At 40.6% G+C, this 919,547-nt stretch overlaps 4 protein-coding genes and 1 pseudogene across 16 annotated transcripts; 2 read left to right on the forward strand and 3 right to left on the reverse strand.

Annotated features, from left to right (window-relative positions):
• Positions 1 to 17,480: 17,480 nt before the first annotated feature.
• On the reverse strand, positions 17,481 to 96,246 carry Zmynd11 (zinc finger MYND-type containing 11). Of its 13 annotated transcripts, none has more exons than XM_052156453.1 (16): positions 96,105 to 96,246; positions 66,617 to 66,751; positions 51,743 to 51,902; positions 42,866 to 42,910; positions 40,420 to 40,581; positions 29,973 to 30,050; positions 29,348 to 29,440; positions 27,512 to 27,599; positions 26,940 to 26,995; positions 26,079 to 26,156; positions 25,293 to 25,411; positions 22,390 to 22,597; positions 21,747 to 21,983; positions 20,872 to 21,144; positions 20,487 to 20,672; positions 17,481 to 18,423 (listed from the first exon to the last, which is right to left on the reverse strand). In XM_052156453.1, the coding sequence occupies exons 2-16, from the start codon at positions 66,730 to 66,732 to the stop codon at positions 18,301 to 18,303; spliced, it is 2,022 nt and encodes a 673-aa protein (XP_052012413.1). In that variant the 5' UTR covers positions 66,733 to 66,751; positions 96,105 to 96,246; the 3' UTR covers positions 17,481 to 18,300. The 13 variants fall into 13 exon arrangements, with proteins under 13 accessions (XP_052012413.1, XP_052012412.1, XP_052012411.1 ...); XM_052156452.1 differs by lacking the exon at positions 96,105 to 96,246 and adding an exon at positions 96,001 to 96,083; XM_052156451.1 differs by lacking the exon at positions 96,105 to 96,246 and adding an exon at positions 95,694 to 95,773.
• Positions 82,140 to 95,923, forward strand: LOC127664614 (translation initiation factor IF-2-like). Its single transcript, XM_052156650.1, has 3 exons — positions 82,140 to 82,181; positions 94,708 to 95,467; positions 95,529 to 95,923. Exons 1-3 carry the CDS (start codon positions 82,140 to 82,142, stop codon positions 95,921 to 95,923), a joined length of 1,197 nt encoding a protein of 398 aa, XP_052012610.1.
• Positions 96,247 to 162,776: 66,530 nt separating the features above from the next.
• Chrm3 (cholinergic receptor muscarinic 3) lies at positions 162,777 to 655,706 on the reverse strand. The gene is made up of 4 exons (XM_052157102.1): positions 655,124 to 655,706; positions 525,262 to 525,374; positions 428,728 to 428,789; positions 162,777 to 166,135 (listed from the first exon to the last, which is right to left on the reverse strand). The coding sequence occupies exon 4, from the start codon at positions 166,114 to 166,116 to the stop codon at positions 164,341 to 164,343; it is 1,776 nt and encodes a 591-aa protein (XP_052013062.1). The 5' UTR covers positions 166,117 to 166,135; positions 428,728 to 428,789; positions 525,262 to 525,374; positions 655,124 to 655,706; the 3' UTR covers positions 162,777 to 164,340.
• Positions 497,824 to 529,605, forward strand: LOC127664615 (L-lactate dehydrogenase A chain-like; annotated as a pseudogene).
• Positions 655,707 to 857,893: 202,187 nt separating the features above from the next.
• Positions 857,894 to 858,817, reverse strand: LOC127664616 (uncharacterized). The gene has a single exon (XM_052156652.1). The coding sequence runs from the start codon at positions 858,815 to 858,817 to the stop codon at positions 857,894 to 857,896; it is 924 nt and encodes a 307-aa protein (XP_052012612.1).
• Positions 858,818 to 919,547: the final 60,730 nt, after the last annotated feature.

Below are 919,547 nucleotides of genomic sequence, written 5' to 3' on the forward strand. Positions count from 1 at the left end.
AATCTTACTGATGTGGATCTGTTACTAATTTAAGCCATCCCTAGACCTCACCCTCCTAGGAGAGTTTATGGAGGTACGAGAACCTTCCAGGTAGCACCTTCCAATTAGATTTTAGCAGCTTGCTTTGTCAGAGACATGCTGAAGAAACAGAGGCCAGTTCATGGCCTTTGAAGTTAACATAGAAGGAGAAGCGATTATAAATAAGGTATTTCGGCAACTATCTTGCAGATATCTTTGTACTAAACTAAAAAGATAAAAATAAGTTAACTTCCTCGATATGTAATTATGTACAAAATGTTTAATTTATTTTGATCTCTTTAGAAATATAAAAGAGAAAAAACATTCAAGAATATTAAAGTCTTGTAATGTTTGCTAATATAAAAAAAGTGTTGTATTATCTTGCGTGGATAGTATCACAACAAATATATATATATGAAATATAAATTCACTAATGAACAAAGGAGATTTTAAAGTTTAACTGCAGAACTTGTCACTTGCATGGTGCGCCCTCCACTGTGTTCACACACACACACACACACACACACACACACACACACACACACACGGCTGTTTCTGAGCAATCGCAGATCGATCGCCAGGAACCCGTCTTAGACCCGAGACCAGCAAGTGGAGTCACCACTGTCTCTGAGAGGGAGGAGGGATTCAATGCTAACGTGAACTAGTTTTTCCTTTGCTGTGAGGACGACAGTGAATGCTCTCGTGCCAGCATGTGCCAGTGACATTGAGGGGCTCCAGGTTGGCAAACAGCACTGTTTTCTCAGCTGCAAGAATTTGTTGCATAATGTCAATTTTATTTTATTTTAGCATTTTGTGTCACTTTTTATAATTTTTGTTGTTGTTGTCCCTTGATATGAAAAGAATGACACCCTGTGGTCATTTGTACCAGGTGTCAGTAATTTACCCCTTCCAGTGGCCAATGTGAGCAGAGAAATGACCAGACCACCTTTGAGGGAAAAGCTAGCTGTGTGTGATGTCTTCTTGACTGTGTAGACCCAGCCAACTCTGATCCTCTAATCTGGGGAACTCCTAGCTTGGCCCTGAGAGTAGGCACTGTTCCAGGGACTTGAAACAGCAGAGTTCTGCCAGCTTCAGCCTTGTACCAGCTGTTGGGAAACTGATCACTGGTGACATGTGCCTAGATTTCCATGTGCACAGCCTGGCCGCTGTATCCTTATCTGTATCCAGCCAAGGAGAAGGTATCAGCAATACAAGACAATGTTTAGTTTGTAATTGCCACAGTATGGCTTCAGTGGCTCCCAGTATGAGATTAGCCTAAAATTGTTGCTAGGCAGAAATGAGGTTCTTGATTGCTTTATGGGCGAGGTCCTTGTCTGCCTTAGTTACAGCTGCCAACAGTAAGCCCTTTGCTAAAAGAGATTTTTCTATGACTTCCGACATCCAAGGCTGATTTGGTTTGTTATTAATTTAAGTGATGAATTTCTTTTAAAATTTACATATGTAAATCATTTCTTCATCTCCATAAATCACTTAAATTTTCAAATATTGTTTGCTCATTGCTATATGTTTCTGCATGTTTCAAATACACATTCCTACAGTTTGCAGCTTTCCTAGGGAGAAACTCCCTGCCACATATACCACAGACAGAAGGAATTTTCTTGATACATGCATTTGCACCCCCTATAAAACTCCCCCTCTTTCTTTAAGGGAACTTGGTTTAACATTTCAGATAGGAGACCCATTGGTAAACATGATTACAATGTGCAGGAAATCTTCCATCTGGCTGATGTGAGGAAGCAAAGCAAATTTAGATGTCACTCAAAACCTACTCTTAACTTTTCACCACATCAACTTCACACCCTAGGAGGGCGAAGGCTGCAGCACGGGTGCGAAAGCCGATCCCAGCTGGTCTCTTCTGCACCCTGTCATCTGTGACATGAGACTTTAGGTTTGAAAGAGTTGGTGGACTGGGTTGGAAGCTTAGTTATGCAAGAAAAAGGAAAGGAGACACTTAAGTACCACCAGTTTCAGCAATAAAGAAGGATCATTGTGTATTAGAAATTGTACTGTAGATAAATCATTCATGAGAATGTTTTTTAAAAAAAAAAAGTTTGTCTTGTGACCATGTGCTTTTGGAGTCAGCCAAAACCGTGTAATCTACTTGCACAAAAAGAGGGTACACAATGAACACTGAGACACACACCTACCCGAGCAGGAGCAGATTCCTCATGGTGCTTGTTTATTATATATATTTAACCCTGCTTGACACTTTACCCAAGGGGATGGTCCCTTTATCAGTTGAATGTTAGCAGCGTTATTTCAGAGTGTGGTGACTGGTTAGAGAAAACTCATGGACTCAACCAATCACAGTTTCAAACAAAATTTTTATGTGCAAAGGACAGCAACCTTCTTGTATGTTCAACCACCAGTTCGCTTTGTACATCTGTGATAACGCCTGTTTTATATTCAAATGAACAAATAAAAGCTTTTATTTTTGTTGCTCTGAAAATAGCAGTTTCTTAATTGGTACCCTGGGGGGAAATGTCTGGGACAGACCACTTCTGTGCCAGGAAGGAGGTGGCTGTTGGAAGTGGTGTATCTGACTGTTTACATGATACATTGCATAGCTTAGTACAGATGCTCCTGCTTTGAATGATGTGTAAATCTTGATGTAAACATTTCTAGTTAACAGCAGGTCCTATGGCAACAAATATTTTGTGAATTTTTTTTATTCTTTTAAATATATCTGAATATATTTGTTCACATTTGCTGCAAGTGTACAGATTATTGGTAACTGTTTGGAGCAGAGTAAGCAGATGTCCTGTTGTGTAAACCCTTTGATTTGCTCTGTCACAGGGAACTTTGCATGTTCAGACAGGCCACTGCCACTGGTTACCTATTCTTTCCAATTCGAACTGTCATTGCTCATTTAATAACCAAAAGTTCTATCTTTGCTTCAGGTCCTAGGAGTCTTAACAGTTTTGTCTTGGGAAAGCCTTGACTAGTTAACTGATCTTTAGCCTGATGATTATAAAAAGGTCTGCATGAACATAAGGGACATTGTTTAGCTGGTCAAGCAGCCTGGCAAACTGAGTTTGATCCCTGGAACTTACATGTGAGTAGCAGGAGAGAGCTAATTACACAAAGTTGTTCTCTAACCTCTACAGGCATTATAGACCTCCATACACATCATGCACATAAACGATAATGTTAAAGATGGGTATGGTGACATGTGCTTCTAAGCCAAGCACCGGAAAAGCAGAAGCAGGACTTCTGGGGCTCACCTGCTAACCTAACCTTTGAGAAGAGAGACCCTGTGTGTAATGTCAAGATGGTTATCTCCTGAAGAGTGAGAGCTGAGTTTAATGGCTGCCTTCCACGCAGAAGTCAGAGCTAGTTCACAGGATCAGAACTGAAGTGCATCTGTGCAGAGCACCAGGTTAGCCTAAAGCCTTTGTGTTGGAGTTCTACTTGCCTATGCCTTGGTTACATCTGAGATGACAAATGCTCATGCTTCTTTAACTATGCAAAAGGTATAAGACCTATCTGGCAGTATCAAGGAGAAACAATCTTGCAAGAAAGGGTGCTTTTACAGAGACCCTGTAAGGCTTCTCAGATGGCAACCCTGATAACTTGTTAAGGAGAAACCAGGTAACCATGAGAAATGTGCCTATGGGGGCCGATTCAGATCTATCATATGCACTCGTGTATGTATGGATGTGTGCACATGTACCACCTTCAATGTGGTGGCCTGCACATGTGTGCCCTCTAGGACAATGTCACAGTCCCAGGGAATGTTCTGTAGTACCGTGGTTATTGATCAGTTGTGCCATTCTAGGAATCCCCTGTGACTTCTCAGTATGCTGAGATCCAATGGTCTGTCCACCTACGTGGAAACCGTCGGTAAAGTTCTATGGGAGAAGTTCTGGGATGAAGGCAGCACCCCTCAGCCTCCACATAGGTTTGATGGCCACTGTAACTTGCTTCATCTATAGGTAGACATCCTGATCCTTCCCCTCAGTAAGATTGTTTTCTATATTATGCTAGAATGTCTTGGTTGGAATCCTTTATGATCTTTTCCATAGTCCTTGGGTTATCTTTACATTATTAAAACCTCTAGAGATGCCATGTCGTCATTTCCCTGATCAAGGGCACACCCACATTAAGGCTGGTAGGTCCACTCGTGGCACACCCACATTAAGGCTGGTAGGTCCACTCGTGGCACACCCACGTTAAGACTGGTAGGTCCACTCGTGGCACACCCACATTAAGGCTGGTAGGTCCACTCGTGGCACACCCACATTAAGGCTGGTAGGTCCACTCGTGGCACACCCACGTTAAGGCTGGTAGGTCCACTCGTGGCACACCCACGTTAAGGCTGGTAGGTCCACTCGTGGCAGCACATCCACATTAAGGCTGGTAGGTCCACTCGTGGCACACCCACATTAAGCCTGGTAGGTCCACTCGTGGCACACCCACGTTAAGGCTGGTAGGTCCACTCGTGGCACACCCACGTTAAGGCTGGTAGGTCCACTCGTGGCACACCCACGTTAAGGCTGGTAGGTCCACTCGTGGCACACCCACGTTAAGGCTGGTAGGTCCACTCGTGGCACACCCACGTTAAGGCTGGTAGGTCCACTCGTGGCACACCCACGTTAAGGCTGGTAGGTCCACTCGTGGCACACCCACGTTAAGGCTGGTAGGTCCACTCGTGGCAGCACATCCACATTAAGGCTGGTAGGTCCACTCTGGCTTTCTCACTGATTTTTAATCTTTTGGGTTGATTATGTGAACAAAACCAAGCAACATACAACCAATACATTTGTTTCTCTCAGTGAATCTTTTGGTGTGGAACCAGTGTTTGAACAGACTGTTATTTTACTATAATGATTTCATTCCATGAAGGGCAAGGCCAAGTCACCTGGCTGGATTGAGGACTTGTGTTATAGCTGGACTCTGTTTCCCACAGTACACTCTATCTTGTCTCCTTTCCTTGAAATAGGACTAACTGGCCTTGTATCTAATCTCTGCCAGACAATGGCTAGGTCATGTTCACTGAGTTCTGACTTTCCAAGGAGAAACAGTAGAAATATGAAGGAGTCAGGCTTGCTGGTGAATGCCGTGTGTGAACTGGTGAGATGGCGCCTGTTTCACCAGAGGCAATGTGAGAATTGAGGAGGCAAGTAGACTTCATACCTGGCTACATGGCTGAGAAAGGAGAGAGACCCTTTCACCCTCATGTCTGCCATGTGCACCCAGTTAGCTGTCTCCCACGAGTCATCCAGTGATCCATGGAGTGGTAAAGTATGAACAGAAAGGAAGAAGGAATCAAAATGTTTAAGTTCTGTCTCTTTTGGATGTCAGTCAACACACACTTAAACTCCACTCCCCACTCATACTGATTGTTGCTGAGGATGTTGGGTGAAACATCATCCAAGTCACCATCAAGACTGGAGACAAGGCCGTGAGCAGTGAAGGAAGTCTCGATTCGACCGCTTCCAGTCTCTGTCCAGCCTCGGAGTGTGCTCACTTCTACAACAGGAAGCAGATTACTTTCTGGGGAAGATCTGTCCTCTTTGCCCACAACATGAAGGATTCTCCGAATTCATCTCATCAAATGTGAGTATGAAGCTTCTGGTTCACTCCCTTAACCTCCTACTTACTATTGATGTGAAGGAATTCTAAAATACCCCAATTTTAGTGATAAGAGGTAGAGAATGTAAGTGAAGACAGTTGTGGTCAAGGCAAAGAGGAATTTTGATGATTCCTGATGGTAAACTAGAATTGTGACTTAAATGTCCACAGGACTCCAAGGAATATGGGAATAAGGGTGCTTCTCCTGTGACCTGCACCTCTGTGTAAATTCTCCCCATCCCTGTGCTCCATGACCCCTTTTCTATAACTATATGATTTCAATGTTCCCAACTTAGGTTGTCTTGCCCAGTGTTCATTATAAAAATGCTCGTAAGCCAGGCATATTGGTGCATTCCTATAGGCCACACACTTGGGGTGCAAACAAAGCAGAAGCTCAGGGTCATCCTTGGCTTCATAGGAAGTTCAAGGCTAACCTGTACTACATGAGACCCTGTGTAAAAAAGTTAAAAAAAAAAGTTTTAGCTCTAGGTCCACTGGATGTACTTTGAGTTTCCATCTGGGCCTGCAGAAGGAACTTGTCCAAAACTTGGTCCTTCTTCATCATGGTTTCTGGAACAGCTCAGAAAATGCTGTTCATAAATCCCTAGCGTTGAAGAGTTTCAGTTAAAATATTTGAAGCAATGAGGAAACTGGGCTCCTGATGGAAAAACCCCTGGAGGGCACTGGGATAAACAGAAAGGATAAACACTTGGCTGTGTGTGGATGGGTTTATTCAGTTTTGTGCGGCCCAAGGTTGATGTTAGTGGTCTTGCCCAGTCATTCTCCACCTTATTTTTTAAGAACAGATCCTCCTGGCTCTGCCTGCCCAGAGATTACAAAAGCACCCCTGACTGTGCCTGGCTCTATGTATAGGTGCTGTGGATTGAATGTTGTTCCTTGTGCTTTCCTAGTAAGCACTTGACCTGACCAACCTAGCCATGTCCCCAGCCTCAAGAACATAACATTTTTGTTTCTTCAGGTTAATATAGAGTATACCTGAAGGCCCCCTGAGAATAGCATTGGGCCTGGCTAAGCTTAGGTGTACAAGTGAGTAAAAGGTAGTCCTGTGGGTGTTGGTGAGCACTTCCTGATTGGTAGAGACAAGTACAGCAGCACTAGGTCCTCTTTTCTGCAGATAGCCCTTGTTTCTTCATGTAGAAGTGCAGGGCTAGAGCATAGAAAGGATAATCAGGGACTAAACCATCAACCAAGGGGTACACATGGTTTCAGCCAAAAATGTGTCAGAGGAATGCCTTGTCGGGCATCAGTGGGAGGAGAGGTCCTTGGCCAGGTGAAGGCTCAATAGATGCCCCAACAAAGGGAAATTGAGGGGGGAAGGTGAGAGTGGGTTGGGTGGAGGGGTATATATATGGAGGTGGGGGTGGGAGGAGGGGTTGGGGATTTGGGGGAGGGGGGAAATCAGGAAGGGTTTTACCATTGGAAATGTAAATGAAGATTATATTCAATAAATAAAATAAAAAATAGCTCACAGAACTTGAAAAAAAAAAAAAAAAAAGGACAACTAAGACCTCAAGTTTCCCAGAAAATGGAGATTCCCAAAACTGTCTGTTTTCTTTTCCCACACTATAGTTTTGAAGTCTTATGGATGCTGTTAAGAAGCAATTTGAAAGCTTCCTGTGGTCCTCTACAATGTGGATAATTAAACCTTCCATCTGACCCATCTAAAGTTTATATCAGGCATTCAGGTATTAGCATCCAAAAGATTTCTTCTGTTTTGTACATGATGACTTAGGTGTGGGTTTCTACAAAGAGAGTTCCTTAGATGTGGCAGAAAGATCTGGAGGCAGCCCCTCTAGTTTTCCAGATTGTCCATAAAGACACATAGATTTTGCCTTAAATACAAAATCCTTAGCCTCAACTCTGTTCCAGTGGCTCCTTGGCATTCTACCAATAAAGATCAAAGGACAGTTGGATAACACAGAATCCTTACTGTGTCTTAAAGTCCCTCACTAGAGGCAAAGGTGGGATTCAAAGAGCACATGACCTCAGACTGCTTGATAATCCATGGATACTGATTATTACCCAAAGGATCCCTCTTTCAAGTTGTCTTCAACCAGCAAGTTATATAGGAAGGGGGAACACACCAGCCCATCAGTTCAGCATTTAGTGTCACCCCTGGGGTCAGGCAGTCTTGTCTCAGATTCATGGTGTTGGTTTTCTCCTTCGGGCCTCCTCTGTGTAGCTGGTGAGGGTTCACAAACATCAAGGCCACATAGTCTTGCATCTGGATCAAAGGCTAACTTGGGGCAAATAAACCATTAGTCAATATGTGTAGAGACCTCTTAGAAATGATACACTTGAAAAAGAGGGTAACAAATGTATTTCCGTTACTTGGTGGCCAATAGTTCAACATTTACCTGTGGGCTGTTAGGGGAAAGGCAAATCATTTTGTACAAAGAATAAAATCTGAAATAGGAATTGAGTCATTCAGTTGGTTCCATTTGGTTCAAATGTAGCATTTCTGAAGACTGTAGCACTGAAAAGGTTTTGTTTTGGTTAACCATGTATATTAGCTCTGATGTGTCTTTCCAGGGTTGGCAAATACAAACTGACTGTGGAGCTAGATCCTAACCAACCCTCACCATAACCCAACAATACAGCATGCACTCCATTTTAGACCTTGGTTTCTTTATGGCTTATCTTGATAGATCACTGGCCTAGCACACAAGAGGCCCTGTACTTGATATTCTGGTACCACAACACACAAAATGATGTGATATTGTCTTGATGCTTCAAAGTCCCTGTTGGGTGGCACAAAGTCTTTTTAGGCAGTCTACAATTTTAAATATCCTACTTTTATTTATTTATTTAAATTATTTTATTTATTTACATTCCAGTTATTGCCTCCCAAGTTGCTCCCTCCCACAGTTACTCACCCCATTCTTCCCCTGCTTTTCCTTCAAGAGGGTGCCCCCACCAGGCATCCCCCTTCCCTGGGGGGGAGTCTCTCAAGGATTAAGTACATCCTCTCGCACTGAGGCCACACCAGGCAATCCTCTGCTATACTTGTGTCAGTGCCGTGGAGCAGCCTGTGTATGCTGCCTGGCTTGTGGCTCAGTCTCTGGGAGTTCCCAGGAGGCCTGGGTTAGTTAGACTGCTGGTCTTCTTATGGGGATGCCCTTCCAGTCAGCATCTTCCATCCTTCCTTTAGTTCAACCATGGGGGTCCCCAACTTCAGTCCAAAGGTTGGGTGTAAGTATTTGCATCTGTCTCAGTCAGCTACTGGTAGGGCCTCTCAGAGGACAGCCATGCTAGGCTCCTGTGTGTATGCACATCATAGCACCAGTCAGGCCTTGATGCACTGCCCTCAACCCCAATAAGATGGATCCCAAGTTGGGCCAGCCATTGGACTGCCATTTCCTTCAGTTTCTTCTCCACTTTGTCCCTGCAGTTCTTTTAGACAAGTACGAATCTGGGTCAGAAGTTTTTGACTGTGGGATAGTAAACTTGTCCTTCCACTTGAGGCCCTGTCTATCTACTGGAGGTAGACTCTTCAAGTTCCCTCTTCCCAATGTTAGGTAGGCATTTCATGTAAGGTCACCCCTACTGAGTCCTGAGAGGGTCTCACCTCCCAGGACTCTGGTACTTTTTAGAGCCCCCTCCCCCCTAGGCTGCTTATTTCCATTCATTCTCCTGGCCCTCTGGGCTTCTTTCCTTCACTCCCACCCCCATCCTGTTCACCTTCTCCCCTTTCTGACCCCTTTCCCACCCAGATCCCTCCCTCCCTCTGCCTCCTGTGACTGTTTTCTTCCCCCTTCTATGAGGGACTGAAGCATCGTCACTTGGCCTTTTCTACTTCTTAACACTTCTTATGGTCTATGGATTATCTCCTAGGTATTCTGTGCTCTTTAGGCTAATATCCACTTTTCTTTTTTTCCTTTTTAAAAAAATTTTCTAAATTCTTTGTTTACATTCCAAATGCTTTCCCCTTTCCCGGTTCCCCCCTCCCCATATGTCCCATAAACCTTCTTCTCTCCACCCATTCTCCAATCACCTTCCTCCTTTTGCTCTGTCCTTATATTCCCCTGCAATGCTGGATCAAGCCTTTCCAAGATCAGGACCCTCTCCATACTTCTTCATGGGAGTCATTTGCTATGCTAATTGTGTCTTGGGTATTCAGAGTTTCTGGGCTAATCAATATCCATGTATCAGTGACTGCATTCCATGTGTATTCTTTTGTGAATGGGTTACCTCACTTAGGATGATATTTTCCAGCTCCAACCATTTACCTAAAAATTTCATGAATTCATTGTTTTTAATAGCTGAGTAGAATTCCATTGTGTAAATATACCACATTTTCTGTATCCATTCCTCCATTGAGGGACATCTGGGTTCTTTCCAGCTTCTGGCTACTATAAATAAGGCTGCTATGAACACAGTGGAGCATGTGTCCTTATTGCATGCCGGGGAATCCTCTGGGTATATACCCAGGAGTGGTATAGCAGGGTCCTCCAGAAGTGTTATGTCCAGTTTTCTGAGGAACCGCCAGATTGATTTCCAGAGTGGTTGTACCAGCTTGCAATCCCACCAGCAGTGGAGGAGTGTTCCTCTTTCTCCACATCCTTGCCTACACCTGCTGTCTCCTGAGTTTTTAACCTTAGCCATTCTGACTGGTATGAGGTGAAATCTCAGGGTTGTTTTGATTTGCATTTCCCTAATGACTAATGATGTTGAGCACTTCTTAAGGTGCTTCTCGGCCATCCGAATTTCTTCAGGTGAAAATTCTTTGTTTAGATTTGTACCCCATTTTTAATAGGGTTATTTGGTTCCCTGGGGTCTAACTTCTTGAGTTCTTTGTATATATTGGATATTAGCCCTCTATTGGATATAGGGTTGGTGAAGATCTTTTCCCTATAGTTCGTTACTAATATCCACTTTTCAATGAGTACATACCATACATGGCTTTTTGGGTCTGAGTTACCTCACTCAGGATGATATTTTCTAGTTCCATCCATTTGCCTGCAAAATTCATGATGCCCTCATTTTTAATAGCTGAATAGTGTACCATTGTGTAAATGAATCACATTTTCTGTATTCATTCTTAGGATTTCTAAGTTGTTTCTAGCTTCTGGCTATTACAAATAAGGCTGTTATGACATGGAACACATCATGACCTGTGATATGGTGGAGCATCTTTTGGATATATTCCCAAGAGTGGTATAGCTAGGTCTTCAGGTAGAACTATTTCCAATTTTCTGAGGAACCTCCAGACTGATTTCCAGAGTTGTTGTACCAGTTTGCAATCTTACCACCAGGGCAGAAGTGTTCCTCTTTCTCCACATCCTTGCCAGCATGTACTTGATCATGGTGAATTATGGTTTTGATGTATGTGTTCTTGGACTCAGTTTGTAACAACTTTATTGAGTCTTTTTGCATCAATGTTCATAAGTGAAAATAGGTTGAAGTTCACTTTCTTTGTTGGGTCTTTGCATGATTTAGGTAGCAGAGCAATTGTGGCTTCATAGAATAAATTTGGGCATGTTCCTTCTGTTTCTATTTTGTGGGTGAGTTTGAGGAGTATTGATATTAACTCTTTTTGGAAGGTCTGGTAGAATCCTGCACTAAAACTATCTGGCCCTGGGCTTTTTTGGGTTTTTTTGTTGTTGTTGGTTTTTTTGTTTGTTTGTTTTTGGGAGGTTTTTTTTAATGACTATTTGTATTTCCTTAGAGGTTATAGGACTGTTTAGATAGTTTATCTGATCTTTATTTAACTTTGGTATGTGGTATCTGTCTAGAAAATCATCCATTTCATCTAATTTTTCAGTTGTAAAGTATAGGCTTTTGTAATAGGTTCTGGTGATTTTTGAATTTCCTCAGATTTTATTTTGTCTCCCTTTTCATTTCTGATTTTGTTTATTTGGATACTTTCCCTGTGCCCTTTACTTAGTTTGGCTAAGGGTTTATTTATCTTGTTGATTTTTCTCAAAGAACCAGATCTTGGTTTTGTTGGTTCTTTGTATCCTTTGTATAGTTCTCTTTCTTTCTAACTGGTTGATTCCAGCCCTAAGTTCCAACCCTATTTCCTGCTGTCTAATCTTCTTGGTCTATTTACTTCTTTCTGTTCTAGAGCTTTCAGGTGTGCTGTTAAGTTCCTTGTACAGGATCTCTCCAATTTCTTTATGAAGGCATTTAGTGCTATGAATTTTTCTCTTAAAACTGCTTTCATTGTGTCCCAAAAGTTTGGGTATGATGTCATTTTCATTGAATTCTACAAAGTCTTTGATCTCTCTCTCTTTCTTCCTCCTTCCATTTCTTTCTCTTCCTTTCTTCCTTTTTTCTTTTCTTTTTCTCTTTCTTCTTTCTTTTTCCCTTCCTTCCTTCCTTCCTTCCTTCCTTCCTTCCTTCCTTCCTTCCTTCCTTCCCTGACCAAGTTATTACTAAGCAGAGAGTTGTTCAGTTTCCATGAGTATGTGGGCTGTTATTTTTTGAAGTCCATCCTTAGTCTGTGGTGATTTGATAGGATTCATGGGGTGATCTCTATCTTCTTGTATCTGTAGAGGCTTGCTTTGTGTACAATTATATGGTCAGTTTTGGAGAAGATTCCATTAGGTGCTGAGAAGAAGGTATATTATATCCTCTTGTTTTGGGGTGAAATGTTCTATAGATATCTGTTAAATCATTTGGTTCATAACTTCTGTTAGTTTTACTGTGCCTCTGTTGAGTTTCTGTTTCAGTGACCTGTCCATTAGTGAAAATGTAGTGTTACAGTCTCCCACTACTATTGTGTGAGGTAGTGTGTTTTGAACTTTAGTAGTTTCTTTTGCAAATGTGGGCCCTCTTGTATTTGAGGCATAGATGTTCAGGATTGAGACTTCCTCTTGGTGGATTTTTCCTTTGAATATGAAGTGTCCTTCCCCACCTTGCTTGATTACTTTTGGTTGAAACTCTATTTTATTGGATATTAGAATAGCAACTCCAGCTTGTTTGTTGGGGCCATTTACTTGTGAATTTTTTTCCAGCTCTTACTGTAAGGTGGTGTTTGTCTTTGTCACTGAGGTATGTTCCTTGAATGCAGCAAAATGCTGGATCCTGTTTGCCTATTCAGCTTAGTAGCCTGTGTCTTTTCATTGGGGAATTGAGTCCATTGATAATCAATTTATTAAAAACAGATGATTGTTAATTGCTGCTATTTGTATTGCTGGAGGTGGTATTATGTGTATGATTCTCTTTTGGGTTTGTTGTAAAATGTTTCTTATGTGAGTTTTTTTTTTCTCCTTTTTCTTTTTGATTGTAGTTACCCTTCTTGTGTTGGAGATTTCTTTCTAGTATCCTCTATAGGGCTGGATTAGTAAAAAGATAGTTTAAATTTGGTCTTGTCATGGAATATCTTGGTTTCTCCATCTATGGTGATTGAGAATTTTACTGAGCATAGTATCCTGGGCTGGCATTTGTGTTCTCTTAGGGTCTGGATGGCATCCGTCCTGGATCTTCTGGCTTTTAGAGTGTTGAGAAGTCTGGTATACTCCTGATAGAACTACCTTTATATGTTACTTAGCTTTTCCCCCTTTCAGCTTTTAATATTCTTTCTTTGTTCTGTGCATTGATCATTATGTGACAAGAGGCCTTTCTTTTCTGATCCAATCTATTTGGTGTTCTGTAGTCTTCTTGTATATTTATGACCATCTCTTCCTTGAGGTTAAGGAAGTTTTTTTCTATGATTTTTTTGAAGATGTTTCTGGCCCTTTGAGCTGGGATTATTCACCCTCTTCTATTCTTATGATTCTTAGGTTTGATCTTTTTATTGTGTCCCAAATTTCCTGGATATTCTGGGTTAACTTTTTGCAGTTTGTATTTTCTTTGATGTGTCAATATTTTCGATGGTCTCTTCTATGTCTGAGATTATCTCTTCCATCTCTTATATTCTGTTGGTGATGCTTGCATCTTTAGCTCCTGATCTCTTTTCTTAAGTTGTCAATCTCTAAGGTTGTCTCCATTTGGGTTTTCTTTGTTTCTATTTCCATCTTTAGCTCTTGGACTGTTTTGTTCAATTCCTTGACCTACTTGATTGTATGTTCCTGTATTTCTTTAAGGGAGTTATTTATATCCTCCTTAAAGGCCTCTATCATCTTCATGAGCTGGGATTTTAGGTCATTATCTTGCTTCTCAGGTGTGTTAAGATATCCCAGGCTTGCTATGGTGGGAGAACTGGGTTGGTACTAAATTGTACTACGCTCTGGCCATTCACTAGTAACTCCCATCCCTAACTCCTGCCAAGCAGAGTTCTGTTTTTTTCCTTGACTGCTTTAGAAGTTCATCCATGTTGAGTCACTGCGTGGATGTTGGTCTTCCCCTGGGTTGCTTGACTTACCATATCCCTGATGGGTAGTGAAATACAACCTGAAATGCTCTACTTGTGCATGAGGGCTGGGTACAAAGGATGTCCCCTTACCCATTTCCTCTTAAAATCAGGAGAAAGAAGCTCCCTCGAATGATACCTGCCTCTACCCCAAGAAGAAACATTCCTTATCAGGTGAACAGTCAACATCCGCATGGGGTCTTGCTCTTGGTCTTTTCCCCAAAGCTCCCATCAACATCAACAGCCCTTTCCACACTTACCTGTTGTTCCACATCCTGCTTGGGATTTCAGTGAGGCCCTATGAGAAGGGCAAGCATGTTCATCTCCCTGTGGGTCTGTCTTACCTAGACTTAGAGTATGCAGGTACAATTTTGCCTTGGCTATCCCCTCAAGGTTAATGCTTGTCACATTACAGGATTTTGGTTGGGGTGGGGGGGTCCTCACTTTTCTTTAGGATGTGGTGACCAGACAATTTCCAGGCTCTCAAATTTGAGACTACTATAGCCTCAAAGAGGCTCAAATTGGAGCAAGAGTTATTTTTATTTTTTTCTGCAGCTCCTGGGCATTCTAATATGTGTTTGCTGGTAAATGCCACAGTGAGTTAGAAAAGACAGATGCTTTTTTAGGGCAGAAGAAGCCATTGGCCACTGGGGACAGAGCAGCAAGTTTCAGTGGCGACATGGGGGAAGTAATAAAAAACTAGGTTTTGAAAGCTTGGTGCAAACTAAGAATGCAAATCGCCTCAACCATAATTTATACATTAGAACTGAGGGTATAGCTTCACAGGTGGAGGGCTTGCCTGACATACAGAAAGTCCTGGCTTCCATGCCCAGTACCGCATATGGCTGATGTGGTGGTATATTGCCTGTGATCTCAGTACTCTGACAGCACAGGCTGAAAGACCAGAAGTTCAAGGTCACATAGTTTGTGGCCAGTCTTGAATATGTGAGACCCTGTCTCATTCATAACAATTATAATTTTGTATTATTTACAAATGTTTGATGAGACACACAACCAATTAGTCTGTGCTTTTTTTTTTATAATAATTGTATAGTTCCTTGAATTCCATAGTTCTGCAGCATTCTATAACCCTGTCACAGCATTTTCAGTTTATGGAGTTCAGTGCAGTAACACTCACCATCTGCGAGCTTTCACAGCCTCAAAAACTTGTCTCTCAAGAATGATGGTCTCTGGTCAGCTGATGCCACACTACCGGAAGTTCACAAGGAGATGACTCTCCAGCCTTCCAAGCTGAAGCCCCCCTCCATGGATCCTGATGTCTGCAGTCCCCGGGGGAGCTATGTAGGTGTCTATGAAGGTGTGAACAGTTTGAACTCAATTTGTCTCTTTATGCAGTAATGTTTCTAATTTGATTGGGTCAATAATTCTTTTTTTTAAATATTTTTATTTTCTATATTCTTTGTTTACATTCCAAATGATTTCCCCTTTCCCGGAACCCCCCTCCCCATGGGTCAATAATTCTTAATCTGAAGGACAGGGTAATTCTGGGCATGAAGCACCTATAGAATTTTATGCGATGTCACTTCGTCTGAGCTGTTATGGACTCCTACCTGTTACTTAAAGATTTCTCAGTTGAAAACTTTTCTGAGCACAACTGTTAAGGGTTGGTGTCCAGGGTATGAGTTTTTGCTTGTTTGTTTTAGTTCAGCACAGGTGAGCTTGTTGCTTAGTGACAAAGACAAAATGAACAGAATATTTTGTGACAACAGTTGGAAGTTTCAAACTCCTACAGTAAGTTCAAGAGGAAACTATCTCATCCCAACTATGATCCCAGTACTGGACGGCAGGGACGAAACCACGCAGAAACTACATGAAGATGCGCTAACACTGGTGTGAAGGCTAAAGACTGGTAAATCAGCAGCATCTGCCACCCCAATGAGAGGAAGCTGGCCCTGGCTGCTCAGTGCTCCAGTCAAGAGCAGGCCTAAGTATATGATCTCGCCTTCTTCTTTCTGAGAAATGACCCATGGACTCCAGTACAAATATCAAAGTGAAGAACTGCACCGAATACACTTACAATTACCTTTACCTTTTTTTTTTTTTTTTTTTTTTTTTTTTGCATTTATGTGTGTAAATGTGTTGCCTGCGTAGTCTGTGTACCATGTGTGTGCCCGGTGTCCACAGAGGTCTGAAGAAGACCCTGGCTTCCCTGGATCTGGAGTGACAGACGCGTGTGAGGGGCCATGTGGTCACACTCTGGCCATCTGCAAGGGCAGCCAGTGCTTGTAACATCTGACACTGGCTTCAACGTCACCATGAGCAGGTCACAGCTCTCGATCGACCTTTGCCATGGCTGGGTTGTGTCTAAAGCAGCTTACTGACAAGAGTTGTTGGGTTTTTTTAAATACATTTATTAACCAATGTTAACACAGTAAATGAAATCTATATATTGCTAGTCAGAGCAGCTTACAAAATGCCAGAAGGCATCATAGAACTGGACAGCCACAATGGTACTTACAATGTGCAGAGTGGTAAACTCAACACCTTGATAGAGCTTTAGGATTGCAGAAAATTTTAATGATTCCTAAAACAATCAATTGTAATTTTACCTAAAACTTTTACAAAACCAGGCCACAATCTCTTTTTTTTAATTTTGTTTTTTCTTTAAACACACAATTTTCACACTGTAGTAACTTGGAAATGTGCAGCCGTGTCGACAGAGACAAGAAGCCAAAGTAACAGGAACCTCACGTTCATGCAGCTATCAGGTAAATAGTACATACTCTGGAATGATTTTACACCAAAAATATTCTCACAATAACTTGCTCTCACAGGGGTGGATCGATGTCTGAAAACCTGAAAACAATCAAAGACTGTCAAGTGTCCTTGTTCGGACAGCGCGGCGGCGGTGAGGGTACCGGCAGCGAGGAGGGGCAGCGGTGCCCAGCTAGTGCAGTTCCTGTCTAACCTGGGGGCGCTCTCGGGTGGCAGTAGTCACACTGTCTGCAATAGCACCGGCACCGGGTGGAGGAGGTCTCACAGACAGCTCCTGACTTTCATCTTTAGACTGACCCTGATGGACCGGAGAAAACTGTCTTAAAGGCTTTTCTCCCGACTCTTACTTCTGTTGTGAGTAATTGCTTCAATAAATATCAAAGGTCTAAATAAATATTTACAAATTATTTCTCTAACCTCAAAAAATAACTAAAGGATAAAGCAGGAATTTGGTTTGGTCTGTGATGGGTCTTGGAGGAGAAACAAAACAACTGGTGAGATAGTTTTAAAGAGATTTAATTTTCCTGGTTGTCTTTTATATATCTATGTATAAAAAAAATGTTCTTCAACTATCGATCCATTCCTACCAGTAATGCTTCTTAACCAGACATCCCGCAGAATACAGACTTTGTACAAATCACGGTATCTTTAATACAAGGAACGTAGCATGCATCCTCACTGTGTACAGTGAGGGATTCGTTAGTACCAATGACCCTCCCTACAACACAACGGCTTCTGTGACACGCAAGTGCTCTCTCCCTCTGGGTAGGAGACACAGGGTGGGTTAGAGTGGCACTGGGGAGGGAGGGAGGGAGGGACTCAGTTATAAACTTGTATGCCTCAGCTGTGATTCTGTGTTCTGAGTACAGGTAGTTTTTGGCTTTTGATTTTTGTTTTTGCTGCTGATTTTGTTACAAGCACTCATGTCAAGACAAAGATGAAATGTGCAAACTTTAAAATTTAAATATTCATTTTCTCTAAGATCCAGCTCAGTAAAAGATTACCCCAGTTTCCCTGCAATTTTAAACTACAAGATCAAAGCTAATAATTTGTTATAAAAGTTATATATTGAAAAGAAATAATGAAAACACAATTGGGAAATATTTAAGAAAAAATATGCAGGGCTATCTATCCCTGCTGTGTCAACCCTGTTCCCTATATTCAATCACATGCCGCCAGCACAGCCACAGGCAAGGCCTGTGGACAGTCAAGTCAGCAGGCTGCCCAACACCAGCTCAGCAAGGTCACGGCCAGGTAGTCTGTTCCGAAGCATCTGCCCTCTGCTCTTACATTCAGCTCCGTTCTGTCTCTGTTAGACTCTCTGGTATTCACCTGTCATTTTTTTTTTTTTTTAAGATTTGTTGTTTAAAGGTTAAAATTTCTGTAAAACCTAAAAATGTTTTAAAATTTGCTGAAAATGCAACAAATCCTCAATTAGATTTATTTAGAGTAATACCCTCCATTGATGTTACTTCAGCCCCCGAAAAATGCCGGAGGAGCATTAACAAAAGATTTAAACTACTGTGCAAAATTTCACCACGAAAAGTGTTTAAAGGCTGGTGCAAAATGGGAAGCAAATTCTAAACAATTTTGGCTTCTTGGGAACAAAACCGCTGCGTGTGAGGCGGGGCGGCTCATCTCTTCCGGCGGCAGGTGCGCTTGTGCTCCGCGTGCCAGTGCTCCTGCTGGCACTTGATGGAGCAGTAGGACGTGTTCCAGCAGCAGTGGTACATGGCCTCCTCCTCACAGTTGTAGCACTGCAGGGCAGGGGGCACATGTGAGGCCAGCAGCAACAGCCCGGGGCCCGCTATGCTTCTAAGGCTTGCAAAGCTGTCTATGGCTCAGGCTAGCCCGCAGGGGCATGCGCACTGGGAGCATCTTCCCAGCATGGCATCGGCCTGGGTCTCTTCTGGGCTCATTCCCCCACTCCAGCGTCAGCTGTCCCTGCCCTCCTGCCTGAGCAGCTCCGGTCCCCGAACATCACATCCCTCTACTGCATATCCATGATGGGCCCCAGCACCGTGGTCCCAGCCCCACCTGCCTTGGGCATTCATCTGGGGCGTGGGTGCTCGGAGTAAGTGCTGGGCTCCTGAGTTAGGGAACCACGTCACTTACTGTACAGCCACACCCAGACCTGGACACCTTTTCCTCACTCTTCTACCAGGGGCAGTGGGGTCAAAGGTGGCTAGTGCTGAGTCCAGACTACTAGACACGGAGAAGAAATGAGGGGAGTTCCTGCTTCAGTTTTGAGCGGGATAGACTGGAGGGCTAATGGTGGCGCCACTGGAGACCTCTTGGCTCTGCACTCGGCTTGACAGACTTGATGGTGGCCGAGTCCCAGAGGAGGACCCAGAACATTACACTGAGCTGGTAAAAATTCAACCTTCCAGTTTTCCTCTTGGTTGCAATGTTTGTTTTATTTATTTTTGTCTAACTTGATACTTTGAGTTTTGTGCTTTTGCTACATCAACAATGGCAGCTCCTGCTATCCTGCTGCTGGGAAGGCAGAGTGAGTTAGGTTAGCCCCTCGGGTTGGAATCTAAACCTCGGGCTGTGTGGCGGCTGCAAACCCAGCTTCTTCCACGCCCTGGCTCCCTGACTGCCCTGCCTTTATCTCCTCCTGCCATGCTCTGGGGACCCCGCTTTCGCAGCGTGCTTCTCATCTGACCCCCAGCATCTGTGTGTTCCGTCCTGCCTGCAGGGCGGGAGGCAGCATTCTGAGCAGAAAGCTGGGGCTTGGATCCTCATTTAGGACAACCCTACCTCTCACGGGCTGGGTCACCATTCAGTGTTAGAAGCCTTCAAGCCTGTCACTGCACTCCTGTCAGCGAGAGCTAAGGAGCAGTCCTCCACCATCCCCTCCAATTTCCTTTTGATTTTCTGTGAACTTAGTCATGTCTTCAGCATATTTAGTGTCTTGGGTAAATCAGAATCACCAACATGGTGTCTGGACCTGCCGACCCTTGTTTGAGCACACCTCAGCCCACCTAGGGACACCTGTCTCCTCTGCCAGCAGCTCCCCCCACCAAGTGCCCTCACAGGCTTCTGTGTGTCCAGATGCCCTTCTACTCTTGCTCAGTCTTTATAACATTTGTTTCTTATCACATACTTCATGAAAACCACACACACACACACACACAATCTTAATAATAGAGGCTGGGTAAAATGAAGAATTATCATGAAATGCTATATGGAATAGCATCTAAATTGAAACCAGGTTAGGAGCGTAAGGGACAGTTGTCCACCGGGTAGTTCCCTCAGGACTGTGGGACTGAGAGAGTAGCCCCCAGGGCTGTGGGCAGGAGCTTCTGTCCCAAGGGGCAGAAACAGGACCAATGATGTACACTTACTAGAAGCAAGAGGAAGCAATTTCTGTAAACTACCATAACTGAACTGTGTGGCACAGGGCTCCACAGCATTTCTGCGTGGACACTACAGACTTCCCTACACGTCAAAGTCACTCACCCAGCAGCGTCTGCTCTGGCAGTCTGAGGGGCTCCAGGGAATCCCGAGTGCTCTGTTGTCATGGGTGATCTTCTGGGGGCCGAGTGTGAGTGTGTGTGTGGGGGGTGTGAGTGTGTGTGTGTGTGTGAGTGTGTGTGTGGGGTGTGTGTGAGTGTGTGTGTGTGTGTGAGTGTGTGTGTGAGTGTGTGTGTGAGTGTGTGTGTGAGTGTGAGTGTGTGTGTGGGGTGTGTGTGTGTGTGTATGTGTGTGTTGTGTGTGTGTGTGAGAGTGTGTGTGTGTTGCACCTCTCTTCCAGCTGACCTCACCACAGCAGACACACTGGCACTCCCGGGAGCAGAGGGGACGAGGTACTCACCCACTGCTTCTTCTTGGTCTGAGAAATGAGCTGCTTGTGCTGTGCCGCTAGCTTCTTGATCTCCTCTACAAACTCTTCCTTGCACTTTTCCTTCACCTGCTTACACTTTCTGTCCATCTCACCCTGCATGTTGGCTACCGCTTTGTTTACAGCTTGTCTTTTTTCTTCTTCCATTTCAGAACGCAACTGAAATGAAGACAGTGACAGAGAAGACACGCGTAAACAAGGCCTCGCTGCTAGGATCAGGCGCTGCCCCACTATTTTGGTGCACATCAAGACGTTAGCAACAAAGGGTCACTAACGCAGGCTCTGAGGCCCACTGGCTCAGCCGCTCCGGGAGGAGCTGCTCCACTCTCTACCGCCCCCCAGCAACGCACAGCCCCACCTTTTCCAGCGCTTCCCGGACCACTCTCTCTGTTTCACGCTTGTGGTCCGACTTCATCCTGTCTTTAAAGTCATTAAAGATTTTGGTGTACTTGTCGTGGCACATGCTCTGACAGACGCCATCGCTGGTCGTCTGGGTGCTTCGATGCAGCATCCGTGGGGAAGAGGCACTTAACTTCTTGGTCTGGGTTGACACTGACACCCTCTCAATTGGCTGAGGCATTGTGGGGATTTCCTGGCTGGAACTTACTGCTTCCGTTTCTGGCTCTGGTTCCTAAAGTGTTTAGAAGCAAAACAGGGTAATATAACTCACCCTGATTCAGTTAAGATAAAAAATTCAGTGTATGCACACACACATGTGGTACACACACACACACACTCACACACACACACACACACACACACAGCTGTTACCAAGCAGGTAACTAAGCTGGTATCTTGATATATTTCATCACAATTAAATAAATACTCCCCACACCAACCATTGAATGAAAAATTATAGAATTAAAAGCTTAAACCTCTAAACAAAAATTTCATTGTCATTTCACTATAAACATGATGGATTTTAATTGTAAAGTTAAGTTTTTGGCTTATAGACTATAAAATCATTATCAACTACAGTCATTTCCTAGAGTCCTAAATCACATGTCACTGAATGTGTCTGGCATGTGTCCAGATTTACAACTTTCAAACAGGCTCTGCTCATACAGCAGAGGAAAGGCTGGCCACCACGGCCTCCTTGTCCTAGCGTCTGTCGCATGACTGCTCTATCAGCTAGCTGCTGTTTCACACAGTGCCATGAAAACACGTTTGTGCGTTCGTTCTCGGACGCAGCAGCGCCCTGCTCGCCCCGGCCTCTGCTCCCCGGCTGCTTACTGGGGACGGAGACTGTGCACTCGCGTGCTGGTCGAGCAGCAGTCCACAACGACAGGAGTCGGGAGACTGGGCCTTAACGTGACGGGTATTACTTGACTGTCTTGAGCGTACTTTGAGACTCTTTCCTCTTTCGACTGCCACCTGGACACTGTGAGGCGGGCAACTTACTTCCTTTTTGGGCTCCACACTCTGATTACGGCGTCCTTTCTTTGCTCTTGGCTCTTGAGTGACCTTCAGCTGTGGGCATTATAAAAGTAATACCTTATTATTGGGCACACTAGGAAATACCTCTGTGTTGAAAAGACTTGTAGTGGTCGCGCAGGAGAGAAGGGAGTCCTTCCATCCACTCAGCAGCCACTTGCTTCCTTAGTGCTGTGGACTGGGCTGAAAGCCAGCGGCCGCAGGGCCGCAGGGCCGAGCGAGCGAGCGAGAGAGCGGCGCACTTACTCTGCTCCCGGCTGGGTCAGGCTCCAGGTCGCTTCTACCCACTCACACCTTTGCACTGGTTTGGTTACGTGTGCAGAGAACTTTACAGATGTTTGTAGGAAAGGGAAAGAAGATGTCAAAACCTGTTTGTGACAGTGAGGAGGGGACATGGAGAATCAGAATCAGCAGGACCTTCTTACCGACACCGGTGACTCACCTGGTCATTACTGGTGGAGGAGATACTGGACTCTGCCTCTTCCTCACCTCGGTCCTCATTCTTAGACTTCCAGAACCTTCCTTCACGGAGGAAGCGCTGATGCAGTTCCAGCTCATCACAGGCCTTTTTCCAGCCCATGCTGCGCTTCACATGCAGTCGGTGAACATTGACTGTGATATCCTGAATGTTTTCTGAAGGAATCCAGGCTCTGTGGGAAGCATTGGGAGGTGTAGTCAGAAACCACCACGGTACTGGGGAGAGCTAAGCGCATGTGTGGACTCTGTCTACTATAAAGAGTGTCTATAGCAACTTGACAGGGCTGACACTCAGAGCTTGACAAGCTCTTAGTAGTAGACAGGAAGTGAGGAGCCAGCTCCCAGGCCACACTGACTTGCTCACTGTCCTATCAGCTCAGCTGGCCATTGTTCACAGAGACACGTTTTAAACAGCATTACCCACTGCCTTAGCTAGTATGAGCTTGCAGGCCAGCCGCTATGTGCTCATCAGCGTTAGGGAGCCATTTCAAAATTCACAGGAGCTTTCAAAGTTACACACACACACACACACACACACACACACACACACACACACCCCGACTGGTAACTGCAAGCAGGTGATAGATACATGGTCCTGACACATTGTGTCTCTGCCTTTATAACTGAGCTAAAGAGTTGACAGGAGAATCTGGAAGCCACGAACTCCTGTTATACAGGGGCAGTCACCAAAGTACATCAGTGACCACCTTCAGTGAGGACACAGTGATGAGGTGTACGGCGTAGTCTGGTCATCTACCAGGATGGAAGATCCTTCCCTTACATCCTCAACCTAATTTAAAACATTTCCATGTATAAGCTGCAGTTTAAATTAACATTGGGTACTCAGAGCTATACCAAAAAACCAAACAAACAAATAAACAAAAACAAAAAGAACAGACACCCAACAATTTAAGGCTAGAATACTAATAAAGATGTATAAACTGACTCTGTGACTTACTACAAAGGACTCCAAACTATTGAACATCTTTCTTGCAGGCTCCCTGCTGAGGTTATGCGATCTCTAGCAATTTACAGCAAAAAGGTCATGCTGATTGGTACAAAGCAGCCGACTATCTTACAGATCCTAGAAATACCCACTATAGCAGGCCCATGTGTCAGGCAACAATTGGCTTCTTCTGGAGGCTAAACCAGCTCCCCGTCTAGAGAGGGGGGAGTCCAAAACCATTTGCTTGACTTTTTCTGCCTCCAATGAGTAATACAGTATACTCAAAATCACATTCCTCAAAACTAGCAACTAATGCCTTCTCATGACACATGTTCTTTTGGTGCAAATTCACAATTACAATATGTTCATTTTCAACATATCAAATATTCTCCCTAAGATGGAATTTTTACTGTGTGTCCTAATCAGTCACTCATGTCCTCTTCCTCACAGATGGAGGACTCTGCACTACGTGGTAGAGTGTCAAGTCTACAGAGAGGCCTGACCTATTCCTCACAGATGGAGGACTCTGCACTATGTGGTAGAGTGTCAGGTCTACAGAGAGGCCTGACCTATTCCTCACGGATGGAGGACTCTGCACTACGTGGTAGAGTGTCAAGTCTACAGAGAGGCCTGACCTATTCCTCACGGATGGAGGACTCTGCACTACGTGGTAGAGTGTCAATTCTACAGAGAGGCCTGGCCTATTCCTCACGGATGGAGGATTCTGCACTACGTGGTGGAGTGTCAGGTCTGCGGAGAGGCCTGACCTCCTTCCGGTCTTTGCACCGTGACGCATCACTTTGCTCACTGCCACTACCGCTAGGTGCTGGGCTCACATGTGATTCAGGCTTGCATGAGGAGAGCCTGGCCAGTGTAGTGTGTCTGAATGACAGACTGACAGACACTGAGTGACCCCACTGGCATATGCACAGTGTCCCTTTGTGAGAACCTGCAACAGCTGGATATGATGTGTGAAGCTTGTAATGCTAAAACTTACCTCTTCATCAAAGCTGAACTGTTCCCTCTGTCATGAAACTGTCCACTGTAACATTAGTTCCTGTGTGCTAAGTACGTGTCCATGCACTTCATGACAAAACAAGACACTTGGACTCTTCACAGGGACATGAGATAAATGACAAAGCACATGGAGAACACGGCCCTTTGTCTGGAGATTCTCACTCATTCCTGACCTCTGCCCACGCTGCTGAGCCTGGGGGATGTTCAGATGGCCGACTTCTTGTGTGACTTTTAGAGGAACCTTTTCTGGCTTTATCCATGGACTTTCCAATGGGAATTCTCAAAAGTTAAATTACTTTTCAAATCCAAACTAATTGTAAGGAGACTTAGGAAAATACTGCTAACATCTTAATTTTTAATGTTCAATATTGTTAGGGCCTTCATTTACAATAAGAACTCTACTATGTGTCATCCTCCAGATTGGTATCTTTTATGAAATATTGTGAAGTAATTTTATGGTCAACATCTTTGTTCAGTATACACACATTTGATGTAAGTTTTTAGGCTTTGCGAACTCAGGCCTGGGAGTGGAGAGAAGTGTGCTCTCCCTCTCCTCCGTGCTCTCTGGCCTTGGCCACATCCTCACACTGCAGCTATAATCCCAACTTGATTGTTTTCGCCTGTTACTAGGGTCATGGAGAAGCCTCAAGTACTTGTGCATCTTTACAGTGTGAAGCGGCTGGCCCCTCCCCTGCCCTGCATGATGGGTTCAATTTCAGCACAAGTTTGCTCTGCACCTGAGTACCAAGCATCCCACTGAAATTTTCTATTTTCAACAATACTGAAAACCTACATAAATTATTACTAGGTACAGGCATGTGTGAACATGGCACTCCTGTCTCTAAAAACAGTCATCCACACATTCATAAGCTCAGCTCTGCCTACCACACGAACTTGAGAATTACCTCTGGTGGTGATGGCCAAAGAAGCGAACATCAACTTGATTGTCTTCTTTCTGCATGACTTTGGCTGGCCAAAACCCAAAACCTTTCATTTTAGCCCAAACCAGCTCATGATTAGGTATCTGAAAATGATATGTTATTTCTTTTAATATTGAACTACTTAAATAGAGAAACATGCGTTAAGTAAGACATAATCTAATAGGATAATTTTCTTCTTAACTATGAATACATATAGAAGTACTTTTTCTTTTGGTATCAACAAAAGTATCTACAATTCATATGTTTAAGATAAAACAGAATTACAGGCTATTTCCCAGATGAGGCAGAAGCTGGGATAAGGCGGCCTCTACGTCCAGAGCCCTGAGCATGACAGCACTGAGCAGAGTGTGCCGTGCCGAGGCCGTCCAGCACCACTTAGGCCCCCACAGAGACTTTTCTGATTGTAAGACCTCCTAAGTCCACCTGCTGCCAGAGCCTCTGGGGAAACTGCCCTCAACTGCCCACAGACTCTGCCAGTTCATAGGAAATGATAGAGGCAAAGCCACAGGTCTCTTGCTGAAGAGGAGAGGAACGGCAAAGACTCGCTCTCCTGTCTACCAAGTACTGTTTGAGATCAGAACTGAGAAACAAGTGCTGCTCTGCCATGTTTCATCTGTGCATACTCACTAAGATCACATGGACTGTATGATGTAAGGAAATAGATTTCACAGGTATTATCTTTCTTAAGTAAACAGGGAAAAACTGGTCCAAACAGTTCTCTATAAATGAAAATCACAGAATCGCACATACGCAGGGGTAGCAGAACCAGTTGTCGGGCCGCGCGTTTGACAGATAGAAGCAGTTCTTGCAAAGCTGCAGCTCGTCCAGCTGAAAGGCAAAGCAATGGTTTGAGCTGCGGTGGCGGAAGAGCTGCAGCTGCACGGACGGCAGCTGCACGGATGGCAGCACGCTCTCAAGGCCCGTACGTAATCTAGCGCACTGAGACTTAGTATGAGCGAGGCCTTGCCACAGCACGGCTTGTCCGCCATAGCCGGGTGCCCCTGCCCTCCCCTGGCTGCACCCACTGCCCACCCTCGCATGGAGCTGTTTCTTCATAACTGTACAGTTACTTCTTTTCTTTTCCTGCTGCCAACCTCTCTTTGGCAGACAGCTCTCTGTGCCCTGGAGTCTCTCCCTACGTCACCATTTCACACCTTCTAACACAGAAGTGATCCCATAAGACTTTAATAACTGAAGCAGAAAAGCTGAATTTGAAATGTACTGAAGAAATAAAATAAGACTCCTTATTTGAGATTTTTTTACAAGAATGAGCCTGAGAGGCTTCCTTCCTGTGTGCACAGATGCTGTCCTCTGCGTCCCTGGCTCTGCCATGCGGCCCTCCTCCGAAGACAAGGCTCTGGCTTCAGAGGACAGCTCATTCCCACCTCACCAACACGTCAGCAACTCACAGTGCTTCAAAGTTAATACATTTGCCATAACATCTTTTTAAGTTTTTCTGGAAATATTTTACTTACTTTCCATATACGCCAAACATGAAAATCAAATTACGTTCAAATGAAATGCCATAATTAAGATGTAGCACCGAAGGGCAGAAGTCTTACAATTAGGATTATAGCAAAAGTTTAATTATTAAGCGTGAACAGTGAGTACCTCGTGACACGTGTCTTTATATAACATCCTTGCAATGTCCGCTTGCTCACTGTCTGCTGCAATTGAAGAAAAACAACGTATCAGCACTCTAGAAGCCACCGCCATCGGGCCAAGCACTCTACTATCATTCAATTTACCAAATGGCGACACAGTCATCTCAAGTCACACATTTTATATAATGCTCAGGTAGCAAAGGAAACTTGCATTTTGCATTTAACACAACTACTAGAGAGGGATTTCTTGTCTTTGAGAATGAGATCTTAGGAAAGCATCAGCATTCTGGAAAACCCTCTTAGCTAAAATAAAGCACATGGGCGGGAAGACTGCGCTTCCCTGAAGACATAGCTCAGTGGGGGAGTGCGTGAGTGGCAGGCCCAAGTCCCTGGACTAGATCCTCAGCACCGGGAAACAATGGTCACAGAATGCTTTCCCCATGCAGGGCACTGGCCATGGTGGGCCTCCGTGTAAATTCCAACCTCGCTGCTCATGTATGGGTTACCAGGCGCTGTGACAGACATTCTAGTGTAGAATTTAGTGTTTTCTAGCTGTACATAAAGACAGAAGGACGGAACCTCCATAGAAGATCACTGTGTTGTGGAGCAGCAGCTGCGCGTCCGCCTTGAACTCCTCGTAACTCCGGTACTTGCCCTCGTTCACCTTCTAGGATAGGAGACAGGACATGAGAAGGGGACACGCAGTCTGCCCAGATGACGTCTGCACTCCTGCTGCCAGCACTAGAAATGACAGGGCCACAGGAGCACCGTGGCCAGTGCGTCAACTTCCCAGTCTGTGTGGACTGCATGGCTACCACACCTCATCTGTAGCTGTGGAGGCAACTGCTGCTGAGCTTTCCCAATAGGAAATGATTAGGGCCAAGCAGGGCCACATCTGCCTGGCATCTTCCTAACAGCTGGATGAAGACAGAGGAGGAGCCATTCACCTATATGACAGTCACCAGACCTCTTAAGATGTGATTCTGAGCCGCACCAGGCACTGGCTTGCAGTGAAGTCTCGGGAGTTTTCCTATAGACCAAGGCAATGCATGCATGGCTTTTTCTATATTAGCGAGAAACAGAAAAGGACTTCCTTCAGTGCACTCTTTGTAGTTTGGCCTTTGGTAGCCAAAGACAATTTGGAGGGGTATTTCCCCCTTATAGAAAGGAGTCCAAACTTTTTCAAGTACTTTATATAGAGCTAAGCTACCTGGAAATAGCAAGAATTTCTGATTCCCAGTGATTTTGACATAAAAACGGCTTGGAAAGCTGACTTCTAAGGAAGGTCCACAGCCCATCTTGCTTCCTGGTGCCTGACCCATGAAGCGTCTCTCTCATACAGAGGTACTAGTTCACCTGCCCCTTCCTCAAGGAAAGTTCCCACTCCTCCTAGACCATCACCTACGCAGCCTACATAGAATTGCAGGGGATGCGGCGCTGGATGGCTTTGGTGCTTCCCTTCCCTTCCCTCCCTGTGTTCCTACCTAATGGGCTAGTGTACATCGGGCCCTGGGCCTCTTCCGCTTGCCCAGCTAAGTACCTAGCCACGGTGCCCACAAAGCACCTCCTGGGGAGTCTTGCTCTAAACCATGATTCATGTTTTGCATTTTAAACTGGATCACAAACTGGTAACATCACAGAAATCTTGTCTTTCTGCTAATTTTCCATACAGGACTCCTGCTCGTATTATTCAAGGCCGCATTAATCCAGATAGCCATCAGCCCACTTCACAGGGAACCTACAGGACCCAGAAACCATCACAGGAGGATGATAGCAGTGGGGGCAGTGAATTTTTGCAGGAAGGAGCTACAGGAGTCAAACACAGGGTGTGGAGTAGGGCTTGGTCTTTAGATCCTCAAGTTCTATAATGGAATGCAAAGACAAAAGTAAATTCTGGGATATATGGGCAGCAAAAATTAGACTTGGTTTAAAAAAGGATAAAAAGTTGGGTGGATGGGAAAAGGGGTTGGACCTGGGAACACCTCAGGGGGAAGGTGAATATGGTCAAAGGCAACTGTTGGCAATTCTCAAAGGTCTAAGAAGTACTTCTAGCTTCAACCCTAACTTTATGGTTTCCCAAGACAGTTAATCCACTCTACACCCTAAGTTTTACCTGAAACTGCCACATATACTGCTAAAATAGAAATTAGTAGTTCAGAAATCCATACTGCACATACAAATGTCAAGTTCCCCCAGACAGAATGTGCCTCCTGTAATCAGTAAATATCAGAAGCTGAAGTGGTTCAAAGCCATGCCTTGCAGATTTCGGCTATCGGCAGGACTGTCTCAATGCTGGAATGGGGGCAACAACGCATGGCATAGCAGGCTACCGTGGCCACCGCCGCCGTGACGCTGCTGCTCACCTTCTCACCTGGAGTTACACACGCGGAAGTGCGAGTAAAGGCGCCAAGTTACCTCTTGTATGGTAGGGACGTCCACAGCTGAGTGCACCAGCCTCCGGTACATCGGATGCTTGCTGTCCTTCCCTTTCTTATTAAGGTCTATAGCCTAAAAGGGTTTTAGATATATAAAGTGACATGTAAAACACCAATTCCTAAAAGTCAAAGTATTTCATAATCTTAAGACATTCTTTATAATTAGTGGACAATGTGTAGAGTTAATGTAATGTGGCATTCTTCAAGGTTTGACAGAAGAGCTATTTAAGAAATGCAATTTGCACACTAATGCAAATGTTCATTTTGATAAATTAATATTTAAAATATGTTTTAAATAAATTAATAAAATATGCAGCCAATAAAATGGTTATGTCAAATGCAAATACAAAGCAAAAGACAAAGTTCAGTCCAACACAAAAACTTTTGTCGCAGATAATGAATAAAACAGCAGCCAAATTAGGTAGTGCGTGCCTCTGGTCCTACCACTCAGGAGGCTGAGGCAAGGGAATCAGACATTCAAGTCCAGTCTGGACTACATATGGAGGCCTTGTCTTGGAAACCAAACTATAGCCAAATACGTCAGCAGGTGTGGCCATGGTTCCCACTCAGGAGCCCCAGGGTGGGCGGAGCCAGAGCACACTCACCCGCTCCTTCATGCGGGAGACGATGAACCTCAGGTAGGTGCCCATCTCCTGCTTGTTAGAGTGCTTCTTCTTAATGCTCTGCGGAGAGAGGAGAGGCCAGGCGAGCCCGTCACTTAATGTCCATATGTAAAAGGACTAGAGCATGCAAATAATACATTAGACTGTTTCCATCACTTGATGCAGTCTGTGGTAGTTACACAGCATGAGTAGTATGTCCCTCAAAAAGATGAGAATTGAAAAAAAAAATACTTGTCATAGTGCCTATGAAATGAAAATTTTCCTTTTCCTGGTTTTTTAACTTCAAAGCAATTTTTAATGAAAAGAAATAATATATATAACAGAGAATCTCTAAGTTTACCAAAGATCAGCAGTTAGTCTTTTAGGAACACTGTAAAATAGCTACTACCAAACAGTATCATATTTTGTTAAAACTAATATGTTGATGAATTGTGCACGGTGAGTACACTAACATATCTATTTTTCATGCTATAGACATGATTAGCTCATACACAAAACTAGCAGAAATATAAATTTTTACTAAGATAATTTTATTTATCTCTCAAGAAAATTGGATTTCAGATTTCATGTCATTTTCAGACACTTTAGAAACTCGGACAAATGTCTGTATCAGAACTAAGGCACACACCAGGCCAAGCACGGTTACACTGTACTTCAGCAAGATGAATGGGGCTGGCCCTATTTCAATGAATGTCACAACTTTCTAGCCACTAGATTATGATTTTCCACTGCTAATATCATTTCTACCAGAAAGCTATACATACAGGAAGTTATTTACACACACAAAGTAGTTTTAATATGCTAAACATGGAGAGGAAAAGTAATATTTCCAGTTTCACTATATATATAAATTAACAATCTGACTATTTTACTATCAAGGAACGATCTCAGGCATTTCTTTTATCTTTTGAAATAGGGTCTCCCTGTAGAAGGAAGGTTGGCCTGAACCTTGCAGGACAGCCAGCCTGGCACTGAACTCAGCTGGCTGAGTGCTGGGATTACAGGCATGTGTCAGTCACACTTTGCTCAGATAGCCACTTAGGACCTAGCTTTCCTTTCATTTACACCTGTCGCCTGGACTCTGTGGCAGAGGGCAGCGTACTCCGTGTCTGTCTCCCTTAGCCCGGACTCTGTGGCAGAGGGCAGCGTACTCCGTGTCTGTCTCCCTTAGCCCTATGGCCTAGCCCACTGTGCAGCACAGATGGTAAGTGTTAGACGTGGGGTGACATGGGTGAGCTGTGCTTTTTCTCAGCATTCAGAAAAACAAGTCTACGTCCCGTAAAAGTAAAAGGGAGCATGGAGACACCTGCCCCTAGGCAGGCTGCCCTGTCGGGTCTACTCTACACACTGTGGACACACATCAGTGCTGCTCACCTCAATGATCAGTCTCCCTCAGTGAGAACTGTCCAGACAGCCATCCACAATAGCATCAGATACCAAGGAGCCATGAAATGCTACTGATTGGGTTACGGTATGCAGGTAGGTGACTCATGTCAAGGAAATACACAACCAACCATCTTGAAGCACTGACATATTCTCACTAACTCCTGGAGCTAGCTTGCACAGATCGAGCAGGCAGGAGCGGCTCTCTCCTCTGACGGCCTCTGGAGTGGCTCAGGCCCAGCTGGGCTCTGCAGCGCCTGGCTGGCAGCAGTGGCCTCGGCTCTTTGAACTGTTTCTATGCACCCTTGCTCTACACATAATCCTATGGAGTATTTCCATATTTTAAACCTAATTTCTTTTGATGCCAGTACCATATAAATTAAAGCAACACAGTGCTTTTCCTATGTGTAAAAACCAGATGAAACTGGAATGTCGCTATGGCTAAACCACCTTCACTAGAATCTTCTGTCTGTAAAGCACTCTGCAGCAGCAAGGAAACTCTACGAAGATTCAAGGGCTTATCCCCTCGCTTGTCCCAGCTTGTTCTGGCCTTACCTGTATGGTCAGGGTTACTGCATAGCATACACAGTACTACTTGTGGAAAGAGTCTGAGTCTGGAACTTTCACTTCACTGGAATACACAGTAGGACAAAAATGACAACTACTTCTTCCTCTGGTGAAATCTGTCTCAGCGAGTTGCTGAAGTTACAAGTGAAGATGTGATAAGGCTGAGAAGTGACGATTCCAGAATAGAGTGACAGCTCAGGCTCACCCTCTTAGATACATCCAGTGCAAACTGGCCAGATGCCTTCAAATATAAGCTTCATTCGTCCCTTCAGAAGACTCTTCCCCTTGCCTGACAAGTTCTCCTTGGGCTCAGACTTTCTATTTTAGTTCATCATATCAATACCAGCTGAGAAGCCTTCAATACAAAGTCAGGGTCCATTTATATAAAGTCCTAGAACAAGCTAACTCTGCCCTGACAGAAGGGAAGACAGTGCCAGCCGTGCTGACACATGCCCTGAGTGGTACTCAGATGCCACAGAGGGAGCGGTGTGCACTCTTCAACCTACGTCTCTCCTCAAAGGAAAATTGCCAATGTCTCTAAGTCACTCACCGGGTTCTGATCAGGCTAGTTGAATGAAGAGACCTAGATGTTTATAATCTATATACTTTCCTCAGTGTATACGCCCAAAAGAATAAAACCCCAAACCATAGGCATATACTGAGGCAGCACTTGAAATCCCACCTGCTGCTGCACTCCTAAGTGTAAAGGACTTAGTCTTCAGAAACCACTTTTGAAGGTCCTGTCACAGCCCGCCTGCGTGTCTTCCATCCCTTTTACAGGAAACCAAATTCCTCTTTTCTGCCAACAGATAAGAAATCCTTCTCTAGAGACTGAAGCTGCTCTCAATCATACACACTGACAGGTGGTAGTGGCCACAGAGCTGTGTCTGGACCCACAGAGTGATAGAATCTATCTCCCAAAGTGGGTGGGGTGTGCTTCTCCCCAGAAGCAGAACCTCTCCCAGGGATGTATGGGAACAAAACGCAGGCTACAAGACGCCCTTACACCTGAGGGTCTTGAGGGTTTTCTCCCCATTACCAGGTGTATTTCAGGTTTAGTATTTTATAAAAAAAAAAAAAAAAAAAAAAAAAAAAAACCACAGAAGGCATGTGTGCTGATGCACATCTTTAATCTCAGCACTTAGAAGGCAAAAGCAGGACATCTTTGTGAGTTCCAGGACAGCTTGGTCTACATAGAGAGCTCCAGAAGGACAGCCAAGAATATACGGAAATTCCTTGTTATCAAAAACGCAAGAGAAAAAACTGCACAGAACAAGGCTGCTGAGATACCTTTAGGAAGCAAACACAGCGCTGTCTGCTGAGGCCCCGCCATGGGGTGCCGGTGTAGGAGCATTTAATAGAGGGAAAGCTACTCCAAGCCATGGAAGAACAGCTTTTAATGCAAGCATGACTGTCAGAATCACTGAACAGACAGCCCACACTGCCCTCCCTCCCTAACTCATTCACCAGCGCTGAGGCTTATGCTTGCCTTAACCTCCTTCAGTCAGAGTGAATATGATTTCGTTGGCATGGTCCTTCCTGGTCAAAAGGCCAGTTCTATAGAATTGCCAGATACAGCACTGACACAGAGAGAGGTCAAAGGATGAGGTGAGGGAGTCAGTGCTCTCCTCTGCCATGTTACGTCCTGAGGATGGCTCTTAGGTCCCCAAGCTTGGCAGCAAAGCACCTGTACCCACTGAGCCCTCTTGCCCACTCCCTTTTGTTTTGTGCCAACACACTCCTCGCTACTTGCTCTGCCATTAAGAAGGAAGGCATGCAGACAGTGAGACCTCTGCCTGCAGAGCTCCAAATCCCTCCTCCTCAACACCATCCACTCTACACTGTGGACAAGGAGAAATTATGTATTTTCTGTTCACTAATGCTACAAACACTAAGCAAGTTTTGCTTAAGATCATACCCCTCCACTACAGAAAAGCCTAGCGTTATCTTCTCGGCTCCTGAGCATTGTAATAAACTTTGTGAGGACTCAATGGCTTTATTTAGTCAGAGCACTTGTCCTTGCAGAAGACCTGGGCTTTATTCCAAGGACCCTTAATGATGGCTTGCAACCATCTGCATCTCCAGTTCCAGGGGTTCCTCTGGCCTCTGTGAGTACCAGGCATACATGTAGCGCACAGACATACATGCAGGCAAAACCCCAACCATATTACATAAAAATAAAACTAAAGAAAAACTATAATAAAGTTCAGTTAACTAGCTACCCAGCCTCCAAAAGGGAAGTCACAGGACCTAATAGCCGACTGCCCCAGACCGGCTGCACCGTGCTCATTCCTTGGTTCCAAGCCTGTTTACTGTAGCACTGATACATTTACCAAGGAAATGCAATGTATAACCATGTGACTTCTTTCCTACCTGAGTGGGTTTAGGTAGCATCAACAGTGAGTAGATAACTATACCCAGGAGTCCACACTTTCTGTCATAGACTGATTTGAACGGCTCCTCCCCTTTTCAGAATTTTTATTCCTTTTTTGTCTGGCTAAGCCCATAGGGAGCAGAAAAGCCACCTTATGACTATCATATTAAAACGTCAGGCAGCATCATATTAAAATTAATTTTCTATTTCTCTTTTAATTATATTTATGGGATACAGGTATCTTTAAACTAATGTGATCAATGGTCATTATTTTCAGTATTACCATTTAACAGCTTCTATTTCACTTCAAAGCCAGATATCCATTCCACATTTGTTAATATGGACCTTGAAGGATTTACTTTGGGGTAAAAATTGTAATAAGTCACTCACATTCATAAAAGTGAGCTGACCAAATGACAAGGGCAGCCATTTCAAAGCAGGCACACGACGGGGGAACTGCGTGCAAACAGCTGTCCTTTATCATTCGGTCCCGCTTCATTGTGACACTAACTGCAAACCGTCCTGCTTCAGGAGCTAGGGTACACTACACTACCCTGTCCCTAAAGCACAAAGTGGGGACAGAAGCAGCCCCAGCTCTTCTTCCACGAGACAGCTTTCAAGTACCTCAACCCTGCAGTCAGCGGGCTTGCTTCCACATTAGGTCACTTGACCCCATGCTCCTCCACATAGACACTCTATGGTTAGCTTTAGGAGTAGACACGTTCTATTCCTTTGATTTTCCACCTGCCTAAGGGGCACATTGCGACCTGTGCTTGACAGCAAAGGCACCAGGGGCTTTACATAGGACTTAAAAGTTAACTTTAAAAGGCCAGTGCCTGAGAAGGTGCCCTGGAGCTGGTGTGCAAGCAGTTATGATCTGCCTGTTGTGGAGTACTGGGAATTGAACCTGGGTCCTCAGAAGAGCATATACTCTGAGGCACTAAGCCATCTCTCCAGCCTATCCACATGCGTACTTCTGAAGATTTTTTCTTTGTTTTGGCAGAATCTATCCCTTGGCATATGTTCAGAAGAAGCTGTGGCGGCATGGAGCCGGGCTAGAGGCCTCAGCGGACTCCTTAGAGTTAAGGCCAAGGGCTAGGGACCACAGGCTGCAAACTCAAGGAGCTTTGTAGCTCAAGCCCAAGGCATTATATAATAATAATAATAATAACCAACATTTATCTTTTGTTTTCTTATATTTCTTACATTTTCATACTTTACTACTGGGCTACATTAATTGACCATGCAATTCATACAAACACTTTTTCACAGAGAAAAATGGCATGTGGACATTTAAGAAGGGATGAGCACTTCCCAGAGTGTTGAGGCACCTATGGGAACAATCGTATGTTCCATGCTTTAAGGAGATCAATCCTTTAATCCAGAAGTAGTGTGTGATGTATGTGACGTGCATGTACAGTAACTAATATCTGGTGTGTGATGTCTGGTATAGTATGTGCTTTGTGTGTATGTGGGGAAAATGTCTAGGATTTGTGTGTATAATATATCTAGTGTAGCATGGGTGATGTCTAAAATGTCAGGTGTATTGTGATATGTGTATCAGGTATGTAGTATATATATACAGTGTGTGGTATATGTGATATTTGTGTGGTTTGCAGACACATACACACAATATATGGGATGTAAAGTAGTGTAGTTTAGTCAGATAAGGTGATGAGCAGTCAAGTGGTATTTCTGTTATTCCTTGTGGGCAAATCTCCAAACAGTATTCTATATAAGGCCCGGAAACAGAGAAGGGGGCAAGGAGGTCACCCAGACCTTTTGATTACTGCCTTCCTGATATTCACTGACTATGTTAATCACATAACAACGCAGCGGCCTAACTGCTGCCAATGCACACTAGAATTCACAGGGTAAAATGTGTTTATTAATGTAACCTGTGGTACTACCATGAATCTACAACTCCTAGTCAAAAAAGCAAAATGAACCTATAGAGGAAAATGAATATATTAAAAGGAGGGAGAAGAAGATGGGGCCCACTCTGAAACCCCATCTCTGTCTGTTGTACGTAGTCTTCTGATGGTTCATGAAGGACAGAGAGCAAGTGTCACTTGCTCAGATAGTAAGCTTACTGCTCTCACAGACAGCTTGGTACAGAATCTGTACACTAGGAGAATGTCTGTGTCTACCTTTAGAATGCCCCCCCCCCCCAGACAGTATTTGGAACTCACTCTATGCACCAGGGTAGTATTGAACTCATAGCTCTGCCTGCCCCTACCTCCTGAGTGCTAACATTAAAGGCATGCGCCACCACTACCTGGGCCTTCTTTAGAATGCTTGAAGTGATAGAAGGGTTTGATGGGTAGGGAAAGGCCAGACCACTCTGACAAGGATGACATTTTCACATTAGAAGATGCTTCTCTTAGGGCTGTACAGGGTTCCAAGTATGAATATTTTAAGAACAACGCTGTCTGCTCTGGCAGTCCCAGCATAGCTGGCTGGAGGCTCACGGAACAGCACAGAGCCTTCCACCACTGCCGAATAGCAGGAGGACTACCTCCATAGGCAGTATGGTGCCACCCTAGCAAGTGGTTGTGAGGTTTTTAATGACAGACCACCATGCCTGTATATTAAAACATTGCTCAAAAGTTCCTTATCTGTGTATTCTATATTCTTTCAAAACATTAGGAGGAAAAGGTAAACTGAAAATTGATTCTAATTGGAACCATAGTTCCTCATTTTATTCTAATTCCAAGCTTCCTTAGTCCAAAAATAATGTTTACAGGTACCACTCAAACAGTCCTAAGAAGCTAGCAGGCTAATAAAATGCAGTACACAGACGCACACACAAGCCTACCACAAACTACGACATCAGAGAGGAGAATGACTTTGTAATTTGGAAACGATAATGAAAATGAAGACAAGTGTAATGGAGACCGCTGACAGAAACCAAACGGCCAGTAAAGGCTGCAGCACCTCGCGAGCATGGTTCCCACAGTGCCGCGAGCGCTCCGTGACTAGCTGCCCACGCGGGGGAAGGGCAGTACACGGAGGTGCACGTGTGCAACCCGGCTGGATGAGGGGGCTTTGCTTTCTCTGCTGCAAGCTCTCCATACAGGTCGTGTGGAGACAAGGTGACCACACCCAGGAATGCACATGATTCACACACAGCATGCACAGCACAAACGTCTGAAGAACGTCACCGACAGAAAAGAAATTCTGAGAATTTTGCTTTTCTTATTTCTTGTGAGTTTTCTTATTTCTGTGTTACTTGAATACTTTACTGCAAAGTTTTAAAAAACGATTTTAAGACTTTTTCTACATAACTTCCCAGGAACAAGAGTGTATAACTACATGTGGAGGACATTTTTTTCAAAGTAAAATCTAATAGATATTCGTGAGCTCCTTTTTTTTAAAACAACTGGCTGTGTCTGCAAGGTAACATTGTTTAGAAAGCAAGCATTGTAAAGGAACATTCTTTGAGATGTAAGATTGCTAAGGTTAAGTATGAGTTCTGATGAAATTACTTTGGCTGAGAATGGTGCACACTGTCTGATCAACCTTCAGACCTGAGACCCAGGCGGCTGGCCCGGCAGCAGCTGGCCACTGGGACAGAGCCTACTCCTAGGGAGGTCACCCACCTGCGAGCTATGGCACAACAGTCTGCAATCTCTACCAGTGACTAGAGACATGGCTGCTTTAAACTTACAACTTTGTAGTAATGACTGGCTTCTGTTCTAGTTTTTTCTGGCTGGAAATAAGGTTCTTCTCTACAGAATTCATTGTTTGTATGTGTAATTATCCCCAAACATTAGTGGGAAAGAGACTGGAAAGTTGATTTTGATTGGAACAACAGTTTTAGGGTTTTAGTCTGTGAACCCCAACCTCCATGAGTCCAAGAATACGTCAACCTAGACATTTATTTGTTAAATATTAAACATGATTTTTATTATGTTTAAAATTTTGGTTTTGTTTTAAAAACTATATTAACAAAAAAATTCACCTGATACACATTTAAATTGCCATTACAATTTTAAGGTTATTGTTCCTTTTCATACTAGAAAAATAATCATTACCAATTATCATTTTTGTTGAACATAACTATTAAAACAACAGAACTTAGAAATTATGGTTTTTCTGGAGGTTTCAGGATTGAAGGTGAAATTCCCCAAATTCAGCCTCAAGCATGGGCTTCCTGAGTCTTGCTGGGCACAGTTCACAGACTATGCTATAAACACATCTTGTACAGGGTTTTATGACTTACAGTATCATTTGCATAAGTACAGTCATATCTTCATATCATAAAGCATGTAAATTAAACAAGGAAAAACAAAAATAAAATGAGGTAGCCATGCATTTCTCAGTCAATTAACAATGAAGCTAAAAACAGACAAGCAAACAACTAATCAGAACCCAGCAGAGCAACTGTGGACAAGAGACTGAAACAGAACTTCATACATACTATTTTCTTCAAAGTGTGACTCCATCTCTAGGTCTTATATAGATATCGCAAAGGCCACTGTGCTCACGCTACCTCAGAGCTCTCAGAGCTTTTACGGAAATGCCTCGCTATGACAAGAACTGAAGAGCTGTGAGAACCGGAAGGTGTGGGCAGGCGCCTCCCTGCTGCTGCTCTGACTCCCTCAGCCCTTCCAGTTTGTTGTCGTGGGGCTGAGCCCAGGCTCTCGCTCACTGATGGAGAGCTGCAGAGCGCTCTCAGGCTGACCTAGACATAGCAGCCTCTCTTAGTTTTTGTCTGCTTGGTGGCTTGCTTGGTTTTGCTGACAGGGCCTCACTGGTTTCTCTAAGATGGCCCTGAACTTACTCTGTAGGCCCAGCAGTCTTGAGTAGCTGGGTTACAGGCCTGTGCCACCAGGCCCAGCTCTTCCTTGTGAGAGGTCAAGGTTTATTTCCTAAAAGATAAGAGATATGTATTTGCTTTTAAGAAGCATGATCAAGATCCATGAACACAGAACTCAAGGATGCAGCCCTGCTCCGGACGGCGGCGGATGCCAGGCCTGCACTACTCTACCGTAGACAGCTTGTGCTCTAAACTCTGGAAGACATCCCTAACCTCAGCCTTGACACTTGCACAGCCAGATTTAGTTGTTGATTTCTTCTCACATTTCCTAATAATTCACCTTGAAACAGGTTTTTAATGCTATCCTAACTGTCTTTTGTCTCCTTTTTAAGCTAAATGGGCTCCAGTAATCACAACCTCAGTAACTCAGGAAAGCCCGTGGGAAGAGGGCTGAGGTAGTCAGCGACTCGGTGACTACAGAGGACTGAGGTGAGTGCGGCATTCACTGACCACGTCCTTTGACTTTATTAAAAAATAAGAAAATAATAAAAATGTTTTTTAAGAAAGTAAATCAATATTCCAATGATTGAAATATTATTTCCAGCTACGTAGCTGAGTGACACAAATTATAAAACAAATTGTAAAGCAATTAGACAACTCTGTACCATCGCCATCAGTGCATTGGGAGTGCAGTGTTTAGTCAGCACACTTCGCTCATATACAGGCACACTACAGTCTCACAGCATGCATAGTCTTCAGTGAGGAAATTATTGTGCAAAATATGTATTTTACCAACCGCACAATACATTTTACTTTCATTAAAATTCTTAGTGTGCAACTGTCCCATCCCTTCACCCGCCGCAGAAAATATAAGCAAAAAGTAAACCATAACATGAGGACAGAAAGAAAAAGCACCTTCCATGCTATAGGATGGGAAATGGAGTGTTCCAACACTGTGCCTTTTGCTGAGATGTGGTCAGTAGCATCAACTCTGCCAGGTATTACAAAATCATTATTAAACACACCTCCATGCGGCAAACAGTTCATGTTCTGAAAGGCTAGCCTTCAAAGCAGTCACATGATCTAGAAATAGTTGTAAAATATGTGAAGAGAAGATATTTCTATGTGATTAAAATCCTCTAAGATGTGCACCACCCTGAACACGGGTGTGTCTGCGATGCCCGTTTATGGGTGTCGTGTTCATTGTGAGTCATTTCAGCAAGTAACCCCCACCCTCCAGGATTCATCATTCACCTGGCAAGACCATCTGGGGCACCTTGGTGACACTAATATTCATTAATTTCAACCCTCTGACCAGCACATGAAAGCTCATAGGTACTCACCCTGCAAACTGGGCACTGCCAGTGACTACTGCTGTCTCTAAGCCTGAACTCATCAGACAAACACTTGGAATGATACACACGAAAACACAGGTCACATATCAACACCTCTCCAGGCAAATGGCATTCAAAACAATACCAGTCATGAGTTTCTGTTTCCCAGTCCTACAAAAAATACAAAATAATTTTGTATGACATTTTGTCAATATCTTCAATAACTAAGAACAAAATTGAAACTAAAGTCCATCACAAGTTAAGCATTATAAACAATTTAAGACATTTAATGTTAAAAACGGGAGAAAATACCTAGAAATTTACTTTAAAATTTGATTCTCTCCTATGTAATATCAATACTCAGAAATACCTTACGGTGATCTGATAGCAACCAACTATCAAGTGAATTATGTCCAGAGCCAATCCCAGGTCTAATATTATCTTTCATTTAAAACTAGAATCTAAGGACTAATGTCTATTATAAACCGAGTGCCTCATATCCACCAGGAGCTTTAGATTTCCAACAAACAGACCTGTGTTTTGTCCTGCTTTTTACAGATTACACAATGAGTGTTGGCATGCCACACTGCGGGGACAGGTGCAGTCACATGTGGGACACTCACTCACTATACCTGTATCTCAGCCACTGTATTCAATACTTAACTGAAAATACAACAAATCAAAATGCCCATGTCCTCTGACAAGTCACCAAATATTCAGGATCTGTTAAATTTAAAAAAATAAATGGAAAAACTAAAGGTTGAGTCACACCATCTAAAAGGGATTGATTACCATATAAACCAAGAGAAAGAAGGCTGGATTCCTGTGTGTCTGGTAGTCCTAGCAACCAGGGAAGCTGTGCATGCCACCCAGGCACTCCTCAGCATGTCTGAGCTGTGAGGTCTCTGCACCGCCAAGACAGCTGAATAGGTAACAGAACTCTGTTCCATTTGCTCTGAGCTGAGAATTCATTCTTTATAAATGTTGCTTGTCCCTTTTCCTAAAATCGCACTTCAGAGTAAAGGTTAAGTCTTGACCTTCTTTTGTCAGTGTGAGATGGAACCCCAGTGAACAAAGGGAAAGCAGGCTAACACGGCCAAGGCTGCTTATGGTGGGAATCCTGACATTCCACAGTTGGGCTCAGCTATCCATTATTTGTATTTATATTTGTACTCTTTCCAAGGATGAGTGGCTTCCTCATCTTCTTAGATACTAATATTATCCCAGCAAATGGGGTTCAAGCAATCAACACGCCATGATCACTGTGGCCACATATGAATGCCACCAGCCACTCAGTAAGAGTGTAATCAGTTATGTTCAAATGGATGCCCACACCTAGAGTCATAAACAGGGCCGAGGTGTCCTCTCTGAGAATATAAACTTTCTGGGTTTACATGTCACTAAGAAATTGATGGTCTTCACTGACCAGAACAATAAAGAAAAGTAGGAACATTGTTTGGTTCCTGAAGCTGTATAGCCCCTGAAAACTCTAATCTCACAAAAATTCAGAAGAACCGTCTACACTATCATGTCTGACTCAGGGTCACCACAAAGACATGGATATAATGCTTAGGTCAATCAAAAGTAGTCACCAGTGTACTTATTTCAGAAAGACATCTCATACATACATTGTATAGTACCTATCTCATTTTCATATTTTAAAATTGTTAATATATTAAATATATAAATGTAATAAAAATAGGTTTCAAAATTCTATTCTATTTTTAAAGAATATATTCAAAGCTTAAAACAAAGTACTTAATTCTTACAGCTGTTTGGAAGTATCTTAACGAGATTAATGGTTATATTGACTTAATAATAAAAACTGTCAACCTTCATGATTTAATGTTTTTATTTTAATTCATTTTTCTATGATTTTAATCATGGCAAAAGCTATTTATAATACACAAAACATAAAAAAGTCAAGCACAAAAGTAACTGGATTCCAAATCCATAAAAATTTCTGAGGTAACAATGAGCCATGTGGACCACAGGCCAGCCAGGCTGCCTCCAGTTTGTCTTTAGCAAACAGAAATCATTTAAATCATGAGGCCAACTCCCATCAGTACCATATGCCAATAAGCTGAGGTTACATTTGTACTAGAGGCCACCAGATGTCACCAGATGCTCTGGAAACAGCCTATTTAGCAGTATGTGTAAAATGCTACTTCAGAACAAGAATGCCATTAAGGAGCAAGCCCACTCACACCTAACAGAGGTCACAGCTGGAAGCAGTATGAGATAGTACACACTAAGTCTAGAAAAACTGTCTGAGCTGATCTAAACAAGCTAAGCTCTATTAAAAAATCAAAAAAACAAAATAAAACAATGCTAAACAGAAACAAAAACAACAACAACAAAAAAAAACCACACACACACACACACACACACACACAAACCCAACAAATGAACTGGCAGAATTAAAGTAAAATAACATAGTGCAAAATTAGTTCACCTTGTCTGGGGCTGCTGTCCTGGAGAAAGGCTGCATACTGTAGGCCTTTCAAAATAAAAACAAGATAATCTTGGTCTCTACCACAATTTTGCTCATATTGGGTAATACAGGTCTAAAGGGATTTCACATAATAGTTTATTATTTGAAGTATGATTCATACTATTTGGCAGACAATGTTAACAGAAAATTCTGTTAATGAGTTGATCATTAAGGAAAAGATAGTAGCATGCAAACTTAAGAGTTGTCACTAATTGCAGAGGAAGGTTATGGACAGACACAGAGAATCAATCTCGGAACTCACATACCATGAAACCTACAGTCACACTAGGAAAATATCTTATTAGCAAAGTCTACACCATCCATAGCAGTACAGTACCACAAATGCATGTCTGATTGGTCTGAAACTGGATTACACTAGACTTTTTAAAAGATCAGAATAATGAATGTAGGGGTGGTAAACTCAATAAGTCACTGTTTATTTTTGATATTTAAAAAGCACTAAAAGTTACTAAAAATATGTAACCATCAAATCATCATATGTAAACGATTAACTGAAACTGTTAACAAAATTAAACTAAAGCTAGAATGGCAGAGAAGTCACCTTACAGCACGCCTGCACTAAGTACTATCACACACATGCTTAGCAGTGTAATTTACCCAGGCTGTCCTCAGATAGAAGGCCAGCCCCCTCTCTGGCGGCAGCCTATAATGTACTGTTGGGCTATCACTCTGTTTACGAAACTGTTGGAAGAGGGTATTTTCAAGTTCTGGCCAGGGCTCTTGAAAAGCCTAAAGGCAGCTTTAACATTTTAAATCACTGTGCTTTCATGAGCAGAAACACATTACACTACTGCACATGTATACAAATGCTGAGCAAAGTGAGGGCTCTACCAGTTTACGCTTAGTTTAATTCTGTTAACGAATTCAGTTAATCATTAATATGTAAGGATTTGATGCTTACATATTATTAGTGATTTTAAATCTTAAAAATAAATTATAGCATTGCCCAATGAAACAGAATTCAGAGAAGAAGAGAGGACTAAAAAGCAGGCTGTCATGCACATAGTTTGCCATCACATGGTGGGAAGCACAGAACCACCCATAATTCTGTTGAGCAAATAGAGACTTAGGAGAATCATGTCCCAGTAAACCAGGTACAACAGCTCAGAGAATTCTGGTGTAACTGGTTCTAATTAACTAGTAGTCACCAGCATTTACTTGATACTCAGGAAATAAAGGATTGTTTACTATTCTTTGTATCTGAGTTTGAGGTTAGGAATGAATATTCAAAGAATATATATTTAATTCCATATATAAGGAGAATAAAATATTTCACATTTTAAAACCCCAATAGCATCAAAGGTACATTGAAATTTCTGTTTAAGGTATTTAAAACAATGAACTAATGACAAATATAACTATAAAAGAAAAGAGCAAAAATATAAATTGTTTAAAAAAACTACTCTTAAATTTACATGCTACATGTATACAATGTACTAGAATATCCAGTTGAGCCTGAATTCAGCAGCCTTTCAACATGTTTCCTCAAGAGAGACACTACAGAGGCCAGAGAAGACTCTCCTATAGTGGCTTTAGGCAATAAAGTTCCAAGGGAGGGGCACACCATCAATTCTAATCAATGCCTTACCTAAGAGGTGTGAACTTAGATAAATTTCAAGATAAATATAATCAGTACTTGTAGGATGGCCATTTGAGTTGGAAATACTCAATGTGATAATACTCGATGTGATAACATCCCCCCAAAGTGTCAATAATGCTGGGATTACAGTCAATTCATTACTAAAATAAAATAATATTATAATAAAATATCCTCATCTCTTTAGGAAACCACAAACCACAAAAACCTAAAAATAACAGAGAAGAAAAAAATACAGAGAGAAAAATGTAGAATGCTTGTTTCTTTGTTTTGTTTAGAACAGTGCTCTGAGGCCTAGCACAACCTGAAGGCCTACTATCAGGAACAATTCACTTGAAAGTCCTCAGAGGGAAGCATGAAGGGCCAAAAGTCTAGTCATATCTGCAATTAGTTTGGCCTCACCAGCAGCAAGACAAGAGAGGAAGAAGGATTCTACATAAAACCATAATGGGGTGCTCTTAGCAGACTCCCTATATTTATATTGAAATGAACTAGGACAGAAATGAGATCCTGAATCCAAAGTCATCAGGTCTATGAAAGGAGAAAACAGTTTTAAAGTAACATCGTTTTCACATAAGACTTTTAAGTTACAGTCAACACAGGCAACCAAATTCTTTACTGTCAGATTACGTAACAAAAGTACTGCCTTGTCCTGGGGACTACCAATAAAACTGGAAATCACCAACAGTTCATAATGATCACCTGGTTTCAAGATATATATTGTATATATTTTATCTGCAAATGACCCAAAACTCAAAGCTACCTGCTTCCTATTTACATCAAGTATCTTGGAAACACCTTTCCACCCTTAGTGACACTTTGTAAACAAAGAGGTTAATTTTTGATACATTAACTTATATTGATTAGAAATATAGCTAGTAAATCCTAAACTTCACTCCCTTAGGTAATGGCAAAATTCTGCCCAAGAAACAAGGGTTATCAAAATTTAAGAGTAAAGGGGGTGGAGTGAGATGCTAGAAATATGGATTATATAAGGCCCCTAAGCCTATGTTTTAGGGTAATCCGATGATAAAGCATCCATGAACATGAGCATATATGCATGCATGTATGGTGTGTATACTTTCAAGTATATGTGAATGTGTATATGTATTAATTATTTTGCAATACTGGGCCTGGCTTGCACAGAGGCAGAAAAGCATTGCTAGCTTTAAAAACTCAAAAAAAGATATAACAAAATATTAAATGTTCAGAAGGCAAAGAGCATGTCTGCACCCTCTACAAATAGGCCTTCAAAGCCAAGGAAGCTATGTTCACAGGAGCGATCTGGATCCTAGCTGTTGATATGAAGCCAGTTTTCAGATGATCACAAAAACTTCCCAGTGTTTCTCAGTACTGTGTGTATGTCACGTAGAAAACAGATTGGTGTGCATGTTTACTGACTATTCTGTGAGGAGGGCACTTAAAAACAGGCGCAGGCTTGCTCAGAGTGACTGTTGTTTCAATTCACCATCCCATACAGACATGGGACAGCACCATGAAGATATGTAAACACTGCACCATTTTACCATCTTTCTCCAACAGAACTGGCATTTTTACACAGGAGGCTGCAATATGTATGTGAGATCACCAGTGAAAAATATCTGAGAATACTTATGGGCTGGAAGAAGGAATATTAGTGATACAGGATTATAATATGCCAACATCCTCAAAAGTAGATACAGTTTCTTACAGGCTGCTGTACTTAATAAAAATAATGGTCTGACATTAGGTTTTTAAAGTCGTTTCAAGTTCTAAAAACAGGCATTAGGGAAGAGGAGGCAGCAGGCACACATTAGCAGTGTAATCCCCCCACTGTGAGCTTGATGTGTCTAGAGCTCTGGGCCTCCCCTACCTGCAGGTGGGTAGGCTCTGCTCATCACAGTGGGGGAGGGGCTGTGCTCATTGCCTTTTCTCCTCCACACCTGGCAGGAGTGAAGGCGAGCAAGCACTGCCAACCTCTGCCACATAAGTAACTCAGGAGACATAGCCCGAGGACTCAAGAAGTAATCTTGTTTGCCCATTTCTGTTTTACAGATGCTCTTTTCAGAGGTATAGAACATTCTTACCTGTTCTTAAAAATGAATGAAGTGACCAACACACCACAAGTTAAAAACAAGTTTTAGGACACCAAAGTGATTGAAATCACATACAATGTAGTGAAACTATAAAGTCCTAAATGCCAGTGTGCAGACCCTGGACCACTGAACTTAATGCCAATGAGAAATGTGGCCCTTCCTTCCATCAACACTCTTGGAGTGTACTCTTTTGATGACAAGAAGCACATACACAGAGGCTGTGGTGTGACTATCTATAGCCTAGACCTGCCTCTGTGTGCAGAGGACAGACGCTAATACAAGTGCACAAGCCCTGGCAATGTGGGATCCCATACTGTGCTACAGGCTACATGTTAGTCACATGAGCTTGTGGGTGTCCTAAGGACATGGGGACACTCACTGCAAGGCAAACGGTGCATCACCAGGTAGTGAGTTACTCATGTAGTCAGTCAGCTCCTCTTTATACTTTTGATAAGAACTAGTCTTTGCAAGGGCAAGCTCATCACAGGATTTATAATGGAGAATACTGGTTACAAAGTAGATAGTCTAAAAATGACTCTGCTTATATGGTCAACAAGAAGTTGATGCCTCTGGCCCAGGAACTGAGCTAAATTCCCAGCATCTACATGACAGCTCACATCTATATGTAATTCCAGTTCCAGGGAATCTGACACCCTCACTCACACAGACATATATGCAGGCAAAACACCAATGCACATGAAATAAAAATAATTTAAAAATTGATGCCTCTTCTACACTGTCAACAGACATTTTAAGTATTTTAAAGTTTAATCTGTAAGTAATAATTATGAATTTATAGGGTACAGTGTGATGCTTTGATCTATCTATGTATATATATACATATATAGATACATACAGGCTAATTAACATGACTAAAGTCCATTCTTTTAGTTGTTTAGAAATACACACTATTTTAGCCATTCTGACTGGTGTATGGTGGAATCTCAGTGTTGTTTTGAATTGCATTTCCCTGATAACTAAGGATGCTGAACATTTCTTTAAGTGCTTTAGGGCCATTCGAGTTTCCTCAGTTGAGAATTCCCTGTTAAGTTCTGTACCCCACTTTTAATAGGGTTATTTGACTCTCTGGAGACTAACTTCTTGAGTTCTTTGTTTACATTGGATATTAGCCCTCCATCAGATGTAGGGTTAGTAAAGATCTTTTCCCAATTTGTTGGTTGCTGTTTTGTCCTATTGACAGTGTCCTTTGCCTTACAGAAGCTTTGTAGTTTTATGAGATCCCATTTGTCAATTCTTGTTCTTAGAGCATAAGCCATTGGTGTTCTGTTCAGGAACTTTTCCCCTGTGCCCATGTGTTCAAGATTCGCCCCCACTTTCTCCACTATAAGCTTCAGTGTATCTGGTTTTATGTGTAGATCTTTGATCCACTTGGACTTGAGCTTTGTACAAGGAGATAAGAATGGGTCGATTTGCATTTTTCTGCATGCTGACCTCCAGCTGATCCAGCACCATTTGTTAAAAATGCTGTCTTTTTTCCACTGGATGTTTTTAGCTCCTTTGTCAAATATCAAGTGACCATATGTGTGTGGGTTCTTTTCGGGGTCTTCAACTTTATTCCATTGATTTTCCTGCCTGTCTGCATACCAATACCAAACAGTTTTTTATCACTATTGCTCTATAGTAGAGCTTGAGGTCAGGGATGGTGATTCTTCCATATCTTTTGTTGTGGAGAATAGTTTTTGCTATCCTGGGTTTTTTGTTATTCCAGATGAATTTGAGAATTTCTCTTTCTAGATCTATTAAGAACTGATTTGGGATTTTGATGGGGATTGCATTGAATCTGTAGACTGCTTTCGGCAAGATAGCCGTTTTTACTATATTGATCCTGCCAATCCATGAACATGGGAGATCCTTCTACCTTCTGAGACTTTCTTCGATTTCTTTCTTCAGAGGCTTAAAGTTCTTGTCATATAGGTCTTTCACTTGCTTTGTTAGGGTCATACCTAGGTATGACATATTATTTGGGACTATTGAGAAGGGTGTCAATTCCCTAATTTCTTTCTCTTCTTGTTTATCCTTTGAGTAGAGGAAGGCTACTGATTTGCTTGAGTTAATTTTATATCCAGCCACTTTGCTGAAGTTGTTTATCAGCTTTAGAAGTTCTCTGGTGTGGCAATGTAAATGAAGATAATATTTAATTAAAAAAATAAAAAATATAAAAAAAGAAAGAAATACACACTAAAATTATCACTGACTCTACTGCCTTTCTGCATAAGAGATGTTACTATGTTGTATCCTTATTTACTGGGCAAATACTCTCTTTGGGTATATTTGTGTAGTCTTCATGGACAGAATTTCATTTAATTCTTGTGGTGGTTAGAATGAGAAAGGCCACTACACACACATATATTTGCATGCTTGATTCCCAGTTAAATGTTTTAGGAAGGAGATGTGTTACTGGGGGTGGGCCTGAAGATTTCAAAGGCCCACATCAGGGCCACAACTCTCTTTGCCTGCCTGCCGCCTGTGCGTCAGGATATAAGCACTCAGCCCCTCGCCTGTATGCTTGCCTGCCCCATATTCCCTCTGAAACTTTAAATAAGCCCCCAACTAAATGCTTTCTTTTTACAAGAATTATCTTGGTCATGTGTCTCTTCACAGTTATACAACGGTAACTAAGACAATCTTTAATCAAAAGAAATAAAGATTACTATGCACACATTACACTGAGGAGTCAATGAAGTTTTAAACAATTTCAGACATGTAAGCAAGAAATGCTTAAGATACACATTACCACGTCCCAGAAGTACTTTACCTTTGAGTCTTTACAGTTACATATTTCATAAGCAGAAGTTTGATAGACTCCGTTATATTACATAAGCATATTTAGTATAAAGCTGCCTGTGAATAAGAACTAATTAACATTAAACCCATATAGTTGCTGTTACTTTAAGAGTTTATTTAGTAAAATAAAAAAAGACAGAAAGAGTATTATAAATATGTTTAAGGGAAGATATGTAAAAAAAAAAAAGGTATGTAGAACCTAAAGCTGTGGGGAAATATATAAGAAGCTAATTAATTGCTTGAAGAATTAAATTTCAGTCTGAGGAGGAAAAAAGTATACAAACACAAACATACTTTTACATATATATAAAACACACACACACATACACACATACACACACATACACATACACATACACACATACACACACATACACACACATACATACATACACACCTACATACATACATACACACATACACATATACACACATACACCACACATACAGACATACACACAAAAACATACACACACATATGCACATACAGACATACACACACATACACACACATACACACACATACACAAACATACACACACATACAGACATACACACACATACATATGCACATACACACATATACACACACAAAAATACACACATACGCACATATAGACATACACACATACATACACATACACATATACACACACATACACACACACAAACATACACACACATACACACATACAGACATACACACATACACACATACACACATACATACACATACACACACACATACATACACACACACATACACACACACACACACAATCTTAGAGGAGGAAACAAACCCTTGACTCTAAGAAGTATACACACATGAGCCACAAGTGCCAAGTGCAGAGGAAGCTCAGGTAGCAGTTACATCCCCACCGCAGGCATCCTCCACAGTCTTCTGAATCTCTGAGTGTCCACGTGCTTGGGACAGAATATACCATCCTGTCTGGGCTGTCCTGATCACACTAGACTCTCTGTTTCCGCCTTTGCTTTATCTTGGCTAGCTAGCTGTGTAATCTACTCCAACAAGGCTTCCAGCCGCAGCAGGACTTGACAGGAAACCACTCTGATGACAACAGTCCCATTTCTTCCCAGAAATATTCCAGTTCATAAACTAAATTATACTGATTCAAGTAATGGCTTCTCTTCCATGTTTTCTGTTTGCAGAAACATGGATTTTCTTTCCTGAGTTCGAACATATAAATAAAACTGATGAAGCTTTTAGGCCTCACCAACTTCCTACATGTACAATTACCAGAAGCACATGGTGGTAGTTCTACAGTCAGTCTGTCTTGCTGACTCTGGGCTTGTCTGTCATGCTACCAGAAAATGATATGAAGTAAAATCTTTCAGGAAATTTTGCCACAATGAACCATTTCTTAAGATTTTATAAGATTTTTAAATTTGTAGAGAATTATATTACTAAATCCCCATATATTTGAAAACTACTATCTTAAAGGATGTTTATTATAATAATTAAAGCTTTTCTACTTAGTTAAAATATTGAAAAATATGATGGGGATATAGAAATACTATATATAAAACCAGTCTTTGTGTATGTGTCCTTCAGCATGAAATCCTGTCCTGGGAATGAGACTAGAGTAAAGCACCCTAAGAGAGGTCAAGCCGGAGCTAGCTCAAGGTGCAGGATACAACGAAGTAACTTTGTATTCACCCTGTCTGACTGATGCTGGCCTTCCAGTGCTGCCAGAAGTCACTGGTCACTGAGGACCATGGCCAGTATAGCATCAGGGACCTTTGTGTTGTGGATGAAACTCTGTGTCAAGCCTGACGTGGTATCATCCAAGTGAGACAGCTTTCCTAAACAGGCAACGTGTCCTTTTCCATCCATCTAGGCAGTGTAAACCCTGTCCTGTGTTGAAGTAGTTTTCAACTAATATTAGCAGAAGAAAGCACAGAAAAGGCCATGATTTATAAGATTTACTTTAACTCAATTTAACTTTGTTTTTTTTAGAGACAGGGTTTTTCTGTGAAGCTCTGGCTGTCCTAGAACTTGCTCTGTAGAACAGACTAAACTGGAACTCACAAAGATACACCCATCTCTGCCTCTCAAGTGCTGGGATCAAAGGCATGTGTCACTACTGCCCAAGCTTAATTTTATATTTTTAGATATGAGATAACAGACAGAAAAGCAAGATTTTTGTAAAAGTTAGTTTTCTCCTAGGAATCACAAGGAAGCTATCAATATAGAGCCTTAATGTTAATAAAAATGTTAAGAATTATTAAATTTCTAACAGTGAATTTCTATAGGTTATATTAATACTTTAAAAAAGTCAAAGTGCCAATTTCTAAATTTATCAAATAAAATATACTTACTATCTCATCTCCTGGTAACCAATATCCTTCCTGTTCAATGCCAGCTTTTGAACCTTTGCAGCCCACTGTTAGAGTTTCGACAATAAGACCGTCCTTCACAGCTAAGCTCAGCTGCCGGGTGGTCTCTTTGGGATGCATGCCGTGGACTCGGGACATATACCTGAACATAGAGGAAACACAGAGTTAGGAATGCATAACACAGAGTTACGATGCATACCGTGGACTTGGGACATATACCTGAACATAGGGGGAACACAGAGTTAGGAATTCTCAGTAATGACAACTAAAATGGAGTATAATCAAGAAAAGGAAGGCCCATCTGTTCTTTTACTATGACTTGCATTTATGGAAGAAACAAAGGAAAGGATGGAGGGAAGAGGGAGGGAGGGAGGGAGGGAGGGAAGGAGGGAGGGAGGGAAGGAGGGAGGGAGGCAGGCAAGTGTCTAAGCCCTCAGTTCTATGATGCTATTTTTTTCATGGAAAATGATAAATCATGCAAAGACTTTATTTCCAACTCTTCAAAGATTATCACAACACAAAGTTTCCTTCTAAATGTGTCCCAAATTAAATCAAAGTCAAATCACCACAATAAAGTACTGATGACATGAGTTCTTTTATGTTGCAGTACTTTAACATTGTGTTCTTAACCATTTGCAAGGTTCTGAATGTAGGGTCATATTTTAAACATTTTAAAAGACATACAACAATTTTTTAAAGACATAAGCACCTTTTTAAAGCTATAAACACAATTATAAAGTAAGGGATCTAAAAAAAAGATAAAATCACTTTCGTACAAAATGGGACAATCTAACAATATATTGATTCTTTCAGACATGATCACTAAGGAACATATGCTGCTATTTTAAATCTACATGTTTAGAGCAATGTTGGCTTAAAATAGTCCCACTAACAAATACAAAGCACTCAACAGACTTTGAGTTGAACAAGCAATTTAATTTTAGCATTTCCAGACTCCCTTGACTCTGAAGACTCTAAAGGTAGATATTCAGTCCTCAATCTAGGACTTTAGAACCCTTTAAACTTTTAAAAATGCTGGCATTCAAAACTCAGGAAATAGCTCTGATGAGCATATAAAATGATGTGAATGGAAAATGGAACTAATGAATGTAATTATGCAAATCGTTATTAAATAAATAGAACATAGACACATGCCATCATCAGAAAGGCAAATGTACACACTAGTGTTGACTGATTACATATTTATGTTGTTGTTGTTTTGGCTTGGTTTGTTTTTTTGTTTGTTTGTTTGTTTTTTTCTTCCGAGACAGGGTTTCTCTGTGTAGCCCTAGCTGTCCTGGAACTCACTCTGTAGACCAGGCTGGCCTTGAACTCAGAAATCCGCCTGCCTCTGCCTCTCAGAGTGCTGGGATTAAAGGAGTGAGCCACCACGCCTTTTAAAAATAAAAAGTAAGTGGGAAATTTCAAACATTGCTGAAGCACAGAGAAGATATAGACAATCCTGTATCACCAGCCCCCCCCCACACCCCCCAGCCCCCCCCCACACCCCCCACACCCCTCACCCCCCCCCACACCCCGTGTTCATCAGCGACCCCCCCCCCCCCCCCCCCCCCCCCCCCGTTCACCAGCCCCTGGGGTCACCAGCCCCTGTGTTCACCAGTTGCACTCACTCCATTTCACAATTTATGGCCATTTGTGCTTCACTTACTTTAAGCTTCATTACTGACTTTATTTAAGTTTAAACAAATCTATATATTCTAATCATTTAAAACAAAAAACAACAAAAAACCCGGAAAACCTCAACATCTTGTTTTTCCATAAACTAGTGGTCTTCAGAGAGCCTTGTCAATCCAAATAAAAATAGACCATAAAGCCAGGAATGGGGATGCCTGCTGTAACCTCAGGATGGATCAGGAATTTGAGCTAAAGGACAGGTTAGATTACAAAGCCTCCAGAGTAAGTTGGGTACCAAGTGAGACTTCGCCTCAAAACAACAACAAAATGTCGATCATATTATAAGACAAATCAGGCTGGCTCAGACTCTCCCTGGGGAATTACTCAAGTAAGAAAAGAAAGCAACACAATGACTTCAAGGAGATGAAACAGGACGGAAACATTTTACCATGATTTTGAAAATGGAAAATAAACATATAGCATTTAAGGACCTTCTTGATTCAAAAGTGTATTTTTTTGTTCTTTTTGTGGTAAAGTCCCGGCAAGGGTCCTGCTGAGCCCTGCGTTTTCACCTGAAGAGGACGCTATGTCGGAGCCTGCTCACTTTCGCAGATTTCCTTTTGTTGTCATACAATTGAAGGACTAAGATGGAAACATAGTCACGTGGAGACTGTGGAGGAGATGAGTGCAGCCCACTGACTCTGCCACATGGTCAGTCAAAAGCTTTGAAAAGCCACCTTAGTGATTATTTAAATTTATAAATAACTTAGAACAAGAAGTTTTAAAATTAACATACAAAACACCACAAATAGTGAAACACAAAAACAAGACGACAAACAGCAAGGAGGCTGGAAATGAGCATGCAAGAGCACAAGGCGGAGACCAGGGGTATAGATGGGGGCGGGGGGCGGGGGGCACGGAGATGGGGGTGGGGCACTGGGATGGGGACGGGGTGGCATGGGGGAAGGGGGGAGGGGCATGGGGATGGGGCGGGGCACTGGGATGGGGACAGGGTGGCATGAGGGAATGGGGGAGGGGCACGGGGATGGGGCGGGGCACGGGGCACAGGGGGTGGAGCACGGAAATGGGGGCGGGGCACAGGGGAAGGGAGACAGGATCAAATACAATGAATGTAGGAGATCCACAATAAAAATACTTTAAACGCTAAATGTAGAATATCCATACATTGTCTGGTATGATATTAACAGACAATAAAAAACCCAAATGACTAAAATCCTACCATGTGTATAGTGAAGACTTGAAACCAGACCTCCCTAGAGCACACAGACACCTGCAAAGAGAAGCCACCATAGTGCCAAACTGCTACTTTACCCAGGTCTGCACAAAGTATAGATGCTATAGTCTTCTAAGGCAGCATGAGTGATCAAAATTTGATTCTCTGATCAATTAAAAATTTCAATTTCCAAAAATATAAAGAAAAGGTGGTCAAAAACCTTCCTCAGAAAAACATCAACTCGAGATATGGTCAGAAGCTGATTTTTGCTATACTTTCAATGATCAAATTAGCCCATAATAATAATCGAAGGCAAAGGTATTAGTATATAATAATTTAAAAAAATATGAAAGAACATAACAAATAAGAAGTAGTGTATCAAAGGAAAGATCATGCACAATTTTCACAAAAGATATCTGAATATACAGTCTAACACTAAATCTGTTTGTGACTGCTAATACATTTTATCATTCAAATATCAAAACCAAACACCATAATCGAATGTTCAGTGAAAATTTAATATTGACAACTGTAAATGTGAAATTCATTTCATTAGTAGACCAAAAGTAAAGCCACTCTCTAGGACTGTAATTTGGGGACTGGGGAGATGACTCGTGCTGCTTACAGAGGACCCCACTTTGCTCCCAGCACCCCAGGGCACCTCACAACTCACTGCAGCTAGGGCGCCCGGGGACCCAAGTCTTTTCTTGCCTCATAAACACATATGAGGTTTAAATGTGAAAAACAAAACCACAAAGCATCTGAAGGAAGGCACTGGAGCCTTTTTACACTAGTATGAAAATACCTTTTAAGCATAGAACAAAGCTAGAAGTAACAGTACCAATGAACAGAGTTACATAAGCCAGCCATTTCCACGTGGAGCGGAGGAACACAGTAACCTGAGTTAAACACAGCAGACAAGCTGGGAAGCAATACATTCCTAAGGCCTCACAAGCTCTCCATCATTGGAAGAACCCAGCACACCTGCAGACCTCCCTTTACAAAATGCTTGGGACCAGAAATTATTCAGGTTTGTCATTTTTCCATACTTTAAAATATCTGAACATATATCAGGGTCCTTGGAGATGGAACCCAGCCTGAACAGGAAACTTTTCTTTTACACATATTTGATCTAATGGTAATATATGTACTACTATTTGCAATTAATGTACCTATGTTCTACACATCACGGGATCACATATGGAATTCCCCACTCACGTCATCATGCTGGCAATCAGAGTGTGAGATCCACTTACACAGGGTTTGACTTTAATGCTACATATGGTTTGGCTAGTGTTTATGGAGCACACTGACTACTCATGTTTCTCTTTCCTAATTTTGTCTGTCTGGGCTGTTCATTTAGGACTTGGGTAACATACACATCTCAGGTAGCAATAATGCCTTATTTTAGTTTTTTCCAGGGAGTTCTTAAACTATCCACTGCTCCATAAGATGCTTGAAGACGACCACTGGCCACGTGGCCAGGCTGCCAGGAGAGCGTGTTCCTCCGCTCAGGACTTCCCTTTCCTGATCCCAGCCAGCCAGCCAGCGAGTTAAGAAGAACACTGCTGCATTTTATCATTCCTTGACACATTTGTATCCATGGACTTTGACCATGAAACTGGATTTTCCGAAGGGCTCTCTCCTCAGACGGAAACACTTCTACTTTTTCCTTAGTAACTGCGGCCTCTTTAGCTGGCAGCCCCCTTCGCTTACCCTTTCCCTACTGTTCCATAAAAGCCAACTCAAGGACGAATTCTCACTTCTCTTACAAAGTAAAGGAGATGCCAGGAACTAGGCCAGAACATGCAGTTACTACAAGAGGAGTGTGTTGGCTTGAGCATGCGCACCTGAAGGAACACTGCTTCAAAGGGGCTTGAAGAGCCAAGAGGACAGCTGACGCCCAGGGAGGTGTCAGAGTCAGTTAGAGACCTTCGAGTCTTCCACCGCAATTGACTCAGTATAGAAAGTCAAACAGTGCACACGTGTTTACCTATTTAAGGGAGATGTTCAGTTTCTTTGAACTCAGTACCTTTCTTCACCTTCCCCATTCACTTCCGTTCCTGCCATGTCTCCCACTGCCTGCAGCCCTGGGATGCTGCGCTATAACTGTGGCAATACATTCAAACAAGCTGTCAAATGTTTAAGATGTTTCAGTCCCCTGAACCAATTCTGCTTGTGGAAGGCCCTCCACCCCCACAAGAAAAACAAACAGTTAATTTTAACAGTTAATGCCTCTCACCCTTAGAAAAGTAAGAAATGGTAAGAACCCTTCTCCCTGAGACTCACCATCTACCTATGACCCCAACAGTGATGCAGCTGCATGACGCACTGAGAGGTGAGCACAGAGAAGGCGACAACGCTTTCACTCACGGGAGGACGGCCACCTGGGCCTGCAGCAAGACGCCCTGCCCATCAGAACCCTGACCACGGGTGCACGCCCCCACACCCGTCAACAGCTCCACTCTGATCGTAAGTTCTAAGGCTTGAGAATAGTCACCATTCTGGTGGCCACGTAACATTTGATTCCAAGTGGATGCTGGACAATCTAATCTGGATCAACGCCTTAGCTCAATGCTCTCCACTTCCAGCTGGCACAGACTGCTGTCAGGTGGTTCCAACTCCCCACGGTGTCCTTGACCTTCATGTGACCTTCACACTGCATGCTGGTGCACACATGCCTTCATGCGCATACACAAAATAAGTATACTTATTCACTTTTAAATTAAAATAGCCTTAAAATTATATATACTTTGACAATTTTAATTTTAATCTCATTTATAAAAAATGGTCAAATGACTTATAGCAAAGTCATATACTTCATCTTGGCTATTGATGAAAGAAATAAGCAAAATAATTAGGCCTTCTGTTTAAATTATCTATGGATTTCTTCTTGATCTCATTTACTCCATGTCCATTCACAATACCTAACAGAGGACACTTTGCACAAGAGGAAAGAATGTTCAGAATAAAGCATTCTGAACAGGTCTCACGCAACTGGGGCATTTTCTTCAGTTTGATAATTTGGCAAAGTCTTCAGTGGAAAAGAGAGAATTAGCTATAAATGATAATTAATACTAAATGATCAGATCTTTACACCAGACTACAATGAGTCAACACTGCTCCTGAGCTAGCCTGCCTAGCGTCAAAAAGACAAGATAGCAAGGGATAGGACGGCCAGAGACACCCGGCCACTCTGTCAGCCTTCACTGCCACTCTGTCCCTGTGGCCACAAAAAATAAATAAATAAATAACCATGTAAAAGAACAATTTAAACATTCCTTATCCTTATCAGAAATGCTGGTGGCTTCAAGTGCTTTCCATCTGGGTATCCCTGCATAAAGTTTAGTTTGCCAGCTGAGCATTCCTGATGCTTCACATCTGAAATGCAAACCTGTTGAGTACCATTTTAAGACTTGAAACCGAAGATTATCTTCATTTTCACTTTCAGACTAGGGAAGCTGCAGGATGTATGACCTAGAACGAGCCAGGCGGTCACTAGCATGGAGAAGAAGGTGCCAGTTGCCTTAGTGTGGTTGAGGATGGCAGGGGATGCTGTCTAGTTAGGCAACTTCCTCTTCTCTACTGAGATACTAGGTGCAAAGGGTATTGGTTTTCTAAAGGAAGGTGATGACTTTCTCAATAAAAGATAACTAGCTAACAGCAAAGGTGGTAGGAAATTTGTCTGGTTCATCAAAGATGTCAGGTTTTCAGTTGCTAAAGACAAATCAATGAGTAAAAAGAGTCTAACCACCTTGAGTGTTTAGCAAAGGCCACTGAAGATGGTTGAGTATGTTGGTCTTTAGCTCAAGCCAAAAGCCCCTTACCTTCCAGATGGCAGGCACAGCAGTGAGGAAGGCTGCCTTGCTAATAGACCATCAACCAACCCATGATATGAGCTGCCACAGGTCTCAAATATAGTATATCCTAACTGCAGTGTCCCCCTCTCCTCCCTCCCAGTCCTTCCACCCCCACTCCCTCTCTCCCCATCCATTCCTCCTCTGGTTCCTTTCAGAAAAGGCTAGACCTCCAGGGATATCAACCAAACTCGGCATATCAAGTTGCAATAAGAGTAGACACGTCCCCCTGTATTAAGGCTGGACAGGGCAATCCAGTAGGAGGACAAAGGTCCAAAAGGCAGGCAAGGCATCAGCCACAGACCCTGCTCCCTCTCAGAAGGCCTAGGTGAGAGCCATGCACGCAGGCTCCCCGTTAGTGCCTCAGGCTCCGTGAGCCCGTGGGCTGAGGTTAATTGACTCGCAGTATCCTTGACCCATTTGCCTCCCACAATCCTCCCTCCACTCTTTAGCAGTTTTACAGCTTTTTTTTTTTTAAACAGGAGCTTTGTTTCATTTTTTTGTTTGTTTGTTTTTTACAATTGTGTCTAGATTCTAAAGAAGGAAAACTCAGTACAGAGAAAAATAAAACTAGATAGGTCCTGAATGGTCACAGAGAACAGATGGACTAAAGACTGAACTGAGAGATACAGCTGTTATGGTGGTGAAGCAAACTGTAGAGAGTATTCATGTCATTGCCTTGAGAAAAGGGAATCATAAGCTAAAGGGCTGACTTAATGGTTAGAAGCATGTACTGTTCTTCCAGAGGACCTGAGTTCAAATGCAGCATCCCCACTAGGTGGATGCCAACTGCCTGGACTCCAGCTCCAAGGGATCTGATGCCCTCTTCTGGCCTCTGCAGACATCTCCACTTGTGCACAAACCCATGCATATATACTCATAATTACAAATAAATCTTTTGTAAGACAGGAAAAGGAAGTATTTTTTCTTATTTATTTATTTCTTATTTGTTTGTTTTTTGGGACAGGATCTCACCCTTTGGCCTAGGCTGATATCAAACTCAAGGCAATCCATCTGCCTCAATCTCTTGAATACTGACATTATAGTGCTGAATTGACATTCCTGGTGAATAAAAGAAATTTTTAAAATATTTTAAGAGCACAAAATGTCAAGGAAAAGATTGGATCCAATCACACTAATAAAGAACTATATGAGGTACCTTGGTAGTGTGGTATACACCTTTCATTCTAGAGCTTAGGAGGCAGAAGCATGTGAATCTCTATAAGTTTGAAGCCATCTTGGTAAAAAGTTGATCAAATGATAGAAGGAAATAAAACCTAGAAAAGGCCATCTCCACAGTGGAGACATTAGCGGCACCAATGGACAGAACACCCAGACTTCTGGTTTGAGCCCAACAACTGGCACAATGTTATACAATGTTTCATGATCCTAAGCCTCACTGTATTCACTAGCAATCGTGGGAGGTGTGTGTGTGTGTGTGTGTGTGTGTGTGAGAGAGAGAGAGAGAGAGAGACAGAGACAGAGACAGAGACAGAGATACCAATCCCAGAGTTGTGAAAATTAAATGCCAGCAAATGATGTCCATTACAAGAGCCCTCCTTGAAATCACTTCCTCAGTTAATGTAACTAAACAGCTGCTAGTATGTGCACACATGTATGTGTGTGTGCGTGTGCTCATGCCATGCAGTGCTGGAGATAGAACCCAGTTCTTCATCATTCTAGGCAACCACTTGACCAGAGTTCCAACCCCAGCCCAAATCTCATCATTACTACTGTCCCAACTGCTGTACTCCCTACTCTCATCAGTGTGAGTGACGTAATCTATTTTAAGATACCCATAGGCAGCAAATACTTGTAAAAGCTTCTAAGAAACATTAAGAAATGATAAAAATGAAGTTAAGCACATGACTATAAAGGTAGAGAGAAGGGTCAAGGTTGGTTATACCAAAACCAAGATCTTGAAGACTGTGTGTGGTGGATTTTAAAAGGACAAGTCTGATGACTTTGATCATGAATGGAGGGTGGGGGATACAAAATACAGAGAATTTGTGATGTTAATACACACCTGAGAACAATCTTTAGGGTAAAAGCCAAGTGGGAAGAGGCTGCACACAAAAGCAGACATGATGATCTAACTGAGAAGGCTCTAGATTTTATGTCCTATGGGAATGAAGAGGAGTCTGAGAATACAGTCCTATGTGAATCAGAGAACTGACTGCTAAGCAGGGGCTGTGGGGAGGACAGACAGGAAGGCAGGGAACATGGGCCCAGGCACATGGGCTGACCAGTCACAGAGAGCCAGGGCTCTCAGAGTGCAGCGGGAGGCAGGGAGCCGTCAGACAAAGCCGATGGTGGAGCTGCTGGGTGAGGCGTCCTGCATGCGGACTCCAGGAGCCACAAGGAAAAGGTCGGCAAGAATAAGGCACATTGATGGTTAGTGCCACTTCAGACAGCAAGGGCAGCGATGGGCAGGGGACTGCAGCACAGGCAGGAAAAAGGAAGGCAACTACAGAGTTGCATACGAGAAAGCAGACGATCAGACAGCAGGACCATTTAACCTAGCTTGAAAGGAGAAAATGAATGTGCTTGATTTTAATCCTGTCTGTCCTGTAAAGACCCTGCTATATATTCCTCTCTAGCTACTAGTTAAATACCTCAGAACAGACATTAAACACACTCCTAACCTGATCCTTTCTGCCATCTCCCTTCAAATACAAACCTTCTCATGACCCAGACAATCTATGCTTCGGCTCTCCTTCCTCAAAGTCTTCCAAACTCTTTGCAACTTCCCTCAAATGAAGTCTGAAGTCATCTAAGTCACTGCCCTCTAATCCATGGAGCAAGCTGAACTCTGCCACAGCTACCCCATATGTGAGCTGCTGTTTTACTCCTTAGTGGTTAGCAGTGCTCACTCAAGAGTGCCTTGTCTTTAAATTCACAGACATGCAAAGAAATGTCAAACTCATGTAAACAGACAAGCTTCTAAGGCAAGAGGAGTGCCCTAGAATCTGCCCTCTGAAACAAGCACCTGTGACCGCAGAACTGAGACTTAGCCTGTGACTGTCCAGGGTGACGGCAGGTCATAACTGTAACAGTGATCAAGTGTGTCTACAGGTCTCTCCAGGAATGCGGTTGTAGCAGTGACAGTGAGAACTCCTGAGTCCCATGAGCAGGACAGTGACGGAGACGCAGCTGTCGCAGCTAACCTGTCTAAAGCCTTACTTAGGCAACAGTCATTCTCCTCCTCTCTGATAATCCTGAGGGAACAGAATCTCACAGAGACGTGCAGCAAAACTTCACATACAAACTGGGTGTCACGGCATTCTGGTAAGTGAGCAATATGCATCTACTTTCCCTCCAGAGGAGGCCTAGGCACTGTAAGGGGCCTACAGTGTGGGTGGAGGCATGTCTGCAGTGACAAGTCCAGGAAACGTCAGAAGCGCCAATGCCAACCATGTCACAAGGGGTCAGAGGTCACTTTCTAAGTGGGATTTCACCTTACAATAAGGACTACATGTAATCAACTGTGAACCTGAATGGGACAAGGTCTCCAATCCAAATAGCCTAGAAATGCAGAGCCTCGTGCGCAGGGCAGAGAAGAAGCCTGGCCAGGTTACTTCAGCTGTCTCTAGCTGGCAGGAGAACGGAAACTGTTCCTGTTTTAAGCAGTCTGCCTAGCCAGCAATGCCAGTAAAGACAATAATCTATACTAACTCCATCAGTATGTGATTAAACTATCTTTTAATAACTACTGAGAATAATTATGACCCTCTAAGACTGTGCTGTAACTATCTAAGGCAGACAAGAATACTCTGTCTGCAGAAAAGAGGAAAAGAAGGTGACCTGTGCACCTTATTTTTTCTGCAGTGTTTTAACGCCCGTATCATTTAAAGACTGAGGAGCAACAAGACAGTAACCACCAGGGTTCAGAAATTCAACGTCCACTTATGTGACTGATTCGATTCATGGATTCTTCATCCTTTGTGGCTTGATTCCAAGCAGGTGTGGACAAGCCTCCCAGAGTTACAACCACCTTTGACACTGCCTGCTATGAAAGCCTCACTGACAGGATGGCTCACAGAACACAGGAGGGGGCCAGAGGGACGGCTCCGTGGTTAGTGGCTCTTAGAGGGTACGTGTGTTTAGGTCTCAGCATCCACAGGCCAGGTGAACTATTCAGGGAATCTGAGCCCTCTTCTGGACTCCACAGGGGTCAGGCATACACACACTGTACATGCATACCACAGACAAGAACTCATATACACAAATAAAGATAAATAAAACTTTTTTTAGTATATTATATAAGCCAATGTCTTCTCAGTACAAAGCCCAGGGCAATCTCAGAAAAGTGGTGACAACCAGGTGTAGTCTCACACACTCACAGGAAGGGAGAGTAATATGCCCTGTAGATGCTCAGATTTGGTAGCTAAAGCTTCCTTCAGTAAAACGCTGCATGTCTAATGGAGTGCTGGGAATTAAAATACTAGCACCCATGGAATCAGGTAAGAAGACTTTCTGCATGATGGGGTAGTTTGTGCTGTGGTGCAAGAGGTAAACCTAAGAAAACATAAGGCCATATTTCTTCCAACTAAAAAAGTCACAAAAGAAACTTTAGAACCATAAATCTAATACAAATTCAAGAAGTGGTTTCCAATCCAAATGAAGTGCTGTGGCTGAAGAGGTGAACACACTTGGATCTGCCAGCAAATCAAGAGACTAGTAGTCTACTACTGCAAATGCAAGGAAAGACAAGAGGTCCATGAGCTCCAGAACTGTACGGCAGAGGTAAATAAACCCAAACGTGGGCCCAAACTTAAAGTCAATGAAGAAAAGCACTTCAGAGGTACGGCCCTAAGTGAGAGTGCTTCAGTCTCATTTGGAAGAGGGAAGACGACAATCACGGGAGGTGGGGTAGAGGGACACCTATACAGCAGAGGACTGCCTGGTCTGACCTCAGTGGGAGAAGGTGCACCTAGCCCCTGACAGACTTGAGGCTCCGGGGAGGGGAGAGGGGGGTGAGAGCATTCTCCTGGAGTTGGGGGAGGAGGTATGGGTTAAGGAACAGTCAGAGGATGGACCGGAAAGGGGATAAGAATTGGATTGTTAAAAAGAAAAGATTAAAGATAATAAAAAGTAAAAAAAGTAGTAGTACTAGTAGTAGTTAGTAGTAGTAGTAGTAGTACTAGTAGTAGGTAGTAGTAGTAGTTAGTAGTAGTAGTAGCAGCAGCAGCAGCAGCAGCAGCAGTAGTAGTAGTAGTAGTTAGTAGTAGTAGTAGTAGTGGCAGTAAGGCTGCATTTAAGGATCAGAATTGCAAAGAGAAGTCAAAACAAAACAAGAATGAAAACCTGACATAAAGTCTGAGCCTGAAGGCATGCACAGTACAGGAGCACAGAGTAGACCACACCACTAATGAACAAAGTTGCAAAGCAAAGAAATATCAAAGCTAAAATAAAAAGAACAGAAAAATCACAGATACAGTGCAGGAAAACAAAATCCAGCATACTAAATAAAAATAAGCAATAGCTTGTGTCCATGTGTACACACAAGTATAAGACACATGATATGGATGGAAACATGTCAAACACACTTGGTGTGTGAATTCCAATGGCACTTAGGAAGTCTGCAGTCATCAAGTAAGAATGCCATTTTTAAACATGGTAAAGGGAAACATCCTTTTCTGGAGCGAACTACGTATGCAGCCACATGGCAGGTGCATAGGAGCTTATCCCCAGGAAAGTACTCTAGCTAGAAGCACAAAGATGAAACATATGACTTCTCAGATCTAGCATGAATGGCTATAAATATCTCAGAAGGAGAAATTTCTCCATTAACATGTGCCCCCTACAGTAGAGCACAGCTCCATCTACACAGCCTGCCCACAACCAGTGTCCTCTTTCATGAAATTCAGAGACCAGGGTCACACTTGAGTTATCAGAGCAGTGATATAGGGCATAAGAACTGCAGAACAGATGACCTAATTTCCTTAGTAAAACACCCAGTGGAGAATAAAAGTAAAGAGATGGCTGTGGAATTTATAGATTAAAATAATAAAAAAATAAGATACAGGCAGAACCAGACAATTACAGAGTTAGACAAGATACTTAAGGATATACCAGGCTACAGGCCAGTAATGTCAAAAGCCAGAACACTTAATGCATGACTTTTACTTCATTTTTAACAATGGGGCTGCTTGCCAGTCAGCAGAGTTAACACACAAGGTCTTAACAAGAACTCACTTAGGGGCTTGGGTAACAAGGTGTTTTTAAAGTTTAAAAGATATCTGTGTGTTCATACATGAATGATGAGGAGCATCTTGATTCTTGATGTTCTAACATTGGAGCAGGAGCCCCAGAGCTCAGAGGAGTACTTTCTATCACCACCAGGGCTGCTTCCTAGCCAACTGCAGGCAGTAGGACATCAAGGGAGCTGGCATCAGCCCAGAGGAAAAGGCTCTGGCTCGGGCATTTCCTAGATAATCCTCTGCTTCCATAGATTTTAAAGAGGAGACTTAGAAATTCATGACCATCTAGTAGGTAAACAAGTTTATCTGTATTTAAGAATTATAGAGCTTAAGGAAAAAAATATGGCTTGGGTCACCATTCAAAGTTATATTTAGAAAGAAAAAAGAAAAGTCAAATCTCATAATGATCCACGATCAAAAGGAGATGTGTGCAGTCCCAAGGCCTGCCTCTGTGGCATTCACTAGTTTCACATGTGCCAAACATGCACACATCGGTGCTAAGGGGCCAGCAGACGATGCATAATTGCTACAGCATTAGCCCTCTGCCTCCTATATCAGCAGATCACCCAGCCTAACAGCAGCACTCCTGAGACTCTTAGGATACTTGGCGGGTGCCCTGAGCTACCCAAGAAAGACCCCAGAGGAAAAGAGAAGTAACCATCTGAGAAACTGAAACTATTCAAATGTGCATGCTTAAGAATGCTTTAAAATTTTGATACAAATAACAATCTTATTTTTTAATTTCAATGTTCTGCTATAAAAATTTCAGGTATGGCTTTTACAAATCTCAAGGACATACTTAGTATCTTTTACTCTTTGAGATTTATTTTTAGCCCAGTGAAGGGAATTGAAACTAGGGTGTCACCTGTGAAATACATGTGCTTTACCTCTGACCCATGTTAATCCCAAGCCTGAGGCTTTTGAAAACTATCTGTATTAGTATCACCCCCATTCTGTACTTAATTATCATCTCTCAAAATGCTTGCTTTTTAAAAATAAAAGAAGCATTAGGTAATAATTAAAGCAATGTACTATTCCCGAGTCATCTTCCCCACATGTGGGCCCCAGTTTCTGTTTTAGGCGGCAGGAGGCAGGGCTGCTGTTGGCTTCCTGCCTGCTTCCCTCTCAGGCGGCCCATCATCCTCACACATCAGGACAGCATTAAGAACGCGCAAGGTTAAATTCTATTACCTATTAATAATAGTTTCAAAGCACTGTGTAAGTCAGCTTTTATAAATCTCCTACTTTTAATTTTTAGATACCATCTAACAAATGTAGGACAGGATAAGAATAAAAAAGTTCTATTCAAATTAACAAAAAAATGTACGTTTTTAAAAATGCCCCATTAGCTTTATTTTTAAAAAGCATCCAGAGAAATAAAACAAAATCAAATTCTTAACTGCCTTCATAGTATAAAATAAGCAAAAAAAAAAATGTCATTTTTCTAGACTGAATCTTTGTCTATTAAGACAGCTAGCACTGGAAACTAAGGAGAAAAGCAAAGGGGCATGTGTGTTTTAAACTGAACGTGTATGCAGGCTCATTTCTCCTAGTGTTATAAAGGACTCGCGAGGTTATTTACTATATGAAGACTGTTCATCTCCACTGAGAGGAGCCATGAGCAGTAGATTTTGTTTAGAGAGCTTCACTACAATAAAGCAAATGACTAATAAGTCTTTTAAATAAAAAATTCTTAGGGCACAAAAACATATAACTGAAAATCTACTGTAACAGAACATATTGACCCTTACTTATCTAGCATTTATTTACACGGCTTTTAAATATACATTGTCTATATGTGTTTCCACTATTTTTCTTTTCCGTAGTCTTTTGTAAGGCAGCAGTCACTTTAGTTCCTTGTATGAACTGCACAGGACATAGGGCATATGGGGACTTTACAGTGGTACTTTTGTTTAAATGTACTTACTTTGTAATACGATCAATGTTGGCAATCTGCTTCTGATTCCTGATAATTTCAATGGCTGCCCAAAGATGCTGGATAGCTTTTGTGTCCGCCTGTCGTCTTTTTGTTAAGCGTGCCATGACCTGTTTACTTCTTTAGCTGTAGCAATATATAAAAACATAAGGCAGAAAACATGGATTACTGAGGGAATTTTCAACACAGGAGCAACAGTCACAGCCCTTCCTGACACTAGACACACTGCAGTGTTGTGGCTTTCCATTTTCTACCTTTCAGGTTGCACTTCTACTTAAGAAAAAGCAATCATTCGCTTGGTTACCTCTTAAAGAATGATACAATCCAAATCACTTAAAAAATATTTCCAAGGAATGTATTTCATACCAATGTCAATAAATAAATAAATAAATAAATAAATAAATAGATGTAGGCATTTAATGTATATTCTAAAACACATAGATACTAAAAGGCTTCAGTTTTAAGTACTGCACTGTGAAAATCAAGCAGTACAAAATAGAATTTATATGTCCTAACTGTTTGGTATTTTATAATCATAGGCTTTTATAATCATAGCTCTAGAGAATCCAGTTTTATATACATATGAAAACAGTGTTTAAAAATAAACATTAGCCAGACATGGTAATGGTATATGGTACTGCACACATGCAGTCCCAGCACTTAGGACATAGGAACATGAGGATTAGCACAAGTCAAGATCAACCTCATCTACAGTGAGTTAGTTCCAGGCCAGGCAGAACTGCATAGCAAGGAACAAATAGTGAACAGAGAATCCAGCTCATTCTGAGGTAAAACACGAAAGGCCAAGAGCTAGGATACCAGATCAGTAACGATACAGCTGCCAGAATAGGGGTTCGTTTCAGAGTTAATATTAATATGTTACATTATTAAGAAATAACTATTAACTTATTCAAATTTTGGTATCTGGATGGGTTGAAGGAGACAGCTGTCAAGTCTCCAAATATCCTTCTAGCTATCTCCAGGCGAGAAAGAATGGACTACAGTTCAGTGCCTGGTGGGTGACAATATGAATGAAGACCTACTGAATCTCCACTTCATCTTCACAGTGAGCCCAGCCTCAGGATCCGAGGAGCAAGCAGCTCACACATCTGTGTGCAAGGCCCGTAGTGCAAGGCAGAAGGGCAGACACTGCAGCACCTGCAGCTCTGCACCCTTCCGAGACGGCATGTGTTCGACTTGTTCTGACTGACACTTCACTGTACTCCCTGACTGACCAGACAAGTTGCTACGTTCTCTTTTTCTCCATCCTTTCTCACAACCTCCTTCCTTCCCTGGCCAACCTGAATGAGACCTGCGGTTGTAACCCAAGTTATCGTAACCAGACTCACTGGATATGGTGGCTTCCAGCATTATGTAGCCAAGAGAGAGTGTGTGTGGTGAAAAGCCCTAAAGAAGTTTCTCAACAGCACACTTTCTTCATGGCTACTTCTAAAACAGTGTTGGGCAGGGGAGGGAGCTCAGCCTTTCAGAACTATTCATGCACACATGCAGACCTGAGTGCAAAATTTCAGCACCATGGAAAGGGCAGGTGTGCCCTGTTAGCCAATGACCCCTAGCGCTTGGCAGGAGGAGAAGGGTCAGAGGCAAGGAGATGGCAACCATGAATCCTCTAGTCTCCCAGCACACTGCATGCATGCACACTTGCACATGCACACACTCAAAAAACGCTGGTGTTCAAGTTTTAACGGAAAATCATTGTTTTAAATAAACATAGACCTATAACTAGACGATCATAGAAATGACAACCATGGCTTATGACGCTTCTGTTTGGCATGCAGACACCTCAGTTTCAGTGTGCTTGTTCAGGGCTGGCAGCTTGAGGAAGCCACGGGAAGAAACTGCAGGAGCCACAGTGCATGCAGCTGCACAGCTCCACCCAGTCCTGCTGCCCGCCCATAGACAGAGCACAAGGCCAGCTGCGTCCAGCACGCGCTGACAGTGTCTGCCTTGTCCAGAGTGCCGTGTTAGCCGGGAGACATCTGAAATGTATGGAGTGGCAATCCTGGTCAGAAAACAAAACTGACGGGAAGTCTAATGTGGATGGTACAGTGCAAGACCATATAGAACAGCCATACAAATAGTCCAAAATCTCTTGTGAGAATTCAGAAAAAATCATACTGCTTTGAGCATGGGCAAAATTTGGGCAGAAATAAATTGAAAACTGTAAAAATATAAGAAATATGAGAAAAATAAACACCAATATTTCTTCTCTTATTTTTAAAATGATTGTTTAAAGCAAAAAGAAAAATAATAGATGTCCCTATGTTATAATATATGCAGAAGTAAGGTATATTATGACCATATCACAAAGAAAGGGGAGGAGGGATGTGTGTGAAACAGTGTCAAAGTAAATTAAGGGGAACTGTGGTAAAATCAGGGTGAACAGTATATTCTATACAAGAAGAGGAAAATATTAGTTAACATATAATTCATTTAAAAATATATAGTATGAGCTGGGCCTGGCAGTGCAGCCCTGGAATCCCAGCTTCTCAGAGGTTGAAGCGGGTGGAGCACTACAAGCTCAAGGCTGGGTGGACCTCAAAGTTAGAGGCAGCCCAGGCAACCTGCAGAGACACTGTCTCAATAATTAATAAAAAATAACGTATTCCCATCTACAGAATAAACTAACCAACAAGGTAATTTTTAAGAACACTGAGAAAATAAATACAATTATTACATAACAATCATGCAACTCTAATGGGAACTAAGTAGCTGAAATGCTTAGTGATGTCATACATTCCTAGAAAGTATTAAAAGCAAGGCCATAGAACGAAGCAGCCTTCATCTCAGGAAAGCAGATGTAAAGATGAAATCAGGGCCTCTGAGAGCTATGTGAGCCACGTGACAGACGGCAGACATGCTGTCACTCACGTCACACCAGACCTGGAAACAGTCACTGCTTATGGGAGTCACAGTGGAACACTGCCAGTGGAGTAATGGTGAAGTACGTGGCACATCTCGAAAGTGCCAAAACGAGAGCCTACAAAGTGCCTACTAAGACAGTATTTCACTGAAGTACACCTATTCAGTTACTTCTGAGTAAAGGAAATCCCCAGTGCTGACACAGTACTGGGACTAGCCCAGAACCCTGTGGACCCCCAGCAAGCGCTCCACTGCTGAGCCGCAGACCCCTCCCTCAGCTGCCCTTTCTTAGATCTGCATTCACTCCTTCCATGCACTCTCTGTGTTCTGCTTACATACTAGCCACTCTCTTGTACTGTTGGAAAACAGCAACAGTCAGGAAAGTCAAAAACTCTAATCTAGTAAGAACCATTAACAACATGACTTGATTCAAGAAAAGAATAACAATTGGGCATTGGTCAACAAATAGAAAACACCCTAGGAAGTCACTCTCTTGGGCCAACTTGTATAAAAACTGTTGCTACTCAACATCTGTGCTGATGTGGTAAAGCCAAAATGAATTCAAAAGAATAAAAATTATTTAACTACAAAGGGTTTGTTTCATTTACTTTTACATGCAATGTTTTTCTAGGTACTCAGCAGAGTTTCAAACATGGTAACCTTTTCATATAAAAATATTAAATTCAGATTTTCCAGATATAAGACCCCAGAGAAAGCCTTCATTTCAAAGAGAAAGGTCAGAAAATGTGCAGAAATCACTTAACAGTCTTTAACTTTTTATCTGCTCCAATATACATGAGGAATGTAATACATTCCTCTCAGTAAAAGTTACATGGGAAACAATCTTCAAGGGGTCTGTAACTTAAAAAGTAAGCAGACCACTTCATGTAACTTTAATAACCCCCCTGTTGATGTTGCTATTCTGTCCCTGGAAATCCAGATTTACTACAATTCCTAGTGTCTAGGTACATTCTGGTCTCATCACAATATTATACAGAAAGAACACAACAAGCCAGGAAAAATTAATAACAAGCAAAATGAAGTAAGGCCTCATTTGTTGGTGAATGCTTCTGCATGGCGGCTGTGCTGTAGAGGGAGAAGCACTCACTGAGACAACAGCACGGGGGGGGGGGGGGGGGGGGGAGGAGGTGGGGTGGGGTGAGGTGGGGGAGGGCAGAGGACACGCAGGACCCAGGAGCAGCTACAGCCGCTGTGCGCCCCCTGACTGCCAATACCAGGTGTCTGTGGAGGGTTTTGCTGTATAAAATAAATATTCAAATATTATTTATACTAGATATTAAACTTTAAAATGTCCCATTGTTTCCCATGGTTTTCACTGTAACTTACATATGCATGAAACATCCTTGTTTATTAGTGATTTTACTATACGTTTATATATTCACATCATCCTCTCATTTATAGATTAATTCTTGATTTTGGTTTCCAGTTTTCTTGGTTTTGGAAGCAGGGTCTTACTCGGGGTGGCCTTGAACTATGTAGTCAAGTACGGCGTTAAACCTCTGGTCCTCCTCCCTCCATCTCCTTAGTCCTGGAACTACAGTCACATACCAGTCTGCTCAACTTTAGTGGTTTTTATGTATTTTTATTCATAAAATACTTCTTCTTTGCCTTTTAATAGACATTAAATAAAATGATGCAGAAATCTAGGTATATGTTTGCTTATAATTACTTTTTGGTAAAAACTTCTATACTCAGACCAGAAAAAAATGTAAATACTTCTGATGAAGCTTTAGGTTGATAACAGAATTTCCATCTACTGCCCGTCCCCACAGGCATTACCACCATTAGCACCATCTACTATGGATAAAACTATGCCAGGATGGTGAGACTTGCTATGACTGATGACTCTGTACGGACATTGCTGCCTAACTAAGTCCACAGTTTAAGGTTTCGTGCACTCTATAGGTCCTGGCATATGTTCAATGACAAGCAAGCACAACTGTGACGTTGTACACTATCTTAGAGCCGTAAGCCCCCCATGCCTCGGCAAACCTTGCTGCCTCCTCCTAATCTTTGGGAACCACCATGTTAGTGGTCCCACGATCCTGCCTTTCACAGAATGACATGCAGTTGGAATCACACGGCTTTCTTTTCATAGCTTGACTGCTTCTGCCAGCACTAAATACTATCCCAGTGGCTGGCTTTATGCACACTTATCTCCTAAGGGTACCATGGCTGTATACAAGTTTCATCTACTATGGATAAAACATCTATAAAAATCTACATGCACATTTGTGTTCAGATAAATTTTTTGGTTCATTTGGGTAAATAGCAAAGAATATGAAGACTGAATTTTACAGTAAAAGTATTTTCAGTTTGTTAAAAAATCAAAAGCTCTGCTAGATTGCCCTCTAAAACACCAGCGCCATCACGCATTTTTCCCAACAAGGAATAGAAACTCCAGGATTTAGACAATAGACATACAGTGATGCTGATGTTTTGACTTGTTATTTCCTAATAGCATTTGTTAAACATGTTTCATGTTTCACATCTGTCACCTTTCCTGTCTGCTTTAGTGGTTTTGCCCATTTCTTAACTGGGTTTTCTTACTGTTGACTCTAAGTTTCATTTTTGCATTGTTGCATCTGAGAAGCATAGAGGTGCGTGTGTGTGTGTGTGTGTGTGTGTGTGTGTGTGTGTGTGTGTGTACGGTATGCACATGAAACTCAAAGAACAAGCTTGGCACTACTCCTCAGGAACATCAATCATCTTCTTTTGAGAAATCATCTCTCACTGATTTGGCACTTACCAAGGTTAGGCTGGCTGACCACTGAGCCCCAGAGATCACCTGCTCCACCTTCCCAGCACATGCTACCACAGCTGGGTTCTGGGAATGAAACTCATATTCTAGAGCACTTTACTTGCTATAGTGACAATTTAGGGATTTTTTTTTTCCTTCAGGAGACAGCAGGTGTTGTCGAGGATGTGGAGAAAGAGGAACACTCCTCCACTGCTGGTGAGAATGCAAGTTGGTAAAACCACTCTGGAAATCAGTCTGGCGGTTCCTCAGAAAACTATGCATGACACTTCCAGAAGATCCTGCTATACCACTCCTGGGCATATACCCAAAGGATTCCCCGGCATGCAATAAGGACACATGCTCCACTATGTTCATAGCAGCCTTATTTGTAGTAGCCAAAAGCTAGAAAGAACCCAGATGTCCCTCAATGGAGGAATGGATACAGAAAATGTGGTATATTTACACAATGGAATACTATTCAGCAATTAAAAACAATGAATTCATGAAATTCTTAGGCAAATGGTTGGAACTGGAAAATATCATCCTAAGTGAGGTAACTCATTCACAAAAGAACACACATGGAATGCAGTCACTGATAAGAGGATATTAGCCCAGAAGCTCTGAATAACCCAAGACACAATTCCCATATCAAATGATTCCCAAGAAGAAGGAGAGGTCCCTGGTCCTGGAAAGGCTTGATCCAGCATTGTAGGGGATTACCAGGACAGAGAAGTAGGAGGGGGTTGATTGGAGAACGGGTGGAGGGAAGAGGGCTTATGGGACTTATGGGGAGGAGGGAACTGGGAAAGGGAAAATCATTTGGAATATAAACAAAGAATATAGAAAATAAATTTTAAAAAAAGAAAACACAGAACTATTATGATAATGTGTTTTCATTTTAACCCCAGGTGTTGGGATGTGGGGTTGCCTCAGACTGTCTGCAGGGACTGATTATGGGCAGACTGTCTGCAGTGACTGACTATGGGCAGACTGTCTGCAGTGACTGACTATGGGCAGACTGTCTGCAGTGACTGACTATGGGCAGACTGTCTGCAGTGACTGACTATGGGCAGACTATCTGTAGTGACTGACTATGGGCAGACTGTGCCAACTGCAGATAGTTTCTGTGACTGTGTGCCCTTTGGACTTCTGGGAACTTTTCAGGGGGTAGAGAAAGACTAGAACCTGGAGATGTGGGGTTGGTTGAGGTTTGTTAGCAGTGTGTTCAAAGAAGAAACAAAAGGAAAGAATTTTAGACCCAGGGATGTCTATTTCTCTTTCCCCCTCTATCCCTCTTTCTCTCCTATCTAGTGATAAAAGGGTGAGTTGGGGAGGGACAGTAAAGGATTGGGAAAAGAACCACAAAGTAGCAGAAATCAGCTACACTTATGACTAGGTTCTCTGCCCAACCCTTTGTGCATGTGATTAAAAAAGTCATCAAAGGCATCTTTTGGAAACATTTTATCCTAGTCTGTAGTGTTATGTTCTTATTCTCTGTGTGTCAAAGAAAACCTCTGACATTTTAACCACACCCTGCTTATCCATTCCCGTTCACTGGCAGTGCCTTTGGTGCTGTATCAACACAGAAGGAGCATAGAGGTTCTGTTGTCTTTAGTGGTTCTATATTGAGCCTTGAGATCTATGATGCATTTTCAATTAATCTTAATTAATGTCATTTAAGTTCCCCGTTATAATCAGAGGTCTGTCTCTCCCAGCACAGCCCTGACTGTGGTGGGGGGGGGGGGTCAAGCCTGCTTTTGGTCCTCTATTCTAACCCTTTGTTAGTTCCTTTCCAATGTCACATCATACTGATGGTAGCATTTTCACACTAACAATCTAGTTGGCAACTATCCTTTTTTTCCCGTGTACTTCATTCTTCTAGACCTTTTGTCTTTCCACATAAACTTCAGAATCAGTTTGTTGATATCCATGTAATAACTGGCTCAGGTTTTAACCGATGCTGCATTAAATATACAGATCAATCTGGGAAGGAGGGACATCTTGACATTAGCCTTCCTAGCCGTGAGTTATCTTTACATTAATTACCTAATATTATAATTTTGTAGTCTTCTTCATATAGACCCTGAACATATATTGTTGAGATTTTTTTCCTTTTTGTTTTGGTGAAACAGTATAGCCCTGGCTGTCCTGGACCTCACTTTGTGGACCAGGTTCATCTCAAACTCAGATCCACCTGCCTCTGCCTCCCAAGTGCGGGATCAAAGGTGTGCACCCCCATGCCTGGCTCTTGTTAATTTTCTATCTAAACATTTCATTTTGGGTATATTAATATAAACAACAATATGTTTTTATATTAATTACACTTGTTCATTGCTGGTATATAAATACTTTTTATATATTAACCTTGTATCTTGATCTTACTAAGGTATGATCATGGCTCCATGGCTTCTTTCTAGATACTTTGATATGTTTTCAAGCTTCATCCCTTTGTTTGGGTCTTGTGGCACATACCCTCTTTTTTTTCTTTTTTTTTTTTAATTACTATTTTCTATATTCTTTGTTTACATTCCAAATGCTTTCCCCTTTCCCGGTTCCCCCCTCTCCATAAGTCCCATAAGCCCTCTTCCCTCCGCCCGTTCCCCAACCACCCCTCCCACTCCTCTGTCCTGGTAATCCCCTACAATGCTGGATCAAGCCTTTCCAGGGCCATGGCCCTCTCCTTCCTTCTTCTTGGGAATCAAGGCACATTCCCTCTTATTGGTTTCTTATACTTCAGTGTCTAACACTTGGTAAAATTCTCCAGGAAGTGTTGCCTCAAATACTGTTTCAAGTTCTTTTTCTTTCGGAAACTACCATCTCACAAGGATTACACTTCCTGTGAGGTGCCCAGCTCCTGAATGCTCTATTTTAAAGCCACCAGTTTAGTGCCTTTTTCATATGCTTTTCAGTTTAGAAAGTCTTCCATTTCCTGAAGCTCACAGGTTGTTTCCTCAGCCCTGCCCACTGTACTGATGAAGTCTTCAGAGGTCATTCTGTTACACTACTTGTCTATAGTACTTTTTGTCTTAGAGCTTGTGTCTCTGCTTACATCATCCACACATTACTATGTGCTGCACACATTTTGTCCTCAGCATTTTAACTGTCATTTGTAACAATGCACTGTCTGATTATTATCTAATATTCTTGTTACATCGGCTCTGGTTCTGATGTTTGCTTAGTCTCTTCGAACTATACTTCTGACTTTTATTACGTTTCATGGCTTTTTGTTTTTCCTGAAAACTGGGTCTAGTGTACTGAGCAACTGGAGTCACGGTAGACAGACTGTGTAGCTGGGAAGGCCACACAGGGCCAGGAAGGGAGCATGCTCAGTCCTATGATTCCTGGTAAGTCTGTGTCACTGGACTGTCATTGCTACCAGCACTTCAGGTTTTCTCCCCGTCACATGACACAAAGTATAAGAAAGAAATGAAGCGGATGATTCCCTTCCTCCAGATTGGCTGTGGTAAAACGCAGCTTGTAAGGCTCACACGGAAGAGCCTAAATTCTGAAGACAGGGGAAGAAGTGGTGGGGGATGGGGAGGCGGGGGATGGAAGGAAAGCTGTAATATATGAAATGTGATATATGAGATACTAAATTATCAACAATAATAAAAATGGAGAACCCTGGCACATTTGATAACTTCTCTTTCCTCCTGTCCTGCTCTGCCCAAACACAGGGAATTTCTCTCTGATGCTCAGGGTGAGAGCCTGGCTGAGCTAAAACTCAGACATCTAAGGAGGTCATTTTCTGGGTCTCCCCCCCCCTGCCCCCCCCCCTCGAGTTTTCACACTCCTAGTTACCAAGACTTAACACTCCTCAGGCTGTCAGCCCTACTGTGGCCTTTGTTCCCACTCATGGCTTCCGCTCTGGGAAGGCTTAGACTTTCTACCTGCCAATTTCTAAGTTTGCCCCCTATGGCCTCATTTCTCTGAAAGATCTAAAAACAATTTTGTTTTACTTTTTGCTGGTTTTGTTGTTGTTGTTTTGTCTTTTGCTCGTTATCAACATAGACCAATGCCAATGCCAACTGGGAACAGTGGAATTTCTTTCTGAACATGATGGTAAATGAAACAATATGTTTTACCAAAGAGGAAGCCAAATGAATTAGCATGCTTTTCTGAAAAGCTTCTCTGTTCTACAACAAAATGTGATATATTTATAAATATGTGTTAAATTGTTTGGAATACTGGAGTTAGTTTCTTGAGCTTGTTCAGCCTGTTTTAGTGTCTCACAACTGTCATTATTAAAACTTGCATGCACGCTACATGTATGCAATGATAATAAGCCCATGGTCAGTTTCCATCCAGTTATTTCACATGTGCTATCTGCCCAGTAATATCAGTCTTGAATTTTTCACTTAACTTACTTTTTAGATTTTCTAAGTTGGGGGTCTTGATGGGGGGGATGGCTAAAACTAGTGATCCTCCTGCCTCAGCCTCACACATGATAGGATGCCACGTATGTACCATCATCCTAGCTTATCAGCTTCTAAAGCACACTTATTTTAAACTTTCACTATGTCTTTGATAACCTTTGCCATGAAATAGATAAAAATAAATGCTTCCTGAATAAACAGTCCCTCCACAGTTAATTAACGTTACTGTATTACAATGAGTCTTTGTTAGCCAAGGGTGGGGATGAGGGACGGAGAGCCACTGCTTGTGGAGTTGTGGGGTGGCTGGCTGTCATCCTGGACAGTTGTGCAGTGCTACAGATGCCTTTACACTGAACAATGTGCTTAAAATGGTCAGGATGGCAAATTTTATGTTAAGTATATTTTATCTCTACTTTTTAATTTGAAAAAAAAGGACAGAGAATGAATAAAGTTCCTATGTCTTAAGAGGAGTGAATCTCAAATACTCCACAAAGATCTTCCAAAACAAGCAGCTGGATCATTCCAGGTGTGCGAGCATCTGGTGTGGAGGGAGGCAGAGAATTCAGAGTGGATGCCCTGCTAAGTGTCTGCACATTAGACTGAAAAGATACAAGTCTTTCAAAGTTGGTTTTTCAAGACACGGTCTCTGTGTAACCCTGGCTGTCCTGGAGAGCAAGCTGGCCTCAAACTCAGGAGGTCTGCCTGCCTCTGCTGCACACGTGCTGGCACAGCCAAATGTTTCACTTTTAACTACACTAGATTGAGTCTTTTCCATTGCTAGTAGCCTAACAGCCAAGCTAGGTAAGTTACTAGAAGTCTGTTTGGTTCCCTGTCCTGGTCTAGAGGCCTTAACCTGTCAGTGGCCTCAGCAGGGCTGAGTATCACAGGATGATGCACACACACATGTAAAGTCTTTCTCTTAAAGCCACCAGCACTTAATCAAAGGGCCCAACTCTGACGATTTCCCACAAGCTCCACTTCCAAAAAATTAAGTTTCTCCTTTTTAAAAATAAATATTGAGTTCCAAAATGAATTCCAGAGGATAAAATACATAACTGATATTCAGACCACAGCAATTTGTATGTCCAAAGGATGTGTCCAGACTAAAAGACTAGTTTGTAAAAAGGAAATAACAAGTTGAAAAAATGTCAATTTGTTTTTACTGAACTGTAAACCATAAGCATTCAACTCACAAATGTGAACTGGTTAGCTGAGTGGGGTGGGTGGATGTAGCAAAGGTGGGATCTCAGTGTGGCCTGCACCTGACTTACTTCCATTAGTACCATGTTTCCCAGTCCATCTGTTCCAGGATGGATCAACTGTTCAGTCTCCTCATCCCTGCGTGGTATCCCTGAATAGAGGTGTGATACTTCCTTCATCCATCAGTTCATGGACAGACACGGTGGTCGTTAATGTCTAGCTGTCAACAACACGGGAAAAAGTGTATGTGCTCAATTCCTTTCCGGATGTACCCAGAAAAGGAACTGCTAAATCTCACAGTAGATCTGTTTAACCTTAGCAACAATTAGAAAAGTGATTTCTATAGTAGCCAAACCACAATACTCTGACCAGCAGTGTAAGCTGTTCAATTTCTCCAAATCATTACAAACACTATTTTTATTTAAATTTTAATTTACTTTTTCTTATTTTTAAATAATAGCCATTTGTGTAGGTGCAAAATAGTCTATGACTACACTTGTGATTTATTGATCCCATAATAACCAGTAACATGTTTTATTGGCTTTTTGCCATCACTTTCTTGAGAGAAATGTTCTTCAAATTCTTTGTCCACTTTAACTATCATTTAATTGGTGTATGGGAGCTTTATAGAGTCTAGGTATTGGCCCCTTTCTGGAGATGTAAGCTTCAGAGTTCCCTCCGCCTCCATGCTGCATCCACCATTTATTTTTATCTGTTATGGCTTATCATCTCTCTCTTGCTCCCTCCCCACCAGCTCTAAGGCAGGGTCTCAAAATGTAGCCCAGACTTGGCCTTACAATTTTCAGTCTTCTTGTCTCAATTTCCCATTGGCTAAGATTACAAGTATGTACCACACCTGGCTTTTTACTCGTATTTTTTTTTTAAAGTGACGTCCTTTGATGCACAGAAAGGTTTTAATTCTGCTGAAACAGAATTTACTTCTTTAGTTAGTCATGCTTTGGTGTCTTATCTAAGAATTTACCAAAGAATCAAAAGTCAAAAATTAATTTATCAATTCTCTTAAGAGTTTCCACGTTGTGGTTCTTTTACAAACAAGAATGCTAATAATATGTTAATAATGCTGAGTTTAAAAGGTTTGAAATTAAAGTTAATATAATTGTCAACAAAGTTAAAAAATTTACAGTGAGAAATGAAAAAAGTACAATGTAGTCTCTGAGCAACATGTTTCAGAAACACAGCATTTGAGGAGGAAGGCCAGTGTGGCCAGGCAGAGGCGTAGGCAGACAGGAAGGCTCCAAGACCGTACAGGGTAGGGCACGTGGGCTCAGAGGCCTGACACTGCACTCCCACGGCCTGCCTTCTACTGCTGAGAAGCTGGGTGCTACCTACATTACTAAGCCACCTAAACCATCATCTGTACGGTGACAAGAGACACTTTCAGTCATCCAGATACCACACAACTTCATGATCTATGTAATTTTTCTCAGGAAGTTGCACAGATAAGTTAATAAACTGTGAAAAAGGAAAACCTGAGATCTTGTCCAGACAAGAGTCTGAAAATGGAACTGTCCAGCAATAGAAAATATAAATATAGCTTTTTAATGGGCTGGAGGCAGGGGGGATTCCTGTTACTCAAAACCCTGAAGCAGAGAAACTGAGCAGGGGAGGGAAAAATCTGACCAGAACTGTGAGCCAACAGAACCATAAACTGAACATAAAACCCAAAAGTTAAAAAAGGAAAACTATTAGCACCAAAATCAAACTCTGACATGTTCAAAACACATTATACCTAGAGCAAGAGTGATTTAAATGGCGAGCTGGAAAGTTAGCAGGAAGAGGTGCTGTCGCAGGCGAGTGAGGGGCTCAGGTCGCTAATGTTTAATGGAGCTCTACATTTTTCTTAAAGGGAAAAGAAAGGGAAAGAGAAACATGAGCAGAACATAAGCAAAGGCAGAAAGCAGAAAAGGCCTACAAAGGGCATATAAACCTGTGGAAAGCTACTTAATTTCCCTCATAATTAGAGAAGTGGAATTTTAAACTGCACTTAATGGGCCACTGCTAAGTATGAGGCTAGTGAAACTGGTGTCTGGCAAGGTGCTGGTGTCGAGACTACAGGAAAACAGGCTTCTCCGCATTAACAATCACGCGTGAGTGGAGGGAGTGCGGCACAGAGCAGCACCAACACACACACACCAACCCTGCGCCAGCACCCGTGGGTGAAGCCATATCTACACGACCACTTGTACAGCACTGGCTCAACAGTTCAGGGCAGCCAATAACGGGATAAAACCAGCTAAAAAGAACAAGGAGAGGTCACTCTGCTATCTCACTTGATCAAAACTATGAAAAGTTATCAAATTAACAACGTTCTTTGAAAAGGTAATTGCTGCGTGTTAAATATGCTCTCCTCCCTTTCTCTGACACTTTGCTACTAGCTGGACATGGTTTAATCCCAGCATCTGTGAGGCAGAGGATCTCTGTTTCTGAAGCCATCCTGGTCTACACAGTGAGCTCCAGGATAGCCCGAGCTACATAAGACCCTACACACACATGCACACACACACACTAGCAACTATCTGGTTTTGCTATTATTAGCTTTATAAAAACACTACAGTAATGGGGTTGGGAAGACAGCTGGGGTGGTGAAGATCTTGCCACACAAGCTTGAAGACCAAATTTGATTCCCAGAATTTGTAGAAGGCTGGGCACAGTGGTACACACTTGTAATTCCAGCAGGGGAGATGTGTAGACAGGTGGATTCCTAGGGCAAGCTAGCCTAAGTTGGAGTGCCAGGCCAGTAAGTGATCCTATCAAAAAATTAACTTAAAATGTATATAAATGAATATGCACATGCACACAGGCACACATAATTACTATAATTTCTAGGCATATAAAGGTAGGAGACTTACATGACTCTTTTGTAATGTAATCATATTTTTGTTCTATATGTTTTTCTTATATTTTTACATTTTTATTTTTACTGTTTTTTAATGGTGTGTCTTGTCTGTGGGTGAGTATGCACACATGAATGCAGGTGCCCTCAGAGGTCAGGAGAGGACACTGGGTCTCCTGATGCGGAAGCTGGAGGTGCAGGCTGCTGTGAGCCAATTTTAGTCCTCTTGGAAGAGTGCTCTCTACCACAGCCATCTCTGCAACCCTTTGTAATATATTTTAAATCTCATTAATTCTAAGACCTAGGTAGCAAACTTTCATAGTAACTGAACCTAACGGTATATAGTATAAATTATAATTTTTAGTTTAAAACCAAACTTAATCCTAAACTCTTAGTGCTGCCATCTATGTCAAGAAATCAGTGACAGAGAGCATTAATTTTCATTCTTTTTCCAATAAGCACTCAGAATAACAATCGAGCTTTGTGGGAACTCAAACCAAGCCACCAGAAATGCCTCACTCCGTAAGTATGCTGCCTCTCAGGTACACAGACTCTATTAATCTGCTTCCAAATTGACCTTGTCATCTGAAAATATACAGGCAGTTGTTTTGCTTACCAGAGGCTTTTAAGCTAAAGCAACAGCATTGTATATCATTAGAAATTAACCTAAAAATCATCATGTTAAGCAAAGCAAGCTGGGCTCCTAACAATAAATACCTTGTGTCTTATGTGCAGAACCTAGACCTAAAGTTACACACGGGGCCTATCTTTAAATACGTGTGTCACAGGTAACAACTAGGCTGGGAGGTGTGAAATGAGAGACGGCGACAGCATGCTTATGGTACAGAAGCAGAGCAAGGGGGTCGTGGGAGAGGTGGACATAAGCGAGAACAACATGACACACCTGTAAGAAGAGCCATGATGAAACCCATCATTTCATTTGCTAACCTAAGAAATTAATAAAAAAACAGAAATTAAACTAAAGCATGTGGTATATAAATGCTAAAATATTAATCATATAAACAGGTACACGGCTTGTGTAAATAAGACATTAAAATATGGTAATACTTGATTTAACCTAATTTACATGTATTGATGTTCTAAAAATTAAACGTTCCAAATAAATGACTTCTTTAAGAATTAAACAATTCAGCCAAGTGGTAGTGGCACGTCACCTTTAATCCTAGGACATGGGAGAAAGAGGCAGGTGGATATTTGTGAGTTGGTGGCTATTCTAGTCTACACATTGAGTTCTAGGACATCCAGGGCTATATGGTATTATACTAGGACTGTTCATACCGACTTCCAAATGTATACTATTAATGCAACTTTTAATATCCAGGATTGTCCCAAATAAGAGTATTCAGCCAAAACCCCTGAATTTCAGAGGGGCTTCTTGTGCCTACTCTGGGGGTCTCAAAATGAGAGTTTTGAGGCCACATGATTCTTGGAAGCAGAAAGGCATCCTGGGCCTATGCCCAGGTAAGTGTGTGGTGACATTACAGAATATAACCACAGTGGAGATCAGCTGCAGGGCAATAAACTAACATGCTAAAAAACTAGTTTAACAGTATCAGCATTCTGAAACCACATTAAAGAGTTGGATGAAGGAAATAAACACTTTCTGAAATATTTCCAGCCAGCCATGCCAGCGCCTCCGTCTCTAACCCAGGAATCACTTGGACCTTAAAATTTCAGCAGGATTCCTAATAGTTAGTGGAGATGAAATAGCCCTTGCCACCCAGGAACTTAGAAATATAAGAGGTAGAGCATGCTGGCTCTTTTTTCAAGTGTGCTTAACTGGCAATTCAGGTGTCACGTGGCAACTACTCTAGTCCACACCAAATTACCAGAGGGTTTCACTTCTCAGTTTTTCAAAAAGGATCTTTCATAATTTGCTGATTACATAACATTAAATTTCCAAGCTACAGAAGCAGAAACCATTTCATGTTTCAGATTGTGACTCACTGGGATACATATTAGTGCCATGATAAACACACTGGAGGAGTGAGCAACTGCTAGATGCAAATATCTGTCACTGCTAAAAAATGTCTGCGTGAGCTATTTTTACAGACTTGTACTGACCTTCTATTCAAAAATCATCTTTTAGTCAGGTGGTGGTAGTGGTGGTGGTGGTGGTGGTGGTGGTGGTGGTGGTGGTGGTGGTGGTGGTGGTGGCACACGCCTTTAATCCCAGCACTTGGGAGGCAGAGGCAGGCGGGTTTCTAAGTTCAAGGCCAGCCTTGAGTGAGTTAGTTCTAGGACAGCCAGGGTTACACAGAGAAACCCTGTCTCGAAAAAAAAAATCATTTTTTAATAAATTAACTTTAATTTTAAAATTATTTGATAAGTAATAAATTATTTAATTGACAAAATTAGAACACATATTCTTTTTGCTAACTTTAACTACATGAAAATTACCATGATTTATACTCTCAATTAACATTCTACATTACAGATATACTGTAATGAGGTTGACAGTGCTTCATTTTACCACAGAAAATATGAATTGAACAAGCAGTAGGATAAAGTACTAGGACATGATAGCAGTATTTTCTAGACCAAACAGCAAACACATGCTGGTGAGGGTGGGGCACCAGAGCTCCTGGCTGCTTCCCCAGAGTCACAGAGCCTGCTTTCTGACAGTCAATTCCTCACCAGGCTGGAGAACACAAGCTTCCATCTTAGTTTAGTTTTGATATTGTCTTACTGAATTACCTCAAAATGTACAGCATCTTTGGAAATTTGAAATATGACTTGAGATCTTACACTTATTGCACATAATCTGCAGTTTCAGCTAACAGTGGACTTAGCAAGACACTGCAGTTGAGCTTCAAAGCACTCTGGTTAGATGTATTTCCCACCATTATGAAGGGGGCGCCATCTAGATTTGGTAATTCATCTACAATGGCTGACTGTAATGTCAGTATTTAGGGAGGATTCAAAGTTTGGTGTGGGGGAATGTGCAGGTTTGGAAAAAAAGGAGAAAATCAGTTTCCAAGAAACTAGATATGTCTAATTATTGTGTCTTATGAAGGTATACTGTTTTCTGACAGTACTATCTAGCTCACACCCAGCGCACTTGTGGAAAAGCCTGAGGTACAGGAACTTCCTGTACTTTGGGCTACATTTCCCAAATATTCTCCTTCACAATTTTTGAAGCTTTACAGGGCAAAGTAACTAATCAACATTCTACTGTCTAGAAAACGCACTGTTTACTAGGTCATCGCAGTTTCTCCACCTGTCTCCTAAGTGACATCATGTACAATTTAAGTGCAAGACTTGGTAAAAACATAAGACTCATTCCTATATAAACCAAGACAGGGCCTGGAGGGATGACTCAGCCATTAAAGACTAGGTTCACTATAAAAAATATAAACTAAGACAGGCCCAGAATTTAAGGCACAGATATCAAAATAGTAAAATAATACTACATTTAATTGTGTTTTACTGATATTTCACTCTTCCAACAGTAAACTATAGATATTAACATTTCAACAACAGTGACCCAGTGACCTAGAAATGCTATCTGAGCCTACCCAACACTGGTTTTACCCTTGTTTGGTGTGATGAAGGGCAGTTTATAGTTCTGTACTATTTATCTTGTCTCCTAATTATTCAAGAATATGATATGTTATCAATCAACTGATCAACCTGTTTATACAAATCATAATTTTGGGTGCTTTGTATGCATATGCTGTAAGATCTAATTATGTTCTATGCACTCACTGCAGGATCAGTACAGGCTTTCCTGAGGAAAGGACACTGGTTCACAGATACACAGCCTCCCTCCCTCAGGAGTCCTACTATAAGCCAGTGAGATTACTCTATAGTAAGACTGTGTCTGTGCATGCGGATTCAGTTTCCTGAAAAAAAAGAAAAATTAAGTCATTATAAAGGTTTTGAGACCCAAAGGGAAAAGAGAAATCACTGAAGAGATCTTGGTAAAGTGATTAAACTGCCAGCAGCTCCTGGCCTCACATGGGTCCTCTGTAGCTGTCCTGGGAATCTCCCTCTCCCTCTCAGCTGAGGATCTCAGCAACCCCTGCATCAGTCAGGAGAGCTGTGTGTGCTAGCAGTATTTTGAAATCTAATCTTCTAAATGTCTAAAAATGGTCATTTCATTCTCCACGTAGCACTGGGTCTGAAAGTAACGCTCCAAACTCCTGGGGCTACATCCCCTCCCTGAGACCAGCCTTAGGGTAAAGCCTATGCTGGGAGGAGCGGGTAAACAAAGAAGAGCTGTCCCCTGAGGGCCACGGCCCTTGTAAGAGTCCGTGCTCCCTTTGGATACCTTGTCAGTGCTATTAGACAGCAGGACGGACTGCTCTACGCCCGCTGGGGTCAACAAGCTCTATCTGTCCAAGCGGAGAGCATGCGGCTGCTTACTTGGCCGGAACCCGTAACTAGAGAGGTGATTCTGAAGGGAGATAGACAGTCAGGGGAATGCAGGGCAGAACATGGATGCCAGTCATTTGCAATTTGGGGCTGTAGAATAAGGGTCCAAGAACAGTCAAAAGGTCCCAGAGAAAAAAGAAAGTGTGGCACTAAGGGAATAAAGGAAAGAAGGCCTGCAGGGAGAGACAGGCCCAGGAGTCTCACAACTCAAGGATCACCTACCTAGTCTTTACTGAGAGAGGCTAGGGCAGAGCGTGCCGACAATGAGGAAAGTACAGAAGTACAGAAAATAAAGATGTTACACAGGTGTTTACAGAAAACAAGATGTCTGAAGGAGGGAAAGAAGCCTCTAGAAAGGGGCATAGAATTCAGTGAAGACTGTTGTTGTTGCTTGGTCTTGTTTCCTTTGCTTTATTTGGTAATGATGGGAAGGAAATGGAAGGAAGGCAGCATGCTCATCGAACACGCAGAGGTTTCTAGAAGGGATGCTACACAGAACACAGGCGAGGGTCTGACAGACGGAAGTGGGTTTACAGACTGCAGAGGCGCATGGTACTTCTCAGTGGCCGTGTCTCTGGCCCCCTGAAAAGGCGCTAGTAATCTCTGTAAGAATGGTGCAGGCAGGAGAACACGGTCTAAATCATGGTGGGAAATGGAGGCATTATTTCCATCAGAGTAGTGAGGTAGGACTTGGAGAGCCCGAGTGAGCACACGCCTTGGAGCAGGGGTCTAAGTTACCACAGCTGTTTGTTCAGTCATTCACTCCCTAGTATGTCCAGTAGGCTATGGACAGACAACAGAATCAGAGTTTTACGTACACAAAACAAACACTGCAAAGATGAAGAGCTGATTCTCTTGGCAACCTATACATTCATGTAGCCCTCCTACTTTACAAACAGCACTCTGGGTATGTTTAAGAAAGTTTAAAAGCTAAGTCAAGGAACTTAGTAACAGAGAAACCTTAAATAATAAGAATATGAAAGTAAGAACTTTGTAAAAGTTAAACAAATCAAATCACTGGGCTGACCACAGAAAGAGGGAGATGAAGTTGACAAAACCATCAAATGCACACAACGTGACACATGCATGCACTTTTTACTTCCTTGAAGTAATGGGGATTGAACCTAGTGCCTTGCAAATTAAAGGCAAGTGCTCTACCACTCAACAACACCTTCAGCCCACTTACGAACTTTAAATCTAATCATCAAACTATTTAATATAGCAGTGATAACTGCACATGGGGGGGGTTACTTATTGAATGAGTAAACAATGCCTTGGCTAATGATTAAAGGAAAAGTGGACACTTTTATAAAAACTTAAAAGGGAAAATTGGAATATGAATATATCCCCTAAACTGTCCTAATAGGATTATCATCTCCAAGGGAAGGAAAATGATTGCAGACAGCTCTGACCACTGCCTTGTAACACTTCCCATCCCACAGAGCAGTGACAAAGAGAGGCCAAAGGAGCCTGTGGTCCCTCTTCACCAAGGTGACAGAAATCAGGATGGTGTAGCCAGTGTTCAGTGGAGCCTTTCCTTTCATAGAATGATAGCACCTCCAAGTAAATCCCAGTCTGTGAGCCTACAGTCAGGCACCCTGCCCTCCTTAGGGCACTGAGAGCCATCCCGGAAACGGGACCTGGACTTAGAAACAAATACAAAGCCAGACAGTACTGCCATCTAAAATTTTCTGTTCAACAACAACAACAAAAATTCCTTTGTAAAAGATTCTTTTGTAAAAATGGTTTCATTTAAATAAAATTCTAACAGCAACAAAAAGAAATCTAAACATTCAATGTATCTGATTTAGAATTAAAAGTATTTTTAGAGGCAAACATATGGCTTGGTACACTCTTAAAGAAGAGAAAGGACTTGGCTATCATCATTGCAGACAGTGGACTGCAAATGGGCTGCACCACACAGCTTCAAAATACTGTGACAGTACAGTAGTGGAGGGGTCTGCAGACATGGACCACTGTGGCTGCTCCAAAAGGAAGACAGCTCAGGGACTTCTTCCCGAGCAAAAAAAGTAAACCAGGCATTTTAGACACTCAAAGAAGGAACCACACTTATAATCCATGTGGGGAGAACAAACTACTGGAAAGGACCAGAATAAAGGGGGAAACATGAATCATTCCCACACACATACAGGCTAGCACAGAAGGAGGAGACGGCCAGAAGAGCTGGAGATTTCCTCAGATGGCCACACTGCTGAGATGCACACCCAAGTCAGCTGACATGCCTGCCTGGGGAAACCATGCTCATAATCCAAGCAGTGAGGAATCCTGGGAAGTTCATGTGACCAGGACCACTGTTGCTTTGCAGTCATGGGAACATCCAAGCTGCACAGATGCCCTAGGATAGTCATTTCCCCAATCTGGTACAGTGGCAATCGAGTTACATCCCTGAGAAGGCTGCAAAGACTCCAAGCTTTCTTTAGAGATGCATTTCTTTCTCAGGCTACTTGGTCACTCTGTTCCTTTGAATACTTGATTCATTGATTTTTGGTGCTAAAGACAGAATCTGGGGCCTCATGGATACATGATAAACATGGAAGGTCTGACTCCTCAGCAATTTCTGAGAAGTGCAGCTAAAGGTTTCAGGATACATCATTTTCGGTAAGCTATCCCAAATATATATGTGTATATATATTTATATGCACTTCTATATACATATACACACACACACACAACACACACAGAAGGGGGGACAGAGATTACTTTAGAAACTAAAATGGGGCTTTACAGAATTAGTCCTACCTTCAAAGATTCTGAATGAACATTTTTGTAACAATGGTAATAATAAATAGCTCAGCCGCTCATCCACGACTGAGAACCAGTGTCTAAGCTATTCTTGCTTCCTAATGTTAATCCTGTAGCACTGTCATCTAAAATTCCCCTCAAAATGGAAAGGTTCCAGCCTTACTATAAGCAAGGCATTTTCACTAGCATTTAAAATATACAAATGAACAAAAAAGTCTAACTTTGAGTTGAACTGATGTCTAATAAGCTTTTAATTAATTAACATGAGAAAAACTTTTTAAAATACACACACACACATACACACACGTATGTGCAGAGTGGTAAAATATTTAGGAATTTTAAAATAAAAACTTCAGACATCTTGGTAGTGATACTTAATTTGATATTTCTGTATATAAAGAAAATTGCTAATAAAAACACAGTAGAAAACAAGTTACCTTGGATTTTTTCCTTTGCAGTTTAAAACATATCTCCAATGGTAAATTAGATTTGGTAACCCCCCTCCAATAAGTTAGTCTCTCTGTTTTCAACTGTAATACTCTAGCAGCTAAAATAGATGAACTTCATGATAATTGGGAAAGGGCTCCATAAAAAAATCTGATTAAAAATTAAGCATTTGCTCAATAGTGCTTTTCTGATACAATTTTAGGATAGAAAAATACTAAGCAGATAAATGAAATGACAAAAATAAAACTGAAAAAGAAAAAACACCCAATAGCTTTCAAGTTGTGAAAGCTTCCCCATAATTAGCCTTCATTAAGGGACTGCTTCTTTCTGAAAACTTCTGCATAGCTACTACCAGAGAAAATCGTCTTTACTATCCGACTGCAGCCTCGCTGCAGCCAGCCTGGAGAGCGCGGCCCTGGGTGCTGCACTGCTGTTCATCTGCACCTTGCAGCATGGCTTCTCCGAGAATCACACTCTTCCCTGTGGATAGCAGAACAGACCCTGCAGACGTCGCCTCAAGGCTCAGCATGCAGAGCTTTCCAGAACTTAGGATTTCAGTCCAAATTAACTTACCCAGCTGAGAGTCGCTATGATTCAAGACAAAGGCTGCCCCTCCTAAGACAGCAAGACTTTACACTGGAGTGCATGCCAAGCATTTCCAAGCAGGTCTCTCCTACTATAAACACTAAAATAAAGATTTAAGTATCCCCACTCACTACTCCTGAACCTGAGCCAAGTTGTGTCTCCATAATATGAGCTGCTATGGCAACGGAAAGAAAATGAACCAATTATATATGCTTGTCTTAGATTACTAGCTATCATTAACAAAGAATCTGGAACTAACCCGAACTTTGTTTATGAAATGTTCTGATTATCAGTTTTCTAATATTCTTTTCTTTCCAACGCCTGCTTTTTCAAATGGGCATGGTGTCATAGTCTTACATCTTTCTTTCCCTTTCCCCCTCCCCCTCTTTCTTGCCAGATTTATAAAGGTCCTCCAGGGAGACAGGTGAATCAGTACAAAAATCCAGAGGTTCATGGGACTTAGAGAGACTGAGAAGAACAATGGACTGAACATTTGGTGCTCCTAAGTTTGGATTCAAAGCAATTTGATCACATCTCCGTGACCCTGGGCAACAGGAGCCTATTCCTTTACAACAAAATTGCAGTCTCCCTCTCTAATGTGAGGGATACAGGGAGTGTATAACATTCCTAGTAATGGTAAGTACTCAATCACCAACACCTTAAAAATGGTAATATAAAAGGTGTTGCCATAGGCCATATTTACAAGGAAAGAAGGCTTCCTAAAAACTGCCTACAAAGCAGACTTTTAAAGCAATTTAATGTGCAAGGTGAAATGCCTCAGTCCAGGAAGTTAGTGTCTTCCTGATTTTAAAAAAGTTTCAAACACTGTTGTGAGAATATTATGTTACAGACTCTCAACACATATTCATTTTAAAATTTGCATCAATCTTTCATGTTCTTATAATAAATGCTAAAACTAGGGGATATGATACCCCATTCTTTAAGCTATATTTTAGATTTACTCAACAGATTAAAGTAGTCAGGGGAAACACTAAAAATCTTCACTAGATCTATCTTTCTTTACCTTCTCCATGACATGAGGAAGCATGTCCCAGAGGTTTATTCCAGCTCTGCTTTTCAACAGAGTAGTGTCACTAGTCATTTTAAAAAGTAGCTTTTAGAAACCACAAGTTGGTATATCTCAAGGTTACAAATTAGAACAAATTAGACATCTACAATATTAAGACCTCCCAAAGAATCCCAACTCAAATGCAATGTATCTCAGCCGGTCCACGCTGTAGCACTCTGGACTTGATTCTCAGTACATTTTATTTCACTGGCTTGATAACTGTTACTCTAGCCTCTTATCTTATTCACTTCAGTATCTAACAAGTATCTGACACAACGTTTCAACAAATAATAATGTACTAATAAATATACTAAAAATTATATATTATTTTATTTATATAAAATACAATATAACATTTCAATGTGATCTTATATTATACATAACTATGGACTTAAAGCAGGCCTTAAAACTAATTTGCTTCTAAAATATTATTCAGTTTTTAAAAAACTATGCAAGTTGTCAGCAACACAACCTTTCTAATTCACCTATGACCTATTTATAAATCAATTCCTTCCCATATCTATGAAATAAACAGGTGTGTTCTATCACTCATTTACTCATTTGTTCATTTCTTGGTTTTTCAAGACAGGGTTTCTCTGTGTAGCTCTGGTTGTCCTGGAACTCTCTCTTAGATCAGGGTAGCCTCAAATTCAGAGATCCACTCATAAAGCAAATATTTCATGGAATAAACTTCATAAAGCTTGCCACACAGCCAAAGGAGCCATATCTTTACAATGGCATAGTAAATAAATGACTTAAACGCTTAGACATAAGGGATTTTTATTCCTCTTATTTAACAGGAGCTAAGGTCTTACCCTGCATCTCACTGTGAGAGCACTGTCCCAAATATTAAAGTCTCCTTTAAGAAACCTGACTTAAAAATAAAAAAAAACCTATTATCAAATAAAAGATATGATAAAAATCCAAAAGATTAAGCATCTAACTAACCTATTATTAATAATCAAATTGTCCAGTTAACTATCTCCCTGTAACAATTTGCTTAATTTTATCTACTTGAATACACAATCGTCTATGGAAGTATTTTTAAGTGTCCAAATATATGTTTTGCTTACAGATTATTGCTTTGTATTCTGCTTCTTATATTACATTTCCACAGTAGGCACTAACGAGTTTTCTAAGAGTTAAACAATCAGTAACAGTAGGCTTACATGTCTACTTCTCCCTCCCCGCCTCCTTAAAACTTAGAGTGGTCACCCATCTCATGCACATGCTTGGCAGCTAGATTATTCAAGAGGTCCGCTTTCAGGGGATGCATATCTAAATTCTCTCTCCTGTCACTCACCCAGCATCCCCGGGGTCTCTGAGCATTAGTGCTATACAGATCCCTACGCGTGCTCCAGTGCACAGGCATGCACACCAACAGTGGGATGGCGAGCACCCTGCTACAAGGCCCTCAATTTCCCGCATTTAAACACTTTGAAGAGGACAGTATGCACATTTCTAAGTGAGTCAGTGTAGGCGAGTGCTGCAGTGGTGGAGATGCAGCAGTGTTTTACTGTCACGGTCCTCACTTCTGTGGCTACATTGCAACAGAGAACCATAGGAAGCCACAGGTCCCCAACACCTGGGGCAGTCACTACAGCACAGCCTAGCTGCACTTCTTGGGACAATAAGACACAGGGGCTGCAAGCAGCTCACGGTCAGTGTAGGACAGTCATGTGCAGATATAAACTAGCTGCCTTTCATTTCTTATCAATTCTTAGAAAAATATGCATGAGAAATGGAATTCATTTCCAGAATGAGCTTGTGAAAGGACGGCCACAGCTGTCCTCTGCAGATCATCGCTTTAGGCAAAAAAGAAGTACGACTTGAAGCTGGGCACATAGTACCAAATGAGGCAAGTAAAAGTCCCAAATGAGAGCCAGTGCTTAAAAATAACTTTCAGACGCTCTGTTTCAGCAAAGGAGATTTGTCAGGGATGATAAATACCAGGGGTTCGGAAGTAATGAATTAAAAACCAAGAAAACACCATTGTTAAAATTGCTTCTGGGAGCTCTGTGTGTGTGTGTGTGTGTGTGTGTGTGTGTGTGTGTGTATCCCTTCTAGTATTTATATGATTTGTAAGTAAAACCCAAAAGAGGAGGGAGAAACACAAAAACAGCAATAGCAAGGGCACACTGAGAAAAGCAAAGTAACAGTATATCAAAGTAAATACTAACACTACAATGTTTTGAGCCAGCAAAATGGCTCAATCTGTAAAGGCACCTGCCGGAAAAGCCTGTTGATTCCGGATCCAGTGCCTAGACCAGAGAGAACTCACTCCTGCACATTGTCTTCTGACCTCCAAACTCATGTCTCAGTATGCACACTGGTACACATTATGCATAAGAACATATATAATAACAATAAATCTAGACATTTTCACACACAATCTCCACCACAGAAAACAAAAGTTCAAATAAAGAGGAGTCACGGTGTCAGATCTCATTTGAGCCATGTTCTGGCTAATGGACGTATTAAGCCTGGGCTATGTACGCATACCAAAATGACCACTTCCAGGAAAGTTGCCTGCATACCCGCAACTTTACACACTATTGATAGGTGCCTAATCAGTAGTCTTTCCTGTATCAAAATCAACAAAACGGGTTAAAGACAGGGAGAGAAAATCAAGACTTTCTTCCATGCTAGCTAACTAGAGGCGTCACAGGCACACAGGAGAGCTAGGCGGGAGCTCAGCTTTGGTGGCAGCTCTCAATTCTAAATCAAGGAGCAGCCGTGTGCTGTAATGAGGATCTCAGCTGTGCAACCTGTCCTCACAGTTCTGGGGAGCCTGGCACTGCCTCAGGAAAGGTCCAATCCTCACAAGAACTGTGAGGGTGGTTCAGTTACTTCTTGTTCTTCCTTGCCTAACCTGCCAAAAGTTAAGTCATTTGCCAAGAGCCTACTAGATGACCCAAGGGAGATTCAAACCCAAGTCACTGGGCCTCTAGGTCTGTGGTCTTAATCATCATGTTAAGACTCTTAAAAATAACAACAAAAGTAATCACCCCGAAAAAAATTAATGTTAAGTTCAACTGAAGGTTTGCAAGCAGTGAAAGGCTAAGGCTTGCTGCTCATTTGCTAGGTTTTTTTTTTTTTTTTCATAACACATTCTCTTTGCTTAGATTTAATGATGGGCTTTTTTTTGTTTTTTAATTAAAAAAAAAATCAATCAACTGAAAGGGTAATAAAAATCTTCCAAAAGCTGGTTAGGGCTTTAAGCAACCACTGTCCTAACAGAACGTGATAATTCGGTTACAAATGTCAAAAATCTTTGCTCCAAATAGCATCTCAATTAAGTTCTGCTGGGATATGAATGCCTCTATTATATGCTATCAGAGCCATCCTAAAGGGTGATAGAGGGAGGGTTACAAAGGAGTGAAACCAACCTATATCCTTTACAGAAACATGCAAGTGGGAAGCCACCCAGAGCACCAACTTTAGGACATCTGAAAAATATTTAAGTAGAATTGGAGTGCAGTTCTAACATTTTAAATCCATTTTCTTTATTAAAAAAAAAAAGCACTCATGTGTGCATTTATTGCAAATGATAACTGCAAAAAAACAAAACAAAACAAAAAAAACCCACCTTGTAGAGTACAAGAGATGAAGTTTTCACATGAACAGCCTGTTCAGAAGAAGACTGCATAAAGCACAGCACTTCTCTTAATCAGACTTCAACAAGAAACTTATTTTGATGTGATCACAATCGTGTTTTCTGATCTCTGATTCTCTGGCCTCTTCTCTTATAGTCAGCCAAAATACTGACTACAATGTAAACAAAGACCAGGAAAGTAATATGCCTGGACACAAATTCACACTTCTTCTAGTCCATACGTTAGAGATTTAAAAACTGCAAACACCATCTTGACTACCAAGAAACACTCAGACTTTTAGAGTACAACCAGATAAATTCTCTAATAACTTATAGACACTAATTGGAATCAATGCCTGCCACTTGAGATTATGTGTCCCATAATAATTAAGCTACATATCTTGTTACATACTTTGTTTTCTTTTTTTAAAGCATTTACTTTCTGCTTTATTTTTTAATGTTTTTTGCCGGCATACAACACAATTGATTGTAGGAAACTTAACTTCCAGGTGAAGCAGAGAAAGGGCCTGAGGGAGACAGTCTCACAAAAACCCTTAAAGTGCTTACTGCCTTTTGGGTGACCTCTCCCTCACTGGGCCACCTGGCCACTTCCTCTAAGCTCAAAAACACACATGACACCAGTCATTTTGTATACAGCAAGTGAAACCAGCAATTGCATACACACCACATAAGACACTAGGTACAGTATATGCCTCCTACTAACATGGGTACTGTGGAAACACTACTTATGACATTAGTAACTGTGTATACAACTCTGCAGGAAACCAGGTACTGTGTGTGTACTCAGTTAAGACACGGGTCACACTGGTGGTGCAAGGGATATTAACACCAGATACTTTGTAACACTCTGTGACACTGGATACTCTATGCAAGGATTCTGCATACTCAACCGCGCACAATGCTAGGCACACATCTTATCATCACCCCTGGGATACCGTGCACAGTTCAGCTGCACAGTGGCAGAGGCCGGCGTTTAGACAGATTGGAGGACACAGGGTACTGTGTGCATGCATACTGCCCGTGACACTGAATGCTACACACAAATCACACGGGACAGTCAGTACCACGGACACACGGCAAACACTGAGCACCACAAACACATCACCAACGACTAAGTCCCACGGACACAGCGCAAAAGCCCCCTCGGCTCGGCCCAGGAAAAAGGCACGAGGAGAGACACTGGGAGCGAAAAGTTCGGGGCACAGCCCCGCGGGCAGCGTCCCCACCAGCTTCTCTTCCCAGCTCTGCGTGGGCACAAGACGGCTGATCCCCGAGGACGGCCAGAAGGACCTGTTGAGGCAGCGGAGGCCTCGCCACCCGCTCGCTTGCAGCCCCGCGAGAGCGACGGACACCCGTCTCGGGTCTCAGGAGCGTTCGCTTCCATTGCTCCCCCTCCGCCCCGCTACACGTTCCGCGCAAAGGCCCCAGGGCCTGGCCAAGCGGGAGGCGCGGGGACCCGGCGGGAGGAGCTCACAAGACTCCGCGGCTTCCCGGCGCCAGCAGGCCGCGCGCGGTTCTCCGCGGCCTTCACGCCGGCCTGCTCCTCACCGCAGCCTGAGGTAAAAGGTGCTGGACAGAGGAAACGCGCCCACCCCTCAGGCCTCGCCGGCCCGGGGCAGTCCCTGGGGCCGCCGCCCGCCCGCCAGCCCGGCCGCCCCGGGAACTGCCACAGCACAGGCCGCGCCACCGCCGCGGATGCCGCCGCCCTCCCGCCGCCCGGCCGCCCCGCCGCCGCCGAGCTTTCCCCACCATTATGCTCCGCTCCGCCGCCGCCGCCGCCGCCGCCGCTGCCGCCGCGCCCGGCCCTCCCTCCGGAGCCGCCTCCTTCCCGCCGCCCGGCGCCTCTCGGGCCTCAGCCGGCGACGGGCGCTGGGGGCGGGGGGGACGCAGGCCGCCGCCTCCTCCTCCCCGCCATCTCCTCCCTCCTCCGCGGCTCCCCCCGCTGGCTCAGCGCGGAGGGCTCGGGGCTCGAGGGGCGCCATGTTGGCGGCGGCTTCCACCACAGAAAATGCCTCCGCGCGCGCCGGGGCGAAGCCGGGCGAGGCGGCCCGGGCGCCGCGCGCCGGCTGGAGGCCTGGCCCGCCGCGCGCGCTCGCTCGCTCGCTCGCTCACTCACCGCGTCTCCTCAGCCCGACGGCGGCGCGGGGCCTGCGGGGCTGCAGAGGACGCCTCGGGGGCAAAGTTGGCATCCCCCCCCCCAAGAGGCGGTTCACGCGGCGCGGGCGCGGCGGCCGGCCCCGCTCGCGGCCTCCTCGGAGTTCATTGTGTGCGCTTGAGTGTTTCCCCGCGCGGGGCCGGGCCGGGCGAGCGCGGGGCCTGGGCCGAGCCGCGCACGGGGGGCTCTAGCGGCCGGCGCGGGACTTGCGCGGCCCGCGCTGCCTCCCCGCCCCGAGGCCGGGGAAGCCCGCCGCACTGGCTCCTACCTTCCCTCGACCTGTCTCCGGTGCCTCTCTGAAAATCGGTTTCAGCATATTCTAAGGGGTCCACACACGAACTCCATATCAACACACACGTGCAAGCTACGTACGTGCAGGCGCGCTGGAGGCGAGCACCGAGACACGGGGGTAGCATTGTTAGGATCCGGCCAAGCCCGGTGGGCTGCGTTGCGGCTTGCGGTGTGGACCCGCTCCGCACTTTGCCTGGCTCCCAATGGCTCCGTGTCCGACAAGCACTCGCCCGTGCACTGACCCGAGTGGGTAAGATAGTATTCCTCGCTTTCCAATCCTGTGCTCAAAAACGAGTTGCGAAGACACCCGAGTTCCCCCGTCCCGTACGTACACAAATGGGACGTTTAGAAAGAATGGACCACCCATTATCACTCTGCTTAGAACATTACAAATTGTTGTGAGGAGTAGGTTATCTTTTCTGGTGAGCAATTCTAGATCTAATCAGAGGAGAGCCCTTAAGCTATATGGCTTTAAAAGTCTTGGGGGGCGGGGGGAGTCGTAGAGATAAAAGCGCATGCAGCTGTCATAGGTTGTCCTAACAACCTTTGCCTGCTAGGAGTTTAAAAGGGAAAACCCATTAGCCAAGATTGCCTGTCCTTATTCTCATTGGATAGATGTACCTGAAAATCACTGGCGACGCCCCTATAAATCTAGGGTTCTTATACAAATTATCCATCTGTTTACAGTGCTGATCTCTAAGTTAGAACTTACTTAGAGTAGCACTGAGTTGGCTTTTGAAGTACACCAGTCAAACGTGGTCTTTCAAACTGTTAATAGCCCTGCCATTGGTACCAGCATCTCAGAGAGTAATATTGGGTCTTTTGGTGTTTGCTTCTGGGGTTTTTTTTCCCCCACGTCAAAGATCATGAAATATTTATAATTTGTTTAAATAATAAAATATGGCATACCGAGAATGGGGAATCATTTGAAATGTAACTAAAGAATATTTCTAATTTAAAAAAAAGAAAAATATATATAGCAATACTGGGCAGCAAGATTGCTCGTAAATAAAGGCTCACCACCAAGCCTGAAGGTCTGAGTTCAGTCCCCAGGACCCACCTGTTTGGTGGAATGAAAGAACAGTTTATTTCAAAATTCCCCCTTAAACCTAGATGAATGGACGAAAGAACACCATGTCTGATTGGGCTGCTAGACTGGAAATCACTTCTTTAAGTGAACCACCTTTTTTTTTTTTTTTTTTTTTAAAGAAAGGTCTTATTTCAGCTCTAGAGGAATGCCTACTTCTATATTTCTATGTATTTTGCAGAAGCTACTCAAGTATGAAAATTTCTGTGTGTATGTGAGGAGGAAGGAAAGGAGGGGAAGGGCGAAGGGGAGACAGAGAGAGAGAGAGAATGTCATACCTACCTTTTAGGAAAGAAAACAATTCCCCTAGTTATACAGAATAGAAATAGCTTCTGTTTTTACATGTACCTCTCTTAGATGACCTATCTATAAGATTTACTATTTTGTTGCTATAGTCTCCCAGCCCAAAGTGTTATTAACTGCATTTGTCAACTGGGTGAGCATATGAGGGTGGGTCAGAAGGCCAGTGGCTAGAGGGTCGGGAGGAGGTCTGAAAGACCAAAGTAATGTAGTTGTTTCCATGCAACCTGTGACATACCCTGGATTTATGTACTGGATAGTGAAAGAAGGCACAAGGTTGAGGTTCTGAGGGAAGAAATTGGAGCCCGGAGGAGTGATGGAGTTGAGGGTTGGTTTGCATCACTCCACATGTGTCTCACAGACCCACACACAGCCCTTTCTTCCCCCAACTGGGCCCATACACCCTGCTACAAAATGTCAATTGAGCAGATTGCTTCTTTCACATTCTGCTTTGAGAAAAATTATGGAAATACAGAAAAAGAGACTATTCCAGCAAGTAAGAGTGGAATTATCTGCTGAGGAAATGAATTGTACTCTTACTTTATACTATTGTTTTACAAAGTCCAAATGACTTGTCATAGAAAAAATGAAATATTTTCCAAAGGTAGGAAAAAATACATAGGTGAATATGTGAGATTTTGAGTAGAGAAAAAATATCCAAAATTCTCCAGGAATGGGTCAGGTGTGTTAACACAGAGACTAATAAAGTTGACTGAAAAGGTGCATAAATCATGTCAAAACCAAGTGTGACCTCACTCCTAAATCTGTTTATGTGAAGTGCACTTCTTGTGCACTTTCCCCTGGGTTTTGTTTTCCTTTTTGTTTTCTTAGTAAAGTTCAGTGAGTATTTCTTGGAACTCAAGGAAAGTCATATTCACTACCATAGACAGTTGAAGTCTCTTGTGAGTTCTGAGAGCTCTTGCTAATTCCGCTGTAGTCACAGCTCAGGCGCCCCTGCCACAAGGTCAGTGCTTTCTGTTTGGCTTTTACTGTTATTCTTGGCTTTATACCTCTGCTTTGCATTAAAGGGTGGATGACATAAACCCCCAGTCATTGTGATAGCTCTCCTCCAAGAGTATAAACTCAAGGGCACTGCGTAGCACCATCTATCTAGGTAGAGCTCCGGGAACTGAGAAGAAAACGCACTGTGAAGAGCCAGTGAACAGAGAACATCTGGCCCTGGTGGCAGGGCTACTAGTGTAAAACGTCACTTCCTACAAAGCAACTTTCCTAGAGCTCAGTCTAATAAGGTCCTCCCCGTTTCCTGCTCCAAACCACAAGCTAATTTGTCATGCTGCATTGCCACACACTTCCAGGTGCAGTACCAGTTAAATGAAAAAATGTTGCAGGGAGAGTTGGCGGTCTCTTTGGAAAGCAAAGCCTGTTAAGGTATAATTGTAATAGCATAATGCCAGAGGATCTGTCATTTTGGTTTTATATTTCTTTCTTTGGTGTGTGTGTGTGTGTGTGTGTGTGTGTGTGTGTGCGCTCATGCTGGGCAGAGATTGGCCTCAGAGTGTCTTACTCAATTGCTTCTCTACCATGTCCTTTCAGACAAGGTTTCTCAATGAACCTGAAGCACTTTCCAGTAGATCAGCTCACCATTGGCCCGAGTTCCCTGTCTCTGCCACCCTTCCCCTCCCAGTGCCGGGCATAGAGACATGCACTGCTGCATTCAGCTGCCACCTGGGAGCTGGGGATCTGAATTCAGGTCCTCATTGCTTGCACAGAGAACACATTATCATTCACTGAGCCATCTTTCCTGCCTGTAGCTTTTCTTAATGTATACTAATTAAAATTTCAAGGTAAAGAGATTGTGCTATGTGTAAATATATTGTGACTACGATGTGTAAAATACTAGCTAGGGATAGTAAAAAAAAAAAAACAACAACAACAAAAAAACAACAACAACAACAACAAAAAGCAAAAAACCAAAGATTGTTAAACATATAACACCAAGCAAGCTCTGCTCTGTCCCTTCTTGAGTCCAAGAGACAGGACACTTGAAGACACAGGCTGCTCCCTGAATGTCACAGGTATATTTCCAACTCCTGTTATTACCTTCCTGTCCAACAGCCAGATGCAGAGCCAATTTCTGATCCCCTAACTCTAGACCAATTGCTATAGGAAAGGACTTCAACCATTCTAGCCTTCATGTACACCTTTAGGGATGCCTGTCAAAACTCCGTTCTCAGGAGGCTTTGCCTTGAACTAGTTATATAACTTTTGGCAAGTAGCAACTTCTCCCCATGTCGTTGAAGGAGGGTTACTAATTGCATGTTATGCACCCATTAGCACAGACTTTTATGAACTCCAGAGTTCCGTAAGCATTGGTCCTCCAACTCTTAGCTGTCCACTCTGGTTTTTGGTGGTGGTCGTGGTAGTGATGCTGTGTAGGTGGATGTGAGTGTGGATAATGATCACGTGCGTGCACACACACACACATGCTGAAGTCAGCGCTCAGTCTTGGTGCCATCCCTCTGGCACAGCTTACCTTCCTTGGAAGACAGTGTCTCTTACTGGCCTGGAACCCAACAAATGGGCCATCTTGGCTGGCAGCAAGCCCAGGGATCTACCTGTCTCCAGCTCCCCAGATCTGTGAGTGCAAGCATGAGCCACCACGGGCATTCCTTTTTAAACAAAACAGCAAACAGTGAGTTCAGGGTATCAAACCCTTTGTTTATATGGCAAGCACTTTACCAACTGAGCAATCTCCCCAGCTCTCCGCTCTGATCTGCTAGACTCTAAGGTTCTTGGTAAACCGCTGTTCTCTGGGATAGCTTGTCCTTGCACTCTTTTCTCCTTCTCCTCGGCTGCCTTCTCCCCACTCTTCTCCCTGCTCTCCTATTGGTTGAGTTAAGAACTCTCATGCTGTGTGATGAGTCTCAGCCTCTACACTGTTGATGTTATGCTGGTGACTCTGCATCTTCAAGCCTGTCACCTGGTGTGGAACTCATTTTTTGGGGCTTGGTCTGGTGCAGTGTATATACATGCTAAATTCTGAACCCCAAAATCTGCTTGCCCCCAGACCAGTGAATTCTCGTGTACATCTGCCTTTGTTGTGTAACCCTTGCTCCTCAGTGTAAAGCCACTGATTAAAGTGGCTAGTGGTAGGGACCACAGGGAAAACGAGAAGGAGGAAGAAGGAGGAAAGAGAAGGAGGAAGAAGGAGGAAGGACAGGAGGTGATGGATCAGGACCACAGGCTGAATGAAACATTCCCGAGAACAGATTGATGGGACAGAAATAACGGAGGTGAGACTCAGGCAGCAAGGACTTGGAGAGTGCAGCTGGGAAAGCAACATTGAGCACATAGAAAAATAGATAGGAGTGATTCACCCAGGAGCTGTGCTAAAGCTGACTATAAATCCATAGGACTTGCATTTCCCTGGTGACTAAGGATGTTGAACATCTCTTTAGGTGCTCCTCGGCCATTCTAGATACCTCAGTTGAGAATTCTGTTTAGCTGTACCCCATTTTTTAATTGGGTTATTTGGTTCTCTGGAGTCTAACTTCTTGAGTTCTTTGTATATTTTGGATATTATCCCTCTATCGGATGTAGGGTTAATAATGATCTTTTCTCAATCTCTAGGTTGCCACTTTGACCTATTGACAGTGTCCTTTGCCTTACAGAAGCTTTTCAGTTTCATGAGGTCTTACTTGTCAATTGTTGATCTTAGAGCCTGTGCCATTAGAGCTCTGTTCAGGATTTCCCCTGTGCCAGCGTGTTCAAGGCTATTTCCCACTTTGTCTTCTATTAGATTGTTTTACGTGGAGATCATTGATCCACTTGAGCTTTGTACAAGGAGATAAAAATGGATCAATCTGCATTCTTCTACTTGCAGATCATCAGTTAGACTAGCACCATTTGTTGAAGATGCTGTCTTTTTTCCATTGTATATTTTTGGCTTCTTTGTCAAAGATGAAGTATCCATTCGTATGTGAGTTCATTTCTGGGTCTTCAATATGATGCTTTTGCTTCATCTCTTTATCACTATTGCTCTGTAGTATAGTGAGGTCAGGGATGGTGATTCCTTGAGAAGATTTCACTATTGCTCTGTAGTACAGTGAGGTCAGGGATGGTGAGTCCTCCAGAAGATTTATTGGTGAGAATTGTTCTTGCTATCCTGTTTTTGTTTTTGTTATTGCTATTGTTATTCCAAATGAAGTTAAGAATTGCTATTTCTATGTCTGTGAAGAATCAAGTTGGAATTTTGATGGGGATTGCATCAAATCCACTATATCATAAGGACACGTGCTCCACCATGTTCATAGCAATCTTGTTTGTAATAGCCAGAAGCTGGAAATAACCCAGATATCCCTCAACAGAAGAATGGATACCAAAAATGTAGTACATTTATACAGTGTAGTACTACTTAGCTATTAAAAACAAGGACATCATGAATTTTGCAGGCAAATGGATAGAACTGGAAAATATCATCCTGAGTGAGGTAACCCAGACCCAAAGGGACGTTCATGCAAATACAGGGACAAAAAATGGAGCAGATACTGAAGGAAAGGCCATCCAGAGACAGCCCTACCTTGGGATCTATCACATGTGCAGACACCAACCCCCCAACACTTTTGATGATGCTAAGAACTGCTTACAGAGAGGAGCCTGATAGAGCTGTCTCCTGAGAGGCTCTGCCAGATCCTGACCAGTACAGATGCGGATGCTCGAAGTCAACCAGACTGAGCATAGGCACCCCAATGGAGGAGTTAGGGAAAGGACTGAAGGAGCTGAAGGGGATTGCAACTCTATAGGAAGAACAACAGTATCAACTAACCACACCCCTAAGAGATCCTGGGGACTAAGCCACCAACCAAAGAGCATTCATGGGCTGGTCCATGGCTCTACTACATATGTAGCAGAGGACTGCTTCATTTGGCCTCAGTGGAGGTTTGATGCCCCAGAGAATGGGTATGATAGAGGGGTGAGATGGGAGTGGGAGGGTGGGTGGGAGAGCACGCTCTTACAGCCAAAGGGGCAGGGGGGAGAGGGTTTGTGGAGGGGAGACCAGGAAGTGGGGACAACATTTGAAATAAAAAAATCCATAGGATTCTGCCTCAATTATTGTGAGGGGGCTTATTGGGTCATATTAATAACTAATAGAATTATTAAATAACATTTAAGACAACAATTTACACTCCTTCTTGGTTTCCAACCCCTTTTTGTTCCCTTCCTGTCAAGCAGCCAGAATTAGAATAGATTTTACTTGGAAATCACAGCCACGTCCCAGGAACATTTTTTCATGTGAACATTTATGGGAGAGGAAGACAGGCCTCAGAAGCAGACAGACAGAATGCCTTCACCCTGGGTATCCAGTGTTGAGTCACCAAAGTCAGAGCCTTCTTGAGGAGGAGAGTCCCTGCTGGGCTGGGGAGACTGCTAAGGTAGAAAATCAAATGCCATACGAGCAGGAAGACTTGGGCTGAGAGCCCTAGAGTCCACGTGAAGAGCCTGTTATGGCAGTGTGCCTTTGCAATCACAGCACCCACTGGGGTGGGGGAAAGACAAGAAGACCCCCAGAGCTCACTGGCCAGCTAGTCAACCCAGTCACTAAAAACTGGGTTCAGTCAGAGCCCCCGTGTGAGGAAAAACAAATCAATGGAGAGTAACAGAAGGTTGTCTTCACTTTTGGCCACACACACACACACACACACACACACGCACACACACACGCACGCACAGATGCACACACACAGATGCACACACACACAGATGCACACACACACAGATGCACGCACACACACACACAGATGCACACACACACACACACAGATGCACACACACACACACAGATGCACACACACACACACACACACACACACACAGATGCATGCACACACACACCAAAAATGAAGCCTGAAACTTTGCTTAGTCAATCCTTGTTCTCAACCCTCCACGCTGAGAAAATAGCTCATTGCCTCGGATGATTCTTGGTTGTGTATTAAGTTAGGGAGGAGTCCTAGGCTTGCACCTTTTAGAACAATCTTTCCACAAGGAAAGACTGTGTTTGATCCCTGTTGACCTAGCTAAGTCACAAGTGATGACTACCTGGAAGACAAGACAGCCCTGCCTTACTAGACACATCTTAGTGTGGGCCACCTCCCTTTAGCACATAAGCCCACATTCCTGTGACATTAGTCTCTATTTAAGACACACCTGTCTTTTCCTGTGCTTTCTCCCATGCGACCTGTTCTGTGAACCCCTCTAGACTTCCTGTGACCTCTTCAGGAGATACTTCAATACCTTTTCAAGCTTCAGGAGGAGAAAAGTTAGCAGTCTGACAGTTCCATTATGAAGGACTGTATGTAGTTGAGTGGACATTAAAATAAAAGGCACCACAACTGGGGAGCTAGATGGCTGAGTCTCTTGGGATTCATAATCAAGTAAAAAAGGAAGTGAGTGAGTAAAGGAGGGGGGAAGGGAGGGAGGAAGAGAGGGAGGGAGGGAGAGAGGGAGGGAGAGAGGGAGGGAGGGAGAGGGGGGGGTCACCTGTATTTAGACAATATTGCTATCTGACCACATGGAGCCCTTGCAAATGTAACATGTTTTTGTTTTGTTTTGTTTTGTTTGTTTTTTGTTTTGAGACAGGGTTTCTCTGTGTAGCCCTGGCTGTCCTAGAACTCACTTTGTAGACCAGGCTGGCCACTAACTCAGAAATCTGCCTGCCTCTGCCTCCCAAGTGCTGAGATTAAAGGCACGTACCACCAGAGAAATTGTTTACATAGCAAGTTAGCAGTCGGGACTATCACTGTCTGGTAGCAAATGAAAATGTTTGCCTTTAGAATACCTACAGGGGGCTGGAGAGATGACTCAGTGTTAAGAGCCCTTGCTGTTTGTGATGGTTTGTATATGCTCAGTCCAGGGAGTAGCACTATTAGGAGTTGTGGTCCCGTTGGAGTGGGTGTGTCACTGTGCACATAGGCTTTAAGACCCTCATCCTGGCTGCCTGGAAGCCAGTATTCTCCTAGTGGCCTTCAGATGAAGATGTAGAACTCTCAGCTCCTCCTGCACCATGCCTGCCTGGATGCTGCCATGTTCCCACCTTGGTGATAATGGACTGAACCTCTGAACCTGTAAGCCAGCCCCAGTTAAATGTTGTCCTTGTAAGAGTTGCCTTGGTCATAGTGTCTGCTCACAGCAGTGAAACCCTAACTAAGACACTACTCTTCCAGATGACTTGGGGTTTCATACCCAGCACCCACATGGTGACTTACGGCTATCTGTTACTTCAGTTCCAAGGAGTCTGACACCCTCTTCTGGTGCCCTCTGGCATACATGGTGTGAAGACATACAGGCAAACAAAACACCCATACACATAAGCAAACAAACAAACAGACAAATTCAAAACACATGGCACTGTGGACAGAGCTCAGTAGCAGAGTGCTTGACTAATGTGCACAAAGTTATGGGTTCAAATCCTGTCGTCACCAACAAAACTATACACTATTGTGGTTATAGTTACAGTAGTAAGATTTCATTTTTTTATTCTCTTCCTCAAGCTTGCTGATAACTGAGATTTAATTTTTCTTCAGTGTTTAGTGTATCTGAGTATTTTGCCTGCATGTATGTCTATGTACCACTTGCATGCCCGATACTCTCAAAGGACAGAAGAGGGAATTAGATCCCCCTGGAACTGAAGTTACAGTTGGGTGTGAACGACCATGGCTGCTGAAAACCAAACCTGGGTCCTCTGGAAGAGCAGCAAATCTGTAGTTGATATTTGGTAATTCACTGATAGCTTTGTTCCTATAGAAATTCCTATTTAAGGCAACATCAGTTGGGGAACTTTCCTTTTATGCCTTTGGAACTGTTTCTCGTTTCAAAGGGTATTCTCCGTCTCTTAAACTAGTCAGACTCTTACGTTGCTTGACAGAAATTTAGAACTGATGCCATTGGTGAATATGGCTGACTTCTAATTCCAAAGTATGGAGAGAAAAAAGTAAAGCCTGGGGGAATGGGAACACAGAAATATAAATCAGTTCATTTGTTTTCAATTGTCCTCTAGAAATAAGCAGGCATATAACCTACCTACATTTGCATTTCTGCTTTCCCTTTTATTATTTAAAAGAAATTATTCATCCAGTGATTAATTTCATAAAAAGCTAAGACTAAAAATCTATCAAGGGCTGGAGTGACGGCTCCATGGTCAAGAAGAGAGAGTGCTAGTGACCGTGAGGATCTAAGTTCAAATCTCCAGAGCCCGTGTGAAAAAAAGTCAGGCATTGTGCTCTCTCTCTCTCTCTCTCTCTCTCTCTCTCTCTCTCTCTCTCACACACACACACACACATATATACACACACACAGATTTCATGCAAGTGGTACATAGACATACATGCAGGCAAAATACTCAGAAACACTAAACACTAAAGAAAAATTAAATCTCAATTATCAGCAAGCTTGAGGAAGAGAATAAAAAATAAAATCTGTGTGTGTGTGTGTGTGTGTGTGTGTGTGTGTATGAGAGAGAGAGAGAGAGAGTTAAGGATAAGGAATATGGACCAGAGACAGCCGATCCTGAGCACTCTTTGACCCACCAACCATGCCCAAACATCAAGAATACAGTGATATACCCTGTTTCAAGGCATTAAGGCAGTGAGCTGTAGAAGACTCTTGGCATCCTCTTCTGGCCTGGTATGCATGCATGGGAGCATTCAGCTGCACACTCATGTGTCTACACCACACACACTCATGTGCACATACACATGCATGAGCAACACACAAATAGCACAATGGAACTTAAAAAGTACGATCTATTAAACATCTTAGATCTCCTAGGAGAAATGTCAGGAAGTAAAAGTCTAGAGCGGAAAAATAATAAATGAAAAGCAGAACTGAATTATACTTTCTTAGAGAATTATTCCCGTCTCTCAGTGTTTCCTCGCACATTTGGAATTAACGCTCACGGACTGAGTGCTCAGTTCACCTGTGTGTCATGCTGGGAAGAAGTCAAGGCAAGGCTCGACAACCCTACTGCCTTTTAATAAATGTAACTGCTCAGAGAATCTCAGACACAGGAGGCTGCGTGTCTTCGATTGCCAGAGAGAAAACTTGATGCTTCTCCGCCCATGTCAACTGAGGAGCAACCTCAGGCAGCTGAAGTACCTTCTGGCTTGGAAGGGTCATGCTAATTTCTACACACTTGGGTTTTAGCAGTTAATCATTATTATTATTTTTACTTTGCACTAATTTATCTTCATAACGCTGCCTGGAAATACACCCGGGATAGAAGTGAAAGTAAAAGTGAAACTCAGCACTTTTTTGGTTTTTAAAGTTAGCAACTGTAGTTTTCATTTTCATTAATTAGTAATTCCTACGTATGTCTGTGTACATGGGGTGGCGGTACATGCACACGTGTGGGATACCTCCAAAGCTCAGGAGAGACCGTTAGATCTCATGCAGTGTTCTCTGTAAGAGCAGTGGATGCTCTTAAGTGTCGCCCCAGCTTTACAGCTCTGATCTTGTGTTTGTTTTGTTTTGTGTGTTTGTGCATATGCATGTGCTCACATGCCATGGCACATGTGTGAGGGTCCGAGGAACTGAGGGGTCTGGTCTGTCTTTCTACAGTGTAGATCCAGAGACTAAAACTGACCACCAGGCTTGGTGGCAAGCCCCTTTACCTGCTTAGCTCTCTTGCTGACTTGCAATTGTAATAGTTTTAAAAACACATGGGAAACTTTGAATACATATTATAAGAATATTGAGAGACATTATATAGCTTTGTATGTACTTACTAATGTTCTGAATGCTAGTTGTCAAAATACTTTAGGAACTGAGGATGTGATGTAGTGTAGAGGAACTGCCTGGCCTGCGTGAGGCTCTGAGTTCAAGTCTTACCACCGTGGAACAAAAACAGGAAACAGGAAAACAAAAGCAAACCTCTGTTTACTTCTAACTAGTACTTAGCCAAGGGTTTCTATTGTAGGAGCTTAGTTTCCAGGAGTTGCACACAACCTGAAACCTTCTATGAAGTGGCCTATCATGTCAGCAAGGTGGTATGTGACCTTTACATGCTTACAGGTAACGGCAAAGGGGCCAGCGAGAGGGTTCACCAGGTAAAGGTGCTTGCCCATCACCTGACCTCCTCAGATTCAGATTCAAAGGGGTATGCACGTATACACACACACACACTCACACACACACACACACACACACACACACACACACTTGAGTTATAACTTATTAACATGGTAAGTTCTATGTAACCATTAGAGAATTATCTTATGAAGGTTAAAGTGTCATGGAAATAAAAAATCAGAATATACACTATGGAAAATGATTATTCCATATAGATTTGAATGTATGCACTTACTAGAAAAAACAAATGGTAATACAAAATAGTTAATATATTAACTTGTGGCAAACAAGACTGCGGTGACTTGCTTTTTCTTCTTCTTTCGAGTTTGTAGTCATTTTATAATCATATTAACTAGCTGTAACATGAAATATTGGTTTTTAGAAAACTTCGTCTGTAACTAAATTACATTCATTTAGTAATTCAATGACCCTCACCCATGCCCTATAATACAGAAAAATGTACTTCTGGTCAAAATGTCTTTGAACAGATCATTCTCGTGTGAGAGGAACAACACTCTGGTTGTAAGAGTCCAGCAGAAGCCATTTGTGTGAGTCAAAGAAAGTGACACATAGTATTTCTTCATGGTTCTCCCAGCAGCAGCAGCTTCAGATTGTATTTCTGCTCTTCCCCTGAATGGTGAGACTCAGTCTTACTTCCTCACTAGCAATGTATGCAGAGGCCGATTGTTCTTATTACCTCTATATTGAAACAAACCCAGAATGCGATCCCGGAAAGTAAGGAGAAAGGTTCCCAGAAAGGAAAGTAGGTGTGCACTAGGGAGGTGGGCGGGCCGTGTTAGAGTGCAGGGTCCTTGTCCACAGCAGAAGGGGCCGTGTTAGAGTGCGGGGTCCTTGTCCACAGCAGAGAGGGCCGTGTTAGAGTGCGGGGTCCTTGTCCACAGCAGAGGGGGCCGTGGGGTCCTTGTCCACAGCAGAGGGGGCCGTGTTAGAATGCGGGGTCCCTGTCCACAGCAGAGGGGGCCGTGTTAGAGTACGGGGTCCCTGTCCACAGCAGAGGGGGCCGTGTTAGAGTGCGGGGTCCTTGTCCACAGCAGAGGGGGCCGTGTTAGAGTGCGGGGTCCCTGTCCACTGCAGAGGGGGCCGTGTTAGAGTGCGGGGTCCCTGTCCACAGCAGAGGGGGCCGTGTTAGAGTGCGGGGTCCCTGTCCACAGCAGCAAAGCCCCCAGATTGATCCTTGCACACCAGTAAGCACAGCACTTCAGAGATGGCGGCAGGAGGAGCAGAGGTTCAAGATCTTTCTCAGGCACACAGCACTGTAAATTTAAGACCAGCCTGGGCTATGTGAGACCATATATCTAAATTAAATAAATGTGAAACCAACTATTGCTAGTTTTTTTTTTTTTTTTTTTTTTTTTTTTGGACAATGGTAATCTAAGAATATGTTGGGTCTTATTAGAAGAAATTGCTCAATGTGGCAGGATTTTCCCTGTCCAAGTACATTAAAATATTACTGCAGCAGGAGGCTTGTGATTGGACAGAGAAAAGGGAGGCTGAGAAAAGGGTTGCAGGGAAAGAGAGCCACTCAGAGGAGAGAGGGAGAAGGCAAGATGGAGGCAGACAGATGAAGAAAATCCTGAACCAGCCTGGCTTTAAATAGTCACAGTAGTTATGATATCATAAAGGATGGAATAATTCGGATAATTTGTCTAATCTAGGTGGGGAGCTTTTATTATTATCAGTTGGTTCTGAAATTATTGTATTGGCATCTTGTGAACTGAGAATTTATTGATACATAAATCTGATTGGTTAATTATAAGCTTCAAGAGTTTTGTTTCTACCGGGTTACTGGGTGTTGTGGCAGCTGAACGCAGCGTGGACCGTCATTGTGTGGGGCTGGCATGGCAACAAAGGGAGCTCCCCCGGCCCCGCCGCAGAGTTGGCAGGCAGAGAGTAGCTGATGGATCGCAGGAACTCAGCAGTTCGGTTTCAATATTACCCCACAACAGCTCAGAATAGCATTTCATGTAACTTCTATGAACATAAAAATAAAATCACAGGCAGACATCAGATGAGCTTTCACCACAGAAAGAACACCTTGAAGGAAGCGGGACACACGCGCGTGTGGAGGGACGGGGGGTACAAAGGCTTGCTGTCTGCCCTTTGGCCGCAGGCGTCTGGGACCACCAGACCTTTATGCTTTGTCCCAAGACCTAAGATGTATGTCAAAGGTTCTGTCATCTATTTATCACGTATAGCCTCTGTCCCATCGGCTCTGTTCTTTCTCTACATTCAGTTAACATTGCCTGCATAGAGATTTTTATTGCTCTGCAATAAGTCACTATATCTGGCCTGTATGGACTGCCCTTGCCTCCTATGGAACTATCCAGAATCTATGTGTATGAGGTGTGAATTTCAGTTCCAGACATCGTCAGGTTCTACTACATTTAGTTTCCAAGTTTGCACTGACGTGTTCCCCTGAAACACAACTGTCAGGGCTCAGTGGGTAAGGTACTTGCTTCTAAGGCCTGAGTTCAGTTCCTGTGGTCCCCATAGTGGATGGAGAAAACCAACTCCTCCCAGTTGTCCTCTGACCTCCATGTCTGCTGTGCCGTGGCCATGATACACCAAGAAATAAAGAGACAATGTCTCCAAGTCAGGGCAATGTTTGATATGGGCAGATCCTGTGGTGTTACATGATACAGGCCATGAAGATAAATTCTTTTATGTGCTGATGAAGAGTTGCATTAAGAAGGCTAATTTCTTCTATCAGTTAGGTTGGATGGTTAAATCTCTTTGACAGTTAGAGCTTGCATCCACAAAAGTAAGGGTCACTGGTCACTATGTAGATGGCTCACCATGGCCTGTAACTTCAGCTCCTGGTAGAGCCCAGACCCTATGAGCACAGTCAGTCATGTGTACAGACGCCCACCCTACCTCACCATACATATATACTAAACATTTAAAACATGTTAAAAGGAGGCCAAGGAAGGAAAATTGCTGCCAGTTTAAGGCTAGCCTGTGCCTAAGGCTAGCCTGTGCCTATGATGCATGAAGAAACCTCCTCTCAAGAACAAAAACTCAACAATAAAATGTTGCTGTGTCTACTGCCCCCCCCACACAAACAAAATAAGACAAACAAACAAACAAAATAATCCAAGTGCTTCCTTTTGCTGTTTAGATTTTGCAAAGTATTTTGGAACCCTAGACTAATTTGTACTTCCTCCTTCCCTTCCTGTCTCTCTTTCCTTTACTTCTCTTGGACTTCTCTGTCTTCTCTCTCTCCTTTAAAGCCTTATAGAGCTGGGGGTGTAGTTTGTTTGGGAGAGAGCTTGTCTAGCGCACACAACACCCTGGACTCCTTCCCTAGTGCTGTATAAATTGGGTGTGGCTATACGCATCCATAATCTCAGAATTTAGAAGTTTGACACAGGAGGATCAGAGTTCAAGGTGATCCTTGGCTGCTTAGCAACTTCGAGGCCAGCCTCAGCTCACTGAGATCCTGTCTCAAAGCAAAACAATAGAAAAACAAAAATCTCCCCCTCCCTCTCCACTGCCTGGCCTCAAACGCACAGCAGTCCTGTAGAAGGCAGTGATGCTAAACTCCATTGGCTATAGAATCCAGAAATATCATTACTCGGGACAGAGATGATGGCTCAGCAGTGTACACACGAGGATCTAAGTTCAACACCCAAAATTCTTGTAAAAAGTCTAGTGAGGTAGTAGTGTGTGGTTAAATCTCAGCACTGTAAAGGCATACATAGGCGGGAGAATCCTTGGGTCTCAGGGGCCAGCTGGTCTAGCTGAATTGGGTTCTAGGCAAAGCAAGAGATGCTTTTTCAAAAAGCCAGTGAACAGCCAGAGATCTGGTTTCCACCCCGGGGCGCACACGTTTACAGGTCTCTCGCTTTCATCCACACCTACACACGCCACAGACACGCACACACATTATCACCTTTTCAGGACATCTTTCCTAAAATTTTGACACTCTAATGAATTCTTAAATTTGAGCAGACTCTACTCAACTGTGATGTTTTATCCCCTGTAGCAGAAGAGATTAGATGAGTCACTTTTAAAAATTATTTATGGGACCATACTCATACTAGTCATAGTCCTCAGGAGGCAGAGACAGGAGAATCAACGTTCAAGGTTATTCTTGGCTACTTAGTCAGTTCCAGGCCAGAGTGGAATAGTTAACATTCTATCTCAAACATGATTATGTTTTATATTTATGATTATAAATTGCACTCTACTTTGCTATCCTTAGCAGTTTTTCTTCATTGATTTTTAAAGATCTTGATAGAATGCAATCCTGAGAGGATTCTAAGCTCAGATTTCATAGAAAGTGAGAGATGCCCATCTCCAGTAAGGATACAGAGCCTTTATGCAGAAACCACCTGTGAGCCGGGCGGTGGTGGCGCACGCCTGTAATCCCAGCACTCTGGGAGGTAGAGACAGGCTGATTTCTGAGTTCGAGGCCAGCCTGGTCTACAGAGTGAATTCCAGGACAGCCAGGGCTACACAGAGAAATCCTGTCTCCAAAAAAACCAAATCCAGAAACCATCTGCGACCCCTGTGTTCAGTGACAACTTCCCCCAAGGGTACAATATGAGAATCATATTTTTTCTCTGCTAAGATATATCCTTGTCATATAATGTCTTTCAGAAGGAAATGGAAAACATATTTGTCCTGTGTGTTAATGCACATTGGTAAGGTTTAGGTACTTCATGAGAAAGAAACCCATATGAAAGGCAAGGTTACTAGATCTCAACCCTGGAAATAGATTCATCAATGGATCCTGCCTGGCATATGCTGGTCGCCCATCAGGAGTTTCCACTGCCAGAAAGCACTGTCTCCTCCACGTACTGTAAAGAATTCTCTCTTTTGATTCCCTGGGGGTCTTGGCTACATGGGCTCCAATTGTAGCCATTAAACACACCCTCTTTACTAGCCAGTGTGTTTATGCCTGGCTGGAGGGAGTAATAACTCACAGCTGCTTCAGCCTGTGCTTGCTGGGAGAGTGGATTAGCTATGCCTGTTTTGATTTTGAATGAATACACCCCCTGGCAAGCCATGTGGCCAAAATAGTCCCTTAGGTGGTAAGCTCATCACACTTACGGAACTGGTGGCTCCCCTGTATAAGTGGCTGGGGTGTCTCTGGGGTCCAGGTTCCCTTTCCTAATAATGTACACACAGAGAGAGAAGTAGAATTCCAAAATTTTGCCTGCCTTGTTTTCATTTTCATCCTTATTTTCTCGCCACCACCCTCTTCTTTCTCTGATCTTTTGAAAGAGGAGAAGCACATAAGGACATGTCAATCTGCCTTCACAGTGTTTTATCCCTTCAGGAGACCAATCAGATTGTAGAAATTACCAACCTCAGCAAGGTAAGGATCTGGGGAATTGGCTGATGCTGAATTTTGTGCTCATTGCAGTATTTCCAGGCACAGAAACTGCCAGGAGTCTGTGTACTCTTTTCTCTGTTTCTGTCTCTGTTTGTCTCTCTGTCTCTTTGTCTCTTTTTCTGATTTTTTTTCTAGTAGAAATGCTTGTTAGGTGGTTTGATTATACTTGTCGGCAGTTTATGTTTAGGTTTTTAGGCAGGAAAAGGGTATATGTTTTCTGTCTGCTTCTCAGAGTATAAGACTCCACGATTAAAAACTCTGTGCCAGGGAAGGATAGTAAAATGAGATAGCCGGGTCTCAGCCAATCAGCTTTCAGATCTACCTGTGATGCAATAGGCATTCTTTGTGAACTAAGATCTGTATGCCTACAGGTCTCTAATCATGTCCTACAAGAAGAAAATCATTGAGGATGAAATCTTTCTCAAGAAAGTATATGGCTACTAAGTTAGAAAACGAAACTAGAAAAAAAAAGATAAAAACTAATAGCTATCTTAGATAAAACTCCCAAAGTACCAATTCTAATGAAAATAATTCCGAGGCTAAGAATGACTCCAAGATTAAAGCACTTACCAGCCAAGTGTGAAGACTGAAGTTTAAATCTCAGGAAACCCCCGCAAAAGCTGGCTGACTGTGGTGACTGTCACCTGCAGACCCAGCCTCAGAAGGCGGAGATGGGGTTCTCAGGGCTGGCTGGCTAGTGAGACTCGCCTTATTTGTTGGAGAGCTCTGGTTCTGATCAAGAGGTCCTGCCTCAGTAAGTCAGGTAGAAGAATGATTCATGACTTCAGCCGCAGGCTCCACACTCAGTTTACATGGGTACCCCTACATGTGCAAAATTGCACACACATACATGTCTGTGGAGGACACATGTGAAAATGGAAAATGAAAAAAATTGCTGGTAATTTTCTCCTAGTTTTTACATTGAGGTGGGGGAAGGGCATGAATTTCTTCGCTTAAACAAAGAGGGAGGCTATTAAGTATCTTACTGATGATAGCAATTTAATCAAGAAAATCAGTAATAGTAAAAAAAAAAAAAGTACTAATTTCCAGACAGGGTTTGCAGGGCCAGATCTCCATTTATTTTTATTAAGGGAAAAAAGTGACAGAAATTACCCTTGTCTTTATTTCTCATTTTCTTTTCACCAAGAAAATATGGTTTTTATTTTTTTTTTTCTTATTGCATCTGCCTTCTTGGCTTTTTGCCACACTTACATGGCTGGCTTCTACTTACTTTCTTTGTTACATTTTTTCTCAGTTCTTAAAGCCAGACAGAAGTGATTTTATAATTCTTCTCTGTTTAATCTAGGAATTTAACAGAATAGTCAATGTTCTGGGAACGAGATGAACTAGTTGTTAGAGGATCGTCAGTAAGGACAGACGTCTGGGTCTGGGGACAGACAGTGGCTCAATCAGTAGTGCTTGCCTTGCAATCCCGAAGACCTAAATCCAATCTATAGCACCAATATAAAACCAGGGTGCAGTGGTGCACATTTATAACCTCAGTGCCAGGGAGTTAGAGGTGGGTGGGTGTCTGGACCTCACTGGGCAGGCAGTCCAGCACAGTCCATGAGTTCTGGATTCAACGAGAGAGCCTGCCTTAAAAAATTAAGTGGAAAGCCACTGAGAAAGACACATCCTGCCGGGCAGTGGTGGCGCACGCCTGTAATCCCAGCACTCTGGGAGGCAGACACAGGTGGATTTCTGAGTTCGAGGCCAGCCTGGTCTACAGAGTCAGTTCCAGGACAGCCAGGGCTACACAGAGAAACCCTGTCTCTAGAAAACCAAATCCAAAAAAAAAAAAAAAAAAAAAAAGAAAGAAAGACACATCCTGTTAACCTCTGGCTGCCACATACACACGCATACACATACTACATGCATGCATACATACATACAACTAGCATACATACATACACCTAGACATATATGGACATGCCCACACATGAACAAGTATGCACACATATAGACATATACATAAAAATAAAAAAAAGCTGTGTGCAGACTTCGTTTAAGTTCCACCCATGTTTGTTTACTTAACGCGGAAAACTTTATACTTAAACAAATTTGATTACCTTTTAAAAAAATATTAAGAGTGCTTTTGGAGCCGAAGAAATGGATCAGCTGTTAAGAGTACTTGCTGCCTACCAACTCCCTTTGAGATCACGGAGGTGTCCAATATCTGGGTATCCAATGTGGCAGCCACCACTCACTGTGGCTGCTGAGTACTTTACACATAGTCCACAAAATTAACCATCTGAAATTTTAAGTTCACGTAGTTTAAATTTCATGTTGGCTGCCATATTGGATAGTACAGACTTGTTCCATGCCTCTGACTACTTCAAAATATTTGTCCCTAAGCATGAAATAGTGGCTAATGCCTGTAATCCCGGCACTTGGGAGACAGACAGGGTGAATGCCATGAGTTTAAGGCTAGCTTGAGGTACAGCGTGAGTCCCTGTTTCAACAAAGAAAAGAAGAAACACAGGAAGAGTGAAGGAAAATTGTTCTTCTGAGATAGAGTTTTTAAAAGGTTTTAATCTTCCTCTACAACAAAGGAGACTAATTGGAGGAAATTATTATGACTCGTAAATTTTTATATTTTGTAGTTTGATAATTTCATCTGTTTGATAATTTAACCTTGAACGTTATCGCCAAGTCTAAGTGGAATCTCAAGAAAAACTTTATTCAATGGAATGTATATTCTGTTAGACATGAAATATTACATGCTGTTGGGGATAAAAAGGATTATAATTACATTATTATATACAGTCATAGAACTGACATAGCTGCTATTTATTGTACATAAAAGCCCTCTGTCTAGCTCACTTCCAGTTATTTATTTCCTATGTGACTTTTAGAACTTGTTAGCTCAGCAGTTTGGTGAGCCTCACATACAAAGCACTGCCGTTTGGTAGCCTCTCATTCTTCATAAGGGACCGGTCCCCTCCCCCCTCGCTTCTCTTCTAAGACGGAACTCTTGCCAAGCGTTGCTGATCTTACCAAGTATTCCCAGCCTCCATTCTATAAAAGCATAACTTACTACGCTGCAAAGAGACACAGAATCACTGAGCTTTGGCACTTTAGTATTTTAAACACAGCGCTATAGAAACACTTTGTTCCGCACAAACGCTGCAGCCTCATTCTGCTGGGAAGAAAACCTCAAGCTGTCAAAACTTAGGTTCTGTTCTCATCCTCTGAATGGATGCGCGGCTCACGGGATGTCACCAAGTTAACCTCTTTCTCTTACAAAATCAATTCAGCTGCCAAATCCTATACAGACTTGGGAAGGGGGGACGGGGGTGGGGTTGAAATGATCAGAGGAAAATCTTGGGGGCAGCAGGAGCCAGTAAAGGAGTGTGCAAGGGGACAATCTACTTGTTGTGGTAAAGGCTCCTCGCAGACGGAAACACTGAGCCCCAGGGGGCTACTTCAGTACCTCTGCTTTTGAATCCCCGCATTGCGGTCCCCTGGCAACAAGTGGAGGCCGCTATGCTGAAGGCAGCTCGGATGTTGGGCAGTGGGGCTCATAGAGGGCTGGGCTGTCAATGGTCTGAACACCTCAGCAATAATCGCAGCTGCATTCCGAGATGCGGAAGCCTTTGTTTCACCAGAAAGGGATTGAGCAGCCTGGGTATAAATCTCAGAATACCCGCCTGCTCCCTCAGAGTTTCCGATGTGTTTTTGTTTGAATCTTTTTCAGGGGCAGGGTGGGGGCGGGGTGGGGAGAGGCGGCAGGTTCAATTGTCTGTTGTATTTTTCTTTAAATTTTCAGTGGAGAAACTTTAAGGATTAAAGCCCTAAGGATTATATCCTCCGTGCTCCAGTGTCCTCATCGTGTTAATTTTAAATAGCTTTTATTTCCCTCATAAAGTCCCTATAAATGCCAACCCACAATCTTTTCCCCCATTAAGTACCTTAATGGTAAAGGGAGATTTCTTGGAATTCTATTCTGTCTAGCTAGGTAATAATTATAAATCCACGCAAAATAAAGAAAAAAATTTAAGAAGCCATATAAAGGGCATAAAAGAAACGGTAATGAATGAATTTAATTAGTATCATATATAATATATAACATAGATATAATTATTTTGTTATATATAATTACTTTGTCTTAGACATAATGATATTGTTAATTTGGGAGATAGTTGTTAGGAACAAAACGGTATCTTTGGGCTACGGATCTAGCTAAAGAGGCCTTACAAGGCAAAAAAAGGCCTTACATGGTAAGTGCAAAGCCCTAGGTTCACTACAAAGAATACAAGAAAACAACAACAATAGTAATATGATGTAAAGTTTCATTAATGTGAATAAATGTACGTTAAAGGTTGCATCTGTCAACAGTTTTCTGTTATTCAAAGCAGTTCTTAAAATACAGCATCTGAAAATGATCTAGCCCGTCTCTTTTTATTTTTTCAGCCTTTATCAGACAATCATAGCTCTCACCTCTCATCAAACAGGCTTCTTTTGTAGCAGTGACCGTTAGCGGGAAGACACAACTGGACAAACTGTGGGGTTCCCAACCCCAGTTGATCCATCTACAACATAACCCCTAAGGCCTAGGGACCATCGCCGAGGACTGTAATAGCCAGAGGGTCAGAGCGCTTGCTGTGACGAAGGCAGTGAGTGTCTCAGTGCACTCACAGAGTATCTAAACAAGACCTGAGTAATGGTAGTAGTGTGGGTGGTAACAATCCCTCAGCCACACCCCCAGTGTGGGTGGTAACAATCCCTCAGGCCACACCCCCAGTGTGGGTGGGTAACAATCCCTCAGGCTACACCCCCAATGTGGGTGGGTAACAATCCCTCAGGCTACACCCCCAGTATGGGTGGTAACAATCCCTCAGGCTATACCCCCAGTATGGGTGGTAACAATCCCTCAGGCTACACCCCCAGTGTGAATGGGTAACAATCCCTCAGGCCACACCCTCAGTGTGGGAGGTAACAATCCCTCAGGCTACACCCCCAGTGTGAATGGGTAACAATCCCTCAGGCCACACCCCCAGTGTGGGAGGTAACAATCCCTCAGGCTACACCCCCAGTGTGGGTGGTAACAATCCCTCAGGCCACACCCCCAGTGTGGGTGGTAACAATCCCTCAGGCCACACCCCCCAGTGTGGGAGGTAACAATCCCTCAGGCCACACCCCCAGTGTGGGAGGTAACAATCCCTCAGGCCACACCCCTAGATGGAAAGCCCCAGGTAATTAATCTGGTAGTCATTAGGGCAGGGATGAGCCCTCAGAGGTTATCCTGTCTCAGCCCTAAACACATATGCATAGGAGCAACACCAAGTGGACTCGTGTGTGTGTGTGTGTGTGTGTGTGTGTGTGTGTAACAATAATAAAAGAAGAAGAGATCATGATTTTGATGGAGTGAGGTGAGAGACATGGAAGAAGTTAGAGGGGGAGGGGATGGGGAATGATATAGTACAAACTCATGAAATTCTCAAAAATAAATATAACAAGTTTTTAAATCTTCAAAGGACAAACTTGCCTATCACCGCCATCTTGACTCAACTTAGTTTTATTGTTATTGTTGTTTGTTAGTTATGCTGTTTGCCTCTTGCGGAGCTCTCTCACTGGCCTGGAACTTGCCATGCAGGTTATGCTGGCTAACGGTTAGCTGGTCATAGGTTCCTCTTACTCTACCTTCCTAAGAGTGGATGTAGAAGCCCACCAACATGCCTGGTTTTATAAAGATTAAAATGTAGCATCATCACTATGCATGTCTGTATGACACATGCAGCACATGCATGGAAGTAAGAGGACTCCTACATGGGTCTGGGGAAGGGCCTATAGCCACGGAGTATGTGAGTCAGGGAATTGGACACAAGCCCTCCTGATTCCAAGGCTACTCCTTACCTACTGAGCCACCGCCTAGCCCCAGATAAGTGATTTTAGACATCGCAGGAAACAGTAACTCCTTAGTTTCTTCATAACATAAACCAGTCTTGAGAACCGAATCAATATTTCTTTCCTATCATGGCCGACATGTTACTGTTTCAGTTTTCATTTGAGACAAGGCCTCGCTATGCAGTGGTGGCTTATTTGGAACATGCGATCCCCCTGTCTACGCCTCCCAAGCGGTGAAATTACAGGCACACACCTCCACCCCTGGCTTACATCCGACTTATGTTTTATAATAAGAATAAGTAATATGGATAAAATTACATCATTGAAAGTTTATATTAATGAAAATTAAAACAATCAGAGGGAAGTATCTACTTAAATACTGTTTACATGAAAAGATTCAAACGTTTTTATTAAATTTGAAGCCACTGGGCTCCCTTCAGCTCTCGGGAGTCCTATGGAAATGTCTAGAAACCCTGACTACTGCAGCAGGAGCTGCACGCGAGAGCACGGAGCCGGCTGAGAGCTCAGAGCAGCCGTGCACACCCAGAGGCACTGACACGCAAGAGGCTGAAGGAGCCGTTCTTCCAAGAGGGCTCAGGGGCGGCTTGTGGGCTCGCCCCCCCCCCCCATTAAACTATCACAGATAAAAATGGGATTGAGATCATGTCCTGAGTTTCTGTACATAGTGCATAGTTTCAGTATGCAGTTTCTAGAGACAGTATAGATTCACACCATGGGTAATTTTTATTGCTTATCAATTCAAGCACCATACTTCTCTGCATTAAATTCTTTCTCTTAGGAGTAACAAGCTAATGCTTAATTTTTTGTAATTGTTTATTTAACATGTGTGTGTGTGTGTCTGTGCGTGTGGTGTGCATGTCAGCACACACACGTATGCTACAGCTTATATATGGGTCAGAAGACAATTTGCAGGACGAGCTGGTTCTCTCCTACCATGTGGGTTCTAGGTGGGAATTGAACTCACTCCCCAGGCTTGGCAGCAGGCACTCCTACCCATTTAGACATCTCCCGGCCCCATGCAACATTTGTTTGAGTATAGTATCTTAGGGCTCAGGGCACTCCCCAAGTAGATGTTATCATCTGCTTTATGTGAAACACCTCAGTGGAGTTTTCCAAGACCACATTTACCGGCCTCTCTGAATCCAGTGTATGCTTTTTTTTTTTTTTTAATTTTGAATTGTTACATTTTATCTCTGGAACTCTAGCTTTGATAGACAGAAGAGGGGCTAGGTCAAGGACCTTTAGCTTCATAAAACATGAATTCATGCCCTAGCACACTTAGGCGGGCTAAACAAGGAGAGGTTAAGAAGGTTCTTGCCCAGTGTGCAGATTATCTCTACTGTTTTTTTTTCTTACCTTTGCCTCTTATGCTCCACCAGACCCCGCCTCTACCCCAGCCCCGCCTCTACCCCAGCCCCGCCTCTACCCCAGCCCCACCTCTACCCCAGCTCCGCCTCTTACCCCTCTTAACACACACCCACTCCCCCACCCCCCATTCTCCACCCCTCCGCCACGCCCCCCATGCCCCCCCACACCCCCACCCTTGCTCATTTGCTGGACTCAAGCCAGGAGAGATTAAAAGAGTTGATAACCAACAATAGACTTGCTTGGGGATAGGTGTATAAAGTGAAGGAGGTGTAGTTTTGAAAAACAAGTTATTGTGTGTCGCTATGGAGTTCTTAAACAGGATGTGTTTTATTCATTTTCTTTCCATCCCTCCCCCACTCCTGTAGCATCACCCGCAGGCTCTGTTCCTTTTACGCTTCATGTGTCCTCTACCCATCCATTCTTCCTATCCCTTACTAGGACCGTCTTAGCCTGTGACAGGCGAGGGTCTTCTCCTGGCATCCACCCAGAAGTCTCCATTTCCTACTCCAAAGACACTTTATACATCCGTGCTTACTGTGGCTCTGTTCACAAGGGAATGGGACCAACGTAGATGTCTGTCAAGAGATGAACGGACAATGAAGAGGAGACACCGATCTACAGGAGCATTTATTCAGCTGTAAAGAAAAGTGGAGGCTGCTGGGAAATTTGTGGATGTATAGTTTTAACACACTCATTGTTATTAGTCTGCTCTAGGTTCTATAGTAAAATTTCATACACTGTATGAGTAGTTAAAATCCGATACAATGAGTAGTTTGAGCAGAGGAAATCAGGTTTGTCATAGTCTGGGAGGCTAAGAAACCAGAGATGAGCATGCTGGCCTATTTGATTTCTCACAAGCCGCCTTCTGGTTCCCTGTCTTTGTGCTCTGTTTTAACACGATGGGGTGAGGAAAGGCAGTTACAGCCCACTAGCAACAATTTCTGCACAGACCTGACCAGGCCTGCTGTATCAGAGCTCCACTTTTATGAAGGCCATATGTCTAATAGAGTAGTTATATAGGGACACAGGGCTTCATGCAAATGTGGAGAATTTGGAATCAATTCATATGTGTGTATGTGTTTACATATTTGTATATATGTGTATGAATGCCTTTGTACTGTTTTTTTTTTCCCTAAAACATGGTCTCATTGAAGTTACTTAGGCTGCCCAAGAACTCCAGAGACAGCGGGTCTTGTCTCAGCCTCTGGAGTAGGCAGGTTATACATAGACTAGTTCTTTAACAGTCTAAATCCATATTCTGATCTGGAGAAAAGATCTTGTGCCTTGTTTTTCTTGTGGATCCGTGTTTACATGTGTAGATGTGTTTAAACCAACACACTTAAGTTTTACAAATGTCTTCCTCCTATTTCATTAAAAACTCTGTTTTCCTCCCCACAAAGAGAATTGCCGAACTTGTCCATTTTGTCTAGAGTCACACGTGTTGTGGATAATGGGTGGTCCTTCTGATAGTGGCATTCTGTATCATGTTCTTAGGGCGCTGACGTTCCCCGTGCACGTGGGTTTTGTACGTACTGTAAGTACTCACGTTTCTTGTTTTGTCTGGTTGTTTGAAAGTAGCATTCAACACACACAAATCAACAGGCTCCATTGTCGTCCCTCCCGGATCATTCTCTCTGTTCTCTCTTCAGTGTGGAAAATTCCAAACAGAGAAGCTGCAGAAGGGGCTGGAGAGACTCACGCTGTGGTCTTCCACCCAGCTTTCACAGTTGCTAACACATGGCTCGCTTGTGGTATTCACATGTTCTTGGTCTCATTGGTTTATTCTGCCTTGTATTTCCTGAAAATACTTTTTTGTTGTTGTATTTAACATTTTACTTATTCATTCATTCATTCATTCATTCATTTATTATGAGTGTTTTGTCTGCAGGTATGTATTACCATGTGCATGCCTGGTACCTATGGAGGTCAGAAGAGCATCATATTCCCTAACCAGAGGTAGGGATGGACGCCTGTATTATTTTTTTTTGGAATCATTTTGTTTTGTTATAAAGATATATTTATTTATTTTAGGAATATGAATACACTGTAGTGGTCTTCAGACGCACCAGAAAAGGGTATCAGATCCCATTACAGATGGTTGTGAGCCACCATGTGATTGCTGGGAATTGAACTCAGGATCTCTGGAAGAGCAGTCAGGGCTCTTAACTGCTGAGCCGTCTCCCCAGCCCCAGGATGCTTGTATTCTAGCAACCAAACTTAGGTCCTCTGAGAACAACAAGTGCTCCTGATAACCTCCCAGCTCTCACCTGTGTGTGTGTGTGTGTGTGTGTGTGTGTGTGTCCCCAATACTAGACATTGTTCTCGGTTACTAAATTTATTTCCAGGGTCTCCTGATTTTCCTACCTTTGTCTTTTTGGATAAATGGATAAATTCTTCATGGTGAATATTTGGACACACATCCAAGTATGCAAATGCTTGTCAGTAATGAAACAGTTTTGACTTTTGATCCAAATGGATTATGAACAGGTCAAACCAGTTTGGCTGACATAGGAAATGAGACTAAAAATAGTTCATGCTTCAAGTTCACTGAAGGTTGAATTAACTATTTTGCATCTTTTACTTTCTATTCTTTCCTTGTATAGATAGTTGGAACAGCATGAATTGTAGAAGGGCACTCAGCTTCCCTAATTTTCCTAAACTCTCATTTTCTTATTCTTTTAAGGGTCAGGTCTGGAGATGTTGAAAATATATGTATGATAGATATTACATGTTAGCAGTGATTTCTTTTTCATATCTGTGTTGTTCTTTAATTTTTTTATTTTGAGACAGTATCTTACTGGGTAGCTCAGGTTGGAATTGAAAACTTCTTTACTCTTTCTGCCTCATATACTTCAGCCCTGCGATTCCAGGTCTGTGTGTGTGTGTGTGTGTGTGTGTATGCCATATATATGTGTGGAAATCAAAGGACAACTTGTAATAGTTGTTTGTCCCCCTCTACCTTGTATACCCTGAAGATTGAACTCAGTTCACTCATTTTAGGTTTGGTGGTGAGCGCCTTGACCCACTGAGTCACCTTGCATTCTTGTCCTCAGGGGATTTACAGTCTAGTTGAATACTGGAATACTAAAAGCAGCTTTGGCAGTTTCCTTCCAGCTTTCTCTCTGTGTTCTTGAAGGAGAACTCACACTGCACAGGTAGAATGAGCAAGTTGCCAGAGATTATTTTAGCAGGGAGTTAGCAGAGACAAAGGGTTGTGCTTCTCAATCTGGGGTTCCTGCCCTCAGTCAGCCTGTAGGTGGTCTGGGGTTCCCTCCCTCAGCCTATCCCCAGGTGGTCTTGGGTGGTCCCCTTCATGAACAGGCGCAAGCTGTCGTTACCCAAAATTCAGAGTATTATGGTAAGTGCATAAAGTGCAGGAAAATGTATAAAAGTGTATCTATGCATACAATTGAGAAGTTTACTAGGGCAAAGGACAACAGAATCTTGTGAGCCTGCCAAGACAAACTTGGCTGTGTTTCCCAGAGCTCTGACCTCCAATTTATTTGTTTGTTTGTTTGTTTATGTACTTATTTATTAAGGCAGGGTCTCTCTCTCTCTCTCTCTCTCTCTCTCTCTCTCTCTCTCTCTCTGTCCTAAAACTCACTATGGAGACCAAGCAAGCCTTGAACTTGAAGAGATCTATTTGCCTCTGCTTCCCAAATGCAGCAGGGATTAAAGGCCTGTATTGCCACACCTGTTCCAACTTTCTTCATCAAGTTAGCTTGACTGCCTTCTGTGTGAGCGCATGCAGACATGATGCTAAGCACCAAGAAAGCAAAAGCCTGATATTAGGGTGACTATTTTGGCTGTCCACATCTCTCACAGTGATGGGCTATAGCCCTGAGCAAAATTAACCATGGTTACTTTTTATTTTTTCAACCATGGACTCATTATTTTGTCAACCTGGCCTTGAACTCACTATTATGAGGAAACAGTGATCATCACTTTGTAATTAGAAGCCCCATAGACATGGTTGTGAAAAGCAAAGCAATTTATTTTATAATCTTGCAAAGTAAGCTCTCATCCTAAAGGAATGGCAAAAAAGAAAAAAAAAGGCTAATGTATTGATCTGGTTCAAAAATAGTTGTTTCTATAATCCTGAGACTGTAAAAACTATAGCTCTCATCTTTTTTTAAATATTTTTATTTTCTATATTCTTTGTTTACATTCCAAATGAAGTCCCCTTTCCCAGATCCCCCCTCCCCATATGTCCCATAAACCTTCTTCTCTCCACCCATTCTCCAATCACCTCCCTCCTTTTTCTCTGTCCTTATATTCCCCTCCAATGCTAGATCAATCCTTTCCAGGATCAGGATCTCTCCATACTTCTTCATGGGAGTCATTTGTTATGCGATTTGTGCCTTTGGTATTCAAAGCTTCTGGGCTAATTAATATCCACTTGTCAGAGATTGCATTCCATATGTGTTCTTTTGTGATTGGGTTACCTCACTTAGGATGATATTTTCCAGATCAAACCATTTGCCTAAAACATTTGTGAATTAATTGTTTCTAATTGCTGAGTAGTATTCCATTGTGTAAATATACCACATTTTCTGTATCCATTCCTCCTTTGAGGAACATCTGGGTTCTTTCCAGCTTCTGGCTATTATAAATAACGCTGCTATGAACATAATGGAGCATGTGTCTTTATTGCATGCCAGGGAATCCTTTGGGTATATGACCAGTAGAGGTATAGCAGGGTCCTCCGGAAGTGTCATGTTCAGTTTTCTGAGGAATTGCCAGACTGATTTCCAAAGTGGTTGTACCATCTTACAGCCCCACCAGCAGTGGAGGAGTGTTCTTTTTTCTCCACATCCTTGCCAACACCTGCTGTCTCCTGAGTTTTTAACCTTAGCCATTCTGACTGGTGTAAGGTGAAATCTCATGGTTGTTTTGATTTGCATTTCCCTAATGACTAATGATGTTGAGCACTTCTCAAGGTGCCTCTTGGCCATCCGAATTTCTTCAGGTGAAAATTCTTTGTTTAGATCTGTACCCCATTTTTAATAGGGTTATTTGGTTCCCTGGGGTCTAACTTCTTGAGTTCTTTGTATATATTGGATATTAGCCCTCTATCAGATGTAGGGTTGGTGAATATCCTTTCCCAATTTTTTGGTTGCCGTTTTGTCCTTTTAACAGTGTCCTTTGCCTTACAGAAACTTTGTAATTTTAATCCCAGCACTTGGGAGGCAGAGGCAGGCAGATTTTGTAATTTTAATCCCAGCACTTGGGAGGCAGAGGCAGGCGGATTTCTGAGTTCGAGGCCAGCCTGGTCTACAGAGTGAGTTCCAGGACAGCCAGGGCTACACAGAGAAACCCTGTCTCGGAAAAAATCATAACTCTCATCTTAAAGGGAATAACAGTTCATTCTGGAGTCATTTTGACTGCCAATGGCCCGGTAACACAGAATTAGGTTACCCCAAATTCCACGTTCCAATGTGGAAGCAGTTTCACAGGGATTTTTAGTTTTACAAAGCCAAGTCACAAACCAAGGCAACTTTAAATTATATCAGTGGGCACACCAGAGGGCCTCCCAAGATGCGTTTCGATGACCTTCTTAATTCTTGGATTGGCAGAGCCCAGTGTTTGGCTACGTTAGTAGCTTCTTAGAGGTTTTGATTTTTTTTATCACAAGATGTTAGAATTCAGATTCAGAGCAGGGCACGGCATGGCTGAAGGCTGGAACTAGCCCACGATAACATAATTAGCCTCGAGACCTAGGAACCCCACTTTACCCTCTCCACAGCACCAAGGTTCCCGCACTCCTCTGTTCTCTGCAGACACCGACTCCTTCCAGAGTCAGACCTGGCTTCTTTTCAGGAATTTTTGTTCACAATCCTAAACATATACCCATGCACCAAATTAGTCCTCACTGCCTGAGTTCTTCAGTGAGGTACAATTGTCCAAGGACGTGCCCCTGCCTCCCCTATCCCTATCTTATTGATTCAAGTGCAAAGCCTTGCCTAATGTATATCCTGGGACTCAATTCTTTCCCCTCTTATACTTAGGCTCAGTTTCATAGCAGACTGCCTATAGCTGTTCAGCCTTAGGATAAACTGAGAACCCCAACAGGCAAGCACAAGTTACCAGCTTGTAAGATGGTGTCCTCCTACTTGTCTGTGATGCTCCATAAACTCTAACTGCATACCATATGGAAATGGACCATAAGGCTTTATTTATTACACTATGTGGCTGAGGATGACCTTGAACTCTGACCCTTTGATGAACTTATAGACATGTACCATAATACCTAGTTTACTCAGTATTGGATGGAGACTGAACCCAGGACTTCTGCGAATTCTGGGCAAGTACCTAATTCTACCTAATAGAGTTTGTCAGTCCGGTCTTCATCTGACCTCTACATAAGTTGCCATCTGGATCCCAGAGACAATCTGATCATCACTTCAGGTCTTCATCTGATTACATTCCTTGGAAATTATCATCTTTCTTGTGGTGACTGTGGTCTTAAGGCAATCAGTAAGTAATATCTCTCAGGTCAGCAACATCTACCATCTGTGTGGCAGGAACATCTAGAAGCCTTCACTGAGGAGCCCAGGAGAACAGTCTGACTCTGGGTTGATTCGTGTTGGTTGTTCTCAGAAGGTACAGGCAGAGGCATACAAAACTATGGGTCTGCCTTGTCTGGGCTTCTGTCTGGACCTTACCAGGGATTATGGATTAGAGGACTGTGCCCCTGGAAGACAGAAAGAAACAGATGCACCATCCTGGTCTAGGCTTTTATACTGCCTGGGTGATGTCTAAGGTCACAGATTCACCATCTCTGTCTGCTCACATATTCTGGGGTGGAGGCTACTATCAACCTGAACCTGTTCACTCTTCATGTATACCCCCCAGAGTCCTTAGAGCTCTTTAGGGTGTTTGCGTTACCAACCAGAGATGCCTGCAGATGACCTTGTGGTCATTCTGATCTGACCCCTGAGGGAAGCAATTCATGTGAATTAGTCCATCTCATCCCTACCACAGTCTCAGAGATCATGATAATCTATGATTTGGACACTGAGAACATGTCAGCAGCCCCCTGAGGTCACAGTCAGTATCACAGATCCTAGCCTTGAACTCTGAACTTTGCTGTTGTGGCTGCATTCTTAACCATACACAGTCTTTTAAACTGTGGCTGTAGTCAGACACCAGTTATGGATCTTCTGTATCTTCCCTGATTTACAGTTAATAAAATTACCTGTAGCATAAACTTCTGTGGATTTATCAGGTAACCTTATTTTATTTTTATGTGTATGAGCGCTTGTCTGCTTGTCTATGTACCACGTTGTATGTCTGGAGCCTGTGGCATCAGATTCCTGGAACTGGAGTTACAGATGGTTGTAAGACACCATGTAGGTGCTAGGGACTGCATTCAGATCTTCTGAAAGAACAATTGGTGCTCTTAACTGGCTGTTAACTAGCCACCTCTCCTGTCCTCCATCTATTTATTGAGATATGGTCTCTCTGTATTGGCCAAATTGTTCTTGAATGCTTTGTCTTGATCCTGGATAATGATTTTTTTCTTTTTATTTTTTCTTCCCTTCCTTCCTTCCTCCCTCCCTCCTTCCCTCTCTCCCTCCCTCCCTCCCTCCCTCCTTCTCTCCCTCCCTCCCTCCCTCTCTCTCTCCCTCCATCCCTCTCTCCCTCCCTCCCTCCCTCCCTCCCTCCCTCCTTCCTTCCTTCCTTCTTTCCTTCCTTCCTTCCTTCCTTCCTTCCTTCCTTCCTTCCTTCCTTCCTTCCTTCCTTCCTTCCTCTGTCCCTCCCTCCCTCCCTCCCTCCCTGCCTGCCTTTCTTACTCTTTGCATTCTTTTTTATCTCTCTCTCTCCCTCTTTTGTTTTATACAGGGTCTTCATATTTGGCTCAGGCTGACCTCAAGCTCATCATCCTCCTGCCTCAGCCTCCCAAGGCTGAGAAAGATGTGTGATCACATCTAACTGACCATGGGTTTTGATGTGCCTCTCCTTCTGCCCCAATTCCAAAGACTGCTTCTGAAATCACTTGGAAATCCACGGGTCTCCTTAGATGCTCTCTGATTCTAATTAAGTCTACCAGAAACCCAGTGCTCTGGTAGGAGAATGATTATTTAAACAACCAAACAAAAGCTCAAGATGTCAGAAGAAGTAATACTCTATGAACTGGGTTTATTAAACCATAGCAAAGGGGCTTGGAGTCTTGTCCTTCACCGTTGTAAGAAGCTTGAGAATTCATTCTTATAGAAAGGGAAGGAAACTGTCTCAGACAATACACTGAAGACTTTCTGGGAAGGTAGAGAATGTAAAACTGGCTTGTCCACTCCTTCTTCACTTTAGATTAAAGGTTCTTGTCATTGATTTACCAAAGCATGGACAATATGAAAGAAAAAGATGCTGCCACGGGTGGAGGAAGACATGGTGGGGGAGGGAAAACTCAGCCTCTCCCAGAGGTATTGTGTAAACTTCTGGGTGAGGCACAACACAGAACAGCTAGACATCATGCATGGCAGCCACAGAAATTGGTCTGTGTAGAACATGGGGGGATTCTGGTGCTTTAGTACTAAGTTCAAGTACTGGTGCAGAGCTCCAGTACTTGACTGCACTAATTTGACTATGTTCAACTGTTTGTTCAGTCTTGGGGACCAAAGTCCTGGCCCTAGGCACGCTAGATGAGAGCTCTATGCTTGAACCTCATCCCTAGCTCTATGGCCAGTTCGTGAATGGTCCTTCTGCCTCTGCCTCCCCAGCACTCAGATTACAAGTGCTTTCTGCCACACTAGACTTTTGGAGCATCCTTGACTTTCAAAATGTGGGCTTTCACTGCCACAATTGCAACATCTTTTAGAACCAGGGGTGATGAGGATGTCGCAGAGGAAGAGAGCTGACCGGTTAGATGCTTTTGATTCTAACCGACACCCCTGCTCACTGTACATTCAGTGGAGGAGGATATTTTCAGACGGGTGCTTTCTCTCTCAAGTTCATCTGCAGCAGACCGTTAAGGATCTACAGACATGCCTTTGTGCATTTACAAAGCCAGCATTGTTGAGTTCGACTAATGAAACTGGCTTATGTGTTTAAAGCAGTTATTTTCAAACTGATGAAGAGGTCCAGCTTTTTCCTTGATGAAACCCATGTTAAAACATGCCTGTGTCTGGCTGAGTAGGACCTGCCCTTTCCCAAGTGGCCTCTATTTTCTCCCCACTAATTCTTTATCATTACTTTATTTCAGAATAACAATGAGCTTTCAGCTCCTACTAAAAAGGTGCAATCTCCTGATGTCAGAGTTCTGATCTCTGCATATGCCATAGAAATTTAAACTTGGGAATTTGGAAACCATTTAGAGTTAAGGGTTGAAGTGCGAGGTATTTTGGTGTATGGTGAACTATTTTTAAAAGTTAGAAAATTTTAAATATTTTGGTTGCTAAGATTTTTTGTTAGTAGGTACTAGCATGAAACTGTAGCACATTTCAATCTGATAAAAAATTTAAAAAAAAATCTGTATTTCCCCCCTCTAGTTGATAATAGATTATAGATTCTTGGCCAGGTATTATACACATGTCTTTAATCCCAGCACTCAGGAGCCAGAGGCAGCAGGATCAAGGCCTGTGAGTTCAAGGCCAGCCTGGTCTACAGAGTGAGCTCTAGGATATCCAGGGCTACACAGAGAAACCCTATCTTGAAAAATGCAAAAAAGATAGAGGGCTAATATCCAACATATACAAAGAACTCAAGAAGTTATACCCCAGAAAACCAAATAACCCTATTAAAAAAATGGGGTACAGAGTTAAACAAAGAATTCTCACCTGAAGAACTTCGGATGGCAGAGAAACATCTTAAAAAATGCTCAACTTCATTAGTCATCAGGGAAATGCAAATCAAAACAACCCTGAGATTTCACCTTATACCAGTCAGAATGACTAAGATTAAAAACTCAGGAGACAGCAGGTGTTGGCGAGGATGTGGAGAAAGAGGAACACTGCTGGTGGGGTTGCAAATTGGTACAACCACTCTGGAAATCAGTCTGGCGGTTCCTCCAAAAACTGGGCATGTCACTTCCGAAAGATCCTGCTATACCACTCCTGGGCATATACCCAGAGGATTCCCCAGCATGTAATAAGGATACATGCTCCACTATGTTAATAGCAGCCCTATTTATAATTGCCAGAAGCTGGAAAGAAACCAGGTATCCCTCAACAGAAGAATGGATGCAAAAAAATGTGGTATATATACACAATGGAGTACTATTCAGCCATTAGAAACAATCAATTCATGAAATTCTTAGGCAAATGGATGGAGCTGGAGAATATCATACCAAGTAAGGTAACCCAGTCTCAAAAGATCAATCATGGTATGCACTCACTAATAAGTGGATATTAGCCTGGAAAACTGGAATACCCAAAACATAATCCACACATCAAATGAGGTACAAGAAGAACGGAGGAGTGGCCCCTTGTTCTGGAAAGACTCAGTGTAGCAGTATAGGGCAAAACCAGAACGGGGAAGTGGGAAGGGGTGGGTGGAAGAACAGGGGGAGGGAAGGGGGCTTATGTGACTTTTGGGGAGTGGGGGACCAGAAAAGGGGAAATCATTTGAAATATAAATAAAAATATATCAAATAAAATTAAAAAAAAAGAAAAAAAAAGAAAAAAGAAAAAAAGAAAATCGATTCTTTTCTAATACAGTATATCTTGATTATCATTTCCCTTCCCTCCGTTTTCCGCAGTTCCTCCTTTCCTCACCTCCCATCAAGATCTACTCCCTTTTTGTCTCTCATTAGAAAACAAAAGGCTTCTAAGATATAACAAAGGTAACAAAAATATAACAGGGTAAAACAAAACCCATCGCACCAATGTCAGACAAGGCGAACCAACAGAAGGAAAAGCATCTCAGAAAAGACATGAGAACCCAAGACCTGCTTGCTTGCTCTCAGAAGTCCCAGAAAATTACTAAACCGAAAGCTATAATATATAAACAGAGGACCCTGTGCAGATGGATGTAGACACTATGCCTGCTGCTTCAGTGTCTGTGAGTTCACATGAGCTTTGCTCAGCTGACTCAGAGATCCTCGTTCTCCTGGCCTCCTCCACCCCCTCTGGCTCTCACACTCTCGCTGCCTCCTCTTCCCTGGGCTTCCCTGAGCTCTGAGGGGAGGGATTTGATGGAGACCTCCCATTTAGAGCTGTGTGTTCCAAGGTCTCTCTCTCTCTCTCTCTCTCTCTCTCTGTGTGTGTGTGTGTGTGTGTAATGTCTGATTGTGGGTCTCTGTATTTGTTCCCATCTGCTGCAGAAGGAAGCTTCTGGATTGAATAAAGAAGGCATTGATCAATGATTAATGATAATAGCAGAATATTATTAGGAGTCATTCTATTGTTGCTTCTTTTTTCTTTCTTCTTTCCTTCCTTCTTTCCTTTCTTTCTTTCTTCCTTCCTTCCTTCCTTCCTTCCTTCCTTCCTTCCTTCCTTCCTTTCTTTCTTTCTTTCTTTTTTTCTTTCTTTCTTTCTTTCTTTCTTTCTTTCTTTCTTTCTTTTTCAAGACAGGGTTTCTCTGTGTAGCTCTGGTTGTCCTGGAATTCATTCTGTAGACCAGGCTGTCCTGGAACTCAGAGATCTGCCTGCCTCTGTTTCCCAAGAGCTGGGATTAAAGGTGTGCACCACCACTGCCCAGCGCTTCTGTTTTTAAGAACAGTAGTTTTTGAGTTTAACTCTAGGTCTTTGGACTATCTAGTCTTTGCTTCTTGGTCACCCAAGTGGTGTCAGATATGGGTTCCAGCTTGTGGAGTGGGCTTTAAGTAAAATCAGACATTGGTTTGTTACTCCTATAAGCTCTGTGCCAACATTGTCCTAGCATATTTTGCAGTTAGGACAGTCAGTCTGGTAAAATCTTATTTGTTTGCCCTCTTGTCAAGTTGTAAACTCTTGGTTTATAACCAAATCTTTTTGCATAAATAAAGGAACTTCTTCAATGCCACTTTTTATTTTTATTTTTTATAACCTAAGAACTAAAAATTATTGGTGATATCATCTCAAATTAAAAACTTAACTTGTGTTTTTTTCATATTGTAATAAAAAATTAAGCAGAAATGCCAGGAATTATGAAAGTTAAACTTCTTTATATCATTTTGTTGCAGCACAGGCTGTAATTTACAAGTACAACCAATAATTACAGAGTGTTTCACATGAACACTGCATTACCAGTGCTAAGTTTACACATCTCTCCAAAGGTGTTCATACACATATGGAGGAGTTCATACAATGTTATGCTTATTCATTTAATAGTACTATGCATTAACCTGTTGCAACTTAAAAGGCATGATTACCAAGGAGTGGAAATCATTGTTTCTGACTCAGTCCATACAGGGAAGCCATTTCTTTTATACTGAGTGAGTTTAGTGGTTAGCAAATCCACCAGTAGAAAGCCTGAGCGTAGGAGTGCCAGCATTTAGAGTGAGCCTTCTGACTCCTTGCTCTCTGAAGCAGTTACATTTTCTTCAGGTATAGGAGAAGTTTGTAGATAGGACCCATGTGGGAACATCCCAGGAATGTAGATGCCAGAATTTACCAGAGCTCCTAACCTCTGACTTCTACTAAAAAAACCAAGAGTATGGGTGGATGTATATTAATGAAGACAGCTGAGGTTCTGTTCAGAGTTTGAGGTCATTCGAGCTCATTCCACTGACTGGATGGATAGTAGGTGTGTCAGTTGGCATTGACTGCCAACTAGAGAGGATCTAGAGTCACCATCGACACTGACACTTCCTGCTTCTTGACCTGACAGTTTCTGTCCCCGGTTCCATCCCTAGTGCTGTATAAATTGGGTGTGGCTATACGCATCCATAATCTCAGAATTTAGAAGTTTGACACAGGAGGATCAGAGTTCAAGGTGATCCTGGGCTGCTTAGCAACTTCGAGGCCAGCCTCAGCTCACTAAGATCCTGTCTCAAAGCAAAACAATAGAAAAACAAAAATCTTATTAGCTAGAGCCCTCGGATTATTATTAAGTTCAGATTTTTAAAATAGTAAGGTAAGAACCATGCAGTCTCTTGGGAAGCATCATGTTTAACAGTAGCAATAAAAGTGTCCACAATTGATTTAAAATTCTATCATTGACCCAGGGAAGAATAGAAGGGAATCGAGTCACTGAGAGCATCCTGGCCCTGGAGCTAGATTCAGGGTAGGCAGTTTAATATACAGTTAGGAGGGTAGAACCGGACTGGTTTTGTTTAATTAAATGGGGAGACAGGGTTCCTTGGCTTGACCCTGGCTGTCCTGGAACTCACTTTGTTGATCAGGCTGGCCTCAAAAATCAGAGAGATCCACCTGCCTCTGCCTCCTACACGTTGGGATTTAAGGTTTGTACCATGAGGCCTGGCTTGCTCATCTTTCTTGAGGAGAACTCAGTGATCTGCTCTGCACCCCGAGTTCCTGCTGTTTCAGATGTCTATTCTGTGAAAGGCTTTCTGTGACAGATAATAGTCTCTTGGCGCCCTCTCTCACCCATAGACAGGATTAATGATACAATGCTAGCAGAATGCTGTTTACTGGTGGGCCGTGCACAGAAACCTCTCCTCCTGCCCTACATTTCTTGGGAGAAACTGAGAAACTACTAAACCATCCTTACTGATGATGAGGACCAGAGAGTGGTCCCCAAACTCCTCCCTGAGGGAGCCTTCAGGTACCTGCCAGGCTTCTGCTCAGGGATTCACACACCCAGGGCAGGAGGCAAAGTGCTCTGGGCACAAGAGTGATTTTAGACATAAAGGACAAAGGAAGGAAGAGGGAGCAGAGCAGCTCATGTGGAGGGAGAAACAGCCCCGAGCATTAGAAATCAATTTGACCCATTTAATACCAAGGTTTAAATCAGCATGGTGTCAAATCCCAGCACTTGGGAGGCAAAGACAGAAGGGTCAGGAGTTAAGGTCGTCCTCAGCTACATCATGAGCTTCAAGTGACCTGGGCTGCTCAGAACCCTGTCTTAAACATCACAATGGGGGGTGGGGCTGGGAGATGCCTTAGTGGTTAAGAGCACTGGCTCAATACCCAGCTCTCACGTGGCAGTTTTATAACTCCAGTTCTAGGGGACCTGACACCCTTTTCTGACCTTGTGGGTACCACACACATAAGTGGTACACAGGCATTTATGCAGGACAAAACAACCATACACATACAATAAGTAAAAATTAAAAAATATATATATTAAATCCATTTATGGGTGAGTTTAAAAGCAGGAGAATTATGGGGCCATTTTATGTTTTAATGAGAATATTATATTAACTTAAAATGACCAGGTAGACAAACATGGAAATCCTATTAACTCCACGTAGTTTTACAATACGGTAGAAGACTGAGTTTTTCCACCATGGAAAATCTGAGAAAATCTGAGCCTCCAGATTAGGATCATAAATGAGCCTTCCAATTCTGGATTGTAGTTCATTCCACATATAGTCAAGTTGACAACCAGGAATAGCCACTACAGAGATAGAACCAAAACACTCTAAAATCTGTAGGGGAACATCGTAGACTTGCAATAGCCAAGATGCTCATGAGAAAGAAAGCTGGCGCTATCATACTTCCTAAAGTTATTTATAACACGTCAAAACAGTATACCACAGGTGAATGGACAGCTACCTTGACCAGTGGAATGTAACAGCCCCAGATAATATCAGAACTGTATGAATGCATACACACACACACACACATACACACACACACACACTGCACACACATCTGCACACACATCTGCACACACTGCATACACATGCACACACTGCACATACACACTGCACACATGCACACACTGCACACATACATACACTGCACATACACACATACCGCACACACACATGCACACACTGCACACACACACACTGCACACACTGCACACACACATTGCACACATGCACACAGCGCACACATACATGCATACATTACATACACTGCACATACACAGACTGTACACACACATGCACACACTGCATACACACATGTACACACTGCACACATACACACACTGCACACACATGCACACACTACATACACACATGCACACACTGCACACACACATGTACACACTGCACACATACACATGCACACACTGCACACATACGTGCACACACCGCACAACACATGCACACACTGCACACACATGCACACACTACATACACACATGCACACACTGCACACACACACATGCACACACTGTACATTCAGAAAGAGATGGGAGGAGTAGAAAGAGAGGGAGAGTTGGGAAAAGAAGGGGAGTGGCCATTAGGGGTGGCATGTGAAGGTGTTGAGTAAATGGATGGAGGATATGAAGCTGCAAGCAGGTAAGGATAAACACGTCTAGAGACCCAGGGAGTGGCATGAGGACTATAGGTGATCAAGTTCGACTTCATCTGGTTTTCTTGCAAAATGAGCTGATACTAGCTGTTCTTGTCATCAGCATCATCACCATCTTTATCATCATTATCAGCAGCAGCAATAAGGGTGTCTATGAGGGACGATGGCTATGTTGATTTGCTTTACTATCACTGGCTTTTAACCATCTATATCCCATAATATTATACAGCCATCTTTTAAAATGGAGAATAAAATTTATTTTAAAAAGTAGATGCATTTAAGGTCTTACCTGTCCAACTTTGTTAATCCCAGATTTAAACACAAACTGTGGTGGAAGAATATGCTAATATATACCACACAAAGCTAAACACTGTTGCAGAGTTGACGTTATTCTCTTGCTCATATAAAAAGCTGTAGTTCGACAGATGGAGTGCATTAGTTCTATCAATAAAGCACTCACTCCAGACTAGAGACTTGGAACTTAAGTGTGTATCTTAGACACAACTCTCTATAGGCCAACCCTGTGTTTCAAATAGGCAAGTTTGTGTTCAGCCCTGTACTGGCTGGTTTTGTGTGTCAACTTGACACAGGCTGGAGTCATTGCAGAGAAAGGAGCTTCAGTTGGGGAAGTGCCTCCATGAGATCCAACTGTGAGGCATTTTCTCAATTAGTGATCAAGGAGGGAGGGCTCCTTGTGGGTGGTGCCATCTTTAGGGTGGTAGTCCTGGGTTCTATAAGAGAGCAGGCTGAGCAAGCCAGGGGAAGCAAGCCAGTAAGAAACATCCCTCCATGGCCTCTGCATCAGCTCCTGCTTCCTGACCTGCTTGAGTTCCAGTCCTCGCTTCCTTTAGTGATGAACAGCAATGTGGAAGTGTAAGCTGAATAAACCCTTTCCTCCACAACTTGCTTCTTGGTCATGATGTTTTGTGTAGAAATAGAAATCCTAAGACACCTTCTCTGCCCTTAACTCTGCCCAGGAAAGTCTAAATATATACCCCAGCATTATGTTCCAGAGAATCAGCACTATACTTGATCGCTCTCCCAAATGACTCTGTTACACATTGAAAATTAGTCTCAGAGTTTGTTAAGTACAGGCCACAGTGCTAAACAGTGGTAAATGTTACCAGCTCAACTGCTGACACACCTTGTTTCTGTGAGCAGTTAGAACGTGGATTATAAGGAGCTATTTGCAACACAAAGCTTCAGTCAATTGTGCATCCAAGCACAAGGATGCTACCCTGCTGCCAGGATTAAGAGATGTACAGAAAAAAAAAACCCTAACACCTACTCTATACTGCTGAACTAATATTCAAATGTATACTCATTTAGATTGATAATCAGGAGGCTGGAGAGACACCTCAGCCCTGTGAATAAGAGGACCAGAGTTTGAACTTCAGGGACAGCTCCCATGTAAAACATCAGGTGCAGTGTCTTACACCTGTAATCCCAGGGCTAGGGAGACAGAGGCAGGAGGCCCCCAGGGCTTCCTGGCTAGTCAGATATCCAATTTGGAAAGCTCCAGGTTCAACAAAGACAGTCCAAGCCAGCCTCAAGGTGACAGGACACTGAGGGCACTTGTAGACAACCTCAGAATAACAAAAGTGACATAGAAATTTACCTCGTATTGACCTCTGACCTCCACCACACATAAGTGTTCTTACATGTGTGCACATCTACAACTCTCTACACACAACTTACTGAACACAGTATTTAAACATGTCAGTAGATGAATACATTGTAGGACAAAATTGAAAGCAGAGGTGTGGAGTGATGGGGAAAAGCCACCTATATTTGATTCATAACCAGACCCTGAATTGCCCAAGAATGTGATTATGATAGGTTCACATAACCTCTGACCTGTAGGGATATGATGTGACCTGCCAAAGGTTTGTTGCAAAGGTTATCCCCATAGTGAATAGCTAGAAGTGTCTTTTGAGACACAGCGAGCATTCTGGGAGTATTAACACATTACAATTCCATCTTCTGCTTAGTATTAAGACCACCAACCATCAGTTATCTGCTCAATTCTCTGGCTTTTTGCTAGTTGTTTTTTTGTGCTTAATACTATAAAAAATAGTCCCTGTAATCAAACTGCTAATGTGCTTTGGGTTTTCAGTACTAGTCTTTTTTCTTTTTTAATTTTCTATATTCTTTGTTTACATTCCAAATGATTTCCCCTTTCCCGGTTCCCCCCTCCCCATAAGTCCCATAAGCCCCCTTCCCTCCACCCATTCCCCAATCACCTTCTCCCACTTCTCTGTCCTGGTACTCCTCTACATTGCTGCTTCAAGCCTTTCCAGGACCAGGGCATTCTCCTTCCTTCTTCTTGGGAATCATTTGATATGTTAATTGTGTCTTGGGTATTCAGAGCTTCTGGGCTAATATCCACTTATCAGTGATTGCATTCCATGTGTGTTCTTTTGTGATTGGGTTACTTGACTTAGGATGATATTTTCCAGTTCCATCCATTTGCCTAAGAATTTCATGAATTCATTGTTTTTAATTGCTGAGTAGTATTCCATTGTGTAAATATACCACATTTTCTGTATCTATTCCACCATTGAGGGACATCTGGGTTCTTTCCAGCTTCTGGCTATTACAAATAAGGCTGCTATGAACATAGTGGAACACGTGTCCTTATTGAATGCTGGGGAATCCTCTGGGTAGATCCCCAGGAGTGGTATAGCAGGGTCCTCCGGAAGTGTCATGCCCAGTTTTCTGAGGAACCGCCAGATTGATTTCCAGAGTGGTTGTACCAGCTTGCATTCCTACCAGCAGTGGAGGAGTGTTCCTCTTTCTCCACATTCTCACAAACACCTGCTGTCTCCTGAGTTTTTAATCTTAGCCATTCTGACTGGTGTGAGGTGAAATCTCAGGGTTATTTTGATTTGCATTTCCCTAATGACTAATGATGTTGAATATTTCTTAAGTTGCTTCTCTGCCATCTGAAGTTCTTCAGGTGAAAATTCTTTGTTTAGCTCTGTACCCCATTTTTAATAGGGTTATTTGGTTCTCTGGAATCTAACTTCTTGAGTTCTTTGTATATATTGGATATTAGCCCTCTGTTGAATGCAGGGTTGGTAAAGATCTTTTCCCAATTTGTTGCTTGCCATTTCGTCTGATTGACAGTGTCCTTTGCCTTTCAGAAACTTTGTAATTTTATGAGGTCCCATTTGTCAGGATTAATATAGTGAAAATGGCCATCTTGCCAAAAGCAATCTACAGATTCAATGCAATCCCCATCAAAATCCCAACTCAGTTCTTCACAGAGTTAGAAAGAGCAATTCTCAAATTCATCTGGAATAACAAAAAACCCAGGATAGCTAAAACTATTCTCAACAGTAAAAGAACTTCTGGGGGAATCAGACTTCAATCAGTACTACAGAGCAATAGTGTTAAAAACTGTATAGTATTGGTACAGTGACAGGCAGGTAGATCAATGGAATAGGATTGAAGACCCAGAAATGAACCCACACACCTATGGTCACTTGATATTCAACAAAGGAACTGAAAACATCCAATGGATAAAAGATAGCCTTTTCAACAAACCGTGCTGGTTCAACTGGAGGTCAGCATGCAGAAGAATGAAAATTGATCCATCCTTGTCTCCTTGTACTAAGGTCAACTCCAAATGGATCAAGGACCTCCACGTAAAGCCAGACACTCTGAAACTAATAGAAAAGAAACTGGGGAAGACCCTTGAGGACATGGGCACAGGGGAAAATTCCTGAAGAGAATACCAATAGCTTATGCTCTAAGATTGTTTTTTTTATTAGATATTTTCTTTATTTACATTTCAAATGTTATCCTATTTCCTGGTTTAGCCTCTGAAAACACCCTATCCCCTTCCCCTCCCCCTGCTCACCAACTCATTCACTCCCACTTCCCTGTCCTGGTATTCCCCTATACTGAAGCCTTCTCCAGGCCAAGGAACTCTCCTCCCTTTGATGTCCAACAAGACCATCCTCTGCTACATATGCAGCTGGAGCCATGGGTCCCTCCATATGTGTACTCTTTGGTTGGTAGTTTAGTCCCTGGGAACTCTGGGGGGGGGTACTTGTTGGTTCATAATATTATTCCTCCTATGGGGATGACAACTTCTTTGACTCCCTGGGTCTTATCTTTAGCTCCTCCATTGGGGACCTTGTGCTCAGTCCAATGGTTGGCTGAGAGCACCCACCCCTGTATTTGTCAGAGTCTCTCAGGAGACAGCTATATCAGGTTCCTGTCAGCAGGTGTTTGTTGGCATCCACGCTAGTGTCTGGGTTTCATGACAGTATATGGATTCGCAGGTGGGGCAGTCTCTGGATGGCCTTTCCTTCTTTGTCTCTGTATGTCCTCCCATGGGTATTTTGTTCTCCCTTCTAAAAGGGACCAAAGTAGCCACACTCTGATCTTTCTTCTTCTTGAGCTTCATGTGGTCTATGAATTGTATCTTGGGTATTCTGAGCTTCTGGGCTAATATCCACTTATCAGTGAGTACATACCATGTGTGTTCTTTTGTGACTGGGTTACCTCACTCAGGGTGATATTTTCTAGTTCCATCCAATTGTCTAAGAATTTTATGAATTCATTGTGTTTAATTACTGAGTAGTATTCCATTGTGTAAATGTGCCACAGTTTCTGCATCCATTCCTAGTTGAGGGTCATCTGGGATCTTTCCAGCTTCTGGCTATTGTAAATTAGACTTCTATGAATAGATGTAGGATTGGTAAAGAGCTTTTCCTAATTTGTTGGTTGCAGTTTTGTCCTATTTTAACGTGTCCTTTGTCCTACAGAAACTTTGTAATTTTATGAGGTCCCATTTGTGAATTCTTGGTCTTAGAGCAAAGGCTATTTGTGTTCTGTTGAGGAAATTTTCCCCTCTGCCCATGTCCTCAAGGGTCTTTCCCAGTTTCTTTTTTATTAGTTTTAGTGTATCTGGTTTTATGTACATGTCCTTGATCCACTTGGATTTGAGCTTAGTACAAGGAAATAAGAATGGATCGATTTGCATTCTTCTGCATGCTAACTGCCAGTTGAACCAACACCACTTGTTGAAAAGGCTATCTTTTTTTCTACTAGATGGCTGTAGCTCCTTTGTCAAAGATCAAGTGACTATAAGTGTGTAGGTTCATTTCTGGGTCTTCAATTCTTTTCCATTGGTCTACCTGCCTGTCACTGTATCAATACCATGCAGTTTTTAACACTATTGCTCTGTAGTACTGCTTGAGGTCTGGGATACTGATTCCCCCAGAAGTTCTTTTACTGTTGAGAATAGTTTTAGCTATCCTGGGTTTTTTGTTATTTCAGATGAATTTGAGAATTGTTCTAACTCTATGAAGAACTGAGTTTGGATTTTGATGGGGATTACATTGAATCTGTAGATTGCTTTTGGTAAGATGGCCATTTTCATTATATTAATCCTGCCAATCTGTGAACATGGGCGATCTTTCCATCTTCTGAGATCTTCAGTTTCTTTCTTCAGAGACTTGAAGTTCTTGTCATCAGATCTTCACTTGTGTACTAGTCAGGGTTCTCTAGAGTCACAAAATGCATGAGTAGTCTCTGTATAGTAAGGGAATTTGTTGATGGTTTACAGCTCATAGTCCAACTCCCCAACAATGCAAGGAAGAGTGAGTGAGTCTTCCTTCTTCCAATGTCCTTATGTAGGTCTCCAGCAAAGGGTGTGGCCCAGATTAAAGGTATATGCCACCGTGCCTTTAATCCCAGATGATCTTGAACTCAGAGATCTCCTTGTCTTAATCTTCTGGAATTCATGGCCACTATGCTTCAAGATTTCCATGCCAAGATCCAGGTCAGAAACTTATATCTCCGAGCCTCCAGATTAGGATCATAGGTGAGCCTTCCAACTCTGGATTGTAGTTCATTCCAGATATAGTCAAGTTGACAACCAGGAATAGCCACTACAACTTGTTTGGTTATAGTCACACCAAAATACTTTATAGTGTTTGTGACTATTGTGAAGGGTGTTGTTTCCCTAATTTCTTTCTCAGCCTGTTTATTGTACAGAGCCATCTGGGGTGTCATGCCACATGGTAGGAACTTGACATCAGCCAAGGACAATTCCTGGCTTTGGGCAGGAATCTGACGTTAGGGCATAATAGGGAAATAGGTTACAGCAGGAATTTTTATCCTAGGGTGGAGAAGCTCAGAGTGAAGGTTAAGTTCATTGTTCCTGCAGGTCTATGAGTTCCTGAATTAAGCAGGTGACCCACCCAGCTGTCTGAGCAGTGGAGCCAAGGATGGCTAGAAGACTTCCCTGGAACTCAGCCCGGAGTCTAGGGGGAGGGGCTTACCCAAACTGTTAAAAGGCCTGACCTCAATTAAAGTTGGGGCCTCGGTTGGTAAATTATTGTCCTGGCCTTGTTCTTTTCGCCCCTTCCCATCTATCCCTCAGCTTCTGTTCCAGCAACCCAGTTCGTAGTAGCTGCAGGCAGCTACAGAATGCAACAGTTTATCCTTTGATTATAGGAAGGCTACAGATTTGTTTGATTTAATTTTATATCCATCCACTTTGCTGAAGTTGTTTATCAACTGTAGTTCTCTAGTAGAGTTTTTGGGTCACCTAAGTATACTATCATATCATCTGCAAATAGTGATAGTTTGACTTCTTCCTTTCCAGTTGTATCCCTTTGACCTCCTTTTGTTGTCTAATTGCTCTAACTAGAATTTCAAGTACTATATTGAATAGATATGGAGAGAGAGGACAGCCTTGTCTAGTCCCTGATTTTAGTGAGATTGCTTCAAGTTTCTCTCCATTTAGCTTGTTTTGGCTACTGGTTTGCTGTATATTGCTTTTACTATGCTTAGATATGAGCCTTGATTTCCTGATCTTTGTAAAACTTTTATCATGAAAGGATGCTGAATTTTGTCAAATGCTTTTCAGCATTTAATGAAATGACCATGTGGTTTTTTTCTTTGAGTTTGTTTATATAGTGGATTACACTGATGGATTTCCATATATTGAACCATCCCTGCATCCCTGGGATGAAGCCTACTTGATCATGGTAAATGATCATTTTGATGTGTTCTTAGATTTGGTTAGGAAGAATTTTATTGAGTATTTTTGCATCGATATTCATAACGGAAATTGATCTGAAGTTCTCTCTTTTTGGATGTTTGGGGTTAGGAGTTTTCTGCATTTTGCATTTTCTTTGACTATTGAGTCAATGTTTTCTATGGTATCTTCAGTACATGAGATTCTCTCTTCTATCACTTGTATTTGGTTTGTGATGCTTGCATTTATGACTCCTGATGTCTTTCCTAGGTTTTCTATCTCCCGAGTTGTCTCCCTTTGTAATTTCTTTATTGTTTCTACTTCCATTTTTAGATCCTGGATGATTTTGTTCAGTTCCTTCACTTGTTTGTGTTTTCATGTAATTCTTTAAGGAATTTATATGTTTCCTCTTATGGGCTTCTACCTATTTACCCATGTTCTCCTGTATTTCTTTAAAGGAGTTATTTATGTCCTCCTTGAAATCCTCTATTAGTATCATGAGATGTGCTTTTAAGTCAAAATCTTGCTTTTCCAGTGTGTTAGGATAACCAGGGCTCACTGGTGTGGGAGAACTGGGTTTGGGTGGTGCCATGTTGCCTTGGTTTCTATTGGTAATGTTCTTGCATTTGCCTTTTGCCATCTGGTTATCTCTGGTGTTAGGTGGTCTTGCTGTCTCTGACTGTGACTCATTTGTCCTGCAAGCCTGTATGTTAGTACTCCTTGGAGACCAGTTCTCTCTGGGAGGAAATTAGGTATGGAGAGCTGTGGTACAGGGTCAGTCCAGGTGTGCAGACAGAAACCAGAAGGTTCCTGTCCCCAGCTGATCCTTGGTTCCTGTGTCCTGATGGCTCTGGCAGGTCCCTCTTGGACCAGGAATTTGAAGAGAAGTGACAATCTTACCTGTGCACGCAGGTGTGTATGCACTCCTGGGAGATCAGCTCTCTTGTGGTGCTATTTGTGTATGTAGCTCTGTGCCCCAGGATCAGCTCTGGGCACAGATGGAAATTGGAAGACTCCTGTACCAGGCTGCCCTGGGTTTTTGTGTCCTCAGGGTTTGGGGTAGGTTCCTCTCAGCAGCAAGCGTGGTCCTACCTGCACTCTCAGGCCTTTCTGCATTCTTGGGGGGTTCGCTATCTCCCTGCCCCACCTGAGCATGGAGTTCTGTGGCAGAAGATCTCAGTACTCGTCTTTATGAAATATCTCCAAGCTGAACGTATAAGAGGATATCTTGTCTATCTGCTAAAGCTGTATTTTGTCCACATTATGAGCCACTAGGACTAGATCCCCAGGCTACAGAACTCGCCCTAATCTGGAAGCAGACAGCAGGTTCAATAAAGGGGAGAATTTGAAAAAGAGTGTTCCTAATTTACAGGCAGTGTTTGGGGAAGCAGATTAATTGGGAGGTGATTTGTTCCCTACAATGCATTCATTTCTCTATCCTTTAAGAGCTGATGTTGCTCTCCTGTGCCCACTGTACTCTGTTCCCGTATGACTCGGCCCATCTACAGGGCCTTCTGAGCCCCTTCCCTTGCTCCTTCGCATCCCAGGTCCCCTGCTCATTTTTGCTTTGAGGCCCTTGAATTTTTCTTTGAAAGCAGAAGGCATGATCTGTACCCAGTGGGCTGTCAGAAAAATTGGTGGTTTTCTGCATGTCTTTTGCATACCCACCCATGTCAAAGCCACAAGCGTAAGGAAGGAAACGTGGTGAACACTCCCTCAGCCCTTACCTGCTGTCCTGGCTTGCTCCTCTGTTGCTGTGATAAAACACCATTGACCAAAAGCAGCTTGGGGAAGGAAGGGACTACTTTACTTGCAGGCTGCCATCTATTGTTGAGGGAGGTGCATTGCTTACCAGTTGCTCAGCTATTTTCCTTGTACAGCCCAGGTACACCTACCTAGGAACAGCACCGCCCACAGTGTGATGATCTCTGCTACATTAATTAGCAATCAAGAAAATGTCCCACCGGTGTACTCACAGGACAGTCTTGGAAATTTTCAGTGGGGCTCACTCTTTCCAGGTACCTTTAGTTTGTGTCAAATTGACAGCAGAAGGTAACTATGACACCTGTGTCTTCCCTACATCTCCCTGCCCCATAAGCACCCTGTCACTAAAGAACAGCTGCATTTTCTAGAATCCCTTGTATACACAATCAGAGTCCATGCTAGGGGTGTCACTGCCATCGCGACTCATTCGTTTCTTGGTCTGACCTCTCTCATTCGGCACAAGTATTGAAAGAGTCCACTCTGCTGTTGGGTGTAACTGCAAATCTGTCTTTTTTTTTTTCTGAGTTGCATTGCATGGTGGAGAGAGACCATTCTTCTGGGGATGGCATTTAGGTGTTTCTTGTTTGGGGATGGTCGTGAATCAAGGTGATATAAGCACACGCATTCTGTGTGCTTCCCTTTTCAGGCAGCCTTCTGAGGGTTTCGTGGTAGGTCCATGGAGGGGGGAGGATAGAGTTCAGTTGGTAGCGGAGTGCTTACCTAGTGTGCACAAAGCCCTGGGTTTTATTTCCAGCACCTATAAACTGGGTGTGGTGGTACATGCTTGCTATCCCAGAACTCTGTGTTGGGAGGTTTTGACAATAAGATAGCCAGAAGGACTATCTTGGAGTGCTGAGACATTGAGGGGTACCTCACAAGGGCCTCTCATGTTCTTTATAGACTATTCAAAAAAGAAGCACTTACAGAACTCTCCAAATTGGGGACGGTGAGAATGATCTCACCGTTAAGAGCACTGACTGCTCTTTCAGAGGACCTTAGTTCGATTCTCAGCACCCACACAACAGCTCACAACTGTATAACTCCAGTCTCAGGGAATCTGACAACCTCTTCTGGCCTCTGTGGGTACCGGGCATACATGTGATGCACAGATGTACAGGCAGGCAAAGTACTCATCTACATACAAATAAGTAAAATATTAAAACAGAAAAGAAACTGTCCAAAATGGCGAAGGCCCTTCCTGGTCCAGACAGACATTGCACCTGCTACGAGTGTCTTCAGAGCCTGAGAACGTGAGGGTAACTGTCCAGGGGCAGGATCCTAGGGAGCAGGGGTGAATGTATTCGAGAGTATTCAGCGAGGAGAAAATTGCATTTTTACATTTTAATTATTTTTAGGTGTATGTGTGCACGTGTATGCATGCCACAGTACTGTGGCAATCAGAGACGACTTAGAGGAATTGGTCTCCTGTCCTTCCATGGTAGGTCTCAGGCTTGGTGGCAATGCTTTTACCTACTGAGCCATCTGTACCTCTACATGGTACCTCTTCTACCTTATCCTTTGTTGTCCTTTGGCTTCAGCAGTTTTCGATGTCTCATGATCTATCTTTGTATTTAGTGCCATATTCAAGAAACTACCACCAACTCCAAGGACAGTAAATATAAAGGAACAATCACAGGTATCATAACTGCAAGTCAACTGAAAACAAGACCTCAGCAGTCTACGATGTCACACTCCCTAGCACGACTACTAGTCCGGAGGAGGAAGCAGTCAGAGCTGGCAAGAGTGTGGAGAACCTGGAACTCCAAGTGTTGCTGGTGGGCTTGTAAACCCCTAGTGTGTGAATATATAAATTTAACCTACTTACATTGAACCATTTCTCAGAAGAGTTGAAATCATAACTTTCATGTGATTTGCATTTTAACTATAATTTTTTTTAAAAAATTAAAGAAGAAATTTAAATTTTATATCTTTTGCCATAATAGGAAATGATCTGAATGTTAAATTCTTACATCTAGTGCTGTCCCTCTTATCCAAAACCCTTGTTCATAGATGGTTCCATTGTAGATCCATGTGTGGTGAGAGATGATTCTCACATAGACTCTTCATTCGTGCTGGTAGAATCTAAGCTTTTCGCCACACTTCACAGTGTGGTGAAATATATACATATATAATTTTCTTCTTCTGTGCTGGGGTTTGAACCCAGGGCTTTGTGCATGTAGACAGCATTCAGTCGCCTACACTCTAGTCTGTCTTCACTGTGTTTGCATGGCTCAGAGCTCAAGCCCCTGTTATCTCATGGGTGCTCTCTAGCTAGGTTACTTACGCCTGAAGGTCACGTGGCTCCTGTGAAGGTCACATTCTGAATTGCTGCCTGCAGCTTGAATGCTGTTTTTTTGTTAGTTTAGATGGCACTCCTGTCAGTTATTCACATCTGTAAGACTACGTTTAGCTGACTCTTCCCAAGTGACCACGGCATGCGGTGGACAAACAGCCCTGCTGTAATTTAATGCCTTAGTGGATACACACCGCTTCCTGGTGTTTTCCTGTGCCTTTCTTTTCTACCAGGATGACTTTTGGGCATCATGTGTGTATGTGTGTATGTGTGTGTGTGTTTCTGTCATCTGCACATCTTCACTGTTGAAGTGTCTACTGCAGTGGTTCTCAACCTTCCTAGCTGCTGTGACCCTTTAATAAATACAGTTCCTTAGGTAGCAGTGACATCTCCATGAATTTCTTTTTATTATTGCTTCATAACTGTAATTTTGCTACTGCTATGATTTTTCATGCAAATATTTGTGCTTTCTGATGCTGCTAGACAAACCCCATGGAAGGGTCATTCAAAAGGGGTTCTGACCCACTGGTTGAGGACCAATATCTATCCCGACATTTGCTAACTGGTTTCCTGGTGCTGGGAATTGAACCCAGGCCCCTGAGTTCCCTAAGAACCTCCGTATCCCTCAGCCACACCCCTAACCGCAAGTTGTAGTGCTGGCTTTCTGGGAACTCATGACAACCTGCCCCATCACTGGGGCGCTGAGATCACAAATACCCGTGCCACCAGCTGGCTCATGCCTCATTTGTCTTTAAATCCATTTTCTCTCTTCTTTTGTTGAGTTTTAGAGTTTATCTATGTGTTTTACATGCTTTTAAAATAGTTTTTTCAAGTATTTTCTCCCAGTCTGTGGCTCATCATTTTGTTCTCTTAACAGCATCTTTTACAGAGTAGACACTCGACATTTAATTTGTTTTTGAGTCCAAGTTGGACTTCCTGTGTTGCCAAAGACGGCCTAGTGCTGACTGCCTGTCTCTGCCTCTTCTGTGCCATTGCAGAGGCTTGATGAAATGCTGGGGGTCCAGCCCAGGGCTTTGTGTATGATGGACGAGTCCTCTACCAACGGAATCATATCTCCAGGTCAACACTTTACATTTTAATGAAGTCTACATTAATTTGTCTTTATGGAGCAACTTCTAGCATCACATTAAAAAGCCTGGCAAAGCCAAGGCCATACGGAGTTCCTTTTGTATTTTATTTCAATAATGTTTGCAAGTCTGCTGGTTATTTTAAGTAAAATTTTAGAAAAGCTCCGAAGCTTCTGCCTGTGTTTATTTTCTTATACTCTCCAATTTTATTATTTCTATTTGTACACCAGACATTTCTGTTTTTATTGAGTTATCATTGTCCCGTTGTCGGTAGTCACACTGGTCTATTTTAGGCTCTGTTCTATCCAACCATTTATTAATTCCCTTATCAATAGCAAACACACTTCATTATCAAAGCCTTAGATGGTAGGTCTGGGTCTCTGCACCTGTCAACATTTCTCTCCAGTTTTACATATATGTTTTAGGGTTAGAAACTGTTGCTATTTTTGCTGAGGATTTAGTCTGCATTAGAAAGAATGGTTATTGTGATCCAACTTCACTGCAAATGATCAAAGAATTGTTTTGCATTCATTTATAAACTTTTCCTTCTTTACACTTCATGTCGAAGTTTTGTGAAAAGTGTGTCTCTATATATTCCATAGGACTTTTACCTAAGGACTTCAATTTGTGGGCATGCTATAGGAGATAGGGTTTTATTTTTGAATTGTAATTATTCCTTTATTGCTAGCTTGTAGGAAGCAGTTTATTTTTCAACCTTTTGTTCAACTTATTAACTTTTAAAATTACCTCCATCGATATGGGGATATGGATTCTATTTGGTAATTTCTCGGTCAAAATGCTACAAGCCCAGCACGGAATTTCAGTGATTGCCTAGCGCTGCCGGGAGGGGGAGCACGGTGACCACAAACTGAGAGGTCCAGGCGTGAGGCAGCAGTTGCCTGGCAACGCTGTGCAGGTCTATCTCCGTTCCAGCCCTCCTACCGGAGCACTTACTGAAGTCTCATGGAGGACTCCGGGGAGATGTCAACGATGCTTCAGGAGGCTCGGAGGCTGCGGGAAGAGCGATAAGATACCAACGAGGGAGGAAAAACCTTTAACTCCTCATTCTGGGATGGGATTCCTGCACAGGCTTTCTTCTACCAATGTTTTCGCAAGACCTGTTTTCATTGGGACTTTGAACGTTAGTCATCATAGCAAGTAAACGTTCATTTATGTGTTTATTTATTTACTTTTCTACTCAAGTTTGTTTCTGGAGAGAAATCCCAACACACAGAGAGGTGGAGTTCTAAGATGTGACAACAAGACTGGGGTCTTTCATCCTTTCTAAGATTTGCACGTTTTAAACAAAACTAGATTTTGCTAAAGGTGATTTCACAGTCTGCTTTGAGTCTGAAAGCACCCCGTGTGCATGTGGAGGCCAGAGGACTGCCTTGTTCCCCTGACGCAGGGCCTGTCTCTGAGCCAGTATCTAGACGGGCAGCCGGTATCCACGTGTATCTCTTTGTATTTCTTCCCTACAGCACTACTGTAACAGGAACACACTTTAAAAATCAGTCCTGGGGATTAGACTAAACTCACAGTTTGATGCTCAGCAGTAGAAGGCATTATACAGAGAAGTAGTATATCACACCGATGTCAGATGCCTACCATCTGTGTGCTGCTTCTGATGGCTCTGATATCTACCTACCATGTAACTTAAAAAAAAAAGATTTATTTTATTTTATGCATGTAACTGTTTGCCTGCCTGTGAGTAAGCGCACCAAGTGCACACAGAGGTGAAGAAGACAGAGGATGAGATACAATGCGGCCAGAAGTTTCGCCAGCCCCTTTGTTTAAATCTCCCTGTGTTAGTTCAGGGTTGCTTAAAACTCACTATGTAGTTCAGTCTGGCCTGGAAATTCTACTTTTTAAAATCTAGTAATTATAGCCTTCACTTATTAGCGTATTTTCCTTTCTGCTGGAGAAAATTCTGCTGGTAGGTGTGATGGTTAACCTTCATTGTTAATTTGATTGGATTTCCATTCGCCATGTGTTGCTAAAATTCCTTCCCTCCCCCCCAAGAAGAGATAAACCATGTCTTCAGCTATTCCTAAGGTTACAATGACAAACGGAGGAACACATTCCACTGACATTCATTCTGGGAAACCACTGAGTCTATGGGGTTTACAGAATAATGGGTGAGAGGTTACCGGCAGGAAGTAGGTTATTCTTAAAGCAGCCACACTAGAAGGTCTGCACTCAGTGGGATGATGACTCCTCTAGGTCCCCGTAGATGGTGATCTTCTTGCTGTGTGGAAACAAACACTGGAGACAGAGTCAGCTTTCCTCAGCCCTTGGGCTGCTACAAACACCCCTTTCGGAGCACGCAGCTCCGCCCCCACGACCACGCAGCTCCGCCCCCACGACCACGCAGCTCCGCCCCCACGACCTTGCGCTCTGTACAGCCTAGGTTCAGCAGTGTTCTGCACAGACCCATATTCCTGCCTAAACATGCTCCTGTTTGCCCAATGGATACAGAATGAGGCCATAAATTAGTTACTTTTCTATTGAGATAAAACACCACGGCCTGTAGGCCAATCTGATGAAAGCATTCTCTCAGTTGAGATTCCTTCTTCCCAAATGATTGCAGTTCCTGTCAGGTTGAGAAAAACTAATCAGGACCAAGTCCAAGGCCCCTGCCATCCTCTCTTCCTTCCCTCCATTTCAGCACACACAGCTGCTGCAACCGAGGTCTTTTGGTGTGCGAATGATCTTACATCGTTTTTGTCATTTTTTGGGCAATTTTGAAAATCTCTAAATAAGCTGGAATAGCACCAATAAATGAGTACTTCTTTTTGGTAACCCTAGAAATTCCATTTAAGATGGTGTGTAAAACGGAGCCTAGGCCCAGCTAAAAGCTACTGTCCCTGAGCTAGCACTGTGCACAGCTGTAGCCAGAGCTGCCCCTGTAACTGCAAACGGACCAATCAGTTCTGCTGATGCTTTTCACCCCCTCCAACCCATGTAGCTTTTGAACCAAGTCCTTTGTTCTCTCTTCTGGAGATACTTTGTCTTTACGCCAATCAACCTTCCAAATAGCAGTTTCTGAGAGTCTAAGTAGAGCTATTTTGCAGTTACAGTCTCCATACTGACCACTGATCATGCTTTAATCGGATCCTCTGAGGTTTTGAAGAAGGCTAACTTCAACTGTTGAAGCGATACCACGCCATTGCTGTAAGTAGTCACACAGTGTTCTCTGGTGGTCTGAGAGAGAACTGCATGCAGGCTCCAGGGTTCCCGGTCCAAACTAGTGTAGTGTTAGATTAAACCGTAATTACTGCACTCATTGTTCTGAGAGTGGAGGTTGCCGTGTTGATGAAGTCCACGTACAGGATGTAAGATTAATAAAGAAGTTGGATCTTAGAATTTGTATGTCTATGAGAATAAACTATTGGCTCGGGCTGGACCACTAGTTATTGAGAATTAAGAAAAGATTCAGAAAGCTTTCAGTCTTCAAGAATCCTGATGATGGAGGTCACAGATACTAACTAGCTCACCGCACAGGAATTTGAATTCAGTCCAACTGTTCCCCAGTCCCCATTCTCTGGTTTGGCTGCAGAAGGGTCCCAGTATAAATGTAAATTCTAGTTATTTATGGTGTCTGTGGCTCTCTATTAAGTTGTGTCAATACATATTCAAATTTAAATGAAGCGGGAGAATTTCTTCAATGGAAAACAAAATGTAGCAACCCACCTAATGATTAATGAATTATTTCAATAAAATTACTAAGAAATCCAATCCCTTCCCTTGCACCCACTCCTAACTTCTTGTCATATTGAAATCGGCACCTGTTTAGAATGATGTTCAGAGTCTCCTCCCAGATTCCACGTTCCTCCGGTATGTGAATTCCAGTATAATTGTAGCTGTCACACAGAGATGACAGTGCTAAACTACCTTGTAAGGTATGGGTTTGGGATATAGCTCAGTGGTAGAGAGCTTGCCTGATTTGTTCAAGGCGTAGGTGTGGTCTTTAGCAGTGTGCACATATACACTACACACTACACACACTACACACACACACACACACACCACATACACACTACACACACTACACACATGCTACACACATACACTACACATACACACTACACACTACACACACACTACACACATACTACACACATACACTACACATACACACTACACACACACACTACACACATATATACACACATACTACACACATACTACACACACACTACACACACACACTACACACACACTACACACACACTATACACATACTACACACACTATACACATACTACACACACACTACACACACATACTACACACACATACTACATACAACACACACACACACTACACACAAACTATACACATACTACACACACACACACACACACACACATGCACACACATACACATACACACACACACTAACACAGACACCAAATTAAAATAACCCCAGACAGAAGAGGCAGGTGACATTATCATGAGAGTCATCTATCCTCTAAGAGTGACACACACCTTGACAGTCAAAAATCCATTCAGAACAGTCAGCTTCCTCTCCTTCCAGGCACATTTCCTGATGTTGCAGCTGTCCACACCCTAGATGCTGGGCTGTGAGTGGATGTGTCTCTTTGGACCAAAGCATGCTGATGTGTTTGTGCTGTTCCATGCTATCTTAGCCTTCTCCTGGCTGCAGACGGCGCAGATGGAATACTCTACTCTCTGCATTGTACTGTGGAGGGAAGCTTACCTGTTCATCAGAGATTCTGGCTTCAACAGTCAGTGAACAAGCAATACAGCTCTGGAGTACCAGTCCTCCATCCCTGCACACACGCTTAGGACCTGTGGCTAGGCAGCTAGTGTTAATGTAGTCAGTGCAGACATTGGGTGTGTGTGGCCTCTGATATTAGTGGTTTACTTGATTGTTTTTTCTGGATCAACCATTGTTAACTTTTCCTGGGGAGATGAACAAATGTCTACTTACCCACGTAGGCAACCAACAAAAGACAAAAGAAACAATACAATTCAAGTATAGCTTGGTGAAACACCAAAGAATTTAACTGGTGTTACCCACAGATCACAAGCAGCTTACAGATCCAAGGGCTGGGAGTTCAAGCTGGCAGACGCGGAGCTGTGCCTGGAGGCCATGGCACACATGAACTGGACGGGGCTCAGACAACTAGTGTTCGTCACCATTCTGTAGCCGCGTCCAGGCAAGGGGAGAGGATGAGTAAGAGAAAAGAAGAGGGAAGAGGAAGGGGAAGAGAGGGAGCAAAGGAAGGAGGAAGGAGAAAAGCGAGGGCATGGTACCACTGTCAGACACGTACACACCCACTGACCCACTTCCCAGTTAGGCCCCACCTTCTAAAATTTCCCAAATCTCCCCAAACAGTGTTGCCACCACCTGGACCAAGTGTTCAACACACGTGGAGACCTTTGGGGACATTTCACATTTAAGCCACAGAACTGGTGCTCTCCTGGTCTCCACCATGCGCTTCATAGGCAACCCTGTTAGGCGACCACAGCTCCTGCACAGCGTGCCAGCAGATGCATCATCCAGCTAAAGGAGCGACGCGTCTGTTGGTGTGCTGCTTTCTTCTTGGACTGTTTCTCAATTCCTAGGTGTAATTGTTTAGATATGAAATGCAGCCAACCACCTAAAGGCACCTAGAGGCGTGGTCCCCAGCTTATGGATTCATTAAGGGGAGGTCATTGGACAAAGAGGACTCTTAGCTAACCAATGGATTAATGTGGATGGAGTCATTAATTGGTGGTGTATTTGTATTTGGGATGTGTGGTGAGTAGTGTTAATTGTCAACTTGACAGACTCTAGAATCACCTGGGAGGGGGGGGCATTTGTGTAGCTGTCCATGACTTGATTGTGTTAGTCGGGGCAGAAAGACACATCCACTATGGGCAGTACCATTCTTTGGCTTGGGTAGCATGCATCCATTGCTATGTGTTCCTGGTTGGGAATGCAGCATACCCAGCTGCTGCAAACTCCAGCTGCTAGGTTTTAGAGAAGCTAAGTCATTGGGTAGTACGGTGATGGCTAGAACGATACCAGCCCCCACAGGCTCAGATGATTGGATACTTGGTCCTCAGTTGGTGGAACTGTTTGAGAAGAATTAGGAGGTATGGCCTTGGAGGAGCGTGTCTCTGGGGGCTGGCTTTGAGGTTTCAAAAGACCATACCATTCCTAGTTAGTTCTCCCCCTCTCTCTCCTCCTCTCCATCCCCCTCCCCATGCCCCACTCTCTCTGCCCTTGCTCGTGGGCCACCGTGATGTCTCATCCACTGTCCCAGCACCGTGTCCACCTCTGCGGTAACAGTCCCTGCCATGATGGCCGTGGACTCACTCTATATAACGTAAGGCTGAAATTAAAATTTTTTTCTATTAAAAGTTTTCTGAGTCATGGTATTTGTCACAGCGATAGAAAAATAACCAAGAGTGGTTTGCCCTCAGGGACAGGGTGCTTTCTCTGTTCATCATTGCCTCCTGTCTGAGGTGAGTTACTCTGCTCTATTTTTCTGGATCTACCATGATAGTCTGCACTGCCATACACAGACCCAGAAGCAATGGAGACATTGATCATGGAAAGAAACATCTGAAAGCCATGAGCTAAACAGATCCTTCATTTATTACATGTTTTTTCTCAGTGATGGGAATCTGACCAAAATTGCTGTCCTCCACCCTGAATAAGATGAGAAAAACCTAGAGGTGCTTAAGTAATCCATACAGTGAGATTTTCAAGGGTTATCTACACTCAGATTATTGTAGGGAAGGTTTATTATTATTATTATTATTATTATTATTATTAACTACTACTATATGGAAACCATTAAGGTCTGGGTTACAAGCAACCACAGTGTATTTTAATATAAATATTTGGTCTTGAAGGATATTATATTTACGAGGCTCAAAGACATAGTAGAGGAGTAACTTATATGTGTTTAAACTTTTCTGTCCCCAATGGAGGAGTTAAAGAAAGGACTGAAGGGGGTTGAGACCCCATAGGGAGAACAACAATATCAACCAACCAGCGCTCCCAGAGTCTAAATCACCAGCCAAGGAGTTTATATGGAGGGACCTGTGGCTCCAGCCATATATGTAATATAGGATGGCCTTGTGGGGCAACAGGGGGAGAAGAGGCCCTTGGTTCTATGAAGGCTCGATGCCTCAGTATAGGGGGATGTGAGGGTGGGGAGGTGGGAGTGGGTGTATGGTGTGTGTGGGAGCACCCTCATAGAACCAGAAGGGGGATGAAATAGGGGATTTCTGGGGGGAAATTTGGAAAGGGGATAACATTTGAAATGTAAATAAATAAAATATCCAATAAAAATGACTAAGCACAAAATATTAATAAAGCAAAAAATTATAAACTGTATTTTAAAGATGCAAGTTATCAGTTTACTGATTACTCCTAGAAATGCTGCCTCCTAGTGCTGGCACAGGGTGTGTGCACGCCAGAAAACTTTTTCTTTTCTTTTTCACTATTATTTATTTATTTATTTGTTTGTTTGTTTGTTTGTTTTTATTTATTTGGCTTATACTGTTACTAGAAACTTTCTCTGGCTTCTTTACTTCCTGACCCTTGTGATCACCATAGAAAGAATTCAGAGGAGAGTTAGAGTGCAGTCTGTAGAAGACAGACTATTCTGTGTGGGAGAGGATGGCTCTCTCAAACGCTGAAAGCTGACAGTAGCCAAGAGACCATTGTGCTGATCTACACCGTAGGCAGGCTTTACATGGTTCCTAAAATCTCTCTACCATGCAGCGTTCCCGAGGGGTAATTTCCTAATAAGATTAGGAAATTTATTTTCTTTCCCCCTGGCAATGGGCAGAGACTCCCTGTTGCTGGTCCTTCGACATCAGTCAGGGGCAGGGCAGACGGCAGTCCTTTGTTCAGTCTAGCTCGAAGCCCAGCTTGTCAGCTAAGGCTGTCTCATGGTTACGTCTCATCAAGCCAAATCACATCAAATCCTGCAGCACAGAGCGGGAGAAGAAAGTCAGATACCTGTGGATGGCCGTGTCACCCGCAGATCTGCCCTCCTATGCAGGGCACAGGGGGACCACAGACACCCACTTGCCAGCATGCTGCTAAACACAGATGGAAGATATCATCTAGTGCCCCTCCAGCCACGTGCCCAGTGGGAGAGTGTTGTGGTCGGATGGGAGAGATGTTTTAGCGTCATAAGGAATTGGAGACTTGAGGGTGGAGTAGTGGCGTAGCCTGTTATGAGTGGCCAGTCATGTCGCCTGGAGCCATGGTGAGGTCACAGCCTTAGCTGCTGTTGAGGGCCACATCTGAGTCTGTGGCTACACAGTTTCAGGGTCAGTGTCGATGTCTGTGGCTTATATTACCACCAGAGAACATGGGGGATATCCCTGGTCAGGTTGCTAGCTGCAGGGACCATGTGGATATCCAGGGGCTCTGTATAGCTATCGCCCCTGTCTCCTATGTGTTGAGATTGAAGGCATGCTGTACCACTGCCCAGATTTATCTGTTTTTTATTTTTTTTAATCTAAGTTCTGGTTTTCCTTTACCCACTGAGCCATCTCCTTAGCCCAGGCTTTCTACATTTGGAGTGTTTTCTGTGTGTAGGTAGATGTATCTATCTGCTGTGATATGCCATAGAGTACAGGACCTGGGTTGGGGTAAGAAATGATGTCCCATCTGTTGGCTGGCTTCTGAGAAGATGGGATGGGAGTGGCTACAGTCTTTTCCTGAGTTAGACTCAGGAAGTCTGGATGGAACTCTCTGGGGTGACTAGGTTCTCTGCACCTTGGGGTTACACTGGATTACACATGACGGGAGTGGTTAAGGCTACCTAGGAGAATGGTTGACGGAAGTGAGGAGTGAGGGCTGTTTCCATGAATCTGTCACGGGGATGATGGACATAAAAATTTATTATTTTGTTTTCTATAAAACCTCTCTCATTTTTTTGTTCATGGACACAAAATTGATTTTTTCAAAGTAAAATACTTCTTCGATAATTTCCCTTTGCTTTATTTACCATAAATTTGCTATAAGAGTTTAATTTCCTAAATGCGTCTTATCTATCTATCTATCTATCATCTATCTATCTATCTCTGTGTGTTATATGATATATATTATATATGAAGTCAAAATCTTGTGGCACAGATTTTACTATGCACCTTAGGGGAAATATCAATCATGTAACAAATGGTCATACCAGGTCTCATTGCCAAGTTAATCAGCCTAATCACATTTACTTTATGTTGGAAAGAAATCTGACCTAGTTTTCAACTCAAAGAAATGTGTTCAAATGTGTTTTTATGACAGATATAGTGCCTCAATTCTAACTCATACATAATAGATATGGATGAATGGAGAAATGGATGAATGAAGAGATGGTAGAATAGATGAATGTATGAATGGATAAACAGATGAATGATTGGACAGATGAATGAATAGGTTAATAGACTATTGAAGAGATGGATGGTCAGAGTCTTAGCTCATATTTGTTCTCTAGATTTAATAACTTATTAGTCTCCATTATTATTTAATCTTTCTTCTATCTTGTATGTGCACGTATGTACATGTGTGTGTGTGTGTGTGTGTGTGAGAGAGAGAGAGAGAGAGACAGAGAGAGACAGAGAGAGAGAGAGGGAGGGAGGGAGGAGGGAGAGAGAATAGTGAATGTGTGTGTGGCTGTACATGGCCACGGGTCACAGCAGCATGTATGTACAGACCAAGAGGCAAACCCCCGTCCTCACCTCTACGTTACTTGAGACCGGTTCTCTTTTTGCTGCTGTGTATACCAGGCAGGTTGTCACATGAGCTTTTGGAGAGTCTCCAAAGGTCTCTGTCCTGTACTACCCCAGTCACAGCACGCTTGTACCACAGGGATGAGTGAGTGCCTCCAGTCCTGCAAGCCTGACGATGGCTTTGTCCCACTTAGAGACCTGTTTGGATTTATGCACCTAAGGGTCAATGTACCATCAGAGTAGCGAGATTGCCTGGGTCTAGGCAAGTGGGCATGGCGGTACAAACTTGTAATCCCATCACCTGGCGGTGAGAGGAAGCACAAGCCAATGCTCTGGCACTGTACTGGTTCTCATCACTTCTAAGTTATACAGACAAATAAAACTGATTTTTTAAAGGTGGAAACATCACACACACAAACACATATCTATATGTAATTGAAAATAAATATGAAATCTTTAAATGACAGAGAGCCATCCTCAGCCCAGGTATTGGCTACTTACTTATTTCACTGTGAAACTTGGGACCATACTCGTCACAGCTTGCAGCTGTCATCTTATAACAAGTGTGACTTGTCTCCAGCATAACTGCTGAAAATGTTTTGATGCTGATTTGAAGAAATGGTGGCCATGAGGAAACAAGAAAGGTAAGATTCAGCTGGCCAGGATGACACCTGTCTGCAATCTCAGCGCTTGGGAGGATCAGGAGTAACAGGTATCTTCAGCTACATAGTAAGTTTAAGGCCAACCTGGGCTACATCAGACCCTGTCTTAAAACAAAACAATGCTACAGGTAAAATTCTGTACCTTTGGCATAGATGGAGATGTAAATCCAATACATGCATTTCGCTCACAAAGCTACTTTCTCTTTTGTGTGGTAGCTACTCTATCCATCCACATGCACTAGAAGTATGAGGTTATGTCAGCTGACATAACCCCCAAGTTACATCAGCAGAAACCAGTATGAGATCTGCTTTCCTGTGTGATTCTGCCTTCTATCTGCACAAAGCCTTTTAGTTCTCTCTGATGTGTGACAAGAAACTAGGAGACTGGAGAGCTCATTGGTATGGCATGCAAGCATGACGACCTGAGTTTGGGTCCCAGGTACCCATATAAAAAGCCAGATGGGAATATGTATCTGTGATCAAAGTGATGGGTAGTAGAGATAAAAAGATCTCTGGTGCTGGTTGGTCAGGCAGTTGACTGACTCAATGAGCTTCAGGTCTGTGTGAGATATGTCTCCTCTAATAAGGTAAACAATGAAGGAAATACCTGACATCAACTTCCGACCTCTCTACCAAATGTGCACACATACATGCATGAGCACACAGACACAAAGGAAGAGTATATGTGATGTGCACAAATCATACAAAGGAAGAGATAAAGGAAAAAAAAAGAAAAATTAGGACCTTGCACAAATTCCAAGCATGAGTCGTCCACAGGAGGGGTCTCCATGAGGGTAAAGATGCTCTTAGACTGGAGAGAAACAGATGTAACTGCTGGTAGGATTCTTGTAGCTCGTAGGAATAAAGGATTCTCAAGTAGCCAAGACCAGTGACATCTAAGGATGTTGTACGGGAACCCAGTGGCCTGCCACTGGCACAGTGAGAAAGCCCATGTTTATGTGATCTCCAGGCCCTCTCCACTCAGGTGGCATTGGTCTGGAGGCATGAAGGGGATGAGGAGAGCAGCTGAGAGCAGGCACTGGGAGAGGCCACTGGTGAAGGTCCAGTCAGAGTAGCAGAGGAAACCCCAGGCCTGAAGGCATCCTAGGAAAAGTTGAGGTTTTGCACCAGGAAAATAGCCCAGGAGAGGCCATTGGTGAGAGTGCAGCCTGGGCATACATTGGTTTGCACATGTGTGCACTTGCATGTGTGCAGAAATCAGAGGGCAACCAGTGGGAATTGGTCCTCCCCTTCCACTATACAGGCTCTGGGGATCGAACTCAAGCCATCAGGCTTGGTGGCATGTGTCTCTACCTATTGAGCAACTTATTAAGCCACAGCCCTATTTTTATGCATGTATGTGTAGGTGCATGTACATGTGTGTGCATGTGTGTGCATGTGTGTGTGTGTGTGTGTCTGGAGTACAACTTCACCTATCATCTTCAGGAAGTCTGTCTACCTTGTTTGAGACAGTGTTTCTCATTGGTTTAGAGTTCCCCAAACTGGCAACACTGAGGCTAGTAAGCCCCAGAGTCTGCTCCTGCCTTAGTTTATAGCATGCATGCCTTCGGGATGGTTCTCAAACTCAGGTCCGAGTGCTTCCAAGGCAAGCACTGCTACTGAGCCATGCTCTCAGTCCTTAGAAGCTGATTATTTAGAGGCAGGGAAACAACAGAATGTGTGACTTACGTCCCCACACACGCAGTAATGTGGCCCTTGAGCCTAGGCTAAGCTGGAGCTGACACCATTCAGATAGATCTGCCTTGCCTCGCAGTGTATAAAAACCTCTTTCAGGGGAAGTGTTAGAAAATGCTCAATTTAGGTTGAGAAGAAGGTGATCTCAACTTTTAAAAAGATAATTCTTTCGATGGTTTTAATCCCGGAGTGAGGAATACTGCCACAAAACTGGACACAACTCCTGCTGCCTGGGGACACTGAGGCCCACTGAGCTAAGGAGGGTGTGTTCATGGTGTGAGTGACATTTGCAGCTGAGATTGCTTGCCTTCTGGCAAGCCTCAGTAGTTCTTTACATTCTGGCCGTGGCCATGGCTCAGTGGCTAAAGAAGCTCCCAGCAAGCCTAATGACTTGAGTGATGCGTGAAGTTGACATGGTGGGGAGAGAGAATGGACTCCTCTGAAGTGTCCTCTGACCTCCACATGCACCCTGTAGCATGTTTGCACACATATACCAAATCAGTGAAAAACAGAGTTCCTCACATTCATTTGAGGTATCAAAGCACATAACTTTCTGGGGTATTAAAACCTGGAATGCTCAGTGGTTTACCAGCTATGTTGATTGTCATAGCTGTTCACTTTGCTCTTCAGTGTGACTTGTTTGACACCAGAAAGTGGGCTAGAAGTTATAAGTTTAAGCACTGGCAGGGAACCCAGAGAGTTTGCATTAACTGACAGATGTGTCTGAGGATATGTGACCAGACATGACAGAAAGAGATGCAGGACTCAGTGCTCCTCATCAACTAAACTGTTCTGCTAACCTTAGTCCTCAAAACCAGCCAAGAACAAACCGGCTAACTTCCTGATGGTGCATCCTTATTTTCTTTCCTTTTTGTTCATCTTGAGACAGAGTCTGTTGTATGCTAGGCTGGCCTTGAATTCTGCACGTAGCAAAAGGTGACCTTGAATCTGTTTCTCCTGCTCCAAGCTCCTGAATGCTGGGATTGCAGGCATGAACTACTGTGCCTGATTTATGCAATGATGGGCACTGAATGCAGGGCTTTGTGCATGCGAAACAAGTTACCACATGAACACAGTGTCCTCATCTCTGACTCGTCTCCACTTGGGGAAGTCTGGCATCTCTTTCCCATTCTGGGTTCCTCTTTCATATTGCCCTAGGGTGCACCAACCTTTGCTTCTGGGTTGGAAATTCTGTTTTTCTCCCCAGGGCAGGGGTGACCAGTCACCTTTTAAGCTGATCTCAAGTTAAGTTCCCCTCTCACCAGCTGCATGTAGCACCCACACCCCCTGCAGAAGAATAAGGTCTGCCCACTGCAGTATGGAAAGATTAGCAAAGGAATTTGACAAAGCTAGGTCTTTAGTCACTCCCATGTTCAGTGCTTAATTTTTGTTTTGTTTTGTTTCCTTTCTCTTAGAGTCTAGAAGTAATATACATAAAAGGGTGGCTAAAAATGGGAGCCTGGCTGGGCTTAGGGTCAAAAGGGGCTCAGAGCAATAGGGGTTAAGAACAGCAAGACCACATGGCAGAGGATAGGTAAGAAAGACAAGGGGAGACAGGCAAGGCCTGGAGAACTCTCTCTCTCTCTCTCTCTCTCTCTGTGTGTGTGTGTGTGTGAGAGAGAGAGAGAGAGCATGAGACACAGAAAGATACAGAGACAAAGAAAAAGGAAGACACAGAGAGGCAGAAAACTAGAGGCACAAAGAGGGAGATAGAGGAAGAGACAGAGAAAGACAGGCAAAGAGACAGACAGAGAGAGGAATGGGAAAGGGAGGAAAGGAAAGGGAGGAAGAGAGAGGGGAGGACAGAGGAGAGAGAGAGGGGGGGAGGAGAGGGAGGGAAGGGAAAGAGAGGTTCTCTCAATGTCTCCACATGTGGTGTACTTTAGCTTCAATTATTTTCCTCTTCCAATTAAAGTGGCTAACTCCAAAATCTCTGAACACCTCATTCTTATGGGATGGAGTAGTTCTATTCTAAGGCAGGGGATAAGTCATGATCTTCAGTGCATGCCGGATGCCTGCTCTAGGACAATCCCTTTTGAGAAATGATCATGTAATACATGTGGTCACAAATGCTCAACTGCATCTTCAGCTAAACCTTTAAGCTCTTCATTTCAAAAGAATCTATCCTGTTTATTTTTCTTTTCTGAAGTGACCCAACAGTTGTACATACCTTTCCATAAACAGCTAAGAGAGATTAGAAGCAGCTGTTGCCTGTAAGAGGCTTATTCATCATAACGAACCCATTAGCTAACGAAAAGGGGAGTTTGAATCTTAGGGTTTGTGGGTTTCAAACTATCGGCATCTTGGACAAGAGGCTGGTGATACCGATGTTTAAGTAGACTCCCAGTTTGCCCTTGAATTTCTGCTCAAACTCAGGAGTTTCCTACTCTTTTTTTTTTTTGAGTAAAAGGAAGAGATTTTAGGGGAAGGGGTCAGAATGGGAGTTTCCAGGAAGATCAGAATTACTGATGTGCAGGTGTACAGTAAGACTTGCATGAGAATCCACAGATGCCAGGCCAACTCGAGTAATAAAGTACAGGTGCAATATCTTACTGGATGCTTCTCAGGTAGAGAATATGGCTTTTGCACATCACTTTACATAGGAAAAAATAGTCTTGGTTTCCCTTGTCCTTTTGCTCAAATGAGAGCCAAGAATTAAAAGAAAATCGTACTATGGCATGGATTTTCTTTTCATTCCTTGTATTGTGGTTCCAGACACCATGGAAGAGGATTGCCTTGTTGGGTCACATTGGTTAACTAAAGAGTGGTTCTCAGTGACAGGGGCTAACTACCTGGAAGGACTCAGCTGCTCTCATATGGCAACCAGGTGATGGTTTTTTTTTCTTCTTAGCCACATGAAAAAGCTCACTGGGCATTGTCATGACTTCAGTAAACCCTAAAGAATCAACATCAAAGGGTACTGCAATGGAAGGTGTCATATTTATCAACACTAAATAAACACATGGTAAAGTATGCATAAATATTCTTTATATAAACATGACACGACATTAAATAGTTCAGGTACAGACACACCACTGAGAACACACCCACTGATGTTAAAGTTGGCTGTAAACACCACCTCACACTGAATACAAAAGCAGCTTTGGCCCCAGCTCTGGGTTCACAACACAGATGGATGCCCTGCACAAGGGAAGGGTTCCCACAGCCCTCCCACCCCCACCCCACCCACTCCCCACACAGTCCCAGCAGAAGGAAAAGAAGAAACCCAACAATACAGCAGCCAGGAGACTAAGAGCAGCAGGCCCCTCCCCCAGAGCGAACACGGTGCACTTGGGGTGATTCAAAGGATAATGCAAAATTCAGTTGTCACAATGGAAAGAAATCGATTTTGAAGTAATACTTTTTCAAGTGCAATTCTTTCTTCAGAGGATGCATGGCTTCCTAGACACCAACCATTCCCGGGTGAAGATTAAACAGTGACTACTGGAAGGTCTGGGCTCCTGCTAAGGATAGGAGGTAAGCCCTGCTTCCTTTCAAAAGGTGCCAGGTGGCCGGAAGTTAGATACAATACTTTCTGTCAGCTCCAAGCACAGTATTTCCTTTGATTTTCTATTTAACTGTAGATATATTGCTGTATGTGACATTCAAAGGTGACTCTAGGATTGAGTTTCAAGCAGTGTAGATCCCAGAAATTTTGTTTTGAAACATTCAGATTTGGACGACTAAATTCAAACACGTACAGAAGTTCATCCTTTTAAGCTTGGGGGGCCCTGGTTTAGCTCCGTCAGCAGAGCTAACAGCGCAGGAGACAGTGTGTACTGAGTCCAGTCAAGACGTGATGCTGACTGACTGAACGACCCTCCTCAAGGTGGTCCATGTAGCACAGGTTTGCTGAGAAGGCATGGCTTCTCTGTGCTGGATATTCTTCTTCAGTGTGGCTTGTGGAAAAACAGTTCCAGTGTCAAAAATCCAAACCAAAACACAACATTAAACTGGGCTTCTTTCAGTCTCATATATCATTTGAGGATCCTAGAGTTTCAGTTACCAAAGCATTGAAAGCATACACGGCAGGAACATTCTGCCGGTTCACTGTTCCCCATCACGGTATATACACAATGTGCGTGCGTGTGTAACTCACACATATATAGGTATGCATATATTCATGTACAATTTTATTTGTATAAAACGTGAGCTACACAAAACAGTACTTGCAAGAACCAAGAGTCAAATCCACAAATAAGTTTTACAACACACCGAGAGAGGACAGAAGGTGATCGGGGACAAGTGGTGTCAGCTTTGCAATATACAGAATAACTCAGAACCACAAAATTTTCAAGCCTGCTGTGCTTCATGTGGGGTCTGGGTGGACACTTTGGGACCCTTAGGGAGAACACATGGCAACCAGCGCACTGAGGCTCACCAGTGATTCCAGAGCTATTAGGAATTAAAAGACCCAGGCAGACCAATTTCGGAGGATACTTGCTCTGAGACAATAATTTTTTTTTCTCTTAAAGGAAAAAATTCCACTTAAAAGTCTGTTTCAGAATACATTTCTTTATATTTAGCAGTACACTTCTCCTTCTTTCCCGCTGAATTGGCATTGGACCAGAATCAGTTATTCAGTGGATCAGTAAATAGGCAGCTTCTCTCCTGTGTGGCTGATAAAAACCCCTTTTATCCCATCAGGAACGGCCTTCCCCCTGCACCAGACTCCTGCTAGGCTGTGCGGGCTGATGTGCGTGTGTGGGTCACTGCTACTGATAAACCCCGTTTCTACAAGGCCTGCTCGGGCACTCGCTTGTGGAAAATGACGGACTGTCTCTGCTGGTACTGCTGTTTGCGTCTCTTCCTTTTGTCACACTGGCATAAGAGAAGCATCTTGAAGGTGGTTCTGAATGTTTTGTTGCACAGGGCATAGCACACGGGGTTCACGGTGCTGTTGATATAGCACAGCCAGTAGCCCAGATTCCAATAGGTTTTGGGTATGCAGCTGTCACAGAAGGTGTTCACCAGGACCATAATATTGTACGGGGTCCATGTGATGATGAAGGCCAACAAGATGGCACTGAGCGTCTGGGCGGCCTTCTTCTCCTTGATGAGTGACATCCTTTTCCGCTTGGTGATCTGACTTCTGGTCTTGAGAGCAAACCTCTTAGCCAGTGTGGCTTCCTTGAAGGATAGAGGTAGAGTAGCCGTGGTCTTGTCCACCGAGGAGCTGGTGTCGGAGTTCTTGGCTGTGTCCACGGCAGACTCTAACTGGATGGGAAGCTTGGAGAAGTCCTTCTGGCAGATGTCACGGTCATCCATGCTTTTCTGTGCCTGAAGCTTGTGGTCGGCATTTCTCTCTACATCCACGGTCCCCAGGTCATCGTCGTCTGGCACCTGCAGGTTATCTGAGGAGGGGAGTTTGGTGGAGTTGAGGATGGTGCTATGGCCCGGCAGCTTGAGTACAATGGAATAGATGGCTCTGGTCTCTGAGCCAATGTCCTCTTCATCGGAGGAAGCAGAGTTTTCCAGGGAGGCAGCAGCATCGTTGTTATTCCAACTGTCACTGCTACTGTGGTCTTGGTCCATTGGCTCAGCACTGGGCTTCCAGCTCTTGGTTGTGAACCAGAAGTGACAGCCCCCATACTTCCTCCTGGAAGACCGTTTCACACCTTGTTGTTGTAGCTCATAGCTGCTACAGCTTCGAGAACTGCCTGTGGGGTGGACAAAGTTCTCTGCTTCCGCTTCTGTCCCGGAGGCCTGTAGCCCAGCCAGCTCTTTGGTACGCTTCTCAGTCTCCTTGTAGATCCTCCAGTATAAAATCGTCATGATGGTGACGGGCATGTAAAAGGCCGCGATGGCCGTGCCGAAGGTGATGGTGGGCTCACTCAGAAACTGAATGAAACATTCTCCCGGGGGCACGGTTCTCTTCCCTACAAAGTATTGCCAGAACAAGATGGCGGGAGCCCACAGGACAAAGGAGATGACCCAAGCCAGACCAATCATCACACCGGCTCGTTTTGTTGTTCGTTTGGCTCGGTAGGTGAGCGGCCTGGTGATGGAAAAGTATCTGTCAAAGCTGATGACCAGCAGATTCATGACAGAAGCGTTGCTGGCCACGTAGTCAATGGAGAGCCAGAGGTCACAGGCTAAGCTCCCCAGAGCCCAGCGGTTCATAATGATATAGGTAGTGAACAGGTTCATGGAAATGACCCCGATGATCAGATCTGCACAGGCCAGGCTTAAGAGGAAGTAGTTGTTGACTGTCTTCAGCTGTTTGTTGACCTTAAAAGCCACGATGACAAGGATGTTGCCAATGATGGTCACCAACGCCAGGGAGCCAGTTAAGAATGCAATGAAGACCACTTGCCAGATGGTGTGGCCCCCCAGAGGGTCGCTCGAGGTGTCGTTTGAGGAGAAATTCCCAGTTGCTTGTGAAATGTTATAGCTGCCCAACTGAGTAACTGTCCCCAAGGGCAGTCCTGCCTCTGAGGAACTGTGCACCCAGGAAGAGCTGATGTTGGGAAACAAGGGTGAAGTTGTACTGTTACCGTGCAAGGTCATTGTGGCTCTCTGACATAGTCTGAGGGAAAAAAAGAGAGAAAAGTGGAGTTAGAAAATATCTTTGCTCTCTTTGGTATCTTCTTTGGGTAGCTTACAGTTTTTCAAGTATATGTTCTTTTAAAAATTACATTTGTTCTTTGACACACTTTTAACCTCAACTCCTCTCAATTTCCTTCCTTCTCCTGTCTACTCATCCCTGTGTTCCCACAAACCTTCTCACATTCCTGTCTACATTTTCATTCTGTGGGAGGGTCTCAATCTGCAAAACAAGTAGGTCTACAACTCAGTCTTCAGCCCTCAAACCTGAGGTCTTCCTGCCTCCTCAGCCTCCAGATCTGGGCTAAGGCTTGCACCATGCTTGGCTGTGTATTCTACAGTTTGGATGTGCACTACAAGATGCAAATTTCCAGGCAGCTAAACATGATCAAGTTAGTTCTCTTATGTGAAGGGCATGAGTCAAGGGCATGCTGGGATTGATTTGTTCAAGGCAGTAGAATAATTAGTCAAGGAATTAGACTTGGTCCTTTCCCTCACATTTGTACATACATTTCTCAGAATGCTGACAGCAAACATAGCAGATTTACTCACTTCTCCTACTTCCACAGGGAGAAATAGCAGATGCTTATGTGGCAATTATTCAACCATAGTGTAATGGCCATCCTACTTGGTAAGTGTATAAGAGCCATTGGCATTTTATCTACCTGATAAAATGATGAACGTAAGCAACTTGAAGGTGATACCAGCTATTCTAGCCTCACCAGAATGACCCAAGCCAACCCAAAGCAAGAGAAACAGTGTCTACCATTTCACATAATACCATCTCTTTATTTATATTCTTATTTGTTTGGGAACAGGTTCTTATATAGCCCAGGCTGGTCTCAAGTATACTGAGTAGCCAAGGATAATCTTCAAGTCTTATTCTTCTGTCTCTACCCCCAGAGTGTTCATATTAAAGGCATGTTTTACCACACTTAGTATAATTGGGCCTGAGGAATCTACTAGGGCTTCCCTGCATGGTGGTGGTGGGGTGAACTTGGAAAGCGAGCTACTCTTTAAAACATTATTGAAATATGTGATATGTTTATTTTTTATTACATTTGCTAGTATGCTTATTCCTTATATACTTTCTGGAGAGATTTTATCTTCCTAGGGTCTCATTTTCTGCAAAGGTTCTTAGACACAGCATCTAAGTTTGCTTTTTTTCTGCCAGGTTTGCACAGCAGCCTTGTTTATACCTTTTGCCATCTAGCGCTACTTTCTGTCATGCACTGACATCCATTGCAAGGGTCCCTTGCCGCTGTGTCATGGTTCAGGGTTCTGCTCTCATGGGAATGCATCATGTTCTGGTGTTTTGTTTTCTTGTCTTATGATGGTGATTTTATTACAAATAAGCATAATATCCAGAAATCCCAAGGCCTCTTGTCTGTCATCTCTCTTTTCTTGTTAAAGGGTGACTCACCAGATGTCTGTGACTTGGCTTTCTTTCAGCTAGTCTTTTGTGTCCAGACTGACACTCTTTCAGAATGTTCTGAGGCAGGCATTTGTCACCTGGCCCTGAGTCCTTGACCGTAGTCATGGACTTGACCCAGATCCAAACAAAGAGCGTCAGTGTGGTCAGCACATATGGATGCTAGGAAGTGAGAAATGGCTACCATCTTTGGGGTGCTGGGTTCTGTTCACCACCTTTGCATCTGTGTGCAAAATCTGAGTGTAAGGGGAGGAAAATAAAAGATGAAGCCACAGTAAGATGAGGTGAAATCCTAAGAAACAGATACAGCCTGAGGACAGGCCTTTTAAAACTAGACACAGCTATATCTAAATCAATAGAACCACCTGACCGTGGAGATATATATATAAAAGACTCCCTTTGCTTCCTGTTCTTTTGAAGGAAGGCTTTGCTTAGCCACAGCTATTGGTTCTTGATTCACCTATTTGGTTAACGTAGCAGGTGAATATTCTAGACTAGTCTACCTCTCTAATATATAACTTGAGGATTACAGTAAATCCTGACTATACTTTGTTAAAACAAGTGAAATTGAGTTGCTCTAACCATACATGCGACAGTCTGCTGTAACAGGTATGTAAATCTGTCACAGTAGAAACCACTGACTCTCTTCATTTGTTGTGAGTGCCAACTATACAGAAATAAATTTGTTGAGAATGTTTTTATTATGTTTATGTATTAGCTTATCTTTTTTTGTATGTGTGATATGCATGTTGTGGGTACAAATGCCACGGTGCATGTGTGGAGGCCAGAGGACAATTTGGGGGAGCTGGTGCTCTCTGTCTCCTGTGTGGGCACTGGGACTATAACTCAGGTCCTCAGACTGGCAGCAGTGCCTTCCCTGCCTCTTGAAATTTGTTTTTAAAAATTAAAAAAAATGATGAGAAGTAACAGGAAATAATTTTGGCATCAGCACATCTCATTAAAATCACTTCTTGTAAGCTGCTCTGTTTGGTCTGTGGAATCCAGAAGTCACAGTCTCTCTGCTTATAATCTGTCCTACAACTAAGAACATAGACATGAATAAAGTCTTTTTTTTTTTTTTAAAGTCAGAAAGTCATGCAGGCAGTAAGAAATCCCTCCCGTGGATCTTCACAGGTATTGTATAAATTGAAAAACAACTAGACTTGTTTGGTTGACCAACAGTATCAAAGAATGTAAAGAATCTGGAAATAAGGCTCAGGTCAGCTATTTTCTAATAGTTTCTTTCATCCTTCTGATCCACAAAGCACTGTAGTCCTATCATCTATCCAGAAAAGTGAGCTGAAACTCCCAATTTTTAAACCTCTTAAACTAATTGTCTAAGTTACTTGCTGCTCCCAGAACTCTAAATTATTCCTATTTCTTTACATTTTAAATTTGCCTATTTTATGTATGAATGTTTTGCTTTGCATCTATGTATGTGCACCACAGAGGGCAGAAGAGTGTATCAGATCTCCTGGGGCTGAAGTTACAGATGGTTGTGTATCAACACACAGACACTGGGAATCGAACCCATGTCCTGTGCAGGCGCAGCAGGTGCTCTTAACTATGGAGCCATCTCCCAGCTCTCTAATTCTATCTCCATTTTAATTATTCTTTTCCTTATCCTAATTGTGGGAAGTCTTTTGCAGTCTGAAACCATGTTTTTTTTTTTAAAGGCCAGCTACATGGCGTTTCCTCTTTTAAGAATCTGGTATATGTCATGTTCAGGGCTTATTTTGGGTGCCTGTTTTGGACAGGAGTGTGTCTGTTTTCTGTCATAGTTCATTACAACACTCAGCAGCTATGTCATCATGAATAGCAAGATCACACTAGGCCACTAGGTGGCAAAGGCGGCTCGAAGAACAGCTTGGCCGCTGTAAGCTACCTGAGCAGCAGGCTGTCCCTGACTATAGACTTGGAACTCAGCTTAGCTCAGGCATGCGGTCTGCAGAGGATATCAAACAGGGTGGGCAGAGCTCTGCAGGCAGACATGTCTTTAAAGGGAATCAAACTTGTAGACTTAGCCCTCATCTTCATTTCAAGCTGAGAGGAGGGGAGACATTGCCTAATACGGTACAATGATTCTTGTTGTGGACAAAACATTCCTGAAGGCCAAAAGTGGGATAAAATTCCACTTAAAAAGGAGAAGGCTTGTTTTTAAAAAGATGATCAGACTGCCCGCCTGGTTGCTGCCTTTCATAAGCTTTTATTCGACCGTGATGACAAAATGGGAAAGGCTTGGCCTGGGCTTGTGAAATAACACCGTATTACCTTAAAAACAAATGTCTAAGTTGGATGGTTGTGGATCTCCAAGAATACTTTTCAGGCTTAGAACATTTTATATTAGTGCTTTTAGAGAAATGGAATGAAGTCAAAAGCAAACATGAGTAGTTCTTTTCAAACACCAGTAAGACCCCTCTCACCAGAGACAGTCTGCAGTGCGCTGCCCCAGGCTTCGTGAGGAGAGGAGACCTTCACACTCTAAGATTTACTTACTGTTCTTCTACATTCTGAAAGTCATTCCCTGTCATCCCCTGTGACTGTTATGCTTTATGGAAGGGAAGAGGCCGCATGTTGAGGGAACACCCCTTGATCTTACATAACCATGGAAATAATTTTGCTTAAAGATCTAGGGGGTCAGGAGATGGCTCGGTTGGTAGAACACTGGGCACTCAAGAGTGAGGATCTGAGTTTGGATTCCCTGGAATTTGAGTAAAAAGGGGGAGCTGCAGTGTGTCTGTCTGTCACCCCATCTCTCGAGATAGACAGGAGGATCCCAGAAGCTTGCTGGCCAGCTAGCTTATATACAGTCACAAAACAACAAGGGACTCTGTCTCAAGCAAGGCAGAAGGTGGGAACTGAAACCTGAGGTTGTCCTCTGACCTTCACGTGTACCCTTTGGCATGCATGCACCCTACACTTACACATACGAACATGTATACATATACAACCATACATATGGGATACATATGAATGCATAAAAAGAGGAGTAAAAATATTCTAATGGAAAAATATTCTGTTTGGACTGTGATGTGGATATGTCAACACACATCCAGCAAGGTCACCAAACGAAGGGTGTCCATTTGGCCCCCAATTTACACTGTCATTATTAACAAGTCAGACTCCTCATGTTTCTTTAAAGGTTCACACTTAAAAGATTGCCTTTAGAGCTAGACATGTTCCACATATGTGATTTTTGTTTATATTCCTGTTTGCACATCCCAAGTGATCTGTCTTTAAAGCAGAAGCTATGTGTGACCGACCTGCTATCTCTCACCTTTGTTTTTGAGATAGGATCTCTCTTGCTATTTCTGCCCCTGCCCCACATACAACAGCTTCCCACTGGTTCTCCTGAGTCCTCCACCTCAGTTCCGACTTTAGGAGCACTAAAGTAGAAGCAGGAGGAGTCCTGTCACAGTCCCAAGAGTCAGGATGTGTCCCCAATGCCAACACCTGGCAAGTCACGGCGTCCTCTGACCTTGCTTCCTTGTTAGAGAAAAATGCAGAATTCAGTACTTGAAGACTGAACAGAAATTACAGAAAACACCCAACATACCCTGCCTGATCCACACTAGTTTCTCTCAAACCGTAAGATAAACAGAAGGCTCCTCTCTGATTGGCGATGGAATGGAGTTTTCTAAGATTTACAAAAGCTCACTTTTTGTGGACTCTAAGGTGATGGTTCTCACTTCTGAAGGCTCTTCCCCTGGGGGAAATTTGGCAATATCTGGAGCTGTTACTCTTGTTACAATCTGAAGAGAAAGTGTTCTGGACACCCGGCAGGTAGATGCTGGGGATGCTGCAGACTGAGGACAATGTTCTGTCTGATTTCAAGCGTCAGTGAGGCTGAGATGGACAAACCCTGGCACAAACAGAGACGGACGAGCTTCAGAAAAATGTCACAATACACTGCTATGGCAGGAAAAATCTGGAAAATATCCTGGTATCCATTAATACAGCAAACTCCAATTCTCTTCAGGAACCTATCTGGCCTGTCACGGAGGTGGCTTAGTAATATGTTTGCCTTGCAAGTCCAAAGACCTGTCTTGTATTTCCCAGGACAGGCAAGAAAAGCGAGGTGTGGTTGCACATGTATCATCCTGGCACTGGGGAGGGAGATTCCTTGGGCTTTTTGCAGTCTTGCCTTACTTCAAAGAGTTCTACATTAGTGAGACACTTTGTGCCAGAAAATGGCGGGCGATGACGTAGCTCAGCAAGTAAAGGCACTTGCCATGCAGCCCAGTGAGGACCTGAGTTTGATTTCTGGAAACCACGTACAAAAAGGCAGATACAATGGCTTACATCTGTAACTCCTGTCCCAGCCCTCCTAAAGTGAGAACTGAGGTGGAGGAGAGTCAGGAGAATCAATGGGAAGCTGTCATATGCAGGGCAAGGGCAGAAATAACAAGAGAGACTCTGCCTCAGAAACAAGGTAGAGGGGATGGAGAGATGGCTCGACTGTTAAGAATGCCTGCAGCTTTTTCAGGGGAATGGTGCTGGATTTTGAGCACGGACATGAGGACTCACAACTGTCTAGAACTCTAGTTCCATGGGATTCAATGACTCTTGGGACACTGGAGTAGCAGGCACGCATAACCGGGTGCTTGTTAGCATAGCTGGTGCACAGATACACATGCAGGCAAACACATATACATAAAATAGTGAAATTGAAAAAGAACCGAGGTAGGAGTAAAGAAATCTTGAAAAGTTATTCTCTGGTCTCTATCTGCACACTACATCTATACAGTGCACACATGTGCACCTGTCCACGTGAACACGCCCACTTCAGTAAAAGCAAAACCCCAAAGCAGATAGCACCTGAAGGGTCATAGATGAGGTGGGGTACCTGTATTCTCCCCCAGCCCACCTCCCACACAGGCACCAAGATATGGATACACCCAGCGGTTAAAAGTCTCCTCCCCAGGGCTCACTGCAAATGCAGAACCTAGGACACCACACAGGCAGGCTGGCTCCCCAGTCTATGCCTGACCCCTGCCCTAGCAAGCATTTCAGTCATGAGCAAATCTAAATTTCAAACAATAGCTGTGTTTATAAAGCAGAAAGTAGAGACCCAGTCGTCTCGCTCTTGCCTCTCATTCTCAGGCCTCTGAGGTAACCACAGGCAACAGTTTACTTAATAAGTAAATATTTGTTAGGGGACTGGGAGTATCCTTCCGAAATCTGGCCTTCTGCAGAATTATGCATGTGTATTTTAAGTGCTTACTTCATGCCAGGCACCATTGTACACATATGTATTAAGTCATTCAGTTCTTGCCTCCACACTATAAACTGAGTCAATTACTTAATTGTCTCTTGAGAAGATGTTGGTATTGAGAAGTCCAGTGGTGGCTGGGGTCACACGGGTCCTAAGAGGCAGAATTAAGAGTTGATTCAAGGGCTGGGAACATAGCTCCAGATTCAGCTGGTCATTTGCTTCTTATGCAAGCAAGAAGAGCTGAGTTCCATGCTCAGAATTTATGTAAAAATGCCTGACTTGGTGACAAGTGTTTGCAATCCCTGTGCTGGGGAGGTAGAGACAGGTAGCTTCCAGGGGTTTTCTGGCCAGGCAGTTTAGATTATTCGGAAAGGTATTTGCCAGTGAGGGGTCCTGTCTCAAAATAAAGGTAGACTTCCTGAGGAGCAATAATGAGCTGTCCTTTGGTATGTATTTGTACACACACACACACACACACACACACACACACACGCGCGCACACACACTTGATTCAAGGTAAGTTCACTCACGATTTTGCTCCTAACCGTTTATTTTCTGTCACATCTCTCTTTCTCTCACTTAACAGTCTGTTACGGATATTGTTCTTATTCAGTGCAAATAAGCCTCAGTGCCACACATGTTTGGAAAGGAACAAGGGACCATCCAGCATCCAGTAGTTGGCACACCATGTCCTTGGCTTAAGTGGAATTTCCAGGGCAGCAGAGTGCATGAGATAGTGTGTTTGCTGAAAACTTCTCTAAATGAAAGGTTGCAGAGCTCAGCACCAGCGAGGCCAACACAAATCTCCAAAATCCTTCCAAAAATAAAAGAGCTGGTTTCCAGAACAATCTCTCCCCACAAGCTCTATTACCGTGTTAGTGGGGAAAGGAAGACCAATGTATCAGGTTCTTGTGTCCAAATGAACCACACACTAATTGTCTGCCCCACACTCTACAACTGTGCAGCAGAAATGAACCAGACACCAAGTATCTGCCCCGCACTCGACCACTGTGCAGCAGATCCAGGAAGTGAAAAGCTATGAAAGGATTCGGATGAAGCAGATGATGGGCCAGTAGCTTGCAGCTGTATTCATTAAATGCCAAGGGTACTGGCAGATTGAGATTAAAATGTAAAGTGTAAATCCAATCCTTTAAAGTGTAAATCCAATCCTTTAAATTTAAGCATTAAAAATGGGAGTTTTACCACAAAATTACTATATGTGGAAATGAATGTAGAGAAATATGTGAGAATCAAAATAAAATAATAAGAAAATGTATGCTTTGGCAGTGCCCATGCCATTAAATATTAGAAAACAATGACCTCTTGTTTTGAATTTCCTGTATCAACTGGAAACTAGAGCTCATGCTAGTGTGAATTCTGGCCCGATGGGACTCAGAACAAAGAGGCAAGAAAGAAAGTTGAGCCAGTCAAACAAACAAACAAAATACCAAAACATGAGAGGGATAAGACTGAAAAAAATTAAATACCTAAAGTGTGAAATCAATACAAATAGATTCATCCAGGCAGAAGAAGAAGAAATCCTAACATAAGCAAACAGAAGGTGACAACTTTAGGCTGAATGCTGAGACTTGGTGCCTGGAATTTTCCTCAGAGGTCTCCATCACATTGCACAGGTTCTGACTGACACAGGACTCACCCCCCTGCACCCGGGCTGTGCATGAGCATTCTATGGTGATAAATGTGTTCGAGAGAACTCAACAGCTTAGCTGTGATCAGATCCCTGCTCAGTACTGTTATGGACTATATCTTAATTAATGTTATTACTGTATTTTAAGTCATTTCTTTTTTTTTTTAATGTGTGTGTGCTCATTACAGGTATGTTTGCCCAAGTTCAGGCATATGTAGGCCAGGACGCAAGGTACTTTCTTACTTTCTTTTCAGTCTTTACTTTTTTTTCTTACTGAAATACCTTGCTACTTTAGATAGACTGCCTGACAGTAGCCCCGAGAGATCCTCCAGATTCCCCCAAACCAGAGCCACAGATAGTTTTAGAGCTCTAGGAGTGTTCAGTCCTGCCTGGTTTCTACATGGGTGCTGGAGATCTGAACTCAGGTCCTCACGCATGTGCAGCAAGTGCTCTTACCCACTGGTGAATCTTTTTAGCCCCCATGGACTATGTCTTAATGAGAGTAGCATGCATCGGATATTGCATACAATCGAGACACTGCAGGAGAGTGGCCAATCTTCTATGAAGAAATTGAATTTTATTTTATTTTTTGCAATTGGTAACTTATAAATTAAAATGTCTTTATGATGTCAGATTCAACGCATCTTATTGCATTTGAGACTCTATCACCATGTGCCATTGCCTCATTATATTCCTTGTTGTAAAACATCACCCACCTGTAGTCACTGATATTACCCACGCTACAGTGAGTGCTTCCACATGACTCTCATCAATATGTCACCTATTTTCTTTAGACTAAAGCTTTGGGTATCTAGAATATTTTGTGTATGGGGAAACAAAGGCTCAGAGAAGCTAAGAAGCTGCTTGCTCAAGACACCTTTGAGTGGTTAAATAGTAGTTGTTAGATGCAGACTGTGACCGTCAGACTCTGATACTTGTCTATAACCCCTCTCTGTGAATGAGCTAAGGAGATCCACCCTTAGCTGAGATATTCACTCAACCCCAAATCCCTCTTCATCCCTGTGGACAGTTGATGGAGGAGGAGGAGGAAGAAGAGAAGGTTACAGGAAGCTGAGCAGGGTATGGGGAGAGGTCTGTGAGGAGTTGGGAGTAGTTGCACAGGGTTGATACGATCTAAACACATTGTCTTCATGTATAAAGGTATGAAAGAATGCTTAAAGATAAAACAAAACTCAAAACCTCTCCATCCCTTTACACATCTTCCGCCAGCAGGATCATGAGGTCCTCTTGTAGTCATGATCCCAGTGACGGCTTTCATCTTTGTGCACTGCCAGCTCTAACCCAGTGCTGATGTGGCTCTTCGTTCTGATGACCTAACCAGAAAAGGTGTAGCAAGAGAATCCAAAGCTAATTCCTTGCATTCATTTTATCTTAAATATTGTAATTATAAGTGCATACGATTGTACAGACTAACCTGGTACTATCTCCATGCCTGCATATACTGTGTGTGGCTCATATCAGTTTCTCCTCCAGTTTCTGTTTGAGTTTAAACTCCTGGAAGCAAGCATTACCTGCTCTTTCATTCCTGTTACCATGACCTTGCACCCAGATCACAGGCTAGTCTGCAGTTTAAAACTGCTTATGCCCCTGTTGGGGTCATGAGTACAAGCAGGGCTCACCCAGGACCAATGGGAAACAACAACAACAACAACCCTAACTCTTTGGAACACTTAAGGTGTGGACCTGCTCACAGCCAGCAGCACTTTACTGTGGCTATGACAAAGGCCCTGCTGCTCTGTATCACACTGAACGAGCCTGGTTGAATCTGCCTGCACAAGCCATTGGTAGCACTCAAGGCTGAATGGAAAAGAAATCTCTAGGCTGGCTTCATCAGGAAAGCAGTGTTAAGATTGTGGCCCACCTCCCCTTGATCCTGACAGAGCAGTAAACTTGGGTGTGGGAATCCACTGGGGTTTAGGGAAGCTCATTAGTATATCACCTGGCTTCATGGTGAAGACATTGATGAATGTGTCAAGAGTCAAAGGCAGCCTACAGAAGTCTGCTGTATCCTGTCTGCTTTTTGCTCATCATTCTACTGACAAAGTAGTACTGGCCTGGCCTCACAGTGTTAAGTGTCTCCAATGACCATTCAGCATCTCATCTCAAGTGTTCTAGTCAACTTTGAAAAGTCTCCTTTCTTTTCCTCTCCTTCCATATATCCCTGCCAAATCCCTAGTCATGTAGCACAGGCACCTCAAACTTAACCATGTAGCTAAGAATAGTCTTGACCTCTTGATCTCACTGCCGCTACCTCCTGAATACTCAGGATGCAGGTATACACCACCACACCCAGCTGAAACACAGATTCTTCATGAAAAAAAAGGTTTTTAAATAAAATTTGTATTTCAAAATATTCCCATCAGGGGTAGATACAGACTTTGGAGATGGAAGCTTATGTAATTTTGCTTTCTGTTCTGTCAAGAAAATGCACATAAGATTATGAATATGAAATGCCATCACTCTCTTTTCTCTCAGGGGCCTTTTGAGGGGACTTGAAGTTTTAGCTTTATTACTTGAACACCGAATCTTTTCCTAAGTTCCAATACAAATTTAGATGATCTAGTTATTGTTAAGAGACTGAAAGTTTTTTCCTAAAAAAGTTGTGTGTATAATGAGAAACTGCGAGTGTTGGAGTTCCTGAACTAGTGGTAATGAAATTTCCTTTCCAAAACATCTCAACAAACAGATGCAAACAGAATTCTGGGTATTCTGTTACTGTGAGGGATTTGTAAGGAATTCCCATGAATTAGGTTGCTGAAGGCTTAATTAGCTTTGAATATGGTTTTTGAACCCACAGGTTCCAACTGCAAGCCATCAGATAATCATATTCAACCAAGACAGAGGTAAGATAAAAACGGAGAGTGATTTCTCTTTGTTACTAAGATGGCATCAGTGTGGAGTCCCAGGTAAAGGGGGCCAACTGTAAACTAAGGGAATGCCAATGAACCCTATCATGCAAGTAGTTTTTTAAATGAGGATAAAGAGACAAATCAGGGCAAGTAAATAATGTAAGTGGGTAGATTTTCTAACAATGATGAAGAATAATCAAGAAGAGGTCACAGAAACAATCCTGTGTCAGGGGAGTGTTTTCAGATGGTTGCTGTATGTATGTATGTATGTATGTATGTATGTATGTATGTATGTATGTGGCACTGGGTAACTCAAGCCAAAAGTAGTCATGTGTCCTGGAACATAATTAGCATATGGTTGTGAAAAATGGCTCCACATCTAGCTGCAGGTATCTCTGACTTCCAAAGAAAGGAGAGATTCAGCCAACTTAAAATTCTTAATTAGATATCTAAAGGAAAATGCTAATTGTATTCTCACTCGTAGCCAATCTGTAAGAAAGCATATGTGGGCAGGTGGGTGGGAATTGAAGGGGCTGCTTACAATTACACTGTTTATTTAGGAAAACCTCTGGCCAGATGTTATACAATCCATGGCCACCAAAGGAAAAAGGTACATAGATGATATTCAAACTGATTCCAGAAAATACTTAAATTGGATATGATAATGAGGCAGGAGCTCTGGGAAGTAGTCTCCATGGAAACATCTATTTCTTTCTTCTGTACATTATTTTAAATTAGAATGCATATCCACCCAGGCTGGAGGAATCTACCCCAAAGTAATATGGTCTCTAGTATATTTGCTTTCCAATGGAAGCAACCTTTCCTCTTCTGGCCAACCACGGCTCCAGATTTTGTTTTGTGCTGTGTATATTAGCTCAATACTTTTCTTCTCTTGTCACATCAAGGCTTGGCTATGAGGGAGACAGCAATTCAAGGCTTTGACTCTGCCTTAGGCACCACAAACCATTCTCATCTCCTTTACTGCCTCAAACATATCACTACCATGTGACTTTCAGTGTCTGGAAGTGTTAATAACATGTCATAAAAAATTAGGGGAGCTGCTTTCATGACTAAATGCTCTAAAAGAATTTGGTTGGTCACTTAGAAACAATGGTGAGAGAATTTAGGAATATTATTGAGGACTTCTTCATTAGCAGCTTTCTCTGAACAAGTTAGTGAGGTTTCAAGAAGGGGATTGATTCCGTTAGACAAACCAAATGAGGGGGTGACCTAGGATCAGTGAACTTGGGTTAGTTACTTATTTGACTGAGAGTTGCTGTCTTCTCCCGGGGTGACTCCTTCTAGGGAGCTGAGGATTCCCAGTGTAACTCTTAAGGAAAAGCCAGTGCAGGTGATGGCTTACAGAGGATTAATGGCTTCTTCTTGTACATGGAAAACCCTGTGCAGGTGTGCCCCATGCTTGTTTAAAACACAAAATGTCTTTGCAGTGCTTTTTGTAGAAAGTCTGTTTGGTATCAGAGTTGTCATCAAACAAGCTTCTCACATTCTGCTAAAAATACAGAGGTATTTAGAAACAAACCATGAAATGATGTCACTCACAGTGTAGATGGATAATCCAGATATTTATCAGTAAGCTAATAGATTAACTCGATCATGGTACCTCGACCCAGGATTGTTGCCTGGACTAAGCAGCATCCATTACTGTCAAGTAGCCACTTTCCAGATACATAAAGTTGGGGGTCACGGTCTAGACCTGTATTCAAAGTTCTGTGGGTGGAGCCAGGCTGTTTGTGTTTGAAGAAGTCTTCCATCCATATCTTCTTTAGTAGAATCCAGATACACTTGTATACAGGGCTGCTTGGAGGTAGTTTAGGGCATTAATCATTATTTGTTTCTTTGAAAGTCCCTGTTAGGGTTTCTCCCATGCGCTCTACAAGGTGTCCTCAGGCATTCCCTCTAGTTGTCTCCCAAGTCCAGTTCTTACCAATTAAGTTCTGAACAGGCTATTAGAATGGTGGTCAACCGTAAGTAGGACTAAGGATCGATAGCGCGATTCTGGAAGCTCAACATTTCCACCTACAACTTAAGGACGCTTCATGCATTCTTTCTGAGGAATTGGCATCCTGAGGTTTTGAGGAGTATTTTAAAGTGAACACAGATGATACAGAATAATGGACTCCATTATGAAAATTTCATACAGGCACATAATATATTTTGATTATATTTACTCCTATTATTCTCCTGTATCCCCACCCACTCCTGCTGATCTCCTTCTTCTTCCCAACCTGCTACCTTCTAGTCTCTCTGTCTCTGTCTCTCTCTCTCTGTTGGTGTGTGTATCTAGTTTCTCTCTCTCTGTGTGTGTCTAGTTTCTCTCTCTCTCTCTCTCTCTCTCTCTCTCTCTGTGTGTGAATGAGTTTCATTAGGGCTGTTTACACGAGCATGTGAATCTTACCAGTGCCTTTGCCACTGAGGAACACTTTCTCTTTACTTCCTTAACAATTCTATGTGTATTTATTTACTCTCTCACAATTGTGGCAGTTACAAGATCACAATCAGAGCATTCCGAGGACCACACTTCCTCCCAAACTCTAGGAGTGTTTCCATTCTGCCTCTTGTATTTCCAGAGCTTGACCACATCAATCCAATCCTACCTCTCTGGAGACATTGCCTGCTCTCTCTCCCTCTCTGTGGGCTTCTGATGGAGGAGATATTTCCTTTGAATTTAGGGTCATCATGGATAATCCAGGATAATCTTGGCTCAAGCTCCTTCATTTGATTACATCTGCGGATTCTTTTTGCAATATGGTCATAGGATTAAGGGCTAGAATAGTAACCCACTACAGTCAATATAACAAAAGATGCAATTGTGCTGACCTTTGGATAATAAAACTTTTATCATAAATGGGTGCCTGTTGATGGAATTTGACTTTATATATGATAAATACATTTCCTGAAAAACTATAGATGGGTTTTTTTTTTTAAAAAAAAACTAAATATGTTTTAGAAAAACATCCATTTTCATAGCACCCCTCAAACAAACTCCTAAAAGACAAAAATGGTTAGAAGTGGGAATACTTACCCAAACAGAAAATGTAAGTGTCAGAAAAACAGATTTCAATAGTTTAACTTGTGTGCTCAAACAATAATTGCTGCACCTAATTTACTCAGAGTAATGACTGAACATGAACCCAGAGCCTAGACTCTATGGGCTAAAATACATACAGTAGTTCTGTATTTTTGGGGCAAATTATTGCATCTCTGTGTCCCCTAGTTTCTTAATCCATAAAATATGGAGAAGAAGACAATGCGAATGTTCTTAGAGTGCTGGGCCCAGGGTATACAAATGGCATTGGCTTACATATATGCTAAAATCATGTTGATCTTTGTGAAAGTCTTGGGATGATCTGAACAAGCGAAACACTGCACTCTGTTGGACAAGAAAACGATTCTAGAAAAACCACCCAAATGAGTGGACTTAACTGTGATGCTGCAAAAGAAATAACCAAGGTTCAGAGTTGGCAAAAATGTATTAAATAGTGTGTGTGGCTATTTCATATAATATTGGACAAAGATGACTCTGTAATGAAGTGACATTTAACTCAAGGACTAAAGGATTAAGAAGTGTCATCAGGTCCCCCAGGAGAGAAATTTGTCTGGATAAATTAGATTGCATCATATTTTACAAGTTCAAGGAGCAGAGGCTTCATGCTATAGAGACACTGGTGAGGTGCTGTCTTCAGTAGATTTTAATAGAGTCTAGTCTGCCTGGTGGAAGTGTGCGGGGAAACTGACCATAGAGAGTACTCCTCACACGGGGAACTGTTTGCATATGTATTTCTTAATCTACCAGACTAAGATGATTCTTCAGAAAACATAGAGATAATCCTCTGCATGCAAAAAAGAAGCCCCTGAGCTGAGGAGTCCCCAAGAATATAAATCAAATAAATATGGCGTAGAGTTCAGTTCTCTGCCGACTTATCAAACATCCCCGTTACACTCTGCATCAGGTGTTGTTCATGGTGTGTTTTCTCTCATATGCAGAATCCAGACTTTTGCAAAAAATAAAAATTAAAAAAAGCACATGAAGAAATATGTTCAGGACACACTCATGTGGAAAAGTCAGAATGAATCCCATTATTATGTTGGCGAGGATGTGAGAAAGAGGAACACTCCTCCACTGCTGGTGGGAACGCAAGCTGGTACAACCACTCTGGAAATCAGTCTGGCAGTTCCTCAGAAAACTGGGCATGACACGTCCGGAGGACCCTGCTATACCACTCCTGGGCACATACCCACAGGACTCCCCAGCATGCAATAAGGGCACATGCTCCACTATGTTCATAGCAGCCCTATTTATAATAGCCAGAAGCTGGAAAGAACCCAGATGTCTCTCAACGGAGGAATGGATACAGAAAATGTGGTATATTTACACAGTGGAACACTACTCAGCAATTGAAAACAATGAATTCATGAAATTCTTAGGCAAATGGTTGGAACTGGAAAATATCATCCTAAGTGAGGTAACTCATTCACAAAAGAACACACATGGAATGCAGTCACTGATAAGTGGATACTAGCCCAGAAGCTCTGAATACCCAAGACACAACTCACATATCAAATGATTCCCAAGAAGGAAGGAGAGGTCCCTGGTCCTGGAAAGACCTGATGCAGCCTTGTAGGGGAATAACAGGACAGAGAAGTGGGAGGGGGTTGATTGGGGAACAGGTGGAGGAAAGAGGGCTTATGGGACTTATGGGGAGGGGGGAACCAGGAAAGGAAAATAATTTGGAATGTAAACAAAAAGAAAAAAGAAAAAAAGAAACCCATTATTTTGAACTATGAATACCTGCTAATAAATGAGCTTAAATCTTGTGTGTTTTTGATTTGTGGTTATTTGACTCTGGGAGGGCTGAACCCAGGGATGCAGAGGACTGACCAGCTCAGTGTCTAAAACACAAGAAATACCCTGTAAATGTCAAAACGATGGCTGTCACCACCAGGAACACCACCAGATAAAAATGACTGACTGACCAACAGCAAGGACTTGCAGGCTGGTGCAGCTGCCACTAATTTGCATACAACAGGGCGAGTGGTTATCTGTCCCTGGGAGGCTGCAGTGTTCTCATGGGTAAAATGAGGACACAGAAGGACATGGGCTCCTCTCCAGCTATAATTCTGCAGAACTGGGTGTCTCTGAATCCCCTATCTGTATTGAACTGCCTGTCTTAATTTTCCAGCTCCCTGACCCAAGGGCACAAGGCCAGTTGTTTTCAGTCCCCTATTTCTGCAGGTCTAGAACATAACAAATGATCCAGTTCTTCTAGGAAAAGCAATGTATGGGACAGAGAGATGGCTAATAAGGTAAATGTGATAGTTACGCAGACTTGACGTCTAAGGAACGCACAAAGGAAGGACAGAACTGACTCCCGAAACTGTCCTCTGACCCTTACGTGGGCTTTGTGGCATGGGCACACTTGAGTACACACACAGACACACACACAGACACACACACTCACACAGACACACAGGCACACACACACACACACTCACACAGACACACAGGCACACACACACACACACACACACACACACATTCACTAAAGGTTAAAAAACAGAGAAGTGCTTAGAATTCTAGTGTGAAACTTGACCTTAAACAGCTCACTTGAAATAGTTACTCAAAGGGCAAAGGAAGCATATGGTTGTGTATGAGTTCCAAGCTGGTGAGCTGGGAACCCCGAGGAACTTAAAAGTAAATGCTGGAGTTGGGAAACTGGTCAGAACCTGACTGAGGAGATGTGTGGTCTGATGGTTACCTGGTGCCCTGGTGCCCTGGTAGCCTGGGTGTCCAGTGGAGGAGGCCTTAATCATTTTGCCATTTTGTTCTATTTTTCTGGCTATTTCTTTCTCCTCTGACTTCCTCTCAAGTTGTTCTGGTTTAGAAGTGGCACAAGTCCCCTCTGGCCCTGGGTAGGGCAAGCTTCTTCTATTTACCATTCACTACTGTCCTTACTGACTAATGGCTTTGGGCTTTCTCCTCCTCAGGGAGCAGACAGAATTTCCTCATTGTCTTCCTGTGAACCCAACAGACTGTTGTGTAGACAACTACACCAGACAGATGTTTGAAACTGAAAAACGGATAGAGCTCTAAACATCCTTGGTGGAGGCTATAATGGGGGAGGAAGGTGTTGGCAGAACGCAGAGCACCGAGACAAAAGCAGCACTATCTCAAGACCCCTGTCTTAAGAGCATGGGAGGGGTCGGAAAGAAGGGCCTTGTCTCTCACTCCTCCTGATTTTGTTAATCCTGGGCTTTCTACTGAAGCACTACAGGGGACAGACGGACGCCCCTGCTCCACTCAGCCAATTCATCTGGGAGCTTCATTCTTAAATTCGCAATCCCTGGCTTCCTTGCCTGGGGGCTTTTCAAATCAAAGAAGCCTTACAGATTCTCAGATACCTTAGCAAATAGAAGCAATGTAAATGTGGTTGCCAAGATGGCACATGACTTCAGTTGGTCAGACTTGAAAAGGGTAGCCTGATCTGGGGACCTGAAGAAGTGGTTACCCCTGGGCTGTCCCAGGCAGTGCTGCACAAGGCGCTAGCAGCACCTACATCATATGAGAGCTTGTTAGAGATGTGCACTCTGTGGCACTGTACCTGCCAAGTTCAAAGTTCTCCTGTGTTTTCAGTGACAAGCATTTGAGAACTTTTAGTGTGAAGGAATGCGGCTTCATTTTCTGTGTATTCCCTCTACACATGCCATTCTCTCTATCCAAAATTCCCTTCTGGTCTTTCATGGCTATCTGAGAAACCCCATTGTGTGACGATGATACCCTGAACTACTCTTGAACTGATTAATCCACCAGCTTCCTGGTTCCTGTGACTGAAAGTGGTCCTCTGTGTCCCCTTCTCCCACCCCTCACATCTGACAAACAGCCTGACAGATGAGATATAGATACGAATGAATTATGTACATATATGTATATTCATATCCATAAATATATGCATATATGAGACATTTTATAGGGGCTGGGGAGACAGGTCTGTTGGTAAAGTGCTTGACCCTGCAAGCACTAGGACCTGAGATTGATTCTCACAACCCCTGCAAAGAAGCTAGATCTAGTGCACATGCTTAGAATCCCACGTGGGGAAGTGGAGGCAGATGTATGGTTCCCTGGACAGCTAATCTAGCCTTAGATACCTTAGATACCTTAGTAAGAGGTCCTGTGTTTAAAAAAAAAAGGCAGAAACTTATGGGGGAATGGCAGCTGAAGTTGTTCTTTGTCCTCCACACGTACATGTGTGCACACATGCACTCCACATGCATCTGCACTGGCACATACCTATATATATGATATATATGCATACACACACATACATCCTAAATAGTTAATAATGCAAAGATATATGTATCTACTGAAGAACGTTAAAAGGACTCATCATTTATAAGTTTTTGTTAAAAAAAAAAACTATTGTGAACTGATCCCTGGATTTGAATTTTCTGTGTGGTGTTAAGAAATTCCGTTTGCTGTTTTCAGCCCCAATCACTTCAATTGTAAAATGAAGACATCTTGATCTCAGTCTTCTTCAGGAGATTGGGAAGTTAGAAATAGTAGTAGCCACACACACACCAGGGGCTAACAGTCGAGCTGGTGCCATTAATCACCAGTTAGAGTTTATTTACTATGAAGTTGAAAGCAATCCATTCTGTTCCCCTGGGAAATGGGACAGTGGCAGCCCTGAAGGCTGCAGCTTACTGCAGGATCGAAAAGGAAAACACACCAGCGTTTAAAGTGTAAACCTGTCCATTACGTCTGGGAGAAGAGACCATGACAGTCTCTACCACCAGGACCTGAATGACCTGTGAGTGCTTAACAGATTAAGATTGCAAGTTAGGACAGCGGCTTCTGGGGTTTGTGTTCCTGAGAGAGGAAGAAAAATCCAGCGAGCCCCAGCAGTTTCAGATGTGCTTTGTCTCCAGGAAAGCCGTCTAATGCAAGCATTTCCCAGACATTTCATACTTGGTCTTCATGTTACGATGCCAAGTGTGGCTCACAGAAGGGGATGACAAGGTGACATTTGTGTCTTCTCCCGAAGGCTGTTCAATAAGCAGACAATTTCTTGCAAAGGCTCCTGTTTTGTGAAAGCTTTTTGGAGAGTTGGTAAGTAAAGCAGCAAAAGCAAGGGTACTGAAGTTTGCACCCCCAAAACTCGAGAGAGCTAATTGTGTAACAACAACAACAAAGTTTAAAAAAAGTTGGGACACTTTAAAAGTAAGACGAACCACCACAAAACTCCCTCAGTTTTCTAGGTTTGCCAGTTGAGCCCCTCCTCAGTGACACGGGCAGACTGCAGAGCTGTTGATGGCACTCTCATTCCTAGGATGTGTATTTGAGCCTGGAAGTAGTCAGGAGACGTAGTGGACGCTCCTTTCCTGCAGAGTGGAAATGAAAGTGTGTGTGTGCCATCTGCTCCAAATGTTTATAGAATAAGAGAGAGCAGTGGGGGCAGGAAGGGGAAGGGGAGAGAGACAGCGAGATGAGGAGACACACAGATTCAACACACAGTCAGTGAAAGAGACAGACACACACAGAGATAGAGAGACAGAGAGAGGGAGAGAGAACGGGGGAAGAAAAGAGGAAGGGAAGAAAGACAGAGAAAGACAGACACAAAGACACAGAGGGGAGATGTGGGCTTGGCCAAGACAGTTCTGCAGGGGCTGGAAGTCTTCACACATCCCAGTCAGGTCCCCTCAGAAATCTGGCCCTGTGCTTTCTGAGCTACCTGACAAGCACACCAGCAGTTCCCTTACATTGTTCCCTCCCCTGTGGCTTTAGAAAGAGATGGTGGTGGCATATCAATGATACGTGTGCAACAATATGTTATCATTTAGAAATAAGATACAGATGAAGGCTAGTTGTCCCTTATCTCCTGCTCATGCAACAAGATTATTGAAAAGGAATCTGGGTGTCCAACCAATTCTACCAAAGGACTGTCAAGATCTGAGCAAATTCACCATTCTTCAGTTTTTTATTAGATATATTCTTTATTTACATTTCAAATGTTGTACCCTTTTCTGCCCCTCCCCCCCGAAAATCCCATAAGCCATCTCTCCTCCCCCTATTCACTAATCAACCCTCTCCTGCTTCCCTGTCCTGGTATTCCTCTACACTGCAGCATCGAGCCTTTTCAGGACCAAGGGCCTCTCCTCCCTTTGGTGTCCAACAAGACCATCCTCTGCTGCCTATGTGTCTGGAGCCAATGGGTAACTCCATGTGTACTCTTTGGTTGATGGTTTAGTCCCTGGAGCTCTGGGAGTACTTGGTGGCTCATATTGTTGTTCCTTCTATGGCGCTGAAAACACCTTCAGCTCCTTGGGTCCTTTCTCTAGCTCCCCCATTGGGGACCCTGTTCTCAGTTCAATGGCTGTCTGAGAGTGTCCCGCTCTGTATTTCTCATGCACTAGCAGAGACTCCCAAGAGTCAGCTATATCAGGCTCTGGTCAGCAAGCACTTGTGGACATCGATAATAGTGTCTGGGTTTTGTTATTGCATATGGGATGGATCCCTAGGTGGGGAGGTCTCTGGATGGTCTTTCCCTCAGATTCTGCTCCACACTTTGTCTCTGTATCTCCTTCTGTGAGTATTTTGTTCCCCCTTCTAAGAAGGACCAGAGTATCCATACTTTGTTCTTCCTTCTTCTTGGGCATCATTTGATATGTGAAATGTGTCTTGAGTATTGTAGGCTTCTGGGCTAATATCTACTTATCAGTGAGTGCATACCATGTGTGTTCTTTTGTGATTGGGTTACCTCACTCAGGATGATATTTTCTAATTCCATCTAATTATTTGCCTAAGAATTTCATGAATTCTTTGTTTTTAATAGCTGAGTAGTATTCCATTGTATAAATATACCATATTTTCTGTATCCATTCCTTTGCTGAGGGACATCTGGGTTCTTTCCAGCTTCTGGCTATTATAAATAGGGCTGCTATGAACATAGTGGAGCATGTGTCCTTATTAGGTGCTGGAGAATCCTCTGGGTATATGCGCAGGTGGTATAACACGGCCCTCAAGTAGTTGGTGGTCCTCTACTAGTATCATGATCTCATCAGTTTTCTGAGAAGCTACCAGACTGATTTCTAGAGTGGTTGTACCAGCTCGCAATCTCACAAGCAGTGGAGCAGTGTTCCTCTTTCTCCACATCCTTCCCAGCACCTGCTGGCTCCTGAGTTTTTGATCTTAGCCATTATTACTGCTGTTAGGTGGAATCTCAGGGTTGTTTTGGTTTGCATTTCCCTAATGACTAAGGATGTTGAACATTGCTTTAGGTGCTTTAGAGCCATTTGATATTCCTCTGGCGAAAATTCCGTTTAGTTCTGTACCCCATTTTTAATAGGGTTATTTGGTTCTCTGGAGTCTAACTTCTTGAGTTCTTTATATATATTGGATATTAGCCCTCTGTCAGATGTAGAGTTGGTAAAGATATTTTTTTCAAGCTGTTGGGTGCTATTTTGTCCTATTGTCAGTGTCTTTTGCCTTACAGAAACTTTGTAATTTTATGAGATCCCATTTGTCAATTCTTGATCTTAGAGCATAGGCTATTGGTGTTCTGTTCGGGAAATTTCCCCCTGTGCCTATGTGTTCAAGGCTTTTCCCAGTTTCGTTTCTATTAGTTTCAGTGTGTCTGGTTTTATGTGGAGGTCCTTGATCCACTTGGACTTGAGCTTAGTACAAGAAGATAAGAATGGATCGATTTGCACTCTTCTGAATGCTAACTGCCAGTTGAAGCAGCACCATGTTTTGAAAAGGCTATCATTTTTCCACTGGATGGTTTTAGCTCCTTGGTTAAAGATCAAGTGACTATAGGTGTGTGGATTCATTTCTGGGTCTTCAATTCTATTGCATTGATCTACCTGCCTGTCACTGTACCAATACCATGCATTTTTTAACACTCTTGCTCTGTAGTATTGCTTGAGGTCTGGGATGCTGATTCCCCCAGAACTTCTTTTGTTGTTGAGAATAGTTTTAGCTATGCTGATTTTTTTGTTATTCCAGATGAATTTGAGAATTGCTCTTTCTAACTCTACGAAGAACTGAGTTAGGATTTTGATGGGGATTGTGTTGAATCTGTATTTTTTGGCAAGATGGCCATTTTAACTATATTAATCCTACCAGTCCACGAGCATGGCAGATTTTTCCATTTTCTGAGGTCTTCTTCCATTTCTTTCTTCAGAGACTTGAAGTTCTTGTCATACAGATCTTTCACTTGTTTGATCAGAGTCACACCAAGGAACTTTATATTGTTTGTGGCTATTGTGAAGGGCGTCATTTCCCTAATTTCTTTCTCAGTTTGCTTATCCTTTGAGTATAAGAAGGCTACTGATTTGCTTGAGTTGATTTTATAACCTGCCACTTGCTGAAGTTGTTTATCAGCTATAGGAGTTCTCTTGTGGAGTTTTTTGGGTCGCTTAAGTAGACTATCATGTCATCTGCAAATAGTGATAGTTTGACTTCTTCCTTTCCAATTTGTATTCCTTTGACCTCCTTATGTTGTCTAATTGCTCTAGCTAGTACCTCAAGTACTATATTGAAAAGATAGTAGGGTTAGTTCTCTTACTACTTTTAATATTCTTTCTTTGTTTAGTACATTTGGTGTATTGATTATTATGTGCCGGGAGGAATTTCTGCTCCGGTCCAGTCTGTAGGCTTCTTGTATGTTCATGGGCATCTCACTCTTTAGGTTAGGGAAGTTTTCTTCTATAATTTTGTTGAACATATTTACTGGCCCTTTAAGTTGTAAATCTTCACTCTCTTCTATCCCTATAATCCTTAGGTTTGGCCTTCTCATTGTGTCCTGGATTTCCTGGATGCTTTGGGTTACAAGTTTTTTACATTTTGCATTTTCTTTGACATTTGAGTCAATGCTTTCTATAGTATCTTCAGCACCTGAGATTCTCTCTTCTATCTCTTGTATTCTGTTGTTGATGCTTGCATCTATGACTCCTGATTTCTTTCCAAGGTTTTCTATCTCCAAATTTTTCTCCCTTTTTGATTTATTAATTGTTTCTACTTCCGTTTTTAGATCTTGGATGGTGTTGTTCAGTTTCTTCACTTGTTTGATTTGTTTTTTCTGTAATTCTTTAAGGGATTTTTGTGTTTGCTCTTTAAGGACTTCTGTCTGTTAACCCATGTTCTCCTGTATTTCTTTAAGTGATTTTTGTATTTCCTTTTTAAGGGCTTCTACTTGTTGATTCATGTTCCTCTGTGCTTCTTTAAGTGAGTTATTTATGTCCTTCTTGAAATCCTCTATCAGCATCATGATATGTGATTTTTAAATCTAGGCCTTGCTTTTCTAGTGTGTTGGGGCATTCAGGAGTTGCTGTTGTGGGAAAACTTGGTTCAGACTCTGCTATGGTGCCTTGGTTGCTGTTGGTAATGTTCTTTCATTTGCCTTTTGTCATCTGTTTATCTCTGGTGTTAGCTGGTGTTGCTGTCTGTGACTTGTGGCTTGTTTGTTATGCAAGCCTCTGTATCTGTGCTCCTGGGATTCCTGTCCTCTCTGAGACACAGGTATATAGGCACTCCTGAGAGACCCACTCTCTTGTGGTTGTATTTGTGTATGTAGTTCTGTGGCCCTGATCAACTCTGGGTGCAGGCAGAAGATTCCTGTCCTAGGCTTCTCCAAGGCTCTTGTGTCCTCAGGGTTTCTGGCTGTTTCTCTGAGCAGCAGGGGTGGTTCTACCTGTGCTGTCTTGCCTCTTTGCACTCCTGAGTGTTTAGCTACCTTCATGTGCCACTTGGATATGGTGCATAGTGGCACAGAGTGGTCCCAATCTGGACACAGAAACTAGAGGGCTTCTGCGGGAGGGTTCTGGGCGTGATCCTCTGAGTGGCAGGTGTTGTTCTACCTGTGCAGTTAGAACACTCCACACTCCTGGGTTGTTAAGCTTCATCTTATTCTTCAGTTTTAAGAAATGAACAAAATTAAAAGAACTTGACATGCTACCATGAGAGAGATCCAGAACTCAGCTTTGTGTGTGTGTGCATGTGTTTATGTATGTATGTGTGTGTGTGTGTGTGTGTGTGTATATTTATGAGTATGTATTTGGATGCATGTATGTATATGTGCATGTATGTGTGTGAAGTTTTATATTCGTGTCTCTGTGTGTGCGTGTGTGTATATGTGTGTATGTGTGTGTATGTGTGTGTGTCAGTGTGTGTGTGTATGGATGTATGTGCATGGGTATGTTTTTGTGTGTGTGTGTATGCATGCACACATGTTCAGACATGTGTAGAGTACAGGCTGATATTAGGCTTTTCCTATATTACTCTCCACCTTATTCTTTGAAACAGACTTTCTCCCTGAACCTGGAACTCAAAGATAGTTTAAGACTGGCTGACCACTAAGCTCCAAGGATTCCCCCTGTGTCAGCCTCCCCTGCTGTGGGGTCCTTTTGTGCCACTGGGCCCAGCTTTTCATATGGTTCTAGAGACTGAACTCAGGTCCTTGTGCTTCTGGGCAAGCATGTCAGTAGCTGAGCCATCTGCCCAGGTCCTGGAACTCAGCCTTTTGACGTTCCCTATCTCCATCATCCAGGTGCTAAGTACATAATCAAGGATTGAGGATGTTATTTGTTTCTCCTAAGTTAGGCTCAAAGGTGGGGCTCTGGTTTGGAGGTAGGGAGCAAGTAAGTGTGAATTAGTGTTCTTTATCTGACAATGTCTCACAGGCCACGGCAGCTGACATAATCAAAGTACTATGTAGAGAAATGTTAATCACACATCTAATTTTGACCAATGGTTACCCATCTTTTTCAACATTGTACATCAGAAATCAAAATAGGAAGCACTTTGAGGTGTGATAGACACAAGCCAATGATGTCTGCCTAATATTAGCTTAAGACCATCACAGTCAAAAAGACACTTGGATCAATTAGGTCTAGATTTTTTCTACAATTATACAGAACTGGGGTTAGCAGTGGACCAAACCAAATGTAAGACTTTATTTTGTAATACAAACTAGTTGAGAATGATTTTTATGTCTTTGAATAGTTGTGAGTAAAACGAAAAGAGTAGCACTTAAAGATGCACTTAAGTTTGTAGCAGTGCATCCTTTGTGCCCATGCGCAGAGCCATGGAACACAGGAAGCCATGTGAGCAGGGTTTACTGGAGTCGTTTTTCTCACTGGAACTCAGCTAAGTAGCTGTACACAAGACAAGATAATGACACAATCTCATTTCCTGGGGGTAATCATCTGTTGCCAAACACATTGGTCCTGAAAGGCTGGAGTCATATCTATAGTATTAATGTCCTTATTGCTTCCTGAGACACAATCCTTTTACATGTGTGTCATACAAACATATGTGTCAAATGATGGACTTGTCCACCATTACCTTTTGAGCATTTTGCTTGTCATACAGATAAAAGATGTAGCAGACTGACTTAGGCTTTTCTTGGACCAGGGGCATTAGGTGTATATGTGTGTGTATGAGCTTGTGTGTGTGTCCTTGTGTATGTGTGCTTGTGTGTGCTTATGTGTGTTATTGTGTATGTGTGTGTGTGCATGTGTGTGTGTGTGTATGTGTGTGTGTGTATGTGCGTGTGGAAACGTGTTTGTGCATGGCTCTAGTACTGCCAGTGTGTGCATTCATGTATGTGCATGCATGCATGTGTGAGAATAAAAGCAGATGCAAAATATATTCTAAAATTACACTAAAGGTCTAAGGAGTCATGCAAAAGCATCTTATACAGAGTCATGCGCAAATCCAATTCCATCCTGCAGTCTAGGAAACTTGGGAATCCCCCTTGCCTTCCTGAGACTCAGTTTCCTCTGCTATAAAATGGGATGTAATATAACTATTTTGGTGCCTGTGCTTAGTCTTGGGGCATTAAATATATGACAGTCCTCATGAGTGAAGAGTTTGAGGAATGTCCACAAATGTCCAGTGAGAGTGTAGTGGATCCTAACCCTGTGCTCAGGCCCTGAGAGGAGAGCTGGAGGAGAGGGAACGGCTGGCTATGCATCAGAAAGAACCGATGACTCGATCTGAGAAGGCAGCTGGGGCTCTGGAGGTTCAGGGCACCTGGAGAGAAGTGTACACGCCTGGCAGCAGTGTGTGTGGGCTTGGAGGCTCTTCTGCAGGCCAGTGCGAGGACTAGAGTGGCAGAGAGAGAGAGAGAGAGAGAGAGAGAGAGAGAGAGAGAGAGAGAGAGAGAGAGAGAGAGAGAGAAAGAGAGAAGTGTACATGCCTGGCAGCAGTGTGTGTGGGCTTGGAGGCTCTTCTGCAGGCCAGTGCGAGGACTAGAGTGGCAGAGAGAGAGAGAGAGAGAGAGAGAGAGAGAGAGAGAGAGAGAGAGACAGAGAGAAGTGTACACGCCTGGCAGCAGTGTGTGTGTGGGCTTGGAGGCTCTTCTGCAGGCCAGTGCGAGGACTAGAGTGGTAGAGAGGGAGAGAGACAGAGACAGAGACAGAGACAGAGACAGAGAGAGACCTGTGTCCTCCACCGCACCCCCTGCCTGCAGAGGTGTCAGCAGCCAACATCATCTGAGAGCAATGTAGATCTGCTAAAGGCCTTCCAAGTAGGAGTGATTTTACAAAGTAGTATTGAGAAAGCTTTGCTTCTCATGACCACGCTCCCAATGGATCATACTTTTGGCAGCACTCTGTGTGTGTGTGTGTATGTGTGTGTGTGTATGTGTGTGCATTTTCTCCTGCATAGGTACACATGCATGCTTGTGTACACATGTGTGTGTACATGTGGAGTCCAGACGTCACCCTCCAGGGTCATTCCTCAGCAGCCATCTATCCTTTGCTGGGGATAGGTTCTCTTCTTGGGATCTGAGACTCACAGATTGGGTGTCTCTGTGTCCTGGTGCTGGCATTATAAGGCACCTCGCCATGCTTGGCATCTTTTGGAAGGGCTACTCGAGTTCAAACTCAGGTCCCCACGCTTCTGCAGCAAGTGCTTTACTACCTGAGCCATCCACCTCTCCTGCTGTCTCATCACTGTGTCAGTGGGGATAGTCAAGATTTCAGCATCCCAGATGCAGAGACCCACAAGCAAACATCAGGTGGAGAGAGAACTCAAACTGGAGATTTCCATTATTCCCCTCCCCTGGGAGCTCAGGGAAGTCCTAGAAGAGGGAGAGAAGAATGTTTGGAACCAGAGAGGTCAAGGACACCGGAAGAACAGCCGGCCCGCAACTAAGCAGGGCTCGTGGAGGCTCACAGAGTGGCAATCATGGGATCTGCATGGGCCCGTGCTAGATCGTCTGCATGCATGCTATAGTTGTTAGCTTGGTGTTTTGCAGGACTCTTAACAGGGGGAATGAGGGTGTCTCTGACTCCTTAGCTTGCTCTTGTGACCTTTTTCCCTCTTACTGGGTTGCCTTGCCCAGCCCTGATATGAGGGTTTGTGCCTGGTCTTTTTATAACTTGTTATGCTACATTTGGTTTATATCTCTGGAAGGCCTGCTCTTTTCTGAAGGGAAATGGGGGAGGAGGGAATCTCGGGGTGAGAGAAGGTTTAGTGGGGAAAACTGTCCCTGCCCTATCATTCCTGCATAGGGACACAGCACAAGGATTTTCAACAGAGAGGCATATCCTAGCTCTTGGTTGTATATAAATTTTAGGAAGGAAAATGAACTGGAGGGTTATTCTGCAAAACTTTAAAACAGAACAAGAGAAACTTTGTGGAAAACAGTGTTTTGTGCAGGTGGCTTTGTGCTCTGGGGGACTCGGTGCCTGCTGGTATTTGAGGTTTGCTCATGACATCTATCACAGCATGTAGATTACTTTAAAAAAACACATCCATGATGCTAAAAATACCCCACAGTCTAGCCTGACTGCAGGCTGTCAGAATGTTATATTCTGATTTTTATACTGCCTGCTGATATTTGGACATTTTCACAAGTATAATGTTTACCATTATTCTGTTTTTCTTTATAAAAGTTGATTGCAGATGAATAAGCCTCGAGGAGGCTTGCCTCAAGACAGGATCTGCGCTGGATCCCACAGTGTCTCAGCGGTTCTGAAGAAGTCACTCCGTCCCATCTGTGGAGCTGATTCTGGGTTTGGGCTGTTATACCCATGGGGGGAGCATATGTCCCACTTTTCATAGGAGACACCCCCAATTCCTGACCTCATCATGTTGCTCTGTTTGTTGGGTAGGACTTGTGTCATGATCAGTTGCAAGACACTGAAGTATCAAGTTTCCATTGGCACATGTTGGTTTGCCAGTGAACATGGGGCCTTGAGGGTTCTATTATAGAATTAAAATGTTGTTAAAACTTTTGACTCAAAATGATTATTTAACAGGCTGCAACATGTGAGCCTCATCTTGATCTGTTGTATATCAAATAGTTTCAGATCAGGGATGCCAAATCTTGCTTCTATGATAATCCTTTATTGATCACCAGCATCTGGGGTAGACCTGAACTTCTGGCTATTCTACCAGGTTTATCAGAACAACAAGCCACTATTCACTCACTCATTCATTCATTCATTCATTCATTCATTCACTCATATTCTCTCTCTCTTTCTCTCTCTTTCTCTTTCTCTCTCTTTCTGCATGTTAGTGGTCAACTTCAATTGTCATTCCTCAGGATGCCTCTCCCTTGCTTTTTTGAGACAGGGTCTCTCCTGTTTAGCTGGAACTTGCTGATTGTCTGGCTTGCCAGCTTATGCCTGAGTTTACATGTGCATACTTGGGATCTGAATTTAGGTCCTGTGCTTATGCAGCAACACTTTCAGACTGAGCCATCTCTGCAGCCTTCTATCTTAGTATTTACTTTTCAGAGCTCGGACAACTCAATTGTCTAAATTAATTAGCTAGAAATAGAGAGGGTGAGTATAGGTATGGACATACATGTGACCCAAGACCTTGTTTTACTTATTCTTAGACCTAGTTAATATTCATGGGATATCCCTAAAACTTGGCCAATCTTTGGAACTGTCAGTTTGTACTTTGAAGCAAGGAGAGGCCTTTGTAGGTTAAGAAACTTATTCAAGGTCAAAGCCAACAGCCACTGGTGATCCAAAGTCCCATCTGGGTTCTGTAGTTCATGAGTCACATGGCAGAAGGGACACAGCACAAGAATCTGACCAAAGAGAAAGCCAAAGAAAGGAGAAACTGGCCACCCGTCATGTGGCTTTTGATTCCAGCCTACTACAGTACCACGTGTGAGCTGTCTTCAGACACAGCATGCAACACAGTCACTCCACAGCACCGATGGATCCCAGGCAGCCTGCAATCTTTCAACTTGAGTACCTCTTCATATGACATAGTCTATTCTTAAATAAATACCATTATCATATTAATTTTTCACTCTACTTGGCCATCTCCATTACCGAGACATTTGCAGTGATTCTATAGTCTTACCTTAGTACAAGTCACAGGGGACCCTTTTGAAGCAAGCACAAGGTTAGGCTGGGTCAGACAGGAGTATCCTAAATCAGAAGGCAGCCCCAGCACTGTGTGACTAGATACAAAATATCACCTCTGTAGGGTTTTTTTTTTCTAAATCCCCATTCACTTGAAGCGAATCTAGCTTGAGGTGTGCCTCAGGCGAAAATGAATGAATGTCATTTGAGTCAAAAATGAGGATAAACACCTGACACCTACAATCACTTTCTTATTTAACACAACCATGGGAATTATGAAAAGCAGGCTTTTGGAGGCTGCTTTGCTTTAGAGCTTAGAGGGCGGTGGCTGGCAAGCTGGATGCTAGAGGCGCAGATGCAGGGCAGGGTAGTGAAGGCCGAGCACAGAAGAGAAGGGGCCCTTTTCCTCCCAGCGCATCAGAGCACACACACACACACACACACACACATACACACACACACATACACACACACACACACACATACACACACACATACACACACACACACATACACACACATACACACACACATACACACACACATACACACACATATACACACACATACATACACACATACACACACACATACACACACATACACACACATACACACACACATACACACACACATACACACACACATACACACACATACACACACATACACACACATACACACACATACACACACACATACACACACACATACACACACACATACACACACACACATACACACACATACACACACATACACACACACATACACACACACATACACACACACATACACACACACATACACACACACATACACACACACATACACACACATACACACATACACACACATACACACACATACACACACACAAATACACACACACACATACACACACATACACACACACATACACACACACATACACACACACACATACACACACATACACACACACACACATACACACACACATACACACACACACATACACACACACACATACACACACACATACACACACATACACACACATACACACACATACACACACACATACACACACATACACACACATACACACACACATACACACACACACATACACACACATACACACACATATACACACACACACATACACACACACATACACACACACACACACACACACCACCCCGTGAGCTGACCCATTTTGTGTTTGAATTGCTCATGTGTTCAGCACTCAGGAAGGGATGGTGTCATATGTCTAGCATATTACTGGCATTCAACAAACAGTATTAATCCTTATCATGTGACCTCTGTGAAGGCCTGCACAAGAAACCAACAGATAGGGTTTCATCTCTCCTGCCTCCCTGCAGGGTATTTTGGACTTATGTGGATGACCATAACCTACCTGGGAAACTGCCAACTTCTTGCCTCTTACCTTCCAAATGTATAAATATGGGGCCACATGAAACTGGAGAGATGTGACTTTGTGGTCTGCTTTCTCCTGAGGACTGCACACAAGTGCTCAGTCTTTTAGATGATAAACTCCTCATGAACTCCTTGTGCAAGACTGTGACATTTATCCATCCTGAGGGACATGGTAAAGAATGAACCTCAACTTATATAGCTTTAAGGACCCAGGTAACAAACTAGTGTTAGCTGAAGAGTGGTTCTTAAACTTGTAGGAAACCTGCTATCAGAGATCATAAGTACCTGGGGTGGAGAGATGGCTCAGTTGGTAAAGTGCTTGCTGTCCAAGCACGAGGGCCTGAGTTTGGATTCCACCTGAAAAAGCCAGATGTGAACATGTGCCTATAATGATGGGCAAAGACAAGAGAATTCCCCAGCACTTTCCTGGTCAGTCTACCTGAATTGGTGAGGTCCAGTTCAGTCTCATTAAAAAAAAAAAAGCTGAAGAGAAAATTGAGAGACACCCAGTGTCGACTACAGGCCTCCACATGCTCCTGTATGTAAACACACACACACACACACACACACACACACACACACACACACACACACCTGTATTCAAAGAGTTTGCTCTGAAGAGAAGGCCATGTTGGAAATGACTTCAAGTTCTTGTCTATATAGATTCTGTTCTCTCCCCACCCCTTTTGAAATCCCAGACACTCTTAACCATCGAAGAGCAAACTCTTCTATGATTATATAACAGACACCCTAAAAGAGGAGGAGGAAAGCAGAACAGAACTTTAGACATTCCCTCCTAACAAGATATCACTGAGCTGGCAGAGGGATATGTGAATGAAGAGGTAACAGTTAATGAGATGAAACCAAACACTGAAATGGTTACAGATTACAGGCTTGGAGACTTGGGGGAAGTGGGAAACTCTTGTGCGTAGGGTTGGGGTTTGAGATGTGTTTCATTGGAAGGTGTGACTCGAGTACAGGCTAAGACTTGTAGGCTTCTCCAGTGGCTGATTCAGCAGCCCCCACTTAAAGGTAAACTTCACTAAGGAAGCCACAGGCCCAATGTTAAGTGGGTTTAAGGTTCTACTGGAGGGCCTAATTATGCTCATAGCTGGTAAGACCTTTTATTTTATTTTTCTATTAGAGAGGGTGAAGTATGAACTGGGAATAATTCTTGGTTTGTTTTCTGACATTGCCTTGGCTCTCTGTTGACTCTAAATCTTTACTCTATCTTCTCCACTGGTCTTCCCAATTTTCGGTTAACTTCCTGGGCTTCTTTCTAGTGCACACTACTGCATGTACCATCCTGATGGCATCCCCCAACATCTGCTGTGTCATGGGGTGTACATCATAGATGCTCCCCTGTAGCTCTGTTTCAGGGCCTATGCTGCAGGTGAGGCCTGAGGCTCAGCCAACACTTATCTTTACTTAACTCCTGAGAATCCCTCTCATTAATGTTGGTTCAGGAATTCTCTCCTTTCCCCAGAAGTTCAACACTCTGATACAACACTCTGATACATCAACACTCAAGCCTGAGACACATGAAATCCCATCTTAACAAATAACAACAAAACCAAACACATGATTATACCTCTCCCTCCTGATCAAAAAAGGTGGTCTGGTGTGATGGTTAGTTTTAATTGTCAACTAGACACAATCTCAAACAATCCAGGAAGAGAGTCTTAATGATGGATCCTGTAGACCTGGTTGACCTGTGAGCATGTCCTTGGGAGATAATCTTGATGACATACCTTAAGACAGGAAGATTTGCCCACTATGAGCAACACCATTCTCTAGGGAAGAAATACTAGACTGTATTAGAACTGAGAAGGTGAGCTAAGAATCACTATTCAATGAATTCATTGCTTTTTGTTCTTGATTGAGAATATAATGTGGCTAGCTGTTTCAAAATCTGGCTGCTTTATCCCTCCAGTAATGATAGACTGTAATCTGGAATTGTCATCCAAATAAATCCTTTCTCCATTAAGTTACTTTTGTTAGATTAGTATTTTATCATAGCAACAGGAAACTAAAGAAAGACATCTAGCATCCATATGATAAATAAATAAATAAATAAATAAATGAATAATAAGTAAACAAATATTTAAAGCAGACAGGGTCTCATCATATATCCTTGGCTGCTCTGGAACTTATGATGTCGACCAGATTGACCTCTAACTCACAGAGATCCATCTGTCTCTTCCTCCTGAGAGCTGGGATTAAAAGTGTGTAACACCAATGCCCTACATACTATAATGATGTTGACACTAAGGTCCACTTGGAATCACAGGGCAGTTCTGATGCTGATGTATACTAGAATCCAAAGATACAATCTCAGGTTCTTTCATATTTTCTTCAGTTTATCTGTTTCTTCCTTTAAGGCTGAGATTCGAATGCAGAACCAGGCAGACTTTTAAAGCTGCATGTCTGCCTTGCAAAAGAAACTGTACCTTCCTGATTTGGCTATCTGGAGAGAACATTAAAGGAGAATTCAGGTGACTGCAAGAGCTTGACAACTTTCTAGAGACAGTGATGGGCAATGCTTGAAGCTTTGGGGAAAGGAAAACACCTTAAAATTCCTAGTGATGTTGGCTTTGTTGGGCACATGGAGCAGGGCAGTATTTTACATGAACTCACTATGTAGTAGAGGATGGTATCTGTCACCATGCTAGGCTTGAGGTAGGTTATCTTGTTTTACTAAAAGCCATCTTAGTGTGGTTTCTAGATGGCATTGCAGGTATACCATGAGTATATACTTGCTTGGTGTTTAGTGAGCATCATAAGCTGAGCATGCTCAGTTGTGTTAGTATACTGCCACACAGCAGCCCAAGGGTGCTTCTAAGATGCCTGCTAGAGTCCCCTCCTAGTCTCTGAAAGTATGCAAGACTGTTGATGAAAAATACATTGCTCCCAAGCAACACCCCTTTCCTATGAGCTACTTCAGAGGTTCACATTTTCTACGTCTTAATTATTTGCAAGTCCTGTGGGGAAAAGTAATTACATGTTTTGGAGCCCATGGGCAGGTTTTTTGATGAATTCTGTTTTCTTTCTTGGCTTGTCCAAGAAGATAGATAGAGGATATCATCCTATAAAGCTGTTAAATGTCACTGAGAAACCTGGTGCTCTTTGGTTTCTGAACACTGGGGTCTTGACAGTTACCCAATTAATTTAAGGCTAGTTTTAAAATTAGAAGGAAGATAAAGTAGGGGATTGTGCATTTCTCTTGGCCAGAGTATCTTACTATGGACAGAGATGTATGATACTTTGAACATCTCTATCTGTGGTCTTTCCCCCCCCATTGTGTACTGATGTTGCAGGTGACCCTTATAGCATTCTTTAGAAAATATTCCTCTCCTCATGGGCATGTTTCTGAAACTTTTTTGACTTCTTAGTATTTTTTATTGGGTATTTTCTTTACTTACATTTCAAATGTTATCCCCTTTCCTGGTCCTCTAGAATCCCCCATCCCATTTTTCCTCCTCCTGCTTCTATGAGGGTGTTCCTCTACCCACCCACCTACTCCTGCCTCCCTGTCCTGGCATTCATTCCCTTACACTGGGGTATTGAGCCTTCACAGGACCAAGGGCCTCTCCTCCCATTGATGCCTGACAAGGCTATCCTCTGCTACATATGTGGCTGGAGCCATGGGTCCCTCCATGTGTACTCTTTGGTTGGTTGATGGGAGCTCTGAAGGCTCTGGTTGGTTGATATTGTTGTTATTCCTATGGTCTTGCAAGCTCCTTCAGTCATTTTCTAACTCCTCCATTGGGGACCCTGTGCTCAGTCCAATGGTGAGCTGTGAACATCTGCCTCTGTATTTGTCAGACTCTGGCAGAGTGTCTCAGGAGACAGCTCTATGTTTCTGAACCTTGGTGTCTGATTCAGGTTTGTGGAAGACTATCACATGTCAGAGCTAAGCTTTATACACACAAGCTTGCTGTCTTCAGTACTATCTTCCTCTAAAATCATCTTTCCTGGGCTTGATATCAGGGAACAGCTATGCATTTTTTTTGTGTGTTTTATTATTTTGCTTGGTCTTTATCAATGTCCTTCCATGCTTTGGGCATCACCTGGTGACTATGAAATTTGAGCTCTGGTCTAGAAGAAACAGATCTCCTAGCTCTTCTGCTTTGAGAAAGTAGAAGGAGACAGCCTTGGGCCAAGGTTGAGGGCCTTGTCATAAGCCACCCACATGCATGCTTGACTTGTTAGCCTCTCATTTGCTGGATGACTTGATAGCAACTAAGTTGTGTTTATGGAGAATACTAACTTTTCCTGTGTAAACTGTGAGTAGTTTTTCTGGTTTTTATGTGAAATATTCTTTATAGGCTCATGCGTTTGACTACTTGAACCAAGCTGGTGGAGGGAAAATTGTGGAACCTTTCAGACTGAAGCCTCATTAGAGGAAGTGGGTCCCCTGGCTTGGGTCTTAACGTTTAGAGTCCACTTTCCATCCAGTTTCTGCTTCCTGATCCCCTGGGATGTGAGGAATCTCAGCTGTATGCTCTGGGTGGTTTAAATATTCTTGGCTCAGAGAATAGCACTATTAGGAGGTGTGATCTTGTTGGAGTGGGTGTGGCCTTATTGGAGGAAGTGTGGGCGTAGGCTTTGAGAACCTTCTCCTAGTCACATGGGAGCCACTCTTTCAGATTTCTCTTGTTTGACTTCAGAAGAAGATGTAGAACTCTCAGCTCCTCCTGCATCATGCTTGCCTGAATGCTGCTATGCCTTGATGATAATGGACTGAACCACTGAACCTGTAAGTCAGCCCCAAGAAAACATTGCCCTTTATAAGAGTTGCTGTGGTCATGGTGTCTCTTCACAGCAATAGAAACCCTAAGTAAGATATGCTCCCACTATGAATCTAGTATGCCTTACTAAACATGATAAACTGCCTCTCTTACTCCATGGCCAAAATCAATAAGTTGCTTTATGTCAGCTATTTTGTCACAGGAAAAGAAAAATAACTAATACAGCAGAATTATGTATGTATGTATACGTATACATATGTGTCTATATATACATATATACATATGTATATATGTATACATATACATACATTATATATATAACTACTGTTGAATCTAATAATATAACAAATACAACATCCCAAATCAATATTTACTAATCTCCAGTACTTATCAAATATATTTATACTTTTAAAGACCAAGGATGTTAGAAAAAGCCATAAGTATCACATTTTTATTTACAAAAGTTACATACAATTATGTTTATTTACAGAAGAATATATTTTTCTTTATATACATATTTATAATGTATATATTAAATGAAATTATGCCACTTGAGTTGACAATGCTCTCCTTGCAAGAGCCAGAGTAACAAAACTCGCCAGGCATGAACCATTTCCTTTCAAGCTGCTCATCATGGGAGTCTAAGAGACTGCCTAGCCAATATAGGCTACTGCCCTCAGTTGCCTCTCAGAGTTTGAAAATAAGTCCCTATTGTTGAAGACACCATATACTTTAGACATAGGACTCAGAGGATCTGCCCAGGATCTGGCCTGAAAGCCTCTTCCCTGAGGACTTTCACAGTACCAGAAAGTGTTATAAAACCTGCCAAGGAAGAAAGGTAACCAATATTCCTATATAGCTGTGACACCCGTGAACCACACCAACCACCAGCATACACATAGGTGTGTTCTTTCCATTTCAGATAAAGTAAGGACTTATCCCAAGCTAGAGCATGGGGTTCCAGACTCAGGAACCATATGCCAATCTCTATGGGCTTAAGTTCTACCCAGTATATACCTGCCTCTTTAACAGATACCAGTAGATTAAGATATAGAATAAAAACAGAGAGAGAAACAATTTGCCTATGTAGGTTGTAGCAGAATTTTCCCCCAATTAATTTAAATATTAATACAAGAAGCCTATGATTGGACAGGGAAAGGGAAGGTGGAGCTAAGAGTTTCAGAGACAGGAACAGGTAGAGAGGAGGAAGAGGAGGAGGAGGAGGAGGAGGAGGAGGAGGAGGAGGAGGAGGAGGAGGAGGAGGAGGAGGAGGAGGAGGAAGGGAAGATGGATGGAGAAGAGAATGAACCTTATCCACATGGCTTTATACAGCCACAGGTAGCTATGACTATCATAAAAGGATAGAATAATTCAGATAACTTGTCTAATCTAGGTGGGAAGCTTGTATCATTATCAATTGGTTCTGAAATTATTGTATGGGGGTCTTGTGAATTGAGAATTTATTGATATATAAATCTGATTGATTAATTATAAGCTTATAGAGTTTTGATTTATTGGATTAAGGGGGTTTGTGACAGCTAGACACCGGGAGCAGATGACTGAGAGGGTACAAAAGGCTCTGAGGCAGGCAAATCTGATGTGGAAAGACTGCTGCCTGGGGCTTGCCATGGAGGCTGCAAGACCATCAGGGACAGAGAGTAGCCAGCACTATGGTGGGATGGTGTCCTTTTAAATATCCCCCAGCTACAGTTGGTAATAAACACACTCATAGCTACAGCACTCTTCAAGGCCAGACCATGTTCTGTTGGTTATGAAATTATGTGTGTGTGTGTGTGTGTGTGTGTGTATATATATAAAATTCTGATATGAATGGAGCTAAAGAAAAGAATGTTGCTTTTGTTAAAGGACCCAGGCCCAGCCAGCATGCACATTCTGTATCTGCTCCATTTATGTGATACATTCAGTGTAGATGAATCCAGAGGTCAGAGATGGAGGAGGAGGAGGGTGTGAGGACTGAATGGGTACAGAACTTCTATGGGAGGTGATGAAAACTTCATGAGGCGATGGAGGGTGCCAGGTGCCACGTCATGATCTGTAGATACCACTGAACTGTACACTTCCAAACACGCAATGGCTATTTTATGCTCTGTTCATTTTCTCATAAAGCAAGCAAACAAGCACAAAACCTCAATTATTCTTGAATAAGTCAAGAATAGTTACTACTTCAGTTATTTTTTCCACTCAAAAATACTAGGGTACAGAAAGCTTGAGTAACTTGTTTCAGAGTTTCCGAGTAGCTAGAGATAGAGCCCAAGCCAAAAAAAAAAAAAAAAATGGAGGCATTCGGATTCCAGACGCACACACAAACTGCACCTAACAATCTTTCTGTTATTCTATTCTTCTATCCTTTGATTTGACATAGGGCAAGTTAAGTCTCATCTCAAAGGGGGGGCGAGTGTGGAGAAGGAAAAGGGTGGCCAGTGTGTGCATAAGAACAAACACCTGTGCCAGGTGAGAGAACAAGACCAATGAGTTGTGCAATATTGTGAAATCATGGCGAACATGGCTGTTGGTGACAGCCACTGAAAACCGATTGGTGAGTTTGATGTGGAGTCTTCTTGCTGTCTAATAAAATGACCCAGGCAATCAAGGAACATTAACCTGAAGTTATCTGACTCTTGGCGAGCAATAGGAATTATGGAGGGACATGGTGTGCCTTACACGATAGCCTCATTATTAGAAGGAAAGACTACAGTAGTCAAGATATGCAACAGTGAACTTCAAGCTCTTCTGAAGTAATACACCAGACATATTGCAAGGCAAGTTTAAATCCTGTAGCCAGGGTAACTATGATAGCTAAGATTTCACACAGGCAGTTCCAGAGCACGGGTGAAGCCCTATGGAACAATGGACAACTGTCTGTTGTCTGACACCCTCACTGTTTTAACCTTTGTCAGCAGCCAAGTCTTGTTCAGCCTTCATTCATTAATACTGTCCAGCTGCCTTCCAGGTCTTTGCGTGAGTCACCTGGGACATAATGGATGTCCTTCTAGTAGTATTAGATGTTCTCCCTAAAACAATAACCTTGGATATTGCTAAGTAATAAAAATCTAAGAAATGCTTTCTATAAAAAGGACATATTCCAGTTAAGTGTCCACAGGCACTATTCTTGTATGCCTTGGTGTTATGATAAAATACTAATAAAAAACTGCTTGTTTATTGTTATTATTGTTATTATTATTATTATTATTTATTTTTATTATTTGAATGGGTTTGTTTGGTTAAGATATCCAGATCACAGTCCATCATCAAGGAAATTCAGGGCAGGAGCTCAAGGCAGGAACTGAAACAGAGGTCATGGAGGAGTGGGGCTTACTAGGTTGGCAGCCTACTTTTTTATACACCCAGGGCCACCTGCTCAGGGATGGCACTGCCTACATCAGGCTGGGTTCTTCCACAGCAACAATTAATCAAAAAAATGCTCCACAGACTTGCTTACAGGCCAAGCTGACGGCATCAATGCATAAGAACCACTCAGGTCCCAACCACACAAAAATCCCAGCGTACATAAAGTCCTACTCCTAATCAAAAGCTATTGCCTACTTGTGGGACATGTTCTTCTAGATGGGCTGCCTTGTTTGGCCTCAGTGGGAGAAAATGCATCCAGCCACTCACTTGATGTACCAGGGTGGGGGGGGGGACTCTGGGTGGGGCTCTGACTTGTTCAGAGGAGAAGGGGAGGGGTATGTCGATGGTGATGGGGGATGGTGATGGGGGATGGGAAAGAGGGATGGTGATGGGGATGGTGATGGGGGATGGGGAAGAGGGATGGTGATGGGGGATGGGGAAGAGGGATGGTGATGGGGGATGGTGATGGGGAATGGTGATGGGGGATGGGAAAGAGGGATGGTGATGGGGGATGGGGAAGAGGGATGGTGATGGGGGATGGTGATGGGGGATGGTGATGGGGGATGGTGATGGGGGATGGTGATGGGGGATGGGAAAGAGGGATGGTGATGGGGGATGGGGAAGAGGGATGGGTTGGGGATGGGGAAGAGGGATGGGTTGGGGAATGGGGGTGGGGGATGGAGAGGGAAAGGGGGATGCGGAAGAGGGATGGAGAAGGGGGATAGGGAGGGGAAGGAGACGCTGACTTGGAGGGAGGTAGTGAGCAGAATGTCAAGTGAGTAAGTAAAAAATAATAAGCAAATAAGGTTTAAATAAGCACATGTCTTATCTCTGAAACTAAAATTAAAGGATCATCTCCACCTGGAGGATTCTTAGAGGTACATAGAGAATAGGAAGTGTTTTTAAGACGCTGGATAAAATCTGCTCATATCTCATACCTGCAATGTCTTTCTGAATGTGTGCAGTATTCTGTTACTGGCCCTTTCATCCAGCAGAGATCCCTTCCTTTACCTACACAACTTGACAATAATAGTAAATTCTTTGAGTTGTTATTAATGGGATAAAGGAAGTACTGTCTGTGTCAAACTCTGCATTGTTTCTGGTCTACATTTAATGGTTGATGTAGATAGTATTTTGGCATAGAATATAAAATCCTGAAGATAAACTGTTTTACGTTTTATCAACGCTTTTGTTATTATTTTGAGAGTAAAATTTTCTTCCTGTGATGTGTTTGTGACTCTTGTTCTTTATATCTTTTAGTCACATTAGTAATCAATTATATGATTTTTAAACTACCTATTATATACAAGAGACAATTGTTTATAGTGTTTGACAAAATAATGAAGAAATGCTCTGTTCATTAATAAACAAGGACTATTTTTCAATGCTTTAAAAGCCTTAGAATTTAATATGATTTGAGAAAAATGGGATACTTTTAATTTTAAACACAAATGATGAAAACTGTGATCATTTATTGGATATAAAAACCATGCAAATAAGTACAATATGATATGATGTTTCTGTTTCTGCCTTTGAAATAGGATAACAAATTTATTATCATTTAATGAGGAAAAGACCACTGTAAGAGATTGTAAAGAGGTCAGCTTAGGATCTTTGGAAAATTCCACCAGGCGCCCCGCCCTCCTGGAAGAAAGGTCATGAAGCACTAGGCCAGAAGGGAGAGGCTGATTAAGCCCCGACTACCTCATTCCCTAAAGTCCGATCAGTTTAAAGGGTACACAGTTTAAAGGGTGCACCAGTCATATTGTGCTTAGTTGCTGATGCTCTATTCTGCTCCTGGAAACTGTATAAAAACTCGCTGAGTGGGCTGACCAGTGTGGCCTCTCCTTCAGGTGCAGGACAACCCCAGAGTACTGGAAAAACAAATTCCTCTTGCTTTTGCATTGATCCCTGGTTCCAAGGGGATTCATTCAGAGGGTCCCCGGTAGCTAAGGCTCATCAGAGTCTTACAATTGGTAGAACTGAAAGCAGACTGTACTACTACTAGCAAATCTTTACAGAAAGTTCTTGTAAGGCTCAAACACCTGACAAAATAATTTTTAAAAATCTCTATATCAAAATGATTATTACAAACTTCATTTGTTTTGAAAAATAAAAGAAACATGTTCAGATTGTATTTAGTCATATTTGATATCTTTTCACATTAATGAACACTTTATTAAATAGCCTGGAATCAAACCTGAAAAAAAAAATCCCAGCACACATAAAGTCCCATCCTAATCAAGAAGCTATTTGCAATTGATACTTGCTGGGAGAGAGAATATGAGTTTTCTCCAAAGGATGAAGCTGGGTCTATCAACTACACTCAAGTAAGGGCCTTGTTCAGAATTGTTAGCTAACACAAAACACACACACACACACACACACACACACACACACACTCACATACACCGACACACACATATACATTTATTGGTAAAATTCATTAGTTTTTACAGGGTTCAAAGAATATATTGCTATGTTTTTCTAAAATGAATGTATCATCTGTCTACATGTAGTGAAAGAAATTCACATCTACTTGAGGGGGAATAGTTTGGGGTATAATACTCATTGACAATTTAATAAAAGTCTGTATAAAATCAGGTCATACAATTTCTGATTAGTTTCGAAATGAGGCTGTTAATAAAAATTGTTCAACTTTAATTTTTCCTTTCATATGCTAAGAAATAATTTTTGGACTGCTTGCTGACTCCTGGTTATTTTGAGCTCCAAATAGGAAGACACGAATTTATTCCAGGAACACTCATCAATCCCATCAAGGTAGAGATTACCAAAGTCACTGCCAGCAAGGTCAGCCAAGCTGAGGGTCACCTGAAACACGGGATGCATCTAGATCAATAAAACATATTTCAATTTGCAAAGTCAGGAGGGAAGGATATTTTCAGAGGCAAGTGCTTGAGAAGGTGGCCACCTCACTGCAGATGCTCATGAGATGACATCTGATATACTGGGATACCAGGAAAGGGACGTGTGACAAACAGGAGGAAATGGCGTTTACTCTTGAATCAGGAGCATCACAATTTGTAAAATGAAGCAATTAAACTTTAGCATGTGTTCTACTCAGCTGAGATTGTTTAGAGTTGTGCAGTATAAGCTTTATAAGAATGAAGGAGAGGGAAGGGAGACAGTTCAGTGGGAAAGATGATTGCTGAGAAGTGTGAGGGCCCAAGTTCAGAACCCCAGTACCCTTGTAAGAAGCCAGGAGAGGCTCCTAGCACTGGAGGGGTGGATGGGTGAGAACTGGGCCATCCTATCTAGCCAGTCATTAAGTTCCAAGGTCAGTGAGAAACCTGGTCTCAAGAAATAAGATGGAGAGAGATAGACCTGGACTCCACCCATGGTCTTACTCACACACATGCATCTGGACCTTCCCCCACCCAACAAACCAAGGGAACTTACTTGTGCTTGAAGTAAATTTTCAGTATTTTCCCACAAGACAATACCTCTGAGATAAGCACAGCGATTTAGAATGAATAGGTTGGTTAAATATATTTCGTTCCTTGTATGGTTTAATGGTAGAGAGCCCATGTTCACAAAGCCCTATGCGGGGAAAGACAAATCCTCAGAGATTTGGAATGGCTCAAGATTTGGATTTTTCCATTTTGAGTCTCTGTAAATCATGCCTTTTGTAAATTACCTACAAGTTAAATAGAACCCAGAAAGCACAAGCACCTTATTACTAGTCTAATTCTTTTAAAATAAAAACTCTGCCCTGCAGAAGCTTTTGACCAAGGGCAAAGAAGAAATTCAGCCTTTAGTTAAACATAACTGTGGTCTCGACATCCTTCGTCCTTTTCGCGGGGACATGCTCTCAAGGCAGATGGTGGGGAACACTTTCAAACCACAGAGATGTCAGAAATTGTTTAATAAGAGAACAGATGACTCTCACAGACAAAAGTCTGGAAATGAAACAACTATTCTCTATTTCCTTATGTTTGGACAGTGGGTTATGACCAAGAGTTTTTCTGGCTGTTAGCAACAAAGAGATTCAGACATAGAAGAACGCAGGTTCTCACGGGTAGCCGGGAAACAACTCACTTAAGCCTCTTTAAGTCACCGAATCCTCAGTTCACACACAGCACGAGTTTTGAATGATCAATCTAGAGGTTATTGGGGGCCAACTCTGCTCAATGCTATGGTGAAGTCTAAGAGAAATAGAAAGCCCAGGGGCCTGGCCTCTCAGCAGCTTGCTACTGTTTGGAAACAGTTGTTGAATCACAAAGGACACAGTATATGAGAGTACTAATGAAGGTAGGATAGATTCCAGAAGTGTATTGTTGGTGGGGTGTTGAGAATGTATAGATCTGTCCTATTTACTCAGTTTTGATAGCCACTTTTAGTGTATTACTGAACTTTGTAAAGTTTCAATCAATTTCCATATCTTTAGGAAGATCAGAATGTCTGTCGAAAAGAAAGACTAAGCTGGGAAAACTAACTTTATTAAACTTATTGAATAGCCTATGTGTGAATTTTTACAGTTCCATGTTGAGGAATATATCCAGTTCTAAATACAGGAGAAGAAAAGCGAAAGTTGAGTTAATTTTAAGATCACCTCTGAGGTTTGGCATTATCTTGTCTTTCTCTGAAGATCAATAGGAAAAGCAGTGACGTTTTATTTGCTCATTTTCCTCAGCCACGGTAAGAATCTTCGTGGTACCCAATGGGGTGTTAGTGGGCTCTGTTTTACCTTTTTCCTAAGAATTACTTACAAATCTGACCAGCTTGTAAGATGACAGCTATAGTCATCATGGTTCTGAAATCACTTATAAGGAAGATCTTTGGAAGGAATTTGTAATACCCCTTTCAAAAAGATTAAAAGAGCTTAAACTTACATTGTTTTTTTAATTAAAAAGTGAATAGTTCAACAAATAATAATAATAAAATAAATAATAATGATAGTGCTAACATAGCATGTTCACTTTCTATAGAGTGAGCAGCCAACATATGGAAAATGAACAACTCGGCTGCCATTCCTGGCCTCATGGAGACAAGCAAAAATCTAAACATTAAGGAAAGCAGATTGTGCTTTTCCCTTTCTTTTTTAAAAGACCTTCTAAGACAGGTGCTTTAAGGCAAGGATTGAGGGACTGGAGAGGTGGCTCAGAGGTTAAGAGCACTGCCTGCTCTTCCAGAGGTCCTGAGTTCAATTTCCACCAAACACATGGTGGCTAATAACCATCTGTAATGGAATCCTCTGCCTTCTTCTGGTGTGTCTGAAGACAGCATCAGAGTACTAATATAAATAAAATAAAAAAATAAATAAAAAGACAAGGATTGAAGCCAAGACCAACTGGTTCAACTCAAATATTAAAGAAAGGGAGTATATCACCAAACTTAAAATGAAATAAACATGTTTTGGTAAGAAAATTAAGGCTATTGGTTTGGAGGCAAGATATAACTCATCCTACTATCTTTCTTCAACATATATTGAATTTTCTCTTCGCTGTCTAAGAGACAAAGCCTTGCTATGTAGAGTTCTAAGTGCTGGGTGTAGAAGTACAGTACTACCCATGGCATGAATGTTGATTTTTGAGCCTTGGTTGGGAGAGGGATCAGAGAATACACACGAATAAGACATGTTTCTGAAGATAGAGTTTGCAGTTTAGACACACACACACACACACATACACACTGCACACATCACACAACCACACATTGTTCCCCCAACTCAACACATATCTCATATTGTATACACACACACCCCTACACACACACACACACACACACACACACACACACACACACACACACACCTGTACATATATCACAAAGTCACTACCAACAAGGTCCCCAGAATTAAAGGAAAACCATTCATTTAGGAACATGACTTTTCATTTAGGATCTCCTTTTTGTAAGTCATCCCTCAGAACTGAGAAATTGCACTCTCCCCTGGTCAGCTTCATAAAAAGAAGTGAAGCACCAGAGGGGGACAGATGGTGACAGCGCTTTGCTTTCTATGCCTGAGATTTAGGCCACTGCTGGGAACAGCATGCACCACCATAACTACAGTACAATGACCCTGCGCTCCTCAGAAAGTGTCAAGTGTGGCTATTTATGTCCTATTTGAACAGGGCCAAGGTGGTTTAATGTCTGTCAAGAAAGTTTTAATCAAACACAGGCAAGTTGGATTCTTTTAAAAGATCACATTTTTCATTAGCCAGACAATCATATTGTATGCAGTAGCTTCTCTGTAAGTGAGGGATCAGAGTCTCCCATGTCTCTCTTTAGGGCTTTGCCTAGACCTGACTATAATATTAGTCAGGAGCATATGATAAGAGCATTGCTGCGGTGGTTGGTGGCTAATATAAAGATGCACAACTGGTTAAAGTAGAGTGAATAAGTGGCCACAGAGTGCCCAGCGCTAAACAGGTATGTATATTTATTTATATATATTTGTGTATATAACAGTGGGCGTGTCAAATGACAGAGGGTGGGGTGAGAGATGGCGAGGGCAGTTGGGATATAGTGTCTCTTGGTGACAACAAGGCCAGTACACTCAAGCTCACTGCAACACTGGTTGCCTGTTTGAGACTGGGCTTACCATCTTGTCACAGAAGGAGAAAGGGCTTGTGAGGCCCTGCCCTTCCCTGATGGCTGATGGTGTCCAGGTTAAGAGATGTCATTTTTATTCAGTGATGTAACCAGTGGTATGTTGTGTATGCTCCAATAAGTAACCTTCCACCATGCTTATGCAGGCAACCCTGCTTAAATTCAGTAGGACACACACACACACACACATACACACACACCCCACACACACCTGTGCACATCCTATGCATGCATGTGCCATGAAAGTAGGAAGGGGACTTGATGAGAAGAAGAGGGTTTGAGTAGGAGGTAGATGAGAGAAGGGGAATGGGGCAAGAAAGATTAAAATTCATTATGTGCATGTATGAAAATATTAAGAAGGAATAACCAGCAAGCAAGCAAGCAAGCAAACAACCTCATTGCTAGACTTTGCACTTTAGTGCCTATCAAGGGCTCATGTGCTAAAGGCTTAGTTGCAAAAATGGCACTAAGAGAGATTATGGGGCTGTGGGGAAGTGCAACCTCATGGGTCACCAGGACAGCGGGGACACTTCTCTGTTTTGTGCTCCCTTTTCTTTGAGTGTCTTCTTGCTTGACTGTAAGCACCTGTCAAGACATGTTATATCAACACAGGGCCAGGATGGGTGCTATAAAGTCAAAGACAAACCAGCAAAACGGAGAGCCCAAACAAAGCTCTGCTCTCTTAGGTGCCAGGCATGTAGCCCCAACACTTAGAAATCAGAGGTAGGAGGGTTGCAGCAGAATTTGAGGCTTTTTTATCCACTAGTAAGTTCGGGCCAGTCAGAGCTACAGAGTAGAAACCTGTCTTACCTACAGAGTAGAAACCAGTCAAACCTCAACTGTTTATGACAATCAGGTTTTACTACTGTAACTAACAGTAACCATGAGATAATGAGATTATCTCATGTGTTGGTTACAGTAGTAGAACCTAATTGTCATAAACACACACACATATATATATATATATATAAAATTTAACAAATAGAATTCTTAATTAACAAGATGGAAATGATTGTTTTTTAGCATCCTCAAGAGATTTTGAAGTGATGGAATTTTCAACTAAAATTACTAACTTTTGTTTAATTAGAAATTTAAAAAGTACTAGAAATTTCTTTAGGTTGCTCTTAATTTCTTAGTTAATGATTAAATCTGCTAGATTCTAAAAGTGCTAAGTTTCCCAAAAAAGTACATTTAAAAAGTCTTATTGATTATATATTATATATAGCACATATAATATACATATACACATGTATTCATACACACATATGTGTATAAATATATGTGTATATATATGCACACACATGTGTCTGTGTGTGGATTTGTGTGACTGAGTGCAGGTGCTGAAGGATCCTACACGTGTCTAATCTTCCAGCGCTGGCGTTAGAGGCCATTGAGAGCCACAGGGCATGAGTTCTTGGCATCAAATTCAGCTCTCTTCAAAGAGCAAGAAGCACTCCTAACTCCTGAGCAACAGCTCCTCCTCCCCAAAGTACAATTTTTAAAATGTATTCAACTGCTTTTATGTAATCCAGTAGGAAATAGTAACAGTGTTTTCAGAAATAAATATTTTTTCCCCAGATAGGCCATTTTTTCCCCTGAGCCTACTGCCTGTTCCTTGAGAAATGAAACCAAAACTTTAGGGTTGACAGTAGATATAAAGATGGTATACAAGCCTTGGACATCTGTGATTTGGGAAGCAGAGAAAGCTTTTCTCCTGCTAGATAAAAGTCTGTGGTATGGAGCTCTGGAAGGTGCTAAACAGGCCACTGAAACACTGTGAAGGGAGCAGCAAGCAGCCTTGCCCAGTTTGAACCCTATAAACTAAGAGACCAACCTCTTAGTTTATGCCAGATGGACTCACTTGTCCAATTCTACACTACTCAGGAATATACTTGCAAACATCCAACAGATTTGTTGCTAGAAGCCAGGATTATCTTTAATTGATAACCCATTTTCTATAGATTAATGTCTATAAGAGATTTCTCAGTAAAAGAGATACATTTGAATATACTATATTTATTAGGTATTTCTTCCTTAGCATCTAAGCATATTTGTATCACAAGTGCCAACTATAAAAGGGAATAGATGCATTTTAATAAGATAAGCTGAGAATATCTGAACCATCAGTTTACTTGGGAGGTTGAGGCAGGAGGATCACAAGTTCAAGGACCACCTTGGCAACTTAGCAACATACTATCTCAAAATAAAATAAAGGATTAAGGGCAAAGTCACTCAGAAGTACTTAACTGCCTTACACTAGGCCCAGGCTTTATCCCAGTACTTCAAAACCAAATACAGGGCTTAATATCAACTTGTATTTATAAATTGAAAATACCAGTTTCTGGTTTTCCAATCCAAATGGTCAGCCCTGAAGTATACACATACACAACACTGTATAGTCTGGAATATATATATATATATATATATATATATATATATATACACACACACATATATATATGTATGTATGTATCTGTGTATACATCCTGTACCTTAAAAATTGTTTGTGTTTCAGTGTATATCATGCACACAAAACACATGTGTGAACATGCTCAAGATTTTCCTATTAAATCATAAAGAGGTGTGTTTAGCAGTTTTGTTTTTGCTTATGAAGGTTTAATTTATTTCTAAATAAAATTGTGAAACTAAAAAGATTCAAAAAAGAATACCGATTTCACCAAATGCCATAGTAACAAGAGTTGCTAATATTTATTGGCACTTTTTGAAAAAAAAAAAAAACCCTCTTCCCTTATAAACTCTCTTATTTCCTGCAAGCGCCTTACACGTGGTACTTACCATTATGGCCTTACATGAAGGGAGAGGAAACTGAGGAAGCAACTTGTGAATGAGCCACTCAACCCCATCACAGTGTAAGACTTGGTCCTTGGTCAGATCACAGGCGGCCTGAGCCACAAGCACAGGTTCTTGGTATGACTGCACCATGTGAGGACAATGCAATATTTTAACAGGTTCTCGTTCTATTTGTTGCATAGTAAATAGCAATAGGACTATTAGCATCTCTCTCTCTCTCTCTCTCTCTCTCTCTCTCTCTCTCTCTCTCTCTCTCGTGTGTGTGTGTGTGTGTGTGTGTGTAAGAAAAGTTGTGGCTACAGGTGTGTATGGCCTGTGTGTGGAGGTCAAAGGACAACCTTGGGTGTCACTCCTCAGGAGCCTTCCACTCTTTTCTTTAAGACAGGATAGATAAACCCTTAGCCAGAATGACCAAAGGGCACAGAGAAAGTATCCAAATTAACAAACTTAGAAATGAAAAGGGAGATATAACAACGGAAACTGAGGAAATCCAAAAAATCATCAGATTCTACTACAAGAGCCTATACTCAACACAACTGGAGAATCTGGAGGAAATGGACAATTTCCTTGACAGATACCAAATACCAAAATTAAATCAGGACCAACTAGACCATCTAAACAGTCCCATAATGCCTAAAGAAATAGAAGGAGTCATAGAAAGTCTTCCAACCAAAAAAAAGCACAGGACCAGATGGCTTCAGTGCAGAATTCTACCAGACCTTCAAAGAAGAGTTAACACCAATACTCTTCAAACTATTCCACAAAATAGAAACAGAAGGAACACTACCCAATTCCTTCTACGAAGCCACAATTACGCTGATACCAAAGCCACACAAAGATCCAACAAAGAAAGAGAACTTCAGACCAATTTCCCTTATGAACATCGATGCAAAAATACTCAACAAAATTCTTGCCAACCGAATCCAAGAACACATCAAAACGATCATCCACCATGATCAAGTAGGCTTTATCCCAGGAATGCAGGGTTGGTTCAATATACGGAAATCCATCAATACAATCCACTACATAAACAAACTCAAAGAACAAAACCACATGGTCATTTCATTGGATGCTGAAAAAGCATTTGACAAAATTCAGCATCCCTTCATGCTTAAAGTCTTGGAGAGAACAGGAATTCAAGGCCCATACCTAAACATAGTAAAAGCAATATACAGCAAACCGGTAGCCAGCATCAAACTAAATGGAGAGAAACTTGAACCAATCCCACTGAAATCAGGGACCAGACAAGGCTGCCCCCTTTCTCCTTATCTTTTCAATATTGTACTTGAGGTACTAGCTCGGGCAATTCGACAACATAAGGAGGTCAAAGGGATACAAATTGGAAAGGAAGAAGTCAAACTATCATTATTTGCAGACGACATGATCGTCTACCTAAGTGACCCAAAGAACTCCACTAGAGAGCTCCTACAGCTGATAAACAACTTCAGCAAAGTGGCAGGTTATAAAGTCAACTCAAGCAAATCAGTGGCCTTCCTATACTCAAAGGATAAGCAGGCTGAGAAAGAAATTAGGGAAATGACCCACTTCACAATAGCCACAAACAGTATAAAGTATCTTGGGGTGACTCTTACCAAACATGTGAAAGATCTGTATGACAAGAACTTCAAGACTCTGAAGAAGGAAATGGAAGAAGACCTCAAAAAATGGGAAAACCTCCCATGCTCATGGATCGGCAGAATCAATATAGTTAAAATGGCCATTTTGCCTAAAGCACTATACAGATTCAATGCAATACCCATCAAAATCCCAACTCAATTCTTCACAGAGCTAGAAAGAGCAATTATCAAATTCATCTGGAACAACAAAAAACCCAGGATAGCTAAAACTATTCTCAGCAACAAAAGGAAATCTGGGGGAATCAGTATCCCTGACCTCAAGCAATACTACAGAGCAATAGTGTTAAAAACTGCATGGTATTGGTACAGTGACAGGCAGGAGGATCAATGGAACAGGATTGAAGATCCAGAAATGAACCCACACACCTATGGCCACTTGATCCTCGACAAAGAGGCTGAAAACATCCAATGGAAAAAAGATAGCCTTTTCAACAAATGGTGCTGGTTCAACTGGAGGTCAGCATGCAGAAGAATGCGAATTGATCCATCCTTGTCTCCTTGTACTAAGCTCAAATCCAAATGGATCAAGGACCTCCACATAAAGCCAGACACTCTGAAGCTAATAGAAAAAAAACTGGGGAAGACCCTTGAGGACATCGGTACAGGGAGAAAGTTTCTGAACAGAACACCAATAGCGTATGCTCTAAGAGCAAGAATTGACAAATGGGACCTCATAAAATTACAAAGTTTCTGTAAGGCAAAGGACACCATCAAGAGGACAAATCGGCAACCAACAAATTGGGAAAAGATCTTCACCAATCCTACATCAGATAGAGGGCTAATATCCAATATATATAAAGAACTCAAGAAGTTAGACTCCAGAAAACCAAACAGCCCTATTAAAAAATGGGGTACAGAGTTAAACAAAGAATTCTCACCTGAAGAACTTCGGATGGCGGAGAAGCATCTTAAAAAATGCTCAACTTCATTAGTCATTAGGGAAATGCAAATCAAAACAACCCTAAGATTTCATCTTACACCAGTCAGAATGGCTAAGATTAAAAATTCAGGAGACAGCAGGTGTTGGAGAGGGTGTGGAGAAAGAGGAACACTCCTCCACTGCTGGTGGGGTTGCAAATTGGTACAACCACTCTGGAAATCAGTCTGGCGGTTCCTCCGAAAACTGGGCACCTTACTTCCAGAAGATCCTGCTATACCACTCCTGGGCATATACCCAGAAGACTCCCCACCATGTAATAAGGATACATGTTCTACTATGTTCATAGCAGCCCTATTTGTAATTGCCAGATGCTGGAAAGAACCCAGGTATCCCTCAACAGAAGAGTGGATGCAAAAAATGTGGTATATCTACACAATGGAGTACTATTCAGCCATTAGAAACAATGAATTCATGAAATTCTTAGGCAAATGGATGGAGCTAGAGAATATCATACTAAGTGAGGTAACCCAGACTCAAAAGGTGAATCATGGTATGCACTCACTAATAAGTGGATATTAACCTAGAAAACTGGAATACCCAAAACATAATCCACACATCAAATGAGGTACAAGAAGAAAGGAGGAGTGGCCCCTGGTTCTGGAAAGACTCAGTGAAACAGTATTCAGCAAAACCAGAACGGGGAAGTGGGAAGGGGTGGGTGGGAGGACAGGGGAAGAGAAGGGGGCTTGCGGGACTTTCGGGGAGTGGGGGGGCTAGAAAAGGGGAAATCATTTGAAATGTAAATAAATTATATCGAATAATAAAAAAAATTAATTAAAAAAAAAAAAAAAAAAAAAAGACAGGGTAGAGCTTTGCCCAGTAGGCCAGGCTGGCTGCCCCACACCCTTCCGGGGATCTACCTATCTCTCCCTCCCATCGTGCCATGGGTTTACTGGTATACGTCATCACAGGTGACTTTTTTATATGGGCCTGGGGATCTGGACTCAGGTCTCCATGTTCATTAGGCAAGTGCTCTAGTAACTTAACCATCTCCCCAGCCCAGTATCTGATCTTTTATTAAACCTACCATGAAAGCTTATCATTGCACGTCACATGGCAACTTTCTTTGAGTTTAAAGAGGTAAAACTGACAAGCTATACTTGTGGTCAGGATTTGGAGTTGATTTTTGGCCTTAGTCTCAATTGGGTAGCACATGGTGTATTAATGATTTTTACATTGCTGAGACAGAATGCTTGACACAGAAAAGGAGGGAAAATGTGTCTTGGTTCAGGATTAGAGGGTATAAGTCAATTATCAGGAGCAGTTGGGAGGGAGGGACGACAGGGGAGGCAGACGTGGCACAGGCTGTTCATCAAGTGGACCAGGAAGCAGAGCAAGGCAGTAGGTCGGGACTGTGTTCTAGTTCAGATGAGCCTTTTCCTCCAGCCAAGCTCCACTTCCGAAACGTTCCACTGTCCCCCAGAATGGTGCCACTTGCTGGGGACGAAGCATTCACAACCCGAGCCTGTGGCTAACGTTTCAGATCAAAAGCATAACACCACCTGTAACAGGAAGTAAGTGCAGACAGAGAGAAGTGCCCAGCGGCTGGTCTCATCTCTGTGGGGCAGGAATGCTTGGATCATCAGTACTAATACAGACTCCAGGGACAGTGAGGTAAACACACGAAATCAGAATGACATTCACCGTCTTCCTCACCAATGTGTGGGCTTTGCTAAAAAAAGCCCGGATTTTGCTTGAGTTGTAAACTAAGCAAATGCAACTAGAGGAGGCATCGGGAACAGATGTTGATGTTGAAAGGCCACTTATCTATCTATCATCACTTTTTAAAAATTATCATCAGCTGAAACTAGCATTCAATTCCCTTTCTTAAAATTGTTTAAAGCGAATCTATAAATCCGAGTCTTAAAAATTCCTAGTGAAAACGAAATCATTTATTTTGAAAACTTTAACTATTCTGTAACCCCAGCTTCCTAAAATTCTTTATAGATGATCAAATTATTTTCAATCTTTTGAGACTAAGAATGTTCAAAATTATATTCCTTTTCTGCATAGGAAGCACCACACACATTTATAGCATAGTTACTTAAAGATTGGACTTAAATAGTGAAGTGGTAGTCTATAGATTCATTAAAAGTAACACCCCCCCACATACACACACAAAACTGAAATTTCTTTACAGAAAGAAATAGGTGTAAATAGGTCCAAACAAATGAATAGTTTCTCAGCATGCTAAAGAAACAAGTGGAGAGATTCATATATAAAGCAAATTACTTTTCTGGGCTTCAGTTTTTATTTGAAATATAGAGACGAATATGTATGTTATCTATCTATCTATCTATCTATCTATCTATCTATCTATCTATCTATCTATCTATCTATCTATCTCTCATCCATCTCTTAATATACCAGTCTACTATCAAAGAGTCGTCACTCTATTTTTTATTTGTTTAGAATCAGTGAAGTCTTGTAATAGCAGGTGATGGTATGTTCTTGTAATCTCAGCCTTGGGGAAGAGGAGAATCTTAAATTCAAGGCCAGCCTAGACTACATAACAAGTTCCAGGCCAGGTTGAACTAAACCATGAGACTGTATCCACCTCTATTTTCTGAGAGTACATAAAATGAAGTATAATATCAAATACTTGGAAAGTCTCAATCCATAAATCATATTGTACATATATTAGAAGTAAGCAGAACAAATACTTTAGTCAAATAGGAGAAAGTTGTGAGGTCAAAAGATGTCCAGAATGATTTTGAGTGACACAAAATGTCCTTCTCAATTTCTCCTAAAAATATTTAGGTAGTAATTGACTGATTAGCTGAGCCAGAGTTGATTCTATCAGCATCGAATAATATGAAATTCTCTAAATTTTTTACAATGTCTCCCTAGTTGTGGGTGGGAGGATACATCTGTTCTAATTAGACAAGATTATGCATAAGAATCTTAACAAACAGGTACCTTACATATGAAGAGGAAGACTCAGTTTAGTTGCTGTTTTCTTATACTTCCCGGAAACCGTGTAGCCTGTGCTTCTTCTGCAGCTCATGCTGTCATTTTTCTCTTGTTTTTGTTTTTGTGTGTTCAACTCTATTCTGTCCTTATAGCTTATTAATTCTTCCATGTGTGTGCTTGTGTATCTATGTCTTCAAGTTTGCACAAATGTGGGCACAGATGTGTGAATGAATGTGTATATACATGCATGCTTATGTCTATGAAGTTCAAGGCTGACTTCAGGAATCTTTATCCATTGTTTTCTACCTCACTCACTGAGGCACAGTCTCTGAACTAAACCCAGAGAGCTTATCAATGTAGCTCGTCTAGCTAGTTAGCTTGCTGGGAGGGTACCCTGCTTCCGTCCCAAGCATTGGACTTACATGTCTACTCTGCTCACCTTCAGTCACATAGGTGTTGGGGGGATCTGAATTCCAGTTCTTAGGCTTGCCCAGCAAGCTTTTAATCCACTGAGCCATTTCCTAAGTCTCTCAAGCTTAATAAACTTAACATGAGTAAACAGCTAAAGTTACTAGAAATGGTATTTAAATATCTGTACATCAACTATAAGAATCTCATATCACCAGGCTGGCTTTGAATTTCTTCCCATCTCAACTACCCAAGTGCTGACATTACAAGTGATGTCCTTCCTCACCTGGCTTACACAGTTCTGGGAATCAAAGCCAGGACTTCTTACATGCTAGGCAATTCTCTACCCTCTGAACTAGATCTCCTAAACTAGGAAGCTATACCATCTACTCATATCTTCAGTGTCCCCATCACACAGGGATATGCAGTTCTAGAATTCTGTGCCTCAGTATTAGCATTCATTACAAGCTATCCACACTCTGCCTTTTGCCCATTTATTTCTTGGGGAGCTGTTTGCTCTTAGAAGTTGGCACAGTTGGCAGCTCTGTGGTAATTTTTATTGGCTTGTCCACAGGTGTATGAGTCTGAGAATCATCTTCCCAAGAGATATTGAGTTGATTCATTTTGCTGAATTTTGACAGAGCCTGTTGAAATTTTTTAGAGAGTTTATAACAAAAAAACCCCACCAGAAATCTACTAGGAGTAATAAATTTTCCTTTTATGTTAGATAAATGCTCAAATCTCACATAGCTAGTAACTGTAGTTGTCTACAGGATATCATTTTTTATTAGAGACCTTTTAAGAGAAAGCATTTTCTAAACTTATTTTTAAAAATATTGATATTACCATCTATATCAGGAAGAAAATTTACAGAAATGAGCTAAAGATTTATAGGTCTCACTGAAATCCTGGCCCTGAAATTATCTATGAAATTAAAGCTTTCAGAGACAGTTGTAACATTCACTTAAAGCCATTACCCTGAGACAAACATATCAAGTTACATTTTTTTCTTCAACATACACAATTTTATTAGTGTTTATTTGAAGGGAATATTCTGGGTTTGGGGATTTAGCTCAGTGGCAAAGCACTTGCCTAGCAAGTGCAAGGCCCTGGATTTGATCCTCAATTCTGGGGGGAAAAGATAAAATAAGAGAAATATTCTTGGTGAGGTTTGAGGGGAGATTTGTTGTGAACTCTCATTTTCATACATGCTACGCTGCCCATCTCTAGGGACAAGGAAGGAAAGGTTCTAACTGAAAAGTGATGTATCTGCATGTCAAGTTGATAAGGGGTCAGTTGTGCTAACTAGTTTCATGTCAAAATTGACACAGGCTAGAATGAGCAGAAAGGGGAAGTCCTCAATTGAGAAAATGCCTCCATAAGATAGAGCTGAAGGTATGCCTGTAGGGTGTTTTATTAATTAGTGATGTGAGAAGGTCTAGCCTTTGGTGGGTGAGGCCATCCCAGTTGGTAGTCCAGGCTTCTTAAAAAAAGCAGGCTGAGCAAGTGTGGTGATTTGAATAAGCTTGGGCTAAGGAGTGGCACTTTTAGGAGGTTTGGCTTTGTTGGAGGAAGTGTGTCACTGTGGGGGTGGGCAATAAGACCCTCCTCCTAACCATGTGGGAGCCAGTCTTTTCCTAGTGGCCTTCAGATGAAGATGGGGAACTCACAGATGCCCCTGCACTGTGCCTGACTGGACTCTCTTATGCTTCAACCTTGATAATAACGGACTGAACCTCTGAGCCTGTAAGCCAGCCCTAATTAAATGTTGCCCTTATAAGAGTTGCTTTGGTCATGGTGTCTGTTCACAGCAGTAAACCCCTAATTAAGATAGCAAGCCATTGGAACCAAGTCAATAAGCAACACCCCTCCATGGCCTCTGTATCAGCTCCTGCCTCCAGGTTCCTGTTTTGATTTTCTCTAATAATGAACAGCAATTTTACTGTGTAAACCAAATAATTTCTTTTCTTCTCAAGTTGCTTTTGGCTTGGTGTTTCATCATAGCAAAAGTAACTCTGACCAAGACAACATTTATATTCAATGTAAATATTAAAGTTGCTAGGAGAGTGAATTTTCTGTTCTTACCACCATGAAATAAGTACAGAATATATTTGCTAATGATCTTGATTTAACCATTCCATGGTATATACATATTTTAAATAAATCTAAAACATATGTATATGTCTCTATTAATCATCTATGTTATATAATATCCATATTAATTCATACATATTTGAAAACATTTAGCAAATATATAATATCCTGTAGATATAAATTTCCGGTCTAGAATCTGACGACAGTGATTCTAAAGCTAACACTTTGAGCTCTTGGCTTTTACCTGTACCTTCTCCTTTCTCTTTGTGGGGTGGTCAGGTTATTATGTAGGTTATTATGTCATGAATAACTGAAGAGTTTTAAAGGACTTATTATGTGGAATTTCTACCTGAGTTTTAAAGTCTTTCATTTTCCATTAGAAGGTACTAGGCTTCCTGGGTTAAACTTTCACATGAGACCTATCTTCTCTTTTATTGAAAGCTAAGTCTTCTAGTTTTCCTCCTTGCCCATGGAGGATCACTACTGTATCCTTCATCTCTGAGAACATGTGTTCTGTTTAGGGAAGTTGTGATTGCTAAGAGTAACACCCAAAGAATAGATAGATCCCCCCAGTAGGGGAGGCAGGAAGCATTAGTCAACAACAGGGCGTGTTATAAGTCTATGTTGCTAAAGCATAGCTAGGCAGGAGGTGACTGTCATATTACACAGTTCTTCCAGGAGAGGGTGAGCTGATGTTTGCTAACTGGAGTTGAGGAATGGGGAAATCCTTTTTTAGGAAGTAAGATTTACATTTTTCCCCTAGACTCTGAGATACCAAAGTGTGGCCCTCATTTGGGGCAATCAACTTATGTGACTTGAAAAGTAGGGAGGAGAACTTTCTAAAAAGCAGCATGAGAAATCTGGGGAAAGAATGGCATATGTCCATTGTGTTGCTATTTGATCTGAGCTTGATTAGATTGGGTCACTGAAGTTCACAGGTAAGAGAAGGCCTGCTCCTTATGATGACATATGAGTGATCTGAAGGACCATCCAAATAAACACTGGTCTAGAGGCAGAAGGACTATTTGAGAACAGTGATGCAATCTAGGGGAAAGATGATAACTGACTTCTAGATGGTAGCTATGGCAACAGATCCAGGTATTTTTGAGTATGATGACATCATTTTGAGACTTCAGATCTGCTCTGTCTTTTGTCTGCCTGTCTACCTTTGTTCCTCCTTCCCTCCTTTCATCATTGTATTCTTTAGAGACAGCCTATAGGCCAGGCTGGCCTCGAACTCACAATTCTGCCTAAGCCTCCTGAGTGCTGGGGTTATAAACATGAATCTCCATATCTGTATCTTTTATGTTCCCAGTGTGTGTGTGTGTGTGTGTGTGTTTGGCCAAGGTCTAGAAAGCTGCTGATTGAGAGTCATATACAATTCCAAGTATCAATGAGGTAAGCCACAGGACACAGTGATCTGATGCATGCAATCTAGTTTCTATCTTAAATGACAATGGATTTAAGATACTAAATCCTCTAGATTAAGCATTTCTTTTTATGGTAATCACAATAAAAAGGAAGCAAGCAAACAAACCAAAAACCAAAATCAATAACAAAATCAAATCCAGAGATAGTTACATTAATTGTCATCGGACTGGATTTGGAACCACGTGGGAGATATACCTCTAGGTATACTTGTGAGAATGTCACAAGAGTTATAGCTATAGAAAAGACATGCCTTGAGTATAGGCAGCATCGTTCTGTGACCTGGGGGCCTGGAGGCCTGGGGGCCTGGGCTGAATGCAAGAGGAAAAGAGACAAAGGGAGCCGCACAGCAGCCTGGGGTTTCTGCTTCCTGACTGCAGATGTGATGTGACCAGCGACCTCACCCTTCTCTAGGGGTTGAGTTTCTCTTACCACCATGGTTTCCCCACCATCGTGACTGACTGTAGCTTCAAATGATGAACCAAAAGGAACTCCTACATAGATTACTTTTGTTAGGTATCTGTCACAGCAAGGAGAAAAATAATTGGCACACACCCCATAGGTCTAATGAAATGTAGCGACAGATGTGAGGCTGATGCAGGAGTGTTGTTGCAAGTTCAAGGACAGCCTAGTCTACAGAGTGAGACCATGTCTCAAACAACAACCAATACAAACACAGCCAGATAACCCCAAACCCAAAACCTTTGTATTTTTCCTCTGTTGGGGCCACAGTATATTTGTGACTCTGCACACAAAACAGTAGTACTGTGAAACCCACAGATCATGGGAAATGAGTGTAATTCTATGCTAACAAAATTTGACATCAAGTTCAGAGATGCTTAGTGAATCCACATTTCTTCTCTACTCATCTCCAGAACAAACCAGCTCAGTCATTATGAAAGTTCAAGCAAACTTTTCCCAAGGGTCACTATCTCACATGTTACGTTGATACAATTTAAAGAGATTTCAACTGTAAAAGAGAGAGAGAGAAAGCAGAGTTAAGTGTCTAAAGCATCCCCTGTATCAGAAATCACCCTAAACCCTCAATTAAAGTAAATGGAAGATATTTTTGGTTTATGTTGGTGACAAAGGGAGTCACCTTAGGTCAGCCTCACTGCAGAGTCAGGATGTCTTGAGGCATCTGTAGGTGGGTGGCTTATGCACAGCAGGCTGAGGCAGCTGGGGCTTTGTAAATGGCCTAAAGTCATGGTGGTCCCACAGCATCTGCTGCTGCCTACACTTGCACCACAAATCAAGAGACAAGCACTTCATATTCCAGGGTGAATGGTAATGAATGTTAATTACAAGGAAATAGAATAACAGTGACTGCTCCACTTTCTCAACACCATGGTACAAATTAGTCTCAGACACCTAGAAAAAAAAATCACCTGATGATCCATCTTGCTGTTCTGACAAATCTAATTTATTAGAAGCATACACATTTTCTTTTTCTTTCTCTCTTTTTTTTAAAAACGAGATTCTATTGTCCTAAAGATTTGATGTGATTTAGCTTTTTTTTTTATTATTTTATTTGTCTCTGTGTGTGATTATGTTCTTGTGTGTGTGTGTGTGTGTGTGTAGCCTGAAGGTCAAATTCAGATGCCTTGCTTAATTCTTTTCTACCTTATTTTTTTTAGGCTAAGTCTCTGAACTCACTGAATGTAGTGCTGGCCTGAGAGCCCAGGGATCCTCCTGTCGCTGCCTCCTCAGTGCTGGTACTACCTGATGTACCATCCTGCATGGGATTTTTACATGGGTGCCAAGGACCCAAACTCAGGGCCTCATACTTGCACAGTAAATATTTTTGCTTTTATTTTTATTTATTTACCCACAAAATAATTACCTTACACCCTGACTTATCCTTTAAAAATCAGATTTTATGGAGGCTAGAGAGAGTATACTGCTCTTGTAAGGGGTTCAGTTCCCAGCACCCATGTGGAGTGTGACTTCTAACTGCATGCCATTTTAGTTCTGGAGGATTAGATGGCCTTTTGGGGGCTCTGCAGACACTCATACTCACATATCCTCACATATAAGTAAATTAGAACTTATAATCTTTTTTTTTTAAATCCCAGAAGAGTAAGTCTTGATCAACACTAATTCTAACTCTAACAGATCCCCCATGTCACTGGTACCTAGCCATTTCTGCCAAGTCATTCTTCCAGATCATGTTTCAATACTACCAATCGTTTGCTTGTCTGCAGAACTGAACTGGCCGCTGCATAGTAGTACTCAGTGCTCTTCACCAAACTTCAGTTTATTAAGAGTTAATTTGAAATTGCAACCTCAGTATTTCATTGGGGATGATTAAGGATACAAAATCAATGCAGTGTGGAGAATTGAGTGCTGTAGGCTGGTGATTGGCTCTCAAATGAGTTATAGGGCATAGAAATCAGGTTAATGGGGTGAGCACTCTAATTTATAAGACGTCTTAAGGTAATTGACTTCTTAATGTCTTTAATAGGATGTCGAGACAGTTTCTGGCCTGTACAAACATATATATTCCTGAGCGCAAACATGATGTGTGAGGGCTTTTTTAAAATTTGATATATTTTTTATTTACATTTCAAATGATTTCCTCTTTCCTGGCTCCCCACTCCTCGAAAGTCCCATAAGCCCCCTTCCCTTCCCCTGTTCCCCCATCCACCCCTTCCCACTTCCCTGTTCTGGTATTGCCCTACACTGCTGCACTTCTCCGTTCTTCTTGGACATTATTTGATATGTGGATTATGTCTTGGGTATTCCAAGTTTCTAGGCTAATATCTGCTTATCAGTGAGTGCATACCATGATTGATCTTTTGAGACTGGATTACCTCACTTAGTATGATGCTCTCCAGCTCCATGCATTTGTCTAAGAATTTCATGAATTCATTGTTTCTAATGGCTGAATAGTATTCCATTGTGTATATATACCACATTTTTTGTATCCATTCCTCCATTGAGGGACACCTGGGTTCTTTCCAGCTTCTGGCTACTACAAATAGGGCTGCTATGAAGATAGTGGAGCATGTGTCCTTATTGCATGCCAGGGAATCCTCTAGGTATATGCCCAGGATCTTCTGGAAGTGAGGTGCCCAGTTTTCTGAGGAACCTCCAGACTGATTTCCAGAGTGGTTGTACCAGCTTGCAATCCCACCCGCAGTGGAGGAGTGTTCCTCTTTCGTGTGAGGACTTTTATAGACAACCTTCTGGATGAATGTATTTCAGACTGTTGACTGTGATTGCCCCAGGAGAGGTGAGGATAGTTGTATCCTGGACATCAGAGTCATGTCCCTTGATTGAAGTTTTTAGAGGAAGAATACATATTTGTACTATGCATGTGAGCATAATATTATGGAGGTGAGACATAAGTAAAACTTAGGGGCTGGGGAAATGGCTTAATTGGTAAAGTGCCTACTATGCAAGCATGAAGAACTGAGTTTGGATGCCCAGTACTCACGCAAAAGAGCTGGGTTGATCTCACATAGCTGTAACCCAGCACATGGTGAATGGAGATAGGTGAATCTCCAGAGATCACTCACTAGCCAGTTTTGACAATTAATGAGCAGTGAACCCATCTCTAAAGACAATGTGGAGAATGATGAAGGAGGACAGGTGATGCCAACCTCTGGCATCCACATATACAGGTACACACACGTGTAGCAATAGTTCAGTAACCCACTCTGTGCTTCTGACAGGTCGCATGTGCACACTATGCATGCACACTCACACATGCAGAAACACACACAAATATTTCTGCAATAGTTTAACAGAGGAGCTTTTTTGTACTCTGTAATAGGGAGTTGCAGTCTTGCTTGTCTTTGTGGTGAAGATCTCAGTGCTAAGCTTGTTATCTCTATTGTGTTCTCTCTCTGTGGACACTCCAGCTCAGAGTGAAGCTTTGTGCTCATCTCCATTTTCCATGAAAATGGAACTTTCCAAAGTCTTTAGGGTATTGACCAGTTTCTTTGAATGTCATTTTACCTTTGTCTCTTTCTGTTTAAAGCAATGCTTTTCAACCTTCCTAATACTGCACTCTTTGAATACAGTTCCTCATGTTGTGGTGATCCATACCTCATAAAATTATTTCATTGCTACTTCATAAGTAAAATTTTGCAAATTTTATAAATTGTAAAATAAATATTTCTGTTTTCTGATGGTCTTAGTTGACAATTGTGAAAGGGTTGTTTGATCCCCCCCTCCCCACAAAGTGGTCAGGGCCCACAAGTTGAGAAACGGGGATTTGAAAGTTAGATATGCATAACTGAATCCTAGAGATTTCTTACCATGGCCCTTGAATATTTTAAACCATTTACCCAGTTTAGAAGATACAGAGTGATGTTTCTCTGAAAATGTTAGATTCTGGTATAGAGAGCATCATTCTGAAACAAAGAGAGATCTGTTCCAGAGAAACTTAACAGCTGTGGTTGAGCAGCACACAGTAGCATTGGGATGGACTGCCATCATGCTGATGACAGGTTAAGGATTAAGCTGTTTTCCTGTAATTCAAACTCTTGTCGGTCACAGAGATCTAACTCTAGAGTTTCACTTTAGGTTCTTTTATATTGGGATTAAAATTTACACCATTAAAAGTTATGGCCACCATTTTCTCTCCAGCAACTGAGTGGGCAGTTACAGCCAGGAGTGCTGGGAACACCTGAGTGCAAAATCAGCTGGAACAAGGTCTGCCAGGGCCGCACCTGCACCCAGGAGCTGGACAGTGCCACAGCCTTCTGTGTACCTATCCTGCCAGGGGGGGAACTGCTCTTCAGGGAGTCCTGCATTTTGAAGCCCACAGGAGGGACAAAGACCATCCAGAGATAGCAGGACCCACTGACACCAGAGATAATCAGATGGCAAAAGGCAAACATAGGAATGTTACCAACAGAAATCAAGGCAACATGGCACCATCTGAATCCAATTCTCCCACAACAGCAAATCCTGGATACAACAACACACTAGAAAAGCAAAAATTGCTGGCCCTTTAAGTTGTAAGTCTTCGCTCTTATCTATGCCTATAATCCTTAGGTTTGGCCTTCTCAATGTGTCCTGGATTTCCTGGATGTTTTGGGTTACAAGCTTTTTGTATTTTGCATTTTCTTTGACTGTTGAGTCCATGGTTTCTATGGTATCTTCGGTATCTGAGATTCTTTCTTCTATCTCTTGTATTCTGTTGTTGATATTTGCATCTATGGTCCCTGATTTCTTCCCAAGGTGTTCTATCTCCAAAATTGTCTCTCTTTGTGATTTCTTAGTTGTTTCTACTTCTGTTTTTAGATCCTGGATGTTTTTGCTCAGTTCCTTCACTTGCTTGTTTGTGTTTTCCTGTAATTCTTTGAGAGATTTTTGTGTTTCTTCTTTCATGACTTCTGCCTGTTGATCAAATTTCTCCTGTACTTTTTTAAGTGATTTTTGCATTTCCTCCTTATTGGCTACTATCATTTGACCCATATTCTCCTGAATTTCTTTAAGTGATTTTTGTGTTTCCCTTGTAAGGGCTTCTAGCTTTTGATAATTTTTTTCCTGAATTTCTTTAAGAGATTTATTTATGTCCTTCATGTGTTCTTGTAACAGCATCATGACCAGTGATTTTACATCTAAATCTTGCTTTTCTGGTGTGTTGGGGTATCCAGGACTTGCTATTAAAGGAGAATTGGGTTCAGATGCTGCCATATTGCCTTGATTTCTGTTAGTAACGTTCCTACGTTTGCCTTTTGCCATCTAAATCTCACTGGTGTTAGTTGGTCTTGTCAATGCAGGACTCACCCTTGCAAGATGCCTCCCTGCAGCCGGCCTCCAGATGCACCACTGGCCCTCTGCACTGCTTGGGGACCAGGTGCGTGGCCCAGGCTGCTTCTGATCTAGAGGTGGTGACTGGACAATGAATTCATGATTTTTTTTAGGCAAATGGATGGAACTGGAAAATATCATCCTAAGCGAGGCAATCACAAAAGAATACACATGGAATGCAATCATTGATAAGTGGATATTAATTAGCCCTGAAGCTCTGAATACTGAAGATACAATTAGCATATCAAATGATTCCCATGAAGAAGGAAGAAGAGGGCCCTAATCCTGGAAAGGCTTGATCCAGCATTGTAGGGGAGTACCAGGACATAGAAAAGGGAGGGGGAAAGACAGGAGAATGGATGGAGAGAAGAGGACTTATGGAACATATGCGGGGGGGGGGGGACTGGGAAAGGGGAAGGCTTCTAGAATGTAAACAAAGAATGTAGAAAATAAATAAAAAAATTAAAAAAAAAGAAAAGCAAGATTTGGATTTAAAATTACATGCTGATAGGGGGCTTCAAGAAGAACACAAGTAACTCCCTTAAAGAAATACAGGAGAACACAGGCAAACAGGTAGAAGCCCTTAAAGAATTACAGAAAAGCACAACAAAACAGGTGAAGGAATTGAACAAAACCATCCAGGATATAAAAATAAAGGTAAAAACAATAAAGAAATTACAAAGGGAATCAACTCAGGACAGAAAACCTAGGAAAGAAGTCAGGAGTCATGGATCCAAGCACAGAATACAAGAGATAGAAGAGAGAATGTCAGATGCAGAAGATACCATAGAAAGCATTGACACAACAATCAAAGAAAATGCAAAATGCAAAAAGCTCCTGACCCAAAACATCCAGGAAATCCAGGACAAAATGAGAAGAACAAACCTAAGGATTATAGGTATAGAAGAGAGTGAAGATTTCCAACTAAAAGGGTCAGTAAATGTCTTCAACAAAATTATAGAAGAAAAGTTCCCTAATCTAAAGAAAGAGATGCCCATGAACATACAAGAAACTCACAGAACTCCAAACAGACTGGAGCAGGACAGAAATTCCTCCTGGCACATAATAATTAAAATGCCAAATGTACTAAACAAAGAAAGAATATTAAAAGCAGTAAGAGAAAAAGGTCAAGTAACATATAAAGGTAGACTTATCAGAATTACACTGGACTTCTTACCAGAGACTATGAAAGACAGAAGAGCCTGGACAGATATCATACAGACCCTAAGGGAACACAAATGCCAACCCAGACTGCTATATTTAGCAAATCTCTCAATTATTATAGATGGAGAAACCAAGGTATTCCATGACAAAAACAAATTTATACATTATCTTTCCACAATCCAGCCCTTCAAAGGATAATGAATGGAAAACACCAACACAAGGAGGGGAACTATACCCTAGAAAAAGCAAGAAATTAATCTTCTTTTAACAAACCAAAAAGAAGAGAGCCACCCAAACATAACTACACCTCTAATAATAACAATAACAGAAAGCAATAATCACTTCTCTTTCATACCTCTTAATACCAATGGGCCTCAATTCTCCAACAAAAAGACAGACTAATAGACTGGATACATAAGCAGGACACAACATTTTGCTGCACACAGGAAACCCACCTCAGGCACAAAGACAGACAATACCTCAGAGTAAAAGGCTGAAAAACAATTTTTCAAGCAAATGGTCCCAAGAAACAAGCTGGTGCAGCATCCTAATATCAAATAAAATTGACATTCAACTTAAAGTAATAAAAAAAAGATAAGGAAGGACACTTCATACTCATCAAAGGAAAAAATCTACCAAGATAAACTGTCAATTCTGAACCTATATTCTCCAAATTCAAGGGCACCAACATTCATAAAAGAAACTGTAATAAAGCTCAAATTGCACCCCACACAATAATAGTGGGAGATTTCAACACCCCACTCTCATCAATGGACAGATCAGGGAAACACAAACTAAACAGAAAAACAGTGCAACTAACAGAAGTTATGAACCAAATGAATTTAACAGATATCTGTAGAAAATTTTATCCTAAAACAAAAGAATATACCTTCTTCTCCACACCTCACAGTACCTTTTCCAACAGACCTCAGCAGATATAAGAAGATTGAAATAATTCCATGCCTCCTATCAGATCACCACCATAAGACCAGACTAAGGCTGGTCTTCAATAACAACAGAAACAACAGAAAGCCCACATACACATGGAAACTCAACAACACTCTATGCAACAATAACTTGGTCAAGGAAGAAATAAAGAAATTAAAGACTTTTTAGAATTTAATGAAAATGAAGGCACAACTTACTCAAACTTATGGGACACAATGAAAGCAGTGCTAAGAGGCAAACTCATAGCTCTGAGTCCCTCCAAAAAGAAACTGGAAAGAGCACACACTAATGGCTTAGCACCTGAAGGCTCTAGAACAAACAGAAGCATTTACACCCAAGAGGAGTAGAAGACAGGAAATCATCAAACTCAGGGCTGAAATTAACCAAGTAGAAACAAAAATAACTATACAAAGAATCAACAAAACCAGGAGCTGGTTCTTTGAAAAATCAACAAGATAGATAAACACTTAGCCAAACTAACCAGAGGGCAAACAGACAGTATCCAAATCAGCAAAAGCAGAAATGAAAAGGGAGACATAAGAACAGATACTGAGGAAATAAAAAAAAAAAATCATCAGATTCTACTACAAAAATCCTATACTCAACAAAAGTGGCTTCTATAGCAATGCTTTAACTTTCCTTCCAGAATCATAGACTGAATAAACTCTTTCTTAAGTTGTTTTTGGTCATGGTATTTTATCACAACAACAGAAAAGTAACAAATGCAAACATGTGTCTGTGTCTTTTGACCTATCAGTAAGGATGTGCTACTGTACTGTTTCATTGGCCTCAAATCAAGCAAAGAAATGTAAGAACATGAAGACATGTTCTATGTGCCTCGCAGATTGTGAGGGGCAACAGGTTCTCAACTTGGCATAACTAGCATTTCTGTGGATCACCTATGAAGCACAAGGTCAAATATTACATTTCCGCATCTCACGGCCTCTTTGTTATATGTTACTCTCTTTGCCTATGATGGTGATATACATGTAGTGTATGTATATGTATATGGTCTAGTGAGCATGGAAGCCAGAAGTCAAGTTGAGTATCTTTCTTTATCCCTCTTCACCTTATTTTTGAAGAAGAGCTTTCTGCTGAATCCACAATTCACTGATTTAGTCAGATAGCCTGTCATCAAGTCCCAGCCATCCTCCTGTCTCCACCTATCCAGGGCTGGGATTATAGGTATACATAGTCACATCCACTTTTTTACACGCGTGCTAAAGATCCAAACTCAGGTTCCCATACTTGTGAGGCAAGCACTTTACCATTCAAGCGATCTCTATAGCTCTGTCATATACTTCTAACATCAGGAAGACAGGGTGGCTATGTGATCAAAAGATTGTCCACACTGCATCTATTGGCCATTGAATTTGAATATTTCAGTAGTATCCCAGGACCTCCTAAGGTTTGTTATCAAGTGAAAAGGAGGTTAGTATAGGGATGGTGAGGATGTACTCTGATCCCACCTTTGTGGGGTTCAGGATGACACAGACAGTAAGGCTTTTCTCATATCTCTTTAGCCAAGGAGAAAAACAAACAAGCAAGGTCTCTTATATTGTTATCAATTGAAATTCATTTATATGCTGCCTGTTTAAAAAGAAAGAGAGAAGGATTTGCAATGGCATAATTCAGCAAACACAGGGCCAGGCTCCTCTGCTGCTGTTATGCAATAGCATGGAGAAAAATACACATCCTACACAGTGCTTCTCTCTTGTTCTGGGGATAAGTCTTTGTTTTGGAAATAGTTGTGAGAAACAGAACTAAAGCAATAGCATTTCTTGGTGGCTTGCTATTTCCCTTCTCACTTGAGGACTTGTTGGATGAGGAAATACTCACCAAGATTCTTTTATATGAAGACAAAGGAGAGGTGACACCAGGGGACTGAATGGAGTCTGCAACAACTTCAACTATAAGATGCCATTTTTGCTTAAACATACCCAGCATCATCTCCATTTTAATTCATCTCCTGCAGTGATGGTCATCAAATCCAGGGCCTCAGACATGCAAGGTAAACACTACCAAGGGGGTCGTATTCTCAGCCTCACCTTTGCTTCATCTGTGAATGTTATCTCCATAAACTCAAAAGAAGAAATGGATTAAACCATACAGTAGTGCCTAGTTTAGTAATCTGAGTGTTTTAGGCTCATTTAATTGATACCAAACCAGTTCTCCGTTTCTTTTTCCCTTCACGTACTTGAAACTTGAATAACAGTGATTTAGTTCCAAGTTCCTTGATTCTTGTGAGTCAGTGAGCATCTGAATACTCAAATGTACCTTATGGAAAAAAAGTACACTCCTCATTCTGACTCAGACACATTTTATACATACTCAACCAAATAAGTTTTATGTGATAATATTCTTTTCTGTAGCAGGGTATATGTGTGTGTATGAGTTGCACATGCGTTCAGTGCCTGTGGAAGTCAGAAGAGGGCATTGGATTCACTGGAGCCGAAGTGATAGGTGGTTGAGACCTGTCTCATGTGGGTGCCAGGAACCAGAGTCCTGTCCTCTGTAACAGAAAAGAGTACTCTTAACTGATAAGCCACCTTTACAGCCTCTTTGATGTTTCCCATCGTATCCTATAATAAATAAATACACATGCATTTTCCCATATGCTAATATGATTTAATGGCCTGAAAGTGGAATCCCCAAGAGCTCTGAGGTCCAGAATTATAGTTTGTTCATTCATATTTCTCTTAGACTTCCTTTGTACATTAGAAGATATAGTTATGAAATATCATTAAATAAGTAATTTTCTCTCAGATAAAAATGATATTCTCTTGGACAGCATTGTCCAAACTATCTTTGATTTCTCTCACTGTGTTCCTCATTCTGCCGAGAGCAGAGCAAGTTAGTGGTAAAAGACTATAGAATCTATAAAAAAAATGTGCTTTAAAATTTTCATTGGAGGAAAGAATGAGGAAAAAAGGGGTGGGGTAGAAAAAAGAGCTGCCTCTGTTGGTCTGTAAAAGGGTGTAGGGACATGCTGGCACCCAGATCCCATGAAGCCTGAAAGTCTGCCAGGCATCAAAGGGACAGCCAGAATTTTATGTGATTTATATTTTATCCTTGCTAGGAAAAACAGTGATAATGGGGGTTGGAGGCACACATTTAAATAAAGATGGCAGTCTAAGGCAGAATGTTGTTTCTGCCTTGATTGTCAGTCCATTCCCTGAATCTTCTGCAGAATTTGCTCTCTAATGTCTTTAAGTAATGAAAACAAACCAATTACCCCACAACCAGAGCTGCCCATAGATTCACCTGAGTTTTCTATAGCACTGATTATGTATATACAATGGAATGTTTGTATTGAACTTAGGGCTAAATACAGTGGAATTTATTCCAACTGGGCTCTTGGTACAATAGGCATGTGGTGTTGGATCCTGCAGTTGGTAAAGCAAGAGGCAACCAGCCCTTAGCATAGTTGATGGGGTTCCATGTACACACAACAGCTTCTAGGTCATACTGAAAAGGGCCAAGGACACTCAGGAACAGTGAATGCACAGTAGGAAGTACTTACAGCAGGGCTTTGAAGACTGAGTGGAAGTCATCAAAAATAGAAGAATGGAGGATGTAACAGATAGTAAACTGATAAGAATAGACACTACACTTGACTTTAGCTAAAGGGCCAATAAATGATGCAGAATCCAGATTTAATATGTATGTATATACATATATTTGGCATGACGTGAGTGTAGAAGGGGGGCTTTGGGAGAGAAGAAAAATGTAGAAAGTAGGGATTGGAGAATAGGAGAAAGTGCTATGAGGGGTTAAGAAAGACAAATGTCACATTTTCTTTCATATTTAGAAATATTTGTATATATATGCATGTATATATTGCATATATTGCATATATATATGCATGATCCTGAAGACAGAAGGAGAGCTATATGGGGGAGCAATGGATGAAGAGAAGTGATGTAGGGTAGGATAAGGGAACTCAATGGAGAAGATAGATATGAAAAAAATACAATGATAGATGTGTAAGAAAATGTCATAATAAAGCCTATATTTTGTGTGCTGACTAAGCATTAGTTAATAAAACAGACAAAAGAAACTAAGATGAAAAAAATTCACTTGGGATTCAGGGTGGTGAGTACTACACAGATTTGGCTGCCTGGAGCAGCTAAGTTGCTTTAGGGATTTTTTTATGTTTTTGTTGCCTATAGGTTTTGCTACAAGCAGAGTGGGAATCAACAGATATTAAGTAGAGAAGACATTGAGTGTCATGGCAGGAACTTCTGTGTTTATTGGGCATTTAAACACTGAGTGGTTTGTTTCCTTTCTCATTGTTCACTGTGTGCAAATATTGTTCTCCCTAGGGATCACAATATGGACTTAGCGTACTGGAATGCCACTCAGGTTATTTAGCCCCTAACCATTAATCTTATACTTGGAGAAACAGAAGTGTAAGTCATTTGGTTAAAAGAGAACTTTCTGGGAGATTGGCAAGTACTCGCCCTATTTGCATATAGATAGGAAGCAATCTTCCTGCCTCCTTTGTATGGCCTGGCTCCCCAACAAAAGAACAACAGCTTACTGTTGATTTAAATTGAGCAGGAAGGAAGTGCAGGGGCAGGTGGATGTGCCTGATAATCTCACTCTACAGGACACAGAGGAATGTGGTGTAAGGGTGCCTCCATCTTGGAAACCTTCCAAGGGCTTGGAGCCACAGAAGTGCAGCAGGATCTAGTAAAGAGGCAGGTAATAATGGCAAATTGCTGTAACCCTGTTAGGGTACCTGCAATACCCATCAGTGTGGGCAGAAGGTAGGTTCTCTCTGGAGATTTAAAAGAAAGTGTTCTTCAGTTGGTACACAGGGATTCTTTTCTGAACATCGCTGAGATTTGGGGAAGAAGCCAGTTCTTACTAACATCTTGGACCTGGGGCTTTCAGTGCCTCCAGAGATGTGTTCTGTCACTATTTCTACTGATCTGTAGGATGATGGCCACAGAAAAGGTCTGCCAGAAGTTACCACTTAGAAGAATTTGTGAATCATTTCCTGTTACTTAGTACTTTCTGATCAGGTCAAGTGACCTGCTCCTGATTTCCATAAAAGTTGAACCCTATAAAGCAAGGTGCCATCTTGACCCTAAGATGCATTCATCTCAACTATAGGACCGTGAGTGAAATGCAATGACAGACATGCATGGCCATGTAAAAATGAAGCTTGTATCTTGTTTGATAAAGAAAATAGAAGACAAAGTTCACTTGGGATTCAGGGTGGTGAGGACTATACAGATTTGACTACCTGGAACAGATATATTGATTTAGGGGTTTGCTTGGTGGGCTTGCGTTTCTGTTGCATACAGGTTTATAGTATGAGCAAAATGGGACTGAGTCGATATCAAGTAGAGAAGACTCTTGGGTGTCATGGCAAGAACTTCTGTGTTTACTGGGCATTTAATCTTGGAGTGACTTGTTTCTTCCATTGTCAAGCTATGCAAATCTTGCTCTCCTTAGTGACCATGGGTCTTTTCATGTGTTGTCTCATTGAATAAAAGCAGATTTGGGGTATCTATGAACAATCTAAGGCAAAGACTCACTTCTGAGGGAACTTGCCAAGTACTCTCAACCTCTGGTCCACCTGGGCTCAGCCCTCCAGCCTGGGAGCCAGATCCCAATCTGAGCCAAAACAAACCAATGTAGTTACACTAGCACTTTGTGGACCAACAGACCTCTAGCTTATGAAATAGACACAATGGCCCTGTGGCCATTTCTTCACTGCTGGGCAAGGCAAGCAGCCTCTTTAGCAAGTATAAGAATGAGGGAAAGAATACAAAAGAGGTAGGTGACATTTCTAAGAAGCAGGACTATGAAGTCTTTCCCTACAGTTTGATATGATTGTACGTGAAGAACAAGACTACGAAACTGGATCACTTTCTGGGAACTAATGTGGGAGAAGCAAGACTTCTTTAACTTGCAACAGGACAACAAGGGGATCAGAGAGGTTCCAGGCACTGCCCTTTCAGATCACTCTTTTTTTTTTTTTAGATTTATTTATCATTATAGGTGTAAGTACACTGCAGCTGTCTTCAGACACCAGAAGAGAGAGTCATATCTCATTCAGAGAGTTGAGAGTCACCACGTGGTTGCTGGGATTTGAACTCATGACCTTCAGAAGAGCAGTCGGTGATCTTAACCACTGAGCCATCTCTCCAGCCCTGGCACTGCCCTTTCAAATGATTTTTCCCATGAAACCTCCAGTGATAGATTTTGACCTTGACAACATGCAAGTAGAGTTAATTCCTTTTCTCATTTCCATAAAGCTCATGACTGAAATGTGACAGCTGAAAAGTGTAATGACTTTCAGTGAACACACAGGGCAAGCCCATTCCATGGGGAATGCTGATACGAATTTCCCTTTTGGAGCAGGATGTTTTTAGAAGAAAAACACCATTTCTAATGGGCCTTAAAGGATTATTGCTGGAGACTTGAAGTGCCAGGGAGAGGGGATAGCAGGGAGGTCCCCACACACTCAGCAGAGAAGGGGAGGGGAGATGGGAAAGGATTGTGGGGAGTGCTGACCAGGAGGGGTAAGGCAGTGAGCAGGAAGTCAAATGAATAAGTAAAAAAAAAAAAATAATTAAATTAAAAAGAAAGGATTCCTGCTAATTTCAGAGAAAAGTACAAAATGAATAAAATAGGACTGCCGTTTACCTGTACAGCTCTTTATCACCCCAGCGATGCACGGAATAACCCTGGAACACTGATCCCGGCCAAGCACCTTCAGAACAAGAGTGCTGCTGTGTGTGTCAGGCCTCATGGTTCAGCCAGATTTCTGGCTTCATCTGCAGACTATGTTTCTGGGCTTCCTTGGAAAACCTCAGGAGTCTCTTTCCTTATACCCACACCACTGCCATCTCTGGATTTTTTCTTTAATAATATGAATAGTTTTGTATAATTTAATGGCTAGGATTCAGAAAGCACTGAGAATCTTCCCCCTCACTAAAAATTGAACACATATGTGAAGGGATAGGGAGCTGGGAGAGAGTATGTATTCATTATACAAACAATAGATTTCATTATGATACTTCATACAAGTATGCCATACCCTTGGCCATATTTGCCTTGATATTATCTTCTCTTGTCTTACCTCCCACTCCCATCCTGTTTTTTGTCTGTAAAACCACTAGAATACTTCAAAGTTTAGGATCAGGGAACAGAAAATTATAGGTGAAGAGAAAGATGTGAAAATGGACCGCGTTCTGGGGACTAACCTGGGAGAGATTCACATACAAAGGGAAATGATACTCTCCTTCCTTCTGACTGTGTGGTTATTTGATCCATCAAGAAGATGCTGCTAAAACACTGGGTAGGGAGGACTTTGGGAATGGTGTGACCCTCAGGTATACTCATCTTGCTTCTCTGATCTAGCTGTTCCCATCCAGACTGTACACAGAGGCAGAAGAGGACTTCTGATGGTGGTTGCCATTCAAATCATCTGACTACAGGATGAGGACTCTAGAAGTGACTTCTCAGATGATTTCCATTTGGATCAGAGAAAGCACAGGTAGCATTGGTTTAGCTGTACTGATGATGGGGAATGACAATAGGTATACTGTGGATGGTACATATGTTATAGAGCATCATTGGTAGTGAAATAGGCTGAACTCAGAAAGATTTGTATCATATGCTTTCCCTCATGAAAGGTGTTATTTGAGAGGAGGGTGGTCAGTGAGAGAGAAGAAGGCAATGAAAGGTAAAGATGGTAGAAAACAGATGAAAATGCTTTAATAAAATTCACCATTTTGTTCAATGAGTTAAACTCATTAGGAAAAGTATTATTGGATATACAAGGAAAAACAAAACAATATCCAGTGCTGAGTCCTCCAGCGACTGCATGGAATTGGGACTAGTCCTGGGTCTAACTTCATGCCCCATTCTTGCTTTTAGTAAGTTCCTCTTAAGAGGAAGCACACAAGAAAGCATCAAGTAGTACTGCCGTTTCCTAAATGTGCTTTTCTCAGATCAAACTCACACCCAAAGCAAACCTTTGACTGGGGAGATGGTCACATGAGCAGCATCACCTCCCATGGCCTATCTTTTCTGTAACTCTCTTCCAAGAGTGTTCACTGCAAGCTCTTACTTCAGAACCCAGGAATATCATGTCACATTCCACATATGTGATAGCTGTTGTGACCGAGGGTTAAGTGAACAAAACATAATCTATCTCCTGGCATTCTGTATGTATTATTTTACAGTCCTCAAAACAGCTCTGAGAATTACATATTGTAATCTGAATTTAACAGATGTATAAAGACCATCCTACAAAGCATATCCTTAAACAGACTGCTGACAAATGGGCAGATCCTTGACTTGTGAAATTTATTGTGATTTGAAGTTTAAAGTCATGGAGATTAAAAGATACAATTTCTTAAGTCATCTACAGTAAACCATATCAAACAGAATGCATGTCCTTTTACTGTTAAACAGAATTCCTTGGAAGCAGCAGAAGGATTTAAAGTACTCAGCATTTTAAAAATTCTTTGTGTGTGTATGTGTCTGTACACATATATTTGTATGTATTTATACATATATGCATATACCTACACATGTTTCTCTTTTTGCAAGTGTGTGTATATGTCTGTGTATAGCCAGAGACTGACACCAAGTGTCATCTCAAGTTACTCTCTACCTTTTTTGATACAAGGGCTCTCACTGAACCTAGAGCTTGCCATTTCAGTTAGAATGACTAGCAAGGATGTCCCAGGCGTGCTATCTCTATCTCCTTTGTGTTGGGGTTACAAGTGGTGCCAAGACACTTGGCTATCTGAACCGTGGTCTTCATGCTTGTATGGTGAGCACTTTACTGAGCCATCTCCCTGGCCCCGAATTCTTTCAAAGTAGAGATGATATATCTTGTTTGAGCAGGAGGAAGGAAGACTGATCACACGGATCTACTGTCTCAGGATTCATACGATGTGATGGGTGCCTATCAGCCATTAGCTTTCCACTGTGTGAGGTGAGGTATTGCTATCCTCACCTCAGACATGAGAAACTGAGCACAGAAGATGTTTTTTTGGGGGGAGGGTCACATGCCATTGTGCTGGCCCCTTTCTGTGCTGTGACTCCCTCCCTTGCCCTTCATCAACCTAAAGACTGTGTAAGTGAGGTGGTTGTTAGTCCAGTATGAGGAGAAAACACCAAAGACTGCCACAGTGAAGTGAATCTGGAAAGACTATTTTTAAGTTCAGAAGTAAAACACATTAGCAAAAAGTAAATGTTTCACAACACTTATGTTCCGGAAAACTCTGGATGTTGATGGCAACTAAGCTAGTCAATCTAAAAATTCTAAAACCATCCAATCCCTACAACTCATCAAATCTTCCCAGGAGGCTGGGCAATTCAGAAGCCTACTCAGTTGACCCTGAGAAGGTCCTGAAGGAGGTGCCAAGTGATTAAGAGTTGAGGCTCGGAGTCAATATTCCCCCATGGAATCAGACATAGAACAGGAGTCATATCATACAACCCTGCTCATTACATAGCTTCTAGGTCTTTACTCTGCCTTAATCACAGAGATGGGCATAAACAAATGTACCACAACCTCCCCTCCTCAAAAACCAAACCAAACCAAACCAACTAACTCACCAACCAACCAACCAACAATCCATCCAACCAACCAACCAACCAACCAACCAACCAACCAACCAACCAACCAACCAATGACAAAACAGCAAAGACAAAGGCTGATATGAACGAATTTCAGGAAAGCAAGTTCCTGTGCGCCTGCCACAAGAACTGATGAAGCAACTAACATCTTTAGCATACCATGTCCACCCTTTGACTTTGCTTCAAATATATCTGGAATCTTGGACCAGGATGGGATAATTTCCTGTCACTGTTTCCTAAAAATCTCTGTTCCTTCTAGCTTGAACCATTTAAAATCTGCTATACAGTCACAAGAGAAAGAGAGAGAGAGAGAGAGAGAGAGAGAGAGAGAGAGAGAGAGAGAGAGAGAGAAACTCTTTCAAAATGTCTCTCAAATTCACCTGCTCCTCAGCATAAAACCCTCTGATACTTTTTCATTCAGTCAGAGCAAAAATCAAGGACCTTTTCTAGAGTGTCCTGCCCCTTGCCATCCAGGTATATCTCAAAATGGTGCAGATAAAAATGTGTTCAGAAAAGGAAGAATAACCTCTGATCTTAACAGTGAATCTCAAACACAAAGAGAAATTTAAAAGCTCTCATATATTATAAAAAGAGTGTTAAAAATTAGAGAAGGTGTGCTTCAGAGTGATTTTTTAATTTAAAGTACATTATAATATTCTAATTATTTTATACTTACATGTCTTAAAAGCCTTGCAGTTCCATGTAATATATTTCTGGATATATGGGCAAGTGAGGTTCAACTTTTGAGTGGCAACGCTTAGTGCTCTACATTTTTATATTTAAGAATGTTTTATTTTTATTCTTTATGTTTAGCAAAATACAAGATAGTAGCTAGTATATACCCATATTCCATACACACATATGCACACATGCATGCATGAGTATACACACACACACATACACAAACACTAGATGGGTGACTATTTGGAGAGAGGAGAGAAGCATTGGGAGGGTTAGGAGGCATAGAGAAGGTAGTGGGAGACTGGATATGAACAAAGTACAATAATAAATGTGCATGAAAATGTCATAACAAAATCCACTATTGGGACATGAAATTGACTTTATGATAAAACAAAGGCATTGAAAACAATTTATATGAATAATAGGCAATGCTTATAAAAATGTATTATTTCCAGCTAGGGATCTAAACATTTTAAGTCACTTCATCTTTAGACAGCTTCTGAGGTGGGGACTTTCATTGCCATATTTTTACAGAAGTGATTGAGATACAGTGCTAATTTAGCATAATTTGAGACAAACTAGGGGCAAAATGGCACTACAGGAATCTGGATTATAAAATGTGACCATCCAATCTTCAGTCATCCATTTAAAATACACTCTTCATGTTACTAAGTACCAGGGATGCAAAACGCTGATTTAATCTCTGTCATAATGGGGACAGAGGCAAGGGAATGGACCAGCTCCACCCTAGGAAATGGATCCTAGACATTTCTAAGTAGGAACTTAAAAGAGAAAACATAGGCATGGCCTGGCAGCTATCCAACTTGGCACACTGTGGTTTTAAATAAGAAGCATGGCACACCATGCCCCAGAAGTCAGAACATTGAATTCTGGCTTGAGTAGCCAGTAGCTGGTCTATGGATGAATCTCCTCTCTCCACGACTCCTTTAATGTTCATCTTCTGCATATCCAAGGTAATGTGCTAACCAATTACAGTTGATAGGCTTCCACTATATAAGTAGCTGTACACACACAATAAAGCAGACAAGGTTCCATGAAACAGTCTCTGGAGCGGTTTATGTCCGTGTACTTTCCTGACCTGTGGGCATTCTCACGGGCATTGCTGTGCTGTCTGGGAATGCCTTGGTAATGACGGTTGGAGCGAATCCCTTCTCTCATTTTATCTTTATTGTTATTGTTATTACTGTGTATGTTTGTTTATATTTGTTTAGGCATGTGCATGTACACATGGAGGCCAGAGATCTACCGCAGGTATCATTCTTTAGGAGCCATTGACTGTGTCCTGTTGACACAGGGCTCTCCCTGACCTGGAGCTCCCCTGGTAGGGAAGGCTGGCTAAGCTGTCTATCAAGCAAGTCTTAGAGATTCACTGTCTCCCAGCGCTGGAATTACAAGCATGCACCACCATGCTCTGGTTTACATGTGTTCCTACTCTTCCAGGCAGGTACAGTAAACATCAAGGAATGACCACATTCCTCCCTTTCATTTCTCAATGTCATCTAGTCAAGCCATCAGTGACAGGGAGCTGTTTCAGTCCCCAGCTGTCTCAGCTTTTACCCTGGGATCTATGAGTGGCATTAGGTCTGTTAGAGTCACCTTGCTTTGCTTCATCTAGGTTTATCTTGACATCTGATGAGGCAGCATCTCTAGGGAGCATATTTTTATATTTCTCCATATGTTGCTTTTTGTCTCTTGCAGTAGGACTTGTGAGTTCTTCCACAGTCCAGCACTGTAGTTTATGTTTAGTCTGGTCTTGAATAATAATGATAATAAAAATTAATATTTAATTAATATTTATTATTATTTTTTTATTTCCATTGATTTATCTCTTTCTCTCGGTTGCAGAAATGATACTTTTCTCTCTTATTTTTCCCAGTAGATTGAGGCAGTGTTTCTCATCTTATGTCATTCCTACTTCTGGTATTTCTTAGAAGTCTCTTTTGTTGAAGGTCACACTTGTTTCCATCCACAAAATCCATGTGATGGAACACCCTACGTCTATGTTTTCTTACTTTCTTAGTGACTGCTTTTCCTGCTCTCCATACTTTTCATTTTTTACAACCCTGCAGACATAGGTAATTTTGCTTCTATAATCCTTTTTCTAAAATTGCAGGCTTCATTGACTGTAGATTAGCCTTGATTGTGGCTGCCACATATAGACCACTCAGAACAGAGGTCAAAATATAAAATAGAGATCTGATCCTCAAATTGTTTATAACTTAATGGGGTGGTACCATGAGTAGGTAAATTCTTATTATTTTGAAACAGAGTCTTGCTACTAGCTCCAGATAGCTTCAAATTTAACATAATCTATATGCTTCCGCCCTTGAGTGCTGGGATTGCAAACATGTATTACTTTGCCTGGCTAAGTATGTATCATTAAAGAAAACATTTTTAAAAGTAGTAAATGGTAGTAGGTCTGCTAAATGGGCATAATATTAAAGTGACTCCTAAGGATGTATTGTTGTACCCACAGATCAGCATACTGCTCAGTCCAACTTATTCTTGTGTTTGGTAGCAATTAACACAAACTGAACAACTGGTCAACATGTACACAATAAAAGACTACAGCATGCACCTCCTTAATGGACAACAGTGTCATGTCCCCACATCCCACACTGAAGCTCATGGATCTCTGATGAAGAGAAGTGGAAAGATGGTAAGAGCTAGAGGTATGGATGACTTCAAAGAAACAGTGTTTTCTGGACACCACTGGGCACATATATATACAAACTCACAGAGAGTGTGGCACAAAAGCCTAGCTCTAGCTGTGGAGCTATTGGCATTTGACAGCTGCAGGGAGAAGGAAGGACAGTTTTCTTTGACGGTAGGATACCTGAATAATCTACCATACTGCAGACCAGGCTTTATACCTTCACAACTGAGCAATGCAAATTGGACTTGGTGGGTTGAAAACAGAGAGACAGACAGATAACATGACATTCATTGCGTGAGTGGAGGGTGGGTCTGGGAGAAATTGGGGAGGGATGGATATAATCAAAAAGCACCCTATAACATTCTCAAAGTAATAGAAATATTAAAATACAAACCAGTGATAAGTATGGAAGACATGATATTAACCATGTTATCTTAACCATGCTTGAATGTACAGTGTGGTGCCATTAGGGTCATTCTTATTGGACCCACCACCCACCGTGTTCTTAGTTACTTGTGGTGTCTGTGACAAAATGACCCAACAGAGGAATGAGAAAGGGCTTATTTTGCTCACAGTTCAGGTCTAGTCCATCAGGGTGGAAAGGTCAAGGTGTCAGGAATTTGAAGCATCTGCTCAATTATCATACTCGACTCCAGAGGCCACAGCAAGACAAAGACGTGTATCTACCTCTGTCACTCTCTGTCTTACTGTTTTGAGATGGGATCTTTCACTAAACTGCAAGCTCACCATTTTGACCAGAATGGCAGACCAGGAAGTTCTTGGGAACACCTGTCACCATCCTGCAAGGCTAGGTGGTGTTGCAACCTTGCATAACCATATATGTTTTTTTTTTAAATGGGTGCCATAGTATTAGAACTCTGGTCCTCATGTGTATAATGCAATTACCTCTTCCTTTGTGCCACTTATACAGCCCCTGCTGACTCTTGTCCCATGTGTGTGAACACGGATGCACACGTGCTCATGTGGCCGTGGAGGCAAAGGGCAAATCTCAGGTGTTATTTCTCAGGAACCTTTCATCTACCTTTTGAGCCAGGATCTCTCACTGAATGGAAACTTACCAAGTAACATGGGCTGGTTGGCCAACAAGCTGGAAAGCTTTTCTACTATAAAACGATGTGCGTTAGACAACACTACAAAGACATAATGTGGGCTGGTTGGCCAATAAGCCTGAGGAACCTGCCTGCCTCTGCATCCCTGGACCTGGGGTCGTATACTCATCTCATCATGCCTAGCTTTTCTAGTCACTTGTTCCCCATCTTCCCTGTACTCGTGCCCCTGGGAATTGAACTTAGGTCTTGCATGCTAAGCACTCTCCTGGCTGAGCTAGCTTCCCAGCAACACTCACTGGCTCTCCTTCTGAGCTGTGTCTAACCACTGGCATGCCTGCCGCCTTGGTGATACAGTGATGGAAAGCTGAGCTGCTCTAGACCTGGCATCTAACACGGATGTGCATCAGCGAAGATCACAAAGATGCGATATGAGGGCATGAAATAACTGAGTGATGTGAGGCACAGTCTCTGAGGCACTGAGGATACCACCTGCAGCATGGTGCTCCGCGCCTTGTAGCAGATGGCCTGGAGAGCATATTCTCAGAGTGGCAGGCATCTGCACAGGCTGCTTTTAACTGTAGTTATTCAGGAGCTGTTAGGTGTCTGTGAAAGGCCAGCGTCTGATCTAACCCACCCACACTCGTACAGTTATGGTATCTGTCACTGCGGCTGTCACTCTTCTAGCGTCATCTGACATTCTATCTCTTGCCAGTTTTCTCTTCAAATCCTTTTAGAAAACTATTTTTTACCCCTGAATTTGTCATTTTACTTAAGAGAGAGAGAGAGAGAGGAGTCACAAAAGGGCCCTTTATATTTGTGTCTGTTTTTACTTCCTTTTCTGTTTGAAAAATTCCCCTGCATCTTCTATTGACAGGAAAAGTGATAGATGTATTTGATTCTTATACATTTATAGGTTTTTTTTGTGTGTGTGTGAAAACTTTGCCCCTTTTTTGAGACAAAATTTCACTGTGCAGCCCAGGCTACCCTTGACTCCCAGCAATCCCTCTCCCTCATCTTCCTAGAGTGAATTGTTTCCAGGACATGACCTTAACACATCAGTAAACTATTGGCTGGGTTTAGTTATTTTCAAAATAAGTTCTCAGGTGTTCCCGACTAGACTCTCCTTTGTTGTGTAGCTGAGGATGACCTTGAACTCCTGATCTTCTTCCTCTGCCTCCTGCATGCTAGGATGTTAAAGCCTGAGTCACCACACCTTGCTTGCACAGTGTGAGGGTCAAACCTAGTGCTTTGTGCATGTTAGATAGGCTATGCCCCAGATGAGTATGTTTTAAAGAATTTGTCATGATTTAAATGATGATTTTAATGATACTTTAATTTATTAATGATATTTTAATGGTCTTGTGTAATGGTGAGATGGAAGGGAGTTATAATAATAATGCTATAGCTGAGATTCTAGGTAAACACTGCACAGGAAGAAGCCAAAACCAGCTTCCGCATGGATACCACTTAAGTGGCCTCCCTGTAGTGACCAGTCAGTGATAGATTGCCAACATACTTGGGACCATCAGACACCATCTCCATCCTGTAAAACGTGAAGACTGAGGCTGCTTCTAGCTGCCATTCCATGAGACCATTTTTTATTCCTAGCTGAATGGGACTGCACAGCTTATGTGCTCTGCACGGAGCTTCTGGACAATCCACTGAGACAGAGCTGGCCATGTCCTTTGACATTTACAAGGCAGCACAAATATCAGCTCTATATTAGAGCAGATAGCTCCAGGAAAAAGATCATTATCTTGCTTTAGTGTAATTTTGTGACCAGTTCCCACTACTGATGGACATATTTCTCACCATGGGTCTCACAGTCTCAAACACTGACTGGAACCATTCTTTCTGATGGATTTCTTTTGTGAAGGCTGGTGCTGTGTTCTGCTTGCTGTGTACTCTCTGGCTGCTTGCAACAGATGCTTGAACTTGGTTCTCCATACTTATCCTTTATACTTCCCCCTGAAGCATCACCCCTGGATGATGCATCATTACCTGGGTAGGTATGCTAACCTTGCAGATCACTGATGTTTCTGAAAAGTACCACTTAAAATAAGGAAATCCACTCATTCTGTCTCATTTATCAAAGATAATGTTAGTATCCACAATACAAGGTCAATGGTTAATTGCATCCCTTGCCTCACCATGACAGGGTGAACATGTTGTAGTGAATAGGAACCTCTGTCCTTGATTTTTTTAATAGATATCTGGATCTAATTATAAATTTTAAGTTTTGGAGTAGTAGTTTCTCCCATTGTAAAAGTCATTTGAAGAAGTATTGATTTGGCTTCTGAAGAATACTGATCCTTAACTGGTTCAGAGTCTGCACTGACTAAATCACTATCACTCCTGACCTGAAGTAGAATCTGGTGAAGCAAACGCAGTGCCCCTGAAAGCAGATGAGCATCTCTCATTCAACACACAGTACTCAATTCAATGATTTCTTCCATAGCTTTGCATCCTGGGGTTAGAAGTTCAAACACAGATTACAGGACATTATTCTAGGAACCTCAGAATTGAGCCTAATCCACAAGGATTAGTGAGTGCATTTACATGGTGAGAAGAGACATGAGATACACACAGAGGAAAGGTCACATGAGGTCATGGAAGAAGGCGGCCATCTTCAAACCAGCCCTACAGCCTTCACAGAATGCCAACTCTGCTGGCCCTTTGCTCCTCTGCTTTCAGTCACTAAGATCATGGGAAATAAATGTCCATTGTGGGAGATACCCAGGCCACAGTGTTTTAATGTGATAACCCAAGAAGACTAAGAAAATGCATCAGATGCCACATATACTGTTAGCTTACAAAGCTGTTCAAACCTTCAAGTAGGTGTGGGAGTGTGCTTTTTCTCATAGGCTAGAAAAAGCTCAGGAAAAGCAAGTCCTTTCTATGAAGCTGCCTGGGTAGTAAGTGGGCAGCAATGTGGGTGTTCTTGAATGAACTATGCCCAGTTTTCCAATTCTGTGAAGGAAGATTGCTAAAGAGCTAAGCTTGGAGGTGTGTGTGTATGTGTGTGTGTGTGTGTACATATGTATGTATATGTGTATATATGTGTATGCATGTGTGTAAGTTTCATATATGTGTATATGCACATATGTGTGTACATATGTGTAAATATGCATATATGTATATAGAGTGTGTATGCATATGATATGTGGGCACATGTCTGTATGGATGTGTATATATATATGTGTGTGTGTGTGTGTGTGTGTGTAGAAAAGGTAGGTAGGTGCATGCCATGGTTGCTTGTGCATCTTTAGGTGAAAGCCAGAGTAATCTCACATGGTTCAGTAATCTGGGAGGAGGAGGTGGCTGCCATTCTTTGAGAATTTGTATAGTTTGGAGATAGGGCAACTAAGGGCTGTGACTCCCATCACTCTACTTGGGAGATACTTTTTAGACAGAATGATCAGGAACTTTCTGCAATTCACCCAGGAAGAGGAGACTGCAAGCTTCAGGATGATGGGGAGAAAGACTCTATGGAAACCAGGGATTCTAGAGAAGCCTTGGGGCTCTCAGGGTCTGGTCGCTAGCTTCCTGCAGTGCAGTTCTTCCAGGTACTGATTGTTCCAGCTTCTATAGAGAAGTGATTGGCAGGACAGGCTTCTTAGCAGCACTGACTATATATGAACATTGGAGATGTACTCAGCATGTTCCAGTTCAATGCCTCTCAGAGTGCCTGTGAGACGCTAATGTCATACCTGTGTACCAAGAAGACTGTCACACAGAGAAGCTGTATGTTGTTTCTGAGGTCACACAGCTCAGTGAAAAGTTTAGGAACCAGAAGGCTCAGAAACTGGAAAAGCAAAGTTTTGGACCTGTATCTAGAAGTCTGGAATAGGCTAGAGGCCACCCCCGCCCCCCCCTTTTCCTACCTATTCCTCAGTTTATTTCAGCTCAAACAATGAGGTATAAGGTATAGTTCCAACCTCACAGACTCAGTAGGGCTTGTGGGGCAATGCTCTGTGGGTATTGGTAAAGTTTGTCCAGTTAAATGGCTTAAAGATAAATAGTAAAGAAAAATGCAGAAGCGAAGTAAGACTGTTTTAGGAAAGTTCACCAGTTTCTTTCAAGCAAGACAAACACATTCTCATGGCCTAAATCAGACTCACAGAAAAGCAGATGCAGACAAGAATCACTAAGTGCAGTGTTCCTTGAGTTTTGGGTGCTTCTCTGTGCCTTGGCACACTGGAGTACCGTGTACTGAGTCCTGGGTGAATCTTCTCAATAAGTGATGTCAAGAGGAGGATATGAAAGCCTACAGGAAGTATTTTCCTGAATGAGAAGCATTTGGCAAAAACAACCCAACAAACATACTAAAACACCCCTCAAAGGATGAACCATATTGTAGCTGCTGAAGTTTGCTAAGCTATCATGACCCTGGTGCTACCTCATTGCTCATTGAGATAAAGGGCTTCAAGGATGTTGCTGACACATTCATTCAGGCTCCTCATTCTGGTACAGTCCATTAAATCTGACCAACGTATAGCATTAAATCTGTATATCAGGCACTAAGACCCCAAGAGGACAACTGGCTCCTTTACTAAGTGTTCAAGTACTGTTTCGTTCTGCAGTTAGTTTGATTGCCTGGATTTGAATTAGATCTTTCCTGCAGTAAATGACTATCTATCTATCTATCTATCTATCTATCTATCTATCTATCTATCTATCTATATCTATCTTCTACAATATACATTTTACATCCTGTAAGCTTATCTCTTGTGTATCTGGGATATGAGTTCTCAGGTTTTTTCTACCATTTTTGTTTTGCTGTTTTGAGATACGGTCAGTTACTGGACTGAAACTAGCCAAGCAGACGAAGCTAGTCCTGTCTCTGTATTTCCAGTATTGGGATCACAAACATGTTGTCATCATCCCCAGCTATTTTTCCCTTTTAATATGTGTTCCTAGGATTGAACTCCGGTCCTAGGAATGTTTGCAAGGCATTCACAATTCTTATTGTGCTATCTCCTCAACTCCCAACTCTTTGCCTTTATCTTTTTAAATTAGCTTTTTAGAAGATATAAACTTTCCTCCCAGATTACTGAACCACGTGAGCTTACTCTGGCTTTCACCTTAAGATGCACAAGCAACCGTGGCATGCACCTACCTTTTCTACACACACACACACACACACACACACACACACACACACACACACACACACATCCATCCATGCAGACATGTGCCCACATATCATATGCATACACACTCTTTATACATATATGCATATTTATACATATGTACACACATATGTGCATATACACATATATGAAACATACACACATGCATACACATGCACATATACACATATACATGCAAATGTACACATTGTGTAGACACACATACATACACACCTCCAAGCTTAGCTCTTTAGCAATCTTCCTTCACAGAATTGGAGAACTGGGCATAGTTCATTCAAGAACACCCACATTCCAGCCCACTTACTACCCAGGCAGCTTCATAGAAAGAACTTGCTTTTCCTGAGCTTTTTCTAGCCTATGAGATCACTCCCACACCTACTTGAAGGTTTGAACAGCTTTGTAAGCTAACAGTATACATGGCATCTGATACATTTTCTTAGTCTTTTTGGGTTATCACATTAAAACACTGTGGCCTGGGTATCTCCCACAACAGACATTTATTTCCCATGATCTTAGTGACTGGAAACAGAGGAGCAAAGGGCCAGCAGAGTTGGAATTCTGTGAAGGCTGTGAAGGTTTATGTTTACTGTTGGTTTTAATGACAATGATTCACAAATGAATATAATGTCATTGAAATAAAAATATAAATACATGGGCTGGAGAGATAGCTTAGAGGTTAAGAGAAAGGACTGCTCTTCTAGAGGTCCTGGGTTCAATTCTAAGCAACCATATGGTGGCTCATAATGATCTATAATGAGATATGGCGACCTGTGGGCAAGAAGAGGTCACCAGATCGTATGACTGGGATGAAATACTGTGTGTGACCTATAGGACTGTTTAGGGCGGGGCTGTCATTCTCAGGAATATGGTGGCTACCTACTTGCTTCATCTCCAGAGGACTAAGACATCACAGAAGTGATGTGACTGGCATCCATATAACTGAAGCTACCAACAGGGACCACAGATAACAGCACTGACACCTGGCAGTGTCTGGGAGGGGGAGGAGGAAGCTCACATCTCTGAAGACTGCAGTACAGATGCATCCCCTCAGCCCCAGGAGGCTCTGACAAGCAGGGGACCATTTCTCTGTTGCATAATGAAGAGGGAAGCAGGAACAGAAGCTGTTGGCAGAGAAGGAGGGGGTGTTCTCTGTCAAGGAATGTGGCAGATAATTCCAAAGGCCCGCCCTGTTTACAGGCCACTGGTGCTTGCCATCTCTAGTACGTAGCTAACATATATGTGCATTGGTGGGTGAGAAGAGATGGGAGGGACAGGAGGGGAAAGAAAGAAAGAGGAAAAGAGAAAGATTGGAAACAGAAGGGGAGAGAGGGAGAGAGAGGGGAGAGAGGCAGAGTAGGAGAGAGAGAGGGGAGAGGCAGAGTGGGAGAGAGACAGAGAGAGGGGAGGGAGAGCAGAGAGGGTGAGAGGGGAACTGTTTGACTTCTATTATAGGAGAATCTGAAATGCTCATATTCCACCATCTTCATTTGGATTTAGCCCCAAATATTTCAAGTTGATTTTCTGCAGTTCGGTTCTTATTTTTAAATATTATTATTACTCCGTGGAAACTGACCAGCTGTGCCAGCCATGGGGTCAGGTAGGTGATTTTCACTCTTCTCATCCTCCAACTCCAGTTCCCCAGTCTCACCCCCCAGCTTTGTAGCAGCCTCTCCCCCTCTCTGCCCCATTGTAGGGGCCTAAGCACATCTTGTCCTACAGCCTCCCTTCCTTATCATACCTCCCACCAGTATCCAAGACTCTCCTGGAAACAGAATGGCTATACCAGCCAGAGATCGGATTCTCCAGTCTTATGCTGAGTCCCAGACCACCTGCAGGGCCTAGCTTTTCTTTCTGCTTCCATTCCCTGTGGGCTCCACAGATTCTCTTGGCAGATGCAGCTTTTCTCCCGCCTATGTATCCTATCAGCAGCACACACCCCTCCCTGCCTTCTATCTCATCTCTATTTTTTCAAATCAGCTTCTAAAATCTATAACACATTTTACTTAAGACTCTCAGTGCCCACATCTGGTATAGACCCAGAAGTACTATCTACCAGGCAAGCTATAGCAACCACATGCTCCTATGATTTAGAGAAGACAACAGAAACCAAGGAATGGGAGATCTATGCAACAAAGACAAAAGCAGATATCAACACCTAGAATTACCATCATCCCCAGTGCAAATGTGTAGATGCTAGTGTAAAAACCCAATCAACAGCCAGGACAATATGTTACCACTAGCAACCTTACCACAGTTGAGAAATGCAATATAATTGAAGCACAAGACAAGGACTTCAAAATATGTATATGTTCAAGGACCTTAAAGAGTCTTCAAATAAGTCTATCAATGGAATTTATGAAATCACAAACAGTGAAGTGAAATAAAGAAAACTGTTCAAGATGTGAAAGTGGAAATAGAATCACTAAAGAAAACCCAAACGAGTGAACATTGAAATTGAAATTGTAATTGAGAAATTTAGGGAGTCAAACAGAAGCCTTTTGAAGCAAGCCTCATTGACAGAGAACAAGAGATGTAAGTGAGAATCTCAGGCATTTGAGGCAAAATAGAAGAAATGAATACCTCAGTTTTAAAAAAAAATGTTATATGAACAAAACATCCAGGAAATCTGGGAAAGTATGAAAAGACCAAATCTATGTATAATAGAAATAGAGGAAGGAGAAGAAACCCAGGTCAAAGGCACAGAAAACATATTCAACAACATCATAGAAGAAAATTTCCCTAACCTAAAGAAGGAGGCGCTTATCAAAATACAAGAATACTGCAGAACACCAGAGACTGGACCAGAAATGAAATTACTTATGACGATCAAAACACTAAATGTACAAAATAAATAAAGAATATTAAAAGCTGCAAGGTAAAAAGACCAAATAACATATAAAAGCAGGCCTATTAGAATAACATTTGACTCTTCAACACAGATGCTATCCTAGATTACTATACCCAGCGAAATTTTCCGTCAACATATTTGGAGAAAGATGGACATTATGTGATAAAACAAAAGTTATGCAATATCTATTAATAATGCAATACCACAGGAGGCACTAAAAGGAAAACTTCAACTTGAAGAGATAAACCACACTCAAGAAAACGCAAGAAATAAATAATCTCAGATCAGAAAATTCAAATGACAAGGAAAAATTCTCAACAACACAACAAAATAGTGGGAATCAATAAGTGCTGCGCGTTGATAACTCTCAACACCAATGGTCAAATTAGCCAATTAAAAGACACAGAATAAGAAATTGTACAGCTAAACAGGACCCATCCTTTTGTTGCATGCAAGAAACACCTAAACATAAAGGACAGACATCACCTCAGAATAAAAGAATGACAAAAGATACCCCAAGCAAATGGACCCAAGAAACAAGCCTGTTTAACATTTTAATATCTGCCAAAACAAATAAACAAACAAAACAAAACCAAACCATTTAATGAGTAACTAATCAAAGAGATAGGGAAGGGCACTACATCAAAAAAAACCTCACCATTAGGACATTCTGATTATAAATATCTATGCACTAAACACAATGGCATCCAAGTTCAGAAAAGAAACAGTACTACAGTTAAAATCACATATTGACCCTCAAATAGTGATAATGTATGACTTTGATACCGCACTTTCACCAATAAACAGGTCATGTAGACATAAACTAAACCAAGAGATACTGGAGCTAAAGGATGTCTTAAGCCAAATATACTGAACAGACATTTAAAGAAAATTTCACCCAAACTCAAAAGTGTATGCCTTCTTCTCAGCACCTCATGGAACTTTCTCCAAAATTGACCACATTCTCAGAAACAAAGCAAATCTCAGCAGACACATGGAAATTGAAATAATATCCTCTATCTTATCAGACCACCATGGATTAAAGTTGGACCTCGACAACAAGAGACAACAAAGTCTACAAACTCATAGAAACTGAACAACTCTCTACTGAATAAAAGTTGGTCAAAATAAAGATTAACAAGGAAATTAAAGATGTTCTAGAGCTGAATAAAAATGGAAACAAAACACACCCAAATTAGAAAATAACATAAAAATTAGAGAGATTGCATATTAGTAATTTAACAGCTCACCTGAAAGATCCAGAATAAAAAAGAAATAATGGGAAACTGTAATGTAGTTCCCAAAACTGTAAATGGGAAGAAAGAATCAAATTCTGGGATGAAATCAATAAAGTAGAAACACATAAACAAGCAAGAAAATCCAAAGAATCATTGAACATCATAGAAGAAAAATTTTCAAAAATCAGGGTTTTTTTTTGAGAAAAATCACTAATATTGACAATTCTTAGTCAAATTCACTAAAACATTGATGAAGATGGTAGAAATGAACAAAATTAGAGACAAAGGGGGATATAATGACAGATACCAAAGAAATCGAGAATCATAAGAACATACTTTTATGTTCTTACTTAAAAAAGAAAAACAAACTTATGCTATACCAAATTGGAAAATCTATAAGAAATGGATAATTTTCTTCATATATACCACCTAACAAAGTCATATCAAGATCTGATAAGCAACTTAGATCTATAACCTCCAGAGAAATAGAAACAGTAGTTAAAAGTCCCCTTCCCCTGCCCCCTGCCCCCAAGAAGCCCAGGGCAAGATGGTTTTAGTGCAGAATTCTGTCAGACTTTCAAAGAATTAATGCCAATACTCTTCAAATTATTCCACACAACAGAAACAGAAGCATTGCCCAATTCTTTTGACACCACAAATTATCCTGATACCCAAACCACATAAAGTCTCAAAAAGAGAATTGCAGTATAGTTTCCCTTATGAATGTATATGCAATAGTTCTCAATAAAATACTTGCAAACCAAATCCAGGAACATGTCAAAAAGATAATCTACCATAATCAAGTAGGCTTCACCCCAGAGATTCAGGGTGGTTCAAAAGACATAAATCAATAATGTAATACAACATATAAACAGACTGAAATATCATTAGGCAGAGAAAAGATTTTTGACAAAATCCAACACCCCTTTATGATAAAAGTCCTGGAGAGATTAGGGATACAATCCATGTACCTAAACATAATAGTCAGTTTACAGCAAGCTAGTAACCAACATATACTTAAAGGGAGAGAAACTAAAGCATTTCCACTAAAATTAGGAACAAGACAAGGTAGTCCGCTTTCCCTATATCTATTTAATGTTTTAAGTCTTAGCTAGATCAATAGGAAAACTGAAAGGTCAAATAAATAAAAATAGGAAGGAAAGATCTTACAGTATCTTTATTTGAAGATGATATAATTGTACACATAAGTGACTCTTAAAAATTCCATCAGGAAACTACTACAGCTGATAAAAACTTTCAGTGTGATAGTAGGATATAAAATTAATGCACAGAAATTAGTAGCCTTCTTATATACAAATGACAGACTGAGAAAGAAATCAGGTAAACTATAATCCTTTTTATAATAGCCTTTAAAAATCATGGGGGTAATTTTAATCAAGAAAGTGAAAGAAATTGAAGAAAATATCAGAAATTGAAATGATCTCCTATGCTAATGGATTGGTAGGATAGTAAAACTGGCCATCCTATTAATGTTATCTATAGATTCAATGCAATCTTCATTAAAATTCTAAAACAATCTTCACAGATCTTGAAAGGACAATTTTAGCTTCATATAGGAAAAAAACTTCAGAATATCTAAAACAATACTACCGGAGGTATCATCATTCCTCAACCTCAAATTGTACGACAGAGCAATAGTAATAAAAACACTGTGACCCTGGCATAGAAATAGACATGCTGGTTAATGGAACCGAGTCAAACACCCACACATAATAGACACCGGAGTGTTGATAAAGAATGCAGAAATATACACTGGAAAAAAGACAGCATTTTCAACAAAGGGTCCTGGTCAAACTGAAATGTTGCATGTAGAAGAATGCAAATGGATCCATATTTATCACCTTGAATACAACTCAACTCTAAGTAGATCAAAGACCCCAACACAAAGCCAGATACACTGAGTCTGATAGAAGAGCATAGAATGAAGAACCTGATAGAAGGAGGAATAGTCTTGAACTTGTCAGCAGAGGAAGACTTTCTAAACAGAATACCAATGGCACAGGCCCTAAAATCACCTTTAATTAATGAGAGAGACCTCATGAGCCTGAAAAACTTCTGTATAGCAAAGGACACCATCATTCAGATAAAACGCGAGGCTATGAGAAAATAGTTGTAGTAACTACACATCTAATAGAGAGCTAAGACCTAGAATATAAAGAAGAAGAAAGAGGAGGAGGAGCAGGAGGAGGAGGAGGAGGAGGAGGAGGAGGAGGAGGAGGAGGAGGAGGACAACAGAATATCAAGCAAACAAATAACCCAAATTAAAAATAGGATACAGTTCTAAACAGAGAATTCTCAATGAGGAAACACAAATGGCTGAGAAATACTTAAGCCATCAGGGAAATGCAAATCAAAACTATTTCAAGATTTCACCTTACATCAGTCAGAATGACCACAATTTTTAAAAAAAGGAAGTGGCTCATGCTGGTGAGGATGTAGAGTTAGGGGAGTATTCTTCTATTGGTAGTAGGATTGCAAACTGGTAGAGCAAGTATGAAAATCAGTGTGTTGGTTCCTGAGATCTAGCTATTCCCCTCTTGGGAGTACACCCAAAGGACTTTACATTCTAACACAGAGACACTGGCTTAACCATGTTCATTGGTGCTATAATATCCAGAAATTGTAAACAGACTAAATATTCATCAAAAGATGAACAGACAAAGAAAAGGTGGTACAGTGATGCAATGGAATATCACTCACCTGCTGAAAAAATAAAATCATGAAATCTGTAGGTAAATCGATAAAGCTAGAAAAAAAATCCTGATTAAGTAAACCCACAAGTTAAGGGTTTAATTTAAATTAAAAAAAATCCTGATTAAGACTCTCCGCAAATCAAATATGGTATGTATTTGCTTATATGTGTATTTTAAATGTCATGTCTTTGATATACAGGTCACAATCCATATAACCATATAACCACAAATGTTAGCTATAGAATAAAGGATTAGGGGGTAATATTGGATCACTCTTGAAAACCAAAATAGAAAAGATAATTGTGATTGCATGGGGAGACTTGACTGGAGGATAAAATAGGGTGGGGAGGGAAGAACAGAGTGTGGGATGGAAGGACAGACAACTAAAACTAAGGGCTATTAGAAGTCTTATAGACACCCTAATATAGTAAAAGCTTTCTAATATGTATCTATATCTACATCTGTCTGCCTGTCTAGTGGTGATTTGTTAGACTGGCCCCCACAGACAGATTATCTATCTATCTATCTATCTATCTATCTATCTATCTATCTATCTATCTATCTATCTATCTATCTGTCTGTCTGTCTATTTATATTTGAATGCTTAATAACCAGGGAGTGGCACTATTTGAAAGGATTAGAAATTAGGATGCATGGTCTTGATGGAGAAAGTGTGTTTTGGAGGGTATGCTTTGAGGTTTCAAAAGCCTACACCAAGCCCAGAGTGTCTTTGTCCTTTTCTGTCTCTGTCTGTCTGTCTCTCTTCCTAGAGATCAAGATGTAGCTCTAAGCTACAGTGGCTCTAGCACCTGCCTGCCTGCTACCATGCTCCCTGACATGATTATAAATGACAAAACCTCTGAAACCGTAAGCCAACCCTGAGATACAGTCCACAGAACTCAAAAAGGTCAACAAGCTGAAGTATCCAAGTGAGGCCACCTCAGTCCCACTTGGGAGGGAGAAGAAAGCAATCACAAGTGAGGAGTGCTCTGGGAGGGAAAGTAGACAGGGCTGGGGAGAGGGGGTGAGGGAGGAGAGGAGAACCTGATCTGACATTGGGGGAGGGAAAAGGTCTGAAGCCCTGAGGGCCAGCAGGAAGAATGGAAACAGGCAACCTTTGGAGATAGGAGGTTGGGGGGACCCTCCAGAATGCACCAGAGACCTAGAAGGCGAGAGACTCACAGAACTAAAAGGAAGGGACCTTAGATGAAATGCCTAACAGTAGGGAGAGGGAACTCATAGAGCCTACCTCCATCAGGAAGATGGGGGGGGCATCCCACAGCCATAACTCTGACCCATAATTGTTCCTGTCTGAAAGAATTACAGGGAAGGAAATGTTGAGAAGCCCTAGGAAAAGAAGGTCCAGCGACAGGCTCAAAGTGGTATCCAGTGCAAGGGGAGGTCCCAAGGCCTGACACTATTACTGAGGCTATGGAGTACTCACAAACAGGGACCTAGCATGACAGCATTCCAGACTGTCCAACAAGCAGCTGAAAGAGTCAGATGCAGATATTTGCACCCAACCAATGGAGAGAAGCAGCTGACCCCTGCAGTTGAATTAGGGAAGGCTGAATGAAGCTGAGGGCGGCCCTGTAGGAGGACCAGCAGTCTCTATTTATCTGGACCCCCGGGATCTCTCAAACACTGGACTACCAAACAGGCAACATACACCAGCTGATATGAGGCCCCTAGCACACATACAATAGAGGACCACTGGGTCTGTGTTCATTCAGAGATGGTGCACCTAACCCTCAAGAGATTGGAGACCCCAGGGAGTTTAAAGGTCAGGTGGGGTGGCGGGTAGGGACATCCACGTGGAGAAACGGGGAGGGGAGGAGGTATGGGATGTGAACAGTTGGAGGGTGGACAGGGGTTGGTGGGGTGAGGTATAAAATATGGAGTATATAAAAATAATTTTTAAAAAAGAAAAAGAAAAAGAAAAAGAAAAGAAACTGTAAGCCAGCCCCAAATTAATATATGTATAATATATCCCTGGTATTGTGCTCAGCTTTTTAAGTGGGTTCTGGGGATTTGAACTCTGCTCCTCATGTTTATGCAGCAAGCATTCTTTCTTACTTGCTGAGTCATCTCCTCAACTGAACCTTTAGTATATTTTATAACACATAAATAAGTGCACAAATACTTACAAAGTGAACAATGCCTTATATCTTCTTTTATATTCCTTTCTTGCAAAATCTATCCATTTATCCTTTTGATACTTCCTCATAATTTTACTTCTTTTTTTTTTTTAAAGAAAAACTTTGCTTTGAAGTAGCTTTTATGTATCCTTAAAGTATGTGTGAATTGTTATGGAAGTGTTGTCTGCCTAGAAACTTGTCTGGGAGAAGCCTGTGACATCAGGTGGCATGAGAACCACAAGCACCAGGAAGGGCGCGAGCCGCCAGGCTGGGCTCGAAGCTACGCACCTGTCTGTGGCTTCTAAAGTTTCAGCATGTCGGAAGTACTCAGGTGTGCGAGGCTGGGCTTTTGTTTCAGAACTGTCCTCACTCCTTTGGCAAACTTTTCCAGGGATGAGCAAGGCCTTGAAAGTGTCGGATTGAGTTTGAGAACAGATTTTTCAGGCTAGAGCCAAGCAAATTGCAGAAGCTTGAGGGTGGGGCATCTGGAGCTTAGAAGAGCTAAGCAGCAGCAGGGTCAGCAAGAATGTTGGGGTGCAGGTGAAGGGCTTAGAGACACTCTAGGAGCTTTTGGTGCTCGAGTGACAGGTTCAAAGTAGCTGACACAGCATCTTGTATCTGGAATAGGATACAGTGGGTTTGGCGGTCAACATGCCCAGAGAACAGACACATCTTAAGTGTTAAAGTAATAGAAATCACAGAGTGCCTGGGGAATACAACAGGCAAGAACCTTACTGCAGTGCTGGCTGACTCCCTGTCCAGAGTATGCCAGTGACATCTTACCATGGCATTCAGATGGCTTTATCCAATAACAATCACCATCACCACCACCACCACCATCACCACCACCAAAACAACATCAACAAAACATGCATTGGCCTTCATATTGGCAAGTTCAGATCAGAGCCTCCTTTGAATCAATGCATAAATATGTAGGTCGATTATTGATATGCAAAATAGGAAGGTGTCGTGTGCTCTCACAGAGACAAAACTTATTGGAATTTGCAGAATCTCTTGGAAGTCAAGGCTTGGAGCCATATGTAGGTACTGGTGCCTTACCAGTTTATTTAGTTTCAACTTCCAGAAGGGTGTTGGATTATGGCTCAGTGGACAAAGTTCTTGAACTGCAAGTGTCAGGACAAGAGTTTAGATCATACAAATGCACACAAAAGCCAAGCAAATGTGTTAACCTGCCTGTTATCCCAGTAATCAGAGGGACAGAGACAGGAAGTCCCTGGATCATGCTCGCTAACTAGAGTAGCTGGAACTGGGGAACTCTTCACATGTGTGCCTACATGTGCACACACACACACACACATGCATGGGTGGCCTACATGTACACTCAAACAAACTTGAGTTCAAATCTGTAGTACTCACTTAAAAGTTGGGCATAGCTCCACATACCTGGGACTCCAGCACTGCGAGGGGAATATACCTAGAACCTGAGAGCCATGGAGGGCAGAGACAGGAGGATTGCTGGGGCTTCTAGATCCAGGTTCAAAGAGACCTTATCTCAAGGGAATTAGGTGGAGAGTGATAAAGCATAGTACCCAATGTCCTTCTCTAGGCTCTGCATGTGCACAGGAGCATACACAGACAGATATAGACACACTCAGACACACACACACACACACAGACACACTCAGACACACACACACACATACACACACATACACACACAGACAAATATAGACACACTCAGACACATACACACAGACACACAGACACACACACACACACAGATACAGACACACACACAGACACAGACACACACAGACACACACACATAGACACACACACACACACTCACACACACATAGACACACACACAGACACACACACACAGACACACACACAGACAGATATAGACACACTCAGACACACACACATACACACACAGACACACACATACAGACAGATATAGACACACTCAGACACACCCACACATACACACACACAAACACACACACATACACACAAAGACAGATATAGACACACTCAGACACACACACACAGACACACACACAGACACACACACACACTCAGACACACATACAGACTCACACACACAGACACACACACACAGACACACACACACAGACACACACACAGACACATACACACACAGACACAGACACACACACATTCACACACACAGACACACAGACACACACACAGACAGATATAGACACACTCAGACACACACACACACACAGACACACACACAGACACACACAGACAGATATAGACACACTTAGACACACACACACAGACACACACACAGACACAGACACACACACACACACACACACACAGACACACACACACACACAGAATCATTTTTGAAAATGTTACCAGGGCCTAGTACAGTGTACAAATGGTCAGATGTGAGCAATAACCTTCTTTAGCCTCCAAGGACTGATCAGCAAGTTGCAGAGATTAATTACAAGTGAGTGGTCACAGACAATCGTTAGTGCTCATTGACAAATATCCAAGGCGCCCTTGAGGTTGGTCAGAGACGCCCTGATAACTGCAGGTTCTCTCAACTGTATCAACTGCCACACAGCCCTCCAAGATATCTCACTGGAAACTAAAATCAACAGATTCCATTGGAATCACATTTAGAATACGTGGCAATTGGTTCTGGAATCCCAAGGACTTAATTTGGAAACTCCTTAGGATTTTCCCTTGAGCACTTTAGGATGTGTAGTCTCACTTTGTACATTTGCCTTTTCTTTCATCTTAACAGCACAAAGTGTCACCCCCCCCCCACGTCTCCTTGTCCTTTTCATCTGCCAGGCAAACATCACAGTCCCCTCAGTTATGGAGAAACCGCAGGCTGTAGTTTATTCTATTCTGTGTAGAAGAGCCTCAGCAGGCTGTAAAGAACACCCTTAAGTTCCCCAGAGACACTTTAATCCCGCGTCACAGTGGGCTATGCTGCACACTCCCGAGAGTCACAGTGGGCTATGCTGCACACTTCCGAGCTCTCCAGCATCCCTTTAATCTCCCGGGAATCCAAAGCATCCAGGATCCCTTTGTGGTGAGGATTACCTCTCAGCTGGCATCTGACAGCAGCCCCAAGGATTGCAAAAGAACCTCTGAAAGAAGAGGCATTCCATGCGGGCATCTTCAGCACCGGATCAGCCTGCATCCCCTGCACTGGGGCTTGGCACTGGTTGATACACACAATAAAAACAGTAGCCACATTCTTTAAATGGGCCTCCTGGGAGCATGCTGAATGTCAAGGCAGAGGAGGAAGTGTACCAGTCCAAGATCAAAACTTGTATAGCCCTGAACACGCGACCCTCAGCCTTAAGACCCAGGCATCCCAGGTGTGGCCTTTATGAACTTACATGAAAGGGGGAAGGAGCTTTTGATGAGGTAACAAGAGGAGAGCAGCTCCAAGTGGGCCAAAGACTTGACTGGAGGAGGGAAGGAGAGTCAGAGTGAGATTGCTATGGGTCCAAGAGTTGACATTCCTAAGATATATTCACAGAAAAAAAAAAACCCTAGACTTATATTTTGATGAGGTGAGAGGAACATCAACTTGTCAACTTTCTTATTCCCCCCCGCCTTGTGAGGAACAGCATGCCAAGTTTAAGCGGGAACAGGTAGTACAAGATGGTTCCCATAGGAAAAGGTAATGTTATAAATGAACTTTTGTCTGCTTCTTCAGACATGCACCACAATACACACATGGAGGTCAGAGGACATCCTTGGAGTTCGGTCTTCCCCTTCTAACTTACACGAAGACAAGTCTGTCTTTTGTTATTGCTACTGTGTGTATCTGGCTAGATGTGCACAGACTCTGGTCTCTGCGTCCTATCTCACCACTGGAGCACTGAAATGATAGTCTCTATAACTGTGTCGGGGCTGGGGATCCAAACTCAGGCCCTGCCGTGGATGGTCTACCCACTGAGCCACCTCCCCACCATGCCTCTGTCCTTCTGGAGCAGAAAAGTTGTCCTTCTTGAATAGAATTGACACTTCTTCAGACCCGCGTCCTTAGTGGAGTTTAGGCTCATAAGATGTGGGTCAAAACAGTTTCTTAAAATGGAAAAAGGCAGATGACAGATGCTAAATAATGCAAAGGGATTCTGGCAGGCCTTTGAGAATCTAAAAAATGTCATGAGCACTCGTGGAAAGTTCTTGGAAAAAAGAATAATAAGATTGCTTTCGCCCTGGTGTAGTCATTACTTTTAAGATTCTAGTACATTTCAGCATTTTGGCGTATGTTTCTCTATTTCTCTCTCTTTCTCTGTGTGTGTGCCTGTGCGTGTGCATGTGTGCATACATGCATGCATGCATGCGTGTGCGTGTGTGTGTGTGTGTGCATGTGTGTGTGTCTGTGTGTGTGTGTCTGTGTGTGTGTCTGTGTGTGTCTGTGTGTCTGTGTGTGTCTGTGTGTCTGTGTGCATGTAAAGCAAAGTAATGGACTGCACATACTTCTCTCATACACTGACCAAAAGACATAAATTATATTTTTTATTAGATGGAACCTATGAGATAAACTTAACAGATCAGAGACAAAATGAGGAAAGACAGAAAACATTTTACTTCAGTATCCAAATGCAGCTGATTGTGAAGCCAAAGAAACACTCTGTATCTGGCCCAAGCGGATTGCTGAGACCCCCAGGCTCATTCATGGTAAACAGAGGCAATGTTTCCATTGGCTTCTCCAAGGCTCCTCTTCTCAGAGAAGCAGCGTCCCTTCCAGTCCCTGTAACATTCCTATTTAAGGGCGTGACACCCAAACTACAGAGAGGGTGGATTAGCAGGGATTCCTTGCCAAAATAATGCTGTAAAATTGCTGCAATGGCTTTTAAGCAGGGTGTCCTTTTTCTTAAGTTGTGTGAATCTATAAACATTATTCTTGCTATAAACCTATAAAACTAAAACCTGCTAATAAAAAGGCCAGAGAATAATTATTTACAAGCACGTCTTAAGGAGTTCCAGCTACTTTTCTTTTTGTAAGGAGATGAAGAGGAATCACAGTCTCAAAGATTAGAGGATCATAGCATCTTCTAGCCCAGTAAAATGTATCCTGTCTCAGAGAACTCACTATGTTAACGACCAACATTTGTAATCTGTATCCAAATCCTTGTCTTTTGCTTTTGGGTTCAAACACCTAATTGTTATCTCAAATAGGAAATTATTATGTAAGGGTCAGAGAGATGTCTTAGTAGCGGAGGCACTTGCTGTGCAAACATGAGACCGTCATCTTGAGTCCCCACAGCTCAAGTGAAGAGCTGCCACAGTAGCACATGCACTATGTAATTCTCGTGCTTCATCGATCTTCCAGGGAGATGGGACCCAGAGACAGAAGAACCCCAGAAACCAGAGGGCCAGCTCTCACACGGCTCGTGGAGAAGAATACAAAGAGAACATGCTCTAAGGGAGGTAGAAAGCGTTGGCTTGGTTCAAGAGGCTGTTCTCTGACCTCTATACATACTCCTTGGTACATGTGTGACGTGTGTATATACACATCCATATACATACAGAGTGACACACACACACACACAGACACATACACACACACACACAGCAACACACACACAGTAGAAATAAATTATATAAATGGGAATTTTCATCATTATCACCACCAAAACCTGTGAGGATCCCCAAACCCTGTGGAATATTCTCAGACCAGGAAACAGCTTTGCAGTTTTGGCAGGTGTTGTACTCAAAACAGAATGGGTACTTTCTTTGGGTTTTTCCATGAATAGTTTATTATTATTTTTATTACTTTAAAGATAATAGAAGGCACACAATATTGCCAAAAGCTGGTTGTGTGGGGGAGGGCAAGGGGACTTATTAACAAACTTTTCAGTCTAGACTGGTTTCTAACTCCCTGTATAGCCAAGGGATGACCTTGAATTTCTAATCTTCCTGCCCCTATTTCCCAAGTGCTGGGATTATAGGCATGCACCACTACACCTAGTTTATTTGGTACTGGGGAACAAACCAGGCTTTTGTGCATGGTAGGAAGGCACTCTATCAACTAAAGCCCACCCTCAGCTCTAACATGTATATATTCAAGAGTAGACATAGTGTTGTACCCTTTCCTAAAGGAAGCACTGTAGCTTTGGCTAGACACTGGGTACGCTCACAGCCACATGCCCTGCTGTTCTGCAGAGTGCCATCATTCCTGAAACCCAGTACATCTTGCTGACTAATCCAACCGCGTCTCTCAGTTTAATCCTTGCGGTCAATCCAGTTCGCTTCCTAAGCATGTCCATCTGCTGCTGATGGGTGTGGCAACCATCGTCTCTGTCTGGTCACAGATGCGCGTACTTTGCAGTGCCATCCCACAAAAGGCACTTCTGTTTAACGTTTCGATGCCCAAATAGTTTTATAAATGAAAGAGGCCAGGGCAACAGAATGTAGGAGGTTCTTATGAGAGCAACAGAAATTCTGAATGGAGACTATCCTGGTGGCTTAAAGCTTGGCAAAAGTCACTAGTGCCAGTTGGGGCTTGTTGCAACATCATAGCATCTCTCAGAGCCTTGCTGACAGGGACAGGTGGAGCCTGTGGGAGTGGTTGTGGCAAAGATGTCTGAGAAGCATAGGTTACTTCACAGCTTGGGGAATCAGAAGCTTTTAAAAACATAGACTCGGGCTCCTGGAGAGGGCTTCTTGCCCCTCCCCAACCTTTGAAATGTGAGAGAGAAATAGCAACTATTAGCATCCTAGGAAGAAACAGAGTAGAGGCAAACCTCTTTAGAATTAACCAATAAGGGAAATCAAGTGCCTTGAAGTTTGCACAGTTAATAATAATAAGAATGATGATGCTAATTATGATCTTCCTTGGAGAGTGTTTTACACTCTGTGAAGCATCTTAAAGTACCCAAGTTCATTTAGTCACTACAGGAATGTGGTGAGACAGATGGCATCTCTATTCCTATTATTCAGAAAATGCAATTAAGAGACAACACACAACATTCTCTGTCTCTCTCTGCTTCTCTCTCTCTCTCTCTCTCTCTCTCTCTCTCTCTCTCTCTCTCTCTCTCTCTCTCTCTCTCTCTCTCTCTCTCTCTCTCTCTCTCATCCCCAGAACCCATGTAAAAAGCTGGGTGTTCAACCAGATCTTACGGGAAACAGAGAGGCAGATTTCAGGAGCTCACAGGCTAGGTAGCCTATTGTGCCTTGATCCGCCTCTCATTCTCCTAGTCCTTCACATTTTATATCTGTAACACCTGTTTATGAGTTCCTTCAGATAAATACACCAAGTTCCTTACTGATGGGTCCGCAGAATGCAGAGTTTGTCTGCTTAGTTTGTGTTTCAGTGAATGGCCCTTCGGGCATGGTTTGATACCTTTCCAATCTTTCTCACACTTGTGAGTTATGCTTCACAATTAAGCTAGCCATGTTATTGCACACTGGGGGTCAGATGATCAGTGTTGGACCAGCTGCTTTGCTCTCTGTGTGGCCTTCACTGCACTGCACCCACCAAAATGTGTGTCCCTGTCCTCTCATTTGCAGACTTTACATGAGAAGCCCAGTGTGTCATGAAACACAGGAGACTTCCATGTGAACTAGTTCTTACTCATGCATGTGTGACCATAGAGGTCAGAGAACAACACCAGCTGTTCTGGAACTCTTCAGCTTGGTTTTTGAGACAAGGACAACTCACTCAGACCTGGAACTCACCACAAAAAGCTAGGCTGAAAAGCCAATGGAGTCCATTTGTTTCTACCGCTCCTTTGCTGGTATTAATGTTTTTTTAAGGTGTGTTCTGATGGCTGAACTCAGATTCTTGTGTTTGCATGGCGAGTTCCACACCAGCTAAGCCATCTCACCATCCAGGCAACTCTTATTCCTGGCATTAATGTTTACTTTGGATCTAAAGAGGAGAGGGAAACTGTCAGGAGATGCTTTGGGAATTGTGGAAGAGTAAGAGGTAGAAAAGAGTTAAGGACTTTGGAGGGGACTTAGCAGGAACTACTTAGCACTGAGGGCAGTAGGAGGATACCACAAAAAGAACATTTGATGGTGAGGAGTGTGCAGCTACCCCAGATAAGAACAGAATTAAGGGAAAATATGTGAATGTGAAATGAGACAGAAAGAGAACTATTGTAAGAGATGAGGGAAGAAGGGTTTGAAGAATTACCATGTGTTTTTTGCTGTGTGTCCTTAGCACCAACTAGGGGACAGAACTGCATCTGGACCAAGCTGAGCTGGAGGATTTGAGGAGGAGCTGCATTGTCTGCGTGGACCAAATGACTTCAGAGTGAGTCTGTCAAGGTACTGGCCCCAGGGAGGTTTGATGCCCCAGCGTAGGGAGGGGGGTGCTGGAAAAGTGGTGGGTGGAGATTACGTGTGGGAGCACATTCCTACAGGCAAAAGGGAGGGGGGTGGCAGATGTGGCATGGGGAGTTGGAGGAGGGGGGTAACCAGAAAGTGGGATATCATTTGAGATAATGGAATGATGAATAGAAATTAAAAAAGATACTTCACCATCATTTGTTTCCCTTGAAACCCAAATGCTAAATAAACTTCCTTTAAAACTCAAGACAGTTCTAATGTAGATGCAGACAAGCATGGATGGTGATGGGCAACAGGTGGGGCCTCCTCCATTGAGGCAGAGTGGGAACAAGATGACTCAGATGTCCCTACCTCGAAGGGTTTCCCAGAAGGAAATGTGGTCCAGAAAATCCTCTGGTCTTGTTCTTTTTTTTTTTTTTTTTTTTTTTTAACATAGAAAGAGCAACTTCCATATTGTGGTCTATTATATAAATAAATGGATGACATTCAAGGATAATGACCATATATCAAAAGAAAGGAGTCACTTCTCCATATTGTAACAGGCAGCTCGTTCCTCACTTCCAAGCTTGATTCAGCTTCTGTTTCATAATATGCTTCCTCTCTTCAGAGCCACTGGCCTTTGAAATATCTCAAAAGATTGTCAACTTTGTGACAACACCTTCTGTGAATTTTTCACAAGAAAACCGTAAAGCTGTTATCACTAAGGAAAACCGAACATTCCTGGAGAGGTAAGACACTGCCACTTTCCCATTACCATCATTTCTATCGATTTCTAATGCCAAGGCTGTGAGTCCTCAGAGAACAATAATGTAAAAGGTGAATTGGTCTGTTTTCCAATTCTTGCAAGTCCCAGGAAGACAAGATGATAGTCTGTAAGCTGCTGTACCAATAGCTTTTTCCACAGAGTTGGAATACTTAAGGGCTGACAGCGTGGTTGCCAGGGTCTTTCTCCACTAGTTGTTCTCAAAAGGAGGGTCTCCTGCTTTTGGACATTAATCAGTGTAGCTCTGCTTGGCTTGCTAATGTGAACATCCTCTCAGACAGCTTGCATCATGTGACTTGTTAAACCTAGAATTGAAGAACTGATCTTCAAGAATTCAGTGCATGGTCAAACTTCACAATGACCAGCACCATATGAAGTTCAAGGCTTTTGTTATTTCCACCGAGAAAAAGGAGAGCGATTCTCAGAACTGTTGCTTAACAGCCTGAGAAGTATGTGAATGTGTGTGTGTGTGTGTGTGTGTGTGTGTGTGTGTGAAAGCTCAAGGTTAATGCTCTTTCTTAATTGCTTGTCCACCTTATTTTCTGAGACATAATCTCACGCTGAACCTAGAGTTTACCAATGGGCTAGACCGACTGGCCAGCCAGCTCCTTGGATTCCCCCTGCATGGCCTCCTCACTGTAGGGTTGCTACAGAACAGGTGTCTACTCTTAGAATGCCAAGTTGGAAAGCACAGGACAGAATTCATTCTTTGCATGTCTTCTGATGCTGCCATTTCAAATTCCATTTGTATAAGGGATGGAATGCATTCACTATCCACCTAGGAGTGTTCTGTAGAGAAGTTCACCACAGACAGCCTTTCCCATCTCTCTTTGGTGGGAAAATACAGACGAGAAAGAGCTTAGAACTGTGGTCCCTTTATTGCTCAGAAACAAGTTGATTAGCTTATTGTCATGACAAAGTAAATAAGGAATAAATACCAGATTCATACTGGATTCCCCCTGCATGGATTCTTGGATTCTCCTTGGATTCCCCCTGCATGGCCTCCTCACTGTAGGGTTGCTACAGAACAGGTGTCTACTCTTAGAATGCCAAGTTGGAAAGCACAGGACAGAATTCATTCTTTGCATGTCTTCTGATGCTGCCATTTCAAATTCCATTTGTATAAGGGATGGAATGCATTCACTATCCACCTAGGAGTGTTCTGTAGAGAAGTTCACCACAGACAGCCTTTCCCATCTCTCTTTGGTGGGAAAATACAGACGAGAAAGAGCTTAGAACTGTGGTCCCTTTACTGCTCAGAAACAAGTTGATTAGCTTATTGTCATGACAAAGTAAATAAGGAATAAATACCAGATTCATACTGGATGTATTTCTGTAACTTACAAGGCTGTCTTTGGAAATGCCAGGTGTTTCCAAATTGCACCAATGCATTTATCTTGCCTTCCTACTGTAACTGAGTCCCAAAGAAGGGTGGAGTTGCATGTTTCCAACTGGCTGAACCCACTTCCACAGTCTGAAAATACCATGGTAGTAGCAGGTCACTGGACACATGTTCTTTGAAACACAGCAGTTGCCAAAGGCTTCAGATTCCTCAGACCCTAAGTGGGACCAATGGTATTCTGTGTTCTTCTGAAGACTCAGGTGACTATTTGTTATATTCTATTTTGTGACATGCCTGGCTCCAAATAAGAACTCAAAGGTTATTTGCTGTTGTTTCCAATTTTATTTTTAGGCTAACTAGCATTTAAACCTCTCTGGGTTTCTCTTCTTCACTGGTCTACCAGCTTAGACTTTATGAAACATTGCCTTTAAAGTATCCCTGAATGCAGAGGGTAGGAATGAATCACTTGGAGGTCAACTTGAAGCAAGGAAAAAGTGGAGATCACAATGAAAACAGTAATTCTGAACATTTTATTATATGTTAGTTGGATTTTATACTGTGTTATATGTTAACATATTTGCTAAATAGTTGGCCTCCATCCATATTTGACAATACAGTAAGATAGCTTAGGATCATTAAGTAATCCTAGGTTCCTAGGTCCCCACAGTCACCTCACAGGGACAGGCAAACTGCACAAAAGACATACTCCACCAGAACTTGCCACTCAAAGTGTAGTCCATGAATCATTGTCAGTGTGCCTTAAAGTTTGTGAAGAATATATTATACCTGACATCAGCATGCAAACATGGAGTCAGACTTGCTTCTAATGATTCCAATCAAGTTGAATTAATGAACTGGTCCCTTTAGAGACCTTATTGCTCTGAGTAAAAATCTGTAGAGACTGAGCATATCATGAGATCCTGGCACTGTGAAGTCCTCCTACTGTAGGAGCCATGCATATGATGAGGACATCTTCTCTTATTCTGATGGTTTTCTAGTTGGGACCAAGAAAACAACAGAAACCTGGCCCTGTGGAAATGCACCACCACATCTTCATGCACTCAAAATTTCTCATTATGACTGTACCAGAGGAGAAGACTGAAAATAATGGTCACATTTCTATTTTATTTAATATGTGTGTATATGTGTACATATGCATATGCATGTGTAGTTATGCATACATGTGAGATAGCATATGTATCTATGTCTGCATGTGTATGGAGATGAGAGGACAGCTTGGGTGTCATCCCTCAGACACTGTTAAACTTTTTCTTTTTGAGGCAAGGTCTGGTCTCAGTCTGTCTCTGTCTCTGTCTGTCTGCCTGTCTACCTCTCATTGGTCTCTAGCTCAAGTGTGATAGGCTAGCAAGCACCAGAGTTTCTCCTGTATCTGCTTCCTTAGTGCTGAGGCTATAAAATGCACAACTCCATGCCTGGCTTTTTCATAAATTCTAGAGCTTAAACTCAGGTGCTCTTGCATACAAGATGAACATTTCATTAACAGAGCCATCTTCCCAGACTAATCCTCCTTCTCATATTGCCTTCAATTGACATATTCTTCAGACCTTTCTCAATTCCGCATATCTATAAATATTATTAATACATGGGGAGAACTATTGTAAAACAAAACAAAAATATCTACCTCCTCCTCTGAGGAAATTAAAAATACACCTAAGTAGGACTGATGAAAAGCACTTTTCTTTAGCCCCAGGGGTTATGATGGATAAAGTCTGTGAGCTAGGCTCTGTGGCTCCTAATTTATAAGTTTACTGAGAGCTGTAAGGGAAGGGAAGCTTTACAGTGTTTCACAGAGCCTTCTTTTCTCTAGAGGTAAAGTTTGCATGAAGCTGTCAAAGTTTAATGCTATGCAGGGTAACATCTTCACATGAGGACAGAAGAGTCTGTACCATCACAGAAAAACTGACAAGGCAAAAAAGCAGAAGTCGGTTAAAGTGCAATCTCTTTTTCTGTTGTCATTGGAACGATGTCATCCAGAGTGACAACAGAGGCAAGAACACCCTAGGATGGAGAATATATAAACAGAATGAGTGGCGTCCCCAAAAGGTGTCCAAGTGGTGGCATGAAGAGGTGCCTGGGCTTTGGGGAGAAATAGGAATGAATGTTCCATCCTGCTCATTATAAATGAGGTCTCTACTCCTTTCTTTTCCTTTTCCTTCTCTTTTTTCCTCTTCCCTCCAGTCTCCTCTTTTGGTGACTCACTGAGTTTTATTAAGTTAATTACAGGATTATGAGTGAGGACTTACTCAAAGGAGTCTACACCACTGAAGCAACATTTCTCCCTTTCTTGGAAGCCATAAACTACCTATAGAACTTCAGATGAGTTGGGGTAACTGTGAATCCTTCTCCCAGCAACCATTAAGTGCCTATAAACCCACAAGGATGGACATGGTCTCTTGAATCCTGACCTCCATGTCAGAATGTGGACCACAGCTAAGGTGGACTCAGGAGTGCAGTTGCCATGTCTGGAAGATAGCCCTTCACAGCATTCCCCTTTCCTCTGCCTCCTTTATAGTTGTTGATGCTCTCCGAGACTTGGAGGGGCTGATACAGATGTTCCATTTAGGGAGTAACATCCATTGGTCACTTATTCTAAGTCTTTGTAGACCTCTCAATTCTTGATGGCACCAATGTGTCTCAATCTTGTCCCTGGCTCATGTCCAGGTCTCACTGCCTGTCTCAGAAGCCCCTTTCATATCAATCTCACTGCATCAGGACTTGGTGTCTGTACTCACAGTACTTTGGAATTGATGTTTGTACTCACAGTACTTTGGAACTACCGTTGACCTCTTAAGTTCCAAGTCCAATGGCCTTCTAGAAGGTCTTATGCTTTGCTCCAGTCTTTGTGACAGCTTGTCTTTCAGCACTCTTCTTCCTTTGACACCTCATCATTCATCGTTTTAACACACCATGTCTCCTCTTTTGTGCCTCCTTCAATGGCCTAACACCTCGTCATCTCTTTGAAATATATCTGCTTTCTAAGGTTCAGTCTTTCTTTGTACTAGCTCCACTCTGTTATGGCTTCCAACACCCTTCAGTGGGAATGCCTCTGAATGTACTTCTTAACACGTGCGTTTTAAAACCAAGAGTTGAAGAGATAGTTCAGCAGTAAAGAGTGCTTGCTGCACTTCAAGAAGACAGGAGTTCAGGTCCCATACAACCAATTGTAACTCTAGCTCCAGGGGAAACCAATAGCTTCTTTTGGCTTCCTTGGGTAATCTCACACATGTGTACATTCACATAAATTAAATTTTTTTTTATAAGGACAGCATTTAATTGGGGCTGGCTTACAACTCCAGAGGTTCAGCCTATTATCATCAAGGCAGAAACATGGCAGCATACAGGCAGGCATGGTACAGGAGGAGCTGAGAGTTAATATCTTCATCTGAATGCTTCTAGCAGAATACTAGCATCTAGGCAGCTAGGACAAGGGTGTTAAAGCTCACACCCACAGAGACTCCTCTACTCCAACAAATCTACACCTCCCAATAGTGCCACTCCCTGGATCACGCATATACAAACCATCACAGACATTGAATGATACGCCATAAATTAAATATTAACAAAAACTTTCAGGGGCTGGGGATTTAGCTCAGTGGCAGGGGGCTTCCTTAGCATGTGTAAGGCCTGGGGGCCCATCCACAGGAACATGTATATACACACAGAGTTCCCCTGACCATCTGGATTTCCATATGGCTGACAAACTTCCCATTTATCCATATAATTTTGTGTAGAATGCTAACATTATGTTCAGTATCTTCTAAGCTTAGAGAAACTCATGTAATGAGTAAAGTGAGGTTGGAGAAGTGTTCCTTGCCCTTTGGTATTTTATGGAGCCACTATTTGCTCCAAGGCTGTGCAGCATGGAGCAGTTGGACAGAGTACAGAGAGACAGTCGCACTTGGCACTACTCATTCCTTTAACATATATTCGTATGTGCACCAGACATGCTTCTATGACCTAGGAATAAAGGAATAAGAGGGAAAAGGGTGGCTGGCTAGAAGAGGGCTTCAATTTAGGCACCACTGATTGGCTGGTACTGAGCACCTCACAAAGAAGACCCAAGAGTACTTATGAAGGCAACCTCAGAAAGAGCCTTCCCCACCACCATGGAAATACTGTGTATGGGACTACTGTGTAGCTGTTTCCTCTGAAAGGAAACATCCCCTCTATGGAGGGAGGAAGGAGGGAAGAAATACGTAAGACTCAGGAAGCTCACCAAACTTATTAAGCTCAGAAACTTCCAAGATTCACAAGGTCCCTTTCTCAGGTTTTATAAGCAATGAATGATTGCATAAGAGAGAATCTTTATATGGCTGGGCTGCCTTGCAAATTCTGCAGCTACCCCCACAGAAACCATTTTGTAAGTTGTCATGCATGCCCCGGGGTGGGATTTTTAGTGAAGCAACTGCAGTAATTTCACTCATTGATTCCTTGAGGTAGACTTGGGCAGGTTCCTTTCTTCAGTCTGTCATCAGTACCCTATCTGGGGGTATTCATGTCTCCCAGGGGAAAGTTGCACAGTAGGTACACAGTGACTAAGCCAGCAAGGATGAAGCAGGAATGGAGGGGATGATTCTACATGGTGACCGCGGACAAGCAGGAGGGAAGTCACAGACAACATCAGGTCCCTGCAATGGCTGTAAAATTCATGCAAGACGTGAATGGGGAAGCTGTTATAGTATTTTAGTTAGGAATGTTTGAGTGGCGTGCTGTGGCATGTGTTTCTTGAGAATCACTCCAGTTGCCCAGAGTGCTGGAGAGACAATACCAGATGATCCTGGCATCATGAACTTTGACATGTCTTTCTAACCATGACAGACTCAAACCATTAGCCAGAATAGACCCCTCATCCTTAAGTTGCTTGTCAGGCATTTTCCCAACATATAAAACATCAAATGCAACCCGATTGGGGAAAGAAACCCAGATGTGTCAACATACAGACAGGGGAAAAATGTCAGAACGAACAGTAGATTTTGAAGATATGAGATTTGGAATTAGATTTCTCAAGTCTGGGGTGTGCCTTAAGGAGACAGGTAAAGAACTGAGTGGACAACTTGTTCCCTCTTTTAGATCCGAGAATACATCTTCCTAGTGGCCACAGGCACAAAAAGAAAGACCCCATAAATCCCTGAAACAATTCCTGCTTGCTATGTTCCGGGAAGCAGCTTCCTACCACAGGAAATGGTTTCTATACCACAGTCAAACCATTCCTTTGAATAAGCCCAGCCATTGATTTTAAATCAGTATTCTGCAACAATGGAGATGATTGGCTTTATTCCTGGTGATATTTTCAGTACAGTGGGGGTTGGGGAGGAAGACAGAGAAGGAAGGAGAAAGAAAGGGAGAGTAAGTAAGCAGTTCATATAGTCGGCTGGTTGATCTCAGTTTACTTACTCATAATGCTGGGTAAAGTGTACCAAAGGGTGATCTGGTGGATACTGGGTGCAGACTTTCCTACAACAACAGAGAAGTTGTCTCTAAGAGGAGAGTGGACCAAGGGCTTGACAGTCGACTTCTATGGAAGCACATACACGCGGCACAAGGGCGCGACTGACTGCATGGAGATATACGTGAAACTTACAATACACTGCAGTTTGTAGTCACTGTCTGTGAACGACTGATAGGATGTGCTGTGCCTGACAGCAGGGTCATTATTACTAGTTCATGGCCTCTTTCATGAGATTTCTACCCTCTAATCTTTCTCTCCTCTGTCATGAATATGTAAACATCTGTTTCTCGAATCCTCCTTTTGCCTCTGTGACTATTCTCCACTTTGCTTCAACATTATTCTGTCTTAGCTTCCATTTTAGCTCTCATGAAAGTGATGGCACCCAGAGGAGAGGAAAAGATGTTCAACCCTCAACACTGTGAAGTGCGAACGCAGTGCTCCTTTGTGAGGAAGAGCTTCAGTCATTTAATACAAACATGCTCAAAGCAGAGATAGCAGGGAAGGGTCTAGAATGACATGTGGCAGCAGTGGGATTATCAACACTTAGAGTTTCTTTGATGCATTTGTGAGTGTGCTTAGCCAAAGGACATGAAGAAATGTGGTTCCTGTGCCTGAATGTCAAAGTCACCAAACAATTATTGTAAAAATATCATATTTGCCTTAATTTTATCATTGGGAAGGCCACAGATTATTTATATCCAGTTCAGAATAAGGCGAATTGATGAGATTCAATGTGTTCAAAGTAAGGCAAGTGCCAAAAAAATGTAAAAAAATAATTGCAAAATACTATACTCATGAATCTCGAAAAAGCATTTCTTGTCTATGCAAACATGGGGTTGTCAACTTTCATTGAAAATTTTATTGAAATTTTCTAATTTTTGAATTGGTAGGTAGTCCACCAAGAAGGGTGGAGTTAATCATAGGTGATTAAAGCTCTTTACAGGAGGGGTAATCAAATGGAGACATTAAGAGAAATCTTTTTTTTTCTATGCATTCATCTTTATTCTGAAATGGAGGCTTGTTACTGCCCATCTCTGGAACACATTTGCATAGTTCACTGAGGCTGAAAAGACACCCAGCTCACATTCTGAGGAGGAATCTACACACAGAGATTAATTAGAAAGCACCCTGGCATCACTGAGGCGAATCACAGCATGGAGGAGGAACAGAGAACACCAGCATCAATGTGATTGGCACACCCAGCATAAGGTTACAGCAATAAAAGGCTTACCACAACGGTGTGCATCTGGACTGTCCTATGAGAACCTACATATTAAAGGCTTAGTCGCCATCTTGAGGTTGTAGAAGCCCAGTGGAAGAAGCTAGGTCACCTGGAGTTAACCTTTGAAGGGGATATTGGGACCCGGTCATCCCATCTGGACTTAGCTTCTTGGCTGTTTTCTGGAGAACAGCTTCTGCTGTGACATGCCAAATGTCCCAAGCAATGGGATCATGAGGTCAGCGACTGAAACTCATGAAACTACAATCTTCTCTTTCTTTTGTTTATGGGAGGTATTTTTGTCACAGTAACACAGAGTTGACTTATACATTCAAGTTTGCTTGGCAAATCTTAAAAAAAGGATTTTTAAGGATCATCAATAAAATGTCACTACAACACATTTACTTTAAAACAAAGTTACAGGTACAGAATGCCAATGAGAGTGTCAATTATGCCTTACTAAACTTCAAGGCAATGAACTTTTAAAATGCCTTCAAACTAATCAGTTTAAAGGTCTTCAGTAAGTTTACATTATAGAAACTAACATTTTCTAACTTTCAATTAAAAACAACTGATTTCAGAACCAGTTGTGGTGGTGTATGCCTTTAAACTTAGTAATCTTAGTACTTGGGAAGCAAGGCAGCGGCAGGGGCAGGGGCAGGGGCAGGGGCAGGGGCAGGGGCAGGGGCAGGGGCAGGGGCAGGGGCAGGGGCAGGGGCAGGGGCAGGGGCAGGGGCAGGGGCAGGGGCAGGGGCAGGGGCAGGTAGATTTCTGTGAGTTTGAGGCCAGTGTGATCTCCCCATTGCATTCTAGGTCAATCTCATTATGTATAGTAAAACCCTGTCTTAAAAAAAGTGACTGTGACAGAGAATGTACTATTTTCATATAAAGAAGCAAGCTACCTAGTATAATTTATAACTATCATAATCATAATCAATTAATATAATTTTATAGTAGTTATAATCATAACGATTATATTTAATTTTGTTGTTATTACATAATAATATTTCATTATTATTATTGCTGTAAATATTTTAGTCTTAATAGCTTCTTCACATGCATAAGGTAATGAATGGACTAGTAACCCATCCCCAGGTATGATGTAGGTGCTTTGGAAAGCTTTCTGAGTATCATATTTCTGGAGACAAATTGAGTAGTATCACTGTAGTTTTGATCTGCTTGGAGTGTGTTCCCTAAGGGCTCACATGCTGAAACCTTGGGGCCTCTTTGATGACGTGGAAGACTATGGAATCCTTAGTGGCCAGGACATAATGCTCGGTCATTGAGCCATTGGCGGTGCTGCCCTCTGAGGAGGTCGATGCTGGTCTTCAAAGATACAACAGACGCCCGACAGAGTGCATTATTATATAAGGCAAGCCTGACTGGAGTCCATACTACTACTGTTTGTTGTTTGTGTTGTTGTTCTTCCTCTTCCTCCCCTCCTTCCTCTTTCCCCCTTCATATCTCTCTTTCTCTCTTTCCCTCCTGCTCTCTTTTGTACTATCTATGATGACACAATATGGTTTCCCAGAGGAAGGGGATCTCTTATCAGAGTCAGGGCCATGAAGTTTGGCCTTTCAGTTTCTAAAATCGTGAATTGAGAAAACCTCTTTTCTTTTTTTTCTTTTTTTTAATTCGATATAATATATTTACATTTCAAATGATTTCCCCTTTTCTAGCCCCCCCACTCCCCGAAAGTCCCGTAAGCCCCCTTCTCTTCCCCTGTCCTCCCTCCCACCCCTTCCCACTTCCCCGTTCTGGTTTTGCCGAATACTGTTTCACTGAGTCTTTCCAGAACCAGGGGCCACTCCTCCTTTCTTCTTGTATCTCATTTGATGTGTGGATTATGTTTTGGGTATTCAAGTTTTCTAGGTTAATAACCACTTATTAGTGAGTGCATACCATGATTCACCTTTTGAGTCTGGGTTACCTCACTTAGTATGATGTTCTCTAGCTCCATCCATTTGCCTAAGAATTTCATGAATTCATTGTTTCTAATGGCTGAATAGTACTCCATTGTGTAGATATACCACATTTTTTGCATCCACTCTTCTGTTGAGGGATACCTGGGTTCTTTCCAGCATCTGGCAATTATAAATAGGGCTGCTATGAACATAGTAGAGCATGTATCCTTATTACATGGTGGGGAATCCTCTGGATATATGCCCAGGAGTGGTATAGCAGGATCTTCTGGAAGTGAGGTGCCCAGTTTTCGGAGGAACCGCCAGACTGATTTCCAGAGTGGTTGTACCAACTTGCAACCCCACCAGCAGTGGAGGAGTGTTCCTCTTTCTCCACATCCTCTCCAACACCTGCTGTCTCCTGAATTTTTAATCTTAGCCATTCTGACTGGTGTAAGATGAAATCTTAGGGTTGTTTTGATTTGCATTTCCCTAATGACTAATGAAGTTGAGCATTTTTTAAGATGCTTCTCTGCCATCCGAAGTTCTTCAGGTGAGAATTCTTTGTTTAACTCTGTACCCCATTTTTTAATAGGGTTGTACGGTTTTCTGGAGTCTAACTTCTTGAGTTCTTTATATATATTGGATATTAGCCCTCTATCTGATGTAGGATTGGTGAAGATCTTTTCCCAATTTGTTGGTTGCCGATCTGTCCTCTTGATGGTGTCCTTTGCCTTACAGAAACTCTGTAACCTTATGAGGTCCCATTTGTCAATTCTTGCTCTTAGAGCATACGCTATTGGTGTTCTGTTCAGAAACTTTCTCCCTGTACCGATGTCCTCAAGGGTCTTCCCCAGTTTCTTTTCTATTAACTTCAGAGTGTCTGGCTTTATGTGGAGGTCCTTGATCCATTTGGATTATCTAGCCTCAGGATAAGCAAGTGAAAAAATAAAAAGCTAACCCAGGGTTTACCTTGTCCACCATAACTGCTCCAGTGCACGGATGGACACACAAAGGACACTCAGCAACACAGTGTCTGATAGTGAAAGCTAAGGACACCAGACTTGAATGTTTTTCCCATTAGCCTTGGTTTTCCATGGGACTTAGAGAACAGAGGTTGGATGACACCAGAGCTGTGGGCAGCGATGTCTGTGGTGTCTGTGGAGGCTCTGTAGGGGACAGCAGGGAGAGATACAAAGTCTCTTCCACATTCTGACCTCCACAAGAGTTTCCATTACTCAATGAACTCTCCTTTGTCTTTTAAAACTAGTGTTTGGAGTAAGGTGTATAAGACCACAGGCCTGCATTTACAGATACACACGCATAGTATCAAACATTTGCCTGTAGCTGTTGGCAGGTGCAGATGCTATGGCTTTCCCATTTTGTCTCTATACACAACTCAGAATCCATTTCCTGGTTTCACTTCATCTTAGTGTCTATCTGACGAATCCTGCCCCTCCTCTCCCATTCCAATTGCTTTTTCTCCTTTTGCTTTTCCTCACTCTGGCCCTTGATTAATCAATTAACTGATTGATCAATTAGTTGAATTTAGTGTATGCATGCACATTCACTCAGACCTTGGTGTGGAGGGCACTGATGAGTTTACAAGGAGTTGATTCTCCCCGTCAATCACTCGAGATCTGGGGATCAAGCTCAGGGACTCAGGTCTGCAGGCTCGGCCACAAGCGCGTTCAGCACTGAGCCATCGTGCCTGCCCACTTCCCCCTGCTTTCCTCCCTTATTCCTTTCATTCCTCTCTCTCTCTTTTCTATTTCCTTTTCATCCTCTCATGCCTTCCTTTCTTCTTCCTGCCCTTCTCTCTTCTCCTTTGTCCTTCCTTCCTTCCTTCCTTCCTTCCTTCCTTCCTTCCTTCCTTCCTTCCTTCCTTCCTTCCTTCCTTCCTTTCTTCCTTCCTTCCACCTATGCCTCCTTCCTCCCTCCCTAACATTTCAGTCAACAATACAGACGCCACTAGTTGTATACTGTCCCAGTTTATGAGCTCCCAAGGTGAAGCTGGTCTCAGGACAACAGGGAAAATGACTCATTGTGCCTCATGGGTCAGGAAAGGAAATTGATGAGCAAACCTGAATTGCTCATGGTGGCATTTCTACAGCCGCTGAAGATGTAGCGAGATACACGTACGTACACACACACACACACACACACACACACACACACACACACACACACAGATCCACGCCTGCTTCTGAGTTCCCTGCTCAGCAGATCTGCTAATGATATCACTGCATTTACCCTACAGTCCTCTTTAGAGAAATTGCTATTGATCTTGACAAGCTGTGGATGCGCTGTTCTTTTTCTTGGGGGCAGATTGCTGCAGACGGTTTCCAATATATTTTGTTATATTTTATTAATAGAACAGCAACCCAAAACAAAATTTATACCTTTTAACTGCTATGTAATTCACTGAACATTTTCTTTGGAATAGTTCTTGGGAACGTGAGCTTGTTCTTCTTGTGATGACAGACTAGTGGGATGTTATACTGACATCAACTCTGATGTCAATAAAGTCCCATATTTGCTGTATTGAGTTAGTGCTTTAGTGGGTAAATAGGCTTGGAGACTCCTCTTCTATGCAGGAGATGAGGACAATTATCTTCTACTCTCAGGTCTGATAAATGGCCTTGCATTTGTTTGTGCTAAGGTTTCCAAATTTGATAGGGAAGAACAAGGTCACTGTCCCCCACACACCCCTAGTGCTGAGAATAAATCCCGGGCTTCACCCATACTAGGCAAAAGCTCTGTCACCTAGCATATCCTTAGTCCCAGGATACAGACATAAATAACCTCCAGATCAGTAGTGAGGAGTGGGAAAAGTGGAAATAACTATGCATTTAACTCATCCAATGGGGAATCTGGTGTTCCTGGACTACAGTAATGGTCTATGACTTATTTCATACATGGTCTAAGGCATGTTAATGTTCAGATTAGGATTTCTTTCTTTTTGAAAAAACATTTGGAACCTCTGTTATCCTTAAATGTCATCTTTTAAGCTCTGCCTGGTGGGACATGGGCAGAAAGAATGTGCATAGCTCTGAGATGGGTCCACACTGCTTTCTCATAGCCAGTCTGTTTTGCATCTTTCACCTCTTCTATGACTGGGTAGGGCACCCTTCAGATGAACAAGGAAATTTGGTCAAGGATGAACTGCCACTTGATACATTGCTCTGAGAAGAGTCACCTGATCAGGAAGAGTCAATCTAGAATCTTAGATAAGGGAAAAATAAACTAACACTATCTTAATCTACTGATTTTTCTTGAGTTTATTAAACATCACCTATATCAGTAAGGATCAATAGAACGGATGAACATTTGATACTCTCCCAATGAATTAGAGTTCCACAGAACTCACTGCACAAAGAATGAAGTTCTCTCTGGTGAACTGACATGCATGGCAGAGTCTTTCATTTAGGGTTATCCTTTGAAATGTGAATTTCCTCATAACACTTTGAAAACACAGGCCTCAGAGGGGATCTGAGTGAAAACCAATGGTCTAATGAAGTCTATATGCAACTAAAACACAACCGTAGGTCTAGAGATGGCTCAGTCAATAAAGAACTTGCTCTGCAACCATGTGGACCTGTGTATAGTCCCACAGAACACAAGTTAAAAAAGAAAGAGCTGGGTGTGGTGGTGCCCTAGGGAAGAGGAAAGTGACACTTAAGTGATTCCTGGGGTTCACAGGCCTCAGCATAGTTGCTGAGTTCCAGCCCAATGAAAGATGCTGTCTCAAAAAGCCAAGATGGATGGCATGTAATGTAGAGGCTGAGGGATTCCTCCTCATGCATGCAGGAACACTCTCACACATGTGGACATGCAGACATGGTCACATGTATACATACACACATACATGCACATATACATGCACACTCAGAAATAATCCCACAGAATGTAAAAAAAAAAAAGTTTCACTGCTACAGTCCACTTGCTTTCTAGTTTTCCTGTTTGTCTCAGATGAGAGTCAGGGTAAGAAAAAACTGTTACTTGATTTAAGGATTATAGGGAAATGGCTCTTCATATCAACAGTGCATTTATCTATATCCACATCTTGCCTCATTCTGTCCCCAGATGCATTGAGACACGTAGGATTAACTTTACATGAACACACACAGGAAATGGCGACTGATGTGTGAAGACAAGATGGGGCAGACCACTCATGAAAGCCAGAGTTGGAGACTGGAGTGCATTATCCACTTCATTAAGGTTCCCCCAGGGAGTCGTTCCTTTCCCCCCAGCACGGGCCTGCTGGACCAGGCTGAGCCTTGCCTCTAGCCCAGCCTCCTCGAGCTTCCCTTGTGAACGGCCACTCTTGGTGGCATCTATTAACTTCCTAGTTTGACTTCTCAAGAATCTGGACACTCTTTTCTTGGCTTCTGAGATTTGATATTTTTCTCGTTTCTCCAGCCTTTGCCAGCTTATTCAATCTTCTAGACAGCTTCTGATTAGTACTGAGTGCCAAGCCTCCATCTGCAGTTCATAGCGCCCTTGTGTCATAAGGGGATAGCCTTATCCAAACTGCCTGAGGTCATACCACTACCAGTCACCTGGAGGAAAAATTATCTCTGAAATTGAGATTGTCCCCAGAATTCCAAATGGGGCTCTTCAGCTGAGTGAGTCCCATGATTTTATGACTGGCATTTTACATCCAGAAATCCGAAATCAAACTCATCATATTTCTCTCCTTTCTAGTCTGTCTTCATGAATTCTCTGAGTTGCCACTATTTACCTTTGTTTTGTAATTGTTTGTTTGTTTGCAGCTAAGATAAAATGCCTGACAAAAATGACTTAAGAGAAGATAGATTTATGTTGGCTCCTGTAATCTGGTCCACAAGAACGGGAAGCATATGGGGGAGTAGCTTTGTCTGGGGTGGTGAGAGTGTCTGGACATGGCTTCTCATATCTCGATTGGCTAAGGAGCAAAGGGTCTGGCAGGAACCAGACATGGATGTCAAGGTTGCCTGCTGCTAACCTTCATCTGCTAGTAAGGACTTCCACCTCAAAAAAAATTTCCAAAATGGTAGCATTAGCTAAGGATTAAGCATTTGACACATGAGCCCATGGGGGACATTTCATATTCAAATGGTTACATGTATGGAAGCCACACCTGTGGGGGGAAATCACAGCTTTGAGCACCCTGTGATGCTCTTCTCTTACTAACTCTCATTCATTACTCATCCAGACTCCCATGTATCCCCTGCCAACCACCTCTACGCGAAAGCCAGAGTGGTCTTTCAGAAATATAAACTCCAGCCCTGAATTCATCAGTGTAACACCAGCCAGTGGCTCCCTCTGCCTTCAGCTTCTCTGGTTTAGTGACAAGACATTTCAGTGCTTGGAATTCTTTCCCAGACTTTTCTCCAGCCTTCTTCATTGGGCTCTTGTCTTGCCTTATTTCCAAATACTGCCACAATAGGGCAAGTCCTCTAGTGCCACGTGGGATTCTCTAACAGTACCACCCTCGGGGGAATTCTGCCTTGCCTGGGACAGCCTGGGACAGAGACTTTCTGTAAAGATCCCCTGACCACAGCTCCACATACATAGCTGTCACCAGGCACTATCCTCCCTGTTTGAGATGCCATGATGAGACTCAGTAAGACTAACTCAGTTCCAAGGACAAACAGTACAGCGTGTAAGTCAGAACATCTGAATCCTTCTTTGTGGTCCCTGTATAAATTAGTTTCCTTATCTATAAGATGGAGTATGAACAGGATTCACCTCATATTGCTTTGAAGGTTAAGTAAGGAAACATATGTCCTTTGTCAGAATGGTACTGGGAGGGGGCAGTGAGATGGCTCAGTGGGAAGACTTGCTGTGCCAGCCTAAAGACCTGGGTGTGATTCCCGAACCCACAGTGGAAGGAGAGAACTCACTTTTGAAAGTTGACTCTGACTTCTGCCCCAAATAACAAATGAATATAATTAGAGTGGTAATTGGCGAATAGTGTTTGTGCCAGTGATCATTAGGATTTGCATTTATCTCACCCTAGCTTTGCTCCAGAGAAGACAGTAATAAAAGGAATTATACACAGGTGCAGGAGGGAGTGCTTTTATGACTAGGTTTAAAAGTAAAATAAAATCAGATTTTTCATGACTAAAATAATATCCAGTTCTCCTGAAATTAAATGGATGTCAAGAGAACCATAGGCTAATGCTATTGAAGAGGAAGTTCAGCCAAGTGACCGGAAAGGAGATGGTTAACTCTTCCAGGTAAAGCATGCTGTGTCAGGGAACCGGGGAGGATCTGATTAAGATGTTAGATTGGCCAGTGCTGTGAAAGCAACCAGCCAGTAGGACTATGCGCACGCGCGTGCACACACACACACACACACACACACACACACACACACACACATACACATCTATACACATGCACTCCGCATGTACACCCACCTGCACAAGTATGCACATATATACACACACCTACAGATATAGATACATGCACATGCATACATGCATATGCACATACGTAGCACAGCAGGATCTTCTGTCTACATACACAAAGATCTCTCCTCCTTTCCTAAGAGAGACTTCCAAGCCTCTAAGCAGGAAGGCTTCCAAACCAAACCATTCCACAAAGATGAGAACAAAAGGCAGAGCCAATGCTGGCAGCTGCTTTGAACACTCACTTCTGTCAGCCCCCATCCCTTTAAAAAAATCAGAGAACAAGCCCTTGTCAATCTCACATATATCAAGCCTTAGGAGAGCTATCCAAGAAAAAAAACAACCCTGAGAAATATGGAAAGCATTCACAGAGGGAACTAGAAGCTAAATAGAGGGAGCAAGAAATTAGACAGAGCTAACAGGAGACCAAACAGAGGTAACAAAAGATAGACATGGAAAGGGGGACTTGGAGAAGGAAGGAAGGAAGAGGAGAAGATAAAATGGAAATAAGGACAAGATGGAGGGAGGAAAAAATAAAGTAAAGGAAGGGGAGGGTGGAAAGCTTCTCCAAACTAAAGGAAGAAAACAGAGGGAGATGGTGACGAGTAAAGATGCCAGTGAGGCACTCACAACAGAAACCAACAATCTCTCTTTTCCCCACCAGCTCAATAGAGAGCCAGGGCTTTATGTAGTTTGCTTTTCTCCTTCTAAATCCTCAAATGCTCATCTCAACTAAATTTTACAACGTGTTTAAAGTGACACAGCTGTCACTTCTCAGAACTTTAAGAAGTCTAATAACCCTATACCAAGGGAACTAAATGAAATAGCCGAATAATGGGGGAGACAGAGCCATCTGTCTGGCCATCTCTTGTCAGCAAATGAAGCTTCTGGTACCAGGATTAGGATACATCTAATTGAGTTGTTGGCCAAAGGGGTCCCATGGGAATCTCCAAACAACCCAGGTGGTTGCCAAGAAAAAAGGTTGCTTTCCACAAACTGACAGCAAGGCCCCATTGCTGAAGTCAACTTCCACACAACTCATTGACCGTGGAGAGGTCTAGCTGGTGCCTATACAGAACTTTCAGCTCCATGTGCGAGTATCTTTGGTATAGGAAGGTACTCTGGACACTACCAAAAGAGAAACCTGAACACCAACCCAGCCACAATGCCTTTGATCTACAATGATATCCTGCCTTTAAGATAAGATAATGAAAAGCTTGAGAGAGCAACCTACTGAAATCTGGTCTGACCTAAAGCTCTGTCCATGAGATGGAACTCATATCTAACACCACATGAGCACCCAAGGACCCGAGGCTGGATAACCTGGGAACCTAGGCTAAAGCCAAATATTACTGTTCTAAGGCCCAAACCATGTAGCAATAAATGACTCCTAACAATGTTCTGCTAAATGCATAGAGTAGGCTACATGCCCGGTAGTAGTTGGCTAACAGAAAACCAACTCAATGGCATCTTTAGAAACTCTTTGTCTCATAATGTTGTGCCATGACATTTAAGGCAAATTATCTTAGTTTTCAATTTTTATAGTATGTTTACCTTACAAGTACTGTGTGTGTGTGTGTATAAAATGGCTTCTAGTTTGTTTTTATGGGATTTCTGAGCATGCACAAAAGTGGGTGTCTCTATCTATATTGCTTCTTGTGTCTTTTCTTTGATCTTCTCTTTTTGTGTCTTTTGTTTTATTCTGATGTATTTGTTTTAATTTTATCATATCATATTATGTTATGTTATATTATTATTATCCTTTAGAAAGAAGCTTGTTTGTTTTCTCATGAGAAACAGAAAAGGGGTGGATCCAGATAAGAAGGAAAGGGCGGATGAACTGGGAAGGGTAGACAGAGTGGAAGCCATAATTGAGATCTATTAGGTGAAGGAAAAAAGAACAATAAATAAATAAAGACAGATATACAGAAAGAAAGGAAGAAAGAAAAAAGGAAGAAAGGAAGGAAGGAAGGAAGAAAAGAAGGAAGGAAAGAAGGAAGAAAGAAAGAACTCAAGTGACTCACACCTCTGCAAAGATTCTATAAAGAAGTTTTATGTCTCCTATATCTATCAGTTACAAAGAATACATAGAACTACAACTCTGTGGAGTTAAGTCACAGGTTTACCTCTAATAACAGACCAGAGGATGCTGGCCTGGGATCTCTTGGCTTTACCGGAGAGCTAGAACACTGCAGAGGATGTAAAGCTTCCCTCTGCCTCTCTGATTCTATTTATGTCAAGACCTCAGAATCCTGCAGCACGAGCTTCAAGTCTCACTCAGAGGTTGCAAATCTGGCAAGCTTGGGTGGTGGAAATATCACCAAGTCAGCAAATTGACAGATGGCAGATTGGAAAGATAGCAAAGTACTGAAGAGACAATGGAAATGCCAGGCAACTGTGGGGTGTAATGCAGATAAGTTTTAATTAACAATTTGGTATGCAAATCCTGTAAGCAGGAGGAAAAGACAAACTTGAAATCACTGAAAAACAGAGCTGGAAGGGACATTAGAAATCACACAGTTGGGGAAAAGAGACTCAGTGTATAAGAATGCCTCGTGGGCAAACAAGGCAACCTTAGTTCAAATCCATAGCACTCACTCATTTAAAAAAAAAAAGCCCAAGCATAGCCACACACGTTTGTGATTCCAGTTTTGAAGAGTTGTGGCAGATAGATTCAGGGGCTAGCCAGACTAGCTAAAACAGTGAGCCTCAGGATCAGTGAGATACCTTGCCTCAAAAAAAAAAAAAAAAAGGCAGAGTGATAAAATAAGACATTTCACACCTTTCTGTGGAATCTGCATGTATGCATGCTGGCATATGTACCTCCATACACACATGCACATACCCCTCCACACACACATTAAAATAAAAAAAATCACTTTATTTGTCTACATTTCCAAGATTTCAAGGTAAAAGATTTAGAGAGCCTCAAATGATTTCATCACCATTTTTTGATCTAAATAAATTAATTTAGTCATTAAAAAATAAATCAAAGTAACAATCTGAAACCACAAAGAAAGGAAGTAAGCATTTCAGGGAAGGAATAAATGAAGGGGAAAAATTTCATTTTATTTCTCCAGTAATCAACAGATGGCATTTTGAGGAACATGTTAATTATAGCAGCAACATGTTGATGATTCTAGATAATGTATAGTAAAGTGAGTAGCGATTACACATGGATGCTTTTGTTTCATAAGGATCGCATACCATCTGTGATGTGTTACAGTGGCAGAGCGGTTTTTGAAAGAGGATGGAGACAAGTTGCCAATGAATTTTAAACTTTAGGGCAAATGGAAGGGAGAGGTGCAACTGGAGGGCTAAAAGAGGAGATAAAATGAAATCACAGAAGATTTAAAGAAAAGACTCAAGACAAACATGGTGGTAAAGGGTCCATTCTCCAAGAAGACAGCAACACAACTAAAAATAGCATCAAAATGCACAAGGCAGAAGCTTCCAGAGGGATCCAGTGCTATAGGTAAAGACCGTGACATTCCATCAGAATAAACAGACATAGCAGGAAGGAAAATAATCAAGCACAGAGTAGTGCTGAAACACTATAGATCAGAGTGGATGTAACATTCTCCATTCTCCTTCGTACAACAACAGTAGACGATACAGCTTTTTAGCTCACATGGGATAGTCTCCAAGATAGCACTGTGTGAGCCAGAAAACAAACTTTAAGAGATGTATGCACACACACACACACACACACACACAGAGATGGGTCATTGGGCAAGAGCATATACTTTTCTTGTAGAAGATCTGAGTTGAGTTCCCAGCACTCATGTTGGGCAGCTCATAACTGTCTGTAAGTCCAACTTCAGGTCTCTCTTCTAGCCTCCACAGGCCTGTTCTTATGTGCACATATTGCCACACATATACACATAAAATATTTTAAGAAAATTATGCATCCATACACACACTCATATATATATAATTATACAATGACTATTGTCAGATCACTGTATGATTTAACTAGAAATCAGTAACAGAAATATGACTGGAAACCTCTAAATAATTGGAAGTTAAATAACATACCTTTAAATGGCATATGACTAGGGAAAAAATCTTGAAGGAAAAAATTAAAAACATTCAAACTAAATGAAAACAAATATTACTTTATTAAAATTTGATGGAAGTGGGAAATTTTTTTGTAAAAGGAACATAATATAAATTACACACATTCAAAGAAGTAAAATATTACTTTAGGAAAATAGAAAGATAAAAATCAAAGCAAGTAGAAATAAATAAGATGGAAATCAGGAAATCAATAGAGAAAAATCAACAAAACCTAAATATGGTTCCTTCTAAATGATCAATAAAATCACCACATCTCTAATAAAGTTAATTAATGAATGAAAAAGGAATTCACTTCTATCAGGAATAGATGAGGGGAATTAGCCATAAATACCACACACATCAAACGAAGAGTGAAGTGATATTCTGAATCTGTATGTGCCTACACATTTGATAGTTTAAGCAAATAGTACACCTAGCAAAAGTCACAATCTGGGAAAATTCACAGAAAAACAAATGAACTGAATCTATGAACAGGACGGAACTGGAATTAAGGAGCTTTCAAATCAAAAAGCACCAGCTCGGAGTCAGAGGTACTCATAAGGGGACTCGATCAAACATTTAAGGAAGGAAGTATTCAAGTACTCTACAATGTCTTGTAGAGGACAGAGAGGAAGGAAACACAAACTTATTCTACAGAATATTTCCCTCATACAAAATAAACAAACAAGCAAACAACAAGCAACAAAAACAAAAAGAAAAGAATGAAAGAAAAAGAAAAGAAGCAAACTAAAGACCAATCTTTCTTAGGCATTATCAAAATATAGCAACATATAAGAAAGTTATACACTATGGCCGAGTATGACTTAAACTATATATTCATAGTAACTGCCATATTTGACAATCAACTAATGTAATTTCATATCTTTCACATTAAAAATGTTTCAGTAAACTAGGAAGAAATGAGGGAACTTCTTTAACTTGATAAAATTATATACAAAGGAATAACTAATATACTTGATAGAAAGCAACTAGAAGGTTTTCCACCAGCATTAGAAACACAGAAAGGGCCTCTCCTCTTGCCATAGGTTTTTTTTTTATATTAATTAGCAGTCTTGGCTAAAATGAAACAGTTGAAATGTAAAAGGGGGACTGGAGAGCTAACAGTTAAAAGTACTGGCTACTCTGCTAGCAGACCCAGGCTCAACTCCCAGCACCCACATGGCAGCTCAAAACTGTCTGTAAACCCAAGATCTGACACCTTGCACAACAAGCAAAATTCATATTAGGTAAAAAATTTTAAAAAATTAAAAATAAAAGGAATACAGATTAGGAAGGAAGAAATATAACTATTTGCAGATGGCAGTAGCAGGTATGCAGACATTATACAAGAATATAATACTAGCCCTAAAACCAAATCAAACCAAAACAAAACAATATCCAACTCCCTGAAAATTAAAATGTGAATATATCAAGGTTGTAGGATATAAGTTCAACAAACAAAAGTCAGTTTTCCTGTATCAGTAATGGATAAGTGGAATTTGAAATAAAAAACTATAACACCATTTATATTAGATCTTCCCCCAATGAAAACATTTAGGTGTCAATTTAATAAGATATATACAAAAGCTACATGGAGATAACTACAAATTCTCTGAGAAAGATACCAAAGAATAATAGGACAGGGAAACAGCACATATTCAGGGACAGGAATGTCCATTATGCCCACAAGATGCTTCCTAACTTCATCTAAATAGAATCAATGCAATCCTAATAAAAAATCCCTCAAAGTTACTTGGTGTATAAGGAAAACCATAAATTCCATATTGTATAGGGAGAAGCAAAAAAGAGCCAATGCAAGCTTGAAGGTGAACACTTACTGAAAGCTACAGCCATCATGACCCCACAGAGCTAGTGTCTGAATGGATTCATAGAATTATGGTCATCTGATTTTTAAAAGGAAGCAAGGATGTAGAAAAGCTGCAAGTGTACATTCCTGAATGAAAGATGCCAACCTGAAAAGGCTACACATGGTATGGTCAACAACTACAAGATAACCTAGGGAAGGAAAAAACATGGAAGAGATCAAAATCCATGATTGCTAGGGATTACTAAAGATGGAGGAAGAATAGGCAAAACCAGAGCTCTTCCAGGTAGTGAAAATACTCTTAAAATTTCATAATGGTCTCCTGGCTTAGAAAGATAACTTTGTGTATGCATTCCTGTTTATGTAGGACAGAGGACAACCTTGGGTACTGACCTTTGAGAGGGTCTCATTTGCTGTGGTCTGCCTGGGCTAAGTGGCCTGAGAGCTTCTAGAGACTCTCCTGCCTCCATCGCCTATCACATTGTAGTAGTGCTGGGATTGTAGATATGCTACTGCATGTGGCATTATGTGGTTCTAGAAGTCCAAATTGGGGTCTTGCATAGCAAGTGTCACAGAACCATCTCTGCATTCTACGACAAACATCTTTATATATCTGATCAAACCCATAGCATATGAAATAGCAATGCTGAACCCTAATGGATTCTGAGAACTTGGAGTGACAATAATGGGTCACCACTTATATTTCTTGGGTACCCAATATACCACTGAGAAGTGGGCAGGCTATGTGTTATTAGGTGTTTGGCAAATCTCAAATATTTCCTTTCAGTTCTGTTGTGGACTTCAAAGTGCTCTTTAAAAGCTTTTTAAAATCAATTAAATAAAAATAAAACCTCGTGACTCAATGTTCATTATTCAGGAATTACTGCAAATACTTCAGGAGATGATCTCCCTACCTTTATAAAAAGGGATAGGAAAATATTATTAGACTGAGATCCTTGAAGGCACTGAATTGGAACAGAATTGGAATCACAACAGGATCATCACCTTCCTGAAACTATATGTGTGCTTCTTTTTAAGGATGGGGCTTTATATGGTCATTGCAAGTGTTTGCAATCACAGAAGAAATAGTTGGACAAAAAAGGCCAAAATGAGTAAGACCTGGCATCCCTGTAATTGTGGCTTTGAAGAGGAATTACAGGCTTGTGTGGGTAATGTCCAAGTCATTTCTGAATTAAATCCAAATCTCCTGACTGCTATCGGGACAACATCCTACGTGAACCAAAGGACACAGTCAGTCCTCTTTCAGCCAAGGACTAACAGTCCTAGTCTCTGCCCTTCAAGAATCCTATATTGTTGCTGGCAAAGGGCCAGGGAAGACCATGAACATGACCCAGGTGGGAGGGACTGTTAAACTTGTATAACTTCTTGTCTGCCAAGATGGATGTCAGGAGAGATCTGAAGGAAACTTATAAAACCAGAGGTACAAAGGCAGGATCAACATGAGGCAGTGAGGCAGGCTGTTAAGGCTAGGGATTGGGAATGAAGCTGTGTTTGGTCCCAGGCTGGTGGCCCTGCTTTAGGAGAGTATGATTTCTTTCAGGGTTGGGGTTTAAGTGGAAGAAGTAGGTCACTGGGGGCAGAGCATGAGGATTAAAGGCTTGGTGTGATTGGAGTCCCAGCTCTGTTTCGTGGTTGAAGACTTGAGAAAGCCAAGCCTTAGGCTCTGCGACTCATGATCTAGGCACCTTCCTACTGGATAGATAAAATTCCCACTAGTCCCTGAAGTTGATTGGGTCAGGTGTTCTGTCACAACGATGGAAAATAACCAACAAAACATAAAGTATTTTGGCCATTGATCATGCATTGCTAAAGGAACGATGGTTCACATAATCCTAATACTTCAGTTTTAAATTTTGAGATTAGTAGTTGACATGACTTTTGAGTATAGATATATACTATGAAGAGACATTTGAAACTGGAGCAGATGGCCAAAGATCTAACTGAGCAGTTCTGCTTCTCAAGAAAGTAAGTAGCCAAGGGCATATTACATTGGTGTTAAAAAAATATAATCTTCCAACTTGTTTAATGATTTGAATTTGGGCTGACAAGTCACACTGTACCTAGACTATGGTGGACTCCCTATTTGTGTTAACTTATTTTCTGCACTTATTTTGCATTTGAGTATTTGCAATGACTCATTGGTCTGTCTTGTAGATAAGAAAGCAATATGTTCAAAGTCTAGGACAAAGCTTTTTTTTTTTTCTCTGTGTGTACACCACCCACACCCCTATCTCTCATAAACAAAATCTCATGCTTTTTCAAGATTTTGGGCTTGGTGTTTATTTACATAAATGTAATAGATTCACTGCTTCATATTCTCAAAGGCTTTGTTGCAGTTCAACCAGTGATGAACCCTCCTTATCAAATATCTCATTTTCTAAAATAAATGTTTATGAACTAATATTTGCTTTTTAAAAATACATCTATTGTGCTAATTAACCATTGATCTCATCCCATCATTAAGCAGTTCCTATGTCTTCAACCACAGCACCTTGAGACACTTCATCAATGTCTTTTAAAATTGGAATGGGCTAATCTGCTGCACTGTTCTGCTCTGAGAGTTTGATGTGTCATAAGTGATGTGTTGTTTTGGCTTATTCTTTAGGTAGATGCTTTTTTATTCCTAGGGAGGGACTCCTCTAGATGTCTACTGTTTACAATTATATGCCTAACAAGCCTTTCCAAGAATACAATCTGTGTAGCATATCACCATGCATCAGAGGAAGCAGACATTCTAAACACATTGGTTGATAGAATGAGTCTGGCTCACAGGCATGTTACACAATAGTCTACTACTTTGAGTCTTTTCACATGCTCTTCATTTTCTAGATCTTTCCCTCCAGGATCCTAACTTTTCTTTCCTCTTCTTCCCTTTGCTCTTTTCCTCTCATCTTTATCATTTTTTGGGGGGCAGTATGGAGCTAGCTATCTGCTGAAGGTTAAGAGAGATATAGAGATATAGACTATTACATCCAGTTCTCAATAGCTTTGCTGAGAGAATAAGAAGGTTATCAAGTAGCATTAGCCAGCATCATCCTTTTTCTTAATCTTGTATTCTTTAATACTTAATTAAGATACATTTATGCAATGTATACTGTGTGAAAAGTATTGTTGCAAGGATTTTACAATAATTAACTCATCTAACCCAGTGGTTCTCAACCTGTGGCAAACCTCTATCTGTAAAGATAATTACATTATAATTCATAATAGTAGCAAAATTACAGTTATGGAGTAGCAATAAAAATAATTTTGTGGTTGGGGGTTTGTCACTGCTACATGAGGAACTGTATTAAAAGGTTGCACTTTAGGAAGGTTGAGAACCATTGATCTAACTGTTCCTTGTGATAACTTATAACTTTTAGATAAGAAAGTTAAGGTACTGCACAGGGCGCCATACCCAAGTGGCTCAAGGAGGCGGCTTAACCACCCAGGAGTGTGGAGGGGCCTGCCTGCACAGCTAGAAAACCCTCAATGCTCAGAGGATCACGCCCGGAAACCTCTGGCAGAAGCACTCAGGTTTCCATCTCTGGCTTTGGACCATCCTCTGCCACCATGTACGATATCCAAGTGACGCACAGAGGTAGGTAATCACTCAGGAGTACAGTGAGGCCAGGCAGCACAGGTAGGGCCACTCCTGCTGCTCAGAGAAACAGCCAGAAACCCTGAGGACACAAGAGCCTAGGAACAGCCTGGGACAGGAGTCTTCCGATTTCTGCCTTCATCCAGAGTTAATCAGGGCCACAGAGCTACATACTCAAATACAACCACAAGAGAGCAGGTCTCGCAGCAGTACCTACCTACCTGTGTACACAGAGAGAATGGGTCTCCCAGGAGCACAGATACAGAGGGTTGCATGACAGATAAGCCACAGTTAAAGACAGCAACTCCAGCTAACACCAGAGATAAATATATGGCAAAAGACAAATGCAAGAACATTACCAACAACAACCAAGGCACCATAACACCACCTGATCCAAGGTTTCCCACAACAGCAAGTCCTGGATACCCCAACACACCAGAAAAGCAAGACCTGAATTTAAAATCACATATCATGATGCTGATAGAGGATTTCAAGAAGGACATAAATAACTCCCTTAAAGAAGCACAGGAGAACATAAGTCAACAGGTAGAAGCCCTTAAAAAGTAAACACAAAAATCACTTAAAGAAATATAAGAGAACATGGGTGAACAGGCAGAAGCCCTTAAAGAGGAAACACAAAATCCCTTAAATAATTACAGGAAAACACAACCAAATAAGTGAAGGAACTGAACAAAACCATGCAAGATCTAAAAACGGAAGTAGAAACAACTAAGAAATCATAAAGGGAGATATCAACAACAGAATACAAGAGATAGAAGAAAGAATCTCAGGTGCTAAAGATACCATAGGAAACATTGACTCAACAGTCAAAGAAAATTCAAAATGCAAAAAGTATGTAACCCAAAACATCCAGGAAATTAAGGACACAATGAGAAGACCAAACCTAAGAATTATAGGTATATAAGAAAGTGAAGACTTACAACTTAAAGAGCAAGTAAATATTTTCAACAAAATTAAAGAAGAACACCTCCTTAACTTACAGAATGAGATGCCCTTGAACATACAAAAAGCCTACAGAACTCCAAAAAGACTGGACCAGAACAGAAATTCCTCCTGTCACATAAGAATCAAAATACCAAATATTCTATACAAAGGAATAATATTAAAAGCAGTAAGAGAAAAAGGCCAAGTAACATATAAAGCAAGACCTATCAGAATTACAACAGACTTCTCACCAGAGACCATGAAATCAAGAAGATCCTGTGCAGATCTCATACAGATTCTAAGAGAACGCAAATGCCAGCCCAGACTAATATACCAAGCAAAACTCTCAATCACCATAGATGGAGAAACCAAGATACTCCATGATAAAACCAAATTTACACAATATTTGTCCACAAATCCAGCCCTACAAAGAAGAATAGATAGAAAACACCAGGATAAGGAGGGCAACTACACCACAGAAAAAGCAAGATAGTAATCTTCAGTCAACACTCTTAAAAGAAGATAACCACTCAAACATAAAAATAACATCAAAAAAGACCAGAAACAGCAATCACTATTCCTTAATATCTCTTAACATCAGTGGACTCAATTCTCCAATAAAAAGATGTAGACTAACAGACTTGATATGTAAACAGGCCCCAGCGTTTTGTTGCATACAGGAAATGCACCTCAGTGTCAAAGATAAGCAGTACCTCAGAGTAAAATGCTGGAAAACAATTTCCAAGCAAATGGTCCCTGGAAACAAGCTGGAGTAGCCATTCTAATATCGGATACAATTGACTTTCAACCAAAAGTTATCAAAAAAGACATGGAAATATACTTCATACTCATCAAATGAAACACCTACCAAGAAGAACTCTCAATTTTGAACATCTATGCTAAAAATGCAAAGGTACCCTCCTTTGTAAGAGAAACTCAAAGCACACATTGCACCTTACACGATAATTGTGGGTGACTTCAACACCCCACTCTCCTCAATGGACCGATCAGGGAAACACAAACCAGAGAAACAGTGAAACTAATCAAAGGTTTAAACCAAATGGATTTAACAGATATCTATACAACATTTCATCCTAAATCAAAAGAATATATACCTTCTTCTCAGTACCTCATGGTACCTTCTACAAATTGACCATATAATTGTTCACAAAACAGACCTCAACAGATATATGAAGATGGAATAAATCCCATGCCTCCTATCAGATCACTATGGAGTAAGGCTGGTCTTCAATAGCAACAAAAACAAAAGAAAGCCCACATCCACATGGAAGCTGAGCAATGCTCCACTCAATGATACCATGTTCAAGGAAGAAATAAGGAAAGAAATTAAAGACTTTTTAGAATTTAATGACAATGAAGGCACAACATACAGAAATTTATGGGACACAATGAAAGCAGTGCTAAGAGGAAAACTCATACCTCTGAGTGCCTCCGAAAAGAAGCTGGAGAGAACATACACTAGCAGCTTAACACCACACCTGAGAGCTCTTGAACATAAGGAATCTAATGCACCCAAGAGGAGTAGAAGGCAGGAAATCATCAAACTCAGGGCTGAAATCAACCAAGTAGAAACAAAAAGAACTATACAAGAATCAACAAAAACCAGGAGCTGGTTCTTTGAGAAAATCAACAAGATAGATAAACCCTTAGCCAGACTTACCAGAGTGCACAGAGACAGTATCCAAATAAACAAAATCAGAATTGAAAGGGGATATATAACAACAGAAACTGAGGAAATTCAAAAAATCATCAGATCCTACTATAAAAGCCCATACTCAACACAACTGGAAAATCTGGAGGAAATGGGCAATTTCCTAGACAGATACCAAATACCAAAGTTAAGTCAGGATCAGATAGATCCTCTAAACAGTCCCATAACACCTAAAGAAATAGAAGCAGCCATTGAAAGTTTTCCAACAAAAAACAAAACAAAATAAAACAACAACAACAAAAAACAACAACACAGGATCAGATGGTTTTAGTGCAGAATTCTACCAGACATTCAAAGAAGACCTAGCACTAATACTCTTCAAACTGTTCCACAAAATGGAAACAGAAGAACACTACTGAACTGGTTCTATGAAGCCAAAATTATGCTAATAACAAAACCACACAAAGATCCACAAAGAGAACTTCAGACCATTTTTCCTTATGAATATTGATGTTAAAATACTCAATTAAATTCTTGCCAACTGAATCCAAGAACACATAAAAATGATCATTCACCAGGATCAAGTAGGTTTCATCCCAGGGATGCAGGGATGGTTCTATATATGGAAATCCATCAATGTAATCCAGTACATAAACAAATGGAAGGAAAAAAACCACATGGTCACTTCATTAGGTACTGAAATAGCATTTGACAAAATTCAGCATCCTTTCATGTTAAAAGTCTTGGAAAGATCAGGAATTCAAGGCTCATACCTAAACATATGTTTATATGTTACAGTTATTTATAGCTGATAAATAACTTAAGCAATGTGACCGGATATAAAATTAACTCAAACAAATCAATAGCTTTCCTATACTCAAAGGATATACAGACTGAGAAAGAAATTAGGGAAATGACACCCTTCACAATAGTCACAAACAATATAAAGTATCTTGGTATGACTATAATCAAACAAGTCAAAGAACTGTATGAAAAGAACTTCAAGTCTCTGAAGAAAGAAATCGAAGACCTCAGAAGATGTAAAGATCTCCCGTGCTCATGGATTGGCAGAATTAATAGAATAAAAATGGCCATCTTGCTGAAAGCAATCTACAGATTCAATGCAATCCCCATCAAAATTCCAACTCAATTCTTCATAGAGTTAGAAGGAGCAATTCTCAAATTCATCTGGAAAAACAAAAACCCAGTATAGCGAAAACTATTCTCAACAGTAAAAGAACTTCTGAGGTAATCCGTATCCTGGACCTCAAGCAATAATGCTTAAACTGCACGGTATTGGTACAGTGACAGGCAGGTAGATCAACGGAATAGAATTGAAGAGCCAGAAATGAACCCACACACCTATGGTCACTTGATCTTTGATAAAGGAGCTAATTTCATCCAGTGGAAAAAAAATTTCTCTTCAACAAATGGTGCTGGCTCAACTGGAGATCTAGCATGCAGAAGAATGCAAATCGATCCATTCTTATCTCCTTGTACTAAACGCAAGTTCAAGTGGTTCAAGGACCTCCGCATAAAAACCAGACACACTGAAACTAATAGAAAAGAAACCGGGGAAGAGCCTTGAACACATGGGCATAGGGGGAAAGTTCCTGAACAGAACACCAATAGCCTATGCTCTAAGATCAAGAATTGATAAATGGTACCTCATAAAATTACAAAATTTCTGTAAGGCAAAGGACACTGTCCATAGGACAAAATGGCACCCAACAAATTGGGAAAATATCTTTACCAACCTCACATCTGACACAGTGCTTATAGTCCTTATATACCAAGAACTCAAGAAGTTAGACTCCAGAGAACCAAATAACCCTATTAAAAATGGGATACAGAACTAAACAATCACTTTTCACCTGAGGAATACTGAATGGCCGAGAAGCGCCTGAAAAATGTTCAACATCCTTAGTCATCAGGGAAATGCAAATCAAAACAACTCTGAGATTTTACCTCACACAGCACTGGTCAGAGTGGTTAAGATAAAAAAGACTCAGGAGACAGCAGGTTCTGGCAAGGATGTGGAAAAAGAGGAACACTCCTCCACTGCTGGTGGGATTGCAAGCTGGTACAACTTGAAATCAGTCTGGCGGTTCCTCAGCAAACTGGGTATAATACTATTGGAGGATCCTGTTATACCACTCCTGGGCATCTATCTAGGGGATTCTCTAGCATGTAATAAAGGTACATGCTCCACTATGTTCATAGCAACCCTATTTAAAATAGCCAGAAGCTGGAAAGAACCCAGATGTCCCTCAGCTGAGGAATGGATGCCGAATATGTGATACACACACACACACACACACACACACACACACACACACACACAGTGGAGTGCTATTCAGCTATTAAAAACAATGAATTCATGAAATTCTTAGACAAATCGATGGAACTGGAAAATATCATCCTGGGTGAGGTAACCCAATCACAAAAGAACACACATGGTATGCACTCACTGATTAGTGGATATTAGCCTAGAAGCTTGGAATACCCAAGACACATTTCACATATCAAATGATGCCCAAGAAAGAGATAGAACAAAGTATAGATACTCAGATCCTTCGTAGAAGGGGGAACAAAATACCCACAGAAGAAGATACAGAGACAAAGGGTGGAGCAGAGATGAGGGAAGGACCATCCAGAGACTACTCCACCTCAGGGATCCATCCCATAGAGTTACAAAACCCAGACACTATTATTGATGCCCACAAGTACTTGCTGACTGGAGCTGGATATAGCTGTCACCTGGGAGGCTCTGCTAGTGCATGAGAAATGGGGATACTGTCAGTCAGCCATTGAACTTAGCACAGGGTCCCCAATGGGGGAGCTAGAGAAAGGAGCCAAGGAGCTGAAGGTGTTTGCAGCGCCATAGGAGGAACAATGATATGAGTCACCCAGTACTCCCAGAGCTCCCAGGGACAAAAACATCAACCAGAGAGTACACAGGGAGTTCCCCATGGCTCCAGACACATTGGCAGCAGAGGATGGCCTTGTTAGACACCAAAGGGAGGAGAGGCTCTTGGTCCTGGAAAAACTTGATGCTGTAGTGTAGAGGAATACCAGGGCAGTGAAGTGGGAGAGGGTTGATTGGGGAAGGGGAGATGGATTATGGGATTTTTGGGGGAGGGGGAACCAGGAAAGGGGACAACATTTGAAATGTAAATAAGGAATATATCTAATAAAAAACGTGAAAAAAAAAAGAATGTTGAGGAACAATGTTCGTTACTGGCAGAGGCTTTATTCAAGCCCAGAGAGTCTGGCTCCAGAGTGAATGTCTACCCTTAGCAAGTGTCGCCAAGCTTCTGTAGAAAGAATCTGGGATGCCCAGAGTCCAGCGTACCCTCCATTCTGTTTTCAATGAAAAAGACAGTGCAGAGACAAGTGAACACAAAATAAAAGCCAAATGCACAAGATTCACTGGGTTTCTCTTTTAAAGACACAGAGGGCTTAGATCTGGGAATAGCTGTAAGAGTCATAAAAGACCCTCCCAAGGTGCTTAACTAGCCTTTTCTAGAAATTTCTCTCCTTGCTATCTCACCCAACCTGAACTGAAGCTTCCCTCTCTGCCCTTGCAGAAACGTACTGCAGCATCCCCAGCCTCAGGCTCCTGAGACTCTGTCCTAGGATGCGTGCTGTTTCCTTTCTCCATTGCCCCAGTTTACAAGATGGCATGTGCAATATGCCACCTGTCAGTTTGTCTCCTAACGGTGCTGCTCCGCAGCCTCCTCGCGCCTTTTCCTACCAGGCAGCCTAAGATGGAATCCTGATCAAAGCCTCCACAGGCATTGCCAGAGTTTTACCCCTGCCTTAACAAAACAGCAACTGCTACTTGGCAGTGGGATTTTTGGAAGTTCTGGCGGTACCAGTACAAGATGAATTGTACTTTCTTTTTAAAGAGACATAAGAATATGTCTGCATTCATATTACAAAAGATGGTATGTGTTTTAAAATCTTTTTTATAGTACACTTTGTATTTTGTGGTAAAGTTTTAAAAGCTGAAAAATCTTCCCATCTGGGCAGAACGTTTTTTGGTCTTACGCCTCTTTAAAAGTAGAACATCTTATTTATCAAGAAAGGACCTGGAGTTTCCTAAATAAGTCCTTTTATAGAGTAAAACCCAACTGTTCAAGGCTGGAATTCAAATATGCTTGAAGGAGGAGGAAGCTCAGGAACTGAGCTGCCTTTCCAGCAACAAGCATAAAAAGTCTTAGCAGTTCTTGATGTGGATACCAAAGTTAAAAATCACTCTATATTTTGGCCATCCTCAGAACTCTTCTCAACTCTTTATGCTTTGAAAAGAAAAAATTATATAAAGAAATACAATGAACACTTTTTTTTTTTTGCAAGGGGATGGGGGAACCAAGATGTCATATGTCAGATTACAGGAGGTGTCTGATCTAACAATAACAAATAGTATTGTTTTTCTTTTTTTAATTTTCTATATTCTTTGCTTACATTCCGAATGCTTTCGCCTTTCCTGGTTCCCCTCTTCCCATTGTCTCATAAATCCTCTTCCCTCTGCCCATTTCCCAATCACCCCCTCCCATTTCTCTGTCCTGGTAATCCCCTACAATGCTGGATCAAGCCATTCCAGGACCTGGGCCCTCTCCTTACTTCTTCTTGGGTATCATTTGATATGCTAATTGTGTCTCGAGAATTCAGAGCTTCTGGGCTAATTAATATTCACTTATCAGTGATTGCATTCCATGTATATTCTTTTTTTTTTTAACTATGGATCATTTTTATTTCTTTTTATGGACCAGATACAGGAGTATTTCAACCCAGAACTAAGTTTTCTGAGACTCTCAGAGGTATTAATCCTGCACATCCACAGGCTGATGACATTTACCAAGGGACTCCCAGGTAAAATTCTGTTTCATTATTTTTTTTCTATATTCTTTGTTTACATTCCAAATGATTTCCCCTTTCCCAGTTCCCCCTCCCCATATGTCCCATAAGCCTTCTTCTCTCCACCCATTCTCCAATCACCCACTCCCTTTTCTCTGTCCTGGAACTCCCCTACAATGCTGGATCAAGCCTTTCCAGGATCAGGGCCCTCTCCTTACTTCTTCATGGGAGTCATTTGTTATGCTAATTGTGTCTTGAGTATTCAGAGCTTCTGGGCTAATTAATATCCACTTATCAGAGATTGTATTCCATGTGTATTCTTTTGTGATTGGGTTACCTCACTAAGGATGTTATTTTCCAGTTCCAACCATTTGCCTAAGAATTTCATGAATTCATTGTTTTTAATTGCTGAGTAGTGTTCTTGTGTAAATATACCACATTTTCTGTATCCATTCCTCCATTGAGGGACATCTGGGTTCTTTCCAGCTTCTGGCTAGTATAAATAAGGCTACTATGAACATAGGTTCTCAGAAAACTGGACATGATACTTCTGGAGAATAAATATTATTTTTTAAAGTATTTATTTAATTATTATATGTAAATACACTGTAGCTGTTTTCAGACACACCAGAAGAGGGCATCCAATCTCATTACAGATGGTTGTGAGCCACCGTTGGAACTCAGGACCTCTGGAAGAGCAGTCCGTGCTCTTTTATTTATTAGATATATTCTTTATTTACATTTCAAATGCTTTCCCCTTTCCTGGTGCCTCCCACCCCTGAAAATCCTCTAACACATCTCCCCTTCCCCTGTTCACCAATCCACTGACTCCTGCTTCCCTGTCCTGGCATTTCCCTATATTGGGGCTTCTAGCCTTCTCAGAACCAAGGGCCTCTCCTAGCTTTGTGTCCAACAAGGCCATTCTCTGCTGCATATGCATTTGGAGCCATGGGTCCCTCCATGTGTACTCTTTGGTTGGTGGTTTAGTCCCTACGAGCTCTGGGCGGGGGGAACTGGGTGGTTCAAATTGTTGTAACCACTTAGCCATCACTCCAGCCCTGATTGCTCTGGCCCCACTCACTGTAGCTGTCTTCAGACACCCCAGAAGAGGGTATCAGATCTCATTACAGATGTGGTGGCTGGGCTTTGAACTCAGGACCTTTGGAAGAGCAGTTAGTACTCTGAACCATCTCTCTAGCCCAACAAATAGTATTTACTGCAACATTTTAATTCAGTAGGATGACCAGAAAGACCAAATGAAACAACAGCTCCATGAATCTATGGTAAGCATTTTGCTCTTTTGTGATTGCTTTCTCCATGGACTGATTCTCTCCCTAAGAAGGGTCTCAACCATCTCACATCATGAGATTTAAGGGAGCTGGCTCTGCTTCCCAGGTGCTTTTCAGTACCTCCCAGATCTGACGATAGACTATATTTTCTTTTATCCCCTGTGAAGAGAAAGCATCTAATCTATCTCTCTTTATGAGTAGAGGTATCTGATAAGATGGTGATCAGATAACTTTGAGGGACTTTATGGAAGGAATCTTTTGTGACTTGCAAAAACTCTCAGATTTTGTGGAAGCTGATGGAAGGTACGGATGATGATGATTTTGAAACAAGTCAGCATCATTTATATTTACCAGAATATCTATCACTGTTGATGGATAAAATATTATATTTGATGAAAACTCTGCTAGCCAAAGACTTGTCTCAAAGGTGAATGCCTTTTCATTGGTTCCTAAGTTGAATTTGTTTTTCTACATCCTGACGGTTCAAACCTTTCTTTTTTAAACATGGAGAGACTAATGGCTTTCAAGACCAATCAATAGAGAAACTGTAGTATAGGGTGTTGTGAGCTATCTCCTCTCCTCCCTGCTCCTTGCTCCAAGACAGCATACTGAGTAGAGTTACTGTTATAGTTGGGGTTTCAATTGCTATGATGAAACACTAGGACTGAAAACAACTCAGGGAGGAAAGGGTTTTATTTAGCTTATATTATATTTATTTAGCTTATATTATATAACATCATAGACCATCACTGAGGGAAGTCAGGACAGGAACTCAAACAGGGCAGAAATATGGAGGCAGGAGCTGATTCAGAGGCCGTCGAAGGGTACTGCTTACTGGGCTATTCGGTCCTTTTCCTATTGCACCCCGAACCATCAGCCCAGGGATGGCTCTACTCACAGTGGGCTGTGCTCTCCACCATCGTCACTAATTAAGAAAAGGCCTTCCTTACTGTCATAGCTACAACTCAATCTTATGGAAGAATTTTCTCAAATGAGGTTCTCTCTGCTCTGATAACGATAGCTTGTGTTAAGTTGATAGAAAGCTAGCCAGCACAATTGTCCTAATCTGAGTATTACAATATACCAAAACAACTTTTTTTCTTACTAATAAATCCACAACAAAGAGCAGTGACCCTGGCAATTTAAACAGAGACATAGAACATCACTCCAGTTCACTTCTTGTGTCCAGACCTGAGACACACAGGCGCTAAGTTACATGTTTGTTACTTTGGGCTAATTCTCACAAGATTTCTGTGAGCTATGGGGGTACTTTATAAGATTGTATAGATGGGATAAAATACCCAGAGAAACCAAGTAGCTATCCAAGATTCTCACAGCAAGTAAATCAGCAGAGCACAGCAGGATATAGAATCTTCTAGCACAAGCAGTCTCATTTCTAGTCTTTCTAGATATGATCATCCCAACTTGATTAGTTTCAGGATGGTTAACTAATACAGGCACAGACCAATCTCTGTTGATCAGACTCTTCTTCTGTTTTTCACTCTGAGACCTCTGTGAATTACTGAACAATACAGAGGTTCTTTTAATGGAGACAGGGCGGCTAGGATCCACTTTAGCTCACCCCACACCTAGGAGTTTAGGTCTATTTCAACTAGGCATCTGCACTTCATTTCTCCTGACTAGTGATGGCAGTTAAGTGGCTGTGTGTGAGATACTAGCAAAATGTGCAACTTGTATCGAGCCCTTGGTTTTCTCAATTAAAAGGGAATGAAGACACCCCTATTATTTTTGAGGCAGATTTTTAATCATACAGCCCAGGCTGGCCTGAAAGCCACCATGTAGACCAATCTGTCCTCAAACTCGCAGTGATCCTCCTGTCTGCATGGACTGCTGATAGTTGAGGCTGTGTTACCACATCTGGCAAGAGAGAGCCTTTTTCTCTTTGCTTTCATGTTGCCTGGAATGTGACTGTGATTGCTGGTAGCCAGGAGGGACACAGGTTGGGCCTGGATGCCAAGGAATTCCTTGGGAAATGGAAGCTGGAGCTCCTGACACCAGTGTCTGGCCATTGCTTTAAGATCATTAACTAACTTCTAGACTCCTTTTAGCTGGAGACAGGCAGACACTTACTTGTGAATAGCAGAAGACACTTAATAAGATTGTAGCTGGGAAGTGAACGGAACAGAATGCCTGGTGTAACATGTAAGATAATGTTTTGATCACTGAATGATGTTGAGAACATCTGTGTCTGACTGGCAGCAAATCTGACCCTCTTGAAAGCAATAACATGTTTTCTTTAATTTGGATTCCTAACACACACACACACACACACACACACACACACACACACACAAATTTTCTTGAACATCTTATGTTTCAGAGTGAAAAATACTTTAAGGTATCATTAGGAATATTAAATTCTTCCTTCAATTAGAAGTTTTCTGAGTGTTGACACTATGCTGAGGTTTGTTCTGAATGTGGGGCTTTGGAGTGGACAGGATTACATCTTTCCCTGAAGAAATTCAGTCCAATAGGCAACAACAACAAAGTACAGATCCTTCTTACTTATAATAGAAGTACAGCCTGATAATCCAACACAATGTAATGATGTATCAAAATTTAATATCCAATCTGCCGTGGCTTAGTGTAAGAGTGCATCACAGATGTGGGTTGCTTCCCCTTATCACTGGGCGCCATGAAATCATGGCCCCTGATCTCATCCTGAGAGTGTGGCACAGTAGCTTCTCTGGCCTAGGAAAGGATCACAATTCAAAATTCAAAATAAGACTTTTACTAAATGCATGTCACATTTACAATAGTAAGTGAATGTCATAATAATCAGAGAGCATCTATCTCTATTCCATTAGGGGATGGGAAAGCATGAACGAAGGGGGGGGCATCTGTCTGCACTCCATTCTGAATAAAGGTTTGATAAGAGGCAAAGCGGGCTTTGAAGCCATGAAGAGTAAGAGGAGGTATGGGTTTCTAGGGAGCGACACAGTCTGGGAGTGGGAGAGTTTTCAGAGAGTGTAGGACACCAGCAGACAAAGCAAGGGCAGTTTGTGACTTTTTTCAGCAGATCCTAGAAGCTCCAAGAATGTTGTATCTACCAGACAATGAGGGGATGACAAGAGGCTACTGATAGTGGGACATGGAATTAGATTTGGGGAAGTTACTCATGTTTGCCGGAAATTTTAATATAAGGTATAATCATGTAAAATTTAAATAATCAAGAAGTATAAACTTTACATGGGGAAAGAATATCTCTTTGTCTTCATTTGTTCTGTCTTTTGTCAGTGCATTGATCTCTGTGTGTGTGTACATGTGTGTGCAGGAGTGTATGCATATGTATGCAAGTAGAGGCCAGAGGCACCCTTGGGGTCTTTCCTTATGACATCATCCATCTTGTTTTGTGAATCCACCAAGCTCTTTGTGTGTCTGCCTCCCCACCACAGGAATTATAAGCAGAGGCCACTGTAGTTGTCGTGTGTGTGTGTGTGTGTGTGTGTGTGTGTGTGTATGTGTGTGTATATGTAACTGTAGTTGTCTTGTGTGTGTGTGTGTGTAACTGTAGTTGTCTTGTGTGTGTGTGTTTGTGTGTATATAGCTGTAGTTGTCTTGTGTGTGTATATGTATGTATGTATGTATGTATGTATGTAATACGTGTATGTATGTATGTTTGTATGTGTGCTTTCTAGGGATTGAATTTAGGGCTTCATGCTTGCAGATTAAACACTTTATCAATTGAGCTATGTCCTAGGCTCCATATATTTATATTTTCATGAACAGAACCACAAAGAAAGAAAGAGTAATAAAGATTAGCTATTTCTGCTGCATGCTGCTTGACCTAGGATTATATTATGAATTTCCTACTCTGTGTCCTATACACAGTTATTATCTACATGGGTCAAATCAGATGCATTTTTGGTTTTGTTAGAGCATAGCCATACCAGTTCTCCATGCCTGCTGCCAGGTCTTCGCCATTATAATGGGGAGATCCACCTGAACTGTGAGACAGAATCAACTCTCATCCATCTATCCATCCACCCATCATCTATTTATCCATCCATCCATCCATCCATCCACCCATCTGTGACCTCCCCCAGCCCATTGTTCTCAAAGAATAGTAGCCAGCAACCTGATCCCCAGTCTCCTGCAGAACAAGCAAAACCAGTTTCCAACCTTCAGGGGAGGAGCTTGGCCTGCCTTTTTATCTTGGGAGAGATGCATTAAAGGTTGAGACTTGAACCAGAAGTCATGCCTATCTCCTCGTGTTTTCTCTTGACACTCTGTTCCTATTCCCATCTCTCCTTCCAGAGAACCTGCCATTAGTATGTAGCTACAGAACCCTACACCCATCCACACATTTATTATTTATCATTATTATTACTATGTGTGTATGTGTGAATTTATGTGTGCATGTGTGTATGTGAATTATATAGGTTGTGTGTGGAGATCAGAGGACAGCTGTGAATTCAGTTCTATCCTACCTTTACTTGCATTTTGAAGGTTGAACTCAAGCTTGAGGGTCACCCAGCTTGCATGCAGAGACCCTTCACCCAACTGAGGCACTTACTTGGCTCCTTTTCGTCCTTTAAATTGCTTCCTGCCAGATGATTGGGCAGAACAATGAGGAAAATACAATGCAATACTAATACAATCTCCCATAGGTCACTAAGGAAGATATTTTACCAGAATGTGTCTTTCATCATACACTGAGGGGAAGCATCTCTGAGACCTTCTGCTCTGTCATCAGTAGACATGATGGTGAGTGAAGGTTGGTGACTCCATCATCCATGATAGCTATTTCTTTTTCAGAGTTGAGGACTGAACATCTAGGCAAGTGCTCTACCACTGCACTAAATCCCCACCCCCATGCTATTTTGAGTTCAATGGTTTCCTGTGTGTACAATTATCAGCCTGCCATTCTTCTGCTTTCTGGATATTGTAACTCTGCTAGTCATCTTCATATGCTGTCCCTTCCCTCATGCCACACAACCTGTGGATCATATCCCTCAGCCAATAATCCTTAAATCCTTAAAAGTCTTGACAACTAGGAAACACACATTTCCTGTGTATATCCCCAGCCTACACGTTCAACCAATTTTTGTATTTCACTGAAATGATGTTTTGTACTTAATGAAGATTTGTATGAAGTAAATAAATCAGCCACACCACAATTTAAGCATGATGTATCCACCAGAGATTAGCAGAGGGTCACCAAGTGACATAAGTCAGCCACTTGAGACATTCTTCAGGAGCCCATTTGGATCTTGGCCCCACCAAAATGCACCCATTGACTATCTATAGCAAAGCACCACAGCAATGAAAGGTAGTCAGTCTAAAAGTGCTGTACATTGGCTGTATTTGTGCTCACTACAGTAGAATTTTCCACAGGCAGGGTTCAACATGTTTTAATATAGAGCTTTTTAAGGTAGAAAACGACTGTGTTCCCAAATCTAACATGTATTTTGTCAAAGAAAAAAAATCATTACTTTTCTTTTAATTTTAAAAGGGAAAAAGCTCTTGGGTTTGAAAAAAAGAAAGTCATGTCTGAGTATAGTCTCAACAGGAATAGGTGTGCCATTATGAAATGGTTCTGAGCCCTGGAGAGGCAGAGCAATAGAGTTACTAAGTGATGTAGGGGGATCGGGGCATCAACAACAAAGCCCATAGCAGAAAGTCCTGACCCCTTTTGGAACACAGTGCTTATGCAACTGTTCTATATGCTGAATAGGATGGCAATCACATTACCAAAATTCACATTTAAAGCAGAGAACATCTTGGGCTCATGCAGTCTATGAGGTCTAGCACTTTGATGCTAGTGTTCTTAGGTAACTCTGGGACCAGACTGGACAGAACAGACATAATAGAACAGAGACATCAATGCTTGTGCCCGAGACCTTGGAGGTTAAACCTAGGATGCTGCATGCACTGGCCACAGAGCAGACTTTCATTACTAACCAACCACCTGCCATTGTCCTTTTCCCAGGAGAGAACAGTATGTCTACCAAAGTCCCCATTGCTTCCAAATCAGCTATCTGACCATAAAGAATCCAAAACATACACACTCCAGCCCATATAAAATATGTTCTTAAGACTATGACCCCAACATGGTCTAGTTTACATCAAATGGAGATGTATTGCAAAGAAGAGACTTAAATTATGGGAAAATTTAACCTGCAAAGGGTTTTTGGATCTTGATATTCATCAATGTACAACTACCGTAGTCTGAAGATTTTAGAAGAGTCAGATTAAGGAAGTTTCCAAATGATTCACAGCTGTCTGGAATCACTGCTTTCTCTCTCCATTCCTAATTGCTTGCTTCCTAACCTTCATTTAAAATTTACTTCATTCTGAGTTGAGAGCCATTATTTCTGTTTTTGAGGGAGTTGTATTGAGGTTTTTTTTGGAAGGTTTAAGTCCTGTTGTATTAACTTTTGTGTCTCTCTCCTACAGTGTCTGCTGATCCTTTATACGTAGAGCCCAAAATAGCAACACAACTCTATTCTGACTACTGTTGATCTTTATCTGAGTGCTTTCTCCCAAGAAGTTCTATACTTAAGTAAGCAGATCATGGAGTTCTGCACTTGAGAAGTAAACATGAATCCTGAGAATACAGGTTAGGTAAGAAATTCTATACTGTTGAGTAGATTAAAAAAAAAGCATACTCTATTCTGGTAGAGTCATGATATACAAAGCCCCCCAAAAGACCTGTAAATAAGAGGCGAAGTTATCACCACATGTAGCAGTCTCTTCTCTAATATTGGGTTGGGACACTGTTTTGCTTTAACACCATATTATTCTTTTTCAAAATGCTATGTTATGGTCCTTGGACCAGTAATACCAACCTCTCCTGGTGCTCACTTGTTAGAATACAGAATCTCTGGTCCCAACCTGTCCTTGTTAAACGAGGTCTCATCTTTAATAAGATTCACACACATATCAATGTGTAAAAACAGTGAAGAATCCTTGCACAGTGCAGAGAGCCTAGGTTTGAAATCAAATAGATCTACAGTTCTACTACAGTCTGAACGACACATTTTGTGATGTTTTCCCAGAGACTGTGCTTTTATATTTTAATTTATTCTTTGAAAATTTCATACATATATACACTATATATTGATTATATATAAAACCCCATTCCTCCTCTTCAACTCTTCCCAGACTATAGCACCACATCTCCTTCCCAACTTTATGTCTATTATTAATTATTATTATTATTATTATTTGAACCGACTGAGTTCAATTGATGCTTATGACTGTGGGGTCATTGATTAGGGTATGGGCAACCTTCCATTGGCCATATGTACATATGTGCAATGCTAAATGGACTCAGTAGATTGTATATTTGTGTGCATGTATACATATATAACATATGTAACAATAATAATCAAAGAAGAAGGGGTTGCTAACTTTGGAGGCAGTGGGTGAGGAATTGAGGGAAGGAAGGGGCAGAAATAATGTAGGTGAATAAATAATGTATAAAGTTGTCAAGAAAATAAATAAAGTTAGTAGCTTTAAAAAACAAAGACACTCATTTTGTTCATTTAATTTTCAATGAATAAATGACTATAAGCACCTGTTTTGAATATTTGATATATAAGAAACTCCAAGGCCTTTCTTATATATCCATTCCACTCTTAAATCAAATCAGATACATATAAATGAAAAGTAGGGGGCTGGAGAGATGGTTCAGTGGGTAAGAACACTGACTGCTCTTCTGAAGGTCCCAAGTTCAAATCCCAGCAACCACATGGTGGCTCACAACCATCCATAACTAGATCAGACTCCCTCTTCTGGACAGTCTGAAAACAGCTACAGTGTGTGCACATTTAATAAATAAATAAATCTTAAAAATGAAAAAAGAAAAGTAGGCCATTTCCCTGCAAAGTCATTTTTTGCTGTGTAAGGGAAGAAGTGGAGTTAATCTCTTGTAACTCATCCAGCATTCTCAACATCAAAAGCTTCAGATTATTGGCTTTTTGTCCCAAAAAATATATGTTCAATTTTTTTTCCTGTCTAATGCCACAGATGTAGAAATGAAGTCTGCACAGACTCCTGCCTGTTCATATGTGGTATCAGCTTTATAAACGCTGTAATGAGAAAGCCACAAAGCATGGACCAGACCTGATCTGGATGCGGCACTTCCTGTCATGATGGTGACAATGGCTCTGGCAGTGGGTGCAGCATGGGCCCAATGGCCATGGTCCCTGGTGTCTCCTGTAAAGCAGCAGAGAGCACGAGGGAAGACCACCGACCCAGAACTCTCTTCTGCAGAGAGAGACCCGGAGCGACATTTGTTTACTCCAAGAAGATAGGATGGCTGAACTGTAGCACTGTGCTAGTAGAACACTTCTGGAACATTCTCCCTAAGATATCGTCTAAGTGGTAGTCTGCTCATCTCTAAAATAAGGGACCGGGATGAACATTTCTAGAATGTTATTAGTCTATGATTCTAGATGGGCCAACAAAGAAAAGTCTGTCCTGATGGGCAAGGTCAGGCACACCCTTCGTCCTCACATCTGAGAGGCAGGTGGATATTTATAAATTTAAGGATTTCTTTTATAGAAGTAGTGCAAAATTCCTTTGGATTTCCCCAAGCCCATCTTCCATTTAACACTATCTCCCTATACTTATACCCCAGGCCAAATATATACCTTTAGAACAGCTACCGTGTCAATAGAACTCAGGGAGGCTGGAATGATGCAGGTGGGACCTTCCTCCAGTCTCACCTTCTTGTTCGTCTTCTTCCCATTTCCTTTTTTTTGTTGTTCTTTGGGCTAACGGACGATTTTAATGAACATCACTGTACTCATGCTGCTTGCTTTTCCTAGAGAGCATTTTAAGGCTCTACTAAGCCTAATTGTTCCTAAAGAGATTTGCAAACCAACACGTTAGTGGAAGCCCTGTGGCAACCACTTACTAAACCTTACATCATGGGGGGCAAACTGGCAGCAATGTCGGCTTACAGTCGGAAGGCAATGGCTTCTTATATTTGTCTTTATATTCCAGGTGCCCAAAGCCTGAGCATCATGAATACATTTTTTTATTGGCATTGGATGAATTTATAGGCATTTACAGCAGAACATATTCAGGGATGGAGGCCAGAGAGAGTAAATGTTTCCATTTTACAGCATGTGTAGGACATTCAAAGCACTGTTCTTAGGCTGGAGATGATCTATGTAGCTCAGTGGATAGTGTGTTTCTCTAACATCCATAAAGGTCTGCATCTGAACTCCAGTACCATGAAAGTTTGGCTTGATGGTGTCTGCGGAATCTCAGTCCTTGGGAGGTAGATACAGGAGGACCATAAGTTCAAGTTTTTCATCAATTACATAATAAGTTTGAGGCTAGCCTGAGCTACATGACATCCTACAAATATTTTTTTTTTAAAAAGCAACACAAAATAACAATCAAGATCACACTGATATGCATTCTTCCAGTCAGGATTTTGTTTATTTTATAACTGTAGATGCATTGATATGTGCCTAGGCTATCCTGCCAATTAGCTACTTCATGCAGAGCTCATTTTTCGGGGGCTATTCAATTAAATTTCAGAAGATAGCCATGACTTTTAAATCATATTCTATGTACATGGCACACCAAAAGCCAACAGCGCAATGTGATGGTTAGGCACTGTCTTTAGCTGTTAGTACAGCAGCCACCCACCCAATGTGAACGTTCACCATGGCTTTACTTACATATGCTAAAGGCCAAAGGCAATGCCTTGGGTTCAGCTGAAGGCACTAGGTTCTCCTTGTTGCTTGTGTGTTTTCTTTGCTATGACACACTGACTCCGCATATATGCTCTTTGTTCTTGTAGGGGAAAATGAAAAGACCAAAGGCAAAAAAGGAAATAAGGCTTTCTTAGAGTCCCTGTTTGCAACATCTTAATAGCTTTCCCTTAACCTATAATTTTTTTAATGCTCTCAACAAATAAAAATGGCCCTCGAAATGTCACAGAATTTTAAAAGCATTTTACAACCATGGCCATAAAAGAATAATTATTTTAGCCATTTTTACAAAGTGTCTTACAACCACAGAATATTTCATTTTTGCCTCACTTTCAACTTAAAAGCCACAACATGTGGTTTAGTTTCCCTCTAAAATTTAATGCCGTGTGGTTTTGTTTAATTTCACATGTTACTACCCTCTGAGTATCCTACTTGCTGAGGCTATAATTAGGTCTAGTATTTTGAAATTTTGACTCTCTTTGGACTTTGGTATTATCTGCAAATATAATGAGCATCCTTATCATTCTCCTGTCTTCTTGATGCTACAACAGTACAAAGAGTAGAAGGGAAAATCCACAATAAGAAGAAAATAAATCCCTGTCAGTGGATCCAGCCATGATACAGATAAAATGTTGCCTCCAGATGCAGACATCTGAAGAGCTCCTTCTCATCTCCTAGTGATAAAACCGCCACTTCCCTGTACTGAACTGGAAAAGGTAAAGAAATGCACAAATGAGATAAAAAATAATCTTATAATGTATAAAAACAATCAAATAAAAACTTTTGGAGTTGAAATATGCATTTTTGAAGCAAAAGAGTATACCCTTTGATGTCAGAAGTATATTTGAAATTAATTATAGAAAGAAACATGCACAAAGATAGAGTCATCAGTGATCTAAATGAAGCAGAGACTCTAAAGACTGGGTAAAGGAAAAGTATCAGCAAGCAGAAAGGTACAAGAGACATCTAAAGCTGATCAGAAACTCCAAAGGAAGAGAGAGGAGTGATGGAGGGAAGAGAGAAACCAATGTAGCTATCCAAGAATGGTAAAAGCCAGCATGTGCAGATTCAAGAAACTTGATGTATGCCAACTACAAGGCACACTTAGAAATGACACCAAGGAATACCACAGCCAAGTTGCTTAAAGCCAGTGACAAAGATAAAATCTTAAAGACAGCTAGGGGTGTGAAACCAGAAATTATAGACAGACATAAAGGTCAGGGGAATAGGCATTGCTGGCCAGAGACACTGCAAACTACATGTCAACAGATTAATATCATCTGTTAATGGAATAATTTCTCAGTTAAACTAGAATCCAGAGCTAGACAGAACATCTTGAGTCTATGAAGATGAACGAAGGGGAGGACAGCGGGGAGAAGGGATGGTGTGGGAAAATGATGCAAGCCAGGAAAAGGCACAGCAAACCCAGAAACAAGACACTGAGAGATATGCATGCTGGGAGGAGAGAGAAGGCAGCAGAGCACGGAGCAGCAAGGCTACTATGGTACTCAAAAGGACCAGTTTTACAGCTCAGGAGAAGTTGCATTCAGTCAAGTGCTGGCCACAAGAGTATTAGGACCCAAGCTGGGTCCTTTTGAACCAACATAAACATCCACATTAGAGGTAGACACAGGAAACTCCCTGGGGGCTTGCTGGCCAGCTAGCCTAGCCCCAGGTTCAATGAGGAATCCTGTCTCAAAAAATAAAGGGAGAGGAATAGAGAAAGATACTTGATGTTAGTCTCTGCTCTCCATATGTACCTATATGCAGACAAGCATACACACACATACACACATAGACATGCACACAAACACACATACACACATACACATGTACACACATACACTTACACACACGTACACACTCATGCACACATATACACATATATACACATACATGTACACATACACACATACACACAAAAATACATACACACATATACACACACATACATATACACACACAAACACACATACACACATACACATACACACATACACACAATACACACATACACACACATACACATACACACATACTCATACACACATATACACATATACACATACATACACACAAACACACATACACACAAGCACACATACATATTTTCAGGTAGAGTAGACTTTCTGGTGACAGTTCTAATGTGGATAACAGGATACAAAGCATTTAGAAGCTTTGTTTTGGATAAATAATGGAGAACCCAGTAACAATACTGATTTTGGTCAAAGGGATAATTATAAAATTTTAAATAAAATATTTCATATAAATATACATATATGTATTTAACAATAGTTAATGAGGAAAGAGGCCATGGATTTGAAAGAGATCAAGAAGGGATATAAGGGAGGGTGCAGAGGGAAGAAAGGGTAGGGTAGGAAGAAATGATGTTATCTATAATCTCAAAAACAAAAGATAATAAAAATGTCATATAAATATATTAATAGATATTAAAGGATACAACTTTGAGGTCAATTATAAATGATTACCAGGATCCTGTCTGCATGACTTAAAAAAACATGCTCAGCTCTTTATAAATACAGCACTCAGAATTTTACTTCTGCACAATGTCTATACTTATCTTTCTCCTTCCTGGGATGTGTACACACGGCCCAAACACAACATGACCATCCTTTTCCAGTTTCAGAAATCTCTTATTTTTACATTTGTTTCAAAACAAAATGTAAACTCACCATACTATTTGTTGCCGGCTAGCTTTATACACTGATCAAGAATAAATCAAGATTTCTATCAGTTCTTTTTATAAAAGTAGCTCCACCATCCATATTCATCTTCCCTCCCACTTGATAAATGACTATAAAATGAAATCCCACGTAAAATTAAACAGATGATCTATTAAAGAGCTTGCTACAAAATAACATACTTCTTACAGAGTTAAAATTCAGCCCAAGGTGTCTCTGTATATGTTTTAAAATATGTATTTCCTCTCTGCTAGAGTGTGTGTCCACACTGGATAAGCACCTTTGACAGAGCCTGGTGTTCTGAATGAATCTGCTGCTGCTCTGATGAGCCCTTCGTCCCCTGCGCCCTCCCTTAGCTTCATGACGTAGGTGTGCCACCACTTAATAAATCAGAGCTTCCATTAGACAGTATGAAGAAACCTTAGATTTGAGAGTCAGGTACTTGACTATGAGACATTCTGTGTTGTTTTCCTTGCTTCTTGGACAAGGTGCTTCAGGGTTAGGAGATACAATGCCATCTCCATTTTATTTTGAGAAATCCAAGCTGTAGCACATGAACGAATATCTATGATATAAAGTTTTACACTTTGGAGAAATCAGTGTGTGTGTGTGTGTGTGTGTGTGTGTGTGTAAGAGCAGGTGCTTATATGCCACAGTGCACGGGGGTGCCCTGGGATATGGTGCTCGCCTTCTACCTTGTTTAAAAGAGTGTCTCCAGGAAGCATGTAGCCGCAGAGAGGCTTGAAGTGCCAGGGCTGGAGATACCCAAGGGGGGGCCCCACCTGCTCAGAGGAGAAACAGGGGGCATTGGGGAAGCATTTTGGGAGGGAATGACCAGGAGAGGGGCAGTGAGTGGGATGTAAAGTGAATAAGTAAAAATAAATGAAAACAAGTAAATAAAAGAGGGTCTCCAGTTCACTTCTGCATACAAAAGGCTGGCTGGACCACTGGCTTCTGGGGATTGCCTGGCCTCTACCCTCTGTCTGGATATAGAAGTCCTGGGGTCACAAGCCATCATCACAGTGGCTTTACAGGTATCTTGGGGATCAGAGCTCAGGTCTTCATGTTCACAACAATCACTTTTCCCATTGAGCCACAGCCAGAACTGTACATTTTCCTTATTTTTTTTTTTTTTTACCAGTAGTCGCTGTAATAACTTCCCCAAACACACATGGAATTCTATCAACCAAATTTTTCCTATAAAATAATCACATGGAACTGTTAAGTAAAAAGAAATTTTTCCTTGAAAAAATTCTTTTAATAGACATGTCAATTTAAAGCAGAACTGCTTTTAATAGATGAGCTAATTTTAAAAACATGAATGTTGAGACATTTAACAATTTGTTAACTAAAAAATTATGAAGCATGAAGACAACTCCTAAAATGTTAGATAAAAATGGAATAATTTACATATATGTTATTTCTATCTTCATATTTCCATAAACTTCTGCCAACAATTTCCATGTAAATAATACTGCATCTCCTACAATGTCACCATAATCGTATTCCGCTACCATTTGTTTGGGCTGGGGGGGGGGCACTCATAAAGTCACTGGTGCCTCAGAATCTGTGTCTGCTAAGAAGCACAGCAGGTAGGTACAGAGTGAGATCCTGCCAGGAACAGGAAGAAGAACAAAGTATTTCTTCTGCCTGCCTCTTAGCACACAACTGTTAAATGCACTCAATATATAGGCTGGGGGACGGCTCACTGGATAAGAGTGCTTGTTACACAAACATGCAGACCTGAGTTTGAATCCCTGCCACCTATACAAAAAGTCACACAGGGACCCTCCTGTACCTGTGACCCTAGTGCTATGAGGGCTGGGAACAGGTGGATTTGGGGGCATGCTGGTTTGCAGTCCTGATCCGGGTTCAGTCAGAGTCCTTGTCTGAAGGACATAAGGACAAGAGCCATAGAATAGAGCATTCCACATCCCTTTCTGGACTCACATATCCACATACAAGCACACATACCCCATCCCCAATGCACACTCCACACCCTGGATATATAAGGCTATTTGAATGTACACATACCCCGATCCCCATCCACACCCTGGATATATAAGGCTATTTGAATGTACTTTATTCAAGGCAAGCCTCTTTCATCTTCCTCCACTCAATAGCAGTCTGAAGTTAAATCTGAATATGTGGCTACGTAAGAAAGATAAAGTACATTTTACAGATACTCTAAAATTATCATGACACACTCAAATTTTCTATATAGTTATCACATACCATTTGAATAATATATAAGAAATTTGTAGGTAATTTAGTGAATTTTCGTATTTCTAATTTAGTTAGAGCCTAAAGCTGGATTGGTGACAGGAAGGAGAAAGGGTTCACAATTAAATCACTTTTCTTGAGAGTAGCAGGTCAGCCCCAGGCCTTCAGGCTGTGTGTAGAGCACTGTGTGGATGGCAGGACCCACAGGTGGTGTTTCTAGAACGAAGCAGTCAGATCCAGTGCCCCTTAGCTGGGCAGTGGGGGCATGACTTCCTTTCCCTGGGTGTCTTAACCACACACACGATGTTTGCAGTTGAAGGCCTGCATTAACCTGGAGTCCCCTGGCAGGAGCGGGCTGTACTGACTTGTCCTTATACCTCTGAGCCCTGATGTCTCTGCTGCCTTGTGGAGGCACGTTGGCCTTTTGGCTAGTTCACGGGGGAGGGGGGGGGGTTGACAGAGAATCAGTGCTCAGCATTCACACACCCACTGCTTATTGAGCACAAACACTAGATTTAAATGGTTTACTTAAGCTGAATGTCTGTTCCACAAAGTCACTGGCAGGTACATGAAAATCCATTTACACCTACATCAATCATTCTTAATACGGTCTGATGCCTTCCTTTCAGTTATTCTAAAACACACACTACATACCACAGGGCAACACACTATACATTCATTAGCATGAGAGGAGGGGACAAGGGCAGCAAACAGCTTTGTCTTTCAGCATGTCACTTCTTGAGTGAATAACTGCGATTTCGGATAAGCATTAACTTGAAGCCACTTCATGGGTGAAGGGCATAAATACAAATGAGAAACAGGTCTAAAAATCTTTAGCACCACTGTCTTCATATTCTTAAAGTCTTTTACATATAATATTTACAGGATCATCTGACATGTAAGAGAAGAAAAGATACTTTCCTTGTCAGACAATAAATAGAAGGCCATGGCAAGATGTTTGGTCTGTTTTGGATTTCATTAAATAGAACATGCATCATGACAGAATATTCCATGATGATTACAAGTCATTGGTCTGATGCAGAAAAACCAAAATGATAAACCTATAGCTTAGAATTCCTTCATAGATAAAATGTAAGCATCCTGAAAAAATATTTCTTGGCAAGGTAATTATGCAAAAATATACAGAATTATTATGCAAAAATATACAAGAAGCTTGGAAATGAGTAAGATGAGAAAAGGCAGCCTCAGATAGGGAGAATGGTTCATCCAAGCTGCAAGTCCCGGGTGTCAGGATTCAGCTGTAGCTTAAAAATGCACATAGAAAATGGTCCAGCATCCCTCCTGCCTCCACCAGCTTTTGCAGATATAGCATCCAATTAATCTTCTGGACATCTCCATTGTTTATCGCAATTTGGGTAGCTATGACTTCTTCTTCCTTAGTGGACAATGGGCATCACTGCCCACAAATGCTCCAGTCTATATCAACATCTTAGGGGTCTGTCTGTATTTTCTGCTGTCAACATGACTCAGCTTTCTCTGAGAACAACTGGCTGGTAAAAGCCTCCATAAACTCAAATGTAATTATATTAAATGGAGTTATTAATTAAGAGGTAACATTCAGCTTGAGCCCAAACTCAACATGAAGTTTGATTTCCTTTCTGGTTTCCATGTTGCATTTTCAGTTCAGGTCCTCAGATCCCAGCACCTATCCTCTGCAGAGATACAAGGGCAGGTTCTCTTCTCTCACCGCAATGTGTGTAGAACAATCAGGATCTGGGCGTCAAAGTTCACTAACTATGAAAACCAGTCAGTGCAGATTTAAATGACAGAAACCCGCCTCATTTGACACAGCATCAAAAAGTCAGTAGAACAGAATATCACTGTGAGAGAAGACAAGAAGTCACTTGGCTTGAATTGTTCCAAGTTCTAAGGTGGTTTTCTGACATTAATTTCAGCCACAACTGGCTTAGCCCTTCAATTGTTTGCTTTGAATAAGATATTCTCACCTGAAGAAATTCAGGTGGCCGAGAAGCACCTTAAGAAATGCTCAACTTCATTAGTCATTAAGGAAATCAAAACAACCCTGAGATTTCACCTCACACCAGTCAGAATGGCTAAGGTTAAAAACTCAGGAGACAGTAGGTGTTGGCAAGGATGTGAAAAAAGAGCACCCTTCACTGCTGGTGCGATTGCAAGATGGTACAACCACTATAGAAATCAGTCTGGAGGTCCCTCAGAAAACTAGGCATGACACTTCCAGAGGACCCTGCTATACCTCTCCTAGGTATATACCCAGAGGATTCCCCAGCATGCAATAAGGACACATGCTCCATTATGTTCATAGCAGCCTTATTCATAATAGCCAGAAGCTGGAAAGAACCCAGATGTTCCTCAATGGAGGAATGGATACAGAAAATGTGGTATATTTACACAATGGAATACTACTCAGTAATTAAAAACAATGAATTCATAAAATTCTTAGGCAAATGGTTGAAACTGGAAAATACCATCCTAAGTGAGGTGACCCAGTCACAAAAGAATACACATGGAATGCAATCACTGATAAGTGGATATTAATTAGCCCAGAAGCTCTGAATACCCAAGACACAATTAGCATAAAGAAGTAAGGAGAGGGCCCTGATCCTGGAAAGGCTTGAATCAGCATTGTAGGGGAGTACCAGGACAGAGAAAAAGGAGGGAGGTGATTGGAGAATGGGTGGAGAGAAGAGAACTTATGGGACATATGGGGAGGGGGATCTGGGAAAGGGGAAATCATTTGGAATGTAAACAAAGAATATAGAAAATAAAAAAAAAAGAAAATAAAAAAGATATTCTAAACAAGAGCTGTTTTGGTTTCAGATGCTACAAATCTCACAATTAACACAACTATAAAACACCTCAGAGTTAGAACAACTATACCAAGTGTGCTTACCCTTACCTGGACTCCTACAGACAATGGTGGTCAATTGTTCCACATAGCTGGGAACAGACAAAGACTCAAGTTTCCTAGCTGGTTGGTACCTCTGCATATAGTATCCTGGCCCTAGGATGTTATAATACAGATTTTTTCAAATAAATGTTTGGTGTGTGTGTGTGTGTGTGAGTGTGTGTGTGTATGTGTATGTGTGTGTGTGTCTGTCTGTCTGCCTGTCTGTCTGTCTTCATGTGCATGTGGAAGCCAGAGGTTAACCTCAAGTCTCATTCCATAGGACCATTCTTTTGTTTTTGTTTTTGTTTTTGGTTTTTTTTTTTGAGGCAAGATCTTTTAGGCCCTGCAGCTTGCCGATGTGGTTAGGCTCACTGACCAGGGAGCTCAACAGAGCTTTCTGTGTTCACTTCCTCAGTGTCTGGCTCTTTTATGTGGGTCCTGAGGATTAAACTCAGGTCTGCTTGTTTCTGTGCTCATGCACCTTGTTGAGCCATCTCTCTCTCTCTCTCTCTCTCTCTCTCTCTCTCTATCAATCTATCATCTATCTATCTATCCATCCATCCATTCATCCATTATCTACCTATTTACCTATCGTCAATCTATCTTCCTATATATCTTCCATCCATCATCTATCTATCTATCTATCATCTATCTATCTATCTATCTATCTATCTATCTATCATCTATCTATCTATCATCTATCTATCTATCTAGCTATCTATCATCTATCTATCATCTATCTATCTATCTATCATCTATCTATCTATCTATCTATCTATCTATCTATCTATCTATCTACTGCTGTCTATCTGCTGCTTCTATCATCTATCTGTCTATCATCATCTATCTATCATATCTCTATCTTCCTGTTTATCTACCTATCTATTGATGATCTATCATCTATCTATCTATCTATCTATCATCTATCTATCTATCTATCTATCTATCTATCCGTCCGTCCGTCCATCTGTCATTTATATGGTGTGTTGGTACTACATGTGAGAGCCATGGGAGAAAACAGAGGACACCTTATCACATGACAGTGGGTTTTCTCCTACCTCATAGGTTTCTGGAAAATGAACTCAGCTCACCAGAGTGCTCTTCAGCAGATGAGCCATCTCACTGACTGGTCCCTCATCAGTTTTTAATTCACACTTTCCTTTACTAAATTCTGGATTTTAGTCATCTTGACTAAAATGTAGTCATCCTGAAACTGTCCGTCTCTGATGCCCTTTCTCTATTCTGGGCTAGAAAACTAGATAATAAACATCTTAGAAGTGAACATACATTAAGTATAAAGGCACTAGAAGAATTTTTAGCATAAAAACCAGAAGTTTAGTTGCTTAGGGTTAGTTCTTTCAAGGTACTTGAGGTTCATAAGTAAGTCACTTCCTGATAAGTGAAGCTTTCCTGTGTTCCTCAAGTAAAACACACATTTTACACTACTTATCTGGGAGCTGCCTGACATTCTGAAGGTAAAGAAAATATATAAAAACCATGATCACAGCATCCATGGTAGGTTGGAAGCAGATTTCATTTCAATATAGAAAAGAGAGATATGAGGAATGATTCATTGGGTAAAGTACGTGCCATGTAAACACCAGGAAGGGACTACAGATACCCACCACCTGTGTAAATGCCAGGTGGGCGTGGTGTCTGTAACTCAGGAGGCAGAGGCAGCAGTCTCTGGAGCAAGCTGGCTTATGAGGCCAGCTAGAAGCAGTGAGGTCAGTGAACTCTAAGTCCAGAGAGACCCTGCATCATTATGTAATGTGGAGATGGATTAAAGGAGACATTGACATAAACTTCTGGTTTCCATAGATGCATGAGTGCATGCACATGTGCACATGTGCACACACACATACACACACATGCACAGACACACCCACCCACACCCACACCCACACACAAGAGACTATAAGAGCCAGAGGTGAGGAAATTTGCTATGAGACTGTCTCCTAGTAATTTCAGATGTTGTAGCCATAAAGTCTTACATGTGTGCTCATACACATTCAAACATGCATATAGCAACACACACACACACACACACACAAGCACCAATATAAACTTTAACCTAGGCCAAAATATTGGCATGGTATGGATTGGATTCTATGTTAAGAGGACAAAGGAAGGATAAATCTTGTTCAAATTAAAAAGAATTCTCCCTCAATAAACCAGGAAAGCTCCTGTAAGCTTTGCTGGAACAGAAAAGTCCCTTAATCCAATGCCTAATCCCTTTAAGACAGGACAGCACAGCCCTGGCTCTGTAGGCTTGAAATTCATTAATGATCTTAGCATGGGAAGTAGACTGGGCATTCTTTTCCAACATCAGATAAATTATGAAAGAGCATCCTTCCTCCTACTTCTATATCATTCACACATAGGACCATTGCCTAGGCAAGGGGATGAGGGAGACATACAGAGGGGACTAGCAGGGTACACATGATCTGATCTGGGAAATAGAACAGAGGGGAGGGTAAGTGAGCTAAATACAGGAGGAGGATAAAGCAACAGCCAGGATGTCTGAAAAAGTCACAAGGAATCAATTATTAACGAAGCAGCATAAAACCTCCATAGTACCTAAAGCAAGAAAGTAATCTTTCAACAAACCCACAAAAACATAATTTCACCTCTAACAACAAAAATAACAAGAAGTAACAATCACTTTTCTTTAATATCTCTTAATATGAAAATTAATATGACCAACATATCCTAATTGTTTGAAATTCAAAAATATGAAGAATTAGAAATTTGTTGGCTGTCATCCAGTGGTCTCTCTAATTTGATAGTTGGAGAAATAGGTCCAATATTGTACAATCAATATACTCTTTCTGCTTGTTTGTAAGTGACAGTGTCTTGCTGTGTACTACCTAAAGGTCTTGAAATCATGCTTCTCCTATCTCAGCCTCTCTATTAGGATTGTTCATCTGATGTTTTTACACTATACTATGGTTTTTCAGAACAGCTTACATATTTCAAAATTATTTATACAGCCAAAAGAAACATAGACAATTAATTTGGGAGGTGGCTTGTAAGAGAACAACAAAGAGCGAGACTGAATGTTTTGCTTGATATTTATAATTATTGTATTCAATTTTGAAGAAGATGACTTTTTAAGTTACTCTTTTTCTGAGATGAATGCTTTTCAAAATCATCACAGCCAATGAACCAGAATCTTACCCTCACCTAATGTCTGTGCCACCCTCCAAGCAGAATTGTTCATTGAAACAGTTGATGAATGACTTCATGGATAGACCATCTTTATTTTTTTATTTTTAAAATTTTTTTATTTTTTATTTTTATTTTCTATATTCTTTGTTTACATTCCAAATGATTTTCCCTTTGTTGATTCCTCCCTCCCCATAAGTCCCATAAGTCCTCTTCCTTCTGCCTGTTCCCCAATCAACTCCCTCCCATTTCTCTGTCCTGGTAATCCCCTATAATGCTGCATCAAGGCTTTCCAGGACCAGGGCCCTCTCTTTCCTTCTTCTTGGGAATGATTTGATATGTGAGTTGTGTCTTGTGTATTCAGAAATTCTGGGCTAATATCTACTTATCAGTGACTGTATTGCATGTGTGTTCTTTTGTGAATGAGTTATCTCACTTGGGATGATATTTTCCAGTTCCAACCATTTGCCTAAGAATTTCATGAATTCATTGTTTTTAATTGCTGAGTAGTTTTCCATTGTGTAAATATACCACATTTTCTGTATCCATTCTTCCATTGAGGAACATATGGGTTCTTTCCAGCTTCTGGCTATTATAAATAAGGCTGCTATGAACATAGTGGAGCATGTGTCCTTATTACATGCCGGGGAATCCTCTGGGTATATACCCAGGAGTGGTATAGCAGAGTCTTCCGGACGTGTCATGCTTAGTTTTCTGAGGAACCTCCAGACTGATTTCCAGAGTGGTTGTACCATCTTGCAATCCCACCAGCAATGGAGGAGTATTCCTCTTTCTCCACATCCTTGCCAACACCTGCTGTCTCTTGAGTTTTTAATCTTAACCATTCTGACTGGTGCGAGGTGAAATCTCAGGGTTGTTTTTATTTGCATTTCCCTAATGACTAATGATGTTGAGCATTTCTTAAGGTGCTTCTCAGACATTCAAAATTCTTCAGGTGAAAATTCTTTGTTTAGTTCTGTACCCCACTTTTTAATAGGGTTATTTGGTTCTCTGGAGTTTAACTTCTTGAGTTCTTTGTATATATTGGATATTGCCCTCTGTCTGATATAGGGTTGGTGAAGATCTTTTTCCAATTTGTTGGTTGCCATTTTGCCCTTTTGACAGTGTCCTTTGCTTTACAGAAACCTTGTAATTTTATGAGGTCCCATTTGTCATACACACACCATTTTTTAGTCGTTTTTTGTTTGTTTGTTTTTTGGATTTGTGTTTTGTTTTTGTTTTTGTTTTTGTTTTTGAGACAGGGTTTCTCTGTATAACCCTGGCTGTCCTGAAACTTACTCTGTAGTAGACCAGGCTGGCCTCGAACTCAGAAATCTGCCTGCCTCTGCCTCCCAGAGTGCTGGAATTACAGTCATGCACCATCACCACCCGGCTTCACACACCATTTTTTAAATGAATGTAACCTGTTACCTGTGGGCTGAAAATGAGGACAATCACTCAATCAAATGGCTTTGACTAAACGAGGAAATCTGTATGCAAATAATTGTGCCTACAATTCATTTCTTGGTACAGCAGAACTCTAGCCTGGGTCAAAGGGAAAATGGGAGCTGGCTGCTTCCTACAGGGAGGAGGGAGTCCTTGGCTTGCTCTGGTGGGTGGCTTGGCTTGGTGGAGACATGGCTGCAGGAGGTTAGACACCACTCTTTAGAGGAAGACCTCCTCCATTGCTTCAGTACTGCAGATCCAGATAAGAAGAGGCAGTCCATGATTTTAAAGCATTTATTGTTATGTGGGAGAGTTGTAATGAGCAAAACTGTACCCCAATTTCTCAGGGCGGGCCTCAGGTTAAATACCTTTTGCAGGGAGGAGTGACTGGGAAGGAGAGCTTAACTGGCTAAGCCCTTCAGGCCTTTAGGTACCTCATTAAAATGGAGATCTGTCTTGAGGCTATGTGATCACACACTCTACCTGTGAAGGGGCTTGGGGCATTGCCCCATGTGACTGATGACCACAGAATTATGGGGAGCTGAGGCCTCTTTCAGGAGCCTACTGTCTGGCAGCGTGGGACACACATTCCATTCCTTGCAGGAACACCTGCTGAGTCACCAGGGTTTATACCTAGCTCAACCAGAAGACAGGCTGCCTTTCACAGTCCCACAATAGGATTTTGGTATTGTACTTAGTTGCTCCTGAGAGACAGAAATAAGTCACTACTGTTACAGACACCATGTACTTTGGACACAGGGCCCAGAAGACCATGGACTGGAATTGACTTGAATGCTTCCCCCAGGACAGTCTTTATGGTAGTGAAAAGCACCTTCCAAAGGAGGGAAGCAACCAGATCTGATGTCTATCACCCACAACCATCATGGCCCAATAACTCTAAGGGTACAGTAGTGTCAAATATATAGTGACTAAAACCTCTGTAATTGAACTTAAGGCCCACTTGACAAGAGGGAAACCAGTATTGCCTGGCATTGGAAACGTAGCCAACTCCCCAGGGCTAGTGAAATCATAGTGTAGGAGAACCTACAACTGCCACTTTACTAAACTAGCATAATCCCTGACTACATTTTAAATATTTGTCCTTATATCAACAGATTTGTGCAGTTCTTACTCCTCATCAAGGAAACTTTCTTTGTGACAGACAGAGACCGTTACAGAAAATCACTACTGACCAAAATGAAGAGCTGTAGAGCCCAGTCTCAAATGACACATCCACAAAACAAACCCCATACCTATGTATAAGGGAATATTGAAGACAAGGGTGTGGAAAGATGGGAGGAGCCAGATAGAGGATCAGGGATCTTGCTGTTAGATTGAATCTCCTAGTATTGTCAGAAGCTACACCCATAAAGTCTCATCAACATGGACGCCTAAATATGAGCTGCATAAGGACAACAATAATGGATACTGCCAAAGTGGATGGGGAAAACACACAAGACCTCAGCCCTACATCAGGAACTAAAGACAACTAAGGAATGCTCAATGTGAGAGACATAGGTTTCCCCAAGGAAGAACATACCAATTGGTCATCTAAATTTAAATGGTCAGCCCTGAAAACATACAGATTAGTAACATTATACTGACTGAAGAGGTTATTCCTAAAAATACACACACACACACACATATACATATATACATATAATAATAACTAAGAAGAAGCAGGCATGAATTCGAAAGAGAGCAAAGAGGAGCATATGAGAGGGCTTGGAGGGAAGAAAGGGAAGGGGGAGGGGGAATGATGTAATTGCATAATATTCCAAAAAAGTAAAATAAATAAAAACATAATTGAAAGAGAGGTGGTAATATTTAAATGTCCACAGACACCACCACCATCACTACCTCCTCAACAAAACTGCTGGTTAAAAGCTGTAAACACTAACTTTATCAGACATGTTCCTAGTCAAGATGCAGATGGTAGAGTCTGAGTTATTTGTTCAGGTGGACCACCCTTTGTCCCCAGAGATGTATCCTCTTGTTAAGCCACCACAGTTCCTTCCTTCATTTTGGTCAGAGTGATTTTCTGTAATGGTCTCTATCTGTCACAAAGAATGTTTCCTTGATGAGGAGTAAGAACACAAGAAGGTGGTTGGGTGCTCTTGTCAGGCACTCTGTACATGCTAAGGTTGGGCATAAGCCTGTATGTGCGTCTGTGTTCTTGAAGTACCTCTAGGATAACTTCCCTGTCCCTCTTGTTTGTATCACAGCACGGCTAAGCAAAGCATTTGACGGAAGGAAATACTGAAAGATCAAATGTACATTTTGGGATTCCATCACCATGCAACCAAATGGAAATGGGCAACACATGCCGATGCCAAAAAAGGAAACTGTCTACTCCAGTGACTATTATGTGCTGTTGGTTTTCCTATTAAAATAAGCTATCTCACTGGTGCCTGCAGAGGCCAGAAGAGGGCATCAGATTGCTGGGACTTGAAATAAGAATGGTTATGAGCCATTATGTGGGTGCTGGGAATCTATCCTGGGTCCCCTGAGAGAGCAACACATGTTCTTAACCACAGAGCCACTTTTCAACTATAGTTTAATCTCCTACACATTTCCTGCCACAATGTTCTGCCTTGTAGGTGCCCAAAGGTAACAGGGCCAAATGAATATAGAGTAAGCCTTTGAAACTTTGAGCCAAGATGAACCTTTCTCTTTTATAAGTTGATTTTATCATGTAATTTGCCACCAGAGAGCTAACCAACACAGTTTTACACCATAGTTATTTCAAATCCAGTACTGGCTCAAAGAAGAATTAAAATCTCTATCTTCTTGAGAGTAATATGAATAAAAAGAACACAAACCTCAAATTTTCACATTTATGTTACTAGTTTATAAACAAAGTTAACATTTATTTCTGATTCTAATTATTATTTCTGTGATTTTTAAAAAAATTGTTTACTTTTAAAGGTTACATTTTTATGTGTATGGATGTTTTGCCTGCATGTATGTCTGTGCACCATGTGCATGCAGTGCCAGTGGAGGCCAGGAGAGGGCGTCAGATCCTCTACAATTGGAGTTACAGGTGGTTGTGAACTTTAGGGTGGGTGCTAGAACCAAACCAGGGCCATTTGCAAGGGTAACAAGTACTCTTAACTGCTGAGCCATCTAGCTTCTCTTATGTTCTGCTTCTCTCTCTCTCTCTCTCTCTCTCTCTCTCTCTCTCACACACACACACACACACACACATAAATTCTACACAATCAAATGAAAAACAATACTTGAAATAGTGCAATCATTGGAAAAAACGAGAGGTCACTTAATATTACTAAGCTGGTATATAATTAAAATATCACTTTTAAGAAATATTTGAGCAAGCAGATAAATTTGGCACTTGTGTGCCATAACCTGATGTAGCATAACTGACATTTGCAAAACAGAACCAAAAAAAAACCCCCACATCTACAGAGCCTTTAGCCTATTTTTTTTTTGTTGTTGTTGTTGTTGTTGTAGTCATTGGGTTTAATTGGGGAGGATTTTAAGCAGGAAAGTATTTTGTCAACAGGTGCTATCTAATTTTATAACTGTGAGAACTGGAGGCATTTTATAAACTGTTTATTCCCATAACCTCATAAGAGGAAAACCACAAAAGTATAAACTGCAGACAAGCTTGTAAATTCTAAAGTCAGCAATTTTCTTGAGCTCTGGTCATGTTTTAGCAATCACTCAAATATCCGGGCTGCCTAGAGATGTCCTTTTCCCAGCCTGCTTTGTGACTCTCAGGGGTTTTGTGACAACTATTTTCCCTCATACCATTGCAGTGAATGTGACAGGTGGCCCTTTCCTGCCTGGCCATAGAGCTCCTGTCTTTGGACCTCAGTAATCCTTTCCCACGGTACCACATCAGTCAGTGACCTTGAGAATGACAAGCAGCTCCTCAGCAGCCCGGAGTAAACACGGAGGGCAGTAGGTGAGCGCTCCACAAACATCTGGTCCTGGAGCTATTGGGTTTTAGGGTTTTCTTCTTTTCTTTCCCCTCTTGTGGTTTATTTTTATTTTTATTTTATTTTTTATCTAATGCACAGTGATGATGAACTCAGTGGCAAAGTAATTTGATTTTTTGTCAGGATCTTTAAATTAATTATTAATTGCTCCTACTCCTTACACGCCTAACCTGCTTTTCCTTCAGTGTCAGGTACCTCACCTGAATCATGTTACCTATCCACAATAGATCACACAAAGCAGAATTATGGTGGACCCTGGTTTATAGAAGAAAAAAACCTGTATATGTGCCTGGGATCCCAGAGGCGCTCAGAGCCTCCACCTAGAATCTTTGCTTTGAGCTAATTCTTTGCTTCTCTGGAGTCACAGAACTTACTAGAAACAGCATGGCAAATGTTATGAATGAAATCATCTTAATAAAAACCAAGCCAGCAATATCAATTTTATTTAGCTGAGCAGTGTCTGCCTGCCTTACGCTCAGCAGGAGGAGCCAGTTTGAGATGATACATAAGTTGCAGATTTGCATTGCAAATATTAAATTGCATAAATTCACTGAGTGCTTGGCACACTTAGCCCAGAAACAGATCCATATTTTTCTACAGAGGTTGCATTTGGTAGGAAGCAAAGAACAGTATTCCAGTGCAGATTATTCCTTGCAGGGATAATCAAATTATTTCATACACTTTGGTGTTGGTAGGAAACTCCCATGGGAGCCTCCTTATTCTTTGTTAAAGATACAATGAAAGGAAAGAATTGCTACAAATGCTTTCTCGATAGCAACAATATAAATTCCTCGGGTGGGATGGGTTCTGCATGCAAATGCCATTCGCAGAAAGGATAATGGAAGCCACACAAACCGCCTGAAGACTCCTCCAAAGGAACCCAAATAAAGTGCTGACACACGTCTGATTGCATAAGTGGACCTTGCGCGTGACCTCATGGAGGGCTCCCTCTTCGTTGTTCTCAAATGAACATTTTATTTTGCTATTATTATTGACATTGATACACTTTCTTTCTCCTCTTTGTATTTGCCTATACATTTCTCCATTATCATCCTGCAGAACTTTCCCAAGTCTCTCTGTTAGTCAGCCCCTTCAAATCTCATGAGTTACACAGACAAAGACAAAGGGGCATGCATAGACCAGAATGCTGGTAGGGGGCTGCTTTGGGGGTAAAAGGAGAAGGTGTTCTATACTAGGATCAATGTAAAACAAAACCTGATATAATAGAACAAACAAGAAATCCGTTAACCGCCACTCAGTCTATAAGAGGTTAGGAGTGTGTGTGTGTGTGTGTGTGTGTATGTTGCTGATGCATCCAAGGCCTCAGGTATGCAAACTATATGCACTACTACTAAGCTACACCTGCTAATTCCTAAATGGCAGACCTAAGGCTTTCTAATCTCTCTTAAGTGAAAGTGAAATGCACACCAAGAATCTGTAACATTTACATAGATCTTCAGTACTCAAGTGCCTTCTAACCATCCAGACACATTAATTTCTCCAAGACCTAAGTGGGCCATATTATAAATTGAGATTGAAATTTCCTTCTTAAGTTTTGTACATAATTGAAATTCTATCATCATCGTCTTCATTATCGTCATCATCGTCATCCTCATTATCATCATCATCATTATTATTGATCTTATAAATCCTTGAACTTACTATGTAGCCTATGATGACCTTGGGTTTTGATCTGCCTTCATCTGAGTGTTAAGTTTACAGATAGGCAACCTTGTGTACTGGTTGTCTATACCATTCTGATGTTCTGCATATCAAACCCAGTGCTTTATGTATATTAAGCAAGTACTCTACCAACTCTCCTGCCTCCCCAACTCTTATCTAGCCGACCAGAAGTTCTGGTTATTGATCAAATGGGACCTGGAATAATGGAGTTCCACCATACGCCATGCTACTCTTAGAGACTCTGGTCAAACACTTCAGAGCTAAGAATTATAATGGAAGTGCTTTCATTCTCCTTCTTTATGGATTCTCTGGAGTCTTATATAGCAAAGAACAATGACCAGAAGGGGAAAGGATGCTTGCGCACGTGTGTGTGTGTGTGTGCGTGTGTGTGTGTGTGTGTGTGCGCGCGCGTGTGTATGTTTATGTGTATGCTCATGCAAGTTCCCTCTTATTGTGGATCCATGCTAGTGTTAACAAGTCAGAGGACAACCATGAGCTCCAATGTCCTTTTACGTTTTGTTGAAGACAGGATCTATCAATGGCCTGGGATTTTGCCAGTGCTAACTGGTCAATGAGTTTCGTGGCTGAGACTGTCTCTGTCTCCCATCTCATGTCTGCTTGGAGTACAGGACTGTGCTTCCATACCCAGCTTTTTAGGTAGGTTCTAAATATTAGAGGTTTTTACCTGGGCTCTGGGCTTTTTAACCAGGTCCTTCATGCTCTTGAGACAAGCACATTCCTGATTAAGTCATCTCCCCAGGATCTGTTTCAAATACATTTAAGGTAAAATTGTCAAGGGTCAAAAGGTAAACTTGGAGGACCAGCAATGATTCCTCTTTCTTTAGCAGCTAGTGTCTTCTAAATTTTGCTAAAAGAAGAAACAAACATTTAAGAAAGAAAAATAAATATGGACTCGGTCTTTGGAGAGACAGCGTTTGATGCTGGAAGGCTAATCGTTTGGTTCCCAGGATTTCTCTCTGGCTGCAGAGGAACGAAGGACCTTTGTTTCCGGTGATTTCTGTGTGGCAGCTCACATCAGCACCTGTTTCACAGTTATAATCCTTTCCAGAGCCACCAGACAGTGTTGATATTCCACAGAAATAATCTTCCCTCAATAAAGCTATTCACTCAATATGAAGGTCAAGTTATCTCAGCCGGGTGTAAGCAGAGAGAAAGGCTAACTCATAAAGTGGAAGGTTTCTCAGAATTTGCATAAACCTCCTTTGTCTTCTACAAATTATTCCTTGTTAAATGAAGCTGGCGTTTAAAGGCTAATTATATTTATCAAACAAACTGAATCTACCTCCTTTGGACTAATCACATATCCCCTGGGCATTTTTCCCTCCCTGACACCACGGAGGTAACTAAAGCAAGATCTATGCAAGTTGATTCTCATTATCAACTTAATGGTTTCATCTTTAACCTAGACATTGGCTTGTGCACACAGATTGTTATTCAGCTATCCAGACATTTTGCTAAAAGGAACACACTGTGCATCTTAAAAAATTCCATGAAGTAAAAGCATCACATGCGGTTGGGTATTTTCCTCCTGAAACAATGTTGAGCAGTGGTCCTTCTGAGAGGATGGCATTGACTGCTGAGGACCAGACAAACGTTTCCATGAAACTCCAGCTTCAAATAAGAGAGTTGATTCTTTAAAAAATGGCAATTAATGAAGAAAGAGGAATGTGTTTCTCAGGGAATTAGTGGCCAAAACCATGAATATCTCTCCTTAGTTCCGATCATGGGTAACTATATGTACCTGCTTTTATAGTGATGGTTTAAAATAACCCCAGATCCAGGCAGTGGCCTGAGCCTGTAATTCTTACACACTCAAGAGGCTGAAGCAAAACCACCAAAATGTCCAAGTCAGTCTGAGCTAGATGATGCATTTTAGGCCAACCTAGGCTAGCTATGTAGAGAAACCATATGTCAAAACAAAAGAACCCCCAAGAGGTGATAGAGTGGCAAAACTTTGTAAGTCAGTGAAATCTGAAAGTACATGTTCAAATAATAAAATCTGTAGCCATCTCTTCTTTTCAGGATGTTCTTTAAACATCACATTCTCTAACAGATTAAAAAAAATAACTTATCAGTGAAGTGGAAATCACATTATTAAAAATATCCATTTGAAATTCAGAAGAAGCCACATGCTCTCAAAGCAAGTTTTTTAAAAATATGTTTATTGCTTGAGAATTTAATTTGTGTTTATATTGAGTCTTGATCCAATCACTCCATGTTCCCTCCTTTCTGATTCTTCTCCTACCCCTCCCCCTTTAACGTTTCCCTCCTAGCTTCATGTGCAATCACTGTTATTAAACCCACTGAGTCTACCTTAGTGCTGGCTTTATGTACGGGGTCGGGGGTAGTGGAATGATCTCCTGGTACATGCGTGGCCTCTCAGGCGCTGCATCCCTGAAGGAAATCCGACTTTCCCTCTCCTAGACACCATTGGTTGCCTTAGCTCCTTAAGTAGGGATGGAAGCTCCCCTATACATGTTGGGATATTGGTTGGTTAATTTTAAATTCTGTTTTCTGAAATTGCTGTTAGGACTCGGGCCCAATGAATACTTAATCAATTGCGTGTATAGGGGTCTGTGTGAGCACACATGTATGCTCTCTGTGTACACGTGTGTGTAGATGTTTGGAGCCGAGAAGTTATCAAGAATCGTTTCTATAACCCTGTGCCTCTTGTCCCATGTAGGTGGTCTCTTCACTGAACCTGAGGCTTATAAATGGAGTGGGCTAGAAGCCACCAGTCCCAGTGATCTCCTCAGAGCTGTGGTAACAGGCATTTTTAGGGATGTCTGGCTCATTATGTGGGTGCTTCTGAGATCCAAACTCTGGCTCCATGATGGAGAAGCCTAAAGAACAGCTTTAACAGAGAGTAACTTGAGCATACCCTGCATACCTGAGGCTCCTCCTCAGGGTCTCCTAGGAGCCCAGGGTCTCATGCACAGTAGGTCAGCACCCTAACATTAAATATGCTCCCACTCTGAAGTTCAAAGAGTATCCATAGGAGGTTCTTTGCTTCTAGTCTGCCCTTTGACTAATTCCAATGCATTTCTTTTATTGAACATACTGCGGACATACACAGATGAGAGCTCACAAGAAGCAACGTCATTGTTTTGTTTAATGTGTACTGACCACCCTCCACAGCAATGCCTGGCTGACAGTCAGAAACAACTCCTGTTCCTACAATGAGTGATATTTATTCAGTTTCTCCATAAGGAAGCCATACATGGAAAACAGTCCACTTGATTTAAGAGATAATTTGATTTTGCATTTAATATTTTTAAAATTATTTATCAAACTTCATCAAATAAAGGTTTTAAAAACAACCAAGAGAAAGTGTACACTTATAATTCCAACACACAGTAAGATAAGGCAAAATACTTTAGAGTTTTAGGCTAGCCTGAGCTACATAGTGACTTCAGGGTGAACCTGGACTAACTGTATAGTTGTCTTAGCTTGAGCCTCTATTGCTGTGATAAAATGTCATAACTAAAAAGCAAGTTGGTGAGGAAAGGGTTCATTTGGATTAGACTTTCATATTGCTGTTCACCATCTAAGGTGACAGGAAAGGAACTCAAACAGCAGGAATGTGGAGGCAGGAACTGATGGAGAGGCAGGAACATGAGGGATGCTGCTTACTGGCTTTCTTCCCATGGCTTGTTCAGCTGGCTTCTTATAGAGCCCAGGACCACCAACCTAGGGATAGCATCACCCATAATGGGCTGGGCCCTTCCACATCAATCACTATTTAAGAAAATACCCTACAGTCTTACTGATAGCTGGACTTTATGGAGGCATTTTCTCAATTGAGGTTCCCTCCTTTCAGATATCTCTAGCTTGTGTTAGGTTGATATAAAATTATAGATCGCAATAATTTATCAATAAGTTGAGACAGTTAATGAAGGAAAATTAGTGAGACAGGTCCTCATATAACTCCGGCTGGCCTTGAGTTATGGGAGAATGACCTCAAATTTCTGATATTCCTGCCTCCATTTACTTAAGTGCTGGGATTGAAGGCATAAACATTACATCTGATTTTATGCATTGCTAAGGATTGGACCCAAGGCTTCATGCATGTCAGTAAAGTGCACTGCTACCTAGGCTACGTCCCTAGCATCAGGAAGGCCTGGAGTCTGTGAAGGTAAACAGGCAGTGCCTCTCTATTTAAATATGTGTAACTTTAGACTTTCAGAGTTGTTGTTAGGTCCTGACTAGGGATGAAACACTTGGACAGAAAGTTGTTGTTTGTGAACAAGACTGACAAGCGTTCATAAGCATATTTATGTCTCTGACAGGGATGTTTGCAAAGCTTTCCTAGATGGCTGTGATGGTTGGTGTCAATTGTCAAACTATAACCACCTGGGAGATGTGCCTCTGACCTCCTGGGAAGGATCATTTTGATTATATTAATAGAGGTGAAAGGACTGGGTGCTGCCCTCTGTGGGTGGAATACGCGGGGCTATGTAAATAGGGCAAGAGAGCTGACCTCATGCATTCATTATTCTCTGCTCTCCACTGAGGGGAAAATATGACCAGCTGCTTCAAGCTCCTGCTTCTTGGACTTCCCTGCTGTATCCTTGAGCTGAGAGCCACGATAAACCCTTCCTTCTTTAAGTTGCTCTTGTCAAAGTATTTAATCCAAGCAAAAGGCAAAGAAAATCAGTGAACATTTATGTGTATCCTGCTTTATATATTCCAAACAGATTTCCTCAGGATGAGTTAATGAGGGATGAAATGGAACATCACTATGGGTGAGAATTGTTGGTCCTTAGCAAAGTTACTTCTCTGTGTGTCCATTTCGTCAGCACCGTATTCCTATTTCAAAGACCTGCCACTCCACCCCAACACTAGAGAACAAACCTAGGTCCTTGTTGATAGGCAAGTGCTTTCCTACCAAGCTCACATGCAGCCCCAGCCAGTAATTCAGTTTCAAAAATTAAGTTAAAAACCACGTGGAGATGCTTGGTAAAGAGCAGATGTGTAAGAAGTATGTATTTACATTGAGTTTCTATGCATGCCAAGAATACACTCACATCCTTGCACTGAGAATTTACCTTCAACAAACACAATGACATGTAGCTGTGTGACTCCTACCACACATGTTTGGACAGAAAGCCTCACTGCCTCTTCACAATGAAATCAGAATTGCATGGTTAGCATTACTCTGAGATAGAAAAAGGAAGCACATTCCTGAACCGAAGCCACATTTCTCTTGCAAACGAGATTTGAAGAATCACACTGGACCATCTCAGGGCCCAGCCACACAGACCAAAGATGCATGCATTCTGATGGAGATTACAACCATAAAAGGAGAAGTATTAAGGTGAGGATGGCTTTCTGGACAAGGAAGTCAGTTATATTGTGGTTGGGGGGATAAAACTTGGAAACAAAACAAAATATTAAATTTGGGTTGGGGAGAGTGCTCAGTCAGCAAAGTGCTGGCTGGGCAAGCATGGGGACCTGAGTTCTGACCCCAGAACCCATGTTAGCAAATGAAAGTTCAGAATAGTGGTATTTTTTGGTATTAACAGCCCTGGTAGGCAGCCTCAGGGATGGGAGGGTCTCTAGCAAGCTAGCCTAACTGTTTGCCAAGTTGCAGGGTAATGAAAGACCTTGATTCAAAGAAATAAATTAACAAGCAAAAACCCAAAACAAGATAGAGGCAGGTTGTGGCTCACATAAGTATGTTGCATGTTACATCACCATGTACCCGTGTATAGCATACATACAAAGGAAGCTGAATAAATAAAGGGGTAACAGTCAGCCCAAGTCTCTGCTGATGCATCTGGGAATGCTTTTTTTTTTTCTCCCAGGAAGAAGTGGTAATATTTCCATAGCACTTGACCTGGATGCTTTCTGATCATCTCAACCCTGTCAATAGTTACTGCAGCGTTGACTTAGGCCTTTCTCTTACCAAGCTTCACCCCCCACTGTGGGGGTGTTCTTCAGCATCTTTGATGTCATATGGCCATTCGAAATCTCCTAGTGCCTGTCACATAGCTGCAGAACAGACACTGAGATACTTGGCTTTTCATAAAAGAATTTAGTGACCATGTGCAGCCTGCCTCCCTGACCCTGTTAATGCTCCCCTCCACTGCCTTCCTGCCTTCCGTCTTTCTAATTCTTGCTGCTTTACAAATTTCTCAGGAGTCACCCCGAATAAATAATCTGTTCATGGACAAGTCCCTCAAAGTTCCTTACTCTCTTTCTTAAGAGGCCACAGTTTAAGGCAATCTACAGATAAGTCATTGCTATGGGTGTCTATTGGGCCAGATGTCTTACAAGTGTTTTTGATTTTTTTTTTTTAACAGTACTGACCACTGAACCCAGGGTCTCATGTTTACCAGGCAGGTGTTCTACCACTAAGCTACGGCATCTGTCTCACCTCTGATTCTTCTGTCCACCTGTATACCTTCTACACATAGATGGCTATTTAACTCACCGATGTCTAGAACACTCTTAATCTAGAACACTCATAATCAGAGAACACTCTGTTCTCTCTCCCATCCCAGTAAGTTTCCTTCCACTTGCTGCCACACATCCCTGCTTGCTATTTCTTTAAAAACCGTGCTTTTTTATGTGCTGCTGTTTGTTAAATCCAGCTACCATATGCAGGCAGTGCCCATGGAGACCAGAAGGCCATTGGATTCCCTGCAAGTGGAGTTATACACAGCTGTGAGCTATCGTGTGGGTGCTGGGAGTCCAGTCTGGGTACTCTGCAAGGGCAGCTAGTGCCCTTAATCACTGAGCCAACTCTTCAGGATCCTACTCATTCTTTTTCAATCAAGTCATTCATGTTTCTGGCCCAGGACATTTCTTCTTAGAATTCCCTATGAAAAAATCTGTCTTCCATATCCACTGGCCTGTTCCCCAGATCTTCCCAGTTACTGTTCCACTGTCCTCTCTTGGAGGTTTTAACGGACCTTTCTGTTTGAAACCTATCAATCCTCTGCTGCCATCACTTCATACTGTATACCTTTGCTTTTGGAGTGTTTTTCCAATAATTTTGCCCACCCACTAATATTTTGTATTATGTTCATTTGTGCTGTCACCTTTCCATGTGTGTGAACTCAGTCATGACAGGGACTAGGACACTTCTGTTCACTGCTGAAACTCATAGTTTAAAGACCTTTGCGCCTGGTTCATGGAACATCTCCATGAATAGATGTTGAATGAAGTTGGTATTAATGTTACCTTTAAGATCACAATTAGAGAAGAAAGGAGGCATCAAGGAACTAGTATGGTCACTCTGGAAAGGAGTATAATCAGGTGTTTGCAAGCTCTGGTTGGGTCTTGGTTCTACCTCACATGTACTAGGCCTCCGACCCCAGGCCTGTGAGGAGCTCTTGCTTATCTGCTCACAGATGGCATAGGAAGATTCAGAGAGTTCCTGTGCAGGACATATATCTAATGCTGTTGTGCGATAATTTCCTCTGAGACAAAAATCTTCTAGCTTAGAGAAAAGCTCCTTAATGCCCAGGGAAAGGGTGGTGAAACATTCCATTTTGCGGAGAATCCTGTCAAAATCAGGAAGTAAACAAGTCAATAGCTTTGGGAAGTTCCAGAAACTGACTAGACTCTGCTTGGCTCCTCATTCTTCCGCCATGTTTAGGCAGTCAGATCTGCTACAACCTTCTCTTGGAACAGACTCCCTTCAGCCTGTTGAGCAATCTTCAAGCTGTGCGGAGAGCTCCAGCTTTTAGGCTGGTGAGATTTTGGTGACAGACCTGTCATTTTTGTTTCCCATCCAGATTCCTGAGAGTGATCTTAATAAAACTCACTGGTCCATCAAGTTGGACTGTGATGGTATCCTTCCTTCGGTACGTCCCTGGTTCACTGTGAGATGCGAACTGTCATTTGTCATTTCTCCCAGGAACAGGGTCACATAATAAATGCAGACACACAAAATCTGGTCCATCTTAAGGGGTCAACCCGTGCCAGTTGGACCATTACAAGAAGCAGCACCTTGGCTCCATGTGTGACAGTCCCTTTAATGTCACACTGTCTTCTCAGTCATTCTACTCAGATGACCCTTGGTCGAGAACTCAGGAAATCAGAAACCAAACCCAGGTGAGAACTGGCTCTGGCTCTGGCTCTGGAGCACACACACGACCCGGAAGCACACAATGAAATGGCCTAAAAATGATCTAAAACACAGCAACAAAGACCAGTGCTGAGTGATACTATAAATATAAAGATATTTCTATTTAAAATTCATTTTAACTTTTAAATCAAATTACAACTAAAATAAGCAGGTGAAGGAAGGTATTCTCATTATCCAAATAATTATTAAGTTCCCATTTAAAATGGCTGGAGAGAATGGTGATAAAAGACCATAAATAAACAAACAAACAAACAAACAACCATGAGATGTACAGAAGTCAGGACTACCCTGTTGCCCTGTTGAGTAGGTGGGACTGCTTGTGCCTGGTGCAGGTGGACAGGCACATTCATGGAATTAGGTTCATCTTCTCAAGCACAGTTTTAGTGTATTAACTAGCCCACTCTACCTTTCATAAACTCTGCCTTGTGAAACTCAATAAAGTCTGACTATGACTCCATATGAATATGAGACAAGTGTGTCTGCGTAAGAACAATGAGGGGGAGGGAGAAGAAGAGAGAGAAAACATGTACATAGTGTGGCCACTTATTGTTAACAATTAAAAGCATTCGTTGACCGAATTCATGTACTATTCAGTTGGTCTCAGTAATGGAATTCCTTTTCTTTATTTGTCCAAAGCCACACGACTCTCAAAGCACATAGGATGTGGTTCCAGCACACTACGCCCAAACCTGATCATGGCATTCCAGAAAAGGAAGCCTATTCTGATTCTCCACGTTTGTCCTCAGAGTAAGTCAGTAAACACAGAAAATAAAAACAATCTGGCCTTTGCCTAAAGACTGTTGCGTAAGAGGTGCCCATGCTGGTCCTGGTAGAACGGTATGCTCTGTCTCTGAAGATGCAGAGACAGACATGAAGATGGACAAAGACCCTGCCCCAGTCAGGACGACTCCCTGTCACTCAGGCATATTTCTCAATACTGTCTCCACCCATCTCGAGTGTGCCAGTAAGCATGAAGGCTCCTGGGCTGTGTAGCACTCACACCAGACACTAGGTGTAGAGCTCAGCAGGAAACAACTGCCTAGCATGTGTACAACCTTGGGTTCACTCTGTAGCATATCACAAAAATAAGATAAAATAAAATGAATGCTTTTAAAAAAAGAAATCACACTGAATAGTTGTAAATGCTTGCTTTGTATCAATGCTCTTGTTTTGGGGACCTTAGCTGTGAACCTAGCTTTGGCAGAGGAAAATATTCTTCTTCCCTGTGGGCCTCACAGAGCACAAAGAGCTGAGAAGAAAAACATGAACGTATCAGGATAAAAGAAAAAAAGAGTTATGGAATGATAAGATTAAGCCAGGGGAATTTTTTTAAAAAGAGAACAATAATTTATTTAACTAAATTTAACTTTCACCTTCACCTCTGAGATATTTATGAAAATGTCCTCAATGTCAGCGTCCTCGGTGACTGTGATCCTGGAGAGCCAAATGCCAGGCTCTGGCGGCTCTGGAAATTGATAAACAAGAGGAAGGAAAAGAAAAAAAAAAAACATGTAATATGTTTCCCCTCTCAAATAGTAGGCAAAGCACATGATGGTTTTATTTTTGAGGTGATTTTCAGAGGACAATAGTTTTCTTAACTTTAGTTTTAACCTCTAAAGTTTCTTGGACAAGCGAGTATCCTAATGTGCTGTATTTATTATTCCAGCCCTGACAGTAAGTAGAAGGAATCATGGCAGAAAGTGACTTCGTAGATTCCCAAAGCCTTCTCTCTGTGTGGGGGTCTGTCTTCTTTCCCACAATATCTGCTCCTTCCTTGGAATAGCCTCACCTCCGCTATCCTTGACTTCAACAGCAGCACACAAATCCTATTAATATCCAGAGAAGAAGCAGAAGGCTGCTGAGATCCAGAGTCTTTGTTTCTACTTTTGCGGTGCTGGGCGTAGAGGTGCATTCCGCCGGGAATCTGAACACAGCTTCTCCTGTTTGCACGGCAAGCATTTTGCCCATCAAGCCTTTCTTCTCTCTACTCTGCAGAAAGCCTTTTGACAGCTTCACACTTTTCCCCTCAGGCAATGTGGGGAAGGGGAGCTATCCCCCAGTTCTCTAGCAGAATTTCTAAAACCAGCAGAAAGACATCTAGTCATCCTCAATGAGTGACTCTCAGCAATTTGGGCACAGATGAGATGTCAAGGTCTTCAAAAATAATGTGAACTTTTGTCTTAGAGTGGATAGGGAAGCCGGTGTGCACTGCTATCGATACAAGCCCTGTGATATCGGTGTGCATAGGATGTGTGTTTCATGAAAACCAACAGGCTTCAGTGTGCCTGACAGAGCTTTAATAGTTATGTGCTGCTAAGGCTGAGGATGGCTCCTGCTGGCTTGGCTTTGCTTCTGTTTAGGAACAGAAAAGCCTTTTTGCTTCCCACCCCTCCCTTGGATCGAAAGGGCACTACAAGTACTTGAACTCCTATTAATAGCCCCTGCCAGCACAGCACCAGCCTACATGTGCCCCTGTCCGAGTGCTTCTGAAATGACAGGGAGCTTTCAAACAGAATCGGGCCATGCATTTTTCCAATGCCGACTGTGCTGGCGCTGCTCTGCCCTGTCAAATGCATAATATTGAAAAGCCCAACTGGGCACCTATTTGCTGGAATGTTCTTGGCTGTTCTCCACCCATCATGTCCCAAGATAGAATTTGCTCAGAGAAGCAAGACTATTCTTAGGTGCTTCCCGTGGTGAACATTAACCAAAAGATTGAAATCTCTGGAAACAGGTAAGGACTGGGTAAAGGGAGAGGGTGTGTACATTCCTTAGAAAACTTCAAAAGAGCTGTTATCCATATAGTGCTTTAGAAGAGACAGCGGCAGCTACTGGAGAAACAGGCCTTCCATGGGAGCTGTCATTTCTAGGACCAGGCCTGAAAGGATGTTTCCTAATCTACTAAGAGACACTTAACTCCCTAAATGATGCTTCTCTCTCTCTCTCTCTCTCTCTCTCTCTCTCTCTCTCTCTCTCTCTCTCTCTCTCTCTCTCTCTCTCTCCCTCTCTCTCTCTCTCTCTTTTTCTCTCTCTCTCTCCCTCTCCACTGAGCCATCACCCCTGACCCTAGGTAAGGCGTTTCTAAGTGCTCTGAGCACATTGTACAAAGGCCCCAAGGTGGCCGAAAAGAGCCAGGATGACGCATTATCATTCCAAGTTCCAGGGCCCAAAACCTGGGAAAAGAAAGAAGTGGGTTTGCCCTGATTGGGTTTTACTCCTTTCTCATTTTATCCCTCTTAAACAACCATCCACTGGTCAGGTTTTGAAGTCTATCAATCTGATAATGGTTCATGTATCTCCAATTCTGACTTACACACAATCCCAGACCCCCGAGCCTTCTCAGAGCCCTAGCCTGCATGCCAGTCCCCAACATGGACAGCAAGAATTAGACTTGATGGTAAAACAAACAAGCAAACAAACAAACAACAGGAAACCAAGTTAGGGAGATTGGCAAAGGAAGGTAGATCTGCGAGGACTCAGGGGATGAAGATGATCAAAATACATTATATGATTTTCTCCAAGAATGGATAATAATGCACAAAGAAAATTCTAGAAGTAAATAATGATTTTATTTTATGCCAGCACTGGACCATGGACTCAAAATTCATTGCAGGTTGTGTCATTTCTTCAAGTCATTTGTAGCAATCATCCTGACAGGAAGATTTTTCCTAACTGAGCTAGGATTTAAGTTTGAGTATAAACTTAGATTTTCTGCAGATAGTTTATTTTGTGGAAACAGTTCAGTGCAAAGTAGCTACACTCATTTCTCATTGGACAGAAGGTAAGAACTGACTCATATGCGTAATTGTGTCATTTCCTTCTTAAAAAACACAATTTATTTATTTATTTATTTTTATTTTATATGCATTGGTGCTCCATCTGCATATACGTCCGTGTAAAGGGGTCTGAGCCCTGGAACCAGAGTTACAGGCAGCTCTGAGCTGCCTTGTGGGTCCTGGGAATTGAACCCAGGTCCTCTGGAAGATCAGCCAGTGCTCTATAACCACTGGACCATCTCTCCTTTCTCTTGTGTCATTTTCTTTAGATATGGACCAAGAGACTGGAGAGATGGATCAGAGATTAAGAGTATGAATAGCTTTTGAGAATGAGCAAAGTTTGGTCCCCAGCAGCCATGTTTGGAGACTCACAGATAACTGTAATCCCAGCTTCCTGGGATCTAGTGTCCTCTTCTGTACTCCACAGACACTGCACTCATGTGCACACACACACACACACACACACACACACAAATACAAGTAAGTGTTAAAAAGAGAGAAAATATTTATGAACTGAAAATTATGGTAATTCTGGCTACTATGATGTCCTAAGAGGCTAAAAGATTTTTAATTTGAATCCATATACCTCATTCTAACTGCATAAACTTTATTGTTATATAATGATGAAATGATTTGTGTAAGAAAAATATAGACATTAAGTCATGTATGCACTTCCTTGCTCATGAGCTGTTGTTTTAGGAGAAAATGTTGGACATGAAGCCACAACAATAAACTATTTTAAAATACTCCTATATCAGCAGTAATTCTATACATGCTAGTATACATTCTATACAAATATAAATGTGCTACTGGTATATATTTACACATTTTTAGCAAGACTGAACTTCCAGACAAGAAAATTAAGAACGAGAATAAGATTAAAACTCATGATTCTTCAAAGGTAGATTTTAGGTGAGTTCTAAGCTGAAGCCATTTTTATAGGCACTTTTTTGGGAGGCAGTATAGGTTACTGCATTCTACTTTAAAGAAGTCAGAACACTAACATCCCCAGTTCTGCTAGTGCAAAGCTTGAAATGTGAATTAAATCTGTACAGTTCTTTAGGTTTCTCATACATTAGCAAGATCAGCCATTGATCTGGGAAAGTTTTCAACAAAGACATCCTCAATACATCTCAAAAAGGCTCTCAGAAAGACCTTCAAACTGAAGATATAAAACAAACACCTCAAGAAGAATCTTAGAAGAACCTTAAATCTAGAGGTATGCAGCAAAATCTATAGTGTTCTGTAATAACCCCATAGCCACTGGTTTCAGCATCTGGTAAGAGATCTTAAAATAAAATAAATCTTATAACCTCATAGCAAGGACTACATATAACACACCCTTGTCTCTATATCATGTCCTTAAATCTGGTGTCATTTACTGAAGAGAAGTGCTAAAGTAGAGATGGCCTTAGAAAAATGAGATGTCAGAGTCCCAATTATTGCTATTTAATTATATTTCTATCATATAGTTATTTGTTTCTTTTACTTTGGGTAGGGCACTGTGTATGCCAGTCAGGGTCTTTACCACTGAGCCACACCCTAGACCCTGTTTCCCCCCATTGAATTACTTACTTACTTCATTAATTAATTAACTTTATACCCCTCCCTCCGCTTCTCCTAGTGCCACACTCTCATCCCTCCTTCTTCTACCCCTTCCCATTTTCTGAGGAGAAAGGGAGACCCTGCCCTTGAGTACCAACTCAGGCTGGAATATCAAGTCTCACCAGACTAAGGCCCCCTGCCCCCCAAAGCAAAACATCAGAACTCAGGGGGTTTGTGGAAGAGTTGGGGGAAGGATGGAGAGAGGCAGAGAGGTCTAGGATACCACAGGAAGACCAAAAGAACCAACTAAGCTGGGCCCATGGTCTCCCCCAAAGGCCGACTCACCAACCAATGAGCCTGCATGGACTCTTAACTTTTTAACTGTAACATTTCTAAGCTGACAGTGAAGTCTATCTTCTAGCTGAAGTAGCCACTTGGAAGCTGCTTTTGTGGAAAAGTGTTTATTCGCCACGTGTGCTCACATGCCACAGAGGCAGGATTTTTTGTCTGTCTTTTTAACTCTGGCTAAAGGCACAAGGTACATTGTCCAACACCTCCTCTTCTGAGTTGCCTCTAATTCTGGGAACAGCAAAAGTTCCAGGACAGAACATTCCACCCTCAGACAAAGGAAACTGTCCATGACAACGAGGCTGCACCCTACAGCAGCAGAGGGTCTCTGTGCAAGCCAAATAGATTCTCTCAAGAGATGACGAAGGTAAGTATTTCCTGGGATGAATCTGTGGAGCCTAGCAGAGACAATGGCCAACCAGACCACACTTTGACCAAGACTGCTTACATACGCACATTCTTGCCCCAGCTCTGTCCCCAGTCCTTCCTCTTTATAAACTGAAACCTCATGCCAGTGCCCCAGAGATAGGCACAAGGTCACTTGATCCCTTTACGTGTTCTCAGTGGTGCCAAACTGAGTAAACCACTCTGCTTTGTGCTGTTACTTGATTCTTTAATTGGGAAAAGTGACTGAGCCTAGCCCAAGCTTGAAACTTCTATGAAGACAAAGGCTTTAACACATATAAAATGTTTTTTCTTATAAAGCAAATAGGAGAGTATAATCTATACTAGCTGCTATTATTTCTAATGTATGTATGTATGCATGCATGTATCACATACATATGCAAGTATGTATGTATGCATGTATGCATGTATGTATGCATATTCCTGTGTGTACAGATGCATGAGTATCTGGAGATTAAACGACAACACTGATTGTCATCTTCAGGAAAGCCGTCCATCTTGAGACACGGGCTCTCCCTGGCCTGGAGTTCATCAATGACTTGGACTGGCAGGAAGGTAAGGCCCTGGGAATCTCTGGTCTGCCTCCCTAGTGCCACCACACCTAGCATTTTTACGTGGATTCTGAGCCGTGGAACTTGTCTTTTCATGCTTTCAAGGCAAGTACTTTACCAGCTGATCTATGTTCCTACCCCCTCCCTGCTGCTGATTCATGAACAGATGAGTAAAATTAGCGTTGCCTCAATTATCTCGCCCGCTGGTGGACATCCTATGGGGGAAGAGTGAGGAAGAGAAGTTGGAAATCAGCCTGGCCTTTCCATAGAGGCTGCAGAAGACCATCTCGGCGATGGAGTCCATGCTCTGGATATGTGTATACACATCCTGAGGCTGCAGAAGACCATCTCGGCGATGGAGCCCGTGCTCTGGATATGTGTATACACATCCTGAGGCTGCAGAAGACCGTCTCGGCGATGGAGTCCATGCTCTGGATATGTGTATACACATCCTGAGGCTGCAGAAGACCATCTCGGCGATGGAGTCCATGCTCTGGATATGTGTATACACATCCTGAGGCTGCAGAAGACCATCTCGGCGATGGAGCCCGTGCTCTGGATATGTGTATACACATCCTGAGGCTGCAGAAGACCGTCTCGGCGATGGAGCCTGTGCTCGGGATATGTGTATACACATCCTGAGGCTGCAGAAAACCGTCTCAGCGATGGAGTCCATGCTCTGGATATGTGTATACACATCCTGAGGCTGCAGAAGACCATCTCGGTGATGGAGCCTGTGCTCAGGATATGTGTATACACATCCATGCATCCATGCATGCTTTCTGTGCAGTCTTGGCTGTGTGGTTATTTCATCATAGCTGTTCTGGTGTTGTGTTTGTGTTAGTGTTAACTGTATGATAATGTATTAGTATTTTTCAGAGAGGGATTTGTATATTTCTAAGCAGAAAAGTAGTCACTGAACCAAAAAATATCAGTTTTTCTAGAGCCATTGATCACACACACACACACACACACACACACACACACACACACACAGTGACAGCACTTTATATTTCCAAATAAAACACTCTTTAATACTAAACCTCATTAGTTTTCCTCCTCACGTTTACTTGACTCCAGTGTGTGGAATCCACATTAGGGAAGGAAGGGTGCAGCAACTTTTTTCTTATGGTGACAAAACACCATAACCAAGGCAACTTAGAGATGGAAAGGTTCCTTATTATTGTTTCAGATGGAGAAAAATCCATCCCTATCATACAAGAAAGTGTGGCAGGAGGCATGCAAGATTGCAGGGACAGACAGCTGGTATCTTACATCTCAAACTGCAAGCAGGAGACAGAGGGTGAAATAGAAAGGGTTTGAGTTTTCTGAAACTTCAGTCTTCCCCAGTGACACACTTCCTGTAGCATGGTCACACTTTCTAAACCCCTCAGCAGCCACCAACTGGGAACCCCATATCCTAATTCCTGGGACACCTCACTCAATCCACCCTAGCAACAATCTGTTTTGATGAAAATATTAGAAATTATTTGATCATTTTAATACTGGTTTTTGATTTGACAAAACATTTTATTTATAGGCACATGTGTGGATCTAGTTGTATATACATGCAGATATGCCAGTCCCTTTGGGGGCCAGAAGGGAGCGAGCATCTGATACCCCAGAGCTGGAGTGTGGGCTGTTGTGAACCACCCAGTGTGGGTGCTTAGAACTGGTTTTGGATCCTCTGCAATGTCTGTTTGCACTCTTAACCACTGAGCAATCTCACTTGCCCTGGTTCTGACTTTAAGTGGATATTAGTCCAGAGGCTCTGAATACCCAAGACACAATTAACAGATCAAATGATTCCCAAGAAGAAGGAAGGAGAGGGCCCTGGTCCTGGAAAGGCTTGTTGCAGCTTTGTAGGGGATTACCAGGACAGAGAAGTGGGAGGGGTTTGATTGGGGAATGGGCAGAGGGAAGAGGGCTTATGGGACTTATGGGGAGGGGGAACCAGAAAAGGGGAAATCATTTAATCATTTGGAATGTAAACAAAGAATGCAGAAAATAAAAAAAATAAAAAAAATTTTCTATATGAAAAAAAAGTAATAGTAAGTGCCTGGGAAGACGTGTCTCTTGTTGGTAACTTTTCAGCTATGGCAAGCACCTGTAGCTGGATCAGCAGGTAGCAGGGGGGAGGACAGGAAACAGACGTGGGCCATGAGCTCTGCACCACACAGAGACATGTGGAAACGGGTGTGCTATAGAACACGGTCCATTAAAACATTTGATTTTCTCTGTGAAGGAAAAGCCAAGCAGGACACAGAGATATGTTGCGGCCACAATGACATCCACCATGGTGACACGGGATGACATCACCATGGTGACACGGGATGACATCACCATGGTGACACGGGATGACATCACCATGGTGACACGGGATGATAAGCTTGTGCAGGTTGATCTTGTAGTAACGTTATCTGCTCTGTCAGTGGGCGTACGCCTGGGCTACTTTGTCCTTCTGTTCTGGAATGAGCACCCTGTCATCATAGGTAGCAATATAAATGTCCAATGACAATCTGTTTCTTGAATTACGACAATATGTCTGTCTTATTGCATAAATACTTGTCTACATCTTGGTTCATTTTGATGCAACTTTGTATAGCTCAACCTTCTGTCCGCAGACTCATCAGTATTTTTCACTGATGAGTCTTCCAGAGCTGTGTAACCACTGTACCAACATCACAAAAATTCTCTATTGCTTGTTTAATAAAATTAATTTGATTATAGCATAGTTGTAACTCTTTTAAAAGTAGGATCTAATTAGGTGGGATGTTCGTTTTTTTCATTTTTTTCTTTTTACTTCATTAAAGAACTTGATTATAAGTTTCTCATTGTGTCTCTGCCAATGGTATCAACAGTGATTAATGAATATTTTCAGATTTATGAATTCAATTAAGAGTCAAAAAGTGATGATACTATGAGCTGTAGAGATAGCTCAGTGTTAAGAGTGCTTGCCCTCTTCTAGAGGACCAGGGTTTGATTCCAAGCACCCATGTTGGGTAAATTAGAAGCACCTGCAATTCCAACACCAGGTGATCTGATACTCTCTTTTGGCATAAACACACACACACACACACACACACACACACACACACACACACACACACGCACACACACAGGCACACACCCAAATACACACTGATGATATTCTAATTTTATTATTTTTTGTCAGTTAATAATAAACTTCTAAATGATTACAATTTTTATCCACTTATAAACTTGTAGAGTCTCAGGTATAGTCTGCAAAGGAAAGAATCTTTCTCTATTTGACAACTTAGTATTTTTGCAGAATGCTGGTGACATAAATCTGCAAAAATTACTAATTTTATTGCATTATCATTATAAACCTTTGGATACTTTAACATATCTCACAAGTTCCTATTAGCTGTGAATATTCATTTTGATTTCCAGATTGTTCCATTGTAGACCTGGGGGGATAGCTTAGTTGGTAAAGTACTATTTTTGCAAGCATGCAGACACGACTTTAACCCTCAATAACTGTGAGAAAAAACATGCCTGGGGTGATGGTGTGGGCTCGTGATTCTAGTCCCAAGAAAGCAGAGACTGGAAAGGTTAACTTTGGCCTCCTAAACACATAATTGCAATTGAACACACATACACACACACACACACACACACACACACACACACACTACAGTTGCACTGGTACTATCAAAAGCCCATCCAAGATGATTTTGTTATTTTGACTCATCCAGTGGTTCCAGCTTCCTGGCTGCCTGGGATAAGGAGGCTCCACAAACTTTGTGCACAGACCCTGCAGGAAAAGAGTTGGTCTCCCAGCAGTAGGGACACAGGCTTACAGGCCCACACGAGGGACAAGCTTCAGCCAGAGACAGCCACCTTCAATTAATTTAGAAAGGTTGTTTATGTCTACCATTTTATCTGTATAATTTTCCAAGAAATAGTCAGTTAACATGTTTTTCTATATATTTCTTGAATCTTATCAGAAATATTTTCCATGTAAATCTTCAATTTTACCTGAAAATGTTTATAATTCCACTTTCAATCAATTTAGAATTATTTTTATGCCTACCATTTTATCTGTATAATTTTCCATGAAATAGTCAATTTTAACATGTTTTTCTATATATTCCTTCAATTTTATCAGATATATTTTCCATGTAAATCTTCAACTTTATCATAAAATATTTCTAATTCCACTTTTAATCAACTCAGTAATGCTTTTATGCCTACTATTATTATACCTATATAAAAATTTCTATGATCTTCAATTTTAACATGTTTTTCTACATTTTTCTACAATTTTACCAGAAATATTTTCCATGTAAATTTCAATTTTATCATAAAATGTTTCTACTTCCCTTTTCAATTAATTTAGCAATGTTTTTTATGTCTACCACTTTACTCTTCAATTTTCCATGAAAATTGTCAATTTTAACATGTTTTTCTATATATCTCTTCTATTTTATCAGAAATATTTTCTATGTAAATCTTTAATTTTATAATAAATGGTTTTACTTTTTCATATTTTATCACATGCTTTTTTAAAAAACATGCTTTAAAAAATAAAAATGTTTATTTGTTTTTAAGGATAATTGATCTAGTTCTCGGAATGCCTCAGTACAACTCATTGTACTGAGTTGGAAGCCTTCTATGAGCAAAACTGCTTGTAAGCTAAAGACAGGAGCAAAACCAACAGGTGGGCAAAGATGACAGACATTCCCCAGAACTGTTTACCCTGTGAGAACCTGTGAAAATTCATCAGGGTGAAGGAATTACCATCTGAAAACCTGCTGAAATAGAAAGGCCATTTGGCCATTGTGGCATTCTGTAATAGACTCCATGTGCTGTTAAAAAAATGTTTCTTTGATGAGGAGTGAGCTACACTTGTTTGGTGTCATAGGATATGAGTTAAAAAGTGACCTTGGGGTGCCAGACTCCAACTGATATATTTAACAATGCTGCTGGTACCTCATGAAACTCAGGGGACACTGCAGGAGAGGAGGCAGAAGGAACATAAGAGCCAGGAGATCAGGAACCATTGTTAGTGTCTTCTCTACATGATAGGGATGTTGCATCCATAAAATGTCAACAATATGATTGCCTGAACAAGACCTACACAATGACAACACAGGCTGATGTGTCACAGGAAGGGGGCAAACATCACAAGGCTTCACCCCATGTGAGCTCCAGGAAATCAGAGGGTGTGGAGAAAAGGACTTAAGTCTTCAATAGGACAAGCTCCTGGATAAATTATCCAAACCCAGGAAGTGTGTGTGTGTGTGTGTGTGTAAATTACAATTAAAGAAGATGCCATGAATTTGAGCGCTAGTTGGAAGGCATGGGAAGACTTGAAGTCAGGAGAATAAAGGGTAAAATGATGTAAACGCAGTACTTGTGAGGCATTCTTAAAACATAAAAGCAAAATGAACCAATTTAGATCCACAACAGCTAGAATCAATTTTCCCACATTATACTACAAAGCATAAGAGTGGATGTCCTTTATATCAAATGAAATAAAGTGTGGTTTGAAAAGGATCTACGAAAATTGATGCTTCATAAAGCATCACCTGTTCTTTCCCGCCTCCTTTGCCCATGTAAAGGGAGCCATTGCAAACTAATATTTGAGCTTATTTCATTTCACTCCTTTATGTAATCCCCTTACTTAAACTTTATAACAAAATCACTTTCCCTATAATGAATATAAATGCTTTGTGATACAATTGTAGTATTTTTAAAATGTAAATACAGTATCTAGTAGCAAAATAAACATTTATTAACAAGATTTGGTGCTGAGGTTAGAAAAGTGCTTTGTAAGCATGTTGACCTGAGTTACATCCTGGGGCTCCTGTACTGTGTCAGGTGCAGTTGAACATATTTGTAATCCCAGCCCTAGGGGTGGGGTGGGATGGGGCAGAGGCAGGTGGACACTCAGGGTGTGTAGTAGCCAGGGGCCTGGTCTGCTCACTGAACTAGGTAGGACAGGAGTGCTTCAAGGTAGAGAAAATGGCGTGGGGGAATGGCAGTGTAGGCAGTCCTCTGACTTACACACACACACACACATACACACACACACTCACACACACACACACGTGTTCACATGTACATGTATATACAAAATAGTTTTCTACAGAACTTCAGCTTTTAATGATCATCAGAAACCATCACTTCATGCTTACTGTAAGTCTGAAATGTGTCTACTAAGAGCCACGGGCTCACTGTTGCTGCCAACTGTTTGCCTTAGCTCCTAACTTTGGAAGGTTTTTATTTTGGATCTCCTCTGTACCTTTCCAGGCTCTTCCTACTGGGCATGCTCTGGAGAGATGTCTCTATGCAACAACCCTGTCTCTACTTTGGCGCAAGACTTTTTGAGGCACAGTGTGTGGCCTGTTTGGGCCCCTTGGGGAGCAAAATGATTAAATAATACAGAAACAGGAGAAAAAAATTCTATAGCCCCATGATCTATTGTGGAATAAAATAACACTTAGCAGTGATATATGCTGGGAAAATGTCACTTTAGAGAATGTTGACCATGCTGAAGTGACATCTGATCCTATACTAGGATAAAGTTGGCCCAATCTCTGCTCAGTAGAGTTAGCCCTGATGTCAGGGCATAGGTGAGCACAGGAGAGCTGGCTCTGCTCCTTGCTAGCTGTAGCACTCAGGAGTGTAGACCATATACTTTGGTAGTAGTTGGTAGTGGCATGGGTGTAGATGAGGTGGGCCTGAGGGCATAAGAGCAGGAGAGGCAACTTTGTCCTTTGAAGACTGCCATATTGGGTGAGCTAGCTGGGTAGCTATTGTCCAGCACTATTGGGTAGCTCTGGATAGCTGGCCCTGGACAAGTATATCTTAGGCTATTCTGCCACCTCTCTGTCTCTCCAGCACCAGGATTAGACATGTTTTCCACCATGCCTGGTTCCTATGTGGGTTTTCCAGGATTGAACTTAGGTCTCTGTACTGTTGAGGCAAGTGTTTTACTGACCAAGCTATCGCTGACACACCCTGTAACTCTCAGAAAGTTCATGTGAGTCCTTGAGCTTCGTTAGCAGGTAGGTGGGAGGCACACAGACGCTAACCCATGGAACAAGCCTTCTGCTCAGGCTGGCTGTGTGCCATGCCGTTCTAACATCAGGAGACATCTCTAGACTCAGAGACACCTCTGAATCATAGCTGAAATGTAAAGGTTGCTAAAAAAAATAAAAACTGTGCATCAAATTACTTACATTTACCCTTATCATTTAGAATTAATGAAGCAGTTCGATATATATTTTAGAATGCAGCATGCCTGTAAGGGATGTAGCCAAAGCAGGGGAGTTCCAGTTTGGGGCCAGTCTCAGTGTCATGGGGGAATCCTACTTGAAAAAAAATATTGTAAGCGCATATGCCTAATTGCTGGTTAATTCTCCAGTTTGGGATCACTCTTCCTCTGCCAAACCATCAAGGCCAGCCATAAGGATTTCTAAGTGCTTCTGCTGCAGTAATCTTAATGGCTATTTATAAACCATAAATGGTTGGCAAAAGACATATTTGAGTCAGAACCAAAATTAAAATGTTTTAAATTATCTAAATGCTGCCAGATATTGAAAGAGAAAAAAAAAAGAAAAGAAAGAAAAATGGGAAATTTGTACTAGAAAATGTTCACAGTTTCCAGAAACATTCACACTTGCCCCATCCCCCCTCCCCCTTGCTTCCACTCATTTGAAGCACCTTAAATACAGATTGTTACTGTCCTTAGGAGGCTCCTGAATCCCTCATAGAAATAGTCATTAGTCTGAACAGAGGATCTGACTGGATCCTGGAGAAGGCGGAGTGTGTCCAATGCCCAGGGTGAATTGCCATGGAAGTCTCCTCTTGGGTTCTCTCAGCTGACACCATACACAAAGGATGTCTAAACCTCCGCTTTTAGCTTCTGCACTTTCTTGACAGATGTTCACTCTGTGTGCATGTGGCAATCACACCACCTTGTAGAAAGGGAGGAAGGACTGAATGAGTTAAGTCCTGAGAAAATGCATATTTGTTGACAAAGGCACAGCTTTGTCAAAGACACCATAGTCCCAGGCTCAGAGGCTGGCAACGCCTTCCTTAGGGGACCTTAGTGTGTCCAGAAAATGCGCCACAGCTTTCTCCCCCAGGTATTTATGGCTGGAAGATTGTTCCCATTCAGAACTGCTCCTAAAGAGATTAGTGAAATCATGTTTCCTTAGGCCAGCTGTAAAGCACATATTCTACCTCTTTGCTTATCTGCATGTGACAGCACCACCTTTGTGTTCAGCGGTATGAAATAAATGTGCAGGGTGGCATTGTCTCATTGGTTTTTGTGACTGGATCCTCCCTCTACAAGAACACCTGCCCTTTCCTCACCAGCTGACGCGTACTTGAGAGTGAAGGTTAAATCTACCCACATTCTATGTGCATGAGTGTGTGCACGTGCCTGTGTGAGCACCTGCAGGTATGCTTGTGCACCACATGCATGGAAGCCAGAAGAGGGCACTGCAGTCCTTGGAAACTGAGTTCCAGATGGTTGTTAGTGGGTGCTGGGAACCAAACCTGGGTCCTCTGCAAGAACAGCCTGTGCCAGGAACTGTTTGATCTGTCTCTTTAGCCCCCACTATTTGATTTTTTAAGTAATTTGCTTGTGTTCCAGTTTGAATTTGAAAACACTGATACATGCCTTCTATGTATTTTCTATGTAGTAAACCTGACTAGACCCTTCCAGTGGCTATTGTATTCTTTCATTGTTTCTTTCTTTTTATTAGATATTTTCTTTGTTTATATTTCAAATAATATCTCCATTCCTGGTTTCCCATCAAAAAACACCCTATCCTAACCCCCTCCCCTTGCTCACCAATCCACCTACTCCCACTTCCCTGTCCTGGCCTTCCCTTATATTGGGGCACTGAGCCTTCTCAGGATCAAGGGAATCTCCTCCCTTCGATGTCCAACAAGGCCATCCTCTGCTACATATGCAGCTGGAGCCATGGGTTTCTCCACGAGTACTCTTTGGTTGGTGGTTTAGTCTCTGAGAGCTCTGGGGGTACTGGGTGTTTCATATTGTTGTTCTTCCTATGGGGCTACAAGCTCTCTCAGTTCCTTGAGTCCTTTCTCTAGCTCCTCCATTGGGGACCTTGTGCTCAGTCCAATGGTTGGCTGAGAGCACCCACCTTTGTATTTGTCAGGTACTGGCAAAGCCTTTCAGGAGACAGCTATATCAGGCTCCTGTCACCAAGAGCTTGCTGGCATCCACAATAGTGTCTGGGTTTGATCACTATATATGGGATGGATTCCCAGGTAGGGCAGTCTCTGGATGGCCTTTCCTTCAGTCTCTGTTCCACATTTTTCTCTCTATCTCCTCCCATGAGTATTTTGTTCCCCCTTCTAAGAAGGATCACAGTATCCATACTTTGGTCTTCCTTATTCTTGAGCTTTGTTTGGTCTGTGAGTTGTATCTTGGGTTTTCCAAGCTTCTGGGCTAATATTCACTTATCAGTGAGTGCATACTGTGTGTGTTCTTTTGTGATTGTGAATGGGTTACCTAACTCAGGATGATATTTTCTAGTTCCATTCATTGAGAAAATTGGACATAGTACTACGGGAGGACCCAGCTATACCACTCCTGGGCATATACCAGCAGATTTTCCAACATGTAATAAGGACACAGGCTCCACTGTGCTAATAGTAGCCTTATTTATAATAGCCCCAAACTGGAAAGAACCCAGATGTCCCTCAACAGAGGAATGGATACAGTAAATGTGGTATATTTATACAATGGAATACTACTCAGCTATTAAAAACAATGAATTCATGAAATTCTTTCACTGTTTCTTTATCTAAGCACTGCACTGTCATTCAGCTAACCAAGATGGATTCTCACTCTGAAACCCAATTGGCCTACTTCATAATTACCAGATGAGCCTGATACACTTTTTTTCTTTTAATTAATTAATTAATTAATGTTGCAAATATTGGCTCTCTTCTTCACCCCCTCTACACTCTCCTTTGCCTCTGAGAGGGTCCCTCCAACCTCACCCATCCACCCATTTCCCCCACACCCATTTCCCTTCCCTGGGTCTCTATAGTATTAGACACATCCTCTCCTACTGAGGTCAGACAAGGTAGTCCTCTGCTACATATGTGCCAGGGACCATGGACCAGCCCATGTATGTTCTCTGGTTGGTAGCTTAAGTCTCTGGGAGCTCCCAGGGGTCCTGGTTAGTTGACACAGTTAGTCTTCCTATGTGGTTGCTATCCCTTTTAGTTCCTTCAGTCCTCCCTCTAACTCTTCCATAGGGGTCCTTGACCTTAGTCCGATGCTTGGCTGTGAGTATCTGCATCAGTTTCAGTCAGCTGCTGGCAGAACCTCTCAGAGGACAGCCATGCTAGGCTCCTGTCTTTAAGCACAAGATGGTTTCAGTAACAGTGTCAGGGTTTGGTGACTGCATATGCGATGGATCCCAAGTTGGACTAGTCACTGGATGGAGTGAGCCTGATACTCTTTATTTCATTTTTCTCTTTTAGTGAGGATCTTTTCTATCTACTATAGTTCTAGGCCAACAGTGGGTCCCTCATTCACTGTTCTAGAGTATTTGGTATTCCCGGCTGGCTAGGGTTTAGATGTCATGGTTAAGGAATGCTCGATCTTCCTTGCAGCTTTGGTGAACACAAAGCAGACTGTTAATTTGTGCACTTATCTCTTTTGTTCTTGTTTTGGTTTTTTAATAAAGAAAGATAAAGAATATGAAATTGGATATGTAGGGAGACGGGGCAGCATCTGGGAGGAGTTGTGAGAGAGAAGATATGATCAACATATATTGTATGAAATTACTAAAAAAATTAAAAACTGCAGAGAAAGTAGTCTACCATTATTTCTCTGGCCTTTTGGGGTCCCTGTGATTCTGCTGGGATTCTCCAGAATGAGGACATGCATCTCCTCTCCTTGTCAGGCTTGTGGGCATTCTGTCCTGTTCTTAGTCCTCCCCCCAAGTTCAAGCACGGATGGCTGCTGTAAGCAGACTGATCATGGATCCAGAACACAGTATGGTGCTTTATCACTAGTTTCTCTGGATAGATCGTCCCCTCTATAAAACTGTCTACTCTCCTTTTCAGCTGATGTGGACTCAACAATGAAGATTAAGATACAACATCAGCCTCTGATCTACTGAACTAATTTCCTCCTCCTCCTCTTCTTCTCCCTCCTCCTTTTCTTCCTGCTCTCCCTTCCCTTCCTCCTCTTCCTCCTCTTCTTCTTCTTCCTCTTTTCCCTCTTCCCCTCCTCCCATTCTTCTCCCTCCTCTTCTTCCTCCTCTTCCTTTTCTTCCTTCCCTTCTTCCCCTTCCTCCTCCTCCTCCTCCTCTTTCCTCCTCCTCCTCCTCCTCCTCCTCCTCCTCCTCCTGCTCCTCTTTTTCTGAGTCAGGGTCTCATGTAGTCCAGAGTGGTCTAAAACTTGCCAAAGACAACCATGAACTTCTGATTCTCATGACTCCATCTCCAGAGTTCTGAGATTAAAGGCACGCGGTACCACATCTGGTTTATGCAGCACTAGAGACTGAATCCAGGGCATTGTACATGTTGGACAGGCACTCTGCCTATTGAGGGATATGTCCGTATTCTTGCATCTACCTCCCCATGGCCTTTTTACAGGTGTTTGTGACAGCATTACTCAAATGTGTTCACTACAATGCTCTTTCTATCTACTCTAGGGTTGTAGTCCTCAGCTCAAACACTGATTTTTGGTCCGGAGTCTTTTTGTGACACATTTACAATACACAAAAGAACTTCTGTTTATGTCAATTATTTTCCATATGATAATTCTTTTTACTCTATTATCACATGATAATGTGACCATCTGACTATATATAAGTATCTATCCTATTAAGAATGAGAACTTAAAGCTTACTTTTAAATTAAGAAGTTGATTACACATTAGAAAGAGATAGAGACAGAGATGGAGATGGAGACAGGGGAGAAAGAGAGGAGAAGAAGAAGGCAGAGGAGGAAGAGGAGGAGGAGGAGGAGAAGGAAAAGGAGAAGAGAAAAGAAGAACATTTTGGTTGAAAAGTAGTTGTTAGTAACAAGTGTTATTCCATGAAAAAGGTTTCCTGTAGTTGGTTCAGCTTGAATCTTGGTATTTACATTTTTTTTTTTTTGCAAATTACATTACTATCTATCTGGCTTGGTATAAGACATGAAAATTCTTATGCCTGCTGTTGAATTGAATCTGACATATATGTTTTATATGTTTTGGTATAAGATCTGTGAAAAAATTGGATTTCACATGGACTATATATGTAGTTCATAACTAGATTGTGTGTATGTGTGTGTATGTGCCTGTGTATTGCTCTAAGACTGTAGTATGTTACAGTCATTTCAGATAACTGTGGATATTTTACTTTGAAAATACCCCCAAAGTTGATACATACACTCTGTCAAATGTGAGATTCTATGTGGAATGCAAAACTGCATTTACAAAGTTACATTCTATATTATTGAAAAATCTGTTGTATGGAACAGACCTTTCCCTAGACAAGGTGCTGAGCATAATGACTTTATTTTGCACCACACACTGATCTCCTCTAAGGCTGTGGAGACCTTTGCAATCCTGACACATTTCACTGCAGAGTCCAAAACCGCCACACTAATTAATATCACTGCCAGTCTCAGCAGAGAGCACCCTGATTGTTATGAAGCTGTCAGGCTTTCAGGAATGGAAACCATGTCTCTAAAATTTAAATTTTGGTTGGAAAGCTCAAATTTTGTAACGTTGGCAACAAGGACTGCTTGTGTTTGCCTCGTAGTGACAGCTCACCTCATTCATTTTGCAGAAAAATCTCTGCAAACCAGCCAAAGTTGAACACACTACAGCTTCCTTCAAAGGGTGCTCAATGAAAAGGGTAGTTCGCTCAGTTTTAGTCTCTACAAGGGACTGATCATTTTTCTTCTCCTCAAGGTAATTAGTGTTTCAATGGAAAACAAATCCTTAGCACACACTCCACATTGTGCGCAGAAAATATTCCAAAGTCATGCTCCAAGGAGTAAGGCTTAAGGGCTTGGATGCAGCTCAGTTGTTACAACACATGCCTAGAGCTGATAAGCTCTTGGTTCCAATCCTGATACACACACACACACACACACACACACACACACACACACACACAGTGGGGAAGAAGAGGAAAGGGAAATAGGAATGAAGAGAAAGCAAAGGGTGAGACGGACTAGGGAGAAAGGGGAAGGAAGGGAGAGACAGAACACAGAAAGGGGAGAGGTCAAGTCCTCATTGCATGCCATTTCAAGCTTTCACAGTGAATGTCATAAATTATGACATATAGAAAGCATGTGAAATAAAGCACCTAGTGGCTGGTATGTTTTGTGACTATAAAGAGCCATGACTTTATTCCCTACTGATTTTGTACTACCAGTGCAAAGATGCTAGGTGTGAATCATTATCAGTTATAGTGGAAAATGTTTTGAGCTCATGTCTTCTCTCAAAAGGCTGGTAGACACCTAGGTTCAACACTCTGCTCTTGGGAAACTGCTACCACCCCGCCACCTAACACATAACCACAAAAGGCACCAAACACATTTTGTTGTATTTATGTATTCATGTGTGTGTGTGTGTGTGTGTGTGTGTGTTTGTATGTGCCTGTGTGCCTGTGTGGTGAATGTGGCCACACATAGTGAGGATGCTATCTGACTGGCAAAAAAGTTTACAACTTAAGTTAGAATTAAAATCAGACTTTATAATAGAGACTCCATTCTGAGCTGGGATTATCATAAAGTCACTCCACGAACTTCTCAACCTTTAACTTCAAGAGAACCTCCTAGTGTTTCTGATTTGTTTTTGTAAAGGTTTATTAATTCCTGCTACTTTGGGGATTTTGAAGAGCAATTTATTTATATAATTCTTAACTACCATTGTGAACTCATAAAATATAAGATTTACAAAGATTTAAAGCTTTTGGGCTCAGTCAAGCACACTGAGTAGCACACTTAGGGAGTACACAGTGTCTTTGGGGAATGGTGGCATCCCTTTATCAACCTCAGATTTACATGACTTCCTTCATCAGAGGAAGGTTACAGCAGGAGTTCATCTCTAATGCTACTTAAATCAGAGTCTTTGCCAGAACACCTAAAGTCTCAAGTCCTGATCCAATTTGAACTTGCCATCACCTGACAGTAACATTAACTCACCATTCAGCCCCTCACTGTGATGTGGAGTGTGTGCAAGCTCAGATAAGCCTATGGACCAGGCTTATCACCAAGAGACAGAGAATGAGCTCACACCATAGTCACACTGCCACTTCGTGCAAAGGAAGGATTTCATATACGTAATGTGAGTAGAGCATACCCTGTTTAAAATGGTATTTGTTTCCTTCTGTTCCCATGAGATGACAAGCATTGTCTAGAGAAGTTTAACCCAGGAACTTCAAGGTACCAGAACTCCAGAAAAATAGTGATGCCACGTTCCTGGAGTGCCCTTGCCCCAGGAAGGATTGTCAATCTGTGCAGCTGTAAAGTAGCATTTGCAGGGTGATGAGACATCTACTCCAGGAGAACACAGTCTGTCCATCAGCCAAGCTGCCTTGGAAATACAACATGGTCTCACCATTGGCCTTAATAAAACATGTGTAATTCAATCCAGAAAGCAAAAGAGAGGTCATTTCCCCTATCCATTCTACAACATTTCTTCTATGTACTCTTAAAATAAAAGTCATCTTGACCCTAGCTAGCTAATCTGTGAAGGCAGAGCGCCCAATTAAATTACCCTCATTATGAAAGCACAGGGCAAATACTTTTTATAGCACATGACTCTGAACCTATAATAAGCATTGAGGAAAGATAGCATAAAAGGTCTTTTAGAGTTATATACTTTTAAACAAGTGGTGATACCTAAAAAGGTCAGAGAGAATACTTCACAATGGAGGGCTCAGTGGGTAGAGACATTATGAAACTGGCATTTTTGTAATGAGGGAACATTTTAATATTCATTCTTTGGGGTCTAGGGGCAGTCTTTGATTAACAATTAAATCCAAAGAGAAGATGAAGACCTTCCAAGCGAACCATAGTTCCAAACCTGAGATTCAAAGGAACAGATGATCATAAACTGTTTTTTCTAGTGCTAGCTATGTTAATAGTGTTTTGTTAGGATTCACTCATGCACTACTCGTGCTAATTTTGTGAACATTGTTAATTTTACACTGCTTTCTACTACAGTATAAAAGCATGACTTCTTTTATACTGAGGGTGAACATGGCTTAGAATTCACATGACTTCCGTAAAACCGGAGGCAGTGAGGTTTCGGCTGCCATCAAACAGCAGTGTTGTTAAATCTGCAGTTGGCTCCTCCTAACTCTTCTTTGATTGCTTTCTGGAACTTCACAATTTTCTATCATCTCATTACTGACAAGTGTATAAAAAGCATTTCTATCCATCAGGCACCTGTTAGCAAATCTATTCCATCCTTACCCACTTTAAACAATTGGCTAATTCAAGACTGGACTTCAGGGCAAAGAATCAATATGAAATATTTATCTAGATGATAAAACAGTTTAAAATGTCAGACAATGACTAATGACTCTGTTATATGCCCACTTATAAGATAGTCTGCCTCTTATTAAGAAGTATAAAATCTAATAGAGGAGGGTATCTTAGTTTTTGTTCAGAGCAGTATTTAGTGTGAAGTATATGGTATACTCTAGTGCTAGGGATAGCTTCAAAACATAGGCAAATAGGTATAACATCCATTTCAGTGATATGTAGAGTTTTAGTTTATATATGTATATTTCTGCCTGATTTGTTCATTCATTGATCATAACAAATGGCAAGCAAGTGGCCAATTTGGGGCTCCTATTAATTTCCCAAACTTCCCATTCAATATTTATGCTATTAACAACAAAAAAAGTATTTGGTAAAGTTCACTACCTTTAAGACATCACAGCAAAAAGTCATTTTTGGAGTTTTGGTTCAACAACCACACCCTCAGCCTTATAGGTGCAAAGCAAGACTCTACCACTTTGCTCTATTACATCTCCTGAATAGCAAAAAGAAATGTTCACCTACGACTCCCCAGAAAATGATGATACTTCCATATTTAATTTAGTGCATCTTGATCAAAAGTAATCATCTATCAAGTAAGTTCCTAAGTGCAAAGAGGTACTGGAGGAGTTTAAAATGGAGAAGAAAGTTGGAGATAAAAGAGGATACTGGCCAGGCAACAAATGTCCACGTTGGGAGGATTAGATAAATAATAAGTATTGAGGATGCTGGAGAGATTGTCCAGATAGTAAGTTGCCTGTTATGAAAAAATGAAGAGTTAAATGTGGTTGTGTGAAAAGAGGCCATAGAGTCTAGGAGCTCACTAGCTGACCAGTCTGTCAGAATGGTGAGCTTAAGTTTCAGTAAGAGACCTTGTGTCTAAAATAGGATGCAGGGCAGTAGAGAGAAGAGATAGGGCATTGACTTATGGCCTCCACACAAGCACAGATGCAAACATGCATGCATGCATCCTCATGTGCATGCACCACTCCCCTCCACCAAGCACATGAAGAAAACAATAAATTGAATCAGCATTTGCTTGCTGCCATAACCTGCTCCAGAGAAATGAAGACCCTAGAATGGGGGAGCATCGGAAGGATGTGGAAAAGAATCTGATTAGGTGTGGGAGTTGGAAAAACAGAGCAAGCGCCTGAAATTTCTAGCTTTGATTGAGCTGCCAGAAGGTTGAAATTTGACACATTAACAATGGATCAGCAGAAGGAAGATTAAAGGGCTATGTATGCTTGAGGTTTCCAAAGGTCAAAAATGGCAGATGGTGGAGACACAATCCTGACTGCTTCTAACATTAGGATTATCCATTTATTCTATAGAGCAGGCTTTGGGTTTGGTAGTTTTCATGAATAACCCTTCCCTCCTCCACATCAAGAGCCATGTTCATAAAAACATTTTACAAACAGAAGAGAGGCTAGGGAACTTAAATCACTCTCTGCGACATATACATGGAGATGGCAAACCTGGATGTGAATCTCTGCCTTTCCAATTCTTTACCAACTCTAAATTATTTTCCTATGAAAAAAAGTTCAATTAGAAGAATAGTATAAAAACCTATCATTTTGCCTACGGTAGTGTATGTGTCTGGCCTTCTAGTGGTATTTACGTGGAATGGCTTCATTGTATCAAGAATCCAGAGGCACTTCCATAAATGAGGGCTATATTTAGAGATCAGGATATATAGCTATACTATATATAGTGTAGCTACATTCTGGCCACATTCTTGCCAAATAGCCATGGTCCAGCATCTACATCTATAGCATGCCAGGCCTCTGGCTTTGGGTCAATATTGACTTGGGTGGAGAAGAAGGGGCAAATCATGAAGGTTTCACAGCACCTGAGTCACAGAGGCTATTCAGCTTGGTGTCAGGGACTCATCTCAGGGCCAAGAGACACCCATTCATAAAGTGGAAGCTGTTTCCTGACTTCTTGTGGTGAAAGCCCCTAGATCTTTGGCAGGCACTCCAACTTGGCACTCAACCGAATTGGTGCTGCCAGGAGACACACAAGCAGGCCTGCACTCGAGGGCTTCATTTTCAAGTTGCAGAATCACTGGAGGCTAAAGGGTGCAGCGACTAAAGCCCCCAATCTCCACAAGTCCAATCCTACCATGCAGACCCATGATAACTCTCAATTTTATTTCTAGAAGATTCTTACTTATTTTCCCCAAAGGATAGGCTCACACTGAATCATATCACATCTAGCAAGTGATCAGCTTGGTGAGAGATTGGTCCCAGGCACTAAGCATTTTCTGGGGTCTAGTTACTGTTCAATTTATGAGAGCAGTTGCTTTTTATCAATGGTAACCATAGAGTTAGTGGCAGTCACATGGGAGCTTTCCAATAAGCATTTTCCTGAGTTGTTTAATTTGTCAAGTTTTATTTAATCATTATTCATTTTAAGACAAGGTTGAAAATAGCAAGTCCAAAATAGCTTAAAAATCTTATCACATGATATCTATTAAGAATAATAAAGACTTTCCCAGGGAGAAACTGATAAAATATTAACAGTTAATAATGTAACACTTATAATTCTCTCTAACTTAGATTGCATTTGTTTTCAACTTGTTTCTCATAACGAAGTATCTGTAGGTATTATTAGGTATTATTTGTGTTTTGTGTTTAGTGAATTGAACTCTTTCATGTAGTAAGCCTCAATGTCTGCTAAACTGAAAGCTAGATGTGAATTTTTGCATCAGAGTTTTTCGCTTTCTCCCGGGAGAGTTCATGGTCCAGAATTCCTTTCTCTGCCCTTTGTTGATGGGAAAAAATTAATCTCACCCGTTTTCAGGGTCTATCATAAACATCACCATCAACACCAACAAACTTCACTATCTTGGAAATCTTCCATTTGTTTCTGGCTTCTCTCTCGGTTTGGCTTTTCTTTTCATGCCACACTGCTATATCAGTTTGCATTATTTGTGACTTCCTTGCTGCCACCACTTGTTTTGTGAGAACATATGATATATACACGAGTAACTCCAGTCCTCAGCCAAATTATACCTTTAACTCTTCCTTTGTGCTTCAATGCACAAAGGCACAACGTAGCACAATGGCACAGGTGGTAATGAATGTCCCACAGAGGTATTCTTCATCTCTATGGAAGAGAGATTATTTCCCCCCTGCTCATTTAAGTCTTTTAGTATTTAAAGTAGGAACTCCCATTTTGCCTTTTATTTTGACATCTTGTATTGTATGCTAATAAAATGATCCTTGGTTATTTATTGTTTCTAGGAAGCTCCTCTCCAAGTCTTCATGTCATGACTAGAAATGACCTATCCAAGATATCTTTAACTCTATGAGTCTTATTTAAGTGGTTTCTATTCTGACTGACTCTGAAACAGCTAAGATTCAGTTCTAAGTAGGTCACTTGGAGCTGAGGCAGTAGCAACACCTAATGAAGTGTGAACTTGACAGAGCCATACCTACCATGGGGCCATACTGTATCTCCCTTGACTTTATCTTCTGTATTCCTCCAAAAGTGGATTTTGTTTACAGGATTATTCAGGAACTTTTCTACTGTGTTACTTCTAAGACTTGTAACTCACTACCTTTCCAAGAAATATATTGATTATTTACCATAGAGGAATTTTAATCCATGCTCAGTCCTTCAACTGAACACATCTTTTATTGGGTTACTTGAATCAGTGATTATGGTTATTTAAAATATCAATACACACAACTCTTGTGCCACAATTGATGGATACATGTACTTGAATATATGTACAATGAAAATCCATTTGGATATGAATTAAGCATAGCAAATTTCAATTAGATCATGCTTCTTGACAAACTATCCTCTACCATTGAAGGAAGCTTTTATCTTTTTGTTTTTTAAAAGAAAAGATTTATCTTCTTTTTATTTATGTGTGTATGTCTGTAGGCATGTATGCCAATGTGCAGGTACTTGCAGACATCAGAAGAGGGCCCAGATACCTTGAACTTAAAGTTAGAGGTAGCTATAAGGCCCTGAATTTGGGGATTAGGAACTGAACTCTGGCCCTCTGGAAGAGCAGTTGTCACTTACAACATCTGTGGTATCTCTTTAGTCTCAATAGAAGAAGTTTTACTCATGCAGACAAAATAAAGTGTTCCTGAGGAAAACCAAAAGACCAAAAGATTTCTTTTTGCTTTCATTCTATTAGAAGATAAAAATGGGGGTTGAAGAGGTGACTCAGAGGTTAAGAGCACCGACTGTCCTTCCGAAGGTCCTGAGTTCAATTCCTAGCAACCACATGTTGGCTCACAACCATCTGTAACAAGATCTGATTCCCTGGAGTGTCTGAAGACAGCCTCAGTGTACTTACGTATAATAAATAAATAAATCTTTTTAAAAAAGAAGAAGATGAAAATGTTAACCATAAGGACAAAGTCTCCAATGAAAAGTACTCAATAATTTGTTTTCTCTTGAAGTGATGTCTATCTATGCATTATATATATATATATATATATATATATATATATATATATATATATATATAAGCTCTGGAAAAATAATTTAATAGAGAATATTTTAAAAGATAGGAAAAAATAATTCAGGCTTTCCAAATATCTATAAACACCATTGATTAGGAAGTGGGTGGGCATTAGAATAACAAAATATCAAAGTAACTTGAAATATTGTCATGTTGAGTTCTTGTTCAGTCCATATTTGGGGATGAATGGCATGAAAGCGTCAGCATTTTATTTTGATAAAGATTCTGTCAATGGAACTGTAAATTTTGTTTTACCTTACTGGTGTTTTGGACGGCTCGGGGGAATGTTACTTTATCTTTGAATTCATGACCATATCATTAACTCTTAGCGACAGTATAAATGTGGTATGAACAACAAAAGCAAAGAAAACCAGGACAGTTTTAGTTTCAGCAAAAACATATGCTCTCACATATTACCATTCTATTTTGGGGTTTATTCATCAGAAACCCAGGTGCTGTCTCAAAATATTACTACACATGGCTCTTTAGTCTGCAGGTGGGACACATGGCATTTGAGTCCTTTCCTGGGTTACATTTAAGGAGACTATTGACGCAAAGCCAATGGCTTTGCAAATGCTATTGTTGTTCTTCAAACCTAATGTTATCACAGGTCTCCTGTGTATGTGTTTTCGGGGCTCGGTTCCTAGTTCAGCACTTCCAAATCCTGCTGATCCCTGAGTTGGAACAAAGCTCTCAGAGGCAATCAACTGCTCTGGCCATCCCAGGTGCCAAACACACACACAATGCCCTTTTATTTATGGAAATACAAATCTATTCTGCATGGGCTCAGAGCTCAGTACAAATACCACCCCTTTCCCACAGGCGACAGGAAGGATGTGGTTTGAAGGACATGGTTGCTTCATCTGAATGTGCAGTTGTTCTTCAAAAGAACTCTTGTTTTCATGCTGGGTGGATGCACCACTGCATTTTAGTATATGCAGCTCAGCCATGCCTCAAACCTACTTTCATTTCTCTACAGTGGGCAATCAAGGAGAGCATGGATAATTCATTTCCTTCTACCTCCAATAGATACTCAAAATATGCTCATAATCAAAAGATATTTCTGTGAGCTCTTGACCTAACGATTCCTTATGTATCCATCAATACCATACTATATACCATACTAACATTATCAGATAAAATGGTCAGAACCAACCAGTGGTTTGATCAAATCAGCTTATTCTGTGTCTAATCTAGTGATAAATATATGGACTTCTCCCAGCAGTGGAAAACACGAACATTATAGAATGTTCCTCCATAGCCAAAGTTGCAATATAATCAGGTCCCTCACTGCCACAAAGGAAAATATTTGCAGAATTATCTTGCTTTCACCTGAATGGGAAGCCACAGCATCGTTGGCTACTCTTTAACATGGAAAAGTGTAACACACAATACAAAATATCAAGTCCAGCGCATCACCCACTAGCCCCTTCCTTAAATCCAGTGATGCACTTAGAACAAGTATGCGTGGAGGAGTCACAGTTTTGATTTCACATAGCCTGTATTCTGGGAGCTGTTTTCCGTATTATTTCAGAAACACTGTGTATTCTGAATGCCTTCTCCATAGCCCTTCTCCTGTTTTGGTTGTTTCTCCCCTGCTCTTGACTAATCCCCAGCTGCCAGGAAGTTTCTTAATCTACACATGATCTTGTATTTGGGGACTAGCATCTCACATCATCCTGTCATCTTTATGCCCCAACTAAATCCAATATTTAAAGACTTGTAGCCAGGATGCTTTTCCATTCCATGGTAGGAAGTCTTTTACCTTACAAAGGATGCATTGCTGGTTCCAGTTGCTTCCTCAGCGTTGTGCAGCCTTCTCTCTATGTGATATCTGCACAGTCACTAGCTCAAAGAAAGCACTTCAGCAACAGTGTAAGTCCACTGCCACCAGCTCTTGCTTCTCAATTCCTTGTAGTCTACTCATGTCTTAAGTTTTCTCTAACCACTTCTTGTTTTTCATCCATCAGTTGTAGAATGTGTGATCTATGAGAGACTCACTAAAGGAATACAGCCACAGGAATCAAGGAAAAGAAGAATGGAGATTTGATGGGAATATTTTATTGGTAACACTCAACTCGAAATACCATGTCTGAGAAATTGTACACAATCGCCTGTGCCAGGTGGAATATTACTCTCACTCTAGCATGTTATATAAACGTCTGTGTTTTCTTCCCCCAAGAAGAAATAAATGACTCTGGATGAAACGTCTGTGCCCTGGTTCTTCAAGAGTCCATATCTCACTCTGAGATGCCAGGAACATTTCACCTTGTGTCATGCTCTGAACTTTGTGTAGTTCTTACGTAAACCTTGGTCTCCAGACACATTCCGAACTGAATTTATTTCAAATTCCAAACTGCGTTTATTCCATCCCTCTCACTTAAAATTCCAGTTGTGATTGGAACAGACACACTTCCTTTACCCTTTGTGTGCTGTTCAGTGAATCACCTGTTAGGTCCCGCCCGGGCACGTGGCGTTCAATCCTTCATGTGTCTCTGTGTCAACTGATTAAAGCTTTGTTTTTATTTCTAAGGGATGTTATGACCTTCAATGTCATTTTTCTTGACAGTTTTTTGAGACAGGAGCATGAGGAATCTGGCAAAATAATATGATAAATAATAATGCTCTTTTTCTTTCAACTCCACTTGTCATGGCGCCAAGTCATGTCCCAACGAAGGAGAAAACCAGACTTCCCCTTTGTGGTCCATTTTACCCAATTTTCTATACAGTGAATGATATAAAATTAGGTAACTTGATAAAATGCCAGAGGCAAACACAGCTTAGTATTGTCTGGCTTGAGCAGGACAAGTCACTTAGAGATGAAGCCTTGGGGAAGGTCAGTCGTCAAGGAGGAAGGATGCAGCCTGTGGAAGGGAACCGATTCTTTGTTGGGTGTGTGTGACTTTCCTGAATGAGGTTTAAGGCAGAAATGACAGGTAGCTTAAAACAATCAACTATCCCTGAGAAAGCAACAGACCGGAAGAGTCACTAAACCACACAGGGTACTGTGCAGGGCTGTAGAAAAGTTGCCACCAGCCCTATCAATGGCTGACAGCTATAAGCCTCCATCTTTTTCACTCACTAAATATCTGTAGGTATGCATGTGCCTGTGTCTGCATGACTGTGTATGTGTATGCAGACTGTCTGCATGACTGTGTATGTATATGTGCCTGTGTCTGTATGACTATGTATGTGTATGCAGACTGTGTCTGCATGACTGTGTTTGTGTATATGCCTGTGTCTGCATGACTGTGTATGTGTATGCAGACTGTGTCTGCATGACTGTGTATGTGTATGTGCCTGTGTCTGCATGACTATGTATGTGTATGCAGACTGTGTCTGCATGACTGTGTATGTGTATGCATGTGCCTCTGTCTGCATGACTGTGTATGTGTATGCATGTGCCTGTGTCTGCATGACTGTGTATGTGTATGCAGACTGTGTCTGCATGGCTGTGTATGTGTATGCAGACTGTGTCTGCATGGCTGTGTATGTGTATGCAGACTGTGTCTGCATGGCTGTATATGTGTATGCAGACTGTGTCTGCATGGCTGTGTATGTGTATGCAGACTGTGTCTGCATGACTGCGTATGTGTATGTGCCTGTGTCTGCATGACTGTGTATATGTATGTGCCTGTGTCTGCATGACTATGCATGTGTATGTGCCTGTGTCTGTATGACTGTGTATGTGCATGCAGACTGTGTCTGCATGACTGTGAGTACGTGATCTCTTTGGCTCTCCTGCAGGGCTTTTTAGGGATGCTAAAATTCTTTGTAATGCTAGAAATTGGCTCCAACTCCCTATGGTAATATAGTAATGTCTTTCTTTTCTTTGAAAAACTCCCTCTGGCTCAACTTTATTCTTTCCCTTCAACTCAAATACCATGGCTGATCACTTCAAACATCCTCCTGCCAATATCCACAACTTCCCAGAATTTCTGCCACCGATGCACAGCCTCCTAAAAGATTTCAGCTCCAAATAAGGTCACTATTTTATTTCTGTCTTTAAGAGCTTAGCTATTACATGCTGATAATTTCTTGGGACTTCATGGATGAGTGCTGGGGCAAAGCCTTTGTCTTCAACATCCCTGGGATCCCAACCCTGTCCACACAGGAATCTGTGCCCCTTTCCACCAGATTTTGTCTTTCCAACCTAACACGAGGTTGAGCCCATGCTCAACACTCTCAATGAAGTCCTCTGGTAAAGTAAACCCACAAAGTGAAAGTGTGCGGAGCTCTCCTCTCATGAACTTATCCCAAGCACACTTGTGCACACCCAACTCATAAGAAAGTTATTTTTTTAAATTCAGTCCCCCTCTTCCCATTTCTATTCCAGACCCTATGTGCTCGCTCCATATCTACTTATCATGCACTACACTGGCTTCTCCTCCCATTGGCTCTTGTGCCGCAGGGGCCTTGGAGCTGGTGGCTTTGGTTCTCCATGATTCCCAGAGCTCACGCCAACAGCCTGATTCCAGAAACCATGTGAGTTTTTACACAATTGCTATCTGCAAACACTATAAATCAAGGTTTTTATCTACCGCCCTTCCCGAGGCCTGGTTTATTGGAATGGCACCGCTTGTAAGCATTCTAGACATAAATAGAATAAAAGCTGCAGTGAACATCTTCTGCTCAGCCCTTCACACTCTAGCTCTACGACCTTCACCCTTTCCCACTGTTGACCAGGGTCATTTGGACTCAATTCAGCCATTTACATCTAGCCAATCTGAATTTGCTTTCCATTCCTATCAGTTCCTCCCAGCAGCTGCTAGTTCCAAGGTAATCAGTAACTTGCTGCCGATGACTCCATCAGTATGGTTGTGGGAGCTGCTGACTCCACCTGTGGGGTTCAATGTCACTGACTATACCGGCTTGATAATTCTCTCATCTCATCGTAACATTTCCTGAATTTCCCCTGCCCGCTCTGTCCCTTCCCTCTCTGGCTCCTTTTCAAGGTTTTTTTATTTCCTAGCCCACATTCCTTCCCTGGCTTTCTCCTTTTCCTTTCCATTTTTAGGCTGACCTCATCAGTTAATCTGTGCTGTAAGCATCAGCAAGGTATCCATAACTTATAAAGATCCCCTTCCTCTCAAACCATCCTTGTATTGCGGTGACATGGTCCCTTAGAGGGCTCAGGCCCCAGACATGCCAGTCCCAATGTCACCCAATGGAGCCTCCCTTTCTTTACTCTGCTGGTTTCTTCCCTTGAGCCCTTTAGTCTTTTCCTTATGGTGCAGTTGATATTCATGAGTGTGATTCCCATGCTGTGACCCCCGGCCTCAAACACTGCAGCTTCCTTCTTTGTCTTGAGTGACCTCTGCAGCCTCTTTTCTTCATTTGCTGGGCTACACACACCTTTGCCCTGTCTGTATCCCCACCCCTAGTCCTGAAACTTTGCTCCCATCTACCACAGGGCCTTTGCACACACCTGCCTCTGCTACTACCTTCTTTTCAAGGAAACTCTGATGTGTCTTTCTGATCTTGGCTCACCTGAAGGTTCTAAGAAGGAATAGTTCTCGTTACAGAATTTTCTGAATTGCTAATTAGGTCTAAACTGACAAGTTGCCTGTGACATGGAAGAGATAAAGATCTATTGGCTTCACACTATTTCAGGTTTAATGAACAGAGTATAAAATCTTTCAAAGTAACAGATGATCATGTGGTTTTATGCTTTGTCCATAAAGCATGCAATGGACTATCAATATTTGTGCTCACATGTCACATGCTCACAATTTACCATCTAAACTGAGGTACACTTCTCCATGAAAGGGAATGATATAATGATACTGGGGGGACAGAAAAATAGTATAAACTGCAGAGGTCACTTGCAAACTGGGATATGTCTCCCCAGCTTTGGCTGACATAACAGACAAACAGGGACATGTAGAATTCTCTTTGCAAGTGAAATGCCACTGGGGTTGTAACTGATTCCATGATAGAAGAAGCAGGTAACCTGTCTTCCATAGTGCAGCATGCCTAATAGGGTTATGACTGCATTTATCATTCTGAATTTTGTCAGCTCCAGTTCTGTTTATCCCCAAGCCCCCTTCTTTTGTTTCCCACAACAAATTAATCTTATTATTTTAAAAACCACCCATCCAAGCAATAGGATTGGCACAGCTAGGATAAATTGTGATTTGAAAGGGATGTAGCCCTGGGGGGGATCATGTGTTTGAATACTTGGGCCCCAGTGGTGGTGGTGTTTTGGAAGTTAAAGAACTTTTAGGCCATTGAGTCTCCTGGGAGGATATGGGTCACTGGAGTGAGTCTTGAGGTTTTGTAGCCTGGCAAGCCTTCCTTCACTGCCTGCCTCCTCACAGTATTGCCAGATGCCTCAGGTTCCCTCTGCCATGGTGCTCTGCTGCGATGCGTCGCCCCTCAAACCATGAGCCAAAATAAACCCTTCCTTCTCTAAGCTTCTTCTTGTCAGGTATTTGATCCCAGAAACAAGAAAGGTAATTGACTCAGGAGAGGAAGAGAGGACAGGAAATCAACCTTTAGAGAAGCTGTAGTTGATTATGGTGCAAATTCTGTCTTCCCTCCTGAGAGCCTCAGACAGGACGGCTCTGCCAGGGTAGACAAAAGCTGCCTGGATGTTGCTACGGTTCAGATCTCCCACTTTCAGTTCAGAATGAAGTTCATTTTTCTAAGCCCCCTAGAGGGAGACAACACACCAGCCACACACCACTGTGCATTACACTGCCTCCTATCCTCTGCCACCGCTCGGAGACATCCCATGGAGCACCCCATGCAGATGCTGCACGAGTGGCTGCTTGCTTGGCCTGTGCACACTTCCTGTTTAGGTACCCCCTTCTGGCCCTGGGACAAGTACTTGAAGGGGCTTTAGGAGGCAAGCCACATCTGTGATTTTGGCAGGTCTTTATATCACACCCATGTTTAAATCCTGAGTAAACTGTAAGGTCCCAAGTATGGTCTTTTCCTATGCGGTCAAATTCCATTTTCGAGGCGTGGTAAATGTAGAGCCTGGATGTGATCAAGCTGGAAGCCAGAAGATGTTTTCATCACACATAATGCACATGTGGCACTGTGAACTCTCCAACTTAACTGTAAGAGGAATTCTTATACACTAGCATCTGGGGCTTTGCAGGCATAGTCCTTATGAAATGGAGCCCCCAGGTTCTTAAGGGAAGCAGTTTCTTGGGCTGCAGTGGCTGGAGAGGGAGAGGTTGAGCACTTATCCCCCCTAAGCCTTGGCAAGAAGCCCATATAAAATGCTTTTACCGTGTTTTAATCTGCAGAATCCCCAAGTTCTAGAGACCGACATGCTTCCTCCTTCCCCAGCTCTATTGTGCTATCAGTATACGGTTCTAATAAAAGTCAAATGTAAATGCTGCTATTCTCAGACCAAAGAATGATACTTATTTCATAAGAAACATCTCCTAAGACAAACATGACTTTCATATAATCTCTTTGTTCCTTTTTCCTTTGACCTAAAGAGAATTCTGTAAAGGACACAGAGAAAATGAAAACAGCTTACAGATCAGTTAAGTCATTCACATCACAGCCAAGGATAACCACAGCAAAAGCCACCTGAAGTCACCTGAGACTGACGAGGAGCCAAGAAAACATTCGGTGACAGTGATCAGATGTATGCACTTCTCCAAGTTCTTGGTGTGATATGAATGAAATGTGTAATTTAGATGAAAACCACAGACCAAGAAACTTCTCTATTTGGGAGAGAGAGAGAGAGAGAGAGAGAGAGAGAGAATGGGAAGGAGAGGAGAAGGGGCAAGGAAGAGGGAGGAAGAGAGAAAAATAGAGGGGGAAGGAGGGGGAGGCAGAGAGGGAGAGAGCATTGCATGAGACAGGGAGAGAGGAGGAGACAGTACATGCTTTTATGTGGAAGGTTTATGTGGAGGTCAGAGGTCAACTTTGACGATCATATCTCAAGCTCTGTTTATTCTCTCTGTCACCCCCTCTCCCTTTCCCTCCCCTTGAGACAGAGCCTCTCTCTGGCTTTGGACTCACTGATTTGGTTAGGCTAGCTGGCCACTGAGACCAAGCCTTCCATCTAGTTTTGCTTCCCCTGTGAGCCACTTTTGAAAAGATTTATTTTCATGTTCTGTGTATGAGTGTTTTGCCTGCTTATATGTGCGTGCGTACCATACATACAGTGGAAGCCAGAGAGGGCTGTGCATTCCCTGGCGTTGGATCACAGATGGTTGTGACCACCAAGTGGGTTTTAGGAACCAAATCTGGCTACGACGCTAGAGAAGGAAGTGCGGAGCCATTAGTCCCTCTGAGGTTTTTAAAAGTGAGCTCTGTGGATTGAGCTCTGTGGATTGAGCTCTGTGGATTGAGCTCTGTGGATTGAGCTCTGTGGATTGAGCTCTGTGGATCGAGGCCCTCATGTCTGCACCGTAAACTACTTTACCAGGTCAGTTATCACCGTCTTATAGAGATGAGCTTTCTTTGCTGGGAATGCTTCAGAATGAGCTTGCTGGGTGAGCACACGGTAAGCCCAGAAAGAGCTACTCTGAGCTTTGGGCAGGGGTCTTATCACAGCTTTGAAGACGGGGAGACTGGGGGTACGTGAGGGGACTGAGAATGGCCAGAGTGGGCAAGTCTGGGCAAGACTGGCCGCATTTTGCAATTCTTTCCTCAGGACTCTAGGGTCTTTGATAAATTATTTGAGCTCAGCAGAAACATCCCAAGTATTTTGAGTGGTGGGTTTGGGTACTGCCATTCAGAGATAGGAGTAGAGTGTAGGGTCAGCCTACATGTGAATGATTAAAATTTTGGCATAGTGTAGTTTCGTTCATTGAGTCAGAAAATGAAATGGGATGGTTGTGAGTTAGATGTGAAATTTCTTCTGTGACTGACAGAAGCTGCAGCAATGTTGTGGGAGGTGGTAGAACCTCGTGGAGATGGGAGTCTTGTGGGAAGAAATGCATCACTGGGGACAGGGCTTGATGTGAGCCTGCCTTACCTTCTATCTGCCTGCTGTGTCCCATCTGTGGAAGCAACGTGGCTAACAAGTTCACATTCCAGCTGCCTTCTCTCTTCCCTGTAAGGATGGATTGCAGCCACTCACAGTTACTAGTTAAGATAGACTTCTCATTCCTTCGGTGGTTTACTTTTGGTCCGGGATTTTGACACAGCAATAAGAAATGTAACCAAGAGAGGGATCTTAAGTAGGATTGATTAATCTATTTTAGTATTGGTGTCTGATATAGAAAGGAGAATGGTTTTGAGACTTTTGTTTCATCCACTAATTTGGCAGTAGAACATTACCCTGTAACGATAGACTCTAAACTCCTAGTGAAGGAACCAGAAAACCAAACTGTAATCAAATTAGAATAGAATCATCAGTGATTGAGGGTTTATTATGTACTAGGCATTGTTCAGAAAGTAGGTGTGGTTAGTAAGCTTTATGAAAAGTGTTTAGGATGGAATAGTTGAGAAACATAAGGGTAGGTGAGGGGTTTGTTATTCCTAAGGTAGACGGGTAGTGTGATTTTATATAGATCAGGTAGCAAACCCTTTTTAATAGGAAATGTAGAGAAACACCTGGGAGTCCACAGAGTCTGCCCTGGGACCTACCGACTGGAACAAGATGGGGCGAGCATCTTGCCTGAAGGGAAAGAACAATTATGAATATTCCCAAATTATTCTCAAAAGTGAGTTTAATGTCTGTTGCAGCCTGTGAGTTTGCTTCAAGGCCAAGACTACAGAATCCTCTAAATTAAGTTATCTCAAGGTATGTTTATTTTCAAACGGTGCTTAAGTTCAGTCACAGCGTCCCGGATAAAGTAGGATAAGTAAAGGTATTTAATTATTGTTTTCTTCTCCAGATCCTCAACAGAGAAATTACTGAGAAACTCATTGCCCAGAAAATGTCTATTAGAATTATTGAGTACCAAGAAAACTACAAAGGCAATAAAGAGAGAGTATGCTGTATTTATAACCTATACCACAGTTACTGTTTTTGGATTGTTAGAATACATCTTTACTGGGGAGGTATCTTGCATCTATATAAGAAGTTCAGAATAGTTAAAGATTATATCTGTCATACACTGATCTATTCATCCAAATGTGAAGGCTTTATTCCCTTCCAAAAACAATGGTTTTGCTATCCAGAATTCTAGGTCTGAGGCACCGAACAACTGAAGGATACTTTAGCTTGTCAAAAGTTATCAGTGTGGTTCAGGGAATTCTCCCAGACCCACAGTTGTAATGGGCCTGTGCACATAGTGATTCTGATTTACTGTTTATTACCCAGATAATATAAATAAAACAGCAAGTCAGTCCATGCGCTTAAATCCATGAAATTCTTGGGATCCTCTTGGCTGTTAAAATTAGAATTCAGAATAATGAAGCATCCAATTCAAGAGCTATCTCTCTTCTGCTTGGCTTATTTCATTTAAGCCTGCAAGGTGTTATGATAAGATCATCCACGTCTTACAAAGCACATAAGCCAAAGTGGGTAAGTTGAGTTCATTTGTCTGCAGCCACCCAGACAATTCTTTGCTGGAGATTGTTCAAAATGTGCAGCCAGATTCCAAATGTGCTGCTACAGCTTGTCCTTGACTTCTCCAGGAAGACAAAACTCAGATTCTACCTTACAAATTTTCCTGGAAACTACTTACAATTTAATAGGCCATTACATGATTGCATGACGGTATACACCTGTGGGAACTTCTGTGTATTTGTGTGTACACATACATGGGGTGTAGGGTGAGTGAACAGGGAACACATTTTCCCCCTAGATATTGCATTTCTAGAAGTTACTGAAATTTTCTGCACATTCTGCTCTATGGCTAGCCAGCTTCTGCCTCTGCCCCTTCCCCAGGAGACAGGCATTGCACCCCAGCAGACAGGGAGAGACAGGGGAAGCATCTTGTGCTTGCTTGATGCAGAACAGGGAGTGGCTTTGCACTGAGCATGTTCTAAGCCTTAGAATATGAATGAAAGTATTCTTTTCCTCCCTCAAACTCTCTGACTCTTTTAAGATTATATATATATATATATATATATATATAAAATATATATAATAAAATATATATAAATAATATATATAAATAATATATATGTGTATATATATATAAATTAGCAAGTTTCTTTATAGCATCTTTAATGTCCCCAGTTTTCATTGCTCAAACCCAAAGCAAAGCAGAAGATCTACTGCTCTCAAAGGGGCCTAGTTGTTTTTGGCTACCGCATCACATCTTTTCTGTTTTCCCGATTCAGTTTAGGGTGCCTATTATTCCAAGGGACACCTACAGAATTTCTGATTATCATTTATGATTAGCCAAGAGATGGCTTCCCCACATAAATTTCTGTGCTGTATCCCTAGCTGACACACATTTATTTCCTCTAAGCACCCTCTCAGCACTTTATTTGTATCATAGTCATAAATATTAATGTCTCCCTTTGCATTGTTGTCCCTTGTATATGCATCTTATCTTCCTCACATAAACAAGCCAAGTCCCCTTGGGGAAGGGCTTACATCTCCTCTCTCTGGCATCACTGAGGTTGAACATCAAGAGTACTTCACAAAGAAAAGAGACTTAACATTTATTTTGTGACTTGAATTGTACATGGGTCCCCTGGCTCCTTGGGAAAACGTTGATGTGAACGCTGCTTCTGTGATAAGGAGGGAGAATGTGCTTTTGTTTCCTGACTCCTTGTTCAAGGTTTATTCAGGTCTTATCTTATTTCTGGATCTGGTTTTTCAGAGTTTTGTTCTTTGGTCATTACTAAAAGATGAGGACAGGAAGAAAGGAGAGAAGAGAGAAGAAAGAAGAGAGGACAGAGGAGAGGGGAGAGAGGAGAGTGAGAGTGAGAGGGAAAGAGACAAAGGGAGAAAAGAGAGAGGGGAAGAGGGAGAGAGTGGGGAGGGAGAAGGGAGAGACAGGCAGATAGACATACATTCACACACACACACACACACATACACACATATATATACAGAGAGAGAGAGAGAGAGAGAGAGAGAGAGAGAGAGAGAGAGAGAGAGAGAGAGACTGAGACTCTAATAGCAGTCAACACAGAATAGAGCATAGCTTTCATGGCCAGTCCTGGCATTGCCTAGTATGGCAACTAGAATTAACACGAAGATTTTTAACAAGTTACTTCAGTTTGAAGTTTCTTATTACAAAGAGATTCTAATTACTTGCAATAGTATGCACCGAAGACATACTTCTATCCAAACACCAGCGCACTCCTTAGTTATATGTAATGTTAAAGTCATTTTTGTCAGTTGAAATAAAAACTTTGTAAAGCCAAAAACATCAGAGTCACGATTCTCCCCCAGAACTCTTCTGGGATGAGAGAAAGCTTTTCTTGTCTACTCACTGATTCCTAAGGAATCTCATTGCTTTTACCTATGTTTCTATTGGGCAGGCTGTGGTGTAGATATTTGCCCTTTTCAAAAGCATTACCCTTTAAAGGCATTCACATAGAAATTACAGATCTGTTACCATATTTTTTTCAAAGCAGTAAGGAGGAATTTAAAAACTTTCCCTCAACAGATTCCTTTAAATGAACAAAGCCAGAAGAAGTATCCTTGTGACCCTCTTAAAAAATATAGAAGACAAATGCACATACATTCTGGATATATTGCCTTCACAAAGCCACTCTGGTGCTATTGAGTGGAAATGTCAGATCTGATGCTAATATGAAAATTTCTTAAATTAATAAATTCATGTACCTATCCTTCTGTTTTGTTTTGTTTATGGGACTGAGTTTCCTGTAACCCAATCTGGGCTCTACTTCTCCATTTAGCCAAGGATGGTCTTGAACTCCTGACTATTCTGCCTCTAGCTCACAAGTGCCAGGATTACAGATGCTTGTCACCAAGCGTGATTTTCTTTCTTTTTAATTCGATATATTTTTTTATTTACATTTCAAATTATTTCCCCCTTTCTGGCCCACCACTCCCCGAAAGTGCCATAAGCCCTCTTCCCTTTCCCTGTTTCCCCATCCACCCCTTCTTGCTTCCCTGTTCTGGTTTTGCCCTATACTGCTACACTGAGTCTTTCTAGAACCAGGGGCCACTCCTCTGTTCTTCTTGGACATCATTTGATATTTGGATTATGTTCGGGGCATTCCAATTTTCTAGGCTAATATCCACTTATTAGTGAGTGCATACCATGATTGATCTTTTGAGACTAGGTTAGTACAATGTTCTCCAGCTCCATCCATTTGTTTAAGAATTTCATGAATTCATTATTTCTAATGGCTGAATAGTGCTCCATTGTGTAGATATACCACATTTTTTGTATCCTTTCTTCCGTTGAGGGATACCTGGTTTCTTTCCAGCTTCTGGCTATTATAAAAAGGGCTGCTATGAACATAGTGGAGCATGTATCCTTATTACATGCTGGGGGCTCCTCTGGGTATATGTCCAGGAGTGGTATAGCAGGATCCTCTGGAAGTGAGGTGCCCAGTTCTGAGGAACCGCCAGACTGATTTCCAGAGTGCTTGTACCAATTTGCAACCCCACCAGCAGTGGAGGAGTGTTCCTCTTTCTCCACACCCTCTCCAACACCTGCTGTCTCTTGAATTTTTAATCTTAGCCATTCTGACTGGTGTAAGGTGAAATTTCAGGGTTGTTTTGATTTCAAGCATGATTTTCTATGGCTCTTTGGATAAAAGTACTGACCATATGTTTGTGATCGCTACTAGAGTCAGTTCCTCAGTAGGGTCTGATTCCAATGTCTTCATTTTTCTCCAACTTTGACAGCGTGGCTTTCAACAAAGATGATGTTATTCTCTCAAGTCTCCTGTACTGTAAGATTTTGTTAGCGTAGGCAAATGTGATATTAGAAGTTTGCATGTAGCAACTCTTCTTGATAGAAGCAAATGAAACATAAACTTCAGGTGGATTTACTAACTAATTCTTTGAGATGGGATCTTTCTTCAAAGCCCAAGACAGCCTAGAACTTATTATTTAGGCCAAGATGGACTCAGACTTCTGGTGATCATCCTGCACCACTGGGTAGGTGAAGAAGGTACGGCATGAGGGATTCTACACAGTCCACATAAAGGAATTTCAATTTCTGACTTGAGTCTGGTAAGATTTAGGGCAGAACAAAAACAATGAATATCAAAGTTTAAGAGAACTATGAAGTGATGTTACTTATGTAAGTTAAGAAATATTAGAGGTCAGAGCCACCTGGGCAGGATGGGTGATTCACAGCAAAGGTCTCATCCTGCTCTGATTTCCAGCATACCTGCCATTTTAAAGGCAGAAGGTGGACATTATTGTGTCACGTCTTGAAGCAGGAAAGAACAAAGGAAGAGAAAGGGATGTGGGCGATTCTGGAAAGGGGGAAAGTCTTCTATGAATTTGCATGTTTCCTTGGTCTAGGGTCGATCACCATGATACAGTTTTAAAATCAAAGCAAGAATTCAATGAAGTGTTTTACCTTCCTGTAAGGCACAGGGTCCTACCTAAAGACCATATGGACCTTTGGAGGACTGGAAGAATGAGGGCATAAAATAGTGTCCCACAATCCTAGTAGCTTTAGCCATCATCACAAACAGAGAGCCAGGAAATACCTCAAGGGCACCTGCACAGAAACACAAGGACCTGAGTTCAATCCACACAACTCAGGTAAAAACACCAGGTGTAGAGGGAAGTACATGCTTGTAATCATAGCTCTGAGGTGGCTGGAGCTGGCAGATTCCTTGGGCTTGCAAGCCTAGCTAAATCCACAAGTTCAAGGTCAAGCAGAGACTCTATTTCAAGAAACAAGGTGAACAGATCTTAAAGAATGACACATTAGGTTGTCCTGTGACCTCCATATACCCATACATACACATGTATATCATGGGCACCTGAACATGAATACACACACACACACACACACACACCAAACTGGTTTTAATCCATGAAGAACAGTACTCATAATGAATGACAGGGCAGCCATTTTCCTTCAAGCTGTTCAGGTCCAGTCTAATGTGTATAGCTAAGGAAGCTGACCGTGTGGACAATGGACAAGATGTCAAAATGTTCTTCAGAATAGGCAATTAAGATTAGTAATGACTTAGCAGCTTATGAAAACATGGAAGACATTGATAGACTGATGGAATGAGGTATCCCAGGTCTTCCTTGAATTTTCTTCCCATATACCCAAGGACTGAAAACTGGAATGCAGTCATAGCTACGTGATTCCTGTTTTAGTAGGCACATGCACATAGCAAGTGACATCATTATTTTTATTAGATATTTTCTTTATTTACATTTCAAAGGTTATCTTCTTGCCTCGTTTCCCCTCTGAAAATCCCCTCTCCCCACCCCTTGATCACTAACCCGCGCACTCCCGCTTTCCTGTCTTGGCATTCTTCTACACTGGGGCATTGAGCCTTCACAGGATCAAAGGCCTCTCTTCTCATTGATGTCTGACAAGGCCATCCTCTGCTACATATGTAGCTGGAGCCATGGGTCCCTCTGTGTGTACTCTTGGCTGGTGGTTTAGTCCCTGGGAGCTCTGGGAGTATTGGGTGGTTCATATTGTTGTTCCTCCTATGGGGCTGCAAACCCCTTCAGCTCCTTGGGTCCTTTATCTGGCTCCTCCATATCTATGCTCAGTCCAATGGTTGGCCTAGAGCATCCGCCTCTGTATTTGTCAGGCACTGGAAAACCCACTCAGGAGACAGCTATATCAGGCTCCTGTGAGCAAGCATTTGGTGGCATCCACAATAGTGTCTAGGTTTGGTAAATGTATATGGGATGGATCCACAGGTGGGGCAGTCTCTGGATAAAAGTCTTGGAAAGATCAGGCATTCAAGGCCTATGCCTAAACATAGGAAAAGTAATATAGAGCAAACAAGTAGCCAATATCAAGCTAAATGGAGAGAAACTTAAAGCAATCTCACTAAAATAAGGTACTAGACAAGTTTGCCCACTATCTCCCTACCTATTCAATATAGTACTCGAAGTCCTAGCCAGAGCAATTAGACAACAAAAAAGAGGCCAAAGTGATACAAATCAGAAAGGAAGAAGTCAAAGTATCACTATTGGCAGATGATAAGATACTATACTTAAGTGACCCCAAAAATTCCACCAGAGAACTCCTAAACCTCATAAACAATTTCAGCAAAGAGGCTGGATATAAAATTAACTCAAAACAAGCCAGTAGCTTTGCTATACTCAAAGGGTAAACAGTCTGAGAAAGAAATTAGTGAAATAACACCCTTCACAATAGTCACAAATAATATAAAATATCTTCTTGTACTCTAACTAATCAAATGAAAGATCTGTTTGACAAGAACTTCATGTCTCTGAAGAAAGAAATCGAAGAAGATCTCAGAAGATGGAAAGATCTCCCATGCTCCTGGATTGGCAGGATTAATATAGTGAAAATGGCCATCTTGCCGAAAGCAATCTACAGATTCAATGCAATATCCATCAAAATTCCAACTTAATTTTCATAGAGCTAGAAGGAGCAATTTGCAAATTCATCAGAAATAACAGAAAACCCAGGATAGCAAGAACTTCTGGGGGAATCACCATCCCTGACCTCAAGCTTGATAAAAACTGCATGGTATTGGTACAGAAACAGGCAGGAAGATCAATGGAATAGAATTGAAGACCCAGAAATGAATCCACACACCTATGGTCACTTGATCTTGGACAAAGGAGCTAAAACCATCCAGTGGGAAAAAGCATTTTCAACAAATGGTGCTGGTTCAGTTGGAGGTTAGCAAGCGGCATCTTGAGTATGACCGAATGTTAATGGAATTCAGAACTACCTCATATAGCATTTGGGATGAACTGATAATGCTGAGTGGGAAGAAGCCTTGAGAGTTCTTATCAAGTGTCTGAAGGGTTACTGGGTATAAGAGGAATCAGGCTTGTTCTCTAGATCCCTCTAGAGAGTAGATTTAACATTGATGGAGAGATGAGGCAGACTGTAGGACAGGCTCTTAGGGTTATGTAATTTTCCAACAGTTGGAGATGGGTATCAGTAAATTAGACTGACTTGTGAAATGGTGAGCTTCCTATACAAATGTGCTCCTGTCCAGATCAAGTGGGGACACTTGTTGGGAATGATGGACATTTGACGGGACGTTACCTGAGAGTCCTGAGATCTTTTGCAAATCTTAGAAACATTATGTAATTTCAAGGTCTCAAGAAGGGGAGGATGGAAGAGAACATTGAAACCTTCTACAATCACACACACACACACACACACACACACACACACACACACACACACACACACACACACAGAGAGAGAGAGAGAGAGAGAGAGAGGAGAGGAGAGGAAGAAAGCCTAGGACCTGTTGTCCCATTACTTCTTTTATAAGTTTATCAGATATTAATGTTTTATGCATATGTGTTTTCACCTGTGTTCACACATGAATGCAGGTGCATGTGCATTAGTGTGCACGACCACATGGAGGCCAGAGATTGATGTGTATCTTCTTAAATTACTTTCAACATTCCTCTCCCTCCTTCCCTCTGCTGTTCCCCTCATTACTCTTTTTCCCAGGACAAGCCTTCTCACCAAATGTGACACTTATAAATTTGGGTAGGCTACTTAGCTGGCAAGGTTGGATATCCCAAGATCCTCTCCAACATTGAGACTACAGGCACATGTCATTGTGTTTGCATTTTATGTGAATCCTGGGGATCTGAACTTGGGTCCTTTTGCTTCTACAGCAAGTACTTTACCAACTGAGCCATTTCTCCAGCTGCCAGATGTCACCTTTTAAAAAATGAAATTATTAATTAATCATCTGGAGGTATAGGAGCTCAGGATTCATTTTTTTCTTCTAGAGTGAAGGAATCTCACTTCTTCTGAATAAACAGAAGTTGGAAATAGGATAAAGGAAAACAGAGGTGAAGCCTGATTCTCCTGCACTTTCCCATGGTTCTTCTTGACTGTTCCTGTTGTCTTCTAGCTAATGATTATAAGGTTTTAGCCACAGTTTTATACTCAGTATAGAAGATAGGTGTTTTCCAAATACTCTTCAGGAAGACAATCAATACCAAAAACTTACATACATTTAGCAAATATCTTTATGTGTTATCAAACAATTCCACCTATAGGAATGTGAGATACAAAGGTTTTACTAAGCATTTTCAATTTAAAATGCACTGCTTTCAGTTTGCAGGCTCACACCAACTTACCAGAAAGAACTGATAGGGTCTTTTCTGCTTTTTAATACAAATGTTCTGGGAGGAAGAGTCTGACAGTTTGGACGGTCAGGGATCATACAGCACATCTCAGAGGGAACCCACTTGTTAGTGACTTCTTACTGAAGTCACTGCTCCTTTGGTAGGAACGGAGACTGGCTACCCCAGGAGTCTGCTAGGACAAGCCGGTCAGTGAAGGCTTTACTAAGCAAGGTCAGGTATCCTAGTCAACTAGGTATTTCTGTACTGAACAACTAACTGTGGCAAAATACATACATACTCGCACATATATATTTAAACTATTTTTAAAGTAGACACACACACATACACACATAGAGATGGATATGATAGCCTTTGGCAGCACACACATACTCCTTTACAAATAAGAACATAAAATTCAATTGGTTCACTTTATTCTTTGTTAATTAATCATTGTACAGATAGAGAATTCCAGAATATCAGGCTATCAGGAGGCGAGACTCTGCCTTTGAAGGATCTAAAATCATAAACAGAATCATTGCATCATCTAAACAAATCTGATTCAGACTCTGAAGCTATGAAGAGAAATAAGAAAAGCAATTCCCCCTCTCCCAATTTGAAGAATATGCTCATAATTACATAGCCATGTCCAGGAGAGTCCTCACAGCATCCATCATGCCCATTATATTGCTTTACATAAGAGTAATTGCCTCTGATGTCTGTCTTCCAAGAACACATGTAAAAACTTGGTGTATCATTTATTTCTCAGCATTTTCTAATGCTTTCCCACCCCACGTGTGAATATTCTTACAGTTCCATATGCAAGAAGACAGAAAGGGACATCAAATTTCGTCACTTTCTTCTACTTTCTGGGGTGCTGGTTTTCACTCACTGCCCTCGAAGGCCATGGTTTATGATGCGCATAAAGGGATTAATTCAGGGTTAAGTACTCTTCCTTATTCCATTCCATTTTTAAAAAGTTAAAATATTTGTGTCTGTGTCTATGTGTGTATGCGTGTGTGTACATGTGTATTTTTCTGTATCATGTAAGTGCCAGGGGTGATTGGTAGAGATCAGAGGACAATTGCAGAAGTCAGTTTTCTTTTTTAAAACATCTACATCCTAGCAATCAAACTCAGGTCATCATTCTTGGCAGCAGGTGTGCTTACTCATGGAGCCATTTCAGTGGTTTTCAGGCTAAGGCTGGGTTGTGGCTTCTGTGGGCTCTTATACAGTCTCTCTAAGAACACTTTCCTCAAAGGGTGGGAAATCCTCTGAAGGACATGGTGGAGTGAGTATAGCTCTGCCCCGTGGGCACAGAGCCAGGGGAGTGAAGTTCACCTCAGTGTTGTGCAAACTCTCATCTTTCAACTCCACCTGCTTCTCTCTCTTCCATTTCACTGGACTCCGTCCGCCCTTCAGATGCATTTCTTTAAAGTCTAAACCAATCCCTTTTCCACTCAAACTTGTTTGTTTAGGTTCAGGTTCTTTGCAATCATTGGCTCCAGTGCTTTCCCCTCTGAAATGTGTGCGTCAGTGGCAGTCACATTGGGGTAGCTGATTGTTGGCGGCTTTCTTTCCCCTCTGTGTTATTGGTTTGTGCCCCAATATATTACTCTAATAAAATTGAGAGCTAGAATAAAAGAGATCTCTTCACTTTTTCTTCACACATTTATTACTGTTGGTAAAGTATGTAATTGTCTCTGAATATGTGCACTGAAGACAATATAAATTTCTTGCTGGTGCCCTTCTGTAGGCTCCTCACATGTTTTCTTTTGTTAATTGTACTTTCCCTTTAGAAAGTAAGGTGCTTCCATAATTTTCATTTTCCTCCAGCCATCTCTCTTTCTTTTCTTCTTCCCTTCCTTACTGCTTTTTTGTTCTTTGTTTTTGTTTTATTTATTTAATTTTTTTTAACCTTGAGATAGGGTCTTGCCGTTGCCCATCCTGAACTTACTGAGATCAGAATTGTGTGTCCTCACACTGATCTGTCCCATCTTAAAGACAAAGAAACAGCACACACAGGGAATATCTTAGCTTTCACTCACCAGGGAGTTGAAAATGATATGTGGGAGATCCATTCTAGGGAATGTATACTATATCAGTGTCTACTACTCAACCAAGACAGCTAGCTGTCAGTTCACTGACAGTTTACATTTGAGAGCAGTTGATAGTTTACAAGACACTGACTTGTGCTTTTGATGTGGGGCTTCCTTGTATGCCAAAGGGCAGGTGTCACCTCTATTTCAATGACACAGAAGCTAGAATTTAGGGAGGGTAAGATCCTGCCCAAGGCCATGCCCTGGCAAGCAGCCAACATGTCAGCTTCAAGTCTAAACTTGTACTTTCTTGTGCATTTCTTGACAAAGGCTTGTATGTTCTCTGCATTGTGAACAATGATGTGAGGGGAGAATTTGATCTAGCAGACATGGAAAGGGAGACAAGATGTTTACATTGGTGGAAATGCTTACTAGGTATATAGATACAGCTGTTTCGTTAGGAGATAGAAATGCTCACTTCAGGGGCATGGCATAGCCATCATGTGTAGCAGCTGCTCTAGGCCTGTATGAGACTGAACCTATCAACAATCAATCACGGATCGAAGCCAATCATGTGGCCATATACCTCGCTTTGAACTTTTGGCAACTGATGGATTCTGGGAAAAGGGACAACCATGCCCTTTGTTGTGTACCAAATGGTGAGCCTACCAGGTTCCAATGGCTATTCCCAAACCCATGGCCACACAAACAGAAGGCCACAAACCAACAACATCAGAAGACCACAAAACCACACAATGCAAAACAAATGATGTGGGTAAAGGACATGGGTAGGAGGAGAGGATGACAGAAGTAGGAGAGAATAGAGGGAGTGGTGGGGGGTAACAGTGGGACGTGACAGTAAACAGAAGAACTACATCTGAATATGAGCTCCTCAAAGAATAGGTTGATCAACCAGAAGGTAGAAAATGATGAATGGAGTCAAGATAAATGACTTTAAAGTGGTCAGAATAAATGCTTCAAATATTCTCTAGTATATTCCTCAGGTTGAAGCTAAATAGCTGACTGAAAATCAAGTTCAGAATCTAATTGTGGAATAGCAAAAAATAAAATATTTTGAAGATAATGAAAAATTTATCCTTTTCAAGTTTTTTCTTTTAAGTTTTATGTATGTGTATGTGTGTGAGTGTATGTCTTTCCCTTGTTCTTGAATGTGTGTGTGTGTGTGTGTGTATGCCTGAAGAGGCCAGAAAAGGGTGTTGGGTTCCTGAGAGCTGAAATTACAGGTGGTGGTGAGCAGAAAAGACCTAAACTTGGTTCATCCTGGAACAGCAGGATGTGTTCTTAACTGTAAGCCAAGTTTCCAGTCCCCTTTTCCTTCTTAAAAGAATAGTTTAAAGTGAGTTTTCTCCCTCCCACCCCCTTCCTTCTAACTTTACTCTGAGAGAAAGAGCAAGCTGCTGTCAGTAAAGATTCTTGCAGCACAAAATTACACTCGATTCCAGAGCCTGTTATTTCAGCTCCAGCTCCATCGTGGCTCAAGAGTGCTGTAATGAGTCTTATGTAGAGTGATTGGGGCCCCCAACACCCCCAGAGCCACAGCCTTTCTCATGAAAGTGAAGCAAAAGTAAACAATCAGGTAACTTCAGGGTGGCAGGGGAGGAAACCATCATCTTCAATCCTGACATTTTACACATTGCTGCTTTGTCAGGGCTTTTCAGTGTAAGACACTACACAAAATAACAATGGCTGGGCTGGTAAGATACCAAAAATGTCTTGTGGAAAATACTTACAGAAAAATAAAAAATTACTAACTGGAGAGGCTGAAATAGCAGGATTTCTGTGTCCCTGGACACAGTGTGCTATGGAGTGAGATTTTTATATGAAAACACAAAACAAACAAGAAGATCAACCAAACCAGAGTCTTTTTTCCACGTGATAAGAATTTTCTTTTTAATGTAGAAATATTTGGGTTTAATACGGTTTTCATGGCTGTACCCTTCTGAATCTTGCTCATATGCCCCCATCCACTACCCTCCATGTTAAATCTCATCCTTCTTCTAGTTCTTCCAAATAGCCTCCTTTCTGCCTTTGTCACGCAGGACACACCACACGAGAGAACACATAGTATTTTAATTATCAAACACAGTCTTTTCTCTACCCCAGGCTTTCTTGATTTCTCTCTCTCTCTTTCAGACTTCCTTCCGCTCACAACTCACTTTCTCTGATTCTCTGAATCTAATTTTTAAAGTCAGTTTTAACATCTATCTATATTTACTATTCTATTCTTCTGTTCTGCAGCATAAATAATAGCACAGCAATATATGCTTCTACATATTTATATATTATTATTAACAATGTAGTAGGAGAGAGGTTATTTTTCATTGAGGAAATAGATCCAGGTTAGTGTGGTAATTTTTGGGGTTTAGTGGTTGCTAAAATACAAAATGGCGACTCAGAATTTTTAGTTCATTTCCATTTCATATGCTCATTAATGTACAAGAGATTGGAGTATTTTAATCCCTTTGATTTTAAAGCCCAGATTCTTGGGGTAAAAAAGAAATAAAAGTATTTTTAAGTGAGAGGTAGGAAAGAGACAGACATGTGAACCTAGTAGAGGCTGAAGCAGGAGGATTACCAATTTGAGGTCATCCCAACCTACATACAGGGATATTGGAGAAAGAAAAGGAGACAGAGATAGGGAGGAGGGGGTAGAGTAGGAGAGGGAGAAAGGGAGACAGGAATAAAGAGAGGTGGAGAAGGAAAGAGAAAGAGAGGGAGAGAGAGGGGGGGAGAGGGAGAGGGAAGAAAGAGGGAATGGGGGTAGGGGAGGAAAAGGAGAGAGGCAGAGAGGGAGGGATTGTTCTAACACCATCTAGCAAAAATATAGTGACTCAGCATGATGCAGCTAAATCTGCATTCCATAAGTACTTTCTACCCAGTAATGACAGGGACCTTTCCCTACTTGAGGCCACATGCTAGAAACGGTTCGGGATAAAGTGTTTGGTGTGCAAGCATTAGGACCCGAGTTCAGATGCTCATAGCCCATGAAAATGAACACTGTGGTACCTAATAGTTTATAGAGATGTGAAAGAGAGACTAGAGAATCTTGAGAGACTCAAAGGTCTGCTTGCGTGAGAGACACAGCAGTGGGCAAGGACAGAGACTGTCTCAAACAAGACAGAGATAAAGAGCCACATCCCACAGCAGAGGCTGTTTTCTGACTGCTACATGTATAGCATAGAATGTATGCACCTGTAGTCTCTCACACACACACACACACACACACACACACACACACACACACACACACACACACACACAGAGGGAGAGAGACAGAGAGACAGACAGAGACAGACTCGAAGAGATAGTTTTGAACGTGTGCTAACAATGTCTCCTTTAAAGAAGGTCCACTGTGATGCAGAGACACAGGACCTGACTTTGGTTTCCAGCGCCCCTGTGTGGTGTCTCACAACCATCTCTAGCTCCAGATCCAGATCCAATGTCCTCTTCTAGCCTCCACGGACACCTGTGTGTTAGTGGCATTTATTCATTTAGACACATACCCACATGTACGCATAAATCAAAGTGAAAATAAACCCTTAAACAACAAAGAACGTAACCCTTAGCAATTTGCAGGGTTCGTAAATCCTGGTCCTGGCATTCCTCCCAGGTTTGCAGATTAGAGCCAGACAGTGTCATTAGATGCTCTCCCCACACAGCCACACTTCTCTGTAGAAATCCCCGGTCTTTGATTCAGCCCCTAGCTCAGTGCCTACTACTCATTTCGGTCTTTCATTTGGGGCATTCACTGGTTCAAGAATGACGTTGATTGAGCAGCTGGTGGGCTCTGAATGTGTGCACAGATGAACAAAGCATCTTAAACAGTGTTGGGGCTCTGAAAGCACGGCGCGGGTGAAGTCTGTGTCCCCGAGTGATCTTCCTGAAGGCTGGATCCCTATGGTGTCCTTCAGTTCGCCTTGTAAGGCACTGAAGGCAGGCCCCGGGCCACTAAATCTTCAGTTGTCAATCATATTTCACTGTTTATAAAGCTTTCTATCTTTTCTTCTTTGGTGGTAAAGGCAGTAGAACCCAATGCCTGATCCACGCTAGGCAAATACGCTAACATTGAGCCATACTCCTAGCCCCATCCCTTTAAAATATTTATTTTATTTTTTTGTATGTGTGCATGTGAATGCACACACCAGGTTTTGTGCATGTGAGTGCAGGTGTCTGTGGTGGCCCAGTGTCAGAATTCCTGGGGCTTAAGTGAAAAGTAGTGGTGAGCACCCTAACGTGGGCGCTGGAAACTGAACCTGGATTGGTTGTGAGCACCCTAACGTGGGCACTGGAAACTGAACCTGGATTGGTTGTGAGCACCCTAACGTGGGCGCTGGAAACTGAACCTGGATTCTTTGCAAGAGCAAGAGACACCTTTTTCCTACTGAGGCATCTCCCATCGCTGCTGAAACCACTATTTTAATGTGTTATTTTGAGAAGGTTTCAGCAAATTGCCCAGGCTGGCCTTGACCTTCATCTGTGGTTTGAGCACATCTTGAGTTTATAATCCTGTTTCTGACTTCTATAGATGGGATTATAGGCCTGGGTCACCTGGACTAGCTCGGTTTCAGTTTTTTTGACTTGATTTTTTTGTTGTTGTTGTTTTAGCTTTTAAAAACTCCACAGATCCAAGACAATATGAGAACTGCCTATCATATATACCATATATATTCATTGCTAGGTATAAAGGGACTGAAAATCATCTTCCTGAAATACAGCTTTCACTCATTTCCATACTGTGAGAGGTTGGCCTATCCTCTATTCATAGTAGTAAAGTAGGTCCTATCAAACGTGGAGAGGAAGGGCTCACAGGAAAGTTGGGTCCACATATGCAAAATTAAAAAAAATAAATCAGTAGCAATCTTTATCTTTCAAATGTATATCCCTGAAGGTCTGATTCTAGCCTTCACATACTTATCTAGGAGGCATTGTTTGACTCAAGATATCTCAAGCTGAAACTAACAGTTAGGCTTTTTATTACCTTTTAAATTTTACTTATTTGAATATGTGAACTGGCATGTGTGTGTGCTTATGCACATGTGTGCATGTATGTACTTGTGTGTTTGTTTACACATATCCACACATGTTCTACAGAGCAACTGGAGGGAGTAGGTACTCTGCTTCTGACATGTTTAGTCTTGAAATAAAATTTAGGTAATTGGGCTTTGCAACAAACACTTTTGATGGCTGAGTCATTTTGCAGGCCAGAGACTAACTTTTAAATTCAAGAAAGGACCTAAGGAAGATGTTAAGGAAGGCATTGACAGGGAACTGATACAGACATTGGTGACATTTGAAGTCACTAATTCATTAAGAGCTCTGGGTTCCCTGGAGTCTCTTGCCTTGGGGTCCCTGTCAAAATACTGAGATAAGAATTCTTTGAATTCTCCACTTTATAGTTGATCTTTCTAGACACTTGGTCATTAAGTGAATCCTTAGATAGTGTGCCTTAGGGGGCTGTAAATCCCGAGGCGAGAGTGGACATCCCATTTCAAATCAAACGCAGGCTTGGCATCTCGTCTAGCAGGAATGAACAGAAAAGGTTAGTATCACATAAAACATTTAGAGATGATTTAAAATTATGATTGGCTATCTTCTCTTGAGAAAGAGTATTTAAAGCGTAAAAATGGATGAATTATTATGTGATGAGATCCCTAGGTAGACATAAGGGACACAGCTTAATGTCACTCTAATCTATCTCCAGATAATTGCTTAGCAGTTGCTTTCAGGATGACATTTTGTTTAAATCAAGCGGAATGCATGGACTTTATAGTCTATGCCTCCCAGGTAAATGGGGAAGTGCTTGCAGCCTTTGACCTTTAAACTACAGTCTTTATTCTTCTGTAAGATTTGGGAGGATATTTTAACAACAAGCATAAGGGAAAATTCTCAGAGTAAATGCAGCCCATCATATTTTTATAAACCAAATCTTGGAATTGAAACTTTGGAAGTTCTTCAGGGTCTTACCAGTGAGCCACCATACATGTGTTCTGGACTGTGACAAATTTCAAAGGAAACCTGACCATTTCCAGGAAATGAAAAGCCTGCCCTTCATGCTGGGTGTTTCTTAGATCCACATCGATGGTGCTGGTGGTCACAGTACCTCAAGGGTCACCTCGAAGCCTTTCCATCTTCAAAATACATGGCCTCAGCTGCTACATGCCATGTTTTGTTCTCTGGTAGGCCCCATGAAGCCCGTCTGAGAGGTTCTCTTTAGTACAGCAGTATGCCGTTCTACACGGAGCTCTTCTTGACTTTTTCTGGAGGGCATTGTTCTTTCTCCTGCCTGGAGTTGGAATCTGCATAGCACACTTTCAGTTTCAAAATCTCCACAGCTCTGAAAGTGCCCCCTCACCTTCTAGATTCCTATCTCCTTAGATGGCTAGATATAAACACCTGAACATTTTGTTACAAGCAGATGAATCAGACATAAATCTATATTTTAATGTTTCTTGCTATTACCTGGCACATGAATAATTTTATGTTCTAAAAATAATAGCAGAAAAAAAAAACCTTCTAAATGGCACTGTCTCCTCACAGCTCATATGGGATTGTTCTTTATAAATTTCCATGTAAAGGCTCCTTTATCCTGTAGAAATGCAATATCATTTTAAAGTAACTGTTTCCCCTTAATATTTACTTCTGTGTGAAATCTCAATTTTTGTTAATGTAGCCCATTTGTGGTGATGCTTTTGCTTAACTTTGATCAATTTAAGAATCTTAAATACTATATTGCCCCTTAATCCTGAATTGGAGAAACAAATTAAAACATGAATCTGTTGGATGTTGGGTGGTATAGAAGAGCACAAATGTACTGGCTCTGAAAGAAATTAGGAAGTCCTCTGAAGGACTCCATTTCATTCTGAGAGCTAGGTTACGCTTTGAATGTGTCCTATGAATCTCAGGGATCAGAGCATGTGTGGTTAAGAACCCCATGGTTGTTCTTTTATCTCCTTCTGCATGCCTTCCTTGGGCAAGCTCATCTTTAACTGTTATGTGACAGCATGGAATATTCTAGAATTTTCCCTGATTAGATCCTTCTTTTGGATGCTGTATTTTTACATGAGACCCTCTACTGTTTCCACACCTCCTTTTCGGAGGGCAAAATAGTTACCAACCTTTCTGCTTCATTTGATGCTATAAGTTTGGTAGTCCAAAAGGATGTTTGGCACAAGCTACATGAAATCAGTAAGCATCATCAAGTCAGGCCACTCAGGGAGAAGAAGCACACTCTTAGATGACATATAGATAAAAACCAGGCAGTTCCCTCCTACAAACAGGCTTGCTAAACTTGTGGTACAATTTCATGTTTTTTGGAAGTGCAAACTTATCAAAAATCAAGCTCAGACTCGGGAGATGGTTAAGTGGCTGCTGTTCAACCATGTGAATCCGAGTTTGTACTTCCAGGGCTCATGTCAAAAGCTGGGTATGAGGGCGTGTGCTTGTAGTTCCAGCCCTGGGATGTTGTAAACAAGAGAAGCATGAGGGCTTGGCGACCAGCTGGTATAGCAGGAGCAGCAAGCTCCGGGTTCAGCCAAAGTCCCGTTCACAAGGAATAAGGTGAAGAGCGATTGAGGATGATATCAGATATCAGACAGACAGACAGACAGACAGACACACACACACATCATATACACAAACAATAGAACAAAAATTGAGTTCACAAATTGTGCTATTTTACAATTCTATTCCCACTTCTTAAAACATACTCTAATTAGTGAAATTTACATTTTTATTCACAGTTTCATTCTTTCACCCCATTATTCCAACATTTACATAACTTGAATTCTAATACAAATCTCTCAGTTCACAAAGGGCATACTCAAAGCTAAAGTAAAAGGGTTCATTACTACTTGATTGCTTAGCATTCCTCTGGCATCGTAAACTATGACATTTAAGTGTAGAATCCATGTCAGAAGACAAACAAACAAACAAACCCATTCATCAAGAAAAATATCATTCTGTACTATCACTTTAATTGATAGTATTAAAAGAATTCCAATATATGGAGGTACTTATTTTTAACTATTATCTTCAACCTTTAGTTATTTAATTTTTGAATAGAAATCTTTAATTACAATAATCAATGGTAAAGTTGCCAGATTATTATATAACCAGCATAATATCCTCTTTTATTTGAACAACCTAGCCAACTATTCGTGGCTGGCAAGTCAGAACCTAGAGGAGAAGAACTTACTACTGCCATGTTCCTAAGCCAGGACAATTCCTAACTTCACCCTCAACACACATTTCCACACATATAGGTGGGAGGAACTCTCAACCCTTATCAAAGGATCTTCGTTATACAAAAGGCGGAGGCTATCAAGAAGTCCATGCCTTGTCACAGTGCAATGAACAACTGACCAAGGCAATGAACAACTGCAATGACAAGTGCAATGAACAACTGACCATGTATCAGTGGTGGATACATCTATAACAAGCCATGCACTTAAAGGCTAAGGGAACATGGAGGTACAGGGGCAAGAAGGAGTGCAAGAACCAGATGGCCAGTATATCTACTGTCTTCTATATAAGACCTTTGAAATTCAAGTTGGCTGCCTGACAATACCTGAACAATGTCAGAATCAGGTGACATGCCAGTGTGAATGGGGGACGTCTCACAAGGCCTATCCATGAATGAAGAGCTGTACATAATTAATGGCTGCCAAGAGAGGGAGGGGTGAGTTCACTGGGCAGTTTATCTAATCCCAAGCGTTCATGCATTCATATAAGAAACAATAACTGGAATCAGAAGGTTGTATCTACAAGTACCCAAGGGTAGAGAGAGATAATGATGGTAATTTTAAAAGAGACTATGAAGGTGAGAGGGAGTGTGGGGGTCGCTGGAGGAGATGAATGACAAAGATGCTGGGAACGGAAAAGATGTTAAACCTACCCTTATCTATGAAATTCTCAAAGAAATGGGGAAAAGGGGGGACAGTATAAGTCTTAGTATCCAAAATCCACAAAATAAAGATTATTGAATACTTGTATCATTAGAGCTTTATGCTCCTTTACTATAAAGCCAAAAGCATCAACATATGCTATATATAAAGCAAATAAGAATATCAAACAAAAGAAAGAACATATCTCTGGAATTTTAACAGATTATTTATCTTTTAATCATATTGAAACAAGGGAGTTGTACTTGTTAGAATTTTTTTTTTAATTTTATTTTGTCAATTTAACAGAAGCTAGACTTCTCTGGGAAGAAGAAATCTCAATTTGTGGAATTATCACCATTTAGATTGGCCTGTTGGCAACTCTGTGGGGCATTTTTGATTAATGACTGCTGTGTGAGGGCCCAGGTCATTGTGGGTGGTGCCGTCAATGGGCAAGCAGTCCTGGGCTGTGTAAGAAGGCAAGCTGAGTAAGCCATGGGAAGAAAGCCAGGAAGCAGTGTTTCTCCAAGCCGCTGCTTCACTTCCTGCCTCCCAGTTCTTGTTGGAGCTCTTGCCCTGACTCTCCTCAGATCAAATAGGAAGCTAAGTAAAGAAAGCCTTTCCTTCCCCTACTGTGTTTGGTCAGTGTTTTATCACAGCAACAGAAAAGCAGTCCAGGACTAGATTCTTAAGAAAGTGGTCAAGTGCTTTTAGAAAACAAAGTTCAATCGTTTGCAAATATAAAAAAAAATAAAAAGGAAAAAAACACCTTTAAGTCTTAATTGTAAATTTTTAGACTGAATCTTGAAAAGGGGATACAGTCAGGCTTTAGAATGAAAGTCAAATCAAAAGCTTACAACTGCTAAAGAAATAGTGGTTTACAGATGTTTAAATCTTGACCCTCTATCTCCTAAGATTACCCACTTCTTCCTCAGTTATTGAATGTGCATTTTGTATCTGGATTGTGTGCAATTAAGTCCTAAGAAGGTATAGGCAATTTACACAGGAGCCTTGTCTCAGAGATCACACAGCAAGGTGTCTTAGTTAAGGCACAGCCCTTGGTACAGGAAGACCATTCAAAGTCTCTAGAGAAATCAATTTCAAGGAACAACAAATAAAATCACCAATATTCTAGCATTGTGTTTTAACTACATTGCCACTCCTGGCTTCTAGAATGGTTGTTCAGTCTTTGAGAATACAGGGAAGATAAAGTTCTAGCAAACTCAGCTCCTTGGTCCCATCACAGTAGTCTCTGGGTATGGGGGAGGGTGGGCAAGGGTGTGGGTGTGGGTACGGGAAAGAGACAACTTCACTCTGGTAGGTCAAAGCTCTGTGATCCAGAGTTAGGTATCCTCATTCTCTGTGCACACCATTTTCCTTTACCTTTATCTGACATAAAATTCATCCATTAATAATTTCCCGAGTTCTACATATGGATACTTTGAGTCTTACCATGCTGAGGTGGGAACCAAGGGTTCCAGCATTTACCTTCCTGTGTCTTTTCAGCTCTCTATAACGTTGACTCCACTAGTTTCACTAACAGGCCCTACATTCCAATGCTAAGATAAACTAAGGCATATAGCTACCCAACAGTATGCTTGATTTTTTTGTACTTACTTATTTCTCTGTTTACAGTCTCCCATGTACTTCAGCTTAGCCTGGAATTTACTATGAGGCTAAGATGACAGAGTTTCTGATCCCCCTGTCTCTGCTACTTTGGTCCTGAGACAATAGTTATGTTTATGGGGCACTGGGGATAGAAATTGGGGCCTTAAGCATGCTAGGCAAAAATGACACCAACTGAGCTATACCTCCAGCTCTCAACAGTATATTTTAATCCAACTGCAAACCAGGACTATTGAATACGAAGCTCATGCCGTTTCCATACACTGTAACTATCTTGAAGTACTTTCAAAACATAAATGTGGGGGTTCAAAATATATTAGTCTTACAGGAAGATAAATGTGAGTATAAACCCATTAGCTAACATGTTTAGTGGGCTTGACTAATTTTGGCTTTATATGAAGTATATGAAATATTAAGTTTATATTCATGAAAGTTTGAGTAAAGTTAAAACGAAGAAGGTATTCAGACTTTTGCTGAGATCCGGTTTGATAAAATATTTAAGGGCAAAACCTTTTAAGGTAATATGAAAGAGGTAGATTTAGATACATTATTAACTAAATGACCAACATGGAAAGCTATTCAATTATTTGGCACGCACCTGCTTTAATACAGAACAGTGTCTGTAATGGTGGATAGCTTTTACCCTCAGGTCTGTCCACATGACTCTAGTAAGTTTGTTAAAGATGTTTTACAAAGAGTCTTTGATTAGTACATTTCCTGTAACAAAGAGTTCATGGTGTGTGTGTGTGTGTGTGTGTGTGTGTGTGAAAGAGAGAGAGAGAGAGAAAGAGAGAGAGAGAGAGAGAGAGAGAGAGAGAGAGAGAGAGAGAGAGGAGAATGAATGTGTGTCTCTGCTTTAATGTGTCTGGGTACACATGTGCTGATGACAAGACATCTTTTTCAGTCTCTCTTGATGAACCTAGAGTTTACCAGTAGTTCTGGATAGTACAGTCAGCTCATCCCATGATTGGCTATATATGCCTTTCTAGTGCTGCAGTTATGGTGGCCAGGATGTCTGATTGGTTTTTACATGGGTTCCTGGGGTCTGAGCTCTGGTTCTCATGCTGGCACAGCCAAGCATCTTATCCATTGAGCCCTCTCTCCATATTGTAAAGGGGCCTGACTGATTACAACATAGGTATAGGTGAAGACAGTAGTGGGAGGCTCATCTGTAATAAAATCCAGAAGAGCTTCTTAACAAAGTATTAGGTTTTTTTGGCCCCTTGACTTTGTCCAAATCATTCTTCTCCTTCCTCTTCCTCTTCTTCCTCTTCCTCTTCTTCCTCTTCTTCTTCTCCTCCTCCTCCTTCTCCTCCTCCTCCTTCTCCTGCTCCTCCTTCTCCTCCTCCCCCTTCTCCCCCTTCTTCTCCTCCTCCCCCTTCCTTCTCCTCGCCTTCTCGTCCTTTTCCTTGTCCTCCTTGTCCTCCTCATCGTTGTCGTCATCGTCGTCGTCCTCCTCCTCCTCCACCCTCCTCCTTCTCCTCCTCCCCCCTCCTTCTCCCCCTCCTTCTCCTCCTCGTCGTTGTCGTCATCATCGTCGTCGTCGTCATTGTCCTCGTCGTCTTCCTCCTCCTCTTCTTTTCTTCTTCTTCTTCTTCTTCTTCTTCTTCTTCTTCTTCTTCTTCTTCTTCTTCTTCTTCTTCTTCTTCTTCTTCTTCTTTTCTTCTTTTTCTTCTTTTTCTTCTTTTTCTTCTTTTTCTTCTTTTTCTTCTTTTTCTTCTTTTTCTTCTTCTTCTTCTTCTTCTTCTTCTTCTTCTTCTTCTTCTTCTTCTTCTTCTTCTTCTTCTTCTTCTTCTTCTCCTCCTCCTCCTCCTCCTCCTCCTCCTCCTCCTCCTCCTCCTCCTTTTTTGGCTCACCAGGGTGTACTAGATATGTTTCTGATGTGATGAATTAACATTTTTATTGCTCATTACTTCAAGTATCTAACTCAATAGTGAAGTCAGTTCCTAGCTGTGGGATAATTGCATTTCCTTGTGTTTAAAGTAAGAAAGTGTTGTTGAATTATTCATTTTATCATTCACAAATATTTACTGAAGTCTAATATGGCCTAAGTAAGGAAGACACTGGAAGTACACATCATTTCTGCTAAAAAAAAATCACTCTGCAAGGTTGAAATAGAAGTAAAATGTTAGGAATAAATTTTGTATAGCAGTAAATATCTACCAGTAAACATGGGCATTGTTGAGTCATATCAATAATGCAAACTTTCACAGTTAGCTTGATATTAACACGTGTTTATGTTGTATCTGCATTATGTGACATAGAAAATGATTTTGCATTTATATTAGATTATTATAATGAATCAAAACCAATTGTCTTTCAGTTTTAAGGAATCTCTCCCATTAAAGGGAATTAAGCACAAATGAAATATGTAGCAGAAAATTCCAGGTGAAGTGTGTTCAGTCTCAGGTTCATTTTAGACACCATTAATTTGCCTCCCACTAGTTGTTCCATGTGGTGGCTTATGGATGGATTTTAAAGAGATTTTAATCTTCCTTTTTCCCGAGCCCAGACACTCAGGAACAGAAAGAATTTAGAAAAAAATAGCTTTGTATTATTTGAAAAGGTTTGTCTGTCCTAATGTAAAACTCTGAAATGCAAGGGCCAGCCGTCTCTGCCTGAATCTTTTCAGAGAAAGTTCTAAAATGGCATGAAAGGAATCTGTGACCTCATTACAGTTCATCCACCATGGAGTGGAAGTAGACATGGGGCCAGCCCATCTTGATCCTAAAAGGAAACACAAGTGTTATTCTATAATGTGTCTCTGAGTCTATTCAGTGTGTGTGTGTGTGTGTGTGTGTGTGTGTATTTGTATTTGTTTGTATGAATCTTTCTGTATCTATTCTAGTCCCCATTTTAGTCTCAAATACTTGAGACAAAGCTTCAGTGGTGAACCTTTTCTTAAGCGAAGGATAGCCCTTCACAGACCTATTATTTGGGTAAATTAGATCTCAAAACACATTCAAAATCTAACGTAAGGAAGAGTAGTTGGCAGCTGTGCTTCGGGGGCTAAAATCATACCTTCTGTCACTGAGTTTTTAATACTTTCATTCATCTTAATTACTTTAATATCATATGAACAATTATTTTTGAAAAAGTATTTCCTTGAGCACCTTTCTCCTAGTGTGAAGCAGAAAGCATGTGCCATCAGTTAAGGGCATGTACTACTCTTGAAGAAGACCTGAATTTGAGTCCCAAAACCCACACTGGGCAGCTCATAAATGCTTGTAATTTTATCTTGTAATCTGATGCCCTCATCTGTCTTCCAAAGGCACTGGTACTCCTAGGCACATAACTAATACATCCACATAATTAAAAAAGTAAAATCAATCTCATAAGGAAAAGTTGGATGCATCATTTACCCAGAGTACTGCCATGGGACCTCATGGGAGCTTTCGTTCACTGCGAATTTATAGGTTTCAATTTAAATCATGCCTATAGCAATGCCGCCATATATCTAAGGTCCTGCCTTGATCACCTTTATGGTCTTCTCTTCCAATGAGAAATTCAACATCTACTGAGAGTGGGTGTCTAAAATCTAAAAGGGACATAGCATTTGCTTAAACAATGAGTCATGCACCCAGTAGGAGAAAATGTGTTTCTGCTGAAGTTCAAATAAATATCTGTGTTTATACTATTCATTGCTGAGAAGCGAGGTCATCTATGTGTCTGTACCATAAAAGAAATGTCTATCTATATGCCTTCCAGCTGCACATACCCTTCTAATACTGTGCTCGGAAATCTCTCCATTTTGATTCCTATTTTTCTGGATGAATCAAGCAAATACAAAAAAGGGAGATTTAGTGACACTAATTAACCATGTGATAATGTCACTGCTCCTACCTAAACTGTCCAATTTCTTTTTGTTCCTGACAGCAATGTGAGACTGGGAGTCAGACTGAGTAGCAATTTGTGTGATAGGTCACCAAGATTTTAGCCTATGAGGCCTACTCAGGGGAGCAGGGCAAACAGAAGGTCCTGTCAGAGTAGACAGTAGGCCTGGGGAGGGGCAGGTAGAGAGACTGTGCTTCGCTTATCTCTCCTGCATATTTATGCCCTGAACTCCTAAAACTCAATGTTTCAATGACAGTCCTTCATCCAAACCTGAATTCGGAATCTCTATCCAGCCAATGTTTATATGTACACCACCCACTGTTTTTATTTGCATTATTGTTGAAGAAGTTTAAGTAAGAATTAAAATATTTCCTTATCAAAAGTCATGATTTGGGCCCGGAGAGAAAGGTTAAGTTGGTAAAATACTTGTCGTGGCATGTGAAGATCTATGTCTCCATATTTTCTATTAAATCAATTATCCATCTATCTTCTCAATAGTTTATCTATGAATATCTATTATCTGTCTGTCTCTGTCTCTGTCTCTCTCCCTCTCATTTATCTATGTATCTAAATTACATTCACAATGCTTACCTAAAGAGTCCCGAGCTTCTGGGCTAATATCCACGTATCAGTGAGCAGATACCATGTGTATTCTTTTGAATGATTGAGTTACCTCAATAAACATAATATTTCCCAATTCCATTTGCCTAAGAATTTTATGAAGTCATTGTTTTTAATAGCTGAGTAGTACTCCATTGTGTAAATATACCACATTTTCTGTATCCATTCCTTTGTTGAGGGACATCTGGGTTATTTCCAGCTTCTGGCTATTATAAATAAGGCTGTTATGAACATAGTGGAGCATGTATCATTATTACATGTTAAAGCATCTTCTGGGTAAATGCCCAGGAATGGTATAGCTGGGTCCCCAGGTAGTGCTATGTCCAGTTTTCTGAGGAACCACCAAACTGATTTCCAGAGTGGTTTTACCAGCTTGCAATCCCACCAGCAATGGAGGAGAGTTCCTCTTTCTCTACATCCTTGACAGTATCTGCTGTCACCTGAGTTTTTGATCTTAGCCATTCTGACTGGTGTGAGGTGAAATTTCAGGGTTGTTTTGATTTGCATTTCCCTGATGATTAAGGATGTTGAACATTTCTTTAGGTGCTTCTCAGCCATTCGGTATTCCTCAGTTGAGAATTCTTTGGTTAGCTCTGTACCCCAATTTTAATAGGGTTATTTGACTCTCTGGAGTCTTTGGACATTCTTATAAGGGGGATCAAAATACCCATGTGAGGAAATACAGAGACAAAGTGTGGAGCAGAGACTGAAGGAAAGGCTGCCCTATCTGGGGATTCATCCCATATATAGTTACCAAACCCAGACACTATTGTGGATGCCACCAGATGCTTGCTGACAGGAGCCTGATACAGCTGTCTCCTGAGAGGCTTTGCCAGTGCCTGACAAATACAGAGGTAGATGCTCACAGACAACTATTGGACTGAGCACAGGGTCCCCAATGGAGGAGCCAGAGAAAGAACCCAAGGAACTGAAGGGGTTTGCAGCCCCATAGGAGGAACAACAATATGAACCACCCAGTATCCCCAGAGCTCCCAAGGGACTAATCCACTAGCCAAAGAGTATACATGGGGAGACCCATGGCTCCAGCTGCATATGAGGCAGAGGATGGCCTTATTGGACATCAAAGGGAGAAGAGGCCCTTGGCCCTGAGGAGGCTGGATGCTCCAGTAGTGTGGAATACTAGGACAGGGAAGCAGAGTGGGTGGGTTGGCAAGCAGGGGCAAGGAAGGGGGTGGGATAGGGTGTTTTCAGAGGGGAAACCAGAAAGGGGATAACATTTGATATATAAATAAAAAAATATCTAAAAAAAGAGTTCCTTTTATATTGCCAAGTTATACACACACATACACTATATATACATATATGCATATACACCACACATCTATACCTATATGATGTATATAGGTACATACAGTCACACCTATAGAGGGATCCTTTTTTGTATTTTTGTCATGTCATTGTGCATATAGAATAGAATTATCACAAAACCTTTGATTCTAAGGAATCACCCATCAATTCCTCTGTGTGGTCACTGAGTTTGTAGTACTGTATGTACTCAGTTTTCCTAAGTATATCATCATGGTTTTGGTGATGGTGAGGAGGAAAGAAATTAGTGTCATTCAGTTAAGGGTTTGAATTACAATACTAAGCTTTCAAGCAAAGTAGGGTACTAGTGATAGTTCATGTCTGATGTCTATAGCATGAACGATTAATGACATAGTTTCAGAAATTATCATGAGAGCTTAGAATTGTCCCTTTTGAAACTAATATATTCTCTTTATTTTACCTTCTAACAGGAAGTGTAAGACCTGCAGGAGTTACAATATCAAAACAGAAGTAATTCTAAGTTGACAAGACAGGACAATCACTGACAAATTAATTTAAGCCTTTAAAAGAGATTAGGAGCTAGGCCTGGTGAAACGCACTTGCAATCATAGCTACTTAGGAAGCTAAGGCAGGCAGACCACGAATTTGAACTTCAGTTAGGTTATTGAGTTAGTTCTAAGCAAACCTAAGCAACTAAACAAGATCTTGTTTCAAATCAAAATGCTTGTGGTTGGGGAAGCTGAGGATGTAGCTTGGTGATAGAGATCTTGCTCTTGCTTAACATGGTTAATTAGTAGGGATGGATTACAGCTATGGATTCAAAGCCTAGATTGCTGAATGGACAGGAAGCACACGCTAGGTTTTCCTTTCTACTTCAGGGAAGACCATCTAACCAACCTTGCATGTAAGGTACCTTGGTATCTAAACTTTCCTTCTAGAAAGAAATGAGGTACCATGGAAATTTGAAAGCCAAATAAATATAAAAGGGATAAATAAGCCTAGAAGATGGTAAAAAGAACACATAGGATCATGGAATTCACACACTTGGGGATGGAATTCTGACTCAGTGCTAGGTTTAGTATATGGAGATTTATCCTAGAATGTGCTTATGTGGCATAATGAAGCCCTGGTATGGTTACCAGAGTCACTGTTCAAGCTCATGTTGGCAAACACCTTGATTCTGTGTGCTGAAGAATATGCTTTGGACATGCTCCACCTTTCTCTATTATAGTCCTTCCTTTTATATTCAAGAATGTGGCTAGGCGGTGAACAAGTCCACATCTGACACTGTACCAGCAATAGCTTCATGGCTGACCTATCTGTACTGTACTGTTTAAAGATCATAGGAAAAATGGTCTTGATGGATCTAGCTCTGAATCCCACCATCCCCACTGCAAGCTGCATTGTCTCCCAGGAGCCTTATATGTTCTTTGTAGCTTCCACCTCTTTAAATCATTTTTAGATGTATATTTATTCTTAATTATGTGTGTATGTATGCGTGTATATACGAATGCTCATGTGCACATGCATGTAGTTAAGAGAGCCAGCAGATGTCTTGGAGCTGGACTTCCAGGCTTTGGTGAACCATCTGATATGCTGGGAATTGACCTTGAGTCTTCTGGCAGACCAGGTAACACCCTTAACGGCTAAGGCATCTCTCTACTTCTGAGTGACCATCTCTTTCGCCTTAGCACTTTAGTAACTTCCATGAAGTCATGTGGGTGCAAGGGGCTAAGACAGAGTTCCACGGATGAGTCCAGTAGCTATTCTGCTGCTTGGACCCTGCTGTAGACATGGGTATGACTCAGCAGACAATCATAAATTTACACAGAAAAGAATGAGACCTTTCTGTGATTGTTGAGAATGACAATGTCATGTTCCAATGTCAAAAGTTTGGACATACCTGTCAGAGTGACAAAGAGGCCAACATACACTGGAATCAAGTGACTGTGGGGAATGGCCATGTAGTGATTAATAAAAATAAAAAAAAAAAGAACAAGCAGCTTTATCCTATATAAGAAAAAGGACGTATCAAAGGAGTCCGGATAGTTCTCCAGAAGAAGCAAAATGAAACTGCTGAGCCTGCAGGATGGCAGGGGAGCTTTTCCTTCTCCTCCTACTCCTTATCCCTTTTCAAAACTCCTCAAGTAGAAATGCGCAGAATATTTTTCTCAGCTCTCATGAAGGCCAGGGTGGAGAAAATCTTTGGGTTGCCCCCAAATTGCCTTGCCTGTGTGAAAGGGGATATGAATTTATATTGCTGATGCTTTTCCAATCAAGAAACTCTCTGCCTGTTATACGCTTTCTGATACCCCATAACATAGTAGGGATTAATGTGGCCTTAGAGAAGAGTGATTGCTTAAAAAGGCAGTTCCTGCTACATATTCCCTCGAGATAGAAACCAATTTCCAGGCAACCACGAGCAATAACACCTAGGAAACAGACACCAGTATAAGACCGGGATCAAATGGCAGCACACCCAGATATACAATGCTGGGAATGTTTGCATCCTCCAGTTGCTTCACAGACCATTCTTCTTACCACAGGAAGCACGCTTGTTGTTCTTGGGCAGATTTTAACAGATTGGAGATTAAACTGAGGCATTACCTGGAACCAAATGAAAGAAGTAGAACAACAAAATGTCTTGTCTTGGGAAACTAAGTTGTCTGGGGGAAGAGACTCAGTAAGGCATTTCAAAAAGAAAGTAGACTATACACAGCACCCTGATTTGCAGAAAAATATATTTATCTGAAGTGTATTTCCTGTTTGGTTGTGTGGACACTTGAGGAAATTCTTGGGGTCAACAAGTCTAACCTCAATAATTTGAAAACGGACCCAGATCTTGGTTCCCAGATTGCTGGTGTCTTCTGTAGATGACAGTCTCTACCTGTAAGTGCTGTGCCGGAATGAAGGGTGCGGAGCACTTTGTACCGGATTTACGTGGTACCCACGGTACAGAAGAGATACTTGACGCAAGAGACAGCCTGCAGTGAGAAGGTGGGAGGTGGGAGGGTCGGCAGATTATCAGCTTGATAGGATCTAGAACCATCAGGGCATAAGCCTCTGGCATGCCTGTGAGCAATTATCTTGATTAGATTAATTGATGTGGGAAAACCTACCCTACAAGTGTATGGCTGGCATCATCCTCTGAGCTTCAGTTCTGGCCTGCATCAGAATCAGAATTACTCTATTCAAGTGCCCACTGCTGTGTGCTTCCTGACTGTTGCTACTGTGTTTGTGTGTGTGTTTGTGTGTGTGTGTTGGGGGCACTGACCAGAAACCTCATGCCCCTTCTGCCATGTTTTCCCCACCATGATGGACTTCTCAAATTGTCAAGCACAATTATACCCTTATGCTCTCAGGGTGCTTTTCTCAGAAAAGCAGCTAATGCAGAAACTAAAGTCAGAGAGGCAGACAGAGGGTAAGGAAAGCCATTTCCTGTGCAGCTGTTAGCGTGCCATACATCATTCCAACCATGTTAGGGACAGGTAACTCTGTTGTCACTGCCCTGTAAAAACACCTTTGTTTTAATAGGCTAATTCACTTAACATCAGAGGATGTAAATATGAGAATTAGACTTCATATTGTGTGTGTGTTTTTTAGAATTAAACTACATACCAATTCTCAAACAATAGTCAGATTTTCTCTCAGTAGCCGTAACACAGGTTGCACGGGCTACAACTAAAATTGATAAAATATGAAGATCAGACAATTTTTCAAATTTTACAGGATTTTCCAAACTCTGCCAAGCAGCATGCCCTTTCTTTCTCCTCTCTGCTACAGTTAGCTTTTGGATGTAAAAAGTTGCAGAGCTCTCTTTCCTGAAGAAAGGCCTGAGATTTCTGGGTTTGGTCTGCAATGAACTACAAAAGCCTAGAACATTCTTTCTCAAAATCCAATTTGGGTGTATACCTGTCATCATAATAAAATAACAAGATAGGATAAGACCTGATAGGATATGATCTTTATACCCTCCTAATAAGCACAACATAAATGTCCCTACGGACAAATGGAGCAGGAATTTGATGAATCGAGATGAGAAGCTCACATCTGGATTTTGGATTTTGGAGACACTTCTGCTCCAAGGGCAGAGAAAAGAGCACTGGCTTCTTCAACAAGTTTAACAGATGGTGATCAGAACTGGAGGGGTAATGTAACCCCAAGAGTAGGATGCTGGACCAATCCGGTCATCATTAGGAAATGCATAAGGTAATCCCACAGCCCAGTGGAATGGTTCCATTGGATGGGAACACAAATGTTGGTCGGCATATATGCCAAGAACTTATAGTGGGAATGTCCTCCCACTACAGGAAGGAATGGGAAACTACTTTAGCTACTGTAGGACATACTCTGTGGGTGTTTCTAATCTAGGTGAACTTAGATGTGTTCGACAAGATTAAGGCCAAATCTGAACAACTTAAAGAAAATCCAGCCTCCGAATCTTATTCTTCATAATAACAAGAATGAAGCCCAGTGTTCTTAATACAGTGTCATCCAGCAGGTTGGCAAACTGGCTCAGTGGGTAAAGGCACTTGCTGCCAAGCCTTACCACCTGAGTTCAATTTTCAGCACTCATTTGGTACAAGCAGAGAATAGAATCTTACAAACTGACCTCCTTTGACCTATACACATTGCATGGTAGCACCCACTTATCCCCTACAAAACAGAAAAATGAATGTAATAAAAAGAAGTGTTATTCAGCAAACAAGAAATAGAAGGTAAATCCTGGCTGGCAAAAGTAAGTCCTTTTCTTTTGGAGAGAAAAAAAGCAATGACAGAGAAACAACACTTTGTCAACAGAAGAGCAAGTGTGTTCAACAGGCTGTGAGCTGTGAACAGAACAAAGAAACCAATTCAATGCAGCAAAGACAAAGACTGTAGCACATTTGAAGGGAAAGAAAATTAATTATGTTCACCCCGTCTTTTTCTTTTAAGGCATCAATTTGTGCCTTAAATTTTGGGAGAACTTGGCTCTAAGCTGACAGCACAGGAACAGGGTTTGTGTCTAGAAGAACTGAGTTCCCTGAGTGGCATGTAGTGACCACAGGTTCCAAATTGAAGGCCCATAAGTCTGAATCTCAGAATATAGTGATTGAAAATAGGAACTTATTAAGGATGGGAGTGGGCTTGTTCAATATGAAGCCTGAGATGTCTGCTGGAGAAATGAAAGTTCCTTTCAGTTTCTTGGTGTCACATAAAATAAAATATGCATTTTTCTCCTTGTCCCATTATCTCTAGAACTACCTTTTCTTTTCTTTCTTTTTCTTTCTTTCCTCCTTCTTTCTTTCCTTCCTTTCTTCTTTCCTTCCTTCCATCCTTTTCTCCTTCCTTCCTACCTTCCTTTCTTTCTTCCTACCTTCTTTCTTTCCTTCCTTCCTTTCTTTTATTTTTTTAACGAAGCCTCCAAATAATTTTCTGAAGAGGAAGACTGAACAAAAATATGTCCTAATCACTAGGAAAGAACACAAGCTTTTGCAGCCACACTTCAAAGGGATAAATTAGAATTCTTTTCTCTAGCAACCACTCTGTGGTAGACAAGCTACCACTTTCTCGTGTAAGTCTAGATCACAGAAGCCTACCTGGGTTTCCAAGACCAAACAATATAAAGTTATAGGACTTTAGAGCTCCAATTTCCCCATGGACACAATTCCTTTAAGTTTTTTTCTAATACCTTTTGTAAATGCCTCATGTTTGAAAAAAAAAAAAAGGTATGGAGAAAAGAGTCTGTAGACCCCTGTCAGAAAGAAATCTTAGAACACACACCTCTGCACCTGCTTTGAGATATATATTTAGTTACTCAAAAGGAGTCTTGAGAAGTCTTGGTAGGATAGGGAAGTGTGGATCTAGCCCACATTTTTCAGAATACATGCTATCTTTTGGGCAAAAGATAAGCAACCTACGAGCAAAGTGAGATAAGAAGGCCTTATGCATGTACAAAGCAGGAACAAACATTTGTCATCTGCCTTCTGCCTTACCTGTACTCTGTGGCATGCAATGTTGTTGCCAGTGGGCACTAGGAAGTTGTGGTAATGGCACAGATTAATAGAGAGACTGAGGAGGAAGGAAGTGGGGACTGTAAGCCTGATCTCCATACACAAGCACAATTCATAAAACAACATATGAGGGAAGTGCCTCGGGGCTGGGGCAGAACACAAACAAAACTGAAGTGGGCACACACTGTGTGCCTGCAGGAGAACAAAACAAGGCCGAGTTGTGAGGAATGAGTTTAGAAACAGACGTGGAGAGAAGCCCCAAATGCCAACCTTCAGATCTGTGGGCTTTATCCCAGAACAACAAGTAAAGCATTTGAGTGCTTTGGGCAGGAGGGGAGGAGACTGCAGTGACAGAGGGGGCCTTTAGGTACCTGGAAGCCATATTCAGACTAGTCCTTACGAACAAGGTTCACAAGAGGCTGGGAGTCTACTTTTGAAATGAACTTGGCCTTAAGTGAAATTTAAAGTAGTAGTAATGCTCAATAAAATTAGGTAGTAGAGAGTTTGTAAAAATCCTGCCCACAGAAAACCTTAAATATTTTATTTTTGCTTCATTGGGTGCATGTGAACATGTGTGTGTGCATGTGTGTGTGTGTGTGTGTGTGTGTGTGTGTGTGCAGTTGCTCAAGAGGGCCAGGGGAAAGAGGCTGATTCCTTGGAGCTAGAATTATAGGTGGTTGTGAGCTAAATAATGTGGCTTCTAGGGACTAAACCCAAGTTCTTTGAGAGAATATCAAGTGCTATAATTGCAATGCTGTCTCCCCAGCCCCATACATTCCCCAATTTCAATGCATCAAGATCCAAATACTGTATATTGTTTTTAGGTTGAAGAGGCACAAAAGGGTTTATGAGTTAAATAGGGGAAAGACAAAAAGATGAGTCAGAGAACATTGGCTCTGTTAGGTGCAGAAGTGTTTCTGTAGGGAGTTGCTGTAGATAAGAAAGTTTAGGCACAGAGGAACACAGGACGTTAAGTAAAAGCCTGCAGTGCATTGGAGAAAGAACAGAACCAGGTTGTGTGGTCAGCATGTAAGAATTCAGGAGAGATGATGGATACAAGAGACAGAACACTCACACATTCACACTAAAGGCCTACTGCACAGCTCAATCCTTCACTGAGAGCGGCTGAGGCAGTGTGCTCTTGGAACTCTGTTATGGTGGTATCAGGAACAAAGGAAAGGGTTCATCAGCACTGTGGAGATCTATACAAGAATCTTAGCATATAGATGTCAGCACTGATGCTGAGGCACATGAATCTCTAGTCTATAGTCTTTTTTTCTCTCTGAGTCCACCTCACCTACTGACTGGCTAGAACACTGGGGTGTGACAAGGTCTTCTGTGTGTTTTGCAAGTTAGCAACCACAGTATCAGTAGACTTTCATCTGCTACAAAGAAACTTGATCTCTGCAAATGGCACACTTGGGATGATATGATACAGACTAGACTTGAACCAATTCGTAATGAGACTTGCATTAATTCATTCTATAATCCCGAGGGGGGCTAGAGGATCATAGGGAGAACCAAATAAACATACTTTCTATATTCATGGTTTCTGTAAGAGGTGAACTCCTGATACCATTGGTAGAATGTCATTCAGTTGAGCGAGAACAATCAAGATATTCCCAGCTGTGTATCAAAATGCAGTAAGAATGCTAGTATACAGAATCAGATAGATACTGTCCAGATAGAGCAGTCAGTGTGTCGTCTACATTTTACAAAATTATTTTCTCATTTCCAACAGTGAGTGGCTTCCCTAAAGCCTCCTATCACTATTATGTGCAATCATTTTCAGAAATAGACACATTATACCAATCACATGTCATATCTACTAGTCTATGGATGAAAGACTTCTTGTATGAGGTTGGTTTGCAATCATTGTTAAAATCCTGATTAGCTTTCAGTGAGGTAGCAAGTGGGTAATTGCAGAGATCTCTAATATGAGGTTCTACCAAACATTTTTCTTTTCTGTAGTAATAGGTATATGTGTATTTGTGTACACATATGTAATTATATTGCAACTCAGTGCATTGATGCATACACGAAAGTTTATATCTGCTTTTAGGTATCACAAAGCTTGTGTTTCCTACAATGATAGCCACAGGATATATGATGTTCTTAAGAATGCTCTATTTATTCCCTATCACACTCTGTTCAATTTATTCAACTCTGGTCCATCCCATTCTCTTCTGTTCTCACACTCAATTCTATTATAGTTATTAGCTCTTATTCACCAGGGTAGTGTTAACACTGTAGAGAAATTAAATAGAAACTACACAAAGCTCTTATGTATTCTTTTTTCCTTAGCTGCTATCACATTTAACGTACTTTCTCTTGTCATTAGAAAGCCTCACATTAGCATGGCTCCTTGTCATAATTAATGGAGCAGTGTTAATATCCTCTCCTTGAAGAGAGCTTGAGGTTGTTATTAGAGCTCACTTGTGTGTTTTACTCTCAGTGGATCTAGAAAATTAGTCAGAAAATTCTCACTGTTCTGGAAGTCCTCCGAGTTTCACCTGTCCATCCTTCTTTCCCCAGTGAATTAGATACCTCTTACATTGCTATGACAAAGACAACTTAAGAAAGGAAGGAAGAATTATGATTTGAAGCACAGTCCATCCGAGTGGGGAAATCCTAGTGGTGGGAGCAGGTGGCAACTAGCCACATTGTATCTGTAGCCAATGGGGTGGGGAAGGGTGACGGTGCTCAGCCAATTTTCTCTTTATTATTAATTCTGGAACCATAGTCTTATGATATTGTAAAACCCAAGCTGAGGGTATGACTCCCCTGCTTAATCAAACATATCTGGAAACCTCATAAACACACTTAGAAGTATGTTTCCACAGTGATTCTAAATCTAGCTGTCATCTAGCTAGCTGTCATCTAGCTATCCATCCATTCATCCATCTATCTATCATCTGCCTATCTACTTACCTTTTTACCTGATGTGCTGGGGATGGAATCCAGTTACGTGTGCATGCCAGGAAAGCATTCTTCCACTGAGCTTAATTTCCAGCCTTTAATACTAATTTCTGCCCAAAGGGTAATTGACACTAAGTCAATTGCTTATTTCACATTACTTGTAAATCCTGTAGAATATGTACCTATAGAAGTGTTTCAAGATTGAGTGACTATTATTTTGGCCTGCAAGATCATACAGATCAATAAACTAACTTTAGATGAAAGAAAAGCAGATGGACACCAGGCTGGGAGATGACAAGAAGATAGCCAATCTCTGGCTTAGAGAACTACATATCAGAGAGACATCCCTTTACCATGTGCACAAGACATAAAATGTGTATTTAATTTTGGTCTCTTCAAAAACATCTTGACTAGCAGTGGTGGTGTACACCTTTAATCCAAGCATTCAAGGCAGAGGAAGGCAGATCTCTGAGTTTCAGGCCAACCTGGTCTACAGAGTGAGTTCCAGGACAGCCAGTGTTACACAGGGAACCCTAGTCTGGGAAAACCAAAAGAAAAGAAAAAGAAAAAAGCATCTTGAAATTATTGAACTAAAAAATCTACTAGAAAGGCAAGAATAGATGGAAGTAAAATTATCTCCTATTCCACAGATTGGGACAAAAATCCCAGTTCAGTCTGTGAGGTCAAGGAAGAGACTAAAGTTTATGAGGAAGTAACCTTGAGCTCTATTGTTAGGTCTTCCAAAAAAAGTTGTTTTTGTGACAAAACAAGAGCCAGTTTGACATGCTTCTGCTTGGCCCTTTGGCATGCTGGAATACTAAGGCTGGCTGACATTCTGGCTGCACAGTTTACAGCTGTGTAATCACTGGGGTCTTGGAGTCCTGACTATACTTAGTTCAGCCCGTGGATTCCCTTTGAGACCAAGACAATGGAACTTATAATTAGCAAACTACTATAAGTCTAGAACTATGACACATGAATAGAACTCTTCCTTTTTCTCTTCCCCTCTCCAGGGGCACAAAAATAGAACAGGGAACTGGTAATATTTGCACTTCCACTCAAATCACCTTTAATAAAAATATAACCAAAGATGGAACTTGGCAAGAGCAATGCCCAGTGAGAGAAGCAGGGTGAGTCTTATTTTCCTCTGATACCAAGACTTCTTTCTGACACACAGGCGTGGATGTGAGCCCGTCAGAGAGGGATTGCTAACAGATGCCTTGCCTTTAAATCCCCAGTCACAGGTCATCCATGGGATGTGTTCAGAGCTTAATCACGTATGTGAAAAAGATCAAGCACAATACAAAACCCTACAGGCTATATGTATTTTCTTCTATGTCCTAAAGCATTTCATATAGCACACAAGTTACTCTGTCCTCCAGTGCTTTTTGCCTGGGTGGCTTCTTTGTACTAATACTTATGCTCTCTGGACCTATTATTAAATAAAGTAAGGGTCACTTGAACAAAGTACTACCAAGCCATAATAGTCTGATAATCTGAATGGCGAAGTATTAACAAACATGTAACATATATGACATGGATCCTGAGAAGAAAGAGACAGATCATGTCCTAAGTGGGATTGGCCAAAATCATGGGAGACCTCATCACACTGCTCAGGAAAAGGTACAATTTACAACTTCTGAGTTGTTTACTTGTATGATTTTCCATTTAATATTTTTTTAATTGATTGATTAGTTGACTGTAAGTAATAGAAACTTGGAAAAAATCATGAATAAGAAATTATATCACAAATCCAACTCAGAAATTACTACTTTTCCTTGGGCTACTGATACTCTTTTTCTGGCTCCTAACTAATTCCTGCTTCATCTCTTTGACAGATGTCAGGTCAATATTTCAAAATAATAGCTCAATTTCCAGTTCAAAATCACCATGTGACCATGCACCTCCTGGAAACAAAGACTAGGACAGCAATGTTTTTTTAAGCTTAATCTTGATTTATCTTTCTGCATTTCCCCACTAACTCTGTCCTACCTCCAGTTTCCAAAGAAGTGTTCTGATTCTCCTTGGTTCGAGGCTTTTCCTGACTACTGCTTCTTTTGCCATGTCCTCCAATGAATTTGCAGTTCCTCTGACAGACTTCATCATGGGCACCATCCATCAAATGTGTCTTTCAAAGTTCAAGCAGGTGCAATCAATTCTTCCTGCCTCATCTTGGCAGAACATTTCCTTTCTACCTGTCTCATTCTATCCTGCATTCTGAGTGTATGTGGCCTATTTCCAAAATTAAATAAAATTGAAAATGTTTAAGCAGTACCAAGGTGTCTGGATGATTTTTACAAGGAAGTTTCTAAAGCCACTGTCGGTAGAGATCTATTTCTGATGAGGCAGCCACCCCTCCCTTTGTCCAATCTGAAACCAGAGCTGGACTTGTCTCTCTGTCTTGTTGTAGACACTGTGCTGAACTGAGATTGACCCACTCTCTTCTGAACTTTACTCCCAAGTGCTCCTTGGTCTTCAAACTCTTCCATCTACTACTATAACACTCGGTTTTAACTCAGTTCTGATAAGTCAGTTTATTGATAATGCACCCTTGACTTATGAATCCTCTGTGAATCTAGAACCCTCTTTGTCCATTTCTCAGGTGGTGTCTGATTCCTTGCCTTCACCAAGAATCCTAACAAGAGACCCATTTAACTGGAATACCACTCCTCTGCTCCTGGTAGTTTCTCTAATTCTTACCTACCTTGATCTTTGGCACTCTCCATGCTGTATAATAGTCTGGCCAAGATCTGTACTAAGGCCTTTCTTCCTCCACTGCAAGAGTTCTGAGTAAATCTGCTCTGAAAATTTAGCCATCCATCTCACTGTTCAAGAGGGGCAAGACCCTGTCAGTCATTTCAATCCAGCTACTGTTGACGTCGTAACTCAGTCTATGCTATGTTGTAGCCTTTCGTCTTTCTGCCATGCTAACCTCTACAAAACAGTTTTTTCTAATGGAAAAAAAAGAACATCATGTGGACTATTCCATTGGCTCTTCACAGTACTGAAGAACAGGCTTAAGCTACTATCGGATGCTATTAAGACATGAAGTTCAAGGACAGAGTGACTTGACCATAGTGATATGAAAAGGAATGATATCTAAGAGTGAGGGACACTCAGAGCATTACTGGATCCACATGCAACCCGTGCCTGAAGCTAAATGTTACTCTTTTCTAGTTCACAGACAGCATAGGGTTGAGAAGGGATAGGAAAAAGATAGTACAGAGATCTCCTCTTCCTTGTTATTTCCCTGTGCCCCTGCTCAGCAGAGAGGAAAGAATCGAAACAGCTAACATTTATTGAGTGCTTGGCAAAAGGCAGGTGCTATATATAAACACCTTACCTGTAACTACCTCATTTGTCTCTCCTGATAGTGTTTATGAGGTGCTTATGACTACTGAGTACAGATGGGGGAAGGAGATTAGGAAATTAGTTTGCTCAAGGGGGAGTGAGCATTGAATCAACACCCATGTGTTTTAAAATCACATTTTTAACCTTCACGTCAGGACTGTTCAAATTTTAGTGTGCCCATGAGTCACCCAGAGACACTGTTGACTGCTGCGTGTGTCTCTGTAGAACTGGGTTGGGGTCATAGCTTCTGTACTCTTGGTAGGCTTTCGGCTGATGCTCTTTGGACCACATTTGAGTATTAGATTCATTTTATTAATCCCTGAAAGGGATGAATGTGGTCACGCAAGCGACTGGAGTTCCAGTTTCAGGGAGTATGAAGGAGGGAGGGAGGGAGAGAGAGAGAGAGAGAGAGAGAGAGAGAGAGAGAGAGAGAGAGACCCTGATTTTCTCTCTGAGCTAGGTCCACTCTTCAGTTTTGTTCAGAGCACCCACAGTCATTCTCCGTGACAGTCCATACCTCTAGCTACAAACCATACCTTCCCCCTTCTCTCACAAGAATATCTGCAGTATGAAGCACATGTAACAAGATTCTGGTCAATATTTAATGATACCCAATAACATATTTTAATCATCCTTCTATACAGACACCACCTTGTCTCTATTGCAGTCTGTGTCCTTCCTGGTTTCTCAGGGAGACACGTTTGTTCATACAGATAACTCCAGTTCACGCAGCTTGTCATTAACCATCCACTCAAATGAAATTTGTTGATAAACTAATAAAATATAATAGCTTGCTTTTCCAGTATTGGATATGAAATGTCCTAAAAATTCTAGGTGACTGCTTGCCCATTCAGCTATTTCTCAGGATTCTTGTTAAGCTGGAATTACACTTAGAATCACCCCATACCCCTAGTGGATCTTAAACATGCAATCCCCCTGCCCCATCATCCTGACTAGTTATGACTGCAGGATAATGTTTCCAGCTCAATCTATAATCTTTTAAGGTGAAGGACCCCTTGTAAAAATTATATGAGTTTACAAATGGTTTTTTTCATTTATTTATTTTTGCTTTTACATTTTAATTTATTAACAATTTGTTATTAAGAACTTGGCAAATAATAGATATTGAACATAGAAAGGAACCCAAGGTCTATGCATCACAGTGACATTCTACATATTCAGAGCAGCAATGCTGAAGCTGTGGAGCCTCACCTGGGACCTTTTACTTACAATATCAAAGATATTCATATGCACTTATATAAAAACAAAAAATGCAAAGTCCTCATCAAAGTCAAAACCAGAAAAACAACTTCATGTTCTCTGCGTCATGACTCAAGTGTCTATTACCTACATTGTCCTTCCTCAACACTAATACTCTTTCTTCTTTCTTTTATGCATGCTATGCTGTACCAATTTGTACAACTGTGTGTATGTATATATACACATAGATTGTATATACACATATATTAATGTATTACATACTGTGTGTGTATTTTATACATTTATTATATAATAAATAATTATATAATAATGATAAGAATAATCAATGTAAAAACATAATATATTATAAATTTTATACATATGTGTATATATATGTATGTGTTTGTATGTGTGTGTGCATGTGTATTTATTATAAGCTAGGATCTGGATATGAGGCTGAACTTAGGGTTCATTATTCTGTCATTGCCTGATCCCCTGCATTGAAGTTCTACGTACTATGCTTGAACCTAATGTTCAGTTTGAAAATAAAAATCAATAATTTTATAATTACATGGCTTCCCTATCTCAAGACACTCATTTTAATGTGGACTCTGGGATGCTACAAAACAGCATTTTATTTAATCAGTTACATTTAGCTTACTCAGTTTTGCCTTTGTTTGTTCACTTATTTAGAAGCTGAGATAGGATGTGGTAATTAATGTCAAGTCCCAATATAAAATCTCATTACATACAGTTAGCCCCTACAGATGTCTGTTCTAAAATGTGCCCCTCCCCACAGTCCCCCTGTAGCGTTTGGAAAGTGAAAAATCTATCAGTTTTTTGTTAAATTCATCATGCGTGGTTGATCTGTGGTGGTCCACAACAACAGGCCTTAAATTCTTGTGATGCTCTTATAAATAAACATTCAAGCATTGCTTTCTGATCACAGATCATCTCCTCTCTACAAGTCTTCCTCCCTGAATGGTGGGAGGGTCCCCCAGGCCCTCATACCCACCCCTTACTCTGAGGTACTACACTGGGAATTTTATGAGTAATTTCTTCATCATTCTCAATGCAATCTTGAGTGGCAAGGAGGGTCACAGACCCATTTTACAGCTAGAAACTAAGGTTGAGGGAAGTGAAATTATAACTAATATCATTTCTACTACCAGAGGACATGAGATCCACAGTGCTGAACTTGACATTGTCTGGTTCATTGCCTACTCCACCAATGGTCACATCTGTGAAAGCAACAGCCCACACTCTAGTTCCAATTTCTATCCTAGTTTGCTTGATAAAAACCATGATCATAAACATGGGGTTATGTCATCTGATAAATTATAGTTCATCATGAAGGGAAGTTGGCAGGCGTCTAGAACAAGAACCCGGAAGCAGTAACCAAAGCAGAGGCCATGGAGGTTCACTGGCTACTGGCTTGTTCTTTCTGGTGTGCTCAGCCTACTTTCTTATAGAACCTAGGATCACCTGGCCAGAGGTGGTGCCATTCCCAGTGGATTGAATCCTTCCACGTGAATAATTAAGAAAATAGAGTGCTCTCAGAGATTGAGTCCCCGCCAGAAATCACACATGGGCTTAAATGAGGTTCCAGACATATGGAACAGATGTATAGCTCAGTCTCCATGTGGGACCAACAACAACTGCAGTGAAGGCTCTCTCTGAAGCTGTAGCCCGACTCTGGTATCCAGGCCCCATAGGACTGCCTTGTCTGGCCTCAGAGCAAGAGGATGTGCCCACCCTGGCAGAGACTTGATAAGCCAGGGTAGAGCGGTATCTAAAGGGAGGGTGTACCCTCTCAGAGGAGAAGGGCATGGGGAATGGGGAGAGGACCTCTGTGAGGTGGGGACCAGAAAAGGGCAAAAATAAATTAAAAATAAAATAACAATAAAAATAAAATTTACAAGCAAAAAAGAGAAAGAAAATGGATGTACCTACCCGGGAGTATTTTTTATAGGTGAGATTCCCATGGACCAAATGACTAGCTTGTGTCAAGAGGCTTTGAGTCTAACTTTGTGACAAACAAATTACCAGAATATAATCTATCCTTTTTAGAATGTTATAGGGGTAGAAGTCCAAGAGTGAGTCTTCTTGGCTCATGTGCAATGTCTTTCCATTAGGCCTTTATATAGTTCTACAGTAGAAGGAGTCACTGAGATCCCTTAAGTTTGTTCTGTTAGGTCTCTACTCTATTCATGATTGTTCTGTCCTTATCCCCAAGCACCTTCCAAGCATCCTGCTTTCAAATGTCACCACTTTGGAAGTCAGGATTATAATATATTGGTTTGGGGGGATGAAACTAATCAAACCACAACACCTATGACTACTAACATTCCTATAACAAGAGGAAACTACTCCTGTAATCAAAACACATAAACATGCTCATGTAGCAAAGCGCAGTGCTCTATGTGCTTTAGAAGATGTGTGTTGCCGCTTCTCAATGTTAGCCCTACCCTACTTATCCAAGTGAAAGTTTTTCAGTGCTTTTTTCTTATGTTCAAGATGAAATGCAAGCCTCCTTTAGCATATAAAGTGCTTCTTCTCACTTTTTCCTCCATCCTGCTATTCCACATCCCAGGAGCAAGTATCAACGTTCAGGCATAGTCACTTGCATTACCTTCATATCTACAGCCCCTTGCATTACCTCTTATTTTCTATTTACTGAAACTCTGCCCTCTAAGGAAGACAACTACTGTCAAGTGTTTTCCTCACTTGGCATCTGATTTTATGTAGACACACAAAATCATCTATGCACATATGACACAAAAGTAGGAGTAACAAAGGAAACAAAGGCGACCAATTGAGGTGTGAGAAAAGAGAGGGTTGGGTATGGGGGGGGGAGTGTTCTCAATGTGTACACACAATGCAGACTTGTATGCAGACTGAAAATTCATCTAAAAGGAGATAAAAGTGAAAATATATCAAATTGAATTTACATACACAGTAATGTTTCTGTTTGCCAAAAGATAAAGACTTATGCCCATGTTATAGTTTCATCTTAAATAAAATATGTTTGGCTTTAAAATCAATCAGCCAATTCGATTCATCAATCAACCAATCAAGCCATCAATCAACAAATCAATTATCAATCAACCAATCATCAGTCAATCTAGTTGAGTCTCATTTCATATTGTGCTTTTATCAATCAATCATCAACCAATCAATCTAGTTGAGTTTCATTTCATATTATGCTTTTTTTCTAAAGTCGTAGTCCTATACTCCCAAAGCCACACACACTACCTCTTATTCTAACTTGCACACCAGTTACCACCTCCATTTAATAAGCATTTCCTCTGAAGCACCTTGTGCCTATACCTAGAAACAGACCACAGATACAGACCAGGCAGCTTGATCACATTGCTTGCATCTGGTCTCATAGTGAATAGTTCACAGCATTAAAAACACACACACAGCTTATCATCAGTACTGGATCGGTAGCGCATCAAAGAAAGCTACTTAAGGAAGCATCACCGCAGGTTACCGGGCACCCCTGTCAGAGGAACAAAGAATTGAATAACTATCTTGCTGAAAGAACGGGTTGAAATTAGATAGAGTTTGTAGCCTCAGCGTGATGAGAAATTGTGTAGATAGGATTTCCTTTTTTCTCTATGATACATTAGAATGTAAATATAGCATACTCTCTCTCTCTCTCTCTCTCTCTCTCTCTCACACACACACACACACACACACACACATACACATTCTGTTTTATCACATAACAAACTTCCTCTAAGGGTTTCTTCTATGTCCTGTGCAGTGGTTTCCTCTGGCTTGCACTTATGCAGATTGCAACAAAGGTCATGCCTTTAGTTTTAAGTCCATTTCCACAATGTTCTCGTCATGAGCACAAGAAGCCTCTTGCTTCTAAGACTGTAACTGTATTTTTCCATGTTCTGAAACTGTTTTAAACCCCTCTTTGCATTAAGAAAACAACATCTCCAAACAACAGACCTGGATTTTCATGAAAGTAATCACCAGCTTTTCCTGATTGCTATGGGTGTGTTGATGAATTATTTTTCTTAAAGATTTATTTTATTTATTAATTTTTTAAATATTTGTTTTATTTATGTATATGAGTGTTTTTCCTGCAGAGGACAGAAGAAGGCATTGGATCCTCTGTAACTGGAGATATAGATGGTTGGGAGCCAGCATGTGAGTGCTGGAAACTGAACGCAGATTCTCTGCAAAATCCGCAAGTAGTATTTTCTGTACATAGGACTGAGAGAAAGGAAGAGAAACAGACAGGAATGGTTAAGAATGCCTAGGTGCACGGGACAGCTGAGTTGAAAATGCCATTCCCTTTTGTTACATGCCTGTCACATTTTCTCATTGCAAATATCCCCTTTCGACATGTTCGTGTGCATTGGCCTCTCTGCGCACGTGTGTGCGGAGGCCAGAGGCTGACAACGTTGAGCGTCTTCCTCAGTCAGTCTCTCTCTTGTTTACTGAGACAGAGCTGCTCACCAGCCTGGAGCTCATTTGCCTGGCCAGCTTGCTTCACAACTTCTCTTCTCATCTTTCCTCACTGAATTAAAATGAAAAAGCACGTGCCACTCTGCATGGCCTTTTACAACGGTGCTCGGATGCCAACCACTTTACCAACTGAGCCACCCACAGCCTTCCAGATCTGACTTTTATTTTAGCTATGTATTTTAGAAGATGGATGGCCATTTTTGTTTAATTTTAAAAGCAGATTGTTCTGTTCAATAGGATCAGTCTCAAATTTCAAATGTTTTCCTAACATATAATTATCATCTTCCAGAGACCCAAAAGTACTGTCAATGTGACTGAAATCAGAATGTAAATATTTTATCAACAGCTGTCAAATCTCAATTGGCAGCAAACAGAAGGCCCCCGAATTACTATCATCTAAACAGAAGACTACATCACTTAATTGACAGATAAAACATTCTTCTGGTTTCCATGTTCCTGTCAGCATCTTTAGTGCATTACCACGGTGTGCCACTATACACAGTTGCTGTGACAATCATCATGGATATGAAATGACTTTGCTGTGCTCTTGGGGAGACATCCAGCATAGGGCCGCTGTCTGCTTTCTAGTACGTTGCTTCAACTCATGATATCTATGGTGTCTGCCCCGACATAGATTAAATACCAGAGTCAGTGGACTATTACTATGTTCATAAAAAGGTAAGAATTTGTCATCAGCAGATTGAGAAATCAAGGTTTGACCTCTCCAGTATATATTCAACTAACCATCTAACTATGAATGTGCTAGGCTTACCTACTAACCTCTGGTAGGATGTACAGAACTAACCTGCCACCCTTATAGATCAAAGAGGCCACTGAATTGAGATTTCTCAAGGGGTCTTTCCAAACTTGTATTATTTTCTGTTTGTACCACTGTCTGGCTCTCTGTCCCTGTCCTTATTGTCCTCTCCCTATTCTTTCTCTTCTTTCCCACTGAAACAGGAGACATATTGGAGCACTCTATAAATATTGTTCCATTTCTTTGAGGGCTCCTAAGCCTGTAAGATTTTCAGATTCCATAGCCATGCCTTTACTAAATATTTTTCAGTCTCCTGAAAGGAAAGGTGTGCTTTAGGGAAGGAGCTCAACAGAGGAGCCCTGCACTCTTGGAGGGTATACTGCGTCATGGCGAGAGAAAGACAGCCAAGTATAAATAAGTGCGATCCAATTATATCTATCTTGCTCTTCAGCTTCAGCAGTAATATTTGCTAACATTTTAGCATGACTTTTAAAATTAAACCCTTTCAGTTTAAAAGGGAATAGAGAGAGAGAGACAGAGACAGAGAAACAGAGATACAGAGAGACAGAGAGAGAAAGGAGGAGGAAGAGAGAGGAAATGAGAAGTGTTGAGGATGGTCCTTCTGGTTTGGAGAGGGCAGCGGGGAAACAGGCTTCACCACTGGAGAATTTAAATTTGATAAGGCTTACAAGATTAGGATTTTGGTTGCTGCCCCCAATGATTGGAGTACCATCATTTGTTTCTTTCACACTGAGGTTTCGACTGGGATCAAGAGAGAAAGGTACAGTGGCAAAGCATAGATTTGCCAGACGTGCACCACAAAGGCTGTGGGGGGATTTGAAGCATGGGGTTGGCATGGTGGCAATCTGCCAGTGTGAACCTATCAAGCTGGGTGGAGTGATTGTAGAGTTCTGAGTCAGAGTCTCCACAAGATAAAAACAGGCCAGCCATTGCCTGCCAGTGCACGGCCAGCCAGGCCACCAGGACAGAAAGGTGTCCGGCACAATCTCGGGAACGTGCTGTGTTTTCCTTTTAATATTTCCTGCAACAGGTGGCAAACTAATGTGTTGGGCAAGAATCTACTAGAAATTTAAGATTATTAGCCTGAGAGAGTTTTATTTTTTTTTAAGTGAGTAGCTGGGTAGTGCTGGGACAAGCCCTGTGGACTCAAGTTCAGGAACCTTGAAACAAAGAACCTTGAAACAAAGAAACTGCCAGCAGGCTCTGAGGCTCCCTGCTGTGGGGAGTGCAGGCTGAGGCTCTCTGCTGTGGGGAGTGCAGGCTGTTCTGAGCCAGAGTATCAGAGTGCTACTGCACCTTACAGGATACTCAAATTCTGTCTAACATGGGCTCCACAGGAATTTTGAGTTATCCAACAGAAAACGCCTAAGAATAGGCACATATAGTATTGTAGTTTACTTCATTTGTTTTGGACTGTTTTAATTTTCAAAATGGGTGTGATTTTGAGTTTTGTGGTTATATTATTCCTCTGGGAGAAAGGTCACTGTAAAGGTTTTTCTTGTTAGTGGCTCAAGGATATGCTGATTTGGGACAAAGGTTTTGTATTTGTATTTTTAGAAAAGGTGAGTTACATGGATCAGATTTGATAGAGGGAGACCCTGTTCCCCCCCCTCAGAGAATTAGATTCCATAGAATCAAACAAAAAGGTTATCTTGATGATACTAAAATTTTGTTTTGAGATTTGTATATTACAGAATATGCAGTCTTGGTGAGTCTCATTATCAGACATGTTGAACTGAACTGCTTGAACTCCTGATGTCTTGGACTTTCAGCCAGATTCAGTCAAGTCACAGACATCAGAGACTAAATCAATTGTTGGTGTTTTCTTCTTAAAGCCAACCAACTCTTCTATTTTACCTACCTTTCCTCTCCACCTTCAAAATATCTCAGCTTGAAGAAGTTATGAAGAGTTGTCGACCCAGTTCCCTGGGCTTTGGGGATAGAGAATGACAGCCTCTATCATAGGCTATCTTTCTAGGGAATGTAGACATGGTCATATTTAGAACAAAGAGGAATAGCTAGAATTGGTTGCATAGCCATAATTTCATTTAGTAGAAATCTTTATAATTGTTTCTAACTTAAAGTCATAAGTTCTTATTTTGGTACAGAATTTATTCTGATGCAAAATCAAGGTTTTCATTGGTATAAATTTCTATTTATGCAAAAATTTTAGAAAATAGGGTTTAGACCCAGTCCTTCTATAACTGTTATTATAAAGTGATCTGAGATGTTTAATTTAAGCCTTTGAGTTAAGGGCCAAATAGCAAATGCTTATTGTTAGAGTATTTTCAGATATTTTAATTAGAAATAGTTGAGAATAGTTAACAGACAACAGTTCAGATTACTTTACATAGATAGTTTTCAAAAAATGCCATAAATCCACAGAATGTGACATTTAATGTTATTTATTCACTTGTTGAGACAAATCTGCTCCTAACAACTTCCCATTCATGGATTCAATGAAACAACTGAGCATCTCCCCTCCAGGTGAGGCTGTGCATTGTGGCTAGGTGGCCACTGGGCAGAAAATTGCCAGTCTCTCCTGCAGACTTATACTGTTCTTTAAAGGACAAAGTTACAGGTTAGGACAGCTTAGTTCTGCAGAGACAGAATAGGCTAGTCCTTAACATTCCTGTACTTCTAAGGTCTGTCAGATGATCCTGGGCCAGAAGGCTGAAGACTTGCTCCATCTTCCTGACTTCCTGGGCTGTATAGGTAGACAGATGTTGGTAACATTTGTCTCAGTTCTGGAAGCTGTGTTAGGCTTCCTATATATTTTCAGTTAATGTTGGTCATTCTCGGGTTTCTGACTGGATTGAAAAACTACCTACAGTCTCATAGCCAACCCAGGCTATTTACATTGAGAGAACAGATTTGAAAGGATAGTTTTCAGATGGCATACAATCTAAAGCCAGGACACAAGTCAAGGTAGAATCATGAGTATTTTAATTTAGGATAGATGATAATGTTCTATCTTAATGACATAAATGATGGACTGGGTGTTAGGGCTATCTTATACTTTATAAATTACAAAATGGTAATAGTTGTGCTCTATTTATATTTGAAGAAAGGTTTTGTTTTTTTATTAGAACAGAAAGAGGGAAGTGTAATGGATGGACCTAGTGCTCTTTGATGCTAATTCCACTCTCCTGGGAGGGGCTATGGACAAGGAATGAGTCATACTCAGGTGACTTCTTGTGAACCAATCCCCAAATGAGTAAAGGAGCCAATCACTGGGCAAGTAGGTGGGACTTCTGGGTTGAACAAGGGAAGAGAGGAAGCGAGAGAGAGATAGGTCTTTTTGGATGGGTATAATGTGAGGACAAAGTGTAACTAACAGTGTCTCTTTGGAAGATTTAGATTTAATAAGGCTTACAAGATTAGGATTTTAGTTGTACCCAGCGATTAAGTTACCATTGTTTCTGAACTAAGCCTGTGTGGTGTTTTCCTTCATGCAGTGGCTTGACTGGGTTCAAGAGAGAAAGGTACAGCAGCAAAGCGTGGGTTTGCCAGAGGTGCACCACAAAGACCATGAAATTTGAAGCATGGGGCTGGTGTGGTAGCAATCTGCCAGTGGGAACCTAGTGAGCTGGGTAGAGAGATTGTAGAGTTCTGAGTCAGAGTCTCCATGAGATAAAAACAAGTCTCTGGATGATCTTTCCCTCAGACTCTGCTCCACACTTTGTATCTCCTTCTGTGGGTATTTTGTTCCCCTTTCTACAAAGGACCAGAGTATCCATACTTTAGATCCATCCCATATACAGTTACAAAACCCAGACACTATTACCGACGCCCACAAGTGCTTGCTGACCAGAATTGGATATAGCTGTCACCTGGGAGGCTCTGCTAGTGCATGAGAAATACAGTGGGGGGGACACCCTCAGCCAGCCATTGAACTGAGCACAGGGTCCCCAATGTAGGAGCTAGAGAAAGGATCCAAGGAGCTGAAGGGTTTGCAGCACCATAGGAGGAACAACAATATGAACCACCCAGTACTCCCAGAGCTTCCAGGGACAAAACCATCAACCAAAGAGTTACCCATGGCTCCAGACACATAGGCAGCAGAGGATGGCCTTGTTGGACATCAAAGGGAGGAGAGGCCCCCTAGTCCTGGGTGGGTGAATACCAGGACTGGGAAGCAAAAGAAGGTTGATTGGGGAATGGGGGAGAGGAGATGGCTTATGGGATTTTCTGGGTCAAGGGGAACCAGGAAAGGGGACAACATTTGAAATGTAAATAAAGAATATATCAAAAAAAACCAAACAAACAAACCACAAAAAACAGGTCAGCCATTGCTTGCCAGTGCAGGGCCAGCCAGGCTGCCGGGACAGAAAGGTGTTCAGTGCAATCGCAGGAATGTGCCATTTTTGCTTTTTGTTTTTTTTAAATATTTCCCACAACAGAGAGGAGAACAGAGGGGAAAGAAGAAAAGGAAGGAGAAGGGAAGGGATGGAAAGGGAAGGGAGGAGAGGGAAGGGGGGAGAGGGAAGGGGAAGGAAGGGAGGAGAGGAAAGGGGAGGGAAGGGAAGGGAAGAAAGGGGAAGGGAAGGGAAGGGAGGGGAGGGAAGAGGAAGGGGAGGGAAGGGGAAGGGAAGGGCAGGGGAGGGGAGGAGTGGGGAAAGGAGAGAAGAGAAGGGAAGGGAAGGGAAAGGAAGGGAAGGGAAGGGAAGGGAAGAGAGGGGAAGAGAAGAGAAGAGAAGAGAAGAGAAGAGAAGAGAAGAGAAGAGAAGAGAAGAGAAGAGAAGAGAAGAGAGAGACAGTCTAGGAGAAAAATGAATGAATGGAATTGTCAAATGGTGTCAAGTGCCAAGAGCAGTGTCAGGGCCCCAAAAGGAGAAAACAATGATACACATTCAATAAAAAAATCAGAAAGAGTGCGGCCAGAGATTAGGAAGCAAAGGGAACGGGGACATGTGGGATCCAGATCCTAGCAGATGCTCTAAGTCATGGCAATGAGTCAGGGCTCATTTTAAATGTATGGGGACAAACAATGGGCTCAAGCAGGTCTTACTGATCTTCTCAGTGTTTTGTTAGAGTGGAAGTCAGGTGATCACCAGGAAGCTAACTCTAGGCTAAGAGGTAGTAGGATGCCTTAGAGTAGTAAGGACCATGGCCAGAGACCCAGAATGTTCTCAGGGGAAACTGAAGGAAACTGAATCCTTGACTGCTGTGTGCTGGGGGGGGGGCACTGTCAAGGAGGTGAGGGACAAATTGGTGTGATGAGCCTATAGGCACACCTTCGCACTCTCTACTTACAATCAAAAAGCAAAGACACAGAAAGGTAAAGTGACTTTTAAAACCTTATGAACAAGCTGAGCACCACCTATTAGTCTTCTTTGTTTACAGCCCAGGGCTCTCCCTCATTATTCAGTCTCTCCTCCCCAGATGCAGCGCAGATCCCCTCCTCAGTGCCTGCTATAATGTTTTTCTTGGAAAGACATTTCATTACATATTTTAGTTTTTATCTGTGTTATTTCTTTTCTGGAGGCAAATAATCATGATTGAAAATAATGGCTGCATGAAGAAGAGTATTTGAGATGGAGATAACACAGGGTGAAATACAAATTTTAAAAGACGCAGCCCATGTCTTTTAAAGGTTTATTCCAAAAGGACATAATACAATAGAGGCAGTATTGCATCCCCAGCATTCACAGGTGACACCAATGCATCTCCATGCTCCCAGACCCAATGTTTTCCTTTACATATGTTCCTCTTCTCCGGAAGGAATAGACTTACTTGGTTCAACTAATCTGATGAGTGAAATATGCTGATGGAAACCTCATGAGTCCACAAAGCATTTCTAAGCTGAGCAGTCCTACTTAATAGCTGTAAAAATGTAACCAGTAATGGCCCAGGCTCCTGGCACCACACTGCCAAGATTAGGACTGGACAGGTGCAACATGGGAAAAGATAACCAAAATTTAGAGTACAAACCCAATAACCACTGACAGGACACAGTCATTAATATCTCAGAGCTGTTTCATCTTCTACAAAGCACAGATAAAAGAAGTACACTTCCTATCATAGTGCTCTGGAGATTAAGTCAAGTGTGAACAGATGTTGGGCATAAAGGCCCAGTGTGAAGGCTGTAGAAAGGCTGGCTCAGTGCCTGCGCCTTGGATCTGAGTGTCAGGTGACCCAACAAAAGCCGGGCCAAATCAACTCTTGAGTGTGCATGTGTGAGTACAGGTGTATGCTTGTGTGTGTGTGTGTGTGTGTGTGTGTGTGTCCTCACTCTCTTCAGGGTCTACATTATATTTTCTTTATGCTCTTGATGCCTATGAGTGTGCTGCTTCATTGAGATTAAAATCAGAGGCTATGCATCTCTATTAGGACCTTGATGCAGAAACAAGGGAATCATTCTAAAACCAATTCTTCCCAAGGAACCTTTCCTTATGGCTGTTATGCAGAGCCTATGGGCTTGAACTGGGCCACACATCTAAAGTAAAGAGGACTAGGAAGATGGGATGGGATGCTGATTGTTTCCCCCTTCAAGACAAGATTCCCTGTGGCAGCCTGACTGACCTGAAACTCATTATGTGGCCCAGACTGGCTTCAAGTTCCTGGCAATTTTTCTGCCTCAGTTTCCTGAGTGCTAGAACTATGGATCTGAGCCACCACGTTCATTATGATATGGAATGTTATGCTGTCCTTCACAGCATCAAGACTTTGCCAGGAAGGATGGTGGACTTTGGTAGGATAGTAACAGTATTTGCTAAATGGGGAAAAAATCAGCAGTAACATGCAAAGAAAACTGTGTTTTATAATCTTCTTCTTTCTTGATGTTCACAATTTCTTTGGAGTGGTTGAGCCAAGATAATATAAGTCATAGGAAAGTTCTTAAGCTTAAAAGATTTGCAGAAGCAGGCCACCTTCCCAGAAGCTACTCAAGAATATATATGTACAAGCTAAGACACATGCTGGTATTTCAAATATTCTGCATTCTGATGCTGTTGAGGTAAATTACATATCATCATCATCTTTCTCTTTCTCCCTATCATCTATTTACCATTTATATACATGTGTGTGTGTGTGTGCGCGTGCATATGCATGCACACACACACACACACACACACACACGTACACACATTTTAAAATAATATAAGCTTGTTTCAAATGTCAGAGAGCATGCTATGACTTTACATTTGAATCGGACCAGGAAAGCATACAGTGCTATTTCTACTAAGACATAACCGAGCATGGCTGTATATTCTATTGAGATGCATAATGTCTTGGAATAAATGTGAACAAATTGTAATAGCATGTGTGTATGAACACACCACAGTGAAGTCCATTATTTGGAAGGGGAAAGGTGATACACACAGCAGAAACTTTAAGTGGTTTCAAATTCCAACTTATGGTTATATTTCTCATAGATCAGTTCATATAGATCAAGTCATTGATTCCCCTTTCAAGCAAAGAATTAACCAGAAAAGACACTTACCTTATTGTACCTTTGCTGAAGTTCAGAATGTCACGTACTTCGTCACTAGTCAGAACGCAGCACTAGAAAAAAACAAAATGTGGTTAGAGATGAATAGGACCCTGGGAAGGTGGAAGGCATTGGTTATGAGAAAACATTTTGCAGCAACATATAAAAGTTATAGGATTTCCAACTGGAAGTGAATTTACCAGTCATGAGGATGAGACTTCATGTTACCAGCGAAGAGGACACAGGGATTCGGAAAACTAAGTCAAGTATCTGCCACCCAAGTGTGAGGACCTTAGTTTACCCTCTAGAAGTCACATTGAAATGCCTGGTATGGTGGTACACATCTGTAATTCCAGAACTTAAAGGTAGACTGGAGGATCCCAGAGTCTCAGGGTAGAGAAAGAGAACCCAAGACCTAGGCTTCCTGGTACATATTTAGCAGATGTGCAGCTTGGTCTTCATGTGGGTTCAGAACAGCTAGAGCAGGGGCCGTCCCAAAAGCTGCTGCCTGTGTGGGGGACATGTTCTTCTAGCTGCCTGCCTTGTCTGGTCTCAGTGGGAGAGGAAGGGGCGAGCCTCTCAGAGACTTGATATATCAGGGTGTGGGACTACTCAGGGGACCCCCCACTTGCTCAGAGGAGAAGGGGAAGGAATGCAGGGAAGAACTGTGGAAGGGGGTGACCAGGAAGGGAGCAGTGAGTAGGATGTAAAGTGAAGAAGTAAACAAAACAAAACAAAGCAAAAACAAAGCAGGAAAATGGAGGAGAAAGAAAGGGAAAGAGAAGAAGCAAAAAAGTGAGCTCCTGGTTCCATAGCTTCACCCCCACAAAGTCTCCCTAAGGTCATTCAGTGTGGAAAGTAAGATCAATGACATTTCCATCCCTCCCTTTTCAGCCCCCCCCCCTCATTTCAAAGAGAAGCCATGTGCCTAATATCCCAGCAATCCCTGCCTTCTGCCTTCCCCCACACCATTAAAGAATACACTCATGTAATGATGTCATTCATGGGGACAATGACTGCCAAGGAAAGCCCTCCACTCCATTTAGGTGTTGCCATGACTTCAGAGCTCTAGCGCTAGGGCTGGAACGGTAGAGAAGTGACTGAGTTTGTTTCTGCTGTGATGAACAGAATAACCAAAAGCAACTTGGAGAGGTAAAGGGCTTATTTCACTTCATGGGTTATAGCTCATCATTGAGGGAAGTTGAGGCAGGCACTGAAGAGACCACGAAGCAACACAGCTTATTATTTTGCTTCTCCTGATTAGCTTAGCTACCTTTCTTTTACTCCTGAGGCTCATCAAGGATGGCTCTGTGCATAGAGTGCTACTCCCCCACCCCTATATCAATCAGAAATCAAGAAAATGCCACACAGACACGAGGACAGAAAATCTGATGAAGGCCGTTCCTCAACAGAAATTCCTTCATGCAGTCTAGGTTTGTAACAATTTGACAAAACATAACCAGCCCATGAAGCACTTCTTTTGCTAACTCTATTTTTAAAAATTGTGTTTGTATGAATATGGAGGCTGGAGAACAACCTGGGTGTTGTCCTTAGGAATTCTGTCTATCTTTTTTGAAGAAATGTATCTTACTGGCTTGAAGTTCATCAGCTGGTTGGGTAAGCTGGCCAACAAGCCCCAGGGATACATTACTCTTGGTGTCCCCAGTGCTGGGATTACAAATATGTAGCACCGTATCTAGCATCTTCAAGCAGGTCCTGGAAAATTTTTATGTGGCAATCGACTGGTTCATCCTGCTGGCACCAGCCAGGGAAGCACTACCTTTAAAGGTTAATCAGACAAATAAAAGAGGTGCTATGGAGAGACAAGGGGGAAGTGTGTGTATGTGATGGATGCTACTGTGGAGCTACGAAGGGGAGCTTCAAGGAGAGAAGGTGGGAGCCTACAGTCACATGCACTGGACTATCTTAGCAGAAAAGAGGGAACTGAGCCAAACTCTGCAAGTGTGGCCTGCGACAATAAAAGCTCAGAGACACACAGAAAACTTTAAGAAGGTTTTGTAGAATCTAGAAAGTATAACTGATAAGTCAAAAATAGATCTACATCATATTCATTTAAGTTGCAAGATGGAAAAAATGAAAAGCAAGAGGCACCCAGTCGATTTGAGAGCCATTTCTCACAGAGCATGCTCTGCCTTGCCTTAGGTCTCCCTGAAGCACTGCACATGGCATAGGGGCCACCACGGGACTCTTGCCTGTTTGCACCTGAAATGACCAAAGCATTATGGATCCTTTCTCTCCTTGGAGCACTGGATTAAGAAGAGTGTACAACCAAAGGAGGGGTTATAGGGCTGGGCATCCATTCATTTGGCACAGAGGGAAACTGAGGCTGTGGTGTGGGTGGGACTTAGGTCATCACAGCGTAGACCTTGACTCTAGTTCTGTTTGAGTGTCCTACCTTTGCATTCCTGTGCTTGCCACATAAGCACAAGGACTTTTACATCATTGCTGCAGCAATGTATCCATGGAAATGAACATCTGTCGCTAGCCCCACATAAACACTCCTGTCCCTTCTAGAGAAGTGGTCCAGTGACACTTGGTGGGAGGAGGCAGGCGGTGTCCTCTCTCACATCACCGGCTAACGAGCAGTGTAGGGCATGCCGTTGAGTGCGAGCTTCATTAGTCACTGCTGGTGTCCTTGAGGCACTGAACATCGGTATCATAGGCATGTACGGCCAGGCTAAGTGCACAGCCAGACGATTCCTTTCACACGCAGCTCAGTCACCTCACATGAATGTACCGCATTCCAGAGAACAGTCACTGAACCATCAGCTATAGTTTGGATTTCATTGTTAAAATTGGTTCAGTTAGGAGTTAGGTTGCCTGACCACTATTGAAGTAACAGAAGCTGCAGTGAAGTCCAACTCTGGACTTTCAGGGTGACAATGTGACAGTGGGTACACAATCTGACAGGATGTATTTCCTTAAAACTCTGCTACTTTTTAATTATTTTGAGGATACACATTCTCTTATCTCCAGAAAGATACAAAGCATCAACTTAGATGTCTGCCCCCCCCACTTTTTTCAATTTAACTGGATGATAAATGAGTCTCCAGCCATCTGACTTAGATAAAATTAAACCTGCTCACAATCTTGAAATAACTGAGCTTAATTAACTAATTTAACTCTTGAATTCACCTGAAATTAGATCTTGGACCCTTAGGGATAATCAAAATATTCCCATTTCAATTCCAAAGTTTGCTAGTCTACTTTATTGGAAGACCAAAATAACAAGTGGTTTGGCAAAATTGAGATTGAAAGTCTTCTTCTGGGTTTATGATAAATATAAACCTAACCTCAACGACTAAGGCCTGGCTGCATTGCAACAACTCAACAACTCAACAACTAAGGCCTATCTGCATTGCAACAACTCAACAACTCAACGACTAAGGCCTATCTGCATTGCATTCTTGTTGATGCTCACGCAGAAGTCACTCATTCCCGAATCTGTCTCTCATCTCACTTCCATTGGTCCATTCAGAGTAGGGGAGACAAAGACATTTATGACATGGAGTACTTGTTTGGTAGCGTGTGTATTTGTGTGTGTATGTGTGTGTACATGGGCATGTGTGTGTGCATGTATGTGTGCATGTATATGTGCCTGTGTGTGTATGTGTATGTGCATGTGTGTGTATATGCATATGTGTGTATATGTATGTGTATGCGTGCATATGTGTAAGTGTATATGTGTGTATGTGTGTATGTGCGTGGATGTGTGTGCATTTACACACATGCATATGCAAGTCAGAGATCTTCTTAGGGTACTGTCCCTCAGATGTCACCTTGTGTTTTTGACACAGGGTTTCTCATTGGGACCTGGGGCTTACTGCTTAGGCTAGACTGGCAGACCATTGACCTCCAGGGATCCTCCTGTCCCTACCTTTATAGATCTGAGATTAAAATGGAATGCCACCACACAGGCTTTTCACATGGGTGCCAAAGATGGAACTCAGGCCCCCAGGCTTCTACAGAAAGCTCTTTATCAACTGAGCTATTTCCTCATTCTTAAAGTCATTCTTTAAATAAAACAACCTCATCCTATGTAAGAGATCCCCAAACAGCAGCAAGGGAAAGGAGTTGGGAAAATAAGGGTTGGTCATTTAAATTGGTAAATAAAATCCACAGGTCCAATACAGGTCCAATAACTGTTTGAAAGTGTTGCCAAGTGAATAAATGTAGTGACTGTCAAACAAGCAAGCTTGGTGCCCCACCCCCTTTAAAATTAGATATCCTCTGATTAGTACAAACAACCACAACAAATATTTACCAACATTTTGTTCTAGTTTGTTTTCTGTTGCTGTGATAGACACAAGCAACTTGGGAAGGGAAGGAAGTACCTGACTTAAAGTTACAGTCCATAGTCATAGGGATTAAAGATGGCGCTTGGTGCAGGGAACTGGAAGCAGGAGCTGAAGTAGAAACCATGTTGAATGCTGCTCATTGACTTGCTCAGCTGCCCTTGCTGTGCAGCCCAGGTCCATTTGCCCGAGGGTGGTGCTTCCCACAGTGGGCTGGGCCCTCCTACTCCCAGAGCAAATGTTTAGACTTCATGCGATATAACAAACACTAATGATTTAATGAGGTAGCACAGGACCATATAAAATCAAAGCATAGACTAAGTTTGTTGGCTGAAGCAGGCAATTAAATGTTACTTCCATTATACTAAGATGCAAGAAAAACTCAAGACGAGGAAACTTGGCATAAAACACACATGATTTTAATATCTAGTCATCCCATTTATTATTCAAGTCTATTTTATACAGATATCAAATGGAGGTTAGTTTCAGTTTTGATTTTTTTTTAAATCATACAGCCCTTGAAAATTGAAGCTAAAGATATATTAGCTCAATTCTTACAGGTTCTGAATTCTATTTTTTGTCCATAGTAAGGTTAAAATGAAATGTGAATTTTAAGTAGGCTATGGCTGAAGACAAAGCAGGCATTTATTCACACTTTCCCATTTACTGACATCATCCAGTGTAAGGATAAAAAAGCAACACCCTCAGACTCCAGCTCCATTTATTAAGGTAAACATTTTAGTGAATATCAATTTCCGAAGGAATAGATCTCAGCATAACATTTTTCATACTCTGTCAGCTCCTTTTTAGTGATTATTTCTAAGTAACTTTTTTTTTTAATACACGATTCTGCATGTGAGTGTGCATACCTGTCATTGTGTACACACGAGTGCAGGTGCCATGGATCTCAGAAATACCAGATCTCTTGTAGCTAGCATTACCAGAGGTTACAAACTGCTTGACTTAGGTCCTAGGACCCAAACTCAGGATTTCTGCAAGAACACCAAGTGCTCTTAACCCATGGACCGTTTCTCCAGCTCCCATGATGATGAATTTAAAGATAATTCATAGCAATGACTTATCAGCCTCTATCTGGGACACAACTGGGTGAAGGAGCTATTTGTTCTGGGTTACACTTATCATGACATTTTTGAGCCTTGGGAGGTAGGGTGGTAAAAGGTGGCTGGTTAGTATTACTGGTACAGATGAGGTGAGTTAAAGAGGCCACGTGGATTTAAACATTTCACCTTTCCTCTTCTACCATAAAAGGGCAGTTTTCTATTTACTGGGTCCTGGTGTGACTTGAAATATTCTGTCACACGTAAACCTAGAAGATAAGTTTATTTTATAGTTAGCAGCAGCTTGTAGAGACAGACTGAGAGAGGGCCACTCATTGCCCACCTAGTTTCTGAATGTGTTCTCTTGAACTGTGACCTCTATGAGCCTTAATTCCAAGATACCCAACTCAGAAGCAGAATTTGACATAAATGAGAGGAGAAGCCATTGGTCCTGTGAAGGCTCGATGCCCCAGTGTAGGGGAATGCCAGGACAGGGAAGCAGGGGGGGTTATGGGATGGGATAGGGGGTTTTCAGAGGGGAAAGGAGGAAAGGGGATAACATTTGAAATGTAAATAAAGAAAATATTTAATAAAAATACATTTCAAAAAAACAGAAATGTAAGTAAATATCTCATAAAAAATGAAAAAAACAAGTGGCCCACTAAAGTCAAGTAATACATAATAAATGATTTTCTTTTTACTTTAAAAAAAATCACAAATACCATTCAAAAGAAAAACGTAAATGGTCTTTGTTTCTTCCACTCTTGCTCTCCTGGGTATTAACTGTTTGATATCTGTTCCTTGTTCTTTCTTGGGAATACACCCATCTCCTTCAGAGTGACCCATACCACCTAGACATCTATTTGTTTTCCCTTTACACTGGATAATAGGCGAGTTTTTTTTTTAAATCAGCCTGCATGTATCTCATGTAGGATTTATATGAGAATTGATCTAGTTCACTCAGTTGGTTCTTTTCTAAAGTTCTTTCATCTTATCATTAGTATAGTAATAACAATAATCCATATTTACATATGCATACTTATTTTAGTTATTTATTCCCAGAGCAGTGATTCATGAGTTATGGAATATTCATGTTTAAAGTTTGGCTACTTTATTTCTCCTTTCCTTACCATAATTGGATATAATTTCTATTGATCTGTCTACAATGCTATTATTCATCAACTGTACACATATTTACATTAATGCATATGTTTATGGCTATATACCCATATCTATGTATATGAATTCTCACTGATACCCTTTCATTACCCTTGGGGTTCCAAGGACTCTTAGGCTGAGAGCTGATTGGGAACAAGATTTACCTAGACTCATTACTATGCTGCAAAGAATATAGATAATTTTCAAAAAGTATATGTAGTGAAAAAATAAAAACAGTAGCTATACTTCAGAGAAATGATTATAAAAGACTTCGTGTCTTAGAGAGAAAAACTACAAAATGGACCTTTTAGTGAGTCACCCTACGAGGAAAGGCATCCAAACCTAAAAGTCAATGCTATTATTTCTTCCATGAAACCATAATTTAAAATTTTTCAACCCTGCACAGAGTTTCCTGTAATCTTAAAAGGCTAAAAAAAGTAACAAAAGAAATGCACCAGTCCTAAAGCTGCATAATTTTATAAAGTGTGCTATATCTTTAAAATTCTCCTTTTGAGCAGACATGGATGAGCTCAGGGGTTGGAAATGTTAACCACCCCTTTCTTCAGGTGACCTTTCTCAAGTCCTGCCACAGGTGACTTTAATTATAGTCTTTAAATCTCAGCCTGCTCTTAGAGCCTCTCTTCCTTAGAGTTTCTCTGGCTCTCTAAGTCATAACACGAATATGGAAGTCCAGGAATAAATGTCATTATTTTTTCCAGCAGTTTTGCAGAGCTAACCAAGTCATGATGTTTACAAGGGTCAAGGAATGGAGGGATGAAATGTTCTTGGGATTAGATTCTTATAAAGGACATTCCCTTGGATGCTTCCAGAAGGAGCTAAAGAACCATCTTACAGGATCAAGGGGAAATTTACCCTCCTAGATCATTGCTCTACAGTGGAGCAGCCAGACTCAACCCCAGCACTTTGGAATTATCTAGAAGTCAGAGAAGGATGAGTAGTCTTTGTTCCAGTGTCAAGTCAGTAGGCAGATTTACTCTTTTAAATAAAATCTGATTTTACTTATAAGAGTAAATCTTATAATCTTAAGTAAAATCTTAAGATTTTACTCTTAAATGGGCAAATGAAGGTATTTTTCTGCTTGGTATCCAAAACTGGCTTCTTTGGGGACATTACCTTTTTCATTTTTTCATTCTTTAATCTTCAAAGTCTTTTTTTAAGGTTTTGCCAGACAACCTTTTATTACATCATAAAAGCAATACAAGGTACTAGATCTTTCAAAATATGTTCTTACCAACTTTCAGAAATTAAAAGCACATAAACACATCATAAGATTTTTAATCTTAGTAACAAAAAAGTTAAATGCAAACTATCATATGCAAAATGGATTAGAAACCTCAGAGTCAAGTATTAAACCTCATTGTAGAGGCTCACTGGGACCAGAGTAGGCACTCTAATGAGCCCAAGAAGTTAATTTTAGCTTTATACATACAAACATACATATACACACACACATACACAAATGCATACACCACATATAAACACATGTACATTTTTATATGTATGTCTAAATTCTGAGAAAAATAGGCTTAAATTGAGGAGCACGTTCTGAAATAACAGCTCAGCACAGCCCTTTACTGTTCTGGGGTTCATACCAGACCCAGGATCAAACATTTAGTGTCACAGTTACTGTGAGTCCAGTTTGAAGAGGAAACCAAGTTAGCTCTGTCCCAGACAAGCTAAGTTGCTGTGAGATGAACCAACACTGTTCTGAGAATGCACAGACTGAGTTCCTTGGCCATATTGCCACCAGCTGTGCACAAAGTCTTATTCTTAGTTATGTTTGTTTATGTGTCTGTGTGTGCATGTCATGTGTGGGTGAGTACCCGTGGAAGCCAGAGGAGGCATCGGATCCTTTGCAGCTGGAGTTCCAATCCGTTGCGGCCGCCTGGCATGGGTGCTGGTAATTGACCTTGGCTCCGCTGCAAGAGCCACAGCTATCTTCATCTCCTAACCGAAACAAAATGAATCTGTCTGTCTTTAAATTGCTCTGCCTGGCATTTGTCACAGAGGGCCATAAGAGTATGTGACACATTCCCTCTGTCATGACCCTCTCACTTTGGTTACCACGGAGCTTATCACCTTCCTCATGATTAAATGTTATTCCTTTCTCCTTTATAACCATTGGACTGAGTGAGGGGGTCCCCAATGGAGGAGTTAGAGAAAGGACTGCAGGAGATGAAGGGAATTTGCAACCTCATAGGAAGAACAGCAATATCAGCCAACCAGCCCCACCCCCAGAGCTCCCAGGGACTAAGCCATCAACCAAGGAGCACACATGGCTCCAGCTGCATATGTAGCAGAGGACTGACTTGTCAGGCATCAATGGGAGGAGAGGTTCTTGGTCCTATGAAAGCTTGATAGATGCCCCAGTGTGGGGGAATTGAGGGTGGGGAGGTGGGAGCGGGGTGGGTGGAGGAACACCCTCATAGAAGCAGGGGGAGGGAGGATGGGGTAGGGGGTTTCTGGGAAGGGGTTGGGGGAGACCGGGAAAGGGAATAACATTTGAAATGTTTTTGTTTGTTTGTTTGTTTGTTTGTTTGTTTGTTTTTCGAGACAGCGTTTCTCTGTGTAGCCCTGGCTGTGTCCTGGAACTCACTCTGTAAACCAGGCTGGCCTCGAACTCAGAAATCAGCCTGCCTCTGCCTCCCAAAGTGCTGGGATTAAAGGCATGCACCACCACCGCCTGGCAACATTTGAAATGTCAATAAAGAAAATATCCAGCAAAAACATAAAAACGTTATTTCTACTGCTGTATTTGTGCATCTATTACTTTTGCAAGCATCTATGTGCCCGTATGTGCCTTTACAAGTCCACTGCTGCCCAGATGGACAACGCAAACCAGAGGGCATGGTAAAGTCAGGACTGGCACTTTGCAGCTGCAGCACTGCTTTGGTAAACTGTAGGTAATAAAAACTTCTTACAAACAGTTTATAAAAAGAAAGGAAACAACTCTGGACGGAGAAGATTCATAAACGGACTCTGAATAGTGAGATGCTTAGGGATACAGCTGAGATGACAGTAATGACAGACGGTTAAAGGAATGGTCAATGGCACCCTAGGTGCAAGAGAAGCCTCCACTTTACAGTGTTCCTCTTTCATCTTACCATCGTATCAGAAAAGCGATGGAAAATAGTTCTGGAACTGTCCATCATGTAGTATGATGCATATAATTACACTTATTTAAAAACTACAAGGCTGGGCGAAGTCTCAGTGGGTAATGTGCTTGCTGCACAAGGGTGAGGACCTGAGTTTAAATCCCCAGAGCCCAAGTAAAGATGAATGCAGTGGTACTTGCAGCTAGACTGCTGAAATCCCAGCACTTACAAGGTTTCATAGCGGGCGGACATAGAAGCCCCTGAAAGCTATAGGACAGCGAGCCTGAGATACGAAGGCGAGAACAAGGGGGCCGTCTCTAAAGAGGTAGAAGGTGATGACTGATACCCGAGGTTGTCATCCTTTGACATGCACACTTATGCCATGACATGCATGCCCCCATACACACATGCACAACTATGGAAGACTTAAAGTCATGTTGTAGGTTTTGAATTTTTCTTACTGTTTCATCATCTTAATCAAAATTACCTCTCACAGGAATTGTACAGAGCCATCAAGGTTGTCTGATTTGGACACCTGGCTAACCTGACAGGGTTTAGGATGCAAAATCTGCAACCACATGAGATTTCATAGATGTTCACATTTCCTAGATTACACTCAATGTTCCTAAAGCTCTGTAATATGCTAGAAAGGGATCCGATGCTTAAAAAATGTGAGTGCACTGGGTTATCCCTGTACTGTTATCCATGCTCACAGCAGGAGTAGTCAGAAGTGTGAACTGAGATGTGGACCATGGCTTTCCTGAAGGGATGTCCATTCTGACACCTGTTTCCCCAAACCTTGTTTGAACGACTCCAGTGTTCTTAGGAAAGACAGGGCAAGTGCTGCGTTGGCTTAGCAGCATAGAAGTAACTGTCTCTGTTCTAGCTCAGAAAAAAATCAAACTAATCACTCAAAGTCCAGTGCAGATGATAATAAATTTGCTTTCAAGACTGCATTAAGTATTTTTTACCAAGTTCATTGACTCTATAATGAAAAGTAAACCTATCTCCCTGAAAAGGGTGTGTTGAATATGTGCTGAACAACAAGAACAACATAAACAAACAACAGCAGCAGCAGCAGCAGCAGCAGCAGCAGCAGCAAAACCATCAATCTGGGGTTTAAAAAAAAATCTAACAACAGTGTTTGGAAAGATATACTTTGAAATACCACGATTTGAAATGAACCTTGACATTCTTAGACACACTCTTAAGAATTCTAATGAGTCCCCAAGACTGTATTTTGTTAAAACTTCAACCTCTTAAATATTTGGAAAGGTTACTTTAAAGATGATGAATTATAATTTTTGCAATTCCAACTGTATAGCTGTTTTGAGGAAATATAACACCACTGGCAGTGTAAACGTCACACTTAATCAGATTCCCTGAAGTTTTTCTTGTTAAAGGATCTTTCAGGGAGTGTTCTACTGGCGTGAGTCAGTCTGGTGTTTTCATGTTGCCTTTAATGATACTTTTTATTGGTGAATAGTTGATAGCTGGATATTGAACTACCAGCAGCCAAGGGCACCTGGAGCTGTGTGGCAAATGCACAGAGCCATAAGTCACTTAAGAGATGCTCTCAAAGAAAATCTTAAAGAAAGGTTGTGTAAGATATCCTATGCATTATGTCAAGGAATGGATAAAATGGGAAACCCAGGTCTAAAGTTATTTTAGCAACTACCTAGTTTTATAATAAAAATATCTACATAAGGTAAGCTGTGGGTCAAGGATTACACAGCAATCAAAGCCCTTGGAAGACTGAGGTAGGAGGATTTCTTTAAGTTTAAGGATACCCTGAACTTCATGGTGAGTTCTAGGTTAGCCTCTGTAACTGAGTCAGATCCTGATCCATCTTACTATACTAACCTTAAGAGACACACAGGGAGTCTAATTGTACCCAATATGTAAATATGTTGATTGATTACATTTTGAAAGCTTATATAGTCAATACGCAGAGGGACTGTTAATAGTGGTGGTTATAAGTTGCTATTTGTTTGTTTGTTTGCTTATTTATTCATGTCACTTATATCTCTGAAATTGTCCTTAATGTATGTCCATACACATGTAAAAAGACAGGCAGAGGCGAAACCATGACAAAAGATCAGGGTGACTACAGCAGAAAAAGAGAGCAATGGGGGAGTCTGAGCTGGGATTGTGGCATCATTTTTTTATTAGATATTTGCTTTATTTACATTTCAAATTGCTATCCCCTTTCCTCATTACCCATCCAAAAACCTGCCATCTCATCCCCCTAACCCTTTTTACAACCCCTACTTTTTTTAAAATATGTTTTTATTCGATATATTTTTTATTTACATTTCAAATGATTTCTCCTTTTCTGGCCGCCCACTCCCCGAAAGTCACATAAGCCCCCTTCCCTCCCCTTGTTTGCCCACCCACCCCTTCCCACTTTCCTGTTCTGGTTTTATTGCCCTATACTGCTACACTGAGTCTTTCCAGAACCAGGCCACTCCTCCGTTCTTCTTGTACCTCATTTGATGTGTGGATTATGTTTTGGGTATTCCAATTTTCTAGGCTAATATCCACTTATTAGTGAGTGCATACCATGATTAATCTTTTGAGACTGGGTTACCTCACTTAGTATGATGTTCTCCAGCTCCATCCATTTGTCTAAGAATTTAATGAATTCATTGTTTCTAATGGCTGAATAGTACTCCATTGTGTGTATATACCAAATTTTTTGCATCCATTCTTCCGTTGAGGGATACCTGGGTTCTTTCCAGCTTCTGGCTATTATAAATAGGGCTGCTATGAACATAGTGGAGCATGTATCCTTATTACCTGCTGAGGAATCCTCTGGGTATATGCCCAGGAGTGGTATAGCAGGATCCTCCGGAAGTGACATGCCCAGTTTTCTGAGGAAGAGCCAGACTGATTTCCAGAGTGGTTGTACCAATTTGCAACCCCACCAGCATTGGAGGAGTGTTCCTCTTTTTCCACATCCTTGCCAACACCTGCTGTCTCCTGAGTTTTTAATCTTAGCCATTCTGACTCGTGTAAGGTGAAATCTCAGGGTTGTTTTGATTTGCATTTCCCTAATGACTAATGAAGTTGAGCATTTTTAAGATGCTTCTCCGCCATCCAAAGTTCTTTGGGTGAAAATTCTTTGTTTAGCTCTGTACCCCATTTTTTAATAGGGTTATTTGGTTTTCTGGAGTCTAACTTCTTGAGTTCTTTGTATATATTGGATATTAGCCTGCTATCTGATGAAGGGTTGGTGAAGATCTTTTCCCAATTTGTTGGTTGCTGATTTGTCCTTTTGATCGTGTCCTTTGCCTTACAGAAACTTTGTAATTTTATGAGGTCCCATTTGTCTATTCTTGATCTTAGAGCATATGCTATTGGTGTTCTGTTCAGGAACTTTCCCCCTATACTGATGTCCTCAAGACACCCCACCTACTTTCCTGACCTGGCATTCCCCCACACCGGGGCATGGAGCCTTCACAGGACCAGTGGGCTCTCACTGTTGTCTGAAAAGTGTGGCATCATTTTTAAACACTGCTTACAGAGTGCAGCAGAGAAGGACTCTAGCCACCCAGAGTCCTGTGAGAAACACGCTTTGCATGCAGTATTAAAGGTCCATGTTTACTTTGGTGTCAATTCACGGTACAGATTGTTGGTATCACTTCTGTCAGCACTAAGGTGATGGAGACAGAGACCTGTATCAGACATGACGTTGCGCCATTTTTCTTTTCTGCTTAAGCTACATTGACTTTCTTCAGCTGCCTGGCGAGTGTACAGGTTTAGTTCTGGAAAGACCTATGGGAGCTGCACACTGCCTATGTGTCTGACTGAGTGACAAATGCAGGGCTGGGAGATGGTGGTTCAGTGGTTTGAGTGTGTATCATGCAAGTGTGAGCACCAGGGTTCTGATCTCCAGAACCCACTTAAATGCAGTCTAAGTGTGGTGTCTCACATGCAAGTCCAGTCTCAGAAGGCAGAGACTGTTGATGCCCAGAGCAAGCTGTAATGCAGGATGATTCCTGACATCAACCACCTTGGATTAAAAATTCAGAACACATGTGCACCAATACACATGCCAATACACACACACACACACCACACACACACACACACACACACACACACACACACACACACAGAGAGAGAGAGAGAGAGAGAGAGAGAGAGAGAGAGAGAGAGAGAGAGAATGGAAACACCACCACCAACATATTCTAATAGCCAAGGCTCCTGCCTGGTGTTCTAAAGCAGAGACTGAAGGCTTCCTATGGCTCTGCATAAACTGCTCTCCGGGGATAGTGAGGGAAGGGCTTTTTCCTTGACTGTCAGATGACGGTCTGTTTTCCCTCAGAAAGACCTACCTGTACCTTAGATTTTGACAAGTTCCAGTATCTCCAAAGGTCTCAATTTGCTTTTTGAAAACATCAAATAACACAGTATACCTGAAGCATACAGGAGAGAAGTGGCACATAGAGTTATAGAAGCTGAAAGTTACTATTGCTTTAACGTGACCTCCCAGAGTGCATTAGCAGTGGCTTTTCTTGCAAAGCCTGCCACTATGTCATTTTCCTTCCAGACATTTGCTATAGCTGAACTCCCTTGTCTGGTCTATGGGGGCTTTACAGAAATAATGCCTGCATTGCAGGGTTGAGAGTTCAGATATAGACAGAGTGCTGAACACATCCTCTGAGGGGAGCTGCCAAGGAAGGAAAAGTAGAAAAGTGGACAGTTTGAATATTGTTCTCAAACTAGGGAGTAAAATAAATTGATATGAAAATAGTTTAATTCTTGAGACAACAGTTTTTCTGAGATAACCTTTTAAAAGTATGATTGAGTTAGGAGATAAAGAAAATAATTAGCCTCATTAAACATCTCATTATTGAAATCAAACCCAAATGAGTATGAGTACCAGAAATTGTGACAGCCATATATCAGTACGGTAATTTTTTCCATTTTATTGGAAACTAGAAATGAAACCTTTTTGGTTAATAGGTATTTGCATTTAAATGTAATACCCTTAAGTTTGAAATTTCCACAAATCCTATGTGTCTGGAGTTTTTATTACTGTGATAGATATTTCCGAATTGTGACAATTACACATTGAGTTGGGGACTTATGCACACTCTAAATATAAATTAGTCTAGAATCCATAAATTAATTTCTACTTATGCATGAATTAGTTTTTAAAATAAATTTATTATTAGCATGTGATATATGTAGGCTGTATGTGGCCAATATGGAACTCAGAGGACACGTTTCGGGGACCTGAGGTCAAACTGAGGTCACAATCCAGGTTTGCTCACTGAGCCATTTTGCCAGTCTTAAAGCCACACACAATATGAGTTCTACTCTGCTGCTCAATGTAGGGGAATACCAGGCAGGGAAGCAGGAGAGGGCTGATTGGAAAACAGGGGGAGGGGAGATGGCTCATGGGATTTTGGGGGGGGGGACCCAGAAAGGAGAAATAATTTTAAATGTAAATAAAGAATATATCTAATAAAAGATAATAAAAATATGAGTTCTACTAAGATAATATATCAAAATATTTTTTAATTTTGTGATGTGTATGTGTGTGTGTGTGTGTGTGTGTGTTTTAAGTTGAGGTCAGAGGAGGGCATCATATCCACTGTAACTACTATTAAATATTATAGGTGGTTGGAAGAGAGTTGGCATAGGTGCTGGGAACTGAATTCAGGTCCTCTGCAAGAGAAGTGATTGTTCTTAAATGCTGAGCCATATTATCAGCACCAGAGAATAAATGTTTTATTGGACAAGACAGAAGTTAGTATTTTTATCAGCTTAGAGCATGTTGGATCACTGGGAAACTGAGGCACAAGGAAAGAAATGGCATAGAGTTCAACCTGTTTGTAAAGAATCATTATAATTCTAAATGTTATTTTGACACACACTAAGCATGCCCTGATAGCTACCCTACCATGTCACACTGACGTTATGAAAATTCTAAGTTTCTATTCCTGCACAAACATCATGACCAAGAAGCAAGTTGGGGAGGAAAGGGTTTATTCAGCTTACACTTCCATACAGCTGTTCATCACCAAAGGAAGTCAGGACTAGAACTCAAGCAGGTCGGGAAGCAGGAGCTGATGCAGAAGCCATGGAGGGATGTTACTTACTGGCTTGCTGCCCCTGGCTTGCTCAGCTTGCTTTATTATAGAACCCAGGACTACTAGTCCAGGGATGGGACCACCCACAAGCCCCCTCTTGATTACTAATTGAAAAAATGCCTTACAGATGGATCTCATGGAGGCATTTCTTCACGGGAGGCTCCTTTCTCTGTGCTAATTCCAGTTTGTGTCAAGTTTACACTCAAAACCAGTCAGTACATAAGCTAAGGTGCTATCTAAACTTTTATACAATATGTGGCATTTTTCCTTTTCTTCTATTTTTATATTCACCATATTATCTCTTCTATGATTTGATGTGCCTCATTATAACCATATTGACCATAAATATTTTGAACTGACACAATTACTTTCCTAGCTTTTGCATTTCCTCAGATCCAGGTCACAGGCTAATTCTGGACGCATACCGAGAGCCTGTTTGAGCCACAGGCTTTAGGGCAGCGCTGAGGAGCTCCAGGGCTATTCGATGCTCCTGTCTGGGCGTCTCTCCTAATTACCACTGTCAGAGCTTCACGCTTCTGATGAGAGCCTCCAGCCACTGTTGTGGGCTGACTGGGTGCACACATGTGAGAGGGAGGCACAGAGAGGCAGTGGTGAGACAGGTGAAACAGAGATGGGCTAAAATGCACATACATGCCTGACATCACGGAGAGACACAATCAGAGACATGAGTAGGCACAACAGGATCTTGATTTGCTTTCTTCAAAGCATTATGGCTCCTTTGTTTCTATTCCCTATGCAGTGATAGACCTTTTCCTAAAAGCACTATGTACGGAAGCTTAAGCCCTTAGGCTTCATTTCTTTCTGGGTATATCCTACTGACCATGACCTCTGCTTCATTATGTGGTTCTTCAAGTGGACTATTCTTCAGAGATACAAGTTGTGTGTGTGTGTGTGTGTGTGCATGTGTGTATGTGAGAGAGAGAGTATGTGTGTGTGTATGTGTGTGTGTGATCATTGCTTTTATATATGCATATACATATATACACATATATATGTGTATATATAGGCATATAAACACATATACACATACACATATATATGCAGAAACCTACATTCAAATATGTATAAAGATATACATATACATCATATACATCATATACATCATATACATCATATACATACACATACACATACACATACACATACACATATACATAGCCTGGATGTGTTTTCTTTATGTCACATGCAAGCGAGCTGCTGTGGAAATGCTTGCTCTGCTGTAAGTCACAAGTTGGCCCATGGAATTTGTCTCCAGTGAGAAAGGTGTGAGCTGCAGGAGGAGCAAAGGTTTGGCAGCATCTTTCAGGAACGCCTCACCTCTTCTCTTCTTACTGCCAGCATCCTCCTAAGAGCACCGGGTGAGCCACGGAAAGGGAGGGCACAGCGCCCTGAATCCCATCTGCCTGATTTGTAATAGTTCACACAGAATTCTCTTAAGCTCAAGTTTACATCCAACACAGGCTTACTCACTCCATACAGTTTACACAAGTTACGCTGTCATTTTTTCCCCTGTAATAGTATGGCCAGTATGTGTCAATCTTCACTGCTATAATTGAGGAGGGGAACTGAGTCCTGGGGAAGTTAGGTTGGTTCCCCACTCGTGGGACGCTGATCTGTCCATCTCTATATCCAGAACCATTATGATCATTTACAGGGATTTCCCAATAAGTTAGGTTCCCACCTCCCAAGGTAAGTTTCTGTAAAATCCAGAGGATGGGGAGAAGTCCATCAACCCCTCTAGGGGGCACAAGAAAGGAAGCCTGAAGATAAATGATTTAGACATTTATCATTTCTCAGAGTAATAGGACACGACTTCTCAGAGTTTACGAGAGAGTGAGGTTGGCAGGCAGTGAGGAATAGGCTGTCTGCTATTTATCTCTGGGTCTGATTGCTTTCTCCTTATCTGTCTGAAGAGGAGGGCATGCAATTTACAGAATGAGAAGATGTTCTCTCACTTAAAGAAGATGGGAAGCCATAAAGAGGACTTTGACAAAGGCGAAAAGTGCAGAAATCCTTGATTGATACAAAGGGCAATCCAATCATCAGCTGAAGCGCCATTCATAAAATCAGCTAATGAAGATTCAGCAAATACAGCCCAATCAAAGGTGTCTTCCCCCCTCCCCCCTGGGACAGACTGATCTAGTTTCATTTCTGCCATTGTGCTATTATCCTGGCAAAAAGTAAGCTGTGGTCAAAAGGATTTGCTTGGTTCACAACTCCAGTTTAGAATCAGTTATTACAGGGAAGTCAAGGCAGCAATGTAAACATCACACCTACAGTGAGAGCAGAGAGAAGGAACACATGCATCCTTGTTTGCTTGCCTGATCTCAACTAGATGTCTCCAGTTTCATAACTATTCAAAACACTGCCTAGGGAATGGTGTCACAGTGGGCTTAGTCTTTCTGTGCATGATAATAATCAAGACACTATTCCCTGACCCTGACATGCCCATGGGCAAGCTGATCTGGATAATTCATAAGACTTTCTTCCCAGATGATTCTAGGTGATGCCAAATTAACAATTAAATCCAACCAACTTACAGATGAATTGAAATACAAATTAGAACTCTGGCTCTTTGTTCCTTAAGAACCTTTTAGAAAGTATAGGCCATCCAGAGACTGTCCCACCTGAGGATTTATCCTATAAACAGTCACCAAACCACAACACTATTGTGGATGACAAGAAGTGCTTGCCAAAAGGAGCCTGATATGGCTGTCTCCTGAGGGGCCCTGCCAGAGCCTTACAGATACAGAGGCAGATGCTAGCAGCCAACCATTTGACTGAGCACGGGGTCCCAATGGAGGAGTTGGAGGGAGGACTGGAGGAGCTGAAGGGGTTTGCAGCCTCATGGGAAGAATGACGATGTTGGCCACCCAGACCCCTCAGGGCTCCCAGGGACTAAGCCATCAAACAAGAGGTACACATGGTTACAGCCACATTTGTGGTGGAGGAGTGCCTTGTAGGGCATTGGTAGGCGGAGAGGTCCTTGGTGCTATGAAGGCTCAATATATGCCCCAGCATGGGGAAATCGAGTTGGGTAGGCGGGAGTGGGTTGGGTAGAGGGGTATCCTCATGAATACAGAGGGAGGGAGGATGGGTTGGGGGTTTTCTGGAACATGTGGGAGAACCTGGAAAGGGAATAACATTTGAAATGTAAACAAAGAATATATTCAATAAAAAATGAAAGCATAACTTTGGATGGTCCTTTGAAATGGTTAAAGGTGAGATCAGAACAAAGCCAGGGGCTTCAGTTGTGGAAGATCTTTAAGCAGAGAGACAAACTGGTTGCCAGGCTCATAGGACAATAACAGAGTCACATTAGAGATCTACCGAGCCTCCACCTCCCCTGGGTCCACGAGAACAATTCATTTTCATGCATTAGAATCTTGCATGTGATCCTGAGAATGACTAAAATCTATTACAATTTCTTCTCACTGATTCAGCACGGATCAATTCGCGTAAGTATAACCTGTTGGTGATCTGTTTTCAGTGAGAGGTGTGTAAGGCTGCTATACTATACAATTTTGTACATAGTTCTACCTACTTCATGAAATTGTTACACCATTCAGAGATAAATGGTCCCTGTTAAGCTTTCAGTCAGACAAACAAATGATCACTTGTAATCCTCAGGTGCAGCTGACATTCCCGGATGTAGACGCTCATAGGGAAATCGTACTGGAAAAACCAGTACAACAGAGTTCTTCACACTTAATAAGTGTAATGAACAAAACAACCCTTCAGTTTATAGTTTGTATATTTTGTCCCCCTGCTAACAGAGCCTTAATTACATTGCTTTCATTCTGTCCCATTCACTTTGGTATTGTCAATGAAGGGAAGGAAACATACTAACTAAAAATCACTTACTTTTTACAAAGCTTCATTCAATGATATGGAAACTAAAGCATGATTTGTAGTTTATAGGGGGAATTACTGGAGTTTCTTTTAAAAATGAAAAAATCTGAGTGTTTTTCAGAGCACAGGGGCTATGATACTGGAAAGGATCCTGCCTCTGTTGATTTTGCTGGCCAAGAGTGTCTGTTCTCTATGTACCTCAGTTTGCTCTTTCTTAACTACAATCACTGCTAGGTGTGAAGAAACGCTCATCACCTTGGTATTGAAGGGGCTGATGCAGGGGGACTGTTGTGAGTTTAAAGTTTACCTGGTCTACATCGAAAGACCCACCAATCAAAAGCCTAAAAGCTGATAGAATAAAGTCACAACACACAATCTACTATAAGGACTCAGTTGTTTCATCTGCAGGAAGGGACTGCAGCTATGTCTGGTAAGCTGTGTGCTCTTTAATCTCAGCTATCATGTTAGCTACATAAAGTTATATTGTTTCATAAATACTCAATGGATTGGGAACTGCAGCAGCAGTTGGATAACAGTAGCAAAAGCCATGGGACTTTATCATACCGTTGAGCAAAATTCATAATGGAATGAATAAGTAGAGGACAAATGTAGCAAGAATCAATGAGAATGCCTCATAGTTCCTGGAGCCCAAATATCAATATTAGAATTGATTCCTGCTTTGTATTGCTCCTTTAAGACCAATTTTAGTGGCCATAAAAATTTAGTTAGAAGAATATGTGGATAAGGTGATCTGGGGCCTGGAGAGATAGCTCAGTTAGCAAAGTGCTTGCCATGCAGGCAAGGGGACCTGTGATTGCATCCCTAGCAGTAGCCCAGTGTAAAATCTGGGCTTGATGAACCTGCAGTCCCAGGGCCTGCTGGGGAGGTGGGGGTGAGTGGATTCCTGGAGCCTGCTGTCCAGCCAGTCGTGCCTCAGAAATAAGTTGGAGAGTGATAGAGAAGGATGTCTGACATTAACCTTTGGCTTCAGTGTGCATACACATGTACACTACATATACATACACACATACATGTGCATACACATGTATACCACATATACACACACATACATGTGCATACACATGTACACCACATATACATACACACACATATAGTGTGCATACACATGTACACCACATATAGATATACACACATGCATGTATACATACACAAAGGTGATTACACTATGACATATTGCATGCAAGCTGTTTATATTATTTTCAAATATATAATATATTTATATAAATAAATATATAATATATATTTGATTTGTGTGTGTTCAGAGCTGTTAAACTAAATAATAACAAAGTCCAAGAGAAACCACAGAGATAGCATTTCAATTGATTCAACTGACACATCACCAAAGAGTATCTACAGATAGTCCACAGATGAAGGGCCAATCCTTACAGACACGGAGAGAAGACAGCAGGTCTCATTGTGTGCTCACTGGAACAATGAAAATTAAACTTAACCATGCAATTTCTACAGAAGTTGGGAAAATAGAACCTCTGCCTAGCCCCTGGGAATGCCACATGTTTTATGTAGCCTTTGGAATATAGTTTGACACCTTCCTAAAAGATCAAAGAGGAGAATACATTTGACTCAAACTATCTACTGGGTTTTAAGCCCAGTAAAAGAAGTGACATCGTTTCCCCATACAAAGAAATGGATGTGCTTGTCTGTAGTAGATTTACTTCACCAACCTTATTCTGGAAATAAGTCAAACTTCTGTTAAAGTGAATGGGAAAATGAAGTGGTATATAGTTGCAGTAGAATTAGTACTAGTACTAATTATCACAAAGAAATACATTCTCCATAAATAGACACGTATGAATGTCTCCAAGAAATTATGCTCGAAAGGAGCAATATAAAAATGATATCATTTTATTTAACTCCATTTTTTTGTAATATTCTACAAAATTCTAGAAACTTCCAGAAAACCTGTTGGTGGATGCCTAATAGTGGATGTGGGGTGGATGGCAGAGAGCTTGCAGGGTGACTAAACATCAAGACCTGAGGGACATGTTGTCTGCCATGCTGACGTTGGTGGCACACCTATGCAAAGGTCAGAATTTCCAATCATTCTTTAATGTATGCAGTTCATAGCATTTTACCTATTTCCATTAAAGCTAAACAAATAAAATAAATTCTTTATCTGTTGGTTTCAATGAGTATGATTTCCAGAAGCCTGCAGTTATGCCAAATAGAAAAACAAATAGGATTCTCTAAGAAAGATGATTTCAAATTGCAATAACATGTTTAGCCCATTTGGTAAAGTTAGAATATTTCTTAAAAGAAAAATCATACCTAATGGGTTAACCTTTAAGCCTCTATCCTGCTTACCCCTCCACAAACAAATAAACTAATACCATAGTTCTCCAGAAAAAAAAAACAAAGGGGCCCACAATTGTTGATTCTCAAATGTTTCAAAATGTGATGGTGACCTGGTAGTGTCATTGTCCTTTGGGGGCATTTGCAGGGTGGTGTCTGAGTTACAAAATGCTCTAAAGACACCATCCCTAAGGCCTACTGTGTCATGTTTTGGGCAAGAGTAGCTATATGTTGTCCGTTATGTGGAAGTGTCAATGTCTCCGACTTTAAGACATACAGAAAAACTTAAATAGATGGAAATATCTACGTAGAAAAATAGCAACGAACAAGCATTTTGTCAGAATAGCTCTTTTCAGAAACTCCATTTATTAAATCCAACAAAAGTCTAGTTAGGCAGTAAGCACGCAGGGCGTTTTCAGAAGCGGAGTCACCATGGACAGTGAGGGAGGCATGGGGCCAAGCTCATAAGGTCTCAGATGGTAGAACACTTGGGTTGTACCTCCATGTGCCGGGATGCTTGCGAAGGAGTCTCAGCTGACGAGAAAGGAATCCTGTTCCTTTGTAGCTAAATGATGTTAAAATTAAGTTAGATGGAAGCTTTCAGATTTCCTCCAACACTTATATTTGTTATTGGCCATGAATATAATTTCTTCTATTTATTGTAACTCAGGAATAAGCCTATAAAATAAAATATTTAAAATTTGATAAAACACGGGTGTACCTTTGTTTACTATTAAATACTTTGGCATTTCTCTTAGTGAAAAGTGACTTTTATTTTAAAATACATAAACAGAATCCAGGTGTAGTACGCTTAATATCCCAGTATGTGGGAATTGGAAGAAGAAAGATCACAAATTCAGATCCAGCCTCAGTTACACAGAGATTAATGAGTGTGAGATCTGTTTCAACAAGCAATCAGCTGCACAAACCAAGATGAAGTATGTAGGAAATGCCTACATCTTAATTTTAAACCCAAACTAACTTATGCATATTGATAAAACAATCATAAAACAATCAAACAAAATGCAAAGCATAATAGAATTAAAAATTTGAAGCAAAAATGAGAAGCAAAATAATGCAGTTATTCCCTCTTATTGTCAAGTGAGGGGACTCCTTTCAAGATCCCCAGTGGATGTTTCAAATCACTAAACTGTTTCACACACACACACATACACACACACACACACACACTCATTTCACACCATACAATTTCACACCATAACAAAGGTTCTGGGAATGTACTTTGTTATACTAAGTCAGCATTTCAAAGACACAAAATAATGTATCTATGTGATGAGCTGACTTCTGAGCTCTGTGGAGTAGCACTAGGCTTCCATTTAAGAATTATTTGAACATGAACATTGTTCAACATTGAACATGTTGCAAGGGTTGATGGTTAAGCAAGATGGCTCCTGAATGACTTATGGAGGTAGAATATATAGAATGACTCTCTAGATATAGAAGTGATTCAAACCAAGATGGGGCTGAGTACCATGATCACACTGACGTTTCTACTACTCAGGACAGCATGCAACTTAAATTTTATATTTTGTTTATTTCTAGAATTTTCCATTAAATGGGTTTAGATTGTACTTGAATATAGGTGATTGAAACAGGAGGAAACAAATCCATATGACAGGGGATTATATTTATTATATTATATATATTATATTATATTATATTATATTATATTATATTATATATATTATATTATATTATATTATATTATATTATATTATATTATATTATATTATATTTAAAGGAATCCAAGGTAAATATCCATTATTTCTTCTGTCCTGCTCTGCCCCACACCCTAATTCCCTGGAGGTCCTTGGTCTTGGCTACGTCCTTCCTTCTCTAGTTGCTCAGGGTGTCCAGATTCCTGCCGTTGACAGGATCAATTTCATGGTAACATCTCTCTTATTTTGTAGAGATGTTCAGTTTTATAGTCACACAGCAATCTGGAAGACTCTACAACTGAGTAAAGATGTGCCGTTTCTCTCTGTGTTTATTTTTATGGTTTATTCAATGAGGTTTTGTTGTGAAGAATAAAGACACAGATACACCTAGTTTTCTTTCCCTATTCCTTTTCTTTCTGTGTTGGGGACTGATCCAGGTCCTTATATACCAAGGCAAGCCGATGACCACTGAGGTTCCAATCCAGCCAACAGTATTTCTGAAATATATTTTCTCCTTGGTTTGCCGTGAAAGGCATTTCATTGGCTTTCTCTAGAACGGGCTAAAGCAGTAGACCTTTGTATTCTGTCTTCTGCTTCTCTGAACATCGCAAACAACAACAGGGAGCTGCCAGGTTTTAAACGTGCTACAGTTGACTTAAACAATCCACGGAGGAGTAAGCTGGGGTAGTTTTCATGTGAAGGAATAAATTCCAAAATTAATTTGCAATTCACATGCGATAGAAGGGTTGATTTAAAGCAAGGCTTTAAAGGTTTAGTTTCTCATATTAATGGCATTCTTATATTCTCCAGGGAGATAAACATTGTAAATGTACAAAGACTTGTCAGTCCTCCAAGAAGAAAAAAATGAACCAGTTTTTGTTTCCTTCAACATTCCAAATTCTTGAAGCAATGGACTCTTTCACTAATTTCAGTTTCCTATTTATGTTTTATCACCTAGGAACATTCATGCTAAGAATGCAGGCCTCTTGCTGAGTAAGAAAGATGAACATGTATTTGGCGTTTGATATGCTTTTTAATATTAAAATTGAGTTAACTCATTCAGTTACCCTAAGTCAGGCAAACTCTAAGAACCTTGAGAGTTCTGATTCCTCATCATCACCATCACCACCACCACTACCACCACCGCCACCGCCGCCGCTGCCACCGCCACCGCCACCACCACCACCACCACCACCACCACCACCGCCACCACCGCCACCGCCACCGCCACCACCGCCACCACCACCACTGCTGCCACCACCACCACCACCACCGCCACCACTGCCACCACCACCACCACCACCACCGCCACCACCACCACTGCCACCACCACCACTGCCACCACCACCACTGCCACTACCACCACCACCATCACCATTATCCTTATATGGACGAGAGCAACACTCACAGTGAAAGAACAGGGTTGGTTTGCTGTATTTGACTCTAGTAGATGAATGCATTTTAATTATTCTTCTAACATGGAAATTCACTCTGTTGTCTGAGTTTAGACATTGACACATTTTCACATAAATGAAATACTGGCAGTGAAAAGAAGCAAAACTGCACCGGGGAGGAGAATTCAGGGTCGTACTGAAGAAAGAGCCCAGTGTGCTGCAGCCTGAGCTTTAGGTCTTCACTACCTATGCGGTGGGTTTTATTTGTTACAGTTATTTATGTATTTATTTATGCATTTATGTATGTATGTATGTATGTATGTATGTATGTATTTATCACATTCTGGGTATTTTGGGGACATGGAATGGACAACTTAGGGGTTTACTCTGAACTTTTTATTTTCATCTAAGCAAACGTTCAAGTCAACACAATAATACTTTAAAACACTTTAGTTAGCCTAAATATCTTGCAAATTGGATGGTTGTAAAAATCAAGTTAGAGCAAGCACACTCAGGCTTTAGGTCTGAGAGTCTCTTTATATTTCTGAGAACTATTAAGATCCATTTATTTGTTTGTTTGTTTGTTTTTGTTTATTCTTGTTTGCTTGTGTTCCTGGGTTGGGCATTGCATCCAGGACCTCTTGCATGGCAGGCAAGTACTTTATCACTGACCAACACCCTCAGGCTCCCTTCCATTTTATTTTTGATAGATTAAGCCCATTTCTATTTAAAATCCAATGTTTGAGAAAATATTTATAACCCAAACTAAAAATACTAAACTCACAATTTAATTAACATAATTAAACATGAATACAATGACCTTTAAAAAAATGACCAACAATGTCTTCTGAGCACACAGAAGTGACATGATTCCTACCTTTGTAAATTTTCTGGCTTCATAGGAGACCTCTGGGTTTTCCTACTTCACTGTGAGGCCTGTCCTTTCCAACACAGCTCTGAGAAATTCTGCTTATTGTATAGGTTGAGAGAGAGAACGTGACCAGGGAGAAGTGTTTCAGGAATATTATAAATATAGTTGGTTTCCATTGGTTGGTTGGTTTTCCTATTTGAAACCTTGAAAGGAACAGGAATGTTCTTAAAGCCTCAGGAGCACCCTTGGATGCTGATACTAGGATGACTTCCAATATTAATTGATCTGAGTGGCACTTTTAGGTTTGTAAAAAAAAACTAAATGAAAAAAATAATCTGTCAAGTGGTGCTCATGCTTGTAGTAAAATTGAGCTTATAAAAAATATCAGCCTTGGATTATCTCAAATATTCAAATGGAGAATATAAATACTAAGAATTCTACTGGAAATGCCAATTTTAGTTAAATGAAATGATTAATCAAAACACTTTCACTAGGACATGTCTTCTTAAATTTGATTGTCTACCACATACACACAGTTACTACATATATACAGGTTCTAAAAGAAAATGCTAATATAGCTTCCTTTAGACATTTTTGTGTGCCCAATTCTATACCTTCTCTGGGTTGACAAGTAGGTTTTTCTCTCAGGAAGATGATTAGTTTTTATTTTATTTTATTCTATTTATGTCACTGGTATTTCTTTTAATGAGAGATTCCTTTGGCTAGAGATTTCATGAAAATTTTGGTCAGTGACCTGAGGAGGCATTCATTCCAAACATCATTCATTAAGTGACAATTACCATGAAGTAGGAGGAAGGTCTGTGGTCCATAATGGTAAACTCAGTTAGGGGCTGGATCTTCTTTCTTCTGTTCAAAGAAGCTCAGAAGATGGCTTTTTTGAATTTCAAATCAACATAGCTCTTAAGATACGCAAACAATGTTGGCTTTGGTCACTTGTACAAGAGGCATACAAAACCTAATCTTTTGATATGTTTATCACCAAGAGAGGAGAGGCTCGGAAGGCCTCCCCTCCCACTACCAATGAACTGTCAGTAAATGGCTGCTGGGAGAGAAGATGCAATTTTCTTCAGTGGTGTAGCTGGTGGTGAACTCCACAAACTCCACTAAAGAACTTCCTCATCCATGCAACCGACACACACACACACATACATACATACACACACACATACAAACACATACGCGCACACACACACTAGTGCACACACATGGAACACATACACAAAGAAACACACACACATATGTATACACACACATATACACACATATACATTACACACACACACATACACACATACACATACACACACACACACACACACACACACACACACACACACACACACACACGAGTGCACACACATGGAACACATACACACACATACATACACACACGAGTACACACACATTGAACACATACACTCACAAAGAAACACACATGTACACACACAGGCACATACACACATAAGGACATGAAGGTAAAAGGGGACATGATAGAAAAAAGGGTTTCAGAGGAGGGGGAGGAGAGAGGATGGGGGTATAAAGATGATATTTCATTATATATGCATGAGATTGTCAAAGAATCAAAACTGAGATGTGCAAATGTATTCAGACCTAATAGCTTTGAAATTCACAGAAATTCAAACATATAATCTGATTTGTATTTTGCCCACAAATACTTAAAATGTTATCTGACTGGCTATTATAAATAAGGTTGCTATGAACATAGTGGAGCATGTGTCCTTATTGCATGCTGGGGAATCCTCTGGGTATATGCCCAGGAGTGGTATAGCCAGGTCCTCTGGAAGTGTCATGCCCAGTTTTCTGAGGAACCTCCAGACTGATGTCCCTCAATGGAGGAATGGATACAGAAAATGTGGTATATATACACAATGGAGTACTACTCAGCAATTAAAAACAATGAATTTGTGAAATTATTAGGCAAATGGTTGCAACTGGAAAATATCATCCTAAGTGAGGTAACCCAATCACAAAAGAATACACATGGAATGCAATCACTGATAAGTGGATATTAATTAGCCGAGAAGTTCTGAATACTGAAGACACAATTAGCATAACAAATGATTCCCTTGAAGAAGGAAGGAGAGGGCCCTGATCCTGGAAAGGCTTGATCCATCATTGTAGGGGAGTACCAGGACAGAGAAAAGGGAGGGGGTGATTGGAGAACAGGTGGAGAAGAGGGCTTATGGGACATATGGGGAGGGGAGAACAGGGAAAGGGGAAAGCATTTGGAATGTAAACAAAGAACATAGAAAATAAAAATAAATAAATAAATAAAAGTTAGCTGACTGAATTTTGAGTATTTCTTGGGGGTTCTTCCTGCTTCCTCCCCTGGGAAGAAATTTAGCCTTTAACTAACTTCATAAGATATATGACTTATCATAACTTCAAAAAAGTAATAATTCAATTCTATTAAAATTGTGGCCATTAAATAAGGCATGCTGGCTAGAAGTGAGGAGAATCTCTGTGAAATGAACCAGAATACTTAGAGATGACTAAAGTAACAGGGAAGTAGCCAAGGTTGAAATGAAAAAGTTGAGACAGAGTGTAGCGCTCTCAAGAGTACATGCATTTAAAGATTATAGATGGGAACCTCCCTCAGCGGCCCCAGACTTCACAAGGACACATGCACATCGAAATCCTCACATAAGGAGACAATGTTCACAGTTCTCAGGCGGCATAGAGTAGATGCCATCAGCGTGGAGACCGCACCTCTGTTGGGTTAAATCTCACGGCACAGAAAATGATCTACACCTCCTTCGACTGCAGCTGCTGTACAAGTGGAGTTGAGAGAGAGCCACAAGGCTTCAGACCCAAGTCTCAGAGAAGAAAGGGTGACATCAGACGCTCTGTCAGCGGCTGTAGGGAATTCTTCCCGTTTCAATCCTGAGCTAAAAAAAAAATGGCAATGTGTTTGCAAACTCATCTTGTCCAGGAAGTTTGTGAGTGGGCAGGGATTGAAGAGGTGAAATAAGATGATGGAAAAATAAAAGGCATGGAAATAAAGCTTAACCCACATTTACAAAACTCTCTCTGTGAGACTCTGTGTGTCGGCAGAAAAAATAATCCAGCCTCAGGTTTTGCAGACGACTTAAGAGTTTTCTAAGCTAGGCATTTTTAAAATTGAACTTGAAGCTTAATAAATACTACTTTAAAATGGTAAATGATCATCACTTCTCACCAAATAAAAAATTTGGGCATGAGTCTCAAAGTCTGAGAACAGGATAGAGAGTGAAAAAAGATAAGTCTGGGAGGCTGCTTAGTGAGACAAATTACAGTGCAAGCTTGCCACCTGAGGGCATGTCTGGGAACTTGGGGGCAAGCCTGGTGACCTGAGGGTAAGCCCTGGGACCTGAGGGCAATCCTGGGGACCCAAGAGCAAGCCTGTGGACATGAATGTAAGTTCTGGAAACCACGGTTGGTAATGGATTCTCCACTGTCCTCTGACCTTTACATAATATGCATACATTTGCATCCCCATGTGGGTATGCATACCTATTCACACACATAGACACACACATACACACACACACACATAGACACACACACAGAGACAGAGAGAGAGACAGAGAGAGACAGAGAGAGAGAGAGAGAGAGAGAGAGAGAGAGTTGTATAAGCCAAGGAGAAAGGATTTGCAACAGAAAATAACTTTTGAAAAATGTCTTCAGATTTTTAAACTTACATTTTATAAATATTTTTTATTTTTTAACAAGCACATCAGCAAGTCTTTTGTAGCTTGCATACATTTTAATCTTTAATTGCACATATGAAACTTTCTAAGACTATCAGAGAAAATTAAATAGAATATAGGCTATAATTTATTCCCTCCAGAGGTAAATTAAACTACAGGAAATTATTCATATTTATAATATTCACTTTAGATAGAATAGAATGCAAAATTATTATTATAACACATCAATTATTCCTATGAACTGTTCATATGTATCACTAGAACAAGAGTGTTCTCATGATTCAGTTTGCCAATATCTTTGAAATATTCTGTGAGTCTTGTGGGGTGAGTCCTATCAGGCTGACTTTCACGAGGTTCTCAGCATGTCTGCTCTGGTGAGGCAAGCATGGGTTTGTGGACCCCGATGCAAAGCAGACACAAATAACATTACAAGATGATAAACTCCAGGTTTGCTTCCTCTACAAACAGGCTTCCTAAGCTCTAGGGCAGTGGATCTCAACCTTCCTAAAGCTGTGACCCTTTAATACAGTTTCTCATGTTGGTGTGATCCCAATCGTAAAGTTATTTTCATGGCTACTCATAACTGTAATGTTGTTATTAATGTTGTAATGTAAGGACTGTAGTGAAAATATCTGATATGCGACCCCTGTGAAAGGGTTGTTCAATCCCCAAAGTGTCTGAGACTATGTGTTGAGAACTACTGCCCAGTAGCAGACTTGCTCCCAAAGGCTGAGGTGCAGCAGTGTCCATAGGTGACAGTGTGGCCATACTGTTCTCACCAAGAGCTTGTGTTGCCACGGCAACTGGAAACCTGTGCTCCTGCCTGTCACTGAAGGCATTAGTAAATGTCTCTGTTTGGAAAAGTTCACCATCGTTGAAATTGTTTTACTTGTCTAGTGTTAATTCCAAGGGTCTCTTATCAGAGTATAAGATGAAAATATGTGAATTAATATGATTGAACAGCACAATTAAAATAGTGAACAGGGTAAATTTTCTGTTATGTGATTTTTGCTAAAGTTAAAAAGCAATTTAAAGTAGAAATATAAATTTATAAAAGAAAATAGTAAAAACTGCATGTCCCATGTTTCCCATTGTTCAGTGATAGATGACAATTCCTTATACTATTAGTGCAAATAGTTTTTAAAAGTTAAAACTTTTCTACCAATGGTTATTAAAGTCCTTCTAGCCTATGCAGACGCTACTTCTAACACACTTTGTAAAGAACTGCTTACATGCAGAATCTGATTGAACAAGTGAGAGCTAAGCTCCTATTACTTTCCAGATGTTTCAAATGTTACTTTGTGTAAATGATTGCACAAAGCACTTATGCATGCGTTGACACACACATGTCTGTAGGTCTCATAGGTCATCCTTGTCTTCCTCAGTAACTTCCCACTGTGATTCTTTCAGTTTCTCTCATTCTACCAGGAGCTTACCAATTTGCATAGGCTGGACAGCCAGCCAGTCCTTCTGTCTGCGTTTTTAGGGCCCTGAGATTGCAAGCACTTGCAGCCATACCTGGGTAGCCATGTGAGTTCCCGGAATCAAACTCAGGTCTTCATGGTGATATGGCAAGAACTTTACTTATTGAGCTATCTTTCCAGCCTGAAATGTTTCTTTTTTACTGGCACTTCTGTTTATTGAATTCAGGATGGCCTTCTGCAGGTGTTAATTTTTTTCCATGTAAGTGTATCAGCATTGAAAATGCTGTGTTAGCTTAGCATTCCTTACTTTCAGGTCCTTCATTTCATATAAAAATTCATGGTCTTTAATGAATCCTCACTTGTCATGCACAGGGTTATTATTAGATGGATTTTTAGTCTAAAATGATACTCTTCTCATTAGAAGTAAATCTTCTTACTAAAATCTTGAAAGTGGATAAGATGCTTGCTGTGGAAGCAAGGTGACCTACGTTCAAATTCCCAGAACACACTGAAAGCCAGGCACCTGAACTCACAGTCCTCCTCAGGGGAGACAAGGCAAACACAGGAGAATCCTCATAAGCTTGTGGGTCAGACTCACTGGTGTACACATCACCAAACAAGAAAGCCGACCTCAGAGAAGGTGGAATGCCATCTCCAACACCCAAGGTTGTCCTTTGTATCCATGGGTACGCACACACATACACAGCCCTAACTAAATAGGAGCTGTATGAAGACGCTTGCCACCCTACAGTCAAGATGGATGGTAAGTATGCAGAAAGTAACAGAATAGAGTGAAAGGAGCCCAGACACATGCAGCTGAGGCTGAGTGTGGGGTGGAGGCCCACTGCTGCTGCACACATGGGAAGAACTGGGTAGTGTGCGAAAGTATGAAAATACACAATAAAGAATAATTAGCCATTCACCCCACCTCTGTCTGTCTGTCTGTCTGTCTGCCTGCCCTCTCCCTCCCTCCTTCTCTGGTGTGTGTGTGTGTGTCCAGTGAGTGTGCACATGTGTTTTATTTGTTACCCACTGGGCACCCTCTGTATATAGAAACATCACAAGAAGAATACAAGCTAGGCATTTCTCTACATCTTGTCCTTAAATCTTAAGACTAAGAGTCTAAGTGATTTGTATTATGTAACAAAAAGGACTGCTTTTACTATAATTGGTCTTGGAACTGTACATCTGCCATACGTAGTTTTCTCTGACTTACCTTCCTTTTATTTGGCTCTAACTTTCTTTGCATCCCCTTTACACCTCATTACACCATAACCTCAGCCAGATTTCATGCTATTGACATTTCAAAAATAGAGTTTAAAAAACCACTTCCATTGCTGGGGATGTATGAGGTAAAAGAAAAAAAAAATGATTTTCTTCTTTCCTAGATCAGGAAACCACTCAGCTCTGCCATGACTCACATCTACATCAGTCATGATCCAGGACACTTCAAAACCTCCTATCCATCACCAAACAGCACAGATCTCAGACAACTAACCAACGGCGGATGAGACTAAAATGTGAGGGAGACAGGACTGGCCGGAAGGAGTGGTGGAGTATGATGTCACTCAGGAAGACAGGTTAGGACCTTTGCTACAGTGATGTCATTCATGGAGACCCTTGCCTACTTTTATAGCTGATATTTAATTTTTTCTCCTTATGTTATTTTTAAAAATCAATTTAATTTAATTTTATGTGTGTTTGTGGTTTTGAATGAATTCATGTCTGTATGGATGTGTTAGATACCCTGGATAGAGAGTTACAGATAATTGTGAGCTGTCAAGTGGGTGGTGGGAATTGAACCCAGGTTCTCTCAAAGAATAGCCAGTGCTCTTAATCAATAAGTCACCTCTCTAGCCATCTCCCAATGTTTTTCTTTTATTCTTTGAAAGTTTCATACATGCATATATCTTGAAAATACTCTCCTGTAACTTCTAGGATATCCCAACATATCTCCCTCTAACATTATGGCCTATTTTAAAAGTTTAATCTTAATTAAAATTTAACCCACTGAGTCTAATTAACAGTGTCCATATGTGCACAGGTATAGAGTCGGCCAGTATGACATAGACAATCTGCTAGGGGCCACCTTCACAAAGAAAAGTAATTTTACCTCCTCCAGGAGCCATCAATTGCTAGTAGCTTCTCAGATGGGGCCTTGGGAACTCTCCCTAGTGCATACTGGCATTTCTAACTGGTTTGGTCTTGTTTGGGTAACCATAGTTGTTGAGCACATGTGACTGGTGATATTTTAAATGGGCAAGGTGGCTTTCACATCCTGGTGCTGATCTTTAAGTCACTCCTTTGCACCATATAATTTATATCAAGGATTAAGGGGATCTCATGTAAAACCACCTCCCTTGTATGGGTGAGAAAGCTCCTAACTTCAGCCATGTTTAGAAGTTGATGTTGAATGAAACCAGAGACTAGAGAACAATGAAGAATGAGTACAAGACTATTTGAAAGTTGAAAAGAATAAAGAAAGAGAGGGGGCAGGGGAAATAAAGAAAAGAGTGGAAGAAAAATAGGAGGGAAGAGGAAGGAAGGAAAAGGCTAGGGGGAGGGGGCAGAAAATGACATTCCTTGCACACATTCCATTGTACACAATGACAAAGGTCATTGACAATATGAACAACTCTTCTTGCTTCTACTCCTGTGAGCTTTTCATCATTGTCTATCTGGAAAGTGACGCATGGCTGTTTCCATTTTAGTATCCATGGAAAAGGAAAGACACGCTGTGCACAGTGATGCCATCTTTCTATGTTCCATCCCCTACAGGGATCGTCTGTGTGTGCTGCAGTCTGAGAAAACAATCCCATTCATTTAGGGATCGTCTGTGTATGCTACAGTCTGAGAAAACAATCCCATTCATTTAGGGATCGTCTGTGTGTGCTGCAGTCTGAGAAAACAATCCCATTCATTTAGCACCTGTTTACTCAGGAGAAGAAGCCTGTCACAGGGAGGTGACAAAGCCAGATCATAGGTTTTCTCCAAGGGACTCTGGTTTGCAGTCTGTCACACTGAGCCATTCCACCTCAGGAGGAAACAATCGCTATGAGCATGGACATGGGAAGCCTGACTCCCTCAGTTTCCAAGGGTAGGCCGTCTCACAGAGCTCTCAGCTGGTGGATGGCCTCAACTTTACAAGCTCATTCTGTGTAAGAATGCTCAGAGTGGCACAGGCACCTCTCCCATCAGAAACCCAGACTATCGGTCCCACAGCAGGCAGGAGCGCCTGGGGGACACAGGGAAGGACCAAGTCAAGGGGATGCTGTGAGCCATCGGGTGGCTCAGTGGGATCTACAGATGCTCACACTTGTGGTCTCCAGAGGATGTGGGCTCACAGATCTCTACTGAGCTCAAACCAAGTGCACTCTCAAATGTGAGAGAGGGAGGGGGAGTGGAAGTGCAGAGAGGAGAGGGCAAAGGAGGAGTGAGAATGGGAGACACGGGGGAGAGAGAGGGAAAGGTAGGAAGGGAGGTAAGAAAGGAATGGGGAAAAGGGGAGAGAAAGAGCGTTTATAGGATAACATGAAAGATGAGGAAACAGAAAAATCAGTTTTGGTGTGTGTGTGTGTGTGTGTGTGTATATGTGTGTGTGTGTGTCTGTGTTTGTGTCTGTGTGTTGTATGTGTCTGTGCATGTGTGTGTCTATGCGTGTGTGTGTCTGTGTCTATGTGTGTGTGCATGTGTGTGTATATGTATGTGTGTGTATGTACATGTGTGTATGTGTGTGTATGTGTGTGCATATGCATACTTCTGGGGATAGGACCCAGACCTCCATACAAACAAGCACTGTAAAATTAGTCCTCAGAGCCTGTGAGACCGCTGAGCAGGTGAAAGTGCCTGCCACCAAGCCAGTGGCCTGAGTTTGATCCTGGAGACTCAGATAATAGCACGAAGACAGTCATCTTCCTTGTTCGACCCCCACACAGTGACATGTGTGTGAGAAGGCTCACGCGTAATAAGTAAAACAGAATAAAGACAAAAGCAACATAACCGAAAACAACCGAACAAAAAGGAACATCAGACTCAGCCAGAGAAAAGATGTTTCAAAATATTTGAATGGGTGAAAGTTTGGGAGCCATGGTTAAAGTTTGCACACCTGAAACCTTTGTTGATTCTTTCCAAAACTAGTCCTGGGTGCCACACCTGCTCCGAGGTCTGTCTGTGCCTCCATTTTGAACCCCACCCAGCTCTTACATGTCACCATAACCTTAAACCAAGCGGCTCAACCTTTACATTTTCACACATTAAATATAGTCACTAAAGTTAAAAACTGTTAATAGTACTTTAATAAAATACAAATTTGAAGGCACTATAGCCCATGATGCTTAAAAATAAAGTTGCAAACTCAGACATGGAATCAGGCTCCTCAAAGTCCTGGCCCAGTAGCTCTCTCATTGTATGAGAATATAACATGGTGAGTCTGCACTCGTGTCAGGACACAGCCATGGTGGAGTCAGCCCAGGAAAACGCAATTCTTGTTTGGTCTCAATCAGCTCAGATCCAATGGTTAAGTGCTTCTGCCGGGGTTCCAGGGAAACCTGCACTACAGTAACATAACAATAACAACAACAATTTCTGAAGTGAATGAGGCTTTCCCAAGGTCCTGGGGTCTCACGCAGTCCCAGGACACCATAGCAGCTCAGTCACTTAACAGACTTGCCAGCCGCTCTGACTACTGGGCATTCCAGCCCCTGCCTCTGAGCTGTGCTGTGTGTTATGCTTACAAATATCAATTTTACAAGACGGAATGGGCTGGCCAAGAGAAGCCTTGCTAGAAAATCCTTCAACGCCTTGTTCCCCAGACACCGAATTGCAGGGGATCCTGATTATTAGAGACCTCCAGATCAGAGCTATTTTTAAAGAACAAGGAAACTCTGAAAATTTCTCTTTTCTCCTTTCTTATTAAGCCCAAGGGCACATAGTAGCAAAATTATATCAAGATTTAAAACATTTAAATATGCCTTTATCTTGTATGCATGTGCATGTGTGCATACATAAGCATGTGCCATGACGTAGGTGTACAGGTCAGAAGATAATTTGTGCTGAAGAGCTTATTTCCTTTATCCACCATGTTTGGTCCCAGGGATTGAGCCTAGGTACTCAGCTTTGGTAGCAAAGACTTTACCACTGGCAGCCCAAAATACACACATTTGCAAACAGGAAATATTGGTAGGTGAAAAACTATTTTTGTACATACCTTCATACTTACACACACACACACACACACACACACACACACACTCTGAAGAAACAAGGTTATGAGGACAAAGTTTAGGGCCTTTGATATTTTAGCCATTCTAGTATTTTAGTATTAATTTTGAAATGTGAGTAGGGGATAAGGCAAATTTGGAGAATCTAGGCAAGTTACAAGCACAATCAAACACCCCGATGGTAATAAGAGATGAAAGAGACAATCAAAAAGTACAATTAGACACAGCTCATGAGAAAGAAAGCTAATTTCAGTCAGATTCTAAGAAAAACCTCTCTAGGATCAGAAACTTCAGAAGTCAAGAGTTTTTAACTGACTGGATTTATTTCTACCTTGGACGAGGTCACAGAGCTCCTGTTACAAAATGGTGACTGGCAGCTGTGTGTTGTATGCCCTGTCTGCACTCAGAAATAAAGCAATTTCTGGATCAAGCTACTGAAAACACATAAATTTTTGCAGAATACAATTGAATACAAAACACAAGACTCAAAATGGACCAGAGTCTAAGGAAGGCTGAGAGCAGACCCTGTGTCTTCTGGCATCCTCTTACCACTAAGGGACACCTTAAGGCTGGTAATGGTAGAGTGGGCATCAATTAGAGTGTATCTGAAGATTTATTTTATTTATAAAGTCTTTTGTTTTATTATTTTGTTAGCATAGAGACTCTCTCTCTCTTTGTGTGTGTGTGTGTGTGTGTGTGTGTGTGTGTGTGTGTGTGTGTTGGGGGAGGAGATATGACAAAGTTATTTTCTTGTTAAAGTTCTTGCTCTGATTTCACTCTTGTCCCTTCTTCTACCAGCCCACAAAGAAGCATGATGTTTATTTTGCTCTTTGGGTCTTGAGTCTTCCTGAAAACTACTGCTCACTTATGCAGACATTCATGTGTTTTTACACTACTGGCACATGTGTGTGAACATGTTCAGAAAAAAATATGAGCTGCTAAAATTTAACACTGAAAAATCACCTGGTGCTGAAAAGGTATCTCACACTGCATAAGAATGAAGGCAGGGGTTTGGATCCTTAACATACATGCAAAAAAGTGGGGATGGAGGTGCCCACCTTTAATCCCAGGGCTAGGAAGGCAGAGGCAGAAAAATTCCTAGGATCTGAGGCCCAAGTAGATCATATGAGCTCTAGGTTCAGCTCTCTCTCTCTCTCTCTCTCTCTCTCTCTCTCTCTCTCTCTCTCTCTCACACACACACACACACACACACACACACACACACACACCCTCATATTTCATCTGGATCTTAGAGGCAACAGCTACTTCCTGAGGATGTGTTGTATCCTCTGGAACATCCTACTGTATACTGCTGCAAGCAAGAACCTTCTCAAGGTGCTGCAGTTAGAACTTACTGGAAAGAACCTAGTTAACACACTAATTAAAGCTGGGTACACCAGGTGATAGATGCATCTTTGATAGTGCATACTTTGGGATCATCAGAAAAGAAATAGCATGGGTATTTTTAAAATGGGTGATAATTTTTCAAATAAGGCAATGACTTGCTAGGGGGTCCTTAATAGAGGCTCTACTGGCCACTGCCACCCCACACCGTGACTCCCCTTCTTGTATGAGCTGCTTATTGACTTTCCTTTGCACTTAATGGTTTCTGTTGACTTAGAAAAAAAGAAATCAAACTTTTAAGGACATATGGCTTTTCTTCCACCTCCATGTTTCAGATTTACTTGGTAACACCTACACAGAACTGGAGGTTTCTATAAAGTGTCAACAGCTGAGATATCCCAGGAGATGCTAGTGTTTTGCACATTAAGAATCAGATGGAAAATCACTAGATCTAAAGAACAAGAGAGAAGGCATTCTTAGAGGGTTTTTATCAACTCAGATTCATTTCTACTTATTTCTACTATACCTAAAATATTCTCATGAACAAGAGAGGCAGAAGAAAAACAAGAAAAACTGGATATCCAGTTATTTAAATGGCAATTTTCATAAATGTATGCACATGAAATTTACTTTTAGAGTAGATTTGCGAGTTCACGTGCATGTTTGCTCATGGGTGTATGGGTCCCTGTGTGTAAGTACATATGTTCATATTCATGTAGAACTAAGAGGTGATACTTCTCGGGTACACATACAATTTAGTTTTTTGTTGTTCTTGTTTTAAGATTAAAAATATTTCATCATTTATGTGTGTATTATTTTGTTTGTCTGTATGTATGTCTGTGTATCACACATATGCCTGGTACCCTGGGAAACCATAGAGGGCTTTAGACCCCCAGAAACAGTAGTTATAAATGGTTATGAACCACCATGTGGATTCTTGGAATTGAACCTTTGTCTTCTGGAAAAGCAGATAGTGCTTTTAACTACTGGGAAATTTCTCCAGCCCCCCCTTCTTCTTTTTTTTTTTTTTTTTTTTTGCCAGAAGCTCACCTTGGCCTTGACCTTTCCAAGGCAGGTAGGCTAGTTAGCCAGCAAGCTCCAGGGACTCTCCAGTCTCCAAGTGCTACAACTGTAGGTATCATGACCAACATTATTTTTAAACATAGGTTCTAGGGAACATATTCAAGTGTTCCTGCTTTCAAGGCAGTTCCTATAAGGAATGACCCATCTCCACAGGCACTATAGTAGATTTACTTCATTTTGTATTATTCAAACAAGGGCAGTGGATCCAGTTTAGTCTTGCCTTGCTTAGAATTCACAAAGCCCTGAGTTGACTTTTAGCACTGCTAATTAAAGACATAATGCTTAAAAAAACAAGGAGTTCAAACCAATTATCCCACTTTGTGTTCTGATTCTCTGATAAAAAACCATGACCAAAACAAAATCGGGGATGATCATCACAGGGAAATCAGGGCAGGAACTCAAGTAGGAGTAGAGACACACATTCTGGAGGAACCCTGCTGCAAGGCTTGTTCTCCATGTGCACTTCACTTTCTCATTCAACCCAGGACCAATTGTCCACAGACAGAATTGCCCACAGTGGAGTGAGCCCTCTCTTATATCAACCACCAATTAAGACTATGCCCCACAGACACACCTACAAGCCAGGCAAAAGAGGCTATTCCTCAAGTGGGATTCCTTTTTCTCTTGTAACCAGTGTGTGGAAAGCTGACACAAACCAATCAGCATAATAATAGATGGAGTTCTGAGTATCACATTTAATATGTAATGAACTGTGGTATCGTTACTCAAAATTATGCAGCTATTGATAAAGCTAATATTAAAAGACAAATAAAGAATAAAGTGTAACTAAATTTTGGTGCCGATGTTAAAACACAAGTATGTATTTGCTGGTACACAAGATGACTTTAAGCAATCCTGTGGGCAATTTCACCATTTTAGAATGACTGGTTAGAATTAGGCTGACCTATTTGACTGGAAATTCTAATCCCTTCCACCTATGAAATCATACCAAGTCTAAGATATCTTGAGGCTCACAGGTAATGTCTCAAACACTTTACTATAGCACAAAGGAAATCACACAAACACATACAAACACACACACCATCTTGAAATCCAGAGATCCTAGACATAAGTAATGGTGATGACTGTGTGCTATGTTTAGGAGTATTGACATATTGGATATGTCAATAATTTAAGTCAGAGAAAATATTTTACAACCCAATATTCATGGGCTACTTGAACAACCATTTTCTTCCACGAAAGACTTTACTTCAATCACATATTTGGTAGCTGTCTTCTAGGTACCCTAGCTTCCTTCCAGGTATCAAAAGTGAATAGTGAAACTTTGATTAGATTGTGAACTGGCCCAAATGTACTAAAAATTGCATTTCCTTAAAGCATTTCCACAGTTTCACACACTGAAGACTTGGCCTTACCGTAGACTTTGAACTCAGATGAATCCTTTTTCACTAATGACAGATTAGTTCTCAAATAACAAATTCCCTGGTTTTAGTCTTAAACTTACATACTGACTCCATAGTAAATGCTGCTAAATTGGTGAGAACGACATGCTCGTCATGTGTGCAGTTGCATTTCAGGTTCATCTGTGAATTCTTATCATCAGCCCGGAATGAAGAGCAGTAATCGGCTGTTCCCTTAACCTGGTGGCTCTCAGAGAGGTTGGCAGCAGGAACTCCAGTTCATGAAGAACATGTCCCTACTGAATAACTCATACTGATGACATTCATCCTAGTTGTGTGTGTACATGTGCACACGTGTGTGCACATGTGTGTATATCAGAGGGCAACCAAAGTCTCATTTTTTAGGTGCCATCCACTTTTGTTATTTAAGTGTGTGTGACAGGGTGTCTTGCTGTCTTGGAACTCAGCTTGTAAGCGAGGCTGGCTGGAGCCACCAAGCTCCAGGGACCTGCCTGTCTCTGCTTTCCCAGACCTGGGATAACAAACAAGTACATATATTATCACCTCTGGAACTATTTTTCAATGTGGGTTCTATGGATTACACTCCGGTCCTCAAGCTTGGACAGCAGGCACGTTACTAGTTGAATTATCTCACTATTTTAACTTTTACTTTACATTTTTCCAAGCCTTGCTCCTGGACCACATCAGAAAAAGTCCATTTCTCTAGAATAAGGCTACAAACAGGTGATGGGTTTGAAATTGCTGTTTTCTAATTATACATTGGTCAGAGTATACATTTTTAGATGAAACTGTAAAAATGAGAGAAAATAGAGAAATATAATCATTTTTTCCTTGCTTTTGTAAACAGAAGAAAAATCTTGGAACTAATATAGAAAATATTACTGTTATTACTACATTAAACAGTTAAATTTTTACTAATTTATTTTATGTTGGGGTCTGCATGAAGGAATACACACATGTAAATGCTGGTGCACACTTTCTGTGGTTTCCATGTATGGGCAAGAGCACGGTTTTTGCCATGGTCCTTGAGCTTTCACGTTTGGAGGCAGATCTCTCTTGTCAAGTTCTTTGCTGTATCAGCCAAGCTACCCAGCCCATAAGCTTCTGTCTGCCCCCTCTCCCATGACATCCCATAAGACTGCTGGCATTCCCATGGCCCTGGCCTGTTACATGAATTCTTGGGATCAAACTTGGGTGCCCAGCCTTGCTCTTTGCCAATGTGCCATCTTGCTGACCAGAGGGTCAAAAGAAAAAAATTAAAGAAATTGCTTTAAGGAATTCCTTAAAAAGAATTAATCAATAAGCTTCTATCATTTATTCTATACCAGCCAAACAATGAGGACTACACAAAAAATCAGGACTTCAGACATTGGATTTATGACAAAGATGCCAGGCAAAACAACCCTCTGTGCTGGACAGTTTGAGGTTAAAATCAAGAAAGTGAACAAATAGAAAAAAGAAATTCATCAGATTATTATAGAGGAAGAACACAATTTTGGCTTCAGGGCCAGCTATAATAATCACGATTTAAAAAAAAAAATCTCAAGACCAAACATTTCTAGCCCAGTTGTATTTTTAAGGGATAAAGCAAAAGTCCCTTTGTTGTAATTAAATTTTCTGATACTAAAATTCATTTTTGTCTAGAAAGCTAAGGGAATGGTTTTGATGTGTGGTGCTGGGGACACCATCTACTTTAATGAAGAGATGATGATAAGACCTAACAACTCACAAATGTGTGCCTCTTGGAAACTCAGCCACTTCAGAAGGGCAGCCAGAGCTTCTGGACCATTTATGCTTCAATTCACAGCTCTAGAGCAGGAATCCAGGCTTGAGAGGAATGGACAATGACAGGCCTTGACAACTGAAGCCTTTCAACTCTTGTACTTCGGTGTAAGTGGAAGCAACTGCCTCCCACATCACTCTCCGTGTTCTGAGGGAACAGAATGGCATGCTGCTTTCTTTCAAAAGGAATGAACAGTGGAATTTATAAAAATATTCAAATAGCAAATTTTGGTTACATGGGTAAGACGTTGGGTTAGCTAGTTCATTTCCAATACAGGGCTCAAAAACATGGCTGTAGGGACTTGGGTGTCCTAAACCCATGGCTGACACCCCATATATATGTAAGTAGTTATAGAAGTCTCAGTTCAGACTATTAGTTTGGTGTAACCTTGTCTCATTTTTTCCCCTATCCCGAGATAGTACATGTCATAGTTACCAAAGCTGTGGTTGTTTTAAAAACAGAAAACTATTCCTGAATTCTTAATTTCAGTCCTTGTTTTACTGCGTTCAGATGCTGTGATCAAATTCTCATATGTATGCTGAAAACTGAGCAAGAGATCAAAATGCAGGGCATATTTATAGGCAACATAACCAGTCTATGGAATCTGGAACCTGATTTCTCATACAAGACGTGATCAAAAATGCAAAAGTAATGGAAGACCCATCAAACAAAACCAATTTCCAACTGGGTAGATCCTAGTGGTAGTGTTAGTTATGGCTACGTACACCATGGGGGAAAATGTGTCCTCTGGAAAGGAAGATATTGAATTTTAGAATGCAAAGATAAGGATGATTGTTAGCTTTCTGCTGTGATGACAAGTTACCTAAGCGATCAATTTAGAAGAAGAGAGCTAAGTTCTTGTTCATGGTTCCTGAGGTCTTGGTCTATGGTTGGTTGGATCCACTACTTTAGAACAGTGGTTAAAGTAAAAGTATCACTATGGGAGGGTGTAACAGAGAAAAATCTAGTCTCACAGAGGCAAGGAGAAATGGGGCACTTGGAATAGAAGAAGGAGGAGGAAGAAGAAGGAAGAAGAGGAAGTAAAAGAGGAGAAAAATCAGGAAGTAGAAAAGGAAGAGAATGAAATGGAGAAAGAGAAAGAGGAGAAAAAGAAGTGGGGAGGAGGGCTGGAGAGGAGAAAACACAGCACACCAGAGACAAGATCTTTCCTTCCAGGGCACAGCCGTATGATCTATTTCCTTCGATTACAGCTTACCTTCTTATTTATTTATTTATTTATTTATTTATTTATTTATTTATTTATTTACATTCTTTAATTACACTTCAAATGTTGTCCCCTTTCCTGGTTCCTCCCGCCCCTGAAAATCCCGTAAGCCATCTCCCCTTCCCCAATCAACCCACCCCAGCTTCTCTGTCCTGGCATTCTTCTACACTATTGTATCAAATCTTTTCCAGGACCAAGGGCCTCTCCCCCATTTGGTATCCCACAGGATCACCCTCTGCTGCTGATGTGTCTGAGGCCATGTGTAAGTCCAAGTGTACTCTTTGGTTGATGGTTTTGTCCCTGGGCGCTCTGGGAATACTTGGCGACTCATATTGTTGTTCCTCCTATGGCGCTGCAAACCCCTTCAGCTCCTTTGGTCCTTTCTCTATCTCATCCATTGGGGACCCTGTGCTCAGTTCAATGGCTGTACAGCCTACCTTCCATCTCCCACCACCTTTCATTAACACCAGCAAGTTTAGAATCTCTCATTGGGTAACCTCCGAAGCTCATAAGCAACCAAGTCTTTGACACTCAAACCACTGGAAAGATATTTATTATCCACCAAGTCTAACAATGAGGGCCTTCAAGACCTAAGCCAGTTCTAGACCTGCTCATACATATTTGAAGGGTTTCTTTATGAGATGTCAGGTTTCTCCATAATCTTCAATGTGAACAAGAATCAAGTTATTTTTGATCTGACTTCTGCCAGGTGCCCAGCAGAAGTCTAGTATTTGTTGAGGTGTGGGAAGCCAACTGAAACAAAGAGGTTAAGACAAAATTTGGTGGCTCTACCTTTGATTTATGTTTAAATTCGTAGCAAAGTAAAATCCTTAGATCTTGATTTTATTTCAATGCAATTCAGTCTTTTTCTTGTCACTTTCTGTAGGGTAATGTTTTATATTTAAATATAGGGTTTTATGTTTATTCCTCGTTATATTTAATCTTTTTGGTTTGCATCCAGCTATTTTGCCTGCCAAAGATTCAGACTGCTAAATAAGGGATACCAATCAGCTACTTTCCATCTTCGCTGGAGAAACTAAGGAACTTCAAGTTTAAAATATATTATGAAGAATTTAGATGAATAGTTTGGAACAGTGGTATACACCTCCAATATGAGCACTTTGGAGGAAAAGGGAGGTAGAAAATAAAGGTGGATCACTGGGAATTTGAGCCAAGCCTGGTCAATATATCTAGTTTCAGGCCAGCCAAGGCTATATAGTGAGACCTTGTCTCAAAAAAATTAAATAAAATAAATAGCTAAGTTTGCTAAAGAGAAAACAGGAAAAGCTAGATTGGTAGAGGAGGTGTGTCTACAGCAGGCAGCGACCTTAAAATTTGGTCATTATTAGGTCAAAATTTCATTAACAATGTTTAATACAATTCTTTCATGAAGGATTTACCACGTCAGAAGAACTGGCTATTCTTTATTGGGAACCCGAAGTCTTTGGTTTTATTCTTGTGAAAGGTACTATATTCAGGGCTTCTTCTTTTGTGACAGTGTGAAATTTTTGAGGATAAGTATCATCTCTGTCTCTCTACTCTGTGGTGTGCATGTGTGTGTGACCACATGTGTATGTTTGTGTGTGTGTGTGAGAGAGAGTGTGTGTGTTCTTATGGATCAAATATAGCCTTGTATACAGAGGGGCAGTGTTCTAGTACCAAGCCATACTCCCATTTCTATTCAGATTATGCTTTAAACCCAAGATACATAATAGACATTCTGCACATTTTATAAGACTTTAATGGTGATAAGATACTGAATGATTGATTTAAGGGAGAACATGAGGGCAAGGATTCAGTCATTTCACTAGTAACCATTGACACCTACAGCTAAAGCCCCACAGAACAAAGCCATCATCTTGGCCTCCTATAGGGTGAGGAGAGGAAGGGAGACAGACACACGGCAAATGCCCACGAAGGTGACTTTGACTCTTGTAACTCCAGATATGCATGTATCCATGATTTCTGTATTCAAACATTACAATATGCCTCAGAGAGAAATCCAAATTAATAGATACTTCAAATCACTAATGTGAGCTTTTGTAATGAAAAATGCAAGTTCTTTGTCTATTTGTCACTAAGGTACTTTTTGACATTTGAATATGAATGGTGCCTTTGCTAATGCCACACTTCTCCTGAGGCCTTCCATTGTACTTCAGATGGAAAGTCAGAAATAAATAGTTTTATGTAATTTTCATGTACTAATATCTAATTATTTCCATGAAGTCTGCCTGCAATTAGCACCTTACCTCATCTGGGGCAGAACGATGTCCGATGTCTACACAGGTGGGAGCTTCTCTCCCCTCAGTGGAGTGAATTAGTAAAATTTTTAACTCTGGTCCCTCATTGTAAGCAGTGCATTGGCTATGTTTTTGTTTTTTCGAGTCTCATTTATAATGATATCTTACTTATCAGTACAATGGTATCCTGCTTTCCTGTGACACTTGGTGGGGGTGTGTGTCAACGACGGGTTAGTGGGCCAGTGGGCCATTGTCCCTTCCTACAAAATGGTCCTGACATTTGAGAGCTATGACAGGAATGCTCATATATTCATCCAAGGACTCTGCATATCAGAGGCTGGTGTACTTCTGTGCAAATGGAACTAAACAAAAACCCAAGTCATAGCCATGACCTTCCCTACTTCACTCAGTATGTGCACAGTCCTGTGGCACAGAATGGGAGAATGAGCACAGATAAGTTTTAAAGTGTTTTTCTACATGCCTCCTTGCTCTTACTTTTGCTCTCTCAAGTCATAACCTTGACTTTAACTGTGCACTAAATAACTGTATTGAGCTGGAAATGTCTGTGAGGGCCACACCGAAGAGTGAGCACACATACAGCCTCAAGCTTTGTTCATCCAGCCTCATGCACGGGTCTGTGTAAAGAAGAGCCTCCAATTTTTGTTAATGAAATACAAATACTTGTGTCTGGAAGGGGAATATTTTCAGGTGCATGACCTCATCCATAATGGAACACACAGTTTAACAGGATACCAGGAGAACTGATCAATATTCAAAACTAGAATTTGATACATCCTGCCCCGAGACTCAGTCCTTGCTGGGAGCTGCAGGGAAGGCGTTCGCACTAGCAAATGAAACAATTTGCATACATGCTTAAATCAAGTTTGTTTAAAATTAGAAGGCAGCATAATATATTCAAAGGTTTTTAGGCAGCACTTGCGTAGGAATTAGGAAATACACATCACAATTTGGATTAGGAGAGGTTTGAAATGCTTAGCTCATTCATTGACCCAATCAGATGGTGAAAATTTAATTGCTAGAACCTTCTTCTTATATGACTTCAAAAGAAATGAAAAGGACAACATATGTTTGTTTGATCTAAGAAAAATGTGGTTATGGGAGTGAAAGAATTAGATAGCTTAAATAACATCTAACATTTAAATAAATATAAAACACTTTTTACTGTTTGCAAAAGAGTACCATTTCTTTATATCCAAGTCTGAGAAAAAAATAGGATTAACTTGGTTTGTTCTCTTAACAGGAACACACTTCATCACTGTGGACAGAATTCCTGCCATAAGTGCTGAGAAAAAAATATACACTTTGCTTCTGCATAGAGGTTAAGGAGGATTGGGAGAAGCAGCAGCATGCCCTACGGAGAGACAGGCAGAGAAACTGAAAAATAAGAGAAAGATAGCGAAATGTCTGCAGGACATTCTGACTGCTACTCACCGCACTGTCTCGAGCACAGTTGGTTTAAAGTTCATAGCAGTTGCCACAGACAACTGTCTCCTCATGTTTTAGTCTTGGCTTTTAAGTGACTAGATTTCTTCATGAAAATAAAAATAGTTTCAGATGCATGGGGTAGGAGGAAAGTGAGAAAGAAAGAGACTGTCACTCTACTTCTATCCTCTTCCTTCCCTTCAGCAGGACAGGCAGAGTCCAGATGATGGGAAGGAGACTGGTCTCTTAGGACGTGGCCATGCACAGAGTGGGCTGGGCTCATTGTCCTGGTGGGACATGGATGTCTTGATATTACCTCTCTAAAGTGGCACCTCCGCCATTTGCTGATTCATCTCACAGAGGTGACCCTAAAAAGCCAGCCCCACACAGGCAAACCAGCAGTCCATTTGACCTCCTTTGGTCTACTCTCGAAGGTCCCTGAGGCTGAGCAGTAGTCACACCCCTGCAGTTCAGGGAGAGGACACAGGCTTATCTTCTTTAGTACCAGAGGAAGAGACAGGTTTGAGGAGTCAGGAGAAATCATTTCTCAACTAGAGAGGTCTTTAAAGACAATTTCATGAAAAAAATGTGTTTGGGATGATATCTCAAAGAAATAAAGCTAGGGCTTTTGTCTTCCCCTTTGTCTCTATTCCTCTCACATCAACCCTGGGTAGAAGAGGGAAGAAACTGACATAAACTTCCAGCATGAACCCCAGTTCTGGAAACAGCTCAGGAGGTATGGAGGTAAGGAACAGAAAATGATTATAGCCATTCAAAAATATTTGAAGAGCTTCCTAATGCTTTTTCTCTTAATGTCAAGATTAAAAATTTCCCTGGAAATGAGACTGAAACGTGTGATTATGTACTTAAGAGCATTTCAAAATATTAAATTAAATAATTTAAATACTTCTAAAAAAACCTAGATAAATCTTCTGTAAATATGTTAATAGTAAGTATAATTAAAAATAGGAATAAGAAAAGAACTATTTTCTGGTCTCTTATTTTGGTTCCAAGGAGTTATCTGAAATTTTATTTTTGTCTGTGTTTAGATTCGTGATGTTCAAAGCCCTGACATTTGCTGTGACAAACTTCCATGCTTCAAAGAAAAATAGGCTTCCGGACAAGTTCACCTCCATGATATTCACATAAAGACCTTCTTCTAGCTACACAGGCCACAGTTATATATTAATAGACTTTGGTACAATTCCAGAGCTAAAATCCACAGAAAGCCAGCACCAGCCACAGGGAAACACCTAGATAACTATCAGTCAGTATGGCTTTAGTCACCTTCCCACAAAGAAGATCGTTTTCTTTAATAAGCATGTGCATAGACATCAGGGATCCTTGCAGCTGTCTGCTTCTGGGTTAGGACACAAAGGATAGACAGAAATTGCTCTCTGAGAAAAGAAAGATGAGGGGAGAGGAAAGGAAGATGGGTGACCAGATCAAGGTTGGGGCCTTGGCTTATCAGGCTTATTCACTGAGTTCCATTTGTCTGGACAACTTGACTAAAACAAAACACAACATTGCCAACCAAAACAGAAATGATAAAAGAGTTTTTCTTTGTGTTCATATATATATGTTTGGGCAATGTTCATGTGTACAAATGTGTGAGTATGCAAAGGCGTGTGTGCTTCTAGAAGGCAAAGGTCAATGTTTAATGTCTTCTTTAATTATATTCCGAATTACTTTTTGGGATAAGGTCTTTGAATAAATCTGAACAAAAGACACTGATTTGACTACTAGATTGCCTCGATAGCAGGCCTCAGTTATTTGTCTGCCCCTTCCTCCCCAGAGCTGGGTTTACAGGCATGTGCTGCCACACCTAGCTTTTTCACATGGACTTTCAGGCATCAAACTCAAGTTCTTCTGTTTTCATAGCAAGGAATACCAAATGCATCACCTTTTGAGTAGCCAACTTATGTTTTTAAAGAGACCCCTATCTCCTTTATCTATCTATCTATCTATCTATCTATCTATCTATCTATCTGTCTGTCTGTCTGTCTGTCTGTCTGTCTGTCTGTCTGTCTGTCTATCTATCTATCATTTATCTATCATTATCTATCTATCTATCTATCTATCTATCTATCTATCTATCTATCTATCTATCTATCTACCTACCTATCTATCTATCTATCTATCTATCTATCTATCTATCTATCTATCTATCTATCTATCTATCATTTATCTATCATTATCTATCTATCTATCTATCTATCTACCTATCTATCATCTATCTATCTATCTATCTATCTATCTATCTATCTATCTATCATCTATCATCTATCTATCATCTATCATCTATCATCTATCTATCTATCTAAAATATCTATCTATTTTTTTCTTGTACTGAGGATACAGCCTCAGCTCTTGGGTATGCTACTCAAAATCCCTGCTGCAGAGTTTTACCCTAGGCCTTCTTCTCCTTACTTTTTGAGGCAGAATTTCATTAAAAGGCCTGGCTGGCCTTAAAATCAATCAGTAATCTGGCTGGCCTTGAACTTTCAATCCTACTGCCTCAGCCTCTGCAGAAGATGGGATTACAAGGCTGTATTATCAGCTCATTTGAGATGGAATGTTTTTAATGGAAGCTAAGCACTATGAAAATAATAAATGAAAATTAATGCCAAACTCTTTTTTTTCTTCTTTCATGGTTTGCAAAATTTCCTGTTAATATGGAGACTGTATTTTACAAACCAAATTAATCCCAATGTACTTCTGTGGAATTCATATGTTATCTATCCATTTAAAAGGCAATGACGTATAAAAAGACAAATATCTACTGACTTTTATAGCATTCAATGTGAGAAGGCAAGCAGGAATATATCAGCCAAGTTCTTATGTCTAGCTCAAACTCAGCATCAGATACAGCAACACCGGCTTCATTCATGTCAGGACTTATTGCAGATGTTGTGAGGGAGGGGAAGGCAGATGGTTGTCTTTGACATGAAGAGGACCAAAGGGCAGGTGCTTCTCTTTTCATCTCTCTAATCTGCTGGTGATAACAGAGGGTTGTGCTCTGTGAAGCTATTGCTTCTCCACTTCCTTTAATCACGCCGAGTCATTTCCTTTCATTTAGATATAACTGCTTACCATCTTCGCCTGATGAGCTTGGTTTGAACACCTTTCAGCTCTCATATAGGTGAGACACACTTCTAATCAAAATAATTTACCCCCATAAAGGTAACTGAACAGACATTTTCCCTATTACAGCTTACAGGAGAACCCAGAATCACATAAAAAGGTCAACCACCTGCTAACTATGCTTTGCTCCTCAAGGAGTCAAGGTTTGTTTTCAGTGTATTTAATATATATATATATATACACATACATGTATATATTATTGTTTTCAGTCTATTTAATATATATAATATATATACTTTCATATCTTTGTGGGTGTGTTCATGGTGTGTACATACAAATGCAGATACATTTATATGTATTTAATGATATTTTCCATATCTTTTTATATTTTAATGTTTTAGTTTCTTTGCATGAAGAATCACTGTTTCTTACCAGTTGAAAATGAGTTCTCTATTGGTATCTCCTGAGGCCTGTTCCTTATTCAAAAACTGAAGCACTGATACAGTTTCAAGATTATACCATTGATATCTTCATGATTTTCATGAGAGTTAATGTGAAGTATCAGTAACTATGATTTATGTCCGGTCAGCAGAGACCATGTACAGCAGGGCAACAGAAACTTTTCAAGCTGGTTTTTGAATGACGTGACAGAAAACATGTTCGGGGCATGGGGAGAAGATATCACAGTTCTTGGCCATGCAGGACACAGGGAAATCTGTATGCTAACAAGAACTTCTCTCAACACAAGCGTCCCCAGTTGCAGTTTTAATATACCCCATATACATGTTCCTTTGCTCCTCAAGGAGTCACTTGTGTCAAGGCTTGTTTTCAGTCTATTTAATATTTAATTTTATTCTGTCTCCCTTCTCTTCTTATATATGCTCTTAAATTACTGAAGTATTTGCATGTAGTTTAACAAAACCACTGGTATGCTTTGTTTTAATGTTTTAAAAGCTGGTTGTTTTTATCTATACGTGTGCATTTGTCTACATGAATCTATATGTGCCATGTCCATGCAGGACCCCATGGAGACCAGAAGAAGGCGACAGATTCTCTGGAACTATTGATATAGGCAGTTGTGAGCCTCTAATTACTGGAAATAGAACTTAAGTTCTCTGTCAGAGAACTTAGTGCTCATAACCACAAATCTATCTCTCCATTTCCCCATGCTTACTGTAAAAATAATATCAAAAACCCAAGTCCAGAAGAGATACACATATCTTCATTTTCTATTTCAGACTCTAGAATTCTAGTTCCAACCAAATATGAGAAAGATGTAGCCATGTCTTACCATTCCCTGTCACAGCATGCTCTAAGGAGAGGGAAAGGGGCCTGGGGCTCCAAATAAAGCAGCATGGCCATGGGAGAGCTTTTCTCTTTTGGAAAATTTCATCAAATGGAGTCGTGCTGTTTAAAGGCATGGTGTGTTCACTGGCCAGCAGATCAGGGGATACGTCATAATTTAAAGCATTTCTTTCTAAATAGTCTCAAGATTTTTTGCAAAACTTCCCCATTAAGAGAAAATAAAATGAGTGATTAGTAACCATCTTGACAATAAAAATGTACTGGATGGTAGAAAATCAAACAAAGTCCTCTTATGGTGAAGGCACTGATGACTTTATGCTGCCATGAAGCCAAATGAAGGAGTTTAAATAAACCTTACAGGTCTGCTCAGAAACATGGTTGTAGGATAGAAGGGAGAGACTAGTGAGTCAGACATCTAAATCACTTTCAACACACGCAGTTCCTAGCTGAGTACTAAGTCAATGGGATCTCAAATATCAGATCTGTTATCTCAATAGGAAATAAAACCACAGGGCTGAGGAGGTGGCTCAGAGGTTAGGATAACTTGCAGTGCAAGCATGAAGACCTGAGTTTGGATCCCCAGTGCTCATTTAAAGCTGAGCACGCCATTAGTAATTCCAGGATGGGGAGATGGTAGAGTCGGGAAGGTCACCAATGCTTGCTGCCAGTCAGCCTAGTGGCAAATTCCTGACCTCTAGGTTTGGTGGAGATCCTGATGTGAAGAACTAAGGCAGAAAGTGACAGAGAAGGACACCCAATGTTCTCCGTTGGTGCTCATGTACACAAGGGCATGCACTCCTGCACACAAAAACCCTCACATGTAACACATACACATGAGAAAATACAATGACATGTAGCTCCTTGTTTTCATCTATGTCCTGTATATTCAGGTCTAATGACCAAAACTTGAAGATATGGATTGTACCTTATAATTCTTACAGATAACATAGACTCAGGCCAGCAGAGGTATTTACTAAATACCCTTTGCATTTAGCATTTAGCAAGCACTTAGTACAGATGTTCTCAGGAGCAATGACATACCCAGTTGCAATGACACGCAAGTTGTTTATTGATGAATATACCATAGATTGGAAATATTCCAAATTATAAATCCATGTGATCCACTTGGCCTACTGAACAGCTTAGCTTGGCAATATAATGATTGCAAAGTATTGGCTGTTTCCCTTCATGATCCTATGATAGACTGAGAATAGACTATAGCCCTATACCACAAGAGAGTGTGCTATAGCATGTCAGCATTTCAGGAGAACAAAAGTCAAAACTCAAAGATCATCTTGTCTGAATATACATTGCCCTCACACCACTCTGAAGAGAAAAACCTATGTTAATACATTGTGCCACAGGGGTCATATTACTACTCTCTTCACTGTGACAAAATCCCCAACAGAGGCAGCATAAGAGAAGAGGGGTTTATTTAGAGTCATGGTTTAAGAGAGTACAGTCTATTATAGAAGAAAGCACATGGTGGAGTCTATGGTGGTAGCTGAGACTTCTCCCAGCTGGAGGATCAGGAAGTGGTGAACAGTGAGTGCTGCTATTTAGCTGGCTTTCAACTGTTTCTTTTAGTCCACAATCTTTGAGATGGTTCCACCTACATACAGGGTAGGTCTTCTCTGTTTAGTTACTCTCCCAAAATTCCCTCAAAGCCCCAGGTAGAGGTGTGACTCCTACATAGTCAAGTTGATTTTACAAAGGCAGGCTTGGAATTCATTATGTAGCAAAGGATGACCTTGAACTCCTGATCCCAACTCTCAATTTCTGGCATTACAGGATTGTGCCATGCTGACCTGGCTTTGAGGATTAACTATTATTGTCTATATCTGCTGATTCCCATGTTTTAGGTTCCACTGAGCCATTATATGTTATGCTATGTTATGAATGTTATGTTCATTCATATATACACTTAACATGAAACACACAACTCATATTTACATTACATACACGTGTCCCATATGATTCATTCACACAAGAGGCCTGCCAGAATGCCGATTTAACATTTCCAAGCAAAACAGATAATCTCACATTTCTAAGGGAAATGTATTATATGATGAATATCCCAGAGGACACATCTGACGGTCTAGAGCAAATGGGTCTCAAACTGTGGGTCTCACCTAACAGAAAACACTTATTTTTGATGGTCTTAAGAACTGAGACTGATCAGTTGTGAAGTTTCAGTTGTGAAGTAGCAATGAAAATTCTTTTATGGTTGGGGCTCACCACAACACGAGGAACTGTGTTAAAGGGTCACAGCAATAGGAAGATGGAGGACCATTGCTCTAGAGTGAGGACAGCTTATCTGGAGGTCCCTGGAAAAATGTTTATGTTCATCAGTTTATGTTGAAGGCAAGGCACAAGTGGATATTTGCAAGGAGAAGCCAAGGGAAGTCCCTCATCAGGGACCATATCATAGAGTGCCCCATGGAGTAACTACACATGATGGTCAGGGCATGTCCTCGCAGTTAGCTCACAACTTTAGGCTGTGCCTTCTGGGTGAGTTATATTGGCTTTTGGCTGAAGCACAGAGTACAGAGCCAGTGATCTAAGTAAGATGTGGCTCCTGTAACTCAGATGAGGAAAAAAAATAGTGCTCTGGGTCAGGATGGCTGCAGAAAACAGCGGTAATGGTCAAAGCACATGGTACACTGGGAATAAAATGTCATATTAAATTAGTCAATGTCTGTAATGAATATACAGGAATTTAAAAATTATGGATCCTGGGGATATAGGTCAGTAACGTGATTGCCATGAATGTATGATTTTGGTTCAAGAAACCTAAATAAAAAAGGAGAACATGGTGTGCTTCTATCCCAGCACTGGGGAGGCGAAGAGTAGATCCCTTGAGTTCACGGGCTAGTCAATCTAGGCTACTCAGTGACTCATGGGCAATGCTGAGTAACCTTGTCTTTCAAATAAAAAACAAAACAAAACAGTATGGATGGTGTCTGAAAAAGAGCATCCAAGGTTTATCTGTGGTTTCCATACACTGATGCATATTCACCTGCCTACATGCATATACCCACACATACATACATACATACATACATACATACATACATACATACATACAGAGAGGGGGGAGGGGGATGGAGTCAACAGAGAGAGCAGAGAGAGAGTGTGTGAAAGCTCTGCCAAGCAGAGACATCATTAGAAAATCATTAGACCCTGGCTACTAACTGGGGCTATTAAGGTAAATTCTGCAGAAGGAGACAATGTCTTATGAACTTGACAACCTGACTGAGCTACGTCCCTACAGGGAGAAAGCAAAGGCAGTGGCAAAATAGCATTCAGAAGGCAAGAGCACACTTGCTTGGGTCAAATACCTGATTCAGAAATGTTCCCCACCGAGAATCAGGCAGCACTGTGGAAGAAAGGCAGCATGACCGCATGAACCATAGGCTGGGGATGCATGTTCTGAAACAGGACAGATGAACTATCAACTTATAGTGGTGTTGGTTACTTATATGAGACCTAAAGAAGATCAGACCAGTTAAAAATTACAGCCTGGAATGGGAGGAGCTACTGGGGTCTCTTTTTTAGTTGAAGAGCTACTAGTAGTTGACAGTGGCTGAGTGAAGGGAAGCCACTTCTCTTTAGGAGTGTCCTCGCTGGCATGTTGCCAACACACCAATGGTTGACACCACACTTATGGTAAGCACTAATTAGGTCAGTGGCTTAAAAATGTAAGAAATTAAAAAATAAATTGTAAAAGAAAAAAAATTGTTTCTTTCTTATGAGATGGTATCGTAGGTACATCACCAGGCCAGCTGCCTGCTGCTTCTCTGAGCCTCAGGGCAGAACATCGTCTGTAAATTCTATTTCTCAAGTGAGTGCAGTTACAAGTGAGAATTTCACAAGTTAGCAAGTTGGCACACTTTTTGTCTGGCTGGACCCCAAGTTTATAGTATACAAAGTCTGTTTTTTTTTTTTTTTTTTTTTTTTTTTTTTTTTTTTTTTGCTTTGTACACAATTTAGCATTACTGTGCTCTCTCACAGGAAATTAAAAGCTGTAGCTATTTAATGATATGTGGTTAGAAAGTATCTGGGTTTTAAAAGAAATCTTATAAATGTGGGATATTTCCACGTACTTCGTGCATGGAGTGAGTTAAGTGTGGTATGTGTGTGTTCACTGACATGTGTGTATGAAGGCCAGAGGTTGACGTCAGGTATGTTTCAGAACTGCTCTCACTGTGTCCATTGAGGCTGCTCTGTTACTTAAAGCCAGAATGTGTTGATTCAGCTAGTTAAGCCAGCTGCCTCTCCCTGGAGGTTCTCTGACTCTGGCTTCAGAGTGCTGGGAGGGCAGTAGAGCTGTGGACTCTGGGGATCTTAACATTGGTCCTCACATACGTGTGGCAAATGCCTTATCCGCTAAGTCATCTCCTTCAATCCTGTGGTCTCTTTTATACAGTGGGTACAAGATTATGGCAAAGATGAAGAAGCCCAAGCCATTTGTTGAACTTGAATTCTTTTGCTCTCTCCTAAGTAGTTCTTCTCCTAATTTCAGTTCACAATAACAAAGCCGGTAACTACCCTCAGGCTCTTCCACAGTGTGACTGGGCACCTCTATCCCATCACTTCTAAGGTAAGACTATTACTTACTTTTTAGATGGCTTGGGTATTAAATGACCATATACTGAAGATAATAACAGTGCTGCTCACCTATAAACTACTTAGAACACAGCACTCTTGGTAACTTCTATTTAATCAGTGGCTTGGATGACTGAGTTTTAATTGTGTCTGTACCAAAAGCTGTCAAACAAGAAGGCGAGTGTTGTGATTAGGGTGTTTTTAGCATCAGTTAAATAATAAATGCTTATCTATGGGAACTTTATTTGTACTCTATAAACACACACACAAACATACACACACACACATGGGAAGGATTTCCTTAAGAATAAATGGAAATGAGTGCTAACTTTTCTGCTTAATAACTTTGAACTCTTAAATGGGTTTTACCATCTGATTTTTCCATTTAAGGGTAAAAACAATATCTATCTCATGAGAACATTTGAAAATTTAAAGGAAATCACTTTTTAAAATGTGACTATTAATAAACCTCATATATTTATAGAGTGTATTGTATATTTGTTTATCTCCTGCTACTCTTCTTATCTGCTCTTTCCCTCTGTAGACTCCTTTCTTCCTTCCAACTTGTCCCTCTCCTACTCGCGAGCTTCATTTTTCAGTGCAGGTAGCCACAGATGCTGTGTGCTCATGGTTATGTAAGCAGTGACATATTCAGAAGACAGTGTTTCATAGAACTTTAAAAAAGTAGGCTTCAAGTTTTTACTTCCTTCTCCTCCTTTACATTATCAATATCCACAGTGAGGAAACAAAGTTATGTTTCTATAAGTCAGAATATGCCTTGGTACTTGTAGTGGCTATTCCTGGTTGTCAACTTGACTATATCTGGAATGAACTACAGTCTAGAATTGGAAGGCTCACCTATGATCCTAATTTGGAGGCTCAGAGATATAAGTTTCTGACCTGGATCTTGGCATGGAGACCTTGAAGCATAGTGGGTAAGACAAGGAGATCTCTGAGTTCAAGATCATTTGGGATTAAAGGCATGGATGCACACACCTTTAATCCGGGCCACACCCTCTGTTGGAGACCTACAGCCTTTAATCTGGGCTACACCCTCTGCTGGAGATATATAAGGACATTGGAAGAAGGAAGACTCTCTCTCACTCTTCCTTGCCTGCTTGCCTCGTGGGACTGAGAAACTGCTAGATCCTTGGACTTCCATCCACAGCTGCTACTGATCATTGTTGGGGAGTTGGACTATAGACTGTAAGTCATTGACAAATTCCCTAACTATATAAAGACTATCCATATGTTCTGTGAATCTAGAGAACCCAAACTAATACAGAAGTTGGTACCGGGAGTGGTTCTAGAGGAGCAGAAGTATAAGGATGAATATTTCAAAATTTTGGAGTTGGTTGGTTGATCCAATAGCACCTTCAACTACTGAAACTTCTCCAGATTCTCTCCCTCCTGGAAGCTCGGAGAATATTGAAGACCCGTGGATGAAACTATATCTCAAGCTTAAAGACGCTAATGCCTTTGATTATCTTGATGAATTAGGTGATTCGGTGGTATACAATACTTTCTCCAAGTTGGGGAAAAAAATCAGAAAATGATTTTGCTGGCTGGTTGCTCTTAGCATCTCGGGGAAAAAACAATGAAGGAAAGGAAGGAGCTGTGTGATAAAATCGAAGAGCTCCAGACTCAAGTAAACAATCTAAAAGTTGCTAAGTGTGCCCTTGAAGAGAATCTACTCTCTAGCAGCCATAGAGCTCAAGTAGCAGAAAATCAAACTGAAGCCCTCATTATAAGGTTGGCTGAATTACAGCGAAAATTTAAGTCTCAACCTCAGAAGGTGTCAGCAGTTAGAGTAAGGGAATTAATTGGCAAAGAATGGGATTCTATAACTTGGGATGGGGATGTGTGGGAAGACCCTGTTGAAATTGAGAATTTTTAATCTTCAGATTTTCAAGAATTTGCTCAACCTGAAGAAGTAGTACCCTCAGCCCCACCCCTTGAAATAATGCCTTCTCCACTTGAGGAAATTAATCCCTCAGAGCCTGCCTGATAAACCAGCAGTGACTTTTGCTGACAATACTGATGTTTCTCAAGGCCCACCAATAGTTTCTTCTAGACCTATAACCAGATTCAAGGCAAAGCAGGCCCCTAGAGGGGAAGTAGAAAGTGTATTCCACGAGGAAATACACTATACTAATAAGGAGCTTAATGAGTTTGCTAATTCATTCTAGCAGAAATCTGGAGAATATGTTTGGGAATGGATTTTAACGGTGTGGGATAATGGTGGAAGGAACATAAAACTAGAGCAGGCTGAGTTTATTGGCATGGGCCCTCTGAGTGGAGATTCTAGGTTTAATATGGAAGCTTTCACAGTCACAAAAGGTGTCAAAAGTTTGTTTGATTGGTTAACTGAAGTATTTGTCAAAAGATGGCCTACTGAAAAGGAGTTGGAGATGCCTGATATCCCTCGGCTTAGTGTTGATGAAGGGATTTTATGGCTTAGGGAAATTGCAATGCTAGAGTGGATACATTGTGTAAAACCTAATCCTCCACAGTGGGAAGGTCCAGAAGATATGCCCTTCACCAGTCCTATAAGATGCAAACTGGTGAGAGGGGCACCAGCACATTTAAAGAGTTTTGTTCTTGCCCTTTTCCTTGTGCCAGACTTTAGGGTTGGAGATGCTGCTGCTCAATTAGATGAATTAAATTCAATAGGTTTAATTGGGCCCTGAGTTAACAAGGGCCAGGTGGCAGCATTGAATCGCCAGAGACAAGGTGATTGTAGTTATTATAATGGACAGTGTAGACATAACAATGTTTATAATGATATATCCCGTAATGGGCAGAGAGGTGGAACTTATAATGGTATGACTCGTTTGGACCTTTGGTGCTGGCTAATCGATCGTGGTGTTTCCAGGGATGAAATACATAGGAAACCTACTGCATATCTGTTTGATCTGTATAAGCAGAAAAATCCTCAAACAAATGATAGAAAGGCTGCATTGGATCATGGCAAAAGGCAATCTCGGCCAGTGAATCAATTTCCAGACTTGAGCCAGTTTACAGATCCAGAACCCCTTGAATGAAGTGGTGGCCGTGTTCCCCTGAGGAAGCATCTTGATAAGACACCTACAAGTTTTGCTGTTAGTCTTTCTCCTATTCTTCCCCAGAGGGACCTACGGCCTTTTACAAGGGTAACTGTACACTGGGGGAAAGGAAATAATCAGACTTTCTGGGGGCTATTGGATACTGGTTCTGAATTGACACTGATTCCAGGAGATCCCAAGAAACATTGTGGCCCTTCATTTAGAATAGGAGCTTATGGAGGACAGGTGATTAATGGAGTTTTGACTGATGTGTGACTCACAGTAGGTCCAGTGGGTCCCCAAACACATCCTGTGGTCATTTCCCCAGTTCCAGAATATATAATTGGGGTAGATATACTCAGAAATTGGCAGAATTCTCACATTGGTTCTCTGACCTGTGGAGTGAGGGCTATTATGGTTAGAAAGGCAAATGGAAGCCTTTAGAGTTGCCTCTGCCAAAGAAAATAGTGAATCAAAAACAATATCGTATTCCTGGAGGAATTGCAGAAATTACTGCCACAATCAAGGATTTGAAAGATGTAGGGGTGGTGGTTCCCACCACATCTCCCTTTAACTCTCCCATCTGGCCAGTGCAGAAGACAGAGGGATCATGGAGGATGACAGTTGACTATCGAAAATTAAATCAGGTAGTAACTCCAATTGCAGCTGCTGTACCAGATGTAGTTTCGTTACTTGAGCAAATTAACACATCTCCTGGAACCTGGTATGCAGCTATTGACCTGGCAAATGCCTTCTTCTCAGTACCTGTCCATAAGGACCACCAGAAGCAATTTGCTTTCAGTTGGCAAGGCCATCAGTATACCTTTACAGTTTTGCCTCAAGGATATATTAACTCTCCTGCCCTGTGTCATAACTTAGTTAGAAGGGACCTTGATTGTTTGTCTCTTCCACAAAATATCACATTGGTGCACTATATTGATGATATTATGCTGATTGGACCAAGTGAGCAGGAAGTAGCAACCACTTTGGATTCATTGGTAACACATATGTGTATCAGAGGATGGGAAATAAATCCAACCAAGATTCAAGGACCATCTACTTCAGTGAAATTCTTAGGAGTACACTGGTGTGGGGCATGCAGAGATATTCCTTCTAAGGTGAAAGATAAGTTATTGCACCTGGCCCCTCTCACCACCAAGAAAGAAGCACAACGTTTAGTGGGTCTATTTGGATTCTGGAGACAGCACATTCCTCACTTAGGAGTGTTACTCATTGAATCTGTATAGTGCTTTAGGCAAAATGGCCATTTTAACTATATTGATTCTGCCGATCCATGAGCATGGGAGGTTTTCCCATTTTTTGAGGTCTTCTTCCATTTCCTTCTTCAGAGTCTTGAAGTTCTTGTCATACAGATCTTTCACATGTTTGGTAAGAGTCACCCCAAGATACTTTATACTGTTTGTGGCTATTGTGAAGGGGGTCATTTCCCTAATTTCTTTCTCAGCCTGCTTATCCTTTGAGTATAGGAAGGCCACTGATTTGCTTGAGTTGACTTTATAACCTGCCACTTTGCTGAAGTTGTTTATCAGCTGTAGGAGCTCTCTAGTGGAGTTCTTTGGGTCACTTAGGTAGACGATCATGTCGTCTGCAAATAATGATAGTTTGACTTCTTCCTTTCCAATTTGTATCCCTTTGACCTCCTTATGTTGTCGAATTGCCCGAGCTAGTACCTCAAGTACAATATTGAAAAGATAAGGAGAAAGGGGGCAGCCTTGTCTGGTCCCTGATTTCAGTGGGATTGCTTCAAGTTTCTCTCCATTTAGTTTGATGCTGGCTACCGGTTTGCTGTATATTGCTTTTACTATGTTTAGGTATGGGCCTTGAATTCCTGTTCTCTCCAAGACTTTAAGCATGAAGGGATGCTGAATTTTGTCAAATGCTTTTTCAGCATCCAATGAAATGACCATGTGGTTTTGTTCTTTGAGTTTGTTTATGTAGTGGATTGTATTGATGGATTTCCGTATATTGAACCAACCCTGCATTCCTGGGATAAAGCCTACTTGATCATGGTGGATGATCGTTTTGATGTGTTCTTGGATTCGGTTGGCAAGAATTTTATTGAGTATTTTTGCATCGATGTTCATAAGGGAAATTGGTCTGAAGTTCTCTTTCTTTGTTGGATCTTTGTGTGGCTTTGGTATCAGCGTAATTGTGGCTTCGTAGAAGGAATTGGGTAGTGTTCCTTCTGTTTCTATTTTGTGGAATAGTTTGAAGAGTATTGGTGTTAACTCTTCTTTGAAGGTCTGGTAGAATTCTGCACTGAAGCCATCTGGTCCTGTGCTTTTTTTGGTTGGAAGACTTTCTATGACTCCTTCTATTTCTTTAGGCATTATGGGACTGTTTAGATGGTCTAGTTGGTCCTGATTTAATTTTGGTATTTGGTATCTGTCAAGGAAATTGTCCATTTCCTCCAGATTCTCCAGTTGTGTTGAGTATAGGCTCTTGTAGTAGGATCTGATGATTTTTTGGATTTCCTCAGTTTCCGTTGTTATATCTCCCTTTTCAAAATCCCAACTCAATTCTTCACAGAGCTAGAAAGAGCAATTATCAAATTCATCTGGAACAACAAAAAACCCAGGATAGCTAAAACTATTCTCAGCAACAAAAGGAAATCTGGGGGAATCAGTATCCCTGACCTCAAGCAATACTACAGAGCAATAGTGTTAAAAACTGCATGGTATTGGTACAGTGACAGACAGGAGGATCAATGGAACAGGATTGAAGATCCAGAAATGAACCCACACACCTATGGCCACTTGATCCTCGACAAAGAGGCTGAAAACATCCAATGGAAAAAAGATAGCCTTTTCAACAAATGGTGCTGGTTCAACTGGAGGTCAGCATGCAGAAGAATGCGAATTGATCCATCCTTGTCTCCTTGTACTAAGCTCAAATCCAAATGGATCAAGGACCTCCACATAAAGCCAGACACTCTGAAGCTAATAGAAAAAAAACTGGGGAAGACCCTTGAGGACATCGGTACAGGGAGAAAGTTTCTGAACAGAACACCAATAGCGTATGCTCTAAGAGCAAGAATTGACAAATGGGACCTCATAAAATTACAAAGTTTCTGTAAGGCAAAGGACACCATCAAGAGGACAAATCGGCAACCAACAAATTGGGAAAAGATCTTCACCAATCCTACATCAGATAGAGGGCTAATATCCAATATATATAAAGAACTCAAGAAGTTAGACTCCAGAAAACCAAACAACCCTATTAAAAAATGGGGTACAGAGTTAAACAAAGAATTCTCACCTGAAGAACTTCGGATGGCGGAGAAGCATCTTAAAAAATGCTCAACTTCATTAGTCATTAGGGAAATGCAAATCAAAACAACCCTAAGATTTCATCTTACACCAGTCAGAATGGCTAAGATTAAAAATTCAGGAGACAGCAGGTGTTGGAGAGGGTGTGGAGAAAGAGGAACACTCCTCCACTGCTGGTGGGGTTGCAAATTGGTACAACCACTCTGGAAATCAGTCTGGCGGTTCCTCCGAAAACTGGGCACCTTACTTCCAGAAGATCCTGCTATACCACTCCTGGGCATATACCCAGAAGACTCCCCACCATGTAATAAGGATACATGTTCTACTATGTTCATAGCAGCCCTATTTGTAATTGCCAGATGCTGGAAAGAACCCAGGTATCCCTCAACAGAAGAGTGGATGCAAAAAATGTGGTATATCTACACAATGGAGTACTATTCAGCCATTAGAAACAATGAATTCATGAAATTCTTAGGCAAATGGATGGAGCTAGAGAATATCATACTAAGTGAGGTAACCCAGACTCAAAAGGTGAATCATGGTATGCACTCACTAATAAGTGGATATTAACCTAGAAAACTGGAATACCCAAAACATAATCCACACATCAAATGAGGTACAAGAAGAAAGGAGGAGTGGCCCCTGGTTCTGGAAAGACTCAGTGAAACAGTATTCAGCAAAACCAGAACGGGGAAGTGGGAAGGGGTGGGTGGGAGGACAGGGGAAGAGAAGGGGGCTTGCGGGACTTTCGGGGAGTGGGGGGGCTAGAAAAGGGGAAATCATTTGAAATGTAAATAAATTATATCGGAAAAAAAAAAAAAGAGCACTGACTGCTCTTGCAGAGGTACTGAGTTCAAATCCCAGCAACCACACGGTGGCTCACCACCATCTGTAATGGGATCTGATGCCCTCTTCTGGTGTGTCTGAAAACAATACAGTGTATTTATATAAAATAAATCTTTAAAAAAATTAAAAAAAAAAAAAAAAAAAAAAAAAGGAGTGTTACTCAGGCCTATTTACCGAGTGACCCGGAAAGCTGCTAGCTTTGTGTGGGGCCCAGAACAGGAGAAGGCTCTTCAACAGGTCCAGGCTGCTATGCAGGCTGCACTACCACTTGGACCACATGATCCAGCAGATCCAATGGTACTTGAGGTGTCAGTGGCAGGTAAAGATGCTGTTTGGAGCCTCTGGCAGGCCCCTGTAGGTGAATCGCAGAAGAGACCTTTGGGATTTTGGAGCAAAGCTCTACCATCATCTGTAGACAACTATTCTCCCTTTGAAAATTAGCTCTTGGCCTGCTATTGGGCCTTAGTGGAAACTGAATGTTTGACAATAGGACACCAAGTTACTATGCGACCTGAACTGCCCATCATGAGCTGGGTTTTATCAGACTCTCCAAGTTATAAAGTAGGGTGTGCACAACAGCAGTCTATTATCAAATGGAAGTGGTATATACATGATTGGGCCAGAGCAGGTCCTGAAGGCACAAGCAAGTTACATGAAGAAGTTGTTCAGATGCCTATGATTTCTACTCCTGTTACAATGCAATCTGCTGCCAAGCATGCACCTATAGCCTCATGGGGTGTTCCCTATGACCAGTTGACTGAAGAAGAGAAGACTAGGACCTGGTTTACTGATGGCTCTGCACGTTATGCAGGCACCACCTAGAAGTGGACAGCTGCAGCATTACAACCCCTTTCTGGGACAAGCCTGAAAGATACAGGTGAAGGAAAATCTTCACAGTGGGCAGAACTTTGTGCAGTACACATGGTATTACAGTTTGTTTGAAAGAAGAAATGGCCAGATGTATGATTGTTCACTGACTCATGGGCTGTAGTCAATGGATTGGCTGGATTGTCAGGGACATGGAAAGATCACAATTGGAAAATTGGTGAGAAAGACATCTGGGGAAGAAGTATGTGGATAGATCTCTCCAAATGGGCAAAGGATGTGAAGATATTTGTATCCCAAAAGGTGACTTCAGCTGAGGAGGAGTTCAATAATCAAGTGGATAAGATGACCTGTTCTGTGGACAGTCAGCCTCTTTCCCCAGCCATCCCAGTTATTGCCCAGTGGGCACATGAACAAAGTGGCCATGGTGGCCGAGATGGAGGTTATGCTTGGGCTCAGCAAAACGAACTTCTACTCACCAAGACTGACCTCGCTACAGCTGCTGCTGAATGCCAGATCTGCCAACAGCAGAAACCAACACTGAGCCCCAGATATGGCACCATTCCTCGAGGTGACCAGCCAGCAACCTGGTGGCAGTTTGACTATATTGGACCACTTCCCCCGTGGAAAGAACAGTGTTTTGTTCTTACTGGAGTAGATACATATTCTGGTTATGGATTTGCCTTTCCTGCACGTAATGCTTCTGCCAAAACCACCATCCGTGGACTCACAGAATGCCTTATCTATCATCATGGTATTCCACACAGTATTGCTTCTGACCACGGAACTCATTTCACAGCCAGAGAAGTAGAGAAGTGAAACAGTGGGCCTGCGATTATGGAATGCACTCGTCTTACCATGTTCCCCATCATCCTGAAGAAGCTGGTCTGATAGAAAGATGGAATGGCCTTTTGAAGACACAGTTACGGCGCCAATTAGGTGGCAACAGTATGGAGGGCTGGTGCAGAGTTCTTCAGAAGGCAGTATATGCTTTGAATCAGTGTTCAATATATGGTACAGTTTCTCCCATAGCCAGGATCCATAGGTCCAGGAATCAAGGGGTGGAAAAGGGAATAGTTCCACTCACTATCACTCCTAGTGACCCTCTAGGAACATTTTTGCTTCTTGTCCTCACAAATTTAGGTTCTGCTGGCCTAGAAGTTTTGGTTCCAGAGGGGGGAGTGCTCCTACCAGGAGCCACAAAAAGCATTCTATTGAACTGGAAGCTCAGACTTCCCCCTGGCCATTTTGGGCTTCTAATGCCTTTAAATCAACAGGCTAAGAAAGGAATAACAATGTTAGGACAGGTGATATATCCAGATTACCATGGGGAAATTGGATTGCCTCTCCACAATGGAGGTAAGCAGGATTATGTCTGGAGTGCAGGAGATTCCCTAGGGCATCTCTTAGTACTACTATGTCCTGTGATTAAAGTCAATGGGAAACTACAACAGCCTAATCCAAGCAGGATGACAAAGGACACAGACCCATCAGGAATGAAGGTATGGGTCAATCCTCCAGGAAAAGAGCCAAGACCTGCTGAGGTGCTTGCCGAAGGTGAAGGAAATATAGAATGGGTAGGAGAGGAAGGTAGTTATAAATACCAGCTAAGGCCACTAACCAGTTGCAGAAACGAGGATTATAAGTAATATGAATGCTTCTATCTTATTTTTTTGAAGATACATTTGTCTTTCTTCCAATCCTTTTAACATCAATTGGTATTGAAACACTAAAAGAATGTTCCCAAGGGACATTTCCCCATTGTAAATTTACAAATGTGTTTGCGATTGTACGAGGAATAGTTATATCATGTTAGGCATATTCACAATCTTGTTATTGTTTCATGTGGACATGAGATATTATTTGTGTCAAGTTGACCTGGTTGTCAACTTGACTATATCTGGAATGAACTACAGTCTAGAATTGGAAGGCTCACCTATGATCCTAATTTGGAGGCTCAGAGATATAAGTTTCTGACTTGGATCTTGGCATGGAGACCTTGAAGCATAGTGGGTAAGACAAGGAGATCTCCAAGTTCAAGATTATTTGGGATTAAAGGCATGGATGCACACACCTTTAATCCGGGCCACAACCCTCTGTTGGAGACCTACAGCCTTTAATCTGGGCTACACCCTCTGCTGGAGATATATAAGGACATTGGAAGAAGGAAGACTCTCTCTCACTCTTCCTTGCCTGCTTGCCTCGTGGGACTGAGAAACTGCTAGATCCTTGGACTTCCATCCACAGCTGCTGCTGATCATTGTTGGGGAGTTGGACTATAGACTGTAAGTCATTGACAAATTCCATAACTATATAAAGAGTATGCATATGTTCTGTGACTCTAGAGAACCCAAACTAATACAATACTACATGGACGTTAAAGACTGTCCTGAGAAGGACCGTGGAAGATGCCACTTCATTATGTTTTCTTCACTAAGTTCACGCTCCCGTACAGACAAGCGGGGAGGACACACTGGCTGAGGGCAGCTTGGAGCTCTTCCAAGGCGACATGGGAATGCTCGGCTCCATTCTCATACTCGGTGTATAAACCATCCGTTGGCTGGGTATCAAGTAACTTCCTCTTTCTCAGAAGGGAGAAAATGACAAAACACAACTCTGGCGCATCTCCATGTCTGAGCATCTTAGCATCTGGAGGTCTGTTTAAAGAACCAGCTTTGGCTCAGTCTCAGTATCTTCATAGGGCCTATGGCTCACAGAGCACTCATGAGGGGTGTCGGATGCCTGAGACATAACGGATGCTCAGTGGCAGCCCTAGGGAGATATACTTTTGGGTAAATGAGTCAAGGGGTCATCCTCTGAAAACTTGGACTTTGTAACTTCTTAATAACCTGTTACTATATGTGTCATTTAGATATACATATATCCATTGATGTTCAATACATATACGTATTGATATATATATATATATATATATATATATATATATGTAAAAATCACATGAGAACAGCAAGTGGGAGTGACTCTGGGTGATATGCCTAGGCATGCTTCAGAAGGCAAATCAGAAAAACTTGATTGTTCTCTTAGTCTTAATAAATGCTAGATGACCACCCACCAGCTATATCTTTCACTTTTTTTTTTTTTTTGAAGAACAATGATTTTTCCAGCAAGGCATAAACAGTTGCTTAGACTCTTGGCCAAACCAAAAGATTATATAAATAGTTAAAAAGCAGCAGGGAAGAATTTAAGGTTCCTTCCTTGTCAGATAATAGTATCCACACCATATGATTTCAAAAGAGAAGTTGAAGTGCACCGACATCTTCAACCATTTCAGTATGTGATACATGTGTGTGCATATGTGTGTATGTATGTGTGCATGTGTGTGCGTGCACGTGTGTATGTGAGTGTGTGTGTGTGTGTGTGTGTGTTTGCATGTTTCCCCACAGCTCAGACTGGCTCTAAGTATCACCCAGAATGATGTGAAAGTAATGTTATGTTTATAGTCTCAAACTCTTCATGACAGAGGACATGGTGGTAACCAATGAAATCTATAGAACTGTGCATCTTACTCTCTGCTCGTCCTAAGAGATTGGCATGTGGCACACAGATGAAGAAAAGTAAAGAAGCACGAGCCAGGATGCTTAGGAACAGACGAGTCAGAGTGCTTACATTCAGATTTCAACTCAAAGCTATCTTTGAGCTGCAGGATTCTGGGAAAAGTACTTAATTTCTTGGAAAGGAAGAAAACCAGCAATATTTCAAAATTGTACATATGCACATACTTACATATGTATGGGAGCAAGCTGTGGAAGGGACACATTTACACATGGGTGCTTTCTCGTGTGGAAACCTGAAGTCAGAATCGCTTGGCTTTCTTGCCATTATTTATCGAGGGAGACTCTCTTGGCAGCCTAGAGCTCACCAGCTCCGCCTAGTCTAGCTAACACTGTGGTTTCCCTGTCTTTTTTGTTCCTAGGTAGCTGTCATACCTGCTCAGCTTTAAGTGGGCTCTAGGGATGATCTGAACTCAAGTCATTGTCTGCCCAGCTCAAAGATTTTAATTTCCCAGTGACTTTATTTCCTTCTCTGTACATTAGTGATAATGACAGCTACTTCTAGTGTTCTACATATAGTGCCTGTTTCATGGAGATTTTATGTGGACTTAGTTTTAAATAATTTATCATATCCAGAGCAATGCTCACTACACTGTAAGAATCATATAAGAACATAAGTAGTAACTATGATTAAGGACTGACTGTAGCTGAAAAGCTCTAAAACACAAACCAATCAGCATGTACACCAAGCAAGTGTGAGAAATGAGAGCCTCTCTAGGAAATTGTTGAGTCCCAAAGTGAACTAATTTGTAAAAGGATAAATCTTTTAGGAATGAGAAAGCCCATAATAATGCTTCTGAACTATGCCTTTATTCTGCAGGTTAAAAAAGGAAAAGCAGAGACATCTTATTCTTACTACATTACTATCTCCTTTCTATAGGAGAATGGGTCTAAGTGAAGTAGAGAATGGCTAAGGTGGAGTCTAAATCCCGGTCCAGGAATGCAGGCATCACATCTTACAAGGGTTGCTTCCAGTTAATTACAGCATCCTGGGTGCTGGGACTAGAGATGTGTGCTACAATGCCAGGCCTCTGATTAACTTTTAGGTTAAGCACATTATATACTTTACATAGTAGGATATCTGAGATGGGTCTCAGGAATGGTCCATCTGATGGTTTGTATATGCTTGGCCCAGGGAGTGGCACTATTAGGAGGTGTGGCCTTGGAGTAGGTGTGTCACTGTGGGCGTGGGCTTTAAGACCTTCATCCTAGCTGCCTGGAAGCCAGCATTCTGCTAGCAGCCTTCAGATAAAGATGTAGAACTCTCAGCTCCCCCTGCACCATGCCTGCCTGGATACTGCCATGTTCCTACCTTGATGATAATTGTCAGTGGGATGCATTCCCATAGAGAGCCATGTTGATATGAGTGGTCTGTACTGTCACCTGAGGCTATGTTGATGTCCTGTGTGGCCATGAAGGCTATGATGGTGTCCATGGCCTGTGCAGAGGCAGAGTTGATGTCCATATTTTGTACTGCCACTGGCACCATGCAGGGGTCCATGGCACAGCCGTTGCCAGAAGCCATGTGTAAATCCATGATCAGTACTCCTGCTGACTATAAAAAAAACAAGGCAGGGAAGCCACTTTTGCATGTTATTGATGATTGCAAGGTCACAGTTAAGGAGGGACATTGAAGGCTTCTGTGATATCCCCTCCCCCTCCCCAAAGTAACAGTCTAGACAAAAAGCCATTGAAGAGAGCTCTGAAAAATTGTGAGGAGGATGCTAAAGTGTACCTCTCCACAACTGATAGCTTCCAGCATGGATACAGGTAGGTTAAGGACTGTTTTCTTTAAGGGGCTGTCCACAGGAAGTTTGACCATGCTCCAGTGAATATACAGGCATTACAAATTGAATATCTTTTCTTTCCTTCCTTCCTCCTCTTATTCCTCTTCCTCCTTTGGTGGGGGAGGTTCCCAAGGGTTTAGGGAACAGGCCTGGGAGGACTGGGAAGTAAGGGTGTTCAGGGTTCATGATGTGAAATTCTCAAATAACCAATAAAAATGTTAAAGATGCAGTAGATATTTCTGCTGAGTGTAAATATATGTGAATTATTAGAATCACAAAACATGTTTTAGAAAATCAATCATAAAGCTATGACACACCAATTCATGAATTTATTTAATATAATTGCACATACAGGTGGCGGTATAAATCACTGCATTGAGCCAAAGTCCTAACAGGCTTTGTGCAGAGACAATCATCTATATGATATGATTCCAGAGCTCTCATGGGCCTGTATCTTATTTTAAAAAACCTTGTTACCTTGGCCCATAGACATCTGAAGTGAAGCCATTACTATTCTATCCCTTAGGCTTGCAACATTGGCCATTGTTAAACACACAGTGGAAAGTGTGGAAAGAATGCCATAATAGTCCTTCTTAGATATGACTGTCTTTACATTGACAAATGATACTTCTTTCTTGAACAATACTTTGCTAGAAGTGTAACAACTCTCATGAGGGCTCAGAGGTCTGAGGGGAACACTTCATGACATACTACTGACACAAGGCAGCTGTAAATATGACTTTCATTAAGATAACTGATAGGAGGAAAAACTTTCAAAAAACATCTAAGAGTATAGCAGAATGTTTTTAGGAGTCATTTATATTGCCACATTTCTTTAGTAGAATAGTAGAATTGGGTTTTCCCTAGATCCCTGAGGTATATAGTCTCAGGTTCTTGGCCACATGAGTAGTGTTTGGTTTGGGTTTCATTGCATTAAGTGGACCTTAAATCCAATCAGATATTGGTTGGTTACTCATACAAGCTTTGTGAGATTATTACACTAGTGTAACCTAGATCAGTGGTTTGCTGAATCACCATTAGAAAAGCAGTAGATTGGAATAAATACAGAGACCCACATCCAGACAATGTGCGGTGAGTGAAAGACCTTGGAGCACTCAGTCCTACATGGGGTGTCTCCATCAAATCCTTCTCCTCAGAGTTCAGAGAACCTTGTTGAAAAGGAGTCTGAAAGAATGTAAAAGCCAGAGGGATGGCAGACAACATGGAATCAAGGCTTCTAAACACATCAGGACCACTCTACATGTGATCACAGAGACTGTGGCAGCATGAAAAGGGATCACATAGGTCCCAGTGTTGAGAGGAGAAGTGTATGTAAGACCTTGTGTCTAACCCACAAGCTATCTTCAATAAATAGCTACTTAAATACATGAAAAATTAGTTTTCTCCAATGGAGTCTCATTGGGCATCCAAACCACTTCTAAGCACAGGCCTATACCCAGCAAAATGAATTCAATGGCATCTTTGAAGGTGTTTTTGTTTTTGTTTTTTGTTTTTGTCTCATAATGTTTAGTGATGGTATTTATCCATCTATCTATTCACAATTATGTTATTTATTTAATTTTTTTACCTTACGGATTCTTTGAATATATAATGGCTTCCATTTTTATATTTTTATGGGATTCTCATGTGTGCAAAAATGTTTGCCTCTGCATGTATATGTATTTCTTGTGAATTTTGTTTTGTTGTATTTCAGTTTGTTTTGTATCATTTTATTTTATTTTATTATTATTTAGATTCATGTTAGTTTTCCGAGTTGGAAAGGGGGTCGATCCAGATGGGAGGGGGTAAGGAGGATCCTGGAGGAGTCCTGGGGGGGCCATAATAAGAACTTGTTTTATGAAAAAGTCTGTTTTCAATAAAAGAAAAAGGATATGACCATATATTAAAATCAGATTCATTCATGCCACAGTTTATAATAGTATGAGTAGCAGAGCAAAAATTATTAAATAGTTGGTTCTATGAAGCATCTATCCTACAGAAGCCCCATTGTATTCTGTTAACAGTGGTGAGAATGTGGACAAATGACTCTTTAATGACATGGTGAGGCAGGGACTGATGGCCATGGGACATCTGCCCCACATATGAAAATATATACTGTTCCAATCTCTTGGCCTCATAAACCTATCCTATTTCTGTCCCAGGTATGGCACAGATCCCCTGATTTCTAGTTAAAATGAATTTGAACAAGCAAAGCATGTATCATTCAAAATATTTATGGACACACATAACACCAGATGTGACAAGCTCAGGAAGTAAGGGAGAGGGGGAGGATCAGAGGAAAAGCCATTGAATTCTCTTCCCTGTGTGCAATCATAACTAAAAAAAAAATCTCTGTATTTCCCTGTCAGCTTAAAAACTAATTGATCTGGAAAGCTGAAGACTGCTTGTGAGTATTTATTACTTCCTTTGAAATTATTTTCATATTAAGAAATAAGTATCCTAGTCTTAAATCTTTTTTCTTTTTTATATTTGTTTACATTCCAAATGAGTAAATGATTTCTCCTTTCCCAGTTCCCCCCTCCCCTAAGTCCCATAAGTCCTTTTCCCTCCGCCCATTCTCCAATCAACCCCCTCCCACTTCTCCGCCCTGATAATCCCCTACCCTGTTGCATCAAGCCTTTCCAGGACCAGGGACCTCTCCTTCCTTCTTCTTGGGAATCATTTGATATGTGAATTGTGTCGTGGGTATTGAGAACTTCTGGGCTAATATCCACTTATCAGTGACTGCATTCCATGTGTGTTCTTTTGTGATTGAGTTACCTCACTTATGATCATATTTTCCAGTTCCAACCATTTGCCTAAGAAATTCATGAATTCATTGTTTTTAATTGCTGAGTAGTATTCCATTGTGTAAATATACCAAATTTTTTGTATACATTCCTCCACTGAGGGACATCTGGGTTCTTTCCAGCGTCTGGCTATTATAAATAGGGCTGCTATGAACATAGTGGAGCATGTGTCCTTATTATATGCTGGGGAATCCTCTGCATATATGCCCAGGAGTGGTATGGCAGGGTCCTCCAGAAGTGTTATGCCCAGTTTTCTGAGGAACCGCCAGATTGATTTCCAGAGTGGTTGTACCAGCTTGCAATCCCACCAGCAGTGGAGGAGTGTTCCTCTTTCTCCACATACTCGCCAACACCTGCTGTCTCCTGAGTTTTTAATCTTAGCCATTCTGACTGGTATGAGGTGAAATCTCAGGGTTGTTTTGATTTGCATTTCCCTGATGACTAATATGTTGAACATTTCTTAAGGTGCTTCTCAGCCATTCTATATTCCTCAGGTGAAAATTCTTTGTTTAGCTCTGTACCCCATTTTTAATAGGGTTATTTGGCTCTCTAGCATTTACCTTCTTGAGTTCTTTGTATATCTTGAATATTAGCCCTCTCTCAGATGTGAGTTTGGTAAATATTTTTTCCCAATAAAGAAAATATCTAATAAAAAAATCAAACTAAGCATCTGTTGGCAGGTACCTAAGCTGCCTCTGTGACTTATGTACAGCAAAGAAGTTCTCTGAGTTGACTTAGGCACATTCAAGTAAACTGCAGGACTGGTATGATTGGATAAAGAAAACATTACATATACAGACAGCAGAGTTTTACTCGGCTGCAAGAAAGAACAAAATTATGTCATTTTCAGGAACTGGAGATCATCAAATTAAATAAAGTAAGCCAAACCCAGAAAGATAGTGTCTTTCATATGTGAGAATGTGAAAACTTGAATACATATTTACATGTGTATATATGACATGTAAAATATGAAGATATATGGCCTGAGAGACCTAACCAGTAGAGGATACTAGAGGGCGAATATGGTCAAAATACATGCCATGCTTCTAGGAAAAGACCATAATGAAACCCATTATTTTACATATTGAATACATGTCAATTGTTTTTATGAAGCAAAGGCAAAAAAGTAACACAAAGAAATAAAGACTAAATCCTAAGAGAAATAGGTACAGAGAAGCGAAGGCCACAGGGAAAGAGGTCTGTTTTTTCTTTGCTTTGTGGATTTTTTTAATAATGTGATCATTTTTTCCTTTGAAATAAAAATAACCACAATGGACATATGTGAATCATAGGTATATGTGATCACAGCTATCAAGACCCAGCACTGTCACTATTTACTGAATTATTTTGATGAAGGGAAAATTATTCTGTCAAAAAGACATAAAAACAACAGCCATCCTCGGGACTGAGGATGTGTTATAATAAGAACCCATTGAAAACAGAAGCTATGATTAGAGGAATATAAATTAAAATTGTGTTGGGAACAAATATACAAATTTTCTCCTTCCTGATGGTTCTTAGGTATTGATGGATACTGGTTGGAAAACAGGCACTTTATTTTAATGCTGCTTTATACCGAATTGGGAAACCACCTTCAACACGACCTTCATCAACACCACACTTCAGACAAAAAGTGATATCTGTCTGAAGAATCATGATTCAAGCTGTTCTGTTTCAGGCAGAAAATAGTATCTTCCAGCTCCCTAAAAGCCCAGAGAAAAGGACTGGGCTGTGACATCTTTTATGCTGCAGTCCCTTCCCTCTTCTTTCACAGCCTTAGGAGGTTTTCCATTCATTCCTGTGTAAACACTGTGGGAACCAGAGGCATGTTGGATGATGAGGAATGTATTCTCTTGGTACCAACATTTGCATTTCCCTGCATATGTGTGAGTTCTGACTTACAGCTTCCATGTATTCTTGATGGTTAAAAGACATAGCTTTAGGTCATATCTGACTTAAACAGGAAGTGCTGTAACTTTACAATTGGATGCTGGCTTAGGCTATTTAGATGTATGTAAATTACTTAACACAGCATCTGGGACATGACAATTTCATAACTCATAGTAGAAGTTGAAGATTCCAGTCCCCATACCAATGCATTGACCAGTATAGAGAGGACCAATAAAAATGAAAAGAGAGTCAGTTGTCACCTGACTGAGTAAATGTCTACCTACATTTACAAATGAGAGCAGAGGTCACTCACTTCTGATGGGCTGACTGAATTGCCACTGGCAGCAGAAAGCAACAAAGGGCAGGTAACAGAATCTGTAGATGGAGGGAGAGATCAGAGTAGAGTTTAATAGGCATCCTTTTGAAGGGGTCTAGAGAAAACACTGGAATCAGAAGCAGCTGAGGGCAACTCTCTTGACATAGCCATCAGCACCCAAAGATAGTTAGGTGGCTCCTGAGGGAAGATGTATGTATTGAGCACTGCTCCTCTCCAACAGCCATAGCTCCAGAGTACTCTAAAACACCTTCAAGGGGATTTCCACCCATGTTAGCTTGTGGACAGTCAATGGGCCTTTTTCATTTTAGCCCATATATAACTGTGTATGAGTGAATGCATATGTGCTTGTGCGTGCGTGTGTGTGTGTGTGTGTGTGTGTGTGTGTGTGTGTGTGTGTGTGTATGCAATTATAAAAATCACAGGTAGAGGACACAGACTGATACTGGAATGTCTTCGTCAATTGCTTCACTACTAAACACATTGAGACAGCACGGCTCAATGAGCCTGGCGCTGGATGGTTCCTCTTAACCAGCTGGGCAGTTAATCCCCAGGATCCATCTCTTTCTGTCCCCCAGTGCTAAAGCTGTAAACGCACCCCGCTTTTTACATGAATTCTCAGGATGTCAACTGAGGAGCTATCCTCTTAGCTCAGTGGAACTTTGAAATCTGGAGGCCCCTGTATTTCTGCATTTGAATCTCTGTTACTGAAACTTTTTCCTATACCAACTCTCTGGGACTCTACTTCAGGTACTTTGCTCACCTGGCATGTATGTTTTTTGCCTATTATTATTTATTTGTAAAGTCCTCAGATCTCAGGAGAAGGTCTGCTTCAATGATGGGGTTTGGTGCTTGATAGAGAAGGCATCTTGGGATCTTGCTATCTATTTTTTTTAAACCTAATATACCCTTACTATCCTTATTTAAGATCAGTTATCTGGATAGTTTTGTTTACCAGGAGAAGTATCTCTCATACCCAGACTACCTAGTTTATTTGGATTTTGTTTTCTGGTTCTTATCCAGGAGGGAGACTGGGCACAGGGATCTTAAGTTTGTGACAGGACAAAGCAGAACAAAGGTTTCTTCATCTTGTATTCCTGCAGAGGCCATTTCAGTAATAACTAGAATTTGATGTTCATGGTGGAGAATCCCATGGAAATTTATCTGACTCTATTCCAGGAACCCATGGTGAAGATGTCTTTGCTAACTTATCTTGTCTGATTAAGCAGAACCCTCTACAACTAACTGCTCATCTTAGTCTCTGTTAGGCTGTTTTCCTCTGAGAGAAGCCCTACTCATCAAAGCTGCTGAATCAGATGCCAGGGTGTGGTTTCTTCCTTCAAAAACGCCATATTCTGGACACTCAGGGCTACAACTAGGTTCTTGAATACCTGGGTATAGTTCCAGCCACCTGGAATAAAGACTTTCAATGGTCTATAAACTGTATGAGTGACCATCTCTGGTGTGCCACACATAACACCAACCTGACTAGTCTGAAAATAATGTAAAAAGATATTTGTGCCATTCTCTTTGGTAATCAGACTATTAAATCAATTCCCCAGGAATCTCATACCTAGGGAAAGCCTGGTCCCAGATAGAGAAGCAGCTTGTCTCCTAGGACAAGATTTAACTCAGTTCTGGCAAATCACGACATCACTATACATGAGCAACTGGAGCTGAGGAAAAGATGGAGTCAGTGATGGGCAGGACCACATGTTACCAGGATTGCTTGGTTATATGTGCCTCTTGTCCTCTAAATCTAAATTTCATATCCAGATATGAAAGATAAACCAGGGTGTGGTAGGTTACTGGAATTTCCCTCCCTTTCTTCCCATCCTGATCATATTGAATAAACCTTCCTGTCCCTGGTTTTTATTATTCTGGTAATAAGCATATTCTGCAGACTTTTGGGTAAGGCCCTCTATTTAAACCAGCTTTCTCCCTTCCCCTTAAACCGTAGAATAGCCTGCATTTCCAGCTAGTGCAGACGATATCATCTCAGTTCACTTCATATTCTTTTCTGTTTACCTGGTTTTCCAGGTCAGAGAATAGAATGGACACATCTCTACTCAACCTTAAAGCTGGAGGTTCAGACCTAATAAACATGTCCTACTCACTCAGGTGACCTTTAAGTTACTCCCCTCACTTAGCAGTTTGTTTAATGTTAAATCTGCCTCACCTGCTCAGGCAAACTCTGTGAGTTCAGGGAACACCCTGTACCACTTGATCAGTTGTAGTTGAAAAGTACCTTCAGCTCTCAATTATTTGAAACATCCACCATGCTCAGTTGTAAGCAAACACAACTGAGCCACAAACACCAGGATAGGTTTGGGTTTGGGTCATGAAACACTGTGTCATTGTAAGTCGCAAACACAAAACACAAAAGAAAGAGATTTTCCAAGTCTGTTTTCAAGTCTGCTGTCTCCTCCAGGGAGAGCAGAAGTGGTTAACATTGTCAGTCTGGAACTGTCACCTTAGCCTTGATGTGTTGCTTTGTCTGAGTGTGTGTGTGTGTGTGTGTGTGTGCATAACAAAACAAACAAAACCAAGAAAGATACTGCCGAAGAGACAGTTAGCTTAGTTGAGAAATGATTTACAGTATAAGATCTGACTTTGGTTCTTAAAACCACCATAAAAACAATCAAGGCTTTGGGGGAGGGGATTGTTGTTGTTTTGGATTTTTTGTTTGTTTACTTTTTAGAAAAAAGATGCAGTTCTTATAGTCCCAGCTAGTCAGTTTGAGACCTTATTTCAGAAAAGTAAAAGATAAAATGTTGAACTTGAAGAGTAACACTGGAGGTTGGTCTCAGGCCTCTATACATACATATGCACCTACCTACAGAAGGTGCTAGAAACTGAACTCAGATCCTCTGCAAGTAAAGCAAATGGTCTGAACTCCTGAGCCATTTATCTGGTCCCCAAAATAAATCTTAAAAATAACTTTCAGGAGCACAGGAGTTATTTTTTCATTTGGAATCACAACAACAGGAGCCAGTTTCCTTAGCTGCCAGTGGAGTTGTCAGTCTATGAATTAGGGGAGGATAATTTGTGAAACAACTCTGAAAACTTTCATGAGGCTGAAGTCTGTCATCATATCTCAGAAACCTTACATGGATTTTTGTAGTATGTGTTGGGTACTGATGTTAGAACTTCACACGTACTAGGCAAGTGTGTCCTGCTTCGCTATGTTCCCAGCCTGGTGTGTACTTTAAACTCATACTTTAGAAGACTTAGATAAACAAGATATTTCCTATCATGTAGTAATCGATACAAGGACTATTACTTTTATATATGCATACATACACATATCCTATGTTTTCAACGTTTTTTACTTATTACTAATTATTTTCCAATGAAAACTTTCCTTTCCTACTGACAGGCAAGAAACAGAGGGAAAAAATTCTTTTAGATTAGATGTTCACATCCAGCCAGTTTAGGTTAGAAACATCTTGGCTCTTCTCAGTCAGTATTGTTTACTTTATTAAGCACTAATTAGGCAGGACACTCAGTGCTCAGTGTTTTCTGGCAAGGAGAGATCTTGCCTCAATCTATCCTTGGGGATTAATTATCAGGGTTCCATCTAGAGAAGTATAACATCTAGGAAAACCTGCCTTTTAAAAATGATTCTTGTGGAATGAGCGACAGAAAGTAGGTCAAGCGACAAGAACGGAAGAGGAGAAGCCAAGGAAACGAGTGGTAGGGCCTAGCATTTCTACCTATCATCTTATGCACAAGATGGAAGAAACGGTTAAGAAGAGACAATGCTAACTACAGAAAGTCAAGTCTCTGCCCCACTTTTCAATCTAGGCTACTAGAAACTGGCGTTCTATACCAGGCGGGGTATAGGGCTTCAGAAAGGAAGGAGAATGTGGCTGTGTAGCATACCAGGATTGAAGACACTTAGGTCATGTGTTCTGTTTCTTTTGGTTCTTGGGAAGTGGCAACAGGCTTGTGCCTGGCTAAAGGGCTACCCAGAGACTAACCAGAGGAGATATTTTGAGATGGAGGGAAGCAGAGAGCAGAGGGAGTGGGTGCAGAGATGTGGTCCTGGTGGGAACCTGAACACAGCCCCAGGAGACCCAGCAAGCACCTAGGAGCAGGTGCAAAGACAGGTGGGATACCCCGCAGGCTTCACTACATTAAATTCAGGTTTATCCTTAAATGACACCAATGAAAGTCTCTCTCTCTCTCTCTCTCTCTCTCTCTCTCTCTCTCTCTCTCTCTCTCTCTCTCTCTCTCTCTCTCTTCTCTCTCTCTCTCGTGCATCCTATGTTCAGGTGCCCAGAAGACCAGAAGATATCATATTCCCTGGAACTGGAGCCCAGGCCAGTAACAAGCTGCCATATTGGTGCTGGAAACCGAACCCAGTTCCTCTGAAAGAGCAGAAAGTGATACTATCTACTGACTCATAACTCTTTCTCCTTAGAATGCCTTTTAAAATGAGAAAGCAAGTTTTGACAGGTACCTAAACAGCTATAATTAGGCTACTAGAAGGTTGAACAAGCCAGGGACTTTATTTTTAGGGAAAACCATACACTTTTAGAAAAGGGTTAATTTCATATTCTTGAAAGTGACACCTATAATGAAGTGGTGTAATCACTTAAATACATTTAAATACGATGATGGTTTGTTAGGAATTCAACAAGGTCCCAATCCAGTTGATATAGTTCTATGTGGACTTTGTAAATTCCATAGAGGTTTTATGAGTTTTATTGTTGAGCTTACCATCTAATCTGTTGACATCAGACTGAGATTGTCATTGAATTTATGAGCTTCTCATTGGAACTAGACATATCATGTGTAGCTGTAGCCAATGAAAGGAACCCATTTGTAACTAGAAAAAAAGTTATAGTTTGCTGGCATTACATTGCGGCCATTTCTTTGCCATTAGACAGCACGTTCTAGAAAACCATGAATAAGAAAGTGCTGGACAAATTAAAACTCCGTGTCAAATTGCAAATATTTTTATTCATGAAAATAAGGTCCAAGAATCCTCTTCAAAATTGTCTTCATGCTTCTATTAGTAGGTGGATACTTCATGTCTCGTAGGGTATTGGCACAGCATGGTGTGGGTCAGGGATTTAGGATAGTAGATAAACAGGTTACTAATAACCTGAACGGAAGTGATTCTTGAAAGCAAAATGTACCTGTACATTTTGAGAGATTGAATAAAAGGTACTGATATGGGGCATTTAAGTAGTCGCTCCATATGAACCCTGTAAAGCATTTTTAATAACTATAGCTTCTCTTTCCATTATCATCTACAATTGCTGCCGCCTGAGGAACTAAGATACCCATGAGAGTCCAAATACTCTGGCCAACTGCTAGTACAGCGCATTCCAGTGTGATTGGAGGCTTGCTGGATATTGGCAGAGCACCTAAACCCATCAACATAGTAACAGATGAAATGACATAATGCCCAGGTTCCCATACATTTCTCTATGTGGATCTACTCTACTAAAGCTGTATCTGAATCACGATTAAAGCTGCCTGGGTAGGAAACAGTGTTTTGGCTAATGGTGTTTTAGCATGCATGTATCATTTAGCCAGTTGGAAGTGCTCCAACGCAAAACCAGCTCAAGGATGCTATGTGTCCCAGTTAATAATTTTAATAAGAGTTAATAATTTTACCGTGTTAGTAAGCTACATTAATGCACAGAAAACATCACTAGAGAAAAATAACAGAGTTGCTCTACCAACTATGGGCTTGTAAAATGCCCTGAAAAATAAAGATTCCACTCTACTTCCGCCATATGCCACAGGAACATTGAGGCAAAGTCTTAAGAACTCTTAAAGGATATATTCCCATCAAATTGGCTTTTATAGAATTACCTTTATTTAAAAATAAAATGTCCACTACTTTTAATTAGCACAGAATAACAGAGTTTCATATGACCTTAGAAACCAATATTAAATGAAGTAATCTAGGCTGAATAAAACCAAACCAAACTAAATTCATTCTATCTGAGTCTATTATAGCTTAGCTGGCTTAGATTAGTTTTATGTTCCCCTAGTTAGCATCCACATTCCAGTATAGTCTACAAAGTTCACTAGACCTGAAACTGTTTGAGAACAAGATGCTCCAGGTTACTGCACAGACCGAGAGGAACAGGAAGGACATATCCCTTGGCAGGTGAATGCAGCCGTGTCTGGATGAGGCTGCTGCAGAGGGGCTTACAGTAGGGTATTTGGATCTGAAGATGCTCCTGGCATGCCTAGGTGGGTTCCTAAGGCTGCACCACATGTGAGGGACCTGTGACTACCACAGAGGAGAAAGAATGCGACTATGGAGGAACAGATCAGAATGTGGCAGCCCCAGGAACTGGCCGAGAAAAGTCTGCTTCTTCCCTATATCCTCCCATGAAATCCCACTGACAGCATGATTGTGAATTTCTGCCCTCCAGAACCATTACTTGTACGTGCTAATTTTGTGGGACTTTCTTATAGTCACAATAGAAAACAAATATACAGTATTTTTTCCTTGAAATATAAATTACAATAATTAAGGAGACTCATGTGAATGGAAGCACACTCTCTAAACAAAAATTTTCATAAACTGTGTGTGTGTGTGTGTGTGTGTGTGTGTGTGTGTGGTGTAGCCATGTCTCTTTAATAACTCTGGAGCAAGATAAAGCTAAAACTTCATTGGAAAGTCCATTTCATTCTCTAGAAAAATATGATAATGTATAGTCATTAGGGCATGCAGTGCTGTTAATAAACCTGAGACTGGAAAACAGTATTAAATATGTAGGTGATATTTTGAATGGAATAAAGAAATAAATGTAAATAATCCAGCAATTCAGTTTGTCCTTCCCACATGCTCCTTGGTGTGGGGTCAGCCACTGGAGCGAAAGCGTCGTTATGTACCAGAAGCCACACATTTTGGGTTACTTTTTTAAAAATTTTAAAATAAAGAAGACATGAAGTTGGAGAAAGCAGTGATGTCAGGGTAGATCTAGGAGGAGTTAGGGAGAGGATTATCTGATGCAACTCATCAAAGTGTATTATAGGACATCCTCAAAGAATTAATACAAGTATTTTTGAAAAATTAAATATAAATTTTTCTTTGATCATATTTATATCTTCTAGCATTATACAATTTGGATAACTCCATTTGCATTTAAGTTACATTAAAAAGTTTGTCTGTCTATCTATCTATCTATCTATCTATCTATCTATCTATCTATCTATCTATTATTTGTATGTTGTATAATATTGTCCATTACACATCTTGCATATTTTGGAGATTCCCAACTCCTGGCATACAGAATTCTTCTTTATCCTTATTTGGGAAAAATCATATGCAGTATTATAAAATGCGGTAAAAATCCTCCTTTACATTAGGCTTCTGGCTTATTTTTCAATGTTTAACTAAAATGACCATTATTTTCAAAATTAATTTTAAATTCTGATTTCCATTTTCTTTATCTGCTCTTCGTAACCTGCGCAGAAATTTACTTCCTGGCATGCTTATTCAATTTGTAATCAATTTGTAATTCTTCATTCCAAGTGAGTAAAGTGAGAAATATTAAAGATTGCTAAGAATTTAGCTAATAGCTCATAACACACACACACACACACACACACACACACACACACACACACACACTTCCCCCCACCCCCTATCACTCTGCTATGAAATCTTTGCAGAGCTGGGTTCTAGGAAGCTGACCATGGTTTTGACCCATTTCCTGCCTTTATTACCATGTTCATGCTGAAGAGGAACGCTTTAGCTCAACCAGCTGCTGGATAGCCCAGAATAGTAAATTACTTGAACAATTTTTTTAAAGCAGGATTTCCTCATTTCTCACAACTCTTTGTTTCTACTTTAAATTAGTGTCCTATAAATAGGCTCTTGTCCAATGTCTACTTAGCTCTTCACATAATTAGTTACCACAAAGAGAGCTCAAGATTTCAGAGTATGTTGGTTTCATGTCTATTTAAAGTTGTAAACAGTTTTGCTGTGTGTTTTAGAAGTGTGCTAACTGTAGTCATGTGCAGATGTGTATCTTCTAGTGTGCGGCAGCCAGAGGCAGACTGTGGGTTGCCTGTTCTCTGCTTTAAAGTCTCTGCTTTACTCTCTAAGAAAGGGTCTCTCATCACTGGACTGCTCAGGCTTGCTGGCAGCCTTTGCAATTCTCCTGTTTCAGAACCTGCAGGCCTGATGCTGCAGGCTACAGGCACGTATGTATGGGACCACACCTGGCTTCCTAGGTAGGTTCTGGGGATTTAAACTTGGGTACTTGTGATTTCCTTCATGTGCTATCACCCCTGCCTCTGTAGAAATCTTTATAGGAAAGACACCCTGCGCTGGTATAGGTTCTCCTGATACTCTAATGATGTGTTACCAATTGAATCAATCCAGATGGGAGAAAGGTTGGTCATCTTCCTACAGACAGCAATAACCTCTATTTTTATGGCAAAACCATTATACCCTTCTGAAATTGTCTTTATCCTTTCCTGAAAGGTCATGAGTTGACATTTCACATCTAAAATCAGCTCTTCAAAATTTCAAAGTTAACTGATATAGTGGCTAACTGGTGCCTTGTTGGCATCCAACAAAATCATTTCTGATTAGTAATGAAGCAGTTAGAAACTGTGCTAAAAGTGGTCAAATTTAACAGAAACTGGAGTCATTATTACTCATAATTATTAGAATGTGTTTTCCTTTTTCTTTTTCTTTTTTTTTCTTGGATATTTTCTTATTTTACATTTTAAACATTATCCCGTTTCCCAGCTCCCCCCCCCAGAAATCCCCTATCCTATTCCCCCTCCTCTGCTTCTAGGAAACCCCCTATCCCACCTCCCCACACCCACCTCCCCACTTGGTATCCCCCTACACTGAGGCATCGAACCTTCACAGGATCAAGGGCCTCTCCTCCCATTGATGCCCAACAAGGCCATCCTTTGCTACAAATGCAGCTGGAGCCATGAGTCCCTCCATATATACTCTTTGGTTGGTAGTTTAGTCCCTGGGAGCTCTGGGGTAGGGGTTTGGTTAGTTGATATTGATGTTCTTCCTATGTTGCAAATGCCTTCAGCTCCTTCAGTCCTTTCTATAACTCCATTGGGAACCTCAGGCTCAATTCAATATTTGGCTGTGAACATCTGCCTCTGTATTTTCAGGCTCTGGAAGAGCCTCAGTGATTGTTGGAAAATCCTGTGGGAATCCCCTGTGGAATACTTGCTTTAGATATCATCTAGTAGGATGAAACTCCATGATCAAGACCAAGTCCAGCGCTTTTGCTATTTGTTAGTGCCTATCTACTAGACTGTGAATATGGAGATAGAGTGCTTTTTTAATAAGACCTTTTCACAGGTTATAACACCCATAGACTTATGGAAAGGATTTTAAAGGGAAAGTGATGGGAAAGAGTCTTGTGGCAGGGTTTGGGGTTATATTAGTGGTCTAGTGGGCATAAGAAGAAAGAAAGGCAGTGCTGGTGAAGAACATAGTAGGTGACTTGGAAGTTTCTAGGTACAAAAACTGACTAAATCCAACCTATTGAACATCTTTTAGGAGCCCCACCCTATGAATGGCTCTGCTCAGGGTTACTAAAGACAGCAGGATAAACAAAGAGGGAATTATTCCATTTTATCTACTAGACACTTGGTAAATAAAGGAACTGACTCAGGTCACTCAGAACTCTTTCACAAGGCGGTTTTGGTTAGAATGTTAAATGTGTTTGATTACACATTGTCAAGGTGGAAGAGAAGGGGAAGGTCTTCTAGGTCAGAGGACATGGATAAGTCCACTGTCCACTGACAGAAAAGAGCTCAAAATGTTGAACTGTGTGCTGGCCAAGAACTTACATTGGGTGCATTTGAGGTTTATCTCATTATAGGTTTGAGAAAGCATTTCTTATCTCCACTGAAAATGTGTCTGGATTTTCAAAACAAAGAGGGTTTGGCTATTGGACACACACACACACACACACACACACACACACACACACAGTAAAACTATCAGATGTTTGTGCAATGATTTGACTGAGAATGACTCCAGAGGATCATAGATTTGAATGCTTGGTCCACAGTTGGTAGAACTGTTTATTTGGGAAGGATTAGAAAGTATGATCCTGCTGGAGTTGATGTGTTGCTGAAAGCACACTTTGAAGATTCTAAAGCCCCTTTCACTGCCAGTCAGACTCTAACTCTCTCTCTCTCTCTCTCTCTCTCTCTCTCTCTCTCTCTGTCTCTCTCTCACTCACTCACTCTCTCTCTCTTTCTTTGTCTCTCTCATGGTTGTGTTTTAAGATGCAAGCTCTCAGTTACTGCCCCAGTGACATACCACCCTGCCTACTGTCTTGCTCTCACCATGACAGTCTCTAACCCTCTAGAACTGTAAAACCCCAATTGAAATTTTCTACTCCAAGTTGTCTTAAGCATGCTGTCTTATCGTAGCAATAGAAAAGTAACTAAGTGTGTTGCAATGAATCTCTGATGTCAATGTTAATAAAGTACCAGAAAAGACTGACATTGTAGTCATATTGAACACGCCATCGGGCCCCTGGTCCTAAAAAGGCTCAGTGCAACAGTGTAGGTGAATAGCAGGATATGGAAGTGGGAAAGGGTGGATTGGGGAACAGGAGAAGGGAATAGGGTTTATGGGATTTTTGGGGAGGGCAGATACTAGAAAGGGGAAATCATTTGAAATGTAAATAAAGAATATATTGAATAAAAATATTTTCAATAAGAAATTCAATAAAAATATTCTAGAATGTAAAAAGAAAAGAAAAAAAGAGTCAAACTGTGAAACCAAAGAGCCATGCAGACAAAGTAAAAAGGAAAAGAATTTTAGAAGACTTTTGCATAGTTATGGGCGAGCTTGGACAAAAGGATATATGTATGTATATACAGTGTGTGAATATGCAGGGTCACATATATGTTATTTCATGTGTGTGTATATGTAGACCAAAGGATGAGCTCTGGCATCTTCTTTGACCATTAACTACCTTATACATTGAATAAAGGTGTCTTACTTAAACCCAGAGCTCCCTTCTTACTGATTCAGCTATTTGGCAGGCAGCTTGGTCCTCAGGGATGCCCAGTCTTTACCTCCTACCCTGTGGGTTCACAGGAGGATTACCATACCACCAAGAAATAGTTACATTAATCAAATCAAAGAAGAGAATGAGTCTGAACAAACAGCCAATGTCCTCTTCAGCTTTAGAAGGCCTTCCCCGCTAGTCTCACAGGGGCTCTTTAACCAGGTGGGAAGAACAAATGGGATTAAAATCCATAATGTATCTACTTTCTAAAATTAAAACAAAATCTTCTTAGTGGACCCTAACCTTGTGATGGATATTCTGATAAAAAAATACACAAGGGACATTTAATCCAATGCGACCTGGTGATATTCATTTTTCTTTACTATGCTTGCTCTGTTTCGTCTCAAGACAGTGAGAACACCAACCCTGGAATAAATGGACAGCTCTGAATGCTTCATATAGGATTGTTTTTCCTTGTTATAAGTGGCTAACATATTTATTTACTAATTTTATTTGCTATTTATTTATTTATTTATTTATTTATTTATTTATTTATTTATTGTTGTCTGTCTACATGTGTGCATGTGTTTGTGTGTGCATGCATGTTTGTGGGTACCTGTGGAAGACAGAGGGTGATGTTGGATCCCTGAAAACTAGAGTTACAGACAGCAGTTAAAGCACCCAACGTGCATGTTGGGAATAGAATTCTGGAAGAGCAGCATACTCTTTCAATCACTGCACCTTTTCTCCAGCCCTATTAACATTTTAATGTTTGTGCCTTACAGCATAGGCTTTGTCTAGGTGTAAGCTCCAGGCATATTCCCCAGGAAGGCTGGTTAGTGTATGCTGCCGGTCTCAGCACTAGCAATACTAGATCCTGAAATGGAGCATTAGTCTCTTCAGCTCTCTGTGCTGTGCAGGTCCTCTATACTCTGGGCAGGGACTCCAGATGTCTTTTGTTCGTCATTGCTCTAGGAGGAAATATTTAAAATTTGCTTCAGCCTCAAAGTGCCGTTGAGAATTAACAGTGAGAGTTTGTGTGTCTCCCTTGCCTCACCCCATAGGCAAAAGGCCACTTAACAGTACCATTTGGCTATATTCCCCTAGAAATCTGATTTTTGTTGTTGTTTTGTTCTGTTTTGTTTTGATTTTCAAGAAGGGGTTTTTCTGTGTGGCCCTGGCTGTTCTAGAACTTGCACTATAGAAAAGGCTGACTTAGAACTCAGATCTTCTTGCCTCTGTCTCCAAGAGCTGAAATTAAAGACCCATGTCACCACAAGCTTTGAATTTATTTTAATGCTAAATGAACATTACCTTAATGTTTAAGGGTAAATTACCTTAATGTTTTAAAAAATCATTTGTGGCTGGCTTATTTGCATATCAAGCAGTTTCTTCTTCTTTTCCATTTCTTTTTGTTTGTTTTAAGCAATGATATGAATAATCTTGATTTGAAAAAGCCACTAAGATCATATATTCAGAAAACTTAAAAGGTAGCTAAGCTTTCATGAATCAGGATTTCATAGAGAGACAAGAAAACATATTTTAAATTTTTTATTATGCATGTATGTGTGCTTGTATAGCTGTGGTACCCATGTGTGTGTATGTACGTGTGCACGTGTGTTTGTGTATGTGGTGTATGTTTGGATGTGTGTATAGGCACGTGAGCCTGTGCTTACGCAGGGGACAGCAGAGGATATCAAGCTTCCTCCTCTCTCACTCTCTCCCTTACTCCCTTGAGACTGGGTCCCTCCCTGAACTGGAGCAAGCGTAGCAGCCAGCAAGGCCCAAGCACCCCGTGTTTGCCCCATGAGCGTCACACCACACGTGGGGCCATACTCAGCTTTTAAGCGTGCTAGGATCCAATCTCAGGTCCTCACAGCCGCACAGCAGGTGCTCCTACCCACTGAGCCATCTGCGCAGCCCCAGGCAGACCCTGTTTTCCAGTACATGCATAGTTATGCTTCCCCATTTCCCCAGGATAAATGGGCCAATCCATGTCACACAGTCCAGCGAATAAGATGACACTCTCCACTTACCGGGCTTAATAAAGACATCATTAGATTCTATTTCAAGATCAGACTGATTAACTAAAAATGATTGATTACCTTTACTGTTAGAAAACTGGCTTGAAAGTGTATGTGACTGATAAGTTGTTTTCCCAGTGTTTGAACTGCTGCTTTGCCACAAACTTTTAAACAACCCCCCACCCACCAAATCACACTTCTGACTCAGGCATGTGTACAGATCAATGGCCCTACTTACATAGTTCACTTCTTTGTGACTGGATAATAAAAACTCAACATGTGAAATGAACTCTACACTTCCACCTGAGCAGAAACTGAACTCTGTCTAGGTGAGGACAGCAATAACAAGAATTGCCCACTTTGCTTGTTTCCCTTTGTTTGTCAGGGCTTCCTTGCTGAAGGCTTCAGAGCACTCAGGGTTTTCTGTTCCCCTTCAGTCACCAAAACAGTTCTCTTTAGCACAATCTGATGAGGTACACAACAGTCCCGAGGATTGCTACTTTAAATTTTACAGCACTTCCAAATATTAGGATGGATAAAACAAGCATGAAAATGTATGCACCATTTGACAGACAAAACATTGGACATGCTGAAATGGTCATCTTGGATATGAATAGTATCTGAAGCTTTGTGAGTAACAATGTTGAGCTTTGTAATGTGAAGGGCACTAGGAAGAAAGTTAAATGCAAGACTTTTTCATTTATAAAAAGTAGATACAGATGTTTAAAAATAATTTCACTGGCTGGTGTGTGTGTGGGTTCACGCGCACGTGTTTCTTTCTCTCTGTGTGAGTATGTATGTATATATGTATGTGCACATGCATGTGTGTGTGTATGTGTGTCCATAATGGAGCACTTTCCCAGATGGGTGATCCCAATACTGCAAACAAGGAAAAACAAGACAAATCCAAAGTGACCTATCTGAGATATCTCTGTCTCTATCTGAGACAACTCCTTATGTAAAATCTGCAAATCTAAATTTAATTCTCTGAACACCCTTGAACTTGGGAGCATAGAACCAGGTCCACAAAGTTGTCCTAATAGTAATTTATGTCTCTCTTTAATGCTACTGTATCTCCTCTGATTCTCACATGTGTCATAACATCTGCATTCATCATGTATGTGCACACATGCATGCACAAATATGCAAATTAATTTAGAAAGCAATCAAATGTATTACTAGCTGTGTCCATGTACACAAACAGACTAACATAGACACACAGGCATTACACATACACAGAATGCACACATGCATACATAAGCATGAAACACCAGGGCACACTCCTATGACCATTCTGCTCCCTCCCTTCACACATGCTTTTTTCCTGGCTACCTACACAATGTACTTCGAATGGTTCACATCGTCTCCTTGTGATACAAACAACCAAATGTCTAGTCACAAAGTGTAAAAGTCATAAACTCAGATGATGGACATTGTTATTCAATTTTAACACACAAGTGTAGGTTCTTTAGTAAAAAATATGTTAAGCAATCAAGACATTTTAATCTTCAATCGCATTAAACAGAGACTTAAATTCTATTAGGAAACACTCTGGATTCTTGCCAGATATCACCATTGGGAATGATAAAGACACAATTCCTTCTTTTATTAATGGATTCCTTTTGCTGTATTCCTCAAGCTACTTGAGCAAGCAAAGCTTTAGCAGTATGCTAGTACCTGTGTGACTGTTACATTTCTGCTTAGATAATCAGATGAACATTCTTTATATATAATTCATTCAAAAATTACCTCTTTGTGCTGGATGCATGTCAATCTAAAATAGCTCCCATACTGAATATTGGTGTATATTGTCAGACTAATTTCCTCTTTTAAAAATGTCTTTGTTAGCTCATCGCTTCCACTTACCTAGCTACAGCGCTGTACGGTAGCTCAGCTGCTGTGATAGTTCTTGCTTCTGACTGACTTGACTTCATCACCTGAGAATGGCTTCACTGTGCATGATTAGTGTCCAGAAAGACACCGTGGAGTCTGCTGAGCCCTAAAGTGTCAGTTTAGGGCAAGTGAGACAGCTCAGAATGTGAAAGCTTTTACTGTATAAGTCTGAGGACCTGAATTCAAGCTCTGGAAACCTTCTGGAAAGAATGGATTCCCAAATGTTCTCTGAAATTCACAGGTCTACCATGACATGTGCACCAACACGCAAACACAAGTATACAAACACATAGACACAAGTACGCACAGACACACACAGAGAGACACACCAAGAGACAGAGAGAGACACACACACACACACACAGACATACACACAGAGACACACAAGGAGACACATAAATACATACATACACACACACACACACACACACACACACTATTTAAAATAAAAACATGATGTTAATCAAATAAGAGGTCTTTCTTGTCAACAATGTAGAATAGTGTAATTTGATAATATGATAATTTTAAGTCCTTCTCTGTGTGGTATTTAGTTTTTTTTATCCATTGCTGTAGCATCCTTTTTGCTTTGGCTCTGTTATTTCTCACTGTATTTTTAAATAAATAGCTGAAACATATGCGGATGTTTAAAAATCTCTGACATATGCATTGTCCACACTTACAAAATCAGATTAGTATGATTCCTTCTTGGACATAAGTATTTATATAAGGCACACACAAGCTTTCTCTCTAGCATATAAATGTTTATACATATCATAGCAGCTTTTACTTGTACACTGTAAAGGTGTTTTCTGAGGCCTAGAAAGATGGCTTAGCAGTTAAGACGCAGATGGCTTTCTCAGAGGATCTGCATTCAGTTACCAGCACCCACATGATGACTTACAACCATTTGTAACTCCAGTTCAGGAGATCTGATCCCATGTTCTCGCCTGCATGAACACGCTACACACATGGTGCATACATATACACTCATACATAGGAATTAAATGACTACTAAACAATCTTTCATGGCAATCTCAGTTTGAGTGTGCTGGGCAAAAACAATTTACAATAAATATAATAATTGTTATGATCAAATAAACCTCAAGAACTATTTCCTTCGAAATTGGTATAAAAGTAATCATTCTATTCTAAGAGGTAGTAGGAAACACTCTTTTTGTTGTTATGTTTTGTTTTGTTTTGTTTTGAGACAGTATTTCTCTATGTAGTCCTGGCTGCACTGGAATTCAGAGATCCTCCTGTCTCAGGAAAACCATCTTATGGTTGATGAGAGGCTGCTTCTGAAAGTAAGATGCATAAACATAAACTAATAAGGTAGTAGAGTCAGCTCTACATTTTTATCTTTCTTTTAATTTTAAGACAGTTTTATTTTTAATCCTATGTATATACCTCTGTGGGGGTTATGTGCATGTGAGTATAGATGTCCATATAATCCAGAAGAGGACATCTGCACCCTGGAGCAGGAAGTACAGGCACTGCAAACCTCTGACAAGTGGGTGATGGGCTGATATTGGGTCCTCTGGAGGGGCGGCATCTGCTCTTAATTGCAGAACCATTTTTATCAGCCTCCCTTTAGTGAGTTTCGGAGAGAGCATCTCATGTAGTCCAGGATGTCCTGGAAATGGCTATGTTGCTGAGGAAGCCCTTGAATTCCTGATCCCCCTGCTTTTCAAGAGCTAGCATTATGCGCATGAAGCACCAAACCCAGTTGATTTGCACATTTTTTTCATATTGCACAGATCTTGTTTATTAATAGTATTATTATTGTTTATTTAGGCCTTTTTATGACTTGCTCCTCTTAAGCCAACCCAGCACAGGCATAGTTAAGAAACAATCCTGGTTTGTTAAAAACAAAAAACAAGAACAAAAACCACCACCACGACCAACAACAACAACAAAAACCCTTATAATAAAGGAGTTATCTCAAGAAGACAAGTCACATATATACAAAAGCACTGGTTTAGTTAGGTCTCTCAGAGATAATACAAATGCTGTGATTATATTATATCACAGCATATATTATATCACTTACTGTACAGTTGAATAGATAGGTATTAGACAAGAACATACATGGCTTCGCTTTAAAAATAATTTGTTGCTTAAAATGCTAAGAAGAAAATGGACTGGTAGAGAGTCACATTTTTTTTGCTGATGGAGTGTTTACCCAATGTTGATGGGACTGACTAATGAGTATGGTGCTTGTGGATGTTTGAGGCAACTTGATAATTTCTTATAACAACAGTGAGGTTTGCTACATTAACTGAAACATTTTTAATCGTGAATGACTTCTTTGTATGTCATTTATAATGCCGAGTGACATTCAAAGATTCTGTCTCCATAATCTTTTGAATCCAGAACAAATCTTTGTTGCTTATTCCTCAAAAAGAACTTCCTGTCTGGTAATCTTTGATTCTAAGGCAGTAGCACCCTGCTTTCCCCTTCCATTTCTATCTCATTTGCCTTTTCTCTCTCCTCTGCTGTTGCTGCTACCACTGGAGCCGTGGATTCCTCAAGGGAATCCATGAGGGTACGGAATCAGCATTTTTTTTTAATATTCATTTATTTTTATTTACATTGCAAATGATTTCCCCTTTTCTGGGTCCCCACTAAGACACTTAAAACCTCTTGCTAAAAGTAGTTGACTAGATATAAGGGTGTTGTTAAAGGTGATCCTTTTTGTCTCTTGTTTAATTGTTTAGATTTACATTAATAACAATTTTAAGATAATTTCCATATCAAAGATGTTCCTAGAAATATTTGAATCATGGCAAGTACAGTTATTTCCTGTTCAATCTAAGGTCACAGGGTATACATTTGCATCATGGATTTAATCAGTAACTACACATTAAAACACACTGGGAAAACATGATTCTAAGCATGTTCAGGTGTGACCAGCACTAGGCTAGTCTGCTGTAGACAAAACTAGGTAGCAAAGACACAAAAAGGATCCACAGCCCAAACCAGCCTGTCATCTGCTGCTCAGGACATGCAGAGATTGTCAGCTCTGCTATCGGGAGGTTCATTTCACTGCTCTACTACTATCTATGAAGTTGAGATTTATCTGGTCCTCAGCTTTTACCTCCCAGGTCCTGGGATGCCTCCCTAGGCGTGGCAAAGCAGTGACACAAGCTAGGCAAGTATGCAAAAGTCAGCCACACCCTGGCACTCAGCAGGTTCTCACATCAAGAGACTTCCCCTCCTAAGATCCCTTATCTCCTCTCCCACAATAATACTAGGCCTAATCATGGCTACACCTTGTCTGCCGATTCTTAAAATCACCACTGATAAACATTTAATTTACTTTCCAGCTCCAAATTCCATCAGAGTTCAGGTCTGAATGCTCCAAGTCTTCACTGAACTCTGTCCATCTCTACAGTAAGTGACAGACACAATTCACTGATGTGTGTGTGTGTGTGTGTGTGTGTGTGCTTGTGTGCCACTGATTTGTGTGTCTGTGTGTGTGCATGCATATGTGTACATGTGTGTGCTTCTGTGAATGCTCAGAGATATATTTTAAAAGCAAGTATTAGATTTAAACCCAATTTAATCAGCTTCCAACAGAGGGAGACTCCTAAAGTTACAAATACATTTTAGGGAAAACATCATAAATGTAGAATAGCCAAGCAAGTAATAAAAATAAGTAGAAATCCACAAAAATCTATTTAACAGCGTATTCCAAACTAATGGAACTATGGAGTCTTTTCCTTTTAGCCCAATATCTAATAAGACATTGAAATGTGAATGCTGTGAACCCTAAGTTACTATAAGTGTGGAGAGCGACAAAAGTGGGGAGAGTGGACAGGTAGCATCTGTCTACCAGGTCCCTACACATGGACAGTGCAGCAGTAGCCATATGCTATGGTTATGGTACCTAGGACTGTACTCCTAGAGCCATTATTCTCAACAGCCTCCTGCACAACCACCACTGCTCTCTTCATCGAAAACCATATCCAATCTTAAGCCACTAAAAAGCAAACAAGGAGAGAGCACACACAGAAGCCACAGATAACAGCATGACCTAAATGAAAAGTCAGACGGAATTTACCTGTGAACTGCTCACTGGCTGTTAGTGTGGGTGGATGCACGGAGGATGAACCAAACGCTCTGGCTGCTTCAGCTAGTTTATAATTAACATAGACAGAGGACAAGCCATGGCATTCTGGGGTGAGTGAGAGCCCTCAGGTTGGCAACTGCTGAGCTACAGACATGGACACAAGGCTTGGGGTCACGAGCTTGGCTCCCTCGCCCCCTTGTTATCAGCACTTCCCACCTTGGGAACAAATCATGACTCATGTGGAAAATGCCACTCATTATGAACTACTGAATTTTGCCCAGTGTGAGCCAAGAGGACAACATTGGATGTTTGTTCATAACAAGATCCATTTCATACCTAGTGCTGAGTGTGTGGTTAGGAAAGTGAAAGCTAAAGCCCCTTGCCCCTTCACGGTCTACATTCTCCCTCTTTCTTCCCTGTTTCCTTTCCTCAAAACAAAAGTGTTGAGTGTCATAGCAGCCAAAATTTCATAAGAAATAAAACATAGATCTCTTGCTTATAATTTCTAATAGGCTTTAAAAAGACAATAGAGTATTTATTTATAGTGCATCTATGTATAATTCATCCATCTGGCTGTATAGCACTCCCCCCCCCCCCACTGTGTGTGTGTGTTTACAGGCCCACATTCTTCAACATGTCTATGGAGGTCAGAGGACAACTTGTGGAAGTTATTCTCCTTTCATGATACTGACGTCAGTACCACAGGTTTGTCCACACGTGCTTTTACCCACTGAATGATCCCACCAGACCTATCCATCAGTCTTCTGAGATATACTTTCACTATGTAGTCCTGGCTAGCCTGATGTTCCCTATGGAATCCAGGCTGGCCTGCAAGTCTTTCTGCTTCAGCTTTCATGGTGCTGGGTTCCAATCATGTAGCATAACTGGATCAGTTTTTTTTTTTTTTAAATCTGGGATGACATATTTAAGGTATGCTTGCAATTTGCAACTTGACTTGAACTACTTGCTATTTTTTTTTAAATTAATATTTAAGCCTATTGAGATGGTTCAGCAGGTAAAGGTTTGTATCACCAAGACTAATGACCTTGATCTGTGGGACCCACATGGTACAAAGAGAAAACTGACCTTATGATGTACATGCACTATAGGGCATGTACATGCTCACTAATAATAAGTAACAATAGTTAAGATTTCCATATTTAAGAAAAGAAATCATGTAATCAATTACAGCATTCATGAAAATCTCCTAAATATAGTATAAGTAAAACCACTTTCAAAGTCTAGAGATCTGGCTTGTACTTGAGAATAATACTTTGTTATAATTTTGATTATCTCTTTGAAATCCCCAGTAAAGGTTACAGTGACAGGTCCTCTTTGGTGGCTGGCTTGAGTTATCCTAATAAAAATGTCACTGAGTAGACTGCAATTATCTCCACTGTTTCTCATAAATGGAGATGTCAGAAAGTTCAATGAGCATGCTGGGTTCCAGAGTCAACTGGTGAATGACTTTGAACTTGGAGCTCTCTGATCATAGAGTCATCATGATGATCTCATATTCCCTAGAGAACGCACTGAGCACTCTTCAAGGAGGCCAATAGGCTGCATGTCTATTCCTACTAACCTCTGTAATCCTCACGGTGTGAGAAGTTAATGTTTATTTCCAGCTCCATTACACACACAGGGACACTAGGCATGGCAAGGTTAGATGTTTTCTCAGTAGCCACAAGGTGGGAAGCTTTGGTTGGCTTCCCTCCATAGAATGACACTTTGATTCATTACAGATGCAAAGCAATGGGGCTAGAAGACACTAAGACTTTCATTCAAATGGTCATCCCTGAAAACATACATGCAAGCAACATTATACAAACTGAGCAGGTGGTACTTATATATGTAACAAGTAAAGAAATGGGGTAATGGATATTAATGAGAACAAGGGGTATAGGGGAGTGTTTGAGGCAACAAATGGAAGAAGTGATATAATTATATCATAATCTAAAATAAATTAATAACTTTGAAAAAACTAAATCGTTGCTCTATGGAGTGTTCTGGTATTTTCTTGACATTGAAAAACTAACTCACATTTTTAATGTATTTTCCAATGTACATGAAATAATAATATGGGCCATAAATTAATTGTGCCTTTAAAAATGTATCTTCTAGGAAGGAACATACAAAATGTGATGCTCTATTAACCAATAGATTAAAACATGGTGGTTGCAACTCTTTCACTCTGCCTACTTTTAACTTAGAAACAGATAGAATTCATTTTGTATTTCTTTTTATTTTATATTAATTTTTTTGAGATAGGCTCTCATGTAACCTCAGTTGCCCCTGAAGTCACTATATAGCTTAGGATGACTTTGAATTCATGATTTTTCTGCTTCTACATCCATAGTGTTAGGATTACAGATATGTTCTATATTCCAAGATGCCCAGTTTAGGTAGTTCAGGGAGTGGCATCCATGATCATGTGCACCGTAGGCAAACACTATACCTATAACATCCCCAGCCTCTAAACCTGAAGCCTTACTGCTAGGTCAGAAGTTCACATTCCTTCCTTCCTTTGACTATTGTAGTCATCTTAGGAATTTAGGTGAAGGAGAAATTATTATTTTATGATATTCTCATTTTTTCCAGAAAAATCCAAAGCCTGGAGAATAGCAGACTAATTGAATGATAAATGAAGCCAAAACTACAATTATGTTCCTCAGAGTACAATTTCCTTCTCACAATACCATAGATATCATCTGATGTGTGTAAGTGGAAGCACGTGGATATCTTGTTAGAACAAAATTGAACTATTGAACTATTTAAAATTATTAAGCTTGCTAAAATGCATACTTTACCTCAATTGTAATTAAATATAAGGCATTAAAGAATCAAAAGACATGGCTTTTTTATTCATTTAACAGAGAGCTAAATTTCTTAGCTTGAGGCTTGGTTGTTATGATAAAAACTGACCAAATGCAACTTGAAAAAGAGAAGGACTTATCTGACTTATAAGTTACAGTCTATCATTTAAGGAATGCTAGGCAAGATGTCAAAGCAGGAACCTAGATGCAGGAACTGAATCAAAGACCATGGAGGAATGGTTCTTACTGGGATAGACTCTCTGACATCAGATTAACCATGAGAATGCCCCACTGATATGCTCATAGGCCAGTGTGATAGAAGCAGTTCAACTGAGCTTCATTTCATTTCATTTCATTTCATTTCATGTTGACAACCAAGATCAGCCATCACAGTGCAATATTAACACTCCTATTAGATGCGAGTATATTTTACGGTATGCCTTCATCCTACAATGGATTGAAACTGAGAGACTAATTCCAGTCACATATTTTAACTAGCAACACTATGGGCAATTTTCATTATAAAATTATATTTAAAAAAATATCAATACATAACCATGTAAATAAAGCTGAGTAAAAAGTACCTAAAAACGAAGAGCCTTTGTGCTGTGCATGATGATGGGAAAGACCATGGTTCACTCAGTCCACAGTCCTCTGAGCAAGTCAGAACCGATGTAAATGCCATTACTGGCCATATCTACAAAGACACAAAAGACAATGACAGCATCAGTCAACAGACATCAGTAATACCATTTTCACAAGAGTGTCTTTTCAGGCTGCATCAGTAACAGAAATAATAGATGTTTGACTAAAAAACAAAAACAGAAAAAAAATTCCAGGAAGGACCTTCATTTACATTGCTCATTGCTCAATGGCCATGAGAACACATTGTCTATTCAATGTGTAAAGCATGACTAAGAATTAAATTTAGTTCAATGCTAAGTATGATTAAGAAATAAATGTAGCAGAAAATTTCTACAGCACTTCTGGGAAGACGTAAATATATCAATAAAAAGCAAAATAAACCAAAAGCAAACATCCTCTGATAAGGATTTGACATATTCTGGGAATTATGCTAATTCCTGACTATGATATTTCATTTAGTGTTGATAACAAAGCTTTAATGTAGCTCACCATCTTGTTTTTACAAATTCCAAGGATTAGATCTCATACCATTTAGAACATGCATAGCACATATCATCCTAGACTTGCTTGTGTTCCATGATTGGGTAGCATGAATGACAGATCCCAAGAATATCTTATAAGGTAGATCAAATGACTCGTTTGCCCCTGCAGTTCTTTAAAATGTTCTATTCTTTGCTGTTTTTCAATATATATGTGAACAATGCTATTGCTTCAATATAGTACCTGGCACATGTAAGTATTTGCTGAGTGAATAAAAAATGTATGCTACCCACAGTTTCAGGCACTAGCATGCAACTGTCAGGGTCTGAATTCATACTTTGCCAATCTTGTAATTTACTGGCCAGTGTTATTTTCTTGTTTAAATACATTTCCAAGAAAGAAAACTAGAATGAAGTATTTGAAAAAATCATGTGAATGAAATTCAAATATGTTGCTCAACAATTACATGTTAGTTGTTTAAATTAGTTTAATTAGAAAATCTCTTCAAAGAGTGACACACTTAAACAATGAATTTTTACCAAGAGAAAACAACACACTCTAGTTCTAGATTAGACAGTATCTTGGTTATTGACCGAGACACTTTCTCTCATCCTGTGATGCCCACGGGGAATGACTGCATGAATGCAGGGAAAACTGAAATTATTACAGTGAATAAGACTTCCTATAGGCAATCAGGAGCAAGGAACAGCTATTCTGGAATGGAGGGGAAACAGTTGACTTGGCTCCAATGATTCACCCATGAGAAAAGTAGCTTGGTACTGTGCAGTCCAGAGCAGGTGAGCATGAAGCTCAAACTCCCTGCCTGGTTCTGCACAGCCTATGAATTAAGAATGGCTTTACATCTTTCCATTTTTAAACAAGTCAAAAATAGCTGCATAAGTTATCTTAGTTTCAAATAACAGACTGTATTTATTGGGACATAGACATAGACATTTCTTCACGCAAGGTCTCTGGCTTCATTCATACTTCCCTGAGAGAACTGTGCCTTTGTGATATTATCTGTTTTGCTAGTCTAAACTGTCTAGGCAGGAATCCTTCAGTACAATCAAGGAATTGCCCCATCCCCAAATGCTCAAGACAGTTGAAAGCATTTCATCCATTCTTAAGGGCATGCTATACTTCAGGGCAAAGAGTGGACCATAGTAAGACTGCCTAGATGAGAGAAAAACAAGAAAAGCTAGAGGAAAGAATGCATAAAAGGTTGTGTTACATGAGAGACTGAGGATGCAGTCTTCTGTGGAGGGGCCTTTCCAGTTAAAGGGCATCAGACAATTATAATAGTTGCCAGAGCACCTGCTTTGTGCTTTCAGTAAAATGTGAGAAGCTGAAGACAAGATGCCAAAGATCCATCTTAGCTCCCAGAAGAGAATTAGGTACAGATAATGGAGAAAATGCCCATTCGGCCCCCATCCAATTATAATTGGCTTGAAAGAAACCTGGGTTTGAGTTGGAAAAATTTGGCCTTGAACAAAATTTCCAGCATTTTTGTTTGTTTTATAATTTTGACATCTGACTTCATGGTAAAAGCCTACTTCTATCATCTCTAGGACAGGGAAATTCTTAGTATGCCCAGTGTGAGTATGCAGGAGACACCTAGTGTACTTTTAGTCATGTGATCTTTATGGGCTCTGTTCTCTTGTCTCTGCCTCCATTCTATTAGCTTCCTCTCTGTTGCTACTGCTAATGCATCTGTCTACTCGGCATAATTTCATTGTCAAATGTGCAAGGGTTTCCTATGCTCCATTCTTAACTTTCACCTGTGTCCTCCTTGAGTAGATTACAAGTTTTGGCTTTGGGCATTCTCTAAGTAACCAGTAAAATAGCTTTAATTTCACAAAATCCTACCTTATTCAGAATACTGATACAGGAGGTATAAATATTTTGACACAGTATTTGGCACATAACTCATCATTACAACTTATATTAATCATGTCATATTTCATCATTGTCTACCTTGGCACTCAGAAGGTAGCATAGGCAGTACTTCCCTTAAGAGCATAGAGATGCCCTTCCAGTTTTGCCACAGGGAAGATCCCATCTCGTGATACTTTCTAGGGAACCAGCAGCAGACAAGGACATTCAACCCTTGCCAGGTCTGCCACAGGAAAGACTCCATCTCCTGGCACTTCCTGGAAAACCAGACGTATGCAGGACATTTGAGAGAAAGGGAATCCCAGGAGTATAGATACACAGGCTTGCAGGATAGAGAAGCCACCCAGGAGTATAGATACACAGGCTTGCAGGATAGAGAAGCCACAGTCAGAGACAGCAAGACCAGCTAACACTAGAGATAACTAGATGGCAAAAGGCAAACACAAGATCATTACCAACAGAAACCAAGGAAACATGGCACCATCAGAATCCAGTTCTCCCACAACAGCAAATCCTGGATACTCCATTACATCGGAAAAGTAAGAGCTGGATTTAAAATCACATCTCATGATGCTGATAGAGGACTTTAAGAAGGACATAAATAACTCCCTTAAAGAAATACAGGAGATTGAATCTTTTGGGACCGCTAGTGCATGGTGGGGGGCGACGGGCGAGCAGCAGCAGCGTGGCCTGGGCTAGCACAAGGATCAGCTGATTGTGAATCTTCTTAAGGAAGAACAGGTCCCCCAGAATAAGATTACAGTTGTTGGGGTTGGTGCAGTTGACATGGCTTGTGCCATCAGTATCCTAACGAAGGAATTAGCAGATGAGCTTGCCCTTGTTGATGTCATAGAGGACAAGCTACAGGGAGAGATGATGGATCTCCAGCATGGCAGGCTTTTCCTTAAAACACCAAAAATCGTCTCCAGCAAAGACTATAGTGTAACTTCAAACTCCCAGCTGGTCATTGTCACAGCGGGGGCCTGCCAGCAAGAGGGAGAGAGCTGACTCAATCTGGTCCAGCGAAATGTGAACATCTTTAAGTTCACCATTCCCAACATTGTGAAGTACAGTTCATACTGCAAGCTGCTTATTGTCTCAAATCCAGTGGATATCTTGACCTACGTGGCTTGGAAAATCAGTGGCTTTCCCAAAAGCCGAGTTATTGGAAGTGGTTGCAATCTGGATTCAGCTTGGTTCTGTCACCTGATGGGAGAGAGGCTGGGGATTCACCCGCTGAGCTGTCACGGGTGGGTCCTGGGAGAACATGGCGACTTCAGTGTATCTGTGTGGAGTGGTGTGAACATTGCTGGCATCTCCCTGAAGTCTCTGAACCCAGAATTGGGCACCGATGCGGATAAGGAGCAGTGGAAGGATGTTAACAAGCAAGTGGTTGACAGTGTATATGAGGTGATCAAGCTGAAAGGTTACATGTCCTGGGCCATCGGCCTCTCTGTGGCAGACCTGGCCGAGAACATCATAAAGAACCTCAGGCGGGTGCATCCCATCTCCACCATGATTAAGGGTCTCTATGGAATCAGTGATGATGTCTTCTTCAGTGGCCCATGTATCCTGGGACAAAATGAAATCTCGGATATTGTGAAGGTGACACTGACTCCTGAGGAGGAGGCCTGCCTAAAGAAAAGTGCAGATATCCTCTGGGGAATCCAGAAGGAGCTGCAGTTCTAACGTCTTCCCAGTGTCCTAGCACCTCACTGTTCAGGCTGCAGTATGATTTCTATGGAGATCATCTGAGCTGTGGTTGGTGGTCTGGGGAAAAAAAAATCGCAGTTCCCACAGCTCTGCCCTGCTGCCAAGTGGTACTTGTGTAGTGGTAACCTGGTTAGTGTGACAGTCCCACTATCTCCGAAACACACTGCCAACTGTGTGCAGGCGTCAATTACCCTGTGAGCCTGTTGCATTGCTGCCTTGTGCACCCTCACCAAACACGCCTACGCCAATGAATTCCCAGTGAGTGATAACCTGGCTCCAGTGTGTAAGTCCATTATGCACATCTTGCACATAACTGTTCTACAGGATATTTTATGTATTATGTGTCTGTAGTGTACAGTGCAATATCATGTGAAATGTAAGATCTGCATATGGGTGATGGAACCAACCACTCAAGTGTCATGCCAAGGAAAACACCAAATAAACCTTGAACAGTGAAATAAAAAAAGAAAGAAAGAAATACAGGAGAACATGGGTCAACAGCTAGAAGCCCTTAAAGAGGAAACACAAAAAACCCTTAAAGAAATACAGGAGACCATGGGTCAACAGGTAGAAGCCCTTAAAGAGGCAACACAAAAATCCCATAGGGAATTTTGGGAGAACATGGGTCAGCAGTCAGAAGTCCTTAAAGAGGAAACAAAAAAATCCCTTAAAGAAATATAGGAAAACATGGGTCAACAGGTAAAAACCCTTAAAGAGTAAACACAAAAATCCCTTAAAGAAATACAGGAAAACACAAACAAACAAGTGAAGGAATTGAACTACCAGGATCTAAAATAGGAAGTATAAACAATAAAGAAATTGCAAAGTGAGAAATCTCTGGAGATAGAAAACCTTGGAAAGAATTCAGGAATCACAGATGCAAGCATCAATAACAGAATATAAGAGATAGAGGAAAGAATCTCAGGTGCTGAAAATACCATAGAAAACAATGATTCAGCAGTCAAAGAAACTGCAAAATGCAAAAAAGCTTGTAACCCAAAACATCCAGGAAATGCAGGACACAATGAGAAGACCTAACCTAACGATGATAAGTATAGAAGAGAGTGAGGATTTACATTTTAGAGGTCCAGTAAATACCTTCAACAAAATTATAGAGGAAAACTTTCCTAACCTAAAGAAAGAGATGGTTGTGAACATACAAGAAGCCTACGGAACTCCAAACAGACTAGACCAGAGCAGAAATTTTTCAGTCACATAATAATTGAAACACCAAATACACTAAACAAAGAAAGAATATTAAAAGCAGTAAGGGGAAAAGGTCAAGTAACATATAAAGGCAGACCTATCAGAATTACACCAGATTTTTAACCAGAAACTATGAAATCTAGAAGATCCTGGGCAGATGTCATACAGAACCTAAGAGAACATAAATGTTAGCTCAGACTATTATACCCAGCAAAACTTTCAATTGCCATAGACAGAGAAAACAAGACATTCCATGACAAAAGCAAATTTACACAATATCTTTCCACAAACCCAGCTCTACAAAGGATAATGGGTGGAAAATACCAACACAAGGCAGGAAACCACACCCTAGAAAAAGCAATATAGTATCTTCTTTCAACAAACCCAAAAGAAGATAGCTACACAAACAAAATTTTACCTTTAACAAATAAGATACCAGTAAGCAACAATCACTTTTCCTTAATATCTCTAATATCAATGGTCTCAATTCCCCAATAAAAAGACTAACAGACTGAATATATAAACAGGACACAACATTTTGCTGCATACAAGAAACCCACCTCAGTGACAAAGGCAGTCACTACTTAAGAGTCAAAGGTTGGAAAATAATTTTCCAAGAAAATGGTCCCAAGAAACAAGCTGGAGTGGCCATTCTTATATAGGATAAAATTCAACCAAAAGTTGTCAAAAAAGATAAGGAGGGACACTTCATACTGGTCAAATGAAAAGTCTACCAAGATGAACTCTCAATTCTGAACATCTATGCTCTGGAATGCAAGGTAACCCATATTCATAAAAGAAACTTTACTAAAGCTGAAAGCACACATTAGACCCTACACAATAGTAGTGGGAGACTTCAACACCCCACTCTCAACAATGGACAAATCATGGAAACAGAAATTAAAGAGACATAGTGAAACTCACTGAAGTTATGGACCAAATGGAACTAGAACATTCTATCCTAAAGCAAAAGCATATACCTTCTTCTCAACACCTCATGGTACCTTCTCCAAAATTGACCGTATAATTGGTCACAAAACAGGCCTCAACAGATACAGAAATATTGAAATTATTCCATGCACCTTATCAGATCACCATGGACTAAGGCTGGTCTTAAGTTCAAACAAAAACAATGGAAAACACACATACACATGGAATTTGAATGCTTTTCTCAATGATAGCTTGGTCAAAAAAAGAAATAAAGAAAGAAATTAAAGACATTTTTTAATTTAATGAAAATGAAGACACATCATACCAAAACTTATGGGACACAATGAAAGCAGTGCTAAGAGGAAAACTCATAGCTCTAAGTGCCTCCAAAAAGAAAATGCAGAGAGCTTGCACCAATAGCTTGACAGTGCACCTGAAAACTCTAGAACAAAAAGAAGCAAATACATCCAGCTTGTAGACAGCAGGAAATAATCAATCAGGGTCAAAATCAATCAAATAGAAACAAGAAGAACTATACAAAGAATAAACCAAAGCAGGAGCTAGTTCTTTGAGAAAATCGACAAGATAGATAAACCAGAGGGCACAGAGGCACTACCCAAATTAATAAAATCAGAAAGGAAAAGGGAGACATAACAATAAAAACTGGAAATTCAAAAATCACCAGATCCTACTACAAGAGCTTATACTCAAGTTTGAAAATCTGAGTGAAATGGACAACTTTCTAGATAACAAGGTCAGATAAACCACCTAAATAGTTCCATAAGTCCTGAGGAAATTGAAGCAGTTGTTAATAGTCTCCCATTGAAAAAAGCTCAGGACCAGATGGGTTTAGTAGGAAATTCTATCAGATCTTCAAAGAAGAGCTAATACCAATACTCTTCAAACTATTCAATGAAATAGAAACTCAAGGAACACTACCCAGCTCATTCTATGAAGCCACAATAATGCTTATAGCTAAATCAAACAAAGACCAAACAAGGAAAGAGAACTTCAGACCAATCTCCCTTAGGAACATTGATGCAAAAATATTCAACAAAATTTTGGCCAACCAAATCCAAGAATGCATCAAAACTATAATTCACCACGTTCAAGTAGGCTTCACTCCAGGGATGCAGGGATGGTTCAATATACAGAAATCTGTCAATGTAATCCACTATATAAACAAACTCAAGGAAAAAAAAACTACATGGTCATTTCATTAGAAACTAAAAAGGCTTTTGATAAAATCCAGCATGCCTTCATGATAAAATTCTTGAAGAGATAAGGAATCCAAGGCTCATACCTAAACATAGTGAAAGCAATATACTGCAAACATGTAGTCAATATCAAACTAAATGGAGAGAAACTTGAAGCAATCCCACTAAAATCAGGGACCAGACAAGGCTCCCCATCCTCTCCCTATCTATTCAACATAGCACTTGAAGTCCTAGCCCCAGAGCAGTCAGACAAAAAAAAAGAGGTCAAAGGTATACAAATTGGAAAGGAAGAAGTCAAAATATCACTATTTGCAGATGATATGATCATATACTTAAGCGACCCCAAAACTTCCACCAGAGAACTTTTAAAGCTGACAAACAACTTCAGCAAGGTGACTGGATATAAAATTAACTCAAACAAATCAGTAGCCTTCCTCTACTCAAAGAATAAACAAGCTGAGAAAGAAATCAGGGAAATAACACCCTTCACAATAGTTACAAATACTATTACATACCTTGGTGTGATTCTAACTAAGCAAGTGAAAGATCTGTATGACAAGAACTTCAAGCCTCTGAAGAAAGAAACCAAGAAGATCTCAGAAGATGGAAAGATCTCCCATGCTCATGGATTGGCAGGATTAATATAGTAAAAATGTCCATTTTGCTAAAAGCAGTCTACAGATTCAATGCAATCCCCATCAAAATCCCAAATCAGTTCTTCATAGATCTAGAAAGAGCAATTCTCAAATTCATCTCTGGAATAACAAAAAACCCAGGATAGCAAAAACTATTCTCCACAACAAAAGATCTCCTGGGGGAATCACCATTCCTGACCTCAAGCTCTACTACAGAGCAATAGTGATAAAAAAACAAAACAAAACAAAACAAAACAAAAAAAAACCCTGTTTGTTACTCATATGGAGACAGGCAGGAAGATCAATGGAATAGAATTGAAGACCCAGAAAAGAATCCCCACACCTTTGGTCACTTGATATTTGACAAAGGAGCTAAAAACATCCAGTGGAAAAAAGCAGCATTTTAAACAAATGGTGCTGGAGCAACTGGAGGTCAGCATGTAGAAAAATGCAAATTGACCCATTCTTATCTCCTTGTACAAAGCTCAAGTCCAAGTGAATCAAGGACCTACACATAAAACCAGACACACTGAAGCTTATAGAGAAGAAAGAGGGGAAGAATCTTTAAAAAGTGGGTACACGGGAAAATTTCCTAAATAGAACACCAATGGCTTATGTTCTAAGAATAAGAATCAACAAATGGGACCTCATAAAACTCATATAAGGCAAAGGACACTGTCAATAGGACAAATGGCAACCAACAAATTGGGAAAGGATCTTTACCAATCCTACATCCAATAGAGGGCTAATATCCAATATATACAAAGAACTCAAGAAGTTAGACTCCAGAGAGTTAAATAACCCTATTAAAAATGGGGTACAGAGCTAAACACGGAATTCTCGAACAAGGAAACTCGAATGGCTCTGAAGCACCTAAAGAAATGTACAGCATCCTTAGTTATAAGGGAAATGTAAATCAAAACAACCCTGAGATTCCACCTCACACCAGTCAGATTGGATAAGATAAAAATCTCAGGGGACAGCAGATGCTGGAGAGGATGTGGGGAAAGAGGAACACTTCTCCATTGTTGGTAGGATTGAAAGTTGGTAAAGCCACTCTAGAAATCAGTTTTGTGGTTCCTCAGAAAATTAGACATAGTACTACCTGATGACCCAGATATACTACTCCTGGGCATATACCCAGAAGATGCTCCAACATGTAATAAGGACTCATGCTCCACTATGTTCATAGAGGCCTTATTTATAATAGCCAGAAGCTGGAAAGAATCCAGATGTCCTTCAACAGAGGAATGGATACAGAAATTGTGGTATATATACACAATGGAGTACTATTCAGCTATTAAAAACAATGAATTAATGAAATTCTTAGGCAAATCGATGGAACTAGAAAGTGTCATCCTGAGTGAGGTAACCCAATCGCAGAAGAACACAAATGGATATTAGCTCAAAATCTCAAATTAAACAAGTTACAATTCACAGGCCACAGGAAGTTCATGAAGAAGGAGGACTGAAGTGGGGGTGCTTCAGTTCCTCTGAGAAAGGGAACAAAATACTCACAGAAGCAATAAAGGAGACAAAGTGTGGAGCAGAGACTAAGGAAAGGCCACTGAGAAACTGTCATACTGGGGATTCATCCTATAAACAGTCACCAAACCCCGACACTATTATGGATGACAAGAAGTACATACAGAAAGGAGATGTCATGGTTGTCTCTGGAGGGGCCCTGTCAGAGCCTTACACATACAGAGGCAGATGTTAGCAGCCAACCATTGGACTGGGTGTGGGGTCCCCAATGGAGACCTCAATTAGATCCAAGATTCTATGCTAAAATCCAGGAATGGTGGTATGTAGTTGTAACTGCAACATTGGGGGAGCAGGCAAATTTTCTGGGGCTCAATGAACAATAATTATGCTTAGTAAATTCTAGGCTAGTGAAAAACTCTACAAAGAGAGAGAGGGAGAGAGAGAGAGAGAGAGAGAGAGAGAGAGAGAGAGAGAGAGAGAGAGAGAGAATGAGAGAACACATAAAACACATGCATATACCTACAACATGCTAATAGGACAGCTTGTGGGGTGAAGGTTCAAGGTTTCTCCTTTCACCATGTGGGTCCTGTGAATTGAACTCAAGTCATCAGGCTTGGTGGCAAACACTTTATGCAGTGAGTCATCTCACTAGCACAGTATATAGAATTCTAAAGTCTAGACATTTTCAGACAACAAAATAAACCTTTCCTCACTATCACTTTAAGCTGATTTTCACAAATAATTTACTTGGTAAATAATAACTAGAAGCTGTTCTTATATTTTCCTGCTGGTATTTCATAGACTTTGATTACATTTACCACAGTTTTCCCTACTTTTCCCAGATTCAATCTCTACAACAACTTACCCAGATTTGTGTCTTTTTTGTTTTGTTTTGTTTTCAAAACTGAACAAGACCAATTTGTGCCACCCAAATATTCTCAGATGTGTGATCTTCTATTGGAATGTGGGTGGCTTGCTATTTTTAATAACAAAATTGAGAGAGTTAGCACTGTGTAATCTAAACTGTTAGACCTATATGATGGCTTAATACTATAGTAAATATGGAAGACACATTGACATGCCATAGATAAAGGCACAGAATATAAAATACTAAGTGCAGTCTTTGCTGGTAGATCAGTGGACAGGCCGGGTGACTGTGGATAAGCTATTTTCAGTTCCTTGGTTTTTCTGAGAGAATGAAAATCTTATGGAGTTCAGATATATGCTTAAAAGAAGAATTTCTAAAGTAGTAATATCCAAGACCCTCAGCATGGCCACTCACTTCTCAGAATATGACTAGCATTACTAAGAGCTGTGTTATTAGTCTATTTTACCAACTTCAATGGAAACATTTAGAGAATATTACTGAAGTGAAGTTTTACTTGAAGTGTAATCATTCAAACCACCTACTTTACTTAAAATAGACACAGTTCACCTTACAGCTTCCCACTCGTCATAGACAATTGCCACATTATGATGCTGACTTCCTGCAAGCAAAGGTTGAATTAAACCAACATTTTCTGTGTCATTCTGATTCCTGACTATAACAAATACCCGAGGAGAACAAGTTATAGAGAAATAAGGTCTATTATCCTGGTTCACAATTTTGTGATGTCAGCCACATCTGTTTGCCCTGTTTTGTTTTGTTTTAGCATATGATGGTGGGAGAGTATGGCAGAGAGAATCTGCTTCTGCAGTCAAGTGAAAAAAATAAAGAGAATTGGGCTGAGGTCTTATTCTCCTATCCAAGGATGCTTCCCCTGCTACTTCAAGACTTTGCACCAGGTTCTGCTTCTTAAAGATTCCAGAATCCCCCAGTAGTGGAAAGCTTCAGAATAAATCTGCAGGAAATGGGCCAGTAAGGGACATTTATGATCCTTTGTTAATGTTATGGTTCAAATGTAGAAAGTCCCCCATAGACTTGTGTGTCTGTGACCGTTGGTCCTCAGTTTGTGGTACAATTAGAGGATGCTCTGGACCATCTAGAAATTGGGGCTTAGTTGGCAGGAAGAGGACCCTGGGGTGGACCCTTGAAGATTATACAGTGGTCTGCTTCTGTCTTCAGCTGTCTTTGTTCTCTGATTGGCTGAAATGGGACCAAGCTTCTATAAGCTTCTGCTATTTCAAATAGGCAATGGGTTTGTAATGAGACCTTCTCCGCCATGGTAGACCTTTAAACTGTGAGCCAAGATAAATCCTTTCTCCCTTAAGTCACTTCTGTCAGGCATTCAGTCACCCTGATGAAAAAAAAGCAGCTAACACACAACACTGTGTTTTATCAAGGTAAAACTGTCAGTGGGATGGGCTAGAAAAGAAACTGCAAGCAGTAAACCGCACTTGCCTTGTAAACCTGAGGGTCCAAATAACTCTCATAAAAAGCCCGGCGTGATGCACTCACTTGTAATCACAGAGCTCTTCCTGTGGGCCTGTAAGCTTGTGTCAATACTCTAAGGAGACCAACTTTCTTCTGTCAGGGTAGGTGCACAGAAGGCTGTGGAGCTTCCGGGCTCCCTGGTGCAAATGGGGTGGGGGTGGGAGGGTGCGGGGAGTTAAGGACTTCCGTCCCAGCTGCTCCACTGATCTCACTGATCATATGCCCTGTGGGATCCTAGCAGGTCCCTTCCAGAGAGAAGGTGGAGATCTAATCTCAGTGCTCAGAAATGAAAGCGCTGCTCTGAGATCACTCTCTCCTGGCAGGCAGTGCACAGAAGGCCCTGGACCTGTCCAGCTCCTCTGTGCAAATGATGGCAGTAGGACTTCTGTCCCAGCTGCTCTACTGACTGTATGGGCCATGTGCTTGCTTATAATTACACTTTCAATCAACTTGGAATTATTTTTATGCTTACCATTTTATCTGTATAACTTCCATGATAATCTTAAATTTTAACATGTTTTTCTATATATTTCTTCAATTTTATCAGAAATATTTTCTATGTAAATCTTCAACTTTATCAGAAAATGTTTATAATTCCATTTTCAATCAACTTGGGAATACTTTTATGCCCACCATTATTATATCTATACAAAATTTTCTATGATAATCTTCTATTTTAACATGTTTTTCTGCATTTTCTACAATTTTATCAGAAATATTTTCCACGTAAATCTTCAATTCTATCATAAAAAAATAATCACAGAGCTCTGTAGGTAGAGACAGGTAGATCCTTGTGATGCAGGAATGACACTTGAAGTAGAATTCTGGCTTCCATCAGCATGTATACATGTACACACACAAACACACACACGAACATGTGTGCTAAAACACATGATCTACATACGCAGGAACAAAATGTCAGCATACTGAAAAGACACTTAAGTTCCTACTAAAAAGGAACAAAATATCTGACCAGAGAAGCACTGCGTCCAGAGAGCCACTGAAGGTGAACCTTTTAGAGGACATCTCACTAAGCACTCATTCCAACTTCAGATGTTCATCTGAAGGAAGTTCTGATCTCCCACCCCCGCCGCCTCCGCCCCCACACACACCCGGGCACTAACTCATGAAGAAACTAATTTTTTTTCCTTTTTCTTTTTACATTATCACAGAACAAAGGCACAGAAAACTAATAGAAGTCTGTGGAATCAAAAGCACCATGTCACAAGGAAAACATAAAATGTGACCTTGACTGCATGATTAGGGGGAAGTATCATGGGGAAATGGAATGATCTCCCTGTGTAGGAGGGATTGGCTTTTCCTCTCAAGATTATTCTCACCCTGAGTCTCCCACTTCATAGGTCACCAGTTTAAGCATGTCCAGATCTTAGAAGGCCAAGAAAATGGCGATTCATGAGACATAAATTGCTAATTGGAGCTGGATTTTATTATATAGAAAGAGTTAGATGAAAAGGTTTTTCCTTCTTCTTGCTAAGATTGTAAAGCTTGTTTCGTTAGAGATAGTTATTGCAGTTCCTTCCCTCTGTCATGTGGGACAGAGATTGAACTTGGGTCATCATGCTTGGTAGCAACCAGCTTTACCCACTGAGCCATTCTGTTGTCTTTTGAAATAACTATTTTAGTACCTTGCCTGGATGCCCTTGGTGACTAGGTAGGAAATAATAAATCAAAGTGATAGAAAGTCTTCAGGAAAATGATCCAAGAGCAATGAAAGTAGCAGGCATTTCTAAGATTGTTTAAAATCACCCCTGGGAGGGGTTATAGATGTGTTTACACTTGTAATGACACAGGTGTCACTTTGTGCTCGTATTTATTGGCTATTAAACTTGAAGGTATCAGCCATACTGATAATTAACTTCTATGTATGCTGCTTTCTCTGGGCTGGTGTTCCAATAGCTGTATTCTCTTGAGTTGAAATAAGGACAGTTCAATTAACTAGACAAAAATCAGTGTGCTTTTTTCATATATAACTTACAAAATAGAGCATCTCTGTAGTCTGTCTGAGTGTTACATCCAGCTCCAACATGATCTAATTGGGTTGAAACATCCATTTGGCAGGCAGAGGACAAAGGGCTCTCTCCCATGCATCAGAGCTGCCGGAGGTGGTACAGAGGTGGTCACGCCCTTTCATTAAGGGGTGAGGAGGAGTTTAGCTAATGCAGAGAAAAGGCCAGAAGTCTGAGCAAAGGGCCAGTAAAGAGAGCAGAGGAAGTGGTTTCTGGAGCATCTGCCTTGGGGTGGGGAAAGGATTAGAAGTCACTTTCAGACCAAGACTCATCCCATTCACTAATTGCACTGAGGATGAGAACTACTTAAATTAAAGAAAAAGATGCTTGTGAAACCTTCCTGAAGGCATGGCCATGAGCTCATTATTTTAACTATCATGTGCTTTTCTCTTTCTTCCTTATCTTCCTCCTGCCTCTCCTCTTCCCCTTTACCCGGTTCCCATCCTGCTTAGGAAGAACAGTATTAGAGTTAATACTGCTCACATGGGTGAGTGCTTTCCATGAGCAAGGCTCCCCTGCATTTCACAGACACTGGGGTTCATAGTCACATAGTCAGTGAACAGATCAAGGATGAAGTATACATGATTTGTTTTAAAATAAAATAATCCCAAGGAGAACTACACACTAATGCAGAAATCATTTCCACAGGACATCGTCATCATGTAAGGGATTAGACTGGGAGAGGTAGAATTCGGGAGTGCCATTAAGTTATCCACCAGACCACTCCAAAAAACGTCTCTCAGTCTGTAAGTGGTGAAAACCAGGTCACTTGTATGTGAACCAGGGCTCTTCCTCCACTGATGATATTAGTCAAAGAATTAAACTCAGAGTGCTCCTTTCAGACCGTGCAGCTGGGTTCTTTTAGGAATAGTTTACATATGGAAACAGCTTTTTTGGTGTAAGGTTTGAAGGGATCTTATCAACAAACACAGAAGTGTAAAAATACAATCAAAATAGAAAACAGCTCCACCACCCTAGAAAGCCAGCCGGGCTCCATTGTGTCAGCTCTCTCCTTTTACCCCAGCCCCAACAAATGGCTTCTCCCAGAATTCCATGCAAATGACGCACTGGGCCTGTCTTACTCCCTGTGTGAGAATAAAATTGCCACAGGCTACTGAAAGTTTTACCTCCAGCCTCTCCATCCTTTGGTCTGCATGTCTCATCTGATGTAATACCGCCTGGCTGTGACTGGGGCCTTTTCCAGCCAGTTCTCAAGTCAAGCAACGCAATGCCTATATTCTTCTATGCAACTAGCTAATCATTCTGCATGTTGTAAATTTTGTTATACATTTTTGTACCTGACTTCTAATTTATGCAAAATTCTCCTAAAATATCCTACCCCATCCCCATATATACACAACTAAAAAAATAAATAAGCTAAGGTTCTTTTTAAAAGGTTAAAGTGTTAAAGTCAGTTTCGATCCATCCTATGTTGACATCTGCAGCCATGTGAATTCTAATGGCGAATGATGGGTGGCTAGAGATACAGATAATTACCAAAGCACAGTCACAAGTAATTATGGATATACAAAACATATGAATTATATAAAAGAGCTGGAACTTCATACTTTTCCCTTTCTGAATTAGTAACTGGCTACCATTAAGCACAACGCATGCTTCAGTCTGGTTAACTGCTTTTTCAAGCAAAGCAAGACTTACATATATTTCCGAGTAATGATTTCTTAATCTTTTTTGTTTCTTGAAAGGCAGCTTTTGCCAAACCATCCCATCAGACACTAGAAAAAGACATCAGTGAGTTCAGAAGTGAATGGGAGGTGATGAGGGGGTGGAACAAGTATAGATTTTTTCCCCCTTGAGCCTGAATCAGCAGAGGAATGGCCAAGTTGGGTTCTTGGAGTCTTCCAGAAAAAGTATTTGATTTTTGTCTCTATCTCAAATTAAATTAATGCTCTTTTATTTCTCCCCTTTGCCTCTGACTCCCTGGGATCTCTATGTTCTGTTGGCTATGAAGGTCACTAGGCACACTGCTAATTATGCTTCAAAGTCAGCCATCTGACCACAAAACTGATCATTGCTACCTTATAGGTGGCTGTCACATTTACTCTGCTATCACTGTGTCCTGAGCCTTCAAACAGATGGTCAGCTGAAAGCCCAGGGTGAACAGAACCAACTCAGGGCAAGAGTTCATCCCCTGTCAGTGAACCATGGCAGGGGGCTTACCAGGTCTCTCTGAGAGCCTGGCTCTTGTACAGCTACAGGACTCAGTTCTGCCAAGCACCAGTGAGAGGAGACCACAGGATCTTTCAGGGCCTGTTACTCAGAGGGCTGCCCATGGTCAATGAGCCAGCAGCACTGGCTGTGGTGACATTCCATAGTCTCAGCATAAGAGAAAGAAAGCAGTGATGGTAAAGTGTCTGACTGCATCCTAGATGCAGCCTTTGAATCTCTAAAGCTCAGTAGATAACAGCAGAGGATGACCTTTGTTATGTCAGTCGCTTACACACTTTTCTTGTAAGCCGCATTTCAGCCTTGTGTGGGACCTGCCTTAGGGGATGGAGGAACTGAGCAACATGCATGAGCTCACAGGTTTCCATTCTGGGCTAAGCACTTGGCAAAACTCAGAAATACAAATTACAGATCATCATGCCCACCCTCCTACAAAGTAATCCTATAGCGGGCGAAAATATTTTTAAAAGTTTGAGTACATGACTAGGAAGCTTCTTCTCTGCTGGCTAGCTTTCATAGTACCAGAAGGTGCTAAGCAGGCAGCTTGGGGAGTCATCAGCCTTACCCTGCTGTGAACCCTGCAAGCTACAATAATAACATGCATGGATGCAATAATGACACATATGTTATGAGGATAACGAGCTGCATTCTGCTTTGGTTTAATGCTTGTTACATAGGAGGAAAAAACATATGTCTGACATTGTAAACCTGGCCAAGAACCCATAGCTCAGAAGTTCACAAACATCAGTGGTGAACCTACAACAACATGGGCTTTAATAATGAAGAGATGAAATAGAATGACACAAGTGGAATTTTACACATTCTTACTCTGTGATATGCAGATAAGTATACTATAGTCCGTCTTAGTTAATTTTCTATTGCTGTGTTAAAATACAATGACCAAGCAAATTATAAAGGTGTCTAATTCAGGGCTAATAATTCCAGAGGTATAGAGGTACAGGGAACTTTACAGCAGAAAAGCTGGTATAGCTCTGAAGTAATCATAGCTGAAAGCTTGTATCTTGAAATCTAGATTTATCTTTTTATTAGATTTATCTTTTACTATGAAGTAATCAGAGCTGAGAGCTTGTATCACAATACAGAAAAAGCTCACTGGGGATGGCATAGGCTTTTGGAATTTCAAAACCCACAAGGTATTACTTCCTAATCCTTCCCAAAGAGTTTCTTAAACTGGGTACCAAATATTCACAGTATGAGTCCAGGGGACCATTGTCAGTCAAACCAACAGAGATGAAGTGTCTTCTTTCATACTCATAAGCTACCACGGTGGGCTTTTTGATTGTCATCACTTATGTAGATGGGGAAACTGAGGCTAACAGAGGTTAATTAAAACACCAGAAATCATTAGCTAGTGAGTAATGGATTCTGTGGTGTAGTATTTGCCAAGTTCAGAGGACAGATTCATTAACAGACACAGAAGCTCAGGCCAAGTTTCACAGGGAGTTGTTTGACATTTGAACAGAGTCTGAAAATTGAGAATGACAGTTCAACTTAAAGCAGAGAGCAAACATCCCAGACTTCAGGAGTATCAGTTGGCCAGACATGCAGTTACCTCTGATTGTCAACAATCAACATGCCAGTGGCAGCTGAGGAGAAGGCTGGTGAAGATATGGTGAGTGGAAACATGAAAAGATACAAGTGAACATTTTTAAAGGGCTGGTTTAAAAAATAAATCTAGTCTTCACAACTCTTGTTCAACAGTTTAGGTTTTGAAAATTCAACATCCTAGGTTTGGCTCCTCTACTTACATCATTTATTAACTATGTTACCTTGGTGAGCAAACTTTATCCAACCGACTGTCTTTTCATCTGAGAAACCAGGATAAATACAGTAAGTCTTCTGCAGGCTGTTAGCATGATCCAAAACTGCCTTCATAAAAGACACTATGGTTTGGAGATGTCAAAGGGACACAGTGAAAATAATTTTCACCACTATGGCTTCCAGAGTGGACAGAACAGACATTGTTTACAACTGGTGGCAAAGAAAACGTAACAGAGAAAACAAAGTCTAATAAATGATACTGTGTTTAGTTCCTGGTTTAGGAATTATTCTAATTCAACACAGGCATGAAATCTGGAGCACATACTTGCACTTAACAGAAACAATGGCACAAGTGTGGTATTGAGAAGTTTTATTAGATAAAATATAGGGGACCTTACATTAACTAGGCCTCCAGAAAGTACCAATGTCTAGTCAGCCTTCACAGCCAGTGGGCAGGTGTACCATGATACCTGGATAAAGCGCTTGATGTAAGTAGAGTTACTTTGTATCTGTGTATACTAACACTAAATGTCAGTGATTCATGTGCGGTACAACCTTAACCAGACTTTATAAGATTGGAAGTAAGATTCAGCTGTACAGGACTGGAAAAAAACATCATATTAGATGTGAATCAGGTTAATTACAGGACAATTTAGGTCAACATCTCTTGCCTAGGGGATATTTCAATGAAGACTGAGACAGGCTAGAATTGAAAAGGAGCCATTTATTTCAGTATGTATATTGTAATGAAGGCTGGTGTCTGAACTCAATCCCAATCACTCCCTAGAAGACCATGCCTCTTTCCAGCCCACTTTAAACCCAGCTAAGGATTCAGGTTAAGTTTAGCCCAGGATTTTCCATCCTGCCTTCCAATGGAGTATCTTGAGAAGCTTTAAGACCTAAGTCTGAGCTTCACTCCCAGGGAATCAGCTGAAACTGTCCTGTCCTGAGCCTCAGGGGTTTCTGATATATTAGAGGAAGGAGCTGGGGTCAAAATATATGGTTTATATGTATGAACTTATAAATAATAAATTAGGGGGAAAGGTCCTCAGGATGATGTTGCCCAGAAGCTTCGATGTGGAAGCATTAGGATGAGAAGTGCTGTGGGCTGTGTTCTTGCCTCACTCCACCACCCAAATGCCTCAGGATAAGAAATTCCACAATAACACATTTCTTAAACGTGTATTATCTAGTATTAGTGTGTGCTTCGTGGACTTTAAGAATGCCACAATTCACTGAACACTCTATTAATATGTTCAGAATACCCTAGTCTTAAGGAGAGGCAGAGCAATTTTTTCAGTGTTGGGGTTCAAGTTTTTAAGGGGAGGGCAGCCTCCTTGTACCAAATGTCAGATTGCAGGAATACACAATGGTAGGAATCTGCCTTCTGGGGAGATAAAGATAGAAGCTGTCAGTAAAACTGGTATTTATTTTGAAAACCACAGAAGGCTTGTTTCTAAAAAAAATAAAAGAGGGGGACAGGAAGATAATATGAGAACTTAGTATGCATGTAAATTATATAAAATATACTCTTTAAATCTCTAGGAATCTAGAGTGAACATACAGAGGGGGCATCTCTTTGGCTAGTTTTTTTCAAAACCTTTGCATTCTATTTTCATTTGTAAAATATCACTGTTGGGGTGTTTATTTCCTCCTGCACTGGTAATATATAAAATAGTCTATGAGCTGGTCACCTTACTTACTTACATACTACAGCTATCTTGATCTGGGCAGCTCTTTTAACTTGTAGACCTCAGTGACCCCAGTTTTTCAACATTAAAGCAGGATGAATGTGGTCATCTATGGTCAGGATGCTACAGTTCCTAGATTCTAACTCTGCTGCCCATTTCTTTATGAGAAATAATGGGGAAATCTAGAGCAGCACATGTGTGGTTTATTATAGAATGTTGTAAGAAGATTAATAGAGCAATAGATTCAAACTAAAACAAATACCACTGATCCATCAAATAAATATTGGGTACTATGGGGGGAGGCATGGCTAACACATGCATCCCCATGAATGCATGACTGTCATGCTTATGTGGAAGATCCACTATCCAGCCAACACACACAGCAACAGGTGATCATACTGTGACAGCTGCTGGAGAAAAACACCTAGGGGAAGATGATATACAATGGAGTGTCACATGACCACGGACTGAGAGCTGAGAAAAGCTTTTCTGAGGGGGCGACAGCTGGAATCTGAAGAGCTAGAGGCAAAGTGTTCCAAAAGTGAATGAATATGAACAGGTGCTCACACCTGTGAGTTTGTCTCCGAGGCCTCATGTTCCCTCCATCACCATCTAACCACCAGCTCTGAGAAAAGTCCCCCGACTGAAAGGTTCAAACATGGAGGCAATAAAGAAAGACAACTGTATACGATTTTAGTGGAATTGGCTATTCTCACTTACGTTGAGATCCTGAATTTACAGAGACAGTAAAATGTGCCAAGTGGAAGTGTCATTCGCAGCTCTTGACTTTTCTAAAAGTTACTGCTAACACATCTGTGGATGGCAGGCTCTGAAAGCACCAAAAGCAGTTCTGACACTGTGCTGGCATCCAGCAAGGGTGGCATGAAAAAGAAGCCAGCATGACATTTTCCTTTGACAATATCTCATTTCTTCCACCACAGAATCCTTGGGAGATTGCTGTGGCAAGCCAACAGACTGTGGCGTTTGAATAGCAATATAAAGATATAACCTCCCCTCCCAGCCCCCATGGTGTGTGTGTGTGTTTACATGTGCACACACACACCTATAGTTGTATATATATAAGCATGCGTGTGCATGAATGTGTAGGTTTATGCACATGTAGAGGTCAGAGATCAACCTCAAATGTTTTTATTCAGGTACAGGCCATCTTAATTTTTGAGTCAGAGTCTTTCCCTAGGACTTGGACTCCTACATTAGGCCAGGCTGGCTGGCTCTGAGTTCTAGGGCTCTACCTGTCTCTACCTTCTGGACAGTAGGACTGCAATCACATACCACAATTCCCATAATTTTACAAGAGCATCTGAACTGAATTTCTCACATGTATATGGTAAGCATTTCACAGTGGCCAATCCCTTAACAAGCATTCCTTAGATGTCTATTGTACGTTAGACACAATTACACCATACTATGAAAATAGACTAAGGAACACCATTGTCACTGGATGGGTGATGCATAATTCATCTCTCTTCATTACAGTGGGAAGAATGTAAAGGCAGGTTAGTTTACAGCCCACACTCAGACGCAGTTGGTTGTGGCATACATGGGCTTAGGGCAAGTAAATTGTTTAGTTTCAGCATCTTTATGTATATGATACATTTAAGTTCAAGGTTTTTTTTTTTTTTTGATAATTTCATAAGGCAGCATGGCAATCAGACTAGCCACAGTAAAATGATTCTACCTTTTATTTTGTAAGTAGTTGATACACAACGTCAAAACAAACACTTGTATGTAATATACATACATGTTCAATATTCTGTTCATACCATCTATACTATCTATGTAAGCAATCGGCTTGATTCATGTTATTCTTTCTTATTGTTGTATTTTAGGTAGTTTTCATGGGTGGCAAAACTACACAATACCACCCACTAGGCTGGATTAATTTTGTAGCCCATCTTCTAAGGATGATTGATGCTTTGGGGACAGGGCTACAGCATCACAGTCTTCTCAATTGAGCCTCTCTGGGCCTGGGGGTTCCTAAGGGATACCCACAAGAGTATTAACAATATACTCAAGAAAGTCACATCTGAATAACTTGCAATTTTTCAACATGAATCCCTATTCTAATGTGTTCTTTCTAGAACTTACAAAAACGTGTAGGGTGATGACAGCAGACATTGTTCTGAAACAAAGCTTGCTCACCACTGGAAAGTCAAAGCCTAAAGGCCTTTTGTAGATATTTCTATACCTTGACTTTCAGTATTCAGAATTCCAGTTGCTTTATGTCTGAGTCTGTTATCTATTGCAGAGGAAAGTATCAGCCCCAAACATGGAGGCTAAAAATTGATTATTCACTCTCCACTCAGGGTTTCATTTGGATAAGAATTTGATAAGACTGGCTGTGACTGCTTAAGGGTCTTTCAGGCAGGTGAACTGATGACAAAATATAAACTTGAAAGAATGCGACAGGGCAATAGTGGCAACAAAGGACATATGTAGAAAATCCTGTAGAATGCAGAAAGCAGCTGCAGATACTCGTTGTCTAGACATGGAGGGTTTACCAGGGCCTTGATAGAGCTGTGCACCAGCTGTTTAGAGGATAATTACAAGGCTGGCAAGTGTCAGGTGGTAGCCAAAGCCTTCATCTCTTTCCATATAGCTTTCTCTTTCAATGGAGTTTCAAGCTTTTTATAACAAGACACCTGTTCCCCTTAATGCTAAGCAATTCAAGAAAGGAACATGAATACAGCAATGTCTTTGGGGACAAAGCTTGGAAGTCATATACTCTCTCAGATAATTAAGGCAATATGCTCTTGTTAGAGGAATCAAAACATTGGTCCAGTCTCTTCAGAGAAGGTTTTCCATGTCTCAGGGTGAGAAGAATGCTACAGTGGCTTGGGGGAGTATCTCAGGAGGTAAAATCCTTTCTGCAAAACTGAAGTTTGAACTGGAGTTTAGATCATCAGTACCTGTGGAAATTCTGGGTGTCTATGGTAGTCTGCTTTGAATAGCACTTGTTGGAGACAAGGGATCCTTGAGTTGGCTGGTTAGGCTAGACTAGTTGAATTGACAAGCTTTTGGGTTCAAGTAAGAGATCTTGCTTCAATTAAAAAATGTGTAGATATCCAGAAGATTCCCCAGCATGTAATAAGGATACATGCTCCACTATGTTCATAGCAGCCCTATTTATAATAGCCAGAAGCTGGAAAGAACCCAGATATCCCTCAACAGAAGAGTGGATGCAAAAAATGTGGTATATCTACACAATGGAGTACTATTCAGCCATTAGAAACAATGAATTCATGAAATTCTTAGGCAAATGGATGGAGCTGGAGATCATACTAAGTGAGGTAACCCAGTCTCAAAAGATCAATCATGGTATGCACTCACTAATAAGTGGATATTAACCTAGAAAACTGGAATACACAAGACATAATCCATATGAGGTACAAGAAGAACGGAGGAGTGGCCCCTTGTTCTGGAAAGACTCAGTGAAGCAGTATAGGGCAAAACCAGAACAGGGAAATGGAAAGGGGTGGGTGGGAGAACAGGGGGAGGGAAGGGGGCTTTGGGACTTTCAGGGAGTGGGGGGCTAGAAAAGGGGAATCATTTGAAATGTAAATAAATATATATATATATATATAATAAAAAAAGAAAAATGTGTAGAACAATTAAGAAAGATACTTAATGTCAACCTTTGGTATCTACACATATATGCATACATGTTCATTCACCCCATCTGTGTGCCCATGTGTATGCAATCATATGCACACAACATACACATATACCCCCACAGAAGAACTAAGGCTAAGATGACAGTATCCATATTTCCCATATGTACTTCCTATGTTGAACAGTGCAATGAAATTTCATAATTTCTACACACACATCGAAGAAATCCTTTGACAACTTAGTGGAATTCATATGGTATCGTAGTTCAGCATCAGAAATCACTTCAAACACTTAGTCAATAACAAAGATGTATATTTATACTCTCTCTATTTATGGGAAACTATTATTATCATGCTAACACTTGAGGGTTGCAGAAAATTCTCTGGTGCAGAAATTTTTCAGTGAATAATTACTGAAAAAAGCTGAGTCCTTAGAGGATACAGAAACCCACCATATCATTTTTCTTCCTACTCCTTCTCCTTACTCTATGTGACTCTGTGTGTGTGTGTGTGTGTGTGTGTGTGTGTACATGTGTGTGGGTATATATGCACTTGGGACATACTGACGTCAAGGCCATACCATATATTTCCTCCATCACTCTTTATTTTGTCTTTTGAGAAAGGTTCTCTTATTGCACCTAGAGCTCACCAGTTAGAGAGCTGACTATCTGGTGAGTTCCAGAGACACTCCTATCTTTTCTTCCCCAGATTTGGATTACAGGCATGTTGCAGAGACTGAAACTGTTCTGTAGTGCTGGCTACAAGGAGGCTCATCAGTCACTCACTGAAAGTTGAAGTCCACATTGGCTGCTGAGACCGGAAGTGAGATAATAGACTTCTGGATGCTGCTACAGAAATGTGGGAGGACCAGCTAATCTAGCTCATTTCAGAACAACCCTGAATAATACAACACATTCTGAAGGATTTCCTGCATGTGTCTATTTTTGTACTCTCTGTCAATCCTCACTCCTTAAGTTCATATTGGGTCAAATGTTTTTTTCCTTTTCTTTTCTATGTTTTATAGTTACATAACTCCAAAGAGAGGTGATTTTTTTTAAAAGAAGGATCCATTTGAAACCCTTCCCAAGTTGGCTAACAGCATGTCATATATGTACAAAATGCCTTGGATTGAAGTTGTCTTTTGAAAGTCAACAAATGCTTTAGCAAATACACCAAAGTCTCCCTCAAACAAGGTCAATATTAGATCTGCTCAAGAGAGCTTCCTGCCACAAAGGTTAGAAGGACATGATGTGAAAGCTATTTGAATTACTGGCTTGACCTAAATTATGACACATCAGTTATGATTGTTAAAATACTATTTTACTTATGGGCCATGCAAAATCTCCATTCCCATCCAGTCCTGATAATATTTTATTTATTTATTGGGTATGAAAGTATCAATACGTTCTGGAAATTAAAACAGATTTTTTTCAGCTTCACAGGGCAAATACGAATATTTGGCAATTTATATACAAGATAATATATTCTGTGCCTCAGAAGGCAACAAAAGTGAATTATTTTTTCAAGTTCTGGCCATGGAATCCAGGGTCCTGGATATGGTAGGAAAATAGTCTATCATTGAATTGTAGCCTCCATCAAAAACAAGCATGAACCTCATGAAAATGAGAAAGTTTAAATATCAACAAAACTGGGAGTACAATATTTTATGGATAACGGTTAGGAAAACCAAATTAATTTTGATTAATGTTGAATATTCTCTATTACAAATCTCTGTGCTGATTGTGTTTGACTAAATATAAAACAGGTCCTGTGTTTAGTGATGAAAAAAATGTTGATTCCTTCCTTGACCCAGCTACTGAACTGTTTAACATACAAATCAATAGCAAAATAAATGTCAAAGAAGAAAACCATATGCCCATCATCAAAGAATTAAAAATTTGTGAGCTTATTTTTGATCCAAAAAGAGGCTATATTTATGATTATCTCTTAAAGGATGCTTTATTTCAAATGTTCTATAACTTTGGGATTTTAGTTTAAGTTCAGAATTTTAATTTAGTATCATAGAGAGAAAAGTCTATATACATTTATTTACTTATCTAGAAAATTGTGTACAGCATGCTAAATTTTTTATATTTATATAGTGCAAATAATGCTCAAGTTAGAGCTATTTGCATTCTTAAAGTGAATGCATGTGACTAGATGTCATTTTCAGTAACTAACCCTGAATCTAGAGTGGGAAATATATACTAGCAGTATCATTAACTATTAGATAGCTATATTCCAAACCATAGCAGAAGTAAAACTGAGGAAAAATTGGCTGTTTCCCATGTAGATAGGTGTCTAGGAAGTGGAAATAAAGCAGTGTCTTATCTTTGACCCCATCAGCAGATTGTGTGCAATTTTTCAAGTCGAAGTGTCAACTTAAGCAAAAAGGCTAATATTTATGGTGTGAAATCCCTTAACCCATTATTACAAAAGCACTGAAGTAAATTTAGGAAAACTTATGGAGTGGAATAGGTGCTTAGTCACGAACATCCCAAACACTACCCTCTGCCTTTAGGAGGCAATCTATATGGATTCAGACCTCAACTGTCACTGATGAAACACTGTGTTGAGTTCATCCTGCAACAGCCCCAAGTCACGTTATTGTCTTAACTTTAGTAATTCCTTAACTGTGTTTCAGGCATGAAAAATCAAAGCAAGTAAAACTTCTGTTGGTTTCCTCAAAACTTTTAATTTGAATGAAGACATTGGGTCATGCCTATAGCTAAGGCCAACAGCTGGGAGGCTGATGCAGGATAATTGTCATAAATTTAATGTTAAATCAAGTTATATGGTGAGTTTCAGGCCAACGTAGGATATAGTGAAAGACTGTCTCACAGTAAAGTAAATAATCAAGAATAAAGAGAGCAAGAAGAAAAATACAGAAGAAAAGGAGAAAGGGGAAGATGAAGGAGAGCATGGGAAAGCAGTGGAGGTGAGAAAGGATGGAGGATGTCAGAAAGAAAGAGGACACATGCTCCACTATGTTCATAGCAGCCCTATTTGTAGTGGCCAGAAGCTGGAAAAAACCCAGGTGTCCCTCAACGGAGGAATGGATACCGAAAATGTGGTATAATTACACAATGGAGTACTATTCAGCCATTAGAAACAATGAATTCATGAAATTCTTAGACAAATGGATGGAGCTGGAGAATATCACCCTAAGTGAGGTAACCCAGTCTCAGAAGATCAATCATGGTATGCACTCACTGATAAGTGGATATTAGCCTAGAAACTTGGAATACCCAAGACATAATTCACATGTCAAATGATGTCCAAGAAGAACAGAGGAGTGGCCCCTGGTTCTGGAAAAACTCAGTGCAGCAGTATAGGGGAATTCCAGAACAGGGAAGTGGGAAGGGGTGGATGGGAGAACAGGGGAAGGGAAGAGGGCTTATGGGACTTTCGGGGAGTGGGGAGCCAGAAAAGGGGAAATCATTTGAAATGTAAATAAAAATATATTGAATAAATAAAAAAAAAGAAAGAAAAAAATGAAAGAAGCAATGTTTTAACAGGTTGACCAGTTGTCTACATTTGGCTACATTTACATTTTTTTGCTTCTCACTTAGAATATATGGTGGTCCAAGCTTTTATTTTGCCACAGGTTGGATGCTCAATCTGTAACTGATGGAATGAGCCTCATACTTATATTACACACACCCATCCTCCAGGAAGTTGAGAATAGCTTCAGGGGGAGTCAGGTAAAAGGATAAAATGAACGCTGCACTTGGTTTAAATACACATTCCCTTAATTTTCTTTTATGAAAAGGTAAAAACCTTCATTTGTATTTACTACATCCATGAAGTATCTAATACGCTAATTATGTTTGCTTATTGCAGATAGCCTCCAAAATTTGGCTATGTATTCTTCCCTTGTGTGCTTTCAAAGGCAATTAAATTAAAACATGTGTAGAAATTGTCTTTTTTTCTTCAAGTACATGATTATGTATCCCTAGTTTGTCATGCTTAATTTATAAAGTAGAATGTAGAAGAACAAGATGACAATTGAAATAATACTTTTTAAACTGCATTTTTCCATAATCATCATTTTGTGGGAGTAGAAGAATTCAGATTTTTATGTTAACATTTTCTTCACTCAATCAAAAAGTGATTCCACTCTAAAAAGCTTGACAGCACTTGACTTGCATACTACAGCCATTATTAGCCGAGAACAGAACACCTCATATACTACATAAACTTCATGAAGTTCTGAGTCCAGTTTCTAAAACATATTGTATTGCTAAAAAGCTCATGTATATAATTTATTCAGTGTCCAAATGAAAAACAGCGATAACAGCCAATATAAAATAAACAGGAAAGCTATGCACTGGATCTAGCAGAACTTTAACTTTTGTATTGTTGTCTATCAGCTGTGCAAACTTTGGAAAGTTACTTCACCTGTCTGTTTTTATGGATGTGAACTTTATGAAAATACTCAAGTGAGTGTTTTAAAACACACACAACTACACAAGGTAACAGCTGTCAGCAACTTAATTTGTGAAGAGCTGCATACATATTACTTCCTTCAATCCTCCTGTGAGCCCTGTGGAGTGGGGTCAATGGTTTTCTTTATTTTGGAAATTAGAAACCAGAGTTTCAAGGTGCCAGAGAACTTCTGCCCAGCTATGCAACTGCTATAAAACAGTCAGATTTTCATCAGATTTTTTAAACATGAGAGCATCCCGGATTTTTGATACATCATAGCTTGAAAAGTGCTTCAAATCAGATGCAGCACCACTAACAGGGATGTGGTCAGCTCAGAGCACATTCATGAGCAACATCTCTACATTTTCTATACTAGCTCTGGGAAGTAATTTCATGCTCATTTTACAAATAAGCTGAAGGTCTGAGGCTTTAGGTCATATTTTCATAGTTACAGAAACTGCTTGCAAGTCCTTTTCCATGTTAAGCTTACACATGATTCTTGCAAATAAGCATAAAACCTGTCTCTCAGCTTTTTGGCACTCTAGACCAACGTGGTATGGGAGATGGGGTAAGACAGGAGCGACTTATCTTAGTCTTAAAAGCTATTAAAAGTAACATTAAAGGAGCTGGAGAGATGGCTCAGTGGTTAAGAACATTTACTGCTCTTGCAATGGACTTGAGTTTGGTTTCCAGTGCCCATTCAAAGGGTTCATAGCCAATGACAGCTCCAGCTTCAGGCAATCAGTTGCCATCTCCTGGACTCCACAGGCACCTGCACTCATGTGTACATACCCACGCACATATGCACACATATACATAATAAAAGTAATAGAAATACATTTTAAAAATGTCAGCTAAGCAGGATGATTGTGTCTTATCAACCCATTCAACAACCACATCGAACAAAGCTATACGAGCCTTACATTAATAACTCAAATGACTAAGGAACTCCAAAGTCTTCACTGTTTTTATCTTAATAAACATAAAATATAGTTAAACTTCAGACATTTGTGTGTTATTGAGGATAGAGTAATTTTATTTATGGCAAAGTAAATAAATCACATTTTATTTCAGTTTGGCAAAATAAAGACAGAGTCTAGCAACTTCCATCTAATTTATCCATTTAAGATGGAGATTTTTGTCTGCATAAAAGAATGATGAAGATAGTTAAAGGCTTGTCACTTCTTATTTTTCACAGTAATTGTTTGTCTAGAACACATTTGAGGATATAAAACATACATTTAGAAAAATAAATGAGTTAAAGTCCAGAGAAATAACTTCCCTTTGGCTTATAGCAGAGAAACAAGATTCAACATATCTCTTTCCAAATTCTACAGAAATCTTTAAGCAAAGATAAAATATAAAATTATTACCTTAAAGCATCATTATTCCAGAATATTTAAAAAAGCTATGAGAAGATGTTATCTCAGATAGTCAGTATAAATTTGAAAGTCATGCCATATTTCAGTTGGATTAGTATGATTATGAACTGTGTTTCATATTGATCTATAAGGTATCAATATAACAGCAATAAGCCACATCAATATTCCTGAAATTTTAGACAATGTTTTAAAACTATATAAAGCATTTTGACAAGCTTGATGCTATTTAAAATTAATATTTGAGTATTTAGTTCAGCTCTAGAAAAATATATACATACATACATACTAGTGAAACAAGACACTTGAAGTTATAAACATTATGACTCATGCCAATAGGGAAAAGTCAAATATTTTAATGTACAACTTAGCAATATACATACTTTTCATTCTCTTTGTATGTATATGCATATTTACTAATATTATATATAAATAAAATATTTGTGAGATTTCAAATACCCAATTTATCATTTTCATTTTAGGGGCCACAGGTACTACATGTGATAATACAGGGGATTATATGAAGGATTAAGATAATCCATAAATTTAAATTTTTATTCTGTCCATGTCTAAGTAAAATAATTTGTTTGCAGTGTTTCTTTCAGATTGAGTTCAGTAACCAGGAGTCATAAAATAACTGAATTAAATGATGCACATAAGACACTTAAATTCTGTGCATGGAAAACACTGACATGCAGTGACCTTTTAAAAAGACAGCTCAAGAGAAATGCGAAGTTATATCACAGAGATCTGGAGCAAGGCAATGATGGGATGTTCCCTCCTTTGCAGCAAGTCCTAGTTCATGTGGAAATCTGAGACATGAATGTAAAAGGCATACAGGCAGAGAACGAGGTATGGAACTGACTCTGTTCATATAGTGTCTCATTTTATAATGTAGACAGTTCAAGCAATAGTGATCTTCAAACTCCTGGAACCTTACAAGGTTACAAAAATGTGAGTTGAATATGTTAAAGTCAATCATTTCCTGTATACTGTTTGTTGATGAAAAAGATGGATATGAAATCTAAAACTCAAGATTGTTTACAGTTAAATCCCAAAAAGTAAAATTACCAGAATAGGTATAATATGTATTAACTCCAAATTCTGGTGAAGAAAATAAGATCACTTACTAAATGGAGAGACAACTTGATACTGTTAAGTACTGATTATTTTTTTATTACCTTGCTGTATGCATTCAATGCAATGTCAATCAAAACCTTAGAGGGTTATTATTGTTATTATTATTATTGCTATTATTATTATTGAGAAATTTAATTTCATCATATTTAGAAGCAAATGACTATATAATTCTGAAGAACAAGACTGGAGAACTGGTAGACCCGTTCTCAAGTTATATTCTAAAGCCACCCTGATCAGGATGATGAAATATTAAAAGAACAGACAGAATAAAGAGCCTACAATGACACACACACACAGTCAACTGACTTTTAACAAAGCAGTGAGGAAAATGTTATGAAGCAGAAGTAAAAATTTCAATAAATCTTACTCATCCAAATGCAAAATAAAAACAGAATCTTACAGTAGTCACACTAACCCAGTGGATAACAGATTAATTTATATAAAAATGTAAAAATATGTAGCTTCTAGGAGAAGTCATGGAAAACTCTGGACTTGACTATTAATATTTATCCATAACACCAAAAACATGACCCTAGAGAGAAGTAACAGATACGTTAAACTTTGCTAAAGATAAAGATGCTCACGCTGCAAAGGCCTTGTCGGGAAGAGAAGGCAACACAAACTGTGAAAGAACGTTCGTGGAACATATACTTGCTACAGTATTGCTATCCAAACTATGCAAAGAACTCTGAAATCCCAACCATGTGAAAAGGGTAAGAAAAATAGTGGAGTGACAACTCCATTGTTTGTTTGGGACAGACACCTGACACGACTCCTCGGCCAAGAAGATGTACAAATGGCAAGTCATAGAGAGGATCCTTGGTGTGGCTCCCAGCAGCTACATAGTGACTCACAATCACTCACGTATCACAATTTCAAAGGATTTGACATATCCTCTGACCACTGAAGACATGTGGTGATATACAGACATGCAGCCAAAATACTAATCCAGAGAAAAATAAAATAAAAATTTGAAAAGGACTTAGAAATTAAGGAACAGAAGAAACACCTAATGGGACAGCCGCCTCTAAAGCACTGACATCACAAAATCCCAACAGGACTCCATTGACGGAGAATTGCTGGTGGAACTTAAAATTTCTCAGCTTACACTGAACAAAACTTCACTGTGTTTCACAAAATTAGACACAGCCTAACCATACGATCCAGTGATTGTACTCCTTGGCACTTATCCAAATCAGGAATAACTTAGGTCCCGGTGAAGCAGCACACAGATGTTCATCGCAGATTTAATCATATCTACCAAACTTGAGAGCAACAAGATGATCTTCAGTAGGTGAATGGGTAAACAAAATGTGGTACCTTTCAGACAATGGAAACTTTCTCCACTCTAAAATTAAATGAGCATCTGAGCCATGAAAAAACATGGGCGACACTCCAATGAATATTGGGAAGTGAAAGAAGCCAACCCTAAAGGGCTGCGTGCTGTTAAGACTCCTCTGCAGCATTCTGGCAGAGGCAAAACTAAAGGAACCCAGAGGCAGTAAGGAGGTAAGCATAGCCAGGGTTAAGAAGACGAAGGAGAGAGGAGTAAAGAATCAAAGCATAAATGATTGTTGGGCCTGTAGGACTGCTCCGCATGACACCGCGATATTGGGTAATTGTCACTAGACCTTTGTAAAAACCCTTAGGCTTACACTTTAAGAGTAAACCCCCAGGCTGAAATGATAGCTCAGCTGGTAAGGTGCTTACCTTGCAAATATATAAATCTGAGCTTGGTTTCCCAAAATTCTCATAATAAGCCATGTGTCATCAGTTCCTGTACCCAAGGTTCAAAGAACATCATGAAAGAGGGGTTCAAAGCATTATGAGTCACCTGGGCCTCCTAGGAATGACAGGGAAGCGTCACCTGTGTGACTGGAACAGTGTGGCTGCCTAAAGAAGACTGAACCGACCGCCAACAGACATGCTAACGTGGAAGGGGGAATCATATAATGACCACACCTAGACAGAGAACTACAGGCGACTAAGGAATGCGGAGGGTGGGAGAAGCAGTCTCCTCTAGAGGTGAGCCCCTAACTGGTTATATAATACTAGATGGTCAGTTCAAAACTCATATTCATACAGGTAAAACAAAATAGACTGAACAGGCTATCTTTACATGTTTAGGCACGTATGTATGTATGTGTGCTCAAATGTACATATGAATTTATCAATAACAACAAGGGTAAAAGAAGCCAGGTGTTCTGATGAGTATTGGAAACCCCAGATCTGGGAGGTTGAGGCAGGCAGATCCCTGGGGTTGTCAGCCAGCCCGTCTAGCCTACTTGGTGAGCTCCAGAGTAGTGTCAAACAAGCATCCTGTCAAACAAGATGGATGGCAACTGAATAATGACATTTCAAGTTGTACTATGGCTTCCATGTGCATATGCATAGATGTACACACACACACATACTCAAACACACACACACACACACACTCAAACACATACATACACCCATGCACATACATATACATGCACACATACACAGACATGCACACAAACGCACACATACACAAACACACACGCACACACACACACACACACACACACAAGCCTAATATAAGCTGTGGATTTTTAGTAGTGATGATGTTTTGACAAAGGTTTGTCAGTTATAACAAGTGTGCACTCTGGCTTTGGATGGTGATGGTGAACAGGTACCATATGAGAACTCTCTGTGTACACCATTCAGTCTTCCTAAAACTGCCTTTCATAGTAAGACTAATCAATGTCATAAGTGAACTGTCACTCAGGGTGCGGTTTGAACTGTCATTTCCATTCGCAAAACCCGACTCTTGTTGAAAGAGGGAGTAGCATGATACTTCTGCAACAATTGCTCGAACCCGGAAAGCAGGAAGTCTGTTCACAATAGCTCTCCAGTGCCTAGAACAGTGTCTGGTCACTGCTGTCCATGTTGTGACCAATGACTAATTAGATTCATTCGTGTCATAAATAATTAGAAAATTAATTTTGTAATTTATTAAAAGTCACACAGAGATTTGTATACACACATATTTATAATTTTATATGCAAACATATATGCTGGAGAGATGTATCGATAACTAAAAGTATATACTGCTATTACAGAGGTCCTGAGTTCAGATTTCAGCACCAGCATCCAGCAGCTTACAACTTCCAAATTACTCTAGCTCCAGAGGCTTCAATACCCAATGACTTTTGCCTCCTAGGGTACCTGAACTTATAAGGTACATATTTCCCTATCACCACACACACACACACACACACACACACACACACACGTACATATATACATATATGTATATAATGTGTATAATGTGTATATGTGTCTATGTGTATATGTGTAAATGGAAATATGGATATATGGATAAATAAATAAAAATAAATCTTTAAAAACTACATTTACATATTTATAAATCAAAAAACTATTTGTAATTGTTAGAAATCTTAGAAAGCATATGAAAATCAGAAAAATAACAATAAATGGTCTTACCTTGGAAATAACATAATAATAAAGCTACATATGAAGCTACAGAGTAAAGAGCTATATGGTATAGGATATTGTTATGGTGTCAGCTTTTTTTAAAGCACCCTCATTATTATTGTCTACATTTGTATTATATCCATGAAAATTCATGAAAATATATCATTGGAAAATATATTGATAGTAGATCAACTGCCTAAATTTGGATTTTGTTGTCAGAGCACAAAGTTTTAGAAATATGACTTAAAATGTTACATTTCTCTAATACCAAAATGCTGAGGACATGAGTGTGGGACGCAGAGACATCTCCCAATATCCTAAGGATGTCTACCCAAAGCAAAAAACAGGAGAGCAGCAGACCTAACTGTGGAGGCGACACTGGAAGCACGTTCTTTAAGGGCCCCTGATCTCCCTCCTCTGGGGCATCTCTCGCTCACTCAGCAAGCTTAGTTCCAATGGCTTCTTGGACTCAGATCTGTGTGATAGGGACTTGCAGTGGAAGGTAGTACCTGAAGCCACAGTACTCAAAGAAAGAGGAGGCGCTGAAAACAGAATGACCATCATCAGAAAGACAGGGAGGAGGGTAGGAAGGAAGAACATGGGGATCTGGGTGGGGGTGGGGGTTGTGGGACCAATAACTGCCTTTCCCACGATGTGATCAGATTCTTGCTAAACAGTGATGCGTTGGTGTGCGCAGGACAGCGATGACAGTGTGAGTGCTGAGCTTTCGCTCTTCCCTGCTTCAAGACTCTCTTTCATTGCTACTGCTTCCTTCCCACAGCCTCTAGACACTGGTGCACTTAGACCAACTGGTGACTGGAGCTGTCCCCAGAGCTCAAGCAGTTCCCTTGTTTTAGTCAAGTCTCAGATGCAAGCCCTGAATCCTACCAGCAGCTGGCAAATACAGGGTTGTGCAACCGCAGGGACCAGATCTGTGTTGCTCTCAAGCTTGGTCAGAGAAGACTTTTACCAAAAGGGCAGCAGTAAACCCAAAGACCTTCAGTTGTTTAAGTGCTGAGAATGGGTGCCTGAGAGCATGCGGCTGTAGATGGGACATCAGGAGGAACTGCACTTCCTCAAGGCTCTAGCAACATTATGGAAGAAAGGGCAGAATGTAAAAGCCAGAGAATGGAGAGGTACTCTGTGACACGTTACCTTCTGGACAAAACACAGCTATTGCACACATGAACTCACAGCAGCTGTGGCTACCTGCAAAAGACCTGCACAAGATCAAGCTGACTAATTGCAGGGTGGATGGATAGGGAATCCCAGCGGAGGGGCTCTAGGCAGGGCAACAAACACAGCATGATTTGAGAAGGAAATGTGCTGGAGAGACCTGGAAGGAGTTGGTAGGGAAGAGTGGGAGGTAGATACGCTCACAATACATTATATACACTTGTCAATTCTTAACAAACACCAAACACTGTTTTCTAGAGAAGGAAGTACAATCCAGGCTTGTGCTCTGATGCTTCCACAGAAGTTGGGCAGCCTGCGAGTGCACTAGGGCTTACGTTAAATCAATTTCCTCATGAACTACTCTTTCTGGGGTCCTGTTTCTCCCTTCAAATCTTTCATACTCATACCTGGCCAATCCACTTCTTATGCTGGGTCTTGCTGTGGCCAAAACCTTATGCTGTTCGCATTAGGACAAACATCCTTGCTGTCTTTTTGGCTACCTCTCTCCCATCTCTGCTCTCACCTTATCCACTTAACACATCCCTACAGTCTACCTGCCTTTAAGTGGAAGTAATGTGTATAAGCAATAAAATGCAAAGTGCTCATTCATTATAATATTGATTACTTTAAGAAAAGTTTATTTACCTTCAGGGTCTATTCACAGGAAAATGGTTAATATTTTTGCATTTTCTCTCAATTTTCCACGTATCATATTTCATTTCAATCTGCTAATGCATTTGAAAATATTTGTATTGGAATTAAACTTAATCAAAATAAAGGTTAAATTTGTTTCACTCCAGGAAAAAAAAATCTTCCAAACTTCTCCTAACACAGTTTAATCCCACTCTTGTATTAATTGAGCCTGATTTATTTATTAAATACTCCAACATTGGAATCATTTCATAAAATAGTGACAAAGTGGAATAGACATATTCAATCTTTGGGAAATCTGTTTTTCTGGGAGAAAAATAACCATAAAAATTAGACTTGACATTTTCATTTTTTCAGTGATTTAAAATAATCTTTCCAAAAGCAAGGGAGATTTGCTTTCAGTCCTGTGATAACAAAGCTGCAATAGCAAGTTATCTCTGCTTTCCTGTGCCTTGATTTTAAGCATAGCTGAAGTATAACAACTGTAAGAAAGCTGAAGGCAGTGGCCAGGACGGAGGCAGATGATGTCTTCATATCTATAAGTAATCTATTCAGCCATTTGTCTAGAAATCAATTTAAACATTTGTCTAGAAAACCAACATTTTATTTTCTCTTTTAATTTTATGTGTATATGAGGGTTTTGCCTGCATGTGGTATATACATGCATGCAGAACTCTCAGAGGTCAGAATTGGGTATCATATCCATTGGGACTGGAGTTATAGATGTTTGTGAGCTGCCATGTGGGTACTGGAGATTAAATCCAGGTCCTCTGAAAAAGCAACCATTGCTCTTGACCACTGAGCCATCTTCCAGCACCCAGCAACCTATTTTCTTTTAATGAAAGGGTTCTTCATCTGCATGAAACAGAATATGAAGTCCTTTGCCTCCTGCTGAGATTACAGGGATATACAATAATGTTGTGCTGAGTATCTAATCTAAGGCTTTGTGAGTGCTAGAAAAGCATTCTATCAACGGAGCAACATCACTCCCATTCCAAGCTGAGTTTCATAGCTGCTGAAACAAATCAAAATGTAACTGGTTTAATTAGCATTTTCCTGCCTGCATCTCAAAGCAGAAGGTACCAGGAGAATCCCTCTGCCTGCATAGCACTGTGGTAGTAACATGCTGAGTTCCTCCTTGGTGAAGACATATTGGTTCTTTGTACCTCCTTTAGTAGTCTATTTCTTTGCTACTTTATTCCAATTCCTTTCTTTTCCATTTCCTGCTGTATGCAAAATCCCCTCATTGTCTATCTATGGTTGTCTGGAGGATTTTAACCATAGCCGAGAATGAACTAGAAATGTTTAAGATAATTATTTAACATTACAGGACATTTAGATGGTTAGCATAGGCTCTAAGAACATAGTGATCCATAGATGCCACTAAAATTCAGGTTTTCTAGGTCTCTCACCTGCTTTGGATCCTCTTTGCTGGCCACAAATTGGATGTGACATTTGCAGGCTTTAACATCAGGAGAAAGAGGAAAAATATTAATATCAACCTAAATTCTCCTCTCTATGAACAAGAAAACTTGGCAGAGCCCTCCAGCTGGTTCAGCTCCTGCCTCATAGGCCTAGAATTATGTATTTGTTCTTTCCCAGGTCAATAGTTGGTAGGGGAACTGAAGTTGTTTTTAACTTAAATTAATAATCTAGATTGGGCTGGGGGGCATCTACCTCAATGGTAGCTGTCTCACCTACGGTAGCTCAGAATGGTCACAGAATAAACAGTTCTGGACTTCTTAAAACTTATTGATTATTTTATTATTGATGAAGGAAATAAAATCCACACACAATTTCTAAGTAAAATGGTTGCTTAGAGAGAGACATATAAATATTTCATGTACCAAATATCATCTTTTATACAACATGCTTCCCATTATTCTTATAGATATTATAATTGAATAAATAAATAGTACACAGAGCAGCAAAACTTTCTGGAAACCTGGCCCTATCTGTCACCTCTGGCATAAACATTTCTATGTCCCAGGATAGTTTCTCATACTTCCAGAAGCCCAGGAGATTCTTGGCTAGTGTGCATACAAAAAGCAGTTGCAGGTGCATCTTGGAGGAAACATTTGCAAGTATTTTATGTACAAAATTCCCCAGGTTGGAAGTATGGGCATTGTTGGAGATTCAAGGTTAATTTCCACTTTGTAGAAATGAAAACAGGATTTTCTGAGGTATCACCAATCATGGAATTTATTAAAATTTTAAGACTTTAATAAAGTCAGCAGTTACTCAAGAGTAAAACAAGACATGTGCTTGCTTTGTGGCATACCACAACAAAGGTAAAAGAAAGAATATTGCCCACATAATAGCAGGAATCCAGTGGCTGTGTGATTAACGTGTTTGCCATGCAAGAATGAGGACCTACATTCTGCTCCTTAGCAAACACACACACTAAAAATTGTGATACAGGGGATGTGGAGAGAAGAAAGTCACTGGGACTTCCTGTCCAGTTAGTTCAGCTGAATTGGTGAGCTACATATTCAGTGAGAGACCTCACCTCTAAAATAATGAGGTAGAGGACAATTCAGAATGATACCTTGTGTTGACCTCTGATTTCATGTATATCTAGAAACACACGTACATGCACAATACGTACCACCACCACACCCATTCCAATTTATTTACCCTCCCCATGCATTTTTTTCCTGTGCATTTTTTCACTAGGTAGAATCCCAGGATGCTGTGACTGGAGGCAAAGTGACAAATTCCTTAGCACTGTCATAACTTGCTCAGATGGCCAATGAGTGTCTGTGGGCTGGAAACAGTGAACACAGTGTAAGGTGGAGACTCAGTCTTCTCACTGTAGACCCAGAATATTTATTTGGAACCGTTTCAGTAGAATTGAATTCCTAATTCTTCCAATGTTTGCCTTGGTTTACGAATACACAAGGTTGATTTGCATCTCATGTTTTCCAACCCATTATTCACTTCCCAATACACAGGTGAACTATCTCCTAAAACGCGGATCTTTCAATAGACAAAAATCCTCAGATGGTGAGTCAATTATCAATGTTCTAACACAACCAGGAAGAGAAAATGAGGTGGGATTAGAGCAGACCTCACTTAACTCCTGATTCTGGATCAATTAATCAATAAAATATAGCTTGAATGCCCACCAAGTCAGAAGAATTTTTGGATGAATTGGTTGAATTTTGGAAGAATGTGAACACTTAATTACAACTAAGAAGTTTTGGGGTAAAATAGTAAAAGGAAAAGCCAGACTTCTCTGAGTTAAGAGAGGCAACAGAGACTTATAGAGGCAGAATCATTATCACCCTAAGCCTTAGTAGAATAAGAGTATTATTACAAGTAATAAGTTACTTGCAACATAACCCCACTAAAATTGGATACAAATAGACCTACTACTGCAATTCAAAGCAAAAGACATTATGTTTGTATTTGATGTACAATACGTATCATTCACATTTAATTGAGAGCTTCTGGCATTTGTTATAATTTACCCAAGTCACAGAAAATCTTGGACTATTTTTGGAACATCATTTAGATCTCCTTTTGTTGTGTGGAATAACCCAACTTTATTATTACTTTCCATCCTCAACTATGAATTTCTGTTGAATAGAAAAAGTGGAGCCTCAATTCTCATTTTTCTTTGAATACTGACTTTGGAGATTAGGTTAGATTCTTTCCTTGGAAAATAGTTGAGTTTAATTAAGAGGAAAGGATAGGGAGAAGAGTCACTCTTCTCCCTTCTGATGTCACTCTCTCTATTAACTTCTCCTTTGTTATTGCAGGTAGAGTCGATGTTTCCTGACTTGTACCTAACAGCATTTTGCTTGAAATAATTACTAGCTTGTGCTGTGTATTTCTATCAGACATATAATTTCAAGGCTGTCTCCAATTGGACTTTCAATTGTCACCCAAATCACTTCATCTCTCATATGAATAGAGTCCACATTTTTCAGCAATATCTTAATACATTGTCAGGATAGCCCACATGCAGGCCAAATCCACAGCACAGAGCAGAATCTACCTTTGTTTTTGAATAATTGTACCTGCCTAACCAGTACCATTGTGCTTGATTTGCAAAGTAAAGGAGAACAGGTCCCTGAATTCCTTAAGTTTTAGCCCATTTGTATAAGTAGGAACAGAAACACAGCATTGGCAACATTACACATTATACACACAACCCGTGTAGAAGTGACAATGTCTGCCATCTTCATTATAATGGCCAAGGCTAGCATCATTAGTAGTGGAGGCTCTACTATCATGATCACCTCCACACTAAGTATTCATCAGACCTCTGGCTCTTCTACATGTTAACTCCATTATTTTATACACCACAGTGATGAAAGTATCACGTTAATTTCAATTTTAGAGCTAGGCAACCAGGGCTAATTGAGGTCAATATTGTTCTCAGAATATAGAGAAATCTTCAGTGAAGATTTCTGTTCTTATCACAATAGTATTTAATGATTCATGTGATCAGCTACAGTGAAGTATGAGTGTGAAACATGTTAAAATATATTTTCAAGAAATAATATCCTTATTTCAAAATTATGTAAAATTTTGAAAAGACTATATATTGATATTTATAGATATGGTAATATAAATATTTAATATAACAAAAATAACTTAGTTGTTACTAAGGGCTATTGAAATAGCCTTTTCTATTTATAAGAGGTCTGCTGTTTGGGCAGGGATTGGGGAAGAATTCAGATAGCTCTTCTGGGGACATGAAGACTGTCATTCAAGATGATGAATTAAGTATGAGCATCTGGAAGCACTGCTAGGGCTGAATGAAGGAAGCTTTTTTTCCTGTCTGCATAGGTTTCTGCTATTTTGGGTTTCATGTTAGCACAAGGAGGCAGCAAGATTCCCAGAGTGAGCATTTCAGTACAACCAGGGTGATGTTTTTATGATGTGGCTTCATAAGTTGTTTCCACTTTAATGATTGGTCAAAGTCCCCTCATCCACCCTCCTAGGGTTAAGCAAGGAGAACTAGACTCTAGAAGAACACACAGCATGAGAAACCATTGTTGCTCCTCTTTTAAAATAAAATTAGTACAATACAGTCTTAGCCATGTTCCTTTTTGCAACGCCAAACTTTTAGGTGATTTAAAACCCCTTGTTATATCTGGGCAGACCTCAAACTTCCATTTTTGCCTAATGGATACATTCAAGGCATGATTAATATGTGAATAACTCTGCCTAAAATGTCTACTTTTAAAACCCAAGTTTGAACACTATCTCCTGGGCAAAGCCATTCCTGGTCCTTCCTTCTGAACATAGTTTTGCAGTCTGATTCATCTGAGTCTTTTCTTTGTACTTCTCTAAAGGCATAAGATACCACAAAGTGAATTTCTAAATCTGGAAGTCTAATCTATTCTAAAGCATGGGGTCATCAGAGGTGGCATGAAGAACGGGATAGATGCACTGTGTTTCTGTTTGTCTGCAATCTGCCCCTGGATCCTCTAAACCATGCAGGCGTCCTATTCCACTTCCCCCGCATTGCCGGGGTGATCAAAACGAATGTTTACAGTTAAAAGAAGAGCTACATCTAAGAGAGTGCATCTAAGAAGCAGATTTAGCAGAGCCCAGAGGAGGGGAGAATCAAGCAAACCATGTCAAAGGTGTAACTGTGGAAAAGCTTGTAAATGCCTACAACTTGGAAATATCCATTAAAGTTTGATCAGCTGTCTGCTCTTGAGAAGGACAAGAGGGCAATGGTACCGTGAACATGAAACCCTAGAAACTGGTTTTCACACAAAATACATCAGGCTTTGGCAGGCACATCCATTCTTGCTCTTGATGTTAACTTGACACCGATTACACCTCCATTAATAATTCAGTAAGCATTCGGAGCATTCACTCATAAGCAACCAGAAATCTTTACCTATGGTTTAGGTTTGCTAGAGTGGTACATTTATAAGTTTTATTTTATTCGATATATTTTTTATTTACATTTCAAATGATTTCCCCTTTTCAGGGCCCCCCACTCCCGAAAGTCTCATAAGCCCCCTTCCCTCCCCCTGTTCTTCCACCCATTCCTTCCCACTTCCCTGTTCTGGTTTTGCCTTATACTGCTACACTGATTCTTTCCAGAACCAGGGGCTACAGCTTCGTTCTTCTTGGACCTCATTTGATGTGTGGATTATGTTTTGGGTATTCCAGTTTTCCAGGCTAATATCCACTTACTAGTGAGTGCATACCATGATTGATCTTTTGAGACTGGGTTACCTCACTTAGTATGATGTTCTCCAGCTCCATCCATTTGTCTAAGAATTTCATGAATTCATTGTTACTAATGGCTGAATAGTACTCCATTGTGTGTATATACCACATTTTTGCATCCCCCCGTTGAGGGATACCTGTGTTCTTTCCAGCTTCTGGCTATTATAAATAGGGCTGCTATGAACATAGTGGAGCACGTATCCTTATTACATGCTGGGGAATCCTCTGGGTATATGCCCAGGAGTGGTATAGCAGGATCCCCTGGAAGTGGTGTGCCCAGTTTTCTGAGAAACCACCAGACTGATTTCCAGAGTGGTTGTACCACCTTGCAACCCCACCAGCAGTGGAGGAGTGTTCCTCTTTCTCCACATCCTCACTAACACACCTGCTGTCTCCTGAATTTTTAATCTTAACCATTCTGACTGATGTAAGGTGAAATCTCAGGGTTGTTTTGATTTGCATTTATAAGGTAAAACAAAGTTTATTATCATCTGTTGGTTCAAATGAACTAGAGAAAACTAAGATTGAATGTGAAAAAGAGGTATGATTCTTAAGGTAAAATGTAATATATTTAAATGAATTAATTTTTAGAGAGTAAGTCATTTCTCACAGTTGAGGTTTTATTTATTCTGTGGTATGTATATGCATGTATGTGTGTGAGAGAGTGGTGTGTGTGTGTGTGTGTGTGTGTGTGTGTCTGAAGTTGATGCTCAGTGCCTTCCTTGGATACTCACTGCTTTCTTTATTAAGGAGGTTTATCTTGTTGAACTAAGAAATGGGTGATTCTGCTATCTGGCCAGCAGTTGTCCCTGTGGATTTATCGCTCCAGCACTTGGATTGTAGGTAACCATCACACCTGCCTGACTTTGCATTCAGGCTCAGAATACCAGTCCTCACACTTACACAGCAAGGGCTTTATCCTCTGAACCATCTCCATAGCTCTACAATTTATTTATATAATAACTATTTTATCTTAAAAATACAATGACCATGAAAACCATAAAATTCATGTGATGAACAATTGTATAGAACCAAGTAGTTTATAATCTCCAAATCTGAATAACTTGACAAATTAAGTTTTTATAGTTCAAAGGAAAGAAACTGGTAGGGGAAAGGTTCTCTTCTTTTCATTTTACCAGGCAAATAGATGGACATGAATTTGCTTGTTAAATAGAAAAATCAAGTTCTTAAGTCTGAAAATCAAGTCTGCAAATCAATAATGCTGCCTATTGAAAGTTCTAGTGGGGCTTCAGTCTGGCTTTGTGTGTAGCTGTAGAAGTGACATTCATTTAGGATGCATGAGTCTAACCCTTGAAGCCAGTAGATTATTAAGTTAGTTAGCAATGATAATGATCACAAAGACTTACATCAGTAACTAGCTGCTTCCCCTGAGAATCACAGAGGCCCCTAAGCCAGACTGCCCAGATAACTCCTGTTCTGAGATTCCTGAACGACAGTGGTACGCAGTGACTACTGCCTGCACCACAGTAGCTGCTTCCAGGGATGAATGTTTTTGTTCAAACTGCTCTTCTAACTGCTACACATTGATCATGGCCTCCTTGCCAAAGGTCATCACCATTGTTCTGAAACTCTTGGTTCAGATTTCCATTTACTTCCCTGCTCCCTGACCCAGAGAGAAGGCAAGAGGGAAAAGGCGATATAACAAGAGTGTCTACAAGCTCTTCAGCTTCTGCCCATTCCTTCTAAGAAAAGGAAGAACTCAGAAGAGATGGTCAGATCATTTGCTTTCCTGAAGGAGATCACTGGGGAAATAGCTGGTGCATGCAAGTCAGGAAAGGGAGGACGCACAGACCAGCGTGAGGTTGGCTGTGAGGCTCAGTGACACCTCCCATGCTCCCCTACAGTGCTGCCCAATTCCACTTGCCATTTGTCGTCCCTCTAAGAGAAATTTGCTGACAAATTAGTTCATTGATTCATTTATTTTTCAGAAAGTTAGCTGTGCTCCGAGTGCTTTTTTAATCAGTCTAGATTGCAATGAACAAAATGGAAAGTAATTGCAAAATCAAGATTAATTGAGAATTCACCTCCTCGTTGCTAACAACCTTCCAGAAATGTGCTCCTTCTTCGATGTTCCTTGAGGCTGGATTTCACTCCAAATTTACTCCTCCGAAACATGACTTTACTTGGTGCTTTCAATAGACCATATTTGGGAGGTTCCATCCAACTGTATTTCCTGGTCTTTTGAGTTATTTTAGCAAAGCACAATCATCCCAAAATATTCCTTACTAAAAGTATAAGAGGACTAATTTGGTGTCTGGGAATGGATTATAGATAAGATGACTGGTTCAAAAGCTGGGATTTCTGAACTGGGTGCAAAACTCTCTAGAGCAGAGAGATGGAGAGGTGTATGCAATTATGATTACACGGAGATTGTTTCATTACTAATGTATTTTTATTTATTCTTTGAGAGTTTCATAATATGTATATTTGTATTTTCTCCCACTTCACCCTCCAGATGTTTTCAGATCCCTACTGCCCCGTATCCCCTCCCCATTTCATGTTTCCTTTTTACAATCTGCTAGTATCCAATTACTACCACCCATAAGTACATGGGTATAGGACCACCCTGATCAAGAACCTATGGCTGAAGAGGTCCTAGGTCCTAGAGAAGAGCCTACTACTATGATTTTGCTGAATAGACATTACATCAAATAGCCTGTTAGATACTTATCTTTATACCCTTGGATAGGGCAGCTCTAAGTCCTTTTCAAAGAAGCTTCTTTTGTAGCAGATGGTCATTAATAGAGATCTACAATGGACACAAATGCAAAGAACAGGCAACAACAAAGTGCTAAGCAGGACATCTTCATTAGACTCACTCCCCAAAAGGCTCAAGAATATAGGAGAAAAGAAGGCAGGAGGGTTATAAAAAAACATCTAAAATCACAGACTGTAGAAGTATAAAATATGTACACAACTCATACAGAATTATATTCAAACATGGAGAATTCCTAATATTTGTGTAAGTCACTAAGATTAATTACTAGTACAATCTGGAAGCAAACAGGGTAAGAATTGTTATTTATTGCAACAAAATTATTGCATCTATAAACTGGTTTATATACATATTATATTTATTATATGGCTGAATATAACAAATATGAATAATCATATATTAGATATATTTGGAAGATATATTAATATAACTATATATTTTACAATACCTGCTATCATATACAAATTACTAGATAGCTAATATAATTCACGAGTTAGAGATATTATGCAAATTTAACAAATGAGGAGTTTAGGACTTTACTATATAAATTTTTAGGAATAATGAGTTGTGGGTTTGGTACAGGCAGTTGGTTTAGCCTCTGCACAGCCCAGGATTCTTAAATGTAAAATACAAATAATATCGATCCTGTGGCAAGCTCCAGCCAGCCTACCATCCAGTGACATCTCATACCATTTTATTTTTCCATCATCTGTCATTAACTGGTGTCTCTATCTATATACTCAAGTAAATGAGAAGTAGAGACTCTGGAAAATAAGTGTCAGTATTTTATAGAATATGGGGAAAGGAGAGGAGTGCCCTAGGCAGCACAGAATGTGTCTTTGTTAGCAGTAACAGACGTGTGTGTGTGTGTGTGTGTGTGTGTGTGTGTGTGTGTGTGTGTGTGGTGGGGTACAGAGGACAATCTTGGATGGGAGTCCTCATTTTCCATACTTTTTGGGACAGAGGCACTCGTTACTCAGGTGTGTAAACCAGACAAGCTGGTCTGAAAGCTCCCAGGTATTTGCTGGTCTCCACCTCTGATCTTGTCATGGGAGTATCTGGCTTTCTTGATTTCTGGGGATCTGAACTCTAGTCCTTGCATTTACGTGGCAACCATGTTACTGGGATAGGCATATCTTCTCCCCTCCTGTTTTGAACCTAGTTTTCTTTTTCATATAATTCTCAAAAAAAAAAACCCTTCAACTATAAATAAATGTCTATCTTATAAATAAGTGATAAGAGCAATTTCCCACAGACTAATTTAGAGAAGATATTTTCAGGACAGGATAGCTTGGTTTTTTAAAAGCTCACATATCTGATAGAGAGAGGACAGAAGTCAGAAACTTGTGAGTAACCCGAGCCTGCTTGTATGTCATTTAAATCAAAAATCCAGATGCCAAGAAGGACAACAGGAAGCTTCAAGATGGCTCTTGTAGACCTGGCCAAGAAATAGTTTTTGTCTGATTCTGCAAACTACAAAAAAAAAAAAATTGGAGAACAGTGAGATACACATTACATTTGTATAGTCCTCATATTTAAAAAAATCAGTATCTAAACCCTGAGATGGTCTGCAGCTTTTTATATAGCTGTGGATGACCTTGACTTTGTGTTTTTCTGTCTCCAGTTCCTGAATGCTGAGGTCATAGGTGTGCAACCAGCAGGCCAGGTTTATGCAGTGTGGAGGATAGAACACAATGCGTTCCTGAATGCTGAGGTCATAGGTGTGCAACCAGCAGGCCAGGTTTATGCAGTGTGGAGGATAGAACACAATGCGTCACGCATGCATGTCAGGTAAGCCTCTACCAACACAGCTATGCCCTCTGCCTGCTAATATTTAATTATGCGAAAACTTAACTCTGTAGCCATTTGCTTTTAATAGTTGTTTCAGTTTGCAGTCTCCTCTATAATTGGAAAAGTACCATGCTCTATTTTTAGAACAGGTATTTGTTAAATGTACACATTTATTACTAATTTTAAACCTCAGTTTCTTTGGTTTGCAAGTTACTATAACTCTAATTCTTAAATAGTGCCTTATTGAAGTTTCAAGAAAAGACTCAATAAATACCACAGACTACTCAGATAAATTTTGGACAAGTGATTAAGGTCAGATGTAACTAGCTATGGAGGTATTTGTTATTCTGAGGGCTGATAAAATTTGGTTTGCAGACTAGGTAGACTGGGGCTGACTTGTACGAGTGCTAACTGTAGCCAGGGACTGAGCAGGTTCTAGTTTCCTTCACTCTCCTTTGATGTACATAGTTTATCCATCGGTAATAACAGCCCTGTTTCTGGCAGGCAGAAAAGAGTTTTGCTAAGCATAGTGGGCCAGAAGACTGCCTACATGGAATGCCTTGTCTGCAAAGTTGTTCCTTTAGGATAGTGTGAAGAAGAAAAATAAGGATGGGAGAGTGGAGGACATCCCTTCCAGAAACCATGAAAAGGGAAGAGATGTTTTCCTTTAGCAGATGAATCTGACTCCTGGAGGAAGGAAGCTCCATGTTTGTGAAATATCCTAATTAAATAAAGTCTTCTGCACAGATATTACACTGTTTCCTTTTCTCTGGTGGCTGTCTGGATTCCAGAGAGTCCAGGTAAAGTACTAAAGGGGCATCAGAAGTAGTTTGCATTTCCAAATTCTGCCTTCCACTGGAAGAGAGAGAATCAAAGGAGGGGTGTGAGAAGATCTTCAAAGAAGAGGAGGACATCAGTGAAGAACTGGAGGACTCACTATGATAGCCTTTAGTAGCCACATACCTGGTGGTGACAAGCTATCTAGTGATTATAGGTACTTATTTAATCAGGGTCCAAATGCCAACCCAGAACTTACTAGCTGTGTGTTCTTTCGCAAGGTTTGTGACTATGTAATATCATGGAGTGCCAATTTCTTCATGGCTAAAATACACTGTTAAAGAATTTATCTCAATACCCATGGACTTACAGGTAAATGCCTGGCCCTCAGGCCATGGGCAGGAGAATGTGAATATCCTCTAATATTTTTTACATTAGTATTTGAGTCCCACAACTTGCCCTATGAATCCTCTCATTTTGCTTGAAAACTAATCTAGAAGGCTGTAGAGGGAGGGGTAGCAGAAATATTCTGTAATCAACTCTGGAAACATTTGTTGATCCCTTTGTTCTGTACTCAATAGTGTGAGTTGTAAGTCCCTTTTGTCTGAGAAGAAGCCTTCATTTCTGGGGAAGAAGGCAACTGTCATATCCTGCCTCCAACGAAGAGAGGGGTATAAAGGGTATTTGTTCTTTTTAGCTCTGAAATGTACTAAGAGATGTCAGACTCAAAGTAGGACTAAACACATATAGACAGCAGCTACAGGTACATTACATTAGATGATCAGGGTCTCCTGAAGGCATGCAGATAACAATCAGAACTCCTGGTTTTAGAAATCAAAATCTGTAGAAACTGGTGAAAAAGCAAATGGAAACATTCATGGAGCATTTACTAGATGCTGATGCTTTGTTTGTAACCAAAGTGCATCCTTGCCTGTGGGCCCTGCAGCTGCCCTGCGAGATACTTCCTGCTTGTATGGAGAAGCCGGATGCCTTGGCATACTATGGGACTTGACCCCAGGCAGTATCCTCAACACGTGTAGTATACATGTATATGTTTAGTTACTCATCATAGATATATGAATGCTTCTCAGAAAAAGAATCAAAATGTTATTAACCTATCAACTATTTTTTCCTTACCCAAAAGGGACTTGAAAGCTATTCCTGCCTATCTGCTAGCTACAAACGATGACGAAAAGTATGAGAATCTTTCAGTTTTATTATTATCAGAAGAATGCGTTCATGTCAGAGGACAGCTTTGTTGAGTCAGTTCCTCTTCTTTTATCTGGGTTTCAGGGAGCAAACTAGGGCTGTCATGTGGAACCAACAAGCACCTTTACCTACAAGCCACCTCAGGTCCTCGATGGTCTTTATTTTCAACCAGAGTTCTAGATAAACTCTTCTCCTGACATACCTATTCTCCTAAAACTTTTATGCACCTTAAGTATAATGCAACTTAGGCAATGGGTTTCCTTGCCAGCAGATATTCCATACCCACATCAATAGCCTACTCCAATGTCTGCAAAATGATTTACTTAATTAGGATAAGCTTAGGACCACCCATGGCACACTCCCCTGAGTGTGAAAATTCTTGACTTAAGGAAGAAAGTAGCTTTTGCTGAAGTTGCTAAGATTACACTGTGACCTATTTTTTGTTGTTATTAATCTTTTACTGTGTCTGATTTATAAATTATACTTTACCTAGTTTTGTGTGTATGTGAAGAACAGTAACCAATATTACATTTGACACTTTTCTGACTTCCAGGCATCTTCTTGGGGTCTTGAGTCACATCTCCCATAACCTAACAAGAATAGGGTACAATATTTTTCTAAGTTAACATTTTATTACATTTCCTTCCACTGCTGTGCATGGAGTTTTCAGGCATAACAAAAATAATACCATCTAAAACAATATAATAGCATACATATTTTGAGTTTAACTTTTTTAAAATACACTATCTATCATGCACAGAGGTCTCAGGAAACAGCTTCGCCTTTCCTGTCAAACTTTAATGTCATAACCTAGGGCCTGTTCTTCATGTCTACTTTGAGTCCACTGACCTACGAAATTTTAATTTCCCTTCCCAGCTCTCACAATTGACCGGAAGAAAGACACGGCTCCAGCAAGAACACCAACTGCTCCCATTGTTCCACTACTAAGTTCTACCTAGGAATTGGGACTGGTATAAACACCCACACCCTGAGCTCTCAGTGGCCCACAGCTAATAGTTCTTCAGAGTTTCAAGCAGTGGAAGTCACCCGACATAGAGAAGAATGGCACTTGGCTCTGCAAAACAGAGATCTGCCCTGTGGTTAAGGAGGTCACCCGTGCATGGCAGTGCCCGTCAGTGAGGTGGGAGGGGTAAGTAAGTCGGAGTAAGAGTGTCTTCCGGGGGTGGTGCTTTCAGGAAACAGGAAGTTGAAGTGGAAATGGGATCCAGAAGGGAACGTATTCCAAGTCAGCGGCAGCTGAAGTATGAGCTATGAACCACTTGTCATGTGCATGACATTTTATTGGGACACAATCACATTTGTGTATTAAGTTGTTTTATTTGCTCCCTCCCCCCAATTCCTTTGCCCTACTCTCAAGAGAGGGTCTCATGTATTCATTTAGCTGAAGCTGGCATGGTGGCCAGGATCTCATAATGTAGTTCAAACTCCTGATCTTCCTGCTTCCACCTCTTCAGTGCTGATTACAGACAAACACCTTGCTGTTGGTTTGCTTTCTCTGGACACCAACAGAGGCCAGTAGCTGCATCAAAAATAACGTCCCTGCAAAGCAGAGAGCACTCCCCAAATGGTCCTTTATAGGTGTTCTCTGAACAGTTCTAAATCATGCCATAATCCAGTTGCTGTAGGAAGAAAACAATAAGCAATTGTCTGTTATTCCTGGAGGAGATTGGGTGAGGGGTGGGTGGAGGCCAAAGGGACCGGCAGTGGGTAGAGAGAATCTGTGGAGTTCTAAGCTACAGCTAAGGGTGATAAATAGGCCCTTGGCTGGCATGGTATCCATGATGAATGAGAACAGACAGAAAAGGCTGACAACACACAGTCTAACTATATCCTTAAAAGCAGGTGACAGAGTTGAGATTGCATTTCCTAGTAGGTATAATTTTGGATTCTATTAGAAGGTATGGCACGACCAATACAGCACTGGAATAATAAACCTCTTACTCAAACCAAAGGGCTTGAAGAAAAGAGACTGTTGTTTGTGAATAAGGCCATTTCACCTTTGTGCCTCAAGTACCCTACAAGTGTTCAGTGCCCAGCATACACACTGGATGTTTCTCTTTGACTAAGTGAAAACTGTCTTATTCATTCAAGAGTAAGTTCCTCACAATAGTCACAATAGCACAGGTGCTTCACAGAGGTAGAGAGGGAGAGAGAGCTTTGAGCAGATGATGGAGAAGAGTGTACACCTTGAAGATGTTGCAAACTATATTACAGATTGGTTTGAGGGTCTTGACCTCCAGAGGTTGCATTTAGTAGGAAACAATAGTGAAGACAGATGAGAACTACTAAGTAAAAAGTCAGGTTCTTGGTCAGAGCTACGAATCCCCAGTGAAAACATCTATTACAGAATGCCAAGTGCAGTGCTGGGGAAACCTCAGAGCTCAAATTCTTAACTATGGCAATCTCACGGGGGTCACAACATGTTTTAGGGGTCACTTATTTAAAAACTGAGAGACTTTTAGGTCTACAAGATAGGTCAGTAGCTAAATGGTCTTGCTACCAAGACTGACAATCTGAGACTGACCCCTAGTAGCCACATAGTAAAAGGACTAATCCCCCCTCCCCAAAATTGTCATCTAATATTCATAGACATGTTCTGGTGTGTGTGTGTGTGTGTGTGTGCACTGTGCAAGTGCATGTGTGTATGTGTTTGTGCATGTGTGTGTACATGATAAATAAGAGTATATTTTTAAAAATAAATTTGGAGATTTAAAATCATGATACCTGTTTTCTCTTGAAATATCTGGGGATGGAGCTATACTATTCACATGTGTTGGTGACATCGAAAATTGAATTGAAGCTCCCCATTGGGGTGGCAAGGATCCTCAGCACTCTACACACTACAATATCCTTGGAGGTCATCTCAAATAAGATGCCAATGGTGATTTTCAAGTTATCATTGATCTGAGATACTTTGTCTTAGTAGACAAATCAATTTTGCTTTATATGACTTATCAAATAATAAAAAAGACAAATTTCTATATAGTTTTTAAAATTGACTGACAGTGTAGGTACTTGAGCCTGAAGACAAGAAACTTAATCTATATGATAGTAACCTGCAACTCCATAGTTAAACATTTCCACTCCAGTCGTATAAATGCAATACGTAGCAAAGAAATGGACAGTAGTTAGATTCCCAGGGATTTGAAGCAAGCTAAATTAGCTCATAATGTTAGGTTTTTATAGTTTGATAAAATATATGTTTGATAAAGAAAAATTGACAACACCATCTTTCAGAATGCCAATAAAATATTCATGGTTGATTGACATCTGGATATGAATGGTAATGACTCAGAAAAATGTTCTGCAAAAATCAACTAAGGCTGGTCAGCTGATAACATGCCTGTGAGCCAACAAGGAAGCCATGAGTTTGGATCCCCAGCACTAGGAACAATGGTGAACAACTTTAACACAGCTGTCCAGGTGGCAGAGACAGGTGGAAGCCATAGAACTCATTAGCCAGCCAACCTAGCTGACAAGATGAATTCAAGGCTCAGTTGTGAACTAACTTCAAAAGAATGCAAAGACAAAGAGAGAGTAATCAAGGAAAATACCCAGTGACAACTTCTGGCCTCTACCTACAGGTACACACATATGAATGGTCCCCTGCACACACATGTTCACACACACATACTCACATGGTAACATACCTGCACATACACAAACAACTTGATTTTGAGATGCTTATAAGCAAGCTAATTCCCTATTTAAGAAAACTCAATGGATAAAATTATATAAGTATAAAACTTCTTGGATGAGACCTAGTTTTAATGTGTTATAAGGGAATGCTTTCTGATTGGATCCTTTCACGTTTGCTTTGGCTTTCTCACAGCACAATAAATAGCTCAAGGACATGCAGTTGACGTGTCTGCCCTGCCTCCATACCTGACTTTCTTCTCCTCTAATAACCACAGTATTTCAATTTGGACTTAAACATTAGAAAACCATTAAAAAACATGAAGATTATAAGAGGAATGTTCCAACATTGAAAAAAGGGTGTTTATTGTGGTTAAATTACTGTTTTCCTGTACAAAATAAGTGTCCGAAGAGGAAAAAGTAGCTCGTCTGTAACTGTATTAGGAGACAACAGCATCCTGATTCTTTATAAGCCATACTTGCTATGACTGCGAGTTACCATTTTAGACAAGTCTGGACCACCCCCAGAATAACAGTTTGTTGGTTAAGTGGGCATGGAGGGTCCATAACATGTGCCTGATGTTAACACCACCTTCTGTTTACTTGGACCATGTCTCACCAAGGTTCTTGAATAATTTTTCAGACCCTATCCAATTTATCTCTTAACTACAGCTACGTAGGTGGCAGCCTTTCAGATTAAATTACCTTCCAGTCACTTCCTCATTAAAGAAAGAAAAAAGATGTCAAGAAGATGACAAAGCATCTTGTCAAAATGAGTTCACAGTTGAAGAAGCTTCCCAAAGGGAAGCTGCTCCTGATGGCTTTCAAGAACCCCATTCTTCTGAGGGGCCGTGCATCCTGCTACGTAGCACCACCTTCCCAGAAGTCTGAGAATAGCCTGGTCACAGCAAATGGGCAGCCCAAACCAGCAACTTAGCACAGGCGGATCAGCCAGTTTACATAAGTAACACTAGCGCAATGTAGAATTTCAAGAATGTTTCTAAAGGGCTTCTGGAGAGTAATGTCCTGCTATGTAACTTTCTAAGTCTTGCCTGAGTCAGCAAATCTTTACTACTTTTCCTTAATGAGAAAGTTAAAGCCTTTAAGATGCAGAGAACACAGAATAGACACTTGACGGCTATAAGGGGCATAATACTCTCTGTTACCAAAGTAATTTCTTTCAAACTGTCTATAAAGTCCATTACTCATGCAACTTTATCTCTGGTCTCCTCAAAGTAACACCTTTCCCCCTCAAATTTACCTTCAGAGGGCACTGAATGAAAGCGTTTTATCCAAATAGTGTCTTTTAAAAACACGATCATGGAATCATCTACCATGAGTTTCAGTGGGGTTGGGGAGGAAAATAAAGCCTGTGAATGACAGGTATACAAAAACTATCAAAGTCATCAACATATTAAGGAGCTTAGTTACATTGAAAGAAGGACGAAATGCCTCCCTAAATGATCACATCATAGTATCCATTGGATTGTTGGATATTTACTGGGCATTATTCTCACTACATATGACTCACCATAGATGAAAATGGCCAGCACGAGACAAAACAATAGAATTGGTAATCTGTGGGGATGCACAGATATATGGAGCATTGCACCTGAGTGCACAGGAAAGATAGGAAAGTATTTTAGATATTTTAGTTTTCTTTTTGCTATTGTGAAAAACACCAACACCAAAAGTAACTTGGGGAACCAAAGGGTTTTTTGTTTTGTTTTGTTTTGTTTTGTTTTTTTGGGGGGGGGTGCCTTACTATTTATATTGCATTTTTATGAGAAGTTAGCAAATGAACTTGAGGCAGTAAATATATCAGAATTATGGAAAAAATGTTGTTTATCGGCCTGTTTTCCATGTCTTGATCCTGGACTACCTGATGTGGTATGGCACTATCAGCCTGATGAACACAATTCCTCCACTGAGATTCCCTCTTCCCAGGTACATCTATATTTGTTTCAAGGATAAAACAAAATCAACACAGTAGGGATGTTGAAGTATCCTGTAAAAAGTGATGGGTAATCTCAGGTCTTGCTTGGTAAATTAGGTCATATGACAATTCTTAGTGGCTTTGTTTTTATTGTTTGTTTTGTTTTGTTCTTGTTTTAAGAAAACCTCCACATCAATTTTCACAATGGCTGACATCATTTACATTCCCATGAACCTACGGAGTTTGTGGTGATTTTCTATGTATCACAGCATCAGTAGACCAACATGGAGTCCTCCGGTACTAAAAGCACCAGATCTGGTGATGTAATTGTCAGAGAACCCACGGGACAACACAGAGCTGGGGAGGTGTTAATGCCCTGTGTGTGAACTGTAACAACTTGAAAGAAGAGGGAAACAGTAAGAGCAGTGGTTTCCATTTCTTCCTGTTTGCACTAAGCATAATAAGATTGTCCCTTAAAATCCTCTCTGGAAAACCCCAAGCAGCTCCATGCTGTTACACACACCCCACCCGGGGAAGGGGATCATTTTTTCACAGTTTACTGTGAGGTAGAGGGCAGCCACATGGCCTGGCTTTGTGTTCTTACCCTGCTGACTTACACTCCACAAACAAGATGTCATGATTTTAACCCTTGCTTCAGACTCTGCTTTGTATAGATCTTGGAAAATACACACATTAAATAAAAGAATCACAGAGATGACTTTTTAAGAGCTGAATTCATTTTCTACAATATTTCTGGCAAAATAAAATAGTTTCTAGGAAAAACTATCTCAGCAGGCTGAGTTCCCAGCCTTTTGTTAAATACATCATTTATACAAGATTTACTATATTATATATTAAAACTATGGATCATTCTAGTATCTTAAATGCTTCAAAGAAATGGGCATAAATTTGCTGATTAGATAAATTCTTAATTCAATGAGCCATTAAGTGTGCTTTGAAAACTTTCAAAACTATAAATTTATGCTGCCAAAATTTTATTAAATTGTTTAGTAGCTCACTATTATTATACCCTTTTCTATCTACACATCAAGAGCTCAGCTAAGAAAAAAACAGGGATGAGCAGCAGGTGGATTTCTGAGTTCGAGGAAAGCCTGGTCTACAGAGTGAGTTACAGGACAGCCAGGGCTACACAGAAAAACCCTGTCTTGGAAGAAAAAAAAACAGGGATGATGGAGGGAAGATAGAGAGGAGCTGTAAGATGTTCCAGTGACTGGGAATGAATGTGTCACGTCAAAATTCATATTTTATAATGTTATAAATAGGAGACTAAAGTCTAAGATGGCACTTACTTGCCCTGGTCCATGTCCCCCTTGGTATGATGTGTGGATTTGGGTGGAGCTGATAGTGGTGGGACTATTTAACTAAAGGCTTTGGGGTTTGCAGCAGAGAGGAAGAATCAGGACTGGAGACAGGGACATATACCTTACTGGATCACAGGGAAGAAATTGTCTTCAGGTTCCCCCTCCTGACTTCTTTAAAATCCCTCTGATGATGAGACTTAAGACTGAAGATGCTGAACCAGGGATGTTCAAGTGGCAAAGGCATGAGTAGCTACTAGCAAAGACACGGTCAGCAGTCCCCCTTCAGAGGCAGCTTTGCCTACTGCCAGGGCAGATAGCCTAGGGTGAGGCTTATCAGAAGACCCTCTGTCGTGTCCTTGATTAGACCTCAGAAACCATGCATAGGTTTCTAACTGGATTAGAAAGTGGGTTAAGATGTCATAGTACTGTTCTCATTTCTATGTTCACTCATAAATAAATAGTGATGTGGTCAAGTGTATATGCACCATGAACAGCCATAATCATAAAATCTTGGCATCATCCATATATATATATGCAAATATATGCATTTATACACTCATACTTTTCCCTCACACAATCATGTCATCAGTATGTAAGGTAGTTACTCCTATTCTGTGTGAAGTAAGCAACTTTAGAATGTTATATTATGGAAATACCTCTAAGTATCAAATCATTAAAAATAAAGATAATTTAAAGATTTGATGTGATTTTTTGTCAAGGGAAATAAACAGGGTTTATTTAAATGAATTCTGTATGTTAAAATAAAACTAGGGCAGTTAGTAAGTGGAACTCGCTGTAACTGAGCAAAATGTTTTAGAGGATATGATTGATACAGATTAAAGGAGCCCCCTTCTGAAAGCTACCTAAAACCATTCTAATGGAAGAGCATTAAGGTTTTGAAAATCACAAACTAATGGAAGTTTACAGTACTAGGTCATATTTACCTCAAAGAATTTTGTGATACAGTGTGCTACTGAGGCTCTAAACAGAGCCAGAAGAATGGTCTCCCACAAGATAAAAGGTTAGGATATATTTTTATGTCTGTATTTGTTTCAGGACACCAAAGTACCAGACGGTTATATGCAATTAAGAGGAAGTTCTATGAAGAACAACAAGACAATTAAGAACACAAGATGATTTAATTCCTAAGTAAAATTAAGTTGACAAAATCACATGTAGTCTGGTTAAGGCAAAGTTATACAAGAATCAACCCTCTTACCTTTTGTGTCTATGGCTAACACTGGCAAATAAAAATGGGAGCCTCAGGTAAATTTTGCGGAGGAGATCTCTAAGTTAAAATCAAATGATGCTGTCATTACCTGACAAAATTTAGTTGACATGTATAACAATCTCAAAAATACTTTTTCTGGGAAATGGGTATGTCTTGGTCTGCTAAGAAGACAGGATGAGCTGTGAGGGTATTGGAGGTAAGCGGGAATCAGACCCACAAGCTGTCTGGAGGAGGCACATGGGTTCTAGGTACATGATGCAGAGATGGAGCATGGTGCCTGATTCACAGAACTCTAGGTCACTTATTCATGGTACATGAATAGTATCTGACATGTAACAGTATTATAGAAAACTAAGAGAATTTACCCAATGTTGCTACTGAGATAACTAACTAACATCCTTTACCCATAAGAAGAAGCAATCTTACAGTTTCCATCAAATAGTAAGAAAAAGAAGTTCATATAAGTGAGGTCCCATGTCAAATGTCACTAAAATGCAAAAACAAAATGAAAGCCCTCCTACATGTTGCACAGTGTATGAAGAAGGTCCACATTTCTTGCACAATCAGAGGGGTTGACAAACTTGCATGCTGTTTGATGGAAATTAATAGATTTAAGCATAATGAGCTGAAATGATGTTCATCACATTATAGTTCCGAGTGGAAAAGAACTGGATATAATAAGAATAGTACATTACACTCTGTAGATGGTGACATATGTCTATGTTGGAGGTAATTTCAAAGTTCACTCTTACCTGGGCTACAGAGAGAACTCAAGTCCCACCTGGACAACATTGTAAGCCCCTTTCCCACAAAAGGAAGGCTGAGACTGACTGAGCTTAGAGGCTAAGAACCTGTCTGGGCATGCACAGTTCCCTGAATCTCAAAATAACAAAGCAAGAAAACAAGATAGGCCTGGTGAGCTTTTACTTTGAAGCAATCATTGAAATCATTTCTGTTTTGCATCACAGAGTGTTTTCACCTCCTGTTCTCAGCCAGCTTCACTCTCCCTCCTCGGCCTCTCTTTTCCTGCATATCTGTTCCTGCGTGGGCAAGGCAGCATCCACCCAGTGACACCCACATGCTTTATGAGCCTCTCTGCTTACTCATAGGAACAGCATTTTCTCAATCTACTGCTGAAGGTAGCATTTCAGTTCCTCCCATACTTTCTTATAAGCCTCTGTCCACATGAATGTGGGCACCTGTGATGGGAAACACTGGAGACACAGATGTTCTTAGGATAGATCCCCCTTTCCAAAATTTACAGCTTCTTAAAAGTAGTGGACTGAGCTTAGAAAGCACAAACTCTCTCTTTACTGTACATAATTTCTTTAATCAACAAAGTCAAGTTAACCTTACTGGCTAGAACAGGCTTCTTTTTCTCATTCTACTCTGTTTACTGTTCCTAATTGTACCATTTATATGAAGAACTCATATACCTGCATGTAAGTGCCCAAAAAAGTACTTTCCACAGTTGCTAAGTTAGTGTCTGAGTTGTTCTTTTCTTCTGTCAGGGGAAAAGGATTTATTTTGGCTCATGATCTTAGAACACAGTCTTTAATGAAGAAAAAGCCAAGGCTGCAGGAGCTTAAAGTGGCTGGTCCCGTGTGACCACAATCATGGCTGTGTGAGGGTGGGTTCTAGTACTCAGCCCATCTTCTCCTTTGTCTACAGCCCAGGATCACACCCAAGGAGATGGCGACCATTTCAATGGGAAACTTCCCACCTCTTTTAATATCATAATCAAGATAAAGTCCCCAGGCCTGCCTAGAAGCCCTTTGCCCAGGGATTCTAGAGTGATTTTAGATCTTATCAGATGAAAATTCCAAATTTATCACACAAATCATATTATGATTGCTAAATTTAAAAGAAAAGTCTCAAAATAATATCCAAATTTCACTGTTCCTAATTTCAAAATGTGAAACTAAAATGGTAAGGTTCCAAACACTTGAATGATTTACTATATCCCACAATGAAGAAGAAAATTTTAAATGGCCAGAGGAAAACTCAGGACACTTAATTACCCTTGCAAAGAAGGCAACAATAACACGCTGCTTTGTTGTTTGTAAAAGAATATTGCATATGTTCATCATATGTGTAATCTGAATGTAATTATATATAAGCATAAACACACACCCATACATAATGCAGCCTCTACCTACAAACATACATGCTACTGTGGTTCCAATATGAAAAGTTTCCCATAACCTCATGCGTTTGAATACTAGGCACAAGCTGCTAGCTGCTTGGGAAAGTTGTGAAACCTCTAGGAGGTTGAGCCTTATTGGAGGAAGTGGGTCACTGGGGATGGGCCTTGAGGTTTTATTGTCTTCATCTCACTCTACTTCCTGTGTAAGGTTATGATGTCACCAGCAACCCTCCTGTTCCTGCCTGATGTCATGTCTTCTCCACTATGATGGACTGTAACTGTATCCCTCTGTAACCATGAGTCAAAATAAATCCTATCATACTTTAAACTACATTTGTCACCATATTTTAACCCAACAACAGGAAAAGAGACTGAATGCACACATGTATATAGCCACAATTTTGGAGTTTTAGTTTCTTTCAAAACAAAACAAAACAGAAATATTAAGAGAATATATTTTGATTCTAATCCCAAGTATGGGATATCGGGCTGCTTAAGATTGTCTACAACAGCTGACTATGATTTACCTTGTGCTTTAGTAAGGGTGTGATTTTACCAGTTTCAGATAGTTTCTGCAATTGTGTGCTATTTGAAATTCTGGGGACTTTCCAGAAGGTATATAAATGCTAGGGCCCTGAGAGGTGGGTGAGGTGTTGTTGTTGTTGAGCTGTTGGTTGGATGTGGACTGTTGGTTAGTTGTTGTTGGTTGCAGTTTGTTAAGTGGTCATGCACAAAGACAAAACAATGGGAATAAGTTACATACCCTAATGGCGAAGAAGATCAAACTTGCCTAAAGAACTTGATGCCCTTAATCAGCAAGAAGTAGTCTTAGGACAGACAGCATTGCTCCCCTTCTGACCCCTGACTTTATTTAGCAATCTCTTTTCTACTCTTATCTAGTATTAGGAGGTTGAAAGGATAGAAGAAAAAGTGTGGAGAAGGGTGGAAGAAAGAAGAACCCAGAAAGTAGCTAAAGACAGTAACATATATGGCATGAAAGCAGAAAGGGCTCCAACAGAGGGAAGACATGGAATCAAGCAAGAGAGGGGAAGGAGGAACAAAGGAAGGGAGTAGAGGGTACATTATAAGTAAAATACAATAATGTTTACATTTGTATAAAATACAATAAAATCATTTCTTTAGTGTGCTAAAATATTAATAGAAAAATAAATATTTGGAGGTTGTAGGGAAAATATCATCCATTTTTCCAGGTTTACATTTCCTTTTAAAATGATAAGAAAGTCACAGGGGCAATTGTCTAAAAAATTGAACTTTGTTCTCAGTCCTCCATGTAACAATATGAGCATCAGTGGGTGATGTACTGAAACCCTCTAGGCCAGGTCTCCTCAGTCAGGCAGTACAGATGGTATCGCCCTCCTGTCCAATCATGGGTTTTTATGAAGGCAAATAAATTTAATAGATGCTTAATTTATATTTTGAACACTAAGCACTACTTCATGATTAATTGAAGATGAAGAGTCCTTTGCAGTAGCATATTTTCAGCCCTCAGCTCGAAGGCTACAATTATGCACTGAGACAGGATGTGGTCTAAACCAGTTATCTGCTTGGCAGCATGCCATGGGAATGTGCTCTTATAGAGCGTCAGGGCTAATCTCACACACCACCTGACACGGCTGTGCAATGGGATGCAAATACAATGTCACCGATGATAAACCAGAGCAAGCCTCCCCAGGAGCTGCATGAGCCGTGGCTTTGGACACTGTACCTACCTTCCTCTACAGCCTCTCCCTGGCTGTTTCTGACACACCTTGCAGAAGGATGACCTTTAGCGTTTTCACTCTATTCATGACTCTACTTCTAGTTCACTTTCCAGCTTAAGGTTAAAAATTTCTCAAGAAGAGAATAGGTGGGGACAGGATAAATGACATATCAGCTTATAAACACCTGTGTCATTTCCAGGTATCTGGTTCTCTTATCCAAAACCCAAGAAATTCTGAGGATTTCTTTTGTTGCCATACGTACTTTGTGGCAACTCAGAGCTAATGGACAGTGACACATATTGGTAACTTTATCAGCACCCTGCAGAGTGCTAGACTGGCTAGATCAGGAAACTTTGCATCTCCACCCTATAATTTGCTATCTTTGCAAAATATTTGTATGAAAACTCTTGTATGTGTCAAAATAAATGGAATAAAATTTGAAAGAGATAAATCAGATCAGAAAAATAGGCTTGAAATTTTTCTTGGAGAGGCATTGGTCCAATAATGTTTTATTCATTCACGTCTCCAACATTTTATTTATTCATATCTGGACTTCCTGGTGAAGTGGATATTAGCTAGATGTATTTCAAAATGTACTTATGAGCATGGACATACACTAATATAGGTTAGGTTTTCTGGCCTTTTAAACAATACAGCTTAATAATTATGAATATTTACGTAAGTACCTTGCATAGATGCATATTGTATGTAAATTGCAAAAATCTCTTTTATAAGATGCTGTACAAGAGATACAGCAAATACTAGCTTATTAAGTTATATAACAAAATCCAGAGCTGGGGATATGGTTAAATGTAGTATAAGTATGAAAATAATTTTGTTAAAAGCATGACCTCTATGTACATTGTGCCATGGGAACACCTGCACATGCATACACACACACACACACACACACACACACACACACACACACACACACACGTATACCTATCTCATACATACACAAAGATAAAAAACACATGGCATTTCAATATATAGTGCTTGCCTTTTCTTTTCTTTACATTTTCTTCTTTTATTTTTCACTTTTGATGACCTGCTTTGGAAATCCCTAGACCCCATGTAACACCAGATGCACTACCCTGTATCTGTAGTCCTGATGCTCCCATGAGGAGATGAGAGATTAAGACAGGAGTATCCTTGGAAGTTTATAGTCCAACAAATCTAGCCTACACAGTGGTAAACAATAAGAGGACCTGTCTCAAACAAAGTGAGAGGCCAGGACTAATACCTCAGGTTGTCACCTGAACTCTATGTGCACTGTGGCATGGGCATATCTGTATACCTACACACACACACATACACACACACACACACACACACTTGTTTCTCACATGTACAAAGATAAAAAATATATAGGATACTTGCTTTTATCACTCATTGTTTGGGAAACCTGCTTAGAGACAGTCACATACAGAAAGATTATTTAAAAAGGTGGGGTCAAGAGCTTTCTTGAGCACTGGGGAATCCTCTGGGTATATTCCCAGGAGTGGTATAGCAGGATCCTCTGGAAGTGATGTGCCCAGTTTTCTGAGGAACCACCAGACAGATTTCCAGAGTGGTTGTACCAATTTGCAACCCCACCAGCAGTGGAGGAGTGTTCCTCTTTCTCCACATCCTCGCCAACACCTGCTGTCTCCTGAGTTTTTAAACTTAGCCATTCTGACTGGTGTAAGGTGAAATCTCAGGATTGTTTTGATTTGCATTTCCCTAATAACTAATGAAATTGAGCATTTTTTAAGATGCTTCTCAGCCATCCAAAGTTCTTTATGTGAAAATTCTTTGTTTAGCTCTGTACCCCATTTTTTAATAGGGTTATTTGGATTTCTGGGGTCTAACTTCTTGAGTTCTTTGTATATATTGGATAGTAACCCTCGATCTGTTGTAGGGTTGGTGAAGATCTTTTCCCAATTTGTTGGTTGCCGATTTGTCCTTTTGATGGTGTCCTTTGCCTTACAGAAACTTTGTAATTTTATGAGGTCCCATTTGTCAATTCTTGATCTTAGAGCATAAGCTCTGTTCAGGAAGTTTCCCCCTGTACCGATGTCCTCAAGGGTCTTCCCCAGTTTCTTTTCTATTAGCTTCAGAGTGTCTGGCTTTATGTGGAGGTCCTTGATCCATTTGGAGTTGAGCTTAGTACAAGGAGACAAGGATGGATCAATTCGCATTCTTCTGCATGCTGACCTCCAGTTGAACCAGCACCATTTGTTGAAAAGGCTATCATTTTTCCATTGTATGTTTTCAGCTCCTTTGTCGAGGATCAAGTAGCCATAGGTGTGTGGGTTCATTTCTGGATCTTCAATCCTATTCCATTGATCTGCCTGCCTGTCACTGTACCAATACCATGCAGTTTTTAACACTATTGCTCTGTAGTATTCCTTGAGGTCAGGGATACTGATTCCCCCAGAATTTCTTTTGTTGTTGAAAATAGTTTTAGCTATCCAGGGCTTTTTGTTATTCCAGATGAATTTGAGAATTGCTCTTTCTAGCTCTATGAAGAACTGATTTGGGATTTTGATGGGTATTGCATTGAATCTGTATATTGCTTTTGGCAAAATGGCCATTTTAACTATATTAATCCTGCCGATCCATGAGCATGGGAGATTTTTTCATTTTTTGAGGTCTTCTTCCATTTCCTTCTTCAGAGTCTTGAAGTTCTTGTCATACAGTTCTTACACATGTTTGGTAAGAGTCACCCCATAGTATTTTATACTGTTTGTGGCTATTGTGAAGAGGGTCATTTCCCTAATTTCTTTCTCACCCCGCTTATCCTTTGAGTATAGGAAGGCTACTGATTTGCTTGAGTTGATTTTATAACCTGCCACTTTGCTGAAGCTCTTTATCAGCTGTAGGAGTTCTCTAGTGGATTTTTTTTTGGGGGGGTAAGTGTTCCACTATGTTCATAGCAGCCCTATTTATAATAGTCAGAAGCTGGAAAGAACCCAGGTATCCCTCAATGGAAGAATGGATACAAAAAATGTGGTGTATTTACACAATTGAGTACTATTCAGCCATTAGAAACAATGAATTCATGAAATTCTTAGACAAATGGATGGAGCTGGAGAACATCATACTAAGTGAAGTAACCCAGTCTCAAAAGATCAATCATGGTATGCACTCACTAATATGTGGATACTAGCCTAGAAGATTGGAATACCCAAAATATAATCCACATATCAAATGAGGTACAAGAAGAATGGGGGAGTGGCCCCTGGTTCTGGAAAGACTCAGTGTAGCAGTATAGGGCAAAACCAGAACAGGGGAGTGGGAAGGGGTTGATGGGAGAACAGGGGGAGGGAAGGGGCCTGATGTGACTTTCGGGGAGTGGGGGGCCAGAAAAGAGGAAATCATTTGAAATATAAATAAAAAATATATTGAATAAAAAAAAGAAAAAAAAGAAAAAAAGAGTTTTATTGAACAAAAATAGCACAAGACTAGCCCAGAGCCATCAGACCTGCAACGGATAGCTGAAACCATCATGGAAAATAAGGTCCTAGGACAAAGCAAGAAGAAACTGCTCATGTCTAAATATTCAGAGCTAGAAATTAGTCCAGTGTCAATCCTGCCAGAATCTTCGACCCAGCATCCTGGAACCCGCTCAATGCAAGGGCAAGGTGTAGGAAGGGCACTTGGAGGAAGCCTTTGAAATTATTTGTGAGAGTCTTTGATGTACCACATCCGGAAGCAAACATAGATTGCAAATATAAATTGGATGGGGCTTTGCATGATAGAAGAGCACATTACCAGCAGCAGAAATAACACTTAGAGTCTTCATCACAGTGGACATCAAACCCAGCATACGAACGGAAGCTTCCAGAAAAACTACATACCAAAGTAGGGGAATTAGAGCATCAGTTTTAGGTCCTCGATGGAAGGGCAAATGGATTGTAGTTTGTTACGGGGACTCACTGTGAACTAATTATTTGAGGAAGGTGAATAGTGCTTAATTTCTCTTACAAGAACCATCTGAAATCATCAAATTCTCTACAGTTGGATATTTCATTATCATTGCTTAGTGTTGAGATGAGATGGCTTCAGGTTGGCCTTGGCTGGCAAGAAACATAGCTCAGCTGGGGAAATGGGCAGGAGCGAGGAGCAACATGTGGAATTCAGACCTACATTGCCATGAGGATCTTTACTATGGGTGGGTTGTGAGATATCCCCAACAGGTGCACATATGGAAACCAACTATCTAGCTGGTGACAAGATTTTGTGAGGTTCTGGAGGTTTGAGGAGGGAAGCCTAGCTAGGGAAGTAGGTTGATAAAGACATGTCTCTTTAGATTGTGTCTGATGCCTGGATTGTTTTCTCTCTGCTTCCTGTCCACAGAGGAATAAAGCAGCTCCTCTGCACATAGTTCTTCCTTCATGACGTTCTGCCCAAGTGCAATGACCACTCCTGAACTTATGAGCAATAGGCCATCTCCTGCCTTTATACTGCTTGTATCAGGTATTTTGTTACAGGGAAGCAAGAATAGCCAAGGGTCAGGCAATAAAAACCACAAATTTATCTGATGTTAGTTTGGAAATAATGCCTTTTATAATATCAATACTGATATAAATGGCTATTTCCTTACAGCAATCAATCAGCTATTATCTATTCATTCAATCACCCTCTAACCATTGATATTTGGTACATGTCAAACTCTATGGCAGCTTCTTACATATTATATCGTTGTTTCTTCAAAATAGTTACAGATGGGCTGGCTAGATGTCTCAGTGGGTAAAGGTGCTTCTGCCCATATGTTGGAGGGGAGAAACACTACTTGCAAGTTGTTCTTTATGCCTTGGAGTGTACACCTATCCTTGCCCTTCACAAGAAAGTCTATCCTATGTGGGGGAGGGGAGGGTGTCCATCATTGTGCTGTCCATGTTAATTCTCTAACAGGGAGATCAACAGTAGATGTGAACGTAGTTACGGAAGGTAAGCTGCCTGTTGTACAACCCATGCATTTTCCTACCATCATGAAGTTGCTATGTGGCCCCTGAAAAAGTAATCTTGTCTGACTGAAGTAAAAGAACATTCCTTCAGAATGTTCTAGGCTAGTTTTCTAAGCTGGAAGGAGAGAATAAGTCTATTTCACACTGAGGATTTAGAGCTCTGCATTGAGGCAGAGTAACCAAAGATAGGGGGTGCTTCTAAGAATATGGAAGGCATGAGTCTAAAATCTGAAAGATAATTGGTTTTCAGAAGAGAAGTAGAAAGAACCCATGTGATCTGAAGGAATGGTGGAGGGGAGGGAGAGATCAGCTAAACTCTGAGGTATGTACGAAACTCTAGTTAAGAAACAGTCTATGGAAGCCTGTTACTTTGTATGCTAACTTAAATTTTTTAATTAAATTATAAAAAAGTTGACATGTATTCTATATGTACAAGACTATATATATATATAAATTTTATCTGACATATAAAAATATAGTTTAGTGTGTCTTTCTCTAGTATTTCTGAGTTTTTAACATCATCAGTTGATATATTCATAATACACATATATAGTATCATAATGTGTGAGAATTATGTGTGTATACCACATGTCAGAAGTAGGCTTCAGATCCACTGGAACTGTTCTTACAGACAGATGTCAGTCACCATGTAAGTGCTAACAAATAAAACAGGTCCTCTTTAGGAACAGCAATTCCTCATAAACACTAGACCATCTCCAGAGACTATGGATATTTAAATTTTTTGAAACAGGATCTAACTGTGCAGTCCTGGTTTTCTGAAACTCGCTATACAGACAAGGTTGGCTTCAAACTCCTAGAAGATCTGCCTGCCTCTGTCTCCTGAGTGCCAGGATTAAAGACTTACGCCTCCATGTTCACCCAATTCTGGTACCTTAACCTGCCAAGAAAGTAAACTTGTAATCCTAACTTGCTATGTTGTTGTTTTGTGTAGTGCTGGAGATTGTTGCCCAGACCTGGGCAGGCAGGCACACAGGCAGGCAGGCAGGCACACAGGCAGGCAGGCAGGCAGCAGCAGGCAGGCACACAGGCAGGCAGGCAGGCGGGCAGGCAGGCAGGCACACAGGCAGGCACACAGGCAGGCAGGCAGGCAGGCACACAGGCAGGCAGGCACACAGGCAGGCAGGCAGGCACACAGGCAGGCTGGCAGGCAGGCACACAGGCAGGCAGGCAGGCAGCAGCAGGCAGGCACACAGGCAGGCTGGCAGGCAGGCACACAGGCAGGCAGGCAGGCAGCAGCAGGCAGGCACACAGGCAGGCAGGCAGGCAGGCACACAGGCAGGCAGGCAGGCAGCAGCAGGCAGGCACACAGGCAGGCAGGCAGGCAGGCAGGCTTCCTAGCTCTGTGCTCCTCTCCCCAGCCTTGTAGTCAAGTTATTTTCACAGACACACGCTGGTGGCAGCTGTGAAAGTGGGAATGTACAAAATGAAATGTTGACTTCTTTAATATCCCCAAGATGTCTATTATAAAACAAAAGCTGAATGTATGGCTTGGCACAAGAACGGAAGGGCAACACAGTTTTTCTTTTGATGAGTATGAAACTTCAGATTGGTAGCTTTGTTAACAAATCAACTCAAGGTTGCAAACACCTGGCTCTAGTTCACACGGCCTACCTGGTGTGATAGCCATTTATGCTCAGATGAAACGGCCTGTGCAAGGTAAGATGCATATAACCCCAGGGTCCAACTTTCGCCAGTACAGCAGATTCAGCAGCTTAGCAAGCCCAGGGTTGATATACTTTATGCTTCAGAAAAAAGACCCTTAGCACTCCACAGACATCCATCAGATACACAAAAACAGGAAATAGAAATAGAGTGGATAAGGATTGTCTTAGTCACCTTTCTGCTGCTCGGACAGAGCAAAACAAGCGTGTGGAGGAGCGGGTTACTTTGGCTCGCAGCCCACTGTGTGATGGCAGCAAGGGCGTGAGGCAGCTGGCCACAGCACACCACAGGACAGAGGCACAGGGAGAGGAGAGCTACTGCGAACATCACTTTTCCTTCTCCCATATTTTTTATTTAGTTCAGGACCCAAGCCTGTGGAATGGTAAGCCCCATATGGAGGGTGGACTTTCCCTCCTCTGGTAAGTCTCTTAGGAAACATCCTTATATTTACCTCAGAGGTGTGTATCCCTAACAATTCCAAATTCAATAAAGTGGAATGAAAATTAACTACCACAATATATTAAATGTAATTAACATATACTTCTATTTTTTAAAGGCACTCCCTGAGGAGGGTATATACTACCAGAAGAAAGATTAATTGAAGCATCATCATTTCCAAGTAATTATCTACTTTTTAAAATGAGAGGAGTTTAGTAATTGGCTCAGTGATAGAGGAGCGCTTAGTATGTGAGGGGCTCTGGGTTTAACCCACAATGATAGCATCAGCAACAGCAGCAATAATAATAGAAGACATGAGTTTAACACTAAATAAAATGGCAGATGGACAGGTAGCTCAGCTGATAGAGTGCTTGCTGGGCAAGCATGAGGACCTTAGTTCAGTCCTCAGGATTCGCATAAAAACTGTCATGGTGGTGTAAGCTAGCACAGAGAAGCCAAAGAAGGAAGAATTCCCAGGCTTTTCTAGCTAGTCACACTAATCTAATCCACAGTCCTGGGCCAATGACAGATCCCATCTCAAAGCAAAAACAATAAAACAAACAAGCAGCAACAACAACAACAAAAAAAAAAAAAACAAGGTGGGCAACTATATCTAAAGTTGTTCCCTGGCCTCCACATGCACCCCCCATACACATGAGCACATCCCCCTACCCCTGACATACTCAGATACACAGCCACTATACACACATAGACACACAGACAACTCACACAGAAAGAAACTGCTAATATTGAGAGCAGGAGCTAAATGAAGCTAGTAGATGAAATTATGCAAAGGGAATGTCCTTGAAGAGACAGGAGGGGGCAGGGTATGCAGACACTGCAGCAAAGGTGGAGAGCATATTCAATATATTGGGTGTTATGGGTGACTAGATAAAATTATATTGAAAATCAACCAGAAAAGTCACCACAAATTTCATCTTATCAAGGGGGTTAATAAACACACACACACACACACACACACACACACACACACAAACTCTCACTCTGTCTCTCTGTCTCTCTCTGTCTGTCTCTCTGTCTCTGTCTCTCTGTCTCTCTTTCTCTCTCTCTCTTTCTCTGTTTTTTCTGGATCTCCTCCTAGAAACTACAGTAAATGTAACTAGCACAGAAAAATTTAAATGACAATTTCTTTGTGAATATCTATAAAAGAAGCAAGTTTCTGTTGATATGTATTTGTGAGGGATCCTGGATTCAACTCCCCAATGGTAGTAGCAACAGCAGCAATAGTAATAGAAGTAATAAAGCTTAACAAAGATAAATGGGGGATGGGCAGATAGCTCAATTGATAATGCGCTTACTGGGCACAGAAGGAAAGTGCATTATTTCTTTAAAATATGTTTTAAGTTTGTACAGATTAGAGTTTTGCAAACTTTGTTTCCTTCACACAGTATTTTTCCTCCATATTTTGCTTTTTCTCCACAGCAGTTGTCACTACCTAACATACAGTGTTCTTTACTCTTTTCTTCTGTAGCTCCTTATGTACAGTATAGTTAGCCTGCTGAACCTGCATGTCTCCATGGATTCCACCAACTATGGATTGAGATATTTGAAAAGAAATTGAGTTTGTACTGCACATGTATAGACTTTTTCTTCTTGCTATCATTTCCTAAGTGATGCCTTGAGACACCTATGTACACAGCCTCTCCTTTCGTTTGGAGGGTCTGATGGAGTCTAGAGATTATATAAAGTATGAGTAAGGACATGTGCAAGTCATCTTAAACAGGATACTTGGGATTTGTGGACTGTGGTTTTCCTGGAGTTGCCTGAGACTGGGCCCCACAGATGCAGAGCTGGCACTCTATGGCCTGCTTGCTGCTTCTCCTGGCCATGACGTGTGCTCTCAGAAAGCCAGATCTACTGGGAATGTGGAGCTGGAAATGACCCATCTCCTTGCAGCAGGCACTCAGCCACACCAGGGTATCGTGGGAGATTTAGCCAGTTTCTACAAGTGGATCCTCACACTTGAACATCAGTTCTCATCACTAGTGTGAAAGTTTCATAAGCGGTGTTTTTCTGTTTTGTTTTTTGATTTTGTTTTTTGATTTTGTTTTTGTTTTTTTTTTTTTTTTTTTGGCCATTAGAGCTGCTCTCGGACCCCCCCTTCATCACAATCCTGTGTCAGATGACATTTCTTCTGCTAATGTCCATCAAAAATCTTCTCCAGTAGCTCACAATGTTGAGAGGATAATTTTTCCTCAGTGAAACAATGCTAAGAAGTGATGACTTTTCCTTGACTAGCAAACCAGGCACTTCTGAAGTGAGTGTCTTAGCCCAAATGTACACAACGTTCTGGCTTCCTTTGTCTTCCTCAGAGCCTCTATGTTAGCTTTGTTTTTCCACAGTATGAAACTTTCTGTCAGGCGAACTCTGATTGAATGCTTAAGACAGTTAGGCAGGGCCTATTCAGGTGCGTTCCAGATTTCTGATACTGTTTTTCTATATGCCAAATTGAGGAATATCATGGAGGACACAAACAATGTTCTGGGGAGGGAAAGAGAGATGTGTTTTTCTATAAAATAAAAGAGTAAAGGACATTATATGTTCAGCTGTAACAACTGTGGTGGAGTAAAAAACAAAACTCAGGAGGAGAAATATAGTGTGAAGGAGACAAAGTTTGCAAAACTCTAATGATGTAATAATTTAGATTCTATTTTAAAATTTCTTTTCTTTTAAGATTTGTTTATTTTATTTATATGAATGCACTACGGTCTTCAGACACACCAGAAGAAGACATCGGGTCCCATTAGAGATGGTTGTGAGTCATCATGTGGTTGCTGGGAATTGAACTCAGGACCTCTGCAAGAGCAGTCAGTGCTCTTAATCCCTGAGGCATCTCTCCAGCTCATGACGGAATAATTTAAAAACATGTTTTTAAGAACTTATGTCGACAGAGACTTGATTCTTTAATACACATTTATAAAGAAATATCACTTAAAATTTGTGTATCATGTACATTTAGTGTACACTCTAGGAGATTCAAACACACAGAGAGAGGCATGGAGATACACAGAGACAGAGATGAGACAGACAGACAGTTTTCCATTTGCACTGAAAATATTGGACCAGGGTCCTAACGTTCAGAACCCACATAAAAGCAGAGCACAGCTGTGTGTGCCTCCAGTCCCACCTCCAAGGGTCCCGAAGAAAAATGTGCGAAGATTCCTGGGGAACCACTGCTCAGACATTCTAGCTTAGTTGGAAAGCTAAGATATTCTGTCTAAATAAACAAAAATGAAAACAATAACAAAAAGAAAGAAAAGAAAGAAAAAGACTGTGGACAGTGCTTAAATAATGACAGTCAAAATTGGCCTCTGACCTCCAGAGTCATCCAATACACACACACACACACACACACACACACACACAAGCTGAAAACACAATGACCCACTGTCTTCCTCTTGTGATGATAGTGTAATGATGCAGACACATTACAAACTGCTGGTATTTCTAACACTTCCCATGCACCAAGCTTCTTGTCAGCAGGCTTCCATCAACGTTCTCAGTGTATCTTTACCCTCAGTCCTGACAGAATCCAAGTTTACAGTTGAGAAAAACTAAGGCTGACAAAATTAAGTAACCTGCCTGTGGTCCTACAAAGAAACAAGGAAAGCAGGACTGAGTTTAGATCCTGGAATCCACTGGGTCTTGAGGAAGGAGTATACGCACTTCAAAGGATGGGTCAAGCTCAGGATTTCTGCAAATGCCAATCTTTTAATCCTTCATAATAAATGGCTGAGATGCTACAGATCACAAAATAAAGATGCGCATCCATGAACAGATAAACAATAAGCCAGTGGTAAATAAATTTTATGTACTGCCCAGTGGACAGAAGGGGCCCTTTTACTTTATATAGTAGTCTTCAAGTAGGCTGTGTGGCCTCTGCTCAACTCTCTTTTGTAGACTGTAAGCTATAATCTAGTGGCACTGGTGTGTGTGTGTGTGTGTGTTCTCATGCATGCATATATGTGTGCATGCATGTTTGTGTGCATGGATGAGCAAATGTTACAAACTGAACCTGGAGCTGTGAACTCTTTTGCGGGTCACTGTTCTCGCCAGACCATATTCTCTACTAGTCCTATCCCTGTCCCGCCCCACACACCTACTCCCTTCTTGTAGCTAGGCATGAAAGAATATTGCTTTATTCCAGATGTTTCTTGCCCAATAATGTGGCTCAGAGACTTTCTCTGACATTATAATTATAATAATATGTGATTGGTTTCCCTCCCTCCTCTGCATTCCTGGCACAGAGTTCTTAAAACCCTGGAATATCCTATAATCCACAATGTGCTGTATCTTTCTCTATGCTAGTGAGATATTAAGGGAAGGAGGCTGCTGGAAAATCCTCACATGATGCATTTTCCCAGGGTGCTAAGCTGTAATTAGGGAGCTCAGACTTATAACCTTGCCATTCTGCTTCTGGTGAAGAGGTTGATGGTCATCAATTCATTATACATTAGTCATGCCTGAGTACTGAATTCCTCAGGAAACCCTGAGGGTGTATCACTCAGAGAGCCTTCCAGACACTGAGAGGTGGAGGCTCCACAGAGAACACAGGTACTCTATGTTTCTTCTCCTACAGCATATCCATGGTTATGCCATTTTGTAAAGTTCCTCTATATGGGATAAGAAACAGCTCTGTAGCCTGAAGTAATTTTGTTCCTGGATGACTTGTTTTTCTAGACCTGTACTCTTCCCACCATGTTGCCTTCCATAAGAGCTGATCACAGGAGGTGTTTATCAACCACCTGACACTGTTTCAGAAACTATAACTTAGTAATGAGCTAATGCCAGCATCCATTCTCTTTCTTGCAACAAAGTTACCTCAGCCTGTAAGTGGACCACAGTTCCATTTCCTTGGGCTAGCTTGCCCTTGGCAGGTCTTTTCCCAAATAAAGTCTGTGCTGTGGTAAGTGTCTTGTCCCACTTTCTCTTTTATTTTCTCACTGCCCTACATACCTCTCTCACCTCTATTCATCTAAAATCAACTAGTATCTCTCTCTCTCTCTCTCTCTCTCTCTCTCTCTCTCTCTCTCTCTCTCTCTCTCTCTCTCTCTCTCTTATCTATCATCTATGTATCATCATCTATCTATCTATCTATCTATCATCTATCTATCTATCTATCTATCTATCTTCATCATCATCATCATCATCATCATCATCATCATCTGTCATCTATCATCCGTCTGTCTGTCTGTCTGTCATTAGTCTGAGTTCTAGGAGCCATTCTAGCCAATATCAATCTCTTGAAAGGGTCTGTGGGGTCTTCTAACTCATAGCTGTCAAAAGTGCCTACGATTTGAGTCTGAGATGGGAGTCAGTGATGTGGCCCTAAAGTGCCTACTTATGGGACCTGACTCTCAGCTAATGTCCAATCACTAGTGATCAACTGAGTTGTGGGGCACCCACTTGTCACACTCTAAAGGGCTGCTTGGTTCATGAGGGAACTCTCCACATGTTGATGAGATGTGTTAGTGTTGAAGCTAACTGTCAGGAGATTGTGAGGTACTTTCCTTCTGCTATTCGAACATAACTGAGAACAGCTCTGGGGTATACCACACCGAGAGCTCCCCATGATCATCAGTCCTTGCATTGAGCCCTGGGTTACAGTCTTTCCCTGCCTGTTGACATTCCCTCTTCCATGTTCCTTTGAAAGGAGTCTCCTACTTCCACCTCTTATAAACTTAAACTCCTCCCATGCTGCCATTGCCCCTGAGAGCATTCCCTTGGAGAATGTCCACAGAAGCTGAGGTTATTTAATAGCACACTCAATTACTCCCTTATCTAGAAAGAGGTATCATTGATTTCTATATCCATCCAGAACCAGGGGCCACTCCTCCTTTCTTCTTGTACCTCATTTGATGTGTGGATTATGTTTTGGGTATTCCAGGTTTCTAGGTTAATATCCACTTATCAGTGAGTGCATACCATGATTCACCTTTTGAGTCTGGGTTACCTCACTTAGTATGATGTTCTCTAGCTCCATCCATTTGCCTAAGAATTTCATGAATTCATTGTTTCCAATGGCTGAATAGTACTCCATTGTGTAGATATACCACATTTTTTGCATCCACTCTTCTGTTGAGGGATACCTGGGTTCTTTCCAGCATCTGGCAATTATAAATAGGGCTGCTATGAACATAGTAGAGCATGTATCCTTATTACATGGTGGGGAATCCTCTGGGTATATGCCCAGGAGTGGTATAGCAGGATCTTCTGGAAGTGAGGTGCCCAGTTTTCTGAGGAACCGCCAGACTGATTTCCAGAGTGGTTGTACCAATTTGCAACCCCACCAGCAGTGGAGGAGTGTTCCTCTTTCTCCATACCCTCTCCAACACCTGCTGTCTCCTGAATTTTTAATCTTAGCCATTCTGACTGGTATAAGGTGAAATCTCAGGGTTGTTTTGATTTGCATTTCCCTAATGACTAATGAAGTTGAGCATTTTTTAAGATGCTTCTCCGCCATCCGAAGTTCTTCAGGTGAGAATTCCCTGTTTAACTCTGTACCCCATTTTTTAATAGGGTTGTTTGGTTTTCTGGAGTCTAACTTCTTAAGTTTTTTATATATATTGGATATTAGCCCTCTATCTGATGTAGGATTGGTGAAGATCTTTTCCCAATTTGTTGGTTGCCGATTTGTCCTTTTGATGGTGTCCTTTGCCGTACAGAAACTTTGTAATTTTATGAGGTCCCATTTGTCAATTCTTGATCTTAGAGCATACGCTATTGGTGTTCTGTTCAGAAATTTTTTCCCTGTACCAATGTCCTCAAGGGTCTTCCCCAGTTTCTTTTCTATTAGCTTCAGAGTGTCTGGCTTTATGTGGAGGTCCTTGATCCATTTGGATTTGAGCTTAGTACAAGGCGATAAAGATGGATCAATTCGCATTCTTCTGCATGCTGACCTCCAGTTGAACCAGCACCATTTGTTGAAAAGGCTATCTTTTTTCCATTGGATGTTTTCAGGCCCTTTGTCGAGGATCAAGTGGCCATAGGTGTGTGGGTTCATTTCTGGATCTTCAATCCTGTTCCATTGATCCTCCTGCCTGTGACTGTACCAATACCATGCAGTTTTTAACACTATTGCTCTGTAGTATTGCTTGAGGTCAGGGATACTGATCCCCCCAGAATTTCTTTTGTTGCTGAGAATAGTTTTAGCTATCCTGGGTTTTTTGTTATTCCAGATGAATTTGGTAATTGCTTTTTCTAACTCTGTGAAGAATTGAGTTGGGATTTTGATGGGTATTGCATTGAATCTGTATATTGCTTTTGGCAAAATGGCCATTTTAACTATATTGATTCTGGCGATCTATGAGCATGGGAGGTTTTCCCATTTTTTGAGGTCTTCTTCCATTTCCTTCTTCACAGTCTTGAAGTTCTTGTCGTAAAGATCTTTCACATGTTTGGTAAGAGTCACCCCAAGATACTTTATACTGTTTGTGGTTATTGTGAAGGGGGTCATTTCCCTAATTTCTTTCTCAGCCTGCTTATCCTTTGAGTATAGGAAGGCCACTGATTTGCTTGAGTTGATTTTATAACCTGCCACTTTGCTGAAGTTGTTTATTAGCTGTAGGAGTTCTCTAGTGGAGTTTATTGGGTCACTTAGGTAGACTATCGTGTCATCTGCAAATAATGATAGTTTGACTTCTTCCTTTCCAATTTGTACAGAAAGCCCACATACACATGGAGGCTGAATAATACTCTACTCAATGACACCTTGACCAAAGAAGAAATAAAGAAAGAAATCAGAGACTTTTTAGAATTTAATGAAAATCAAGGCACAACATACCCAAATCTTTGGGACACAATGAAAGCAGTGCTAAGAGGTAAACTCATAGCCCTGAGTGCCTACAAAAAGAAAATGGAGAGAGCATACACTAGCAGCTTAATGACACACATGAAAGTCCTGGAACAAAAAGAAGCCAATTCACCCAGGAGGAGTAGAAGGCAGGAAATCATCAAACTCAGGGCTGAAATCAATAAATTGGAAACAAAGTGAACTGTCCAAAGAATTAACGAATCCAGGAGCTGGTTCTTTGAGAAAATCAACAAGATAGATAAACCCTTAGCCAGACTGACCAAAGGGCACAGAGAAAGTATCCAAATTAATAAACTTAGAAATGAAAAGGGAGATATAACAACAGAAACTGAGGAAATCCAAAAAATCATCAGATCTTACTACAAGAGCCTGTACTCAACACAACTGGAGAATCTGGAGGAAATGGACAATTTCCTTGACAGATACCAAATACCAAAATTAAATCAGGACCAAATAGATCATCTAAACAGTCCCATAACGCCTAAAGAAATAGAAGAAGTCATAGAAAGTCCTCCAACCAAAAAAAGCACAGGACCAGATGGTTTCAGTGTAGAATTCTATCAGACCTTCAAAGAAGAGTTAACACCAATACTCTTCAAACTATTCCACAAAATAGAAACAGAAGGAACACTACCCAATTCCTTCTACGAAGCCACAATTACACTGATACCAAAGCCACACAAAGATCCAACAAAGAAAGAGAACTTCAGACCAATTTCCCTTATGAACATCGATGCAAAAATACTCAATAAAATTCTTGCCAACCGAATCCAAGAACACATCAAAACGATCATCCACCATGATCAAGTAGGCTTTATCCCGGGAATGCAGGGTTGGTTTAATATACGGAAATCCATCAATGCAATCCACTACATAAACAAACTCAAAGAAAAAAACCACATGGTCATTTCATTGGATGCTGAAAAAGCATTTGACAAAATTCAGCATCCTTTCATGCTTAAAGTCTTGGAAAGAACGGGAATTCAAGGCCCATACCTAAACCTAGTAAAAGCAATATACAGCAAACCGGTAGCCAGCATCAAACTAAATGGAGAGAAACTTGAAGCAATCCCACTAAAATCAGGGACTAGACAGGGCTGCCCCCTCTCTCCTTATCTTTTCAATATTGTACTTGAGGTACTAGCTCGGGCAATTCACAGTTATTCTAACACAGAGCTTCTTCCTGTATGCCACCAGACTATGGGACACGGGAAGGACAACAATTGGGTGCTTTTGTGAAGCGAACTTACAAGATTTCAGTGAACATTTTAGAAAGTGAATCCATACCTTGCTGGAGTCTACTTATATACCCAAAGTTGAGTAAGAACAAAAAGTCAACATTCCATTCAATATATATATATTAAATATATATTCTTAATTTATTTAATTTTAAGACAATTTTAATGTGTCTTTACCAAAAAACATGATGAAACCAGTATTCTTAAATAAAAGCATTCAACTTACATATGGTAAAAACATTTAGGAAAAGATTGAATATCTTATGTATGATTCAAACTACTCTTAGTGTATTCTTGCATGCAATAATACATTAAAAGTATGACATTTTCCTTTTATTTTTACATCCCTTGGGTGAGTGTTTTCTACTATTTACCATGTTAAATACATTAACAAATGTTTTTGAAGTTTAAAGTCCTTAGTAGCAAATTCAATTAAAAATAGAGTACCAGATCCATTTCCGAGTGCTATCCACGGTGAATATGTTTAACCTCTAAAGCATGTATGATGCAAGTACTATCATTTCTGTAGCACAGGGATAGTCCCAGTGGGGAAATTGAGGAACACGGATGCAGAGCTGTTGCCCCTTAACAAATCAGGTTTTGAAATCTCAGGGCCAACTCCAACCTGGGCTCTCCACAAGCGTCTCTCCACATCCTTGACATGACCCACTTCTGTTCATGCCTAAACACTCACTAACTCTTTGCAACAATCCTGCATGACTGACATTACTGAAGGTTTAATTCTTCAGATCTGCCTGCCACAAGTAGAGACTTTACATTGCTTCCAATGCAGACGATGGTGCAAATCCTTGAACTTCAAGATACTGTTTGTAACTGTGATTGACAACTTTCAGATTTAAAACTGACATTACCATGTGTATTCAACTTTATAGGTTGTCACTGTACCATTTGTTTTTAGTTAGACCTATAAAATCCCTATTTCATAAGTAGTATTTCAATACTGATTTGAAAAGAATGCTAAAAAGACTTAAAGAGACATACCTCACCATTTCCAAATTATCAGCATCATATGACACTATATTATACAAATGCAATTTGGTTCCACAGAGCGAGGTATAAAAGTAGCCTGGGATGCTGAAGACAGGAACATTTACCAATGTGGAGCCTGGTCCATTGTTAGGAGAGGCTCTCTCTCTCTCTCTCTCTCTCTCTCTCTCTCTGTCTCTCTTTCTCTCCCTCCCTCCATTCTTCCCTCCCTCTCTCCCTCCTTCCTCCCCTCCTCCCACTCTCCACCTACCCATCCATCTATCCATCTCTGTATATCTCTTTACATATGTGTAGACACATATACACACAAACACACACATACACACATTATATATGTAATATAATTATACATATATAATATAATTTATATAATTATACATATATATAATATAATTTATATAATATATATAGTATTTTCTACTAAAAATAAAAGGTGTTTGAGAGACGCACATAAACTTTCATCCATCACCAATAGAAGATGTATGTTTGTGTGTGTGTGTGTGTGTGTATGTGTGCATATGTATATACACTAAAGTGAACTTTTCTAAGTTTTTCTACAAATTCACTTTATACTTCAGAATCAAAAGGTGAATTTTAAATATTCAGAACCAAAGATGGAATTAATATATTTTCTTTTACTTTATGTTTATGAGTATGCAACAGACTGGAAAACTGTTATGTCTTTTATCCTATGAACTTAGTGTATACCATTTTATTTTTCATGGCAGACTCTGCCCTAGAACTTAGGCCCAAAAAAGACTATGGTGCAGCCTCTGCTTTCCAGGAATCTGAATCTTTAATGGTGAGAGAGACAAGTAAATCATTAAAATACAGTGTGCTGAGCCTTGTCCTTGCAGGAGCATGGTGAAAACAATACCGTTGGCTAGAGCTGGCAGAGACACAAGCTGACACAATCTCTTTAGGGAAACATTTGACCATTTATTTCTGAGTATTAAAAGTGCTCATACCCAGGAACTGTTCTAAGACTGGGTTTTGTTGAATTAGGGCTGGATGTGCACAAGAATTTTTAATGAGGCTGACATTGTGTCCTGCTTACAAAGCCAAGTATTTTCAACAGCTCCTCTCAATACTATATTAATTGTACTCCATGTCTTATGGATTATTTTAAAAGATCTGAAAATAGTTTTCTATGAATACTAAAAACTATAGGGGCTAGAGAGTTCATTCCAGTGTTGAGAGTATTCATTGTTATTGAAGAGAAATGTAGCTTATATCAATATCAAGTGCCTTCCAACTGTTTGTAACTCCAGCTCTAGGGGTCCAACATCCTCTTCTGGCCATCACAGGCACACATATGCACATGCATGCGCACGCACGCACACGTGCGCGCGCACACACACACACACACACACACACACACACACACATATTCAAGTGCATAAATGTTTTTAAACATTCTATGAAAAGTTCATGTGGTTTAATAACCAATGGAAAAGAGAGTGTAAAAACATCTATGTCATTCACCAATTTGGTTTTCTTTTACTTAATGCTTGTTTGGAGTTTATTAGTGTTTTTGGTGTTTTTTTCTCTCTGTGTAGCTATATTGATATTATTTTCCCCCTTTGTATTTGTGAACCTGTGTCATTAAACATCAGAAAGCAGAGTACTGTGACAGCCTAAAAAATAGGGTCTTGTCATGCTTTGGAGAAAGAGTCTAGGTGTGTGCTACAGCAGTTATTTGTTGTTGTTTTTTGTTTGTGTTCTTCATTTTGTTGTGTGTTTCATGAATTATAGCTTCATTTATTCTCTTTCTAGAGTCTGCTGGCTGTACTTATTTTTCTCTTTAAATGGAAGTCTTTAGGGTTGTTTTGGTGGACATGAATTTTTTTCTTTTAGACTGTCTGCATCATGCAAAGTTTGTTTGCCTTTTCTCCTTCCACTATGGTGAATCATTTTGCTGGGTAATGTAGTCTGGATTGCCAATCATGGTGCCTTAGAGTTCGGATGCTTTGTTCAGGGCTGCCTTTCGGAGTTTTCAGGGAGATAAGGTGTTTTCCTGATGGGTTTTTGCTAGTATGTGACTTGAGTTTTTTCTCTTGCAGCTTTCAATACTTTTTCTTTGTTCTGTATATTTAGTGATAATGTTGTGAGTTTTTTTCCCTTATCTTGACTAGTTGGGTTTCTGTGTGATTCTTATATTTACATAGAAATGGTTTTCTCTTGTTGGGGGAAGTTTTCTTTTCTTTTCTTTTTATTAGATATATTCTTTATTTACATTTCAAATGATTTCCCCCTTCCTGGTTCTCCCCCCCTGAAAGTCCCATAAGCCATCTCCCCTTCCACTGTTCCCCAATCAACCCTCTCTCGCTTCCCTGTCCTGGTATTCCCCTACACTGCTGCATCAAGCCTTCCCAGGTCCAAAGGACTCTCCTCCCTTTGGTGTCCAACAAGGCCATCCTCTGCTGCCTATGCATCTGGAACCATGGGTAACACCATGTGTACTCTCTGGTTGATGTTTTTGTCCCCGGAACTCTGGGAGTACTGGGTGGCTCTTTTATATTTTCTTGAAAAGCTGGCTTATGCCATTGACCTAGGATATCTATCCTTCTTCTGTGCTTCTAATTTGAAGACTCGGTCTTTCCATGGTGTTCCAAATTTATTGCAGATTCCATTACCATTCTTTAATTTTTTTTCTATATTCTTTGCATGCACTGTCTAATTCCTATGCTTCATCTTTGAGTCTTGATATTCCACCTTCTACTCCATTCTACCTATAAGGTTTCCTCCTTGATTTTTCTAGTTGGTTTACTAAGATTTTCATTTCAATCTTTGTTTCAGCATGAAATTTCCTCAACATTTCTATAAGTTTAATGGATTCTGATTTCAAATTTTAAATTGTCTTTATCATTTCATGGAGTTGTATATTTGTATTTTCTTGGTCATCCTACAGATAATTGCTGTTGTCCTCTGTGTATTCAATGAAGATTTTGTGTCTTCTCTAAACTCCTTGAATTCCTTATCAGAGTTAAGATATTTGTTTTAAATTCTGTCATGGGTTTGCTCTATAGAACATCTATACAGTCTGATGGGAGACGTGCAGTCTTAGCCATTCATACTGCTTTTGCTACGTGGCACATGAGTGTGAACTTCCTTCTTTGGTTGTATGTCTGATGTGAGACTCTGACAGTCCCTGCTTCCAATGGGCCAGTGTAAGCGTTGGATCTAAGCCAGGTAAAGTTAATGCATGAGTTGTATGACTCAATTAGACTAGGTAAAGATGGTCTGGAACAATAGGCCTGGAACTAGGCCAGTTGGTGTGGAAATGATGGCAGGCTGGGGGAAGCCTGGGAGGTGAGAGATACTTCACAGGCAAAACGCTGGGCTTTTGAACAACAATGACAAAACCAAGGAGAGAGGGAGTGGGGAAGGGGAGTATGTGAGGTTGGGATGGTGGGCCTTTCAGGGTGAAATAACAGTGGTCTTGATAATGGAAAGAGCACAAATACAGAGTCATGAGTTGTTGACAATAAGTGAGGTCCAGCTGACTGTAGCCTGGCTCAACATGCTAGCATTCATTTATCAATAGCAAACTAAAGATCCTGAGTTCCCCACCTGATTCTAAGATGAAGAATAGCATTCAGGAGCTGAAACTAAGCCCTAGGGTTCCTTAGGCAGCCACCCATCTCATACATGCCTAGGGAGGGACTTGAATTTGTCTTCCTATTTTGAATACCTACCTTGTTCTATTGCACTTGGCTATCCCTGTGCTATCTTGCCTCTCTATGAACAATTCTATATCTGTACCAGAAAGTGGCAATAGAAAATGAAAACAGATAGTCTAATTTAGTTAATAATGTTGTCTATAGAACACCAAAAATCTTCCTGGCACAAATTCTACTTAATACAGGAGAGAATTCAGAACTCCCTGCAAAATCCCATACCTCTCACCTCACATGCGCTTTCAGTGTCCATGAAAGTTGCTATAGAATAGTTCATGAAAAGTCATACAAAAAAGGTGTTATCCTTCCATTTTAAAGTCTTTTAGTTCATAAAAAGACTTTCATGCTTACTTTTTTGCCAGTTTAATATATATCAAATTTTATTATTCACTATGGTCTTGATACTTTTCTTTTGCATTTTACAGAGAAACTAAAACATACTTTTTCTGAAAAAAAAACTTAGCTAATAATTCTATTTTGAATGCCAAGAATTCACTATGCTATAATTACAGCAATGGTGTTTTTGAGGTTGGACCAGATGAGCTGTCATAGTTTCTCTTAATCTATTTGAACAGCAGAATTGTAAATGCATCAGAAAACAGCTTACTGTAATGTAAACAGACTTTCCATGTGCTGTGTGCAGGACAAGTTTATTTAATGTAATGTATCACACTCACACATCATTGCTACTTTTCAGTTTATACTTTTATGCTAACAAATAGTTATAATAAGCAGAGCTGCTGTGTTAAAATCAAATTGGAGGCTGGGTATTCATCTTCCTGTTGAACAAAAAGGGGGATAGTTCGCATGTTATTATTTTGTGATAGTCAGACACTCTCAGACTTCAGTATTTTAATGAAAAGATCATCAGTTTCTAATAGAGACTTAGAAATGAGCCCCCACTCTTCATCTCCACTCCCCACTGCCAGTGTCTGCTTTCTGTGTTCTTTTCTCAGTTAGAAGCAACTTGAAAGTTATTTCTAGGCTGGAGAAACGTTGATGTACAAGAGAAGGGACCTGAGTTTGGGTCCCCAACAGTCGTAAGAAGCAGGTGCAGGATTCCTATCTGCAGTCCTAGTGTTCCTACTGTGAATTGAGAGGACGAGACATAAGAATCCCTGGAAGATCGAAGGCCAGTTAGCCTGACACATGCAGAAGCATAAGACCAAGACTGTTTTCTGAATACCATGTGTTCTGTGACATGCATATAGAGTCACATAGACCTATACACATACATCATACAGATATAAGAAACACATACACAAAAGAAAAAGAGATATTGTTCATTAATAAAAACTGCTAGATGACTTTATGTTAATAATGAACATTAATAATACTGTCTTCTTTTAAAATTAATTATCCAACAACCTAACCAATGTATGGGGTAAAGATATGAAGTTTTCATAAGATGAAGTACAAACAACCAATACATATAGGACCAATTAATAACCAGAGAAATGACCAATATGCATACGACAAGCTAGTTGCCAGGGAAATATTGATAAAAGCTCCACTGACATTCCATTTTACTCCAGTCAAAAAGGTATTCTTTCAAGAAAACTCCTAATGTCAGATACTATCAAAGCTATAGACACAAGGATTCCTTATGCACCATTGGAATGAATGCAAATTTCTCCATACACCATGGATTATTATGGGGGTTCAAACAAAACCAAACAAAACACCAGCATAAATCAAAATAAATTGCATCACTTTAAAGTTAGCAATTTAACTAGTGACCAAATTATCTAACATCTCAAGTGTCAAGTGTGGAAAGTAAATTATATAGAAACATTACATCCACTTTTTAGAGTCAAGAGTGGTATAGATAGCACCCCTAATAGTGCCTGATACAGGAAAGGATGCATTTCTATGTGCCAGGTATTTTGCTAGCCCATTTTTCCAGGTTGACTCATTTAATCTCTTCAAATCATCTTATAAAATGTTTCCTATCATCAGTTTCAAACATCAGCACTGACATTGGGAGTGTTTGGGAGAATCATGTATTGTCAGGGTCTATGTTGATGGTTGTCAACCTTCCTAAACCTCTAATATGACCTTTTAATAAAGGTCCCTTATATTGTGGTGACCCAACCATAAAATTATTTCATTGCTACTTCATAACTAATTTTTCTAAGGTTGTTAATTATAATGTAAATATTTGATATGCAGGATATCTGATACACAACACCCCAAAGGGGTTGTGACCCATAGATTGAGAACCACTACTCTAAATATTAGGTTGGGCTAACATTCTGTACTGTATCTGAGATAGATGAACCCAGAGTTGGATGAATTGATATCCTATCAACCCAGCCAAAGTGCAGGAAGACATTAAAAGGGACGATCACAGCCAAAAACACACATTAATTTATTATATTTATTAACCTACTAGTTTATTCATCTCAGAGCTCAAATTTTAGTCTCACTTTCCATTCTGAACTCCAAACTCCAAATTTAGGATTAAGTACCTATAAATTGTCAAGTGGGGGAAATATTATATTTGAGTGTTTCTAAAGAAAAAATATAAAAATAAACATATTTTTCCTTTCAGAAGTTTTTCTTTTGCTATTTAAAATTCTTAGGAGAATATAAGAAAAATGTATATCAAAACTAAGAAGAGAATATGACTTTTGTCTATCTCTATGTCTTGTATTTAGCATACATATTATATACATTTGCTAAAGGATTTTTTAAAATTCTTGTGCAGCTATGAATACATGTTTCCATAAAAGAAAAAAAAAGAATCTTGTAATTCCAATTAACTTGTAAATGATTCTGAAAAGGAAGTCAATGTGAAATAATTTTGTGAATATTTTAAACGTTAATCAAATTTAAGTTGCTGATGAGATTGATTGCATGCATAGAAGCTTATGAATTATATTCCAATTAAATAACATTTACAAAATGCAAAAAGTTAAATAAATGAGATAGGAGAAGCTCCTAAAGGAGACTTTAAAGGTGTCACAGCTGACCACCAGAACAAAAAAAAAATACTGTCATAAAGAATTTTGCATTGTTTTATTTCTTTACTTTTCATACTGTTATATGAGTGTTACTGGCATCCTCTAAATATCTTTTTAAAACTACTGTTTACCTAGCCACTCCCCATCTCTAAATGGATATTTTAATTGCCCCAATTTCCCTTACTTATCGTAATACAGGATTGAAAGTGCACATGACCTTCTTTAGACTTAGCAACATTTCAGTAGGATGGGACTTCCACATCATCCCTGTTTTCCCAGAGATTCTGTCAATTACAGAGCTCCTGGTAGCACCTTATCAGGTCCATTTCATTGCACTTTGACTACCACTGAAAATGTCATTCTGGTTCTAGGTTACTTTTTTCATTTTGAGAAAGTATATGTGTATATATATATATATATATATATATATATATATATATATATATATATATACAGGTAAGTAATGGCTGTTGAGAGAAGGAGAATCAATCTTCATTATGGACAAGTCCATTGCCCACCACAAGTTTTTCAGTCTAGCCATTACCCCAAATACACATCCATATAAACAACACTATGGTGGCTAACCATGGTTTTCAACACATGTCTGTAATCAATAAAGACCCAAGTAACTGGACAACAAGAAATTTTTTTGATTAGATCACATGAGGTAAGAAGACCAACTGGGTCCACACCTTTTGGTGGCAGCCCACATAAAAGTGCATGGAAGAAGGAAGCTTTTGTTGTTTGATTTTCTGCCCTCACTGTTGCTGGTTAGTTCATCAATCCTGCTTCTGTGACGTTCAATAGCTTATGATGGAACCTGTTTCTTTGGTATTCCAACATTGATAGAAGCTCTCAGGGACCAGACTGGGACTGCTGAGATTTCTAGTCTCATGAACTGAACAATGTCTAACTAAAACAACATCAAGTGGAGTTAGCAGGACACACACACACACACACACACACACACACACACACAACACACACATTTAATGTCATGGAACATGACACAGGAAGAACTGGAGGGGAAAGAGAAGGAGCAGAAACGATATAAATATAGTACTCAGGTGTGTAATCCTCAAAAAATAAAAAATCAAATTAAAAAGGAATATATCAAAAATTTTACTATTGTGGTCCTAATATTTATCTACTTTGATTTTAAATTGCAGTTATTTTTTATTCTTTCTTAGACATATTCATTCCTACTTAGTAAATGATTGGTCAAATATATTAGTCATTAAACTATGCAGTTCTTATTGGTAATATTTTCTTGGCTACTGGCTCTGTTCATTTAATCAAGTTCCAAATTTTATCTTTTAACTTGTTTCAGGACTTCTACATTGTAACTCATTCAACTTTTAATGTGTGTTTTTTCCTGTGCCTTCAAGACTTCTTAGAAATCCAACCTCAATTAAGATGGGTGTTAACTAACGAAGCCTTCATTTTTTTTTTTTTTTATACAAGATCTGTGTACCCTGTAGTTGGCTGCTTTGACTACATTTCCCTTCTTTACAAGTTACCCATTGCCTTGTAAATGCCATTCCATAATTATTGTCTCTATGGATGAAAGGATGGATGGATAGATGTATGTATGTATGTATGTATGTATGTATGTATGTATGGATGGATGGATGGATGGACAGATGGGCAAATGGATGGCTGCATACACGAGTCAAAGAATGGATGTGGGAGTTTATAATAATGCCTAATGATATTTGATTTATTAAGCACCATGCAGTCGCTGTTAACAAATATTAACTTGATGATTCACAACATATTCTATTGCTAATCAGATTTATATGCTTGTCTTAGAAAAGGTCAGAAATTCATCTTTTAGGACCTGAAAGGCTTAAGAGAGAAGTCAAACTTCTACCTACACCCCACACTGTAGATGAAGGTTGCACTGACCAGCAACCATACGATATCTATGCAGAGGGATGGAAGAGCCAATCCAACCTTTGTGAAAATCCCTTCTCAATCCATCAAGATCTGAGCATACACACCTTATGACCATGGTCAGGTCTGTTCCCTATGCCTGCTTTCCTGTATTAGCAGGAAGAAAATACAACCTTCCTCAGAGGGTGCTATGAAGTTTAACTAACTAAGGGCAGAGCTGGGCAGCTGGCTACCCATTAAATACTAACATCACCACCAATTTAGTAGCTCACTTAGCCTTGACAAAGTATTTATTATTTCTCCTTTACAGAGCCAGGTAAATTTTAGAAAACAATTTGCTTCAAACCTACACTTGCCAATTCCTCCATATTCTTCTAGTTTATACTATTATCACACACTAAGATAATACCTTCAGAATCATTGATGTTATCTTTGGAAAACCCTAAGGTCTACTACACAAAGAGTATCATCATTGGTCTCCCTACCCCTGAGGTCCTTGCATCCTTCTTGTCATGACCACCAGAGACCAAAGGGAAGTTTTCTTCTTGTTCTCCTCATCTGCATCCATGGCAAAAAGCCACCCAACCGTTATTCTTAGGAGGAGTCATTCTTCTTTCTCTAGTTCTCTTAGTTCAGAATCTTCCTCGGAATTGCTGGGGAACATACAATTTCCTTTGGTCATTTTTATTTTCATCTCATTTGCCTTATGGTCTTCATTTAACTGCCATTCTGATTAAACCATCTGATCAGTTTCCTCTTAAATTGTCCTTCCAGCCCTGCGTTCCTCCATCACTTCCTTTTGCCAGGTGTGACCTTTGTCTTCTTGGCCATATCCTACCCGCCTTTCAAGCTGTCTTTCTCTGGCAGGGCCTCAAATGGTCTTTCCTGTTCCCTTAAGTTGTTCCAGCACAAATTAATTGCTTCCTCTTTTATAAATCCCCCAGTATTTTATATACTTCTCAATTTATTCAAAACATTCTTTCTATTACAGTTGTGTATGAAATGTCTGTCTTGCCTAATGTCTTGTTTATCTTTGGGTGACCCATTGTACCTAGCAGAATATCTGTGTGTCGTTTAACTGTTTTAGACTTTCTGTTCTTCCCTAAAAAAAGAAAGTTAAGTTAAAATATACAGAATTAAAATACAGTAGGCTTTCAAGGCAGGCCTGGTGGCACAGGGCAAGTTGATGGCAAGCCTGGGCTATGGAGTGAGTTCAAGGCTATCCTGGGATACCTAGTAAGATTCTGTCTCAAAATTAAAAAAAAAAAGTTCAGGAATTCTGAGAAGCAAAGGGAACCCTCAGTGACCTCAGCCTGAAAGTGGCCTTAGTAGTCAAAAGTTAAGATAATAGTTCTTAAAGCAAATAATACCTCTCAAGCCATGGTTGGGTGGAAGGCTTTAAATAATAAATTCAGAAGGACTCTGAAACTGGAGGAAAAAGATGTCCATATATTAAACCAAATAGTTAAGGGAGTATTTTTGAGGAGAAGGAAGACAACTATGAATGGCTGCTGAGTTTGGAAACACTGACAACTAAGTTCCACTCAAATCTATTCTATTGGGAGTCTTACAGAACCTGAAGGAGTTAAAATTCTATATTGACTAATGCTTAAAATGGAGCCTTTCCTCCATATGTTCATATTCTCAGCATTGTTTCAAAATCTCTGTTAAAATAAGCACATTCTGGTGGAGTATTTTGAGTTCATTTTATACCACTTTTTGCCACATTCTCTTCAAACATCTGGGAAAATCCTCTCGGGGCAGCAACTTTCTTCCATAGACACTGTGCTGTGACTGATGGAAGTCCAGCTCCATTTGTGCATAAATAGCACTCATCGTCTGTTTCTCCAGACTCACTGCCCATAATTATTTATTCAGAGAAATCACTACAAATTATATATATATGACACTGCAAATTCTTTCTCATCAAACTGCAGCGGATTTGAATTCTTATTTTGTTGTAAGACAAAAAAAAAAAAAGACTACTCTGAGAAAAAGGACAAATTATGCAATCCTCATGTTATCCCTCAAACACGGGAGCATCTCACATGGCTTCCCACCATTCTTTTATAAGCTTCTGAGATTGCAATCACACATAAGAGGAGAAAAGAACTGTAAAGATTACTTTAGATGTTCTTGTGTGAGTATGATTACCTCATACTTTGGTAACTCTATGAACAAAACAAAATAAGCATTGCTTTCTCACAGTAAAATACACGCATACAAGCATCGAGCATACGATTTTACACAACCAAGCAAATATATCAATGTTGGGAGGCTTTATGCTTTCTCATAATAAAATGCATGCATGCAAGCATTGGGCACAAGATTTTGCACAGCCAAGTAAATGTCTCAATGATGGGAAACGTTATCAAGTGGTATTTTGTCCTAAGTTGTACATACATTTTTAAAACCTGAGGTTTGATTAAATTGCAGACATGCATCCCTTCTGCTCTGCCTGTCAATGAGAAACACATCTACTGCCAAGGGGAGAAGGATAAGATGGTAATGTAATAGGACAGAGTGGTTACAGGTTATATGTATGAAAGAAGCCATGATTACCCTACCATGCTTTTGAACTACAAGAAAAATATTTAATAAAATACCACCATGATGAGACAACTCTTCCAAGCACTGGGGCCTGAAGATCATGCAAGTTTTGAATCCTCAAACATTTTTCCTTTCTCTACGCAGAACAAAATTAGCCATGAGAGTATGAGTACTCAGAGCAAACTCGGAGCGTCCACAGCGTACTCCCCAGGCTGTGATTAGATTGGGATCAAAAATGTAAATTAAATTTAAGTTAGTAAATGAATTAATGAATTGCATCGCATGATGACATCTCTCTCTCTATGTATATATCTGCATATATATGTATATATACATATACATGCCTTTTCTTATCCCAACCCCTCTTTTATTTCTTCTTTTCTTATCCCTTTGTCCCATTCATGCATACACACACACACACACACACACACATATCCTATGAGATAAAATAGGAACTGGTAACTGTTGTTCTGAATCTGGTTTGTGTGGTTTAGTTCCGATAACATGAAGATTTCCCGTTGAATCCATTTTCTTGTGACCATCAGAATTTTATTCCTGTTTCTGGTAGAATAAAATTCCATTGTGTACATTTACATTTTCTTTATCCATTCATCTGTAGCTTCTTTTTAATGTGCTGCTGGTGGTCGGCCCTCTAGCTTGGCATGCACAAAGACTGTACTGCTGTGCTGTGCCCCAGTGCTTTGCTCATCTGCGACTGACGGCTCCAGCCACAGGGCAGCTGGTGCGAACAGCACTGTGCTATTATTCATGAGCTCACCTACAGCAGTCAGTTTAAGTTCATTCTCTAATTACAAATTCTTCTTCACATTATGTTTTCATTTTCAGAGCTATTTATCAGCAATTAATTATGCTTAAAACAAGCATGTGAGAATTTACAAGCCCTTCTACTAGTTAATAATCACTACCAGGATTATTTATAGTGATTTTCTTACTTCTTCCCTCAGTCTGCTAGATTACAAATTTTACTGTCAACACTATGCATATTTAGTGATCAAAAAATGGGCAAATTGGGCAATGGCTGAGTGGGAGAACACTGGCCCGATATTCACAAAGTCCTACAGTCAACACCTAGTACTGTAATAAGATGAAATTCAATAACACAAAGTTAATACATATCAAAGCGAAATACAAGGTGAATAAGGTCCACCTTAAACAAAGAGAAGTAGAAATCCAATCACCTCAAAATATTTAGCTACAATAGCAATTTACAAAATTTAAATATAAGGATTTTGAGCTAATATTACAGGTTTACAAAGATTTAAATATTTTATTAGGTGGAATTGGGAATTGTGTAATTTTTGCTCAGAAACAAAAGATACATTTGTGCTTGGGCTAAGAGCAACAAAGACCTGAGACCTGTTGTTTTATATATAACTTATTCAACAAATAATGCACATGTACTACAAAACAAGAATACTTGGACAAAGGGGGGACATTCTACTCTATTAATAAATGTGTTCATATCACTCTGAAGCTCTGAAGCCATTGGGTGACTAAATACAGTCATCCCTAAATAATTAATTAATTCTAGTTTCCTCAGTAAGCAGGACACACACACACACACACACACACACACACACATGCATACACATATGCACACACACACACAGACACACAGAGAGATGGGCAGCAGGGAAGAGAAAGAGAGAGTACAGAGACAGAGAGGCAGAGATAGTTACAGAGAGACAAAGACAGAGATAAAGAGATAGAGGGACAGAAATCTATCAGTGCTGAGAAGTAGTACTCAGAAAATCAAATGTTTTCTTAGACCACATAATTCCTCCACAATCATAGGCCCTGTTTAAAAGGATTCAAATGTTCAAAGGATTAAAACACAGATCTTTGAAGTGTTTATAGATTATGAAACTTCATATGTGATACAAAGGTTCTATCAAGTTCACGGTAAGCACAGAATTCACAGATACTCTATGGTGCAAGGATAATCTTTACTGCTTGAGAAGCTTCCATTGTCAAAGAAATGGACCCAACCGTGGCCAACCTGACAAGTATAGCAGGAAACTGTCGTACGGACAAGCCATGCCTGCTCAGCCTTACCTGCTCAAGGGAGAAGCTTGTCCTTTATTATTTGATGAAGTATAACTCTGAATTTCAGCTGGACATGAATTTGAAATCAAGCACTAATGTAGCCCCAGTCGTGGGAACTGTCACTCTGGCAGGAGAGGAATGTCCTCTGTCTCAGTGCCTTAGCTGTGGTTTCTGTGAGGAAACAGTTCTTAACCATCCAGAAACAAATGTGCCTGGAGAGCTAAGCCAGGAAAGATATTTTACTAGAGAACATTCACTCGTTTCATTATCTTTTAAATTTTAATGTGATTGAGGCTGAGAGAAGTCAAATGAGCGTGATGTCATTCACAGACTATAGTTATAGCACCATTTCCATTATGTGTGGTGGTCACTATGAGGGTCATTTATTTCTCATAACCATCACCCCAGTAAAGATCAGAGTCACCCACCACACAAACCATGAGCAACATAATAAGGCCTTAGAAATTCACATCTATAATTCAGACGCCTTCAAACCAGATACTTTGTTTTTTTCTTTTGGGAGTGGCTAGCAGATCCTACACAGGGACTGCAGTGTTATGTTCTGATTCAAATTCCCTTAGTTGAAACACTGTGGTCTGGCTGGTTGTTTCTATATGTTTTCTCTTCTTCCTCTCAGCAGCATATCCTTACCCAGCACTCCCTAGACCCCCATCTCCTGGATCCTACCACACTAATGGGGCAGTTCACACTGTTACTATGTGAACACTTCAAAGCTCCTAAAACAAAAATTCACAAGGAGCTTTAGAATTGAATTTTTATTAACACTTCCTTAGGTCACAAACACTGAAAGAAAGAAGAAACAAAGAGAGAGGAGAGCAGGAATCGGGAGTAGGCAAAGCTCAACTGCTGTTGCATTAATGAAAGCATGCAGAGAAGGCTCGATACTAAACAGATACTAGAGCTCATGGATGAGGTTTAAGAAGTTATATTTAAATATTATGATCTAAGGGTACAAAATATATTTAAATGAATCTTTCTCTCTTCAGTTTTGATGACCAGAGAAAACTCAATCTTCTGCTTAAATTGGATTTTTTAAACAATACCACAATCATTTTGAGTTTTGTAAATTGCTCTATCTTGCTGTTTTTGCATCACTGTTTTGTCTGCTGAATACGAAAGCTAACTTTTTGAACTGAGAATGCAACTCAGTGAAGTGACAGAATACTTCCTTGGCAGGCACAGGTTCTAAGTTCAAGTCCTTATGCTATTAAAAGAAGCCTTACCTTTTCAAATGAAAGAAGTTTATGAGCTAGTTTATGACCTGTATGTGGTATATTGTGGGATCACTGGAAACCCAAACATCTTTGCAATAGCTTTGCTGCTGACCATATACACAGGGATTTCTTCCTATCTGTATGTCACTAAAGACTAGCAACAGCTCATCAGCATGTAACTCAATACAACTTGACATACTGAAGCCCACGTCAATGAGCATCAATACATTTCCAAATGAATACAGAATATGAACTCACTCTTAAATCCATTATTACAAATTAGCAGGAATGGAGATGGGGTGATTTAATGACCCCGAGAAGCTGTCAACAAATACCAAGACATCCCTAGAACTCTCCCCAGACATAAGAATACAGCTGCAGAGTGGGTGACCAGGTAATTACTCTTTGTAAGTGGGATTCTGCATCTGCACTTCATACCCTTTTCTGTTTGGCTTCTAAACCCCACTTGACAGTCAGTATCTCTAAGCTCTCTAAGAGTAACATGCTTTGTAACTTCTCTCCTCTGCCACATCTTCCAGGACAAGAGACTGTTACACATGGCAGAGCACGCTGAGCACCTGGGAAAGGTCTCCACTCAATGCCACGGAGGTAATTCTGGGATTTTTTACTAGTCATATGCACTCTCTCCCATTTTTGAACAAACACATACCTCAAGCAGAAGATTCCCAAGTCTTAGAAGGCAACATATCTTGGTGCAGTAATATGAAAATTAATTCATGATTAGGGTACAGTTGGTTAAATAACATTTTAAGACCCTTAAAATAGGAAAAGGGAACTACAGTCAAGTGACTGTTGAAAGACATTCTTGAAAAGTTATTCTCCACCTCTTGGAATCTCTCTTTATCACTTCAGAACCATGAAATGAATGCAGTCAACCAGTTACTGAAGTGCAGAACCTGGAGCTTACAGGGACTATCAAGCTTTCTCTTCAAAGAGTTGAGTCTGGCCTTGGATTGAGAGTTTATATTTGTTCTGACTTAAGTCCACACAGTGTTTTTAAGGGACAGGCTTATTTCCTTCTTAGGAAAAAAGACATTGTATCACGCGCCTCTACTGACCCTTACTAATTCCATCATCTGGCATGCCTGGTCATATCCACAGACATTTTAATTGCTCTTTCATAGCTTTTAAAAATCTTTTCTCCTGAAAATGAAAATCGATCAAGTCTATTTGATCTTCTGCAGGGGGAGTGATAGAAGGAAAAAATATGAGGTAATCTTTATTGACCTCGTAAATTTATTTTATGGGGAAAATGAAGTAGGCTGCATAGATTTATTCTATAAATTAATTTCACTTCCAGTGTACTCCAGAGCACTTTAAAGGAATAGTATGAAGCTATTAATATTATATGAGCAAGTGGATAAGTGAATGAATTTCATTAGACTTTTCAATATGTAAGGATTTCGAACGTCCTCTTCTGTCATCTCCAGGGAAAGGACTTGACTGCCACCACAGACTGTCATGTGAATCAGAGGCAGGATGAATTTGGAAGAAACTCAATGTGGGAGAAAAGTAAAGACATTAGGGTTTACAATATAATGTCAATATCTTGATTTTTTCGGTTTAAGCACTGAATATCATAAGCAATCAAGACCTCTCTACCTATTATTTTTTCCTTTTTCTTAAAACTTGTAACTTGCAGTAAGATTAGATACTATAGACAAATCAGTGTCCAGGCACAAGTCCAACGCAAAAGGCATAAACAGAAAATGAAAAGAAAACAACAAAGATAAACTTCATTTAAGCTTTTATAGAAATATATGCATGTGAAGTGAGCATGCACATGTGTGTACATGTACACACATGTGTGCACACACTAATAGGGACTAGTGATTTTAGTCATAGAAATTACTTATCTTAAAAACTATGTCCCTAATGTTTTAATAGCTTATCTAATTTTCTGTATCAATGTTTTCCTACAATTCACCTGGGTGTGATTTTCCTGTGATTACTTTGAATGATGAATGAAAATGCATCCACTGATCATATGAAAATCAGGTATTCGTGTAGATTTAGGTGTGATTGTTTTTACTGGCTCTTAAGCTTGCCTTTGAAATGAAGGCAGTGCTCAATTTTTGGATTTTTGGCATGTCTAACTATTCTTTGGCTTATGTAAACCTATGAGATTTTATCTTTAAGCCTGTCAATATAGGCTTAAATTGTACATTTAATCCTACCTTGGACAGATATATAAAGTAGCTTATAAGATTTTATGAAACTCATAGGTGTATTTTGGGCATATTCTTAATCTGGGTTCAAAATTTAAAGCATAACATAGTAGATTTTGCTTACTTTTAAGTACAGTAGAAAAATATTTTGATTTATTGTCTCCAAATCAAATAATTTTACACATTTCAGAAATGCCTAAATGAAGATGGGTATAAAGTCCTGACAGGAAGTAAGTGAATGAAGAGAGAGCACATGATGCCAGGCTAACCAAATAAGCCCCACAGGTGAGAGACCGATCCACTAACTCTGGTGCAAAAGAGAATTTGTGTCATATGCACGTGCGAGCTCTACAGTGTGAAGGTCTGGACAGAGTAAAGCACACTTGTACACATTGCTTAACAGCAACCCCATTCTGGTCTTGTGGAACATACAAGAAACTGTGTGACTATGAGATCACAGCTGGCCTTTTCTAGTCTGATGTGTAGTAGGATCTAAATCATCTGATAGAAATACATCACAGACAATGGTATCACAAACAAATATTAAAACAATCATGATGGACAACTACATCCATTGCTTGCCATCTTAAATCCTGAACTTGGGGAAAATGCACTGGTGTGTGTGTGTGTGTGTGTGTGTGTGTGTGTGTGTGTGTGTGTGTGTGTGGTGTGTGTGTGTGTGTGTGTGTGTGTGTGTGTGCGCGCGCGCGGCATGCTACAGTATTTGTGTATAGGTCACTGGTATTGGTTCTTTCTTTCTAACTTTTTTGAAACAGAGTCTCTTGTATTCCAGGCTACTTGCTTCCAAAGTGTCTCCTGTTTCAAACTCCTGTCTCAAGGTAAGGACACTGGAATTCGAGACATGTGCTTCATGTTTTGTGGGGTTTGGAGATTGGAATTCAGGTCTTCACATTTGTCTGAAGTGTTTTATCCATTAAATCATCACTAGATGCAGAATTATGTTTTTGAGGTCACATTAATAACTTTCCATTTATAAGGGGCTATCACTCTTCTCTAGCTAGTCTTAAAGAGTAAAACCCCTAGGTCCACTCAACTAAAGCACTAGTTAGGCATATAAAAAGGTGACGAAATCAGAATTATAGTCACCCAAAGGCAAACACAAGAACTAGAAATCTCAAATGTACTTGAAATTGCATTGCTTAACTGCAAAGATTTTGCTGTTGGATACAGAACTTGACTATAAGAAACTAAAAAAAAAAATTCAAGGAAATAACTATATATTTAGCATGGAAAGATTAGGGATACAAAGAATTCATAAGAATATTTAATGAAAAAGATAAAACCAAGGTAAATATCTAAGAACAGAACAACCACTAAGACTATCTTCCATCTTCTGGATGGGATGAAGATTTAGTAAAAATGAGGAATAGAAATAGAAAAAAAATGGTGTCTTAGCTAATTAAAGTATCAACTTGACCCAATCTGGAGTTGTCTGAGAGAACACAGTCACTGAAGGATTGCCTAGATAAGCCTGGGCTGTGGGTATGTCTGTGGAGGGTTATCTTGATTATTAATTGATGTGGATTGGTCCATCCCACCATGGGTGGCACCCTTCTTTTGGAAAATGTAGGAGAGTACAGGCTGAGAATGAGCCTTGACCGTGACTCAGAGTGGGCCAGAAAGCAGTGTTCCTCCATGGTTTATTCTTCTAGATCCTGTTTGAGTTCCTGCTCTAACTTACCTCAATAATGAACTGTGACCCAGAAGTGTAAGGCAAATAAATCATTTCCTTTCCTAAGGTGCTTAGGCCATGGTGCTTTTTCCAGTAACAGAGATCAAAATAGAACAAATGGGTATTGTGGAAAGCTAACAAGGAAACTCTCTCTTTTTCTCTCTGTCACACATAAATATACACATAATCACACACACACACACACACACACACTCACACACTCACACACACAGAGGGGAGAGATGCTTTGAAGTGTGAGAGTCTACAAAGAAATTTATCAATCAAATAAAAACCTTCACACTGACAAGCTAAGTAAGCTTCTTGCTCTAGTTGTTTGCTTGGTGAAGCTGTGTGGTTGAAGAGATGGGAAAGTGCAGCTCTTACAAACCCTTTGGTGATATCACAAGCAGTTGCACTGAAAGCAGCTTCCTTCTCAAGCATCCTCACGATGAACTCCACAGGCACCTAGCATAGTCTGCTTTTAACTCCACTGGTGTACATGGAGCGTTTGCTATGTGTGGCTTCCGCTCTGCACACACTTTGCTCATGCTCAATGTTATCCTCTGACATCTAAAAAAAGAAAGATGGCCCCCTGTTAAAATGCCCCAAAGTGCTGACCCCTGTCTCATTGTCCTCTCACAGCCAGGCATGTTTCACATCGCAAATCTGTGCTTCCAACTGTGACAGACCAAAGCTTGCCCCCATGAATACTGTATTTACAATAACGTACTATGGTTTTTGGAAATAGAAAACACTGAACTCTTATTCTCATGGCTGTGATGATCAGAGACTAAGAGCCAGCATGAAAGCAGACCATAGCCACACCCCTTCTTCTATAGACAATGAGTAATGGGGATGGACATTGAAGACCCGTATCACCTTACAAACCATTCAGGGTACTTGATGGATAGCCGGGATTGTGAATGAGGGAAGAACACCAGGTGTGAAGAGGATCTGTTCCTTATTATGGGAAACCCCTGCCCTCTTTTAAGGTCTAAAACTGGGTCAGTGCCACTTCAGTTTACAAACCAGATCCTATAGCTTGTACAGATACAGTAACCGTATGTATGCAAATCAAAAAATATCTTTGGTAATAGTCAAGGAGTTCCCTATATGCCTAATGGATAATTTGCTGTAAAAATTTGAACTTTGTTTATTGTATTGGTTTAACCCAAGATTTTTCCATTAGGCAAATGTCCTACTTCTAAGTTCCAGGTCCATCTTTTCACTTCTAAATTTTCATGTTGTGTTTGTTTATTAGAACTTTTCTTTCCTTCAGAAAAACTGGTCCCTGTGGTTATCATCCAGCCTTCCCAGACGCATCTTCTCAGTTTTCTCCTCTATTTGTCAAAGAATTGATGATGACTCTCTCATTGTGTCATGATTGCACAGTAATCTCATTGACTGCTTTCTGCCTACCATTTGAACCTATCATTTCAGTTTCATAGTTCTTGGTCAAGCCCTGGAGCTCTTCAGCTTCATGATGGTTTGGGAGAATGAAGGGCCAGAGAACAGAGGCTAGAAAGAGAAGGAAGTCATCAGATATGAGCCTCAGTCTCCTTCCCTGACAGGCCATGCACCAACCATAGCAGGCTTCTCTCCTGAGTCGCTGCAACCACATATTCGGCTGAGCCCCTTTGGTTTGGATACACATCTCTGCCCTTTGGTCCCCTGGTTCAGGAACAGTGAAAATTTCCTGCTGGAATTACTCAGTGCACTTTTTTTTTTTTGTCTTGAGACTTTTTTCTAAAATATTTTGATTTATTTGTGTGTATGTGTGTGTGTGTGGGGGGGGGCACATACACACATGCACATACACACATATAGTATGTACTATATATAGACACACATACACACACACACACACACACATATATATATACATAAGCATATCAGTTGTTCTCTGATACATCCATCCATCTATATCTATATATCTATATTTATATCTATCATCTATCTATCATATATATATATATATATGAGAACAATTTTGTGTAGTTTGTTATTTTCTTCTATTTATATTTTTCACATTTTTAACTTCTTTATTCTTTATTTTATTTTATTTTATTTTATTTTCTACATTCTTTGTTTACATTCCAAATGATTTTCCCTTTCCTGGTTCCCTCCCTCCCCATATGTCCCATAAGCCCTCTTCTCTCCACCCATTTCCCAATCAACCCCCTCCCACTCCTCTGTCCTGGTAATCCCCTACACTGCTGCATCAAGCCTTTCTAGGACCAGGGCCCTCTCCTTTCTTCTTCTTGGGAATCATTTGATATGTGAATTGTGTCTTGGGTATTCAGAGCTTCTGGGCTAATATTCACTTATCAGTGACTGCATTCCATATGTGTTCTCTTGTGATTGGGTTACCTCACTTAGAATGATATTTTCCAGTTCCAACCATTTGCTTGAAATTTCATGAATTTTTTGTTTTTAATTGCTGAGTAGTATTCCATTGTGTAAATATACTACATTTTCAGTATATTTATACAATTTTGTGTAGTTTGTTATTTTCTTCTATTTTTAAATGGACTCATCATTAAACTCGGTTTCATCCTTCTCTCTTCTCTCTTCTCTCTCTCTCTCTCTCTCTCTCTCTCTCTTTATATATATATATATATATATATATATATATATATATATATATATATAAGAGTCAGAGACAGGCCCTGCTTCCACTTTCAGAATCCCAAATGAAAGCCCACTTGTACAACTATTACATGTGTGCAGAATGCTGAAGTCTGTCCCATGCATGTTTTTTGGCAGTTCAGTCTCTGTGAGCCCCTATGGGTTCACATTACTTTATTCTGTAGGCTTTGCAGTGCTGTCTTTGACCCCTCTGGCCCCTGACACTATTAATGGACTCTCTGCTACACTTGAAGACAGGAACCTAGTATAACTGACATCTGAGAGGTTTCACCCAGCAGCTGACAGAAACTAATGCAGACACTCATGGGCAAATATTAAGTGGAGCTTGGGGAATCCTGTGGAAGAGGAAAAGGAAGGGTTGAAGGAGATAGGTCTTCTTTTTTAATCCTGCTCACAGTGTTTATGAGGAGTTTTGCTACCAAATTCTCTTTTATTGCCCCAGGCATTTGTGACCACCACTTCCTGCTGAGTCATATCAACACTCTCTATTCTTTTCACTCAACATTCTTTTCCCCCACTCGTTAATAACCTAAAACTACCGTCTACCACTCTCTTCCCACTGTTTTCACACACAGATTCACAACCATTCTGTAAATATTCTAAAATTTTATATTTTCCTTATTTGGTCTCACCTCTTTCATTTATTCTCGTCTTCTGGCCTCTCACATGCTTCCCTCCATTTCTCAGCTTGAATTTAGAAGTGAGACAACCATTCATTCACCTATACAATCAACAAAATTGTCAGGTGTCCCTCATTCCTTTCTCCATACTTATTATGAGGTATTTACATTTGGTGGGTGTGATGGTTTCTATATGCTCTTCCCAGGGAGTGGTACCATTAGAAGGTGTGGGCTTGTTGGAGTAGGTGTGTCATTGTGGGTGTGGGTTTAAGACCCTCACCCAAGCTACCTAGAAGCCAGTATTCTATTAGCAGCCTTCAGATGAAGATAAATAACTCTCAGCTCTGCCTGCACCATGCCTGCCTGGATGCTGCCATACTCCTGCCTTCATGATAATGAACTGAATCTCCGAAATTGTAAAACAGCCCCAATTAAATGTTTTACTTTATAAGACTTGCCTTAGTCATGGTGTCTCTTCACAGCAGTCAAACCCTAAGACAGCGAGTATATAATTCAAAAACGCATTGTGTCTACTCCAGGACACGGGTTGCAATTTTCTTTGGGACTCATTACCAACAAAGTTGTGAATATTTTTTAGTGAAAATAAACAAAAAGATAAAGGTAATGTATGAAAGAAGAGAACTGCATACATATCTAAAAGTGATCAGAAAAAAATGAGGAAGAAATGCAATTTGTGTAGAATTTTATTTCCAAGGGATGTTTCTAGAAATGGACATGTGTGTTTCTAACATTCTTTATTTCATTTAGCTACAGTTACATTCCTGTGACTTTCACTTGGACATTTCCAACTTGCAGATAAGAAGTCAAAGAGCAAACATCTATCTTTGTAATTATGATCCCATAGGTTCTTCACACTCGCCAAACAGTGCCATTAGCTGAGATACAACTAGGGTGGGAGGGTGACGGACACCTAGGATTCATTTACCTCTGCTAGCTACAGACAACACTAATACACAGGATTTCTTTTTTAAAACACTATTATTTTATTTTTAAATTGTGTATATGTGTGTGCATGACCACGTCTGTCTGCCTGCCTCCTTGCCTGCCTTCCTGTGGGTATGCATCCATGAATGCAGGTATCAGGGCACTGCATGTTTATGGGAGCTGGAGTCAGTTACAAGTGGATGTGATCTGTTTAGTGTAAGTGTTGGAAACTGAACTTATGTCCTGTGCACAAGCAATACATGATTTTAATCATGGAACAATTTCTTTGGCCCCTTGTACCCTAAATTTCTGACTATTGAAACAAACCCTTTCCTATCATATTTTTCTGTTCACTATAGAAAAAAATCCATTTCATATCATCTTTACATGGTGAGATGACTTGAATATGAAATACCCCCCAATAGGATCAGGTGATTAAAAACTTGTTTCCCAGCTAATGGCACAGTTTAGGGAGGGGGAAGGATCTGTGGGACCGTATCCTTGCTAACAGATGTGAGTAACTGGAGGAGAGCCTTGCAGGCAATATCTACTGCAAAACAAATACAGAAGGGGACCCTCTCAGCCAGCCATTGAACTGAGCACAGGGTCCCCAATGGAGGAGCTAGAGAAAGAACGCAAGGAGCTGAAGGGGTTTGCAGGGCCATAGGAGGAACAACAATATGAGTCACCCAGTACTCCCAGAGCTCCCAGGGACTAAACCATCAACCAGAGAGTACACATGGAGTTACCCATGACTCCATACTCATAGGCAGTAGAGGATGGCTTTGTTGGACATCAAAGGGAGGCAAGGCCTCTGGTCCTGGGAAGGTTAGATGCCATAGTATAGGGGAATACCAGGAGAGGGAAGTAGGAGAGGGTTGATTGGGGAATAGGGATGGGGGGGAGATGGATTATGGGATTTGGGGGGCAGGGACCAGGAAAGAGGACAACATTTGAAATATAAATAAGGAATATATCTAATAAAAAAAGGAAGGGGTGAGTTAGAATGAACCCTTCCTCCCTTAGGTTGCTTCTGTTGGGTACTTTGTCACAATGAAAAGGAAAGTAACCAATCAAATGCTATAGATGTTCTTTGCTCCAGCAACTGTTCTATGTTGCTGTTGATTGCATGTCAAAGTGCCTCATAAAAACTTATGATCTTATATGAACGTTATCTTTGTAATTCTGTAAATAAAATAGCTATGAGAAAGATGTGGCAGTGTGCACCTTTAATCCCACCACTTGGGAGGTAGAAGCAGGTGGATATCTATCTGTGAGTTTGAGGTCATCCTAGTCTACTTAGTGAATTCCAGGACATTCAAGGCTGCATAGTGAGATTCCCATCTCAAAATCAAAGAACAGATAAATAAACAACAACAAAACCGTAGTTCTGTGAGGTTTGGCACAGGAAAACTATGAACTACATTTTTCCCCATGCTTGTTCTGAATTAACAAAGTGAGATAAAATGATGAAAAAGAAGTAAATCAAAAGACTACCATCAATACTTTAGAAACTTTCCTAAGATTAACCAAGCTGCTTCCTCAGGATTCAAAGTTCTATGACTTTAAATGACTTCATACAATAAGACTGGCCCCGACTCAGTCAAAGCCTGACACAGGAGAAAGACTGTGAAAGCTCAGATGTTATTATCTCAGAATTGTTAAATTAGCAATTCACAGTAAACCACAAATTTATGTACTGGATGCATTCAAGTTATGGATCACCAGTGTAAAGTTTGGTCAATGGAATAACTAGAACACTGATATCCTACGCCAGAGGACTTACACTGGAACACACATTATTTGTCTTCAGAAGTAGAGGCTAGTTAATAATCTTAGAATAAGAAAAGCCTGCAGGAAAGGACAGATCCTTCAGTTTTTACAATATCTAATAATAAAACTAATTTTTAATCAAAATGTATATGTTCTTTAAGTAAATTATACAGATACTACTGGGAAAAAACAAAAAACTCAAATAGATCATTAGCTCTCAATTCTGAATCAGTATACCCTCTGGCATTTTCCAAATTTCCCACAATATATGAATTTGAGCCAGAAGATCCAAATTTGCTGGAAGTTCCAACAGACACTTGAGACCTCATAAAGAAGTGTGTTTATCTTTTGTATGCTCTGTGAGGCCTCCTACACACCATGATGGCTTGCGCTAAGACATAAGAAAGCAAGGATACAGAAAGCCATAAGGTCTTATCTTTAAGGAGGGTAAGCAGTTGGTTTCAATAAGCATAGAACTGTCAAGAACGAGACCACGAAGCTGAGCAGTGGAGTGATAGAGAAGGGATTCATAAACTAGATAGCACAGGGGGAAATCTCAGGGCTCCGTATTAGAGCATCAGCCTTATTCTGTTTTGGTTATAGCTTTAAACCACATTAGAGCATTGCCCTCATATGTAGCATATAGACCTGTGACTGTCCACATCTGCAAATAACAATAGTAGAACCAGAAAGTCACTGGCTGATGATATTTTACACATGCCAGGTAAATGATCAGTCTATTACTGAACCAGCACCAAGGGCCAGGGGGAGAAATACACAATAAAATTGTTGCTATTGGCTCCTACACATTGTGCTTATTCAATTCAATAAGTCCCTGGATAAGAGTTAGGTAGAGTGTAGAGAGAAGGCTGACAGTGTTGTGATTTTGATCTTTATATGGTAATAAGCTGGTTCCATCTTGTATTATCATGGACTCAGACAGTACTTAACATTTTTGATGGGATGTTTGCATGTAGGAACAAAGCAAACCATTGAATCCCAAGACTGAACATTTTAATTATATATATATTCCCATCTCTCTTTTAACCATTATCCTTCAGAATAGGTATTTGTGATTTCTTGACAGTGGTAAGCAGACTACATTGAAAAGACCTGTTCAACTCTGGAAAATCATCAGTGTTAATCAAGTTACATAAGCAACTTCATTGACACAGCAGTTTGGATGGCAGACAGAAGGAAAAACTGTCCTCATAAGAGTAACATGGAGCACAGACACATGGCTCTACTTAACACAGATGCATGCGAACTCACATTTGATCCTCCGCACTTGGATAGACCAGAAACCGTGGAACATAGTCACGATTCCATGCCCACCCTGAGGGAGCTGGAGAGCAGCAGGTCCCTGGGGCATGACAGATAACTAGCCTTGCCAAATTGATGGGCTCAAGATTCACTAAGAGACTGTCTAAAAACTTAAAGTACCAAGCTACTGAGGACGACACCCAGTCGCAACCTCTGGCCCTCTGTCCTCTGTGAGAACACACAATATACTGCAGGCTGGGCATTGCTTAAGTCCAAGAATTACAATTTCATATTTTTCTCTGTCCACTTAGGTTTTGCCTGTTTTTCTTTCAATAATAGCATGTGAGTGCTCCCCCCTGCCTTCCTATCAGGGGAAGAAAGAAGAAAGTTCTCTCCTCTACCACCTGTGTTAATAGGTTTACACAGGACCACAGCTCAGGTCCTGTGTTAATAACATGATGTTAATTATTTGGATTTAAACCTAAGGGGGATGTCTTCAATCAAAGCTGACAGAAATGGATCCTTAAACCTAAAGTACCCTTTAGTAATATCGAATCAGTATCCAAAGGCAAGGAATTAGCCAGCATGCTCTCTCCAGTAATATTTTATTTTTAAAATAAATTCGGAAATTCAAATGAAGGTCAGCTTCTCCACTATCCTCAATTCTCTTCCTGAGTAGCTTTCCCTCGTCTCTCTCAGCAGCTAGTCAGGAAGGAGCATCCCCTCTGTATTTGTCAGGCACTGGCAGGGCCTCCCTGGAAATAGCCATATCAGGCTCCTGTCAGCAAGCACTTGTTGACATCCATAATAGTGTCTGGGTTTGGTAACTGTATGTGGGAGGATCCCCAGGTGGGGCAGTCTCTGGATGGCTTTTCCTTCAGTCTCTGCTCCACACTTTGACTGTATTTCCTCACCAGCTCGTCATTTTCCTCCCAGTTCCATAGTCTTTAAGCAGAGCATTCTAACAAACAAACCAACAATCTTCATATGCATATATATTTGTATATAACATATATACATATTCAATTCTTTGAATGACTCTCCAATCTCACTTGTATTTAATTTAAAGCAATGTGTGAAATTAAGCATGCTGCCTATGTTAGGCCAGCCTTTTCTAAATGTATTTTATCTGATGTAAAATATTTTGTTCCAGATTTCTTGGTACCTGCTTTGGAACAAACATAAGGGGGAGGTTGATATTTGTTTATAGTCACACTACACAAGCAAATTGGGAAGGCTGCAACATGGCAGGCTGTAAACAACATCCACTGCTACAAACACTTACCTCATGTACACACAACCCACTCCAATATTCAGGACTGCATAGGCTTATGGAAACCAGAACGCAGCAAAGGACTAGCCATCCTTCTAAAACATAGGCAAACTGTGTTATTGTGTATGGAATTTTTCTGTTCACTCCTGTCAAAGACAGGCATTGGACTGTCCCCAAAACATGTGTTTTCTAAGCACAGCTAATTGGGAATAGACAGAAAGCAGAGACAAGACAAAGACAGTGCAGCAAAGAATCATGTCTATGCCTCAGTTTCCTGCCTCAAGTGTACTTGTAATTTGTACAGTGAGGACACATTTCATTTGTTTGTTTGTTTGATTTGTATGAGTGTTTTGCCTGCACATATGTCTGTAACACTAACATGTCTGGTGCCCACGGAGGCCAGAAGAGGATCTAGATCACCTGGAACTGAAGTTTCAGATGGTTGTGAGCTGCCAGGTAGGTTCTTAGAACTGAACCCAAGTCTCCTGGACACACAGCTAGTACGCTTAACCATTGAGGTATCACTCAAGACACCTGCACTTAACAGCACTTCAGGGTTGCTCAAGATAACCCCCATTAAAGCTGTACAAATAAGGAGGCATCTGGAAAGCCTTAATGTGCAATTTTTCTCATAAAAACTCTGGTTTCTGCTAAATAACAACACTGTATTTGAGTTTGTTATTTTCATATTGCCAATCTGACTATTTCAAGATAGATTTCTACTCTTCCTTTTTCACTGTACTTAATATTTTCTACCTTTTAATCTAATTAAAATATAATTAAACCATTTTGCCATTCTCTATTCCCATTGTACACATCCCATGTATCTACCTCCGTCCCAAATTCTTGGGACCTCTTCATTTTCAACCATTGTTGTTACACATAGAAACAAATAAATATATAAATGCCACCTGTTGAATTGCCTGAATGCATATTTCTAGGGTTGAACACTTGGTACTGGATTATCAGTCAGAGGCTCGTTCTTGGGCCAGTATGATTCTCTCTCCCTAACTGCCGTTAATTGCTTGTAACTATTAGTATCACACACACCACAAGTTAGTCTCAGCCTCATTTCTGAGCTTCTATCACCTGAGTGCTAGGATTCCACAGCCAGGGTTTCACCCTTGCTAGGTAAACACTAGCAATATTGTTATGTCATCAGCTCTGCAAGATTGACTAAATACATATGGATGCTATCATATGAAATCAGAAATGTATACAATGACAGTGGAAGGAAAATCACCATTTAGTTCTTTATCTTAAAGGATGTGTATACATTCATGTGTATGTCCTGTCTACAACCAGACTAGCCTCACTCCCAGGTGGTACCTCAACTCACTTGACCTTGAAACTTTCCACTACAGTTACTAAGTAACCTAGACAAAGGGTGTTCTCTATATAACCACAGTTACTCGTTACTTTTTGTTCTTTAATTATGCTCAAGGTAACACAATGAGAGTTCATTTAAGCTAGAAAAAATGTGTCTATGAGGCCATCAATGTACAATTCAAATCTAGAATGGATTTCTGGAATTTCCTCATCGATATTTTTACTGACTTCAGTTTCCTAATTATTCCTCCATTACATCAAATGTTAATATCCCAATTCTCTTGGTATTTACTTATAAAATATGGCCACTTATAGGATCAGAAACCACTACATTATCTAAGATGTTCTTTGGCTACTAACACACTTTCATTTTCCTGGGTTTGTGGGAGTGATATCATCTACACAGGATGCATCAATAATTTACCGGGTCACAAGACACTTAGAGTCTTTGGGTCTATGGGAGGAAGGAGCCATCAGACTGCTCCTCACAACTCATACAGTCCCAAGCTGGTATGTATCCTGTACCCTTCTATGGCACAGGGGGGCATTTTTATCCACTCAGATATTGTATCATCCCCCTCTCTGATGAATTTTTATGCTATTTCTGGACGTGGCCACAGTGCTCTTGAAATTTTCATAGGAAATGGGATTCTTCTCTCAGAAGCATTGAGCAGGCAGTCAGTCAGTAAGCCTTACATGTGTTGAGAAGAACCATCCTTCTTTCCCAGGTTTAATGGACAGCCTTCACTGGACACCAGTGGGTTCACCTTATAGATAACTGTTGGATTTAAGGCTTCTTTTTCAGAGTGGGACAGAGACCCAGTACAGGCACAGGGAAAACAAATGTCCAACTGAGTTAAAGTTGAAGAATATAAGTGATAAACTTACTAAAAGAAAACGATCATTAGATTCTAGGAGAGCCCATCCTTTTCTTTATTACTTTAAAGGGATGGGATAACAAAACCTCCCCCATCATGTGCCTGTGTTCTTCCAGGAAGTTCAGACATTTAGCTGTAGTAATCGTGTCTTTCATAGGAACTTAATGCACTGGGCAGCTGATGTCTCCTCAGCAGAGCCATTTATGCCAGTTTTCCTCAAGCTCCTAAACTAGTGGAAAGACTTTGAAAGCTTAACAGTCACAAACACAGAAGAACTTTTTTAAACCATAGTTATTAGCAAATGCTCTCTAAATCAGGACTTGTTTTCATTCTAAGAATATCAGTAGCTAATTGTGTCTAGCACACCAGTTTTTTAACCCACTTGCTCACTCTCTCAAAATTAATATCAATGTGTTAGCTATCCCTCAGATTGTATATGTGCATGTGTATGTGTACATGTGTGTGTGTGTGTGTGTGTGTTCATTAGAACTGTTAGTAAAGACTCTGAAAATGAGTAACATTCTGCTATTGATATCTCCTCTGCAATGCATTCAATAACCCATTTGGTCAATGAACTTGTTGGTTCATAGAGAAGGCAAGTGTTTAGTGTGAAGAATGTTGTACCACTTATACTTCTTGCAATTATGACTATGTAATTATCCTGTAAATTTTTATTGCTCTCCATAGCAATTGATGCTAATCATATTGTCTTGTAGAGCCATTTCTAAGTGACAGGTAAAGAAAAATTCTAAACAACCTCAAACATTATCTGAACGGCAGAGACTGTGTTTAGGGTGTGCTTGCTATGTGTCAAGCTGTATGTGCTTAAACACAGTGATGATTTAGGAAACCAGCAGAGACGGGCATGGTAATTTCCCTTCTTATCCCACCAATAATAAAAGGAATCTATCAAAAAAGATGAACAATGACAGACGGGGTTACCAGGAAGAAAATCCCAAGACTATAGCTGTGTGGCAGGCTAGAGAGTAGCCAGCTCTGGTGGGAGCAGGAGGATGGAGACATGTTGCAGGAAGGGAAGGAGAAGGACCAGAGAGAGGAGAGGAGAAAAGGAGGAGGATAGAACATATAGGGGGAATGGAGAGAGGCCATAAGGTACATGCTGATCACCCCAAAGGGCAATATCAAAAGAATGAGAGTAAGCAATGAGGCTTATTAATGTCACCAAGTCATGTTAATATCATATAAGGTAAATGTCACCAAGCCATGTTAATATAAAAATAAAACAAAATTTACCCAAGTTTTAAGGCTGATTTTCTTCAGGTATAATGGAGGCCATTTATAACTGCGTTAGTGTTCTAGAGTAAGAAATAAATTCTAAAAGCCGAAAGTTAAAAGACTTTTGTCTCCAGATCAAACCATTTGACCATTTGCCTAAAAAATTTTGTGAATTAATTGTTTCTAATTGCTGAGTAGTATTCCATTGTGTAAAGCCCTGAATACCCAAGGCACAAATTGCATAACAAATGACTCCCATGAAGAAGTATGGAGAGGGTCCTGATCCTGGAAAGGATTGATATAGCATTGGAAGGGAATATAAGGACAGAGAAAAAGGAGGGAGGTGATTGGAGACGGGATGGAGAGAAGGTTTATGGGACATATGGGGAGGGGGGATCTGGGAAAGGGGAAATCATTTGGAATGTAAACAAAGAATATAGAAAATAAAAATATTAAAAAGACATTTGTCTCAGCCTGCTATTCAGAAATATGTAGGTAGATAATGACAAACCCACAGCCCAAAGCACTGAAAAGTGATGCCTTTCAGGACAGCAGGACGGGGGCCACAGAGGGCAGGATGGAAAGACCAGCTATTGTTTTATCATAAGGTTTGGGAATCATGTGATGCTCTACAGTGTGTCCTGCCATCACAAACCCTATACAATTAGGATCACATGTGAAAAGATACCTAAGTAATCAGTTGATGGGACAAACACTAAAAATTATGAAGATCAAATACAGTTCATTGCACTTGGATTTTCTTCTGTGGAGGTTCTACATTAGACTTGCTAATGTTTGCTGTCTAGGTTACAGGTCAAGTAAAACAAACCATTATGAGAAAAGAAAACACACAACAATGCATACAGTACAATGTATCCAGGGTCCCTATCCAGGTAAGGACCAAACACATACCTAATACCCAATGGGCCTTAAGAATTGTCCATAAGTCTCTAAAAGTTAAGTTACCAAGAAGCTTGACCTGTGCATAAGGGAGCCAATGTATTTTGCTTCACTCTTGTTTCCAGCCTGATAATGAGCCAAAACTTTTGTATTAAACACTTAAAAACTGATTGGCAGGCTTGGGGAATAGCTCAGTCAGTAAAGTGCTTGGCATGGGAGCATTTAAGACCTGAGTATGATATCCAGAACAAATGTAAGCATGTGGTACAGTGGTGGACGATTTTACACTCATCACTGGGGAAGCAGAAGCAAAAGGATCCCTAGGGCTCACGACCCAGCTACCTGTCCTCTGTTAATGCGAGCCCTTGCCTCAAAAACAAGATGTCCAGGGTCTTAAACATGACAAAAATGACTGTTGTTCATGGGCCTCCACATCTGTACACACATACATGGTAATGCTCTTGCATACACACATGTTGGTGCTCTTATATACGCGTGTACACACACACATACACACACACACACACACACACACACACACACCGAGAGAAAGAGACACACTCAGACACACGCACAGTCACATGCAGAGACACAAACTCTCTCTCTTTCTGTCTCTGTCTGTCTCTGTCTCTCTTTCTCTCTCTCTCTCTCTCTCTCTCTCTCTCTCTCTCTCTCTCTCTCTCTCTCTCTCTCAACACAAGAATAGGGCAATGGAAAACACAGTTTGAAAAACCCAGTGTATATTTTTGGGGAATATTTTATATGGATTTTACACACAAATTTCCCAGTTGGAACATAGTAAATTTAAGGACACCCACAGCCTTGAAACTGAGAAAAATGGTAAGAAGCTAGAAAACAAATGAAACTGAAATTGTCCTCGAATCTCTTGTTTTGCCTCAGAGAAATGTAGAGAGGTTTTCTGCTGCTCAGAACCAAGGTCTGAAGGGCAATGTAGCAGACTGAAACTCTTCTTTGATAATGGCACAGACATCTGCTCAGGGGTGAGGTCCAGAAACATCAGAAGACCTCAAAAGAGACAAGCAGGATGCAGAACAGGGTGCAGAAGGGCCATCATGTGCTGTTAGGTCATAGACCGTGTACTGGTGCTGGGGAGCGAAGTGATGTCTGGTGTGAGGGCTGTGAGTGGATTGTGGGCAGACTGCTCTCTCCCTGAGGTCAGAAGATGCTAGACCCAGGAAGTATCTCCAACCCCAGTAAGTGATGGACATACTTTACCCCCAAGAATAAAGTATGGTAGTGAACAAAGGACATCGTAAACAAAGCAGTGGCTTCAGACCCTCTAACTGGCCACATGCATTAACTGTAGATGGGGTAGGGGTGGTTAGGAAACTAAAATCAATAGGAATAAAAGTGTGACGAATCCAACTGAGGAAAAGTGGATTTCAGGGAGCTATAAGATCAACATTACAGTTGGAGAACTGAGGAATACAAACTGATAACACTGAGAAGGCTTCACATTCAAAGAGCACAGAACATTTTGTCATTGAAAATCAATTTTAAAATTATTACCAGGCATCTCATAATTCTACATCAAACTGTTCTTGAAAATGATAAAAAAGAACACTGAATATTCTAAATTAATTTTTCTGTGTCTAGAACACATTTTTTTTTTCAAAAGAAAAATTCTTCTTGTATTCTTTAATACCAACCCCCAAGTGCCACAGACCTTTTGGGGATTTGTAAGGGCATGGTAATTCTAAATATTATTTGGTCTTGAACTTCCACATTTTCCAGGCAAAATGGCTTTCAACTTCTTAAACACCTGCTTTGAATCTACAATTGTACAAACATGGTTTCTGGTTTGGCTGGGAGTCCAGACGAAGATTCTCCACAGACCTGTGAGACGGGAATAGCTCACCCCAGCTGGGGTCTGGTGAACCTTCAGGACAGACTGGGGTGTACTTGGGATTGGCATTCCCTGAGTTCTACAGAAACAGCAGCCCCTACTGTCTTCCACATAATCAACTTCAACTTATATCTTAGAGAAACTGATCTGTTCTTGATTTCACCAGATTGACAGCCTTCTAGCCAGGTTTATTGGAGGTTGTTCTTCAAGGCTATTTCTTGCCAGCAAGGAAGAGGCAACAATTTAACAAATATTTGACAAGCACAAAAATAAATTATTTTTAGCCTGCTTAGAAAAACCTCAAGACACAAGAGTTTAATGTGAAAGACCTATTCAATTTTATAGCTGACCCTTAGTTAATTTAACGTACTTCAAAATATCTGAAACACTAGAAATCTCATTTGCCAGATTTCTAAATATCAAGCTTCTCCAGAGATACAGAACTGCTATCTTACACATGCAATTATCAAATGAGGGCATGCTAGATTGGCTTACAGGACCCACAAAGGTGTTCTTCAGGCTGTCCAGGCCTGGAAAACAGAAGCCATTTGGGCCACAAAGCTGGATACCTTGGAGTGAAATGGCTCAGTGTCGCTGCTCCAGCTGCTGAGGGCCTGGAAGCCCAGAGCAGAGTCGCTGGTGCAAGCACAGGTTCAAAGCTGAAGGGACAGAGATTGCTCTCCTCGGAAATGGTCACAGCAAGAACAGCACTTCATCAGCCCCTGCAGTCTGCAATCCCAGCACACCAGAGGCTTAAAAAGGAAGATTTTGAGACAGTCCTGGGTGATGAAAAGAGACCCTGTTGAAAGGAAGGAGGAAAGGAGGAAAGAAGGGAGACAGAGAAAGGATAAGAAACACAAAGCAAAAGAAAAAACAATCCGTGACACCTGTTCACAGTCAGCTGAGCATGACCACGCATGCCCGCTTCCTTCTGCTGATGTCAGCTAGGGCACAGTAGCTACTCAGCTGTTTATGTCTCAGAGCCATAAAGTTCCTACTTCAGAACCATCCCCATTCACTTTTTCTTCCCCTTTATTCCCTACAAATTTTCTTACTTTTCTTATAACCCATGTATTTCTAATTGTGAAAATAAACATTTGTCTGTCTGTTCATTTGATTTGCACTGAAAATTTACCCAAAGGCCTCGTACATGCAAGGCAAGGCCTTTACCAATAAGCTCCATCTTTACCCTTTCTTTAAAAACATTTTTGTGGGGAGGACAAAATCAAAAGTGTCAGGGCAGACCTTGAAGTACTCTCCTGCCTCAGAATCCCTAGTGAAGGGATTACAGACCTGTGTTACGAGGCCCACATTAAATGAGTGTTTATGGAAAATAGAATCCCTAAAAAATAGATATTAATAAGTTAATATGTATGTATTTTACTTTTGTTTACTTCTAATACAAAAATAGAAAACCAGCATTATTGGACACAAAGCTAAGCATATTTGTCAGGTAGCTTGTTTCCCTTTTTCCATAAATATATAAGGCCCTGGGTATGATGGAGTGGGTTGTGAAGGGGTAGAGGAGAGGAGAGGAGAGGGCTACGGGGCTACGTGAGTGAGCTTTCATCCTTCAAATTAGTACATGCAGTATTCTAAGAACAAAGTCTCTACTGCAATGGGTGCTTCAGAGCAAATTAATGGTGCTTTGGTCCTTCTTAGAAAGGGGAACAAAATACTACAGCAGTAAATATGGAGACAAAGTATAGAACAGAGACTGAAGGAAAGGCCATCCAGAGACTGTCCCACCTGGGGATTCATTCCATATACAGTCACCAAAACCCAACACTAATCTGGATGCCAAGAAATGCTTGCTGAAAGAAGCCTGATATGGCTGTCTCCTGAGAGGCCTTGCCAGAGCCTGACAAATATAGAGGTGGATGCTCAGAGCCAACCATTGGACTGAGTGTGGGGTCCCCAAAGGAGGAGTTAGAGAAAGGACTGAAGGAGCTGAAGGAGTTTGCAACCTCATAGGAAGAACAATAATATCAACCAACCAGACCCAGAGCTCCCAGGGACTAAGCCACCAACCATGGAGTACACATGGCTCCAGCTGCATATGTAGCAGAGGACTGACCGTCTTGTCAGGCATCAATTGGAGGTGAGGTCCTTGGTCTTATAAAGGCTCGATAGATGCCCCAGTGTAGGGGCATTGAGGGCAGGGAGGTAGAATTAGGTGGGTGGGTGGAGGAACACCCTCGTAGAAGCAGGGGGAGGGGGATATGATAGGGAGTTTCTGGGAGGGGGGAACCAGGAAAGGGGATAACATCTGAAATATAAATAAAGAAAATATCCAATAAAGTTAAAAAATACAAAAAAAAACATCAAATATATATTTGGTGAGTATGAAGAAGGTGTTGCCAGACAGGAAAGGTACATGGTATTTAGATGAACTAGTCTGACAGTACTGTGAGGTCAGGTGACATCTAGTGACAATACTGAAAAATTCATTGAAAAAGGACAAATTGTGCAGGTTCTTAGGAAGGACCAAAGTGAGGCTGGTTGTGTAGTCTACTCTGTAGGGTGCTTAGCTAGAGCACACAAAGGCCTGGATTGGATGCTAGGTACTGCATAAACTGGATGTGGCTACATTGATTGATGCAGGTCTGTGATCCCAGTATACAGGAGGCAGATGCAGGAAGATCACAAGTTCAAGGCTTGGCTACGTTACATGAGATCCTGTCTTAAGCAAAACATAATGAAAGGAATGTTCCAAATGGATAAAATGACAAGGGAAAGTACACATCAACAGTGTGCTCTCTCTTCTTGGTAGAGACACAAACCTACAGAGACTTTTCTCTTATAAGGCAGTTGTTGACTGAATTGTCTGTCTGCCCTGGATCTCTATCTACTTTCTGGTCCTTTAAAATATCTTTCTAGTGGAATCTCTTAAAGGAATACATTCCTGTTATCCTTCCAAAAAGATTTGGCTTCTTATCCCCTGAATCCAAAGCATAACTTGGCTCAGAGAACTCCATTTTTACAAGTGAACATGTTTGTAGATTATAAATACACATAGATTTTGTCACAAATTGTTTTAGCCCCTGTTGAACCCAGATGCCTATACCATCTACTGCAAGCTACTCAGGAAGGCAAATAGCAGCACCTGTCATTGGTCAGCCATTTTCAGAAATTTCAAGCCAGGGCAATACTTTGTTAGAGCTTAATTTGAGCTGGACTTAGGAAATGCATACTATGGCATCCTCACTGTTCCACACTGTATGGGAGGTTGTCGTTCTCGGTTGAAATGAACATTGGGGCAAGGAGAATGCGATGGTTTGCATATGCTTGGCCCAGGGAGTGGCACTATTTGGAGGTGTGACCTTGTCAGAGTAAGTGTGCCATTGTGGGCATGGGCTTTAAGATCCTCATCCCAGCTGCCTGGAAGCCAGTATTCTGCTAGCAGGCTTCAGATGAAGATGGAGAACTCTTAGCTCCTCCTGCACCAGGCCTGCCTGGATCTGCCATGTTCCCATATTGATGATTATGGACTGAACCTCTGAACATGTAGGCCAGCCCCAGTTAAATCCTATCCTTATAAGAGTTGCCTTGGTCATGGTATCTGTTCATAGCAGTAAAACCCTAAGGTAGGGAGTGTTTCTGGCTATTCTGATTTGGGGTCAAGTTTTCTACTCTGTCAGTGAGTCATGACGGCTTCATACATATGCCTTGTCTAGAAGAGCATCATGTTTAGACATAGTTTTCCTTGGATTCTTGTGCTATTTAGAGATTACAAAGGCATCTGGCATTGGGCTTACAGCATCTAGTTTGATATTTCTTCTGTCGCAGGAAAATAATATCATTGTTTCATGGGTCTGAAAATTTAGCCCACTCCCTAAAACAACCATTTGAAAAGCCAACTTTTACCATAAAAGTGAAAGTACACTCACAGTGTATAAACTTGAGAAATGCAAGATGCGCTCAATGGCGTGTCCTAAAACCTTCTCCATGAACAAAGCAGGATTGCAAACCCAATTCTGGGTGGTGTAAGAGCTGTCACATTTAACACTTGGGACTCACAGAAGGTGACCCCCAGCAGCAACTCACTCCTGTGAAACTCAGCTTTCATCCATTTGAACCTTGATTTCAAAGCCACCCTCTGGTTGGACAGGCATGTTCAGATGTCTGCCATCTAGTGGCGGATGCTGGAATGGCCTAACTTTTCTAAAAAACAGTCAACATGTATTTTCAGAACATTTTAACCTACATCCATACTTAAGAGGCATATGGAAGAGCAAAAAGGGTAGGAATGGTCACCCATCAAAGTGGCCATACTATCTTAATTCATCCATGTCTCCTCTGGTCTTGACAGGAAGGAGACTAGGACTGCTCAGAAATCCTTTGTGGATACTAGAGTAGGTTCTATGTATTTTCATAGGGAAATAAATCCCACAAAGCCCAGCATCTTGTTTTATCCATTTAGCCTCTCATCTAGCACTTAGAACTCTACATGATATATTTCAAGGACTCAATAAATTTAATGAACAAATGAACAGCCAGGAGGAACACTAGAAAAAGATAGCCAATCTTAAGGATCTTTGCTAACACAAGAATGTCTAAAAGTCTAAAAATAGAATGATAGTTAGTTTTGTTTTATTGAAACTTAACCATATACAACTTGACATTGAATTTGTGGAAAACTAGTTAGTGTGTGTGATTATTAAAACTTGCTCACTTAAAGATGATGATATAATATAAAATGTCCTGTAACTGATTCGAAAAACAAACTATATCCATGTTTCAGAATCTTGATGTTAACCCAACTTCTGTCTATAAGGCAATGACTTAGAATACATGCCTAGCATGAGTGAAGCCTTAGCAACACACACACACACACACACACACACACCAGAGTCACACTCTGTCAGCTGCATGACATAACAAAAGCAGCTAATAAAAATGTCAAGAATCATCTACATTTGAGACACAGTTTCTGTTTTATAAGAATCTATGAAAACTGCTACCCATATTTCTCAAAAAAAAAGCATCTTTAGCTACCTCGGGATGCATCTAATGCAGGAAGATTCCTCTTACGTCTACACCTAAGATCCGTTTTCCCTTGCTGTGCTTACATTCCACAGTGAGTGAGGTCTCTGCTCTTCACAGGCCAGAGACACATTCTAAACTGAATGACTCATTTTACCAAGGGGGAGAGCTAAGCGAATGCACCCTTTGCCAACCTGGCTTCTAACCTACTCAAGAAAGAACCTAAACTGTTTCTCTCTCATCGATCTGGAAGTCTTACATTTTATCAGAGTGAGTATCACACATTGTTCATGAGACAGAGGCTCAGATCTCATCTCTGCTGTGACTCTATTTGGGATTTGGTGTCAGTCCCCAAGTCTCAGCTACCATATATGGAACCCACCCTAACTTGGGGCCCAGTTTCAGAAGCATCACCCCTGGGAGAGTTGATATTAATTGCCAGCTTGACAGGATTTAAAATCACCTAAGAGACAAAGTTGTCAGTGAAGGAGTTTCTAGATTGGGTTAACTGCAATGGAAAGACTCGCCCAAAATTGGCATGGCACTGGCAATGGGCAGAGGCCCTAGACTAAGCAAAAGCAAAGTGAGGCAAACTGGATGTTGGCATTTACCTCTTTGATTCTTGAGCTGCTGCACGACACACCTGCCACCATGTTCCCATTGTGATGGACTATGTCACCAGTCTGAGCCAAAACAAAACTCCCCCTTTCTTAAGTTGACTTTGCCTGGTATTTCATAACAGCAAAGAGGATAAAAACTAATCCAATCCCAAGGCTCTGACATTGAGGCATTATTATTATTATTAATTATTATTATTATTATTTATTACTGGAAACCTTCAGCACAACAGACTATTTGTGACAGCTGACAATCAATTAAAAACTCACTACTTGAAAGATGTTGCCCATTAGAATCAGGTGGCAAGAAGAGTCATCTGAGGAATGACATCAGAAAGAATCACTTCCATAACATGTGAGTGCCATTGATATCTACATATCTACACTGAAGAAACATATCTTTCACAAGACTAGCAAAGCTTCAAATCTCAGCTGAAGAAATTCTGAGGTGTTCTGTATACCAGTCACTGGGGCCAGTGGGGCATGCTTCCTATTTCCTAAGAAATAAGCTATTCTGCTAGTACCAGGGTACCAGAAAAACTGCCACAGCTTAAATTTTATTTTTCTTCCCAAAGGCAACAATAGCAGAAACTCGGTTTACCGTGGGAGTTTATAATACTTCATTAGGGTTCAGCCTTTTGGCTTTATTCATGAATAAAACACAAAGTGTGTGATTTCCAAGCATCATTCAATTTAATGAGATTTAACAAGATTATGATCTTGTGTACAGGAAAATACCATGTGATTGACCTCTAACACAAAACCAGACACACACACACACACACACACACACACACACACACACAGAGAGAGAGAGAGAGAGAGAGAGAGAGAGAGAGAGAGAGAGAGAGAGAGAGATTATATAACAATCTCTATTAAAGGCTACATGCTACAACCCTAGAACATAGATACCATTAGGTTCAGAATAGAGAGCTAAAAACTAAGCCCACATTTATAGCCAACTGATTGCTGACAACGATCATACAGCAGAGAAAGGGTACTATTCTATTCAGCAAATGGTGTCTAGGAAAGCTGAGTATCCACATACAAAAAAATGTAACTAGACTCTTGTACCATGCCATAACCCAAACTCAACTACAAACACATTAACAACTTACACATCAGATCTATAGCACACTACTCAAAGAAAACATAAAGGGAAGATTTGAGGACCATAGTCTTGGCCCTGATGTTTGAGCTATGACCCCAAAGCATAGGTGATAACTGTGGAGTTACATCAAACAATAAATCAATCAAACAAATAAATAAAATTCCACTCCTTCACAGAAAAGAAAAAAAACATCCACAGAGTTTAGAGGAATCCTACAGATGAATGGAAAATATTTTCAAACCATGCATCTGTTAATATCCAAAACAGATAATAAACTCTAACAATTCAATGGTAAGGCTGCAGCACAAACTACAAAGTCCAAATACCTAAGCATTCCTTAAGAGAAGACCAATGGCCAATAATGGACAAATGAACAAATTGTTGTATATGATGAGCTACAAGAGGGAACAGAATAATGCATAGTGAGATCTTGCCATATACCTGTTAGAATGCAGTCGCCAAAAAGACAAATGAAAAATGCTGGTGAGAAGACAGAGAAAGGTGAATACTCAAAAGCTTGGTGGGAATATAAATTAAGAGAGTTATTATGGGAAAATGTGTTCCTAAAGAATTAAACAGAACCAAGATATTATTCAGAGATCTAACTATTGGTTCTATATTCAAAGAAATGAAGTCAGTGTATTAAAGAGATTTATGCATTCCCATTTTCACCACAGCAGGATCTACAATAGACAGGACAGAGCAACAAATTAATTTTCTATAGTTAAGTGAATAGTGTAGTGTGCTTGTATGCATTTGTACACACACACACAAACACACACAGAGATGCTATTCACCCTTTAAAGGAGAAATTCTTTCACTTGTAGCTATGTAAATGAGCTATGGGATATCAGGTAAAATAAAATAGGTCAGGCACAGAAAGAGAAACACCACCTGAAATATAAGAAAGTCAAAATCATGGTGTAGAACAGTGGTACCTTGGGGGTGTGGGGAGTGTATATGGAAATCTTGGTCAAAGGATATGGAATTTCCAGTAGTCAGAATGTATGACACCCCAATATCTATCCAACAGCACAGTGAGTCTGGTTAAAGATCACATACATTGCCTTATAAGTTTGAAATTTTCTAGGAGAGTAGATTGTGAATGTTCTTACAAGAACATCAAATAATCAAGTGACTAATATGATAGCTTGATCTACATTTTGCTTATATCAAGTCATTATGTAAGACATTGATTTTAATTGTTAACTGTACACTTGAAAAAGAGTGCTGTTGATTACTTGATGAGCTTGTACCCCCATAAAATGAGTCCTATGACATCAGCATCGTCCATAGGAACATCATTACCTGCTCCTTTTGTGTTAGTCTAGATATTAGTTTCTTTGTCCATGGTGGTTTTGAGGGGATTTGAGCATCCAAAGAGATCTTTTAACAAAGGTTTTGTTTCAGTTAAAAGGCTTTTACTTATTCTCTAATATTTTCTATCCTTAATACCTAGGTATATCCTCATAGACATTATTTCACACTGTATGCTCATAAACTATATCATCCCCACTTCCCCACAAATCTTAGAATGGTTATATTAAAAATGAAAACTGAAAAATACTAGGAAAGAAGAAGCAATAGACTGAAAAATAGGCAAAATTGGCCCCTATGATTGTGTGCTATTTTTAGATCTGAATTTCCCAACAGCCAGTGCAAAACAGAAACAAAGATGGCTTAATTTCATTTTCAAAAAATAGCTTTCATCATCCCCAAAGAGGTTTGATTTTCCTTATACAAAATTCTACAGGAAATATGTACTATTTCAGGGAAGTGCTACCAACTGAACCAAAGAACAGAGTATTTTAGAATTTTTAAATATGTAGAAATAGTCTTAATGAGATTTAGCCAATCCAGACTGCAGCAACCCCACACAACTGTAACTCTTCATTATCTTATTGCATATTCTACATGTCAATATCACAATATCTAATCAATCTCGCTGATTGCCTTTAGGTCCTTCAAACATATACCTGCCTCCCTCTTCCCAAGGAGATGATCTTTCATAGCTCTAACCCAAAATAGATTTTTTTTTATGTCTAAAATGAGTCTTAATCATGCTGCCCAGGCTGGTCTAGGACTGTGGGCTCAAGTGTTCCTTCTGCTTCAGCTACCTGACTCGTGCTGCACTTCTGGTTTAATTATGACTCTAATATAGCAATAACAAACATGCACCATCATTCAGTTTCTTTCACAAATACTTGTTAGTTCTATAAATTTTCTTTCAATAAATAATATGTTAGAGAAACAGACCACTATGTGGGACTAGTGAGATGAGTGCTCACGAGCATTGATTGCTCTTGCAGAGGCCTTGGATTCAGTTCCAAGCATTCACAGGTTGTCTCACAACTGTCTGAAACTCTGGTTCACAGGATTCAGAACCCTCTTCTGGCCTCTGCAGGAGCTGCATGTATATGCATATGAAGGAAGAGTCACACAAGCAAAAAAAATAAAAACAAAACTTTAAAAAATGATAAATATGTATACATTCATAATTCAGAATGTGTCACAGGTTTCATATAGATCTGAAGAAGTGTAAATTTACATATCAACATAAAGTTAGCAATATGTGTGTTTGTCAGAAAAAAGCATGATTTTTGCATGAAAATGAATGATCACTCTCTCTGTGTATAAACACATCACTCAGTTCTGCTGAAGGCATCAGACATGGTCATTCTGAGGCAGTATTTCTGCCTTATTATTACAAACCCAAATTGCCTTATGTAATTCTGGGAACAGAGAAACACGGAAGAAAAAAAAAAGACATGCTTAACTGATAAGAAATTCAGAGAAAATACATATCTATACTTTGAGACCATTTTAAGTGGATAGATTTTTCATGCAGTTAAATCAGTCAATGTTTTGTAATGAACTGCAGATTTTAAAAATAGGGAGGTAGATTTACATTTCAAATCAAGTTCCAAAGCTCTATTATTATCCTAGGTTTGTAGGGAGTAAATGTTACAACATGTATATGTTAGTCAGCTTTTCATCACATGAAAATACCTGCAATAAATCAACTTATGCACAAACAAGGTTTATTTTTTTTCTTACAGTTCCCATTCGTGGTTTATTTGTCTGATTGCTCTAAGCCTATATGGTAGACATCATTCACTTTCTGGGCATAAAACAAAGATAGACAGAGAAAGAGACTGTATGTGAGAACACATTATCAGTTAGCTGTAAGAACCTCTCATTGGGATCTATCTTTTAAGAGATTTCACCACTTCTCAATAACATGATGCTGGTGACTAAACCTTTAATACACAGGCCATGGGGGCCAAACAAACACAGAAAAATACTGTAATATTATGCATCAAACTTATCATTTTGGTTACCTCTAAGGATTTAGAGTCATGGTTAGTTTCAAAACCACATGCCTATGGCATCTTCAAATTTTATGTGTTTTATAGTATTTGTATAATGTGATATCATCAAAATCACTGAAACTACATATTTTATGTGCAGATGTACACATAAATCATCTAAGAGGAAGACTATATTTGGCTATGGTAAAGGTAACTCAGAAACGAGGCATCTTACCTAAGGACTTTATGGCCTGATATCTGAAATGATTCATGACATACATGAGCAAAACAAGAGTATGTTGGGTCCATGATAAAACTAAAATTCTGACAAAGTATCAGGAGAAGAATTGCTAATGAAAAGCATTATTTCAAATAATATTTGATAAAACAATAAAGTCTGGACTCTCAAGATTTATGAGACGGCATCCTACTCAGCACAAGGAAAGAGCACAAAGTACAGTAGGTATTGAGGGTTAAGAGAAAGAAAATCTTGAGACTTGAGACTGAACTTAAAATGTAATCATGCCAGGATGATCAACCAAGATAGCTGATGTAAGACACTTAATGGTTATGCCATTGGTAGTTGGCAAGGATGTTACAGATGATGTTGGAGCCAGGACAAAAAAATGATAAAAATTCAACCTCAATAAGCAATCTGTACAAATAGATTGGAAAGAGAGACTGATAGATGATACATATATCTCAGACATTAAGAGTTTAAGAGCTTAAACACTGTTTTTTCCCTTAATGTGGCAAGAGCTGAGATGATTCTATGCCCTTGAATGTCTATTGGAAAAGCAAGTTCTCAGCCTCTGCCAGACTTCATGCATCAAGGTCTGCATTTTCCTAAGTTCCTTACGTGGCTGAATGCACACACATTAAAGAATTGATGAATTGAGATGTTGATAACAGGAAAGGAGAGTAGCCAAGGAACATGAGCTGACTTGGTTGAATATTCAGATCCGGTATCTGGCACAATGTGGGAGGGCATAAATCAAGATGATGTAGAAATGTAGGATAATCATGCTGTTCATAGAAATGGGAAGCCCAAGGAGAGAAGTAGGAGGAAGAGGAAACAGAGGTCCCTGAGGGAGTAAGTCATGATAGTCCTCACTTATGAAGCTAAATCAGTTTGAGGAGAAAGAGAGTGATTCATGCTGAATAGGTTTTGGAAATGACAAACATGGATTACATTGATAAAGCACCTGATGGAAACTGAGGCGTTGAAGAACCAGGGTAGAAGAGACTAGGAGATGGAATGTCCTGACAATGAAAGGAGTTTAAAGATGTTGCTATGAGGCCAACAGAACTGACTGAGGGAGTATAGGCACTTTCTATGATTATTGTAAAGATGAAAACCACAAGTCAGGGATTTTGTGTCAAGAGATGGTGAAATGTAGGGAGGTATGAATATTGTCTGATTCTGGCACTCATTGCTCTGTCTTCTCTGTGAGATGACTGCCTATAGGATCATATAGAAGGCACTTGTAGTAGTTAATCTTCACTATCAATGGAATGGATAGAAGCTAGAATAGATAGAATCCAATGGATGGAATCTAGAATCCTGTATGAAGGAATACTCAGGGTATGCTCATGAAGGATTATGTAAACTATGTTAGCCTTCAAGCAACCTGTGAAGGATTATCTAGATTAGATTAATTGAGATGGAAAGACCCACCCAGTGCTGATGGCACCATTTCATGGGCAGAGGTCCAAGACTGCATAAAAAGGAGAAAGCAATAGCCTAAGTATTCATTGTTCTCTGCTTTCTGACTGTAGATGCAATGTCAGCTCCTGCATGCTCCCGCCTCCTCGACTTCTGTGCCATGGGACCATAAGCCATGCCTTTTCCAACTGAAATTGCTTTTACCATGTTATTGTATTGCAGTGACAGAGAGAAGCAACTAAGAGAGTGCTCACTGGTGATATTTCTCATGTTCTGAATGATGGCCCTCAATAAAAGTGTCCATCTTGTAATGCTTAGAAGCTGTGATCCCTTATATGGTAGATGACTTGCTTAAGATAAAAATCTTTGAAGAAAGTGCTTCTCTGGGCTTTCTGGGTAAACTGGGAATGCAACCACATATATAAGAAAGGCCATGGAACAGGAGACACATATGTGGAGGAGGAAGTGATGCAAGCAGTTTGGAGAGAGCTAGGGGCTCAAAAGTTAGATTCAGATGGTGTCCCCTTTCTAGAAATTTAGGTGGAATTATGTTCACCCCTCCCCCAATACCTTGATTTCAGACAACTTGCCTCCAGAAGTTAAGAGAATAGACTCTTGTTTTAAGCTTGAAGTATAATAGTTCATATCATCTTCCACCTCTGAGAGGGATGATGAGCTCTCACTTCATTGTGATCATATGATCTTAGAGTTGCCCTAATTGTGTTTTCAAAGTAGGGTAACTATGTTGCCTGGTACAACAGAAGCAATGCCATGAGAGTTCCCATAGAGGTAACATTCTATGTGCATATCTGATAAGCATAGATGGAGATGCCAAGTACAGATATCAATGTCTGATGGAGGGAATGTAAACACAGATGATAAGTAGACAAAAGATAGGTGGTAGATTATATGCACACACCCACAGATCAGACAGGTGATAAGACATTGATGAAAAATCGTGATAGAAAATGTTTTATAGAGAAATAATATATGTGTATATAAATAGATGTCAATGGTAGATGGTAGACTAATGATAGATAACAACTGTGGGAGGCAAAAGCCTTAAGTGGGCCAAGAACTAAGAGAGTGTGTACTGTTGACTTGGGCACAGTGTCAAGGACTCTTTAGCCTTAGACCCATGGGAAAAAGGCAAAGCCTTACCTTACTGGTCTGGTGTGAATGTTGACATTGTGTACAGAGAGTGTCCATGATAGCTGTCTTCTGCAGATTCTTAGGGCCTGAAGGTTTTTTTCCCTACAGAGACTGATTCTACTGAGATTAACTAAACCTGTTCCCTTGATCTGGCTGATTACCACAAACCCTGCCTCCTTGTTCGTCTGTATACAATAACTCTGTCTCCCTATTCTTCTGAAACCAATAATATTGCCTTCTTGTTTGATTCTATATAGTAAACACAAACTTTTGGGGTGCTAAGTTTACCCATCAGAGAATCCAGACCACCTGACCCCATTTTCCTGTCTAGGTGACAGCTCGTCTTTTCTTTATCCCCTTGTCTCAGTAATCAGGTCCATTCCTGGAGCCCTGCTGGATATACCAACCAATAAGAAGCAATGATATACAGAAGCTAAATTTTAATGACAGGTAATAAACAGATATCACTTTTAAGCAGATGACAGTCAAATAACAGATATTGACAACTGGTCGGTAGGTAATTTGTTCATTTTACTCAAACTCATATTTATTTATATACTCTTCATACAATCAACTCTGAGGAAAATCAACATGAATTTTCCTGAGTTGTCCTTGAATGTCAAATGTAATACCAAAGACAGGAAGTTCCACAAGAATTCAGAGGAGAGAGAAATGACTTGCAGTTACTTAGAAAGAGGTTTTCCTGCTTCTGATAATTCAATAAATTAACTGATCAATAATAATTTCTAACAAGGAAAGTGGAGTAACAACTGCATTAAGGGAAACCTATAGAGGGTTGGTTGTTTTGTGTGATGAGAAGAACATACAAACAGGGAGATAAAAAAAGAACTCCAAATAAAGAGATTCCACACCATCCCTATGCCCCATCACAGACTGTAAGCATGTCACTCACATGAGACAGAGAGGACAGAATGTCATTGATGAGAAGCAGCATTTTTCCTAATGCCACTGTTTGGGGGATGCCCATATACTATGAGTAGTGTTTCTCTCTACTCAGCACATGGAAAGTGACTGCACTCAACACTTCCCTAATGGACAGGCACATATATGCATGCACACACTGACTTAACATTTGCTACTGATTTGAACCCAGGAACCCATACCTAGTTGGAATGACAAGTAGTCACCCTGAGAGGCACCACTGCATGACCTCTTTGGAGGTAAGCCTGGGCTTGCTGCAGACTTCATCCCGCTGCAGGTGAATGCATCCAGGAGCAGTGCAGCCAGGTTTCTGCCATCTGAGTACATGTCAGCGTGATAGTCCATCCAAACCCACAACCTTTTCTTCTTATGACAAAGGACCAGGTTCAGTAGGAAATCACCAGAACATTTTATGTCTGTAAGTAGAGCACATCTGAATGCTTGTATCTGCAGCCCGGTGGTTGGAAGATATCTGGCCTAAGTCAGGCAGCCTGTGCTGTTGTCACTTCCTGTGTCAGAGGTGACTAAAGGTAAAATCTGTCTTGGCTCAGATGGTGTGCCAGATTTCAAAGGAACAGTGGGGACAGGAAACATGTTAAGACTGGGCTAGAACAAATGACCTAACGGAGGGTTAATTCCGGAGTGGATAGTCAGCCACTCAAATTACAGTGGCCAGAAGGGGTGTGGAGGGTTGAGATTTGATCCTGCCAACAATGACAGACAAGGAGATTTTATTTGTTAGGTGAACTTGGCAACACAAATCTCTAGGCAAAAGTGGCTGATACACTGTTAGGATGGTGACTGCGCCTTAGGGCCAGGGCTTCGTCCACCCTGGAGCAGAATCAGAGACAGAAAATAATGGAATGGAGTCTTGATCCGGGAGAGAAGCCTCGGCAAGAGCAAGGCTTCCTGTCAAGGTCATCACTAAAAGTTATTCCAGACAAAACATTAAGGCGAAAAGTGAACTGAAAACAGGAAAGAAGTCTAGTCCTATGAGACAGTAGCAAGATAAAAACTCAGGGTTAGGGACCCCAAGGAACTGCTGAAGCCCACAAGGATTAGGACAAGCCAATGGAACTCAGGTGAGATCGATCGATCGGTTGATCGATCGATCCTTCTGTAGTGTGACTGAGTAAGAATGAGTAAAGTTGTCTAGGTCCTGGAGTCATGTGCAGAGCACAAGAGAACAGCAGGCACTCAGAGTCCACGGTGCATCTGTTGGCTTCTTCCTGTCTGACTGTATAGTAGGTTTATTACAAGCTTTCACTTTTTTGGGTGGCTTGGGGTGAACTGGCACATTAGTGGAGAAGACGACAGCTCAGCATTTACTGTAAGGTTGTCACCCTGGCCGGTGTGTGCCCTGTCCATGTCAGCATGGTGGACTGAAGCTGGCGTCTCTACAGAGAAGGGCTAAGAAGATGTCTGTGTGCCAGAGTCCCGTGGCCTCAGGAGAGTAGCGACAGGAAGCTCTAACAGGTGGAAGAATTTAAATTGCCAAATGGCAGGGAAGAGCCTGCCAGAGGCCAAAGAGCGTACACACTGCCAGAACTCCTGGACCACAGGCACGCAGGGGCTGAAGGTTGAGCTAGCCGTCACCCATAATGAAGCTTCACTGAGGGGACATGGGATCTGACTGTACGCCACTGGAGAGTGCCTTTGAGTTTCATCAAAAGATACTTCTGGGGCTAGGGAAGTACTTGTCTTACAAGCAAGAAGGTTTGGAGTTGATTCCCCAGGACCTTTTTCTTTTTTTAAGCCAGGTTTGGTGGTGCACACCGTGAACTGTGATCTCAGTCAGAGACGGTGAGGTAATTGGATCTCTGGGGTTTGGTGGACATTTAGCATAATCTACTTGGTGACCTGGTAAGTCCGGGACCAGTAAGAAACCCCGTTTCAACAAAACAAAGCATAAACAACAAACAAACAAACAAAAAATAAGGTAGAGAATAGCAGAGAAAGTGGATGATTTCTGACTGTTGCAAACATGTGCAAAGGATTTACTGATCCTAAAGCACACATGCACCCACACATACATGAACATGTATGTACAAAACAAAAATATTCTTTTGCATGGCTTCTATCCGTGTGCCCACCTTGAGCTGTAGATGGGTGAACAAGATCACTGGGCAGAGCTAAAGCTTGGGAAGGCATGCCGTCTTCATGCAGGGCCTGTGTGACTCCATGCTTTTAACAGCCTCCAGTGGAAAATCCAGCGTAGGTTTCCATCAACCAGGAGTGCAGCAGTGTAAGGCACTCAGAAAGAAAGCAAGCTAAGTCCCTAAAAGGGACAACTTTGGCCCTTCCAGGGTGTCTGTAAGGAGTGCACAGAGGGCGTTACATTGAACACTGAATGGTCTGGGATCAGGAGTAAGCTTTGTACTGCATCCAAGGCCCAGGCAGCTTCGTTAACATAGAGCAGAATCTGTCAGACACTTGAATCTAACTTTCACCTTGACTGGCTTTGCCTTGTGTTAAATTCATTAGATGATCTTGTCATGAAGCCAAGATTTTCATTTGAATTTGAAAGTCCAACCCAAGGGGTAAGAACCAGAACAGAATTTCCACTAGACTCACAGAGCCTTCTAAACACACACACACACACACACATACACACACACACACACACAGAGAGAGAGAGAGAGAGAGAGAGAGAGAGAGAGAGAGAGAGAGAGAGAGAACTGGTGTTGCATTTCTTAAATACCACATTTTGGGAAACCATGTATACACTGCTCTTAACAACTAAGCAACAGTCATATTTGTATATGCTGATTCATTTAAAATATAAAAATAGTAAAGGAGTTTGATTAATTCTTTTGTTGGAAGCATATATGCCTTTTAAAATATTTCTCTGTAAGGAAGATATATTTTCAATTCATAAGCATACTGTGTAAAAGAAAATATTTCCAATTAGTCATTCTTCAAAACCACGCTGAGAATGTAATGGTATTAGTCATAACATACCATGATATAAAATTAGGTTTCACGCATGAAGGGGCGTGGGGTCCCTATCTCTGCAGAGCCCCTCATTCATCTCTGGTGTAAAGGGTCACCACGCTGCTCTGCATGTAAATGTCCCACACCGCAAACCAGACCCAGTCCCTTCCCAGTTACAGTGACGATGTCCAGGCCACTTAGGTGTAAGCAACTGGGCCTGCCAAGGCCATCATCATTATCAGGCAGGGACACTATGTTGGCTCAAGGAACGGGGTATTTTAGTCTTAAAAAAAGAAAAAAACCCTAAAGTTACCACTTCAGAAAGCTTAGAATCATAACCTTCAGGTTTCTATTCAGTTTACTGAAATGAATCCAAGAGATCTTAGCTGTGTGCATTACCCCTCCACACAACCCACATTCAACAGGTTACCTGCTGTCAAAAATTCAAGTACAATTAAAATGAGCTTATATTCTCATATATTCTAGTTTAAAATAACATTTTTTCTCTTGTGTAAAAGTTAAGCCATTTTTTTAATAAAGAAAATTGAAAAGATACAGTTTTAAGGTGCATTTATCTTATCCTTGCTTCGGCAGTCTTCAGAAACAAATACTTTTGAAGTAAGGTTTGTAACCCTCTGTCAGGAAAAAGTGGTGTAGTGACTCCTTCAGATCTCCCTAAAGCTTCTTACATAAGATTCAGAGTAAGTAGGTTTAAGACAAAACTACTCTTATCTTAATATCTGGTCTTTATCTAAATCCCACACAATTCCACACAATCTATGTCTTCAAATTACACACTTGCCTAACAATAATTTTCTATGACCAAAGATTTATGTTCAAAGGTTTTTCAAAAGGTCTTGCCTTTTATCTTATTTTGCTATTAAACTATTAAGTCCATTTAAATCACTATCTACTATTGTTTGTTTTAAAGTCTTAGATCAATCTTACTTTCCTGTTTAATTCTACCCCAAATCACCCACTCCCAGTGCAGGGTACAGTCCATTTCAGATCTGCAGCCACTAATTTTATCTGAGTAATGCACATAAAAGTTATGTGGTCTCATGGAACTTCCGACATGACAAGCCTTCTAGCTTCACAGCAGGTAACTGCGTGTTTAAGCTAATTGAGACAAGCCACACAAATGTGCTCTAAAGACAGAGTTATCCAGTGGTAGATGTGGGGTTCACACTCCACTGCTCTGGCCTATGTGAACACACATGGACGAGGTATGATCCCTGCAAGTGTATACTCCCTGGCCCCAGCTCCTGGCGCAGCAGGGAGCCGTCAGCTGCACAGCATTGGAAACAGAAAGACCTCATTCCTTTTTAACATTCACTCACTGCAACCCTACGTCCATGCATACGGCTTTTCCCCCAGGATCCCCCTTCTCCTCTTTGAAAGGTATATCTCCCTGTGAGATCTCTCCAGCAAATCCACTAGCATTGTTTTAAACACAGGAAACCATGTTGAACCGTTCCTGCAGAATGAATCTTTCCCAATATGAAACCCTCTGGACTTCATAATTATTAAGCAGGCTTTAAGAATATGTTCTGTTTTCAAATAGTAATCCAAAAAAAGGGTGGGGGTGGGGGCAAAGTGCAGTGTGTGTGTGTGTGTGTGTGTGTGTGTGTGTGTGTGGTACATTTTCTATCTTGTTGAATCTCAGAGGCCAAGAGAGAAAGGAATGATCTGTTGAAAGCTCACAGCGAAGTGGTCAGTCTCCCTAACAGCAGTCTGCCACCCTTTCAAAACCCTGCCAAGAACATCAGTGGAGCTGGGTGGGTAGACGGAGGCATATATGCTTACAGACTTCGGACAGGTTCAAAACACTCACCCACAAAGCAAGGTCTGCGTTTTTGAAATACATCCATATGGATGAGAGTCTCCAATGTGTTTTTTCCCTTACTCCCACCCTGCATGCAAGGAGAATCTCACAGGCTCCCCAGCAGGCAAGGCAGCGCCACAATTCCAATACTCAAAAGTGTGGAGTGAATAAGTGAATTCTAGCTCCTTGGGTCAAACATCCCCCCTGACCTCAGCGGTTTAAAAACCATCCTGTAGAAACAAGCTGAGCACAGAAACGAGCTTGTGCCAGGAGCAGGAGGACTCCCGAGAAGAGATCCCATGTAGTTTAGCACCGGCGGCTGAGCCACAGTAGACTCGCGCCCTGGCTCAGTACCCTCTCCCAGGTCACCATGAGTGGAATAAAAACCGCTTTTTCCCTCTAGAAAAGTGACCCCAACAGTCGCCCTTCGCTGCGCAGTTGGCAGGGATCTGACTTAGCCCTACTTTAAAAAAAAAACAAAAAACAAAAAACAACGTATTGAAAGGCAGGCACACAGTAGCACAGACACACAGCTCTGGCTAGGAGAGAGAAAAAAGTCCAAGGAAGCTGGGTGAGCCGACCAGGGGCTTTCTTGGCCACTGATCGCCTGTCCTGGTCTCCACATTCTCCACCCTTAGTCCCTGCGCTCCAACTCCTCATCAGACAGATCTCTAGTTCCCGTTCCCCTAGATCAACAAAATCACCTCCCTTCATCCCTCCTCAGTCCTTCCTTTAAACTCCACCAGCAAACACATTTCCTACGAAGGCGGAAAACTTTTCTCCTTATTTCACCACCAGATAAGGCAAGAAACCGGGTCAGAGGCGCCGCCAGCCGCTCTGCCCGGCGCGGTGGCAAGCAGCGCATGTCCTTACCTGGCAGCCGTGCTCCAGGTGGCTGTCCCACTCGAGTCCTCCGCGCCTCCCCGAATCTCCCGGACCGTCCGGTTCGCTCTACCGAACCTCGGTCTCCCGCAGCAGGGAGTTCCGAGACAGCGACTGTCCTCAGCTTCGCTCGTGTCCCGGAGCCGCCCTTGTCTGCATCGCCCGGCTTCTGGGTGCAAACGCAGCTGCGGACTCTTCTCGGCGGGTCGCGAGCGCGGGGCTCCCGGCTGCAGCCGACTTGGCCCGCGGTTGCGCTCCCGGGTCCGAGCGCGCTCCGCCCGCGGGCAGCTGCGGTCGCGCGTCACATGCCGCCTCCGGGCAGCAGCCGTGGCACCTGCCCGGGCGACTGCACTGGGGCTCGGCTAGTCCGCCCCCGCGTCCTGCGCGCCCCTGTTCACCCCAAACCTCTCTGATCTCGCCTTAATTTTCTTTTTATCCTCCTGCTCTCTCACTTCTCATCCCTTTTCTCTCCCTCTCTTTCTATATTTTTTATTCTTTTCTCCAAAAGCAGGCAGAAGGAGCTCCAAGTGGGAGGAGAGCTGTCCCTCCCCATGAACTCTTCCTCTGCCTGGTGGTGGCGATCGCGGCTACTGCTGCCCCCGTCCTCCTCCCCTTCCTCCTCCTCCCATTCCTTCTCCTCCTTCTTTCAGTGTAACGCACGAGCTGCCTGCTAGAGCCCTAAACCTGCTCTGTTTCTGAGCATGCCCAGTGGCCCTGCAGGCTCCTCGCTGCTCCCCTCGTGCGGGCTTGGATGCGTTCTCTGCCTGGCAGGGGCGAGGGAAAGAGGCCCAGGGAGATCCGGGGTACATTTCTAGGATCGCTAGAGGCCAGGCACAGAACCTGGGCGAGGAGTATCCACTACCTAGTGTGGCCTCATGTGTTCCCTATTTGCGCCCAGTATTTCAAGGGTTGATGTTGATTAGTTTCGTGTTCCATTTCAAGTCTGAAGTGGGTTTCCTTCAATTGCTTAGAAGGGTATGAAGAATGCGATTTCTTGGGCTCAACTTATGGATGAGCGAACCTCAGTTCTAGTAAATAAACGACCTGGCTGGCAACTTTTCTCCAGGGGACAGTATGGTGCATGTATGATTTGAGATAGCTTGTTTATGCAGAGCAAAGCAGCAGAGGACACCGCAGCTTTGCTTCCCAAAAGTTTACACTTTAGGAGAAATTAGAGAAGCACCAGTGAAACAGAAGAGGCTGCATGCGTGTGCGCACACTTTTTTTTTCAGTCAGGAAAATTAAACCATAGTCTCCCTAGACAGGTTTCTCTCTCTCTCTCTCTCTCTCTCTCTCTCTCTCTCTCTCTCTCTCTCTCTCTCTCTCTCTCTCTCTCTCTCTCTCTCCCCTCCTCCTCCTCCTCCTCCTCCTCCTCCTGCTCCTCCTCCTCCGAATCCACTCCCTCCCACCTCCGATTTCCTCTTCCTCTCCCCCTCCCCCTTCTTCCTCTCCCTCCCTCCCTCCCTCCCTCCTTCCCTTTTCCTTCCTCCTTTTCTTTCTCTCTATCCCTGTCCCTTCCCACCCTCCTTCCCTCTCTCTCTCCCTCTCTCCTTCTTTTCTTCCATTTCTTTGCTTCTCTAGCCCTCTTTTTCCCTGGTCTGCCTTGAAGGCCATCTTGATCTTTCTTCTCCCCTCATGTCATGTGGTGGGATTTCTGGCAAGCCACCTAGTCAGCCTAGCCAGGTTTTTAAATTCATATACAACTCCTGAGGAATGTGAAGCTGGAAGGAAAGGGGATTGCTTACTGTAGACTAATGTCACCTAACTAAATAAGGACAAAGCAGAGAGCTATAACAAAGTACTAGATTAATCTGGCTAAGGGTTTATCTATCTTGTTGATTTTCTCAAAGAACCAGCTCCTGCTTTTGTCGATTCTTTGTATGGTTCTCTTTGTTTCTACTTGATTGATTTCAGCCCTGAGTTTGATGATTTCCTGTCTTCTACTCCTCCTGGGTGAATTGGCTTCTTTTTGTTCCATGGATTTCAGGTGTGCCATTAAGCTGCTAGTATATGCTCTCTCCAGTTTCTTTTTGGAGGCACTCAGGGCTATGAGTTTTCTTCTTAGCACTGCTTTCATTGTGTCTCATAAATTTGGGTATGCTGTGCCTTCATTTTAGAATCCAAATTCTAAAAAGTCTTTGATTTCTTTCTTTATTTCTTCCTTGACCAAGGTATCATTGAGTAGAGTATTGTTCAGTTTCCATGTGTATGTGCGCTTTCTGTTGTTTTTGTTGCTAGTGAAGACCACTCTTACTCCATAGTGATCTGATAGGAGGCATGGGATTAGTTCGATCTTATATTTGTTAAGGTCTGTCTTGTGACCAATTATATGATCGATTTTGGAGAAGGCACCATGAGGTACTGAGAAAAAGGTATATCCTTTGGCTTCAGGCAAATGGTTAGAACTGGAAAATATCATCCTAAGTCAGGTAACTCATTCACAAAAGAATACATGTGGAATGCAGTCACTGATAAGTGGATATTAGCCCAGAAGCTCTGATTACCCAAGACACAACTCACATATCAAATCATTCCCAAGAAGAAGGAAGGAGAAGGCCCTGGTCCTGGAAAGGCTTGATGCAGCATTGTAGGAAATTACCAGGGCAGAGAAGTGGGAGGGCTGATTGGGGAATGGGTGGAGGGAAGAGGGCTTATGGGACTTATGGGGAGGAGGGAACAATGTAAGGGGAAATCATTTGGAATGGAAACAAAGAATATAGAAAATAATAATAAAAAAAAAAGGAAAGGGAAAAAAAAAAACAAAAACCAAAAAAAAAAAAAAAAATCCAAAGTACTAGATTCTAAGGAGGCTGCCACCACTGCGTTACGTGACTTTTCCTAAACGCAGATAAAAACATTCTTATAAAAGCAAATGTCTGTAATCCTAGGATTTGGCAGTCTGTGGCAGGCTGGGTCATGAGTTCAAATCTAGCCTGGGCTACACAGACAGACCATCTCTAAATAAACAAATAAGAATGGAACAATGCAATGGTGTCTTTGGAGAGAAGGGACAAGGGGGAATGGAAAGAAGGAAGGAAGAAAGGAGGGAGAAGAGAGGGGAGGGGAGAGGTCAGGCTGAGGCAGGAGGTCAGGGGAGTGAGAGAGGGAGGGACAGGTGTGCACAACAGGAAACAGCCTCACAGCATCACAAGAAGCAACATCACAGCATCACAAGAAGCAACATCACAGCATCACAAGAGGCAACATCACAGCATCACAAGAAGCAACATCACAGCATCACAAGAGGCAACATCACAGCATCACAAGAAGCAACATTACTTTTGGTTTTATTTAGAGCAAGAAGGAAAGCAGAAGATATGTGATATGAAAAATTTGTAAAGGAATAGAGAATGGTTAGTGTAACACTTTCACATCTGTCTTTTCTAGGTAGAACAGTCCTTCGGAGGGACACAACTAAATATTGCTCTTAGAGGGAATTCAAATCAAAAGAAAATTTCTAATGAGGCCCGTGGCTGCTCTCAGGTGAGTTGTATGTTGGGTACTGAGGTGGGAAGCAGTAATCCTATCGCAGAATCTTGTTTCCATATCTTTCAAAGGGTAAGATGATTGTTGTATTCACGTGCTCTTCCAAGTTCCAAAACAAATGTTTGAACCACATATTGCAAGCTTTTGTTTTAAGTTCATCTGGGCTAGAGATGCAACTTTAGTTGGCAGAGTACCTGGTAAGCATGCATGAAGTCCTAAGTTTGATTCCAAGTACCACAGAGACCATGTCAGGCCATATCCATAACCACATTGGGGAGAGGGAGCTGGTAGGATCAGGTGTTCAAACCCATCCTCATCTACACAGGGAGGAGGAGGCCAGCCTAAGATACATATGAGACTCCAAGGAAAAAACAGTTTTATTGCTCGGATCATATACTTGTTTTTGTCTTATTATTATTTCTTGCACTGTAGAGTATAACAACTACTTATATAGCATTTCCGCTGTGGTTAGTACTGCATGTAATCTGGAGAAGATTTAAGAATGGAGGAGTACTTGTGTGCCATATATGAATGATGCAATTTTCCTGCTATATACAACAAGCTGCTATGAGGCCTGTATTTCCAGAGGGTAGATGGAGTGTAGGGAGGGGCCGAGAGGCTGTGTGGAGTCTCTTTAGAGCATGCATTTCAAGAAAATATTTGAATGTAGGTCCATCCAGAAAGGAAAGACTTTGGTGAGCAACTTAGACATCTGCTTGAAAATTCCTGGGTAAAAGCAACTCCTTAGATGTGTGGATGTTGGTTATAAAGACATGTGAAATAGATAGGGATAAAGAGAGTTGGACTGAGGGGTCTTTGGAAGATAACTGTGGTCATTGATAATTCTACTGGTTAGAACATAGCTCTGAAAACTCATTGGAAAAAGAAACTTTAAGCTAGAATCTCTACAACTGCAGCCTGCAGCACCAGACCAGGGCTGGAGAGATGGCTCGGTGGTTAGGAGCACTTTCTTCTCTTCCAGAGGCCACAACCTTGGTTTCCATCGCCTACATTGTTCAACTCTCCCTAGTGCTTGTTAACTCCAGCTCCAGGCGATCTGATGCCCTCTTCTGGTCTTCATAGGCACCCACACACCTGTGTACACACACACACACACACACACACACACACACACATACATGTAAATAAAAATAAATCTTAGCAAATATTTTATCAGTCATGTGAAGATGCAAGAAAGATCATTGATGGCACAAAGTTAGTAAAAAATGAAGGAAAAGAATGATTAACATTTCTAGAACCAGTACACAAGTCCATTTGAAAAAAATTAATTGATAGTTACCTCAACAGTCCTGAAAGTAGAGAAAATCAAAGTGAGAACATTCCATCATATATTGGAATATAATAATGAAAGAATGGAGGGTTGGTAATATAGATCAGTGGAGGAACACTTACCTAGAATGCCCATGATCCTGGGAGTACCTCTGCCACAGTGAAAAAAAAAAAAAGAAAGATGAAATTTTATTGAACTGGTACTCTGGTAAGGTAGGAGATAAGACTAATAGTTTCAAATAAGTTTCAACTCACAACATCCAGAGAGCATAGAGTGTTCAGATTGAAAGGACCAGATGTAATATTTTATGAAGTAATGGCTAGGAACTTTGCATATCTGATGGAAGATACCAACCAAAAAAATTCAAGATCAGTGGACCTTAATGAAAGAAAATCATTTCTGGATCCTTGAGAACTCAGTTGCTAAAAACCAAAGTTGAGAAAGATTTTTAAGATAGCCAGAAGTAAAAGAAACATCATATCTAAAGAACATGAACAATGACTTCAACAGAAAAGTCCTAGCAGGCAGAAAAAGACTGGTGTATTTGAGTCTTGAATCAAACAGACATACAACAACTGTCAAACTAGAATCCAATAACCATTGGAGATAATCTAAAATTTGGTGTCAGCTGATAGCTACCAACAAAATCTAGTGAAGGACTTTCCTCAAAGCTGTAGAGAATAATTGAGTTTGAACCATGGAAGTGTAAACCAACAGGTACGGTTCCAGAGGAACTAAATATAAGAGTATTAAAGGGGATTTCTTGGAGCTGAGAATATGGTTCAATCAGCACAGTGCTTGTGGCCAAAGTGTGAAGTTTAACCCACAGCATGCATTTAAAAGTGACTCACACCCATGAACTCAGTGATAGAGATGAAAAGGTAGAAAAACAGACCTTGAGAGTTTCCTGGCCAGCAGTCTAGGTGAGCTTATGGTTCAGCAAAAGACTTCATCTCAAAAGAATGTAGAGTCATAGAGGAAGACAGCTGAGAAGATGGAGCCTGGGGTCTCCACACACAAGGAACTCATATGACTATGAATTTGAATGTAGAGCAACAGTGTCACATGGTGGAAAAGTGTAAATGTGAGACCCTTGTATTTGAGGTATTTTCAGACATGCAGAACATAGCTGTTGTTTTTTGTTTATATTACTAGTGGGAAAATGATACAGAAAGGTACAATAAAATTCAAGAGAAAAATGATGATAGAACTCTAAACTATGCTTGACCAAAGAAGGCAAAAATGAGGAAATCCATGCACAAAGAGGAAATGAGACCAGGCCCAGGAATACAAGCCAGTAATCCCAGCTGCACTGCAAGCCCCAGTAGAATTATTACAGATTCAAATCAACATGAGCTACAGAGTGAGTTCTTGACCTAGCTGGGTTACTTAGTGTGACCCTGTCTTAATATTGGCGAGAAAGCTTGCCTAGTATGTGTGAGATCTTGAGTTTAATCCCCCTTTACAGGATTAAATGGGAGGAAACAGGAAACAATAATTAGATCTTAACTTAAAACCCAGCTGCATTATTAATCACATTAAACATAAATGACCATTGAAAGGACAAATGGAGATGCTATGGGCTGGGGAATGTAGCTTACTTGGTAGAGAGCTTTCCTAGAATGGACAAAGTCCTGGTTCCATTCCTAGTACTCCACAAATTGTGTATGGTGGTGCATTTAGGAAGTAAGGCAGAGGAAAAATTCAAGGTTGTCCTTGGCTATGAATCAAGAAGGGATGGAGGGAGGGAGGGAGAGGCAGTGTGTGTGTGTGTGTGTGTGTGTGAGAGAGAGAGAGAGAGAGAGAGAGAGGAATATAAATGAGGAAGGGCCTTACCAGTTTAACATTAAATGGAGCTCAGTCTCACTATAAACACAATGAATTATGAATAAATGGCTGTGTGAAAGTCCTACCATGCAATGCTGAATATTTCAAGACATTCTCACACTGGTCTAGAGTTCATGCATTTCTCATTACGTCCCACCTAGTGAGTTGATGATCATGTACAGTGCACTTTGCTGCATGTGTTTATCTAAGTGAACAGTGTTGTGCTGAATTAGAGTTATAGATGGTTGTGGGCCATCATGTAAGTAATGCTAATCAAACCCAGGCCCTCTAAAAGTAGACAGTGCTTTTAACTACAGACCCTCCCTTCTAGCCTCTAGCTAGTGTCTTTAAATACCTGTCTTCAACAGACTGCACTTTTTTCCCTGAGTGAGATAACCCAAATAAGTTTTAGTATGAGAAGCAAAACCAAAATAATGGTAATATATTTATTTTCTACAAACTTTTTCTCATTCACTTATTTTCTTTTCTTTGTAAAAATTTTTATGGTGTGTGTGTGTGTGTGTGTGTGTGTGTGCGCGTGCACGTATGTCTGGCCAGAGGACAATGTCTGGAGTTTTGTTATTTTTCTCCTTCACCTTACTTTTTGAGGCAAGTCTCTAACTCACCTTGGAACTTATTAGGTGACATTGGCTCGCCATGCAGGTCCTTGGGATGGCAGTCTGTCTCCATCATCCAGTATCACCGGGATTAAGGGCGTGTGCACAGCAAATGTTGTTTTATATGGGTATTGAGTATCTAAACTCAGGTCCTCATGGACTCATAGCAAACACTTCAGGTGCTGAGCTTTCTCTCTCTCTCTCTCTTTCCAGCTCATGTATCCACTAATTTTAAAGTATTCCTTGGATATTTCTAAAAAACAGGTACTGTCTGGGGCTCAAGGAATACTATGTGGTATAAACAAACAAATAAATAAATAGCCCCCCTTGCCTTTGAAGATTCGGAGGTCCTGAATGATTTAAGTTTGAAAAAATTTACCATTCTTTTGTCTGTCCTTGCTTGCTTGTTTCCTTTCTTCCTTGCATCCATCCCTCCTGCACATGTGTCACAGCAAGTATTTTTATTTTAATCTCTGACATCAGTAATTCATCTTGTTGAGGAGAAAATTAGACCTCTGAGAAACCATGGCCATTTTGTTGAATGTGACAGACATGAAGATATGATGAGACAGAAGTAGGTGATTTCATACTCAGTTTCCCAGCATTTTAAATATCACAGGCTGGGGCTTTCTCCTTAGAAATAAAGTTATTCCAGCAACAAGGCAGCTGTTCTTAAGAAACCAAATAAATGTTAAGCCTTTTTATTATCTTTGTTATAAATCAATTATTGTAATAACATTTGAAAAGCACATGTGTCATTTACCTTGTATTATTTGAGTGTAATTTGAACTCAAGAGTCTCTCACTTGCTATACCAGAAAATTAGGAAGGGGTTGCTTTAGCACAGGGCCAGGCAGGCATATGAAACAGACACAGCAAGAGCCAAATAGAGAAATTGGGGGCTGGGAAAATGGCTTGTTTGTTGGGATTCCAGATATTCTTGCAAGAGAATCTGTGTTTAGACCCCAGAACCCATGTTAAAGGAATGAGGGGCTGGAGAGTTGGTACAGCTGTCAAGAGTGTTTGGCATGTTTCTAGAAGACTTGAGTTCAGTGCTAAGCACTCCTGTTGTGTAGCTAGCAACCAATAGAATCCAAGCTCCAGGGTGTCCAGTGACATTGTCTGGCTTCTGCAAGCAACCTTACACACATACACACACTAAATAAGTGAGTGAGTGAATGAATAAACAAACAAATAAGGAAATAAATTTTAAAAAAATTAAATCTCCTATGGCAGGGCTCGGGTAGTAAAGACAGGTGAATTCCTGGGGCTTGCTGAGCAGCCAGCAGAGCCAAAGGCAAGTTACAGCTTCAGGAGAAACCCTATTCAAAGAACAAGAGGGGGAAATGAAATTATGAAACATGCAGGAATATAGCTAGATTTTGAAAGCCTAATCATAAACAAGCTTAGACAAACTTGGAAGAAAGGAAAGAAGGAAGGAAATCAAGAAGGAAAGTGGGAGAGGAGGGTGAGAAACAGCCACAAATGTGTTTTCCCTCAGACACAAATCTTAGCCTACAGATTGAGTATAAGCGAAAAGAAGTCCCAAGTCTTTTTTTTCCACTTTTTTTTATTCGATGTATTTTTTATTTACATTTCAAATGATTTCCCCTTTTCTAGCCCCCCACTCCACGAAAGTCCCATAAGCCTCCTTCTCTCCCCCTGTCCTCCCACCCACCCCTTCCCACTTCCCCGTTCTGGTTTTGCCAAATACTGCTTCACTGAGTCTTTCCAGAACAAGGGGCCACTCCTCCTTTCTTCTTGTACCTCATTTGATGTGTGGATTATGTTTTGGGTATTCCAATTTTCTAGGTTAATATCCACTTTTTAGTGAGTGCATACCATGATTCACCTTTTGAGTCTGGGTTACCTCACTTAGTATGATGTTCTCTAGCTCCATCCATTTGCCTAAGAATTTCATGAATTCATTGTTTCTAATGGCTGAATAGTACTCCATTGTGTAGATATACCACATTTTTTTGCATCCACTCTTCTATTGAGGGATACCTGGGTTCTTTCCAGCATCTGGCAATTATAAATAGGGCTGCTATGAACATAGTAGAGCATGTATCCTTATTACATGGTGGGGAATCCTCTGGGTATATGCCCAGGAGTGGTATAGCAGGATCTTCTGGAAGTGAGGTGCCCAGTTTTCGGAGGAACCGCCAGACTGATTTCCAGAGCGGTTGTACCAATTTGCAACCCCACCAGCAGTGGAGGAGTGTTCCTCTTTCTCCACATCCTGGCCAACACCTGCTGTCTCCTGAATTTTTAATCTTAGCCATTCTGACTGGTGTAAGGTGAAATCTCAGGGTTGTTTTGATTTGCATTTCCCTAATGACTAATGAAGTTGAAGAAGTTCCAAGTCTTAAAAGAGAATAGAAAGCTAATTGTTTTTCTAGTGTCAATTCTATTGTAATTTTTTTTTATTTTCTCCTGGTGGATAAGTTCATTGAAACATAACTGATACTGACAGTATAAATCCCTAAGTGAAGCTACGTGGTTTCAGAATGGACATTGTAACTATTAAGAAGTTCACTGAAATGCATAGTTTGGGACTGGGCCAATATTTGTTTAATTTGCTGCCTTAATTTAACCATGTGCTATCTTTATTTGTGAGTTTACAATAAAATAGTTTTTATTTAAAAGAAAATAAGGAAGGAAAACATCCGATGAATGACTTCCAGCCTCTGCACATGTGCATGTACACACATATTCCACCCCTCGCTCATGCACACACACACACACACACACACACACACTTACACACATACAGAGGGTACACACACAGACACAGGACAGAGAGAGGGGGTGGAAATTCCATGTCCTTGTTAACATACCCTATAATTAATTAAACAACCATACATCACCATTTATATTACTCTTGCTTCCCTGTTGAATTACTAGTGGTTATCATTAAGAGTTAATTACATGTCATTAAATATATCAGCTAGTGCCCTTACTTCTTTGCATCAAGTGTATCATGCTAAGATGGCATTCTCACCTATAAAGTGAAAGTGTCCCCAGAGGAAAGGTGTTCATCTTGCCAAGATTGCCTAGGTGTGAGTTTCTCTTCTTTCAGTTTGGTGCTTGGAATCCTCCCTGTCTCCCTGTCTCCCTGTCTCCCTGTCTCCCTGTCTCCCTGTCTCCCTGTCTCCCTGTCTCCCTGTCTCCCTGTCTCCCTGTCTCCCTGTCTCCCTGTCTCCCTGTCTCCCTGCTCCCTGTCTCCCTGTCTCCCTCTCTCCCTGTCTCCCTGTCTCCCTCTCTTCCTCTGTTCCTTTGCCCCTCTGTCCCTTTGTCCCCCATATCTCTCCCCCAATCTCCCTCTCCCCCTCTCTTCCTCTCCTCCTCTCTCCCTCTCTCCCTCTCTGTCTCTACCTCCCCTCTTCCCTCCCCTCCCCCTTTCCCTCTCAGACAGGCTTTCCTGTATTTCATTCTGGCTTCAAACTTGCTTCATAGCCAAAGGTGACCTCCTGATAATCCTGCTTCCAACTCCCAAGTGCTGATATCACAGGTATGTGGTGCCACCAAGCCAGGGTCACTTTTTAAGATAGCTGTAATTTTTATTTGTCAGCAGTAGACAATTATTCAGGTAATAACAGTTACTAATATTGCTACATTTACTTTTTCATTATTTAATTTATATTTATTAGTGTTTTATCTGAAGGCATGTCTGTGTGTCTTGTACATGACTGATATCTACAGAGGCCAGAGGAAGGTTTCAGATCTCACACAGCTAGAGTTACAGATTAGTTGTGAACCACCACATGGGTGCTGGGAATAGAATCAAGGTCTTCTGCAAGAATAGCCACTGTTCTTATCATCTGATGCATCTCTTCAGACCCTAGAGTTATCATTAAAAATTATATATTCAACAAGTTCGAAGCAGTTTAAATTGAGGGTTGTGTTTATTAAAGACTGAAAAGAGCTGTAACAATACTTGGTGGTTACTGTGCTCATGGCTCCCTTCTGCTTTATGCAAATCAGAATCTTGTTTGCTTTAACCCTAGCTTGATTATAGATGTGTGCTTATAGAATGATATTATTGCATCATTATATAATGATATATTATTATGATATATTATACATTATAATGATAATTAATGATATATCATTATATTATTACATAATGTATTTTGAATACATGCATTTTATGTGTATGTAATATTTAGTTGGGGCGTGAAAAGCTCATACACTTTACAAGGAAAAAAACAGTTATTGAAACCTGCTCATCCTAGACTCTTAGGTCAGACTCCTGTGAAACTGAATAGCTATGTGTGGTGTGTTCACGCTCAGCATACAGACTAATCTATTTTATAAATAGGTTGATGGGGCATGGATATATGTGCAGAAAGAATAAATAAAATTACCATGGTTGATACTGTCTCCTATGTATAAGGGGACAGCACTTCAAGATACATGACCCATTAATCCCAACAACAAAAAGAAAGTGTAGAAGGAGTTTAATTTGTGTGTGTGTATACATTCAGGTATGCACATACATGTATGTATAGGTGCACATGCAAAAATGTGTGGCAGTAGGCTGACTTATCAGAAGTCCCAGGAATCCCCCCGTCTCAGTTTTTAAAGCACTGGGATTATAGGCCATTATCACCATAACTGGCCTTTTTGTATGTGTTCTGGGGATTGGGCTCCAGCCTGTGTGGCAGGCGCTTCACCTACAGATTTACTCCCCAAACTCTATTCTGAACAATCGAAAATCACCCTTCTTTACTACCCGTGGCATCTGAAGCACTGCTGATGTACACATAACATAAGAGGACCATTGAAGGGGAAGAAGGAACCCTATATCTTCCTCTCACTCATTCCCTTTCTACTGTTGTTTTGCTTTTACGTTTATTTTTCCTACATGCACAGATATCATAGCAGAAACTCTAACAGACACCGTAGAACAAGAGGAGCACATGATAGAAATTGCAACTTAATAATGTCGAGGCAGCAAAGGAGAGCAGCATGCCCCTGAGGTGACTGTGGGTTTCTAGGATTTATGATGGAACACATATGCCTCTACCTTACTTTTGCAACTAATATGGCTATTTTTTGAGACAATCTTTTCCTATATTGCCCAGGCTAGTGTTGAAGTTAAGGTCCAGCCTCAACTCTTGCCTCAATTCTGGAAAATTACACACACGTATGTATGTGTGTGTGTGTGTGTGTGTGTGTGTGTGTGATCATACCAAGATTTTGGTATGTATGTGTGTGTGCCCATGTGTGTGGGGCACTCATGTGAGGAGGTAATGGAGGCAAAAACTAACATCAATCTCTGCTCACTCAGTAAATGTAATGAATAAATTAGAATGAAAATCAATGTACAAAAAGGCGATATGTATTTAAATACCCTTAGATTCCAGAGACACTAGCAACTTCATTTTCCAAACAATATTAGTGTGATTGTCCCTCATATTTGCACCTTCTGCAAAGCAATGGACCTCCCTTGTAACAAATGTCCTTTCAATAAGCCTGGATGGCCACACAGATTTTGTCTTCTTTTAGTGCGTGCCAAAATTATACTTCCTCAAGCTGAAGATAAAGCACAGTACACAAGCACATGCAATCAGTCCTTATCTGAACTCCCTGCGCTTAGCTAAGGCACACTGCTTCAGGATTCGTATGCACAGTTGGCCTGAAAAGTCATTCTTACCATTCTTACAGAGACTGAGTTCTCTTTCACTTCCTGTAAGCTTTGTCTAAGAGAAACTTATCCCTAAAGACATCAGATTGAGTCCTTGTCTACAGTTTTCTCTCTTTCCCTCTCCCTCCTTCTCTCTCTCCTCATCCCCTCCACCCTCCCCCTCCCTCTCTCCTTCCTCCCTCTCCCCCTCCTCCCTCTCCCCTCCCCTCCCTTCCCTTCCTCCATCTTTCTCTCTCTCCCTTCTCTTCATTCAATTCTCCCTTCCCCCTTCCTTTTCTTCCCACCCTACCACTTTACTTTCCTGACCCATTCTGAAAGTTTGGACAGAACCAGCTCTTTGCCTTGTCCACTGTGCTCCAAACTCCTTCTGGTCCACTCCCCTTCCAGTGAGCAGAACATGTTTCTTCCTCAGGAGATTTCTTCTTCATGTCATCCAGTGGCATATTTCTTTCCTCACATTTTAGGATGAGGAGTGACTAGAGTCAATGGAGAATAAAATTAACTCAATGTATTGATTTCTTGGTCTGAAACTGTCCAAATTGGAGCAGAGGAATGTTCAGAATTGCTCCTACTGAAAAGTTGTTTTTGTCTCTATTTTTCCTTCAGTGGCCTGTAAATGTTACAGTGGAATGAAATTGGAGGAGGCATCTGAACACATTCACTCACTAGACAAATGTTTGGTGGATGTCAGCTGTATCAGGCTTTATCCTTAGACACACTGATGAACAGACCAATCCGGAACTTCTGTTTAGGAATGGGGGAGGAGTGTGAGCAGGCGAGGGGAAGGGGATTGGCTACATTTGTGATTATACACTGGATTTCTCAAATACCCGGCATCCCCATTCACAGCTGGTTAAATTGTTCAAGTCACTTCAGATACTTGACTCAAGGAATGTGTGTGGAAGAAATGATGCAAAGTAATTATCACAGAACCTCTAGCAACACTGATTTCCAAGAACGGAAGGAATCCAAATCCTTCTGTTTAACATTAAATGATTGTCATACAGATTAATCATTAGGGAAGTGAGTCACAGAAAACTGGGATATTGAGGAGTACTGAAAATGGCTTCTGGACCCAGCAGGCATAATGGGAGATGTTTGAGGTGATGAGGCACAAAGGAGAGCTTCTAGGCTCTGTTGACTCTGTTTTCTAATCAGACATAAGATGGTACTGAGGAAGATAGAAGGAAGACCATGAGAGGCAAAGAGGATCAGGGAAGGATCCTGGGCTTGAGAACACAGCAGTGTAAAGGGCTGTATGCAGCAAGCTAAAGCACGTCTAGATCAGAGTGCTTGCAACAGAAAGTCAGTACTGATTGTAGCTAACAAGGTAGACAATGCTGAGCTTCCGAACTTGCTGTGTTTCGGTTGCCAGAGCTTTGCAGCTCTTTTCATAGCTCATAGAGGGCCACAGAGGGAGGAGCCAAAGAGTGAAATAGGCAGCCATTGTATAAAGTGGAGATGGAGAGGGATTGGCTGCCTGCTAGAGGTGGCTTTAGTCTTAAAAGTAAGGCATGGTGGGGAATTGACACCAATTACAACCTAGGCAACTCTCGTGTTATGGAAGGCAATGAGACAAGTCATGGCAGGTTGTGATGGACACTTGAGCTAAGGATCTGGTTTCCTGCTTTCCCTCCTCTGACTTTCCCCTGCTTGCTGCCTCCCATGGTCAATGTCCAGTGATGGCGGGGGTGCAGGGGTGGTACCTGGTGGACAGAAAAGATGAACTTTGATGAACAAATAATTAAGCACTGGCTGCAAAACAATGTACACAAAGCCAGTGGTAGTACATATCTGTATTTTGAGCACTTGGGGTGTGGAAGTTGGAGGACAGAGGGTCCTGTGTGCCAGGCCTCCTGGCCTATGTAGTGACAGCCAAGTGCTAGGCTTACAGGAGTGTGCTGTTACAAGGCATTAAAGGATAGCAGTTTTGTTTATGGAATGATACAGCAAGTGTTTGGAAACAGAACTCTTGAGTTAGAGTGGATCCTGCAGTTGTCATACAGATGGGTTCTCGGTATACATGTGATAGCCAAGTCCAGGAGAGTCAAGAATGCTCTGAAATATTCTTTTAATCCATGGATGCCATAGGAAATAACAGGTAAGTCTGTTTCAACTGAAGTGTTGTATCAGCAGAATCCCAGGAAAAATCCTCTTTCAGAAACAGAGGAGAAGATATACTTAGAGGAGAGCAGAGAACTTCCACAGAGATATGGTAAAAACTAGAAGGCTGTAGAGTCACAGAGGTCACTGAGCACAGATACTGGAGGTTGAGGGTTGGTAGGGACACTAGGCACCCTGAGAAATCTGGTATGAAATCAATAAACAGCACTGGCTTTTGTGTCTTTGGTGATTGAATTATTAATGAGGACCTTATTGAAGTTGTCTCTGTAAAGGGCAGGGATTAGAAACTAGATGGTAATAGGTTAAAAATTAAGCAGGAAAACAAGTTTTCAAGGATTCAATAGATTTATCAAGGTTTAGTTGGCACCCAATAAACTCAACACATTTGAAGTACACGATAAGAGTATAACATATATGCAATATGTCCATTTGTATGCAAAGGTAGCATCCATAACCACTATTATGACCATGGACCTTCTCATATCTTCAAATGCTTCCTGCAGCCTGTTGGGGCCACTTGCCTCTCCTTCTCTGGCATCCCGCACGCTCCCTGGGCTCATTCCTGTCACTCTCTATGAGTTTGCATGATTTTTTTTTAATTTTTTTAAAATGTAAATTGTTTTTACTTATTCACTTTATATCCCACTCACTGCCCTCCCCTCTTGGCCAACTCCTCCCACAACCCTTCCTCCATACCCTCTCCTCTTCTCCTCTTGAGTGGGTAGGGGTCCCCTGGGTATCCCCCCTGACCCTGACACTTTAAGTCACTGTGAGGTTAGGTGTCTTCTCTCCCACTGAGGCCAGACAAGGCAGCCTAGCTAACAGAGCATATTCCATGGACAGGCAAGAGCTTTTGAAGTAGTTGTTCAGGACACACATGAAGGTCAAGCTGCACATCTGCTACAGGTGAGCCGGTGGCCTAGGTCTAGCCTGTGTGTGTTCTCAGTATGATGCTTCTAGTCTATCATCTTTAATTCAGTACAGAATTTTAGATTTATCCATATTGTAACGTTTATCTTTTAAAGTACTATTAAGGGCCAGCAAGATGTCTCAGTAGGTAAAGGTACTTGCTGCCAAGCCTGATACCAAGACTTGCGTAGTAGGGGTGAACCAACTTCTTCAAGTTACTCCTGACCCTCATGTGCATATATGCATGCACACAGAAACACACACAATAAACAAATATAATATTTACACAGCACTTCAGAAAGAGTGGCAAAGGCAGAGGCAGGCAAATCTCCAAGCATATGACCCACCACAAAATCATAAGCTTATAGAACTATTAAGTATATTTTAGCAACTGTAATGGATGTTCTTAAGTGTTGTGAGCATTGTAGATTGATAAGTCATATTTCAATATTAAAAATCTGGATACTACTATTAGGAATTGCTGTAGATTCCCATTTTTATTCATTGCTTTTGAGCTAAATACCCTGTTATTTTATATGCAAAGTTCTTCAGGACTAACATTATGCTAAACACACATGCACACAATTTGTATAGGAGGATCTGATGGTGTGGGAACATGTACCATGGCTAAACAACACTTCTAGTAAGGAGGGGGCAGATATTCATGGATGGGGTAGAGGATGGGGTTTTAACAGTGCCTACCCAGGGAGCCCTAAAGAACACACATCTGAGGGAGAATCAGTAAGGGAGGTAAGAGGTGTTGAGAGATAATGATGGGAAATGTTTACAGATTGTTCTGAGGCCTCAGCTAAATTTTAACACCATAAAACCTGGGGACAGTTATTTAAAGCTACCTTCAGTTTCCAGGGCATGGAAGATGAAATAGGGGATTGCAGTATAAGATGTTCTGTTCTAGATGGTAGAAGCATAAGACTGGTGGGGAGTCAGAGTACTGATGGGAGGGAAACTGGATGTTCAGGTCAGCAGCTGGCTGAACATAAGAGAAGGAAAAGCTCTGGAGAAGATATGTGAACATGTGACCTTTATATCAGGATGTTTGACTTACTAAACTTCATCTTTCTGCTTGACCCTGCCCAAAAGTCACCTGACAGACCCATCTTCTTATCAACACGTTCAGTACCTTAAAATATCAAGTATAGGTATACCACTTGGTATATTACCAATTATGGCCCAGTGCCACATGGCACATTTTGTACAATATAGTAGTGACTCAAAGGTGACAAAGATGATGTATCCCTGGATGCCATTGCTAGCATTGTAATTTATTTTTTAGGGGCTGGAGAAATGGCCCAGCAGTTAAGAATACTTTCTACTTCCACAGAGGTTTGGTTTTGGAAACCAGATCAAATGGCTGGCCCATACTAACCTGTAACTTCAGCTCCCTTGGGTCTGACATATTTTTGGCCTCTGTGACCACCTGAACAAGTTTATGTGCTCATGTGTGTGTGCATGTATATATATATATATATGTAGTTTTATATATATGTATATGTGTATATATCCAAAACAAGGTCATTAAATAACTTAAAAATCCGTGGAGTCCTCTACCTTTACTATAATCTTATCACATCAATATTTTCTACTTAGATAATTCTTGATTTCATTAAGTTGCATTTTGGTTCTGGTTGCCCACAGCGCCTCACACTGCCCTGTACTTGTGAACACTGCTTCTCTGCACACCTTTCTTTTGCTTCATAAATTTGTAAAATGTGATTCCTATCTTAACAAGGGGAGAGATGAAGACAGTTCTGTTCTGACATCCTATGTGGTGGCCATTATGCCTTGATCTCCCTGAGTTGGTCAGAGTCTATATTGTTAGTCTTTGCCTGGGTGTGCAATTCTCTCTCTCTCTCTCTCTCTCTCTCTCTCTCTCTCTCTCTCTCTCTCTCTCTCTCTCTCCTCTCCCTCTCTCTCCTTCCTTTTGTTTAAACAGCTTACTTAACTTTTTCCAGTATTGTTAGAGCCCCAGGATGTGAAATATGTTTAACTGCTCCATTAACCTACATCTTTTGTGCCTATGAGAAGCAGGGCTTCTAGCCAGATATTTTTAACCACTTTACTCATTCATTAATGGACCCATAAAACACAGTTTCCCCCAAAGTACCTTCTTGCTCTTATAGAAACCACAGTGGACATTTATATAAAAGTTCTCATTTTGTGAGACTCGAGACATTTGTCAGATTCTTTTTTCTTAAACCACAAAACTTATTTAATTTATGGAAAGTGACATGAGAATCAGTTAAACCCAGGAAGGTAATAATTTCTGAAATGCAAAATTCAAAGAGAGTGGCTAATGGGAGAAGTCTATCCTCTACTAATGCTACAAAATCATGGTGTAGCACTTGTGTAGCAAATCAATCAGGACTGAAAATGTGGGGTAGCAACATCATTGTAACAACTTGTTCTGGTAAGAGCAGTTATGGGACTGGAAAGAGAGATAAAGACACTGAAGGGTGAGCTTTTGAAGTGAAAGCAAGTAAGAGAAATGTAGACAGTAGGAGAGTTATTTTTTGTTCCCAGTCACTTTGAACCCTAGCCTACATATTGAGGCAGTTCTCATGCCAGAGGCAAGACACAGTTCCTGAGTTTGTCTGGTGATTCAGACTACATGGCAAAGCACCCAGAGTCACCAAATCTAGAGACTCACGTACCACACTTTCTTTTTATTCCCAGGTGTTCTTGGCATCCACTTTTGATCACCATATTTCTCTAGAAACAGTATCTAAAGTCATATTTGAGTTAGAGATACAACCAATAGTCAAAGAAAAATATTTTATAATAACCAGGGAGGTCTGCCTTTTGATTGAGTACGTGATATTCAACCATGTCATGATACTTGGTTTGAGGCATTGAGAGTAGAAAGCCATTTCCCTTTCAGTTGCAAATAGAAGAAAAATGCAAAAATCCTACATGACATTCAAATTACATTTTCTTCTTTAAGCATCGATGGGATAGATCATCACATATTTTTGTATTCTTTGCTAAAATTACTGTTTGAAACATTCATGTGATTTTTAAATTATGTGCCTATATGTGGTGGTGGGGATTTATACATATGTGTGTAGGTGTCTAAATAGGCCAGAAGAGGGCATCAGATCTCCTGGAGTTGGATTTATAGACAGTTGCAATCCACCTGATATGGCTGCTGAGAACCAAACTTGAATTTTCTGTATGAGCAGTCTGTACTCTGAGTCTCAAACAACTTATAAGCTGAAAAAGAAATCCAAGGGAAATATTTCAGATTGTGTTTATAACCATCACATCACCTAGCCACCCATACTGGTTCATCCACACATGCAATTTGTGCTCCCGTATTTTAAAAGGTATTTTGTGGTTACCTTTAAGCTTTGTCTTATGAGAGAACAGGTTGTAAATTATCCATAAAAGGTTCTGACACTTAAGCTAGAGTTATCAAATTGCTAATAAATCTAGTTATTACTTGAAAGGCAAATTATAAGAAAAATGAGAGAATGAACTATTTTATCACAACTAAACAGCATTAGTAACTGCATCCCCATAATGGCCTCTAATAAAACCTGTTTAATCACCTCTGAGAACAGGAATTTCCTTTGGGCAATTTCTAGTCAGAACAAAGGAACTATTTTACTTTCTCCTTTAGTACCTCTGCCGGCCTGTCCTCCCTGCAGTGTAGAACTGGCAGCCAGTGACTTAGGTGATCTGAAAGGGAAGTGAAGTCACCTGACCTTGGAGCTTTGCCCTGGGCTCTTGGCCCAGGTCACTGCTGAGTGGTCAGAGTTACCTCCCATTTCTCTCTAAACTGTATCCAAGAGAAAAATTCAGAGTCCTGTATATCCTGAGTGTTTTCTAAAGGTGAGTGGAAGAAAAGAGGAAAATGTTGGGTCAGCTGTGGCTGTTCCAGCTTGGCTTCCATAGTTCATTTCCTGGTAGCACGGCTTGCTCAGTTACCCTCTGCTGAAGGAGAAAGAAGCTGTTGTTGACCTAAATTAAATCACATGGAGACTTAAAGATATGAGCTTACTCAAGCCTTAAGACCCACTGAACAAAGGGCCAAACACAGTATCACACACAGCAGCAATCCAGCACTCTGACTTGGAAACAATAAAGAATTCCAAGGGTCTCTAAGGCTAGCAGGCCACTATAGCCTAAGCAAGACACCATAACTCAAAAACAGTAGGAAGTGGAGTCGGACTCTCAAGGGTGCCACTGACACCCCACTCTGTGCAGTGGCATTCATTCACCTAGGCCTACACACAAAAGAATTGAATGGGAAGAGGGACAGAGGGAAGGAGAGAGGGAAGGAAGGAGGAAAAAAGAAGGGAGAGGGAGGACGGGAAGGAGGGAGAGAAAGAACAATATAAAGACAAAGAGACAGAAAGACAGATGAAAAAAGAAGAAAGAACAATGAGAGAGACAAACAGATACAAAAAGGTAAAAAGCAAAGAAGGAAAAGAAAGGAAGGAGGGAGGGAGGAAGGGAGGGAAAGGGAAGGAAGAAAGAAGAGAAGGGACAATATAAAAACAAAGAGACAGACAGAAAGACAGACAGATGGAAAAGAAAGAACAACCTAGAGAGAGAGAGAGAGAGACAGGAAGGAAGGAAGGAAGGAAGGAAGGAAGGAAGGAAGGAAGGAAGCAAGGAAGGAAGGAAGGAAGACCCAAGCAGCAAGGGACAGATGACAACCAGGTGCTGTGGGAAGTTATTCCAGGCAGGAATCATGCAGTTCACCTCATAGAAACAAGTCTAAATCTATAGCTTTGTCCAAAAGTCTACTGACTATCCTTTCACGAAGTACTAAAACCAACACCTCAAAATGCACTCTGACTCACCTTGATAAACATCTTTGAAATCCAATATATTCATTTAAATCAATTAGGAAACAGATTTTTCAGGGTGAGATTTTTCTGTCTCTAGGCATAACAACAAAACAAACAGGAATAGTAGTAATAATGATAATCACCATCACCATCATCATAACTACCCTGCCACCCACCACCACCATCATCATCCTGGGACTAAAGTATTCCCAGTATTCTGTTCTGAATCACTGATAATTTTTTTCTCCCAGTAAATATAAAGGATGGAATAAAATAAACAAACAACCAACAACCACAAAACCTGTTTGTAACAAATCCAAACCAAAAGCAAACAGAGAAAATGAGGAACAAATAAAAGAAGAGAGTGGAAATCTCAGACCTATAATCTCAGGACACACTGGTCTCTATCTAGTGGGCCAGCTGAGTCCCAGGCCAGAATGAGCTCATTATGGGTTCCAGTGCACTTGTATCAAAACAGAACAAAATGAAACAAATCGCTACTGTCTTAGTTACTTTTCTATTGTTCTGATAAAACATCACGACCAAACTAACTTATAAAACATATAATTTAATTCAGTGGTTCTCAAGCTTCTTCACACTTCTACAAGGTTCCTCATTTTGTGATGACCAACCCCCCAATCCTAAAGTTATTTTCGATGCTACTTCATAACTGTAAATTTTGCTACTGTTATGAGTTGTAATGTAAAACATCTGTGTTTTCTGATGGTCTTAGGCAACTCTGTGAGCAATTTGACATCCAAAGGGGGCAGCCTATGGTGTTGATCACTGCTGGATCAATTGGAGATTTGCTTATAGTTTTAGAGGATGTGTATAGTTCATGGCAGTCATGGTGTGGAATGTGGCAACAGGTAGATATGGTGCTGGCATAGTAGATGAGAGCTTACATGTTGAGACAATAACTATGAGATATTTTCATATTTGAGTGGTTGTCTTCTTTTGGGTTTGATGGAAGAAGGCTTTTTCGAGAGTGGAGTTTCCCTCCTTTTATTGGTATTTTCCACCTATTATCCTTTGTAGGGCTGGGTTTGTGGAAAGATATTGTGTAAATTTGGTTTTATCATGGAATATCTTAGTTTCTCCATCTATGATGATTGAGATCTTTGCTGGGTATAATAGCCTGGGCTGGTATTTGTGTTCTGTTAGGGAGGAACACTCATCCACTGCTGGTGGGAATGCAAGTTGGTAAAACCACTCTGGAAATTAGTTTGGTGGTTCCTCAGAAAACTCGGCATGACATTTCTACAGGACCCTGCTATACCACTCCTGGGCATATACCCAGAGGATTCCCCGGCATGCAATAAGGACACATGTTCCAATATGTTCATAGCAGCCTTATTTATAATAGCCAGAAGCTGGAAAGAACCCAGATGTCCCTCAATTGAGGAATGGATATAGAAAATGTGGTATATTTACACAATGGAATACTACTCAGCAATTAAAAAGAATGAATTCATGAAATTCTTAGGCAAATGGTTGGAACTGGAAAATATCATCCTAAGTGATGTAATGCAATCACAAAAAGAACAGACATGGAACACAGTCACTGATTAGCCCAGAAGCTCTGAATACCCAAGACACAACTCATATATCAAATCATTCCCAAGAAGGAAGGAGTGGTCCTGGTTGTGGAAAGGCTTGATGCAGCATTGTAGGGATTAACAGGACAGAGAAGTGATAGGGGGTTGATTGGGGAAAGGATGGAAGAAAGAGGGTTTATGGGACTTAAGGGGAGGGGGGAACCTGGAAAGGGAAAATCATTTGGAATGAAACAAAGAATATAGAAAATTTAAAAAAAATAAAATTAATACACCCAATAAACCATATGACACCCAAAAATGTAACTATGAGATAGAGAGAGAGAGATAGGCTAAGTGGCCTTTTGAAACCTCCAAGTCCACCCCAGTGACATACATTCTTCAACAGGGCCTGACCTTCCCAAACAGCTTCACCAGCTGTGGGACAGTCATTCAAACATATAAGCCTAAGGGAGCCATTCTTATTCAAACCACCACAACTACCAGCAATAATAGAACAATTAAAAAAGCAACTGAAAAAGAAAGGAGGGAACATATGGAAAGGCTCAAAACCTTTATGTTACGAATTGATAGGAACTGGTGAATACACGAACATCATTTGTTTCTTGCTTGTTTGCTTTGATTTCCCCCCTGGGGGTGCAAGGAGAGGGACAAAGTCTCATATAACCTCTGGACACCCTGAAACTCACCTCTACAACATAGACTGGCCTCAAACTTGCAGCAATCTTCGTGCCTCAGCCTCTAGAGCACTGGGTTTGTACCTGGGCATCCTCCAGCAGCGGTGTCTGTTTGGTCTATGTCCTGGTTGGATCCTCTTTAAACCGGAGCCTGAGCAGAAGTGGACATAGGTAGTTTCATCTGAAGGTGACTTTAAGAAGCAGAAGTGAGAGAGAAGGAACAGCGGCGAGAGGGAAGAGGAGCCAACTTGTGTGTCTAATGGGGCACTTGCCTTGTGAGTGTGGATGCTCAGAGGAGATGAGAACAGAACATTCTGGAGCATTGGGTTCTTAGAGAACAGGCCTGCTGGGTCATTTACTGGGACTCCTGCCTCACACGTGGGCAGGGTTGTTCCTGGAGTATTCGTCCTCTAGTCTGTGCAAACTGAATAAGCTGGAAGCTCTATGGCCTCCTGGGCTGGGGCAGCTGTTCTCCACCTGGGGCTCTCGACCCCTGGGGTGGCTGAACAACTCTTCCACAGGGGTTGATTAAGACCATTGGAAAACACAGATATTTACATTACTATTCACAACAGAAGCAAAATTACAGCTATGAAGTAGCAATGAAAATAACTTTACAGTTGGGGATCACCATACCAAGAGGAACTGTATTAAAGGGTCTCAGCACCGTGAAGGTTGAGAACTGCTGGCCTATGGAGACAGTCTTCAAGTCTGAAAGTGAGCAGAGGGATTCATGTCTTTGGGCTCTAGCTGTGAATATAGTTTCCCAAGACCCCCGAGGCGAAAGCATCTGCGCTCAGGAGAACACACATTGGCTTGTAACCATCTGTAACAACCAGGTTCTCAGCCACGGAAAACAGTCAGACAGACTTTTAAGAGCTCTCTGTTGAGTAGTAATTCTTGTGAGATTGGGACTGAGTATCTTCCAGGCCCTTCTGAAGTGGTTTGTGGGTTCCTCACAAACTAGCCCATTAAGTAAATACATTATTCATTGACGAGATGCAGAGCTCCAGGAAGAAGGTGCAATCAATACCAATAAAATAAAATGGCTTCAAATGCATGTGTCATTGCTTTTACTCCTCTTTTGGCACTTCTTGACCGCCATCTTTTCCTGCTCCTCCATACGATTCCCTCTCATCTGAACACGCTGCCCAGCTCTTCTGTGCCTTTCTTTTGCAATATGTAGCTCTGTCTTCAAATGCCTCTGAAAGACCAACAAGTCCTATGTATTATAGGTGGAATATTTATTCTTCATGTAGTCTCCACTATTCTTCCAGGAAACTAGATGTTTTCTTTGTTTGCTTATTTGTGTTTCAAGAGACAAATACAGTGTTGTAGTGTTCAAATTCAAACAAGGCACCATTTAATCCCTACCACTTTGATCAACACTGAGAATTAAAGGGAATACCTAGCATGGCATGATGATACTGAACACTTGGAAGACTCTTAGTGATTAAAGCCCATGTTTGTAATAATCTGATCATTTGAATGATTCACAGGAGCTTGTCATAAGTTGCCATGGATTATCAAAAATGCAGACAGAGTAACTAGCCACAAAAAACTCCCAAGATGGGAAAAAAACCTGACCTGTTTGTGGTCCAGAAAGAAAGGTTAGAATTGAATATAGTTTCTGATGTAAGGTGGAAAGTAGCACTTCCTGTACCACTAGGAAGAAATTAGGAGATATTTCTATTTACTAAATAAAATAGCTCCTAATTAATATTGCCTAAGTAAAATTAGGAGATATTTCCAATTCTCAGCCACTGACCATGGAGATGCCAAGAAATAGGGAAATAGGCATTTTACCATGTAGGTTATAGCCATGTATGTGCACAGACAGCCATCAGTGAGAAAAGAACTGGTTTTTCCTAGGATACCAGACTTATGAAGCTGGGGCATCCTGTCTATGGGAAGGGGCATGTATACTTGTAGCTGGGTTGTGAGTTTGGGATATGGAATTTTCATTTTATTTCATTTGTGTGTGTCTGTGTGTGTCTGTGTATGTGTGTGTGTGTGTGTGTGTGTGTGTGTGTGTGTGTGTTGTGGGCTGAACATTAAACATATATGTACATGCATATGGAGGCCCAGGTCAACCCTGGATATGATTCCTTAGTAGACATTCACCTTATTGGGTCAGTGGGATCTGGGCTCACTGTGTAGGCTCCAGTGAGTCCCGGTGATGATCTTGTGTCTACCCTCCATATGTGCTAGGTTACAGTTGGTATCACCTGCATTTTTACCTAGGTGTTGGCAGAGGTCTTATGCTCTTATGCCCAGAGTACTTTATAAACTGATCTCTCTAAGCTAGAATGTATGTAATAGTTGCTGGATCCTCTGCACTGATTCCACCTCACAGAAGCCAGGTTTGATGGGATCAAGAATTGCAAGTCTTTCCTTATTAAGGACAAACCACTAGAGAAAGAGAGAGGCTTGATTTGGCCTCCAGTAGGCTTATGCTATTGCTTATATAGACATCTAAAGTAGCTTTGAAATATGAAAAGATTGTTAAATACTAAAAATTTTTGAGAAAAATTCCTAACACAAAAGAGCAAAGCCAACAAAGAGACATAAGGGACTCAGGGGGGCAGAGTTGGTATTGAATGCAAGAGCATTGAAAATAATGCGCTGAGAGATTTAAGAGAGGATATTAGAGCCGCAGCAGAAGAATAAATGGTAGAAAGAAGGAATAGAGATCCATGATAGAACTCCAGGGAATTTGAAGTACCATAGCTCCTAGTTTTTAAACATGTTTGGAATGTCATAGACTTTGAAAATGGAGCAATGGCTAAAAAGTAAAATTAAAATAAGTAAAACAAAACCAACCACCACCACCACCAAACCCTGATAGTGGGAGGGGGTGCAATTATTTGAGAAGCGAGTATATAATGTCCAAATACTGTGCTTTTGAGAGTGAGCGATGGCAGATACTAGAGACAGAGGGGAGTGATACAGAGCACACTTCAGAATAGATGATCTGATTCTCCTGTTTAAAGTCAATCAGTGAGCATTTGGAGTTATGAATTAGAGGAATTAAGCAAGCCACACTTTGGGGGAAAATCTTACATATCAGCTCCCAGAAGAAACCGAATGAATGGCTTTTATGCGGTATACCTTTTGGAAAGGGACACCTGGATACCTGGATTCTCTGAAGTGACATTTGAAGCTAAAGCATAATATTTTGATATATTTGAAATTGTTATCTAAATTTCACAAATTGGTATGTTAATTTGTGGGGAGAACAACTGGGGGGAGAAAAAGGGAAGGGAGGGAGGGAAAGAAAGGAGGAGTGAAGGATGGAGAGAAAACCAAGCTTCACTATATAGTGCTCATCTACTGTGTATATATGTATATGTATGTGTATGTGTATGTATATGTGTATGTGTATATATATGTATGTATGCATGTGTGTGTGTCTGTGTGTGTGAGTCTGTGTGTCTGTGTGTCTGTGTGTCTGTGTGTGTGAGTCTCTGTGTGTGTGCCCGTGTGTGCGTGTGTGTGTGTGTGTGTGTGTGTGTGTGTGTGTCTGTGTCTGTGTGTGTGTCTGTATCTGTGTGTGTCTGTGACTGTGTGTGTCTGTGTGTCTGTGTCTGTGTCTGTGTGTGTGTCTGTATCTGTGTGTGTCTGTGACTGTGTGTGTCTGTGTGTCTGTGTCTGTGTGTGTCTGTATGTGTCAGTGTGTGTCTGTGTCTGCATCTGTCTGTGTGTGTGTCTATCTGTGTCTGTGTGTATATCTGTGTGTGTGTCTGTCTGTGTCTGTGTGTGTATCTGTGTGTGTCTGTGTGTGTGTTGGAGTGGGTGTGTGCACATCTGCATCTTACATCTTTCCTACTCAGTGAGCATTCTTCAGAGCCTCTTGTCTGTGGTTACTCTCTATACTTCATTTTTTTCTTTCACTTTACTAAATAATTTTCCTCAGCACACAGAAAAAAAAACTGGCTATGACTTCATTTAAAAGACTGTAAGAGCCAGAAGTGAGGGATTTTGCTGTGAGATTGTGTCTTTTACAAATTCGAGAAGCTACACTCACACCTGAACACAGGCACAACTTGAGTGACAACAGACATGTCAAGGTGGACAGGTAAAAATCCTATGGGGCCTCAGCTTTACACAGAGAACTGTGGGCAGCTGAGGCCAAGAGTGGAAGAGGTGGGCCCAGGAACTCCAATTGGTTATCCAGTGCTGAGTAGTCAGCCCTGAAAACATGCATCCATGTAACATCATATGGATCTCTCTCTCTGTCTCTCTCTCTCTCTCCCTCTCTCTCCCACCCGTACCATTATTCAATCAATTTGCTTTTCTTCACAATATCTCTTCTAGAAGGTTTTCTAGGTTCCACTGTTGTCCTTTTGTCCTTTCACCTATTGTGTTTCTTTCAAAGCAGGGTCTCTGGTAGCACAGACTGACCTAGAACTTGATGTGTAGATTAGCCTGACCTGGGTCTTGTGATACACTTGAATGCTGGGACAACAGATGTTGGGTTTGAGTAGCCTGCCCAGTTCCAAGAGTGGATAGATCTTGGGGTTCCACACAGCCTAGGTGAGTGTCATAACTAGACTGTCTTTTCTCGTCCTTTCATTTTTTTATGTTTTTGCCTTGACTTCTCCTTCCCTGCTTCCATCCTTCCCTCCATCCTTCCCCTTCCTCCTTTTCTCTCTGTCATTCACACTCATCATGAACCTACACCCACACTCCCAGCACCACAGCATCTGCCTCTCACAAGGGTCAGTACAGGATGAAGCATTTAGCTTTTTGCCCACATCTGCCCTGCCCTCCGAGCAGGACTGGACAAGTGGCTCTAGTCCACTCTGTTCATTTTGAAGCATCTTACTTGCTTGACTTCCATGACATTGCCATGTACTTGATCTTCTACAGTTTCCTAGTCATCATTCCACTTCAGCCAGCCTTATTGACATGAGTTTTCTATCAGAATCTACTAGGCTGTAGGACAGCCAATTCAAAGTGGCGGCTCCAGAGCAGAATCTGTTTCCCTGATCTTAACTGTCAACCTGGAAGTCGTCTCCACGCCATTGAAAAGCCCCACAGAAGCTCATTTACTCAAGAAACACCCCAATTGTGGCTCATTCTTGAAAATAAAGTCTGGAACAACTTTTTCGATATTTATTATTGCCGCCCTGGCCTAGGCTGTCTTCAGCCATGAACTTTACATTTGGTTTTCTCTTATTCTTGTATTTTCTGTCATCATATATCTTATATTAATTTGCATATGTCCCTTCTACAAACAGATTTTTGTCTAGAATATGCAAACCTCTTTATTTATTTATTAATGTTGCCCATAAAACATATGGGTCATATGTGTAATTTCCTAAAAATGGGGGAAGGGGAGTTAGATTAAAAACAAAAACAGATGGATAGATATAAAGGATTTTCTTTTTCTTTTTCTTTTCTTTTCTTTTATTAGATACACTCTTTTTTTGCAAATGATTTCCCCTTTCCTGGCTCCCCCCTCCCTGAAAGTCCCATAAGCCCTCTCCCTTCCCCTGTACACTCATCCCCTCTCTCCTGCTTCCCTGTCCTGCTATTCACCTACACTTGTGCATCAACCCTTTCCAGGACCAGGGACCTCTCCTTCCTTCTTCTTGGGCATCATTTGATATGTGAGTTGTGCCTTGAATATTCCAAGCTTCTGGGCTAATATCCACTTATCACTGAATGCATACCATGTGCGTTCTTTAGTGATTGGCTTACCTCACTTCGGATGATATTTTCCAGTTCCACCTATTTGCCTAAGAATTACATGAACTCATTGTTTTTCGTAGCTGAGTAGTATTCCATAGTGTAAATATACTGCAGTTTCTGTATCCATTCTTCCATTGAGGGACATCTAGGTTCTTTCCAGCTTCTGGCTATTATAAATAGGGTTGCTATGAACATAGTGGAGCATGTATCCTTATTACATGTTGGGGAATCCTCTGGGTATATGCCCAGAAGTGGTATAAGAGGGTCCTGCAGTAGTATCATGCTGAGTTTTCTGAGGAACCACTAGACTGATTTCCAGAATGGTTTGACCAACTTGCAATTGTACCAGCAGAGCATAAGTGTTCCTCTTTCTCCACATCCTCTCCAGCACCTGCACCTGCTGTCTCCTGAGTTTTTGATCTTAGCCATTCTGACTGTGAGATGAAATCTCAGTGTTGTTTTGATTTGCCTTTCCCAGATGACTAAAGATGTTGAATATTTCTTTAGGTATTTCTCAGCCAAAGTCCGCAGGTAAAAATTCTTTGTTTAGCTCTGTACCCCATTTTTAATAGGGTTATTTGGCTCTCTGGAGTGTAACTTCTTGAGTTTTTTGTATATATTGAATATTAGCCCTCTGTCGGATATAGGGTTGGTAAAGATCTTCTCCCAATTTGTTGGTTGCCTTTTTGCCCTATTGATAGTGTCTTTTGCCTTACAGAAACTTTGTAATTTTTATGAGGTCCCATTTGTCAATTCTTGATCTTAGAGTATAAACTATTGGTGTTTTGTTCAGGAAATTTTCCTCTGTGCTCATGTGCTCAAGGCTCTTCCCCAGTTTCTTTTCTATTAGTTTCAGTGTGTCTGGTTTTATGTGTAGGTCCTTAATCCACTTGGACTTGAGCTTAGAACAAGGGGATAAGAATGGTTCAATTTGCATTCTTCTGTATGCTAGCCTCCATTTGAATCAGCACCATTTGTTGAAAAGGCTATCTTTTTCCCACAGGATGGCTTTAGTTCCTTTGTCAAAGATCAAGTGACCATAGCTGTGTGGGTTCATTTCTGGGTCTTCAACTCTATTCCATTGATCTACTTGCCTGTCACTGTACCAATGCCATGCAGTTTTTAACACTATTGCTTTGTAGTATTGCTTGAGGTCCGGGATACTGATACCCCCAGAAGTTCTTTTACTGTTGAGAATAGTTTTAGCTATGCTGGGTTTTTTGTTTTTCCAGATGAACTTGAGAATTGTTCTTTCTAAATCTTTGAAGAATTGAGTTGGAATTTTGATGGGGATTACATTGAAAGTGTAGATTGCTTTTGGCAAGATGGCCATTTTTACTATATTATTCCTGCCAGTCCATGAGCATGGGAGATTTTTCCATGTTCTGAGGTCTTCTTTAATTTCTTTCTTCAGAAACTTGAAATTCTAGTCATAGAGATCTTTCACTTGTTTGGTTAGAGTCACACCAAGATACTTTATATTGTTTGTGGCTATTGTGGAGTGTGTCATTTCCCTAATTTCTTTCTCAGTCTGTTAATCGTTTGAATATAGGAAGGCTACTGATTTGCTTGAGTTAATTTTATATCTGGCCATTTTGCTGAAGTTGTTTATCAGCTGTAGGAATTCTCTAGTAGAGTTTTTTGGGTTGCTTAAGTATACTATCATATCATCTGCAAATAGTGATAATTTGACTTCTTATTTCCAATTTGTATCCCTTTGATCTCCTTTTGTTGTCTAATAGCTCTAGCTAGAATTTCAAGTACTATATTGAATAAATATGGAGAGAGAGGGCAACCTTTTCTAGTCCCTGATTTTGGTGGGATTACTTCAAATTTCTTTCCACTTAGTTTGATGTTGGCTACCGGTTTGCTGTATATTGCTTTTACTATGTTTAGGTATGGGCCTTGAATTCCTGTTCTTTCCAAGACTTTTAACATGAAAGCATGCTGAATTTTGTCAAATGCTTTTCCAGCATCTAAAGAAATGAGCATGTGATTTTTTTCCTTTGAGTTTGTTTATGTAGTGTGTAACTGCCTGCAGTTACATCGACCTGGTTACCTGGAAGGGAAGCTGGGGATGTATGGGAAGGTGGCAAAAAAGAGAAGGAGACCAAGATAACACCTGCTATTCAAGCTTTCAAAGTTTAATGAAGAACTCCCAATATATATATAGGCAGGGGGGAAAGTCTGGAAGCTTCTCATCAGAATCAGTTCAGTTGCTCCACAGGTGGCTAGTATTTCTTTGGAAACTACATAACTTTGAAGAACAATAGGCTTCACCTTTGTCTGAGCACTCCACCCTAGGTGGAGGGGATTATGTCTGACACAGGAGCTCCCAATCAAAGGCTGGGAGAGGAACTTCACATATCATTGATAGATAACACCTTCCTGCCAGGTGGCATGGCACCTCAATAAGGCTCTCTACAGTAGTGTATTGCATTGATGGATTTCTGTATATTGAACCATCCCTGCATCCCTGGGATGAAGCCTACTTGATCATGGTGAATGATCATTTTGATGTGTTCTTGGATTCAGTTGGGAAGAATTTTATTAAGTTTTTTTTTTTTTTTTGCTTCAATATTCATAAGGGAAATTGGTCTGAAGTTCTCTTTCTTTTTTGGATCTTTGTGTGGTTTTGGTATCAGCGAAATTGTGGCTTCATAGAATGAGTTGGGTAGTGTTCCTTCTGTTTCTTTTTCTTTTCTTTTTTTTTTAATTCAATATATTTTTTATTTACATTTCAAATGATTTCCCCTTTTCTAGACCCCCACTTCCCGAAAGTCCCATCAGCCCCCTTCCCTCCCCCTGTTTTCCCACCCAACCCTTCCCACTTCCCTGTTCTGGTTTTGCCCTATACTGCTTCACTGAGTCTTTCCAGAACAAGGGGCCACTACTCCGTTCTTGTACCTCATTTGATGTGTGGATTATGTTTCGGGTATTCCAGTGTTCTAGGTTAATGCCCACTTATTAGTGAGTGCATACCATGATTCATCTTTTGAGTCTGGGTTACCTCACTTAGTATGATGTTCTCCAGTTCCAACCATTTGCCTAAGAATTTCATGAATTCATTGTTTCTAATGGCTGAATAGTACTCCATTGTGTAGACCTACCACATTTTTTTGCATCCACTCTTCTGTTGAGGGATATCTGGGTTCTTTCCAGCTTCTGGAAATTATAAATAGGGCTGCTATGAACACAGTGGAACATGTATCCTTATTACATGCTGAGGAATCTTCTAGGTATATGCCCAGGAGTGGTATAGCAGGATCTTCTGGAAGTGAGGTGCCCAGTTTTTCAAGGAACTGCCAGACTGATTTCCAGAGTGGTTGTACCAATATGCAACCCCACCAGCAGTGGAGGAGTGTTCCTCTTACTCCACATCCTCGCCAACATCTGCTGTCTCCTTAATCTCTTGTGACTGGCAGGAGGCAGAGTTCTGAAGTGGCTTCTGTGTGGTGAAAGGTACCGTATATCCGCCACTGCGTGCAGCCCGGCTGGCCAGCGATGGCCAGTGGTTGTGGGCGCAGGGCCTGCCTGGACCCTGTCACCTTGGTTCCACTGCAGATGGCCCTTCAGCTGGACCAGTCACTGCCACTGCCGCCGCTGCCGCCCTTTCCTTCTGTTTCTTTTTTTGTGAAATAATTTGAAGAGTATTGGTGTTAGGTCTTCTTTGAAAATCTGATAGAATTCTGCACTAAAACCATCTAGTCCTGTGCTTTTTTTGGTGGGGAGACTATCAATGACCACTTCTATTTATTTAGGGGTTATGGGACCATTTAGATAGTCTCTCTGATCCTGATTTAACTTTGGTATTTTGTATCTGTCTAGGAAATTGTCCATTTCATCCAGATTTTTCAGTTGTGTTCAATGTAGTCTTTTATTGTAAGGTCTGATGATTTTTTTTAATTTCCTAATTTTCTGATCCTATATCTCCCTTTTTTATTTCTGTTTTTCTTAATTTGGATGCTTTCTCTGTGCCCTCTGACTAGTCTGGCTAAAGGTTTATCCATCTTGTTGATTTTCTCAAAGAACCAGCTCCTGGTTTTGTTGATTCCTTGTATAGATCTTTTTGTTTCTACTTGGTTGATTTCAGCTCTGAGTTTGATGATTTCCTGCCTTCTACTACTCTTGGGTGTATTAGCTTCTTTCTGTTCTAAAGCTTTCAGGTGTGCTGTGAACTGCTAGTGTATGCTCTCTCCAGCTTCTTTCTGGAGGTACCCAGAGATATGAGTTTTCCTCTTAGCACTGCTTTCATTGAGTCCCATAAATTTGGGTATGTTGTGTCTTCATTTTCATTAAATTCTAAAAGTCTTTGATTTCTTTCCTTATTTCTTCCTTGTCCAAGGCATCATTGAGTAGAGCACTGTTCAGCTTCCATGTGTATGTGGGCTTTCTGTTGTTTTTGTTGCTATTGAATACCCTTACTTCATAGTGATCTGTAGGACACATGGGCTTTGTTTGAACTTCTTACATCTGTTGAGGTCTGTTTTGTGATCAATTATACAGTCAATTTTGGAGAAGGTACTATGAGGTGCTGAGAAGAAGATATATTCTTTTGATTTAGTGTGAAATGTTCTATAGATATCTATTAAATCCATTTGGTCCAAAACTTCTGTTAGTTTCATTTTTTCTCTGTTTAGTTTGTATTTCCCTGATCTGTCCATTGAGGAGAGTGGGATGTTGAAGTTACACACAATTATTGTGTGAGGTGCAATGTGTGCTTTAAGCTTTAGTAAAGTTTCTCTTACAAATGAGGGTGCCCTTTTATTTGGAGCATAGATGTTCAGAACTGAGAGTTCTTCTTGGTAGATTTTACCTTTGATGAGCATAAAGTGTCCTTCTGTGTCTTTTTTTTTGATGACTTTTGGTGAAAGTCTATTTTATTGGATTATAGAATGGCTACTCCAGCTTGGTTCCTGGGACCATTTTCTTGGAAAACTGTTTTCCAGTCTTTTACTCCGAGATAGTGTTTGTCACTACCTCACTGAAATGCATTTCCTGTATGCAGCAAAATGTTGGGTCCTGTTTAGGTATCCAGTCTGTTAATCTATGTCTTATTACTGGGGCATTGAGTCCATTGATGTTAAGAGATATTAAGGAATAGTGATTGTTGCTTCCTGCTATTTTTGATGTAATTTTTGTTTGTGTGGTTATTTTCTTTTGTGTTCATTGAAGGAAGATTAATTTCTTGCTTTTTCTAGTGTATAGTTTCCTTCTTTTTGTTGATGTCTTCCATTCATTATCATTTGAAGGGCTGTATTTGTGGAAAGATACTGTGTAAATTTGTTTTTGTCAAGGAATACCTTGGTTTTACCGTCTATGGTAATTGAATGATTTGCTGGGTATAGCAGTCTGGGCTGGCATTTGTATTTCTTTAGGGTCTATATAATATCTACCCAGACTCTTCTGGCTTTCATAGTATCTGGTAAGAAGTCTGGTGTAATTCTGATAGGTCTACCTTTATTTGTTTCTTGACCTTTTTCCCTTACTGCTTTTAATGCTCTTTCTTTGTTTAGTACATTTGGCGTTTTAATTATTATGTGACAGGAGGATTTCTGCTCTGTTCCAGTTTGTTTGGAGTTCTCTAGGCTTCTTGTATGTTCATGAGTATCTCTTTCTTTAGGTTAGGGAAGTTTTCTTCTATAATTTTGTTGAAGACATTTACTGGCCCTTTAAGTTGGAAATCTTCACTCTCTTCTATACCTATAATCCTTAGGTTTGGTCTTCTCATTTTGTCTTGTATTTCCTGAATGTTTTGGGAGCTTTTTGCATTTTGCATTTTCTTTGATTGTTGTGTCAATGCTTTCTATGGTATCTTCTGTATCTGAGAGTCTCTCTTCTCTCTCTTGTATTCTGTTGTTGATGCTTGGATCCATGACTCCTGACTTCTATCTCCAGAGTTGTTTCCCTTTGTGATTTCTTTATTGTTTCTACCTCCATCTTTATATCCTGGATGGCTTTGTTCAATTCCTTCACCTCTTTTGTTGTGTTTTACCTTAGTTCTTAAAGGTCTTCTCCCTGTCTACTTGTGTTCTCCTGTATTTCTTTAAAGGAATTATTTTTGTCCCTCTTGAAGCCTCTGTCAACATCATGAGCTGTGATTTTTAAATCCAAATCTTGCTTTTCTGGTGAATTGGGGAATCTAGGACTTGATATTGTGAGAGAGTTGAGTTCTGATGTTGTCATATCGCCTTGATTTCTGTTAGTAATGTCCCTATGTTTGCCATTTGCCATCTGGTTATTTCTAGTGTTAGTTGGCCCTGCTGTCACTGGCTGGTGCTTGCCTCTCCTGTGTGCCTGCAGGCCTATCTCAGCACTCCTCATTGACCTACTTTCCCCTAACACAGACTGCTGTGGGGCTGCTCAGCTCCTGGATGTAGGTGGGGACCTGGCAGACGGAGTCCCATGTCATCTACACTGTTGTGATGGTTTCTTGAGTCAGGAGCTTGTGGAATTTGTTTACAGAGCTTAGTGTAGTCCCTTAGCTATTTGCTGAATAGACAGATGAGTTACTATGAATAAAACGATAATCCAGGAAATTTGAACAGTAGTAACAAGAGCAGTAGGATTGTTTTCATTGTGTTGTCTACAATTGCTATCATAATCATGTTACCATTGGCATTAAAATGTAATTTAATTATACAATTTTATTTTAAAACCCAGTAAAAGTCTTGTGAATCTGCTGGAAACTGGGTGATATGGAAACCACTAGAACATAAAAAAAAAAATCTATACATTTTAGATGAAGGGAGTGAATGCAGTTTCCCCCAGAAAAGAGATGTGGTTACTTTGCTCTACACAATCTCCCATTTGAATCTGAGGTAAGCTCATTTCAGTAGGGAACTGGGAAAATGGTTCTGTGGTTAAGAGCATTTGATGGTCTCTCAGCGACCCTTACTCAGTTATCCACACCACACTGGGCTGCTTACAACTGCCTGCATCTTGTCCTGCAGAGATTTTGTTACCCTCTTCTGGCCTCCATAGGTACTGCATGTATGTAATACACATAGAGACAAGATACACACACACACACACACACACACACACACACACACACAAATAAATAAAAATAAATCCTATAGAAATAATTCAAAATAGACACATATTTATCATTATTTGAAATTGTTTTCATTTTCATATAGATTCCTGTAGGAACCCTACCATCAAATATTTGAGGGCTATAAATCACTTTTTTAACATTAATAAAGCAGGGGAACACTGTGATATCAAGAATGATTGACTTCCTTAGACAAAGGAGTTGTTAATTCCACATTTCAATCTTAAGAGCCTGTTGAAAGTGTGCACTTGTGTGCTTGGTGAAGTGTTTGCTGCATACACATGAGGACAAGCGTTAGACCCAAGTGAAAAATCCAAGCTCTGTGATGTATATACTCTTGTAGTCTTAGTCCTGGCTTGGGGAGCCTGAGGTGGGGGAGGGAGCAAGTCATGCTTGCTGTACAGCCAGACTGGCCTGCGCCATGAGCCCCGGGTTCCAGTGTGGTGCCAGAGTCCTGGATTTCTACTTTTTATTGTGTCTGGTTGTTTGTTTGCTTTTTTATTTATTTACTTATTTTTATGTGGGTTTCCACTATGCTACCACACATGTGCAAGTCACGGGGGATGATTTGGGGTAGTGGATTCTCCCCGTCCATGTTGCGGGTCCCAAAGGTCAAACTCAAGTCATGTTTGGATGTAAGGGCCTTTAGCAGCTGAGGAATCTTACTGGTCATGCAGGTCTAAAGAAAAACCATTCTAAAACTTTCTTCTGCCCTTGGATGTGTCACACTGACTAAACTCAGGGATCCAAGGATCACACTACTTTTTATAATGGAAGGTAGCCTGTGGGACGTCAAAAGAACCAGTACGAGCTATTAATGTTTAGAGGGTGAGGTGTGGTTTTTGTTGCTGCTGTTTTTGCTTTGTTGATGTTATTTTTATTTGCTTTTGTTTTGTTTTGTTTGTTTTGTTTTGTTTTTCAATCTTATCGGTGACTTGCTAAAAGTAGAGATGAAGGAGAAATGGCCTAAAGATGCCCCATGAGCTGCCTGGAGAAAGCCTTTCCTTGTCAATGCTCTAGGCTTCCATTTTCAGAGTAGGACAAAAAGGCATGTGTGAACAATCAAGAAGATGGAAAAGTGCCAAAGAAAAGTCTTCACTGCATGATGTGTAAGATGTGTGTGTGTGTGCAACTGGATGGAAGAGTGTGGGGCATGTGAAGGATTAAACACAATCAGAAACAGAATGTTTTAAAAAGAAAGGAAGGTATTAGGTGTTTGAAGTGCAGAATTAGAAGTAGCAGCATCTTTATCCCCCATTTGCAGCTCATTTTAGAGATTTAGTTATGTGAGGAACAAAAAGATGAATTAACTTTTTGGCATGAAAGTCCAGAAGTCTGTCAGTGGTGAGAAATGAGGCCTGCATCAGGGCTCTGAAGGACCCTGAATCACCTGGCTATTAGCCTAAGGTAGGATCAAGATAGTCTCTTCCCTCTTGGCATTAGATTTAGTGAGCTGGTCTATACCTACTGAGCATGAATCATCTTTCTAATGACCTTGCTAAATCACACACAGGTAATGATGGGGGAGTTTAGTGTGGAATGGAGATTAAGGTCCTCAGTCAGACCTTAAATTTTCACCAGGACACAAAACAAAAGAGGGAAATGTTCATGCCCTGGAGCCCAAGAAAGGAAACTTAAGATGAACTTTCATGGGGATGTGGCTTTCTTCCATGCTGAGGCCTTGCTGTGCCGGGCTAGCTCAGACATCCTTAGGGTTTTCTTCTGTATATTACTGCAGGTTTTATTGGTATAGAACCATTGTATGCAATGATTTGTTTCATACAGTCCTTTGTAACATGTGTGTGTGTGTGTCTGTGTGTGTGTGTGTGTGTGTGTGTGAGAGAGAGAGAGAGAGAGAGAGAGAGAGAGAGAGAGCGTGTGTTCAAATATGTCTGTAGGTGCACAAGTACTTACAGCTACCATAGGTTGATGTCAAGTACCTTCTTTGAGCATGTGCCATGTTTTTTCCTGAGACAAGGACTCCTACTTGACTTAGAGTTTGCTGATTTGGTTTCATGGCCCAGTCAGTGAGGCCCAGGGCTCTGCCTGTGTCTAACTCCCCAATGTTGAGAATGCAGGTGCACACTACCGTGCTTGGCTTTTTATATGAATGCTGGAATTTGAACTCTAGTTCTCAGGCTTGCAGAGGCAGGCCTTCTACCAGCTGAGCCAGCTCTCTAACCTCCATTGTATTCTTGGACCACATCCATCCTCTCTCCTATTTGCTTCTTTTCCTCCTCATATTCCCATGAGTACCCCACCCCCAATAGACTCCTATCTATATTCATGAGCAACACATATATTATTTTTTGTAGCTATATAAAGTTGAGGAAACACAAATGAAAGAAAACAAGATATTTACCTTTTTGAGTCTGGCTTTTATTACACCATGAACTTAGAAAATGGGTACATTTTTTTTACAAACAAAATGATATTTTTCTTAGGGATGAATAGAACCTCACTGTGTATACACACCACATTTATTTATCCATTTATCTTTTGACGGACACCTAAGCAAGGCACTGTCAAAAGTGGATGTATCTCTGCAGTAGCCAGGCAGTAGTGGTGCACACCTGTAATCCCAGCACTTGGGAGGCAGAAGCAGGCAGATTTCTGAGTTTACTGCCAGCCTGGTCTACAGAGTGAGTTCCAGGACAGCCAGGGCTATACAGAGAAATCCGGTCTCAGAAAAAGAAAGTATGTTTGCAGTATGTGTTATTATTTTAATCATTTATATCCCAGTGCAAAAATGTGCTTATGCCTAACAAAAACCCCTCACTAAGGGATCAATAAATAAATAAATAAATAATAAATAAATAAACCTAGTACAGGAGAAACAGAATTAATAGGAGAAAGAAGAGTTTTGTGTATGTAGAGAAAAAAAGATGTGAGCAAACCAAACAAAGGCAAGTAGTGTCTTCAGTATTTATCCTGGAATAAAACATCTTTCCATATCCAAGAGAGTCAGAGATATTAGCATTTGATATCACATACCTGGATGTTCTGATTGGGAAAAAGGTCATAGCTCCATTAAAAAAATGTTGCCTATAAATAACCTTCAAGAATTCACATTAAATTTACCAAACTTACACTTATATTATATATACATATATATTCATCAAAATGCAATACTAAATTAACTTAATAGGGAAACAAATATTTTTATGGTATTTTATATCCAGAAAGATCTTTATAGCCTAGTTTAAAAAATACATTTTAAAAGCTGTTTAATGTGGGAAAATGTGTATTTTTTCCATTTAGTTATAGTCCTAAAATATCTGTGTGGAATTATAGTGGAGAGTTGGAACGGTTCTTAGCTTTGGGCAACATACAAAGTTAGAAGCTCACAAAGCTGACTTTATATCATTTATATTTTTAAAAGCAAAATATTTTAAAAGTTCTGTCATTGAAAAATGCAAAATATCATATTTTCCTTTTATGAATTTAAATTTTTAAGTACTTCCAAAATATTTTTATCTGAATTGCTGTAATTTATTTTATGTTGTGATTGTTTTAATTGTCAATTTGACACAATCTAGAATCACCTTGTAAGAGAGTCTCAATGGCAGATTGTCAAGATCATATTGGCTTATGGGCATGTCCATGGGGGATTATCTCAATTACCTTAAGTGATGTGGGAGGCCCAGCCAACTATTCATTCCTTGGGCTTGGGTTCTGGACCATATAATAGAGAAGAGGAGCTGAGGATATGTATATATGCACTTATTTCTCTCTGCTCTTGACTGTGAGTGTGATGTGACTAGATATTTTAGTTTTCTGCTGCCCTGACTTCCCTGCATCGATAGACCATAACCTTGAACTGTGAGTTGAAATAAATACTTCTTCCTGTGTATGGCATTTAGCTGTCATAATTTATCAGACCAACAAAAACAAAATTAGAATACATGTTTAACAGGAAATAGCATATATCACTGTAGAAAGAGTTAAAACTGGAGTGACAAAGCCAGGCATGATAGGACATACCCATAACACCAGCACCTAGCAGACTAAGACAGGAGGATTCTTAGTTTAAGGATGCCCTGAGCTGCAGAAATGTGACCTACCCAATGCCAGTGTAAGTAAGACATTTGCTTGTTTGTGTGTGTGTGTGTGTGTGTGTGTGTGTGTGCACATGTACACACATTCATGCGAAGGCTAAAGGCAGTGTTGGGAATCATCCTGAGTGCTTTTTCAGATTATTGAGCTAAGACTTGTCAGTCAAACCCAGAGCTTGATGATATCGCTAGTCTAGGAAGCCACCTTGCTGTGGGTATCTATGGTGCTTTCAAAGTCTGAAATTACAGGTGGGAAACCATGCTCACTCTGCTTTTACTTGGGTTTCTGGGAATTCTAACTCTGGTCCTCACACTTGCTCTGCAAGCACTTTACTGCAAGATTCAGTGGCCTGTGGTGATGTTGTGTTAACTTCAGGCACAGTGAGCTATCCTGATTGTACTCATGGCTCTCAAATGTGCTCAGCTTTGAACTCTGCACAATCAACCCTGATTGCTCCTTTGTGTTTTATGTTAATTGTTTATGTGTTTCAAGACCCTCAACCTAGTGTCTGTATAGTTAAATACAGCCCCATCCTAAAAATATCTCAAGCAGTGGATTTTCTATTTGCATGTGCTTACATACACATTCAATTTTTCCCATCTACATATAATTAGCTTCCATAGCCTTCATGTGACTCTGTAGTTCTTATCCTGCAATAACTTCATGTCTGACTGGTGACTACTATTTTTCTCATTTATTTACATGTTTTTCAAAAGACTAACCCTCATCATTTGCTAAACATCTAGTTGATTGTGCCCAAGTTTTAGAAAGTATTGTGATCAAATTGCCTTTATCTATACAAGATTAATTTCCTTTCATACTTTAAGACATTTTGAGTTGAAACAAAATGAATATAGGACATCTCCATGTACCTATTCAGACTTTCTCATATGAAATTCTTAATAATCATAGCTAACTTGGCAAAGCTATTAAATTGGACTTCCTCTAGTATTTCTAACTGATACTAGTGCTTGTTTGGATTTCACTAGACACTCTTGTAAGCTAACCTACAAATTCTGCACGGTTGTTGAAATGCAACCCATAGATACCAATGATACCTATACAATTCTAGAAGGCTTTACTAGCTGTAGAGTATGCCTCTTGGCATTTCTTTTTCAATGCTAAGAATATCTCAATTTGTGTTACCCATTTGTGAAAAGTGACTTCCCTCCCTTGGATGGTCTTAAATGCATGGTCACTATACTAAGTCTTGTCCTTTGACGTTATGGGACTTTCTGTCACCTCAGGTGTAGCCTAGGTTTTTCCTGAACATTGCTAGTTATAGACTCAAGAAGATCATGGTGGGCAGGTTTCCCACAACCATGGTGAGAATAGCATTTTTATCCCCACCTCAAAACAAAGTGATTATGTTATATTCATATGTTGGTTATTATTGATTTTAAAAACAATGTTTTGCTATGATTTATATTATTCTGAAAGCTGTTTTGTTACCAACTTTATAGGAAGTATAGGAAACCATTGATATAAATTCCATATCAGAAGATAACTCACTTGAACAACTCCTATTTTTAACACTCTACGTCATCAAAGGACTAGGCCAAGATGTTATTTGTATTATCTCTGAGCCCTACATGCTGGATTTTATGAGCAATAGTATTAATAGTATCTGGTGGGATGCTTGTCACACTAGGGGAACCCGGATATTAATCTGTAATAAACATCAAACACATTTTATTGTTGATGATATTTTACTTGACTTTTTAAACCCTTTATCTAAATCACATAAACATCATATGATTTGCAAAATATAGAGAACCGTTTTAATGTCTCAAGGATTTAGACAGTATGGACAATGTTCTCGTTTCTCCCCATCTGGAAAGACAGTGTGTTAAGAATCTCTCAGGGATCTTGCTCTGAGGATCAGGGCCCCAATAGAAGCATGGCTCTTGATAATCAATTATGGCAGGTGCTAAGTCGGGCAATTCTCCCAGAACTTCTGAGGGCTCCACACCTACAGAGAGATATGAGGAAGGAGATTTCCAAGGAAGTTTATTTGAGTGCAGGTTACAATGTGTAAATCAATACCTTCCTGTGCTATTACTTGGTGTAATCATTAACAGGTAGACATAGCCTGCTGGTCTTCACACCCCATTCTCACTCTTCAGGAGTGTTAGCTTTCTCTTCTACCTGTCAAGCTCTGCTGGAGAAATAGCTGCTCTCTGTTGTCTATGGTATTTGTATCTTCTTCTTCATGGACTGTTCCAAGAAAATAACAGTGCTTCAAATACTTACACCAACTGAAGTGAACAATAGGAGCACTCAACACGCTGACAAGTCTCCCTGTACTGTTGTTGCCTTGCCTGGCTTTGCTCTGCCTCTCTTCTTTCTTCCCTTCAAATAAATTACTAACAAGATGAGAACCTGTCCTTAACTTGGGGACTAAGGTCCCAACCACTCCCTTGTAATTTTGTCTCCAAGAACTAATTCTGATGTTTATTTCCCAGGCTTCACCTTTTAAAAGCTTCTCCAGCACATGGCAAAGTGGTCTCTATCACTGAGGCTCTGATCATGAACATAATTGTGCTGATGGCTCACGCTTTTCTCCCCTCTGACATGCCTGGAAGCTCCTAGGCCTTCTCTACAACTGGACCAATGTAGAGCCAGGAGATATTTGAAAGGGTTTGATAAGGCAAGATTTCTCTACTGCACTTCATAACGTGAAATATAAACACAAAAATAAACTAAAATGCAAAGAAACAAACAGCTCCTTGAGCATTCAGATGCCCAGCGAACAAAGGTAGAGAGCTGGAGATGCCTTGTCCCTGTGGAGGGCATGACTGGTACCAGCATTCCTTCTCAGCATAGCCTAGTGACAACCCCCTCCACATAGAGACTCATGACCAAATAAGTGGCCGTTACTTTAGGTCATTAAGTTTAGGGACAACTTTTTTCTCTCTCAGATGAGAACACATCTGTTCCCTGGAGACATAATTTCCTTAGATTCTGTTGTCCATCATCATGTGTGCCTGGTTTGTCCCATTAGAGTTCCCTCTTTCCCCTGGTGTTTTTTACTGTTACTTTAGGTTATTATGGCAACAAGTAGGCTGTTGAGTTGGTGAGATGGCTCAACAGGTAAAAGCCCCTACATCCAAACCAGACAACCCCAATTCCATTCCCAGGACCCACATGATAGAATGAGAAAACTGACTTCACAAAATTGTGCACTGACTTTCATAGGAATAGCATGATGTGTATGCATCCATACCCTCACATGAACACACACTAAATAAATAAATAAAAATTTAAAATGCAATAAAATTTTAAAAATTTAAAATGGGGGAGCTAGAGGGATTTTTAGTGGTTTTAGAGTACTCACTGTCTGGTGTAGTTGCACATAGATTTAATGTTAGCACTTAGTAGGTTGAGACAGGTAGATGAGTTTGAGTTCAAGGCCAGCCTGGTCTATATAACAAGCTCTAGGCCACTCAAGACTATAAAGTGAGACTTTGTTTCTTCAACAGACAGACAGACAGATAGCACCTGCTGATCTTTTAGGGGTGCTTTCCAGGACCCACACACCCAACTGGTGGCCCACACTGCATATAAATCTAGTCTCATGTGATCCAATGCCCACTTCTGGACTCTGAGTACCAGATATGCATGTGGTACACAGACATCTATTCAAACAACCCCCCACACACACACACACAATACTTTTTTAAATTTTAAAAATTAAAAAGGGGGGTCATTTAGTTGGGAAATTCCAGAGAACAGTCCTGACCAAAGCTTATCTCTTGGTCAGTATTTATTATTTAATAAAGCTTGCTTTAATTTTATGCCCCTCTTGAATGAAGCAGGATATACTAACTTTATTGACACATTGCTGATTTTAATGGTCATAATGCTGGAATAAAATACGAAGAGCACTTCCATTTCTTTCTAATTTCTGCCCCCTCTGTGGAAAATTCTGAAGGATCAACATCCTTTGGATATTGAGAAACAATGTTACTTTGAATACTGAGCCTGTGATAAGAATCTCTTGTCCTTAACATCATCTCTGTGTGAACTTTAGACTTTCCTGTGCTTGTGTGCAAAAAATCCCAAAGGTTTCAAAGTGTTGTCTGTGTAAATTATTGACAGTTCATGCATCCAGAAAGACTGGATATTTGGATTCTGAGTTGTCACTTCTGATTTGCATTGTGGGTTGTTGTGTATGGGCCTGGAACTGTTCTTGTACACCAATTCCCTAATGAATAAAGGAGCCAATCACTGAGTGAGTAGGCAAGACTTCCAGGTTCGAAGGAAAAGGAAAGGAAGCAGGAGAGAGTTAGGTCCTCTTTAGAACTGGGACAGCAGAGGGGTAAGATGTAGCTATTAGAGTTTCCCCAGTATAATGGTGGATCTGCAAGGATTTGACATCAGAGGAATCAGATTTTTATAAGGCTTACAAGATTAGGTTTTAGTTGCTGCACCCAAAGACTGAGTTACCGTTGTTTCTGAACTAAGTTTGTGTTGGGTTTTCCTTCCTAGGGCTCATCTGGCCTCAAGAGAGAAAGGTAAAGAGGCAAAGCCTGGGTTTGGCTGAGGTGCACCACAAAGGCTATGGGGGATGGTGTGGTAGTAACCCACCACCAGAAACCTATCGAGCTGGGCAGAGATATTTCAGGAGCTCAGGGCCAGTGAATCTCCATGAGATAAAAATAGGTCGGCCATTGCCCACCAGTGCATGGCCAACCATGCCACCAGGACAGAGAGTTAGAGGCGCAAGTGCAGGAACATGACAGTTCTACTTCTTTAATACTTTAACAGTTGGTTGCTAGTAAAGTGGGAAATGTAATATAAGCAAAGGTTATTTATAAAACCATAGTGAGTCACTATGTAGCACATTGCATTTATTACATAATTTTCTTTTCTTTTCTTTTTTTCTTTTTCCAAATTGTTTTTATGGAGTTCTATTTGTTCTTGGAAAGAGACATCTTCATTTGAGACAAGATACACCCTCCATTTAAAAATTAACAGATTGAACAAAACACAAATAAGAGTGGGTTTTACATTCTATGAATTTTTAAAAGCCTATTCATTCATGAGAGAGAAAATAATCACAATCACAATACCCAATTGATGTCTAAAAGGTAGACAGATCACAAGATGCACACAGTATAAAATCATTCCACCTAAACTCCTAGTAATGCCACAGGAGCATAAAGAAAAAAATGTGTGTCTCTTCCTTAGGTGAGCCAAAATTTTAATAATTCATGGGCAAGAAGAAGCTATTGTTCCGATTTCATGCATGTATGGTCAGTATCATGGCATGTAAAAGCATAACCAGATTTTCATCATTCTCTTCACAATCTATCACGATTTTTATTATTTATTCTAAGTACCTAAAAATCAAGAATAACTGCAAATTTTGCTAAGATGCTTCCTTAGGTAACAAGAGGCTTTCAGCTACTCATCACAGTGCTTGCCATGTACACATCCTTCTATTCTTGATGTGAGATGATGTGTTTCCTTCTAAGGTGTTCCTTCCAAAGGATTTATAGCATTTTTTAAACTTTTTTTTAAAATTCAATATATTTTTTTATTTACATTTCAAATGATTTCCCCTTTTCTGGCTCCCCACTCCCGAAAGTCACATAAGCCACCTTCCCTCCCCCTGTTCTCCCATCCACCCCTTCCCACTTCCCTGTTCTGGTTTTGCCTTATACTGCTACACTGAGTCTTTCCAGAACCAGGGGCCAATCTTCAGCTCTTCTTGTACCTCATTTGATGTGTGGATTATGTTTTTGGTATTCCAGTTTTCCAGGCTAATATCCACTTATTAGTGAGTGCATACCATGATTGATCTTTTGAGACTGGGTTACCTCACTTAGTATAATGTTCTCCAGCTCTATCCATTTGCCTAAGCATTTCATGAATTCATTGTTTCTAATGGCTGAATAGTACTCCATTGTGTATATATACCACATTTTTTGCATCCATTCTTCTGTTGAGGGATACCTGGGTTCTTTCCAGCTTCTGGCTATTATAAATAGGGCTGCTATGAACATAGTGGAGCATATATCCTTATTACATGCTAGGGAATCCTCTGGGTATATGCCCAGGAGTGGTATAGCAGGATCTTTCAGAAGTGACGTGCCCAGTTTTCTGAGGAACCGCCAGACTGATTTCCAGAGTGGTTGTACCAATTTGCAACCACACCAGCAGTGGAGGAGTGTTCCTCTTACTCCACATCCTCGCCAACACCTGCTGTCTCCTGAGTTTGTAATCTTAGCCATTCTGACTGGTGTAAGGAGAAATTTCAGGGTTGTTTTGATTTGCATTTCTCTGATGACTAATGAAGTTGAGCATTTTTTAAAGATGTTTCTCCACCATCCTAAGTTCTTCAGGTGAGAATTCTTTGTTTAACTCTGTACCCCATTTTTTTTAACAGGGTTATTTGGTTTTCTGGGGTCTAACTTCTTGAGTTCTTTGTATATATTGGATATTAGCTCTCTATCTGATGTAGGGTTGGTGAAGATCTTTTGCCAATTTGTTGGTTGCCGATTCTTCCTTTGGATGGTGTCCTTTGCTTTACAGAAGCTTTGTAATTTTATGAGGTCCCATTTGTCAATTCTTGATCTTAGAGCATAAGCTATTGGTGTTCTATTCAGGAAATTTCCCCCTGTACCGATGTCCTCAAGGGTCTTCCCCAGTTTCTTTTCTATTAGCTTCAGAGTGTCTGGCTTTATGTGGAGGTCCTTGATCCATTTGGAGTTGAGCTTAGTACAAGGAGACAAGGATGGATCAATTTGCATTCTTCTGCATGCTGACCTCCAGTTGAACCAGCACCATTTGTTGAAAAGGCTATCTTTTTTCCATTGGATGTTTTCAGCCCCTTTGTGGAGGATGAAGTGGCCATAGGTGTGTGGGTTCATTTCTGGATCTTCAATCCTGTTCCATTGATCTGCCTGCCTGTCACTGTATCAATACCATGCAGTTTTTAACACTATTGCTCGGTAGTATTGCTTGAGGTCAGGGATACTGTTTCCCCCAGAATTTCTTTTGTTGTTGAGAATAGCTTTAGCTATCCTGGGTTTTTTGTTATTTCAGATGAATTTGAGAATTTCTCTTTCTAACTCTATGAAGAATTGAGTTGGGATTTTGATGGGTATTGCATTGAATCTGTATATTGCTTTTGGCTAAATGGCCATTTTAACAATATTAATCCTGCCGATCCATGAGCATGGGGGTTTTTTCCATTTTTTGAGGTCTTCTTCCATTTCCTTCTTCACAGTCTTGAAGTTTTTGTCATACAAATCCTTCACATGCTTGGTAAGAGTCACCCCAAGGTACTTTATACTGTTTGTGGCTATTGTGAAGGGGGTCATTTCCCTAATTTCTTTCTCAGCCTGCTTATCCTTTCAGTATAGGAAGGCTACTGATTTGCTTGAGTTGATTTTATAACCTGCCACTTTGCTGAAGTTGTTTATCAGCTGTAGGAGTTCTCTAGTGGAGTTTTTTGGGTCACTTAAGTAGACTATCATATCATCTGAAAATAATGATAGTTTGAATACTTCCTTTCCAATTTGTATCTCTTTGGCCTCCTTATGTTGTCTAATTGCGTGAGCTAGTACCTCAAGTAAAATATTGAAAAGATGAGAAAGGGGGCAGCCCTGTCTAATCCCTGATTTTAGTGGGATTGCTTCAAGTTTCTCTCCATTTAGTTTGATGTTGGCTACCAGTTTGCTGTATATTGTTTTTACTATGTTTAGGTATGGGCCTTGAATTCCTGTTCTTTCCAAGACTTTTAGCATGAAAGGATGCTGAATTCTGTCAAATGCTTTTTCAGCATCCAATGAAATGACCATGTGGTTTTTTTCTTTGAGTTTGTTTATGTAGAGGATTGCATTGATGGATTTCTGTATATTGTACCAACCCTGCATCCCTGGAATAAATCCTACTTGATCATGGTGGATGATCAATTTTATATGTTCTTGGATTCTGTTGGCAAGAATTTTATTGAGAATTTTTGCATCGATGTTCACAAGGGAAATTGGTCTGAAGTTCTCTTTCTTTGTTGGATCTTTGTGTGGTTTTGTGCCTTCATAGAAGGAATTGGGTAGTGTTCCTTCTGTTTCTGTTTCTATATTTCTAGATGGCACTGAAGCCATCTAGTCCTGTGCTTTTTTTGGTTGGAAGGTTTTCTATGACTCTTTCTATTTCTTTAGGGGTTATGGGACTGTTTAGATGATCTATTTGGTCCTGATTTAATTTTGGTATTTGGTATCTGTCTAGGAAATTGTCCATTTTCTCCAGATTCTCCAGTTGTGTTGAGTATAGGCTTTTATAGTAGGATCTGATGATTCTTTGAATTTCCTCAGTTGCTGTTGTTATATCCCCCTTTTCATTTCTAATTTTGTTAATTTGGATACTTTCTCTGTGCCCTTTGGTCAGTCTGGCTAAGGGCTTATCTATCTTGTTGATTTTCTCAAAGAACCAGCTCCTGGATTTGTTGATTCTTTGTATGGTTCTCTTTGTTTCCACTTGACTGATTTCAGCCCTGAGTTTGATGATTTCCTGTCTTCTACTCCTCCTGGGTGAATTGGCTTCTTTTTGCTCCAGGGCTTTCAGGTGTGTTGTTAAGCTGCTAGTGTATCCTCGCTCCATTTTCTGTTTGGAGGCACTCAAGGCTATGAGTTTTCCTCTTGGCACTGCTTTCATTGTGTCCTAAAGATTTGGGTATGCTGTGCCTTCATTTTCATTAAATTCTAAAAAGTCTCTGATTTCATTCTTTTTTTCTTCTTTGGCCAAGGTGTCATTGAGTATTGTTCAGCCTCCATGTGTATGTGGGATTTCTGCTGTTTTTGTTGCTATTGAAGAGCACTCTTACTCCATAGTGATCCGATAGGAGATATGGGATTAGTTCGATCTTTTTATATTTGTTGAGGTCTGTCTTGTGACCAATTATGTGGTCAATTTTTGAGAAGGTACCATGAGATGCTGAGAAAAAGGTATATTTTTTTGTTTTAGGGTGGAATGTTCTATAAATATCAGTCAAGTCCAATTGGTGCAAAGCTCAATTAGTTTTATTGTGTCCCTGTTTAGTTTCTGTTTTACTGATCGGTCCATTGAGGAGAGTGGAGTGTTGAAGTCACCCACAATTATTGTGTTAGGTGCAATGTGTGCTTTGAGCTTTAGTAAAGTTTTTTTTATGAATGAGGGTGCCCTTGCATTTGGTGCATAGATGTTCAGAATTGAAAGTTCTTCTTGGTGGATTTTTCTTTTGACCAGCAAGAAGTGTCCTTCTGTATCTCTTTTGATGACTTTAGGTTGAAAGTCAATTTTATCTGATATTAGAATGGCTACTCCGGCTCGTTTCCTGAGACCATTGGCTTGTAAAATTGTCTTCCAGCCTTTTACTCTAATGTAGTTTTTGTCTTTGACATTGAGGTGTGTTTCCTGTATGCAGCAAAATGTAGGGTCCTGTTTCCTTATTCAGTCTGTTAGTTTATCTCTTTTTATTGGGGAGTTGAGTCCATTCACGTTAAGAGATATTAAGGAATAGTGATTATTACTTCCTGTCATTTTCGATGTTATTTTTCTATTTGAGTGGTTATCTTCTTTTGGGTTTGATGAAAGAAGGTAACTATCTTCCTTTTTCCAGGGTGTCATTTCCCACCTTGTATTGGAGTTTTCCTCCTATTATTCTTTGTAGAGCTGGGTTTGTAGAAAGATATTGTGTAAATTTGGTTTTGTCATGGAATATCTTGGTTTCTCCATCTATTGTGATTGAGAGTTTTGCTGGGTATAGTAGTCTTGGCTGACATTTGTGTTCTCTTAGAATCTGCATGAGATCTGCCCAGGATCTTCTAGCTTTCATGGTCTCTGGTGAGAAGTCTGGTGTGATTCTGATAGGTCTTCCTTTATATGTTACTTGGCCTTTTTTTTCTTGTTGCCTTTAATTGTTTAGTACATTTGGGGTTTTGATTATTATGTGACAAGAGGTATTTCTTCTCAGGTCCAGTCTGTTTGGAGTTCTGTAGGCTTCTTGTATATTCATGCACATCTCTCTCTTTAAGTTGGGAAAGTTTTTTTCCATAATTTTGTTGAAGATATTTGCTGGCCCTTTCAGCTGTAAATCTTCACTCTCATCTATACCTATAATCCTTAGGTTTGGTCTTCTCATTGTGTCCTGGATTTCCTGGATGTTCTGGGATACAAGCTTTTTGCATTTTGCATTTTCTTTGACAGTTGAGTCAATGGTTTCTATGGTATCTTCAGCATCTGAGATTCTTTCTTCCATCTCTTGTATTCTGTTGTTGATATTTGCATCTATGGCCCCTGATTTCTTCTCAAGGTTTTCTATCTCCAAAGTTGTCTCCCCTTGTGATTTCTTAGTTGTTTCTACTTCTGATTTTAGATCCTGGATGGTTTTGCTTAGCTCCTTCACTTGCTTGTTTGTGTTTTCCTGTAATTCTTTAAGAGATTTTTGTGTTTCCTCTTTCATGACTTCTGCTGTTTGGCTCACTTTCTCCTGCATTTCTTTAAGTTTTTTTTCTTTGTGTGTGTGTGTGTGTGTGTCTTTCTTCTTCATTGGCTTCTATCTCTTGAGCCTTATTCTCCTGAATTTAAGTGATTTTTGTGTTTCCATTATACAGGTTTCTAGCTTATTCATGTTCCCCTGTATTTCTTTAAGAGATTTATTTATATCCTTTTTGTGTTCTTCTAGCAGCATCATGAACAGTGATTTTAAATCCAAATCTTGTTTTTCTGGTGTGTTTGTGTAACCAGGACTTGCTGATGTTGGAGAGTTTGATTCAGACACTGCCATATTGCCTAGATTTCTGTTAGTAGCATTCCTGCGTTTGCCCTTTGCCATCTTGTTATTTCTGGCATTAGTTGGTCTTGTCTCTGGCTGGTGTTCGTGCCTCCTGTGAGGCTGTAGGGCTATTTTTTCAACAATGGATGATTGGGTTTCCCCTGTTACAGATTGCTGCTGTGCTGTCCTCCTCTTGGGTGCCCTTGGAGCCCTAGTGTGCCTTGCCCCAGATTGTCTGTGTGAACCAGGCGGTGCCCGTTTGCTCCTTCAGGGAGTGCTGACCGTTTATGCTGCGGGACCTTTTCCGAGTGCTGGTCACTCTGTTGGGCAGCCCATCGCCCAACTGGGTTGGTGCACACAAGGCTAGCCTAGCTGCCGAGGCCCTGAGTCTAGGCAAAAGCCTGGCAGGGTAAGCCCCCCCCCAAAAAAAAAGTTCCCCTCAGGCTATGACTGTTAATTGGTTCTGTCAGGTGGCCAGGATGGCAAAGTGTGCATGCTGGGAGAGTCTACTAGGCTAACAACCTCCTGGCCAGGTTGGCACACAGATGTCCCACCGAGCAGCCCAAGGCCTGGGGGCAGTCCAAGGCCTGCCTGCTATGTTAGCCTTGGGCTATGACTCTTAGCTGACTTTGCCTGTTAGAACTCTCTGGCATCCCATAGTCAAAATGGTGGCGCTCGCCCGGCAGGGCAAACAACCTCCTGGCCGGGTTTGCACACCAATCCCCCCCCAACAGCCCAGGGCCTGGATGCAGGCCAACGCCCGTCGGGCTTAGACCCCCAAGATGTTGGCCTTGAGTTATATTTGGGTACCTCAGTCTGTCTGATTTCTCTGGCGCCCTAGATCCAAGATGGCAGAAAGACTCTAGTAACTGACTGGCGGGAGGCAGAGTTCTGAGGTGGCTTCTGTTGGGTGAAAGGCGCTGTAAATCTGCCTCCGCTTACAGCCCAGCTGGCCAGAGAAGATCATTGGTAGTGGGCACAAGGCCTGCCTGGACCCTGTCACCTTGGTTCTACTGCTGATGGCCCTTCCGCTGGACCAGTTGCTGCTGCTGCTGCCACTGCCACTGCCGCCCCTGTAAGAACTCCATAATTTTCTTTATGATTATTTATGTGAAACAGTAACTATCAGAGATTTGTACATTGAATTATGATTTTGAGCCAACATATACATGACCTGAAGGATATTTAATTAAATGAATTGTTTCTGTCCACTGAGAGAGTGTCATGATACCTTTCTAGCTTTGCTAAAATCAGGCTGCAGCATCAACTTCTGTGTTATTCAGCTTCCCTTTGCTATAACAAATACTTGGAAAAACTTCTATAGACTTTTTATCTATGTGTGTGTGATCTGTATGCGTTTGTGTTTGGGATATATATATATATATATATATATATATATATATATATATATATATGGTGTGTGTGTGTTTGTGCAGGTGCACATGTGCCAGACATTTGGGTATTGATCCCCATTTCCCACATATTTGAGATGAGGTTTCATCTCCATTGAATAGCCCAGCTTGCCCAACAGCCTCTGTGAAGCTGTTTTCTCTGCACTTCCCATCTCACTCTAGGAACACTGGGATTGTGGAAATGCAATACCCGGTCTGGGTTTAAGTGGGTTCTGGGGACCTGAATCCCACTGTTCATGACTGTATGGCAAGATCTTTTACCCTCTAAATCATCTCCCCAGCCCTAAATATTCATTTTATCTCAGGGTTCTGGCCGTTCCAGGGGATAAGGAAACCTACTGTTTGGGATTTCTAGCAAGCATAGTATATCCTTAGAAAGAGCATGTGAAAGAGAAGAAACACTTGTATCAGAGTATGGCAAGCAATCGTCCTAGTCAGGCCTTGGATTTCTCAGCCTCCTTTGAGGGCAGACCCTCAATGTCCTAAGGGCTTTCTATAAGGTCTCATTTTCTGAAAGTCTACAGCACTTTTCTGAGAACGCCATCCTGATGACCAGACCTCTTACATGGACCTTTTGAGCACACTGTCTAAACAAACCAGACTTGCATGTCTTTAGCAATGCAAGTAAAGGCCTTTGTAAATACCAATTAGTATTTATTCCTGATGTTATTTTGTAGTTACTTTAGGATACAGGAGCTCCAATCTTGTGATTATCAACATGAAATATTCAGAGGTTCTTATAAATGTATCTTACAAAATAAACTATGGTATACTAGAATCTTAAGCATCCCCAGTTCATCAAACAATGCCAGTGTCCTTGAGTTATTTCTCCAATAAGCCTGACAGAAGAGGTATTTGTGAAATTACAGAACATAAGAGCATATTAGATTAGCAAGACTGATACTCATTCTAGTTTTTTTCTCTAATCTCTACCTACATGAATGGTAACAGAGCATGTTTTAGCTAGTGTTACATAAATGATAAATCCAAATCTTAAAGTTATCAGATGGAAAATATATTCAACTTTTCATGCTTTTTTGTGTATTGTGAGGAACAGGGAAGAGTTTGGGGTAATTTTAAATGACCTGAGTATGACTTGTTGAGAGAGAGCTAGTTAGCTAGAGAATGCTCACAGTAAGTCAGGAATAATGCAAATGTGATCTAGAGTAAAGCATCCCTGGGAGGGGAGGGGCTAGCATGGCTGGAGGGGATTACATCTCCCTGCCACTCCTCTAGAATTTAACTTTCAAAGGCTTTTACTAACAAAAGCAATCAACAAGCAATTGAAACTTACCAAGGACAAGATTTGAACTGCTCATTCTGACAGGTTTACCCCCATCAGATGCACACTGCCAAAAGTAAGATACCCGCCTCTTCAATAGGATTCTTAGTTGTCATGATTATGATTTTCCACACTTTAGAGCTTTAATAACTCTTGTTATGGAAAATAACTTCTACAAGTTTTTTTTTTGTAGATCTCTTACTTAATTCAGTATCCACTCAGAATGAGTTGTAATTTGCCACTGGAAATGAAGCTTGAATTAGATTATTTTATATTTTTTCTCTTTATTTTTGTTATGGCTAACGTAAAAGCTAAAAACTGAATGAATCATGTAAACTCTGGTAGAGCTCTATTGTGAAACTCCGAGTTGTAGAAGACACATGTGAAACATTCCCATATTGGTTATGCCACGAACCTATGTTAGACACAACATGCAGCATTCTGATAAAATCAAAGAGGGCTGAGCTAGTTAAAACTGCTTCACCTCTCAAGAGAAAGATGCCACAATACTGATATTATCTTAAAAAGCCACAGAAACAGAATCTGCATAATTGTTGACAAAAGGTCTCATGAGCATATGTTTTAGAATTACTTTAAAATTAATGTTCTGATTTTAAAGTATGCATGGAAAGCCCAAGTGTATTAAATCCCCATTTCTGGTCACTTCTCTGTGCATTGATGTGCATGCTACAGGTGTGTGCTTATGAACCTATGTGTATATTTGTTCCTGTGTGTGCATATGGAGGCTACAGGTAAATTAAAATGTTTTTTTTTTCACATTTTATTATTATTTTTATGTCTATGGGTGCTTTGCCTCCAGGTATGTCTGTGTGACATGCACATGCACGTGCTTTCAGAGGGCATAAGAATGGATCTGATTCTCTAAAACTGGACTTATAGTCTGTTATTAGCTTCCATGTGGGTGCTTGGAATCAAACCTAGGTCATCTGGAAGAGCACACGGCCTGTGAATGGCTGAACCACCTCTCTACTTCCTCTTCATGCTATTTTTTGAGTCACAGTGTCTCACTGAACTTGAAGCCCATGGCTTCAGCTAGAATGCATGGCTGGCAAGCCCCAGAGGACCTCTTGCCTGTGTGGAGACAAGTGCTCTTGTCGCAGATGAGCAGATGAATACAACTGGCCTTTACATTGCATACATATTATAAACTGAGCTACTCTGTTGAGGCTTGGTCTGCTACTAAGTATTGTAATGCTAAATACTGACCGTCAAAATCTGGTTGCTTCAGAGACAAGGAACTCGTCACATACACCAAATCATGCTATGTAACCTTATCCATTAATTAAAAATTACTGGTTAAATAAAGATGCTGAGACCCTGTAGCTGGGAAGAGGAGAGGTAGGCAAAGCTTCCATTGCCAGGCTTGGGGTCTGAAGCAGAGAGCTCTAGGAAGAGAGAGAGAAAGGGGGGGGGGGGTGGAGAGGATGGCATACCATGGGGTAGGTGAATCTTGAGAGTGTGGCCATGAGGGTCATCCAGTTAGAGTAAGAGTGGCCCAGGAGGAACAGGGTAAGTTATATCTTGTCTTTCCTTACAGTGAAGTAGACATAATAGCATAGAGGGTTGATATCTGCCCAGCTTTAATGATTTAAGGCTCATTATAAATATAAAGGCTTTGTGTCTTTTATTTAGAAATTAAATGATTAAATGCAGGATAGAAAACCCCAACTAATATTTACCACAACCTTTAGGCCAGTGTGTGCATATGTTTAGGTGTGTATAGTGTGTATATGCTCATGTACCTGAAATGAGCTATTTCTTCAGTCCCTCCTGGTCTCTCATTTCCCCTCATAAAACAACAAAACCAAGCATACTCATCTGCTAAGACCATGTATTACCTGTTTGTTTCATCTTCAGCTGAGACTCCCAGCATGAGAGTTCATTATAATGCTGAGAGGTGAAGACCACATTGGATCCTTGGTGGAGATGCTGAGCCTTGCCTGGAGCATTGTGCTTCAGTCTGAACAGTGGTCATTCTAGAATTTAGAAGCAGGTGCGTGGCTTGACCCCTCAGCTGGACCATGCAGTGGTAAGATGCTGCTTACCTCCTCTGCTTCTTAACAACGAAAGGAGTTGTGAGAAGCAAACGAGTCAACATGAAGGGATATGGACAAGAGCCTGCAGTGTAGGAGCTCCTCCACTCCCTATCCCATGAATCTGACTACCTTCCTAGTGGTTTGAGATGAACTGTTCTACGTGGGCACATTAGAAATAGCAGCTTAACCACAGCTTGGTGTTAGAAATCTTGTTTCCTGAAGGAAAAACAGGCATGGGGAGGTGGGGTGCTGCATGGCTGACGGGACCTATGTTGGTTTCCATCAGTCCACACGGGCGAAAATAGAATCAGTAAATTGAAAATATCCCTTCCTTGTGGGATCACAGGAAGACTGAAAGCTCCGGCAACAGTTACACAAAGTACAGTCAACTTCGGTAAACCAAACCTTGCACTACAAAGGTCATGCTGCCTGCATTTCCCCTTTGCCATTGGTATGAGAGTGGAGTGTGGTGTCAACTATGTATCTTGCCCGGTTATACTTTCCATTAATTAGAGGCCAAGGAGATCACTCCTCTAGTTCATTTCTCACATGTAATTAACACAATATTATGACAGTTTGTAACAGAAGGAGCCAAGGCAAGGTTCTCACCAGAAAGCAGAATCTTTCTAATGTATGAATGCTGCAGAAATCTAACCACTTTCTAGCTTACTCTTAGGCCTTTCATTCCCACACATACACAGCACATTTGTTCTATACAGAAATGAAGCATGTAGATCGGGTTGGCCTTTAGACACATATGCCACACTGTCAACACTGAGCATAGAAACAGCACCCACCACATCTGAGTGTGGAAGCAACCATCTTAGACCAAGGGAAGTGTAGGTCAGCCATGTAGCTGAGTGAGTGAAGAGAAGTCAGCCAGGATGTCCTGTTGCTGTCTTCCTCATCATCCATGGAGACGTGTGCAATGCCCTCTAGCTGATCTAAGAGATCCAGCTTACAGATCTTGCCAATGCTCAGATGACATGGCTTTGGTGAATCTGTGAATACTTGGTGTCTTCACCATGATCAAGAACACAGCACTAAGTTTTCTCACTAGCTCAGTTCTCAATTCCATTGCCACATTTGAATAATAGATTTTGGCTATGATTATCATTATATAAGATTTTTTCATTGAACATTTTCTGTATCAACTTTCCTTAAAATGTCTTATAATAAACCCAAAGGCCACCTTTGAAATAACCACAGTAGTATCAAACAGAAAATATTCTACCCATGTCTGTGAGATGTCATTCCTATTTTCAAACAGAAAATCACTTTTTGGAATTTTTCATTTTCTATTAAGTTATACTTAGCTAGAGTGATAGATTTACACTTTGGGAAGAAATTTTTGACTCTTACAATTTCATCAATTGTAAATTGTTTTATAATAAATTATGCATTTTAGTGAATAATTCATTAGATTTTTTTGCTACACTGTCAATTATATCATGTGTTTTAAGGAACAGCATTTAGAACTGAGAGGAATAAATTTTCTCAAAAAACTGAAATTATCCTTAAGAAAAATACACGGGGTATGGAGAGATGGCTCAGTGGCTAAGAGTGCGTACTGCTTTTGCAGAGGATCCAGGTTCACTTCCATCATCCATTTTAGGAGGCTTGCCCCTATGTATTACTCCAAGGGATGCAGCACTTTGTTTTGTACTCTATAGGCATTGGCACTTACATGCACTCAATACCCACCTCCACCCCAGACACACCTACACTTCCATGCAGTAAAGACCTACATATACCTGCACTTTTGTGCACTAAACACCTACACACACAACCCTGCACTTATGTGCAGTAAGCACACACATATACACACACGTACAGACACACAGGCACATAACTTTGTGAAAATCTTTAAAAAACATTTAAGGCTGCCTATCCCACAGCATTAGTGAAATATAAGCCATTCTTTATACTAAAGCTTTATTTTGCTGTTAATTTTATGGACAACCTTGGCATTAGTAGACATAAGATTTGTATAACTTTTTTCTCTCAACACTGGGTGATTGGATAAAAGACTTATGGATAATATTAAGGATAGAAATAGATTGGCTTGTAGCTGTTTTCCTCTCTTCCACTTTTATTGTGAGGTTTACTGTGGCAAAGCTTTCCTAAGCATAATCTGGTTGTGCAGATAAGGAAAGTATTTTGTAAGTGTACTTATTCAGGAAAAGTCTTATGCATATCATTTCTGTTTTGAGATAAATTGTAGCCACAGAGAATTCTCCATGTTCTGATGACTGAATTTTCTTTGCATGCAGTTCTGATATCTACCATGTTGTTGGCAACAAGCCTTAAGGCTTCTGATAATGCTACACTGGTGACACGTCTACTGCATTAAGTGTACTTGAGCCCTGCAGTGCCTCTCCCACTCGTCAGGGAACTTGAGCATTATTAATGCACTGTTGACGTTTGTGCCTTAAATGCTAAGGGCCACAAGCCGATATCTAAAGCATGTGAGTTCATGGTGGGAATCCGTGAGTTTTGTGTTCTGGTTTTACATCTGACATTCAGATTGAGTAGTTTTTGTTTTTGGACATCATAATTAAAGAGTCATCAATATCAAGACATCTACTCACCTGTCATAAAACTAGTTTGTGGAACAAATATTTGTTCTCAGCTTGAAGTTTTCTTCTGTGGGGCCATTTCCCACAGAAGGCTTGTGGCCCTTGCATTCTTAGCTGAGGTGAAATGTCACCTTATGCACTACTAAACCTGAAGGTGGGCAGTCCCAATTGTGTGAGAATACCCAAGAAGTTTTATTAGTTTCCTCTGTTTATAAGTAAGGATGTTCTATTAAACTTCTTATAGGTTCACTTATAACCAAATCATATTTTAAATGCTTGGCAAAAATACTTAATGGAATGTGAAACTTTACTTAATGAAAAAGACTTGTAAGCTCTTCATCTGGAAAAATAAATTGTTCTAAAAATATCATGAAGTTTTGGTATAACAAAATTAGTATTTTTATTACTCTAAGGTATTAATTATGTAAATTGTGTTGTGTTATTCAAGAGAAATGATGTACGTGAGCACTTTGAGTAAGGATATACAGAAAGCATTGTGTACCCAAGTTTCGGCTTAGCTAGACAGTAGTGTATCCCTTTCTATTGTTATTCTTATAGAGAATAGTATGTAATGAGTAATCTCCAAACTCCATGGCTTCACTACCCCTTCATTAATATAGTCAACTATATAAAAAATCTTTTTATGTTATCAAAATTAATCCCTTTGCTTAAAGAAAATAATGTAGTAAGTAGTTATCTTGGAATCTGGCATAAACAATGGGTACACAATAATTTTATACCACACTCAGTATTGTAGCCAGTGTTCTTTTGCTGGGAGAGATACTGTGACTGCAGCACTTCTTCTAAAAGAAAGCATTTGATTGAAGTTGTTTACAGATTCAAAAGGTTTAGCCCATTTTCAATATGGAGGGGAACATGATGGCACACAGGCAGTCATGGTGCTGGAGAAGTAGCTCAGAGTTCTGCATTCAGACCTGCAGACAGAGGTAAGAGAGAGCTACTGGGCCTGGCTTGGACCTTTGAAATCTCAAAATCCATCCCCAGTAACACACTTCCTTAAGGCCAGATCCAGTCCAAGAAGGCTCTTTCTTCTAATTATTTATAAATAGCCCCATTCCTTAGTGACCAAGAATTTAAATATATGAACATGTGGGACCATTCTTATTCAAACCACCATACTCAGGCTGAACCAAAAATGAAGATTTAAAGCAAAAATGAGCATCTGACTTAAATATAATGCTCTAGCTATTGATTTACCTGTGCATATTATACGCAGACATAGGAACACAAACACACACACACACACACACACACACACATACATGATTTTTAATTACAAGGTTAAATTGTATTCCAAGAGTTTCAACTCCAACTCCAGTTTGACCAGGCTGGGGCGAGAGGAGGATAGTATTTTTCTCACAAGTTAAAAGTTTATCAGATTTGTATATCTAAGATTTCTAAGCACTGGGTGGGAGAGATGACTCAGTGGTTAAGAACACTTGATGTTCTATCATAAGGATAAAAGTTTCAATCCAAGCACTGAGGTCAGGTAACACAAATACCTATAATTTTAGCCCATGCCCTCTCCTGCCCCATATGGGCACCTGCACATATTTGTATGTATACATTCAGATTGTTGCGCACAGACACACACACACACACACACACACATACACACAAACTAAAAAATAAAACAAATTTAAATCTTCATAAGAGTTCTCAGACTCAATTTCTCTTCTTTTTCATGATATAAAAGATTTGGTTTAGTAAAAAGGCTACTTTACTCAGTGTATATGATAATATTAAACAGCTACCAAACTGCCTAGTAGATTTCAGACAGATACTGAATTGACTGGTCATCTTGCACTATTGAGTAACAATAAACTTTATTGTCAACCTGATTTAAGCTTGATCTGTAAGAAAAAAATATGCTTTCAAATACCTGGTTGTGACTGGAATAAAAAGTGTTCCCAACAGGTTCTAATGTTTGAATACTTGATCTCCGTACGTTGTACTATTTAAGAAAGCTGCAGAATCTTTAGGAGTTGGAGCCTTGATGGAGAAAGTACACCAATACAGGTGAATTTTGAGGTTTTATAGCCTCATTGCTCTCCCTGATTCCTGATCTTGGATATAATGTGATCCACAGCCAGCTGATTCTGCTGTCACACTTCCTGCCTGCCATGATGTACTGTGTGCCATCAAACTGTAAGCCACAACAACCTTGTATTGCTTCTTGCCAGTTATTTTGATTACATCAGCAAGGAAAGTAATCAGTACATACCTCAACTGAATCTAGGGTCTTCTTTGCTTCCCATCAAAGCGTGTAGAACTCAGGTGACAAACTTGGGTGCTAGTCTTCAGGTAACTTCCTCATTTTGTTTGAGATAAGGTCTCTCCTTGGCTTGGGACTTTACCAAGTGGGCTGGCTCAGTTGATTAACCAGCTTAGGATTTGCTCGTACTGGAATAACAAACATGTACTAGGACATCTAGCTTTTCTACAGAGGCTCTGATAATCCAAATTCAGATCTTCACACTTGCAAGAGAAGTACTTTACCTCTAAGCCATGCCCCTAGCTTTTAACCTAATATTGCAGAGTTAAGTAGTACTTTAAATATAACTTCCTAAGACTGGAGATGTAGGGCAAAAGCAGAGTACACACCTACTATGTAGTAAGCATTGAGTTCAATCCTCAACATAGCAGCAACAACAGCAAACACCAAAGTAGAACAAAAGCAAAAATAAATCAAGATTCTGTATGGTCAAAAAAATGAGTATTCTGAGAAGCTGGGAAGGCAGCCCTGGGAATTAGGTTCAAAATTTGATCCTGACTCCCTTTCTGGTTGTATTTTTTATTAAACTGACATCCGGACAGTCAGGATGAATGGAAGATTTACCACAGTGAACATCATGGAAGAAAGAAGGCAGGAGGCTTGACTATGTGGAATGCAGATACTTTGAGAGAGAAAAGTAAGTCAGAGGAAAAAAAAAATCAAAAGGCTATCCAGATCTCTGCAAATGGAAGCTCTGAGTTATAGCTCATGGTAACCGAGGGAACAGGACATTTATGATGCTCAGTAGACGGAGCAAAGGTGGCAAGTAGGAACCATTGGATTTGATAATGACAGATACTAATCAACTGGAAAACCAAACATGAGTTCTAGGATCTGATATCTAATTGAAAAAGATTGTAAGAGAATGAGAAATTAAAGTCAGTATTTTAAAATTTATTTGAAAACCAGAAAGGCATTCATTATTTTATCCTTTGCAGAATAATCCAGTCATGGGGAGACAGGAGCTCAGTTATTTACCTTAGCTAAATGTGGAGAGTGCTGGCAATGTGTGTGTTCAGTCCTACCTGGGAGAGACCTAATGAAGCACAAGTTGAGTTAAATGAAGAGATAATTTAATTATTGACTGTAGTAAGAATTTTGGTTTCTTTATAAACCCAGTTATGTTATGTGATTATGTTTTTGTTTTAATCCCAGGTGGGGAATATGGGGCTACATCAGACTGTCCACAGCCATTACGGCTTGTCTCACGCTCTAGGAGGGGTGTGATTTTTGCCAGCCAGCTGAAGATAGTTCACTCTTGGAATTCTGGGGACTCCTGAGATGGTATAGAAGTGAGAGTCCCAAGAGGGCCTGTGGCAGCTACTGCCCCTGCCCTGTCCCTATCCCCCTCTGGATACACCCTCCCCCCACACACAAGAGATCTGTAACCTAAGAAACACAAAGGAGAGGAATATTGAGAGGAAGAATGACCAAGCTTGGGTACTCACATGGCTGGAGAGTCAGAGGGCAGGAAAATTCTAGATCATATTTCTGATCAACACAGACTTGAGCGCTTGCTAGATCTACTCTGTGGACCACCCAACTCAAGTTCACTGGTCTCTGCAGCACTGATTCCTGGCCAGAATGTGCTCAGAGAAAGTTCATGCTGACTCTGCAATCAAAGCTCTGCTTCTGTCATAGTAGAACATTATTTTCATCAAAAATTTAGATCTAGGTCAGATCACAATGTTGGGAAAATGACTGAAAGGAGGTGTAGGAGAGGCCAAGAAATTTCCTATTGGGGAAAGTTCTGGCCAAAATCCTACCAATATATTTGGTAAATGTGAAATCACAGGAAAAAAAACAGTGGTTCTCACTTGCTGATCTTACATTTTTGGAATTATTTAGCATACATGACATCTTAAGAGATAAAAGTTTTTAACATATGTACTAAAAACTCTTTGTAAAGACAAAAATGCACTAGAGAAAAAAGAACATAGAAATAAATCCAAGGGTTCTTCATGTAAAGATGAGGTTAAATTGATACCAGGATACAGTGAACTGTCCCCATCCTCTCATGAGAGGAAAATAATGGTAAAAGTTTGGGTAATTAGAACTTACAGTTCAGAGGGTCCATGGATAGAACCCCTTCCCTAGTAAGGACAGTGTAGTTGCAGCACTCAGAATAATTGACAGTCTGGAATATCTAGTGCTAGTCCATGACCAGTGAAGCTAGGGAAGGTTTTGTAAGAAAGAGCAAGTGATCTGGTTCCTCCTCAACATAGTCAATCAGAAGCAGCACATAATTCCAGAAGGAATTAGAGATTAGTATACCATTAATAGTTCTTAATTCAATCCCTAGAGCCATCAGAGTATAAATAGATGGACATGTAATCTAAATGACCTGGCAACTATTTATTGTGACCAATAGACAGGTTAACTTATTGGAGGTAGAGTTATATTGCCTTCAGATTTCACATACATTAAGGGATCATATAATCAGAAACAATTAGTCTCCCTCATTTGTTTTGAAGAATACAGACACTCTCTAATGTTCTTTATTTTGACTTTATTTGCTATTTTGTCAGTATTAGATTCCAGAAATGCAATTAAGAAAATAAAGAAAAGTCTAAGGGAATTGAAAAATAAAGCAATCATATACATAATATTTATTGATACCATTAAATAAATAAATGTATTGATATCATTAAATAAATGTCTTGATAATGTTTTGTACTTTCACAGATGGTATGTAGAGGGTATTAAAGAGAGGGATTGTTAGATAAGATGAAAACAACCAGGAGAATGGGAAGAGGAATAAGAGAACCCTGGGCTGTGATTATAATCAAAGTACAGTATATACATGTATGAAAGTGTTATAGTATATAATGATCAACTGAATATATGCAGGTGAGTTATAGTTGGATATCTTTGTAGTAATAGCTATCATACTTGTTATTGTTTTCTATTACTTCTGCTGTTATTTATTTATCTTATCTTCCCCATTGTGTGTGTGTGTGTGTTTTAGGTCTATACATATCCATGTGTGTGAAGTGTGCATGCTTGTGTATATGTATGTCCACACATGGAGACCAAACACCAACCACCTTGAATGTATTTCTTCAGGAAATACATTTGCATTGTTCCTGATCTTTACCTTCCCCATTGTTTGTGTGTTTGTGTATGTGTTTATTTGTGTGTAAGTGTGTCTGTGTGTGTGTAGCTGTTTTCATGTTTCTGTCAGTGGCTTAGAGATAGGAGAATAGACTAGACTAGCTAGCAAGAAAGGCCCAGGGATCCAGGCTCTTGGTCTGAACAGCAATCAACTACACAGCCTGTCCAGTGTGACACACTATTGTTGGACTACACAGATATTGTTGGACTACCTAGACTATATTGATGAAATCTACCCAAAAAATTGCTTTCTCACATAGATTCTAAGTATAGTTATGTTACTCTGAGAACCCTAACTAATGAAGCCTCTGCTTTTACTGAGCTGTGTCCCTGGGCTATGAAGGTCACTTGCATGTTTGTCTTTAATCTTGGGTGGGTCATAATAACAGAGGGGAGTCTGAGTCTTTCTTGTCTCCATAAAGAAGGCTGCAGCTATCAGGAGTAATTCCTTTCTCCTGGCTCAGGCAAATACTGATAAACTACAACTGAGGAGATCTAGTTACTAGCTTTTCCTGAGGGCAAAAAGTGGTTTGAGAACACTGCATTTTGGTGTCACTTATGAATCCTTTCTCCTTCACCTGCTGGAGATAAGTGGTATTCCCTTCTTCCCCCACCCCCTACCCCCCACCCCTACCCCTGCCTATTCACTGTGAGAAACAGTCTGAGCTGCTGGAGCTAATTCTTTATAGTATAGACCCAGACATGACTGAGGACTCCCTACTCCTAACTCTCAGGCTGGCTCTCGAGGATTTCATCCATCAGCTATGATTCAGCTCTTCCTGTTGCTATCTCCTGTCCCTTGGAAGTTCTGCTCAGGTGTTCTGACGGGAAGATGAGACTCTCTTTTCTCTGATTTACAGCATGGTGGTTTTGCACTATGACCTTACCTTTGTGATGGATCTACGATAAGGCATTTGTTTGCTTTGATTTTGTTCAACTCTTCTTGCAGTGATGGCATCCAAGCTTCTTTCATGCTGACATTTCTAGAGGAAGGGTTTTTATTTTGTTCTATTAATATTTATATAATTTGATGATTAAATAGAGATTAGTATATTGTACCCAGTGAATTTCTTGAATATAGTAGGCATTAAAAATGATCATAGATCTTACTCACTTTCCCTGTCAATCAACAGCTCATTGTTAGACAGCCTCTTCTTATGGAAAAACACAAAATACTTTGTGGTCACACAAAATCCTTCCGTGATCCTTTGGCAGTCTGGACTTCTCAACACCATCCCAACCAGACAGCATATGCTGTAATTTTCATTGTCTTTCAAAATCCTATTTGCTTTTAGATGTATTCCTGCCCTTGCCATTAGTCAGGAGAACAACTCCCTGACTTTAAGAACCATGTTTTCAACTTTTTTGCTTTTTGAAGTGAGGATTTTTTTGAAGTCTTTGTTTCAATAATTTATATATAGTACATGGTAAGTCTTTGATGTATCATTTCAATGTTAGGTATGACAATAAAAGACAACTCCAAACACCCTGCTCAGATTATCAAAGTGTTTGTATTTGAATGGGTAACTTGCACAGGTAAACTTCAAACATGTACTAATACAACAGTAGACACATGGTCAAAGTTCACAATGGACTTTATGGTGCCAATGGAAGGTATTGGGAAGATTTCTTGAACTGCCACATAGTGTAGTGTCTTCCAGAGTGGAGGCTAGGAGTTGAGCTGGAAAAGGTAGGCTAGCAATACCAGAAAGTCAATTAAATGCCAAAGAAGTGAATGTGGGGCTGAGTAGGAGGTCGCCTGGCAGTAAACAAATGACGGACATCTAGACAGTCTAGGCATTCTAGAGATGTTTGTGTGTTTGTGGTTATTCTAAGCATGCCCCTCAAGTATCTCATGGCCAAGCTAGAAACACATGGACTTCTTGGAGGTTTTGCATAGTTAACATTAAATTCATTGAATTTTGTAATGCCTAAGTTCAGAGAAGACAGTTCTATAATGATATCAAAACACTCAATTTGAACAATTGTGGATAAGACATAGTTACTCATTTCTACTTGATTATAGCCAAAGGCAGAAAAGGCAAACTGACTAGGGGAATAGTAGAGAAGAACGGGTAAAGGATGGAATTTTTTTTGTATATATTTTTAATTTACGTTTCAAACGATTTCCCCTTTTCTAGCCTCCCACTCCACGAAAGTCCCGTAAGCCCCCTTCTCTCCCCCTGTCCTCCCACCCACCCCTTCCCACTTCCCCGTTCTGGTTTTGCCGAATACTGCTTCACTGAGTCTTTCCAGAACCAGGGGGCACTCCTCCTTTCTTCTTGTACCTCATTTGATATGTGGATTATGTTTTGGGTATTCCAGTTTTTTAGGTTAATATCCACTTATTAGTGAGTGCATACCATGATTCACCTTTTGAGTCTGGGTTACCTCACTTAGTATCATGTTCTCTAGCTCCATCCATTTGCCTAAGAATTTCATGAATTCATTGTTTCTAATGGCTGAATAGTACTCCATTGTGTAGACCTACCACATTTTTTGCATCCACTCTTTTGTTGAGGGATACCTGGGTTCTTTCCAGCATCTGGCAATTATAAATAGGGCTGCTATGAACATAGTAGAGCATGTATCCTTATTACATGGTGGGGAATCCTCTGGGTATATGCCCAGGAGTGGTATAGCAGGATCTTCTGGAAGTGAGGTGCCCAGTTTTCTGAGGAATCGCCAGACTGATTTCCAGAGTGGTTGTGCCAATTTGCAACCCCACCAGCAGTGGAGGAGTGTTCCTTTTTCTCCACACCCTCTCCAACACCTGCTGTCTCCTGAATTTTTAATCTTAGCCATTCTGACTGGTGTAAGGTGAAATCTCAGGGTTGTTTTGATTTGCATTTCCCTAATGACTAATGAAGTTGAGCATTTTTTAAGATGCTTCTCCGTAAAGGATGGAATTTTATTGATCTCTTTGATAAAGGATGTAGTTTAGATGTATCTCTTTAGACACTGAAGTTATTGATGTTATTGACCAATAAAGGCAATATTCTGGCTATAGGATACTAGAGTATAGTGATATTTGCTTACCTAAAAAATCTACATACAGAAAAATGGAGTTGTATTTAAGTATAGACAGTAAAAATTTTGGAGCAGAATATAATTTCATGGGAGAAGCAAGGACAATTCTCAGAGTTGGGGTTGGCCTGGAAGAGACTTCAGTGAACACAAGTAATTTTAGCTAAAACCTGTAAGAGAGGATCATCTTTCTTGCATCTATAGGGTACTTTCCATTTCAGGAAAGGGGTTCTGCAACAGGAGGCTTCTGGGAAACCCCTCCATAGTGGCGGATTTTGATGGATACAGCTTTGCTCCTCTAACTTGGGCACAGCCACATTCATAGGCTCAGCTTTTGATGCTGAGCTGTGGGACTCAACTAAAACAATAGATGACTTAAGATGCATAAGACAAAGAAAGCATCCCAAGATCCACATCATCACGCTTTATGATGGGACCATCACAAGTGCTCCTTTTCTTACCCCACAGTGGAAATGATTCAACAGTAATCATGGAAAGAGAGACCCGGACGTACAGATGTTCAGGTGGAAAGGAAGTACAGTGTTATGGATGGGGATGGAAACAATACTCTGCTTTGACACATATTTACTCAAAGGAAGCTAACTTTTTAACTAAAAGAGACAATAATGCCTAGGAATGTTAGGGTTTTGAGCATTCTTGGCCTAAAGAAGGAATAGGAGCCTGGAAAGGAGGCCAAGTTCATGGCCAGAGTTGTGGTTTTCAACTCTTCCTGAAAAAAAAAATCATCATATAATATAATACCTTACCTTTTAACAATCAGTTAACAGCTTATAATGATAATGATAATAATAATAATAATAAATGTATTTATTATTATTATTGGTAGTAGTAGTAGTATTCAGGATACTCCCCCACAGGAGCAGAGTATATTTATTCCTGTGACTGAGGAGGATAAATTGCTATACATAAAGATTATCATTATACGTCATTATGCTGTTGCCAACTTTCATATAGCCAAATGAAGGTGGATGGCATTCATGGTTTCTGTCTGCGTAAATTATTTGGAAATGCTGTGACTTGTGAAACACAGATCAATGATTACTCTGTTTCCTCATGCTACCTACTAAGATAATTCCCTCCTTATCGTAGCTCTCAAGGCATAATTCAGAGAGCCCCCATGTATCAGAGTCACTTGGAATGTTTTATTAAACACTTAGACAATGGCCTTGCCTCTGGTTTACTGGATCAAAGCACTTGGGAGTGAAGCCTAGGAGAATATCACTCTTACCATGTCCCATGGTAAATAATTTCTGAAATAGGAGTGCTACTTTAAATAGTGTTGCCTGTATGGTGCTAATGCAGCATGGAATTGAGTTTAAGCAGCTTAAGAGGCAGCAAATCCTAGTTTCAATTTCGCTAATTAAAGATACATTTGGGAACTGTTCCCTTCCTTAAATGTGCACTGCTATGAGTGAAGTCTGAATGTTGTGTACCAAATCGTTGCATCACAATCTTGGAGATTCTGTGGCACTAATATAACATGTACCAACAGGTTTAGGTGCTTGAACACTTGATTCTCCTGCTGGTGGAAGTGCTGTTTGGGAAGTCTGTAGGATCTTGAGGTGGACCCTCACTGGAAGGAGGTGGCTCCTGGGGTGAGAGTCTGGAGGCTAGACTGGCCCACTTCCTGTTCTCTTTATACTTCCCGATTGTGGATACAGTGAACCAAATCGCTTCTGCCACCTTGTGTCCTCTGGTGTGATGGACTGCACTCCAGTGAACTGTAGGTCTCAATAAGACCTTCCCTACTAAAGTTCCTTCCTTCCTCCCCCTTTCTCCCTCCTTCCCTTCCCTTCCCTTCCTTCCTTTCTTCCTTCCTTCTTCCCTTCTTTCTTTCCTTCCTTTGTAGCATATTTACCTGTTTGTGTGGGCATATGCACCTGTGATTATACACATATGAGTCTCTCTGTGCCTGCTTATGAAAGTCAGAGATTAATGTCAGAAGTCTTTCTCAATCATTCACTACATTACTTTTAGGAGATAGGGTCTCTAACTGAAACTGGTGCTCAGTGATTCGTCTCCACTTGACTAGCCAGTGAGCTCCGGAAGTCATCTATCTTATTCACCTAATGTTGGGATTACAGACATAGAATCTCCAGTTACTAAGGATCCAAACTTCAGACTACATGCATGGACAGATGGCACTTATATAGAAAGTGCCTCTCCCAAGCCCCTTAAATTGCTTCCTGCCAGATATTTTAGACACAGCAATGAGGAAAGTAGTTAACACACATATGTAGGAAAAAAAAAACTTGTTTCTGAGATTTTCCAGAAAATCTCTTTGGAAATGAGTGCAAGGGTGTCTTAAATACCCAACAGGTGCCTAAATGTTTGAACTTATTTCTCTGTATATAACTGCCAAAGGGCTCAGAGACTGCTGTAGCTATGAGTCAAATAGTTTTGTTAGAAGCCCTTGGCATTGTCTATATGATGCTCACAGAATGAAAGAATTATCGAGAAATAGACACTTCCAAAGAGATGGCAAAAGGATGAGTAGCAGGGTTGCATTGACTCACAAGGCAGTGTGTGGAAATATGGAAGTGAGACTGAACCTTCAGTGGAGAGCCTCTGAAGATGGTAATACCAGCATCATGGGAAATCTGAAGGAAACTGCAGACTAATGGGCAAATTCTGCAAGAGAATGACTGTAGAGGTTGCAACCAGCAAACCCCAAACAATTGAGCTGCCCAAGGCCTTGCAATAGCCCATGTTGCCACAGTGTGCCCTGGATTCTGGACATAAGCATTTAAGGTTTAGTATTTGCTTTTCTGTGTTTTAGTGTTGCTTAGGGTGTATTATTATCATTTATTATTTTTCTCTTACATTCATTTAAAAACATTTATTTATTTTTATGTGTTTGACTGTTTGCTTACATGCACACAGGCACATCACATGTTGCCTGGCACCTATAGCAGCCAGTCAAAAGATGCAGACTATAAGAGGGAATTGAATCCCCTGGAACAGGAGGGACAGGGTTATGAGTGGTTTCCTGAGGGTTTTGAGAATCAAAACCAGATCTTCTGCAATAACAGACAGGGCTATTAATCAGTGAGCATCTCCCCAACCCTCTTTTTTATTTCTCATTTTTGAGAGAATAAGTGAATTGTCTTTTCATTGGGAATGTCTGTCTTTTACCCATTTAGCCACCATATCTAAGTATGTAATTTTCAGTTACATTTAAAACTACAAGTATGTACCATTAAATTCATCTTCAGTCATGGATCAGACTTTGGGTTTTGAGATTCAAGTGTTGTTGAAACAGTTTTGTCTTTGGCGAATATTGACAGTGAATTAACTTGCATTGTGTATTGTGAATTGACCTCCAACCTCTTAGGCCAGGAAAGAATACTATAGTTTGGACTTGCATGGTCTCCAAAGACAAATTATAAAGAGTCTGGTTGCCAGGTGGTGTTTGTCTGAGGCCGTGGAGCCTTTACATGGTACCTACTGGGATCATCTTAGGTAGTTGAGCATGTACCCTTGAATGTGATTGTGGGTCCTCGTTTTCAGTTCCTGGTTACAAGGGTTGCTCTCCCATGCAGCCCTATATAAGGCTGTCTCATATGCTAATAGAGATCAAAGCCTCGGTCTTCTTGGTGTGGATGGAAATTGCTAAAACTGTGAGCTAAAACAAAACTTTGCTGTTTACAAGTTAGTTAACTAACTTGGTAGAGTAATGAAAAACTAATTGCATTAAAAGACCCAAGATATCAACTTTCAGAGGTTAGGTTTGGAATTTTTCCTATTGTAAAATGCTTATGTATGAATTTGACCACACAGGCTGAACTTTTTATGACACAGAATGGTCTGGGTCACTCTCTCTCCATTAAGCAATGAAAACTAGGTTGGTTTTTCTTAGTTTCTTGATCACCTGTAATGTAGAAAAAAGAAAAAAAATATGTTCATGGTTGATTCAAAACTTTTTTTAAAATATGTCTTTTCATTTGTTACATAAGCAAAAATCCTAAATGCTTTAAGAAGGTGAAAGAAAGGGGTGCTATAATCTACAAAACATTACTAGTTAAAAAAAAAAAAAAAACGGTAGTTTCCCAGACTTCCATAAAGTAGGGTATTTTTCAGGCTTTGGAAAGAGGTAAATTTGAGAGGGTCAAAGACTTAGTTCTTGAAGTATATGGACTCCTTATATTTTCATTCAACTCTTTAATGACTTTATGGATCCAGCATCTATAAAGAAATCCCCAAGTTTAGCTACGTGCAGAGATAGCCCAAATCAAAATACTTTGAGAGAGATTCTGAGGAAGCAGCTGGAGATTGAGTGTCTCTATCTGCTCAACTGCTTCTACTAACTTTGCCTCAAGGCACCGGGGTGCATTCTGAGAAGTAGGTTAGTTGTCATTTCCATAGCTATCTCATTTTCCACAGTTCCCATTTGTCTGCTCCCAAGACATTTCAGTGGTGCCCCTCTCTATCATTTTCTCACTGGTTTGTGAACAACCTGGGGTGCACCTCCTCTGATCTAAGAGTTTCTAAACCTAATCCAACTTAAGCATCCAAAGCTTGTGCCGGGGTTAAGAGTGTCCATATCATAGCCACAGCATTTTTCTTAAAACAGTCTTCTTTTTTTTATTATTATTATTCGATATAATTTATTTACATTTCAAATGATTTCCCCTCTTCTAGTGCCCCCACTCCCCGAAAGTCCCGCAAGCCCCCTTCTCTTCCCCTGTCCTCCCACCCACCCCTTCCCACTTCCCCGTTCTGGTTTTGCTGAATACTGTTTCACTGAGTCTTTCCAGAACCAGGGGCCACTCCTCCTTTCTTCTTGTACCTCATTTGATGTGTGGATTATGTTTTGGGTATTCCAGGTTTCTAGGTTAATATCCACTTATTAGTGAGTGCATACCATGATTCACCTTTTGAGTCTGGGTTACCTCACTTAGTATGATATTCTCTAGCTCCATCCATTTGCCTAAGAATTTCATGAATTCATTGTTTCTAATGGCTGAATAGTACTCCATTGTGTAGATATACCACATTTTTTGCATCCACTCTTCTGTTGAGGGATACCTGGGTTCTTTCCAGCATCTGGCAATTACAAATAGGGCTGCTATGAACATAGTAGAACATGTATCCTTATTACATGGTGGGGAGTCTTCTGGGTATATGCCCAGGAGTGGTATAGCAGGATCTTCTGGAAGTAAGGTGCGTTCAGCACCAATATGCCTTCTGCAAAATTCTGCTAATCAGAATTATGCGAAAATAATGGAAGAAAACAACAGAACAAGAGAAGCCCTGTTAGAACAGTCTACATGCTGCATCTTCTGCTTCAAGTCCTTGATTAAACATCTTCTCAGCAAGGCTTGCAACTCTTGTATTCCAAAAAACACAATTCCCCTTTAACTGAGCTTCATCCTCTCATCCTTGCCTGCTCTAATTTCTCCATAGCATGAATCCCTCTCATGTATTATGTGATACTTGTACTTGTTCTATTTATTGCTTATCTCTTCTCATTATGGTGAAAATTCTACCTTAGGCACTTTTAGTAGGGATATAAAAGGGTCCACCCACTATGGGAACCAATATGGCAGTTTCTCCAACAACAACAATGACAACGATAAAGATGATGATGACAATAACAAACTAAAACTAAAGATATGATGTGATTTAGCCATAACATTTTTGGGCATGCACCCAACAAACTCCAAGGTAGCATACTCTGATGATACCCATGATGCCTACACAGACATCTTTAACATAGTAGTTTTCATAGGAGTGAGTTTATAAAACCATCCCAGGAGCCCTCCAACAAATGAGTGGAAATAAGTGGTGTATAGACACAGAGAAGTTTTGTTTGTTCACAAGGAAGAATGAAATTATGTAACTTTGTTGGAGAAAAGGAATGCAACTTTGGAAAATTATTTTAAGTGAAATAAGTCAGAAGCATGAAGACAGATTATTGTCTGTTTTTCTATCATCTGTGAGTCCTGGAATTCTTTATTATATTCACACATGTATGATATGGACTTAGAAAGTATACTAGCAAGGAAAGAAAGAAAAGAGTGGGCAGGGGTAAGCGTAGCAGAATCAAAATGCGTAGTATTCATGAAGAAGATTTTGAATTCGAATCCCAATATTAAGTACAGTGAATACAGAGCAGTGAAAACAGATGGGAGGTTACACACCTGAAAGCCTGAATGTATTTCATGATTGTTTCATCCTTAGTGCTCTGAACAGCATCTAACCAGTAATAGACTCACAATACCTTATATTATTATTATTATATATTAGTGAACATGTGTTTTGTTCCCTGAGAGTTGGTAACAGCCTCAGAGTTTGCTCAGCACCCAACAGTCAACATGTCCTCCTATTGTGGAGTCTAGTTGGCAGCGCTTATCTTTCAGGTCTTTTGTTGCTAACATGAAAGGGATATTCCTTTGTTCCCCAGCCTGAGTGGTAGCCTGATGTCCATGTCTATACTTCTTGCATTGGGTGGCTGTGGCTTAGTATGTGTTTTCTTTTATATTACAATCATGATATGGCAGTGATTTCTTCTGATTGTAGCATATATTTCCTCTTGGTCAGCATTCTGCCAGTGACCATTCAAACCATTTCACAACATGTTTGGAAGTTTTGGTGTACTTGTTTTTGTGAAATACTGTGCAGACCATCTAGAATCTCCCCCTGCTTTCTGCATTATACTGTTGCATTCAGAATCCAGTTATCACTTGGGAGATTGCTGTTCATGAATTGTTGGGGTCAGAAATTCATGGCAAGCCTCAGAACTTTCTAATCTAATGTCCATAGAGTCAGTCTTCAGTTGGGCCATTTTATTGATCCAACTGAAGGTGAAATAGAGTGGAAGACATATTTCTACATGCTGCAGTTGCAGCAAAAATTGCTTAGGCAAGGCCAGAATTGTGCCAGCAGTTCTGCTGTCTTCTGTTTGATACCAACTAGAAATCCAGAAGTGGAGTATGTGTCATTTTTCAATACTCACAAATCATGGCCTTGATTATCTCATTCCAGATAGTCTGATGAGAATAAATTAGGGCAGTTTACACCAGGTGAAGCTTTGAGGCGATTGTCTTCCTATGACCCATTCTTTCTTCCCAGCTCATTTTTTTTACATCCATTTTCTAAATCTGAACTCCAGATTCTAATTCCATTAGAATTCTGTTTAGAAAGATATCTAACGGTGTTTGAAATTTAACATGTCCATCAAAAACTAAACCTGTTTTGTCTCTCATTTTCCATATTTATTAATGTTTTCCGTAGTCTTTACCTTGGAGAATGGCATCTCTGTTTACCTGGATTTGTAGACGCTGGGATCACCTTGTTCCTATACCCTTGGCAGGGCTGGCTTATGAGACTTCAGCATTGTCTTCAGAATGTTCTCTGACTTTGACTGCCTTCTCTCGTTCACTTATCCTGTAGTTCAAGATTCCATCAGACTGGGTTTTCCTACAATATGGAAGTGGCCTACTGAGTTTTCAAATAGTGTTCTTGCTGTCTCTTGCTTGTCTCTTATAGAATACCTAGAAAGGCATGTCAATACAAGATTCACCTCCAGAATTCCCTTCCTCAGTCAGACCACTTCCATTTGATGTCATAAAAAATCTTGCTTTTCAAAAATTTGTATTCATATTATTTATCTTTTTTATTAATTATGTGCATATCTGTATATTTCCATGTGGCTCTGTATTTGTGAGTGTAGTGTCAATATAGTCCAGAAGGTGTTGGACTCCTGGAATTGAAGTTATGCGTAGTTATGAGCTGCCCAGAGTGAGTGCTGGGAACTAAACCTTAGTCATCTACAAGAGAAGTTTGCCATCTTTCTAGGCCTTCAGTAAGTTCTTATGGCCTGCGTTTTCTTTACTCGATTCATACTTCTTGCCTGGAATACCAAGCTCTAATGTCATGGGTAGAAGTCCTTGCCTTCTTCTTGTTAACAATCCTACTCTGGGTGGGTGTTCTTTATGTCGTCCAATCAGAAGTTATCTTCCTTTTTCTTGTTCTGCTGCATTCATATTGTATAATAATTTTGAGGTTTGAAGATATAATGTTTATGCACAAAATTTAGTTTCCATAACTTATGTGAAGGCCTTGAGCTCTGGGATTATGTTTATTTTTCTGTGTTACTTAGAGTCCCAGAGTAAATGTCTTATACACAGCACACACTTCAAAATGATCAAATATAGAGAACAATGAGAAAAAAGGCCAGAGTTCAAAAGTAGCATCAACAAAGCCATAAAGGGAAGATCCGTTGTAGACAAAAACCATGAAATCCAACATCATGTTTACTTCTGTCAGATGTTCCCATACCACTTATAGCAGAAGAATTGAGTAATGGAAAATGAATCTCATTAGCAAAAATTAAGTAATTCTTATCATTTGGCTTTGGGGAAATATTGGGTGTTTTTGGGATAACTTTTATCACTGGAATAGCCTAGGGAATAAATATATGCTATAATGAATGGTCAATAATTATATATAGTGACAGTATTCCCAAGTATTACCCATTTTAGAAAAGGAATTATTAAAGAAAATAAATATGAAAAGGCTTCATCTTGTAGAAACCATCATGTAAAAAAAGATTATTCTAAGAAAATTCTCTTTTGCCATGTTCAAGAAAATAAAAAGACAACTTAAAATAAATAAAATGTCATCCAATTTCCCCTCCAGCACTCAGAGCAGTTAAAAAAAAAATCTAAGAACAAATATATGTCTTGCTCAAGCCAAGCAGAATGTTGTCTTCCCACTAGATCTTTTGGGATTGTCTCACAATAGAATGTTGGCATAGTCTTTGGTGGGGCAAAAGTCTAGAAGGTATTATGCAAACTACACAGGGGTTAGAGGATGCTTTTGCATTATTGTCACCAAACACTTAATAGAAACAAGGACAGAAGAATCCTTTAAATCAGATTTTCAGAGGTACCAGTATAGCAGGGTGACGAGAAGGTGGCCAAGCAGAGTGATGTACATTGTGGCCAGGAGGAAATTGATAGAGAGCGTAGGCAAGACTCTCTTTCTCTTCATCCCCATTTATTATTGGGAGGATCCCACCATGGGATGTGAATCCCTTCTTATTGGTTCATCTTCTGGGAACAGATTCACAGATATCACCAAGGGCTGTGCCTTAATGTCTTAGGTGATTCTAAGTCCATCCAAGTTACCAGTAGAGATTAAGCACGGCAAGACACAGACTAGTGCAGAGGGATATATCAGGAGAGGCAGTAACATCTTCTAGGCTTCTGCTATCTCTTTTGTTCATACTGTAATCCAGCATAAATCTCTCCAATCAGCCAATGGCTGCTTTCCTGGCATTAGCCATGTGGAAGGTTGTGCAGCTCTTGGATGTAAAGGGAAAGAATGATCCTGATAGGGTGTTTTCTTTATCTGATTGAGACTTCAGTGAGAAGATCTACTATATGTAGATTAGGCATCTGCCTACTCCTGTGTAAGCTCACCTTTGCTAGCTTTTCTGATGTTCTTCAATAAGGTTTTCTTTCCTGACTTGGTAGCTGTTTGTATGACCTTGCTTAATTGGTTCCAATAATGCTGATATCTGACCTCATATGCATTCACTAGGAACACAAAATTGGAAAATCAAGTCTTCAACAATGAGTCCGAGTATATTAGCATAAAAGTTCAAGGACATTGGTAACTTGAACTAATTTATACCAAAGGAAAAATGTGCTTAGGTTCTACACAGATATAGTCATTTGCAAATTTCTTGATAATTTCCATTATCAAGAGACTTGATAAATCCAATCAAAAATCTCAGATAATTTCAAACCACTTTCTTCACTATTTTTTTTTTTTTTAGATTTTTGTTGTTTTGTTTGTACAAAAGCAAACGTAATACCTGTATGGTTAAGTGGGTTTACTTGACTCATTGTGTGTTAATAATTTTGGTCAAATTTATAAATGATAATTGTCACCATTAACAGAACACAAAATGTAGTATTTATTTGTAATAAAAGAATGGAGTTATATCTTTCATTTAAGGGACACTTTAATATAATACACAAACAGTTCATTGAAAGGAAAGGAAAATACAGTTCTTAGCTAATTGTGGACAGGTGTTTGATACTAATTCTCCTGACATTACTGTTTAGCTTTGGATTTTCCTTTATTTTAACATATAAAATATGGTCTTAGAAACAGAAACTAAAGTTGTCCCTGGAAAGGTCTAGTAAAGATCTATAGCATGTTTCATAGATCAAATAAATACATGAGTTCATATGTGTGGAAGGGGGTTGCTTCTCAAGTTGTTGGTGTATAATAAAAGTTAGTTGAATGAATAAATCATAAACTACAATTTAATTATAACCTCCACAACACAAATGTATCAAATCATTTAACCACTAATTATTGTACTGATAGCTTATTTAAAGAAACATATTCAGAGTCAATATTTCACCAAAGCTCTACTAGAAATGACACGATTGGGTAAGCAAAACATTGATCACTTAAATTTATTTTTTTAAAATTTACTTTCATTTTAATTATGCATATGTATCTGAATGTGTGTATATGAATGAGTGTGAGGACCTACAGAGGCCAAAAAAGACATTCAATTCCTTGGAGCTGGATTTGCAGGTGGTTGAGAATCTCCAGATGTGGGTGTGTCTCATGTAAGTTCCTCTACAATAGCATCAAGTGTTCTTAGTAGTTGAGTCATTTCCTCAGGTCTGAATTATTTACATTTAAAAGATCTCTTCTTTTGCTGGTATAGCTAGCATTAGAAAAAGGAACATATATATATATATTTATATATATATATACATATATATAATATGTTAAATTTATTCTTTGAGAATTTCATGCACATACACAGTTTTGACTATAATCATACCTGAAAACCAGTTCCTTGCCCACATTTCAGTCTTTTTTTTTCAATCTATTGAGCTTTACAAGGAGGACATATGTGTCACCATGAGTTTGGAGTGGCCACTTAGAACATATTTTATTTTTAAATATAGAAACTAAACTATTGATGCAAAGTATACTTTAATGTTTTTTGTTTGGTAGCTAAAATGCTACCAATAGTGAATTTTATTTATGTTTATGTGCGGAGTGTCATGAATATTTGACCAGTGCTCTACCACTGAGTCACACTCAAAGGCTTAATAGTGTATTTTAGATGACCAGTGCCTTAGGCATGAAAAAGTTCTGTTTTACACTTAATGTTCAAATTCTTTTGATTTTCTTTTTTTCCGTTTTTTTTTAAATTTTATTTTCTATATTCTTTGTTTACATTTCAAATGATATTCCCTTTCCTGGTTCTTCCCCTCCTCATAAGTCCCATAAGCCCTCTTCCCTCTGCCCATTTCCCAATCAAACCCCTCCAACTTCTCTGTCCTGGCAATCCCCTACAAGGCTGCATCAAGCCTTTCCAGGACCAGGGCCCTCTCCTTCCATCTTCTTGGGAATGATTTGATATGTGAATTGTGTCTTGGATATTTAGAGCCTCTGGGCTAATATCCACTTATCAGTGACTGTATACTGTGTGTGTTCTTTTGTGAATGAGTTACCTCTCTTAGGATGATATTTTCCAGTTCCAACCACTTGCCTAAGAGTTTCATGAATTAATTGTTTTTAATTGCTGAGTAGTATTCCATTGTGTAAATATACCACATTTTCTGTATCCATTCTTCCATTGAGGGACATCTGGGTTCTTTCCAGCTTCTGGCTATTATAAGTAAGGCTGCTATGAACATAGTGGAGCATGTGTCCTTAATGCATACTGGGGAATCCTCTGTGTATATGCCCAGGTGTAGTATAGAAAAGTCCTCTGGAAGTATCATGCCCAGTTTTCTGAGGAACCGCCAGACTGATTTCCAGAGTGGTTGTACCATCTTGCAATCCCACCAGCAGTGGAGGAGTGTTCCTCTTTTTCCGCATCCTCACCAACACCTGCTGTCTCCTGAGTTTTTAATCTTAGCTATTCTGACTGTTGTGAGGTGAAATCTCAGGGTTGTTTTGATTTGCATTTCCCTAATGACTAATGATGTTGAGCATTTCTTAAGGGGCTTCTCAGCCATTTGAAGTTCTTCAGGTGAAAATTCTTTGTTTAGCTCTGTAACCCATTTTTAATATGGTTATTTGGTTCTCTGGTATCTAACTTCTTGAGTTCTTTGTATATATTGGATATTAACCCTCTGTCGGATGTAGGGTTGGTGAAGATCTTTTCCCAATTTGTTGGTTGCCTTTCTGTCCTATTGATAGTGTCCTTTGCCTTACAGAAACTTTGTAGTTTTATGAGGTCCCATTTGTCAATTCTTTATCTTAGAGCATTGGTGCTCTGTTCAGAAAATTTTCCCCTGTGCCCATGTGCTCAATGCTCTTTCCCAGTTTCTTCACCATGATCAAGTAGGCTTCATCCCAGGGATGCAGGGATGGTTCAATATAAGGAAATCCATCAATGCAATCCACTACATAAACAAACTCAAAGAAAAAAATGATCATTTAATTAGATGCTGAAAAAGCATTTGACAATATTCAGCATCCTTTCATGCTAAAAGTCTTGGAAAGATCAGGAATTCAAGGCCCATACCTAAACATAGTTAAAGCAATATACAGCTAACCGTTAGGAAACATCAAACTAAATGGAGAGAAACTTGAAGCAATCCAACTTAAATCAGGGACTAGACAAGGCTGCCCTCTCTCTATATATATCTTTTCAATATAGTACTCAAAGTTCTAGCTAGAGCAATTAGACAACATATGGAGGTCAAAGGGATACAAATTGGAAAGAAAGAAGACAAACTATCACTATTTGCCGATGATATGATAGTATACTTAAGTGACCCAAAAAACTCAGGAGAACTTCTACAGTTGATTTTCTTCTGTAATCAGGGTCTTGGTCTACATTTTTGGGCCAAGTTTCTCTCAGTTATAAGGACTTCTCATCAGTGCAGCATCATCAGACCACAATACCACTGATCAGGGCCATTGGTACCAACTAGGTGTGCTTTCTTGAGCAAGGTCTGGAGTTCCATAGAGCCCATGGTTCCTACTGGAACACACTGATTTTTTTTCAAAGCCCATCCTACCTCCAATCCATAGGAATTTCCTCAGTTATCCACACATTTTATTGCTCTGTTAGAGTTCTTTATGTCAGAGCACAGTGTGGCAGTGCAATCTTGTGGTATGCAGATAAGCTAAGGGTTCACCATGTTTGTTTCTGTCATCTGGTCAGTTCACTGATTGTGAAGTCAAGAGTAGATAGCTTCCTAGCTTGTACTTACTTACTAGATTGAGTTGTGTCAAAGCAATGTTTTCGATGGAAATATCAAGATCATTGACTTAATCTATACTTTACCAATGGGAAGCAGAGTTAGAGGCAGGAAGTAAGTGTACAGATTACAACTTGAACTTTAATTAGAAGCAGATTTTATTAGGATATCATATTTTATTTTCAAAACTATAACAAAAATATGCTTCTAACAGAAGTAGGTAAAGTGTCTTGAGAACTTATGAGTTGATGCAGAGTTGTGTGACCTTCATAGACCATCCCTGGAACTCAGGCATTCAACCTCTATGAGTTCCCAGGACTATGGATGAAATTGGACTCTCTGGTTAAGGAAAACTATTGGCCTCTCAGGTTCAGGAAAACTATGTCCATCCCAGCTTCTTGAAGCAACAATGGATTTTCTTTTCAATGTCCAACAAAGAGGGAACTGAAATGAGATGCTGCATCTGCGCAGGTATCTTCTTCCTTTCTCCAGCACTCTACTAGATGTTTGCTCAAGGACTCTCACTTTCTTAGGGCACATGCTTTCATGATCTTTCTCTTTGTCTTTAGATCCCAAATATTATCCATTTTAATGGCACTGAGCTGATGACTGTGATCCAACAGTTTTCTCTTTTCAAACTGTCAAGAGATTATCCCAGGATTGATTTAGCTCATCTTATCAAACTGTGATGTGTAGGCTGAGCACTGCTCTGGGGCTTCCTGTTAAGCTTAAGTCAGGGACGTGTGTTCATAGGAACAGACACTTGCTTTGTACCTACACCTGTGTGAGTGTATAGAATGGGTGTTCTTAGAAAGGTGTACAGTCAAGGTGTCATTTCTAGGATACAGAGTACCGTCAGTCAGCCAGATAGAAAATTTGATTCTGTCACTGAAGTCTCAGAGCTATGTCTGTTTCTTGAAATGATCACGAATGATAAATATCAAACATTATCTTGAATAAGTATAGGATTGTAATAACTAACTCTGCAAAGTTAATAATATTTGCCATATGCAAATATCTGAAGGGTAACTATCATTTCCAGGCACTAGTGCTTAGAACACTGCAGTGAGTAGGACAGGCAACATGCAGCAGAGTGAGCTAAGAGTCGGGGGAGATGTGCTAGGAGACAATGCATGCACTTTATGAAGGACTAAATCTCACAGCAGTGAGAATAGAGAGGAAAAATAAAGCTTGAGAATGAACAGAGATGCTGAAGGGTACTATTTACATGAGAAGGAAGCCTTTGACTGACTGTCTGAGAGAAGAGTGAGGCAGACAGTAGGGACAGCAAGTGAAAGGCCCTGATCTAGCACAGGGTCACCAGGTGTCATTCAGGGATTCAAGGGAAGCTTTTGTGGTGAGAGACTGTGGACCTGGCAGGAATGAATATTGATGTTAGAAGTGAGGTAAGAGGGGACGAGGTCAGGTTCAAGATTGTGTAGCCAATCGTGAGAATTTAAGCTTTCTTCATGTGTGATTTCAGGAGCTCCAGAGAATGAGTGACATTAAGTCTCATTTTTAGAAAGGTCCCTCAGTCTTCCAGCTGCACTATGGATCATACTAGAAGTGTGAAGACTATTTAAGAAACTACCATGGTATGCATGGGGTTGACCTTAACTCAGGCAATGTTGGAGAAAAATGAAAAATCTATAGAGTTAGGGGAGATGTCAATGAGAGTGTTTCTGGATCTTGTGATTATTTGGGTTTTGGACATGAACCAAAGAATGACTTCAAGTGTGGAAGACTAAGTGGATTGGGGTGCAGTGGTGGCATTTACTGAGATGACAGAGAACTAGAATGCTATGTGTAGAGAAGCAAGGATTTATGTTCACATGGACTTAAATAAACCAATCAATGTGTACACATATAATGAAGGCAGGTTGGTTTCCAATTGGCATTTCAGGGAGAGAACAGACTGGTGAACCTATGAGAAGGTGTTAGGTTTGGAATACCAGATACCGTCTGTACTCTGTGAGCTTGATACTTGATTCCAAGATGACAGTGCAGTTTTAAAAAGATATGGAGCTTCAGGATGGAGAGGCATTGCATACAAGGGGCAGGCTTTAAGAGCTGATGCCTAGCTCAGCTTCCAGTCCTATCTCTGCTATCCTTCACAGCGTGAGCAAGATGTGTCATGTGCTCCTGATGTTAGGGAGTGAACTTTTCCAGTTCTGTGATTTCCCTGGGTAATGATAATGTGGACTCTGGATCTAAGAGCACACATAAGCAGCTTCTGTCACATATTTGATTGCAGTAGTAACTGAAAGATACAGAGGTCATCTGTGTAGTGAAGTTGAGAGATGTGTGGATGACTTGCATGTAGAAACATTTCATGGAGAATATAATCAAAGTAATTCTTCATTCATGGATTAAAGTTCATCTCATTCTTTCTGGTATTAGACTTATCATGCTCTGCTCATGGCTGCTGGTGTGTTGGTGTTGTCTGAACTTCTTTATGTTGTATTCTCTGCCAAAGTAGAATTCCATGTCTATTAATTTCTTTAAAATTAACTTAGAAGTTACTTCTCATATTATTTTCAAGAGATGCTAACTCATCCTCTTCTCTGTGCTCATCTCCAATTACATTTCTTTTAAGATCTCATAGGAATTTTATACTTGATTTCATATGTGAACAATGGCTCTGTGGTAAGGATTGTTGCCATGTTGCTTTATCTTTTGCTTTATGGTATGTGTGTGTATGTGTGTCTGTGTGTTTGTGTGTCTGTGTATGGTGTGTGCACATCTATACATGCATGAGAGAGAGAAAGAGGGATAGATAGGTAAGTAGATAGGTAGGTAGATAGATAGATAGATAGATAGATAGATAGATAGATAGAAAGAACTTGTTAAAGCCAGAGACTGACACTGAGATATCTCCATCAGTCACTCTCTACCTTTCTTGTGAGACAAGATCTCTTATTGAACCAGGAGCTCACTGACTGGCCAGGTCAGCTGGCCATGGAGCCCAGTGTTCCTCTGGGCTCACCTCCCAGCACTGGGATTATTGGCATGTACCATTGTATCTTGCTTTTTCCATGGGTTCTAGGGATCCGAACTCAGGTCCTCCTACTTGCACAGTAAGCATTTATCCCTCTGGACCATCTCTCTGGCTGTTGATTCTTCTTATATTAACCACAATGTTTGATGCAATGTCATGTTAATAATTACCGCACTGCTGGTAATCCATATGAGTACAATGACAATAATAGTCCATACCGTTTAACAGAGTGCCACTGTTTACAAAAGGTGCTCAGCTGAATTACCTCACTTTGACTTCTTGATAAACCTGGAGGGGAATATTTGGATCCTGCCCCTGTGACAAGGGTTTCTATTCAACTGCCATTATGGCACCTGATCAAAGAAACAGATATGTAGAGACACCTAGTCCATTGCCTTATAATATGAAATAATATTTACATTTAATTAGGTAGCAGATGAGAACAGACCAAAGGTACACATGAACAGTATCAAGGGGGCACTGGCCTGTTGTATATGAGCAAACACTGTTAACTATGGGCCAAGAAAGAATTCTAACCACTCTTTATACACAAAGTGTGGTTGTTTTCTGGTGTATTGGAGATAGGTGGTCCAGAAAATTTTCTCTTTTTAAGAGTATTGGGTATTCTGCTTACGTATATGTCTGTGCACCACATGTGTACCTGTTGCCTGTAGAAGGCAAAAAAGGATGTTGGATACTCTGAAGCTTCAATTACAAACAATTGTGAGGTAAGCCATGGGTGCTAGGAATTAAAGTTGGGTCCTCTAGAACTACAGTCAGTGCTCTTAACCCTGATCCATTTCTCTGGCCCTTGCCACCTTTCATATAGAAAAGGTTTACCCTTCTTCACTTAAACACAGAAAGAACCCTGCTGTTTAAGATGTCCAGGACTGTTAAGGAGTTAAAGAAAGAAAATGAACTATTGTATTCTTTCCATATAAAATATTCCCCGGCAAAAGATAGAAGGACTCATAAAACTCTGAGCCATTGCGATTCCCCACCCCCACCCCTACCCCCACCCCCACCCCCACCCCTACCCCCACCCCTACCCCCATCCCTGTTTTCCCCTTTCCATGCTCTTGTGTCTGCTTCCAGCATGGATTATTTGTCAACTCAGAAAGTTCCTTCCTCATTAACAGAAATTACAGGAAGGAAGGCGCCCGAGAGAATCCCTTCATTGTCTACATTAAGAAATTATTTTTAACGCTCTTTAATGTCCCAAGACCAGAAATTTCTGCTTTTGTTTAAGGCGAGTTTTCTTAGGCTGACATATTTTCTCTTTATTGTGATGAGCGACAGGAAACAAGCTGTGAGGCTTTAAATAAATCATCGAATTCCTCAGTGCTTAATTGCGCTGCTATGAAGGAGGTAGTTGAACTGTGTGATCTCTGTTCTCCTCATTTAAAAATTCCCACTCTATGACATGAACAATAGTTTAAATATAACGCTCTGCTTGTCCTGTAATATGTGGCATTCCTTTGCAAACTCACTTCTTCCTCTCCTTATGTCCAAGATCAATCTCTCTTATATAGTCCTACAAACTTAATTACTGCTAAAATATTGATTGTTCTCAAATGTAAATCTACAGCTCATCATTCTCTGAACTGTTTCTGGAATATAGATTCAAGTTCTCTAAATACAGATCTACTGGTAGTAAGGGTGGAAATCCCACCCATGTAAAGGATAAAGGGCATATTCTACAAATCATAAGTACTTTGGAGAGTCTTATAATTAAGAAAACTGCTTCTAGAAGTATTTGAAGGGCTCACTGGGTACCAAGATAGTCCTTGTGTATCTATCTCCTCTTGAATCCTTCATAAGCACTATACATACATCTCCTTGTTCTTGATTAATTCACATTGAGTTAGGGTCTAACTACTAGTATTTCTATTTCCAAATTCACACATGCAGTTTTCCATTCATATTTATTCTTGGCAGTTATATACTGTATTACAGGTCAAAAATTTAAGTGATTCCTATATGAATAATTGCTTAACATAGACAAATAAGAAAAGAACTTAAGAATTAGGAGAAAAGAAAACCTTAGCATGCACAGGTCACTTTGCAAAAATTCTGTAATATTTATGGTTTTCTTTCTACCCCAATGTTAGTAAAAATAGGTTGCAATGGAAATCATCAACAGAATACTTACTATGGGATGCAGAAGAAATATTCTGGGGATGTGAAATTATTTGAAGATGAAATATTGCAGATATGATATGAAATTGCAATTGTGTTCCTGAAATTGCAAAGATTCCTCCCAGCCCTTAGCAGGAAGTACTTCAAATGATGCCATTTTACGAATCCATGTACACAGAATAAACTTCCTTATAACCAGCCCTTCCAGGGAATAATAAAACTGTCTGTAAATATTAGAATAGAGTTGGTAAAGACTCTCATTTTCTGTGTGCATGTTTAGGACTAATTGGATGCAGACAGCTGCCTTGACTTCATGGCTCATCTGTGAACTGGATTATTAAACAAGGTCATTCTTATCGCCTGTCACAAACCCAGCTTACCTTAGTTAATTGTTAATAACCCAGACCCGTGGTTTTCAGTAACTGAGTTATCAGGTCAGTACCATGTGGGACAGTTATTTAAAGTGAAAGTCATCCCCATTTGCTTTATTCTAAGCATTAAACAAATGGCCTTTGATGGGCAAAGATGTAATGCTTAAATTGCATGTCAAGGGAATATGTTTTCTCTTATGAAGCTAAGAGCAGCAATTTAAGTAAACGAGCTCGGCTGCACAGACCTTGTTCACAGCTAAAACTCCACACTCCATCCTGTGGAGAACAGTTTGTTCTTACCCCCAGAATTCAGCTTTAAAGAGAACAACTAGCTGTCTCACGAAGGCTTCAGTGACACCCAAATCATGTTATGGGGTGGAATTTCTACAATGAAGAAGATTTAAAAAAACAAGGGAGATATCAGCACAGATTCAGACACCGAGATGGGAGACTTAGAACATTTTATCATTTTTAAACACAATCTCACCCTTTTCAGCTAACAAGAACAGAGGGAAGTTTCGCAGTCCAAGACGACGTGGACATGGAAAATAAATGACTGCCATTAGGTCAATACAATAGAAAAGAAAATCAAGTATATTGTAGCTGCCAAGCCAAAACATCATACCACTCTTTTGAGTAGAATGCTCAGAGACTAGGCAATGAATGAGAAGCAAAGACCTGTTTCTTACAGCTTTGGAGACAGTGATGCACAAAGCCCTGGTGCAGGTGTGTCATGAGAGCCTTCTTGCTGCTTCACAGCATACTGGAGAATGGCCAACAGTAAGAGGCAACGTTAGTGACACAGAGAAATTGGGCCACACTACTCTTCTATCAGAAGCCCACTCCCATTACTCCCAGTTAATGGTCTTAATTTATTCATGAGCGTATTCCTTGATGATCTCATAGTCTTTTGAAGTCACTTGCTTCACTGCTACCATGAGGATTCAGTTTCAACCTGGGCTTTAGAAGGAACACTTAATCCATCACAACTTCATTTCCTGTCTCCAGATGCAAAGGCAAAAGATGATCTCTTTAGGAAACAGCATGGGAACTTACAGTTGTCCATTTCTTTTTGCATTGATTATTGTACACTATACGTGGGTAAAATTATACAGAGATATGTAGATTCTTTTTACTAAAAATAAATTTATAAAATCAGCAGATATTTCTTTAGAATTAAGAACACAAACTCCCTAAAAGATGGGTATTATTTTAACACAGAACTCACCCTAGGTTTTGAACATTTTTTAATTCATTCTTTTTGGGCTCCCTATATGGATCTTCCAGGTCATGGCACACAGCTGTTACCCTTGACAGAGACTGACCAATACCAAGTGCTCATTAGCAATTGTTTATGGTGGACTCTGGAAATAAATTGGGTCTCTAGATTTATTTTACCAGAATCTAAATTGTTCTTATTGGAAAAATATGTAAAAACTCTCTAAAGTTTAGACAAGAGAATTTAGAAATTTGAATGTGAGTTTCTGCTCAGGCATGGCAAGAACTGGAGCTCAAAACAAAACAAAACAAAGCAAAAACAAAACCAAAAACATGCAAGGTCACAGAGGATCAAAAATAGGACCATTTAAGGCTTTTCCATTCCTTCCCTATAGCTCTGTGACATGAAGAAGATCTTACAGTCTGTGATTACGGGGAGTTTAGTTTCATTAAAATCCAAGTACATTGCCTGGGATACCTCCAATTTTGAGATTTTTCAATTCAAAAGATTAATTTCAGATTAAAAAAATCAATGGCACTCCCTCCTGCTTTCTCTCATCTCTTTAATGTTTGAGATTCAAGGCCTATACAGATGGCACATATCTTGTTTCCTCTACAATTACTTGCTACCTGATTCTGTTAAATATCCTTCTTGATCTTTTCATGAAATATTGGAAAGGATTTTTAATAAGGTTTTAGTTACTATATTAGTTACCATTCTGTCACTGTAACAAAGTTTCTGAGCAAATTACTTATAAAGAAGATCTTGGCTCCTGGTTTGGAAAGTCCCAGTCTATGATCCACTGGTTCTGTGGTATTGGGTCTCTGCCAAGAGAAACACATGAGGGTGAGAGTGCATAGTAGAGCTAACTGACTGAACCAGGATCTATGAAGCAGGGCCAGATAGGTAGAAGAGAAGATAAGGCCTCATTTCCATTGGCCTAAGGACCACCCATAAAATGCCACTTCCTAAGTTTCCACTATTTCTCAAGACCACTAGCCAGAGAACCAAGCTGTGAATGCATAGACTTACTGGACCCATTCATAGCATGATAGTCACAAGGGCATTTGTGGGGAGGAGTCTTTCTCTCAGATATGAAGTTATGAATTACTTCCTTAAACTTCATTTTGAGTAGGCAAGTTTTTGGATTAATACACATTATTGTTTAAAGATTAATTTTATATGTGTGTTAATGTTTTGCCAACCTATATGTATGTGTACTACATGCATACTTGGAGTCTTCAGAGGCTAAGATGGTACTTTGGAACCCTGGAACTATAGGAACTATAGTTCTAGAAGATTATAAACTACTATGTAGGCGCTAGAATTGAACACTGGTCCTCTGGAAGAGGAGCAAGTGCTCTTAACTTCTGAGACACCCATCAGATTTGGATTACTAGTATTAATGATAGCTCAGTGTGCATTCCAGGCAAGGCATCTCACTTATCAAATAAATGTTTATGCCACTTCTGTCAACATTGGTCACTCTCATATTTTTAGAGAAGAATGCTTAATAGTTATCAATAACCTGGTTTGAAGAACAAAAGGCTTAGGATATATTTTTACATTGCTTGTAATTTTCTATATTCTACCATATTGAATTCTTTTTAGATTACATTTTTATTGGAGGTTGGTAGTAATACAGTTTGTATATAGATTAACGAAAGGGGAGAAACTGTTTTTGAATTTCTTTAGGACTTTCTCAGAGAGAAGCCATTCAGTTGTTGGCACATAATAGACTGAGGAAGAACTCACTGACTGTTGTTTGCATGCTGCTCTGAGCTCTGTTTTGGGAGGGACCATTAGGCACCATTGTGTTAACATTGGCTCCACAAACTGCCCAAATCTAGAGTATAGACAGGCTTGTTCTAGTGTGTAGGAACTTTTTCCCTTATAAAGTTTACGGAGCCTTATTCTAGTGTAAGACTCCCCAAAACCGAGGGTGCCCCAGCACCCCACACCTCAGAAGGCGACACAGTCGAGAAACAGTCTCTATGCAATAGCATGAGGATTTCTTTATTCCAGAATTCTGGGTTTCACAGCCATACACTGTGCAGGGGTAGAGGACTGAGGACCCCTTGCAACTGACGCCAGGGGTATTTAAAGGGGAAAAAAATCACAAGACAAGGGTTGGAAGACACAATTCACAAGGCAAGGGGTGGAGGACAAAACATGTAGGGAATGGGGAAGTACAGAATGAGGAAGTAAGGAAGGTTAGAGATTATCTGGAGCAAACGTCCTTGGGGCATTGTATAGTTAAACATTGGAACTAGAACAGGGTGGGCTATCTTTCTCAAGCTGAAAACGGAAAAACAAGTTACTGTGTGCTGGGCTAGTGGTTTAGAGGTCTAAAAACATTGAGTTGGGGGAGGTCTCTCACTAGCTACTTGAGTATTGTGGGTAGCATAGAGGAATTCATATATTTGTTTTGTGCTCAGTCAATATACAGGGTTTTGGGATTTCAAACATACTCTTCAACTCAAGGCTAGGAAGTACCTCTCCATATACTGTGGTACACTTGTAGGGATGTATATCCACCTGCCACCCAAAAAAGACCCCAAAAATCCTAAAAAAAAAAAAACCCAAAAAAGCCCAACAAGACCAAAAATAAACAAGGACAACAACAAAAAACTAAGCCAAAACAGCCAAACAACAACAAAACAAACAAAAACCCAAACAAATCAACTACATTATTAATATACAAAGTACCATAAATATCTAAAACCTGTTTGTATCAAAATTATATATTATTTCCCCCCACAATTCAATAGGTATTCTTGACTGAAGTTTTTTTTCTGGGTAGTTTTTACTGTCAACTTGACATATCCTAGAGCCACCTGTAAAAGGTCTTAATTGAATTGTTGCCTAGATTAGATTGACTCGTGGGTATGTCTATAAAGGGTTTTCTTGATTATCATGTATTATGTATTATTATTTATGTAGAAGAGTCTAGTCCCACTACTCCTGTGACAGGGTGTCATGGACTATATAAGACAGTATAAATGTCCTTCCATAGTATCTGCTAGTGACTATCATTCACTGTGTTGTTGATGATGAATTCAGATACATGCCATTTGATTTCTAGTCATAATGGATTTACTACTGAGTCTCTATGATGTAAACAGAAGACTTTATGTGTCCTAACTCTGTCTTTTCTGAGACATCTTGGGCCATGATCACCCTATTTCTGGACTGTGATAATTCCAGCTACCACCATTCATACACTATGTTAAGTGGGGGGGAGGGGAGGATAGATAACTGAAGGTCCAAAGGGCAAGGCAAGGGTGAGGTCCAAGTTGAATATAAAAGTCTTCCCCTCCTTTGTTATGGCTTACTGGCAACCCTGGAGAACACAGTATCAACACATGGCATTGCAGGATGTTGTTGGGAACGGTACATTATTCCCTTGAGCAATGATCTCACATGCCCTTGAGAGGAATAAGCACAGCGCCTCCACTTCACTTGTGGGTGTGAATGTTTGGAGACTCTGAGTTCTGTTCTTTGGGTCTAGTAACATGGAGACATCTATCTAGTAAGGTAAAAAAAAAAAAATCTCTCTTCCATGTTCTCAGATGAACCAGAGGCTCTAGTGGGTGAGTGAAATGGAGTAATAACTCATGAACAGGATTTTTGTCAAGAGGTGGTTGGCTGTTCAGCAGCCAAAACCTTGAGTATTTTCTGTTAACTATTGGGGTAAAATTAATCAAAAATTCTAATGTCAGCATTACAAGGTATCCCACCTGTATATGTTCCTAAAAAGGACTTGCAAGGCAGTAGGAATGAGCGGTTTACCAAGGAGCCACTTTTCAGTAGGTGACTAGTTATGGAGTCCCGGGAGACTAAAGCCATGGGTACTGGAACCTTTCCTTGTGTATCTGGGTGAAGAGATGTAGGAGAGTTGAGCTGATCAGATAGGATTAGAGAATCCTCTACTTCACCTTAGGAGAGAGTAGGAAACCAAGTGTTTGTCTCAGCCAGCTGATTGGGGTTGTTGGTGGAGTTGGACTGAGAAGACAATGCAGATTAAAATTAAACTAACAGTAGTATGTAGGGGCCTCAGGTTTCCAATTTTTATAGTACTTACTTCATGGGAGTGCATATCCATATGCAAGTCCACTGCCTATACTAGAGATAAACCCTGTTCCTCTTCAGGTTTTGTTCCTCAGCACTCATCACAGTTCGAACGTTCTCTTCTAAAAAGATGTGGTGTATATGATGTCAAGAAGAGTGAGTTCTACCCACTGTAAGAAGAAATAGCAGCTATCCCAAAGAACAAAGAATTATAAAGGAGGTTAACTTTAGACAGGATGGTACCCAAAGCAGTTACCATAAGGAATGCCGTGAGAAGGTTTTCATCTATTGGATATTACTCTTGCCACACTCTTTCTCCTCAGAGATGCTCACACAGAACACATTTCATTTTAGTACAAATCAGCAAGTGTTTTGCTCAGAGGGGGAAGGAATGTGAACGTGGGTGGAGACTCTTGAGCGCCCTCTAGAGCTAGGAACTTGCTTTTTAATGTTCATCTTTCTAAGTCCTATGGATTTTTCCTGTGACCTCCCCACACCATGATCTCTTTTTTAAAAGATATTATTGCATATGTATTTACATAAATATATAAATATAACCCGCTATTTCTGTTTAGTGCTGCCTGAGCATTTGGTATTGGATAACCAATCAGGGAAGTCTTTCTGGGCAAAGCTAGTTCTTCAGTTAGTTGTCCATAGCTCTTTGTTGAAGTATGCAGTCCCTTTTTTTTTTTTATCTCCCACTGTGAATTACTCTTAATCTTGTGTTTGTCTTGCTTTTCTTTAAATCAGGAGATAGCAATAACATGTCATCAGTTCTTCTGGATTATCCTTCAACAAGACAGAAGTCCACCCCTCTTTTTGAAAACAAAAAACAAAACATTAAAATACATTGTGATGAAGTTTTGGAAAAACCTAAGCTATAAAAAAATTACATGAAATATCAAAAAGTGTATGACTCATAAAACAGAACTCTGATTAGCAATGCAGTAGGCTGTATGAATTGGAGATTAATAGACTACATTATATGAAATAAAACTTTTCATAATAAATGTAACCATCTAGTACCTTTCTCTTAAGAACTAGATGACTAGTTTAACTTTTTAGATACTATGTCTCTACTGAAACTTGAAACAAATGTGTTGGGTATTATATTATTATTTGAATTTTGTCATGCAATGAAGAGATGTAAATATGTGTCCAAACTGAATATTTTGTAATAATTGTTTGGAAATAAAACCTTTTAGATATCTATAGAATGTGATGAGAATTACTGTCATATAAATACTTTCAACATTTTAACACTCTTATTTTTTCATATTAGCTCTTCTTTATTATTATTCTTATTATAGTATATTCGCATTTCTCTGTGCACATGAGTATGTGTGTGTAAGTATGTGAGTGTATGAGTATCTGTGTGTGTGTGTGTATTGTGAGTGTGTGTGTGTATCTGTGTGTGCATATGTGCGAGTGCAGGCCCCTGTTTGCCTAGCTGTACATGAAGTCAGAGGACTATGTTCTGGAGTTGTTCCTTCCTTCCATCTTCCTGGCCGCATGCTTTGTCTTGTTTCTGCCTTACTGCTTTCTCTGAGAGCTGGCTCTTGCTGGCTTTCCTGTTTCTATCTCCCTACTTGCTGGTGGGGAGCTGGGATTACACAGGTACAGCACTGCAGCTAGCTTTCTAAGTGGATTCTGGGGATCTGAGTCAGGTACTGTGGTTTGTTCAACAGAAGTTTTTCTTCTTTGAACACTCTCCACCCCTCTGTCTTCAATATCAAAAATAAACCCACATATTCAGTCATTTGGCCAATAATCAGCAAGCTGTCTTACACAGCACTGCACTGGTTACAAGTAAACATTACATAAGAAATTTTTCTGCCTTGAATTTTATGAAAACAGTTATACTTAATAGAAAATGTGCAATTGCACAGTGATTAACTATTGTAAAACCAAATATAAAAAGGGTTTTGGCTTTAAATAAATAACTAAGTTATCCTCCTCCCTTCGGTAAGTTGTCAGAGATGCTTGGAAGCCAATTCACTCTTGGACTTTAACCGTAGATTTCTCCCTTTGACGCAGTTCTGCGTTGCACTCAGCTTTCCTTCTCAGAGGAGGCGCCCATGTGTGCTGGGGCATGGAGTGTGCCTGTCCCTGTGTTACAGCAGTGTATACTATTTGGATGACCACCTACAAAACACCTTACAGAAATGGAATGAAGGTGTCTTGGAATTGTCACTCACAGAAAAGTGGTATTAGGGCTGGTGAGTGTCTCACTGAATGCTGTCACTTGCAGTCGAGCTTGATGACCCAAGTTCTGTCCTAGAACCCACATAACAGAAGGAGACAGTTGGCACAGACACAATGCTCCTGATTTCCACATGGGTGTGGTTACATTTGCACACAGACAAAATAAAAGTAAGAAGTTTTAATTGTGTCATTAAAATATACTCATCATTAAGAAAAGAGGAAGGGTTAGAAATGTTAAAGGTAAAACAAGATAATTACAAGGCAGTACTTAGGGAAAACTGTGAAAACTAAATAATGCTTTAAGAAACCACGAGATGTTTAGTTAGCAAGAGCAGATGGACAAAGGGGTTGGTTAAGGAATATATTCTGCCTATGGAAGTATCAAAGATTCATTTGTGTGTGTGTGTGTCTGTATTGTGGAAGAATGTGGGGAACAGATATTAGAAAGACCTTTGCAGGGACAGTGATAAAGTCGATTGGATATCAAGAACAGGGGCCTGAGGGCAGATGGTAAAGTGGCCTTCGAGAACAGGGAGGGAATGTCAAACTAGCTGTCCTGGGTTTCTGGGCTTGATGGTCCAGGAGTCATCTGCACAAATGAGGCAGTTAGCGCTTTCTGGACGGAAAGGCCCTTAGGGAGGGGAGACCCTCAAAGATGTAAGATATAAAGAACTGTTGCCTAGTGACATCAGGAGAAAAACTTATCAATCAACAGGGTAGAGGAGTCTTATAAAATGTTAGTGGGCATATGAAGGAAAAGATAAATCTATGCAAAAGACTGGGGAAGGGGAGAGGTGCTGCCCACAAGATTTTGAGACTGGGAAGCTACTACTGATTGGTGAGCTACCATTCAGTGGGTAGAAAAAAAGATTATATATATATATATATACATGTGTGTGTGTGTGTGTGTGTGTGTGTGTGTATGAGCGTATGTGTGTGTGTATGTGTGTATGTGTATGTGTGGGTATATATGTGTGTGTATGTGTGTATGTGTGTGTATATGTGTATATGTGTATGTGTGTGTATATATGTGTGTGTATGTGTATATGTGATGATATATGTATGATGTATATATATATATGTGTGTGTGTGTGTTTGTGTGTGTATATATACACACACATATATAGATATAGATACATGGTTTAAATACACCATATTTTATCTCCTAACATTTATTTCCTAACAGTTCACTAGGAACAGGAAAGGGTTAAGCTATTTCATAAAAGAATGCATCATTTGATGTTCTTTCCTACTCCAGGCACCGTGGAAAATCTTGCTCTTTGTGTCTGAGTTAACCAACCCTAAAATATGTAGGTTAAATGAAGACAATGAGAGTGAGAGCAAACTTAACCCCCCAGCTTCATGCAGCAGTTGTGTCCTACGTTCCTAGGAGAAGGCAAGGAGAGACATGTTCAGTGGAGAAAGGCTCTCAACTCATGTCTTAAAGTAAGACAGGTTTTCAGGTCTTTCTGTTTCACTATAGAATGAAAGCATGTTCCTGCACAACAAACAACTCTCCCATTCTTTTAAAAATCATAATGTATAAACAAATAAAAAATTCTAACCTCATATAAAAGCAAAGACTAAAAATAGGAGGAAATCCAAACAAAATGTGCAGGTGCATTCCCTCCAGGACAGAGCCTTATTTGCCATAAGCATTCTCTACAGAGCAAACAGACACTTTGAAAGCGGCGGCACTCCCCTCATGCAGAGTTCTTTGTTCTCTACTGTAAATATTGTAATTGTTCATCTGTTTGACCAAGGTTTGCAGGGCCCACAGAGCGCCAAAGGTATTTGAGCTATTGATTCACAAGGAGATACAGAATTATCTCTAGCTCAGAGTACGTTTGGGTCAGTGTGAGAGTGTACTTATTATAATCTTTCCTTAAGTGGTGACTTTTCCAAACATTTTTTTCCAATATGAAACATGTCTTTGTGAGATTTATGGCTTTTAAAGAGACAGTATAAATACACCTCCCTAAACAGGTAAGGAATTTAGTGAAGAGACTTGTTGAATCAAAGAGGCCTTGTTCTAAGTATGGCGTTGGAATGTTTCTGAAATGAACAATGGAGCTGAGTTTTGTGGCACTAATGTTCTAAGCCCCAAAGATTCTGCATGTAGCAGAAATAAGGAAAAAATACTAACATTGAATGCAGAAAGGAACTTTTTTATTATTTTTATGTGTGTATGTATGTACACATTTGTGGGTTTACATGTAAGAGAAAGATTAATATAAAAAGTACTGCAATATTGAGCAAGAAGAATAAGAAAATGAAAATTTAATTTTCTAATCATAATATAATTCAAAACCCAAAAGTTTAGGGCTAGAGAGATTCAGTGGCTAAGAATGCTTTCTGCTCTTGCAGAGGATTAAGCCCTCATGTGAGGCAGGTCATAACCACCTGTAAGCTGCTCCAGGGACCACATGACCTCTCTCTCTGCCCTCTCTGCTCTCTTTTGCCTCCTTGGGTGCTGTACTCACACATTGATGTACCCACAAATGGACACATAAAGAAAAATACAAATAAATTTAAAAACATCATCATCAACAACAACTATAACTGAACCAAAAGGTAAATACCCTACAACATTACACACATTCTTATTTTAAACTACTGGCATCAGTCCAGTGTTGAACATCTTTGGTGTGAGTTGGGATCAGCTTTCTATTGTTACTTAGCAACTCTATACATTTATTAAATACCTTATTACTGAAGATCCAAGCACATGCTTACAGATTTAATGGAAGTAATTATATTTTCACTTGTTTTGTTTGATTGATGGTGAACAAAACCTAAATCAATTTGTGGTTTGGTTATAGGAATATATGATTTATTTATGTGTATTTGTCTTCAATTTAACCATGCTCAGTGATATTAGTTCTTCATAGCTTTTTCATCTGAGATGATAGTTCAATATTAATTTACCATATTTCTGGATTGAAGCAATACTAGTTATTTTATTTCTGTATGAATATGTGAGTGTGTAGAAACCAGAGGTTAGCTTTGTATGGTATTCCTCATTTTATATCCACCTTGATTTTTTCTTCTGTTCTTTGCATCTTGCTTTTTATACATTCTGCTTCTTCTTCTTCTTCTTCTTCTTCTTCTTCTTCTTCTTATTATTATTATTATTATTATTATTATTATTATTATAAGATAGAGTTTTTCTCATTGGCTTAGAACTCTTAATTTCCAGTAGGATGATTATCGAATGACTCACAGAGATCTTTGTATCTCTTCCTCCCAAACTCTGGGGGCTGCAAATGCATACCACCACAGCACATGTGCTTTGAGGGAGGTTCCAAGTTACTAACTTTATACACTTTGTTATTATCAGGTTTCTACTGAAGAGTTAATGTGCAGAGTGAATATAATGAATAGTATATGTAACCTAAAGAGAGTAGAAGTGTCCTGTACCTGGGTGTTGGGAAGAATAGAGGATTCTACGTGACATTTGAAGCATCATCATTCAGTAACATAACAGCCAAGTACTACTGTGGTATCAGTGACTGAACCACAGACACAGGCATCCTGGAGAACAAAGGAAGCACTTAGGGTTCTCAAACACAAAAGGATAAGGGTGGTTTTGTTATTGCATGTGTCCAAACACTAAATTTATAATTTTCCTTTTACATACATTTTGTGATAGTTCACACAGTGGAGACCTGGTGTATCTAACGCTTTTCTGGTCCTTTGAGGGACTAGGATGGCTGTGAGAGGATCTCATACCTGCAGCTTATACATTACCCATTGATCTATTAGGGGGAGTTTGGAAGGTCAGAGGTGGCCTGGAAAATGATGCCAGGAATATTTTACTCAGTGACATGATGACTGTGTGCAAAAATGAAAGCGTTCTCTATCATCTGTCTGTCTGTCTGTCTATCTGTCTGTCTGTCTATTTCCCTACCCATCCATCAATCTTCTTTTTCCTATCTATCAACTATCTACCACCTATTATCTTTTATCTTTTAGCACCTACCAAATTATCTTCTACTGTATACTCATTAGAGATCAATCATTCTATCATCTAGTTGAAAAGTATCATCTTTCTTTCTTTTTTTTTTTATTCGATATATTTTTTATTTCAAATGATTTTCCCTTTTCTGGCTCCCTACTCCCCGAAAGTCCCATAAGCCCTCTTCCCTCCCCCTGTTCCCCCATCCACCCCTTTGTACTTCCCTGTTCTGGTATTGCCCTATACTGCTACACTGAGTCTTTCCATAACCAGGGGCCACTCCTCTTTTCTTCTTGGACATCATTTGATGTGTGGATTATGTTTTGGGTATTCCATTTTTCCAGGCTAATATCCACTTATTAGTGAGTGCATACCATGATTGGTCTTTGAAGACTGGGTTGCCTCACTTAGTATGATGTTCTCCAGCTCCATCCATTTGTCTAAGAATTTCATGAATTCAATGTTTCTAATGGCTGAATAGTACTCCATTTTGTATATATACCACAGTTTTTGTACCCATTCCTCCATTGAGGGATACCTGGATTCTTTCCAGCTTCTGGCTATTATAAATAGGGCTGCTATGAACATAGTGGAGCACATATCCTTATTACATGCTGGGGAATCCTCTGGGTATATGCCCAGGAGTGGTATAGCAGGATCCTCTGGAAGTGATGTGCCCAGTTTTCTGAGGAACCGCCAGATTGATTTCCAGAGTGGTTGTACCAATTTGCAACCCCACTAGCAATGGAGGAGTGTTCCTCTTTCTGCACATCCTTGACAACACCTGCTGTCTCCTGAGTTTTTTTTTAAGTTTTTTTTTTTCATTTTCTTTTTATTCAATGTATTCTTTATTTACATTTCAAATGATTTCCCCTTTTCTGGGTCCCCACTCCCCACAAGTCCCATAAGCCCTCTTCCCTCCCTCTGTTCTTCCATCTACTACTTCCGACTTCCCTGTTCTGGTACTCCCCTATACTGTTGCAATGAGTCTTTCCAGAACCAGGGGCCACTCCTCCGTTCTTTTTGGACATCATTTAATATGTGGATTATTTTTTGGGTATTCCATGTTTCTAGGTTAATATCCACTTATCAGTAAGTACATATCACTATTGATCTTTTGAGACTGGGTTACCTCACTTAGTATGATGTTCTCCAGCTCCATCTGACTGGTGTAAGGAGAAATCTAGGGTTGTTTTGATTTGAATTTCCATAATGACTAATGATGTTGAGCATTTTTAAGGTGCTTCTCAGCCATCCAAATTTCTTCAGGTGAAAATTCTTTGTTTAGCTCTATACCCCATTTTCTAATAGGGTTATTTGGTTTTCTAGGGTCTAACTCGAGTTAATTGTATATATTGGATATGAGTCCTCTGTCGGATGTAGGGTTGGTGAAGATCTTTTGCCAATTTGTTGGTTGCCGATTTGTCCTTTTGATGGTGTCCTTTGCCTTACAGAAACTTTTTAATTTTATGAGGTCCCATTTGTCAATTCTTGATCTTAGAGCATAAGCTATTGCTATTCTGTTCAGGAAATTCCCCCTTGTACCAATGTCCTCAAGGGTCTTCCCCAGTTTCTTTTCTATTAGCTTCAGTGTGTCTGGCTTTATGTGGAGGTCCTTGATCCATTTGGAGTTGAGCTTAGTACAAGGAGATAAAGATGGATCAATTCAAATTCTTCTGCATGCTGACCTCCAGTTGAACCAGCACCATTTGTTGAAAAGACTATCTTTTTCCACTGGATGTTTTCAGCCCCTTTGTCAAGGATCAAGTGGCCATAGGTGTGTGGGTTCATTTCTGGATCTTCAATCCTATTCCATTAATCTGCCTGCCTGTCACTGTACCAATACCATGCAGTTTTTAACACTATTGCTCTGTAGTATTGCTTGAGGTCAGAGATACTGATTCCCCCAGAATTTCTTTTGTTGTTGAGAATAGTTTTAGCTATCCTGGGTTTTTTGTTATTCCAGATGAATTTTAGAATTGTTCTTTCTATCTCTATGAGGAACTGAGTTTGATGGGTATTGCATTGAATCTGTATATTGCTTTTGGCAATATGGTCATTTTAACTATATTTATCCTGCCAATCCATGAGCATGGGAGATTTTTTTTTCCATTTTCTGAGGTCTTCTTCCATTTCCTTCTTCAGAGACTTGAAGTTCTTGTCATACAGATCTTTCACTTGTTTGGTGAGAGTCACACCAAGGTACTTTATATTGTTTGTGGCTATTGTGAAGGGGGCCATTTTCCTAATTTCTTTCTCAGCCTGCTTATCCTTTGAGTACAGGAAGGCTACTGATTTGCTTGAGTTCATTTTATAACCTGCCACTTTGTTGAAGCTGTTTATCAGCTGTGGGAGTTCTCTGGTGGAGTTTTTTGGGTCACTTAGGTAGACTATCATACTATCTGCAAATAGTGATAGTCTGACTTCTTCCTTTCCAGTTTGTATCCTTTTGACCTCCTTATGTTGTCTAATTGCCCTAGCTAGTATCTCAAGTACAATATTCAAAAGATAAGGAGAGAGGGGTCAGCCTTGTCTAGTCCCTGATTTTAGTGGGATTGTTTTAAGTTTCTCTCCATTTAGTTTGATTCTGGCTACAGGTTTGCTGTATAATCCTTTTACTTTGCTTAGGTATGGGCCTTGAATTCCTGTTCTTTCCAAGACGTTAAGCATGAAAAGATGCTGAATTTTGTCAAATACCTTTTCAGCATCCAATGAAATGACCACGTGGTTTTTTCGTTGAGTTTACTTATGTAGTGGATTGCATTGATGGGTTTCCATATATTGAACCATCCCTGCATCCCTGGGATGAAGCCTACTTGATCATGGTGAATGATTGTTTTGATGTGTTTTTGGATTCAGTTGGCAAGAATTTTATTGAGTATTTTTGCATCAATGTTCATAAGGGAAATTGGTCTGAAGTTCTCTTTCTTTGTTGGATCTTTGTGTGATTTTGGTATCAGCATAGTTGTGGCTTCATAGAAGGAGTTGGGTAGTGTTCCTTCTGTTTCTGTTTTGTGGAATAGTTTGAAGAGTATTGGTGTTAGGTCTTCTTTGAAGGTTTGATAGAATTCTTCACTGAAACCATCTGGTCCTGTGCTTTTTTTTGGTTGGAAGACTTTCTATGACCCCTTCTATTTCTTTAGGGGTTATGGGACTGTTTAGATTATCTATTTGGTACTGATTTAATTTTGGTATTTGTTATCTGTCTAGGAAATTGTCTATTTCCTCCAGATTCTCCAGTTGTGTTGAGTATAGGCTTTTGTAGTAGGATCTGATGATTTTTTGAATAGTCTCAGTTTCTGTTGTTATATCCTCTTTTTCATTTCTAATTTTGTTAATTTGGATACTCTCTCTGTGCCCTTTGGTCAGTATGGCTAAGGGTTTATCTATCTTGTTGATTTTCTCAAAGAACCAGCTCCTGGATTTGTTGATTCTTTGTATGGTTCTCTTTGTTTCCACTTGATTGATTTCAGCCCTGAGTTTGATGATTTCCTGTCTTCTTCTCCTCCTGGGTGATTTAGCTTCTTTTTGTTCCAGAGCTTTCACATGTGCCATTAAGCTGCTAGTGTATGCTCTCCTGTTTCTTTTTGGAGGTGCTCAGGGCTATGAATTTTCCTCTTAGCATTGCTTTCATTGTGACCCAAAGATTTGGGTATGTTGTGCCTTCATTTTCATTAAATTCTAAAAAGTCTCTGATTTCTTTCTTTCTTACTTCTTTGCCAAGGTGTCATTGAGTATTGTTCAGCCTCCATGTGTATGTGGGCTTTCTGTTGTTTTTGTTGCTAATGAAGACCACTCCATAATGATCTGATAGGAGGCATGGGATTCGGTCAGTCTTCTTATATTTGTTGAGGTCTGTGTTGTGACCAATTATATGGTCGATTTTGGAGAAGGTACCATGAGGTGCTGAGAAAAAGGTATATTCTTTTGCTTTAGGGTGAAATGTTCTATAAATATTAGTTAAATCTAATTGGTCCAAAGCTTCAATTTGTTTTACTGTGTTCCTGTTTAGTTTCTGTATTCCTGATCGGTCCATTGAGGAGAGTGGAGTGTTGAAGTCACCCACAATTATTGTGTTATGTGCAATGTGTGCTTTGAGCTTTAGTAAAGTTTCTTTTATGAATCAGGGCACATAGATGTTCAGAATTGAGAGTTCTTGGTGGATTTTTTTCCTTTGACCAGCAAGAAGTGTCCTTCTGTGTCTCTTCTGATGACTTTAGGTTGAAAGTCAATTTTATCTGATATTAGAATGGCTACTCCGGCTCATTTCCTGAGACCATTGGCTGTAAAAATTGTCTACCAGCCTTTTACTCTAAGGTAGTTTTTGTCTTTGACACTGAGGTGTGTTTCATGTATGCAGCAAAATATAGGGTCCTGTTTCCTTACCCAGTCTATTAGTTTATCTCTTTTTATTGGAGACTTGAGTCCATTGATGTTAAGAGATATTAATGAATAGTGATTATTACTTCCTGTCATTTTTGATGTTATTTTTTTATATTTGATTGGGTTTATATTATATTTGGGTTTGATGAAAGAAGGTTACTATCTTGCTTTTTGCAGGGTGAAGTTTCCCTCCTTGTATTGATGTTTTCCTCCTATTTTCCTTTGTAGGGCTGGGTTTGTGGAAAAATGTTGGGTAAATTTGCTTTTGTCATGGAATATCTTGGTTTCTCCATCTATGGTAATTGTGAGTTTTGCTGGATACATTAGTTTTGACTGGCATTTGTGTTCTCTTAGAGTCTGCCTGAGATCTTCCCAGGATCTTCTTGCTTTCATAGTGTCTGGTGAGAAGTCTGGTGTGATTCTGATAGATCCTCCTTTATATGTTACTTGGTCTTTTTCTCTTACTGCCTTTAATATTCTTTCTTTGTTTAGTACATTTGGGGTTTTGATTATTATGTAACTGGAGGTATTTCTGTTCTGGTCCAGTCAGTTTGGAGTTCTGTAGGCTTCTTGTATATTCATGAGCATCTCTCTGTTTAGGTAGGGAAGTTTTCTTCCATAATTTTATTGAAGATATTTGCTGGTCCTTTAAGTTGTAAATCTTCACTTTCATCTATGCCTATAATCCTTAGGTTTGGCCTTCTCATTGTGTCGTGGATTTCCTGGATGTTTTGGGTTACATGGTTTTTGCATTTTGCATTTTCTTTGACCATTAAGTCCTTGGTTTCTATGGTATCTTCAGCATCTGAGATTCTTTCTTCTATCTCTTGTATTCTGTTGTTGATATTTGCATATATGGCCCCTGATTTTTTCCCAAGGTTTTCTATCTCCAAAGTTGTCTCCCTTTGTAATTTCTTAGTTGTTTCTACTTCTGTTTTTAGATACTGGATGGTTTTGATTAGCTCCTTCACTTGCTTGTTTGTGTTTTCCTGTAATTCTTTAAGAGATTTTTGTGTTTCCTCTTTCATGACAGCCTGTTGATCAAAGTTTTCCTGTATTTCTTTAATTGATATTTGCATTTCCTCCTTATTGGCTTCTATCTTTTGACCCATATTCTCCTGAATTTCTTTCAATGATTTTTGTGTTTCCCTTGTAAGGGCTTCTAACTTTTGATCCATTTTCTCCTAGATTTTTCTAAGAGATTTATTTATGTCCTTCAGTGTTCCTGTAACAACATCATGACCAGTGATTTTAAATCCATATCTTGTTTTTCGTGTGTGTTGGGATATCCAGGACATGCTTTTAATGGAAAATTGGGTTCAGATGCTGCCATATTGCCTTGATTTCTCTTAGTAACATTCCTACATTTGCTTTTTGCCATCTAGTTCTCACAGGTGTTAGTTGGTCTTGGTGTCAATGCAGGACTCACCAGTGCAAGCTGCCTCCTCCTAGCCAGCCTCTGGGTGCACAGCTGGCCTCTTGCACTTCCTGGAGACTGGGCGCTGTGGCCCAGACTGTTCCTGATCCAGAGGCAGAGACCAAAAGGCTCCCACCAAAGGCCTCTGAACTGGATCCTTCACTGTGCAGGGCCGGACTCACCAGTGCATGCTGCCTCCTCCCAGCCAGCCTCTGGGTGCACAGCTGGCCTCCTTCACTGCCTGGGACCGAGAACCACTGTTTTTTTCTGTGATTTCACATTTACCAAATATATTGGTAGGCATTTGGCCAGAACTTTCTCCAATGGGAAATTTCTTGGCCTCTCCTACACCTTCTTTCAGTCATTTTCCCAACATTGTGATCTGACCTAGATCTAAATTTTTTGATGAAAATAAAGTTCTACTATGACAGAAGCAGAGCTCTGATTGCAGAGTCAGCATGAACTTTCTCTGAGCACATTCTGATCAGGAATCAGTGCTGAGACCTGCAGAGACCAGTGAACTTGAGTTGTGTGGTCCACAGAGTAAATCTAGCAAGCCCTCAAGTCTGTGTTGATCAGAAATATGATCTAGAATTTTCCTGCCCTCTGACTCTCCAGCCATATAAGTACCCAAGCTTGATCATTCTTCCTCTCAATATTCCTCTCCTTTGTGTTTCTTAGGTTACAGATCTCTTGTGTGGGGGAGGAGGGGATATCTAGATGGAGATAGGGACAGGGCGGGGACAGTAGCTGCCATAGGCCCTCTTGGGACTCTCACTTCTATACCATCTCAGGAGTCCCCATAATTCCAAGAGTAAACTATCTTCAGCTGGCTGGCAAAAATCACACCCCTCCTAGAGCATGAGACAAGCTGTAATGGCTGTGGACAGTTTGATGTAGCCCCATATCCCACATCAAACTATATCGTTTATCTACCACTCAGTATTTTGATCATAACAAATATAGAATTTAATTTTTTGTTTTATATATTCTATAAAACACTATATTTGTAGAAAGACATATACTACTCATTAACAATGTTTCCTCCTTAGTTTCTGCATCCAAGTGACCTCTGGCAAGTTTCTGGATTTCAGTGTTTTAAGCCTACTGTTGTAGCACTTTTAAATTGTGTTTACTTTGATTGTTCAAACATCTCATACTTTATTCTTTTAGGGTTATGTATGGTAAAAATACATACATTATACAATTTCACTAGCCATTAAAATGTAAAGCAATAAACAGCAGATAGTAAAAGGTAAGTTTTCCAATTTTACCTAATTTCCTCCTAATGCTCCTGTTTATAGCCCTGATGAATATACTGTGATCATTGTAGCTATAAAAATACAGGCTTAAAATAGTGATAAAAATCTAGCATTTACATCCAATTCTAAGTAAACATGTTCATAATTACTACACTCAATTAAAGTGTGCACTTATAACTATATAAAATTAGATAGGATAGACTGGAATCCCCATAATAAAGATTGAATTCAGCTACAGAAAACAAAAACTAAATAAAAATTGTTTATAAAATATAATTTTGGTTCTGGAAGAGGGCTCAGAGGGAAAATTACCTGCTGTGGAGCATGAGTACCTAAGATTTGTTCCCAGGCACCCTGTAAAAAGCTTGTTGCAATTACGCACATCCATAGTCCTATCACTTTGGTGAGGGTGGGGAGGGCAGAGACAGCTCTCTTTAATTCACTGGCCAATGACTAGTCAACCAGTGAGCAGTTGGTTCAGGGAGAGATGTTGTCTTAAATGATAAAGTGAAGGGCTAGGAAGAAAGACACCGGAAGTAGACCACTGGCCTCTGTGCACAGACACACATGTACTCCCTTCCACAGGAAACAAGGGTTTTTTGGTTGGTATTTTCTTTTGTTTGTAGCCCAGAGACAGGCTGCCCAGATCTGCTGCATTGCCTGAAGACTTTCTGAGGATTTATCCTCACATGACTTTTGTCCTCTGCTTGGAACCTCACACTCTCATCTAGTGAGGTTGGGGCAGATGAGGTGAACAGAGAAGAAACACACCTGAGTGGAATTGAGTTTCTTTAAAAGAAACTTCCAGAAGCCCCTGAGGTGTTTACATAGTGTTGCTAGCCAGTTTGCAGTTACTTCCATGGACAAGGAAGTAAGTCTATTAAGTTGTCACACTTACAGAACAGGGAGCTCTAAACAGATGGGAGAGTTTGTGGTGGGAGATAGGGAAGAAGAGATCCGAAGGCTATTGATAGCACCACCCATGTCAAGATCACTTCCCACAACACAGGGGTCTCCTGAACACCACAGCATTCTTTTCACTTTTAAATAATATTTATAGCCTTTTATTTGTGTGCCTGTATACATGTACAAATGAGCTCCCATGCACATACATACATGCATACATACATACATACATACATACATACATACATACATTTAACAGCATAAGTGCATAGGTCAAAGAACAACTTGAGGAACTCAGATGGTCACCTTTGACTGCAGGCATCTTAACCAACTAAGATGTGGTGGTTTGAATGAAAATGGCACCCATAGGCCCACAGAGAGAGGCACTGTTAGGGGGTGTGGTCTTGTTGAAGTAGGTGTAGCTTTGTTGGAGGATGTGGGTCTCTAGAAAATAGGGTTCCTGTTGCCTGCCAATCCTGGGTGAAGACCTCTTAGCTCCTTCTGTATCATGTCTGCCTTGCAGACTGCCATGTTTCCCATCATGACAATAATGGACTAAGCCTCTGAAACTGTAAGCCAGCCCCAATTAAATATTTTCTTTTATAAGAATCGCCGTCGTCATGATGTCTCTTCTCAGTATTAGAGACCCTAACTAAGACAGAGTCTTTCTAGTTGGCCTCAGGATCATCATTTGAGAATTTCTCCATGTCAGCACACGTTTAGGGATGAGGGCCGCGGAAAGGTTGCTGGGAAGCACCCGGCTCTCCAGAGCTCCTCTCTAGCTTGGGAGAAGCCTGGGAGTTCTAGGCTCTGTGCTTGAGGGGAAGACTGGCTGGTGAGTGGCAGGAGATGAGATGCATTGTACAAACAACACAAGCTGTGACAGGGAGAAGGGAAGTTGGGAAGGACAGTTGCTCCACAGATGATGCTCCCAAAGGGTCTGAGAGAAAACTGTGCTCTGTGGTAATCTCACAGTGGGACAGTCAGAGAACAGGAGGTCCTCCTTTACATGCACTTTAAAAAACTAAAGTGCCTATATTTTTCTGTATTATCTTTAAGTATCGCTGGCTGAGTGAATAATGTTTACTCAGAAGTTACAGCATACTGCAAATCTTCCCATAGACCTTATATGTGTGTATATATATATATATATATATATATATATATATATATATATATGTAAATATATATATATTATATGCACATTCACATATAGATACACACACACACACATATATATATATATACATACACATATGTATATACACACACACACACATGCATGTGTATGTTTGCTGACTCAATTCATGTCTGCAATCTATATATATCCCTGGTTTTTGAATGGCATTGAATTCCTTGGACCTAGAATTGTGGTTGGTTGTGAGCTACTTTGCTGAGTTTTGGCAGCTAAACCTGGGTAGTTTGCAGGAGCTGCTAGTACACTTAACCACTGAGACATTTTTCTGGCCTCTATAACAAAATTGTCTTTATATGTATTTAACATATTGCAAATGATTATAACTACAACTATATATTTTGTGAACTCCATTAAAAATCATATGTATTAAGTGTGAGAAATAAAATACTTAATCTCATGTGGTATCCTCTTGAGATGCCTGTAGTGTGATCTCCAGTGAGAAGAGACTCATAATAACACATAATATACTAACATAATCTTCTTTTTAAAATATATTTGAATAATTTGAAATGAATCACTTTTATTTTCAGATACATCTTCACTTTATATATGTCTGGAGTTGGCAAATTAAAGGATAAAATAAAGATAGTATTTCTTTACCAATATCAACACAATTGAATTAATAGTTTTGTTTCTGATTTGAAAACCGAACTTTTCAAGGTTGCTCTGGGGTGCAGGACTGTATTTCCAGATCCTCAAGAGACTGAAGCAGAAGGCCCCAAAGCCAAGACTTAGCTGGGTTATAAAAAGTCTGAGGCCAGCTTGGGCAAATTGATGAGAACCCGTGTCTAAAGGTGAAAGGGGGGCTGGGGTTGGATCTGCTGCATAGAACTCTCCCAGCAGTGCATCGTCCTAGGTTCAATCCCCAGTACAGAACAAAAACACAAAACCAAAATCAAAAAACAAAAACAAAGACTAATAAAAAGCCAACAAATAAAAGCCAACAAAACAAAACAAAAACCAAAGAGCTAAATTTTCTACCAGTAACAATATCCTATTCCTGTCTGGAATTTTCCCCAAGACATAATAGGTGTCTGTCTAAAGGAACTCAAGAACTCATCATGACTTTAAAAAGTTACTTGTGTTGTGTGAAGCTGGACAGCACAACCACAATTTTATGACTCAACTTTTTATATATTCCCTGAGCCAAAATTCAATTTTGTCTCCTCATTTCCCTAATGCTAATCACACCTCTAAGAAAAAGAAGACTAGTGCTGTGGCCATAACAGCACAAATTCAATTATCTTTTGAAACTAGATTTCACTCTTTGCAAATTGGATTAGTTATAGAGTTATCATTTGTGAAAGGTAATGAAGTTGTTTATAAAGGAAAGGATGGGTTTTATTTTTCTTTTCAGAGACTTTCTCTGTGTGTTCTAGTTTTATATTTTGATGAGATTGGTGGGAAGGAGTTGTATTTACTTTGCAGTTTCTTGCATTCTCAGACTTTGGGTTTCTTTCCCTTTAGTGGTTACAGAGCAATGGTCTTGTTTAATCTTTCATTTGTCTGTGGTGTTTATAACTTGGCGGTAGGCACCTGGAGTTTTCTTGAACTTCAGAGAATATTCAAGTCCCAGTTCAGTGCTTTTTCAACATCACACCTTGCCCCAGGCTACTCACATGTGTCACTGTGATTTGCCAATTTCATATTCTGAAACAGTGGGGGTCATTATCCCCACCCATGTAGGCTGCTAAAATAATTGACTACATTTTTGCGTTGTGGGGTGTGTGTGTATCTGTGTGTATGTGTCTGTGTGTCTGTGTGTATCTGTCTGTCTCTCTCTGTCTCTGTCTCTATCTCTATTTATGTGTGTGTGCGTGTGCCTGTGTGTGCATGTGTGTGTGAGTGTTCATGTATACATAGCTGTATATGGAGGCCAGAAGTCAATATTGCCTGTCTCAATTTTTCTCCTTCTTATCTGTGAAGACAGTGCACACACTGAAGCCAGCACTTAGCCTCCATTGGTTGGCCAGAGTACTCTGGAGATCTTCTTGTCTTTGCCTCCCTGTGCTAGAGTTACAGATGTCAGATACTCCTCTAGGCTTTGTTTTACCTATATGCTAAGTATCCAAACTCAGTTCTACATGCAGGAACAGTAGGTCCTTACTAACTGATCCTCTTTCCAGCTCCCACAGTAAATCCTGGAAAATCTACACAGTAGACCTAAGATAGTTTCATCTCTGTGACTTCTTAAACAGGAGTCTGCCCAATGATACTATTAATGCATACCTCATTAAAAACAGAAAATCCACACAACAGCATTTTAGTTATAACACATGGGGTCTAACTGCCCTTGGTATATCTCTAGTCAGTTGTGATGGAACCTCACCTGACTAGAGAAAACACTTCCATGGCACATGTTAATACTGTTTTTATCTGCATATATGCTCTCATTTTCCTAGACTTATTCACTAATGAATTTGTTGCTTTTCTCATCACTGTGACTAGAGAAGGAGTGACTTGAATGAAGAAGGCTTTTATTTTACCTTAATGTTTGAGGGATTTAGTAAGTTGTGGCCTAGAAAGCATGGGAGCAAAAGAGGAGCTGCCTGGTGATGGGATTGTGTGTGTGTGTGTGTATGTGTGTATAACTGGGATTCCTCACTGCCTCACATCTCCTCAGCAGAGGAAGAAGGGGCCAAGTATGGAGCCAGAGTATAAACCTCATGGCCCACTTTCTCTATCAAGGTGTGCCATTTTCAAATTCCACATGGAAATCTTCTGGCCCAAACCATGCAAAGCAGTACTGTGTAGGCTTAATCCAATGATATAGCTCTGAATGTGAAATTCTGAAGGTGGTGAGAATGCTTGCTGCTCTCCCAGAAGGCCCACATCTGGTTTCTAGCACACACATCTGTGGCTGACAATGGTCTCTAACCCCAACTCAGATCTAAAGTTCTCTGTAACCTCCCTAGGTACTGCATGCATGAGGAGCATGGTACATGTGTGCATACATACATGGTTACACACACACATAAGAATAAGTAGATTAATAAGTCTCTGAGCATAGCAATGGAGGTCACCAGAGTACAAAAAGAGATGCAAATTGAGAAACAAGTCTTAAGGATGAAATGATTCCAAAGTTTCTTGGACTGGAGGAAAGAGCCAAAGAGAGAAGATGGAGAGTTTAAGAAGCGAAATGGGTGTAGCATGCTAAAGTTGGGAAAATGGAGGTGAGCAAAATGGCTGAGTGTACAGACACTAGCTGTCAGATCTGTTCATCTGAGTTCAAACCCTTGAGCCCACATAGAGGAAAGGAGGGAGCTGATTCCTGTAAGTTGCCCCTCTGACCTTTAGGCTGCCATGTGTGTTTTAGAGCACACACACACACATACACACACATGTATACACACACACATATACACACACATTTTAAAATGATGTTAGAGGAATTCAGAACACAGACCATCCACCAGCCTGAATAAGGAGAGTGAGGTAGCACAAGTTGAGGCCACAGGGCCAGGTCACTGGGTACACATGGGAGCATGGGAGGGGAACATGAAACCACTGGAATCATCCTTGAATTAGTCAGGGCTCTCTAGAGTCACAGAACGAATGAGTAGTCTCTATGTAGTTAGGGAATTTGTTGATGACTTACAGTCTGTAGTCCAACTCCAGAACAATGGTCAGCAGCAACTGTGGATGGAAGTCCAAGGATCAAGCAATTGCTCAGTCCCAAGAGGCAAGCAGGCAAAGAAGAGTGAGTGAGCCTTCCTTCTTCCAATGTCCTTATATAGGTCTCCAGCAGAGGGTGTGGTCCAGATGAAAAGGCATGTGCTACCATGCTTTTAATCCCAGATGCTCACTTACTAATTTTTAATAAGTCTTATTAGGACTTCTACCATAGAAGGGCCATTCTCAGAGATCTCCTGGTCTTGATCTTCTGAAATTCATAGCCACTATGCTTCAAGATCTCCATGCCAAGATCCAGATCAGAAACTTGTATCTCTCAGCTTCCAGATTAGGATTATAGATGAGCCTTCCAATTTTGCATTGTAGTTCATTCTAGATATAATCAAGTTGACAACCAGGAATAGCCACTACACTCCTGCCATGGATTATTTTAAGAGACAGAATGACAGTTATGCAAAGCATCAGAGAATGGCCCTTCTATGGTAGAAGTCCTAATAAGACTTATTAAAAATTAGTAAGTGAGCATTATGGTAAATGAAACAAGTCTGGGTAATGTCACATGTGAAGCTTTATTCTACACTGGGATCAAGTGTAGAATAAAGCCAGTATCCCTTTGTGGATTATGTCTCTTAACCATCTTAGATGGCAGAGGAGGAGGAAGAGGAGGAGGAGGAAAGGCAGAAAGGAAGGAAGGAAGGAAGGAAAGAAGGAAGGAAGGAAGGAAGGAAGGAAGGAAGGAAGGAAGGAAGGAAGGAAAGCTACAGAACTTAAAACTGCGACTTACTATGGCCTCAATTTTCTTGATTGAGGAAACAATGATGTTTAGTGCTCTGCAGTCTAACAAAATGAGCCAAGAAGGAGAACAGAAGATGTATAGCTTGAGGGGCAGTCTGTAAATTCACTGGTACTCAGACACAACATCGGAAGTTATTAGCCTTACCATGTTTTAATATCATAAATTGTTTATATAAATGATGGAGGACCTGCCAGGCCAAATACAAACAGTGAGATGACTCAGAGTTTAGTTACAGTGCAAAGCTACTTCCATGTGGAGACTGGAGTGAACAAGGAGGTTCAGTTAACCTGAACATAGGAACCATGGGAGATAGGAAATTGCAGAGCACAGCCATATGCTTGTGGAGCGATGACATAGTAAGTTCACAAGAGGTGGCAGTAGGAAGAGTGGAAGAGATACTCCATCTATGGACCCTTTTCTTCCCCTAGTCCTGTCTCCCATGACTGAAATTCCTCACAAGCCAGAGGATAAAGGACCACGGCTAAGGAAAAATTCTCTTCTGAGATGCAATGTAACAGGAGATGGGAAGGCAAAAATCTGAAAGCAATGATTATATCCTGAAATTCATAGGTGGAAGAAAGGTTCATAGTCACTGGAATGTTAGGAGCTCACTCTGTTATCAGTGGAGGGTCATTGTTTCTGAGGTCTCTCCATTAAGTCATACAGGCAGATATTATTTCAAACTGACTAGGAGAAATCTCATTCATAATAAAGCACTAAACAAAGTCTCAGGCCTACAGACTGCTCAGAGATCTCCAAACCACAGACTTGAGTTCTACACTATTGGAATGACATTCAAGAAGAGATGCAGTGACCATCATGAGGTCAGTTCATCATCTGAATCCTTCTCAGCACCAGAATAAGCCCCTCCTCTGTAACATCATTTCATAAACTGTTTCTCTCTGTTTCCTTGAGCCATTTAATCTCTCTCTTTTTTTTTTTGTTAAATCTAAAGGGCTTGAAAGTACGTTTATTTCAAGGTTCATAAATCTTTCTTTTTTAAAAATATTTTTATTTTCTATATTCTTTGTTTACATTCCAAATGATTTCCCCTTCCCCAGATGGCCCCTCCCCATATGTCCCATAGACCTTTTTCTCTCCATCCATTCTCCAATCACCTCCCTCCTTTTTCTCTGTCCTTATATTCCTCTCCAATGCTAGATCAATCCTTTCCAGGATCTGGACCCTCTCCATACTTCTTCATGGGAGTCATTTGTTATGTGATTTGTGCCTTGGGTATTCAGAGCTTCTGGGCTATTTAATATCCACTTATCAGAGATTGCATTCCATGTGTATTCTTTTGTGATTGGGTTACCTCACTTAGGATGATATTTTCCAGATCAAACCATTTGCCTAAAAATTTTGTGAATTCATTGTTTCTAAATGCTGAGTAGTATTCCATTGTGTAAATATACCACATTTTCTGTATCCATTCCTCCTTTGAGGGACATCTGGGTTCTTTCCAGCTTCTGGCTATTATAAATAAGGCTGCTATGAACATAATGGAGCACGTGTCTTTATTGCATGCCGGGGAATCCTTTGGGTATATGCCCAAGAGAGGTATAGCAGGGTCCTCCAGAAGTGTCATGTCCAGTTAAATCTGTCCTTGATTCTGCTAAACCTTGTTTAAATTTGCATGTCAGACTGTACTGGTAGTTGAGATGCATGCTTGTTCCTCAGTTTAGATTTTTTGATGCTTGTATGTTCTTTTCTCTTCCATTGCTATGATAAAACAGCCTGACCAAAATTAGCTTATGGGAGGAAGTGATTATCTTAGTTCACAATTGCAGGTAACAGTCCATCAGAACGAGGAAGCCAGGCAAGAACTTGAAACAGTCAAACAGTTCACACCTGTGGTCAAAAGTGGAGAGAAGTAAATGCATGCATGCTTAGTATTCAGTTTGTTTCCTCCACTCTTAAACAGGCGGGGACCCAGATGTAGGGACTGGCGCCACCCATAGTGTGCTGGATTCTCTTATACCAATTGATATTGTTAAGACAATTGCTCAAAGAAATGTATGTAGGTCAACTTGGGCTAGACGGTCTCTTATTTGTGTTCTCAGGTGATTCTGGCTTATGTCAAGTTTTCAATTAAAATTAACCAGCCTGCCATATTAGCAGAAAAAACATTCAACATGCTGTTCCCTGTTCAATTGTTTTTTTCAACTGCACGTGTCTGTCCCTAACTCCACACACAGCATAAAGAAGCTACGTGTTGTCTCCATAGAGGCCAAAGGCAGCCAGTTCCATGTCTACATATACGTGAGCTACACTATGATCTCCATCTATGTTCTATAAATATGTACACAGTGATCCCAGGTATCACTCTGGTCTTTTGCTGGGTCATTAGTTCACTGAGGAAACAAACTCTAGTTAAGAGATAACTATTGGTTGATTATTCATGTTTGCTTATATTACAAAATGACAGATAAGAAACTATAGAATTTTTGGTGACCGTGTCAGTACAGATGAAAGATGGGAGCTTCAGGCAATAAGCCTAGCAGAGAAGCAGCCATATGCTCATAAGGGAAGTCTCTAAACCACAGTGAAGTGGCCCAGCAGACTTCCCATCGCACTGTATTCGATCAAAGTCCTTGGCTGACTTCAGAGCATTCAACATGTTTTTCTAGCTTGACTTGACTAAAGAAAAACTATATATAAAACTTAAAAAAAATTACGTCTGTGCAAATGTTTGAATGTTTCTTCCTTTTATTCCCAAGGAAGAAAATACAGCCTCTTCTGAGTGAGACAGGCATATTGTTTTTCACTTGTTTAACAGAGACTTAAATCTGAATGTCTTTTGAGTGTGGCAGGGTAGGTCAAACAGCAAAATATGAGTGGAACAGAGGTCAGCATGGCTGGCATCAGCCAATGCAGGCTTGGATCATTGCTATTTACAAGTGTAAGGAAAGCAGAAAGCCCAGCGTTTACAAAGGAATGAGAAAATGAAATGCTCATGCTGAAAATCAGTACAGCCTAAGCTGTCCAAAACAATTCCTCTTTCCCTAAATCAGCTGGGCAGACCAGACAAGAGAATTACTGTGTATTACTTTTGTCCTTCCCACTCATCTTCCCTGTCCCTTCCCTTATTCTAGCTTTATCCCATTTCTCAAAGCATCACTTTTCCTGTCAGTAAACATTTCCCATGCCAGCTATCTACTTCAGAATACAGGAAGGTACATGTATTTTTTTCCTTTACTTGTTTTTTAATTTCATGATTTCTATGGATATCTTCATTGTGTGCTTCTATAACTAACTGCTTTGGTTGCCCAGAAAAGAATGAGGAGCAAAAAACAGTCTCAATGACATTTGGAATGACTCCAGTGTGTTAGACACTATAAAGCAAAATTCGTATAGAAACCAAGACTGAGAGGAGACATCAAGACAAACTCTACCTTCTTAAAGAAGGTTAACAGGCATTACTTCTGCAGCAGGACCACAGACCCCCACCCAACATGACCCTCTGCAGCAGCACTGACCAAGGCCATCAGCAACATCTCAGGTGACAGTACTGAGAGTTTGACCATCTTCTTCCTTCTCTTCCTCTTCCTCCTCCTCCGCTTTGTCCTTCTCCTTCTCCTCCTCTTCATCTTCTTTCTCCTCCTCTTCATCCTCTGCTTCTTCTTTCTCATCCTCCTTCTCCTGGGGAAGTCATAAGGATTGGGGGAGTGGATCTGGGAGAATCAGGAAATGAGTGGGATTTGGATGCTTGATGTGAGATTCATAATCAATAAAAATATTTTGTTGAGGGAAAATGAGGCATTGCTTAGCAAGATATTTGACTTAAGACCTGCTACAGCCAAATGGATAAGCGTTCCAGTCATGGGGGAGAACAGGAACCAAGGATTTGGATTTGTTTGCCATATTGAATGATAGTGAGGACTGGACAGTGGATCCAAGTAATAGGAAAGAAGAAGTTAGTATAATGAGTTTACAGTGCAGCAAAGCATCCTTAGAGCCCCCCCATAAGCCTTTAGGGTACTTGCCTATACTTTGACTAAGGGGAAGGCTTGAAGAAATAGGATGGCTTTAGTCCCTCTGTTGAGAGCAAGCTGAAGAAAACTGGGTCAATAGTTTGGAAGAGCTAGGAAGCTTCAGGAATACAGGGAAGAGATGAAGCAGGTGCCAGGGTTATAAAGTAGGCAGAAGTGCAAAGTGTGTGGGTTTGGGGTAGAATCTGAGGAGGTCAGAGGGTCAGCTAATGGACTGGTTGCATTAGACAGGCAGAAGTGACTCTAGGGGATTCCGCCTGAACAGCCTGGAGGTCCTGAATTACCCAACTGAGATGGGAAAAGCAGTCAGAGAGAAGCTGTGGGAGCAGGGAAGACGCAGGGTTCATGTCGGGACAGTCAGGGGCTGGGGTGCTTATTAAGCATCATTTGAAATCCTGAGGGGCAGATAGACCCACAGGCTGCAGCTCACGGAGAAAACTGCTGAAGACATAAATGTGGGGTTTGGTGACACATAGACAATTTTCAGAGCTACGGAACCAGAAGAGAAAGCAAAAAAGCTGAAAATGAACATAATTAAAAATATCCAAAGAATTGAGCGCTAGATGTTATTGAACATGGGAGTCACAATCTGTGCTCCAAGCCAAGTTCAGTCACCCAGTCTTAAAAAGCGAACTAGAAAAGCCAAATTGTTAGTGAAGGGCAAAACAAACAAACAGCACAAAGCAAAACAAACAAAAAGCAGCCCCACCCCTACACACAGAAGTCCTTCTTCAAGTGTCCTGAAGGCCAATGGAATTCACATCTCCAGAGTCCCAGCAAGAGGTGTTCCTGTCCACTATTGGCTTATCATTGTCTGGGATTCAGGCTTACCTTGTAAGGCGGTCTGACAAATTGTTAGTACTGTGTAAAATTTCTTTCCTGGAGATGAGTTTTCCCACTGTCTGGTGCCCTTTTCCATCGCTGAGCATGAGATTCCTGGGGGAAATTCCCATTTCTTTGGAGTACATTGTTTCAATAGTCCGATAGGCAGATTAAGAGACACAAATGTCTCTTACAGAATATCCTCATTTCTTCCAGCCAGATACAAGTTAGGAAAAGGTGGTCATGCTCAGAAGCATGACTTTGCAGGTGCCTTTTATTGGGATATAAAAACTGGACAATGGTGAGAAGGCGAAGCTCACAAGTGCTGTCCTATCAGGTAGGTAAGCAAAAACTGCCTTAGGGAAGGAGAGTCACAGCCAGGCACCACTGAATGTTCCAACATGACTGACCAACCACTGTTGCTTTTACAACAGAACATCTGAGGCAGGACCTTTCCCAGTCAGTCATAGCCTAGTAGGCCCCAGTTGGCAAAATAATATAGCTAAGTGACTGAAAAACTATAGGAGGAGTTCAGAGGGAGGGAGTGGCCCCTCTCAGGGCACTGAACAGACAGTAGAGAAGAGGTGATATAGCCATGGCAGTGTTGATAGGGAAAGCTGCTAAGACACATGTTTAAACATAGTATATAACAAGTGACCAGGAATAAATTTTGCTCAGTGGAGGAGATGTTCTTAGTGAAATCTTCGTTCAGATTTCCTTGAGACACATGTTTTATGGTGCCTTTTCTTACATGGTGCATATTTATTTGAGAAGGTTTGTATTCTGGTCAGGTTGCTTGACCATGCTGGTCACTCTTTCTGTGGCCTTGTAGATTCTGTGTGCATAGTGATATGTGCCTGTGGCCCCTTTGCATTCTGAGCCCAGGCACGGCTGAGCTTACTTACACTTTCCCAGGATTTGTTTTCTATGTCATTGCATACACTTTCTTTGAACATTCCCTCTTTTATTCACATCACTTGGATTCACTGATTATTTTTTATGAAACCACCCTCTATGTTCTCATTCTTAGTTGTAACAGATTAGCATCTGCTTGCTCATGTACTTATTGTGTACATCCTTCGACGCACCAGAGAAGATGCTGTAAAGTGGCATACCCTGCTGAGAGGAGAGTGCCATGAGAGTAGATATCTATACTGTTCTTCTGCTTGGATTAGTCATTTCCTAACAGAGATAGGATGAAGACAATAAGAGAGTCCCGTGATGGAGCTATGCACAGGCTGAAAACTCAAGTTAAAAGGTTTCAGAAAAACATTGATGTAGCTCTCAATCCAGGTTTCAAATCCTAAGAACTTCAGGGAAGAGGATGGGATAAGTTTTGGAGTCCAAAGGCCAAGAGACATAAAGTTCTCATATCAAATCAATCTGGCAGTTTCTTGGAAAATTAGAACTATTTCTACCTCAAGACCCAACTATACTGCTCCTGGACATATACCTCAAAGATGCTCCTTCATACCACAAGGACACTTGTTCAGCTCTGCTCATAGCAGCTTTATTCATAATAGCAAGGAACTAGAAGAAACCCAGATGCCCCTCAACCACAAGAATGAATAAGGAAAATGTGGTACACTTATACAGTGGAATACTATTTAGTGATTAAAAACAAGAACTTCATGAAATTTGCAGACAAATGGATAGAACTAGAAAATATCATCCTGACATAAGTAACCTAGACCCAGAAAGACGCACATGGTATATATTCACTTATATATGGATTATAGTTATAAAGTATCAGGTAACCATGCTACAAATCACAGACTTAAGCTAAATAAGAAGGAGGGCCCAAGGTAGGATGAGTGAATCTTACTCAGAAGGGTTCCATGTCTTAATCTACATATCACCAAAATTTAATCAGCATACTATGTTTTATAGTTTTATTATTTATTTATAGACTTTCTTATGAAAGAATGTTGCAATGCTCACTACTTATTGTTAGCACTTTTACTTTCAATAGCCAATTATTTCTGAGCATGTCATGATACAGGGCCTCTTGGATTTACTCCTAGGGACTCTGCCTGGTGCTCTTCATTCAAGAATGAAGGAGAACTCCTGTGAACACCACGTTTCTTCCTCCTGTAGAATCCCTTCCATTTAGTAGACTATTCTCCTGCTGCTCAGTTCTACTGTCTTGCTCTGGAAAAGTCTCAATTGTACTTTTAATCTGGTTGAACCTAACAGAGTATTGAACAATTAATATTTTCTTTCTAATTCCTTTAAGATTTTGCTTCACTATCTTCCAATTTTCAATGTTTCTAACAACAGATATGTAGCTATCAACATTTTGCTCCATTTTATGTGTGATTTGCTTTTAGTGTTGAAGATATTCTTTTTATATTTGATTTTAAGTAATTTGGGTTAGTCACTCTTTCTTTTTGTTTCTTTCTTCTTCTATGTCTTTCCGTGTATGTGTATTTCTCCCTCGCTTGTATGTATACTTCTGTGTCTCTGTTTCCTGAGGTCTACGTCCTTCTCAGTATCATCCATCCATCCATCCGTCTGTCCGTCCGTCCGTCCGTCCGTCCATCCATCCATCCATCCATCCATCTATCTATCTATCTATCTATCTATCTATCTATCTATCTATCTATCTATCTATCTACCTAACTATCTGACTGTCTACCTATATGCCTATCCATCCATCCATCCATCCATCCATCCATCCATCCATCCATCTATCATCCACCCATCTCCATCTCTTTTTCTTTCTAATAATTTGGTATGAATGAAGTTTGAAAACAGACAAGATGAAAATAAGGAAAGATGAAGATGCAAGATTTTACAGAGCAGTGAAAGAAAAGGATGTGCTTACCAGTTCTGTTCTAGCTAACTTTGATTATCAACTTGACAGCCTGCAGTCACTTGAGAAGCAAAATTTGAAAGAACAGCCATGTCAGATTGGCCCGTGGGCATGTCTGTAAGAGTTTGTCTTGATTGTTATTTGATGTAGGAATGCTCAACCCATTTTGGGTGGCACCATTCCCTAGGTAGGTGGTCTTGAGCTGCATGTGATAGCTAGCTAAGCATGAACCTGAGGATGATCCAGCAAGGAGTGTTTCTCCACGGTTTCTTCTTTGAGTTCCTGGTCTGACTTTCTTCAATGATGAACTGTGACCTATAAACTAAAACAAACCTGTTCCTTCTCAAGTTGTTTTTACCACAATAAACAGGATCAACTAGGACAGGTGGCTGGTAAGTCAAAGGCAATTGAGGCAATAACTATGTTTGGTTTAAGGGAGAAAGGAATTAGAAGATGGTGAACTTATTTAGGGCTCCTGTGTATACATTGCTCATCCCGTGGTTGCTCAATGAGTGAACTAAATTCATATACATGTATAGTTGAAAGAAATAAATTTTGCTTTACTTACTCCACTAAATGAAGCATAGGAAAAGATTAAGCTTTAAAACCGGGTACTTACATTGTATCCTACACAGAGAGTAAATATAAATAGAGAGATCTTTGTGACTGAAATAAAGAGTAACAAAAATGTTAATATCAGATGTCTTTGTTTCTTCTGTACATGAATATTCTGCCAGAAAATATGTGGGATCTGAGAGCAAGGGGGTTTTATATAAATTTTGGTGGGGAAGGTAAGAGGACTGATGAAATAAATCATATTTGTTGAATGTATTAATGATATTCAAGTAGTGCCTATATTTTCATCTCTGGGCAATTAAGCATAAAAATTCATGATTTTTCTATAGTCTGTGTTGCAACATCAAATTTTTTAAAAAATCCAGGACTTGGGTGTTTTCACTAAGGGAATAATATAATGTTATGAAAGAAAAAGGCAAACAAGAACATTAGTAAAAGCTTCAGGGAAGATCTGGTATTTCAGCACTGCCTCTGAAGCAGTTATAACTCACCAGTTATTAGCACCCCAAAAGAATGTTGCATAATAATAAAAAAATAGTAGCAAATGCACCCATGGTGGTACAGCATGCTAGGTACTTTCATCTGTAAATAATTGTAATTGTCATTGTTCACAGAAAATTAAAGTTTAGAGAAGGCAAGTAATTTGTACACATTTCACAGCTAATATGTCATGAAACAGACCTTAAAACTCTGAGCAGAAGACAAAATCAATGGATTTTTCTATGATACCCTTGAAGGAGAAGTTATCAAGAAACTTACAATCCAAATCCCAAGAAAGGACACATGAGGACACATGTCATCAGTTCCAGATTAGATCATCTGTCACACGAAACAAATAAATAATTCTGGTCTTGAGTCAAGTGTTTATTATGTTGTATTTGAATATTGACTATGTACCTCTCAATAACCATTTGTTTGGCCAGCAAATATTTATCTGGCATTTATTATGCCTTTATATTTCTAGAAACTAGAATCCAAAGGAGGAACAAGTTTACTCTTTAGTAGAACCATATAATGAGTGAACAGAATACACATAAATGAGATATATAAAGAACCAGCCATTGTGGCAATTGGGGTATGAAAACAATACAGGGTGGCAGGATTGGTGAGCTGTGCTGGTGTCTGGAGAATGCAATGGCTGCAAAGGAGAAAAGTTGCAAAACAAAAAACCATGGGTGACACCAAAAAATATGACTATGAGCCCATGCTGCAGAGGCAACATTAGATAAGCAAAGTAAGGTCAAGGAGCAAGCCACTGTGCTAGAACTGGAAAGGGAAGGACAGGATCAGAGGAGGAAGGAAGAACATGAGTCATCCTTCAGGTCATTTGCCCCAGGTCATATGGAGCCTGGGCAAATCTATCTTTTAGTTCAAATAGCAAAGCTCTGGAAATTTACTAGATAATAATGTGGCTGTACATTTATAATTCCATGCTGTGTTTCTATGTGCAGACATACACACAGGAGGTCAGAGACCCCTTGGGGACTTATTTTTCTCTTCCTATCATGCGGGTTCTGGTGACTGAACTCAGGCCTTCAGGTTCTGTCACAAGAACATTTACCCACTGAGCTATCTTGATTAGGCTTCCCACGCTAAGAGCTTTATGTAAACTACTTTCTACGGTTGGATTTTTAAACTTTAATTAGTTATTTGTGATCAAGGAAAGTGTGAGCTTATATGTATGGAGAAGCCAGAGGAGAATCTTTATCTTCTTTGGCTTAATTTCTAGACAAAAAGCCTGTCAAAGAACCTGGAGCTCTCCGGTTTTAGGCTAGGCTAGCTGTTAGCAAGCACCGATGAATCATCTCCTTCCTCTGACTGACTCCTACCACAAAGCTGGGGTTACAAGCACGCAGGCCATGCATGGCTTCCATGTGTGTTCTGGGGCTCTGAACTTATAGGTCCATATGCTTTTTCACTAGACTCTCTTACCTAATGAGCCATTGTCCAACTTCCACATGGCTGAATTTTTTTTGTGGATTTAAAAAATAAATATGTAGAAAATTAAAAGCAATTTGTGCTATTAGAATCAGCATATAAAACAGAAAACAGAGGTTGCAGGCATGTTTAACTGATGATCTCTGGCCCACATACAGCCCAGGATAACTGCAGATATGGGCCATAACACATCATAGACTTACTTAAAACACCATGAGTGACTTTTTGCTAGCTTTTGTAACTGAATTGTGAGGTTTTAGTGTGTGGAATTTGTAGATGACAGTGTGCTCACGAGAAGTCAAGTTTTGACACCCTTACTAGGGTTTTGTGAATACTGGAAAGAAAATCTGTCAGAGACTCTAGCCTAGAATGCTTATGTGATGAATAACTTCTGGAGCTACAATGGGACACTGGACATATTGCCCGTGCCTAGATTCATGATTGCAGACCACAGAAGCTAGAATGAACCTTCACAATCCTCTCATTTAATAAATGAAAATATTGGAGCTCTGCCAAGTTACTCACTTGTCCAGGGTCATAAAACTCATTACACAGAGTCAGAATGAAATTATTCCTGTAAGTGAGATGCTGAGGAAGGAAAATGGGACAATCTCTCCTCTTGATTCATTGCCATTGCCAAAGCATTTGTCTCTGTGCTTGAGTAATTCATTGAGATTGAACCTGTGATTATGTGTATCTGACAAACACCCCTCCCCCACTGAATGCATTTCTGGTCTCTCCATTCATTCACTGTCCCAGGAACAGAGACAATTTTCAGACATCTGGAATGGACAGTTTCTGTGTTCTGGGTCACCTTTCCGCTACTCTTTTGTATGTATGTGGCAACATTGTGTGCACCTGTGTATGTGTGTATGGAGGTCAGAGGTTAGAGCTGTGTTTCTTCCTCCACAACCTTCCATCATATTTTCTGAGGGATCATCTCCCACTAAATCTGGAGCTTCCTGACTTGCTTAGGTTATCTGGCCAATGAGATTTAAGAAGCAACCTGTCTCCAACCCTTCTGTCAGTGGTCACTGATGGCTACTGCCACACCTAGATTAGTCCTGGGCACTAGGGATACAAGCTGAAGGCTTCATTCTTGTCCACCACCAGGCACTTTGCTGACTTAGCCATCTCTCTAGCCCCTCATACTCTTTTATTTTATTTGATATTTGCTTTATTTACATTTCAAATGGTATTCCTTTTCCTTGATACCCCTCTGAAAACCCCCTATCCCATCTGCCCTCTTCCTACTTACTAAGCCACCCCCTCCTACTTTCCTGACCTGTCATCTACACTGGAGCATCGAGGCTTCACAGGACCAATGGCCTCTCCTCTCACTGACACCTGAAAAGGACATCCTCTGCTTCATATGTAACTGGAGCCATGGGTCCCTCCATGTGTACTCTTTGGTTGGTGCTTTAGTCCCCCGGAGCTCTGGGGGTACTGGCTGTTACATATTATTGTTCCTCCTATGGGGCTGCAAACCTCTTTGGCTCCTTGGGTCCTTTCTCTAGCTCCTTCATACCACATACTCTTTTAAAACCTTTTTTTATAGGTATTATAGCATAAATATAACCTGAAATATCATTTATGGGTCAGCTGTAACCCAGTAAGGAATCTTCTACTTTTTCCTAACTACTCTGAGCTTAGGTGAACTGAGTACTAAGAGCAAAACTTGACTAATATCAGATTGATGGAGAAAACACCATGACTCAGTGGTTAAGGTTGGTTGTGAAGCCATTTCTATGCTTTGGAGGGTTGCTCTGATGTCCATATCAATGATTTCAATGCCATGCCCTCAAAGCAGCACCCATACTTTTCACGATTTACAGTCCCTCCATTTTGTCTCTTGCAATTATTTTGTCACACAAGCCATGATGTCCCGCCTCCTGTCTCATGAATTGTGTTTTAAGGGAACTCATACCAACACTCTACTCACTTGTTTACATGACAGTCCTCCACTGAGTGATCATTTGTGTACTCCTACTCAGCAGTTTGAGTACAAAACATGGCTCTGTAAAATATTTGCCGAATCAATTAGGGTGACCATGGTGAACTATGGTCTCTGCCTTGATTGAATTTTAGTTATATTTGGTAATATATGATTCATAGAATGAGTCAGCAGGTATAGAAAGATTACAATAATAGAAATATTAAACTTGAAAAAATTAACAGTTTAGAAATCAGGAAATGGTCACTGGAAAGGGACTTTCAGATTGTCACAATGTCAGTAAGTACTTCAGTGCATTTTCTTTAAAGAAGAAAGATGAAGCACACAGAAGACAGCATCCATGCTACAATCCTCCATTCAATTCTACAAGGAAAAGCATCTGTTATTAAATGCCTTTTGTGATGAGAGCCTCTCTCTTGCTTAGAGGAGAAACATAGTCTTCCAGCTCAAAGTAGACCTCATCTCAGAAATGGACTGATGATGACAAAGATCAGTTATCTGCATTTGGCTCCTCTGAATACATCATGGATCAGGGGAGAAGAGTTTCCCTTCTCCCTAACCAAATCTGTTCTAATTTCTTTGGTGGATAATAAATCAATAAACACGCTGTATTATAGAACTTAATCAATATATGATCATTTTAAATGTAGCTTAAAGATTTTAGTCAATGATTAAGTTCTCTCATTAATAAAAGAGCTAAAATCATGCCATGTATTGGAGCTAGAAGGATGAACTTCAATTAAGCATCAAGGCATGGAAGACAGAACCCAGCAAACAAAAAGTCATAATTCTATTAAATCTTAATGAGGAAATGGGAGCCTGAAGAAGAAAATTTGATCTTTGGAGGAAGAATCCTTGACCAAAGGTTACAAAGTTTCAAATAGGCTAGAATGAAAGTTTAGCAAGCTTTTCATGGGATTACATTTTTAATTAATAATACAATGTGCTGAATATTTCAGAACTGAAAGATCAGATTTGAAATGCTATTGTGGAACAAAATGATAAATTTGTGTGATGGTAGATTTATTAATTACCATATTTAGTCATCCACATTATCTGAATAGTCATCACATTATATACCTCATAAACACAGAATTATAGATCAACTGAAGACAAAATATATTTTCAAGTGCAAAAATGTTGTTGGAAGAAGGTAGAAAGTAGGAGGGAGGAAGACAGAGAAAGAGATAATTTCATGAGAATGTGGGCAATATAAACATGTCCATTGACATTTGAGGGAGATAATTTGATTGGATATACAACCCTGAAGAAAGGTGAGATGTGAAGCCAGAAAGGTGGGTACAAACAAGATAAAATGAAGGGTGTAGTAGACTCCAATAATGAAGAAAGAAAAGAGAGAGAAACATAAAGTCATACTCCAAATGCAATAATAAGTTCACTGTGACACACATAGTGGGGAGATGTAAAGCAATGGGCAAATTTTGAAAGAGAACATAATCTGAAAAGCTCGCACTTAGAGGCTGAGGAGATGGCTCAGTGGGTAAGAAAGTTTATCACCTGAGAACTGAGCTAAATGACTCTAGAAAAGAGTCCACATGCATGCCCACCTCAGTTTTAAGGTTGCCTCTCCTCTGGCTAGTCAGTGGATGGAGCTGGGAGCGATGGTACCTTTACCTCTGTCAGAATAGCTTTCATCCATTCTCAGAGGGAGAAGAGGGGTGAAAGGTTTGAATGGAGCTGAGAAGTGAGGCAGATACAGGGCTGAGATACAGAATGTTAGTGGGGAAGCAGAAATTCAGTGAGGATCACATGGAAAACCCAGGTGACAGAAGAAAATAGCATCTCTGAAGTTGATAAGAAGCCTGTGCTTTCACTTAAGATCAACACAGCTTCTTAGGAAATGTCATACACAGAAAAGAAAGGATAAACAAAGAATTTCCACCTTCAAATGTGATTTCTTGAACCATATTGATAGATTTGGGTACAAATCAATTATTATTTTGTGAATATGATAGCTTTTGCAAATATTGCTAGATGTACCTTGTGACCATCATCCACATCAGATCACCACACAGAATTCATTAGAATACTGTTTGTTTTCCCAAAGGGCATTGCTTTTGAGATATAATCATAAAGTCTGTGTGTGTGTGTGTGTGTGTGTGTGTGTGTGTGTGTACGTCCCTGTCAGTACATGTATATATACAGGTTCATGAGTGTGCATGCACATGTACAAATGGAGGCCACAGGTAAACTTCAAGTATCATTCCTCTAATGTCCTTCACCTTTGCTTTTGAAGCAGGATCTCTGCACTGGCCTGGAGCTTGCTGATTAGGGAAGGTAGACTGGCTGGCACATCGTAAATCTTAATGCAGATCTGCATGCTTACATGGGCATGTGCTTTGCCAACTGTACCATCTCCCTCAGGTACAGTTTTCATCTCTTCTGTAAAGTTAGATTTCTCAAGAATATAAATGTTGATAAAAGTCATGGTTACACAAAAACATATTCATACATTAATGTCAAAACCATAATCAATTCATAACAAGTAATGAGAACTCTTTTCTGACATTTTAAATGAAATTGGTCATTGTTGATGAACAGCTTTGTTCATAATGTGCACATTATTCTTTAGAAATTTAAGGTTTGGAGTTTTTACTAGAGAATGAGAATCAATGAGAGACAGGTGCAGATACATACAAACACACTCACAAATAAACAAACCCACAAATACATACACATACATAAATACAAGCATACATAATAAATATATACATACACAATAATAAATGCACAATATATAAATGCAAATATGCATAGATATACGCAAACATACACAACTACACACAAATATGCTCACATACAAATGCACACAAACACATATATAACATATATAAGATATATTATATATATACACACACACAACCATACCAATATATTCACACACACAAATACACAAAACAAGCACAAATACAGAAACATAAACACAGACATAAGAACACACACAGAAACATACATAAATACACATAGACACACAAAGACGACACACATAGACACACATAAACACACACAAAAAAAGACAGAGATATAGACTTCTTTTAGGGACTTGGCTGTGCAGTTGAAAGATGTGGTTGTGTGAGTCCGACATCCCTGATGTGTGTCTACCATGATGTGTTCTCACCTTGACAGACACTGGCTCAGTCAACGCCTAGGCTTCCCTATTCCAAAAACCCAGAGAGCTCAGTGCACCTTTGCTTTACCTGAGTCTTATTAAGTATTTGATCCAAAACAATGAGGATGGTAAGATTTTTCCTTGCAGAAAGCTCAGCTAGGATGTTGTAGGGGCTCTCTCTCTCTCTCTCTCTCTCTCTCTCTCTCTCTCTCTCTCTCTGTGTGTGTGTGTGTGTGTGTGTGTGTGTGAAGAGTGACTTACAGGCTGTCATCTAGATAGTCCAACAATGGCTCCCTCTTTGATGTAAAGGCCAAGTACCTGGTAACTGCTTAGTGCACAAAACTGTATGTCTCAGCAGTCAAAATCTGGGCCTGGAATGTGGGAGGATTCCTGGAGAGCTGCTGATCCTCAGCCTTTGTTAGAATCCTGAAGAAGTGTGTTTTAATATCAGAATTTACTATCAGACATTTAATATTAGAATGGCATGCTTCAATGATGGGGTAGATGAAGTTGCCTGCAAGAGCAAGCAGGCAAAAAACAAAAGCTTCCTTCTTGCTTTTCCTTTTATGTGGGCTGCTACTAAAAGGTGTGGCCCAGATTTCAGATGGGAGTTCCTCCTGTAATTAATCTAATCAAGAAAATTGCTCTCAGATTCCTGGGTTTTAGTTAATTCCACATACATATTTAGTTAATATAGTCAAGTTGACATACCAATATTAACCTCGCAGAGGCTAAAAAAAATAAAAAGTTTATAGCTTTTTCTATTATGTCAAATGCTGTTCAGCAAAACTTATGTTTGATGACTACCCACAGAGAGGGCACACTGCAGATGCTATCACCTCTTTGTCACAGAGACTTGAAAGACATTATCTGTGTGCTAGTAGGAGCATTTCTGGGGCTGAGGCTGGCTCTGGAGGTTGCTCCATTGTGAGCCTGGAGCACGTGGTAAACTGTCCCAGGAAAGAAAACAGAAGCCTCAAAGGACAGGAGCAGTGGGCCCTGAGCACTCTGTAGCCTCCAGAGCTTCTCAGCTGCAGGCTCAAACACTCCAAAAAGAGAGCTGTTCTGGTTTGGAAAACAAGCTGTGTCGAACCAGTTATGGTTAATCTGAGCCTTTTAATGAGTGGCTCTTAAAATGTGTTGGCTTTGTTGATTGTGATGGGCTTGGCTTACTCTGTTCTGGCTGACACTGCACAATTATATAGACTGGGTGCTCACACAAGTATCTCTTGGACCCGGTATTGACATCACTTCTGTTAATCTGGTTGTGCTCTGTAGTCCTGGTGTCAGAGTTAAATATGCAAGGACATTTTTTTGGAGGAATACTCTATAGCAGTATTTATCTTCCTATAAATCTTGAGGCTACAGGTCCACTATTAAAGAGGGAACAGAGATGGCTTCTGAAGGGACCTCTTTTTGTCTTCAGTTTTGGTTTGTGGACAGCGGCTTTCTTGCTGTATCTTCTCAGAGTCTCCCCTCCATGTGTCCCTGGGAATAACTCCAGTGTGTGTCTCTTCTAAGGACACGATCTCCTATAGGATTATGATTTATGATAATTTTGATTTACTCTCAGTTACTCCCCAAGAACTTGTCTTCAAATACAGCTTCGTTAAAGCTAGCAATTTAACATGCAAAGTAGACAGGGAAACATAGTTTAGCTCAGTAATAGGGCATCTTGGGATGCCTTTCTGAAGATACCCCAAGTCATACTCCACTGTTTTAGGCAGAGAGAATTGGTTAGGGTATCACATGTTATAAAGTAAAACTGTGTGAATACTTCCCTATCCTTCCTCAGATAGTCCAGGCAAATAATGAAGAAGTAAATCACTTTATGCCTAGGTTGTAAATCTGAAAAATTAATGTAATGGCATATATTCCTTAAATAGTACTATTTTGTAGTGATTTGAATCAGGAAGTTCTACCAATGGATCAGGCATTTGAACACTGGGCCTTCTGTGGCTGTTTGGGGGAGATTATGGAGCCTTTAGGAGGTGCAGCCTTGCTGGAGGAAGTATGTCACGCTACTGTGGGTGGGCTTTGAGACCTAGATAGTTCCTCTATGTCACCTTACTAGGGGTGGGCTTTGAGAACTGAAGGTCTCCTTGGTCTTGCATTTAGTCAGCTTGTGAGGCTTCCTTTGTGCAGTTGAGATATGATCGCTCAGTTTCCTGACCTCACTGGCCAGCATGGCAACCTACCATTGTGGAATATCCCTCTGGAATTTTAAGCCAAAATAAACTCTTCCTTCTTTTTTTCCATAAGGATTTTTGGACATGGGAGTTTATAACAGCAACAAAATAATAAATTGTGCATGTACACACTTGTGTGTGTGTGTGTGTGTGTGCGTTAGTATCAACTATGAGGATCTATCCCACAGGTCTTCCAAACACTTGCAGCATGATTGATCAAGGATCCCCAAGGCTATGCTCTAAAATGCTTCACTGAGGTGCACCCCAGTCATTTTCTGCTATAGAGTATTCCTCCAAAATATGTCCTTGCATATTTAACTCTGACACAAGGACTGCAGAGCAGAACCAGATTAACAGAAATGATGTCGACACTGGGTCCAGGAACAGTTGCCAGAAATAAACTGTAAAGGTTGAAAATGAACAGAAATAAAATTATCACCTATCTGGTACACTGAGAAGGTTCTGGTCTATACGTCAACAGAGCAGTGACATGTGACAACTTGCCTTTCTGTATATAGTGACATATATTCTGTCCAGATGCTTAGTAGTCTTCCCCGTCATCAGCACTTCCCGAGTCCAGGTGGAGTCTAGGTCAATTCGGAAATTCATGGTTACCTTGAGGTTAGAATGAGGGGCAATTCTCTGAGAATGTCAAGATTATGGATCCAGTTTTCACAGCAGCAACCAATCCAAATGGACAGAACTTTTGTCATTTTGTCAAATTTCTAGAAGTAGCATATAATCAATAGTGTAAAAGTATGAGCTTTGGCAGCTCACATGCTGATTATCTATTTTAATAATATCAGGAATTGTTATGTTTTTGTCTCTATGGACGCAGTACCTGGTGGAGATAGCATATGAGAAGAAACTTATACTGGCTCATAGCTTTGGAGGGTTTCTGTCCATCATGGTGGGAAGATGCAATCCCAGGCCATGGCTGCAGGAGCATGATAGTCTATAACTTCATAGTGAGTCCAGAGGCCACTTTCTATGTACCTCTCCCTCTCTCTCTCTCTCTCTCTCTCTCTCTCTCTCTCTCTCTCTCTCTCTCTCTCTCTCTCTCTCCCTCTCCCTCTCCCTCTCCCTCTCCCTCTCCCTCTCCCTCTCCCTCTCTCTCTCCCTCTCCCTCTCTCTCTCTCCTTCATTCCCTCTCTCCCTCCCTCCCTCTCTGCCTCCCTCCCTCCCTCTTTCTTTCTCATTTTTTCTTTCTTATAGCTCAAGATATTCAATGAATTATATTGGAACAAAGAATCTAAAAATGTGGTACAATTTCAATAATTTACCTACAAGACCCATGTGATTAAATTCAATTAACTTATAGATTTGCCCAAATTCAAAACCAGTATTTGGAAGGGCTGAGGGGGGAAGGGGATGAAGGGTCTGTCTTTCCTCTTAGCCTGATTATCTGACTTAGATCCCCAGAAACCTACACAGTGGAAAGAGGGAACCAGCTCCTTTGGTTTATCCCTAACCTCCACCCAAGAAGACATACAGTAAACAAACAAAAACCCAAACACTCACTCACACACACACACACACAGACACAAACACACACACAGACACACACACAGACATACATACACACACAGACACGCGCGCGTGCACGCACACACACACACACACATGCACACACATGCACACACACATGCACACACAGACACACACATATCTGTGCATGTGTGTTTTAAAAAGCTCTGGTCAAATGATAGTTTCTTAATAGAATGCTACTCTGCAGGACTTGCAGGAAGACTAGAGAGTCTTACTGGCTCTCTGAGGCTGGCTTGCTTTCTACTTAGTTGAATCCAGTTCCAAGTTTGCGGGCCTGGTGAATAATTCTGAGCAGATGTCAAGCTGGCTTAAGTGACTCAGATACAAAGTACCAAAAGGACTTAAGACACAAAGTAGCTAAATTTTTAATGAAGGAAGACATCCAGGGGGGATTTGCAGACTGCAACATTTTTTTTACTACTGTGGCCAAATAAGCTGTTGCTGCTTTAAGCCTCTAGCAAATACATTACCATGTTGACATGCATTAGGTTAAAGCTTGGGGATTTGGGTTCTAAATCTCTAGCATTTTTTTCTTATAATACAGGTAAATCCAAAATCTCGTTGTTGTTTCTACTGGTGGAGGAATTGTATACTGATGGCAAAAAAAAAAAAAAAACCATTTAACATCAGAGGTGGGAAGCTGAAGATGAGCAAAAGTTATATGAAGGTGATTTCATTGCTATTCCATGACCTGTTGCAGAACACTGACCTATACCCTGGTCAATTAGCATACACAGACATAGCCTATACAATATGGAGACTCAGCAACCTAAAGGGAAGAAATAGCAAATAAGTTTACATTGAAAAACAGCACACTAACAAATAAAAGGCTTTCCCTGGGGCTGGAAAGATTGCTCAGTGGTGAACACTTGCAGAGTTTTCAGGTTCGATTCCCAGTATTCTCAGGGAAGCTCACAACCGTCGCTAACTCAAAGTCCAGAGGATCTAGTGCCCTGTTCTGACCTCAGCAGGCATTGGACACAAACGTGTCAATTCATATATACAGACAGAAATACTCATACCCATAAAATTACATTAATAAATCTTAAAAATTAAAAATGAACAAAGGACAAAAACAGTAACATCATCAACAACAAAAGCAAGCCAGTATCTTTTGGCCTGAAGAAGTGGCTCAGCAGTTAAAAGAGTGTGGTACTCTCGCAGAGGTCCCTGTTGCTTCCTAGTACACATGTCAGGTGGTTGACAATAACCTATAACTCAAGATCCAGGGATCTGGAGCCTTTTTCTAGCCATTAAAGATGCCTGTACACCTGTATCCTATCATATCCATGTGCACACACAAATGCATACATGCATATCCACAAAGCCACATATGTGCCCACAGATTTTAAATACTCAAAAATGCAGAAAGGCATATATAATTATTACATATGAATACTACACACACATACACACTCTCACACTCAGAGAGAGGGTGTATTCCATGAAAGAGGATAAAAAATATCTGAATAAAATTGGGAAAACATTGTATCTTCTTTTGCTGCTTTTTTTCTATTCTCTGAACCATAAAGTCTGATTATATAATCCTTAAGAAATTGATTTCCTTAAACATTAAGTGGATTTTATTTGAACATTTAAAAAAAAAAGTGGATTTATAAAAAGCAGCTAAGGAAAAGCAAAAACTTCCAGGCTACATGAAAACTTGTATGAACGAACCAATGTATACTTAATATATTTAGAACTGAGGGGTTCCTTCCTGATATCAGGAGATCCTCTCATTCCTTTTGGAATTTTTAAAAGAGTGCTATGACTTTCCACGTTATTTCTTGTTTTTGACCTGAGCATATTGTTTGTGTATGTATGAATGTATGCCACAGGTGGGCAAGTGAACTCAGAGGCCCGAGAAGGTTGTCAGATCCCCTGGAGCTGAAGTTACATGTCATTGTGAGCCGTCCAGTGTGGGTGCTGAGAATGGATTCTTCTACAAGAAACTCTTAGACCCCTTGCTCTGGATAAAGAAATGCTTCTGGCAATGGAAATGCATATGTCTATTCCAAAGAGGACTACGGTCTCCTGAGAAGGGATGAGGCCTCTGTTGCATGTTGATTCTTGCAGAATTTTCCAATAGTATCTTACTCATAGAGGCCAGGGCACAGCTAGGCTGAGCTCCTGCATTGCTCACCATCACCCCAACCTAAAGTCGTAACCCCTTCTTCAGCATCCCCCATTCTACCCTCATGGACACAATCATAGTGACTATTTACAAATTCACCTTTCTTCTCCAAAAAAAAAATCCATTTCTTAAAGATTATATAATCAGAGTTTATGGCTTAGAGAATAGAAAAAAGATAGCAAAACAAGATGCAATATTTTCCTGATTTTATTCAGCAACTTTCTGAGCTAAATTTTAGTTGAGATTCATAGATTAAGTGGTGAGACCATATATTTTATGATGGTTTATATTGTTTTTTATATCTACATTACAGTGCAAATTTAGATGAAAATTAAAGGAAGTTTAAAACATTGGACATAGTTTACAGAGGGAAAAGGTACAAAATAAGGTAAAACTTTATTCTATCTTTTTTTAAAATTTTATATATTTTCTTCCAATATTTTTCCATCAGCAATGTTCCTTGAATAATTTTGTGAAGTTAGATGAAATTTATATTAAATTTAGGATTTAAATATTTTTCATTTTTGTAAAAAAATTCTCTTTTGGTTGGTTCATAATGACACTAATATTTGTCTCTAATAAAAAATTTCATAATACATTTAAAGGGAATTATTTACAAAGACTTTAATAGAATCTAAGAAATACAAATATTTTAATGTCTACTTAGTAACCAAAGTACAAATTAATTTAAAAATAGTATCATAAAATATAAATGAGAATTATTATCACTTGAAACTATTCCCAGATGCACAGGAACAATAACAAGAATAATGAATGAAGATGAAATGACTTAAAGCAAAAATTTATCTTGAAGATTATAGAAATAAAAGGAAACTAGAAAATATTACCCCGTCCTATAATATTAGGGTTGGTTTACTGGGGTCTAACTTCTTGAGTTCTTTGTATATATTGAATATTAGCCCTCTATCAGATGTAGGATTGGTGATGTATACAAAGATTTTCTTTAAAGTATTAAGATTCTTTTTTCCCTAAATCACCAACTATTTTTGTTTGTTTTTAACTTGGGAATGGGCATGGAGAAACAATTAGCAGACATATTTCCAGTTGACTGAGTGTGGGAAATACGTGGTAAGGTAATCAACACATTCAGAGTGGGCTGGAGCTTGTTTGGAATATTAGATGAAGAACAAAAATATTGCTCATGCATCATTTTCCTAAAAACAACTCAACTCCAAACATGATGTAACTCTCATGAAGGGCCAATAAGATTTCCTCAGGAAATAGCATAGAACATGAAGACTTGCACATGATGAATCCTAAGCAGATAAGAAAAGGTCTATGTTACAGCGGGTTTGCTTCAACTGTTGAATCCCAAACTCTATCTCACATATAGTATAAGTTTTCTCAATGAACATATGGTCTAAATTTTTGAAAAAAAGATAACCTACTTCGAGTTGTCTGGACATGTTCCCCTGTGATTTTCAAGGTCATACTTCTAGATTCTGTATTTGTATACATGGAATAATTATTGACACACTTACTTCTCCTATTTTGAAACTTCAACCATATACTCAATCATGATTTTTGAAAATGTAAACTGCCATTGACTGTTCTACACAGAGAGGAAGGGAAAGGAGAGAGGTGGAGAGAGGGAAAGAGAGGGAGAGAAAAGGGAGAGGGAGAGAGGGAGAGAGAGAGGGAGAGAGAGGGAGGGTGAAGGTTGGAGGGAGAGAGATAGAGATAAAGTACCTACAGAGGCCAGAGGAGGCCTTTTTTAGATCCTGGAGCTAGAGTTACAGATTCTCTGAGGGACAAAACACAGGTGCTGGGATCTGATCTCAGTGGATCCCCAATAAAGAGTAGCAACTTTTCCATCTCTCCAGCCCCCGGAATATAAATGTTATATTATACATCTATTCTTAGAAGTAAGCCACATTGAAGGAAAGAAGCAAATACCTATTGGTGTGTATATACCCCTTGAAGTGTTGAACTACTTTAGGGGAAATGTCTTTTATTAACCAAGATTATAATCTTCACAGTGCTCACATAGATAAGACACCTGAGACATCTTTCCTACCTGTTCATAATTCCTGTTCAGCTAACATGCCATGTTATTGCCAAATGTGTGTATTAGAGTCCATCCCAAATCTCCAGCTTTAAAAATGAAAGCACACAGACTATACATCCCATAATTCCATCTGGGAGGTGGAACTCATATTATTTCTGAAGAAGATTCCCTGCTAGGGAGGGTTACCTAAAGGATGTGCCAATAAGCCATATGGCTCTTTGAAATTGTCAGCACAGAAAGAAGATGGAGAGAATTTCAGAAAAGATACTTTTGATGTCTATCCACTACCCAGAAGCCTGGCACAACCTCTCAAACAGTCCTCTTAAATCACTACTGGCCAAGGGGTAATTTTTTAAAAATTGCCTTTCATACTTTTATTTTTAAAAATTGAGGTGTGTGCTAACTTTAACAACATCCCTTCCCTCAGAAAGGTTTTAAGAGGTTGATTATTGGGTATAGTTAATTTGATACTAGGCATGCTGTTTCTACTGTTGATCTAGTCAACTGACCCATTGGTGACAGGGCACAGCTTTATTTCCAGTGCAGGAAATAATAGGGCAGATATAATATGATGAAATTGACTATTAGAAAAAATTGCCCATACCGTGGAACATATGCTTTTACATTTCAGTTTGGGTGCCAGAGGACTTAGAAGATACGCTTATTGCTTTGAATATAAATGAATGATAAGATAGAATTCTTAGAAACCGCTTAACAATTCGTCATACTGAGAACTCACAGTCCAGATCTTTCCAGATTACTTTTAATTGTCAACTTGATACAGCTTAGGATCACTTGAAAAGAAAGTCTCAACTGAGGGAATTTGTGAGGTCAGACTAGTTGGTGGCCATGACTATGGAGATTGCTTGGACTGTTACTCAATGTGAATGGGCCCATCCCTGTCCCTCAGCAGGAGATCCTATATTCTATATTCTATATTCTATATTCTATATTCTATATTCTATATTCTATATTCTATATTCTATATTCTATATTCTATATTCTATATTCTATATTCTATATTCTATATTCTATATTCTATATTCTATATTCTATATTCTATATTCTATATTCTACATTCTATATTCTATGATCTATGTTCTATGTTCTATGTTCTATGTTCTATATTCTATGTTCTATATTCTATTCTATATTCTATACTCTATACTCTATACTCTATACTCTATACTCTATACTCTATACTCTATATTCTATATTCTATATTCTATATTCTATATTCTATATTCTATATTCTATATTCTATATTCTATAGGAAAGCTAACAGACCAGGAGCCTATGAAAAAGCTAGCAAGCAGTCGCCTTCATGATTTCTGCTCATGTTCCTGCCCTGACTTTCCTCTTTTATTTCCATGAGGTTGGTGGTGGTTTATTTGTCTTTTTTCCAGTGTTTTATCACAGAAAAAAAGGGAGACTATTCCATTCCCAGTCTTCATTTCACCTTGGTCCAACCAGTTCCCCACACAGGGGAATAACTAATTTAAAAAATATGATAGGGAACTGAAACTTACACATGAATCTATGGATTTGGTTACAGCCTAAACTCCAAGCATCTAGATGAATGGGTGGATTTTGATAAATCATCAGATAAACGGAATTCCTAAATGACAGGGAGAAAGTAAAATAATAGAAAAGGAAAATTGGAGTTGACTTGATGTGGCTGCAGAAGAAGGCATTCTGTGTGTGGAGGAATGAGAAAATCGCTGTACGTGCCCAAGCCCTTCTGACACAGTGGAGTGCTGGCTTTGCAGACTGTGCACTGAGGTCTGGAGCCCATTTTGACTGACTTTTCCATATTATGCAATGGATAATACATAGTACATAATAATGTACCGAAGTTACTAAAAGCTGAAGTTCTTAAAACTTTGGAGGGTTGTTGGGTAGCTCTAAGGTTTTATAGTATATAGGAATACTATATACATATATACATTTATGTACATATATATACATATATGGGTGTTGGCATACACACACATGTATTTTGCTACTAGTTTTTATTGACCTACTTTTGTATTTCGATGCTGCATTGTTGTGATGTGTATATATTTAAAGTAAGTCAACATGAATCTTAGAAGAAGCTTGTCAATTTTAAAAAAGTAAGTATTCAGAATACTTACTTGCCTACTATATCTAAAGGCTGAGGCCGAATCCTAGCACAGAAAGAAGGCTACCATCTAAACACCACACAAGGCCTCCAGTAGGATTTTGATGGACTTATGGTAACACTACAGCCATTTTAAGGAGAATGCTCACAGTAGAAACATTGACGCTTTGGGCTACGAGTCCGTTCACCACTCCATGTGTGCACTGTTGCACAGGTTTCACAGGAAAGGCCTTCTACAGCTCTTGTCACACTTACAGCCCCAGGTATTTTCAGCTATGTGTTTGACAGTTTTAATTTCTTGTTGTTGTTAAGAGTTAAAAAAATACAATCTTTGTTGGTATCCTGAGCTTGTGTTTAAAAACTCCTGGATTTGTGGTGCTTTGGGCTCTTGTACCATGACTACCAATTTCAAGTTAAACACTCAAAAGTCAGAAGTAATCTTCAGTTCTTGTAGATGACTGCAGCAGAAAGTAAGCTCAGCGCAAGAGATTGAAGCACGGCCCTCTCTTATTTCATTACAGTCCAGACCTGACACACTCTTACCATTTGCATTAGTGCCTCAGTATCTCCCTGAACAATCTGTGACATTTCTTCTGCATAAGGGACAGAAATGTTCCCATATCTCCTGTACCACGTGGGTCTGTGACCCCAATCCTGTATCTTTATGTTTCCTTTATAAGCTACTCCAGGATTAACATGTCAAAAAGAATCATTAAAAGTTCTCTTTATTATTTTCTTTTGGTTCATTCAACCATCCCCTAAGCCCAGATTTGTCTTCTTACACTACAGAGCTAGTCTCTCTAGGAAAACCATTAAGCTTTGTAATTTATTGTTTTATATTTTAAGGTACATGCAGACAATGTCACACACACACACACACACACACACACACACATTTTCCTATGATTCTCTCTGCCCCACCTTCACTCATATGTCTTTCTAGTCCCTTTGGAGGTTTAATTTTCCCCGAATTGACCCAAGTTCTGCTTTCATGTCACATATATTCTACTACCCTCTCCTTTCTCACCTGTAACTTTTCTGGGATCTTTTCCTCTTTTCTCACAGTCTTTCTTCTGTTTGGATGATTCCCACACATGCATATACACAAATGCGTACCCACACATGCTTATGCATAGATGTGCACCCACAGCTGCATATGCACAAATGTGTACCCACACTTACTTATGCACAAATGTCCACTCAGACATGCTTATGCACAAGTGTCCACCCACACATGCTTATGCACAAGTGTCCACCACACATTCATGTGCACAAGTGTTCACCCACACATGCATGTGCACAGATGTGCACCCACACATCCATATGCACAAATGTGCACCTGCAATTTCATATGCACAGATGTGCATTCACACCTGCATGCACACATTTGCACTCTTAAATGTGGATTCTGCACACAAGAAGTCACTATTTGTCTTTTTAAATCTAAATCTGTCTTTCTCATGGTAGTTTAAGAATACTTTATTCTCCCAGTTATTTCTCCAAACTCACCCAGAATCTTGAGCAGATGTTATCATTTTATTTTATTTTTTATGTAAGCAATTTCTCACTAGGTAGATCTGGCTGATCTAGAACTACCTATATAGAACAAGCTGTCCTAGAACTCACAGAGCTCTGTGTGCCTCCATCCCCCAAGTATCAGATTAACACTGTGTGCGACCCTACCATGCCTGTGATGGATAAAAATGTCACACCTCCCACTACTGTTCATTACCATTTCATATTAAACCATTTTCTTGTTAAAAGGTCATGCATTTAGACTACTAAATATACATTTGCAACGCATTCTAAAATATAAAACAACTTAGAATTAATGATAAAAAATTCTTTCAAGAGAGTTTACATTGCTATATCAAGCTAAGAAAACCAAACACTGGAGGGCAAAGAACAACAAATAAGAACTTATTCTATACTTAGTGAGAATCTTGAGGCCAATTATCATGACACTGGCATTTTAGTTCACAGGCTTCCTTTTCCACTCAAATTTCTGCTGAAGGCATATGATATATTCCGACCAATAAACAAACAAACCAATAAATAAATGAAATTACCTAGAAAGATTTTTAAAAAGAATCTGTCTGTGGTGTGGTGTACTTATCTTCTAGAATCAGCACTTGGGATGATAAAGCAGGAAGAATTGATTGCAAACCACTGTGGAGTACACAGTGAGACACTGTGCAGAGGATTAAAAAGAGGAGAAGGAGGGGGAGGAGGAGGGAGAGAAAACAGGGGGCAGAAGGAGGAGGATGCACAGGGCGAGGTCATTACCTGCAGCCTTTATAGATCTGGTTGTGATTTAATTTGGGAACAGAGTAAACGGAGCTGCTGGCTGTGGCCAGTCTCAAACCATCAAAACCACATTTCCTTTCCTCACCATAAGCGTTGGTATTATCTTGCTCAGAGCCGCTGTCAAATTCCATGCTCAATTGGAACACTGAATCCATCTGCTTGGCTAATAGTTTCTTCACGTGCTCTGTTAGCTCTCACTTTTGACTGTTTCCTCTGAAATAGCTGAATGCGTTGAAATGAATTATGCATGCGGAGAAGCTGACCTCCATTAAGGAAGGGAGGACAGAACCTCAGATCTCTGGATGTCACTTCAAGGGTGAGATCTCTACTAATGCTTATTAAAGTCTCCTCAGAAAATGGAAGCTTTTAAGGAAATTATAAATATTTCTTCTCAGCCCTGCCGAGACCAGATATAAGATCCTCTTGCTCTTATCCTGTTAGTGATGAGTGCCAAACAAGCTTTATCTAGTTACTGTTGATGCAGTAGTTATAGCCAGAAATTTTAGGCCTCAAAGTAACAATAATAACTTGAAAATAATAGCACATCTCCTATTGAATTAATTAAAAAATATTCTAAATGTATCTGGTTCAAATCTGTCAGTTCTGTTTCTTAGCTGCCAGTGCTTGCCGGTGTCTTTGTTGAAGTTGATTATACCATTAATGAAATGAGTCTTAAAGACCTTGTTCAAAAGTCAGTTGCTGGGGGTGGGGACATGGCTGTGTGGATGTGGGAACTTGCTGTGTAGACATGAGGCTCTCCCCTGTGACTAGCAGTATGCACCGTTAGGGACAAGGGGATCACTGGGGCTCAACACTTCCAGCCTAGCTCCAGGTTCAATGAAACTGTCTGCCTCAGGAGATACAGCAGAGAAATACAGAATAGGATACAACATCATTGTCTGGTCCCTAATGCTCGCACACCTACACACAGTATAAATTAGACAACTACACACATGCATCACACATAGTCCTGTATTTAAGATCACTCTAAAAACACTCGGTTGTCTACTCTCACTTGAACATGAGGAAAGGGAGAACAAAATTTGATTTGTCCCACTTTGAGGAGGGGCTATTTCCTAACTATAGGGTGGATTTGCACAGCTTTTACAGCAAGTCTTGGAGATGGGATTGCCTGGGTGAAAGCTTTCAGTGTGTCCAAAAGCCTTAAGTGACACTCCACCAGCGTCCAGTTGTATAAATGCTGAAAGGTATTTTGATGTCTCACGAAACTTGATACAAAGAAAAAAATCTGAAAAAATGTAATTATGAAGAAAATACAAAGAAGTCTTTATAAAGGACATGTGTTCATATTTTCAAGGGAAACAGCAAGGCACAGAGAGCGCTTTCTAGATTACTTCACAAAATAACCCGGGCCACAATAACATACCTACTTATACAACATAAACACTCAGGTGCTAACGATGGCCACGTAGGTGTGGTAGTTATGAGCACACAAGTTGCTCGCCAAGGACTAAGTCAAAAGTATAAATGAATAAGGTAGTTTGGCTATTGCACACAGCCGGCTTTCTTCAGATGATCATCTTAAGTCCTGTGATGGTCAACTAAGAGGTTTGAGAAGATCGACTGGCTCCCACAGCTTCTTACTGGTGCCTAGTGTACACTTGAAGACCCCAAAGAACTGAGGTCCTGAGAGAATGAGAACATTCACTCATTTACTGAGCATCTTGCAGTGTCTTCAAATGAATGCAATGCTTAACTCTATCGCCAGTGTGGAGAAAATGGACTTCTTAGAGTCCAACAAGCAAAGGTTCATAAAACACATGAGAGCTCCCTGAAAGGTTTCCACAATGTATTCCTCCAATATGTCTGCAAAGAGTATGAAAGGCGAATATACAGTACAGTAAATCATTAAGAAGCATGACAATTTAAATTAGAGGGCGAAGAACTAAGGAAGAAATAAAAGGAAACAAGTCCCCTCTCTCCCCCAAAATAAAAGGATTTCCCCATTGCCACATGTGTGGCTATTATACTCATCTGAATTTTCAGACAAATGAATTGAGGTAAGTGGAGAAGCAAAGTCATTAATTGACAGCACCCTGAAATTCAGTTTCTTTTCCAAGACAGGGTTTTGCTGTGTAACTGTGGTTGCCCTGGAACTCACTCTGTACACCAAGCTGTCCTTGAACTCACAGAGATCCACCTGCCTCTGCCTCCCAGGGGCTGGTATTAAAGTTGTGTGCTGCAACCATCCTGCTGAAACTCACTTTTGAAGCATTGTTCATGGCTAATTCCAAAGCATCCATTGTGGTTTGGAGAATCTGTCAAAATTAACATTCTTCAGAAAAGAATATTAATCTTCAGCTAGGTGTTTGTAAAGACATGTGTGTTTTCCATAATTTTTATACCCAACTTTGTGTGAATTTTAATTACAATTTCTGTGTTTTTGTGTGTGTGTATGCATTCGTGTGTGTATGTTTGTGTGTGTGTGTGTTACACACATTCTTGTTAGTATCATCTCTTAGCAAGTGTTTTTTTACCTTAGATTTTGTGGTCAACATAGACTGTGTGTGTTCTTTGACAGGGAAATCATCACCAAGCTATGATTGATAATTATTTAGGAGTTCTGCCATATTGAATGAAACTTTGCACCTGCAATCTTCTCTGCTTATAAGGTTGTTCAGCTTGTATCTTGCTTCTCCAATGGAGGACATCCTTTAAAGCAAGCAGTCCGTGAGTCCCCCTCCCCCCCTTCCCTCCCCTTCCTCTCTCCTCCCCTTCCCCTCTCTTCCTTTTTCCTCTTTTCTCCCTTCCCCTCTCCCTGCCTCCTCCCTTCCTCTCCCCCTTCCTTCCCCCTGCCTCCTCCTTTCCTCTCCCCATCCCCTCCCCCTGCCTCCTTCATTCCTCTCCCTCCCCTCTCCCCTCCCCCTCTTGTCCCCTCTTCTCCCCTCCTCTCCCCTCTACTCCCCCTCCTCTTCTCTCCTCTTTTCTCTCCTCCTGTCTTCTCCTTCTGCTAGCTGAGCTGGCATTTCTACCAGTGTTGAGCTGGATAACCAGGACCTAATCCATCAAACTTGTCAACCAATACTGGGAATGTTCAGAATTTAAGATAACTTTATCTGCTATTATGAGGAACTTAATCGAGATCCTCAGAACCAAGAACACATGCAAAAAGACAAACAAAAACAAAACACATACAAAAAACAAAAACAAAAAACAAAACCAGAAACACACACACACACTAAAAACTGAGCTTGGTAATGTATAGCCTGTGACCCCAGACTGAGTGGGGGGGGGGGGGCAGATGGATGGACTGCCATCCAACTCCATGTTCACTGACAGACCCTGCCTTGAGGGAAAAATATAGATACAGATTGAACAGGACACCCAACATCATTTTCTGACTTGTGTCTCAATGCGTAGGTGAAACCACCTACATATTCACACATACCTCACAACACACAAACAAACACAAACAAAACTGCTCAAGAATTCTATGAGAGTTACTGTTACTACAGCTTGGTCAGTTTTCTAAAGATTGTCCTGCTCGATAGAATACAGTATGCTGCACCCAAATAAAGACATATCAATGGCTTTCCCAGAAACTGCCTTTCTATTCCTGGAATATAGACATCTTTTAAAGCGGGGATCGCACAAGGGCTTTGGGCTTTCAAGCTTATGGTGTTTGAAATTATACCTCACAGAACTGTGGTTAGCACCTACGCATTACGACATTCTGGACGTCCTGATCTACTCAGGGCAGGGTAGTAGCCTGGAGACACAGTTTTCACTCTATGCTGGGACTAACCTTGCTTGAAGAGTTCTTTATGAGTCTAAGTGGAAGTATCACCTGCATTGGTTTCTGTCATCCCTGGGAGCTCTGTCTTATCCTCGTAGCTTGAACTTCAAGGTGCTTCCTGTACACAGAGTCTAGTTAGATTCTGCGTCTGTGCGTCTGTTGTCATCCATGCCTGCGTCTGTGCGTCTGTTGTCATCCATGCCTGTGGCTGTGCGTCTGTTGTCATCCATGCCTGTGGCTGTGCGTCTGTTGTCATCCATGACTGTGGCTGTGCGTCTGTTGTCATCCATGCCTGTGGCTGTGCGTCTGTTGTCATCCACGCCTGTGACTGTGCTTCTGTTGTCACCCATGCCTCCAGTGATCACTAACTTTTCTTTAGGGCACAAAAGGCTTTGTCCATCGTCTGCTTCCCATGCTCAGGGCTTCTGTGAGCCGCCTGTGCTAGAAATCACCACAGCTTTTACCACCAGCACTGAATTCAGTGAGGAATACAACATAAACCTGCTTGTTTATGAAAATTGTACATTCCTGGCTTGACAAGCACTCTTACTGGTGACTTTCAACAGAGGCACTCGGCCCACGCTTCCTTTCTTGACTTGATGGATTCTTTATGTGGTATCCTTTATTTTCTGTCCTTCCCCAAAACAAATGAAGAAGTCTTTGTATAAAAGAAGTTAGAAAAATTATACACCCTGATTTCTGGAATATAGATACCTCTCCTGAATCTTTCTTCATTGATGGATGAGGGGTCCTGACTATAGATTGTTGATATTTCTATCAGTGCCTCCACTGCCTTAGAAGCCACCCTTGGCAACAGTAGTGTTTCCTGGCATCTGCCTGAGTTATTTAATGAGCTCTTCCATCAGCTTCTCCAACTTTTATAGAAGAATCCAGTTTACAAACACCTTTGTTCTGCCAAACATAACAACTCAGGCTTGATCAGTAGCTCACTGGTGAGACTGAATTTTGGGACTGAATCTGTGGGATGGATTTCCCTGTAATCCTGGTACATCCTCTGCCATGCTGGGGTTAAGAGTGTTCTGACCCCTACAAATCCACTGGGAGTTTGTAATGCTATTATTGTTTTAATTCTTTTCCTGTCACTAATAGTGAGTCAAAGGCAGGAAACTTATTGACAAGGACCAGCTCAAGCCATGTGCTCCCTCAGCAGACCGCATCCTACCAGTCTTCCTAGACTTGAGGGTCTGAACAATTTGATTCCAGTTACTGGCTCAAAGTCACCTCGTGAGACAGGTAGCTTTTATATCAGAATAAATAACAGGGACTCATTTGATATCTATGGAACCATCCATACTGGGGGATGGGGATTCACTTGTTATCTGTGGAAACGTCCATACTGGGGGGATGGATGGAGAGGATCTGGGGCCTCAGACATTCCAGAAACTAAGATGGTATCCCCTTGTGTCACTCAGCTTGGGTCACTACGACAATTTTTCACAGGGCAGAGGACTTTAGAATGGGTAATTGTTTCTCAGTGTTCTAAAGGCTGGATTCTGGGCTGAAAGTCTGGGGAATGTTAGTTCCCTTCAGGCCCTTCCTGTTTGGCTCATTGTTGGCACCTTCTTACTGTGGCCTCCTGTATCAGCACTCTGTGTGCGTCTGTCTCAACCTCCTTTTGTCAGAGTGGACCTTAGCTACGCTGAGGACCTCAATTTTGTTTTGTTGCCTGTTTAAATCCTGCCTCCACATAAAGTCACATTCTGTGGGACAGGGATAATTTAAGGATAAAGACTTGAGCATATTTAGAGACAAACAGGTGAACAGCCTCTAACAGTAACACTTCTGAAAAATTAGCCTGTGTGCCTTGTTGAACCTACATGTGGAGGAGGAGGTCACCTGGGGTCCCTGGGGAGGGTAGAGAGTAATGGCTCAGACATTGAGATTTGTCTGAAGAATTGTTATGAAGAGATTGACTGTGTGACTACAATGTAACAGATCAAACTTGTCTTCTCAAGTTCACACCTCACTCATCCTATTCTGCCCCATTGTTTTTTGGTTTTTGTTTTATTTTCTACATTCTTTGTTTACATTCCAAATGATTTTCCCTTTTCCAGTTATCCCTTCCCCATAAGTCTCATAAGCCCTCTTCCCTCTGCCCATTCCACAATCACCCCCCTCCCACTTCTCTGTCCTGGTATTCCCTTACATTGCATCAAGCCTTTCCAGGACCAGGGCCCACTCCTTCTTTCTTCTTGGGAATCATTTGATATGTAAATTGTGTCTTGGGTATTCAGAGCTTCTGGGCTAATATCCACTTTTCAGTGACTGCATTCCATGTGAGTTCTTTTGCGATTGGGTTACCTCACTTAGGATGATATTTTCCAGATCCAACCATTTGCCTAAGAATTTCATGAATTCATTGTTTTTAATTGCTGAGTAGTATTCCATTGTGTAAATATACCACATTTTCTGTATACATTCCTCCTTTGAGGGGCATCTGGGTTCTTTCCAGCTTCTGGCTATTACAAATAAGGCTGCTATGAACATAGTGGAGCATGTGTCCTTATTTCATGCCAGGGAATCCTCTGGGTATATGCCCAGGAGTGGTATAGCAGGGTCCTCTGGAAGTGTGGTACTCACAAATCTTCTCTTTGTAAGAAGATCCTTTCTTTCTTTCTGCTCTGTACATTGGATACAAAGTTACTACTTCACCAGTCTTCATTTGAATTAAAGAGACAACAGCATGGGGCAGTGGATTCATTACTTCTCTCCTTGCTGTGACAAAGTGCCTGATAAAACAATCCAGGAGGAGAAGAGCTTGGCTCGGCTTGTGGTTTGAGGGTAAGGTCCAGTGTGAGAGGGAAGTCCTGACTTCTGCATCAGTGGAAGCTCCTCACTGTGTCACTTAGCAGGGGAAAGAAACACTAGTCTCCGCTTGCTTTCCTTCTCACTTGATCCAGAGCCCCACTCTGCTGCATGGAGCTGCTCATAAGCAGGCGATCTTCCCTCCGTGTTTAAAACTCTCTGCAGATGCTGGATGCCCTCACAGACACTCAGAGAGCCATGTTTTCTAGGTGATTCTCTACCTAGGCATGTTGACATGAAGATTCATCATCATAGATGGGATCTTTCCTTGGGTTAAACAACTTAAGCCAATTTAACCCATGATTTGCCCATTTATACCCAGCTTCCTCTAATTAATAACATAATCTAGTTTTGTTATTGAATATGTTAAAATTCTGATTATATTATAATCACTTTAATTTTTTTCATTTGCAAATCAAAACCCTAATAGCATACAGGGGCTTACTTCTCAGTACATGTACAATGTGCAACTTTGGAAATGGGCATACTATGCAATATTTATTGCAAAACCACACTTTTTAAACTGTCTATACTTGTTTCATTTGGAAATATAAGTGAAGAGTAGACCCATTAAACAACTTTATGACTCATTTTATTCTTGCTAAAAGCATGCTGTCAGTACACGTTTTAAGTTACTAACTAATGTCAATGTGCTGGAAAGATAGCTTGCTCTTAAGAGCACTCAATTCAATTGAAGGCAGCCTGGGTTCAGTTCCCAACTCCCACAGAGTGGGGGATGGGAGTACAACTCAAAACTTCCTTTAATCCAAGTTCCAGGGGATTGCAGTTTGAGAATTGCCCTTATGGCTCATGTATTTGAATGCTTGGCTACCAGTTGGTGGACTGTTAGAAAGAATTAGGAATACTTACTTTCTGAAACTATAAGCAAGCCCTCAATTAAATGCTTTTTGTGTAAGTTGTCTTGATCATGGTGTCTCTTCACAGCAATAGAACAGTACCTAAGACACATAAATACATGCAAAGTATAAATCAACAAATAACTCTTTAAAAGTAGCTGATGACTCTCCCATGAGATGGGTCTCAAGTTGGGCCAGCCATTGATGTCCATTCCCTCAAACTCTGCTTCATCTTTTTCTCCCTGCATACTTTGTAGGCAGGACAAATTTTGGGTTGAGGATATTTGGTAGATTAGTGTCTCCTTCCCTTCACTGGAAGTCCCACCTGGTAACAGGAAGTAGCCATTTCAGGCTCCACATCCCCTGCGCTAGGAGTGTCAGCTAGGATCACCCCATAAACTCTCAGGAGCCCTCCACATCCCAGGAGATTCTGCCCTGCCATTTCCATTATCTCTCTCAGTCCTACCCCACCCTACTCTCCTCATACCTTATCCCTACCCAACTCCCCACCCCTTCTCCCACCCAGTTGTCTCCCTCCTTCCACTTCTGAAGTCTATGATATCCTTTTATTTTCTTCTTCTGAGAAAGATTTAAGCATCCTCCCTTAGACCCTCCTTGTTATTTGAGAGCCAACCCCTAACACTTTATTGATTGATTGATTGATTGATTGATTGATTGATTTACATCCCCAATAATGCTCCTTCCTCGTCCACCCTCTCCCTCCTCTTCTCCTCTGAGAGGATGGGAACCTGCTCCCAGGTATCTCCCCACCCTGGCACATCAAGTCTCTGCAGGATTAGGTGTATCCTCTCCCATAGGGCAGCCCTGTTGGGCAAAAGATTCCCGTCAGACTACAGCTTTAGAGATATGTACCCACACAGATACATATCTGCTATATATGTGCTGTTGGTCCCCTTCCAAACTCTATGCACTTTGGTTGGTGACTCAGTCTCTGAGAGCTCCCAGGGGTCCAGGTTATTTGATTCTGTTGGTCTTCTTGTGGAGTGCCTTTCCCTTTTGGGGCCTTCAATTCTCCCCCCAACTCATCTATAAGAGTCCTCTATCTAATGTTTGACAGTGGATATTTCCATTTGTTTCAGTCAGCTGCTGGGTGGAGCCTCTCAGAGGACAATTATGCTAGGCTCCTGTCTGCAAACATAACAAAATATCATTAATTGTGTCAGGTATTGGTGCTTGCCTATGAATGGGTCTCAAGTTGGGTCAGTTATTGGTTGGGCATTCCTACAGTCGCTGCTCCATCTTTGTTCTTGATACTATTAATGATACTTTGCATCCCTTTTCCCTCTTTGAGCTGCTGTTTCTAGCTTCAGTGGGAGAGGATGCACTTAGTCCTGTTATAACTTGATGAGTCAGGGTGGGTTGGTACATATGGGGGGGGGGAGGTCTCCCTTCTGTAAAGAGAAGGAGAAGGGGAATCAGGAGAGGAGGGTGTCTTAAGATCTTAAGAGATCAACCCATATATAATGTTCTTTCTGAATTTCAAGTTCTACGTTGCCAGTGCAACCCATCTAGGATACACTTATAAGAGCTTATTTCTTTCCTCTGTCTTTCTACCATCCTGAGAATAATGTAAATGAGGTAATAACTCCTACTGATCAAACAGTTACACATATGGTTGTACAAGATGGTTATGGAAATAAAACTTGACATGAATAAATCTGTTGTCAACTTGGTGTGAGGGAACACCTGCCCATGGTGAAATATATCAATGGGATATGTTTCTAATGACACTTAGAGCCCTAGTGGAGACGTGACAGACCCATAGCCTTAGGCAAGTGGCTTGAATTTGTCTCACAATGACAATTTACCACTGCAGATTTTTTCTCTGACTATTAACATTTGCTCTGTGCTAACTTACAATCATCTATTGCATGTTATTAGATTGGCATTTTCAAGGTTTTAAAATAGAATAACCATCTCCTAAAACTTTAAGAATCACAGTCATGTCAGATATATATATATATATATACCTAGTTCTATGTATTTATGTGGGAAATACAAGAAGAGCTAGAGATAGACACCTTTCATTTTTTTAAAGAAAAGACCCAGAAATCAGTGATATGAGCTACAATGTCAAGAATTGGATTTTGAAGGATTAAAGTATAGATGTTGATATGGGAAAGTAACAACATCCTTGCAAAAATATTGAACATTGTAGGTCAAAGCACCATTATTAATCAGAATTAGCAGATAACTTAGATTGTATAATTCAACTGGCACATATAAACTGCAATAGTGTGGTAGTCAAGTTTTGGTCTGATAGAGGAGAGAAAAGCTAATAATGATATTCTTACTATCTTAATATGATAAAGTAAGTGTAGTCACATACCTCCTCACCTAGTTAGACACCCACTAAGGAAAGTGATAGCCATTATTTAATTTGCAATAGTAAATATGGTTTTATAAGGTACTAAACCGCATAAGCTAGAAAATTTAAGTTGCTTTCTGATTGTTTTGACAGAATGCCTGGCACATGTAACTTAGAAAGGATATATTTTAGCTCAGAGTTTGAGGATGCAGTCTATCATGGCAGAGAAAGGTCATGGGAATTAGGAGACTGAAAAAAGTGACTAGTAACATTGTATCCAGATGACTGGTAATATTGTATCCAGGTGACTGGAAGCATCATATCCAGGTGACTGGGCACATTGTATACAAGTCAATAGCACAGAGAGATTCATCCTTGTCCTCAGTGGCCTCTCTCCTTTATATCAGTCCTGGACATCCCTGGAGTGTTGCTGGCCATGTTTAGAATGGTCTTCCCACTCTAATAATATAGAAAAATAACTCATGTACTCTTCCAGAACTTTCATTCTTCTGTGATTCTAGATTCTTTCACATAGACAATCAATATTAATCTTTACAAATATTATTTGATGTCCTAGAATTATACACAGACAACAAAGACTTGTTAAAATATCAAAATCTAGTTGTAATGTCACTGTGCAATTATTTCTACTAAAAGTAGATTGTTTGGGTATAGAAAGAATGCTCAGTGGTTAAGAATACACATTGCTCTTCCAGAAGACCTCAGTTTGGTTTACAAAACAGAAAACAGACAGCTCACAACTTCCTGTATTCCTAGCTCCAGAAAGATCTAGTGTCTGTGGGCTTAAAAGGTACCTGCACTCACATGCACAGGACCACTCCCCCCACCACATATACACATAATTAAAATAATTTTAAAGTCATATTTTAAAGGGGAGCTATATCTAACAGTCAATTGCCATGAGATTTTTCACATTGATGCAACAAAACACTTGATAACAGCAACTTAAAGACAATGCATTTACTTTAACTGACGGTAAGGACAAGGACCCCCACAATTACCTTCAGACTCTGTTCTATTCTACCCCAGTCTTTATGGTACCTTCTTTTATTATTAGATATATTCTTTATTTACATTTCAAAGGATTTCCCTTTTCCTGGGTCCTCCCTCCCGAAAGTCCTATGAGCCCTCTTCCCTCCCTGTTCCCCAATAAACCCCTTCCCACTTACCTGTCCTGGTATTCCCATACACTGTTGCACTGAGCCTTTCTAGGACCAGGGCCTCGCCTTCCTTCTTCTTGGGCATCATTTGATATGTGAATTGTTTCTTGGATATTCTGAGCTTCTGGCTAATATCCAATTATCAGTGAGTGCATACCATGTGTGTTCTTTTGTGATTGGGTCACCTCACTCAGGATGACATTCTCCAGTTCCACCTACTTGCCTAAGAATTTCATAAATTCATTGTTTTTAATACTTGAGTAGTATTCCATAGTGTAAATATACCACATTTTCTGTATCCATTCCTCCATTGAGGGACATCTGGGTTCTTTTCAGCTTCTGACTATTATAAATAGGGCTGCTATGAACATAGTGGAGCATGTGTCCTTATTCCACACTGGAGAATCCTCTGGGTATATGCCCATGAGTATCATGCCCAGCTTTCTGAGGAACTGCCAGACTGATTTCCAGAAAGGTTGTACCAGCTTGCAACCCTACCAGCAGTGGAGGAGTGTTCCACTTTCTCCAAATCCATGCCAGCACCTGTTTTCTCCTGAGTTTTTGATCTTAGCCATTCTGATTGGTGTGTGGTGAAATCTCAGGGTTGTTTTGATTTGCATGTCTCTGACAACTAAGGATGTTGAACATTTCTTTAGGTGTTTTCCAGACATTCCATATTCCTCAGGTGAAAATTCTTTGTTTAGCTCAGTGCCCCATTTTCTAATAGGGTTATTTGGCTCTCTGGAGTTTACCTTCTTGAGTTTTTTGTATGTATTGGATATTAGTCCTCTGTCGGATGTAAGGTTGGTAAAGATCTTTCTCAATTTGTTGGTTGCCGTTTTGTCCTTTTGACAGTGTCCTCTACCTTACAGAAACTTTGTAATTTTAAGAGGTCCCATTTTGTCAATTCTTGATCTTAGAGCATAAGCTATTGGTGTTCTGCTCAGGAAATTTTCTCCTGTGCCCATGTGTTCAAGGCTCTTCTCCCTGTTTCTTTTGTATTAGTTTCCGTGTGTCTGGTTTTATCTGGAGGTCCTTGATCCACTTGGACTTGAGCTTAGAACAAGGGGATAAGAATGGATCAATTCCCATTCTTCTGCATGCTGACCTCCAGTTGAACCAGCACCATTTGTTAAAAAGGCTATCTTTATTCCACTGAATGGTTTTAGCTCCGTTGTCAAAGATCAAGGGACCCTGGGTGTATGGTTTCATTTCTGGGTCTTCAGTTCTATTCCATGGATCTACCTGCCTGTCACTGTACCAATACCATATAGTTTTTATCACTATTGCTCTGTAGTACTGCTTGAGGTCAGGGCTACTGATTCCCCCAGAAGGTCTTTTACTTTTGAGGATAGTTTTCACTATCCTGTTTTTTTTTTGTTTTTGTTTTTTTTTTTTGTTATTCCAGATGAATTTGATAATTGCTCTTTCTAACTCTATGAAGAATTGAATTGGGATTTTGATGGATATTAACAATGGAATACAAGAGATAGAAGAAAGAATCTCAGATGCTGAAGATACCATAGAAACCATGGACTCAACAGTTAAAGAAAATGCAAAATGCAAAAAGCTTGTAACCCAAAATATCCAGGATATCCAGGACACAAGGAGAAGACCAAACCTAAGGATTATAGGGATAGATGAGAGTGAAGATTTACAACTTAAAGGGCCAGCAAATATCTTCAATAATATTATGGAAGAAAACTTCCCTAACCGAAAGAGAGAGATGCCCATGAATATACAAGAAGCCTACAGAACTCCAAACAGACTGGACCAGAACAGAAATACTTCCCGTCACATAATAATCAAAACACCAAATGTACTAAACAAAGAAAGAATATTAAAGGTAGTAAGAGAAAAAGGTCAAGTAACATATAAAGGAATATCAGAATCACAGCAGACTTTTCACCTGAGACTATGAAGGCTAGAAGATCCTGGGCAGATCTCATGCAGACTCTAAGAGAACACAAATGCCAGCCAAAACTACTATATCCAGCAAAACTCTCAATCACCATAGATGGAGAAACAAAGATATTCCATGACAAAACCAAGTTTACCCAATATCTATCCACAAACCCAGCCTTACAAAGGATAATAGGAGGAAAACAGCAATACAAGGAGGGAAACTTCACCCTGGAAAAAGCAAGATAGTAACCTTTCATCAAACCCAAAAGAAGTTAACCAATCAAATTTAAAAAATAACATCAAAAATGACAGGAAGTAACAATCACTATTCCTTAATATCTCTTAACATCAATGGACTCAATGCCCCAAAAAAAGACATAGACTAACCGACTGGGCTACCGGTTTGCTGTATATTGATTTTACTATGTTTAGGTATGGGCCTTGAATTCCTGTTCTTTCCAAGAGCTTTAACATGAAAGGATGCTGAATTTTGTCAAATACTTTTTCAGCATCTAATGAAATGACCCTGTGGTTTTTATCTTTGAGTTTGTTTATGTAGTAGATTACATTGATGGATTTCCATATACTGAACCACCCCTGCATCCCTGGGATGAAGCCTACTTGATCATGTTGAATTATCATTTTGATGTTTTCTTGGATTCAAGTGACAACAATTTTATTGAGTATTTTTGCATCAATATTCATAAGGGAAATTGGTCTGAAGTTCTCTTTCTTCGTTTGATCTTTGTGTGGTTTTGGTATCAGCAAAATTGTGGCTTCATAGAATGAGTTGGGTAGTGTTCCTTCTCTTTTTGTTTTGTGGAATAGTTTGAAGAGTATTGGTATTAGGTCTTTGAAGGTCTGATAGAATTCTGCACTAAAACCATCTGGTTCTGTAATTTTTGGAGACTGTCAATGGCCACTTCTATTACTTTAGGGGTTATGAGACTGTTTAGATGGTCTATCTGATCCTGATTAAACTTTGGTAGTTGGTAACTGTCTATGAAATTGTCCATTCCATCCAGATTTTCCAGTTGTATTGAATATAGGCTTTTGTAGTAGGATCTGATAATTTTTTGAATTTCCTCAGTTTCTGTTGTTATTTCTCCCTTTTCATTTCTGATTTTGTTAATTTGGATACTGTCTCTGTGCCCTCTGGTTAGTCTGACTAAAGGTTTATTTATCTTATTGATTTTCTTGAAGAACCAGCTCCTGGTTTTGTTTATTCTTTGTATTAGTTCTTTTTGTTTCTACTTGGTTGATTTCAGCCCTGAGTTTGACGATTTCCTGCCTTCTACTCCTCTTGGATGTATTAGATTCTTTTTGTTCTAAAGCTTTGAGGTGTGCTGTTAAGCTGCTAGTGTATGCTCTGTCCAGCTTCGTTTTGGAGGCACTCTGGGCTATGAGTTTTCCTCTTAGCACTGCTTTCATGGTGTTCCATAAATTTGGGTATGTTGTTAAACAGTAAATGTTAAATAGCAAAAAGGTTTTGATTTCTTTCCTTCTTCTTCCTTGACCAAGATATCATTGAGTAGAGCATTGTTCAGCTTCCATATGTATGTGGGCTTTCTGTTGTTTTTGTGGCTATTGAAGACCACTCTTACTCCATATTGATCTGATAGGAGGCATGGGATTAGTTCGATCTTCTTATGTCTGTTGAGGTCTGTTTTGTGGCCAATTATATGGTCAATTTTGGAGAAGGTACCATGAGGTGCTGAGAAGGTATATTCTTTTGATTTAGGATGAAATGTTTTATGGATATCTATTAAATCCATTTGGTCCAAAGCTTCTGTTAGTTGTACTGTGTCTCTGTTTAGTTTGTGTTTCCCTGATCTGTCCATTAAGGAGAGTAGTGTGTTGAATTCACCCACAATTATTGTGTGGGTTGTGATGTGTGCTTTAAGCTTTAGTAAAGTTTCCTTTACAAATGAGGGTGTCCATTTATTTGGGGCATAGATGTTCAAAATTGAGAGTTCTTCCTGGTAGAGTTTTCCTTTGGTGAGAATAAAGTGTCCTTTTGTGTCTTTTTTGATATTTTTTGGTTGAAAGTCTATTTTATCAGATATTAGAATGGCTACTCCAGCTTGTTTTCTGGGACCATTTGCTTGGAAAACTGTTTTCCAGCCTTTTACTCTGAGGTAGTGTTTGTCTTTGACACTGGGATGTGTTTCTTGTATGTAGCAAAATGTTGGGTCTTGTTTATGAATGCAGTCTGTTAGTCTATGACTTTTTATTGGAGAATTGAGTCCATTGATGATAAGAGATATTAAGGAATAGTGATTGTTGCTGCTATTTTTGATGTAATTTTTATGTTTGTGTGGTTATCTTTTTGGGGGTTTGTTTAAAGAAGATTAATTTCTTTCTTATTCTAGTGTGTAGTTTCCCTCCTTTTGTTGATGTTTTCCATTCATTATACTTTGAAGGACTGGATTTGTGGAAAGACACTATGCATATTTGTTTTTGTTGTGAAATACTTTGGATTCTCCATCTATGGTAATTGAGAGATTTGCTGGATATAGCAGTCTGGGTTGGCATTTGTGTTCCCTTAGGGTCTGCATGACATCTGCCTTGGCTCTTTGGTTTTCATAGTCTCTGGTGAGAAGTCCAGTTTAATTCTGATAGGTCTGCCTTTATATATTACTTCACCTTTTTTGGCTTACTGCTTTTAATATTTGTTTTGTAATTTGGTGTTTTAATTATTATGTGATTTAATTATTATATTTATTTTCTGGTCAAATCTATTTGGAGTTCTGTAGGCTTCTTGTATGTTCATGGACATCTCTTTCTTTAGGTTAGGGAAGTTTTCTGCTATAATTTTGTTGAAGACATTTACTGGCCCTTTAATTTGGAAATCTTCACTCTCTTCTATACCTATAATCCTTAGGTTTGGTCTTCTCATTTTGTCCTGTATTTTCTGGATATTTTGGGTTAGGAGCTTTTTACATTTTTTCATTTTCTTTGCCTGTTGTATCAATGCTTTCTATGGTATCTTTTACATCTGAAATTCTCTTTTCTATCTCTTGTACTCTGCTGTTGATGTTTATGTCCATGACTCCTGACTTCTTTCCTAGGTTTTCTATGTCCGGAGATGTTCCCTTTGTGATTTCGTTATTGTTTCTACCTCCATCTTTAGGTCATGGATGGCTTTGTTCAATTCCTTCACCTGTTTTGTTGTGTTTTCCCTTAGTTCTTCAAGGGCTTCTCCCTATTTATTTGTGTTCTCCTGTATTTGTGTAACTCCTGTAAGGGAGTTATTTATGTCCTTCTTGACAGCCTCTATCAACATCATGAGCTGTGATTTTAAATCCAAATCTTGCTTTTCTGGTATGTTGTGGTATCCAGGACTTGCTGTTGTGGGAGAATTAGGGTTGGATGGTACCATATTGCCTTGATTTCTGTTAGTAAAGTTCCTACATTTGCCTTTTGCCATCTGCTATCTCTGGTGTTAGTTGCTTCTGCTGTCACTGGCTGGTGCTTGTCTTTCCTGTGTGCCTGCAAGCCTATCTCAGCACCCCTGGGTGACCAGCTTTCCCCTGGCACAAATTGCTGTGGGGCTGCCCAGCTCCTGGGTGCAGGTAGGGTCTTGGCAGATCCAAAGTGATCTTATACTGGAGTATTCTCTGCTTTCCTGACTGCAACAGCTCTCTCAGTCACAAGAGAGAAGTTGTTGGCTTCACCTCTAATCACAGGACTCAATGCAAAGCAGATATCCCCTAGACGATTAGGTGCACAGTTGGCTGTGGTAGAGCTGCCCAGCTCCTGGGCGCAGGTGGAGTCCTGGCAGACATGTCCCAAGAGATCTTCTACTCAGGTGATTCCTGTGTACCTGTCTTCCCCTCTCCACAGTCACAGGAGCAAAGATGGTGGCGTCTTTATGGAACCTAACATTGTTCCTCAGAACTACAGAGAGTAAACACTGCATACTCCTGTGTTTCATAGTAGAATTTTCAAAAGTAAAATACAAGATAAGACAGAGGAAGGTGTTAGTGATATATGCAGAGCGCCAGAGGTCCAGGAGTCCCAACTGCAGAGTCACCAATCCCCAGCATCTTTTCATTAGAGCAGTGGTTCTCAACCTTCCTCATGCTGCAACCATTCACTATAGTCCCTCGTGGTGTAGTGCCCCCCCAACCATAAAATAATTTCATTGTTACTTCATGACTCTAATTTTACTACTGTTATGAACTGTAATGTTCTGATTATCTGATATTCAGGTTATATGATATGTAATTCCCCAAAGGGTTAACAACCCACAGGTAGACAATTACTGCATTAGATGGATCACTGCCATTGGTAATTCTGTACCAAACAGGGGTCTCAAATTAAAATTCACTATTTTTGCATATCTAATAATTAATTCTCAAGAGACACAAATCAGCATGGGCTTTTAACATAAAAAGAAACTTTATGATGTGTCACAAGGAACTTTTATAGACAGTGTCAGAAGCAAATATTTTAGAGTTCTCATCTAAGTTAAAAAACATATAAGCAGTGTTACAATGTATGAGCTGTACCATCCAACAATATTACAATATACAGACAAGGAAAAAAGAAGCACTATAAAATGACAGACAAGGAAAAAAGAAGCAGTATAAAATGACACGGAGATGCATTATTTGAAACATTCATGCTGAGGGTATAGAAAACAGTAAAATATTGCTTTACTCATGTTAATATACATTTGAAAATCAATTTGTTCCCTAGAATTTTTCTGCTTCTAAGCATTATTTTCAGTTTTGCGTGTACAACCATGGACTCTTTGAAAAAAATGTGAAAGATGTGCTTAGTTGTTTATCCTGAGGGAAGGGACCACTCATGTCTCCTTCCTTCTCTCCCCATTCCATCCAGTGTATGTACTTTCCATTGCTCTGTGAAAACATCAGTTGACTGAGTGACTTTTCTTCAGACCAAGAGACATGAATGAAGGAAATAGCCAAGACATCGCTCTTTCAACTTAAGGGATGGCTACTCTCCCTATCTAATGGTCAGTTGCTATTCAGGAAAAAAAAAAAAAACCCAATTGCCAGAAAAATGTCAGAGAAAGCAGTTATAGAAAGACACAGATATTCTGCTTCCCTGTAAGTCACTCCCTTAGCGATAGGATCTTACACTCTAGTAGTCTTTCATCATCCATGATGGGAAATGTTTTCTTCTAGGGCCTGATGGTACTTGGCTCTTTATCTAATCAGCATTCACTGTGCCAGTCCCATAAAAGGAAATACTGGGATTGATGTTGGTGACCACATTCAAGTAACTCTGCCAGGTTTATTTTATTTTATTGCCAAAGCTTGCTGTGTTTATGTGCAGGCCTTTCACCGAGAATGAGGCAGTCTTTGTTTCTTTGTTAGTTTTTTTCCTTTGTCTATTGGCTATGGCGCTCTGACCACAGTCACATGAATCAGCCTCTGCCTTTGTTCAGAGGCTCTGATAAAGTTAATCTCTTATACTAACTGGCAGTGAGCCAGTGTTTTTGAGGCACTGTGGCAGAGAAGCTATGAAGACAAAGTACACAGCAATATGTACAGCTAATTGGTCACAAAGCACATGGGTATGATTCCCCCTTATAAGGACTTTATAAGAGAGTGCTGTTTGGGGGTATCTGACATGAGGCATATAATGTGCTTTTCAATAATTATGGTTTCCACTGCAGTTGGTATTAACCAAGTATTTCAAAACTCAGTGGACTGGGGTAATATACAAGTGCTGATAGAGATACCTGGTTGGGGATTCCAGAGAGATGGTTCAGTAGTTATGAGCACTTGTTGCTCTTTCAGAGAAGCCATGTATGGTTCCTAGCACCCATGGCAGGTAGGTGCCTATAAACTTCTATGATTCTTGTGAGGCAGGATTTGATGTCCTTTTCTGAACTGTACAGGACTTGAATACATGTGTGTGTGTGTGCAAGCATATATACACACACACACATACACACACACACACACACACACATACACATACAGAGAGAGAGAGAGAGAGAGAGAGAGAGAGAGAGAATCATTAATTCCAGACTGCAGATGTTAAATTTTTTTATTCAATATGTTTTTTATTTACATTTCAAACGATTTCCCCTTTTCTAGCTCCCCACTCCCTGAAAGTCCCATAGTCCCCCTTTCCTCCCCCTGTTCTCCCACCTACCCCTTCCCACTTCCCTGTTCTGGTTTTGCCCTATACTGCTTCACTGAGTCTTTCCAGAACAAGGGGCCACTCCTCCATTCTTCTTGTACCTCATTTGATGTGTGGATTATGTTTGGGTATACCAGTTTTCTAGGTTAATATCCACTTATTAGTGAGGGCATACCATGATTGATCTTATGAGACTGGGTTTCTCCAGCTCCATCCATTTGCCTAAGAATTTCATGAATTCATTGTTTCTATTGGCTGAATAGTACTCCATTGTGTGTGTGTGTGTGTGTGTGTGTGTATATATATATATATATATATATATATATATATATATATATATATATCATCTTTTTTGCATCCACTCTTCCGTTGAGGGATAGCTGGGTTCTTTCCAGCTTCTGGCAATTATAAATAGGGCTGCTATGAACATAGTGGAGCATGTATCCTTACTATATGCTGGGGAATCCTCTGGGTATATGCCCAGGAGTGGTATAGCAGGATCTTCCAGAAGTGAGGTACCCAGTTTTCTGAGGAACCGCCAGACTGATTTCCAGAGTGGTTGTACCAATTTGCAACTCCACCAGCAGTGGAGGAGTGTTCCTCTTTCTCTACATCCTCACCAACACCTGCTGTCTCCTGAATTTTTAATCTTAGCCATTCTGACTGGTGTAAGGTGAAATCTCAGGCTTGTTTTGATTTTCATTTCCCTAATGGAGCATTTTTTAAGATGCTTCTCCGCCATCCAAAGTTCTTCAGGTGAAAATTCTTTGTTTAACTCGGTATCCCATTTTTTAATAGGGTTATTTGGTTTTTTGGAGTCTAACTTCTTGATTTCTTTATATATATTGGATATTAGCCCTCTATCTGATGTAGGGTTCATGAAGATCTTTTCCCAATTTGTTGGTTGCCGATTTGTCCTTTTGATGGTGTCCTTTGCCTTACAGAAACTTTGTAATTTTATGAGGTCCCATTTGTCAATTTTTGATCTTAGAGCATATGCTATTGGTGATCTGTTCAGAAACTTTCCCCCTTAAAATATATTTTTGCTTTTGTTTGAGAGGGAGAGGGAGAGAGTCACATAAACAAAAACAGAATAAATCTTTTTTAAAATACTGGATACATAAAGAAGAAGACTCCTAAAACATGTTCTAAGACCTCCTAAAACAGTCTATGGTACAGCCAATAATAAGTCAGCTTTTAAGTCCACATGTTCATCTTGTATGCTCCTGTAATGTTTCTTCTTACTTCTCAATGGATTCTGATGCCAGTTTGAGTATATAGACGGTCATATGTCCTGTATTTCATAGCATTCTTTTACCGTTATATTAAGTCATCCAACTCCTAACATTCAGTACTTCAAATAGGTTTAATAAATATATAGCAACAAAATAACTCAAAGTATTATGTTATTTGTTTTTATCTTTAACTTTTTCATTTAATTTCTTAGCACCCACTGCACAAGGTCTCCTTATGGCACTTTCAAAAAAGTTCTTGCATTGATTGCTCCTTGTAGCAAGCCCTTCTCCAAACAGCCTCCTGTCCATGTTGCAGTCACGGTCACATGTGTCCTGCTGCTCCTAACCACCCGGAACAGCTCCTCTCCTCTGCTGTGATCTCCACTCATTTCAGAACATCTCCCTCACAGGCTGGCTTACAACTCCTCCACAGCACTTAGATGGATCTCTGGGAACTGTATTTGCACAGTCACTATGGGTAGAAATGGTTGTGGAAGATGCCCATTGTTTCGCTGGGTTAAATGACCAGTGAAAATATAATGTGTTCAGTAAAAATGTTGAGTATTATGGAATGTGTAAGCCCCCCAGAGGTGAATCACTAGAATGAATATGGTAAAATAATATAAAGCTGATCCTAATGTGTATGCATGATAATTTATTAGAAAATTTTTAGCGTCTGTAAAGATGACTCAGTGCTTAAGAACACATATTGCTGTAGCAGAAGAACTGGGTTCAGTCTCCAGCACCCACATCAGATGGCTCAAAACACCCCACCCATAGATCCAGTTCCAGGGGATCCATAGGTGCGCTTCTTTCCTCCAAGCGCACTTTGCACTCCTGTGAACATAATGGTCCCTGATTCCAGTCACATAATAGTCCATAACAATAATTAACATAACTAGCTATGTTAATAATAGTTAACATAATTAACAATAAAAATGAATAACATCTTAAAAGATTTATTTCACGTGTACTTATGTGCGTTTCTGTATGTAGATATGTGCACAGGAATAAAGGTGTCCTCAAAAGCCATAGAAGTGTGACAGACCCCTCCCCTTCCCTGGATCTGGATATGCAGGTGGAACTGAGCCACTCTTAATTACTGTGTGCTTGGAATGGATCTGACATTCTGTCAAGCATTAGTAAATGGCTGCCATCACGATGCCACATCTTCTGGCCCATAAAAACTTTTATTTTTTTCTGCATGTATGCATGTATGTACATGCTCCTGCTTATGCAACTCCACCTATACATGTGTACTTTCAGGTGTACTTTCAGGTGCCCTGAAGGTGTGTATGGGAACAGAAGGCAACCTCAGATGTCGTCCTCAGAGGCACTGTCTACCACTTTTGTGATAAGGTTTCTCATTGGCTCGGAATATACAAGTTCAGAAGACTGTCTGTTCACTGAGTCTCAGGAATCTTCCCATTTTCCCCTTCCTAGTTCTGGGATTAGAGGTGTGCGGTATCGCACTGGAAAATTTTTACATAATATCTGGGGATCAAACTCAAGTACTCATGCTTATAAAGCAGACACTTTGCACGAGTCATCTCCTAGAAAGCATTTTGACTAAATATTAGTATTAGCAACCTAACACTTTCAGTGGGTGTACCTTCTGACTTGAAGAATAAGCTTTATTCTTTCAGATGGATTATGTTCATACTTGGTTTTCAGTATATATACAAATTATTCTTGGGATTTATTGGGATCTTGAAGTATGAAGAAACTGTTGAAAGTAGCTTGTCAACTCTTGGGGAAATCCAATGACTCTTTAAATCATTCTATTATTTAAAATGACAGTCTCTAATGTCTGCTTGTAGATTTCTGTGCTATGCTTAATTTAGGACTCGGCGTGTTTGGAAGAATAACTTGAATGGAGCATCACAGCAGATGCCGTTTAGCTGGCTTGGTGGTACATTCCTTTAATCTCAGCCATAAGAAGGCAGAAATAGGCAGATCTCTGAATTCTGGATATGCCAGGACTTCACAATGAGCCCCTGTCTCAAACAAAATAAAACAAGACAAAACCCATGCAGCTTTAAACCTGTACATGGTGCTTTAAAATTCTTTTGAAAATACATGCCCAACATGTAGATGGAACTTAAATCTCTTTCCCAAATTTGTCTGTCTTCTCCTGTAGTCCTGTAGTTTACTCTGCTCCACTGTAATATTCATAAATATTGGACAGCCTGGGGGATGGAGAGATGGCCCAGTAGTTTAGGGGATTTGGTATCCTTAGAAAAGATGGGAGTCCGATACTGTCACATAAATAGGACATCTCACAACAAGCTATAAATCCAGCTCCAGAGAATTAAAAGGTCCAAGCAGAGACCTGATGCTGAACCCAGAACCTGGCAAATCTGAAATTTCTATGCAATTCACTTGGCTCCTCCAGGCTCCCGAGTCACAGGCTACCTTTTGTTATTGGTAAAGAAACTGAAATCACTGGCTCAGTGAACTCACCTGAGTCTGACAGAGGGCATGTAGTGCCTGTCTGCTTACTAGTAGCCAGGCATCCTTTACTGTTCCAACAACTTGGAATGTTGGAGGATGAGCAGAGCTACAGAAAGAATCACATTGAAAACTCACCACATGCAGGGCTATGATTTCAGGCGAGAGTTTCAGAGTCTTCAGGACTGGCACGTTCAACACCAGATGCCGATAGCAGATTGGCTTTTGAGTGTAGTGTGCGTAAGAAGCTTGCCCCATCATTCTGCAGCAGCGGCACAAAGCGATGCTTCCTTAGCCAGCTGGAGATGATATTAATCAAATCCTATCTTTTTTTGGCACCAATTTTAGCTCTTATTTTCTTTTACTTTAAAAAAATTGTGACTTTTTATTATTATGTAAAATCAATTACACATATATGCATACACGGGTATTAAGTGCAAGTAAAATAGAGTGTTCCAAAAGGAGGTCAAGAACAGATCATATTACATAATGAGAAAGGATGGAATGAAGGCAAAAAGACACATGAAGGAAAATATTAAGCCAATGTTTTTCTAGTTTCAACTCTGGAGAAAGACCTTCCATGTCTTCCTTTTGTGTGTGACCAACCAAATTTGACCAGATGAGCCCAGGAGGGAGGTTATTTAATGGAGTACAGAAAACTTACCAGTGGCTATATCACTAAAGAAAATGACAGTCCCACAGCCACCATTAAATATCAATAATTTATTGAGAGGGTGTACTCATGCGTTTCTCCACCAAAACCTGCTGCTCCAATCCACCGATTTCCCCAATTCACAATAAAATGTTGACGTGCCCTTTCTTGTGTATGTCTTGTGAGATCATCATAGCTGCAATAAATTTGTGAGTGTAAGTCCAGGTCATGAGAGCAGGAAGTGCATTCTGGGAAGAAGGGGGCAGGTCATGAAGGCAGGAAGAGGGGCATGCTAGGAAGAAGGGTTTCAGTGGGAGGAGGAAGTGAGAGGGAATAAAACAGGAAAGTGATTAAACTCATCATATGTAAGTATGAAATTATCAAGGAATAAAAAAGCTGAAAACTGTACATGTATGTGTGTGTGTGTCTGTGCGTGTGCGTTTGCGTGTGTGTGTGTGTGTGTGTGTGTGTGTGGAGGCCATAGGTCACCCTGGGTGTATTTCTTCAAGATCTGTCAACCTGCTTTCTGTTTGTTTTAATTTTAAAAACTTTAAATGTATTCACTTTATTTTATGGGTATGGGTATTTTACCTGAATGAATGTATATGTACTATGGGCGTGCCTGCTGCCTACTGAGTTCTGAAGAGTACATAGGATTCCCTAGAATTGCAGTGATGAGTCACTGTATGGATTCTGGGAGCCCTTATCTATTTTACTTTATTATATATTTTATGTTGAGGCCTTCAAATTAACCTTGAACTAGAACAGTGATGTTGACTGGCTACGAGTGACCTCCGAGGACTCACCTTCACAATCTACCTTCCAAGTCCTGAAATTACAAGGACACTCTACCATGCCTGATTTCTGATGCAAGTTCTGGGGACTGAGTTCAAGTCTTTACACACTGAGCAGTTTTTCTAGCCCTATGTTCTCTGACATTGATGACAAGGCAAACAAAAGCACAGAGTGTCATTGGAAATTTATAGAAATATCTCTTGAAGGAGTTTTCCCCTGTAGTGAATCTATAAAGCACACACACGTGACCAGGCAGGACAGAGGATGTTTGGAGAACTATCAGAAAATATTAGGGTGGAGTATCATTAATTTGTTATTGAATAAAACATTGTCAAAAAGCATGGGTTAAAATTGAAGTCCATAAAGCTGTCCACCTCTTCGCATTCTGGCAAGGCAAGATCTTAATGCTGTCGTTGGAGATGGAACTGGATTTCAAAGGAAAGTCTTCCAGTTAAAATGTTATACTTGGTCTTTGACAAAATGATACACACTGATATATTGCTCATTATCTTTTAGAGTTGATATAGACTATTTATAGAATGGGCATATACCCAAAAGATTCTTCAACATCTCACAAAGTCACTTGCTTAACTATGTTCATAGCAGCTTTATTCATAATAGCTAGAAATTAGAAACAACTTAGATGTCCCTCAACTGAAGAATGGATAAAGAAAATATGGTATACAATAGAATCCTATCCAGCTATTTAAAACCAAGAAATCATGAATTTTTCAGGCAAATGGATAGAACTTGAGAATATCATCCTGAGTGAGGTAATCCAGTCCCAAAAGGACATACATGTTGTCCATTGAGAGGCTCCTTCAAGCAGATAACTCAGACAGATGCACATACCCACAGCCAAACAGTGAAGGGAGCATGGGTACTCTTATGGAAGAACAGGAGGAAGGATTGTGTGCACCGAAGGAAATAGGAAATTCACAGGAAGAGCAACAGAATCAACTAGCCTGGACCTTTGGGGCTCTCATATTCTGAACCACCAACTAAAGAGCATAAGCAGGCTCGAATAGCTCCCCCTCCCTCCACACATATGTACAGATCTTCAGCTTGACCTTTATGTGGGTCCTGAACAACTGCAATGAGCCTGTCCCCAAAGCTGTTGCCTGTATGTGGGTTACGTTCTAGCTGGGCTACCTTGTCTGGTCTCAGCAGAAGAAGCACTTAGCCCATGGGACCCCCACCCACTCAGAGGAGATGGGGAGAGGGGATGGGAGAAGGATTATGGGAGGAGGTAACTGGAAAGGGGGACAATGAGCAGGATGTAAAGTGAGTTGAGTTAAATTTTAGAGAGAGAGAGAGAGAGAGAGAGAGAGAAAGAGAGAGAGAGAATGGACCTTCTAAAATTTAAATCTTTAGCTGTGACCTTGACTTGATTTTAATGTGCATTTATCCTGTTTTTTTATTTATATTTTTTTATTTCATTCGATATATTTTTTATTTACATTTCAAATGATTTCCCCTTTTCTGGTCCCCCACTCCCCGAAAGTCACATAAGCCCCCTTCCCTCCCCCTATTCTCCCATACACCCCTTCCTACTTCCCTGTTCTGGTTTTGCCTTATACTGCTACACTGAGTCTTTCCAGAACCAATACAGCTTTTCCAAGTGTATTATCATCTGGTAGTGGTAATGTGAGGTTCAATGTGTCTAAATGAAATCTGTGTTCTGTTCCCCAAATCTCCCTAGTTTGTTGAAGTCATCATATTGCTTTCTTTCCCCTGACATCTAACTCAAGTCATACTTTAAAATACATCTCCAGTCTCCCTCCTTAGTACTTCTTGACCAGCCTCAACCACCCAGTTTATGGCTACATCCTTAAACCAGGTGGTCCTTTTGTGTAAACTCTCACATTGAGATCTACAATGTTTCCAGCACCTTCAGAAACGCAACAAAGGCAGGTGTCAGGATTTCTTCAAACCAGGAACTTTGTCTCTTGAGCATAATGAAAAGGAATGAAAAGGAACTTTAGATTTTTTAAAAAATTGTAATTACTATTTAGTATTAAAATTCAAATAGAAAACAAATCTCTACCTTCCAAGAACTTATTCTCTGGATGAATGCCCCTATATCCTTGTTAGTTTTGTGTCAGCGTGAAGATCCTGGTCAGAATGACTTGCTTACTCCTTGTCATTCATCATCGATATAATGCTACACTGAGGGTATATGGCTTTTGTTTTGGGGTTTTTTTCTTTTGTTTTTGATTTTTTGGGTTTTTTGGTCAGTCACATAGATGGCTGTAGCTACAGATTCCTGTGTGAAAGCTGGCATTAAGCTATCTTATAGATAACTCTGACCCCAATGCTCTCTCTCTCTCTCTCTCTCTCTCTCTCTGTGTGTGTCTCTCTCTGTGTCTCTGTCTGTCTGTCTGTCTGTCTCTCTCTCTCTCTCTCTCTCTCTTTTTCTCTGTGTGTGTGTATCTGTTGAATGTGAATCCAAGATCACTGTTTATCTTAACCTAAATTTCATTAACCTTATACTATACTTCTTTTTAGCTAATAAATATACATGAAACAATTATATATTGATAATGTTTTGTATATCTCTCAAAATGGAAAATATTTAATAAATGTTAAAGTTCAATATATGGATGAATAGGTTCACAGTATTGGGGAAAGTCAAGACATGCTTATTAGATAGATATACAGGTCCTGTATATTTCCTTTCATATGTTGTGATTAATACGATTTGCAAATTCAGGGATGGCTGAGGGAGATGTGTCAGAATAGAACTTTCTTTACCAAAGAGATCAGGAGTGAAGTATGGCACAATTTTTATAGGTTTAGAATCAGGCAAAATGTCCATAAACTCTCTGTGACTTGTGTGGTTGGAGTTAGTTATGAGGTGGGTCATGCAGATGTATTGAAGGTTAGGAAGAAGCAGAACAGAAGCTGTATAAAGCCTGTGACCTTAGGGTTTGGTAGCCAGCCACCACATCTCTGTAGCCAGCTCACTGTAAGAGAAATTTCTCCATGAATAGGCTTGTGTGGTCTGCCAAGACAAGCACAGAACCCAACCAGAGGGCAAAGACAGGCAATGCCAGCCAGATCAGCAATGCCAGCCAGATTGCGGCCAACACTGAGATCTGTCTTCCAGCTAGCTACAGAGAAAGCCGTAACTTGCAGAAGACAAAGTTCAGTATAAGCAAGAGCACAGCTTGGTGGCATGTATTGTGCCCTTTGTAATCATGTCTCGTTCTTTTATAGCTGGTCAAGAAGCAGGTATATATCTAGAACAAAAATCCATTAACTTCTTCATAGTTTCATGGTTATTTGACACCAGAGGTTCATAACACTGAAAGCTAAGATTACTAAACAAACACCCTAAAACAACACTGAACTAGAATAAACCTAACTCACTCTCCATCTCAGGTGACACCTGCGATGTGCCTCAGCTCTCCATGAATACCTGGTTCACTGAGATGCTGTCTTCAATTGCTAATGGATGCCCAAAACAATGACAGCTCTTGACCTTGAAGACTGCTTTGAGTGTCCTGCTATTAATTACCAGGTTGGTTTATGAATGGGTTGCTCTATCTGAGTGTCACTGATCTACAAGATGCATAGTAATTTAATAAGTGAGTGAGATTTTAAAAAAGCAGCCTGTGTCACAGAATCCTTAAAATCTTTAAAATGGTGATATGTTCCAAGAAGAAACAAAACTGAACAGAAAATAACACTTGTTTTGGTATGTTTTATACTGGGAATATTAACATATTTTAACCTGGTATTACCTTATTAATATCCCTTCTTATATATTTATATCAAGAATTTATGGAAAAAATAACTTCACACTTGAAAGTACTATTGGCCTCAGATCTTTAGATAATTTAAAAATTGCAGTATGTTGAAATACTAATGAACATGTGTAAGGAGAAACAGGACAGCACAACCAAAATCTATAAAAAATATCATGAGAATTTCATTCTAGGATGTTGGAAAATAAGCTTTAACAATGTAGCAGTTGCTTGATAAAAAAGTAAATACCAACATGAGGGATTTCAGGAAGGCTGTAGTGAAAGAAAGGAAAGGAAGGGACACGTAGGCTGGGACCTGAGAGTGAAAACCAGCAGTCAGTAGAAAATGGTAGAAAACGTAGACAGCAAAGTAATTCAAAAACTGGAACACAGGCCATTGGAAGAAATGTTTTCAGGATGAAGAAGAAAAATATGAAAAAAGTAGGACAAGGGAAGAAAATATGGGAGCGATAACATGTGTGGAAAATATTTTGAAAGGTAAGAAATGTTCAATTGGGGTCCTAGGAATTTTTTTAAAAAGGTATAAACAATGACGAAAGAGATAATAGGCAAGAATTTCTTGAGCCTGACAATATAAATCATGGAGCAGTGTGATTGCTCATTGGGGAGGGCAGTTGTCTGATAGCCTGAGTTCTATCCCTGGATCCACTGGATTGGAGAAAGAAATCTACACAGGTAAGTTGTCCTTTAACCTTAAATGCATACCCTCACACACAAATAACTAATATGGATAGAAATTTGAACACACACACACATGCAGAAAGAGACAGAGACAGAGACAGAGAGAACACACTACGGAACTCAAAATGAACAACCGTGTATATATATTTAAAGGCCACCAAGGTAACAGACAGTGGTGTCCTGCTTCACTTACTTGTTGACTTTTTATATGACACCCCAATTTGAAACACTTCTTTTGTCTGGATCTTAAACATTACTAAAATGTTTGTGTTCTAAAGACTCTGGTTCACAGCATTAGTGCACTCACCAATGGCATTAGTGAGAATACACACATTTAAGAAATGTAGCTTAGTGAGACATCTTCAGTCCAGTGGGGATGTGCCTTGGAAAGGAAGATGAGGTGAGCCCATTGCTCTTCTTTGTATCGAATCATGAGGCACGCAGGTTATCTTGTTACACAGCTGACAAGGAACAGGGTCATCTCATCCTGGGTTGAAATATCCAAAACAATGTGCCACATAAACACAGTATCTTTATACATTGATCATCTCCAGTAATTTTTCTATAAATAGAAAGTAATTTATATATATAAATAAATATATATATATATATATATATATGAAGTGTGTGTGTGTGTGTGTGTGTGTGTGTGTGTGTGTGTGTGTGTGTGTGTGTGTAGACAAAGCTGGCCATGAAGTTTCAGTGATCTTTCTATTGATTCTTGAGTCTGGTATTATTGTGACTCATTGTTACACCCAACCCCATTCATTTTATAAATGTAACTTTGATTTTTAAAATATGAATGCCTTATAAGAAAGAAAAATATAGTCATTCTACATAAACATGGATGCAAAAAAAACTAGACAATATAAAATTATCAGCATACAAATGCCTATGTTAGAGGGGTAGCAGAAACATATATGAGAACACTTTTCTTTGTAGTTTACTTATCTTTTCAACTCCAGATTTAAATTCTCTGCTTCTTGTACCCTGTATTTTCCATTCTTGTCTGACCATGGATCCGCATTTGTGCCTAGATGAAAGGTGTCTTATGGATCTGGTTGTCTGTCTCTGCATGTGTTATTCCTGCATGCCTGTCTATTTCTGAACTGTTACAATCTGAGAGTTGTATGGTCTGTGTCTGGTCCCCAAAATGACTTTGCTCTGTACTTATTGACAGCCACAGAAAGCATCACATGGGGAAGAAATGGAATACGATCTAGAAATCTTCAACACGGTTTTAAAAGAGAGTAAGTTACTGGCCCCCTCTGATCCCAGCAGACCCAGACAACAGACATTCTTTATAATCCAGTACCTATAAATGGGTTCTTTCAACATTTATGGTAGATTTTAGAGAATTGTTTTCAACTTCTGCATTTGCTGCCTTCAGCAAATGATACATGCTCATTACTCTGGGTCAGGTGACTAGAGGAGCATATAATTTAAGATTTTAGCTACTTGTTAACTCTTTGAGGATTTCATATATATATAAACAATGTATTTAATCAAATTCACTTTTACTCCCTCCTATAATTTCACTCCAAAGCCCACCACATAGCCTTCTAAGATATTATCTAACATCTGTCTGTCTATCTATCTATCTATCTATCTATCTATCTATCTATCTATCTATCATCTATCTATCATCTATCTATCTATCTATTCATCATTTATCTATTCTCTCCCTCCCCTTCTACCTCCCTATCTACCTACTTTTATTGCCCATTGAGTCTAATTAGTGCTGCCTATATACACATGGGTGCACGCCCATCTACTTGAGTGGGCTGGACCTACTAGGAGCCATACCCTTAAGCAAACAGCCTCCCTCTCCCCTAGCAGCCATCCTCCCATAGCTTTTCCTCTGGAGGTGGGGCTTCCTGAGCCCCTCAGTCCTCCTTGCTATAATTTACTTATATATAATTGGATGTTGTTATTATATAGCACAACACATTGGAACATGTAAAATATTTGAATAATGCGGAAGGTATAGCTTTTGGGATAAAAGAATCTGTTTGATATGCAAAATCTGAAAATAGCTGGTAATAAGAGCTTGCAGTGACTTTGATGTAAATAAAATGAAAGAACCAACTGTCTTAATCATAAGAGTTGAAAGGAAGCTATAGTTATCTAAATTATCAGTTTTTACCTAATGACTAAAACTATAGTGCTATCTTATTTCACAAAGAAAGCTAGAAAATATAGACATAAACTTGTATTTATTTTTAAAGATACATGTGGGTGTATCTGTGTGTGTGTGTGTTTGTGTTTGTGTGTGTGAGTGTGTGTGTGTGTGAGTGTGTATGCTTGCACACATGCACATGAGTTTGAGTACATTCAGAGGCTAGGTGGGGTGTTGGGGTCCCTTGGATCTAGAATGAGAGATGATGTTGGGGCTCCTGATGTGAACCCTGGGAATCCAACCCTTGCTCTTGTTCAAAGAGCCATCTGTCTAGCCTCTGGCACTGATTTTTATAAAGAATGAAATGTCTACAAAGAAGGTGCTTCTGGAAAAGAATGTAGCTCTTACAATATTGAGCATGGTCCAATCAGTCCTTACAGAACATGTCTGAAATGGTTTCAAAGAAAAATCAAACATGTTTGGAAATTTATGTGGCATTATTTCTCTGACTATGATGATACACAATGGAGATAATTGCCTAGGCTGTCCAACTTTAAAAAACAAACTTAAACCTTATTTTTAACTAGTGAAGTCAGGCCAGTATTGTATAATAGAGACAGAATTATGTAGAAATAAAGGGATTAAATTATCCATCTATCTATCTATCCATCATCTATCTATCTATCTATCTATCTATCTATCTATCTATCTATCTATCTATCTATCTGTCTATCTATCTTCTTTGTCATACTGACACTTGGTTTGCTAAAGCACAATTAACAGATATGGATTTGGACTGTTTACTATTTGTTGAATACTGGAAACATCTAGGTAAGCCCAAGCTGACCTGCGTCAGTGGGTGATCAATGTTTATGCCGCATTCTTCAACACCACACAAGACATTTTAGACATACTGCATGGCAGTTGTCCTCATTTGAGAAATAGACTGTGTTCTAGTTTTCTTTCTGTTTCTGTGATGAAAAATACCTTGGCAAAAAGCAGTTTAGAGGAGAAAGGGTTTATTTTAGCTCAGAATTCCAGGTTACAGTTTACCATTTCAGGGAAGTCATGGTGACAGTGTCTTGAAGCAGGTAGTCACACCACATCCACAGTCAAGAGTATAGAGAAATAAATGCATGCATTTTTAATGTCCAGATAGCTTTCTTTGCTCCTCCTCAGTCTGTTCCCTGTAAGTAGGTACTGAAGCCACTCATGGTGGACAAGGTCTTTACCTATTAGTCAGGGATGTCCAGACAAATCAACACAGTCATGACTATAGAAAAACCTAAACTTGACAATCCTTCATGGAGACTTCCCAGGTGATTCCAGTTTGTGGTAAGCTGACAACCAATGCTAACCACCACTCAGATGGAGTAAATGATGGTTCGGATTTTATCTATTTCTAGCATTCCTTGTGTTTAGTTTGTTAGTTCTCATGGGATATCTAGGCTAAAATTCTTTATGGAGCTATAAGGATTCCCAGAAAGGAAAGGCTGTGCACTACTATTTGGAGGTAAAGTGTCCTTTAAAGGCTGTTTGTTTGAACATTTGTTTCCACAGGTAGTGGTGCTTGTTTTGGGAGCTTTAGAAGTTTTAGGAGGTAGAATTCTTGCTGGAGGATCATTATGGTAGAAACTCCCTTCCTAAACTCTAATGACAACAAAATGTATTTAGGAGAAAAATGAGCAGAAGAGAGTTAAATCCATCTAAGCTCCCTGGGCAAAGAAGTCCTTTTATCCGGGTGAGGGGGGCCACCAGAAGTTCCCACCAATGTTTAGTCTGGGTCTTCCTACTTAAAAAAATCTGATCAAGAAAATCTCTTACTGGCGCTCCCAGCAGCTCAGTTTGTAGTTGGCTCTGGATGCCACAACAACGTGTGGTTGTTAATCTTGTAAAGGACTGAGGCTCAGTCCTCAGCATACAACTGTCTGTACCTCCAGCTCTAGGGTATTTGGTCATCCTGGGCATCTGCACATGTGTGCACGCACACACACACACACACACACACACACACACACACACTGTAAAATAAAAGCCTTCCTTTAGGATGAGAATTGCTTGCTGTTAAGCTACTTCTTGAGAGGAATATAATGGTTCTGTGGAAATCGCCATTGAAATAATGGGCCCTAAAGTGTCTGACTCATAAGTAGAAAAATCAACATTTTAGTGTTTCTTCCTGTGAGTTTTCATCTTCAAGTATAATTATGTAATTTTTAAGGCTTTCAAATACGTTATCTAAATGTCATATGCGTTAGCATTCTTGTCCTTTAAAAACCTCTGTGAGTTTCATTGCAGGATCTCAAACTCTTTGTCTCATTTGTTATTTTGTGTTGACTTCCTGGCTCCAGGTCTCCATCATGCCTGAAGCAAATGTTTAATGCATGGTTTTCTTAACACCAGGTCCTAGCGTTGACTGTTCTTGGAATTTTCAAAAAAAGTTCTTGCTCACCTTTTCTGTGTTTTTTTGTTTTTTTGTTTTTTTAAGGAAGTTTAATTTTAGAAAGAGAAGGCTAATATTCCATTTTATCCAAGAAATTTTAATTGATCTCTAAGGAATCTAAGCAGTGTTGGAGCTGAAGGTTGCTGATCCCGGGACTCACTAGACGCCCGGAATGAAGTTAAGGGCGAAGAAGCCTGTGAGTGCAGGGGGAGCGGTTTCACAACCTACTCTGGTGCACGCACAGGCACAGTGTCCAAAACTGCTCATGTCCAGCCCTCTATGGCCCAGGCCACCCTCAGCTCCATGATGCCAGTGAGCGCCATTTATCACTCTGAAGAGACCATGTGGTTTTATCGTTCCTCACCGCTGTCTGTGCCTGTCCATAAGCATCTCGTGAGGTCTATCTGAGAAGAGTGAGGTTGTGTCCTTGCTGTCTTGGGGCATCATCGAGTGCTTACCAGAAAGGCTACAATGTTTAACTCACGGTGTCAATTTCAACCGTAGTCTTCTCTCTGTCAGATGGAGCCTGGTGTTAAAACTTTCATCTCAGTGTTGACTTTGCTTCAGCTGGTAAAGTGAACTGTAGATGATTGTCATCACATATTTACTAATTTTGTGTGCATGTGCGTGGATATGCATGTGTCTGACCTGTGTGGGAGGTCAGAGAATAATTTTTGTGAGGGTCCCAGGATTTGATCTTAGGCACTCATAGTTACTGGAAAGTGTCTTTGCCTTCACACACCCTGGAAAATAATACCCTTAAAAATGTAGCTTTACAGCGTTCATTACATTGCACTTAATAAATAAGTGTTTGTTATAATATAACATTTAACATTTTAGTGAGGTTAATACTATATATTAATATTAAGGGTGAATAATATTTTTAAATAGTTTGAAGCCCCATAGGAGAAACAATAATATGTACTAACCAGTACCCCCCAGAGCTCTCAGGGACTAAACCACCAACCAGAGTACATATGGAGGGACCCATGGCTCCAGCTGAATATGTAGCAGAGGATGGCCTTGTCAGACATCAGTGAGAGGAGAAGTCATTGGTCCCATGAAGGGTCAATGCCCCAGTGTAGGGAAATGCCAAGTCAGGAAAGTGGGGGTGGGTGGGGTTGGTGGGGGGGGTTGGTAAGCAGGGGAGGGGGATGGGATAGGAGTATTTAGAGGGGTTTAGGGTTTTTTTAAAGAGGGGTAACAAGGAAAGGGGATAACATTTGAAATGTAAATAAAGCACATATCTAATAAAAACAATTTTAAATAATGTTACTACAAATATAATCATAAATGCCACCTTTACATTTTGAAATTTTAATTTTCTATGAAGCATCCTTCAGAACATGAGACCTAAAGTGTTTTCTTTTAAATTGAGGAATGTTACACAGTTTAGTTTCTTCAGGCTTTCCTTACAAATTTAGATTTACAAATTATTTTTTAAATGTCTCCCATGTGTTTTTGGAAAATACTTTATTTTTCATGTATGAATAAGAAACATGGGTCTCCTAAGAAAAAAAGAGTCTATGGTATAAGGAGATAAGCAAAGAAGTCATTTTTAAATAGCTTAGATTTTTCTCCCAATGAGTCACCTGTCCCTGGATTCTGTCCCACACTGTTGCTAAGCCCTGAATCAGTGTCCCCCACTCCTATGAAGGGACGTAAGAGTACTTCACCAAGTGCTCCTGAGCAGTCACACAGGCCACTCACTTCCTTCTGCTTATCTTCCTTCTAAATGCAATCTGTTTCTGACAGAGTTGGGAGGAGAGCTTCGAGCCAAACGATCTAAACTCATTAGTAAATCATTTTAATATCGAAAATGTGATTGAAATAACTACACACTAATCTCATGCCTTTGAATGAACACTGGTGCTTTATAGCTTCTAGCCCTCGAATAGTCTTGATGGGGGTTGCTGTATTTTATGAAGGCAGATTAACACCAGCATCTATTTTTTTATGGAGAAAGTGGGTTAGGGTTGGGGGGGGTTAGGTGGTGAGGGTTATGGTTAGGGGGTTAGGGTTATGGTTAGAGTGTTAGGGTTAGGGGTCTAGGGTTAGGAGGTTAGGGTTAGGGGGTTAAGGTTAGGGGGTTAGAGTTAGGGTTTGGGGTTAGGGTTAGGGTTAAGGGGTTAGGGTTAAGGAGTTAGGGTTAGAGTGTTAGGGTTAGGGTTAGGGGGTTAGAGTTAGAGGGTTAGGGTTAGGGTTAGGGTTAGGGTTAAGGTTAAGGTTAGGGTTAAGGTTAGTGTTACTACTTTTTGTGAAGACAAAGTGACTACAATGCTCTACAGCCAATCCTACAAAACCTCCAGCCCTCTAATATGCTGTCAACTGAAGTGGGGTGCCTAGATAAGTGAACCCTGCCACCCTTACAGAACAGACTCCACAGAACGCTGTATTTTCCAGGCAGTCCCTTTTCTGTTTCGCTTTTGGAGAAGTGTGACACTTGCTCCTATTTCCTGGTGTGCGTCCGTCCATCTGCTTGGGTTAGCAAGGCGACTCACCTACAATCAGCTGTGTGCTCCTGAAGGCCAGGAAGGGTGCATGTATCATTGCCATCAGGTTACTAAAGTAACTCTTAAATAATTAAAATAGTTAGTAGTTCTGTGAAAATTGTGTTGACATCTGGGAAAGGAATCCATCTGGAGGCTTCCTGAAAAATTTGTCAAAAATTTGTCCTGGACAGAGGTAGGAAGACAACAGTAAAATGTTGAGGAAAATATCTCACAACTCTGTGGGGCCTCTGTATTAAGTTGTAAAGGTTGGAAGTTTGTCATAAGTCCATCTAAACCTAAACTTCACTTCATGAGCAATATTTTTTTAAATTATAAAATATCCAAATAAATGTGCACATATTTATTTTAGATAAAAATACCTAAATTGCATTTAAAAACATTTGCTTGTCAGATAAATTTTGAAACCTGGGTTGAATTCTCAATGTCTGGGCAGAAAGTTTTTTCGTGTCAAATGGTATTTTGCCTATACAGTCGAAACTATATTTAAGATATAGCTTACAGTCTTAAATTACACCTGGAGAGATGTCACACGGTTAAGAGTAGCTGCTACTCTTTCAGAGGACTCAAATTCATTTCTGGGGATGTCTGTCAGGTGACTCATAAGTACCTTTAACATTGGCATCAGAGTTTCTGCCACCCTCTTCTGGTGACTGTCTGCAACTGCACATAGGTGTATATACTATACAGACCACACATACACAGATAATTTAAAAGAAGTCTTTAAAATCATGAGTCAAACGATCAAGTTGCCGGGCAGTGGTGGCGCACGCCTTTAATCCCAGCACTTGGGAGGCAGAGACAGGCGGATTTCTGAGTTGGAGGCCAGCCTGATCTACAGAGTGAGTTCTGGGACAGCCAGGACTACACAGAGAAACCCTGTCTTGGAAAAAAAAAAAGGAAGGAAAGAAGGAAGGAAGGAAGGAAGGAAGGAAGGAAGGAAGGAAGGAAGGAAGGAAGGAAGGATGAAAAGAAAGAAAGAAAGAAAAAAGAAAGAAAGAAAGAAAGAAAGAAAGAAAGAAAGAAGGAAAGAAAGGAAGGAAGAAAAAAGAAAAAAGAAAGATCAAGTTGAAGTAAGTGGAGACGGATATATAATAGCTTTAAAGTGGTTAGATTCCTCAGCCTAGAGAGACAGAGGGTGGGAGGAAACCAGTGCGATTTCAGCAGAAGGCACTGTCCAAGTCAAAACAGTGAAGGGCAGCCTCCCTCCCACGGGAAAGAGGCCCCGGGAAAGGGTTGGGGGGAGGTAGCCTGGAGTTTTCATCGGAAGTTTCTGGAAGTTAAATGCAGTGGCTGGGCCTGCCTGTGTGCAAGCTTGTAGTTTTTCCCTCTCTGCATTGTCTGCTCCATCAAGGCAGGTTATCCTGGGAGACAGGCTGACATGCTGATAGAGGTGTGAGCAAGGCCATATAACCTCATAAGAATTCTATTTTTATAACAGGTGCTCTTTATAGTTCCAAATCCTATAAAAGTTATGCAATGGAGTGGGAGTGTCGACCCTTTCTTAGCTTCTTTCTGAGAAGGGTCTCTATCAGGAGGGAGTAGCTCCATGGAAGAGGGGGTCCTCTGCTCTCTTAGCACGAGGAGAGTTCCAACTTGACCGTCTATGGTGGATCACACCATTGTTGTCAGGCGTTCTTGGAGAAACACTTGAGAAATAATTAGTAAAGGGCTGAAGAGGGATAATTTGGTTAAAGAGCAAAACTGAGGAGAGGAGTTCAGAGAGACAGGAGAGGGAGAGGCGGAAGAGGGGGAGGAGAGGAAGTGGGTGTGGCATTGATTCAGGGTGAGAATGACTAGTCCTCCTGCCAGGAGTGCCTCCCCAAAGTGAGTCAGAAGTGTCAGGGAGCTACGGAGCCTTAAAGGAAGGGGGAAGAAGAGAGGACCCAGGGAAAGAATTCTATCTCACCTCAGGCCAAAGAGATAAAGGTCCTCTGCAGCCAGACTTTCTCCATAGCATTTGAAAGTGTTTTTGTTTTGTTTTTGTTGTTGTTTGTTTTGCTTTTTGTTTTCTTTGTTAGATTTTTGGTTTGCTGTTTTGTTTGTTTTTCTTTGTTTTTGTTTTGCTTTTGCAGATGTATGAGGAATACACGGAGCTGTCATACAGTGAGAGTCTTGGGAGATTTTATGTGGAACATTCTGTTTAGGTATAAGGGCAAATACAGTATGTGAAATATTTAAAACACAAAGTAAAAACCCAAGAGTCGGGATACTAAGGAAGGAGGAAGTGACTGGGGAGGAGCCAGAGTGGGAGGGAACTCAAAGGCCATACAAAGGAGGACGTCATGGTTGAATTTTTGTCGGTCTCTGTGTCTTTGGGACACATTTCAAGCTAAAATCTGTCGGTGTAGAAGCAGCATCAGCCTTCGCAGCAGGTACAACTCAACACTGAGCAGTAGTCAGATGTAGTCCTATAGCACGGCAACAGCCAAAAGACAGAGTTGATCTTGACGGAGCGTCAGCTGATCTGAAATTTCTTAAAGGCATTTTGAGAGCTGGTGAGACAGAGTTGAAGATTGGTGCAGAGAAGGCTTCAGTCCAGACAGTTGAGTTTGAGCACTGAAAGCAGGCCCCGGGAGGGAGTTACATGTACCGTGGCCTCTGATTGGTCCCCAGCTCCAGGCTGCTCTTAAGGGTGCATAGGCAGAATCTCTCTGAACTGCTTCAGGCTGACAAAAGGGACAGTGTAGAAGGGCAGCGGCTATAGTGTCTCACAGGATGGTCCCTCTAAGGGGCCCATAGTAAAATTTAACAGATGGCTAAGGTCCAAAGACCAGGAGACAACTGTTGGGTGATAGCAGATTTTCTTGGAACATGCTTTGTGGGAGAGGGAATATTTGCAAACATCTAAAAGTGAGATCATCAGTGCGATTATAATTTTACTGAGGGCATAATTAAGAGAATAGTTTGGACATTTCTGTCCTTATTAGAGCAAAAGAACAGACAGGAAAACCATGGTGAAAAAAAATCCTTAGCTGGCTTTTCCACAGACATTAGCAAGATGATTTTTTTTTTTTTGTCCTTGTTTTCTGGTCACCATTGTGGAACATAAAGATGTAGGACCACATATTGTACGAAAGAGCTTGAGACATTTTTCATTGGCCAGCCTAGGATCAGAGTCATCTACAGAGTTTTTCAGTGGTTTCAACTTTGTGTGAAACATTAAGAGCTGGACATAAAATCTCTGATTTGACATAGGGCCCACTCCATGAGATGAAACCTATACCTGTGCTTGAGTGACCAAGAACTTGAGACTAGATAGCCCAAGGACATGAGGTATTACCAAATGCTACTGTTCCAAAATAGATAAACAAACAAACAAACAAATAAATAATGGCAGCAGTGGAGTGACTCCTAAAGCTACACTCACAGAGCAGTACCCTGCCCAGCCACTGTCAGAAAGGCTTCCTCCTGCAGCAGCTGGGAGAAAATACACTGACCCATGGACGGACTTTATACAGAGAGTGAGGGGCCTCAGAAATAGTCAGCTGTAAACAGATGTTTCCATTAACTCCTTCCCATCAGGGCTCAGGGAACCCTGCGGAAGCGGAAGCGGAAGCAGCGTGTCCTAGCATACACTGTTTCCACTGGGTTTCTGAATGCCAGTGGGTGGGTCTCTGAGTTTCTGCTTCCTGTGCCTTGCCCTGGCCCCCTCCCTTCTGCTCATTTGCTTTGTCCCATTCTGATGTACTGGCTTTTGTTTCCTCCTATTTTATTTTATTATTATTGTTTTTGGTTCCTATCTGTTTTCTAATGAGAGACAGAAAGAGGGTGTATCTGAATGGGAGGAGAAGAAGGAGGAATCTGTAATCGGGATATGTTATGTGAGGATAAAAGCTATTTTCCAGAAAAGGGGAAAATGTATAAAAAAATGTTTAACAACGTGATTAACATAAGTTTTTTTTATTTTTAATTTTTTTAGTAAGGTTAGATGAAATTGTACAGCTGACTAGGCTGGAACCTGTGCCAGAGCTCTGTAGAAGAAGAAGGTAACTATAATTATCTATCAGTCTCCTGCATAAGAGGCGAACACTAGAAAGGTTCGTGGGAAATGTCAGTGAAATTCAGCATCTGGTTCACAATTTCAAAGAGAAATAGGATACCCAAAAGACATTTGCATTGCTGTCAGACTTTTGTGTGTGTCTACAAATGGGTACAGACAACTTCAAAAGATTAACAAGTTTTTTTTCCTTATGAAGACATAAGTTGCCAATATTATAAGTACCTGTAACTTAGAGGCCATCATGCAGAAAACAATGAAAATATAAGCCAGAGGATCCAGACTTGGTGGGACAAAACAAAGGCAGACTAGACATAAGACAAAGGAATTCCAAGAATGGAAAGACCATCCTAGCTCAGTCACAGAAAGCAGGATCCCAGTTGAAAGAGTGGGGGCTTTCAGTAGAAAAAAAGGCCTAGGACACTGTGCAGCCACTGTCTCAAGTCTCCCTCCAAGACACATAGGCAAGGGACTTTTCCCAGACAGAAGACAGTTATCCTACATATGGAAACTGCCATGCAGTCCATGGTCATTCCAAAACGGGCTCCAGACTCACTCACTAGTCCTGGACTAACTGCTTGGCAGGGCCGATGGTATGTGTGGGGTGTACAAGAATTAGGGGGGTCTGCCCGTTTAGGTGCTTCAGTTCATGCTCCAATGACCCTTGCAGCAGTTGAGACATTATCTTGACTTTATGGGTCTTCCCAGGGGTCAGGGGAGCACTTTGGGGAAAAGGGGATAGGAGTATGAACTCTGGGGATGATTGCAAGTTGGAGCTAAGTGCCAGAGATGAGAAGGGTTAGGATACATTGGCTGTTGTGTGATAGGTTGGGTGTTGGGTGTTGTGTGGTAGGTGTGGGGACTTTCTCCATTATGCTTTATGAAGTTATCTAACTCGGTTCAGATACTAAAATTGAAAGATTCTAGTTTGTTCTGACAATTGCAGTTGCCCAGGATGTGTTGAGGTCAGATTATGATGGAGCGCTGAACAGAAGTTGCTGGTCAGAGGTCTCCCAAAACAGAGTACATTTACATTAACCTACAGACAGGCTAAAGGGTTATTCTTTGGCACAAACAATTTGGGACTTATGGTGGGTATAGACACAAGGTTATAACAGGTCTCCCAGGGCCCATGAAGAGCTCCCAGAACTCTCCAGTGAGCAAGGCTCCAAAGAGTCATACAAAACTTCCAGAACTTTTGACAGAATGAGTCTCAAGATGAGAGAGAGGGGTTTCCTGTGAGTCCCCAGACCTAAGTTTGATCCCATGAGGTGCCTTGTCTTGACATTTTTGGCTGTGTTGGATGAATGGTCTGATCTACTAGAGAAAGAAAGGCCTGAGGAGGTCAGACCTTGTGAGTGAAATGCAGTGAAAAGGAAATATGTGGAGGAAGATAAATGTTTATATATGTTTATATATTTTCCATGCACATGTGAGAATGAGAAGTGTTAGAAAGGAGAAGCTCTTGAGATGACACGTGGGCTCGAGCAGACTCTGGTAGGTTTGACTGGTGTAATGGCGATTTCTGGTTGTCACGTTGACTATATCTAACGTGGACTACAATCCAGAATTGGAGGGCTCACCTGTGATCCAGATCTTGTGACTAGAAAACACAAGTTTCCAACATGGATCTTGGCATGGAGATCTTGAGGCTTAGTGGCCATGAAAAACTTAGGCACAGGCAAGGTAGTACACACTTTTAGTCCCAGGAGACTGAGGCAAGGAGATATCTGAGTTCAAGGTCAGCTTGGGACAGATCAAGCCCCAGTTCCAGGTGTAGTGGTACATTCCTTTAATTTGGGTCATACCTTCTTCTGGAGACCTCAATATAGAGAGGCATTCTATAAAGTTCTGTGACTCTAGAGAACCCTGACTAATACAACTGGGCAGAGCAAAGATGGCAGATAATCACAGTCCTCAAAACCAGAGCCACCATTGTTCTTGAGGGACTTGGGACCACTGGGAAGGGCCCAAGGTTTAAACGAGGTGGATACAGGTAGGAAGAAAGATGGTGAGGCCAAGGAGTGGTGGCTGCCTGTAAGAGGCAGAAGGTCCCACCAAGCTCACTGGGGCAACTGTGCTCAGACAGCAGGGTGACTAAGCCCCAGAGACAGAGCCCCTCCACAGGACTGGTACCACTTATGAAGGCAGAGGTCACACAGACCAGAGGTCTAGGGAGTGGTCTGCTTAGCCTGTACAGTGAGCTTGGCAGGTGTCTCTGCTCCTGGAAACATGACTCTCAAGAGTAGAAACAGACTGTAAGGATGTCAAAGGGTCCCAGAAAGAAGCTCTGGAGCCATGTGCTGGGGGCTGTGGGTAGAGATGTAAGTCTGAGTTTTGGTACCAAATCTTAGATTTCTTAGGCAGGTTTAAAAGATAGCTAGAAGAAAGAGATGAAAGCAGTCTGACCTAAGAAGAAAGGTTATTTGTTTCCAAACAGTGATGAACAGACAGTCTTCCATGGGAAAACGGTTTCTGTTGAAAGGGAAGAGGAAGCCTGGAGATTTCATAGGAGGTTTCGGGAATGAGAAGCTGAATGCGATGGCCAGGCCTGCCTGCAGTTATAGCTTCTCCGTCCTTGTATTGTCTGCTCTGTGAAGGCAGGTTATCGTGGGAGACAGGCACATTCTAGAAGCACGGGGCACACTGCTAAAAGGAAACACATTTATATTTTATCTTCAATTTGAATTGTATACTTCCTATCAGAAAATGTATTTTGCTCTTTCTCTCTAATGCACACATGTGGTTATAATTAGGGACTAAATTATTATCTTTCTTTCTGGTTTTGATGCAAAGCTCCTTCCTCTAGAAAGGATGAACATGGCTCAGTTAAAATATACTGGAAGAGAGTCTCCCTCGACACTGCTTTTGAAGGCTAGTTTTCCCAATGATTACTATTTATGTACACAAAACAAAGACTATGTTTTATCCATAAAAATGTGTTGTGAAAATACTCATTTGCTGTTAGTGGAACGGAAGTTATACACCAATCAATTTCGTGGTCACTTAGCAAGTTGGGTTATAGAATTCCTTATAAACATTAGGCAAAAGATCTGTAAGAACAGAAACAAATGTTATTTACATGTTAAACTAGCATCCATGTGATCCCTGCCTCCCCGTTTCCATCAAACTGTAAGAAAACCCAGTGGTATGATGTTAGAAGTAAGTCTAAGTGTTGTGGGGACAGGACAGAAAAGATGACAAGTAAACAGGAAGCTGCCGCCACTGTCCCCAACGTGAAGACAAGAATAGCTGGTCACAGATGTCTGAGAAGCTCCACTACACACACAACAGTGGGATATGCTAAGGTGATATTCAGGGGGCTAGACAATAACATTGTTACTACCACTAGTAACCTAAAGCATCCTGTGAAGAAAAAGATGCTACCAAAGGCCAAACTTGACTGCTGGACAATATATTTCATTCATTCATTCATCCATTCATTCATTTATGTTACCTTGAAAGAGTCACAGGACCCTGTGAAATTTTGATACACACTTTGTTCTGGTTTATCCAGAGTCCACCCCACTTTCCCACCTCTCCTACATCTCCTAGAGCTCCTTTCCCTGAGATGTCCTTTAGTCTCTAGAATTCCCCCTTGCCATTTTCATATCACATATGCTCCATTACCTTACCCACATCCCTTCTTTTAAGCTTACCTACCCCTGCTCTTCACGAATGCCCTTCCAGGTTTCCCTGGGCCACACATATTTACTTCCACTTCCATATATAGAGTTAACAAAACTATACAGAAACAAATGAAATATTTAGATTTTTGGATTGCAAACTCTTATGAGAATACTTTTTGAGTCTAGACAGCAGGAAGCATCGTTTTCTTTGAACCTGGAAGGACTGTTGCTCTAATTTAGAAGTCTTTCTACAAAGACATAAAATGTTAGGCGAGTTTTATAGTGTTTTATAAAAGAAGCAAAGAATTTTTTTTTCTGAGAGAACCTTGCAAATCCTTTTGAGAAGGCAAGGGGATTGTGGAGAATCACAGGGAAGAGAATTGCTCTGAGACATGCAACTGTGTTCCATCAAGAGTCTCTGTCAGGGAGAAGGGCAGAACACCTTCCCAGTTGGTATGAATGTAGCTGGAGTTTGAGACTCTGCTTCTTCCACCCTCCTGCACCCCCTTTTCAGTCCTTTCAACCCCCTGACACTAGATAGGAGATATAGAAAGGAAAGGAAAGGGGGCAGTGTTTTCATTAGACTACTTCCTGATGGTTAGGGGCATTGACTTTCTTGGGGCAAGGTTAATCTTTGCCATCAGGATACCTAATTTCTTCTTCTTTGTGCACAATGACTTAACAAACTGCAACCAACAAAAGCCAAGGGCACCCAACTAATAACCAACAACCCACCAGATAAAAACTCATCCCACCTCTGGGGACCCTAGCATTTATAAACCCTCTGAAAAGTCTCCATAATTCTCAAGCTTACACAGTCACAGAAACTATCTGCTAGATATCATACCTCTGCTAGAAAATGAGGCAAATAATAGTCAGCTGCTGCAGACAGTCCAAAGCTGCCCCTTATCCCACACCTGGGATTAAAATGAAACACTTCATATCATAGTTTTAAGTTTTTCAAAGACACCAAAACTCATGAACTTTCTTGATTATCTAATTCTATTAAATAATATGCCTTAGTTTAAAAGCTTTCCTTTTATCTGTTATCTTGCCTGTGATGTTTTTTATCACAATAATAGAAAAGTAACTAAAGATGGCCATAGAAGTGTCTTTGTAAATATATGATAATCTCTTCATTATTCCCCCATGGAAATAGTTTAAGTGGAGTTTCTAACTTTGGGTCTATAAAGAGAAGAAACAATGTCATAAAAATTAAATTTTTCAGATCTAGAGAGTCAGTTGAGCTCAGTGGTTAGGAGAGCTTGCTGCTCTTCTAGACGACCTAAGTTTGGTTCCTGACACCCATAGCTGAGTTTACAACCTCCTATAACTACAGTTCCAGGGATAAAAATCTATGATCATTATGGTGGTGAGCACAGCAGCAGGCAAGCAGGCATGGCGTAGTAGCTGAGATCATACATTTTGATTTTAAAGGAGACAGAGAGAGCTACCATGTAATTGAGAAGGGCTTTTGAAACCTTGAAGTCTGTTTCCAATGACATACCTCCCCCAACAAGACCACCCCTCTTAGTCCTTCCCAAACAGTTCTACCAAATGAAAAGCAAGTTTTCAAACATTTGAATCTATGGGAAGCCTACTAATTCAAATGACCACAATACTTAAAGTTATTTTTTGTAAGCAGTTTTTCTTATTCTGTGCATGTGTTATAAATCAGATTACTCTTACATTTCATCCCTGTGGGTTTTGGTTTTGTTTGTTTGTTTGTTTGTTTGTTGTTTTTTGTTTTGGTTTTATGGATTTTTTTTCTTGAGACAGGGTTTCTCTGTATAGCCCTGGCTGTCCTGGAACTCACTCTGTAGACCAAGCTGGCCTCGAACTCAGAAATCTGCCTGCCTCTGCCTCCCAAGTGCTGGGATTACAGAAGTGCACCACCACCGCCCGGCATCCTTATGTGTTTTAATTATGCATTTGAGTATCTTTGTGTGTATGTGAAACCTAATCATCCCCAAGATAATCGCTCTAAATTGCTGAGCCATTTCTTTGTTAGAGTTTTAGGCTTCTTCTCCTAAGTGATTTCCAGTTTCTTCTATCAGTTGTTCTTCCCATGTCGGTGGAGAATGGAGGGGACATAAAACAGATGCAGAGGCAGCAAGAATCTTTTCATTAAGGTATACTAAAATACTTTATGCAAGCACAAGTTCATTTTTGATTTCCAGATTTCCCTACTGTGGTTTTAGCATCCTCGTGTCTGTCTGTCTCATGTTTCATCTTCCTGTGTGCTGTCCAGTCATCATAAACTGAGTTATCTGTTTATAGCACACACTTCATCCTATTCACTCATGTAGTTTGCTAGGGAGATTGGTTTTAATTCCATGCCTGCCTCTCCCATCTCTGCTTGATATAACGATCTGAAACTTGCACCAACTATTCATGGTCTAATAGTAGCATTATTTATTTCATGCAATGAAATGCTTTAATTATGCTCTGAAGACCTTTAACACTTGAAACAAGTCTTGGCGATGTTTCATTTGGTTTTGTTTTAGAGTTATTGGTAACTGAATTTTATTTAGAAAATGGGATTGATGTTTTTATATGGACTCTGGAAAGAATGGAGGGACTCAAGACAAGAAAAACTGAAGACAAATATAACTAATAAAAAAAGTAAAAACGAAAAGAGAAAAGAAAAGAAAAACTGAAGACAAGAATGATGTGAAGCATTGGGAAGGCAGGAACAGGGAAGGCCAGACCCGGAGCTCAGAAGATAGCATTTGGGGATGTTAGAGAGAGAGTGGCTGCCATTAGCATTTCTTAATGGAGGTGCAGTGGGACAGTCACCATGACAAATGAGTGATCCTTTTGTACGAGAACCTCAAGAAGGTAATTATGAGCAGAAAAGTCATCAGCACTCAGCTTCTTCCCCTTAGGAGAATAGAAGAATCAGGAAGAGCATGTGTGTTGACATCAAGGGACAATTGATAGTTTCTGTGTTTTGGAAGGAAGACCTCAGAACATAGATAAAAGTGCTTGCTCTAGCTCATGCAAGCAAATCTGACTCTGACAATTACCTTTTTTTTAAAAAGAGATTTTCATACACAACTTGTATTTTACCTCTCTCTTCCCCAACTTCTGATATTTCCTCAAAACCTCTCAAATTCATGGCCAAGAGGAAGGCTGCTTTAATCGTTATGCATTTACTTATACATATGTATATATAGGTATAACCTTTTGAGTTAATTTAGTACTGCTTGTGTATATATGCGTATTTGTTTAAAGCTGACTTTTTGGGACTGGATAACATATGAGGGGCTCCTCCCTGGAGAATAATGATTCACTCTCCCTCAACAGCCATTAATTGCTTGCACCTAGTGGTGGGGCCTTATGAGATTTCTCTTCCATGCACAATGACATGTCCATTGTTGTTGTCATTGCACAAGTCTTGTTTATGTAACCATATTGTGGATATCACATGGGTATACTTGGCTGACATATCCAGAAGACACTACTTTGTAACAGATTCTGAGGTCTTCTGTCTCTTGCAATCTTTTCTTTCCTTTCTTCCAAGTTTGTTCCCTAAACCTTAGATTAGGAGTTATAGTGCAGACATACTAGCTCTGATCCTTAACAAACAGGCACGCACACACACACACACACACACACAACTCTGATGATGTTGAGATAGATGTGACAGGCTAGTTTAAACTTCACCAGAACGAAGAGGAAAGGGAGGGTGGAATTATACTTAGAGCTCTAAGACACCCTCCCTCCTCCAGTACTAGTCCTAGACCAAAAATGGTTCTGCCTATTGATATAGGTGTTGGGATAATTGGGCTGAGGACTGAGTGTGGTAGATACCCAAGCTGAGGAATTTCTGACTACAGATTATATAGGGGTCAGGCTATGAAACCTAACCCCTACCTACTTGTGTTCTGAATCTATAGTGAATAGGCACCTGCTTCATTAACTTGTCTGTGAGGAACCTAAGTCAAAACTTCTTTTGGAGAAGGTTTTAAAATATTAGATGTGGTTCTGGTAGTTCTGGCAGAATGAGGTGCTCAGTCTCTGATCATAGTGCCAGTTGTTTGTCATATTAAAAATTTAGGATAATTACATTGTAATGTAGTAAGATACTATGGATTGAACAAGATAATGCATTCAACAACATTTAAAGAATTTAGCAATTTACAAGCTCTATCAACTAATGAACAATGGTGTTTTGTCATTGATTTTTATTACTGCTGTCACCATCATCATAGACTTTAAGTAAAGCTATACTGAGTATGGAGGTGAAGACTCTTATTCTGTATTCCATAGACTATGAGAGAGATTGCTGCTAATCATCCATAATCAATCTGTACTTCAAGGAAAATTGAAAATGCAGTCTGCTTGTTCTGTTGACATGAGGCAGAATCCATGGGAATGTGATGTTTCCAATTCTTTGTTTTTGCTTTTAATAAATACTTATCTATAATTGTAAAAACCACAGCAGTTCCCTTTGGCATTGAATTCTTTTAATTAAAATAGAAAAAAGTAACATTTAAAGGTCATGTAAGTATACCATTAAGTATAGTTTCAAAAAGGACAGCCTCAATATTTCATCAGTAACTAAGTGTGTTAGATTATCACTCTTAATATTTAGCTGAAAAGAAAATTCAGCATTTTCCAAGGGCGTTGTTCTATCTTACAAGGTTAATGTGTATGGATAGTCAATTTACTACAGTAGAAAACCCAGAAGTGTATCAGTATTATTCCAAAAGGATGGCTTATATGTATCACAAATATTAAAAATATGATCCTTGGTAGGCTAGAGAGATGGTTCAGTGTTTGAGAACCCTTGCTAAACTTACAGAGGATCTGAATTTAGTTCCCAGGATTCATGTGAGGATGGATCACAACACCCTCTAACTCCAACTCCTGAGGATATAGGCACCCTCTTTTGTCTTACACAGGTATTGCACTGATGTGCACAGACTCACACATAAACACACATACATATCCATATTTAAAAATAACTTTTAAATAAGTGAATCTTTCACCTGTAGACTAGTAGTAATGTTAGTCAGGCCCTGTGATTCCACCAAATTTTTAAATGGCTATTCACCTGTAAGGAAATTACTAAGTTATAAAATCTGTATCTATCTGAAGAATGTTCCTAGAGATCGTTAAACTGAACATATGCTATAAGTTGGGAAAAAACTGTCTGCATATTATGAACTAAAAGCAATTAGATTAAAAATATTATATAAGAATGTGTACATGTGAATAATTGTTTAATTTTGTACTTCAACATAAACTATTTCAACATATGTTACTGCTGTCCTTAGTTATTGGTAGGACATTTGAGAGAATCCAGACCAACACCATTTTTACAGGAAAATTTCATCAAAAAGTAATATTTAAAATACATGTTTTATAATTATTTTTCAATTTTGATATTTTGTTTTGGAGTTATGTACATTTACATAATGAATTGTAGTCATGTTAACAACATTCAGCTATTGAGTATCACTCAGGACCACTTTCAGTTCATGAGTCATCTGCAAGGTCTTGTCATGGGACATAACTGAATCTCCTTGAGTTTGTAATTGTTAGTAAAATAATTAGTTTGTAATTTGGATGATGGTAATAAAATTGAAGATGAATGCTATATCACAGTTTATAATTATTTACTTTTTAATATAAATATACAAATCATTGTGAGGTTACATGCATATGAGTTCACTGCCTACAAAAACCAGAAGAGTGTGCTAGGCCCACTTGAGTTGGAGTTACAAGTGGTTGTGAACCCTTATGCAGATGATTGGAACTGACTCAGGCTCTTTACAAGAAGGGCAAGCACTTTTATCTATTGAGCCATCTCTCCAGCTTAAGAGCTAAGATATTAATGCGTATGTGTACCAGGTATTACCTTGAAAGTTTTTCCTTCATTAAAATGTTTTAAAAATGTGTCAATATTAAAATGAATAAGAATTCAAGAAACTTTCACAGATCAAAAGCAATATAAACAAGAGGTATGAATACACCCTGGTTCTATTAAAATAAGCTAAAATATTAACAAAGCCACATTTGGTGAGCAATCGTGTTATTAGATTATACATCAAATATTCATAGGAGGCTATCCACCACACAATTGTATTGCCTGGTTTGGAGAAGTATATAAATGCCAACATCTCTCCAAAGTGTGAATTACATAAGAATTTACATTCCCAATATGTAAAATCTTGATGCTTATTTGCACATATTAACAGAGTAACTAAATGTCATTAGATTGGAAAGATTTTAGAGGTTAGGTCAGGGTTTTGTAGTGTGTATCTTTGTTAGGATCTCTCTTTTTTTGTTTTAAATCTGAGTTCACCATGGTGACAATTAGCACAGCTAGTAGAATATGTTGTGGTTAGGCTAGTATTGACAAGGGTTAGAATATAGAATCATCTGGGAGATGATCCTTTTAAGATGCCAGGAGAGGGATATTGAAAGTATTCTAATTGCAACCCAAAGAGCTTTACAGGGTGGATGGACCTCACCAGGCTGGGATCCTGGAGGTGGTTAAAGGTAGTTGGACAGCGATTTGAATGCATGCTTCCTGTTTCCTAATTATGGATGTCATGTGACCTGACACTCCAAGCTCATGTTGCCTTGACTTCTCTGCCTTCATGGACCACACCTTGCAATGTCCCTTATGTGGCTTTTATCAGAGTATCATAGCAATGGGAAAAGAAAGAAAGACAATACAACCATATGGGTTATTTGAAAAAGGCAATTTCAGAAACTACTTTGTCGATTTAATATAGACTTTCCCCATTATCACTAATGAGCTAGTTTATACACTTGCCCTATTTACTGTATCCCTTAAACCCTAAGACTCAGTATTAAACTTGTTAAACTAGAAATACTATTTCTCATAATTCTATGGCTAATTATTATTAAGAATTTATTCTTTTCAACTGACATAAAACCATGCAAAATCAAGCACTAAGTTAAACATATCATTACCACTTTGCTTTGCTATGGTGACTCCAGTTATATTTCTATGGTGTTCCTGTCTGGTTTTGGACACAACACCCTGAAGTAACTCCTAAGAACAAGACATTTGCCAGCTACTATATTGTCTTCAAAAACACAATTCCATAGTATAGCTATACTATACCTTATATGTGTATATATGTATATGTATATGTATATGTATATATATATATATTATATATGTATGTGTAGCCAACATTTAATTATTTTTCACTGCTATATGTTTTTTTTTTTATCCTCCCAAGTCAGACTAAAATCATAGCCTTTGGCTAGTCTTATGCAACCTTTGAAAACATTTTCATCTTATTTTTATGTTTCATATTAATATCTTGCTCTGAGACAGAAGATGTAACCATCACATACATGTTTATCCTGCCACAAATAATATTTTCCACAATTGCTGAGGAAAGTATTTCTGTTTTTCTCTTTCTTTAGGAACAGATTTGCAATTTCAGAGTGTTCTGTTTATATTGAAAGCACATCTAAATCTATTACCTGTGTTTCAACATGGAATTTATTTCACAAAGTTTAAAACCAATAATCCTAACAGCCTCCAACTGCCTCCTTTGCTTTCTGATGACCAGTATTTGAATTTCTTGTTTGAATGTGAAGGCATTGATTTCTCATCTTTCTGTGGGATTCACTGAATTCATAAAAAATGCTTGGTCATACCTCTCATCATGTTTGTGAAAGGAGAAATTTTGTCTGATTTGTTTGTTTTTGTTTTGTTTTGTTTCATTTTGTTTTAGAGACAGGGTTTCTCTTTATAGCGCTGATCGACCAGCTCTGTACTCAGTAGACTAAGATGGCCTCAAACTCAGGTTCCAAACCACTTGACAAGAGAAGTTTGTTTGTTTGTTTGTTCATTTGTTTAGCTCTTTACCACAGCATGTTTGTGTAGAATTTTTTGGTTTTAGTCGTATTAGCAATAAGGAATGAAATACAGTTTTGGTGAAGCTAGTTTTACATGAGAAGAGACCTCTGCAGATAAAGATAATCTATTTAAAAGCAAAAGTATCAAATTCACAAATGCTTTGAATGTTAATGACATAGAATTTATAGAAAGCACAGGGTTTAGCTCTTCAATGATTTGAATATTACTTATATTAGGAAATTACAGCATGTGGGATTTCATGTTGATGGGCCTGCATTATAGAAGTATTCTCAGCTGTGCATTAGCAGTTTGTTCTAATTCTTGTGAGTTTTACTTCATTAAAATTATAACCATTAGGTTTACTATCCAATGACATTTTCCTCCTGGGAGCTGCAATGCATAGCTGAGGAGGCGTCCTCTCTCTCAGAGGTATGTGGTCCCATCTCCCAGGATGCCTTTCCACTGGAACACTGTCCCACACCAGAGCTGTATGGTTCCTGAGCTCCTCTGTGTCAGGATGCTCTCCCACCGGGATACCTTTTCCCCTCAATGCTGTATGGTTCCTGAGCTGTATGGTCCCAGGATACCCTAGCATTATAGCAGAAACACTCACAATGCCTCACCCAGTTCATTTTAGGATTTTACTGTAAGCACTTTCTTCTATGAATACTGCTGTTGTTTATGCACCTTATGTCCCTGACAAGTTCCCTTATGAGGAGTTCATTCTGCAGGGCACGGTGCTGAACTGGTGGAACCGTTCAGAAGTGAGGCTTAAAGGAAGATAGTAACAGGTCATGAGATCTGTTGCTGTACTTCAGGAACAGGTCACCTCTAGAGTAGATTTGTTTCCATGGGAACAGAATGTTATAAAATAATAAGCCAGGTCTCTTGGTACTCTCTCTCTCTCTCTCTCTCTCTCTCTCTTCTCTCTTTCTCCTTTCTTTCTCCCCCTCCTCTTTCTCTCCTCTTCACTGCCCCACTCAAGTGAATTCTGCCTGTGGACTTTCCCTTGACTCTTCTCTTCTTCTATGTGAATACTCAACCAGGGTTCTAACCAGCTTGCCAGGACTACAATACCCCACCTCTACTCTCAGTAACCAGACTTATGAAGGAAATAAAATAGTCCATTTTATGACGAAATTAGTCTTAGGTATTCTGTTACAGATAGACACAATGAACACACAGATTTTAAAATATCTTTAAGCTTATTACTTTCTGTTAAGAGAAGATTTGGCAAAAATTTAAAATTCCTTTTCACTTTAATATCTATGATTTTTGCATGACCATGTCAAGGAAATAAAAGCTCTACTATAAATGAAATAAAATGCAGCATGCATGTAAGGGGCACATGAAGAACAAATGATTTCTAGAATACTGAATGCATAAAGAGACAACTCTGTTACAACTCTGAAGAACCATTTCAGGAAATAACACTACGATATGCATATAAAATATTCACCTATAGCACTAGACAAGGTAAATATAAACATTTTAAAATTGGGATGATAAACTAAACATTCCATGAACTAATCTAGGAAAATGTCAGGGAGATAAACACAAGAGGAGAGAGGGGAGCAGAAGCTGCCCGAGTGCTCCAGCTACTGTGGTTTTCTGGCCTTGCCCAAACCCCACTGATTTACAAATCAACCCCCATGCCCCTGTCTTCTCACGGATGGATAAAGCCCACTGCATAACTATCAGTCGTGAACACAGCACTGTATGTAAGAAGGTAAGAAAACAAGCAGAGGACATTCTACATCATAGCCTCTCTTGCAGCTCTAAAATGGTTTTCTAAAGAATAAAACTTGTGGGCTTTGAGAGGGCTTAGAGCAGTGTTTCTCAGCCTTCCTAATGCTGCAGCCCTTTAGTACAATTTCTCATGTTGTGATGGCCTCCAACCACAAAATTATTTTTGTCTGCTACCTCATAAGTATGATTTTGCTATTGTTATGAATCATAATGTAAATATTTGTGATTTCTAATGGTCTTAGGCGACCCCTGTGAAATGGTCATTTGATCCCCAAAGGGCTCCTGACCCACAAGTTCAAAATTCCTGGCTTAAATGTAAATGTTGTTTCTATTTCCTCAGATGAGGGGATAGAGATGAGAGCTGTACCCGGTTGTATGAATATACAGCTTGGGCTGAACTCAGCATCTTCCTTTCTCTGTCCTATCTATTCCTAGGCCAAGTCCTGGAAGCTTCTAGCCTCTGTACATTCGGATCTTCCACAGATCTGAATCTTGAAGGCTTCTGCTTCCAGGCTTCATCAGCTATCCTAAGCCTAGAGTGTTTCAGTCTCTGAGACTTTACTGCTAAATAAACTCACCCTTTCTGAACTCTTACTGGCTGTTCTTGCCCAAACTCTCAATTGATTGATTCAAACCAGCTGGTTTGGTTTCTGATTGAATTGCTCTGCTTAGCTTCATACTAGCTTTGGTAGTAATATGTTCTAATCTTCTGAACCCTTCTCGTTCTCTGATTCACTCTTTCTTCACTAGTTTATTCTCCCTGTCACCTATCTCTGTAGGACTGTTCCAGTAAAACTGCCACACACTACTCCCTGTGTTGGCTTTAAATAGCTTTTCTTTCCTGTTCTCATGAAAGTTGGGCATAATATATTTCTGACTCATCTTGTTAAATCTTTCTCTGATTCCTCACTTTGCTGCTCAATTAGGTGTCATTTTCAAACATGTCTATTTCCTCTACAAATTAACCTTTCCTTCGCTGTTAGGGATTAAAGGTCTATAATCCAGAGCATGTTGGCTTTCCAGTTGAATCACATAGTCCTAGAAACTCTATGTGATGTGACCCCTCACCAGAGTATCCATATTGCTAGATTAAAATTCTTCTATACTTAGAACCACTGTGCATAATGCTCTTGCAGAGAACTCCAAGCAAGTTTCCAGCACATATAGAGTTGCTCACAACTGCCTGAAATGCAACTTTCAGAAGATCTGACACCCTTCTCTAGCCACTATGGACATACATACTCTCTCTCACACACACACACTCACACACACACTCACATACCACACACACACACACACACACACACACACACATGCACACAGACACACACACAAATGTTCTTTAAGAACCAAATAAGGAAACTTTCTAATAGTCATTACAATCTTTCTTGCACTTTTGAAGAAAGCAGATTGAAACTAAAGGAGCTTCATAGTTTTTAAATTTATTTTAAGATAGAAAATTCTGTAGTGTCACAAATAGATAAATATGCAAGCATATGGGAAATGTTATAAATGTATTGCAAATATTTTTTCAGAGCTTCTAAATGATATGTAATTAGGTCAAGCTATTCACATTTACATTTCATTTAAAGAAGTAAACCATAGATGTTCAAATACAACCTTCTCTGAACTCAGTATATGACCAGATTCCTTTAAACCCTACAGGCGTAAATGGAAATGAACTCATTAGCTAATAAGCTTGTTAACTAAAAAGTATGGTAATTCTGTAGACTCATTTTTGAATGATCAATTTGAAATCCTGTATAACATGCTATAGAGCTAATGTGAATTATGTGTAGATAGTTTTAAAAGAATTTACACATGATTATTAATGAATATTTAGCATTACATACATAGTAATATACATTTTCTAATTCTTCCTACATATGATCTTAATCAAAAACTTCTCAGACCTTTGAATTCTCATAATGTAACTGGAACGTTGATAAACTAATCTTTGCCTCCCTTCCTTTAGTTACTTCATCATGATTTAAAATAATGAATGTTAAGGTTTATTCAATTGCTATAAAAGTTTGTTTATCCAAAACCATAGTTTTGTAGTATTTGTCTTGAAACTATCTTGAAAAATCAGAGTACATTTTTTAAGTCCATGTTGATGGACAGTGATGGTTGGCCCATGGACCAGTGGCCACTCCTTTTAGCAACATCTAGGGGCAATGGCTTAAACTATTTTCAGAATGAGTCATCTAAATCTGTACCACTGTTATCCATTCACAGTGACATTCATCCATGTCCTTGTTGAAAAAGTCTGAGATGCTCTGGAATTTTGCTGCCCATTAGAGAAACCCCGGGAGAAAAGTCAAGGTCAAAACTGTGTGGACATTTCTCAGCATGTTGTGTTATGGTGGGGGTGCTTTGAGGGTGAAATATTCACGTGATTCTTGGAGGAAAACACACAGGAGGGCCAAATTCAGCCTCAAGCAATCAATTGATTCTCTGCAAGGCAAGCCATGCCTCTGCAGAGATGGTACTTTCTCTTCCTCCTGTAGTGTATATAACCATATAGACTAACATGTCTTCTCCAACAATATTTGTGTGTGTGTATGTGTTTGTGTGTGTGTGTGTGTGTGTAGGCTAAAACATCTCCTGTAGTATGTGCTTACTAATTTTCTTGTTTAGTTTTAGTTCTGTTTTGAGACAGTCTTTTGCCTCAAACTCATGTAGCTGAGAATCACCTTGAACTCCTGATCCTTCTGACTCCATCTTCAAGAGAACTGAAATTATAGGCATGCATCAACATACTTGGTCTGTGTGGTACTGGAGACTGAACCCATAGCTTTGTTTGTTTGTTGTGTGTGTCTGTGTGTGTTTGTGTGTGTGTGTTAAATGAACATTCCAGCCCACATGTGTTCATTCATAATGCCTTGTCATGTTACATGGTTGAGAGGAGGAAAGCAGAATCTGTAACTGGAGTAAGGCCTTTTCTGCATACGAAGCAGGATTCCCCAGCATTTTCAAGGTGGGTAATGGGCTGTGAAGGATGAAATATAAATAACTCTAATGTTGTTTCTCTCCTTCACTGCCCAAATCACTTACTCAGAGTTTTGTTAATCATTCATTACCAAACCTCTCTTCATCATTACATTCAGCAGGTTGTACAGAATTAATGGAAAATACTTCAAAGCTTTGAAAATGTCTGAAACATTTTAGATCTACTGATATAGTGAGCACATAATTTTCTTATTTTAGAGTTTGATTTTGAACATTTGATGAAAATTATGTCTTAGAGGTAGCAGACCTGGTCTGATGTCATCTGGCTTTCAACCTTATCAGGGGTCATCTGGCTTTCTTCAACCCTAGCATGTACTGGTAGTGTACCTTCTGGGAGACAGGATATGGAAAGATGATCCAATGATTTACTCTAAGATAATTGCCCAGAGAATAGTTCTATTTGATGACTTTTGTCAAAATCGGATTGATTTATTCTTTATTAACTCAATTCAGAAACGTTAAATGCCTTAGTGGGCTTGCTAATTAAAATAAATGACCAAGAAATACTTTTATCTAATTCTTGTTTTTGCTGACCAAGAAAGGTCATGGTTCTCTAAATTTGGTTTCTCTCCTAGAGCAGTCAGAATCACTACATACAGGCTGAGTGCACTAAAGTGTGGAGAATTGTGTCTATGTGTTGAAGTCACCATTCCCATGAGAATTATGATTATGTGACTGAATATGAGTATCTAGGGTTTTACACACATATGCATGCAAGGAAATAAAAGCAAAGCAAGCAAGCAGACAGATAAACAAATTAGAAGAGAGGGCTAGAGAGATAGCTCAGTGTATATTGTTTTTCCAGAGGACTCATTTTCAGTGTCCACACCAGGCAGATCACAACTTGTAACTATAGCTCCAGAGGAATCTAACAACCCTACATTCTTTTTTGGCTTCCTTGGGCACACAGACACACAGATATACACACACATAATTTTTAAATTGTTTTGCAGATTATAATATAATTGCATCATTTTCTCTTCCATTTCCTCCCTTCTAATCTTATGTACCCATCTTTGACCTCGTTTTTTCTTTAATCGTTGTGATATACATATATGTAAATATTCCTAAATATGTAAATGTAACATGTTCAGTCTGTGTTACTTGTATGCATGTTTTGCAGGGCCGACCACTTGCTATTGGATTACTAATTGGTGTGCTCTTTAGTGGGAAGGCTATTTCTTTTACTTTCAGCATTTCTTCGCTGTTGGTAGTTCTTTGAGCATGGATAAGATCTTGTGAGCCTTCCCCTCCCACAGTAGCAAGTCTATTGATGTTGCTCTTGTTCAGCTCATGTTTAAGCAGTCCTGCTGGCGAGACTCTACGGGAGTAGCTTCTGACGTCCCCAGGAGACACAATCTCACAGCAAACTCCCTATTCCCCTGGCACTTACCATCTTTTGACTGTCTCTCCTGCAACTATTCCTGGGCCTTAGATGTAGCTGTGTTGTAGATATATCATTGGGACTGGCACCTGTGCTGGCATTTTGATTGGTTAGAGATATCTGTAATGGTCTTCTATAGCAAAGAGAATTTTCCTTAATGAGAGGTAAGGACTATACTTACCTGTGGGTATAAAGACAAATATTCAGCATATAGTTAGGAATTGTGCTGCATTAGTAAAATAGTGGCTACAGGTTCTTCAAGATTCATGACTTCAATAGCCCCGGGTAGTGGGGTAAATTTTCAGTACCGGGCATAGTTTCCATCTTATCAAGTGGGCTTTAAGTTCAACTAGAGAACTATTGGTTACCATCAAGCTTATGTGAGCTGCTACTGAACTCTTAGGCTTACTGTATCACACTGGTTGTTGTGGTTCACAGGCATCATAGTTAGGAGAGCTGATAGTAGATCCCTCCTTTGGAACCTTGCATGATTTCTTCAGGAATCATGAAAGCTAGTCTTAAGGGAGGAGGCTTTCAGGTCAGTGATAGTTTAGTAGATTCTGAGCCTTGTGTCTGAAGTGTTTGTACTCTTTAGCAACAGAGACTAACCTTCAGCCTCTTTGGGCAAAGCAAGGGTAATAGCAATGAACAGTAATAGTTGCGGAGATTTTTGGACAGCCCACACCAACAACTAAAACATCCCTTGCCTACTGTTGGGTTTTTGTTACATGGTCTACAGCTCTTGTGGGAGCATTGTTATACCAGAAGGGAAATTTTCATTTAAACTATAACTGTATGTTTATACAAAGATTTACATGTTCTATAGGTATTTTAGAAAAGTTAAATAGTAGTTAATACACAATGATTCTTTAGAATTTTTCAGACACCCTTACTGTTATTTTATTCCCCCATCTTTCTGTGCTTATTTCTCTCCTCCCCTTCTCACAATTAGAGCTTTACTTTCCCTTTTACCTGACCAGAGAGCTTATACCCTCTTATTCCACTCTCTATTGATCCCCCTCAAATAGAAAAACAAAACAGAAGATAAATTTTATAGGAAAAACATATTCTTATTTCTGTAATAAATATAATCATTATTTTAGTTATACATCTTAAAAATGAACTCATATTTATTGTAGAAACTTTAACTGATTTGCCTTGAAAACCATGAATTGCACTTAATGATGTTCATTCCATATTTTGGGTAATACTTGGTCACAATCCGCCAGGCTTCAAGCTGTGACAAGCATAGGTATTTGTGTTTTCAGAATCCAGTAAATAGCATTGCTTCAGGGTTATGTTAATCCTCCAAAGGATAGCCAATTTCTCTTGTTCGCCAAGTTCACTTTCTAAATTATTTTATTTTATTATCACAGTTTCATGTCCCATGGATGTCAACAATTTTTCAATGCCTTCCTTTGTTCTTAGTTATTTCTTAATAATTATAATATAAAACAAACAAAAACTTTCATTGAATGATGATTGACAAAACCCAAAGAAGATGGATTTTACTTTTACTTATATTTTATGTTAATATTAATGGATATTGGCTTCTTTTTATCTCCAATAATTTCTATTTTTATTTTCTTTACAATTCTATCACAGCCTCCCTTTTGTCTTCTTATCCCAGTCCCACCCTTACAGATTTCTCTTGGTATTGGCCCCTACCCTTTGCCTCAGAGAAGGGGGAGACCCCGTGGGTACCACCCCACTTTGGAACATCTACTCCCACCAGGACTAGGGACATCTCTCACTGAGGTCCAAGTACAGGTAGGAGGTAGTCCAGATAGGAGGAAGGGGACTCAGGGTCAGGGAACAGAGATAGACACAGCCAGTGTTCCACTTGGTAGAGGTACCACATGAAGACCAAACTGTGCTTTGCTATAAATGTGTAAAGAGGGTCTCGGCTCAGCCCTAGCATGCTCCCTGGTTGTGACTCAGTCTCTGTGAGCCCCTACGGGCCTAGGATAGTTGACTCTGTAGGTCTTCTTGTTCTGTCTCTACCTCTACAACTTGCTCAAGCTATGCCCAGTGTTCTACACAGCTACTTCTGCTGCCTGCAGATCAAGATAGAGAACTTCCAGCTTCTTCTCCAATACCATGTCTACCTCACACCACCAGGACAATAATGGACTAAATTTGTGAAACTGTAAGCCAGCCCCAATTAAATGTTTTCCTTTGAAAGAGCTGCTGTAGTCGTGGTGTCTTTTCACAGCAATAGAAACCCTGAGACACTGTTCAAATGAACTTTAGGAGCCCATTAACCATTAGAATAAGGAAATGAATAGGCAATTTGAAAGAACTTACATGGCTTAAGTTTTACCTTGTTCTACATTGATAAGAAATACAAAATAATACATTTCTATATATCATACAAGTCACATATAAGTTACAGATAATTTATATGTTAAATAAATTATAGATAACTTATTTAATAAATTAATATATTTCTATCATACCTATCACATGTACACATACATATGTATCTACTTTATTTTTTTATTTTTTATTTTTTTATGTATCTACTTTCTAATTTGAATGCATATATCCTTTGTTAAAGAATTAATGATTATGACTGTTGTGGGTATGATCAAATATAGCTCATAAACAATTCATTCTATGAATCCACTTGCTAAAAATTCCCTATAACAACTGAATGTTATTCACTATAAAATTATATCAATAAAGCAATTTCATTGACTGCAGATGTATGTATGTGATCTGAAGCTTCTGAAATTATTTCTGGTAAAACCCAAAAATAATTTTTTAAAATCAGCATCCATGGCTCCTTGGTTGTGCTGGAGACAGCAGGGGAGGCAATGCTGCTGACGCACCAAATATATGTATTCACCCAGCACAGCACAACTATAGCACGTAGTGATATAAAACCATGAATGAAAAGTAGCTTCATTAATGAGTCTCATTTGTGTATGCAGATGGGTGATTCTCGGGTTTCAAAATGAATCCATTTTCCAAGATTAAAGATCCTAGAATTTAATACCTAGGATAGATATAAGTTAAATCATAAGTTATTACAATTGTGTTTAAATTAGAAATGTTAAAAATCTGCCTAATCACCTTTTTAAAATTGGGAGCAAATTGGAGGTGAGTTGTCCCCGCTTCTTTTGAATTAGGGAACAGCTACTCATTTATTTCAACCCTTGTATTTTATTCGGCCTCATTCTAATAATAGGGACAGTGAGCCACAGGCAAAGGTGTCGAGTAGCACACTTTGCAGAGAACTGCAGAGAGCACCAGGATCACAGCCTCCCAAGGGTGGGAAGTCCTTCAGCCTTCATCAGTCTAGCTCTCTGTCCAGGAGGAATCCTCAACCGAAAGGATGAACTGTGTAAAGCACCCTTGCTTTAAAGGAGACCACTGGAAACCACAAGTATTTCCTCCTGTCAATATAATATGGTCTCATTCTGCTTAATCTCTTATGGTGTTTCTTATCAGAAATAGGGTGATCACTCTCAGTGGATTAGTGGTTCACCAAAATACGTTACCTCTTGGATGAGAAAGGGTTGCTCTTTATTGATATGTATGATCGTCTGTTTGAAGATAATTCTGTTTGAGTTGGTAAGGAGAAAAAATTCTTATGATCTGAAGAAAAAAATATATATGTACAATGAACACACACACACACACACACACCTACACACACACATATCTATATGCATATAGAGGTTTAGGAGTTTGCCACAGAGAGGCATTAGACTTGAAAGCATGTGCCTTTACATACTGATCAAAAGCTCCCATCCAGAAGTGAGAATTTATGTTTCTGTGTTTATTTGAGCTGAAAAATGTTAGGATGGCAACCACATACCTAAGTACTGTGATGGAATGGGACCTTTATTTCATGTTCCCACTCTCTTCAGAGTGTTAGGGTTCTGTCTAAGCTCTACCCCACAATTACCTGGCAACAACCAGGTATGCCCCTACCCACAGTTGCCTGGCAACAGCCACATAGGCCTGGCCTATAAAAGAGGGTGCTGGGCCCCCTCCTCTCTCTCTTACCTCTTGGCACTCTCTCCTCTTACTTACTACTCTCACCCCTCTTGGGCTCTCTTCCCCTCCCCCTCTCTCCACGTGGTCATGGTCGGCCTCCACTTCTTTACTCTCTCCCTCTCTCTGCCTTTCTCTGCCTCCACTACCCCATTAACGCCCATCCTCTGACCTGAATAAACTCTATTCTATACCATATCTGGGTGTGTCTGGTCCCTCAGGAGAAGGGATGCCTGGACATAGCCCCACCTAGTCACCCCCTTCCCCCACACTGGCTGTATACTATTCTCTTTAAACCTCTTTCTCTTTTTATAAACATAACAATGGTGCTGAAACCCAGGAAATAACAGGGAGTGTCACTGAATTCTATGTAAAAGACCCAGTTTAGGGGCATGCATCTGTTGGCTCCAGGGCTCTTCCTAAAATCAGAAATCAAGGTTACAGGACAGGGCATTTTGGTGTATTCTCAGCTATATCACAGGGCCACAGCAAAGTTGTTCATATTACAGTGAATTGAGGGTATTTATCAAGGCCAATTAATGAGGGCCTTCTTGTGTGTTATTTTGTTTTCTTTTTTAATAGATAGAATAAGAATTACAAATCTGGGCTGTGATTTTATAAATAGTGTGCATTCTACATTTTTTTATGTTTTAAATGTGGATGGGTGCTCTGTCAGCATACACATCTGTTCATCACGTGTGTACCTGGTGCCCATGGAGACTGGAGGAAGAAATGAGGTGCCTTGGAACTGGCATTACTGAGGGTTGCTGGGAACTGAACCTGCTCCTTTGAAAGAGTAGACAATTCTCATAATTGCTAAGGCAATTCTCTTAATTGCCCAACACACACATTGTTAATTATATCTAGAAGTGTACACTAAGAAAGTCAAGGAGTTGTTCACATGGACCTCCCAAGAATCACACACATACACACACACACACACACACACACACACACCTATTCAAACACACTCATACATTCATATATTCTCATACATGTATACATGCTGACACTCATGGCCACAGACTTACAAACATGCAAACAGATACACTGACACATCAAAGCACTCTGTGCACACACTCACCAATGCTCAGACCCATGCTCCTCAAATGCATTCTTGAATGAACATATGTTGCTTTACACAGAAACTCAATCAAGCACACCCTCTAAATTCTATTACATGGGAGCTGGGGGCAGGGGTGAGGGGGCTGGCAAATGTCCAGTTCAAATCTTAAAATACGCTGTAGCATAGGACTCTAGAGTCTAGTCTTGCTGTTGTAGAAGAAGTGTTTCCAAAATATTCCTAGCTTCTATTTTCAGGATGACTTCAAATGAATTATAAATGTAAAACGTTTGTGGTCATTTATGCTACATCATTCAGAAAGTTAAGAGTTAGTTGAGTTCATAGTTCATCATAGATTTGGACTTAGATAATAACTGTAGTTGGGAGGGAAACAATAGAAAGAAAAGACAGAAGACCATGAACAGGGAGAGCAGGCACAGTCTCCCACAGGGGTAGCTTTCTCCTTCATTGGTCTATACATCTAATACGAATCTAACAGTGCACTTTCAAAGGCAGAAGGTATTTTTCTTAGAATGGAGTGGGCTAGCCAGGCCTGGTGACACACACCTTTAACCCCAGCAGTTGACAGGGTAGAGGCAGGTAGATTGTGAGTTTGAGGTCATTAGGTCAACATCTTAAATTTCAGGACAATCAAGACTAGCAGAGACCCTACCTTAAAAAAGGGTGAAATAAAAATAATAAATAAACAAATAAAAATGGAATGCACTCATCTATGTAAAATTCTTGACATGATCCCTGGACTGCCATTCACAGGAAACAGTATGTAAACAACCATTGTTACTGTTGTTGCAAATGCTCTCAGCTGGCCTTTAAGAGCATTCATTCCTGGCTGTAGATTCTAGGAGCCCCCTGAGCATGTGGGGCGTCATTGCTTTCTGCTTTAGGAAGTTGTGTGTCTAGAGGTTTTGTTGGATGAAAGGCAAAGAGAAAACAAAGCCCAGCGATTCTAGAAAAGTTAATGCCCAGCTCTTCCTCATTCACATCTGGCGTTCCCCAGCCAAGGGCAGCACAGCACTTAGATAAGCGGACCCTCTGAATCCTCCCCTGCTTTTATGTTATCCTCAGCTCACTTTGGGGAAGCCATTTACCTTCAGGTTACATGCAGTGCATGGTTACTGCAAGGAGGATCTGTTTCCGAAGGGACCTCCCAGTCCTAAAGGACACAGTGTTATGTGACATGCTTTCATAGTCAGAAATCATACTGAAAATGTCAATTAAGTCAATTATATAATGACATTCTGGAATGCTAAACATATGCTGTCAGCCAAAGCTAAAATCTCAATTTGGGGAAGAGTCTGGTAACAGAGGAAATGTGTTTTCTAATCCCTGCCTGCCTTTCCTCAAATGACTTCTTGGCTATTTGTTTTCCCTTTAAAGTAGATGCTTTACTTCCATCTGATCAAAATGCTCTGCACTCCCACCAGTTATCAGAGAAATCAAAGTGTCCTCATTTGACTGGGAATGACTGAAACGAAACGCTAAAGCTAGACCAGCACACACAATGTAGCTCTATAGGGCTTAGAACCTTAAGTGCTTTATCTGCATTTGCCTATAGATAGTACACATGAACATTCAAGTACTGATTTAAGACATGTGCAACACCCCTTCTGGTCTCCAGGTCAATCACACACACACACACACACACACACACACACACACACACAGAGAGAGAGAGAGAGAGAGAGAGACTGAGAGACAGAGAGAGAGAGAGATAGAGACACAGAGACACAGAGACACAGAGACAGAGATAGAGAGACAGAGAGACAGAGATAGAAGAGCCAAATTACCTTCAACACTAGTGTACAAAATTAACATCTATCAACCTTCCAAACTTTGAGCATAACATGTCTAATTTGGGAATAATTTATTCTTTTTATCTTCATAGACACATTTTTAGGGAAAAATGTTTGTTAGAAATAATACTGGGAACATGACAAAAAAGTTAGCTTGCCAGTTGATTTTTAACATTCTCTCTCTCTCTCTCTCTCTCTCTCTCTCTCTCTCTCTCTCTCTCTCTCTCTCTCTCACACACACACACACACACACACAAATGTAATGTACATTTCTTCCAAACCTGTCAAGCTTACACTAATGAATATTAACTTGTGTAAATGACAAGAAACAGAATTTCTGATAAATAAGCCAGCCCTTCTTTTAACTGCTTAAACCTCCAAGGAGCCTCACTCTTTCACCAGAGCTCACACTGTGTCCCCAGTATCTGACTCCTCTGGAGGCATATTTGCCTGAGTTCACATTGAGCCTTCTCATTTAACACGGTCCCAGTCTGCTTGGGACACTAGAAATGACACACAGTGAATAGTTCATGGAAAATGATTTCTCATTGTTTTGGAGGCTGAGAAGTCCAAATTCACCATGCTGGTGGAAAAATATATCCTCCTTCATAAGTGACTCTTCCTTCTAGTCCCACATGTGGACCACATGGGGTGTCTGTTAGGGGTCTCTTCTACACAGAGCCAGTCCCATTCATGAGAGTGTTACCCTCATGGTTGAATCACCATCTAAGTCTTGCTCTAAGGCATCTCCCTCCTTCTATAGCCCTTTGGTGAGTAGGATATTAGCATATAAGCTTGAGATAGTGGGGAAGGATAGCTCATTCTAGCCAGAGTGAGCCTAAAGCAGGCTATTCGAACTGAGAAAAGTAACAAATTTAATTCAAAACCCACCCCAGGAGTTACCACTCAGATACAGTTCTATGTCTGTAGCACATTGTCCCTGGCGTCCTAACCTGACTGTGATCTGGGTAAATGAGACAGTGAACTCAAGCAAATCCAACTCCAGAGGAGTCAGACATGGGGGTGGGGGATAGTGGGAGCACTGGTGAGGTCGGGGAGATGCCTTGGTGGGGGATAGTGTGAGCACTGGTGAGGTCGGGGAGATGCCTTGGTGGGAGATAGTGTGAGCACTGGTGAGGTCGGGGAGATGCCTTGGTGGGGGATAGTGTGAGCACTGGTGAGGTCAGGGAGATGCCTTGGTGGGGGATAGTGTGAGCACTGGTGGGGTCGGGGAGATGCCTTGGTGGGGGATAGTGTGAGCACTGGTGAGGTCGGGGAGATGCCTTGGTGGGGGATAGTGTGAGCACTGGTGAGGTCGGGGAGATGCCTTGGTGGGGGATAGTGTGAGCACTGGTGAGGTCGGGGAGATGCCTTGGTGGGGGATAGTGTGAGCACTGGTGAGGTCGGGGAGATGCCTTGGTGGGGGATAGTGTGAGCACTGGTGAGGTCGGGGAGATGCCTTGGTGGGGGATAGTGTGAGCACTGGTGAGGTCGGGGAGATGCCTTGGTGGGAGATAGTGTGAGCACTGGTGAGGTCGGGGAGATGCCTTGGTGGGGGATAGTGTGAGCACTGGTGAGGTCGGGGAGATGCCTTGGTGGGGGATAGTGTGAGCACTGGTGAGGTCGGGGAGATGCCTTGGTGGGGGATAGTGTGAGCACTGGTGGGGTCGGGGAGATGCCTTGGTGGGGGATAGTGTGAGCACTGGTGAGGTCGGGGAGATGCCTTGGTGGGGGATAGTGTGAGCACTGGTGAGGTCGGGGAGATGCCTTGGTGGGGGATAGTGTGAGCACTGGTGAGGTCGGGGAGATGCCTTGGTGGGGGATAGTGTGAGCACTGGTGGGGTCGGGGAGATGCCTTGGTGGGGGATAGTGTGGGCACTGGTGGGGTCGGGGAGATGCCTTGGTGGCATTATTGCATGTGCCTTCTGGGAACTTCAGCAGCCAAAACCTGTGCTGTTTTAGGTAAGCACACCAATTTTACCAAAGTAACTTAGAGTTACAGTGGCGGTAGGAAAACAATGTATTAGAGTCCCAAATAGCACAGAAACATTGATGTACTTTGATTGACATCACCAAGACTTGAAAAGCAGAAGAACAGAAAGTAAGCAACTAGTAGATTAACCTAATGCCCATGCGCACAGAAGCCAACTTTATGGCGTTGGGCTTTGTTTTGTTTTGTTTTGTTGTGCTGGGTTTTATTTTGGTTTTAAATAGAACTGTATTTTTGATAAATCGAGTATTTAAGATGACATAAAGAAAATGTCAAACTCTACCTTCTTGTTCAGGTGGTACTGGGGGACTTATAGAAAGGAGAAAGAACTTGCTGATTGACTGGATGGCGGGGGTGTGTTTTAGAATTGTGTTTCTTAGATATAGATGCTCATTGTATCTCGTCATGGCCCTTATGTTTCTTTGTGGAGTGTGAGTTGTATTATGTTCAGGGCACTTGGTGAGCTTATGAAACCTGACAGACGTGATTGGTGTGACAGGGTCCTAAGTGGTGGATGACTAGCTTGGTTTTTGTTTCTTTGACTCCTTTTTTAAAAAAGATTTTCTAACACTTCTCTGCTATTGTGTCTTCTGTTTAATTTGTAGCTACGGGAAGAATGAAAAGTAAATCTGTAAAACAAGGAACCCTGAGTAAACTTTGGGTCTTACCTACTCTCACATCTGATTAAGGACTGTGGCTAATCGGCTTCAAATACCATTGCCCTCTGTAATTGCCAGGACTTAGACTTATCAGGCAGTAAGTTTGGGGTTGGTGGGGACTCCTTTTAAGGGATACACAACAGCCTTTACCTGAAGTCCACGAAATCTGACCGCACTGTAAGTGGAATACACACTCTCATGCCTTAAGTATTTTATGTGTTCCTGTTATCAGGAAAACACAAGTAGTGGTTAAAAGGAGGGGTGGCATGCCTTTACAGTTCTTACTGAAACCAAGTAAGTCTGTTTATGGTGGAGACAGAAAATGGCATAATCATTAAGACAGTAGTAAACTTCTTACAAATAGAGGAATGATCAAGATCAAGTAACAATTAACCTGAATTTGGCTTGAGAACCAACTAGCTAAGAGTTTGTACTGGTGAATTATAGCTTGACTCAGGAAATTTACTAACTGAAAGCAGACAAGTAGATTCTAGTAGCATGAGCAGGGACGATGATATTAAAGCTAGGTGTCACTGATTTCCAGAAAGCCCAGAGATACAAATGAGGGGTGCTAGTCACTCTGCTGCCTCTGCGCCTCTTTTCCATCTTCAATGTCAGTTTGTCCACACCACTTGCTAAAGTTCTCCAAACTAGTCCCATTTCATGAATATTCTTTGCTCAGTTAAACCAGGGTGTATTTAACTTGTCGGAGATCTTTTCTTTGAGTACAACAGACTTTCATTTCATAGAGACGAGGCTTGACAATCCAACAAATGATCATTTTGCTAATTTCATATTCATGGGTGACTCATGACTCCTCTAGTGATACTGTCAAGCCTCCTTTGTGAGAGGCGACAGCTGCTTTCCATTTAGCTTCATCAACAAACAGGGTTTTTTTTTTTTCCTTTATGAAGAGGCTGTGTCAGGAATAATTCCTCTGCTTAACATGGAGGTAGCTTTTCATGTTTAGAAAAGTAAATTTAGCAAGGACTACATATTTGCCTGAGGCATTGTGCTTTAGAGCATTCAACCTTCTTGAACACCAAGAAAGGCAGTGCAGCACACTGCTTTAGAACATTGAGACTAGAACACAGATTTGATTTGGTCACCGTTCTCTGGATAACATTAGGATGTGTGATTTATTGAGATACCTACAGGTTTTCTAGATAAAATTCCACTGTGAGACTAGTGGAAATTCCTGCATAAGATTTTATATTCATGCTAAGTACCTTATTTTCTGTGTTTCTTAGTCAAATGTCCACAGCTTCCACGCAGTCCGCATGCTCTGACTTCAGGAGTCTTGTGGGTGGTCCTTCTAACACGGAGACTTTTCATCTGGTTTTGTTTCCCCAGTTCTTGGTAATGAATACTCATATCCATTTTTTTCTCTATGGGTATTCCTGATTACACAGTGGGCACTAAGAAATTAATTTTAAAAGTTGCTATTGAATTGGAGGATGGCTATTTCTGTTTAAATTGCCATTGCAGAGCCCCTATATGTCTGACATTTTATCTGTCTCTGTCTGTGTCTCTTTCTGTCTTTGTTGCTACTTTGTTTCCAACCCAATTACCCAGTAAAAGAAGTCTCAACTCAATCAGTAACATTACAAGCTATAAGTCTAGATTGGGCAGATCTCACACTACACTATTCTATTCCCATCTATATTATCCCATATAACCTGCAGTTTCTCCAGGCCAGGAACTTCTCTCTCTGTAGCCTCTCTGTCAATCTCCTTCCTGTTGATCACCCATGGCTCCTCCCCTAAACTCTCAGCTCCTCCCCCTTCCTCCTGCACCATCATTGGCTCAAGCCTTTATTTGAAAAGTTAAGGTGGAGAGAAGGTTCACAAGGCAACTCCTCATCTGCAGCCCCTCTGATGGGTGGAATTAGCATCAAAATACAAGCCCAGGGCTATCCACAACACTTCCCCCTTTCTGTCCAATTAAAAGACTGTTTTATCTCAGACATCAGTTGAGTGCAATTATTACCATTTTGTAATTTATAATGTACAGGATAGACCTAACACCCAGTCAATCAATTTTTATCAATTAAGTAGTACCTCTGTCATCTATTCAAACTTAAAGACTTATAATTCTACACTGACTCAAGTCCTGGCTTTAGACTGTAACCCACCTGAAAATCATCCTCTCAAATCTGTATTACTGGGCAGTGGTGGCGCATTTCTTTAATCCCAGCACTTGGGAGGCAGAGGCAGGCAGATTTCTGAGTTCAAGGCCAGCCTGGTCTACAGAGTGAGTTCCAGGTCAGTCAGGGCTACACAGAAAAACCAAAACCAACCAACCAACCAACCAACCAAACAAACAAACAAACAAACAAAACAAAAACAAATCTTTATTATCTGTCTCAAAAAACCAAAAAAATCCCCAAAACAAACAAACAAATAAACAAAAACAAATCTTTATCATCTTTCTAAACACTAAACAGCTTGGACTGGCTATAAGATTGTTAGTGTTCAACCCCATCAGAAATCCAAGAATGACTAATTTTACCTGAAAGTATGAGAAGCACAAAATATAGCTTCTAAAAGTTTGACAATTTATAGAGACCACCGATCACCTGGACAGGCCCTATACATCAAAACATTGAAGCATCAGCCTTCAGCCTTCTGGCCCAGTATCATCTGATAGACCTCGGAAATGCAGAATTTTGAAGAGCTGATTACACTGTCTTGGCAGAGATTGTCAGTCGACTATTCCGCATAGGGTGTCGACATTTTTTTTTTTGACAGTATTTGTCTGTAGATGAAATGAGGCAATTCTGGCCTGGTGATTGTCTTGACAGAACTGAAGCAACTCCATTGATGCTCAATTTCTTCTTTGAATTCAAGAAAGGGGTGCTGTCAAGAGTAGACAGGTCTCCATTCAGATGATGTTTAAAAAAGAAATATAAATAAACATCATATTCTGTGGACTTCTGACACCTTTGAAGATAATATATCTACCTATAGCATCTCTGAACTGTGAAGCCTTGACTACTCTCGGCCATCTAATCTAAATAACTCAGGAACCCCCTTTTAATTAACTCACAACCACGATTTTTCTATCTGGCCCTTAACTTATTTTATTCAATCATCTAAAAACAGTTTATAATAGCAGTTATAGAAGAACTGGTTCTAAACCTTGTATTCTTAAATGTGTTATATAGACATAATGCCTACACAGGAGTAACAATATTAATCCCAGTTTTATATCAATATATTTATGCCATTGAAAACCTCAAATTTATATCAAATAAATTCTGAACCAATATAAGAGATTATAACTTCAACTTCATATCAATTATAAAGACTTCTGCCAATGTAAGATCTGGCTATGTAATGTTTTGCTTAAAAGCACATTTGCTAACCTATCCCTATTTGTCTATTTCTATAATTTCTATGATATTACTATATCTCCCTTTTCTTCTCCACCCCTTTCTTGTTTACCTAAGATAGAAGGATAGAGAAGAGGAAGGGAAAGGTAGAAATCCCTGAGTTTAAGTTCTTTAGTTCCCTCCCTATCCAAAGCTACATTTGTAAACTAGCCCTAAAATGACAACATATCTCTAATTCCTAAAATAATCAGAATCATTTACCCCAACATGTCTTTGTGTCTCTCTCATCTCTCTCTGTCTGTTTCTGTGTGTATTTATGACTGGCTCTCTCGCCATCTGTCTTTGCCTCTTTGTCTCTCTGTCTCTGTCTCTGTGTCTCTATCTCTTTCTCTGTATGTCTTTCTGTGTGTGTCTGACTCTGTCTCTATCAGTCTCTACCTCTCTGTCTCTATCTCTTTCTGTATCTCTGTCTGCCTTTGTCTGACTTTGTCTCTGTCTATCTGTCTCTGTCTCTCTCTCTCTGCCTCTTTGTCTCTCTGTCTGTCTGTCTCTGTCACTCTTTGTCTCTCTGTCTCTCTCTCTCTCTCTGATAAGTGGTCTATACATGGTCACTCCAGATGATGACTGACATCACAATAGCTCTGTTCACCATGAAGCTGTCATAGTTAGTACTTTCTTTCCTTCATCCATCTGCTCTGAGGAGTCAAGTGCTTTCATTTTCTTTTCTTGGCCCAGTCTTCAGTCAGTTTCTTCTTCATTCTTTTTACAGAAGTGACTTTTAAACCTCTCAATGTGATGGACACTATACTCCCTCAAACTTTTTATTCCTTTCTGCTAAAAAGAGCTTTTTTCAAGTTGAACTAAACTTTTGTAGAAAAATATGTATGTTCCTACATGAATAAAAGAGATCTTTGCCTAGATTAATTAATATTATGGAGTGTATCATTATGGAGTTATTTTCTTCTAGTAGTTTCATGTTATATATTTTAATCCAGTTTGAGTTGATCTGTGTTCATGGTGAGACATAAGGGTCTGATTCCATTCCTTTGTGCCTGGATATTCAGCTTCCCATCACTTCCTTGAAGGGATTTTCCCTTCACCTACCAGGTTTCTGGCACCTTTGTTAAAATTCTTTTGTGTAGAAACAAACTCTGAAGACTATTTGTTTTCTACCATTGGTTAATAGATCTGTTTTAATGTCAGCTCAGCATCCTGCTGAGATGGTCTCTATAGTGTGATTATCTGAGATTAGATTCTATGATGCTTCCCATTTTGTTACTTTTTCTTGATATTGCTTTGGGTTCTTTTGTGATATGGTAGAAATTTGGGGGCTGTTTTTCTGTTTTTCTAAAAAATTCTCTTTTTATTTTGACGGGAATTTTATTAGATTTGTAGGTTACTACAAATCTAGGACAATATAGTAATAGTATCTCAGGGTTTATTTTTCCCATGCATGAACATAGCATTTTTTCATTTATTTGTATCTATTTCAACTGATTTCATTTCCTTTATATGGATTTTAGTTGAGAAATATTTTACCGCCTTGGATAAATTTATTTCTAGGTATTGTATTATACTAGACCATTATAACTGAAGTTACCTTCTGAAGATCCTATTCTGGTATCCCACTATTACTCATAGGAACAATATTAACCCTTGCATATTGCTTTGATGCTTCCAACGACTTGAATTTATTTATTAGACTGAGTAGCTTTTCAAAAAATATGGTTGCTACAGTTTTCTGTGTATGAGATTATGTCATCTACAAAAGACAAATTTATTTTTTTCATTACATTATGGCTAACATTTATTTCTCTTCCATGGTGTGTGTGTGTGTGTGTGTGTGTGTGTGTGTGTGTATTTCATTACCATGTTGAATAGTGGTATTCTTTTCATCTTATTAATTTCCTCAAGAGAAATGCTTTCGCTCTTTTTCAGTTACTGTGAAGGTAGTTATAGATCTTTTTTGTGATCCTTATGTTAGGGCCACACTTATATATAGTTTGTAAATTTTTGTTCTGAGAAGAATGCTGAATTTTATGATACATCTTTTTGTTTGTTTGTTTGTTTGTTTGTTTGTTTGTTTTTGTACCCATTGACATGTTCATTTGTATTTTATTCTTCATACTTTTAATGTGAGGTGTCATTTTGTAAATTGACAGCTGTCATTGAATCTCTCTGACTCTCCCACTGGATCATGGGAGTGATCCTTTATATGTCACATTAGAATTTTTACCAGCATTTTATTGAATATTTTCATATTAATCTTCATTGAAGATATTGTTTTGGAGTTTTATTGCTGTTTTTATAGTTATACTAATTTTGGTATTGGTCTAATGCTGGTTTCAAAGAAAAATCTGCATGAATTCATACCCTTTGATTTTGTGAAATGATTTGAGAAGAATTAGTATTATTTCTTGCTTTGTAGAATTCAGCAGTGAAACCATCCACCCCTAAGCTTTTCTTTGATGGGAGATTTATTTTCTTATTAGTGTTCAATTGCCATCTCATTATTGGTCTATTCAGACTTTCTGAACTTTTTCCTCATCATTTAATGAAGGCTGAATGTGTCTGGAAATTTCTCACTTTCTCCTAATTAATCCATTTCCTCTAAGTTTTCGGGTTTATTGGTGTATAATTACCCAAGATGTTGCCCTTCATTCTCTGTTCTTTTTGTGGTCACTTAAAATGTCTTATTTTTCATTTCTTATTTATTTTAATCATCTTTGTTTCCCTTAGTTAATGTAATTAAAATCTTGAGAACTTTATCTTTCTCAAGACAAACCGCAAACACCATGGTCTGTTTTGTTAACCTTCTTCCTTATTTGCCTAAGATCCATTTCATTTATTTCTGTGATAATATTTCTTATTTCTTTCCTTCTATTAAGGGTTGAGTTGCTCTTGTCTTCTTCACTTGTTGACATAGAGTTAATTCACTATTAGTTTGAGATCATTTTTTGGTAATACAGGCAGTTGTCAGTTGTTTTGGTTTAGTGTGTTTCCATGTTTTTTGGCCTCAGGGAAGAGTTAAACTTTTCTTTGTACCTTGCTTCCTCATGGTTAGAAGCATATGATTTGATACTCATATGTTTATAAAGTTGCTAATTTTTCCCTTTATTAGTTTGTAGTTTTCTCCCATTTCCATCAGGAAGGTACTTGGCATGACTCCTGCCTTCTTGCTCTGTAAAGCTTTCTTTTATTGTCTAGCATGGTCTGTGCAAGAGAATATGTCATATCCAACTGGAAAGATGTAAATTTATGCATTATTGGATCAGATGTTTCATGAATGCCTGTTAGGTCTATTTGGTCCAAAGTACCCCTGAACTCTTATGGTTTTACTGGTTTTCAGGTATGTGAATTCCTGTCTGGTGTGGTATGGTATGGTATGGCGTGGTGTGGTGTGGTGAGTGTGTGTGTGTGTGTGTGTGTGGGTGGTGTGTATGTGTATGTGTGCTCAGTGCATACTGTGCCTCTCTTCTAGAAGTTTCTATGATAGATTATAGATTATGTCCCCTATAATACATAGGACAACAATATTAACAGTCTTTTTAATTTGAGATTACACCGAGGCAGCTGTCTCTGGGGAACAGTTTCTTTTGACCACTTTATTACAATGAATTTTTGTCATCTAATGGCATTTTTATCATACAATTGTCATGATAGATGGTGTTGACCTTTAATAGTCACCAATAAACACACAGTTGAGGTTTTGATACTATTTTTCTGACAGCAGTGATGATTTTTTTTTGCCATTTTTCTTGTTGTTTGTTTTAATCTCATACTGTGATAAAGTAGTTTATTATAAAATCCTACAGAATCTCATTTTGCTGGAGCGGCACTGGGCTTTTGGTCCACACTGAGAAGCTTGCTGTCAATCATCTTACATAGTCTTTAGTCCCAGCATATGCTTATTACTCCCATACCTTGTATAACTACAGTCCAGCTTCTCCTGGGTCTAAAACCATTTTTGTGTAATTTGTCACATAGTGACTTGATTTATTGATTAATTTATGACTTTATTGATTAATAGTGATAATAGTTTATCAGTCAATGTTGCCATTGCAAGCAAGATAAGTATAGTTCAGAATTTTGTATGTGTTCCAAAGTTCATGTGTTTCTTTAACAGAGATAAAATAATCTGATAATGGGACAATCTTTGCAACAATATAAAAGGTCTCACTAAAATGTCATATTTGAGGAATTTAAAATTCTAACATGGACTGGGCAAGAGCTCCTGAGGAGCTATTGACACCCTGTGTCTGATGAGAAAAAGAGGAGACTCATGTTTCCTTAAGGAGATTGTATGTTGTCCATGCACAAGTGTGTGGCATTGAATTCATCCATGCATGGACAGTGCTAATTAGTTCCAGTGGGCTATTAATATAATGATAATATGACTGAGGCAATTTGGCAGGTCCCAAGGGAACTCAGAGAAAGATTATATGGAATTGATAAGTTTTTAAAAATTATATACAGGTATGAAATTGTCAAATAATGAGTACAAACATTAGAAAACCTCACACTCCACATTCTCAAGATGAATGCCTACTGAACATGATTCTAGTTTCATTTGTTCAGCCGAGAAGCCTAAAAGTTGGTGAGAACTGTCCCCGCACAGTGGTCACAGCAACTTTCATCACAGACACAATCTCTTGTCTCCTGGAATTCACAGTGCAGTTAAACTGTATTTAAAAAAAAAAAGCAAACTACAACAAAAAAACCAAGGAAATTTAAATGAATAGGGTAATCTATATCATGGTAGAAGGAGAATGTGCTCTAATGCATTTGTCTTACAGGAGTTTTATTTTTGTCCTTTTCTCATGAAAGCTACACTTTCCATATAATGTAAGCCCGAATGTCAAAGATGCATCTGAGCAGCCCTCCATATCTCCAGTCACTCTAACAGCTTCCCTTCAGCTCTGCCAGCAACTTTGACATCCTGCTATATGCAAGTACTGCAGAGATAGTGTGATTGATCATGTACTACATTAGCAGAATATAACTACAGTGTTGGGTCTTTAACACATCAACAACACAAAAGATTAAATGTGTTTAAAAAGAATTTGGTAATGTCTCAAAATTAGCAATGAGTGACAAAAACTGAAGCTAGAAGGTGGTTGCTCAGGGCATAAGCATGTGAACAGAACAGAAGCACCCCAGTGTTAGGGCAGAAACCTCATGGCCCAGACCACATGAATTTCCAAAGGGAAATAAATACCTTCATCATCAGCAAACTAGAAATTATCCCTCTTTCCCCCAAAGTATTTTTAAGCTCTAAATCTAAAACAAGCTGGAGGAAACAGCAGTAGAGTAATCCCCTCTGGTTATCAGTTATTTCTGCTTTATACTTTCACAACCAGCCCAGGCTCGCATGCCATCCCCACTGGACTGCTTGGAGTGAGTAAACATGCTACATGATTTCACATTTCTTATTCCTTGGTTATGTGCAGGCGAGAGAAGACTGCTTTCTTGTGGTAAGTGATACATCTGGTTTTCTGGCCTTTCTGTTTGGCAAATACAGGATATGCTGAAATGAAGATGAATCTTGAAGCAAGTTCTGTCACATATACTCCTTAATAGAATTCAAACAAGTCTTATTACCTCCTTGGGCCACATGAGGTTGCAGGTCTTTGTTTCTACATTTTACATACCACCTTTTTCCAGGAAAGATGAGATCATGTGTCCACAGTATAGTCCAGTTAGACCAAGAAGCAAAGGAAGTAGGCCTTTACTTAAGTGGTCTGCTTCTGAATTCTGAGTCTGAATGGGTCTATCTGCTGCAGAATCTGGAAGGAGCTAGGCTTAATTGATCCTTGACTCAGAAGCATGCTGGTCAATGGGTACCTTTTGGACATTTTCAAGGTCCCCTTTGTTAATTAACATGATCTAAATTAAGAGCTAAAATACTGTGGAAGAGTTATATCTGGGTTGTCAATTTGTGATTAATAGATTCTTCCATAGTATGTGATACTGATGTTAAGAAACTGCTTCTAAAATAGAATAAAATAAGCTTAAAACTCAATGAAATGAAAATAATCTCATGCAGAAACTCAGCTGTGTATCAAGGTGACCAAGGGATATGGAGCTTAAAAATATATATTATACTAGGTTAGGAATGTGCCTCAGTTGCCAGAGTGCTTATCCAAAATGGTCAAGTACCTGAGTTTGATTTGTAGTAGTTCATAAAACATGTGCATACCTTTATGTAGTGTGTAGTTTTACATCCTACATGTCTTTGCTCTGGGAAGTGGGTGTGCTACCACCCAGATTCCCTTGAATCCTTGGATAAAAGACGCAGACACATAGATGCTCAACTACAACTTGCCTTCTGACACAATTGCTGGGTGCTGCTATCTCCTGCCCAGATAACTTGCCCTTATCTATACTCTTAGCTCTGTACATCTCATCTGCCCTAAACTTCAGTGGCTAGTCCCATCTAGCCCCTGCAAAACATCCTGTCCACGCACCTGTAGTAGTAGTCACAGGCCCTAGCTCCTCCTGAGACCTCACATGGCTACTGTACTCTTCTCTGTCCAAAGTATCAAAAACCTCCTCTCCTTCTTTATGTCTTCCTTTTCCTTCCAGGGACCCTGAAGCCCACCCTGTACTTTCTGCCCATCAATTGTCTCATGGCTTTCTTTACTAACAGATCAGGAATCAATTGGGGAAGAAGACCTTAGCATCAAAGACTGCCCCTACAATTTTATCTCAGCACTTGGAAGTTGGAGGCAGAAGAATCAAGAGTTCAAGGCCATTATCAGCTAGATGGTGAATTCTAGACTAGAATAACCATATGAACCCTTGAGTCTCTCAAAAGCAAAAACATCAAAAAATCATAAATCAACAGCACCGAGGAGCTGGCTCAATTGCTATGTAAGCCTAAGGATCATAGTCATTCTGATACCCAGTGTTCATGTAGATGCTGGGCAGATATGGTAACCCACCTATAATATCAGTGCTCAAAACAAGGATTAACTAAGACACAGGAGTCAAACAGCAGAAATAAAATACAAAGCCTACTCCACTGCTCTAGGCTGGAGAGAGGGCTTTCAATTTGAGTACATGCTGTTCTTGCCAAAGATGGAGTTCAGTTCTCAGCACCACAGTACACAGCTCACACCTACCTTTAACTCCAGATCCAGGATGGCTGATAGACACATATTTAGTAATAAATCTTACAAAACCCACTAATTCCCAAGCTAAACATAGTGTTTCTTAAAATTTGTGCTCCATCTTCCATTAGTAATCATTAAGTGTATATTTAAGTCTATGAATGAAAGCCTATCATATCCAGGGAGCTCATCTAAATAGTTCAACACGATGAGCCTATTAGTAGTATTAATATCCATGATTTAGGATGCATTGAATTTCTCTGGTCCTCTGTTTAGGTCATAGCATTAGACTTCTTTTTCTAATTCTGTCTAATAAATCTGATGTGTTTATTCCTTGATTCATGACTATTTTTATGTTGAGGATTATATTTTGGAAGATGAAGAGCATTTACTTTTTAAGACTTATTTTATTTTTAATTATGTATTTACATATGGTCTCTGTGTGGGTTTAGGTGCTCACAGGTACCAGAAAAGAGTATCTGATCCTCTGGAATTCAGGCAGCTTTGAGCTGGGGACATAGTCTGAGTCCTCAGTAAGTACAGCCAGCTCTCCTAACTGCTGAACCACCATTCTAGCCCCACCTCATTGCCTATATTCTTGACTATGTAAGTCCATGTAACTAAAACTCACAAGGGACGTGTTTTCATGATTTCATGTGCTAAGTCTCTAGACAATTTAAAGGGGTATTTTACCAACAAATATTGAGGAGTCATGTTCTGCAGAATTGATTAAAGTTGCTGAGTTTTGGAATATGAGGCTGTCTGTGGCTTGGACCCACATGAGCTTTTTAGTCCCATTTCGACCCATGCAGTGACTTATCTTTTGAAGGATCTTATTCAGCACTTGTACTTCTTTTTAGCTTATGCTCTATCTCTTATGTTTCTGCTTCTGCCTAGGATGGTAAGCGGTTGCTGTAGATACTGAGTTTTGCTTTAAGACTTATCCTCGCATACTTGCATGAGGGTGGATCATATAGTGCCAAGGGACACATCACAGAGCTGTGATGTGTCCCTTGGCACTACATGCATCACACAGGAGAAATCTTCCTTATTACTGTCCCTCCTTGATTGCCTTTTCTATTTCCTATCTATAGTCTAAGAATATGTTTCTGGAAAGCAGGAAAACCATAGTGATCAGCACCAACCAATATGAGTTAATTCATTGCATGGTATTAATTTGTTTAAAATGTCTAACTGGACTGGAGAGAGGTTCAGTGCATAAGAGCATGTGATACTCTTCCAGAAGACACATGTTCAGTTCCCAGGATGCATGGCAGAATGCTCATCACCACCTATAATTCTAGACCTAGGAGAATCAACACCTTCTTCTCTGAAGTCATCTGCACTCATATTTATATTCGCTCCTCACATAATTAAAAATAAATGATCTTTAAAACACCTAAAAAAGTCAAATATCTTCTATAATTGCTAACAGGAGACATTTCTGTGGGTAAAATATAGTAACAGCAACTAAAATTTAAATGTTTTATATTCTTTCACTTTTAACGTTCTTTTTTATGTTTATGTATTTTCTATTTGTTTTTTTTAATTGAGTATCTTCTTCATTTACATTGCCAATGGTAAAACCTTTCCCAATTTCCCCCTCCCAAAAGCCCCCCCTCCTCAAAGTTTCTCTACCCCTCCTCCCACCCCCTGCCTTCATGTATATGCCCCTCTACTCCCACCTCCCCCCAACCCCCCACCCCAGTCTGTTTCACTTTGTTGGGGCCTCTATTGAGCCTTTACCTGACCAAGGACTATTCCTCCCACTGATGCCCAACAAGGCATTCCACTGCCACATTTTTGGCTAGAACTATGTGTACCCCTTGGTTGATGGTTCAGTTCCTGGGAATCTTGGTGTGTCTGGATGTGTGAAGTCATTGTTCTTTCCATGGGACTATAGACCCCTTTAGCTCCTCTGGACCACCCTCCAGATCCTCCGTGGGGGACCCCAATCCCAGTCCAATAGTTGGTTGCTAGTTTCTGCCTCTGAATTTGTAAGGCTCTGACAGGGCCCCGCTGGAGACAGCCATGGCAGCATGCTCCTTTTGGTATACACTTCTTGTCGTAGTGTCTGGGTTTGGTGACTGTTTATAGGATGAATCCCCAGCTAGGGCAGTTGCTGGGTGGCCTTTCCTTCAGACTCTGCTACACACATTGCCTCCCTTATTGCTCCTGTGAGTATTATGTTCCCTTTTTCAGAGGAACCGTAGCACCCTCACTTAAGTCCTCCTACTTATTGAGCTTCCTGTGCTGGGTGAATTGTAAATTGTTTATTTTGAGCTTTTGGACTAGCATCCACTTATTAGTGAGTGCATATCATATGCGTTCTTTTGTGACTGGGTTACCTCACTCAGGATGACACTTTCTAGTTCCATCCATTTGCCTAAGAATTTCATGAATTCATTGTTTTTAATTGCTGAATAGTACTCCATTGTGTATATATACCAGTTTCTGTATCCATTCCTCTGTTGAGGGACATCTGGGTTCTTTCCAGCTTCTGACTATTATAAATAAGGCAGCTATGAACATAGTGGAGCATGTGTCCTTACTACATGTAGGAGCACCTTCTGGGTATATGTCCAAGAGTGGTATAGCTGGGTCCAAATTATGTCTAATTTTCTGAGGAATCACCAAAATGATTTTTAGAGTGGTTTTACCAGCTTGCAATCCCACCAACAATGGAGAAGTGTTCTTCTTTCCCCATATCCTTTCCAGCATCTGCTGTCTCCTGAATTTTTCATCTTAGCCATTCTGACTGGTGTAAGGTAGAATCTCAGTGTTGTTTTGATTTGCATTGATAACTAAGGATGCTGAACATTTCTTTAGGTGCTGTAGAGCCGTTTGGTTTCCTCAGTTGAGAATTCCCTGTTTAGCTCTGTACCCCATTCTTTAATAGGGTTATTTGACTCTCTGGAGACTAACTTCTTGAGTTCTTTGTATACATTAGATATTAACCCTCTATCAGATGTAGGGTTAGTAAAGATCTTTTCCCAATTTGTTGGTTGCTGTTTTGTCCTATTGACTATGTCCTTTGTCTTATAGAAGCTTTGCAGTTTTATGAGGTCCCATTTGTCGATTCTTGTTCTTAGAGCATAAGCCATTGGTGTTCTGTTCAGAAACTTTTCCCTTGTGCCCATGTGTTCAAGGTTTGTCCCCACTTTCTTCTCTATAAGCTTCAGTGGGTCTGATTTTATCTGTAGATCTTTGATCCATTTGGAATTGAACTTTGTACAAGCAGATAAGAATGGGTCAATTTGCATTTTGCTGCATGCAGACCTCCAGTTGATCCAGCACCATTTGTTAAAAATGATGTATTTTTTTCCACTGGATGTTTTTAGCTCCTTTGTCAAATATCAAGTGACCTTCCGGGTGTGGGTTCTTTTCTGGGTCTTCAATTCTATTCCATTGATTTTTCTGCCTGTATGCATACCAATAACAAACAGTTTTTATCACTATAGCTCTGTAGTAGAGCTTGAGGTCAGGGATGGTGATTCCCACAGAATATCTTTTGTTGTGGAGAATAGTTTTTGCTATCCTGGGTTTTTTGTTATTCCAGATGAAATTGAGAATTGCTCTTTCTAGATCTATGAAGAATTGATTTGGAATTTTGATGGGGATTTCATTGTATCTGTAGACTGCTTTTGGCAAGATGGCCATTTTTACTATATTGATCTTTGCAATCCATGAACATGGGAGAATGTTCCATCTTCTGAGACTTTCTTCCATTTCTTTCTTTAGAGGCTTAAAGTTCTTGTCATATAGACACTTCACTTGCTGCATCAGGGTCATACCTAGGTATGAAATATTATTTGGGACTACTGTGAAGGGTGTCATTTCCCTAATTACTTTCACCTCTTGTTTATCCTTTGAGTAGAGGAAGGCTACTGATTTGAGATAATTTTATATCCAGCCACTTTGCTGAAGTTGTTTATCAACTTTAGAAGTTCTCTGTTGGAAGTATTGGGGTCACTTAAATATACTATCATATCATCTTCCAATAGTGATAGTTTAACTTCATCCTTTCCAATTTGTATACCTTTGACCTCTTTTTGCTGCCTGATTACTCTGGCTAGGACTTCAAGTACTATATTGAATAGATAGGGAGAGAGTGGGCAGCTTTGTCTGGTCCCCGATTTTAGTGGGATTGCCTCAAGTTTCTCTCCATTTAGCTTGATGTTGGCTACCAGTTTGCAGTATATTACTTTCACTATGTTTAGGTATGGGCCTTGGATTCCCAATCTCTCCAAGACTTTTATCATGAAAGGATGCTGAATTTTGTCAAAATCCTTTTTCAGCATCTAATGAAATGACCATGTAGGTTTTTTTCCTTTAGTTTGTTTATGTAGTGAATTACATTGACGGATTTCCATATATTGAACCATCCCTGCATCCCTGGGATAAAGCCTATCTGATCGTGGGAAATTATAGTTCTGATGCATTCTTGGATTCGGGTGGCCAGGATTTTGTTTAGTATTTTTCAATCAATGTTCATGATGGAGATTGGTCTGAAGTTATCCTTCCTTGTTTGGTCTTTGTTTGGTTTAGGTATAGGCATGATTGTGGTTTCATAGAATGAGTTGGGTAGTGTTCCTTGAGTTTCTATTTCATGGAAAAGTTTGAAGAGTATCAGTATTAACTCTTCTTTGAAGATCTGATAGAATTCCCCACTAAATCCATCTGGTCCTGAGCTTTATTTTTTTTTTTTGAAGGGAGATTATAAATGACTGCTTCTATTTCTTCAGGGCTTATGGGACTATTTAGATGGTTTATCTGATCCTGTTTTAACATTGGCAACTGGTATGCATCTAGAAAGTTATCCATTTCATCCAGGTTTTCAAAATTTGCTGAGTATAAACTCTTGTAGTAGGATCTGATGGTTTTTTGAATTTCTACAGTTTCTGTTGGTATGTCTCCCTTTTCATTTCTGATTTTATTAATTTAGGTACTGTCTACATGCCCCCTGGTTAGTCTGGCTAAGGGTTTATCTATCTTGTTGATTTTTTTAAAAAAACCAGCTCCTTGTTTTTTTGATTCTTTGTATAGCTTTTTGTTTCTGCTTGGTTGATTTCAGCACTAAGTTTGAGTTATTTCCTGCTGTCTACTCCTCTAGGGGGTATTTGCTTCCTTTTGTTCTAGAGTCTTCAAGTGCACTGTCAAGCTGTTAGGGTAAGCTCTCTCCATTCTTTTTGGAGGCATATAGAGCTTTGAGTTTTCCTCTTAGAACTGCTTTTATTGTGTCCCATAAATTCTGGTATGATACATCTTTGTTTTCATTGAATTCTAAAAAGTCTTTAATTTCTTTCTTTATTTCTTCCTTGACCAAGCTATTGTTGAGAAGAGCATTGTTCAAAGTCCATGTGTATGTGTGTTTTCTGTTGCTTTTGTTTGAGCTTAAGATCAGTCTTAGGCTATAGTGATCTGAGAAGATACATGGAATAATTTCAATATTTCTATATCTGTTGAGGCCTGTTTTGTGATCAATTATATGGTCAGTTTTGGAGAAGGTACCATGAAGTGCTGAGCAGAAGGTATATTCTTTTGCTTTAGGGTGGAATGTTCTATAAATATCTGTTACATGCAGTTGGTCCATAATGTCAATTAGTTTCACTGTATCTCTGCTCAGTTTCTGGTTTCATGACTTCTCCATTTTTAACAGTGGGGTGTTGAAGTCTCCCACTATTATTGTGTGGGGTGTAATGTGTGCTTTGAGCTTTAGTAAAGTTTCTTTTATGAATGAGGGGGCCCTTGTGTTTGGAACATAGATATTCAGAATTGAGAGTTCATCTTGGTAGACTTTTCCTTTGACCAGTATGAAGTGTCCCTCCTTATCTTTTTTGACAACTTTTGGTTGAAAGTCAATTTTATCCGATATAAGAATAGCCACTCCAGATTGTTTCTTGGGACCATTTGCTTGGAAAATTGTTTTCCATCCTTTGACTCTTAAATAGTGTCTGTCTTTGTCACTGAGGTGGGTTTCTTGTATGCAGCAAAACATTGGGTCCTGTTTACATATCCAGGCCGTTAGTCTATGTCTTTTTATAGGGGAATTGAGACCATTGATATTAAGAAATATTAAGGAAAAGTGATTTTTGCTTGCTGTTATCTCCTTAGTTAAAAGTGACATTCTGGTTGTGGAGCTATCTTCTATTGGGTTTGGTGAAAGATTACCTTATTGATTTTTCTACAGTGTGGTTTGCTGCCTTGTGTTGGTATTTTACACCCATTATCCTTTGCAGAGCTGGATTTGTGGAAACATACTGTGTAAATTTGCTTTTGTCATTGAATTTCTTGTTTTCACCATCTATGGTAATTGAAAGTTTTGCTGGTTATAGTAGTCTGGGATGACATTTATGTTCTCTTATGGTCTGTATGATATCTGCCCAGGCTCTTCTGGCTTTCATAGTCTCTGGTGAGAAGTCTGGTGTAATTCTGATAGGTCTACCTTTATATGTTACTTGACCTTTTTCTCTCACTGCTTTTAATTTTCTTTCTTTGTTTAGTGCATTTGGTGTTTTGATTACTATATGACGGGAAGAATTTCTGTTCTGGTCCAATCTGTTTGGCGTTCTGTAGGCTTCTTGTATGTTTATGGGCATCTCTTTCTTTAGGTTAGGGAAGTTTTCTTCTATAATTTTGTTGAAGATATTTATTGGGCCTTTAAGATGTAAATCCTTGCTTTCTTCTATTCCTATAATCCTTAGGCTTGGTCTTCTCATTGAGTCCTGGAGTTCCTGGATATTTTTGGGTTACAAGTTTTTTGCATTTTGCATTTTCTTTGACTGTTGAGTCAATGATTTTTATGGAATCTTCAGCATCCTAGATTCTTTCTTCTAGCTCTTGTATTCTGTTGTTGATGCTTGCATCTATGACTCCTGAATTTTTTCCAAGGTTTTCTATTTTCAGAGATGTCTTACTTTGTGATTTCTTTGTTGATTCTATTTCTAGGTTTAGATCCTGGATAGTTTTGTTCAGTTCCTTCACTTGTTTGTTTTTTCCTGAAATTCTTTAAGGATTTTTTTGTGTTTCCTTTTTAAGGGCTTCTACTTGTTGATCCATGTTCTCCTGTGGTTCTGTTTTGTGATTCCTCTTTAAGGGTTTCTGCATGTTGACCCATGTTCTCCCATAATTCCCTATGAGATTTTTGTATTGCCTCTTTAAGGGCTTCAACCTGTTGACCCACATTCTCCTGTATTTCTTTAAGAGATTTTTGTGTTTCCTCTTTAAGGGCTTCTACCTTTTGATCCATATTCTCATTTCTTTAAGGGATTTTTGTGCTTCTCCCTGTTGACCCATGTTCTCTTGTATTTCTTTAAGGGAGTTATTTATGTCCTTCTTGAAGTCCTCCATCAGTGATATGCAATGTGATTTTAAATCTGGTTCTCGCTTTTCTGATGTGATGGGGTATGCAGGATTTGCTGTTGTGGAAGAGCTGGGTTCTGATGGTGCCATATTGCCTTGGTTTCTGTTGGTAATGATCTTGTGTTTGCCTTTGGCCATCTTGTTATCTCCGGTATTAGCTGGTCTTGCTGACACTATCTTCTCTATCCTGTAGGCCTGTGTTTTTGTACTCCTGGGATTCTCTTTCTGTCCAATGCCCTGCAAATAGCTGATTATCCAGGAAGTGTCAGGCGGTGGGGTTTCCCCTGTGGCAGACGTGGCAACGGCCAAATGCCCTGCTCCTGCCAATTCTCGAATGCCCTGCTCCTGCCAATTCTTGAATGCCCTGCTCCTGTAGGTTCTCTAATACCCTGCAACTGTCGTTTCTCTAGAGAGTACCAGGAAGTGTTGTCCTCTCCATGCCAGATGTGGTGCAGGTCTCCCACATCCACTAACCTTCTTTTCAAATTCTAACTGAATTAAAGCTCAAAGGGTTAGTTAGCTACAACCATCCCTGGCCCTGTGAATGATTAGTCTTTGGTGGCTACATATCAGAAGACTGGAACTACCCTGATTTTCTCCTTTGAAGAACTACGCCATTTTGTTCATTTATTGCTTGCTTTTGCTTTGGTTCATTGATTATTGGTTTATTTTTGTATATGATTTATTTTGGGTTATTTGGGTGATTTCTTTCTCTGTTAATTTTTCATGGGTATGCTAATGAATGTGAAAACTTACAGTATTTTAACTTTATCTTTGTAACTAAAATATTTAACACCAGAGAAAATTGTGGTATAGGCCTGTTATTCCAGTTCTCAGGTAGCAGAGGAAGGAAGGCTATGGGTTCGAGATGCTCTTGGCTACACAATAATTTCATGGTTTGGAGGTCATTGTTGACACACTGACAGAATAAATAAATGAACACACGGACACAGACACACACACAGTCTCATGTGTACAAGCTCATGTATATACAAAAGCAAGAGGATATTTTGTTTTTATAAAAGTATAAATGTTGCAAGGATCCTGTATTGTTACTGCTCTAGAAATTTCTCACACACATTTCTTCAGATCCTTATCTTTCCTCCTTTTTCTATCCTGTATTCAATATTAGAATACCTAGATTTAAAGCAAGAAGAACATCCTGGCTATAAGAGAAAACTCAAAAGACAGAGACTTCACAAGGCAAGAAGAGCAGGAGCCTAGCCTCTTGTGTTTATTGTTACTATGGCCTTGAAGTTGAGAAATCATTCACATTAGATATTTCAAAGTCTGTTTTCTGTTTCACATTTATCCTGTTTTCTATACAGGGGCTGCTCTAATGTTGGAATCTGGAGTTATTATTCCCTCTGGTGGCCTGAGTTGTGCTAATGGCTTAGACATATAGAATACAAGGTATGATGAAGCACATCTGAAACTCCAGAAGGAGTTTCAGAGAACATCTGAAACTTACCTACTGAGGTTAAGACCTGCTTTGCAGAGGAAAGGTACATAGAGAAACCCGGTCTTAAAAAATGTAAATGAAATATAAATATCAGATGGAAGAGAAATTCATCATTTAGAGAACCATTGTTGGCTCCTGCAGATTTTGTGATCAGAGATTTCTCCTTGCTGAAAGCATCTTCCCCTTACTCCGCATTTATTTCTTTGAGGAAGGCCCTGGAAACACAACTCAAGGTCTTTGCTTCCTTCTCCTTCAGGCGATTAGGTTGCCTAAAGTTTAGTCAGCACACTGTGAACTGTTGGTCAGCTCCATCCCAGAGCTGCAAAGGTTGAAAAGGTCTTTGTTTTCATGTCTTGCACAACAGGATTACAAAGTAAAAGCCCATGACTCAGACCTCCATCCTGTAGGTTGTTTCCTCAGAATCGGGGCTCATTAAAGATGGAGTAGCACTCTCTTTCATTTTCAATGCCCCTAGGTCCTTCTGTTCATGGTTTCTTATTAAAAATTATCTTACCTGTTGGGATCTTCTCCAATTCTACTGAAAATTCCAGTCTCAACGTGGGATCCCTAATTAATCCTAACTGAGATTTGTGAGAGATTGCATGGAAATGCTTGACTAAAGCAGTCAGCATTTACATCTTTCCTTGTAACATTTTCTAAGGAATTTCATATTTTGTGTCTTGTTGAATGATCTATTTTCTTCCTTATTAATTCTATATGGCAAAAGTTGGTATGAAAGAATTATTTGATGTTTAATGTAACCTATTGTGAGTCAACATGTGGAACTCCCTATTTCTAGTTGGCTTAGAGATAAGCATTTACCTGGGTTTTCTTCATTTAAATTAGATATATTTTGCACACATAATATAATGAAACTTTGTGCCCATTTCATGAGTGTCAATATGTGTATGCCTGTGTGTTTATTTACATGTGCCCATCCATCTCTTAAAAATGAGATGTATTGTTTCAAAGATATAAATATAGTTAAAGTCTGTTTATATATTTCCCCTCAGTCTTACTCTCTCCTTCATTCTCAGAAGGGAACTGAATTTTGCAGTAATTAATAATTCTTCCCAGAGGGCTTTTGCTAAGGTTGTCTATAAATGCAACATACTATTATTTAAATGGGTTACATTTATATAAATGATAATAATTTGTGTTTGTTTTTTCATATTGCTTTGTTATTTATTATTGTTGTTGTTGTTATTATTATTATTATTATTATTATTATTATTATTATTTTGTTTCTAAAGTTTTTATGTGACCATTCCCAGACCCAAAGAGCAGGGAAGTAGGCTTTATTTCTCAATAAAAGTGCTGTAAAATACTGTGGAGTGTTCAAACAGCAAAGGCAGTCAGAGAAGGAGAAAGAAGCCAATATATCATCCAAGTGTGAGTAGATTGCTGAGCTCTGTATATATGTCACTTGCAACTGTGGAATTTTCCCCCATTTGGCTAACTTGTGTAATCGATATGACATCAGCGTCAGTTCCCCTTTTATTCCAGACAGTGTGTATGTGTGTGTGTGTGTGTGTGTGTGTGTGTGTATTTATGTGTGTGTGTGTGTATATGTGTGTGTGTATGAGTGTATATGTGTGTGTGTGTGTGTATGTGTGTGTATGTATGTATTTCTCACTAATTACTGATGGTAGACTGTGTATAGGAAGTGTCTTAGTCAAGGTCTCTATTGCTGTGATAAAATGCCAAGATGAAAAGCAGCTTGGGGAACAAAGAGTTTATTGGGCTCACACACTCCCAGACTAGTCAACTGGGAAGGGAAGTCAGGGCAGCATCCCAGCCCAGAAGTTCAAGGCTGGAGCCTAGAGTCAAGAACTGAGGCAGAGGCCATGGAGAGATTCTACCTACTGTTTGCTCCTCATGGCTTGCTCAGCATGTTTTGTTATACAGATCAGGACCACATGCCCATGGCATGGGTTTTGAGGCTCACACTGAGCTGGGCATACCCACATCAATCATTAATTAAGAAAATGCTCCTATGGATTTATGTTTATGACAATCTAGTGGAAGAATTTTCTCAACTGAGTTTTTCTTTCCCTAAATGACTCTAACTTGTGTCAGTTTGACAAAAGCCAACCATCACAGGAAGCAACTTCAAAATACAAGACTTCACTAACTTTTCTCTTAAAAACACACCATTTTTCCTCTATAAGTTTTATGGTGGTCTCAAACCCCAGCAGAGATGATGGTGTTCGGCTGTTTAAGCTTTTGATTGACATGACATATTCATATAAAACCCTTTTGAGGTATACAATTGGATACACAGATACACTGTGTTGTCACCAAATTAAGGAAATTGTCTTCTGTACCCAACTGTACATTCTAGTCTCTGTGACTATTTTACAGTCCCTTTACTTTAACTTGCTTTGCTCTGAGATGACATATTTAGGTAACATATGTAGTGCTTTTCACTACACTCCAATGGCCCTACACTTATAATCAGCACCAGATTTTATATTAACTTATACTTAACATTCTCCCTTTGCCTATATTATGACTGCTTTCTCTCTATTTGTCAATTACACACAAAACTTGGCTTTAGAAGAAAATATCAGAGTATAAGCTTCCATTCCTTAAATATTCTATTTTTTAAAAATGTGTCTTCTTCCTATTTAATTTCAGTGGTGAATGAACTTTCCAGGGTCGTTACTGGTTATAATGCAGAATCCACAGTTCTAAATGCCGAGTGTTTTTACTAAGCTTCATTCCTCAGGTAGCACCTGATGCATTAACAAAGGACAGACATGTAGTGCTAGCTGGACTCCTGAGTTTTTATTCAATTGTATGTGAACCTTAGAGAGGTTCATTCAAGAATGATTTGTCAGTTAATATAGATTCAAAGAAAGAAAATTAATGTGTATTGTAAAAATGTAAAATGTTACAATGACCATTAAGTGACTCTTAACTGTGCGAGTCAATAAAAGCTACTTTAGATTTTTTTTGATAGAGAAAAAGTAAATACTCCTTTATAAATGAATTGCTTGCCACAATAGCTTCATAACTGATCATAACAGTTGGATCTGGGCTGGTGTTGGGGAGTTTGGCATCACAGGAGCTATAGAGACAAATGGTCTGGTAGGTAAAGTACTTGCCACCAAGGTGTGTGGACCTGTGCTGCAGCATCAACAAATAGTGAGATATGGAGACAGAAAAACCCCTGGAAACTGATAGGACAGTGAGCAAACACAAGAGAGCTTGCTTCTAAAACTGCCAAAGGAAAGGACTAACAACTGGCTAAGGTTTCACCTCTGCATGCCCTCTGTGGTATTCTGCACTCACATGCACACATAGATTAAAATTCTTATCTCTTGAGTGTGTGCATGATGATGATGTGTGTGGGCACAAGCTTGGCAACAGCATGTGTGTGGAGATCAGAGGACATCTCTTCACAGTTCTGTGTCTCTTTCCTCCTCTCTGTGGGGTCTGAGGATTGGAGTCAGATCCACAGGTATGAGCTGCAAGGACTTCATCTGCTGAAATATGCTGGCAGCTCCACACAAAGAAATTGGCCTTGGCAGAATGTTTGATCTATTCCTGTGATTGTAAATGCCTGGCAGTACCACAATCTCACCAGAGAAAATTAAAAACTAGATCAGTTTATGCTATACTATTACATGTGATTATTTTTGGTGGTGGTGGGGTAATTGGAAAAAGATCATGCACATTCAAAAGTATGTTTTGCAACTTAAGCACTTACATATTAAGTACTGACAATTTAGTCCTTCACATTTTTTAAATTATACAGTTGGAAAATAGGAAGCATAATAAAGTGTGGCAATAAAAAGAAATTGCTATTATAAAGAAATATCACAGGGGTGTCAGATGCATCATATTTTCCTAAATGTGTAACAATTGCTTATTTTTTGTGCTTTGCCAAAAATTATAAATACAAATTCTTTAGAGGGTATCCTCATAGGATGTGTGTCAAAGATGGGTTAAAGTTAATAAGACTCAGGCCATATTGACACATAGGTTTCTGACCTATAACTGCAGTAGCCAACCCAGGAAGGCAGGCCACTTCTGAAGCAACTGATTAATTAAAGCATTCAGAACTGACAAATCCCCTAATTCTTAACTCTGCTTCTAATTTATGACTAGTCACTGAAAGATATATACATATACATATATGTATGTATATGTATGTATATATACATACCCCTAAAACACCCATGCTGTACCTCTTCTAAAGTAGAATGTTCTAGTTTCCCCATGAAATGTGATCAACCTTCAATACACTATACCCTAAAGTCTTTTCTTCCATTCCATATAACTCTTCTTTACTTATGTACTTGTACTGGGTCATCTGTGAGAAGGCTTGATTGAGAAGTAATTTAGATCAGATTGGCCTGTGGGCAGGTCTATATGGAATTATTTTGATTGGTTATTGATATAGGAAGGCCTTGCTCACTATGGGACTATGGGTGGCACCATCTCTAGGTAGTGCATGTACACACACACACACACATATGCACACAGACACATACCACATACTACTTAGGGATGGTGCCATCCATAGTGGGCATGCTGCCATATATATATAAAAATTCTTAGATAATATATATATATATATATTATCCAAGAGTCAGTCAGAGACAAATGGAGTAGGGGAAAGAGAGAAAGAGAACAAGAGAGTAAACAGCACTGATCCATTGTTTCTGTTTCAGTTCCTATGCCCAGATTTTTTCTTAGATTCTAGACCTGGATTTCCTCAGTGATGGGTGGTGTGATATGGAAGTGCCAACCAAATAAAGCCTTCCTTACTGAGTTGCTTTTGGTCAGAGTATTGGAGAGTTCCAACAGAGTATAATATTGAAGATTTATGGGATTTATGCAAATGAAAGACTGAAAAAGGACTGTATCTGTTGTTTGTGAGGTCCTGGATATCTCATTAATATCCTTTCAGTTCCTTGCTTTACCTATGTAGGAACTAAAATGATTATTAGTAATTCATATCTCAGCTATTGTTGGCCATATAGTTAAGCGTATCACTAATAATCTGAGTCATTTCTTAGGAATATGGCATGGGCTGCACTCATTCTGACTGGAGAAGTTAATAGTTAATGAAAGTCAACAGCTGCCCGTGTTCAGTTTGCTCACTGGCTCCAGAGAGTTTTCAAAAAAGTTTTAAGGAGATACTTAATGCTACAAGGCTTCTTACATATCAGATTTCTTGTTGGATCATATGCTGGAAGACTGTTGACAATAACTCTTTAGATAAGAGAATGATAAGTCAGGGATAGCCTGTGCCATGCACAAACTTTCAGAACATCAGGGTTATGTTCTGCAAATACTGCAGTGCAGTTCACCCGTGAATTCATTTTAAGAAGAATTAGATCATAACAATTCAAAGCTCCTCATGATTAATAAAACCTCATCAGTTTTATTCAGTAATTTTAGAATGTGATGATTTTAATATTCCAATAGCCATCTTTTAGCCAAGACTCTACTATGTTGATGTTGTTTTATTGTTTGTTTTGAGACAGTCTCCCATAGCGTAGGCTGCATTCCAACTCTCTACATAGCAAAGACTGCTTGGAGAGCAGACCTCCATGGCTTGACCCCCAAGTACTGGGGTTGATGGCATGTACCAGCACTTGAACTTTTAAAATGTCTTGAATTCATCATTACTAATTGTGTGTGTGTGTGTGTGTGAGAGAGAGAGAGAGAGAGAGAGAGAGAGACAGAGAGAGAGACAGAGAGAGAGACAGAGAGACAGAGAGACATAGAGAGGCAGGGAGGAGAACACACACTATATAGCACACAGGTAGAGGTCAGAGGACAACCTTCAGGAATTGGTTTTCTCCTCTCACCAGAGGTTCTGGGAAGTTAGTCTGGCTTACTGAGCGTGCCTTTTTACTCCTGTAGCCACCCCTCATCCCCTCCTCTGCTTTTCAAATGACAATGTCATTTGTCTTATAGTGAATTTTTTGCTGAAAACACTCAGTCTATGGTACTCTATTAATTTAGAAATAAAAATATCTAAAAGTTGTGAATCTTCACAGATATTTGTATTAAATGTGTTATACTGTGTTGAGAAACATCACATCAATCTATAGTGAGATAACAGAGAGTGTGCCCTTTAATAACAAAGTTTTGATATGAGTACATGTGTCAGGAGGCCAGAGGGCACTTTTCTTTTTGCAGGAATCCTGCCTCTCCTTCTATACCCAGTTTCTGTTGCTGAAACGCAGACCCTCAGTCTTCGTGCCAAGCACCTTTTACCCAGGGAACCATCTTGCTGGTCCACAATGAATTTTGTCATGCTTTATCTCCCTCCTGAATCTTTGCTATTGCCTTGCTCTGTGTTGAAGATGGTGAGGGATGGAGGTCTCTGATTTCTGTGAAGATGACTGAGTTGGTTTGACTTTATGTTTCACTTCCAACTGACTGATAAATACTAACAACTAGACACACATTTCTCCTCTTTCTACTCAAATTAGATATTTATTTATCTGTTCTGTCTCTGTTTAAAATTATTGCTGAACTATTTTTATCCGGTACTATTTGTACTATAAAATCTCTTTTTCCAACTTCTTTTGACTTACTCCCTTTTAAAAAGTAGAATTTTGGGTGAGTTATTTTTCTTTTATTGGAACTACTCTATTTTGGAGTTCATTTAGATTGTGTTTTTAATCATGTGTCTGTGTCTGGGTTTGTGCACACAAGTGTAATGTCCAAAAAGCAGAGAAGGGGGCTTTAGATGCCTTTGGAGCTAGAGTTACAGGTGTTTATAAATTTGGCAATATATGTGCGGAGAACTGGAGTCTGGTCCTCTGCAAGAGCAGAATGTGCTCTTAACTGCCCAGCCATCCTCCAGGCCTCAGGACCAGGTTTTTATTTTTTATTATTTTTAGTATTCATCAACAAATTGTGCACTTTACCCTATGGAGAATCCCACCCACTGTTTGCTGCTTTTTCCTACAAGCATCCCCCATGTTCCAGAAAACAATCTCACTTCTCCCTTTTCAGGATGCTTCACAGTGTTTGATCCTCTTAATATTTCTGTATTCACTCTTTCCCATTAATTTAACAGTTTACATAATATGCTATTTTTGTTGCTTTTAATAGGGTTTACGCTTAGTACTAACAACATATTGATAATTTGAATGCATAGATTAGTGTAAAATGCTACTGCAGTGTTGTGTGAGAGTTCAAGTAAGATAAAAATAAGTCATGGCATCATGTAATACAAACAGTATCACTTGGTATTTGTGTACAACATGTTTTCTCTCATCTATCATGTTTTCTACTGAAACTTGGCTTTAATTTTAAAGTGTGTGGGGAAATTAGTTGATGAACGGGAGTTGGGAGAGAGGGGAAAAACATTAGAAGCTATGTATCTAGGAGTCATCAAAGACTACATTAGACATAAAGGAGAAAGAGATGTATTCGAAAAAGTGAGGAGCCTAGCAGGGAGGCTGGTGAGGCTGTGGCAGAGAAGTGGGAGAGGAGAGTACAAGGGAAGAGAATATTTGTGAAATGCCACAGTGAGAACCATTACTTGGTTTACAAATTTAAAGATCACTAAAATGATAAGGGAGAAATTCTTAAGCTATTTTTGTATATGCATACTTTGATTGCATGTATATACATGCACCATCTGCATGTCAGTTTTGAACCACCATATGAGGGTGCTGGGCATTGAACACTGTTTTTCTGCAGGAATAACAAGTTCTCTTAACTGCCAATCCAACTTTCCACACCCCCTTTTTGGTGGAGAATTACATAGGAAGAGGAAATAGTTGATGGCCAGGAGTCTTAGTGTGAAATTTCTGTAAATGCTTTTGCACAATTTGCCACATCACTGGTCAGATGTGTAAACTCTATGTGGGCACCATCTTAGATCAGATATGATGTCTTCAGATCGTACTCCCATGCCTCAGTGCAGGGTGAGACTGACTGATGCACGTGTTAAACTGTTTAAGGACAGAAACTGGGGCTTGGCAGACAGACGTCAGACTCCCTTGCTTCCTCCACCAAGGTCTAATTCAGCAGCTGAGATGCACACCACAGCTATCTGCACCTCTAATAAACACTCAGGTGTTTTTGAGGCTGTGCATTGTGATGAGGCACAGGTGCCCCCAACACTGATCATTTCAAATACCACCTAGAGGCCCATAATTTGCTAAAATGAATCAAATCGTCCAAGGATCCTTTATACCTCACTGGTCCTGAGCAGTTTTTCTTCTCAGAGAGGTTTGTGATATGTGTTTCCTGCACTAATGAAATGGTGACTATGACTTGAATCCTTAAGGGTAGCATGGGAAGCATCCGAGAAAATAAACTTAAGAAATGTGTAAGGAAAGGAACAGGGCAGAATGCATGAATATGCAAATTCAGACTCAGAAGGAAGGTTAGTGATTGGCAGGGCCTAGGCACGGGAAAAATCATCATGACTGCTAATTAAGCATGGGGTTTTGGAGAACTAGCTAGCATTAGACAGTAACAGTGTAATGAATATAGATATTCTAGAACACCAACAGTTGCACAATATGAGGATTTATACTAGGTGAACAGTGTTTCAATCAATCTAGTCAGCAAAAGAAAAGGAGGGCTAGAGGCAAAACCCAGTCCTTACCCAGTATCCACAGCTTGGATTTTGATCCCCAGTCTCCCCAAAAATGAATAACAAGAAAAATATGAATTAAATCACTGTGGTAATTTGTTTTTCTTCTCTGTGAGACAAACAAATAAACAAACAAACCCTGACATCTTGAAGAACTGAAGGCAGGAGGGGCTTATTTTGACTATCGTTTTGAGGTTGAAGTTTACCACGATGCCTGATGGTGGCCTGAGTAGGTTTTCCTGTGGCAGTGGAAGTTCACAATGTTATTTGTTCACATCTTGGTGGCCCAGGATGCAGTTAACTGGGACAGGAACCAGTAGGGGATCTAACCCTTAATTCTTGTGTCTAGTAATTCACTTCTCCTAGTTGGTCCATATGTCCCCAAAGTTCTCCAACTCCCCCAAAGTTCCCTAACCTCCCAATAGCTCAGCACAGACTGGAACCTGTGAAACACAGATGAGCCTTAAGGTGGGACTTCCCAGTCAAACCCTTGCAATCCTCAAGACGTGGATTGAGCGAACAAGTGAATAACTGTAGACTCCTATGAGGAGACTAAATAATAATAATGATAATAATAATAATAAACAACTTATGAGTCTTGAGGAATTTTATATTCAGGTGTGATTTTAAAGACCCCACAATCATTGCTGAACAATAACAGCAAGCATTAACTATTTAAATAACATTGCCTGCACTGTAACAAGAAGCAAGGCCTGTATTCTCCATTGGTTAGCATGCATGCAGCAGGGATTATAATCTATTCATTTCTCCTGTTCCTTTAAAGACACATGAAAATAGAAAATGTCATTTATCTTTTCTGCAAACAAAACCTGAATTTGTTTTCCAAAGCCATTAATATTTTCCTTGTGGGATTTCTATCTAGTTCTTTTAGAAGGATATCTGTCTGTCTTCCTCTTCCACCACAGCACTAACCAAACGATTCAGGGACTGGTAGCTTTTCACATGGCTGAAGAACAAGGAGAGAGAAAAGAAATTCCAGGGAAGAACTCAGCAAAGTTGAGTCTTCTTTTATTGTTGGAGAGACTCAGTGACAAGGAGCTCGTGTGTTTGTGTGTGTGTATGTGTGTGTGTGTGTGTGAGAGAGAGAGAGAGAGAGAGAGAGAGAGAGAGAGAGAGAGAGAGTTTGGTTGACTGGGATACTTACTGTTTGTGATATGCACATTGCCCTCGTCTACCTTCAGTGGAAAACCATCATTGTGTTCTGCTCAAGGAGGTGCAGGTTATTTTATACTCTATTACAAAAAAAGGGTTGAGTGGAGTTGGCTGTTTTGTCATTATTAATCTACATGTGTAGTCTGAAAAAGACCCTCATGTCCCACTGGAAGGTAGGAGATAACAAGGCTTATGAAGGGTGTGCTTCAAGCCCCACATTTGTTAGTAGGCATGTCGACAGTACCCAGAATGGTAGAAGGAAGTTATTTGTAGTGTGCTCTTATGTATAAATACAGAAGTGCAAGGAAGGTCTTAATATCCTTTTCATCTAGGTAATTCAGAGGTATAGGGGACAGTTTATTAAACTTCAAAATCCTAAGATTGATGGGCATTTAAGAAGGGGTCACTTACTAGGACACTGATTCATGGGCTATGCTGGGGTGGGGTGTAATAATTGGCCCATCACTGTTACTTAGGCTGCCTGTGAAATCTCTATCCTTTGGCAATTTCTCCTTATTTGGGCAGAATGTGTAAACTCTGGGTGGTTAGTGCCACATGATAATCTTACCCTTTTTGAAGCCCATCAGTAAACATCACTCTAGTCATCTTATCTTGGTGACTCTACTCCTAATTTTTTAATAGAAAAGGTGAAGCAATTTTAATGAAAACAAATATGTTACTTTGATGGGTAAGATGAAAAATGCCCTGGAAACTATCGGATAATATTTGAGATGTTTTATAACTCTAAATCATTGTTACAAATATGTTCATTGATGGTTGTTATTACTTCTTGCTATTGTTCTTATTGCCATAGGAAAGCCTTGCTAGCATTTGCTCCTGCAGTAATTTTCCAGAAGTAGTCCAGATAGATACCATTAAAAAGAGATTTGGCATTCACATGACATGGAATTATGGGGAAAATGAAGCTAGTAATATCTCATTTTTATGGCATACCAAGTTTGATTAATGAATCATATCTTGGAATCCATATATCTTTCTTCATTTTAACTATCGGTTTGAAATAGTTTATGGTCACTTGAAGACATTGCCCAGATAAAATTGGTGTGTGTGTGGGATTGTCCGGATTGTTAATTGATGAAGAAGGGTCCAGAAAACTGTATGTGGGTGGCACCAGTCCCTAAGGTCCTGTGCTTCAAAAGAAAGCTTGTTATGCCTGGATCAGAAGAAGTTAGTAAGCTTCTGCCTCAAGATCCTGCTTGAGTCTCTTCCCTGACTTCCCTCAGTGACAAACTGTGTCCTGTATACTGAAATAAGCTGTTTCCTCCCCTAAGTTTCTTCTCTTAAGAATGTTTATTACAGCATCAGAAAGGAAGCTAGAACACAGTAGCACCACACTCTGTGGGTAACAAGGGAATATCAACCTCGTGCACTGGGTCTGTAACATGTCAAACACTTATTCTCAGACATGGAAAGCTCATGTTCTGGCTAGCTGGGGACCTTTACTTTCTGGGAGTCCTTCAAAATGCAGATGAATCTTCTGCATTTTGGGGAAGGAGAAGAATCTTCTAGAGTTATTTAATGTCATCCTACGTGCAATTGCTCCTGAGAAGCCAGATGTCTACCTCCAGCTTTTCTTTTTTTTTTTTTTCAAAATTTATTTTCTTTTACTCAGCAAGTCCTAACTTTCATTCTGAAGCTTCTGGTCTTCATTACCCCTCACATATAAACTGAAGCTAAAACAAAACAAACAAAAGACTTAAAGAAACAAATGTTGCTACATATTAGATAGCCACCGTTTCAGTAAATAGCCATTTACCATTAGTATAACATTGAACATATGTCTTAAAAGATGAAGTTTTTCAGTGAAACCTCAGGTTTGTTTATTATTGTATGTTCGCAACTGCCTCCATTTCTTTGACACCCCAACTAGTCAAAGATGTATTTTTGGTTGGTAATAAATCATGGTCTATTTTGAGGAGTTAGGTAATAGTGTTTATAAGAACACTTTCCTTTTGTTAATTTACATCCTGCCTGCCTTTCTTCTTTTGAGTCAACTGTTTTGATAATCCCATTGGGATGAAATGCTTACTATGGAAGGTAAGATGACTACCCTCTGCATAGTCAACCTCCCCTGTGTTCTAGGCCAGATCTCCAAACACTACAGAAGAAAGGTATAACATTGTAGATAACATTATTTCTCCTTGCTTTAATCTCATGTTTTTCTCTTTATCATGAGTCACATGAATCCAGAATCTATTATTACTAACATTGTCACAAGGAGCCCCAAATGAATGATTGACCTGGAAACAGAATTGACTGTGGCTAATGACCCTGGAGCTGGGATAAGAGTGATGTGACCGCTCACCAGTCAGGCATGGCCTATTCCACTGCTTTCATGATCTTAGAGAACAGAAAAGAGAGACAGGCTTTTAGAGGACTTGCATCTCTGAAGTCTGTGGAGCTAGGGGAAATGCAGGGAGGGACTTTGGGTCTGGGAGAAGATCTTAACTGTTTGGATTGGAGACCAAGTGTAGAAGCATATCACTCTTGGCACCAGACTGAGCTCTTCCAGAACAAAAGGTTTACACGCCGAAAGAATAGGCTTGACTCTACTACAGGGTTTGATTGGCTGCTGGCTCTGAGTAAACAGATAAACAGCAATATTTGTTATAGTTACATGATGGGAAAGGGAGTGTTAAGATTGTGAGGGTTGATGGGAAGACAGCTGATGGAGTTTGAGAAATGGTAGTAGAGTCCATTGATTGTTGAGAAATCTAATCACCAAAAAACACTCTTATTAGAGGTGAAAGCTGTGTGCATAACAATAGCCGCCCAGCTACATTGTTCTTGGTCATGCTTGACATTGCATGAGGCATGACTGTTTAAAAAACAACAGATACAAAGACACCTTGGCTTTCTACATGTGGTCCCACAATACTCAAGGATATTTGTTTTAGAGACATAGAGAGCTGCAGTGACCTGATTAGTGTGTTACAGTTTGCAGTCAACAGCCAGGGGAAGATCAATGGAACATAAGGAATACAGTACACGAAGATGGAAAAAGTGTATGTTTAGAGACAATTCCCATGGCAACACATGGCAACTGAAGTTACAACAATGAGTCTCTTGAGGCCAGGGGTATGGTTTCCTCATCTCTTTATCTCCAGCTTCTAACTGAGTGATCATTTACAAAAACCTCAGTAAATGTTTGTTGAATTGAATCAGTTAAAATAGCTTGTGTTTGTAAAGCAGCCCTCTAAGGTCAGTAGAATTTCCTGCTTACAGGCGATGGTATCAAAGCTGGAAAAATTAAGAGACAGAGAACTGAAAGGAACTGGGAGGAATTGGAATTTGAACGTAATGTTTATGGATCAAAAACTAGTAACATTTCCATTATCAAAAGGATACTTCAAACTAGGTCTTTGGTCCTATGAGAGAGCTGCAGACAGAAAGACTCTGGGTTGGTGAACTTAGGAATTCTAAGATTTACTACTGCCTATCTTGAATTTTCATATGTGTTAAATATTCTGATAAAATGCCAGTTACATAATGCTTCTTTTTGCAGTATCCATTACTCAGAAAGGTTTCTCACACTTTTTATGTCATTTTAAATAGCTTTTTAAAGGTGTGAAGTCAATGGCACCTAATGTTCATCCTTATCATAACGAGAGAGACTCCATCACCAGCGAGCATGTTGGAGCTCAGTCATCACATTCTGAAAAGAAATCATTTCCTCACCAGCGAGCATGTTGGAGCTCAGTCATCACATTCTGAAAAGAAATCATTTACGTTTACTAGACATTGTTCAGAAAGCATACACCAGGGCTTGCTAAATTTGGAAAACTCAGAGGTGTATTTTTACAGGTGCAATTTGCTATCTATCCATACTTCCTATAATGACAGGATTTCTAACTGAATACATATTTATTTTTAGTATTCACTACTTACCTGAACTAAAACAGACAGACATGAACTAGTATTCCTTAATTTGTACAAATATGTTTCACTGATTTTTTCATTGGCTTCATTCTTGAGATCATGAAGTATTTTTTGGTTTCGACTTGTTGTGTCATAGCATGAGGCTGCTTCCTGTCTTTACAGTTCAAATGAGTTAAGAATTATACAAAGCCAGAAATAATACAGTCATTTAGTAAGGTGTGCAGAAGTGAATTAATTCCTGAGTAAACAATTAGAGCTTTGAAAATAACTAGTTCTTCAAAATGTCAAGTTCTGAATAGAGCATCAAACAAAGGGCAGGGCATTATTGATCGGAAGAGACAGACACACACAAGAGTGGGGGCATTAATAAGTGTTTAACTCACTTAACATCAACACAATGATGGTAATTTATACTGATTTGTGTTGATTTAATGTAAAACAGTATTTCAAGAGATTAGGCACTCTAGACAAACTATACAGTAAGACTTAATCCCTCATATAATATATAATTTCTTTTAATTGGAAATGTATCATTATCCTATCTAACCAGCCTTTGCATATTAGAAAAAAAAAGTATAACTCGAATTATCTCCAGAATAACATTTTTTACTATTATTCATTTATTTACTTATTTTCGAGACAGGGTTTCTCTATGTAGTTCTGGCTGTCCTGGAACTCACTCTGTAGACAAGGCTGGCCTCAAACTCAGAGATCTGCCTGCCTCTGCTTCTCACATACTGGGATTAAAGGCATGTACCACCACTGCCCGGCAACAAAATTTTAAAAATAAACTTGGACAATAAATAAACAATGGGGTTTGGTTCCATTCTCTGGCACAGCATGCACCATACCCAAGGGGTACAGGAAGGCAGCTTAACTACCCAGGAGTGTGGAGGGACCTGTCTGCACAGGTAGAACCATGGCTGCTGCTCAGAGGTTTACACCCAGAAACCTCTAGCAAAAGAAACGTCACGTTTCTGTCTCTGGCTTGGGTCCATCCTCTGGCACAGTGTGTTATACTCAAGTGGCACAGGGAAGCAGCTTAACCACCCAGGAGTGTGTAGAGACCTACCTGCACAGGTAGAACCATCCCTGCTGCTCAGAGGATCACACCCGGAACCTTCAGGTGGAAGCTCTCTTGTTTCCTTCTCTGGTTTGGGACCCCCCTCTGCCCCCACTACCATATCCAAGTGACACTTGGAGGTAGCTAACAACTCAGGAGTGCAGAGAGGCCAGGCAGCACAAATAGGACCACCCGTGCTACTCAGAGGATACAGACAGAAAAGCAAGGACACAAGAGCCTAGGAACAGCTGGGACAGGAGTCTTCTGATTACCACCTGTACCCAGAGTTGACCTGGGTCACAGAGTTACATACCCAAATACAGCCACAAGAGAGTAGGTCTCGCAGGAGTACCTACATACTGGTGTACACAGAGAGAATGGGTCTCACAGGAGCACAGATATAGAGGCTTGCATGACAGAGAAGCCACAGTCAGAGATGGCAACACCAACTAACACCACAGATAAACAGATGGCAAAAGGCAGATACAAGTATATCACCAACAGAAACCAAGGCAACATGGCACCATCTAAAGCCAGTTCTCCAGTGATAGCAAGTCCTGGATATCCCAATACACAGAAAAGCAAGATCTGGATTTAAAATCACATCTCATGATGCTGATAGAGGATTCCAAGAAAGACATAAACAACTGCCTTAAAGAAGTACATGAGTACTTAAAGAGCATGAGTAAAAAGGTAGAAGACCTTAAAAAGGAAACACACAAAAAAAATGCTTAAAGAAATAGAAGATAACATGGGTCAACAGGTAGAAGCCCATAAATAAGAAACACAAAAATTATTTAAAGAAATAGAGGATAACATAGGTCAACAGGCAGAAGCCTTGAAAGAGGAAACACAAAAGTCCCTTAAAGAATTACAGAAAAACACAAACAAGTGAAGGAACTGAACAAAACGGATCAGGATCTAAAAAACGGAAGTAGAAAAAACTAAGAAATCACAAAGGGAGACAACTTTCCAAGACAGAAACCTAGGAAAGAAATCAGGAGTCATAAGCATCAACAACAGAATACAAGAGATGGAAGAAAGAATCTCAGGTACTAAAGATACCATAGAATGCATTGACTCAACAGTCAAAGAAAATGGAAAATGCAAAAAACTTGTAACCCAAAACATCCAGGAAATCCAGGACACAATGAGAAGACCAAGCCTATGGATTATAGGTATAGGAGACAGTGAAGATTTGCAACTTAAAAGGCTAGTAAATATCTTAAACAAATTACAGACGAAAACTTCCCTAACCTAAAGAGAGAGATGCCCGTGAACATTCAAGAAGCCTACAGAACTCCAAACAGTCTGGACCATAACAGAAATACCTTCCATCACATAATAATCAAAACACCAAATGTACTAAACAAATAAAGAATATTAAAAAGCAATAAGAGAAAAAGGCCAAGTAACATAGAAAGGAAGACCTATCAGAATTAAACCAGATTTTTCACCAGAGAACATGAAAGCAAGGAGATCCTGTGTAGATCTCATACAGACTCTAAGAGAACACAAATGCCAGCCCAAACTACAATTCCCAGCAAAACTCTCAATCACCATAGATGGAGAAACCAATATATTCCATGGTTAATCCAAATTTACACAATATATTTCTACAAATCCAGCCCTACAAAGGATAATAAATGGAAAACTCCAATGTAAGGAGGGCAATTATGCCTTAGAAAAATCAAGATAGTTATCTTCTTTCAACAAACTCAAAAGAAGATAACCACTCAAACATAAAAATAACATAAAAAATAACAGGAAGCAGGAATCACTATTCCTTAAATCTCTTAACATCAATGGACTCAATTCCCTAATAAAAAGACATAGGCTAACAGACTGGATATTTAAAAAGGACCCAGCATTTTGCTGCATACAGGAAATGCACCTCAGTGTCAAAGACAAACACTACCTCAGAGTAAAAGGCTGGAAAACAATTTTCTAAGCAAATGGATCCAGGAAACAAACTAGAGTAGTTATTCTAATATCAGATAAAAATGATTTTCAACCAAAAGTCACGAAAAAAGACACAGAAGGACACTTCATACTCATCAAAGGAAATATCCTCCCAGAAGAACTCTCAATTCTGAACATCTATGCTCTAAATGCAAGGGTACCCTCTAGTAAAAGAAACCTTACTAAAGCTCAAAGCACACATTGCACCTCACACAATAATTATGGATGACTTCAACACTCTTCTCAATGGACAGATCAGGGAAACACAAACTAAACAGAGATACAGTGGAAATAATTAAAGTTTTGGACAAAGTGGAATATATATATATATATATATATATATATATATATATATATATATATATATATGTAAAACACTTCATCCTAAATCAAAAGAATACACCTTCTTCTCAGCACCTCATGGTACCTTCTCCAAAAACTGACCATATAATTGGTCACAAAACAGACCTCAATAGATATAAGAACATTGAACTATCCTATGCTTTCTATCAGAACACTATGGAGTAAGGGTGGTATTAAATAGCAGCAAAAACAACAGAAAGCCTATAAACACATGGAAGCTGAACAATGCTCTACTTAATGATACCTTGATCAATGAAGAAATAAGGAAAGAAATCAAAGACTTTAATGAAAGAATTAATGAAAATTTAATCAAAGAATTTAATGAAAATGAAGGCACAACATACCCAAACTTATGGGACACAATGAAAGCAGTGCTAAGAGGAAAACTCATAACACAGAGTGCCTCCAAAAGGAAACTGGAGAGAGCATACTCTAGCAACTTAACAACACACCTGAAAGCTTTAGAAGAGAAAGAAGCTTATACACTCAAGAGGAGCAGAAGGCAGGAAATCATCAAATTCAGGTCTGAAATCAACCTAGCAGAAAGTAAAAGATCCATACAAAGAATCAACAAAACCAGGAGCTGGTTCTTTGAGAAAATCAACAAGATAAATAAACCTTTAGCCAGACTAACCAGAGGGCACAGAGATAGTATCCAAATTAACAAAATCAGAAATGAAAAGGGAGATATAACAGCAGAAACTAAGGAAGTTCAGATCTTACTACAAAAGCCTATACTCAACACAAGTGGAAAATCTGGATGAACAGACAATTTCCTAGACAGATACCAAATGCCAAAATTAAATCAGAATCAAATAGACCATCTAAACAGTCTGATAAAGTCTAAAGAAATAGAAATGGTATTTGAAAGTCTCCCAAGCAAGAAAAGCACAGGACCAGAAAGTTTTAGTACAGAATTTTATCAGACCTTCAAAGAAGACATAACACCAATACTCTTCAAACTATTCCACAAAATAGAAAACAGAAAGAACACTACCCAACTCATTCTAGGAAGCCACAATTATGCTGATGCCAAAACCACACAAAGATTAGACAAAGAAAGAGAGAGACCTTCAGACCAATTTCCTTTACGAATATCGATGCAAAAAAACCTCAATAAAATTCTTGCCAATGGAATCCAAGAACACATCAAAATAATCATTCACCATGATCAAGTAGGCTTCCTACTAGGGTTGCAGAAATGGTTCAATATACGGAAATAGCATCAATGTAATCTACTACATAAACAAACTCAAAGAAAACTTGATCATTTTATTAGATGCTGAAAACTCATTTGACAAAATTCAGCATCCTTTCATGTTAAAAGTCTTGGAAAGATCAGGAATTCAAGACCCTTTCCTAAACATAGTAAAAGCAACATACAGCAAACCAGTAGCTAACATCAAACTAAATGGAGAGAAACTTGAAGCAATCCCACTAAAATCAGGGCCTAGACAAGGCTGTCCTTTATCCCCATATACATTTGAAGTTCTAGATAGAGCAATTAGACAACAAAAGGAGGTTAAAGGGATAAATTGGAAAGGAAGAAGTCAAACTATCACTATTTGCAAATGATATGATAGTTTAGTTAAGCAACCCCCCCCAAAAAAAAACCCTCCATCAGAGAACTCCTACAGCTGATAAACAACTTCAGCAAAGTGGCTAGTTACAAAATCAACTCAAGCAAATCAGCTTGAGTATAGCCTTTCTATACTCAAAGGATAAGCAGACTGAGAAAGAAATTAGGGAAATGAAACCCTTCACAATAGTCACAAACAATATAAAGTATCTTGGCGTGACTCTAACCAAACAAGTGAAAGATCTGTATGACAGGAACTTCAAGTCTCTGAAGAAAGAAATCTAAGAAGACCTCAGAAGATGGAAAGATCTCCCATGCTCCCGGATTGACAGGAGTAATATTGTAAAAATGACCATCTTGCCAAAATCAATCTACAGATACTATGCAATCCCCATCAAAATCTCAACTCAGTTCTTCATAGAGTTAGAGCAATTATCACATTCATCTGGAATAACAAAAAAACCAAGATACCGAAAATTATTCTCGATAGTAAAAGAACTTCTGGGGGAATCAGTATCCCAGACCTCGAGCTGCACTACAGACAATAGTGTTTAAAACTGCATGGTATTAGTACAGTGACAAGACAGTAAATCAATAGAATAGAATTGAAGACCCAGAAATGAACCCACACACCTATGGTCACTTGATCTTTGATAAAGGAGCTAAAACCATCCAGTGCACAAAAGAGCCTTTTCAACAAATGGTATTGGCTCAACTGGAGGCTAGCATGCAGAAGAATGCAAATTGATCCATTCTTATTCCCTTGTATTAAGCTCAAGTCCAAGTGGATCAAGGACCTCCACATAAACCAGATACACTGAAACTAATAGAAAATAAACTCGGGAAGAACCTTGAGCACATGGACACAGGGGAAATTTTCCTGAGCAGAACACTAATAGCCTTGATCTCTAAGATCAAGAATTTTCAAATGGTACCTCATAAAATTACAGAGTTTCTGTAAGGAAAGGGTCACTGTCAATAGGACAAAATGGCCACCAACAAATTAGGAAAAGATTTTTACCAACCCTACATCTGACAGAGGGCTTATATCCAACATATACAAAGAACTCAAGAAGTTAGACTCCAGAGAACCAAATAATCCTATTAAAAAATGGGGTACAGAACTAAACAAAGAAATTTCACCCGAGGAATATCGAATGGCTGAGAAGCCCCTAAAGAAATGTTCAACATCCTTAGTTATCAGGGAAATGCAAATCAAAACAACCCTGAGATTTCACCTCACACCAGTCAGAATGGCTAAGGTCAAAAACTAAGGAGAAAACACATGCTGGTGAGGATGTGGAGAAAGAGAAACTCCAGCATGTACTAAGGACACAGGCTCCACTACATTCCTAGCAGCCCTATTTATAATAGCCAGAAGCTGGAAACCCAGATGTCCCTCAGTGGAGGAACAGATACAGAAAATGTGGTATATTTACACAATGGAGTACTATTCAGCCATTAAAAAAATGAATTCATGAAATTCTTTGACAAATGGATGGAACTGGAAAATATCATCCCGAGAGAGGTAACCCAATCACAAAAGAACATACATGATTTGCACTCACTGATAAGTGGATAGTAGTCCAGAAGCTTGGAATACCCAAGACACATTTCATATATCAAATGATGCCTAAGAAGGAGGAAGGACAAAATATGGATACTCTGGTCCTTTGTAGAAAGGGGAACAAAATACCCACAGAAGGAGATACAGAGACAAAGGGTGGAACAGAGTCTGAGGGAAAGACCATCCAGGGACTACCCCACCCAGGTGTCCATCGTATAATGTTACAAAGCCCAGACACTATTATTGATTCCCACAAGTGCTTGCTGACCAGAGCCGGATATAGCTGTCACCTGGGAGGCTCTGCTAGTCCAGAGAAATACAGATGGGACCACTCTCAGCCAGCTGTTGAACTGAGTACAGCGTTCCCAATGGAGGAGCTAGAGAAAGGACCCAAGGAAGTGAAGAAGTTTGCAGCGCCATAGGAGGAACACTAATATGAGCCACCCAGTACTCCCAGAGCTCCCAGGAACAAAACCATCAATCAAAGAGTACACATGGAGTTACCCATAGCTCCACACACATAGGCAGCAGAGGATGGTCTTGTTAGACACCAAAGGAAGGAGAGGCTCTTGTTCCTGGAAAGACTTGATGCCATAATTTAGAGGACTACCAGGACTGGGAAGCAGGAGAAGGCTGATTGGGGAAGGAGTGATGGCTTATGGGATTTTTGAGGAATGGAGGAACCAGGAAAGGTGACAACATTTGAAATGTAAATAAAGAATATATCTAATAAAATATTTAAAAAATTAAGTGAACATTGTCTAATTTTTCAAATAAACTTGTTCGGTGATTTTCATCGAATAGCCATCACCTGTGAGACCTCTAAATTAAAAATTGAGGAACAGAAAATGGAAATGTGAAAAGAGCTGATGTTTGGATTGCTATCATTTTTATGTTAATCATTAGGTTATTAGTTGCAGTCAGCCCTATTAAAAGTGCGTCAGCCTTGGTTGAAGACCCAATAACTAGTGTGTTAAACACTACATATATTGTTGTCCATTGACAAAGACCAAACCAAAATCTCACACCAGTGTTATAAAAAATTCCAAGGTTTATGACTGAGGAGCACAAAGTGGTGAGATGCCATAACATATCAACAAGGAAACCTCAAAAGCAGTAGGGATTGGATTTGATCAAGATAGTGTATAATGTATGGATTCTAAGGTTCCAGAACTACTTAAGACCAAATGATTAGAGATGTGACTATATGAAGCAGATGAGAGAATAGGATAGAGGAGATAACAGAAGATAGTTGTTAATGTGACAACACTGAAATGTTCATGGTTGGAAGTAAAGGCAGTATTTATGTATTAGAAAACTTTATACATAGGAATTGAAGTGAAAGGCAGGGAAAATCTGCTATGATACTCAACTTAGCAATTGAACATTTTAAAAAGTCAGAGCATTAAGCTTATTTTCAATTATTAAAATCTGCCTGGAGTTGAGAAAAGAGTGGTGTAAATTACTAACAGTAAGTACATTTGAAAAGCTCTTCTACAAAACTCTGGCTGAGGTTAATACTCTACCTTGTCAGGCACAATAAGTAAAAAAATAAAGATGGTCTCGACATTCTGTAGGACTCATCAATTATTCAAAGTATAAAATATCAAGTTTACTGATTATAAGATCAATATGAGGAAATCAACTTTATTTCTGTCCATGTGATGAAAAATAAAATAATGACTTATAGTAACAATAATAATAAATATTAATGTGCCAAAGAATAAATCTAAATGCATCTACTAAAACCATGTGGATATTGATAAATTAGTATTTTATGGTAACAGCAATAAGTATTTATTAATATTATTAATATAACAAACAGTCATGCAAGACATTTATAAACAAAGCATAAAACTTTATTATTAATAGTCAACTCAATATAAAACATTATTATTAATGTCCTAACAATATTAATTCTTCTGAAAATCATGAATCATATTAGCTAACTAAAATAGAATGAAACACATTATTTTTATCTTGAGGACATAGTTGTAGATATATAATGTAAATGTAAGTAAGGAGAACTTTCTTAATTTAGGCTACATTATAAAGTATGTAGCATTCAAAATAGCATGCTTCAGGCAAAATCGTAGGAATGATCAGATCTAGTGACCTACAAATTTGCAGATGATAAGTAGGACATTTCTCAATAAAATGTATCAATCTGTAAAATATAACTAAGATCCTTATCTCATACAACATATAAAATTGTGAAAGGCAAAATGTAGTAAACTGCAAGAAATTAACAGGGACAGGTGTGGACTTCCTTAACCATATAAGCAAACTATTCTTTAAATTAGCATTGAATATTGGAGAGGACCGGGGTTCAGGATGCCATGATCAATAAAACATTTATCCTTGCAAGTAGGGATAAGTTCAATCCTCAGAACTTTAAGGATTTTAAGGGACTTAAGGGGCTTTAGTTCAATCCTTAGAACCATGCAAAAATGCTAGATATGGTGGAATGTGCTTAGAATAACAATACTGGGATGGTTGGGACATGCAGATGCTTGTGAATCACAGACAACCATCCTAAACTATTTGATAAACACTAAGCAAACGAGAAAGCCTGTCTCAAAGAGGTGGGTGGTACTCCTTTTAGGATGATACCCAAAGTTTCCCTCAATATCTAAATAAATGCACATACATATACATGCAGTGAAACTTATGTGTGCCCCAAAACACAGGTGAATACACATACAATCACACCAAGAATGACATTGGGTAGCTTAGGTTCATACATACTAAACTTCCTATTCAATTTTGAAGTTGTGTCAAAAAATCTATAAAATCTTCTAAAAGTCAGTAAGGAAGTGACAGTAAGTCTAACCCCTGAACAATAGTGAGTGACTGATACATGAATGATAATGATCCCAATGTAGAGTCATTCAAGGTACTAAACCAAAACAAGATAGCAGTTTCTGCTTAGTGTGGTAGTAGAGGCTGAAAAACCTAAGAATGTGGGGTTGATTAACTAGGAAATGAGGATATAAGTAACCTCTCTGTGGGTTATGAATTGATGTATCTCCTTTAAAGAAACATGAAATTCCTGGCATAGCACGTTGTGAAGGAGCCAGTCCTAACCTGGGACTCTTGATACTCTAGATTCCTTACAAAGCCTGTTTCATATTATCAAGAAGAGTGTTTGCAGTAATGTTTTTTTTTTTTTTGTGATAAAAATGTATGTAGCAGCTACTATTTGTTACTGGCATAACAGAATACAAAAGCAGAATGCAGAGTATACAGTAAATTAGAACACAGCAGTCCACAACATAGTGGGGCACAGCAAATGAGCAAAATCCCACAAATTTAAGTTTGAATGAAATTCACTAGAATGAAACATGTCAGTAAGAAATGGGCACACTTCGATTTGTCAAAATTGGAAAGATAAACAATATCTTTTTTGTTTTGTTTTTGTTATTAACTTTATTTTTTTATTTGATATATATTTTTTGTTTAAAATTTTTTATTCGATATATTTTTTATTTACATTTCAAATGATTTCCCCTTTTCTAGCCCCCCACTCCCGGAAAGTCCCGTAAGCCCCTTCTCTCCCCCTGTCCTCCCACCCACCCCCTCCCACTTCCCCGTTCTGGTTTTGCCGAATACTGCTTCACTGAGTCTTTCCAGAACCAGGGGCCACTCCTCCTTTCTTCTTGTACCTCATTTGATGTGTAGATTATGTTTTGGGTATTCCAGTTTTCTAGGTTAATATCCACTTATTAGTGAGTGCATACCATGATTCACCTTTTGAGTCTGGGTTACCTCACTTAGTATGATGTTTTCTAGCTCCATCCATTTGCCTAAGAATTTCATGAATTCATTGTTTCTAATGGCTGAATAGTACTCCATTGTGTAGATATACCACATTTTTTGCATCCACTCTTCTGTTGAGGGATACCTGGGTTCTTTCCAGCATCTGGCAATTATAAATAGGGCTGCTATGAACATAGTAGAGCATGTATCCTTATTACATGGTGGGGCATCCTCTGGGTATATGCCCAGGAGTGGTATAGCAGGATCTTCTGGAAGTGAGGTGCCCAGTTTTCAGAGGAACCGCCAGACTGATTTCCAGAGTGGTTGTACCAATTTGCAGCCCCACCAACAGTGGAGGAGTGTTCCTCTTTCTCCACACCCTCTCCAACACCTGCTGTCTCCTGAATTTTTAATCTTAGCCATTCTGACTGGTGTGAGGTGAAATCTCAGGGTTGTTTTGATTTGCATTTCTCTAATGACTAATGAAGTTGAGCATTTTTTAAGATGCTTCTCCACCATCCAAAGTTCTTCAGGTGAGAATTCTTTGTTTAACTCTGTACCCCATTTTTTAATAGGGTTGTTTGATTTTCTGGAGTCTAACTTCTTGAGTTCTTTATATATATTGGATATTAGCCCTCTATCTGATGTAGGATTGGTGAAGATCTTTTCCCAATTTGTTGGTTGCCGATTTGTCTTCTTGATGGTGTCCTTTGCCTTACAGAAACTTTGTAATTTTATGAGCTCCCATTTGTCAATTCTTGCTCTTAGAGCATATGCTTTTGGTGTTCTGTTCAGAAACTTTCTCCCTGTACCGATGTCCCCAAGGGTCTTCCCCAGTTTCTTTTCTATTAGCTTCAGAGTGGCTTTATGTGGAGGTCTTGATCCATTTGGATTTGAGCTTAGTACAAGGAGACAAGGATGGATCAATTCACATTCTTCTGCATGCTGTCCTCCAGTTGAACCAGCACCATTTCTTGAAAAGGCTATCTTTTTTCCATGGGATGTTTTCAGCCTCTTTGTCGAGGATCAAGTGGCCATAGGTGTGTGGGTTCATTTCTGGATCTTCAATCCTGTTCCATTGATCCTCCTGCCTGTCACTGTACCAATACCATGCAGTTTTTAACACTATTGCTCTGTAGTATTGCTTGAGGTCAGGGATACTGATTCCCCCAAACTTTTGTTGCTGAGAGTAGTTTTAGCTATCCTGGGTTTTTTGTTATTCCAGATGAATTTGATAATGCTCTTTCTAACTCTGTGAAGAATTGAGTTGGGATTTTGATGGGTATTGCATTGAATCTGTATACTGCATTTGGCAAAATGGCCATTTTAACTATATTGATTCTACCGATCCATGAGCATGGGAGGTTTTCCCATTTTTTGAAGTCTTCTTCCACTTCCTTCTTCAGAGTCTTGAAATTCTTGTCATATAGATCTTTCACATGTTTGGTAAGAGTCACCCCAAGATACTTTATACTGTTTGTGGCTATTGTGAAGGGGGTCATTTCCCTAATTTCTTTCTTAGCCTGCTTATCCTTTGAGTATAGGAAGGCCACTGATTTGCTTGAGTTGATTTTATAACCTGCCACTTTGCTGAAGTTGTTTATCAGCTGTACGAGTTCTCTAGTGGAGTTTTTTGGGTCACTTAGGTAGACGATCATGTCATCTGAAAATAATGATAGTTTGACTTCTTCCTTTCCAATTTGTATCCCTTTGACCTCCTTATGTTGTCAAATTGCCCGAGCTAGTACCTCAAGTACAATATTGAAAAGATAAGGAGAAAGGGGGCAGCCCTGTCTAGTCCCTGATTTTAGAGGGATTGCTTCAAGATGCTGGCTACCAGTTTGCTGTATATTGCAATGTGTGCTTTGAGCTTTAATAAAGTTTCTTTTACGAAAGAGGGTGCCCTTGCATTTGGAGCATAGATGTTCAGGATTGAGAGTTCTTCTTGTTGTATTTTTCCTTTGACCAGCAAGAAGTATCCCTCAGAGTCTCTTTTGATGACTTTGGTTTGAAAGTCAATTTTATCTGATATTAAAATGGCTACTCCAGCTTGTTTCCTGAGACCATGTGCTTGTAAAATTGTCTTCCAGGCTTTTACTCTAAGGTAGTGTTTGTCTTTGACCCTTAGGTGTGTTTCCTGTAAGCAGCAAAATGTAGGGTCCTGTTTGCGTATCCAGTCAGTTAGTCTATTGTCTTTTTATTGGGGCATTGAGTCCATTGATGTTAAGAGATATTAAGGAATAGTGATTGTTACTTCCTGTCATTTTTGACGTTATTTTTTAAATTTGATTGCTTAACTTCTTTTGGGTTTGATGAAAGGTTACTATCTTGCTTTTTCCAGGGTGAAGTTTCCCTCCTTGTATTGCTGTTTTCCTCCTATTATCCTTTGTAGGGCTGGGTTTGTGGATAGATATTGGGTAAACTTGGTTTTGTCATGGAATATCTTAGTTTCTCCATCTATGGTGATTGAGAGTTTTGCTGGGTATAGTAGTTTTGGATGGCATTTGTGTTCTCTTAGAGTCTGCATGAGATCTGCCCAGGATCTTCTAGCCTTCATAGTCTCAGGTGAGAAGTCTGGTGTGATTCTGATAGGTCTTCCTTTATATGTTACTTGGCCTTTTTCTCTTACTGCCTTTAATATTCTTTCTTTGTTTAGTACATTTGGTGTTTTGATTATTATGTGACAGGAAGTATTTCTGTTCTGGTCCAGTCTGTTTGGAGTTCTGTAGGCTTCTTGTATATTCATGGGCATCTCTCTCTTTAGGTTAGGGAAGTTTTCTTCCACAATTTTATTGAAGATATTTGATGGCCCTTTAAGTTGTAAATCTTCACTCTCATCTATGCCTATAATCCTTAGGTTTGGTCTTCCCATTGTGTCCTGGATTTCCTGGATATTTTGGGTTACAAGCTTTTTGCTTTTTGCATTTTCTTTAACTGTTGAGTCCATGGTTTCTATGGTATCTTCAGCATCTGAGATTCTTTCTTCTATCTCTTGTATTCTGTTGTTGATATTTGCATCTATGTCCACTGATTTCTTCCCAAGGCTTTTTATCTCCAAAGTTGTCTCCCTTTGAGTTTTCTTAGTTGTTTCTACTTCTGATTTTAGATCCTGTATGGTTTTGCTTAGCTTCTTCACTTGCTTGTTTGTGCTTTCCTGTAATTCTTTAAGAGATTTTTGTGTTTCCTCTTTCATGACCTCAGCCTGTTGACCAAAGTTCTCCTGTATTTCTTTAAGTGTTTTTTGTGTTTCCTCATTATTGGCTTTTGTATTCTCCTGGATTTCTCTCAATGATATTTGTGTTTCCCTTGCAAAGGCTTCTAACTTTTGATCCATTTTCTCCTGAATTTCTTTAAGTATGTCCTTCATGTGTTCCTGTACCAGCATCATGACCAGTGATTTTAAATCCAAATCTTGTTTTACTGGTGTGATGGGGTATCCAGGACATGCTGGTAAAGGAGAATTGGGTTCAGATGTTGCCATATTGCCTTGATTTCTGTTAGTGACGTTCCTGCGTTTGCCTTTTGCCATCTACTTCTCACTGGTGTTAGTTGGTCTTGTCAATGCTGGACTCACCAGTGCAATCTGCCCCTTCCCAGGTGGCCTCTGGTGTACAGCTTACCTCCTGTACTGCCTGGAGTCAGGGTGCTGTTGCCCAGGCTGTTCAGACCCCGAAGCAGACACCTGAAGGCTCCTGCTGGGGCTGCTGGATTCACTGGAGCACACCGACTTCTCCCAGTTGGCAGCCCAGAAGCCCCTCTTGCCTCTTTCAGGACCTGGAGATGTGGTGTTGCCGCCCAGGCTGATCTGGATCCAGAAGTGGAGAGGTCTGAGGGCTATAGCCAGAGGCCTCAGGACTGAAGCTTAAGCTCTGTGCCTCAGGAATGAGCTGTGCTGTGAGCTCCCAGACTGCCTCTGGATGTGCACCAGTTCTCCCGCACTTCCTGGAGACAGAGTGCTGTGGCCCAGGCTGTTCAGATCCCAAAGCAGGCGCCTGAAGGCTCCTGCTTGGGCCCGCTGGATTCACCGGAGCACAACAACTTCTCCCCGCTGGCTGCCCGGAAGCCCCTCTTGCCTCTTTCAGGACCTGGAGATGTGGTGTTGCCACCCAAGCTGATCTGGATCCGGAAGCAGAGAAGTCTGAGGGCTCTGTGCCACAGGAATGAGCTGTGCTGTGAGTTCCCAGACTGCCTCTCGATAAACAATATCTTATTGAAAGATAAATCCAGGAGTGGAAATCTTGGAGGAAACAGGAGGGAATGGTAGATGGACAATAACTAATGCTGAGCATTGGCTCAGAAAAGAATCTAGGGAGACCATCACAAAGGCCATCAACGATATGCTAATGCTGTTCCTTAAGCTCAGTGGTGACTTCAATATATATTTGGTTGAATATGTTTGACTTAGTATTAAAAAAAAGAAATAAGAAAAGAAAAACATCTAGAGTCTTAGACGATTTGAATTTTGATATGAAATGCTTCTGAGTGTGGCAGTGGCATAATTGTTTGGATTTTTATACTGATTATAGACGACAATAGGATATTTAATTAGTGAATATGCTTTATAGTATTGGCTTTAAGTGGTTGGACGTGTCAGGGCAATTTTTACAGATTTAGCAAGCATGGCAAAGTTGATGGGACACCATGTGGAAATCTAAGCCTGCAGCCCTATACCTTGAAACTCTGGGGCCTCTTCTTCCTAACTATGTCTGCCTGGTTTTATGAGGCTGGCCATCTACAACAATTCTGAGATGCCTGGCGGACTGAGATGACTAAGTCCTATATTTATGTGCTTCTAAATTCCCTAATAGCCTTATCATTGTTACCTCATATTCTGTATTGACTTGCATATTATCTCCACCTTCCCTAGACAACAAGATTATTTCCATATGCATGTGACTGTTCATAGGTATGCACATGAATATGAATATTAGTGGACAATGTCAAACATAATTCCTAGGGCCTCACCAAGTAGGACATATCTGGTTTCTCTTTATTTAGCTAATTGTGATGTGGAAAGTGATCCATTATGGGTGGTGTCATTCCCTGAGTTGTAATTATGGTCTTTATAAATAGAATAATGTAAGTAGAGTACCAGCATCCATCAGCTTACCGATGTGACTGTAACCCAGGATCCTCGTCACCTATCTCTGTGGTATCTATGGAATGAAAGACTATATCCTCCAGCTCCTCTCTTGCTTCCTAAGTTGCTTTCATCAGCATATTTTATCACAGTGACAGGAAAGTAACTCAAAAACTATCTTTTAAGAAACAGAATTCTAAAAATCAAGTGTATTACTCATCACAGTAAGACAAGCTATCTTCTTCATCCTGTTGACAGCAAAGTTTTACAAAAGAAAGTGTCTGTTGCATTTGTAGTTCCATATCTAATGAAAACCCTTTTTGGAGTTGACATTTGGCAAATGAGTGTTTGGAGTTTATAAGAATCCAAAGAGGACATGGAGCAAAGCGCTAGTTTGTTGTGTTCTAAGTCATAGTTCATAATCCAGGTTAGAGACAGTTCTTGAAGGTTTGAGCCTTTCTCAGTGAAGTCTCCATGAATGTGTTGTGGGTCATTCATTAACCATTGCTTTTATTGGAGAGAAGATAAAAATACTTGAAATACTGATGCTTTGTCATGTGGAGAGGCTGAGACCCACTTTAGCATGTAGTCTCTCTGACTTGTTGATCTCTCCACTTCTCTGTGGACAAGGTTACAAGGTTTCTGAATCATGTTAGTTGGAAAGTCAACTCCTTATATTGAATTCTTTTTTTTTATTCGATATATTTTTTATTTACATTTCAAATGATTTCCCCTTTTCTGGCTCCCCACTCCCTGAAAGTCCCATAAGCCCTCTTCCCTCCCCCTGTTCCCCCACCCACCCCTTCCCACTTCCCTGTTTTGGTCTGCCCCTATACAGCTGCACTGAGTCTTTCCAGAACCAGGGGAAACTCTTCCATTCTTCTTGGACATCATTTAATATGTGGATTATGTCTTGGGTATTCCAAGATTTTAGGCTAATATCCACTTATCAGTGAGTGCATACCATGATTGATCTTTTGAGACTGGGCTGCCTCACATAGAATGATGTTCTCCAGCTCCATCCATTTGTTTAAGAATTTCATGAATTCATTGTTTCTAATGGCTGAATAGTACTTCATTGTGTAAATATGCCACATTTTTTGTATCCATTCCTCCACTGAGGGACACCTGGGTTCTTTCCAGCTTCTGGCTATTGCAAATAGGGCTGCTATGAACATAGTGGATCATGTGTTCTTATTGCATGATGGGAATCCTCTGGGTATATGCTCAGGAGTGGTATAGCAGGGTCCTCCAGGAAGTGTCATGCCCAGTTTTCTGAGGAACCGCCAGACTGATTTCCAAAGTGGTTGTACCATCTTGCAATCCCACCAGCAGTGGAGGAGTGTTCCTCTTTCTCCACATCCTCACCAATGCCTGCTGTCTCCTGAGTTTTTAACCTTAGCCATTCTGACTCGTGTCATCTCACGGTTGTTTTGATTTGCATTTCCCTAACGATTAATGATGTTGAACATATCTTAAGGTGCTTCTCAGCCATCTGAAGTTCTTCATGTGAAAATTCTTTGTTTATCTCTGTACCCACTTTTTAATAGGGTTATTTGGTTCTCTGGGGTCTACCTTCTTGAGTTCTTTGTATATATTAGATATTAGCTCCCTGTCGGACTTAGGGTTGGTGACGATCCTTTCCCAATCTGTTGGTTTACGTTTTGTCCTTTTGACAGTGTCCTTTGCCTTACAGAAACTTTGTAATTTTATGAGGTCCAATTGGTCAGTTCTTGATCTTAGAGCATAAGCTATTGGTATTCTGTTCAGGAACATTTCCCCTGTGCCCATGTCCTCAAGGGTCTTCCCCAGTTTCTTTTCTACTAGTTTCAGTGTGTCAGGTTTTATGTGGAGGTCCTTGATCCACTTGGAGTTGAGCTTAGTACAAGGAGATAAGAATCGATCAATTCACATTCTTCTGCATGCTGACCTCCAATTGAGCCAACACCATTTGTTAAGAAGACTTTTTTCCACTGGATGCTTTCAGCTTCTTTGTCAAAGATCAAGTGGCCATAGGTGTGTGGGTTCATTTCTGGGTCTTCAATCCTATTCCATTGATCCACTTGCCTGACATTGTACCAGTACCATGCCATTTTTAACACTCTTGCTCTGTAGTAATGTTTGAGGTCTGGGATACTGATTCCCCCAGAAGTTCTTTTACTGTTGAGAATAATTTTAGCTATCCTGGGTTTTTTGTTATTCCAGATGAATTTCAGAATTGCTTTTTCTAACTCTATGAAGAACTGAGTTGGGATTTTGATGGGGATTGCATTCAATCTGTAGATTGCTTTTGGCAAGATGGCCATTTTAACTATATTAATCCTGCCAATCCATGAGCATGGAACATTTTTCCATTTTCTGACGTCTTCTTTGATTTCATTCTTTAGAGATATGAAGTTCTTGTCATATAGGTCTTTCAATTGTTTGGTTAGAGTCACCCCAAGATACTTTATGCTGTTTGTGGCTATTGTGAAAGGTGTCATTTCCCTAATTTCTTTCTTAGTCTGCTTATCCTTTGAGTATAGAAAGGCTACTGATTTGCCTGAGTTGATTTTGTAACCAGCCACTTTGCTGGAGTTGTTTATCAGCTGTAGGAGTTCTCTGGTAGTTTTTGGAGTCACTTAAGTATACTATCGTATCATCTGAAAATAATGATACTTTGACTTCTTCCTTTCCAATTTGTATCCCTTTGACCTCCTTATGTTGTCTAATTGCTCTAGCTAGGACTTCAAGAACTATATTGAAAAGATATGGAGAGAGGGGGCAGCCTTGTCTAGTCCCTGATTTTAGTGGCATTGCTTCAAGTTTCTCTCCATTTAGTTTGATGCTGGCTACCAGTTTGCTGTATATTTCTTTCACTATGTTTAGATATGGGCCTTGAATTCCTGTCCTTTCCAAGACTTTTAGCATGAAAGGATACTGAAGTTTGCTGAATGCATTTTCAGCATCTAATGAAATGATCATGTGTTTTTTTTTCCTTTGAGTTTGTTTATATAGTGGATAGCATTGATGGATTTCTGTATATTGAACCATCCCTGCATCCCTGGGATGAAACCTATTTGATCATGTTGGATGATCATTTTGATGTGTTCTTGGATTCAGTGGGCAAGAATTTTATTTAGTATTTTTGCATCGATATTCCTAAGGGAAATTGGCCTGAAATCCTCTTTCTTATTTGGATCTTTGTGTGGTTTTGGTATCAGTGTAATTGTGGCTTCATAGAACACATTGGGTAGTGTTCCTTCTGTTTCTATTTGGTGGAATAGTTTGTAGAGTATTGGTGTTAAGTCTTCTTTGAAGGTCTAATAGAATTCTGCCCTAAAACCATCTGGTCCTGTGCTTTTTTTGGTCAGAAGGCTTTCTATGACCCCTTCTATTTCTTTAGGGATTATGAGTCTAATTAGATGATCTATTTGATCCTGATTTAATTTTGATATTTGGTATCTGTCTAAGAAATTGTCCATTTACTTCAGATTCTCCAGTTTTGTTGAGTACAGGTTTTTGTATTAGGATCTGATGATTTTTTGAATTTCCTCAGTTTCTGGTTTTATATCTCCCTTTTCATTTCTAAGTTTGTTAATCTGGATACTGTCTCTGTGCCCTTTGTTTAGTCTGGCTAAGGGTTTATCTATCTTGTTGATTTCTTCAAAGAACCAGCTCCTGGTTTTGTTCATTCTTTGTATGGTTCTTTTAGTTGCTACTTGATTGATTTCAGCCCTCAGTTTGATGATTTCTTGTCTTCTTCTCCTCCTGGGTGAATTAGCTTCTTTTTGTTCCAGGGCTTTCAGTTGTGTCATTAAGCTTCTAGTGTATGCTCTCTCCAATTTCTTTTTGGAGGCACTCAAAGCCATGAGTTTTCCTTTTAGCACTGCTTCCATTGTGTCCCATAGTTTTGGGTATGTTGTGCCTTAATTTTCATTAAATTCTAAAAAATCTTTCATTTTTTTCTTTATTTCTTCCTTGACCTAGGTATCATTGAGTAGAGTATTGTTCAGTTTCCATGTGTATGTGGTCTTCTGTTGTTTTTGTTGTTATTAAATACCACTTTTACTCCATTGTGTTTCCCTCGTAAGGGCTTCTAGCTTTTGATCATTTTTCTCTTGAATTTCTTTAAGAGATTTATTTATGTCCTTCATGTGTTCCTCTAACAGAATCATGACTGTGATTTTAAATCCTACTCTTGTTTTTCTGGTGTGTTGAGGTATCCAGGACTTACTGTTGTTGAATTGGGTTCAGATGCTGCCATAATGCCTTGGTTTCTGTTAGTAAAGTTCCTACATTTGCCTTTAGCCATCTAGTTCTCACTGGTGTTAGATGGTCTTATTGTTACTGGCTGGTGCTTCAACCTCCTGTAAACCTTTAAGGCTATTTCTGTGACACAGGATGACTGGGTTTCCTCTGGCCCATATTGTTGATGTGCTGCCTTCCTCTTTTGTGCTGTTGGAAGCCTGCTGATTCTTGCCCCAAGAAATGTTATACTTGTGTTGTCTCAGTGAACCAGGTGCTCCCGGACTGCTCTGTCATGGTGAGAAGATAGTGGTGGAGAGTCACTCCCTCTGCTGATCTCCATGTAGGACACAGGCCCCATGACAGGCCGACTGGCAGATGAACTGCCTATGTGCTCAGGTCCTGGGCATAGGCAGACCCCTGGCGGTTTGTGCCCCCAAAGCTCCTAAACACAGGATATCTCAGTACCTAGTGCTGCTTTTCTGCCCAGGCTGGCAGGGAAGATGGTGGCAGAGAGTCATTCCCTCTCTTGTATTGAATTCTTAACTTTTGCATATTGATATATTTGTATGTTCTTTATTCTATTTATTCCATCTTTGTCAGTCTATTATTCTAACTACTCAGAGGTTAAGGCAGGAATTTGCTTTGCCTCCAAATATTCAAGTGATGGACACCAGCTATACATGATTGCTTCCTTTCATACCATATTCCTGTGGAGTTAGGAAATAGACATTGCCTTAGGAATCCTGCCTAATACTATGACACACAGAATTGATGTTATGCATAAGACTTTCTTTAGTTTGAACTCTGAAGTCAGAATATTGGTTGCCATGGTTCCTTACACCTGTATTTTTAATTTTTCTATTAACATATGTACTCTTTGAGTTCCTAAAGCCTTCAGGTCAAGTCCGTCTATTAGCTATGTCCTGGATTCTGACAAGACACTAATCTATATCTGTACTGTGGTCTGGGTATTTTATAAAGCTGAGCATGAGCCCTGTAATTCCCAGGTTAGGGTTTGAGGTTTGCCTGGAAGTTAGATGATGTGTCTAATCTTGACATAGTTAGATGCTTTGAGAGCTAGCAATCAAAGCAAAGATTGTAAAATAGAGAAACTGAATAATTACTATTCATGAAATGACATTCTAGCAATCATTGTTTAAATAAGTTTTCTGCCAGGAAATTAGAATGCCCAGTTACAAGTGAAAGACATGCACAAATGATGCAGATTTTGAAAGAATCATGGAATGTTTCCAAGGACCTTGGTATCTTGGTATGTAAGGTATGTTCCTATATGTGACATGTATGTATGTGTGGTTTCAATGTGGGGTGTGTAGGAATTCATGTGGGGCATGCATGGATGTGTGGTACCAGCATGCTTTTGTATGTGATGTTTGTGTGATGTGTGTATTTTGCCTGTGTGTTTGTGTATGTGTGTGTGTGTGGTTTTAGTGTGAGGTGTGCTGGTATTAATATGGGGCATGCATGTGTATGCATTATTGGTATGCTGTTGTGTCTGATGTTTGTGTGATTTGTATGTTTTACATCTGTGTGTGCCTTTCTCATTTGCAATACCTAATATCCAGAGCTCTTTTGCTTCCTTGAAAGTATTTTAAAGCCAATGATGGAAGATATGAATGATAATCTTAAATGAATTTGGTTGGTACCTGATTTAAGAGGCAAAGTAGATGAATTTATTTGAAATGATAACACCCATCTCCTTTAACCTTATTCTCAGTCCCCAGTGAACTAATAATTTCCCTGATTACCCCCATCCCCATGCCCAAGCTGCTGATGAACTCAATAATTATGTATGGAATAGCAGGCATTTATTGTATTGCTTTCAGATAATATTCCCAAGAGCTAGAAATAGGAATTAAGAGAGAACACTGGGAGAGCCAAAGGCAACTCCCTCTGTGATGTCAGGGTGTGTGTCCAAGAATGTAATGCAATGTGATCTGCATGCTGAGGAAGGGGAAGCAGGAAAGTAAGCAACGCTATTTCCATGTCTCACAGTGTCAAGACTGATGCCAATGCATTCACTCCTTCTTGATGTTTTCTCTCAGCTTTGAAATTCTATTTTCAAGTCCAGGATTACCATCTTTCCTTCTGTCATGATTATAAGCACTTAGGCAAAAAGAAGTGATTCTAATGACTACACAAGAAACAGCACTATTTCATGCAAGCACACATGGAAACACAGATGCAAACATGCAAATCCGCACAGGTACATGCATCATGCATGTGGCTACATACTCAGTCAAACTAATATGCTCACACATAAAAATCCAGATGATCATAAATGTGCACATACATTTGATCATTTGCCTCAGAATTTACCTTGATATAAAAATAATTTATAATTTTTAAAAGGTTTATATTACAAAAATTTTAAATGGCAAATAGTTTATAGAAGCAGTTTAAATTTTATGCTGCTCACATATGTATTACATGTGTGTGTGAGTGTATGTGTACATTATTGTGGGTACATGCACTTATGTGTGTGTGCATGTGTGTGTATTTATCAGCAGCAGATGTGGCAGCTGGGAATCAGTGTTAACTGTCTTCCTTAATCTCCTCATTTTATCGAGCCAAGATCTCTTGCTGATCCTGAGCTCAATGACTCAGATAGACTGGCTGGCTGGTTAATGCTGATGACCTCCTTGTCTCCAGTCCCCAGAGCTGAGAGGATAGGTTCATATGGCCACACTTGGCCTTTTATGTGGGTGATAGGGATCTAAACTCAGGTCCTTATGTTTGAACAGCAAACTCTTTACTGGCTAAGCTATCTTCTATCATTTACATTCATTTTGGTTAAAATTTGACACATATCCCAAAACAAATGAGTTCCCCAGGTAAGGTGGTATTATGAATATTATTAATATAATTATGAATTATAATGAATTATAAAGTTTTAATAAATTCTCAAATACAACAAAAATGAATATTTCTAGAGTCTGAAATATTTTTCTACTCTTTATAGGTAATAACAATCTTGAAATTTTTGTTCTGTTTATTTCTGTTATATATATATATCGATAAACCACTAAGATATTAAATAGTAAAAGATGCTGTGAATACTATGATAATCAAGAATGCTAAAGTAAGATCTTCTTGTGCAAATATTATTGAATATATTGTTCTATGAGTTGACTGCAAGAACCTGTGCTCAATCAACAGAGCAAGAGGCTATCTCCAAATCCAATACAGCATGCTGGTGACCACTGAGAAGGAGGCTGCATAGTGGAGTCTTGGAGGAGATAGGATCCTGGATGGTGACAGGACTAAACCATTAAGTATTTACAATTCATTCATAAGAAAGTCTAAGAGAGAACACTGAGGACTGAAGCCTAGATGTGCTACAATGGACCATGCGTTACCAAGCATGGCCCTGGATGCTGTCAGGAGGTTGGAAGGCTTGGAGGCTACAATGCCAATATCTGTAATGAGCCTGCTAGCAGCTGTCCCTCCGGCTTGAACTTACAACTTCAATTAGAAGGTTATTGGTTAAATGGTCCCTTCTCTCCCTTTCAGAAGAGCTCATGTTTATTGCACAGTACATTCTTATTGCCTAACCTTTTGACGTGCCTTTTTTTCAACCTTTTCAAATTATGCATATTCACCTGAAATTCCACATGGTAAAGCCAAAAAACATGTCTTCAGAGTGTTCAATTAAGTTCAAATTGCAAAATGTTATATCGTGAAATATAATGTACTCTGATTATTTCTGAAATTGTCTCTACTTTCAAAGAATTTGCTGCTATGACTTTTGTAACATATACAGACATATTATTATATTTTGTTCACTTTTGTGGTATATGATATGGGTGCAGGTATACATGCATGTTGTGCGCAGTCATGTGTGCATCACAGTCAGAGGCTATCTAATTATCTACTATCTTCTTCAAACTCTTCTCCACCTTGACTAGCTCTTACCAACTTAACTAGACTGGCTCAAACAAAGATCTAGGTGTTTGCTTTTCTGTCTCCAACTAAGAGGTTTTTTTTTTTATTTATATGAATACACTGTAGCTGTCTTCATACACACCAGAATAGAGCATGGATCCCATTGTAGATGGTTGTGAGGCATTATGTGGTTGGTGTAAATTGAATTCAGGACCTCTGGAAGAGCAGTCAGTGCTCTTAACCACTGAGCCATCTTGCCAGTCCTCCACCCGAACATTGTGGCTACAAGTGTGTGGGACTGAATCAATTATTTTACGTGAGTATTGGGGTAGAAATGTGAACCAAAATACTCATATTTATGTAGTAAACATTTTATCAGCTGAGCCATATTTTTGACCTGAAATTGTTATCTTTTACAAAAGGCCTTTTTCTAAGCCTAAGCTTGCTGGAAATGAAATGAGACGTGCAGACAGTGTGTGGGAAATTGACTGGGAGGACTTTTGAAAATCACACCTACAAGGGATTGAGAATATAAAATTGGGAAGAGTAGGAAGCTGGCCACCAACTCAGTTATAGCAGTTTCAGAATAGTCTTCAAAGTCTTGGATACTTGATTGTTAGAAAAGCAAAAGTCATTACTTGGAGAATGGCTTAGACATGAGCTTGTTGGACACCTTGGTCCTGCAGAGGGGGCTACAGAGTGCAGAGTCTACTCAGGCTGTTAACTAACGTGCTGGTGCATCATTCTAAGGGGTGTGATAATGAGCTTCTCTCTTTTGTATGTCCTGTCATTGCAGACTTGCTACTTTGAATCTGACTTGAAAAAAATAATCTTTAAAAATATCTCACATAATTCCCTATGGGATTTTTCTATTGCCTCTTTAAGGACTTTTAACTATTGAGCCATGCTCTCCCATATTTCTTTAAGGGATTTTTGTCTTTCCTCTTTAAGCGCTTCTTCCTTTGGATCCATATTCTCTTGTATTTCTTTAAGGGATTTTTGGGCTTCCTCTTTAATGGCTACTACCTATTGACCCATGTTTTCCTGATTTCTTTAAGGGAGTTATTTATGTCCTTCTTGAAGTCCTCCATCAGCAATATGAGATGAGCTTTTTATTTTTTTATTTAATGATTTATTTTTACTTAAAATAATCTGAAATGTATTGAATATTTTAATGTTGAAGCTTACACCAGAACTTTCATTACTTTGAGGTAGAGAAAATTTCATAGAGGACATGAAAACAGCCATAGCAAATTTAGTAAAATAGAATATATCCAATTTAAAATATTTGCTTATCCTTTTCAACTAATGGTGCTGGTTCAACTGGAAGTCAGCATGCAGAAGAATGTGAATTGATCCATCCTTGTCTCCTTGTACTAAGCTCAACTCCAAATGGATCAAGGACCTCCACATAAAGCCAGACACTCTGAAGATAATAGAAAAGAAACTGGGGAAGACCCTTGAGGACATTGGTACAGGGGGAAAGTTCCTGAACAGAACACCAATAGCTTATGCTCTAAGATCAAGAATTGACAAATGGGACCTCATAAAACTACAAAGTTTCTGTAACGCAAAGGACACCGCCAAAAGGACAAAACATCAACCAACAGACTGGGAAAGGATCTTCACCAACCCTAAATCCGACAGAGGGCTAATATCTAATATATACAAAGAACTCAAGAAAGTAGAACCCAGAGAACCAAATAACACCATTAAAAAGTGGGGTACAGAGCTAAACAAAGAATTTTCACATGAAGAACTTCGGAGAGCTGAGAAGCACCTTAAGAAATGTTCAACATCACGAGTCAAGGCGGCGGCGGCGGCGGCGGCGGCAGCAGTGGCTGCTCCAGCTGAAGGGCCATCAGCAGTGGAACCAAGGCGTCACAGGGACCAGTTAGGCCCTGCGCCCACGACCACTGACCTTCGCTGACCAGCCAGGCGGCAAGCAGCTGCAGTTGTGCTGCGCCTGTCCTGCACGGAGGCCACTTCAGAACTCGGCCTCCCACCAGTCAGGAGAGGTGCATCCATCTTGGTTCCGTACTCCAGGGATCGGACAGACTGAGGTACACAAACATAATCCGAGGCCAACACCGCGGTGGTCTGAGCCCGACTGGCGTTGGCCTGCACCCAGGCCCTGGGCAGGTCGGGGGGCCATCGGGGTGCCAACCCAGCCAAGAGGTTTTTTGCCCAGGCCTGCGAGCACGCCGCCGCCACTTTGCCTGCAGGACGACAGAGAGCTCAGGCGGGCAGACCTGTAACAGGCATAGCCTAAGGCTAACAAAGCGGGGGTCCAGGCCCCAAAAGGCACAGGACTGACCCCAAGAACTGGGCGGCTTGGTGGGCCATCTGTGAGTCAACCCGCCCAGGTGATTGTTAGCAAAGCAGACTCTCCCGGCGCTTTCAGGGAGCGCGGGCGCGCACGCCCGCCATCCTAGTCACCTGGCAGACCCAATTAACAGTCATAGCCCTAGGGGAACTTTGCTCGGACCTTGGCATCCCAGGCTTTTGCCTGGACTCAGGGACTGGGCGGCCAGGCTAACCTTGTGTGCGCCAGCCCGGTTGGCGGATCGGCTGCCCAATGGAGTGAGCGGAACACAGGGGAGGTCACAGTAGCATACACCGTTGGCACTCCCTGGGAGTGCACACGGGCTCCATCTGCTCCACAGACACAATCTGGGGCAAGGCCTCAGGCAGAAGCCCTTAGCTCTACTCTCTCCGCTTCCGGATCCAGATCAGTCTGGGCGGCAGCATTACATCTCCAAGTCCTGCAAGTGGCTAGCTGGGCTTCCGGGCGGCCAGCTGGGAGAAGTCAGTGTGCTCCAGTGAATCCAGCGGGCCCCAGCGGGAGCCTTCGGGTGCCTGCTTTGGGATCTGAACAGCCTGGGCAGCAGCACACTGTCTACAAGCAGTGCAGGAGGTAAGCTGTGCACCAGAGGCCAACTGGGAAGGGGCAGCTTGCACTGGTGAGTCCAGCACTGACAAGATAAACTAACACCAGTGAGAACTAGATGGCAAAAGGCAAACGCAGGAACGTCACTAACAGAAATCAAGGCAATATGGCAACATCTGAACCCAATTCTCCTCTACCAACATGTCCTGGATACCCCATCACACCAATAAAACAAGATTTGGATTTAAAATCACTGGTCATGATGCTGGTACAGGAACACATGAAGGACATACATAAAGAAATTCAGGAGAAAATGGATCAAAAGTTAGAAGCCCTTGCAAGGGAAACACAAAAATCATTGAAAGAAATCCAGGAGAATACAAAAGCCAACAAGGAGGAAATGCAAAAAACACTTAAAGAAATACAGGAGAACTTTGGTCAACAGGCTAAGGTCATGAAAGACGAAACACAAAAATCTCTTAAAGAAATACAGAAGAACTTTGGTCAACAGGTTGAGGTCATGAAAGACGAAACACAAAAATCTCTTAAAGAATTACAGGAAAACACAAACATGCAAGTGAAGGAGCTAAGCAAAACCATCCAGGATCTAAAATCAGAAGTAGAAACAACTAAGAAAACTCAAAGGGAGACAACTTTGGAGATAGAAA

Source organism: Apodemus sylvaticus, chromosome 14 (genome assembly GCF_947179515.1).
Source record: "Apodemus sylvaticus chromosome 14, mApoSyl1.1, whole genome shotgun sequence".
NCBI lineage: Eukaryota > Metazoa > Chordata > Mammalia > Rodentia > Muridae > Apodemus > Apodemus sylvaticus.

Coding starts and splice junctions, on each gene's coding strand:
- Zmynd11 (XM_052156453.1), bottom strand. CDS start 66,732: ATGGCACGCTTAACAAAAAGACGACAGGCGGACACAAAAGCTATCCAG. Junction 26,996..27,511: donor CACAGTGATCTTCTATGGAG/GTTCCGTCCTTC, acceptor CTTCAATTGCAG/CAGACAGTGAGCAAGCGGAC. Junction 20,673..20,871: donor TCCGGGAAGCGCTGGAAAAG/GTGGGGCTGTGC, acceptor TCTTCATTTCAG/TTGCGTTCTGAAATGGAAGA.
- LOC127664614 (XM_052156650.1), top strand. CDS start 82,140: ATGATTCTTGGAAGCAGAAAGGCATCCTGGGCCTATGCCCAG. Junction 82,182..94,707: donor CATCCTGGGCCTATGCCCAG/GTAAGTGTGTGG, acceptor CCACGGACACAG/CGCAAAAGCCCCCTCGGCTC. Junction 95,468..95,528: donor TGGGGGCGGGGGGGACGCAG/GCCGCCGCCTCC, acceptor CCGCTGGCTCAG/CGCGGAGGGCTCGGGGCTCG.
- Chrm3 (XM_052157102.1), bottom strand. CDS start 166,116: ATGACCTTGCACGGTAACAGTACAACTTCACCCTTGTTTCCCAACATC.
- LOC127664616 (XM_052156652.1), bottom strand. CDS start 858,817: ATGCCACCAAGGCATCTCCCCGACCCCACCAGTGCCCACACTATCCCC.